At 44.2% G+C, this 1112466-nt stretch overlaps 6 protein-coding genes, 2 long non-coding RNA genes, 1 other non-coding gene and 2 pseudogenes across 33 annotated transcripts; 3 read left to right on the top strand and 8 right to left on the bottom strand.

The window, feature by feature from the left end:
- Window positions 1-3266: 3266 nt before the first annotated feature.
- UCMA (upper zone of growth plate and cartilage matrix associated) lies at window positions 3267-33985 on the bottom strand. Of its 2 annotated transcripts, XM_064368430.1 has the most exons (11): window positions 33881-33985; window positions 27984-28053; window positions 18588-18742; window positions 17294-17421; window positions 17027-17099; window positions 16379-16466; window positions 15953-16000; window positions 15756-15851; window positions 11351-11485; window positions 11152-11250; window positions 3267-3704 (listed from the first exon to the last, which is right to left on the bottom strand). In XM_064368430.1, the coding sequence occupies exons 4-11, from the start codon at window positions 17419-17421 to the stop codon at window positions 3607-3609; spliced, it is 765 nt and encodes a 254-aa protein (XP_064224500.1). In that variant the 5' UTR covers window positions 18588-18742; window positions 27984-28053; window positions 33881-33985; the 3' UTR covers window positions 3267-3606. The 2 variants fall into 2 exon arrangements, with proteins under 2 accessions (XP_064224500.1, XP_064224501.1); XM_064368431.1 differs by lacking the exon at window positions 11351-11485.
- Window positions 33986-56067: 22082 nt separating this feature from the next.
- Window positions 56068-75287, bottom strand: PHYH (phytanoyl-CoA 2-hydroxylase). 3 transcript variants are annotated; one of them, XM_012456003.3, is made up of 9 exons: window positions 75213-75287; window positions 73611-73669; window positions 70715-70825; window positions 69348-69516; window positions 67060-67147; window positions 64740-64921; window positions 60430-60579; window positions 57123-57257; window positions 56068-56420 (listed from the first exon to the last, which is right to left on the bottom strand). In XM_012456003.3, exons 1-9 carry the CDS (start codon window positions 75285-75287, stop codon window positions 56367-56369), a joined length of 1023 nt encoding a protein of 340 aa, XP_012311426.1. In that variant the 3' UTR covers window positions 56068-56366. The 3 variants fall into 3 exon arrangements, with proteins under 3 accessions (XP_012311426.1, XP_012311427.1, XP_064224496.1); XM_012456004.3 differs by having other exon boundaries at window positions 67066-67147; XM_064368426.1 differs by lacking the exon at window positions 70715-70825.
- A 7280-nt stretch (window positions 75288-82567) lies between these two features.
- SEPHS1 (selenophosphate synthetase 1) lies at window positions 82568-115086 on the bottom strand. 2 transcript variants are annotated; one of them, XM_064368429.1, is made up of 9 exons: window positions 114793-115086; window positions 111351-111620; window positions 104983-105086; window positions 102443-102550; window positions 100361-100515; window positions 95741-95831; window positions 94417-94516; window positions 88047-88259; window positions 82568-84503 (listed from the first exon to the last, which is right to left on the bottom strand). In XM_064368429.1, the coding sequence occupies exons 2-9, from the start codon at window positions 111541-111543 to the stop codon at window positions 84289-84291; spliced, it is 1179 nt and encodes a 392-aa protein (XP_064224499.1). In that variant the 5' UTR covers window positions 111544-111620; window positions 114793-115086; the 3' UTR covers window positions 82568-84288. The 2 variants fall into 2 exon arrangements, with proteins under 2 accessions (XP_064224499.1, XP_064224498.1); XM_064368428.1 differs by lacking the exon at window positions 114793-115086 and having other exon boundaries at window positions 111351-113782.
- Window positions 115087-172375: 57289 nt separating this feature from the next.
- On the bottom strand, window positions 172376-263018 carry BEND7 (BEN domain containing 7). Of its 7 annotated transcripts, none has more exons than XM_021675676.2 (9): window positions 262939-263006; window positions 260613-260696; window positions 231690-231992; window positions 228084-228206; window positions 224191-224456; window positions 211697-211922; window positions 183374-183493; window positions 178557-178610; window positions 172376-176541 (listed from the first exon to the last, which is right to left on the bottom strand). In XM_021675676.2, exons 1-9 carry the CDS (start codon window positions 262997-262999, stop codon window positions 176528-176530), a joined length of 1251 nt encoding a protein of 416 aa, XP_021531351.1. In that variant the 5' UTR covers window positions 263000-263006; the 3' UTR covers window positions 172376-176527. The 7 variants fall into 7 exon arrangements, with proteins under 7 accessions (XP_021531351.1, XP_021531349.1, XP_021531352.1 ...); XM_021675674.2 differs by having other exon boundaries at window positions 172376-174711; XM_021675677.2 differs by having other exon boundaries at window positions 178557-178607.
- Window positions 263019-275467: 12449 nt separating this feature from the next.
- On the top strand, window positions 275468-285981 carry LOC105719785 (uncharacterized). The gene is made up of 2 exons (XR_001108046.3): window positions 275468-275719; window positions 284241-285981. It is a non-coding gene; the product is annotated as an uncharacterized LOC105719785 (long non-coding RNA).
- A 23953-nt stretch (window positions 285982-309934) lies between these two features.
- Window positions 309935-312943, bottom strand: LOC105719759 (proteasome activator complex subunit 2-like; annotated as a pseudogene).
- Window positions 312944-312969: 26 nt separating this feature from the next.
- On the top strand, window positions 312970-353076 carry PRPF18 (pre-mRNA processing factor 18). Of its 4 annotated transcripts, none has more exons than XM_012455991.2 (11): window positions 312970-313160; window positions 319635-319712; window positions 319825-319851; window positions 322904-323008; window positions 327966-328079; window positions 332082-332228; window positions 333514-333582; window positions 335846-335986; window positions 336113-336184; window positions 338504-338659; window positions 352465-353076. In XM_012455991.2, the coding sequence occupies exons 1-11, from the start codon at window positions 313095-313097 to the stop codon at window positions 352543-352545; spliced, it is 1056 nt and encodes a 351-aa protein (XP_012311414.1). In that variant the 5' UTR covers window positions 312970-313094; the 3' UTR covers window positions 352546-353076. The 4 variants fall into 4 exon arrangements, with proteins under 4 accessions (XP_012311414.1, XP_064224495.1, XP_012311415.1 ...); XM_064368425.1 differs by lacking the exon at window positions 352465-353076 and adding an exon at window positions 348160-348583; XM_012455992.2 differs by lacking the exon at window positions 319825-319851.
- A 5844-nt stretch (window positions 353077-358920) lies between these two features.
- On the top strand, window positions 358921-376261 carry LOC135271385 (uncharacterized). 2 transcript variants are annotated; one of them, XR_010339502.1, is made up of 5 exons: window positions 358921-360346; window positions 360445-369905; window positions 370958-371102; window positions 374732-374831; window positions 375762-376261. It is a non-coding gene; the product is annotated as an uncharacterized LOC135271385 (long non-coding RNA). The 2 variants fall into 2 exon arrangements; XR_010339501.1 differs by having other exon boundaries at window positions 358921-369905.
- FRMD4A (FERM domain containing 4A) lies at window positions 364929-1044349 on the bottom strand. 11 transcript variants are annotated; one of them, XM_064368421.1, is made up of 25 exons: window positions 1044018-1044349; window positions 1043472-1043597; window positions 571805-571870; window positions 525210-525304; window positions 511767-511859; window positions 500052-500136; window positions 478552-478608; window positions 477597-477619; window positions 462820-462903; window positions 456253-456318; window positions 455937-455994; window positions 453544-453630; window positions 426753-426829; window positions 421015-421153; window positions 413318-413459; window positions 395528-395661; window positions 390908-391030; window positions 386246-386474; window positions 383682-383738; window positions 380441-380678; window positions 379430-379597; window positions 376938-377830; window positions 374820-374916; window positions 373210-373281; window positions 364929-368254 (listed from the first exon to the last, which is right to left on the bottom strand). In XM_064368421.1, exons 2-24 carry the CDS (start codon window positions 1043514-1043516, stop codon window positions 373212-373214), a joined length of 3126 nt encoding a protein of 1041 aa, XP_064224491.1. In that variant the 5' UTR covers window positions 1043517-1043597; window positions 1044018-1044349; the 3' UTR covers window positions 364929-368254; window positions 373210-373211. The 11 variants fall into 11 exon arrangements, with proteins under 11 accessions (XP_064224491.1, XP_064224489.1, XP_064224488.1 ...); XM_064368419.1 differs by lacking the exon at window positions 373210-373281; XM_064368418.1 differs by lacking the exons at window positions 1043472-1043597; window positions 1044018-1044349 and adding an exon at window positions 721577-722152.
- LOC135271437 (small nucleolar RNA SNORD78) lies at window positions 694013-694077 on the bottom strand. Its single transcript, XR_010339578.1, has one exon. It is a non-coding gene; the product is annotated as a small nucleolar RNA SNORD78 (small nucleolar RNA).
- LOC105719757 (ferritin heavy chain-like) lies at window positions 855988-856864 on the bottom strand (annotated as a pseudogene).
- Window positions 1044350-1112466: the final 68117 nt, after the last annotated feature.

The raw sequence follows: 1112466 nt of genomic DNA, 5'->3' as shown, positions 1-1112466 counted from the left end.
CTTCCTCCCAGGTTCAATCGATTCTCCTGCCTCAGCCTCCTGAGTAGCTGGGATTACAGGTGCCCACCACCATGCCTGGAAAATTTTTGTATTTTTAGTAGAGACAGGGTTTCACCATGTTGTCCAGGCTGGTCTTGAACTCCTGTCCTCACGTGATCCACCCACTCAGCTTCCCAAAGTGCTGGGATTGTAGGTGTGAGCCACCACACTCAGCCTCAAGTCTTATTATTTAAATACATTTCATAAGGCCATGGCTGCCATTGATAGCGATTCCTCTGATTGATTTGGGCAAAGTAAATCGAAAACTTTCTGGGAAGGATTTGTCATTCTAGATGCCATTAAGAACATTCAAGATTCATGGATGAAGGTCAAGATAACAGCATGAATATGAGTTTGCAAAACAAAAGCCAAGATAATGTGGAAAGTGGACAAAACATATTTTTAAAGGGTAGTACATTGTAAGATCACAGCGTATATCAGAGTTACCAGCTGTAGACTAGAACATTTATATTTAACAGTTTGTTTTTAGAGAAATCCCTTAAAAGCTAGAAACAACTTTTTCTAGAGACGGGTCTTACTCTTTTGCCCAGTGTGGAGTGCTGTGGTGCCATATAGCTCACTACACCCTCAACCTCCTGGGCTCTAGCAATCCTCCCAATTCAGTCTCCCGAGTAGCTGGAACTACAGGCATGTGACACCATGCCCAACTAATTTTTAAATTTTTTGTAGAGACGAGATCTCACTATGTTGCCCAGGCCATTCTCGAACTCCTGGACTCAAGTGACCCTCCCACCTCGGCCTCCTGAAGTGCTGGGATTACAGGTGTGGCTCACCACGCCCAGCCTGAACTTTTATATTATGAAAAAGTTCCCAAACAATTAGAACACAATTGGCAGAAAATGAATTAGAAATAAAATAACCCAACTCAATGTAACTGATAGAAACCACATAATAAGTTAAAAAAAAAAACTTTTTAAATCATTCTGTGGCTCACAAAACTTTCCACCTTCTAAAAAATCTAAATAAAGGCACATGATAATACATCGTGAAATCTCTACTGGAACACACAAAAAACCTGTTTCTTGTACCTTTAACGTGCACCAGAAAAAGGAAATTCCAACATATGCAAAACTGGTGAATAAACATGAATGACAGATTTATCCTTTGACAAATTTGTTTTCAACCACTTAGCTGGAAGCCACAAAGAACTACGGGAAAGTAATAACAGAGAAGCCCAAGCAAAAGAAACCCCAAAGCCCACACTTTTGACAAGGCCAGTCTCCAGAAATACAAACTGCCTTGCTCCTCATTTCCTGTGAACCGCGGCTGTCCAGATCCCAGGTCGCGTTACCTCTGGCATGCTTCTCCCGCCCAAGGAAATGACCGCGGCTGGCATTTGGTGAAGGAATTCTGGACGGAATTTGAAAACCCTGAAGTATAATGAAGCCCTTGTTACGGATGGGGGTAGAACGAGGTAATGGGATTGTTATTCAGCTCCTTTCTGCCAGAGTTCTATATCTAGAGCCACCATGGTAAGCATGACCAGGGAAGAGGCAAGGACACGCTGTTTTGTTTTGCTGTTTTAAAGCAAGCCATTCTTGGTTTTTGACATCTGAAAAGCCCTGCATTCCTTACTGTGGACACATGACGGGCAGGTGGTGCACAGTGTGGCTGTGAGTCAACTTATCGGTTGACATCCACCTGATTCACTACCATGCAAAAAAGGGGAACTGCCCTCTTGCCAGAAAGCACTGGGGTGTGTTATCCTGACCAACATGAACCAGACTGGGGCTCCTCGTTTCCCCACAGAAGTGACAGAGCAACGCTTTGCCTTTTTTCAATTGCACACGGAGTATTTTTTTGAAATCATTAAAAAAAAAAAAAAAAACACCCTTGTAAGCAGAGGCTACCTACCTACAGGGTCAGAGCCTCGGGGTCTGACTTGGCATTCAACCAGGAGGGCAGTTATGTGCAAATACAGTGCAGCCTCTCTGATATTGCTAGCTGAACATCCTGCATGCCTGACTCAGGATCTGAGCTAGCAGTGATTAAGCTTACACTGCTGTCCAATGACCAACCTCAGTTGATAGGCAAACCATCCACTTGGTAACTGAGCTAGAGATAGGCACATGTTATTCTTGAATTCCATTTTTCCCTCCCCTCTCTCCTCCCCTCCCATTTCCCTTTTTTGAGAGAGAGTCTCGCTCTGTCTGCCAGGCTGGAATGCAGTGGCCTGATCATAGCTCACTGCACCCTCAAACTTCTGGCCTTAAGCGATCCTCCTGCCTCAACCTCTCGAGGCACTGGGATTACAAGTATGAGCCACCACACCTGGCCTTAAAGTTTTTGATATACCAGTCTCTTCCACTGCTAGCACTTTCCTAACTGAAAGCTGTGTGACACTTTCAAGGAGGTCTGTGGAGAGCTGCGGGTTCCTAAACAGCCTTTCTGTTTAGCCAGGCCCGAGGCACTGGGGTAGCTGGTGGAAGCCCACGGACCACACAGCTAGGGTCTGCGCTCGGAGCCTGGTTAAATCTGACTTAAGTTTAATGGAGCTGGAGGTGAGATTTGCTGTCTGAGGAGACGCTGTGAATAGTGTATATTTATTTCAAGCACCCCTGTCCCCTGCCCAGGACTTTTCTGGTCTTAATTTACTTGCTTTCAAAAAGGATCGGCAAAGATGTCCAGTGATAGGAAGCACACAACCTCTTCAAAGGAAAATTTGATTTAGCCAGTTTAAAATATGTAGACATCGGCCAGGTGCAGTGCTCGCCTGTAATCCAGCAGTTTGGAAGGCCATGGTTGGTGGATTGCTTGAGCTCAAGTGTTTGAGATCAGCCTGGACAACATGGCAAGACCCCAACTCTCCTGAAAATACAAAAACTAGCTGGGCATGGTGGTGCGTGCCTGTAGTCCCAGATACTTGGGAGGATGTATCTGGGAGGATCATCTAAGCCTGGGAGATTGAGGCTGCAGTGAGCCGTGATCTTGCTATTGCCTCCAGCCTGCGTGACGGACTAAGACCCTGCCCCTCTCTCTCTCCATATATATAATGACCCAGCATTTCATGTCCAGAAATCAACTGCACTGAGAGCGGACTGGGTGAGTCAACTCTAGCATACTCAGTGGCATATGAGACATACTGAGAAGAGTGAACTATGCTCAAGTTCAAGCTTTCGAACACCCAAGTCACCGAGAATCACATCATCGCTCAGGGAAGAGAGCGTGACACCCCTTGGTTGGAATTTGAGAAGGTAATACACATGGTTGATTCAGTGTATTTATTTGTAAGCCATAAGCAAACATGTGATTCTTGACTGTGATTCTTTTGCTTGGGAACGAAGCGGGGGGAAGCTGCTGTAGGTTTGGTGCTAAGAGGCCCCGCAGGCGATTGCTCACCTCGGAAGATGGTCTGCAAAGAGGTGAAAGCCAGGGCACGTTCACACATTGGAAGGAAAGGCATGTGTCTTTTCTGGGGCTGCCAGCCAATGCAGACTCCAAGCTGAGACCCTCTGAAGGGCCGGTTTGCATGGGAAAGATTGCTGGAACACGGGAATGGCAATGTGTGCTACAAGCCTCATCTTCTCGGCTGGCTTCAGGACGGGATCAGATGTGGTGGCGGTTGTAGAGATAGGACGGGTACAGGCCATCATAGTGCCACTGGCGCCACTGCTCCACAGCCTCCCGGCTCCTCTCTTCCTGCTCTGAGGAGGAAAGGCAAAGCCACCTGTTCCGACAGGGAGACTCTGACCTGCCACTCAGCCCAGCAGCCGTCAGCCCAACCCCTGCCCTGTGGTGACCTGCACTGAGAGTGCTTGTGACTCCTGGTGAGAGAAGGCCAGGGCTAGTGAGGACCCAGAGTTGACAGGCCTTGCCTATAGGCCAGGGCCAGATGGGCAAAGGTCACAGGCAGGTGTAGACCAGGGCTGGGCATCTCAGGCTCTTCTGCCTGCACAGCTAGTTTAGGCCGACAGAGGCTTATGCAGCCCTGTTTCAAAGAGACAGCAACCCAGACACGAGATGAAAAAGTAGCAACGTAGTAGCAGGAATGGACTCGTGCAAGAAAAAAAAGGGACGACAAACCATGCCTCGAAAACATGAAGGAAATCAGTCGACTTGGAGTTTTCTCTTCCACACTGTTTCTGAATTAATTTTCTTTCTTTTCTTTCTTTCTTGTTTTGTTTTGAGACAGGGTCTCAGTCTGTCACCCAGGCTGGAGTGCAGTGGTGTGATCATGGCCCACTGCAGCCTCAACTTCCCAGGGCTCAGGCGATCCTCCCACTTCAGCCTCCTGTGCCACCATGCCAGCTATATTTTTAAATTTTTTTGTAGAGATGGGATTTCACTGTTGTCCAGGTTAGTCTCCAACTCCTGGTCTCAAGCGATCCTCCTGCCTCAGCCTCCCATAGTGCTGGGATTGGCCAGGTGCAGTGGCTCATGCCCGTAATCCCAGCACTTTGACTTGGGAGGCCGAGGCCAGCAGATCACCTGAGGTCAGGAGTTTAAGACTAACCTGGTCAATGTGGTGAAACGCCGTCTTTACCAAAAAAAAAACACAAAAATTAGCCAGGCATGGTGACATGCACCTGTAATCCCAGCTACTTGGGAGGCTGAAGCATGAGAATCACTTGAACCTAAGAGGTGGAGGCCGCAGTGAGCCAAGATTGTGCCACTGCACTCCAGCCTGGGCAACAGAGTGAGATCCTGTCTCAAAAAAAAAAAAAATGCCCAAGAGAATTGAAAACAGGGACACAGATACTTGTACGTGAATGTTTGTAGCAATACTACTCACCATAGCCAAGAGGTGGAAACAACCCCAGTGCCCATCAACAAAGAAATAACAAAATGTGGCATGTGTGTGTGTAAAATTTAGCCACAAAAAGTAATGAAGTTCTGGCACATGCTACAACATGGATAAACCTTTAAAATGTTATGCTAAGTGGGCTGGGTACAGTGGCGCACACCTGTAATCCTAGCACCTGGCCAACATGGTGAAACCTCGTCTCTACTAAAAATACAAAAATTGACTGGGCATGGTGGTGTGCGCCTGTAATCCCAGCTGCTGGGGAGGCTGAGGCAGAAGAATCACTTGAACCCGGGAGGTGGGGGTTGCAGTGAGCCAAGATCTTCCCACTGCACTCCAGCCTGGGCGATAGAGCAAGACTCCATTATTAAAAAATAACAAAAATAAAATAAAAAAAAATATATATATATATGCGCTACATGAAAGAAGCCCAGACACAAAAAGATGAATAGTGTGTGATTCCACTTATATGACATGTCTAGAATAGGCAAATTTACAGAGACCAAAAAAATTAAAAAGAGAGGTTACCAAAGGCTACTGGGAGGGAGGAATGCCAAGTTATTGCTTAGTGGATGCAGAGTTTCTATTTGAGACTATGTAAGGGTTTGGAAATAGCAGTGATCACTGCACAGGGAATGTACTAAATGCTACCGAGTTGCACACTTAAAAATACTTTAGCCTGGGCATGGTGGGTCGCGCATGTCATCCCAGCACTTTGGGAGGCCAAGCTGGGAGGATCGCTTGAAGCCAGGTGTTTGAGACCAGGCTGAGCAACATAGCAAGACATCGTCTCTACAAAGTAATAATTTAAAAAATTAGCCAGGTGTGATGGTGTATGCCTATAGTGCCAGCTACGTGGGAGGCTGAGGTGGGAGGATCCCTCGAGCCCAGGAGGTTGAGGCTGCAGTGAGCTGTGGTCACACCACTGCACTACAATCTGGGCAACAGAGCAAAACCTATCTCAAAAAAAAAAAAGAAAGAAAGAAAGAAAAAGTTTAAATGGCAAGTTTTATGTTATATATGTTTTACCACATATTTAAAAAGCATTTGTCAAAGATGTTGTAAGGATGGGAAGTCCTAAGAGATGATGTCAAGAATTAAAGAACCAAGATGTCTTTCTTACTGCTGTTTCCTCAAATGTGGACCTCACCAAAACGCCCACGAACCTCATTTTGGTGCCAGTGAAACTGAAACTGGTTTCATCCTCTGTGGCAGTGGCCAACAGGACTGTCTGGTGGCTTCAGGGTGTGAGGAATGGGGATGTCGCTTTAGTCCTTAGCACCTGTGAGAGCCATGTGCTCAGGCCGAGTTAGGTGCCCAGCCCAGTGACCAGGGCATGTTGAGGCACCACGCCTGCCAGGAGCGTTTCCTTCCTATGTGAGCACGGAGCTGGCGCTCCCCTTGGTGCTGAAAATCCCATTAGGTACCTAGTAGCCCAGGGGCAGCCTGGAGCTCACAGAGCCAGGCCCAGGCCAGAGTTTTGCGTGTTTACCTTCGGCTCTTTCAGACATTTCTCAAGCCTAGTAGAGCAGCTACTCTTTGCCAACCCTGAGAGTGTGGTTTTCACGTAGATGTTGATTCAACGTCCTGGTTTTTGTTGTTTTTGTTTTTGAGAGAAGTTCTCATCCTATTGCCCAGGCAGAAGTGCAGTGGCACAATCATAACTCACTGCAGCCTCCTGGGTTCAAGTGATTCTCCAGCCTCAGCCTCCCAAGTTGCTGGGACTACAGGCATGCACCACCACGCCTGCCTAATTTTTAATAGAGACAAGGTCTCATGTTGCCAGGGCTTAACACCTTGGCCTCCCAAAGTTCTGGGATTACAGGCATGAGCCATGATGCCCACTTGGCATTCCTTTTATGAAGTAAGTACTTTGGGGAGATGTCAAATATCCAACTGCTATCAGTTACCCTTAGAATAGATGACACCGGACTGGGTGCTGTGGCTCACATCTGTAATCCCAGCACTTTGGGAGGCTGAGGCAGGTGGATCACCTGAGGTCAGGAGTTCAAGACCAGCCTGGCCAACATGGTGAAACCCCGTCTCTACTAAAAATACAAAAATTAGCCGGGCGTGGTGGCACACACCTGTACTCCCAGCTACTTGGGAGGCTGAAGCAGGAGAATCGCTTGAACCTGGGAGGCGGAGGTTGCAGTGAACCGAGATCATGCCACTGCACTCCAAGTGGACAGCAGAAAGAGACTCCATCTCAAAAAAAAAAAAGAATAGGTGACTTGGTTAGATAAGACAGAAGACAGCAGCTAGATGAAACCAGGGTCCTGACTGACAGGTGTATCAGGGACCTCAGAGAGGGGCTTGGAAGTCAGATGCCTCGAGCATCACCCCAGGGATGGTTTCAGGCAAGCAGGCTGCGGTGCAGCGCTGTGAGTCACAGGCAAGGGAGAGGAAAGAAGATTGAAACTACTTCCACCTCCTCCCTCCATCCTCGGGCCAATTCCTGGATCAAAGAAGCTCTCCAAGCCCTCTGCACATGTGCTCATCCTTGATTTACAAGAACAAGAGCTCTGCTGGCCAATAAGCCTTGGCGTTGTAATGCGAGGGCTATCTACTAGCGGCGTCTCCTTGGGTATTTACGTATCCTTTCTAAGCCTCAGTTTTTAATTTTTGTTGTGTTTTTTTTTTTTTCCAGACAGGGTCTTGCTCTGTTGCCCAGGCTGGAGTGCAGTGGCGCAATCATAGTCACTCTAGCCTTGAACTCCCCAGGATCAAGCGTTCCTCTCTCGACCACCCATGTAGCTGGGACTACAGGCACATGCCACCATGCCCAGCTTATTTTTTTAAATTAAATTTTTTTTTCTTTTGTAGAGATGGGACCTCGTTTTGTTGTCCAAGCTGGTCTTAAACTACTGGCTTCAAGCCATGCTCTCACTTTGGCCTCCCAAAGCTCTGGGATTACAGGTGTGAGCTACGGTACCCAGCCTAAGCCTCAATTTTTGAAACCATTAGCTGGAAATTACAAGTCCTGTCTCAGAGGCAGATCGTAAGGATTAGGTGGTCCCTTACAGTGCCTGGCAGAGCAAGGGCTCAAGGACAACAGCTTCAGGAACCGCAGTCCCCAAAGACCTGTGTTTTTTCCATCTGTGTGGGTGAGACCCAGTGTCTCCTGCCTTGCTGTCCTGTCAGAGGACCTGCAAGCGCCCAACCCTGCATCCCGAATTCATCACGAAAGGGGAAACGGTGAATGTTTTTCCATCAACTCGCCAGAGCTTTGGACCTAAAACATTTTAAACTGCTCAAAATAAAATGCTATTTTAATAGTGTGAGTCAAAATCACACTGACGGAATTTTGAAGGCCACATTCTCAACTTTTAAATGCTTCTCCCCAAGCTGCTCACCAAGATAAACACATCTCTAGCAGAAGTGTGTGCTTCCAAGCTGTGACGGCCTGAATTTTTCCCAGTATGTCCCTAAGAGAGTTTGATTTGCCAGGATCCAAGCCCAACACCTGTTCGCAGGGCTCAGCCAGGTGCCACCTGCAGGGCAGTGGGCATAGCCTGCAGCACTTGGTACCCAGGGCTGCTTTCTTTTTCACTAAGAGATGCCTTCCAAGGGTGCTACCTCCCCAGTCCATCAGAGCAAACAGCCAGGAAAACTGAAAGAGCCGACTCTCCAACAAAGGTGACCTAAACCGAGGCCTCACGTCCAAGTTCACGTGCACCCAGGAGGTACCAGGTGATTTTCCTCAGGAGCATTACAATCTTGAAATTTGGAGAAAGGAAGAAAGAAAAGAAAGAAAAAAGAACGAAAGAATGAAAAGAAAGAGAACAAAAGAAATAAAGAGAAAGAAGGAAGGGAGGGAGGGAGGGAGGAGGCTGGGCACCATGGCTCACACCTGTAATCCCAGCTCCTTGGGAGGCCGAGACAGGCAGATTACTTGAAGTCAGGAAGTCGTGACCATCCTGGCCAACATGGTGAATCCCTGTCTCCACCCAAACCACAAAAATTAGCTGAGCATGGTGGCGCACACCTGTAATCCCAGCTACTCAGAAGGCTGAGACGGGAGAATCATTTAAACTCAGAGGCGGAGGTTGCAGTGAGTGGAGTGAGCCACTGCACTCCAGCCTGGGCAACAGAGTGAGACTTGGAAAAAAAAAAAAAAAAGGAAACAAAGAAAGAGAAACAAGAGAGAGAAACGAGGTGGGGGGAGGAGGGAGGGAGAGGGGGAGGGAGGGAGAGGAAGGAGGGAGGGAGGGAGAGGGAGGAGGAAGGGAGGGAGAGGGAGGAGGGAGGGAGGGAGAGGGAAGAGGGAGGGAGAGGGAGGAGGGAGGGAGGAAGGAGGGAGGGAGGGAGGGAGGGAGACGGAGGGAGAGAAAACAGAAAAAAGGAAAGGTGGGGGGAAGGAAGGAAGGAAAATAAGTAGAGACACACACACACACACACACACACACACACTCTGGTACACTGGTGTGATTCCCATTAAATGGTTCTAAGGATGTTTGCTGTGGGTGACCCTTGAGAGTACTTCATAGACAACAAAATTAAATCCCACCCCTTGGGAGGCTGTGGCTCAAAGACAGCATTCTCTACCTGTGTCCCCAGCCATACCATCCTCCACCGAGCCCTGGCAAGGCCAGCACTTCCTGAGGGCAGAGAGGAACGCTGTCTGCCGAGGGGATGAGCATGGGAACAAGGCTTGTGGATTGCCTGGCCAGGGATGCTGGGCTCCCTGGGCCTTTTCTTTCTTTTTTGAGACGGAGTCTTGCTCTGTTACCCAGGCTGGAGTGCAATGGTGCGGTCTCTGCTCACTGCAACCTCCCCTCCAGGTTTCAAGCAATTCACCTGCCTCAGCCTCCCAAGTAGCTGAGACTACAGGTGTGCAGCACCATCTCTGGCCAATTTTTTGTGTTTTTAGTAGAGACCGGGTTTCGCCATGTTGGCCACGCTGGTCTTGAACTCCTGACCTCAAGTAATCCACCTACCTCAGTCCCCCAGAACGCCTGGCCTCCCTGGGCCCTTCCTACTCTTTATTGTTTTGCTAGTAAGCAAAAAAAAAACAAACAAACAAACAAAAAAAACCAAGGCTTAGCGAAGAGGATACAAACAGGAGAAGCATAAAGCCACAGAAAACCATGCAAACATTTTCTGATGCTTCTGAATGAACTGGAGTCTGAAGATGGGCTGTAGATGTTGATGCTGGTGGCGGTGGGGGGAGGTGAGAGGGTAGAAGGCAAGGTGTTTTCTGAGTTCGGTTTTCCTGGTTTGCTTCTGCCAGTCAGTAAGGATGCTGAGTATACTGAATAGGTCAATAAAAGCCTTGATTTTCCAGGTTGAAGTAGTACCTGGAGCCTGACATTGATGTGAATATAAGACACCTGCAAGTGAGTCTGCACTCTCCACTACAATCCTACCAGCGCTAAATGTAAGCTTTGGTGCTTAGACAGAACTCAGACCAGCACAGTCATGCCCAAGTAGGAAGAGGGAGGGAAAGGAGTTCTATATCCACACAGCAAACAGTTCCCCGATCCCCGCAGCCCCCAGCCAATGGGAACAAGGTGTTCTGTCCCTTCCACACCTTCTGAAGCTCTGTGTAGCCATTTTTCTCCCTTCTTTTCTTTTCCTTTCCCCTTCCCTTCCCTTCTCTTTCCTTCTTTCCTTCCTTTTTTAACAGAGTTTCACTCTTTCGCCTAGGCTAGAGTGAAGTAGCACAATCTTGTCTCACTGCAACCTCAGCCCACTGAGTTCAAGCGATTCTGCTGCCTCAGCCTCCCAAGCAGCTGGGATTACAGGCGCCCACCACCATGCCCAGCTCATTTTTGTATTTTTAGTAGAGGCGGAGTTTCACCATCACCATGTTGGCCAAGCTGATCTTGAACCCTGGACCTCAGGTGATCCACCTGCCATGGCCTCCCAAAGTGCTGGGATTACAGGTATGAGCCACTGAGCCCAGCCCTCCCTTCTTTTCAGGGCTCTCATGGATATGAATTGAAAGTAGACCTTCCCTTTCCTCCCTCCTCTAATTAAAAGTTCAGAACCAGCCTGGCCAACATGACAAAACGCTGTCTCTACTAAATATACAAAAATTAGCTGGGTGTGGTAGTGGTGCCTGTAATCCCAGCTACTTGGGAAACTGAGGCAGGAGAATCACTTGAACTTAAGAAGTGGGGGTTGCGGTGAGCTGAGATAGCATCACTGCATTCCAGCCTCGGCAACAGAGCAGAGCAAGACTCTGTCTCAAAAAAAGAAAGAAGAAAAAAGTTGGGTAGAAGAAGAGAAGGCAAACCATGTGATTTCCCCTCAAAGCTCCACCTCCCTGAAGGCGCTGGCAAACCATGTGATTTCCCCCCAAAGCTCCGCCTCCCTGACGGCGCCGGCTGAAGAGCCCTTACCATCGTTTTGTTCCTCCACGAAGTTCTCAAATTCATTCCTTTGTTCCTCATAATATTCTCTGCGCAGCTCATCAGCCCGAAGCTTCTGCCTGTTTTCCGCTGTGAAAGGAAAAGAAGCAAGAGTGCCCCCTCGCCCGCAAGAATGAGGACATTTAAGGGCAAACACTTAGGGGAACACAGTTCATCTGAGAAGTCACACCTGGTTGGGGAGGAGTGGTTTGTGAAGGATTGCGGTTGGAGGCTTCCCTGAAATGATTTACTCCTGACACAGACTTGATAACTTGAAGGTGATTGACCAATCCAACTGCCTTATTTGCAGATGAGAAGACAGAGGCTCGAAAGAGTAAAGTGATTTAGCTTTGATTATAAAGTTGGTGGTGTATCCAAGTATACCAGGCCACTTGGAAACCAGAAATCCCATGGTCAGAAATGAATTCCGTAAATGAATAATCCAACTTAATCTCACGTTAATTAATACGTTCAAGTCCATTTGACATTTTTGAGCACTTATCACGACCAGGATATAGGCTGAGCACTGGAATTAAAAGGCCAAGTAAGAAAGATTCTGTCCCTCCAGCCAGGTATGGTGGCTCATGCCTATGAGCTTAGCTACTGGGGCTGAAGCAGGAGGGTTGCTTGAGATCAGGAGTTCAAGGCTGCAGTGAGCTATGATCGCGCCACCGCACTCCACTCTGGGCAAAAGAGTGAGACCTTATCTCGAAAAAAAAGAAAAAATCTGGCCATTGCGGTGGCTCACACCTGTAACCTCAGCTCTTTGGGAGGCCGAGGCGGGTGGATTGCCTGAAGTCAGGAGTTCCAGATCAGCCTGGCCAACATGGTGAAACCCCATCTCTACTAAAAATACAAAAAATTAGCCAGGCATGGTGGCACACACCTGAGGCTGAGGCAGGAGAATAACTTGAACCTGTGAGACAGAGGTTGTATTGAGCCATGATCGCACCAGTGCACTCCAGCCTGGGAGACAGAGCGAGACTCTACCTCAAAAAAAAAAAAAGAAAGAAAAATCTGTCCCTCTGCTCAAGAGACCTACAGTTCAATAAGGAGAAAGATATAAGAATAAGTTTTACCAAGCATTAGAGCTGCTGAAATAAAAATTTCAGTTTGTCTGGAGGCAATGATATAAAGCTCTCTACTTTCAAGGTATTTCCTCTAGCATGTGCTTCAGCTGGAAAAACCCATGAAGACAGGGAGTCCATGCCTAGGGCAGGAAGAACCAGTCCCTCAGAACGCCTCACGGTCTCACGGTGGGATTCCTCTCACACCACACGCGTGAGAGGGAGGTACTGGTTTCTTACCCCACCAACTCTGATACGCAAGAGAAAGCTGGGGGGTGATGAAGAAAGCAGAGAAACTGAGGAAAGTCATGGTTCCCTACCCCACCCTGCACGACAGAGGTGCTGGGAGAAACAACAGAAAAATGATAATATTAGAAACTGTCTCAAGCCGGGCGCCGTGGCTCACACCTGTAATCCCAGCCCTTTGGGAGGCCGAGGCATGCAGATCACTTGAGGTCAGGAGTTCAAGACCAGCCTGGCCAACATGGTGAAAACCCATCTCTACTAAAAATACAAAAATTAGCTAGGCGTGGTTGCAGATGCCTATAATCCCAGCTACTCTGGAGGCTGAGGCAGGAGAATAGCTTGAACCCAGGAGGCAGAGGTTGAGATTGCACCGTTGCACTCCAGCCCGGGTAACAGAGTGAGACTCCATCTCTAAATAAATAAATAAATAGAAACCATCTCAAATCCTTCTTGGAAGTAAGACACATTAATCAATGAATTATATAAATATTAGTTATTTCTGTTACTTTTCTATAATTTAACTCAGATTAAAAATCAAGTTAGCTGGGAACTGGGCTTACTGCAGATTCCAGACTTCTGGAGTGTTCCTTCCCAGACGTCTGCCATTACCTACTTAGTTGCAGGAAACTTGAGTCTGGCAGAAGGAGCTGGTTGTCCCATCCATACCCATGCCCCACCTCTCGCTCCACATCCACACACTTCTCAGGAGGGGATTCAGGCTGCACGACCTGACAGAGGTCACACAGCAGGCGAGGGCAGAGCTAGGGCACCAGGTTCCCACATGCCACTATTGGCCCGGAACACACCTTCACGGCCGCTTCCCTCTCCCCACCCACTGTGGGCCCTGATGTTGCTCCAAGTACCAGAAAGCCATTGGGGAGGTTGCTGAGCGTATGGTGGACTATATTGTTTGCTGAGAACCATGGCACCCCCGCAAGTGGAAAATTGCTCAGGGCGTTCCAAAGAAGTAAACAGTATGTTTATATCATACACCAGTTAAACTAGTTCTTGGAGCACGGGATATGTGACCTGCCCCTGTGGCTCCCTCCTGGAGAAAGCTTTCTAGTTTGTCCTTGATCAGTGGTAAGTGGGCACCAGCTGCCTGCCTAGTTTATCTTGATTCTATGAGAAACACAGAACACCTGCTTGTTAATAATCATCACTTGTTCAGAGAAAATAAACACGGGCAGAGTCTGCCCGAGGCTCTCAGCTCGGAAGGCTGTTGTTAGCGCCCCCGAAGTTCCACTTTGCACTCTTTGTGTCTGTTTCTTAATTCCTTCAGCACCACTGGGTTGGGGTCTCTACGGCCGAGCTGGTCCGGTAGAAGGTGTGGGGGTTTAGGAAGCAGGTGCTTAGTAAGCCGCTGCCAATTCTGAAAGAAGCATTCTCTGTCCCCTGTGTACTCAGGACGGGAAATGATCTTCCCAAGTGGCCTTTCCAGAGGTGCTGCAAATTGGAGCTTTGAGGTAATAAATAAGAACAATTTAATCCTCAGGACAACACAAAAATACCATGCGTCATTCTGTGCATTGTACACGTTCCTTCTGAGGAACATGCATTCATCACACTCTCTTTCCGCCCTAAGGTAAGCTTCACCTTTATCCCGGAGGCTTAGAGATGTCAGATGCCTGGCTCATGGTTCCAAATTCAAGGTAATTGAAGTGTCTGTCACCTATCCTTTATCCAGTCTGAGGGATCGCTGGGCACTGCCCTACTGCCATCCACAGGAGTTGATCGGGTGACAGCAGATGTGTTCACGCACAGTCCTGGGTGTTTACCAGGCTCTCCTGCACCTCCCACAACTAACTGACACACCAAGCTTCTGTCCGAGGTGAGGAACTTCAGGCTTAACGGTGTACCTCACTGTTTGGAGTCAGCTTAAGAGGCCGTGCACGGTGGCTCACTCCTGTAATCTCAGCACCTCGGGAGGCCAAGGCAGGTGGATCACCTGAGGTCAGGAGTTCAAGACCAGCCTGGCCGTCGTGGCAAAATTCCATCTACAAAAATACAAAAATTAGCCAGATGTGGTGGCAGGCGCCTGTAATCCCAACTACTTGGGAGGCCGAGGCAGGAGTATCACCTGAACCTGGGAGGTGGAGGTTGCAGTGAGCCAAGATTCTGTACGGCACTCCAGCCTGGGCGACAGAGTGAGACTCCATCTCAAAATAAAAAAAAGAGGACAGAAGCTATTTGCCTGGCATAAAATCATGTTTCCTCCCCGGAAGTCTGCCAGAAGATTGCTTCTCCAATTCTAATCAATAACAGCCCGGCCTCCCCACAGCCTTTCAGTGCGTCTTGACATTGCCCAACTTTTAAATCTCAAGTTGTATGAGGCCTGGAGGTTTTCCTAGCATGGTTATACTTACCCAGTTTTTTTTTTTTTTTTTAAGAAATTTAATCTCCAAGCATTTCTATCTCTGTTCTTCCCATCATTTGAAAACAGTCCTGTTATTTTTACCAAGGAAGTCACCTTGCCGAGTGCCCTGAAGGATACAAAGAGTTCATTCATTCACAGGCACGAGGAGAGACTCAAGCCAGAGACTTGGGCGGTACGGTCCGAGCTCAGTGTCTTGGAGGAAGAAGGTTCAGGAGCAGAAACTCAAATGCCCTCGGAGGTTGGCAGGTCAAGTACATGACGACCCTGAAGCTGGGGTTCCACAGGCCCTACCGCAGGCTGCGCGGCAGACAGGCTCACCCCAGTGCACTGGAAATAAAAACTTCTAAAAACTCTGCTGGCTGAACACAGCTCTTTCAGAGGCTTATAAATAAGGAAATGAGGACCAGAGAGAGGAAGCGGCCAAGGCCACTTAGCAGCACAGCTGTCCCCAAACCCACATTTCTCAGCACCCAGTGTCCTGTGCTTTCCCATGTGCGACACAGTCGCTCTTGCACTGAGGTATGCTGTGCCAGTACCCCTAAAGCACGCACTGATGTGGGGCCTCTCCAGACCAGAACGTGTATTTCCCTCCCTACACCTTTCTGAGGTTGAATGCATCTTATCCCTGGTAGGTGCATTTAATGTGGCATCATGGCCAAGCAGGACAGGAGGCCCTGTCTCCATGTCATCTTTGCAGAGGTGGGGCCTCCTTACCCTGACAAAGTATGCAATCCAATATACGACCTACGGGCAGGAAATAGGGTGTCATTTCTCATTCAGAGCTGCAGTCCCTTTGATACCCAAGGGCCTGGGGTGAGCCCTCGGTGCCGGCTGCATCCCGCCGCCCTGCCGAGTGTGGGAAAGGAGGAGCAGTGGTGAGGGTGGGGTCCCTTTGGCATCCTTACCATTGACCTCATCTTGGGACTTGGGGGACCGCTTGCCACGCCTCTTGAGGAAATTCGAGGCATCTGATTCCTGCATGAAAATCTTCTGTTTTGCATCTGAAACCCAGGAGAGGCCTGTCACCAGCAGCGTGGGTATGCCAGGGCTGCTGCTTCACTGGCTGCACCTGTCCCGCCCCATGAGCGGCCCCTGCACTCACCCTGGCTGGCCTCTTCTCCCGCTGCCTGCGCGGTTCCCTCTCGCAGCACTGCAGGACAAGGGCACGGAGTGAGGCTGCGGCGTCAGAGGGGAGCCCAGACCCTGAGCTGAGCCCCCATCCTGCTTTCCAGGCTGAGGGTCCTGCCAGGCCCTGGCATGGGGCCTCGGTTTCTCACATACCAGCTGCAGAGCCAATCTCCCCAGGAACCCACCAAGCAGGCTGGCTTGGGGTTTTTTTCAGTTTTGTTTCTTTCTTTACTGGTTTTTTTCCCCCTGTATTATATTGTGTTTTACACACACACACACGCACCCTTTAACAATAAGCACACCCCTTTCTACCTGCATCACCTGAGCAGCTTTACCTGTGCAAGGCAAATCTCCTTTGCCATGTAACTAACACCCTCCGCCTTGACCCTCCCGTACTCACTAGACAGGAGCACCAGGGTGGAGAGGCCAGACAGCAGGAAGACCCGTCTCCAAGTCATCTTTGCAGAAGTGGGGGCTCCGTTTAGGACCTACGGGGCAGACCAGGCGTCTTGCAACCCTCCCAGGTCCCCACTTCTGAGGCAGTCAGCCCAGGCGAGAGGGAGGAAGGGAGGGAGGGAAGAGAGAGGCAGGAGGCTGGGATGCCGCTGGGGGAGAGAAGGAGGGGGCCCGGCTGCCCTCTCCATTGGCTGCTCCTGGACAGAGCACTGGAGATGTTTTTGGCGCCTGGCAAATGTCTCCAGAAGCAGAGTTTGTAGTTAGGGCCCTGGCTGGGACGGTCTTTCCAACGTCCTGGCTGGGATGGCCTTTCCAATATCCATGTCTGGGGATCTGCTGCTGGGAAGGCTCATCCTAACAGTCAGGGTTCCAGAGACCAAGGCTGTGTCAAGGCGCTCCTGGCACCTGCTCCAGGGATGTGAGGGCCCCCGTCCTCAGGGCTGAAGCGTGGGTGGGGGCAAATAGGAAGAGGGGGATCAATGGGGGAGTTTTGATCCAAGTGTCAAGCAAGGAGGACCCGTGATGACCAGAGTACCCATCAGGGTGACACACACATCTGGGCCATGCTAACAGCGACCAGAGAACACCTTACCTGACGCACTGCTCCCAGCCAATGCTCACTGCCCAGCCAAACACAAACCCCTGGGGTGGCGAGTCCCAGAGCCCTTTAAAGACAGCAAGAGCAAGAGTCAGTCGCCTTCCCTCAGTGGCTCACGCCTGTAATCCCAGCACATTGGAGGCCAAGGTGGGCAAATCACCTGAGGTCAGGAGTTCGAGACCAGCCTGGCCAATGTGGTGAGACCCTGTCTCTACTAAAAATACAAAAAAAAAAAAAAAAGTCAGGCGTGGTGGCAGGCACCTGTAATCCCAGATACTCGGGAGGCTGAGGCAGGAGAGGCTGAGGCACTTGAACCCGGGAGGCAGAGGTTGCAGTGAGCCAAGATCGTGCCACTGCACTCCAGCATGGGTGACAGAGTGCGACTCCATCTAAAAAATAAATAAATAAAATTAGAAATTAAAAAATAAAAACAGCAAGGCTGAGAGTCAATTACCTTCTTCCATGGAGTGAGAGGAGGGCAGGTATCTGAAAAGCTCCACAGCTAATCCTGCATCTCTAGGACAACAGGCATCATATTCCATGTAGAGGAGGAAATACAGGTTTCCAGAAATGGGAACACTAGTGAAATCAACACCGACATAGCCATCAGAGCACAGTCCCTTTGGAGATGCGTTCCTGACATTGCCCTTTCTTAGGAACCATCATCGTGAACTCTTTGCTCTCAGCCTTTGGGCACTGTTTAACATTTTGCTGAGCTCCCCTTTTATAAGACTTTCACATTGGCTGGGCAAAGTGACTCATGCCCGGAATCCCAGCACTTGAGGAGGCTAAGGCAGGAGGATCACTTGAACTCAGGAGGTGGAGGTTGCAGTGAGCTGAGATCAGGCCACTGCACTCCAACCTGGGTGACAGAGTGAGAGTTTGTCTCAAAAGAAAAAAAGAAAAGGCTGGGCACAGTGGCTCACACATGTAATGCTATCAGTTTGGGAGGCTGAGGCAGGTGGATCGCCTGAGGTCAGGAGTTCAAGACCAGCCTGTTCAACATGGTGAAACCCCATCTCTACTAAAAATACAAAAATTAGCTAAGTGTGGTTGTGGGTACCTGTAATCCCAGCTACTCAGGAGGCTGAGACAGGAGAATTGCTTGAACCTGGGAGACAGTTTGCAGTGAGCCAAGATAGCGCCACTGCACTGCAGCTTAGGTTACAGAGTGTGACTGCGTCTCAAAAAAAAAAAAAAAAAAAATCCTAGAGACAGGGACTTATTATGTTGTCCAGGCTAGTCTGATGCCTGACCTCAAACAATCCACCTGCCTTGGCCTCCCGAAGTGCTGGGATTACAGGTGGGAGCCGCCGCGCCCGGCCCACCTGAGATTCCCAGTGGCTACGGGGATCTGCTCCAAGGAGTGCTCTGCCCATAGCTGGTTTCCGTGATCTGTCAGTGCCTTGGAACCTTCCTTCTAGACCAGGGCACTCATCTCCACACATTTCCACCTTCAGCTGCCCCTGCCCTCGGGCTGCCCACCACGGCTCAGTGTGCTGCAGAAGTGGCCTCCTCGTGACATTATACCCCAAAGGACAACACGCCACCTCACCTCAAGGCAGAGGCATGGTTCCAGTGGCTGGGGGAAGAAGAGAAGAGTGCTGGATTGGACGTCAGAAGACCTGATTTAGCCCCACAAGTACTGTATGCTGAATTTGTCCAAAGACACCTCCTTCGAGATTTCTCTTTTTGCTGTTTTCTTCATCTCTGGGAATGAGCTTACCGTTAATCCCCCAGCTATTCAAATTAGAAGCTCAGGCGCCATCGGAAATGCACACCCCTCCCCGCTCACAGCCCAGCTCCTTAGTCATCAGGCCCTGGTGGTTCTATTGCTTACATCTTTTATTTATTTATTTATTTACTGAGACTGAGTCTCGCACTGTTACCCTCCTCAGCTCACTGCAATCTCTGCCTCCCGGATTCACGTGATTCTCCTGCCTCAGCCTCCCAAGTAGCTGCGATTACAGTTGCATACCACCACATCTGACTAATTTTTTTGTATTTTTAGTAGAGACAGGGTTTCGCTATGTTGGCCAGACTGGTCTTGAACTCCTGACCTCGTGATCCACCTGCGTTGGCCTCCCCAAGTGCTGGGATTAGACGCCTGCCACCATGCCTGGCTAAATTTTTATTTTTAGTAGAGACGGGGTTTTGCCATGTTGGATAGGCTGATGTTGAACTCCTAACCTTATGATCTGCCCGCCTCGACCTCCCAAAGTGCTGGGATTACAGGCATGAGCCACCGTGTCCGGTCATATGTTTTCATTTCTGCTGGGTAGATATCTGTATGAGGAATTCTTGGGTCATGTGTAACTCTGTTTACTATTTTGAGGAACTCTTACATTATATTTATTTATTTATTTTAGATGGAATCTCCCACTGTCACCCAGGCTGGAGTGCAGTGGCACCATCTCGGCTCACTGCAATCTCCACCTCCCAGGTTCAAGCGATTCTCCTGCCTCAGCCTCCTGGGTAGCTGAGATTGTAGGCATGTGCCACCACGCCCAGCTAATTTTTGTATTATTAGTAGAGACGGGGTTTCGCCATGTTAGCTAGGCTGGTCTCAAACTCCTGACCTCAGGTGACATGCCTGCCATGTCCTCTCAAAGTGCTGGGATTACAGCCATGAGCCACTGCACCCGGATTCATATCATATTTAAAATGTTCATTTATTCACCCATCTCTTCAGTGCTGTGGTGTCTCTTTAAGGGGATGTTGCCACCTTGTTCATACCTAATATGGTGCTGGTACAGACCAAATGCTTCCTAAATGTTTGTTGAATTCATCTGCTGAAGTACTCTGGTATGAAAGCATTGAAAGAAAACATTTATGAGATCATTTCAATGGGCTATTCATAAGAAAGCACCCATCCAGGAGCCTGAAACGTTCAAGTTTATGTATCACTGGGTTTAAAGCGTTTCCCAAGCAGAAGAGTGAATTTTGGGGTGTGTTTATGAAGGACTGACTTGGATAACCAAGATGACCTTACCATTCCCCCGATTCTGGCTAAACTTTACAAGGCTTCTTCCCAACCATAGGCCCCTGAGCTCCCTTTTCTTCTCACAATCACTTTAGGAAACTTGGAATAGTAGCCAGGCACAGTGACTCATGTGTAATCTCAGCACTTTGGGAGGCCAAGGCAAGGAGAATTGCTTGAGCGCTGAAGTTTGAGACCAGCCTGGGCAACACAGCAAGACCTTGTCTCTATTAAAAATAGTACTTTCTTAAAAAATTAGCCAGGCATGATGGTGTGTGCCTGTAGTCTCAGCTACCCAGGAGGCTGAGGTGGGAGGATCACCTGAGTCCAAAAAATTGAGGCTGCAGTGAGCTGTGATTGCAGCAGCACACTCCAGCCTCGGTGAAACCCTGTCAAGAAGGAAGGGGAAGGGAGGGGAGGGGAGGAGAGGGGAGGGGAGGGAAAAAACTTGCAATTGCAAATTCTTCCTCTGACCCTTTGAAATATACACGACTTCTTGCAGCTTCACAGCCCAGTAAACGTCTTTCTCAAGGACCTACCTGAGGATCTTTTTTTTTGAGACAAGGTCTCACTCTGTCACCCAGGTTGGAGTGCAGTGGTATGATCACAGCTCACTGCAGCCTCAGCCTCCTTGAGGAGGCTCAAGTGATCCTCCCACTTCAGCCTCCCGAGGAGCTGGGACTACAGACATGTGTGACCATACCCTGCTAATTTTTTATTTTTCATAGAGGTCTCCCTAGGTTGTCCAGGCTGGCCTCGAACTCCTGGGCTCAAGCAATCCTGCTGCCTCGGCTTCCCAAAGTGCTGGGATTATAGGCATGCACCACCACATGTGGCTGGGGTCATCTTTTTCAAATGTGAACACTAAAGGAGGTGGCACCCTATTTCCTGATCTCTGTGGAAGAGTAGGGGCATAAATTCAGTAGACACTTTACTCTGAGTTGTGAAGACTAATTAGCAAACACAGTGGCCCATGATTACCACCCCCTGCAGCTCTTTAAACCACTCCAGATCTTCGGTTCAGCAGAATTGAGCCCAGGTTCTCTCCTCTATTGCATGAGTTTATTATTATTATTATTATCATTATTATTATTATTTTAATAGAGGCAGGTTTTCACTATGTTGCCCAGGCTGGTCTCGAACTCCTGGGCTCAAGCGATCCTCCTGCCTCGGCCTCCCTAAGTGCTGGGAGTACAAGCATGAGCCACCATGCCTGGCTGATTGCACAAGTCTTGAATGAAGTCTTTTTTGCCTGTTTAACTTTGTTGAGTGTTGACAATGGCATTGACTCAATTCACCACTTGGTCTACCAGGAACTGAGGGCATAACTCATGTAAAGTTTAAATGACTCTTGGGAAGAGGTGTTCATGCAAATGAGGTCTCAGATGATGCCATGGCCCACTTAACAAATGTCATCCCGAAACGAACATTCAAAAGCCCATTAATAGACTTCATACTAGGAATATACAGTTGGCTGGGCATGGTAGCTATGCCTGCAATTTCAGCACTGTGAGAGGCCGAGGCAGGAGGATTGCTTGGGCCCTGGAGTTCGAGACCAGCCTCAGCAACATAGGCAGACCCTGTCTCTATAAAAAATTTAAAAATTAGCCAGGTGTGTTGGCACCTGTAGTTCCAGCTACTCCTGAGGCTGAGGTGGGAAGGATCACTTGAGACTGGGGAGGTCAAGGCTACGGTGAACTATGATTGTGCCACTGCACTCCAGCCTGGGCAACAGAGCAAGACCCTGTCTCAAAAAATATATATATATATATTGTGTTCTTTCATTTCACTTCATTTTCAGAGGACTAATGATGTTCCTGAGAGCCCCTTATTTGGTAGGAATGAAATAAGGATTGTACCAAAAGAGGAAATTGTGACCTTGGAAGCAGGGGAACCTCAGAACTCAGCCTCCAGGAGCAGGAAAGATACAGGAAAGTTCATTAATATTCCTCTATCTTTCCTGCTCCCAAACGCTGTAGATCTGAAGTAAACACTTGTGTGTGGGGCAAGAGAGAGATTACAGGCCGAGCATGGTGGCCTGAAGTTTGAGACCAGCCTGGGCACCTCCCAGCACTTTGGGAGGCCAAGGTGGGCAGATCACCTGAGGTTGGGAGTTTGAGATCAACCTGACCAACACGGAGAAACCCCGTCTCTACTAAAAATACAAAAATTAGCCAGGCGCAGTGGTGCATGCCTGTAATCCCACCTACTCAGGAGGCTGAGGCAGGAGAATCTCTTGAACCCAGGAGGCAGAAGTTGCAGTGAGCCGAGATCGCACCATTGCACTCCAGCCTGAGCAACAAGAGCAAAACTCCATCTCAAAAAAAAAAAAAAAAAATTCAATGACATGAATGCTTGTGTGTCGGGCAAAAGAGTGACAGTTTTGAAACATTTTTCAACTCGTTTGACATCCCTCAGAGCTGACTATGTTGCCACAGATGGATGCAGAAAGTTAGCGTCCCGTGAGTCAGGACCACATTGCTGAACTTTTTCTGGTTCCTTATTTCCCTGTGAAAGACTCAGTTCTCTAGCGCTGAGCCAGAGCGTCATGGAGCATCCAGATAGTATTTCTCCTCTCAGGCCACAGAAATAGGACCCGTCTCCGTGACAATGGTGTCTGGAAGTCCCTGCATGAGATTAAGTCTGACAGGAGCTGTCCACTTAGCAAATACCAGGTCTCTATCCAGAGTGAATCAGCATCACTAGCCAAGCGTCCTATTCCCAGCCTGACCAATGACTTCCTTGGGTCTATAGGGAAAGTTGTAAACCTGCTGGCACATCCCCATTTCCCCATATGCCATGCCAAGGGCCATAAAACATTTGTCCTGGCCAGGCACAGTAGCTCATGCCTGTAATCCCAGCACTTTGTCAGGTTGAAGCAGGCAGACCACCTGAGGTCAGGAGTTCGAGACCAGCCTGATCAACATGGAGAAACCCCATCTCTACTAAAAATACAAAATTAGCTGGGTGTGGTGGCACATACCTGTAATCCCAGCTACTTGGGAAGCTGAGGCAGGAGAATCACTTCAATTCAGGAGGCAGAGGTTGCAGTGAGTCAAGATCACACCATTGCACTCCAGCCTGGGCAACAAAAGCGAAACTCCATCTCAAAAAACAAAAAAAATTTGTCCTCCACCATTACAACTAGGGTACAGGATGAGAGGAGCTTTGAAAAAGGCTTCTAGAATGGGACATTGTACAACTGCAGGGAGTATTGCCTGGAGATCCCCCATATCTGGGTTGAGATTCAGGAGGTTAGTGCTGTTATGGCTATACAGGTTATTAACATATTGAAGGCCAGGTGCTGTGGCTCACACCTATAATCCCAGAACTTTAGTGGGCCGAGGCAGGTGGATCACCTGAGGTCAGGAGTTCAAGACCAGCCTGACCAACATGGTGAAACCCTGTCTCTACTAAAAGTACAAAAAATTAGCCAGGCGTGGTGGTGCATGCCTGTAATCTCAGCTACTTGGGAGGCTGAGGCATGAGAATCACTTGAACCCGGGAGGTGGAGGTTTCAGTGAGCAGAGATTGTGCCATTGCACTCCAGCCTGGGTGACAAGAACAAGACTCCATCTAAAGAAAAAAGAAAAAGCAGGGTAGAAGAGCGTAAGTGAGTTATGAAAGGCAAGAGTAGGTGGCTCCATTGTCCTGGAAGGTCAGGAATGGACAGGATGTAATTGTCCTGAAAAAGAATCACAGTGGCAGGTCTTGGGGAAAGGGCATAAAAATATTGTTTGCTCTTTTATTCTTTAAGTGACAAAAAAAAAAAAAAAGCCTCACCTTTTTGGGGAGGGAGAAGGTAAGGAGGTTTGAGGAGGAGGAAGAGAAGGTGGAGGGATGACTTCAGCCAGGGGTGAGGACCTTGGACAGTTCTCTCCCAGGCCTCCCTGAGCTAATTGCCCAAGGAACCAGGAGCCAATCGCTAAGACTGCTGAGAGTCCGACACTCAGCCTTGAGACTGTGAACTGGGAGTCACCTGGGGCTTCTCTCTCCTCAAGGAAATGCAATGAAAGTCTTTGCCTGCAGCCCACGCTGTAACCACAGCAGAGGACCCAGCCTCCACTATCCAGCCTTCACCTCTGAGGCCTGCTTTGCCAGTATGGTGGCCTGTCCCCTGGTAGCCTGGGTGTCTGGCTATGACCCCATACTTCATACTCAGCAGCTTCTGGCCTTTTGACCCAAGAACCTGAATCACTGCTGATTTTCTGAGCTGCCCCAGGCCTGAGAGTGGTGCTCTGGTGCCCAGTACCACTGGTCCAGCACTGCCCTCATCTCCATTGCTGGGACATAGACCTGTCAGGGACCTAAAGAGCATCTGGGCCCAATGGGCCAGAGCCCGCTCCTGAAGATGGCAATCGAGGGTGAGAAACCCACCCCAAGGGCTCACAGCACTAGGATGAGGACTGGCCAGGCGCAGTGGCTCACAGGAAGCTGAAGCAGGAGGATCGCTTGAGCCCAGGAATGCAAAACCATCCTGGGCCACATAGTGAGACTACTCCCTCCCCATCTGGGTCACTATAAATAATTTAAAAATGAGCTGGGCACAGTGGCTCACATCTGTAATCCCAGCACTTTGGGAGGCCAAGGAGGGCAGATCGCTTGCACTCAGGAGTTCAAGACCAGCCTGGGTAACAAAGTGAGACCATATCTCTATAGAAAATACAAAAATTAGCTGGGCATGGTGGTGAACACCTGTAGCCCCAGCTACTTGGGAGGCGGAGTGTCGGAGGATCACTTGAGCATGGGAGGCAGAGGCTGCAGTGAGCTTTGATTTCACCACGGCACTCCAGCCTGGATGATAGAGACTGACCCTGTCTTTAAAAAAAAAAAATGGACCTGGGAATGGTCACATGTACCTGTAGTCTCAGCTACTCAGGAGGCTGAGGCAGGAAGATCACTTGAGCCCAGGAGGTTGAGGCACAGTGAATTGTTTATGCCACTGCACTCCAGCCTGGGTGACAGAGCAAGCACCTGTCTCAAGCAAAAACAAAACAAAACAAAAAGCAAAAACCACCAATGCCTGGGACCCAACCTGTAAGACTCTTACTCAGTTTGTCTGGGATCTGGACATCAATATTTGTTACAAACATTTGAGGTGACTGGAATTAACATCTAAGCTTGAAAAGCACTGGTATGAATGTACACACATATTCACAGACTCATCCGTTTTTTAATTTAAAAATGCAGCTGGGCATGATGGCTTATGCCTACAATCCCAGCACTTTGGGCGGCCGAGGCCAGAAGATCACCTGAGGTCAGGAGATCGAGGCCAGAAGATCACCTGAGGTCAGGAGATCGAGACCATCCTGGCCTACATGGTGAAACCCAGTCTCCACTAAAAATACAAAAAAATTAGCCAGGCATGGTGGTTTGCTCCTGTAATCACAGCTACTGGGGAGGCTGAGGCACGAGAATCACTTGCATCTGGGAGATGGAGGTTGCAGTGAGCCAAGATTGTGCCACTGCACTCCAGCCTGGGTGACAGAGCGAGACTCTGTCTCAAAACAAAACAAAACAAAAAATGCACATACATGCGTTTAAAAAAAACACTTGCAACAGGGGCAGTCTTTATTTCTTTCCTTCAGTTTTTTTTTACGGGAACTAGTAAGCGCTTGCCCTTTGTTTTAGGCTGGTACCACATCGTTTCCTAGCCTGGAAGGCAGGGCCTCCGTACAGATATGTTATTGATAACCAGGCCTGACCCAGCGCCTGGAGAGGTGGCCATTTCTCTGATCAAAGGCTCTCTCTCTCTGGAGATGAAACACAGAGCTGCTTTCTGGTTTCATGAGTAACTTTGTAGGGAAATGAAAAGAAAAATAATGCATTGGTGAGGCCTGTGGAAGAAGCGTTGGCCCGGCTGGCTGGGGTCCCTGGCTGTCCAGGAATCCAGTGAATGTATGGCTGTGTGCTGAGCGCCTCACAGCTCTGGCAGCTCTGCCAGCACTCAGCTAGGGGTGTGTCTAGGTATTGCTTGAGTTGGGCCCCCGGAGCACAGGAACTGAGCCACCTCAGGAAGCCTGGGCAGAGGCCGAGCCATAGCAAAGGAGGCCAGGCACACAGGCCCCGGTCTTGTTCTCGTCATGGGGATAGCTTTGAAGGACAGCTTTGTGCAGAGGCTCTGCTAGGCTAAGTCCTAAAAGATGGGCTTGGGGAACCAAAAGAGCTGGAGAATGGCAGGTTCGACCCCTTCCCTCACTCTGCTGCTGCTGAATGCCAAAATGCATCTTCCTTGGACACACTATCATCCTTTGTGAATTCCCAGTTGCTCCTCAGCCCTGGGGGCTACATTAGAACATCGCTTTCCCAAGGCTTGGAGTCAGTAGTACTACAACGTGCTCGAGGTGAAAGGGTTCAACCTTCAAAAAAATTTGGGAAATACTGCAGACTCTATTCCCCTTTTCCCTACCAGAATCACACTGCACAGTAGTGTATTAAAGGCTCTGATGAGTCCTGCAGTTAGACAATCTGACAAGTCATGCAATTAGAAAATCTGTTTAATTTTGTTTTGCAGCCAAGCCTGGTGACTCACGCCTGTAATCCCGGCACTTTGGGAGGCCGAGGCAGGCAGATCACGAAGTCAGGAGATTGAGACCATCCTGGCTAACACGGTGAAACCCTGTCTCGACTAAAAATATTTAAAAAAATTAGCCGGTGTGGTGGCATGCGCCTGTAGTCCCAGCTACTCAAGAGGCTGAGGCACGAGAATTGCTTGAAACTGGGAGGCAGAGGTTGCAGTGAGCTGAGATCACGCCACGGAACTCCAGACTGGGTGACAGAGCAAGACTCTGTCTCAAAAAAAAAAAAAAGTTTTGTTTTGCACTCCCCAAGCTTCACTGACTCTGCCGTCTTTTACATGGAGCCCCTATTAACATCTCCTGACCTACCTTAGGAAGATCTCAGCTGGTCATTTGATGGCAAGCAATCCTACATTCAGAATGATCTTTAATTCAATTCAGTTTTCAGGACAAAGCATGTATTCGTCTGTTCTCACACTGCTACTAAAGACATACTTGAGGCTGGGTAATTTATAAATGAAAGAGATTTAATGGACTTGCAGTTTCATGTGGCTGGGGAGACCTCACAATCATGGTGGAAGATGAAGGAAGAGCAAAGGGACGTCTTACAGGGCCGCAGGCAAGAGAGCAAGTGCAAGGGAACTCCCCTTTATAAAACCATCAGATCTCGTGAGACTTCCTCACTACCACGAAAACAGTATGGGTTCTCATGATTCAGTTATCTCCACCTGGCCCTGCTCTTGACACGGAGATTTTTACAGTTCAAGGTGAGATTTTGGTGGGGACACAGTCAAACCATATCAAAGCATAATTTAATAAGTATTATAAAATTGGGTCTTTGCCCTCAAATAACATACAGTCCAATCAGGGATCTAATACTCGCTGGGAACAGTGGTTTTTGTTTTTTGTTTTTCTTTTTTGAGATAGAGTTTTGCTGTTATCACCCAGGCTACAAAGCAATGGCACGATCTCAGCTCACTGCAACCTCTGCCTCCTGGGATCAAGCAATTCTCCTGCCTCAGCCTACCAAGCAGCTGGGATTACAGGTGCCTGCCACCATGCCTGGCTAATTTTTGTATTTTTAGTAGATTTTTAAATATCTTTAGAGTATTTTTGTATTTTTAGTAGATTTTCAAATATGTTTAGGGTACTTTTGTATTTTTAGTCTATTCAGTTGATTTATACACTTTTCCGTATTATTTATTTTTTTTTACTTACCTTTGGCTTAAGGGATCTTATTTTCTAGCTTCTTTTCCCCCGTAATTTCTTTCACCTATGCTTTATTTAAAAGTATGTTGTTTAATTTCCAAATTGTTGGAGATTTTTCAGACATCTCCTGATAAGTTTTATGGTCAGAGAACATAATACGTGCTTTAGTCTGTTTTGTGCTGCTATAACAGAACACCACCGCATCGCCTGAGTAATTTACAATAAATAGAAATTAATTTCTCACAGTTCTGGAGGCTGGCAAGTCCAAGATCAAGGTGCCGGCATCTGGTGAGGGCCTTCTGCTGCTGCATCCCCTGGTGGGACAACAGTAGAGCATGTGTGAGAGAAGGAAGGGGGGGCAAACTCATTCTGTTATCAGGGGTTTGCCCCTGCTGTGATAATGAACGCATTTCCTCAATAACAGCATTAATCCATTCATGAGGCAGAGCCCTTATGACATAACGACCTCTTAAAGGTCCCACCTCTCCACACCGTTGCATTGGGGATTTATTTTCCAACACATGAAGTTTTGGGGGCACAGATCACATAGCAATATGATTTTAGTCCTTTGAAATCTATTGAGACTTGTTTTATGATCAGCATGTGGTGTCTCTTGATAAAGGTTTAGTTCACTTGTTGCTGTTGTTTTTTTGTTTTTGTTTTTTAAAGTGTATTCTGCAGTTGTTGAGCATATTGTTCTGTGTTAACCAAACTAGATTAGCCTCTAAAAGAACACAAAAAATTGGCCAGGCGCAGTAGGTCATGCCTGTAATCCTAGCACCTTGGGAGGCCAAGTCGGGTGGATCACCTGAAGTCAGGAGTTCAAGATCAGCCTGGCCAACATGGCAAAACCCTGTCTCTATTTAAACACACACACACACACACACACACACAAAATTATGATTCTTAAACATTTTAAGTTTATATCTATAGTTTTGTTGTTAGTTTAAACAATTATAAATAATTTCAGGCACAGTGCAGGCATTAACATTTTTAATTGTTAAGTAAAATTGCTACATTGCTCTTTTAAATGCATCAAATGGAATCCAAATACAATACAAGGGTAGTTTCAGAGCCACCGTCACCCATGTTTTATAAATACATGAACAGGCTCTTCTTTAACAGTTCAAAATTTGACATGGTTTTCTTTCTCCCTCATCTCTTATTACCAGTGCACTGCAGGAAATATCAAGGGCCTTTCTGTTCCACTTCTTTACAAAATATTTTCCTAATGTCATCAGCATTTAAGCTTGTAAGTCTGATTTATCACCCTGTCATACTTCTTTGCCAGTATGTATTTTTTTCTGAGGCCATAATTCCTAATGTTAGATTTTTTCTTTTGGAGTGAGTTGCCATTACTATTAATCTTAGTCCATAACTAATCAAACAACCTACTGGTTACATATTAAGTGACAAACAACAAATGATTATTTATACATGTTAAACAATCAGTAGACACTCTTTATAAAATGAATGTAGTTGTTTGTGAATTAGATTATGTATCAGTGGACAGCTATTCCTTCTTACTAGATTGAGAGGAGTTTCAGCAACAATATCCTTCCAATTTTTTGTCTTTTTTGAATAGAAGAGCTGAGGAAACTTCTTCTCAGAAATAAGTAGATGGTGAGGCCACAAAATTGATTAGAGCAACGTCACTCAATTCTTTGAAAGCTTTTTAGTTACATTCCAAAAACGATATAGTTCTCTATCATCAAATATTGACTTTCAGTAAAATTGAAAGAAGATCTATAGACCTGTCAAATAATATAAGAATAATAGTCATTATTGATATTATTATTTTATAATATCATATATTATATAATTTCACAGTATTAATTAAATAATAAACATATCAATTTTAATATTATAATTTATAATATAATTTGATAGGTCTATTAGATTTTCATTCAGTTTTACTGAAAGCAAAGAACTGAAGACAACAGAGTGGGGAAAGGATTTGTTAAGTGTTTGTTTTTGTTTTTTGAGACAGGTTCTCACTCTGTCACCCAGGCTGGAGTACAGTGACATAATCATGGCTCACTGAAGTCTTGACTTCCCAGCTTCAAATAATTCTCTCACCTCAGCCTTCTGAGTAGCTAGTACTATAGGCATGCACCACCACACCTGGCTGATTTAAAAAATAATTTTTTTTTTGAGGTGGAGTTTCGCTCTGTCACCCAGGCTGTAGTGCAATGGCAAGATCTCAGATCACTGCAACTTCCGCCTGCTGGGTTCAAGCAATTCTCCTGCCTCAGCCTCCTGAGTAGCTGGGTCTACAGGCGTATGCCACCATGCTGGCTAATTTCCTGTATTTTTAGTAGAGACGAGGTTTCACATGCTGGCCAGGCTGACCTTGAACTCCTGAGTTCATGATCCTCCCACCTTGGCTTCCCAAAGTGCTAGGATTATAGGCGTGAGCCACTGTGCCTGGCCCTAAAATTTTGATTAGAAGTGAGTTCTCGCTTCATTGCTCAGGCTGATCTTGAACTCCTGGCCTCAAATGATCCTCCCATCCCAGCCTCCCAAAGTGCTGGGATTACAGGCGTGAGCCACTGCGCCCAGCCCTGTTAACTGTCATTAAAGTCATTTGTTTTCCCAGATTCTGGAAAATTAAACAAGGAGGATATCTTCAAGATTTCTCAAATTATTATCAAACACTTGCTAATAAAATATTCTTAACATTTTTTTTCTTTCTTTGAGACAGAGTCTCGCTCTGTCACCCAGGCTGGAGTGCAGTGGTGTGATCTTGGCTCACTGCAGCCTCCTCTTCCCTGGTTCAAGCAATTCTTGTGCCTCAGCCTCCCGAGTAGCTGCAATTACAGGTGCCCGCCACCATGCCCGGCTAATTTTTGTATTTTTAGTAGAGATGGGGTTTCACCATTTTGACCAGGCTGGTCTTGAACTCCTGACCTCAGGTGATCTGTCCCCGTCAGCCTCCCAAAGTGCTAGGATTACAGGCGTGAGCCACCACGCCGGGCTCTTAACAAAAATTGTATCACAATTATGCTTTAAATATATTTTATCAAACACTGAAGCTGCACGTTTTGCTGATTACTTTAGAGGAAATCTTGTCACCTAACCACGTTGCAAAGCTCTTTTTATCTTCTCATCATAAAGTCAAATTAGCCCACACTGACTTTCTGTCCTCAGAAGACCGTCTTTATTTTTCAGACTAAATAAGTCTGCGAATACACCTCCTGTGACGTTCGTCTCACTTCTGACTTCTAAGATAAATGGGTAAGGCACAGAGCCCTGCTGTAAGTTTGTCTTTGAAATGAAATCCGATCTCTTGCCCGTGATGTTCTCTTTGCTTTGTTCTCACCAAACTTTATTCAGAAGCAGAGACCCCTGGAGGTTTCTGCTCCCTTGAGGAATGAACGTCAGTAAGGTTCAGACATTTAGGGGACAATGCTTGTCTCTTTTTTTACAATTATTTTTATTGTGGTCAAATACACATAACAAATTTACCATCTTAATCATTTTTTTTTCTTGACATGGAGTTTCACTTTGTCACCCAGGCTGGAGTGCAGTGGCGCAATCATGGCTCACTGCAATCTCCGCCTCCCGGGTTCAAGCAATTCTCCTGCCTCAGGCTCCTGAGCAGCTGGGACTACAGGTGCGCACCACCATGCCTGGGTAATTTTTGTGGTTTTTTTTTTAGTAGAGACGAGGTTTCACCATGTTGGCCAGGCTGGTCTTGAACCTCTGGCCTCAGGTGATCCGCCCGCCCCAGCCTCCTAAAGTGCTGGGATTACAGGTGCGAGCCACAGCACCCGGTCTTAACCATTTGCAAGTGGACAGTTGAGTGGCTTTCAGTATATTCACACTGTGTTGTGCAAACACTACCAACATCCATCTCCAGAACTCTTTCATCCCACGAAACGGAAACTCCGCACGCATTAAACACTAACTCCCCATTTCTCCATCCCCATTCTATTCTCTGTCTCTGTAAATTTGACTGTTATAGGGACCTCATATAAGTGGAATCGCACAATAATGTCCTTTTGTATCTGGTTTAGTTCACTTCGCATCATGTTCTCAAGGATTATCACGTAGTAACATCTGTCGGAATTTCCTTTCTTCACCAGGCACAGCAGCCCATGTCTGTAAATCCCAGCACTTTGGGAGGATGAAGTGGGAGGTTTGGTTGAGCCCAACAGTTTGAGACCAGCTTGGACAACATGGCAAAAACCCATCTCTAAAAAAATAAAAAACAATCAACTGGGGGTGGTGATGCATGCCTGTGGTCCTAGCTACTCAGGAGGCTGATGTGGGAGGATCACTTGGGCCTGGGAGGTTGAGGCTGCAGTGAGCTGTGACTGAGCCACTGCATTCCAGCCTGGGTGTCAGAGCAAGACCTTATCTCATTTTTTTTTAAAAGGTCACTTTTGTCCCTGCTTCCCTGAATACATGTGTCCGATTGAGGCTATCATTCATTTCAAGCCTTCTACAGCAGTTTTCTTGTGAGGCAACTCATTCTCCTCTGCCATCATTCTACAAGCTATTGTCAGATTCCTCTTTCCACAATGCCTGCAATCATAGCATGCTGGGAGGCAGAGGCGGGTGGATCACCTGAGGTAAGGAGTTCGAGACTAGCCTGACCAGCCTGACCATCATGGTGAAACCCTGTCTCTACTAAAAATACAAAATTAGCCAGGCGTAGTGGTGCATGCCTGTAATTCCAGCTACTTGGGGGGCTCAGGCAGGAGAATCGCTTAAACTTGGGAGGCAGAGGTTGCTGTGAGCCAACGTCACGCCGTTGCACTCCAGCCTGGGCAACAAGAGTTATACTTTGTCTCAAAAAAAAAAAAACTTTCCAAAATGCAAATTTGATCATATGACAATATCACCTACTATCCCCCAAAGATGCACAGCACCCTATCACTCCCTTCTTTGACAACAGACCTGAGATTCTGGCCAGTTCTCCATCATCCACATGCTTCAGAGACACGTGGACCCATCTCCTGATTGATCTTGCTTAGTCAAGCCAGTCAAGGAAATCCCTTGCTGCTCACTGACTTAGGAAGGGGTTTACAAACTTGAGGCAGGGAGGAAGACTATGGTAGGGGAGGAGGCTCTGGAAAATTCTCCTATCTCAGTCCCCTGAGTAGCTGGGACTACAGGTGCACGCCACCACACCTAGGTAATTTTTGTATTTTTTTTTAGTGGAGATGGGGTTTCCATTTAGTAGAAACCCCGTCTCTACTAAACAAGTGGGAGTCGTGGGAAAAACTACAGGGAAAGCACCCAAACCTTCTGAAAGGTTGGAAGGTTTTGCAGAGCCCCGGGGGAGAATAGCTGAAGGCATTTTTTAAAAGAGCACAAAAAAAGGATTCCTAGTCCTTAAAAGGAGACAAAAGAAGGAATAGAATAGAATTCTATTTTGCCTCTGGACCTTGTGTGGAGATGCAATGCCTGGGGCCACTGCAGCCATTTTGTGATCATGAGAAGAATGATTGATCTGATGAGGACGGAATCAGGAGCGGGTAAAAATAACCTGGGTCTTTGATGACCAGTGAACATACTGTGCCCTACTCTGGGCTTCCAGTTATATGAGGTAATGCATTTTCTTTATTGGTTATGCCTGCAGAGTCGACTTTTTCTGTTACCACCAAAAGCACCCTGAGCTATTTACTATAGAACATTTTTTATTCTTTTTTTGAGAAGGAGTCTCGCTCAAGTCTCCCAGGCTGGAGTGCAATAGCGCAATCTTGGCTCACTGCAACCTCCGGGTCCCAGGTTCAAGCAATTCTCCTGCCTCAGCCTCCCCAATAGCTGGGATTACAGGCTCCTGCCACCACGCCCAGTTAATTTTTGTATTTTTAGTAGAGATGATGTTTCACCGTGTTGGTCAGGCTGTTGTCAAACTCCTGACCTCAGGTGATCCGCCTGCCTCGGTCTCTCAAAGTGCTGGGATTACAGGTGTGAGCCACTGCGCCCAGCCTACCACTGAACATTGAATAAACCCCAGATTACTTTATGGGGTGTAAAAGGATGTCCATCGTCCAACGCTTTTGACCTCTCCTGTTGCCTCTCCCACCATCTCACCCTCCTTGCTCTGGACTAACACGCTCTTGCCATGCTGTGTGGATCTACCCTTTCTGGACTCTCTCTCTGGGGAGTAGCCCTCTACTCCCTTGCCTGTTGGAGAAAGCCTTCCTAATTCTTCCAGATTATGACTGAGCACCGTCTTCTCCTCAATGTCTCTCTCCTTTCACTTCTCCTGGTAGAAGTGACCTTCTCTTCTTTCTGTCCCCCACATCCTTCTCTTCCTTTTACCCTCGCTCTTCCTTGTACCTCACCCCACTTCCAGGTCCAGCCTCACTCCATGCGCATGGGTTTGTAGGAGACTGCTCTCCCTCCGCGGCCACCTTCTCCAGTGGACTCTGAGCAGCCTGGGAGCAAAGACTGTGTCTTCCTCAGTTCTGTTTCTCCCAGGGGTCATGACAGTTCCCGGAACATCGTAGTCACTCAGTAAATATTTACTAAAGGGCATTGATGTGGAGAGCTTGGTTGACAGCTGGGAGAAGCGGGAACGGTGGCCAGGCAACTCTGAGGGAGCAAGGGCCGGAGTGCTGGTGTGCGGTGTGTGGCGTGAGTGTGTGTGCACACGTGTTGGCCAGCGTCTGGGTCTGTCTATTGAAGGAATGCATGAAAGGCTGTCTGTGTGATGGTACAAGTGCTAACCAGTGGGTGAATGTGGGCTTGTGTGAGGGAAGTCTCCTCTGCGAGGAGGTATGAAAGGGAGTTTGTTCCAGAGACTGGGGGCGTCGGTGAGACTGCTGGGAGTGAAATTCTGAGGACTGGATCAGAAGTGCCGAAGGAACACATGTAAACTTTTCTAATCACTCGAAATTTTGCTCTGCTTAAGATCTTTTCCTGTTGAGAAATGTTAGGTGTATGATTGCTGAGAAATGCTGAGTGTGTGATAAAATATATTGTTTGCTGAAAAGAATGATGGGGAGGAAAACCTAGCTGCCCCCCGACCCCCGCAAGTCGAAAACTACCTGGGCATTCTAATGTGGCAAGACAATGTATAAATATCACACACCGGTTAAAACAATTCTTTAAGCGCGGAACATCTGACCCTGCCCCCGTGGCTCCCTCGTGGAGAATACCTTTTAGTTTGTCTGTGATCAGTGGTAAGCGGGCACCAGCTGCCTTCTTGGTATATTTTGTGTTATGAGAAAATACAGAACATCTGTTTGTTAATGATCATCACCTGTTCACAGAGAATTAAATAGGTGGGTCAGCGTCTGCTCGAGGCCCTCAGCCGGGAATGCAGTCGGCCCCTGAGGCTCTCAGCTTGGAAGGCTGCTGGCCCCCAACCCCCTCCAACCAATAGTCCTACTTTGTTCGGTCTGAGTGTCTGCGTCTCAGTTCCTTCAGCACCGCCTGGGTGCAGGGTCTCTACGGCCGAGCTGGTCTCGGTGTTTTCCTAAAGCCATGTTAGCCATTTTTGAAGTCCTTAGTAGATTACCTCAAGGCGTGTGACGGAATAGGGGGAAGTTTATATAAAGCTACTTTGCTGGCACAAAGTATTAAAGTTAAAATAATTTATTATTTAAATAATAAAGGGGATGCAATTTTTCCTAGAGTGTGTTTCAATTACGGGGAAAAGGTCATATAAGAAAGGAGTGTAGAAAAGGGCAAAAAAAACCAAGGCCTTGACCTTCTTTAAAGCAAAAGGGAACTGAGCCCAGAGTATGTCCCAGAGGTAGAAAAGGAAGGCATTGGGCAAATCAGTGGCATTCAAAATTTGACAAGGAAGGAAATCTGATTTCGGGAAATGGGTTGAGGAGCCCGCCTCGGCCGGGATCCAAACCCGGGTCTATCCAGGACGAGCTATTCCCTCATCCCTCTACAATGCTTGTTCCCCGCACAGCTGGGAGCGCAGCTGTAGATTTGTGCCGCTCTCAGAAAGTAAGCATTTTACCAGGAGAGCCACTGCAAAAAACATCTACAGAAGTTTGTGGCCCTTACCCGCTGGAACCATGGGCTTGCTTCTTGGAAGGTCTATTCCTAATGCTCAAGGAGTTAGAATTCATACAGGACTTACTGATGCAGACTTTATAGGGGAAATTCAAATTGTAGTGTTTCCCTCCATTCCTTGGAGTGCTGAGCCTGGGGAATGCACAGCACAGCCTTTAGTTATACCATGTGAGAAAACAGGGGAAAGTGAAGCTAAAAGAACCAGAGGATTTGGAGGTACAAACAGACAAGACGGAGCAGTGTCCTGGGTAAATCAAATTACCGGTGAACGTCCTACACGTGAAATTACGATTCAGGGAAAGAAATTTAAAGATTGGTAGATACTGGAGCAGATGTTTCTATTATTTCTTTCCAACATTGGCCATTTTCTTGGCCCATGGAAATGCTCAGTTCAATGTGCTTGGAGTAGGGCAGGCCTCTGAAGTCCATCAAAGCCGTGGCATTTTAACCTGCGAGGGGCCTGAGGGACAGCCGGGAACTAGTCAGCCTATTGTGATACAAATCCCTGTTAATTTATGGGGAAGAGGTTTATTACAGCAATGGGGAGCTCAGGTTTTAATACCTGAACCCCCAAGCCACCAAATGATGCAGGGTAAGGGAAATGTGCCTGGGATGACATTGGAAGAAAATTTGTGGAGCCCAAGGGAATCTTTAGAAATTAAAGGACAAAATTCTCATGGGGACTTAGGATAGCCTTTCTGATGGCAGCCATTGTTAAGCCTCCAGAGCCTAGCGCCTTGAAATGGATGACAAAAAACCTATATGGACAGAGCAATGGCTGCTAACAAAAGAGAAACTGGAGGCTTTAGAAAATGTACCTACTGAACGATTAGAAAAAGGACATATCGCTCCCACGTTTTCACCATGGAATTCTCCTGTTTTTGTTTTGAAAAGGAAATCAGAGAAATGGAAAGTGTTAACAGACCTTAGAGAAATCCATGCTGTTATACAGTCATGGGACCTGTACAGCCAGGTTTGCCTTCTCCCACCTGATCCCAAAGAAATGGCCATTAATTGTTATTGATTTAAAGGATTTCTTTTGACTATCCTGTTGGTAGATGAAGACTGTGAAGGGTTTGCATTCGCCGTTCCATCCATAAATAATCAAAAACCTGCTAAAAGATATCATTGGAAAGCACTCCCACAGGGGACGCTAAGCAGTCCACAGTTTGTCAGACCTATGTAGGCCAAGCTGTTGAGCCTACTGGAAAGAATTTTTCTCAATGTTATATCATTCATTACATGGATGATATTCTTTGCATTGCACCAAATAGAGAACTTCTGATAAGATGTTATGATCATCTGAGAAAATCTATCCAATTTTCTGCTGGGTTTGTAATAGCTCCAGATGAGACTCAAACCACAACTCCTTATTCGTATTTGGGCACCTTGGTGGATGACACTTCTATAACACCCCAAAAGGTGCCTATCAGGAGGGATAAATTGAAAACTTTAAATGATTTCCAAAAATTGCTTGGGGATATGAACTGGATATGACCACTTTGGGCATTCCAACTTATGCTATGGGCAATTTATTCTCTATCTTCCGAGGAAACTCTAGCTTAAATAGTCCTTGAGAACTGACTAAAAACACTGAAGCAGAATTATGGTTAATTGAAGAACAAATACACAAAGCCCAGGTGAATAGTGTAAGGCCGGTGCCTCCTTGGGAGCCGAATGGACATGCCCTTCTCTCTCCGTGCCTAAAAACTACATCATCATACTGAGCACATTGCTCAGCATTTGCCCTCTCCACGCAGGCTCCCCTTGCCCATGTCCGCATTCCAATCTCAGTCCTGCACCTGCCATAAATTTTGAAAAGGCCTGCCAAGGGCCTGCCCTATGGTAGCTCCCCCGTACATCCTCGGCCAGCCCCTCGTCCGTGCTCAATCCTTTCATACCCAATGGAAATGCCCCCGCTTTGTTCACCTCGCCCGTCCCCAGTCTTTTAACACCCAATAGAACTACCTTGTCTTTGTTTCCCCCGCAGTCAATCAGCCACTTCTACTCCCTATAAAACCCCACGCCCCAAGAAGAGAAGCGCGACTTCTCTGGCCCCTTCTCGGACCATAGAACCTCGCCCAGGAGCCGAATAAATTGGCTTTTAATTTCCTCACTCCGGTCTCTGTTTCCTCATTGAATTCGGCGGAAAGTCTAACATTTGGTGCCAAAACCCTCTGCGAGACCAGGAGCCTTCCGCCCCGAGGTAAGGCTTCTATTACCCACAACTTTTCCCGCTGGCTGCTCCTCGGACTCCCTGCTCGAAAACGCGGCCGCGTCAGGGACTCCCCCTCCCCTCGTTTACCGCGGGCCCCGCAGCCCCGGTCTCGTCTCGTTTCAAAGACTTAAGTGTGCCGGAGACGTCCGTACACTTTTGTCTTTCTCCCCGTAAGGGGTCACTCAGGATCAGAGTTCTTCGGGAGACGTCCCGTGGATCCTGCATCCTCTCATGCTCGTCGGTGTTCGGTGGGACGGCTCGGGACGCTGATCCGCCCTACCGATCATCTCCGCAGCGGCGGCGGTTTGGGTAATTAGGAGCCCTTTAAACCTCTGGGTCTCAAACTTCAACTCGCTCTTTCGCGAGCCGGCTCCCGCTTCGGTACTTTTCCTTTCTCCTGCTCTTGAGTGAGTGTCTGTGTGACTGAGTTTATGTGTAGTCCCACAGCCTAACAGCTACGGGGCTTGTGTGGGCCTCCTCTTTCAAGCTGCTCCCAACCCCCTCCTCCTCCTCTTTCAAGTGACTCTCAACCGCCCCCTCCTCCTTCTCTTCCAAGTTATCCCCAACTGGCCCCTCCTCCTCCTCCTCTTTCAAGTGACTCTCAACCGCCCCCTCCTCCTTCTCTTCCAAGTTATCCCCAACTGGCCCCTCCTCCTCCTCCTCTTTCAAGTAACTCTCAATCGCCCCCTCCTCCTTCTCTTCCAAGTTATCCCCAACTTGCCCCTCCTCCTCCTCCTCTTTTAAATTATTCCCAACCCCCTTCTGCGCCTCCTCCACTGTGTTCTGACATGGCCTCTCCTGTTAGTGCCCATACTCGCTCACGCAGTGCTCCCAGCGCCAGAAGCTCCCTTCTTTGTCCTCTCCGCGAGGTGGCTGGAGCAGAGGGCGTTGTTCGAGTGCACGTTCCCTTCTCTCTTACTGATCTGTCCACCATTGAGAAACGCTTAGGGTCATTCTCTGCTGACCCTACTACTTATATCAAGGAATTTCGTTATCTCACTCAGGCATATGACCTAACCTGGCATGACACTTATGTAATCCTGTCCTCTACCCTCACACCTGATGAGCGCAACCGCATCCTTGAGGCAGCCAGGGCACACGCTGATCAGTCAGCACCAGACATAAGAAAGAAACTGAAAAAGGCGGAGGAGGGCCCCCAAACTCCCATAAGGGACCTGGTGAACATGGCATTTAAAGTTTTAATAGCCGAGAGGAAAAGGCTGAGGCCATCCGCCAGGCCCATTTACAGCAACAGGTAAGCCTCCAAACCCAAGCCATTGTAGCACCCCTAAGGCCAGCAGCTCACCCAGCGTCTAGTTTAAGGAACTCCTCCAAGTTCCTCCAAAAAGATCCCCCAAGACCTGTCCAAACTGCTTCAAAGGTCACACCCGGGCCCTGCTTCAAATGCAGTCAGGAGGGGCACTAGGCCTAACTGTGCCCCCGTCCAGGTCCAGCCCCTGGACCCTGTCGTATCTGCAAACAGACTAAACACTAGAAGGTAGACTGCCCGTTCCGGACTACAGGCTCACCCCCTGCATCTCCATGTGAGGGGCAGGCCAGTCCAAAGAATGCAGTCCCTTCATTTAAACTCCTCGGCCTCATGGACAATTGATGCAGCCCAGACTCGAGGACCTCCATCATCCTTGCCAAGCCTAGGAAAATGCTGCAAGTAGCGGGTAAGTCCATTTTCTTCTTAATGGACATGGGAGTTGCCTGTTCTGTATTGCCTTCCTACTCAGGGCCTAGTATACCTTCCCAGGTTTCAGTTATGGGAATTAACGGAGAGCCTTCCTACCCTAATCATACTCATCCTTTAGTCTGTGTCCTCCAAAAACACCCCTTTTCTCAGTCTTTTCTAATCATACCCTCATGCTCAGTTCCCCTATTAGGATGAGATATATTCCAAACTATGGGGGCCACTCTCCAACTTACTGGCCCCCATACTCAAACCTATCACCCACTCGCCTCCTACTGCCCCTCCTAACCAACCCTATGCCTGGGCTCAACCCCTTGTCTCAACCCCCTATCCCTCCTAATGTGCTGATCTAACCTCTTGCCCCCTGCAGCCTAGTCTCCTCTTGCAGTACGTGGATGACCTGCTGCTTTACAGCCCTTCCCTCTCCAGGTCACGGCAGCATACTGCCACTCTCCTTAATTTCCTTAAGTCTAGGGGATATCGGGTTTCCCCCTCCAAAGCTCAGCTGTCGGTCACCTCGGTAATCTATTTAGGTATTCATCTAACTCCCCAAACTAAAGGCTTAACAACTGACCGTCGGAAGGCACTACTTGCACTGCAGCCCCCGGAAATGGCTGACGAAATCCTCTCCTTTCTAGGATTTGTGGGTTTTTTTTCCGTCACTGGATTCCTAACTTCGCCACTTTGGCTAAGCCCTTATATGCGGCAGCCAAAGACACTCCCACGGGACCTCTCTCCCATCCAGGGGCTGTGAAGAAAGCCTTTAAAATTCTGCAGGCTGCCCTGTCCACGGCACCTCCTCTTCAATTGCCAGATCTTACACATCCTTTCCACTTGTTCACTGATGAAAAACAGGGAACAGCAGTGGGGGTCTTAACCCAACCTCTAGGCCCCATCTATCGTCCTGTAGCCTATTTGTCTAAACAGCTCGATCCCACTGTCAGAGGATGGCAGCCGTGCCTGCGAGCCCTAGGAGCGGCAACAGAGCTGACCAAAGAATCCCTAAAGCTTACTTTAGGCCAGCCCATCTCAGTGTTCTCTCCTCATCGACTTACTGACCTTCTCTCTCATAAATCCCTCATGCATCTAGGACCCTCCCGTTTACAGGAGTTTCATCTACTCTTCATTGAAAATCCTTCAGTAAGCCTCCATCACACCTCCCCCCTTAATCCGGCTACTTTGCTTCCTCTCCCATCTCACTCTCCCTCCCCAGCCCACTCCTGTCCTGAACTCATAAACACATTTGCCAAACCCAGAGAAGGCCTAACCGACCTTCCTCTACCTAACCCAGACCTCACTCTATATGTAGATGGGAGTTCCATAACAACAGCTGAGGGACAGCGAAGAGCAGCTTACGCAGTAGTTACAGATTCAGCTACTCTCGAGGCTGGCCGACTTCCTGATGGAACCACCTCGCAGAAAGCAGAACTCATTGCCTTAACCCGAGCTCTCACGCTTGCACAGGGAAAGCGAGTGAATATTTATACTGATTCAAAGTATGCTTTCCTTATTACCCATTGCCATTCTGCCCTCTGGAAAGAACGGGGATTCCTCACTACAAAGGGATCTCCCATAGTCAATGCTACTCAAATCTCTAATCTCCTGAAGGCCCTACTGCTGCCCAAGGATGTTGCTGTCATTCATTGTCGAGGGCACCAGCCCCAGCAAGATGCTGTTTCCCGGGGCAATGCAAGGGCAGATGCAGCAGCTAAATCCTTAACTAATATCGGACCAGCCCCGACTCCGGTTCTTTTCCTTGCCACAGCTACACCGCCAGTTTACTCACCCTCAGAAAAACAGGCCCTCATATTAAAAGGGGGAAATGAGTCAGACCAGGGCTGGATTTTCCTGGATAACAAAATCGCCCTTCCCCGGGCACAGGCCTCAAAGATAATTGCTGAAATACATCAATCCTTGCATATAGGACCCAAGGCGTTATATCGCTTTGTACAGCCCCTTTTTTCCCTACCGGGCTTGCAACAGACAATAGAGCAAGTACACAAAGCATGTGCCACTTGCTCTAAAGTCTCCTCTCAGGGTGGCTTAAAGCCACAGTTCCCTACTCACCAGATGCGGGGCAAATTACCAGCCCAAGACTAGCAAATTAATTTTACCCATATGCCCTCTCATGGCAAGCCTTTTTTGGTTTCTCACAATCTCCCAGCACAACCACCCCCTCTGGCTTCTTACCTCCCCTACCTCTCTCTTCTCCGTCACTTACTCAGGGAACACGCAGACCGCACTCTTCCTGTAGTTCCAGGACTGGAGGACTCCCATCCTGCAGTACCTCTCCAGCCAAGTGACAGCGTCCTCCTCCGGGAACTCAAACCGGGGTCTCTGCAGCCCAGGTGGTCAGGACCCCACATCGTTGTCCTAACTACCCCAACTGCCGCCAAACTTTTAGGCCACAACCCTTGGTACCATGTGTCCCGCCTCAAATTGGCCCCTGAGGATCGTCAATGGAGGTCCGAACCCTTAGGCCCCACTCGCCTACGCCTCACACGGGGCCCTTGCTCGTTATCCTCTGACCCTCCAAACCTTTCTCATCACAGTCATTCTAGTCCTTCCCCTTAACGCCAGTCCTTACTATGTCTGGCGGTTCTACCTTCAAGAGTCCTGGGCAGATGGCCCCACCACTAAAACTCATTACCTCGCCCAAGCAGACTGCCAACCCGCGGGGTGCCAGTCAGCTATAAAGTTCGAATTCCCACAATCCAAGTCCAACACTATTAGGAGTTCCCTCTGTTTCCTATATCAGCAAACCCAGGACTGCTGTCGTTTATGGAATCAAACCTATGGTGGGTGCCCGTACGTTAACTGTGTCATACACAAGCCCTTTCATACTGAAGGTGCCCCACCAAGTGATATGCTCCTTTTAGACAACCAAGGTAAAGTGTCTCTTATTATCCGTGACCCCTGGAACATCCGCTGGGAAAAGGGCACTACAGGCAAAATATACTCCTGGTTTCAAAATAGCCACCCCAGTGGTACGTGGCTAATATATCGAGTCTATACCCGCACTCTGCCCATAGAAATAGACCGACTTAACTCATTGAGCAACACCATCCGACAAAATGAAGCCACCTTAACTGACCAAATCGAGCCCTCTAGTAACACTCCCCAGCCTTTCTCATGGATAACACTAGTACGACAAGGTGCTAACATGTTGAGCTTAACTGAAGCCGATAACTTCACAAATTGTTCTCTATGTGCATCTCTTAACCAACCCCCCCTAGCTGCAGTTCCCCTCCGGACCGGATTCAACCTGTCACGAACGCCCACAGGACCTGACACCACCTTAACAGGAATCCCATTATTCAAAATACATTCCCACTCTCTCTCTCTATGTTATGGAATAGCTAATAACCCCAGCCTCAGATGCAACACCACAGTGAATGTAAAATCTTCCCTTTATGCGCCCCCAGGAGGATACTTTTGGTGTAACGGAACCCTAACCAAAGTTATCAAAACGTCCTTCACGTTCCCGTGGTTCCCGTGCGTGCCCGTCACCCTAGTCCCACAGTTAGAAGTGTATGGGCAAGCTGAGTTCCTATCCCTCATCGTACCCGCCCCTAATCACCAGAACAAACGAGCAGTCTTCCTCCCAATAGTAATAGGCCTCTCTTTAGCAACCTCTCTGGCAGCAGCTGGGATAGGAAGTGGAGCTATGGGTTACAGTGTCACTTCGGCCGCTCAGCTGGAGGACAAGCTCCGGGTGGCCATTGAAGCATCGGCTGCCTCTCTGGCATCTCTCCAGCGACAGATAACGTCACTGGCCCAGGTAACTCTCCAAAACCGGCGGGCCCTAGACCTGTTAACGGCAGAAAAAGGGGGTACCTGTCTATTTCTCCAGGAACAGTGTTGCTATTACATCAACGAAACAGGCCTAGTAGAAGAAAATGTCAATACTCTCCACCGCCTCCAGGAAGACCTCCGAAGGAAACAGAATGTACAAGTCTCTTTCTTTAACTGGTGGCAATCTCCCATATTTACCTGGCTGGCTCCCGTTGTAATTCCCTTAATCATAGTTTGTCTTTTACTAATGTTAGCCCCGTTCTTTCTCAGGTTTCTACAAGCACGCATAAGGGAAATTTCTAGGGTAGCCGTAAACCAGATGTTACTTCACCCCTATGTCCGAATCCCGACTGAGGCACCAGCCAACTGACCCCCCAACTTCGCCCCTGTTCAGCAGGAAGTAGCCAGAAAAGAAGCGACGTCCTATATCATCAAAAAGGTCGGAATGTAAGGCCGGTGCCTCCTTGGGAGCCGAATGGACATGCCCTTCTCTCTCCGTGCCTAAAAACTACATCATCATACTGAGCACATTGCTCAGCATTTGCCCTCTCCACGCAGGCTCCCCTTGCCCATGTCCGCATTCCAATCTCAGTCCTGCACCTGCCATAAATTTTGAAAAGGCCTGCCAAGGGCCTGCCCTATGGTAGCTCCCCCGTACATCCTCGGCCAGCCCCTCGTCCGTGCTCAATCCTTTCATACCCAATGGAAATGCCCCCGCTTTGTTCACCTCGCCCGTCCCCAGTCTTTTAACACCCAATAGAACTACCTTGTCTTTGTTTCCCCCGCAGTCAATCAGCCACTTCTACTCCCTATAAAACCCCACGCCCCAAGAAGAGAAGCGCGACTTCTCTGGCCCCTTCTCGGACCATAGAACCTCGCCCAGGAGCCGAATAAATTGGCTTTTAATTTCCTCACTCCGGTCTCTGTTTCCTCATTGAATTCGGCGGAAAGTCTAACAAATAGGATTAATCCTGATGAGCCTTTAGAATTGCTGATTTTCTCTATTAAACATTCTCCAACAGGGGTTATTATCCAAAATTAGGACTTAGTGGAATGGTTATTTTTACCTCACAATAGTGTGCGTACTCTTACTCTTTATTTAGATCAGATTGCAACTATGATTAGAATAGGAAGATCCCGAATTGTGAAACTCCATGGATTTGATCCTAAAAGAATAATAGAACCTCTTACAAAAATTCAAATTCGTCGAGTGTATATTAACAGCGCTATGTGGCAAACGCATTTGGCAAATTTTGTGGGCATGATAGATAATCATTACCCAAAACATAACATTTTTCAATTTTTGAAGTTGACCTATTGGATATTACTAAAAAGTACTAAGTCTAATCCTATTAGAAGGAGGAGAAAATGTTTTTACAGATGGATCCAGCAATGGGAAGTCTTCTTATTTGGGATCTAAGAGTAAAGTCATTCAAACTTTGCATACATCGGCCCAAAAAGCAGAATTGGTAGCTGTAATTGAAGTATTATCAAACTTTAAAAAATCTGTAAATATAATTTCTGATTCTGTATATGTTGTTCATTCTACCCATCTAATTGAATGTGCCCAATTGCGTTTTAACCCAGACAATCAACTAATGGAATTATTTACTCAATTACAGATAAAAATTAGAAAAAGAACACGTCCCTTTTCCATTACGCACGTTAGGGCTCATACCGCTCTCCCCGGGCCTCTCACGGCCGGTAATCGATCTGCAGATCGGTGAGTAGCTACAGTTCTAGCTGGTGCTCAACACTTCCACACACTGACACACTGAAATGCAGCAGGGCTGATGAAGCTAAAAAGACGGTTCAGAATTGTCCGACTTGTCAGCCAGTCAATTCTCCTCCCGACTCAGGGGGTGTAAACCCCCTGGAATTGGAACCAAATACTTTGTGGCAAATGGACGTCACTCATGCGTCATCTTTTGGGAAATCAGCATATATACGTGTTTGCGTGGATAGTTTTTGTCACTTTGGGCTACATGTCAGACCGGTGAATCATCTGCTGTGTCAAAAGACATCTTATACACTGTTTTGCTGTTAAGGGTATTCCATCCTCCATAAAAACTGATAATGCCCCAGGACATACTGGTCAATCTTCAGTATTTTTAACTCAATGGAAGATCACACATATTACAGGTACTCCGCATAACTCTCAAGGACAGGCTATTGTGGAGCGAATCAATGTTTTCCTTAAACAGCAACTATGAAAACAACGAGGAGGGGACGGGGAATGTAGAACCCCACAATGCGGTTAAACCTAGCATCGCTGACTTTGAATTTTTTAAGCCTGCAAATGGGACGGCAATTAACAGCGGCTGAACAACATTTGATAAAGCCACCCAGGAACGAGAACTCAAGGCAATTAATCTGGTGGCAAGGTCCACTCACAAAAAATTGGGAAAGAGGTAATGTAATAACACGGGGCAGAGGATTTGCTTGTGTTTCTTCAGGTGCAAACCAACAACCGGCGTGGGTACCATCCAGACATTTAAAGCCTTATTATGAGCCAGCTACCAAAAAAGAGACTTGCAGAGGACTCCCCAGTCACAGAAATGGCGAGACTAACACTGAGGCAAGGTACGATTCCCACGAGGAGAACACGCCAAACATCGCACTTGAGGTCAAATCAAGAAGCTTTCGCAGATGGCTGAGGAGCCTGTTATATGAGTAACTAACTTGACGATGGCCGTGATGGTGGTTATCACCATTACAGTGAGTATTTTTGGAATTGGGGTAGAAGTAAAGGAAGTTTCACATATTGGGCATGCATTCTTTCCCTCCTTTGTCGCATATGATCTCTGGACCTAGTATTCTCTATAATAGTCTAGGAAATAAAATAACAATGTTTCGGCCATCAAAACCTGAATATAGATAAGGTAAAGAATGGTCCCCTAAGTTAAAAACATTAATCTGGGGGGATTTGTTGTGGTAGAGGCTGAGCTGCTGTGAAACAATTCCTATGGGATTATTATTGATTCTTGGTCCCCTAAGGGGATACTTAGCATTGATTGCACCGGGCAGTCCTCTTGCAGTAATACGGAATTCAGATAGTGGATAAAGAACTACAGTTATTCAGAATTTACACATACTGAGATTAACAACTCTATTGTCTGGAGAAATGGGGGATTAGTAGGACCAGGACCAAAAATTGTATGGCTGATGATTAAGAGCTGAATAAAAAGAACTTTGAAAAATACCTATGGCCCTAAAACAGTAAAAGTCTGGGAAGAAAAATATAATAGAAGATCAGGCCCTAATTCTTATTCATTAGAATTTATAAAGAATAAAAGCTCTTTAGATTCAGAGCTGTGTTAAACCCCCCATATCCTGCAGTGCTGGGAGAGTTACAGATTGACTTTATTAACTCTAAAAGTGTAATAAGACTGGACATACTTGGGAAAGAATAAAACATCACCTGAAAGGACATGTTGGAAACCTATCGCTGGATATGAAACAATTAAAAGAACAAGTTTTTCAGGCTCCTCAAGCACATCTAACTGGTTTCAGAATCCGAGCTGCTGGTGGATTGGCAGCCCTAAATCCAGTGATTGGAGTGAAAACACTTGGAGGATCTGTGACTGCCGACCATGTTACTGATCTGCAGGTGCGGATCCCGAATCCTCCGAGGAACAGTTCACCGAGATAAAGCTGTGCTTGTTTATCTAGCTTTGCTAAAACAAGGAAATGCTGAGAAATGCTAGTGTATGATTGCTGAGAAATGCTGAGCGCATGATAAAATATATCGTTTGCTGAGAAGAACAATGGCAAGAAAAACCTAGTCCCCCCACCCCCCCAAGTAGAAAACTACCTGGGGCATTCTAAAGTGGCAGGACAAGATATAAATATCGCACACCGGTGAAAACAATTCTTTAAGCACAGAACATCTCACCCTGCTCCCGTGGCTCCCTCATGGAGAATACTTTTTAGTTTGTCTGTGATCAGTGGTAAGCGGGCACCAGGCAATCATTGAGGTGCTCTTACACTGCATACCTGTGTCTGAGTACTCATTTCATCCGTCGACCAGGGTCCAGACCAGGAGGAGATTCTGCAAATCACGTGGTGGAGAGAAAGCCGTGTTTCCTGGGAGGTCAGCTGCAGCTCGTGACCACACCCCCTGGGTCAAGCCACAAAACCCCTCCGGGATCAGTGTTGAACTGTGTCCAGGAAGAAGCGAGAAACGAAGAGTGTGGGAGTGTGGGAAGGAAGGCTGCCAGTCGAGGAGAAGGCTGGCTTCTCAGAGGGTGGGAGGGACTCTGTCTTCGCTCGTCTTCATTTCACCAGAGATTAACCTAAAAAGACTTCAGGAGGTGCTCACACAAGGCACAAGACAAAACAAACAGGAAAGACCCCCTCTGTGAATTTCGGGACTAGCAGCTCAGGCAAACCAGAGACCTTTTTTTCCTTGTGCTTGGAGCTCACCTCATCCTTTTAAAAATTATATGTTCTTCGGCCGGGCGCAGTGGCTCACACCTGTAATCCTAGCACTTTGGGAGGCCGAAGTGGGCAGATCACAAGGTCAGGAAATCGAGACCATCCTGGCTAACACAATGAAACCCTTTCTCTACTAAAAATACAAAAAATTAGCCGGGCCTGGTGGCACATGCCTGCAGTCCCAGTTACTCAGGAGGCTGAGCCAGGAGAATCTCTTGAACCTGGGAGGTGGAGGTTGCAGTGAGCTGAGACTGCCGCTGCACTCCAGCCTGGACAACAGAGCGCGACTCTGTCTAAAAAAAAAGATGTTCTTTCAAAACAGTTGTGGTTAAATACACATAACATTAAACTTGGCATCTTAGCCACTTTCAGGTGTAGAGCTGAGTGGCATCAAGCACACTCACGCTGTTGTGCGAGCATCCTCACCATCCATCTCCAGAACACTTTCCATCCTGCAAATCTGGACCTCTTTCCCCTTTAAACAACTCCCCACTCTTCCTCCCTCCTGCCCCCAGAACCACCATCCTACCTTCTGTCTCTATGAATTTGACTACTCTAGGGATGTCCATTCCATATAAGTAGAATCAGACCATAATTATCCTTTTGCATCTGGCTTACTTCACTTAGCATAATGTCCTCAAGGATCTTCACGTTTTAGCATGGATCAAAATTTCCTTCTTTTTTTTTTCTTTTTTTAAGTCAGAGTCTCGATCCATTACCCAGGCTACAGTGCAGGGGCACGATCTCGGCTCACTGCAGCCTCCGCCTCCTGGGTTCAAGCGATTCTCCTACCTCAGTCTCCTGAGTAGCTAGGATGACAGGCGTGTGCCACTACACCAGGCTAATTTTTGTATTTATAGCAGAGACAGTTTTGACATGTTGGCCCAGGCTGGTCTTGAACTCCTGGTCTCACATGATCCGCCCGCGTTGACCTCCCAAGTCTGGGATTACAGGCGTGAGCCACTGTGCCCGGCAGAAATGTGTTTTTAAAGAAATATGCTGCCCAGTGTTGAGACTGCAGTGGCCAGTCTTTCTCTAATCAGTTCTCTCCCCTGTTCTTGCCTCACCTAACACATACTTCCCTGCATGCCCCGCCCTGTCTCCCAGCACACACGTGATTGGGACTATATGCTACTGCTAGCATTACTTAAGGGAGAAGCTGATAATATTTTTTAAATAATCAGATCTGCGGGGCGCAGTGGGTCACAACTATAATCCCAGCACTTTGGGAGGCCGAGGTGGGTGGATCACCTGAGGTCAGGAGTTTGAGACCAGCTTGGCCAACATGGTAAAACCCCGTCTCTACTAATAATACAAAAATTAGCGTGTGCCTGTAATCCCAGCTACTCGGGAGGCTGAGGCAGGAGAATCACTTGAACCCAGGAGGCGGAGGTTGCGGTGAGCCAAGACCACGCCACTGCACTCCAGCCTGGGCAACAGAGTGAGACTCCATCTCAAAAAACAAAAACAAAAACAAAAACAAAAACATGAGAGGCAGCAGCGGTCAGATCAGGACATCGCTCATCCTTCCTCCCCTGCTGCCACGATTCCATGTGGCCTCTCTGCAAATGTCCCCATGACTAAGCCACCAGTCAGGGCTGACTCAGGGCCATATTACCTCCTCTCTGCTTCCTGTCGTTCCCTGCCTGGCCTCCCTTCAGCCTCCCTGTTACCTCCCTGGGACTGTTCTCATATTAAAGGATTCACACATATGCTTTTGCCTCCTGCTTTTTGTTTTTGTTTTTTGAGATGAAGTCTCACTCTGTGGTCCAGGCTGGAGTGCAGTGGCACGATCTCAGCTCACTGCAACCTCCGCCTCTCAGGTTCAGGCGATTCTTGTGCCTCAGCATCCCGAGTACCTGGGTTATAGGTACGTGCCACCACGCCCAGCTAATTTTTGGTATTTTTAATAGAGACGGGGTTTCACCATGTTTGTCAGGCTGGTCTCAAACTCCTGACCTCAGGCAATCCTCCTGCCTCAGACTCCTGAAGTGCTGGAATTACACATGTGAGCCACCTGCTCTGCTTTTTAAGGAACTGAGGCTAAGATAGACATTTCCTGTCACATATCCGCTGAAGTTCTACCAAGGAAGATCAACCACAGCTTGTAAATTTCTTTGCAATTATAAGAAAGAAGCATCAACAAATGTTCCCCATGTGGTGTGATAGAAACACCTGCTCCAGAAATCAGAACTCCTGGATCTGCAAACCTCATCTCTTACTCAAAGCAACTAAGTTATTCTCCAAAGAATATGTAACCAGGCTGGGTGCAGGGACTCATGACTGTAATCCCAGTACTTTGGGAGGCTAAGGCAGGTGGATCACTTGAGGTCTGGAGTTCAAGACCAACCTGGCCAACGTGGTGAAACTCTGTCTCTACTAAAAATACAAAAAGTAGGGCCGGGCGCGGTGGCTCACGCCTATAATCCCAGCACTTTGGGAGGCCGAGGCGGGTGGATCACGAGGTCAAGAGATCGAGACCATCCTGGTCAACATGGTGAAACCCCGTCTCTACTAAAAATACAAAACTTAGCTGGGCATGGTGGCGCGTGCCTGTAATCCCAGCTACTCGGGAGGCTGAGGCAGGAGAATTGCTTGAACCCAGGAGGCGGAGGTTGCGGTGAGCCGAGATCACGCCATTGCACTCCAGCCTGGGTAAAAAGAGCGAAACTCAGTCTCAAAAAAAAAAAAAAAAAAAAAAAACCACACAAAAAGTTAGCTGGACATAGTGGTGGGCACCTGTAATCCCAGCTACTTGGGAACCTGAGGCAGGAGAATTGCTTAAACCCGAGAGGTGAAGGTTGCGTTAGCCGAGATCATGCCACTGCACTTCAGCCTGGTGGACAGAGTGAGACTCAGTCTCAAGAAAAAAAAAAAAAAAAGGATAACCAAAAATGGAGCAAAACACACTTACCCTGCCTCACATTTGTCAAGATTAACAAGCATGACAACACTTTACAGCCCTTGTGGAGTGCTTGCTACACCGTACGATCTCTTTTGATATTCTGCCAATAAGCTAGAGGTTTTCACTTTCGACTGAAGATAAGCTTTGTTTTCTTTGTTTTGTTGTGATCACAGCTCACTGCAACCTGCACCTCCTCCTGGGTTCCAGCTATTCTCGTGCCTCAGCCTCCCGAGTAGCTAGGATTACAGATGTGCCCTACCACGCCCGGCTAGTTTTTTGTATTTTTAGTAGAGACAGGGTATCGCCATATTGGCCAGGATGGTCTTGAACTCCTTGTCTCAAGTGATCTGCCTACCTCAGCCTCCCAAAGTGCTGAGATTACAGCCTCATGCCTGAGGCAGGCGGATCACTTGAGGTCAGGAGTTCAAGACCAACCTGGCCAACATGGTGAAACCCCTTAGCTGGGCGCGACGCCCAGCTACGCCTTGCTACTTCCATTTTTCAAGTGAGCACTCTGAGACTCAGAGAGGTCAAGTAATGAACCCAGGAAGTAAACTAGCCTTGCTGAGTGATCCACTGTCTCGGTGTGGATTCTTCCCGATGTTATAAACCCGTTTCCAGCACTGCACCTCTGTGCCCTGGCTCCCAGCACCACTCATAGCACGTCCCTGAGCCCGAGAGCCTGCTGACACCATGTTTCCTCTTTCTCATGGTCAAGTGCAGTTTCTGTTGTTTGCAACCAACATTCTGACTGCTACTGACAAGTACATTTAAATGGAATCCATGAAAATATCACCATCTCCCACCACACCCCAAAGTGGGTCCTTTCTGGGTTGCAAGTTACACTAGAGAGATCAGGTGGGGCGCTGGGGTGGGCTTAACATGTTGCCCTGAACTTAATCTAGATTAAACACAGGCCACATCAAGAAAACACAATGAACAGCTGCACATCACAGGTAAGTGAGCTCCCCTCTGCACCGAGGAGGGGAGGCGAGCGGAGACTTCCTGCCCGTCTCTAAGAAGCAGCAAGGTGTGAGGCCCCCAAAGTGTCGCTCCAGTGGTGCCAGGTGCCTCTTGCCAAGGGACAAGGCACTTGTTGGCTTTACTGAATTTGTGCATTCATCTAGCTTGGAGTGGGCAAACTAGCGCCTCCGAACCACATCTGGCGGGATGCCTGTTTTTGTAAATAGATCTTTATTGGGTCCCGGCCACGCATGTTGAATTACACGTTGTTTTTGGCCGCCTTCTTGCCCCAGCAGCAGCGTTGAGCAGCTGCCTCAGAGACAGCCCAGCCTGCAAAGCTGAAAATATTTACTATCTGGTTCTTGACAAGAAAACGGTTGCTATCTCCTGACCTAGGGCAGAAATACCCAAACAGGCTAGGGGACAGTGATGCTTGTCCTCCTGGGTATCCAGCCCCCAAATGACTCCCAATTTCTTCCCGTCCATTATTTTAATTTAAAATTTTGTTTCACCTTCTAAATGAGTAGTAAATTTCATGTGGTTCAAATCAAAGTTGAATCAATACGAAAAGTCCTGTTTCTTCGCCTCCCGGACAAACACATGTTCCAAGAAATGCCAAGCCTGAAGACAAATGAATGTAAGTCTGAAATTATCAGAGGCCCAAGGAAGGCTCTGGAATTTTTCAGAGCAAATATAAACCTCCCCAGACCAGAGCATTATTGTCTCTGAATGATTGTGACCTTCCAGAGATGCTGGGGCAGGGGATCGCCAGCTGTGGCGTGCATAAGAATCACTGAATGAGCTTGGTGATGATGCACGTTGCAAGCACACCTCAAGCCTAGATCTTGGTTTCCAACAGTTCCCAATAAGTAGAACCAGGGCTCCTTGGAGAAATGGCTCATTACAGGACAAAGGGCAGGAAGATATAAGAATCCTGGACCACCTTATAGCGCCAGAAAGTAAGGAAATACTAAAAATAAAATAATAAAAAGGCAAAACCCAGGTAGGTAGCTCATGCCTGTAATCCCAGCACTTTGGGAGGCTGAGTCAAGAGGATTGCTGGAGCCCAGAAGTCTGAGGCCAGCCTGGGCAGCATAGGGAGACCCTGCTCTACAAAAAAAGATAAATAAACAAAATTAGCTGGGCATGGTGGTGTGCGTCTGCGGTCCCAGCTCCTCAGGAGGCTGAGATGGGATCTCTTGAGCCAAAGAGGTCAAGGCTGCAGTGAGCTATGATCACACCAGGCTGGATGACAGAGTGAGAGCCTGTCTCAAAAAAAAAAGAGGATGTCGCCTGCTAAGGCAGGAGAATCGCTTGAACCTGGCAGGTGGCAGTGAGCTGAGATTGCGCCACTGCACTCCAGCCTGGGTGACAGAGCGAGACTCCATCTCAAAAAAAAAGAGAATGTCTAGAAACAGGCTTGGTCCTCAAACTCATGGTGAATGGTGGAATTTCAGACAGGGGTGGGAACCTTCTCAATTCTCTTCCAAACATGCTGAGCAAGGGCCCTATGAGACCTGCCTTGCTCAGGACAATGCTGTTCCCAACTAAAATGCCACATTTCTGTACTTGTGGTATCTGATTGATGGTGCCTCTGTTACGTATTTTGAATATCATCAGGTACAAACCCTTGTCTGTTTCTTACCCTCCCTTCCAGGACACTGAACAGTGGCCTTCAGTGGGCTTCGGACTTGACATTAGATGGCTTCAGGCTTGAAATGAATGAGATGGAAAAAAAAAGCTAAGTATCTCCAGACATTCCAGCCACATATGGCTGGTTGAAATCTGTCCTGGGGTATTTCCACCATCAGGTATCCTCTTGGACCTGAGACCAGCCTTCAGCAAGTCAGCCACAGAATGCCCATAGTGATAGGAAAAATCCTCGATCTCATTGTGATCAAATAAATGCAAATTCCAATAATCACACATATCACTTTTCTATTAGACAGTAAAAAATAAGGCCAGGCGAAGTGGCTCGCAGCTGTAATCTCAGCACTTTGAGAGGCCAAGGTGGGAGGACTGCTGGAGGTCAAAAGTTTGAGACCAGCCTACACAAAAAAGTAAGACTGCATCTCTAAAAAAAAAAAAATTTAGGCTGGGCTTGGTGGCTCACAAGGCCAGGAGTTTGAGACTGGCCTGGTTAACATGGTGAAACCCCGTCTCTACTAAACATACAAAAATTAGCTGGGTGTGGTGGCACATGCCTGTAGTCCCAGCTACTCAGGAGGCTGAGGCAGGAGAATCGCTTGAACCCAGGAGGTGAAGGTTGCAGTGAGCCAAGATCATGCCACTGCACTCCAGCCTGGGCGACAGAGCGAGACCGTGTCTCAAAAAAAAATTTTTTTTTTTTTTGAGACGGAGTTTCGCTCTTGTTACCCAGGCTGGAGTGCAATGGCGATCTCGGCTCACCGCAACCTCCGCCTCCTGGGTTCAGGCAATTCTCCTGCCTCAGCCTCCTGAGTAGCTGTGATTACAGGCATGCGCCACCATGCCCAGCTAATTTTTTTTTTTGTATTTTCAGTAGAGACGGGGTTTCACCATGTTGACCAGGATGGTCTCGATCTCTTGACCTCGTGATCTACCCGCCTCAGCCTCCCAAAGTGCTGGGATTACAGGCATGAGCCACCACGCCCGGCCCTCAAAAAATTGTTTTAAAAGAAAGCATGGGTGCTTGGATATTTCTTACATGCACTAGCAGACAAAAGGGACATGGATCAGATGGGAAATAAATGTTTCCTGATGGTGACCAGCTGCTTTTCACTCACAAATGCACACAGGAAATAACAAATTGCTTTTCAATATTCCTATTGAAGTTCAGTTTTTCATCTTTACTCTAAATTTGAATAATTGAAAGAATGTATTCCTTAACAAAGCAGGGCTGTCCATATGCTGTTTACACAGACATTCCTTAATCATATTTTATTTTTAATCATCCCACAATCTAATTTCCTTACAGCCTGTCAGTGATTCGCCTTCAGAGGTTCCCACTGGGAGCTGAGCTTAAATTGGGTGTTCTCACAAAGAAAACAGTACACATGGTAACACTAGATTTAGGAAAACTTGTGCTTACCAGAATGACAAGAAAGGGACTCTGTTATTTCTTGCTTACTAAAGCCATAACCAGAATTTGTAAAAATAAGGACTATGTCTCCTTGCTGCCCTCAGCTGGTACTGAAAGATAGTGATGTCTTGAAATAAGTTTGCCCAGTCTACGCTCACTCCAACTCAGGCAAAATTATCTAAAAATGTCCCTATAGCTTGAAGGAGGTTAGGCTTCATTCATAAATGTGAAAGGTTTCCAGCAGCCCTACCCAGTAAGAAACATCAAATGGGCCGGGCATGGTGGCTCATGCCTGTAATCCCAGCACTTTGGGAGGCCGAGGCAGGCAGATCACTAAGTCAAGAGATTGAGACCATCCTGGCCAACATGGTGAAACCCCGTCTCTACTAAAAATACAAAAATTAGCTGGGCACGGTGGCACACGCCTGTAGTCCTAGCTACTTGGGAGGCTGAGAGAAGAATCGCTTGAACCTGGGAGGCGGAGGTTACAGTGAGCCAAGATGGGGTCACTGCACTCCAGCCTGGTGACAGAGTCAGACTCCATCTCAAAAAACAAAAACAAAAACAAAACAAAAAAACATCAAATGAAGTCACCCCTCATCTCCATTAAAAAACTTTTTTTTTTAAATTGTATTTTTGATACAGGGTCTCACTGTCATCTAGACTAGAGTGCAGTGGCGTGATCTCGGCTCACTGCAACCTCTGCCTCCCAGGTTCAAGTGATTCTTCTGCCTCAGCCTCCTGAGTAGCTGGGATAACAGGCACAGTGACACCATGCTTGGCTATTTTTTTGTATTTTTGGTAGAGATGGGGTTTCACCATGTTGGCCAGGCTGGTCTCGAACTCCTGATCTCAAGTGATCCAAAGGCCTCAGACTCCCAAAGTTCTGGGATCACAGGCATGAGTCACCATGCCCGGCCCTTGTCTTCATTCTTTAGGAACAGAGTAAAGGACTAGAAAGACCAAGTCTCCCCACTTGTTAAGGGGAGTGTTGGGTTGAAGAAATCATAGAAGAAAGTCCTTGTCTGAGCAGGAATATTCACCTTTATCTGGACTCCATGACGCCCTTGGTATGTCCTTCACTAAACGTTTATGTATTATACATTGTACTAGATTTTGGGGGGAAAAATCTCTTATGAAATAAAATTGGTAGGGAGTGGGTTTACCAGAAAGGGGATACAAAACACACCCTGAGCTCCAAATCATTCACTTCTGCTTGGGTAAAGAGCTAATTGAAAGAAAGACACTGATTTAACACAAATTATACACCAATCACCTTTAATGGATGCAACCCTAAATTAATTTTCCTTAAAACAGTAGTATTTCACTTCTACTGTGCTTTTTTTTTGTTTTTATTTTTTTCACTTTTACTGTTTTTATTTCCATTAAAGCAACACCATTGTAGAGCAAAACTAACTCTATGCCCTTAGTACCTGATACATGTTTTCTGATTTTAACAAGTGATAGAAAAGGTTACATTAACTCATTAAGAAAACGTTTTCCTTAGACACTTTGTTTGGTTTTGGCTTTCCATTAAAAGAGTTATAGCAGAGGGCTATTTCAAAGGTTGGTTCTTTCTCCTTTCACGAGTCGAGCTCGAAACATCCAAATATCCTGGAGATAATACGAAACAGTGAGTTTATGGAACACTTCAGTCTGCCTTCAATTTACCTTCAATTTCACCATAAGACAAAGTCAATTTCTAGCCTCTATGAAAGGTTAAATAGGGAAAATAATCCCCCCAAATGATTAGTAAACAAAATAACTCAAATTAATCTACTTAATCAACTATTAAAAAAAATTTTTTTTGAGACACAGTCTCGCTCCATTGCCCAGGCTGGAGGGCAGTGGCATGATCTTGGCTCACTGCAACATCCACCTCCCGGGTTCAAGCAATTCTGGTGCCTCAGCCTCCTGAGTAGCTGGAATTACAGGTGTGTGCCACCACGCCTGGCTAATTTTTTGTATTTTTAGTAGAGATGGGGTTTCACTATGTTGGCCAGGCTGGTCTCCAACCCCTAGCCTCAAGTGATCTGTCTGCCTTGGCCTCCCAAAGCCTCCCAAGTGCTGGGATTACAGGCATGAGCCACCACTCCTGGCCTTCTTAATCAACTTCTAAAAAAGCGTTAACTAAATTAAATGTGGGCCTCCCAGCTGTCAGCCCTGTTTTATTCCGGATACTTGTTAGTGCCAGGTAACATAACTGAGTCGATGTCATGTCTGGTGACTTTCAAGTAAATTAGGTATGAGAATTATGAAGCATCTGAAGAAAAGAAGAACCTGAGAGTTTTACCTTGCTATTATATACAAACATACCTTCAAGTCCATGGTATTTGCAAGTCCATAGAGTTTATTTGCTAATCCTGTAACTTCCTTCTCAATGTTTTCTTGACTGGTGCCCTTCACGTTGATGTAGTGGCAATCAGCACTGGCGAAATGGCAGGAAATTGCCTGTGCAAAGTGAACAAATTGATGTTGGAGAAAAACATCCCATGAATACTAGCAACCAAGCAGAGAGTCTTTCTTTTAGAAAGTCAATTATTTCACTCCGTATTTGATTTCTAAATGGAAAGTCGGGTCCACTGTGTCCTGTGTCTCTCTTTGTAGCTAAGCCTCTTTTTGTTTCTAGCTAAAAGTTAATTGAGAAATTTCAAAAGCTTGTTAACCAGATGTGACATTTATTGTCAAAAGGTACATATGGGAGAGGGAGTGGAATTATGTCAGCAAGAGGTCTAGTTTTTTTTTTAGCATGGATTTTCCTAATGAATGGATATCCCAAAGTCTTAAAAAGGACTGCATTCAATGGCAGTTTATCTCAAAAGTTAGTTACTGGTCCAATTTGGGATGGACTGTTATTTCAGTGGCAATAGATTATGAAAAGAACCAAATATACCTTCAGAAATAAAATAATGCAGACACCTCTCAAATCAAAAGGACGTTTAAAGGCCAATACCTCTGACATACATTATCCCTCTTGTTTCCTTCTGAGGTAAGGATGACATTACTTGGTTCTTCCCACTTTAGAAAAAGTTATAAACAGAGCTAAGCTTTGAAGCAATCGTTAAAACTTACCTTTTTTGTCACAAGTTAATGATCTTAAGGTGATCACACTTGTCAAAAGGATTTTCTATTTTGCCCCAAACAACAAATTTCTAGGGAGTGGAGTCACTGACTCCATTGCTCTGTAAGCCCTGGTGCCATCCAGTACTGTAACAGAGTCCAAAGCAAAGGGAAAAATGTGCACCCCTGTATCTTTATCTTTATGTAGTTACAGCAATATTTTCCAGAACATTAAAGTCATTAAGGCCAGGCATGGTGGTTCATGCCTGTAATTCCAGTACTCTGGGAGGCCAAGGCAGGAGGATCACTTGAGGCCAAGAGTTCAAGAGCAGCCTGGGCAACATAGCATGACCATGTCTGTACGAAAAATAAAATTAGCCAGGTGTGGTGGTGCGTGCCTGTAGTCCCAGCTACTCAAGAGGTCGAGGCAGGAGAATGGCCTGAGCCTAGGAGTTCCAAGCCGCAGTGAGCTATGATTGCGCCACTGCACTCCAGCCTGGGCAAAAGAGCAAGACGCTTTCTCAAATAAATATATAAATAAATCATAAACATTTAAAAATAAAGGCATTAAAAAACATTGGGCCAGGCAAGGTGGCTCACATCTATCATCCTAGCACTTTGGGAGGCCGAGGCGAGAAGGTCACTTGAGGCCAGGAGTTTGAGACCAGACTGGCCAACATGGGGAAACCCTGTCTCTACTAAAAAATTCAAAAATCAGCCAGGTGTGGTGGCATGTGCCTATAGTCTCAGCTACTTAGGCTGAGGGAGAAGAATTGCTTAAACCCTGGAGGCTGAGGTTGCAGTGAGCTGAGATTGCACTGCTGCACTCTAGCCTGTGCAAAAGAGCAAGGCTCCATCTCAAAAAAAAAAAAAAAAAAAAAATTGCCAAGTCAATATATTAAAACTCACAACATGATTTGTGTCATCGTACCTGCACCTGCCTCCTTGCACAGCTCTGAAGGTTGTGCTGGTGTGGGGTCTGATAGTGTCTTTTATTTAAACTTTTGGCATTGCATGTAGCTGATACATTGGGTATTTTGCATTAATTTTCATTTTTTAAAAATTTTGCAGTAAAATATTAGTAAGCTTAATTGCTGAGGGGTTTGTTTGTTTGTTTTTGAGACAGAGTTTCACTCTTGTTGTCCAGGCTGGAGTGCAATGGCGTATCTTGGCTCACTGCAACCTCTGCCTCCCAGGTTCAAGCAAGTCTCCTGCCTCAGCCTCCCTACTAGCTGGGATTACAGGCATGTGCCACCACCCCCACTGACCAATTTTGTCTTTTTAGTAAAGACGGGGTTTCTCCATGTTGGTCAGGCTGGTCTCGAACTCCCGACCTCAGGTGATCCACCCACCTCGGCATCCCAAAGTGCTGGAATTAGAGGTGTGAGCCACCGTGCCCAACTGATTACTGAGGTTTTTTTGGAATCCCCTTAAATTTTACTCCTGGGGAGAGTGCCCCAACTTGTCCCACCTTAATCCTGACCCTAATGAGGCTGATGGAAATATGAATGAATGGAAGATGAAACTTGGCCCCTAACCCATGGCCTGAGGAGACAACAGTGATTTTTTTTTTTTTTTTTTTAAATAGTGGAGTTTCGTCATGTTGCCCAGGCTGGTCTAGAACTCTTGGCCCCAAGTGATCCTCCCACCTCAGCCTCCCAAAGTGCTGGGATTATAGGCATGGGCCACTGCGCCTAGATTTTAAGATCAGTATTGACAAGGTTGGGTCAATACTGATCATGATCATGAGGTCACCTGGCTTCTTACTGATAAGAACACAAAAGCCCAAGGTAAGCAAATCTATTTCCTGGTAAATAAACCGGACTAAAGTTCAGGTTGATTAAAAGCCACAAATGGCCAGGCGCGGTGGCTCATGCCTGTAATCCCAGCATTTTGAGAGGCCGAGGCACGTGGATCACAACGTCAAGAGATCGAGACCATCCTGGTCATGGTGAAACCTCATCACTACTAAAATACAAAAGATGAGTGGGGCATGGCAGCGCATGCCTGTAGTCCCAGCTACTCAGGAGGCTGAGGTGTGGGAATTGCTTGAACCCAGGAGGTGGAGGTTGCAGTGAGACGAGATCCTGCCACTGCACTCTAGCCTGGCGACAGAATGAGACTCCACTTTGACTTTTTGTTTGTTTTTTGAGACAAAATCTCACTCTGTCATCCAGGCGGGAGTGCAGTGTCACAATCTCAGCTCACGGCGACCTCCACCTCCCGGGTTCAAGTGATTCCCCTGCCTCAGCCTCCTGAGTAGTTGGGACTACAGGCATGTATCACCACACCTGGCTAATTTTTGTGTTTTTAGTAGAGACAGGGTTTCACCATGTGGTCAGGCTGGTCTCGAACTCCTAAGCTGGTGATCTGCCCACCTCGGCTTCCCAAAGTGCTGGGACTACAGGCGTGAGTAACTGCGCCCGACCAAAAGCCACAAATCTTTAAAATGTTAATGTAATTAAATTAAAATTTTATTTAATTAATTTGAATTAAATAAATTAAATACAATTTTTGTTTCTAACCCATGCTCTGCAGGAGGTGCAGCAATGTGAATGCTTACCTTCCGGAACCCCTGGGTTTTGTTCCGACCAGATCCATGGATGAGCAAAGGATGGAAGAAAACGGTGTCTCCCTTCTCCATCACCAGGTGCACCCGGGCGGTATTTTCCTCATAGTCCTGGATCCCATGGAACATTTTGTTAACTCCCCCCTAGAATAAGAAGCAAGCCAAGTCTGTGTTTGAGGGAGTACCATAATTGAAAACATTGTCAATTGTTCATCAGGGAAAGCAAACATCAGGGAAAGAAAGCATTTCTTTCTCCCAAGAGAAAGAAATGTCTAATTTAAATGTCTAAATTACATGCTTACTTTTTTTTTTAGTATATAAAAGCCTCTGAGATATCTGGTTTTTAAGAGTCACATGTTGGCCAGGCACAGTGGCTCATGTCTGTAATCTCAGCACTTTGGGAGGCCAAATTGGGAGAATTGCTTATGCTTAGGGGTTCAATATCAGCCTGGGCAACATGGCAAAACGCCATCTGTACAAAAACTGCAAAAATTAGCTGGGCGTGGTGGTGTGAGCCTGTGGTCCCAGCTACTCAGGAGGCTGAGGTGGGAGGATCGATTGAGCCAGGAGGGGGACGTTGCAGAGATCACACCACTGCCCTTCAGCCTGGACAACAGAGCAAAACCCTGTCTCAAAAAATAATAGTAATAATAAATGAAGTCACATGTTGATACTAAAGTCACTGATATTTTGCAGCAAATGAACGATGTGGACTTTCCACCTGCCCTTTGTGACCGCATTGTACATGAAGATCTAGCTTAGCTTTGCCTTTTGTGGTCGATGCAGTATCTCCTAGGCATTTCTATCCTGAATCTGTAAGTGTTCTCCTCCTCACCTAGACCTTTAAAAAGATCCTTCATCTCTTATTCAGGAGTGTCTCTGGAAAGTTAACTATTTTCCCAAAATAGGGGGAAGAAAATGCTCAATTTTTTTGAGCTCAAAAGCACTTATGTCACATCCAGAATGATGAAAGAATAGTAAATTAAAACACTGTGTGTGTGTTTGTAACTATTTCCCAAATTAGTTACTGCTTTCGGTAATGGGGTTACATCTTTATTGAAGAAATTGACATGAGAAGCACCTTGAGTCAGGGTGAGGGAAGCAGCCCATTCCTCTTCCTAGCATCCCCAGTTCCTTTTGGGAATGACTACATCCCTCATAGACAGTGCTGAGACTCTGACCCAGAGCCCTGCTCTCCTGGCCAGGGTGAAGGCGTGGCCCACACTAAGCTAATCATACCTCCCACTCTGCATCTGAGCAGGGTATCTGAGACTCTGCGAGCTCCGGAAGCCCTGCAAACCGTTCCCTTCACCTTCCGTCAGCCAAAGCCCACTGCAGTTGCTTGCACCAAACTTTACCCAAACCTTAGCTTCACTGATGAGTTTCACATGAAGTGGTTTTATATCAGGATCCAGACACTCAGATATTTTCATTTGACACTAATTGTCGGTGCCAGAAATCTGAGACATTCTTTTATTATTATTATTATTTTTGAGATGGAGTCTTGCTCTGTCGCCCAGGCTGGAGTGTACTGGTGCAATCTCAGCTCACTGCAACCTCCACCTCCCAGGTTCAAGTGATTCTCCTACCTCAGCCTCCCCAGTAGCTGGGACTACAGGAGCACGCCACCATGCCTAGCTAATTTTTGTATTTTTAGCAGAAACAGAGTTTCACCATGTTGGCCAGGCTGGTCTCAAACTCTTTACTTCAAGTGATCCACCCACCTGAGCCTCCCAAAGTGCTAGGATTACAGGCATGAGTCACTGTGTCCAGCAGAGACAGGAGTTCTTAAAACTATGTTTTTCACTTCCTATGGAATCACAACTCATTCTCCCTGCTTTAACAATGGGGGCTTATTCCATTCACAGCATCATGGGATTCTAAGATCTTTTCTTTTTTCTTTTTTTTTTCAGATGGAGTTTCACTCTTGTAGCCCAGGCTGGAGTGCAATGGCACAATCTTGGCTCACTGTAACCTCCGCCTCCTGGGTTCAAGCAATTCTTCTGCCTCAGCCTCCCTACTAGCTGGGATTACAGGTATGTGCCACCACACCTGGCTAATTTTTGTATTTTTAGTAGAGATGAGGTTTTTCCATGTTGGTCAGGCTGGTCTTGAACTCCCAACCTCAGATAATTCACCCACCTCAGCCTCCCAAAGTGCTGGAATTAAAGGAGTGAGCCACTGCACCTGGCATTCTTTTTCTTTTGATACAGGAACTTGCTCTGTCACCCAGGCTGGAGTGCAGTGGCACCAGCATAGCTCACTGCAGCCTTGAACTCCTGGGCTCAAGTGATCCTCCTGCCTCAGCCTCCTGAACAGCTGGGACTTCACACATACAGCACCACGCCCAGCCAATTATTATTATTTTTAGAGATGGGATCTCACTATGTTGCCCAGGCTGGTCTTGAACTCCTGGGCTGAAGGGATCCTCCCACCTTGGGTCCCACAGGATCTTTTTACCTTAGACCTAACATGTGGCTAGTCATCTCTCTGGTTTCTTTGCTTCTATGCTCCTATACCTCCAGTGTGTCCTGCACCGGACCATGACATTATTGTCCTTGTATGCTTATCTGACCCCATCACTCATGAGCTCAAATGCATTGAACAGTTTCAAACATCAACAGCTGAATGGATGAACAAACCACGGTGCAGCCATGCAATGGAATTCTACTCAGCAATGGAAGGGTGAGAGCTGCGTCATACACGGCAGCATCAGTGAAGCTCACAGTCGCCCGCTGAGCGAAAGAAGCCAGACTGGAACAAAGAAATCTATACTATGTGATTCCATGTCTGTGACATTTTAGAAAACGCAAACTAGGCGGGGCACCATGGCTCACACCTGTACTGTAATCCCAGCACTTTGTGGGGCAGAGGCGGGCGGATTACAAGGCTGGGAGTTCGAGAGCAGTCTGACCAATATGAAGAAACCCCGCATCTACTAAAAATACAAAATTAGCCAGGTGCGGTGGCACATGCCTGTAATCCCAGCTACTCTGGAGGCTGAGGCAGGAGAATCGCTTAAACCTGGAAGGCGGAGTTTGCAGTGAGCCGAGATCGCACCATTGCACTCTAGCCTGGGCAACAAGAGCAAAACTCCATCTCAAAAAAAAAAAAAAAAAAAAAAAAAAAAGAAACAAAGAAAGAAAGAAAAGAAAAATGCAGACTAATCTGTAGTAACAGCAACTCAGTGGAGCGGGGAAGGGAAAGATGGAGTGTCCTGATTGTGGCGATGATTTCGCAGGTGTGCGTGTGTAAGAAATGATCAAATGATACACACAAAACACAATTTACATGACAATTATACCTCAATAAAACTTTTTTTTTTTTAAACTGAAAGCTCTTTGATCTTCCTAAAATGTTCAAACTTAAAGGTTCCTATTCTCCCCCCAGATAAACTGCAGACTTGTTAGTATAACAGCCTTTTCTAATCTGGTCCTCATGTACTTTTTCTGCTCACCTCCTCTGCTACTCCCCAGAATATGCCCCCACCCCCAGCCCATCTAGAATTCAAGCTCCCTGGGTCCTTCCTGTTCTTTGGTCAGGTTCAGGCTTGCCCTTGACCTTGTGCCTTCCCATGTAGACTCTTCCCTATGGGACATTCTACCCTGTCTTGCAAGGCTCAGGTCAAACACCAGCCTCCCCAGATCCTTTGCTGGTCTCTGCATTTGCAAGGATCTCTCCTTCCTTACTCTGAGGGCCATCAGTTAGTGAGTAAGACTAACTTGGTGCCTACCACACACACCTGGGGTTGACGTGTTTATGTCTTAGCTCTGCAGCTAGCTTTACAGTCTTCAATACTATACAGCACCGACCCAAGCTCCCCATCTTGGCTGGCTTTCAAACACATGTTAGGCCAGGTACAGTGGCTCATTCCTTTAATCTCAGCACTTTGGGAGGCCAAGTCAGTGGATCACTTGAGGTCAGGAGTTTGAAACCAGCCTGGCCAACATAGAGAAACCCCATCTCTACTAAAAATACAAAAATTAGCCGGGCGTGGTGGTGCACACCTATAGTCCCAGCTACCAGGGAGACTGAGGCGGGAGGATTGTTTGAACCTGGGAGGTGGAGGTTGCAGTACGTTAAGCAAGACCCTGTTTCAAAAAAAAGAAAAGTGTTCAAAAAAATAGTTGTGATGAATAAATTCTCTGGCATCCTTGAACTTTCTCCGATCTTCATTGCAGATCTTAGTGCAATGTTTTGCTCAGAAACGAAATGCATTCTCATTTGTAAGCCCTTTATGGATACTGATGTGAAACAGAAACTGCAAAGGAGACAGATCAAGACTCAGCCACAGGCAGACCTACCTCCCACTTGGGGTAATCGTGGGGCTTCAGGGAGCCCCTGTGGGTGCCTGGGAGCACAACCAGACAGCCGTTGTTTCGGTTGATGGGCTCCATCGCCGTCCAGGCGCAAACGATGAGATCGCTGGGCCTGAAGGGGAAATAGTGCAGGTCCTGGTGCAGGGGATGGCGGGACGTCTTCTTGCCTGAAAGAAAACCTGTTATTAAACGATGCTTGAGGCCGGGCGCAGTGGCTCACGCCTGCAACTGAAGCAGATGGATTGCTTAAGCCCAGGAGTTCAAGACCAGCCCAGGAAACATAGTGAGACCTCGTTTCTACAGAAAAAAACTAAACATTAGCCGAGCACGGTGGCATGCACCTGTAGTTTCAGCTACTTGGGAGGCTGAGGTGGGAGGGGAGGATCACCTGAGCCTGGAGGCTGAACTGCAGTGAGCTGTGATTGCACCACTGCCTTCCAGCCTGAGTAACAGAGAGTGAGACCCCATTTCAAAAAAAAAAAAAAAAAAAAAGCCAGGTGCAGTGGCTTATGCCTTTAATCCCAACACTTTGGGAGTGGATCATCTGAGGTAAGGAGTTCAAGACCATGCTGACCAACACAATTAAATCCCATCTCTATTAAAAATACAAAAAAAAAAAAAAAAAAAAAAAAAAAAAGCTGGATGTGGTGGCCGGCACTTGTAATCTCAGCTACTCAGGAGGCGGAGGCAGGAGAATCCCTTGAACCTCGGAGGTGGAGGTTGCAGTGAGCCGAGATGGAGCCACTGTACTCCAGCCTGGGCAACAGAACAAGACTCCATCTCAAAAATAAATCAGTAAAAGTTCTCTAAGAGGCCCTCACCCCCCAGAACAATAGTCATTCCGTGCCCAGTGTCCAGTCGGAGTGCCCATGACCACACGGACATTTTCCCCTGATTTGCTCGCTGAGCCTGGCTCCTGACCAGCTGATCTCTTCAGGGAGGGAGAGACCTGGTAATGCTAAGCTGCCTTCTATCACATAAACCTCTCCCGGTGATCAGAAGGAAGAAAAGGTAGAAAGGATAGGGGAGTCTCTCATGGCTGATTTCTACTGCAGGCATAGAGGAACTCCTCAGTGTAGTACGAGTGATCTACACTAGAATCTCTGGCCTTGAACTCCTGGGCTCAAATGATCCTCCCCGCTAGCCTCCTGAGTAGCTGGGTCCACAGGTACGCACCCATGCCCAGCTTGGGGAAGGTTATTGAAATACAGAAACCTGGGTTATATTTCTCAATCAGTCTCTCTGCCAATGAGGTCTTAGAATCTACATTTTAGCAAGCACAAGACATTTTAAAGACAACTATAGGCTGGGTGTGGTGACTTACGCCTGTAATCCCAGCACTTTGGGAGGCCCAGGTGGGTGGATCACCTGAGGTCAGGAGTTTGAGACCAGCCTGGCCAGCATGGCAAAACCCCATCTCTATTAAAAATACAAAAATTAGCCAGACATGGTGGCACATGCCTGTAATCCCAGCTACTTGGAAGGCTGAGGCAGGAGAATCCTTTGAACCCAGGAGGTAGAGGTGGCAGTGAGCTGAGATCTCACCACTGTACTCCAGCCTGGGCAAGAGTGAGACTCCATGCCAATAAATAAATAAATAAATAAAAAGACAACTGTAGTTTGTGACTCATAGTTACAATTTTAATTGTATTAGTAATAATAACGTCCTCCTATCAGGAATGCAAGAATTCACACTATCACAGCTAAGAAGAGCTGATCAAGCTTAGAGATATCGAACGTCAGAAACCTTTGATACATGAACAGTTATGTCTGTTAAACTGCATTTTTGGGGAGCCAGTCATCTGAAAATTCAGCAACAGTTCTACAGTTAGTATCTGAAATCATTATCACATTTCACTGTTGTTATAGCGTAAGTTATTTTAAGACTTACTCATCCAAAGTTTGACAGTTATACATACAATTAGACATCAACTATTTTATTTTATTATTTTGTTTGGTTGTATTTTTTTTTTTTTTAGAGATGGGGTCTCACTCTGTCACCCAGGCTAGAGTGCATGCTATCATAGTTCACTGCAGCCTTCACCTCCCGGGCTCAAGCGATCCTCCCACCTCAGCCTCCCAAGTAGCAGGGACTGCAAGTGCGCACCACCATGCCTGGATATTTTTAAGTTTTATTTTTAGAGACAGAGTCTTACTTTGCCCAGGCCACTCTCAAACTCCTGGCCTCAGAGATCTTCCTCCCTCAGTCTCCTAAAATGCTGAAATTGCAGGCATGAGTCACCGCACCCAGCCAACCGTACACATTTTAATGAAACCATTATTCTTTTGCTTGCCTTCCCCTTACAATTACCAGCATCTGGAGGTTTGTTTATCAACATCGTGTGCATGGCCATAATATTAGGTCCAGTGAAGCACTCCACATACTTCAGAATCTAAGAAAACAAAAAAACAAAAACAAACCTCCTGGGAAATCCGGAGTACTGGCAACTGGTACAAAGTACAGTAGCTATCCGCGCAAGAACCACGAAGGCAATAGTTTAAGAACCAAGTGGTATTTCACATCACCGCAGACACGGCATGATGATCCCAGCCACGGGAAATCATTCTAAATCTGTAACATGGAATTCAATGGGCTTTTTCTGAGCTAGATGAGAATGAAACCATTTTTTCTTTCTACAAGAAAGATAGGAGTTTTGACGGCGTATCAATATAGCTTTCTCGTCCACCCAAGCCACAGAGGTTGCTCGGTGGGAGGGCAGTTTCCTCTTTTCTCGTTGGAGCCCCTGCATAAAAAGAGCCACAGACGGCCTCACACGATTCACAGCTGTCATGAGTAGCCCGGAAGAAAGCAGAACAGCGGCACGGAGGACACTTGGCAATTGGGGACACGTGGCACTGGACAACTCATTACTGAGATCTGGGAACCAAGTGGTGACAGGAAATGGGGAAGCAAGAGTGAATAAGCAAAGCAGGTCCCAGGGGTTAGATGAAAGATGTTAAACCAGCAATGACTTGGGCAGAGTGGCCGAGGGACTCTATGATGCAGAAAAGGCCAACACGGGAACACGTGACATGGTGACAGGAAAAGCTGGTTTAGTCATGGGGCCTGGGAACTGGGCTGCTGCTACCTCGTGCACAGAACCCAGTGACGAAGCGGGGAAAAGCAGAATGGGCTTAACACTGAGGCCGGGCACGGTGGCTCATGCCTATAATCCCAGCACTCTGGGAGGCTGAGGCAGGCAGATCACTTGAGGTCAGGAGTTCGAGACCAGCCTGACCAACATGGTGAAATTCTGTCTCTACTAAAAATACAAAAATTAGCTAGGTGTGGTGGTGGGTGCCTGGAATCCCAACTACTTGAGAAGCTGAAGGAGGAGAATCACTTGAACCCAGGAGGCGGATGGAGGTTGCAGTGAGCTGGGATCACACCATTGCATTCCAGCCTGGGCGACAAGAGTGAGACTCTGTCTCAAAAAAAAAAAAAAAAGAAAACCATGAAATTCAAATTCTGATTCTGCAAAAAAAAAATGACTCCAAAAATGAGCCACTTTCTACTGCTTCCTCACTATCCGAGCTCTTGGGTATAAGGAATTTTGGCAATTTGAGTCTGAAGCCCTTGAAAGGTTATCAAAAGCCTAGGAGTCAGGCACATAGCTGCTTTTTATAAAGCCTGGTATTTTCTGGCATTCCCCTAGGCTGGGATTTCCTAAATCCCAACCCTTTAAGAGCCATCCTCACAACTTCTGGCATTGTACTGTTATTTAGCCAATGATTTCCCTAACCTCAGTTAGCTCACTTCTTCTACTTAATCCTTTTTTTTTTTTTTGTCTTCGTTTTTGAAAATAGAGACAGTGGTCTCACTACGTTGCCCAGGCTGGTCTTGAATTCCTGGCCTCAAGTGATTCTCCAGCTTCAGCCTCCCAAAGGGCCACTGTGCCTGGCCTTTTAATTTCATCTTGTCCTAATTAACAACATTCCTGAAATCACGAGTGTGGTACACTGTTGAGTTGTTTCCAATACATTTAAGAATAAAATCTAGCTATTAAAATAATTTATACCTCCTGGGCATGAACCACCAGATACTGATCCCACACTTCAGAAACGTAGGAAATTGGCTGGGCATGGTGGCTCATGCCTGTAATCCTAGCACTTTGGGAGGCCAAGATGGGCAGATCACCTGAGGTCAGGAGTTCAAGACCAGCCTAACCAACATGGTGAAACCCTGGATCTACTAAAATATACAAAAATTAGCCAGGTGTGGTGGTGGGCGCCTGTAAACCCAGCTACTTGGGAGGCTGAGGCAGGAGAATCATTTGAATCCGGGAGGCAGAGGTTGTAGTGAGCCAATATCGCACCACTGCACTCCAGTGTGGGCAAGAGAGTGAGATCTCATCTCCAGAAAACAAAATAAAATAAAATAAAATAAAATCTGCTTACTTTACTCGATCCAACTCCTTTCTACATCCAGCTCTAAGAGTAATAGTTCCTAGGCTCAAGTGATCCACCTGTGTAGGCCTCCCAGGGTGCTGGGATTACACGAGTGAGCCACTGCGCCGGGCCAAATCAGCGGGTTTTACAGGCAGGCATACACACTGGCAATGAAGCGGAAGCAAAGCAAGGGCGGTCTCTGACCTCGGGGAGAGTGCAGTATCTGAAGAGCTCCTTATCTTCCTGGAAATCCTGGACCTTCGTGATCATCTTCTCACCGTGAGCATATTCTGATTTCGAAATGGTCACGTCTCTCATTACTGTTAATCCTAATGGTTTCACCTCCTTTCTGCAGATTTTTTCAAACTCATTCCTAGAAAATTAAATTTGCAAATGATGTTGTTACCACTGGCTTGAAGCACCTGCCCGGCCCTCCTCTGCGGAAAGGTTTGCAGACGTGAGTGGTGGTGTCTCTGCACTAAGTTGACCTCCAGCTCGAGGGAAAATAATTCCAGTGAAAGCGAGGAGAAATTGTCAGGCTAGAATCCATTACCAGAATTAAATCATTCCTTAGCTTAGCATACCAGTAGGGAAATGTTGTTATGATTTGGTTACATTGTAATAATAATAGCAAACACTTCTGTAGCACTTACCATGGGCTCTATTCAAAGTGCTTTCTGTATATTTCACTTTATTTAGTCCTAACAACAGTAGGACATAAGTACTATTATTATTATTGTTATTACTTTGAGATGCAGTCTTGCTCAGTTGCCCAGGCTGAAGTGCAGTGGTGCAATCTGGACTCACTGTAACCTCTGCCTCCCAGGTTCAAGCAATTCTCCTGCCTCAGCCTCCCAGTAGCTGGGATCACAGGCACCTGCCACCACTCCTGGTTAATTTTTTTTTAAATTTTTAGTAGCGATGGTATTTGACTATGTTGGCCAGGCTGGTCTTGAACCCCTGACCTCAAACGATTCACCCGCCTCAGTCTCCCAAAGTGCAGAGATTACAGGTGTGAACCACCATGCCTGGCAAGTACTATTACTATCCCCATTTTACAGATGAGAAATCGGAGGCATGGGATGTTGAGTAAATTGCCCCAGGACACATGATATTAAGTGGTAGAGCTGCCACTGAAGCCCGGGTGTGGTGGCTCCCAACTGTAATCCCAGCAACTCAGGAGGGTGAGGCCAGGAGTTCAAGACCAGCCTGGGCAGCATAGTGAGACCCCCATCTCTAAAAACAAATTAAAAATTAGCCAAGTGTGGTGGTGCACACCTGTGGTCCCAGCTAGTCAGGAGGCTAAGGCAGGAGGATTGCTTGAGCCCAGGAATTCGAGGCTGCAGTGAGCTATGATCACACCACTGCACTCCAGCCTACACAACAGAGCAAGACTCTTTCTCTATAAAAAATAATAAAGCCAGTCTGGCACCTGAGCCCATGCTTTTAACTATTTCCCAACAAACCAAATAATTTAAAAAATCTGTACATGCAGGAGTGAATCCACCATGTATTCTCATTACATGCACACAATACATACTTTTGTAAAATAACAAATAGTGTTACTGTACCGAAAGCGTTGAATATCAGCATCAGATACCAGATTTTTAATTACAAGATACCCATTTTCTTCATAAAATTTTCTCTGTTCCAGGGTGAGAACATTATTATCCAGACTATACCTAAAGGAGAAGAAGAATCCCCAAATAAGTTCAATTTTTAAATTACAGGCTGTGCACAATGGCTCACACCTATAATCCCAGCATTTTGGAAGGCCGATGCAAGCGGATCACTTGAGGTCAGGAGTTCAAGACCAGCCCAGGCAACATGATGAAACTCTGTCTCTACAAGAAATACTGGATGTGCCACTGCACTCCACCTTGGGTGACAGAGTGATAACCCTGTCTCAAAAAAACTTTTTTAAAAAAATTACAACCTAAAAATATGTCTAAAGAACCTGAGGTCAGGTGTGTGGCTCATGCCTATAATCTGAGCACTTTGGGAGGCTGAGGCAGGTGGATCACCTGAGGTCAGGAGTTTGAGACCAGCCTGAGGTCAGGAGTTTGAGACCAGTTTGAGATGGAGTGATACTCCGTCTCAAAAACAAAAACAAACAAATAAACAAACAAAAAAACCCTGAGAGGCCGGGCGCCGTGGCTCACGCCTGTAATCCCAGCACTTTGGGAGGCCGAGGCGGGTGGATCACGAGGTCAAGAGATCGAGACCATCCTGGTCAACATGGTGAAACCCCGTCTCTACTAAAAATACAAAAAATTAGCTGGGCATGGTGGTGCGTGCCTGTAATCCCAGCTACTCAGGAGGCTGAGGCAGGAGAATTGCCTGAACCTGGGAGGTGGAGGTTGCAGTGAGCCGAGATGGCGCCATTGCACTCCAGCCTGAGTAACGAGCGAAACTCCGTCTCAAAAAAAAAAAAAAAAAAAAAAAAAAAACCCTGAGAAATGTCCATGCTCTTCAATCCAGCATTTCCTTTTTTTTTTTTTGAGATGGAGTTTCACTTTTGTTGCCCAGGCTGGAGTGCAATGCATAGTCTTGGCTCATTGCAACCTCCACCTCCCGAGTTCAAGTGATTCTCCTGTATCAGCCTCCCAAGTTGCTGGGATTACAGGCACTCACCACCATGTCTGGCTAATTTTTTGGTATTTTTAGTAGAGACGGAATTTCACCATTTTGGCCAGGGTGGTCTCAAACTTAACTCAAACTCCTGACCTCAAGTGATCCAGCTGCCTCAGCCTCCCAAAGTGCTGGGATTATAGGTGTGAACCACCCTGCCCGGCCCAATCCATTATTTCTAAGACCAAGGAAATAATTTGAAAACTTAAGCCTTATGTTCAAAACATTAACTATAGTCACCAAAAATAGTGCATTAATAGAAGAAAAATTAACTACTGCCATTATGTTCACTCAGTGGAATATGACTCAGACATTAAAAGTTAAGACCATATAATAGTATAGACAATGCTTATCATAATTAAATATTTTTTACAATGATATAAAACCAAGACATGAAAAGATATGAAAAAAAAAAAAGCCTGCAAAGAAAGACACCAAAGCAATTTTTAACAGTGAATGCCTTCAGTAAGGGAATTAAGAATGGTTTTTAAAAAATTCCTTCTATTTCTCTGATGTTTCTGTAATGAATACATATGATTTTTCACATGGGAGACAAATTCAATAAATTTTATATTTTTAACTGTCCAGTTGATTCACTCCAAGAAGTAACAAAATCCAAATAAATGTACAGCAGACTCATAAACTCAAATTGCCCAACCTATTCCTTAAGATTAGAACTATGGCTATATGAGAATATTTAGAAAGGTCAAGATCTCCCCTTTAAATCCCCCTTTAAAGATGATTTAAGATAAGCCAAATATGCTGCTAATATGTCATATAACCAAATTATGAGCTAATTTTTTTTTTTTTGAGATGGAGTCTGGCTCTGTCACCTAGGCTGGAGTGCAGTGGCATGATCTCAGCTCACTGCAACCTCAACCTCCCAGGTTCAAGTGATTCTTCCACTTCTGCTCCTGAGTAGCTGAGATTACAGGCACACACCACCTCGCCCAGCTACTTTTTGTATTTTTGTAGAAATGGGGTTTTGCGATGTTGACCAGGCTGGTCTCGAACTCCTGACCTCAAGTGATCTGCCTGGCTGGGCCTCCCAAAGTGCTGGGATTACAGGCATAAGCCACAGCACCCAGCCACAAGTTAATTTAAATATGATCTATAATAACTGAAGTTTTAAAAGTCAGATTAGAAGGCTGGGTGTGATGGCTCACACCTGTAATCCCAGCACTTTGGGCAGCCAAGGTAGGAGGATCGCTTTTAGCCCACGAGTTCTTGACTAGCCTGGGCAACATAGGAAGGGCCCACCTCTATTATAAATAAATAATAAATAGGTGTTGGATTATGTATTTTCTGGTATTTTTCCTTCTTAAAATACATATAGAAAATCAGTTTTCAAAATTTTTCACGACTGTACTAATTAGACTGGAAACAGAGGATTTATATAATAAAATTCTAGGGCCAGGCATGGTGGCTCACACCTGTAATCCCAGCACCTTGGGAGGCCGAGACAGGTGGATCACCTGAGGTTGGGAGTTTGAGACCAGCCTGACCAACACGGAGAAACCCCTTCTCTACTAAAAATACAAAATTAGCCAGGCATGGTGGCCCATGTCTGTAATCCCAACTATTAGGTAGGCTGCGGCAGGAGAATCACTTAAACCCGGGAGGCAGAGGTTGTGATGAGCCGAGATCATGCCATTGCACTCCAGCCTGGGCAACAAGAGCGAAACTCCATCTTAAAAAATAATAATAATAAAATAAAAAATAAAAATAAATTAAAAAATAAAATTCTAAGCAGGCAACATATCATATAGTATAACTTCATTACCACTCAAGAAGCTTTTACATACATATTTCAAAATTAAAATTCAACCTACTTACTGGAATTGTTGAGGATGGAAACTGGCAGAGGAAATAGTCCCTGAAGTGGGATGACCTACCTAGGATGTGAATTAAGGCAAGTAAAGTAAAATGCAGAAGGCCAGGCGTGGTGGCTCATGCCTGGAATCCCAGCAGGTTTGGAGGCCCAGGTGAGTGGATCACTGCGCTCAAGAGTTGGAGACCAGCCTGGCCAAAATGGTGAAACCCTGTCTCTATTAAAAATACAAATTAGGTCAGGCGCGGTGGCTCAAGCTTGTAATACCAGCATTTGGGGAGGCCGAGGTGGGTGGATCTCCTGAGGTCAGGAGTTTGAGACCAGCCTGACCAACATAGTGAAACCCCGTCTCTCCTAAAAATAAAAACATTAGTCAGGCGTGGTGGCGTATGTCTGTAGACCCAGCTACTCAGGAGGCTAAGACAGGAGAATTGCATGAACCTGGGAGGCGGAGGTTGCAGTGAGCCAATTGCGACACTGCACTCCGGCCTGGGCGACAGGGAGAGACTCCATCTCAGAAAATAAATAAGTAAATAAAGAAAACAAATTACACTCAGAGGCTGAGGCAGGGGAGGTTGCAGTAGGCTGAGATTGCAGTGAACCTGGAGACAGAGCAAGACTCCGTCTCAAAAAACGAAAAAATAATAATAGCAATGATCCAGGCGTCGTGGAGTCACCCTGCAGTCCCAGCTCCTTGGGAGGCTGAGGTGGGAGGATCTCTTGAGCCCAGGAGTGAACCAAGATCGCACCACCACTGCACTCCAGCCTGGGTGACAGAGTGAGATCCTGTTTCAAAAAAAACAAAAAACAAAAAAGCAAAGCCCTAGAAATTCCTTTTAAAGATCTCTTTTCTATCCAGTAACTGCAGATTGTTGACAGGATCGCCTTGTTTCTTTAGCTTAATCCGTTACTTTCGGAATGTCACTCTCATAAGTCATCATGGAACCCTTCGGTTCTCTCTGTTTCTCTCTCTTTTGGACTGCACTGGCCACCACGTCTCACTGTAACCTTGAACTCCTGACCTTGGCCTGACGAAGCGCCAGGACTACAGGCGTGGCACGTGCCCGCGCGCCGGACCTCAAACCCTTAATAGTGTTTTTATATAACTCGGTGACAAGGCCGCAGTCCAGGAGGGAGGTAATGGAACGCCACCCCGGAGGCCGCCAGCTCCAGCCCGGAGGGCCCCGTCCCGCCTGCCCCCGCTCCTTCCCGGCAGCCCTGCGCGCCTGTGCACGCGAGTCTGGACATCGCTGGGTCTCCGGGCAGCGGCGAGGGTCACGCGCGGCCGAGCCCACAAGGTCTTAGGCCGCTGAAACGACCTTCCCACCGCCCCGTCTCCACAAAGCGAGGAGCAGAGGCCCCCAGGAATCCCGGAGGGCAGCGCGACGCGGCACCAGCCCCGAGCCCACGGCGGCCGCGCGTGTCCTCCTGGGACGCAGCCTCCTCCCCGCTCTTCCCGGAGTCGGGACCCAAGCGGGGACCTGGCGTTGAGGAGGCCCCGGGGCCGGGATAAGTGCGCCCCGGTGGCTTCCCTATACCCGGGCCGGGGCCACCGCGCACGCGCCGGCGCCAAGTCCAGCCCGAACCCCGCGCAGCTCAAAGGATTCGATGTCCCGGGCCGAGGGGCGGCCGAGGTGGCCCAGCACGATCTGCAGGCGGGGGGCGGCGCGGGACTGCTCCATGGCGGCGGCGGCGCGGGGACCCCTCTGCCCGGCCTTTGCCCCATTTAGCTCCGCGGGCGGCTCCGCCTCCAGGCGTGGCCGGGACAGGACGCGGGCGGGATTCGGGGCGGTGTCTCGCGGGCAGCGCTGCGGGGACGCCCTCTGCCGCCAGGGTCTGCGCGCTGGGCAACCTCGCGGGGCACTATGATCCTTCCTTCCTTTCTTTTCTTTCTTCCTTTTTTAAAAGAGACAAGGGCTTGCTCTGTTGCCCAGGCTGGAGTGCTGTGCGCGATCATAGCTCACTGCAGCCTTGAACTCTTGGGCTAATTTTTTGTAGAGATGGGGTCTCGCTATGTTGCCCAGGTGGGTGTCAGACTCCTCCCCGCCTCCCGCCTCGACCTCCTAAAGGGCCGGGACTACAGGCGTGAGTCATTGCCCCTGCCCCGCACCCTGTTTCTATTCCATCCCAGCTCTGCCGCACTGAGACTCGGGGCCCAGTGACCAGCCCGAGGTCATCCAGTAGCAAGTGGCTGGGCCGAGACCTCCGCCCACGCTCCTAACGTCACGGCTTGCATCTATTTCACCCCACATAACTGCTCCTTCCACTGACAGCTGAAAGAATAAAAACTCCAATTTAAACAAAAAGCTTTTTAGCAGGGTGCGATATCGCCTGAGGTCAGGAGATGGAGCCTATCCAGGTCAACATGGTGAAACCCCGTCTCTACTAAAAATTCAAAAATCAGCTGGGTGTGGTGGCCCGTGCCTGTAATCCCAGGTACTCGGGAGGCTGAGAAAGGATAATTGCTTGAACCAGGGAGTCAGAGGTTGCAGTGAGCCGAGATCTCACCACTGCACTCCAGCCTGGCGACAGAGCAAGACTCTGTCTCAATAAAATAAAATAAAATAAAAATAAAAAATAAAAATGTTGAGATTCATTTCGAAAAGTCATATGTGCCATTCAAAAGGGGTATTTCGTTTAGTGGGATTCCAACCCAAAATATTAGAATCCAAAGTTTGGTCATTAAAAAAAAAAAATTAATGAAATAATTGTCTGATGCACAAAGGCCAGTATGGTGTAAATTTCTTACAGAACTCGAGCAGCTCTTTGTAACATTGCTTTTCTATTCCATAACTACAGATATTGACATAGCATCTCATTGTCTCTTTACTCTGATTTTTTCATTGATTTTTTTTTTAAGCTTCAAGAGTTACTTCCAGAACGTCGCAGCACATGTTATCACTTCTTGCATGACGTCTTTATAGAATTTGGTGACAATGTCGCAGTCCAGGAGAGAGGCCGGCAGCCAGCATCCCCAGCTCCTTGCAGTTTGCGCAGGCGGGGAGAACGCTGGTCGCCTGGGCTTCCCCTAGGGGTCCCTCCCGCATTCTCCGGGATTCCGCCCGCCCCAGGGTCTCAGTCTAACAGAAGGACCTGGGATCCCCCAGGAGCTCCCGACCTCATCTGCCCTACTTGGGCATCCCGCGCGGGAATGTGACCCTGCAGGAGTGGCCAGGTGTTCTCAAGGACCCTGCTGTTTGTCACGGTTTGAACCGAAGCCCCGGGCCTGGGGCGGGTGCAGGTGGGTCCGCCTCTTTCTGCCCCTGGGAACGCCCCTCCGCGCGTGAGGAACGGCGAGGAGGCGTCTTCTTACTGCCCTCGCCTGGTGAGATGCGGGCACTGCTGCCAGGAGAAAAAAATGAAGATGTGAATTCAGTTCATCACTCTTCCCTTATTTATTAAAAGATCGGGACCTTGACCCGCACTGACAGTAATTGGTTTTCCTGACCAGTAAAGACATTCAAATAAGATGAAGCTACTTACACCTGTGTTTTTACCATTCCTTTAAAATGCCATCATTTCACAACTATGTGAAAATCCCTGCCATCTATCCTGCACGGCATTTATACAAGGCTGTATTTAAGTTGATACCTTTTTTTGTTTTGTTTTTGAGACAGAGTCTGACTCTGTTGCCCAGGCTGGAGTGCAGTGGCGCGATCTCGGCTCACTGCACTCCCAGGTTCAAGCGATTCTCCAGCCTCAGCCTACTGAGAAGCTAGGATTAAAGGCGCGCCACCACGCTTGGCTAATTCGTTGTATTTTTATTAGAAACGGGGTTTTACCATTTTGGCCAGGCTGGTCTCCAACTTATGACCTCAAGTGACCCGCCCTTCTCGGCTTCCCAAAATGCTGGGATTACAGGCGTGAGCCACCACACCCAGCCCAAATCGATGCTTTTTACTGAGAGATGACGGGAATCCTTAAATGCAATTATTATCTGCCTTTTTAAAATTAGAGGGATGCTGGGTTTAACATTTTTCATTTAAGATCACAGAGAATTAAAACAATAATTTCTCCGTAGGTAAATTTTCTTTCAAATAGCAATTTGGATTATTGGAAAATCCCCTAAGTAGGCATCTTTAATAATTGTGTTATTAAAATAAAAATATTTTAGAACAATTGAAGCAGAACATTAATGGAATGTAAACATTGTCGCAAGAATGAAAATTTCTTTCCGCTTTGGTATTAGGTATTTATTCATTTCTTTGTTTTTTGTTTTTTGTTTTTTTTTTTGAGACAGAGTCTCGCTCTTGTTACCCAGGCTGGAGTGCAATGGCACGATTTCGGCTTACCGCAACCTCCGCCTCCTGGGTTCAAGCAATTCTCCTGCCTCAGCCTCCTGAGTAGCTGGGATTACAGGCACGTGCCACCATGCTCAGCTAATTTTTTGTATTTTTAGTAGAGATGGAGTTTCACCATGTTGACCAGGATGGTCTCGATCTCTTGACCTCATGATCCACCCACCTCGGCCTCCCAAAGTGCTCATTTCTTATTAGAGTTGGCCTTTTGAAGATTACTTCAAAATTAGCTTTCCCCACCGTCTTCAAGCAATGTCCTTGGCTTACTTAAATATTGAAAGTAAACTTGCAGACAAGTTGAAAATGATCTAAGGAATAGTTTTCCCCATATATATATAAATTAAATGATTTGTTAATAGCCATATTTGAGCAGCTAAATAAAATAGAATGAATTTTTAAATCTTGGATTAAATTGTTCAAACTGGCCTGGTGAGGTGGGTCATGCCTGTCATCCCAACACTTAGGGAGGCTGAGGCGGGCAGATCACCTGAGGTCAGGAGTTTGAGACCAGCCTGGTTAACATGGTGAAACCCCGTCTCTACTAAACATACAAAAATTAGCCAGGCATCGTGGTGTGTGCCTGTAATCCCAGCTACTCGGGAGGCTGAGGCAGGAGAATCGCTTGAACCTAGCAGGCAGAGGTTGCAGTTAGCCGAGATCGCACCATTGCACTCCAGTTTAAGCAACAAAAGCGAAACTCTGCCTCAAAAAAAAGAAAAAAAAAAAGGAAGAAGAAAAGAAAATTAGCTGGGCGTGGTGGTGCGCCTGTAGTCCCAGCTACTTGAGAGGCTGAGGTGGGAGGATCGCTTGAGTCCAGGAGGCAGAGGTTGAAGTGAGTCAATATCGTCCCACTGCACTCCAGCCTGGGCAACGGGGCAAGATCATGTCTCAAAAACAAAAACAAAAAAATAGATAAATAGTTCAAGCCAGGATGGTGGCTCACGCCTGTAATGTCAGTACTTTGGCAGGTCGAAACAGGATTGCTTGAAGCAAGAGGCTCAAGTCCAGCCCAGGCAACATAGCAAGACCTTGTCTCTACAAAAAACAAGGAAAAGAAATAGATGGGTGCAGTGGCACACATAGTGCTAGCTACTCCGGAGGCTCAGGTAGGAGGATTGCTTGAGCTCAGGGTTCCAGGCTGCAATGAGCCATGATGCCCTACTGTGCTCCAACCTGAGTGATAGAGTGAAATCCTATATTTAAAATTTGTTTTAAAAAATTTAAAAAGTCGTTCAAGCATCGTATATGCTTAAGAAAATGTCATTATATAAATGAAAAATTATCTGTAATCAACTCCAGATTCAAAAATTCTGTGAATAGTTATGACTGTAGGTCAGGTCATTTAGTTACAAGTTTTAAAGTTCATTTAGGACGTGGTGGCTCACACCTGTAATCCCAGCATTTTCAGAGGCCAAGGCAGAAGGATCACTTCAGGCCAGGAGTTCAAAATCAGCCTGGGCAACATAGCAAGACCCCATCTCCGCAAAGTTTAAAAAGTAGCCAGATGTGGTGTTGCGCACCTGTAGTCCCAGATATTCGGGAGGCTGAAGTGAGAGGATCTTTTCCTTTTCTCCAAGCCCATTTCCGATGTCAGCCATAATGAAAACAAGTCTGAAGGACGGAGGTGTGTGGTGCAAAAAAAAATCTAATCTTCCAACTTAAATTAGAAACTAAAAAATATGTGTGTAAATCTGGGAGAAGAGGAAAGAAGAAAATGATCACTTATAAGATTACTTGGATTGAGAAATATCTAGAGGCCCAGGATAAATTAGCATGAAATAAACACAAATCAACCAGCAAACCTCTATACGATTATTGAGTACTTAATTTGTACAGAACTGTCTAAAAGAAACAGAGATCAGCCAGGGACAGTGGCTCATGCCTGTAATCCCAGCACTTTGGGAGGCTGAGGCGGGCGGATCATGAGGTCAGTAGTTCGAGACCAGCCTGGCCAATATCGCGAAACCCTGTCTCTACTAAAAATACAAAAAATTAGCCGAGCATGGTGGTGGGCACCTGTAATCCCAGCTATTCCGGAGCCTGAGGCAGGAGAATCACTTGAACTGGGAGGCAGAGGTTGCAGTAAGCTGAGATTGCACTCCAGCCCCCAGCCACAGTGCGAGACTCCATCTCAAAGAAAAGGAAAAAAGAAACAGGGAAACATAGGAGGGGTACACTAATGATCCATATGAGCAGAAGGAAAGGCAGTGCCACGTCCAGGATCTAACGACACAGGCCAGGAGACAGGACTAAGGTACGTTATGGTAAAGGAAGGCAGGAAGGAAGGAAATAGGGGGAAAAAAATCACACACACACACACACACACATCCCAGCACTTTGGGAGGCCAAGGTGGGAGGATCTCTTGAAGCCAGGAGTTTGAGACCAGCCTGGGAAACAGCAAGACCCCATCTCTATGGAAAGAAAAAACAACCCTAAAAAACTAGCTAGATGTGATGGTGGTGTGCCTGCAGTCAATGTGCCTGTAGTCCCAGGTACTGAGGAGGCTGAGGTGGGAGGATCACTTGAGCCCAGGAATTGGAGGCTACAGTGAGCCATTATCACACCACTGCACTTTCACCTGGGCAACAGAGTGAGACCTTGTTTCAAAATATTTTAAAAAAATCATATTAGGCTGGGCACGGTGGCTCACACCAGTAATCCCAGCACTTTGGGAGACATATTCTGGTCTCTGTGCAATAAAACTAAGATTCAGAACTCAGATTTAACTCTTTTAGAGAATGCTAAATTCAGACTGAAAATGGCTGGCTCATTCATCTATAAGCAGAATAATTTAAAACAGTCACATTTATTCATTATAAAGCATTCGGAACTTGGAAGACTATGATCTACTATTTTAAAAAACTGAGCCAAAAAGTATATATTGCTTATAAAATATTTCCATTTTTCTTGGACTGAAACACAATGAATACCTCAACACAGCCTGTGCAATAAGCAGCTTTGATATTGCTTCACAGATTCCTAATGCCTGAATGACTGACTCCACCGTGACTCAGCTGCCTCAGGTTGTAATCATAATTCTATGCATTCTAAAAGACTGTATTTTTGGATGCAACTATACTATAGGATTTACAGAAAACAAATCAGTATACCAAGATAAATACACTTCAATGTGAGGTTTTAACTGATACCAGAATGTCAAATCGTCTACCTATTGTCCACTGACTTTTTTAATTTTATTTTTTTGGAGAGACGAGGTCCCACTATGTTGCTTCGGTTGGTCTCGAACTCCTGTGCTCAAGTGATCCTCCTGTCTCGGCTTCCCAAAGGGATAGGATTATAGACATGAGCCACCGTGTCTGGCCTGTCCACTGACGTTTAAAACGTTCTACCTAGATTTTGCCAAGAATGCCAATATTCAATGACAATCATCTGGGTATTCATGAAGCTTTCAAAATATAGGTCCCTTCTTAGGAATAGAAAAATAAAATAAAATACAGGTCTTTCCCCTGCCTTGCTGGGCCATAGCTCAGATGTGCAAAGTAAACAGAATTGTCAAGAGGAAAAAAATTCCTGCAAAATATGTTGCAAAAGGCTAGGCATGGTGGTTTACACCTGTAATCCCAGCACTTTGGGAGGCCGAGGCAGGTGGATCGTTTGAACTCAGTTCAAGACCTACACGGTGAAACCCCGTCTCTACTACAAATACAAATTAGCCAGGCTTGGTGATGTGCACCTGTAATCCCAGCTACTGAGGTGGGAGAATCACTTGAACCTGGAGGTGGAGGTCGCAGTGAGCCGAGGTCATGCCACAGCACTCCAGCCTGGGTGACAGAGCCACTCTGTCCCAAATTAAATTAAAAAAAAAAAAAAAAAGTAAAAAGGTACACAACCAGGTCCTCTTACTTTCCCTGACTTCCTCTGTAATATTCCTTTTGAGATCAGTGTTTTTCAAACTTCTGTGGGCATAGCCTCACAGGGTCCTTATTTAAGACATTCCCTAGTCCTACACCCAACAAATTCTGATTCTTGGTCTGGACAATCAGGGGGCAGGAATGTTGCCTTCTAATACCCCCAGTGATTCTAACACAGGTAGATCAGGCCACTAAGCAACACTGTCTCCTTTTGTTTTTTGAGACTGAGTCTCAAAAAGAGCTTGACTGAGTTTGGTTTATTAGACTGTTTTTTGAGACTGAGTCTCTGTACCCCAGGCTGGAGTGCAGTGGTGCAATTTCAGCTCACTGCAACCTCTGTCTCCTGGGTTCAAGAGATTCTTGTTCCTTAGCCTCCCCAGTAGCTGGGATTACAGATATGCACCATCAAACCCGGCTAACTTTTGTATTTTTAGTAGAGATGGGTTTTCACCATGTTGGCCAGGCTTGTCTTGAACTCCAGACCTCTGGTGATCTGCCCGCCTCAGCCTCCCAAAGTGCTGAGATTACAGGTGTGAGCCACCATGCCCCGCCAACACTGCGTCAAATTCTTCCTCTTGGGATCATGACTTACACGGATCTCTAAGCACCCAATATTTTCTCTTTATAAATATCAATCTTCACAGAGATTATTTCCTTAGGTGCATACTCTGCTTAGCTCCCTTCCTGTCAATAGGCCTGCCACTGAGGAAAACACCCAGCGCTCAGAGCATAGGCTACACTGAAGTTCAGGTTTAGTCATTATTGATTTAAAAAAAAAGCTCAACAGTAGGTTTATCTTACTCAGAGGTTTCCAACAGATTTTATTTTGCAGACCACTGGTTTGTAGCTTTTGAGGACCAACATCTGTATCAATTCCTATAAAATGTCCAGTCAATTGCAGTTCCGTAGCAGGCTCTTCCAGACTGCACACCATGCTTATGGCTGGAGGTCCAGGTGTGCATGCATAAAGGCTGCCCGCTGGTTCCTGGAGGAGGGCGTGTCCCAGATACAGCCTCTTCCAGGAGCTTCATCCTCTCAGGGGTCATTTCCTTTGGCAAGAAGTCAGTTTACATGCGCAGCTTTGGTGCCTGTGAGCAGGAAGCACCAGGAACGTGCAGGATGAGCTGCTTTTTTTCAGATGAAGACGGGCAATTGAGGGTCCAGCGCCCTTGTGCTTAGTGACAGGAATCCCTCCTGATCGCTTAGTAGGTTAAAATATAAGGAAGCCTCCTCTTTACGAAACACAGATAACACCTTTTTAGATTGCCTATTTATTCTAGAACTACAAAATTCAATTCAAGAAAATATAGGTCCCATGAAAGACTTAAAAGTTTTATAAAACTAAAATCTAGTTTTTCCTGATAAATTGTACTTTAGGCAAAACCCTCCCAATGCTTCTAAAATAATACTAAAAGGGGCATCTGATTATACAAGAGCAATTTAAAAAATTAAATATTTATTTGAATAACAAGTTTAAGTTCGAGCTGCAATGCTGGCAATGCAGGTTTTTAACACAGATCACAGAAAGCGTGCACAAAAACGTACTGGCGCAAAGGACAAAATAATGCTAAGAATTAGGCTAAGTAGCTGCTGATTTTAAGAAAACAAAAGGCCTGAAATCACTATACAAAATATAAAATGTATTAAACACTACCATCCACAGAACAGTCTTTATTATTGATCATATTTAAAAATTATCTGCGTAGTTAATTATATATTGAATTGTAAATGAGTATCATACATGAACCTCCTTTTGGAAGGCAATTCCTTGTAGTACTATAGAACATCTAATTACATTGCAAAAAGTATGCTTTTTTGCTATCAATAAAGAAAAGTTAATAGTATTACTGTAAATATCAGGAAGGCTACAAAAAAAGAAACAAGATTTCTTTTTTGTCTTCAAAGTGTTTTCCATGCAGTGAAGCACTTGCCGTGTTGAACTGAATGCACTACTGGAGAATGTCCTGGGTCCAAGATGCTCTTGAGAGACAAGACTAGGCTTTCCAAACCAAAGACTCAAAGGAATCATGCAACCCTCTTATGACTGGGATACTGTCATGTGCCACTTACCAATGCCGTCTCTCCAGAAAACCATTCAAGACACTTAAAAAAAAAATCAGACTTACATGATAAATATACACAAAATGAAAAGACACCAACTGCTATCTGACACGACTATTGGTAATGTCTGTGCTATGTGAAAGCACCTTTAAAAAGAGCCTATGCGGCAAGAGATAAGTGTCTAAAGATTCAAAATGAATCAACAGTATTGGATAACAATATAATTCTCAACTCAGAAGCTGCCTCAAGATTAGGTGCATCTTCAGTTAATGTAACAGGAAGAAAAGGCAATGGATTTTATTTTATTAATTGTATCCACTTACAAATCAACCTAAGGTCACCCGATGTGTAGACACAATGAGATTTTTGTTGTTTACAGTCTTTAATTGAAGTGATGATAAAGGAAATAGAGCTATTTAAAAACAAAACCAAACAGCTATTTCTGTCTAGATTAAGAGGTGGCCCCCGGTGTGGGATTCACATTTTGAGTGGCCACTTGCGGTGCGACCTCGATGATCCGGGGTTTGTCTATGATTCTGGCTGTGCGGTTGCCCTTCTCTACAATCCCAATAATCCATGCTTGGTGGCCTTCACCATATTTGGGGGACTTTATCTCTGCACAGAACCGGGCTGCTTGCTCACGTGGTAAACAGATCAGAAGGCCGCCTGGCAAAAGAAAACAAGATGACTGTTAGTGTTGCCACAACAGCAGCTTCTCTGCCTCTACTGCTTCTGCAGAGATCCAACCTCCATCAACAACTTGCTGCCACCTATATGCAAGTAGCTCTTCCCATGCAACTAAGAAGGCTTTTTTATTTTTTATTTTTGAAACAGGATCTCACTCTGTGGCCCAAGCTGCAGTGCAGTGGTACAATCACAGCTCACTGCAGCCTCAAGGTCCTGGGCTCAGGCAACCCTCCTATTTCAGCCTTCCCAGGAGCTGGGATTACAGGTCTGCACCACCAAGTCCGGCTAAGTTTTTGCAGAGACGGGTTTCACTGTGTTGCCTAGGCTGGTCTCAAATTTCTGGGCTCAAGTGATTCACCTGCCTTGGCTTCCCAAAGTGCTGGGAGTACAGGCATTAGCCATTGCACTCAGCCTAAGAGGCCTGTTCTATGCTGTAATTAAAGCAATTGCTGGTAAACTACACACACACACACACACATGTGCTGAGTCATTGCACTCAGCCTAAGAGGCCTGTTCTGTGCTATAATTGAGCAATTGCTGGTAAACTACACACACACACACACACACACACACACACACACACACACTCTAAACTGCGAAAATGACCTATTTGTGAACCATGTAACACGATGTAGGGGTAAGGTGTTTGGGTCTTCAATAATCCATGTGGTAGCTATTTTTTCCATGCTACACTGAAATAAATATTGACAAAATAGAAATTCTGATTCTCTACGTCGACTCTCTCATCTTACTAAGAATGCTTTTTTGTATTTTTAAAAAATTCAAGATTCATGAAACAGTGTATGCCCCAGGGTATCAAGGTTCCAGTCCTGACTCTCAATATCTTCAAAAGAGAAAAAGTATAAAACACATTACAATAAACCTTTGTTGCTCTTTCCAGTAGCTAGGCCAGAAAAGTTTACATTTTTCTAAGTAGAAATATGATCAGGAAAAAAATGTACAAACTACTTCTACAAAAGAAGTAAAAACCTTGTGGCCGGGTGTGGTGGCTCACGCCTGTAATCCTAGCACTGTGGGAGGCCGAGGCGGGTGGATCACCTGAGGTCAGGAGTTCAAGAACAGCCTGGCCAACATGGTAAAACCCCATCTCTAACAGTAATACAAAAAGTAGCTGGACGAGGGAGTGTGCCTGTAAACCCAGCTACTCTGGAGGCTGAGGCAGGAGAATCCCTTCAACTGGGGAGGCAGAGATTGCAGTGAGCTAAGATCGTGCCACTGAACTCTAGCCTGGGCAACAAGAGTGAAACTCCATCTTAAAAAAAAAAAAATGTAAAAACTTCTCATTTCTGAAGAAAGGAAGGAAACAAATGTAAGTGGCTGATAACATTCATTAATTCATTCGATTTCCATTCAGTGCCCAATTTTGTGGCAGAAATTGTCCTGGACAGACCCTGAACCAGCAAGGGAAAGAAAACCCTGCCCTCTTGGAGCTTACTTCTAGAAAACAAGTTAATCTGTTTTTTTAAACAGGAAGCTGAAAGGTCCTCTATAAAGGCTGCAAGAGGCCTGGTGGAGTCCTGAAGTCCCCTCACCACTGCACAGGTCGACGTGAGCAGGGCTTCATGGTCCCAGCACTGGTCTCTGCTCCTGGTCTACTCTGGAATCTCCCAGGGAGCTTTCACAGATACTGCGGCCCAGGCTTGCCCCAGACAGATCTCACCATTTTTGGGAGGCTGGGGCTAGGCATGCATATTTTTCTTTCTCAGTTTTTTTTTTTAAACAGAGTCTCACTCTGTTGCCCAAGCTGGAGTACAGTGGTGTGATCTCAGCTCACTGCAAGCTCTGCCTCCCAGGTTCAAGCAATTCTCCGGCCTTAGCCTCTGGAGTAGCTGGGATTACAGGGTGCATACCACTATGTCCAGGTAATTTTTGTATTTTTAGGCAGGCACAGTGGCTCATGCCTGTAATCCTAGCACTTTGGAAGGCTGAGGCGGGCAGATCACAAGGTCAGGAATTTGAAACCAAACTGGCCAACATGGTGAAAACTTGACTCTCATAAAAATACGAAAGAAAAAAAAATTAGCTGGTGTGGTGGTGCATGCCTGTAATCCCAGCTAGTTGGGATGCTGAGGCAGGAGGATCGCTTGAACCCAGGAGATGGAAGTTGTAGTGAGTAGAGATTGCATCACTGCACTCCAGCCTGGGGGACAGAACAAGACTCTGTCTCAAAAAAAACGGTTACACCATGTTGAGCAGGCTGGTCTCGACCTCAGCGTCTTAAAGTGCTGGGATTACATTCATGAGCCACTGCACCCTGCCCACAAGTGTACTTTTAAAATCCCAAGATGATTCCACTCTTTTGCAGAGTAGAAAACTAGAGATCTAGAGGAAATAGAAAAAGAGAAAAACTGAAAAAAAGAAAAATAAGGAAACTTAAAAGATCAAACATTCAAGGTAAAAGGAACAAAGGGGGCAAAAGAAAAATGGCACTTAGGAGGATGCACTGCCTGGCTCCATCTGAGGCCACAGGAACAGGAACGAGCGATGGCAGATGTGGGCCTATGGGTGGGGGCCTCGAGGCCAGCAGACCCTGCTTGAATATCTGCCAACATGATGAAGAGAACGTCCCACAAGTTACAGACAGACGTGGCCACCAAATTAATGAGGAAACAAAAGGAACTTAAGCTTAGAAAAATGATAAGGGATATAAAAGCTACTGGGGCGCACGGTGTCAGACCTACATTATAGGCTGACGGCTCTACCTACGCTTGTTCCATCTCTCGTTTTTCCTCCATTTATATTTCCTCTAATAAATTACTGCACATCTAAAAAAAAGAAAAAGAAAAATGGTACTTTTATCCTATTGCATTCTTTTTTATTCTATTTTTTTTTCTTTTTTTTTTGAGGCAGAGTCTTGCTCTATTGCCCAGGCTGGAGTGCAGTGGCATAATCTCAGCTCACTGCAACCTTTGTCTCCCAGTTTCAAGCCAGTCTCCTGGCTCTGCCTCCTAAGTAGCTGGGATTACAGGCATGTATCACCAGGCCCAGCTAATTTTTAAAATATTTTTAGTGTAGATGGGGTTTCACCAGGTTGGCCAGGCTGGTCTTGAACTCCAGACCTTAAGTGATCTGCCCTCCTCAGCCTCTGAGGTGCTAGGATTACAAGCATGAGCAGCTGTGCCTGACCCCTTTTTTCTGTCATTCTTAAAAACAACTTGAGACATTTTTCCAGGAAAAAATATCACCTGTTCAAAGTAACCTATGGGTATTATGGTTAATTTCAAATGCAAAGCTTTCAGTGAAAATCGAATGCTGACTTATTTCCCCCATCACCATATTCCTACAGAACACTCAACTTCAGCAAGGCTGCTGCATCCGCCCAGGATGGCGGGGACGAGACCCAGCGGGAGGAGGGGAAGCCACTAGCTGCTACGGAGGCCGCGATCGGCAGCATGGACCTCCGACAGAGTGGGGGCCCACTCAGGGCGGGGCTGCTGCTTTCTGGCCGAGCCTTCCGTGGGCCTCACTATTGAGTCCTCAGACGGGCCCAGCACCCTGTACCTGAGGTCTCCGGGCAGGTCCCGTGCATGAGGCCGAACATGTTTCCACAGGCCTTGCTCACCGCAGCCATCTTGGCCAGCACCGGGAGGTTGTGAATGACGAATGACACCTCGTTTCTCTGCTGCTTGGCCAGGTTCTGCGCGTGGCCCAAAATCCCGAAGCCCGTGATGTCAGTGGCCGCATGGGCGTTGAATGTGTGCATGAGTCCTGCAGCTGGGAGAGAGAGGGGTGATTCTGAGAATAAACACCTTTCCTCAGCTCAAAAACCTCATGTCTGAAATTGATCTGCAACTTCCTTGTCAGGGAGATGACATATCTGAATAATGAAAACGCAATGTCGTAAAGTCAACCAAAGCCAGAGTGAAATTCAGAAAGTTTTTATTTCAGTTTGAGCCACCTGAAAACTATCAGAAGCTTCAATCCATAGTAACTTTCCAGTAAACTAAAAAAGATCACCCTAAAACCAAAGACCAGCCCCACCCCAGCCTTTGTTTTTTTGAGACGGAGTCTCTCTCTGTTGCCCAGGCTGGAGTGCAGTGGGGCAATCTCAGCTCACTGCAACCTCCACCTCCTGGGCTCAAGTGATTCTCCTGCCTCAGCTTCCCAAATAGCTGGGACTATAAGTGCATGCCACCACGCCCAGCTAATTTTTATATTTTTAGTAGAGACAGGGTTTCACCATATTGGCCAGGCTAGTCTTGAACTCCTGACCTTGTGATCAGCCTGCCTGGGCCTCCCAAAGTGCTGGGACTACAAGTGTGAAACACAGTACCCAGCCAAGACAAGCCAAGCAGTTTTTTTCTTTTTTAAAGGGATCCTGTGTTCAACTAAGCAAGAAGGACAAGCAGTTTTTTTTTTTTTTTTGAGACAGAGCCTCGCTCTGTTGCCAGGCGCCAGGCTGGAGTGCAGTGGCGCGATACTGGCTCACTGCAACCTCCGCCTCCCTGGTTCAAGCAATTCTCTTGCCTCAGCTTCCCAAGTAGCTGGGACTACAGGCACACGACACCACACTCAGCTAATTTTTGTATTTTTAGTAGAGACGGGGTTTCACTACATTGGCCAGGACGGTCTCGATCTCTTGACCTCATGATCCGCCCACCTCGGCCTCCCAAAGTGCTGGGATTACAGGCGTGAGCCACCGCGCCCAGCCCAACTAGCAGTTTTTAAGAAGGCCTCACTCAGTATCAAGGTATTCCCACTAGAGATGAATTGCGTGAAACTTTATTTTTAAATTTCTTTTTCTTTCATTTTAAAGAGACAGAGTCTTGCTCTATTGCCCAGGCTGGAGTGCAGTGGTGTGATCACAGCTCACGGCAGCCTTGTCCTCTTGGGCTCAGGTAATTGTCCTGCCTTGGCTTCCCAAAGCACTGGGATTACAAGTGTAAGCCACTGCACCCGACCTATCATTTAATTTAAAAAAAATTACAGACTTTATATTCTGGAGCAGTTTTGGGTTTAGAGAGAAATTAACTAGGAAGTAACAGGGAGCTGCCATTATCCTTTGCCCCAGGTTTGGCCTATATTAACGTTGCATTACTGTAGTGTATTTGTAAGTGAATACTAATACATGACTATTAAGTAAAGTCAGAGGACACTAGGGTTCACCCTTTGTTGTCAATTCTACATATCCAACATTACTGTATCACGCAGGGAACTTTAGTGCCCTAACAATCCCGAGTGCTCTGCCTGATCCCCTTCTTCCCCGATGACCTCTGGCTGCCGCTGATCTTTTGTCCATCTCTACAGTTTTGCCTTTTCCAGAACATCATAGAGTTGGAATCCTTCTGTATGGAGCTTTTTCAGACTGGCTTCTTTCACTTAGTCATATGCACTTAAGGTTTCTCCGTATCTTTTCATGGCTTGATAGCTCATTTCTTTTTATGGCTCAGTAATATTCCATAGTACAGATACACTACTGTTTATTTATCCATTCATCCACTCATCTACTGAAGAAAGGCATGTTTACTTCCAAGTTTTGGCAATTATGAATAATGCTGTTATGAACATTTGCCTGCAGGTTTTCGTGAGAATTTAAGTTTTCAACTTCTTTGAGTAAATATCAAAGAACACAACTGCTGCATCATATAACAAATTTAGTTTCATAAGAAACTGCCAAACTCATTTTCAAAGTGGCTGTCCCATTTTTCATTCCTACCAGCAATGAATGAGTTCCTTCCTGTTTCTCTACATCCTTGCCAGCAGCCGGTATTGTCAGTGGTTTTTTTTTAGACAGGGTCTCGCTTTGTCACCCAGGCTGGCTGGAGTGTAGTGGTGCCATCACAGCTTACTGCAGCCTAGACCTCCTGTGCTGAAGTGATCCTCCCACGTAGCTGGGACCGAGGCGCAAGCTACCATGTCCAGCTAATTTTTGTATTTTTTTTTGGTAAAGATGAGGTTTCACCATGTTGGCCAGGCTATTGTCCGTGTTTTGGATTTTAGCTGTTCTAACAGGTATGTAGTGGCATTTCATCGCTGCTTTAATCTACAATCCCCTACCGACGTGTAACACTGAGGTTCCTTTTATGTTTATTTGCCATCTGTATACCTTCTTAGGTGGTGTCTGTCAAGTCTTTGGGCCATGTTTAAATTGCGTTTTTATTATTGCTTTTTAAGAATTCTTTGTATATTTTGAATACCTGACCTTGAACAAGTATTTGGCAAAACTTTTCTCCCAGTCTGTGGCTTGTCTTTAGTTGTTTATGTTAATAAAGCCAAACTTAATAATTTTTTCTTAACAGATGGTGCTTTCGGTGTTGTAAGTCATCACCAATCCCGGCACCACCTAAATTTTCTGAGCTGTCGTCTTCTTCCAGGTTTATATTCCTGTGTTTTGTTCAGGTCTAGGGCTCCTCGGCGTTCAGGTCTACGGCGCCTTGGCGTTCAGGTCTAGGGCTCCTCGGCGTTCAGGTCTACGGCGCCTCGGTGTTCAGGTCTACGGCGCCTCGGTGTTCAGGTCTAGGGCTCCTCGGTGTTCAGGTCTAGGGCTCCTCGGTGTTCAGGTCTACGGCTCCTCGGTGTTCAGGTCTAGGGCTCCTTGGTGTTCAGGTCTACGGTGCCTTGGTGTTCAGGTCTACGGTGCCTCGGTGTTCAGGTCTACGGCTCCTCGGTGTTCAGGTCTAGGGCTCCTTGGTGTTCAGGTCTACGGTGCCTTGGTGTTCAGGTCTACGGCGCCTCGGTGTTCAGGTCTACAACTCCTCAATATGGTTTGGCTGTGTCGGCACTCAAACCTCATCTCGAATGGTAATCCCCTCATGTCAAGAGAGGGACCTGGTGAGAGGTGACTGAATCATGGGGGCGGTTCCTCCATGCTGTTCTTGTGATAGTGAATGAGATCTCACAAGATCTGATAGTTTTGTAAGTGGCAGTTTCCCCTGCTCCTCTCTGCCCTGCTGCCTCATAAAGAAGTACCTGCTTCCCCTTCACCATCCACCATGATTGTTAAGTTTCCTGAGGCCTCCCGGCCACGCAGAACTGTGAGTCAATGAAGCCTCTTTCCTTTATAAATCACTCAGTCTCGGCTATTTATAGCAGTGTGAAAACACACTAATATACTCATTTTGAGTTAATCTTTATGAAAGGTACAAGATCTGCGTCCAGAATCATTTTTTTCATGTGAATCTTCACGTGTTCCACCACCATTTGGTGAAGACTCTTTTCTCCAATGAATTGGTTTTGCTCATTTGTCAAAAATCAGTTGACTATTGTGGGGATCTACCTCTGGGCTGTCTATTGTGTTCCTCTGATTTATAACATTTTTAATTTTTTTTGACATATGGTCTCGCTCTGTCACCCAGGCTGGAGTGTAGTGGTATGATCACCACTCACTGCAGTCTCAAAATCCCGGGCTCAAGTAACCCTTCCACCTCAGCCTCTTGAGTAGCTGGGACTACAGGAATGCGCCACCATGCCCAACTAATTTGTTTTCTTTCTTTTTTTTTTTTTTTTTTTTAAAAAAAAGACGACATGGGGTCTATGTTGTCTAAGGTGGTCTCAAACTGCTAGACTCAAGGGACCCTCCTGCCTCAGCCCCCTGAAGTGCTGGATTATAGGCGTGAGCCACTGTGCCTGGCTATAACTTTCTTACAAGTAACAACAAATTACAGAAAATTTTTATTTCGAAATGAATTGTTAAAAAATAGGTAAAAGATAAATGTGTTACATTTCTCTGGTAGAACATTATCCAGCCATTAAAAATTATATATAGGCCGGGTGTGGTGGCTCATGCCTGTAATCTCAGCACTTTGGGAGGCCAAGGCAGGCAGATCACTAGGTCAACAGATCGAGACCATCATGGCCAACATGGTGAAACCCTGTTTCTACTAAAAATATAAAAATTAGCTGGGTGTGGTGGCGCGCACCTATAATCCCAGCTACTCGGGAGGCTGAGGCAGGAGAATCTCTTGAACCTGGGAGGTGGAGGTTGCAGTGAGCTGACATGGCGCTGCTGGCACTCCAGCCTGGTGACGGAGCAAGACCCCGTCTTGAAAAAAACAAAAAAAAAAGAAAAAAAAGAAAAAAGAAATCATGTATACTAGGAGGCTGGGCGTGGTAGCTCATACCTGTAATCCCAGCACTTTGGGAGGCCAAGGTGGGCAGACCACCTGAGGTCAGGAGTTCGAGACCAGCCTGGCCAACATAGTGAAAACCTGTCTCTACCCAAACACAAAAATCATCCGGGTATGGTGGTGCACACCTGTAATCCCAGCTACTAGGGAGGCTGAGGCAAGAGAATTGCTTGAACCTGGGAGGCAGAGGTTGCAGTGAGCCAAGATCCCACCACTGCACTCCAGCATGGGCAACAGGTTAGACTCTGTCTCAAAAAAAAAAAAAAAAAAAAAAAAAAAATTATGTGTACTCGGATATATAAGATGGGAAACATTAGTAATATCAAATAAGTAAAAGCAGACACTCCAAATATATATACTAACCACTTATATAGGAAAAACACTAACCACTACTTTAAAACGACAATAGTAAACCACAAGCCAAATGTGAAAAACGTCCTGGAAGAATACGTAAAAATGCTAGCAGGAGCTGTTTCAGGAGGAGGGACTATAGACAACTTTTTTCTCTATTATTTCCATTTTCTAAAAACTTTTCTGTAATAAGCATGTAATTCTTGCATGGTAGAAAAAATTTATAAAATAAATGGGAGGAGAAGACATATTCAAAAAGCTTCTTAAACGCAGTGTGCCAATGTAAACTGTGGTGAACACTTTGGAAGAGTGTGCCACTATCTATAAAAGCTGAGCCAGTACTGATCTCTCACACGTGCATCAGAGGGCTAGGCTGAGGAAGTTCACAGCAGTCACCCCCTGTCAATCAAGACAGCAGGGAAGGCAGTGGAAAACCGGATAGCAGTCAAAAGGAATCTACTACAGCTACATACAATAAGGAGACTCTCAGCAACAATGGAGGATAAAACAAGTAAAAAAAACGCAAAACTAATTCTTTAAGAACACAAGGGCTGTGTGATAAAAAATATTCTAAAATGCAAGAAAATAAACACAAAATTCAGTGGTTACCCCTAAGCAGGAACACAGGGGTTGGGATGTGAGTGGGGACACCTCTAGGTCATGTTCTGGAAATAGCTCCAGTATATTAAACTTTTTCAATTTCCATTCTGAACGTTGGTTTGCTTCCAAATCTTACATGGGTAACCCGCAAAAATGCTTTTTTTTTTTTTTTAGCCAGAATCTTGTACGGTCGCCCAGGCTGGAGTGCAGTGGTGTGATCTCAGCTCACTGCAGCCTCCACCTCCCGGGTTCAAGCAATTCTCCTGCCTCAGCCTCCTGAGTACCTGCGACTATAGGTGTGCGCCACCATGCCCAGCTAATTGAATTTTTAGTAGAGACGGGGTTTCACCATGTTGGCCAGGCTGGTCTCGATCTCCTGACCTTGTGATCCCACCCATCTTGGCCTCCCAAAGTGCTTGGGTTACAAGCGTGAGCCACCACACCTGGCACCCACATAAATGCTTTCTAGAAATAGTTCCTGTGGCATGTCAGAGGTTAGGACTTCCTTCTTAATTATAAACCACTGTAGGTTGGGTACCATCTGCATGATCTATAGAACGCCAACCTGGTACCAGGAGAAGACGGTCTGTAGTCACTGACCAAAACTCTGGCCACCTACCCTGAGACTCTATGTGGTCTGCAAAGCCTAAGAAGACATTTACACTCCTGGACCCCGGGACCGAAGCGCCCTTCCCTGAGACTGTGTGTGGCCTGCCAAGCCTATGAAGACATTTACTCTCCTGGACCCCAGGATCTAAGCGCCCTTCCCTGAGACTGTGTATGGCCTGCAAAGCCTAAGAAGACATTTACTCTCCTGGACCCTGGGACCAAAGCGCCCTTCCCACCTGCCATACCTGTCCTGTTGAGCCTTGCCATGTTCATCATCGCCTCCTGGTAGGCCAGCTCTACATCTTCTTGGGTGACAACTAGCTTAATCTTATTCCATTTCTCAGGCTAATAACAGTGGTGAGGGAGAAAAGGGGAAAATGTGATTAATATTTACTTCTAGCCATTGACAAAAAGAGCACCTTTTTCTTAGTTAACTTCTAGAGAGTTTAATTTGATACAGAAAATTTTCCAACTCTTAGATTTTTCTGTGGATTGCATTGTAAGTGTCCGTGAGACCTGTCAGCATGGAGTCTTTTCTGTTCTCATCCCACATTTCTGCAATCCAATGCTGTCATTTACTGGGTATGTGCAGCCTGCAGGACATGCAGCAGCACTGCTGTACATGTGGCGTAGTGTCTCGCTAGTGCAGACGGACTCGCCTATCCCTGACACTCCTTGCCTTGCCTGCTTCCAGCTCCCAGCTAGCTCAGTTCTGTGAGGTGTGGCTGGAAGGCACCTCCGGGCAACAACCCTATAATGGCCTTCCATTCTGCTCCCCGTCACTGGGAGAGAGGGAAAAACAGCTCAAGAAGGTGGCAGCCTTAGACAATTTCTCTACCCTGCTACATTAAGCTAAGATATACCTGGTTGATGAAAAAGGTGCAATTATTGATTATTCTCTTTCAACTGTTTCTTAGGACTGGTAGTTTCAGGTGATAGTTGTAGAAATTCAATGTACCACAATATGTGAGAATATACCACAATCTTAATTTGTGGGTTGTTATGGCAATGAAGAAAACCAATCTTACAGCATGATTATACCTCACTGGAAAAATGACTGAGGAGACATATCCTCATTCTAGATAGATTCATTCTCCATGAGATAATTATTCTGAGTTATGAATCAGTTTAAAAAAGACAAAACTATCAAACAAAAACAACCAAAAACTGCAAAAAACAATTTAAGCTATCGATTACTCTGGATTTATTTGTATCCCAAACACCATGCTTTTCACAAATTCTCCTCCATATTATTTCTTAGTGATGTCTAGGACATGAAAGACGAAGCTATCTCAGGGCCAAGTAAACAAAGCTAACCCCTGCCTAGCAAATTCTTTATAGAAATATCTTAAAGCCCCAAGCTGGGGCTCACCTACTGCAGTCAAGCATTCCGTAAGCAAAACTGTTATTTAAAGAATATGAACAAGTCCTAGAATTTCTTTAAGGACTTGACTAATATTAACTTCCTGGATATGCAACTAAAAATACCTCATTTCCCAAATCCTCCAACAAAAATTACCCGCAAACATACCATTCCCCTCCCTCCGATTACAGCTGTGGTTTACTCACAATATCCAGCCACTGGTGCACAGCCACTGCCACCTGTGTCCCCAGGGGTTTCGTCAACACCAGCACGTCCCCTGGCACTGCATTGTCTGGCCTGAAGAAAAGAGAAAGGGTGCATTCTAGTCAAACTAACTGAGGAGATGAACTCATTGTCATTAACACAAGAGAAGGAATATTCTGTGAAAAATATATTTGCCTTTGCATTTACTTAAATTGAGGCCAACTACTAGCAAGTATGGGACAGAGCCTTGCAACCTGCTACTGAGGCTATTGCTAGAACAAAACATTTAGCTGTCAGGCTGGGTGCAACGGCTCATGTCTGTAATCCCAGCACTTGGAGAGGTCAAAGTTGGAGGATCACCTGAGCCCAGCAGTTAGAGACCAGCCTGACCACGTCTCAAAAATAATATATACATATTTTTTTAAATGAAAACATTTAGCCTTCAAGGACTTCATTAGGCCCAGATTTGCCCTCAGCCACATACGAGTGTGTGTGTAATTTTCACTACAGACCCACTGGCATTCCAAAGTGATCTGAGGCAACAAAGCTTCTGAAACAGAAGTGCTTCTTTAGGATCACTGATATGCTACAGACTCAGGTGGGATTTTTCAGCCCATGGGATTTGGTGGCAATTTGTGGGTCTAATGTCTTGGTGATTTCTGCATCCATGTTCTCAAATTCAGACTGATCAATTTTGAGTTTCCTACGTGGCACCCAGGTGCCTTAGGGGTCCCTGTCTTAGAAACAAAAGGCAATACTAAAAAGGCAGCTCTCAAAGATGATCACTGGTCCCCAAAATCAAACATCTACCAGATTTGCACCCGCACTACCCGGCAGCAGGTCTGATAGCTGTGCCTTTACCAGCTTCAGGAGCTGAGCACATCAGTGTTCCATCCCCTGACGCTGGCCCCTCGAGTACTCACCCAAGTCGATGAAAACAAAGCCAGGGCCGCAGACTTCAGTACCAACACCAGCTCCCTAGCTCAATCTATACTATTTGTATCCACTCTCAGCTTTGAAAAATAGAATTCTGTGACTATGCAAGAAACTTGTTTTCCAAAAACCAGACCTGAAGACAATTGTCTTTCAATTCAGACTCAGTTGTACCATAAAGCTGGTATTTTTTTTTTTTTTTTTTGAGAAGGAGTCTTCTACTCTGTCACCCAGGCTGGAGTGCAGTGGTGCAATCTTGGCTCACTGCAACCTCTGCCTCCTGGGTTCAAGGGATTCTCCTGACTCAGCCTCCTGAGTAGCTGGGATTACAGGCGCCCACCACCATGCCCGGCTAATTTTTTGTATTTTTAGTAGAGATGGGGTTTCACCATGTTGGCCAGGCTGGTCTTGAACTCCCGACCTCAGGTAATCCACCCACTTCGGCCTCCCAAATTGCTGGGATTACAGGTGTGAGCCACCGCACCCAGCCGAGCTGATATGTTCTTGCACTTCACCAGTTATGTGTAACCTATGAATTTACATCAACAGTTTAAGTGTGATACAACTAGTGGGCTACTTTTAAGTTTAAGGACAATATTTGATGGCATATAGTCAAATGTATAGGCTCCTTCATCTTTTACAAAGAAAACATAGGTGCTGCTGGTCAAAAATTCATTGAAGGCCTGGTGTGATGGCTCATACCTGTAATCTCAGCACTTGGAAGGCTGATGTGGGCGGATCACTTGAGGCCAGAAATTCAAGGCCAGCCTGGCCTATGTGGTAAAACTCATATCTATTAAAAATAAAAAAAGTTAGCTGGGCCTGGTGACACATGCCTCTAATCTCAGCTACTAGGCAATTTGAGGCATGAGAATCGCCTGAACCCAGGAGGCAGAGGTTGCAGTGAGCCGAGATCGTGCCACTGCACACAAGCCTGGGCAACAGAGCGAGAATATGTCTCAAAAAAAAAAAAATTTCTTTTTGTTTTAATTGAAACTGATTTTAACATTTTTTCCCCTCTTTTTTTTTTTTTTTTTTTTTTTAAGACAGGGCTCACTGCAGCCTCAATCTCCTAGGGTCAAGTAATCCTCCCACTTCAGCCTCCCGGTAGCTGGGACTACAGGCAGGTGCCACCAAAATGTGCTCATTTATTTTTATTTTTGTAGGGACAAGGTCTCCTTATGTTGCCTAGGCTGGCCTTGAACTCCTGGGCTCAAGCAACCTTCTGGCCTTGGCCTCCCCAAAGCGCTGGAATTACAGAAGTGAGCTACCATGCCCAACCCCGTCCGAATCTTTTGCCACCACTTAGTTCTAAGTGGAATGTCTGAGAACTACTGATGTAAAACATTTGCTGGGGTCAGGCGCAGTGGCTCACCCGAGGCTATCAGTTCAAGACCAGCCCGGCCAACATGGTGAAACCCTGTTTCTACCAAAATTACAAAATCAGCTGGGAATGGTGGCAGGTGCCTATAATCCTAGCTACTGGGGAGGCTGAGTCAGAAGAATCGCTTGAACCCAGGAGGCGGAGACTGCAGTGAGCCGAGATCGCACCATTGCCCTCCAGTCTGGGCAACAAGAGTAAACTCCACCTCAAAAAAAAAAAAAAAATTTTTTTTTGCTGGGAAAATAAAACCTTGATGTAAGTAAAATGCAACACCCTTAACAGGAAAGCTGTCAGATCAGGACCCTAAAAAGAGCTTCCATCAACTAAAAAATGGGCAAAAGATATGAACACATTAAAAGTTAAAAAAAAGCCACCAAACAGATCAGCACTGACCCAGACATCAGTTAACACACTGTGTTGGTTCAGATGTGGGGAAACTGATTCACTGCTGGTGGAAACGAACTGGTAGCAAAATTACAAGCACACATACCCTCTGACTTAGCAATTCTATTTTGAAAACTTTCTTACCTATAGATTCCCAAATGTACAAAATGACCTAAATGTCGGCAGTAGATTGGCTAGAAATATACAGAGAGGCTGCCTCTGCGGAGAGAAAAGGGCAAAATTCCAAAGGCGCAAGAAGGCTCTGCAATGCAAAGGCCCTCACCAATGCACAGGCGAGGGTCTCTGTACTGCAGAGCCTTCTCACACCTTTAGGATTCTGAACGATGTGAACACAGTACCTTATCCATACCTAACCAAAAAATAAAATACATTAACTGGAGTTTCTACTTCCTTCAGCAAAAAAGACTGGCTTTTCTTAGAGAGACATCAAGTGTGCAAAGTGACAACTTGGAGACAAACTTCTCCAAAGAAGACACACAAATGGGCGGTAAGCGCATGAAAAGATGCTCAGCCTTAACAGTCATCAGGCAGACAAAAATCAAAACCACAGAGATGCTAGTTCACACCTGCTATGCTGGCTAGAATCCAAAAGACGGACACAAAAACAAGGACTGGAGGCGCTGTAGAGAAACTGGGATCCTCATACGTTGCTACTGGGAAAGTAAAATGGCACAGCCATATTGGAGTCCAGTCTGATGATTCCTCAAGTTAAACACAATTACCGCAGATCAGCCAATACTTAGGTATACACCCAAGAGAACTGGCACTAACGTCCACGAAAAACTTACACATGAGTGTTCATAGCATCATTCATAACAGGTAGCAACCCAAAGGTCATTCATAATAGGTGGAAACAACCCAAAGGTCCGCCACCCGAGGAACGGCTAGAGCATGGTACGTCCAATCAATGGATTATGCAGCCACGGAAAGGAATGCAATACTGATTCATGCTACAACATGGATGAACCCGGAAACACGCTGCTACGTGAATGAAGCCAGACACGGCACGTCATGTTGCATGATTCCATTTACACACAATGTCCAGAATAGGCAAATCCCTAGAGACAAAAGTATATTCTTGGTTGCCAGGGGATGGAGCAGGAGGGAACTGGGAGTGAGCTACAGGGCTTCTTTTTGGGGTGACAAAACTGTTCTGGAATCGGATAGTGATGATGGGCACACAACCTTGTGAATACTAAAAACCAACAAGCTGTGTACTTGAAAATGCTGCGCTATATGTTACGTGAAATATACTTCAATTCAACAACCTGAAATGTCTTAAAAACAGGATTAAAGTACTGACACGTGCGACAAAATAGATGACCCTTAAAAATATGCTAATGCTATGCCAAGAGAAAGAATCCAGGATAAGGAAGGGGAGTACAGAGTCACAGCCAGCGAGGATGGGGTTTCTTCCTGCAGTGATGAAAACATCCTATCGTCAACTCTGGTAATGGTTGTACAATTAACCTCTGACACTTATGCGTTAAATGGATGAATCATATAGTATGCAAATTATATCTTAATACATCTTTTTTTTTTTTTTGAGATGGAGTCTCATTGTGTCACCTAGGCTAGAGTGCAGTGGCACGATCTCAGCTCACTGCAACCTCCACCCCGAGGTTCAAGCGATTCTCTTGCCTCAGCCTCCTGAGTAGCTGCAACTACAGGTGCGTGCCACTACGCCTGGCTAAATTTTGTATTTTTAGTAGAGATGGGGTTTCACCAAGTTGGCCAGGCTGGTTTCAAACTCCTGACCTCAAATGATCTACCTGCCTTGGCCTCCCAAAGTGTTGGGATTACAGGCGTGAGCCACTGCACCCAACTGTAACACATCTATTTTTGAAAAGAGAGGAGAGAGAGAAACAGGTCAGGTGACATGAAACAAAAATCGACTTACATGATAAATTCATTGGGCTGGCAGACAGTGGTAGCGACTCCTCCCAGCACAATCCAGGGGTTTAGTACTGTCTGGCCGCCCGTTACAGATGTTCCTGCTTCCTCAGCTGCGTCTTTAAAACCTTGGATAATCAGAGGCATCACTTTATCCCTTTCCTAGCGTTGAAAAAGATACAAATAAAAAGTCAAAGAATTTGGTTCAAAATCCAGAAAAGGTGGTTTTTACACTTACAGTTATAAAAAAAACCCATAAAATCCCAAAGGAAGTCCTGAAAGTTTACGACAGGGCAGGGCGTTAACCAAAGCTACGGGCCAGGCGCAGTTACTCACGCCTGTAATCCCAGCACTTGGGGAGGCCGAGGTGGGCAGATAGCTTGAGCCCAGGAGTTTAAGACCAGCCTGCGCAACACAGTGAGACCCCCTTCTCTATAAAACATGTAAAAAACTGCTGGGCATAGTGGTATGAGCCTGTGGTCCCGGCTATTTTGGAGGCTGAGGCTGCTGCAGTGAGCTCTCTCATCACACCACTGCACTCCAGCCTGGACAACACAAGGAGATCCTGTCTCAGAAACAAACAGCCAGGCATGGTGGCTCACACCTGTAATCCCAGCACTTTGGGAGGCCGAAGAGGGTGGTTCACTTGAAGTCAGGAGTTTGAGACCAGCCTGGCCAACATGGTGAAATCCCCATCTCTAAAAAAACATACAAAATTAGCCAGGCGTGATGGCGCATGCCTGTAATACCAGCTATTTAGGAGGCTGAAGCAGGAGAATCACTTGAACCCAGGAGGTGGAGGTTGTGGTGAGCCAAGATTGCACCACTGCCCTCTAGCCTGGATGACAAGAGCAAAACTCAGTCTCAAAAAAAAACCCCCCAAAAAAACCAAAAGCAATGTGAAAAAATATTTCCCATTGTAATAATTTTATCCAAATGCTGGAAGATGTTCCAGGCAACAATGTAAACAAAGCCCAGACACCAACACTGTCTGTGACTCAGTGCACTGGACCAGCCCTACGTCTGATGACTGCTGGAATGCTGGCTTCTTATGCACAGGTCCCCTGCCCTGGAGTAGGTGTCCATCCTACCAAGGACTGGCTGCAGGCCATGAGTAACCCACACAGGCAGAGTCCACACCAAGACCACCATGCACCACTGACTGCCATAGGCCATGTTTTAGGGCAGGAAAGGGCCTAATGGAAACTTAAATTTATCTAAGGCAGGGCAAAATGTGGGGGGTTTTGGGGACAAAAACAAGTACCTGTTTATCTAAGTAGGAATTCATTTCTGGTTCAAAGAACAGGTTCAGGCAGCAAGGGCACAGAATGCCAGGCAATGACAGAGAGGTGTGAACACGTGGGTCCCCTAGTCCAGTCACCGACTATATCCACGACATCCCCAGCCACAGCATAGTGGGCGCCCTCTAAGTGCCACGTGTCCCGGATCTGTAAAGCTGTGCCTGATTTACACTGAGGTACCATCACTATGGCCAAAACTTTATTTTAGAAGACACATAAAAATGTCTTGGGCCAGGTGTGGTAGCTTACACCCATAATCCCAGCACTTTGGGAGACTGAGGTAGGTGGGTGGATCACCTGGGGTCAGGAGTTTGAGAACAGCCTGATCAACATGGTGAAACCCTGTCTCTACTAAAAATTAAAAAAATAGGTGGGTGTGGTGGTGCGCACCTGTAATCCCAGCTACTTGGGAGGCTGAGGTAGGACAACTGCTCAAACCTGGGAGGCAGAGGTTGCAGTGCACAGAGATTACACCACTGCACTCCAGCCTGGATGACAGAGTGAGACTCTCATCTCAAAAAAAAAAAAAAAAGAAAAGAAAAAAAAACACTCAGTTTCAGTCTACTGGGAAGAGAGAAAAAGAGCAGGTGGCAGAAATGAAGAGATGAATAAGCCAGGCTCTCTCATTTTAATTTACAGATAACTGTCCAAAAGTGGAGGGCCAGAAGGAGTACAGGAAGCCATATGGCCTGGGCTCCCCACTTTCCAGATGGGAAGTGAAGTCTAACCAGGGCCAGAGATGCCACTTGGACATCACAGCCAGGCAGCAGCCGGCGGCTCCTACTTACCCTGTCGGTCATTTTATTACTGACTCCAAGGAGCATCAGCATATTGTCACATTCTGTGACCCCCATTGCGTAGAGGTCACTGAGGACATTGGCACATGCTATCCTGCCCTGGGAAGAGAGGGAAACGTGAGAAAGGACAACCGGGGACTTTCCATCTGCAGAAACTGAGAGTGAGCCATGGAGTGGACTCCTCAGAGAAACTGGGGACTTCCCAGGAGTGGGAGCTACTGGATGGGGTCCTCAGTTTCTGTGACTTGCAGACTGGTGACCTTTCCTGCATCACAGAGTCACCAGGCCACTCGTTTTTTCTCAGACATTACTGTTACTACCTCTTTCTTGTGCAGAACAAAGAAGGTACAAGTTCTTCCCATTCTAAATTTTAGAAGTCTGCAATTTATTTAGATAAGCGAAGGGATGGAGGTACATGGAATGAGGTGGAGAAGTAAGGTTAGAACTGACAGTCTGTGGGAGAGCTATGGAGTGAAAAAGCCTGCAAACAACTCTCCTAAAGAAAAGCTGGAAACAGCCACGTATCCCAAACAGCTCAAAATGGTTGGATTTAGTGATTACAGAGGAGATCCTTTTTACACACTTGGATTAAGAAATGTTTGTAGCTTAGTCTGGGCGTGATAGCTCACGCCTATAATCCTAATACTTTGGGAGGTTGAGGCAGGAAGATCACTTGAGGCCAGTAGTTCGAGACCAGCCTGGCAAACATGGCAAAACCCTGTTTCTACTAAAAATACAAAAATTAGCTCAGCACGGTGGCGCACACCTGTAGTCGCAGCTACTTTGGAGGCTGAGACATGAGACTCACTTGAACCTGGGAGGTGGAGGATGCAGTGAGCTGAGATCGCACCACTGCATTCCAGCCTGGGCGACAGAACAAAACAAAAAAATTTTGTAGCTTCTTTTCAAGGTTGTATCAGATAAACAGAAAAATTATCTTATTTAGGGGAGCGAATAAAAAAAAAAGAAGCAAACAAAAAAATGTTCAAGGCTGAAGTCATATTGTTTTCTAAACAAAAAGAGAAGCATTTCCCAGTAAATGATATCATTTTCTTGGGAACTTTAAAATACAATTAAACAGAAATGTGGTAATGAAGTTTTTTTATTGCCACTGGAGACTTTTAAAAGTTAAGTTGCCCTTATCTAAACTGTTATTGATTTATATATAGTAAACAAAAAATATAAGTTTTTCTTCTGATATAAGGATAATCAAACTCTCAAGTGTTACCATTTCCAGCGGCTGTTTAATTGCTTGCTTTATGCTTTCTTACACATTCCTGGAGGTCGGCAATGCAGCTCAACAACCATCTGTGGCCGCACTTCCATAGCACCAAGTCAGTCCACAAGGCCAACAGATGGTCTGCAACTTGGACAAGCCAATCGCTAGTTAGGGGGGCAGCGATTTAGTGCCTCTTCTGTTCTGGGTGCTCTCATTTTAGGAAATGCTGGAAGACGATGGACTCTGGTTTTAGCCATCCCTGCCACCTGGTGGAGTGGGACCTGGGCTGTGGCATACCAGCCCAGTCTCAAGAGTATTCCTCCAGAGGAGAGAACAGATAGATGTGCAGAAGGAACAGAGGTTTCCAATAATCTGTGCATTTGTCACTGGTACCTGAGGAGGAACACCCCCCATGTGGCTGCCTCATGATAAATTCCCTACAGTGCAGACTGATCCCACTGTCCTTGCCACACAGGAAGAACACCTGGCATTTTATAGCAAACCGGATATTCCCAATCTCTCCACTGGCTCCTCCTGGGTGGTAGGGAAATGGGGTTAAAGGTTGGGTGGCTCAAAGAGTAGCTGGCTGCAACCACTCAGTGAACAATTGGGGAACACACTTCAGCAGTGCACAATCAATAGCTAGGAACTTGAACTCAGTGGTCAGAAACCTACTACGCACAGCGGCACATCACACAGTGGTGGGTGCTCGGGTGGCTGGATGGGGTGAATTAACCAGGTATCAGGATTAATGTTTGAGACGTCTAATTGTGATGAGATAATAGCTCCTTGATTTCTTGAAGGAAACATTTTGGATCAGTCCAATTACAGAGGAGAGTAACATCTCCAGCCTAAAACACAGGGGTGATGAAGGTTACCAACGTGAAAAAGAGTACAGGTTTTCAATAATCGGTTATTTATTTGTCACTGGTACCTGAGGGGGTGTTCACTCTCAGGTACCGACCCCCTCAGGTACCAGTGACAAATAAATAACCGATTATTGGAAACCTGTATTCCTTCTTCAAAAGAAAGGTGCAAGAAAGAAGAAAATGACGAAAACGTTATTCCACTGGCACTGTACTAAACAAGAAGTGTTCTTACTCACAGCATGAACTCAGGTGCAACAGCGGCCGAGGGCCTTCCTCCCTAATTGCTTAATGCACAGTGCCAAGTGTGGGCAGGGGACAGGCCCGACTTCAGGAGGCTGGGCAGAGCGGGCAGTACAGATGTAACAGAAACAAAACCCCAGCCACAATCCAAACCAAACGAACAAGCCCTTCCCGTCACAAAAACCACATCAGCTCACACTTACCATCATGTAAGGGTCGTCTACGATCGGGTAAATGTAATCTGTGGTTTGAACCAAGGAAAGCCCACCATGCCTCAAAGGAATGACACAAGTATCCATTCCAATGCCTGTGGAGATGGAAGTCATTAGCATCCAGAAATAAAACAGGAAAGCCATTTCATTTTATACCACCAGTGCTCTGAACAGGAAGAGCTCATAAGATACTTATGGAAACTGTGGGCTGCCAATGAAGCCATGTGTTTCCTATCAAGAAGCGTAACTGAAATAAACGTGAAACATACCCAGCTTAAGATGGAAAATACCAATGAAAATGTTACTCATCAAGACTAAACTCCAATATGGCATAATTTAAAAAACCTTAATGATGCCTTGAATAAAAATCTTCTTTTTCCCTGTATTATTTTTATTATATTATTTACTGTGTTACCACAGCATGTGACTGGTACCATATGCAATTTCTTTGAAGATGAGAATAGTATAAATGGAACTTGGGTTATCTTAACTATAGTTACTTTGAGTACATATTTAGACATCCTGTTGTTCCATCAGAAAATCTGTAGAATATTTTTACAATGAAAAATGTCATTACTACATTTACGTTTTAGTCAAAAGTCAAAATGACACACACGCAGATGAAAAGGTAAAATACCAATGGGCAATTCAACCAAAATTTCCAATCAAGCATGTATATAAACACTCTGGCATCTATGCCAGAGTAGTCAAGACTAGCGACTGCAGGCTGCACTCTTTTAAAAATTACCTGTAATGCAGGCATTTTACAAACTCAGACTAGCATTCCCACCAAGAAAGCTGAACATAGAGTGCAGCTCAAATCCCTCAGAAGGACACTCTTCTGTCCTCTTACGAAGACAGCTGCTCCTAGGTATCTGTGGTGGACTGGTTCCAGACTACCACAGACACCAAAATCCATGGATGCTCAAATCCCTGATTTGAAATGGCCCAATATTTGCATATAACTTATGCACATCTTCTCCCATACCTTAAATCATCTCTAGATCACCTATGATACTTAATATGATGTAACACAATGTAAATATTCATCATACTTTACTGTTCAGGGAATAATGACAAGACAAAAAATAAAGTCTGTACATATTCAGGCACAATCATCCATTTTTTTCCCTGAATATTTTCAGTGTGTGGTTGGTTGAATCCACTGATAAGGATTCCTCTGATTCGGAGGGGGCTGTTGTATCTATTTTGCAGTCCGACAGCCAAAAGCAGGGAAAAAGTCAGGACTGCCGGGCATAGTAGCTCACTCCTGTAATCCCAGCACTTTGGGAGGCCAAGGTGGGTGGATCACGAGGTCAGAAGTTCAAGACCAGTCTGGCCAAGATGGTGAAACCCCATCTCTATTAAAAATACAAAAATTAGTTGGGTGTGGTGGCTCACGCCGGTAATCCCAGAACTTTGGGAGGCCGAGGCAGGCGGATCACAAGGTCAAGATATCGAGACCATCCTGGCCAACATGATGAAACCCCGTCTCTACTAAAAATACAAAAAAATTAGCCGGGCGTGGTGGCACGTGCTTGTGGTCTCAGCTACTCAGGAGGCTGAGGCAGAAGAATCGCTTGAACCCAGGAGGTGGAGGTTGCAGTGAGCGGAGATTGCGCCACTGCACTCCAGCCTGGCGACAGAGCAAGACTCCGTCTCAAAAAAAAAAAAAAAAAAAAGCTGAGTGTGGTGGTGCGTGTCTGTAATCCCAGCTACTCAGGAGGCTTAGGCAGAGAACTGCGTGAACCCAGGAGGCAGAGTTTGTCACTGCGCTTGGGCCTGGGCAACACAGCAAGACTGTCTCCAAAAAAAAAAGAAGTATTAGGACAAAAAAAAAGCAAATTAAGTTCTTGAATCTACCCTATAAATTCAGAATTTCAAGCAAGAATAAATCGTATCTGAATCGCAGTAAAACCACCTTTAATATTTTGCCTATGTGAAACTGTCTCACTCAGTCTCACGACAGCAGCAGACCTCACAGAGGGGGGTCATGGAGGCAGCACATCTTTCCTGATGCAAAAATGAAACCACGCTGAATAAAAAGCCGTAGGTTGTGAAGACAGGCTGATTTACTATTACACTAGATGATGAGGCAGAACCTCTTGCTGGAAGACCCTGCTAGGGAATGGAGAATTTAAGCTCAGAATAGTAAGTTTCAACAATTTCAGGCACTGGGTCAGTTTTCATTCTTCAGAGGAGAATGTGTGTGGTAATTCATGCAAACAGCCTATGGGCAGAACCTCTCAAATTCAGCTCACAACACTCTTTAGCACCTACATAGAAATACCACTTTTTAACTCAATGGATTTTCTCTAAATAGGTAATTCCAACAACTGGTTATTCTTCCATTTAAACTACAGGACTACTGAAAGAGACACTAAATTCGTTGCTGAACTGTTAGCTTTAAATGTTCTTAATCTGAATAATCTTAAATTTGAATTAAACATATTTGATTTGTAAAGCGCTTTATTTCTAAACTCAGCAAGTCCTTTGATCAGAGTAACTGGTGACTCCTGAGCATGCCCCAAGGCTGAAAAGCAGCAGTTTCTCTTTCACACTTGTGCCGCCATGGTCTACTAGAATAGCGTCTGGTGCTGTCCAATATGGTGTATACTAGCTACAGTGGGTGTCTGCGCATCAGACATGTGGTTATTGCAAATGAAGAAGTGCTCTAAGTATAAAACAGATACCTGATTTTAAACACCCGGTACCAAAACCCAACATCTTATTAATAATGTCTTATATGGCCAGGCACGGTGGCTCACGCCTGTAATCCCAGCATTTTGGGAGGCAAGGCAGGAGAATCACGAGGTCAAGAGTTTGACACCAGCTGGACCACTCCAGGAGGCTGAGGCAGGAGAATCGCTTGAACCCAGGAGGCGGAGGTTGCAGTGAGCTGAGATCACGCCACTAGACTCCAACCTGGGTGACAGAGCGAGACTCCGTCTCAAAAATAAAAATAAAAAAATAATAACAATGTCTTATATATACATATTGAAAAGATTTTTATATATTGTGTTAAATTACATAGATTCTTGTTATCAGGTTTTAAAAAATGTGACTACTATGAAATTTAAAATTGCACACATGGTTTGCACTGTATTTTTGGACAGCACCAGTGTATAGTGATTGGTTTATTTTTGTTTATTTATTTATTTTTGAGATGGAGTTTTGCTCTTGTTGCCCAGGCTGGAAATGGCGAGTCTTGGCTCACTGCAACCTCTGCCTCCTGGGTTGAAGCGATTCTCCTGCCTCCAAGTGATTCTCCTGCCTCAGCCTCCCGAGTAGCTGGGATTACAGGCATGAGCCACCACTCCCAGCTAATTTTGTATTTTTAGTAGAGACAGGGTTTCAACATGTTGGTCAGGCTGGTCTCGAACTCCCAACCTCAGGTGATCCGCCTGCCTCAGCCTCCCAAAGTGCTGGGATTATAGACATGTACCACCACGCCGGGACTAGTGATTGGTTTAGAAATCGCCAACCACATTTCAAGGAAGGAAGAGAGAAGGGGAGAGCCTTAGATGGCCTGCAGGCCTTGAAAAACTTGGGTTTCAAATGGAAAGAGATAGGGACTGTACAGAGGGAAAGTAACTGGGAATAGAGGAAAATGCTACAGGGTTGGGGGAGCATTAAACACTAGACAGAGCAGTTTATGTTTAATGAGCAGGAGGCAATGGGCAATCTTGCTGTAAGCTTTCCAGCAGCACTGACATCCTCCATCAGAAAAACCACCCAAGTCATCCTACCCCCACCACCCCCAGAAGCAATCATTACCAGATAGCCCTTAAGTATGAGGCAACAGATGTCTCAGGTTCTAAGACACATTTCTTTAGGTGGGATACATTTAGTAATCATGTGTACATTTAAAAGCTGTTTCCGTTAACTGTTCAATCAACACCATCTTTGAAGTCAGAAAATATGACAATTAGAAAAAAGTTAAAAACATAAACAGGAGGGGCGCCGCACGCCTGTAATCCCAGCACTTTGGAAGGCTGAGGTGGGTGGACTACTTAGGGTCAGGAGTTCCAGACCAGCCTGACCAACATGGTGAAACCCCATCTCTATTAAAAAATACAAAAAAAATTAGCTGGGCGTGGTGGCGCACGCCTGTAATTCCAGCTACTGGAAGGAAGCCGAGGCAAGAGAATCATTTGAACCTGGGAGGCACAGGTTCCAGTAAGCCAAGACTGCACCACTGTACTCGAGCCTAGGTGATGGAGTGAGACTCTATCTCAAGAAAAAAATAAAAGTTAAAAACATAAATATATACCATATATATGTGTGTACAGTGTGTATACACATACATGTATTATGTATGTAAGTACAGATCTACATGGCTCACCTACCCAGAACATTTTTGGTACAACAATGCAAAACAGTAATTTTTTTTTTTTTTTTGAGACAGGGTCTCACTCTGCCACCTAGGCTGCAGTACAGTGGTGTGAGTTTGGCTTATGGCAGCCTCAGCCTCTGGGGCTCAAGGGGTCCTCCCATCTCACCCTCCCAAGTAGCTAGAACTACAGGCACACGCCAGCAATCCTAGCTAATTTTTGTATTTTTAATAGAGACAGGGTTTCACCATGTTGCCTAAGCTGGTCTTGAACTCCTGACCTCAAGTGATCCACCCGCCTCAGCCTTCCAAAGTGCTGAGATTACAGGCGTAAGCCACAGTGCCCAGCCCCATACACTAATTATTATTATCCATTTTATAGATTAGGAAGCTGAGGCTCAGGAGAGTTGGGTTGACATTCACAACGTAATATGAGTGACTGTGCCAGAGGAAGTTATAAATAGTAATTCTTACTTTATCCTGTAAGGTTTTAATTTCATTGGTTTTTGAGCATTAGTATTAACAGCTTTTTTTTTCTTGACAGTTATCTAACAGCCTCCTCAGTATATTCTCATTTCTTGACAAGCCAACATCAAATCCAGCTCACTCATTTCTCCACAGCTTGGCCATCAGCTGGACAGCAGGAACTGCTTTCAAACCGAGCTCCTCAAAGTCCTGTAGGCCACCAGAGACTGCGATGTAATATTTCTTCCCTTCCAAACAAAGCAACTATGCTTTTATCTGCTTTCTCTATCTGGGAGGAAAGGAGACCCCAAGCTCATAATCAATGAACTTTACAAAATAATGGGCAAAAGGAAATGAAATGAAAATCTTGACTGGGTGTGGCAGCTCATGCCTGTAATCCTAGCACTTTGGGAGGCCAATGTGAGGGGATCACCTGAGGTCAAGTAGTTTGAGACCAGCCTGGACACCACGGTGAAACCCTGTCCCTACTAAAAACACAAAAATTAACCGGGCATGGTGGCATGTGCCTGTTAATCCCAGCTACTCAGGAGGAGGTTGAGGCGGGAGAATCACTTGAACCCGGGAGGTGGAGGCTGCAGTGAGCCGAGATTGCACCACTGCACTCCAGCCTGAGTAACAAAGCGAGACTCCTTTTCAAAAAAAAGAAAGCTGATCAAGTCACACAGTAATTACAGAACATCCAAACCTCCAAAACTATGCATCAAACGCAAGGAAAACTGATCATAGTCTTGCACCGTGTACTTAAAAAACTGCATAAGAAACATGAATAAACAACATGCCATGAGCCTAGAATTTGTTTCTAAGCTCTGTATTTGGGAAAAGTGAAATCACTCATGCGGTTAGGAATTTAGTAGAGACAGAAACACTGCCCTCGGTTCCAGACGACATCCTGGGGTCATGAACAGATCCCTCCAGTCCCACCTCCTCCCGGAAAAACACGCTTTTCACCCGATGCACCCTGCAGAGAACCCCAATGCCCTGCTGACACAGTCACTGCCATCCGAATACCGCACAGGAACCCTAAGGCTGGAACCACCTTTCCTGGGGCCATGAAGGGCATGCAAGCATTTTAGGAATCCTTTTAGGAAAAGGGCATAAAGGATTTCTGTTTAATCTTCAGCTAACAGAAAATTCAACTTAATTTAAACAGTGTTTTTACTGTAATGTAACGATCTCAATCGCATACTCCATAATTTAAAAACTGTCAGAGTACCCCTCTTGATGCCTTTCAAGTACTTCTGCCATGTAAGATACAAGAACATAACATAGTTACCATTGATTGCTCTTCTAATCTTTCTCACAAAAATTAAAATAAAAGGGGGGTACAATGTACAGCATTTGGGTGATGGCTATACTGAAAACCCAGTCTTCACCATTACGTAATAGATTCATATAACAAAACTGCACGTGCACTCCCCAAATCTATAAAAGTAAAAAAATTTGTAATAAAAAAATGAATAGGCAACATGAGAGGCGAGAAATCTGGTTTTTGACTCACTGACTGGATCGCAGACCATCAAAGAAACACTGGGTTACCTACCAAGCCTTGGCATAACGGCTCCCAGAAACTGCTCATCTTCTTGGAAGTGGTTCTCCTGTAAAGACTCCAGCAATTTCTGCAGGACATCTTGGGGCACTTTGCAGCCTGTGCCCTTCAGTTCAGTGAATCTGGTTAGCCGGAAGCTCTTGTCCAATTCGTAACTTTCCGGGTTAAAGGACTCTCGCGTAGACATGGTTCTGGGGCCCGCTCTCCTAACAGCTCAGCCCCTGCCCTCCCTCTGCGGGTTGGCTGGGTTCTTTACGGATCCACCTGGGTATCACCAAAACACAGAGATACCATGAAATGAATTCCCAGGGGAATGTGACAGTAAATCAAGTGAATACATGACAGGGAAAAATAAATGTGACAAGGGCTGAAATCACCAAGACCACTGACATTTATCACAGTAGTGCATATGATAAAATAGATCTTTTCATCAAGGAACTATGCCAGCACAGACATCTATGGAAGATCTGACATCTGGCCTGTGGTTTTCACTGCGGTAAGAGGGCCAGCCTGCAGGTTCACATGACATCATGCCACTTTGAACAGCCAAGTCCCAAAGGTTCTTCTAGGACTCAGCATTAGAACAGCACCACTGGGCACTTCCTGTGTCAACCTGGAAGCACTGTGGTTTAGAAACCAGCTGTCCTCACTAAGGTGACTTTTCTGGAAAATCTTCTGGGATCAGAAGTTCCAGATCAGACTGGCCAACATGGCAAAACCCTGTCTCTACTAAAAATACAAAAAATTAGCTGGGCTTGGTGGCAGGTGCCTGTAATCCCAGCTACTTGGGAGGCTGAGGCAGGGAGAATTGCTTGAACCCGAGAGGTGGAGGTTGCAGTGAGCTGAGATTCCATTGCACTCCAGCCTGGGCAACAGTAAGACTCCTTCTCAAAAAAAAAAAAAAAAAAAAAAAAAAGGACATTAATGTAAATGTGCTGGACAAAATTTTTCACAATGCTAAATCCTAATCTTAGAAAAACAAAGTTTTCCCTCTGAGCCCAAAGAATATACACCCCCAAGGCTGAGCGTGGCGGCTCATGCCTATAATCCCAGCACTTTGGGAGGCGGAAGCAGGTAAATCACCTGAGGTCAGGAGTTCCAGACCTCTGGTCAACATAGCGAAACCTCTTCTGTACTAAAAATACAAAAATAGCCGGGCGTGGTAGCGTGTGCCTGTAATCCCAGCTACTCAGGAGGCTGGGGCAGGAGAATCACTTGAACCTGGGAGAAGGTTGCAGTGAACCGAGATTGTGCCACTGCACTACAGCCTGGGCAACAGAGCAAGACTCCCTCTCAAAAACAAAACAAAACAAAACAAAAACAAACAAACAAAAAAACACAACAACAAAAAACAAAGAATATACAAGGAAATCCAAAACTAACAGGAGTCCTCTCTAAAGGGCACAACTTAAAAACTGCAATGGCTGCTTAACAGGGCAAGGTCTGTGTTCTCCAGAATACTGGAAAGCTCTCTGATGTTTTCATGCAGTGCTATTTCCTAGAAAGCAAACATCTAGCCCAACAACAGACTGGTACACACATCACTGACAAAAAATATTACTCCTTATTGTCATTTCATTGCAGAACCCAAACAACAAATTAAACCATACTAAGTCACCAGCATTTACCGCCCTACCACCGTTAAGCTTCTGGAACAGGCATTCCTACGTGATTTAGCCTTCGGGGCTAAAGCAAGAACCAACACGTGTTTCTAGGGTTTACAAACCTCCAGACTGATACCTTATTGGGCCTAGAATTACAGACACCCCAAGTTTTAGGGTCAGTTTCCCCTATAAAATTTATGATGAACATAATTCCCATTTATAGAGTTTTCCATCCCTGGAGACGCACATCGCTCATATAAATCTCACGAAGCCCGAGTTTGGGCAGTAATCCAAACCCTCTTCACAAAAACACGGTTTGAGATGAGCAATGATTTCGGTGGGAAACTACTGAACAGGAGTTAGCCTTCAAACACGATACCAAGAAGCCTCCCTGCCCAAAAAGAGCAGGCACTGCAGGCAAGTGACAGAGACAGGAATTCTGAAGCCATCTTAGGGGAAAGTTTGAATACCACTTTGACTTGGAAGCCGTTTCAACAAAAACAACAAAGTCCTTTCCTCACAAAACGCCTCGAATTTAACACGGCCTCACCTCTACCAGGTAAAAAAAAAAAAAAAAGAAAAAAATCCAACTCACGAGGCATCCAGTTATTTTCCTACCTCCAATCTCTATTCCTCTCCCCACTCCCAAAAAGGTGGGCAGGAGAATTGTGGGGAGCTCACTTCCTTTGAAAATGCTATCTTCTCAGAGTTTTAAAGGGTGAAAAAAGTTTAAAACACCTTAAATCAGGAAGGCGCTCAGGAGTTTTAAAATTCCAAATGGAACCAAGGACACAATTCAGACTCACATCTTAATGAAAACAGTATTAGATCTTACATTTTTGGAGGGCATGGGAAGGGGGAGGGGTGCTGGGGGAAATGTGCAGTGATTAAGGAACCAGGGGGATCCATCTGCATTAATAAGGGACGGTGCCCGGCGACCCCGCAGCCACATGTTTACGCCTTTAAAACAATGGCATGAATATTTAAAGCAATGTTTAACCCTTTCCTTCCCGGGGACGTTTCCATGGCGTTTTTTTTTTCTTCCAACGAGTGTGCGGAGCCGGGGAGCCGGTCAGCGGGGTGGGCCCGGAGCGCTGCCCCGCCAGCCCCGGACCTACCTCCCCGCCGGGCCCGCACAATGGGGCGCGCTCTCCAGGACGCCCGCGTCGGAGGCGGCCGGGGCGGGGAGCAGGGAGCCCGAGGAGGCTTTCGGGCTCAGGCTCAGGCCCTCGCTGCCGCCGTCGCCTCGGAAGGCCGAGCAGGCCCGGGCCGCGGGCGGACGGCGGCGCGGAGGCGGCAGCGCGGGGCCCCGGCCGGGCCATCCCCGCTCGGGCCAGCTGGAGGCGGCCGGCAGCACGCGCGCCCTGTCCAGGCGCCCGGTGCCCGGGACCCAGCCGCCCCGGGTCGACAGGGCCCGCGCGGAGGGAGGGGGAAGCGGGGAGGCCCCGGAGGCGCCGCAGGACCCCAGGCCGGCTGCTCCCGCCTCGCGCACGGGCCGCCGCCGCCGCCGCGCAAAAATGTCGGCGGGCGAAAAAATTAACCCCTGCGTGGCCGCCGCCGCCCTCCCCTCCGCTCCTCCCCGCCCTCCCTCCCTCCTTCCCCGGCCCCGCGCGGCGGCTGCGGCGGCGGCGCGGGCGGCGCTTCTTTTTTAAAGCGGCCCCACCAAGCCGGGCTCTGTCCCTCTCCAGGCAGGGCTGGCGGGGCCGGCGGCGCGCGGCTCCCCGGCGGTCCCGGGCGGCCCGGAGGGGGATTTGCAACGGCCGCCGCGGGCCTGCGGACCCGGATTCCCCTTTAAGCCTGCGCCTCCCCCCCGCGCCGGGCCCGCCGCTTACCGGCTCGCTTTGCGCCCTCCGCCTCCTCCCGAAAACGGGCCGCGGGCCGCTCCCACAATGCACCGGGCGCGGCCGGGCTCCCTTAAGCGTCGCCTGAATAAAAATGCCGCGCCCGGCGGCGGCGGCGACGGCGTGGGCCCGGACCCGCTCCTGGACGCCGCGGGGGCTCGCCTGGCTCGGCGCGGCCCTGCGGGAGCCGGGCCGCCGCGCTCCCGCCGGCTGGGCGCGCGGGGGTCCTTTAAGGCCGGCCACCTCCCTTTAAGAGGCGGCCCGGGCGGCTGGGTGGCGGCGTGCGGCCCTGGAAGGGGGCGGGGGCGCCGTGCAGGGCCGAGCGCGGCAATGATTGGTCTCGGGGGAGGGGTGGGGGGTTGCAAACCCGTGGAGCGGTGGCATCCGTTGCATGATGCAAAAAAGGATTGATTTCAAAAGTTGCGAGTTACACTGGCAGCCGCCCTTGGCGCCCGGGCCACCTTTTTCCCGGGCCCGGCTGCTAGGGCCGGGAGCGTTTCCGCCACCTGGCCGGGCTCAACCGCGCCGCGCTCTGCTGGGCGCTGTACCTGCTCCACAAGCGCGCAGCGGAGCGTCCTGGAAGACAATGGCCATGGGAAAAATTTGCAGAGGAGGCTAAAAGCCTAGGAAAAGCCGCCTCCGCGCCAGGGAGAGTTTTTTTGAAAACACAAACGGCATGTTTGATGCTTGGGGACTCCCAGCTTCTGTCCTTTCTATTGTTTAGCTCGGCTCCGGAGTGCACGGGAGCCTCGTGAAATGTGGAGAGGTCCTGCAAAGTTTCTTGAGCACTTCATGTGCGTGGTAGGAAGTCTCAGGAAAAAGGCTTACGGTTCCCCGCTGGTTGCATTGTTTGTCCTGCACATGTTCGAGCGAACATGGCAGCCGCAATCCTGGATGTGTTCGAATTGACATCGACGGGGAGCTTCACGTCCTGAAATAACTTTTTTTCCCGGGCTTTCGAGTTTCTAAAGCATTGCTTTTGAAAATAAGGCAAATGCTTTCAGCTATCTTTTAGGGCTTCCCTCTATAACAGCAGTGTGCAGGAATGTCGATCAAACTTTTCTGGGTTGTCGGTCAGCGTTTTCCAAATGTATTTGGAGGCAGAAACGTTTTGGATCACCTCAGCGTGCTTTACGTGGCACAGAAGGTTGGCACGCCACCCAGATGCCCTTTTCATTCTTCACATTTCCGCTTGCCAGTTGCTCGGGGTTTTAGTCTTGGGCTGGATGCAGAAGTCATGCCACTTCGAAGACAGGCTGCTCCTGTCTTTGTGTTCTTTATATCCTACAGTAAGTTAGCAAAGAACATGTTAGACTGCATTCTTTTATTTTTTATTTTATTTTATTTATTTTTGGGACGGAGTCTCGCTCTGTTGCCCAGGCTGGAGTGCAGTGGCACGATCTAGGCTCACTGCAACCTCTGCCTCCTGGGTTCAAGCGATTCTCCTGCCTCAGCCTCCCCAGTAGCTGATATTACAGGCGCCCACCACTGGAGGATGGCTTCTCCCAGAGGGGAAGACAGGGTCACGGTTCTCATTAAGAGGGTATTGTACTAGTCAAGTCTGGAGATGTACTTGAACGGAAAGCAAGGGGAATGCAGCCCAGGGAAGGGATTTGATGTGATTTAGCGCGTAGGATGGAGAGGAAAAACGATAAAATGACCCTCAGGTTTCCAGTTTGGTGTGGGGACCGAATGGGGAGCCATGCTACTAATTGATCTAGGAACTGTTGGAAAGCAAAAAATTTCGGGGTGAGTTCAGCTTTGGAAAGGTTACATCTCAGGTCTGCCGGATGGTGTGGGGGTAGGACTCAGAGTTGCCAATGTCAGGTCAGCGGGATATTCCCACTCAGAAGGTAATTGGGAAACAGATCCGGAGTTGGGGGTGGGGGTGGGGTTCAGAGATGCAAATCTGGGTAATATCAGCATGTAAATGGTGCTCAAAGCCTCCGGAAGAGGTGAGATTAACCCCGGAGGGAGAGCTCAGGAAAAAAGTGAAAGAGACCTTGGACAGAGCTCTGCAGAACTTGGAAATCAAGTGGCTGGGCGGGACAGAGGCTGATCCCCGGTGCATCTGTGGGAGGCCAGCAGCCTCAGAACCAGCTCTTCCTTCCCGCCTCCCCCCACCAGGAGCTCGCTGGGAAGCAGTTCTCTGCAGCACAGGCTGTAAGCCACAGATGTCTTGCTTCCTCCAGGACTACACTACAGCCTTGGCCCAGATCATCTGGCAGACTCGTGCCTCCTTTTCTTTGCTGGTGATGAGAGCTTCTTCCTAGGGTACTGCTTTTAGCTAGTCCTCCGCTGCTCCCCACTCCCGGACTCACCAGAATCCCATTCTAGGGAGCCATCCCTGCTGGATCCTCAGGTTCTGCTGGCTCCGTCTGAGAGATGGTTCTCCTAAGTTGCATTGCCTGGCCGGGGCTTATTAGAAATACCAATTTACTACTGGGGAGGGTAGCTCATGCCTGGAGCCCCAGGGCTTTGGGAGGCCAAGGCAGGAGGATCGCTTGAAGTCAGGAGGTTGACACCAGCTTGGGCAACATCATGAGACCGAGTCTCTACAAAAAATTTAAAAATTAGCCAGGTGTGATGGTGCATGCCTATAATCCTAGCTACCTCAGAGGCTGAGGTAGATCATTTGCGCCCAGGAGTTCAAGGCTACGTTGAGCTGTGATCACGCCACTACACTCTAGCCTGAGTGACATAGCAAGACCCTGTCTCACACAAAACAGAGCAAAACAAAACAACTAATTTACCAGCCTCACTTGAAAGATTACAGCTAGCAGTTACAATGGGTTGAATTGTCCCTCCAAAAAGGTGTGTTGAAATTCTGACTGCCCCCTACATCTGTGAATGTGGCCTTATTTGGAAATAAAGTATTTGCAGATTTAATCAAGGTAAGATGAAGTCATACTCAATTATGGTATGCCCTAAATCCTATGGTTCATGTTCTTATAAGAAAAGGAAGATGTGGGGTGGGTGTGGTGGCTCACATCTATAATCCCAGCACTTTGGGAGGCTGAGGTGGTCGGATCACTTGAGGCCAGGAGTTTGAGATCAGCCTGGCCAACATGGCAAAACTTCATCTCTACTAAAAATACAAAAATTAGCTGGGCTTGGTGCACATGCCTGTAATCCTAGCTACTCAGGAGGCTGAGACAGGAGAATCGCTTGAACCCGGGAGGTAGAGTTAGCAGTGAACAGAGATCGCTCCACTGCACTCCAGCCTGGGCAACAGAGCAGGACTTCATCTCAAAAAATGCAAAACAACAAAAAACAAGACAACAATTAGCCAGGCACGGTGGCGGCCACCTGTAATCTCAGCTACTCAGGAGGCTGAGGCAGGAGAATCACTTGAACCCGGGAGGCGGAGGCTGCAGTGAGCCGAGATCACGCCTCTGCACTGCAGCCCTGCTGACAGAGTGAGACTCAATCTTAAACACACACACACAATTAAAATTCAAGTCGCCTGTTTCTTTTTACTTTATTTTTCTTTGAAATGGAGTCTCACTCTGTCATCTGGGCTGGAGTGCAGTGGTGTGATTGTGGCTCACTGCAGCCTCCACCTCTTGGGTTCCAGTGATTCTCCTGCCTCAGCCTCCTGAGTAGCTGGGACTACAGGCGCCCAACACCATGACTGGCTAATTTGTATTTTTAGTAGAGATGGGATTTTGATATGTTGACCAGGCTGGCCTTGAATTCTTGACCTCATGATCCACTTCCCTCGGCCTCCCAAAGTGCTGGGATTACAGGCATGAGCCACCATGCATAGCCTCTTTACTTTTTAAAAAGGGGCCATTTGAACACTTAAGATGACACATGTGGTCATTAGAAAGTGGACAACACTGCCTTAAAGGATTCCCGCTCCCTGGAGCCCCAGACACAGGCATTCGGGCACTTATACGAGTGTTCCACAAACACTTCACATTCAACACATTCCAATCCAAAAGAATAATTTTCCTTCCCACTCTGCCCCTCCCATCTGCTCCCCACTACGCACTTTCTTGGCTAGTGGACAATGTCCTGTGTTGCATGTGCTGGAACCCTAGCCCTTAACTCAACTCCCTCTCTTTTCAGTCCCTATTCTGAGTCAGTTCTACCACCTTGATATTCCTCATCTCTCAACTCCAGGGTTGTGGACTTAGCCTCGTTGACAGTGTTTTGCTGTTCTGCTCATTTCCATCAGCCCAAAGTGATCCATGCGGGTGGAATGACATTTATCAAGGCAAACCTGATCATGTCCTTTCCTTGCTTAAAACCGTGCAGTAGCTCCCATCGCCTGTGGCTCCATTTCTCAAAGTCTGGTCTTCGTTCTTGGGTGTGCATGGATGTGTTAAGGAGGACATGGAAGAATATTGTATTTTTGTGGTTAGGGGTATTCATTTTAACACCCACTGGAAGGATTTAATTAAAACATAAAGCCTGTGATTTCATGGACATGATTGTTCACAACAAAACTGAGTTGATTTAAATAAAACTTTAAAGAAACAATAGCATAGGCTAAAGTAATAGCACTGACCGAGTAAATAATAGCTACAGGATACATTTCAGACTCCTTAATATGGTAAAAACAAAGGGAAACAAAAAAAACCTTTTGTGACCTAGCTTCTACTTCTCTCTCTCCTTCCTTCCTTCCTTTCTTCTTTCCTTTCTTTCTCTCTCTCTCTCTTTTTCTTTTTCTCTTTTTTAGACAGAATCTCACTCTGTCACCCAGGCTGGAGTGCAATGGTGTGATCTTAGCTCACTGCAACCTCTGCCTCCTGGGTTCAAGCAATTCTCCTGCCTCAGCCTGTCCAGTAGCTGGGATTACAGGCACCTTCTACCACGCCTGGCTAATATTCATATTTTTATTAGAGACGGGGTTTCACCGTGTTGGCAAGGCTGGTCTCAAACTCCTGACCTTAGGTGATCTGCCCACCTCAGCCTCCCAAAGTGCTGGGATTATAGGTGTGAGCCATCACGCCCAGCCTACTTTTCTTTTTTGAGACAGGGTCTGGCTCTGTCACCCAGGTCGGAATGCAGTGGTGTAATCGTAGCTCACTGTAGCCTTGAACTTCTGGGCTTGAGAGATCCTTCTGCCTTGGCCTCCCAAAGTGCAGAAATTAGAAGCGTGAGCCACCACAGCCAGCCTTCTACTTTTCATCTCCAATCTACTCTCTTCAGCTCTACAGCCACACCGAGTCGCTTCCAGATCTCCGGGCTCACTTCTCTTACTTCACGCAGTGTCTCGGTAACTGCTATTCCTTCACCTGCTTTCCCTCTTCCACCCCGCCCCCTTCTGGTGAAAATGGATGATAACTAAACCTGTGAGATTCAGCTCCAGGAGTCTCCTCTCTGAAGAGTTCACCAGATACTCTAGGGAGAATGAACACCCTATTCTTGATAGACAGAGTAATAATCCCTGAAGATACCCTCATCCTCATCTCCAGGACCTGTGAATGAATCTATTACCTTCCATGGCAAAAGGGGTTTGCAGCTGTGAGTAAACTAAGAATCTTGAGATAGGAGGCTGTCCCAAATTAACCAGGTGAGCTCAATGTCATCACAAGGGACACAGGACAGGCCATAAGAAATGGATGTTCCCCTGAAGTCTCCAGAAGACACGCAACTCTGCCCACCCATTTTATTTATTTTTATTGATTTATATTTTGAGATGGAGTCTCGCTCTGTCACCCAGGCTGGAGTGCAGTGGTGCGACCTCAGCTCACTGCAACTTCCACCTCCTGGGCTCAAGAGAGTCTCCCACCTCAGCTCCCTGAGTAGCTGGGTTTACAGGCATGCGCCACCACGCCCAACTAATTTTTGTACTTTTAGTAGAGATGGGTTTTCACCGTGTTGGCCAAGCTGGTCTCGAACTCCTGATCTCAGGTGATTGCCTGCCTTGACCTCCCAAAGTGCTGGGATTATAGGCATGAGCCACTACACCTGGCCTATTTTTATTTATTTATTTATTTATTTATTTGAGACAGAGTTTCACTCTTGTTGCCTAGGCTGGAGTGCAGTGGTGCGATCTTGGCTCACTGCAACCTCTGCCTCCAGGGTTCAAGCAATTCTCCTGCCTCAGCCTCCTGAGTAGCTGGGATTACAGGTGCCTGCGACAACGCCTGGCTAATTTTTTGTATTTTTAGTAGAGATGGAGATTTCACCATGTTGGCCAGGCTGGGCTCGAACTCCTGACCTCAGGTGATCCACCTGCCTCGGCCTCCCAAACTGCTGGGATTTTAGGCGTGAGCCACTGTGCTTGGCCTGCCCACCCATTTTAGACTTCTGGGCTCCAGAACCATAAGGTAATAGATTGCATTGTGGGAAGTGACGTATCCTGGACCATATCCCAAAGTAGGACCTGGGACCACCCACTGTGTATGCCCTGGAAGCCAGCATTTTCCTGTGGGCTGATTCTGTAAAGCAGCAACACCATAAAGGCAAATTTTAGGTTGCATTTTATCTTTTGGAGACGTCTCTATTTTCCCTCAGGCCCCTGCCTGGGGTTATTCCTACTTACCTTTCTAGATCAATTGAACTCTTCTAAGGGCAAAGGTTTTGGATCCCTGTCTGTGTAAGACAAACTGGGCCAGATGCAGTGGTTCATGACTGTAATGCCAGCACTTCTTGAGAGGCTGGGGTGGGAGGATCGCTTGAGCCCAGGGTGCAGAGAGCTATGACTTTGCCACTGCACTCCAGCCTGAGCAACAGAGCAAGACCCTGTCTCTAAAAATTAAAAGAAGAGAAACTGGTCCTGTTTTTCCATGCTATGAAATTTCCAAGTGACCCAAATCCCAACAAAAATGGATACAGCTGAAAGACCAATAAAGTGGCCGGGCGCAGTGACTCACGACTGTAATCCCAGCATTTCGGCCGAGGTGGGTGGATCACCTCAGGTCAGGAGTTGGAGACCAGCCTGGCCAACATGGTGAAACCCCATCTCTACTAAAAATACGAAAATTAGCTGGGTGTGGTGGCGGGTACCTGTAATCCCAGCTACTCAGGAGGCTGAGACAGGACAATCGCTTGAACCGGGAGGCGGAGGTTGCAGTGAGCCAAGATCCTGCCACTGTGCTTTAGCTTGGAGTGACAAAGTGAGACTCTGTCTTAAAGGAAAAAAAAGACGAGGATAATAAATAAATAATGGTGGAACTAAAAAATAGATTTCAACTCTCTCAGAGCCCCCACATCTGGATCGCAGGGACCATTTCTGGTTCTGGACGTTGCTCAGGTTTGACCTTGGCTGGAGTTTCTCTGAGTGAAGCCAGTCCTCTGTCCTACAGGGTGCTCTGTTTTCTTTAAAGAGAGCGAGGGGAATGTTTCCATTTTGATGCTTGGCAGGAGGGTCCAAGCTGCAGGTGGGCTGTGTACTTGAGCATTTACATTGTTTTCACGCTGAAGATTCTGTGATTCAGTGGGGGTGGGTGGGTGGGGGGATGAGGGGGGCACACCCCTGATCATTTGTGGGTGGTGGTTTCCTCAGCTCAGTCTGGCTTCTTGTTGATTCTGCTTTTCTGAATACTGCTCAAATCCATCCACATTTGTCTGCTAAAAATACAAAAATTAGCCGAGCATGGTGGTGCATGCGTGTAATCCCAGCTACTCGGGAAGCTGAGGCAGGAGAATCTCTTGAACCCGGGAGGCAGAGGTTGCGGTGAGCCGAGATCGTGCTACTGCACTCCAGCCTGGGTGACAGAGTGAGACTCTGTCCCAAAAAAGAAAAGAAATCCTTCTCACTCTGAAGTCAGTCTCATAATTTTAGAAATACAGACGAGAGAGATCCAAGATGGCTGATCACTAGCAGGTCGGGATTGTAGCTCCCAGAGAAAGCGCACAGAACGAGAGGACACCACACTTTCAGATGAATTTTTGTTACCCACCGACAGGAAGATTCCCAGCGGAGGAGCCCCACGGGTTGTCAGGGCGACTCTTGTGGCCGGCGTCGTGGTTTTGCCGGCGCCCCTGCGTGGCGGTTCTTGGTGCAGAGTAAACGGGACTGATTGATGTTTGGAGCTCCGGGAAGGCAGAGTCGCCCATTTACCTGATTGAAGAAGGGACTCAAGAGGGAAGCCAGACTGGAGATTCCTGGGCAGAAAAGCACGAATCTTGATGCCGCTGTTTTGGCCGGCGCAGCGGGTTGCTCAGATTTCGGCGCTGGGAATCAACAAGTTGGACGTCCACTTAGAGACCTAATTTGAAAGTAGGCAATTACAAAGATGACAGGTGGATGAACTCACAATGAAGGGAAGAAACCAGCATAAAAAGGCTGAGAATACCCAAGATCAGAATGCCTCTCCTTCTACAGGTGACCACAGTTTCTCATCAACAAGAGAACAAGACCTGATGGAGAATGAGTGCGTTCCATTAACAGACTTAGGCTTCAGAAAGTGGACAATAAGGAACTTTAGTGACCTAAAAGAACATGTTCTAGCCCAATGTAAAGAAACTAAGAACCTTGAAAAAAGGTTTGAAGAAATCCTAATGAGAATAGATAATTTAGAGAGGAATATAAGTGAATTAATGGAATTGAAGACTACAATACGAGAACGCCGTGAAGTATGCACAGGTTTTAACAGTCGAATTGATCAAGCAGAAGAAAGGATATCAGAGGTCGAAGACCAACTTAATGAAATGAAACGAGAAGACAAGATTAGAGAAGAAAGAGTAAAAAGGAATGAGCAAAGTCTCCAAGAAATATGGGACTATGTGAAAAGACCTAATTTACGATTGATAGGTATACCTGAATGTCATGAAGAGAATGAATCCAAGTTGGAAAATATTCTTCAGGATATTATTCAGGAAAACTTTCCTAATCTAGTAAGGCAGGACAATACTCAACTCCAGCTAATCCAGAGAACACCTAAAAGATATTCCTCAAGTAGAGCAACTCCAAGACACATAATTGCTAGATTCACTAGGGTTGAAATAAAGGAGAAAATTCTAAGGGCAGCTGGAGAGAAAGGTCACGTTACCCATAAAGGGAAGCCTATCAGACTCACAGCAGACCTCTCCCCAGAAACCCTACAAACTAGAAGAGAGTGGAGGTCAATATTCAATATCCTCAAAGAAAAGAATTTTCAACCCAGAATCTCATATCCCGCCAAACTAAGCTTTATAAGCGAAGGAAAAAGAAAATTTTTCGTGAACAAGCAAGCACTCAGCGATTTCATCACCATCAGGCCTGCTTTACAAGAGCTTCTGAAAGAAGCATTACAAACAGAAAGGAACAGCCAGTATCAGTCATCCCAAAAACTCACCAAAACGTAAAGAGTATCTTTATAATGAAGAATCTACATCAACTAATGGGCAAAATAGCCAGCTAGCATTAAATGACAATATTGAACTCACAAATATTAATATTAATTCTAAATTTAAATGGATTAAATGCCCCAATCAAAGACACGGACAGGTAAATTGAATAAAAAGTCAAAACCCATCGGTACGATGTATCCAGATCTATTTCACAAGCAACGACAAATAAAGACTCAAAATAAAGGGATGGAGGAAGATTCGCCAATTAAATGGAGAGAAAAAAAAACAAAACAGGAGTTGTAACTTTCGTCTCTCACAAAATAGACTTTAATAGCAACAAAGACTAAAAGAAACGAAGAAGGACATTACATAATGGTAAAAGGATCAATGCAACAACAGGAGTTAATGACTATAAATATATATGCACCCGATACAGGAGAACCCAGATACATAAGACAAGTTCTTAATGACTTATAAAGAGACCTGGACTCCCACACAATAATAGCAGGAGATTTTGACACCACATTGTTAATATTCGACGGATCAACGACATAGAAAATTAATAGGGACATCTATGATTTGAACTTAGACCTGGAATAAGTAAACTTAGTGAATATTTATAGAATTCCCCACCCCAGGTCCACAGAACATACATTTTTCTCAGTATCACATTACACCTATTTTGAAAGTGACCACATAATTGGAAAATTGGAAGTAAATCACTTTTCAGCATTTGCATAGCATTTCACAGACTTAAATGAAATATTGGTTGGCTGTTTGTTTGTTATTTTCTTCCCTTATTCCTTCCTGTCTCCGTTGTTAAGCACAATTATCGGCATAAAAGAGGTTTTTAATACATATTTTTAGATTGCATTCCAGCCCAGGCAATAGAGCAAGAATCCTGTTCTCCCTCCCCCTTTTTCTTTCTCTTTCTTTCTTTCTCTCAAAAAAAAAAAGAAAGAAATTCACTGGGCCTCCTACAACTGTACCCCAAAACCTGGCCAGCATCTCTATTTTGATGTACCATGTTCCCATGCGCTACTTTGGCCTTTAAAGAGAAACATGAAAAAGGAGTGGGAGGTCTCTCTAAAATCAAATTATAAAACATATAAAATATTCCATAAACAACATGAATTTAAAAAAGTGAATAACAAAAATAAAAATAAAAAAGAAATACAAAGGTGTACTTTTCTTTTAAGACTCCTAATTATCTTGTAAATAGCATAATTATATTGCACTGATTTGTGTGTGTGTGTGAAAAGTATTAAATTATTAGACATATACACTTTAACTATATCACTTATGTTTGTAATTGTTTTAATTTTTTAAATTAAAAAGGCAGGAGGGTCACTTGAGGCCAGGAGTTTGAGAGTAGCCTGAGCAACACAGAGACACCCTGTCTCTATTAAGAAAAATGAAAATAGGCGAGGCGAGGTGGCTCACACCTGTAATCCCAGCACTTTGGGAGGCCGACATGGGTAGACCACAAGGTCAGCAGTTCGAGACCAGCCTGACCAACATGGTGACTGATGTCTGTGCTTCCCTACTCTGTCCTGACCCTCTCTTACACCTCTGTCCCAAGTTACCATCCTGAAGCACAGCTCAGATAAAGCCACACCGAAGCCTGAAAACCTGGAGGTGCCCAGCTCCAATCCTGTTTTTTTTCCTTTTGAGATGGAGTTTCACTCTTGTTGCCCAGGCTGGAGTGCAATGGTGGGATCTCAGCTCACCGCAACCTCCGCCTCCTGGGTTCAAACCATTCTCCGGAACACTTTCTAGAATATGTAAAAAATTAAAAATCAATAAAAAATATATCCAATAGAAAAATGACAAAGTTATGAACAGGGAATTCACGAAAGAGGCCATCTAAGTTATGAATAAATACATGAAACAATGCTCAACCTCACCAGTAATTAGGAGAATGCGAATTAAAATTAGATGTCATGTTATAGCCACCACACTGGCAAAAATTCAGTCCTGTGAGTCCTGACCAAATATTGTGAGGAACATGGGGAAATCAGAGCTCTTCTCCAGGATCGCTGGAGCCCTTTACTAATTTACAGTTAATTAGTAAATTTGTGAAGCTGTTTTGGAGGGCAATTGGGTGCTTTCTAGTAGAGGCGAAGACACATAGATCCCTGATTCATTAGTGCCACTTCTAGGTGGATGTTTGTGCACAGAGAGACATATACAAGGATGTTTGTAATAGCAAAAAATTGGAAATAAATTCTCATTGAAAAAGGAGTGGAAAAAATAAATGTTGCACGTTCATATCACAGAATACTATATAGCAGTTAAAATTATGGAGCCACTCTAAATGTATCAGCATAAAGGAATCTTAAAACATACTGTTAAGGGCCGGGTGAGGTGGCTCACACTTGTAATCCCAGCACTTTGGGAGGCCGAGGCCGGTGGATCACGAGGTCAGGGGTTCGAGACCAGCCTGGTCAACATGAAAACCCCGTCTCTTCTAAAAATGCAAAAATTAGCTGGGCGTGGTGGTGGGCACCTGTAATCCCAGCTACTCAGGAGGCTGAGCTAGGAGAGTCACTTGAACCCGGGAGGTGGAGGTTGCAGTGAGCCGAGATCTGGCCGCTGCACTGTAGCCTGGGTGACAAGAGCAAAACTCCATCTCGAAAACAAACACCACACATAATGTTAAGGAAGCTGTTTAATGAATTTGGAGTTTCATTTTGGGATGATGAAATAGTTGTGGAGGATGGTGGTGGTGATAGTTGCACAATGGTGTGAATGTACTTTACGCTAGTGAGCTGTACACTTATGGTCAAAATGGTAAATTTTATGCTGTGTATATTTTGCTACAATAAAAAAGCATAGTGTTAAGTGAATAGAACAAGTGCAAGATAAAATGCATTATATGATGCCCTTCGTGAAATTTAAAGACACTTAATAATAGGCCAGCCGCAGTGGCTCATGCCTGTAATCCCAGCACTTTAGGAGGCCGAGGCAGGTGGATCACCTGAGGTCAGGAGTTCGAGACCAGCCTGACCAACATGGAGAAACCCTGTCTCTACTAAAAATATAAAATCAGCTGGGCGTGGTGGCGCATGCCTGTAATCCCAGCTACTCAGGAGTCTGAGGCAGGAGAATCCCTTGAACCTGGGAGGCAGAGGTTGTGGTGAGCCGAGATGGCACCATTGCACTCCAGTCTGGGCAACAAGAGCAACACTCTGTCTTAAAAAAATATATACATACATACATATTTAGTGAATGTGTTTCTCCAGGACCACAATGAGAAGGAGTCACATAAAATGCAGGATGTTCTGATTTCTGGGAGGGAGAGGAAAAAAGCCACAAGTGGGGACAATGCTTGAACTCTATAACATTTTATTTTATTTTAATTAATTAATTAATTTAATTTTTTTGAGACAGAATCTTGTTCTATTGCACAGGCTGGAGTGCAGTGGCATGATCTCAGCTCACTGCAACCTGCAACCTCCCTCTCCTGGGTTCATGCAATTCTCCTGCCTCAGCCTCCTGAGTAGCTGAGACTACAGGCGCCCGCCACCATGCCTGGCTAATTTTTGTATTTTTAGTAGTCACGGGGTTTCACCATGTTGGCCAGAATGGTCTGGATCTCCTGACCTCAGGTGATCCGACTGCCTCAGCCTCCCAAAGTGCTGGGATTGCAGGGGTGAACCTCTGCGCCCAGCCCACATTTTATTTCTTTAAAAAAGCTAAGAAAGGCTAGGCAGTCATGCCTATAATCCCAGTATTTTGGGAGGCTGAGTTGGGAGGATTGCTTGAGTTCAAGAGTTCAAGACCAGCCTGGACAACACAGGGAGACCCCATCATTTTTTTTTTTTTTTTTTTTTTTTTAAAGAAAGAATGTTAAGACCGGGCCTGATGGCTCATGCCTGTAATTCCAACCTTTTGGGAGGTTGAGGCGGGGAATCACTTGAATCCAGGAGTTCTGGGCAACATAGAAAAACCACATCTCTACAAAAAAAAAAAAAAAAAAAGTTTAAATTAGCTAGACATAGTGGTATGCACCGATAGTCACAGCTATTGGAAGGCTGAGGTGGGAGAATCACTTGATCCCAGGAGGTCAAGGTTGCAGTGAGCTGGGAGTGTGTCACTCACTGCATTGCAGCCTGGGTGACAGAGCAAGATCCTGTCTCAAAAAAACAACAAGAACGAAGTGTAAAGGACAGAGTGTTGAGACGCAGCAATGATATCCTCCCGTTTTAGGTGGGAAAAGACAGAAACTTATATGAGGTAAAGGAGAGAAATAAGTACAGTTTCACAGAACCTGGGGAAAGAGTGTGTTTCTGTAAGAATGGAGTTATAAACAGCACCAAAAGCCAAGTAGGCAGGTGACTGACAAAAGGTCACCATGACTGCTAGGTTTATGGCGGAGAATTCACAAAGTATGTAATCCTGAGAACAAAGAGAATGCCCGTGCCTCGTAAGATCTCCCATGAAAAGCACCTCTTAGAATTTGAGGCTTTCTTGCTGTGTGAACTTTGTCACTTGAGTGATTTAGAATGGTGTTTCCCAATCTGGGGACTGTAAACGTATTTCAACGAGATTCCCCTCCCCGCCCTTTAAGAGTCTATGTATTGGGAGCCGAGGTGGCTCAGGCCAGTTGTCCTGGGGCTTGAGGAGGCGAGGCTACGCATTTGAGGCCAGCCTGGATGACATAAAAGCCTCTCATTCATTAAAAAAAAAAAAAAAAAAAAAAAAAAAAAAAAAAAAAGGTCTGTGTAATTAAGTCAGATAAGACCTGTGGGGCTTGTGCATATCCCCACTTTGGCCGGTAGGAGGCAGCATAACCCAATGCTCTGAGTCAGGATCCTGTTAACGAGAGTCTGCGATCTGGCGCAGGGGAGGAGGAGCAGCTCATCAGCTCTGTGCTAATGTTTCCTTCTCCATACCCTGCAAAAGGCAGGAATTAACAGAGCTAAACACCCTCAAAACATTAAATGTTGCGGGAGTGCCAGGCGTCACTACAGAAACCACAGCTGAATATAACACTATTCTCCCTGCTGCTCGTTGGCCCTAGGACCAGAAAAGCTCAACGTTTTTTAATTTTAAAAAATTAATTAATTAATTAATTTATTTATTTTCAGACAGAGTCTCAACTCTGTCTTCAACTTTTATTTTAGATTCAGGATGTACATGTTCAAGTTTGGTATATTTCCATGATGCTGAGGTTTGGGGTACGATGGATCCTACACCCAGGTACTGAGCATAGCATCCAGTGGGTGGTGTTTCAGCCATTGTCTCCTTGCCTCCTCCCTCCTTTCCCTCTTTTGGAGTCCCTAGTATCTACTGTTCCTGTCTCTTTTTTTTTGTTTTTTGATACAGGGTCTCACTCTTGTCCAGGCTGGAGTGCAGTGGCGCAATCTTGACTCACTACAACCTCCACCTCCCGGGATCAAGCAATTCTCATGCCTCAGCCTCCAAAGTAGCTGGGATTACAGGCACTTGCCACCACGCCTGGCTAGTTTTTGTATTTTTAGTAGTGATGGGGTTTCCCCATTTTGGTCAGGCTAGACTCAAACTCCTGACCTTGTGATCTGCCCACCTCGGCCTCCCAAAATGCTGGAATTACAGGCATGAGGCACTGTGCCTGGCCTTGTTCCTGTCTTTATGTTTATGTGTATGAAATGTTCAGCTTCCACTTATAAGTGAGAACATGCAGTATTTGATTTTCTGTTTCTGTGTTAATTTGCTTAGGATAATGGCCTCCAGATGCAACCTTGTTGCTGCAAAGGACGTGATCTTGTTCTTTTTGATGGCTGCATAGTATTCCATGGTGTATATATCATATTTTCTTTACCCAATCCACTGTTGATGGGTATCTAGATGATCCTATGTCAGAAATTTTACATTCAGCTGTGGCTCACATTATATTTCTATGGAACAGAGATTATATTTCTTTTTTCTTTTTGAAAAGTAGTCTCACTCTATTGCCCAAGCTGGAGTGCAGTGGCACAATCTAGGCTCACTGCAACCTCCACCTCCCAGGTTCAAGTGATTCTCCTGCCTCAGCCTCCTCAGTAGCTGGGACTACAAGCATTCACCACCATGCCTGGCTAACTTTTTTTTTTTTTTTTTTCAGTAGAGATGGGGTTTCACTATGTTGGCCAGGCTTGTCTCGAACTCCTGATCTCAGGTGATCCGCCCACCTTGGCCTCCCAAAGTGCTGGGATTACAGGCATGAGCCACCACGCCCAGCCTAGAGATCATATTTCTATTAGACAAAATTGCTCTGACCTATTAATACACTGAAGTGTGTTATGCATCTCTAGGAGGAGGTTATAATAGGGAGGCAGGGTTTCCAAACACTTATGACCACAGACCATTTTTCACATAATATCTGGTTGTCTGTTTATTCTCCTTTATGGGGTTCCAAAACAAAATCATGTCCATTAATTCCCTTGATCTGCTTGGAGTCCTATTTAGTGGACGTCCACCCAGAAGTACGCTTCCCAAAGAGGGTAATGCATTGAAACAAATTCAATGGAGCCTCTGCAAAGAGGTCCCTCATTTTTCTGATAGCTGTAATATGGTGAAGACCAGCAAAAGCATCCTTCAGGTAGCTGTCCAATGTGCAGTGGTTTTAGCAAAACCAAAATGGAAGTACATTTTATCATTTCATTGTATCCCAGAGAACCACAGAAACTGAGATTTGAAAGGTGTCTAATCCAATACCCCCAAGTCATATTCTTGATTAGGAACCAAACATCCAGCTGCCAATGTTATGTCAAATGTGTATTGAGCATCCACTATGATCCAGGCACTTGTTTTATACTCACCAACAACCTTACCAAGCTGGTTCTGTAGTGATCAGTCCAATTTCATAGCTATTGGGAAGATCAGAGAGGGTGGACCACCTCTCTGAGGTCGCACAGCTGGAGGGAGGGCTAGCCTGCTTTTCCGCTATGCTGTGCTGCTGCTGGGAAGTGAAGAGACTTGTAAACATATCGGATATATTAATAGTATTCCAGGCACTACAAATAGCAATATACAGTATTTGCAACAGGCCAATGACAACTGTAATACAGTCAAGAGTATTCGTTTTTACCAGTTTCAGAGTACTAAGACTATAATGTGAAAATGAAGAAACTGCCAGTCTCAGTGACTCATGCCTTTAATCCCAGCACTTCAGGAGGGCAAGGTGGGAGGATCACTTGAGGCCAGGAGTTCAAGACAAGCTTGGGCAACATACTGGAACCTCCTCTTTACAGAAAAAAAAAAATTTAAAATTAGCCAAGCATGCAGTGTGTGCCTGTGATCCTAACTACTCAGGAGGCTGACTTGGGAGGATGGCTTCAGCTCATGAGATAGAGGCTGTAGTCAGCTACAGTGATGCCATTGCACTTCAGCCTGGCAGCCTGTGTGACAGAATGAGACCAGTTTCTAAAAGAAAAAAATTGAGGCCAGGTGTGGTGGCTCATGCCTGAAATCCCAGCACTTTGGGAGGCTGAGGCTGGTGGATCATGAGGTCAGGAGTTAGAGATCAACCCGGCCAACATGGTGAAACCCCGCTTCTAGTAAAAATACAAAAATTAGCTAGACGTGGTGGTGGGCATCTGTAATCCCAGGTACTTAGGAGGCTGAGGCAGGAGAATCGCTTGAACCCACGAGGCGGAGGTTGCAGTGAGCTGAGATTGCGCCATTGCACTCCAGCTTCAGCGACAGAGCGAGACTCCATCTCAAAAATAAACAAATTAAAAAAGTTGAAATGTAAGAAATACTTAAAGTATTAAAATAAAATGTTTTAACAGCCACATTGAAAAAATAAAAAGAAACAGATGAAATTAGTTTTAATCATATATTTTATTTAATCCAATACACTCAAAATAGTCTCATTTCAACCTTATAACTAAAATTTTTTAAATGATTACAAACGTCTCATTAGGTGTTTTAAGTATGATGTGTATTTTACACCTAGGCACATCTCGAGTGCTCAGTAGCTGTATGTGCCTAGTGGCAATTGTACTGGATGGCAAAGCCTCAGAAATTCCACAGCACAGGGGAGCCCCAAGCAGAACCCGAGAATTCACCAGGAAGTTACAGGGAAAAGAATGGCAATGAGTAGAAGGTGCAGTTGGGTTAATACGAAGGCCGAGATGTTAGAAGACAGCCTGTCCGGGAAAAGGCTTAGCTGGCAGTACAGTCAGGTTAGAGTTAAATGGACTCTGTTATGCAAAGATGAAAGCTGACTGAGTGTGCATGAGTGTTCCCAGCAAATACTCCAGGCAGGGATCAGGGGAGACACTTGGGGTCTAGGCCAGGAGATAGTTTGGTCTTGTGTTTGTTTGTTGCTTGGAATTCTAGTTGAGTTGCTGCGTGTGTGTGTGTGTGTGTGTGTGTGTGTGTATGTGTGTGTTTTTAAGATGGAGTCTTGCTCTGTCACCCAGGCTGAAGTGCAATGATGCAGTCTTGGCTCACTGGAGCCTCTGCCTCCCAAGTTCAAGCAATTCTCCTGCTTCAGCCTCCTGAGGAGCTGGGATTACAGGCGTGCGCCACCATGCCTGGCTAATTTTTGTATTTTTAGCAGAGGCAAGGTTTCACCATGTTGGCCAGGCTGGTTTCGAGCTCCTGACCTCAGGTGATCCACTTGTCTTGGCCTCCCAAAATGCTGGGATTACAGGCATGCGCCACCATGCCTGGCTAATTTTTGTATTTTTAGCAGAGGCGGGGTTTCACCATGTTGGCCAGGCTGGTTTCGAACTCCTGACCTCAGGTGATCCACTTGCCTTGTCCTCCCAAAGTGCTGGGATTACAGGCGTGAGCCACTGCATCTGGCCATTTTGTTGTTGTTGTTATTGTTTGTTTGTTTTTAAGAGACAGGGTCTTGCTCCATTTCCCAGGCTGGAGTGCAGTGGTAGGATCATAGCTCACTGCAACCTTGATCTCCCAGGCTCAAGCGACCCTCCCACATCACCCTCCTGAATGGCTGGGACTACAGGTGTGAGCCACCATGCCTGGCTAATTTTTAAATTTTTTTGTAGAGATAGGGTCTTGCTATGTTGCCCAGGCTGATCTCAAACTCCTGGGCTCAAGCAATCCTCCCACCTTGGCCTCCCAAAGTTCTGGCGTTTTAGGCGTGAGCTACTGTGCCAAGCCTGCAGATGATGTATGTTGACGGTGACTACTTCTCAGACTCTTTAGCGAGAGACAGTTTCAGCACCCTGCGCCATTCCGATTCACTAGTTCCAAACTTTTCGCTGCGTCTTCGGGCTGACGTTCTCCGCACTCCTGTCTTGGCTCCCGCATCTTCATTTCGTCTTTGGGCTGCTTTCCTCTCCCAGACAGAAGCAGCCTCCATGCTCTGCTTGTCCTCTTATTAAACAGGCTTCGAATACCTGGTCCCCTCTTAACCTGCTCTGAAATATTTCTTCTTACACGCCTCTATAAAATCATTTTACAGTCCCCCATATTAATCCCTGTGGCTTTTTTTTTTTTTGTATCAGCGCCGCATAATTGTACCACGAGCCATGATCCTAAGTCAGGAGCCCTTTCTCTCACCAGTGCAGATGATTGCTCCCTCCAGGTGTGTGGGAGGGAGGTTGGCATGCCTTTAATGAAACTGTGAGCTTCTTCAGAACTTCCAACCCACCACAAAGCTCATCCGAAGAATGTCTGCTTTTCCCTGTCAAATATTTCTCTGATCCAAAGTCTGTTAACAATTTAAACGTCAAATCCCCCTCTAAGGTTACTGAACGGGTATCTCTTTTTGTTATGAAATGAAGGTGTGTAATTATTCCAGCCAGGTTTGAAGTCACCTGATCTGAGCTGGGCTCTCTCCTGGGGATGCTCTGTGAGTATTAAATTCCCGAGTTCCCTTCCCAAGCTCACAGCGCGACAGAAGCAAACAGCTATCCGATCTGCCGGGCTTAGAGGAACCTGTTTCATGCAAACATGCTCATCTTATCGGGGGTCATCTTGGGACTGGCGTGCAGACCCAGGCAATGGAGTTGAAACCACGTGCTTTCAATAATTTTTTGACGACTAAGCACTTCTTCTTGAGGCCAGGATTTCTCTTATCTTTTCCCTTTCTTAGCTGTAAGAAAAGCATAGACATATTTTGTTGGTTGCAACTTTTCAAAAGTCCAGTTTCTGGGTTTTGGTGCCTGGAACAATTTTTTCTTTTCCTTCATTCATTCGTTCGTTCGTTCGTTCGTTCCTTCCTTCCTGCCTTCCGGCCTTCCTGCCTTCCTCTCTCTCTTTCTTTCTTTCTTCTTCTTTTTTTTTTTTGACACGCAGTCTTACTTTGTTACTCAGGCTGTAGTGCAGTGGTGCGATTTTGGCTCACTGCAACTTCTGCCTCCCAGGTTCAAGCAATTCTTGTGCCTCAACCTCCCAAGTAGCTGGGAATACACGTGCCCACCACTATGCCTGGTGAATTTTTGTATCTTTTAGTAGAGACAGGGTTTCACCATGTTGCCCAGGCTGGTCTTGAACTCACAGCTTTAAGTGATCTGCCCACCTCGGCATCCCGGATGTGTTGCGATTACAGGCGTGAGCCACCGCGCCCTGCCTGAAACAACTTTTAGGACAAAGAATGTTGATTTTTGTTACTTTATCTCCTGGGACTGAGGTCTCCTTGCTTTGACAATAAGAGAAGAAAGGTGGGCAGGAAAAAATGGCCTGTAAAGAGAAAGGTGGAGAGAAGCATAAGGTAAGTCCATCTTCTCCTCGTTGGACCTCCCTGCTCTCCCTTGGGGCTCCTGTGACCTCCCACTGTTTTCACTTTACTTTCTTCTTTTTTTTTGAGATGGAGTTTCACTTTTGTTGCCCAGACTGTAGTGCAATGGCGAGATCTCAGCTCACCCGCAACCTCCACCTCCCAGGTTCAAGCGATTCTCCTGCCTCAGCCTCCCAACAGCTGAAATTACAGGCATGCACCACCACACCCAGCTAATTTTGTAGAGAATGGGGTTTCTCTGTGTTGGTCAGGCTGGTCTCGAACTCCTGACCTCAGGTGATCCGCCCGCCTTGGCCTCCCAAAGTGCTGGGATTACAGGTGTGAGCAACCACGCTCGGGAGACTTTACTTTTTCCTCCCAGTTAATGTTTGCTCTCGGAAAAGAAGCCGATCAAGGTAATTTATACCCTGTGATTACTTTTGAGATATAATACATTATCATGAAATTTTTGATATATACATAATTTTAAGATATATATATGAAATTTTAAGAAATATACATATTTTGAGATATATATGTCAACTTTTAAGATATATCTTAAAATTTTTGAGATATAATACATATATCATAAAATTCACCCTTTCAAAGTGCACAGTTCAGTGGTTTTCGGTATATACCAAGGATGTGCCACCATCACCACCATATAATCCTAGAACATTTTTGTCATCCCTCCAAAAGAAACTCTGCCCCCAATAGTAGTCATTCCCATTCCCCTTTTCTCCTGCGAATCTGTCTTTTGTTAGTTTAATTTGCAGGCCCCCAGGTACTGTACTTAAGAGGGTGGAGGAAAAGTTTTCCTCTGACACCGTGTATCTTACAGTATGGTAGGACAGCTTAGAGGAGTTCTCTGCATTTTACCATTGGAGGCTGGGGTGCTTCCTGACACCTTAATTCAATACCTTGGAATCACAGGAATTGCCAAGGATATTTTTGTGATGAATGTCAACTTAGAATTGCTTAGTAAATACCCATTAGTCAATGGCTGACTGACAGACTAACAAGAATGAGCTAGGATCAGCTTTGTACTAATGAGTTCTAGTTACAGACTCAGAGCAGAAAAAAGAGTAGAAAACAGTCTGATCTTGAGGTGGGACTTGGGAGAAGAGAGGAAGAAGTGTGCTTCCTGAGAGGGGCCAGAGGTCCAAAGAGCTACTGTTACTGATGTGGAAGCGGCTACCCTGTTTGGGGTATATACCCGGGGTTCGTTCTCACACACCAGGAATATTTAGGATAGGGACACACACGAGGAGTTTGGAAGCAGAGGTTTAATAGGCAGAGGCAAAGAGAAGAGAACAGTTGTCTCTCTGTATAGAGAGGGTTCTTCCGAGCTAGCTGGCAGTGGATGGGCTGGATTTGACAGTCCATCATGAGGAGGGGGTTCTGATTTAGGTAGGGCTCACAGATCGGTTTCATCAGGTGTGACATTTACGTAGTGCGGGGGAAAGCTGGTCGCCCTACCCTAATCTTATTAAGCAAATGAATTTTCCCCTTGGCGGGTGCCATCTTGTCTGCTCCTTAGTGTACACGTGGCTGGCAGAGAAGGGAAGATGGAGCCGCCATCTTCAACATGTCTAGCTCCTAGTTCCCGCCAGCATTCACCAGTGCAAGCTCCCAGCTTGCTTATCGTGTCTGCAGACTTTATAGGCTGCTCTTTGTTAGAAAGTGATTTGGAACTGCTTTTCCTTAAAAAGAAAAGCCTTACCGAGGCCTCCCATACCCTCACTATCTGCCTAAGCGATTTCTTCTCAACTCCTGTATCAATGTCTCTCATTTTCTGTAAGATAAAAACGAAACTTCTGAACAAAAAGGGACTTACACAGTTGTTGGCTGATTTGCAGATAACCGATCACCCATCATTGAGAAAGGACATATGGACCAGGTGTGGCAGCTCATGCCTGTAATCTCAGTGCTTTGGGAGGCAGGAGGTGGGAGGATCCCTTGAGCCCAGGAGTTTGAGGCTGCAGTGAGCTGTGATCATGCCACTGCACTCCAGCCTGAGTTACAGAGCAAGACCCAAAAAAGTAAAATAAAATAAAGCCCGGGTGCAGTGGCTAACGCTTGTAATCCCAGCACTTTGGGAGGCCAAGGAGGGTGATTCACCTGAGATCAGGAGTTTAAAACCAACCTGGCCAACATGGTGAAACCCTGTCTCTACTAAAAGTACAAAAATTAGCTAGGCGTGGTGGCATGCTCCTGTAATTCCAGCTACTCGGGAGGCTGAGGGAGGAGAATCGCTTGAACCCTGGAGACAGAGGCTGTAGTGAGCCGAGGTCGTGCCACTGCACTCCAGCCTGGGTGACAGAGGGAGACCCTGCCTCAAAAATAAATAAATAGGCTGGGTGCAGTGGCTCACACCTGTAATCCCAGCACTTGGGAGGCTGAGGCAGTTGGATCACCTTAGGTCAGGAGTTCAAGACCAGCCTGACCAACATGATGAAACCCTGTCTCTACTAAAAATATAAAGTAGCCAGGCGTGGTGGTGTATGCCTATAATCTCAGCTACTCGGGAGGCTGAGGCAGGAGAATTGAACGAACCCTGGAGGTGGAGGTTGCAGCGAGCCAAGATCTTGCCATTACACTCCAGCCTGGGCAACAGGAGTGAAACTCTATCTCAAAAATAAGCAAATAAATAAATAAATAAATAAAAAGACATTTAATCATCTGAAAAATATTCCAAGGCAAAAACGTTGTGAGGAGAATTGAGATGACAGAAATCTCCCCACTGTAATCCCAAAAGACACAATTTTTGAAATTTAGGTTCCTAGAAAAAGTGTATTACTAAGGGCGAGAATTCATGACACATCTTAGAAAACATATGGGGATAAAAATAGGGAGCCTCTGACTTAATCTTGCAATTGCACCACTCCAAGCAGGACAAGAAACAAACACGTGTGCGTCTTCAACGAGACATGAAGTGGTTATGAAAGGTGCCATTTTAGTACGGCTAAAAGGATGAAGCAGTGCCAGCCAAGTAAAATACACAGCTGAACTGGAGTGTGGACAGAAGAATGTAGGCTTGCACATGGGGAGGTGGTGGAGTGAGCCTTCCACCTTGGGGAGCAGAGCCAGGTTACCGGGTTACTGAGCTGAGCTGGGCAGTTACTCGGCCTACAAACAAGGTTTCCCAGCACTTGAACTTGGGACTCCTGACACTGACGAGGTGACTCGGAATTCCTTGGAGGAGTTGGGGAGATGGGATCTCTGTCATTTGTGGGACTGAAGACCATTTCATTTGCCGGATGTGGTGACTCACACCTCTAATCCCAGCACTTTGGGAAGCTGAGGCAGGTGGATCACAAGGTCAGGAGTTCATGACCAGTCTGGCCAATATGGTGAAACCCCGTCTCTAGTAAAAATACAAAAAAAAAAAAAAAAAAAGGCTGGGTGTGGTGGCTCACTCCTGTAATCCCAGCACTTTGGGAGGCTGAGGCGGGCAGATCACAAGGTCAGCAGATCTGAAACCCCATCTCTATTAAAAATACAAAAAATTAGCTGGGCATGGTGGCATACGCCTGTAGTCTCAGCTACTCAGGGGGCTGAGGCAGGAGAATTGCTTGAATCCGGGAGGCAGAGGTTGCAGTGAGCCAAGATCGCGCCACTGCACTGCAGCCTGGTGACAGAATGAGATTCCATCTCAAAAAAAAAAAAAGGAAAAGGCTGTGTGTGGTGGTTCATGCCTGTGATCTCAGCATTTTGGGAGGCTGAGGTGGGTGGATCACGAAGTCAAGAGACTGAGACCATCCTGGGCAATATTGTGAAACCCCATCTTTATTAAAAATACAATAATTAACTGGGCATGGTGGTGCGTGCCTGTTAGTCCCAGCTACTCGGGAGGCTGAGGCAGGAGAATTTCTTGAACCTGAGACGCGGAGGTTGCAGTGAGCTGATGTCGTGCCACTGCACTCGAGCCTGGCGACAGAGCGAAACTCTGTCTCAAAAAAAAAAAAAGGAAAGAAAAGAAAGACCATTTCATTTTGCCCAGCATCAGCCTAGAAGAGATGGGTGGGGAGTGCCAGATAGGGCAGTCCAGAACACAAAGGAAAAAGGATCCTGGCGTGGAAGCACCCATAAGAGAGGAAATGTTGGCTCAGCTGTAAAGGAAGGAGAGAAAAGGGAGGAAACACAGACAGCGTGGCAGGTAAGTGTGATTACACGTGAGACAGAACCACAGTGAAAATTCTCCCATTCTCTGCTGGCAAAAGCTTCAGCCAGGCCAACGGCAGATAAAGAAATCCAAGGCTGATTGCCAACAACCGGAGGTTAAAGACTCAGGAAGAGTTCAGAAGTTCAGGAAAATAAAAGCAGATTATCATTCAAGGGTTCTGTGAACCAGAGGAAAGGTGAAATGACAGGAGGACCTGGGAGCGGCCAGGGTTGGGGCGGGGAGGAAAGCGATCATTCCGGGTAAATTCCACCTGGAGGTGCAGCTGCAGAGGCAGGGAGCCAAGGGACACAGGCTGTGGGTGCGCCCTCTTCACTCAGAGCACCTGGTCCAGCAGCTCAGCCCTACGCAAGGCCAGGCTGCAGGGAAAAGAACAGGACTGTGCTTCTGGGCGGCTTTCAATAGAGTCTCGCTCTGTCGCCAGGCTAGAGTGCAGTGGCGCGATCTTGGCTCACTGCAAACTCTGCCTCCCAGGTTCAAGCGATTTTCCTGCCTCAGCCTCCTCAGTAGCTGGGATTACAGGCACCTGCCACCATGCCTGGCTAATTTTTCTATATTTAGTAGAGATGGGTTTCACCATGTTGGCCAGGATGGTCTCAATCTCTTGACCATGATCTGCCTGCCTCTGCCTCCCAAAGAGCTGGGATTACAGGCGTGAGCCACAGCCCGGCCTTAGTTTTTATACCAGAGAGACAAAATGCCCAGCTCATTTTTCTTTTCTTTTCTTTTTCTTTTTTTGAGACAGGGTCTCTCTCCCCGAGGCTGGAGTGAAGTGGAGCGATTTCGGCTCACCACAACCTTCACCTCCCAGGTTCAAGTGATTCTCCTGCCTCAGCCTCCTGAGTAGCTGGACTATAGGTGTGTGCCACCACCCCTGTATTTTGATTCTCTAATACAAATACAAAAAAATACAATAATTGTTTGTATTTTTATTAGAGACAGGGTTTCACCATGTTGGCCAGGCTAGTTTCAAACTCCTGAGCTCAAGCAATCCACCCGCCTAGGCCCCCAAAGTGCTGGGACTACAGGTATGAGCCACTGCGCCCCGCTGACTATAGTAGACATTTGCATTCATTAGCTCAGTAGCCTCAGAAACGCTGAGAGGCAGAGCTCAACACAGACGCAGCTCGGAGCAGCCCGCAGCCTTTCCAAGTCTGGTGGCTGGGGGAAGACGCAGCTGGGATTTGGCTGAATTCTGAGCCTTTTACCTCTTTACGGCTCTGACACTCTAGAGCACCAACACAGCTGCCTCTGAGTATATTTTGAGACATTATATTTGTAAACTGCATGTAACTTTTTGAACGAAGTTTTAGAAACAGATGGCACACTCTCACCAGCTCATTTCTTGCCAGTATTCTCAATCGTTGGCACCAGAGAGTCAGTCAGATACTGAAAGAAAATAGTGCCAGGGAAGGTAAAATCTTGAGCCTTTGACTCTTCAGCAAACACAAATGAATGAGAAACCCACCTCTCATTTTACCAATACGCAGGGACTGGAACACTCGGTAATAGTGAGAGAAAGAACAGATCATGCAAATGAGGAGAACTGATGATGGTACCAAGTGAACCTAGGTGAAGAGAATTAATAGAAGCAATTCTTTCTCTTCCTGTCTCTCTCTCTCTTTTTTTGTTTTTTTGAGACGGAGTTTCACTCTCGTTGCCCAGGCTGCAGTGCAATGGCGTGATCAAAGCTCACTGCAACCTCTGCCTCCCGGGTTCAAGTGATTCTCCTGCCTCAGCATCCGAAGTAGCTGGGATTACAGACATGGACCACCACACCTGGCTAATTTTGTATTTTTGGTAGAGATGGGGTTTCTCCATGTTGGTCAGGCTGGTCTCAAAACTCCTGACCTCAGGTGATCTGCCAGCCTTCGCCTCCCAAAGTGCTGGGATTACAGGTGCGAGCCACTGCGCCCGCCTGGGTTTTAAGTAGCTTAAAGTCACAGGAGAAACAGAACTATTCACATTGACTTCTTCTTTGTTTGAATTGGCAAATGCCATCAAGAGTCCATGAGCTATGGGAAAGGTGGTGACAGTGGCAGCCTGTGTGGAGAAAACCCAGTGACTGGGACAGGGTTTTGTATCTTTTGAATTCTCTACTAAGTTTTTAAATTAATTTTAAAAAGTGAATTTATGTTTAGACTTAAAGTCGTTTTAAGGAACAGGCAGGGAAGCACAGCAACACATCTTCCTTCAGTTGATCCAGATCTGGAGATGCCTTGAAATGGACAACGTCTAACAGAGGAAGCTAAGCTTACCAAGCTTGGGTGCGAAGACGGAAGCTGTGAAGAGAGAAGGAGAGGAAGTGAATGGATTTGTTTCAATCCTGTGTTTTTTTTTTCTCCTTGAGGCAGGGTCTCTTTCTGTCATGCAGGCTGGAGTGCAGTGTCACCATCATGACTCTCAGGGATGCACCTGGGATAAAGGCATTTCAGAAATTGCTTTCCCAGTAAAGGACCTGGCATTATTCCTGTTGCCTTAGAATGTTCCCTGGTCTTCCCTCGCCCCATCTATGTCTCACTTTCCCTCTCTGGCCATTCAACAAATTCATTCAGCAGCCACCTCCCTCCTCCCACCTCCCCACTCAAGGAGCTTGCAACCTACAAGAGATAAAACAACTAAGAAGGGACTGTGATAGTGATCAGCATGGGGCAAAAGGTGTATAAAGTGCTTTTGCAGGAAGGGAGTTGGTGGAAGAGGAGGGAAAGAATGAACTAGAATGACTTTATGGAGGAGGTACCATTGGCGATGGAAGAACTACAGAGATTGGACGGTTGATTGAGTTGATTGCAAGCTGGCTGAGTAACTGTCTTGCATGGCTGCATTTGGTATGTTTGATGGGGGTAGTGGTATTTTGGTGACAAACCTGGAGAGCTTGATTGGAACATGCTGCGAAGAGCTTTTGTTGGCAGGCTGGGGAATTTGTATGTAATATAGTATCCAATAGGGATTCATCAAAGGTCTTTGAGCAGAAGAGTGACACAGAACCATGTAATGTTAGAGCTCAAAGGGGACTTCACAGCCTTTACTTCCACCAAAAGTTTGACATCTCTGTCTACTGGGAAACTAGTTTCTCATTATCATGAGGATTAAATGAGAGGGCACTTGTAAAGTGTTCAGCCCATGGTTTGTCACCTAGTAAAGCTCAAGTAATGTTGACTGACATTGTCATCACCATCATCACCATCATCACCATCATCATCACCACGATCATCACCATCATCATCACCATCATCACCACCATTATCACTGTCATCATCACCATCATCATCACCATCATCACCATCATCACCATCATCACTGTCATCATCACCATCATCACCACCATCATCACTGTCATCATCACCATCATCACCGTCATCACCATCATCATCACCATCATCATGACCATTACCATCATCATCATCACCATCGTCACCATCACCATCATCATCACCAGCATCATCACCATCACCATCATCACCATCATTACCATCATCATCATCACCATCATCATCCTCATCACCATCATCATCATCACCATCACCATTACCATCATAATCACCATCACCATCATCATCACCATCATACCATCATCATTACCATCATCACCATCATCACCATCACCATCATCACCATCATCACCATCAGTCTGGTTATTATGTAGGAGGTGTTCCTTAAGCCTTATTCCTCAGTTGCCCTATAAGTATTTGAAGACAACTGTCGCATTCCTATGTGAGCTTTTTCCTCCTTAAGTATTCCTGGTTTCTTGCAGCTCTCCTTATGCATAGGTATCACATTCCCTTCCCTTCTCGACTCTCTCTGGCCCTTGTAAAATGTGGTACACAGAATCCGGTTGTCTGACCATAGCTGACCAGAGCAGGCCCTACCTTTCTTTCACTCTAGAGATGATGCCTGAATTGAAAAAAAAAAAAAAAAGCCAAAATGTTTTTGGCAGCCTCATCCCATTGAATCTCTGAATATAATGCTGATTTAAACTCCCAAGCCATTCCCACATACACTACTGCTAAGCCCCAACGTTTCCCACTCTCTCCTTGTACTTGGTCCCAGCACAGAGCTTCAGATTGCTTTATGATGATTACATTTCCTCTTCTTGTTAGGAAAAAGGCCTTGACATGGGCAGAAAGATTACTGAGTTTCCTTTCATTATCTAGCAGAGGCTTCAGGGTTGTCTGATTTCACAGGGGTCTGTGTCTTTCATCGTTTTTGACTGAACTACTTTGTAACTGTAAATTATAGAAAACACAAGGTTATGGAAATGATTCTTTTCCATAGAGATACAAACGAGTTTTGCCTGGTAGAGATGGAATTGATTTCTATCCCATAAAGAGGCCATCAGTCTTGTGTCTCTTAGCAAATTTATTTCAGCATTCCCGACTGCTTGTAGATGTGTCTGTTCTCTGGATTCTCTTTCAGCCAGTTGTAATATTTTACTACCTGAATCATTAATTGAGTTAAATTAATTTAAAACTCTTGGACACATGTTCATTTTATATATATATATATATACACACACACACACACACACACACACACACTCATATATATATATATATATATATTTTTTTTTTTTTTGAGACAGAGTCTCCCTTTGTTGCTGGGGCTGGAGTGCAGTAGCTCAGCCTTGGCTCACTGTTACCTCCACTTCCTGGGCTCAAGTGATTCTCATGTCTCAACTTCTTGAATAGCTGGGACTACAGGCGTGTGACACCACGCCTGGCTAATTTTTATATTTTTAGTAGAAATGGGGTTTCACCATCTTGGCCAGGCTGGTCTCGAACTCCTGGCCTCAAGTGGTCCCGAAGTGCTGGGATTACAGGCATGAGTCACTGCGCCTGGCTTATTTTGTTTGTATGAGGGCCATGATTTTTTTACTTCAACGCATTTATAACCGTGCAGATACAGCATATTGCACTTGATTTTCTTATTCCGTGAAGAACGGAGAGTTCTGAACGGGGCAGAAAGGAAGACTGACCAAGCAATAGAGACCTTGTTTTAGATTAGTTACGAGTCTCTCAACCTGTATGTCTTGGTAAAGTTGTTCAATCAGAGTTAATTCACTTAACCAAATCAATCTCCTTTTACTTACAAACAGGCTGTTTATAAGTCCATTGGTTCAGAAGTTCAAAGTGATTAAGAGGAGGTTAAAGTTAAAACTTGCCGTCCGCATATTCATTTCTGCCAATGACGACTGTAGGTCAGACTTCTATAACTTTAAAATCAGGCATAGATTCTCCTTTTTGCTCATTTACATTCTAATGGACACCTTTTGCCAAGATAGACAGGTCTATTATTGAAAATCCTGAGCTGGCTCGGCACGGTGGCTCACGCCTGTAATCCCAGCACTTTGGGAGTCTGAGGTGGGCAGATCACGAGGTGAGGAGTTTGAGGCCAGCCTGGCCGGTATGGTGACACCCCGTCTCTACTAAAAATACAAAATTAGCCAGGCGTGGTGGTGCACACCTGTAGTCCCAGCTACTCGGGAGGCTGAGGCAGAAGAATCGCTTGAACCAAGGAGGCAGAGGTTGCAGTGAGCTGAGATCACACCACTGCACTCCAGCCTGGGTGACAGAGCAAGGCTTTGCCTTAAAAAAAAAAAAAAAAAATTAGCTCCCAAGTAGATGATGACTCATGCCTGTGGTCCCATCTACTTGGGAGGCGGAGACAGGAGGATCGCTTTAGCCCTGGATGTTGAGATCATAGTGAGCAGAGATTGCGCCACTGCACATTCCAGCCTGCATGACAGAGGGAGACTCTGTCTCAAACAAAATTTTTTTTTTAAAGAAGAGGAGGGGTTACAGTTATGCATCACCTCCTTGACAGTGTGTGTTTTTTTTTAACAGCATTAGTGAGGTATAATTTGCCTGCCACAAATTCACCTGTTTTAAAGGTGAATGGTTAGATGAGTGTTAGTAACTGTATACAGTTGTGCCTGAGGGAACTGCTCTGTGAGCTGACAACCAAAGAATAGGAATGATTTAATGAGACAAAGGAAGGAAAAAGCTGCTCCAGGCAGAGATGATGGCTCGAGCTCCTGCAGGGAGCATGGTGCATTTAAGGAACTCAGGTGAATCCCCAGCCCCCATGAAAAGGCAAAATATGTCACCCCACTTCATCCACTGCATTTCCTATTTCCTATTTAATATTTCCTTCAAAACATGTGAGAGTCAACAGCATTTGAGTGCCTAAATGCATAAACTCTAGTTATGCCAAACACGTGTCTCGAACAACTCAGTCCCTGATGGTTTACTCAAGGTTTAACTATAACAAGAAGTAAATATTAGGATGGTAAAATTCAGAATGGTCCCTGAGGGGGAATAAAATTGTAATAAAATCTCCTCCTCTTCCAGGTCTTGTTTCAGTGAGAATGTAAAGTATGTGTGCTATGTGCTTTGTGATGAAGTCCTTGATTCATTTCTCCACAACAAAGTGAGAATGAGAAGGTAATTCAGAGGGAGAAGAAGGGAATGGAACTCTACTCAGAAATATATCTTCATATGAACTTAGAGTCTGAAATAGATCCAGGTCGTAAAAACACCGAAAGGCTGTTTCCATGAGTGAGGCAATCAAGAGGCCCTCTCAGGACTTCTGTGGGACGTTGGAATCCCCTGGCATAAACGAATCCAAATTAGTCAGGTTAGGCAAGATTGTGCTGCAGTAACAAAGAAACACTTCATTTTCAGTGGCTTCATACTGAAGCGTGTTGTTGTCCGGGGTAAATACCGGAGGTTCACCATCTCACGCTAAGGAAATTGAGGATGTGGGCACACGAGAAGTGAGTTTAAAAGTGGAGACTTAAGAGTGAGAGAGAGATTTAATAGAGAGAAAGAGAAAAGCTCTCTCTTCTGCAGAGAGAGAATGGCTCCCGAGTGGGTCTTCCGGACCCTTGGTGAAGTGCACGAGAGGCAAGTGTTTGAGTTACGTAGGCCCCGAAGATTGGTTGGAGCAGGTGTGACATTTACATAGCACATGAAGAAGCTGGCCACCCCACCCTAATCTTTTATTATGCAAATGGGTTTTCTGCCTGGCGGGCACCATGTTGTCTGCTCCTTACTGTACCCATGGTTGACAAAGAAGAGGGAGGATGGAGCCTCCATGTGGAACATACCTGGCCCCCAGGTAGCCTTTTCTCATTGGCACAGCTGCCGCCATTCACTCGTGCAAGCTTTCAGCTTGCTTATCTATGTCTGCAGCTCGATTTTACAGGCTGCTTTTTGTCGGAAAAGAAATGATTCGTGGGCTGCTTTTTATTAAAACAGAAACCTTTCTGAGGACTTCCTAACCCTATCTGCCTGAATGATTTCTTTTTAACTCCTGTATCCATACAACAGGTTATTGTTTGATGTAGGTCAAGTGGCTTTCCTTGGTGGCTTTCCTCAAATAGCTGGTTCAGGAATCTCGGCTCCATCCATCTTGTGATGGTGTCATCTCCATCATGTGCCCTCAAGAATTTGCCACAGACCAAGTGTGGAGGCTCACGATGACTGCACTCCCAGCCCTTTGAGAGGCCAATGTGGGAGGATCGCTTGAGTCCAGCAGTTTGAGACCAGCCTGGGTAACCTAGCGAGACTCCATCTCTACAAAAAATAAAATCAGCCAGGTGTGGTGGTGCACACTTGTGGTTCCAGGTACTTGGACGTCTGAGGTGGGAGGATCGCCTGAGCCCAGGAAATCAAGGCTGCAATGAGCTGCGATCACACTACTGCACTCTAGCCTGGGTGACAGAATGAGACCCTGTCTTAAAAAACAATTTGCTGCCAGGCGTGGTGGCTCATGCCTCTAATCTCAGCACTTTGAGAGGCTGAGGTGGGTGGTTCACGAGGTCAGGAGATTGAGACCATCCTGGCCAACATGGTGAAACCACATCTCTACTAAAAACACACACACACACACACACACACACACACACACGAATTAGCTGAGTGTGGTGGTGGGCACCTGTAATCCCAGCTACTCAGGAGGCTAAGGCAGGAGAATCACTTGAACCCGGGAGTTGGAGGTTGCAGTGAGCCAAGATCGCGCCACTGCACTCCAGCCTGGCGACAGAGCAAGACTGCGTCTCAAAACAAAAACAAAAACAATTTGCCATGGAAGAGGAAGAGAGAGGTGGATGATGACATGGAAATTTTATGATCAGGCTTAGAAGTGGAATACATCCCTTCTGCTCATGTCCCTTTGGTCAGAATCCAGTTATGGTGACCCAATCTAAGAGCAAAAGAAGGCTGGGAATTGTAGTCTTCTTGTGTACATACGAAAAAGAAAATAAAACAGGATTTGGTGGCTATATAATATTATCTTTGCCACAAGCTCCTAATTTTGTTATTAGATGCTTTCCAAGTTACGAAAGAATCCTGCTTGTTGTAGCAGAGGTAACATAGGTGTGTAAACGTGAAACTAACGACCTCCCTGCTCTCCGTCTCCTGGCTTCTACGCCCTGTGTCGCCTGCCACGCTGCCCTCCGTGCTGGTGTAACTGTATTCCACATGCATGAATGGTTCAGGAGACATTAACTCTCGAAGGCCCTTCTGAACTGGAAGTTCTCCTGATAAACCTTCTCGAATTGCTGAAAAATGCCCAAATGAAATGTTTATCCAAGAAGTACCACAGGTTGACAGGGGAGCGATAGCGTTTTTTTTGGAATTTAAGAGCTAGTGTTTTTGTTTATGTTTTCCTCAGTCGACTGCAGCCTTTGGCAGGAACTTTGGCAACAGAAAGACTTGGCTTAGACTTGGCTCAGACCTGGCTCTGCCTCCCACCCTCTACGTGATTTTGGACAAGGAGTAAACTCCTCTAAACGTTATTGACCTCAGAGAGATCTGCTATCTGTCCCATGTGGTATTTGCAATGCTACAAGACAAAGTCTTCTCTTAAATCTGCTGGATTGTTGGATACCTCTGACACCTCAGCATCCACAACTAGAGACCAAGCTAGCTCTTATTTCAAATGTGTACAGTGGACTGGGCACGGTGGCTCACACCTGTAATCCCAGCACTTTGGGAGGCCAAGGCAGGTGTATGGCTTGAGTCCAGGAATTCGAAATCAGTCTGGCCAACATGGTGAAACCCCATCTCTGCCAAAAATACAAAAATTAGCCAGGTGTGGCGGTGCACACCTGTAATCCCAGCTACTTGGGAGACTGAGGCAGGAGAATCACTTGAACTCGGGAGGCAGAGTTGCAGTGAGCTGAGATTGCGCCACTGCACTCCAGCCTGGGCTACAGAGCAAGACTCTGTCTAAATAAATAAATAAATAAATAAATAAATAAAATGTGTCCAGTGTGACCGAGAAGTTGGGTTAATCATCTGCAGAGCAAAGTGCCATGTGATTGGGAGGAAAAAAAATTTAGCCTAGCATGGTATCTTTTTTTTTTTTTTTTTTTGAGAAGGAGTCTTACTCTGTTGCCCAGGCTGGAGTGCAAGGTGTAATCTCAGCTTACTGCAATCTCTGCCTCCTGGGTTCAAGCGATTCTCAACTGCCTCAGCCTCCTGAGTAGCTGGGATTACAGGCTCTTGCCACCATGCCCAGCTAATTTTTGTTTTTTTTTGTAGAGACAGGGTTTCACCATGTTGACCAGGCTGGTCTCGAACTCCTGACTCAAGTGATTCACCCACATCGGCCTCCCAAAGTGCTGGAATTACAGGTATGAGCCACCGTGCCTGGCCTGTTTTCACTTCTTCTGGGCACATACGTAGGAGTGGAATTGCTAGCTTATGTGGTGATGCTGTTTAACGCATTGAGGAACTGCCAAATTGCTTGAAATTCTTAGTTTCCAAACAAGGGGCCTTGCATTTAAGTTTTCACTGGGACCTGAATGTTAGGTAGCTGGTCCTGCCCATCAGGGCTATTGTTAGAGGATATTAAAGTCTAAAGGCACCTGAATTACCTCTCCTTTATGTGGCTCAGCACTCGATGACCAGAAATTAACCTCTATCGTGGAGCCCACTTAAGGTTTGCTTGTCTTTCTGTGGACAAACGTGGTTTACTTGTCTGTATGTGCCACACTGTGGAAGGAGAACAGTTTATTTAGGCCATTAGCTTGAGGACTGAAAACACCGAAACCCACATAAACTTGCTTATGTCTGCATTACATGACTGCTATTATGTGGATTTCATAATATGACTTTACTATTCCACTGTCTTTACTAGTGTATTTGTCTGTTCTCACATTGCCATGAAGAAATGCCTGAGATGGAGCAACTTATAAGGAAAAAATATTTAATTGGTTCACGGTTCCACTGGTTGTACAGAAAGCATAGCGGCTTGTGCTTCTGGGGAGGCTTCAGGAAACGTACAACCATGATGAAAGGGGAAGGAGACGCAGGTACGTCTTACACGGCTGGAGCAGGAGGAAGTGGAGGGGGAGCTGCCAAACACTTTTAAACAAGCCGGTCTCGTGAGAACTCACTCACCATCATGAGAACAGCACGGAGGGGAAGGTGCTAAGCCATTCATGAAGAATCCACCCCTGTGATCCAATCACCTCTCATTGGGCCCCACTTCCAACATTTGGGATTACAATTCGAAGTGAGATTTGGGCGGGGACGCACATGCAAACTGTATCAACCAACATGATTTCACCATGGCAGGAAACACTTGCCCAGAAAGATAAAGATTGCAGGTAACTTAAGCGTTTGTTTCAGGAATTTCCCCCAAACTTACTTAAAACTGCTTAACTTTGGTAGATTGCATCAAATGATCATTAACTCACCTTGCTGTCTCCATGGTCCTGGATTATATCATAATCCTTTTCAATCTTAGCCTGTCCCACACTGAAAGACCTTCCTTAAACCAGACTCTTAAACATCATAAACACCCTGAATTTACCTGTCCCACTCAGACATTGTTATGATTTCCAGAGTAGCGCTGTCTCTTACTGCCATGAGCTTTGCTTTATCAACATATTGTCTTGGTGGTATTTTATGGGAGTCAGCATTCAGTAAGTTGCAATTTTCTTCTCCACACTATGCAGTTGCTCCAATCTGATTTTATCCAATATCCATCCATCCATCCATCCACTGATTTATTTATTCATTCAACATATATTTATTGAGTGCCTACTATGTGTTCAGCACCCTTAGACCCTGGTTCAGTGATGACTGATAATGTTACAGCCCTTGTCTTTACAGAGTTCACTCTCTCCTTCATCATTACGTCACTTTCCTGCTGCTAGGTGAAAGGGCCCAGAATATGCCACTTTGGCATAAGGATTATTTTGAGCTGAAGGCAATTGGGAAAATACAGACACAGGAAAAGCTCTCTGTCCTTCTCCTTTCTACCTAAAAGCAGGCCATGTTTCCCTTTGTAAAGGTAGTATAAATTTCCATTTGTAAAGGATTTGTGAAGTAGTGCCTCTCTCCAGTACCAGAAGAGGAGAATAAATCTTAATCACTGCAGATGACTTATCACTGGAGACAGTAACAAGGTGAGTCTGCATAACAAATCCTACTATTCATCCCTTATCTGCTGTACATTTTCTAGTTATCTTTCCACAGTTCACCACTACTAGAAGTCCAAATTATCTGTTTTCCTTTGTCTAGTCACTTCACAATTTATCACCCTTTGTTAAAATGGTATACAAGCATCTGAGTCTGACCACTTTTTTGGTTTGTTTGTTTGTTTGTTTTTAGATACAGTCTCACTCTGTTGCCCAGGCTGGAGTGCAGTGGCACAATCTCAGCTCACTGCAATCTCTGCCTCCTAGCTTCAAGCGATTCTCCTGCCTTAGACTTTCAAGTCAAGTAGCTTGGACTTACAGGTGCACATTACCACACCCAGCTTATTTTTGTATTTTTAGTGGAGACAGGGTTTCACCATGTTGGCCAGGGTAGTCTTGAACAACTGACCTCGAGTGATTCACCTGCCTCGGCCTCCCAAAGTGCTGGGATTACAGGCGAGAGCCACTATGCCCAGCCTGGAGTCTTACTTTCTGTGAGGCCTCCTGGGCAAGAAAAAATATTAGCATCAAATAAACTTTTTATGTATTTCTCTTGTTAATCTGGCTTTTATCTGTTTAATTTGCAGGCTTCAGTAACGGAACGTAAGAGGGTAGACAAATGTTTTTCTTCCTCTATGTAGGAAATATGGAGACTACAAAATACTTTCTCCTTGAATTGATTTGGAAGTGGAGCTTTCCCACAGCAAAAAAGCTGGATCTTTGTCCTTTTAAAATCTGGACTCTGACTTGATCTTCAGAAGGTCAGGAAGCAGGGTGTTTGCAATTAGTTTGTCATGCACAGTAGTATTATTTGACCTGTCAGTGCTGTGCTTCCTTGCCTCTAAGGTCCTGCCTCTTGCTTCTTTTGCCCTGGTGTTACTTCCATGAAGCTGGTGCAGAAACAAAACTGATAGTTTGGAAGTCACAAGGTGGCCCCATCCCAACTAGGACTGTTCTTTTAAAGTCCAGTGCCCAGTTTGCGAAATGACCCAACAGCATTGCACAGGAGAGCCCTCAGAGAGATATGTCCAGGAGATATTATCAGTCTGGTAGGTAAGGGGTCCTACCAGAGACTTTGTCAACAAATATGACCTGCTAAACCAGTTTGTAAACCAGCTCTAGCTGCTTTGGGGTGATTGTGGTATATCTGGATGAACACAAATCTGGACACTCAAACAAATCTCTCGATGTTTGGTTTTCTTCCAACTGAAAAAGATCTTTTGGCCAGGCTTGGTGGCTCATGCCTGTAATCCCAGCACTTTGGGAAGCCAAGGTGGGCGGATCACTTGAGGTCAGGAGTTCAAGACCAGCCTGGCCAATATGGTGAAACCCCCTCTCTACTAGAAGTACAAAAATTAGCTGAGTGTGGTCGCGGGCGCCTGTAATCCCAGCTACTTAGGAGGCTGAGGCAGGAGAATTGCTTGAGCCCAGGAGGTGGAGGTTGCAGTGAACTAAGATTGCACCACTGCACTCCAACCTGGGTGACAGAGCGAGATTCCATCTCAAAAAAAGAATGTATTTCACTTTTCTTCCCTTTTTATCCTTTTTGCAGCTGGTTCTTAGATATGCTTCAGCCCAGCTTATTTATCTTATGAGCTTCAGGCAGCTTACTCTTCCCCGACTCCCTCTCATCTCTCCTTTCCTGTATGATTACATCTTTCCTAGGTAGTGGGGTTTTGTCTGGCCTTTTGTATAATGCTAAGTCACCATGAGACAGAATATTTCTCTCCTTATTTTTATCAGGCGCTTTTGTTTCCTGAGCTGTTCTTGTGTGTGTTTCTGGTTTTGCTTCTGGTTGGCAAATAGACCCAGTATTCAGGGAGAAGATTGGATATCATGGTGTGTCAATTGGTCTTTAAAAGAAATAAGCAAAATTTGATCACATGCTGAAGCTCAGGGCCAATGCAGAGCTGCCTCCCAAGAGGCCAATCAATTTCAATTAAGGAGATTAAACGTCCCGAGTGCAGAGAGGCTCGGTCACGTGTTTCTGGATGCCTGCCTCTTCCAGCAGCCTGAGAGCTGGCAATGGAGTCCAGAGTGCTGGACTGAGCCCTTTGGGCCAATGTCAAGATGATAAACAATAAGGAGAGGATACAAAAGGAAAAGCTGGCTGCTGGGACTCAGTGCTTCTGCTCAGGGCCATACTGGCAGTCCGGGCGGACCTTCCTTCTGCAGGACTGACTTGCTGGGTGTAGGATGCTTGGCAGTCCTGTTCTCAACCCCATCAAAGATCTGAGTGGTTCTGGATCCAAGGCACTGTGCTGACCAACCCAAACCCAACCCTAAATGAAAGCAATGCCCCTGCACATTTCCCAGCGGACAGATGTGCCCTTGGTACCCAACAGCCCTGCCCCCTGTTTGTTGTCTAGGTGGAGAGGAGGCCCTGTGCCCCTCCCAGGTGGAGGACTGGTGTGCCTCGTCCAGATCCTCCTCACAGGATTCTAGGGCGCCATGTTCCCTGACTGCCAAGGGATGTGTAGAGCCTCAACCACTGAGAGGCAAGGGCAGGGGTGGCAGAGGAGGGAGAGGGGTGGACTGGCAAGGCCTGGCTGAGACTGAGGTGGAGGAAAGGGACTTTGGCATCCTATAGACCCAGGGCTGGGCCTATCTGTGACTCTTACGGGCTCTGCCTTGGCCCTGAGCTTCAGCATGTGATCAGCTTCTGCTCATTGCTTTGCTTTCGGTATACCAGATATCCTGTCTGAGCCCAGACTGAAAGTGAGCTTCACAATCCTCTTCCCTCCATGTGTGTCTGTGTCAAAATCTTCCTCTTGTAGTCGGAACAGCAGTTTTTACAATCAGGACTAAGGGCCACTCTGATAACTTCATTTTAACTTAATGACTTCTGCAAAGAGGCTATCTCCAAACCCACTTGCATTCTGAGGTACCAGGACTTAGGATTTCAACATATGAATTCTAGGAGATCAAGGGGGGGCCCATAATTCAATCTGTAACAGCCTCTACCCCTACTGGCTTCTGTAGAACCGAACAAATTCTTCCTTAGGACAGACCATCCAAAGGCCGAACAACAGCAAAAAACAAGTTTCAAACCAACAAGAGAAGACGAGACTGCAGTGCCTTCATAACGGCGTTGCTTTATTGATGCAAGGCGAGGAAAACTACTTTAGAATTTATTGATTCTCTTTCTCTCTCTCTCTTTTTTTTTTCTAGACAAAGTCTTGTTCTGTCACCCAGGCTGGAGTGCAGCCGTGTGGTCTTTGCTCACTGCAACCTCTGCCTTCTGGGTTCAAGTGATTCTTGTGCCTCAGCCTCTTGAGTAGCTGGGAGTACAGGCCCCTGCCACCATACCCAGCTAATTTTTGTATTTTTAGTAGAGATGGGGTTTCACCATGTTGGCCAGGCTGGTCTCGAACTCCCGGCTTGAAGTGATCCACCTGCCTCAGCCTCCCAAAATGCTGGGATTACAGGCATGAGTCATGGCTTTGGGCCTCTATTGATTGCCTTTGAGATCAGCAGGAAAGTAAGAGATGAGCCTGGGATCCCCCAGATTCCTCCTGTCTTCAGTATGTTAAGGCTCAGCCTAGAGCTGTGCCCAGCCTTCCCAGTGTGGCTAAATGTGGGACTTAGGGCATGTCATGTAATCTTTCCAAGCTGAAATTTATTGATAAAGCCCTGATAACAAAAGCAACTTCTATTTATCTCCCTAGGTGTTCTGAGCCTTAAGGTATGGTTGCAGTGATGACACATTGCAGAACCAAACGAATTAGTCCTTAGGATAGACCGTCTAAAGGCGGATCAGCAACAAGAAAAAACAAGCTTTCCAACCAACAAGAGAAGGTAAGACTGCAGTGCCTTCATAACAACGTTGCTTTATTGATGCAATGCAAGGAAAACGATGTTGGAATCTATTGATTCTCTGAGATCTAATAACACGCTTTATTCAAATCTTATTCACAAACCACTTCCTCCATGGTCTTTCACAGGAACTGAAATTGGCCAGTTACAAGCAGAATTCTACTACTGTCCTTTGAAATCACAGAAGCAGACATGTTTTAGAATACAAAAGATACCAAGCTTTCTTTGGGAAACACGTTCTGTTTGGAAAAAATATCTCACTTCCAAACAAAAATTGAAAGCACGCCTAACTTTGGATATATTTGATTACAGAGTCTCAGGGCTAATCGGTTTTAGAACAGGTTCCTATTGGCATCAGACAGCCAATAAAAAAATCCAGGAGAGAAGAAGTAACACAACAACTTAGAGAAACAAGGTTGTTCATTTTTTAAAATAGCGTCGAATTCATATTTACACCGCTGAGTCAAATTATTTACACACATCCTGTAAGTTTCGCATCTCCAGAATTTGTTAGCATTCGGAGGATGATAAACTAACTGTACCTTGACTTACTTGTGAAAAAACATCTCGAGAAAGATGTTTTTTCTTTTCCAGTGGGAAAATACGTAGATGACACCTGGTGGGGTTTATTGAAACCATTATTCAGGTGTAGAAATTGAGAAACTCAGCAGAAAGGAAGCAGGCTGGGTTTTTAGATGTCACGATGGATGGTTAAGAATTTCAGCTTTGGGACAGTGTTATAATACTCGAGTTATTTGCCTCTGGTCCTCATTTTCTCCATCTCCCTCCAGCATCAGTTCTGAACTCAGGGTTTTCTGTACATATTAAATGGAATAACACTTGCTGAGAGATCTGTGTGGGCCCTCCCAGGGTTAAGAATCCAATAAATGTTAGCTCTTATATCATCATTATTACAGAGAATCTTCACATCTGTATAATTCATCTTTGGAAAAGAATTAAATTCATTGAAAAAAAAAAGAATGTCTCAGGCCTCCTTAGCATGTGCTCTCTATCAGTTCTAAGAGGGGATATTGGCTCCCCGCCCCCACAGCACGGCACTGGCAGGAGGGAGGGGCTGGCTAGCAGGCAGGGTGAGGAAACGCCCAGAGGTCTCACTTTTTCCATCTTCCCTGCGTAGCTGCAGCATTTGGCTTGATAACTTATAAATTCCAAGATCAGAAGACCCACCTGAATTGAATTACCAGTGTCCCAATCTTTCCAAATTCCATAATAATTTTTAAAAATTTAATTCATTAATTACTTTTTGAGACAGGGTCTTGCTCTGTCACCCAGGCTGGAGTACAGTGGCAAGGTCTCGGCTCACTACAGCCTCCGCCTCCCAGGTTCAAGGGATTCTCCTGCCTCAGCCTCCTGAGAAGCTGGGATTATAGATATGCACCACTATGTCCGACTAATTTTCATATTTTTAGTGGAGACAGGGTTTCACCATGTTGGCCAGGCTGGTCTTGAACTCCTGTCCTCATGTCATACACCCAAATTGGCCTCCCAAAGTGCTGAGATTACAGATGTGAGCCACTGTGCCTGGTCCATAGTAATAATTATAATAATATTATTATTATTTTTTTCTACATCACCATGTCATATTGTAGCCCAGAAAACTAAAGTTGGACCAGTGACCATCTGCTAGAAGGAGCCCACTGGGATTCTGATGGTTATTGACTGCATTTGTATGTCCCCCGCAGATTCACATGCTGAAATTCTAACCCCCAGTGGGATGTATTAGAAGGTAGGGCCTTTGGGAGGTGATTAGGTCATGCGTGTGGGGCCCTTATGATGAGATTAGTGCCCTTATAAGAGAGACAGGAGAGGCCAGGCACAGTGGCTCACACCTGTAATCCCAGCACTTTGGGAGGCTGAAGAAGTGGATCACTTTGAAGTCAAGAGTTCAAGAGCAGTCTGGCCAACATGGTGAAACCCCGTCTCTATTAAAAGTACAAAAGTTAACCAGGCATGGTGGTGCACGCCTGTAGTCCCAGCTACTTGGGAGCCTGAGGCAGGAGAATTGCTTGAGCATGGAAGGCAGAGGTTGCAGTGAGCTGAGATCGTGCCGCTGCACTCCAGCCTGGATGACAGAGTGAGTGAGACTCCGAGTCAAAAAAAAAAAAGGAAAGAGCTTGCTTCCTCTCTCTGCTCTCCACCACGTAAGGTCACAGTGAGAAGGCAGCTGTCTGTGAACCAGGAACAGGGCTCTTGCCAGAAACCCCATAATGTTGGCACTCTGATCTCAGACTTTCAGCCTCCAGAACTATGAGAAATAAATGTTCATTGTGCCTATCGTGATTTGTTACAACAACCTGGCCTGACAAAAATAAAGATCATTCCAAAAAATAAATAAGACCTCTTTTTTTGTTTTTCCTTCTGATTCCGGCTCTCAGGTACCACCACGGCAGGTTATTCGGGCTCTCTAAACAACCGATCTGGGATCAAAAGAGATACAGATTTCCCATTTGTCTGTTTCCCTCCGTGAATAACAACTCTAGATTCTATCTAATATCTGTGGGAAAGACATCTGGCAAAGGAAGAGTCCGGTCCACCAACATGCAGAAGCAGGAATGGACAGAAGACTCCACCTCACATCATGCAGCCCTCACTCTGCCTTGTCCAAAGATGGTAATCTTGCTGCCATTTATAGAGTGACTCTCTTAGGGGTCAGGTAGTGGTGATAATTTGACATATTTTGTTTCTGAATCTCACAACATATTTTTAGGAAGTTATGGTTGCTCCCATTTTACAGATGAGGTAACTGAGGCCTGAGCGTCACAGCCAATAAGTAGAAAAGCCAGGATTTTGGCTCCAGAGCCTGCATTTACTATTTTTACTATATGATTTTTTTGGGAAGGCACGTAACCTTTTTGAGGATCAGTACCCTCTTAAACAAGACAGAGATAAGAATTCTATTTTGCAATAAGCACAGAGAAAGATGTTCAGATCAGAAAAATGCAAACTAAGGAATCCTTGCCATAGCAATCAGGCAAGAGAAAGAAAGGACATCCAAATAGGAAAAGAAGTCAAACTATCTCTGTTTGCTGACGACATAATCGTATACCTAGAAAACCTTGAAGACTTCTCCAAAAGACTTCTGGATTTGACAAATAAATTCAGTAAAGCCTCAGGTTACAGAACCAATGTATACAAATCAACAGCACTACTACTGATCAACGGCCAATCAAGAACTCAATCTTTTTTACAATAGCTGCAAAAACCAAAACCAAACCATAAAACCCCTAAGAATATACTTAACCAAGAAAATGAAAGATCTGTACAAGAACTACAAAATACTGCTGAAAGAAACCGTGGATGACACAAACAAATGGAAACACATCCCATGCTCATGGACTGGAAGAATCAATATCATGAAAATGATCATGCTGCCCAGTGCAATATACAGATTCAATGCGATTCCTATGAAAATACCAACTTAGTTTTTCACAGAATTAGAAAACATAATCCTAAAATTCATATGGCACCAAAAAAGAGCCCAAATAGTTCAGTGCAATCCTAAGCAGAAAGAACAAATCTGGAGGCGTCATATTACTTTACAAATTATACTAAGGCTATAGTTACCAAAACAGCACGGTACTGGTATAAAAGCAGATAAATGGACAAATGGAACAGAATGAATGACCCACAGAGGAAGTCAAATACGTACAACCAACTGATCTTCAACAAATAACACAAAAACATAAATTGAAGAAAGGACACTCTAGTCAATAAATGATGCTAGGAAAACTGGAAAACCACATGTGGAAGAATAAAACCGGATCCCTATCTCTCGCCATATATAAAAATCAACTCAAGATGGGTTAAGACTTGAATCTAAGACGTGAAACCATAAAAATTCTAGAAGAAAACCTAAGAAAAACTATTCTGGACATTTGCTTAGGCACAGAATTTGTGCCTAAGACCCCAAGAGCAAATGCAATAAAAACAATCTTAATTAAACTAAAAATCTTCATCACAGCAAAAGAAATAATCATCAGAGTAAACAGACGATTCACAGAATGGGAGAAAATATTTGCAAACTATGTATCTGACAAAGGACTAGTATCCAAAATCTACAAGGAGCTCAAACAAATCAGCAAGAAAAAACAAATAATCCCATCGAAAAGTAGCCAATGACACGAACAGACATTTCTCAAAAGAAGACATACAAACGGCCAACAGTGAAAAGACGCGCAACATGACTAATCACCAGGGAGATGCAAATTAAAACCACAGCGAGATACCTCCTCACCCCAAACAAAGAACCGATATTAAAAAGTCAAAAAGCAACAGATGCTGGTATGGATGCAGTTAAAAGGAATGGTTATATCCTGCTAGTGGGAATGTAAATTAGTACAACCTCTATGGAAAACAGTATAGAGATTTCTCAAAGAACTACAAGCAGATCAACCATTTGATCCAGCAATCCTACTACTAGGTATCTACCCTAAAGAAAAAAAGTCATTATATCAGGAAGACACCTGTATCCATATGTTTATTGCAGTACAATTCACAGTTGCAAAGATATGGAATCATCCTAAATGCCCATCAAGTGATGAGTGGATAAAGAAAATGTAATATACAAATATCATAGAATACTACTCAGCCATGAAAAAGAGAGAAAGAACGTTGTTTGCAGCAACTTGGGTAGAGCTGAAGGCCGTTATTCCAACTGAAGGAACTTGGGAATGGAAAACGAAATACCACATGTTCTCACTCAGAAGTGGAAGCTAAGCTATGGATACGCAAAGGCATATAGAATGGTATAATGGAATCTGACGACTCAGAAAGGGGGACGGTGGAAGGGCGTGCGGGATTAAAAACCTCAATGTATACTACTTGGTACAATATATACTACTTGGGTGATGGGTACACTAAAATCTCAGACTTGACCGCTGTACAATTCATCCATGTAACCAAAGACTACTTATATCCCTAAAGCTACTGAAATAAAAAAGAAAAGCAGGTCGGGTGTGGTGGCTCACGGCTGTAATCCCAGCACTTTGGGAGGCCAAGGCGGGCAGATCAAGAGGTCAGGAGATCAAGACCAGCCTGTCCAACATGGTGAAACCACTGTCTCTACTAAAATACAAAAAGTTAGCTGGGCATAGTGGTGGGTACCTGTAGTCTCAGCTACTCGGGAGGCTGAGGCAGGAGCATCGCTTGAATCGGGGAGGCAGAGGTTGCAGTGAGCAGAGATGGCGCCATTGCACTCCAGCCTGGTGACAGAGCGAGACTCCATCTCAAAAAAAAAAAAAAAGAAAAAAGAAATGTAAATTAAAACCACAGTGAGCTGTCACCTCACACCTGTTAGGATGGCTATCATCAAAAAGATCAAAGATAGCAAGCATAGCCAAGGATGTGGAGAAAAGGGAACCCTTGCGCACTGTTGTTGGGAATGTAAACTGGTTCGCCCGCTATGGAAAACAGTTTGGACAGTCCCCCAACACCTAAAAATAGAACTACCACGTGATCCATAATTCCACTCCTGGGTATATATCCAAATGAATTGAAATCAGTCTGTTGAAGAGATACCTGCACTCTCATGTTCGTGGCAGCGCTATTCACAGCAGCCAAGATAGGAAATGCAGCTAAGTGTCCATCAATGGATGAAGCAAATGTGGTCTGTATACACAATGGGGGCATATTCAGCTAGTAAAAAGAAGGAAATCCTGTCATTTATGACAAGATGGATGAGCCCGGAGGACACTATGCCAAGTAAAGTAAGCCAGGCACAGAAAGACAAATACTTTGTGACCTTACTGGAACCTAAAAACGCTGAACCCTTAGATATGGAGAGTAGAATGGTAGTTACCAGGAGCTGGGAGTGGGGAGTGGTGGGGTGGGGAGTGGTGGAGTGGGGAGTGGTGGAGTGGGGAGTGGTGGGGGGGAGTGGTGGAGTGGGGAGTGGTGGAGGGGGCAGTGGTGGAGTGGGGAGTGGTGGAGGGGGGAGTGGTGGTGGGGGAGTGGTGGAGTGGGGAGTGGTGGAGGGGGCAGTGGTGGAGTGGGGAGTGGTGGAGGGGGGAGTGGTGGGGGGGAGTGGTGGAGGGGGGCAGTGGTGGAGTGGGGAGTGGTGGAGGGGGGCAGTGGTGGAGTGGGGAGTGGTGGAGGGGGGAGTGGTGGAGGGGGGAGTGGTAGAGGGGGGGAGTGGTGGAGGGGGGAATGGTGGAGGGGGGAGTGTGGAGGGGGGAGGGAATCAGACGTTGGTCAAAGGGCACAAAGTTTCAGTTAGAAAGAATATGTTTTTGAGCTCTATTGTACAGCATGGTGACTGTAGTTAAAAATAATATATAGTATATTTCAAAATTGTTAAGAGAATGTATTTCAAACGTTCTCATCACAGAAAATGATGCGTGTGAGGTGACGGATAGGTAAATTAGCTAGATTCGATCTTTCTGTAATGTACACATATATCAAAACATCACATCGTACCCATAGTTACATACAATTGTTGTTAAAGATAAAAATATGTAAAAATATATTTTTTAAAAAGATGCTCAATGTCATTAATCATCAGAGAAATGCAAATCACAACTCCAATGAGATACCAGCTTACACCCACTAGGATGGCGATAATAAAACAAACAGACAACCACAAGTTTTAGCAAGTGTGTGGTGACATCAGATCCCTCATACATTGCTGATGGGGATGTAAAATGGTTCAAATTCTTTTGAAAAACAGATGTTTCCTCAAAAGGTTCAACATAGGCCTGGTGTGGTGGCCCACACCTGTGATCCCAGCACTTTGGGAAACTGAGGCAGGAGGATGGTCTGAGCCCAGGGGTTCAAGACCAGCCTGAGCAACATAGTCAGACTCAATCTCTAAAAAAGAAAAGGTTAGCCAGGTGTGGTGGTGTGTGTCTGTAGTCCCAGCTACTCTGGAGGTTAAGGTGGGAGGATTGCTTGAACCCAGGAGGTTGAGGCTGCAGTGAGGTATGATTGTGCCATTGCATTACAGCCTGGGTGACAGAACAAGACCCTGTCTCAAAAAACAAGCAAACAAACAAAAAACTCAACATAGAGTTACCATGTGACCCAGCAACCCCATGCCTAGGTATATACCCAAGAGAACTGAACATATATGTCTGCACAAAGACTGGCACACAAATGTTTAGAGCAGCATTCTTTATAATAGCCCCAAACTGGAAACAACTCGAAGGTCTATCACCTGATAAATGGATAAATAAAATGCAGTCTATCCATGTAATGGAATATTGTTTGGCCATGAGAAGCAATGAAGTGCTGATACCTGCTATAACATGGGCGAACCCTGAAAACATGCTGAGTGAAAGAGACCAGTCGCAAAAGACCAGGCAATGTATGGCTCCATTTATGTGAAATGTCCAGAAGAGACAAGTCCAAAGAGAGAGAAAGTAAGGAGTGGTTGCCTCGGGCTGGGAACGGAGCAGGGTTGGGGAGCGACTGCTCAGGGGTGCGGGGTTTCTTCTTGGGGTTATGAAAATGTTCTGGAATTAGATGGTGAGGATGGTTGTGCAACTTTGTGAATAAACAAAACATCAGTGAATTGCACGCTTTAAAATAAAGTCGTGAATTTTATGGTATGTGAATTATATCTGAAAAAAAGTCAATGAAGGCTTAATGCAGAAAATAAGAAAAGAAGGAAACAGAAATTGCAATTGCAGCATCCGGAGATAATCACTGCAAATGTTTTGATGTAGATTTCCAGACTCTTATGTAAATCTATACAGTTCTGGAAAATAAAGTGGGATCATATAGCCCACGTACTTCAGTGAAAGTTTTGTTTTTATATTACTATTACTTTTCCTTTGTATTAAGAAGTAGCCTCTCGGCAGGGTGCGGTGACTCACGCCTGTAATTCCAGGACTTTGAGAGGCCAACGCGGGCAGATCACAAGGTCAGGAGTTCAAGACCAGCATAATCAATATGGTGAAACCCCATCTCTACTAAAAATACAAAAATTAGCTGTGCATGGTGGCACACATCTGTAATCCCAGCTACTCAGAAGGCTGAGGCAGGAGAATCGCTTGAACCCAGGAGGCAGAGGTTGCAGTGAGCTGAGATCGTGCCACTGCACTCCAGCCTGGTGACAAAGCCAGACTCCATCTAAAAAAAAAAAAAAAGCCTCTCTAAGTATTGTGAATTTCACCTCTACGTCTTCCCAAATGTCTCGCCTTTCCGCATTTCTCTGCCAACCTATGCTCCTCTTCTCTGCTCTCTTCAGGAGAACCTTCCAAGCTCATCTGCTCTGCCTCCCCTCGGTGCCTCCACCTCCCCTCGGTGCCTCCACCTCCCCTCAGAGCCTCCACCTCCCCTCGGTGCCTCTATCTCCCCTCGGAGCCTCCACCTCCGGTTGGAGCCTCCATCTCCCCTGAGCACCTGCCAGAGCTGCAAGAGGAACCAAAGGGAACTGAGGCCTCCTGGAGCATCACGTTCATGGGACTGAGGGTTATTCTGAAGGGCAGAGTGAAGGTCAAGGCCAGCAGAGTTAGGTGGGCACGTCCACTCCAGGGCATGCATACAAGGGGAGGGAGGGGAGAGAGTGAGGTCAAAAGAACTCACAACTGGGCCCAAGAGGGATCTGGGAAGGTGCTGCCAGGCAGTTTGTGGCCTGAGGGAGTGAGAAGTTCTGGAGTTGGGTCCTGGCTCTGCCTCTTCCTTGCTCTTGGGGGGCCTTAATCCCAACAGCTATAAAAGAGGGGACGGAGTGCTGAACTTTTCCCAACAGCAACGCCAACTGTCCACACTCCCAGGCTTGACCCACCTCCAGAGGTTCACCCAGGGGACTGACCCTTCCAGATGCTTCTGTCATGCCACCTAGATGTCTCCATCAGAAGGTAAGGGACAGTGATGCTATCACAGGGAGAACTGAATTTGCTCCAGTTCACTGAGGGAGAGTTCCCACCTAATTATTACTACTCACAAGCTACTCAGATTCCACTCAGGGCTCCGAGGTTGGGGTCTTGCCCAGTCTTCCACATCTCCTAGGGCTGTGGTTCCCAAACCTGAATGTGCACCAGGACCACATGGAGGGCTTCATGAAACACACAAGCCCCACTGCTAGAGCCTCTGAACTCGTGGTCTGGGCTGGGGCTGGAGATATTGCATTACTTTCTTTCTTTTTTTTTTTTGAGACAGAGTTTCACCGTTGTTGCCCAGGCTGGAGTGCAATGGTGCAATCTTGGCTCACTGCAACCTCTGCCTCCCAGGTTCAAGTGAATCTCCTGCCTCAGCCTCCTGAGTAGCTGGGACTACAGGTGCGCACCACCCTGCCCGGCTTATTTTTGTATTTTTAGTAGAGACGGGGTTTCACCATGTTGGCCAGGATGGTCTCGATATCCTAACCTTTTGATTCTCCTGCCTCGATCTCCCAAAGTGCTGGGATTACAGGCATGAGCCACTGCGCCTGGCTGGGATATTGCATTTCTAATACGTTTCCAGGTGACACTGATGTTGCTGGTCTAGGGAATCCCATTTCGAGGAGCACCGTTCAACAGCCTCACCTTTTTCCTGCTCCCCTAGCCACCTGCAGCAAATGTTTCCCCACTAAAGTGGGGGATCCCAGTGATTCTGGTGGCTTTCACCATTCTGGGGATAGCTTGATTGTCATTTCAATCTCCCCTAATTCTTTTGGTGGACAGATGGATGATGGAGAGAGTAGGGCGTGGGAAGGGGGAATGCAGGAAAAAAAAGTACCAGAGCTTTATTAATAAATGGTAGATTGGGAGGGCGAGGCTGGCGGATCACTTGAGGTCAGGAGTTTGAGACCAGCCTCTGGGGAAGCAGAGATTCCAGTGAGCCAAGATCGTGCCACTGCACTCCAGTCTGGGTGACAGAGCAATATTCTGTCTCAAAAAAAAAAAAAAAAAAAAAATGGTACAGCCAAAATTTATTTGCACATTGGTCATTCTGATCACAAAGCTCCCTCTTGGAATCACTCTACTATTTTTTTTTTTTCTTTTTGAGACAGAGTTTCTCTCTATCGCCAGGCTGGAGTGCAGTGGCATGATCTCCACTCACTGCAACCTCTACCTCCTGGGTTCAAATGATTCTCCTTCCTCAGCCTCCTGAGTAGCTGGGATTGCAGGCACCTACCACCACACCTGGCTACTTTTTGTATTTTTAGTAGAGACGGGTTTTACCATGTTGTCCAGGATGGTCTCAGTCTCTTGACCTTGTGATCTGTATGCCTTGGCCTCCCAAAGTGCTGGGATTGCAGGCATGAGCCACCGCGCCCAGCCGGAAACATTTTAATAGAGAACCCGCTGTCAGGTTGAAGACACTACTTCCCAGCCTCTTTCTGGCAGCCTGGCTCTGCCACTTGTTAACTGTGTGACTTTGGGCAAGTTACTTAAGCTCTCTGTAACTCAGTCTTCTCAACTGTGAAGTGGGGATGGAGATAATAGCACCCCCAGTCCTATCATGGATAACGGAATTGTTATCTGTAAAATATTCAGGACAATACCTGGTTCATAAGAAACATTTAATCAACATGTGCTATCATTCCTGGTTCAACGCTTTTGTGCAAACTGAAGTCTAAGATCACTGTAAAGGCAAATCACATGGGCGGGGCTCCCACTGGGGTTATTCTGGATGCTTCTTTCCACTAATAAGGCTCCTTGACAGGCAAAGCAGATGCTAAGAATGTGAGACTTGGAGTCATATTCCCCAGGTTCAATCCTGGCTAAAAAGCTCCTTCTTAGTTATGTGAGCTAGACCAAGGCGCCTCACTTCTTTCCTCTGTTAAGTGTGGAGAGGAGTGTTATCTGCTTCATAGGATGGTGTGATGGTTAATACTGAGTGTCAACTTGATTGGACTCAAGGATGCAAAGTACCGATCCAGGGTGTGTCTGTGAAGGTATTGCCAAAGGAGATTAACATTTGAGTCTGTGGGAAGACAGACCCACCCTTAATCTGGGTGTGCACCATCTAATCAGCTACCAGCGCGGCCAGGATGTAAAGCAGGCAGAAAAATGTGAAAAGAGAGACTGGCCTAGCCTCCCAGCCTACATCCTTCTCCCGTGCTGGATGCTTCTTGCCCTCAAACATCAGACTAAAAGTTCTTCAGTTTTGGGACTCGGACTGGCTCTCCTTGTTCCTCAGCTTGCAGACAGCCTATTGTGGGACCTTGTGGTCATGTGAATTTATACTTAATAAACTCCCCTATATATATATATATATTAGTCAGGGTTCTCTGGAGGGACAGAACTGATATGATGGATGGATAGGATATCAGTTCTGTCCCTCCAGAGAACCCTGACTAATACAGATGGTTTCAAGGATGACCCGAGTTAAACTGCAGGAATGAAGCTTAAGAACAGTGCCCAGTGGCCGGGCATGGTGGCTCATGCCTGTAATCCCAGCACTTTGGGAGGCTGAGGCAGCCAGATCACCTGAGGTCGAGAGTTCGAAACCAGCCTGACAAGCATGGAGAAACCCAGTTTTTACTAAAAATACACAATGAGCCGGGCGTGGTGGCGCATGCCTGTAATTCCAGCTATCGGGAAGCTGAGGCAGGAGAATCGCTTGAACCCAGGAGGCGGGGCTTGTGGTGAACTGAGATCCTGCCACTGCACTCCAGCCTGGGCAACAAGAGGGAAACTCCATCTCAAAAAAAAAAAAAAAAAAAAAAAAGGAACAGCGCGCAGCACGCACTGCAAGTCAGATATGTGTTTGACGGCATTCAGAGGGAGCTGGCACTACACATGGCTTGAGAGTCACAAATCTGTTTCTCCAAAGCACATCACCAGCCAGGTCTGTGTCAAACTGCATAGCTCAGGAAGAGCACGTGAGAGCGCAGAGGATCCTGGCCTGAACTCGTTAGTTTCTTGGACTTACTTGTTTACGACAACTCACTCCAGGTTTTACTTTTCTTAGGTAATCTTTCCCTCCAGATTCCAAAGGCCTTGGCGGTATTGTTTTTGAACTGGTATGTCAAACGCGCTTACACCTCAGATGGGTTTCTTCTTGGCTTGCAACTAATGCATTTTTTATAAAGTGCTGTCTCTAGTTTCCTTTCAAGCTACAGTGAGGATAGTCTTTTCCTGTTAAGCTGCAGAATGGTTTTTTTATCCTTTAAAGTGAAGCATTATCCGCCAGAGTTCTGTAAATTGGTTTGATGTACATATTATGGGGGTAGCAAAGAGCTGGAAGTTGAAGTTTTTGTTGGAATTTATGTGATACATGAGAAGCCTGTTATCATATTTCAATATATTTCAGGTTTTTACAGCAGTATCCAAGCACCAAGCATTACATATATACTGATACATGTACCACTGAGTTTTTTCTTTACCTTTCCTATATGTTCATTTTAGAAAACTTAAAATGTATAATTTTTAAAAATCACATGTAGCTCTACCAGCTAGAGATAACCACTGTTAGCAACTTCCCTTTTTTCGGTACATGCTGGTAGATACTCCTTTTAAAAATGTGCTCAGGCTGCTGGTTAATTAACACATTGCCTTTACCTTTTTTAAGCTGTAGGCAGCTGTTGGCACATAGTTTTTGGATGCTGCAATTAGTCTGTGTTTATAGTTACAATCACGACTAACTTTATAAAATGTGTTTTTGAAATTAAAAATTATGAGCCGGCAGAACATACTATTTAACAGTAAATATGAACAGTAAATCATGAACAATCTTCTATGCCATTAAATATTCTTCTATATTAGTATATATTTAAAAAAAACCACTTTTCTTCACATTGCAAAAGTAGCACATGCTGTTTATATATATTTTTTGAGAGAGGGTCTCAGTCACCCAGGCTGGGGTGCGGTGGTACAATCATAGCTCACTGGAGCCTCGCAGGGTCTCAGCATCCTAGGCTCAAGTGATCCTTCTGTCTCAGTTTCCCAAGTAGCTGGGACTACAGGCTCACACCACCGCCCGGCAAATTTTTTTAAAAAAACGAGGTCTCAGCCGGGCGCAGTGGCTCACACCTGTAATCCCAGCACTTTGAGAGGCTGAGGCAGGTGGATCACCTGAGGCCAGGAGTTTGAGACCACCCTGGTCAACATGGTGAAACCCCGTCTCTACTAATACAAAAAAAAAAAAATTAGCTGGGCATGGTGGCGCGTGCCTGTAATCCCAGCTACTCAGGAGGCTGATGCAGGAGAATTGCCTGAACCCAGGAGGCGGAGGTTGCGGTGAGCCGAGATTGCGCCATTGCACTCCAGCCTGGGTAACGAGAGCAAAACTCCATCTTAAAAAAAAAAAAAAAAATACAAAAATTAGCCGCGTGTGGTGGTGCATGCCTGTAATCCCAGCTCTCGGGAGGCTGAGGTGGGAGAATCACCTGAATGTGGGAGGCAGAGGTTTCAGTGAGCCAAGATCCCACTACTGCACTCCAGGCTGGGTGACAGAGTGAGACTCTGTCTCAAAAAAAAAAAAAAAAAAAAAAATCTGGGCCCTGTAATCCCAGCACTTTAGGAGGCTGAGGCAGGTGAATCACGAGGTCACGAGTTCAAGACCAGCCTGGCCAACACGGTGAAACCTTATCTCTACTAAAAAAAAAAAAAAAAATTAGCTGGGCATAGTGGCAGGCACCTGTAATCCCAGCTACTCGGAAGGCTAAGGCAGGAGAATCGCTTGAACCCGGGAGATGGAGGTTGCAGTGAGCCGAGATTGCACCACTGCACTCCAGCCCGGGTGACAGAGTGAGATTCCATCTCAAAAAAAAAAAAAAAGAAAAAAAGAAAAGAAAACAGAGTCTCACTATACTGCCCAGTCTGGTCTTGAACTCCTGGTCTCAAGCAGTCTTCCTGCTTTGGCCTCCCAAGGCACTGGGATTAGAGGCTTGAGCCACTGCACCCAGCCACTCTCTCACACTTTTTAAAGCATTTTTTGGGGGTTTTTCTCCTACTGACATGCTTTGGCTCTGTGTCCCACTCAAACATCATTTTGAATTGTAATTCCCATGGGTCAAGGAAGGGACCTGATGGGAGGTGGTTGGATCACGGGGGTGATTTCCCCCAAACTGTTCTCGTGATAGTGAGTTCTTACCAGATCTGATGGTTTTCTGTTTGGCAGGTCCTTCGTTCTGTCTCTTTCCTGCCACCTTGTAAAGAAGGTGCTTGCTTCGCCTTTACCTTTTGCCATGACTGTAAGTTTCCTGAGGCTTCCCCAGCCATGTGGAACTGAGTCAATTAAACCTCTTTCCTTTATACATTACCCAGTCTTGGATATTTCTTTTTTTTCCTTTTTTCTTTTTATTTTTTTGAGACGGAGTATCACTCTGTTGCCCAGGCTGGAGTGCAGTGGCGCGATCTCGGCTCACTGCATCCTGTGCCTCCTGGTTCAAGCGATTCTCCTGCCTCAGCCTCCCGAGTAGCTACAGGCGCACACAACCATGCCTGGCTAATTTTTTGTAATTGTGTAATTTTAGTAGAGATGGGGTTTCACCAGGATGGTCTCAATCGCCTGACCTCAGATGACCCACCCACCTCGGCTTCCCAAAGTGCTGGGATTACAGGCATGAGCCACCGCGCCCAGCCAGGTATTTCTTCATAGCAGTGTGAAAATGGAGGAATACACCTGCATTCAGTCTTTCCCATGGCTTTGACTAATTTCGCCAGCTTCTACCACCTCCTCCTCATTCCAAAGTCACTGGATGCTTTTCAATCAAAAGTTGTGTCTTGGTTTTTGAGAGTGTTCACTTTCTAAAGCTGTATGCTATCATAACGACAGGGTCATGGTGTATGCAGGCTCCTAGCCAGGTGTCAGCGTCCAGCCAGTGTCCGGGAGTCAGTCAGACATTTAAAATACGTCCACTCTGCCATGACTAGTGAACCTATCCCCCTGGGCAAGGCACAGGAGGGACGGGCTGTGGTTATTGTTGCCAGGCAATATGAAGCGGGCAGGTAGGAAGGAAAAACACACTGAACACCGCATCGTATAATGATAGAAACAAACACAAAATTTTAACAAGCATCAAAGCTGCCTGTGGCCATCATTCCGTGTTCTAGGAAGCATCTGTGAGAGGCAGCAGGGGGAGGTGGCATAGCTTCACACTAGCGAAATATTTCCCAGAAGTTGGGCACCGTTAACCATGTGCAGCACCAGGGCGGGATGGGCTTAGCCTGCGTCTTGCTAATTGAGCCACTTCTGATGTTCTCTGTCCAGTGGTTAGAAAGACATCATTTTTGGAGGGTACTTAATTCGATAATACACAGAGTAAGTATCCTCTATTTTAATGTATTCTCTTTCTCCCTCCATTGCTAGAGTATAGCAGAAAAGTTTTTCTAACTGAATATGCAACTGGGCTACCGCTTCATTGAAACACCTCAGGATGCTTCAGTTCCCTTGCAAAATTGATTTTCACTCCATGTTGGCATGGAAGGCACTCCGTGTTTCGAATGTTTGGGCGCCGTGTTGGAGGACACGCACACACAGAAGTCCAGACAGCTGGTGTCGGACCACTCCTTCACTGATCACGCTTGTATCAGCTTCACTGTGGAAAGCATTTTAAAGGAATGATAAAGTAGCTTATTTTCAAAGTTTAGGTTCAAAATGTCTTTCCATTTTTCAGTGAACAGTCCAAAATGGCCAAAAATAAAGCAATTAAAGAGGCCTTTAACTATCAGGTGTATCTGGAATACCAATGTGTGTAAAGTGTGTGGGGCACTACCATGCCAAGCTCCATTTCTAGAACATTCTTTTTTTTTAAACTGAGATCATGTAAACATTCTTTTTAATTTCACCTATAACAAAATAGAAATAAATATGTTTATACATATAAACAAATATGTATATTTGTTTATATACAAATATGTATATACATATTTGTTTATATGTATACAAATAATATACATATCTGTATATATTATTTTAGGGGGATAATCGATTTCATGTGTTTGAGGTTACAAAACACAATAGGAGTTGATCTGTGTAAATTCAAGTTACTCTGAATCACTAGCGTTTATTAAATTCTCATGGAGTGCAACCTGCATCTCTTTGGTCCATCTATTGATACAATTTCTCCAATTATGAAGAGCAGTGGTGGGGAGGTATTAGGGGAAACGGCAAGTCCACGTGATCTAAGAAATGGGACATAGGGGGAAGAAGAGTGCAGGGAAAGGCTCCTGCTCCCTTCCACGATATGGCCACTGCCCAACAGCCCCGACCCTCCCCTCACTCTCGGGTTCTGGGATAAAGGCTCCGGGTTTGGGCTGATGGGAGAAGGGGAGTCACTTCCTGTAACTGGCAGCACCGGGAGGCCACGAGTCACTGTCATCAGAATGACTCGGTTGCATAGTAATAAAAACCTTAGGTCCAACTTTAATTAGTCCACTCTTGCTGGGCAAAGGGGAGAGAGGGCATCCTGAACGTGTCTTCACCAGGGCCTGCAATCTCAAGGCTTAGATTCTAGTGCGTGAAAGGTGGGTGATAAACACACACATACATAAGCAAGACAATTTCAGAGAGAGGCAAGCGACGTGAAGAGTAAGAGACTGTGACTTGGTGGAGCCTGGCGTGGGGAAGTTGCGAACCCCTCTCTGATGATGAAGTGTAGCTGAGATCTGAGTTATGAGGAATGAATGGTGCTTGAAGGCTTGACTGGTTTGGGACGAAGCTCCTGTTTCAGCTCTCTCTCTGGTTCAGGAACACGGGCAGGCCTGTGTGCTGCTGTCCCCCCAGGGTTCCGCCCTCTGTCCCTTTTCTTGTGACAGTGTCTTAGTGAGCTCTGCAAGAATAGGGACTTTGTTTGCTTCGCCGCTGCACTCCCACCCAGCAGAACACTGCAGGGCCCACCACAAGCACCTGTGGAATGAATGGATGAATGAACGGATGAATGAACGAACTGAGTAACTCACCTGTCTTCTCCAAATCGCCACACCCGTGTTCCTTAGTGAGAGCAAGTGACACCCCTCCTGGTTCCCCAGCCGGAAATCTCTGGCGTCAGCTGTGACTTGTTCTCCCTGCTCCAGCCTGAGCTGATTCTTTCTCAGGTGTGGCATTGTGGGTTTTGGGCCTCTCCCAATAGCCTCTTCACGGGATCCGCTGTCTTCAGCCCCGCCCTGCCTCCTGCGAATGCTCCCTGCTTCAGCCAGGCGGATCGATCAAGACTTTTCACTTCGGATGCTCCGCGGCTGCCCACGCCGTCCCAGCCCCTGGGAATGGTGCAAGCCTGGCACAGTTCACTGCCAAGACATGCCCCTGCCCCCCGTTCTCGCCCTCTTTTCCCTTTTATCCGGAAACCGGTCGCCCTAAACACCCACAGTGTCTGGCCAGTTGGTGTTCAGTAAATGGTGCTGCTGAATTCGGATGCTGCTGGGAAAGGAGCCAGCTGTGTCCCCAGATCCCTGAGTGAGGGCTGGGTGGGGGAGAATACGAGAGGTCACAACGGAGGCAAGTGTGCAAATGGGGTCCCCTGGCCATTGGGTTAGAGAGGTCTTTGGGCTGATACCTACAAAGCACCCACCCCTGCCAGCCGGTGGGATCAAGGGCATCCCAGAGGCCTTGGGCCAAAAGATACGACGTGGGCCCCTGACCCAAGGGACCCCAGGAAGCCGGGGGCATGAGGGCAGAGGCGAGGGAACCAGGCTCCAGCTTCGGAGCAGAGTGGACGCCTGCAAGACTCGAGGGCTGGAGCCCACGTGTTTCTGCAACAGCTCGCCCTGGGGCTTCCTGCCCAGGTGCGGGTGCTTTCCTAGGCAGCAGCTCCTGCCCGCCCCCGCCCGCCTCTCCTCACAGCTGTCTCAGGGCCTCCTAAAAGCAGGGCCCCAGAGTCAGACCCTGAACTGAAGCCCCTATGGAGCCGGATTCCGGCCCGCGGGTGCAGCCCGCTCAGAGCAGGCGGCCGAGCACGCCCGCGGGAGGCGCGGGGTGGGGGCAGGTGCCCGGCGAGGAGCGGCGCCCCCCCGTGTTCAGAGACGGGAAGCGAGCGATTCTGCGGCATCGGAGAAGATTGATTCGTCCTTCTGATGTGTTGTTTCCATAGAAGCAGGGCTTAACCTTTTAAGCGAAGATTATAAAGCTACCTAATTCATTTAAAATTAGGCTTCAAGCATCTCAGTACTTAACGCTCAAGTGTTTCTGTGGGACTTGCTGTAGCCATTGATCTAACCGCCAGATGAAGCCTTCCCAGCGTCTGCAGGCTCTCACCCCGGCAGCAATCTAGGATGTTTCTTTATTTTTTTAAAATTAACTTCATCAGGAGATATAACTTCTGTGGGAGATCATCAGAGTATTAATAATACCTTTTAATTAATGAACAGCATTGACTTCTCTCCATAAAACACTTAGGCACACAGTCAAGATCCGCACGCACGTTCAATTAAAGTATTTATTGTGTTCTTCCAGAAAGGACATAAACAGCATCTTGGGAACTGATATCACAACACGATGTTATACACCATCTTCACAACTAGGCTCGCGTGGAATTCTTTTTTAAAGAACATAGTAATTTAAAAAAATCTAAATATTTACATATTAATAAAACATATATACAGAAGATTGAGACGTTATCCACAGATACGGATTTTTTTTTTTTTTTTTTGCTAAGAAAGCCTATAAAAAGGATTTCTGAATAAAGTCTGAACAGTAGTCACAGTAAGTAAACAATTTTAATTTACAAAATATGATTTTACTGTTGCAGTTTGGATATGTATTTCCAATGTGTGAAGCCACTCATTGTACATAGCTTTGAGTTGAACAAGCCTCACGCCCACCCGTCCTCAAGTGCTCAGCACTCCAAGCCGTGGCCCTGCCTTGGAAGGCCCTGCTTCTGAAGTCTCCCAGCGAAGCTCTAACAGACCACAGTGGGAAGTTAGTGTTTCTGCCTTTACCGGCAACCTACTCATCGTATTTTAACAGAGTGAAAGGTCACTAATTAATCTTTTCCCGTCCCTTGGGTAATATTTCCTTCTGGGAGGCAGAGGACAGATTTTAAAACCCATGCTGCAAAAAGCACAAGAGTCCCTGTTTGCAGGACTTCATCAGATCACTGGATACAACAAAGAGACTGTTTTCAGGAAAGGGATTATTTACTGGCCAGAAATGGAAAAAGGCTAAAGAAAAGGTATGGTGGGTATAATTTCTCCAAACCTTCCTTGTAGCCCCCAAAAGAAGAAAAATAAGACACACATAGATGAGACGTAACTCGTCTACTAGTTAGATGAATTCCACAAGCCACACCTAAAGCCAGCTTTTTGTCACAGCACAGGGATGCCTTCTGTCACCTTTGATGACTGGCTGGTCTTTGGTGGAAGAGGGATTTATCCCAGAGCATCCCCTCCTATCTCTAGGTTTAGCGTTTCAGTGTGATGTGACCACCCTGGACAGGGTAGTCAGGAAACTGGGGTTCTAGGCAGGGCCCCGGCCACTGAGGGGTTAACAGGCCCTTGGCAACAGCTTACCCTCAGTCATCCCCACCTGCAGAACTAGGGGTGGGACTGAGTAGTCTCTACAATAACTTTTAGCTCTTAACATTCTATACTTTGCTAAATCCAGGGCTAGGGGAAGGCACTGGAATTGCCAGTAGGCAGGTGTGAACCCTGGGTTTGGTGATCGGCAGTCCAAATTATTTTCATGCCAATTTCTGGCCTTTGGGTCAAGTGGCAAAGATTCAATGCAATTTGCTTTATACAATAAACGAAGTGTAAATGCAGTGTTTCTAAATAACATATTATTTTAAATTCACCATCTTACTAGAGAAAGAAATCTAAAGGCAAATATTTCTATAAAACAAATGCCTTCATGGCAAGACACCTTTTAAAAATAAATCCAGATTTTCATATATTAGTTTTACATAAAGCAGAGGGCAAGTATACTGGGCACCAAATAAATGATATAATATTAAGTACATTTTTAGCTAGTTGCCACATGGTGCCAAAAGCCTGGACCACTCAGTTAAAATCATCTGTTTTTTAAAATGGCTGTTAGGTGTCATGGAGATAAGTGATTGATTTTCTCACCTTTTCATTAGTTATTTTGTCATTGTGTTGATGCAACTTAGGTGAAAAGGCTTTTCTTTCCTAAGGACTCATAGGTCATTTGCACTTACTCAGTTACAAATGGCCATTTGGGGGGCACTGATGTCATGAATGATTTCATCTCATAGGTCAGAGGTATCCTGTCTCCCAAAACAACTTTTTCATCTTTCAAGATGATGACGGTCTAGTTAATTTTGGCCTTCACAACTGCTCTCTCAGCACTGGAAAGAGCCATGCTCCTTTATACTGCATCTAAGCAATTTACATGAAAATAAATATGTTCCAAAGCTCTATATATTCACATTGAGGTTTTGAATGAAAACAGGGAAGAGAGAACCACTTCTTTATAATGGACAATGAACTAACTGAGTCACACACTGGACTTTTAAAGGGTAACAAATCAATCCAAAAAATGATTTTAAAACTCTTATACCCAATCGGAGGCTTGATTATCACACATTACAGAAAGTATAGGAAACTATTCAACATGACAGGTAAACTTCACAGAACACCCATACTTTGCAGGAACCTGAAATGCTACGTGGATCTTTTCGGAAATTCAAACGGAAGTTACATATGCCACTGAACAGTGTCACTAAAATCAAAGTCTAGGCAATGAAACCTGGTTCTGTGTCCTCCGTGTTTTCTCTCCTGGTGTCAAATATATGACCTACAACAGAGACAAGAAAGTGAAGGGGGAGAGCCGCTTCTCTAAGGAAGACCTGTACATGTTTCTGTGACGTGGCTGGAGGTGGGTGTCCTGGACGAGCAAGGAATTTACTGGGGAAGTATCTGTTTCAGAGTGAAGCCGCTAAGTTTTTAGCCAAGGCTTTAGCTGTCCTCCATAAGCAACTGTAGAAATTGGAAATCTGTAATGATTGTTTCTTATGAGAAAACCCATGAATGTGTGTTACTATTAGAGTATATTATCCGCATATTGTACAGTGATAGAAAATGGCCTAGTAAAATATAATTTACCTGCAAAACAGAATATCATACAGCTGTTAAAATAACGCATATGAAGATTTGCCAGAAAGTGGAAAAATGCTTGTTAAGTAAAAATAAAAAAGCTTAGGAAACAAAGTTTTACATGTTTGATCTCCGCCGTATAAATAAATAAAATGGAGAAATGTTTGAGAAAAATCATCCAATAATGGTTGTCTGTGGGTGGCAAAAGCATTTGAAATGTTCTTCCTTACATTTTATTAATTTTTTAAAAGCATGTAAAATGTCCATTTATGACAATTGCTAAGTCCAGACGAACATCCTCCATTTCAAATTTGAAAGCCCTATTTTAAATTTTAGAAAGCACTGTTTTGATTTCACTTTCTCTGTAATTTTTTTTTTTTAATACGAATTGTCCCCAGCTCCTGAGTGGCTTTTCTTGAGCCCCAGGCCCTCTCCACACGTCTGTGCTGAGGCATTTATGTAATTCTTTCTGCCTCTCACACGAGTCTGAGGGCATCTGTATACCAGCACCGAACACAGGGGTCACCCTGGTAGTTGCCCAAAAAGGCTTAGTGAATAGGGTTAAGGGAATATAAAATAGACGCACTACAGACGGTGCATCCATTTTTGTTAAAACCTGACAAACAGAGGTTGCTTAAATGTGATGCATCCAGACAAATGTCATCTGACGTTCTGCCTGTAACTCTGCCCTCATCACTTCTGGTTCATAGAGACACTTAAGGATTTACACCCTTTTCCCTGCCTTCCTCCAAACACACAAATTTGGAAGGAGGAAAAAAGACCTTACAAAAGTAATAAAAGCATTGTTGAATCCTGAAAAAGAACTAACTGTTGTTAGCTTGGATAAACGGGATGAGAGTCTGTTTCAGAGCCCTTGGTCGCTTCTGTGGTTCTGACCAGTGAGGCTCAAGCTCAAGGATGAAGCCACATGTGTAAGCAAGGTGGAATTCTTAGAGGGCACCTGTTAGTAGCAGCACTGAATTCAAAGAAGCCAATCAGAATGGGAATTTTGCTTTGGAGGCAATCAAGAGACATGCTAGACTATCAAGATTCCTTAATTTTGTTACTGCAAAGTTCGAGCACCAATCTGCAACTTTGTTTCCCCTTTTCTAAATGACAAATGTTTTTATTTATCATGCTGCTTAGTGATTTGTATCAAATATCTATCAATAGTTTAGTGAGAAGACCTGCAGGTATGTTATACTGTTTTCTTAATTATGACCTCACAGCCTTGGGTAAAGGTTGAGAAAAGGTTGGAAGAAATAAATTTAAGCTGCAGTGAACTGGGCCGACGACAAACACTTAATTGTGAAGACTGAGACAGCAAAGCGGACTCCTAAAGGGACTGGTACATCCGTTATCTCCTAGGATCTCCCAGAAACATGCAGAGAAAAGCTGGCTTTGGCTTAGGTATGAGAAAGCTACGTGGTATCATGGCTGGGAGTCGAGGGACCCGGGTTCCGGCTAGGCCATCAACCAGCTGAGACTTTGGGAAAGTCACTTAATGTTTCTGGGCCTCAGGCTTTTTTTCCTGTAAAATAAAAGGACTGGATAAAAAGAAGGAATTGGACTAGATGATCTCTCACATTCCTTCTCATTCTCAGATTCCTTGACATTTTTTTTTCCTCTGAGCTCAATTTTCTCATCGGAAAGATCTCTACCTCCATCTTCAGATGGGAAAATACAAAGGCATTCTGTACTCACCACTTGGAAGTGAATATAAACTTCAAGGGGAGTGGTTTTCAAATCATAAAAGCCCACCGTGTCACATGACACAAGGAGGACAGGCAGCGCAGATGCCTGGGGCGGCAGAGGGGGCACTTGGGAAACACAGCTAGAAAGGCATGGTGCCCCCCCAATGGTGCTCTCCCGAATGGCGCTCCCCTGAAGGGCCTTTTGAAAGGCAGGTCTATTATGATTAGGATTTCAAACATCTGCTGGGAACAGGCCAGGTGATAAGAATGAGGCTGATATGAGTGCCCTGATATTCAGAGAATGAGAAATTGGGAAGGAACAACAGAGATCACGTATTTCAATTCTCTTAATTCACAAATGTGGAAACACAGCCAAATAAGAAGAGAAATTCCTTTTATATGGTGGCAATATACGGGAAGAACTTGACGCAAGGAGGTCTTTTTGCATTATGCAGCTTATTTCACCTATCTGTCCATCGATCTGTTGCTTAGCTACTTGGTGGCAGAGAAAGCAATGTGTTACTTACACGGCTGAATTTTCCTGTTGCTCTGAAGTTCACTAACACATACCCATCCTACACCTGTGAACGTGGCTTTCCTTGCCATTTTGGGATATCTGCTGTCAATGAACACATGGCCTAGTGCAGTTCCTACACATCCTAGAGACTTCACTAATACTTGCTAAATTTATTTATTATTTATTTATATATATTTTTGAGATGGAGTCTTGCCCTGTCACTCAGGCAGGAGTGCAGTGGTGTGATCTAGGCTCACTGCAACCTCTGCCTCCTGGGATCAAGTGATTGTCCTGCCTCAGCCTCCTGAGTAGCTGGGATTACAGGCACGTGCCATTGCAGCTGGCTAATTTTTTGTATTTTTAGTAGAGACGGGGTTTTGCCACGTTGGTCAGGCTGGTCTTGAACTCCTGACCTCGTGATCTGTCTGCCTTGGCCTCCCAAAGTGCCCAGCCTATTTGCTGAATTTAATTAAAACAGACCACCCCGAATCTAGACGAAAAAACATTTGGCTGAGCTTTTTCAGTAAGAGGGTTTTGGGGGGGTATCTGGGTTTTGTGGACAGAGAATCTTCAGGTATTCTTTTGAAGGCAGTCAGTAGAGTCCTGTGACCAATGAAGGGAATAAACTGTTTTCCACAAGGCTCATGGATCAGACACCTGCCCCTCTGGCTCTTAGATATGAACCCACACACAGGTAGGAAGCCAGGGTCAGAAGCATTACTTGAGAGTCAGATAATATGAAGCTGGAATTATGTCTATGGCTTAATACAACAGCTGGCAGCAAACGCTTCCATGGAAGGATGTCTTCAGCTGATCTGGTCCTGGTATTAGGAATGTGCCACTCATGCCGGATGGCTGGCCTTGTTCAAATACTCAAAACATAGTATTCATTGAATGTCCATTGACTGACTGCTCAAGGCTCCGAGGCCCTTCGGAGGAGGTGGGAGAGGACAGACTAGCCATGAATTTGATCACACAAAATTAGCGGTCCCTGTTTTAAAGTGAAATCTCACTTCATGTTAAAAATATTTTGTAATGTCCAAAGGTTTGGGGAGGCAAAGTGTTGTGATGCTTAGTTCTTAGGATCTGCTCTTCTGTGATTTTTATGAAAATAAGAGTGTGAGAAAAAGGTAGCGTTTCATGCTTTTTCTATACAATGTGAAAAACATCTGAGTACGGGGCCTTGAGAAGCTCCAGTGACCAGCGCTTGGGTCCAGGGCAGAAGCAGTTTGCTCAAGCATGTGGACGTCTCATGTTAAAATTATTTTCAATGCAAATATTTTTGTGGGCTGCATTTTCCAGGGGGTGATGAAAATGTAAATGCGTTTTATTTACCTGTTGGTGGGAGAGAAATACCATCCAGTCTTTCATCACCGTCAGCGATCTCTGCTGGTTACAAACATAAAATACAAATCTCATTAGTTTCAGGGAGTGCATTCATTTCACTGAAAACAGTGATATAATTTTTAAAACTCCAGCACACATAACAGTTTTCGCCATTCTTTTTCCTTTTCAGCTATCGTTGGTTCAGTACAGATGTTAACATCATTATGTGAATAAAATATTTTTTGATGATAGTAATAGAAAATCAACTCTCTTGTATTAAAATTTTTGTTTAATCTTATGAACCATATTCTATTGATCACTGATGATTTCTGTGTATTTTCACTTATTTACAAAGGCTTAAAATCAAACCAGCACGTGGGTGATTGTTTAAACAGGGTGATTGAGCGAGTTCCTGTTGTAGAACTGCACTCCTGGGGGGCAGCTTAGGAAATCCTGAGAATGAACCTTTCTTTGGAAATGACTGATTCAGATCCTAGAGCTGCCAATCTAACTCTGGCATCGATGTGGTCAGGAAGAAGCACTGGGTGTTGCTTCATCTTCAAAAGATTCTCCATTTCTACATCTTAAAATGCAAACCTTCGCTCATCTCTGATAAATGCATCCATCTCCTTGGGAGTTTTCCAAAGGTAGCTCCTTCAGTCACACAAAAAAACCTTGTGTTAAATGACAAAAAAAAAGGTGCTCACGTGACTCCTGATAACGGATGGGCTTGTTAGTTTCCCCTAACATGTGGGGACAGGGGAAAAAAATCACATTATGGCCCCTGGGATAGTTTCAATGGTGCCCTCCACGTCCCAGGGCCTGTGGTCCCCACAGGAAGACCCCTGCTGACTGCATAGTATGTGTGGGCAGCCCTTGGGAGGCTGTGGAACGAGGTCAGCCCTGGCACCACACTGTAACCCTGAGTCGGGAGAAGGGAAAACTAGCACCACACACTTGTTTTTATTGTTGCTGCTTTAAACGTGATCAGGGCTTAGCTCGGGCTGGAAACATTGTAAGCTTCCCCCGTCTCCTTCATCCTCCAACGACTTGTCCTCAGACGGACACTCGCTGGCATTAGCGAAAGACCCCTTGCCTGCTGACCTGCTGGATCCACCACGAAGAGAAATCACCGAGAAGGGACGAAATATGAAAGACCCATCTAGGCTGGAGAAAATCAGCCAGCACGAAAAATGATGTTGTAGATGAATATTTCATAACACAAAAATATTCTGTCAAACCACAGGATACGTGGTGTGACTAAACTTTTGGAAACGGGTTTATAGAAAAAATTCAGGACATGCTAAAATGTGAACCGTGTTTCCCTCTGGATGAAAGGTTTTAGGTATTTTAAATTTTGTTCTATGGCTTTTAGAAACTGCTTTATATATGAAAAATAATGAACATATGTTATGTGTATATTTAGAAGACATGATTTTCTTCTGACTGGTTTGAGTGAGTTGGCAAAGACAGATGGTCTTCAGGCTGCTTCTCTCATTCCCTAGGATTTTAAGAATCCTTCACTAATAATAATAATAATGATGATGATAATCTCCACCATTTATTAAATGCTTGCTGAGCACTGGACATACAATGTGCCATTGAACCCTTAGGAAACTCTACAAGGTGGGTCTGTTGTTCTGCCCATCTTAACAAACGAGGAAAGTGAGACGGAGGTTAGGAAACTCACTCCAGGTAACACAGCTAGTAACACACAATGCCAAGGACATGAATTGGGTTAATGTCTAATACCTCTTTGCTATGAATAGTCCAAACATAACATACCATATCATACTGTATGCATCATTATGAGCTAATTTCTTTCTTTTTTTTTAGATGGAGCCTCGCTCTGTCACACAGGCTGGAGTGCAATGGCATGGTCTCAGCTCACTGCAACCTCCATCTCCTGGGTTCAAGTGATTCTTCTGCCTCAGCCTCCTGAGTAGCTGGGACTAGAGGTGTGCGCCACCATACCCAGCTAATTTTTGTATTTTTGTAGAGATGGGTTTTCCCCATGTTGGCCAGGCTGGTTTTGAATTCCTGACCTCCAGTGATCGGCCCCGCCTCGGCCTCCCAAAATGCTGGGATTACAGGCGTGAGCCACTGTGCCTGGCCTATGAGTTAATTTCTTAAATCTTCGAGTTCTAGTTCATTTTATATTTTAGCAACTTTCTTTACATGTATAATTGCTTTTCATTTAGTTATAACAAGATCAGTTTTCGGTATAAACTGATCTTCCTTTTGTAATTCAGCTATCCTTCCTTTGAAAAAAACAGGCCTGTGCCATTATGTGCTTCAGTAAGAACAGAACACACAAAACCAAAAAATTATATAGATGACTACATATAAATCAGAACCTGTGAGCTGCATGAATAGGGGCCGAGAGTCAAGGAGGAAGAGCATTGTCGTGTTACTCAAATTTAATTATAACATCTATCTGCAACAACAAGCTCACAATCTTTCTTCCCTGGTGACAATCAAGTTGTTAAATTTGAAAAAGATTGAGCAAGTCCAATAAACATTTAACAGCAGTGACATCTTCACTCTGAGACCTAACACAAATAACATTGTGATTTCAGCTCTGAGAAAATAATCTAATGAAAATGATAAAAATGCGCACCAGGAGAGGAATCGAGGGATCACTGGAGTTCCAGAATAAAAATTATTCCATGTGATGAGAGCCCCACACGAATTGCTATGTGGATTCGCCTAACAGCCTTTCAAATCTGTGTGGGGCACTTCTGTTTTTCTTTTCTAGAGGCTGTGCAGGCTTCCCTAAGTGGCAGCCAGTTAGCTTGTGGAGTCAGAGTCTCCACTTTATTCCAAGAATGGAGCCAGACATGGCAAATAAGGTTCAAGTTGCACGATATCTATGCGACACTGTTTGTATTATTGTTTAGACTGAAAATTGTCAAAACAAAAAGCATGATGGCAAGTCATATTATTGTTCCAGACCTCTTGGTTCCTACTGGCATCACAGAAGGAAATACACGTGGCTCTAGTTTCAATTTGCTGGGGCCCCACTTCTGCGCCCTAGAGGAGGATGATGTGTAATGGGATTTGACAAAATGGGGAGACAAACTGTATGTGGCAGGTCACTGCTGATGTGCTGTCATTTGGGTCTGCATGTCAGGGTTGGTTTTGTCTTACAGCCACCTTCCACTTCTCAGTTGCTAACAGAACCTGCTAGGAACACGGAAAAGAAGGGCCAAGGTGCCGATCACAAGTATCTGGGCAGATCATCTAGACCAGTGGTCAAGAGTTACAATGTCTGACATCAAATATTCTGAAGTCTAAGGGGCAGAAGTGGGCACTCTTCCACGTGAGTGGAGGCTCCTCCAGGAGGGGAGGGGTGGGGAGGAGGCTACGGCTTGGGTCTCATCCTGTAGAAATAGGCAAGCCTCGGGGGAAAATGGGCACTTGTGATATGAATTATTAATAGAAATGTGACATGGTTAGGGGATGTGTTCCTTGGCCAGTCTGCTTGTGGGAAAGAGAAGAGGGATGTGTGCTGGTGAGACGGTGGGGAGGAAAGAGAGACCGGAACTCATAATAATCAGTCTCAGCATCTGATGATAGAAGGAAAATAAGGTGTGTTTATGTCTAAAATATGCAGCATGGGGAAGGCACCAGAACAACATTTAAACTGTGTTTCTTATTCAGTCACGTGATCCACTGCCAGCAAGGTCTTTCTGGGTCCCTGAGAACAACCTTCTACAGAATTTCCCCACTTTCTTTTTCTTTAAAGAAAAGGGTCTCGCTCTGTCACCCAGACTGCAGCGCAGTGACCAATCAGAGCTCAGTGCAGCCTTAAACTCCTGGGCTCAAGCAATCCTCCCATCTTAGCCTCCCAAGTAGGTGGGACAACAGATGCGTGCCAACCTGCCTGGTTAACTTTTAAGGTTTTTTTTTTTGTGTGTGTGTATATAGATGGGGTCTCCTCCATCTCCACAAAACATCTGGAGATGTTGCCCAGGCTGGTCTCTAACTCCTGGGCTCAAGCAATCCTCCTGCCTCAGCCTCTCAACCATCTTTAATTTTTGAGGAACTGCCATACTGCTCTTCATAATGGCTATGCAAATTTATATGAAATTTAAAAATAGTATCTAGAGATTTGTGGCCTTCTAGAGATAATTATTCTCATTTGATAGGAGAAAGCCGAACACACAGGGATTCTTCACTAGTAAATTGGCCCCCATTGTCACTTTGGGGAAGCTGAGACTTCAGTGATCGAATCTGAACAGTCAGAATTCAGCTGGTGCTCACTTTTCCTGGAAGAATAATCCCAGAATCTCCAAGTCCAGAATTTTAAACCCACAACCCACACACACAACCCGTGCATGCACGTGTGCATGCAAGTGTGCACACACACACACCCTTATAATCCCTTCTACTTGATGTTGTGTTTCTGGTAGAAGAGTTTCTTTCTTCCTCTTGTTTTTTTTAATTACCTTAAACAACTCGTACTTTTATAAAGTCATGCAGATCCAAACAAATAAAACTCAGTAGGCAAACAGAAGCAAACCACAAAAGAGAGACCTAGTTTTCACATATAAGACGCATTAGACCACAAAGGAGATTGGCACTCTTTTTCACTTGTACTACTCAAAGCAAATGGCCTGACATAATTTTTACGATTTAGTCTGAAGCGTGAGTTTCAAAATTCACTTGAATGAGACTCTAAGAGAGCAAATCATAGCATATTATACACAGTGTCTCCTTCAGAAGAAAAGACACTGAAATAACCTAGAGTCAAGTATTGTACTTTACAAAGCCTAAGAATTCATAAGTGCTTCTGCAATTATTTTTTTGCACCTTAGTCATACCTGAGCCTCTTTTTAACCTTCTTCTGGCCAGTTTAATTTGATCCTGTAGAATCTGTACCCAATCTCTTGGGCCAGGAAGCTTATCCACATGGTTAGCTGTACAGTACTTTTCTGTGAAGACTAAAAGAAAATGTAAAATATTGTTAAATACCTTAGCAAGGAAAATATGCAGATCTGAAACAGAAATATATTCTAAAAAGAAAACAAACTGTACTTCTAAAGGATGTCAGTTCTGCACGATATATGTTCAATATCTGTGTTATATTTCTTTGGCAAAGATGGATTAGCAAGCCCTGGCTACGTCCAATGCATTGTGCTTCAAAATGAAACTGGCAATACTCACTAAGTAGTCTGTATGGAAACTGCTCTTTCTACTGGCTCTGCATCCATGTGTATGTGTCTTATAGGCAGAGAAGAAAATGCTTCCTAAAGGTCTACTGACCTTATGACGAGGTCTAGCAAATGTATTAAAAGAGTTCACTCTTCTGTTGTCAATTCAAAATTGAATGTGAAATTACATGAAACGATGGTCTTTCTCATGGCGATTTCTACTAACTCAATCAGCACTCAAATAATAATGCGGTTGGTGTCATGATGAAAGTTTCAATTCTGTCTCAAGTCAATCCCTTGCACATGGCACGAGCTCTCAGGAAAGAACAACCCGATTAAGCCCAAAGGGAACTAAGGAGAACCCCATGGCCGGACACCAGGCAGCAGGACGATGATCGTGGGTAGGCAGTGCACAGTATGAGGCCACACACGCGGCGCTGGTGTGGACATTTCGGCCTCACACTCACTCCCGGGCATGTTTAAACTCATCTTTTCAACTTGTTCTTCATGAGGCCAAGATCTGGTAGACCATCACATCACATTGCCTCCTTGGTATTTAAGATATTGGTAATTTCAATGTTTTAAAAGGTTTCGCTTAAAAAAATATATTGACAGATTCAACTACAGAAAAAGGTAAAATTTCTATTGAATGAAAAATAAGACATTTCATCAGAATGAGAAAAGCTAGTTGTACTAAATGTGACCAAAAAGGTTCACTATCCGCCAGCAGACAAAGAGTTCATTCAAATAAAAGAGCAGCTTTGAAAGTTCCATAGATAAACAGGCAAAAAAAATTTAACAAAAAACATTAGGAAAAATGTTCAATTAATATGCAAACCAAAGAAGTGCAAAACACACCTGATACCTACTAAGACTAGAAAAACAATGTCAGAAAGCTAATACTTGATCTGGATAAAATTGTGCGGACATGGAACATTCAAACGTTCCTGTTGGTGCAAACAGGCAAAAACCCTTTTGAGAAATAAGAGTAATATTTAATGGGAGACACAAAACTCTTGTAGCTTTGGACTGGTAATCTTCCTCCTGGAAATTTATCCCAAGGAAATCATTTGAAAGAAGAAAAGCAGCTATACGTGATCTCTACGGTGAAATGCATGGAAACAATCCAGTTCCACAGGAAGGGATGGATGTCAGCAGAGTGGTGGACACATTTCAGGAAGCCCAGAGTGAAGCAGGGGGATCCCCTTCAGGCAGCGACTGCCAAAGTCTGAGCTAGTGAAGCATCTAGGGCCTCTCAGAGAACAGGCATTGTTAGGCTAATCACATGATGTGGTAAAAAGAGAAGAAAGGGAAGGTGTGGGAGCTCAGAGGACATCGCAGGCTTGCTCTGGAGCATGCTGAGTTTGGGGTGTTTGTGGAGCACCCACGTGGAGACGGCAGACAGTCCTGGTTCCAGGACCCCCAGCAGATACCAGAATGTGCAGATGTTCAAGTCCCTGATACAGGCCAGGCATGGTGGGTCATGTCTGTAATTTCAACACTTTAGGAGACTAAGGTGGGAGGGTTGCTTGAGGCCAGGAGTTTGAGACCAGCCTGGGTAACACAGTGAGACCCTGTCTCAATCCATCAATCAATCACCTGAGAATGATGGTGCAAGCCTGTGGTCCCAGCTACTTAGGAGGCTGAGGCAGGAGGATCGCTTGAGCCTAGGAGTTCGAGGCTGCAGTGAGCTATGATCACACCATTACACTCCAGTCTGGGCAATCAAGCGAGACCTTAAGCAACTTGTACAATTGTGCCCTGAGATACCAGCATATACAACAGCAGTGGAGGGGCACCCGGCCTATTTGTGTTATTTTTTATTGTTGCATTGAATTTTTTTTTTCTGGATATTTTCAATCTACAGCTGGTTGAATCTGTGGACGCAGAACGTACAGACAAGGAGGCCAAGTGTATTTAGACAGAGAAACCTACAGTTCAGAGAAGGGGCCAAGCTGAAGACATTGGTTTAAGAGGCACAGACATACATGTGGTGATTAAAACAGTGAGAGAAGCTGGGCGCGGTGGCCTGTAATCCCAGTACTTTGGGAGGCTGAGGTGGGTGGATGACTTGAGGTCAGGAGTTCGAGACCAGCCTGGCCAACATCGTAAAACCCTAGCTCTACTAAAAATACGTAACAGTAGCTGTGCATGACGGTGTGCACCTGTAATCCCAGCTACTTAGGAGGCTGAGGCAGGAGAATCACTAGAACCTGAGAGGTGGAGGTTGCAGCGAGCCGAGATAGCACCACTGCACTCCAACCTGGGCAACAGAGAAAGTTGACTCAAAAAAACAAAAAACAAACAAAAAACAGTGAGAGAGAGAACATTCACCAGACGACACAGAGTGGAAAGTGCACAGGCTGGGTTGGGAGCCCTGGGGAACGCCACACTGCCAGGGAGAAGGTGGCAGCAGACTAGTGCCTGAAGGGGCCCAAGCACAGCTGGCCAGGGAGCAGGGGTAGAAGAGTGGTAGGTAGGAAGGCCAGTGAGTGGCTCCAATAAAAAGGAGGGACCAGGCCGGGTGCGGTGGCTCATCCCTGTAATCCCAGCACTTTGGGAGGCTGAGGCAGACGGATCACTTGAGGTCTGGAGTTCGAGACCAGCCTGACCAACATGGAGAAACCCTGTCTCTACTAAGAATACAAAATTAGCTGAGCATGGTGGTGCATGCCTGTAATCCCAGGTACTCAGGAGGCTGAGACAGGAGAATTGCTTGAACCTGGGAGGCGGAGGTTGCAGTGGGCCGAGATTTTGCCATTGCACTCCAGCCTGAGCAACAAGAGCAAAATTATATCTCAAAAAAAAAAAAAAAAAGGAGGGACCATCGGGCTGCAGTGCAGAGGAGGGGCAGGAGGGGTGGCTTGGTGCCCTCTGAAGGTCAGTGAGGGCCAGGGAGGCTGGCCACTCTCAGGACACCTGGCCCAGAGGGGAGGGCGGAAGAAGAGGGAAGACAGGATGGCTGAGGGATGGGGACGTGGGCGTGGGGTGCAGGCTGAGGGAGCAGCGGTGTGGTGCGAGAGAATGACACACAGGGAAAAGGAGTAGACCGTCAAAGGCACCACCCTGGGGGGCTGGGGCTGATGGATCTGGAATAGAAATGGAGGGGCTGCCTCCAATGCAAGGAGGGAAACGTCCTTTTCTCGACCCACGGGAAGGGAAGATGGTCGGTTCAGAAGTGGGTCTAGGCTGCAGCAAACACTCCTGAGGCCTCAGTGAGCTCAGGGGTGAGGGGCTCTGGAGGATGGGGGATGTGGAGGAAGTGTGCGATCATCTCTGAGAAGAATCGGAGAGGAAGCAGACCACGACAGCTGCCAACCCGCAGACAGGCTATGTGGTAGGGCCACACGGTGTGGTCACAGTCTATGCAGGCTGTTCCCCTCGGTCCCCTGCAGCTCCTTCAGGACAATGGATGGTAGGGCTGGTCTAGGCTCAGGATTTTGCTGGACAGTTCTGGCAGAAGAACAGCAATAGAGGCCCTTGAAGATGCTGAAGGTGTGACCTGGCATGAATGAACTCAGCTTTCCACTCCCTCCCTTCTCTTTCACCCCCAGATCTAGGAAGGACATGAAAACAGAAAAAGGCTCATGGGCTTGGAGATGTCTATAGAGGTCAGGGAATGCAGATGTCACTGGTTGCCAAGCAAGGGTCGTGGCGCTGGAAGAACTGACCCCTGAGATACCGGAGCATCCGCCAGCAGCTGAGGATGCTAAGGTGTGACCAGCAGTGCGGGGCTGACATGCAGCAGAGGTGAATGGCACCATGGATGAGGTCCGGCGGCTACACAGGCTAGGCCATTGGTCATGTGGACAGGGAAGTGATCAGGATGATAGTGGGGCCAGGGAGCGAGAGAAACATGTAGGGCTATGATAAGAGCTGTAGTGGAAAGGTTCCATCGAAGTCCCACCTGGGGAGAGGGACAGTGATGGTTAGAAGCAGAATTAATGACTGGGAAGAGAGTCAGCCGGGTTGCCCAGTGTGTGATATGCGGGGACAGGGAGAGCGAGGTGGGGAGATGCAGAAGAAATGCTATCCCTGGGGGTGGGTGCTTTCACATCTCTGCCACTAGACTGTAAGTAACTTCAGGGTCTTCATCTCTTGTCTCCCTCAAAGCACCTACTATAATGCCTTTTTCTGAAGAACTCAAGCACTCGATAAATAGGCAAACATATTTTCCAGTTTTCTTTCTAATGGAAGCAAATACATTCGCTTACAAATTTAGACTGATTAGGGGGAAAATGGTCTATCTGAATTAGCAGGAAGTCTTTAATTAATCTATTTAAAGAAGCAAGGTCTTACTGCATTCGAAGGCCCACAAGAACATTTACTAATCAGATAATTTCCAAAAGGTTCTTGAAGTCCTATTTTAATAAACAGAACAAAATATTTCTATTTAGCATCCTCTCCATTTATGTAAAAATGTGTACTACAAAAATGACTGAATCCACTGTCTTAGCAGGTAAGCATCTCCCCCCTTGTAATATTATTTATATAGTTAATTTCCATAGCAACCCCTCTTTTCTTGGGTCGTGAAAAGCATGTGTCCAAATTAGCACACATTAGAAAGTCATGGTTCCAAATTAGCAAAGTGGATTTGGACTATGCCAAACTGAATGATTCCCATGGGTGTGGACAAACAAATTTAAGATAAGCCAAAGGAGGCTGTGGAATTTCTGCTCCCACGTCGTGACGGGGTTCAGATCAGACCTTTCTAGTCCAACCCTGAGCTCAGATATTCCCTCAGTCACTAAAAGGGCAGCCGTGTCTGGTTATTTTTTTTTCTAGCCTCAGTGGAAACTAATTTGGTTTCAATAGAAAAAAGCCAAGAAAATCACTATCTCCCGGGTTCGTGTCTAAGACCTTTGAAGGTGCAGCAATAGGCTTTTCAAAAAATACCTATTCAAATAAATATTTCCACTGGGCATGTTATTGACACTCTAGTTCATGGATTACATCTAAACTTAAAAGAGACTTTTAACTAGAATTTACCTACTGAAGATGAAATCCTATTCTCTCCGTTACGGTAGCAGATGAGGCCTCAAGAACAAGGCCAAAAGACTGTCATTGCATTGATCTGCAAACAGTCAATATGCTATGTGAATAGAGGTATTGGGGAGACAGAATGCATTTTTGCTACCTGAATCTATAGCTAAAGGTCAAGCTATTATCCTGGTAACAGTTCCATTAGGAGTAATGATGTGAAAAGAGGTATTGCATTAATGCACTGAGTTTTCTACTATGTTAATAGTGGGTCATTAAGAAGTATAGTTGAATCATTTGCATTCATCTATAGAAGGCAATAGGTTCTAAAAAGAAATTTCCCTCCTTTCCTATTTTAATATATGAAGGAGAAGCAAGGGCTAATTTTAAATAAGCTCAGATAATCTGAAACAGTGGAATAAGACCCACAATTTAAATAGAGGAGTTAAAGCATCCCTTCTGCTTAATATGAGTCCCAAGGCACGGGGAGTATGTTAAGTCACCAGAGAAATGACAAAGGTTCAATCTGATCCATACATAAATAATGACTTTTCCCAGATGCTGGGCATTCACTTGAACCCTGCCCTTTAATTGTATATAAATAATGAATCAGCTGCTGGTGGCTGGGCAGACCCTTCCTTCAGAATGCTGCTCTTCGTGTAATCATCAAGTGAACGCGGAAGCGCGTGGCGTGTCTGACATGCTGAATGCGCCACTCTGCGAATAGGGCGGGCTGGCCAGCTTCCCCAAACAGCGATCTGTCTGCACTGTGGTTCTCCTAAGGGACTTTAAATTTGGGTTCTTCTGGCTGGCTGTGCTGGGAAAAGCAGAATATGGCATGGACTTTGAAAGGAAGTCACCATGTCTAGTAGACACTTTCAGAAGCAGGGGTAGGTTGGGAGAGCTTTCATTTCGCGGTGAAATCCTCTACGAACCTGGCTAGCAGTCACAGCCCAGCTTCAGATTTGATGACTTAGTTTTAACTTGTGGTCAAATCAAGGTTTATGGCTGGGCACGGTGGCTCATGCCTGTAATCCCAGCATTGGGAGGCCGAGGTGGGTGGATCATGAGGTGGGGAGATTGAGACCATCTTGGCCAATATGGATAAACCCTGTGTCTACTAAAAATACAAAAATTAGCTGGGCATGGTGTGCCTGTAGTTCCAGCTACTTGGGAGGCTGAGGCAGGAGAATTGCTTGAACTTAGAGGGTGGAGGTTGCACTGAGCCGAGATCGCGCCACTGCACTCCAGCCTGGCGACAGAGCGAGACTCCATCTCAAAAAACAAAACAAAACAAAACACAGCACAACAAACAAAACAAAACAAAGCAATCAAGGTTTACATCGTGCAAGGAAATCAAGGTTTACAGCATGTAGAACTGAAAATGGGTCTTCATTAGATCTGCCAAACTCCTAGATCTCGCCAGGGGCGAGACAATAGTCTCTACTGTCAGGTCCCAGGGAACTGTCAGGTCCCCAGCTGGGGGCCACTTGCAGCCAGGGATGTGCAGAGGGAGAGGGAGTTGTGGGATCAGCCTGCCCACACATCTGAGTGAGTGGACCACAACCAGGCTCGCTCCACTCTCTTTCCTCTTACTGCCTTAAAGCTATCATTTGAGACTCCCCAGTTGGTACACATCTCATTTAATCTCTCCGTAACCAGTGGGGGTAGGTATTGTGATCCTAAATTATAGATGACAAAATCCAAGTATGGACAGCTTAAATACCTGGCCTGAGACTGCACAGCTAACAGGAGTTATTTTCCACATAAATGAATTACTTTTACAGTTGTATTTGAGCACACAGTGACTGTAAAAGAAAAATGGTTGAATTGTAAACATATCCATAGCTAAGTGCATCCTCCCATGTTAAACTTGAGAATGCTGGGTGTTACTTTCAACCTCACAAAACAGAAGCATGGTGGCCAACCGGGGAGAGGAACAGGGCAGGGGCTGGCAGATCACCTGTCCCCAGGAGGCCAGGTGAGTACACGGCAGGGAAGCTGTGCCTGGACACTGGGCTGTGGGGAGGATGGATACACAGATATTTCTTGAACTCTGAGATTTGATAGCTGTGCCTCAAATTTTATCCGGATCTAACAGAGTATATATTTTCTCTGATAATATTTAGCGTGTCATTCTCCATTTTCAAGGAGAAAGTGGAAACATATAAGTCGTAGGCTTGATAACCATCAATTGTATTAAGAGGGAGTTGTTTTTGCCCTTGTTGCCCAGGCTGGACTGCAATGGCGTGATCTCGGCTCACTGCAACCTCTGCCTCCTGGGTGGAAGTGATTCTCCTGCCTCAGCTTCCCAAGTAGCTGGGATTACAGGCATGTGCCATCACACCCAGCTAATTTTGCATTTTTAATGGAGACGGGGTTTCTGCATGTTGGTCAGGTTGGTCTTGAACTCCCAACCTCAGGTGATTCGCCCACCTCGGCCTCCCAAAGTGCTGGGATTACAGGTATGAGCCGCCATGCCCTGTCCATCTATTGAATTAAAATAACAGTAACTGTGGCATGTAAAAGTCTACGAGAGGGTGGGAAAGAGCTAGATTGAAGGCTGGCTGTTCAGGCGGCGCCTGATGGTCCTCCACATCTTGGTGCAATTGTTCTACTCTCGGAATGGGTTCTCAGCATACGGGCTCAGAAATCTGATTTTAGCAGACCATCCAGAAAATTCAGACATAAACGTAAACTTACAATAGTTGATTGATACATCAACTAGAATGACAACTAAGTACTATGCAATGCAGGGGTGAAGGATTCTCTCTCTATATCTGGAACATCTGATGTCATAACCCAGTACTTTACTTGTTGGGGTCAAGGGGCCAGAAAGGGGGACCAACCAAACAGAAGGCTGACTGGCGAACGTGGAGAAGGATCAGGATGTCCACAGGAAACTGCCCACTTCTCGCCTCTGCTGCCCCAATGGGCAGGACTGCTTTGTTCCAGTGCCCTCTAAGCCATAGCTTGGCTGCAGGATGATGCGCCTTTGACCTAAGCGGAGCCAAGCCACAGGTGAGTCAAGTGATGAGCTGGCCTCTCTCCTGTCCTCCTCCTGAGAATGGCAGGCAACGAGGGAACAAGGGGTTTACCAGGAGCCGGCGATGCCAAAATGTCACAGTGTGAGAAGCATGATGTGCCTGCCATGTGCAAACCAGAACAGCAAGCAAAAGGCGGAAGCCAGACGGCAGGGAGGCAAATGAAGTGGATGCACAGAGAAGCAGGGACGGGAGACACAGAGACCAGACTCATGGAGAGGGACGCAGAGTCCAGGCCTGTCAGCAGCCCCGTTCCGGACCACTTTCACCTGCAGCCGCACCAGACATCTTTTTCCTAAGGGAACTGAGTGGCATTCCACTCTAGAAACCAAAGAGCCTTCTAGAAGAGAGCATTTTATACAGGTTGCAGTAAAGCCTGGCTCTTCCTCTGTTTTAAAGACGGGGGTCTCACTAGGTTGCCCAGGCTGGCCTTGGACTCCTGGCCTCAAGCAGTCCTTTCGCCTCAGCCTCCTGAGTAGCTGGGATGCCCAGTAAGCCTGACTCTTCATGCACCCTCGATGGCATATGGCCCCTGTGTTTGGATGCCCCTTAGCCTCAGCACACTGAGTGGGCACTGCTGGCCTCTGTGCACCCACACATCTTAGAGGCACATCACGGGACACACAGCCACAAGTGATCTCCTGAGATGTGATCTATTTTAGCATATGGTTTTTCTCACGTTTTCGTTGATTCTTATTTAGTGCAACTACGGTGGATGATGCTCTCTGATCCTGTATACAAACTGAGGGGTTATGAATCTGGCACTGAAACCTCACTGTGACCTTACTACAAAAATAAACTGCATTAATTCAAGACATATTTATCCACCACACACAAAGTGCCAAGTCTACACTAGGTATTACTGAACAAATGGTCCCTTGTCCCCAAAAAGCCTGCAGTGCAGTGGAGGATAAAGGCAGTAAGAAGTCAAGGACAGCCCAGAGCACACCTGTGATCCCAGAAGCCCAGCACCAGGTACACAGCCAAGGGGCACCTCGCCCATTCTCAGATGGGAAAGTTTTTGGATAAAGTGATGGCTGAGCTGAAACCAAAGTAAAAGTGGACGTGAGCAGAAGAAAGGAGAAAGAGGGTGGAGAAAGCTCCAGGGAAGAGCACGTGCATTCCAAAGGCACAGCCTGCGACTGTCCTGGGGTGGGTGGGGGAGAGGCAGTGTCACGTGAAGCTCAGGTTTCTACACCTGCAGGGCAAGGGCAAGGAGGTCTCGGGCCTATGTGAGCGGAGAGCTGGAACAAAAGCCTCTGGTGAGGCTTTGAAGAATAAGGGTCTACCCTCGAGCACAGGGAGGCAACAAGCAAGCTCTGTCCAGGCTCTGAGGGGGAAACAGAAAGTTTCCTTAGAAAATTCTGAATGCGTCCAGCTATGGTGGCTCATGCCTGTAATTCCAGCACTTTGGGAGGCCAAGGTGGGCAGATCACTTGAAGTCAGGAGTTTGAGGCCAGCCTGGCCAACACAGCCAAACCCTGTCTCTACTAACAATATAAAAATTGGCTGGGCATGGTGGCATGCACCTGTAATCCCAGCTACTTAGGAGGCTGAGGAAGGAGAATTGCTTGAACCTCGGAGGTGGAGTTTGCAGTGAGCCAAGATTGTGCCACTGCATTCCAGCCTGGGAGACACGGCAAGGTTCCATCTCAAAAAAAAAAAAAAATTCTAAATGGTTGGCTTGCACCTGGCAGAGGTTTGGAATCTGAGGTTGTACCACTGCATAAAAGTGTAAGTGAGCAGAAGCATTGCTGTTGACACCCCTGGGCTCTGGACAGAGGAAAATGCAAATGAGTTTGAAAGGATGACCTGAAACCTGGGCCACAACAGACTCTCACAGAAAAAAGAAAAGGAAAACAGGCCTTCTAGAGATGAGCTCATATTTAAAATAAGGACACATATACAATGACCCAGCAAATGCCAGAGGCAGCGGACTCAGAAGCTGCAGGGTGACAAGCCCCTTACAGATGGCAATGGACAGCAAAGTAAGTGTGTTTAAAAGGAGCAAGGAAAAATTCAATGTACCAGGAGAATAATGGGCTGATTTCAAAAAGAACCAAATAGAACTTACAGAAATTAAAAATACAGTATCTTGTGTTAGCCTGTTCTCACACTGCTAATAAAGACGTACCTGAGATTGGGTAATTTATAAAGGAAAGATTCATTTTATAATTTATAATTGACTCACAGTTCCACATGGCCACATGGTTGGGGAGGTCTCACAATCATGGCAGAAGGTGAAGGAAGAGCAAGGGCATATCTTACATGGCGTCAGGCAAGAGAGCTCGTGCAGGGGAACTCCCATTTATAAAACCATCAGATTTTGTGACAATTATTTACTACCACAAGAACAGTATGGGGGAATGACCCTCATGATTCAGTTATTTCCACCTGGCCTGCCCTTGACACATGGGGATTATTATAATTCAAGGTGGGATCTGGGTGGGGACACAGTCAAACCATATGAAAGGTAAAAACTCAAAGGACACGTTAATTGATAAATTAATATCACTGAGCAGGTCAGGGAGATAGATCTGGAGAATGGTGAATGACCCAGACTGTAACATAGAGATGAGAGATGGAACTAGAACAGATAAGAGATACAAAGGATAGAAAAAAAGTCCAGTAAACACTAATAGATGTTTCAGAGAGAGAGAATTGAAAGAATGAAGGAAAGCAAAGAGAGAGTAGATAAAAAGTTTTCAGAATTGGTGAGTCATGGATCCTTGGTTCTAAGAAGCACAACCACCAAGCAGATTAAGAAAAATAAATACATAATAGACCTGTACTAAGAAACCAAAGAACAACAAAGGCAAAGAGATCCTACAGGCAACTAGAGCAAAAAGACAGATGATCTACAGAAGAACAGCAGCAAGATCAGACTCTACCACAACTGAATCTAGAGAACACTGGAATATCTTCAAATAGTGATGAAAAACCATCCTTGATTTAGAACAAATCAAGCAACTAAACTCCACATCATTCCACAGTGATGAGGAAAATTTCAGAACAAAGACTAGAAGAATATAGCACACAGACTCATTCAAACAATTACTTAACACGGTGCTTAACCCATTTATGGTGGAGGTTGCAAATATTTTGTGAAAAAACAGACCTTGGCAATGACTTTGAACAGTAGAATATAAATAACTCCCACAAGCTTAACATTCCAATAATGGAACACTAGGCATAAATGGGTTCAATCTGTTTATGGGTTAGAATAACCCATTTTTTCCTCCCATTTATGGAAGAAGGTGAAGGAAGAGCAAAGGCACATCTTACATGGCGGCAGACAAAAGAGCTTGTGCAGGGGAACTTCCATTTATAAAAGCATCAGATCTTGTGAGACTTACTTATTACCCCAAGAACAGTATGGGGGAACTACCCCCCTGATTCAGTTATCTCCTGGCCGGCCTTCCCATTTATGGGAAGAAGAAAACAACACAGAGGCAAAGAACTAGAGAGGAGAAAGGGGAGGAGGAGAGCAGAGGGCATGACCTGTAAGATCTTAAGAATTATTACAATGCCAAAGTAATGAAAATGATGACTTGGATAACAGATGAAGGCAGATAAAAGACCAAATGTAAACACTGTGAGAGGAGCTCAGTATATGACAGAGATAGAATTATGAATCAGTAGAATATGGATGCTGTTAAGATGACCGACTATCCACAGTGAGAAACAATTAAATTAAATCTCTCCCTCACATTTTAGGTAAAAGTAAATTCCAGGTGGATTAAAGACCTGAATATAAAAAATAAAACTTGGTTAAAAAAAAAATAAGACGATGCCATTACATCATCCGAGTAGGGAGGTTCTTTTAAAATGGGCACAAAAAGGCAAAAAGCATAAAGAAAATCTGTCTGCCTGTCAAATCTCAACTTTGGAAAGATAAAAGACCTAGTGGGCAACGTTTTCACAATTGGAAAATAAGGAGCGATATTTGCAATGCATATCGTTGACAAAAAAACCCAAGTCAGTAAAAGAAGAACCATCTAGTGGAAAAATAGGAAGAGGATAGAAATCCACAGAGGAAAAATAACTAAATCATGACAAATAGGAAAGGATGCAGAACTTCGTCAGTGATCAGAGATTCTACCACTGTCACTTGAGAACCACCAGACCGGTGGAAATGAAAGCCTGGTAACAAGAGATCTTGGCAAGAATGCCAGAAAGTTGGATTTCTTCTACCTTGCTGGTGGATGCATCAGTTTATCAGTTTCGAGAGCGATCTGACAATCCCCAGTGAAGCCGAAGATGCTGTTCCCTGTTACTTGGCTGTTCCATTGCCTGGTATGTTCTCTAGAGAAACTCACACATGGGTACCCAGAAATGCAGAGACGACGGCTGCCTTGGGTGACAGGGGAAGAGAAGAGCCAGCTTCTTCTTATGAGAAGGCTGGAGGAAGAAAGGGCTTTGTCATGCAGTGGTTAGCAGATGAAATGGATAAGCTAGAGTTATAATATATTGAGAGGGACAAAGCTTTAAAAAGGAAAAAGGACATGTGAAACGCAACCAAGTTGCACAATTACAGTGTGATGCTGCGGATGCAGATCTGTAAGCAGGACACAAAACAGTAATAAATAGGATTTATGGGAACACAAGTGGTAAAATAAGAATGAATGGGCTGGGTGCAGCGGCTCATGCCTGTAATCCCAGCACTTTGGGAGGTCAAGGCAGGCGGATCACAAGGTCAGGAGTTCGAGACCAGCCTGGCCAACATGGTGAAATCCCATCTCTACTAAAAATACAAACATTAGCCGGGCGTAGTGGGTGGTGCCTGTAATCACAGCTACTCGGGAGGCTTAGGCAGGAGAATCGCTGGAACCCGGGAGGCTCAAAGGCTGCAGTGAGCCGAGACTGCGCCATTGCATTCCAGCCTGGGTGACAAAGCGAGAGACTGTCTCCAAAAGAATGGATACTTCAGGTTACTCTGGGGCGGGGAAGAGAGAGAATGGAAGGTAGAGGAACATCTTGATTCTTAAAATAGAGAAGGGTATGAAGCAAATTATTAATAATAGCTGTTTTAAATCTTAGGGGAAGGTAGAGAAAACAAATCTTGGCAAATGTCTTTCCACATTCAAGATGGAGAGGGACACTGTTATTTCAACGTTTTAACCTACAGACTACTGCTAATGGGGACAAATGTCATTCTTCAGCCTGAACAAATCAGATAATTTCTCCTAGGGCTATGCCACAGAAATATCAATGCTGACTAGATTTCAGTTACACTCCTTACGCACACTCTCTTTTGGGATAAGCACCAAAAGCTATCTTTAAAAGGGAGCTGGGAGAAGACTCAGTAATTTGCCTTCAGGGAAAAACAGAGAAGACATCAGTACATCTCATCGTTCAGGTCTCAACTGAGAGGTGACCTTCCCAGATAAGGCCTGCCTGAGTTTGTTAACCAGTGATTTTAAAAATAACAATGTCCAGTGTTCATCAAGACTGCAAGCTCAAAGCCAGGGCAGAGATCAAGTCTTCCGTTCACTGTTGGCACATAATAGGTAGGTATGAATGTATGGTTTGTGAAAGAATAAATCTGAGAACGTTTTTTCTCTGGTCTGTTACTCAACTTAAAGGAACTGAAGGAAGCATTTCTTCAGTAAATAGCCAGAGGTCTCAAAATATACTGAGCCCTGAAGTTCATTCCAGATTTGGTCTGACAGTAAGAGTTTAGCACAGTTCATCAACTAATGCACCTAAAAATGATACCTTTAAATTAAGGAAGTAAAGTATTACAGAGAAGGTATTTACTGATGAAATGAGAATATCCCAGTGACTTATAGATGTGAGACTTTAGCAGGAGCAGGCGTGCAGGGCAGTCAGATATACAGACCTAAAAGTCAAGGACTGCAAAAGCTGGCCATGAGAACCGCCTCACACTTAGTGCTGACTGCTACGGTATGGGGCTGTTATTTTCAGTTGGTTGAATTATTATGAAAAGGGCCCTAGATATCCATACAATTCATTCCAAGCCATATTTACCTGGTTCTTTAGGTTTACTTCTGAGAATTTGGGCTACCATCTCTGAACCACAGAATCTCTGACCTGGAGACATTTATTATTATTATTTTAACTGGAGACTTTAAAAGTGAGTCAAGCTACACTTTTTTATTTTTCCTAGAGAAAGTGATGGTTCAAGAGCCTGAAAGGCAGTGAGGAGTGAATCTATATCCCATGATGTTCCCTTCATTATCTCCACACTGCTGGGGCTCTGAGGCTTGAGGAGCTTTGTTCAATTCCAGTGATTCTCACTGATTTGAGGCCAGAGCTGTCTCTCCCTCTCTCTCGTGTGTGTGTGTGTGTGTGTGTGTGTGTGTGGTGGCCTGGTGGGAGGTGGGTAGACAATATCCCTTGTCTTCCTTCATTCAGTTTTGCTACAATGACATTTCTGTCCAGAAGGAAGTGCCCAAAAGTGCTGATAGTGTTTCTCAAATTAAACAAGGTTAATTTTAATTTCCATCAGTTTAAGGAGGCACCTATTTATAATACAACTGTTGGGAAGACGGACTTCCCTTTGGTGAGCTGTGCAACGCCTTTGTTTAACATGGTTGGTGTATTTCGATGGAGTAAGTCCTATTTGTTAAGTATTAAGATCTGGGTAATAATAAGCTTTAGTGTAATGACATTTGTTTAATCCATTTTTTTGTAGCAAAAAAAAAGTTTCAAAATTATGGATTTAATAGGCCCGGCACAGTGGCTCATGCCTGTAATCCCAGCACTTTGTGAGGCTGAGGCAGGCGGATCACCTGAGATCAGGAGTTCGAGACCAGCCTGGCCGACATGGCGAAACCCTGTCTCTATTAAAAATACAAAATTAGCTGGGCGCGGTGGTGCAAACCTATAGTTCCAACTACTCTGGAGGCTGAGGCAGGAGAATTGCTTGAGCCTGGAAGGCGGAAGTTGCAGTGAGCTAAGATCACACTACTGCACTCCAGCCTGGGTGACACTGTGAGAAACTGTGTAAAAAAAAAAAATTATAGATTTATAGAAATTCTACTTGGAAGATGCCTTATGTTTGTACAACTCGTTTATTTATTGTATAGAATAGAACACTGAGGCTCAAGCAACATGAAATTTAAAAGACTGGGAATCACCAGCTCAGGGACCTTAGGCAAGTGGCAGAAAACACATGCGTTCCCTCCACACAATGTCACTGGGCTTGACTGTTCTTGAGATAAATGAATGAGGAGACAGTCATGAGTTTTTGTGTTTTTAAAGGTAGGGTTTCTCAGTATATGAACTTCAAAGTCATTCCAAGAGGCACTGAGTTTACCCCCTTGCCAGGAGGTCTGGAATGAACGCCTCTAGCGCCAGGAGGCTCAGGTCAGACCCCAACCCAGAGATGACAGAGGCTGGGAAAAGAAAGGGTGAGGGGCTGGGAAGGCAGGCGCGGGATGGGGTTCTCGCCCATCAGTGGAGATCTATGCACTGTCCCACCGTGGACATTGGGGGAAGATGTGGGGGCGTTAGGACAGGGTCCGTGCAGCAGAGGTATGATTTAATTTCCTGTTCTTTTTTACACGGTGGCAACTCCGTTTTCACTGAGATCACCTGTAGGAAAATTTGGGGTTCGCATTCTGAGGCTGACAGGAGTTCTCAGACTTTTATCTGATCCTCTCTCTTTCAGGCACCAAGCTGCTAAGACAAAGGCTAAAATATTCCTGGAGGGAAAGGATATGGATTTGTCAAGAGGTCTTCAGGTAGGAGGACTGGGAAACAGCACATCGAGCCTAACTATGATACGTTATAAAATGATAACATTATTAGGTCTATTTAAACCAAAAGCCCACAATAAAATGATTATACTTCATCTCTTGAGGATGATTCCTCTCTAGTGTGAACGAAAGCATGACAAACTACACTTTCCATGTCGCGTACTGCGGAGGTTTCTCTTTGATATTTAACAATGATCAGTGCTTTCAGAGCCCTCACTGAATAGAAACTTAAGGGTTTTTAGTTTAGATTACCCTGATGTTTTGATCAACAAGATTACATTACCCTTAATTCCTTTTTCCTTTTTTTATTTTCTTTAACCTTGATTTAGTCCAAACTACCCTTAATTCCTATACGCCATTTGATCTGTCTGTTGCTGCTGTTTCTTCTAATCTTCAAATTTATATTCTGCCTCCTTGGATTTCAGCTGCCCTTTTCCAAATTGTCATGGAGAAGTTGTGTAGTTATCTTGTTATTCATGCCCTGTACACATCCAATGTGGGAGCACTGTTTTGATTTATATGAAACCATCTTTTTCACAGAAGATAAATTGACTGTCTGATTTCTTCCTTCCCTCTTTCCTTCCTTCCTATATTTACTGATCATTAGTTATGTGAGTGGTGCTGTTTCACGGGACAAGGAACATACAAAGCAAACATAAAACATGATCTCTGCCCACAGGAGCTTATAGTCTTGTTCGGAAGACAAGATGCCCTAATATAAACAGCATGACCATATATCCTGTTCTGCCCAGGAAAGTTCAAGTTTAAAGCGCCTGTTTTCCCTATGAGATAATTAACAGCACCATATTGACTCTCAAGAGTGTCCCAGTGTGCGCAGTAAATGACATGCTCATCTTCCACAGAGGCCACCAGTAGCCAGGCAGAGAGTTAAGATGCACTGCTAAGCCGTCTGGAGGCAGTAAGCACTACCGGCACTCAGAGAAAGGAGCAATCGGTACAGGTTAGGGCATCTGAAATGCACTGCTCAGCCGTCTAGAGGCAGTAAGCACTACTGGCACTCAGAGATAGGAGCAATCAGTACAGGTTAGGGTATCTGAAAAAGTCTCAGGGTGCAGGGGATGAGACTTGGGCAACACCAGGAAGAACGAGTCAGACTTGTCTATAGAGAGAGGAGAGAAGGGCACCACGACCCTGCAGAGAACATCATCACATGAAGTCCAGAATGAACGAGTGGTGCTTGAGGAACAGCGTCGGTGCTGGGCTTGTTCACCTGGGAGGACACATCAGGAAATATGTTCGCAATGAGAGAGAAATTAAAGTTGTGGAGGGTTTGGAAGAGGCCAGACTTCAGGTTTAATAGGCCAGGAGGAGGTAAATAGGAAAACGACGTCACGAGATTTGGTTTCATGGGTGTTACAAGCTGTTAGGATACAGTGTGAACTGGAAGGAGAAAGGAGGGCAAAGGAGGACATTTCAAGAGTGTGTTTGCAGAATTTCAAGGACAGAGCGATGCACAGCTGGACCAGGATGGTGTCAAAGAAGCCAAAGGGCACTGAATGAGAGAGGAGGGAGAAACAGTTGACAGGGTCAGGTAATTAACGAGGGTTAGTTGCAGAAACAAACAAACAAAAGGATTCACGGTATTTCTGAGCTTTCGAACTTGAAGAGTGAGTTGACGCCTCTGCTAAAAATAGTGTAGTCGAGAGGAGGTATCTGTGTTAGCTGGCCCACGCCACCACGAAGGTGACTGCTGTGTGGGTAAGCAGGGCTACTGCTGACTCTTCAGAAAGAGGCCAGCACAGGCCCCATGCCCCGCAGTAAACTTGAATGTCCCATACGTCCTGGTCTCCACTGTCCTGGCTTCCTTTCTAATTGGGATTGGCCCTCCCAGGTAGCCATACCTGGCTAAGTGGATTCAAAATGGTATGTGTGGTGATGAAGCGGTGTCAGGAGGAAGGTACTTAAAATAACAAATATTGAATTTACTCTGTGATCAAGGGGCAGGGCTGATGGGAGGATGCTAGGGTTGAGTATAAAAGGGTTTCTGAGAAACACTATGAGCTGACCATGGAGAGATGTCAAAATCTAACCAAGAGCAAGATGCAAGAAACACAACTTGGAAACACAGTCCATACAGCAGAAGACTTGACTGGAGGCAGCAGCCAGTGGGAAGACCCGATTAATTCCGAAAACGGGCACCTCTCTCTGCTAAGCCTGTTTTTCACAGATAGGTAAAGCCGTGCTTCATTCTTACACAAAAATGTCTGACAGGCAGCCAAAATCGATGGCAGCTTTCAGTTCCATTTTAAATGAAGGTTATGGATTTCTAAGGGATTTTCTTACACTCTTAGTTTTAAGGGGTTTTGCATATACTCTCAGTTTTTTTTTTTTTTTTTTTTTTTTTTTTTTGAGTATTCCATGATCAATTGCAATGCACCTTTAGGGCAGAAATACTAGCAAATACCAATTCCTCAGTCTTTCAGATTTCTGATGAGTACCTTGTAGGAGATAGTCAATACTTGTTACAGAACTGAAATAAAACATTTGCTAGATGACTGGCACCAACCGTACGTCCAGAAGAAAAGGAATGCGATCTGACTGATTCTGAACTTATTCTGCTTCCCCACAAGGGGAGAGAAAATAGGAGGACGTGGCATTAGAGGATGCTGGTGAGCATTTTTGATGAGCCAAACAATTCAGCGAGTTAAATAGAAAAGAGACGGGCTGTGCAGAAAACACTGCTTTCTATTTTCAAGGCCACAGCTAACCCATATGGAGCCACTGTTGAGATTGGAAAGGTGTCTTTCCTCAGGACACTGTACTTTCACCTGCAGGGAAACTGTCACAATAAATATGAAATCCAGTGTCAGCAGCGGCAGTGGTGCCCACAGTGTGGTGTGGTGCACATTCTACTGTAGAGGCCCTGTTTATGCTCCAGAAACTCATCTCTTCTGACAGGAGGCTGTTTTTGTCAGTCCTAGTGGTGGTGTTAAAAGGCAGGTTTTGTAAGAATTCAGTAACTGGGAGTTGCAGTTGAATCCTTGCTGGTGAATCCACAACTGGTTCCTGCCCATTATGTGACAGGCTGAAGAAAGATCAATAAAAGCCACGCCCTTCTTAACAAGTTTCTCCACATTTCCATTTTTGCTCCTGATGCAGTAAACATATGAATTCATCGTTTCGAGGAAGATAAGATCCCTTTTTTGAGCTTACGGTGATGAAGGAGTGGTGAAGAGTAGACTCACTGTGGCCCCAGCCCCAGGGATCTGAATTCATCAGGTCTGGGATGGGGCCGAGGTAGCTTTAAGAAGCAACTTTGAGGCAGCAAACCACACTGCCATGTGTGTACCTATGCAACAATCTTACATGTTCTTCACATGTACCCCCAAACCTAAAATGCAATTAAAAAAAAAAGAAGCAACTTTGGGCTGGGTGTGGTGACTCATGCCGGTAATCCCAGCACTTTGGGGGGCCACGGCGGGCAGATCACAAGGTCAGGAGATCGAGACCAGCCTGGCCAACATGGTGAAACCTGACTCTACTAAAAATACAAAAATTAGCCGAGTGTGGTAGTGGCGGCATGTGCCTGAAATCCCAGCTACTGGGGAGGTTGAGGCAGGAGAATCGCTTGAACCCGGGAGGCGGAGATTGCAGTGAGCTGAGATCGCACCACTGCACTCTAGCCTGGGCGACAGAGCAATACTCTGTCTCAAATAATAATAATGAAAATAATAATAAGAAGAAGCAACTTTAAACTTTAAGCAGCACAGCTCTGGCTCAAATGCTTGGAGGTAAATTATCTCTGAGTCCATTTCACTGGCATTATATTCATGAAGTCAAACACATGAAGGTAAACAGGTTGCTGAGGACTTAAGGTCCACCAATGAGAGTGAGCCTTAAACAGTTCTGGAAGCAAAATGCTTTCACCCGATGTTTTATTGAATTTAAGCTTCATTAAACATGTTCTGTAGTTAATCTTTTCCATTCTCTCTGCATTTGATATACTTCTCTTCAATCAAGGCCTAGTTCAGACATCATCTATTCTGTGAGGTCTTCCCCTACTGAGATTACAACCTCTGTGCTTCCTTCTCCCCATGCCATGTAATAGGTATCTGTCATTTATTCTATTTTGTCTTGGAGCATGGCTCTGTTAGGGGTCATCACTGATATGTCTTACTAGACTGCACATTCCTTAACATCAGGGCCATGCCTTAGTCACTGGCTCGGGGCACTAAGTATGTTGTTAGCAGAAATTTCATGCCTGCTGATGATTTCTAGGTTTATGCTATCAATGAAAATATTGCAAAGGTTCTGGGGTTCTCATGACTTACTCCAGTATCTAAAAAGCAGCAAAGATGGTGTCTTCTGTAACACACAGTTCGGGGAAAAGTCAGCTGAACAAGCGCTTCAAATACACAGTCAAGGAGACCTTGGCCAAGAGCTTGCCAAGAAGGGATTCTACATTTTCTTTTCTTTTTCTTTTTTTTTTTTTGAGATGAAGTCTCATTCTGTCGCCAGGCTGGAGTGCAGTGGTGTGATCTCAGCTCACTGCAACCTCCACCTCCCAGGTTCAAGTGATTCTTCTGTCTCAGCCTCCTGAGTAGCTGGGACTACAGGTGTGCACCACATAGGCCCAGCTAATTTTTGTATCTTTAGTAGAGACGGTGTTTCACTACGTTGGCCAGGATGGTCTTGATCTCTTGACCTTGTGATCTGCCCGCCTCGGCCTCCCAAAGTGCTGGGATTACAGGTGTGAGCTACCGCGCCAGGCTGGATTCTACATTTTCTTCAAGACTGTCATGACAAGGTTGTATGGAAAATGAAATGGCATTTGTTTAGGGATCCATAAGCGAGATCTCCGCTGGAGTCTGGAAACGCCTTCTTCCACCTTGGTGAAGTGGGCAGCTATTCCCGCTAGTCCTGGTGAGGCACTGTAGCCATGTCTGAAATCAGGACCCTTGTGTCATACAACACAAAAAAAGAATTTTAAACCCCCAATATTCAAAGAATGACGGCAGCTGAGACAAGGCTACCTTCCTTCTCACTGATTCCAGGAAAGGGGTGGAACAGCCTTTAGAAGACTAGGTGCTGGTGAGAAACAGCTGAAGGAGCCCAAGCTTCATTGGGGCTGTTGTGTATAGTTGAAACCCATGTCATCCCCATCATTGCTGTTAGAATTGGGGTCGATACATGTCATTGCTCTTAAGACTCAGGGTCAGTACTCATCATCGCTGTTAGACTCCGGGCCGATATCATAATCACTGTTAGATTTGGGATTGACACCCATCATCGCTGTTAGACTCGGGGCTGACACCCGTCATCGCTGTTAGTCTAGGGGCTGATATCATCACCACTGTTAGATTCGGGATTGACGCCCGTCACTGCTGTTAGACTCGGGGCTGACATCATCACTGTTAGATTCGGGATTGACACCTGTCATTGCTGTTAGACTCGGGGCTGACATCATCATCGCTGTTAGACTCGGGGCTGATACCCGTCATCGCTGTTAGACTCAGGGCTGACACCTGTCATCGCTGTTAGACTCGGGGCTGATACCCGTCATCGCTGTTAGACTCGGATCGATACCTGTTACCGCTGTTGGACTCGGGAGCTCTGACTGTGCTGCTGCTCCAAGTGGCATCTGAAAGCAATCGGAATCCCCTGCGGCTGTGTGTTCAAAATGTGGCTTCTCGGACTATCCTAAATCCACTGACTCTATCTCTGAGCGTAGGACCCATAAGTCTGAATTTCGAACCAACACCCCAGGAAATTCTGATGCACACTAACATATGAGAACCACCATGGAAGGGGCTGGAAATAGACGGCTACAGATAGAGAACAGCCGAGATTCAACATGACCTCCTTGTCACTGGGCCTTCATAAATTGTGAGAAAATACCAACTACAACAACAACTAGGTGAGAGTTACAAACGCAGCCAAGAGGCAAACAGTATTTCTGATGTAATTATACTGATGTTATGTATTAGGTAAACATATCTTGTTTTAAGCAGATCTGATATGTAAAAATATGAAGGTAAATTAACAGGTGATTAATCATCTTCCCAAAGCTAGTTTAAATGTTTGGCAATCAGAACCAATTGATGAATGCTTCCCTTCCGCATTCGTCAATTGGTTCTGATTGCCAAACATCTAAACTAGAATTTGATTTACATACAACTTTGGAACACAAGGTATATGAAGTGTTTACTCCCAAGCTCTTTCCTTGTGGTTTTATGTACTGAAGGGTCTCAGAAGTATCTCTTTCTTGATGGAAGGGATCAGACTTCTTTTTTCCTCCCACACACAATGGGGCTGATTCTCACTATCTTTAAGAAAAGACCTGCCCTGACACTAGTAAAGAAATTGATGTCCAGCTATATTTTAACCAGAAAATCACTTTGAATATGCTTTGCATGAACAAGTAACTGGTCACCTGAAATCATTCGTATGTCCTAGTGGAATTTATAAAGAATCCAAAATGCTAAAGTTTAAGATAGAAATTAAAAAGTGGGACATCTTTCTTTTCAAATACTCCTTTTAGAAAGACTCAAGTGTTTAGGGTGCTGGAATATGGCTTTGGAGTCAGACAGTCCTCGGGTTAAGTCCTGATTCCACCACTTACTAGTTGTTTAAATTAAATGGGTTTATTTAACTTCTCATAGTCTCAGTGTCCTCTCCTATACATGGAAATAAAATAATCAGCATTGGAGGGATGCTCAAATCCAAGCTAATGTTTCAGCCTTAGTCTTATAAGGCGTTCTAAGAACACAGATAAGTTACTATCAGGAAATAAATAAATCAGATGCAAATTCCACACCAACCATATTGATTTAAACCTAAGTGAGATCAAATAGAAAATGGCTATTCACTTTTTAAAAATTAAATCCTAATGGAAATAGAGATACTATAAAATAAGAAATGGACTCTACAGGTATCTAGAGTCACAAGAATAAAACAAGAGGCTTCGCGGTGATATCTGCAGAGCCTGTGAGCCTGTGAAAGCGTGACAGCAGAAGTGACCAGGCATCCATTCTAATCTTGTAAGAAGGCAGTTTTTTTTTGGAGGGCTATCAACCAAGGAGTGTTCCTCCCAGAGAAGTTCTAATACCTGTGGCTGTCCAGGCAGACCATCAGTGCAGGCTTCTCAGGAGAACAGCAGTTTGTGCTAAGTGGAGTGAACTAAGAACCCCCAACAAGGCCTTCACTTGACATGCAGATGTAATTTCCACCGAATGCAAGAAGATTCAAGACTCCAGGACAGTTTGATAGTAATAAAACTTTCTCAATGAATCACTATGAAGCTGAATTAAAAATCCTACAACTGCGGCTCTAAAAATTGCTTTATTGCAACTGTATTTTCTGAAGAGCATTCAGAGACTTAAATAGTCTACCATATTTACACAACTCTAACCACGTCAATCTGCATGGTCTACTAAGTATATCACAGCAAGAACTAGACGTGGACCAATTCTAGCCTCAGCAGGTAAGGAAAAGCGTACTTCCACTCTGGCTATAAAACCAACTCCAAATCAAATCCAAGATTCTAAGCTTTATCCCCAGCACTAAAACTTAAGACTCTACTTAGTAAGATCATAAGTTGCTTCTTCTTCATTAATTCAAAATGCTCAGGTGAGTGTTTCTAATTAAAAACTCTTTCAGGGCCGGGTGCGGTGGCTCACGCCTATAATCCCAGCACTTTGGGAGGCCGAGGTGGGTGGATCACGAGGTCAAGAGATCGAGACCATCCTGGTCAACATGGTGAAACCCCGTCTCTACTAGAAATACAAACAATTAGCTGGGCATGGTGGCGCGTGCCTGTAGTCCCAGCTACTCAGGAGGCTGAGGCAGGAGAATTGCCTGAACCCAGGAGGCGGAGGTTGCGGTGAGCTGAGATCGCACCATTGCACTCCAGCCTGGGTAACAAGAGTGAAACTCCATCTTAAAAAACAAAAAAATAAAAAAATAAAAGCTCTTCCATTAGCAATACCTTGAGTCATACTTACCAACAAATTTTTAATGAATTACCATTAAGTGTCAGTCACCATAAAACAGATGAGATTATATAAAAAATACAATCTCTACAAAAGAGGCTTATATTTTATTTTCAAGATACTGTCGTGGGGAATATTAATTACCACCACAAAAAGCTTTGTTAATAACCCCCATAACAAACTTTTTTTCAGTTCATTTCTGTTCCTACTTATAAGCATTTTACAGATTTTCATTCATCTTTTTCCCATTGTTGTTTTAACCAATCTAATAATCACTTGAACTCCTAATGTTACTTTCATTTCTGAGATTTTGTAAAATTAACCAGTCTTCGTATGTTCCTAGATGACAGGATTTTTCAAATTAATATACTATTGGCACACTGTCCTATGAAAGATTGAGTAAGAAATCCTGTACACTTAATATTTACAAAATTGTTTCCAAGGGGTGGTAGACAGTAAGAACAGCAAGGACAGCCTTGACACAGCAGTATTATGCATAAAGAAACCATTTATCAGTTTCCCATATTACTCAGATTTGAAAGACTCGGGTTAGGGAAATTTCTTTTTTAAAAAAATCTCTACCAATAGCAAAAAAACCCCAACTGGATATAGCTATTTCCTAAGACTTTCAATTAATAGCTACTTCTTTTTTTTTTTTTTTTTTTTGACATGGAGTCTCACTCTGTCATCACCAGGCTGGAGTGTAGTGGTGCAATCTTGGCTCACTGCAACCTCTGCCTCCCAGGTTCCAGTGATTCTCTTGCCTCAGCCTCCTGAGTAGCTGGGATTACAGGCATGCTCTACCATGCCCAGCTAATTTTTGTATTTTTAGTAGAGATGGGGTTTCACTATGTTGGCCAGGATGGTCTTTATCTTTTGACCTTGTGATCCACCTGCCTTGGCCTCCCAAAGTGCTGGGATTACAGGCGAGAGCCACCACGCCTGGCCAATAGCTATTTCTTAAAATCACTTTGTATTGTAATATGTGGGTTAACCTACTTTTAACTAAGGAAAATATAGTTAAGAAAAAATGTATTAGGAAGTTAAGAGAGTTGTATTCAAATTTATATTCAATTTTGGTTTCTATGTTTTAGCTTTCATTGGCATTTTACTATCTGGTAGAAATTTACAGCAATGTTTTAATGTCAGTCATTCCAGATGAGTTATAAGAAGACATGAGGATGGGTATTTAGTACTAGACCCATTATGTCAATAAATTAACGTCAAAGTCAAGATGAAAAATAAAAACCTATGCCTCTTCACTCATCCCATGTGCATTTACGGAAATCCTGGTCTGTGTGAGCTCTCAGTGATGTGTGCAGGGTAGGGAAGACTTTCCTCCTACCCTCTGAGGGTTCAGTCGAGTCTATGAAACAAACTGATAGCAGGTAAGTTAACAGGAGAAAAGTACACATTTGTCATGTACACAGGGGAACCACAGGAAAGAAGAGTGAGACCTAGAAGCTTACATACCCTCTTTGTAGGGAGAGGGGAGGGAGGATGGAGTAGACAAATTAGAGGAGAGTAAATGGTTTGGGGGAATGATGAAAGGGCCCTCAGAAGAACAGGTGACAGCCTGTGACAAAGTCTCTCTGGGTGTGGTATCACCTCCAGTGCCCTCACCAGTGATCTGAGTTAATTCCCCCTGGTTCATGACACTTCCAGGGAAGGGGTTCATGACCAAGTTCCTTTTGGAGGATCTGTCTTTGGGCAGATAAGAGAGTTCAGAGAGAGCCCCTCCCTGCATCTGCTGTTCCCCAAGTGCCCACAATTTGAAATAATCTGTGGACCAAAGCAGCATTTCTTAAGGTGGCATTTCCTGAGCTCTTTCAAGAACAACAGGTAATAGAAAAACATTTAAGACAAAGTGTGCCCTTAAGAAACTTATAAGAAATTATCAGCATTAATCAGGTAGAAATGTTGACCAGAATGAAAGAAATGTTCTTATAAAATAGTCAAATCTGACGCCACGTTCACATTTGAGTAAAAACTGTAAGAATGTAAACCATAACCTTGGAAGAAGATTATGGTGGCCTTTTTGTTTTCTACACAGTTTTAAATCATTTGCATTTTAAAATAAATATGTATTATTTTTGTAATCAGGAAAAAATCAAAATCAAAATATATGTCTACGTGTCTATGAATAAACACTGCAAATAAATAAACTATTTGTTGATTTAGGTTGTTGGTAGCTTATGGGATTTCTATTTGTTTAAAAGTCACTGTGTTGTTGTTATAGAATTTTAATTGATTTAATTATGAAGAAATTTTAAGTTCTTCAATTGGAATTATCTACTTTATTATATATTGGGAGCAAGAGCCTCATTGCCATATTTATAGAGTAGAGCAGTGAAGGGAATGAGGTGTGTCCTCTATCTGTAATATACTTTTTCTTTTTTTTTTTTTTTTTGAGATGAAGTCTGGCTCTGTTGCCCAGGCTGGAGTACAGTGGTTTGATCTCAGCTCACTGCAACCTCCGCCTCCCAGGTTCAAGCGATTCTCCTGCCTCAGCCTCCTGAGTAGCTGGGACTACAGGTGTGCACCACCACACTTGACTAATTTTTTGTATTTTTAGTAGAGACAGGGTTTCACCATGTTGGCCAGGCTGGTCTTGAACTCCTGACCTTCAGTGATCCACCCACCTCGGCCTCCCAAAGTGCTGGGATTACAGGCGTGAGCGACCGCGCCTGGCCTGTAACATACTTTTTCAAACTGTTGCATGATGTCCAGTCTAGATGGAAAATGGCAGAAGAAACCCTCATCGATCCACTTGTCACGGTCTATTTCGTTACCATCTATTATTAGGATAACTCTTCTACTGCCATTAAAATGGACTATGGTCATTTACAGTTCCCTAATTTCCAAATGCTTTCATAATATTATTATGCTGCCCTGGGAAAAAAAAAGGAAATTAAAACCATTTCTGGCTGTATTTCAGAAAAGCATCAGTAGCCTTGACCTTCCTATTTTGAAAAGGGCCCCTCTTCACTTCAGGAAGTCCTATTTACATCACTGACCATTTTTCAAATTCTGTCATGTTGTTTTTAGTGTCACTTCAGGCTGAATCATTCTTTTCAGAAATGGCACAGTTTGTGATATCTCTGTAGCTTTTCATATTTAATACAACTCAACTGTCACTTTAAGTGAAAAAATTTTGATGGAGCATGAGAAATTCTCTGTTAATGAAGGCTTATGTCCTTCTGGCCATGAACAAAGGGTGCCTGGTACTTGCTAGTTCCATTTAAATACCGTATTATTTTATAAAGTTAATTGTGGATTTTCAAGAATCCTTTAAACACTATTGAATTCATTTACTCATTTTGCTAGACAATGGGGAGCTGGAGGGGGCAGAGAAAGCCCTCTGAGTCAGTCCCACTTCACAACTGAACAAGGCAGGAACTGAGCTAGTAAGCACCGCACCCCTATCTGTCATTCCAGTTTTAAGCAAGGCCTGATTCAGAGTTTCATTTTCATGGAGTTGTGTTTAGATTTGAGACTTGGTTAATGTTCTTTTTGGTAAGAACTAAGTACTTCTATTTCCTAAAGTTACATCCATCCGAATGTGAATATGGACATTTTCAGTTAAGAGAAGTAGGTTTAGGATGTGGCACTGGATATGAATGCAGAGGCGCTCCCACATGCCCCTGCGCGGCCACCGTCACGCAGTGGAACACAGACGCATGCTCAAAGGAAGTAAGGGGAAGAGACCCACGGTGGTCTCTGCATGGAGCTGGCATGACTCCATGGCACAAAACAAGAGGGAGCAGAGCGTGCCAGCCACGTGCGGGGACGTACAGGGTTTGATGTCACAGTAAGGTCACTTAGATTTAAAATGTCTTTAGAAGCAGTAACCTCGTAAAGCAACTCTAAACTTTGGAGAGAACCATTTTACTTTATCGTTTTTTTTTAAAAAAAGCATCATAGTTTTATTCTCATTTATAACTAAAAACTTAAGCTGATGTTATATTTTGAGGAAGCTCTTAGTTAGAAATGACAAATTACCTGCATTTTAATAGTCAACTAAGAAAAAAAACTTCTTTTTGGTTCTGCAGCAGATCAAACCGGCTCTTAAATTATTATTTTAACATATTAACATTACCTTGAATAATGAATTCTAGCAGTATCTGAGGTGGTGAATTACAGAGCTCACACCCACAAGCCATGCCAATGGCTAAACTGCCAATGGCAAATGAAGCTGGCCACTAGTCAGCCTACTGCAGTTTCAGCTGCATCCTTATGGAATGAAGGCAAAGCTCAACAAAGAACCCACAAAATGAAATGATGCAGACCAACCTTTTATTGCACCCACAATATTTTGGTCTAGGCCTTTCCGGTTGTCATTGAGTCCTCTTTTCCTCTTCCCATTGGGTAAGGAGTTAGCCAAAGTCTTGTCATCAAAAAACGCACACACCAGTTTTCTAAACAGAAGGCTTCCTGAGCGAGTGTAGTTCGACAGTATAGAGTCCAGCTGAGATTTGGGCATAAACACATCAAAGCCTTCAGCAAGTTGTACTTCTGGCTACCAAAAGAACATAAATATTTCATTAAAAGCAAGATTTGATGCATTTGACTTTGGGTACAGGAGCAACAAAAAAAGACATCACTAGCAACTGAAATGTACATCACTTACAAATGAAAACACTCTCGGCTTTGTGTGCCAGTATCTGTGATTTATGAAACCAACGACTAGTTATAACTCACAAAACAAGATGCTCTAATTCCAATACTGGGCCTTGTCAAAAGCAATGGAAAAGGAAGTAGCCAAGAGAAGGCTGGATAACCGCAAAGTCATATCATTCTAGAGCTAACAGGGAGTTGAGATTTCAGGATGAAATATCCTCATTTTGGAAATGAAGGCGCTAAGGCCCAAAGAGATCATTAAAAAAAAGACTGAGAAATAATTCAAATGTGCTCAGTACAGTACAGTTACAGATCACTTTCTCATACACTAACTCAATTTCTTCCACCTAAGGACACAAATGTGGGGCTACCCCAGAGGGCCCCTGGCTCTTTCTATGCCAGTAGCTTTTAGCTACGGAGCTATTTTTTCCCCCAACGAAACTTTTGTAGACTAATACATAAGATACATAAAAATGAGGAGCAGGTTTTCCAGGCAGTTTAAATCCACTCCCCATCCCTGCTTTTGGGAGGAAAATGTGAAACTATGTCCCAGATCACCCTTGGAAAACCAATGTTCCCTAGCAGGCATTTCCTGACTGGGATACGGAATCAGAAGACATCCAAGGCGCCTTTCAACTTGGACACAATCGCACACGCTCGGTGCTCAGAACCCCTTCTCCAGCAGCAGGCCATGAGTTTTACAACTCACCTTTTTATCTTTCAACCCAGTTCATACCGTTCCTTTACAAAGCCTTCCAAATGAACTGATCTCCTAACTCCTTCTTGCCCGTGGAGGTAGCTACCACTCTCTGTTCCCGCTGTTCATTTAGTGGACATATGACTGTATTTCTTACACTATATTAGAATTATTAATTAGATTGCAGCCCTTGCTGATCCTGAAGCTCAGACTTTGTTATCTCTAGGACCTGGCATATAGCAGGCACTCAATAACTTCTTGTGGAACAGACAAAAGTTCATTAGTTATAACCTGCACTACTAAGTCATTTGGTTTATTGTTAATTATAACACGGTAGCTGTAAAATAATAATTTAATATGAATAAATGCAATTAGTAAACTGTTATTAGGAAACAAGTTTGAGGAAAACCTCACTGAGTTAAGATGTGCTATCAAAGCTGATTCTTAGATCCCCTACTCATCACTTTGCAAAACTGGCCCTGCCTTACAGTTTCTAAATCACATCAGAAATATAAGGATCCAGGATGAATTTCTCTCCTGGAAAATAAGAATGGTTATTTTTGCCTTTGTCTTATCACTTTTCAACATGCCACCCCACCTATGGTCAAAGTAAACAGTGCTTAGAGCATGGCTTAAATTCTTTGGATCACACCAGAAGGAGCTTGGGTCTGGTCCCTCCAAAATAGAATTTTTAACTGGAATATCCAGAAAGTCATCTCATGTCTCTGCCTCACTTTGCCATTCAATGTTTGGTCTCTGAATGTTTGCTGAATATCACTGTAAGAGCCAGGCTGTCGGACTTTCCCCCTGACTTCTGGATCTTGCTCCTTGCTGGTCCAGGTCTCCAAAGGAGGTTGTCTGAGCTGGAGGCTGCATTCCTAATTTCTGGAACAGAGGTGGTACATACCAGGCAGTCAATAAGTCTTTGTCGAATGATTCAATGTAGACAATATTAGGATTGAGGGAATTTTACCATCATAACCTAAGATGAAGTTTTATTCATAACTAGAATTTTATTTTGCAAATCCTGTGCTGCATTTAGAACTTTTGTTCTAAGTGAACTGATCTTGGATTTTTGCTAAGTGCTCTTCTATCATTTGAAACCTATTTAAAAAATCCAAGTTTGGCTGGGCGCAGTGGCTCACACCTGTAATCCCAGTACTTTGGGAGGCCGAGGCAGGCAGATCACCTGAGATCAGGAGTTCGAGACCAGCCTGGCTAACATGGTGAAACCCTGTCTCTACTAAAAATACAAAAATTAGCCAGGCATGGTGGTAGGTGCCTGTAATCCCAGCTACTCAGGAGGCTGATGCAGGAGCATCACTTCAACCTGGGAGGCGGAGGTTGCAGTGAGCCAAGATTGTGTGCCACTGTACTCCAGCCTGGAGGACAAGAGCAAAACTGAGTCTTAAAAAAAAAAAAAAAAAAAAGTTTGTCTTGCAGAAGCCACTACTCACAGCTATTTGATGGTCTAGGGTGGTTCAAAAGTTCTTAATAGCAAGAGAGGAAGGGGAAGGACACTAGTTATTTATATAATCTCAGTTTGATTCCGATACCATTAAGCAGGCACTTAAAACTCTGACCTCTAAGACTTCCCCTTTGATTCATCCCATGAACTGGGACCCCAGTTTGAGAAACAATGACCTGAATAAGCTGCCAGTTGGAACTGGCCACTCCCTTCTTCAAGCGCTCAGACTATTTTCTAAAAACTCTGTTTACAGCACTTTTCATGCAGCATTTACTTAGCTGGGAGCTTGCATTTCTCACTGGGAATGAGGACTCTTGTATTTGGAGTGTCAAGCACCCAGTTAGCGCCCAACAGATATTTGTAAGAATAAACAAAACAGTATGCAAGAATTCATTTAAAATGTCTGGTGTTGATTCAGAGATCTTTTATCCTTGTAAAAGGAAAGTGGGTTTGAAAGTTTGCCACGCTTTGCTCGGCATGCCTGCATCTTCTATGAGTAGGCATGTGGTAACTCCATGAGTTGGAAGACCTGGACAACAGAGACCCAGCTGATTCAGTACCTAATCACCGAGTCCCCTCCATGTGTAGGAATCTGAAGGCAGGCTCTGCAGACGAGACATATGCACACGTAACTATCCTATAAAGTTGAACGTGAGAAACACGAGCGAACAGAGCAAGTGCTGTCTGAGACAGCATCAGGCAGGACTTAGCTGCTGGGGACGCGGGAGGAAGGGGGCTCTTGGGACTCAGGAGGGGATAATATAGTATTTTAACAGGACCTTGAAGATGGGATTCAGGAGACAGATATAGCCGCTGTTTCTAGCATCTGCTGCAACTCCTAACAACTAAGTATCTGGAGGTTTCTGCAGAGCTAAGAGACTTCCAATGCAGAAGCTGTCACTGCTTTCCATTCCACTTTCTACTGCCAAATACTGTTATTTTGAACTGTTCTTTTCAGATCAAGGAACATGAACTCACTCCCTTGCAAGCACCTTGCAAAGGAGGAAGCAGTCTGGTTAGTGGAACGGTGATGGCAGTGGCAGCAGGGCACAGGTGACTGGGCCCTGTCCTTCCTGTTCTTCTCAGCCTGTCTCCTATTCAGATTTCTGAGCCAGGAGTGGATGAGCGCCAATGCCATCTACCTGTGCCAGGTGCCACAAGGCAACGACCCTTAAAAGAACAAAAGAGGGCAGGTTTGTTTACTGAAACATGAAGAAAAGCTGATGTTCGCTAATTGCTTATTTTTATTATGAAATCTGTTTATTTCCTCCAATTGATAAATAACAAACACAGTGGATAACTATCATATAATGATCCACATCTTTGTACATATATTTAAAAACAGAATCAAGCTCTTTAATTGTATCACTGAATCTCTTAGTTACTGCTTAGTTTAAATGAGATCTCTCTGCTTACCGATAGCTAAGATAGAAAGCAACACTCTTCCAAATGAATATCATTTAAAAACTAGACTTCTCTTGACAGATTCACAATTCGATACTCAAGCCAAAATAGAAAGCGAATGAGATTTTACTGATTACTGAAATAATATGATGACATATTATGATGAATAATATGATGAAATAATATGATAACAAATAAAATGATGACATCTAAACAAATGGTTCAAAATAACAGTCTAAAGTTGGGGCAGAATTGACAACACTTAGAGTCGTCATGTTAAAGGCTGGGAGTCTGAATTCCCACTCTAAATTTGGATTTTCGGCCGGGCGCGGTGGCTCAAGCCTGTAATCCCAGCACTTTGGGAGGCCGAGGCGGGTGGAGCACGAGGTCGAGAGATCGAGACCATCCTGGTCAACATTGTGAAACCCCGTCTCTACTAATACAAAAAAATTAGCTGGGCACGGTGGCACGTGCCTGTAATCCCAGCTACTCAGGAGGCTGAGGCAGGAGAATTGCCTGAACCCAGGAGGCGGAGGTTGCGGTGAGCCGAGATCGCGCCATTGCACTCCAGCCTGGGTAACAAGAGCGAGACTCCGTCTCAAAAAAAAAAAAAAAAAAAAAAAAAAAATTTGGATTTTCTAAATTTGGATTTTCTTTTTTCTTTTCCTTTTTTTTTTTGAGATGGAATCTCACTTTGTTACCAGGCTGGAATGCAGTGGCGTGTTCTCGGCTCACTGTAACCTCCACCTCCCAGGTTCAAGCAATTCTCCTGCCTCAGCCTCCTGAGTAGCAGGACTACAGGCGCGCACCACCACGCTCAGCTAATTTTCGTATTTTTAGTAAAGGCCAGGTTTCACCATGTTGGCCAGGATGGTCTCCATCTCTTGACCCCATGAGACGCCTGCCTCAGCCTCCCAAAGTGCTGGGATTATAGGCGTAAGCCACCGTGCCCAGCCTAAATTTGGATTTTTATCTATGTCCTGCCTATTTTAGGTACCTCAGCCACTTAGTGCAACAATGTATCAAATACTGAATTTTCCTTATTCCTCTATACTGGGTGAAGTTCTGGAGGCAAAAACAGCATACACAGTCATAATGACTATTGAAAATGTCCCTGGATCCAGGCCTGTGGACATTCACTAATTTGTTTCTTTGCATTTCAGCTGTGGTCTCCCTTTGCTTAGAAGTAGCTGGGGTTAAGATCTCGTTTGGTTGAGGAATCTCCTAACTAGGTAAATGAAAATGCTCCATCCCCACCCCTCTGCCCCTGTTACACTCCCGAGGCCCCATGAGTGTATCATGTGACTTCACTGGATAATCTAAAGAATAAAAAGTAAGGCCGGGCATGGTGGCTCACACCTGTAATCCTGGCACTTTGGGAGGCCAAGGTGGGTGGATCACAAGGTCAGGAGATAGAGACCATCCTGGCTAACATGGTGAAACCCTGTCTCTACTAAAAATACAAAAAATTAGCTGGGTGTGGTGGCATGCACCGGTAGTCCCAGCTACTCAGGAGGCTGAGGCAGGAGAATCGCTTGAATCTGGGAGGTGGAGGTTGCAGTGAGCTGAGACTACGCCACTGCACTCCAGCCTGGGCGACAGAGAGAGATTCTGTCTCAAAAAAAAAAAAAAAAAAGAATAAAATGTAAGACAATTTTTAGAAGATCATGCTAGCTAACCACTGAGGGAATATTTCTAACAGGCTATTTTATATAAGGTATTAATAAGTAAGTTACAGTAAGACACATAGCAAGCAACATGTGGTCACTGGTTAAAAGAAGCTCATAAATAATCACATTGGGCATTAACCCCAGATTTTCAATGGCAGATTAATCAATTACACGCAATAGTGTGCAGATTCTGTGTATGATATAGGATCCCCTTTGCAGGCACATGCACGGGACTGTTTGGACAAGGTCATCTGCTGGTGGGGATTTGTGGGTTAGTCTCAGGCTGGCTCAGGACAAAATGCTGAAAGAAAACTATAGACAAAGAGGCAGCATTCTGCTGAACAGAACTAACTGATTTGGGGCTGAAAAGCTTGTAACAGGATTTATAAGAATGCTTAAAGGATGTGAATTTAGTCTATGTTCATACTACTATATACAACGATCTTTTGTTCTTAGTGTTTATTTTGCAGTGTATTAGATTTACTTTGAGGAAAATGTTCTTCAGTTTATGAAATTTTAAAACACAAACTTCCCTCATAATTGATTTAATTTTGCTCATAAATGTGATCTGCTTCTGTCTGATAAAAACTAAATGTTCTGGTAACTGAGGTCTGCCCCAGGTGGACATAGCAAGAATCACTATTATTATTTATTTTCTATTCTTAAATTTTATTTATTTATATTTTTTAGAGACAGGATCTCAATCTAGTGCCCAGGCTCGTGTACAGTGGCACGATCACAGCTCACTACAGCCTCCAACTCTTGGGTTCAAGTGATACTCTCACCTCAACCTCCCAAGTAGCTTGGGCTACAAGTGTGTGCCCAGTAAATTAAAAAAAATGTTTTTTTTTGTAGAGACAGGGTCTTGCTTTGTTGCCCTGGCTGGTCTTGAATTCCTGGCCTCCAGTGATCCTCCCTCCTCAGCCTCCCAAAGTGCTGGGATTACAGGCATGTGCTACCATGCCCAGCCAATTTTTAAAATATATATATTTATATATTTTGTGTGTGCGGGGTCTCGCTTTGCTGCCCAGGCTGGTCTCAAACTCTTGGCCTCAAGCAATCTTCCTGCCTTGGCCTCCCAAAGTGCTGGGATTATAGGCAGGAGCCAACATGCTTAGCCTGTCAATTATTAAATGCTATGCTGAGAACATGGCCCACGAGGAGGATGGCTACAAGAGCGTGTGGGATTGGACGCTCACCGGCATGGCTGTTCCTGTCGAGCAGCTCAGAACAGAGGTGGCCTGGGGACATAGTGGGCCTGAGCCGTAGCATGGACGAGGGAGAAGCACGTGTGGGTCCTATGTCGAGACTCATAGTGGAAGGTGGCTGCCCTCTTTTCATTAAGCAAAACATGCTCAGCCAAAAGTCCTATCCAAAAGTATGTGTAATTTACAGGACAGCCTATAGTGAATGTTGAACAGGAGAAAAACGACAAGAAGTCATCCAACAGCCAATTCTTCATAGACATTTTTAGTGGACAATATTTTGGTAGGACTAAGCATTTAATTTTAGGAAAGAGAATATAGTTTGGTCCCTTGAACGTTTCTCCATGTACTTGCATAACGAGACATTCCCATCTTTTAGAGATGCCTTTAGCTTTTTCCTTCCTCAGGTAATAAATTAATGACTCTGAAGACAAGGGCTTGATTTATGCTAAAGGTATTTGAGCCAAAATGTGTAAGAGTCTAACCACTGCAATCTAGCTTCTTCTCTCCTAAGGCCACTGAAATGGTTCCTCCAAGAGGTCCACTCTGAGAGACTCTCCAGGCTCCAGGTAACCTGACTGCCTGTGCCACAGCTTGCATCCTATGCTATTATAGTTACTGTTTGTGAATTTTCCTTCATGTGCTCCTTCAAGGGCAGCGACTATTTTATACACTTCAGTATGCCCTGGAAAACAGTGATATAATGAATATTTATTTGCTAGTTACTGTATTCCAAGCCCTAGGCTAACACATATTATACAGATTTTTTTCTAATTTGATCTTCACCCTTTGAAATGGCTACTATTATTATCCCCCATTTGCAGATGCAAAAACTATGGCTCAGAGAAGTGAAGTAATTTGATTAAGATTATCCAGCTAATACATGATGAAGAAAGGATTAGAACTCCCGCAGCCTGTGCTGGAATTATACTCTCAGGCATACACGGCCTCAATTTCAATGTGTCAATGAGTAAATTTAAAAAAGCATTTGCTTGGTTTGACCCCAGTGGATCACTGTATTGGACCAAGAAGGTGTTAAGAAAACAGATTTCAAGGCCGGGCGTGGTGGCTCACGCCTGTAATCCCAGCACTTTGGGAGCCTGAAGTGGATGGATCACTTCAGGCCAGGAGCTTGAGACCAGCCTGGCCAACATGGTAAAACTCCATCTCTAATAAAAACACAAAAATTAGTTGGGCGTGCTGGTAGGCGCCTGTAGTCCCAGCTACTCTGCAGGCTGAGGGAGGAGCATGGCTTGAGCCCAGAAGGTGGAGGTTGCAGTGAGCTGAGATCACACCACTGCACTCCTGCCTGGGTGACAGAGTGAGACTCTGTCTCAATTAAAAAAAAAAAAGCAGATTTCAGATACAGATATTCTGATGAATATCCACAATTTATCTTCTGTAAACTTTTAAACTGGCATAATCTAGGATTACTGGAGACTATTTATAGTAAGAACAAATAGAAAAACATTTTCTATTATTAAAAATTATTTTAAAATATTGTTAAAAACTAGTCTGAGTGTTTCGCCAAAGCTGAAAAACAAGAAACAAAAAGCAACAGCAACAAAACAAACTTAGGCCAGGTATATCTGCTCTGGAAACACAAATCAGCACACGCAATCTTGAAAAACAGCGACCATAAGAAGTTCACAGCTGTCTTGTCTCAACCTGGGTAGAGTATTGGGTTGTGAACTCATGAATAAACGACTGAATACTGTATTTAAATGTGAAATTTAGTTTGGGGTTTCTGCTTCTGTGCTACTTTCAAAAGGGCCAAATAGTCCTGCCCTAAAAGAGAAATATTTCAGGCTGTTCCCTTTCTAAAAACACTATTTGTTCAAGTGCATTTGTTCATTGATAGGTAAGTTTTATTTTAAAATATTTATTCCCATAAAGATACTTAGGTAAGAATGCTAAGGTTAAAAAAAGAACTAATAGGACAGGCACGGTGGCTCACGCCTATAGTCCCAGCACTTTGGGAGGCCGAGGTGGGCAGATTACTTGAGGTCAGGAGTTTGAGACTAGCCTGGCCAACGTGGTGGAACTCCCTCTCTACTAAAAATACAAAACAATTGGCTGGGCCTGGTGGTGGGCACCTATAATCCCAGCTGCTCAGGAGGCTGAGGCAGGAGAACTGCTTGAACCCGGGAGGCAGAGGTTGCAGTGAGACGAGATCGTTGCCAGTATACTCTAGTCTGGGCAACAGAGAGAGACTCCGTCTCAAAAAAATGAAGAAAGAGAAAGAACTAATATTTATTGAATGCTTAAAATGAGCCAGGCGCTGTTCCCAGTGCTCCACAAGGATGACGTCATCTAATTCCTCCAACAGGCCAATTCCAGGAGACAAGCATTTGCTACCCCCGTTCTACAGAGAGAGATGGAGAAGGGAGAGGTCAGGTTCACTTGCTCAGGGTCACACATCTGAGAGTCTAACCCAGGCAGCTTGACCTCAGAGCCTGCTCCCTGACCCGTGAAGTTCTCCCCAAGAAATTGCCAAGTAAACAGCATCAACAGCCACAGCTGAAACTTTCAGTCTTTCATATGATAATCAGACCCTCGACAGTGACTGGGTGTCCCTCACACACAGGCACTGGGCTAGAATGGGCACCCGCCAGTCCTTCGCACAGCCGACAAGGGCAGATGACAGACCTGGGGTGGTGGACATACTCCACTTTTTTTGGCTGTGTGAACCTGTGCAGGCTGCCCATAGAAAGCGGATAGTAAGAATACCTCAAAGATGGCGCATAAGTATTATTACTATTAATCATAGTCTGTCTCTGCTCTCGAGAAGCTGGGGTGGAAGGATAGATTATCATGTAAATGATTACCAAACAGTACAGGAAGTTCTATCCAGGAGGACTGTTCAAATCACAGTAGAGCCCTGACGGGGAGTGGGTGTGTACAGAGTGGAAGAAGAGGGAAAACAGTGAACTGCAGTCAAACTGAGGAGGGGGCTGTGCTTAGAGCTAAGTCCTAGACTTCATGCTTCCTAAGATCATTTTGTACATTGAGCTTAATGCAAATGTACATGTTTCCTCCTTCGCACGTTAAACAAGTAACACACACTGAGTATCTTTTATGTGCCAGGCACTGCAACAGGATTTTCCCATATACTGTGTCTCATTTGACGCTCACAATACTGTCGTTTTGACATTTCGGTTGGTTCTGATTAGAACTTAGTGTTTTTCTGCATCTGAGTAGGGACTATTGTTATCAGTTTGAAGACAGTGGCTGGCCTGCTCTGATTGACAGCTCCTTGTGGGCCCTTACATTTGTGTTTGTGCCACGGGTATACACATTGGCATTTGGGTGACAGTAAGAGTCACAATGCAAATAGAGGAACTCTATACATCGAAAACTTTTTACATTTACAAAAGCGATAAAGCATGGGTTTCCAGCGTCACTTTCCATCATTTCTAGTGCTAATCTTTCTCCTGTGCTGGAGGTGTCCAGTGAACATGTTGAGGATATGAAATTCACTATTCCTTCCATCCAGAGCTGAAAGCCTGCGCTGCTTCTGCTCTGCATCTCAGTTAAAGTCCCAGCTGGTAACCCAGTGAGTTTCCCAGACGGGAATCTGGGGCTCACTTCCCACTCAGTCCCCGCATCCCTCCTGAGTGGCTCTCCCTGCTCCTCCTCTCCAGGCACACTGCTCCTGTCCAGCCCTCCTGATCTCCTGCCTTGTGGGCCGCACGCATCTTCCTCCCACTCTCTCCATTGCTCTGTCAGCCAAATGCTGTTCCAGCTATGGTTCCGAAATATAGGCACAATTCTTCCTTTACTGGAAACCTGCAATGGCTCCCTCCTGCCCACATGTAAGGCTGAAGGCCTCACCACCGTACACCTAGACTTTTGCTCTCTCACTCCACACTACTTTTACCAATGCCAGCCAGACAGCTGTTCCAGCAACACTGGACCACTTACCCAATCCTACGATTTTGTTTTTTGTTTTTGTTTTGTTTTTGAGACGGGGTCTCGCTGCGTCACCTAGGCTGGAGTGCAGTGGTGTGATCTCGGCTCACTGCAACCTCTGCCTCCTGGGTTCAAGTGGTTCAAGTCTTGAGTAGCTGGGACTATAGGCATGTGTCACCACGTCCGGCTAGTTTTTGTATTTTTAGTAGAGATGGGGTTTCACCATGTTGACCAGGTTGGTCTCGAACTCCTGACCTCAGGTGGTCCGCCCACCTTGTTTTCCCAAAGTGCTAGGATTACAGGTGTAAGCCACCGTGTCCGGCCTCACTTTTCTTTAGAAGCATGTTATTCTTCCAAGACGATCAACAGCTAACCCAGTTTTCATTAGCTGGGTGTGGTGACACACACCTGCAATCCCAGCTACTCAGGAGGCTAAGGTATGAGAATCACTTGAACCCTAGAAGCAGAGGTTGCAGTGAGCCGAGATCACTCCACTGCACTCCAGCCTGGGTGGCAGAGCAAGACTCTGTCTCAAAAAAGAAAAAATGCTCAGAAAATGTAAGAACTGAATGTCCTTTGTGTTGAATTTACCTCTGTTTCCGAGTACGTGATCTACCTGGGGTTTGACTCAGAGCCCTAGCTGCAATAGCAACATGATACCATCGCATGAGCTGACTGGTCCAGGGTAGAACATTATCATCATGAATAATTTTTTTAAATTAAATTTTTAGTCTGGAAGAACTTCTTAACAATTGTAGCATGTGTTTATAGATTTCTTTAAAAAAAACCTTTAACACCGAGGATTAGGTAAAAGTTCCAACAACTTTCCAATCTAAAAAAGTCACAAGATGATTATTTTTGTCCCCTCCCTTTGTGCAAGACCCAATGTGGATAGACACTAGCGAACTGTCTTCCCACAATTTGAAAGTGAATACTTTAAAAAAAAAATAGCAATTTGTTTCCTATGTAAAGTTTAAAAGGTACAGCCAACCTCCAATCCTATACAGGCCTGTGGGAATTTGCAGCAGAATTCTCATCTTATGCAATCGGATAATAACAGATCCCCCATTCTTGTTTATTTTAAGAACTCTCCCAACAAGTTAATGTTCACAACACAAACATACTTAGAGAAAGACACTGTAAACAGAAATGCAATTGCAAATATAGTGCACTATTAAACAAATTCATTTATGGCCCTATGAATGTAAAATAGCAAGTCAGATGGTTATCTCGGATGTCATGCAACATTCTGGACTGTGGCAACATTCTGGCTATGATATTAAAATAGAAAAACCTTTGCAAAGCGTTAACCTATCATTACACGGAGTAAATGGCATGGCGCTGCCACCTAATTAGCAGTGTGGCTTGCATCTATAAAATAGAATTAGCACGACTGCTCCCTTTTTATTATTAGTTTGTGTTTCCAGAAAGGTATGACCTTATCTGCATGCTTCTGTTCATTTATGCCCATCTACAAAGGATCTAATTATATTCTTTTAGGTCTTTATGCTAAGGAAATTGAAAACTGCCACTACAAAATTAAAAATGCAAAAGAAATTAGGGAGCAGATTATTTATGCCATCACCTTCCTCCTTTCGGAGGCAAAGACTGGAAACCTGTCTAAATAAATAAGGCATGAAATTTTCAGAAAAGAAAATTCCACACAAGAAAATTATTACCAGTCTTCTTTTCTTCTGTCCCACATATATCCTGCAAGGTTCTCTAGTTGTCAAAAGGGAAATGTACGAATACTATAAAATTCCTGAAAGTTACATTGCATTAGAGTCAGCAGCCAGAAAATAGCGACTTACATCTGAAGAAGGTGATTCCAGAACAATGCCGAATCCTAGCACGCGGCTCTTCTCCAGGGAGGTGGGCTCAGCTGCCTGGACAGCAGATAGCTCAGAAGCCACCGCCACCTTCCTCTCAACCTCGGACCCGCTGGGCTTCTGTTTCACAGTAAGAGGTTCCACAGTCTTTGGGGGCACTTTTTTCTTTTTATTTCTCTTTCGTGAGACAGCAGTTCGCTGGGAGCATATAAGGGAAATTGGGGGTTGTTGTCTGTTTTGAGTTCCAACTGCGAATAATAAACAAAAATATGGTACAGGCACATGTGTCTAACTCTGGAAAACTTATCTCCGGTCTATCCATGTGCTCTACAAACTGAAACCGAAACCAGGAAAACTCCAGGATGAAGCTCACCAAACAAATGTCCCACTGGACCTAAACGTTAACAAACGCAAGCTCGGAAGCACTTTAAAGTCCTAAAGGCAGAAACGTACTCAGGAGAAAGCTTTACTGCAGGTGAACCGTGACAGCGTATTGCTGTTGGGTTCAATCCAGAGAAAGGATCGTGAGCTGTGAGAAAACACTTGAGTGTAGTTTTATAAATCACAGGACGTGTTTAAACAAATGAGAACTTTGGAACTTAAATTTAGGTAGAGACGGGCATGTTTCCCGGTAAGCCTATTTCAGGACTATTCCCACTGTTGTCTGGGTTTAGACTGATCAGGTCCTAATAATCTACAGGTGCCAAAATGGACAAAGATGAAAGAGTGATGATCATTTGGGCAAGACTGATCCAAAGTAGTAGTCTGGGATGATCCTATAATACGGACCCGTAAGCAGGTGGGAAAAGCCTGTTAGTTACCTAATTAGGACCAGTGAATCCTTCCTCACCAAATATTCTCCACACATCAACCACCTCCAGAGCACCCTGCTACCTGGCTTCAGACCAGGCCACTTCTCTAGACCTCGGTTTTGCATACTTGAAGGAGCAACATCATTCTGTGCAAGTCAAACAAATTAGTGAAATCTAGAAACAGTTCCAAAGACAAAAAGCCCAGTACAGGGACCACGTATTCAAACTGAATCTATACTTAAAGAAATCCAGGATGGCACATTACAGTTCTCACAGGTGCACTCTGAGAAGTAATGTTTGCTAACCATTCAAAAATACTCTCTTGGAAAGTGTAATTGGAAAACATGGCATCACTGTTTAAATCCTCAAATATTAATATGGCTTCCTAAACATGACTACAAGATGTCCCAGCTTTTCAAAAGAAATGATCCTATAAAACAAGTAAAAACTAAGGTCTTTTTTTTTTCTTCTTTTTTTTTTTGAGACGGAATTTCGCTCTTGTTACCCAGGCTGGAGTGCAATGGCGCGATCTCGGCTCACCGCAACCTCCGCCTCCTAGGTTCAGGCAATTCTCCTGCCTCAGCCTCCTGAGTAGCTGGGATTACAGGCAAGCGCCACCATGCCCAGCTAATTTTTTGTATTTTTAGTAGAGACAGGGTTTCACCATGTTGACCAGGATGATCTCGATCTCTTGACCTCGTGATCCACCCGCCTCGGCCTCCCAAAGTGCTGGGATTACAGGCTTGAGCCACCGCGCCCGGCCAAAACTAAGGTCTTTAAAGGCACATACACATGGATCACTTCCTCTTACCTCCTATCAGTCTGAAAATAAAGAATATTTACACTTTAATCCTGATATTTTTGTCTCCAAATTTGAAAGCAATTCATAAATATTAGAAACAAACTAATTGCACTACAGAAGAGCACAGAAGTTTTTAAACCAGTCATTATCTAGCTCACTGCTTCTCCACCTTGGCTGTACATCAGAATCACTCGAGTTTGAAAACACTGAGATGCCTCAGCCCCAGCCCAGACCAAGTGAACTGACACTTCCAGGCATGCAGCCTGGGAATAGGTATTGTCTGAAAGCTCTTCCAGAAATTCTACTGTGCAGCCAGAGTTGGGAACTTCTCTTTGCTCTATCTGCATTCAACCTCAAGGCTGGGTCTGCGCCCCTAAAATCAAAGGGACCACGAATAATGATCATGATGGTCTAGGCCCCAGGCCTCACTAAGCCTCATGATTCTAAATTAAAAGTGACAATGTTCTGGTTTACGAAACATGGGGACTATCTGAGGTTTTCTTCTCCTTTCGCAAATCTAGACACAGCCCAAGTCCCTGGCACCCAGATCTTACCTCTAGGTCTTATTCCTTGTCTTCTTAAAAGAAAGGTGAAACTTTCTAAATGTAATTTAAATCTAAGTCTTCAGGCATTAAACCCTTAAGTAAATCTACCCACGTGACACAAATTTTTTAGGTTTAAGAAAATTAAAGGAGAGTAATTTATTCAGTTGATCCTTTGTGCCATCTTACAGCTTTGGAATCGTTTACCTCCCTAATCTGCAAAGGTTTAGAAAAGAAAACACAGTGACAAAGTGGCATTTACTTAATAGATTCTAAAAAGGCTTCCGTCAAGGATTTAAATGGTTGCAATTTGTAGCTTGCCATTTCAGTAGTAAGGAGCTTAAGTGACAAAATAAATCATTACAATTTCATATGCATATTTTCTTAAGTGCTAACAAATTCCTCCTTGGAGAAAAGAATCCGAACATCACAAAGTAACCTTTCTTTTTGAGCTCCTTATTTAGGAGATGTTAACCTCCGCCAGGTTAATAAGAACACAGATTATCATGATGGAGCAAGGTGAGTCCAATGCATACTGAGCAAAATGCTTCCTTGGGGTAAAACCAAATTCAGTACTTAAAAAGATGCTGTTTTTCAGAAAGTAGCTCATGCTGCTTCAATGTGATCTTGGATGATTGATATATCTAAGTATTAAGCTTTTTCTACCAAAACCAAATAATTTTTATAATTTTAAAAAATTTTTTTTAAATTTTATAATTTTTTCTATCAAAAATTATACTCGAATTCACTAAATGGCATCCTGAACAGCTTCTGAGGGGCGACCTCCCTGAATACCCTTCCGATGAATGGGCAGGAAAGCCAGTCTCGATATGGCAAAGATCAAGGGGTGATTTCCCTTGACAAGAGGGAAAACTTCATAAAATGATTTATTTCTTGTATCTGGGACAAAAACAATTCTGTTTTCCCTCAATTGGAAGATCAGAAAATACAGCTGCTATAATGAAGACCCAGACTTACAGACTTCTATAGAACGCTCCATGAACTTTAAGACCACACTATTAAAACAGCTTAGGCTTGCACCATGCCTTATAAAGTTCATTTACATCTACTACGTCATTCTATTTTGACAACAACCCTATGAGTTAGACACAAATTCTCCATTTACAGATGAGAAATAGGAAGCCCAGACACATCACACAGCTCTAAGAGCAGAAAGTGGAGTCCAATCCCAAACCACAAATCCACTGCTCTTCTGTTCCTCAACTTGCCTGACAGCACTGAAAACAAAAAGAGAAGTCACAGAAATAAAGAGGACAGAGTGGGAGGGTCTCTGAGCTTCTGAATGGCATCCTGAATGGGAGAGAGAAAGGCCACAGAGTGCAGCCTGGGGCTCAACATTTCTTATCTGCTTATGTCCTTGAACACTGAAGCCCGTGCTTCCTAGAGGGCTCCTCCATATACAATTGTTCCCAAATTTAATTAACTGACATTTGTGAAGTACCAGGAGATCGTGGAATGCAGTCTATCGAGCACATACACATAATTATATGAGCTGTATCAGCAGCAAGACAAAATATGTTTGATTTGCTAAAGGAAAAATGGATTGCAGAGAAAGCTGAAAAAACAGATACTTGAAAGGCACAGCAAGCCAGCAAGGTGAGAAGGAGGCTTTAATAAAAGCACAATGAACATTCCAAGAGAAGACGTCAGATATGCATTAAAAATCAAAGGACTCATTCCGAGGCCTGATCCTTGTACCTGCTTGAATTTGCATTAATTTCCTCATGGTCTTGAGTTCTTGTAGAATGGCCTGCAATGTTGACTGGCAGTTACAAGTACAGCAGTTTGATCCAACTGATGAATTCACCACTGGAAGTTCTCCTGAGCATGAAAGAGAAGAATGACATACTCCAAACAAACAAACAAAAAAATCATAAAGAGGTGGGGAGAAAAAAGAAGTATCTTGGCAGGATTTTGAAGCATGTGCAATTACGACGAAGCTGTGACTAAGGAAAACGGACCCGCTAATTATCACAGCCTAAATCTGGGGGTCTGACTTTATCTAATTATCCCGGCTCCCATACTGTAAGGTGCGTGCTGTGGTGCGGTGCAGGAACCCACATGCACACACACACGCAGTGAGCGGCCACAGCAGGCCTCCCTATTGTCAGAGCCGTCCATCTCCAATAACGATACCTCAAAATTCACTCTAAACACACTCACACTAGCTCACACAGAAAACAAACCCTGACAATAGCCCTGCAAAAAATATTTGGTAGCTGTGCGTAAGAGTTCATATTAGGAATTGAGTTCTATTGAAAATAGTTTTGATATTAAGCACATTATTTCAAAAACAAAGACCTGTGCACACATGAAAACTTTTAGAATCCTCTCTGGGTGTGGTGTTTGGGGTGTGGAAGCACAGAGCAGTAGGGATGGGAGGGTATATTTGAATTGGATGGGTTCGAGGGTATTGGCGGGCTGGCTGGCTTTTCTTCAATGTAATAAATAAAACCCTCCTACCTCTTTTCTCCATTCCTCTTTCTTATCTTTCCCTCACCATAGCCTCTTTTTCACTGTTTACATTTAACGCCTTTTCCAGCCGGGCACGGTGGCTCACGCCTGCAATCCCAGCACTTTGGGAGGCCGAGGCGGGCGGATTACCTGAGGTCCGGAGTTCAAGAACAGCCTGACCAACATGGCGAAACCCTGTCTCTAGTAAAAATACACAAATTAGCTGGGCGTGCTGATGGGTGCCTATAATCCCAACTACTTGGGAGGCTGAGGCAGGAGAATCACTTGAACCCAGGAAGCGGAGGTCGCAGTGAACCAAGATCGTGCCATTGCACTCCGGTCTGGGTGACAGAGCAAGACTCTATCTCAAAAAAAAAAAAAAAAGTAATGCCTTTTCCTTAGTAAACCTATCTTACTCTGTTTCCCTTATAGGTAAGCAAGTATCTTCTACTGTCCCTAGAATGAAATGGGACATTGGGAAATTGCTCTTACAGTGGGTTCCCTCCAGCACCTGTTCACCCTGACCACCATAAATGGAGCAGCTTACAGACTCCCAGCACTTACATTTTCTCAGAGGGGAGCAAGGTAAGTTCTACGATTTTGTTCCAATTATATGTTTTATTATACTTCATACACCTTACATCCTGTAATACGCATTATTTGGGAATACTATAGAAAAATTCACCAGAGCAAAACGATGAAATACTTCAAGATAATTTAGTGATCATAGTAGTACAATTATTTACATTCAAAATTGCAGCAAAACTGTAATGTTACAGTGTTAAGACTGCAAATAATCCCGATGAAATACCAAAGTAGTCACAGTTATATGGAATATATTTCTTTTCTTTCTTTTTTTTTTTTTTTGAGAAAGTGTCTTGCATTAGGCTCTAGTGCAGTGGCACGATCTTGGTCCACTGTAACCTCCGCCTCCCAAGCTCAAGTGATTCTCCTGCCTCAGCCTCCCAAGTAGCTGGGACTACAGGCACACGTCACCACACCCAACTAATTTTTGTATTTTTAGTAGAGATGGGGTTTCGCCATGTTGGCCAGGCTGGTCCGAGCAATCCACTCATCTTGGCCTCCCAAAGTGTTAGAACTACAGGCATGAACCACCACTTCTGGCCATGTTTCTATTGAAAGCATAAATCAGTATCTATTTTCAAACTGATTTGGGGGAATTTATGTTTGTAACTTTTACTAACTTGACTAATACCTTCAAAGCAAATCCACGGTCCCTGCTATATACTGGGAAATAGAACACCGTTTACTCAAAACCTGCCGATGTGGTGTTTATTAACTTCATACATACCTAAGGGTATTTTATTTCTCTTATTCTCTCTTCCATCGTAGTAGAGTTGGGACGGTCTTAAAAAATATTTCTAGTCACTATTCTAAGTACCATCTTTATCATTTTTAGAGGACAAAACCAACCCTTTTCAGCTTGTTATAAATCATTTTTTAATTTTAAAGAGAGCTGACTTTTTATTTTTATGGAGGAGTCTTTAAAGAGCCATGTCCCTCTAACCTGGACACATGCCAGCATGGGAACTTTGATACCGGCTTATGTAATATTGAGAGGAAGAGAAGACACCCATACATCTCTGGGGTCCTTTGCTGTCTCACCAATGTCTCAGGATGGCTTTTCATGCCTCTGAACCGCAAACTGTGTTTAAATAAAAAAACCAAAACAGTTCTCTTTTTCTTGAAGGATATTGTGAAATGAAAATGAAAATGAAAATAAAATGTATGGAAAAAAATCCTTAACTTCTTAAGGAAATTGAAAATGCTTTCTTACCTTTTTCTTGCTCTCTTTGTGAAAACTATAGATCTGCACATCTCTACACTGTTCATAGAACAAATATTATAGCATCCAATGTGGCTGGCTAGAAAACTAATATGACCAGAGAAAGCATCAGGTTTTTTCCTTAAGCTTTGAAAAGAAAAACTGTCATTTGATTCTTTTCTTAACAATTAGGAAACTTGAATTAAGAAAATTTTACTTTAAAGGAATACTTTCCATTGCTAATGAAGCATGTTATAAAATACGGATCACTGGGTCCAGTAATGACATGGGATGCTGGGTTATAGGCCCTCCCTTTATCTGGGACTCTTCTGATAATGGGAAAGGCAAAGAAGTAAACAAGAGGATATGTCAGTAACACACCATAGGACCAGGAGGCTTCTTTTAATGACAATGGCCAGCTCTTTCTGCCCTAATGTTCAGTTTTTTTGTGACGATAATATCTGCATATAGGCAAAAAATAACCGCTTTAACTTTTTTTTTTTTTTGAGATGAAGTTCTGCTCTTGTTGCCCAGGCTGGAGTGCAATGGTGGGATCTCAGCTCACTGCAACCTCCGTCTCCCAGGTTCAAGCAATTCTCCTGCCTCAGCCTCTCAAGTAGCTGGCATTACAGGTGAGCACCACCACGCCTGGCTAATTTTTTGCATGTTTTTAGTAGAGGCGGGGTTTCACCATGTTGGCCAGGCAGGTCTCGAACTCCTGACCTCAGGTGATCTGGCCTCCTCGGCCTCCCAAAGTGTTGGGTTACAGGCGTGAGCCACTGCGCCTGGCCCTCTTTAACTTCTTAAAGGGCTAAAATCTCTACCAGGAAATCTTCACTTATAATATAGAACCCCCGTCTTTCCTAATTCTCGATTTTGTTTTTTTTAATACTCTCCAATTTTGTCCTTTGTGTCTCCCTGCCTTTTATAGTAACTCTGTGAAGGCAGATAATTATGGGAGGGTTTAATAAATTGAACTCAAATAACACAATGAATATTTAGAAATAAAACACAACAGTACAAATCCCCATGAGAGCCTTCTGAATGTTTGTTGACAACTGTACCGTTGGAGCTTGCAGCAGGGTGGGGCTGGCTTTGGAAGGTTCTAGAACGGGTGCCATACTGCCCTGAGAACTGTCCACTCTGGGGCGGTAGCTCATTCCACACACCACGTGAAGACGGATGGAGGCTCTGCGAGGCCTCAGCAGAGGAGTTCAAACGCGGAGGCCAGACTAAATCCAGGTCCTGGGGCTCTTCTTTTAATTTCTCTCCTTCTTTGCCAACTCGCTGATATATCCGCCCTGTGCTGTCATTCAGCAGTCTTCTCATCCCTGTAATTTGCTTTTTTATTTCCATGCTTTCATCTCCTAATGGAAACAGGGCCAAAGTGAGCATTCTAAATTAGTGAAAGAGAAAAACTGTTCACTAACCAAAAAGAAGAGAAAGGAAAAAACAACCCTTCTTTGGAAATGGGAAAGATGACTGATTCTATAAACTTAATCTGTAAAATGCAAAGGCAGGAGAACTGGCTACAGTCTGAAAAAACCCATCCTATTCCTACTGCATCTCATTTTAAGCTCTTTCTGCAAGTCTCTTACAATACAAGAGGTTTCTTGAGAGTGTGTCATCAGCAACAAACAGGAAATTCCCTCTTTGGAAGCATTTTCTGAGTGAGAAGGTCATGAGGAAACAGGCTGAGACAAGGTCAAGGATAGGACTGGACCGCAGAAGCCCTCTGCCCTGATGTGCCACAGCCACCTGCGAGGAACGGGCAGGTCGCTAACGTGCTCTGCTCACTGTCTGTCAGCTTCAGCAGGGGGAGCGAGGGCAAGGAAGAAAGCCTGGACTGGCAGAGACGCAGGGCATCACTACTGACATGATGTCCTCCAGGATGACACACTGCCGCTGGAGACATCACCTTCAGAGAGGAGGGCCAAGGAGACAGAGAGGCGCTGAGTGGCAGCGTGGCAAGCGAGGGGGCTTTTTCTGGCACCCTGACTCCCATCACATCAGCCCTGGTGATAACTGAGGGGCCCCTGTCACTTGAGATCACTGGCTGTACCAGCACAGGAAGGGCGGCAATGCAGCTTCCCCACCCTGCCGTCCTCCCACGCCAAATGCATTGCCACCTCCCCCCTGTAGCGTCACTGCGTGTGAAAAGTCACGGGCCACTTTGAAATCCCACCTCACCTACACTGACTTTTTTGTTGTTGTTGTTGAGACAGAGTCTTACTCTGTCGCGCAGGCTGGAGTGCAGTGCCTCGATCTCAGCTCACTGCAACCTCCGTCTCCCGGGTTCAAGCGATTCTCTTGCCTCAGCCGCCCGAGTAGCTGGGACTACAAGGTGCATGCCACCACGCCCAGCTAATTTTTGTATCTTTAGTAAGACAGGGTTTCACCGTGTTAGCCAGGCTGGTCTTGATCCCCTAGCCTTGTGATCCGCTGCCTCGGCCTCCCCAAGTGTTGGGATTACAGGTATGAGCCAGTGTGCCTGGCCTGACTTCTTTTTTTAAGATTTTTCTCCCCCTCAGGAAATTTTTCTTAAACTAAAGAACTTCTATACTGCACTGAAGAGTACTTAATAAGTATGACTTAAAGATGTCTATAATATTGTACAGATAGAAAATATTTTCCATCAATAATAATATCAGAGGATGTGGATATCTATTGGGAGCTATTTCAAACAGACTACCTTCTTAAACTCTGCATCAGCCGGTTTAAGATGAAGTGTTCTTCATAAAGATGAAGTTCTTCATAAAGAAGAAGAGAAATGGACTTTTCTTCCCCTCAAACCCAGAAGATACAATCTTAGGCCACCGCCAGGCGTGGTGGCTCACACCTGTAATCCCAGCACTTTAGGAGGCTGAGATTGGCGGATCACTTGAGCTCAGAGTTTGAGACCAGCCTGGGCAATACGAAGAAACCTCGTCTCTACAAAAAGTACAAAAGGTAGCCCAGCGTGGTGGTGTGTGCCTGTGGTCCCAGCTACTTAGAGGCTGAGGCGGAAGGATTGTGTGAACGCTGAGGCGGACGTTGCAATGAGCTGAGATCATGCCACCGCACTCCAGCCTGGGTGACAGGGGCCAACCCTGTCTCAAAAAAAAAAAAAAAAAAAAAATCGTAGGCCAAGGTATGTGTGTAAACATTCATGCAGTTACTCTACTAAACGCTTGAAATTTAAACTGTAAGAAAAAGACTGGCTGGGTGCCATAGCTCACACCTGTAATCTCAGCACTTTGGGAGGCCGAGGCGGGTAGATCACAAGCTTAAGAGATCAAGACCATCCCGGCCAACATGGTGAAACCCCATTTCTACTAAAAATACAAAAATTAGCGGCACGTGGTGGCGCACACCTGTAGTCCCAGCTTCTCGGGAGGCTGAGGCAGGAGAATCGCTTGAACCTGGGAGGGGGAGGTTGCAGTGAGTCGAGATCACACCACTGCACTCCAGCTTGAGTGACAGAGCAAGACTCCATCTCAAAAAAAAAAAAAAAAAATGAAAAAGAAAAAAAGAACTAACAGAGAGCATTTGTTAAGAATAATACAGCTCTTACAAATAAATACAGCATATTCAATATAATATGCACTCGGACCATATAAGCCAGGTTTCTCTGTAGAACTGGGAACTGCACAATAACCCAGGCACTTGGGGTTGTGCAGTTAGATATTTCGCTTATTAATATATGTGTTATGTTACTAAATAAGGAAGTTTATTTCGAATTTCTTGTTCACTATTTTGAAATAAATATCTTCAGTTTTAAAAAATGGTACTAAAAACATTACAGAGTATATTAATTCTGTCTAATTGAACATGGGCGAACACAGAAATAACACAGATTTCCAAATTTACAATATTACTATGTGTCACTGGCATATGCGTGTGAGGAGAAATATTCTAATTTGTAATAAAACTATCTCTACTTCAAACCCCTGTGAAAACTGCAATATATAAACAATAAATCATATTCCAGATTTTATGAGAATGAATGACCAAGTGAGATTTAAATAGGGCAGAGTCAGCAAAATGTACTACTTTCTTAAGAAGCTATGGAACAGGGTGTGTCAGGAAAAGCTCCCAGAGGAATCCTGAAAGATAAACCCACAGGCAAATGGGGTATTAATTTCAGCATCCAAACACATACGTTCCCGGCTAGTTAACATCACAATTCAAGCAAGAGGAGGCATCTTTCCTGTGCGGTTTCTACCCACAGCCCTCCCTATCAGGCCAGGCATACTTGCATTAAAGGCCGTGCAGAGACGCCTTTGCTGGCACAGGTTGGTGGCTGCCTCCCCCAGCTCCAGGTTCCCTGAAAAGAACGGCCACGGCTAGGCGCAGTGGCTCATGCCTGTAATTTCAGCACTTTGGGAGGCTGAGGTGGGTGGATCACCTGAGGTCAGGTGGTCGAGACCAGTCAGGCTAATATGGTGAAACCCCATTTCTACTAAAAATACAACAATTAGCCAGGCATGGTGGCATGTGCTTGTAATCCCAGCTACTCGGGAGGCTGAGACAAGAGAATCGCTTGAACCCGGGAGGTGGAGGTTGCAGTGAGCCGAGATCACGCCATTGAACTCCAGCTTGGGCAACAAAAGTGAAACTTCGTCTCAAAATAATAATAATAATCATAGAAAGAGAAAAAAGAGGCTACAGCCAGGCCAAATGGGGCAGATGCCCACCCCAACTCTCGAGTCCGTGCCAGCTTGCTTCTTCATGCTAACCCACACATCACAGAAGAAGGTATGTGTCTTCTGTCAAAGGTCCTGCATCTGCTCTGTACATAGAATGCTAGTATACAGGGCTACCACTAAGAAAAGGAAGGTGTCACAAGGATTCTGGAACCTTCTGAGGGCAAATCTGCTTTGTCATGACCTCAGTTTCAGAGTTCCGGAACTTATGCCTATGAAAAGTATGTGGCTGAAAATACAACTGGAGTTTTGCATAACTTTATATTTTCATTTTGAAAACCAGCATCCTAAGCTGCAGGTGGCGATGGGGGAGGAAGGTGGCAGGTATGAGGGGTTCTGGCAGTAGGCTGCCCTTGTGGTGTGCAGAAACATGCCTCCCAAAGGCAAAACAAAACAAAACAAATACACAAAAAATCAGGACGTCGGGGAACTGAGGAGGAAGAAACAGTGCTGAAAGGAAGAGGGCAGAAGGCCAGAGCAGGGCCGTCCTCAGAGGAAGTAAGCTCACGGCCTAGCTCACTGTGGCATGTTTTAAAGGATGAAACACAGGGCCGGGCGCAGTGGCTCACACCTGTAATCTCAGCACCTTGGGAGGCCGAGGTGGGAGGATCAACTGAGGTCAGGAGTTCGAGACCAGCCTGGCCAACATGGTGAAACCCCGTCTCTACTAAAAATACAAAAATTATCTGGGTGTGGTGACATGCCTGTAGTCCCAGCTACTCAGGAGGCTGAGACAGAAGAATCACTTGAACACAGGAGGCGAGGTTACAGCGAGCTGAGATTGCACCACTGTACTCTAGCCTGGCGACAGAATGAGACTCAGTCTCAAAAAAATAAAAATAAATAAAAAAATAGATAACAAAAAAGGATGGAACATAGAAAACTGCAGTAACTGCAGAAGTCTGTGCTGAGAGGCGGCAGGGAAGGCTGAGGAAGGGCAGGGTGGGGAAAGTTTCTTAGGAGACATGACGGGACGTTCAGGAATGGTCTCTGGGGTTTAAGGAGTCACACACTCTTCACCCAAAGGAGCAGGAGCAGCTGAGCAGGTCACCCCTGCAGCTGCTGCCTAGGAGGAGGGAGTTCTGGGGCTCCATTCCACATCGGGGAATGATGAATGACAGGCTTTGGCAGACAGGAAGAAAGAGGTTTCCTTGCACATTTGGGGCAGATGGGGCAGAGGATCAGAAACAAGTCCTGAAGACTCAAAAGTGCCAATGACAAAAAAGCCGAGTCAACCTAAATAAACTGGGGACAGTGGGTGCTGGGAATAGACTAGCAGGCTGAGCTGTAGAAGCTCGGTTGGTGTGGCGCAGTGCTAGTGAGGAACAGGACAGGCTGGGCTGCTATTATATCCCACACCTGGACTCACCTCCTAACTACACCCACTTGCTACTAGATGCCAGACAAGCCACTGAATATTCTCTGGTTTCCTAAATCCTAAAGCAAAGGTCTGAACCATAACCCAAGGGGTACACGGTAGTCCAGCAGGGACACAGAATTTTCATGGTCACCAAAGTGTTAACCAAGCATTTTGTGGCTCTAGAAGTCACATGCGTCCTTTTCAGAAGATGGACTTCTATCATACTGGAACCTAAGTTCTTTGGTTAAAAACAAAAATGGTGAAAAGTATACAGGACATTGAGATTGGAAGCATTCATTGACTTCTATTGGTCTTTCCGGTTATAATTAGTCAATGACTTATCCATGTATAGATACCGGGAAAAGGAAGCTCTTTAGAGCAGTGAGCTCTCAGCAAAACAGTATGCTATAAGAAAACCTGTACATTCTTCCCGATCTCTTTCCAAGAGGCTGAATCCTCTTAAAAAAAATGAACGAGAAGAACTCTTACTAAAATGGATCCATGCCACATGGCTACCCTACTGGTAGCCTGAAATCCTGCGGGGAGTTCAGTAACTACACTTCTTGGACAAGATCTAGTAAAACCGCATGCTGGATTCTCCCCCTCACTGAATTTCAGGACTCTACAGGATCACGTTCCTTTACACAAAGAATTTATGACACAAAGTCTTGCAGGATCTGGTAAGTATGAGGGCAACACAGAAGTCACCACACCAGGTGTCCCTCAACGTAGCTGGAGAGAAGGAGCCACCATATGGAACATGATAATTCACAGGTAATCATGACAAAAGATGGTAACAAACAGAGAGAGGGCAGCGAGTGCTCATAATTTTATGTTGCCTTGACATCCATTTTAAATATAAGTGGGAGTTTTTCATTCCAGAAGCAAGGCTCTGTCACCTTGACAGTTTCCAGTTCTAGTCACTGCACCCCCAGTTCCTCAACGTGGTCGATCCAGACATCTGCTTTACACAGTTGCTGCCTGGTGACCACCTCGCTATAGGATAGCTGGAGGCGGCCTGCTGCCCTTGCACCCATGGAGACTGTGAAGATATGCCACAGTGACTCTCTCTCTGTCCCTGCGTGGCCTCCTGCAACCCCTGCCTGCTTGCTTTCAGTCCATCAATTACAGCCCCCTTCAGGAAACCTGTGTGTATAACACTCTGAACCCAATAAAGGTAACTGGCCACAGGTTCCTCTCGCCCCTGCCTGTGCGCTCTGGCCTCTGTGTGTGTGGCCTCCAGGGCTGTGCTATATCCCCCGGGGTCCGCAAGTACTAAAACTTCTTAAATCCTCACACTGAGCTTATGTCATTAAAGGCCCACAATCCGACCCGTCTGGGAGCCTGCCCCAAAGGGACCCATGCTTGTGGATCTCTTGCTGGTGCTTGTCTGGGCCTCTTGTGGCTGCTGGGGACAATGCTCTCAGTTAAATTAATAATGAAACTCAAGAAACTCCATCCAAAACGGAGCAGCTGCACATGTGCCCATCTATATGCCTCCTTATTAGGAAAATTCCTGGTAACACTCACCCTATCTCTGCCCTACAAATGTCCCAGTGCTGATGTACAGTAGGCACTCCATAAACCTTTCTTAAGTAATTGAAAGAAACTGGCTCATTAAAAACAGAATGAAGTCCAGAGTGCAACACTAAGGTAGTAAACAAATCACAGGAAAGAATGAAAATGTACCAGAAATAAATTATTTGACGAATATTTACCAAGTACCTCCTAGGCTCCAGAGAGACCAAGATCATCCACAAATGGAAAGGTGCCCCAACTCCTCCGCAAATCTCTGAACATCTCTTACCCAAATCCTTTTATATTGATTTCTTGCTCACAATAATGGTCCTAGTTTTCCTGGCCCACTGACCCCTGCCTCTTTCAGCTGTGTGCCCTGGAACTCTGCTTGGCAAACTGCCCTCCTGGTTGCAGACGGCACGCTCTCTTACTTGATGGAGCTAGACCCGCCTCTTCCGCATGGATCCTGCCTTCCCAGTGGCCCCCACATGAAAATGATTCATTCTCCCTTCCCTTGAGGCTGTGGTGGGGACTTGGCAGCTCTTGCTTCTCTTGCTCCCTGAAACATTGCTCTTCTAGCCCCTGGTAGAAGTTCGCAGAGGTGTATTACCTTGCACTCCTCTTCCCAAGCAGCAGTTCTACAAGCCAGGAGTTTAAGATTCAAAGGAGCTGAGGCAGGCAACGGAGCTGGATGCATAGTGAGGCTACCCCGCTAGGACACCATGTGCAGGGTGAACTGGAAGAACTGTACACTGGAGCCAGTGGGTTACCAGGCTGGGTTACTTTAGATTCAGGTCTCTTTTCATATAAGGATAGTAAATAATCAGATATATCCTTTAAAAAAACAATTCTGGCAAAATTATGGTGAAACTGGTATGGCATAGAGGACCCCGTTACAATGTTATCATGGAGGCCTCTGTGAATGGTGAAGTCAGTCTACCAGGATTTTTGTGCTGGAAATGGAGAGAGATGGAGAGAGAGACACTGAAGAATTTTAATCAAATGGGCTTGAGGATTAGCTGGATTTGCGAGGTGGTAGGGTGGGGGTGGGAAGAATCCATGAACAATAACCCCAAGGTTTCCAGCTCAGGTCACTGAATAGATACAAACACCAGTAGGAGAACTGGAAAAAGATGGTTGCAGGGGAGTGGAAATATGGAGTCTAGTTTTGACGAAGAAAATTTGGATAATAAGCAGGCAATGGCAAATGCAGCTACAGGAGCATGGAGTTGAGCACGAAGCCACACTTCGGTTTTATCCATTGGGAGGCTGGCCCCTCTGCATTGAGTAAGCCCCTGACGGTCAGGGATAATTTGGGGGGGGGGGGTGGAGGACATCTTATAAGGAGATACTAGATCTTCTACTAATCGAGCATGTAGAGAACTCAAAACATTCATTTATTACTAATTTTTTTTTAAATGACTTCATATGGTCATATGGTTCCAAGCTGGTAAAGTGAGTCAAACCTATCCCGGAGGCAAGTAACTGTCCTCTTGATCAGAACCGACTGACTTGCTCTCCCCGCACCAGTCTCAAACCCATCATTCAGTGCCATGCTCGGTGACTTACCTGAGCAGAAAGGACTGAGGGTGTCTGAGAGCAGTGGGGTCCAATCCTACCGCTACCTACACTCGGTATTACACTATCACGTCCCGTTTTGTCCTAGGTTAAAGAGGCCCTTGAGAAACTTGAGGAGATAATGAAAAAGCCAACTGAATAGATTAAAGGAACAAGGAAAGATGAGAAAGGGTTGGGTTCTTTCACTAATAAATAAATGGCTGCTTAGTGACTTAATTATCTCTAAATATACTATGGAGTATTATGAGTAGGACACATTGTTCTTTATCAACAAGAAAAACAATGAACTGAAAATGTAGCTTCCAGCCTGGAGGTTAGGCCACAGATGCGCTTAAAGAGCTGGCCTTTCCACTTGGTAAACAGCAGAAACAATGCAGAAGCATCTGCCGGAGAGGTGGCACCCTCATTAGGGTGCTTCCCTGTGGTAATAAAAAAGTGGGGGTGTAATAGCATGTTAAAGAGAAAAAGTTGAGTTTATCAGTGAGAAATAATAAGATGACCAGGATTATACTACACGGTCCAAAATATTTCCTCTTAAAAACTCGTAGAGGTTGGTATGGAGCCTTGCTGTGGATAGACTGATGGGCAGCCTGTCAAATGGGAGACAGGTGGGAGCGTGGAGCTAGGGCCTTCAGGCTTGCGGGCAGCTCTCCACTCAACCTCCACTAGTGAGATGAAAGAAAAGGAATCTGAAGCGGACCCTGTGCTTCGAGGACCTGAGACCGACACCTCATTCCAGACCCCGTTAATGTGCAGATGCTATCAAGGTCCCGACTGGCAGCCCGCAGGGACCACAGCCACATTTATGAGGGACACACAAGACTGGGAGTCGAACTCAGCAACAAACACTGTGAAAAACTCAACGGTTTTCCAAACAAGCCCTTTTTTTTCCAAGTGCAATCTAAAGTGGAACCCCAGTAAATAAAGAGCAAAGCTCTGCTGAGGAGACTGCGCCAGAACCGGGTTCCTGAAGCCACCCAGGGAGGACGCTCAAGAACTCCAACGGTTCCACACCGCATAGTCTGAATGCCACGGAAAAGGAAAGGCCGAAAAGTGGCTACAGAATCATTTAATTGGTTGAATCAAATACTATGAAAAGGAGTACCTAGACACAAATGTATCTCCACGTGCCTGAGGACCCTGTTCAGCAGAGAACGACAGCTAGAAAATAATTAAGCAACCCAGTGTATACATGGCATTTACATTTAAAGGACAGCTAAGATCCTTTCAAATCTGTTGCGATACTATCGGGTTCACTCATCCACTTAATAAATATTTATTGTACTACTACTAAATATGAGACCCAATGTGACCGAAAAAAAAAGAAAAGAAATATGATACACAGTCTCTTCCCTTCAGGAGTTTATAGCCTAGCACGGGAGACAAAGGAGTGTGTACACAGTTCTAAGAGGATAATGGGACTCTTGTGATGCACGGGCAGGCGTAAGCGGCACAGGGTCAGCCACAGCCGGGGGCAGGAGCGCTCTGTAATCACTGCTGGAGATGTGAAGCCAGGACAGGCACCAACGGGGAACGCCGCGGGGCCTAGCGGGGAAAATAGGCACTGAAAGCCAAAAAGGCACAAAGGGCTTGAGATGGGTATTTAGGGTCCAAAAGAGCAAAGAAATACCAGGAAATGAGGCAAGAAACAGCTGTGCAAAATGAGCTACCAAACGGCTTCTCACACTTTGCCCTCAAACAACACCGAAAGCCAAAGGAGAGTAAGTAATCTATGAGAAGTTTGCAGGCAGAGTCCTAGGAGGGAGATACGGAACAAACCATTTTTTTTGACGTCCTTAATGTTTTCTTTTAAAAAGTGAAGGCAAGTATTGTCCTATATGCTCCTTGTTTTTGCATTTAATTTTAAAACAACCTTCTATCCACCAAGATGCACAGCTTCCTACAGACCCTGGGCCCCAGCACTGGGCACCCACGGTTGGTTACATGTTTGCCAGCTGACAAGCAAGGCCAAGGATGGGCAGGCTGGCCCATCACAGAGGCAAGGGCTGGTGCCTGTGAGTCAGGCTCTGCAACGTCGCCAGCTACACTTCCTAGGAGCACAGTTAACAGTGTCCATGACTAAGCAGACAAAACTAAGGGAATATATGATCAATGCCTTAGAAATCACGTAAGTGACAAGTGTTTCAGGAACTACAGAGATAAAAGAGATCATTGTGCCCTGGGAGGACTACGTGTCACAAAGATGGCAAGACTGAGGTGGTCAATCAATAACACTAGCGTTTCCATGGGCACTTTGGGGAGGAGAAAAGAGAATGGCACTGGACAAAGCTTGAGGGCAGACAAAAGTGAAGTGGGCAATGGTGAATAAGCAAACTTAGCTGGAGCTAAGGCAATGAATGGGGCAAAGTCAAAAACAAAAGGACCCTGACACTCTGACTTTATCCTCAAAGTGACAGGAGATCAATGAAGGTTTTTGTAAGAGCGATGGGACACAGAACTACCCAGCGACCTCAAAGATTTTTGTCTACTTATTTCTCCTCCAAATGTTCTTATATCATGGAAAACAAAGTTTTATTTTAGAATCAATATAGCATGGCTGTCCAGTGTTCCCTGACGAGTAACTGCATCCAATGTTAAGCAGCTCGGTCTGAAACCACCACTTTGAGTAATGTTCAAGAACAATCAAGTCAAAGAGTTTAATCTCAAATGCACGGAAGAGGTCTTATAAATCAGTAAAGAAGATGGCAAATACTAATAATAGAAAAACGGGCAAAGGAGATGAACATGTAATTCACAAGAGAAAAAAATGATCAATACATTTTTTAAGTATCTTATCTCTCTAATTATTAATATAATGAAAATTAACGTAAAATACCTTGTCTTTTCATGTAATTATAGATTCAAAAAGCCCATTTTTGGTGATAGTTTAGGGTCACGGTAACTCTCATATGCTGTTGGTAGGGATGTAATTTGGCAAAACCTTTTTGGGGCAGAATATGGCAATTCCACCTGCCAAAATTTATCCTACAGAAATATTCCAACAAGTACCTATGAATGTTCTCTACAGCATCATTTTACAAGGGAAATAAATGGGAACAATGTAAACACTTATCATTAGATAAATGAATTATGGTACAGCAGTAGAATGAAATTAGGATAGTTCATATCTGTAAAGGGTAAAATAGACCCTTCTAGTCATTTGAAAGTATGTGCAAGACAAATTAGAAGCTTCATGGAAGTTGAGCTCATGATCATCTCATTCACTACAGGAAAAGTAGGGGCTAAATCTGCCTGGCTCCAAGTAGGCCATCAATATGAGTGAAATAAATGAAGATCAGGTTAAGTGAAAAAAGTTGCAACACGTTATACAGCATAATTCTATTTTCTTTTTCTGTGACACACACACATATTTCACACACACCTCTACTCGTAATAGTGGTTATCTCTGGAGAGTGTGATTGGGACAAGACTTTTTAAATTTTTAATTAAAAAAAAAACAAAAAACTAGTCAAAGGCGGGGCGCGGTGGCTCATGCCTGTAATCCCAGCACTTTGGGAGGCCAGGGTGAGTGGATCACTGGAGGTCAGGAGTTCAAGGCCAGCCTGGCCAACATGGTGAAACCCCGTCTTTACTTAAAAAATACAAAAATAAGCCAGGCTTGGTGGCAGGCACCTGTAATCCCAGTTACTCAGGAGGCTGAGGCAGGAGAATCATTTGAACCCAGGAAGCGGAGTTTGCAGTGAGCTGAGATGGCACCACTGCACTCCAGCCCGGGCAACAGAGTGAGACTCCATCTCAAAAAGACTCCCCCAAACCCCCCAAAAAACTAGTCAAATGTATTAACGAGAAGGGGAAAACAGTAGAAGAAGGAGTTTGACCTACAATTCACTGTGAACAATCAATTCAGGTAACCCACTAACTTCAGACCAGCCAGGAGTTTTACTTTTTACTTTGTTTTCCGCTTTATAAATTTTAACTTTAAAAATGGTTTCAAAATGAATATATATGACTGTTTTGAAGGAAAAATAATCTAGAAGAATTATTTACAAACTTTTCCTTGTGGTAGTCTCAAGCTGGGTATTAGGCAACTGGTAGACACAGCTGTGGACCTGAACACATCACCATCAAACTGGGCAGGAAAGACTCACCAGCGGCTAGAGACAGCAGCAAGGAACGTCAGGAGGAGAGGTGCTGGGGTGTGGTGTGTTCTGTAATCCCTGGAAGACATGCCTAAGATCACTTTCTCTTGAAGTTCATTACAAGTCATGTATCCTTAAAAGGAATTTGGATGTATTTAAGGGAAAGTGTGTTAAAGCTATTAATACCACTTACAGAGCACTTAGTATATACCAGGCCTCTGGGGAGCACCCTGCCTACATTTAATCCTGACACCAAGCTAAGAGGTTCGAGCACTGACATATACATTTTATCCAGGAGAAGCAGAGACTGTGAGGTAGACTGTCTCAAACCATCCTCACCACAACCTTATGAGGTCCTCCCGTTATTATCCCTGCTTTTCTGATAAGGAAACTGAGGTGTAGTGAGATTAAATAATTTGTCCAAGGTTACACAGCAAATATTAAAAATGGACCCAAACCCAGGTCCGTCTGACTGCAATGAAAATCCAGTTTAAAAAAAATACAATAATAGAGAGAGAATGAAATAGGAAAGAGTAAAACTAAGACTCCAAGATCCAGAGAAAGGGCAACATGTCCTGAAAGCAAAAGCCAGGGAGGACAGAGCCGGGCTTCCTCCTCGTGGGCTTCAGGGATGTCTCACTAACGACACTGGGATCCAAACTGCAATTTCCTGACACAAACAGGGATACGACATCTTGATGTCCTATGTAACTCACTTTCCAAATGGAATTCAGTGTTCTGATAGGATTTAGAAGAAAGGGAGCAAGCGAGGATGGGAGGGAGAGAGAGGAGTCCACGCTGATTACATGTGAGTAAGAAAAGGCGGCAAGAGATGAGGCTGATGGGTTCGAGTGCATTACTGGGAGGTTAGCGGACCATTAGCAAGCAGAGGTCAGGTTTTGGAGGAAGGGGTGACGTGTTTGCATCTGTAACTGTTAGTTGGTTTAAAGTGGAACTCACTAAACCTGTGTGAATGCTGGCAGATGGCTGAAGGCACAGAACGGGATTGCAGTTGGAAGCACTCGCTCAGAGGAAACAGGTGAAGCCACTCTATGTCTTCTTTCCACGCCTTTGTCCTGCAGTCCTCTCCTCCTAGACTGTCCTACTTCCTTCCCCTTGGCTCCTGGCAAAATCAGCTCAGAGATCACTGCTTGCAAGAAGTCTTCCCCAGAACAATTTAGTTGCGCAAGAAAATTTTAAGAGTCAAAAAGAAGGAGCGTTATTATCAAGACTGAGTGGGTTGTACAGCTAAACACCTATCCAAGGCAGGATCTAAGGTGTGTCTTGTCCCTTCTCTGATTTCCTCTCCAACAGAGATCTGCACTGGATGCATCAGGCTTCTGGGTCTCTGTGCTGCACTACTCTACTAAGCTGCTCAAGGAACTAGCTGAATGGCAGCAAGGGCTCCATTCGTGAGACAAGCCGGTGTCCAGGGGGCTGTCACAACAAGACATGGGTGCCGTCTGAACTAGCTGGTACCATAACTACCTAGATATGTTAGCACACATGGTGGAAACAAGGAAACCGCTGAACCAAACCATCTTTACAGATTCTGACTTAGTTGCACTGCTCCAAACTAAGAAGAATGAAGCTCAGATATTTCCTTTTAAACTGGAAATTGGTACTTGGGAGGCTGAGGCAGGAGGATCACTTGAGCCCAGGAGTTTAAGGATGCAGTATGGTATAACCACGCCTGTTAACAGGCTCTGCACTCCAGCCTGGACAACATAGCGAGATTCTGTCTCTTAGAAAAAAACAAACTAGAAATTTGGCCCATGTGAAGCCTGTTAGTTCTACAAAAGGCAAAGATGAAATTAAAGTTTATGTTCATGATTCTTTGAAACACATAGCTAAAGTCTCCAAAGGTTGACAATACACCTAGGAAAAAACAGAACAAGATTATAGATTAAGAGCTGCTTCTGAATTCCCACAGTAACACAGGTCTTGCCTTCACTCGACAAGAAAATGTTCATAATTTACTATTTGCAAAGAGACACCCTTTCAATAAAAGCTGAAATGCCGATCCTCTGCTCTCCTGTACAGAAAACTTCTGGAGTCTTGACACAGAAATGCAAATCTGCCCTCCTTCTGGGATGTTAATTTCCACACCTACCTCATCGATCAGGTAATTCTGAACATTATTAAACACCATCTAGATTATATTTCTTCATTTATATTTTTTAAATATTCTGAGTTAAATACACATGCTATTGCACAATTTCATTTTCAATGTAAATACTATTGATGATGACAAATAGATCACATTCACAACGCCTTTTTCTTCCAAGGATCTCAAGGGGTTTGGGTAACTTTGGGCTCACCTGGAGAATGGCAGCCTTCCCTGAGTGAGTCTTGTGGGAAATCTCTGGAACTAAGGCAACAGTACCTTAAATCAGTGGCTTCCCGACTTTTCTGGCCATGGTTCATAGCAAGAAATACATTTTCAACGATGACTTAGAACTCACATACAGATACGTATACCATGCACAGAATTCTTTCTTTTTTTTTGAGACGGAGTCTCACTCTGTCACCAGGCTGGAGTGCAGTGGCACAATCTCAGTTCACTGCGACCTCCGCCTCCCCGGTTCAAGCGATATTCCTGCCTCAGCCTCCCGAGTAGCTGGGAGAACAGGTACCCACCACCACGCCCAGTATGGTCTTGATCTTTTGATCTCATGGTCTACCCGCCTCAGCCTCCCAAAGTGCTGGGATTACAGGCGTGAGCCATTGCGCCCAGCCCCACGCACACAACTCTTAACAAGAGTGTCATGAATTTCTCTTTCCTGTAGGCAGTGTACCTTGACGTTTTCTATCTTACTCTATTTCTTTCTTCTTCTTATTGCTATTGTTACTGTTGCAGCTAGTGTTGGTGACAATCCACTAAACTGATATCATGACCTACTTACGGGTCACGACCACTGGTGTGCAAAACACTGCCTTCAGTGTCCACAGCTTTAGGACACACCCAGGCCGTCTTTTCGCCCTCCATCCTCTCTCCTGGCTCCACGGACCATCTGCACAAGAGGACTCCAGCCCAGGTTCCACCTCAAGGTGCCAGTGCCATACATCCAAGTGCTTACCAGAGAGCCTCACTTGGACATCTTAAAAGCAATCTTAGCATCATGTCTAAAAATGTTATTTTATCACGACCCTCCCCCCGCCTGAGTAAACAGGCCAACTTAGCTGTACGAGCCCAAAACCTGGGAGTTATTCCTCTTCCCCTCCCCGCAACAGCCGACTAGTACTCACCAAGTGTTGCTTCTTACAACTGTGAAATTACTTTAGAACCCGACTGCTTCTCCCTGCCGCCACCCCATCCTTGGTATCACTCAATGGGGCGACTGCCACAAGCCTTCAGGATTGCTCCCTCCCATTCTATTCCACCCTAAAGCTAAAGTGATCTTTCAAAAATGCAAATTGAATTACAGTGTGAACCTACATGGGGTGCCAATACCCCAGGATGGAGCCGCAGCTCTCTGAGATCTCCTTGCCTTGGCTCCAGTCCTGGCTCCTGCCGCATCTCCCCTATTCTATGGAGGTAGCTGGCTCTCGGGTCTGGCTGCACATGTGAACCACTGGGGTAACTTTTATAAAAGTGCTGGCTGGGTACGGTGGCTCACGCCTGTAATCCCAGCCCTTGGGAGGCAGAGGTGGGTGGATCACCTGAGGTCGAGAGTTTGAGACCAGCCTGACCAACCAGGAGAAACCCCATCTCTACTAAAAATACAAAATTAGTTGGGCATGGTGGCACATGCCTGTAGTCCCAGCTACTTGGGAGGCTGAGGCAGGAGAATCGCTTGAACCCGGGAAGCAGAGGTTGCAGTGAGCCGAGATTATGCCACTGCACTCCAGCCTGGGTGACAAGAGCAAGACGCCATCTCAAAATGAATGAATGAATGAATGAATGAATGAATGTGCTCAGGCCTCACTTCAGAACAATTCAATCAGAATCCAAGAAGCGACTGTCTGTGCAGCTCTGGCTCTGCCGAAGGCCTTCCTGTGTCTCGGAAGAGCCCGCGTACTGGTCCCCACATGCTGCCCCTTCTGTGTCCTTGGCCCCAACCCCAGATTTGCCCTTCAGGTCTCAGTTTCCAAGGTCATTTTCTTAAGGGCCATATTCCTTACTTCCCCAGGCCTGGGAGGCCTCCTGTTCCATGTTCCCACAGAATCCTTAATTTCTCTTATCACAGCCTAGTGGGTTCTACAACCTCCCAGCCTGGCACAGTGGCTTCAGTAAGTATCTACAATATGAATATATTAACGTAAATTCTAACAACATATATGACAAGAAGATATGACTGAGGAAAGCTGACGGAAAAACCCCACCATTGATATGCAAGAAACAAACCCAGATCGGAGGCAACTGTGCAGCTCTCCTTTCTGTAGAGTGGCAAGCAGAGCCCATTTGGTGCTTAAATTCGGCCACGTCTTCTCATGAAAGCCTTCCCCGAGGGACTTGTCTCATCTCCAGCTTCCTCCTAGTTCATCGCAGATGACAGGTGGAAATTCAGTTTCCCCCACCTCGACAAATGCAAAGACAAACCTGCCTGTCTAGAATGACCAAGTAAACCAGGGAAGCTGGGTCGACCCATGGCCACCCCGCTCCACCGTGTGCTGGCACCAGGCCCTCCCTCCCAGCAGAGAGTTAAAAAGAGAAACGCTGAACTTGAAGAGAAATGCTAAAGCTAATATTCCTGCAGCAACTCCTCAACCACATTTCATGCCATGCATATTAAGATACCCATTTTGCTAGTAATCTAAAAAATTATCTATGTGCAATGAGAATGAGTTAATGCAACAGAGGAACCTTAACTTTTGCATCTCCTGACTTTTTACTTTTAAGAGGTCCCTTAACCTGGCTTGTGTTTTGGTGGGGGTCTTTACATTTCCTGGGGAGGTGTAAAGTCATACTTGAGGTATAACTCCATTCACCATGCGAGCAATTTCATAGTCTATTATGTTGCACCAACTTTTTCTGTAAAAATAAATTGTTAAGGATATTATTCCTGGAACAGAATAAATTCTTGGAATTACTGAGTAACTTATGTAGCGTTCCACTGTTCCAAGAACACATTACTTATTTTATCATGACAATGTAAAGGTATTAATCTTTCGGCTTCCATTTCAACAATGAGAAATGCTGTGAGAAGCACAGACACCTGCGTTACATTTCAGCTCAAGTTTATATCATCCATAAACATCTCTGTTTTGGACACCTCGGCCAAACAAATGCTCACAGAATACTCGTGTAGCATTCGATTTTATGGAACTATAAAAGTTCCTTGCTGTTAATTACAGAGACAAATGTCTCATCACACATTTGGTTACCAGATAGCATAATTAGTTTTCTCCATTAACCTTTCAGATATAAAATTTGATTTCAAGTAAAAAACATTGTAAACCCCTTGGAATCCAAATAACACAATATATTTCTGCATGTTTGAAAAAAGTGCAATCATAAGAAAACAATTTTATGGATTCTTATTTACAAGCATATTGGTTGTATGAACACTGAAAGAAAATCTGTCTAAACTTTGTAATGATTTGAAAATATATTATCAAATATGCGTGCGATAAGCTATCCTTTGTAGAGAAATGAGGCACAGTAACCTCACCCAATGGAATGTCCCCTTTGACCTCTCTCTTCTAACTATGGTCATGCGGCCAAATTGTTTAGCGCAGCCTCTCATCCGCTCCCCCTTCATCCTGGCATCTGTGAGACAATGGACGAGGGAGGTGTGTTGTTTAGTTGATGGCAATGGAATCGTTTTTTTCCTGTTTAAAGCCAAATTGCCTTCAGGATGACTGATCCCACAACCCTGGCCTGCTACGGGCCATGCTGTAGCTTACATCCGTAGAGGGCGCATTTGACCAGCACAATGTTTAGATGGTGTGCTATCAACACTGATGTACGTTTATACTGCCAACCTGTGGAGGCTGGGATGAAGACCTCATGTGCCGCATGGGACAATCCTGCACAAGGAAACGGCCTCAAGTCAACCAGTCGTCCCACTCTGATCTACTGATAACTCGAGGCGCATTACCTTTTAACATGTTTAACACGGAATTCATCCATTTATTCAAAAATAGTTATTAAGAGTCTACTCTGTGCCTATCTATTCAAAAATAGTTATAGGAATAGAGCACTGAATACTCAAGAGTCTTGCTCTGAAGGAATTCAAGCTAAGACTGGAAGGATAAATAAAGGATCGTGGCGGCAAGGGTGGTTGAGGTCACTCTAGGCAAAGAGGCTGGTAGAGTGCATGCCAGGGTCATAGTGTTGCAAGATTTGAGGGGTGCTGTCCCTTGTGCCATGTGAGTCTGCGAGACCATAGCGTGAGAGGGTGGAGGCTGGTGACACACAGGGCGCAGTTGCGCATCCTATTTCAGAGTTAGATTTTAAAGGAGGGGGACTGCTACCTAATAAAACAGAAAACAGGCTGGGAGCAGTGGCTCACGCCTGCAATCCTAGCACTTTGGGAGGCCAAGGCAGGTAGATCACTTGAGGTCAGGAGTTCAAGACCTGCCTGGCCAACATGGTGAAACCCTGTCTCTATTAAAAATACAAAAACTAGCCAGGCATGGTGGCGCGTGCCTGTAATGCCAGCTACTTGGGAGGCTGAGGCAGGAGAATCACTTGAACCTGGGAGGTGGAGGATGCAGTAAGCTGAGACCGCATCACTGCACTCCAGCCTGGGTGACAGAGTGAGATTCTATCTTAAAGAAAAAAAAGTTTATTTAACAAGTACTTATGATATTTCCTAGAATGTGCCAGATACTGTTCTGCAAACAAAAATGCAAAGAGATCAGGTTAGATGATAGCAGGACACACACAGGGTCTGAAGGACTGACACCAAAGGAGGCTTTTTGATTTCTAGTGCCAGAGGGCATTACATTTAAATGTTCAAGTAAAGGCCGTATTTCTCAGTCTCCATTGAAGACATATGTGACCATATGAAAAATAAGTGTTGATTGGAATATCTGGTTATATTCTTTAAGAAGCAAGCAGGCTGGGCGCGGTGGCTCACACCTATAATCCCAGCACTTTGGGAGGCCGAGGCGGGTGGATCACGAGGTCAAGAGATCGAGACCATCCTGGTCAACAAGGTGAAACCCCGTCTCTACTAAAAAATACAAAAATCAGCTGGGCATGGTGGCGCGCGCCTGTAGTCTCAGCTACTTGGGAGGCTGAGGCAGGAGAATTGCTTGAACCCAGGAGGCAGAGGTTGCAGTGAGCCGAGATTGCGCCATTGCACTCCAGCCTGGGTAACAAGAGAGAAACTCCGTCTCAAAAAAAAAAAAAAAAAGAAGCAAGCAGAACAAATAAACAAAGCAAGCCCTTGCTGCCCTTTCGGGGTTTTCTGGTGTTTTCTGTTTGTTTTTGAGACTGGGTCTCACTTGTTGCTCAGGCTGGAATACAAAGGTGCTACCTCAGCTCACTGCAACTTCCACCCCTGCCAGGGTCAACTGATCCTCCCACCTCAGCTTCCTGAGTAGCTGGGACTATAGGCATGCACCATGACACCCGGCTAATTTTTGTATTTTTTTGTAGAATTTTTTTTTGCAGAAGAGTGGCAGCATGTCAATGAGGTGAGGAAGTGCACTGCCTAAAATGTAAGGAAGAGGGGCTGCTGCAGGAATGAAAGGTGGCCTGGTATGGCTGCACATGGAGGCAAGAGGGCAGTGTCAGGAATCAGCTGGAAGAAGTCGCCAGGAGGCTGTTCATGCAGAGTTTCAGCTGTCATGCTAAGAAGTGTGGGTACACTTAGATGATAAACAATTTCAAGTATCATATCTCTAATCCCAGGACTGTGGGAGGCCAACGCAGGAGGATCGCTTGAAGCCAGGAGTTCAAGACCAGCCTGGACAACTAGGGAAACCCTGTCTCTACAAAATTAGCTGTGTGGGGTGGTGCATGCCTGAAGTCCCAGCTACGTGGGAGGCTGCGTAGGTTGACCCCAGGAGTCGGAGGCTTCAGTGAGCTATGATTACACTACTGCACTCCAGCCAGGGCAACAGAGTGAGACCTTGTCTCTGAAAGATGGAAAAAAGTTTCAGGCGGAGGAGCAGCCCAAGTTGCAGACAATACTCTGAGGAGCCTAAAGGCACCGTGTGGATGGAAGGCTGCAGGCTGCAGGCTCAGGTCTCTGCCCTGCCCCAGCCCCGCTCCCCTCTACGGCGCAGGCACTGCTGTCCAGGTCACTTTCTCTGATAATCTGCTACTTATAAGGATAACGAACTTCCTGCATCAACGTCCCAGGTCTATTTTTAACTTGGAGATGCAAAACACAATGGTTCAGAATCTTTATTTCACCGTATAGATGGCCACATGATTTTCTTCCGAAAACAAAATCAGGCTGGATTAACACATTTCCTTAGATTCTGCCCTTCATGAATTTATTTATTTATTTTTTTAATGATTTGGTCATGACCAGTGTAAGAAAAGTAAAAAACCACAATATATCACACTTTTCATTTACAGGGCAGTTGCTGAACCACACCGAGCCTTCGTGAGAAACAGAAAGAAAGAGGTGGCTTTTGCTCAGGACAGCTGCTGCCCCCACGTGGGCCACGGCGAGCAGGCTGCAGGCTGGATGCCAGCCCCACTGGCCCTTCACCGGGCCCCATGGGCAGGTACAACTCGGGCGGCTGTGGGCAGGGGTCCAACTCCCTCAGAAACCCGACAGGCACAAAGGTTTTCTGGTGTGATCTTTAATGCATGGCTGTGTGTCCCTAAATTAAGGTAGAAAAGCTGGCTTCACGTGGAACCTGAGAAGTCAACAACGTCAACATCAGTTTACAGATGGGCCAGCACCATCTTAAGCACCTTTCTAAAGCTGTACCTGTGTTAGAGCAGAATAAGGAACAAGCACAACAAACGTGATTTTCCAATTTGGGGTTTCAACATGTCACTGGCTTTCATATGTGAGTTCTCCTTTTTGGTCTCCTCTAGATTTGAAAAAAGAAGTTGTATCTCACAAAGCAGCATCAGAAATCCCAAATTTCTACTCTAGTATATTACAGAAGCTTCTTCAAGCTAAATGAGGCATCTTTTAGTTTGGCTTACTAAATGTCTTTCAAATCTCAATACAGCAGTATACTTTACAGTAAATCTTCAGAGTCCTAACTACAGCGGCCAATATATTCATGCATTTAAATCACATATCTGAGGACCTATCAGCAGTGCACCTATTATGGATATAGCATTGTGCTACGTTCTCAAAGGATCCAAAATGAATTCAGGTCACACTTGCCCTCTAGGATCGACAATTTACATTAGGAGAGATTACCAGAGTCCTGCAAATAAACACCTCCATTTCCATGTGGCAGCTGTGAAGGTTCGGGGGAGGATTTGCAGGGTGCCTTGGAGCACAACAAAGCCACACACGAAAATAAGTAAATACTAGGGATCACATGGTAAGTGCTAGAAAAGAGTATTGTTATTACTTAGCGCCCAAGTGATCGGAAGAAAAGATAACTCCTAAATTTGGGAGGAGGAGGGAGCATGGGATGATAATAACACAAATACAGTGTTTTCAAGTTTGAAAAAGTGTTCTACCTTACAGGATTTCCCACATGCATCAGGAAAACGTGGCAATGGTGGTGAGGGCCAACATTATTATTCTATTAGAGATGACGAGGAAAACCCCTCAAGAGTGTTATCCAAGGTGTTACGACTGGAGCCTGAGATTCGAGGCAAGGTTTTCTGGCTGTAAATCTGCTTTCTCTCCACTATGCTATGTAAACTGAGAAGGCTTACAGGCCAAGGCAATATTTGAATTGGGCTTTAAAAACCTGTAAGAGAGACAGGATTTTACTAGAAGGAGTTTGGAGATGGGGTAAGGCCTGGTAGGAGGCAAGGATGGAGAAGCAGTCACGGGCAAAGGGCGGGGATGAGGGTGGCAGGGTGCTTTAGGAGGCAATGATCGGACCAGTTTGACACAGCAAGTTTTCAGTGAGGGTGAAGAGCAAGAGAAGGCTGAAAGGTGGTCTAGAAACAGACAGTGAACTGAAAGAGGGGAGAGCGGGGCCTCACCCCTGCAAGGCAGCGTGGCGCAGCGCAAAGATTACAGCCAGGCCATGTTCAAATTCCAGATCCAGGCTTATGTCTCCTAGCTATGACCTTATGCAAATTAACCATTTGAAAGGCCCATTTTTCTCATAAAAAGGTAAAAGTGACAACACCTTCTCAGAGCTTGTCTCAGCGTTAAATGAGACAAAGTTAGGGAGTGCCCAGCACACACAGGAGATGTAAACAAACCCTAGCTCCTTTCTTCCTGGCAGGAGGGGCTTTTCCAGGCCGAAGCTCCTGCCGACCCCATTCCTTCTCCCTGAGGTGCCCACTCTGCGCCTGGAAGTCCTGCTTTGCTAGGAAGCCGGCTGGCTCAAGAGAAGGCAGTTACATGAAAGCTGGAGACAGGGAGATGCAGACGTGTCCATCTCAGACCGTGCGTAGGAAACACCCAGTGAAGAGCTTTGCCTTGATTCTAGAACCCATGACAAGGCAGCTGAAGGCTCTGAGCCAGAGAGAGGGTGAGGAGTTACGTATTAAGATCAGCCCGTGTGGGCAGATTGGAGCAAGGAGTTGCGACAGCTCTGACAAGGTGAAGAGCTCAGAAGTGGATGTCAGGAGACCCGACTGGAAAGTGTGGTCAGCTACTAATGACCATGTAGCCTTGGGCAAATCATCCCCGATCTCAGGTTCCCATTTGTAAAACATGAGGCAGACCCAACACCAACCTCACAGTGCAGCGGCAATAGAAACTAAATGAGAAATGCGAGTAGCTAGACAGCCTAACTACAAATGCCTCCCAAACTTCAGGCAACAAGTAATACATGACAATGACAAAGTTCTGCATCCACAGCTACTGAAACACATTTTTTATGTGCACATAAATTTAAAGAAGCCGTCGGTATTTAAACTTCCTCAAGAGGCTCTCCAAACTTTGACTTTGCTTGCAATTGTTTCTGAAGCCCATTTTTCGGTCCTGGCGTATAATTGGACATATCAGGTGCTATATGAAACCTTGGGAACTGTCTAGACTAGGGGTTTTAAAATAGTGACTGGGGGCACCCTAACATCCTGCAGAGGCCCACGGAGGAATATGGAACACATGTAAGGCGTTCTGGGTCTTCTCGACCTTTCTTCAAGCAGCTCTGCTACCCTTTGATCTGATGGACAGGCTAGGGGTTCCGCTTGGGAGCGCGCTTGAACAAAGCATGCCATGCGGTGAAGGGCTTGCTTTGGAGACGGGCAGACCCTGGCTTGCATCCTGGCTCCGCCACTGAGAAAGGCTGTGAACTCCTCAAATTCTTCACCCATAAAGAGGGAATGACAGTACCTTTCTTGGGACAATGAATGGGATAACATTTACAAAGTCCTTTACATAGTGCCTGGAACACAGCATGCTCTGGGTAAATGACACCTTCTATTACTGGCCACATTGCTAACCCCAAGAGACTCTCCTGGTCGTCTGTCCCATTCACTTCACCACCAAAAAAGGAGAGAACTGACAGCAAAGAGGCCAGGGACACAAGGACACAGTGGGGCCAGGGAGCTGAAGGTGGAGCTTTCCGGAGGAACAGAGGAAAGCACTTGCTTCCAAATACTGGGATTTCGGGGTTCTACTTTTCCCCTCTTTCCCCCCTTGCCTCTTCATTTTCTCTGAAGTTACAACTCCTGCCCAAGGAATGGTTACACACCAGACCCTTCTTCCTCTTGGGAGCACGGACTTAGCTCCCAATCCTTCTGAAACCAACCAAGAACCAGGGTGGGACCCAGGCCACCTGATTCCAGGTGAAGAAGACCTCCTCCATCTTACAAACTGACCTGCCCAATTCGCCAGGGAGGGGAACGATGTTGTGGCTAGGAGCTAACTCTCCAACTTGTAAACACGCACAGGAATTTTTCGAGTGTGTCCTCTTTGGGGAGATTCTAGGGGGGGCAGCTGTCATCGAGAAAGCCACTGAAAAGAGATTCAGAGTTGGCCGGGCACAGTGGCTCATACCTGTAATCCCAGCACTTTGGGAGGCTGAGGTGGACAGATGACAAGGTCAGGAGTTCAAGACCATCCTGGCCAATGTGGTGAAAGCCCATCTCTACTTAAAAATACAAAAATCAGCTAGATGTGGTGGTGTGCACCTGTAACCCCAGCTACTCAGGAGGCTGAGGCAGAAAAATCGCTTGAAACTGGGAGGCAGAGGTTTCAGTGAGGCGACATCGCACCACTGCACTCCAGCCTGGGCGACAGAACGAGATTCCGTCTCCAAAAAAAAAAGAGAGAGAGATATTCAGAGTTTCAGAGATCTCGACCCTGCTCAGCTGGCGTGGCTGCCACCCTGTGTGCTTCATCTACAGAAAGCTGAACAACTGAACTGAACATGAAACAGAATAACGAGAACAGGGCTTGGCATGGATGCAGATGGAGCACAACGAATTTCTGTTGAATGCATAAATGAATGAGACTGAACACGTGAAAAAGAAACATGTTTCAAATGTACATACTATGATAAAGCTAACCCAACATCCAATGTGTAAAAACGGACTTCATTTAATATTTGCATTACTGCTATGAATAATAAATTAATTGTCTCATTAAAACACTTCTAAAAGGTCTCCTGCCAGCAGCTAAGGTCTCCTCCATGCGCCTAGGCTTTGTCTGGCTCTGCATGGCAGAGGGGAAAGATCTTTGAGAGGAGGCCTGGGTTCCTCCGGCCTCTGCTATTCATGAGCAGGTCAGATAACTGAGCTTCGGCTCCCATTATTATAGGAATCATCATCTGCCCTAAATACTCCACAGGTATATGGTAAGAAAACAGATATAAAGCACTTTCTAAACCATAAAGTGCAGCACTCATGGTTGATTTATAATGATGGTATTGGTGGCTCCCTCGCCCTTTCCACTTGGAATCTTCTCCAGGGAGGAGAAATACGGGGCAACTCTTTCCTGTAGTTCAATAGCTTTGCTTTGCAGAGCCCTTCCCTCTACCCCTTCCAGCTCTGCATTTACTGTTGCCCCAACCATTCACATTTGTCATTTAATTACTGTTCACAGAGAAGCGGTTAAGTGGAGTGTTCAACGCTCAGGCAGAGGTGCATTGGAACCCCGCCTGTGGCACTTCCTACTTGGGAGACCCTGGGCAGGTCACCTTGACATCTCTAGGCTCATCTACAACATGGGGATGATGAGAATTCGTACAGACATGGTATGAAGAGCAAATCAGCTCTTTTGGATAAAGTACTCAACGTCCTGCCTTGCACACAGTAAGTGCTCAAACAACTGTAGCCCTTTCGATTGCTGAATACTGTTCCCTGTTTCCCGAATTTGTCCAATTTCCTTTCCAACTGGATTTGAATCCCCGAGATCAAAGTCCCTGTCTTATCCATTTCTGCGACTATCTCTGACCCCACTCCCTTCCCAGAAAAGAGCTGAGTTCAGAGTATTTTCTCATAAAGACACTACTGGCTGAATTGATTTAAAGCAACTGTTTTCCTTCAAACGGTGCTTAAAATCTTCATCGCAGTCCCATCACAACCAGCTTGAGAAAGTCAATGTCCACAGGGTAAAGTAACCTCTTCTGACCCTATTATCCAATTAAAAATATGTCAGTAGGCCAGGCACAGTGGCTCACACCTGTAATCCCAGCATTTTGGGAGGCTGAGGCAGGCAGATCATGAGGTCAAGAGATCGAGACCATCCTGGCTAACATGATGAAACCTCATCTCTACTAAAAATACAAAAATTTAGCCAGGCGTGGTGGCATGCGCCTGTATAGTCCCAGCTACTTGGGAGGCTAAGACAGGAAAATTGCTTGAACCCGGGAGACAAGAGGTTGAACTAAGCTGAGATCGTGCCACTGCACTCCAGTCTGGGTGACAGAGTGAGACTCCATCTCCAAAAAAAAAAAAAAAAAGAGTAATTCCTAAAGCACACGGCCAAGCCATTTTACACTACCAAGCTACCCTACCATGTGAGATGCGCTACCTTAGTTAACAGCCTAAAAATGTTCCAGAGAAGTAGACTTGATGTAGAAACCTCTGTCACATTCTGGAAGACTCCTTTTCACCTAGGACATAAACTTTGATCTTACAGATGCAGACAGTATTAAGGAGAACACATATGTTTGAATGTAGAAAATCCTACAGAACATCCCTGAGACAGTGTGTCAGTACTTTGTTATAAAAGAGAGAGTTCTATATTTTGGTACCAAACCCCCTTGGATGTCAAAAGCTTCCCATAAAATTCTACATCTTTCTGGACAGGCTTTAGCAATTTATAAAATAAACATGACTGAAATGCTTAAATCTATGTTTTGAAAAGGATAACTATAAAACTATAAACCATAACACTGTCAACAAAAAATTCCTACTTTCAGAGGCCATCAGTAACTATTTCCAATTGCTCCGGAAATCATGCTTCTATGACAATTTCTGTTATTTTTTTAACCCACCTAGAGATCACAAAATAAAAATGTTATTTGGGAACCAACTAGGTCATGACTTCAGAATGAGCAAAAGATTGGGAATAACATACAGCACACTCCCAGGCTGTTCAATCTTTTGTCTCTTGATGTTGAAGGCCTTCTGGAGCAACCACTTTGAAAGTGTATCTATCCCAAGCCTGGTCTTTCATTGGAATTCTTGTATCTTCCTCAACTCGGACTAGGAAGAAGGAAAGCCACTACGTCTACTATCTTCAGGAGCTTCCAGCTCACTGAGTACTGGGCACTAGCGTCCTGCTGTTCTTCAGTTTCCCCTCTCTTATCCTCATAATTCACTTCCTTCACAGCATCTTTACCATCTTCCTAATACACAGCAGAAAGCGCGGGAAAGCCTGTGTTGCTAACAAGAACTAAATCAAGGATATGATGATCCATTTGTATCGCGAACGTACATTTTCTACTAAAGGGCAAATTCTTTATTTCAAATGGCTATACAGAGTGGTACTTTAATAATACAGAATTCCAACTGACCAGCTGAGTGCGGTGGCTCATGCCTGTAATCCCAGCACTTTGGGAGGCTGAGACGGGTGGATTACCTGAGGTCAGGAGCTGGAGACCAGCCTGGTCAACATGGTGAAATCCCGTCTCTACTAAAAATACAAAAATTTAGCCAGGCATGGTGGCGGGCGCCTGTAATCCCAGCTACTTGGGGGACTGAGGCAGGAGAACCACTTGAACCTGGTAGATGGAGGTTGCAGGGAGCTGAGATCATGCTATTGCACTCCAGCCTGGGCAACAAGAGCGAAACTCCGTCTCAAAAAAAAAAAAAAAATTCTAACTGACCAAGTTTAGGGGACTGGAAAGACTGAAATGCATGAATATTCTCTTTCTGGGCCACAGCATTTCACTTGATTATTAACCTTTTGGCTCCTAGCTCTCCTAACAGTAAACAGGTACCGGGAGCAGCGCTGGCCCCGGTAATTTTCTTTCCCTCGGAAGAAGCTTCCATGTGCCCTCAATGATCGCTCATGTAAGAAATGCTGACATTTCCCTCCTATTTTTCCTCTCAACCTATATATTAATATTTGACTTCTTCCTCGTGCATCCCGACCCACTCTTTCCACCCCTCAAAGCAAAACCAGAGAGATTCTGGCGAGAGCTTCGTCTGAGGGAAGACCCACACTGGGTCTGAGCAGCAGTCCTGCTACCTGAAGTTCCCCTTAATGGGGTAATTTTGGCCTTGCTTGCAATTGCTCTCACTCTGACACCTCTCGTGTTTTGCTTCCTTGCTGCGCAGTGCTGGGCCCTCACCCTGCTACCTGGGACTGCAGAGGTCCGAGATGGACAAGGTTGAAGCCAAACATCACCATCTACTCTCCACTCTGACCTTATGGGTACTTCACTCTTAGAGGCAAAATCCTCAATGGTTTCATTTTTGGCTGATGGTGTGCAAATGAAAAAATTACACATCCCAAGTCCTTCCTGCACAGTATTTGCACCAACACTGCACATGGAAAAGGTGGCAACGTTTGTGGCTATCTATCCAGCCATCGGGCACCTACACTTACTGCAAAGTCTCGGAGATGCTGCTTTAGCTCTGCTCAACCCTGAGGTGAGCTGGGAACAAGGATGGTAGGAGGAAATCATGCAGTTCCCCCTACCCCAAAATGCTGGTGTCAAAGGAGCACAAAGCCAGGAAAGTGAGGAGCTGCCCGAAGATAACTAGCACTATCAAGAGCTGGTTAGGCAGACAATCACACTTTTATTTTCCTTATGCTTTTTGACTGTAGATTTAATTTAATTTTGTCATGGCAGGATTAGCAACTGGGCCACAGAGGTGAAGGGACATTATAATAAGACAGCACATTAATCCTCTATCCCACCCAAGGCAGAAGCAAAACCAAACAAATAGCAGCTTCCTGGAAATTGAATTTCTGTTATCCAGATGTCAAAGATGTAATACCCCAATTACACAAACTATTGCCAGTGAAGCATGCCAGCGAATATGCAATGTAAATGGGGTGAGCACAGAGCCACGAAACTGCACAGTCAGCATCTGGCTCTGTGAGTGAGTGATAATTAGCACTGTGTGTAGACACTAATAAACATTTATGTCTGAAATTACAACTTTTAGCAATGTTAATAAGGGATATATTGGCAATCTGTAAAATAAAAGGTCTTGAAAAGAATGTCATACATTAAGCAATGGCAGACATTTCCCATTCCTCAACAATTTCCTTTTTTCCCCCTAATTGCAAATGGCCACGATGTTTTGCTGAGAAATTAATTGACACAGGAACCTACCTAAAAAAATGGGGTGTGTCTCTTTGGCCTCCCCATTAACATCGTTGCTGAATTCTGGGATCTTATATACCTCATGGTGATAATCTGGCATGAGAAAACAACCAAAAATTAGCCTCATAATGACCTCAAGACAGGAATAAGCAGTCGAGTCTAGACTCTCATTCTATTTAGTATGTATAATCTATAATTTTTAAATAAACTTTTTGAGAAGTCAATTATCACAGAATTTGTAGTCAATACTAATTCCTAAAACTTTGCTTATTCTGGAGTACGCAAACTTGAAAAATTACTTCGACTAGAGAAAACGGCTTTGCTTGATCACATAATTTTCACGGTAAATTTTGCCCACAGCTGCCAATTTTTAGGCTTCTTTTCTTTGAGGTGACAGGTATGTTTATAGGGAAAAGAAATATCTTGCCCAATCATAGAGAAGGGGAGGTTTCCAAATTTCTCTTCACAACCCATTTTCACCAGTGTATCAACAGTATGCTTTAAAGTTAGCCAGCACTCCAGTTTTCTCAGTTTACCCAGCAAATCTCAGCCTTTAAGCAGCTTAAAGGCAAGCACACGTGAAAAATACTGATTTGTTATTTCAAATGTATAGCATAATTTGGATAAGAAAGCAAGATTTTCATCTTTCACACAAGCGACTCTTTCGCATTCAAGCTACTGCACTTATTTAATATGCAATACTTTATTTTCTAAAACCTCACCTGCAGAGAGAAGAATCAGATCCATAATTTACCATAGCAAAAACTTGCTATGTCAGTCAAAGTTTAAAATACAATATTTTACAAGCTTCTCTATGGAGGCTACTGCACTTTGGTTTCTATTTTTGAAAAGTAGGGTTACCTAGGCATAAAAATAGAGGTTCCTCCTTAATACCTACTCCTCTTCCTTTGGCCTTAGACCTCACAGGACAAGGTCAACAAAACTACTCTCACTTTTAAGATAAAGCAGTTAAGTTCTCTGAGGTCATCAAGAAGCAGCAGCCTACCTTCCTGAACGTATCAGATAGCACTAACAGGGCAGTCACCCAGACAGAGACTTTTAAAAGTCCAAGTAACTGAGTAATCAACAAGGATGTGGAAAAAAAAATTTTACTCAGAAAGTGGGAAGAGCCAAGTATTTTGAATGCGTGTAACTATTTCAGGCCTCTTTCATTAACCAGTATCCAAACTAAATTAGGGGAAACAGATAAGAACAGATCTTCAAAATGCCTATAATCAAACCATTTTCGGACGAACCAAATCCACATCTTAGCTAGCTTAACTCAGTTTGAAAAATTCGATTACTTGCAATTGTCCACAATTTTTCACTAATTTTCATCAGTTTACACGTGACTTCTGCAGGTTGTTGAAGAGTTTCTACTCTGATGCCATGCTAGAGAAAACGACAGAGGAAAAGTGGACAGGCTCTGTGGCTTGGCTTTGACCTCAACTTGATTCAGACGACATTTAAACAGAGCGAGTCTAAACTCAATATGAGGGCTTGTGACATTACAATGAAAAAAGTCATCTGCCTCTAATTAAAGATGACAATGCATTTTGAGATATATTTTCACGATGGCTCTTACCTTGAGTTATCATTTTTTAAAAAAGTGAAATCAGGAAGATGAAGACATTTAACAAGTAACTGAACACAAGACTGTATTCCACTTTCCCTTCCCTGACCAAATAAAAACCCAAGAGTGTGGTGTACACCTGTTAATTCATCAGGAACTAGCTGGATGTCTTTTCTTTTCTTCCTTTTTTTTAAAAGGATACTTATCTGACTGCTACGTGATGTAGTCTAAAACACCTTTCCAACCCAAATCAGCTAGCTACAGATGTTGGATGTCAACAATTACGCCTTGGGCTTGGACACGGCAGGAGCTTCTTTCTCCTTCTTAAAAAGAACAACAACGGTCATCCTTTTTCCTCCTCCTCTTGGCGGGGGGAAGCGGTTAGACCCCAGAAAACAAAAACAGCAAATCTCAGGTCCGAGGGTCCACGCTCGGCCTGATGGCCAGGCAGGTCCGCGGCCGCCCCGGCCCAGCCCCGGAGGCGCCCCGAGGAGGGCTCGGGCCCCCCGGTGTCATTGTTTGCTAATTTCCTGAGCTGCCCTCCGACTTGTTTACGTTAAATAACACCCCGGCTCCCCCCGCACAACTTTCCCCGCCGCCCGGCGTGTGCGGCCGCGGCCCTGCCCGCCAGCCCGGCGGAGGCACCGGGCGAGCGGGGAGGACCGGGGGCTCCGGGAGGGCGCGCCCCCCGGCGTGGACCCCCGCGGGCGGCCGAGGGCGCGGCGCCCGCTGCCTGCCCCCGCCGCCCGGGCGGCCGCTTACCTCGGCTCACCAGTTTGAAGCTCTGGGATTTCCTGCTTCTTTTCCTCTCGGAGAACTCCATGGTGCGGGGAAGGCGGCGGCGGCGGCGGCTGAGGAGGCGGCGGCGGCAGCGGCGGCGCGGGCTCGTGTCACCGCCGCGGAGCCGCCAGGACCAAGGTCCGCGCCTGGAGTCGGCGGGGGGAGGCCGCGGGACGGGAGGAACCACCGCGAGCCCGCTCGGGGCTGCTGGCGCGGGGCCCGGCGGCGCGGGCTCCCGGGTGAAGTTGCCCCCGCGCGGCGCCGCCTCCAGTGCCCTAGGCGCCCCCGCGGCCCCCGCTCATGCCGGCCCGAGGTTTCCAGACGCCGCCCGCCGCAGCCCAACTTTCCGTTGGGAGCGGGCCGGGCGGGGGCGCGGCGGCGGCGGCGGCGGCGGCGGGGGGGGGGCGGTTCGGGGCGGCCGGCCCGCCTGGGCTCAGCCTGCGGACGCGGTGGCGGCGGCGGCCCCGGGGACGCGGCGGGCGGGCGGGCTGCGGGGAGGGCGGCGGCGGGTGCGGAGCCGGCCGGGGCGCTGACCGCCCCCGCGGGAGGAGGGGCGCCGGCGGAGGGGGCGGCGCCGCCGGGACCCCGGGGCCACCTGCTGGCGGAGCCCGGCCGCCATCCCCGGGGGCCGCCGCCGCCGGCCTGGCCGCGCGGCGCCCCAAGGAGGCGCGGAGGCCGCGGCGCAGCGCCCTGGCGCGGGCCCGACCGGCCTGCCTGCCCCCGGGGACGCCGCCGCCCGGGCCTCCGCTCGCAGACCCCGCTGGCCGGCCTCCCTCCGCCGCCGCTGGGCCGAGCTCCTCTGAGCACCTCGCCGTGGGGGCGCGGACCGCCCGGCAGCCACCTCCCCGCCCTCGCATCCCGGGCGCCCCGGGGCTCGACGCGCTGATTTTAGGCAAGTTTTAGGGGGAAAAAACTTACCCATCTGCGCTCTCTCTGCAAGGAGAGGAGGTTTGAGAATATTGTGAAGAAGAGTGTAGTGGAGAGAGCGCCAATATCCTAACCCAGGCTGGGCGGACTGTGGCAAGAGCCGAGTCACGTTCAAGGAGAGCACTTGGAATGGGGGGCTTGGAGAGGGTGGAAGGGCGGAGGGGGCTTGGTGGCCCTGGGGACTCTCAGGAGGCCATGGTCAAGGCTGGTGCAGGGCCCTCTGCCTCTCCAGGTCATAAGTCGAAATCATGGACCCAAATACAAAGCTCTTATTCGTTTTGTGTAATATGCCTCTCGGGGAGCAGTGAGCGCACCCCAGACTATTTCTTCCTCACATCTTTCAAGTGGGCCCGGAAAAGAATTTGACACCACCTGGAAATGGCAGGACAGGAACGTGATGGGACATGCGTGAAAGTATCTGCCAAACCCAACCAGGAAGAGGGTAAAGAGTCTGGGCGGGGGGCCAACTCTCCAGCATGGGACAAAGGCCGGGGGCCCCGAAAGAGAAGAGAGGAAAAAGGGGAGGTTGAGAAATGTGATGAGTGTCACCGTGGGTCCCACCCAAATGAGGCGGACGCTGAGGGGCCGCTCTTATTTCAGGGACACAGAGCAGGACGACTGCCGAGGAAGGGGGACATTGAGGCAGCTTGCAGAAACACACATGGAGAAAACAGAACCAAAGAGCAGGGTAACCAGCAAACCAGGCAGTGGAGGCAGGGATGGGCACCCATCCCGAGGCCTTGGGTGGTACCAAAAGTGGCACACCAGGCAGGTTGGTTATACCTGGCATGGAGGGGAGAGAGAGAGCTGTTCGTTCCGTTCAATAAAGCAAATCCTCCAACAAACGTTCATAACCTTTTTGGTCACTGTTTCCTTTGAGATTATGTTCAAAGCTCAAGAGCCCTTTTTCCCAGAAAATATGTATGGGACATATAAAATTTGGTATAGATTTCTTGTAGTTCTTAGACATGCCTTGCTGCTCTCAGAAAGTTAGTGGTAACAGTAAGGCAACTGCCCTATTTGGGTTTCTTTCTTCCCCACCATCCCTTTCTTTAAAACCAGACATCAAAACCTAAAGATGTTTTGGACTTTTTTTTTTTTTTGAGACAGAGTCTCATTCTGTCACCCAGGCTGGAGTGCAGTGGTGCGATCTCAGCTCACTGCAACCTCCCCTCCCAGGTTCCAGCAATTCTCCTGCCGCAGCCTCCCGAGTAGCTGGAATTACAGGCACATACCACCATGCCCAGCTAACTTTTTGTATTTTTAACAGAGATGGGGTTTCGCCATGTTGGCCACGCTGGTCTCAAACTCCTGACCTCAAGTGATCCGCCCACCTCAGCCTCCCAGAGTGCTGGAATTACACGAGTGAGCCACCATGCCAACCTGTTTGGGATGTTTTTAAAGAAACAAAGCATACTATTTTGTTCCCCAGGCTGAGATCCATTCTTTCTTCATGTAATGCCTTTTATAATGTTATTCTCAAAGCCGTGAGGCTAAGTTCTACACTGATTGAGGAACTTCCAGGATCATTCATGCCTTGGAGCATATAATGAGATTTTATTATGCTTCAATTATGATGAAATCAGTGAAGGTGTCATCCCAAGAAGTAAATCCCTGGAGAAGGTATTAACAACTTAGCATTTCCAGTTCAAGTGGGAATGCAAATTCTATTTAATGAAGAGAATATTTTTGTTATAGTTAAGAATAAAATATTTGAGTAATAATATTTTTAAATAGTAATCATTTCTCCTTAACCCTTTTTAACCTGGCTTTCCAAAGATCGTCTATGAGTGAGTTGGCCTGCAGAGGACACAGGCTAGGCCTGTCCTTTTAGCTTGAAGAGAAAATAAATGTCTGTTTACTCTCCACTTTGTGTAAATCACTATGCTCTTATCTAACAAAAATGTATATATCACATTTAGTATCAAGTTTAATTATAATATTTAACTAAAATGAGATTGCTTGGGGCCAGGTGTGGGGGCTCACACCTGTAATCCCAACACATTGGGATACAGAGGATTGCTTAAGGTCAGGAATTCAAGACCAACCTGGATAACATTGTGAGACCCGGTCTCTACCAAAAAATAAACATACAAAATAAAACAAAGTGAGATTGCTTTAAGTGGCAGGTATTCATATAGTAGCCACTCTTTATCTTTGGGGAATATGCTCCAAGACCTTCAGTGGGTTAGTACCGAACCCCATATATACTATGTTAGTATCGAACCCCATGTATACGATGTTTTTTTGTTTTATGTTTTCTGATAACTAAACCAACCACCAAGTGACAAATGAGCAGATAGTGCAGACAATGTGGACGCGCTGGGCTAAAGAATGATTCCCGTCCCGGCCAGAAGGAGAGGTTGGCTAAAGATTTCATCATGCCACTCAAAATGGGCTACAATTTAAAACATATGAATTGTTTATTTCTGGAATTTTCCATTTAATATTAGAGGTAACGTCAGGTAACTGAAATCATGGATAAAGGGGACTACTGTATTAGCCTGCTCAGGCTACCTTAACAAATACCACATACTGAGTGACGTACAATAGAAATTTATTTTCTTACCATTCTAAAGGCTGGAAGTTGGAGATCTGTGGCTAGCAGGGTCAGTGTCTGGCAAGGGCACTTTTCTTAGCTTGCATATGGCTACCCCTTACATGGGATAGGGAGACTACGATCTTTCTCTCCCTCTTTTTATAAGGCCACCAATCTTACCAAATCAGCGCTCCACCTTTATGGCCTCTTTTAACCTGAATTACCTTCTATTAAAGGCTCAGTCTTCCAGATACAGTCACGTTAGGGGTTAGGGCTTCAACGTATGAATTTGTAGGGGACACAAATCAGTCTTCAGCCGTCTTGTTTTCATTCAAATATAGTGTCTATATTGGGGAGGGGGTCCTGAAAAGGCTTCTAGGGGATCTACTAAGGTCGTTTCTTTGCCTCATTCCTCAAAGCATTCTAAAATTCCAGAACTACAGGTTTATGTGTTACTGAAGATCAGAGATAATTGGTCAAATATTCAATGACATCATGCAAACCAAACATTTTATTATATGACCATGCTTAAACCCACTTGATTATAAAGATTACATGTTGGTTTCAATCCTTGACAAAGCCAGATAATTTGGCCAGAAAGCATTAAGTAACCTTAACCATAATACTTAAAAAACTCTTCCTGAAAACTGTCCTGAGAGGAATAGTATTGTGAAAAGCTTCATCTTTATTTAGAGCTCTGCTGTCGAATAAAAATACAATGCAAGTTATATAGGTAATTTAAAATGTCCTATTAGCCACACTGAAAAAAAGTAAAAATTAACAAATGAAATTCATTTTAATAATTTATCTTGTTTAACTGAATACATTAAAATATTCTCATTTTAACATGTAATCAATATGAGAATATTATTGAGATAGTTTATATGCTTTTTGTTGTATGAAGTTTTGAAACTGGTATGCTTCTTACCCTTAGATTACAAATCAGTTCAAACTAGCCAGATTTCAAATCTCCATAGCCACATGTAGTTAGTGGTGACCACATTGGGCAGCTCAGATTTAGAAGGAATGTCTGATTTGAACCATGCTATGTACATAGATGTAGTCTGTCTACAACTTGATTATCGTTTAACTGTTTTATTAATAACCCTCAAAAAGAAGATGAGCAGAATGGGATTATTGGGCTTCAGACTTTTTATAATCTTTGATGGGATTTTCTGGAATTGAATATGCTGTCATTAAATAGATTCTGGGAATCCTTCAGGAAGATTTAATAGTATAAATATCTACTTTGCAGTGTTAGGACAATCACCCATCATGGGAAGAATAGACAGCCCTCCTTTCAGCACCTGTTTTCTAAGCGTGGCTGGCCTAATGCTGTTCTACACTCGTTTACTTCATTGGTTTTGGTGATTGTAATTTAAGAGAAAGGAGGCAGTATTTATGAGATTACACAAGTGAAGATAAGGGTTGGAATTTTCCATGAATTTTTTTTATTTATATGGGGCTTATTTTATAGCTTGAGCATATGTATACATTATCTAATACTCTTAATAGTGCTATGAGATTGGTATATATTAATATTCCAATTTTGCAATTGAGAAAAATCCATTATTGAGATCATTTTTTAGTGAAACCAGAATGGTCTGCTGTTTCCTGGCTCTTAAATATGACGCATTAACTTTAATTTTTCTTACTTGTTTCTTTAAAATACTTTTTTCTGTTCTTTTTAAGATCTAACTGATATATAACAAAGAACACAAACCTTACGTGGATACCTCAGTTAATTTGTTTTGCTTATATGCACATCCATGTATCCTCCACCCTGATGAAGATTCAGAATTTTTTTTTTTTTGAAATGGAGTCTTGCTGCATCGCCCAGGCTGGAGTGCAGTGGCACAATGTTGGCTCACTGCACCCTCCGCCTCCCGGATTCAAGCACTTGTCCTGTCTCAGCCTCCTGAGTAGCTGAGATTACAGGTGCCTGCCACCACACCTGGCTATTTTTTGTATTTTTAATAGAGACAGAGTTTCACCTTGTTGGTCAGGCTGGTCTCGAATTCCTGACCTCAAGTGATCTACCCGCCTCGGCCTCCCAAAGTGCTGGGATTACAGGTGTGAGCCACCATGCCCAATCGATTTAGATCTTTTCCGCATGCTTCAGCTCCCCTGAGGCCCCTTTCAGTAGATAGCCCCCCAAGGAAACCACACTTCTAACCTCTATCACGATAGCTTGGGTTTGTCTGCTCTTGAACTTCATATAAATGTAATCATACAGTGTATACTATTTTGTGCCTGACTCCTTGTTTTTTTTTTTTTTTTTTTGAGACAGTCTCACTTTGTCCTGAGGCTGGAGTGCAGTGGCATGATCTCGGCTCACTGCAACCTCCAACTCCCTAGTTCAAGCGATTCTCCTGCCTCAGTCTCCTGAGTAGCTGGGATTACAGGCACGTGCCACCACACCAGGCTAATTTTTGTATTTTTGGTAGAGACAGGGTTTCACCATATTGGCCAAGATGGTCTTGATCTCTGACCTCAGGTGATCCGCCCGCCTCAGCCTCCCAAAGTTCTGGGATTAACTTCTTTTGCTTAATGTTATGCCTGTGAGCTTCATTCATGATGGTGACTATAGAAGTAGTTCATCACTTTTTATTGATGTACATTGTTTCATTATAAGAATGTACCACAATTTTTTATCTACTGTTGATAGATATTTTTGTACATTTTTTTGTTTATGGCTTTTGGTACACATAAGCATACTTTATCTCATGTATATCCATTAGTAGGATTGCTGTATTATAGTATATACATTTGTTTAGATCTAGTAGATCTAAGTTTAGATCTTAATAGTAATTAAGATAGTTTTTCTAAGTATTTCTCTTTTTTTATTTTTATTTTTTGGGACTGAGTCTTGCTCTGTCATCCAGGCTGGAGTGCAGTGGTGTGATCTCAACTCACTGCAGCCTTCGCCTCCTGGGTTCAAGCTACTCTCCTGCCTCAGCCTCCCTAGTAGCTGGGATTACAGGTGCATGCCACCATTCCCAGCTAATGTTTTGTATTTTTTAATAGAGGCAGGGTTTCATTATGTTAGTCAGGCTGGTCTCGAACTCCTGGCCTCAAGTGATCCGCCTGCCTCAGCCTCTCAAAATTCTGATATTACAGGCATGAGCCACCACTCCCAGCCATTTTTCTAAGTAATTCTGTTTACACCCCACCTACAGCATATGAGACTCCTAGTTATTGCATATCTTCACCAACACTTTGTATTATCAGTCCTGTTAATTTTAGCCATAGTGAAAGGGTGTAGTGGTATCTCATCTCACTGGGATTTTAATTTGCATTCCCTAATTGTCCAGTGACATTAAGCGCATTTTCTTATGCATATTGGTCATTTGGACATCCTCTTTTATAATGAGCATGTTCCATCTTTTGCCCATTAAAAAATTTTTGAGTGTTGGTCTTTTAAAAATGATTAGGCTGGTGCAAAAGTAGTTGCAGCTTTGCCATTTGAAGTTCTTTTTATATTCTAGTTATGTCTTTTGTAGGATATTTGTATTACAAATGTCTTCTCACAATCCGTAGCTTGCACTTTCATCTTAATGTTTGTATTTTAATGAAGCCGAGTTTATAAATGTTTTTATATCATGTTAAGAAATTTTCTTCTATTTGTATAAACTTTTCTCTTAAGCTTGAATTTGTCAGTGTATCAGTTTCCTGAGGCTGCTGTAACAAATGACCACAACCTTAGTGGCTTCAAACAATAAAAAATTTGCTATTTCACCATCCTAGAGGCCAGACGTCTGAACTCAGTAGCCCTGGGCTGCAATCAAGGCGTCCTTCAGCCCAGGTCCATCCAGAGGCTCCAGAGGAACGTTGTGCCTTGCTGCCTCTTGTTCTTTCCTCTCCCAGCTTCTGCAGGCTGCTGGCATTCCTTGGATTATGGGCGCATCACTCCAATTTCTGCCTTGCTTTCTCTGCCTTCACATCACCATCTTCTGTGTGTGCAAGTCTCCTCCTTATCTCTTATAAGGACACTTACGATGACATTTAGGGCATACCCAGATAATCCAGGATAATCTCCTTTCACGAGATCCTTAATTAATCACAACTGCACCCCCTGCCCCCGCTTTGTTTTTTTTTCCAAATAAGGCAACATTCACAGTTCCAAGGATTACGATGTAGAGATCTTTTCAGGATTTCTTTTTCTTCCTCCCAGTCAAATTGACTCTGGAGCAACTAAACCCCAAGACAAGACAGTGATATAGACAAAATTCTGGATGGGTTTAGGGAGACTTGCTTACAACTCACCATGCAAATTTCTATTATTTGTAAGTTTCAGTTTTTTTTATCTATAGAAAGAATAACGTGCCTTATCAACTCTGCAAAGTTGTTTGCAGGTGAAATCCTGCATGTGAAAGTGATTTGAAAAATTAAAATTTAGGGTCATTTGGTATTAGTCCATGCCATACCTGAGATGAAATCACCTTACCGTGATACTGCAATTCTCATTATTGCAATGAATGAAACTCTTAGGTAAGGAAATATCTCCTGCAGCGTTAGAAGTATTCAGGCAGTGTTAACTCCAGTTTTATCCCAAATGTTTGTGACAGTGTAGCATAAGAGTTTGTGGCATATACTCTGGAGACTTCTTGGGTTTGAAACTCAGGTTTATCACTTTGTGGTGGTACAATCCTGGCCAATTCTGTATCTGATACACTACATTACCCTGCCCATACTATATCCAGGGAAAATTTAATGTAAAGAATTGTTAACTCTTAGAAGATAGTTAATTACTAAAAGAGGCATCTAAGGGGTACAGAAGTAGCAGGTGCACAGAGGCAGCCACTACCTTTTACTGAGGGAGAGGGGATGCTAAAGGAAGGAGGGAGGAGGAGGGCCCCTCACCCCACCCGACCCCACCCCCAGGTGGGCATTCAGTTCATTTTTTAAGAACATGCAACCTGCTGGAGGTAAACGACTTTCCAGAAGGCGAGGGCCAGAGCTGGTCTGCAGAAGCAGCTACCTGCAAGATCACTGTGGCCTGAGTATGCAGCTGGAGCTCCACCAAGCTGGCCCCTGAGTTCCTACAATGAACAGGAACAATGGAGGACCAGATCCTGCACAGGAAGGGGCTTCCCCAGGCTGTGGCCCTGTGGCGTCCCTCTGGTGCCCTCTGTTGGCAAGACCTAACGTGCTGCCAGTTCTAGGGTCACAAAGCAGGGTGACTCTGGAGTGGAGAGGCAAGCCATTGAAGACTGACTGGCAGTTCTGTATTCTCTTATGCCTTATTTTCTTCACTTGGAAACCGGGATACTAATTGTACCTCTCACATATTGTGAAGAGTGAATGAATTGATGCCCGGAAGTGCTTAGCCCAGGGGCTAATGTGATCTATGTCAGCTCTTCCAGTCGGCTCTTATTCATTCATGATACCAGGCCCACGTGATGAGCTAACATAAAAAGACAAGCAAGACACAGCCTGTGCCCTCACGGAGCTTCATCTCTAGTGCCTTTAAGAAGATTGTCAGATCTGGGTGGGCACAGTGGCTCTCGCCTGTAATCCCAGCACTTTGGGAGGCCAAAGCAGGTGGATCACTTGAGGTTAGGCGTTCGAGACCAGCCTGGCCAACATGGTGAAACCCCTGTCTCTGCCAAAAATACAAAAATTGGCCTGGCGTGGTGGTGCATGTCTGTAATCGCAGCTACTCAGGAGGCTAAGTCAGGAGAATCACTTGAATTTTGGAGGCAAAAGAGGTTGCAATGAGCCGAGATCGTGCCACTGCACTGCAGCCTGGGTGACAGAGGAAGACTCTGTCTCAAAAAAAAAAAAAATGATTGTCAGATTTGAGCTGCTTCCTGCTTTGTTTATTAAGGATTAATATGATCTCAAAGCCTAACATTAGGAATTTTAAGAACTTCTTCTGATGTTTTTGTTTTCTTATCTAGCTCTTTTTAGCAGAGAAATATGCATATCTTTGTTTGATTCTGTAAATAGAGAATCAGCGCCAAGTAATGAATTCATTCCTTCAACCAATATCTATTGATTACCTAGGATGAGCCAGGCAGTCTTCTAGGCCTGGGAGGGAGGGTTCAGAAGTGAACAACACAAAACACAATATCTGTCCTCGTGGAGTTTAAATTCTACTTGGGAAGCCAGAGGAGATAGACAATAAATGAAGTAAAAATGTGGGATCAGTGATAAATACTATAAAGAAAAAACTGAGAACAGAGATAGACTTGATTCTTTCCCAACCTTCACTGTAAAGGCATGTGGACCAGAGCGACTCCATCTTGAATGGGAGCTTGGTAAAATGAGGCTGAGACGCTGGGCTGCATTCCCTGTGATTCCTAAGTCACAGGATGAGATAGAAGGTCGGTAGAAGATACAGGCCATAAAGACCTCCCTGATAAAACAGGTTGCAGTAAAAAGCCGGTCCAAGATGCCCCGAAAGCGACCTCTGGTCCTCCTCACTGCTACACTCCCTCCAGCGCCACGACAGTTTACAGATGCCATGGGCAATGTCAGGAAGTTACCCTATGTGGTCTAAAAAGGGAAGGCTTGAATAATCCACCCCTTGTTTAGCATATAATTGAGAAATAACCATGAAAATAGGCAACCAGCAGCCCCTGGGGCTGCTCTGTCTATGGAGTAGCCATTCTTTTATTCCTTTACTTTCCTAGAAAACTTTCACTTTACTCAACGGACTGACCCTCTCCTGGTGTCTGGATGTGGACCCCTTTCTTGTGACATTGCTACGGAAAAAGAATGTGTAGTGGTAGTGGTGGTGGTGTGTGTGTGTGTTTCAGTGGCAGCTCCGTCTCTATAATTCTCTATCAGTGTGGAAGTCAGAAATTCCAGAATCCCAGGAGATCCTCTGCTGGGAAGTTTTTCCTTTGCACAGAGAGATTTTGGTTAAATTCGAGGGAGGTTCTCCTTTTTAAAAATCTTTCCTTTTATGACCGGGTGCGGTGGCTCACGCATGTAATCCCAGCACCTTGGGAGGCCGAGGTGGGCAGATCACGAGGTCAAGAAATCAAGACAATCTGGCCAACATGGTGAAACTCTGTCTCTACTAAAAATACAAAAAATAGCTGGGCGTGGTGGCGCGTGCCTGTAATCCCAGCTATTTGGGAGGCTGAGGCAGGAGAATCGCTTGAAACCGGGAGGCGGAGGTTGCAGTGAGCCAAGATCATGCCACTGTACTCCAGCCTGGTGACAGCGTGAGACAATGTCTCAATCATCATCATCATCATCTTTCCTTCATTTTATAAATATGTTCAGTCCTTCAGTGTATTCAGATTCATTATGGAATACTTGGTGGATGACAAAGTCCTCTCCTAGTGGACAGTCTTTTTTCTCTCCCAGCTGCCCAACTAAGGCGATTATATCTGAGGCTCTGCTACAACCAATCTTTTTCACCTGTGTGCCGACATCTCCTTCAATCTGAGCAGGGCCTCCATGTTACTTTCTCCTTTTAACATTGCTTTTCTTTTAAATATGAATATATTTATATCAGGAATAACCAATCTCCAACCCGTGAAGTAAAAGTAGAAGTTTTAGACTAATTTCTTTCATTTAATTTCCCTATTCCAAAGACTTTGGAAATAGGTCTGAAAATTATAGGAAACACAAATTTAAAAAGTGTTAGTTTGATATGTCTGAAATTAATGCCTTAATTTATTCACCACAGAATGTCTTCACACATCGCTGTTTTCTGTAATTTACACCATATATACTGTCTACTCAAGCTAATGTGTGAAGCACAGTTAAATTATACCCAAAAAGGAATATGAAAATTATCTACAAGACGGTGACAGGAAGAGGGTCTAACTAGGAGTAATGGGGCAAAATTTAAATGAGACAAATTGAAATAGAAGTTTTAGAAAAACTGTCAGGTATTTCAGATGTGCCTAACTGGAATAAGCTCCTCAGAAAAAGACTTCAAGACATTTAGAGTCCTGGAGATGGAATAGACAAAGCTCTAGAAAAAAAATATATGTGTGTGTATAAATATATGGCAGAGTCTTGCTCTGTCGCCCAGGCTGAAGTGCAGTGGCACAATCTTGGCTCCCTGCAACCTCCCGGGTTCAAGTGATTCTCCTGCCTCAGCCTTCCGAGTAGCTGGAACTAGAGGCGCCCACCACCATGCCCGGCTAATTTTTGTATTTTTAGTAGAGACGGGGTTTCACCACATTGGCCAGGCTGGTCTCAAACTCCTGACCTCGTGATCCACCCTCCTTGGCCTCCCAAAGTGCTGGGATTACAGGCGTGAGCCACTGCGCCCAGCCTAGAAAATATTTCTGTAGGGAATGTATAATTGTCCATGTGGCCTCAAAACCAGAGTAGGTAATCAAATAATCTTTTATGTGTCTCATATCTTCAGTTTTCAATTTTTGTTTAATCATGTCAAGGAAAGTTTGGGATAAAAATCAAATGAACAGTTCTAGAGAAAAGAGAGACATATTTTGTCAATACCATTTCATTTTGTTCTTTTTCCTGATGTGTAGAGCATGGTGGCAGACTTTCATTACTTTCTTATGGCTAATTTAACGCTGGTGGAGGTTGCTAAACTGTTAACTCAGGAGACCCAAGTCTAATATACATTTCCCTGACTTTGCGCTTCAATCTTGGTCTAGAGTCTACGTGAGAACTGTCAAGGCAAGAGGATCTCTATGATTCCGTTCTGTTTCATTTTTGAGAGTAATCATATTATGCTAATTGGTGTTTTTCTTTCTTTCTTTTTTTTTTTTTTGAGACAGGGTCTTGCTATGTCACCCAGGCTGGAGTGCAGTGGCGCGATCTTGGCTCATTGCAATCTCTGCCTCCTAGGCTCAGGTGATCCTCCTGCCTCAGGCTCTGGAGTAGCTGGGGCTACAGGTATACACCACCACGCCTGGCTAATTTTTGTATTTTTAGTAGAGACGGGGTTTCACCATGTTGGCCAGGCTGGTCTCGAACTCCTGGCCTCAAGTGATCCACCCGCCTCAGCCTCCCAAAGTGCTGGGATTACAGGCGTGAACCACTGTGCCCAGCCACTAATTAGTATTTTTAAATGTTAGCAATTTGGAGGTTGCATTTATTAATTCACTCTCAATGCCGACTTATGTCCACAGCACTTTGTTCTAGGCTCCAGCCCCTGCAGGAAATGAGGGTATCTAAGAGACTGCTTCCGCATTCAGTCAGCACACAGATTAGCAGGCTGTTAAAATGAGAAGGACCTGCTGTGTTTCACATCAGACGCCACATCAAAAACACTAAAAGCAACGTGGAATGGAATTCAGACAGGTCAGTGTTTGCAGGTGGAGAGAGGGAGCGTGCAGGAAGAGGTCGCCGGGTCTGGTGAGTCTAGGTTTAGTTTCCTCTATGACGTTTAACAGACTTGCTTTAACCCTGCAGTCATATTTCAGTAGCGTAGCATTCTTTTCAAACAGAGTTGAAGGTTCAAAATACTTTTTGGAATTATTCAGTGAAAACAACAGCAGACTAGTCCCTCACCTGCTCCTGCCTGAACCTTCGCCCTGAAGCCCCACCCTGCCCCACTTCTCTGAACACACCCCAAATGCCTCTCCTTGTTTCTCTGCTCTGATCTCTGAGATGCTCCAGGTTCACTCAGGCTCCATCTCATCATTGACCTAAACTCCTTATTCCTGGCCCCATATGATTCAGGCAATGGGGAACAGCTGTGTGCTTCCAGCACCATGGTGACTGCTGTTGAACTGAACTAGCACACTCCTTAGTCTGGACTCACTGCGGGGACCAAACAGCCTCTCATTCTCACACTGTCACCAGTGCAGTGGTGCCATCTCAGCTCACTGCAACCCCCACCTCCCAGGTTCAAGTGATTTTCCTGCCTTAATTTCCTGAGTAGCTGGGACTACAGGCACACACCACCATACCCAGCTTATTTTTGTGCTTTTAGTAGAGACAGGGTTTCACTACGCTGGTCAGGCTCTTCTTGAACTCCTGACCTCAAATGATCTGCCCGCTTGGGCTTACCAAAGTGCTAGGATTATAGATGTGAGCCACCGTGGCCAGCGAATGTTTTAAAATTGGGAGGAAATCTATATTGCCAAATTGAGAAAACGTAAAGACCATAGATACTACAATAAAATGTAACTACATCGACTAGGAAAATTTAAAGAGTGATAGCAGTAGGCATCACAAAAGTGCTCAAAAGCTCACGATTTTTTTTCTTGAAAAATCTAATACCATTTGAGTAGAAAAGTGAACATTCAAAGTGATAAATACAGTCTAATGTGGCTAACCCACTTTCTTATCTTCAATCCTGATCATTCTTAGAAAAAAAAAAGGACTCTCACCCAATTCTTAGCAGATATTGAAACTACAGCAGTGTAACGTCATATGACTAAATCATTATTTAAAAGCTAAATGGGGCTGAGTTCGGTGGCTCACTCCTTTAATCCCAGTACTTTGGGAGGCCAAGCCAGGCGGATCACCTAAATTCAGGAGTTCAAGACCAGCCTGGCAACATGGTGAAACCCTGTCTCTACTAAAAGTACAAAAATTAGCCAGGCAAGGTGGCACCTGTCTGTAATCCCAGCTATCCGGGATGCGGAGGCAGGAGAATCACTTGAACCTGGGAGGCGGAGGTTGCAGTGAGTAGAGAGCATGCCCTTGCACTCCAGTCTGGGCAACAGAGCAAGACTCCGTCTCAAAAAATAAGTGATAAAATACAATAAAATAAAACATTCCTGCAATTATTTTGCTTTGAAATTCCCAATGCCTTTTCCAGGAAATGAGAAGAGACTTTGAACTCATCTACACGAGTAATGCTGACAAGTAAATTTTTGCAGGGTTACAACCTCATCTACTTTTTAAGGACAAGCTGACTTGGTCTCTGGCTATAGTACACCAATAAAACACTCTCAGCTACTTAAGCATCTTCATGCTTCAGACTGCCTCTGTCTGACCTGCTGTACTTAGAGGCTGACTTTTAAATATTCTGATGTTTTAGGTACATTTTTGTGGGCAACTTAAGAGGCACTATATACCTGAGAATTCTTATTTTAAACATTAGGTATTCCTGGTTGATATGCTGTCACTGAATGTTGTAAATTAGGGTTACCAGATCTAGAGGGGGGTCAAACAGAAACACCCAGTTAAATTTGAATTCCACACAATGAATACTTTTAAAAAAAGCGTACGTATGTCCCATGCAATATTTGGTTCATGCTTTATACTAGTAAATCATGCATTCAAATTAAACTGGGTGTCTTGTATTTTATTTGGCAACCCTGTCATAAATGGGAGTTTCTACTCCTGTAGCTTGCTGCTCACCCTTCATTTCCCAGAACGTCACCCAGGGCTCAGAGTTCACAGTGGGGTAGGGTTGGGGAATAGAAGAGAGAATACTTGACACTCATTGCCAGGTCCCTGGCAATTTCCAGGCCTGTGAAATTGGTGCTGAGATGTCAGGCCGAAGGAGGGAGACCCCAGGAATAAAGTAGCCCCAGTGATGAGATAGCTCTCAATTGGACTAGATACCCATCCATTTAAAGCGATACCAATCTTTCCAGATCTGCAGCAATATATATCAGTGAATAGGTGGTTCCTGAACTGTTCATTTGGAGTCAGGCCATGGCGTATTTTTTTTTCCTGCTCTGTTGCCCAGGCTGGAGTGCAGTGGTGCAGTCTTGGCTCATTGCAACCTCTGCCTCCCGGTTCAAATGATTCTTCTGCCTCAGCCTCCTGAGTAGTTGGGATTACAAGTACACACCACCATGCCCAGCTAATTTTTAGATTTTTATATTTTTAATAGAGACGGAGTTTCATCATGTTGGTCAGGCTGATCTTGAACTCCTGAGCTCAAGTGATCTGCCTGCCTCAGCCTCCCAAAGTGCTCGAATTACAGGCATGAGCCACCACTCCAGGCCTAGACCATGGTATATTTTGTGATATCCTGACTCTAGAGGTATGGATGAGGTTACCCATACTACTACTACTATTTAGGGAAATGTAATTCCGTAAGATGTCGTTATGACAATATATACATATGTATTATGTATCTGTGTATGTGGCTAAGGATCACAGGTTCTCCCACTCCTTGCCTTGAAAAGGAGAATTCTATTGTCACCCATGCTGTGTTTCTGGGCCCAGAATTGTACAGGACTGGGTTAATGTAAGAGGGAGGGAATTAAATGAAGTCAAGGCCAGTTGAGTTGATAGAGAAAAGGCAGCAAGCTAGTCCAGGAGACAAGAACAGATTCAGAAGATGAGATGGGTAGGACAAAAAGAAGGACACATTGGGGTGTGTGTGGGAATGGGAGAGAGAGGGGTAGAGAGAGGGATTATGAAAGAATAGGAAGAGAAAGAAGGGGATGTGCTGCTGGGCTCTGTGCCACATCAGAGAGAAGGCAAAGGTGAAATCAGCTTTTCAAGAACTTCTGCTGTGGGTTGAAAGATTCATCCCCCCTTTGGCATTCTTTTGAGAGACTGTGTTTATATTTATCTCAACAACTCTTTTTGCCATCACATTGATATTTCCTCTGAATGTGAATGATGCTGAGCCGCTCTTCCATGCAACCCCCTTGAAACCCTTGACTTAAAGTGAGGAAGGAGGAAAACAGGCTAGCAAGGATTCATTAAAGTCAAACCAAACCAATGTTGGGCGGCAAAACTGTTCCTGTTTTGCTGTTTTCCTGAATTCCTGTTTTGGAATCACCTTGAGAATTTATTTCAAATTATTTTTATTATTCTAAGTAATAGAAAAACATTCATCCTTAAAGATGCATTTGATTTTTTGGAAAGAGCCAAGGATAATTTGGAACATAGTTTGATGGATAAAATACATAATCATAATAGATAGTGTTTTAGGATAAAAACAAAATAGAAAAGCGAATGAAACTTTTTTAGGGTTTATAAACTGAAAATAATTGTAAAAATAAGACATTCTAGGTTATTTTTGGGCAATGGATTGAATTGAATGAAGTATAGACTCCTAAACAATTATTTTGAAATAGCCACTTGTTTGGAACTGTGTTTTTTTCTTTGGTTTATTTTTCTATTAGTTCAACAAACATGCCTTGAGGACCTACTAACTCTCAGACTTTGGCTCTGAGAATACTAAGATAAAAAGACTTAGTTCTTGTCTTCAGAGAACTTCCAATTCCACTGAAAAATAGATATACAAATGCATGATTATAGTGTATGCATCTTATCTGAAAACCTTTGGTAGGTTTTGGAATCAAAAATTGTTCACATCTTAAGTGAACAATTAAGAATATGATGGTATTCTAGTTACTATGACTGCATAACAATTACCCTAAAACTTAGTGGGTTTTAATAAAACAACAAAAATATTCACTTCTCTCATGAATCTGCATTTGGGCAGGTCTTGGTGGCACCAGCTTTTCTTTGCTCCATTTGGCCAACAGGTGGGTTGCTTGCATGCCCAGGGCAGGGGTCACCTGAAGGTTTACTTGCTGGCATGTCCGGTGGTTAGCGTTTGCTGGTGGTTGAAACCTTAGCAGAGACTGTGGGTCACAACACCTCCACGCAACCTCACGATGTGGCCTGGGACATGGTGACTGGGTTCCAAGGGCAGGAAGTTCAAGAGAAAAAGAAAGGCAGGCAGAAGTCACATGACCTTTGAGGACCCAGTGTTGGAAGTCAAGCAGTGTCTATTCCACTGCTTTTTATTCACCAAGGCAGGCATAAAATCCTAGTTTCAAGGGGGAAGAAGAAACAGACCTCATCTCTTGATGAGAAGTGAACATTCTGGAAGAATTTGTGGGATGAGAAGTATTGCAGTGGCCATTATGGCCATTACTGGACTGGGGCCACAGATACACAAACTCTACATGTACAAGCTTGTGCATCTGTAGCCCCAGTCCAAAAATGAGCTACATAAAACCATCTGTGGGGCTTGAGGCGCCACTCTGTAATGGAACCCACTCATATATCTGCAACAAAATTTACTTATATTCACACAAAGTAGGATCCACTGAGAATGTAAATATACATATAAATAGTTCAATTCAGATTTTGCCAGCAAATGAGTAACTCAAAAAATATTTTAGTATTCCCTGGGAAGGGCTAAAAGAGCCATTACCAATGGCAACATTAAAAAATAAATTGACGTTATCTATTCGTGCCTTGATGGCATTATGGATTTTCTCTTTATCTCCTTTCCTCCTCTTCTCCTCATAAAGTTAAATATGTGTGTGATATGATGTGTGGCCATGAGATGAATAAACTTATATTTTTGTCATGCAAAAGATACCCAGAGAGTTTCTGGATTTCAGAATTTCTCATAAGTGATTTTTGAACTGTTATGTAATTCGTGCTGATGAAGCCTGTAGGTATCTGCAACGTATCTGGAAGAAGAGACTGTAGAAGGACTGGGGAGTAAGAAAACTTCAAATAAGAGGTAGAAGGGATTATGAAGGATGTTCCAATCCAGAGAAACAGCATGTGTAAAGGAGTGGAGGTCTGAGAGAGCATGCAGTGTCTAGAAAAAAGCAAGATTTTCGGAATGGCTGGAATCATACTCAAGAGAGTGCCAGGGGCCAAGTCAGGAAGATTCTTGGATGCCATATTATGGGATTTGGAGTAAAATTAGAGTTCCACTTGGGATTTTAAACACAATAAGGATGTGATAATAGTTGTCCTGCAGAGTGATTATTTTGGTGGCAGACTAAGAGGGATGACAATGGGATTCACTTAGGAAGCTCTTTAGTAAGCAGCTAGAATTGATGATCACTAGAAATTAGAGCTACCATTTTCTTTTGCACTGTAGGTCAGAGTGAATTTAAAAAAGCATGATATGAAGGCAAGTTATTGACTTGTCTCTTCTTTAATTTTTTAATCCATGTGGTACATCATCTTTAAAATGTAAAAATAGCAGAAGGCATAGAATAACAATGTACCTTGTACCACCTAATCCTCACTCCTATTCTGGCTCCCTGAAGGCTACCACTTTACCCCTTTAAACTATTCTTTCTGGGATTTACCTTCTTGATCAAAATGACGAGCCATGTCTGTTACATGTAACGGAAAAAACAACTGAAAATGACTTAAATAATATTTATCGTCACACAATAAGAAATCCAGGTTGGATAGGCTTCAGACCCTGTGTTTGCCTCCATCTCAGCTAGCTCCTTTCATCATCACAAGATTGATTCTTTTGTTCCAAGAGTTATGTGAGAATAACAACAACAACAAATCCAGTGGAAGAAGAAGAGGGACTGTTCTTATGAGTCTTTTTATATTGTTCAGCAACTAAGTCTTTTCCAGAATCTCTTCAGCTTCCTTCCCCTCACGTTCCTTTGGCTAATGTGGGTCCCATGCCCTGTGTTGGATCATCTGTTGTCAATTCGATATCAACACTACCCCTTCTAAGGTCTCCTTTGCTTTGAAGAAGAGAAGCCTGGAACTATCTTTGCCAGAATCCCCTTCATCATATGGCTCCAGGGTGGAATATAACAATGAAAGGCACCTTGCGCCATAATGACGAAGAAATCATTCTCTAGACTCAGTTGCATTCACAAGTATGAATGGGTGTGATACTGCTAAAAACTTCAAGGTGAGTTTTAAGAACCACTTGCTTGAGTGCTTCAGGTTGAGAAAGTCAGTGGTAGTGTATTAGTCCTTTCTTGCTATAAAGAACTACCTGAGATTGGGTAATTTATTTATTTTTTTAAAAAAGAGGTTTAATTGGCTCACAATTCCACAGGCTATATAGGAAGCTTGGCTGGGAAGGCCTTAGGAAACTTACAATCATGGTGGAAGGGGAACCAGGCACATCTTACATGGCTGGAACAGGAGGAAGAGAGTGAAGGGGGAGGTGCTACACACTTTTAAACAACGAGATCTCATAAGAACTCACTCACTATCATAAGGACAGCACGGGAAATGTCTGCCCCCATGATCCAGTTACCTCCTCACCAGGCCCGTCCTACAAATTGACATGAAATTTGGGGGGCATACAAATCCAAACCATATCATAGCTTCTGTGACCAATGCTCCCTTAGGTTTTTCTTGGTGGGGGGGCTATGGTGGGGGGGGCAGGAACCACCAATTCCCTATATTAAAACCCTTCATATCTCACTAAATAGAGTAGCTTCTGGTTTCCTGATTAACATGTCAACCTTCCTAAAAGTGAGTGATGCAAAGGGAATAAATTGTAACAACTGACAGCCTAATCAGGACTTACCCCCAAAGATATGTGGGAAGATGAATATTTGAACAAAACTGCTGCTCTAACACAAAGAAACATTGGGTAGAGGCAGGGGACATGATTCCAATACGGAGCAAAATACAATACCAGGAAATCTGGCTTCTGGTAATGGTTATGTAACTTGGTGGGACTAACTTTTCCATAGATAACAATGATAAAGTCTGGATGAAAATATTAAAAATCACCTATCTGAAGACACCAGACAGAGACTGAAAGCAGGCAAAAATTGGAGAAAAGTCTTCCATTAAAAGGTTGGAACTATACCAGTGTGATTTTTGAGTTTGTAGTTTTTGCCCTGAGATGTTCACTAATCCAACAGGTGGTTCAGGATAAAGAAAGTTGCAGCCTTACTGGACTGTAGTGTCAGAGTTCAGTGTTCAGGATTGAAAAGCAGCTAGGAAGTTGGGGATAATTTTAGACGGGAGGGCTGCATAGAAGCAACAAGCCCCCAAATCTGCATATACATTGCTCAAATTCTTGTCTGAAAACTGAATGTGCAAATTAAAGTTAATTCTCTACTAGAACAGAAATCAACACACTTCTTAGCAATGTAACAGAATCTAGAATCTCTACAATGGATCATTCATTATGTCTAGTATATGATAAGAAATGACTAAACACATAAGAAACAAGAAAATGTGATACATATGCAAAATAAAAAAAAAAAACCCAATGAGAACCAAACCTTAGGTGGTAATTAGCAGACAAGAATTTTAAGGCAGCTATTATAAGACTGTTCAAAGAGTCACAGGAAACTATACATAGTAAATTAACAGATGGAGAATCTTAGCAGCAAAATGGAAACAATGGAAAGATACAAATGAAAATTTTAGATGAAAAATACAGTAAATAAAATGAAAAATTTACTGGACATATTTAATGGCAGACTGGAGGTGGCACAAGAGTCAGTGAATTTGAAAATAATGAATGGAAATTATTCAAATTCAAGAAAAGAGCAGGAAAAGATGGAAGATATATGAATAGTTATTCGGGGAACTCTAAGAAATACCCAGCAGTCAACACATGAAATTGGACTGCCAGAATTAGAGAAGAGAGAGAAAAGAGGGAAGAAAAAATATCTGAAGAAATAACGGCCAAAGCCTCTCAGATTTAGTAAAAACATAAACTTACAGATCCAAAAGGTTAGTTAACCACAGCAGGAAAAATGCAAGGAAAACTACACTAAGGCATGGCAGACTGCTGAATTATAAAGAAAAAAAGAAAGGAGCCGGGAAAACAAACAAACAAAAAAACAACAAAATCCCACCTCTATACACTACATAAACAATAACACAAATGATGGCAGACTTCTTATCAGAAACAATAGGGACAGAAGACTAAGATGCACACCCAGGTAACCTTCAGTGAAAAACTTGTAGCCCCAGCTGTGAAGAGTGCTGTTAGCAGATACATTTCAGTTGTCTACTTCTTTAGGAATTGCCTCAGCTGTCAAGAATTGCCTGTCTCTACATCATACACCTTCTAGAGGTGCCTACAGTCAAGGATCAGTTGATGGGGCCCGACCATCTTGGTCCAAGGCAAGACATATCTGAAGGGTGGTTCTTGCTCCATATCTGCCCAGGTGGTCAGCTGAGCCTGTTATAGGGCGGGCGTCACAGATGAACATTTTCTTCTGACCACTCTTACTTCTTTTTCCCACAGGTTTTGTTGCCAAGGAAATTCCTTAGTCAACATCTGTTGGATGAACTCCATCTTGGAGTCTGTCTCCCAGGGAACCGAACCCATGATGACAATTGTATGACATCTTTAAGTACTGAAACCCAACTGCTAACTGAGAATTCTGTATGCAGCAAGATTTTTCGTGCAAAAAGGAAAGTAAAATAAAGTTATTTTTGGATAAAAGCTGAGAACATGTGTCACCAGCAGACTTGTGCTACAGGAAATGCTAAAGGGAATTTTTCAAGTTGGAAGAGCGACAGTAGATGGCAACTTGGATCCAATGAAAATAATAAGTAACACAGGAAATGATAAATATTTGGGTAAATATAAGAGTATGTATATTTTGGTTTTCTGAATTTCTTTTAAAAAACCATAGGATTGTTTAATGGAAAATTATAACACTGTATTACGGGGTTTATAACATAAGTAGATGTACCATGACAAAAATCTCACAAAGTTTTAGGGAGTGGTAAACAAACATATAGTATTATACAGTTTCTAAATTTTATGTGAAGTAGAATAGTATAAACCCTTAGCAGATTGTGACAAATTAGAGATGTATATTGAAATCCTTAAAACAACTACTAACAAGTGTAAAAGACATAGCAAAAAAGTCAACAGAAAAATAAAAATGGAATACTATAAAATACTTGAAAAATCTAAAAGAAGGCAAGAAAGGAGGACGAGAGGGAAAAAAATGGACAAATAGGAGGCAAATAGCAAAATGTACACCTAAGTCTAACTCTGTAAATAATGTACATAAATGAAGAAAATTCCAGTTAAAAGGCAGTAATTATCAGACTTGCTGAAAAAGCATGACTTAACTCTGTCTAGAAGAGGTGCACTTTCACACTTTAAGTACGAAGACACCAATAGTTTGAAAGTCAAAGGATGGGCCAGTCACAGTGGCTCACACCTGTAATCCCAGCACTTTGGGAGGCTGAGGCAGGTGGATCACCTGAGTGACCTCAAACTGACGGAGTTTGAGACCAGCCTGGCCAACATGGCGATACCCCGTCTCCACTAAAAATTCAAAAATTAGCTGGGTGTACATGCACCTGTAGTCCCAGCTACTCGGGAAGCTGAGGCAGGAGAATTGCTTGAACCCAAGAGGAGGACGTTGCAGTGACCAAGATCGCGCCACTGCATTGCAGCCTGGGTAACAAAGTGAGACTCCTTCTCAAAAAATAAAAAAATAATAAATGAAAAAAAAAGAGAGTCAAAGGATGGTAAAAATATATCACAAAATCAGTCAGCCCAAAAAAATTTGGAGTAGCTGTGTTTCTATCAAACGAAATAGAATTCAAGACAAGGAGCATTAGCAGAGAAGAGAGACATTTCATAATGACAAGAGTGTAAATACATCAGGAGGACCAAACACTTATGAATGACCATGTGCTAAATAATAGAGCTTCAGAATATAAGAAATACAAACAGGATTACCGCAATAAAAAAATAGACAAATCCATAATCATGGCTGAAGATTTTAGCATATCTCTCTCAATAATTGATAGAACTAGGAGACAAAAAAAAAAAAAAAATCCATAAGGCTACAGAAGATCTAAACCATAACATTAATCACTTTGACCTAAATGACACCTCTGGAACACTATGGCCAAGTGGAAAATTCACATTCCTTCCAAGTGCAAATAAAATGTTCACTTAGATGGACTAAATGATGGGTCATCAAACAAGTCTCAATAAATTGTTGATAAAGATTGGACCCCGAAAGAGTATGTTTTCTGACCACAGCAGAATTCAATTAGAAATCAATAACAGTAAGATATCTAGGAAATTCCCAAATAATTGAAAATTAAGCAACACACTTTTAAGTAACACATAAGGCAAAAAATAAATCGTAAGGGAAATGAGAAAATATTACAAACCTAACGAAAATACAACATAAAAAACCTGTGGGTGGCATTTACATCTTTAAATGCTAATATTAGACAGCAAGAAAAGCTTAACATAAATTATCTAAGATTCCAGTTTAAGAACCTACAAAAAGACAAGCAAATTCAACCCAAAGCAAGAAGGAAATAGTGAAAAGCAGATACCAATGGGAAAGAAACTCCAGAAGCAATCTGTAAAGAAAGTTAAAAAAAAAGCCAAAGGTAATTATTTGAAAAGATTAATAAAATAGGTAAAATTCTAGCAAGACCTGTTAGGATAAAAAGGGAGAAAACATAAATTTCCAGTGTCAGGAACGAAAGATGGTATGGATATTGCTATAGATCCTATTGGCATTGAAGGGTAAGAAAATATTGTGAACTACCTTAGGTTGATATATTAACAACTTAAATAAAATGGTCAAGTTCCTTAAAAAATAAAACCTAGGTTGGCACAATATAAAGAAAAAAATTGCAATAACACTTTTAAATACATTGAATGTATTATTAAAAATATTTTCACAGTCTGAGCATGGTGGTTCATGCCTGTAATCCCAGCACTTTGGGAGGCTGAGGCAGGAAGATCACTTGAAGCCAGGAGTTCAAGACCAGGCTAGGCAATAAAGGGAGACCCTATCTCTAAAATTCAAAAAAGGCTGGGCATGGTACCTCATGCTGGTAATTCCAGCAGTTTGGGAGGCCAAGGTGGATGGATCACTTGAGGTCAGGAATTCAAGACCAATCTAGCCTGGGCAACATGGTAAAACCTTGTCTCTACTAAAAATACAAAAATTAGCCAGGCATAGTGGCAGATGCCTGTATTGCCAGCCACTCAGGAGGCTGAGGCAGGAGAATCGCTTGATCTCAGGAGGAGTTAACAAATAAGTTTATTGGCTGGGTGCAGAGGTTGCAGTGAGCTGAGATCGTACCACTGCACTCCAGCCTGGGCAACAGAGTGTGAGTCTGTCTGTCTGTCTAAATAAATAAATAAATAAGAATATTAATGATAATGGGGACCGGCTTTCTCATTGTCAGAGACGGGAATTACACATATGGGAAGCAGAAGGCAAGAATGAACCAGTAGTGTTGGAACTGGTGTGAATTCATGGCTTTATAGAAAGATGGATAGATATACATGTACTACATGTATTTATATGCATATTTATATATACCTGTGTATATATATCCATGAATATATGTATATAATTGTAGATATATAAACACATACATGTAATTTCTAGTTCTGCCCTCTGACAAGACTTGAAAATGTCAATACTCCAATAGTACTGAGCACACCTAAAGACTCAATCTTGCTTTCTGAAAACCATTGTCAACCAAAAAAAAACCCAAAGCTTTTTGACAAAATCAATGATTTGAGGACTGGGGCAGGGGATGTACAAAATGAGCCAAAAAGTTTTGCACGAGGAAATAAGGAAGTCCCCCAATAATGATGGGGCTCTGTTAAAGGGGCATAGAATCCACCTGGAATGGGCTCCCCCAGCCAAATCTGGGACAAGCGACATCCAAGTTAATAGTAATCGCAACAAATTGTGGCTGGACACAGTGGCTCATGCCCATAATCCCAGCACTTTGGGAGACCAAGGCGGGCAGATCACTTGAGACCAGGAGGTTTAGACCTGCTTGGCCAATATGGTGAAACTCTGTCTCTACTAAAAATACAAAAATTAGCTGGTTGTGGTGGCATGTGCCTGTAATTCCAGGTACTCGAGAGGCTGAGGCAGGAGAATCGCTTGAACCCAGGAGGTGGAGGTTGCAGTGAGCAGAGATTGCACCACTGCACTCCAACCTGGGCGACACAGAGTGAGAATTTGTCTCAAAAAAAAAAAATTGTAACAAATTATAACTCATCAGATAAAACAGGAATCCATGAGTCCATATTTGGTATAAAGAAGTGTGTGAATTAATTGAAAGATGAGGAACAGATATTTACATAGGTTTACCTCTTCAAAAACTCATGTTTTCAGGTAATTAAAACATTAATTCCATAGAGAAAAACAGTCACTTGACAGTGGAGAATCGTGGCCAACCCCTTCTTAATTAAATGATCAAACATAATACTGAAGCAGAACAGCCAAGCCCCAGCATTGAGGCTTAGCCTGGGAGGGTTCTTGGCTTTGCTTGGGAAAAAATTCATGGGTGAGCCAGTGATATTAAACAGCAACGTGGCAGTGTACAGCAGCGGGAAAGGCAGGGCTACCCCATAGGCAGTGTGCCCAGAGAAGCAGCTCAGAGGTGATTCTGTACCCGTATTTCTACCCATTTTAATTATATGCAAATTAAGGGGTGGTTTATGCAGAAATGCCTCGGATGAGGGTGGTAACTTCCAGGTCATCAGGTCGTTGCCATGGAAAGGCCTTGTCCAGGTGTTGCCATGGCAATGGTAAATGGATATGGCATACAGGTGGGTGTGCCTTATGGAAAGCTGTTTCTCCTGGGAACCTCTTTTAGCTAGTTCTCAATTTGGTCCGGAATCTGAGCTCCACCACTGAGTCAAGTTTTGTCTTCTATCTCAATATCACTGGTTAATAGGACAAATAGAAATCAGAACCCCCTGTTAGAAGAATACCATGAGAACACATCACTTCCACAATATTCCTGTCAAAGATTCACAACCCAAATCTAATCATGAGGAAACATTGGAAAAACCGAAATGATGGGATATTCCTAAAAGTAATTGTTCTATAGTCATCAGAATTGTCAAGGTCATGAAAATCAAGGAAAGAATAAAGAATAACTTCAGACTGAAGGAGACTAAAGAGATATGACCAATAAATGCAATGTATAATTGTGGACTGGCTCCTTTTGCGTGAAAGACATTATTGGGACAACTAGAAATTTAAATAGGGTAGAAGGATTAAGTAGTAGTAATGTATTAATGTCAATTGCCTGATTTTGATGGCAGCATTTTGACTGTGCAGGAGAATATCCATCTGCAGGAAATATAAACAAAAGAATTTGCTAACAAAGCTGTAGGTTTTTGGCTTTCTCCTGTCTTCTTTTACCACTCCATCAGCTGTTTTCCATTTTCCTAAATTTTATTTTATTGTTAATCCTTATCTGTTATTTCCCTCTTGTTCAGTCTTCTTCTTCTTTTTTTTTTTTTTTTTTTTTTTTTTGAGACGGAGTTTCGCTCTTGATACCCAGGCTGGAGTGCAATGGCGCGATCTCGGCTCACCGCAACCTCTGCCTCCTGGGTTCAGGCAATTCTCCTGCCTCAGCCTCCTGAGTAGCTGGGATTACAGGCATGCGCCACCGTGCCCAGCTAATTTTTTGTATTAGTAGAGACGGGGTTTCACCATGTTGACCAGGATGGTCTCGATCTCTTGACCTCGTGATCCACCCGCCTCGGCCTCCCAAAGTGCTGGGATTACAGGCTTGAGCCACCGCGCCCGGCCTTTTTTTTTTTTTTTTTTTTTGTGAGACAGAGTTTCGCTCTTGTTGCCCAAGCTGGAGTGCAATGGCACGATCTTGGCTCACTGCAACCTCTGCCTCCCGGGTTCAAGCGATTCTCCTGCCTCAGCCTCTTAAGTAGCTGAGATTACAGGCACACTCCACCATGGCTGGCTAATTTTTTGGTATTTTTAGTAGAGATGGGGTTTCACCATGTTGGCCAGGCTGATCTCAAACTCCTGACCTCAGACGATCTGCCTGCCTCGGCCTCCCAAAGTGCTGGGATTACAGGCATGAGCCACCATGCCCAGCCAGCTATTATTATGTAAACAAAACTCTACTACTTGTATACGTAGTCCTAATAAACATGCTTGTTTAATCATTCTGCTACATAGAAAATGCAAAAAACTGTTTTGCACAAACCGATGTGGATTGTTATAAAATGTTTTATTGCTGCTTAAACACCAGTCCTTCTGAACAAAATATTAGCAAATCAAATTCAACAATGTCTAAAAATTATATACTAGGTGGCTGCCACCATGCCCAGCTAATTTTTGTATTTTTAGTTTTTTAGGTGAGATGGGGTTTCAGCATGTTGGCCAGGCTGGTCTTGAACTGCTGACCTCAGGTGATCCAGCTACCTCGGCCTTCCAAAGTGCTAGGATTACAGGCATGAACCACTGCACCCGGACCTCTATATATCTTTTAACAATGATAATGCCTTCAAAAGAAAGGAATGCTAATAAAGTTTATTCCACCAGGTTGGTGGACTGTATCATACATACACATTTGATTCTATATACATAGATATATGTTTTTATTTATTTTGTTTTTGGTTGAAGGGTCATTGCTCCAACCAAAAAGATATGTGTCTTTACTTATTTTGTTTTTGACTGGAGGGTCACTTTGGCTGTTAGTCTCTGCCTGCTACAGATAGTGGGTGCCTACCTCAGCAGGCTGTCTCTTGCAGACTCTGGATAATAGATTTTCTCAGATTCAGAACCCAGGTCCACTAGCCATAAACCAAGTCTGTGGCTTTAAGACAGACATTTAATATTGATGAGTCCCTCCAACCTGACTTCTTATAAGCCTGCTTGCGGCTTGCAGTCTGCGACCTTCCCTAGCTTATACAACCGAGCTTCAGCCCTGGTTTCTTGTTTGCATTTTAGCAACCTGGTGGTTCTGGAGCCACGACACGAACTAGACCTATTTGGCTAGATTGTGATTTCCTGTCTAGCTTTTGCCAACTTCTGTGCCCCAGGGTGTCTGACACCGTTCATTCTAGTTCTAAGTCTATTGCAACTTGAATAGACTTCCCTTGGACTCTGATTCTGGTTCCGCCTGACTAAGTTGCTGCCGCTACTCAGTGACTATCGAAGCTGTGCCCTCACTTAGCAAGAGAGACTTCCTGGGTGGGTCCAACTTGAACTGTGCCCAAGTTTCTCTTGCTCTGGTGGATACTGTGACATGAATCCTGGGACCCAACGTTGTTTCTGGGTTGGTTCCAGTCTCCCTGTTTCCAGTTCATTCCCTGGTCCCTGATGGGGAGCCTCTGGGGTCCAACATGCTTCACATTTTGGTCTGCAAGTGTTAGGAAAGAGTAATCAAATCACAGCACACAGAAGATAGAGAGATAAGCATAAAGAATATCTTAAGTAAAAACATGACAAGATGAAAGAGGCATTTTGGGATGATTAATCTCCCACTGCTGTGTGGGATAGATCAGAAACCAGGCCAGGTGTGGTGGCTTATGCCTGTAATCCCAGCACTTTGGGTGGCCGAGGCAGGTGGATCACTTGAAGTCAGGAGTTCAAGACACCCTGGCCAACATGGTGAACCCTCATCTCTATTAAAAGTATAAAAAATTAGCCAGACATGGTGGTGTGTGCCTGTAGTCCCAGCTACTCGGGAGGCTTGAGTCAGGAGAATTGCTTGAACCTGGGAGGTGGAGGTTGCAGTGAGCCAAGATCATGCCACTGCTCTCCAGCCTGGGCGACAGAGCGAGACTCCATCTCAAAAACAAAAAAAAAAAAACACAAAAAGAAGAAGAAGCAGGGGACACTGGCTCACGTGTTAATCCATTAATTGAGGTATTTCATGCTTAAGACCTGGCCTAGGGTAGTAGTGAACATGAGAAGTAATGAATCTAAAATACTTTATGCAAATAAGATGCTATTTGCATAAAGATGTTCACTGCAGAATAACTTGTAATAGCAAAAGCTTGCAATGACCTAAATATCCAGCAACACAGGAATGATTTGAATAAATTCTGGTTATAGTCCACTTAATGAAATATTCCATAACTAGCGAAGCCACGATGAAGTCTGTGAATCAAAATGGGAAATGGATGTGATATGATATTAAGTAAAAGACAAAAGCAGGTTGCAAAATAATAGGTCGCACAATTATTACAAAGTCTATACACAGCAATTACAATGTGCACCCACAGTTTATCAAGTGGTAACAGTGATTGTGTGATAGATTAGAATTACACATATAACATGGTTATATTAGTTGTAAAGATTCTGTGATTCTAACTTCCTATTTAGAGTAATTCTATCTCTAATTTAAGTGATCATTTTGGTAAATTTGTTGGTGCCCTAATATCTCCTAGGTCCTAGAATGAACCTCGGGAGAGGGTAAGTAGCCACGTCGACAAAGTCACGTTGTTTGTTTTTCTTTTTTCACCAAGGGCCAAGCCAAACCTGCCTTTGGCAGTTGAGGCCCTTGATGAAAAAAGAAAAACAGACAACGAAGCATCATCTTCCAGGCACCCCAAGAAGACTTACCGGAAATGTATGCATTGGATTTATGTTGATTTCTAGCTCAGCTGGGCCCCAGCTGCCTCCCAGGCCACCAGGTGCCCATACTTTGTACTCATTTTCCCTTTCTCTGGTGGGGGGTGGGGGCACCATAGGAGCTAATGTTGAAATCAGCAAGTCCTAACCATTGTTGAAATCAACAAGCCCTAACCATAACTGGCATGTTTTTCCCCCCTTAATACTGCTTGTTTTTCATCTTTACCTTGAGGCAGTATTAACTTAGTTGACAAAATCATAGACAGACCTGGTTTGAAGTTCTGGGTCTGTTGCTCATACCTGTGTGATTGTGGGCAAGTTACTCAACCATGCTGTGTCTCTATCAGCTCAGGGTATGCTATTGACACTTTGTAGGATCGTGGAATCATTGGAAGGAAGTTAAGGAAGAGCTATCAGTAGAGCTATTTTGCCGTCATTTAACCTCACCAAGTTGCTGATGAGGAAGAAGTGTGCTGGCCTCTGAGTGGATCCTGTACCTCCGTTTGGGGAGGTCAGGACAGGACTGTGCACAAAGACACCTTATGTTACAACTTGACACGTTCTGAAATGCTGCCTGCATTCATGACTGTCCTGGGACAGTTCAGATATCACTCTCATCCAGCATCTAGATGCTCTTAGGCAGCTACAGAATTTATTGAGGTAAACGTGCAACGATTTTCAAAAGAGGCTGGAAACAGCATTCTTTGTATATCTTAATGATGGCAAAGATGAACATGTCTTTGTCTATGTATGTTGCTATAAAGGAACACCTGACTGGATAATTTATAAAGACAAGTTTACTTGGCTCTGCAGGCTACAGTTCTGCAGGCTATACAAGAAGCATGGCACCAGCATCTGCTTCTGGTGAGGCCTCAGGAAGCTTCCACTTACTGCAGGAGGGGAAGGGGAACTAGCATGTGGCGATCACGTGGTGAGGGAGAAAGCAGGAGAGAGGAGTTGCTGGCTCTCACGTGAACTAACAGAGGGAGAACTCTCACTACTGGGAGGATGCACCGTGCCGTTCATGAGGGATCCACCCCCATGACCCAACCTCCTTGCTTTAGTCTCCACCTCCAACGTTCGGGATGAAATTTCAACATGAGGCTTGGGCAACAAACATCTAAACTGTAGCAAACAGGTAAGTGGGAAGTTCAGAAATAATTATTGAATTTCTAGACAACAGCTCTCAGCCCATCTCTCCTGAATACTCCCTTTTGTGGTATCAGTGGTTTTTCCACCACCTCTTCCCAGTATCATCCAGCACCTCTGTGAGGCTGGCTACTGGTTAAATCTATGTGGGATCTCAGGCTGCCAAGGGACGTGTACAGGCCTCCCTTGAGCACCACAAGGGACTGGACAACCCAAGGCCACAGTCAACTAGTGCCAAATAGCAAGGGGAATAATTCAGACAGGTGGTCTCCCAACTCTCTTTCTACATAGCTCACACCAGTCCTTGCAAGAGAGTCCAGAACTCTTCATAATTACAAAGTTTATAGCTCTTATTGTTCCCCATGTTCAGTTCCCCTCATGCATGCTATTCCACCCCAAATTTCCACACCTGTTGTCTATAATACACTCTGAACACCCGTCCTAGCAATCTCATGTGTGGCTCCAAGTAAATGATGAGTGAGATTGATGCAGCCCACAGCTGTGAAGACCACTTACGACTCTGGTTCAGTGAGTGTAGGGGCACAGATTAGAGGATGCTCACGGGATACTCATACACACCTCAGAGAGCAACTCCAGCTTCCATCAAGAAAACCCAGACTGGAAACCCTGTCTAATAGGAGGAACCTATTGGAGGAGATGACCTGACAGTGTGTCTTTCAGCTGGCCAGGTACCCCTAGCACACGAGTCCAATGCTCAGTGCGAATGGACTCCTGCTCTGATACTTAGTGCACAGCCTAGAATGCCCAGTATTTCTTTCATGATTGCATTCTGCTTTGTGAAAATTCTTCTGGTCCCATCAGATCTTGATCCCTTTGCCCTTCTTCCTGTTTATGGTCCTGAACTTGTCCTCTTTTTTTTTTTTTTTTGAGTCAGAGTCTTGCTCTGCCGCCGAGGCTGGAGTGCAGTGGCACAGTCTGGGCTCACTGCAACTTCTCCCTCCTGGGTTCAAGGGATTCTCCTGCCTCAGCCTCGTGAGTAGCTGGGATTACAGGCATGCACCACCGTGCCCAGCTAATTTTTGCATTCTTAGTAGAGACAGGGTTTCGTCATGTTGGCCAGGCTGGTCCTGAACCCCTGACCTCAGGTGATCCACCTGCCTTGGCCTCTCAGAGTACTGAGATTAAAAGTGTGAGCCAGTGTGCCCAGCCTACTTGTCCCTCTTATGTCATGAGTGATGCTGCCCTTCGGGCACAGACTTCGGAGTTCTCTTCACAACTTGGATTTGCTCCTTGCGTTATTTCTGCTTCTGCCTCTCTGAATTAACAATTCTGCCTGGTCCCGCCCAGCTCCTACAGCACGTGGCATTACTTCCTCAGGTTGGAGAGTTTCACCCTGATCCTGCTAATAGGAATCACAAATAAGAAACTAACACATAGCCCACAATCTACTGTAGGAACTATAGCATCACAGCAATTTTCACCTTTTTTACCCAACAAAGTCCATATCTAGTGACAGGAGAAAAGTCTATAGAGAACACAGTCAGAAAGCACTTATATATGAATGCTTTAAGACAGACAGGTACAGCAAAAAAAGGGTGTCAAATATCATTAAAACCAAGAAGCTCTAAAGAATACATTTGTCTAACTGTCTTGCTTATGGATTCTGATGTCTGCTTTTTTTTTTGAGATGGAATCTTGCTCTGTGGCCCAGGCTGGAGTGCAGTGGTGTGATCTCAGCTCACTACAACCTCCATCTCCTGGCTTCAAGCAATTCTTTGCCTCAGCCTCCTGAGTAGCTGGGATTACAGGTGCCCACCACCACACCTGGCTAATTTTTGTATTTTTTTTAGTAGAGATGGGGTTTCACCATCTTGGCCAGAGTGGTCTTGAACTCCTGACCTCGTGATCCACCGGCCTTGGCCTCCCAAAGTGCTGGGATTACAGGTGTGATCCGCCATGCCTGGCCTGATGTCTACATTTTTTAACCTATGTTTCCTCTCTCTCTGTCCCTGACTCTAACATCTCTCCTCTTGCCTGAATCCATGAACTTGCAGGCTGTTCTTCTTGACTTACCTCTTCCACTTGGATTTTTTTTTTTTTTGAGACAAGGACTCATTTTGTCATTTAGACTAGAGTGCAGTGGTGCAATCATGGCTCACTGCAGCCTTGACCTCCTGGGCTCGAGTGATCTTCCCATCTCAGCCTCCCAAGTAGCTGAGACTGCAGATGTGCATCACCACACCTGGCTAACTTTTAAGTATTTTGTAAAGAAGGGGTCTCACTCTGTTGCCCAGGCTGGTCTTGAACTCCTGATCGCATGCTGTCCTCTTGCTTCAGTCTCCCAAAGTACTGAGATCACAGGCATGAGCCACTGCACACAGTCTTTAGCATTTTGACAATGGCCCAAATTCTCTATTGCCTGCCTGTTGCTAACCCCCCTTGTCCAGTATGGAAGACATGTGTGGGTCTTCCTCCTCAACTGGTCCAGTTCTCACCTGACCACTTCTCCAATGCTGACAAGAAACTGCTCCTCAGCACCCAGCTTCCTCCCACAGGCAATAGAGATCGTTCAACAGGGCTAAAATCCACTATGGGAATTCAGAAGAAAGCTGGGCAAGTGATGTGGCGAGGGAATGAAGCCAAGAGATAGCAGAAAGTGGGAAAGTGTGGAAACATCAGGGAAGGATCATGGAGGGAGAGGAAGAACCGTAAAGTCATTCAGGTAACCGTTGGCGGATGATATGGTTTGTGCAAGAGTTGAGGAAGGAAGAAAGAAGCACAAAAAGTGGTTCAACAGTCAAAGACAGGTTTATTTTAAAGAATAAACCTGACAGGGGCTTCTGGCCGAGTTAGGTCAGGAGCACTCTCTTTTACAGACTAAGAGTTTCTAAGAGTTCAGGGTGGGAGAGCTTATCCCAGGCTGGGAATGTTTCTGTGTCTCTTTGTTTTGCTTACATGGGAGGGAGAGTTTAATGTCTGTTCCCATACATCTTTCTGCAGCTGCAGGCATACTCCTCCTCCCTCCCACCAGGCTGCTTTTAGCTTACCTATCTTAGTGCACCTAAAGGGAAGGGAATGTGCTTATTAGGGCCCACTGTTTTACTGGGGCCCATTGTATGACTGTGAAGTTTGGTGTTTATCCAAGAGATTTTCCCCACTCCTTCTGGGCCTGAGCTGTCTTATCTGTGTTTTACTGTCTGCTCTTTCTGGCTGCTTGTTGTTAGAAGTGATTTCCTTGAAATGGACGAGGTTAGAAAGGGAGCTGGAACTTAAAATGGCTGTATTTGTCCAAGATGTCGGTGCTCCTGCTCTGTCAGTTTGGATCTGCATCCCCACCAAATCTCATACTGAATTGTAATCTCCAGGGTTGGAGGTGGTAGGAGGTGAGTGTAACACAGGGGTGGCTTTCTCATGAATGGTTTAGCATCATCCCCCTTGGTACTATCCTCAGGATGGTGAGTGAGTTCTTGTGAGATCTCGTTCTTTAAAAGTGTGTGATACCCACTCCCATCCCTGCTCCTGCTCTAGCCATTTAAGATGTGCCTGCTCCCACTTTGCCTTCCACCATGATTGGAAGCTTCCTGAGGTCTCCCCAGAAGTCCAGCAGATGCCAGCATCATGGTTCCTGTACAGCCTGAAGAACTATGAACCAATCAAAGCTCTTTCCTTTATAAATGACCCAGTCTCAGGTATTTCTTCATAGCGATGCAAGAACAGACCAATACAGGTGATAAAACATTAGAAAGAATAAGGATGAGTGGTAAATGGAGATCTATGAAGAAGAAAAACAAAGTGTATGTGGTTACAGTTGAAAATAAAAAAAAGAAAGTGGGTGTAATGTTTGGAGGGAGGTGTGCAGCGGCAGTGAAGGTGGAAAGATGGGCTACGGAGCCATTTCAGGGCAGGATCATGAGGTGGGAACCCGAGACCATCAGCCTATTACTGCCGTTAGAGGGGCTGTAATAGCTCTTGCCTTCAAGAAAGGCATGATTCAAAAGGTGGCTTAAATAAATACAAAAATACATAAAATAAAGTAGACTATTAAACACAATAAGAGAAGTACAAATAAAGCATAATGGGATCACCATGATATGATATTCATATGAATGTCATGATATTCAACATTCTGTCCCTTATCTCTGAAGAATTTTGTGACTGAAATTTGGGGATTCTTTTCTTCTTCTTTTCTTTTCTTTTCTTTTTTTTTTCCTAAGATGGAGTCTTGCTCTGTCGCCCAGGCTGGAGTGCAGTGGCACAATCTCAGCTCACTGAAACCTAGCCTCCCAGGTTCAAGCAATTCTCCTGCCTCAGCCTCCTGAGTAGCTGGGATTACAGGCGCTTATCACCACGCCCACTAATTTTTGTATTTTTAGTAGAGACAGCGTTTCACCACATTGGCCAGTCTGGTCTCAAACTCCTGACCTCGTGATCTGCCCGTCTCTGCCTCCCAAAGTGCTGGGACTCTCGGCATGAGCTACCCCACCTGGCCTTGGGAGTTCTTTAGTAGAAAGTTACTATGTAAATATATTAAATTATTAAACATCTCCAGCAATCAAAAGAAAATTATGTTTGATAGCAGAAACTTACTCTGATTTAGGGTCTATTTATAATACTAAATGTATACATTTTGAAATACTTTATCTCTTTTTTTTTGCATCAAAATCTCTGTTGGTTAAGTAAAGTATGATCTGTATTTTGCAAATTACTGGCCTAATATTACACCTCTTTAAGTGACAAAGCCATTTTCTACTTCTCTTTTTTTCAGTCTTGTGTGTTTTTCTAGATAATTGTTGACATGCTAAAATCTGGTATTTTCTGTGATGAATCAGTAGCATTTTTTTTTTTTTTTTTTTTTTTTTTTTTACTGTAAAGAGTATAAACTCTGGCCCTATTTTAACTAATCTTTTCACTGGTAGGAGGATGAAATAGAAATAAAATATACTGAGGAGGGTAAGTTGGAGTTATGAGGAATTGGCATTTGACACTGGTCGTTTCTGAGGAGATTAAAAAGACATAAACATTAACAAAATGCAATGAACTATTCAGCTCCTAACATTGTCAGTGCTAAATAAATGTTTGTTGAAATAATGAAAGAACGGATGGATGAACTGTAAAACACAGAAATGAATATAATAATACATAAAATTATTGAGTATTTACCATATGCCAGGCACTATTTTAGCCCACTATAGGTATCTCATTTTTTTTTTTTTTTTTGAGATGGAGTCTCACTCTGTCGCCCAGGCTGGAGTGCAGTGGCGTGATCTTGGCTCGCAGCAACCTCTGCCTTCCGGGTTTAAGCGATTCTCTGCCTCAGCCTCCCGAGTAGCTGGGATTACAGGTGCATGCCACCATGTCCAGTTAATTTTTTGTATTTTTAGGAGAGACGAAGTTTCACCATCTTGGCCAGGCTGGTCTTGAACTTCTGACCTCGTGATCCACCTGCCTCGGCCTCCCAAAGTGCTGGGATTACAGGCGTGAGCCACCACGCCTACCCCTAGATATCTCGTTTTAATCAACACACTAATTATCTTACGAAGGTACTGCTACTATTTCCCATTCTGCAAAGGAAGAAACTAAAGTACAGAAAGATGAAGTAATTATAATACTGAGGCCCTGTCTCATTTATAACACTGCAGCAAGTTCCCGATTTCATAAGAGCCCTGTGGCAAGTTACCTAATTTCATAGTGCAATTAGCCAGCCATGCCCTTCCTAAGCCAGCCAAGCCCAAGACCATCCATTGGTTGTTTCTGTTTGTGCTACCACCTGGGGCTGATGAAACCTGCTCTTGTTCCCTTACCCTTCCACCATCAATTTCAGCTCTGTCTGTGACTTCTTACTCCAAAGGCTGTTGGTACCACTTCAGCCCTAACTGGAGATAAGAGTAGGTGGGAACAAGGCTATTAATTTGAAACATAACATGGAGATCCAGGACTTGGGTTCCAGGCTTCCATTTCTGCCTTGATTCTCGCCTCTGCTTTCTTACCCTTGAAAGCCAAAGCAAAATTCTCTGCATCTTCTGGCCAGCCATCCTGTATTTTATTGACTCTATGACAGCCATTTATTCAGAGATTCTGATGTAATTGGTCTGGTATAAAAAGAAGTGTACCTTTAAAAAAACTCATCACTAAGAAGGAAAAATAAACATTCCCAATTATAACTGGGTGATGTTATCAATTGAAAACATGTGTCCCCTTTTCAGAGAAGTTAAAATGTGAAAAAAGGCATGTTAAACTGGGTGAAATGTGGTCTACAACAGTGTCTTGAGAGATATTTCTGACATTTGGGGACATTCATAGTCAGGGTACCATGAGTTTTTATATTGTTGGGTGCTACATTCTGCTGTATTCCTTTAAAAATATTTGCCTTTGATCTGACATGTAGTTAAGTCACTTGGAATTTGTTCAATCCTTTTGAAACGTGCTTTTAAGCTTTGTTAGGATGAGTTAGAACAGCAATTTAGTCTAAGGATAATTTAGTCCCATTGCTTGGGCAATTCCCTTTGGAGGACTCTGTCCTATGCCTCATACATGCCTATTCCTAGGTGAGCTCTGGGCGTGGTGTGTCCCATTGCTGAATTATAGTTCTTGATCTGGTCTTTGGAGTTTCACCCAAACATATGCATCTCAGGATTCAGTAACTGATTTGAAGGCACCCCCACTGGAGATCTCTGGAGATCTTCCTACATGCCCCTCTCTCATTTCCAGTACTCTGCCCCATGGATTTCACCTCTTCAGTCTCCCGGAACTGCGATTTCTTTTCCCTCTGTTCAGTGAGACAAGTGGGCTCTGTTTGGGTTTCCCCTATCTGTACCGTATCCCGGAATCTGCTTCAAGGATTCCAAGAATCCAGGAATCCATGAGGTAGGGCTCACCTTATGTGTTTTCTCTTCTCTCTGGGAAGAGAAGAGAAGCCCTTTGCTGTTAGTTATCAAACGTCTAAAAATAGTTGTTATATATATTTCGTCTGTGTTTTTTTGGTAATTGTTTATGGTAGGAGAGCAGTTCTTATAGCAGCCTTCTATCTCAGAAGCAAAAACTCACTATGCTTTTCCATAATTTTTATGACTTATAGGAAATTTATACTTCCATATGATCTTTAAAATCAGTTTCTTCTATTACAAAATCGTGTGCCATAAGAATTATAAGTGTAACATGGACCCTCTGTATTACTTTTTAGAAATTTGACTTTATGTTATTTTGCCTCCTTAGCCAATAGCATTTTGCTATTCCTTTATTTGGGTATTGCGTTATATCCTTCAATAATTTTTATAAATCTTTCCCCATGTAAGCCAGGCACAGTGGCTCATGCCTGTAATCTCAGCACTTTGGGAGACCAAGGTGGGCATATCACTTGAGGTCAGGAGTTTGAGACCAGGCTAGCCAACATAGTGAAACCCCGTCTTTGTTGAAAATACAAAAATTAGCTGGCATGGTGGCGGGCACCTGTAATCCCAGCTACTCGGGAGGCTGAGGTAGGAGAATCGCTTGAACTCGGGAGGGAGAGGCTGCAGTGAGCCGAGATTGCACCACCGCACTCCAGCCTGGTGACAGAGTGAGGCTCCATCTCAAAAAAAAAAAAAAAAAAAGAATTATAAGTGAAACATGGACTCTATATTACTTTTCGGAAATTTGACTTTGTGTCATTTTGCCTCCTTAGCCAATAACATATTTTGCTCTTCTTTTGTTTGACTGCTGCTTTATATCCTTCAATAACATTTCATAAATCTTTCCCATGTAATCTGGACTTTCTTTGTTCTTTATTTCTAAGATTTTGTAGTTTTTAACTGTAACAGTTTTCTATTTCTACCTTTATCTCATTATTTGCATACACAGAAAAACATCAATTTTAAACTTATTTTGATTACAGTTATGTTAAATTTCCTTGTTAATTCTAGTTTAAAAAGACAATGGTTTGTAGGGTTTTCTTGGAACATGACTGAATCATTGGCAGAATGCAATAATGTTATCTCCTTTTTTCCAGTATTTCTACTTACTATTAATTTTTTTCTTATTTCTCTCATAGAATATCCAAAACAAGATTGAATTATTGTGGTGACAGTGATGAGCCACATCTTATTTTAGTATTTCACCATTTAGAATGGTGTCTACTGTTAAATATTGTTAAATAATCTTATCGTATTTAAATAAATCATATTTAAATAAATATATTCCCTATATTTATTTTACTCAGAGTTTTTCAAAAAGTTAATAATGATCCCTAAAATTGAATTAAATGCCTTCTCAGGATTTAAAAAAATATAATTTTTTTCTCTTGTAATTTGTTGATATAATTAATTATTTAGGTAGATTTCCTTGGAATAAACCCTACTCAGTCATAGCATGTTTTTTAATGCACTGCGAAATTCTATTTGCTAATATGTTAAGCACCAGTTTTCAATCTATGTTCATGAATGCAATGAGGATACATGCATGTTTTTTCATGGGTCCTATATCAGGCTTCAGTGTTAACTTTAGAATGGCTTCATAAAACATGCTGGAGAGCTTTCTAAATTTTTCTGTGGTCTAGTATAGTTTTAGAGCAGCAATTCTCAAAAGTGTGGTCCATTTAGGGGATTGGTGAGGTCAAAGCTATTTTTACAATAACACTAGCATTATCTGCCCTTTTCACAACGTTGACATTTGCACTGAAGGTACAAAAAACAACAGTCAGCGTGCTGATACATTAGCGTGAGTCAAAACACCTGCACCAAACCTTACTGGCCGTCACAGTCTTCACTGCCACAGGCTCACAGAAAAAAAAAAAAGCCAGTTTCACTTAAAAATGTTCTCAATAAAGCAGTAGAAATTACTAATTTTATTAAATGTTGACACTTGAATAAGCATCTTTTTAATATTCTACGTGATGAAACAGGAAATACACATGAGGCACCCTGCTGCATACAAAAGTGTGATGGTGGGCTTTAGAAAAGCATCGTGCGATTGAATACAAATGGAACTAGCTTTTTTCCCCCATGGAATATTGCTTTTACTAGAAAGAAGAAGCAAGAGACAAACTATGGTTACTCCGAGTTGGGTATCTGGTGGACGTTTTTTTGCAAATGAACAAAGTGAGCCTATCATTTGAGGAAAACATCAGACAATATTTGCTGCTAGTGATAAAAGTGAGCTTTCGGTAAAAATTAGCATTTTGGAAAGTTGTATCTGTCACCATGAGCTTGATGTCTTCCCAGGGAATAAAAGGCTTTTCTGGCTGGGCACGGTGGCTCACACCTGTAATCCTAGCACTTTGGGAGCCAGAGGCAGGCGGGTCACTTGAGGTCAGGAGTTTAAGACCAGTCTGGCCAATATGGGGAAATCCTGTCTCTACTAAAAATAGAAAAATTAGCCGGGCATGGTAGCTTGCACCTGTAATTCTGAGACTGAGGCAGGAGAATCACTTGAGCCTGAAAGGCGGAGATTGCAGTGAGCTGAGACTACACCACTGCACTCCAGCCTGGGCAGCAGAGCAAGACTCCATCTTTCTCTCTCTTTTCTTCTTCTCTTTTCCTTCCTTCCTTCCTTCCTTCCTTCCTTCCTTCCTTCCTTCCTTCCTTCCTTCCTTCCTCCCTCCCTCCCTCCCTCCCTCCCTCCCTCCCTCTCTCTGTCTTTCTTGTGTCTTGCTCTGTCACCAAGGCTGGAGTGCAGTGGCTCCATCTTGGCTCACTGCAACCTCTGCCTACCAAGTTCAAGCAATTCTCCTGCCTCAGCCTCCCGAGTAGCTGGGACTACAGGCGTGCGCCACCATGCCTGGCTAATTTTTTTGTATTTTTAGTAGAAACGCGGTTTCACCATGTTGGCTAGGCTGGTCTCGAGCTCCTGACCTCATGATCTGCCCACCTACCTCAGCCTCCCAAAGTGCTGAGATTACAGACGTGAGCCACCGCGCCCAGCCTGATTTTCTTCACATACATACACTGCAACAGATCAAATGCAGAAGCAGAGAGGAGAATCCAGTGTTCTCCCTCTAAGTTAGACATTAAGGAAGTTTGCGACAATGTAAAATAATGCCACTTTTCTCATTAAATTTTTTGAAACTGTAGTTGCTTTGCACAAAAACAAGTTTGGATTAATATTCAATGTGTTCATTATACGATTTTAAATGAATTAATTTTTTCGAACTTTCATTTTTATTTCTAATATGGCAAATATCAAGAGCTATAACCCACGCAAAGTCTTTTTGGGGTCCTCAAGAATTTTTAAATATGGAAAGGGGTTCTGAGACTAAAAAGTTTGAGAACAACGTGCTCAAATCATGTGAGAAGCATTTGTTCTTCAAAGGCTACAGAGATCGCAACAAGAAAATATCCAGATCTGGTGCCTTTATAAATGGGAGTCTACAATCACATTTCTTTCTCTTTGTTGTATTTGCTTATTTAAGTTTTCTCCTCTTTCTTGGCTAATTTTGGTAACTTAGATTGTTGCTAGGAAATCATCCATTTCTTCTAGGTTTTCAAGTTTATTGCCATTGAGTTGCAGGCAGTATTTCTCACATTTCCTTCAAGTAGTTTTGCATTCTTGCCCTCCCCTCCTCTCCCCTCCCCTCCCCTCCCCTCTCCTCCCCTCTCCTCCCTTCCCCTCCCTTCCCTTCTCTCTTCCTCTCTGTCTCTGTCTCTGTCTCTCTCGCTCACCGCAACCTCCGCCTCCTGGGTTCAGGCAATTCTCCTGCCTCAGCCTCCTGAGTAGCTGGGATTACAGGCACGCGCCACCGTGCCCAGCTAATTTTTTGTATTAGTAGAGACGGGGTTTCACCATGTTGACCAGGATGGTCTTGATCTCTTGACCTCGTGATCCACCCACCTCGGCCTCCCAAAGTGCTGGGATTACAGGCTTGAGCCACCGCGCCCGGCCTATCTCTCTGTCTCTCTTTCTGAAACAGAGTCTCGCTCTGTCACCCAGGCTGGAGTGCAGTGGTTCAATATGGGCTCACTGAAACCTCCACCTGCTGGGTTCAAGTGATTCTCCTGCCTCGGCCTCCTGAGTAGCTGGGATTACAGGTGCATGCCACCACACTCAGCTAATTTTTTATATTTTTGTTAGAGATGGGTTTCCACCATGTTGTCCAGGCTGGTCTCGAACTCCTGACCTCAAGTAATCTGCCTGTCTCGGCCTCCCAAAGTGCTAGGGTTACCAGCATGAGCCATGGTGCCCGGCCTCCTTTCTTAATTTAATCTTGAATTTTTTCTCTATTTTTTTTTTCTCTTGCCCTCCCTCTTTAATTCATTTATTTCAAGTATACCACTAACAAAATGGTATAAAATCTTTGGGAGAAAGATAATAGAAGGACAGATAATAGCAGACAAGAAATGGCATGGAACAAGCAAAGGGCACTGGCTATGGTATGTGGGCTGCCCCCCATCTGATCACTGTGAATGTTCAAGAAAAAGAGGTGGCACTGAGGGTTGTCAGCTGGTGTCAGCCTCAGCCTGGGCTTCACTGGGCTAACTGGTATTTGCAGATCTACCAGGATCCAAGATCTTCTCAACTTCTAGCATTCTTTTTTTTTTTTTTTGAGGTGGAGTTTCACTCTTGTCACCCAGGCTGGAGTACAAAGGCGTAATCTCGGCTCACTGCAACCTCCACCTCCTGGGTTCAAGGCATTCTCCTGCCTCAGCCTCCAGAGTAGCTGAGATTATAGGCGCCCGCCACCATGCCTGGCTAATTTTTGTATTTTTAGTAGAGACGGGGTTTCACCATGTTGGCCAGGCTGGTCTTGAACTCCTGACCTCAGGTGATCCGCTCGCCTCAGCCTCCCAAAATTGCTGGGATTACAGGCGTGAGCCACTGAGCCCTGATCAACTTTTAACACTCTTGAATTCAATTCTGTTAGTGTTAGCAGACTTGGACCAGGCCAGGGAGTAACTCTCGTTAGCCATTTTCACAATAACTGATGTAAAAACTAGAATGCCAATTCAATAATTTCCTACCAAATGCACAAGCATACCTATGAGTTTGAAACAAAGCGTTTCTTTACTTTGCAAGCAAGTGGTTGAATTTCTTAGGGAATGCTCTTGGAGATGCATCTATAAGGAAATGAGGAAGGCTGGGATTGGCAGAGAGAGAAGCTAAACTTCAAAGAAGTTGCAACTGAGACCGTCTGTCATACTCCAGGGGCATGCTCTGGGGCTAGATAGAATGACCCTTTAGAGTTCAGTTGAGGCAATGGAGCTGGGCTTTTCAGTCTCTACATCAGTCATTGGTTGGGGATGCCCCCTGGAGCGGTGGTTACCTTGGCTGAGGCAGGTCCCTGCAGCCTGTGGTCATGCCAGGGCAGGGGGTAGCTGTGTGACCTCAAGCCCCTGTTCCCAGCAGATAGGGGAGAGGTGCATTGGCCTAAAGAGAATATCTGGACAGAACATCACCACAAACATATTGGTTGTAAGATGCATCCTAAATTCAGATACATTAAAAAGTAAAAAATGAGAGCATCTTAAAAATGCCAAAATAGGGTAGAAGGATTTGGTGGTATTTTTGGGGGCAGGGGTACAAGCCAGACTCTGGGAAAAACCAGAGTAGAGAATCGGAAATCCACGGGGGCCCCAGAGATTATTCTTCATGGCTTACTCTTCATGTGTCTTCTTGCAATCTGTTTCACTCTTTTTTCTTGATATTCCAACTTTCTTTGCTAAACAGTTTTCTGGTAACCAGCCAATATGGGAGGTGGATCATGGCTGGCACTGTGCTGGAAATGTTTAAAGTAAGGCCTCTCTGGGGGAAGAAAAGGTGTGCACATATATACATATGATTTTTACTGACATAAAACATGCAGAGGACACAATTTATAAATACGAATAAACTGCACAATACTCTTTATTGTAAATTCCATGTAGCCCATTGATTCTCCCAGAATGCTTTCATTGATTTTTGCAGCACTCCTGCCTCCCTAGCCAACCTATGGTTTTAATTGATGAACACGTCCAGCTCCATCTGACATGAACACTGGCTGATATTTTTGCTTCAATCAGTGAATAAGACAAAAGTGAAACAACGAAGATATATGTCAGAACCTCACTTGTTTGTCAATGACAGGAGGGACTCAACTGCATCAGATGATAGTTTTCAAATACTAGAAGAATATTTCCTTATTTTTTTTGTCCTATTTACTAAGTAATGGGTACAGACATGACACTTTTAATTTTTCTTTGGGAGGCCAAGGTGAGCAGATCACTTGAGGCCAGGAATTCAAGACCAGCCTGGCCAAATGGCAAAATTCCATCTCTACTAAAAATTCAAAAATTAGCCATGTGTGGTGACGCATGCCTGCAGTCCCGTCTACTCGGGAGGCTGAAGCATAAGAATCGCTTGAGCACGGGAGGTGGAGGTTGCAGTGAGCCAAGATTGTGCCACTGAACTGTAGCCTGGATGACAGAGGGAAATTCTGTCTCAATAAATAAATTTAATTCTTATCAGTGGTTCTCCACTAGAGAGAGATTTGGTTTCTCAAAGGACATCTGGCCATCCAGAGATTTTTGTTTTTTTTGGTTGTCACAACTAGGAAAGGATGTGACTGGCATCTAATGACATGAGGCCAGGGGCATCCCTCGATGAGAAATTACGTGGTCCACGGTTGAAAAACCCTGATCTGTATTATGAACATTTTCTCCAGAAACTTTAAAGTTTAGACAATCAACAAAACAATAGCTCAAGTTTGCCAATTTCTGTGGTGTAAATGCTCCCACTGTGATGGTTAATTTTCAGTGTCAACTTGAGGAGCCTAAGGGATGCCCACCCAGATCCCGGTAAAACATTATTTCTGGGTGTGTTTGCGAACATGTTTCTGGGAGAGATTAGCATTTGAATCGGTGGACTGAATCATGAGTGGGCATCGTCCACTTTGTTGAGGGCCAGGAGAGAAGAAGAAGGGTGAATTCTCTCTCTATTTATTTATTTATTTTATTTTTAGTAGAGATGGGGTCTTGGTATGTTGCCCAGGCTGGTCTTGAATGCCTGGCCTCAACCGAGCCTCCTGCCTTGACCTCCCAAAAGTGTTGGGATTACAGGCATGAGCCATCGTGCCTGGCCTCTCTCTCTTCTTGAGCTGGACATCACCTTTTATTCCCCTTGGACATCAGAATTCCTGGTTCTTGGGTCATCAGACTCTAGGACTTATACTAGCCTGGCCAGCTCAACCTCCCACCTCCCTGTTCTCGGGCACAAGGCCTCCGGCTGAATTACACGCCCGACTTTCCTGGTTCTTCAGGTTGCAGATGGCAGATTGCAGGACTTCACCACTTCCATAATTGTGTGAGCCAATTCCCACAATAAACCTCTTCTGATAAACACCTGTATGTCCTAGCGGCTCTGTTTCTCTGGAGAACCCTGATTAATATAGTCACTAACGCTGATTTCCAGTTACCAATGTGGGGTCCTCAAGCCTGGAACTGGTAAGGGGAGTGCAGGCGCCACCATTTTATAGCATTTCCACCACAAAGATACGTACAACAGTCCTAAATAACTTGGAGAGCATAATGGTAACGATGTAGTAAAAGAAGAATTAGGTTCTGTGTATTTATTACCTTCGTGTATAATATCATTGATTTGATTACAAATAAACTCATTTGATTTTTGATGATGGCCATGTTTAACAATGACGCAAAATTCCCAAAAATGTAACAGTTGGCTCTTGTGGGACAGTAAGCACCAGCCTGGCGGAAGTGTCTGCCACTCAGGAATTCACGTTTTATCTGTCCTGCGTCTTGGAAAGATCCACTCCATTCCAATTTCAGTTTTTTAGGGAAGAGACTCTGATTGTCCCAGATTGGGTCAGGCATTTGCTATGGTCTAACCCTACAAAGCAGTTTTGTAAATGTGGCTGGATCTGGAGGGAGCCTGCCTCCTTCCCATTTGGAAATTCCCAGAAGCAGCATTACTGGGCGTGGACGGGTTCCCTTCCAGGCGCCTGTGACAGTGCTGCAGATACCACCGACCCAGCCTTCCCCCTCTGCCTCCATTCTCAAGACTCTTGCAGACTGCATTTCAGACTGCAAATGCACTTTTCTCCCCCAGGAGATGACAACATTATATATATATATATGATTTTTTCTTTGAGACGGAGTCTTGCTCTGTCACCCAGGCTGGAGTGCAGTGCTGCGATCTCGGCTTACTGCAATATCCGCCTTCTGGATTGAAGCGATTCTCCTGCCTCGGCCTCCTGAGTAGCTGGGACTACAGGTGCACACCACCACGCCCAGTTAATTTTTGTATTTTTAGTAAGACAGGGTTTCACCATATTAGCCAGGCTGTTCTTGAACTCCTGACCTCGTTATCCGCCCATCTCAGCCTCCCAAAGTGCGGGGGTTACAGGCATGAGCCACCACGCCTGGCCGACAAAATAATATATTAGGTCACCAGTTCTCAAAATGTGGTCCCTGGATCAACAGCATCCACTTCCCTTGGGAGTCTGTTCAAAATGCAAATTCTTGGGTCCCACCCCAAGCCTATGAAAAGACCATTTCTGAGGTTGGGGACCAGCTGTCTGTGTTTCAAAAACTCCTCCAGGTTATCCCGAAGCACGTGGAGAACTGAAAGCCACCGTGTTGAGTCACAGAGCTTTTCTTTGCTGTTTAAGTTACATTCCATCTTTTAGCGCAGCAACGAAACAAATCCGGGTCATGCTAATTCAGTGTGGCACTTCCCTTAAGCCTCCAGAAGTGACAAAATGACAAATAATTTCCTACAATGAGTCACCTCCACAGAGGAATATCTCATCAATCCTGTACTGATGTCTACTCTTTAGAGGATGACTGATTTTTAATTTCTGCAATTATAGCCATATATTACACTGATAAACCATATATAACTTACATCGCTTCACATTTTAACTTTTCAAGATGTATTTCTTGATTCCCCCACTAGCTGGCTATCTCTTTGCGGGCAGGGTTTATGTTTTGCTTTAGGTCACAGAAGCTAATGCAGTACAGAGGTCATATATAAGATAGTTAAATATTGGATTGAATAACTACAGAAATTTAAAAAAGTCTTTGTCTAATCCTTTATTTTATAGGTATTCTTCAAAATTTGTCATATACAATGTCTAAAGTAGACATGCTAGAAAATTTATAAACAGTCTGAATAATAATTAAATAGAAAAGGACTGATATCTGTACGTTCCCCCCCATATTATGAGATTTGTACCAAATTGTGGTATAAAGCAAAACACAAGGGTCTCCAGTTGTTCTGTGGTCCAGATAAAAACTTGATATTTTGGTACGTTTCCTTCCAATCAATGTTTTATTATGTCTGTATGTTTTTGCTAAAAAGCATACGTCTATGTTTTTGGTAAAAAGCAGAGCCCACATGCTGTAAAGTTTCATTATTCTACTTTTGGGCTGAACATTGTATCATGAGCATTCCCATACCACTGAATTTTTTAAAACACGGTTTTAATGATGCCATGTTATTTGGTTGTATGTATGTATGTAAACTATATTTCTTTTTTTCTCTTTTATTTAGGTCATTTATTTTCCTTCTAGTCCTGGGTTCTGTACATAGATGGCTTCTCTTCACCCTTTGGGTTGACAGTTTTCTCCAGGTTGCTGCTCATGAAACGATAAAGCTCAGCACAGAAGGCCCTCAGGTCCAGCACCACGGCCCTGAGCTCCCCATAGGCTGCCTCATCTCGCTTGTGCATGAAGGCCCAGTAATCCATCACAGGAGTCTCCTGGGAGGCCTTGGCCATAGCATCCCCACGTTCTGAGAAGCACTTGGAAGTGTTTGTCTGGAAAGCTTCCACTGTGGTCTTGACGGCATTCATCCTCTCCAGCACCTTCTCCTGGATTGCTACCCCAAAATCATTTCCATCTTCAATCTTGGGGATCAGGTGCTGGATCCATGTGATTACCAGAATGCATTTCTCTTTGAGAGTCCAGACTTCTGGTTTAACCAGGGTAAGCAGAGACAGGACCTTCTCATTCCCAGGGAGGAATCCACACGTAGGGACTTCTTTCTTCTCCTGTGTATCTGTTTCCATCTCATCATGCTTGGGTGGAGGATCTGGGATGGGGATGTCCAGTGGAGCTGGAGGGAAGTCAGGTCAGCCACATTGAGGGAGTCCTCTTGCAAAAGCTGATTCAGGTATATGATTTTCTGTGGCAAGAATCTGTAGAGGAATTCCTCAGCCTCCTGGAAAAGATTCTGCCGAAGACCTCCACCTGTGTGTGGAGTGTGTCACTCTGTTGCCCAGGATGGAGTGCAGTGGTGCGATCACTGCTTACTGTAGGCTTAAGTGATCTTCCTGCCTCGGCCTCCCAAAGTGCTGGGAATACAAGTGTGAGCCAGCATTTCACTTTTTAAATAACGATTGTGATGAAATGGAATGCACGTTTTTTTTAAATGAATATGGTCTCTTTTAGGGTCAGGGTGATTTTTTTCTTTTAAGTGTTTCTAAATGCTTCTGGATATCTTTTTTCCTCCCTTTTGAATTGAAAAGCTTGCTTGTCAGTTGCTTGTTCAAGTATTTCTCTCTGTCACTCTTTGATCTCAGGCCTTAATCAGGATTTAGTGCACGTTTACATAAACACAGAAATCAACGAAAATCTAAAATGTAAGAGGAGGCTGTTAACTGTAGCTGGTACTTTCTCTGGTTTACACTGATAGTTTCCCAGCTGGCCAGGTGTTGTGTTCTCCGTAAACTTCCATTGCTGTCACTGTCATCTCTCTTAACCCTTCAGATTTTTTCATGGCTAACAATCCCTAATCCCTAAATCAGGAAATGTTGATAAATTATTATTTGCTCATTGAATAAGTGGCCCGGGAAACCCACATTCATGTAGGAGTGTTGCCATATTTAGCTCAAGAAATTTTTCCTATGTTGGTTTATTTCTGGCAAAAGTTAGGTATATTTTAATTTATTTTTGAGCAGGGTCTTGCTCTGTCACCCAGGCTGGAGTGCAGTGGCACAATTCCAGCACACTGCAACCTCTACCTCCCAGGTTCAAGCAATTCTCCTGCCTCAGCCTCCTTAGTAGCTGGGACTACAGGCACCTGCCACCACACCCAGCTACTTTTTGGTATTTTTAGTAGGCATAGGGTTTCACCACATTGGCCAGGCTAGTCTTGAACTCCTGACCTCAGGTGATCTGCCTACTTTGGCCTCCCAAAGTGCTGGGATTACAGGGGTGAGCCACCACATCAGGTCTCAGATCTCTTGTAGATAAAATATTGCCACCCCCCACCAAAAACTGTCTCAATTGAAATGAACAATTCAATTGTTCATTTTTTGTTTTGATAAAGCATCTTATCCATTATCAACTGGCTGAACAGAATATTTCTTAGCTTTTTGAGTGAGAAAAACAAAATGTCAAATATTGTTCTATTATGCTTTAACAAAAACAATCTTCCTTCCTTCCTTCCTTCCTTCCTTCCTTCCTTCCTTCCTTCCTTCCTTCCTTCCTTCCTTCCTTCCTTTCTTTCTTTCTTTCTTTCTTTCTTTCTTTCTTTCTTTCTTTCTTTCTTTCTTTCTTTCTTTCTTTCTTTCTTTCTTTCTTGATAGCCTCCCTCTGTCACCAGGCTGGAGTGCAGTGGCACAAGCTCGGCTCACTGCAACCTCTGCCTCCCAGGTTCAAGCAATTCTCCTGCTTCAGCCTCCCGAGTAGCTGGGACTACAGGCACGCACCACCATGCCCAGCCTATTTTTGTATTTTTAGTAGAGATGGGGTTTCAGCATATTGGCTCAGATGGTCTGGATCTCCTGACCTCGCGATCCGCCCGCCGTGGTCTTCCAAGTGCTGGGACTACAGGCATGAGCCACTGCGCGGCCCAAAAACAATTTTTAAACATGCTTCAATGATACAAAACAAGTAAGTCCAATGTAAACAAGTTTTAGGGTTTTAAAAAAATCTCTGACATGATTTTTCTCTCCAATTTAACTTTTTTTTTTCCGTTGACTTGGACTTTTAAAAAAAAAAGGAATTTCTGATTACATCTCCAGTAATGTCATTGAAAAATCTTGATTGCTAAACACATGACCAAAAAAGTGATTAGTTAGCTTGAGGTAAGTGCTCAATTATCACCAAGACTGGTAAGCAATCGAAAACAGAGGGAGTGAAGATCAATTGACTTATAAAATGCCTTAAATGGATGTAGTCATTTAAGTTCACAAGAAATTTAACAGACTGGTAATGAACACTGCCCTTTCACTCTATAGTTACAAGTTAGTATTATTATTTAGATTTTTCTCATTCTTTGGTACACTAATTTTGCAAGCAAGTAACTTCAGAAACCCTGATGTGAACTTCCAGTTAATAAAGATCTTGATTTAACTGGCATAATTGAGGTGTTCTTCGAGAAGGCTTTTGGAACTGAATTAGCAAGTGCTGAGGGTATTATTTTAAGACCCAGGTTTCAGACCACGTTCACATAAACTTACGAGGGAAAACAGCAGGCACACTGCCGGAGGGCGCCGCCAGGTGGCACTCACGCACAGCTGCTTTGGCCACCACAGGCGCCTCGGGGCGCTCTCTTCCCTCCTCTCGCTCATCCCAGCTTCCGCCGGAAGCTGCCCTTTTCTGTTGTTGTCCTCAGGTGTTTGGTCTTGGGCTGCGTATTCAGTAGGTTTGCGGCCGCTGGCCCAGTCGGGCAGTGTCCGAGGAGCTGGAGCGGGAAACTGGAGCTTAAATTCTGTCGGCGAGATGGACATTCTGAAATCAGAGATCCTTCGGAAGCGGCAGCTGGTGGAGGACAGGAACCTGCTGGTGGTGAGGACCCTGTGGTCTTGGGGGTCGGGATGGAAGAGTGAGACTGTGTGTTTCGGGGTGTCGGGGTTTTGGGGTGAGGGTGATGATACTCGGAGGATTTGGGGCTGGGAAGGGGCTTAGCGAGAGTCCTGCCACCGCCCCTGGGAGGCCCCCTTTACATCCAACCCTTGGCGTCTCACTGAGGCTGGAGAATAGGGTCTGGGTGCAGGGAACTTGAGGCCAATTCGCGCTGACTTCCCGAAGCGGATCAAAAGGAAAACACCTGGGTCTGGGGGCAGGCACCTGAGGCCAATGAACGCTAACGTCCGAAAGCCAAACCGGAAGGAAAAGCTCCATCTTCCCACCGCCGAGTAGCAGAGGCTCCAGGCGCCTCTCAGAGGGGAAGGGAGCGTGCCCTGCATTGGCCGCAGGCCAAACACGGGCCATCCCTTCATCTGCAAAGGGCGCCAATTCACGAAAGCCCTTAATTAGCCACAGGCCAAACCCTTCATCCAGTTAAGGGGTAACTGATAGGGACCTCAGAAGGAGTACCTGGAACCCAGAAAACTTTGTAACCGGGCCCTCGAGCCGCTAACTCGGGCTCACTCGCACCCTGTGGAGTGCTTTCTCGCTTTAATAAGTCCCTGCTTTTGCTGCTTCATTCTTGTGTTTTGTTACTTTCTTTGTGCTTTTTGTCAAATTCTTTGTTCCAAACGCCAAGGACCAGGACGACTCACACTCACAGCCTCCCATCCTGCAACATTTTGGGAGCCTTAGGGATGGAAGTGTGGGAATTGTAGGAGAACCCAGGCTTTGGTATTTCCCTCCTCTGACTGCCCCTGTTCCGCTCCAGTTTACCTAATTGCCCCCATCCCCACTCCCACCTGTCGGCATTCTGCTGACGTGCCCCTGTTCTGGGAGTTCTCTTCTGCTGCCTAACGAAGGATTTGTGCCCAATTGAAACGTGGAGGATTTGTGCCCAATTGAAACGTGGAGGAAGGTCAGCCGGGCGCCGTGGCTCACGCCTGTAATCCCAGCACTTTGGGAGGCTGAGGTGGGCGGGTCACCTGAGGTCAGGAGTTGGAGACCAGCCTGGCCAACATGGTGAAACCTCGTCTCTTAAAAATATAAAAATTATCCGGGCGTGGTGGTTAGCGCTTGTAATCCTAGCTACTGAGGAGGCTGAGGCAGGAGAATCGCTTAAACCCGGGAGGTGGTGGTTGCAGTGAGCCAACATCACACCCCTGCACTCCAGCCTGGGCAACAGGGGGAGACACCATCTCAAATAAAACAAAAAATTCCTTCTAGCTAGGCGTGGCGCGCGTGTCTAGTACCAGCTGCTCCAGAGACCAAGGAGAAGAGGATCGCTTGAGCCCAGGAGTTCAGGCTGCAGTGAGCTGTCATCATGCCATTGCACTCCAGCCTGGGCAAGAGAGCAAGTCCCTGTCTCTAACAATAAATAAATAATAAAACTTCCTTTCTAAGATTAAATCTCAAGCTTTTTATTCTATTCCTCCTCCTTCCCTCTTCCTCAACATATGCAAATTTACCACTGCTTTTCTTTTCTTTTTTTTTTTTTTTTAAGGAGGCCATTATCTTTTTTTTTTTTTTTTAAAGAGAAAGAGAGAGAATAGGAAGGAGGAAAAAGGAAGAGAAAGAGAGAGAGAGAATGGGGAGGAGGGAGAAGGAAAAGAAAGAGGGAGAGAGAATAGGAGTATTGCTTTCTTGCCCAGGCTAGAATGCAATTTAGTAATGGGTATTGAAAACCTCTTTTATACTGATAATTATACTTAATGATGTAGTCAGGAAGGAATAAGGGAAGAAGATAACAAACAAACAGCCAACCAATATTTAATTTAAACCTATAAAATGCTATGCGATTACTGAGGAGTGATTTACTTCCAATTATATAGTCACCTTTGGAATAGGTGTGAGGTGGTAATGTATGTTTTGTGTATTTGAAGTGGAGAGTTCTATAAATGTTTATTAAGTTTACTTATTCCGGGTCTGAGTTCAAGTTCTGAATATCCTTGTTAATTTTCTATCTCGTTGATCTATAGAATCATTAGCTCTTCTTGTTGCATTGATCCTTTTGCCATTATGTAATGTCATTCCTGGCCTCTTTTGATCTTTGTTGCTTTAAAGTCTACTTTATCAGAGGCGAGAATTGCATCTCCTGCTTTTTGTTTATTAGTTTATTTTTACTCTCTGTTTGATTGGTAAATCTTCCTCCTTCTCTCTGAGTCTTTGTGTATTGTTGCGTGTAAGATGGGCCCGGATGCAGCATACCGATGGGTTTTGGCTTTTTATCCAATTAAAATATATATAAGTTTAATACCGGCGTTTGATGCTAGCTGGCTGTTTTGCCCATTAGTTGATGTAAATTTTTTATTGTGTTAAAGTTCTTTGCTTTTTGATATATTTTTGGAAAGGCTGATATTGGTTGTTCCTTTATATGTATAGTGCTTCTTTCAGAAGCTCTTGTAAAGCAGGCCTGGTGGTGGTGAACTCTCTAAGTACTTGTTTGTTCGCAAAAGATTTAATTTTTCCTTCGCTCATAAAGTTTAGTTTGGCTGGATAGGAAATTCTGGGTTGAAAGTTCTTTTCTTTAAGGATGTTAAATATTGGTCCCCACTCTTTTCTGGCTTGTAGGGTTTCTGCTGAGAGATCTGCTGTAAGTCTGATAGGTTTCCCTTTTTGGGTAACCTGACCTTTCTCTCTGGCTGCCCTTAGTATTTTCTCCTTCATTTCAACCCTAATAAATCTGGCGATTATGTGCCTTGGGGTTGGTCTTCTTGAAGAATATCTTTGTGGTGTTCTCTGTATTATCTGGAGTTGAATATTACCCTGCCTTGCCAGGTTGGGAAAATTTTCCTGAATGATATCCTGAAGAGTATTTTCCAACTTGGATTCATTCTCTTCATCACATTCAGGTACACCTATCAAACGTAAATTAGGTCTTTTCACATAGTCCCATATTTCCTGGAGACTTTGCTCATTCCTTTTCATCCTTTTTTCTGCATTCTTGTCTTCTCATTTCATTTCACTGAGCTGGTCCTCGACTTCTGATATCCTTCCTTCTGCTTGATCAATACGACTGTTTAAACTTGTGCATGCTTCGTGAAGTTCTCGTGTTGTGTTTTTCAGCTCCATCAATTCACTTATATTCTTCTCTAAATTGTCCATTCTCGTTAACATTTCGTCAAACCTTTTTTCAAGGTTCTTAGTTTCTTTGCATTGGGTTAGAACAAGTTCTTTTAATTCACAGAAGTTTCTTATCACCCACGTTTTGAAACCTGCTTCTGTTATTGGAACACATGTGTAATCTATTAAGCCTTGTTCCGTTACTGATGAGGAATTGCAATCCCCTGTAGAGGGAGAGGCATTCTGATTTTGAGTATTCTCTACCTTTTTACGCTGGTTTCTTCCCTTCATTATATATTTGTCCGTCTGTCGTCTTTATAATTACCGACTTTCTAACTGGGTCTCTGACGTCCAACTTGTTGATTCCCTGCACCGAAATCTGAGCAATCCACTGAGCCGGCCAAAACAGCAGTGTTAAGATTGATGGTGCTTTTCTGCCCGGGAATCTCCGGACTCTGCACCAAGAACTGGCGTGCTAAGGCACCAGCAAAACCGCCACGCTGGCCACAAGAGTCGCCCTGGCGACCCGTGGAGCTCTTCCACTGGGAATCTCCTGGTCCGCGAGCAACTAATATTCGTCTGAAAGTGTGGCGTCCTCTCGTTCTTTGCGCTTTCACTGGGAGGTACGTGCCCGAGCTGCTAATCATCAGCCATCTTGGATCTCCCTACCACTGCTTTTCAGTCACAGTGTGGATGTCATTAGAGTCAGCAAGCAGATAATGCCTTACTATAGAAAACAGTTTCTACCTTATGAGTCCTCTCAGAGGGTCTTCAGGACGCATAGAAATCTGTGGATCACAGGACATCTGACTTAGTTACTTGGATGTTGTGTATGATTGACATATATGATGTAGTGTAAGTAAGAGTTCTTAGCTTGGTAGGTGGCAAATTCCATGATCATTGAAACTTTAAAAACGATTAGAAAAGTGGAGGTAATAGAATGCCATTTGGTAGGTAAGGGGGAAGCTTGTTCATATCTGTAACTTAATGTTTTTATGTCTTCTGCAGGGACCTTTTTCTTTCGATAAGTGGTTTGGGAGTATTTTTAATTTAGGTGTTGGAATAGATAGTTGATGTTAGGAAGGGCCAGAGTGTTGAAATCTAAGTGCTTCAAAGGGAAAAGTGAGTCACAAAATATTGAGCCCATCCTGACGGTTTACAAAATAAATATTTGCATAATTATGTTCTTTGTCGTTGAAATGGACCAATCTATAAAAATGATCATTTAAAAAAAAACCTAGATTCTTCAGGGTCGTTTATAATTTATAATATACAAACTTTTCTTGGCTGTCTTTCATTTTTTAATACAGCAGTTGATTTAATTATCACATAATTCCAATCCGAAGGTAAAGATTGATTTTTCCAATCACAGAGCAGTCCAGACCGACAAAGGGCATACATGGAATGGGAATTAAAATACTGACATTCATAGCTTCTATTAACAGTAATGTTAGGCATCACGTAACATGTGAACAAAGGGTTTGAGGACTGGAGTCCTAGCTGCTACTACTCATTCTTCCTGAGTTCTGGGAATGTCACCTAACCTAATTCTTGGCTTCTCACCTCCAAAAAGGGGTGAATACTAACCCCCCCCCCCCATTCTCAGGATAGTTTTCATGTTTGGATGATGCCATCGGTTCCTTACCCCAGATAAAAACTTCATCTTTATATCGAGAAAGCTGTGCTTGTTGTGTGGTAGATAAGTCTGGAAATACTTATTGAGTTAATGAACTTAGAAAAACTTTATTCTGAAAGTTTTAAACATAACACAAAAATAGAGAAAATTGTATCATGAGCCCCTGTATATCCTTCCCCTGACACATGTAACTCTAAAAAATGACATGTCCTTTTATAACCAAAATCTGATCACACCCAACAAAATTGAAATTAGTTTGTTAATCTTATCAAATACTCTCCTCACATTCATACATTTTCCGACAGAATTAAAATATATACATATTTATACTTTTACAGTCTTTTTTCAAATCAGATCAACATAAAGTTTGCTCATTACATTTTTTTATTATGAATCTTGGCTGCTTTTAATGAAGAACATTTTCATTTTCCCAGTTTCCCCAATTTTTTCCATGCCATTGACTTGCTGGAGAAATTGGGGCTAGTTTTGTAAAATGTCTTCAGTTTGTCTGATTGCGTCCTGGCATATTGACACTTAGTTAATTCCTCTGTTCTCTATATTTAAAAAGAATACTTTGTAGACGATGCTGGGTAATTCCTATGGTATAACGTAGGTGGTACATAATCTTACTCGTGCCAAGCTCGATCATTGGGTTCAAATGTTGGCAGGCTGATCTTTCCATTGTCACCATCAGCCTTTTTCATAAGGTTTCAGCATCCATTGATGATCATTGCCTGAGTGAATGAGCTTTGGAACTGTAAGTGCTAAATAACGTGTGGAGGTAGTTTAGAGGTAGTAGTATACCATTACTGTTAATACAGTAGGGCAGTACCTTTATTTGAACAGTCATCAGTTGAGTAATGTCCAAGAGCCAGAGCTGAGATAGCAACAGGCCTCCCAATTACGGACTGTAGATGTGACAATAAGGATAAATTTATGTAGTGTGGAAAGGACTGACATCTTTGTAACCGCAGACAAGACTTAGAACTTGTCTCTTTACCTCAAATCATATTAAAACAAATACCTTGTGAGGATCATTGGAACCCAGGAAGTCAAAGTTGTGGCCTTAATTGTGCTACTGCACTCCAGCCTGTGTGACAGAGAGATACCCTGTCTCAAAAAAAGATTCTGGAAAAACACACAAAGCCCCAAGTATCCTTAAATTATTTTTTAAATAAAAAGGTTCACCAAGACCACCCTATATCTAGACTAAGGATTGATATGATAAGGTTCCAGGTAACAAGAAAGAACTTAGACATACTCTTGGAGTTCCCTTGTTATGTGGGATTTCAAATGTAGGCCATGTATGTCATACCTTTGTTTGTTTCTGTTAGGAAAAAATAATTGAGATATACCATTTTGTGTGGGTCTTAATCCATTTGAAGAAATTATCTTTGAACTCAAACATTAGGAAATTAAAACAGTGTGGACATATGGAAAATATTCTTGGCCTCCTCTTTGCTGATGAACATGCCTACTAATATGATACCGCAAGAAAAATCCTTGACCTTATCACACATCAGTGCCCATAGTCGTTGTAGGGGGTTGGTGATGTGTTTGGGGAGTCAACGTATTCATCTCTGGAACCAGAAGAATTTATCAAATTCTTGAGGGACTGAAGAATGTTTTCAAAAGGTTTCTAAAGGTACTTGTTGACTATGGGACATGAATTTTGCCCAAGGATATATTACTATCATAATTTTTTTCTTTAACAGGAAAATAAAAAATATTTCAAGCGTAGTGAACTTGCCAAAAAAGAAGAGGAAGCATATTTTGAAAGATGTGGCTACAAGGTAGGAATGCCTGCTTTTATGTTGAATTGTATGTTTCTGAGTTTTAATTTATACAGCTGTTATTAAATGACAATCATTGATCTCTGTTCAATTTATCAATGTTATACGTTAGCCTATAAATGAGAAGCCATCTGGAGAGGTATGAGTTTTTGGTTTTGCATTTAAAAAAAAAAATCTTGAATTCAGGAAAATACATGCATGACTTTTGGCTTGGAATGGTTTGGCTTTTTGTGGACAGCATGAAGTGGCTTGACACCAAAGCTTGAATTTTTTTTTTAAATTAAGTCCTGAATCTGAGACTGCCTTATTTTCAACTCCACCACCACTCCTCTCCCCGACCTCTCCCAATAAAACAGCCTGTTGGAAAGAGTTCAAAACGTTTATGCATCTAGCCACAGCAGGATTAGTGGTGTTAATTTCCCTGCCTTCTCTGGAATATTTTAAGCCATTGATTTTATGTTTGCATTGTTAATACGTCCTTTTGGGTCCTAAGAACCTCTGCCTAAAATCTAAAGCCAGATATATTTATATGCTTTTGTTGAAATAAGGTATCACATTTCAAACAGTGTTTAGTCTGTCGGATAGAAAATGTAATCTTGAAATGTTTCTTAGAAACAAGTAAGTTGAGGCTGGGCGTGGTGGCTCATGCCTGTAATCCCAGCACTTTGGGAGGCAAAGGCAGGTGGATCACAAGGTCAGGAGTTCAAGACCAGTCTGGCCAACATAGTGAAATCCTGTCTTTACTAAAAGTACAAAAAATTAGCTGGGCAGGTAATTGGGAGGCTGAGGCAGGAGAATCGCTTGAACGTGGGAGGCAAAGGTTGTAGTGAGCCAAGATCGCGCCATTGCACTCCAGCCTGGCAACAGAGCGAGACTCCGTCTCAAAAAAAAAAAAAAAAAAAAATGAGTCATCTGGAAGGCTTTGCTTGTATATTTTAGAAGCATGACTGAAATTGTGTTTGAAATTATCTAGTTGATAATGTATTGTGGTTTTACTGGGAGGGGCTAAAGGGTGTGAGGTGGAGAAGTTACGTTTAAATTATTGTGAAAGAAGACTATATCTAGCTTAATTTTTAACTCAAAGCTCAGAGATTCTATTGAAATACTTTTGCCAAGTAGTAAACTTGTAATGAACCTTTTGCTTGTGAAATATCAATATAAAATAATACTTTTGTGCATGTAATGAGGAAAGTTCTGGAAATGGATTTATCCTGCAAAGCATTTTTAGAAGGAAGCATGAGGAATGCACATGGTATGTATATGCATTTGGTTTTCTTTGTAGTGCTGGGAGAAGACACATATTAAAGAAAAATGTAATTTTCAAAAGATACTAAGAAGTGACTTAAAAGTTACTTAAAAATGTAATTATATTTCTGATATGTTTTTAAAATATGGGAAAGTTTACACTTGTATTTTGATTTTTTTCCATAAAGATATTTGTTTTATTTGCTTAATTAGGAAATGAAAATAAGTTTTATGTTAATAACCGTTGAGTAGGTAGATATTCAGAAAGGAGCTGTCGTTTTTGCCTTGCCCAATGTTGTCTAACTCACACTTGGTCTGGAATAGGAATCAATTGCATAGGTTTACTCTGCTGGCATGTGGCATTCCCAGAGACCTAAATTTGAGCCTTTTCAACTTTTTGATAAGGTAGGAAAGTAATTTAATATAATGGCAGTTTTTGCTTTTGTTTAGTGTGCTTTTTTTGGGGGGGGGTTTATATAGAGGAAAGCACTGAAGAAAATAATTACTGTAAAGATACTTAGCTGGGCATGGTGGCGCGTGCCTGTAGTCCCAGCTACTCGGGAGGCTGAGGCAGGAGAATTGCTTGAACCCAGGAGGCGGAGGTTGCGGTGAGCCGAGATCGTGCCATTGCACTCCAGCCTGGGTAACAAGAGCGAAACTCTGTCTCAAAAAAAAAAAAAAAAAAAAAAAAAGATACTTGCTTATAACTTTGAGTTTAGCTGATGAAATGACTTAGGTCTTTTCCCCAGAGCTATTAACTGCCATTATATAATTAAATGTGTTTTTAATCCTGATTTTTGGAGAAATATGTTTCTGTACTTAAAAAGTAAAGCACAGGTATTTCTTTCTAAAGATTTTAAAATATTTCTGTCTTGGTAGTAATGACATAGTATTACTTTTATTCTTTTGTAGAAACTAGTTAGCATTTTTTAAGGCTTGATGCTGCTTTGACCTGCGAAAATATAAAGGCTTAGTTTGTTACCTTAATTTTACCTCAATATCAATTAGTTCTGGTAAACATAAACTTTAACTGTAACCTGTAGAATCATGAATTATGTAATTTTCACTATATAGCCTTTCTTAATGTGAGTTTCTTTCTTAATGTTGGTCTTCTTTTATGTTCATTTGATCTTACTCCTACTTTCAGCATTTTAGATTTATCTTGTGGTCAGATGGAAAACCACATTTCAGTATCTTTTTACAGACTCCATAAGGGGGCTTGTAAATTGCTGAATTCAGTTTTCCTAAACTGAGACTTGAGCAACAGATTTGAGAAAAGATGTGAAGAGATTTTGTTTTTCCTACAGGTTCATATGAACAAGAATGCCCTCTCTTTCCCTGGGTGGCATGAGTAGAGAGGTGCTCTGCAAGGTTCATAGCTCAGGTTGTGGACCAGCCCTGTATAGCATTAGGAATTTTTCTGTATGTCCAACAGTGATTTCCATACATTTGAAATAATACGTTTCGAAAAACAGGATAGGAAAAGCTAGAGCTTGGAGCGTCACAGGTTGCCGTTGCAAAGAAATTCTTTTGTCTTCATTTTAAAGCTGAGCAAGAATCAAATAACCCTCTAAGATGATTTAAAGAGGAAAAGCAAGCTGCTTGTTTTTAAGGAAAAAGTACAGTTCTTTAGAATCGGGAGAAAGAGACTGCTAACTTCAGCCCTGTTAAATTTGGAATTTGGAAACCGTAACAGTCGTATCACTCTTCTATAGCAAGAATGCTGGTTCCTTTGTGCTTGCTCTGCACTTGTGATGCCTCTGACGTGAATACGTTTGACTCTCTCACAAGCATGCACATTTATTATGAGCTCTTTCCTCAGAGGAACATTAGAAAACCTTCAGTGTTGAAAACGTTTAATTTCCATGAATAGCTGAGGTGATAGAATGGTAAATATTAACTATATTTTTAAAGCTGAATTTCATTTCTTTTGGCCATTAATATAGATACAGCCTCAAGAGGAGGACCAGAAACCATTAACTTCATCGAACCCGGTGTTAGAACTTGAACTGGCAGAGGAAAAATTACCCATGACGCTTTCTAGGCAAGAGGTAAGTTTAGTTGTGGTTGTTTCAGGATAAAAAGTAAGATCTCCACAGTGTTTACATTTATCTCCAGCTTTTCCAATAAGTTAAATGTCATTATTTCCTGTATAAAGTGACTGACCTAAAAATACTGTGCAGCTGGTTTTCTTCGTGAAGTTCTAAATTACTCACTGCTTCTTGATATTATTATCTTAACTTTTTTTTAGAGCCTACCCTTCTAAACTTTAAAAAAAGAATATTCAAAAACAGTATAATTAAATGCATTTATGCTAATTGTTTATGATTAGATTATTTTAATTATTATATTGTTTTGTAACATACTTCCCTTTCCCTTATTTAATAAATAGTACATCTTTCCAGATTAAAATATGGAGATCTGCATAATCTTGAATGAGTATATAATTTTCCATTGCTTGTTTGTACCATAGTATTTATATATTTATTTTTGAGACTGAGTCTCATTGTGTTGCCCAGGCCGGAATGCAGTGGTGTGATCTTGGTTCACTGCAGCCTCCGCCTTCAGGTTCAAAGGATTCTCCTGCCTCAGCGTCCTGAGTAGCTGGGATTACAGGTGCCCACCACCACACCCGGCTAAACTTTTTTTTATTTTTAGTAGAGATGGGGTTTCATCATGTTGGCCAGGCTGGTCTCAAACTCCTGACCTCAAATGATCCACCTGCCTTGGCCTCCCACAGTGCTGGGATTATAGGTATGAGCCACCCTGTGCCTGGCCGCACCATAATATTTTAAAAATCGTTTATTAATGATCATTTAGATTACTTCAGCATATCCTTATTGTAAATAATACTAAGATGGACATCCTTATATAGACATAATTGCATACATAATGTGTAATTATTTCCTTTGGAAACATTTCTAGAAGCATGATATTTAGGGCAAAGACTATGTATATTTTTAAGACTTTGCTACATATTACCAGACAGGTCTTAGGTATTAGACATGTGTCACTTTATACTCTTAGCTGTCGTGTTTATAGTGTTTGTCTATACCTTCATCAGTATCAACTATTATTTTACTTAAAAAAAATAAAATTTAAAAATATTCATGTGATATAAAGAAATCGAATGAATACAGAAGGCTGTAAACCAAAAATTTCTTCTCTTTTTTGTATCTTCCGTTCCCCCTACTCCCCCTCAGTCTTCCCCCGTCTCCTCTCAGTCCTTCTCCTGCCCAGTTCTTCACCTGTACAAGCATCAGTGTGTATGTGTATACTTTTTTTCCCTTTCACACAAACGAGATTATTTATATGCATTTGTGCCTTAGTCTTTTCACTTAAAATACATTTTGAAGGCCATTTTGTGTTGGGGGGCTGTGTATGAACATTTTCCACAGTAAGTGTGATTTAGGCAGGTTACCTGGTCTGTTTCTCCGTTTCCTGATGTCTGAATGAGGGTGATAATTGGGTCTACCTCAGGAGACTTTCATCATAAAATAAGGTAATACATGAAGAGAACAGTACTTAATAGTGAGCTACTCAATGCATTTAGGTATTATTTTTAGTAGTAGTTTTGTAATTTATTAAAATTAGCCCTTTACTGATGGATATTTAGATTAATTGTTTGCCATCACATACAGTGCTAAGGCGAACCTCCTTATACATATGTCTTGATATTTGTATGAGTTTATCAATAGGAAAATTTCCTAGGAAAAGAATTTCTGGTCAGAGAATGTGTCTATGGTATGTCGAATTGTCCTATAAAGAAGCTGTGCCAATTTACCTTCCAACTCTAAGTTTGTAAGACCATTTTCCTAGCATTTCTGTCAACTATTTTCAAATGTTTTAGCCTTCGCCAATCTGAAAGCAGTATTATTTTAAATTTTTGCCAAACCGATGGGTGAAATAGGTATCTTGTGTTAACTTGAAACTTTCTATTAGTGATTATTAGAATTGAACATGTTTTCATGTGTTCGGTGGTCATTAATGTGTCCTTTTTTGTGGAATTGCTGTTTTTATTTTGTGAAATTTGTCTTTATTTGTAAATTAACATGTTTATATGTTAAGGGTGTTAACCTGTGTTCATAAGTGTATATGTATCAGATATACATTGTGTGTGTGTGTGTGTGTGTATATATATATTTGTCAGTATATTTGTGTTTTGCCATGCAGAAGTTTTAAATTTTTATGTGATGACATCAATCTTTTACATTATGTTTTTTGTCTTGGGTGTCATGCTTAAAAAGATTTCCTCCATTCCTAAAAGTTAAAAAAATATGTATTATTTTCACTACCTTTATGAACTCAATATGTATAGAAAATACTATTTTCTTTATATTTTAATTTTGTATCTCAACTGAGCATGTATTAACTTCGTAGTCAGAAAAATACCTAAATTTCCTGTCACTTACGTGTTTTAGAAATCTGTTACTTTTTGATTTTTTGAGACGAAATCTTGCTCCGTCACCCAGGCTGGAGTGCTGTTGCGTGATCTCGGCTCACTGCATCCTCTACCTCCTGGGTTCAAGAAATTCTCATGCCTAAGCCTCCTGAGTAGCTGGAACTATAGGTATGCACCACCATGCCTGGCTAATTTTTTAGTAGAGATGGGGTTTTGCCATGTTGGCCAGGCTGGTCTTGAACTCCCGACCTCAAGTGATCTGCCCGCCTCGGCCTCTCGAAGTGCTGGGATTACAGACATGAGCTGCTGCACCTGGCCTAGAATTTACTTTATCTTTAAACATTGAACAGTTTGGGTTAAAAGACGAAGTACTTTTAAGAAGTTGTTCTTTTTGTGAGATTCATCATTATTAAATCATTGTTGCTGATTAATAGTGGTACATCAATTAAGTACTAGACAGGATGTGGGGAAGATGTTCCTGCCTTCACTGAGGGAGCTTCTATTGAAATAGTAAAAGAGGAGTCAGAGGCTTAAGTTCTTTCTCTGATGTCCCTTGAGTCTCTGTTCATTTTTTTTGGTGGTGGAGGAGGGGAGTGGTATATTTCAGCTTTTTTATTTAAACAAGTTAAAATAATAGAATTCTTGCACTAAAAGAAACTTCGAAGTCAGGTAGTTTATTACCTTGCAGAAGCACTGTTACATAATTCCAGATAGATGCGAGTTAATTATTTAAACTGATATCTGGAAAATAATAAGCACTCCTCAAAACTTGGCCTAAGTTATAGCACCCAATCCTAAGCAGTGTTTTACAGTGATAACTAGCTCACATTCCCTTTTTGTTTCTCTTTAGGTTCTTTTTGTCTTTGATTGACTGACTTAGGGTCATCTTTGATTTTTGTGAGTCCTCAGTAGTCTCTCTCTGTTATACCTCTGTAATTGTGGATAGGGCTGAATGTAATTCATAGAGATATAGTGTCTAGATCAAAGGCTTGTGGATTCTGTACTTCTCACAGGTTGACATGTTGGCAGTATTATTTTTTAGTTCTACTTTACCACATTTTTATGATGGACATTGCACAAAAGGCAACTTTCAGAGGAATGATGACTGACTCTAGAATCATATGAATCATAATCATCATATGAAGATTAGGCGAAGGAATTTAGAATACTGAGGCTTGGGAGAATTATTAGAGATATCTTAAAAAATGCATTGAAAGTAACTGATTTTGGAGAATTGGAATATTCTCTGTGGTTTCATAAAGTGGAACTGGGATAAATGGGTAGAAGTTTGAGGGAAGTAGATTTCATTTTTGAGAAGCAAAACACATCTGTCCAAACAGTGGGACGGGATGTTTCATGAAGAAATACGATTCCTGTTGTTTGTCAGACTGGGACCTGACAAGGGTGTTTGTGAGGTCATTTCTACATCGATTGGAGATAGCACTAGATCACCTCTTGAATTTCTATTTTAATCTGAAACTTCTGTTAATCCAGTGGGAGCCCTCCCAGTGGATTCTAGGTGTGATGCTATTCATGCTCCAAGGTAAAGCTCTTGGTGTTTGTTATTTTTGTTTTTTAAAAAAATTTAGACTAGTCTTTATTTTGTTAATTAAGTTTTCTGGTTCTTCCTTTTTAAAATGAAATATAGCATGTATATAAAGTGTATGAAACATTATGGCAATATGTTACACATGTGAATAATTATGAATAATTACAAAATAAATATTCATATAACCATCACCCAAGTTTGGAAATAAATTATCAGCATCTCAAAAGCTGTGCATATGCAGATTATAAATCCCTTTCTTCTGAGGGAGAAGTTTTTGGTTTGATGGTGGTATCACAGTGCTGACTCTCCATCATGGTAATTGCGTTATCAGCTGGCTTCAGATTTTATTTTCCTTCTCTTTATAAATGCTGTTATTCCCTCCCATTTTAGTGTTTTTCCTGTGTGCCCTGCTGCACAGATTGGTCCTACCGAAGCAGTCAGCTAAACGACCAAAACTTTATGGTTACCTAAGGTGTAATGATAGCACAGTACATCTTTTCATGGAAAATTAAGCAATAAACAGCTTCCTTTTTGCATCTACATTTCAAAACAAGTGTTTGGTCACCAAAAACATGCTGACATAAGGGGTTACTACGGTCTTTCCAGTGTTTCTTAATGAAGACAGAACAGTTATAAATATGTAAAATGAGGGCCAAAAACATGCCCTTTTTCTTACAAAAAAGAATTTTTTTTAATCTCACAATAAAAGAGGTGGTTTATATTAGGATCTTTCTTTAGATTTGAATTGTAGATTCATAGACCACTTTCTGGGAGCTATTCGGTAATAAAATTAATAACAGTGACTTTTGAGTCAAAATAGATTTTTAACTAAAGAACTTGATTTTCTCTTTGATTCAGAAACAGCTTTGTTTAGCTTAATTGAAATGATTTAAAATATTTGAAGGATTTTATACTTTACACAGAAACATGTGTTTAATTAGCTTTGTTAAATCTAGGCTTGGCTTTTAAGATACAATATACAAATTGTTTTGAGATGTGTAGTTTTTTCCTCTCTCAAAAGTTAAATAATTTACTGAATATTTGTTTCACTTTATAGGTCATCAGAAGGTTGAGAGAAAGAGGAGAACCAATCAGACTATTTGGAGAAACCGATTATGATGCTTTTCAACGTTTAAGAAAAATAGAGATCCTCACGCCAGAAGTTAACAAGGTTAGAGGACAGAACAAAGCTCGAAAAATGCCACTGTACTGCTACCCTAGGATAGAGTTTGACTAAGTGCATTACCTTAGGCAGCAGTGGAAGAAGAAAGTGGGCAGATTACTGCTCCTGAATGGAAGTTTCCATTAATTTTTGAAAAACACGTCTTAAGTATAGTGTTTAGTGCATTTTGACAAATACATACAAGCATGTAACCACTGCCCTTATAAAGAAATAGAACATTTTTGTCACCAAAATGTTTCTTCTATCTATTCTGGATAGAAGAAATACCCCTGAGAGCATTGGGAAGAATAGCAAATAGATGCTGGGCTTAATCACCCCTGGGTGATGGGATGATCTGTGCAGTAAACCAGCATGACACACGTTTACCTATGTAACAAACCTGCACATCCTGCACATGTACCCCTGAGCTTAAGAGTTGAGAAAAAAGGAAATTTCCCCAGTACCCTTCTCAGCCAATCCCCATATCCCTCCTCTTCCACTCCTGGGCAGCCACCATTTGAGTTTTGTCTTCATGGATTAATTTGCTTGCTCTAATATTTCATACAGATAGACTCATAGATTGTGTGTCTGGCTTCTTTTGCTCAGCGTAACAGTTTTTAGGTTGATCCATGTTATTGCAAATATCACTAGTTTCCTCTTCATTTTTCAGTTACACTCAGTTATATGAGTATATCAAAATTCGTTTCCAGCTTTGGGCTGTGGGGAATCAAACTGCTATGACCATTCTTATGCAGGTGTTTTTTTGGAACTATGTTATTTTTCTTGGGTAAATATATATGTTATATCTTTTGGGAAATACCTAGAAGTAGAATCAGTGGAGAATAAGAGTAGATGTTGGCTTAACTTCCTAAGAAATGCCACTCATTTCCAAACCTCAGCATGTGGTATTGTTTTTAAAATTGTAACCCTTCTCTTGTGTCTGGTAGTAGCACACTGGCTTTAATCACACTGCCTGATGACTAAGGAGGAGCATCTTTCCATAGACTTGTCTTATAATTTTATGAAGTCCAGTTTATGCAGTGTCTATTAAAGTCTTTCTTTCCTTATTTATTTATTTTTGAGACAGGATCTTACCCTGTCACCTACACTAGAATGCCGTGGCGTAGCTATGGCTCACTGCAGCCTCAGCCTCCTGGGCTTAAGCAGCCCTCCTGCCTTGGTCTCTGGAGTAGCTGGGATTACAGGTGTCTATTGTTCACTTTAAAGATTAACTTGTCTTTTTGTTGATTGATTATAGGAATTCTTTATATATTCTGGATAGAAATTCTTTGCCAGATATATGGAAATGTTTTGTGGCTATTTTCTTGTAGTTTGTGGCTTACCTCTTCTCTTAATTGAATCTTTTGGCGAATAGGTGTGTGTGTATGTATATGTGTGTGTGTGTGTGTGTACACACACTTTTTGAGACAGGGTCCTACTCTCACCCAGGCTGGGGTTCAGTGGCATAATCATGGCTCATTTGCAGCCTCAAACTCCTGGGCTTAAGTTATCTCCCACCTCAGCCTTCCAAGTAGCTGAGACCACAGGTGTGCACCACTATGCCCGGCTGATTTTTTAGTTTTTATGGAGATGAGGTCTCCTTATGTTGCCAGGCTGATCTTGAACTCTTGGACTCAAGCGATCCTTCTGCCTTGGGCTCCCAAACTGGCCAGCCCAGAAGTTTTATATTTTATGAAGTCCAGTTTATCGGTTTTTTCTTTTATGGTCATTGCTTTTTGTGTCCTGCTTAAGAAATCTTTGCCTATCCCAAAGTTTCAAAGAGATATTCTTTATTTTCTTCTAGAAGCTTAATATTACAGTTTTGCTTTTACATTTAAGGCTCTCATCTTGTTTCATGGCTTAGCATATGGTGTATTCCATGGGCTCTTGAAAAAAGTATTGTTTTGCTTTCATGGTACAGTTCTACACATGCCAGTGATGATAGTGTTGTTCAGCTCTTCTGTGGCCTTATTAACTTTGTATCTATTTGCTCTCTCAATTATTGAGAGACAGGTGTGGTATCTATGACTATGTAACAGACTACCCCAAAACTGACTAGTGTTAATTTGTTATAAATTATTATTATAACATCTGTTTTTGGTGACAAGCCACCCTGAAACCTGGTAGCTTAAGATAATTTGTTATTGTCTTAATAACCAGCTGTGTGGTTTGATTGGGCTGGATTGAGCAGTGTCTTGCTTGGGGTCTTCCTTGTGATTGCAGTCAGATGAAGGCTGTGGCTGAAGTCATCTGAGGCTGCCCCTGGACTGGTCCTCTTTCCTGGCATCTCAGTTGGAACGGTGGGAACAGCTGGGGCTGGCCAGGCCCCTCTCCCCAGTGCTCTCTGTCTGCTAGCTTGGGCTGACTCACTGCTTTCTCAGTGCACTTTCCTGCTTCACCTCCCAGCATTGCCATTCCAGCCCCACAACACTAGTGGTTGCCTTCAGTCCTCTTTGTCTGTGATTATCATTTTTCCTTTGCCTGCTGTGTTTCTCTCTTGTATGTTGTGGTTGAAATCTTGTTTTTATACTTTTACATGCAATTCAATGACCATGTTTTCTCTGAATTGATTTTTGATCCAAGTCAGAATTAATTGCTTCCTTTTCCACACGCCTATGATAAAACTTTGTTAGTGTCCTTAATATATTTCACCATTATTAGAGTTATATGCATATTTAGCTCTTCCTGGTGGGCAAAGGCTGTTTTAGCTTTGTACGCCAAGTCTAGTGACGTGCATCTAGAGGTTTTGAGGACAGAGCACAGGAGCACGAGGTCTAGATTGCATTCCTGGATTATAATCATCAATTGTGTGACTGTTGGCAAGTTTTTAAAATGTATTTGAACCTTAGAATCCTCATTGGTAAAACAGAGACAGTGATAACTGGCTCACTGGGATGCGGTGAGAATTCAATGAGATGGCCTCTTGGGAATGCCTGGCGTCATACTTTATACACATAGCAGGTGGTCAGTCAGTGTTTGCGAAATTAAAAGTGTTTTGAGTTGAATGTTTCTCTTCCATGTTTATGAAAGGACAGTAGACAATGATCAGATGCTTCTCATGTAAGAACATTAGGAGTTAACATTGGTTGAATGTGCACCGTGCTCCAGCAACTGTTCAAAGTGCATCATCATTTCTTAGCTTACTTACTTGACGTGATGTTTGTGAGGTTCTGGAACAGCCCCATCACATAGTAACTGTTCACTGAAATAAAAAATGGCATCCTCATGACAGCCCTACATAGTAGATGGTGCCGTTTTCCCTATTTTATAGGTGAGGCAACTGAGGCATACAGGGGTTAGGCAAGCGGTGGAAGAGCTGTTTAATAGTACGTGGCAAGGATTTGAACCCAAATGGCCTTTGCTCTCAACCATTACCCTAAAGCTACCTCATGGCCATGGTTCCTTGGCTCTTAAACCTTGCAGCTGATTCTCATTCATTTTTAGGAAACTGACGCTTCCATTTTTTATTAAATGGTCATGAACCATATGTGCATAAAATGCAGAATTTGCTGATTAGGTAGAAACATAGTTGAGAATCTAGGCTATAGATGAGGCACCAGTTTTATTCCACTGACATTTCTGAATGTTTTGGGAGTTCAGAGTAGTTGAGGTTAGACATTGTAAATGAGCTGGGCAAAACGGTTGGGGACTCTAGTGGATACCTGTCACTTTCACTAAGCCTCACTAGAAAATTACAGCATTTATGAAGATTCTTGTTTGGATTAGTCACTCAGGTGTATTTTATTTTTCTGACCAGCAGACTGGCCATTGTTCATGCATTGTTTTAATTTAAATATGTCCATAAGAATTAACTTTAAAAGGACAGTAATGATAATTGTGTGATAAATGGATGTCATTTGAGTCCCTGCTTTTGCTTAACTCTTAACTTCTTGGGAGGGGGATGGAAATAATTGCAGTTATTAATGAAAAATCAAAGGTGAAACATCAGTGAAATTTCATAACAGATATTCTTCCCTTTTTTTCTTTTCTTTTTTTTTTAACCTTTCTTAGGGATTGAGGAATGATTTGAAAGCAGCCTTGGATAAGATTGATCAGCAGTACCTCAATGAAATCGTGGGTGGTCAGGAGCCTGGAGAGGAAGACACACAGAATGATTTGAAAGTTCATGAGGAAAACACCACAATTGAAGAGTTAGAGGTAGTCTCTAACTCAAGCTCAGCGCATCCCCTACCACCCCTCCTTCCTGTGGAGCAGATGGCTGAGTCGGGCAGATTGTTGAGTGCAGAGCACACTGCCTCTGTTGGGTCTTTTGTCTGCTTATTTACTCCTTGTTTTTATTTATTGACTCCTCTTTTTCTCATCCTCCACTCACATTCCCCTACTTGCTGCCTTCAACAGGAACTATTCTAATAGGCTCTTGTGACCTGCAGTGTTTTGTGAGCATGTATTTTTGATTTATAAAAATGATGTTATGCTGTGAAATTTTTTATTTTTTACTTTTCTTTTTTTTGAATTAGCACTGTGTTTTTAAGAGCCACCCTTAATGCTGTATGTACATTTAATCCTTTGCTTTTAATTGCTGCATAGGATTCTATGTGTTCTGGCGTTGACTGCATTTGATTTTTTGTTCTCTGGTAATGATGGACAGCTAGATAGTTTCCACCTCCCTCCTGCCACAGACAGCTTCCTGATGAACAGTCTTATGCGTAACCACAATGGCCTAACAAAGCAGGACTGTGGGATTTATATATGCATATTTAGCTTGTCTAAGTATTGCCAAGTTGCTCTCTGGAGTGGCTGTCCTAGTCTACACAAGCAGCGTGAGGGTCTTGTGTCTTTCCAGCCCTGCCAACACTTGGCAATACCTTGCTTTCTAATTTCTGCCACAGTTCTGCGTGTGGAGTGTTAATGTATAATCTTAATTAAACAGCAATTTTATATCATGTAAGTATCTAGCATGTAAAATAAATATGACTTTAAGTTCTTAATGCTTAAGGAAACAAAGTGTTATTTTTCTGTTTCCTTTAATTCGTGGCTCTTGCACGTGTAGCCGTCCCTCTGAATGAGATCACAGTTGAGGAAGATGTCATTTTAATCCCCTCCCTCCTCCAATACCTGTCTATGGTCCCTAAATTTTACTAAAATAATTGGTATGGATAAACAGTTGTGGGCTTTTTTCTTCCTATTTGTGTATTTATTTATTTACTTACTTAAAATCACAATCTAAATTTCGAACATTTTTGGTCCCCCCAGAAGAAATCTCACATTGATTACCCCCTCTTGTCTTTTCATAAAAGGTAACGTGTTCTCCAAGTTTCAGGTTTTTGTTTTTAGTTTCTTACCTAGAAATTCCATCAAGTTTTTAAGTAAAAATTGAACCAGCATATGTGACCAAGAGCCATGTTTACACTGGTGTTGGTAATATATATGTTTAATTGTTGCCCTGTGCTAACAAACAGCAGCATTGTTACTTTTTCTTCAGGCGCTGGGAGAGTCCTTAGGGAAAGGCGATGATCATAAAGACATGGACATCATCACCAAATTCCTGAAGGTGCGTGTCTTAGGCTAGGGGAGGAGGATACTTTGGATCCTTATGAACTGTTCTTAGATTTTTAGATTACCAGAGGTTAAAGGCTGGAACAGGAAAACCTCAGTACACATTTCTTGCACATACATGATGTGATGTTTATGACACCACTATGCATTTGATACAGCAGAGAAAATGCGTATTTACTCATATTTACTTTTCTTGTGGCTTCTTTTTTTTTTTTGAGACAGTGTCTTGCTTTTATCTCCCAGGCTAGAGTGCAATGGCACAATCTAGGCTCATTGCAACCTCCACCTCCCAGGTTCAAGCGATTCTCCTGCCTCAACCTCTTGCGTAGCTGAGATTACAGCCGCCCACCACGATACTTGGCTAATTTTTGTATTTTTAGTGGAGATGGGGTTTCACCATGTTGGCCAGGCTGGTCTTGAACTCCTGACCTCAGGTGATCCACCTGCCTCAGCCTCCCAAAGTGGTGGGATTATAGGTGTGAGCCACTGTGCCTAGTCTACTTTTCTTGTGGTGTATTTTTAAAAACTGGCTTATTAATATAAACACATAGAAAAGAATCACAACAACAGAATTAATAAGAAGTTGATGGAGTTTCCTATTTTTTTCTTGAGAGAGATAGAGTGTTGCACTGTCACCCAGGCTGGAATGCAGTGGCATGGTCCCGGCTTGATGCAACCTCTGTTTCCTGGATTCAAGCGATTCTCGAGATTCTCCTGCCTCAGCCTCCCGAGTAGTGTGGTACCACACCTGACTAATTTTTTTTTTTTTTTAAGTAGAGACAGGGTTTTGCCCTGTTGGCCAGGCTGGTCTCGAACTCCTGACTACAAGTGATCTGCCTCCCTCGGCCTCCCAAAGTTCTGGGATTGATTATAGGCATGAGCCATGGCATCCAGCTGAATTTCTTATTTTTTAAAGATAACCCAAAGAAGAAGTGTGAAAGAGGGTTCTAGCTTTTTTTTTGGGGGGGTGGGGCGGTAAGAGAAAGGGTCTTTCTCTATTGCCGAGGCTGGCATAATCATAGCTTGCTGTAACCTTGAAATCCTGGGCTCATCAACCTCCTGAGTAGTAGGGCAGGTACCACTATGCCCAGCTAATTTTTTAGTTTTTTGTAGAGATGGGGTCTCACTGTGTTGCCCAGGCTGTTCTCAAACTCCTGGCCTCAAGCAGTCCGCCTGCCTTCACCTCCCAAAGAGTTGAGATTATAGGTGTGAGCCACCACACCTGGTCTAGAAGCTTTTATGAGAGGTTGATGATGGTCAGGAAAGGCAGGAGGTGGAAAGACACTGTCAGTGAAAAAGAACCAGAACCTTTTAGAGTGTTCATTTCTTTAGTTCTGCAGATGGTTGCCTATTTTTGCCGTGACGTGCTGATTCCAACTTTCTTCTCAACATTCCTCTCAACATTCCTCTGTTATAGTGGTCTTAGGTAGTGTATGAACAAATCACAGATATTTTAACTGAACAAACTGAACACAGTTTATTCACAAACTGTGTTCAGACTAAGATTTGCATGCAAGGAATGCTTTTTCTTTTACGTACATTTTAGATACAACATATTAGTCATCAAGACTCTGAATATATTGAGGATATGGCATGGAACTATCTAGATAGGGCATAGGAACTAGTATGAACTAGAATTTCCTCTTTGAATGATGGCCTCTTCTTTTCTAGGACACGGGTAGGCAATGCCTCTAGGGGAAAACAGCTTCCTCAGCCTTTTCTGTTACCTACTTCTAGAAAGGGTGCCATTTATACAGTTAAACCCAAGGGGCACTGAGGTGGTTTTCTAGGGGTATGGGTAGGGTGAGACTGCTGGGTCACAGTTTCTGTTTCTCTTTTTCCTTCTCCTTTAGTCAGGTGCTTTAGTGGTTTTTAAACTTAATTGTGGTCTCTGCAGCTTTCTTGGAACTTGTAATTTGTTGAATTTTATATATATAATAGAAATACAAATACAAGTTTATTTCCTGTCAAATAGTTAACCGTGAAACTTGATAGTTCTTTTTTGGGGAAGCACATTATCTTGAGCTAGGAATATATGTAGACTAGGGAAGTTGGTGACTTGCCAAAGGTACTGCTTCATAGCATTACCATCGAGAGTGAGCAGCACTAGCTTATTCAGTATTATTTGGTGGCATTTTAATCAATCAAGACATTTACTTTAAGGATGATTGTATTCTGTGTTTGTGTGCTAGAGAGCTTTTAAATTTACTGAACCACTGGGTGGCATTGTAGTCTAAATCGACCCATCCTTTCAACAGTTTCTTCTTGGTGTTTGGGCTAAAGAACTGAATGGCAGAGAAGATTATGTGAAACGCAGTGTGCAGGGTAAACTGAACAGCGCTACCCAGAAGCAGACCGAGTCCTACCTCAGACCGCTTTTCAGAAAGCTACGGAAAAGGGTGAGGTTGCTTGGCAAATACCTTTTTTTAACTGACTTAAAAATTACAGTATAGATTTGGAATAAATGCAGTAGTCTGTTTTTTCAGTATACATAGTAGCTTCCAAAATTCTTTTTTTTTCCCCAGAATCTTCCTGCGGATATTAAAGAATCAATAACGGATATTATTAAATTCATGTTGCAGAGAGAATATGTGAAGGTACATTCCCATGCTGTTCTTTGAAATTGTTAAGAGTATATCTAGGTTATGTATGTAATATAATGTTCATTTGGGATAGGAGGATTTTACGTAGTAGATTTAAGAATAAATGTGAGATGAGTTAGTAGTAAAAAATGTTTTATTTTCTATTGTATTTGCCAGCTTTACTGTTAGGCATTGAATAACCTGATTAAGAAAATACAGACCTCAACTTTGTTTTCTTAGTCATTTTTAAAGTTGGTCTGAAGGTTCTTTGGAGCATGAACTGTATATAGGCAGTGTTCATTTGACCAAGGGGATTGAATTTCAGAGTTTTGTAAATGGCTAGTTATGGCTTGGAACAAATTTTCCCGTAGAAACAACATTGTATAGATTAGTTTCCCAGGATGGTTCTAAAAGCCCCTTTAGTTTGTAATATAGCTGAACAGTTGTAGCGATGGTACAGTGGGATTTAACCACTCTTCTTGATTGTTTCTATGTGGAAACAATTCAAGTAAGGCTTCCAGGACTAATTTCTCCCATTTCAGCTGCGACAGTAGCAGACCTCGTGCAGGGGAAGCCTTTCCTCCCTCGCCCCGATGTCTTTACTCCCGAATGGGCTCCGGGAGGCGGTGGTGAGGGAAAGGGCGCTGGTGTCAGGGCTCCCTGCAGTAGAGTTTAGAAAGGGATGAGCGGAGGACTGTCGGTACGGGGGAACAAGAAGAGAAGGGCCCAGTGCACCAGGAGCGGAGATGAAGAAAGGACAGAGTTTGAGGGAGGCTTCTTGTGGCTGTGCCTCCCAAGACACTAGGAGTAGAGCATTTCAGTGCAGCAAGTGCAGTGCCAGTGTCCCAGCAGTAGGGAACTGGGAATAACATTGCTTCAGTGCTGTATCTGTACACTCACGGAACAAGGGACTGCTGGCATTCCTGAGTGACTGGATGATTTACTTGATTAGAGCCTTAGGCTAATGAGGTTCCTGCAGTGATTTTTACTGCTTTTAAGAGCCAGCCAGTTTTCTCAAAGAAAATATTTTTTGCCTTACAATTATAATTTTGCTTCTTAGATTTTATCAGTTGCATGATTCTTACTAAGGATGATTGCATTGGCATGGATAGATAAGGTCACCATCACTGCAGGAAGAAAATTCACATCACCTGCCTGCCAGAATGGATGCCCTTCCTCTTACTGCTTTTTCTCGTGATCACATATCAGAACTAAGGGCAAGTGTAAGCTTATTTTGTATAAACTACAGAAAGAACCAAGAAACTTTAATAACCTGTTTAGACAGTTTCTTTGGAATTTGGGGGAAACTAAATATTGGAATTTTTATCAGTTAAGATCTAATGTTAAAATTTATATGCATGAAAATTAGTGATAAAAATGTACTTATACCCTTATAAAATTAAGCTTTCTGAAATCTGTTGAGCAGAACAAGTTCAGATTTATCTTTGGGGTAGAAAATGATCTTCTAGCTACCCTATTTGTAGTATCTGATTTAAAAAAAATTAACTCTACATATCAATCTCATAGGTATCTGATTTTTTAAAATTAAAATCTGTTTGAGGCCTGGCTTTATAAGCTTCTCTTAGCCCTTGAGGTCTTTTAGAATTTATTTGCTTTCTGTTATTTTCTTTTGGTTTCCCGTACAGCTAGCCAGGTTTGGTTAGGAAAAAGAGCCATTTGTCTTCCTTGGTTTCTGTCTTCACTTTTTGTGGCTCTTTAGAGGTTCTTGGCAGGTGGGAGGTTGGATAGGGGGCAAAGTGGAGCGATCTCATCCTTCAGCTATTTGACTAGAGGGCCAGTGTTTCCTCTCTGTTTACACATCTGTTATGGACCCTGTGTGGTCGTCCCCGCATACTGAGCCCCCACTGCCTTCAGAGAGCCACAGTGCTGTGTAGGGAGTGGATATTGTTTCGGATTGGACTAAGAAAAACTCGTTAGCCCCTGTCTTCTACATGACCCCCTGTGGAGAAGACTGGACCTATAGGAGACCGAAACTAGAATTTTCATCAGTGCATTGAAGTGCCTACTTGATAATTCCAGATCTGAAACATTATTAATTTCCAGCACACAAAGGCTGCAAAGGAATGTTTACCTTTTTTTTACTCACAACCTAGCTTTGGCTTCTGTTTTTCCATGGACATTTGTGGTCCTGGGCAGGCCAGTCTGTTACCCTATATTTTAATCTCTTTTGTTTGCATAACAGTAATGGTATGTTCAGTGTACCCAGGAGGTGGATGAAAATTACATCATAAAGGACTGTGAAATACTGGAAATAAGAATTTGGGTCAATACAACTTTTTGCCTTTCTGATTTCTTCTTACACGCTCCTTTTAGGCAAACGATGCTTATCTTCAGATGGCCATTGGAAATGCGCCTTGGCCCATCGGTGTCACTATGGTTGGTATCCATGCCAGAACTGGAAGAGAAAAGATTTTTTCCAAGCATGTTGCACATGTTTTAAATGATGAAACGCAGCGGAAATATATTCAGGTAAGCAGTTTGGAGGGCCAGGAATTGCCCTGGAAGTGAATATTCTCTAATTCCCAAAACTCTGTAAGTCTGGAAAGCAGGCACAGAATTAAAGCAAATAGAACATAGCATGATAGGATGGAAGTCCCCTCTTTATAAGCACTGGCATTGAAGTCACCTTCACTGAATAAAGTAAAAACCATTCAGCTTTCATATTTGATGGAAGACAGGGTGAGTGTTGTGCTTTAGTATTACCTTAGCACCGATTTAAAATGATTGCCCTTTGCTGCTTTTTTTTTTTTTTTCCTTAAAAGACATATCTGTTAACAAGTAAAAGTTAAGCTCATCAGAGAAGTTTGGGAGTGTAGAGAAGAATAACAAACTTGGAGTATTTTACAATGAGCCCTGCTTTGTTACTTTGAAGGTGTCTAACATCTACCAGGTTAAAAAGGTATGGAGAGTAAAGACTTGGCTTCAATGCGTATAATCATTTTTAAGTAGCATATAACAGTACTTCTCTAGTTATGTGAATAGGTCTGAAGTGTCGATGATTTGTTTTCTCCAGGTTATACATGCCTCACGTAAACTTGTTACTGTGATTGGGCTAAACTTTTCTCCTTACTGAGAAGAAAAATCAGCTATAATACAGTGTTTGCCAAATTGTCATAAATCCCAGATTGTGTCTGTAAAATGACTTGCTGGATGATAGTTCTAAAACTTGAAGATGATACTGTGGAAGTTTACTTAAAATTTGAAGTTTACTTAAAATGTGTAAAAGCACTTTCAGATTTTGTGCCAGAGAACAGTCATTACCATATTCATGAATCATCTTTTTGTTTTTATTTCACTTCCAAGTGCTGAATGTTAATTTGTGTCATGCTTTATGCCTTAGTCACATATATTAGCATTTTAAAATACAATTTCAATTGGACTCCCTCATGTGAACTGTATACAGAGTTCAAATATACTTCTAGAAATTCAAACACATTTCCATTTTTTAATAACCACCAGTGAGTGTATTAAAGGCAGAAGCTTTTAGTTGAAAAAAAAAGTTACTTGGTTTTAACAATAGAAAACATATTCCAAGGATTAAATTTGCTAATTGTTTTCATCTATACTGTGGCCACAGCTATTGTGTATAAAAGTTCATATGATTAAATCAATTGTCTGAAAAATAACATTTCTAATGAACAGTGATGTGGTTTTTCACCTCCCCAAAGAGTGATTTTTTTTTCTTATGTATACCTAGCATTTATTCAAGAATTCTGGTTTATTTTGGAAGCTATGTAATGACCTGTCCTTACTCCATTGTTCTTCCTTTTTAACTGTTCTCTTCCCATTAAAAAAAAATTCTTTTCCCCACAACGTGATTAGAGAAAAATGGGTGAGCATACTGAATCTGAAATTTAGGAAGGTTTGATGTAGACCCAATGATATTCTCGTGGATAGGGCAACTTGGGTTGGACTCATAGCTCATTGAGAATGGCGGAACCCATGGAACTTTAAACAGTGGACTCATGTCTCTTAGAGTCATGCTAGAGATGTATGTCAGGGGTCTTAGGGACCTCAGTGCTGTCCATTCAACTTTTAATGATTGACTTGGATGACTATACAGAAGGATGGGTTTATCAGGTTTGCAGACAATAAGAAACTTGAAGGGATAGAGTGTATGCTAAGGTGAAAAAGAAACTGCTGTTGTAGAAGTTCTGGACAGACTAGAGAGAAGGACAGAGTCTAAACATACCTTATGTAGGAAGGAAGGATTACCATAAGAAAATTGGATCCATAACCCATTTGCTTAAGCTTATAATTTAGGCAGTGAATATAGAAAAAAATTAGGGGCTGGGCATGGTGGCTCTCACCTGTAATCCCAACACTTCAAGAGGCTGAGGCGGGAGGATTGCCTGAGGCCAGGAGTTTATGACCAGCCTGGGCAACATAGCAAGACCCCATTTCTACAAAAAATAAAAACTAGCGATGGTTGCGTGTACTTGTAGTCCCAGCTTACTTGAGAGGTTGAGGCCGGAGGATCTCTTCAGCCTGGGAGTTCAAGGTTGCAGTGAGTTGTGATTGCGCCACTGCACTTTAGCCTGGGTGGCAGAGCAAGACCGTGTCAAAAATTAAAAAAAAAAAAAAAGAAAAGAAAATTTAGTGGACTGAATTTAGTGTAATAAAATTGGTAGTATGATATGGCCATAAGGGCAGAAGGCTTTGATGGCTTATGCTACATTATGAGACCTAATAACTTAGTGTAGGTTGTACAGGGCAAAAGCATAGCTCAGTGTTGTACCCCCAGAATCTAGAACAGTATCTCACTAATGGTAGATGCTCAATAAATATTTGCTAATTGAATGAATATGTGATAGAGCAAGAGAGGTGATAATAATGGTTCTTTTTCTAGTCCTCGAGAAAGGAGACTCTTGGTGAGAATCTGGGCAGAAGTTGTAGATCAGCGGTCCTCGACATTTTTGGCACCAGGGACTGGTTTCATGGAAGACAATTTTTCCATGGATTGGGGAGGTTGGGGTTGGTTTCAGGATGAAACTGTTCCACCCCAGATCATCAGACTTTAGATTCTCATAAGGAGCACGCAACCTAGATCCCTCACATGTGCTGTTCACAATCGGGTTTGCACTCCTGTGAGGATCTAACACCACCATGGATATGACAGGAGATGGAGCTCAGGTGGTAGTTCACTCACCCGCTACTCACCTCCTGCTGTGTGGCCATGTCCTAACAGGCCATGGACCAGGACCAGTCTGCGGCCCAGGGGTTGGGGAATTCCTGCTATAGATAATGGCAGAACTTTCTGATGAAAGAGGATTAAACTTGTTTTATACAATTGGACAGATTTTTAGTCAGTGTAAGACAAAGCTTTTTCAGAAAACCTTTTATTTTGAAATAATTACAGACTCACAAGAAGTTGCAAAAAATATTAAGAAGCTTTTTAATAGGCAGAATTGTCCCAAGGGGGGAGATAGAGGAAGATACCCACCTCTTGATGTCTGCAGGCATAAACCATTGCCCTTTTTGGCCCTTCTGGCCAGATTTCTCTCATTGTCTGCCGTTTTCTCTAGAGGCCATTGCTTAAATCTCATGTTTCAACTCATGTGCCCAAGAGTCACTAAGATAACAAGTGAGCTGAGTGTTAAAGAAACCTCTGGCCTTCTGTCTTCCATTTCCTACTCTTTATATAGTTGCAACTAGCAGCAGCATTTCATTTTCCTCTGAACTGTGCTGTAAGAGAAATGAATGATGCAGAAGTGATACTGAGCATCAGTAATGCTTGGCGTCTCTGTTGACGAAGTCAGTTGAGCTCATTGTTAACTTGTAGGAATATGGTTCTAGTGTTACTGGATCTTCCATTTATTTTTTTAATGAGAAGTTAAATCTTGGTTTTTGAAAAAAACATACTATCCTATTTTTAAAAGGTTGGAATAAAATTTAAAAAAAATTAACATTGTGTAAGGCTAAACAGAATGCCAGTTTATGATCTGTGTCTTAAACTCATAGTGTAACTCAAACAGAAGAATGTGGCCACCCTATGTTAGAGTTTTGTGAAATTCTTGGTTGCAATTCACTGAGTAATTTACTAAGCTGTCTGAAAAAATCTTTCTCTTGTTACTTTGGTATCTGGATGAGGTTGATTTGAATTTTCCTAAAAAAAAAGGACAATTTATTATGTGAAGTTTAAGTCGAGTTGGCAGAATTCTTCTTAAAGGATCAGATAGTAAATATCTTGGGCGTTGTATTTCTTGCCGTCTGCAACTACTTGCCCATGCAGCTATAGCACGAAAGCAGCCAGTAGCTGTGATCCAGTAAAACAATGTAGAAAACAGGCAAGTGGCCTGAGATCCACAGTTTGCTGCCCCCTAGTAAATGTATAAACCCAAACCTTTTTTACATGAAGATATTTGCTGGTAAATGTGAAAATCATTTAATATTTCTTTTTAAATTACAGTTTAAAATGCCTCAACAAACACGGTAGTGCTTGAAGTATACTAACCTTAATTATGTAGCCCAATGATTCTTGATTACATGTCATATATATCAAGCTATAAAACAAGACCTAAAGTTAGAACATTTCCAGCAGGTTCCTTCGTGCCTCTTCCCAGCCTGAGTCCTCCTCCTATCAGAAATAACCATTATTCTAACATGTACCATTGTGGGTTAGTTTTGCCTGTTCTTGGACATCATGTAAATGGAAACTCGTAATGTGTGGGATAATTTTTTTTTATTTAGAAATACTGGTGAAAAATAGGTTTCATGAAATTTAGAAAATAATTCAAGGGGCTGTTTCACTGGAACATAGATTTCATCTTTTGGTTTTATGCAAACCTCTGTAGAATTTAAACAATGAAAGTTGTTTGAAGTGTTATATTTCTCACAAAATTTAAATATACCACAGGGAGGGTTCTCCACAGGGAGGGTTCTCTCCAGGCAGATCAAAGAAAAGTTCTATAGCTTATTAGCTTGTTTCAAGTCTAGGGTTAGATAGAAATTGGTGGTAGTAGCTTTAAGGCCTTTGTTCATTGTTCCAAATAGAGATGTAACCACTGGTCCAGACTTTGGGTGAAGCTTCTTTTTTATAGATTATAGGAAACTCATGATTACTTAGACACTTTATAATTCAATAATTCCCAGATAGCTCTTGAAGAAGTTCACATCTTGGGCACTCTTTATTTGTCAAAAAGAAGGGAAGGAAGGTAGACAGGATAAAAAGATGAGGTGAAATGCATGTCAGAGAGCTATTGCCCTGCCAGAACACTCTCACCCTTCCTCACTGTGTTCCCTTTAGACGTGACTTTTATCAACGACACTCATAGGCACCCTGGCCCTGTGACTTCTGACTGGAGCAGAGGCTGAGAGGACTGGAAGGCATTTTGTAGGTTGGAGAAGAATGAGTTTAGGGCACTTATTTTCCTGACTTCCTTCCTACAGAGGTCCCTAGGGTGACTGCACCCCTCTGCCCGAGGCCATCGCTTCTCTCGGGGGCTGTCTCCATACAGCTACCCTCCTTGGGTTCCAGTGGCCACTCTCCTCCCTTGCCTGCAGAACTTGGGTAGCCACAGCTTCCGAGGATTGCCAGTGCTAGGATGCCCTGCTGTGTCTTGTTGGTCCTAAGTCCTGCCTACTCCTTTGTAACATCCTCAAAACTACCACCATCACAGTATCCAGTTTGACTGCTGGTGTCCTCCTTGATATGTGTAGATGAGTTGATCTATGCACTGTGTTACAGATTCCTTTTTGGAGGCTAGAAGATTAAGGAATAGTAATCTTCTAAATAATTTCTCTTAAGCTTTTGCTATTACAAAAGGTAAATGTCCTATAATATTATTCTCTGGCAAGTTGTTTTCAGTAAGCTTAAGTTTATAAATTTTCTAGTAAAGACATCATTCCAATATTTTATGTCAGTTATTTTAATCCACATTTCAGGTTTTGGCATAATCTATACTAGCATTTTCCAAATTTATTTGGCCCTGGAACATTTGTGAATTTGTGATGTGTTCACGTGTTACCAAAACTGATAAAACAGAAACATTCATTACTGCAGTAGTGATCACAGCTTGATCCGTATGTTGCACACACAGTATCATAGCTGTTTGTAAATGTTCCCCTGTCTCAGTGCTATAATGTATCTCATATACTTGTGGGTCAAGTGGCTTCATGCCACAGCCTGGCATTCTTGCCTATGAGAAGCCATTTCTTAAAGGCAAGTGGCAGGTTGTTGCATGATGGCAACTGTCTACCCATTTACTCTTCCTGGCATATTAAAGAGTACATTTTTAGAAAAAAAATACTGCTAGTATGTATGTTTTACATAGTAATACCTTTTAATATCATGGAACATTAGTGTATTTTGGAAACAGATTTGGGGGAATGCTGATTTAAACTGGGCCATGCTGCTTTCTAGCTGGCAGCTTAGTTGATGGGAAAGAGGCATTTTACTTTAGGATGTTAAATCTTAGGTTTCTCAACCACATGGTTGGAAAAAGCCAGACCAGTCTCCATTGTGAAAGCCTGGTACTCACATAAATGAAATCTTCCCTCAAGTTAGTCATTTGGAGTATGTTTTTACTTAATTTTTGAATTGTTGTTTGTAATTTGGTGTTACTTTCTATGAAATGAACCTTTGCAATGGAAACTTGTTATCCTATAGAAAACGAAAATACAGAGAAGTAAAAAGAGCAGCAGACTGTTTCTTACCATAAATTATGCGGGCAGTTTGAGTTAGTCCCAAGCTGTTTTCTTTAGTTTTTTGATAAGTCCTTCAGATACTGAAGTTTTTGTATGTTTATCACTTATGGTGGGGCTTCTCATTAGAACCAGCGTGCAGTTGCCTTCATCTGCCATCATCCCTGGTGGCTGAACCCAGATCAGTGATTTAAAAGTCTAGAATGACTTGTTTGGATGAATTCAATTTTAACAATATATTTGTGTGAAAAGAGTTCCTGTAGGCAGTATTTGAAGTATTGGCCTTTTAATGCATGACTACAGATCTTAGTTGAAATGATAGAAATGTACTTATTAAGTACACATTTTTTTAGCATCACATTTCAGGTCAAAAGAGCATTCCTAGAGTATGAAGTTAGGATTAATTTTTAACTGAAGTATTGCATGTTAATTCAGTACTGTATTAGAACTTCTGCAGTTTGTGACAGAATTTTAAATAGCTGGGTGGAAAATGTCACTCATCTTACTCCTTATTCACATTTTTAGGATGTACTACTAATTGGATCTGTGCTTTCCTCTTTAAGGCTTTGTTTCATAGTGTAGACTAGCAAAAAATACAGAAATAATTGATTTAATAAAACGTCTTTATATGCCAATATAAAGATTATTTATAAACAAAATATCTTCCTCAATTTCTGATGATATATTAAAAAGGCAAATCTAGGCCACGTGTGGTGGCTCACGCCTATAATCCCAGCACTTTGGGAGACCGAGGTGGGCGGATCACCTGAGGTTGGGTGTTCGAGACCAGCCTGATCAACACGAAGAAAACTGGTCTCTACTAAAAATACAAAATTAGCTGGGCATGATGGCACATGCCTGTAGTCCCAGCTACTGGGGAGGCCAAAGCAGGAGAATAGCTTGAATCTGGGAGGCAGAGGTTACAGTGAGCCTAGATCGCACTGTTGTACTCCAGCCTGGGCAACAAGAGCAAAACTCCATCTTGAAAGAAAGAAAGAAAGAAAGAAACGGCAAATCTAGGCAAAGAACTGTGATTATAGTTTGGTTTGTTTTAAAAAGTTTTTGTTTTCTGCAATAATAAATTGCTAATCTTTTTAGTGGATGCAGGTTAGTTGTTTTAATGGTTCATTGATTTCTCTGAGTATAAACAACTCTCATTATCCAGGATATATCCTATATCACATGCTATGATACACCAAAGTATGTCTGTATCTGATATTTGTATATCATGTCTGGAACATTCTATATTACTTCCATTTAGACTTAAAAATTGTGACATACATAAAATTTACCATCTTAACCATTTTTATGTGTACAGTTCACCCATCACATAAAAATGATTAAGATTTATGTATTTATTTGAGACAGGGTCTCATTCTATCGCCCAGGATGGAGTGCAGTGGCACGATCTTGGCTCACTGCAACTTCCACCTCCCAGGTTCAAACACTTACTGTGCCTCAGCCTCCTGAGTAGCAGGGTGTGTGCCACCACGTCTGGCTCATTTTTTTGTATCTTTGTAGGGACAGGGTTTTGCCATGTTGGCCAGGCTGATATTGAACTCCTAACCTCAAGTGATCCACCCACCTCAGCCTCCCAGAGTGCTGGGATTACAGGCATGAGCCACTGCACCTGGCCTCACCAAGTAGACTTTTAAATGCAGAACATTTACCTATAAACATATCGATATTTGAAAAATCAACATAGCTAAATATTGTGTGGGAGGCAGTCATTAAGGAACCCATCAGTTTCCACTGTAGAAACTAGAAAAGCTCTGGACATGGGGGATAGTAGGTACTTCTCAAAGGCCAGGCCATGGGAGGAGGCTGAAAATAGGGAGTGGCTGAGAATTAGGATAAGTAGTCTAAGGTTCCCTGCCCAATTGGGGTCCCTGCCCCCCTCCCACTCTAGCAGAAAATGGGTTTGCTTTTGGACAGATGTGTACTACTCAGGAAGGGTGGGATGCCACACTCAAAACAGGAAAATTAAGTGGAAGTCTGTGATATTGACAAATGGGACCTTTAGTTCCTAGATTCCTCTGATGCTGGCAGCCAGGGTTTTACTCACCAGGTAAGAAGTTGGAGAATTCTGCTCTGTGAAACTGACCCAAGAGAAAGGATCTAAGTTACTAACACTTAGTGTTACTTCAGTGAAAAAACCGTCTTGCTGCCCTGTCATCTGAAAATGCAGTCCTGTGGACAAGCCCCACCCATTCAGGGAGGTTTTCTATTCAGCTCTGTAGTGCCTTACTCATCAGCATGAATGTTCACCTAAGATTCATCAGAGATTTGAAGAAAATTTCCGACATGAAGACTGAGACCAAAACAGAGCAAAAAAGACCTTCAGAGAAACAAAGTGATAAAGAATAGAAAAAACTTCAGTGAGAATGATAATATCCTTAGAGGCCAGGTGTGGTGGCTCATGCCTGTAATTTCACAACTTTGGGAGGTTGAGGTGGAAGGAGTACTTGAGACCAGGAGTTCTAGACCAGGCTAGGAAAAATAGATCCCATCTCCACAAAAAATAAAAAAGTTAGCTGGGCATGGTGGTGCATGTCTGTAGTCTCAGCTACTTGGGAGGCCGAGGTAGGAGGATTGCTTGAGCTGAGGAGTTGGAGGCTGCATTGAGCTAGGATTGTGCCACTGTACTCCGGCCTGGGTGACAAAGTGAGGCCCTGTCTCAACTACAGAAAATCTTAGGTAAGGTTGTAGCCATGAAATAACGTTAGGCTACAAAAAAAGTTTGAGAATCAAAATGAACTTTAAAAATTAAACATAGCAGAAATTTAAAAATTACATTAGCGGGTTAGAAGATAAAGTTGAGGAAATTTGAAAAGCAGAAAAGATAAAATGAGAGCCAATTTTTTTGTAGCTATTCCAATAGACATGGGAAGATAGAAAATAAAGAATTAATGCAAGAAAACTTCCCAGACCTGAAGGACATGAGTTTATAGAATGAAAAGAAGAATTCACTTAACTCAGAGCAAATGAATAGGAAGAGTTCACATCAGGGCACAAAAGAATGCAGTATTGGAAGGCCAAGGCTAAAGATAAGATTTCAAATGCTTCAGAGAAAAGGTCACTTACAAAGGTGCAGGAATTAAAATATTATCGTACTTTTCACTAATAGTTCTAGAAGCTAGACGACAGTAGAGCATGTACCTTTGCAGTAGCTAGGGAAAAAATGTCCAACTCAGAATTCTTTTTCTGTCTGAACCATCAGGTGAAGGGTAAATATAGGCTAATGACATCTCACATGCATACATTCTCTGCAGTCACTATCGTCATAGCTGACACTTGTATAGTGCTTACTCTCTGCTTCCCTTCAGTACTTTACAGCAGCAAGATGAGATGGACACTAACATTTCCCTGTTTTGGAAGTGGGGAAACAGGCATAGAGAAGTGGTTCTCAAGGTCACACGGCTGGTCAGTAACAGAATTGGGATTGGATCATGGGCAGTCTTGACTCTACCTGAGGATGTCCTCCACCCAAACAAAAAGATCCAAGAGCTGAGATCCACCACAGAGCAAGGTGAGAGGAATTCCCAGGTTGGAGGTGCAGGGATGCCATGCTCCAGGATCGTAGCAGTACAAGTGGGTCCAGGTGAGAGTAGATGGACGAAGGACTCCAGGAAGAAATGGAAGAGGTTATATTCCCTGTTGTGTCTGATCATGTCCCAAGTGATGTTTGGGCATGTGAGAGTTGTCTCATGTTGGAGAATGGATTAGAAAAGCAAAAAAAAAAAAAAAAAAAGCTTATGAAAGGGGAGGTCATTACCATAATATGTTATGTAGCTTTGTTTTGAACGATATTTGTTTAGCCTTTCTAAGGTAAACCTTGAGTATTGATTTCACTAAGAATTGTGGTTTGGGGAGTATGGAGGAGAAAGTGCGTTTTCGGCGTGTGTGTGTATATGTGACGCCAGTGGGCAATGTAAGAGTGAGATCCTCTGCTTCATAGTAGGAAGTCAGGAGATATTACTAGTATCTGAGACAGAAAAACCAAATACTGCCAGTATAGTATTTAGAAATATGGCAATAAATGCCAGAGGAGCTACTTAAAAGGTTTGAAAAGGGTTGCCGCTGGAGAGCTGGAATTAGGATTTGGAAAGAGTGAGGTAGGGGACTGCTACTATTTGATATAAGAATTGTATGATTTTTTTTTTCTCAACATACACACAAAACCCTGAATTATCCTTGACTTTTTTCTTCCTGTCACAGCCCGTATCCTGTCCATGTCAAAGCTTGATGGTTCTATATTCAAAGTATGTCTGGAGCCCAATCCCTTCTCACCACCTTCCCTGCTGTCACTGGGTCCAGCCACCATCTCTCATCTGGATTATTCCAGTGTCTTCTCTCTGGTCCCTGAGCTTCTCTTCTTGCCCCTCTCCAGTTTCTTAGCAGCAGTTCCCAGATTGATTGAGTTCAGACACAGTCAGATTGTGTTGCTCTCTTGTTCAGAGCTCTGCAGTGGCTTCCTAGTATACAGAGTCCAAGCCAAAGTCCTTCAGGTTGCCCCACATGTCCACACACCCCACTTCCCTGCTTTATTTTCTCCAAAGCACTTAGCATCGTTGAACATATCTTTTGTTTTGTATGAGTTTATCTTGTTTCTTGTCTGTCTTCCCTTATTACAATATAATTTCAGGAGGGTGGGATTTTTTTCTAACTTGTTCCCTACTTTATTTCCAGAGCCTAGAACAGTATGTATAGTAGGCACTGAATAAACATTTGTTAGAGAAAGGTATTGCTTTATAAAAATAAACCAATTAAAAATACCACCAGTTTTTAAGCCATTTGCCATAAGCTAAGGTAAGCAGCTTTTTGTTTTACTGGCTTAAGCATCCTTAAGCAATTTGAACTGAAATCCTGAGGGGCCCAATTGAAAAGATTTGTTTCCATCTGGAAAATAACCATATGCTGTCCTGAGATTACATACCGTCAAATATCTGTGCCATGTACTCTCAGACCTGTTTACAAAAATGTATCGTAGTACTCTGTGGTAACTACTTAATACTCAAACGATTGAGTTTCACAACCTTTGGCAGCTAAGATTTCAGGCAGAACACTAGTATATATTTTTAAATCACAGAATCTGCTTAGTGAGTGTAAATAGGCATCACCCACTCGTCTTCTGTAAGGAACACACACCTAAGATTCCAATTCTTCTAATGTGGGGAAAACCACCTCCAAGGCAAACCATCAGTTTGCTTTCTACTTGCTCATGACGGTTCTTGCCATGCTTTGCTGCTGAGTGAAGCTATTTGTATTTCCAGGGTGTTCTCTTGCCTGGCTTTGCCCTTCTTCTAACCTATTCCTTCAGGAACCTTCAGGTGCCAAATTAGTGATATCACCTGTATTTCCATGGCTACCGATCTCAGTTCTGCATGCACATGATTAGAATTCACAGCAGGAGAAGCTGGACTATGTGAAGGAATGGTCTTTATCCCAAAGCAAATGCCTTATTACACAGGGAAACTCAACAACAAAATAAGCGAAGTGAATCACGTGCACAAAAGCCTTTCTTCTTGCAAATTTGTTGAAAGATAACCTCCCTCCACACCCCTAATTTCTAAATCACATGATATGGGCAATCCTTGAATCCACAAAGTACTTTAAATACTTCACAGTCCTGTTTCTCTGATGTGGAATCGGTTAGATTATGGCTCCATTCATAGAAATACGTCAGTCGTCCCTTTGTATCCCCAGGGGTTGGTTCCAGGACCATGCAGATACCGAAATCTGGATGTTCATGTCCCTGGTAGGAAATGACGTAGTATTTTCATATAATCTACACACGTCATCCTGTATACTGTAAATCATCTCTAGATTACTTATAATATCTAACACAATGTAAATGCTATTTAAATAGTTATTATACGATATTTACTTGTATTATTTTTTATTGTGTTCTTTTTTTTGTTGCTGCTTTTTTTCCAAATATTTTCTAGCCAGGGTTGGTTTACTCTACGGACACATAACCCATGGATACTGACTGTGATAAGTATTTGTGTTGCCTGCTTATTATGGGACCAATGAGATTTTGCAGGGATGTTTGTGGTGGTGTTTGTTTTGGTGATTTTACTGAGCTTAACAGTGTTAACTTACATAGATTTCAGTAAGACCTTTGGCAAAGTCTTTCCTTGTAAACAAAGAAATGTGTGCATTAATGGATTACACAGTTAATAGGATTCGTTGCTGGTTATAGACTTCTTCCCAGGATTGTTTTGGAGAGAGCTTGATCATGGCTGTCTCAGGTCTCTGTCCTTGCCCTGGCCTGTTTGCGAAGAGTATTGAGTATTTGGATAATGACTTAGCGGACGTGTTTACTGAGCGGACATGTTTAGTGAGTGGCGGATGAGAAAGCTAAGAAGAATAACTCAAGCTAAATGTCACCGAAGGATTTTAAAAGATCGCAGACTGAAGGATGAGTTGAAAGAGACAGGATGTAATTGAATAGTGATAGTTGTTGTCATTAGTTTAAAAAAAATCGCTATAAAGTTTTACACTGGAGAACTGGCCAGACTGCTGAGGAGATAGAAGGCACTTGAATTTTGTGAGATCAGTGGGAATTTTGTGAGATCAGGTGTGTGTATTGTAGTTGTCTAAAAACAGCCAAGGGTCATAGTTACTGTTGCAAAGATACAGAACAAAGGCGATGCAGTCACTGCTTCTAGTGAATTCTGCAAGAATGGCCAGGTCACACTTGGAATGTGGTACTCAGTTCTTACTGATATATTAAAGTGTTTTTATTGTGTAATGTTTAGTACATACAAAAGAGAACATATAAGGCACAAGTTATGAAGTAATAAAATGAATGTCTAAAAGCCTTATTCCCAGTTTAAGAACTAGAACATTCTGAAAACCATTGAAACTGTATTTTCCTTCCATACTCCAGAAGTAACTGTTAGCTTGCGTTTGTTTGTCATTTCCTTTGTTTTTGAAGAATTCCACCGTGTTATGTGTGTATTTCTAAGCGATACATTTTTACATGTTTTTGAATTTTATGAAAAGGATATCACACTGAAGGTAGTAACACTTCATGCCACTTGCTTTTTACATTCAACATTGCTTCTAAGCATCATATATATCGGCCTTTCCCAACCAGAGCTTCTCATCTTGACCACAGAACACAGAAAATATTTTCAGTGTATTTTCTCAGTCCTCCCAACTGATACGTAAATAGTTTCCTAAATTATAGATGCATAGGGGAGAAGTTACCTCATTATATAAATGGATGCCTTAGGCTGGGCAGTGAGTTTAATTCTCTATTGGAACCTGGTTGAGACAGGCCCAATTGTTACCTGTAGCTAGAGTTAATTCATTCTTACTGCTGTAGACATCCCATTTGTGAGCACACTAAAGTTTTTTCATATGTCCTCCTATGGATGGAAATTTGCGTTGTTTCCAATTTTTTGGTTTTGTTATTGTGAACAATTCTGTGATGAACATTCTTGTGCGGATCTGCAAGTGTACAGGAAGAAAACATTTCTCTAGGCATACATCTGAGTGAAATTGCTTGGGTCTGCTGCATTTTACTGGGGACACTGACAAACTGATGCAAGTTCAGAGGAAGGCAGTGAAGAATAATTTTACCATGTCATAACCAACCTTTGTTTTCTTTATTTTCTTAGGGATTGAAGAGGTTAATGACTATTTGCCAGAAACACTTTCCTACCGATCCATCCAAATGTGTGGAGTACAATGCACTGTGAGATGTGTGTATGGTGTGTAAATAACAATAAGAAACTTACAGAAGCAGGCTGTGGACTTTTGGAATTACCAACAGGAATGAGGAAAGAAGAAAACTGGAGTTTCCAGTCTCTGAGTTCTACCTGATGTCACCCTTGATTGGTTTTCGGAACTGTGTTGGTCTTCGTAGCTTATCTGACTACAAGCTGATTTTTCTTTCTAGCCTTCATTTTAATTAGTCTAAAATTAAGTTTTAAAGACTTTTTCTCACAATTTAAATCCATAGACAACAGAAGGGGGTTTAAAATGACCCTTTTTTCAGTTGACCTGAAAGTTGTGGTTAGATGATTAAAAAGAAACATTTGAGGATGGACTTAATTATTTCAGTAGAATACTATTATTTGCATATTGTCTTTTATGTAGTATTTATATAAAATATTTTTATGTATTTCAAAAACATGGGACCATTGAATGAAACGTCATAGTCTTTAAATGTTGCTGAACTTTTGCCATCTTGCAATAGAATTTGAATGTAAATATTATTACTGGTATAACTCGAATGTTATTTTCTTGCATTTCCAAGCTTGCTTTTATCTTCTAAGAACTGTAAATTTTATTATTTGTCATCTCTCAGGACAGACACAATTAACAGGAAATAGAAGTGTGAAGAAACAAAGATGGCGTATCATACCAAACTAAGTTCAGAACAAAGTAACCCCAGTGCATCAAGGTTAAGGTGGGACAGTGGTTTGTGACACCTGGGAGAGTGGGGAAATTGTGATGAGGTCAGTAGACCCAGGAAGACTGTGTTCCCAGCCACACCTGTCAACAGAGGAGGAAGGTGCAGGTACCGATTTCCCCACCTGAGAGTCTGTCCTGGCCTTGGTTTTGCACAGTGTCATACTCAAATCATTGTGACCTGTCACTGTGCTTTAGAATCTGAGAGGCCTCAGGTTCACGTGGCAGCATGGGTGAGCGGATGCTGCTGGAGCAGGTGGAGTGGCGGTGCTGGATAGCGGTAAGAGCGGGGGCTCGGAAGGCAGAACTTCCAGCTTCAGGTCTCAGCTCAGCACCTGCTCACTGTATGACTTTGGCAAGCAGCTGGATCTTTCTAAGCCTCAGCTTCCTCGTCTTAAATGGTAGTTAATAATAATAGTCCATGCTTCACAGCATCACTGTTGTGCTCAAGTGGAATGCTTAGCACACTGGCAGATGATAAGAGCTCATCCATATTAGTTGTTGTGTCATTGTTGTCTTTAGAGGAGAGCCAAAGTCCCTGTCAGGAGCCCTGTGTTTAGGGGCGCTGTGTACTCACATAACAATAACAGTAATAATCATAGTGTCAGCTGCAACAGCAGTAATCATGGGAATTTCATGAAGTATTTACTGTATCTGAGCCCTGTGGCTGCTCCTGCTTTCAGCCAGTTCTGCATCTAGAAGGGCTGAGGATGTGGTGGGAGCTGCATGTCGCCAAGTAGGTGGGTGTAGATTCACAGTGGCCTATTCTGGTCCCTCTTGGGAAGGTTCAAAAGCCAGTTTTGGCCACTTGTGGTCTTCTGCTGTGCCTAGACAGGATCGTTTCTGCTGGTTACATGCATGGTGGTGGCAGAGGTCCACTGTCTGGAATTGAATTGGGATTCCCTACCTCCCACTCCCCCGTTTGGAAATGTTTTCTTGTGATTAAATCAGAACTTAGTGGAACTTAACCAGCACAAGTGAGAGACAAACTTTCATAAGGTAGGACAGCAATCTAGAGTTTCATCTTGTGGTCTTATATAGGACCTATTTATAAATATTGTTGAATGAATACTCCCCAAGTTACTTTTTTGTATTCACCATCAGGTCACAGTAAGATAGTCCATTAATTTCTTGTTGTCTTCTGTTTTGCTGTTAATATTCCACATAAAGAAGAAACTGTCTCATGTGACACCAGTACCTCCTAAAATGGTCAGTGTGGTTAGATGGTTTGGGGAAAAAAAGGAATCTGTTCCACAGGGCTGGGCTGTGACTGACCATTTTGGGCTGCCATGGAGGGAGAGAAATTTCCATTTCCCTGAAATTAAAGATCTTCAGATGACTGCAAACAACATGAGGATATATAGAAAAATGCCCTTCCCCAATTTTCAAATCATGAAAATTTGGTTCAGCAGATACTACATATTTCTCTTTGTAGTTGTTTATAAAATCATAAAGACATACCTTTTAAAATCAGTCACAGTCCTTAGATAAATATATTTCTCCCTTTCTTCCTCCCCAGACTCCTATCCATAAGGGTTGTCTCAGAATTCAAATTTAACAAAACACTGAGTTCCCCTCAGCAGTAAATAGTGCATTTCCTAGGCATATCATCGCCAGCTGCAAAGACAGAGCAGTATTTGTCAGTGTTGCAACACAGAGCCTGCAGCAATCTGGAAGTTGTGGCTGTGATTTCAGTCTTTGGGGGACAATTAGGAAAGTAAAGCTGAGGCCAAAGATAACTGACACGTAGAGAGAGACAGAGGACAGTCCGGATCTCGTAGGAAGAAGGCAGCGGTCCCGAGAGACCAGAGCTAGGCAGGCAGCTGTCACTGAGAACGGAACTTAGTGATCTGCTGTGGGCGCAGAGCACTCAGTGAAAACTCACAGGACTACGAAACAGGCTTGATGGCAGTATGACTTTTTAATGCTAAGCTCTGCCTTCTGGTAATTTCCTAACCTACTCCAGCACTTCAGAGCACTCCAGGGTTTGATCTCAGTAAATAACTTAGAAGTACAACCATCTTTTTGTTAGAAAGAAAGTAATAATATATTCAGAAAGAAAGCAGATTGGAAAACACTAGTGTTTCCAAATATTTGATAGATTTGAATTTGGGGATTCATATCATTGGCTCCTTTTCAGCCACATGTGCCTGCCCTCGCAACCCCACCACCCACCCCCAGCCACCCTGCCACGCCAGGTTAATGCTTCTTAACACAGAAAGATGGTAGAACTAAGTGGGGCAGTTTGAATGAAAGGGAACATTAAGCTGAGCTGTGCTTCTTTCCTTTGTCTGCATATCTGGTAGAACATAACTGAATGGATTGTGCCTCCTCCCTCCCCCAGTACACTCCCATGAAGCCCCTAAAGAATAACTTTATCCCATAGCAATCTATGGTATGGTGTCAGATTGGGAGTCTTGAGCCGAAAGGCACTTTCTCACGGCATATTGATGCAAGAGCTTCCAGCTGTCCAGAGCACTAGAGCCAGCGCCAGTCCCCAGAGGGTTGCTATGGGAACACTGTTATGGCAACTGGTTTTCATCACAGACTCTGCAGTTCCATTGGCTGAACTATAACCACATGCTAGTCCTTTAATGGTTAACAGTAACCTTAAAATGATTTGAAATTTAAAAATAGTCTCTGGTGGTGTGGAATAGCTAGGGAGTGCAGCGTGGCCAGCCACACAGCTGTGATGTCAGCTGACCCCATTCAGAATTTTGGAAAAATGCTCTTTATTTATTTATTTTTTTTGAGATGGAGTCTCTGTCACTAGACTGGAGTGTAGTGGTGTAATCTTGGCTCACTGCAACCTCCGCCTCCTGGGTTCAAGCAATTCTCTTGTCGCAGCCTCCTGAGTAGCTAGGATTACAGGCACATGCCACCGTGTCCAGCTAACTTTTGTATTTTTAGTCGAGACGGGAGTTTCACCATGTTGGCCAAGATGGTCTTGATCTCTTGACCACGTGATCCACCTGCCTCGGGCTCCCAAAGTGCTGGGATTACAGGCGTGAGCCACCGTGCCTGGCTGGAAACATGCTCATTTAAAAAATGTATTTTGGGCCAGGTGTGGCTCACTTCTGTAATCCCAGCACTTTGGGAGGCTGAGACCAGCCTGGCCAATATGGTGAAACCCTGTCTCTGTTTAAAAACAAAAATGTATTTTGTTGTTGGCCAAAACAATTTATCATAAAAGCGTTGATGAATTATTTTCCCCCATTGTAAACCTTATACAGCTTGCTTAAATGAATCTTCATGTGCTTCTGCTAGTTATTCTCACTAGTCCACTTCCTTCTGTTTAGTCTCTTCTGCCATCTCTTTAAGCACCAACTTCCTCAACTTTTTCTCACAGTGTTCAAGCGTAACACATGATTTTACCAACGAGAGCAGCTGAGATGTTTTGAGCTGCCTTTCGGTGATCTCAGACTCATTCACTGAGCTTCAGGCCGGGACAGTCAAGAGTCACTCCCACAATCTGCTCTCCTGGCCTTTCTGAACTCCCAGTTTTACAGCTTGCCAAAACTAAATTGCCTTTGCTGCCAACTGCTTTTCCTTTCAGACTCAGGAGATGTTAGGACCAATGAGTGTTGCAGCCTGAGCCTGCCTTTCTAAGTTTGGCCATCCTGGGAAGTAGGAGTGTAAAAGCTGTAGAATTTGAAACTTTTGGACCACAACTCAAAGCAAACAAGTGCATGAAGACCCAGTAGTGCATATACACAGGCACATATACCTGAAACAAAAGCACTGGCCACACCCTGTGCAGGCATTCTTACGTTTTCTACTCTGTTGTTTCTTTTAAAAATAGGTTGGTGGTTATCGTCAAAGTTGGTTGACAACCCATTAATGCATGGTGGTCAGTTTGAAAATCACTGATTTTTTATTTCTAAAATTTCAAACTTTTATGGTAATTTCAGGGGTACATGTGTAGGATGTGCGGGTTTGTTACATAAGTAAGCACGTGCCATGGTGGCTTGCTGCACAGATCATCCTATCACCCGGGTATTAAGCCCGGCATCCCGCTAACTATTCTTCGTGATCTTCTCCCCCAAACCCACCAACCTCCAAAAGGCCCCAGTGTGTGTTGTTACCCCTATGTGTCCATGTGTTCTCATTGTTCAGTTCCCACTTAAAAGTGAGAATACGTGGTATTTGCTTTTCTGTTTCTCTGTTAGTTTGCGAAGGATAATGGCCTCCAGCTTCATTCATGTCTCTGCAAATGACATAATCTCATTCCTTTTTATGGCTGTGTAGTATTCCATGGTGTGTATATACCACATTTTCTTTATCCAGTCTGTCATTGATAGGCATTTAGGTTGATTCCATGTCTTTGCTATTGTGAATTGTGCTGCAGTGAACATACATGTGCATGTGTCTTTATAATAGAATGGTTTATATTCCTTTGGTTATATACCCAGGAATGGGATTGTTGGGTTAAATGGTATTTCTGTCTCTCGGTCTTTAAAGAATTGCCACACTATCTTCCATAATGGGTGAACTAATTTACACTCCCATCAGTAGTATAAAAGCGTTTCTTTTTCTCCACAACCTTGCCAGCGTCTGTTATTTTTTAACTTTTTGATAATAGCCATTATGACTGGTATGAGATGGTATCTCATTGTGGTTTTGATATGCTTTTCTCTAATGATCAGTGATGTTGAGGTTTTTTTTCATATGTTTGTTGGCTGCATATATGTCTTTTGCAAAGTTACTGTTCATGTCCTTTGTCTGCTTTTTAATGGAGTTGTTTGGAAAACCACTGATTAAAGCAATTATCAGTAGAGTTAAAGAAGGAAATGACCCGTTAGATGAATCTAGGGCAAAAGGACTATAGCTCTTTCTTGATTTTTTTTTAACATGGAAATAACACTTGGCTCTCAAGGTTAGTGTGAAATTTAGCAGATTATAGAACCTCGAATACTTCACAATGCTAAATACTTCTGTAGTAATATGTAATTAGTATGTAATTCTGAAGTTTAAAATGAAGAGACATCTATAGAAGAACCGAGAAAAGCAGCTTGTAAGTCATCTCTAAGAAAATTGGCAGTATGCGCAGGTGAGCACCTTGGGCTGGCTGCACATTGTTGGATAAAGCAAGATTAAACAAGGTATTGCAAAATAAATAGGTCAGTTAATGTATGAGATAGGTTTGGCTGGGTGTGGTGGCTCATGCCTGTAATGCCAGCACTTTGTGAAGCCAAGGCAGGCAGATCGCTTGAGCTCAGGAGTTTGAGACCAGCCTGGACAACATGGTGAGGCCTCATCTCTACAAAAAATACAAAAATTAACTGGGCGTGGTGGCATGCATGTATGGTCCCAGCTACTTGGGTTGAGGTGGAAGGATCATGTGAGCCCAGGAGGTCGAGGCTACAGTGAGCAGTGATCACACCGCTGCATTCAGGCCTGGGTGACAGAGTGAGATCCTGTCTCAAAAATAATTAAGTATGTAATTAATTAAGTATGAGACAGGTTTGAGGCAAAAATAGATGCAAGGAGTCTAGTGTTATGCACCAAGTGTCTTTTGAGAGGAAATTGGTGAGGCCCTTTGAAAGTTATTTCCTAAGACTCAGTGCTAAATTACATTTCTTTTAATGTAAATTTTCTTATTGGCAGTATAACATATACACAGAAAATCACTAGAGTACCACATCATAATAGGTTTTTCACAAAGTACAAGTAACTAGCACCCAGATCAGAAAAGGTAACTTACCAATGCCCCGGAAATCTCTTCGTGTCCTCTCCTAGTCATAGCCATGGTCCTAATTTCTAACATCATAATTTTAAAAAACATCTTTATTGATGTGTAATTCACATACTATTAGTTGAACCCATTTAAAGTGTACAATGGTTTTCAGTATATTCAGAGTTATACAACCATCACCACAGTCTTAGAACAGTTTCATCATTCCAAAAAGACCCCCGTTTGCCTGTTTATAAATGGAATCAAACAGTATGTGCTTGACTTCTCCGACTCAGCTTAGGGGTTCTGATATTTATTCATTCTCATTGTGTGTAGTTGTGGTTTTTCAGTCTTGATGCTGTGTCTCACAGTTTATTCTGCTGATTATGGACATGTGAGTTGTTTCTGGTTTTTGCATGGGATGTTTTGTATATGTTTCTTGGTAAATATAAATTTCTGTATTTATATTCACAAGAATGTATACCAAGGTGTGAAATTTCTGGGACATAAGGTATATATAAACTTGGCTATTAAAGTTACTGTCAAAGAGTTTTCCAAAGGGCTTGTAGCAGTTGACACTCCCACAGCAAGATGTGAGAGTTCAGTTACTCTACCTCCTTGCCACACTTGATATGGCCTCTGTCATTTTCATTTTAGCCCTTCTAATCGTCATAATGGTATTACATTGTGGCTTTAATTTGCATTTCCCTGATGATTAGTCCAGTTGAGTACCTTTTTCATATGTTTAATGGAAATATGTTAAATATCATTTGGATATTATCTTTTGTGAAGTTCCTGTTCAGTATCTATTTTTATCCATTTTTTTCCCTACAGAATCGCCTGCTTTTTTCTTACTGATTTATAATACTTTCTGTATTCTGGCTACATATCTGTATTGCTAATACACCTTCCACTCGGTGGCTTCCGTTTGTGCTAGGTTACTTTTTATGCAACGGAGAAATAATCTTACGACTAATTCAAATATTGATGTAACCTTTGTCAACTATCTTTGCCCAATAGAGTTTATAAAAATCAAATAACGTATCAAGCTTAAATAACAATTCTTCCTCTTGTTTAAATGACGTGCTTAAGAGTGTAAGATCTGTGAGAAGAGGAAATTATGTGAATTTTTGCACGTTTTTGTCAAATGTATTGCATTGTTTTCATTTGAGACGTGGCTATTTTTGTTTTACTGCTTTTGGTATGCAAGTTTATGTGCCATATATGTGTGGTGTAGATATTGCTAGTTGCTTACCCAAATTTCATTCTCTCTCTCTCTACTAACAGAGCCCTAATGTGTTTGAAACTGTAATGTGCACAGTTAAAACAACTTGCCCTACCAGGACCTTTTGTAGTTAGGGTTGGTCATGTGACATGATCCTGCTAAGAAGATACAGATAGAAGTCTGTTGGGTGAGTGGCATTTCCTGGAAAACTGTTGGTTTTCTAAGAGAAAGAGACAGACATAACTGACATAGATATTTTCTTTTCCCTGTGAACATGATGCATAGGTGTTTGGTGTCCATCCTGCGATCTTGATGATGAAGATGTGCTAAATATGGCCAAGCAGAAGATAAAGCTTGTGTTTTTTAAATGGCATCCTGGAATCATTTTGTGTAAAACTTCAACTGCTCTATTAATATTTTACAGAAAACTGAAGAGATAGGAGATATAGAGGGAGAAAGAGAAGGTTGTTGGCAGAAGGGAGAGAGATTTATTATAAGGAATTGGCTGAGAAAATACATGATTGTGATTTCATCATTTTGGGAAAAGCAGCTTGATCTGCTTTGACTTGTTACTACTACAGTTCCTTCTGAGATAGCAACTGAGATAGCAACTCAAGTTACCCTAACATGGGCCAAAAAGTGCTTGCGTTTTTTACCTTTATAAACTTCTTTAAAAATTAAAAAGCTGAAGATTAGTTTGTCTTAAATATGATAGCAATAGATTTTAGAGGCCTCTTTGAGATTTGAGAGCCTGTTAGTTCATCCTTTGATTAGGAACTTGCAGCCAGGACTCAGGATAAGGGCCCAGTTTCTGGTCAGGAGAGGTGGTTGTGAGGCTATTGTCTCAGCTCCAAACACACCTTCCATACTCTACTTTGTCATGAGACTCTGCAAACCACATCTGTCCTTTGCTGGATAGCTTTTTGTTAGGATCCACCAGGAACAGACGTGTAAGAGATTGGAATGTGGAGGTGGGAAAAAGAGAGCTGCCCCTTTCTCACTTCCTGTTCCTAACAACGATGGCACAGCCGTGGTTCTCGAGAAGCTGAGCAGTGGCTCTTCACTCCAGAAGGAATAGTAGGTTCCAGGGTGTACTTTTCCACACTTGCAGAACCAGCTTCATCTTGCCACTCAAAGATCACAGCACCGTTGGCCGGTGCCCCTTCTTCAGAGCTTTGGATCCCAGCTGTGGGATCCTCACATTTCTGAGGTGCCAGTACCAGGAGAGTGGTGTTCACTCCTGAGAGGTTTCACTCCCAGCTCCTGGAAAAGCTTCCACATTTTAATGATCCGGGCCTTGCCTGTGGTTCCCAGCCCTAAGCGTGGTGGCTGCCTACTGCCGTTATCTCTGTGATAACTGCCCCTTTTTGCCTCCCACCTCTTCACTCACTGGTTGACAGTTGTTTTTCAATCATATCTCTTAGAATAATTGCTGTGGTCTTGGTCCAAGATACAACAGGCAAACAGGTTTTCAGCTCCTGGAAAAGAGCCGTGAGATCCAGGTACACTTCTATGCAATCAAGCTCAGGTGGATTTTTCACTAGCTTTCCTCATCACAACATAGGGATCTCTCCCTAGATGATGTGATTCACCCCCATGGGGAGAGCTGCAGGACTAGGGGAAACGAATGTTTCACCTACACCCTGGTCATGAAGACCTCTCCTTGCTCCCTCCTTCATTCCCACCCTGCAGTTCCTCAGTCTCCTCAAGACCTCTGTCCCTTCACTCCTCTGTTTTTCCTACTTAATCAGCACCTTTTCAGCTTCCCTTTTCTCTTTAGTCAGTCTGGATCCCATTACCATCATTTCAGTCACCCTCCAGTCCCTTCTACTCTCGCATGCTTTTGTTGCTCTGCCATACCCGATGAGAAAACCCAAGCCAGATTCATTCCAATCTCTCTTCTCCATGCTCTGACACTGTAGTAACTGCTGCTGGAGGAAATTCACAGTCTAAGCATCCACTGAGCCGAACTCTCCCTGCCATAGCTTCTCTCCTGACGCCTCTGCTCTATCCTGATCCTACCCTGCTGCCTCCTTCCCATCTCACTTGGAGGGTGGCCTCACCTACCCTTCTCATACAGCTTGAATATGGAGGCAACCTTAAGGTCTAGTTCTACTTCCAAACCCACCAGCATCTTGTCTTACTTGATTTGGAGAAAAAGCTGTTCCTCCTTCTGTCATAGGCTAAATCTTCCACTGTCCTGCTTTCTTAATCTATTATGTTATCTAAATTACTTTCTATTGGCCCCCTCCACTCTCAATGTAATCTAAGTCTTACAAGGGCAGAGAATTTGCATCTGTTTTGTGTAGATGTAAGTTGTGAGGAAAAGAAAGTTGATGAAAAATAAAGCTGATGAAAAATCTTGGATGATTCTAAAATTTTTGGCCTGAGCACTGGAAGGCCTGGAGTTGCCTATAACTGAGCTGAGGATGGTCATTCGTGAGGCAGATTTGGAGGGCAGTCAGGAGTTTAGTTCAGGACATGTTAGCACATTAGACATCCATGTGTGGATGTTGTGTAGGCAGTGGGATGTACAACTTTGAGAGAGGAGGTCTAGGATGTAGGGATAAATATGGATGTCGTCAACATAAAGACGGCATTTAAAGCCATGAGACTAGATAGGATCTTTAAAGAGTAATTGTCAGTAATAGAGAGAAGGAGTCTAAGGACTGAGCCCAGGGACACTCCAATGCCAAGAAGTCAGGGAAGAAAAATTACCAAGGAGATTGAAAAGGAGAGCCCTGGACTACGGTAGGTAACAGGTGGAAAACCAGGACGACGTGGCATCCTGACGTCCCAGTGAAGAAAGCATTTCAATGAAGTGTCCCACTTCTTCACACTCCAACAAGCGTTGCTGGCAAGTAGATGAAAACAGAATTAACCATTGGATTTGGCATTGCGGGGAGCCATTGTTGACCCTGACAAGAGCGGGCTTAGTATAGTGGAGGGGATGAAATCACAGTTGCAGCGTGTTTGGGGGAAAATGGATTAATGAAGGAAAAAACAGCTTGTGGGGATAAAAATTATGAAGGTAGAAGTGGGTTTCTGATTTAAAAAGTCAATCTTGGTGCCATTATAATCTTATGGGCTCTTGCAATTACTGTCCACACTGCTTTATTCTTCTGAACGCAATGCAGGTTCTTCAGCTGTTGCCTGAGTAGATAGTGACTTTGCTGGAGAATGCAGAGGCTTTACCTCTGCAGCACTTCTACTTTTTCCCTGCCATCTCTGACCACTCAACTCGGGTCCAATGAGAGATGCCCTGTCTACGCGTTCATTGATCTCTTATTCTCGGGAATAATTTTAATCTCTTCCTAATGCTGGTGACCTCCTTTCCCCATCTTTGTGGTTGTGTGCCTGTTTGTCTCATCTGTGAGACTAAGCTTTTAAGAACTGGAACTCTGCACCAAATGTGCAATGAAGTGACTTTGTTGGAGATCCATTGCCGGCCTGGTGGCTCTCATCAGTGGTGACTTCACACTTGTCTTTTTAAAGAGTTTTACATAGAACTTTTTTGAACTGGTATTCTGGGAAAATAAAGAGCTGGCTGTTTGTAATACCTTCTGCTAGGAGTGGGGTGTTTACTCTGTGTTCTCTAATAATCAACTGTTTGGAATTATCTTTTTGGCACAATGAAAGGGGAGACAGATAAACAGATTGATAGATGAACAGGTAAAAATTAGGAAGGGGTGGGAAGGAAATGGGAAGAGGATCTTCCAAACCAGTTGCTTTCATGTGATAGGGCTTAATGAGAAGATTATAGGTTAATTTCCTGAGCTGTGACATATTTACATGTGAGAGACTTACATAAGGTCCCTTTAAATGTAGATTATTTTGATATGGGCTGGTTGCTTCCCCAAGGAGAGGAGGCTTCAGGGTCTCCCATAGGCAGTTTTTAGGATGTAGGAAGTAGAGAACACTCTTGATGGGCTCACTTCCAGATGTGATTCTCAGTGGATTGTCTTCATTTTTGGCAGCATCACCTGGCTCTAGTGGCCAAGGCTTCTGCAAGGCTTCCCATCCAGGAGCTTTTCATCCAGGGATGCTGCTGGAGGCCAGACTTCCAGTTTTGCTAGTAAGAGATGCCTGTTGAGTTAGGGGGCCAGGGATTCAATTACAGCAGTCTCTGCTCAGGTCAGCCAGTCACCGTTTCATCCGTAAGTCAGGGGCTCTGTGTACTTACAGTCCTGGTAGGTACTTGCTGTGGTGACGTGATTTAGACTCAGTGACAGGGTTTGAGCTGCAGTGTGAGCACAGAGGATTAATGGTAGTCACAGAGAGCCTGAATAGCCTGTGTGAGTGACCCTCTGCATCCTACGTGGAACCAAGGGACAGCATGGAGAGACTAAGGATGATCCCTCAAAGCCTGGCTTCCTTCAGTGTTCCTTCTGCTGTGGACTGTCCTGCAGGGACGGTACACAAGGTGGCACATATTACACGTGGGCAGCTGTTTGCAGTGAACAGAGATAGTATCTTGCTAAACACTGACCTCTAATCTCAAGTCCTTTTTTGTAGTAGGAAGAATACATGATTTAGACAATATTGTCTTCTACAGTTAACAAAAGGAAACTACAATAAGAGGGATTTCGCCTCTGCTGATCAAACAAAGCTTCTCTGTATCATCTAGCAAGCCCATAAAAATACCATCCATAGACTGACTTTAATAAAGGAGCCCCATTGAGGACATAAGCACCTGAATTACAGATTCCTGGAGCACACGCAAGCATTTATCTCTGACAAAGGAACAAAAATCTCCAGGAGGCAGCTGGGATCTTTTCATTTTGAAAATGCTTTAATAAGTGTTGACAACACTGTTTTGCAAAATGTAAAGGTACTATACAAATTCTTAATACAAAAAGAATAAATTAAAAGCAGATTTCTTTTTTAATTCTGCAACTTTGTCTACAACGTACATCTTTTTCATTGATTACAGTTGAACAGAATCCAGTAAAATCATTTTACATGCTCTACAGTCAGTTTCAGGAGCAACCTAATCTCTTTTCCCCCCATTATTAAACTAGAGTCCATTTTACACAACTCGTAATAAACTATTGACATGAATGTATATGTAAAACTTTACACCTAGTTAACTAAGCAGTAACTGGTCGTCTGATAGCACCTGGATGGGGTTTGCTATATTTAGAACTAAACTAATACTGAATGAAAACAAATTGGAATTTTAACAGATTCAACACTCACCTGCATATAATAAAATAAAAAATCAACCTGGCTCACAACATAGTCTGATGTATGTGTTTCCACCAGTCTTCTGGCTGAAATAGGCAATTTCTTATAGGCATCCGAAGAATCCAAAAGGGGCTTTATATCAGACCAGGGACTTCACATTTCACCTTATTTTGTTTTAAAGAAATAGGGATATATAAAGAGTTTGCAAGTGCTTGTGTACAATAACTACATCGTTTCCCACCACACTGATCATTAATCATGTCAGCCTCAAAGGACTAACGCTTTATGTACATTTTGTATTAACTGAACTCAGCTAAACAGTAAAACCTGTTTTACTTAATCTCTGTCTTGACTACCAGACTATCATGATGTTTGCTGGCACTGTAATTCCTGCTCCCATTCCGTTTTTCTCTGTCCCCCAAATTGAAAACATAACCCAGGTTTTTAGACTTTTTGCCTCTCATTCCTTGCTTCTCAACTTGGTTAGAATCTTGATCCAGTTTTCTCCAGACGAGATTTCATACTACTATGCATGGTGTAGAACCTGTAACATGTAACCTCATCACTTTCTGTTACCCTTTTGACTTTTCCTATTGCACCCAGTTCAGTCTGATTATTCATGTATCTTCTTTGAGAGAAAGAAAAATGGCCCAATGCATAATATTTCTGAATGCGAAAGGGAGAAAAATCCCTGCTCTTTGTAGCTCTGACCATGAAAATAAAAGCAGCAAAAATATCCCCCAGTGAATCCCTAGAATCATTTAATAACATAACCAATTTCTGTTTATCCTGCAGGTGGACACCTGAAGTGTCCTGGGAATATTGATCCCTTCTGCAAGCTGCAATCACCAGTCCGGCCATGCATGGAGCTGGGAAAAGCAGGCCCTGAATCGTCTTACAGAGACTTGGTGGAGGAGGTGGTCACGGCCCGCCTTGTCCTGGGCAGGCCCCAGCCAGGTGTGAGTGCCCCAGCCCGACTCTCAGTGGTCTCCAGGCTGCAGCAGAGGAACACTGTGAGTATTTATTTCATTTTAATGTCCATCCTTACCCTCCTGGTCTGGTAGAGCCTATGGTTATTCTTGGATTCCACATACATGAAAAACGAAGATTTTTCTGTTCCTTTGATGTTAAAGCTAACTTCAGTTCTGCTTTCCCACAAAACTACCCCCACCCTGGCTCCTGTCCCTGGCTGTCAAATGCCTTTCCAATAGGAAGTCATTAGAGAAAAAATGCCACCCCCCACCCCCGACCACTTGCGCCAAAAGCACAGCATACCACCTCTGCGGAAACCTTTTTGTGCCATCTTGAATAACCCAACTAAGGTTGTGCACTTGTTAGTTATTATAAAAGTATTTTTGAGGCCTTTGAAGATTGATGGCTTTCCAGTTGTGTTTGAAGCATAGCTCAAAACACATGTAAACGTGCAGCTCCCACATGTTAATTTTTCTTCCTCTGTCCTCCTCTTTTGGTGTCTGCACACAACTGTGGTGCCTGACAGTGACTGCTGATGTAGACACATGGGCCCTTTGGGAGCTGCTATTTTTTTTTTCACCCCTGCTCTGCCTGTTGGCTAGTAGACACATGAGTCAAATCTTTCTACCTAAGGGTATCGTTGGGTTCTTGGAGTAAGTGACACACAGGAGAAGTCGGATCTGAGCTCTTTTGTCACACAAGTGCTAACAAACAGAAAATGAGCCACGACAGTTAAACACTGAATGGGTCGCAATGTGCTTTTCCCTTGGTTTCCCATAAAAAAGAAAATGAAACACCTTGTGCAAAAAAACAGGATACGCTTTTACTGGTTGTTTTAATGAGAGAGAACCATTTTTGGCCATTATCACCTTACGTTTACTACAGATCCTGAAAGGAAAGCAGCTTTGAGTCTTGGGCTTGGCTGAACCCCCTGCTTGGACTGGGGCTAACAGTACCCTCCACGACTCCCGCGGGTCTCTCCTCGTGTCCAGGTGGATGGCGACTGTGAGTCAGCAGCGCCAGCCCAGACTCCCTCATCTTCACCATTGCATTGGGTTAGTTTCTCAGGCTTTCTACAGAGAGAGAAGTGGACCATGAAGGGAGAAGGCTGGAGAGAGGACACCAATGTACACAGGATTGACTTTCACTTGCGTGTAGTAGCAGTTCAGAATTTAAAAGCAATTTCCTTGCAGAAAGAATGTCTTCCTCTTGGCCCCTCTTAATTTTTTGCGTTTTTGTTAATCTTTGGCAGCACAGAACTGATCGTGGTCCTCCGATGTATCTCTGGTGTCGAGAGCTTGCTTTCTTATCCTCCCCTCCCCCACAGCCACTCCCCACAAGCTGTCTCATCAAGGAATATTTCAGGTGTAAACTGAATATGCCACAAGGCCTCCTCTTGGTGAAGTGCTTGGTAGGCCTGTGGGTGGCAGGCTGGTCACAGCTGAGTCGTCTTTCTGGGTCACCCTGTAACTCAAGTCCCCTTTCCGGCTCTCTCCCAACGCTACTTGTCCGCAGGAACTGGATGCCAGCCGGCCCCCGTGACGGTTCCTGGCCTAGGGGCTGTCACAGCAGGGGGAAGCCACCAAGGTGCCATTGAGGATTGGTGTCTGGCTCTCTATAGGCGAGAGAGCCAGGGGACACACAGTGGGACCGGAACCTTCCAGAATGTCTCCTCAGTCAGGTTTTCAAAGGAGAGGGAATGTGGAGACAGGAGAAAAAAAGTGCTGAGGGCCGAAGCTGGTGCAGGGTGACGGTGCGTCTGGGTAAGGCAAATGAGAGGCAGTGAGGTGATCTCAGAATGGCGTTGAGGCGGTCAGATTAGGCCGGGCTGGCTCACACGAGGGTTCCGGGCTTGGCTTTTTCCTGCCCGTACCACTGGACGTCAGCTAGTTCTGGATAGAGGGAGGAATCCAGGAAACAGCTATCATTGTAGCTCCTGCAGGAGGCCCAAGAAAGGAGACGGGAGAGTTAGTGGAGGAAGACGGGCTCGGCCAGGCCTGCAGTGAGGAGGACACATTCACCTTGACAGGGCTCTGTGCTAATCACGTGTCATTCCTGTACAGAGCAGTGAGGCCTGAGACCCTCCACAGTGCTGTGTGTACAGAGGGTCCCCAAAGACCCTCAGAATCCACACAAAGAGGCCTCCTGTAAAGGAGGAAGATGGAAAGTAACAGTGCAGTGGTTCATGAGTGTGGCTGCATCCGGGGAGCACCTGGGAACTCTCAGAAATACACATGCCTGGGTCCCTCCTCCGGGAGACGCAGGCCTATTATGGTCTGGGGTGTGTCTGAGCGCTGGGGCTGTCAAAGCTCCCCACCAGGTGATTCTCAGATGCAGCCAAAGCCAGAACCCCTGGGCTGTTTTCCTCCGGTGGCTTTTTCCACACTACAGCTCTGTGAGACCCCAGGGCTAAACAGATGTCACTAGGAAATTTATATTCTGTCCCGGAAGACCATTTGAAATGTGAAGTTTCCCTATAGTGAAATTGTGGTGGTATTTTGAATTGTGTTTTAAAAGTTTTAAAGAAATCAATGCTGACTTTGCTTTATTCTAAGTAATATGTATTGTTTTGTGAATATAAAACTGTGTTCATTTGAAATATGTAGAAAAGTCTAAAGAAGAAAATAAAAGGCTTTTAAAACATATTTTAGGTAGGTATCACCATCTAGGTTGGGTAGAAGTAATTCTTAAATCTTAAGAAGCGATCAGAGATATGTGGATGCCAGTAGTCATTACGAGGGATCATGATCAGGAAAAAGTCTCTCCAGTGATCCTGAATGAGCCCTTTGAATTCCTCTCTGGCAACTGATCTCCCCATGGGTAGTGCTAGGGGAGTGGTCGGGGATGGGTTACAGGAAGTGACCCTACGTGAACCCAGCGTAGTTCACAGTGGGTGAGTTTTAGGAGCATTTCAATACCAAACACAGCTTCGTGATTGAGAATCATCGGTCATCCCGTTTTCTGTTTCATTTGCTAACTTCTCCAGGAACAACTGGATGTTGTAAATGTTTCTCATCTGGACTTAAAAAAAAAACATGAAAGCTGAAAATGCCAAGGCATCTGTGCACATGCTGGTGGATTTTAATGAGAGTCCTGTTATTGGAGCACCAGAAATAAACCAGCTTCACAAGCAAAGTAACAAAAGGCCTTTGATGATGACACTGGCCGTGGGTATTACTATATGTAGGTGGTAAGTGGATGATCCTGGGACACCTGTCCTGCAAACTGTCCACCCTGACTCAGCTGACTTCTGCAATTGTGCCTGAATAACTGAAAAACTTCTAAGGGGAGAGGTGGCTGGGCCCTCCAGGGGGACAGTCCCTCCCTAACGCCATGTGATCCTGGTGGTGCTGTCCACCATGGTACCATCCTCACTCCCACAAGGGCCAGGGGACAAGGAAGCCAACTGGGCTGGGCCAATGAGAGTTCCCCGATCACAGTTCCTGGTTCAAAGATGGCCACATGCCTGAGCAGCTTTGAAACCACAAGGATGTCATTTCCTCCTAAGAACGAAGTTAACAGGTGGAAGAAGCAGAGCTAGAGCTGGAACGAGACCCAGCCAGCCTGGGCTCCAGTGACATCAGCCGGTATGTGCTCTTGTTTGCTTACGCTTGTTGAATTGAGTTTGTTTTCATATGTAACTAATGAATACTGGCACATTTAAGTAGTTTCTTAAACTTTTGATGTAATTCTTGTTTCTAACACAAGCATGATCTGGGTGTGTTTGGGACAAAACTTCCCTGAGAGGCTTCGTGAGGTCTAAGGAACCACTTTAGCCAGTGTTTCTCAAAGTAGTCCTGTGAGATGCTCTGTGGGAAAAAAAGGTTCCATGGATAAGTGTGAGGACTGTGCCTTTCAGAGGCCTGAAATGTCCATAAGACATACATTAAAGGTTCTGAGAAGTCCTGCATTACGCTGTTTGACCCAGAACTTCTGCAACAGTATTACCTATTAACACCCACAGGACATACTTTGAAAAATACTCTTAAGCGAATATTAAAAAATATAGTTGACTCTCTTGTATGTTGGATCCTAAAGAAAAAGTTGAGTAATAATTGTATCACAAATACCAAGTACTTTTGTGACAATATAATCTGCTTCAGAGGGACTAAAAGTCCACTATGTATTGATCATAAAGGCTCAAGGAAAGACCACTGAGTTCAAGGCAGTGGCGTTTGGATAAGGCAGATGAGGGTAAGGGTTCTTGTGGTTGATTCGGTACATGAAGAGCCTAGCTCTTGGCTGGCCCGTGCTGCTCTCCTGCATTTCATCATGGAGGCTTCTGGGTCGCAGAATCCACATACAAGAAAGCATCGAGATCTGGATGATGGGGTGGGATGAGAGATGCTGGAATGGTGGTTTGCTTCCCAGGCGGCTCCCGGAGGGGCCGCAGTATGGAAACCACTGGCCTGCTCCTGCCTCTGACAAGGGTGGAACTTGCAACAGTCCAGAAAAGGCTGTGACTAGTCTGACATGTACATTTTTTTTCCAAATTAAAATTTATTTACTAAAGGAGTAAAAGAAAAAACTGAGAAAATGAAGCCAGAGAAAAAGATTTATTTTTCCAAACTTGCGACGATTTCTTAGTGCATCCCTGTTGTTATTGAAGTATGTAAGGGTTGTTTGTTTTTTTCGTCAGAGTTTTGCTCTTCGTCACCCACGCTGGAGTGCAATGGTGAGATCTCGGCTTCCTGCAACCTCCGCCTCCCAGGTTTAAGCGACTCTACTGCCTCAGCCTCCCGTGTAGTTGAGATTACAGGCGCGAGCCACCACGCCCAGCCAAGGTATTTTTAAAGCTATCAATGTTGCTTCATGTGTTGGTCTCTTAGGTTTGGGGAAGAAACCTTGTTCTGGCTGCTGAGCTAAGCCTTTGTCTCTCAGTACAAATTCAATTTTACGGCGATAGTTAAGGAATGCCGTGCGCTATGAAAGCAAAATTAATGAGACCATTTAGGAAGCATTTATTCTTCATGAATAACACAAATGGGGCCACTAAATAGTTGCCCTAGTAAACCAAAGTCAGCCATTCACTGGAACGTGAGCCGGGGCAGGATGAGGATCTAGGCATGCTCTCTCAACTATGACCTACAAGACTGGCTTTGACCTGGGCAGTCTGGGTCACAGAAGTGGTGACTTCAGAATCTGCGCTAGCCTGTGCCTATGGGGACTTTTCATTGCAAGAATGCCCTTTCCCAGGGCTATGCTCAGAGATGTGCGCCTGCAAAGGGTACTCACTAAGCAAGGGCCCTCTGATATCAGACAGATGGCAAATTCACCCACATCTCACTGGAGTTTGTCATTTATAACTGCTTGGCACAGGGAGGTAAGGCTGCTAGGAGGGAGGAATTTCAAACTGAATTATTACTGTAAATGTATATTTCAGCAGTCCTTTCTTTTCATAGTTTAGTCATATTTGAGAAACATGGTTTAACTTACAAAACCAACTAGTGACACATACTTGGGTTGTTGAATAGTCCCACAGTTGGTCACAGGCCAGCAGATAGGCGACCAGGCCCTGTAGACTTGTCAGTCTGTCTTACCTGGTCTGGAAGGGGGCTGCCGCTCAGTCTGTGTCCATGCACGTGCACATGTCTGCATGAGCATGCACTGTGTGTGTGTGGAGGTATTTCAAGCAGACTTGCCTACATTCCCACAGCAGCTCTTTCAAACCTGGTTAATTCTCAAGTTCTGGCTATCATCCCTACCTCCATCACCTTTAGCAGATGATCAGCTCCCCCATCCCGGGGGAGAAAAAGGCCATTCTCCCTACTTCCAAAATGTTGTCTCATGGCATCATCCTCTTTTTTTCTGGCATGTGGTTGATGAGGGGGTTGGAAGTCCACCTTCCTTCCAATGCCTAAGTCCCCCGATTCCCTATCTCTCTCCTAATTTGTTCATACTGTCCTAACCTATTTTTCAAAAGTCAATTTTTTTTTTCTACAGCAAAACAAGACTCTCTACTGTTCACCACCCTTTTCTCTGCATCCCTGTTTTTGCACTTGGAATGGTCTCTCCCCATCTCCACCTGTCTAAGCCCCCCTCCTCCTCCCACCAGAGGCCTTTGTGTCTAAGTCTTACAGCACTTAATACGTAAGTGTGGCAGTTTCTCATGCCCCTCATATATCGATCTATCTATATCCTGATAGGCAATTGGATTCCAATGCCTAGTGTCCCAGTCAGACTGTAGTAACGGCCCTGGGGCTAGGAACCAGACCAGGTGGTACTGTTTTCTGCCCCTGTGCTTTGCAAATTTCAACGTGCATTGATTTACTCAGGAATCTTGTTAAATGCACATTAGGTTCAGTAGGCCAGGGTGGTGCCCGGGATCTAGCTTTCTAATGAGCTCCCAGGTGATGGTGGTAGAGATCAAAATGCTGGCTTATGGACTGAAGAATGTAGGTAGAACATAGTGACCCTAAAACATACTTTGGGGCCAGGCGTGCAGATCACTTAAGGACAGGAGTTTTGAGACTAGCCTGGCCAACACGGCAAAACCTCGTCTCTACTAAAAATAATACAAAAATTAGCTGGGCGTGTGCCTGTAGGTACTAGGGAGGCAGGCAGGAGAATCGCTTGAACCTGGGAGGCAGAGGTTGCAGTAAGCCAAGATCATGCCACTGCACTCCAGCCTGGGAGACAGAACAAGACTCTGTCTCAAAACAAAACATACTTTGGGGGTCTTTTCTGGCAAGTAGTGTCGACAATATCTAACATACGATGCAAGAACCTCCATCTAAACATAGAGATCCCCCTGTATCTAGAAATATGGCATAAATACAGCATTCAGATGCCTCCTTGTGGAAATGGTGAGATGGAGAAAAGCAACACATAGGCAGCACCTGTGGGAACACAGACTCATGGGCAGTAGCAAGCAAATTCCCCTTACGGTACCTCTATTCATCAGTACTTTGGTGAGGTGGAGACTCAGACCCATCCAGAATGGGTGAGTTTTCTGTTGCTTCTCTGAACAAAGGAAAGCAGAAGGAGGAAGAGAAGAGAGGTTGTGTTACAGAGAGGAACTGACACAGACACGATTAGTAGCTTATTAATACATCGGAAAGGCCCCCTGATTGATTAGACATGCGAGTTAGTGACAAGTCATGCAGAACTTTCAGTCCCCATAACTGAGTCAAGACCTAGTTTGTTTGTTAGGAGGGCCGGGCCCTCTTTGGTACTTTTTACCCATGGCCTCATTTCTTATCACATCATAGCAAACAGTGTACATCAAGAACCAAAATAGCTCTTTTGTTTCAAATTTGTCTTGAGTCCTCACTAGTTGTAGATGGTGAAATAGGCAAGTTTCAAGACCATCTTAAGTGCACAGGACCCTGAGGAGTGCTTGTACATTTCAGAGCTTGTTGCCAGTGAAATAATACAATCATATATTTGGATCTGGTGACACTGGGCATGATTCAGAAAATTTGGAAGCTCTAGAGAGGGATCTTGCGATCTGAAGTTTCTTATTTAAAGGAGGTGGTTTAGTCAGTGGAGGTATGTATTACATATATGAAAGATGTGTCCTCCTTTAATGAATTAATCTTAGTGAGACTCTTAGACCCTAAACCTTATAGAGGCGGCCTGGCCACACAGGTGAGAGCTGGGGTGTGGGTGGTATCTGAGTGAACATTAATGATCTGTAGTAAGGAATTGTGCTTTTCTCATGATTGAACTCACAGCTAGTTGTCAGATTTTTCCAGACATCCCCTGATGCTCTGACAAACTGAGGAAGGGGACTCGTTACTTCTCTAACCAATAAATGTTGACAGAACCTAACATCTACTTAGAGACCATGTCTCAGGGGCAACAGAAGAGGCAGCTGCTGAAGGGCCAGGCAGGTTACCTGTGTCTGCCAGACCCTCCAGTCGGTCAGAACAATCCACTGGCCACAGCATTATAATGCTCTCTGCAAACATATAAAGCCATCAAAGAAGCTGCCTTTTGGTTTCATTTATTTTGCTGCCTGTAGCCTCCACTGAAAGGCTTCAGGGCACCTGATCTCCTTTGTGTGCTGATAAAGATCAAGTGCTTGACCAGGACAGAGCCTTTTTTCTTGCACCCTGAGACATCCTAAGACAGCAGATGTCACCTGCCTCTCAGTTAATCAGCTCGCTCTCTCCCCTTGACATTCTTGCCGGGCATTTTGAGTTGGCCTGGGTATAATCTGAACCGAAATCAAATGCTATCTGGAAATGTGACCCGAGCAGCACAGTCCCCCTTCCTGCTTCCATCTCCCCACATCCCAAGGACCACCACCTACTTTAAGAGAACACAGACAGTTCACCTCTGAAAAGGCACAGCCAGGGAAAGGAGTAGGCAGAGGTGATAGCAGATCATGGGGCTTCTCTTGAAAGGAAGACACTTCCCAGTGATGAACCCTCATTGTCAGTTTACTGTCTTACCCTTATGTCATTAGGATCTGAACGTCTATGACACTCTTTGGAGCTGACACAGTGAAGAACATGGAATAAGAACCAGACCAAAGGCCTGGAAGGAGAACTCACCCAGTCTGCCAGGTTAGGATGTGGTGGGGGCTGCTTGGGGGGGTGGCTCCAATTTCACTTGAGGGTGTTGAGCTTCTCTGGCTTTGAGGTAAGGCAGCTGGATGCAGGTGGTGCAAAAAAGGCAAAGAGAACACAGCGATCAGACACAGGCGAAGGAGCTTATGACTTGCTGGCTGACACCAACCCAGTGGCCAGAGGTCACCCTGTCCAGGAATGCTGGAAAGGACCCCATGGCAGGGTCTCAGCCTCCCTATGGCAAGGTCACAGCGGGCAACCATCTCTGCATGCCCACCCCCCCGCAACCTCTGCCTCCCACCAGTTGCATTTTCTCCCCACTACCATGCACCTTCCTTCTGAGCCAAGCTGACCTGGGATCCTAGGTCCCCACTTTGCCATCAGGGAGTGGCCATAGGGATGGTGACGGCTTCTGCAGCAGCAAAGAACCTGATGTCCCCATGTCCTTTGAGTGAGAAGACACCTGAGCAGAGCTCATACAGGAAGAGCCTGTTTCTCTGGCCTCAGGGCATTTTCAGTGTGGCCCTGTTTCTCTCCATTGTGAAGACAGTGCACCCAGAAAGGTTCTTAGAGCCTGCTCTCTCTGCTGTTTCAGGCTTCTCATTGCTACTGTAGTGCGTTTTGAAAAAAGCAGGACTTTTAATAGCTCATCCAAACCTGACTGCTAGGCATTTACTCATGCAGGCAGATTTAGTAAGAAGAAGTCAAGCCTACTTAAATGCATCCTTTGCTTTCTTGGGAATGGAATCTTTTCCATCAGTAAACTTCAGATACAGCTTCTTAAAAGTTTTAGTCTAAAGTATGTTCCAAAAGATCTACCTAATCTCTTTACATAAAGCAAATCTACTGGATAAGTGCTGCAATTTTGATAGAACATAAAGACTCCAGTTTGGTGGAGATATTTACAAATTGCTGGTTCTTTAATAGGGTCACAGATGATCATGCTCACGATGTTCCTGGGGAGTCAATGGCAAATTTCACTGTGCTGTTTTACAGATGAAGAAGGAATATAAAGAAGGTTCCAGGACCTTGAAGTCCGTGGAACTCCCATGACTGCCGGATCTCTGGAGCTTGTCATTTGGCCAACAACAGGGATATGGGGACAGAAGGCAGGAGCCTGGCTCACCTGGGCAGTCAGCTTCTGCCTCTTTCCCTGCTGTCTCCAGGTACCAAGAATGGCCTACCTACTGTTCCCCCAAGATGAACCCCCCATTACCTTTCAGGTCGCTCTGTTTCCCCTGATCTTTGTCAAATTGCTGACTCAGAGCTCCTCCCATTGGCTTCTGACTGACTCTCATTTTATTCTTAGTGTTAACCATTTCTGTTCTCCTGATTCTCCCTTTCTATGAGTGCTGAGAACATTGAGGCAACTGCTCAGTGTTGGTCATCACTGTCACTGTTATTAAATGTAACTAACTAACTTAATAAGGGAATGGTTGGTTTCTTCTATTTATTTTTTTTTACTTGATTTAATACTGCACAATGCTGTTGAGTACAAGAATATAAGGTAAACCTTAACCTTAGATTATGGAAAATTTCAGGCATAGTATCAAGGATATTGAAGACACTTAACTAAAATTAATTAATTAGTGTGTGGCTATGCCATAACATCATCATTGAAATGGGAAGCCAGGAGCAGTCAGGAATTCTGTCACATTATCAGCCAGTCTGCCCCTACCTGGGGAGACACTGGCCCAATCTCTAGGACTGACCCAAGCCCATCACCAACCCAGCTTCCTTTGCAACCTACCTCTGGGCTCTCACTCACTTACTTACTGGGATCCTCTCCTCACTAGGGTAAAGGCGCACCTTTGGTTGGATAAAGCCGGAGACATTACTTAACTTTCTTGGATGGAAGAGATGGTTTAGACCTTGACTAAGGAAGCTGAAGTGGGAGAGCTGGCCTAGCGCCCTTTGGAGGGTCAGGTGCACCGTTAGGGTGCAATTAGGGAGGGGAGTCAGCACAGGCCTCAAGTCTCCCGCAGCTGACAGCAGGGTTCCTCACTGTACCCAGCTGTCAGGGTACCTCCCAGCAGTAGCCCTGGATACCAGGAGCGGTTCGCACCCAGGCCTTCCCGCGCACGCCCGGCCTCCCCCTCTCACCTGACGTGGCCTTGCACATCTGGGGCATCCTGGTGACCCTGCTGTGCGCCACGAAGGTGCTCTGGGAGGAGGTGCTGTACTGCGAGCCGCTGTCCGAGGAGGTGGAGCTGGTGTGCGACAGGCGGCTGTGCTCCTTGTGTGAGGCGGTGGAACGCTGGTACCACTGGCGCAGCTCATCCGACACCGCGGCGCGGCCCGCGCCCTTGTCGTGGGAGCCCTCGCGGCCCAGCGACGGAGTCCGCAGGATCTGTGATCGCGATGGCGTCAGGCGGCCCGTGTCGCCCTCGTCACCGCCGCTGCCGCCGCCGCGCCAGCTCTCCTTGAACAGGCCGCCCGCCGTGTAGGAGTTGGAGGTCTTGAACTGGGCCTTGACGCTGTAGTGGCCCTCCTGGTCGCTCTCCAGGCTGCGCACCACCACGGGCGTGGCGCCGCCCTCGATGTACAGCGGGTACTCCTTGATGCGGTACTGCGAGCTGGGCTGGCTCTGGCTGTGCAGGTACACGCCGCCCCCCGCGCCCCCTGCGCCCCCCGCGCCCCCGCGCGCAGCCAGGTTGGGCATGCTGCCCGAGCTGGCCGAGCCCAGCGCGCCCGCCGCCCGCTGTCGCTGCCGCTGCCGCTGGCGCGCCTTGGACGGCGAGTCCTCGGCCAGCGTGGAGTAGTTGGCGTTCATCTGCGCTGGGTAGTAGTGCTCCGAGCTCGAGTGGCTGGTGCACGACGAGCAGTCGTCCATGGGGTCCGAGCCGTTGCTGCTACGAGTCCGCGGGGTGTAGAAGTCGGGGCTCCCAGTGTCGTTCTCCGAGCCCAGGAGCTTGCCCTGGGACTCCAGGCTGGAGCTCCGGTGCCTAAAGTGCAGTGCGAGGCTGTGCAGTCGCGTGGGGCTGATGTCCACCGACCTGCCAGGAGACGGCCCAGGTTGGTCTGGGGGTGGGAAGTGGGGAGTGGGCCGGGGGAGGAGGGGGTCCCGAGGAGGGCAATGGGGGCCTCCACGCGGGCTCAGACCCCAGCCCAGCAAGCCAAAGTCTCCCTCAGCAGGGTTGTCCTGGGGATCCGGGAACTGCCTGCTATTTCCAGGTGAATGGAACTGTCCTTTGTGGGAGGCGAGCCTGGGGTCTCCACCTTGATTCCCAGTGGGAAATGGGACCGAAGCTAGGACTCACAGAAGGATTTCCATTTCTTAGGCTTTTTTTTTTTTTTAAGTGGAAATGATTCTATAGACACAAAGAGAACCACAGAATCATGACTCCAGTATCATGTTAAACCAGACAGGGCTGGGCACGGTGGCTCAGGCCTGCGATCCCAGGGCTTCAGGAGGCTGAAGAATTGCTTGAGCCTGGGAATTTGAGACCACCCTGGGCAACATAGTGAGACCTCGCCTCTTAAAAAAAAAACTTGGAAAATTAGCTGGGTGTAGTATTGTACACCAGTGGTTCCAGCCAGTCAGGAGGCTGAGAAGGGAGGATCGCTGGAGGCTGCAGTAAGCTTTGATCAAACCACTGCACTCCAGCCTGGGAGTCTCTATTTAAAAAAAAGGCAAAACACTGGGAATCAAGGTGGAGACCGCAGGTTCGCCTCCCACAAAGGACAGTTCCATTCATCTGGAAACAGCAGGCAGATGAAATGTCCATATTTACAGATCAGATCAAAGAACAGTCCTACAGAGGCCCTTCATATAGTTTAACCGAATCCTGTCACAAAATCCATATAAATAGACTCCCTTTTCCTGTGAAAACTGGGAAATAGAAGGTTGGTGGCAAATGAGATAATTAAAAAATGAATGATGCAGATACTCACCACACCATTACTTTATCTATAATTCATTCTGCTCGTTTGAGTCCACTCAGGGCTCAGGGAAGTGCGAGACAGCATCACATGGCAGATGACGTTGCCCGATGCTGGGACTGCACGTGAAATTCAGTGGCCCCACTGGCCAAGCACAGGAAGAGGTAAGCCCCACTTCCGACTGCCACTCAGAAGGGAGCTGAAAGCCCCCATCACATGGCCCGTGGTGATCTGGTTTGCTTCTTTTTAGAAAAAGAAGTTGTGATTCACTGAAGCCTCATTTTTGCCTGGTTCTTTTGCTCTTTATGAATTTACACTTTGAGACACTAAAGGAAGTCCAGTATAAATTTAAGCCTCCATAGAAAGAGGACTCCTGAGAGCGATCACCCCATCCCAGCTCTTCCCATGCTAACCCAGCTAGCCTCTGCTGCCTCTGCTGCCTCTGCTGCCTCTGCTTTGATTAGGAAACCTTCCATGCTCCCTGTCTCCAGGAGCCTGGTGATTCTCTGGCTGACTCCAAGTGCCCTCTGCATGGGTCTCTTGGCTAATGGCATTGACCACTGCCAGCCCGGTTTTTTATTCCGCTTCATTTATCCTCCTGGGTTCAGGCAGCTCATCCATTATTTGGGCCAGCTGGGGGCTGGCAATGCCCAATTTTAAAAAGGAAGGTCTGGTTTGAGCAGGGAGGTGGCCCGAAGGCCGGGCTGACTCACCTCGTGGAATGGACATAGTGGGGACTCCGGACCCGCAGGTCTGGCGTGGACGGCATGCTGGACTGTGAGTTCCAGTGCGGGAGGCCGCGGATGGGGCTATTCTGCAAGGAGTTGCTTCCTCCGCCTGCTTCCGCACAGCTTCCTGTGCTGGGGAAGCGCTTGTGGCTGCTGCAAAGCCAAGGAGGCCATGTGGTCACTGCCAGACAGACAGCACCTTTGAGGGGGGCGGGGGACGGGTGCTGGCTAGTTCAGGACATTGATCCCAGCGTGGGGAAAGCTCGTCCATGACTCCCACCTCGCTCGGTCAGACCTCTACTGTGGTTCTTAGCCTTTCCCCAGCAGTGAGTAGGCATCCTGGTCCCTGAACCCCCCTCAACCCCTAGGCAATACGAGACGAAGTCCCTGGTCAGCCTTCTCTTTATCAGGCAGTGTGACTGTCCTGCCCTTACAATTTTCGTTTTCCAAGAAACAGATATTGACCTGTTGTGGCACCCCCTTGGAGCTCGGTAGGGTGACTAAAGGAAATGAGAAAAGCAGAGAAGCAGACCCCAAACGCCTTCCAAAAAAAACCCTCCCTCCAAGGTCGGCCTGGAAATGAGCTGATAATACACAGCTTGGATTACAGCTGCTTGGCTGGAGAATTCTGCTGGGTGAGGGGTGGAGTTCTGAACCACTCTGCAGTTGCTGCGAATGGACTTTGACTTGCCATTCTGGAATAGCGCTGCCTGAGATCTCCTAATTAATTCCTCTGGACTTTAACAACATTCGAGCCATCTGCCATCACGTTGATTGTGGGCCAAACCCCAGATTTCCCTTTAAATCACAAATCTGTACCTCAACAGGGTGGGCAGCAGAGGGTGCTGTGAGCACAGCCCCGTGAAAGGCAAACCCCAGAGGGAGGAACTAGGTTGACGGGGATTTTGTCACCGTGGGTGCTACTTGGGACGGCCCTTTGATGCTTCCAGAGCATGGACAGAGGCCTCCTCTGGCCTCATTCACGACCCAGCTCACCTGGAATGGCTGTGAGAGGAGCGTTTCTTGACCTTCTCGTAGGGCTCATCTAAAGAGGACTCACTCCACATCTTGGGCTTGATGGGGGACTTGTCATAGTCGTTGCGGTGATAGTGCATCTGCCGGAGTCCCTCCAGGGACTGGGGAGGAGGGGGCCTGTTGTGCGAGGGTGGCCGAGGAGGGAGTCCCTTGTGAGGAGAATGTAGGGGGGATATTGTGCTGGTAACCTGAGAGTCTTCTGCACAAAGACAGGAAGAGAGGAACTGAGCCCCGGTCATCCTTTCCCCAGGCTGCGACAGAGCCCCCGCCCCCTCCCGCCCCCCACCTTGGAGCCACACAGCCAAACCCACACCTTTCCTTCACTCCTGTAATGACAAACCCTGGGACTCTTCCCCAGTTGCCAAGACAAGTAAAGACGCGTCAAACCAAACCAGGCAAACCAAACCCCCACTGCAGGCGGGACTGCACGGGAAACGAGACGCGTCACTTCTGATTTGACACGAATGGAGAGAAGTCTGAACGTCATTAAACAGCACCGACAAATGACTGCTTCACACCAAACAGCAAAATGTAGTTACTGCTCCAGAGTAAGTCGTCTTTCAACAGACACTAAGCATCTAATTCACTTTGGGAGGGTCTGAGTTCCAGGAGAGTTTTGTCGGTTTTATTTGCTGCTAGATCCTCAGTGCTGTAAATGACAGCCAACACACAGTAGGCGCTTGATAAACATTGGCTGGAGCGAAAAAAATGAATGAAGGGCTATCTGTCCATTGTAAATACCTGCCGGGTGGGTCAGGGGTGTCTACTCTGTGCTTTTTTCCCCAGAGCTGTGTATATTCTCTTTTAATCTGTTCCTGTATAATTTTGAAACTGCCTTAAGAAGGAGACGAGCTACAGAGATTAAGTATGAATAAATGATTCCCTGCCTCCAGGAAAGGAATGCTCTCACACGTCAGTGTGCTAGAGGACTTTCAGAAAAAGCTAATTCAGTGAGACTAGGAGGTCCTGTGGGAGAGGCTGGTCTTGAAGGGGCTTGAGCAGTGGCCAGGCAAAGAGGAGGAACGAAGGGCTTGAACCAAAGTGTGAAGGCCCTGAGGGCAGGGTACCAGCTTACAGGCACATCCGGCTGGGCAGGGGCTGGTGAGGAGGAGCAGGGGAGTGAGGGAGGCGCTCTGGTCAGCACAGCCGCCTTCTGTGTGCACCGTGAGCATCAAGAGCCCGGCTGATGGGGGCCTGGAATTCCGAGCTAAGGAGCTGAGATTTTGAAAAGCCACAGGAAAACTCTGCAATGTCTTAAGCACAGATGCATCAGGGTGAAAAATCCTGTTTTACAAGTATTCACCAGGCAGTGTTCTAAAACTAGAAAGGAAGGGAGAGAGACTGGAGGGGGATAAATGAGGACTCCAGGCTGGAGGTCAGCATTGAGAAGAGAGAGGACAGAACGATTTAGACTTCATGGGGAAGGCAGAGATGGGAGCTGGAGGGCAATAGTGCACAGACGCTTAAAAACAACCAACTACCTTTCGCTTGCCCCTAAATCCATTTTCAGTGATTCCTCTCACAGCCTCATTCTCAGTCCCCCAGCTGTGTTCACCTACTTTGCACCTACTCCTCCTTTGCCCTCAAATCAGTAAAGGAAGGATCCCCAGAAAAAGAGCCTGCAATGGGACCGTGGGGTGCAAAATGATGTGATGACACCTGTGAGGAAGTCCAGGGTCTGGATCTGGACCACGGGGAGAAGCTGGAATTTTGAATGATGCCTCAGAATTACCTACTGACATCACCTCTTGCTCAGGGCACCACTCTATTACCAAGGAATCTCTCTCAGTCTTTCTTTGTTCCCTGTCCAGGAGAGACTGGGGTACTCAGAGGCCAACCATAGGGCTGGGATCTCTGATGCTCAAGCCCCCCGCATGCCCCCCTGCCCCGCCTATGTAATGAAACAGACAAAAATATTCCAATGTGATTTCTAACAGCACAGCCAAGGTGACTGGGTAAATAACCCGCCAGACTTTCCCCACATTAAGAGTAATCATTATTATTATTGCAATTCTCATGATTACTATGACTAGTGTGGACCTTTTCTGTTTTCCATCTGAACAGCCACTTATCACTGCCTGCCTGAGGTCTCCCTACAGGGCAAAAAAATTAACTGCCACTTAATATATTTCCATATAATTAATGCACTTGCCTCCCAGTGTGACGATTGGACATCCACAGGAGTATTCTCAGATGGTTCTGGGTTTGGAATTCTTACTTCCCCTACATAGGGGTGGTGGTGGGGGCTGGGGGAGGGATCGGTTCTGTTTTTCTAAGAATTTCCCAAGAAAACATCCTGCTAACTTCCAGATGTAAGAGTTCAATGGGAAATAAGACAGTTTTCCAGCCTGACCATGCGTCTACCAGGATATCTTCCCTCTTACTTTCACTATTGTCCTAGGAAGCGACAGGGGGTTTGTTCCATTTCCTCTCGTGATCCTTAGACCCTCCTAGTGGGTTTCAGTCTGATTTGTGATCTAAATCAATTTCTACCCTTTTCCTCTAGATAGCATGAATACTCAAAAGGAAGCTATGCCTAGTATTGAGATTCTCTGTCTAAAAATGTGGTTTTGGGCCGAGTGTGGTGGCTCATGCCTGTAATCCCCCCAGCACTTTGGGAGGCCGAGGTGGGTGGGTCGCTTGAGCCCATCAACAAACATAGCAAAACCCGACTCTACAAAAAAATACAAAAATTAGCAGGGCGTGGTGGCATGCTGTATTCCCAGCTACTCGGTGGGCTGAGGTGGAAGAATCACTTGAGCCCAGGAGGCAGAGGTTGCAGTGAGCCAAGATCATGCCACTGCACGCCAGCCTGGGTGACAGTGTGAGACCCTGTCTCAAAAAAAAAAAAAAAAAAGATTTTGGCTTCTAAAAAAGTGAAGCATCACTCACTGATAAACTTACGTCTGGGCCACAGGAAATTCTAAAATTATACACATGGGTTAATGCAGCACCCACCCACTCCCAACCAAACAGGTGGATGCTGGGAACTGAGAGAGCTTGCTGGGAGCCCAGCTGCCTTTTGGCCTGGCAATCCCCAGACTATCTAAATTCATCTCTGTTTACTCAGCACTTCCCTCCACCTCCTAGTGGAGTTCCCTCAGCCAGGCTTTCTCTTTCTGATGCCCCATTTGAGACCTTCTGCCCCCTTCCAAGGCACTTAGGGGTTCCAAGTTTGTAGGGAGGAAATGCATCAACCTACCATCCTCAAGAACAAGGGCATCTGAGAGGGAGCTGTCTTCACTGGCAATGTTTCCATCTGAGAAGACAAAAAGCAACAGCCTCTGAGTTCAGCACATTCCTCCAACCAAGCCCTGTCTGTAGAAACAGCATGTCTACCACCACCCCAGACCTTTCTCTTTTTAACCAGAAAGAACCTACGAGATACAATAAAAATGCTGTTGAGTGTTTCTTTCGACAGTCCCTGTGGCGGGTCATTAGCTCACCCTCCGCACCCCGACGCTGCCATGTGCCCTGGCCTTTGTGTGTTGTGCCCTGGTTTCACAGAATGCTACAATGCCCCAGCCTGATTAAACCACATCATTGTCCCTGCATAAACCCAGGGCATGTACCAGCGAAACTAAAGGGAGCGAACTGCTTTTATTCTGCAAATGCGAAACTAGGGTAGGGACTTCACTTTGCTCCTATGGCAATAAATGGCTTCTCAATAAACTTTGTCAGTTGTTAGCAGAGAAAACAAGCGTGCTAAATACAGGCTCCATCTCTCCAAAGCTTATTTTTATAGATGTCATTCAATGAACCAAGAGAACACGCCCAAGAGGGAGACAGTAAAATAATCCTGCCTGTTTCACTGCTGGGGAAACTGAGGGGTAGGAAGAGAAGGCGGTTTTGCTCTCTGGCAACGTGAACCAAGGTCTCAAGTCTTCAGATTCCAAGTTTGGTGTTTTTTCTCTTAAAATAATATGCTAAGGAATGAGCAAGAACCTTAATTACTCCTCTAGCTCAGGTGGGCCCTTGGATGTTTCTATAGGAAAATGTTTCTGTTGGCAACCCCCAAGTGCCTTGGAGGGGGGCAGAAGGTCTCAAATGGGGCGTCAGAAAGAGAGAGCTGGGGCCGAACGTCGTGGCTCATGCCTGTAATCCCAGCACTTTGGGAGGCCGAGGCGGGCAGATCATGAAGTCAGGAGATCGAGACCATCCTGGCTAATACGATGAAACCCCATCTCTATTAATAATACAAAAAATCAGCTGGGCATGGTGGCACGTGCCTATAGCCCCAGCTACTTGGGAGGCTGAGGCAAGAGAATTGCTTGAACCTGGGAGGCAGAGGTTGCAGTGAGCCGAGATCGCACCACTGCACTCCACCCAGCTGAGGGAGCTCCACCAGGAGGTGGGGGGAAAGTTGTGTGGTCTTGGCCAAGGACAACAGGGTAAGATAGGGAAAGACGGTTATTCCAAATTTCCTAGTGCCAAAGGATTAAAAAAAATGTATCTCTTTTTAACTAAGAATTCACTTTATTCGTATTGCATGATGGACTATGAGAATGCACAGGAGCTCTGACTCTGGCATGCTGGAATCTCCAGCACATCACTGCTACCCTAGGATACTGAGTTTAGGTTGCAAATCTGTATCTATCTATATTTATCTATCTCTGTAATTGTAGTGAAATATATTAACATCACGTTTACCATGTTAACTTTTTTTTTTGAGATGCAGTCTTGCTACACTGCCTGGGCTGGAATGCAGTGGTTACGCACAGGCAGAATCATAGTGCGCTACAGTCTCAAACCTCTGGCTCAAGTGATCCTTCCGCCTCAGCCTCCTGAGTAGCTGGGACTACAGGCACGTGCCAACATCCCAGCTTCACTATTTGTACCTGTACAGTTTAGTGACTTGAAGCACATTTGCACCGTTGTACAACCATCACCATCATCCATCATCTGCTTGAATAATATTCTCACTTTTCCAGACTGAAACTCTGTATCCATCATGCAGCAACTCCGCATTCCCCTGTCCCCTAACCCCACGGAAACACTGTTCTACTTTTTGTCTTTTTAGAGCAAAAGTATTTTAAACATGCGTACACGTGGAGGAAAGAATGCTTACTGTATAGTTTCAGGAAGTCACTGACTTAGAAAAGAAGGATTCCAACAGTTTAGGGGACCTGATGCTTTGTGGGTAGACTTTGGGGGATTTGCTTCTAGAGTTAACCAAAGTAATCACCCAAATTCCTAAACCCTGACTGGAGCTCAGGATTCCAGACCATCAGATGGTCCAGTCTCCCCAAGCCTCAGCTCAGGGTTCCAGACAATCGGAGAGGCCAGTGTCCCCGAGCCTCAGCTCTTGGGATAGGAGGCCCCTGGAGGCATATGGGCCAGCAGGTTGGCAGGGGCTGCTCAAAGAGGGGGGTCACTGCTGCTGTGTACCTCAGCCCCACCGTCCTTCCAGACTTGAGTAGGGGCGGTCAGGTCCCTGAGAGTGTCAGAGCCTGGGCAACTCAGCTCAGTTCACAGTGAGGGCTGAGAAGAATGCTAGCTCCTGGCTGCAGGTTCTCCCAGGGAGGAAGACAACAGTGATACCAACAGTTTGACTCACACAATCCCTTCACCTGTGTCTGGGTCCACATGGCTTCTCTCACGTGGGATGGGATCAGGCCTCATTCGCTTCATTTTACGAATGGGTAAATGAAGGCACCATAGTTAGGGAGCTGCTCAGGTCATGTAGGGACCACTCATGGAACCTCGTGTCTGGTTCCCGAGGCCTGGGCATGGGAGTGGGGTGGGGGCAGCCGGGTTGGCACTGACCGTCTATAATCAGTGAAGCCCTCTGGGTGGGTTTCTTCCCAGACTTGATGCGATTCTCGTTGATTGCATTTTCAATCTCCTGCAGTTTCTTCAGTGCATTCAGATACGAGGTTTTTCTTTGTTTCTTCAGTTTTTTGCTGACGTTGGGATCACTGGCTAGGCGGCGGGCAGCCTCTGTGATCTGGGACTGAATGGCAAACTCTCGTTCCAGGCGTTCCAGCTCAGCTTCCTGTGGGAGGGAAAGCACCAGTTTGCATTACTGGGGATGCTAAGCAGAGAGACACTCACCTAACCCCTCTTCTATCCCCAGCCCCAAGGCAAGCCCAGTTCCTTGGGAGACACTCTTAAGAATGGCCCCGATCCTAAAATCTTCACCCACTGAAGTCCCCAGGTGCACCCACTGCCACAACCCTTGCTCCTGTTGCTTTTCGGAGACAAGTGATGGTCTGAACGCCGTCAACATCACTGAGAACAGAGCTCCCACGCTGCAGGTCTAGGGACCGCCTGGCTTTGTTTCAATATCTCCAGCAAAGTTCATCAAGACAAACCAAAGCCTCTGTGGAAATTCAGAGCCCAGAGAGGCTTTGAAGTTGCCACTTCCTTTCCATTTTGGATGGAGGATGCAGCATGATTCTTAAAGTTTCTTTACGCCATTCTTCTCTGTGGGCTTGCTACCAAGGAGCTGACACACATGCGCCTAACGCACGGGCCTCTGACTCATACACCGTATGCCCCTCACATGCATCTAACCCACGGGCTCTGACCCACATAGTGTGTCTTTCCCTGTATCTTCACATATTGTGTGGATGTGGGGCAAGACGCGTAACCCCACTCATCCGTGTGTCTTTCGGAAGCTCTTTTTTGTTTTTGAGACGGATCTTGCTCTGTTGCCCAGGCCGGAGTGCAGTGCTGTGATCTCAGCTCACTGTAACCTCTGCCTCCCAGGTTCAAGCCAATTCTCCTGCCTCAGCCTCCCAAGTAGATGGGATTACAGGTGCACACCACCACACCTGGCTTTTACATTTCTAGTAGAGACGGGGTTTCACCATGTTGGCCAGGCTGGTCTTGAACTCCTGACCTTAGGTGATCCACCCGCCTTGGCCTCCCAAAGTGCTGGGATTACAGGTGTGAGCCACTGCACCCAGTCCCGGGAGCTCTTCTGCAAGCTCCAGCTGTCCGTCCCACATCTGCCTGTTCATGGATGCCTGCTGGGCTACACCTGGGCTCTCCAAGGGGCAGGGATGGACAGTGGGTGGCGGTGGAGGCAGTCCACCCCCATCCCCCCAGCTCATTGGATGTTCTTCCTCTTTCTTTAGTGTAGCTCCCTCCCACCTCCATCCCTTCCTTTGGCCAAGAAGTGCAGATGGATGAGATTCTCCTTAAACAGCGTTTGGGGACCTGGAAGAATGAAGCTGTGGTTGTCAGAAATGCCTGATGGATCTAACGGATGACACCTAGACAGCACGTTTGCTGCTGTCCTCCCTGCTGACCAAGACTCTCCTCTGCAGATGTGTGTTCACCAGCTGCTGAGGGATGGGAGAGGCAGCTCGTGCATGTGTGAGGATTTGGGGGTGAATGCAGAATCCCCCCAAACTGTCAGATTGTTTGTTTTTCTATTTCCTCTCTTCCCTAGTAAAACCCCTCTGGCTCAGACCTAGCTCTAAACAGCATCTTCTTGGTTGAGATTTTGAGCCGTGAGCTGTCTTACTGACAGGTCCTGCAGGGTGGGCATACTTGGGAGCCTGCAGGAGACGTAGGACGTCTGGCTAACTCCACAGCTAGTAAACCCAGGACAAATGCATCAGCAGCCTCTCAAGGCCAGGGAGAGAGCACACAACTTGCCCCAGGAAACTCACAGACATGCTGAAACTGGATGGGAACTGATCTAGCCCAATAGGAGATCAGCTGTTGGCTGGAATCAACAGATCTTCCTGTTTAGTGGCTCAGTAAAACATCCTTGCCTCTGTGCATAATGCACCAAGCTGGAGGCCACTATCACGGAGAAGTTCTTAGCCTGATCTCATTGACTTTTGAGCACTTTAAGCCTAAAGGGAGCGGGAACCAGGAGTGAGAGGAAACGGTGAAGGTTCAAGGGAACTATTTCGGAGATAATAAACTCCTGCCAAATCCTGCCAGTGCTGGCTGCATTCGTTCTCTCAGAGGGAAGAGAATATTGACATGGACTCCTGCCTGAGGTCTTGAAATAGGCAAGTCACCAAGGGACAAAGACTGTTCTGTGAGCGTGGGCTCCCCGGGGCAGCTGTTCCTGAGCTGTCACAATAGCCCTGGCGCCAGACTCTGATTCAGAGGTTTGTGGGGAGCCCAGGACAAATTCTCACTATTTAAACTAAGACAAGTCCAAGGCTGAATGCCCTGTCCGTGCAAACGGCTGCCTAGTGTACGAGCAGGGAGGCAGAGCGCGTTTCCAGGAGCCGCGGTGCAGTGCACAGGTGTCAATTCTAGGGACACCCAAAGAAGTAAAAGCTCCATTTTACAGACCAGGAACTGCCTAACGGAGCTTTAGTTTAGATTTTTCTTTTTCTTTTACTTTTTTTGAGACAGGGTCTCAGTCCGCCGCCCCGGCTGGGGTGCAGTGGTGCGATCCGCAGGTGAGCATGTCATGCTTCTCAGAGGAACTCTGCAGAACGCCAGCTGCTCCGGGCTGCTTCCTTGTACAAACTTGGGAAAGATCCTGTGTGGCGACAGCAAGGAAGCACATGCCTCGGGTGTTCTCAGGGAGCTAAAGTCACAAGGTACTGAGGTGTGTCAAAGGTGCGGTGGGACTCTGGGAAGACCAAGGAGGAACAGAGTTGTGCGCCTAGCACAAGCAGCCGTGTTGAGCGGACTCCCTAAAAGGGAGGTCCCTCTTTAAAGCTTAAGAGCCAGGTATCTGCCCAGCAACAGGAGCTGAAGTTCCTCTTGAGGGAGACTCTGATGACCGGCAGGATTTGGAAATACCTGACCTCAATCCCATCCTCCGGCCCCTGCAGTTCCTGCCTTGAATGCGGCTCCCTTCCTTTGAGATTCCATCTCCCTTTCCCCTCAAGCAACTGTTTGCTGAGCATCATGAGTGCCAAGTACCGGCTCATTCGATCCTAGGGACACCCAGAGAAGTAAGGGCCATGAGCTCCATTTTACAGATCAGGAACTGTCTAATTGAGCTTTAGGGTTTTTTTTTTGAGACAGGGTCTCAGTCTGTTCCCCAGACTGGAATACAATGACAAGATCTCAGCTCACTGCCACCTCCAACTCCTGGGTTCAAGCTATTCTCGCGTCAGCCTCCTGAGTATCTGTGATTACAGGCGCGCACCACCATGCCTGGCTAATGTTTGTATTTTTTGGTAGAGACGGGTTTCACCACGTTGGACAGGCTGCTTGTGAACTCCTGACCTCAAGTGATCTGCCTGCCTCGGCCTCCCAAAGTGCTGGGATTTTGCAGCAAAAGGCGTGAGCCACTGCGCCCGGCCACATGAGCTTTAGTTTTGATTGGAACACATTGGTGTATGTACCTGTGTCCCACAGAACTTCCACTGCAGATCTCAGAAGATTCCTCTAACACTCAGATGAGCCGCAAGCTCTTAGGTCCCTCTCTGAATTCGCCCTTACCAGAATCCTACCTACCCCAGGGGTCAGTTTTCCCCAATCGCTTTCTTAAAAGACTAAAAATATATACAGTATTCCTTCTCCCCCAGGCTCTAAGTCCTGACCTTTTAAGGCCTCTGTTCAAGAGCATGTTAATTAGTAACTTTGTTCAGAATAAATGTGGGAAAGCATTTCCTGGGCAGGCCCCGGGGCCTAAAGGTATGTATGCCTGGCCTCTACTTTCATTTGGCCTGAGGCTGGATTCTCATTAACCAGCCAGAGATTCAAGTCTTCACTGTTTTTTTTCCGCCACATCTGAACTCTCCAGCCCCAGCTTCACCAGTGTTCAGTCCGAAGGAAGAAAGTGGCTTCTCCAAACACAAATGAGCGAGGCCAGGAGCGCCCAAGCATCCTGCACTTGTTCTCCTGGGGATTTGATTAGCCAGGTGAAGCTACCACCACGGGACGGTGCACCCGACCAGTCTCTCCCCAGCCAGTGTACCCTTGCACCTGATGCTATGGCCTCAGTTTTCCTTCTCTTGGCGGCTTTTCTTCCACAGATCAGACATCAAGCTTGGCTCTGAGTAACCGAGGGCTGGGAGGCCGTTACAAAGCCAAATACGGACAAATGCCTATGTGAAATGGCATTCGGAGTGAGCATAAATCAGAGTGGGACATGTCTGTTTCTTGGAACACACGCACACACACACGCACACATGCACACATGCACACACAGATGCATGCATGCACTTTGATGCACAGATTCAATGCCGATGCCAGAAACATTCACACGAATGCTACTGAAATGTTCTCCCCAAGCTCAACACGGCTGCTTGTGCTAGGCGCACAGTGTCAGACAAGCAACTTCAACAGACACCCAAATGCCTGCAAATGCAAGTGAACGAATCCTCCCAAGGGGAGCCACATACCCACTAGCCAGCTCACTCAAGAAAAGTTCTCAGCAAAAATACTGGCATTGGGCAGAAAGGAAAAAATTGTTACAAAAAACTTGGAAGGCCTAACAAATGGGAAAAAGTAGGATAACGTGAGAGAATCCAACAACAGAAAGGAAGGACGCACCTCTCCTTTGGGCAGGATTTTCTGTTCATCCAGCTTGAATGCTGTTCCTATTCTTCTCCGGACAATGGGTGGTTCTTCCCCTGGATCTAGGGGATATTCAACTGGCAGCTTGCCGGTGAGCTCCTGCATATGTGAAATGGCATTCAGAGTGAGCATAAATCACAGTGGGGCGTGTCTGCTTCCTAGAACGAACAAACACACGCACACACACACACACACACACACACACATGCATGCATGCGCTTTGATGCACAGATTCAATGCCTATGCTGAAACATTCACATTAAGCACCACGCCTCAATAAGAGTTCCAGAAATGAAATTCCATTTCTCTAACAATGTCTCTTACATAGAATAGATGCACTTTCAAAGTTTTTTCCAAAGTACATTTCTGTTAAGTCAACACAATTACCATTTTGGCTTTCATTATAACACTTGAATTTCATTCATTTGTTAACTGAACAAATATCTCCTGCCTGCCCCCTCTGTACCAGGCAAGGTCACCCAGCCAGTTAGGAGCAGCGTCGACATGAGTTCTCGGGTCTTTCCTAACTTCAAATCCCATGCTCTTGAAACTGCATCAAATAGTCCCGCCCAAATATCTAAGCTTAAAGTTCCCTTCAAATGAATTTTCACAAGAGGAGTGGTATCTATATGGCAAATCGCAGAAAAGTACATTTATACATAATTTAGAAACGGAGTAAGGGTCGTAATCTGCTCTGGCCAGATGTGACAGGAAAAGGCTGTGCTTAAAAGACATTAAACTGTTTAATTTAAAAGTTTTAGGAGAATGGCCAGGCAGTGTCTCATGTCTGTAATCTCAGTACTTTGGGAGGCCGAGGCAGGGGGATCTCTTGAGGTCAGGAGTTCAAGGCCAGCCTGGCCAAATGATGAAACCCCGTCTCTACTAAAAAATACAAAAATTAGCTGGGCATGGTGGTGGGGGCCTGTAAACCCAGCTACTTGGGAGGCTGAGGCAGAAGAATTGCTCGAACCCAGAAGACAGAGCTTGCAGTGAGGCAAGATCGTGCCACTGTACTCCAGCCTGGGCAACAGAGCGAGACTCTGTCTATTAAACAAAAAAGTTTAGTAGAAACTGAACATAAAACATATAATCCATGTTACTGACAAGGCTACTAAACAACATCTGTTGTGTATGTATTTAGGGCCTTGGAAATCTAATTGCTATAGGTACAAAGACAGTGAATTTAGTTGACAGACTTCCACGGTCACAGTGATCCTGGTGGAAGGCTGAGGTTCTGGGGGTGATTGAGGATTAGAAGCAGGCTGTCTGTGAGTGAGTTGTATCAGGACTGAACAAAGATCCAATCAGAGTCAGCGGCTGCCCTGCACTGCGGAGGCCAGTCGTCAACTGCAAGAAGTCACTTCCGGGGACCAGAAAAAGCTGGGGGACCCACTGTGTGTCTGTCTCCAATGGCAAAGTGGGCATTGCCAAGCAAAGACCAGCTCTGACTTTCTAGCCCAAATCAACGAGGATGCTACACAAAGACTCAGGAGCTGCTCTGACCAGGAAGTTGAGAAGGCTCTTTTCAGGAACATCCGTCAGTCACACAGAAAGCTTTCATGCAGGGCAGCCCAGGCCTGAGTGCCCAGCAGGTGGGAAAATCCAAATCATGAGACAGTGATTCTGGCCCTTCTCCTCTAACTACTGTGTGCTGAGTGCATGTGTGTGTGCATGTATGTGTGTGTGCCTGTACGTGCGTGTGTGCACGTGTGTGTGCATGTGTGCGTGTGTGTGCGTACCTGTGCATGTGTGTGTGCATGTGTGTGCGTGCATGTGCGTGCGTGTGTACGTGGGTGTGCACGTGTGTGTGCGTGGGTGTGCATGTGACATGAGCATCAGCACACTTAAACCCTCACTCGCCTGCTTCTCCCCTGCTGTGTTCAGATCACTGGGCAATGACCCCGTGGACTTTATATTCCTCAATGTAAGCATTTCAGAGCACAATAGCCAACTATCTGAGTATCAAACTCCCTGCAATTTTCTTCCCTGGTTTTTTCTTTAAAAAAAAAAAAAATGTGGTTCAAATGTCTCCAAAGTAGTTAAAGTGTTTATTCCATAACTTTTTTTTTAAATCTGCTTCCCTAAAATTCTGTCTATAAATAACACAACTATTGAGGGTTCTATATTGTCAGGATTTTATTTTTTCTATAACCTAGAAACTTCCAAAAAGGAGAGAAAAGTTGTTAAAACGGCCATGGATTTATAACTCTAAACTGTTTGTGGTTTTAAAATCTAGTTTCAATGAGGCTACTGATTTTTTTCACCATGCACTTGAAAGTATTTGAGTCGAAGTCTTGATTCTCCAGATATTTAATCTGATTTCATGTGTAACCGGAGCTGCATGGTGAAGACGTAATTTAACGCTCTGCAGTGGGACCTCAGCTTGGTGCCTCCCTGTATCCGGCCAAATGTTCTCCCTCTCCCTCATTCTAGTTGCCCCCCTCCCCAGGGGTCAAACAGTGCTTCTGGATACTCTGAGCTGAGGGCAGAGATACAAAACAGCACAGATTTAGCAAGAAGACTTCCCCCAGCCCTTGAGGACATGGGAGTCAAGAGGCTAAGGTGAGAGAAACTATAGGGAATGAACGGAGGAGAAATCTGCCTGCAACTGACTCCTTGCTGGGTTATTGCCTCCACTCAAGTTACGTTTTCTGGTGTTAGTTAACATTATAAGAAGTGGCAGCTTTGTTTTCCTTCTTTCGCTTTTGTCTTTAAGAGAGATGCTGAGATTTTTCTGATAACGCATGTTCATCTTGCCCTGACATGCGCCTTGCATTTTTCAAATGTCGACTGCCTACTGGGTTTAGGGACTTTTTATTAAAAACAAAACAAGGCTGCCCAAATTATTAAAGGCAGACACCAAAACCCATATTTTTTCCCGTCCTTCAAGCCTAATCTTTATAAAAATGTTGCTAATATTAACAGTATCACATAGCGCATTCCCCAGCCAGGCCAATTGCTTTCCTAAGATTTGCAATGGATTTGTGCTAATGTGGTTCTGCTCTGAGCAGGCCCCGGTTTAAATCAAGCCAGACTGTAATTAAGCCAAGTTGAAATGTAATGTGATCTCACTCCCCGGCCCCTTGTTTCATTCTTCCTGCTGCAAGACTTCAGTATTTGGGGGAGGGGCATACGTCTCTCTGACTTAGTTTGGGAACCTCTTTGACTTCCCATTCTGAACTGTTTACCAGCAGAGCTCTTTGTAACGTTAGGTGGTGCACAGTCGCTCTCTCCCTAGAGAGCTCCCACCCCATTGTTCCCAGGTACACAATGCACACGTGTGTGCACACACACGCACACACAAAGTCACGTGTACCGCTTTAAAACATGAAGTCTTCAAACACTTCTAACAGAGTCATGCAATACACAGAAGAAGGTGGAAATGGATATTTAAACAAATGTAGACAGCACCTTGCAGCAACTTCTGTGAGACTAGCACATACACAGGCTTGAGAAAGCATTACTTTGCAATTTTTTTTGTGTGTGAGATAGGATCTTGCCCTGTCACCCAAGCTGGAGTGCAATGGCGTGATCATGGTTCACTGCAGCCTCAACCTTTCAGGTTCAAGCAATCCTCCCGCCTCAGTCTCCTGACTAGCTGGGAGTACAGACACACACCACCACTTCGGGCTATCTGTTTAAAAAGTTTTTTTTTTTGTAGAGATAGGGTCTCACTATGTTGCCCAGGCTAGTCTCTAACTCCTGGCCTCCAGTGATCCTCCTGCCTCAGCCTCCCAAAGCGCAAGTATGACAGCTGTGAGCAACTGCGCCCAGGCTACGTAACATTTAAAAATGTCATTAGGCTAAGATTTCATCTTTTTTAATGAAAAAGTTAAAAGAAACACCAGATCACAGGGTCTAAAGGTGATTATATATGAAGTGAGATCCTGGTTTCCTTGTTGACCACCAGTGCATCTCACTAAGATGTCCAAAGACTAATCTGAAATACCCTAAAGATGAACAAAAGCCACGACAGCAATAAACTCAGGCACAAAGCCTTGAGAAGATGGTGGCCAGCCATTATCATCAACGAGGCGTCACGTGAGGAGACGCTTTATGAACTACCAAGCAAGGATGAAGGATCATCATTAGGACTTGTCACATGGACTCCCATGGGGTCCTATCTGAGATTTTGCCAGCACCAATTTTAACTGGTCCTCATGGTGCTTCGTCAACTAATTCTTTGATGGGTTTAGGGACTTTTTCTTTTACTAAAAACAAAACAAGGCTTTCCAAATTATTAAAGGCAGACACCAAAACCCCTATGTTTTCCAACCCTTTAAGCATATTCTTTATAAAAATTCACTAATACTGACAGTATCAGATAGCGCATTCCCCAGCCAGGCCAATTGCTTTCCTCAGACGTGCAATGGATTTGTGCTAACGTGGTTCTGCTCTAATTCTTTCTCTGACAAAGCACGTTAGAGAGGTTTGAACGTTTCCAACATTTGTGTTGCAGGAGAGTGCTGACCACCCAGACAGGCTCTCTTTTTATCACCACCCTTGCCTTCGGTCAAAATAATCAAATGACATCAAAAAGATCAATGACATCATAGACAACACCAATTTCAACAGGACGAGCTAGGAAAGGCTTACAGCTTCTCGGAGACACAGCTTTTTCAGTTCCTCCAGCCTCTGACGCAGGGTTTCCTCCAGAGCTTCCTGCCTGGACTTCAAGGCAGCCAGCATGTCCTTCTTGGCCGACTGCGAGCTATCTGATTCCTGAGAACCTGTCAATAAACAGTGGGGTTACTTGGCCAGCTGACAGGGGACACACATCTGGACCACTAATGAATTTAACTGGAGCCCACGCTGCGGAGATGGGATTTACCCCAGGAATCAAGGGAGTGTGAAATAAAACAGGTGCTCAGCGCTCTAACTGTGAGAAGCGCATTCCAGCACTGCATGGAATTTACAGCTAGTCGGAAGAACTGGCAGGAAGACAGACAGTTTGGTGTCTTCCTGAAAAAGAAGTTTATTTTTCTTGATTATCTTAAGATATGTCACATACCTGTTTTAATTTTACTAGCAAATTCTAATAGACTTTATACAAGAAAGGGGTAAAGAAAAGTGCATGCCAGCAATTTTAATACGTATTTAGTTATTTACTTATTATTTATTTTGAGACAGTCTCACTCTGTCGCCCAGCCTGGAGAACAGTGGCACTCTCAGCTCACTGCAACTTCTTCCTCCCAGATTCAAGCAATTCTCGTGCCTCAGCCTCCCAAGTAGCTGGAGTTACAGACACCTGCCACTACACCTAGCTAATTTTTGTATTTTTAGTAGAGATGGGGTTTCGCCACATTGGCCAGGCTGGTCTTGATCTCCTGACTTCAAGTGATCTGCCCGCCTCAGCTTCCCAAAGTGCTGGGATTCCAGGCGTGAGCCACTGTGCCCAGCCCTAATACATATTTAAAACGTTATTTTGTTCACTTAAAAATGCTTATTTTTGCTTAGTGCAAAGATAATGCATGTTGATCATAAAAACTTTGAAAATGTAGACAGGTATAAAAATAGTCCATTAACTAATCACCCAGAAATAACCACTGTTATGCATTTTCTTTTGGCATTTTTCCCTAAGCACATATATTAAAAAATAAAATTAGAATGTTATCGTATTTTTTAACTTCATGTTTTGTATCATGAGCAAATTCCCTCCGAATAAAAGTTATGCATATTTTAATATGCTTTTCCTGGGTAAAACCTGATGATTTCAATAGCAGAGTGCCAGATAGCAAACCTCTGTGGAAGGCAATCTTCAAACCAAACAGAAGGAAAATAAGCTGAAATGCCAGCCAGAGGAATTTAGGTTAGACTAAAGGAGTAATTTCTGGGCTGGCAGTGTTTGGATTCTGAAATAAGTTTCCTGCAGTGAAGCTATTATGCTTTTTCTACCTTGATGGCTTAGAAAAGGAATACTGACTCTCTACAAACGGAAAAGCTGATTATAACTTTACTTCGCACGCCCATAGTGAGCAGAAGTGTCAGAAATGGACAGGTGTTAGTGGGTGTGCATTTCAGGGGCTCCCACCATGCTACTGACGACTGCATCAAAGAACTTCAAATACCTAGGGAGATTAATCTAATTAACGATGAGCAAGATCTCCACCGTGAAAAGTATCACAGTCTGCTGAAAAAAATTAAAGACCTAAATAAAGAGAGAGATACACTGTGGTCAAGGATTAGAAGGCTGATGTTGGAGAGATGTTCATTCTTCATGAATTAAACAACGGAATCAATGTAACCCCAATAAAACCTTGGCAGGATTTCTTTGGTAGGAGGGAGAAAAAATTGTATTTCCATAGGAAACAACGGAAGTTTTGGACAATTTTAGTAAACGGTTTACAGATGTGAGAATAATCTAATCAGAATTCCCAGAATCAACAGTTCTGTTTCTTCCAATGGTAGAAACGGCATTGCAAATCATAAGACTAGATAGAAAGAACCGTGCCGTGGTATCAAACAACTCTGCTTCACTTAAACTGTCCCCATAAGTATACTCTTCTCTTTTATTTAAAGTCTCTGAGCAGAAAACCTGTATTCCATCAATTACCATACACAGAGGCTCTTACAACCCTAATTATCAAGAACTCTCAATGTCTAAGGACATTTTGACTCTGACATGGATTTTCTTCTTTCCCTCCTCTACTCAATTTGAGCTTGAAACAGAATATATCTATCACCACAGAAACATACTATTTTTATGCCTCCAAAGCAGCTAACAAATATTAGCTTAAATGAACCACCTAATCAATGTTCTCAGTCATATACTTGTGGTAACAAAAATCTAACACCTGTAAGTTGTTCCACTGTAGAACCTATGTTCCAATCTTTGACTTATGTCTGTAGCTTTTGTTTTTTTAGATGGAGTCTTACTCTATCGCCAGGCTGCAGTGCAATGGCGTGGTCTTGGCTCACTGCAATCTCCTCCTCCCCAGTTCAAGTGATTCTCCTACCTCAGTCTCCCGAGTAGCTGGGATTACAGGCACCCACCACCACGCCTGGCTAATTTTTGTATTTTTAGTAGAGTCGGGGTTTTACCATGTTGGTCAGGCTGGTCTTGAACTCCTGACCTCATGATCCACCCACTTTGGCTGTTTGTAGCTCTTTCCTGGATTTTGACATACTTCAGTTGCAGGTCTCCAAATGCAACTGCACACATGAAAGCTTCATCCTTACCAAACATCCAGGACCTCATGGTTCTCATCTACTAAATCCATATAGCATCATATTCACACAGCACATCATGGGACATTATTGCAGGTTCCCCTTTTTGAAATGGTTCAGGTTCTCCCCCTCTGTAAGCTAATCACCCTGTGTTTACCAGTCCTCAATTATCTCCAGTTTATGTCCCTCCTAAGTTACATGGCTAAATCATTTGGACTCTTCATCCGCTTCTCTTAGTAACAGTCACCAATCACATTTGGAGACTCAGGGACATTTATTGAGGTACTCTCTGCTTCATCATTGAAAGAATCAATAAGAATGTAAAACAATACTGGAAGGAAGTCAGACTCTAAATTTAAAAAACAGGCCTAGAGAAACTTGGGTCCAAGAAGATTAAAGGATTTCTAGCTCCAGTGAAAAATTCATTGTTTTCCCTTTCACCCCTGCCTAACCTTTCAATAGGAAATGATTTATTAAGTCCAATCTTAGAATTAACTGTTCAGGAATGACACAAATCACAACAATATGAAACTCAAGGGAGGTAAAGCACACAATTTTTGGATGATCATGTTGCTAGTTAGGGGATTAGTTAAGATTTGGCCCTGAGTTCCATGGCTCATTAATGCTACCCAAATTATTATCATTTACAATAATTAGCCTAGATTCCAAGCCCACAGAAAATAGGCAAGAAAGTCTTGGCAGACCCCACGGCTCTAGAGCCCCTCTCTGTACCTGGCAGCATTCATGCTGGTTGGCTCTGTTTCATGCCATTAGCCTTGGAGTTACTTCAGGGCGAAGATGGTGCCTGGGTACGAAGTGAAATCCCTGCAAAGTCACTGAGTCAGCCTGCCCTGGATATGCAGATTTCCACTGTAGTAGTGGTAACTGGATGGTGGATAGAGGGTAAAACAGATCTGGGTTTGATAGTCAAAACCACTCACTGGATGTGTGTGGCCTTGGGTAAGTTATCTGCCCTCCTTAATTCATAAAGGCGGAATGAGATAACATATCTCCAGCGCTTAGCACTGTGCCTGGAATAGGTTAATCCTCAAACTACGGCAGGTTGAACATGAGTGTGTGTACGCACGCGCACACACACACACACCCTAGTAGAATTAGAAAGAGAGAAATCATTGCAACTGCCTCCTCACTGTTGTTTAATGAAGAATCGGTCAGAGAAAAGAGCTTCCTCATTCAATTCTGTGAAACACTTGAGGTCCAAAGTTCACCTTTAGAAAGCAGCAAATACAGAACTAGGCAGGATTTTCTTTAAAAAAATTTTTTTAACTGACACATAACAATTGTATGTATTTATGGGGTACATAGTGATGTTTCGGTACACACAATGTATAGTAATCAGATCAAAGTAATTAGTATACCCATCATCCAAACATTGATCATTTCTTTGGGTTGGAAACACTCAATATCCTCCCTCTAGCTATTCAAAGCTATATAATACCCTACTGTTATCTATCATCATCGTACAATGCTATAGGACACCCAAACACATTCTTCTTACCTCACTGTAATTTGTGTCCTTCAACAAATCTCTCCCTATCACCTACTTTCTCTACCCTTCCCAGCTTCTAGAACCTTCTGTTCTACTTTATACTTCTATGAGCTCCACTTTTTAAAAATACACAGTGTTCACAGATGATGCTTCCTGAGTTCCTGGGTTTGCAGCTGCATCTTTGGGGCAGCTACGGATGGAGGTGGAGGTGGGGGTCAAGGAGGTTCTGTGGCTACTCTTATACTATTCCACTCCACATTCCTCAAAACAGCAGCTCCCCGAGAACCTGCTGCATGTATTCAGGGTGTCCTATTGTAATGAAGTCCCCCCTGCCTTTTTTGTCGTTAAAGGGAATCCACTGTTCTGGGGCAAGAACTCAGAGCTCTCACCACTGCTCTATCTCAGAGCTTGTGTGATCTGAGCTTCTGGGCTGCTCCCTGCAACTAGGCAAACGTGGTGACCAAGGGGAGAGGGGGCCAAGTGCCCAGGGACATGTGCACACTAGGAACATTCCACAGAAGCAGCTCAAAGGGCATCAGGAGGAGGAGCCCAAACTGCCCTCTAATGTTGACCTGCCTTCTCACCTCCCTGACAAAGGCCCACTAGGTATCCCCTGACCCAGCATGCTGGTTTTAAAAGGGAAGAAGGAAAGAAGCTGCAAGACAGGGAGAAATCAGGAGGGTTGCTGGCTGCCTTCATGCCCTCAAGTGACAGAATGACTTCACGAAGAAACTGAGGCAGGGTAGAACCTTAGGGCTCGGGAAAGTGGTACTCTTGAAAACTAAAAGCTGGCTCTGGTGGTTCACACCTGTAATCCCAGCACTTTGGGAGGCCAAGGAGGGAGTGCATCCCTTGAAGACAGAAGTGTGAGACCAGCTCGGGCAACATGGTGAGACTCCATCTCTACAAAAAAAAACCAAAACATAACCAAAAATTCTAATTTCAAATCAGCACTTAGACTTATGCTGATTTATCCATTTCCAGTAATTTGAACGCATATCTGCTTTTGCATGTGCAAATCTCTTTGAGGTTGGGTTTAGCCCCTTAAAAATTAAAAAAAAAAAAAAAAAAAAAAAGGATATAGGCTGGGCGCAGTGGCTCATACCTGTAATCCCAGCACGTTGGGAGGCCGAGGTGGGAGGACTGCTTGAGGACAGGAGTTCGAGACCAGCCTGGCCAACATAGTGAGACCACCTCTCTACCAAAAAAAAAAAAAAAAAAAAAATTAAAGGATATAAATCTGCTATCATGGAGAGGGCGGTAACTGATAGGAAAGACACGAGGATTTTCATCACATATCTGCCATTAAATGGTGTAATGCCTTGAGTTACTAACCTCATGGCCCTGTCTATAAAGTGACCAACTGACTAATCTCTAAGATTCCTCAAATTGAAGATGCTGTTACTCAATAAACAGCTCACTCAGATAGTCCCTCTTGCCGCTAGCAGTCATTTTTGCAATTTTGACAACAGGAACCTTATACTCGGCTCAATCCTCGCCCGGATTTTTCTCTACCATCCCAACCTCTAGCCTTCTGCCAACTCTGCTCTCATTTCAGTTACTGCTACAGCCTCTCCTGGGTTGGAAGGGTGTGTCCCATTATCAGCCAGTGCCTAAAGGACTTACCTCTTCATCTTAACATGCTGAAGCAAATACTTGTAAACTCAAATGCTGAACAGAGTTTAATCTGAGCTGTCTTTGGGATTAATGAAGTGGAAGATGGATTGAACCTCTTGACTGTAGGTAGAAGAGTGAGATTTCAGATTTTATTGACTGGAAAAACAATGCTACCTGGAAAGGGCTGTCCAGGTTTAATGAGTTGGTATAGGACTCCAAGGAAAAACAGAGGTGAGCTCAATACTTTTTTTGAAAGATACTCATAATGCACAAATATATAGATATATTTTTGGTAAAGTTTCAGGCAACACTCAGATTCATAAGAGTATTCTGAATATTTTTTGGAAAACACAAACTGGTATTGTAGCCTCCTATAAAGCAGAAGCCCACAGCCAGTGGTTTCGAGTTAACAGGGCTGGGTGTGCATTCCAGCACTGCTGTTTACCAGCCACGGGGACTTGGGAAGCCCGTGTAACCTTGCAAAGTCTCAGTTTACTCCCCTATAAAATGGGAATGAAAACAGGACTTCTTCAAAAGTTGGGAGAATTAAGACAGATAATGCTTGGAAGAGAGGTCAGAATATATTAAGTGTTACATAAATACTAGTTACTATTTCTATTAAAAATCGAGGTTGGGGTGGTGGCTCACACCTATAATCCTAGCACTTTGGGAGGCTGAAATGGGAGGATTGCTTGAGGCCAGGCGTTTGAGACCAGCTTGGACAACAGAGCCAGACCTCATCTCTACAAAAATTTTTAAAAATTAGTAAGGCATGGTAGTGCATGCCTGTGGTCCCTGCTACTCCGGAGGCTGAGGTGGGAGAATTGCTCTAGCTGGGGGTGTCGAGGCTACTGTGAGCTGTGACTGCACCACTGCACTCCAGGCTGGGCGACGAAGCAAGACCCTGTTTGAACCATCCCCCGCCAACACACACTGTTCCTAGCCTTTACTAGGAGTCAGCACCCCAATTCAGAGAGCCCCAAAATGGAGAAGAGAAAGTACATTTAGCGGACAACCAAGGAGACGTGGAATGCTTGTAGACACACCATCCACAGTGGCCTCATCAAGTCAGGGAGCTCAGGGGGAGAAGGGAAAGGAAATGGATTTTTACGGAACTCCTAAATAGGAGCTTCCTGCCTGGTGCACTTCACTGAATCCTCACAGAAACATCACCCCCATTTTCATAGCAGAGGTCACAGGGGCATAGGGAGGCTGATCTGGGAGTCTAACTCTGTGGTTCTGTCTTTTGCATAAGACACACGGGTAGGAGCTTTCTGTCTTGGTCCCAGCTGGGATGCCCTAGTAAACCTGTAGAGAAGGCAGTCACATCACCTCCCCAGCTGGGGCTCTTTGCATGACAGTGCAAGCATCAAAACCTAAGAGCAGGAAGCAGGAGATGGAGGCAGGGGCTCTTTGGATCTGCCAATAAACAACAGATGCCTCCGGAGCCCCTTCCATGTGTGAGGTGGTGTTGGGGAGACAGGAACAGCAGACACGGGTCCAGCGCTCAGAGCTGCCTGCCAGGAGGCAGAAGACAGCTGGTCACAAGAATAGGCCGGGTGCGGTGGCTCGCACCTGTAATGCCAGCACTTTGGGAGGCCCTGGCGAGAGGATTGCTTAATGCCAGGAGTTTGAGACTAGCCTGGGTAGCATAGCGAGACCTCATCTCTAAAAATAAAAAAGTAAAACAATTAGCTGGGCGTGGTGGCATATGCCTGTAGTCCCAGCTGCCTGAAAGACTGAGGCAGGAAGATCTCTTGAACCTGGGAGTTTGAAAATACAGTGAGCTATGATCATGCCATTGCACTCCAGCCTGGGTGACAGAGTGAGATCCTGTCTCTCAACAAAGAGACAAAAAAGAACGAGATGGGTAGGAGGTGCTATAGAAGGGGGAACTCACAGCTAACTGGGTAATCAACCTAGACTGCAGCTGGTCACATCTAGTTGGGATTTTTTTTTTTCTTTTTTGAGATGGAGTCTTGCTCTGTTGCCCAGGCTGGAGTGCAGTGGCATGATCTCAGCTCACTGCAACCTCCGCCTCCCAGGTTCAAGTAGTTCTTTTGCCTCAGCCTCCTGAGTCACTGGGATTACAGCATGCTACTATGCCCAACTAATTTTTCTACTTTAGTAGAGATGGGGTTTTACCATGTTGGCCAGGCTGGTCTCCAACTCCTGACCTCAAGTGATCTGCCTGCCTTGGCCTCTCAAACTGCTGGGATGACAGGCGTGAGCCACCGCGCCTGGCTGGGTGACTTTTTTTTATTGCCTCTCTGAGGAGGTTAAGCCTGCCTCCGAATTATTATTAGGAAAACAGAGCGTCAGGTCAGCTCTCCAGCAAAAAATCTTTCCTCCCAGTTATTGGAAGGAAAATACCTACTCAAATGATACTAGACTGAAGATAGAATTTGTTGTTTCTGGCCACCTTATGACCACGTTTCAATCCTAATCCACAGGATTTTTATTGAACAAGGTCACTAATAATCTGGCCAACAAGGAGAACAAAAAGAGATGACCCTAAAAAGACAATTCCCAACCGAGCAGAGAGAGATCGAATGACTCAGGCCACGTCAGAAAGTCATTTTTGCGGGTATTTGGAAATCTGTGCAGTGAACTTCCCGATGCTATGGACATTGTTTGAGACCCTGGAGACCGTGCCTGTGTCACTGTGGGTTTCCCAGTTTCCAGCTGGGGAAGTCCAGACTCCAGCTGGGGGACAGCTGGGTGTGGAGGGCGGATGTGGAGGGTGGAGAGAACGCCAGCAGCACAAACAGCAGCTCTCCTCCCAGCCGGCGGACGCATGGAAGGACAACCTCATCCAGCCGCAAGCCAGAAATGCTCCAATTGTTCAAAAGACCCCCGGCGACTCAGCACCGGACATGAGTGCACATTCTGCCCGGAGGACATTGTCAGGAGCCACGCATGGCTCATCTGTTTTAGACACAGAGGGAGTACTGATGACCAGACACTAATTTCAGAAGACAGAGAAGCGATGCTTTCCTCTCTGGAAGAAGAGGAATCTTCAAGGCAAACAGTGCTCCAGAGAAAAAAGGAATCTGTTGTTCAAGAACTAAGGAAGGGAAATGACAATCTGTCTCCTTAGACTTTCAGGGGGGAAAAGAAATGAAGAAGGCATATCCCCAGCAGATCAAGAAAAGCTGTAAGGAAAAGTTCTGGCAGATAACCCAGGAATAAATACAAGGAAAAGGTTAGAACTCTTCTTTATGATAAAAACATATTTATTTCCTTGACAAATCCTCAGTGATGAATTCCTGACGTAAAAGATGTCTCAGGAGACCTCGGGGAATAATACCACATTGCAGATTGCGGGATAAACATTTCATCTCTGGGGACAATGGCAGAGAATTAAATGTGATTTTCAACATGAAAAATGCATGCTTGGAGAACTTTTCATCAGGCTTAGAAATTTTAGAAATAAAATAGTTCATTTCAGAAAGCACTGAAACTGAAGCTCTTTGAAAAGCAGGCACCTTTCGAGGGTGGCTGGGAGCCTCTGGAATAGCTTTGCTTTCTGGCTAAAGTCCATAGCTCACTGGCACTTGGTGAAGAGTGCAAATGTAATTTACCAGAGAGAGAGGGAAAGAGAAGAGAGAGAGAAAAACAGAGAGAATAAAAACTGAACAGTCAATTAAAAAAATTATCAGTATCCAGTAAAATATCCAGTTGAAACTATGGTTTGTAAATGCTACAGTTTCCATTTCTCAGGCTGTGAAATGAGTAAGCTGACCTATCTCCTGGCTCCAAGCTTGTGAGGCTATTGCAATACCAACGTTTGCAGATTTACTGTGTATTTCAGTGATCCGTGTTCTGTGCTCTCAGCAAAGGAGCACTGGAACAGAGGGCTGGCCCTTAATGGGAACAGAGAAATGCTCGTGGGACGTGAGAGTGAGATCTCATTTTCAGTATTTAAAATTTCATCACAGTCCTACCCACTCAGGAGGCTGAGGCAGGAGGATCACGTAAGTCCAGGAGTTTGAGGCTGCTGTGAACTAGAATTGTGCCACTGTACTCAGGCGGACAGAGCGAGACCCTCTCTCAAAAAAAATTTCATCATTGGAAAGTCATTCATTTAGGTTACATGTTGTCATTTGGTCCTGGTTCTCTTTAGTGGGCAAATATTCCTTTATTAGTAACACCTGAGGGCATAAATACAGCAGCATAAATGACTTTGTTTTTATTTCCCTCAAAATAAGAGCAGAAAGGATAACTATTCTGTCTCCTTCTCAATTTTGACTCAGGTCAGTCGTGCTCAAACAAATCCAGAACCACTCATCCCCCAGAAAGAGATTTCACAGCTCTCCCTGGGCACACGGTCCAGCATAAACAAACCCTGGCACAATCTGACTTTGGCTGTGCCCTGCGGCAGAGCAGAGGCTATGACCAAAATTAAGGCCCCTGGAATCCTGTCCATTGTTAGACCTAAAAGGAGAGGCCACAGGCCATTGGTAATAGAGAACTTTAAAAGGGAGACAGAGAGGGAGAGGGAGAGAGGGAGAGAGGGAGAGAGGGAGAGAGGGAGAGAGGGAGGGAGGGAGGGAGGGAGGGAGGGGGAGGGGGAGAGAGAAAGAGAGAAAGAGAGAAAGAGAGAAAGAGAGAGAGAGAGAGAGAGAGAGAGAGAGAGAGAGAAGACAAAACCGAAAACCGTCGTATAATTTATGGCAGCGCAAAACACTGAATTTTGATCTGAATACAGCTGTGATCATAACGTTGGCAGAGCCTATCAGCTCTCCTCTCTGTTTGGAGAGATGTCAGATAGCTGGCACCCTCATTGTTACATTAGTTATTAATAAACTCCTTCACAAAGGGAGGAAGTGCTAGCATTCAGAGAATGGGAGTGTGTCAACAGTTGAGGACTGAATGCGGACAGATCCCAGGGAATGCTGGTCCCACGTTGAGCACAACCTGTTTTCTCCCAGAACGGAAAGTGTCAGAGCCAGGGTACAATGATAGACTGCAGGTTTTGTTTCATTTTTTATTTTTTAAACCCAAGATCCATCACCAGATTCTTGAGAATCTTGCTGATCACACAACAGATGACTCAATGGTCACCTCGTTAATCACACAGCCAAATTCCCATTTGAAAACACAACATATCCCTTAGTTTTGTAGAGAAGGCATAGTTCATGGCCCTAGACTTCCAGTCAAGTAGCCAAGAGTGGCTTCATCGTTCCATGTAAGAAAGGTTTTAGTCCCATTTTTTTGTTTGGGTGGTTAAGGCAACAAGCCACACATCCCTGCAGAACATTGGGCATTTCCTAAGTGGGTTTGTGCTGTTTTCTTTAAAAAGGCTGAGAACAAAAACTAACTCTCCCAGCTCCCACTGAAATCTGAGCTGTTCTCTGATGGCTGGGACAGGTGTGGTGGCTCACGCCTGTAATCCCAGCACTTTGGGAGGCTGAGGCAGGTGGCTCACTTGAGCTCAAGAGTCTGAGATCATCCTGGCCAGCATGGTGAAACCCCATGTCTATTAAAAATACAAAAATTAGCCAAATGTGGTGGCATGCACCTGTAGTTCCAGCTACTTGGGAGGCAGAGGCAGGAGAATTGCTTGAATCTGGGAGGCAGAGGTTGCAGTGAGCCGAGACTGTGCCACTGCACTCCAGCCTGGGGGACAGAGAGAGACTCTGTCTCAAAAAATGAATGAATGAATGAATGAATGAATGAACTGGTCTCTGATGGGAAATCCCCAAAACAATGCTTAGAACAACTCTCAGGCTCTTTCCACTTTCAGACAAGCTATGAAGGGGGCCGTGCGTCTTCACCTACAATGACACACACACAGTTACTGCTGCTTTTGTGGTTATTCCCTTTCTTCTCCCCTCCAACCTTTTCTGGAATTTCAAGCAATATGAGATGGGAAGGGAGGAATAAACCCATTGAAGTTCCCACAAAATGGATTTTGGATTCTTCTTTTTTAAAAAAAATCTCTGAATATGTCTTCATCAGATGGTTTGAATTCATAGTTGTCCTCTTGAACTGTCCCTGAGCCTTCTGAAAATGTGTTATCTGAAGACGCAGGAGCAAAAGCAACAGAGAGATGCAGCTACAAATGTGGACGCAATCACCATCTCACGGGGACGTGAATACAACGCGCCCTGCCTGCCCCCACTCCAGCGGTCAATAAACAGAAGCACTGAGTCCCTGTGCAAATGGATTCAGGACATGGTTCCCCGACCTTCCTCCCATCTGAATGCCACTCAGCGCTGCACCAGGAGGTGAGAATGTCATTCCTTTCCTTCCAACACAGGCTCACAGCTTTGACTCAGATGGTTCACCACCTCTAAGGGCCTCCACTTACATCCAGGTGTGCAGGGTCTCACAGGGGACAGCTCACTGCTCTGTGTATCACTGCTGTGGGATTCAGGGTCCCGGTCTCAAGCTTTAATTAATCACTTCAACTATGCTGAAATCATCTGCTGCTGAGTTATTGCAGTGTGATCAGTGGACTGAGAAGAATCTGGTGATGGATCTTGGGTTTAAAAATTAAAAATGAAACAAAATCTGCAGTCAACTATGTTGACTTTTTCCATTTGAAATACTAAACCGTGGCTCAGAGCTTTGGTAGACATGGATATCGGCTTCTTACTTATTTATTTATTTTTGAGACAGAGTCTCACTCTGCCTCCAAGGCTGGAGTGTAGTGGTGCAATTTTAGCTCACTGCAACCTCTGCCTCCTGGCTCAAGCAACTCTCCTGCCTCAGTCTCCCAAGTATCTGGGATTAGAGGCGTGTAATTACACGCGTGGCTAATTTTTGTATGTTTGGTAGAGAGGGGGTTTGGCCATGTTGGCCAGGCTGGTCTCGAACTCCTGCCTGCCTTGGCCTCCCAAAGTGCTGGGATTACGGGCCTGAGCCATTGCGCCTGGCCTGGCTTCTTTAATAGATACCAATGACCTTCTTCACTTCTTTAGCATATGAGGCCTCAGATACCAAGTACTAGGCTTCAGTAATATTAAAGGTAATTAAGTGTCCTTAAATAGGCAAATAACCTTCAAAGTTACTAATAGCTTAGAAAAATTTTATGTCTTTTTTTTTTGGCATCAATAAGCAGTACACAAACTCTTTGCAGAGACGGGCTATAAGTTTTTAAAGTGCTGTGTATAGGGCCGGGTGCAGTGGCTCACAGCTGTAATCCCAGCACTTTGGGAGGCCCAGGGGGGCGGATCACCTGAGCTTGAGAGTTCACATGGAGACACCCTGTCTCTACTAAAAATATAAAAAATTAGCTGGGAGTGGTGGCGTTTGCCTGTAATCCCAGCTATTCAGGAAGCTGAGGCAGGAGAATTGCTTGAACCTGGAGGCAGATGTTGCAATGAGCTGAGATTGTGCCATTACACACCAACCTGGGCAACAAGAGTGAAACTCTGTCAAAAAAAAAAAAAAAAAAAAAAAAAAATTGCTGTGTACAGTACCTGGCAGAGCTGGGAGCTAGCAGAAACGTTTATACCACAGAAATCTTACAGTGGTGTGACGCGGCTCAGACACATCATGATTTGGTTATAGATGACGGTCGGAGAACGAATGAAAGATGACAAAGGTGGATACTACTGCAGGAGGGGACTGACGTGACACAGCCTTCAAAGGTCTCATACCAGTGTGACAAAGGCTTACAATAGAATTTGGGAAAAAATACTGGTGGCAGATCCTATGAGAGGTCTCAGCAAGGCCCAAGGTACCATAAACTCTAGGAACACAGAAGATTAGAAGATTCTCTCTCTTTTTTTCTTTTTTTGAGACAGGGTCTTACTCTGTCACCCAGGCTGTAGTACAGTGATGCCATCACAGCTCACTATAGCCTTGAACTCCTGGGCTCAAGTGATCCTCCAGCCTCAGCCTCCCAAGTAGTAGGAAATATAAGCATGCATCACCAGGTCCAGCTATATTAAAAAGAAGATTTTTTTTAGTACACATGGGGTCTTGCTATGTTGCCCAGGCTGATCTGGAACTCCTGGCCTAAAGCGATCCTTCCTCCTCTGCCTCCCAAATAGGTGTGAGCCACTGTGCTAAGCTGAAGATTCTTAAAGCTCAGCACACGCAGGAGTCTTACTAGTGTTCTTCACAGTTTAATTTCAGTAACTGTGCATTGAACACCTACTGGGTGTTGGGCACTGGGCCAGTGTTAGAAAATTCTCAAATGGTGACTAGTTTCTCAAAATGCTTTTAAGAAACATTTATTAGATACCATCTACCAAGGAGGTGAAAGAGAGAAAACTGTTGACCACCTTGGATAAACTGGATACTGGGTTACGTGCATCCCCTTTTCTGAATGAACATCAGAAAACAAAATGCAGCCAGTGTAATCAGAAGAGTGTTAACAATCAGTGCTGTCCTGGAACTGCAAGCAGCGGGGCTTGTCCTCTTTGCCAGAACACATTCTAGGCAAAAGGGCAGAAAGGCCGGAAGAAAGGGGTGGAGGTGAGCCAGCCGCCTAGATCTTCAGGCCAAGGCTAGATTTCCCCATTGCAAGGGATGTGAAAGCAACCCCTTCCAGAAGGCGGGGCGCTGCCAACGCTTTCATCAGGGGAAAGCTTTATCCTCCTGGTGCAAGGAAAGACTGGCAGCCATGAGCCGTCCCAGCAGGAGGGAGAACAAGACTGAGGGATGCTAGAAATTCCCTTTGTTCCCCGATGGAATGTTTCCTGTTTGCAGCGTGTCCCTCCAAAGTCTTGGTGCTCCTAAGTCACAGGAGGTGGGTGTGGGGCACCCCAAGAAGCCTCCACCCTGGTATTAAAGGATGTTTTGCGGGCTCAAACTTGCAGGGCTGGGAAGAGTCGGACCTGCCCTCTGGTTGAGTCATGGGGCTTTCTCACCTTCTCACTAGGGTTTCTTCTTGCTCAGCTGTGCAGCAGCAGAAAGGGCTGAGGGCACTGAAACGGATAATGGGAACCACTCTGCAAGTGGCCGCAGCTGCTCCTACTAACACCTAATCACCTTAGCCTGGGGCCCCAGAGCTGAATGATTAAGCATTTGAAAATCACTTTAATGTCTTGGCATACCGATGCTTATATATTAGGTGTAGGGGTGGATTAAGCAGGAAGGTTTTCTTAGGATTTATCTTCTAGCCCACCAGATTGATGAGCAATGTCCAGCCTGCGGGCAGTCATAGAGATGTACTGGCTTCTAGTCTTAAAGATGCTTGGATTTCATATCTCTCTGTGTGTGTGTGTGCACGCGCGTGTGTTTCAGACAAAGTCTTGCTCTGTTGCCCAGGCTGGAGTGCAGTGGTATTATCTCAGTTCACTGCAACCTCTGCCTCCGGAGTTCAAATGATTCTCCTGCCTCAGCCTTGAAAATAACAGGGATTACAAGTGTGCACCACCACGCCCGGCTAAGTTGTGTATTTTTAGTAGAAATGGGGTTTCACCATGTTGGCCAGGATGGTCTCAAACTTCTGGCCTCAAGCGATCCACCCGCTTCGGTCTCCCCAAGTGTTGAAATTACAGGTACGAGCCATGGCGCCCAGCCAGGTTTCATTTCTGATGGGTTCGTGATATCAATTTCATCTCAGAAAGTTTGGGGGTCCTCTTCACAGCTTCATCTATAGCTGCTATTAAGGTAAACTGTTGCCTTGGTGCCCCCGGAGTCTGCCAGATACTAGGGGGCCCATGCAGATGGACCAGGACACAGGCTTAAAAGTGGGCATACCTGGGTGCCAGGATCCTGAACTCACCCACCTCAAGCTTTTGTCTGTTCCACAGCAGCAAGACAGTCTCTCTAAGTAAAGTGCCTAGACCGGCAGCATCAGCCTCACTCGGAAACCTGCTAGAGGTATAAATTCTCAGTCTCTCCTCAGACCCATAGAATCAGGAACTCTGAGAGGTGTTTTGACAAGCCCTCCAAGCAGTTCTGATGTACACCAAGGTTTGAGAAGCACCGAGCCTGAAGAATCCAAGCTGAAGCCAGCCGGATTCCCTATGCTAAGGGGGAAGGTGGGCTGACAGCCTCTAATCTGACGCTGGGTTTTCACAGGGTTAGGGAAAAACGAGACTAGGCTGTGTTTAAAACACAAACAAGGTGTTGGCTCTATCTGCTCTGGGTCATTCAGCAGGAGACTGGGAATGGCTGTAATTCGAGGCAGGGGTCTTTGGCTTTGAATTTCATTCTGTGTGATTCTAGAAGACAACACTCTCTGTAGTCTTCATTGCAAACTCCCAAGCCTCAAAAAGGATGAGGATTGAGCCCATTTTTTGGATGAAACATTTTTGAAGGACCAAAGCAGGGTGGGGTTGACAGTGGCCCCCAGGTGATGTGGCCGAGGCAGCTCTAGGTTTATGGGACCTGAAGCTTATATAATTTTAGTGGGTTTTTTTGTTGTGTTTTGAGACAAAGTCTTGCTCTGTCGCCCAAGCTGGAGTGCTGTGGCACGATCTCAGCTCACTGCAACCTCTGCCTCCCGGGTTCAAGTGATTCTCCTGCCTCAGCCTCCCGAGTAGCGGGATTACAGGTGTGCACTGCTACACTCGGCTACTTTTTGTGTTTTTAGTAGAGACGGGGTTTCACTATGTTGGCCAGGGTGGTCTCAAACTCCTGACCTCAAGTGATCTGCCTGCCTCGGCCTCCCAAAGTGCTGGGATTACAGGCTTGAGCCACCACACCCGCCCTTTAGCAGTTTTATTTAAGAAAAGTAATACAAAATATATTATGTTCACAGATTTTGCAAAAACACATGACCGTGTGAATGCATGGCTAAGGTCCCCTGAGGGCCTTGGCCTGTCCAAGGAGGGCGCTGACCTTAATGCTCCATTGACTCCAACAGTAACCTCGCCTCTCAGTCCAGGAAGGATGTCTGTCCTCTGCCTGGTCCTTTAAACTTTTTCCTGGCTCTGATTGGATCACGCCAGCCAGAAGCTAAGGAGACCATTTTTAGCTCCTTTTCCTCTCCTGTCTTTTCCTTTTTAATTTGTTGTTTGCAGCCACTATATACAGTAATATAAATTATCGGGGAAGACTTCTTGCTTTCTTTGTATGGCTCAGAGACAGCTGCACGGCTCCTACATCAAGCAGCGTTTTCCTCACGTTGCACTTTTCGTTTTATTTTGTTTCTTGAGACAGGGACGCGCTCTGCCACTCAGGCCGGAATGCAGTGGTGCAGTCATTGCTCACTGCAGCCTCAATCTCCAGGGCTCAGTAATCCTCCCTGCTCAGCCTCCCAAGTAGCTGGGACTACAGGTGCTGTGCCACCATGCCTGGATAATTTTAATTTTTTTTTTTTTTTGTACAGACAGTGTCTCACTATGTTGCCCAGGCTGATCTTGAATTCCTTGGTCTCAAGTGATTCTCCAGCCTTGGCCTCCCACAGTGTTGGAATGACAGGTGTAAGCCATCGCGCCCGGCCACAGCGCACTTTTCTAACATTTCCAGACCGTGGCTACCTCCCTCCCTCCCTGCTTCCTTCAAACCCACTCCTCCTCCTGTCATTTCAGTGAATGGTACCCCCGTTTTTTGGTCAGCCAGATCTAAGACCTTGGAACTCCTCTGTCCCTCCCAACATCAAAAGACAAAATGACTTGGCCAAGGGTGGCCGAGATGGACGGCGGAACCAGATCTCTGACTTGCAATTTCAAAAGGCACTGAGTGGAGAAACCATACCCTGTGACAGCCAGTCTGCCCTTTCCTACACGATAGAGAAAGGATTCTGCATTTTTAAAAGCCTGGAGAAATCACCTGGGAGTAGAATGCAGCATCTCCCGGCACCAGACCCTGAAATTCACAACACACGAGCGGGCACATGAGCAGACCCCACTTTCGACCCTTGGACCTGACATTCCCGAGTCTGCCACTGGCATTCTGAAAGGCTCTGGGGGGTCCTGAAGAGACTGAGTTGTGACCAGCAGGCCTTCCTGCACTGAATGTTTTAACTGATCCTTTTTTTCCCCTTCCACTATTTGATTCTATAGAGCTGTTTTCTCAGATTCACGTTTTCTCAGGATCCCAACCTTGGCCTGGAAACCAGAGCTAGCTCTGGAGCAGCCTGCCCAGCAGTGTCCCCTGCTGCAGCTGTCCCTGCCTTCCTGGGTCCCCTCTGCGGTCCCAGCCATGCTCAGGGGGCGCCCCTCCAGCTGGCCCCTGCCCACCTGAGGACAGCAAGCTGCCACTGCTGCCACTGATGATCTTCCCCTTGCTGCCCATGTTGGCCAGCTTGGAGGTCTTCAGCGTCCCCGTCTCGGTCAGGTCGATGGCGATCTCACTCAGACTGCGTGCCGCATGGATTTTGGACTGGAAAGGAAAGAGCAGCAGGTCAAATAAGGGACGCTCACCCCACGGAGGAGACAGTCATACCTTGCCTGCCCCTGCTCACCGTCTTGACATTCCACAAAGGGACTTATCTCCCTGACTGACGTGCTGCATCCCTCCGCCTAATCATTAATCACCAAAACTCTCTGCAAAGGGCAGAGGCAGATCAAGAGCTGCACCAAGGGGGGACGTTCTACGCCTCGGATTCTGTAGGCTGCACTGTGTTGTGCTTAAGAGAACGTCCTGATGGAGGCAAAGTGACTTCATCTCGCTGAGCCTCATTATTCCCAGCCACAAAACAGGGTAGATACCACTCGCCACCCAGGGGTTGGTTCTGGTCAAAGGAAAGTGTGGGAAGGGTATTCCTCCCCTCTCCCTCCTTGTCTGCCTGGCACACAGCTCTCAATAAACATTGTGATTATAATTATTTGGTGCTTAAACAAGGAGGAAAAAATGATTTTCAGCATTCTGAATGCCATATGAGATTTAAACCTCTTAAAGGGTTAGCCATGTGGTCATGGAAAGTTCAATTGACAGAGAAGTGACAGTGGTTCTCCAGCTTGGGCAACACAGCAAAATCCCTTCTCTACAAAATATTAAAAAATTAGCCAGGTGTGGTGGTGCATGCCTGTAGTCCCAACTACTTGGGAGGCTGACACAGGAGGATTGCTTGAGTCCAGGAGTTGGAGGCTGCAGTGAGCTGTGCAATGCCTCGAAGCTGGCCAACATGGACTGCAGTGGTTGCACCATTGTACCGCAGCCTGGGCAACAGAGTGAGACCCTGTCTCTTTAAAAAAAGAGAAATGACAGTGACAGCTCTCTAGACCTGCAATCACAGGGTGCATGATTGTGGAAAAACTGCTCATTTGGGTTCTGGGGTCCCACCAACCAGCGTTTGACATAGTGCTTTGCTTGTGTTCTGACCTCTAAGTGCATGCGCCCAAGTCTTCCTATTATGGTTGAAAGGCCACTCCCTTCAATCCACGGTGATTGGTTCTATTTGGTTAACAGTCACAGCAGGTGAGACTAATTAGAAAACAGGTCTGTGTTCACATTTACATTACAAAGAGCAATGTTTTTTTTAATTTTTATTTTTTTTTTGAGACGGAGTCTCACTTTGTCACCCAGGCTGGAGAGCAATGGCCCAATCTCAGCTCACTGCAACCTCTGCCTCCAGGATTCAAGCGATTCTCCTGCCTCAGACTCCCTAGTAGTTGGGACTACAGGTGCCCGCCACCACACCACGCCCAGCTAATTTCTGTGTTCTTAGTAGAGATGGGGTTTTGCCATGTTGGCCAGGCTAGTCTCGGACGCCTGACCTCAAGTGATCTTCCCGCCACAGCCTCCCAAAGTGCTGGGATTATAGGCATGAACCACCACACCCAGCCAAAGCAGCGGCTTTTCTAGGGCTATCTGCTTCTGCTTCTGTCTCTGGTAGTGACAATGTGTTTGCATTTCCCACACGTGTGTCCAGTGTCTGCTTGTTTCCTTCTTCAATCAACTTTCTGTGAGTGTGCTCAAGGAACAGGCTTTGCCTGTACACAGAACTTCGTGAAAACAACTAGAAACAGTGGGATGCCCCCCACACTTGCTCATCTGTCCTTTCTGCGGCACACACATGGGCAGAACTGGGCGAGGGTCACTGTTAAGGCTTCATGCCTGGCCTGTGGAATGCCAGGTCTTTCCCACACATGGGAGAAAGCAGGCATGGGGGCACTGGCGAAGGCCGTGCAGGGCTGTGGACCCACCGCTCCTGGATGCCCTCCGTACGGCCTTCCTTCCATGCCCAGGGGCCCTCATCTGTCCAGCCAGGACTGTCTGGATGCCTGCAGCTCTGCCCTTCCTCTGCCCTCAATGTTGCTGTCAGTACTGGCAAGGACAACTTCCGACCTCATGTTAACACGATGGAAATCCGCGGGCCGGAAGAAGTGCTGAGACGTGGCGCTTGTTTTGTTCACCTGGTGTGAACCGTCTTTCTCCTCCTTCTCCTCCTCCTCCTGTCTACCCCATGGACCTTTCCTCGACTTATGCCTCCTTCCTAACCTCAACTTTCTTCCTTGCATCCAGACCCAAGTTGACTTCCTCAGGGGAGTTTCCTTGTTCATAAAACAATCCTGGCTGCCAGGCCCTCGAAGGATTTTGGCTTGCCGCAGAAGGAAGGAAAAGGGCCTTTTATTTCATTTTGACACAGCATATCAATTGCACCCATCTGGTTGAGTTTTACCCTCTAAGCAAGCATGGCGCGTACAATCCATGACTTCCTTTCTTTCTGCACCGCTCTGTTACAGAGACCCACGTTTTAAGAAAAAGTAGCCCACTCCCAAACGGTGATGTAACAATAACTTAAGAAGGCTTAGACCAATTCAACGTGGGGTGAAGGGTCTGGCCTCTCAAGTCAGAATGACCTGAATTAGAGGCCATGTGTGATAGCTCAAGCCTGTCATCCCAGCACTTTGGGAGGCTGAGATGGGTAGATCCCTTGTGGCCAGGAGTTTGAGAACAGCCTGGCCAACATGGCAAAACCTTGTCTCTATTAAAAATTCAAAAATCAGCTGGGTGTGGTGGCGTGCACCTGTAGTCCCACAGTCCCAGTCCCAGCTACTCGGGAGGCTGAGGCAGGAAAATCACTTGAAACAGTCGGGGGAAGCGGGGCGGGGGGCAGAGGTTGCAGTGAGCCAAGATCTCGCCACTGTGTGATCTCATTCTTGCCTTAGTGCTAGAGCGAGACTGTCTCAAAACACACAAACGAACAAAAAACAAAAAAGCAAAACCCCTGAATGAGAACTTTGACTTTCCAGTGAATCACTATTGGACTTTGACCCTTCACTTTCCTGATCCTCAGATACCTGTTTGTAAAATGGAGGTCTTAAAACCCACATCCCAGAGTTGTGATAACAATAAATAAAACAAACTCAACCTTCGTCTTAAAAAAACAAAAAGAAAAAAGACACCAAGATGAGAAAAAAAAAGTAAAGTAGATGATTTATGTAAAGGCCATTGCAGCAAGAATGGGATCTGCATTAGAGTCTGGCTGTAGTTTGCTGAGGTTAGATTGATGGCCCAACCAGATCTTTTGGGGACCTCACTAATGACATGAAAAACTTGTCCCCCTTGCCATATCAGGACTTTTGCCACACATCAACCTTAAAACAAAAATATGAACAAAAGGCATCCTTCCTAAAGGGGCTAGATTCCTGGAAGCTTTAGAAAACTACCAGATTTTTCTTTTATTTTTTTAAACAGAGTTTTGCTCTGTTGTCCAGTATGGTGGAGTGTGGTGGCCCGATCTCAGCTCACTGCAACCTCCGCCTCCCTGGTTCCAGCAGTTCTCCTGCCTTGGCCTCCTGAGCAGCTGGGACTACAGGCGTGGACCACCACGCCTAGTTAATTTTTGTATTTTTAGTAGACAGGGTTTCGCCATGTTGGCCAGACTGGTGTCGAACCCCTGCCCACCTTGGCCTCCTGAATTGCTGAGGTTAAGGGTGTGAGCCACCATGCCCTGCCCAGATTCTTTCTAGAATGGAAATATCACAGTGACCTAACAGACTCAGTGGAGAGAGGACCGGGAGGATGTGGGCACTGACAGGGAGAGTTTCTCTTTGCAAAGTCCCCAGACTCCGGAACGTTTTGCTCTGCAAGTCTTTCCTGATACACGTGACTCAGTCTTCTCACTGATATTCTGGGAGCAAGGCTTCAATGTCCCTGTTCCCCTTTTACTCTGCCTTTGACCTTAGATAGAATGGAGAACTGCATCCGGGAGAAAAAAAAAAACATTAGGAAGAAGGAAAGACATTTGGATTTGGGGCCAATTCAAGAAGTTCCCACTCTGAGTTCAGAGGGAAAAGTGTCTAATGTTTACTCTAAACATTTTGAGCTTTCAAATATTTTCCTGCAAAGTCTCTAAGACATTCCTTGGCTCTGCGCTTCAGAGGCTGCTGGGATCTAGCAGACATTTGTGATCTCTGGGTCAGCATGTAAGTTACCAGTTACAATCGCTGCCTGTGCAGCTTCTCATTCTGAAGCAGCTACGAATAACCAACCGGCACAGCCTCCCTCCGCCCTGTCTTAGATGGTACAATGGTTTTTTGATGTATATGTGTGGAGTGCTGATGGAGGGAGTGGGGGAGGGAGGGAGGGAGGGAGAGAGGGAGAGGGAGAGAGAGAGAGAGAGGACAGAAAGAAGGAGAGATTTCCTTAAATGATCTGCACAGCCCCCCTGAAAAGAAAATACCAAGCATCAGGAAAGCACCTGAACCTCACAGCTCCCCACCCTCACTGACTCAAACCACTAGACCGCACTTGTCTCTCTGCGGTTGAGAAAACATCACTTGGGAGGCTTGGGCTTTGCTGAAGCTCTTCAGAGAAAGGAATGGTCGGCACGTCCCAGTACAGTGTGAGCAGTGGCCAGGATGCCAGCCAGAAGTGGCTGCCCAGAAATATTATGTAGCTCTCTGTCCCAGCCTCGTCAGCCATCACTCACCCAGAGGCTATGCTGCCCATCAGAGATGAATCACGTTGCTGTTCTATAAAGAACATTCTGGAAACAAAAAGGTGTTGTAATTCCCAAAGGGAATGTCCTCATCTCTGATTTCATTTGGGGGCCTTTCAGAGAATTTAAACTTCATGCAAGTGTTGGCCAGGGACGGTACACTAAATTAACAATGACACTCATAAAAGATGGCATGTATTTCCTTAAGCAATTTCACAAACGTGGTGCCATTTGACCAATCAATAATTGAGGTCAGGAATTTTATTGTGCTAATTGGGGAAAGCAAAGCACCAACAACGAAACACCCACCCAGGGTCCCAGAGCTGGAAAACAGAGGCCTCCAACTCCCACATAGTGGGTGGCGACCCTCACCTGTCACTGCAGGCTGGGGAACTGGTTCCTATGAGAAGCGTGGGGGCTTTAGGGCATCTGTGGGTATACCAGGCTTCCTGGGAAAGGTTCTCCCCCTCCTCTTCCTGGGAGTGTGGGCATTTTCTTCAGTCCCCCAGGGTTACTTTCACAAAAGGGACAGCTGAAACTTCCCTAATGCTATGGGCATTTGGTTTTGTCTCCTAAAAGGCACGTGTTACTAAGTGACCTACTATATATCTATATATATATTTTGAGACGGAGTCTCACTGTCAACCAGGCTGGAGTGCAGTGGTACGATCTCAGCTCACTGCAACTTCTGCCTCCCCGGGTCAAGCAATTCTTCTGCCTCAGCCTCCCCAGTAGGTGAGATTCCAGGTTCCTGCCACAATGCCTGGCTTTAAAAAATTTTTTTTTTATTTTTAGTAGAGACGGGGTTTCTCCATGTTGGCCAGGCTGGTCTCGAACTCCTGACCTCAAGTGATCTGCCCACCTCGGCCTGCCAAAGTACTGGGGCTATAGGCATGAGCCATGGCACCTGGCCAATAATTTCTTTTTGAGATGCGTTTGCTGTGTCAGTGAGGTGACCTGTTAGCCTGTTGAATAACAAGGCTTTCCAACTGCAGAACGAGACCATCTTCCAGGGTCGGGTGGGAAAGCCCTAAGAACAAGCTTCTTGAGATGCCCAAGAGACCCCCTATGCAAAAAAACCAGCACAGAGAGAAGCTCGAACAGCCAATGCCGTGCTATCCTCAGGCAAAGTACACATTTTCTTTTTCTCTTTCCACACTGTGGTACAGTGTGTGTGGGGTCTGCCCTCAAGAGGAACTGGCAGTGGGGTTCAGGAGCATTGCCCAATCCTCTACCCTCACCATCCGTCACCCAACAAAAGAGGATGAAATCAGTGTTCGCAGGTGTTGACCTGCATCGGCTGCCCCTGGAGAGCAAAACCCTGACACCCACCAACCGTGTCAATATCCAGCATGAGTCAAAACACTTTGGCCCTGTTTCCTTTGATCTAATCGAGCTTCAAATTCCTGTGCTAGGATCCATCATTGCCAGGAGAGCTGAGGAGAAAACTCTCATTCTTCCTAACAACAGAAGTCCTCCGTCCTGCACTCACTCATCCCAGAAAATGACCAAAAAGGGGTTCAGAAAGAAGTCGAGGAAAAAATATTTTATGAAGGACAAAATGATGGCTACTGGGGACAGACCTCGATTTAAAACTGAAGTATAGAGGGATTGTTTCATTTCTTCCTGTCCTCTTTTCTTCTTCTTCTTTTTTTTAAGTAGAGACAGGGGTCTCACTATGTTGCTCAGGCTGGTCTCGAACTCCTGAGCTCAAGTGATCCTCCTGCCTTGGCCTGCCCAGGTGCTGGGACTACACTGTGCCCAGCCCCTGTACTCTTTTCTTACTATCTTTCTCTTATCACCTCCCCCTTGTCCCCAACTCACTCACTCTCCTCTTCCCCAGGGAAAGAGAAACCCCTTAAAATACAGAAAAGATGGCAAAAGAGAAAGAACAGTAGAGGACACCGATTCAAGTGACTCTTGTGCCCAATAAGCATGGCATCGTGCCACCTTCTCCCAAGAACTCCCACAATGGAGGATTTACCTCCGGAAGCGCTGGAAACCACTAGCACAGGTGCCCAGCGTGATTTCTGTCTGTATTCCCCACCCCAAGCCGGCAGCATCTTGAGAGAAGCTGCAGGGCCATCTTGGCAGGGCTCTTCCTGAGGGAGAATTAATGGGCGTGGCCGGTGGGGGGCTGACGGGGGAGTCTGGGGAGACAGGGCTGGAGGAAGAGGGGAGAGTGTTGATATAAGCCCTGTGTGAACCAAGGAGACGTCATCCTCTCACCCACCAGAAAGCACAGCTGCGTGCCCAGAGTTGGGGGTGGTGACATCTCCCTGGAGGAGGGCTGTTTACCAAGGCCCCAGGCTCTAGGTCTACCTGAGGGAAACAGGGCGGCTGCTTTTGCTTTTTTTTTTTTTTTTTTAACTTTTCCAGTTTTGCACTTTAAAAAAAAAATGGATTTGGCAGTTGGAACCGCCTGAGGGATTTCACAGCAATTACCCTAAACAGTTAGGTGGTGTCTATTCATTGAGAACGATTACTTTTTTCTTTTTTTCAAAAGGAAGATAATATGCCACTGTTTAAACACCAAAAAGGGCTTGCCTTTATGCTGCTAGTGGAGGGGGGGCGCTCTCCCGAGGGCCAGAAGCACAGTGGGAATTCCTCAAAAGGGGCCTACCTGGCCCATACTTTCTTTTTGAGAAGTACTTGTGTCAGTGAGTTGGCCTGTTAGCCTTTGAATAACAAGGCTTTCCAACTGCAGAGCGAGACCATCTTCCAGGGTGGGGTGGGAAAGCCATAAGAACAAGCTTCTTGAGATGCCCAAGAGACCCAAGCCCAGTCAGCAGCTTGAGCTGCTCTGATGGTACGCCGGAGCCCCCTGGACCAAGTTTGATGGAATGTTCCCTCTTGAAGAGCTAGTCTCATTCCTCCCACCTACAGCCCTAAGAGGCAAGTCCGTACCTGTGCAAGGTATGGACCAGGGCAAGGGACATGGCACCTTCCCCACCCATCCAATTCTCATTCCTAAATGAGAGAGGCTGACAATGGCCTCAGGCTGCTCTGAAGCTGGCTGAGGGCTTGGTGAGAGGTCTGGTCACTCACCTTACTCTGTTTTCTGTCCAAATAGAACTGGTGTTGGCTTATGGCCATAGCCCAGATGGACTTGATCAATGCTGGACATGCATACCACGTGTGCACCGCGATGCCGCTGTGCCCAAACGTCCTCCTTGTCACTGAAGCCCTGGGGAAGCAAGAATCACAAGGTTTAACCGTGTTTCTGTTGAGAGAAACCATTTCTTAGTCAACAGCTTCTGTGCAGAACCCACTGGGTCCTGGAAGCCCTGGCGTAAAGGTGACAGATGAGTGCTCACACACACCCAAACACACACACACACAACCTCACGTGCGCACACGCACTCGGAGACACTGGCCGGCAAAGGCCACCTTCTGATTTTCTGACCCCCTAGAGTTTGGAATTTGGCCAAGTCTTGGCCTTGTCTGGGACAGGATGGCTCATTCTAGGTCACTGGATGGCCCTTTTCAATCTTGGACCTGGCACTGAGCCAAGACAAACTTCGCAGACAAGAAAACCTTCAATGTTGCTCCCTATGAGAAAGGAAGCGCGCCTACGGTGGGGATGAGTACATTCTTTTCTAATCACCACAGGCTACAGCATCCCAGGGAATCAGGACCTCTTACATAACACTAACCCAATGTTCCTTGAAGATTTGGTGATCAATTTCCCATCTATTCAGAGGGCAGGGAGGGTATAAGAATCAGGAGAGGAAAGGCAGAGAGAAATGTGCCCAGCCCCAATTCCTTCAACCTCTGTATATACATTTTTTTTTAAGACAGAGTCACACTGTGACTCTAGCCCAGGCTGGAGTGTGGTGGCACCATCCAGACTCACTGCAACCTCTGCCTCCCAGCTTCAAGTGATTCTCCTGCCTCAGTCTCCTAAGTAGCCATCACGCCTGGCTAATTTTTTGTATTTTTTAATAGAGAGGGGTTTCACCAGGCTGGTCTCGAACTCCTGACTTCAGGTGATCACCTGCCTCAGCCTCCCAAAATGCTGGGATTACAGGCATTAGCCACCATGCCTGGCCTTATCTATATATTTTTAAACATACATGGAGTAATCAGATTTTAAAAATGAAAATGGGAACTGCTTATCTCCATATAATTCACCACATTCAGAGTTAGAGGGAAAAAACATTATATGGTCATGCTCTCAGTGAAGTATATTTTACAGGCTAGGCAGATTATTTTGCAAATGAAATCTGAGAATGTGTGTATTTGTGTGTGTGTGTGTGTGTGTGTGTATGTATGTGTCACAAATTGATGGGAAGGTGAGATGGGATTTGGAGCATTTTACCTAGACATCAGAAACAAAATGTGTGTTCTCAAGATTAACGCATCTAATTTGGAAGAAACCTGGGGTAATCAGGACTTGCAAACAGTAACTGTTTTTCACAATGCTAATTGTCCCTTGAAGAAAACTGAAAGCTGCCCATATCATCTTACCTTGCGGGGGCTAAAGATTTAAAGTGGAGTCTTCTTCACCCTCAGTTTTAAGGAGAAATTCAAATCTGGTGGTTAATGATACGGATTCTACAGGGGTTGTTTTCTCCCTTCAGTTCAAACAAAAGTGAAGGGGGGAAAAAAAAAGCCAGCGCGTGAAAGAGGGCACAGTTGAAAATAATTGAGAAAAGGAGCCAGTGAGAAAATGAGGGGGAATCCCTCCATGGTCTCTGTAAATTTAAAAGAAACCAGGACCTGTGCTCCCAGCTTGGCTTCCAAGCAGTTGCTGCTCTTGGAAATAAATGGTTCCCCCCCCCGCCCCGCCCCCCCACCTCGCCAACAGAAAAGCCAAATTAGACAAGAAAAGTATCTTGAAAGGTGGTTCAAGGCTAGGACCTCCATTTTTCAGGAACTGGGAGGAAGAGGTAAGTGGCTGGTCAGGTCCGGGTAGTTCCCCGGAGCATCTAAATCAGATACTTGGAGTTCTTCTCCTGCTCTATTATTAATTTATCTCCTCTCCTCATCTTTCCCTTCAAGCCCTTCCTATTTTGCCCAAACCTTCAAAGTGGAATATTGGCCCAGCCTGGAGAACCTCAGGAATGAAGCTAAGTATTGAGTTAGGATCCCCAGCAGGACAAAGGGCACGGAGTTTTCCAATGCCCTGCAGGCAACGGTTGCAATCACACCTGTGCCCATCAGCTCAGAAAGCAGCCTCTGCCCTGAACGATTCCCATCGACTACATCTTCATTAAATGATTGTATCTGGCGCTTCCCATCCTATTACTGCGGTTCTGACTCCCTTCCTGGCTTGGGGGAGGGGCTGAGCCCTGAACACCATTCTACCCGAGGCCAATTCCATTCCTCTTCCCCGCCTCAAATAAGCAAAGCTGCAGGCAACAGGACGACACATTCCACTGAAAAAGCACAACGAGGCATATTTCAAAGTAACTGGAAAACAGGACTAGCAGTGACACTGAAACATAAAAAGAGTGAACACTCAAGGCCGTGGATACCCCACAAACCCTGCCTTGATCATTCCATGTTCGATGCACGTAACACACACACACGCGGCCCACAAATACATGAAATATTAACTACCAGTACAAGAGAAAAAAGGCACCACTAGGATGTGAAAAGAGAACTGAGCGCAAGAAAGCCCTTACAGGTCACAGCCCTGGTTCTGCCACCGTGCTAAGTAACTGACCTGAAGCCATTTCCTTTCCTCCTGTGTCTTTCAGGCTGAAGTCAACCTGGGTCCCCATCTCCGGGCTCCCTGGGCCTCTCCCCAATCCCTGCCTGTCTGCAGGCTAATTCGGTGTACTCAGAGCGAGTTTGCCTGAGAGGAGAGACGGCTCCAGTCGTTCCTCCGGGCTCCTCCACCTCCCACTTTCCTCCAGCCAGACCCTCCCTCATTTCTTTAATCCTAATTGAAGAGCCCCCACCTGACATCTATATCTTCCTGAGGGCCCACCACATGGCTTTAATCCTAGTTACTCCTCCAGGTTCTGCTCAGACCTCTCCTTCCTGGTAAGCCTCTCCCTTCCTGACCAGTCATGCCTCTGGTGACCCTGCCATTCACCCTTCATGGCCCATGACATCTGGCCCTTCTATACAGTAAAGAGGTGAAGTGCATGAGCTCCAGGCCAGACATCGTAGGTTCAAATCCTGCCTCTCCTGTCTACAGCTACTTGTCATCTAGAGTAGCTTCTTTTGTTTCTTGTGACACCCCTCAGTTCCTTCTTCTCAGCTGGGTTCCAGGCAGTGGCTCACACCTGTAATCCTAGCACTTAGAGAGGCCAAGATGGGAGGATTGTTTGAGCTCAGGAGCTCAAGACCAGCCTGGGCAACGCTGTGAGACCCAGTCTCTCAAAAAAAAAAAAAAAAAAAAAAGCTGGGTGTGGTGATGTGAGCCTGTAGTCCCAGCTACTTGGGAGGCTGAGATGGGAGAATTGCTTGAGCCTGGGAGGTGGAGGTTGCTGTGAGGTATGATCGCACTACTGCATTCCAGCAGAGTGACAGAATGAGATGTTGTCTCTAAAAAAAAAACAAAAATAAGTTCCTTCTTCTGCCTGTCTTCTCAGCTACACTAGAAGATCTTTAAGGAAGAGGACCCTGCCTCCGACTTCCTTCCTTCTCTGCCACAGCTGACACAGCGCCCGAACATGACACAGAAGCTTCTCAAGAAACATGACATTGATCACTGCTGTCTAACAGGCAACAGGCCCACATGTTAGGTCTGGATTCTTTCCTATATCCCTGGGCCTTGGGAAAGAGAAGAGAATTTAGTAGTACTCACTGATTGGGTGACAGACGCAGAGAGAACACAAACACACATGCGCAGATACATGCATGTGTGGTTAAAGGATTTGTCCAAGGTGCCTGGGAGTTCACTGAATTCCCAGCAGAGCACAGGCATGGAGGAGGGTCTGTTCCCTGCACTCAGCCCCTTAGATTACCCAGCCCCTCATTTTTATTCTATGGAGCATCCCCTTTCTGCATCTGACCCATTGTGGCAAAGTTCATTTCACTCTTTTTTTTTTTTTTTTTGTGAGACAGAGTCTCACTCTATAGCCCAGGCTGGAGTGCAATGGAGTGATCTTGGCTCACTGCAACCTCCGCCTCCCGGATTCAAGCGATTCTCCTGCCTCAGCCTACTGAGTAGCTGGGATTACAGGTGCCCACCACTACGCCTGGCTAAATTTTGTATTTTTGGTAGAGACGGGGTTTCACCATGTTAGGCTGGTCTCGAACTCCTGACCTCAGGTGATCCATCTGCCTTGGTCTCCCAAAGTGCTGGGATTAGAGGCATGAGCCACCACACCCAGCCCACTCTTTTTGTACTTAAATTTCCCCTCCTTTTACACACCTAAGAACCTGGTCCAATTCAGTTCACCTGGAAAATGGACAGTGAGCTTCTTCTTGGCTGGAATATTATTTTTGGAATCTCCCCACCCGCTCCCCTTGGCCTGTGCAGATGGATCTGTGCTCCGTGGAGTGGGCTTCTGGCCATGAAACCCCTTGCAGAGGACCCTGAGAAACATCGGATAAAATATTCTTCTGTTAAAGGCTACCATCTTCAGCTGACTGCAGAGATGCAGAAACTCTGAGCTGCTCTCCACTATTCCTGTAGTAACTGTGCTGCTCAGATAAGCTTTTCCCCTATACAGGAGTGGCTGTTGGAGGCAGATTACCCTGGAGGGCAGGCGCGGCTTCATTCCTACTGGCTTATCATGGACTGCAGAGCAGGGGCTATTGCACAGGTCCGAGCTCTCTCATTGGGCAGGGTAACTCCCAGTCTTCCTCCTGTCCAGAGCTCGTGGGGGGCACCGCAGCTTGTTTTGAGCACTAGAAGCCATGTGTGAGCTGGAAATGGTGCCAAGTCCTCTTTCTAAGCCCAGGCTGGAGCGTCAACAGCGCCTAAAATCCACTCTGCTCCTCTGTAGGGTCTGATCTTTTCTTCATTTTCCTGGGGCTACCTTCTTAAATGTTTTTGAACTTACGGAAAGTGATTTCTTAGTTGTCAGGCCTGGTTTTAGGGAATGACACTGCTGTTTTTGGGACGCCTACAACTTTAGGTCCAGAGGCAGACAAAGAGAGGAAGACAGTGGGTACCAGCTGCCCAGACCCCGGCCACTCCGGGCTCCCTGCATTCCAATCTGGGGCCCCACTGTCTCGAATCTGACTTAGAGAGCAGGGACTTTTTTACAACACTGGTGCTCTCTGGGGTACAATTTTGGGTGGAGGGAAAAATAATTGCATTTCTTTCACATCCACCCACAATACTAACATCCTAAAATTACAGCTCCTGGAATAAAACAATGGAGCACAACTGCTTCAGTGACAGAGTCATTTTTGCGTTGACTGTCCTGCCTGAAACACTTTTAGAAGCTCTGAGGAGGGATTCCTCAGACTCTTCTGTAGTAAAGATTTCCTATGTGGACTTACTGGTGTGTGTTACAAAGTGCCATAAAGCTTCCCTCCAGTACCCCGGCAGGTAAGACAAACACACACAGACACACACACACATATAAGCCAGGGACACATGTGGCCAGATGAGATGGTCAGGGAATTGCTACTTACACACACACACACACACACACACACACACACACACACACACGTGCAACCCCACTGCATTTATCAACATATGTAATCCAAAAGAAAGCCTCACTGATTTGAACTCCATTCCCCGGGAACACCCACCCTCCCTCCCTGCTCCAAACTGACCGTGAACCACCACAGTCCCCAAATCATAAGATAAATAACATGCCCGGCCAAGAGCCACGCCGTCCCGTAAGAAAAGGACTTTTCAAGCTCACCTGCGTGGGTCATGAACTTCCACGGAAAACTTCTTTTCTCTGAAATACAGGTTTTCCAACTGTCTCCATTGGAATATCTGGACAGAAAACAACGTAGTTTAAAACTTAGGAGCGGCTGGTTCCTGGGCTGTCGTCCCCTCTCTGCTGGTCAACTTTCCACAGCTGGTAGTTTCCTTATCAAAGCAGAGACCGTAGATTGTGCTTCCTCCGCCCCTTGCTTGACACACACACACCCACACACACACACACACACACACACACGCACGCAGCTCTCCAGCTCAAACCAGGCAACGTGGGTGTGGATTTTCCTGCAGGTTCCTTAACGGGAACAAAACAAGTTCTTTTCAAGTTCTCCGCCTTTGGTTGGCCTTTGTTGGTGTGCCCCTGGCCGTCCCCAGCTTGGCAGACTTTTCCCTTCCAGGAGAGGGAGGAGAGGTGGAGACGGGAGAGAGGGACCGAGCAGAGAAGGCGGCAGGGCGAGGGGAGAGAGCGCGAGGCGCAGAGCGAGCTCTCAGGAGGGAGCGGTGGCCATCTGCGTGGAGTGCTGAGTCGAGCTTCCTCCCTCCAGTGCTGAAATGGGAAGGCGTTCAGATTCCCAGCCTCCCATCGGGACTCCACTTCCTGCTCACTAATGTGTAAGAGCCTTGCTAAGGGCGGAGGAGGCTGGGACCTTATTTCGGGGGCAGGCAACTCAAGATCACAGTGTGAGCCTGTCAAGCCCAGTCTTCCTGCTACGGCACAAAGAAAATCAAGAGTTCTGTCGCCTGGAAGGACGCCGCGTGCAGCCGGAGTCTCTCCCTTAGGCTTGGCCAGGGAGGGTGAGAAGGGGCATGAAGGGGCCCTGGCGGTCCTTCCCCCTTCAGACCAGTGAGCTCGTTAACTAAGAAGCCGACTGTAATGTTTGGAAGTAATTAGGGCTGCCTTCAATTGCTCCAGGAACGCGGTTCCTTTCATTCATTGGATGCAAAAGAAAGTTACTTTCACCCTCTGGGAAATGTCACAGGAGGTTCAAGTTGTGTGCACACACATTTACATTTATATTTGATGGTGACTGCATCGCCTTCAATACACTTGGAATTTCGGTTTATTTTGCAGAAAGAAGGGGTAAAGCAGGAATCTTGTTTTTGCCGTTCTGCAGGGAACAGCTTCCCTGAGCTCCCTGCTTTCTCTGGTCACTGAGATGAATGCTTTTTAGGGTCTTACCCCCAGAGTCCTCAGACCTGAGGCTCCTGACCCTCTCTGACATCCTCATGTTCTCTCGTGATAGCCATTTCCTGTATCCCACCCACCCGTCTTCTCAGGCTGGGGACACGGCTAGTCAACAGTTGGCCAGTGCATCCAGCACCCGGAATAATGCTGGGCTGGAATGAAAACGGCCTCCGGAATGGCCGCCTTCTTTTATCTTCATAATCTGCTCTCTGGGATTTTACAATTATTTTGTCTGCGTAAATACTGGGAAGGAGAATATCTATTATCTCTTATTACAGAGCGGCCTCTTTTGTCCCGGGCTCAGAGTGCATTTCACTCTGAAGCCCAAGGAAATAGTATTTTCCTTTCTTGTTAAGCATCAACTCCAGGTGGGTGGAGGGACATTGCAAGGAAAGCAAATGGCCCAAAGCGGTATGTTGACTGGTAGCTTTGTGTCACAGATTCAACAGCACCTGAGCGGAGTCTCAAGCTCCTATCTGATGCTTGGCCACTATAAATCCTTCAGTGAAAACACCCAAAGTTCCTCTCTGGTCCCCAGTTGTTATATATTCAGAGACATTCCACCTGAACTTAGCCAGAGCTACAAAAATGAACAGGTTCTATGACATTGGCCTCATAACCTGGGGGCAGTACACTGAGCAAACTGGTCAGGTGCGCAGGCTTTGTGGTGTGACTGCATCTGTTTCAATCCAGGCTCTCCTACATTAAAAAAGAAAATTTTGAGACAGTCTTGCTCTGTCCCCCAGGCTGGAGTGCAGTGTCATGATCTTGGCTCACTGCAAACTCTGCCTCTCAGGTTCAAGTGATTCCTGTGCCTCAGCCTTCTGAGTAGCTGGGATTACAGGAGTGTGCCACCACACCTGGATAATTTTTGTATTTTTTAGTAGAGATGGGGTTTCACTATGTTGGCCAGGCTGGTCTCCAACTCCTGGCCTCAAGTGATCTGGCTGCCTCAGCCTCCCAAAGTGCTGAGATTACAAGGGTGAGTCACCACGCCCAGCGCAGACTCCACTACTTCTAAGCTTCTGAATCTTACACAAGTTACAGCACTTCCTTTAGCCTCAGTTTCCCCCTCTGTAAAATGGCAAAAATGACCCCTCTAAGGCAGATCTCAGCAGCCACAGATCTTAGCACGGTGCTGGCACAAAATGACCTTAGATCTTACTATGAATCCCAATTGTTCTTACTTCTTCCAAATGCTGGCAGATTAAAAGAGAGTAACTCCAGAAAAACCAGAATCATTCTTTTCTTAGATTTCCTAACTCAAGCCCCAACTTTTAGATTTAAAAAAAATTATTAAGTGTGTGCTGCAAATCCTTAAATACAGATAATTTTTCTCCCACTGCCCCTCCCCTCCTCTTAAGTAAGGGATATGGATGGTACTTCAATGAAAAGTTCCTGTTGGCTGCACCCCACGGGGGTCTCTCAGTCCCTATCCTGCACCTGCCTTGCTCAGGCAAAGTGAAGTCTTGGACAGGATCGGCCTTCTGGGTGTGCCACCTGAGGGCTGTTTGCTGAGAAGGTCATTGGCTTAGTTTCACAATCTGCTGTTGACATCTTGAAATTCCTAATAGTTTTTTCATTCTTTCTGTCTTTCCTTCCTTCCTCCTTTCCTTTCCTTTTTCCTTTTCCTTCCCTCCTTCCCTCCCTCCCTCCCTTCCTCCCTCCCTTCCTTCCTTTTTTTTTGGTTTTTGTATTCGTTGCTATATGCTTTAAAAACATTATTTCCATAGGTTTTTGGGGAACAGGTTGGATTTGGTTCCATGAGTAAGTTCCTTAGTGATCTGTGAGATTCTGGTAAGCCCATCACCCGGGCAGTGTACACTGAACCCACCTAATGGTTTGATCAAGGGACCCTGCATTTCCATTCTGCACTGGGCCCTGCTTATTGTGGACTTGGTCCTGGCCTTACGTCCTGGCAGGTACTGTGGGGTAAGGTGCCTGCCAGACTAATGGGCAGGCCCAGGGAGGTGGGACCCTCAAACCCTCCAAAACGAGGGAAGAAAACAGAACCAGGTGTGAGCACGCTTGAGAAACTCCCTGTGCCTTTCATGGGAAGCCCCCTTCCCACCTGATGAAGAATCCCAGCGCAGAATGCTCCGAGGGGTTGTTTCCCTGGCAACTCCTCTTTCCCCCATTCCATGCAAAATAAAACACAAACCAAGCTTTGCTTTAAGTGCTCCCTGATGCGGTTCGGCGTGGAGAGCTGCACGTCTGCCAAAGGGCCCGGACAAAACGATCTGGATTCTGCTGCAGGGCCCCGTCTGTGGCTGCTGTACTGCCCGTGGGAAGGCCCTGCCTCCAGCTTCTGCCCTTGGCCGTGAACCATGGAGTCCTGGCTCCCAGGCATCTCCCCGGGGTTGATGCACTAGACATTTTTGTAACTGGGTGCAGTACAATGGATTCCCCTTGATGCTTGCTTTAAGCATGATTTTTTTGTTTTGCAAATGCAATCCTGGGAAGGAAGGGTAAAAGTGAGGTGAAGAGATGGGTGGTTTTCAAGATCAGATTCTTGCATTGAGACATTAGAAGGGTCCAGGAATAGTACGGGCACAGTGGCTTACGCCCAGAATCCCAGCACTTTGGGAGGCTGTGGTGGGCGGATCACTTGAGGTCAGGAGTTCGAGATCAGCCTGGCCCACATGGCGAAACCACATCTCTACGAAATATACAAAAATTAGCCCGGTATGGTGGCGGGCGCCTGTAGTCCCAGCTACTCAGGAGGCTGAGGCAAGAGAATCACTTGAACCTGGGAGGCAGAGGTTGCAGTGAGCCAGGATCACGAGACTGCATTCCAGCCTGGTGACAGAGCAAGACTCCCTCTCAAAACAAACAAACACAAACAAAAACAAACAGGTCCCAGGAACAGAAGAGGAGGTGTACATGTCGGAACAGTGGTCTGATCCTTTTCTCTTCACTTAGGAGGGAGGGGGTGAGCTGGGGAGCAGGAATATGAAGGCAGCAGGGACCAGGAGGGTGGGAGCAGCTGCCCCTTGCCCAGAGCTGGGGAGCAGCTTGCTGGAAAGGCATCGTGCTCTTCATGGGGGCATTTCTGCCCCCGGGCTCTTGTGCCCCTGGCTTAGAGGCCCTGCCTGTTAAATACTTCACTTTGAAGCTGGCAGAGCAAACACAACAAGCAAATCAACAAACAGGAGATGCTCCATCTAGCCTCCCTTCTATAAACAGGGTAAGGTGGGCTCTGACTGAGCTGGTTTCCGGGCAGCCCCAATGGTCTGAGCCACATCAGGGGAGTGTCCTCAGTTTGTGCTGACTCGGTGTAGCCCTCATAATCCACCACCACATAAAGCTGCCAACACACTCTGCCCCTCCGTGTAAAGACACAGCAGACACCCACAGTGATCATCAGGATGACTGGGCAGGTTCCCTTAGAATTTTGTGTAACTCCTATGGCCAATTATGCCCAAGGAGCTAATTAAAAAGCTAAAATACATGGTTGTACCAATAATCAAAGAAGGTATTAATTCGTACCTATTAAATCAAGGTGTTTCTAATGCACTTCATTTAGGCATCTTTAAAAAGCCCTGCAAACATCATTCCTTTGATCTTTTGGCATCCCCCAAGAAGAGTGAGTGGGAAATTTACTTCTTGGGGTAAATGAGGTCCGGAGAAATTAAGGAAAACTGCCTAAGGCCACACAGCAAGTAAGTGAGGGAACCAGAAATAGAAGTCAAGGGCACCTGGTCCATTACTCTAACCTCCAACTATGTTGCTTTCCCCAGGAGTCCACCAATTAGTGGGTACAACTCTTATTAATGGATGGTTAACTTTACAAGTGGAATGAGTTTTACAAATGAGCTACAATATGATTAAGGAGAAAGTAAAAGAGCAAATCTTTCTCGTCCTGCACCATGGCCTGGCTTTCCTTTTTTACGGTAAATGATAACAAGTATTCTTTCTCTCTTTTCTTGGAGTCCTGGCTTCCTCTAGTTTTCTACACAGCAATGCTTCAGTACTCCGTAGCTTTCATCCAAAGACTAAAACACAACTACAGTTGTGATGAAGAACAGCCTGGGCTGGGCGTGGTGGCATGTGTCTATAATCCCAGCTACTTGGGAGGCTGAGGCAGGAGAAGCACTTGAGCCCAGGAGGTGGAGACTGCAGTAAGCTGAGATCTTCCACTGTACTCCAGCCTGGGCAAAAGAGCGAGACTGCATCTCAACATAAAAAAAAAAAAAAAAAGAACAGCCTGGATGCCTGGATGATCTGGGCTTGCATGGAACAAAACTTAGAGGAAACCACCAGGAAGTAGCTTCCTTGAGACTGTCTGTCCCTGTCGTTGGGACCGGCTGATACTGGATGTCGATTCTTGGTTTCTGACCTAGATTTGCTGTGATTCCCAATGCGATCACAGGTACTCCACTTCCCTCTTCTGGGCCTCAGTGTCTTCATGTATGAAAACAGGAGATGGGAAACATTTATCCACAGAGTGCAAACGAGAGTGGCTAAAAAATACTGCCTTTGAGCCTTGAATGCAACACAGTCCACTCTAAGTACTTAATGAGCAGGGACCAGTTACTGGATTCTAGCTGGCCTGCTGGATTCCCACATCCTGTGTTTGGCTGAAGGTTGGGGCAGAGGAAGGGGCCTTGGCTCCACTGGACTTCCTCCCTGGCCAGCACTTACGGAGAGCTGGGACTGCATGTGGTGTGGTGGGCAAGCTCCCAGGACGATGCGGAAATAGACGCTTGAGAGGAAGCTCAGTCTGGTGCCTCTGATGCTTGACCAGGACTTTGGAGAACCTTGTCTTCCCCTGTTGTCCCTGAGGCTGAGTCACCAAGCTTCTTACTGACCTCCCTATGAGTAACTTCCTGCATCACCCAGGGGGTCTATTACACAGAATCACAGCAGCCATCTGGTCCACCTCCTCCTTGCACAGATAAAGTAACCCCAGTAGACGGAGGTTAAGGGATTGGCAGAAGTTAAATAAGTAACTGATGTTGGCACCCACATCTTGTGATTTCTGCTCCTGGGCTCTTTCTAACACACCATGAAGCTCTGTCAATGACTGAGAACAAGGTTGGTTCCAGCTTCTTGTTCTGGGTCTCTATGTAAGAAGAATTAGACTCATGGACAGGAATAATCTCCAAGCTCAGAAGGAAACATACCAACTGAAAAACTCACTTCCTTATCTCACTTCTGCCCTTTTTACTTTCTAGAGCAGACCGGCACTTGCAAATCTCTAGGTGGGTTTGTATTTTCAGCAAATGCAAATGGGTTGCTACACATGTAGAGGGCTGCAGCGCAAAACAAAGGAGTCGCTGAACCAGAATCGGATGGAATTTAAAATGTGAGAGCACCCCAGAAAGCCCTAAGCCTGTGCTTTCAGAGAACTGGATCCCATGTTTCCCAGTAAGGTTTTGCTACTGGGCACAGCGGGTTCTATAGGGGCAACAGAAGTGTGTGTGTGTGTGTGTGTGTGTGTATGTATGTATATACACACACACATATATATATACTTTTTTTTTCAGAGACAGAGTCTCGCTCTATCCCCCAGGCTGGAGTGCAGTGCCACAATCTCAGCTCACTGCAACCTCTGCTGCCTCCTGGGTTCAAGCAATTCTCTTGTCTCAGCCTCCCAAGTAGCGGGAATTACAGGTGCCTGCCATCACGGCCAGCTAATTTTGGTAGTTTTAGTAGAGATGGGGTTTCATCATGTTGGCCAGGCTGGTCTTCAATCCCTGATCTCAGGTGATCCACACACCTCAGCCTCCCAAAGTGCTGGGATTACAGGCGTGAGCTACTGCATCCGGCCCAGGTATTTGTTTTTAGTGGGCTGAAATCGTGCGTCAGAAGTTTTTTCTTCTTATCAGTTCTATAGGGATTCAATATATTTTACTTTGCACAAAAAGAAGACAGAAGCAAGGCCCTTGGGTTTTAGGCAACATTGAATTCCCATTCCCTTTCCAACCATTCATGTAGTGGTCGTCTACTTTGTACTGGCCTGTTCTAACAGGCAAGAGGAAACATGTGGTGCCTAATACATGTTTATGTTTGTAGGGAGCTTATGATCTACTTGGGAAGACAAGACATGCATAAAGTAGCCTGTTTTCATGCTACGGGAATCCATGTTGGAGCTTAAAACCATCTCTGGTTTCTGTACCAGGCTTTAAAAACTCGATAGAAGTGCCATGCTGCCTCATTCAGATATATCCCATGCTTTTGTCTCAAATAATTGAGATTCATGACTGTTGTTTACTCTTGATTATTTTGGTTTTTCACTTTGAGGAGCAAGAACCCTGGGTGGGAGGTCAAGAGCCCTCAGTTCTAGCTCTGACTTTGTCAGGCCCTCTCCATCTTCGCTTCCTCCTCTCTAAAATGAGAGGGTGTGTGGGCATTCTGCATTCTGTGCATGGGTTGAAGGTCAGCATTGTAAATCCAGAGAATGTCAAGCTGCAATTCTTTGGAACTTAAAAGTAAAGTAGCTTGATTTAAACATTTCCTACCCATAGGAGACAATACAGAATAGCATGGATTAAAAGCAGGATTTTCAATGTCATACAGCCTGCTGCTTACTGGCTGTGTAGTCTCAGAAATTCAATTTGCATCTTAGTTTTTTCATCCTTGAGGTAATAGAAATAATAGCACTTTTCTCATAGGCCTGCTGTATTAATGAATTAACACATATTAAATGCTTAAAATGGTGCCTAGTACATAGCGCTCAGGAAATTATATGAGGCTGGTGTGGGGGCTCACACCGGTAACCCCAGCCCTTTTAGAGGCTGACTCCAGTGGATCATCTGAGATCAGGAGTTCGAGACCATTCTGACTGACATAGTGAAACCCTGTCTCTACTAAAAATAAGAAAATGAGCCAGGCATGGTGGCATGCACCTGTAATCCCAGCTACTCGGGAGGCTGAGGCAGGAGAATCGCTTGAATCAGGGAGGTGGAGGTTGCAGTGAGCTGAGACGTGCCACTGCACTCCAGCCTGGGTGAAAGAGTGAGATTCCATCCCTCCATCCAAAAAATGCTATGATTATAAAGGAAATACTTATGATTACATGCCAACATTATTCTTAAAGTAAAACAAAAGTTATGAATACTTTCAACACATATCAGCACAAGGTACAGGTTTGTGTAATTTTTTTTTTTGAAAGACAACTCATATGGTGCCTTGAGCATTACAGAAACTCATTTCTGAGTTTTCTGTAAAGTTGGATTGTTTACAGTGCAAGCATAAGCTGGACCCAGGGTTCCCATTCATTCATTTGTGCTGGAGTTTGCTATATTCTCTTTGGGGTTGTTTATTCCTAATCCTATTGGCCGATTCTTCTGTCCACTGCAATCTTAACCAGAGTCAGTTTTGACCATTTTCTTGTTACGACTTCTAATCTCAAAACATTCACCCTGCGAAGAAAGTATCCTATTGTAAGATGACTCAGTCTTATACAGAACAGAGTGGGCTATAAAGGGAACACATTAGGCCCTCCCAAATACCCAAACAGTGACGGCAGATCATCAGCTTCCTAAATGGGTCAGAGGCTGTCCTCCATCACTTGCACTGCAAAAGGGCTCCCTAGCATCCACATACCCAGCCCAGGAGACAATGGCTAATTTTTCTCTGCAGCCAGCCTAATGGAATCAAGATGTTCTTCCGGCCAGTCGCGTCTTCCTCATTGTCAGAGAACGGGAGATCTAAATGGATTTGATTCATTCAGTGACAGATACCCAGAGCACCAGGCCTTGACCCCTTAATGGATGGGCTCTTTCTAACCCATCAAAAACCTCTTAGCTTCCTTTGGCATAAGAGTCATTACTAGGGGAAAAGACAGAAAGAGGTTAACAAGTATTTAACAAGCCCATTGAGACGCAGGCCATTTTGTTTTTCCCCATTGGACTGGATTTCCTTTCATTTTTCTCCCTAAAGGCCTCTCTCTGTATTATTTTCTTGTGTATATTTTGGCTTTTCTTGCAGAAAGACTTTACCATGAAGCTTTGGTGAATGTAAATACTTTCAAGAGAAGCTGGAATTGTTTTTCTTTTCCCATCCTCTGCCCCCAACCCCCATGTCATTCCTTCCCTCCTCAGAGTGCCCCGAGGGACTGGCTGGGGTCAGCGGGCTGAATGGCTGAAGTTGTCCAGTGATTTGGAATATCTGGGTCTAGCTTTGGTTTTTCTTTTTTTAATTTCTTCTTCTTTTTTAATTTTTTTATTTTTTGAGACGCAGGCTGGAGTGCAGTGGCATGATCTTAGCTCACTGCAACCTCCGCCTCCCAGGTTCAAGCGATTCCCCACCTCAGCCTCCCAGGTAGCTGGGACTACAGTCACGCACCACCACACCCAGCTAATTCTTTTTTGTAGAGACAGGGATTTACCATGTTGGCCAGGATGGTCTTGATCTCCTGACGTTGTGATCTGCCTGCCTCAGCCTCCCAAAGTGCTGGGATTCCAGGCATGAGCCACTGCGCCCAGCCTGGTTTTTCTAGCAATTAGCACTGTGACCCAGTGATATGTGGCTTAACCTCTCTGTGTTCCAGTCTTTCCTTGGGGGAAAAAAAAAAAAAAAAAAGCCAAGGCTAATTATACCTCTATGAGGGACCTCAGCGGGATGCTTCAAAGGGGAATTAATCAGTCTGAGAAGTACTTGGTACATCTCGGGAGAAAATGATGATAGGCCCTTTTCCCTGCTTTGGCCCAGACATTTCTTTCCAGATTGCCATAAAGTTACTTTCTAAAATTTTTTAATTTTTAAAACTTTTTTAATTTTCAAATTTTTTATTTTTGAGATGGAGTCTCACTCTGCTGCCCAGGCTAGAGTGCACTGGCACAATCTTGGTTCAGAGCAACCTGTACCTCCCGGGTTTAAGCGATTCTGCTGCCTCAGCCTCCCGAGTAGCTGGGATTACTGACAGTGCCACCATGTGTGGCTAATTTTTGTTTTTTTTTAGTAGAGACGGGGTTTCGCCATGTTGGCCAGGGTGGTCTTGAACTCCTGACCTAAAGTGATCTGCCTGCCTCAGTCTCCCAAAGTGCTGGGATTACAGGTATGAGCCACCATGCCCGGCTATTTTTTTTATTTTTAAATGAGGTTTTGACTACTTTGGAGGACCGCCTTTAGGGAGAAACCTGTTGTTGTTACTTTTTTTTTTTTCCTATTTTTCCAGGGGTGGCAGGGAGGTTGGCAGTTGGCATTTTTCTTATGCCTGCTTCAGCTCTGCCCAGACCTGTGGCATCATAGAGACATCCTGATCTCCTCTGTGGAGGTCATCGGACTGTATGGAAGATGGTAATGGGAGGGAAGAAAATGGACTGGCAACCAGTTCCACAGGGAAATACAGGCATACACTCACTAACACTGTGCTCTATCACGCATAACAAAAAGAAAAAAATGTCAGTACTCTACCCTAGTGATATCTGTGTGAAGCAAAGAAAGAAAAACGAAAGCGAGCCAACCAGCGAGGGCTTTGGCTCTGGGGAATAATGATTTAACAGCGGCTTGTTTGCACTTTGGAACTCCTTGTGCTTCCAGAGCCGGCCCCTCCTGCTGGGGAGGGGAGAGGTCCCAGCACTGCTGTCTGGCAGACCTCGGTTTCGGTGGGCACCCGGGGTGAGGCAGACTGCCTACTGCTGCAACTTCATGTGTGAGCTCCAGACTCCCCTGGTTGGAAGGTGCCCGGGAGTGAGGCGGGTGAGTGGGCATCAGGCCAGGGGTTTGTGGTTTGCTTTTCAAGTCAGGCTGCTGCTGGGAGAAGGAACACTTGCGGTCTCGCCAGCTGTTCTGCAACGGGAGGCGGTGGCCTGCCCCGCTCCAGCCAGGAGGGCCTGACCTCTCAGCTTGACCCAAGGCATGCAGGGGGCGGTTGCAGCCGGGCCACGGTTCTGCAGCTGGAGCCCTGCTGGACTCTCATGACTTCTCTCTATGGATCCTCTGGTGGGAGCAATTTGGTATCTGCTCCGTGAGGTTTCCTTCCAGAGAGAAGTGAGGACTTCAGATCTAGACTTTCTGTCTTTCCTGGAAGCCTGGTCCTATTTAAACTCTGTTCTTTCCCCCAGAGGACTTCCGCAGTGCACAGGTCAACTTGGGGAAACTGAATTGCGGGGAGGAGGAGGGGCGGAAACAGAGGAGGAAACTGAGGCTTCTACTCCGCAGCCTGCCTTAAACCACTTTCTTTTCACCAGGGCTGTTCCAAGCCTCCCAAAATTCCCAGCCCTGGTCTGGGCTAGTTCTCCCAGATATTCATACATATACCTCAGCCAAAGCAACGATCTTCAGTACCGTAATGGTTTTCATGCTGTCATGTCTTCCTCAACCAGACTTAAGTTCCTTGAATATGTTTTCCTGGCACCTAGCATATACCTGGGGGCAGATTAGGCCCTCGATAGTTGTCTGTTGAGTGAATGAATGGATGGATGAAGAGCTTTTTGAGGTAGGTATTATGGCAACTGAAGTTCAGAAAGGTTAAGCCACTTTCTCAAGGTCACACAGATGACACATGGTGGGAGGTGATACTTGAACCCTCCTCTGTCTGCTCAACTCCATGCTATTTCTATCATGTGAGGAACCTCCAGTGGCTGAATCCAGATATCTTATTAAAAATACATTTCTAGCCGGGCGTGGTGGCTCAATCCCAGCACTTTAGGAGGCTGATGTGGGCAGATCACAAGGTCAGGAGTTTGAGACCAGCCTGACCAACATGGCAAAACCCTGTCTCTACAAAATCTACAAAAATTAGCTGGGGATGGTGGCGCATACCTGTAATCCCAGCTACTCAGGAGGCTGGGGCAGGAGAATTGCTTGAACCTGGGAGGCAGAGGTTGCAGTGAGCCAAGATCATGCCACTGTACTCCAGCCTGGGCAACAGAGTGAGACTCTGTCTCAAAAAAAATAAAAAGTAAAAAAATACATTTCTAAATTGCAAGCGATGCAGTAATAGGCAAGTGGCAGTTAGGGTCAGCTCAAGGAGTGAGGACAGTAAGAGCCACAGCCCTTCTTTCTGGGAGTTCTGTTGGAAACAAACTCTACTATTCCAAGGTGAACTGGGGAAGTCTATGATCCCAGCAGCTCATGGTCTCAAACTGGAATCCTACTCCCAACCTAGAGGTCAGATCTTTGCAAATCACGTTGCCTAGAAATTGCCTCTGTCTGTCTGAGCTGTCGAGAATGACCCAAGGCAGGTAGTAGCCCCACCTGCAGGTGCCGATCAGAGCCCCAGGCTGGCAGGCAGGGCTGGGCAGAGTTGGGCAGAGTGCCGGCTGTGCTACGGTTTGGTGTTAAACAGGTTTACATTTTCCGGAAGGTCAATTCAGCCTGGGCTTCCCCTCTGAATCAAACTCATTAAGAAGGAGAAGGTGAAAAAAAGCCTTACACAGCTTCCTAAGTTTTGGCTGGTTCAGCAGAAACAAGTTGTTAAGACTGGCCAAGACAAAGAGGTTACTAGAAGTTGACAAGCAGGGTTTCCCAACTGAACACATCCTTAGAAGAAAGAAAAGGAGTCTAGATTAACCAGAATTATTCAAGGTCTGCACTACTCCAGCAATTCACTCATGATGTCCTCACTACTCTGTGCTCTTTTGGTGCAACAGACAAAAAATAAAATCAAAGAAGAGCACAGATGGGAGCAATTTTTTATGCTTTTCATTTTTTCATCAGCAAACCTAAGCTGTAAAAAGCTAGTTTCCCTCCCCTCCGTTCTCCTCCCAACTGTCTTGTTTGCTATATGGAGTTCTCTGCAACTTTTCTTTAGATGAATTATATTCTTTTTTTTTTTTTTTTTTTTTTTTGAGACAAAGTCTTGCTCTGTTGCTCAGGCTGCAGTGCAGTGAGGCAATCTTGGCTCATTGCAACCTCTGCCTCCTGGGTTTAAATGATTCCCTTGCCTCAGCCTCCCAAGTAGCTCAGACTACAGGCTCCTGCCACCATGCCTGACTGATTTTTATATTTTTAGTAGAGACAGGGTTTCATTATGTTGGCCAGACTGGTCTCGAACTCCTGACCTCAGGTGATCCACCCACCTCACCCTCCCAAAGTGCTCAGATTACAGGTGTGAGCCACTGCGCCTGGCCCCAGTTATGTTCTTAAGGCATCAATCTATGAGGTCACTATCCACAGACATACAGAAGAGTCTTCGACATTAGCAGTGGGTCACAGCAAGTAATTAGATATTCCGCTCCGACGACTTTTATCCGTTCAACAACTACTTTGCTCAGTATCTACCATGGGTCTGGCACTGTGGCAGGCACCGAGAATATAGCAGTGAATAAAACTGCCTGGTACATTCTTATTAAGGGAGAGGTGAGCAAATACATAAGAAACGAATCAGAAAACTACATGGTACATACAGTAAGTTAGAGGATAACAGGTTTCAAGCACAAATATGAAGCAGGGAAGGATAGGACAGGGTTTGCCATTGTTAACAAGGTGGCCAGGGAAGGCCTTGGTGAAATGACGTCAAGTCAGTATCAGACAGAAACCAGGGGCAAAGCTGGGCAGCTGTGTGAGGGGAAAGAATGGGTGCAGATACAGAAGTCTGGGGCATCATTTGTGTGTGTCTGTTTGCTGTAGAAAATGCTGAAATAAACATCAAAGGACAATAGAATATTATGCAGCCCTAAAAAAGGAATGTGGTACTAATGTGCATTGCAACAGGGATGAACCTTGCAAATATTTGCTAAGTCAAAGAAGCCAGACAATGAATGGCCATATGTCATATGGTTTCATTTCCAGAACAGGCAAATCCATAGAGAGAGAGAGTAGATGAGTGGGTGCCTTGGGCTTTGGGGGATGGGGAGAAATGGACAGTGACGAGGTGTTCCCCTCGTGGCCTTCTACTCCTTTGCCTACTGAATCCTAGTCTGGATTAATCACAGATCACAATGACTCAGGGTCTTGCTCCGTTGCCCAGGCTGGAGTTCAGTGATGTGATCATAGCTCACTGCAGCCTTGAACTCCTGGGCTCAAACAATCCTCCCACCTCAGCCTCCCAAGTAGCTGGGACTACAAGCATGTGCCACCACACCCAGGTAATTAAACAAATTTTTTTTGTAGAGTCAAGGGTCTCTCTATGTTGTCCTGGCTGGTCTTGGACTCCTGGCCTCAAGCAATCCTCCTGCCTCAATCTCCCAAAGTGTTGAGATTACAGGCATGAGTAACTGGGCCTGGCCTCACTGGAGCTCTTTGAAGTCTCTCCAATCACTGGTTTGATTCTCACCTACACAGCAGTTTGTCATGAATTCTGCTATCTGTGGGTAACTTCACCACTGCCAACTAGAGTCATAAGATAGTAAACTGGAAGTCCTGGCTGACACTTTATGATAAGCAGTATCACTCAAGAGGGCCGTGCGCAGAACATTCGATAGGAGAGGTGGAAAGCAAGGGGCCAAGAGCTGGTTAGCTAGGTCACCATGCTGGTTAGCTAGGTCTCCATGCTGGTTAGCCAGGTCTCCATGCTGGTTAGCCAGGTCACCATGCTGGTTAGCCAGGTCTCCATGCTGGTTAGCTAGGTCTCCATGCTGGTTAGCTAGGTCACCATGCTGGTTAGCCAGGTCTCCATGCTGGTTAGCTAGGTCACCATGCTGGTTAGCCAGGTCACCATGCTGGTTAGCCAGGTCACCGTGCTGGTTAGCTAGGTCTCTGTGCTGGTTAGCTAGGTCACCGTGCTGGTTAGCTAGGTCTCCATGCTGGTTAGCTAGGTCACCATACTGGTTAATTAGGTCTCCATGCTGCTTAGCTATGTCTCCATGCTGGTTAGCTAGGTCGCCGTGCTGGTTAGCTAGGTCTCCATGCTGGTTAGCTAGGTCGCCGTGCTGGTTAGCTAGGTCTCCATGCTGGTTAGCTAGGTCGCCGTGCTGGTTAGCTAGGTCTCCATGCTGGTTAGCTAGGTTGCCATGCTGGTTAGCTAGGTGTCCATGCTGGTTAGCTAGGTCCCTATGCTGGTTAGCTAGGTCGCTGTGCTGGTTAGCTAGGTCACCATGCTGGTTAGCTATGTCTCCATGCTGGTTAGCTAGGTCTCCATGCTGGTTAGCTAGGTCTCCATTCTGGTTAGCTAGGTCTCCATGCCGGTTAGCTAGGTTACCATGCTGGTTAGCTATGTCTCCATGCTGGTTAGCTAGGTCTCCATGCTGGTTAATTAGGTCTCCATGCTGGTTAGCTAGGTCACCATGCTGGTTAGCTAGGTCGCCGTGCTGGTTAGCTAGGTCTCCGTGCTGGTTAGCTAGGTCCCTATGCTGGTTAGCTAGGTCTCCATGCTGGTTGGCTAAGTCACCGTGCTGGTTAGCTAGGTCTCCATGCTGGTTGGCTAAGTCACCGTGCTGGTTAGCTAGGTCGCCATGCTGGTTAGCTAGGTCTCCATGCTGGTTAGCTAGGTCTCCATGCTGGTTAGCTAGGTGTTCATGCTGGTTAGCTAAGTCCCTATGCTGATTAGCCAGGTCAACATGAGCCTTTGTTTGCCAGTCACAATCCTGGTTTGTTTGACATAATGGGATAATTATTCACTAATCCCTCTTTTGACTTGCAGTGGTATCTTGGTTTGGATATTAAAACCCTATGGTTACTAAAAGCCAAATAACTTTGATTCCACTTCAACAGAAAGACAAACAACTTTGATTCTACTTCCATCCAGCAGAAAGTAGAATGATGGTTCCCAGCAGCTGGGGGGACAGGAAAGGGGAGTGACTGTTTCATGGGTAAAGTTTCAGCTTTGCAAGATGACAAGTGTTCTAAAGATCTGTTGTACAATGATGGGAACATACCTTACTGAACTGGCCGCTGAAAAATGGTTACAATGGTAGATTTTATGTTGTGTGCATTTTATCACCATTTGAAAAAATCTTCTGTTAGATGACCCCAAAAACCCCTTACCCACAATTGCGGTATAAAATGTTTAGGAGTATGGAAACTGAGAGGGCATTTTTAGAAATGTTCTTGAGAGGGAGATGTTCTGTGAGCTACCCACAGGGGAAGGTGGAAGATGGACTGTTCTCCTTGGAGCTAGTAAGAGAGGGTCCATTAGGGTTACCTGGAGAGCTTAATAGTTGTCCCCGACATCAGACAAACTGAAGCAAGGATGGAGCCCAGATGGGAGAATGGAGAGATTTAACTTTACAGCAAGTTTGAAGCTTTGATTGTCATAAAGAACTGGACACTCTAAATTCTTAATAAAAGCTTATTTTGCAGCTAGGTGTGGTGGCTCATGCCTGTAATTTCAGAACTTTGGGAGGCCAAGGCGGGTGGATCATGAGGTCAGGAGGTGGAGACCATCCTGGCCAACATGGTGAAACCCTGTCTTTACTAAAAGTATAAAAAATTAGCCAGGCATGGTGGCACGTGCCTTCAGTCTCAGCTACTCAGGAGGCTGAGGCTGAAGAATCACTTGAATCCGGGAGGCAGAGGTTTCAGTGAGCCGAGATGGTGCCACTGCACTCCAGCCTGGGTGACAGAGCAAGACTCTGTCTCAAAAAAGAAAAGAAAAGCTTATTTTGCTATTTAAAGTGACTGGGTGACTTCATAATACCCGGGAGGGATCAGAAAAGTCAAGGGACCACGTGTGTTTTTATTGAGAGGCAAGGAAAGAATACATTCAAAGGAACACTGGGAGATAAAAGATATGTGTCTTTTGAGTCCCAGGTGGTCATTGTTCTTATACTAGCAAAGTCTTCTGATTTTCAGACAGAGAAACTAGATCTGTTCGTAAATTACTACTGGTCCATGGCTTCTTTTGGAGTGAGCGAGGCTATGGGATGCTCCCCTGCAGTGGTTTGGGATCCAATGACAGCATTTGGTTTTGATTTGCTTCTTCAAACTGCATCCAAGGTCAACAGGGTTCCCTGAGTAGTGGGAACCTGCCTTGGTAGAATTATCTAGAAGCCAGCCAGTCTCAGGGCGGCTGCTGTGTCGTCTGGCTGGGTGTTTATTTGCATATCATAAATACCAAGTGTTGTGTTTGACCCCTACTGTCCACACAATCAATGTGACTATTTATGTGGCCTCTTCAGAGGCAGGGAGAACAGCAAGTGGAGGAGACCAGGCATGATGTGGGAAGCAGACAAATCCCAGGAGAGCACATATCCCCAAAGACATACCAGCTGCCGTAGAAAAGGTGCTTTCGGCTATTTAATCACATCTAGCTTAAGCACTGGCTGCGTGGAAGTCAAAGACAGACGTGGGGTTACCCACTCAGAAACTGGCATTTTTGCCCGGGTGTGGTGGCTCACACCTGTAATTCCAGTACTTTGGGAGGCCAAGGCAGGCGGAGCACCTGAAGTCAGGAGTTCAAGACTAGCTTGACCAACACAGGGGAACCCTGTCTCTACCAAAAAAAAAAAAAAAAAAAAAAAAAAAAATTAGCCAAGTGTGATGGCACATGCCTGTAATCCCAGCTACTCAGGAGGCTGAGGCAGGAGAATTGCTTGAACCCAGGAGGCGGAGGTTGTAGTGAACCCAGATCATGCCACGGCACTCCAGCCTGGGCAACAGGAGAGAAACTCCGTCTCAAAAAAAAAGAAATTGGCATTTTCTTCTACCACTTTCTTCTGGAAAACTGTTGCTTTTCATCCTTTCTTTTATTCATTACTCCCCTCTGGCTTTAAAGTGGCCTTGCTTTATTTACCTTGTTTTATTTCTCTTTGTTTCTGATTTTAAGATTCCTTCAACTTCAGGATTCCTGATCATCTGCATCAACCAACTTGTGGAGAAAACTGAGGCCCAGGAAAGTGACTCACAATCGTGTAGAAATGTGAGGTGCCTTGACTGCTGGGCCAGATATCCTGCAAGTAATGGCAGGGGACAGGGGCAGGCATGCGTCACCCCAAGGGTATGTCAGGCCTGGAGAATGACCTCAGGGAAAGGTTGGGGAGATTCCTGGAGCTTGAGTGTACCCCTTCCAGGAGGTGCCTGGGAGGGAAGTGTATCCCTTCAAGATGTCACCTAGGAGAGATTTAGACCTGCCCCTCTCTAAGGGATAATTACAGTCCTCCCCTCCTGTAAGTTTCCATATTAATTACTCTGGTGATAGCTGCTCTCTAAGAATTATTCACCTGAACAGGGCAATGCTTTTTTTTTCTTTTTTTTCTGTTCATAGACAGGTCAACGTTCCTCAAAGGTGACAGTCTGACACCAGCATGGGTTCAACGAGGACACAAGATACAGACTGGTGCCCTTGGAAGCTTGGCTTACTCAGACCAGGCTCAGGATGATCTTCCCAGGACCCTGTGGGAACCGAGGGACCCGGCTTCCCAGATCCAGTGACCAAGAGAAAGATTAACCGTCTTCACAAAGAGCCACCACACATGGCCGATTACCAGTCTTAAGAGTTTGGGATAACTTTTCCAAATGGAGATGATTCAGCCGCATCTGATATTGGTGGTTTGAGAAGGGAGATGTCTAGGACTGATGCTTTGACAGGAGGATCTCAATTTTCTTAGAATAGGATTCCTTTTTCTTGGAGAGTTATTTTTAAGTAGCAGATTCTGGAACTCCCTGTACCCTCCGCCTTCTACTCCCAGATCCCCACCCCTTCCGCAAAGCAGGCCTGGTCTTTAGCTTTGCAGCCAGCCTCTCTAGATGCCCAAGGCCAGGACCTGCCACCCACAGGCATGGAAAGCTTCCAGGTCCACTCAGCGCTGCCCTGCAATCTCAAAGACTGAAGGACTGATAAGATATGTGGAGAAGGCCCTTTGGTCCTAGCCTGTGAATGAGGAAGGGAGGGCTGCAAAATGCTAAGAATGCTGAGTGCATCAACTGAAGTGTTTCCCCCAGGTGTGCATGGGGTGTGGTTTCCAAGCAGAATGCAGATGCAGGAATGAGGGAGGCACCCACCCAGGCCGGCCAAGTCAGAGGCCCAGCAGGCAGACGCCGACAGAAGAGAAAGGTAAGTCTGTGGCGCACTCGGCAGAACGTCCACTGCACTGCATAATTTAGCTGGGCGAATTCGCGCCAAGTTAATGGAATATTTCCTGTAAATATTATCTTCCCTTCCTGTCTCTTCATCTCATTTCGTTCAAAAATCTTTACCAATCCAGGGGAGTGAAAGTAATGCATCAACTCCCAGAGCCAAAGCCCTTGCTTCTGAAATGCGCTTAGGAATCACAGGAAGCCACCATGGCTGCTTGGGGACGGGGGCAGGCCATTTACTCTGGTTCCTTCTCCTAATGCCTCAGAGGGGACCCCACAGTGCTCCTAATTGTGCATCTAAGTGTACATAAAAGCCCCCCTAATTGCACATCAAATAAATAAGTAAATGCCGTCTGCTGAATATGTAACAAGGACTGACGTTGCTATGCCTTCCCAGGGGAGAGAGTTCATTAAATCTGGGCTGGGAAGCGGGCTGCATTTCTTAGTGATGATTTACAGATATTGAATATTCTTTGCAAGGGAGAGTTTTCTGGAGTCAAGTGCTTTGCAATATTTGCTCTCTAACGCTTCTAGCCTCAGATACAGCCTGCAGGCAGACTCTTTATTCTAACTCTTAGAGTCCATTTGGAAAGTCTTTTCTGTTTTGATCTGTATTGGCTTCTGATGATCAGATGGCTGTTTGTCTGCAGGTTTGAGGACTGCGGGACCGGCTGGTGTCCCCATGCCTCAGTTAGTAACACTGCAAACAAGGGCAGATTGTCCCAGAGATTAGAGCGCTGAGGCTTTCTCGGGCTTCAATCTAAGCAATGTAAAGACCCCTCCCCTAAAGAGGCAGCGGGATGTGAGACAGATTTTGTCCAGACTTACTTATTTTTTCCCCCGTGGGACCCTGATTCTGTGAGATTTAATAAACAATGCCTCTTGAATAGATACTATTTAATTCTCATTCAAATGTTTTCAGGAAAGAAAGAGGTAAAACTTGCCTGTACCAGCAACACCTCCCCGAAACCCATGGGATACCCAGTCTGAGGCATGTTGCTATTGACCGTCATTTCACACAGCTGGCAGTTTTTTCTTTTTTGATGGCCTAGGTCTCTTTACTCGACCATAAATGCGAACTAAGATGAAACCTGGGATTTACCTCCAGTGCCTGAATGCCACCCTGACACTGTCTCATTGTCTCCTGAGGCCAATAGGATTCTAATTCGTGAAATACAGAGCCTCTCCCTTCAGCAGCGCTTCTTTTTGCCTTTTTGAGATGGAGTCTCGCTCTGTCACCAGGCAGGAGTGCAGTCAGTGGCGCGATCTTTGCTCACTGCAACCTCTGCCTCCCAGGTTCAAGTGATTCTCCTGCCTCAGCCTCCTGAATGCTGCGATTACAGTCATCCGCCACCACGTCCAGCTAACTTTTGCATTTTTAGTACAGACGGGGTTTCACCATGTTGGCCAGGATGGTCTTGATCTCCTGACCTTGTGATCTGCCTGCCTTGGCCTCCCAAAGTGCTGGAATTACAGGCATGAGCCACTGCGCCCAGCCAGCAGTGATTCTTTCTATACCCACACATATGCACATGCTAAAATGGAATTTGGTAACTAGGATAAAATAGGGAGGAACAATTGCTGCAAGATTTGTTTGTTTTGCTAATGTGACTCTTCTACTTCTCTCACCACTGCTGAGCCAAGACAGACAGGGAAGGTCCTGTCAGCACCGTACCTGGACGCTACATTCACAACTGTGCAGAAAGACTTCCAACCGTAGCCATGGCAAAGGAGAGAGGAGAGCTGCAAAGAACTCGAAGGGATGTCCCCAAGTGTCAAATGGCATCTGAGTATGAACAGGAGCTCCGAAGTGGGGAGGAAGGCAAAGAGCCAGGGGAAAACAAACCGCTTGCAACTGGAGAGTGAGGGGCGGGCTCCTGCTGTGCTTCTTTCTAGACAGTCATCAGCTACTCCTCCTCCGCGCCTTTTTGTTTGTTTGGGTTTTTTTTGTGAGGGATGAGGGGTGGGTCATATGGAAACACTTGAGTGGATTCTCAAGGCGGCTGCTGAGCCCCCGTGGGCGTGCCGACGGGTTGCCGATGCTGTTGGAGTGGTGCAGGCAGTGGACACCTGGGCCCTGGAAAGGAGAGGGAGCAGACTCCCCCTGCCACCGCCTCTGCTTGGATACTGGCTCTTCTGGCGGTGGTGCTACGTGACAGAGCTGCCATAACTGGGTCAGAGTGTCAGGGAGGGCCTCTGTCTGCTGCGAGCGGGGAGCACCTGCCTGGGCTGCAGACGCAGCTGTTGCTGCTGAAGCTTCCAGGTGCACAGTGCTGGGTGCCACTCCCTTGCCTGAGCATCCCTGGAGGCTTAAGGTGGCAGAGGTGTGCCAGGCACCAGAGCCAGGAGGGAGCGGCATCCCCTGGCACACCACCCCTCCCAGATGGTTCACCCAGCCGTGAGCCCTGTGCGTGGGACCTCCCCTGCCCTTGGTGTGCAGGGACACTGCTGCTGGTCACATCCGTGAGCCTGGCTGGCCTTCCCCACGTCTGAGTTTTCAAAGCACAGAGGGCTGACAGCAGTGGCCCTTGTCTCCAGGCACACATCAGAATCCCTGTGGGGCTGATGACCAAGCCTCGGGCTCAGAGGCTTGGTCGGGGTACAGGTGAGTCGGCCTGCAGGGGGCTGTGGCATCTAGACATCCCAGCAGCTTCAGATGAGTTAGTGACGTACACTGGCCCAGAGGCACTGAAGACAGACTTTGGGCACTTCAGATGTGGACTTGCATCGGCATTCATTCACATGTGTATGCATCCTTTTAGATTCTGAGATCCGGGATCAGAGGGTGGGCTTTCCGCAGTCTGAGTAACTGACATGTGCCTTAAACATAACAAAGATGGCCTTTTTATAATGGTGACGAGGTTGGCAATGCAAGAAAAAGAAGCAGGCGCCCTGTTTAGTCTTCTTGTAGCTGAGGCTTCTTCATGGTGGCTCCAGTTGAGTCCATGGCCTTGCCTTTAAGTTCCATCTCACATCTTAGCACGGGTGGGTACCCCTAGAAGCTAACAAGGCTAAGGTTTTGCTTTTCCTCAAGGGCTTTTCAAAGGCCTGTTCTTTTTTTTTTTTTTTTTTTCCTGGAGATGGAGTCTTACTCTGTTGCCCAGGGCTGGAGTGCAGTGTGCAATCTCAGCTCACTGCAACCTCTGCCTCCCAGGTTCAAGTGATTCAGCCTCCTGAGTAGCTGGGATTATAGGCACCCACCTACCAGGCCCAGCTAATTTTTGTATTTTTAGTAGAGATGGAGTTTCACCATGTTGTCCAGGATGGTCTTGAACTCCTGACCTCAGGTGATCCACCCACCTCAGCCTCCCAAAGCGCTGGGATTATAGGTGTGAGCCCCCACGCCTGGATAAAGGCCTGTTCTTAATTGTATATTCAGATTGTACATTCATTTGTTAAGGAGGGCCCCAAATGATGTAAGCTTCAGGGCCCATGCACGGAAGCGGCCTCTGCATCTCACCGTGATCATCATGATTGGGAAATGAGCTCTTCACTCCCAGCTACTGGTGCGCCAACTGCCAATCCAACCTCCTCTCTCTGTCCAGTCCCTGGTTCAGCGATGCTTTGGAAATTCTTGCTACTCTTGAGCTCCAACTGAACGCCCAGCTGCCTACTAGTCACAGCCACCTGGATGTCCCACCATGCCTGCAGCGTGGCATGTCCTAAGCTGCACTCATCCCTCATCTGTCACTCCCAGGCCTCCCCTTCTCTTAGCATCCATGCTCTGGTGGATCCTGAAGCCTGGGAGTCATTCTGCATTGCCCTCCTCCTCTCATGGCCTCCCTCTCCCACCCATGGGTGACCAGTAACACACGCCTTCTCAACGTCTTGTTTCCCCATCTCCAGCCTCAAGCCCCGCCAGGTGTGGCCTGCCCCACCATCATCATGTGCTGGTTTCTGAGTCTTGTCCTGGGTTTCTCCTATCCATCCTCCAAGCAGTTTCGAGAGGGTGCTTCTACAGCAATGGAAACCTGACACTATACCTCTGCTTCAAATAGATGCAGCTCCACTCCCTATAAAGTTCTCTTCGCAGAGCCTTCAAAAGCCTCCAGGACCTGCGAGCCCTGGCCTCCTCACCAGCTCCTCTCTTCTCACCCAGTGTTCCAGTGTGAATGGCGCTGTGTCCCCTACCCCTGTCACTGTGGTTTCAGGCACACCAGCCTCTCCCATGCACGCTTCCCCAACCCATTCCTCCATCTGCAAAACTCTTTGCGTCCTTGAAGACCCACTCCCTCTATGCTTCCTCTGTGAGGACTTCTCCTTACGCCCAGTTGACAACTGCCTTCTGGAATCACCATCGACCTTCACACAGATTCCTATTACACCGTTCATACACTGGCTCAATATCACATATCTTAGAGGACAGAATTTATGCCTCATCTCAGTGCCCAGTGATGTGCTTGGCACCTAATAGGTATGCAATAACTGTTTTGTTTTTTGAGATGGAGTCTGGCTCTGTCACACAGGCTGGAGTGCAGTGCCGTGATCTCAGCTCACTGCAACCTCCGCCTCCTACGTTCAAATGATTCTCCTGCCTTACCCTCCTGAATAGCTGGGATTACAGACATGCACTACCATGTCTGGCTAATTTTGTATTTTTAGTAGAGACAGGGTTTCACCATGTTGGTCAGGCTGGTCTTGAACTCCTGACTTCAGGTGACCTATCCACCTACCTTGGCCTCCCAAAGTGCTGGGATTACAGGTGTGAGCCACCGCGCCCGACCGCAATGACTGTTTTTTGAGTGAATGATGGCTCTGACAGCTTGGTAGTCTGTCTTTAAATTAGAAACGGGCTGGAAAAGTCTAATTTCTTCTTCAAAGGCCACAGAAACCCAAGTGATTTTCAATAACAACCCAGTCTGGGTTAGAGCCAGTGCCCTGGAAAATGATATTAACCTTTTAACATTTTAAATTCACGGACCAGGATAAGTTCCATTCATTACTGTAAATTCTCTTATTCAATGGCTGATTATTCATGCCTTTGGCTTCTTACTTTTTCTTATCGTAAAGCCTGTTTTAGCATCTTATAATAGTTATAATTGGCCAAGCATGGTGGCTCACGCCTGTAATCCCAACACTTTGGGAGGCCAATGTGGGCGGATCATGAGGTCGGGAGAAGGAGACCATCCTGGCCAACATGGTGAAACCCCATCTCTGCTAAAAATATAAAAATTAGCCAGATGTGGTGGTGCGTGCCTGTAATCCCAGCTACTCAGGAGACTGAGGCAGGAAAATTGCTTGCACCCGGGAGGTAGAGGTTGCAGTGAGCCGAGATTGTGCCACTGCAGTCCAGCCTGGCAACACAGCAAGACTCTGTCTCAAAAAAAAATGAATAATAATAATAGTTAAAATTGATTGAGCCCTAGCTATGCATCCTCTCCTGCGTTTCACACAGGTCAACTGCTAGCTCATCACCTCTTCAATCTTCATTAGAGCCTCAATTAGAGAAATAAAGCTTAAACATTCGACATATTACTAAATTGAACCCAACAAATGTGGATACTTGTTAGCATGTCTCCTAAAAAGCTTAACATTCGACATATTACTAAATTGAACCCAACAAATGTGGATACTTGTTAGCATGTCTCCTAAAAAGCTTAGAGGGAGAAGTGATTTTAACTGCTGGATTTTAATTATCTCTGCTATAGATCTCAACTATCCATGACGGTCTTGGTCTGCCACCACTGCGGGCAAGAGAGAGCTCAGTGTATTGCAGCCTGAATTTTGTTAAAGGCTTTAGGGAGTATTCTTGGATTTTGCAGGTAGCAATAACAGTCAGGTTAAAAAAGAGAAGGGTCAGGTCAGGCGCGGTGGCTCACACCTGTAATCTCAGCACTTTGGGAGGCTGAGGTGGGTGGGTCACTTGAGGTCAGGAGTTTGAGACAGGCCTGGCCAACATGATGAAACCCCATCTCTACTAAAAATACAAAAATTAGTCAGGCGTGGTGGCGGGCACCTGTAATCCAGCTACTGGGGAAGCTGAGGCATGAGAATCACTTGAACCCAGGAAGCAAAGCTTGCAGTGAGCCAAGATCATGCCCCTGCACTCCAGCCTGGGAGACAGAGCAAGACTCTGTCTAAAAAAAAAAGAAGGGTCATTGTAAAAAGAAGGAGGGAAGAGAGAAGGAGGGAAGAAAAGGCACAGAAAATTCTAAAAAGACCACGTGGGGAAAAGGCACAGGGGAAGCAGGAAGAAAAATACAGGGAGGAAGAGGAATCCCGCAATCGAGGAAAACAAAGCCAGAAAAAATAAGCACAGACGGTCCAACTAATTTCTTGTTGCACATAAAAGGATAAGAAAAGGCTTTGGAGATAGCCTCAAAACAACACCCCCTCCACACCACAAAGAGCCAGGTTCTTCCTGAATTGTTCCCAGTGAATAATTCCCCCATCGTTTGCTCAGGATCTTTTCTTAGAACTTAACCGCCTTGCTGATCAATGAAGTGAAAATCCTCCCCAACATGGGAAGGTTTTTTTCTTCTGTCGATTTAATAAAGAAGTTAGCTAAGGACAGATGTTAACTGGAGAGCCTACAATCCACTCAGATGTGTAGTGTGGGTTTCAATCCTATTTGTGGATAAAACAGCTTGGAAAGCAATCTGGAGTGACATAATGGCCCAATATTGCCTTCTCTCTGCTAAAGCAAGTGTGGTTTTGATAGGTCTTTAATATGTATTTCAGGGTTTGAACTGCATACCATCTCTCTGTTATTCTCTGCCAGGGAATCTGAATGACAGCACTCGCCTCTAAGATTGTTTCCACTATAATTTTTCAATTTGTTCTGGCCTGGAAAATGTGTGTAAACGAAAACAGAGAAAATTCAAACGCTCCGTCCCCTTCAAACATTCCATTTTGGGTTTACAAGGACTTTGCAAACCGTTCTCTGTTTCTCTCCCTCTTTGGCAAATAATTTTATTTTCTGATCACCTTTACTGAGCCAGAAAATATGTGCTGGATTTCCAGGAACCCCTCTCTCTTATTTTTTAGCTTTTTTTGTTTTTTGTTTTGAGACAGAGTCTCATTCTGTCACCCAGGCTGGAGTGCAGCGGCGCAATCTTGGCTCACAGCAACCTCTGCCTCCCGGGCTCAAGCGATTCTCATGCTTCAGCGTCCCAAGTAGCTGGGATTACAGGCATGCACAACCTTGCCTGGCTAATTTTTGTATTTAGTAGAGATGGGTCTCACCATGTTGGCCAGGCTGGTATTGAACTCCTGGCCTTAAGTGATCCGCCTGCTGCCGGCTCCCAAAGTGTTGGGATTACAGGCGTGAGCTACTGTGCACAGCCTTTCATTTCTTTTTGACCTGCAATCTCTTCTTTCAGCTCTCCCACCTCCCTTGATCCTGTCCCAAAAACCTTTGGGAGAACTCAGATGACTTCAGGATTCAAGAGAAATTTGACATCATTTTTCCAAAGAATATAGCCCCACTGGAAATTAAGGAACACGACAGTCTCTCAAAAGTCTCTTTGCCCATCTGCTCTGGAGAGAACCGAGCCAGCCATCTCACCTTAAGTAATTATAACTGCTTAGGTTTCCTTAGAGACAGCGAGTAGAAAATGAAAAAATATTTACCCAGGGAACTCAGAAGGGATTAGTGTGGAGCAATTTGTATACACTTAAATCAGCAGGGGATTGGGAGCCTTTAGGCTGCCTGTAAGGATTTTTAAAGTCACTCCTACACCTGGTCCTCTCTGGATCTGAGAGGCGTTACACCCACGCAGGAGACCACGCTTACCTTCCTTGGCTTCACTTTATCATGGTAGTCATACTGGAAGATCCCTTTGTAGCTCAGGCCCAGCCACCATGGTATGCCCTGCTTGTCCTAGGACATCAAAAAAAGTGCATGTAATTATGGGGCTGGAGGAAGTAAACGCGCCAAGTGGAGATTTCCTGGCTCGGGTGCAGAGGAGGGAAAGTGCCATTTCTTTGGAATGGATGGAGCCCACCTGTCCACTTCATTCCTTAACAGATGTGCCCCTCATTGAAGGATGCTCTGTTATGTAAAGAGGGGACACGGGGAGTGCCGGGGGCTGGGGCCTGGCTCCGCTCCTAATCAGCAGAAGTCCTTTCCCTTTAGAAATAACGAGTGAATGTTCTGCTTTCTCTCTCTCCCTCTCCCTCTTTTTTTTTAACTTCTAAGACTTTAGGCATTCCACGCTGGGACGAAGGAAAATGTGTGAGATGTGAGATGTCACACCTAATAAAAGGACCCTCTGGGCAGAGAAACTGTCATGGAAGGTCAGAGCCACAGGAGCCATGGAGACTATGGGAAGTGACTCCTCTCATTTTAACAACAAATCACAGCAAAGAGTTGGCCCAGCTTTACCCAGAACCTTCCCTAGCCCCGGGGAGCAGGGGCCAGAAAGAGCCACCCCGAGGTCCTGCTCACCCAAGATGACAGCTGGGTCCAGGCAGGGTTTAGGATTCATGCTGTTGAACAGGTAGCAAAACAGAAGCTGAAACAGTCTCAGGACTGAATTAGAAACACCAAGTCCCTGTTTATTCCTTTTTTTTTTTTTTATTTTGAGATAGAGTCTTGCTCTGTCACCCAGGCTGGAGTGCAATGTCATGGTCTTGGCTCACTGCAACCTCCACCTCCCAGGTTGAAGCAACTCGCCCACCTCAGCCTCCTGAGTAGCCAGGATTACGGCATGTGCCACCATGTCTGACTAATTTTTGTATTTTTAGTAGAGATGGGGTTTTCACCATGTGGTCCAGGCTGGTTGCAAACTCCTAACCTCAGCTGGTTCGCCTACCTTGGCCTCCCAAAGTGCTGGGATTACAGGCGTGAGCCACTGCGGCTGGCCCCCTTGTTTATTCTTTTAACAGAGAACTCTTGTCACCTGAGTGTAAGTTGCAATTCTATATGCAAATAGGATGATTCTGAGTTAATTAGAGCTCCCGGAAGCTAGGATTTTATAGTGAGAACATCAAGCAGCTTTTCCCTAGATATGCCCTAATTGCCAAGTTTCTAAATAACTTAATACACCCCCATCGTGGGTGTCTGGAAAACTCGAAACTGGCATAATGGTTTCAGAATATTTGTGGGGCACGAGTTGTTTCAAGATGAGCAAAAAGATAAAAGGCAAAAGAGATACATTTTGAAATTCTTTTAAAGCTTCAGTGTGTATGATTTGTTAAAAAAAAAAACAAACAAACTTGAAAGGTACTATAAAATCCTCGTCCTAACCCCCCCGCCTCTGGGAAGTAGCTGTGTGCCCTGCAAGGGTTTCAGAGAACAGAACGAGGAAACCCAATGCCACTGCAACAGTGGATTGACCATGTAAGTGCTGTCATCACAGCATAAAACAGGGCATCCATGAGATCACAAGGCCACCAGACAGGGAGCTTGATGCAGCTGTGCCAGGCTTCCTGGGTTCGTGCTCTTTTCCTAGTAAGTAGCAGAACCATTGCTTATGCTTTGAGATGCTAATCGCCAAACACCCATACTCAACTTGGCACTTTGAAAATGACAAGCCCTGCTCTGATCTTTACCAAACTGAAATAAAGAGCACAGTTTTTAAGTTTTCTTGGAAGGCAGAAAGCATGTATATCAGAGGCAGCCTTTCTGTTAAGTTCTAGGGCTGACAAAGAAATGGACCACAGGTTGAAGCAAGTTGAAAGACGGGATGAAGTTTCCTGTATCTCAAATTGTCTCCCCCACAGCATGCTATCTTCCTGACCAAGGTCCCCCTGATCTCCATTTCCACCAGGAGTTATAAAGAAAAAATAATAATGGGGGCTAGACACGGTGCCTCACGCCTATAATCCCAGCATTTTGGGAGGTTGAGGCAGGAGGATCACCTGAGGTCAGGAGTTTAAGATCAGCTTGGCCAACACAGCAAAACCTCGTCTCAACTAAAAATACAAAAATTAGCTGGGTGTGGTGGCAGGTGCCTGTAATCCCAGCTACTCAGGAGGCTGAGGTAGGAGAATCACTTGAACCTGGGAAACAGAGGTTGCAGTGAGCCGAGATTGTGTCACTGAACTCCAGCCTGAGAGACAGAGTGAGACTCTATCTCAAAAAAAAAAAAAAAAAAAAAAAAAGTAAAAGAAAAAAATAATGAGCAGTTTTGATTCATTTGTTTAGGGGAGGTTTGGCAACCTTCACCAAATGAGTTTACTCACCTTCACTGCATAATAGTGAACCCCGTAGGTTGGGAGAGATTCCACGATGCTCATGTAGCTGGAAAGACAACACGAAGAAACACACACGAAATGCACACAAGGCTAGTTACTCAGCAGATCTGGTATCATGTACGTATTTGTGTATGTGTGTGTGATCAAGTTCTCGGAGTCATTATTTACTTGAAAACTAAATTGAAGCACACCCGCCCCTCCACCACTCCCAGATAGGTCTTTGGAGAGGAACTAAACAATCCTGATGTATGATATATTAACACATACAAACACTATCCCCATGCGAGCCAGAAGGGTCACTTACTTCACGATCGCTTGACCTCGTGTCTGACCATTCAGTTTCTTGTAGTGCTCAATGACTCTGTCTTCACTGCAATTAGAAGAAAAGAATGCTGTTAGCGGAGTCCCTAGGTCAACAGCCAAGCATCCTGCTGGCGAGGTATTTCTCAGCCCCATCTCATAAGAAGCTCCAAGCACCAACAGCTGCTGGAAAAATGATTTGTCCTGGAATGGCATTTTCAAGCTCAGTCTGAGTGCGACCTATTTGGATGTAGATTGACTTGAAAAATGGTCTGTTTTCCCCTCAAAGGACTTGTATTCTCTTTATCTTGGATTTCTTTTTTTTTTTTTTGAGACGGAGTCTCATTCTGTCGCCCAGGCTGGAGTGCAGTCAATGGTGCAATCTTGGTTGACTGCAACCTCCACCTCCTGGGTTCAAGTGATTCTTGTGCCTCAACCTCCCAAGTAGCTGAGACTACAGGTGTATGCCACCACACCTGGTTAATTTTTGTATTTTCAGTACAGACAGGGTTTCATCATGTTGGCCAGGCTGGTCTCAAACTCCTGACCTCAAGCGATCTGCCCACTTTGGCCTCCCAAAGTGCTGGGATTACAGGTGTGAGACACCGTGGTTGACTTATCTTGGATTTCTAATCAAGAAATATAAGACTGGAGCCCAAGCTGGGTGCAGTGGCTCATGACTGTAATTCCAGTGACTAGGGAGGCTGAGGTGGGTGGATCGCTTGAGCCCAGGAGAAGGAGTTTAAGACCAGCCTGGGCCACACAGTGAGACCTTGTCTCTATCTAAAAATACAAAAATTAGCCAGGCATGGTGGGGTGTGCCTGTGTCCCAGCCACTTGGGAGGCTGAGATGGGAGGATCGCTTGAGCCCAGGAGGTCGAGGCTGCAGAGAGCTAGGATTGTGCCACTGCACTCCAGCCTGGGCAACAGAGTGAGACCCTGGCTCAAAATAAAAAACAAAAGAACAAAAAGACTGGCACCCAGGTTTTGGGATCAGCTCTTTGGAAGCAATGGTACCCTAAGAAGAGGAAGCAGACAGCGTTGACCATGCGTGGATACCCAGACTGAACTCCCTGGGGTCCTTCTTATCCTCATCTCCCTAGTCCTGTGCACACAGGGCCTTATGGGGAGACAGCAGGCATTGACCTTAACCCACAGCCTACCTGCTCTGAATGAGAAGTCAGGGATGGAAGGCTTTCCAGGAGGATGGAATGTTCTGGAATTTGGGCCTGGTTAATATAAACCATGGGGCAACGAAAGCCACACAGGAACGCTTTGGGGAACAACAGCAAACCGGCTACCAGACTTAGACACGAACTCCCTCCCCTTCCGAAAGCTGGAGGTGTTTTTTGTTTTTGTTTTTGTTTGTTTGTTTTTTTTTTTGAGAAGCTCCCACGTGCTGAGGAAGTTCTATGTTAAGTGTGACAAAGTCATCTCCTGATAGACGATTCCTAAAGAGCGTGTCCCCCAAGTGCAGAGCCAGCCTCACTAAATCTGCAGCACTGTGTCAGGAGGTTCGGTGATTCCAGTCCCTTCCATCCCACTCCCTCAATCGACAGCTGCCTCGGAGTGCTCCCTACCATGTGATCTGGGGTTTTGTGAGGTTGCCTCCTAGGTCCAGGGTCAAGCAAGTCAGTGTAGATAGGGGCCTTTTTCCTTTGCAGCTCTAGGGAGAGAGGGTCCCTGGGGTGAGGTGAGGAGGTTCAAGTCATCATGGCATTGTAGCCGCAAACACACAGAAAGCTCAGGAGAAACACCCGTGAAAGAAAGTCAAAATCACTGTCAGAAAGCTGCGCCGCTGTTTAACAAGGACATGTTCTGACCACAGGATTCCGGGTGGCTGACAGCTGCAGAAATCTTTGCCACCCCCAGTTCGCCCTGGAACACCTGCTCTCTGAGACCACAATAGTGGGCTTCTCCATCCTCAGCTTTTCCTGCTCACTTCGCCACACGGTGGGCTCATCCTGGGATAGCAGGCTCAACCCTGACCGAGAACCTATTCTGCTCCCAGCTTGTCCCCACCTCTGCTCTGAAACTTCACAGAGGGCTGATGTGCTCTGAGCTTTGCAGACAATTTCCCCATACCCTAGATTTGGAGCAGAGACTCAAGGGGATAGCTAGCAGAAATCCAGGACGCAGAGTCAGCACTGTCTGGAGGACGCAGGGTTATATGGAGGAAAAAGGCAAATGAGCAAAGCTGCCTGTGCCCAGGTCGCTGGCTGGGTTGTGTTGCTAAGTCAAATGATCTCTCTGAAGAGAAGTGGGTACGGCTTGGTAAAATGCATGGGTGATAGAAGGAGAAATAGGGGGACAGAGACATGGTTCCCTGTCTCGGATCAGCTGCTAGCCTGCTGTGTTCAGTGGTTTCACGATATAAAAAGATGTCCCTGCATAGCTTACTGAGGCGGTAGGGGTGGTCAGGTGGCCCAGCATTTACAAACTAGGCCTGCCGGGGGGAATCCAGGTCAGGGTCCTGATCCCATCTTGTTCTGTTCTCCTGGGCCCATCATTCTAACTTTCTGCCTCAGTTTTTAACTTTCTCCTCAACAGGAAAATCGCATGGTGTGAAAAGTCCATACTTGTCAAACGTGTGGGAAAATGAGCAGAAAGGTTCCTTGCACCATGACTCAGCATTAGTATGCTACTTTCACTGCTTTCCGATGGTGTGATGTGACTGTATATTTCCTCTCTTAATTACCGTCTGAAGTAGGTTGGTGTGTGTCATCCCATTTTGCAGAGGAGAAACTGGCGAAAGCCACCTGGATGGTCACCGCAGAGGCTTGGCAGGGATGCTAAGACCCACTGCCTTGCTCACCAGGCAGCAGCCTGCAGGTTGCCCATTAAATGTGTGAACTCTAGCAGGGGCAGGAGAGTCCCCGAAGAATGGTGAGGATGCCTCCTTAGTTCAGGAATGATCAGGGGACTTTGAGACTCTGGGCAACCGTGGAGGGAGGGGGAGAAAGGTCTCCCTCACCAGTAAGGGGTCCTGGTTAACCTTGCTGAGTGCTGATTCTGGGGCCCAGAGAGAAAGCCAGTGAACAAGTTCTGTGCACCTGCTCACTCTTTGTTCTGTATCTGTATGAAGCATGGACAGCACTTAGCCCTCGCCTTGTGGCTTTGATTTTTTAAAATCTATATATAAGGGGTACGAAAATAGTTATGTAGAAGGAATACGTTCTAGTATTTGATAGTGCAGTAGGGAAATTATAGTTAACGATCATTGGTTGCATATGTCAAAGAAGATTTGTAATGTTTCCAAATACAAGGAAATAAATGTTTGTGGTGACAGATATCCCAGTTATCCTGATTTGAACACCACGCATTACATAGATATCAGCGTATCACATAAACACCAAAAACATGTACAACTATTATGCATCAATAAGAATCGAAAATCCATATAAATAAGGTTGAACTATTAGAGCCAACACCAGCTAGCCAACTGTGATGACATGTTGTGGTCATGGTTGTTGTTTTCAGCAGGGTGTCATCAGGAGGGTCCCTGTCATTGACTTTTATGCATCGGCTGGGCTGTGATGCGGACTGAAAGTCCCCCGTCCTGCCACCCTCTCAGGGCATTTAGCACTGGCTTGGGCACTTATGGGTCTGAAGGGGGCTCAGGGAAACTGCTGGCCTGGTCACGATGGTACTGGACGTTCTGGCAAGCCAGGTATAGGTGAAGATGTTCATACTGAGGAGAGACAGAGGGAGTGTAGGTGAAGGGAGGTGCTTCTGGGTTTGTAATTGTGTGAACACAGAACAGATAATGGAGATGGTGAAGGGAAAATCCAGAGACATGGGGAGAAGAGAAGAAGTTCAAAACTTTTGAAATGTACATAGCGGTGCTCTAAGGTATGGAAAGGAATGAATGAAGAGATGACTGAGTGACCCACAACAGGACAGCTCTCAAAGGCGAGTACATTCCTCCCTGGTCCTCTCTAGTTACCTCTCACATCCCTGTGGCCTTGACTACTGGATTTTTGGAAGTGAACAGCCAGGAGGCTACAGAGGGATAAGGCCCAGCAGCATAGGGAATTAGGGAGGTGGGGAATAGGGTCCACGAACAAGGAAATGGGACCATCATTTTTTGGTGTTCGGACTGCAAGTCTCGACATTTGGAAGGTGATGTGTGCAAAATCCCTGCAGGTTAAACAGATTTTCCTCTTTCGGGACAGATTATAATTAGAGAAAGCCATTATCTATCTACATCTATGTTTCCAAAAGAGGAGTGGCAATAAAACAGATGAAAGAGATGAAATGAGGGATGCCAGACACAGAAGGGAGCTCGCAGCCTAGGGCCCAGCTACCCCATGATGTGGTCTCTCAGAGAGATGTGATTTATGAGCCAGAGTTGAATCCTGCTAATGAACCCTGCATCAAGTATGCCCCACCCCAGCCAAAGGAATCTCTGAAAGTCACCCGAATCAATGAACAACTAGTTTACTGTCTGGAAAGTGTCCAGACAAGATGAAATGCTCATAATCCTTATATTTCAGAAACTGTCATCAAAAGCACTTACACAAGTCACAGGTTGCAGTTTATTAGGATCGACCTGGTCTGTGCTTTTTGTTTTGCTTTTAAATAAAAGCAGTTGCGGCCAGGAGGTCGCTCATGCTTGTAATCCCAGCACTCTGGGAGGCTGAGGTGGGCAGATCATGAGGTCAAGAGATCAAGACCATCCTGGCCAACATGGTGAAACTCCGTCTCTACTAAAAATACAAAAAATTAGCTGGGCATGGTGGCGTGTGCCTGTAATCCCAGCTACTCAGGAGGCTGAGGCAGGAGAATTGCCTGAACCCAGGAGGCGGAGGTTGTGGTGAGCCGAGATCGCGCCATTGCACTCCAGCCTGGGTAACAAGAGCGAAACTCCGTCTCAAAAAAAAAAAAAAAAAAAAAAAGTGCAAAAAATTAGCTAGATGTGGTGGCGTGCACCTGTAGTCCCAGCTGCTCAGGAGGCTGAGGTGGGAGAATCATTTTAACCAGGGAGGCAGAGGTTGCAGTCAGCCGAGATCGAACTGCCGCACTCCAGTCTGGGTGACAGAGTGAGACTCTGTTTCAAAACGAAACAAAAAAGCAGTTGCAATGATTTCTGTTAGGGAATCAGAAGGAATGTCAGAGAAGCAGTTTCAGAGTTATCGAAGGGCAGTGGTCAGGGCTTAGGAGGCCAGCAAGATTGCAAAACCTTATCCAGGAACACAAGCCCTGCCCAACTATGGCCCAAACCACAATCTGAGAACCTTTCAAATGCCTGAATCATTCAGAATCAGTCATTTAGGGGCTGACAGATGAGCTTCGGCATAACGTTACATTGCGACTTAATCAGGAGATATGAAACATCGAGGGAAAATAAAAAAAATCAATCTCTCTCTTCTGCAAAGAAAAAGACCCTGGTTCTCCCACGTCTCAGAACCTCACACATCCTGTCATCAAATGACAGGTCTTCCAAAATGAAACTCTAGCAGCACATGAAAGGCTCTCAAAGGCAGCGAAGCTTCCAAAGTAAAAATTTAGAAGGTATTCTTTTTGAAAATTAAAAAAAAAAAGAAGAAACAGAAAAGGAGAGGTCTCATGTGCAATACTTCATTTAAGTAAATGCAGAAAACGGGCTGGGAGCAGTGACTCATGCCTGTAATCCCAGCACTCTGGGAGGCTGAGGTGGGCAGATCACCTGAGGTCAGGAGTTCAAGACCAGCCCAACCAACATGGTGAAACCCCATCTCTACTAAAAGTATAAAAATTAGCTGGGTGTGGTGATGTGTGCCTGTACTCCCAGCTACTCAGGAGCCTGAGGCAGGAGAAAGGCTTGAACCTGGGAGATGGAGGTTCCAGTGAGCCGAGATCCTACCACTGTACTCCAGCCTGGGTGACAGAGTGAGATTCATCTCAAAAAAATAAAAATAGATAAATAAATGCAGAAAACGGTTTTGTGAAGACACAAGGTACTTAATACAGCTGTGAGTCCAGGCTGGCACGTGGGAGCTGGTGGAGGGAGGGTGTACTCAGTTGTCCTGTGTTGAGAAATGCTGAGTGTGTGATAAAATACATTGTTTGCTGAGAAGAACGATGGCAAGGAAAACCTAGCCACCCCCACAAGTGGAAAACTACTTGGGGCATTCTAAAGTAGCAAGACAGGGTATGTATATCATACACTGGTTAAAACAATTCTTTAAGCCCGGGATATGTGACCCTGCCCCTGTGGCTCCCTCCTGGAGAAAGCTTTCTAGTTTGTCCTTGATCAGTGGTAAGTGGGCACCAGCTGCCTGCCTCGTTTATCTTGGTTCTGTGAGAAACACAGAACACCTGCTTGTTAATAATCATCACCTGTTCAGAGAGATTAAACGCGTGGGTCAGCGTCTGCTTGAGGCCCTCAGCCTGAAATACTGTCAGACCCCTGAGGCTCTCAGCTGGGAAGGCTGCTGGCCCCCTTTGCTGTTCTGTCTGGGTGTCTGCTTCCCAATTCCTTCAGTGCCGCCTGGGTGGGGGACTCTACAGCTGAGCTGGTCTGGGTAGTCCTGTGTCCCCTCACACCCCAGGAAGGGCTTGCTCCTGGGGAAGACTCCAGGGGTCTTACCAGTAGGCCAGGGAAGGGTGCTCCTTCAGGGCTTGGGTGGGCAGGGCTGGCAGCTTCTTCAAGTCACTCCTCACGACTTCATTGCTGAAAGAGAGAATGCCCAGAAATGCACTCACCCGCTGAGAAAATAATCGCACGCTCTGATCCCACCTGGGCCGGCTGCCTTGTCTGAGAGACCCCACATCTGCTTCCCTTTTAATAAAAAGCAGTGGGAAGAAGGAGCGCTCTCTTCTTAGTTATTTGCTTAATACAGATATAAACGAAGGCAGAACACACCAAGCCCAGTAACCGCCTATCATGGAGCAGAAAGCTGGCAAAGCGCCCCCAGATGGCCAGGGGTGTCTTCCCAAACACTTCTTTCCCAGAGGGGCACAGAGTGAATGCCCCTGAGCATCCCTCAGCAGGAATTCGGGGAGAAAGGTCCCCAGGGTTTCCCCAGGGCAGAATCCTAAGAGAAGTTCTCCAGGACCCTGCCGTTAGGCTCACAGAGCTCTGAGAATGGGCAAGCAATCTATCCAAATGCTGTCTCCTTAAGAGCATTTGCTCTGTTAATATACAAGGCTGGTTTTCACGGCTTACGTTGACCACGTGCTGGTAACTGTTTTCTGAAATATAACAAATAAATACTGATAGAGTTTCCTTTATCTGAAATGCTTGGGAACAAAAGTGTTTCAGATTCCAGATTTTTTCAGATTTTTGAATATTTGCATTTATATACTTACTGCTTGAGCATCACAAAACCTAAACATCTGAAATCCGAGGTGCTCCAATGAGCATTTCCTTTGAGCGTCATGTCGTCACTCAAAAAGTTCCAGAGTTTGGAGCATTTTGGATTTCAGATTTTCAGGGAGGGAGACTCAGTCTGTAACTTTTGGTTTTGACGAGGCTCAGAAACTACTTAGAAAGTGTGAACTGCGTCATCTGGAATAGGCTGAGTAACCCATATCCAAAAATCCCAGATCAGAAATGTTCCAAAATCTGACACTTCATGAGTGCCGACATGACGCTCAAAGGCAATGCTTACTGGAGCACTTTGGATGGTGGATTTTCAGATTTGGGGCTGCTCAACCAGTCGGTAAGTAATGCAACTATTCCAAAATCTGAAGGAAATCCGAAACACTTCTGCTCCCAGGCATTTGGGATGAGGGAGACTCAACCTGTACCATTAGGTGGTTTTATCCATCTGGTCCTGAAACCAGAAATTCTTTTCCCATAGACTCACAGATGCTCAAGTTTGGAGGATGGTTTAAACTCCCCTAGTTTGGCCAGCCTTCTTCAGGTGCCTGACTCCTCCCTAGACACTCAGCAGGTCTGCATCCCCTCTGGGCTGGACCACCTGTGGTGTCTGCACCCACCCACTATCTCCGGAGCGACCAGCGGCAGCCACTTTGGGATGGTTCTGATATTGAAAGAGCGTTTCCCTATCCTGGTCCACCCAAGAGCTTTGGAAGCCTCAGTTGGGTTTGCAAAGGCGCATGTAGGAGAGTTCTGCCTTCAATCCGCAGTTCTGACTTGGGCTACGTTAGCAGCTTCAAGGTTGCTTATACTAATGAAGGCAAGTATTGGCCACCAAGACCCTGGGCAGTGCCATCTAAAAAGCAATGAAACAGGAACTCAAGGTATAAATCCGAAGGAAGGAAGGAATCTCGCAGCCATAGAGGGGAATTCCTGAGGTGCCTGAATGGTGGACACTCCAGCACCCATGCTGCTAACTGGAGGATGTGTCGTTCCCTGTGTCCCTGGCAAGAAACACAGTCAAGGGCAATGCAACCAGCAGTGTCACCATGGGATGCCCAGTACCACTGGGCAAAACCACAGCAATACAAGAACACATTAGTTCTCTATGTGTGTTGATAAAGAAAACACGGAGGTTACAGGACATTAGAGCACTCCCAGAAAAAGCATTTTTCCAGTGCCCTAAGAAAGAATGAGGCCAGGCGTGGTGGCTCATGCCTGTAATCCCAGCATTTTGGGAGGCCAAGGTGGGAGGATCACTTCAGTCCAGGCGTTCAAGATCAGCTTTGGCAACATAGTGGAACCCTGCCTCTACAAAAAATATAAAAATTAGCCATGCATAGTGATGCATGCCTGTAGTCCTAGTTACCCAGGAGGATAGCTTGAGTCTGAAAGGCTGAATTTGCAGTAAGCTGTGACTGCACCACTGCACTCCAGCCTGGGTGACAGAGGGAGACCCTGTCAAAAAAGAAGAGAAAAGAGGAAAGGAAAGGAAAGGAAAAAAAGGGAAAGGAAAAAAGGAAAGAAGAGAAAAAGAAAGAAAAGAGAGAGAGAAGGGAGAGAAAGAGAGAGAAAGAGAAAGAAAAGGAAAGGAAAAAGGAAAGAAGGAAGGAAAAAGGAAAAAAGGAAGGAAGAAAAGAAAGGGAGAGAAAGAGAGTAAGGAGAGAAGGAAGGCTAGAGAGAAAGAAAAGAAAATGAAAGAAAAGAAAAGAAGGAAGGAAGGAAAACAACGCCATGACTAGTGGTGTTGGTGAATCCTGGCTTTAAACGACCAACCAGAGGGAAAAGCTCAATGTGTCAACTGTTTGAATCGATCTATTCAAGTACTTGAATGGTTAGACTCTAAGTGAGGCAAGGACTGATCAATTGATAATCAATAAGCTGAAGGTGTTGATGAAGCCCCTGCTATTACATGGAAAGAATTGTAGGGGATGCAAAAAATGATGAGATATGGTCCTTAACCAGCAGGTCCCCACGATTTAGCTGGGAAGGTGAGAGGAGCACCTACAAAGCTCACTGACCACAGGGTGATGTGTGATCATGTCAATCCAAACAACAGGAAAACTCAGAGGAAATAACGGTCCCCCTGGGCTCTGCTGTAAGACCAGCTTTAGGGGAGGCTGTGCAGGAAGAAAAGCATAAGAATATCACTTTTCTCCCGAGTGGAACACAGACAGACATGGGGCCACATGAACTGAAGAATCCATCAGAGTCAGTGGAATGTCAGGGGCAATACGCTGAAAAGGGCAGGACAGGCACAGAATTGTCAAACTTTAATGCCAGGTTCAGAGGGGTCAACCTCTCCTGGGTTTGATCCAGGAGGCAGATGGCAGGACAGCCCCTAGTGGCTTTCAAACGGGTCAACTCCCAGTGTTCAGGAAGATTCCATTCCAATCCCAAGTATAATCGGTAATTTTTACTCGCATGCTATAAAGGCATAGTTTCAGCAAATTTTCAATTCACCGAATACATGAGGGTCCACTATGATGAATTTCCAGATCCTCTCCCTGCTTCACGGTAAGTTCCCTGAGAAAAGGGATTTGATTTATTGGTTCATCAGCATGCAGAGTGCTGGCTTCCATGTGAAAGGCACTGTTCTCAGATCAACTTACTGGATGAAATCATGAGACAGGCAATTAGTGGCTCCCTGAAGGAGCTGAAACTTGAGTGTGGGTTTACTCACACCCATCACATCTAAAGTATATTTGGGGAAGGAAGGAACTCCAGGAAGAAGGGATTGTTTTACCCACCAAACCTTTGCTTGTTGGCAAACAAGTTTCCCGGGTGTCAGCCACAAGTTTGATTTCCTCACTGAAGCCTGCGGTGGGTTCTCTAGTGCTCCAGGGCAAGGTTACACAAAAAAATATAACAAGAAATCACCAAGGCGTGAAGCCCGTCCAAATCCATTATATTCTGGAAGGGATCCATGACCCTTCTTCCTTCCCTGAGGACAAATCTGTAGAAATGTTGTTTGCTTTTCTGCTGTTTATAAACATCTGTAATAACTTAGAAGTGTCCAGTCCTGTCAATCCGGCCAAACTCAGTGGCTGAACATCAGAAAGCTGCCCTAATGGGAAACGTGGTCACTCTACCCCCAGAGACTTGCAAGGCTGTGGCCTAATGAATGTTCTAGAAGTTAACAGCTTCCTTCCTCAATGCCTTCCACTTCAATGTATTCCCCAGAGTTCATGGCATGTGATAAATGCCAACTTGTAAAAAACTTTAAAACAGTTCGTTATGGCTGCCTTCCATTTTTGGAAGAAGGCAAAAAAAGGGCCAGATGTGGTTGGTTCATGCGTGTAATCCCAGTACTTTGGGAGGCCGGGGTGGGAGGATCGCTTGAGTCCAGGAGTTTGAGACCAGCCTGGGCAATATAGCGAGACTCCATCTCTACAAAAATAAAAATTAAAAAAATTAGCCAGGTGTAGAGGTTTGCTGTTGTAGTCCCCAGCTATTTGGGAGGCTGAAGTGGGAGGATCGCTTGAGCCCAGGAGTTTGACATCACAGTTTGCTATGATCATGCTGCTGTTCTCTAGCCTGGGCAACAGAGGGAGACCCTGTCTCAAAAACAAAAAGAAAATGAAAGAAAAAGAAAAATGCAAAAACCTATCTCGGAGAGCCAGTTGCTAAATTGAGAATAACATTCAAGTCTTCTTATCTTGAATATTAAGCAGCTTTTATTAAAAACTCTCAGGCAGTTATTCATGTTGCCAGCATAAAAATGGTAGGTCAGTGCTATATTGGTCTTTGATTTAGTGGGGATTTTTTTGAGCTGATGTGCCTGTCTTCTACAGCCTACTCCTCATAAAACAAGGGAAGTTAGAATGATCTACTGGGGAAAAACAAAGATTTCTAGCAATATATCAAGTAGAGAATTTGCCACAGTGAACAGCAACACACTGAAGCAAGATACCACAAAGTGAAGAAAGCAAAAATTCAACCTGAGAGAGAAGGACGAGTGAAAGTCCTCAACGTGTTTGCTTTTCTTTAAAAAACTTGGAAATAACATTTTCAAGAAAGTCCCCTTGGGTCAGATGAGATGTATGTGATTTGTGAGAGAAACTTGGGGAAAATAGAATATGCTTAGTGTGAAAGATTTATTCCTAAAACCAGTCATTTCTTTTCTTTTTTGAGAAGGAGTCTTGCTCAGTCACCAGGCTGGAATGCGGTGGCGCAATCTCAGCTCACTGCAACCTCTGCCTCCCAGTTCAAGCGATTCCCCTGCCTCATCCTCCCAAATAGCTGCGACTACAGGTGCATGCCACCAGGCCCAGCTAATTTTTTGTATGTTTAGTAGAGATGAGGTTGCACCATATTGGACAGGCTGGTCTCGAACTCTTGACCTCAGGTGATCTGCCCGCCTCAGCCTCCCAAAGTTCTGGGATTACAGGCGTGAGCCACTGCGCCAGGCCCAAGCAGTTGTTTCTATCTGCACTGGTACGAAAACAGCAGAGCACAAAACCCTGCATGTTATACTTGCATAACAGAAAGGAACAGCCCGAAACTCAGAAACAGTAATATAATGCTAGCATTGGCCTAACTCCTCCATATTTTATGAGTAGATAATGAAGGTCAAGTTCTCCGGGGTGGAATATTTCATAAGTAGAGTATTGCAGGTCCTTAAGCCATTATCACAATTCCAAAATTCAAGAAGCTCTAAGAAACATTTCTGAGTCCATTTGGCTCAGAATCTTTCTGCACAAGGCAAGGACCTTTTTATCTGCGCCCACTTGGTGGGCACATCCATGTTTTATGCGGGGCGTGCTAATGTCTTTAATTCCAGGTGCTGCCCTAGGCCCTGCCCAGGCTGTGGTGCAAGCCCTGTATTACCTGCCTAAAACCTGCCAAGCTCTGAATCCGTAAACACTGAGAACCTCAATTTCTAAATATGCGTATGTGACTCTGTATTCCTTTATGCAATCATGCAATGGATCTCGAAAACCGAGACAGATTAATGAGGGAAGTTACAGATTTTTATTCTTTGCTGATCTTTAAGAAATCAGGCAGCAAACAATCTTCTTTCATTTCCCTTTCCTTCCTTCCTCCTCTTGTTGGTAAACCAAGGTGAAGTTGGAGTTACAACAAAGAAAATAGAGCACCTGCCTATCTCTGCCCCATCACATGCTTTCCTCCCCAGGTGTGCAGGAAAGGCTCCATGAAGCGATGGCTCCAGCAGCATTGCAGGGGTTGTCCACCATTGGTTTGGGCCCCATCTGTCTGAGAAACTTCTCCTGCCACAGTGTGTGACTATTTGCAGACAAAAGGAACCACCCGGAGGCCCCAGGAGTTTTTCCCAGCATGGGATTCTGAATTCTGCACATGTATCATAGATACATCACATGAATTTACCAAGTGGGGAGGCAATATTGCAAACACATTTATGAATTATGTGCCTTTCTATTTTTTTTTTTCTTTTTTTGAGACAGGGTCTTGCTTTGTTGCGCAGGCTGGAGTACAGTTTTGAGATCACGGCTCCCTGCAGCCTCAGCTCCCAGGCTCAAGAGAACCACCTGCCTTAACCTCCAAGCAGCTGGGACTACAGGTGCTTATCACCGTACCTGGCTAATTTTTAAATTTTTTGTAGAGATGAGGTCTCACTATGTTGCCTAGGCTAGTCTTGAACTCCTGGGCTCAAGCAATCCTACTGCCTATGCTTTCCAAAGTGCTGGGATTATAGGCATGAGCCACTGTGCCTGGCAGTGCCTTTCTTTCTGATGCCAGTTGTTGTTATATAAGTAAAGATTTCTTCTTTGATTAGTGAATCCGGTTTTCTGGGATGAAAGGAAAGTTTTGTGAATTTCTAATCTAGGTTAGACATAAACATGTAAAATTAAAAACAACATTAAAAAATTCAGGCCGGGTGCAGTTGCTCATGTCTGTAATCCCAGCACTTTGGGAGGCTGAGGAGGGCAGTTCACAAGGTCAAGAGATCAAGACCATCCTGGTCAACATGGTGAAACCCTGTCTCTACTAAAAATACAAAAATTAGCAGAGCATGGTGGCACACACCTGTAATCCCAGCTACTCAGGAGGCTGAGGCAGAGGAATTGCTTGAACCCAGGAGGCAGAGGTTACAGTGAGCGGAGATCGCGCCACTGCACTCCTGCCTGGTGAAAGAGCGAGACTCTGTCTCAAAAAAAAAAAAAAATTGTTTCATAAGTCTACAATTTCAGGCAAACAATTTTATTCAAAAACCCCAAGAAGAAATGATTAATTTTCTACATTTCTCAGTATCACCCTTTAGTTTGGAAATCTCCACTCGGAAAAACTGATACAGTGCCGTAGTTGTGAAACTTTTTGCTGTTCACAGGTATAACTCAAAATATGATATTTTAATATGCTCAATAAATGCTTAACAAAAGAAGTAAGCTGTCATAATACAAAAACTTCCTCCTTACTTGGCTTCTAAGCAGTTCGCATAGGATGTAAAGAATATCATCCTGCAAAAAAACACCAAAAGACAAAAAAAAAAAACAAACCCCTATCCCTCGCCAAATACTTTTTTATGCTTTGAAAATGTGAATTACATACTTGAAAGCTCAGTGAAATGGACTTTTGTGCACAAAACAAAGCTTTCTGTGACAATTTATAACTTTAACACTTAACCATTTAGCATCAAATTTTTTACAGATTCTGTTCCTTTCAAAAGCTCTTGCTAGTGTGAAAGATTCCAGCTGCTCTTCAATTACTCATGGCCCTCAAAGCCATTTTTAAATAATGGGAAAACACCACACACAATTCTTGTGTGTGTGTGTGTGTGTGTGTGTGTGTACAATAGTATGTAAATAGTATATAAGAATCATATTAATTTTAATTCTTCCCACAAAAACTATTCTTTGGGCTGATTAGTGTTTCAAGTTTGACAGATAAACGTTTTTTTTTTCTAGGATGTTTCCAATAGAGAAATTTGCAAGTTTAAATAGATATTAAAGATACTGTTAAGTTACATAAGTTATATTCTAAACGTTAACCATTTCAAACATAACTGAGTATTTTTTCACTAATTATCTAAAAGTCTCAGCAAATCTATTTCTCATAGCAGCTGTTTTCTTTCAAGTGGCCAATTAAAAAATTGCAGGGAAATATGCCCCAAATGATCTAATAACGATCTGAAACTGAGCTTGCTTAGAGCTGTAGCAGTAAAACCACTTATGTAAGTGCAAGGAAATGATATTGGTATACTAGGAATTGTGATTTACAGACTGCTGCTTTAGATTAATCAGGTTCTCCATGTTGTAGCTGGCAAGAAAATAACTTTGTCATCTTTTTAAAGATCGCAATAGATATAAATGTTTATATTACTTAAAAAAAAGTCATTTAAAAGAAAGCTAGTTCTTCGTGTTCTTTTCCTGTTGATCATCTAAAGCTTTTCCTTAGCCCATGACTTCCTATAAGTCATCCTCTAGCCTGGCAAAAAAGACGACAATCCTGGAATTTTCAGATACCAGTAAGTTGAGTTTATATTAATTCACAAATGGCTCTTTGTAAAGTCAGAACAGATTTCAAAGAGAGAAAGAAAAAAATCAAGAAGGTACTTTTTTTTTGGTCATAAAATTTTTTTTCTCTCCACACTAGTGAGCACACCATCCCATGATTTATAGAAGATAAAATACTAAAAGGTCTTCACATGTTTGCCTCTAACTGCTCTCCTGGGCACCTAATAACATGTGGTTTGTGGAAGTTAATGGGAATTTTTCAGCACAAATAAATACTCCAACTCCTCTCCTAAAATGGAGGTGAAAATCAATTTTCCCAGTTAATGAGGGCCTGCTATTTGTTTCTATTGATTAGGTGATGCATTGTTTCAGTTCTAAAAGCAAGCTGTTTTTCAGTTTTTGTTTTAAAGAAACAGAATTAGTTAACTTGCAGATTCACACCACAGGCACACACTAAGATTTCTTAGCCACCACACACTAAGCTCTGATAAGCTGATATTCTCTCACTTGGACAGGCATTTCATCTGGAACAGATGTCATATAAACTGACCCCCAAGTATTCAATCACAGCATGAGTTCTTTTCCTTTGGTGACTGTGTTTATTTGGAATGGCGAGCCTGAGACACAGGGTGCCATCCACTGCCTCTTAAGCACGTGATGGGCTCCGCTGAACAGAGTCCGCCAGGTAAGCAAAATGTGGCCCAAGAATCTTTACATGGAATTTCCTTACTGTCTGTCTTTTTTAGGTGGTGTTTGCTTTCTGGTCCTAATAAATCTCATGCTGGGAGAATCCTGTTTTAGTGATTAGCATCAGTATATCCAGTCCTTGGAAACAAAGATATTTCCAGATCCCAGAAGATGGTCCAGAGTAACAGAGCTTTACTGATCTGGTTTCAATAAATCTTGTTAGCAAAATACTCTATAGAATACATGTTTTTTACTTGTGTCTGTTAATGTATGGACGATTCTTTCAAAGGTAGTGTGATTTTGGCATTTATGATTTGCATTGTTTAGCAGAAAACATTTTTAAAATATTTCAATATTGTAAAATGCTAAATATTGTTTTTTATTTTATTTTTTGAGACTGGGTCTCACTCTGTTATCCAGGCTGGAGTGCAGTGAGGCAGTCTCAGCTCACTGCAGCCTCTGCCTCCTGGGATCACGCAATCCTCTTATCTCAGCCTCCCAAGTAGCTGGGAATACAGGCACACACCACCATGCTTGGCTAATTGTTTTTGTATTTTTAGTGGAGGCGGAGTTTTGCCATGTGGCTCTGGATGGCTTGAACTCCTGGGCTCGAGCAATCCGTCCGCCTCAACCACCAAAAGTGCTGGGATTATAGGTGTGAGCCACCATGCATTGCTTAAAGTTGTTATTTTAAGAAAATCTGTGGCACATTTTTAGAAAGATCAGAAGGGCTGACAGAGTTGAAGTGATTCTCAAAATCAGGGTAAGGAGATTGGCTAATAAGGTTTTCGGTTAAGGTTTTGTTAGAGACAAAAACCAAAAAATCAAGTTTTTGTATGTAGTACCTCACTTAATACAGAGTTGCAATAAGACTTATGTTAAATTAAATTAGAATATAACTAGAAAATGTGGATGTCCTATCAGTCGATTAAATGAGGTATTCTCTGCACTGACCTTTTCAAGGAAGAGAATATTAGTTTTTCTACCATAACCCAAGAGTTGAAAAAAGTTTTAAAATAGAAAACATCAGTGCTCCATTCTCAAAGTCCTGCAGTGTTTACGATGAATAAGTATGTATGAATCATAGATAATGTCTGTTAGTTGACCAATGGTCAACAGCGATTATCGAGAGAGAATGTTTTGTTTTTAAACTGCATCAGCTCTTGTCTTCCAAATATTTGGTCCACAGCTGTGTCTGTTAACAGCTTGGAGGCTCCTGAATTGTTTTTAAACAGAAATGCCAACTCTACTGACTTCCTGATTGTCGATAGACATGAGGTTCTTTGTTTTACATGTATATACATCAGGAAATGAAATGAGATTACTACATGCTGTGCTAAGGAAAACAATAAAAGTGAAAAAATGTTATTTTTAGATAAGACTATTTCCTAAACCTTTAGAGGTATCATAAAAATTTGTCCACCATGTGGTAGAATATGAACATGTGTGGCCCGTATCTCTTCCTATGGCGGAAAATACTAATTATCTATATATATTACAGTCATTTTCTCTCACTCAGCACGCTAAACCTGACATTTCAGTGTAAAGTCCACTACGACAAGGAAGTGAGCTATTCTGTTAACGGGAAAGAAAAAGAGAGTTATGTAAGAATAAGCCTTCAGGCATCTGCTGAGCAAAAAAGAGAGCCCAAAAGAAGAAACGGAAGAGCCAGTGAGTTTCATAAGAAAGACTGGTTACAGTTCAGAGTTGCCTTTATACAGTTCTCTTTCTATTCAGGTGTATCAGCACTTTTGACTTCTTTTTTTTTTTTTTTTTGAGAGTTTTGCTCTTGTCGCCCAGGCTCGAGTGCAATGGTGCAATCTCGGCTCACTGCAACCTCCACCTCCCAGGTTCAAGTAACTGTCCTGCCTCAGCCTCCCGAGTAGCTGGGATTACAGGCGTCTGCCATCACGCCCAGCTAATTTTTGTATTTTTAGTAGAGATTGGGTTTTACCATGTTGGCCAATGTGGTCTCAAACTCCCGACCTCTGGTGATCCGCCACCTTGGTCTCCCAAAGTACTAGGATTACAGGCCTGAGCCACCGTGCCCAGCCCTTGACTTCTCTTTTGTAAAAGTAACCCTCTTTTCTCTTGTACCTCAAAGAAACTGCTCCCATAATTTATGGATTAATACTCATTCCACAGAAATGTAATTTGGATATAGTCCCTGAAATGTAAACATCTAGTATAATAGTATCCTGAAGAAAATAGCCTTTTGGGAAGTTATACATTCAGACCTCTCAGACTATGAAAGAGTTACCTTATCTTTTGTGGTGGCCGTTCATTTAAAAGGTTATTGGATCCTCTAGATTTTAGAATATCTTAGATTCAACTCTAGACCCTGTATTATAGCTAGAAAAGCCTTCCCTAGGGTTCTGTGTGTTCTAGGCTGATACTTTATTAATATTTTCCAGGAAAACATATCTACAGTATGGAAGTCAAAGCCATTCTTTTAAATACAACTAAGGTTATATAGTCATGCATTTAATAACATAGTGATAGATGTAGGAGGCAAGCAGATGCAGACAAGGAAATCTGCACAGGGTCTTGCCCAGGTGTGCCTGCAAGGGACCGGAGCCCACATGCACACTGGGAGAAGCAGGTGGAGCCACCAGGAATTTGTGCCTTATGCAGGGGAGGAGCCTGGTATTCAATCTGTGTGGTGGGAGGCTGTTGGCAGAACCCCCGTTTCTTTGCTGCGAGCCTTCTTTTTGCCTAATAGTCTACTCTCCTCACCCTTCAATGAGTCTGTGTGCCTAATTTTTCCTGGTCGTGAGACAAGAACCTGGATTTTAGCTGAACTAAGGAGCAAAAAATCCTGCATCAATAGCAAAAACAACTTTCTATAAAAAAAAAAATTATTTATATAAATTATATAAGTTATGAGAATGAGACATCTAAAATGCCTAATGCTTAGTCACTGAAGTGAACATGGTCAATTTCAATGTGTTGGGTATCTTCCCAGAAGTAGATGGGAAGGAATGTGTAATTACTTCTCTTACTCCAAAAGTTTAGGCCACTCAAGTGTACTAGTTTCTCTGGATCTCTGAAGATGGCTTTACTAGCATGGGCCTGCTACAGAAAGAGGGTGTTTATCAGGGACTCCCATGTAACAGATCACCCACACTGTCCATGGTGTAAACTGACCTTTTGGATAAAGTGTCTGACCTCTCCCCTCTCTTGACAGTGAATTCTCTTCCCAGACAGCTGCCCTTACAAACAAATTGCCAGGTAGAAGTAGCACTTTGACAAATAGAGCACAACCCAGATCCTTTGTTTCTTTGAATTCAGCCAACAAGCTGGCATTCCAAAAGCTCATTAGGGGGCCGTGAATTACTGCTGAGGCCAGGTCTACACTTCCTTCTCCCTGGCAATCCATGTGGCCACACGTTCCCATGATCCAGGGGCCAGATCATGCTATTCCCAGTTGACATTCCATCTTGTCAGGGTATTCTCAAAATAAATAATATTTACAGCAGAGTTCAGAGCTGGCAAAAGAAATGTTGGGGGGGAAATAGTATCTTCACAGTAAGTAGACTAGACACTGGAATCCATTGGATTTGTGGTTTTTAAATCATTTTTTTCATGGGACTTCAGAAATCTTTGTAAGTAGATATGGACTGGCACTTATCAAAACCTCACATTCCAAGGCCAAATGAATGTCATAAAAAAGTAACAAAGAAAAATTTTAACAAGGATTTAGTTTCTATAACCTGAAAACATATGTTCAGCAAATGCACTAAATGGTTATTGGCCACCTACAAAGTTCAAGGTCTCCACCCAAGGCTAGTTACAGTCATTATCTATTTAAAAATTTGACTGCCACTGCTTTGTACCAAAAACTTGGAAAACTTAAATAAAAGGGGCCTAGAAGTCTTTTTATACAAATATTCGAACAGAGCTTGAAGAGATGGGATTTGAGATTAGAATCAGCAAACTACAACCCCCTGGACAAATCCAGTCCTCTGCTTGTTTATGTATTACCTATGAACTAAGGATGGCTTTTACATTTTTAACTGATTAGAGAAAGAAATCAAGGCCGGGTGTGGTGGCTCGTGCCTGTAATCCCAGCACTTTGGGAGACTGAGGCAGGTGGATCATGTGGTCAAGAGATCAAGACCATCCTGGCCAACATAGTGAAACCCCATCTCTACTAAAATACCAATATTAGCTGGGTGTGGTGGCATGCACCTATAGTCCCAGCTACTTGGGAGGCTGAGGCAGGAGAATTGCTTGAACCCGGGAGGTGGAGGTTGCAGTGAGCCGAGATCATGCCACTGCACTCCACCCTGGTGCCTGGCAACAGAGCAATACTCTGTCTCAAAAAAAGAAAAAAAGAAAAGAAAAAGAAATCAAAAGAACAATATCTGGTGATATATGAACATTTGTATGAAATTCAAATTTCTGTATCCATAAATAAAGTTTTATTGGAATGCCATCAGGCTCATTCATTTACTTATCCTATGGGGCTGCTTTTGCACTGAGGAAGAGTTGTGTAATTGCAACAGAGATTATACTGCATGCAAAACTCAACATATTCACAATCTGGCTCTTAACAAAGAAAGCTTGCTGATCCTTGTTTTAGACTATAAAATAAGTTTTTGCTTTTCCTGAGATGTCTGACTAAGAACAGTCAACATGGTGAAACCCCATCTCTACAAAAAAACAAAATAACTAGCCCGGTGCAGTGACTCATGTGTGTAGTCCCACCTACTCAGGAGGCTGATGCAGGAGGATCACTTGACCCAGCAGTTGGAGGTTACAGTGAGTCATGATTGCATCACTGTACTCCAGCCTGGGTAAAAGAAGGAGACTCCGAAGAAATTTAAAAAACAATAATTATAAAAAGAAAGCCTGAGAAATGTACAAGGAGAGCAAGTAGAAAGCAGTTGAGACCTGAAAATCCAGTGACAGAGACAGCCAAGTACAGGTGGCCACAAACAGAAGTAGTTTTTGCTGCATTTACAGATGAAATACCTCAAAGCATGGGGAAACAGACAGGTTCTTAGATGGAGTAGAGATATGATTTGTGTTTCCTTTTACCACTAATTTGCTAATTTCCTGTTGATGGGCCAGAACCTTATGCCTTGATGCTTTCCTTTCCTGTTCAGGTAGTTCACTCTTTTTGTCTCTAAACTTTGATTCTCAAGAATGGGTTGCCCCAGCCTTTTTTTTTTTTTTTCAGAGGAGTTTGATCAAACAGAATCCCAGGAATAATATCTGTCTCTGGGCAGACAGTCCTGCTAATGGCTGGCTACACCCTCTGCTCTGTGCAGGATCTGGTGATGATCACGAGAGATTTCAGGACAATTTCAGCGATCAACACACAGTGAAGAATGAAATAAATGACAAGTTTGCAGTTTTACAGGGTTATTAACACCATTTACAGATTCCCAGTAGTTGTCTGCTTGTATTTTCTCCAACACAATATCCTAAGACGGAAGGGAAGTAGAGGTGGGATGCTTTTATGTTGTAACACTTTCATGAGCGAAATTTCCCTGTAAGACATTTTGTCCCTTGAGGGGCAGGGACTACATTGAGAGAAAAAAAGAGACGTCCACATACTTGTAAAAACTGTTGGGTTAGCTGCAACCATAGTCATGCCACAGTGGTGATTCAAGCCTCCACGAGACATTTGAGTAGCCTGTCTAACATCAGGACAATGGGCATGTGACTGGGCCCGAATGTCAGCTTTCCAGCAATCTCTGGGCTTTGCATGTAGTGGAGAATATCTCCCTTGCTATTACTGTGTTTTCTCTGCCCGTTCTATCTGTTTCAATTGGCAAGTTGAGCGTTAGGTCTCATTATTAACATGTAACATTAATAAGCTGTCCACCTAAAAAGGACATGGTGAATAGTTTCTTTAAATAGAGAAGCAAGGGCTTACATTTTAAACCAGAAAAAAAATAGTAAACTCACCTAGAAAAATCTCCCTTTGCCTCCTGTAGAAGAGAAAATTCAACATCAGCAAAACACACTAAGCCAGTGTTAGATGCTTTAAAGTACATTCTATAATCATGACAGTTTCTCTACTGAATGAGATGAGTTCAGCTTCCTGCAGCTATCATCCTATTTGCTGCAGGAATACAATTAAAATGGAATGTATACCTTTGCCATTTGAATATGAGACAGGAAATTAAACTCTAGAAAATTGTATACAAAGACAGTGCTTCATAATGACAAAAGGCACATTTCCACCTCTAAGCCCGGGTATGACATGTTCTAGTTTAGACATTCTAAATATGAACATGTCTCTGGATAGAACTGTCCATTTCTAGGGTTGCTTTTTGTTTTGGTTTGTATTTTATGCTAGTTCCAAATTATACTGAAGACTCTGGAGGTAGGGACCAGGGAAACTTTAACAAATCTAGGACAATGCCTTGAACATAGTAGTTGCTCAATAGATACTTGTTAAAGGACTAAAGAAATGACATCATTTTAACTGATCTTGTCATTATTAAGCTAATACTCCGCAACACATATTTTTTGTCAAAACCTAAAGAGCTCTTCCTTGTCTTTCAAGGGGGCAGAATATGATTTTTTGGCAACTAACTCTATTCACTTGGCTTTCTCCAGGGTAGCAGTACCAAAGAAAATGGGGTCAGTATACGATCTCAGTTTCTCCCAGGCTCAGGTTAAACACACAGCTTTGCTTTACAGGGATTTGCTGTCTTAACATTTTGAAATACTACAAAGCCCTGTTTATTGCTATGGTGTCCATCTGTGTCTCTATAGCTCTTTGTAGCTTGTGGCTAAAAAAAGGTAAGATGACAAGTAGTGAGTGGATGCGGCTACTGGCCACGCCCCGTAAGTCTTATTTCTTTTCTTCTACGTATGGCTCTGGGACATGAAGAGGCGGAGAACAACAACTTACCTGTAAAATATAGGAAGCTAATTCAAACACCACCTCACTGTCAACGTCAATGAGCTCCTGGAAGGAAAAAGCAAGAAAGGAAGAGAGGTTTGGTATTGAGCGACCACTTTTTTCTTCTTTTAAAATGACAGCTCTTCTTTGGGTGGATAACTGGAGCCCAGGAGTTTGAGACCAGCCTGGGCAACATAATGAGATCCTGTCTCTACAGAAAATGAAAAAATGAGCCAGGCAGGGTGGTGCACGCCTGTAGACACAGCTGTTTTGGAGGCTGAGGTGGGAGGATCTCTTAGCCTCAGAGGTCGAGGTTGTAGTGAGCTGTGATAGCACCAATCACTCCAGCTTGGGTAATGGGGCGAGACCTGGGCTCAAAAAAAAAAAAAAAAAAAAGCCTCCTTTTCTGAGGAATTTCTCAGAATCTCCAATACTCATAGAACATCTTGAGTCTCTGAGACCTTATTCAGTCCTAAACGCTCCCCATATCCTCTTTAGGGCTCTAAGCTGGGATGGACTAGTGGACCTGGGCCTGCATGGTTATCTCAAAGGCCTCATCTTTAAGTCTTCTGAGAAGTTAAGAGGTGGACTAGGCCCCACCATTTTACAAACCTGTTTGTTCGTGTTATTAATCCCGGGAATAGGAATGCTTGATGACCAGATGCATTTTCTTTATAAACTAAACTTCAGAACTTTATTGAAAGAAAGGCTTTATTGAAAGGCTTTTTTTGAAAGAAATGTTGTAGTGGGATTGTGACTCTTTAAAATTAAATCAAATGTAAAAAAAAGTTTCTCAGTTGTACTAGTCACATTTCTTTCATGTGCTCAGTAGTTTAGTGTCACTAGTGACTACCGTGCTGTCAGCTCAGATACAGAACATTTCTATCATTGTAGAAAGTTCTATTGGTCAGGACTGTTACAGAGTGTAAGTTTAAAAGTGTCGTCCGGGCGCAGTGACTCAGGCCTGTAATCCCAGCACTTTGGGAGGTCAAGGTGGGCAGATCACAAGGTCAAGAGATCAAGACCATCCTGGCCAACATGGAGAAACCCCGTCTCTACTAAAAATATAAAAATCAGCTGGGCATAGTGGCACATGCCTGTAATCCCAGCTACTTTGCAGGTTGAGGCAGGAGAATCACTTGAACCAGGAAGTCGGAGTTTGCAGTGAATTGAGATCACACTACTGTACTCCAGCCTGGGCAACAGAACGAGACTCAGCCTCAAAAAAAAAAAAAAAAAAGTTTCTGCCTATTAGTTCTTCCCCCAAATACTTAATTGTGATCTAGAGACTTGGTCTTAAAAGCACTTAAACCTCTCCTTGGTTTCTGAAAAAAATTCTTTTTTCTCTCTCTCTCTATATATTTGTATTTTTGAAATATGTATTTCAGAATATTTATAGTTCATATCTTTCAAACAACATTTTTCCTTTTTTTTTTTTTTGCGGCAGAGTCTCGCTGTGTTGCCTAGGTTGGAGTACAGTGGTGCGACCTTGGCTCACTGCAACCCACCTTCCAGGTTCAAGTGATTCTCCTGCCTCAGCCTCCTGAGTAGCTGGGAGTACAGGTGCACACCATGACATCTGGCTAATTTTTCTGTATTTAGTAGAGACAGGGTTTCACCAGGTTGGCCAGGCTGGTCTGGAACTCCTGGCCTCAGGTGATCTGCCTCCCTTGGCCTCCCAAAGCGCTGGGATGATTATGGGCATGAGCCACTGTGCCCAGCCAAACCGACTTTATTGAAGTATTACTGAAACACCTCAAAAACTGCATATGTTTAATGTAAACAGTTTGATGTGTTTGGACAGATGCATACACCCATGATACCACTATCACAATCAAGGTAATAAATAAACATATCCATCACATCCAAAGATTTCTGTGTGTGTGTGGTGTGTGTGTGTGTGTGTGTGTGTGTGTGTATGGTAAAAACACTTAACTGAGTGTGGTGGCTCATGCCTGTAATCCCAGCACTTTGGAAGGTCAAGGTGGATGGATCACTTGTGCCCAGGAGTTTGAGGCCAGCCTGGCCAACATGGTGAAACCCCATTTTTACTAAAAATATAAAAATCAGCCTGGTGTGGTGATGCCTGTAGTCCCAGCTACTTGGGAGGCTGAGGTGGGAGGATCGCCTGAGCCTGGGGAGGTTGAGGCTACAGAGAGCCATAATCATGCCACTACACTCCAGCCTGGTGACAGAGAAAGACCTGCCTCAAGAGAAAAGAAAAAACAAAAAACGAAAAACGAAAAACAAAAAACAAAACCACCAACAAACCCACTAAACATGAAAACACGATCTACCTTCTTAACAAACTTCTAAGTGCACAATACTCTGTCATTATACACAGTTCACATGTTAAAGACAAAGAGAAGCCTGGAGTTCATCAGCATGACAGAATAATAAACAACTTAATTGATGTATTTCTGGGGCCAAGCTTAAGTTGAAATGTCCATCTTTATTTTTCTTTCCCTAATATCGTTACATCCCATAGTGGCTGACTGGATGACAGAAAGTTAGAGGTAAGAGAGATTTAGAGACCAGCCAGCCTGACCCTGTGCTTTTACTGAGAATGGAATCCAAAAACATTAGGGGACTTTGCAAAACCACAGGGCCTTAATGGCACTTAAGAGATTGGGAACAAAGCCCCAACTACTTGTCCAGTATGTGACCTCCCCTAGGACTTACATTTACCCCCAAATCAATAGAGACTCAGTTGCAGCCAACATATTCTCAGAACAGTATCAATAATCCGAGTTTGCTTAACAAGAGTTTCTTTTCACTGGCAGTACAAGCCAGACTCTGATTCATGGTTTTTCTAATTATTTTTTGAGAGGTCCAGAATTGGCTCCTGCAATTTAAAACAGTGCATTCAAGCACATCTGAATCTTTTGAAGGAGAGATATCATTTAGGCTCCTTCAGGCCTGGGAATTTCAAAGATGGATACTAATATTTGCTCTGGAACCACCTTACAAGTGTGGGTTAAAAAAACTCACGAGGCCAGGTGCAGTGGCTCACTCCTGTAATCCCAGTACTTTGGGAGGCCAAGGTGGGTGGGTCACCTGAGGTCTGGAGTTCCAGACCAGTCTGACCAACATGGTGAAACCCCATCTCTACTAAAAATACAAAATTAGCTGGATGTGGTAGCACATGCCTGTAATCTCAGCTACTTGGGAGGCTGAGGCAGTAGAATTGCTTGAACCTGGGAGGCGGAGGTTGCAGTGAGCCAAGATCACACCATTGCACTCCAGCCTGGGCAACAAGAGCAAAACTCCATCTCGAAAAAAAGAACTCATGAGAGCCTAAGGAAGAAATTGGGGACAATAATTCCTTACGTTTAACCAGCTGAAAGAGCTTTATGGCGGCTGGAATTGATAGAGACTGTCAGTGCTGGGAGGCGGAAGAATGTTTGGAATTGCAGTTCTGGGATTAGCAGGTCCCATCAGAATGTAAATCATTTAACAGTGTACAAATGGCTTCACAGAAACACTGTGCAGGGTTTCCACAATAGATGGTTTCTACTCTCACTATGTTCGTTTCCATTCCCACCTGAATGCCTTGGAGTGCACTTGTTAGTGTACTGCTGTATATACGCTTTTCTGTCAAACATTTACACCTACGTTGCAGCCAATGGTCAACTGCGGGCTAATATTTAACGTCTGCTGAGAGGCTTATCTGATGCGCAACTCAAAACCAACCATCAGAAAATAACACTTTTAAGTGCGAATGTAGCTTTCAGTTTGCCATTTGATTCATCTGCTAAATGAAAATGTCTATACCTGTGTAGAGGTGGGGGGAACAAAGAAAGATCTTTTATTTTATTTTACACAGCCCATTATGCGGTTCCAGGAGACTGTCTTTGGTGAACATTAACTGTAATGTAACTGTTATCCACAGGAAAGCTACTAAATGCACCGTTAAACATCTAACCTGATTGATCCAAGCTCTCTCTCACCATAGTTGTTCTCAGGGTAAGTGAGAACTGGCACCTTTACTGTGGTGACTTTTCAGGTGAAAAGTCTGACCTTGGCCATCTCCCAGTGAAGATATCAAAAACAGGGAGAGCTGAAATGTGGCCAGTGAGAGGGAAAATCGTTTAAGAATGAGGTGCCCCAGACACTGCCCATGCTTACAAAATCTGTTGGGAAGAGCTGTGTGATTACTTCAGACCTCTCCTATTTAACATGCATTGAGTTTAAGGATCATTTCATTGGATGTTCTCAGAGGACGCCACAAAGACAGAAAGGGTGTGGATAGGAACAGTCTAGGGTGGCAGGAAGACATATCCTGACAGTCTTTGCCCAATTCCCCAGTGTCACTTGTTCATGACAGTTTTTCCCTTTGTACACCTCGCCCTTCCAGGTGACTTTATCCTTAAGATTCAACCACGATGGAGCAGAGCTCTGGGCTTCAGTTCACTCTGCAGATTTCCCATGATACTCCAAAACCTGAAAGCCATGTTCCACACAGAGGAGTTATTAGATGTTTTCAGGGGTCTTCCTAGCAGAAATGTGCTCCCATATCACATTAAATAAATGACTCTCCCGGCCAGGCACGGTGGCTCATGCCTGTAATCCTAGCACTTTGGGAGGCCGAGGCGGGTGGATCACGAGGTCAAGAGATTGAGACCAACCTGGCCAACATGAAGAAACCTCGTTTCTACTAAAAATACAAAAATTAGCTGGGCGTGGTGGTGCACGCCTGTAGTCCCAGCTACTCGGGAGGCTGAGGCAGAAGAATTGCTTGAAACTGGGATGTGGAGGTTGCAGTGGCTGAGGTCATGCCACTACACTCCAGCCTGGTGACAGAGCAAGACTCTGTCTCAAAAAAAAAAAAAAAAAAAAAAAAAAGACCCTTCCTTTTCCTTATCTGACTTCTCCAGCAGTTCGGAGGTGACTTTTTATTTTATTATTTTTTTGAGACAGAATCTCACTGTGTCACCCAGGATGGAGTGCAGTGGTACAATCTCAGCTCACTGCAGCCTCCGCCTTCTGGGTTGAAGCAATTCTCATGCCACAGCCTCCCAAGTAGCTAGGATTACAGGTGTGTGTCACCATGCCTGGCTAATTTTTATATTTTTAATAGAGACGGGGTTTCACCATGTTGGCCAGGCTGTTCTCGAACTCCTGATCTCAAGTGATCCACCCACCTTGGCCTCCCAAAGTGCATGAGCCCCCACGCCTGGCCAGAGGTGGCTTCTTTCATGGGTTTCTGCTCAAGCAGGGGAACCACACTGAAGGAGACCACAAAGAGGGTGTGAAAAATCCTGTTCTTTCCAGGGGCTCTGGGGTTTCCCCTTAACAAAGGACAAAATGGGGTCATGGGAGGAGGAGCAGAAGAGGCTTCCAGGAGACTTGAGGGTGGCTTCCATCTGGCCTTATTCAGGGGCTGAGGTGTGACATTCCTCTGTGCTTATGCAATCCACAGCTCTGTGGTGAAGCCCCCCCGCAGGGCTCCTGCAGCCATCGGAGGAGGGGTTTCTACAGGGTCCTACACTGAGCTGGAACTTTGCCTGGGAATCTTGTGCTGTCTGGTGGGCAGGGAATAACTTTACCTTGAGACTCTGGAGAAGCCCAGGGCGATGCTGGTAGGAGGGAATGCAATGTCTTTTGGTGACTGTGGCCACTAGGGTGTACACTTTGGGCATGTGCTTTCCTTACTACTGAATAATGCATGCTGCTTCCTTTGATCTTTTGAGAAATAGTATGGAAAGACAAACTGTGACCATCTGCAGGTGTGTGTGCGCGCGCGTGCGGGTGTGCTCTGAGTAGGGGTGGGGAGGGCGGCCCCGCTTCATCCCACACTGTGTTGTTTTATCCCAGGTGACTGAACTGCAGAAGGAAGAGGCCTGAGGTCATTTGTCAGCAGTACCATGGCTAACAATATTCTCAGAAAGATTTTCATCCGAGGGTCTCCCAAGTGTTTCTAACAAGTAGGCCCATGGGAACCCCAAATGGCAGGTGTTACAGATGTTCTCCAAGAGTCCTGAGAGCCGGAGGACCTCTTTGCTCAGAGGAACTTGGTGGTGGTCTTTACACTTAACCAAGAATCTTAATGAAAAGCCGCCCACCACGGTCCAGAATTGCAGGAATTCCAACTCTCATGTAAGACGAATAAGATAATTCCATGAGAAAATGTAATTGACAACCATATGGTAGGTTGAGAAGATTTTGACGAGGACAATTCTTGCAAAGTCCACTCAGAAGCACTGGCAGGGCTGGCCCAAGGAGTTTCCTAATGAATTCTCACCAGTTAACACCACGCTTATCCTTATCCATGAAACATCTAAAGATTATAGTGTCACAGCATTCTCCTGAAGATTATTTCTACTGCCCCCTGAAAGTCCCGTATTCTGGTCTTAACCCCCCAGTGCCTTGGGGACGTGGACTAAACTACCTCACCTTGAGATTGTTTTTCCTTATCAGTAAAATGGGGATAACAATTTCCTTTCCAGTTATTACTGGGTTTAGGGAGGGATAAATGGCGAAGTGATTTGGAAACTATAAAACACACTACAAATATTAGGTCTATATTATTTATTTCTGCTGACAACTGTCTGTAGATAATCTGAACTCCACAGTTTTGCATTTGTTCTTCAGTATGTCTTAGCATGTATAGGAATCTTTACTAACAGATGGGTAGTTGTGTGTGTGTCTCTGAGTGTGTGTGTGTGTATACACTGGTTACCATGTCTGTGATGGTGTATTTTATGTGTCAACTTGACAGGCTAAGGGTTGCTCAAATTATTTATTTATTTATTTATTTGTGAGACAGGGTCTTGCTCTGTCGCCCAGGCTGGAGGACAGTGACACCATCTCAGCTGACTGCAACCTCCACCTCCTGAGTTCTAGAGATTCTCGTGCCTCAGCTTCCTGAGTAGCTGGGATTACAGGTGCCTATCACCACAACTGGCTAGTTGTTCGTATTTTTAGTAGAGACGGGGGTTTCACCATGTTGTCCAGGCTGGTTTTGAACTCCCAGGCTCAAGTGATCCGCCTGCCTTGGTATCCCAAAATGCTGGGATTACAGGTGTGAGCCACTGTGCCTGGCCCCAGGTTGCCCAGATTAAACAGTTTCTGGCTGTGTCTATTAGAGTGTTTCTGGATGAGATCAGCATCTGAATCAGTGGACTCAACAGGCCACCCTCCCCAGTGTGGGTGGACATCACCCAGTCTTTGAAGGCTTGAATAGAACAAAAGATGGAGGATGGAGGAGCTCACCCCTTTTTTCATTTTTCTTTCTTTTTGTCCCTCGCTTTTTGAGCTGGGAAATCACACCTCATCTTCTCTTGTCCTTGGACTGAGACTTACACCATTGGCTCCCTGGTTCTCAGGCCTTTGGACTCAGCCAGTGGACTGATACCACTGGCTTTCCCAGGTCTCCACTGCAGACAGGAGACTGTGGGACTTCTCAGCCCCCACGATCTTGTGAGCCAACTCCTCATAATAAGTCTCTTTCTGTGTATCTATATATATCCGATTGGTTCTGTTCCTCTGACTAATACACCGTTTATCATGAAAGTGGGACACAATGCCCATATTTAGCCCAACTTGCTCCCTTCTTGCGGCTCTATTCATCATTGCACAACTCATCATGACTACACAAAGCTGCCCCTGGGGCAAACAGGGGCTGTGGTGCAGGATGAGACTGATGCGATCTTGCACAATTCCTCATTCTTAGCCCTCTGCCAGTTTTTCAGCATCAAGTCACCTCATGTTTGTCTAATGATCCGAGAGATGAATGGCACTCACCCTCAGCCGTGACCCTAATTCTGACCCACTGTGATTTCTCATGCTGTCCACCCCACCGCATACAGCCCCTGACAGGATCTCAAGGAATTGCTCTTTTATTAATTTCTATTTGTAAAAAAATTACTTTTATTTATTTTTGTTGCGACAAGGCCTTGCTTTGTTGCCCAGGATGGAGTGCAGTGGCACCATCATAATTTGCTGCAGCCTTGAACTTCTGGGCTCAAGTCATCCTCCTGCCTCAGCCTCCTGGGTAGCTGGGACCACAGGCACATGCCACCATGCCTAGCTGAGTTCAATTTTTTTGTAGAGGGGTCTCACTATGTTTCTCAGGCTGGTCTTGATCTCCTGGGCTCAAGTAATCCTCCTGCCTTGGCCTCCCAAAACGTTGGAATTACAGGTGTGGGCTACTGCGCCTGGCCTGGGATCATTCTTTTAGAGGTCATGGGCACAGCCAAGGTGACAGATCCATGTAAGTTTGATTCTTGAAAGTTGAAAAAGAAGGTGTCTGTCTGTCCTTCTCTCACTCCCCCTCTGGCCTACAAGGGCATGTGCTAAACCTGCATCCATCGAATTAAGAGGTAAGGACAAGAGCTCTGTAAGTGTGAGGCTGACATTTATGTGGCCCTGTAGAATGTGATTCTGGCTTTTGGCTTGGTTCTCCCACCTACAGATGAGATGATGTCATCTGATCATTAGCAAAGCATGTTGAAGATACTGAATAAAGACCATTTATTTCAATATCAACAAGAATGATTGCATTTAGACCTAAACTGTAAATGTGGCCCAAGGATGATAACTTAAACTACTCTTTTTTATTTTTATTTTTTAAGAGACAAAGTCTCTGTCATCCAGGCTGGAGTGTGCCCTAGTGTGATCCTAGCTCACTGTAGCCTCAAACTTGTGGGCTCAAGTGTTCCTCCCATCTCAGCTTCCTAAGTGGTTGGGACTACAGGTGTGTGCCACCATGCCTGCCTAATTAAATACAAATATTTTATAGGCTGGGTGTGGTGGCTCATGCTTGTGATCGCAGCACTTTGGGAGGCTGAGGCAGGCGGATCACCAGAGGTTGGCGGTTTGAGACCAGCCTGACCAACATGGAGAAAGTCTGTCCCTACTGAAAATACAAAATTAGCCAGGTGTGGTGTTGTGTGCCTGTAATCCCAGTTACTTGGGAGGCTGAGGCAGGAGAATCGCTGGAACCTGGGAGGTAAAGGTTGCGATGAGCCCAGATTGTGCTATTGTGCTCCAGCCTGGGCAACAAGAGAGCAAAACTCCATCTAAGAATTTTTTTTTTTTTTTTTTTTTTTGTGGCGTTCGGGTCTTGCTATGTTGCCCAGGCTGGTCTCAAACTCCTGGCCTCAAGCCAACTGCCTTGGCCTCTCAAAGCGCTGGGATTATAGGTATGAGTCACCACGCTTGGCCAGCAGAGGCTCCCAGACCAATCTGGACAAGACCTGCCCCCTCCCAAGAGCACCTATAAAGCAGAAATTTTAAGCCTTTTCCTTTATGTCATGATTTGTTCTCAGTGCAACGTAGGCAACAAAACTTGGCGATTTCTCAGGAAATATGCAAATCCTTGCTCCCTGGGATTGGAAAGGAACCAACTAAAAAATAATTTTCTGAGCATCACCTATGTGCCGAGTACGGTGATAGGCCACGGAAGATGAGCTTAAAAATCCGCTCAGAAAAACACTGGTACCAACTTTTCCTCCAGCTAAAGAAGCATATTTCAGTCCATCTCCAGATGGCAATCATGGTCCTGTTTCTTTGGTTATCACTGCTGGGGAAGGTTAGTGCTTAGACAAAGGGTAATTGAAATATGATGAATGTACTTAAAGAGTGCAAGGCCAGCTGGGTGCAGTGGCTCACACCTGTAATCTTAGCACTTTAGGAGGCCAAGGAAGGAAGTTCACTGGAGCCTTGGAGTTCGAGACCAGCCTGGGCAACATGGTGAAACCCTATCTCTAACAATACAAAGCAAAGCAAAACAGACACAAAAAATCCAAATTAACCAGGTATGGTGGTGGGTGCCTGTAGTCTCAGCTTCTCAGGAGGCTGAGGCAGAAGAATAGCTTGAACCTGGGAGGCAGAGGTTGCAGTGAGCTGAGATTGCGCCACTCCAGCCTGGGTGACAGAGTGAGACTCCATCTCAAAAAAAAAAAAAAAAAAAAAAGAGTGCCTAGCCAATCCCTTCAGGCCAGGGCAAAGCTATACAGGTGAAATATTAAATTCCTGATGTGATCTCAGAGACCAAAATAGATGCCCCTTTATGAACTACACCCGACACTAGGGTTAAGTTACCTACAGGTCAAGGGTTCAGGGCCAGCTGTCCTAGCGCATTTCTCAATTTCTGTGGCTAAACTCCCTACCAACAGGAGCTGTCAATGCTGGTTTACGATACAGACCTTTACAACTCTGACTTGACAGAGGGTGGCCTTACAAATATTCTCTTCTGAGGACCTACTGCAGACTTGAGGCCAGTGTCAGCCATGCACAGAGGTTGCACACAAACTGTCTTTCTGTCCTATAGTTCAGCTTGTAAGGTAAAAAGCCTCACATTCCACCTCTTTTTAATGCTAAAAGCCACCCCAGGAAGGAACTGGAGGTCCTAATATTAAGTGAAATCGGCATAGGACAGGCACAGAAAGACCAAGTTCACATTTTCTCACTTCTTTGTGGGAGCTAAAAACGCAAACAAATGAACTTATGGAGACAGAGTGGAAGGATGGTTCCCAGAGGCTGGGAAGGGTAGTGGGGGTCAGGGAGATGGGGATGGTTAATGGGTACAAAAAAAATACAAAGAATGGGTTGGTTCCAAGTCTTTGCTATTGTGAAGAGTGCCACAATAAACATATGTGTACATGTTTCTTTATAATAGAATGATGTATAATCCTTTGGGTATATACCCAGTAATGGGATTGCTGGGTCAAATGGTATTTCTAGTTCTAGATCCTTGAGGAGTCGCCACACTGTCTTCCACAATGGTTGAATTAATTTACACTCCCACCAACAGTGTAAAAGTGTTCCTATTTCTCCACATCCTCTCCAGCATCTGTTGTCTCCTGATTTTTTAATGATCGCCATTCTAACTGGCGTGAGATGGTATCTCAATGTGTTTTTGATTTGCATTTCTCTAATGACCAGTGATGATGAGCTTTTTTTCCATATGTTTGTTGGCTGCATAAATGTCTTCTTTTGAGAAGTGTCTGTTCATATCCTTGCCCCACTTTTTGATGGGGTTGTTTGTTTTTTTCTTATAAATTTGTTAAAGTCCTTTGTAGATTCTGGATATTAGCCCTTTGCCAGATGGGTAGATTGCAAAAATGCACATGTACCCTAGAACTTAAAGTGCAATTAAAAAAAAAAGAAAGAATGAATAAGACCTAGTATTTGATAGCACAGTGGGGTGACTGTAGTCAATAATGATTGAAATGTACATTTTAATATAACTAAATAGAATTGGATTGTTTGTAACACAAAGGATAAATGTTTGAGGGGGTGGATACCCCATCTGCCCTGATGTGGTTATTACACATTGTATGCCTGAATCAAAATATCTCATGTACCCCATAAATATATACACCTACCATGTACCCACAAAAATTAAAAATTTAAAAAACCAAAACAAAAACCCCACCCGAAGTGAACATGGGACATATGTCACATATACGCCTACCTACTGCACACACACTTGACACTCCTTCATAACTATGGATACTTCTTCCCCTGTTATATAATACAGACACCGAAAGGCATAAAACCCGACCTCCTCGTCCCCTCTTCAAAGAGAGCATCTTCAATCCACCCTGGAGACTTTCTCATCTCGGCTTGCAAACTGATACTGCCAACGAAGCCCTCCTTTCTCCTCGTTAGCCAGCCTGGTGGCCTTCGGATGATACTGACGGCACATCCAGTCATTCTGACAGCCACTCACGCCACCCAACCTCAATCCAGGAATGATCAAAGTACTTCCCCGAAGAGTTCTTTCAATGTGAGTGCCAATTTTCTTTTCTCTCTGAAGGTTTGAGTGTGAATAAGATTGAGAGCTAGTGATAAGATTTCTTGATTTCTCTTATAACTGTAAGATGTATAATTTGGGGAAATCTTTCTTTTAAAAAAACGAAACAGACTCTGTCATTTTATGACCTATATTTGCAAAGCTTTCAGACATCATGGTGATGACTAATTTTTGATGGTGATCAAAAATTTTGCAATCTAATTTTCTTCTGTCAGGGCAGAACCCAGAATAGGCAGGATTCAATACTGCAGCCTGAAGGCGTGAGAATCGCTGAGGGTCCACATCCCCTGACTCGTTCCTATCTCATGGGACAAGTCCGCTGCCTTCTACAGGGGCTGACGGATGGGTGCCTTCAGTTGGATGTTGGAAGCCGTACTGGAAGAGGGAGAGGACCAGATGGAAAGGCATGGTGGGACAGCTGTGCCGTCTCATCGGTCTCTTCCCAGGGAACACACAACATTCCAGGCAGACTTCCTGTGGGAGTCTCCCATGGGACAGGACACACACTTCTAAATGAGTTGTATCCACACCTTAGCCAACATGTTCTCCATCACCCACATGCCCCATTAGTGAGTTCAAGGGCATGAGAAACAGTGTTGGACCATGTAGGAATCCCATTCCACACTTCCTCCTACTCCACCTGAAGCACACAATGGTAACCCTGCTGTCTCATGTCCACATTTTAATTTTCTGTAACTTGGATACATTTGACTACATTTTCCTGATCTATTGTAGAAAACAGGGGAATGGAAGGGAAGAGAAAGGGGGAGAAGTGTCCGCTGTGACCACGCCGCCCGCTGCTGGGAAAGAGAAAGGAAGGTGGCAGGGCAGTGTTCAGAATTTGGGAAAAATAGCAGAACAAAGCCAAACACCCTTCCTCACCTTTCTGCTACTAAAGAGATGAGAGGTTCGTTCTCTGAAGACGAACAGGAAGCAGGGATGAGGTGGAATGGAAGTGCAGGAATTACATGGACTTCTATACCCCGTGTGGAGACTGTTCCCTCCTGATCCCTGGATGTGGGAGGCCGTGTCCCAGGCAGGAAGGGAAGGGTCTTCTCTGGAGAGGATGGAGAGCCAGAGAGGAAAGACATCCAGACACTGAGACGCTGATATTCGGGGTTCCCCAAGGAAAGAACCAGCTTGCGATGGGAGTCACGTCACAGGGACACCCACCGGGAGACTGTCCCACCCTAAACTGGAGCATCTACTTAGGGTCTAAGTGCTCCCCTCTTACGTGTGAAAGGACAGACCAGGGCCAGCAGACACTGAGGGAACCTCCTCCAGGAAAGAGAGACCAACATAAATAAACTGGAAAAGAAAGGGCTGGAAGGAAACACAGTAACATGATAGTTAATATTATCAGAGTGATAAGAGAGGATATATTTCCTAAAATAATAATAGCATAATATTAAAAAAATCAGATAATATGAAGAAACTCTTAGAAATTAAAAAAACCCCATAATGGTAAAGGTTAGAAAGTCTAGAGAAGAGATTAAAGTAAATACTGACAAAGCCTCCCAGAAAGTGGAAAAATAAGACAGGGACAGCTGGATAGGCAGATAGCAGAGTGGCAGGCCATGCCCAGCGTTTGATAGATAGGAATTCCAGAAAGAGAAGACACAGACAAGGGAGGAGAAGATATCAAAGGAACAATCCAAAAAGAACCCACAACTAAAACAGAACGCACGTCACGTCTCCAGGCTAAAAGTGCCCATCACTGAACACAGAGCACGGTAGATTTACAAAGACTCATATCAGGGCACCCATCCTGAAATTTCGGATCAAAAGGAGCAAAAAGGATCCCATTGTTGGGGGTCACGAGGGGGTGTCACATCCAATGGATATGATGGTGGGCTTTTCCAGAGCAATGCCTTTGGTATTCGGAGAGAAATCTTTTTCGTATATTTCTATATCCAAACTATTCATCAGATATGAAGGTAGAATAAAGACTTTTTCAGATGTGCCAGGACCCAAACGTTTTACTTCCCACATGCACTTTCTCTGGATTGACTGCAGGATGTTCTCCAGTGAAACAATGGTGCAAAACAAACAAAAACGGGAAGACTCCGGATCTGGGAAACAGAGGACCCAATACAGAGCGAGGGAGAAGGAAAGACCCTGATGGGGATGGGGCATCCTGGGTTGAGACTGTGCGTGAGATCAAGTTCAGACTGGAGCAGGAGGCTGGAGGAGACTAAGAGGGAGGTCCTGGAAAAACAACAGCGGTAGCAGCTGCCACGGCAGAGAACTACCCAATGTAGCTGGAAATTAATACTGGTAGACATCTGGGAATTCGCAGGAACTTTCTGGAGAAAAGTGAGGAGTATGTAGAAACTAAACAAGTGAAAGCAAGGCATGTATTCCCGTTGCATAAAACAATGGTTTGTCTAAAAATGGAGCTGCGACCACGGGATACTACTTGGATTAGTCAAGATAATGTCATGCTGATAACTATGGCTTTAAGCCAGAATTGTACAATCATCATATTGAGAAAGTAGAAAAGGAAATAAAAAGTGGGTGGTTGTAATCTACATCTATCCTAATCTTCATCCCTATTTTATTTATGTATTTGTTTATTTTGAGCCAAGGTCTCGCTCTGTCCACCAGGCTAGAGTGCAATTGTATGATCTGGGCTCCTGGGCTCACTCCAACCTCCACCTTTGGGGTTCAGGCAATCCTCCCACCTCAGCCTCCAGAGAAGCTGGGACTACAGGCATGTACCGCCACAGCTGGCTAATTTTTGTGTTTCTTGTAGAGATGGGATCTCACTATGTTGCCCAGGCTGGTCTTGAACTCCTAAGATCAAGTGATCCTCTTGCCTCAGCCTCCCAAAGTGCTGGTATTCCAGGCATGAGCCACTGTGCCTGCCCATCTTCATCTATTTTAGCAGGAATTCAATAATCTAAAAATGAATAAATCAAGGAATAATGCCCTGTGCAATTATTTAGCTATATGGAGGCAAATACTAGAAGAAACAGCTAAAACTATTGCAAGGAGCAGGAGCTGCAGGGAGGAGGCCTGTTGGTCATAATAAGCCTTGTAGAACCATTTGACTTTTAAATGATGTCATATATTACTTTGATAGAAACAAATATTCATACTTTAAAAAGTGAATAACGTTGAACTTTGAGAAAGCAGAAATAAGACTTATTCTACCTGGACAACTTAGATTTATTTTTTTTGTTGAGGTGGAGTTTTGCTCTTGTTCCCCAGGCTGGGGTGCAATGGTCCGATCTTGGCTCACTGCAACCTCCGCCTCCCAGGTTCAAGCGATTCTCTTGCCTCAGCCTCCTGAGTAGCTGGGATTACAGGCATGCGCCACCATGTCTGGCTAATTTCGTATTTTTAGTAGAGATGGGGATTCTCCATGTTGGTCAGGCTGGTCTTGAACTCCTGACCTCAGGTCATCTGCCCATCTAAGCCTCCCAAAGTGTTGGGATTACAGGTGTAACCCACTGCACCCAGTGACAACTTAGATTTTAATATACAGTAGAAACCATTCCCCAAGAGACAGGGAGGGAGCTGATGTTACACCCACACTGGGTAAACCCAGGCCTCCAGGTAGCAGCATCAGGATGGGTTATCTGGGTCTAACACCACTCTCTGGGCTCTCCAAGGCCCCAAAAGCACCAGCGGGCCTTGTGGGTGGCACAAAGAGAATCACAGCCAAGAGAAAACACTCGGGTCTAAATCCAACTAGCTAATCACCTGCCTGGCACGGGACTAAGAACTTCGCAGACTTTATCTCACTGAATCTTCCCAAGAAGGTTGTGGTTAGAGACTTATAACATCCTTGCTCAATCAGAGAGGAAAAGGAAGCTTGGAGATTTTATGGGAGGTTTCCACATTTAGACAGGGCTGGGAAAAGAACCCAGGCCTGCCCGACAGCAAAAGCTGAACTCTCAATCACTCAGCAGTGCCTTTCATGATCTTTACATTGACACAGGTAACATGACTATGGCTTTAAGCCAGAATTATACAATCACCATGTGGAAAAAATGGAAAGGGAAATAAAATGTGGGTGGTTATAATCTACATCCATCTTAATCTTCATCCATCTTTTTCTGAGACAAGGTCTTGCTCTGTCCACCAGGCTGGAGTGTAGTGATGAGATCCGGGCTCCTGGGCTCACTGCAACATCCACCTTTGGGGCTCAGGCAATCCTGATACACAGGCTATCAACCACCCCCCATTTATTTGTCTCTGAGTCACTTAGCTTCTCTCTACCTACTTGCTCCTCTGGAAAGCTAGTGATTCTTACTCTATCTCATGCAGAGACACTGAGGCTCAAATATCATCATATATATCTAAAATTTAAAAATAAACTTTAAATGCCAGTTTGTGAAAATGAAAATATTATTCTTGATCATGGGAGGGAGATGGGAGCCTTGGGATGCCCAGAGACCAAAACTTGGTCTCTTTTATCAACTTGAAAGAAGTTGGCCGAGCGCAGTGGCTCACACCTGTAATCCCAGCACTTTGGGAGGCGGAGGCAGGAGAATCATCTGAGGTTGGGAGTTTAAAACCAGCCTGACCAACACGGAGAAACCCCATCTCTACCAAAAATACAAAATTAGCTGGGCAGGTGCATGCCTGTAATCCCAGCTACTCAGGAGGCTGAGGCAGGAGAACCACTTGAACCCAGGAGGTGGAGGATGCAGTGAGCTGAGATGGGGCCATTGCACTCCAGCCTGGGGAACAAAAGCAAAACTCCATCTCAAAAAAAAAAAAAAAAAAAAAAAAAGCAAAAAAGCTGTCCCTTGGTTATTTGTGCTCATTTGTGTGCAAAGCCCAAAGAAAGATTTTTGAGGAGAGAGAGCTGGGTTCTGGGGTGACATTCAGCATGTAGGCTGATGCTGTTGGGACCTTGATCCTAAATATGGCTGGCTACAAAGGCATCATCCACTTACTGAATTTGTAGTATTTAGTTCTGACATTCATTCTTTCAATTTTCCCTGAATCCCAAAGTCCTCGACGTGCATGATGTTCAGAAGCCTTCAGTGCCAGCTCAGCATTTGGGACAAGACAGAACTGAACAACTCCTCTCCCTTTTCCCAGGCGTCTGCCCAGGTAGGCTTTGGGGCAATTTTTTACATGTCCTGCTGGAGAGTGATTTCGTGGGTTCAACATTCCCATTCATTTACTTCGCTGCCCAAGGCTGCCACCTGGTGGCGACTGCTCATCTTGCATTTCCGAACTTTGTTTCAAAGCGCTTTCACATTCGTTTAAAACACCAGATACTCTTACAATCTGTATGCAAGCTCAGTATTATTATTTCCAGTTTATAATGAGAAAATGGGATCTTAGAGAGAGGAAGGAATTTGCAAGTACCTGGAACTGCATTTGGTATCTTTTCCCCCCATTCGGCAAAACCCCAAAATACCGTCCCAGAGTGCGCTGGGTTTGAGCCCAGTTTTAGTCCTGGCTCAGTAACTGTCCCGATATGAGGTCTTTTCACAGAACTGAATTTGATCATTACCTGGTCCTCTGTTATTCTGAACATTTTTACTTGGTGGAACTATGCTGTGCAGTCATTCCAGCTCTTGTGTGTGTTAAGGTTTAATGGGTTTTTGCAATCCCCAAAGCCTAAGTTTAATTAAATTTTAAGATCCAGGCAGTGGTATCTCCCTAGACTCCTTTGAATCCATCCATTGAACACCTCACAGACAGGTGTACAAGGAGAACCTCCCTCCAGGGCGCTCCATAGCCTGCCTATTCATTAGGTATGCGACCTTGCCTCATCTTCCTCATTGGGAAAAGAGGGATAAAAAGCAGCATCTATCTCTCGGGTTGACAGGTGCAGCAAACCACCATGGCACATGTATACCTGTGTAACAAACCTGCATGTTCTGCACATGTATCCCAGGACTTAAAGTGTAACAATAATAAAAAACACCTTTTAGAAAATGCAGGACATTCTGGGTTTTACATTTATTTATTTTTTTAATAATTATTTAATCTCCCATTAATGTCCTGGTAACCAAAGGAAAATTCCTTACTGAGACCACAGGAATGGCTGAACCCATCAAATCTTCATTTGAAAGTTCTCTGTTTTGACCATGTGGAATTTTCCCTGACTGGATACGCTACCCCTAAATTCCTTACAGAACTCTTATTCTAACTAATCCTCACATTTCAGGACTTCAGACGAGTCCCTGACATTTTACCCAGGTAAGAGGCAGAACTTCAGCAGTGAAGTCAGAAAAGCATCTGTTAATTTGCCTTCTGTGGCCCTACATCAGTCAGCTGGTATATACCTCAAACTCTTCTGCTTCTTGTTAATTAAATTTTTAGAATAAGGGGGAATCCTAGGTATAGTATTATTTGATTTATTTGAAGGTAAAATGCATTTTGGCCTCCAAATTAATTACTATCAATAAACTTACACAAAATTCACTCTCAAAAACAAAAAAAAAGCACTGTCTGTCTCAAAAGGCGTTGTGAAGATTCAGTTACACAGTTCTCACACGGCACTCAGTGACAAGCCTACACATCTGTTACTGTAAATGAGCTAAGCTGCATTCATGAGACATGACGGGCAGGCCGCGGGCAGCCAGTGGAGTGGGTGTTTCCTTTTTAAAATGTCCTTTTAGGGCCGGGAGTGGCGGCTCACACCTGTAATCTCAGCACTTTGGGAGGCTAAGGTGGGTGGATCACTTGAGGTCAGGAGTTCGAGACCAGCCTGGACGACATGGCAAAACCTCATCTCTACTAAAATTACAAAAACTAGCCAGGTGTGGTGGTGCACAACTGTAATCCCAGTAACTTCAGGGGCTGAGGTGGGAGAGTCACTTGAACCTGGGAGGCAGAGGATGCAGTGAGCCAAGCTTGCGCCATTGCACTCCAGCCTGGGTGACAGAGCGAGACTGTGTCTCAAAAACAAAAAAAGTTCTTTTAGTCGCAGTTCCTAACCTGGGTGGTATTCTACAAGTCTGTCTTTCCAGGGAGGTGGTGTGTGCTGGAAAGAGGTGCAGGCATTTTGGGTTATCCCACAAAAGGAGACACTATGAGCTTATGAAGCAATTGGATACAGGACAAGAGGCTGGCGCTCTTAATTAGGAATCATCTCTTGAACAGACTTTTTTTTCTAAAGAAGATGCACAAATGGCCAATCAGCATGTAGAAATATGCTCCACATCACTAGTCATCAGGGAAATGCAAATCAAACCACAATGAGATACAGCTCACACCCGTTGGGATGGCTATTAATTTAATAAAACAAAATAGAAAATAACAAATGTTGGTGAGGAAGTGGAGAAACTGGAGCCCCTGTGCACTGCTGGGAGAAATGTAAAATGGTACAGCTGCTACGGAAAACAGCAGGGATGGCGCCTCAGAAAAGAAAAATCGAACTACCCTATGATCTGGCAATACCACTTACAGGTATATACCCCGAACAACTGGGAAGAGGGTCTCGAGGAGATATTTAGGCATCCATGTTCGTAACAGCACTGTTCATGATAGTCAAAAGGTAGAAATAACCCGTGTCTTTTGATGGATGAATGGATTAACCAAAGGTGATCTACACATACTGAGAGAGGAGACCCCTCCCCATCTCCCTCCTCGCAGGCCTCGACTTCCTCCCTCCGGATGAGAAGGAGGGTAAAGAGTGATAAAATACCAAAGAACTAGAATCGGTGGTCAAACGACTTGCTAACGCCACTGACCAGGCTATCATAAGGCCCAAGCACTGGGAAGGTAACTCCCTTTTCAGTTCCCAGCGTCTATACTATCTATAAACCTTGAAGTGTTGCAAAGAACGTTATTCCTACCAGCCAGGGCCCGGCACTGGGTCACGTCCTCCACATTTACATGACCCAGACCTCCTCCTGGAAACACCTCTGCCAACTAATGATTTACTGCCTTTGTCTTGTCTCTGTAAGCCCCCTCCCCTGCCTATTCCCTCATGCACTGCATATGAATTAGCAAATCAATAAAGCCAAAGACTGTGAGGTCAGCTGCCCGGCCAATGGGCAATAACACAGTTTCACCTCTGCTCCCCCTTCAGAGTTGTAAGCCCTTAAAAAGGGAAAGAAGCTCCTTCTCAGGGAGCTCAGTGAATAAGGATGTAGCCTTCTGCAGCTCCTGGCCAAATAAAAAGCCACTTCCTTCCTCAGTTCAGTGTTCAAGAGCTTTGTTTCTCGCTGCTCCTGCTTTAACATAATGAAACATTATTTAACCTTAAAAAGGAAGGCAGCCAAGCATGGTGGCTCACATCTGTAATCGCAGCACTTTGGAAAGCCAAGGCAGGCAGATCACCTGAGCCTAGGAGTTTGAGACCAGCCTTGGCAACATGGCGAAACCCTGTCTCTACAAAGAAATAAAATTAGACAGATATGGTGGCTCACACCTGTAGTCCCAGCTACTTAGAAGGCTGAGGTGAGAGGATCACTTAAGCCTGGGAGTTGGAGGCTGCAGAAAGCCAAGATCGCCCCACTCAACTCTAGCCTGGATGACAGAGAGACTCTGTCTTAAAAATAAAAAATAAAAAAATTAAAAAAAAATGAAGGAAATTGTGACACATGCTACAAGATGGATGAATCTTTTTTTTTTTTTTTTTTTTTTTTTAGATGTAGGCTAGAGTGCAATGGCACGATCTCGACTCACTGCAACCTCCATCTCCTGGTTTCAAGTGATTCTCCTGCCTCAGCCTCCCCAGTAGCTGGGATTACAGGTGCGCACCACCATGTCTGGCTAATTTTTGTATTTTTAGTAGAAACGAGGTTTCACCAAGTTGGCCAGGCTGGTCTTGAACTCCTGATCTCTGGTGACCCGCTGGCCTTGGCCTCCCAAAGTGCTGGGATTACAGGTGTGAGCCACTGCGCCTGGCTGATATGGATGAACCTTGAGGCCATTATGCTAAGTAAAGTAAGCCAGACACAAAAGGACAAATACTACACGATTCCACTTATGTGAAGTACTAGAGTGGTTAAATTCATAGAGACAAAAGTAGTGGTTGCCAGGGGCTGAGGACAGCGGGGAAGGGGAGCTGTTTATTGACTGTAGAGTTTCAGTTTTGCAGATGAAGAGAGTTCCTGGGTGAATGATGGTGTGATGGCTGCACAACATTGTGAATGTCCTGAATGCCACTGATCTGTACACTTAAAAATGGTCGAGACCGCAAACTGAGTTCAGTGTATAATGCCGAGTGAACGGAGCACCCAATTCTCACAAGTCACTGCTAAAGAACTTACTCATGTAACTGAATACCGTCTGTCCCCCCAAAACTTATGGAAATATAAAAAAAATTGTAAAAATGTTTAAGAGAGTAAATTTATGTGCATTTTACAATTTTTTTTAAAAAGAAAGACACTGTCTCACTGAAAGTGACAAGAGCATCCCTTTGAAAGATGCTGCTAGACCATCGAAAAATGGTCAAATACACACATAATTGGTTATAAGAAGCTCATCCATACTGCGAGACCTAAGTGGACTAGTGTGCTTGTCATACTTGTCTAAGGTTTTCCTCTTTGTCTCAGTTGACAAAGAAACCTTTAAAATCAGGAGACCTTTAAAATAAAGTTAGGAAACATCTCCACAGAGCCAGAAACAGCCACGGATCAAAGGAATCTCATTATTAAATGGCGCCATTAGCTTCATAACTTTCCATTCATGTATAGTAAGTGATTTATAAATGACTTCTCCTAATCAACGAAATGGCCTAAGGGGCAACACTTTGGAATTGTCAGCTTCAAATGATCCTTTTGGATTTCAGTGGGAAACTGAGGGAGGAGGGAGTTCCTACCTTGTAGATGCAGGACTTCGCGTTCAGAAAGAAAAGCTCAATGGTAGCATTATCCTTCAGGTACGAAATGCTTTCTATATAGAACCTGAAAGAGAAAAATGATGCATGAACCACAGAAACAGCAGGTGCAGAAAACACAGTGCTCTCTCGAGCTCCAGGACTTGCAGTGGAAGCTGGAACTCCCCATCCTAAAGAAACAAAGGAAAAAGCATCATCAGTGGTTTTTCTGTGATCCCCTGTGGAAGACAAACAGTGTTTTTTGAGTTGTGATAGTGGGTTAGGACTGTCATGCCCTGATGGGCCTCACCATAGCCAAAGAATCGGGCCTGCCACCAACCTGTAACAGCAGATTCTAAAACAAACCTTCTACTTTCTTTTGTCTTATTTGCTTTCTAATTTTACATAATTAATTTGTTATTTGTTTTTTATCACATTTCTTGTCTTTTCTAAATTGTCATTGAGTTGGATTTTCTTTACTTTTTTTTTTTTTTTTTTTTTTTTTTTTTTTTTAAGAGAGACAGGGTCTTGCTCTGTTGCCCAGGCTGGAGTGCAGTGGTGTGATCATGGCTCACTGTAGCCTCAACCTCCTGGGCTCAAGCAATCTTCCTGCCTCAGTTTCCTGAGTAACTGAGACTACAGGTGCATACCACCACACCCAGCTTTTTTTTGTTTGTAGAGATGGAGTCTGGCTTTGTTGCTCAGGCTAGGCTCAAATCATCTGCCCAACTCAGCCTCCTGAAATGCTGAGGTTATAGATGTGAGCCACTGGTGGGGACTAGGGAAGGGATAGTAGAAGGTGGGGGGACTGGGGAGCGACAGCATTAGGAGAAATACCTAATGTAGATGATAGGGTGATGGATACAGCAAACCACCACGGCACATGTTTACCTGCATAACAAACCTGCACATTCTGCACATCTACCCCAGAACTTAAAGTATAATCAATAAATTTAGAAAGAGAAAAAGAGATAATTTCTTCTGCTTAATCACAGCTTTCTTTGAAATGGTTACTACTACTCCTAAAGGTGGTGAATTGAGATTTGATTTCTGTACATTTGGAGAGCTGTGCTAAGCTAAGTGATATTAATGCATATTAAGCCAAATGAGAATTGGATTTCGTCTGGAGCTTATAGATTTTTTTTTCCAAGATGAAACATGCTGACATTATATAAGTTTACACTAAATCTGCCTTTATAATATTGACTTTGGAGTTTATTAAATTCTTTAATGAGACAATGCACTTGTACTGTCTAATGACCAGCTGCACTGAAGGATGAGGAATTGAGGCGAGGAGGGGAGAAAGGTTGAAATGCAGCATCTTGGAGGGAAGAAGGTTCTGAGCCGGTGTGGCAACCCTTGGGGCGGATTAGGAGGGTGCTGAGTACCTGGGGCTCTTGGAAACTGGGTTTACCAACAAGAGGCAGAAGGTGAGGGAGGTGAAATGGGAAGAATAAAGTACTAGAGTTTTCTAGAACAGCATTAACAGCTGATGGCCAGAATCCTCTGGAGGGAGTCAGAGAGCAGCGGTGGAGTCCCCAGCTCTGTGTGACTTAGGGCAAGTCACATCACCTTGCTGGGCTTCTGTTTTTCAGACTGTGAAAGAAGTGGTTCTCTATCTAAGAACCCCACTGGTTTTTAAATATTAGAAACTAACTCCAATTTAAACAACAGCAGCAAAAACAAGAAGCCAACATCGTACAAGGCAAACAAAGGATGCCTTTAGCTTCCTAAGTTCTATTTGTAGTAATTCATTAAAATGACTTCTTCTAATCAATATAATCACCTAAGGGGCAACAACGTGGAATTTCCAGGTTCAAATGATACGTTTAGATTCCAGTGGGAAATGGAAGAGGAGGAGAGTTTCTACACTGTAGATGCAGGACTTCATGTGTCTTTTCAGGAAGGAAAGCTCAAAGGTAGCATTACCCTTCAGGTACGGTCAAAGATAAAAGGATTTATCCATAATTGGCTGGGTGTGGGGAATCCCAGCACCTTGTGAGACTGAGGGGGTGGGATCACCTGAGATCAAGAGTTCGAAACCAGCCTGGCTAACAGCCGAGATTGTGCCATTGCACTCCAGCCTGGGCAAGAAGAGCAAAACTCTATCTCAAAAATAAATAAATTTACAGCCTTTGCAAAAAGTCTTTGTCAAAGGGTCGTCAGAATAACAAAAGAAACTAAAGGAAGCAAAATAAGGAAAACGGAGTAAAGGGAGAGAAAGGGGAGGGAAGGAAGAGAGAAAGCAATCCTAACACCAGAATATTAACAGAGGCCTCCTGAAGTTGACAGCTGCCTTCATACTCTAATAATGATTTTGAGTCTAAATTCATATAGGGTCTGAAATAACATAAGTTTCAAAGTAATGCCGTATGTTTCTTTAAAAAAATTCTCATTTGCTTTAGTTCTAGAGAATTAAAGAGTAAAGACATCCTGTCTCCTCCAGCCTAATTTCCACCTGAATAGAATATTAACAAAATATAACACTTCCGTTTTCAACTCTAAAATGATATAAAACTGAAACGAGGTGGCTAATCCTACATCTCTGCGACTGCATTAATTCCACCAAGCTCCATGTTGTCCGGTCATAAAAAGGGCAGAGAAGGTTCAGGAAATAACACGCATATTCTGAGATGAAGAAAAAAACCACCTCCTCTCGACAGAAGTGGAAAGCAGTTTCCAGTTAACTTTGATCACCAAGATGACAGGCTGGAAAACCCTGTGAGTTCCTGGCCTGTCACATCATTGTTCTGTTAGGGGAGGGTATTGAGCTCGTCTGAACTTTCCCTCCATGCCAGGGAACTGCTGAGTCAAAAATGCCTGCATAGAAAGAGCTCAGACATCTCCACCCGCACGCCCAGAGAGGCATGGTGCACGCTGGTGCACCAGGACAAGAGCCTTCTGGGGATATGGGGAGGGCTCATGGTTTGGATTCAAAGTCAAACTTTTCTTCTTCTTCTTCTTTTTGAGATGGGGTCTTGCTCTGTCACTCAGGCTGGAGGACAATGTGCAATCACACCTCACTGCAGCCTAGACCTCCTGGGCTCAAGTGATCCTTCTGCCTCAGCCTCCCAGATAGCTGGGACTACAGGTATAAGCCACCTTGCTGACTAATTTTTAATTTTCTGTTGAGATGGGGTCTCTCTATGTTGCCTAGGCTGGTCTTGAACTCCTGAGCTCAAGTAATCCTCCCACCTTGACCTCCTAAAGTAAGTACTGGGATTACAGGCCAGCCTCTTCTTTTTTTAAAATCCTGTTTTTGGCTGGGCGTAGTGGCTCATGCCTGTAATCCCAGCATTTTGGGAGGCTGAGGCAGGCAGATCACTTGAGATCAGGAGTTCGAGACCAACCTGGTCAACATGGTGAAACCCTGTCTCTACTAAAAATACAAAAACTAGCTAGGCGTGGTGGCGGCTGTCTGTAATCCCAGCTACTTGGGAGGCTAAGGCAGGAGAATCACTTGAACTCAGGAGGTAGAAGCTGCAGTCAGCTGAGATTGCACCACTGCACTCTAGCCTGTGACAGAGCAAGACTGTCTCAAAAAAAAAAAAAAAAAAAAAAAAAAAAAAAAAAAGGTGGATTCTTTTTCTGATTTTTCAGGAGAGCCTCAGCAGTAGGTGGCGATGTTGCATTTCCTTAATTACCAGCGTGGGGCAGGGAGTGCTTCCAGGGTTCACAAAGAACATTCCAGGTCTCTGGGTAACCAGGGAAATGAAGGCTGTGTCTCAGATTCAGAGGGTCTGCACAGACAGTTCCGAGTCTGGCTACGTATTGGCCATGTCTTTATGATGCGTGGACATCTGTGGCCTTGCTGGGCCTGGAGGGACTGCCGGGGCCGGGGTTAGCCAATTTCCAGAAAGCAAGACTTCCACATGTCACCATGGATCCAGGGTCCCGCCCTTCCTCCAACTCTCAGCTCTCACAGCCAGGGCCACTATTCCCCCACCCTCACCACCCCGGGGACATGTCCCAGACAACCAGGGGCAGCCCCCATGCTGCAGAGCCCGCTGAAATTATTTAAACTAGCCAATCCCAAGCCTGCTCTCTGGCCTCGCCCATTCCTCCCCACAGAAACCACAAAAAAGGCTCTTGCCCAATTGTTCCCTGGCTCCCCTGCCTCCTGACTAACCCCGGTGCCTCCCACGTGGCCTCGCGTGGCACGGTGCTGCCCCTCCTCCCAGGAATGAGTGACAATCTTTTCAACGTCCGTCCTCTCCTCATCTGCTGGCCTCACCACAGCTGAATCATAATCAGACCCACACTTTAAACTGCTTTTTGGGGCACATTTAGCAGGACTGAATCTTAGGGCATCCATCTGAGTTGAAAGGAACACTGCATGGACCGCAGACCTCGCTGAGGGCTCCTGAACTCCACAAGCAACCTTCCACCCAAGCGAGCTCAGATGGCCCGGACCCGAGAATATTTTATCAGAGAATCTGAAGGAGAAATAAGTAGGTGTTCTGTGTTTGTGTTTGAGCTTATTAAATATTAAACAGCCTCTGAAGCCTTGGGGGGTCCTGTCCCCTTCTTTGACATGTGAAAGCCTCTGATTGCAACAGACTGAACGCTGCCTGGTCAGATGGCGAGGGCCCAGCCAGACGACATCGGCCAGGTCTCCTCCTCCAACCCCTCCTGCTCTCCCGTTCCCTTTCCCATCCAACTCTGGGCACTTGGGAATCACTGAATATTTACAGCAAGTGTTAATTAAATGGACCAGTGATTTCATTTTGTAATCAACACAAATGTCACATTTGAAATGCCTACTCTTGGTGGCAAATAAGAGCCACGATAATGAGAGCAATAAGCTGTGAGTTTCTGCAGCCAAGGCTCCGATGCTTAGAATCTCAACAGCTCTAAAATCTTAACTGGGACACCCAGCTGAAATATAGCAAGTTCTGGTTAGCAGGAACCTCATTTTAGATCCATGCCATCATTGTTATTGCGAGTGACAGGAAGGAGCAGCTGCTGTCTCCACCAGCCGGGGAAGACACCAAGAATCCGATCCATGGACTTGGCTGAAAATCCTCCCCGATCAGGCTTCTCCTCTCTTTTTTTTCTGCTGCTTGTTTCAGTTTATTGTCTGTGAAGCTCAAAAGTTTGAAGAGGCATATCTAATCTCTGTTTATTTTCTTATAAGGAGTTTAGATGATCAGAGCTACAGGGACACTTGGTAGAAGAATAAGCAATTAAAGAATAGTCCAGGCATGAAGGCTTCATTCTGAGCACAGTGTTGTGCCTATAAAAAGACCACACACACACACACACACACACACACACGCACGCACACACGACATAGACTTCCTTGGGTGTGTATATTTTCCTTCTATTTTTTCTTGACCTATTTCTAAAGCTTGCCCGGTGAATGATATCAGAGAGATATTGTTCCCAAGTCTTATGGCACTAAACAATGGTTTGCAGTTGAATGTGGTCTTGGTCATATATTGACCACTGGCTGCTTATAACATGTGTATGTGGGAGGAGGGGTGTGGTGAGGGGAGTGGGAAGAGGTGAGCAGAAGTCGCATCATACAAGGTACACTAAAAATATCCTTTTGCGGGGATAATGGGAAGCTGGAAAAAAATTATGGGTAAGGATCAGATGAGAATTCTAGAAAGATGCCCTGTGTCTTCATATGGGGGAGTTTGGAAGGGATCAAGATCAGACGCAGAGATGAAGAAGGAGATCTTGAGTCCAGGAGAAGTTTACGGAAGCTCTAATTACGTATTAGGCTGAGTATGGAGAGTAAGGGATGGATATGGAGCTGTTTAAGATGCAGGAATAAAAGGGAGTCGTGACTGAGAGAACAGGAGGAGGCAGGTGGGAGGGAGCAGTGAAGTCAGAGTTGACTCCCAAGTCTCTGGCTTGGGGGGCTGCATGGGTGGTGGTGCCCATCACAAAGACAAGGAGGTGACACCAAAAGGGGAGCAAATTTAAAGGCAAAAAGACGATGGTGTCATTAAATTCTGGCTGCATCTGTGCAGAAATGCCAATCGGCAGAGACGGCCCGGAGCTCGGGAGAGAGGTCAGGACTGGGGCAGAGCATGGAGAGTCTCCAGCAGAGACTGCATTGGCAGCCGTGGGTGGGGGTGAAATCACACCCAGGGAGAGGACACAAGGAAGACACAACCTCGTGGACACCAGGGCTCAAGGGACAGCAGAGCAGAGCAGGGAACCTGCCCTGAGCCAGGGACAGAGGGGACAAACGGGAGGAGGCCCAGGAGAGTGCAGTGCCACAGAGCCGGGGAACTGAAGGGGAGCACGTTCGATTGAGGCCAGAGCCACAGAGACCACTTTGGAGCAGGGCAGAAGCACAGCCAGGGAACCAGGGGCAAGAGACCTCCAGTGACTGGGGGAATGATGGTGCCAGAAGCTGGATGGCCACGGAATGAGGAAGGAGAGGCCTGTGGGGAGGGGGTGACAGCGAGTACAGACCCATTTCTCAGCCGCTGCTGTGAGCAGAGCAGAAGGGGCAGCAGAGGGCACTGGCTGGAGGTGGCTGTGCGTCACAGAGGGTGTTTTATTTGGTTAGATTGGGAGGTGGTCATGAAGGGGAGGAATCCATGGAGAAGGAGATGCTTAAGATAGAGAAAAAGAGAGGAAAGACTCAAGGGAAAAGCTCGGTGAGGTGGCAGAAGGGGCTGGAACTGAGGCCCACGTGGATGGGTGAGTGCTGGCTGATGGGCTAAGGGTCTTCCTCTGAGATGCTCATGCATTTGCGTGTGTGCAGTGTGTGGGCTGGGAAGCTACAAAAACACAATTAAAGATACAATTAAGTTTGTGGGTAAAGAAGTAGGACTAGGAGCTCCCTGGTGCTGGCTTTTGTTTTCTCTGCAGAAACATAAGCAGCGCCAATGTCTTAGAGCAAAAGCCGTGAGTATCTGGAGCCTGCAGCAAGACGTAAAACCAGAGTGGGGAACAGAGATCCTGAGCAGCCACCCCGGGCAGAACTGGCTAGAAACACTGATGATCTGTGTGGGATTCATCACAATAACCATGAACCAACCTGAAGTTGTGTGAGCCTTTTCCTGACCACACTCAGAAGCTCATGGGTAGAAATAAAAGGTGTGTGTGTGGCAGGACCTGTCCAACCCTGGGAGGATGTGTGTGTGAGGGAGAGAGAGAAAGGGAGAGAGAGAGAGAGTGTGAGCAGTAAAGGAAGTTGTGGTCCAGGGCCAAGAAGTGGCTGGAAGGGTGTACAATGGATTTGCACTGAATTGGCAAAGAAACAAACAAACAAACAAACAACAGGCAGGGCTGATAGGATCTCAGAAGCTGGAGGAAATGGATGTGAAATTGCCTGAGAACAGGGTTTATCAGTTTTGTTCACTGCTCTGTCCTTGGCTCCTAGAGCAGTGCTTCTACCAAGGGACATCTCAAGGGATATCTGTGAGGCCATAAATGAAGGCCTGGATGATGGTGCAGAAATGGCGCAGAAGGAGCGATGAGAAAGCTGCTGTACTCCACAGCCGGGATGATGGTGAACTTGGGCTTGTGTCGGGAGTGACACAGCTCAGGGTGATGACAAGGTGCAAGTGGACCCTGGAGTTTTCTTTCTAGGAGAGGGAAGAGCGCAGTTCAACAAAGCACACCTTCCTGTGGGTGTCCACTGTGTCCGAAAATGCAGAAAATGGCAAGACCCTCTTAAGTGGGACCAACAGCAGATGTTTCGGCTTCTGAAAATCCTTGCTTTGCCATTTGGGATGGCTCTTCCTCCTCCAGTGTGGCATTTCCAAGGGATCCAGTGTATCCCTTCAGAGTGGCAGCCTGCCAAGACCTGTGCTTTGGTTGTCCTGTGCGGGGGGCGCTCTGCCAAGGGAGCTCTGGGTTGGGTAGTGCTGGAACCAGGCTGGAAACAGGCAGACTCTGTCCCTGGTGCTGGTGTGCACCTGTCCTGAACATCACCTCTGCAGGCGGACACTGGTTCTGCAAAGTGTGGGTGACAAGGAGGGCTGGGGTCACCGCCTTTGACTTGGCTGCTCCTGGCCTGCCTGCAGAGGGAGCAGTGGAGATCGCTGGCCTGCAGTGAGCGTGTCACTTTTCCCCGGTGTAGATGGATGCCGTGCAGTGGGGGATGGCAGACATAACCGAACAGATGAGATCTCATCTCGCCTCCGTAACTTATTAGCCACGCTGGGGAAGAATTTACGGACCATCCTGGGCTCCCATCTCCTTCTCTTTAATTAAGAATAATCAGACCTGCTTCAAGGGTTGCTGCAAAGATTAACAATCACCCTTAGCAATGGACAGGTGATGAACAATGGATAGTGCCTGTCTCTCCGACCTTTATCCTTTTTGGGTAATTATTATTATTACTATTATTATTATTATTGAGATGGAGTCTCACTCTGTCACCCAGTCTGGAGTGCAGTGTCGCGATCTTGGCTCACTGTAACTTCCCTTCCACCTCCCGGGTTCAAGTGATTCTCCTGCCTCAGCCTCTCAAGTAGCTGAGACTACAGGCACATGCCACCATGCCCAGGTAATCTCTGCATTTTTAGTAGAGAAGTGTTTTCACCATGTTGGCCAGGCTGGTCTTCACCTCCTGACTTCAGGTGATCTGCCCGCCTTGGCCTCCCAAAGTGCTGGAATTACAGTGTGAGCCACCACGCCTGGCCTACCATGGCTCTCTTTTATCAGGTGGTTTGATTCTGCTTTGCCACCTGGATATGTGGTATGTAGATCTAATATATAGACATTTATACCAAAGGAGAAAGGATTTGAGGAACCTGGGAGTCAGAATGCATCAAGATACACAGGTGTCACGGCTGGAGCATGGAGGCTGCTCAGAGCCTAACCATGCTGCTGTTTAGAAACACACAGGAAAGGTACCAGCTAGACAAAAGCTCTTTTATGGACTGAAGCCTATTCCAAGTTCTGGGCTTTTGATGAAGATGATTCTCTTACCACTCCTTTGGAGAAAAGTGCCTGTGAGCATCCCTAGGCAGGTGTCGGGTTATAAACAGAGAATTCTTCCCAGGATGAAAAGCATGGTAAAAAGATGAAATTAACTTATATAGAGAATCTGCCTCCTCTCTTGGAGAAAACAGAATGACTGTTTTTTTGTTACTACACTGCTCGACTAGCTGAGAAGTGAGAACTCAGGATAGTGAGGGTGCCAGGATCCTCTGTGGCTGGGACCCTGGTGACACCCTCCACCCCACCCTTGGAGGCTGCTGCAATAGGTCGACTGAGAGGTGAGGGCCTGAGTTCAGGTGACAAAGAGGAGAGGGCAGTGCAGAGGGAGATTTTGTAAGCAGCAGCAGAGAATTAATGCACGTAAAAATTCTAGGTTGGTTTTTGCTGGATACAAAATAAAAACAGAAAAAATATCTAGGTTGGGAGGCCGAGGCGGGTGGATCACCTGAAGTCAGTTTAAGACCAGCCTGACCAACATGTGAAACCCCATCTCTAATGAAAATACAAAAAGTAGCTGGTGTGGTGGTAGGCACCTGTAATCCTAGCTACTTGGGAGACTGAGGCCGGAGAATCCGTTGAACCCAGGAGGTGGAGGTTGCAGTGAGCCAAGATCGCACCCCTGAACTCTGGCCTGGGCAACAGAGCGAGACTCCGTCTCAAAAAACAAACAAACAAATAAACAAAATTCAAGGAAGAGGAAAGAAGACTTCAAGATGTGCAGCCTGTGTGACTGAGTGGATGAGGATGCCATAGATCTGATGGGACCGTGGAAGGTTAAGGGAGGAGACAGAACATAATGAATTTGGCTTTGGACCTGCTGAGTTTGAAGTACTCTAGTGGGGCTCTGCAGGAGGCAACTGGAACGTGACACCTTCCAGAAAGATCTGCTTTCATAGGAGCTGAGGAGCTGGAGGAGGAGCAGCGTTCTGCTAGATGGTGTGTATGACAACATAGTGGAGAATGGCTGTCCCTAAATGCAGATTTGGAAACTTTTCTCTCTAATGAGTGTTCTGTGAGGTTTCTGCTTTGTCCAACTAGGAAAAAGGGTGGTGATGTTGGAAGCATCTAGGATGGCTATGGATCAGAAGTGGGTGCTGTATCTGGGTCTTCAGCCATCCCATTCCCCGATTCTCTCTACTGCTAGCACCTATTTCACCTCTGCAATGCTGGGCTGCCTGCTTCCATGCAGAGAAGACAGGCTTGGAGTGATTTGGAAAGATCTGCATATCTCAGAGACCGATACTTCCACCATCAATGTCAAGGTGCTTCAAGCTCTCCTGCAAGCACCCCCACAAATAACTCAGACACTTGGAAAAAACACCTACTATGCAGCCAAGCCCAGGATTTCCTCTTCTTGGCTCACGTTGGTGAAAACCACCAGGGAGGCAGGGAGTGCCTGATATACGGTAAATGCACTCGCGCACCTGCGATGACAGGTTAATGACCTGCTTCCACGGGAGTCCCGCCTGATGCCACCTGCCCCTCCCGGCGGAATTGTTGCTCTCTGCTTTATATGGTTGCTTTTCCGTTAATCTGAGAAACTGTATACACCATTAAAGAGAATATGGCATTGAAATCATTCCCATCAGTAATGGAAATAGCTAAGATGAGACTGGATATGTTCACAGCTGTTAAACAAATCAAAAACGCATTAACCTCAAGTTGAAATTTACTCTGCCAGCTGAGGAAAAGTCATACACTTGAGCCTGTTAAGTGGACCCTTTAACTCTTGTTTTAAGCTCTTCTGATGCCTTGTGTGGCTTAAGGATGCCTATGTCTGGAAGTGCATTCCTGATCATGCTCTTTAGGAATGACAGAACTGCCCATCATTTGTATCTCGCTCCTAAATTTCTGTTAGCATATTTTAAAAGAACAGGGTGTATGGGCTGGGCGCAGGTATTAGAGTCCATGTAAAGACGGAGGCATCAGGACCTCAATGCTTCTGCAGCTGTGTTGCAGTCAAGGTACTGGACAGAAAGAACCTGGTGGCTTCATAGACTGGGTGTTTAGGAGCTGCTGGATTGAGGGCTGATTCTGACTTTGCTACCAAATCAGACTGCCCCTGAACCCCCGACCTTCCCAGCCTCTGGCTTTTCACAACCTTTTGCAAACAGAAGTTACAAGTCCTGCTGTCTTCATAAGCCTGCTGCAAATATTGTCTCTTTAAATCACTATATCCCACAAATAGTTCCCTTTGCAAGCACAAAATTTCTTAGACTAGATTGATGAATAGAAAAATGCCCATTGTTTCTGCTATGTTATTAAGCTGTATCCTCCCTTGCCAGGAAATGCATATGGGCTTGTGGTTTGCTGATGGGTTTTGACTACTCCTATTTGGGATAAACTCCCCACGTTTCAACAGATTCAAGTGGCATCCCTTCTAAAAGGAAATAATACAAAGGCTTTTGTTACGTCATTTCAAATTGCCACCAAAAAGGAATACCATGGTCTGTGCTATAAGAGACTCATTGTTGGAGATACATGACCCTCCCCAAAAATGCAGAAAAAAGTTTTCTCTCGTCATTCCACACCCAAGCATCCTAGTGCAAATACACAACACACATGTCCTCGCACACTCACAGACACACCCTGCGCCCTCGCACCTTGCGTTTCCATCTACGAGGCACGCCAGCTCTGCTACAACCTTTATCACTGGCGATGATCGAAGACAAACTTGAGCGCCCTTTCCTCTGTCCTGTTCTGGACGGAGGATGTCCGGATTCCTCGGAATCACTCTGCCCTCCCAGAGTTTTCTGATAGAGAACACAAAGAAGCGAAAGTGTGGACACCAGGTGTACATACCTGACACAAAAGTATAGAACCACGGGTCCTGACTTTTTAGGGAAGTCGTGTTCCAATACTCTTCGATCTAGTTGAAGCCAGTTTAAGTGTCCCCTGAGGAAAATAGAGACAAATTGGTTAGGGGTTTGCATTTTGCAGAGGATTTTTTTTGGGTTGAAGGTATATATGAAGCAGAACGTACTGGATTGTGGATAAACCGGAACTTTCACCTTTTATTTTTTTTTTTCATTTTTATTTTTTTGAGAAAAAGTCTTGCTCTGTAACCCAGGCTGGAGTGCAGTGGCACAATCTTGGCTCACTGTAACCTCCACCTCCTGGGTTCAAGTGATTCTCCAGTCTCAGCCTCCTGAGTAGCTGCAATTACAGGTGTGAGCCACCACATCTGGCTAAATTTTGTATTTTTAGTAGAGATGGGGTTTCACCATGGTGGTCAGGCTTGTCTCAAACTCCTGACCTCAGGTGATCTGCCCGCCTCGGCCTTCCAAAGGTTGGGATTACAGGCGTGAGCCGCGGCACCCGGTCACCTTCACCTTATTATTAGCTTTACAGTATTCAAGAACCCAAAGGCACTATGTGGGGGACGCCGAGTCAGCAGTGGATCCCGTGTGATGTGAGGGGGAGAATGGGAACTGGAAAGTGAAGGGATTGGGACCTGCTGTTTCCCAGAGTGCACTGAAATGAAAATGTCATCTTAATCCTCCTTCTTGTCCTGAATCGCCTTTTCACCACACTCTCAACTGTCTTTTTCCCTGAAGGACTCAAAGCACACTTTAGAACATGTTAGCAGTCTTCACAACATCTTGCTGGAAGTATCTGGGGTGAAAAGCGAACCATACACAGTGTCTTAAAACGTTAAACTTAGGGCCGGGGCAGTGGCTCACGCCTTTAATCCCAGCACTTTGGAAGGCTGAGGCAAGAGATCCCCAGAGGGCAACCACTTTCCAGGCAGAGACTGGCCTGTGCAAAGGCCCTGGGTTCGGGGAGGACCCCGGCATCTTAGTGTCCTGTGAGTGGAAAGCCATGAGGCTAGGGACAGCCGTGAAGGCCACGTCTTGGAGGTTAGTCTTGGAAGAGTGGGGCAAAGCCACAGAATAACTGAGCTGAAGAATCTACTCTTTCCTTTCCCCTCCTCTCCATTTCCAATGTCTGCCATCCTCCTGGAGGAGACAGTCCTATAATCACTTTACAGAGTAAACTCACGTGGAATAGACTCGAGTGACTTCGCTACATTTCCCCAGGTGGCTGATGCTGTGTGACATGTGTGCAAAAGGCTGTGGATAGTGAGAAACAAAATCTGCCCACATCACTGTCTAAGAATGCTTGCTCCTCTGAGCACACGCTCAGACCTCTGAAAAGGAAAGAGAGAACATGCACAGGTGGCTTCCATTCCGTTTCTGAGGCTTCAAACTGCACCTTTTGCACATAGGGACAAACAAATATCCCTTTCCACAAAGCCCACACCTGTGGCTATCGGGAAGCCTGGTGAATCTGCCTTAGAATACTGACCACCTGAGGAACTTTGGCCTGTTTCTCCTCCAAGAATCTCCAGCCGGAAAAAAAATTTCCATTAACTTTATCTTTTCATTACCTTGCTCTGAATATAGGAAAAGTAAAAAATGAATGAAAGAGCCGGGCGCAGTGGCTCACGCCTGTGACCACAACACTTTCGAGGCCAAGGTGAGCGGATCACTTGAGGTCTGCAGTTTGAGATTAGCCTAGCTAACATGGTGAAACCCCATCTCTACTAAAAATACAAAAATCAGCTGGCATAGTGGCACGTGCCTATAATCCCAGCTACTCTGGAGGCTGAGGCAGGAGAATTGTTTGAACCCGAGGGGTGGAGTTTGCAGTGAGCCGAGATGACACCATTGCACTCCAGCTCAGTATTCAATGCACAGGACACTAAGACTCTAGGGTCCTCCCTGACCCCAGGGCGTTTGCACAGGCTAGGCTTTCTGCCTGCAAAGTGGTTGCCCTCTGAAGATCTCTTGCCTCAGCCTTCCAAAGTGCTGGGATTAAAGGCGTGAGCCACTGCCCCTGGCTTTAAATGTAACGTTCTAAGACCCTGTGTATGGTTTGCTTTTCACCCCAGATACTTCCAGCAAGATGTCTTGAGAATTGCTAATATGTTCTAAAAATAAGAAAAATAAATAAATAAAGGGAAGATGATATTGTAAGTAAAATAACAGGAAAGCTGGGATAAATTCGTTCTGACTAGAACACAAGACCAGGAAACAGAAGGCCTGGGTGCCAATGTCATCTCTGCTCATGCCTGATAATGCCCGACAGGTACCACGATGTTTCAAACCTCTGTGCCTCTTCTCATGCTGTTCCCTCGGCCCAGTATGCCTTTCCCTTCCTTCTTCCCCAGCAAGGTTTGGCCCATCCTGCAGGAATCAGCTCTCATGCCTCTGCTCCAGAAAGTCTTCCCACACCACACAGCAGTTGGCATGGGGGTTCCTCCTCCGATACTTACAGCACCCACACTGGGGGCCCACCAGTTTCTATACTTCCCAGTCTGCAGAACTTGCTCTCTATGCATTCATTTTTCCCTAACTGGCTTTTTTTTTTTTTTTTTTTTTGAGATGGAATCTCACACTGTCACCCAGGCTGCAGCACAGTGGCACGGTGGCCAGTGGAGGCAGACTTCCCTATACCTGGTTTCCCTGGACCCGCAGGAGGAAGGAGGTCAGCTGCCTCCATTTTAAGAGCTTGTAAAAGTCTCTGACGGAAGGCGGCTTCTAAAGGCAGACTGAAGGCACATGTGACTCATCCAAGGCCCCTTATGATAAGTGTCCACTGTTTGGGCAAAAACTAAAAGATGGGCTAAAAAGCAAACTGGAAACCACAGTTCTGGGGCTACCACTTTTGGGTGCAGTAGGACTTGTTAAAATGTTGTTTTCGGCAGGGAGCAGTGGCTCACACCTGTAATCCCAGCACATTGGGAGGCCGAGGCAGGTAGATCACCTGAGGTCAGGAGTTCAAGACTAGCCTGGCCAACATGAAGAAACCCCGTCTCTACTAAAAACACAAAAAAATTAGCCAGGTGTGGTGGCAGTTGCCTGTAGTCCCAGCTACTCAGGAGGCTGAGGCAAGAGAATTGCTTCAACCTGGGAGTCGGAGGTTGCAGTCGGCCGAGATTGCGCCACTGCATTCCAGCCTGGGCAACAGAGTGAAACTTCGTTTCAAATAAAATAAAATGTTGTTTCCTGCTCATCGCATTGAGTCCAAAGTCACATTTCCTGTACTCCACAGGGTCAAGAATTCCACACTGCAAAGGGGTTTTGCTTTCCTATTTAACCCTTCACAGTCCTGACATCAAGTGCCTCCCTCAAATCTTTTATGTTTCCTTTGCATTAGGATGGGACGCGATGCAAAGCGGTAAAGAAGCATTTCCTTTATACAGTTTAACTAAGAGATGCCCGTTAGCTTGGTTTTCACCATTCTCATTGATTTTTCATTTGAGAACGCACATCATTGCCTTTGCCAATAATAACGCAAAACAAAGCATCCCAGCAGCCACTCAGAGTATTTTTGTTATTGTGTGACTGATAACTATCTTTAAAGCTGAGCGAGACAGTGCTCGTTTGGTTTAGGGTTGTGGTAGGTCAAACTGTCAGGTCAGTAATAAATATGCGATTGCTTCCAGGCAATAGAAATTGGATGCGTTCATTTAACAGACTGCTTTTAGCTTCTACATATAAAACAAATAGATTTTTGGTTCAAGTGTTAGCACCTTCAATAGAGACGGCCTCAGGGAGAGCTTTGTTTATAGTTACTGGAGGGTGGGGGCGTGTGATAAGTCACTTTCCAGACCCAGGGGGAGAATAATACTGCCTGGCTTCTACATGATTTTATTGTAGACAGTTTCACATGGAATGAGTTTCTACAGAAAGCCAAAGCGAGAGATGAAATTCTTATATATTGATCTATTTAGAGACAGGGTCTCACTCTGTCGCCCAGGCTGGAGTTCAGTGGCGTAATCATAGCTCACTGCAGCCTTGAACTCCTGGGCTTAAGCGATCCTCCTGCCTCAGCCCCTGGAGTAGCTGGAACTATAGGCACATCCCACTGTGCCCAGCTAATTTAAGAACTTTTTATTATTTCTTTTTTGAGACATGGGTCTTGCTGTGTTGTCCAGGCTGGTCTCAAACTCTTGGCTTAAAGCAATCCTCCCACTTTAGCCTTCCAAAGTGCTGGGATTACAGGTGTTAGCCACCACACCTGGCCAAGTGTATGAAATGCTTATAGATGTTGCTGGATGGAAGTGGGGAGAGGAGCTCTTCAAATGGAAGAATGTTACATATTTAGTGTCCTTGTTTTGTAGTGTGTGTTCACCAAGGACAGACCAGGCACTGTGGGAGGCTGAGGCAGGCAGATCACTTGAGGCCAGGAGTTTGAGACGAGCCTGGCCAACACGGTGAAACCCCGTCTCTACTAAAAATACAAAAATTAACTGGGTGTGATGGCAGACACCTGTAATTCTAACTAGTAGGGAAGCTGAGGCAAGAGAATTGCTTGAACTCAGGAGGCAGAGGTTGCAGTGAGCCAAGATCATGCCACTGCACTCCAGACAGAGAAAGACTCCACCTCAAAGAAAAAAAAAAAAAAAGAAAAGAAAAAAAAAAGACAGGTCAGTGATACTAACTATAAACCCTTAATAATACAGGAAAGTTAAAGTAGGTGTGTACTGAGGAGACCAGATTACTCAATCATGGGCTATCCAGCCCTGGAGAAATTGTTTGCTCCACTATGTTTTCTCAAGTCTATTCCAAATTTTCTTTTTAAAAATGTTTCATTTTATTTTTTGTTTTAGAGACAGTCTTGTTCTGTTGCCCAGGCTGGAGTTCAGTGGTGCAGTCAGGGCTCACCGCAGCCTTGAACTCCTGGGCTCAAGTGATCTTTCCATCTCAGCCTCCTGCATAGCTGGGACTACAGGTGCACGCCACCACTCCTGCCTAATTAAAAAAAATTTTTTTTTGTGAAGTAGGGGTTTTGCTATGATGCTCAGGTTGGCCTCAAACTTCTGGCTTCAAGCAATCTTCCCACCTCAGCCTCCCAAAGCACTAGGATTGCAGGCATAAGCCACCACACCCAGTCCCCAGTTTTCTTTTCTAGCAGCTTCTACACCACATTTTGTGATTCACTTCCTAATTTACAAACACATGCTCAAAAAGGAGTCAAGGGCCAATTCGTTCTGGATCTCCAGTGGTTAACAGCAGATGCTAAATAAATATTTGTCAAGAGAATGAATACATCAGCTTCACAATATGCCCTGTAGACCCATATTCTTATAGGTTCAGGGACTGTTGTGTAGACACAGCTCCCGTCCTAAGCAAACAGTTGCCATATTAAGAATTCACTCGGCTCACCTGTGCCTGGTTCCCATCTCCCTCAAGTCATTTGCATTGGGAAGGAAAGGCGAGGAGAACGCCTCATCCCTAAGCTCTCCTTGGAGGGCACCCTTCTTTTTTGATTTACTTTAGCTGCACACAGAAAGAGCTACGCTCGTCGGGCAAGTTGGCTCAAGTCTATAATTTCAGCGCTTTGGAAGGTCAGGAGTTCAAGACCAGCCTGGCGCCAGCATGGTGAAACACCGTCTCTACTAAAAATATGAAATATTAGCTGGGCATGGTGGCATGCACCTGTGGTCCCAGCTACTTGGGAGGCTGAGGCAGAAGAATTGCTCGAACCCGGCAGGTGGAGGGTGCAGTGAGCTGAGATCGCACCATTGCACTCCAGCCTGGGCAACAGAGGAGATTCCGTATCCCAAAAAAAAAAAAAAAAAAAAAGAAAGAAAGCTACGCTCAAGCCCTTCTCTGGTCACTAAATATAAGGTACTGTTGTGTATTTGCCATTGTTTCCGACAACACAGCATGTTGTCTGAGAGGTGGTAATGAACGCTGAATGCCGCGTTCCCAGAAACAGGTATCACAAGCCAGGCATGGGGGCCGCAGCCACTGACTTTCTCCTCTCCCACCGTCCAGCAGATAATACATGGAAATCCCAAACCTATTTCTAAATAAATGACTTACCCAGAGCTGCGTCTTGTGGTGGTTTCTTCTGCAACTGGAAAATTGCTTTTCTAGTTTGTTTATTTTTAAATTGTAGATAAGCTTGTGGCCAGGCATACTGAACGACTGAACCCTTTTCAGAGGCCCCAGCAGGTGCCAATCATGGCTGAAATGCAAGGACACGAGGAGAGCACGGACCCGGACTCGCCCCCTCGCACCCGCGTTCCCCGTGCTGGTTCTAAAGATGCATCTTCAACGAGTCAGTCGAAGTTACTATTAACCTTAATAGTTTGGGTAAATCAGACTCCCCAGACAGCACCAATCAGGCGATTCAATTAATTAAGATACAGGCTGCTGAAAGAAAAGATCCTTCAGTGTTAACCTTCTAGGTTCTTAAACTAACATCCTGATGTCACCGTGTCTGTGAACGCTCTAAAATTTATGCAAAAATTTATTTTGTATGTAAACTTTTATGAAGGAGAGGGAATGTAATTCAAATTTCAAAGGGAGCTGTGATAAGAAGTTAAAAGCTACTCGTTTTCTTCTTCTAAGAGATGGGGCGCTCCCTCTGTCGCCCAGGTGGGGGCGCAGTGGCGTAATCACAGCTTGCTGCAGCCTCAAACCCTTGGGCTTAAGCAGCCCTTCTGCCTCAGCCTCCCAACGTGTTGGGATTACAGGTGTGAGTCTCAAGCTGAGCCCAAATTATTAATTGGTATGTGAAACTAAATTCTAACTATACCCATCTTTTAAATTTGCAGTAATGGCTAACCAACTTTTTTCTCTTTCTTCCTCAAATTTCTTTTCTTTTTTTTTTTTTTGAGACGGAGTTTCGCTCGTTACCCAGGCTGGAGTGCAATGGCGCGATCTCGGCTCACCGCAACCTCCGCCTCCTGGGTTCAGGCAATTCTCCTGCCTCAGCCTCCTGAGTAGCTGGGATTACAGGCACGCGCCACCATGCCCAGCTAATTTTTTGTATTAGTAGAGACGGGGTTTCACCATGTTGACCAGGATGGTCTTGATCTCTTGACCTCGTGATCCACCCGCCTCGGCCTCCCAAAGTGCTGGGATTACAGGCTTGAGCCACCGCGCCCGGCCTCTTCCTCAAATTTCTAAACACCTTTTAAAGGTTTTTTAAAAACCAACAACAAAGGATACTTATTTAAAGCATTCAACAAGCATTTTCTTAAAATTCTTAAATTTTCTTAAAATTTATGACAGGAGATTCAAATTAAAATTTAAATAGATTATAATAGTCATTACTTTAACTTGGGTGTGTCTAACTATTTCTGCTGAATAGCTTAAAAGTTGTTTAGGCTATAGCTTTTGATAATGGGATCTGCCATTCCATCCCTGCCCCCTAGCCCACAAGTTACTTTTTAACTTAATTTAGCTTTGTTGTTGTTGAGATGAGGTCTCACTCTGTCACCCGGGCTGGAGTGCAGTGGTGCAATCTTAGCTCAGTGCAGTCTTGAACTCCTGGGCTCAAGTGATCCTCCTACCTCAGCCTCCTGAGTAGCTGGGACTACAAGTGTGTACAATTTAATTTTTTTTGGGAGACAGTTTCACTCGTTCACCCAATCTGGAGTGCAGTGGCATGATCTCAGCTCACTGCAACCTCCACCTCCTGGGTTCAAGCAATTCTCGTGTCTTAGTCTCCTGAGTAGCTGAAATTACAGGCATGCACCACCACACCCAGTTATTTTTGTATTTTTAGTAGAGATGGGGTTTCACTATGTTGGCCAGGCTGGTCTCAGACTCCTGACCTCAAGTGATCTGCCTGCCTTGGCCTCCCAAAGTGCTGGGATTATAGGGGTGAGCCACGATTTTTTTTTTTTTTTTTTTTGGTACAGCAACTCACTGTTGCCCAGGCGAGTCTTTGACTCCTCCTGGATTCGGGGCATCTTCCCACCTTGGACTCCTAAATTGCTGAAATTACAGGCATGAACCACTGCACTCAGCCCACAATTAAAAAAATAATAATTGAAATTTTGGTCTTAAAACGGTGATAGAAATATTTCAAAAATAAAATGTAAATATGATTTTATCTAAGGGATGGATGTCAGTGTTTGATAAATGAAAATTTCAGTTACCCTATTTGTACACCTGGAAACATTGAACCTGAATGTCCGAGCTGGTTCTCATACTGTGAGGAATGGAACCTAGAAGGGGTCTGTAGCTTTGGATGCCCCGGTACGAGTCATTGCTACCCTCCAACATTCAAAGCTGAAGTAGAATCAGCTTTTCTTCTTTGCTCTGGAGGGAGAGAGCAGAGGAAATACTGCAACATTGCCTCTGTCTAGAACAGGTGTTTTCAATTTTGCCAGCACACTGGAATCAACTGAGAAGCTTTGAAAGATAATGCTTAGGTCACACCGAGGCAGATTCCATTAGAATTTCTGGGGGTGGGTCCCAGGGGTTGGTGTTTTATAAAGTGTCCCAGGTAATTCCAATGTGCAGCTAGGGTTGAGATCTGTAACTCTGGCAAAATATAAATAATTATTTTAACATCGGATTTATACCAGGCTCTTGGTTAGTTTCAAGATGTCTTAAAGGCTGCCAAAGTGTCATTGTTTGCATATGGAACCACGATTCAGATCATTTATATAGATGACCACAGTTTTATGAGGACAGAGTTAGTAAAAATAAAAGGAGGCCACATGCAAATGAATCCTGGTACAGAAGAGAGCATTCGTGGAAAAACTGGGGAAATTTGAATCAAGTCTGTAGTTTAGTTAGTAATATAATACCGATGTTAATTTCTTAGTTTTGATTAAAGTAACATGATTTGCAAGATGTTGACATTTGTTGATGCTGGGTGGAGGGTATACAGGAACTCCCCGATACGTTTGCAATTCTTCTTTCAGTCTATTTCAAAATTAAAGTTAAAAGATTAAAAAAGGAGAAAGCAGGTGTGGTATCAACGCTGCAAAACTATTGTTTGCTAACAATATTAAACATTCTTGGGCATAAGTTCTTGCACTGTGGACTCAGATGCTTTATTAATGAATACAACTTACGGGGTGAGAGAAGCTTAGAGAACTTTCCAATTTCCTGTCTACATTTTGCTTTATATAAATTTTCTCCAGTTTCATCTAGATCCCACAAAATGTCAACAGCACTTGATTCTGAACGAGTCTCTAACAATAAATGACTGTTTTTTTTTTTTGAAGTCAGAGTCTCACTCTGTTGCCCAGGCTGGAGTGCAGTGGCACGATCTCAGCTCACTGCAACCTCTGCCTCCCGGGTTCAAGTGATTTTCCTGCCTCAGCCTCCCAAGTAGCTGGGATTACAGGCACATGCCACCACGCCTGGCCGATTTTTGTATTTTTAGTAGAGATGGGGTTTCGCCATGTTGGCCAGGCTGGTCTTGAACTCCTGATCTCAGGTAATCTGCCCACCTTGGCCTCCCAAAGTGCTGGGATTACAGGTGTGATCCACTGTGCCCTGCCTACCATTAGAAATTCTACTCTTAGGAACCATCATGCTGCTGGTAGGAGTATCCTCCACTTGCATAGCACTTTACAGTTCATAACTGCTTTCCACGTATTAGCCTTGCTTTATTTGCATTAGGAAAAAGGCAAATACATGTGATATACCATAGGCTGTCCAAAAGAATTGAACTACGATTGCATTTTATTATAAAACAGTGTAGCACCTGTATAAAGCATGCACACGCACACACACACACTCACAATACACACGTAGAATTGGAAAACATGGTTATAAAACAATCTTGCTGTAGTGTCCTGTGATACAGAGCTAGGCTGGGGGACGTAGTACTGTAAGACCAGCACTTACTACCTAGGAATCACCAAGCCAGAGCAGGCGACACCCAGGGGCACTATTATGCAAGGGCAGCTCTCGTTCTTTCCTACCAGGAAAAGGAGAAAAGTTCAGTGAGGCACTCACAGTGTCCCGCCAGGACTGACAGCTCCTGAGTCATGGTCTCCCCACTGTCCAACCTTGAATATGTCAGCTCTTCACCTCCTCTGGGCTCCTGACACCTGCCCTTTCCCCTCGTGTACCAGGCACATCTGCCAGTTCTTTTTCGGAAACCTTTTGCCAGCTCCAGTGGTTGGCTGACCTCCTGCTGGCTGGCTGCCAATTCTTCTGGAGAGTGGCAGGAGAGACCCTCCCACTCAGTCTCTAGGGTAGGTGATGGAAATGGCTGCACTTTCTCTGGATCACGCCGGAAAGATGAAGATGGCTCACTTCTCTTCATCACTGCCCCCGACAGAGCCTCCACGCAGCCAACTCCACCACCAGCAGAGGGGGCAAGACACTCTTATTCAGCCTGGCTACACACACACACACACACACACACACACACACACACGCATGCCTCTTATCCAGCCTGCCTTCTACACACACACACACACACACACACACACGCATGCCTCTTATCCAGCCTGCCTTCTACACATACACACACATACACACACACACACGCATGCCTCTTATCCAGCCTGGCTTCTACACACACACACACACACACGCATGCCTCTTATCCAGCCTGCCTTCTACACACACACACACACACATACACACACACACACACACGCATGCCTCTTATCCAGCCTGGCACCCCACCCCCCCCACACACGCATTTTATACAGCCTGTTTTCTACACACACGCATGCCTCTTATCCAGCCTGGCTTCTACACACACACACACACACACGCATGCCTCTTATCCAGCCTGCCTTCTACACACACACACACACACACACACACACACGCATGCCTCTTATCCAGCCTGGCTTCTACACACACACACACACACACACACACACACGCATGCCTCTTATCCAGCCTGCCTTCTACACACACACACACACACACACACGCATGCCTCTTATCCAGCCTGGCACCCCACCCCCCCACACACACGCATTTTATCCAGCCTGTTTTCTACACACACGCATGCCTCTTATCCAGCCTGGCTTCTACACACACACACACACACACGCATGCCTCTTATCCAGCCTGGCTTCTACACACACACACACACACGCATGCCTCTTATCCAGCCTGCCTTCTACACACACACACACACACACACACACACGCATGCCTCTTATCCAGCCTGCCTTCTACACACACACACACATACACACACACACACGCATGCCTCTTATCCAGCCTGGCTTCTACACACACACACACACACACACACACATGCCTCTTATCCAGCCTGGCACCCCACCCCCCCACACACGCATTTTATCCAGCCTGTTTTCTACACACACGCATGCCTCTTATCCAGCCTGGCTTCTACACACACACACACACACACACACGCATGCCTCTTATCCAGCCTGCCTTCTACACACACACACACACACACACACACACGCATGCCTCTTATCCAGCCTGGCACCCCACCCCCCCCACACGCATTTTATCCAGCCTGTTTTCTACACACACGCATGCCTCTTATCCAGCCTGGCTTCTACACACACACACACACACGCATGCCTCTTATCCAGCCTGCCTTCTACACACACACACACACACACACACGCATGCCTCTTATCCAGCCTGCCTTCTACACACACACACACATACACACACACACACGCATGCCTCTTATCCAGCCTGGCTTCTACACACACACACACACACACACACACACACACACACATACACACACACACGCTTTACTGGTCAGCACAGAGAGCCAGGAGAGCTCAGACCTGGAGCATACCAGCTTAGCTGGATGGGGAAGCTGGACTTGGCTGTCTGCAGCCCCCGCTGTGATGTGTGGCTTTGGTGCTCTCGTCCCTCCTGGGAGAAGAGTGACTTTCTACCTAGGTCTGATTCCTGCCGGCCAGTGCTGTTAGGGCAGTGATCTGAAACGTTCTGCAGATGCACATCACCTTCAGCCCAGGACCACATGCCCATTTCTCAATTCTTGTTTATTCAAAAGGGAAGCCTAATTGGGCCTCCTCTAGAGTTCACTCCCAGGATCTTTTCGTAAACTTACGGGGGAAATGCGAACAATGGGAATATGATGAATTGAAACTTAGGGTTTCCTTCTGATTAGTGAAGACAGTCCAAACAGCAATTTAAGTGGTTTACAGTGATTCTCAGGAGAAAAGGGAGAAAATAATCTACATTTGTAAAAGTAAGTGTTCTAGATGTGCATGTTTTTAAAAGCATTTAAAACAATTGCAGTGCTAGGTCCTTCCCGTGAGCGCCCTGAACTTCGCCCACGGGCTTACTTGGCCCTACCTGTGACTCCTCCTGTCCACAGGCGGCCACCCCCACCTGCGGTCCAGCTCCCTGCAGGCTCCAGGATGAATGGCCGACCTTGCTCCTCCCAGCTTTCTTCAGGGTGATGTGGCTTTGCTCCAGCTGCCTGCTCTCCGAACAGCTTGAAATGTCCCTGATTTACAGGGTGACCGTATGGTCCAGTTTGCCCAAGACAGTCCCAATGACATCCCCTTTTGTTCAGTGTCCCAATTTGGACATAAGTCATAGGGCCACCCTGTTCACTTGCAGGTCGCCAAGGCCAGCTGTGGCCACGTGCAGGTACATCTGGCCATATGTCCCACTGGCCCACGTGGATGCTGCCTGTTCTTACATCAGTGGCACCGCCTGATTCCCAGGGCCTGGCCTCCCCTGTACTGTCTTGCCCAGCCACTAACCTAATGCTGACCTATTAGTAATTTAGGAAATCATCTCTGTAATTCTAAAGATCCGGAAGAGTGTGTGTGTGCGTGCGTGTGTCTGTGCGTGTGCACACACAGGAAAGAGAATTATGAACTATTTTCTTAAAATAGCTCATTTTTATCTAGAAATCTATGCAGGTATTCACCAAACTCTTTTGATAACAGAACATTAAAAAGGAAATTGAAATTTTAGTAAAGATTTTCCTTACTTGTATTACAAAACACCACTTTACGGCGCCAAAATGAAAAGACCTTTGAAAGCGAACATTCTTCTCATCAGATCAGTGATCTGAATTTTGTATGTTCATAGTCACTCTATTTCAGCTCAGATGGTGAGTACAGGTTATTTTCTTTTTGAATTTATCATCAAATTCGCTTCCTGTTATTGTTATCCCAACAGTAGAGAGAAACGATTCATTTCCAGAAGTTTTCATTTAACTTAAACAGAAAACAAACCCACATAGATCCACTTTAAAAAAATAATAAACATTTCAGTCTGAACACAAACCTGCTTGATTAGAAGAACTAGTTCACCTAATAATTTTATAATATTAACATCACCCTAATTATACCCTTTGGCGGTACCAGGCTTGACCACAAGGCCTTTGAAATTCAGATGATGAACTTGGACTGACCCCAGACCATGGGACCCAAGTGGCCTGCAGCTGATTTTGCTGCTGACAGCTGGAGCGGAGCAGTTTCGGGTTCTGCACTGAGCTCCCCTTCGAGCTACGAGGGCTCCCGGCAGTACTTACGTTTCATCCGTGAACGCTATTCCAAAGTACTCCTTTTCCTTCAGATTAAAGTGAGAAGCCACGAGGTCAAGAAGCTCCTTGGCCAACAGCTTGGGCTGCAAGGAGAATACAATGGAAGAAGGGTGAGTGATGAGAGACTGCTTTTCCTAAAATATGCAATCTCAGGTTTCTATCATTTTTTCAATGAAATGTTGCTAAGCTTGAGTATTTTAAAGCAAATGATTTTTATAAACCCAAACAAACAGACAATGACACTGATGGGCACACAGCCACGTGAAGGGTCAACAGACAGAGACCTTCTGTTTTGTTTCCTAGAAGGTCTTTATTTTTTTCTAAATTGAGGTGGAGTCTCACTCTTTCATCCAGGCTGCAGTATAGTGACATGATACTGGCTCAGTGCAACCTCTGTCTCTCAGGTTCAAGCGATTCTCATGCCTCAGCCTCTGGGATTACAGGCATGCGCCACCACACATAGCTAATTTCTTTCTTTTTTGTATTTTTAGGAAAGATGGGGTTTTACCACGTTGGCCAGGCTGGTCTCGAACTTCTGGCCTTAAGTGATCCACCCGCCTCAGCCTCCCAAAGTGCTGGGATTATAGGCGTGTGCCACCACGCCTGGCTAATTTTTGTATATTTTTTTAAATTTTTGTATTTTTATAATCCCAGCTACTTGGGAGGCTGAAGAAGGAGAAGTGCTTGAACCCGGGAGGCAAAGATATCTGTCAATCTAAAGAAGCACACCGGAGCCTCAGAGCCTTAGGCATAAAGTCACGGCAGATGTTAGTGTCGTTAACATGTTATTCACCTTGGTCTGTCACTATTAAACTGACCACAGAACACCAGGCACTGAACTGGGAGAGAGAAAGGCTGTCTGATGAGGATACGGGGCCAGAAAAGAAGAGTTATTCCTAAACTAGCTTCCAGGTCATGCATTTGAAAATACATTCCCTTTCTGAAAATTACTCCATTCCAAGCACACTCACCAGATATTTACAAGTTCAGAGCAAAAAGCTCAGATTCCAGAAAGAAAATGATTGTGTATGTGTGTGTGCATGTGTGTGTGTGCGTGTGTGCATGTGTGCATTTATGCATATTATTTTTGGTCTTCCTGAGTTTATTTTCTATCCTGTTGGCTAGGCATTTCTCTGTTAGGAGAATGGGTAAGATGTATATCAAAAGTTCCACCACAGTAGGTTTCTTATTTCACTTCTTGGGTACTGCTATGGACTGAATTATATCTCCCCAAAATGCATGTGTTGAAGTCCTGACATCCAGTGGTATTTGGAAATGGGACTTTTGGGAGACAATTAGGTTTAAATGAGGTTATGAAGGTGGGGCCCTCAGGATGGGATTCGTGCCCTTATAAGAAGAGGCACCAGAGAGCCTGCTTCTTCTCTCTGCCATGTGGGGCCACAGTGTGAAGGTGGCCCTCACCAGGATCTAACCATGCTGTCACCCTGATCTCAAAATGACTGTTTAATACAACAGACATTTATTTACTGAGTGCCTACTATGTGCAGGGCACTGCCCACATGCTACAGGAAACAGAAAAATAAGCAAGACACAGCACAGGCCCATAAGAACCCTCGAGTTTTATTAGGGACACAGAGTAGGAGCTAGTGCTCAGTTTGAAAAGCTTCACCCTTTTCTGCCTCACTCCCGGGGCCCTGGGTGGCAGCCTCAGGGCCTAGATGACCATCAATTCACCGATGAAAACCACTTAAACTGAAAGAGTGGATTTGAAGCTTCCTCCCCAGCAGACAGGAATCGACAGGAGAATCCAACGTGATAAATCAATATCACCTTATAGTCTATGCTTCCATTCAAACTGAATTTTGAAAAAGTGAAAAAGCAATCTCTGTAACCAACAGGGAATTCAAGGTGATATATCAGACCCTCCTTCATTCCTGCTGGAACATCTACTCTGGGAGAACGCAGTGGGGTAAATGTGGCACATCTCAGAACGTCGCTGATGAATTATGAAGCAGAATGCAAGATGGGGGCTCTTGTAGCTTCCAGTAAATGCTGCATTGGCCATGGGCTGTGGTCAGTACTAGCTCCACCCCTAGAAGGTATTTGCTGCCCAATAACAAAGGGTTTGATGGATCACTTGTGACTATGAGGGAGCGTGGCTGCATTTTAAATTGCAACGTACTGGCTGGGCGCCATGGCTCATGCCTGTAACCCCAGCACTGTGGCAGGCTGAGGTGGGCGGATTGCCTGAGGTCAGGAGTTTGAGACCAGAATGGCCAACTTGGCAAAATCCTGCCTCTACTGAAATTTAGAAAATTAGCCAGGCGTGGCGGTGTGTGCCTGTAATCCCAGCTACTCGGGAGGCTGAGTCAGAAGAATCTCTTGAACCTGGGAGGCAGAGGTTTCAGTGAGTGGAGATGGTGCCACTGTACTCCAGCCTCGGCAACAGAGTGAGACTGTCTCAAAAATAAATAAATAAATAGCAATGTACAGATGCTCCTTGACTCACATGGTGGGGCTACATCCTGGTAAAATCACTGGAAGTTGAAAACATTGTAAATAAAAAATACACTTAAGACACTGGACCCACCAAATATCACAGCTTAGCCTAGCCTACCTTAAAGGTGCTCTAAACATGGCCCTTAGCCTACAGTCGGGCAAAATCGTCTAATGTCAAGCCTGTTTTGTCACAGACCGTTGAATATCTCGCGTACTTTGTTGAATACAGTACGCTGTAGACTGTCAGTCACTTACTCTTGTGACTGTGCGGCTGAGCAGTCATGCAAGTGAGTGCTGTACGGCGTACTGCCAGCCTGGGAAAAGGTCAGCATTCATCTGGAGTACAGTTGCTACTCAAAGTGCATTGCTTTTGCACCACTGTAAAGCTGAAAAATGATAAGCCAGACCAACGTAGGTGAGGGGCTGCCTGTGATATAATTTACCTGTCCAAATGATTGCCACCCCTTTCAAAGTAGTCACCGTATCTCTCTGATGCTTGCCATTTCTTAAAACATTTTTGATAATCTTTTGGGTTTGCCCTTGAAGCCTGTGTCAGATTTGTCAACGCATTTTCACTGGTGATAAATCTTCTTGTGTTCAAGAATGGATTTGATTTTTTTTTTTTCAAATGCCAAAAGTTACTTAAAGTCAAGTCTAGTGAACAGAGATAGAGGAGGAGGAATGGGTGATTATGCCTGGTCAACTCAATTTCATAAAATGAAGTGTGACTACAAGTAATTATTGTGGGTTTTTGGTGAGAGGTTTGGTCCAAACTTGAAAACGATAAAAATAAGATTTCATTCTGAGATTTTAACTTTAAGACTGGGCACAGTGACTCTTGCCTGTAATCCCAGCATTTTGAGGCTGAGGCAGGAGGATTCCTTAAGCCCAGGGTTCAATACCAGCCTGGGCAATATAGCGATACCCCATCTCTACCAAAATTTAAAAAAAATTAGCCAGGTATAATGGCATGCACTTGGGATTAGACCTAGCTATTCAGGAGGCTTGGACAGGAGGATTGCTTGAATCCAGGAAATTGAGACTGCAGTGAGCTATGATCATGCCACTGCACTCCAGCCTGAGCCTGGGCAATAGAGTGAGACCCGGATTCAAAAAAAAAAAAAAGAAAGGGAAGGAAGGAAGGAAAAAAGGAAGGAAGGAGAAATAAAGAAAGAAAGAGAGAAAGAAAGAAGGAAAGAAATAAAGAGAAATAAAGAAAGAAGAAGAAGGAAGGAAGGAGAGAAAGAAAGAAAGGAAAGAAAGGAAAGAGAAAGACAGGAAGGAAGGAAGGGAGAGAGAGAGAGAAAGGGCTGGGTGCAGTGGCTCACACCTGTAATCCCAGCACTTTGGGAGGCCAAGGTGGGCAGATCATGAGGTCAGGAGTTCAAGACCATCCTGGCCAACATGGTGAAACCTCATCTCTACTAAAGAACAAAAAATTAGCCAGGATGGTGGTGTGCACCTGAAATCCCAGCTACTTGGAGGCTGAGGCAGGAGAATTGCTTGAACCTGGGAGGTGGAGATTGGAGTGAGCCAAGATTGTGCCTCTGCACTCCAGCCTGGGCAACAGGATGAGACTGTCTACAAAAAAAAAAAAAAAAAAAAAAAAAAAAAAAAGAGAGAGAGAGAGAAAGAAAGAGCAAGAAAAAGAAAGAGAAAGAAGAAAACAAGGGAAAGAAGAAAGAAAAGAGAGTTAAACTTTAAAGCCAACATCTCCATAGATTTGATCAGAGATATATAAATTTGCCCAGGAAGAGAAAGAGTGATTCCCAGGGCAGCATAGTTTATGTAGAACATATATTCATCACTCCACAGAATGATTGGGCCTGAATGGAAGGGGGAGACTGGAGACAGGGTGGGAGGGGCAGTTGGGGAAGGGAGATGAACCCAGGAAGCAAATGTGATCTTAGCCAATAGGAGTGGAGTATCTGGGTCCCGTACCGGGTGCTAAGGTCTTTTATGTAGTAGAAACGGAGGGCTGTGGTTACGTTAGTTGATCATGTTACGTTGAACTCTCCTAATTCCATGGCTCCCAAGGAACAGCTATATCCCTTATACATGATCTCATTATCATGTAGAATAGAGATTATTATTCTTTTGCCAAAGAAGAGTCTGAGACTGAGAGATCAAGCCGGGATTCAACACAAGGTTCAGATACACAGCATGGAATATTATTCAGCCCTAAAAAGGAATGAAATTCTGAAGTGGATGGAACCTGAAGACATTACACTAAGTGAAAGAAGCCAGACACAAAAGGACAAATATTGTACGATTGCACTTAGATGAGGTAATTAAACAGGCAAATTCATAGAGACAATAGAATAGAGTTACCACGGGCTGAGGTGGTGGGCAGATGGGGAGTTATTGCTTAGTAGCATTTCTGTACTGGATGCTGAAAAAGTTTTGGAAATAGTAGTGATTGTTATATGAAATTGTGAATGCATTTGATGCCACTGAATTGCACATATAAAAATGGTTAAAATGGTAAGTTTTATGTTACTCATATTTCGACAAAATTAAGAAAAAGGAAAAATGGGGGAAAAAGAGGTCTCATGGTTTCAAAGCCCACATGTATAAGCCCTCTGCCACCCTACCTGTGTTGACCCTGCTTCCTGGGTGAGGGCCCCTCAAGGGCCCTGGCTGGATGAGGGCTGCTTCACTCACTTGAAACCATTGCACTGAAATTATGGATTTATACATCAGTACTTTGAACTCTGTTAATGTGAGTCTTTCCCTGAGAATGAAAAATCAGGTGTCTGAGCCTGCAGAATAAAGAGAAGGCTTAACACACTGAAGAGTTCACCAGAGTAATGGATACCACCATGGGAGCCTTGTGGAGACTGAGTTTTTGCCTTACTATGGTGATGTGTCTCTCTGATGTAGCCTGGCATGCTACAATAAGACAATAAGTTTTCTTGGTGACTCATAAACTGAAATCAAGGAAAAGGCTCTGAGCAGTAGCTGCCTGGCTGGAATAAACTTCATCCTTTCAAATAAACTTTTTCAACAGTTATACCTATTTAGTTGTATATCTTTTGTTAAAAAATTTAAAAGGTCAGTCCCCTTACTTTACACAATGGTTATTATAGACCATATGTATCAATTTCCAGGAAGAAAAGCCTAAATTTACTACCTGCAATTTACAAATGGAGAAATAAAGGCTGTGAAGAGGGAGAAAACAGATTCCAGAAGATGTTGAGGTTACAACTCCTGAATCTTAGCTGCTTTTAAACCTACACGCTTTTTTCCTGCTGTCATGGTGACTGGCAACAGCCCAGAAGGTGGCTGCTCTGTCAATGAGAGTGAGAACGGATGGATGGGCATGTGGTGGGGGTGAGAAATACACCTCACTGTTTCTTTATTTAAGTCACAGAGACTATGGGGGTTGTTTGTCATTGCAGCATAACCTAGCCTATCCTGATTGATTCAGGCACTGAGTCTTTGATTTTCTGTACAGTTGATTTAAAACAATTTGTGGCATCAGTCCCTTGATTTTCTGATCTTGCAAACGGAGGCAATATCCCCTCTTCATGTGATAGTGATTAATATACTACATTGTTCTGAAAGTTTCTTCAACTCCTTTAGAGAAAGTTGCTGGGCAAGCAGAAAGCAATCTGCTCTTATGTGTTTTGAAGGGATGTTTACAGAATCCCGCTGAGTACAATTTGCCAATTACTGGTGCCGTAAACATTTGTGGAGCTTTGCAAGGATCAGACTGGGAACAAGGCCAGAAAGGCAGCTTGTAGCCCAATCACGTTCTATTGGACAACCTGGGCAGGAGCCCAAAGGCCACGTGAGCAAGGCAGCCGCATGCTTCCTGGGCTTCTCAGAATTAGCCTCTTGTGGGCCCTTGGCCATCCTGGTTCTACGAGGTCACTGCATCTAAGACTGACTTCCTCTTAGCCCATAATTAACTTTGTTTACTCAAATAGTTTCTTCTCTTTTTCTTTTTGTATCATACTTAGGCTCTTTTTCCATTGTTCCTCTAAGCTTTTATTTCTCCTGATACCTGACAAATAAAATCTCCTTGCAAACATTCCTCCTCAACATATACTTCTCAGTGGCGCCACTCACACAGCTAATAGGACAGTCTTTCCAACACCAGCTGGGCTTGGAAACCTGGGCTTCAGCCATCTGCTTTAGTGAGGAAAGCACTGGTTCTAAGTACTTAGGGAGGAAAAGAGAGACGCTCTCAGTCAGTGCTTTGTGACTCCAGCACCCAGATTTGAGTTCTTGAGAGCTCTGGACGATTCCAGTGGGAACTGTGCACGTTCCCAGCATATTACAGGGTTCCAGATCAGGTCCTGGCTAATTCCTGGCCTGCCTTCTTCCAGGTGGGCACGACCGACTAGAATGATCAAAACTGCACTTGACGTGTCGCAGGGCTGTAAGGTGCTCTAGGCACACTGATATGGTTTGGCTGTGTCCCCACCCAAATCTCACCTTGAATTGTAATAATCCCCACATGTCAAGGGCAGAGCCAGGTGGATATAACTGAATCATGGGGGTGGTTCCCCCAAGTGTTCTCATGGTAATGAATAAGTCTCACGAGCACTGATGGTTTTATAAATGGGAGTTCACCTGCACAAGCTCTCTTGCTTGCCACCATGTAAGATGTGCCTTTGCTTCTCCTTTGCCTTCCGCCATGATTGTGAGGCCTCCCCAGTCATGTGGAACAGTGAGTCCACTGAACCTCTTTCCTTTATAAATTACCCAGTCTCAGGTATGTCTTCATTAGCAGTGCGAGAACAGACTACTACTCACACCCACGTGACAACATCCTTTCAAGTGACTTACACGAGCCCTTCAGGTAAATTCTGTGGAAAGGAATTCAAGGATGAGGTAGCGCCCAGGCACCTCACCAATTCCTCACAGAATACTATACTCCACTGTATACTATATTACAGTATACTATACCGCATATAGTATCAGGTTCTAAATGCTAGTCCAGTATTTACCATCACTTACATATTACACCACCGATTTAAACTTGACATGTCTATATCCACATAGATGATCTTAGACAAATTATACAAGCTCTCCGGGCCTCAGTTTTCTCTTCTGTACAATGATGAACTAGAGACAATAAAATGAGTTCCTATCCTAAGACATTATTTATGTTATTATTATTATTTTTAGAGACAGGGACTCATTCTGTTGCCCAGGCTGGAGTGCAGTGGCACCATCATAGCTCATTGCGGCCTCCAACTCCACTCCTGGGCACCAGTGATCCTCCAGCTTCAGCCTCCTGAGTCGGGGGTATTACAGGCATGTACCACCCTGCCTGGCTAATTAAAAAAAAAACTTTTTTGTAAAGATGGATTCTTGCTATGTTGCCTAGGCTGGTCTTGAACTCACGGCCTCAAGTGACCCTTTTTCTTGGGCTAAACTGCTGGGATGACAAGTGTGAGTCACTGTACCCAGCCTTTCTTCTTTACGTTATTATTAAATTAAGCTTCTTCCTTAACTACAAACTATCCTGCCTTACTAAGAGTCTTATTCACCCATTTGAAAAAACTCAAAAACCATCTGCATCCTTCCTGATCTCTTAAACCTAGTCAGTTAATCTATCTTGTCTTATATAGTCTCAGGTAAGTTACCAAACCTCCCTGTGCCTCAGTTTCCTCTAAGCTGTAAAATAAGGATAATGACTATACTCAGGTCACAGGGCTGTTAGGAGAATTAAATAAATTAGTTTAATCTATATGAAGTTGCTTAGAATGTGCCTGGCATGGAATGTTACATGTGTTCATCATTTCAGATCCTCATCATAAATTATTTTAAAAATTCCATATATGGCCAGGCGCAGTGGCTCACGCCTGTAATCTCAGCATTTTGGGAGGTCGAGGTGGGCAGATCACCTGAGGTCAGGAGTTCAAGACTTGTGTGGCCAACATGGTGAAACCCTGTTTCTATAAAAAATACAAAGAAAATTAGCTGGGCATGGTGGCACACACCTGTGATCCTAGCTACTCGGAGGCTGAGGCACAAGAATTGCTAGAACCTGGGAGATGGAAGTTGCAGTGAGCTGAGATTGTACCACTGCACTCCAGCCTGGGCGACAGAGTAAGACTCTGTCTCAAACAAAAAAAAACAAATCCCTACTCCATATCGTATCAAGTTCTAAATACTGGTCTGGTATTTAAGACCATCCTTTGACCCCAGCCCCAGTTTACCTATCCAAACACACTTTTGCCCAGTTCCCTACAAAAATACCCATTTCTGTTCTATTGATTAAACTAAAGAAAACTCCGATCTCATTTTTATTTCCAAATCTTTGTGCATACCATTTTCCCTCTTCTCCCTTCCCATTTAAATTTTATTCTGCTCAAAGCCCACTTCCTCCATGAGGCCCTCCCTGACCATCCTGCCTACAAATGCTCTCTCCCTCCTCCGGATTTTCACAGCACTCAACACAGGCACCTCAGTCACACTCAGTCACGTGTGCTCTTGTGTTGTGGTAAATTTTGTGTGACATGATTTGTTACACTCTATAGTAGGCTGAATGGTGATCCCCAAAAATGTATGTACCCCTCCCAATCCCTGGTACCTGGGCCCTAAGTCCCATTACATTGTCTCCTTTTTGTTCTTTTTTTTTCCTGAGATGGAGTCTGGAGTGCAGCGGCATGATCTCAGGCTGGAATGCAGTGGCAGGCTCTCAGTTCACTACAACCTCCGCCTCCCAGTTTCAAGCAGTTCTCATGCCTCAGCCACCCAAGTAACTGGGATTATAGGCAAGCGCCACCACACTCAGCTACTTTTTTTTTGTATTTTTAGTAGAGATGACGTTTCTCTATGTTGGCCAGGCGGGTCTCGAACTCCTGAGCTCAAGGGATCCACCCACCTCGGCCTCCCGAAGTACTGGGCTATGTCGTCTCCTTGTAAGAGAGATACAGAGGGATTTTCTGAAACAGACATACAGGAGAGAAGACAGAGGCAGAGACCTGAGTGATGAGTGATGAAGACACAGGCGAGGAACCCCCGTCACTAGAAGCTGGAAGAGGTGGGGAAGCGATTCTCCCCTCCACCTGCCTCCAGAACCACAGAAGAATCAGTTTCTGTTGTTTTCCAGCCTCCAAGTTTGTGGTTATTTGTTACAGCAAACACAGGAAACTCATACACCCCCCAGATGGAAACCCTGAACACCTGCATGGTGCCCCACGCACAGTTCCTAATTGAAGGAAACTCAGCACTGGTCGATTGTGACGTGAGTAATCTCAGTGCGAAGCCTGCGTTGATATTGGTGTTTTCTCCCCACGGTCTCCGTGGCACTCTGGGCAGGGAAGGCAGGCGGACCTGCGTCTCAGAGCCAACCCTGGGTCACTCCATGGTGAAGCGGGCCCCTCAGGCTTCTGCTTGTTATCCTACTCCCTTGGGGTACCTCACAGATTCTAAGTCAAAGGAATTACCACTTCTGAGTTAATTGCATCAAAAAATAAAATCAAAGAACGAACATCAACCAATCAAGCCACTCCCATCTGTGCTTTGGGAGGAATCACGGTCTCCTCTGAAGCTCATGATCCTTGCCAAGGGTGTTTCTGACAATTCCTTTGTCACCGCAGAGCCCCCAGTGACTGCTGGGCTGCCAGGGTTTGGGCACACATGGCCGGATGGCACAGCCACAGCCGCTGTTCTGTACCCAGCACTGCCGCCCACCTGCTCTGCCTGGGACCCCAGGACCCTCTGGACGGGTGCCTCCCTGCCCTTTAGGAGTTGCTGCAGCTGTGGGATGGCAGATGGGGGTGGTCTGGGAGTGAGTGTAAAATGTGGCTTGTCTGCCCCTTCTCTCTGGACAGGAGCGGCTGAGGTTAGTTTTTCTGAAAACCGAGAGGGAGAGACGGGGGACGTGGGGGGAGGACAGCTTTGAATAAATGAGCCTGAGCTAGCTGCTGGTCTGAAGCCTGGCCTGTCACTGTGTGTCCCTCTGGGGGCTCTGAGCCCAGCAAGGGCACAGCCGCTGCTCATTATTCCCGAGGAGGGGGAGCTGCTGGTGGGGGGAGCATGAGGTCACTCTGTGAAGCTCTGTCCACTTGTGGCCAGCAGGTCTGGGTGGTGACTCCCCTCCCTGTCGCCCTGCTGATTAGCTGGGAAGGCTGGTTTCCTTCCTGCGTCTCCAGCATAGCCCTGGGTTCTGTGGCAGGGGACACAGGGAGGCTACTTCCTGTAGGCAGACTGGTGTGAGGAACAATGGAATCTGCACTGTTTTGGCTCCCAGGCACCCAGAAAAGGTAGGGGAGGTCTCAAAGCCAAGATTAGAGAACCCCTGCCAGAGGGCGCATCTCTCTACCCCAAAGGTCCCTGCCCAGCCTGAACCGAGACCCATGTGTGCACATGAGACAAATCCTTTCCCTCTAGTGTTGGAGTGACAGTGGCATTACATCGCTGCAGCAGAACAGCAAAGCTGCCTGCAAACCCAGCAGCCCATAACAACAGGGACCACCTGTGCCCGCCTGCAGAGGCTACTTCACGTGAATTCGTGCAGGCACCCCTAGAAACCAGAGACGTCTGGAGCAGACACCAGGATTACCCTGTGTAATAGAGGAGGGAAGTGAGACACAGCCAGAGAAGCAACTTGCCAAATTCACACAGCGAATCAGTGCGAGAACTGAACTGTGGACAGAGGTGGGCGTGGGTCACCTGGGATCACAGAAAGAGCCAGAGAGACCATCTGCCCGGCCCATTTCATTACAGAAGTGGAAAGCAAAGTCTAGAGAGGCCAGAAACCTGTCCAGGACGAGCGAGGCACCTCGGTAACCAGCATAGGAGAGGTGGCTCCCAAGTGCCCGCCACACCTCCGTCCTTTGCCCCCGCTAATGTTACACTTAGGGGACAGAGCAGGTCTCAAAGCTCAGAAGCAGGAAGGAAAGACACAAAAGTACAAAAGGAAAGAGGGAAAAGTGGTCACTGACGGAAATGATGCTCAGGTCTAGACTTGCAGGGGTCCCTCTCCCAGCGCCAGCATCTTCTGTGTGGCGCCTGCACTGTAAGCTTTGCAGATCTCATTTAATCTTCAAAGCAACCCTGCAACGGTCTGCAGATGGGACACTGAGGTTCTGAAACATTACTTCGTGTGTCTGAGATTGTAAGCCACAATGGGTGTGGAGCCTACGAGGGCTTCCGTCCATGGCTGCCTCCAAAGCCTTGCTTTTTATTCAATAAAATTAAATCCACTTATCAATTTATTTTTATTCTTAAAGTGTTAAAAAATTGACACCAGAAATCAACACCAAAAATATACATAAGTATCCGGCCGGGCACGGTGACTCATGCCTGTAATCCCAGCACTTTGGGAGGCCGAGGCAGGTGAATCACCTGAGGTCAGAAGTTCAAGACCAGCCTCACCAACATGCTGAAACCCTGTGTCTACTAAAAGATACAAAAAAAAAGTAGCCAGGTGTGGTGGTGCACACCTGTAGTCCCAGATACCTAGGAGGCTGAGGCAGGAGAATTGCTTGAACCCGGGAGGCAGAGGTTGCAGTAAGCTGAGATCGCACCACTGCACTCCAGCCTGAGTCATAGAGCAAGACTCTGTCTCAAAAAAAATGTTATATATATATATACACACATATATATGTATGTATCTATTTGTGGTGTACAACGTGATGTTTTCATGTATATGTATATGTGGGCTGACCAATCAAGCTAATAACATATCCATCGCCTATCATAATTTTTGTAGTGAGAACATTTCAAAACTACTCTTAGCAATTTTCAAGCATTTAAGACATTGCTATTAGCTACCATCACCACCATGTACCATAGATCTCTTCAACAAAGCCTTGCTTGCTTTTAAATGCTGGGGTTGAGATCTAGCAAGGAACAGCCTCTCCTGAAGTCCGAAGCCAAGCCACATTTTCTAAATGCAATAGCATTTTGCCAGACAGTAAGTTTCTGGAAGGGAGGGATCACATTTGATTGGTATTTGTGGACCTACCCCAGCACAGTGCCTGACACACAGTAGGTGCCTAGTGAAGGTTTCCTATTGGTGGAACGGGATAGAATAAAGGGTGACGTATGCAGTTGTTCTACCACGAGATAGGATGGAAACTGGATACCCTCTTGAGCTGGGATGAAGGAGAGAATTGCTAGGCAGAGACTGCGGTGCTGCGCAGAGCCAGATGGGACCAGGGGTTGCATGCTCACTGATGCCAGAGTCACTGGGTTTCAATCAGATCACACCCCTCCAGGCAGCCATGAAGAGGCCTGTAACAGACACTTGAATGCCCAGGAAAGGATATGCCATCTCCCTGTTCCCAAACCCTATATCTGCACCCTCCTCTTCCTCAACCAACTGCTCCCCAAACCAGTGAAGCCACAGCTCCCTTTAAAAGCTCCTCCTCTCAATCTTGCATGTTTTTCACATGTACCCCAAAACCTAAAATGAAATAAAAAAAAAATAAAAATCTCCTCCTCTCTCCCCTCCTTCTCTCTCTCCTTCCAAGTGACTCTGCCATGTAACCCAGGAGTGAGGACTCCCTGGGAGCAATGCTTTTCGTTTCGCCATTTGCCACCACCCCCACCCGCCTTCTCCTTTAGACTTTCATTCCCTGGATATCGTCTTCTTATTTCCGCACAGTTTCTTCCCTATTTTCCTAAGATATAATATGGGGCCGGTGTTCTCTGAAAAGCTGAGACTGATACCCATGTGGGAGGGAGGCTTTCTCATCCATGCATTTGAATGATGCCCAATGGGAAGGCTTTGACAGGCGTACATAATGATTGCTCCTCTAAAAATGCAAAGTGCTCACAAGCCAGCCAGCCCTGGGGAGCCTGCCCTATTCAGGATTCCCCGGGGACTCTGGGAGGTGGGCAGTTTTTCATTAGGGAGGCCTCCTGATGATTAGAGCAACCCCCAGACTCCAGCCTGCTCAGGGCAATGTCACCAGGACTGTGAGTCCAGGGTGGCTCCCCTTGGCAAGCCTCTCTGCATTAATGAAATGGTAACTGTTTCATTGAGGAGAAAACACAAAAAGACAGGCAGTGCTCAACTTGTCTCTGCCAGATAGGACTGCCAAGTCTGCAGCCCAAATTCTGAGATATTTATAGCAAATATGGGGACGATAAATGAGGCAACATCTTGGGATTCCAAGCCCCATCTCCCATGCCCAGATGGAAGTCTGCCACTTCCATTTTCTTTTCGTTGTTGCCATTAAAAGAAAGCCTGCCCTGCAAACTCTGTTATGACCCTATCTTGTCCCGCAGTGAGTAATAAATAACTATTTCAGATAAAAACTGCCCGTGTTTTCACTGAGAGGTAAGTTCTATAAGATCAAATGACACATTGGCAGACTGGTACCTTTCCATGGGGCCAAAGGGCACCAGGACCAACTCAAAGTAGATATATTAATGATGCTGCACACTGAATGATTCCATTTGCTCGATGCTCAAGGAAGAGCAGAGAAGAGTGTCTGTCAACCAAGCATACAGGGAGCACCACTTGCTGCTTTTCCAGTGTAATGGATGGAAGGGCGGCTCGTATGACACCTGCTATCCTTTGCCCTGGCCGTGGCTGGCACTCAAAGACTGTATCTCCATTGCCACCATATTGGAAAGGGAAAGCTTGCCTTTTAGTAGGATGATGGTGAGAGTCAAGAGTTCAGAGGGGGTTAAAAAATAATAATATATCACTTCCAAGATTAAGTTACAGAAAAATAATGCGGTATAGTCAACCCTTCGTATTCACAGGTTCTGCACCTGCAAACTCAACCAACCATGGATCAAAAATACTAAAAAAAAAAAAAAAAATACACCAATAATAAATAACACAAATATATAGTATAATAACTATGTAGCATTTATATAATATATAAATATATTACACAGCATTATATATAACAGCAATATATAACACAGCATTATATATCATACTAAGTATTAAGAGTAATCAAGAGAATCAAGAGATGATTTCAAGTACACAGGAGGATGTGTCTAGATTATATGCAAATAACACAACACTTGGGAGGTGTTTCCCCTTGTTCCCAGGGAAAATATTCCAGGACTCCCCACAGACATCTGAGACCATGGGTGATACCAAACCCTATAGATACTGGGTTATTCTCCTATACGTACATACCTATGATAAAGTATAATTTTTAAATTAGGCAGAGTAAGAGATTAACAACCATAACTGGCCGGGTGCGGTGGTTCATGCCTGTAATCCCAGCACTTTGGGAGGCCGGGGTGGGTGGATCATGAGGTCAGGAGATTGAGACCATTCTGGCTAACATGGTGAAACCTCATCTCTACTAAAAATACAAAAATTAGCCAGGCGTGGTGGCATGCACCTGTAGTCCCAGCTACTCGGGAGGCTGAGGCAAGAGAATCGCTTGAACCTGGGAGGCGGAGGTTGCAGTGAGTCAAGATCACACCACTGCACTCCAGCCTGGGCGACAGAGTGAGACTCCATCTCAAAAAAAAAAAAAACAAACAAAAACCAAAAAACAACAACAAAAAAAACTAAAACCATAACTAGTAACAAAATACAACAATTCTAAAAAATGGCAGCATCACTGCACTTGCACTTTGAGGCCATGATGAAATCAGATAAGGTTGACTTGAACACAAGTGCTGTGATCCTGAGGCAGTTGATCAGATCACTGTGATGGCTACTAGGTGACTAAAGGTGAGGAGCATCTATACCCAGGGGTCTCCAGTACAGGGGCCGCAGACCAGTATGGGGACCGGGCTGAATAGCAGCGAGTGAGTGCACAGAAGCACCTGAGGTCCACCTCCTGTCAGATAAGTAGTGGCATCAGATTCTCGCAGGAGCCTGGACCCTATCCTGAACTGCACACGTGAGGGATCTAGGGTGCGCTCTCCTTACGAGAATCTAACTACTGCCTGATGATGTGAGGTGGAACGGTTTCATCCTGAAACTATCCTTCCCCTCCCCCTGCTGGTCCATGGAAAAATTGTCTTCGATGAACCAATACCTGGTACCCAAAAGGTTGAGGACCTCTGGTCTGTACAGTGTGGCAATGCTAGACAAAGGGATGAATCGTGTCCTGGGCAGGGTGGAGCAGGACAACATGAGCTCTCATGCTACTCAGAATGCCACCACCTAATTTAAAACCTACAGATGGTTTATCTCTAGAATCTTTATTAAATCTTTTCAGACTGGATAACTAAAACATGGAAAGTGACACGGAAGATAAGAAGGAGCCACTGCATGTAAGGACTGGAGCATTCAGTGATTTAGGTATCTTAGGCAGGTCCTGGAACCAATGCCCTGTGGATGCCAAAGGATGACTGTGCTGTGACGTGCAGTCCTGAAACGTAAGTGCCTCTTTGGTGGAATCTGGGTGGTGAATTTATAGTCGGCCTACAGGGCTCTGGAAGCCAGTTCTACCCGATGCGTACATTGATCAGCATCTGCCTCACTTTGAACGTTGCGACAATAAACTCTACCTCCCAAAGCTGTCCTGAGGGCTCAACAGATGATCATTCTCAAGGGACCTGGTGCGTGAGAGGGGCTGCGTAAAAGAGGGTGCCCCCTTTCTCCTTAATTAGTAACCGAATCCCTATTAAAAGTATCCCCCCATCACTTTGACAAAGACCACCTCGGATCAGAATCTAAACACTCTTCGGGATGAACTGTCATCCTTAATCAGGGAACCATGAATACATCATCACTACCCAGTGAGGGGAGCAGAACACAGGCCATTTCCCTTGGAATTAAACTTATTTGAGCAGCCTTGCCCTACACACACATTCTCACTCCGAGTGTCTGCTTGGAAATACCAGCTGCATTCACTATAGGATTTCTCCTCCTTGTATCTGTCCCTGCCTATTGGTTCTTTGGGGTTAAAATCACATTTATTGGCTGGAAGAAAAAGAAGTCCCTCTCTAGCCCCAGTGATATGCCCGGAGACACAGTACTGGCTTTTCATTTAATTTGGGAGTTTCCTAAGTGTTCTCCCCTGTGAATCCTCTCCCTACAGCATTACCTCCCCATGGCTCTTGTGGATGACTAGCAGGTACATGCTGGAGAGATACATTTTGCTCAGCTGATGATATCATTTTCGATACAATGAAAAAGACACCCTCACTTGGCTAGAGAGTAATGAAAAAGTACAGAACAGATGCTGCTCTCCTGGGAGGCTAAAGAGGGAAGATCAACTCTGGGCTGAAAAATATTTATTCCTAAACAGCATTTTCATGAAAGTCAGGCGAGCAAGGATGTAAAAGCCACACAGCCCCCTCCCTTGTAATTAATGTAATTAATGGATGAAATTAATATATGTAATTAGCGGACAAAAACAGATCATGTGTCCTTCGGTCTAAAGAAAACTTCAGTCTGTAATACCCTCCATCCTGGACTGAAAATATTAATTTATTCTATAATCTACATACTTGCAAAGATTTAGAGGAGGTTTACGGAATTCGAAATAGTACAAAATAGGGGGATTAAGAACATAAGGAAGACAAAGTCCATTGAAGAGAGTGGGGCATTTATGAGACAAATGAATTTCTACTGCTGGGTACAGAACTGGACTCTGTACAGGGAGATCTCGCGAGGTTACATAAGCTTTGTTAGCCGACAAAAGAAACAGGCCAGCCTTTTCCAAGGAAAACACACGAGGGATACTAGGAATCATGGTTTCAACACAGTTTCTGAGAAAACCAGAAATGAGGCTGGTATGAACTGTCTCATGGTCCAGCCCCCAACAAAGCCCAGCACACAGCATGACCTGTGCCATCCCCACAGCCTGCAGCAGATTTCAAGCCCATCTCCCGAAACCCGACAGGATATTCTGGGTGAGACCTGATGTTAGATATTGACATAAGGGAATTTGGCCTGAAATTTTGGAGGCGACATTTTATTAAGTTTTTAACACATGCCAATGTCGGCCATTAGGCAGCTTGGCACTGACATTTTGTCTTGATTCTGAAGTCAAACCACATAGTAAATACGAAGTCAGTCTCAATTCAGGCAAAGCGAAACAGCCTCCTGCAGACTGATAAGCAGAGAGGTAGGAACGTTCAGAAAATCACGGTCAAGAAAGCGAAAGCAGATGAGCTGAGCCCAGGGCCCTGGGATCTGAGAGAGGGGTTTGGAGGTTCCGGCACAGTCTGTAAGTCTGCCAGGAAGCGAGGAATGGGCTAGATCTCCAAGAACACCCTTAGGAGATTGGAGGGTGAGGCCCACACGCCAGGAGGGGCAGGAGAGGAGGTGGAGGAAGGGACCCATCTGCTCCTGTCTGCTTTGGAGAGACCTGCTCTTCAATGCTGGGCTCAACTGCTGCATGGCCGCTCTGAGCTCCTTGGCCTTGAAGCCCCTCCCCCATCTCTGCTACCCAAATACCATTTAGGCAAGACTCGGCTCTGTAGGTCCTCTGCAGAGACAACTGCCTTGCTCAGCAGCTCACGGCGGGCCTCTCAGAGTGCTCCAAGCTACAGCAGGCCTCGGCTGAGGCACCTGTCCTACCACGTTTCCAGCTTAGTTCCTAAATCCAGGCCTTTTTAAGGAGGACAGCATCTTGAAAGCAGGGATGGTATTCTACGCATCTCTTTTTTTCTTATTTCTATACATTTAAGGGGTAGAAGTGCAGTTTTGTTACATGGATAGACTGTGCCGTGGCAGTCTGGGCTTTGGTGTGTCCATCATCCAAATAGCATAGATTGTACCCATTAGGTAATTCCTCATCCCTCACCCCCCTACACACTTTGATTTCTCCAGTGGCCATTGTTCTACACTCCACGTCTGTGTGTGCACTTGAAACGAGAACATGCGTATTTGACTTTTTGTTTCTGAGCTATTTCACTTACGATAAAGACCTCCAGTTCCACCCATGTTGCTGCAAAAGACATGATTTCATTCTTTTTGATGGCTGACTACTATTCCATTGTATATGCATACCACACTTTCTTTATCCAAGTGCCTGAGGATGGAGACGTAAGTGGATTCCGTATCTTTGCTATCGTGAATAGTGCTGTGATAAACATACAACTGCAGGTACCTTTTGGATATAATGATTTCTCTTCCTTTGAGTAGATACCCAGTAGTGGGACTGCTGGGTTGAAGGGGTCTTTGAGTTTTAGTTCTTTGAGAAATCTCCATACCATTTTCCATAGACGTTGCATGGATTTGCATTCCCACCAACAGTGTATAAGCATTCCCCTTTCTCCACATCCAAGCCTGACCCAGATGGTCAATGTTAAATGATGGTTTGGATGCATCAATGAATGAAGGGGTGAATGGTGAGGTGGAATAGGATTTTAGCAGGAGAATCTGTCACATTGATACAAAACAATGCTCCGGCAGGGCACAGTGGCTCACACCTGTAATTCCAGCACTTTGGGAGGCCAAGGCAGGAGGACTACTTGAGGCCAGGAGTTTGAGATCAGCCTGGGCAACAAAGTGAGACCCCCATTTCCACAAAAAGTTAAAAAAAATTAGCTGGGTGTAGTGCTGTGTTCCTGAGGTCCCCCCACAGGAGTTTGAGGCTGCTGTGAGCCATGATTGTGCCACTGCACTCCAGCCTGGGCAAAAGAGCGAGATCCCATCTCAAAAAAAATGCAAAGAGCAAAGACCAGTGTTCCCCTGAGTTCTGTTCCCACGTCCAATCCCTTCTTAATCTTCATAGGGGCCTGCAGTGACTTCATATGTCCTGCTGGTTCTAACTCCCACTCCATTCAATGCCTCCTAATGCCAAGGATGCCTCCTCTCTCAGCAGGTTTCAGGGGTGTCTTTCACCACTGGAGACCTCTACCTGTAGATATGGGCACAGCCTAGGTCCATTACCTTTAGCCTCAACCACCCTTAGTAAGTGCAGCTGAGCATGTGCAGAGGAAGACCCATCCGTGGGAATTCAGGAGAGCCAGGTGAAAGGCACGCATCCCCGTCTTTACTTCTGTCAACTGCCTGCCTCTTCTTGCCAAAAGTGTTTCATCAATATATATCGGGGGACTGGCCGGGCCATCTGAAATGCTTACCTTGAATACTTTCCAGGAGATGATTTGCATGCAGGGCAGAAGACCTCTGACCCCCTCCTGTCGGTGGTACCTGATCGGCTCCTAGCAGTGACCTCATCTGAGGATTTGACTGTGTGCTTCCCCACGTGCCCTGGCACACACTCTCACACTCACACACACACACTCTCTCTATCATGAGGCCTTATGTGTTCTCTCTGGAGGAGTTCATGCACTTTACATCCATAATAGTGTGTCACTCTGTAGAGAGATAAATCATCTAAAGCCATGACCCCACGGCAGCAAGTGTCACTGGCTGCCAGGCGGAGCGTCCATCAGGTAGGGAGCTGTCACTCCTCGCCCCTCCTTCCCTCCATTTACAGGAGGAGGGGTCACCGCTGTCCAGATCACAGGCACAAAAGAGATTTTGTGGTCTGGGCTGCTGCCCTTCCAGCCTTTCAGACAGACTCCGGAAGAAGTCAAGGAATCACGAGGGTGACAATGTTAGAACAAGAAGGTGAAAAAATAGCAAGTGTGCATCTTCCTCCCAGAGCATCTCCAAAGCCACATTATAGACTCTGAATGAGCCCTGAGCCAAGATGAGGGGTCAAGGTTCTTGTCCTGACTGTATGGGCCACAGAATTCTAAGGGTCACAGAATTCTATAGTTATAAGAGAAAAGGTGAGATCCATTGCCCCCTCCCAGTGTTCCCCTTTAACCAGGCTGCCCCCTGCAGACCCAGCACGAGATAACACATTAAAGTGACCCCAAGCACCGCCATCTAAGGCTCTATGGGAGGCCTTGCTCTACTTACCAGAGAAAGCAAAGCAGCAGGTGTAGAGAAATGGGAAGTCTGACCATGCATGTTCATGTTCAAGGTCACACAGCATCCCTGTGTGTATGTACGTGTGCACAGGAGTACTTGATAATGTAAGTTTTGCTTATTATTATTGTTAGAGACAGAGTCTCTCTCTGTTGCCCAGGCTGGAGTGCAATGGCACATTCTCAGCTCACTGCAACCTCTGCCTCCCGGATTCAAGTGATTCTCATGCCTCAGCCTCCCAAGTAGCTGAGATTACAGGCGCCTACTAACCATGCTCGGCTAATTTTTATATTTTTAGTAGAGACAGGGTTTTGTCACATTGGCCAGGCTGGTCTCGAGCTCCTGACCTCAAGTAATCTGCCTGCCTTGGCGTCCCATAATGCTAGGATTATAGGTGTCAGCCACTGCACCTGGCCAGTTTTGCTTTTTAGAAATCACTCCAGACCTGACACTTCTTAGCTAGACAAAGATGCATACACACACAGAGAGAGGCAGGATGCTCACTTCCACAGTCCCTGCTGGGTTTTAGACCAAACGCAAAGTCTCTGACCTTCTTTAGATGACATCAACCTTAGTGGTCATCATCTGGGGACCTGGGCATCAAATCCCAGCCTGAAGAACCCAGGATCGGCCAGGTATGGTGACACATGCCTGCGGTCCCAGCACTTTGGGAGGCTGAGGCAGGAGGACTGCTTGAGCCTAGGAGTTTGAGGCCTGCAGTGAGCTATGATTGCCCCACTGGATTCCAGCCTAGGTGACAGAGCAAGACCCTGTCTCTAGAACAAATAAAATAAGAACCCAAGATTGCTATTAGGAAACAAGAAGGCTCTGAGGTCACAAAGTTGGACTGGCATCATAGCATCCTGAACTGTTGCGGGATCAGGACCGGGCAGCTTAACTTCCCAGCACTTCAGCTTCTTTTCTACAAAGTGGACATAATATCTCCAACCTTCTGGACACCGTGGAGATTAAATAAGATGGTATGTGGGACATGTCAGTCAGTTCTTGACACATAATTATGACTTATTGCTTGTTAATTCCTTCCATGCATCTCCTGTGCATTTCCCTTCCCCATGCCAACCTCTTAACAACATCCTCCTTACATCTGTATCCTGCTTCCTTCTTTGGGTAGGAGATCTCCCAGCTGCCACTGTCTGGAAACACCCCGGCATTTACCGGGGGAGACTGTACTGGGTGAACTCCCTCCTCTATCAGAATTCATCCAGTCCAAGAGCTCAGGGCTTTTTTTAGCCAAACAACAACAATCTCCTGTTGGCATATAATTGTGAAGACTTTCACTTCCTCGTTAGAGTGGAGGGAAAAATAAAACAGAACAAAAGCAAACAGAAAACCCTGGCTTGGACTTCGATTCTAATGCGTATGAGTGAGGTGGGCTCTGATGATCAATTACACTAATAGAACCAATGAATTACACCAGGAGAACTCAGTTCCCGGCCTGGCTCACTGGGGGTGAACCCAGACACTGGTTTTCCTGCCTGTTTTCAGCTGCTCCCTCTCAGCAGCTCTTCCAAGTTGCAGCCCACGCTGAACTTGCTAGCTGCTTGATTGAAGTGCCCTGCCGGTGAGTCCACAGCAATACCAGCATCAAAGATTGTCCACTGCCCTCTTAGGATTCCTTCCTGCAAACGGACCCTCATGCTTCGTCCAGAGTGAGAGGTTTCAGAACAGGAAGCAGGAGGTCTGTGCAGAAATGTCACCTGGATGCTCTAAATTAGGTGATTTCAGCCTTGGGAGCACATTAGAATCAGCGGGACACTTTAAAAAGCCATACATGCCTCAGCCACCCTCGTGATTCTGACTTGATTGGTCTTGGGTGGGTCAAAGAATCTGTGGATTCTTTTTTCTTTTTCTTTATTCAGAGAAACAGTCTCACTCTGTCGCTCAGGCCGGAGCACAGTGGTGCAATCATTGCTTACAGCAACCTTGAACTCCTGGGCTCCTGCCAGGAAGCCAGGAAGGGCCTAGATCTCCAAGCACACCCCTAGGGGACTAGAGGATGAGGCCTGCAGGCCAAGGGATAGGTGGGAGTGATCCTTCCACCTCAGCCTCTCAAGTAGCTGAGACTAGAGGTGCATGCCACCACACCTGGCTAATTTTTGAATGTTTTATAGAGACAGGGTCTTGCTATGTTGCCCAGGCTGGTGTCGAAAACTCCTGGCCTCAAGTGATCCTCCCACCTCAGCCTCCCAAAGTGGGAATCTGTTGATTCTATGAGTGCAACTAGAACTGAGCATCTGGAAACAAAGAATCACTATGTTGTGGGGAAACGCATATTTGTAATCAGAATTCTGATGCCTTTCTATGTACAGTCCGCCTTCACACATATGTCTCCCTGGATACATTAGGGAGCCCTGACTGTATTAGACTGTTTTCACACTGCTAATACAGACATACCCAAGACTTGGTAATTTATAAAGAAAAAGAGGTTTAATGGACTCACGATTCCATAAGGCTGGGGAGGCCTCACAATTGTAGCAGAAGAACAAGGGGCATCTTACAGGCGGCAGGTAAGAGAGAGCTTGTGCAGGGGAACTCCCCTTTATAAAACCATCAGATCTCATGAGCTTTACTCGCAAGCATGAGAACAGTATGGGGGAACCGCCCCATGATTCAGTTATATGCACTGGCCCTGCCTTTGACACGTGGGGATGATTACAATTCAAGTGAGATCTGGGTGGGAACACACACCGTATCACCAACCTGCAGGGGCTCACAGAGTGGCCACACAGATCCTGACATTCACGGGGCACCTGCCCTGTGCCCAGTGGTTAAGAGCCCAGATTTGGGAGTGCCTTACAGGCTATGTGGTTTCAGGCAGGTTAAACGAACCTGTCAATACAGTATTAGTACCTGTCTCACCGGAGTGCTGTGAGGATCAAAAGCTTCCTAACAGAGAAAGCCCTTAGAACAATGCCTAGGATTGCGTAAGTCTTTACAAGAGCCCAGGAATATGTACACGATTGCAGTTAATCATCTCAACAACGCTATGAGGCAGACGTATGGTTACAATTATTCCCACAATTAAAGGTCACCTGGCTATGACATGGTGGAGCTGGGCCTCGAGGCAGGCTCTGGGTACTCAAAAGTCAAGTCCAAAGTGGGCACAGAAGGAGAAAAGTCCTCCTCCCTCAGAACGTATACACTGATTTGAAAAATACCAAGCATCCAGGCAGCCGAAGCAGTTCTCTTAAGAAAACAGTCTCTGGACACAAATTAGTCCCATTGTCCCTAAAATATAGCCCGGCCTGCAGACATGAGCTCAGTCCTTTGTGCTCTTCTCCAGAGGAAGAAAAATGGGGGGGCATCAAGCCCCTTCCCCCGGAGGCTTCTTCGAGTTCCTCCAAGTATTCATTTCTGAATAGTCAAAGGGTACCAGAATTTGAAAGACTGATGTTAGAAAGAAAACTTTTGGAAAACTGACTTCATCCCTCGGGGCAGAGGGAAGACGAAATTGATGTGTCTGAAGTTTCTGGTCCAGAGAGTCATCTTCGCATTACAAAGCACATCAGGAGAACAAGGCACAGGAGTCCACAGGAGGTGAACAGGGAACTGGGACCAGCGTGGGTTGCCATGGACACACCTCCAGGAAGGCTGTTAATAGTGGGTGATTTAAAGGGCCGAGAGACAGAGGCAAATGGCTTTTTAAACTGACAGGGTTAACATTACCCCTCTTGACTACACAAGACCTCATTCTAACCTTCGAAATTCTTCTCTGCCCAGTTTTTCCCTTTGTCCCACTTTGGCAAATGGACTTCCAGACAATCAGATAATTCCCCATGATAGCAGCATGCACAGAAAACATGTCATGATGATATCATCTATCTAAGACACAAGAGTCAGGCTGCCAGAGGGCGGCCGGAGATGGAGATCATTAGGATGCATAGAAGGAAATAATGCTTTCTTATCCTTTTCAAAACGCGTTCAGTCAGCACCGCGGCAAGGGTAATGGTTAAGAGCAGGGCTTTGATAGCTGCCGAACCTGGCTCCGAGCCCAGTTCCTTCACTCCTGGAGCTGTGTGAACCTCAGCAACCTACTTAACTCTTTGTGCCTCAGTTTCCTTGACAGTGGAATGGAGATAACAACAGTTTATCCTCCCGTTGTCCTAAAGAATTAGTGGAAACATACAAGGGTAATGGGAGTACGCCTGGCATGTTATCAGTCACCGTTTTACATGCAGTTATACACTTTTACATATAGTTCTGTAGTCCTTATATTTCATTCCTGGAGTCTGCAACCCCAGGGCCATGGACCGGTACAGAAACTGGGCCGCACAGCAGGAGGTGAGTGGCGGGAGAGTGAGTGAAGCTTCATCTGTATTTACAGCCGCTCCCCCATCGTTCGCATTATTGCCTGAGCTCCGCCTCCCTTGACATCAGTGGTGGCATCAGATTCTCACAGAAGCGTGAACCCTATTGTGAACTGTGCACAGAGGGATGTAGGATGCATGCTCCATCAGGCTAGTGCCCGATGCTCTGTCTCTGTCTCCCATCACCCCCAGATGGGATGGTCTACTTGCAAGAAAATAAGCTCAGGGCTCCCACTGATTTGACATTATGGTGAGTTGTACAATTATTTTATTAGTAATAATAAAGTTCACAATAAATCTAACATGCTTGAATCATCCCCAAACCACCCCCTCCCCGCTTCCGCCAGTCTGGAAAAATTTTCTTCCATGAAACTGGTCACTGGTGCCAAAAAGGTTGGGGACTGCTGTATTTTTATTTTATTTTATTTTATTTATTTATTTAGAGACAGAGTCTTGCTCTGTAGCCCAGGCTGGAATGCAGTTGTGTGATCTCAGCTCACTGAAACCTCTGCCCCCCGCCCCGGGTCCTGATTCAAGCAATTTTGTCTCAGCCTCCTGAGTAGCTGGGATTACAGGCATGCACCACCATGCCCAGCTAATTTTTGTATTTTTAGTAGAGATGAGGTTCCACCATGTTGGCCAGGCTGGTCTTGAACTCCAGAACTTGTGATCTGCCTGCCTCAGACTCCCAAAGTGCTGGGATTACAAGTGTGAGCCACCGTACCTGTCCTATTTTTATTCATTAATTCACTAAGTATCTAGAGAGTGCCTACTATGAGCCTGGCACTATACAGCTTAGCAGAAAATTCAAGATTTTCTTTGTTTTGTTTTTGTTTTGAGATGGAGTTTTGCTCTGCTGCCCAGGCTGGAGTGCAGTGGCACAATCTCAGCTCACTATAGCCTCTGCCTCTCGTATTCAAGCAATTCTCCTGTCTCAGCCTTCCGAGTAGCTGGGACTATAGGTGTGAGCCATCATGTCTGGCTAATTTCTGTACTTTTAGTAGAGACAGAGTTTCACCATGTTGGCCAGGCTGGTCTTGAACTCCTGACCTCAGGTGATCTGCCTGCCTTGGCCTCCCAGAGTGCTGGGATTAGAGGTGTGAGCCAATGCACCGGGCCAAGATTTTAGTTTTTCTTTAAGGAATGGGCATCAGTCTGCCTTGGAAGAAACTCTTACAGCACTCATCTGATATTTTGGTCACACCATAGCGCAAAGCATTTTTATGTCATTTCCTTGATCTTGGTAGCTTTCTTTGGAGGAAAAAGAGGTGGTATAGAAATTTTCAATTTGTTTGGGGAAAACAGAGAAAGAGAAATGTGAAGTGGCTTGTTCAGAGCCACCTGTTACCCCTCGTAGAGCTGGAATAGGTCTCACATGGTCTCGACAGAGTCTGTTACAGCACTTTCCAGAGTGTGAATTACATAGGGCCCTGGTTCCACCAGAACTGAAGAAGTCATATATCCCGAAATGAATTTATGGTCTAGAAGGGAGGGTTTTTCATGGTAAGGGGGGCCTGGAAAGACTGGCTTTGGGGATCTTCACCCCAGGGCTTCTCACTGGTTCTTAAGCAAATGTGCCCAGATCACACATGGGAACACATGGTGAGGTGTTTCTCAGACTTACTTGACACAGACCCCTCTCCAGCACATTTTTGGAAATACTGGCTCAGGAAATGCTTTCCTCAAGGGGGTTGCTCTTTGAGAGAACCATCCAAAATTACAAATACCAGTTTAAACTGCCCTAACTGCCGCCTTTCTCTCTCCCTTAATATGGTCATGGAGCTGGAAAGAAACTTCTCACAAAGCAGACTGGGCTGAGCCCGGGAAGGTCCAGGGGCCCTGACACTTGGATTCTGGAGTCCTGATTGGGTCTTGAGTCCTGGCCTCTCCCATGACAAGCCCCGAGAAGCCAAGAATTCCAGCCAAGATTCCTGACCTTGCTTAATGAAACTGTTTAGCGCTTTCCGCAGATCAGAAAGCTGGCAGTGAGGTGCCTACAGCAGTTACAAAAGATCACAGGGTCACACTTGCAGCCTCTGTGCTCTTCCTTTCTAACAGTTGGCCAGATGAGGCAGCTTCTAATTTCCCATCCACTAAAGCAACATCATTACTCGAGGTCCAGCTCATCTCTTTGTGGGCACCGGTATGTTCACAGGTACGCTGACTGACAGCGCAGCCCTGCATTCAACCAGAAGACGTGAAAATGGTACGATCATGATGTCCAGCTTTCCTCCATCCAATCCCAATTCCACTCCTCTTCTGCAAGGTGTACCCTTAACACACACATCTCTGGTTGCACAGAACTGCTAGGTTCAATATTTTCTATCTTCCCTTCATCTCCTCACTCTCTTCTTCCTGCTTCCTGTTCCAAGGACATGATAGCAATAAGGAATCTGACGGCATCTTTGGTGACCTGCCCCGTGAAGACCTCTTAAAGGGACAGAGGAAGAAAGCAGGCTTAGCTCCTCTAGAACTTTCCTTTCCATGGAAAACAGGACATACCTTTTCTTCTCTAATCATCTCTGTATTTAACACATCACAGGAAAGATCACAGAATGATAACTTGCCATCTATTTATTTAGTTATTTAGAGGCAGGATCTTGCTCTGTTGCTCAGACTGGAGTACAGTGGCATGATCATAGCCCACTGAAGCCTCTACCTCCTGAGTTCAAGCAATCCTCCCTCAGGCTTCCCAGTAGCTGCGACTACAGATGTGCACCACCATGACCAGCTATTTTTTTTTTTTAAATAAACAGAGATCTCCCTATGTTGCTCAGGCTGGTCTCAAACTCATCGGCTCCAGTGACCCTCTTTCCTCAGCCTCCCAAAGTGTTGGGATTACAGGCATGAGCCACCACGTGGCCACCATGCCCGGCCACAATGTGCCACTTATGATCTCCTTTTGTAAACTCATCTCTTGCTGCTCTGCCTCTCAGTTCCTTGCCTTGCTTCCTCTCTGGTCTGTTTTTTTTCTCTCTCTTTTTTATTTTTTTGAGACTGAGTCTTGCTCTCTCGCCCAGGCTGAAGTGTAGTGGCACGATCTTGGCTCACTGCCTCATGGGTTCAAGCAATTCTTGTGCCTCAGCCTTCCAAGTAGCTGAGATTACAGGCATGTGCCACCAAGCCCAGCTAATTTTTGTATTTTTAGTAGAGACAGTTTCACCTTGTTGGTCAGGCTGGTCTAGAATTCCTGACCTCAAGTGATCTGCCCGCCTCGGCCTCCTAAAGTGCCAGGATTATAGGCGTGAACCACCATCCCCACCTGTGTTCTGTTTTCTACATACCTTATAATATGGAAGTTATAGTCCTTAGACTGTAAGTTCCTGGGAGATGAGAGCATTGCCTGTTTTCTTTATTATATGGTCTAAAATACTGACCTCAACCAGGACATTGAATAAAAACCATCCAATGATGATTAAGATAAATGCAATGATTAATATAACTTTAGGGCTTGGCTAGAAGAATCACCATTCCCTTTTTTTTAGAGATAGAGTCATGTTCTGTCACTCAGGCTGGAGTACAGTGGTAGATCTTGGCTTACTGCAGCCTTGAACTCCTGGGCTCAAGCGATCCTCCTGCCTCAGTCTCCCGAGTAGCTGGGACTACAGGCGCATGCCACCACATTTGGCTAATTTAAAAAATGTTTTTGTTTTGTAGAGATGGGGTTTTGCTATGCTGCGCAGGCTACTCTTGAACTCCAATCCTCCCACCTCCCATCTTGGCCTCCCAAAGTTCTAGAATGACAGGTGTGAGCCACCATGTCCAGCCAGAATCACCATTTCTAGAGGCATTTTGGGAAAGTCACCATTTATGTAGTCATCCACCTGAATAGGAGACTGAGGAAATTGTATGTTTTGAGAAAATGCTTTCTGAGTGACCCTCCTCTGTGGTCATCTCGGCCAACAGGATTTGTGCCATAAAATGTGCATCAGAATAATGCAGAGGGCATCTGTGGATGTAGTTGTAAAGTCCTAAGGTTTTCGGTGAGACCCCAGTTAAGTTGGCTTTGGGTACCATTGGCATCCTCCCTTGTTTTCTTTCTCCTTTAAGCTTGTAGAACACTGAGAGCTTAAAACACGTGGACTTTTCCAGATTGCCACATGGTCATACAAAAGACGCCGGCTCCAGGCTCAGCAAGCCAGGCCCACATCATAGTTCATGGCGTACAGCCTCCTGGTTCAGGAAAGGAAGGGGGCCTCGAGCCACCAGCCATGTCCCACAGTGCTTGAGACGGGGAGGAGTGGACTCCTAACACCAGAGTGATGACTCAGGTCTGAGCCTGCTTGTGCTTCCCAGCCAGAGGCCTGGCTTCCCCTGGAGAAACGCTGAGTCTGAAAGCTCCTGCTGTCTTCAGAGCCAGAGCAGAGCAGACCACTCCTGTGAAGCATAGACTTGCCAGGTACAGAAAGCAGAGGCTCATCCCAGGCAGCACAGTGTGTCCCTATAAAAATGATGGAGTGAGGCCTGTGGCTGCCTCAGGACGCTGTGCGGTGAGCAACTTTGCACACGTTGCTGCTTTCATACCTCACAATTGTCTTCCAAAATGTGCGTCATTATCTTCTTTTCTTTCCTTTTTTTTTTTTTTTTTTTTTTTTTAAAGGAAACAGAGACAGGTTCTAAGGCTTAAAGAGGTCATTTGCTCAAGGTCACTGTTAGGGACTGGACTGTGCCTTCCTAAAATTGATTCCTGAAGTCTTAACCCCCAGCACACCTCAGAATGTGCTGCATTTGGCGTTAGGGCCTTTAAGGAGGTAATTCGGGTTACATGAGGTCATATGGGTGAGGCTGGGTCCTTATAGGTCTGGGTCCTTTTATAGGAAGAGGAAGAGAACCAGGGATGCTCCAGCATCCAGAAAAGGCCAAGTGAGGACACAGGGAGAAGGCAGCTGTCTGCAAGCCAAGGAGAGAGGCCTCAGCAGACACCAAACCTGCGGAGACTCTGATCCTGGACTTTTGGCCTCAAGAACTGTGAGAAATAAATGCTGGTGTTTAAGCCACCCAGTCTATAGTATTTTGTTCTGGCAGCAGGAACTGACTAAAATGGTGACAGTTAAAAAGTGTTCTAAGGGCTGGGTGTGGGTGGCTCACTCCTGTAATCCCAGCACTTTGGGAGGCCAAGGCAGGCAAATCACTGAGGTCAGGAGTTTGAAACCAGCCTGGCCAACATGGTAAAACCCCATTTCTACTAAAAATATGAAAATTAGCTGGCATAGTGGCGTGTGCCTATAATCCCAGCTACTTGGGAGGATGAGGCATGAGAATCGCTTGTACCTGGGAGGTGGAGGTTGCAGTGAGCTGAGATTGCACCACTACATTCCAGCCTGGACAAAAAGAGTGAGACTCTGCCTAAAAAAAAAAAAAAAAAAAAAAAAAAGTGGTTTAGGGCCAGGTGCGATGGCTCATGCCTATAATCCCAGCACTTTGGGAGGCCACAGCGGGAGGATCATCTGAGGGAGGAGTTTGAGACCAGCCTGAGCAACACAGTGAGACCTCGTCTCTACAGAAAATAAAACAGTTAGCCAGGAATGGTGGTGCATGTCTGCAGTCCAAACTACTAGGGAGGCTGAGGTGGGAGGATGGCTTGAGCCCAAGAGGTTGGGCCTGCAGTGAGCCATGATCATGCCATTGCACTCCAACCTGGGTGACAGAGTGAGACCCCCCCATCTAAATAAGTAAATATATAGATGAAATTAAAGAGTGGTCTAATGTTACAGTTCATGCTTGGGAGGAGTAGAGACTTCATACATTAACTTTTGTCTTGTTTCAACAATCTTGGGTCAAGGTTTAAGACTCTGGATGTCTGCATCATTGGCTACTATTTTATAATAGAATTTGATTGGCTTTTGTCTCTGATTCCTGGGAGGGAGACAGGAAATCCTTGGAATTTCCTGAGTAATAGGATTATTTGTTATTCACGAGCCCTTTGGATCACTCCTGAGTTTACGCTAATGAGAATGACTTAGGATGGGGGTTGATCATCAGTAAGAACAACCATGTGATTAGACCCTGGGCTTTGAGCCATGTGTAACCAGCCTGACCTCCTAACCTCCAGGGAGGAGAAGGAGACTAAAGATTGGGTCCAATCACATGGCCAATGATTCAGTCAATCATGCCTACACAATGAAACTCCAATAAAAACTCAAGATGCTGAGGCTCAGTAGAGCCTTCTAGTGGGTGAAAAGAATCAACGTGCCAGGAGAGTATTGCTTGGTAACTCTGGGAGGAAACAGCACAGATGTTTTGTATGTAGGATAAGGCCTGGCCTCCCATGTCTCCTTGTTTGGTGAGTCCTGGCTTGGCTCCTTTATAATAAAACCCTCATCATGATTATGGCACTTTCCTGAGTTCTGGTGAGTCATTCTAACAAATTATTGAGCTGAAGGAGGTCATAGGAACCCTCACATTTGCAGCCAGTTGGTCAAAATAAAGGTAGTCTGGGGACCCCCAACCTTGCAGCTGGCATCTGAAGTGAGAGGTGTCTTGTGCTCCTAAACCTGTGAAGTCTGCATTAACTCCAGGTGGTTAGTGCCAGAATTCCACTGCAAGATTACGACTTTCCTTCCTCTTGCCCACCCACTCAGCACGTAACACTGCAATACCATGTGCCTTTCATAACAGGGCTTTGTCAGTCACAGGTAGGCTATTATGTAGCTGAAATCATTTTTGAATGATTCCAAACACTTGAAGGCAGAGGTGTTTGGGGGTCCACAAACCCCTAAGGCTGGTTGAACTTTAGGAATCCAAACAATTATCCCAAGAACAATTTGGTGACCCTGTGACCCATTTCTATGCTCTCCTTCCTGTCTTCTGAGTGTCATCTAGTCTGTACACTTGGGTTTACTTAAAAATAGTTCAGCTGTCCCTTTTGTCACAAATAAATAAGAAAACAGATCATGAACTTTTGTCTCTGCTAGCCATTCATTCATTCAGTAGCCCAGTCAATAACACTGAGCCAGCCTTCTGATGGTCCCAGCTACCATTGATTGCACACCCATCTTCTGGAGATAGGGTGCTTGGTTTTCTTATCTCTAATTCTTACCAAAATCCTGCAAGGTAGTTATTATAATTCCCATTCGAGAAATTTGAGGTTCATAAAGGTAAAAACATTTCCCAAGGCCATAGACCATTTATATGAGAAGAGACAGACAGAATTTGAACAGGATCTGACTTTGCCTAGAGTGCAAGCTTTTCCCTCATTGGTGGCTCTTAAGTGCTGGTACATTTTCTGTTAGTCAGTGGCAAAATGCAAAAAATAGGATTAATGTTATGTAAGCTTTACATAAAGCTAAATGTATCTTATTTAAAAGACTGTCCTTATTCAAGGCTGCAGTGGGCTGTCATTGGGCCACTGCACTCTAGCCTGGGTGACAGAGCACGACCCTATCTCTAAAGAAAAAATTAAAAGTAAATAAAAATAACAGACGGTCCTTTATTCTGATTTCATATCCTTTTTGGTGTGGTTTTTCTTTTTATTATGTAAATGAAGACTAAAGTAGATGATAGTATTTTTTCATATACTGACTCGGCAAATGCAAAAAACGACTATAGCCCCACCTGCTTTTTATCTGTAAATTTTCTGGTCCCTTAAATCAAAAGTCTAGGAACTGCTGCATCACACTGCCTCTACCTATGAGCCTCCGAGGGAAGCTCCAGAAAGGTATACAATCTGTACTCTTCCCTGCATTCAACTGCTCCAGCCTTAATCCACTGTGCAGTACCAAGCAGGCAGACTCCAGACAGTCTGCGATGCATCCAACTCTGGCTCCATCACTGGGACCCACTCCCAGCCTCTGCCTCAGTATATTGGGGGCGCTGAATGGGAATTTGCATTTCCACATCTCAAGTGATGCTGAGGCTGTTTGTCTAGGACTACACTTTGAGAACTGCTGATTTCAATCAGTCACCTTGATTCTGCTCCCTGTGTGAGTAACTGCTTCGGACATGGGAATAACATAGACCAGCTGTGGTCTGGGGTGAAGTCTGGAATTGAGGAGTGGGGAGGGACATCTGGGGAGCAATTTCCTCTATGATAAAAAGAGTCACAACGGGGGGAAACTCCCTTTTCTGCTTTTGTTTTTTGTTTTGGAAACAGAGTCTTGCTCTGTCGCCCAGGCTGGAGTACAGTGGCATGATCTTGGCTCACTGCAACCTCCGCCTCCCGGGTTCAAGCAATTCTCCTGCCTCAACCTCCTGAATAGTTGGGATTACAGGCACCCACCACCATGCCTGGCTAAATTTTGTATTTTTAGTAGAGATAGGGTTTCACCATGTTGGCCAGGCTGGTCTCAAACTCCTGACCTCAGGTAATCCAGCTGCCTCGACCTCCCAAAGTGCTGGGATTATCTTTACAAAAGATTGACACTATTTTAAGAATAAGAGGGGCCAAAGTAAAGGAATGCCAATAAAGAATTTTGATAACACCAACATATGGCCCACTTTCTTGTAGTAACATATCTTAAGATCTATCAGCAATTTAAAATGTAAGAACCATTGCACTTACTGATCTGTTGCTACCCTAAAAGGCCTCCATGTGATATTTTAAAATCCTCTTCCCTAAAAGAAATAAATTCTTGATCAGTTTACAGTAGCACTTAGGCATTTCCTAGAGAATGTGGTTCTCCAGGGAATGGTCAAAGATTGTTGGGATTCCAGCAGGCCCTGCTGGTCACGCGCTCTTCTGAGCCTTGCACGGTTGAGCAGAATATGCTTGAGTGCCCCTAAACATGGGTCCTGCTGTGCACTACAAAATCACATGCTGCAATCTCTAGGAAGTATACAGCTCCTATTGGGAAGCAACAGTTAATACATGAACTTGTGGCAAGTCCTTTTTTGAGTAAAGGTCCAATCACTATCTTGTTAATAAGGGATAGTGTATGCCTTCTGTACTTACCTTCCCACAGGTCAAAGCCAATATGAGCCATCTGGATAAAACTGTGCTTCAGTATCATTTTAATGTAAAGTATTAAGGATGGGGTCTTTTGGCCAGGCATGGTGGCTCAGGTTGTAATCCCAGCACTTTGGGAGGCTGAGGGGGATGGATCACCTGAGGTCAAGAGTTCGAGACCAGCCTGGCCAACATGGTGAAACTCCGTCTCTACTGAAAATATAAAACTAGCTGGGCATGGTGGTGTGCACCTGTAATCCCAGCTACCCAGGAGACTAAGGCAGGAGAATCACTGGAACCCTGAGGGTGGAGGCTGCAGTGAGCTGAGATTGCATCACTGCACTCCAGCCTGGGTGACAGAGCAAGACTCTGTCTCAAAAAAAAAAAAAAAAACGGATGGGGTCATTTATAAGATACTCGGACACAAACATTGAAATCATGTTTCCTATTTTATCCACAAGAATGTCGACTGGTTTAACATAATTGGAGCGTAAAACCTAGTCCACTTATTTAGATGGCAATCTGAACTCAGCATGAATACATGTGCATATATATTCTGCCTGTCATCCTATGACCTTGACACATGGGTTATATATGGCATTGGAGGGCTGAGCAGCAATAACCTGCATTCATGGAAAGATGGGGGATGATGTGTTGGAAATCTGGGAGGTCGGGCAGTGAAGACATTTTCTGACAGACTGTTAACCCATCACTTGTCAACTGAACTTCCTCTGAACTCTATAAATACTCCATGAAGCCTTGCACAGCATCATATGGAAGACCAAATTATTAGGGATAATAGCACCATAAATTATGTAGCACTTCATAGTCTCCTAAATGCTTTCCTCAAAAGCCAAGGTAGTTAGCATTCCCATTTTACACACGAGGTAGCAAAGGCCAGTGACTTGCCTGGGTTACCATGGCTACTAAGTGGTCCAGCCAAGGCCTCTGATCCCAGCCTAAGGGATGCCCATGCTGTGCCAGACAGTCTTCAGCGCACTTCAGATGTTCTAGTCAATTTAATCCTAATCACAAGTCTATGGGGAAGGTACTACTTTCAATGTACAGAGAAAATTACAGCAGGAAGATGGGAGAGAGTCAGTGTTCCCTGTTTACAGATGAAGAAACTGAAGGTTAAGGAGGCTGTGCAACTGGCCAAGGTCACGAAGCTGCCAAGCGTCAGAATCAGGTTTTGAAGCCAGCCCATTTGGCTCCAGAGCCTGGGCTCTCAGGGTGCTGGAACCTGCTGGTCCTCTGCAGCCTGGTGGCCTGGTTCTGAATCACTTCTCTTCCATTTACCAGCTATGCAACTCTGAGTAAGTTACTTAACTTCTCTGTGCCCCAATTTCCTCATCTGAAAAATGGGAATAGTAACAGTTACCTACCTCATAGAGTTGTGGGGCTGAAGAGATGACTCAGCCCACTCTGTACCAGCTTAGAACACAGTCTGGTACAAAAATAAGAGTTCAATCAGCTAACATGATGATTAATCACATACAATTCCCAAGGCATTTGAAATGTGGTACATAAAATTAAGGCTCACTCTATTAGGAAGGAAGGGAGGGAGGGATGGAGGAAATGTGGTATATAAAATTAAGGCTCACTCTATCAGGAAGGAAGGGAGGGAGGGAGGAAGGGAGGGAGGGATGGAGGAAATGCGGTATATAAAATTAAGGCTCACTCTATTAGGAAGGAAGGGAGGGAGGGAAGAAGGGAGGGAGGGATGGAGGAAATGCGGTATATAAAATCGAGGCTCACTCTATTAGGAAGGAAGGAAGGGAGGGAGGGAGGAAGGGAGGGAGGGATGGAGGAAATGCAGTATATAAAATTAAGGCTCACTCTATTAGGAAGGAAGGAAGGGAGGGAGGGAGGAAGGGAGGGAGGGATGGAGGAAATGCGGTATATAAAATTAAGGCTCACTCTATCAGGAAGGAAGGGAGGGAGGGAGGAAAGGAGGGAGGGATGGAGGAAATGAGGTATATAAAATTAAGCCTCACTCTATTACGTTGGTGCCGAAGTAACTGTGGTTTTGCCATTACTTTTAATGCAATTACTTTTGCACCAACTAATACATTGAATTTTTCAGGAATGTGTTTGCTTATTAGTATAAAGAAACGGATGTGGCCAGGTGCAGTGGCTCATGTCTGTAATCCCAGCACTTTGGGAGGCCAAGGCGGGTGGATTTGCTAAGGTCAGGAGTTCAAGACCAGTCTGGCCAACATGGTGAAACCCCATCTCTACTAAAAATACAAAAAAAAATTAGCCAGGCGTGGTGGCATGCACCTGTCATCCCAGCTATTCAGGAGGCTGAGGCAGGGGAATTTCTTGAACCAGGGAAGTGGAGATTGCAGTGAGCCAATATCGTGCCACTGTACTCCAGTCTGGGCAACAGAGTGAGACTCCATCTCAAAAGAAAAGAGAAAAGAAAAGAAGAGAAAAGAATGCTTACATTTTCTATCATCTGTTTTCTACCTAAAGCAGAGATTTGCAAACCCAAAAGAGTCTGCTAAGACCCCTCAGAGCCTCCCTGTCAGTGGGCTTGGGGTGCAAGGTGGTAGGGTTCAGACCCTCTCCATGTTCTGATATTGGACAAAGAATTCTTCAGCAAAAGGAAGTTTGAGAACCGCTGGTCCACAAGACTATACGGTAGGGTCACATGGTGGCTTCTGCCCATTACTATGGACCCAGCTCCCTGCAATTGCAAAGTTTAAAGCCCCAGCTCTGGTTGGCAGAGCATTGTGACTATAATGGCACAGGCCCTGCCGGAGAGTAGGTAGTTTGTACTACAAACTGTACAAAACTGTACTCCTGACCTCTCTGATACACTATCTCTCATAAACAGCTCACAGTCACATCACGGAGGGACTTGAGAGTCAAACAGAGCAATACAATGGGGTGGGTTGTTGAGGGCTCCCGAGCAGGGGCAGTCACGACGTAGTCTGGAAGGATGGATGATGTGGTTGTCTCATATAAGACAAATGGGAATGGCCAGTGTGGGAAGTAGAAAAGTTCCTTTTTAAAGTTTCCTTTCTTGTTAAAGAATAAATTGTAAGTGTGCTAACAGCTTTGTTAAGCCCTATCCTATGTAGCTGTTAGACATGCCATGCTTAAAGGCACATAGTACATTCTATGTCCTTGTACTTTAACCAAGAGATCTGTAATGGACGTGCTCACAGGGATGTCCTAGCTCTCCAATGCTTTTACCTGTTTAGAAAAGTTTCAAGTTATTAGCCAATCGGGTTTTAGTTTAGATTGTTAGGTCTGGCTCCAGCTAATGGAAACCAGACACAGCAGTAGGGATGACCCCAAATGCGTAAGGGATAAATTTGTGTGTTTTCCTTTGTTCATCGTACTCTCGTGGCACGATGGCTAGTGAGGGCGCCCTTCCTGAAGTCCAGGAAGTAAAAATTGCATTGCTGAAAGATCCTTTGTCTCAGTGCTGATTTTTCTTTGCAGCGCCAAGCATCTATTTTCAACAGTCAGGAACATAGAACTCAGCAGGGCGGCAAGGAGCTGTTCCAGTGACAATAGGCATGCAGAGGACGCTGAGTCCAGGGTGGCAAATGTCTACACTGGGGAATGTATTGGAGTGGAGAAGGAAAGTTGTTCCCTTACCAGGGAAAAAACAGGCAACTTAAGGATGTCATTGAGGGGCACAGAAAAAACACCACCTGGCTCCTAAAGCTTGGTGGATTTGGAGAACGGTGGGCTTGCTTTCAAAGCAGGTGCAAGAGCAAGATGACCGAGATGGGAGGAGGAGTAGGAATGATGGGCTTGGGCTGCCATGAGGTGCCGGGGCTGCCACCGAGGTGTTCAGTCACTAAGACCGAGCAGGCGGCCGCAGGGGCGGGACAGGGGCTCTGGCAAGATATGGAAATCTTCCACATGGCTTTGACAGCTGAACTGTCAGCTCTGTGCTGGGGAAGCCAGGAAGCCAGAAACACACATTTAAGTGCTATAGGGAAGGTCCGCCAGGGTAGAAGACTCAGAGAATATGGAGCAGCTGAGATTTCCCCAGACCTTAGCTTCCTCCCTCCACCAGCTGGGATACCTGGCCGGGCTGAACTTCTCTCTAGGGGAGGGGCTTCCTTCCTTCTTTCCTGCCTCCCTCCCATCTTCCCGGCCTCCCTCCCTTCTTCCCTGACTCCTTCTCTCCTTCCCTTTCTCCCTTCCTCACTTCCTTCCCTTCATTCCTTTTCCTTCCTTCCTTTCCCTTTCCCCTTCTTTCTTTCCTTCCTCCCTCCCTCCCCCTCTCCCTTTCCCTTCCTTCCTTCTTTCCTTCCTTCCTCCCTCCCCTCCCTTTCCCTTCCTTCTTTCCTTCTTTCCTTCCTCCCTCCCTCCCTCACCTCCCCTTCCCTTCCTTCTTTCCTTCCTTCCTTCCTTCCTTTCTTCCTTCCTCCATCCCTCCCTCCCTCCCTTCCTCCCTCCCTCCTTTCCTTCCTTCCTCTGGCTGGATGGGACAAGTTGCAATGAGGCTGCCAGATGGGTAAATCTGCCTCCTGATGTCCTCCTGGATCCCCTTACAGGAAAGGCCAGGGTCCAGTGGGTGGAATGTGTGGAGAAGGGAAGCCATGCCAGGCACAGCAGAGCTGAGGAGGAACGCTCGGCCCATTTTAGGAAACGGAACAACCAGCCACTCCTGGACTTGTAAAAAGTTCTGCAACCAAAATAATCATTGATCACCTCTAGACAGGAACTTCTAACCCAAATAAAGGGACAGTCAGATCTGCGTAGCAGAGTGCTGGACAAATAATAAATATTTACTCAACAAGGAAGTACTTGAATTAAGCAATGTGCCCCAAAATCAAACTGTGAGTTATGGATTATAAAAAACAATGACAGCCACAGATTTGTCACCCTTCAGGTCCCTGTTACCCCATCCTTTCTGAGAGGGCCTGTTTCCCCCACCATTTCCACACTGTACATAGAGGTGTGTGCACACGCGTGTGCCTTTCCCCTGTAAATACAACTGTTCGCATTTTGCTGAACTGCATTGTGAGCTGAGTTTGTTTTCATCTCCCTGCTGCCTTCTTACCCTCGCTTAGCAGAGACAGAAACTAGGAGCACGTAGTTTAATGTCCTATCCTGAGGATCCCATCTACACAGAGTCTCCTATGGGGCCAACCTAGGGAAGACGTGGAAAGGATTTTGTAAAGATATCATAGAAAAAAAATAACTCAGTAGTCAAACAACCCCGTTCCCAGCGTTCTGGAGGGCTATGTCTTCCCTCCCTTTTTCTCTCTCTCTCCCTTCTCATTTGGTTTGAGCCACAGGAAATTGTCCTCTTAGTGGGACAAAGTCTGTCGAATATTGGCAACTTCAAATGGTTCCAATGAATACATTTTACAACAGGTTAAAATTGGCATCAAGGGGACAAGGGGGCACAGACATGGAGATGGTCCAGGAAGAAGGGGGAGGGGGCAGGGGCGCAAAGAGGGGGTGTTGCCAGGCGACCAGCAGTGTGGACCGGTTAGACTGCGGAGATGAGGATGGTTTCTTCTACTCTCCTCAAACTGCACCTGGCGCTGTGTGTGAGTGTGTGAGTGTGACTGTGTGTGAGAGAGTGTGAGTGTGTGTGACTGTGTGTGAGTGTGTGTGTGTGTGACTGTGTGTGAGTGTGTGTGTGTGTGTGTGTGTATGGGCGGGGCGAGGGGGATGTCCCTAGACGATCGCATCAATCTGCTATATCCTGAAGCTCAGCCCTCTCTCACAGCCTCTCCGCGAGACTAAAATTCGTCTTTGTTCTAACCAGGGCAGAAAGAGAGCTCACCAACTTTTCCACAAAGGCCTCGGCTGAAGAAGGAAGATGAATTGTGTCTCCTCCCTCCTCACCACGGGGCAAACGACTTAGCTGCTTGTGCTCCCCAAGCGTATATTTATGGACTTTTCTTATTCCTCTACATCACTCAATGCATTTTTGATTACAAGTAGATTTACCATTGCGTTATCTGTCTGTGCTCTATATCTTAACACGTCTTTCTTCACCATGTGCTTTTCAAATGTTGAATATTATCAGCCACCCCTGGGGACTGCGAAGACATCTGTTTTGCTCATTTGGTGGAGTGCCCAGCTTCACAGAGAGGAGCCTAATAAATGATGATGGGATCTCAGGGAGGTGTGAGGTCAGCCCAAAGCGGGGCTGCCTGAATCCCTTTGGCTCTTGTTTTAGGAGGTGGCCTGGTGGCCTGGGAGGTCCCGGACAGAAGGTTCATAACACTGAGTCCCTCTGTCTGCTCCCAGCTTCTGCATATGCCTTCCCAGCCCTTGGCTGCGACAGCAACTCCTGGTGGATATAGACAGACAGGAGCAGATGGCAGACCTGGAGCACGCTTCAGTAGATGGCCCAGCAGGCAGACCACAATGGGCACACCTGCCCACACTGCACGGTTGGGAAGATATGGAAGCAACGCTGTCTTCTCTGCTTGGCAACATACACTTTGGGGGGATTCCTGCTTTACTTGGTGGAAAATGATGTCTTGCATTTTTGCAGAAGAGTATCACTAACCACAGCAGTCACTAAGGCTGGGCTATGAGTGTGAATATGAATATGGGTGTGCATCTGTGCATAGAGAATCCAAGGTTAGGTTAGGTGCGGTGGCTCATGCCTATAATCCCAGTACTTTGGTGAGCGGACCACCTAAGGTTAGGAGTTCGAGACCAGCCTGGGCAACATGATAAAACCTGTCTCTAACAAAAATACATAAATTAGTTGGGTGTGGTACGCATGCCTGTGATCCCAGCTACTCAGGAGGCAGGAGAATCACTTGAACCCAGGAGGCAGAGGTTGCAGTGAGCAGAGATCGTGCCACTGCACTCCAGCCTGGCAACAGAGAGAGACTCCATCTCAAAATACACAAAAAAGAGAGGGCCCAAGTTCATTCACCTATTTTAGGTACCGCTATTACAGTTCTAGATTTTTTGAAAGTCATACACTTTTGTAGCCCATAATAGGCCAGACTATTTACTTGCCCTCAATGCTGCTTTACTGACAGCTCACATGAATGTACTTGACCTTTAGGACAGAATAGCACCAGCATCGCTGTCAGACAGGGGAAAGTGACAGGAAGGCAGCAATTATTTCATCCACGGCTGTGGAAGTTTCTTCCACACCTGCTAGCCCGAGGCTTATGCGACACGGAAGTCCTCCATGACGATGTGTCATCTCTTTAAGGCTTTCCCAGATAGATTAGGAGCTCAGTTGAGAGGAATGAAAGACCTGGGTAAGCCCATCTTCAGTTACACTCCTGAGATAGGGTTTAAAGTCTTTACCTGCCATCGTTTAGGGCACTGGTCTCAGGGGCTGGCGGAGCAGCCATGTTCCAGGTGAACTCTTAATAGATCATGTCTCGGGTTTTTATTACATACACTGGTTGTGGCGCAGTGAAAAGAGAATGGGCTATACTATCAGAGGACCTGTGCTCAAGCTGCATATACTTAACTAGTTATGTGCCCTTGAGCAAGTTATTTAATCTTTCTGAATTTCTGTTTGCTTGCTACCTAGTTTACACAGTTACTGTGAGGATTAAACAAGATACGCTCCATACAAATTCTATAAAGAATTGTAGGCCAGGTGTGATGGCTCACGCCTGTAATCCCAGCACTTTGAAAGGCTGAGGCAGGTAGATCACCTGCTCTTAAGTGGAATTTCAGGACTTAAGGAGCTCCCTGGTAAAGATGTGGTGTCAGGAAATCGCCTGTGGATCTAGGGATGAGCCTCACCCAAGGTCAGGAGTTCCAAATTGCAGTAAGCCGAGACAGGCTGGCCAACGTGGCAAAACCCCGTTTCTACTAAAAATACAAAATTAGTTGGGCATGGTGGCGCAGGACTGTAGTCCCAGCAACTCGGGAGGCTGAGACAGGAGAATCATTTGAACCCAGGAAGCAGACGTTGCAATGAGGCCGAGATTGCATCACTGCACTCTAGCCTGTGTGATAAAGAATCCAACTCAAAAAAAAAGAAGAAAAAAGTGGGGGTGGGGAAGAAATTCAGCCAATGAAGAATACCTACTCCTCTAAAGTGATGGGGAGAAGCACTGGAGCAAAGCCTGCCTCACAGTGGAAGATCAGGTCGGTTTTTCTGGCGCTGGGCTGGCTGCCTGTGAGACAGGATATCTAGTCTCACAAGCCTCAAGAGAACCAAATAAGGAAGGGCCACACCTCAGCCATTCCATTCTAGTGAAAATCCGCTCTATTTTTACGAAGGTCAAAAGAAAGCATCCAGAATTTTCCCTACTAACGGCTTCCTGTACCCGATCTAGCGACTCTCACTGTTTGGAAATTCTTACTTAAATCATTCTCACTATGGTTAAAGTACACTTCCCTTTCTCTGAGCTCAAAATGTTCCCCAAAATATACGTGGAGGTCAGAAAAAAAAATGAAGAAAATAATTTTCAAGGAGCAAGGATAGGACAAGACCTGGGGAGGTGGGCGGACTGTGACATGCTTGGTCCCCACAGCTGGCTACAGCATCCTCCAGAAGAGGCGGTTCCAAGACTGAGATGAGGGTGACCCCTCTCATTTTGACAAAGGCTTTTTTTTCTTCTATTGTTTTGAGACGAAGTCTCACTCTGTCACCCAGGCTGGAGGGCAGTGGCGTGATCTCAGCTCACTGCAGCCTCTGCCTCCCAGGTTCAAGTGATTCTCCTGCCTCAGCCTCCTGAGTAGCTGGGATTACAGGTGCACACCACCATGCCTTTTTTTTTTTTTTTGTATTTTTAGCAGAGATGGGGTTTCACAATGGTCTCTCATTATTTCAGGAGGTCTTGAACTCCTGACCTCAAGCGATCCACCCGCCTTGGCCTCCCAAAGTGTTGGGATCACAGGCATGAGCCACCACGCCCGGCCTGATGAAGGCCTTTTTTTTTTAGTACATTTCCTACTGGTGGAAGCGGCTTTGGAAGACAGAGCAGGAGATACCGTCTGTAGGCTGAACTGGAGGGCGAGCGAGCTACGCAACCTGCCTGTGTCCATGACCAAGGCTGCAGGCATGCTCGGTGGCTGAAGGCTCACGCCATCTTCCAGCTGCTCTTAAGTGGAATTTCAGGACTTAAGGAGCTCCCTGGTAAAGATGTGGTGTCAGGAAATCGCCTGTGGATCTAGGGATGAGCCTCTCGAACATTCATTCCTAGTATGTCACTCTTGACTGTCTGCCCTCCCCCTAGTGTGAGTAGCGTGTGATCTACTCGGAGCAACAGAGGATTTGGAAGCACAGATTCCACCTGGTCATCTGAAAGTGCTATATGGAATAAGCATGAAACATTAGGATGACAGCCATTTTTCTCTGCAACACAGAGAAGGAAAATGTTGCGCTCATAGTGGCCAAGTTTACAGCGCTGCGTGAATTATCTGCGTGGTTGTCTGCTTAGCGCATCCTCTGGCAAGAGGCAACTGGGGAGTCTATTTTAATGTCAACAGCTTTCTTGCCCGACACGGATGCCAGAGAAGCTCCCCTGCTTCTGAAGGTCTGAGGTGTAGCCTTTGATGAGTCTCCTATCCTAACAGTGCCTAAAAACTAATCTCCGCGATCTGCCCCATCTTATTAATGTCTTTCAGTCAGTCACCCTCATGCAAACCCATTTACTTCTCTGGGGGACAGAAACACCTGCTGTGAACCTGACTCTCCATGTTACAAACCTTGTTGGGTCAATGGAGGTGTCTTTTCCACCCATCTCCCTCTCTACAGCTCCAGGCCAAAAGATCGGGAAAGCCATTGTTTCATCTAAAACTTATTTTTTATTTTATTTTTTTGAGACAAAGTCTCACTCTGTTGCCCAGGCTGGAGTGCAGTGGTGCAATCTCAGCTCACTGCAACCTCCGCCTCCCGGGTTCAAGTAATTCTCCTGCCTCAGCCTCCCGAGTAGCTTAGACTATAGGTGCATGCCTCCACATCCACTTCATTTTTGTATTTTTAGTAGAGACAGGGTTTCACCATGTGGTCCAGGATGGTCTCTATTTCTTGACCTCGTGATCCGCCTGCCTCAGACTCTGAAAGTGCTGGGATTACAGGCATAAGCCACTGCGGCCGGCCTCATCTAAGGCTTATTACAAATATTCTGAAATTATTCTTAACAACAACATCAGTCTCAGTGTTTAATATATTTTGATGACTAAAGTATACATGAACCTGAGGGCTATCACTCTATGAATGTAAAATACGAAAAAGAATAGTATAGGTCAGAATGTTTTACTAAAAACCTAGAGGTGGGTCCAGATGAGGTAGAGAATCCAGATTCCCTTTAGAAAGGATACTGCCTGACAGACAGAATCCTGGGCAACAGAATTTTGCAGAGGAGTAAAAAAGAGTGATATATTTAAGCTGTCTTTTATTCAGTAGTTTTAATTTTGTTTCTCCACGTTTTGCTGAAGCTCAGTCTGCAATTAAATTTAGAATCTTTCCATAGATATAAATAAAAAAAAAATATATGTATTTAGCTTAACACACACACCATCTACCTATCTGTACATAGGTAGATACACTATCAATGTATAGACAAATAGTATGTGTCTCTATGCATTGAGAGTGTGTATATCAATGTACAGATAGATTGCGTGTATATCTATCTATAGATAGATTGTGTGTGTGTGTGTGTGTGTGTGTGTGTGTATTAAATCCCCTGTCAAGCAACTGGTACAATGGCAAGAAGTCTTTGGGAGAAGTAATGCCAAGACATCTTATGGTTCATCCGTTCTTTCATTCAGTGAGTCCGTATTTAGTGACATTACATGCTTGATCCTGGGCTATGTACTGGATACACCGTGATGAAGACACAGATCTAGCCCTCAAACTGTTGGGGCTCTAGGAAGTGATAACAAGTACACAACCAATGACAGTGAGGCGTGACTGTGTCATAAGAAAGAAACTCTGGACAGAGGCAGCTAAGACCCAGACTTGGTGGAAGGGGTCAGGGAAAGCGCTGGTATGGGGTGTCTTCCAAGTTGTGAAGTAAAGACCTAATGGAGACCAGCCAGGTCCAGGGCATGGGGGTGTGGGAAGGAGCGTGTTCCAGGAAGAGGGAATAACACAGAAAGCCTGTTCTATAAAGCAGTGGGAAAAACGTGAACTTCTCTCATTCGCCTAATTCAACATTTTCTTAGTTTTATAGGGTTGAGGATAACTGTTCCAAAACAGTTGTGCGCATCAGTAATTAAATCTAGTTTTTTCTCAAAGCAGGCTGGCCAAGAGATAGTTTTTGAACTGCCATTTGAGATTTCATTTCCTATTCCAGAAGGTGGCTTATTTCTAAACCTCCAAGCTTTGAGTCAGGAAAAGCATGTAAAATACACCACACCACTCACCTGTAAACTCTTCACGCTGACTCTTGGCATTTTGAAGCCTCAAAGGTTTCTCAGTTAACGATTCTGCTAATTAAAGAGATCTCACTCGACTTGATGGTTTCCCTTTATTGCCTCATTCCTCCAAATTCAAACCAGAAGCTTGACTTTTAGTGACTTTAGGCCATGGAATCCAGCCTAAAAAGGCCATAAGCGAAAATGCAGGAGAACCCTGTATATGGGGATGTTACTCATGGCATTTACTTGTAATAGTGGAAAACTGTTTTTTGTTTTGTTTTTTTTCCAAGATGGAGTTTTGCTTTGTCACCCAGGCTGGAGTGCAATGGTGTGATCTTGGCTCACTGCAACCTCCGCCTCAAAGGTTCAAGTGATTCTTCTGCCTCAGCCTCCCAAGTAGCCGAGATTACAAGCACACACCACCACACCCAGCTAATTTTTGTCTTTTTTTTTTTAGTAAAGACAGAGTTTTACCATCTTGGCCAGGCTAGTCTCGAACTCCTGGCCTTGTGATCTACCCACCTTGGCCTCCCAAAATGCTGGAATTGCAGGTGTGAGCCACCGCACCCAGCTGGGAAAACTGTCTTTTAAAAAGCCCTTAAATATACTCAAATGGGGGAATGATTAGCTAATAATGGTATATCAATTTCTAGAATTTATACAGCTGCTCACAAAAATGATAAATTATAGTAACTTAGAAAATGTTAGTGAAAGACAATATTAAGTAGAAAAATAAGATATGTGGAATTACACATATATTATGATTACAGCCATGCAAGAAATATAAATATGAAAAATGCTAGAAAGAAATCCACCCAAAAGAGAACAGCACTTGAATTAGTGTCATGTGATTATGAGCCTTTACCTATTTTGTTTTCTGCATTGCATTTATAAAGCCTTTATAATTTGAGTCCCATTAAAAGTATTAACTCAACGTCAGCAATTTGGTCATTTTCAATTCCAAGCAGCATGTACAAGGCAACACGAGACAAAAGTGTCTGCATGTGAATTTCCCCTTTGAAGTCGCATCATTTCCCCCACGACTGAGCAGGTGGGCATCCTCTCAACCCACTGATGAACTGTGGCTTCTTCACAGCAAAATGTGATAGAGAATGAAACACAACGTCCCGGGGCCTGGAGATAGACGTCTAACAATAAATAGCAAGTAAATGTAATAAAATTTGGCATTGAACAACAGATCTGGAATGGTGAACTCTTGAAGTCAGAATTGGAGACACCATTCTTGAGAGCTTTGGGTCAAACAACGGTCTGTTTAAAAGCAAGTTGAAAAAGAGGAGGGTCTATGATTCCAATTACTTCTCCAACTTTGCTGACACTGATGTGTTCTCAGTTGGGATTAATTGATTGATTTCATGCATCTCAGTTTCTCCAGATGCTCACAAGTGATGCCAATGTCAACCCATGGGATGGGTAAGAAGGGGTTCGCTTAGCCCTTAGAAAGAGGACAGAGCACAGAGACTGTTCCTCTTTATTCTCAACTGGAAAAGAACAAAGCTTTTTCTCTCCCTTCTGAGCAAGGAAGACTAAATCAATTTTAGTTACAGCAAGAGTTATTTAGGTTACATTGTAGTTAACTCCTTCCAGGCAGAAAGAATAGCTCATTGGCATTGTGCAATTTCCTTTTCTAGAAATTTGCAACAATAGGGTAGATATACATCTGGCCTTGAATGCCTTAGGCTGGTGTACAGACACAACCAAAACCACACACACAAAACACCCTGTTGTGTCCTAGTCATTCTTCCACAGATTTTAACAGACAGAGATTTAAAAACAGTTTACCATCTCCCCCTTCATTCCCAGCCAAATCAAAGTCTGAAACCACAACAGTCTCCAAAGAAACTTAGAAAGTTGACCAAAAGTGATTTACCTGTACTAGGAGTTCCAGCTTCCTGTCATCAAGAAGATGTACTTGACATCGGCGGCCCTCCGTCATCTAAGAGGGAAGAGAAATAGTAGTCACTGAGAGTCTAGCAGCCAAAGGGTTAGAGAGTCGCTGATGCTGGGCTCTGCCAGGCATATTCCTCTGGGCAAAGCTTCCTCTGGGAGTCGGCACGGTATAATGCCAGGAATTGGAAGGATCAGTTCATTCATTCATTCGAAAATATCTACTGAGCACTTTCTTTCCTTTTGAGACAGAGTCTCGCTCTGTCACCCAGGCTGGAGTGCAGTGGTGCAGTCTCTGAACACTGCAGCTTCCACCTCCTGGGTTCAAGCGATTCTCCTGCCTCTGCCTCCCATGTACCTCTACAGGTGTGTGGTGCCACGCCTGGCTAATTTTTGTATTTTTAGTAGATACGGTGTTTAATCATATTGGCCAGGATGGTCTTGATCTCCTGACCTCATGATCCACCTGTCTCCACCTCCCAAAGTGCTGGGATTACAGGCGTGAGCCACCCATGCCCAGCCTGAGCACTTTCTATATGCCATGCACTTTTCTGGGAGCTGGGTGTACTGTGGCACATAAGACAAAGTCCCCATCCTCATGGAGCTTATATTCTAATGAAGGAGATATAAAATAAATTAGCAAATACATATATAACATATTCTCAGGGGTGGTAAGTGTTGTTCATTCTTATCTTCCATTAAATAATTATATCCACATGCACTAGGGTCAGAGCTCAGGTTCCAATCTCTGCCTCCTCTTCATTTATCCCACTTGCTGGTAACCAGAAAGCACATGACCACCCACCTGGCAATGAATTTGATTTCTGTGCTAATCAGCCCCCTTTTTGTGTATGACCTGATTCCCTACAGTGCTGTCACCAACAATAGAAAAGCACTGGAGACGAGCCCACAGGCAAACCCAACCTTTCCCACTTGTGCCTTTCAGGACTAAAATCTCTAAGTGGTATAACAGAAAGACTGGGAGACCCAAGTCTAGTCTTGGTGCTGCTGGTTACAAGGGGCTGCAGGACTCTGGACAAGTCACCATTCGTCTGCATGCCCCTGTCTCATATACAAAAATGAATGGGCCGGGCCCAGTGGGGTGCTGGTGAATGTTTAACGACTGGCTTTCTAGAAGGAAAAAGCCTGATTTGTAGCATTTGCTGGAGCCTGGCAACACCCTCACGGGAAATCCTTTGAAGAAAAGGCTTCTCATGGATGTCAACTGGTGCCTGTTCTAACCATAAACTGTCTAGCTGCACTCTAAATACCTTCACTGTGTGTGATTTCAAGTCACTGTCATGACAACACTGCTAGTAATTCCAATACACAGACACAGTAGACAAAAATAACCCCAGCTCATAGAAAACAGTTAAGTGCCGTAAAAATCATTAGGATAGATTTTTATTATCTTTGTTTTTTTCACACCATGTGTTTAAGCATGTGTATATCATTTAATTTTAACAATGGCTACGCTTTACAATTGGCACCCTGCATTCCTGAAAATGTAGCAATTAGCTCTCACAGGCTAGTATGAACTAGCTCCAACACCATTGTCTGGACCAGATGACACCTAAGGTTCCTTCCTTGTATTTCTTTTTCTCGCTCTCTCTCTTTTTTTTTTTTTTGATGGAGTCTCGCTCTGTCACCAGGCTGGAGTGCAGTGGCACGATCTCGGCTCACTGCAACCCTGCCTCCTGGGTTCAAGCTATTCTCCTGCCTCAGCCTCCCAAGTACCTAGGACTATAGGTATGCGCCGCCATACCCAGGTAATTTCTGTATTTTTAGTAGAGACGGGGTTTCACCATGTTGGCCAGGCTGATGTTGATCTCCTGACCTCGTGATCTGCCTGCCTTGTCCTCCCAAAGTACTGAGATTACAGGAGTGAGCTACCGCGTCTGGCCCCTTCCTTGTATTTCTTCAGAGAAATACCTTTAGAGAACTCAATGCCTATTTTATAGGACTCTATAGCTCCCACTAAATACAAGTTCTTTTCCCCAGCTAACTGGTCACTTTAAGAAGATTTAAAAAAAGGATGCCTATAGAAGATCCTGGCTTTGTCTCTTTGTTCAGCCATGAGGGTCCTTTTCATAAGCCCTTCCACCAGGAAAGATAAAAAAGACAGTCTCGGATGAAACACAATCTTGCCTTTACACATGTAGCACAGTGCCTGGCTCTCAGGGAGCTGTTATTTTAATTTTTTTTTTTTTTTTTTTGAAAAAAAGTCTTGCTCTGCTGTTCAGGCTGGGGTGCAGTGACACAATCTCAACTCTCTGCAACCTCTACTTCCCAGGCTCAAACGACCTCAGCCTCCTGAGTAGCTGGGACTACAGAGCAGTCTCGTTTCTCTCATGAGCCACAGGTTACAACTCTCCAGGCTAAAAATCCCCCTGATGCTTCTCAAGGCCTGTTAGGGCCAGAGCTGCTACCCTGACAAGAATGAGCTGTCTCTGCAAATGGAAGCAGGTGGCACAGTGGCGAGCTGAGGGAGCTACTGCACTCACAGCTCAGTCCCACCCAGTGGCCAGCCGGCCTGCGTCTTCATGACCCTCTCCTCGACCCTGAGCTCCTAAGACCAGGAGTTATGGACTGGAGTGTGTTTCCCTAAAAAGCGTAGGGTGAAGCCTTGACCTTGTATTTGCAGGCAGGGCAGAATTAAATAAATAACAAAAAACATCTCTTCTGGTTCAACAGGGATTATTCATTAATCACCGACATATCCAAAGCTGTCATGAAATCCTATGAGAAAATTATCTTATTCGTTCCTCAAAAGAAGTCATCCCGTATTTCCATCAAGTCAGATTTCCCTTGTTTTGGGGTCCAAATCAACACAGCACGTCCTGCTTACATGGGGCTAATCTCGATGTCTCTTGATTCTGAGCTATAACACTGACTCAGCAGCCCCCAGCTCTGAGAAGAACCGAGAAAAGTTACACATACTCATAAACCCTCCAATGAACAGATTAAAAACCGAGGAAAAACTTCAATCCAAAGCCTTGCCATTCCGCACATACAAGTCAAAGCAGGCAGCTGTGGACATCAGATGGGTCTATGCAAAGTCCTTATTCACCCGTTGAACTCTTAACTGCAGGTGTTAATTGCCTTAGTGGGAAAACGAGCTCAGGTCCTATTTAGAATCCATCAGTCTTGCACAGAGTAAGCATCCTCACTGATTGACTTGATTTTTAAAAATTCCATCAGCTTCCTTTCAATCATTCCCTAAGTTCAATGAAAGCCACTACAATTTTAAATTAGACCGACATAGCTGCTGCTATACCAACATGTATAAATGATTCCTTCATCAAAAAAGTCCACTAGAAGTGTTAATTTCAAGTTTCAACAGGGCAGATAATAGCAATTGCACAGGTACTTTAGATAAAATGTTCAAGCTACACTGATTCAGTTCTCATTAGAAAGAACCTAAGGTTAATAGAGTAAAAGTTTTAAGAAGGAAAATGGTTATCACATTCAGAAACTTTTGCTGAAATTTTTAAAACTTTAATCATAGATTTAAGAAAAGTCTCAATCGAGAATAGGAGACTTTGAAGAAAGAAATGCTGTTTGTTTTCTGCATTTTCAAACAGTTTCGAGCTTTTTTAAATCATAAAAGGTTAAGGGTATAAACATGCTCTTGTTACTTATTCACAGTCTAATTAATTTTATGAAAACAAACTGGTATCTGAAAGACATTATTGAATCAAAGTTTTAATCACAGTAATAAAGAACATGAAATGTATCATTTTCTCGAAATATTTCCAAGCTCACAAAGTTCACACTCACACTTGCCTTCCCTGAGGTTCTCATTTTCATCTGAAAAAAAGAAATTCTCATTACATGAAATAATCTCACCTTATATGCTTAACAATTTAAAGAAGTTACTATGCATCACGATGTTAGTAACCACTCCAAGTCTTCCAATTTCTGTCTTCTCCTTAACAAATTCCTGGGAAATTTACAAGCCTACTCCATATTTTAGTGCCTCCCTTTGAAAGCAAAATGTCTCTGCAAACAGTCAGCACAGAGAAGTGTTTAAACAGACTCACCTTTGAATCATCATGTTTTTGAAGGTACAGCTTTCTTTTGACAGCACTGCTGTGGTTTATTTCTCAAAAGGGAGCACCTGTCTGTTGTTCCATACTCAAGTAAGATTAGAGTATCCTGTTCTTACCATCAGTTCAGAAAAACTTCACCATTCTGCGTATGTACACAGAAAGAATTGACATCTGTAGCTTTGTCTGGCTTGCCAGGCACACTGAAATTTTCTTTTCAATACTAACCACAGTGAAATAATACTGTGTTCCTTTTTTTTTTTTTTTTCATTTCCAGCTGTTCAGGCACTAGTGGAGCCCTAGCATCACCCTCAAAGGAAATTATTTAGAGAACAAGGCTTCTCATAGATGTCAGCTGGTGCCCATTCCAATTATCAATTGCCTTGCTATGATACAATTCTAGCCCAAGCAGCGGCCTGCCAAGTGCCCTATGATTCTAAAGGAAATATGGAAAAGTGCTCCTTTGAAAGTGAAGTGTCTGCCCCAATTTATCCAACTTTGCTGTTAAGGTAGACTCTGACATGCAGACTGTGCAGAAACATGGAAACACATTTATGATACTAGCTTCAGTCAGCACAACAGACTAGCATTGATATGTATCCTAGCTGGGTGCAGTGGCTCACACCTGTAACCCTAGGACTTTGGGAGGCTGAGACAGGCAGATTGCCTGAGCTCAGGAGTTCAAGACCATCCTGGGCAACATGGCAAAACTCCGTCTCTACTAAAAATACAAATAAAATTAGCTGGGTGTGGTGGTGCACGCCTGTGGTTCTAGCTACTCGGGAGGCTGAGGCATGAGAATTGCTTGAACCCGGGAGGTGGAGGTTGCAGTGAGCCAAGACTGTGCCACTGTATTCCAGCCTGGGTGAAAGAGTGAGACTCTTGTCTTAAAAAATAAAAATAAAACAATGAAAATAATATGTATCCTAATTGTCATGCACATGGACAAGGATTAAGAGGTGAAAACAGAAATATAGGAGTAGATGAGCAAGGGCGTTAGGCTTTTTGGTGGCTTACCCCACCCCACCTCACCCCACCCAAATATGACTTCATATGTTCCTTTTATTTTTCAGTTAAAAAAGTATAAAAAAGAAACTTTATCTAGGAAGATGAATGACCCTATTTGACGTCAGGCATAGGAAAATGGAGCACGAGAAGTTTCTTTCCCAGCAAATTTTAGATTGCCTCTTTTTAACATATACAATCAAATATTAATAGACACATGACAGTGAGTTGTCATATAAGCCAGAATACTTAAGATTGAACACCTGACACATTCTCACCCTGCAGACAGAATTAATGGGAAGCCAGGCCAGACTCAGTGGCTCATGACTATAATCTCAACTCTTTGGGCGGCCAAGGAGGGAGGATCATTTGAGACCAGCCTGGGCAACAGAGCAAGACTCCATCTCTACAAAAAATTTAAAAATTAGCCAGGTGTGGGGTGCACACCTGTAGCCCCATCTACTCCAGAGGCTGAGGCAGGAGGACTGCTTGAGCCCAGGAGTTGGAGGCTGCAGTGAGCTATGATCCTGCCACTGCCCTCCAGCTTGGACAGTAGAGTAAGACTGTATCTCAAAAAAAAAAAAAAAAAAAAAAAAAAAAAAAGAATGAGAAGTCCATTTTGATCAGAAGTACTTTTGAGAGTGGAGATTTTGGAAAGAAGGATTTATAAATACATATTTCTGAAATAGCCTGACATATTCTTCAGGGCAGAAGGAATAACTGTTCATATATGGCAGGGGAGTCACTGCCATGAGACTTACTGAAGTAACTAATCAGCAATAACAAATGGTGACTTCAGGATGGCTTGTAATACGGAGAGGCGCAGGATACCCAGATCAGAACTGGAATTTAATTTTTCTGGTTGAGGCTTAAATTGGAAACAGTCATAGGACAGCAACTTCAGAACATTCTGCTGTCTACACCACACAGGGACGCAGAAAGTAATAGAATTTTCAAGGTTTGGCAAAGTCTCTCTCTCTCTCTCTCTCTCTCTCTCTCTCTCTCTCTCTCTCTCTCGACAGTCTCATTTTATTGCCCAGGGTAGAGTGCAGTGGCGCCATCTCAGCTCACTGCAACCTCCACCTCCCAGGTTCAAGAGATTTTCATGCCTCAGCCTCCCAAGTAACTGGGATTACAAGTGCTCGCCAACACGCTCTGGTAATTTTTATAGTTTTAGTAGAAACGGGGTTTCACCATATTAGCCAGGCTGGTCTTGAACTTCTGGCCTGAGGTGACCCTTCTGCCTCGGCCTCCAAAAGTTCTGGGATTACAGGAGCGAGCCACCATGCCCTGCCATGGCAAAGCCATTTCTTAAAGACCGTGTAAACATTTTGAGTTAAAAAAAACCCCAAAAAACCAAAAAAACACAAACATGTTTTATTAAGAATAGTTGCTCTTTGAATTCAAAACCAAGTCAACCCTATTTGCATGTGTTGCTTCCTATCACCTTCTTCTCAACATACCTCCTTTCTTTCCTCTGTCTTTTTGGTTTAGCCACGTCTTGATGTCCTCTCTCTCTGTTTTCTTTCTTGCCCTTTGCAAAATAATTTCTTTCTTTCCTTTTTTCTTTATTTTGAGACAATCTCCCTCTGTCGCCCAGGCTGGAGTGCAGTGGCATGATCTTGCAACCTCCGCTTCCTGAGTTCAAGCGATTCTCCTGCCTCAGCCTCCCAAATAACTGGGATTACAGGTGCCCACCACCACACCCGGCTAATTTTTGTATTTTTAGTAGAGACAGGGTTTCACCATGTTGTCCAGGCTGGTCTCGAACTCCTGACCTCAGGTGATCCACCCACCTCGGCCTCCCAAAATGCTGGGATTACAGGCATGAGCCACCAGGCCCAGCCTGCAAAATAATTTCTATGCTATGGTACATGCCTGTGCAGGAGGAGCTCAGAAGAAAGAATCCCAGTTCCACTGTGTAGAAGGTTTTTATTTCATTTTGTTTTTCTTTTTTTTTTTTTTTGAGAGAGGGTCTCGCTCTGTTGCCCAGCCTGGTGTGCAATGGTGTGATCTCAGCTCACTGCCTCAACCTCCCGGGCTCAACTGATCCTCCTGCCTTGGCCTCCCAGACATGCACTGGAATTACAGGAGTGATCCACCACTCCCGGCTTGGTTCATCTTTTTAAGCCTTGCTCCTTTTCTGTAGAAGAGGGGTAGAATAGCTTCTACGTCATGGAAATACTGCGATTATTAAATTAACTAATGTTTGGAAATTTCGTAGCTCTGTGCCTGGTACAGAGTATATATTCATCACAATGTTAGCTGTTAATTATTATCAGTTGTATGGTTTTGGAAATACTTAATATGTGTTGAACCCATAGTCTTCATAAGGCAGGAGACAGATATTATCAGGTTCATTTTAATTTATTTTTATAGACAGGATCTTGTTCTGTCTCCTAGGCTAGAGTGGCGCTATCATAGCTCACTGCAGCTTCAACCTTCCAGGCTCAAGCAACCTCCCACCTTAGCCTCCTGAGTTTCTGGGACTACAGGCATGTGCCACCTTGCCCAGCTAATTGTGTTTATTTTTTGTAGAGACAAGGTCTCACTACGCTACCTAGTGCCTTAACATTAATCAGAATTTAAGACATTATTTCATACTTGTTAGGTTGTGAATGGATTCCAAAAAGAATAAGATTAATACTTTTCCTTAAGAAAGATATTATAGACTTTCCTTAATGAGTATTGTGTCTCTCTATACAACTATACATTCCTGGTCCTTTTTCCCTTTAGAGTAAATGGCATGACCTTTCAGTAAGGAGATATTAGTGAATATTGGAAATTGCACTAAGACAGTTAGTCTGAAGACTGTTTCTTAACTTTGGCTCCGTCAGTAAGTAGCTGATTGACTTTAAGCAAGCCTGTCAATGGTTCTGTGCTGTATATATTGTATTTGTGAAATGAAAACTTTGAATCAGATAAATTCTGAAGTATTTGAAAGTTCCCAAGCTCTGTGAATGTCTAAATCGATGCTAACTCAAAAGTTATAATCAATAACTAGCTACCTATAATCAGCTACCTAGGCTGGTCTCGAACTCCTGACCTCAAGTGATCCACCCTCTTTGGCCTCCCAAAGTACTGGGATCACAAGCATAAGTCACTGTGCCTAGCCTAGAGCATTTTTTTTTGAGATGGAGTCTTCTTCTGTCGCCAGGTTGGAGTTCAGTGGCGTGATCTCAGCTCACTGCAACTTCTGCCTCCCAGGATCAAGCAATTCTCCTCCTAAGCCTCCCGAGTAGCTGAGACTACAGGTGCATGCCACCATGCCCAGCTAATTTTTGTATTTTTAGTAGAGACGTGGTTTCACCATGTTGGCCAGGATGGTCTCGATCTCTTGACCTCGTGATCTGCCCATCTCGGCCTCCCAACGTGCTGGGATTACAGGCATGAGCCACCGTGCCTGGCTGAGTCTAGAGCATTTTTATAGAAATATAGTGCAGTTGTGCAAATTGATCCTGAACCCAGAAAAAAACATGTGCTTTTTAAAACAAAAACTAAAAAATAGTCAATCGACGCATGCTTTCTGTTAGTTTCCTGAGGCTAAGTTATGCTGAAACTATTACGGGCAAGACACTGGGGGCGGGGCTGAGGGAGGGGACGGTGAGGGAGGAGAGCTGTTTAGTGAAATGTTCACAGGCTGCCAAGAATTTTTTTTTACCCTAGTTACCAACTGCCTACTCATTTATGTCCCTGGAAAAGCAAGTCACCAAGTTGTTTCTCATATTCATTTTTGAGACGGGACATTTATAAAACAATAAAATAAGCAGTATTAAGGACTCACTAGCATTGCACAAAACAAAAAATTAACCTTTCAAGACATGCTTCATTTAGGAAAATTACCATTACTCCCCAAACCACCTGAAATGCTATCCTTTAAAACTCTGTCATCAGACAGAAAATTCAGATTTCAAAAGCCAAGACCCTACCAGTGACTTACCTCGGACAGCATGTCCTCCCCGAGTACAGTCCCAGAAACCATAGGACACCCTAAGGATGTCGGATGCAGGACAGCAGCCCCTCACAATCTGACCTCTGACCCAGGCCGTTCTGTGGCTCAGAAGGAAATTCCAAGGCCATGACTGTGACTTCCCGGCACAAGTCCTTGCTGGTGCTCGGGGTACTGGGTCACCTCAAGAGCCACATCCTTCTCTCTACTTCAGTTTTCTCAGAAAAACAAAGACTCAAAGACCAATCTAGGTACCCAAACACTGCAAGACCACAAAATCTCAATAATCATAAAGCACATCACAGCCAGGAGGCGATGAAGGAATTAACTCGCAATTAAAGCAACCTCAAGAAATTCAACCTCACAGGAAACACACACGGAGAGAGAGGCCTTCAGGTGACTTAAAAAATTGTTAAAAATATGAATCCCTGCACTGTAATCCCAGCACTTTGGAGGCCAACGTCGGCAGATCACTTGAGGTCAAGACCAGCCCAGCCAACATAGTGAAACCCTGTCTCTACTGAAAATACAAGTTAGCCAGGTGTGGTAACATGCACCTGTAATCTCAGCTACTGGGGAGGCTGAGGCAGGAGAATCACTTGAACAGGGGAGGTGAAGGTTGCAGTGAGCCAAGATTGTGCCACTGCACTCCAGTCTGGGTGACAGAGTGAAACTTTCTCTCAAAAGAAAAAAATTAGATACATACAGACAGTGTAATTGTTACTACAGTGAAGTCATTATATTTATCATTTCACATGGTTACCTTTTTTTGTGGGACAAGAGCAGCTAAAATCTATTTATGTAACAAAAAACCCTAACACGATACAATTTTACCTTTAGTCCTCAGGTTGTACATTACATCTCTGGACTTGCTCACCCTGCATATCTACTACGGATCTGTATGTATCTACACATCTGTGGGTACTCAGTCGCATTATGATGTAAACTTCAAATAAACACAGTCATATCTTTTTGTTTGTTTTTTTGTTTTATGTTTTTGAGACAGGGTTTCACTCTGTTGTCCAGGCTGGAGTTCAGTGGCATGATCACAGTTCACTGCAACCTCTGCCTCCCTGGGGCTCAAGAGATCCTCTCACCTCAGCCTCCCAAGTAGCTAGGACTACAGGTGTGCACCTCCACACAGGGCTAATTTTTATATTTTCTGTAGAGATGGGGACTCACCATGTCGTCCAGGCTGGTCTGGAACTCCTGGGCTCAATCGATTCTCCCACCATAGCCTCCCAAAGTTCTGGGATTACAGTGTGAGCCTCCACTTGCAGCCCACATATATATATGTGTGTGTGTGTGTGTGTGTGTGTGTGTGTGTGTGTGTGTATATATATATATAAAAAATATAAAATAATACATTATGTATAATACATCATATAAAATTATGTAATAAAATAATATAATATAAACTATATATAATAAATAACATGTATGTTTATTAATTCATCTATCTGGGCATGGTGGCTCACCCCTGTAATCCCAGTTACCTAGGAGGCTAAGGCAGGAGGATTGCTTGAGCCCAGGAATTTGAGACTAGCCCGGGCAACATAGCAGGAGACCCCAGCTCAGAAATACAATTCATCAATTTCCTGCTCACACTTCACTTGTACGAGGGAAATAACAGCGGGCAAGTGGGGATCTGTCCTAAACCTTTAAAGGTCAAAGGTTGACTATAATTTTTTAATACAAATTTTTACTTTTTATAAAAATTTTATAATATAATTATTTTTATTATAACTGTAATATGATTTTTATAATAATTTTTCCCTCTGGTTTATCTCATGTTTAGTTTTGTTTGGTTTTCGAGTGACATCGTATTGAAATAAATGACAATGGAAGGAAAAGGGACACAGGCCTGAGACAGCAGAAGCCTCATTCAGAGAGGAAGATCTTGCTCCAGCTTTGCTCTACGACCTCTGGCAAATGATGCCACCTCTGTCTTTACTGTGACTCTCCTGGATTTAAAAGAACATACGCAGGTGTGGCCAGGCACGGTGGCTCACTAGGGGTAATGCCAGCACGTTGTGAGGCAGAGGTGGGAGGATCATTTGAGCTCAGGAGTTTGAGACCTGCCTGAGCAACATGGCAAAACCCAAAACAAAAATACAAAAAATCAGCAGAACATGATGGTGTGTTTCTGTAGTCCCAGCTACTCGGGAGGCTGAGGTGGGAGGATTCCCTTAGCCCAGGAGGCAGAAGTTGCAGTGAGCCGAGATCAGGCCACTGCACTCCAGCCTGGGCAGCCGAGTGAGATTCTGTCTCAAAAAACAAAAAAAATATGCAGGTGTGTCCTTCAGTCTCTTGGCTGCTGGTTACAGGTGCAGCTTATACACCAGATGGAAGTTATTAAGTGAGTGGCTCTATCAGAAAGAAATTAACATGACAATGTTGATGTAATAGAAAATGGAAATGATGGTGTAGTCTTCAAAGCTCAACCCTCTGCGGGTTTGCACCTGAAGTCATAACCCGGGCTGGCTTTTACTTGCGGATCTTTGGAAAGCACATCCTAGTGCTGCTGCTGCTGCTGCTCCTACAGCAAAAGGAAATTCAGTTTTCTCTGATAATGCAAGAGAAGGGATCCAGTGGTTTATGTGACTCAAGCCACAAGTCCTCCAAGCCGAGTAGTTAACCATCTCCACATGATGCTACAGGACAGTGTGTCAGAAAACATTAATCATCAGTCTTGGCTGGGTGCAGGGGCTCAGGCCTGTCATCCCAGCACTTTGGGAGGCTGAGGTGGGCGGATCACCAGGTCAAAAGATCGAGACCATCCTGCCCAACATGGTGAAACCCCATCTCTACTAAAAACACAAAAATTAACTGGGCGTGGTGGTGCGTGCCTGTAACTCCAGTTACTCGGGAGGCTGAGGTGGGAGAATCACTTGAAACCCGGAGGTGGAGGTTGCAGTGAGCCAAGATCACACCACTTCACTCCAGTCTGGCAATAGAGTAAGACTTTCTCAAAAAAAAAAAAGAAAAAAAAAATTCAGTCTCTGGGCCTAAAGTCTAGATGATGAGGCACAGACCCAAGCAGGTAAAAGACCGGTACAACATGAAGCTCTCCTGAGGCCGTTATGGCATCTCACTGAAGAGGAACTCCTACCCACAGCTCAGCTGTGGGATGTGGGGAAGGAGGGGTGCACTTTCCACCTTCCAACCAAACAAGCTATTGGCGTGGATGATGGACAGGTGTGACCGACGTGCAAGGCCAAGGTTCCACTGAGGCGGGTCCACAGGCACCACCCCTGCTCCTGGCAGCCAACACAGACAGGGGCAGATGGACACTGAGAGACGTAATGGCATGGGCCCCAGAGTTAGGTCCTGCACCACGGACACCAAACTGGCAAGCACAGGGCAGAAGCCACTCGCAGGTGGCAGGCAGGTGCATGTAGGCCTCCAGGCTCCTGGTGGGCAGCAGTGCTTTCTGGGTGACATCCAACTAGCTGGACCCCTAAAATTTGGAGGAACCTGATTTTTCCTCCTAGGTTCTGCCACTGCTAGAGTGTCTTCTGAAAACAGGATTTTATTTACTTCCATTTTGAGTACATTATTGTAAGGCCGGTCGCCTCGCCGGGAGCTCGGACGCACAACCCCCCCCCTTTTTTCTGAAAGCTCGGACATACTAGGGCATGTTCCCTTCTCCCTTTCTCGCATGGCCTGGCTTTCCCTTAAAGAACCCAGTATGCAAGCAGGGTCTTGTGATTCTAGCCAATAAGCAGCCAAGTCTTTCTAGCCAATAGCAGCCGAGTCTTTCTAGCCAATAGCAGCCAAGTAATTCTAACCAATAGCAGCCAAGTCCTGTATGCAAACAAAGGCTTGTAACCTTACCCAATAGTAGTCCTGCTCTCCCACAACCAATCGAGCTCCTTCACTCCCTATAAAACCCCACATCTGCGAGGAGTCCGCGCGACTTCTCCAGCCCCTCCTGTCAGACCGCAGAACCTCGCCCGAGAGCCTGAATAAATTCCTTCATATTGGATCTTCTTGTGTTGGCCTCAGTTTCTTCCTTTTAAACTCGGCAAGAACTCAAGAACAAACCTAGCCTTACAATTATCAGGATTTTAACCCATTATCTTACTGGAAATACACGCACTTAGGAAGCTGTATTCACAAGCCCTCAATGACAACACAACTGCAGGTTTGTACTTTTCACTCAAGCCTGGAAACACAGACAGCTTTGATTCTGCAACTGGAGCAACCAGAGCCTCTGAAGAGCCACAGAGCCTTAATCTTGCTGAGCACCGGATTGTATTATTATTATTATTAATCATCATTATTAGGCGAGGGGCTGGGGAAGGGAATAGAGTAATCCTTACAAAGGAAAGGGAGCGGGAATCTATATCAGAGAGGGAGTGCTGTGCAGTCGGAACAGAGGCAGAGGCTAATGGGAACAGAGGCGCGAGGCATAGAGCAGCCCTTGGGCAGATCTGGACAGAGGCCTGGGGAATGAAGGCCCCGGAGGCCAGTCCTGATGTGAGTGCAGAGTGTGCTGCTAACATCTGTGAAAGGCGACTGTCTGAACGTGGATAACAGGCTCTCTGACATCGGCCTCACTTCACCAGATCCCTTTTGTTCAAATACTCTCCTTCCCCCGCTCCTCTCAGTCCCAAGACTGGGCCATCTTGGACTTTCAGAGTCTGTGCCTCCAAGGGCCACCCTCTCCCTTGCCATGGGGCCCGGCCCATGCTGTTTCCATTGCGTTTTGCTCTAAGTCCAAGGCCCATCACTGTGGTCTTCTCTATGCCATGCATTCAGCCTGGTGCTAGGGACACAGGTGGCCCAAGGGGCCATGGTCCTGTTTCTTGCTGATTACTGGCTTGAGGGAAAGATGCCACATACCTTCTCCTCTCTGAGGGGCATGTCCACAGTACTATCTGGCGGCACTCTGGGCCGTGACGTTCCGTCCTCCCCTCCCCTCCTGCTAGGACACCTAACATGGAGTCTGCACTGGGTTGTCGCCACTGCCATCATGCCAGCCCCAGGTCCAACGAGGCTGGGGACACTCCAGAACAGGAGGCAAGCCCATGAGGGAGATGACTGGACCCAGCTTCATTCAACATTCAGTTATTGATAACAATAGAACTCAACTCGTGCAATTTACATTGACACATCACGCCTTAGGCGGGAAGGATAGCACCTGGAGGGGAAAACTGCCATTCTACATAAGCCATCCAGCCTTCTGTTCTAGAAAATCCAGCACAGCATCACGGTGCAGAACCGTCAGCCCACACCAGGCACTGCATCCTCAGCACGGTTGTGGGCCAGCTGAACGCCGAGGAAGACCCCATATGGGGCTCCACCAGGCGTTCCTGTGAAAGAACATCACGGATGCTTAGGTTTGCACTGATGACAGACGGGTTCAGGTCTGCCCTGCACAACTGGGCTGACCTCCTCCCAGCCGGGCATTCACGCTGTTTCTTCCTCCCTCCTCTTCCCAATACTATTCACGCTTCTGCAGACACTCCAGACACTATACACAAACACACAGGGTTGCGTGGGGTGGGCGCCGTGCACTGCTGCCACCGATGTGTCACGCGTGATGTGTGGACGCCGGAGCGGCGGCCTCTGACAGGAGGAGATTGTGTTGTGCCGCTGCACGCCTTGGAAAGACTTAGGTAATGCAAAAGCTTGTTCTTTTTTTTTAAAAAAATCTACTGACAAGTTGCTCTAGTAACCCAGAGAAGTGAAGGAGAAAGCAGCTGCCCCACCGTGCAGATACTGATTCATGCAGATGTTTCAGTGCCTCCTGAAACAATAAAACCGTGAACATCTTCCCTGAAAAAATAAAGACCACCTAACCTCAACCTTTCCCAGGTTCAGCTTTTTACCAAAGACTGAGGGAGCCGCTGACTCTGCTGGGTTCTCCCTGCTCTGCTGCTCCAGGCCTGGCCTGCAGAGAAGGGCACGGGGGACAGCCAGGGGTCTCTAAACGGCTGTTAGATCCTCTTGGATCCCGCAGACTCAGTGGCTTGCTGGGGGTGACAAGGGTGGTGGCAGGCACACATCCCACTCCTGTCCCCCAGCGACCTGGGGACCTGGAGGACTGAGCCTCCCTCGCTGCCCTCCCCGGGCCATGCCGCTGGGGCTTACAGTGGGTCAGGGCCAGGCTCCAGAGCCCGGCTGTCCGGGGCTGCGGCTTATCCTGACTTCACTACTTCCTAGCTGAGTGTGATCCTCCAGAAGTTACTTCACCAGCTTGGCCTCCTTCCCTAATCTATAAATCGGAGATGACTGCAGTCCCTACCTCGTAGAGTTGTGAGGAGAAACAAATAAGTCAAAACACCTAAAAATGCAGAATTCTGAACGCGGAGCTACGGACAGCCACCCACGCACAGTGGAGTCAAGCGCTGATCCAGTGCGCCACTCCCTGCTCCTGTAGGAAGGCCAGGGTTGGGGGGCGGGGCTGCAGCTCCCCGTCCCCTCATGCCAGGTCTCCTGTGGCTCTGGATCAGTGAGGAGGCTAATTCAGGGCACACAGCATTGGGGTGGCTGTCCCCGGGGACTGAGCAAGTGTCAGGCCTTCACAGAACGAAGCTCTGTGGCACTGGTCATTTGTAGAGGTGGACACTTCATTCAGACAGGAGGCTTGGAAGCCCAGCTCTTTTTCCCAGTAACTGCGGTTCCCAGGGACATCCTGTGCTATCCGGCAATCATGGACAGAGAACAGATGAAAGGAGCACGGGAGCTGGCCCAAGAAAGGAGGTTAAGGAATACCCATGTACGACCTGTGGGAAAATGCCCAGGTTCTTACACGGGCACATGATTCTTATTCACAGCACATGTGTTCACACAGACATCCTGCAAGGATGGCTGGGTGAGGTGTAAACCCCAAAGAAACAGAACAAGCAAGAAGCGGCCAGAACGTATACACCCACCTAACATCCAAATGTTCCCTGGGGGAACAGTGAGGAAAGATGGAAAATAACACCTGTTCTCTGCCACATGGAGCTCTGGCTTCAGTATGAGTGACAGAGGTTGTTTACATGTTTGCTTGTTTGGAATAGAATGAGAGTCTTTTTTCAAAGGGAATGGGTTTAAGCGATTCTCCTGCCTCAGCCTTCCGAGTAGCTGGGACTACAGGCATTTGCCACCATGCCCGGCTAATTTTTGTATTTTTAGTAGAGACGGGGTTTCACCACGTTGGCCGGGCTGGTCTTGAACTCCTGACCTGAGGTGATCCTCCCGCTTCTGCCTCTCAAAGTGCTGGGATTACAGGTGTGAGCCACTGTGCCCAGCCAAGAAAGACAGTTTTTAAAAGCCCAGATGAAAAGATAGGGCTGAAAAAAAGATAAGTTTGACTCTCTGGATCCAAAAGAATATAGTTTGTGTGGGAAGGTGACTTTAAACATAAAACTTTGATCACATAATAAAAATAAAATTAAATGAAGAAGTGAAGATTCAGACGTGAAGAACACAAGGTGTGTGCTGCAGAACTCTCAAAGGAGATTAGATTTTAGTATAACAAAGGGTGGAAGACACACAACCTACAAGGAATATTTTCAGCATTTTTTGCACACTGCAAGTTTACAGGGAGAGAGTTGCAAAGCTAATGATATTTATTTATTTTGATTAATTTATGTATTTTTGAGATGGAGTGTTGCTCTGTTGCCCAGGCATTGGTGCGATCTCAACGCTGCAACCTCTGCCTCCCAGGTTCAAGTGATTCTCCTGCATCAGCCTCCCAGGTAGCTGGGATTGCAGGCAGCTGCCACCATGCCCTGCTAATTTTTGTAGTTTTTAGTAAAGATGGGGTTTCACCACATTGGCCAGGCTGGTCTCAAACTCCTGACCTCTGGTGCTCCATCCACCGCCTTGGCCTCCCAAAGTGTTGGGATTACAGGCTCAGCCACCGTGCCTGGTCATGACACTGATATTTAAAACAAGGGAAGCCTAAGGAGAACAAAAGAACCTTTAAAGATATGTTCAAAGCAAGAGCAAGGAAGGGAATAGACTCCATTGTTTGGAGCAAGTGTATGCTGGCCAGGTGCAGTTGCTCACACCTGTAATTCCAGCACTTTGGGAGGCTGAGGCAGACAGATCACCAGAGATCAGGAGTTTGAGACTAGCCTGGCCAACATGGTGAAACCCCGTTTTTACTAAAAGTACAAAAATTAACTGGGCATGGTAGCACGTGCCTGTAGTCCTAGCTATTCGGGAGGCTGAGGCAGGAGAATTGCTTGAACCCGGGAGGCAGAAGTTGTGGTGAGCTGAGATCACGCCACTGCACTCCAGCCTGGGCGACAGAGTGAGACTCCATCTCAAAAAAGAAAAAAAAAAAAAAGAAAGAACAGCTGAACAATTCAGCTTCTGTTTGTTTCACTCAATCAAGAGGGAAATGAAAGGAATATAAATGAACTACACCCTTTGCCCAAAATAAATCCCAGGTGGTTTATAAAGTTGAATTTTAAAACCAGGTAGATGATTATTTATCATGCTTCTCTAAGCCTAAAAGCAATGAGGGAAAAAATTATAGTTTGACTACCATACAAATGATACTAAAAAATAAATTATACTCCACAAGGCCCCATAAGCAAAAGTAAAAAGTTAATGTACATTTCAGGAAGGCATTGTAACAACTAAAATGGGAATTACTATATTAAAGATAAAATTGTTTAATTAGTAGATAATTACAACTTAATTAGAAGACCACTAAGGCCTTCCAGGAAATAGAATGCAAACAGCTTAAAAGTGCAGATCATTTGGCTCTGTCATTTCTCTTCTAGGAATTCTCCCCATTGAAACAAGAGAAATAGAATAAAGAATTACGCACAGTAATGTTCACCACAATGTGTTCACTCAAGTGCTTATGGCATCTTCATTACGTGCCAGGTATCTTGTTAGATATATAATAATGAATGTCATTTTGTTCCTATACTTAAGGAATTTTATGTCCCGTAGAGAAAACACCCAAGTTAACAGGCAGTTGCAGAGTGATCGGTGTGACTGCAGGGGTGGGTATAAGACACTATGGAATGGGACTGGGGAGACACCATAACTCACACCTGGTGGAACCATCAATACCCCAGGGAGGAAGTGATAGCTGCGGAACACAGCAACGTGAGGTAAGAAGGGACGAAATGGGAGAGAACATAGAATGTTCTGGAAACGTCACCCAGGTAATGAGCTGAAGGACAGAGTGGCGGATGAGGAGGCAGCAGTGAGAATTACAGCTGGCCGCCGTCTTTATGAAAGCAAAGAAGGGGGAACCAATCGTCTGAGTGAGGATGGCTAAATCGCTTGAAATAAGAAATAGCCGCTGAGCACTGTTTTCAAGTCAATTTCATCGTGAGACCAAAATGAGGGAGTCTGGAGACAGGGTTGCAACGGCAAGATCTACAAACACTTGGACTGCAAAGTGATATGAAAGTACAACCTGTCTTCCTCAATCCATGTATTTCCCCCCAGCGATTTGTGAACGGACACAGAAGGCGAGCATGTCAGATTTACAGATGGCAAAGAGGTTCGGATGGAAGCTTCGAAATGTAAAAGTCGGGGTCACGCTGCTCTTACGGTTTTGTGTCCTGCTCTTCGTGCACGTGCTAGAAGCACAGGATCGGAATAAGGGAATTGAGAGGCGCCCTGCATTCTGCTGTGGTTATACCACTTCTGGAAATCTGTGTTCAATTCTGGGTGCCGTATTTTACAGAAAAAGTGAAAGAAACTGGAGAAAGACCAAAGAAGGGTAACCAGACCAGGTGAAGGTCCAGAAACCAGGACTTGCCGGGACTGCTGAAAAAGCTGCATCCATGGCCACTAGTGGTAGTGTGAGCATACAATCTACTGGCCATTGAGTGAATGCTGTTATTGATTATATAGAGAGATCATGTATAAACTGGGACTGTCCTGGGCTTACCCGATTGGGAGTTTAGGGGACTTGCTAATCTGATGTGTATAAAGTGAAGGCAGGTTAACTTTGCTTTCGTGGGCAAAAAATAGAACCAATGAGTGGAAATTCCAGAGGACACATTCAAATTCAATAGAAGGAAGAACCTCCGAACAAGCATCATTGTTCAAAATGGAATGGATTGCCCCATTATCATTGCAAGTTATCAGGAAGGGACCAGAGACATTAGCAAGGGAAGCTGTAGAAAGGATTACAGAACTCAGGGACAGACAGACTCTGAGATCCCTTCCCTCCCTCTCCAGTAAACTGTGATGTATAAGACATGGATATATAGGCACAGCAAGAAACAGAGTTCCAAGAAAATATACTCATTCTGATAGCTGATGTATTTACTTGTAATGTTTCTGGCTATAATACTACATGCAGTTTGATGAAACAAATTTTTACATTCACTCAATGCTTCAGAAGGCTTACAAACATTTCAGTACAGACTGATAGGCACAAACACATTTTTCTACTTTTTGATCCTACCAATTTCTCTTGTATAAATGTGCGATCAAACATCCTCTATTTAAAACGTAATGCTGTGCAGAAGAGTTATAGCATCTGTTGCTGGTTTGGTAGAGAATTCACGTTCCGTAATTCATTGGTAGAGAATACAAAGGCTCCGTAACTTAGAACCTTATAACATTGTCCCGGTAACATGAATTTGCCGACTTTGTTTCAGTGTCCAATTTAATCTGTCATTTTAAATGAAATTTTTAAAAAAATTTGCTTATATTGTGATCAATGGAAGGAGATAGTATTATTTACAACCATGGGTCTTATTACACAATAAGTTTTCACAGTTGTAAACGTTTTATTGATATTAAAATGATAATATGTGTGATTAAAGTAGAATGATGTGACTGCCATAATAGGCACACAAGAAATATTTTATATGAATAATAAACATAGATTTAAATAGCATGTATTGTTATATGCAGAATTTCAAGGGCAATTATGTAATATAGGTACTATACAACTTAATATGCACTCAGTGAAGTATGTTTTAATTTGCCCATTCTGTAGAAACATGCCCCAAAAGCCAGTCTCAGGAACATGTGCATTCTTTGTCATTCACATACGTATGTGACAAGCAGAATCCATTTGGATCTGCCCTCCGTGGTGGGTGAAGCCACATAGATAAGAGTTGGGGAACGAGCTCCCTTCCTCATAAACAATATTCTTTGTGTATTACTATGGTTGTACTCTCCACTGCCTCCCAGGGAGGTGTGGGGCAGAAAATAGTATTCTAGACCATCTGCAAGTTTTCCAAATTCCACCCTTGGGTCTTTGGTGGCTCTTGACACACAGTGGGAAAACGGCCATCTATGAAGTTGGTATGACCTGCTGGGCCACCTGATTTGCAAAAGCTGCAATGGGTACAAAGCGCCCCTGTCTTAAGTGCCTGAGTCCAAAGGCCACATGCTCAGATGCCAGGTCCTGCCACATTTAGTGGGAAGCACCCCACTCTGACAGCTGACTCCAGCAACACCCTTAAATCAGACCCAACTTCTAATGGCATCACAGCAAGACACATCTGAGAAACAGGGTCACTCAGAACTGGAGAAACATGAGTCCTACACGGGGGTCCCAGCTCCAGGAGGTCGAAAGGAAGTCTCCAACCCTCTTCATCCCAACGCAGAGCTGCAGGGAGAGCTTGGGGACCCGTAGTGCTTCCATGGGGGGAGGTTTCCACAGCGACTTTGACATCCACGTAGGGCAGTCCATCTGGGCTGGAGGCTGCCGCCTTTCTGTTTACGTAACCAAGTACTCTGGAAAGAGTTCTGCTGGAATGTTGCTGGCAGGGACTTCTTGCTCTTGCATGAGCTGTGCTGGCAGATCCCTCCTTCCATTCTTCTTGGGAGAGGTTTTGACACTGGCTGGCCGCCCCACGAACCATCCCAGACACTTCATGGAGATCTGCCCTGGGCACCTGGTCTGGTGGCAGCAGCTCCCTGGAGGGGACAAGTCCTAGAGCTGCTCTTTATGTAAGCCTGGGCATGGAGGGTCAGGCCAGAGAGGGGTGGAAAGGGCGAGGGAGAGGGCACCCAAACCCAAAAAGGCACCCCCTTCCTCATCAAGCCTCTTGGTGGAAATGCTGTCCCACACAATGCGATGGGCCTGGCGAATGAGAGTTCTAAATATATCCAGGGTGCATATCATTAGTGAGCAGTTACAGAAATAAAGACGTTATGTTGTATCTGTTAGTCAAATCAAAAATTCTAATTGGACACAGAACAATTTCTCAAAGCTTTCAGCAGGAGGTAATTACTGTGTTGACTACTTGTAGCAAAAAAAAAAAAAAAAAAAAAAAAAAAAAGGCTGAAATGGAGCCTAGTGTTTGGGCTGTTTCCATGAAAGAAGGAAGGAGAAAGATGTTTCTGCCTGAATCTGAGCTGATTAAAAGCTGGCTGGACTCCTGATCTTTGCTTCTTTCTGGTTTAACCAGTGACACTGGTAGCAAGCAGCTTACCATGTCACACCAAGTCCTTCAGTAACCAAGCTGCAGTGTATTTCCAGTATAACCTTCAGAAAAGACCTGGAAATAAGGCCGGGTATGGTGGCTCAAGCCTGTAATCCCAGCACTTTGGGAGGCCGAGGCAGGGAGATCACCTAAGGTCAGGAGTTCGAGACCAGCCTGGCCAGCATGGCGAAACCTCGGCTCTACTAAAAATACAAAAATTAGCTGGGCATGATGGTGAATGCCTGTAATCCCAGCTAACTACTGGAGAGGCTGAGGTAGGAGAATCACTTGAACCCAGGAGGTGGAGGTTGCAGTGAGCTGAGATCATGCCACTGCACTCCAACTCCAACCTGGGGGACAGAGTGAGACTCCATCTCAAAAAAATAAATAAATAAATAAGAAAGAAAAGAGCAGGGAGTGGGTCTGTAACTAGATAATGGTATAGGGAAAGCCAGAATTTTAAATCGGTACAGAAAGATGATATCCTTCCTTGTGTCTAGTGATAATGGTATAGGGAAAGCCAGAATTTTAAATCAGGACAGAAAGATGATATCCTTCCTCGTGTCTAGCCCTGAGCATCACACAAATTATTAACTAAAAGTACAGGGTCACAATTCCTGATTGTGGTGATGGTTTCCCTGGTATAATCATATATTAAGACACCCAAAAGTATATTTTAAATATGTATAGTTTATTGTACGTCAACGATATAATAAATCAATTTAAATATGAGAGTTCACACTTTGTGAGGCTGAGACTGACCAGTCTGGACAACACAGTGAGACCCATCTCTAAAAAAAAAAAATACAAAAATTAGCCAGGTGTGGTGGCTCACGCCTGTAATCCCCAGTGCTTTGGGCTGGAGTTCGAAACCAGCCTAGGCAACATAGCAAGACCCCATCTCTCCAAAAGAAACTTTTTTAAAAATTAGCTGGTTCACGCCTGTAATCCCAGAACTTTGGGAGGCAGAGGCGGATGGATCGCCTGAGGTCAGGAGTTCGAGACTAGCCTGACCAGCATAGTGAAACCCCGTCTCTACTAAAAATACAAAAAATTAGCTGGGCATGGTGGCACGTGCCTGTAATCCCAGCTACTCAGGAGGCTGAGGCAGGAGAATTGCCTGAACCCACGAGGCAGAGGTTGCGGTGAGCCGAGATCGCGGCATTGCACTCCAGCCTGGGTAACAAGAGCGAAACTCCGTTTCAAAAAAAAAAAAAAATTAGCTGGGTGTGGTAGTGGGCGCCTGTAATGTCAGCTACTCGGGAGGCTGAGGTTGCAATGAGCTGAGATTGTGCCATTGCACTCCAGCCTGGGCAATAAGAGCGAGACTCCGTCTCAAAAAGAAAAAGAAAAAGAAAAAGAAAAAAAAATTAGCCAGGCTTGGTGGCATGTGCCTATAGTCCCTAGTACTCAGGAAGCTGAGTTGGGAGAATCGCTTGAGCCCAGGAGTTGGAATCTACAGTGAGCCATGATGACACCACTTACTCCACCCTGGGCAACAGGGTAATACCACATCCCCCGCAAAATAAATAAAATAAAATAAGAGAGAGAAATTTGTGTCACATTATCAAAAAGAGACCATCAGGAGCATGACATTGAGGGTTCAATTTGTACAATAGCACATCTCAACAGAATTCTTCACATTGAGGAATTCTTTTCTTCTTCTTCTTCCCCTTCCTCCTCCTCCTCTTCCTCCTCCTCCTCCTGCTCTTCTTCCTCCTCTTCTCCTCCTCCTTCCTCCTCCTCCTCCTTTCTCTTCTTCCTCCTCCTCCTCTTTCTCCCTCCTCCCTTCTCCTTTTCCTTCTCCTCCTTCTTTTTGTAGAGATTAGGTCTCACTATGTGACCCAGGCTGGTCTCAAACTCCTGGCCTCAAGCGATTCTCCCATCCTAGCCTCCTGAGTTGCCGGGATTACCGGTGTGAGCCACCACGCCTAGCCATTTTTCATAGGTTATATTCTTTTTATTTGAAGCCTGGTGCTTACATATTTTTACAGATGCTGTCATACTCAGTACTGAACCCTGGAGCTGGCGGTCTTCCGTGCTTTAAATATCATTTGTACGTGGGTGAGCTTCAACTCTGTGTCTCCACTGTGGTGTCTCCTGACCCTGGTTTGCGAAGAATTATGCACAAAACTGCCCTCTGCACACCTCACTTGGAGCCCTGTTAAACATCCCAAGCTCAGCGAGTCCCAGATGGAATTCTGATCTCAGTTTCCCCCAACCACAGCTTCCCCTCCCCGGTAATGGTAGCTCTGCCTTGTCATCTCCACTTTCTGCCCTTTTGGTCCCAAATCCAGTACTCTTCCCTTTATCACATATCCTACATCAAACCCCCAGAAAATCCTGTTGGTTTTGTCTTCAAAATATCCAGAACCTGAACATTTTTCACCATCATCTTCATCATCACCAGCACTTATCTGGATTCTTGCAAATGTGCTTCCAACTCTTCCCAGCTTGCAGTCTCACCCCACATGGCACCCAAACCATCCCTGCATGGCTTCTGTGGGACCAGGGGCTCCCCAGCTCCACACTGCCCCCCAGGGTAGAGCCTTAAAGGCCCATGTGACTCCCACCAGTCCTCACCCTGTACCACACGGCTCTGTGACACCGAACCCCTCTTGTTCCCTGCCACACTCCTGCCTCAGTGCCTCTGATGAACTCCGTCCTCTGCTTGGAATGCTCCCCACCTCCTGACGCCCACCTGGCTCACCTCCTCATATCCTTTCAGTCTCTGCCCAGTGACTACCTTTCCTAGGGGTCTACAAGACCCCTGCGTTTCAAAGAGCAACTTATCACACTTCCCTTCCTCTGCATCATTTTTCTTTGTAGCAATTGCCAGCTTCTAGCATCCTCTGTCATTTACTTATCGATCATGTGGACTGTCTGCCCCTTCCCCTTCGAACACAAGCTCCCCAGGGGCAAGACTGGGTTGGTTTTTCTCACTGCCACATTCCTGGAACGTACAAGGCATACCAATAGGTATGTGTTGGATGACTGAATAACTGGGTGTGTGCACGAATGAATGAACTTGTGACACTCAAATACTTTCCATCATTTGCCAGCTGGGGTTTGCCAGGATAGCACTTCCATAGAAAAAAAAAAGAGAGCTGGGTGTGGTGGCTCAGACCTGTAATCCCAGAGCTTTGAGAGGCTGAAGTGGAAGGATCACTTGAGGTCAGAGTTCAAGGTCAGCCTGGACAACCTAGTGAGAACCCCACCTCAAAAAAAAAAATTATTTGGGCATGGTGGTATATGCGTGTAGTTCCAGATACTGGGGAGGCTGAGATGGGAGGATCACTTAAGCCCAGGAGTTCGAGGCTGCACTGAGCTATGATTGCACCACTGCACTCCAGTTTGAGTGACAGAGCAAGAATGGGCCAGAGAGAGAAAGAGAGGTGTCACACTATCCTTATTCTCTTCCCTTTTGACATTGAAACAGGCAAAGAGAGAAGGCAGAGCTGCCTAGCAGAGAGAAGAGCTGACCACAGGTAGGGACCCTTGGCTGGAGTAGGAAACAGTCCCTACAGATCTATGCAAATGATCTACAAGTCAAGAAAGGAGAAATCACAAGGTGACATGAGGTTCTCAGTTACATTTCTGAGCACCTGCCAAATGCCAGGGATAACACTGAGTGCTGTGTAATCAACGATGAAGAAGATATGGTCAGAACCCTAAAAAGTGATGGCGGGAGGCATGTGAACAGGTCGTTCCTGTCCCTGGGATCAAACTGGGACTGCCTTCTAGCATGGATGCTTCAGGAGAATAGAGGAGGAGAACTCGCCTCTGCTTGGAGGAATAGGAGCAGGGAACACTGGACACTTGGAGTAAAGAATGAGCAGGAGTGTTCCAGGCAGGAAAGGAATGGGAGGGGCATGGCAATGTGAAGGGAGCAATTGCAAAGGCTGAAGTCCAGATGAAGTCAAATATGGTTGGGGAGAGGCAAGGGTGTGTGTGTGTGTGTGTGTGTGTGTGTGTGTGTGTGAGTGTGTGTGTGTGCATGCTTGTGTGTGATGGTTAACGTAAGATGTTTAAGAAATAAGAAGCCCATAGAGGCTGGGTGTGGTGGCTCACACCTGTAATTCCAGCACTTTAGGAGGCTAAGGCGGGCAGATCACAAGGTCAGGATTTCAAGACCAGCCTGGCCAATATGGTGAAACCCTGTCTCTATTAAAAAAAGATACAAAAATTAGCCAGGCATGGTGGCAGACACCTGTAGTCCCAGGCACCTGTAGTCCCAGCTACTTGGGAGGCTGAGGCAGGAGAATCTCTTGAACCCAGTAGGTGGAGGTTGCAGTGATTGCACCACTGTACTCCAGCCTGGGTGACAGAGCGAGATTCTGTTTCAAACAAAAAAAAAAAAAAAAGAAGAAGGCCCTAGATTGTGATAGGCCTTTTGTTCCATGTTAAGGACTGTGGTCTACAGAGAATGCAGGTGCAGGGGTGGGGGCTGTGGATGTGGCGGGGGCATAGGAAGCTGGCAAAAAGATAAGCTGTGATGATTTTACAATGACTCAAGAAAGAGAGCCCCTAAACTGTGACAATGGCAGCGAGCACCTCACCCTAAAAGAATGTGGGAAGACAATGTATGGACGAGGCACTGGAGAAATTTGATTGGAAAGATTAGCTGCAGAAGAGCTGACTCCTAGCAATGCCGAAAGAGGAAGCTGGAGGCCGGCCTGGTGAGTCACATCACGGGACAATGAGGTCTGAGCCTTGGAGGAAGAGGAAGGGGAGTAATGAGAAAACCACAGGTGTGACCAGTAATCACAAAGGGAAACAGCAAAGCATTTGTGAGCTCTGGAATCCTACCCCGCGAGGCTGCTTTGGGGAATAGTACTTAGGGAACACTGGTAAGTAGCCAAACCCAGAATCAGCCATTTCAAAGCCAGATGGACAGACAGGCCCCTTCAGGAAAGGTCTGCTGGGAAGGCACAGGGCCGATGCCATGTGTCCTCTTCGTCCTCACTGCCCAGCCAGCAGGGCAAGCCACGGCACTTGAGCTCCTCCATCCCATCTTTCCTACAAATGACGAATGCTCGCATATTGGCTTTTATCTACATCCAATACAAAACCAAAAAAGCCACAGTATAAAACTTAGAGTTTATGCCTTTTTTTTTTTTCTTGCGACACATGCTCTGTCACCCAGGCAGTAGTGCAGTGTCACTATCACAGCTCACTGCAACCTCTGCCTTCTGGACTCAAGCGATCCTCCCACCTCAGTCTCCTGAGTAGCTTAGACAATGGGTGAATGTCACCACACCCGGCGAATTTTTGTATATTTTATAGAGACGGGGTTTTACCATGTTGACCAGGCTTATCTCGAACTCCTGACCGCAAGTGATCCTCTTTGGGTGGGCCTCAAGCCCCGCAAAGTGCTGGGATTACAGGCGTGAGCCACTGCGCCCAGCCAGTTTATGAAATTTTTTAGTTAAGTTTTGTCAGTTCTCTAGGATTGGGGTCAGTTTCATTGGCAAAAAGCAAAGGAGGATCTAGCTGCTTAAGAAACAAAGTGCTGGCCTGGCAGGGTGTCTCACGCCTGTAATCCCAGCACTTTGGGAGGCCAAGGCAGGCGGATCACCTGAGGTCCGGAGTTCAAGACTAGCCTGGCCAACACGGTGAAACCCTGTCTCTACTAAAAATACAAAAAAGTTAGCCGGGTGCAGGGGTGCATGCCTGTAATACCAGCTACTTGGGAGGCTGAGGCAGGAGAATCGCTTGAACCTGGGAGGCGGAGGTTGCGATGAGCCAAGATCGCGCCACTGCACTCCAGCCTGGGTTAAAAAGCGAGACTTCGTCTCAAAGAAATAAAGAAACAAAGCACTGTGTTTTTGAATAGTATTCTCTGAGTATTTGGATACCTCTCCCACTTGGAAGTCGCAGATCTCTGCATGGAAATAACACAAAATATTGACTAATTTACAACTGTAGGAACAGGAAGGCAAACAAACTAAATTGTTGTGGATGACAAAAGCCGTATTTTCCACAATAAAGTAAGGAAGGAACCACAAACAAATACCAGCTTATAATTTCTCCATCAAATGACAGACACACTCCACCCTGTCTAGGCAAAAGATGGCCATAAGCTGTCCCTTAGGGCTCACCGAAAATATATCCTAGGCTTGGATGCAGATATAACGTTCTATAAATACTCTCCCCGTTTGCACATTTGCTTAATGTCTTTCTTCTGTTGCCTGTGTGTGCCTGTTTAATCAGTCTCCAGAAGACAGATGATCTCTCATTCTGATTTTATTTAACATTTAGAAGGTTATTAAGTGCTCACAATTTTTTTGATGAATATTACACAAATTGACACGGTGACTTCTCGTATCACAAGGAAACTATCCCAGTATATTCACCATGCTTGAGTGGTTGATGCAATGGAAAAGAAAAAAAAAAAAAAAAAAAAACTCCAAAAGGCAAAAGGCATCCCGTATGCTCATGATCTAGGCTTATTTCTGCCATTAACTTGTTGCATTAATGAGTTGGGTGGAATATAATAAATAAATAGTAGTTGAAAATCTCCCTCATTAATGGCAATAAATGGGAAGTAGCCAAAGAACATTATGGAGTGATTACAGTGTTGCCTTTTTTGTTCAGAAAAGGATGGAACTGCCATTCATTGACCTTATCTTGGTAATTCTTGTATCTTTTCTAGTTTTTTTTTCAAAATAAAACTCTATCTGATCATTTTTGAAAGAGAATTGTCAAGCGTGGGGGCTCACGCCTACAATCCCAGCACTTTGGGAAGCTGAGGCAGGTGGATCACTAGGTTAGGAGTTCAAGATTAGCCTGGCCAACATGGTGAAACCCTGTCTCTACTAAAAATACAAAAAATTAACCGGGCGTGGTGCGGCACGCCTGTAATCCCAGCTACTTGGGAGGCTGAGGCAGGAGAACCGCTTGAACTCAGGAGGCAGAGGTTGCAGTGAGCCAAGATCACGTCACAGAGCAAGACTTTATCTCGAGGAAAAAAAAGAAAATTAAAGGATTTTAGAAATTCTTAGAATTGGTGATATAATACATTAGGTCAGAGGCAAAGTCATCTGTCCTTTCTTCTTTCCCCTCCCACAACCAACCTTCTCTACCGTAATGTTCCAGGACTCCGTGGAGACCCAGATGTAGCAGATGAGCTCCCAGTGATAGACCCAATCCCTTTCCACAGCTAGAAGACTCTATGACATCCTGCCACCTGCCATTCTTCACAAACCCTTTCTGTTTCTAACAAGGTAAGAAGGTCTAGGGTCATGCGTTCATCTGCAGAACCCTTTCTGAAAGGCTAAGTGACACTTATGAAATATCAGGGCTAACATCTGTCCACTTATACCACTTTCTGTCTATAAAATTCATTTCAGTTTTATAAGTGAGGACGCATTATTGATTTCAGTAGCATCTCCACTTCCACAGCCAGCTGCCTTCTTCGAGGGTTCAAATCCCCCCCCAAAGTTAGCATCCTTGAGCCTTCCAGTAATATAAGTAAGCCAGACTGGGGAGGGGGAAATACAAAGACAAAATCTCTTATTCTAGAACAGTCTCCTGGCCAAATGCAGTAGCTCATGCCTGTAATCCCAGGGTTTGGGAGGCCAAGGCAGGAGGCTTATTTGAGGCCAGGAGTTTGAGACTAGCCTAGGAAACACAGCAAGATCCCATCTCTCCAGAAAAGAGTCTCCCATACCTTTTGAGAGTCAGATGCTTTGCAAATATTAACTAATTTGCTCCTCTGAATGTTACTTATAAATAAAACAACCAAGTCTCAGAGAGATTCAGTAATTCACCCAAGGCCACATAAGCAGCAGCAGAGTTAGATGACCAAACCCAGGGCGAGATGGCGCCACCCTCCCCTCTGTTTGCCATCCCAGGTTGCACCACGTAGATCCGTGTCAGGTGGCAGGGACTCCAGCCTTGGTACAGCAGCTGAGACCAGGGCGAGGTCCCTCAATGCCTGTGTGCTTTTCCTCATTTGCAAAAACTATCTAGATACCCCCTTTCATTCCTAAAGCACCGTATCTCTAAAACATTTGATTGGCTGGATAATCCCCAGATCACCCATGCACGTGGTTTGTAGACTGCACCAGGCATTGACTGTGCTGGGCAGCCCATGGCTGCAGCTCTTGCTAACAGCAGCCCTTGCTTCAACTGCCTTCTGTATATGCTTCTCCCCTCCTGCCAAGACCTGCAGGCTACATCTGTGCTGCTGGTCACTCTGTAGTTCCTCTGTTACAAAACACTCAAGCAGCCCCATAAAAGGGGATTGAGGAGGCCGAACACTGCTCCCCATTGTGCTGCACTCAGTGTCTGCTTCATGTCCTCATCACCCTCCCCTCTCTTCTGCTCTCTCTCTGAGCAACAGAGAAATAAATATCAGATATGTATCGGGGGTGGCCAGTGGGAGCAGGGAGATGGACAAGCCAACGCTAGACTCCCGGCTATTGGTAGGTATGTCGCCTAGCTCTGGAGGACCTCACACTGTCTGGCTTCCTAGTTTGGGTTTGTCACATCTATATACTTCTTCCCAGGCATGTGGCGAGAGTGTAATTGTGCATTTTATGGTTATGAATGGCACAGCCTGGCAACTCGCCGATTATTATTTCCATTCCCTGTCATGCATTATCAATCTAATTCCCCATTACATGCTGTTTTTTTTTTTTTCATGCTTTCCTCATACAGCAAGGGCGAAGAAAGGCAAAAGCCCTGCAAAGAAAGCTACCTTACCAAAGAACAGGCTAATCCCACAGGAAATTGTGGAGTGATAACTTCAAGTGTGCCAGGAGAGGTTTTGGCTTTGAAGTGAAAAGCACCATTATGACGTTTGATATTTTGCATTAGGACCAGGAGTCCAGGCTTTAAGGTTGGTAATGTATTGCTAACTGAGGAAGAGAAGCCACCCCACAGTATAAACGCAGAAGAGTGTAGACACAGGAGGGCCTAACAAGCAACACTGGATCTGTTTGGACTTCAGAAACCTGAAAAACCAGCCAAGCATGGTGGCATGTGCCTGTGGTCTCAGCTACTCTAGGAGGCTAAAACAGGAGGATTGCTTGAGCCCAAGAGTTGGAGGCTACAGAGTGCTACCATTGCACCATTACACTACAGCCTGGGCAGCAGAGGCCGAACACTGCTGGGGTGTTTAGACCACCGGGGTTTTCCAGATTTCTTTTTTTTCTTTCTTTTTATTTTTTAGAGACAGGGTCTCCCTCTGTTGCCCAGGCTAGAGTGCAATGGTGCGATCGTAACTCACTGCAGCCTCCAACTTTTGTGCTCAAGCAATCCTCCCATTTTAGCCTCTTGGAGTAGCTGGGACTACAGGTACATACCACCATGCTTGGCTGGCTTCTCAGGTTTCTGAAGTCTAAGCAGATCCATGTTGGGGTGTGGTCTGAAACATTCACTTGGTGATTTGCTTATACAACCAGGGTCTGGAGAGTGCTTAACATGCACAGAAGGTTAATGTAGTGAGTGTCTGCAAACAAAATGTATGCAGTAGCCATGGATTGGCAAATAGTGGCTAAGAAGACAGCAACATCATGAGGTCAAGAGATCAAGACCATCCTGGCCAATATAGTGAAACCCTGTCTCTACTAAAAATACAAAAATTAGTTGGGTGTGATGGCACGCGCCTGTAGTCCCAGCTACTCAGGAGGCTGAGGCAGGAGAATTGCTTGAAACTGGGAGGCAGAGGTTGCAGTGAGGTGAGATCGTGACACTGCACTCCAGCCTGGCAACAAAGTGAGACTCTGTCTCAAAAAAAAAAAAAAAAAAAAAAAAAAAAGGAAGACAGGAGCAAGGAACATGTGAATGTAAGTCAGAGTCTGGGGCAAAGGGTAAGCGTGTACCAATGCTCTTGACCACACACAACAAGTTTCTTCTTCTATTGCATCATTCAGTGGCCAGCATCCTCTTTTGTTTTGTTTTTTTTTAGACGGACTCTCACTCTGTTGCCCAGGCTGGAGTACAGTGGTGGTGATTTCGGCTTACTGCAACCTCCACCTCCAGGGTTCAAGCAATTCCCCTGCCCCAGCCTCCTGAGTAGCTGGGATTACAGGTGCATGCTACCACACCCGGCCAATTTTTATAGAGACGGGGTTTCACTATGTTCGTCAGACTTGTCTTGAAGTCCTGACCTCGTGATCCACCCACATCAGCCTCCCAAACTGCTGGGATTACAGGTGTGAGCACCGTGCCTGGCCGGAGATCCACCTTTAAAACAAAAAGCCAGAAAACTCCCCACAGCATAGAGATCGTACTTCCTAACAAGCTATATCCTACAAGCTACTTCTCTGAATGAGAGTTAGTTATGCTTGTACGTCTGTAGTGAGGTTACTCATTTGGTTCAAACTGAGACCACCACTCATTTCTTCTTGATTATTTGGTAGTAATAAGCCCACTGAACTGAACCAGATCCCCCACAGTCCTCTATCACTTTCCAACAATCGTGGCTTTTATTCTTAGCAGTGATCTCCACCTTTAAGTGGAAGAGGAAGACTGTTTATCTTTGGGGAGAAAATGCCCAATTTCCAATGATATAGTTAAGAACTGAACACACATACACACACACACACAGGCCCCCTAAATAAGCATTGGCCCCCTAAATAATGCCTATTGGCATTATTCAATAGGCATTGCATAGAGCTGGTTACTTGCAATGTAAGGGTGTATCTAAATTATTCCTTACAAGAGAAAGATGTGCTGATTCCATGGGACAAAGGAAAGGGTGGCAGCTGATGGATTTAGGGAGCTAAAATGAAACTGCTGTGGAGAGAAGTTTTGATAAGCTGGATTTATGCTGATGCGGAAAACTTCTTGCAGAAGAGAGCGGTGAGACCGTCTGGCCTTTGTGTGCCATCATGACTCTGAAGCCCAAAGTTCCAAGAACTACTGTATCAGCTCTGGAGATGAAATATTCTGAAACGAAACAATGGAAAATACTACTGCTATACTTCAGTCTGCTTACGGCTGGAATAAACACCTCAAGAGAAAATCCAGCACACCTTTCCCCACGAGATCAGATTTTTAGCAGCCACTTTCCCTAATTTTCTGACTCTGATTTTGCCATTGTAGGAAAAATCAAAATATCTACATACCCTCCACAACTGATGTGATGATCCCTTTGCTTCCTTTTCTCACGTCAATGCCTAACTTTTCAGAGACATCCAACATCTTTTTTTTTTTTTTTGAGTTGGAGTTTCACTCTGCCACCCAAACTGGAGTATAATGGTGCAATCTTGGCTCACTGCAGCCTCCGCCTCCTTGGTTCAAGCAATTCTTCTGCCTCAGCCTCCCGAGTAGCTGGGATTACAGATGCCCGCCACCATATCTGGCTAACTTTTGTATTTTTAGTAGAGACAGCGTTTCACCATGTTGGACCAGGCTGGTCTCGAACTCCTGGCTCAGGTGATTGGCCCGCTTCAACCTCCCAAAGTTCTGGGATTACAGACGTAAGCCATGGCGCCCGTCCCCAACATCTCTTTGTTGTTGTTGTTGTTCCTTTCATGATATTTCTTTCTTTTTCTTTTTCTTTTTTTGAGACAGAGTTTCGCTCTTGTTACTCAGGCTGGAGTGCAATGGCGCGATCTCGGCTCACCGCAACCTCCGTCTCCTGGGTTCAAGCAATTCTCCTGCCTCAGCCTCCCGAGTAGCTGGGACTACAGGCGTGTGCCACCATGCCCAGTTGATTTTTGTATTTTTAGTAGAGACGGGGTTTCACCTTGTTGACTAGGATGGTCTTGATCTCTTGACCTCGTGATCCACCCGCCTCGGCCTCCCAAAGTGCTGGGATTACAGGCCTGAGCCACCGCGCCCGGCCCTCCTTTCATGACTCCATTTCTAGAGAGCAGTGGACAGCGCAGTATCAGAAATGGGCAAGGTGGGGTGAATGCATAAAAATGCAGTGTCCTGGGGAGGTCATGAGGGCACATGGGCCTGAGTTACCTGCTGATCCTGTTAAGGTAAGAGAGCTCCTGTTTTAGCTCAAGAGGAATATAATTTTTAGGGTTTAGACAGAAGAATCATTAGAAGGTCATTACCCTATTGCCCTCCTATGAGGCCCCAGAAATTGCTTCTATGATGCTGAGATTTTTCACAACAAATAAACCAAAAAAGAGAATTTCTGCCACAAGTGTTATCCTCACATCAGGTGCTATCCAAAAAATATGACGTATGAATAAGTCACTGCTGACCCCAGACTGAGACGTTCTAATACTCCATGGAGAGTAGTTTAAAAGAACTTCATAAGCTAGTTAACTGTTAGCATGTCTAGTTCTCATTTTGACATACTGCACTAGGAATTCTCCAAAATGTATACTGTTCCTTTTTTTAAAATATGCAAAACTATCTAAGAACAAAGCTTCAGATTGTAAATTGCTCCATTACAGTTTCATTCAGTGTGATGCGTCAGGCTAAACCCACGTCTTGTAAGGGGTAAGTATATGGCTTGCAGGACACATGAACTACAAGCATGCTACACACCCGTGTGCATGCAAACATAAACAATGTGAACACAAGTGGTATATTTAGGCAGTAAAGTCAGTAATGATCTTTGATGGTGGTCTCGCCCGACACTTACTTAAAGACAAAGGTAGCCTGGCAAGTCCCCTCAATATGAGACCTCCTGAACCTTCCTCATCCTTTTCTTTCACATAACAAACCAATCCCACTTTTTGCATCCACTCCTTAAGGCTGACTCAAGAGCTCTTTCCTTGGTGTCTCTTGCGTGTCTGCTATTCTAGAGAGCTCTTCTTCCAAGTTCCAGAACCAAACAAGGACTCATTTTGTGTCTTTTCCTTTGACCTCAGGCTGTAACTTTGCTGTGACAATAAAATCAAGGGTGGTGTGCATCTGGGACACTGTTTTCATGGATTATGAAATCAGCAACTCACTGAACCTCAAGGGCTCTCAGTTTCCCCAATGACAGGATCATGCTAATGGCGCCAGCCACCTGCCAGGCTATCAGGGGACTTGATACAATGTCTACAAATTACAAAGAGACCCTGTGCCATAAATAACAAGTCTTATTAATAAAATTAGTTCAAGACAAATGCCAAAAACAATATAGCAATAGCAGTGGCAGATCACACTTGGTCAGAACAAAAGAAGGTGGAGAGATTTTCTGATCCTCATTTCTACTAAAACAATTCCCCTTTAATGAATTTAATTCCCCTTTATTTTTCCCCCTAAAATATTACTTCTACCCACACAACGTTAAGCACCAGTCATTACTTCTCTCCAACTTATCTGGAGGAAACATTGTATTCATTGGCTGGACAATCTAGTGTTAATTTCAAAGCGAGTCCAAATATTGCCTCTAATTCAATTAATTGTAGCTTTTTAACTTCTCGGGACCAAGTGGATTCAAATCTATTTGCCACAGGACCCATATTCCTGCTGCACCCTAAATAAACTCAAACATCCTTTGCAACAGAATGGATCCAACAGAGTACAACGTACAAATTGGCTCATCTCCTGACCTTCTAGGTTGCAAGAGACAAGTGTAACACTTTGAGAACCAAATCAGATTTCTGTTGATTTGAGACTTTGGGCTTCTGGCCCTATCCAAGTCACATTTCAACATAAATGGGGCTTAATGCTATGAATGGGCTTGATGCAATTTAAAGACCGAAAACAAAATAATGAAATGTGTCTTCCTCTCCCCTCACTGCTGCCCACCCTCGCCTCCACTCCATGCAAAAGCACTTTGCTGCACATTTGAAGGACGAGGCATACACAGCTAAGTTTCATGAAGTCAAAGTGACACATTACTGTATCCAGTTCCTAAGGTACTTTCCCCAGTGTCAGCAGTGGCTTCCCAGGATGAAGTCAGCAGTTTGTCCCGGGTTCTCTGAGCGGTGCTTTCCCACGGATCAGTCATGCTGGTGGAAAAGGACGACTTACGGATTCGGAGGTGGAAGGGGGGTACCAGCGGCTGAACCCTGAATCAGGTCAAGGCACATCCAATCCCAATAGAACTGGCTGTCACCACCGACCAGCTCAGACTTAGAAATGTGCCTATCTAGGTTTTCCAAGCAACCGCTTTCATCACTATCTGTGAGGATTCCAACTGAAAGAAGCCAGAAACAGCAGTAGCAGCGTCTCCATCGGGATGCTCCATTCATACGGGAGCCAGAGCCGCCGCATCCATTCATGGTGGGGTCAGGGAGTCCTTTGCGGGCATTGGTTCTCACGTCTCAGCAAGCTGCACATCCCGGGGGGCTGGCATGGCTGCCTCGTTCAGAATGAGGATGTCTATTAAGAAGCCGCCGCCAGAGCTATTATTAGCACAGCCACCCCTTGGAAATTTCGCAGAATACGCCTGAATCTACGAGCAGTTACTCTGCTCACAGGGTACTGGAGAAAAAGGCACCGAGTCTCTCGTTACACACAGGCAACCCACACAGCTCTCTCTCCGTGCGGCACCGGGGAATCTTTTCCGAATTCAACGTGCACCAACATTTGAGCAGCTGCCTCCAATATAGAAGCAACGCATTTAGCCAATTTTAAGTGAGCACGTACTAAAGGAGGGTTCCCTTCTGTTTTCCTCCCCTTCCCAGCGTTCGTTTTCTCTGCATCAAACTTGCTGCAGCCATTTGGAACGTAAAAAGCAATTCATCTTAGCAGCCCCGGGCAGCGGCGACCGCGGCCGGCCCCGCCACCCTTGTCTGCAACGCCCTGTCCTGCACCCCCAGGAAGGGGCTCCCCTGTCACCTCCAAAAAATGGTTTTAAAAAAGCCCACCCAGCCTGCCTAAAGCCACGTCCTTTCCAATCTCCCCGGGTGGATTCAGACAGCGTGGGACTGAGGTGCCTAAGGCGGGGGGCGGGTGGGGGGTGGGGGGAGAGAGCGAGCGCGCGTGCCGCGGGGAGGGCTGCAGCAGAACGCACAGTATGTGCCCCACGTGGGGTTTGCATTTAAAAACTGTAACATACGAGAAATTAACGACTCCAGGCCCCCAGTCAAGAAGCAGCGGCGCGTCCCTTTCCCCGGCCCAGCGTGAAAACACAGAAGGCGAAGGGCTACAGCCAGTCGCCTCCCTGCCACAGCCACCGGGAAACAAAGACACATTACCTTTTATTTTCTGCGCTTCCAAAGGAGCCGAGGAACTTCAGGCTGGAAGCGTCTGGTCCCTCGTAACGGGCGTCCCATTCGCCCGGGCGCAGGCCCTTGGCCTACTAGGCGGCCTCGGCGCCCGCAGCCGCCCAGCCAGAGCTGGCGCGCCCCCGCCCCGTCCCCGCCGCCGCCCCTACCGCGGGCCCTCGGCGTCAGCCCATCGCCTGCTCGCGCCTCTCGCGCCGAGCCTGGCCCGGAGCCAGGGAGCCCCGCCGCCGGCCCGCCCCTCGCCCGCGCCCGGCCCGCCGCATGGTGGTGCGCCCCGCGCGCCCCGAGTCAGCCCCCGGCGCGCCGCTAGGTCGGGTGCAAGGCGGGCACCGCGCGCCACCACCGCCGCCAACGCCCGCCGCAGGGTCTCCGAGCGCCGCCAGATCCTGGACAACAATGCGCGCCCCCGCCCGTCTGTAAAGCCGGGGACGCCCCGGGTCGCCCCCAGAGCCGGCTCGGCTTCCCAGCCCCTCTCCGCCGCACCAGCTGGCGAGACAAAGTTCGCTCCGGGATAAGGCTGCGCGCCTCCGAAGCGCGCGGGATGCCCAGCACGGCGGTCACCAAGCGGGGGACCCCCGGCTCCCCCACAAAACCCACCCAAAGCCACCGCACGAGGCCCTCTCCTACCCTGCGGACCCGGAGGCGGCAGCTCCCTCGGCTGAAGGCGCAGCTCTTACCCCTCGATCTAGTCCAATTGTCTTGAATTTTAGTCTCGCCTCAACTCTTCAATGGAAGTTGCTGCAGCATAACCCAGTCGTGGGCTATTGTCAAGGCTTTGTAACAATGACTGGGAGAGGGAGACTTCCATGGCCAGAGACCCGGGGGAGGAAAGCGGGCTGACACGTTCTCTTTCCAAAAAAGAGAAACTCTGGGAAGATTCCCCACCAAGTACAATAACTCAATTCACAGGGTATGTCTAAATGTTTATCGCTTGAGGAGCTCAATTTGCTCTTAGACACATTTTTTTTTTCATGAATTGTCAAAACATGGTGATAAAATAAAAGGGGATGCTGGCAGGAGCCTCCACTTAGCAAAAGCAGACTTGTTTCTGGGGTAAAAACTTTCTCTAGAATCCGTGCGTCTCTTTAATTTCCAACCTGCACCCATCCACTCTTCAGGGGAGAGACTGGATTTCCTCCCACCACAGCTGATCTAGTACCTGGTAGATCCAGAACCATCATTTCCAGGAGACAGGTGGACTCTGAGGACTTACGAACTTTGTGATAAAAAGAAATCACGCACATCTTATCTTCCAGCTGACTGAAAAGGGGAGAGACTGGATTTCCTCCCACCACAGCTGATCTAGTACCTGGTAGATCCAGAACCATCATTTCCAGGAGACAGGTGGACTCTGAGGACTTACGAACTTTGTGATAAAAAGAAATCACGCACATCTTATCTTCCAGCTGACTGAAAATTAAACCCTTTTCCAGTAACAGGTCATGTTTTGTTTTCTAAACAACACTGGCAAAAATTTTTACCAGCTCAAAGGCCTCACACTCCATAGAAAGGGAAAGTGTAGACAGTTAGTGTTGGAATAAAAGTTAAACACTGGTGTTAAGGAGCACCTGTTCTGTTTGTTTGTTTGTTTTAGAGACAGGGTTTCACTCTGTCACCCAGGCTGGAGTCCGGTGGTATGATCATGGCTCATTGTAACCTCCCCCTCCTGGCCTCAAGTGATCCTCTTGCCTCAGCCTCCTAAGTAGCTGGGACCACAGGCACACCCCACCACACCCTGCTAATTTTTGCATTTTTTGTAGAGACAACGTTTTGTCATGTTGCCCAGGCTGGTCTTAATTACCTGTCTTATTTCAAGCTGAGTGGGGACTTGATGATCTGAATCTGAGGAACGGGAAGCCAGGTTTGAATGGGATTCCCAGGTACCTCTCTAAAGTCCGTGGGGCTGATTCCAATGCAAAGCCCCATTTTTTGGTAATGCAGTTGGAGCCCATCTCCTTGTGCTCTGAGGTCCTCACAGGGATTATTGTTTCTCTGGACTCAGACTACTAGTTCTAGTCCTGATTCGTTTTGACTGCAACGTGTCGTAATGGGCGATGAGGAAATGTTCAGACCTACAACACTTTTTTTTTCTTTTTTGAGACAGAGGAGTCTCATTCTGTCGCCCACGCTGGAAAGCAGTGGTGCCATCTCGGCTCACTGTAGCCTCCGCTCTGGAATTTAAGTGATTCTTCTGCCTCAGCCTCCCAGATAGCTGGGATTACAGGCACCCACTACCAAGCCCGGCTAATTTTTTAGTATTTTTAGTAGAGATGGGGTTTCGCCATGTTGGCCAAGCTGGTCTTGAACCTCTGACCTCAGGTGATCCACCCACCTCAGTCAAAGTGCTGGGGATTACAGGCATGAGCCACCATGCCCAGCCCAGACCTACAGAATTTCTCTTCCAATAGTTTGTTTCCATCCTTAGAGGAGTTGTTGAATTCTATCCACCTCTGTACCTGCGGCTTTTCCCCCCTGGCCACTGACGTCTTCTGTATGTCCTAAACTGAACTTGTCTCACTGGCCAATCCTGCCTCCAGGTTCCCTCTCTTAGTAAACACCAGGCTCCCTCTTCCTCCCCAAAGCCAGAAACAGGGAGAGAGGGCTCATTTCCCTCCCTCCTTTCTCTCATTCCTCACCTGATCACCTGATCACCAAGTCTGTCCTCATAAATACCTCTGGAAAGGTCATGAGGGCAGTCCCTTATCCCAACAGTGCCTGGTGCTGAGTGACTGCTGACCCCAGGCGCGTTCAGGTCACCTCACCTTTCACCAGGGTGTCTCCAGCAGCTTTGTGCTTGGGTGCTGATCTTGTCTCTCTCTGATGCCTTCTCCACTCCAGCAGGAGTGATTCTCCTAAAACCCATGTCTGCTCCTACAACTTCCATTTAAAACCCATTAAATGGGTTTAGGGAAAAAAGTCCACATTCCTTCTGATGGCTATAAGGTCCTGAGTACCAGGCCCTCCTGGCCATCCAGTCTTATTTTTTGCCACCCAGCCCCACCCAAAACCATGTCACCCCCTACCCTCCAGCTACAGAACCCTCTTCCAGGACTCCCCTGTGTTCCAGGTGGTCATGCATTCCCAGGTCACCCAGGAGCCCAGACTGAAGAAAGAGCTCAGATCACATCAGTGCTCTGCTTAAAGACTGCCGGTGGCTTCTTACCGCTCCTGCCACAACCTCTTTGTCTTCATCACACATTATTCACATTTCCTGCTTCCTCTGCCTGGAAGGCCAGTCCCTGCTCCCTGCCCCACTCTTTGGGTAGCTGGCTGCTGGTCGTCTTTCAGATTCTAGCTCAAACGCCGCCTCTTAGATAACCTTTGGCAATCAGCCCGTGGGGAATGGTTTCCCCCAGGTACTTAACATAACACCATCTTGTTTATTTTTTTTTCTTAACACTTAGCCACTATCAGTATTCACAGCCCTGTGCAAAGGCCACAGACTGAGGCCATTCTGCCTGGGCTTGAATCTTGCTCAGGTCACCTACTAGCTGTGCAAGTTTAGGCAAGTTTCTTAACCTCTCTGTGCCTCAGTTGAGAACACTCATCTATGAAATGGGGGTGGAACAATGATACTGCCTACCTTATAGGGCTGTTATGAGGATTAAGTGAGTTAATATATGCAAAGCACTTAGAACAGGGCCTGGCTGAATAAGCATAATCCTTGTGGGCTTTTTTTTTAAAAAAAAACAAAACCTTTTATTTAAGTTTAGGGGTATATGAGCAGGTTTGTTGCACAGGTAAACTAATGTCATGGGGGTTTGTTGTACAAATTATTTTGTCACTGAGTTATTAAGCCTAGTACCCATTAGTTATTTTTCCAGATCCTCTCCCTCCTCTCACCCTCCACCTTCTCATAAGCCCCAGTGTGTGCTCTTCCCCTCCATCTGTCCAGGTGTTCTCATCATTTAACTCCCATTTATAAATGAGAACATGCAGTGTTTGGTTTCCTCCTCTTGTGTTAGTTTGCTAAGGATAATGGTCCACAGCTCCATCCATGTCCCTGCAAAGGATCTCATTCTTTTTATGGCTGCATAGTATTCCATGGTGTACATGTGCCATGTTTTCACTGTATCCCCACAACCAGAACTACTACCTGGAACAAGATCTCTCTACCCCTCCCAAAACCTTTTGCGCTTGGGGGCCTGGACTGGGAATAGATAAGAATTGCGGGAAGAAAAGCGGCATTTAAAGAATTTGAAGTACTAACAGAAATAGGTCATGATGACTGAAACACCAAAAGCAATGGCAACAAAAGCCAAAATTGACAAATGGGATCTAATCAAAGTAAAGAGCTTCTGCACAGCACAAGACGCTAGCATCAGAGTGAACAAGCAACCTACAGAATGGGAGAAAATTTTTGCAATGTACCCATCTGACAAAGGTCTATTATCCAGAATCTACAAGGAACTTAAACAAATTTACACGAAAAAAACAAGCCCATCAAAAAGTGGGTAAAGGATATGAACAGACACTTTTCAAAAAAAGACATTTATGTGGCCAACAAACATATGAGAAAAAGCTCATCATCACTGGTCATTAGAGAAATGCAAATCAAAACCACATTGAGATACCATTTCACACCAGTTAGAATGGTGATCATTAAAAAACCAGGAGACAACAGATGCTGGAGAGGATGTGGAGAAATAGGAACACTTTTACACTGTTGGTGGGAGTGTAAATTAGTTCAAGCATTGTGGAAGACAGTGTGGTGATTCCTCAAGGACCTAGAAATAGAAATTCCATTTGACCCAGCAATCCTATTACTGAGTATATACTCAAAGGATTGTAAATCATTCTACTATAAGACACATGCACACATGTGTTTGTTTATTTATGTTTTTATTTATTTATCTTTCTTTTTAACATCTGCTTCTTGAATTAGCACACATATGTTTATGCAGCACTATTTGCAATAGGAAAGATCCGGAACCAACCCAAATGCCTATCAATGATAGACTGGATAAAGAAAATGTGGCACATATACACCATAGAATACTATGCAGCCATAAAAAAGAATGAGTTCATGTCCTTTGCAGGGACATGGATGAAGCTGGAAGCCATCATCCTCAGCAAACTAACACAGGAACAGAAAACTAAACACCACATGCTCTCACTCATAAGTGGGAGTTGAACAATGAGAACACATGGACACAGGGAGGGGAACATCACACATCAGGGTTTACTGGGGCTGGAGGGGAAGGGGAAGGAGAGCATTAGGACAAATACCTAATGCACGTGGGACTTAAAACCTAGATGAGGGGTTAATAGGTGCAGCAAACCACCATGGCACATGTATACCTATGTAACAAACCTTCACGTTCTGCACATGTATCCCAGAACTTAAAGTAACACAAAAGAAAGAAAAAGAAAAGAAGTAGGTCATGGTAAAATTTGATGAATAAAATAAAATTCAAACTTTAGCTACCTGGAAATGAAAACATAAAAGAAAAAGATTCCCTGTTTCACCAGTGTTACCCTAGGATTTCACAGCTAAAAAAGCCTTGCCAGCCAGAATGCCACAGTGGACTGTCCCCAAAGAGTAGCCAATTCTACCACTGAGAATTCAGGCAGCTACTTGCAAAGGTTTAACCCATTTATGTCTGATGTTGCAGATTTTTGAATTTTTGCATGAAATTAACGTATGTAACCTAGAAAAATTCAAGAAACAAGAATTTGAAGAGAGAAAATCATGTTCCATTGTTGAATTATGTGGCATTCCAAAAATGGAACATTAGGCATACATGGCCATGAATCAAATAATCTTTTGCAAAATGTTGGTTCACTGACCAACCCTAACATATAGTTGTGATTAAATAATTTAGAGTGCTTCCATTTTCAGCTTGAGTTGAATACTTTTCGAAGAGTCTTTCTGAAAAGAGAAACATGCAGGCTGGTGTATGGGCCTTTGCCTTGTGTTTTGCTGTCATTGCTGAAGATGAGTCAGAGAGCAGCAGAAATACTTTTCTTTTTGCCCTTTTGGTGGGTCAGCAGGATTTGGAGAGCTGAATAACTGGGGTAACCCTTGCTTCTGTTACACAGACTAAAGGAGCTTTATTTTGAAAAGAGCTGAACTCAAAGAGAGGAGAGGTGCTCTGAGGTTTGGAAATGCGGGAGGTAGGAAGGGATGGAGAAGGGTGATAGCAGCCAGAAAAGAAGGAAGAGAGAACGTTTGTATGTGATGGGCAGACAACATGAGACCCTATGTCTGCTGAGTGCCTCGAGAAGGGGCAGGCCACCTGATAGGACAGTGCCTGGCCTATTCTAAGATATGTGTCTTAGAATTTAGACACATAGGCATAGTGGCTTATGCCTGAAATTCCAGCATTTTGGGAAGCCAAAGTGGGTAGATAACCTGAGGCCAGGAGTTCAAGACCAGCTTCGCCAACATGGTGAAACCCCATCTCTACCAAAAATACAAAAAAAAATTAGCTGGGTGTGGTGGTGGGTACGTTAGTCCCAGCTACTTAGGAGGCTGAGAATTGCTTGAACTTAGGAGGCAGAGGCTGCAGTGAGACGAAATTGCACCATTGCACTCCAGCCTGGGTGACAGAGCGAGACGCTGTCTCTGAACAAAAAGAAGATGAAGCCATATGCCTGAGGGGACTCTGCCAATCAGATTTGAACCCAGAGTTGTCCTTTGGAGGCTTGAGTTCTTATTGTCCATGCTTACCTGCCAAATGCTGTATACATGAAATACACTGGCGGTTACAGGCAGTATGGCCGCACAATTACTTTATATTCACTATTAACTGTGGATGGAGTCCCAGTTACAGTGAAGACACCTGGGAGTTGACATTCTCATGTGCCATCCCATCAGTTCCTAACCTACACCATGTGGACATAGCTTTACATTCCCTTTTCTGTGTTTCTAGTGAATAATACTGGCAACTTTTCCTTTCTTATTTCAACCAGGTTTTAAAGATGGAGAGAGACCCCCTCAGGGGCAGGTGAAAGTGCTTGGCTGGTTTCAAGCGAACCCTATAATATTTTTATACCCAATTCTTTTTGCTTCCTACTCCCAGGTCAATTAGAGGCCAATTCTGAACCACTTCAATCAAAAAGGGATAATTCTACCTCCTCTCACAGCCTGCGATCAAGTACTTAAAACCAGGGTCCCTGGGTTGTATGAAGAAATTATCCACTGTCTGTGTTAGATTTTGTTATCTTTTTTAAAAAATAGCTGTGTCATTTTGAAATAACTAAGTTTTATAGTTTTGTTGGGCTCTCATTGCATTAGATTGCTGCGTATTATTTTTCCTGGCTGGGAATCATGATTTAGACGGCAACTCATGGCAACAAAAACCCAGAGCAAGGCTTTCTGAAACACAGACAAGGATCAATCAAAACATCACAGACCAATTAATGTACCTTGGAGCCCCTGGGAGTACCTGCATTCCAGCGAGTACCACAGTATCAAATTGGTTAACATTCTAAGTATACTTGAGTACCTTAGGCTAACTCTCTCCCCAAGCCTTTTTTGTTTATTTACTCAGAAATATGTATTAAGAATAGGGCTGGGCATGGTGGCTCATACCTGTAATCCCAGCACTTTCAGAGGTAAAGTTGGGTGATCAGTTGAGGTCAGGAGTTTGAGACCAGCCTGGCCAACATGGTGAAACCCCATCTCTACTAAAAATACAAAATTATTCAGGTGTGGTGGCAGGTGCCTGTAATCCCAGCTACTCTGGAGGCTGAGGCAGGAGAATCACTTGAGCCTGGGAGGCAGAGGGTGCAGTGAGTCAAGATCACGCCACTGCACTTTAGTCTGGGTGACAGAGTGAGACCCTGTCTAAAAAAAAGAAAGAAAAGAAAAGAAATATGTATTAATAAGAATAGTTAACACTTAGTTGTCATTTACCAAGTGCCAGGTACTGATTATGTGTTTTACATATAATAATTCAGTCTTCTCAACAGACCTCTGAGATGGGCACTATTATTAGCTCCATTTATAGGTGTGGGAAAAGAAGCACAGGGAGAGGTGAGATAACCCATGTCAGATCCTACAGACAAGAAGCTGGCCACTGCCAGTTACCAAACTCAGGCAGTCCCATCGCAGAGCTGGTGTTCTCAGCCCTCACGCGTGTTCCCTTTTAATAGTCGCATATTAGGTGGTATTGCGTCCCTTCTCATGCCTAGTACAAATAATTATCATTTATTTTTTGGCCTATTGCTTCACTGCAAGAAGCAGCTAAGGCAGAAATATTTGCAAAATTGAATGGAGGCCAGGTACAGTGGCTCATGCCTGTAATCCCAGCACTTTGGGAGGCTGAAGTGGGTGGATCACCTGAGGTCAGGAGTTTGAGACTAGCCCAGCCAACATGGCAAAACCCCGTCTCTACTAAAAATACAAAAATTAGCTGGGCATGGTGTGGGTGCCTATAATCCTAGCTACTGGGGAGGCTGAGGCAGGAGAATCTCTCAAGCCCATGACGCAGAGGTTGCAGTGAGCTGAGATCATGCCACTGCACTCTAGCTTGGGTGACAGAGTGAGAATCTATCTCAAAAACAAAAAAAAAATGGAAAAGATTTTCAGCAAATATTCTTTTTTCCATTGTAATATCTATTATTGTGAAGGTTTACGTATGTGCAAGGGACATCAACCCAACAATCTCTCCAGTGAGCAGTAAGACTGTATTGAAAGGATGGGCCAGAGCAGGAAGTAAGAGCCTCAGTGCCTCTCAGCCCAGGGGGAACAGACGAGTCAGCCTCCCGGAGCTCGGACACACCAGGAAAGTGGCCCCAGTGATGATTTGGGAGGTGAGGATTTCTTCTGCCACCCCACAGAAGTCAGTCCTACTCCAAATTATAATAGCAAACAATGTGTCAAAGAATAATATGGGTCAGGCTGTCAAATTTCTAGGATTCTGACTTCACTAAATAAGAAGATAGGCTATTCGATTTTTTGTTTGTTTGGTTTAGAGACAGGGTCTCACTCTGTCATCCAGGCTGGAGTACAGTGGCATGATCATAGCTCACTGTAACCTTGAAATCCTGGGCTCAAGTGATCCTCCCGTCTCAGCCTCCCGAGTAGCTGGGGCTATAGGCATATACCACTCACTGTACCCAGCTAATTCTTATTTAAAATTTTTTTTTTTTGTAAAGATAGGGTCTTGCTATGTGACCCAGGCTAGCCTTGAACTTAAGTGATCCTCATGACTTGGCCTGCCACAGTGTTGGGATTACAGGCATGTGCCACTGTGCCAGCCTAGGTTTATTTGTTGAGATGGGATTGGGTACACTGGGTTAGAATTTAGAGAGATATCCGCATAGAAAATAAAAAAAGTTGGAGATATCGATACATGGAGGGCATTTAGACTTATGGAAATTGATGATTAGGCAAAATACTGGAAAGAGAGAGAGAGAGAGAGACAAGAGTCAACTAAGTCAACTAAATCAACATGAGAATCCCCTGGATGACCAGCTGGGCACAGTGGCTCACACCTGTAATCCTAGCACCTTAGGAGGCCGAGGCAGGCGGATCAGTTGAGGTCAGGAGTTAAGACCAGCCTGGCCAATATGGCAAAACCCCGTCTCTACTAAGATACAAAAAAATAGCTGGGCATGTGGTACATACCTGTAATTCCAGCTACTTGGGAGGCTGAGGCAGGAGGACTGCTTGAACCTGGAGGCAGAGATTGCAGTGAGCCAAGAAAACACTCCATCCTGGGTGATGGAGCAAGACTTGGTCTCAAAAAAAAAAAAAAAAAAAAGGATTCTTTGGTCTCACCCCTACTCCCATTTCCAACCCAGGCTTTTGATTCTTGGGTTGGGTTGGGACAGGGTGTAATAACTTACATTTTTAACAGATTCCAAAGACATTGATCCTCCAGATTGGAGCCTCTACTCAGCACAGTGATCCTACCTCTTGGCTTTTATTCTGCTCTGGGCACCCTGTCATCTTTAGGCTTGCACTAGCCCCAGGGCCTTTGCACTTCCCTCTGCTTGGAAGGCACTACTCCAGATACCAGCAGGAATCAAGCTGTTGCCTTTTCAGGTCCCTGCTCAGATGTCCCCTTATGAGTGAGATCTTTTCTAACCACCTTTCTTAAAACTAGCAACTCCTTCCACTGCCCACCTGCTGCTCCTCCTGTTCCTAATCCCTCCCCTAGTTTATTTGTCTCCATTCTTTCTGTCATCTTCTAACAGACTGTATAATTGATTTACTTAGCTGTTTTGTTTATTACCTGTCCTTCCCATGAGTGCAGGGATTTAAGTCCATTTGGATTTTTGGTAAAGCTCCTGAGCCTAGAACAGTACTTGGCACGTACTAAACATTTAATAAGTATTTGTTGTGGCCTCGCATGGGGGCTCACACCTGTAATTCCAGCACTTTGGAAGGCGAAGGCAGGAGGATCACGCTAGGCCAGGATTCTAAGACCAGTCTGGGCAACACAGCAAGATGCCAACTCTACAAAAAAAATTTATTTTAATAACAATTATCCAGGTGTAGTGATGCATGCCAGTAGTCCCAGTTACTTGGGAGGCTGAGGCATGAGGATCACTTGAGGCCAAGAGTTTGAGACCAGCTTGGGCAATATAGTGAGACCCCATCTCTAAAAAAAAAAAAAAAAAAAAAGAGTGTGGTTGTGACATGTGCCTGTGGTCCCAGCTACTCGAGAGGCAGAAGTGGGAGGATAACGTGAACCCAGAGGTTGGAGGCTGCAGCGAGCTAGGATCATGCCACCGCACTCCAGCCTGGATGACAGAGCGAGAACCTGTTACTAAAAATTGTTGAATGAGTGAATAAAATGAATGAATGAACATTCTTGGATGCAGCATTGCAGTTTTAAGAACTTAATTCTGATGGAAACGCTTTCTAACCAATTGCTTCCATATCTAAAATGAAACATAATCACTATGCTCCCCTTCTGAAATTATCTCTCACACCCAGAGTGACGCCCAAGCTCGTCGGCATTGGTTCCTCACCAGGCACTGGTCGGGGCTGGGACACGGCGGCAAACAGATGTGGAAGTGGCCTTTGCCCCCTTCTGCCTACAGTCCAGTTAAAAACAGGGCCTGCCTGGCTGTCCGGTCTCACCAACCACTACTCCCTGCTGGCGTTTCACCTCCCAGCCGGTGAGAAGCTCCTACGAGTCCCTGTGCTTCTTGCCTTCTTGCTTTGCATGGCTGTACATCTGCACAGAAAACCCTCCCATCCTCCCTGACACCTGGTTAACTCCCACTCACTCTTCCAACTCTGCTCAGACACCTCATTCCCCAGGAAGCCTTCCCCAGGGTTCCCCTCTTCCGTGCCCTAAATAACCCGTGCACATCTCTATGCTCAGCACATTTTCATCACCACCTTTGCATATGTCTTTATACGGCGCTCCGTCAAGAATTTCTCAAAGGTGGACATCATGGCAGTGCTTTTTGTTTTAATAATTTTATTGTATTCCAGATCCTCAAAATGTGTTACCCTGTACACGGTATACAGCATCTAATGTCACTTTATCACTCTCTTTTAGACAAGCAGTGTGATCATAACCCAATAGATTTTTATAGTTAAATCTGTCCTGCTAATAAAAAGTAGGGGTCAGTAATGGTAGAAAACAGCACTTTTTTTTTTTTTTTTGAGACGGAGTAGTCTTGCTCTGTCGCCCAGGCTGGAGTGCAGTGGTGCGATCTCAGCTCACTGCAACATACACCTCCCAGGTTCAAGCAAATCCCCTGCGTCAGCCTCCCAATAACTGGGATTACAGGCACACATCACCATGCCTGGCTAAGAAAACAGCATTTGTAATCCCAGCACTTTGGGAGGCTGAGGCAGGTGGATCACTTGACATCAGGAGTTCAAAATCAGCCTGGCCAACATGGTGAAACCCCCATCTCTACTAAAAAATACAAAAATTAGCCAGGCATGGTGGCAGACACCTACAATCCCAGCTTCTCAGGAAGCTGAGGCAGGAGAATCGTTTGAACCTGGGAGGCAGAGGTTGCAGTGAGCCTAGGTTGTACCACTGCACTCCAACCTGGGCAACAGAGTGAGACTCTGTCTCAAAAAAAAAAAAAAGAAAAAGAAAGAAAGAAAAGAAAAGAAAGAGCATTTGACCAGAGTTAATATGCAGTTCCCTAGAACTGTTTTAAGGAAAGCAGCCTTCCTTAAAATCTGGAACTGTGACAGCTGTTTCTCATAAATGAACAGGGGCCAGTTGCACCACTGGCCCCAACACGAAAGCCCACCTTTTTGGAGATACCTGCAATGCATTCTGAAGACTCCCGAAAGCTTTTGAGGGACCTAATAAAAGGTGTTAATAATAGAGCAGGTCTAATTTCTATTAGGCCTTGAAATGGACATGCTTCCATCTCTCCCTAGTCTCTCCTTCATAAACTCTGAATTGTTTTCATGTTGACTTTTAGAGATCTAAGCTTCTTCATTTGTTTACATGCTTTTAAACTTCTTTGTGCGGTTTTGGGAAGGTAGGCACAGCTCTTTTCTCAAAAGTGAAATCAAGTTCTCAGCAGAAGAGGAAATATATAGGGAAGAGAAAGGAAAGTATCTTTCAAATCTTCAGAGAATGCCTCTTGTGCCCTTTACAAAGGAAATTCCCTTGGAAATGGTTATAACCTGACCTATTAATATGATCAGTTAATAATAACAGTGATAAGGATAATCATATTTATGACTTGTTGAGCAGTGCCATACACATTACATGCATTATCTATAATCTTTGCAGTAATACTGCACAGTAGGTCTTATTAATTCCCATTGTAGATTCACAAATCAAGGTTCAGAAACACTTGCGGAAAGTTAACTTGCCAAAGGTCTAGACCTAGAAGGAGGCAGATTTGAATCCAAGTCAATTTCTTTTCTTTTTTCTTTTTCTTTTTCTTTTCTTTTCTTTTCTTTCTTTCTTTTTTTTTTTTGAGACAGAGTCTAGCTCTGTCGCACAGGCTGGAGCACAGTGGTGGGATCTGGGTTCACTGCAACCTTCGCTTCCCAAGTTCAAGCAATTCTCCTAACACAGCCTCCGGAGTAGCTGGGACTACAGGCGCACACTGCCACGCCCGGGTAACTTTTTTTGTATTTTAGTAGAGATGAGGTTTCACTGTGTTGCCCAGGCTGGTCGTGAACTTCTGAGCTCAGGCAATCCACCCTCCTCAGCCTCCCAAAGTGCTGGGATTACAGGCGTGAGCCACCGCACCTGGCCACAAGTAAATTTCTAAGACTTCAAAAGTGCATTCTGTTTTTTCCATCATGGCTTACTTTTGAGGAAAAGGAGACATGGGCTGATAAAGGGCTCGCAGTGGGGAGAGTCTCAGATTGGTTTCTGGTGGAGTGGAGGGAACCCTGAGGAAAGAATGGTAAGGTGAAGCGCCAAAAATCACGTTCAGGGACAGAACATTTCGGCCATCCCTTGAAATCAGAATCATGGCAATGGAGCAGAGCTCCGCAGACACTTGGAGATGCTCTGGGTCAACAGGGCCTTGCCCCATGATGGGGCGTAGGCTGAGCCTCTGCAGCCCCCAGTCTGTGACCCTGGCATCCTTCTTGGTGTATATTTGAATGCAGCTACTTATGAATTCTGTTGATTTTCAATATAACCCTCATGGCAATCACAGTGACATCTCTGATTCTGCTCCTCCTCCCTGTGGGGCTTTGAACAGGTCAGCATGAATCTTCCAGAAGTACTTTTTGAAAAATCTGTCTGCACAGCAGGCTGAAACTGGTGTTTAATCCACTTTCCTGCCCAAAGACATAGAGTATAATAAGACAGTGGTTAGCAGTACAGGCTATGGTAGCCAGCTCCTGAGATCTGAACCACCAACCGACAGCTTACTAGTTGTGTAACCTTAGGCTAATGAGTTCTCACCTTTTCTTCATCTCAGTTTCCTACTTATCGGTGTGCTATGAGGATTGCATTGTGTAACGTATAAAGAGGGAGTTTTGAGCACAGAGCACATATTAAATAAAATATATGCTACAGTATTATTTCCATTATTAACATTCACTAAGGGCATGAAATCTGGTAGCTTTTGTCTGTATACAACAGCGCCTTCTCCGCTATGTTAGATGTCGATCCTTGGTTTAAGCCTCATAGGTAACTGCTGTGAGCTTTAATGAGACCCCGGGTGAATTATGCCCTGTAAGTTAATCGTAGGAAACACTCTTGTCCTAAATAATTGTGCCCTACATTCTGATTCCATCCCTGTCCTCTGAGTGCGCCAAGTGTATGCTCCTTGCAGAGATGTTCCCCCTCCTCATGAGTGAATAACGCAGGAGAGAAAGCAAGTGCATTTAAATAGCAAGTGTATTCGAATAACCTTTCAGCAATTGAGGGTGCACTGTTTGCCTTCCCACGGGAATGCCTGCCAGTCACGTCAAAGGTGCTTGCTCTGAACCTCAGGATTTATCCCTGAATTGTTGCTACATCTCAGCCTCAACTGTGTGGCGCCATATTATCCACGCCCATAGATCAACTTCCGGTTCCTTCTGCCTTCTCAGGCCCTTGCAGCCCTGCTTCACTCAGCGAGTCAGTGACAACACGGCCAAAAAGTGATGCAGAGCCCATTTTATTCCATCTTTTTTTAGGAGTCAGAACTACAACTCTACTTTACATCAGAAGGTAGTCTGTAGAGAGAAGCAGAAAATGAACCTGAGCTTGTCTAAGTGTGTCTTACAAAGGAAATTCTTTTGGATATGGTCATAACCTAAACTATGATCAGCTAATAATAACAGTCATAATAATAATGATAATATCTATGATTTGTTGATCGGTGCTGTGCATATTATGAGGATTATCTATAATCTTTGCAGCAAGACTGCATAGTAGGTCGTGTTAATTCCCATCTTATAGATCCAGAAAGCGAGGCTCAGGGACATAAAGTAACTTGCCAAAAGTCTGTACCTAGAAAGTTGCAGTGTTCAGTTCAAAGGGAAACCCACGGCGCGTCCCAGATCAGACAAAATGAAATGCCACAACCACTCAGGCTTACAACACTTACAGGCACTATGTGGCTGTTGTCTTATTCATCGAGGGTTGAAGGCTTGTGTCAACACCTCCACCTGACAGATGAGGAAATGGGCAGTAAGTTCCTGGCTTGCCCAATGGCTTCCAGTGACTGAGGGACATTCAGAATGAGAATAGACAGCTTCCCACTTTAGGTCATGAGTGCTGTTCACCGAGAGCTGTCACCTGCCAGAATCAGTGGAGGGTTGCTGCTAGATCAAATATTTACACACTCATAAGTTGCTTCCTACTGCAGTGAGTTCCTCATAATACAAAAGTACCTAAAATTCTGGGTTTTTAAATTTTGAAGTCACTTAAGAAAGAAAGAAAGAAGAATGCACAGATAGGCCGGGCACAGTGGCTCACACCTGTAATTCCAGCACTTTGGGAGGCTGAGGCAGGTGGATCACCTGCAGTTAGGAGTTCAAGACCAACTTGGCCAACATGGTGAAACCCCATCTCTACTAAAAATACAAAATTATTCAGGTGTGGTGGTGAGCACTGGAGATTCCAGCTACTCAGGAGGCTGAGGCAGGAGAATCGCTTGAACCCAGGAGGCAGAGGTTAAAGTGAGCTAAGATCACACCACTGCACTCCAGCCTGGGCAACACGAGTGAAACACTATCCTCCTCCCCCAAGAAAAACAGCACAGATAGTATATTAGACTGCTATGTAATAGCTGCTTATTTGCTTATTGAGAGAGAGAGAGAGAAAGAGAGAGAGAGAGAGAGAGAGAGAGAGAGAGAGAGAGAGAATGCTAAAGCCATGCCTCTCATCCTTATTCCTTCCCTCCCCAGAAGTTTTCAGTCTCCTAACATAGGTCTCTAGCATTCCCTATTGTTTTTGTCCTTGGACTGCATTTGAATGTAGCTATATGCAGTATACACTGTTTTGTGTGTTTTTCAACCTTAGAGAAATGCAGCCAGAACAGAATTACCTTTTCCTGACTTATTTTCCATTCAACATCATGTTTTTGAGATGTGTCAATATAAGCATTTTTGTATGTCATCCATTTATTGGATTCCATGGTGCAAATATACCATAGGATATGTCTATGTTCTCCTGCTGAGGGACAAGTTACATCTAAGTTTTCACTATTTACAAACAGCCAGGCCCTTTGCTCCTGGTGTTTCCTCTGCTTGCTGGGCTCCTCTTCCAGAAGTTCATTCATTTGATGATCTCATCTTGTCCAATTAATTTGCTCCCTCTTCTTCCCATATTTTTTCTCAGTTATCAGTGGGATTGCCAGAGAAAAGACAGGACATCCAGTTAAATCTGAATTTCAGATAAATAACAAGTTCATGTGTAGCATAAGTATACCCCAAGTGGTAGATGGGATATACTTACCCTAACAAAAAATTCACGGATGATCTAAAATTTATGTGAGAATCTTGTATTTGTATTTGTTAAATCTGCGACTCTAATTGTGACATTCTCAGCGAGGCCATCCCTGTACAGACTATTTAAATGTTTAACCTCCTCCCCAACACTTCCTATTCATTTTTACTCTCTTAGTTTTCTTCACAGCACTTATCATCAATTTACCTGCAATATATTTTCTTATTTATTTTGCTTTTTATATGTCCTTTTCCTCTGGAATGTAAGCCCCTTGCAGGCAGGTTTTCTGTTTTGTCTTCTGCTATGTGAGACATAGTATGTGCTTAATAAACACTTGTGAGTAAATGAGTAAATAAACGTAACAGTGCAAGGACTATCATTGTGCATGTCTCCTTTGTAGTGCATGAGATTTTCTCCCAGATAAACATTTGGAAATAAAATTGCTTTTTGTAGGGTGTGTGTCTTTACTAGGTATTGCCAATTTGCTGTCTGAAGTGATTGAACTAATTTCCATTCCCATCAGTAATGTATAAAAGTTCCCATTTCTTAACGCTTTTACACTATTGGGGGAGTGTAAATTAGTTCAACCACTGTGGAAGGCAGTGTGGCAATTCCTCAAGGATCTAGAACTATAAATACCATTTGACCCAGTACCCAAAGGATTATAAATAATTCTATTAGGAAGACACATGCACACGTATGTTTACTGCAGCACTGTTCACAATAGCAAAGACTTGGAACCAACCCAAATGCCCATCAATGATAGACTGGATAAAGAAAATGTGTCACATATATACCATAGAATACTATGCAGCCATAAAAAAGGATGAGTTCATGTCCTTTAAATATTTAAAGGACATGGATGAAGCTGGAAACCATCATTCTCAGCAAACTAACACAAAAACAGAAAACCAAACACTGAATGTTCTCACTCATAAGTGGGAGTTGAACAATGAGAACACATGGACACAGAGAGGGGAACATCACACACTGGGGCCTATTAGGGGGTGGGGGAGTAGGGGAGGGATAGCATTAGGAGGAATACCTAATGTAGATGACAGAGTGATAGATGCAGCAAACCACCATGGCACGTGTATACCTATATAACAAACCTGCGCATTCTGCACACGTACCCCAGAACTTAAAGCATAATTTTAAAATGTTCCCATTTCTTAACACCCACATTATCTTTCTTTCTTTACCTTTGAAACTGCAATAATTTTGATTTTTGAGTCAACAGTTGAAACCGGCATGGAAACATAAGATAACCACTAGTGAACTCCAATGAGTGAATTCACAATAAACAGTAATTACTAATCCAAAAGGTGTCAGATGTTCTTAGGTGCTTATTTAAAAGATGAGTTATTATGGATGTACAAACAATTCTAAACCACAGTGTCTCTTGTGTAATAAAACAAACAGAAATTGCCCAAACTTATCACTGTCGCAATGCCATTTAAAAGCTCATAATAAAAATTGTTGAAGAAAAGCCATATTATTCATTTTGCAACTAAAAAGGAGAAAGTCTTTCCTAAGAAAAATAAAATGAAAACCCATACATAATTTGTGGCATGTTCTTTAATATCTGCTTCAGAATTGCCAGAAACATGCCACTCATATCACAAGGGAAAATTTGAAAAAGTCCCTTGTTATAGATATGGTCAGTCTCTTTTAAGTCCAAAAGATGAGGTATTTTAATATATATACAAATTTTGATATATATGCATAGACATATTTTAATATATATACATATATATATCAAATTTTAGTATATATACATATACATATATGTATATATATTTAAAAAACACTGTAATTAAAGAATATTACAACATGGCCCATTTTAATGTGTTCCTAATACATTCTTAGACAGTCATGAAATAAGTTGTGAAATATTGCAAAAATGGCCACTATCTTTCACTCCTTCCTGTTTGCATAGCCTTTGTAATGTGACTGTGAAGTGATGTCTAGATGTGAAATCTATTTTTCTTTCTTTTTTTTTTTTTTTTGAGATGGAGTTTCACTCTTGTTACCCAGGCTGGAGTGCAATGGTGCGATCTCGGCTCACCGCAACCTCCGCCTGCTGGGTTCAAGCAATTCTCCTGCCTCAGCCTCCCAAGTAGCTGGGACTACAGGCGCGCGCCACCGTGCCCAGCTAATTTTTGTATTTTTAGTAGAGACGGGATTTCAGCATGTTGACCAGGATGGTCTCGATCTCTTGACCTCATGATCCACCCGCCTTGGCCTCCCAAAGTGCTGGGATTATAGGCGTGAGCCACCGCGCCTGGCCCCTATTTTTTTTCTATTTGGATCTGGGCTTGTCTTCTGATTTGTCTTGGCTGACAAAATATAGCAGTGGTAATAGGCTAGTTCAAAGTTTAGGTCTCTGAAGGATTTTCATGCTTCAATTTGATCTCTTGGAACACTGCCTAGCTGCCATGTGAACAAGCCTGGGCTAACCTGCTGGAAGATGAGAGACCAGGTGTATCAAAGCTGAGGCAGCCTAGTTATCTCAGCTCAGGCCTCAGAGAGGTGAGAGAGACCAGCCAACATCAGCAATGTCATCCACTTGACTTGCAACTGACCACAGATGCATGAGGGAAACCAGAAGAACTGCCTTGCTGAGCCACGCCTGGATTACCAACATATGTGATCATGAGCTACATAAATGTTGGTTATTTTAAGCTACTATATTTTGCAATGGTTTGTTACTTAGCAGTGGTTAACTGGGACACAGGCTAACTTGGTTCTTCACCCTGCAGAAAGCATATTTGTTACTTTCTTCATTTACTTTCCTTTTGCTAAATGGATGCTGATGAAAATTGTTGACTATGTTTTAATTTGCAAAGGATTTGATGGGAAAATAACTGATAAAGTTTTTTTTTCAACAAATATGTGAGTGTTTTATTGAGCACAATATCCACTGGAACCAATAAACAATTATGTACACAGCTGGCACCCAGTAATGACACACAGCTGCACTGGAGCATTCTGCCCTGTGCATGTACCAGAAACCACTGTATCATTCACCAACACCATCCTGTTAAACCTCTGGGAGTTTCATGAAAAAACAACAACAACAAAAACAACGAAAAAACAACAACAACAAAAACAACAAAAAAACAACTAGTGGTTTAAAAATTTGTCTCTTAAAGGAAATTATTAAGAAAATGAAAACTGCCTCTGAAGTTTGACTTAAAAAGTCATATTCTGGGCATATCCTTTTCTCCCTCAGCCAGGGAAAGTGCTACATGGAGTTTTCAAACTCATGGAGGAATTGTTAGTTTTCTTCAAGGAGAACAAATACAAACAAACAAAAATTCTGACTACAGCTTTGAAAAATCCAAATAAATAAGATTAATCATGAAGAGTGGCTCACAATATAAATAAGATTAATCATGAAGAGTGGCTCACAATGTTTTTTTTTTTTTTTTTTTTTTTTCCAAAGCTGAACTTTCACAGTTAGCCAGGGCAAAGGAAAGCTAGGAATGTTTTTTCCTGCATATGGTAAGATCATTTCCAAAAAAGTAAAGCTCTGCAAATGAATGCAGACATTGATGGGGAACAATTAATCTTTTGTAACCTCAAATTCAGTGCATGTTATGAAAATTATAGTGTTGGGGTAAACATATAGAAAAACAGCCTCCATTATCTCACTTCACTAAAATGGTTTTAGATTCCCAAGAATTAAGAGATTGACTAGCAAATCATAGTTTATTCAGTTCATCACCTGTAAGAAAATGCATTTTTTTGACATTTTCACCTACAGAAGCCTAAAAATGGGCCACAGGTTTGTTACATCTCAAGGAATCTCTCTTTATTTTTTACTTTATTTTTTGGAGACAGAGTCTCACTCTGTTGCCCAGGCTGGAGCACAGTAGTGTGATCTGAGCTCACTGCAACCTCCGTCTCCCAGGTTCAAGAGATTCTTGTATCTCCCGAGTAGCTGGGACTACAGGCATGTGCCACCCTGCCTGGCTAACTTTTTGTATTTTAGTAATGAGCGGGTTTCACTATATTACCCAGGGTGGTCTTGAACTTCTGAACTCAGGCAATCTGCCCTCCTTGGCCTCCCAAAGTGCTAGGATTACAGGTGCGAGCCACCGTGCCTGGCTTCAAGGAATCTCTTTAGTGATTCTGCTGGTCAAGCATACAAAGCAAAGAGAGAATCCTTTTACTTTGTACTCACATATTTATGAGGTCTAGTTCCTCAAAATATGGAGGCACCAAAACAGAGAAGAGAAACTTTCTAGAAACTGAATCTGACAGCTCCAGCTTTCTTCCCTTTTCTTTAATGCAACTCAGTTTCCCTAAATGAATATGCACAATCCAAATGCTTCTCATTTTTGTCTTTCCTTTATTTTTCCTAACAGTAAATATTTTAACTTTGACAATGAACCCTTTATATTATAGAAAAGAATGCAAAGTTTACAAGGAATGTAACATAAACAATGAGACTCAAAAGCAGCATCCTACAATAGCAGCTTTGGGGACAACAGGAGGGACCAGGGCCCCTGTGCACTGCTGGTGGGACTGTGACATGGTACAGCTACTTTGGAAAACAGCCTGGCAGTTCGTCAAAATGTTAAACACAGAGGGACTAAGTGACCCATGCCTGGGTATATAACCAAGAAAATGAAAACATATATCCACGGAAACTTGCACATGAATGTTTGTAGTAATATTATACGTAATAGGCAAAAGCAGAAAGAAACTAAATGTCCATCAGCTGATGAGAAGATAAGCAAAATGTGATGTATTCATATAATACAGTAATCCCAGCACTTTGGGAGGCCGAGGCAGGTGGATCACCTGAGGTCAGGAATTTGAGACCAGCCTGACCAACATGGTGAAACCCCGCCTCTACTAAAAATACAAAAATTTGTCTGATGTTGGGTGTGTGCCTGTAATTCCAGCTACTCCAGAGGTTGAAGCAGGAGAATCCCGTGAACCCAGGAGGTGGAGGTTGCAGTGAGCTGAGGTCATGCCACTGCACTCCAGCCTGGGCACCAAAAGCATCTTAAAAAATGCACACAAACTCCATCTTAAAAAAAAAAAAAGAATATTATTCAGAAAAGAAATGAAATACTGATACATGCCACAACATGGATGAACCATGAACACATTATGCTGATGGAAACAAGTCACTTCTAAAAGACCACAGATTGTCTGAGTCCACTGATATGAAATGTGCAGAATAGACACATCTATATATAAAGTAAATCAGTGTTTTCCTAGGGACAAAGGGATGGAGTTAATGTGTGTGGGGATGATAGCTAAGAAGTACAGGATTTCTTTTTGGGGTAGTGAAAATGTAAAATTGGGGCAATGGTGGCATGACTCTGAATATACTAACAATCACTGAATTGCATACGTTAAGGAATGAATTGTAAGGTATGTGAATTATATCTCAATAATAGCAATAAATATAAGCATCATGGTTTGATTAGGTCACTGCCCCCAGGCTCCAGAGTCTTTTGATCTTCTCTGCCATTAGGGTCTTTGGTGCTGGAGGGATTGTAACAAAGGTCTGGAGACATTTAAATAAGGGTCCAGCCCCGTCTCCTCAGGCACGTGAACCCTCTTCATTCACATGACAAACATCTACCGAGGTCCTGTGACATGCCAGGCACTAGTCCTGGTACTAAGGATACAGTTAGTGAACAGAACAGCCTCCCAAAGTCCCTGTCCCGGTACTGCTGCAGCTGGCATTCCAGTGGCGGAGTTTGACAATGAACAAATAATAAATAAGTACATAGAATATTAGGTGCATATGAGTTCTAGTTCAGGATGGAGGGAGGGAAAGGCAGAGGCCTCTAAGAGACAACCGTGGTGACTGGGGAAGAGCTGGGAGGTGAGCTTGGCTGGCAGGTGAGGCTTGACTGCCTGTGGCCCCACACCCCTCCCTCTCCCTGGAAAGGAAGCAGCTGTCAAAGCCCTAGGCAGTCACTCAGCTGTGGCCTCTGCTCCAGAGGATGGCGCGGTGCAGGCAGACACCTTCTGTTGTCTGAATCCAGGGGTGCATGTTGGCCTAATTTCCTCTTTGGGAGCATTACTGGGCAGAGTATACTGTGGTTTCAGTGAAACGTTGTACAGAGTTTCTCATGATATATTCGAGGACAAGATGAAAAAGTGTACCTTTATCAAAGGCAGACTTATAATGGGTAAAATAACCACTTATGATAACCACATATAAAGAATGTCAGTTTCTGGCTGGGCGCAGTGGCTCACGCCTATAATCCCAGCACTTTGGGAGGCTAAGGTGAGCAGACCCCGAGGTCAGGAGATCGTGGCCAACCCAGCTAACACAGTGAAACTTTGTTTGTCTCTACCAAGAATAGAAAAAAGTAGCCGGGTGTGGTGGTGCGTGCCTGTAATCCCAGCTACAGGAAGCTGAGGCAGGAGAATCACTTGAACCTGTGAGGCAGAGGCTGTAGTGAGCCGAGATAGCACCACTGCATTCCAGCCTGGGTGACAGAATGAGACTCTGTCTCAAAAAAATAAAATAAGAAGAATGTCAACTTCTGAAATAATACATTAAGCGATGAAAAATGCATCCAATATGCTGATAATTAGTACTAGCAGTAATACTGCTACCAACACTATAATAAATTAATATTGATTAACAAGGTCAATAATCAGTGGCATTCGATATTATTAACAATAATAGCTGTAATCTAATAAGAGCTTCATTGATCTCTGGTTGTGTACCACAGGCCTTTTACTTTTATGTACTGATAAATACATTTATTATCCCTTGGTTGAATTTATGAAATCAAATTTTTAAAATGAGAAAAACTTAGCTTAAAAACAAGATTTAAACAGGTCAAAGAGAGGCTGACGGATTTCACAATGTGGAAGGAAGATTTAAACAAACCAACTGCATATACGGATGAGAAAAGCAGTTAGGATTGAAAAAATACACAAATCCATACAACCTGAATGTGACTGACAGCAAGCTGAATAGGAGGCTGATTGTGATGTGGTGGACCCCAAAGCCAATGCAATATTAGACTATGAAACAAACCACAAGACTGGGCAACATAGCGAGACTCTGTCTCTATAAAAAATAAAAAACAATCAGCTGCGCATGGTGGTGTGTGCCTGTAATCACAGCTACTCACCAGGCTAAGCCAGGAGGATCGTGTGAGCTCATGAGCTGGAGGCTGCAGTGAGCTAGGATCGCACCACTGCCTACCAGCCTGGGCAACAGAGTGAGACCTGGCCCCGAAAACAACAATAACAGCAACAAACCACAGTGTTCTCACTGGGAGTTAATAGGACCGGCATAGTAACAACATGATATGGAGTACTGTGTTCTGTTTCATGGCTACATTTTAAGACAGATGTTTGCAAATTTCACTAAGTCCAGGCGAGAGGATTTAGGATGAGCAAGTGTTCAGGACCAGCTTCAATGACTGAAGGGAATGGTGATGTTTAGTTCCAAAAAGAATAGCTCTAACAGTGGGAAGGCAGGAGCCAGTTACCTGGAGCATGGTTCTCTGTGAGATTAGATGTGTTAAGTGCTGGTGCATGAAAGGAGGATCACTAAGTGGGGAGGGTCAAGAAGCGGGGCTTAAAAGTAGGCAGATTTGGTTGGGCATGGAGGCTCATGCCTGTATCCCAGCACTTTGGGAAGCTGAGGTGGGAGGATCATGAGGTCAGGAGATCGAGACCATCCTGGCCAATATGATGAAACTCCCTCTCTACGAAAAATACAAAAATTAGCTGGGCGTGGTGGCGTGTGCCTGTAGTCCCAGCTACTTGGGAGGCTGAGGCAGGAGAATCACTTGAACTCAGGAGGCGGAGGTTGCAATGAGCTGAGATTTCGCTGCTGCACTCCAGCCTGGTGACAGAGCAAGGCTCCATCTCAAAAAAAAAAAAAAAAAAAAAAAGTGTTGAGGGGAGCAGATTTTGCAGGGACTGCACAAAGGCTTTGTGCCACTCAGAGCTGCTACCCGACGAGGTGGCTTTCTGGAAGCGGTGGGTGGGCATCGTGTCCCTGGAGTGTTCCTACAGAGGCTGGGCACCACCTGTGTTCCGGCTGCAGTGTGATCCCCGCTCCCTGTGGGCGGGTGGGCTCCTGACCTCCAAGGTCCCTTTTGGCTCTCGGAGTCAGGGACCAGGCACGGTGAACAAAGAGCTCCAGTTGGGGGGTTGGCTCAGGCACTGTGGTTTCCCAACACTAGTAATTTGTATTCAGAGAACAAATACAACATTGTCTGAATTCACCACTGCTGAAGGCACAGATTTGGAGAAGTTGCGATGATCTGGAAAGGCACTGACGGCAGGTCAAATGGAACTGCAAAATCTCTCAAGATGGAAGCCAGCTTTCCGTCTGTGAACCCTGCCACATGCTGAGGCTGCCTGACCGTGGCCCTGGCTGTGAATTTTGTAGGTTTCATCCCCTCTTCCCCGCTGCGGGTGGGTCTCAGGGAGCCCCTCTCAGCTCATCATCTGCCTGGTCACAGCTGTGGATTGTCTAATTTGGCTTTGCCTCCCGTCCTTTCCTTTGGGTTTGTGGCTGGTCCTCACACTCTGAGGCTCCTGGGTATCCATTTTCCTTTGCCTCCACATCTACTCTTGAGTCCCAGCCCTGCCCATTCCCATTCTGGATTTTGGGGATCCCAGCCCAGGTCAAGGGCTTTATTGCCCCCGAGGGAAGGTCCAACTAGTATATAGTAATTAATAGTGCCATTTATTGACTAATATATGCCAGATGTTGAACAATCTCTATTTCACATAGTCCTCATAATGACATTTCAGAGCAGGTGTTATGTCCATCTCACAGAATAGGCTCAGTAACTTGCCCGAGATTCCCCAGTGTGTGGTAGAGCTAGAATTCAAATCTCTCTCTGCTTCTAAAATCTACATTTTTCTCTAATGTATCATGCCAGATCATGCCGAAGTCAGCACCTTACTAAAACCATGCCATATTTTCAGTAAATATATGTTGATTATTTCTTTTGTATTTGTTTGCTTGCTTTTAGGAGAAGAAAAACATTCTACTCATTTCCAAAAAAAGGAAAGAAACAGAAGAAAAAAATAATCACACATGGCTTTGAAATCAACGGTGATTGAGCACATTTAAAATGAAAGCTTTGTGTGAAATAAATCTGCTTTCATACTTGGATTGTTCTAAGTAGGAAAAGGATTGTCTTTGTGGGTCCACTGAAGTTTTGGCTCTCAAAACAGCGTTTTTAAAAATTTCAGTATAGTAGGGATGATGTACTTCTTGATAAAGACTCTCATCACCAAGAAGTGGCTTTAGTGTGATGAATACCAAGACAAGTGACAAATTATACAGCTCCCGAGCTAGGGTGTGATTCGGACTGAGAAACACAGGAGGGATAAGCATGTGGATATTAACATTGTTGGGAGATTCTACCCAATTCTTCTATCTGGTTCTGTCTTAATACTCATCACAGTTTTTTTTTTTTTTTTTTTTTTAAGATGGAGTCTTGCTTTGTTGCCCAGACTGGAGGGTAGTGGCACAATCTTGGCTCACTCTAACCTCCATTTCCCGGGTTCAGCGATTGTCCTGCCTTAGCCTCCCAAGTAGCTAAGATTATAGGTGTGTGCCACCATGCCCAGCTAATTTTTATATTTTTAGTAGAGACAGGGTTTCACCATGTTGGCCAGGCTGGTCTCAAACTCCTGGCCTCAAGCAATCCACCTACCTCGTCTCCCAAAATGCTAGGATTATAGGCATGAGCCACTGTGCCCGGCCCACAGATTTTATTTAATAATGTACACATACTGCACTTTTATTCTCCCTGTGGGGTAAACAAACAAATTAATTATCATGAATATCAAACTCCAGAAAAGAGTAACCGAGCAGGATACAAACCAAACAGCTCAGTCTCCCTCATTCCCCAGTTGGCAGGGTTGGCATGGAAGGTCCCTCTCTTTGCACCACTTGGCAAAGGGGACAGGATATCTGAGCCACAGCCGGGCACCAGCACTCATGAGATGCATGGCCTCGGCTGAGCCCTTTAGTCAGTTTTGTTGCTGATAGTATGAGGAGTATTAGGATCTCACAAAGCTGCAGGAACGTTCAGAGGAGGTGGTGCGGGTAAGCGCATTGTCGACTATAAAGCATGCTACAAAAAGTGATCACTGTTACCTTAGTCAACAGGCATTTCCCAATGGGGAGAATTCAACTGACCTCCTGTTGAAAAGGAGACACTCCACCTAAACCTGCCTCCAACGCTTTCTCTTCCCCAGCACTGATTTATTCTTCTCCTTTGTTTTTATCACTTCCTATATTGTATGTTGATTTATTTGTCCATTGTCTGTTACCCTGTGGTTTTCTTGCAGGTCTGGCTTTGGTCTGCTTCGTTCTCTGGTATCCCCAAAGCCTTAAACAGTGCCTGGCACAGACTAGGCTCAATACATCTTTGTCGGGTTAATGAATGCCAAATGACGTCTCTAGTCTAAATGACCCCCACCTTAGCCCCCAGCTCTGATACTGTGACCAAGCAGTAAAAAAGTCACGTAGAATTTTAGGAACTTGAACTTTGGAAGCAGGATGTCAGAGTGGTTCATTTATCTATTCATTCCCTTAACTAATTTTCGGTCAAATACTATGTGCAAAGTTTTGGGCTCTGCTACCTGTCTGTTATGAATATCAGTCAATACTATTTTTTTTTTTTTTGAGACAGAGTTTCACTCTGTCGTAAAGGCTGGAGTGAAGTGGTGTGATCTCAGCTCACTGCAACCTCCACTTCTCAGGTTCAAGCGATCCTCCTGCCTCAGCCTCCTGAGTAGCTGGGATTACAAGTATGCGTCACCACACCTGGATAATTTTTGTATTTTTAGTAGAAACAGTGTTTTGCCATGTTGGTCAGGCTGGTCTCGAACTTCTGACCTCAGTGATCCGCCTGCCTTGGCCTCCCAAAGTGCTGGGATTACAGGCATGAGCCACTTTTCCTGGCCAGTCAATACTATTATAAAACAAAGCACAATGGTTTCTTGTAAAAAAATAAAATTTCAAATACATATTTAAATGACAAATGCCCCCTTAATTTCCTATTCATGCCCAAATCATTCTATTTGATGTCTTCCCAGCTGATTTACAGGCATCTGTGCTTTGGTGGCTACTTCTTTTGAGAATTAGAAAGTTCGTCTTAATTTCCAAAGTGACATCTAGTTAGATGTCTAGGGGAAGGTATTGTATTGTCCAACTTCTTCCAAGCTTGCTTCTTAACTCATTGCAATTACTGGAGATGTGGGTTTCAGAGAGGTCAGGAATGAATACAGTTGATGTGCAGAAAAAAAAAATGTCCCTTAGCAGAAAAGGTTAAAAAGAAAACTGCTCAACCGTGACGAGTTTGAAACAAGCCGGTTATCTGTGACTTTGTTTATACTGTAGTTGGATATCATTGTACTTAGGAAGCTGTTCAGTCATCATTATACTAATGAGTTAATAAGTAAGTAGACGCCTACATTTTCCAATTATGTGCCCCACAATATTTCTGCGTAGTAAGAGAGAAAGAAAACTTAGAAAAATTTCCAAACCTTCAGAAACATGTTTCTGGCACAGATGTCTCAAAAAATAACATTTTCACTGGACTTGGGGTAGAGGAAATGCTTCATAGTGAGATTTTATATATATAAATTAAAATGAAATTGATGTACATAAATTAATTTTTATTAATTTATATAGGATTAAATTAATTTTATATAAATTAAAATGTAATAATTAAGGGAAGAATACTGTTTCAAAATCCAAGTAATTAAAAATATTGGATGGAGGCTGGGTGTGGTGGCTCACGCCTGTAATCCCAGCACTTCGGGAGGCTGAGGAGGGTGGATCACTTGAGGTCAGGAGTTTGAGACCAGCCTGGCCAACATGGTGAAACCCTGCCCTTACTAAAAATACAAAAATTAGCCAGGCATGTGCCTGTAATCCCAGCTATTCGGGAGGCGGAGGCAAGAGGATCACTTGAACCCAGGAGGCAGAGGTTGCAGTGAGCTAAGATGACTGCACTCCAGTCAGGGTAACAGACTGAGATGCTGTCTCAAAAAAAAAAAAAAAAAAGTTGGATTGAAACTATGCTCCTGCATGTGCACCTGACCCAGTTTACATAACACAATAGGGGCCCTCAAAGAAGCCAATGAGAACTTCAGAAACCATCCCCTGCCACACTCCTACATCTGTCCTGTCTCTTAGAAGGGGAGCAAGACTTTTAAAGTACTAGAGAGTCTACAGCAGGTGAGAAAAGCCATCAGGTGTAAAGCAATCACAGAGCCACTCCAAATCTTTATGAAACCAGTTTGTTGGAACAAAAAGGTCCGGCATTTAGCATTCCTCTGGCCTGTAGGCGTTTTTTGGAGGAAGCAGAACTTTGGAGCTACTGACTCAGTGCTATCCTCCTCACCTAAGTGTGTTTGTCTCCTTAGGACAATCCTGTTCTCAAAAGCTATGATGAGGTTCTTGAATGAATGCCTTCTGTGTCCTTTACATCCTGCCTGCCTTCGCCCAGTCCTACCTGGATATTTTGAGAGTGTATGAAATGATTTCACCCAGAATGCAGACTTTTAAGGTGATTACAGGAATTTTTTCCAGGTGGTAAGAATGTACATTAACAATATATCCTTTGGTCGCATACAAATTTGGGCACTGCATTTTTGCAACCAAAATCCACAGAACTTGAACTCCACTACATACTAATAGGTGTATAGTGGAAAACTACCCCTGTCTAAAGGGGATTTCCCTGTCATTAATGAGGTGTCAGAAATTAAGCACTGTGTTCTCCCGTGGAGCATTCTTTTTAGACATGTGCCCTGCATTTGGCTCATAAGATCATTCATTATTATTCCAAAATTTTGTACACATATCATGTTTGTTTGGGCTTGAAAGCCAATTTTTGTATTCAGATCTTTGCTTTCATTATTATTTTTAATCCTTCTGCTTAGCACGTGACCATTTATACACAAGTGCTTCAATAGTAGAGTGGTAACTAACATTTAATCAGTTCTCACTGTGTGCCAGGCACTGTGCTACACACGCTACCTGTTTTAATTCGCTTAATCCTATAACATCCCCATTTTACAAATGTCTTAGTCTGCTCAGACTGCTATAGCAAAATACTGTAGCCTGGGTGCTATTATGAATAATAGCAATTTATTTCTCACACTTCTGGAAGCCCAAGATCAGGGCACCAGCACCACTGGGTTTTGGTGAGGGCTCCTCTTTACCATTGTAGACGGCTGCCTTCTGGCTGTGTGCTCACGTAGTAGAAAGGACAAGGGACCTCTCTGGGTCTTTTTATTTTTTTCTATCTTTTTTTTTTTTTTGCCAGAGTCTCACTCTGTCACCCAGGCTGGAGTGCAGTGTACAATCATGGCTCACTGAAGACTCGACCTCCTGGGCTCAAGTGATCCTCCCACTTCAGCCTCCCAAGTAGCTGGAACCACAGGCATGTAACATCATGCTTGGCTAATTTTTGTATTTTTGAAGAGATGAGGTCTCAGTATGTTGCCCAGGCTGGTTTCAAACTCTTGGGCTAAAGTGATCCTCCCGCCTTCGCCTCCTGAAGTGTTGGGATTATAGGTGTGAGCCACCACGTCTGGCTTGGTGCTTCTTTTATAGGGGTACTAATACCATTCATGAGGGCTCAGCATACCCTCATGACCTAATGGCCTGTCAAAGGCTTCACCTCCTAATATCATGACCTGGGGGGCTAGGTTTCAACAGAAGAATTTTGGGGAACAGAAACCTTCAGACAATAGCAGCAGATAAGGAAAAAAGTCTTGGAGTTAGTGAGGACAGAACTGAAACTCAAACCTAGACAGCGTAGTTCCAGTGTGCTTAAATTATTCTCCATTGTTTCTTGTGGCAACCTTTCCCTACTCGTATGTTAAGAATTTAGAAATGTTATATGGTGACTGCTCGGGACTAAATCGTATTCCCTTCCTACAAATTTCTATGTTGAACTCCTCACCTCCAATGTGATGGTATTTGGAGATGAGGCCTTTGGTAGGTGATTAGGTGTAGGTAAGTCCCCAGCCCACATGTTGGGACTAGTGCCCTTAGAAGACGAAGAAGAAAGACCAGAGCTTTCTCTCTCTGCCACTTGAGGACACAGCAAGCCAGGAAGAGAGCCCTCGCCAGGAATGGAATATGCTGGCACCTTGATCTTGGACTTCCGGCCTGCAGCACAGTGAGAAATAAGTGTCTGTTGCTTAAGCCACTCAGTCTATGGTATTTTGTTATTGCAGCCCCAGCTCATGATGACAGTGACAATTCATCTGTCTATCCTTTACATTGGTGATAACCAGTGAAGAATTAAAAAAAAAAAAAAAAAGGAGGAGGAGGTAAATAAAGACAGACAATGGGCTTTAAAATCAATTTCAGTACATGATGATCTTATAGAGCCAGAAAATAGATGCGATCTAACCCTTTGATTTTGTAGAAGAAAGTAAAGCACAAAGAGGTTAAATGACGTGTTTAAGGTCATATAGAAGTACATGCAAGCAGCAGACAGATGGTTTATTTTATTAGACTAGAGGTGATTATTTTCTATCTATAAGGTAAGTGGAGTCTGCTCTAAAAATAAAAAAGCTCTCATCCTTCTCAAGCCTCTACTGGAACTAGAGGATAAAATTCCTGATTTATTATTCTAATGACAAGATCATACTGCTTCTGACTAGAAAATGCCAAAACGAGACAAAATTAGCAGCGTATGGTGCCAGTTAAAAATGATTTAGAAACCCACAAGTTCTGTGCTTTGTAAATTTTTTTCTCTCTCTCTAGGACATAGTAGAACTGAATCATTACAACGAAGCATGTGACAGAAATGTTGACTATTTCTGCCATGTCTGTCTATTTATGACTTCTACAGACTACAGTAATTGTCAGCAATAAATAGACTGTATTCAAACAGCAGGATTGATTTGCTATTCAGCATTATAACCAACTGTGAGCAGTTCATTCTTCGGTTAAATTATGTTTGTAAGAAGTGAGAAAATAGAATGAGAAAAAAATGCACTCAGTCCATAATGATAACCTAGGATAATCATGTGTTTTCCTGAAGGAAGTAATAAGGAACACACACCTTGGACACACAATAAACAGCATGGTGGGAAACCCTAGAGTCAATGGTCTGTATTGAGTGAGGTTTTTCCAGGGCAATTTTATCCAAAAATCTCTGTCTCTTTGTTTGAATTTTAGAAGCATCCACATATGTTTCCTGGAAGATGATATTTAACTAAGGCTATTCCTTTCATCTAAGGAGAATCTACAGTGTACATGTAAATAAACAGCTTTCTTCTTCAGATGTCAACAAAACCCATGACCAAGTTACACTGTGAAGGAACCAAAGCACCCAGCCTCCAAACAAGTGCTCCTGAGTGTGACATTTTCTGCTTCCAAACTACTGGTGCCACAGCTTTAGACTCAGGCTCTGTGGGCTGGGCCCTTCTCTGATGAAATAAGAAACAGTGCTTCTGCTCACACATGTGTGCACACATGCATACTCACATAAACAAGGTATGTCAGTACAGCATCATGTATACTATAAGATGCATTTATTCTAATTGGCAAGTGGCTCAAATCTATGCTGACCGTAAGGCTTCGTTAGTTTTTTTACAACAGCTATATCACACTTATGCCTCACACTGAGTTCAAGGTCTGCTAAAAATCATATTTTTTTAAAAAAAATCTGGACTATTGTAAAGGTAGGCCATGTTTATCTTATACATAAGCACTTGACTGTTAAGATATTTCATCTTACTGGTCCTAGCTGGTCCTAGCAGATTGCTAAAGAATTCACTGGTGCAGAGAAGCACTGTTGAATCTCTATGATGTGCCTGCCCTGGGGAGGAATGGTGAGGTGAATGTGCTACCACCCTGTTTTCAAGGTTGGCACAGCATTGAAGGGGAGATAGAAAAATACACCTGCAAGTCACAGAGCCACGTAATGATAGAGGCAGCATGTGCCACAGGTCAATGACAAACCATGTGGGAGGGACAGACCATCAGGCTGGGGTGGGCTGCGGTGGGGAGGGGGAGGCAGTGGAGGCTGCAATTCAGCTGGGTGTCGAAAGTTACAAAGAAGCTTTTTAAGATCTAGAAGCTCTTATGTCCCCAGTTGTATGTTATCTGCACATCTCATGGGCATGCTGTCTCTGTTGCCCAATGAGGGAATGGCTAAAAACGACTCAGGCTATGGAACGTGGCCGCCTTTAGTCTGTGTCCATGCCATGGCCAGAGTAATCCTTCAAAATCCTAAGCCAGATCACATTATGCCCCAGCTGAAGTTCCTCCGATGACTTCCCATCTAATTAAGAGTAAAAGGCAAAATGCATGCGCCAGTCTAAAATATCAACATTATTTGGAAATCTCCTTTCTCCCCCATCTCATCTCTGCCCACTTTTCTTTTCTTTCCTTTCCTTCTTTCCAGTCATGGGACAAGCCATGCTCCCACCTCCAGTTCACCACACTTACGGTTCCCTCCGCCTGGGACTCTCTTCCCCCAGATGGCATCTTTTGCCATACAGGACTTCTCTCAGGGAGAAGCAGTCCCCAACCACTCGGTCCAAACCACTTTCTTCTCCCTGCCATTGCTCTCCATCCTCCTAGACTGCTTTATTTTTCTTTATGGTGTTGCTCATCATCTGACATAGTACAGATTTATATTTGTTTATTTCCTGTCTACCCTGAGTCCTCTTAAAACGGAAATTCCCTGAGCGTGGGCAGGGGCATGTTTTATACTTGGCGTTATCCCTGGTGTTTAGAGGTGTACCTGTAATAGTGTGTTCAGTAGACATCTGTTGAAAGAATGACTTAATAGAGAATGCAACTGGAGCATTTCTTCATTAATACAGGCTGCAATTGTGGTAGCACAATTGGCAAGATCTGCAGTTATTTCTTTCAAGGAAGAGATATCTGAAGGGATGGTGGGGTCATCCCATTCTGGGTGAGAATTTAGATTCACTTACTGCACCAATGGTGGGACTTGATCTTGACTGCTGGGTCAAAAGAGATGGAGATATACATTAAACAAAGAATTCCTTCTACTCACCATTTTTATTATCAATCAAAAAGTATCTGTATGTTTACTTTTGTGAAGAAAAATTCAACCTCCTGAATCTTCTTCTCTTGGTCATTCAAACCATTTTCCCAGAAAAGTTTATTTGCCCAAGAGGCAGTGAGCAAATGCTCTTTAATTTCAGATCTGTCCCTTTTTAAAAATCCATTTTCAGTTATGCCCAGTGAAACTTCCACTGTAGTAAAAGGCTTTTTTTTTAGTATAAAATTTCCCTTTACTTCATGTAATTCATGTCATCAATCAGTACATTTATATAATTGATTGAATTTTGTGTGAGCTAAAAATTTGCTGCTCAAGGAAATCAGCTTTTTATTTCTCCTATTAGGTGTCTGTTCATCGTACGTGGTTCAAAGAGGAAATTCTTGGCTGCAGAGATTTGAAAACCAAAGAGGAGGGGAATATATTCAACCCAATTTTGACCTGTTTCTGCTTCTGCATACTGTGCATTAACTAGAAGTGATGTGAAGATATGAAACAGAAGAGAAAATGAGGCTCTGTATTGGAAAACGTTTGTCAGCCTGCCCTGGCAGACTGTAGACATAGATTCCTAGAAGAACCACTGAAAACCTCATCACTGGGATCATTTGCAGACAAGCTGGTCCACATAGTTGAGATTTCACTGTACGGAGTGATCCTTTTTGGACCCCTGAAGGCCTGGGAAAAGGATGATCTCATCGTCTATTCCCTTTTGTGATGAGTATTGATTAACGCCAAGCCAATACCCGAAGCAATTCCAGTACATAATAAAAAGCAAGGCAACAGCAGTCCCAATGATCAGTCGGCAATTTGGAAGCCAAAGGCAAAGATAGGAAGCCTGCTAGATATTTACTTGCAGGCTTCATAATGTCATCTCCTTCAAATACTAACAGGAAGCACAATATTTCCTTTTGGTCCACCAGTTGCTGTTGAAACAGCGTTTTCACTGTAGTAAGAGGAGGGGACATTTGTCTCACCCAGGGCTCACTGACCATGCTGGTCTTCAGTGTTTTTACTTAGTGTCCTTACATAACTAAATAAGAAAACTGCCCTACAGGAAACTGTACAAGGATATACAGAATGAAGAGAGCCAAGACACCCACAAGACCCAGATACTTTGAGAGCACAGAAATAAATTCCACCTCAGGGTCATTTCTGGAATTTCTATCTTTTTTCCTGCTGATTGGATTTCTCACCTTTCCAAAGAAGGTACATGGTCCAGTTCTTCCAAGTCCTAAGAGTTCAACCCAAGTCTTCATTTAAGATTTCTGTTTAGAGGCCGGGTGTGGTGTCTCATGTCTCTAATCCTAGCACTTTGTGAGGCCGAGGCAGGCAGATCACTTGAGGTCAGAAGTTCGAGACCGACCTGGCCAACATGATGAAACCTCATCCTTACTAAAAATACAGAAAAAGTTAGCTGAGCGTGGTGGCCCAGACCTGTAATCCCAGCTATTGGGGAGGCTGAGGCAGGAGAATTGCTTGAACCGGGGAGGCGGAGGTTGGAGCTGAGATTGCACCATTGCACTCCAGCCTGAGCGACAAAGCAAGTCTCTGACTCAAAAAAAAAAAAGAGATTTATGTTCAGAATGAAGCCCGGTGTCATCGTTCTCTCCCCTAACGTGTAAAACCATCTACGTAGAAAAACTAATCTACTATAATAGAAATGTTTCCTAGAACCTAGACTTACCCTAAACTCATGGTTGCCCAAGAATTTCTGCTTGAAGATTAATATTTACAGCTGACTGAATCATATATTGGTATCTGATTTTTCTCACAGCACTCAAGAAGTTAACTTATTTTCAATTTCAGTTGGATACAACTGGTTTCTGCCTTTTCTCTGGACATAAATTTTTTTTTTTTTTTTTTGAGACAGAGTATTGTTTTGTTGCCAGGCGCCAGGCTGGAGTGCAGTGGCGCCATCTCGGCTCACTGCAACATCTGCCTCCTGGGTTCAAGCAATTCTCCTGCCTCAGCCACTTGAGTAGCTGGGACTACAGGCATGTGCCACCACCCTCAGCTAATTTTTGTATTTTAGTAGAGATGGGGTTTCACCATGTTGGCCAGGATGGTCTCGATCTCTTGACCTTGTGATCCGCCCACCTCGGCCTCTCAAAGTGCTTCAATTACAGGCATGAGCCACTGTGCCTAGCCTGGACATAAGTTCTACCAGGAGCAGGGAAATAATTGTAAAATAGCCAAAAAATACCCTTTGCATAAGGAAAAGATCAGAACCAGGGTCTAGTTATTTTCATTAGGCTGTTCTCTTCTACAAGTGATGCTAACATGATAATAAAATGCCAGGACTATAAATTCTATAAATGTGTAGAGACTGTCCATAGAGAAGAGAAGGCTATAATTTCATCACAACATATGGAAAGTAAGCACAATTTGATCTTTAGATTTTAAAGTAGTTGGCAGTGTTGGAAATTCAAGAAACTTGAGTTTGTTTGGAGCATGTAAGTTAAGATGGAGCTCATAAGAAATGTAACAGATTTTTTTCCCTTGGTATTATTTTTAGAGTCCATTTTCAGAATTCAACTGAATTGTATTTAGAATTTAAAATTATAGCTCAATGATCCATTTAAAAAAGAGAAATTCAGCTGGGAGAAAAAGGATGGTTATACTTAACATATCTTATTTTTTTTTGAGACAAGGTCTCGCTCTGTTGCAGAGGCTGGAGTGCAGTAGTGCAATCCCGGCTCCCTGCAGTCTTGACCTCCCAGGCTCAAGTAATCCTCCTACCTCAGCCTCCCAAGTAGTTGGGACTACAGATGTATTCACCATGCCTGGCCAACTTTTTAAATGTTTTGTAGAGATGAAGTCTCGATATGTTGCCTAGTCTAGTCTTGAACTCCTGGACTCAAGCGATCCACCCATCTCAGTCTCCCAAAGTGCTGAAAGGCCCAGCCTTACTTAACATATCTTTAGCTGGATTTTTTTTTTTTTGAAGTAGGAGAGAAAAACAAACTCTGAACAAACTGAGTTTGTTTTTCTTCTCTACTTAAAGAAAAAATCCTCAACTCTGAATTCTAATAGATGAATATCAAATTATTTGCACAAATATTTGAATTGGCATTTATATCCTGGCAAATGATCTAAATGCACATTTTTTAAAGTCGTGGGATTAAAAAGATAAAGACCCTCACTAGGAGACTAGCAGTTGGTTTTTTATGTTAGTGGCTCCGTTTCATTTCTTTGTACACTCAGTGATAAATGGCGATCATATATTCTCCTTAATGGCCTGTTCGTGATTTTGCATCGTGCTGAGGCTGGCTGGCAGTGGCTCTGAGGATATGTGGGGGTGCCCCTGGGGAGGAGAGGAAATACTTCTGAAAGGCATGCGCCATCCCCTTTCCCTCTGCTCCAGTGCTAGGGTCTCGTTGGGCCACTCAGCCAGCACAGACGGCTCAGTGGGCACAGTTATGAGGGACTTCCTCCAGCTTCCTTTTTCCTCTCCCTTACCGCCTGTTCTGAGACGTACAACAGAATAATGAGAAGCAGGAGGCCTGCTTGGAATAATGTCACATGGAACTCTCAATTTAATATGGCCTCCAGTTTGTTCTAAACATGCTTGCACATTTGATGGCATACTAGAAACTGATCTGAAAGTAACTGGACATGCTTGGCACCCTTTTCTTCTTGTGCCAAACAATTTTGTTATTCCCACGTTTTATTTCCTTATTATTTGTAAGAGTGCTTGGCTGCACAGCAAGCCACACATTATTTGTGGGATGGCAGACTGCAGTCGTTTTTTATTTTTAAATTAAGTTGCCACTTGACATATAAAATGTAAATTTTCCATAATCATATCATCACAGTGACAGTCCCATGTTTCATAATTTGTCCAGGCTCCATTCTCTTTCTTCATGGAATACTCAGCAGCCAGTCTGGGGGACTTCCCGTGCTGAAGACCACCCTGAGCTGGAGGTACAGTTTGCTGCCTGGACACCCTTCGTGCCTGCCTGAGAAGTGCAGAGCTGCCTGCCTATGCCCTGGGTCACCTGCTCACCCTAGTGCTGCATCTTCAAGGTTTGTCAAGGTAGAGCCTGGTCGGGGAGCAGTGTGGTCCCTTCCAGAGTGAAAACTGATTTATGAAGAAGAGAATCAGCCGGGTGCGGTGGCTCACGCCTGTAATCCCAGTACTTTGGGAGGCTGAGGCTGATGGATCACCTGAGGTCAGGAGTTCGAGACCAGCCTGACCAACATGGTGAAAACCTGTCTACTAAAAATACCAAAAAGTAGCCAGGCATAGTGATATACACCTATAATCCCAGCTACTCAGCAGGCTGAGACAGGAGAATCACTTGAACCTGGGAGGCAGAGGTTGCAGTGAGCCGAGATTATGCCATTGCACTCCAGCGTGGGCAACAAGAGTGAAATTCCATCTCAAAACAAAAAACAAGCAAACAAACAAAAAACATGAGAACCAACATCAGCTCTGGAAGGAAAATCAGAACGTTGAACACCTGGGATTCAGGCTTATTTTGCCACCTGAAAAAATCGGGGGGCAGTGGGGAGGGAATAGCACTCCCCAGAGCTGGAGGCCTAGTTTCTACAACTGGTTCTAAGTCATCGCTGTGTATGAACTTAGGCAAAATATGTGTAACTTTCTGTATTTTAGTTCTCAGCATGCAAAATGGCAGCAGGCTGGAGTGGTAGAGACGTGAACTACAGCCAGCCTCTGTGAGTTTGAATCTTGGCTGTGCCACTCTCTAGCACCATGATGGAAGCAAATTAACTCAAACTTTCTATGCGTCAGTTTGCTCATCTATTAAATGGGCATAAATACTCTCATAGGGTTGTTGTGAAGATTACATTAGGTATTCCATGAAAATCATACAGCAAAGAGCCCGGTACATAACAAACATGCAATAAATATTAACCAAAAGGATTACAGTAATTATTATCCAGTGCCGGGACATAGAGTGAGAAGGAATCATTTTCTCTCTAAGAAAAAAAAACACATTTAATTTCCAGAAAGAAGGGATATGTAACAATAACACAGTATTTCAAAGTTAGTGAGAAGATGAAGATGATGTCACTCGTGCACAGAACTATGTATTTGTGGAGCGCTTCCAGCTTAAGATCTCCATAGGCCGCTGGGTGCGGTGGTTAACTCCGTAATCCCGGCTCTTTGGGAGGCAGAGATGGGCGGATTACATGGGATCAGGAGTTCGAGACCATCCTGGCCAACATGGTGAAACCCCGTCTCTACCAAAAATACAAAAATTAACTGGGCATGATGGCACATGCCTGTAATTCAAGCTACTTGGGAGGCTGAGGCAGGAGAATCTCTTGAACCCGGGAGATGGAGGTTGAGGTGAGCCAAGATCAGGCCACTACATTCCAGCATGGGAGACAGAGAGAGGCTCCATCTTGAAAAAAAAAAAAAAAATCTCCATAGGCTCAGTCGGGTCTGCACAGGGCTGAACGAGGCTCTACCTCCTTCGCTCACTACGCCCTGCTTTCATCAAAGGTGTCCACTGCATTTGGTGGCTTCTGTGGTTTTGGCCCAGAACTGCAATAAAGAGGTGACGAGTGACAAGAGAGGGCTCCTGCTACTCTCTGGCTTCTCTATTAAGTGTCTGATAATGCTGGTCTCTGCTAGATAAGCCACTGGGGTTACTTGTCCTGTGTGAGCCTTTCAAGGAGTCAGAAAGGAAATCTCAGCTCTGCAGACCCATTGATGGCCATGGAGGCTCGGGGACAAGCCTAGGGATTGTTTTTGGGTGAGGTATGGTTTGTCCTGGTGGTGTTGAAAATGATTCTCTGTCATCTATTGGAAAACCCAGTCCTGTGCAAAGAGTATCACTGCCAGACATTCCCAAAGGGACTGGGGGGCAAGAGGCAGATACAGGGATTGCAGATTTAGGAGAAAATGTCATTCGAAGGAAAGAACGCTTAAATAGGAATATAACAGTGCAAAATTAAGAATAAAAAGGCAAATGAGCCATTGTTATAGAACCCTAAACCAGCGGTTCTTAATCCAAATTATACTGTTCTTTGGAAATATTTCTAAAATTTTAGCTTATTTATTAATTTCTTTAGAGATGATGTCTCGCTCTGTTGCCCAGGTTGGTGAAATCACAGCTCACTGCAGCCCCCAAATCCCGGACCCAGAAGATCCTCCTGCCTCAGCCTCCTGCCTAGCTGGGACTACAAGTGCACACTACCATATCCAGCTAATGTTTAGAAACTTTCTGCATAGATGGGAATCTCTCTATGTTGCCCAGGCTGGTCTCAAACTCCTGGCCTGAAGTGATCCTTTCACCTCAGCCTCCCAAAGCCCTTGGCCTAAAATGTTAACCTTAGACCCAAGGTGTGATGGAGCCATAAAGAGGTCAGGGGGAGGAGAAGAATAGAGATGATTCAACCCACCAATATGTTTCCAGGAAAGGAAGCTGATTCAAAAGAGACTGTGAATTGCCCAAAGTCCCAGAGCTAAGTCAAGGCCAAGGTAGAACCAGAGTCCACTGACCTCCAGCTCTAGGGCTTCTATGTATCCCCCCACTCCTTCCGGACTGTATGACTCTAGTCAGCGAGAGCTGCAGTTTCAGCACCGGCCAAATCCATTCTTTTTCTAGGTTTTATCCATTGCCATGCCCCTGAAAACCCTTGTACCAATGACCATGGTTTCTGATGAGTTCCTCTGCATCCTCCACATCTAAGAGTGGAGATTTCACTGTGTTGATTCCCCAGGAAAGACCTTCCTGACTCCCAGGGATAGACTGGCTGCTCCTTTCCTGTGCTGTAAAGCGTCGCCCTATCCCCTATCCCTGTACAGCTCACGTGGGGTATAACTGCCTTTTCTTGAGGGAGTTAAAAAACTTGCAATTAAGGCTGGGTATGATGGCTTATGCTTGTAATTTCAGCAGTTTGGGAGGTCATGGTGGGCAGATCACTTGAGGTCAGGGGTTTGAGACCAGCCTGACCAACATGGCAAAGTCTCATCTTCATTAAAAAAAAATAATAAATAAATAAATAAATAAATTAGCCTGGTGTGGTGGTGTGTGTCTATAATTCCAGATACTTGGGAGGCTGAGGCAGGAGAATCGCTTGAGCCTGGGAGGTGGAGGTTGCAGTGAGCCATGATCATGTCACTGCACCTCAGTGTGAGCAACAGAGCAAGACTCTGTCTCAAAAACCAACCAGCCAACCAACCAACCAGCCAATCAATCAAACTAACCAATCAAACCAGCCAACCAACCAACCAACCAATCAAACTAACCCCTTCTACACTATTCAATAGAAACATAAAGATGAAGAATCAAGAAACAATGAGGTAAATGGCTTCTTTAATTTCCACAGAATTGCAGAGATGTAGTCCTAACCCAAATTCTATTGCTCCCTGGGAAAACGTTTTTGTCCAGACCCTTTGACCAAGTCTAAGTTTTGCAGAAGCAATAACCTGGTCCTCTGCTTTGCCCTTAGTTCCTCTAGGATCTAGCACAGTAAGTGGCTCATAGAAGGTGCTCAACAAATGTTTGTTCAATGCAAGTTGAATGAATGCCTTAATGTTAGCTAATTAAGAATGGGTCATGTCCTCTCTGCATCTTTTCTTCTTGCAGCTAAACATTTCCATTTTTTTTCTGTTTCTCATAGACAGTGTCTAGAGTCTTCATCTCCTGAAAGCCCCTTCTGGACAAACACCAGGTTTCCAGGTCTGTTTAGCTAGGGACTTTGCAGATGCCACACCTTGTTCCATGAGGAGAAGGCGGGGCAGTCTCAATTCCTCCTCCTAGGAGTCGGTCTCTGTGTTTCTAAGGAAGTGTCTTTCAATTGTGTTGCCTTCCTTAATGACCAGCCAATGTTCTTGGTTCATTTTAAACTTATCCCCATTCAAGGCCACCCCGAACATTTAGCAGGGACTGCTCCCTGGGACTTACAGTCTATTTGACTAAGCTATAATAGTAACAACACCCAAAAAAGGATAGTGAATAATACGTCTTAATATACAGATGTGTGATTACTCTAAAAAGTAATTGATTTTGTTCATTATAATTAAAAAATAGTTGGCCCAAGGGTTTCGTCCCTCTGTAACCATGCTTGACTAGCTTAAAAAAAAATTTCTTAAAGGCTGGGTGCAGTGGCTCACGCCTGTAATCCCAGCACTTTGGAGGCTAAGGTGGGTGGATAACTTTGGGTCAGGAGTTCGAGACCACCCTGGTCAACATGGTGAAACCCCATAACTACTAAGAATACAAAAATTAGCTGGGCATGGTGGCAGGGGCCTGTAATCCCAGGTAATCGGCAGGCTGAGGCAGAACTGCTTGAACCTGAGAGGTGGAAGTTGCAGTGAGCTGAGATTGTGCCATTGCATTCCAGTCTGGATGACAAGAGTGAGACTCTGTCTCAAAAGAAAAAAAATTCTTATTAAGGCAGGAAAATAGGGTCTGGAGGCAAGGAACATAAGGCTGATGAACACTTCAGCTATGAGGACAGGAAATATCCTTTCCATAGGGTGTACACCGAGTAAATGACTTTGTAAATTTACTTCATCCTCTCCATCTACACAGGACATACACCAAGTAACCAATGGAATCCTCTAGAGGGTATTTAAACCGGCACAAATTCTGTAACGAAGCCCTTGAGCTGCTATGCTTGGGCCCACTCCTACACTGTGGAGTGTACGTTCATTTTCAATAAATCCCTTCATTCCTTCCTTGCTCTGTTTGTGCATTTTGTCCAATTCTTTGTTCAAGACACCAAAAACCTGGACACCCTCCATCGGTAACATTACTACATTTGAAACAGTGGAGGGTTTCAAAATTTTGTCCATGATAGGAGTCACTCTATCCCACTGGCATAGTGAGTGTGTCAACAGGGGAACCAGATGTGTTTTACAGTCAGATTCACCCACATTTAAACATTTCTTTTCCAGAGTTTCAACGTAAGAAGTTTTGTTGTTGTTTTTGTTGATATTTTGGGTAGTGGTGGCCAATGTCTGTGGCCTCTCTCCTGTGTCTCTGCCTCTAGTGGCCCCTGAGACACAGATAGAAAGGAGGCAGCTTCCCCGGGGACTTGGACAACAGACAAGCTGGCTAGGGAGTCGGGGGAAGGTGGTAAAACAGGGGAAAAAGCTCATTTCTATGAACCATCAGGGAACTTGAACTCTGGGCAAAATCTAGAAATGTTCCCAGGATAACTGCGTAGGGAGATATATCATCCTTGACAGCTCTATAACTATTATGCAGAAAATAGCAACAGCCAGAATCAACTAAGGTTATAAAGGAACATGAAAACCATTATGAAGGACATCTAAAAGAAGTGATCAGAAAAGCACTACAGGATTTGGCAAGCACCTGCATGTGGGGTTAATTAAATTTTTACACTCTGGAAAAAATATAGGAGCTCTACGCCTAAAAAACATTGACAATGACAGCATTAAAAGTGGTGAGGAACATAGAAGGAGCCTTGGAAAGGGCAAGAGAGTGCTCTGTTATAGGACATACTGATTTTAATTCTTATCATACCTCGCTGAAATGATGGCTAGAACAGGGGACAGATTCTAGTAAGGTGTAGACAATCTAGCTTCTAATTGTGCTAGCCAGGAGAACAGAGAGAACTATTCTTTTTAGCATGTGGACCTCAGAATTTAGAGAAAAGTCTGAACTCTCCCTCCACAAAAATCTAGGAATCCTTTATTCATTGAATTCCTCGATAGAAAAAACTTAATTTTATAGCTGGAAAAACACGGCTGAAAGTGTCCTAGTCATTCATTTTAAAACTTTTTTTAAAAAATAGAGATGTTGGCTTTCCTTTCATTTTCATTAACCAAAAGAAAAAGAGAAGCAAACTTTGCAGGGCAATCCCACTTCCATCTGTGTCGACGAAGACTGAAGTTTCCTTAGGACCTAAGCTTTTTTACTCTACAATTGCTGCAATAAAATGGCTGGTCCTTTTGCTCTCCATCTCTTGCAGGGAGAGCAACATTTTTACATAAATAGCATTATGTTAGAATGCTAAATTGTATTTTGGTTTCGTTTCAGATAAACTAGAAATGGAACACATGATAATTACCTTGTAAAAAATTCAATATCAGGTTATGAAGAGAACCATGTGTTGTAATCCCTTTGGGCTGTTATAACAAAATTCCTTTGACTGAGTAATTTATAAACATTAGAAATTTGTTGCTAACAGTTCTGGGGGCTGGGAAGTCCAAGAGCAAGGGGCTGGTAGATTTGGTGTCTGGTGAGGCCTCTGTCTGCTTCATAAATGGCACCTTCTTGCTGTGTTCTTACATGTTAGAAGGGCAAGGCAGCTCTCTAGGGTCTCTTTCACAAGGGCACTCATCTCATTCACGAAGGCAGAATCCCATTCATGAATTTTGGGGGGACACAAACATTCAGGCCATAAAACCATGAAAATCCAAGATTAGAGCAGCAGCCCTCATTTTAGAAGTGATAACAAATGGGCCGGGTGTAGTGGCTTACACCTGTAATCCCAACACTTTGGGAGGCTGAGCAGGTGGATCACCTGAGGTCAGGAGTTCAAGACCAGCCTGGCCAACATGATGAAACCCTGTCTCTACTAAAAATGCAAAACCAGGCGTAATGGTGCACATCTGCAATCCCAGCTACTCAGCAGGCTGAGGCAGGAGAATCGCTTGAACCCGGGAGGAGTAGGTTGCAGTGAGCCAAGATCATGCCATTGCACTCTAGCCTGGGCGACAAGAGTCAACTCCACCTCAAAAAAAAAAAAAAGAAAAAAAAGTGATACCAAATTAAGGATTTTCAAGAAAATCTCAGGACAATCTGCACACAATATGTTAGGTAAAAATATTGTTGTATATGGTGTGCCCTGTTTTCCAGAAAATCGATGAAGACAAGTTTGTCATCTCTGATAATTATTTTTCAATGGTGACATGAAGCAAGGCAAGAAAGCAGGGAACAGCCTCTAGGAGCCCTTTTTAAGCACCTGCTATGTGCCGGGGCTGTGTTGTGCTCTTTCTACTTATTCTCATGTTAGAGTTTCGTATCAGACCCAGCAGCTTAGATACTTCTATCTTTCTTCCTACTAACAAGAAACTGAGGTTCAAGAAGCTACATGAATTTCCTCAAGACATGCCTCCTGCAAGTAGTAAAAGCAAGTGTGAAACCCAAGTCTGTTTAACTCTAGAATCTGTGTGCTTTCCATTGCACCAGGTTGCCCTGACCAGCATGTGTCTTTCTCTTTTGTGCCCTTTCTGCTGCCATGGTAGATTTGTGTAAATAAAGGGAAATGTGTTTGGCACAAGAAGCATTTATTTAGATTCTCCTTTGTCCCAGCTATTGAATCAGATATGGACTCAGTTATACTAAACAAGATGTAAGATCTTATATTGAATAAGATAAATGTAGTGTATATAATTCTTACCCTGCAGGTGCTGGCACACGAGTAACCATGAGACGGATGTGTATAATCTAGGAAAGCTTCCTGGAGGAGTCAGTGTATGAACTTAGGAGAAAGTAAAGAGCTTCATCTGGACTCCCGGTTTCATGCAGCACAGCAGTCACCATTCTAAGTCATCAAGAGGTGCTGGAGTGGCAAAAATGGCTGGAGTCTGAGGACTCAGTTCTGCCACCAAACTCCTTGGCCCAGTCTCCTATTCATCTTGGATGGACTGAAAAGAATGGCTCTTTGCTATAGACTGAATATGTTCCTCCAAAATTCCTATGTTGGAATCTCAATCCCAAGGTGATGGTATTAGGATGGAGAGACTTTGGGAGGCAATTAGGTCATGAGGGTGAAGCCCTCTGAATGAGGTTAGAGCCCTCATAAGATATAGACCCTAGAAATCTCCCTCACCCCTTCTGCCATGTGAGGACACAAAGAGAAGACTGCTCTCTACGAACCAAGAAGTGAACCCTTATCAGACACCAAATCTACCACCACCTTGATCTTGGACTTCACAGGCTGTAGAATGGTAGGGAATACATTTCTGTTGTTTAGGAGCCATCTAGTCTATGGCATTCTATTGTAGCAGCCTGAACAGATGAAGACTCTCTTCCTTGCAAATGAAAGGGTGAGCCAAGGATGCCTGGGTTGCTTTGTGCCTTAGAGATCTAAGATTCTATGTTCTACATTGATTTTTTAAAACTTTTCTCATTTTATTACATTTTCATCACTTACACAGCACACTCGTGTTAACTAAGCTTTTCCCCTTGAATAAATTGTCTTGACATTTCTTTCTGTTGCTTCTGATCCATTTAAAAGAAGCTGCTGAGGTCTGGGCTGCCAGGAACAAGGCAGGCATGCATTGCCCTTCTGGCTGGGCTTCTTAAGGAGCCTTGAGGTTTCAGCAACATGGAAATACTCCCGATGGCAAATGGAGGGTTTCAAAAGTTCCCTGGGGGTGAAATTTCTGCAAACCTTTTGTTGAGTAATCCCCTTTCTCCCCAGAAAGCTACAAATCCATCCCCAGAAGCTAAATGTCTTTGGAAAGAGGAAAGGATAACACTCATTTGATAACAGCAACCCTCAGGTGAGTGGTGAAGGACCTCACCCTCTGATTACAGAGGTGCTTCCTGGAAGACCTGAAATAACTGTCCCTATGGAGAAGGTACTTAGAGAAGCAGAAAGGGATGCAGTAAGTCAGCAGATGAACTAAAAAACAACTTTATGAGCAGATACCTAAGAGTTAACACTTCATGTTGTAAAAGTCAAAACTACAACCCCCATCACCAACCCAATTCCCAGCCTTTAAATGTTCGACCTATACTTAGAGCGTTGTTCCTTTAAATATGATCACCGATAAAGAGGGGTGACGTTTAGGTTTACAGCCATCTCAAATTGAGTAGCACATCAGCTCTTTCACACTCAAGCTGCGTTTTGGTTAACGGTAGCAGTGATGTTCATTATCTTTCGTGAGTGAGCCCTGAGGCTCCTTGGGCATCGGTGCTCATAAATTAATATTTATGATGAAGATTAATAAAACCAAAATGAAAAAAAGGGACTTAAAATTAAAATTTAAAAAGCTCTTCAATCTCTAAGTCCATTTCCAGTGAGAGGGATGGAAGAACAGTTAGTACCACGTGTGTTCTCAAGCATTTATCAGTAGACAAATCTCTTAATTGTAACCATTATATTATGTTATGAATGATCCACTGATCCCTCAATTTCATTCGTCACTGTTTCTCATTTAAGCGTATTCTTGCATTTTTTTCTATGCCTAGTTCTTCAGTTAAAGAAGGAAAATGAATTTCTTCTGAAAAAATTTACTTCTCCTTTGTATTCTTATACATTTACATGCTTTTCTGTTTATCCTTTTGGTTAAATATGAAATAAACTGAACCAAAAGTCTGAAAAAGGAATTTAAGAGAAGTCTATGCTATTTACCTGCCCCTAAACCAACACCACAGATAATCTTCTAATTTTTAAAGACCTTCAAAGAATGGCATTAATGCATTTCATTACTAAGCACTCTCAGTGTTAGAAGTTTTTCTTGTGTTCAGAAAGCACTCTTGGGGTGTGTGTGTGTGTGTGTGTGTGTGTGTGTGTGTGTTTGAGACAGAGTCTCACTCTGTCACCCAGGCTGGAGTGCAGTGGCATGATCTCGGCTCACTGCAACCTCTCCCTCCTGGGTTCAAGCGATTCTTGTGCCTCAGCCTCCCAAGTAGCTGGGATTACAGGTGCACCCACCATACCCAGCCAATTTTTGTATTCTTAGTAGAGACGGGGTTTTACCATGTTGCCCAGGGTGGTCTCAAACTCCTGACCTCAGGCAATCTGTCCACCTTGGTTTCCCAAAGTGCTAGGATAGCAGGCATGAGCCACTGTGCCCGGCCTCTTATTGTGATTTTAATGTACTACTTTTTGCTCTTGTCTTATATCGCCTCAATAGAGCATACTCTTACATTTTTATCCGGCACAAATTCTAGGTTGAGTCTTGGCAAACTTTATACAGGGCATGGAAGGGTTAACAGTGATCCTCTTACTAGGGGTGATTTTGCACCCCTGCTCCCCAGCCCATGGGGGACATTCGGCAACATCAGGAGATACATTTGATCGTCACAACCTGGAAGGTGCTACCAGCATCAGTTGGTAGAGGCCAGGGATGCTGCTAAACATGCTAGAATGCCCAGAACAGCACCATCTTCCCCACCCTCCAGCAGAGAATGATCTGGCCTCAAATGTCAATAGTACCAAGGATGAGAAGCCCTGGGTTAAGAGGAAGTGGCAGCTACACGCTAAGGCAAGACCATTGAAACAGCTGCAGGGAATTCAACGCCAGTACCAATCGTATGGTTCACGTCGCTCCCAGTTTCCTGGGATCAATCAGTGTAGGGTGAGATTAGGGAGTGAAACCAACCTGGAGATCATTTGAGGTTTTGAAAATGGTTAACCACATGATTTTAGTTACAATTTGGATCTACTTTTTATTTTATTGTGAGATCACCAACGCAATTTGCCTCTATTTTTCATAAGGAAAAAGCTGTAATGCATTATTTGGGAATTCTAATTTTTCAGGAAGCATTTTAACTTGGACAGCATAACTGTCAATGCCTGACATGCTTCCCTGGCATAATGAGTGGGATTTATTCGTAATACAAACTTCTGGCTGGCTAGTTCCTGGCTCTTTAGAAACTGCCACGTTTTTGAGGGTTGTACTTTCCCAACATTAACATGAGAGTTTGAATGTTATTTTTTCCTCCAGAAAAATGTCCACATGTTAAAGGTCAATGATATAAAAGTATTCTAATTTAATAGCAGGCATGACTAAATATAGAATGGAACAAAATCCTGGAATTACTTTGCAGAGCCAACAACAACAAGAATAATCAGTACTGCACAGTGACCCCCCTCTCAGACAGCTTCTGGATGTGCCATATTTCTTTTCAACAGGACGGCCACAGGGGAAGTCAGTATCTAGCTTTTGTTAAATCAGATTTCCCATTCTGGCAGCAAAAAGGGTTTCCCATTTCATCACCTTAGCTGGAAAACAAAGCTCACTGTCCTGATAGTTGAAGTTGCTTTCTAAAGTGCAAAGGGATACACATTTGTAAGGTGTATTAAGGTATTTGGTTACAATTATTTGGCCATGCAAACAGTGCAGCTCTTTGATTGAAATAAATATGAGAAAACAACTTAATACTGTGGCAGTCCGCTTAGTCATTCGGCTCTGTGGGTTAGGAAGTAAGAAACATCACTACAGCCCATGGGTACTTGGGGAAACTGACGGATTTTGTGCCCTCATGTTTCCTCAAGTACTCGCGGGGTGAAGTCATATTTCTCGGTACATGGTTCCTTGAGGGTCTGACAATGCTTCACTCAGAGCAGCATCAACTGAAGCCAAGGTCATGGGTTGACTTCTTCAAGGTCACAGGTTGGCTTTTCCCATGGGCAGTCAACTTCTTCAAGGCCTATGGCTAAAGCTAGCCCTCCTTGCCTTTCCTCACTCTCCATTTAGGAATATGTCAAGTGTTGCAGTGTAAGGGGCTGCAATGTGAGGTCTTTCCTACCGTCTACTTCCATGACAGGACAACATTCAACGTAGAGTTGATTTCATACTCCAAAGACAGGACTTTACATTTAATTTGATGCCATGTATGTTATCATTTCTTGGCCTATTAAAAATACGGTCTTGTATTAAAATTAGATTTCTGCATAATGCCTCTGCATAGGCCGGAGGGCCTATCTCAACCTCCAGGCTGTGAGCCTGGAACAGAAATGGCTCTATCTCTGCCTCTTCACACAAGGTTAACTCTCTCACTAGGTGGATTCTGAAAGGACGGAGGAATTGAGGCTGACCTGGGTGCTGATGGGATGAGAATGTCAAGAGAGAATGTCCTCGGGCAGACAACAGCGTCTTGGTGGAGCTTCCATTTCATCTTTCCAAGCAGCCCAATCCTGTTTTCTTATCTATAGACTCATGGGAGGTTATAGCTCAGAAATGTCTTTATGATTTCCTAGTCCAATCCTCCGGTAAACCATGGGCCAGAGTGGTTGTGTCAACCAATGATCACACAGCTGGTCAGTGGCCAGGCTGGGATTAGTTCTCTACTCTCTGGGACTGCTGACTGTAAAGGAAGAAGCAGGATGGGAGGATTCTAATGAACTCGCAAGGAGGATGGGGAAGGAGAGCAAGGATGCGAAATCCCAGTATCCAACAATCATGGGACTAGAAAGGGTCTAATTTAGCTAAATGCAAAGCATGAGATATGGTTTGGCTGTGTCCCAACACAAATTGTAGCTCCCATAATTCCCACATGTTGTGGGAGGGACCTGGTGGGAGATGATGGAATCATGGGGGCGGTTTCCCCCATACTGTTCTCGTGGTAGTTAATGAGTCTCGTGAGACCTGATGGTTTCATAAAGGGAACCCCCTCTCACTTGGCTCTCATTCTCTCTTGTCTGCTGCCATGTAAGACATGACTTTCACCTTCTGCCATGATTGTGAGGCCTCCCTGGCCACGTGGAACTGTGTGTTCATTAAACCTCTTTTTCTTTATCGATTACCCAGTCTCAGGTATGTCTTTATCAGCAGCGTGAAAACAGACAAATACCACATGTATGCAAAGCCAAACGTATAACCTTACTTGGTCAAAAAAATGATATCCCAGGGAACTATGAAGGCTCAAAAAGCAAAGCAAAAACAAAAGAGGGTAAGAGAAGAATCTCAGGTCATAGACACCAGACAGGTTAACTGGGGAGCTTTGGTGCTGCTTGGAGGTTTGAGCTGATGGAATTATAGTTAGGATTTGTGCTTGGCCTTAGAGACAAGGGAAGGCCAGGCGTGCCTGGACCCCTGTCATTTCAACAGTCTACAGGACACAGGTCTGGCATTTTGCCAACCAAGACTCCTAGAAAAGGTGTGAAAAGGCGTGAATGGCTTGCTTGACATCACCTTACATGGATCTCTGAATGTTTCACAAAAACAGAAAGCCTTAGAGAGGAGGTTGCCTCAGCCTCCTACCTGGCCCTGGAAGGGAGTGAGCCCTCTCTTTTCTACTATATCAGTAGGATCAGTGTTATGTTTTTCTGTGGTCTGGAACTGCCCCAAGTCTGGGAAGTACCCATATAAGGGGAGCTCATAGTGGACCAAAGCAGAAAAGCCACAGGGTCTTCCAGAGCAGTCACTCCAGCTACCTACCTTGGTGAGGGAAGGTGTGGTTTTCTGAAGACACCATGCCCTGTTCCAGGCCCTTAATGGTATCAAGTTTTCATGGTGGTTTCTTTGTGATGGAGGGGCCCTATCCTTTCTCATGCCTGAGAACTGTTCTGCCGCAGGGTAAATGATTCAGAAAGTTTCTGATTCAGCCAGAAATGAAACTGGGGAAGCCTCATTAAAGGCATTAATGAGTGTTCCCTTTCATCCCAGGCACTGTCTTGATGTCTCCACAGCTGTCTCCGCAATGACGGGCCCCTCCCTGGGTACTGCCTAGGAGAGTGGCCAGGGCAGACGTGCCATGGGGGTTAAGCTCTGTGAACAAAGGAAGCCCCCCGTCTGAAAGGCAAGCCACGTTGAAGGCATCAGACAGAGAAAACTGAGCTACAGATCCGCAAGCCTTCACCAGGGCAGGTGCCAGGCTGGCTGAGGGCCTGCCTAGACTCTTGTCATTAGGACAGTCTACAGGACACGTGGCTGGCATTTTGCTGACCAAGCCCCTAGAAAAGTTATGAATGAATTGTTTTACATAATTTTCAAAGGATCTGTGGATTTTGTGCAAGAACAGAAAGCCTTGTTCACACATGGTGAAGAAAGGGTTAAAAAAAAAAGATCTTTGTTTTTTGGTTTTATTTACCTCAAGAGAAGGAAGATGTCTTGTGGTTTCTGTCATAAAATTTCTGATCATACAAAGGGGGAGGTGGTTCATGGATTATAAAATAATGTCATTATAAAACTGTGAGTGAGTGATACATTTCATATCACACATTTCAATTACATGTGGGAAGAACCGTGCTTTCTCACATGGCAAGATGCCCAGGACAAGAACACAAGAGGAACCTTAGGCAGGTCTGCAAAGGCTCAAGGTGGGCATCTCCTATCCCAGCGGTTGCCCCTCCAGCCTCTCCACTAGCAATGGTGCAGTGAGAGTAACAGGGAAACAGACTCAGGCCTGGGGGGAGGTTGGAAGCAGCAAATATAGATAACTGAGCAAAAATAGACAATTTGTTGAAAAGTAGACCCACATCAAAGAGTGGTATTTTGCATGTAGCTCTAAAGCAAATGGTTTTCCTTCTGTTTAGATAATGCAGAAGCTGAATATTGATTATGTCTTTAAAAATACTTGGTATGAAAATAGGTTGGTGTGGACAGGATAAATTGCTGTGGGAAGTCTGACTCGGATGAACTGGAGCAGAGTGGCCCTGCTCAGAGGGAAGAAACGCACCCTCAAGGTGACAGCGTAAAAGATGAGACCATAAATGACTCGGGTCATCAGTGAGGGCACTCAGAATGTTTCTTCCACTCAGACAACAGAATTAAAGAGCTGGACAAACCAAAAGAGACCATCTGCCCAAGTCCTCTCTTCAGGCAAGTGAATACCAAAACCATCAGAGCTGTCTCTTTATTTCTTGGAGATCTTATGTAACAGGGGTCCCCAAACCCTGGGCCACGGACTGGCTACACAGCAGGAGGTAAGCCATGGGAAGGTGAAGCTTCATCTGTATTTATAACCACTCCCTATTGCTCACATTACCATGTGGGCTCCGCGTTCCATCAGATCAGCAGTGGCATTAGGTTCCCATAGGAGCATGAGTCCTGTTGTGAACTGCACATGCCAGGGATCTAGGTTGCTCGCTCCTTATGAGAATCTATTGTCTGATGATCTGTCACTGTCTCTCATCACCCTCAGGTGGGACCATCTAGTAGCAGGAAAACAAACTCAGAGTTCCCACTGATTCTATATTATGGTGAGTTGTGGAATTATTTCATTATATATTTCAATGTAATAATAATGGAAATAAAATGCACAATAAATGTAATGTGCTTAAATTATCCTGAAACCATTCCCCCCATCTCAGTCCTTGGAAATAGTGTCCTTCAAGAAACAGGTCCCTGGTGTCAAAAAAGTTGGGACCTCTGGGACCATACACCCTTCAACAGAATATGACAGGTCTGCATAAGGTTCAAGGTGTTTTCCCTGACATCAGATAGAAAACTCTTCTGTATACATATTTGTAATTATTTCTGCAGACTAATGCTGCCTCATTTGCTGACTCATTGTTCAGAAAGTTCCTTCCATTAAAAAAAAAGGCTTAAAAAATACATTCTAATGATATGTGCCTTCTCTGTGCACACAGCATCAAATAGAAAGTGATCTCTTATCCCTCCAGTGAAGAACACTGAATAGCTAAGTCTTTGCCAGACATAGCCTGATGGGAACCCTGTGGTGTGGCCCTCCTCATAGGGAGTTCAGTGCGATCAAGGTTGAACCATGTTTATGTGATGTCACCTAGGCGGGGATTAACACTGGATTTACATGGGCATCTCCCATTCCAGTGGTCGTCCCTCCAGCCTCTCCGCTAGCAACAGTGCAGTGGGCGTAACCGGGAAATAGACCCAGGCCTGGTGGGAGGTTGGAAGGCACTAAGCCAGTCAGACTAGTGCCAAACTTAGAAACAAAAGGGAAGAAGTTGAGTGAATGAACAGGGGCATAAAAAGAAAGGAATTTCTTTGGCAGGTATGACAAGAACAGCCAAGTGCATATCTTAAATATTTTCTCTCCAGTAAAATTTTAATCTGCCACTTTGGGATAGGGTTTGTATGGTTAGTCTTCTTCTAAAAGTGGGTCCAGCTGCTTGGTTTTGTCATATGATTTTTTTTTTAAGTAATGGTGAATTTTTAATAGGTTTCTTTCTTCTCTTTCCCTCCTACGACAGACCTGGGAAAGGGGCTTAAAACCAGAATGCTATCAAATCCTTTATGAAACATTTGGGGCTAATTACCCTTGCTGGAAGTCTCAGGATTTTTTTCCTTGCTTTTTTTCCCCCATTTTAATGGAACACAGTTCAAGTCTCATAAATGCTTAAATATGTAGTCATAAAGTTTCAGATGCCTCATGGGCACTGCTGTCTGCAAATCTACCAGGCAAAGCTCTGCAGAGGTTCAAATTCGAACTGGTTTCCGCCTCTCACAAAGTGTGTTATATAAGCTGGGCTGGGAGAAGTTACATGCTCCATGCAGCCAGTCATTTAATAAAGCTCGCTTGATTATCGAGCCAGGGTCACCTCAGGAAGCCTTGCCACCTCCCCATTTAAACAGTGAGAGGGAACGATGCATTTGGCTGCTGTTGCTTTCTCCTGATCCAATTATCCCCAGGAAGTGATCCTTCATTTCCTTGCTCATGGCTCCAGGCTTCAAGGAAGAAGCCAGACCAGGCCAGGGTCAGAGGTCCCAGTTTCACCTTCCTCTGGCTGCAAACAAAGCCATCAATCAGATCCCAAGCGTTATTTACACATCCCCTAGGAGCTGCCTTCTTGTGTCTCTGAGCAATGCACCAGCATGCGGTTAGGGAGGTAAAAATAGGACTGTCCCTGTGTGGAATAATTTTGGACTTCACAACTATGAGTTGGGATCAAAAGGGGGACAATCAAGGGACTCAACTGGTTTATCACCCTTCCCTGACCCGGGATGCCTGGGGAGAGCCAGTGAATTCAGAGGTACACGCAAGTTCTTCCTGCATCTCAGAGCTAGAAGAACGAACTCCAAAGCACTTTTTAGGCAGACGCTTCCCTAAACCCAAGAATCTTGCTGATGGGCTTAGGCCTGAGACTGGAACCAGGAAGCTGAGAGAGGTGGTCATTACTCAGAGTCCCTGTCTCTACCTCAGCCATCTTGTCAACCATGTCAGCGAACGCTAGAGGCTTCAGGAGGAGAAGGGAGTGTTTTCTCACCATAAAAAGATATTCTAGGTGCCCCTGTGTCACTGTCACTTGTTTATTCATCTAACACAACTTTCCCAAGTCACGTACATGTGTCTTTTAAACACTGAACACATCCCATTTCCCTTGGGTCAGTCTGGAAACTGGTGTAGACTCGGCCCCCGACTCACTTTTCAGTGGTCCTTTACCACAAGAAAATCACCCCGTCTTTTCTTTTTTTTCTCATCTTTGCTTCCACATCTTCCAAATTCCACTTCTGTTCTTTTACTTGCCGTCTCCTTGCTAGGTGATTGATCTATTAAAGATCAGCATGGCCAGCCTATAAAGGCTGTAAAGAAAGAACTGGCAAGGTAAGGTGTGTGTCAGATGGATGGTGTGTTCTGTCTGTCTGTCTGTCTCCATGTGTCTACCTCTCGATGGCTATCCTATACCTGGCTCGGCGCTCTGAGCTGAAGACGCCGCAGTAAACAGCAGGCCTGACCTCAGGGAGCTCATGGCACAAAGAAAAGGAAGACAGACATGAGACAAACGATTATACAGACAAGAAGAGTGCTCAAATGGGGAAGCTTGGGAGGCTTCAGGAAGGTACCTGAGCTGTAGGACTTCAGAGAGGGGATTGTTACGGGTTATGTAGGGTCATCACTGAAGCTTTCAATCAAGACACATCTGAAAGGCTGGGTAGGAATCTAGTCATCTGAAAGGAAGAATTGCATTAGCTTCCAGCCTTCCAGGCTATGGACATTTCAGGGAGAAAAGCAGAGTCCTGAATGTCCCAGGGGTTTTGGGGACAAGGAATAGAGGACTTGACTACTTGGAGGCAATAGAGGCGCTAGGAGAAAGAGGCAAGTTTGGAAATAGTAGCACTCTGTGTACACTTCATCTTCAGCAGACTGTCATCATCTCCAATTAAACAGATGAGGAAACTGAGGCCCAGAGGCTGAATTGCCCCAAATCTCACAAGAGTAAATAATCGAGCAGGATTTTAGCCGAGGGGGGGCTTCTTCCAGAGTCCACTGACTTAAAACCAGGTCACTCAGTTATCCCTCTTTGTGGTGAGATGGAGTGGAGTTGGGAAGGTCTTGGATGACCAAAGCTAAATCTGTGGTCATACGGGATGCCTAGGGGATTCTGTGAAGCCTGGATTTAGTCATCATTTTAAAGAAAGACACACATGCAACACTCACACACGCACACACACACAAGCACACAGTATATATAACATGCCTACCATTTTCACTCAAATACATGCCATAGCACAGCAGAGGCCTCCACTGTTTAATCTGTGCTGCTCGTCTTGCATGTCTTGGTAAAGAATGTAGCTCTTTCTGCCGTCACTTTGGATCTGTTTGAAACGTTCTCAAATGCCTCATTGGTTAGTTATTCTCCATGTCATCCAGAGTCAACAAGAGTAACTCTGTCCTGTCATTTTCAAATATTCTGGCCTGTGCATGTCCACTCAACAACACACACAGAGACCAAAATAATAGAACAAACTTAACAGGCTGGGCATAGTGGCTTATGACCGTAATCCCAGCACTTTGAGAGGCCAAGGTGGGAAGATTGCTGAAAGTCAGGGATTTAAGACCAGCCTGGGCAACATAGCAAGATCTTGCTATAAAAAATAAAAGTAAATTGAAAAAAAAAAAACCTCATCAGCATGTTCCAGGATTTTTTTTTTATTGTGCAACCAAATATGGTTCTCATTAAATAGACTTGAAATAAATAAATGTTATTCACTTATGCTACTAAAATGTCATGTTGAAATACATATATATTTTAAGATACTGGATTCTCACTGTCGCCCAGGCTGGAGGGCAGTGGTGCAATCATAGCTCACTGCAATGGTAAACACCTCAGCTCAGTAATCCTCCTGCCTTAGCCTCCCAAAGCACTGGGATTACAGGTGTGAGCCACTGTGCCCAGCCTGAAATCTATTTTATATATTGGGAGTTTAGTATAGGGTTCTACCAAAGGTTTTTGCTGCTGAAATATTTGGCCCTAAAATAGGCAATCAAGAGCCACTAAAGGTATTGATATTTTAGCAGACAAGTGACTTGTACAATGACGGGTAAATGGACTGAAGGTGAAGACGATAGGATGAAGATGGGGAGGGGTTAGGAGCATTTTGCAGACAGCTCTAAGGCACAGGATGGGTGAAAAGGGTCTGAGCAGAGAGCAGGTGATGGGATGGGAAGAACTGATAAGCCCATGGAAGAGAGGAATTTTAATAAGTTAAAATGCAAACCTTATTTGATTATTTAAATATTATGGCATTGGAAATCATGTTCAAGCTACCTAAAGTATGGCAGTTGTGAGTGCTTAGGAACTGGAGTTTGTTCATTTTCATCGCTGATGAAATCTTTTAGGGAATAAACACGGTTCAACACACGCCATTGGATGGTCTTCAGTGACTACATAACCACTTTTAAAGGTCTTTCACTTTCAAGATCGATAAACTCAGTAAAGGCAGTTCTGCTATTGACAATCAGGCTGAAAGAAGTTGTTGGCCCTGGTATGGGTGAATCTGTGAGAGGAACTCCAAAGTTCTAGATTCTAGTGATTAAAAAAGCAGGGGCTGGGTGCAGTGGCTCATGCCTGTAATCCCAGCACTTTGGGAGGCTGAGGAGGGTGGATCATGAGGTCAGGAGTTCGAGACCAATATGGCCAATATATGGTGAAACCCTGTCTCTACTAAAAATACAAAAATTAGCTGGGTGTGGTGGCGGACCCCTGTACTCCCAGCTACTTGGGAGGCTAAGGCAGGAGAATTGCTTGAACCCTGGAGGTGGAAGTTGCAGTGAGCTGAGATCACGCCACTACACTCCAGCCTGGGCGACAGAATGAGACTCTGTCTCAGAAACAAACAAACAAATAGGATGGGGTAACGAGAGGTTTTCTACTTGCATTTTCTAACTTTTTAAATATATAATTAGATGCCTTAATTTTGTCTAAGTTAACTTTTTAAGTACAACTTTACTTACACATGGGAGTTTAGTTCATATGGGAATTTACACATGACTTCAAGTTGAGTTTTCTTTGTGTATTCATCCTCCAGATTTGGGAAATACATCATGGTTCCTAAAAACTCACATCTAGGACCATACTTAATCAAAAAGAGCGTATCGAAGACCAGAATTGATATTGCCAAGAGTTTTCAAAAGCCTGAGATTACTCGCATTTTGTAAGACCCTTTATGACTTACAAAGCAATTCCACAAACTTGCAGCCTTGACATCAATACTATTGATAGATTTTATAATTTTTTTTTTACAAATGAGGACACTAAGATCCAGAGTGTGTAAGGGACATCCCAAGTCACACATTTACTAAATGCGACCAAGTTGGTGCTGGAGCCTAGGTTTTCTGACAAGACTCAAGCTGTACCCTAAACCATGGAGATTTCTCAGCGTCTTGTTTCAGAAGCACTGGGGTATGAAAAGCAGTGCTCACATCTGTGTGCTTTTCTCTTTGGAATGCATGAAATAAGATGTTAGTCATTTTCCATGTCATCAAGAATCAACACTTCTTATGACAGATCACAACATCGAAGAAAATGTTTCTTTCATTAGCCACGCTACTGACTTCACAACTCTTTCCTGGGGAAGGAGTCTTTGGGGTTAATTTGGTCTGACCTTAGCCCATGTTAGGAATTCTCCTCCACCCACAGCTGGTCCTGTGGAGATGAAAAACATGCACACACCCTAAAATCCTGTCCCAGATGAGTGGCTTTAGGGGATGCGAAATTCCCAGGCAGGCGGAGGCAAAAAATGAAAGGGACACTTGGCCTTTGCCGTGGTGACTGAATTTTACTGATGTTTCAGTGTGATGTTATTTCTGGCATCATCTTGATCTGTGACTCAAGGCTGTTTTTAACTTGGGAAAGTCAGAATCTTCACAGATTTCATTTCTGTCTTCTCTTATCTCCTTCACTGAAATTGGACTAATTGAACACTGTGTTGATCTAGTGCTGAGGGGTTAGAAAAATAAGTAAGACCTGCTCTTCCCACTAGAGGTGCCTACAGTAGGGCAGGAGACAGAAGGCATGATGTAAATAATTGTAAAAAATAAAATAAATGCCACAACCAGGCAGAATGGACCAGGTAGGATCATAGAAGGAGCAAGGAAGGTGGGGACTTAACATGTCCTGGTGAATCTGCCTTTCCAACCTCTCTCTCTTCCACCCTCCCATTTACTCACTAAGCTGTAGCCACACTGTCTTCCCTCTCTTCCTGCATGTGCTGTATTTGTTTCTGCCTCAGGACCTTTGCACGAGCTCTTCCCTGTGTTCTTTCCCAATACCTTTGCTTGGCTCATTCTTTTTCCTCCTTAGGGTTTCAGCTCAGATGCCATCATGTCAGGAAGTCCTTCCTGATGACCTTATCCTGCTTATTTGTTTAGTTAGCTTCTCTCTTGCCCTGGAGAATGAAGGCTTCACTTATATTGGAGAGTCGTGGATGAGCTAAGATGAGAACATAATGGTACTAAAAAAATATTGAGATTTGAAGGGAGTAGAGAGAGAGAAGAGGACAAGACTGAGAATTCCTCTCTGGGTTTATCCATTTCGGTGGGATGAGGAGCAAGAGAAACCAGCAATGAGAAGGCTCAGAGAAGGAGGAAAAGGCATGGGCTAGGACAGGGAGAGAGAAACCAAGGGTGCTGGGTGCTTCCATAGAAGGAGGTGGTCAAAGATACAGAAACATTGAGGTAGATGGGGAAATGGCACTGGGCGTGACAACCGAATGGCCACTGGTGATCTTTCAGGGAAGGAGGGATAGCAGGAGCAGAGGTCAAGGTTATGAGGGCATATGGTGTGGGTGGTGAGGATGCAGCACTCTAGCAAAAGTGTGTTGCCCTGATGGCTAGCAGGGATGGAAGCAGAGAGGTGGTGCACCATCTGGGAATCGTAGCAGGCTTGAGAGAATGTATTTTCTAAGATTGATGGTAAGATCTAAGTTTGAATGCAGACTCAGAGGAAAACCACAGAGGGAGGCATTGAAGCTGAAAGAAGTGGGGAAAGTTGAAAGAGAAAGCTACTGAAAGAGATGGAGCAGAAGGGATGGAGAGTACAGATGGAGGGATCCATCCAGCCATGTTTGGAGGAGGTGTACTGATTGATGGGACAAATGTTAAGGTGATCAGGTATTACAATCTCAACTTGTGGCTGGGCGCAGTGGCTCACACCTGTAATCACAGCACTTTGGGAGGCCGAGGCTAGCAGATCACCTGGGGTCAGGAGTTTAAGACCAGCCTGGCCAACATGGCGAAACCTCATCTCTACTAAAAATACAAAACTTAGCTGGACATGGTAGCACACGCCTGTAATCCTAGCTACTCGGGAGGCTGAGGCAGGAGAATCACTTGAACCCGGGAGGCGGAGATTACAGTGTCCTGAAAGCACGTCACTGCACTGTGGCCTGGGATACAGAATGAGACTCCACCTTAATAATAATAATAATAATGAAATAAATAAAACAATCTAAAATTTTACAGAGAAGTGGTTGGTGCAAAATATCTGTTCTCTTTGCTTGTTCAAGTTTTGGAGTTCTTAAGAAGTTCTTTAAGATACTCCTCTTAAATTGGGAAGTGGCTTGTTTTAGAGCCAATTAAATCCAGTTTAATTTAAAATCTTCAAGATGAAGGAAGTGTAACTTTTTTCATGATATATGTGTTTTTCTTTTCTTTTTAAGCCTTTAAAATTTTTTTCAAGTAATATATGCTCAAAGTTTTTTTTTTTTTTTTTTTTTTTTAAATGGAGTGGCCAGGTGGGTGTGGTGGCTCACGTCTGTAATCTCAGCACTTTGGGAGGTCGAGGCATGACAATTGTTTGAGGCCAGGAGTTCAAGACCAGGCTGGGCTACATAGCAAGATTCCCCCTCTAAAAAAGAACTCTTTTAAATGAGCCAGGTGTGGTGGCACACACCTGTGGTCCCAGCTGCTTGGACAGCTGAGGATGGAGGATCACTTGAGCCCAGGAGTTGGAGGCTACAGTGAGCTAAGATGACACCATTACATTTCAGCGCAGGTGACAGAGTGAGACCCTGTCTCTAAAAAAAGAAAACAACAACAAAAGAAAACACTGAAAAGTGAAAGGAATTTAAAATGTATCTGTAATTCCTGCCCCAAATAACTGCTATATGGCAAAGAGCACAAATTCTAGAAGCATCATGGTTCAAATCTGGCTCTGTCACTTCTTACTGAGGGGTGGTTGCAAATTATGTAAACTTTATTTTTTAATTTTTTGAGATGGAGTCTCACTCTGTCACCCAGGCTGGAGTGCAGTGGCATGATCTCAGCTCACTGCAGCCTCCATCTCCCAGGTTCAAGTGATTCTCCTGCCTCTGTCTCCCAAGTAGCTGGGATTACAGGCACACGTCACTATGCCCGGCTAATTTTTTTTTGTACTTTTAGTAGAGATGGGGTTTCACCATGTTGGCCAGCCTGTTCTCAAACTCCTGACCTCAGGTGATCCACCTGCCTCAGCCTCCCAAAGTGCTGGGATTACAGGTGTGAGCCACTGTGCCCAGCCCAAATTATGTAAACTTGAAAGCTTAGTAGTTCTCTTCTGTACGAGGGGGATGATGGTCATAGTCACTACCTCACACCAGCTGATGTGAGGACTAAATTATCTCCAGAACCTGTAGCCTATATAGGAACTACTCAAAGACCCCTGCTTTTACGATAATGTCGTTTTCCTCACAGGCTCTTCCATATAGATGCTCTTCCTTTTGTGAAAGTCAGGTTGCTTTTTATAAACGGTTTTGTATCCTGTTTTTGTTCTCACCTACCCTGAGCTTGTGAACATTTTCCCATAACATTTACATTTGCCTTTTCATCCTGCTACGGCAGGATGCCCCCAAGAAAGCGATAACTACACACCACAGTTCCCCGTTATCTAGTTTTGCTTTCCAAGGCTTTGGTTAACCATGGTCAACCAAAGACCAAAGATACTCAATGGGAAATTCCGGAAGTAATTCATGAGTTTTAAACTGCATATTGTTCTAAGTAGCATGATGAAGTCTCACACCCTCCCACTCCGTCCCTCCTGGAACATGGACCCTTCCTCCCGTCTAGCATTTCCCTGCTGTCCACATTTCTCACCTGCTAGTCACCTAGTAGCCATCTTGGTTCCCAGATTGACTGTCTCGAGATCATAGTACTTGTATTCAAGTCACTCTTATTTCACTTAATAGCCTAAAGCACAAGAACGATGAACCTGGCACATTGTTAGAATCGTATTTATTAGTTATAATGGTTCATCTCTTACTACGCCTAACTTATAAATGAGACTTTATCCTAAGTAATGTATATATGGTGTATATGGTGTTTGGTACTATTCGAGGTTTCAGGCACCCACCGAGGGTCTTGGAAGGGATCCCCCGGATAAGGGTGGATGGCTGCATACTGTCATTACTCTTGCAGTATCAAATATTTTTACCCTCTTTAGAGTTTAAGAACTCAGCATCATCATCATGATACCAGAAGTTCACTTTACAAAGGATCACCATGGAGGAGCAGCGGGTACTCATTCCTTCTCTACAAAAACAAATCAGAAGCAAAAACAAATGATCCAGCCCTGTGCTAGGACATCAGGGCAGAAACAAATGATCCAGCCCTGTGCTAGGACATCAGGGCAGAAACAGACCAAAGACTGCACAGCGTTCAGTGGTCATTCGGCCTTTGCTGCTTCTCCACAGGTTGGGTTGTGTTTGTACAGAAATAAACAAAAGGAGAGTCCCTCTTGCTAATTAGTAGAAATCCACCCGCCTCCCAAAGTGCCGAGATCACAGGTGTGAGCTGCGGTGCCTGGCAGGGAGCTCCCCTTTATACATCAGATCTCCTGAAACGTATTCACTATCATGAGAACAGCATGGGAAAGACTTGCCCCCATGATTCAATCACCTCCCACCAGGTCACTCTCACCACACATGGGAATCGTGGGAGCTACAATTCAAGATGAGATTTGGGTGGGGACACAGCCAAACCCAATCGGTGGCTCCAATGGCCAAGTCATGGGAAAGGGAATTGAGATGAGAAACGTGGCCCTAGCACCATCGGAGCCCTGCAGACCCTGGTGTCACCATCCATGCATGGCAGCGTGGCCCCATGCCCTGTGGCTGGCAGCCTGTGTGAGTCATTGGGGTCATTATCATAGATCTGCCAAGGCAGCACCTGGAGTTCATCTCAGATTCCCTGGCTTGTGTTCAAAACCCCATACCAAACCCTTTCAGAGTGCCGGTGTTCAATGCAGGGTCTTCCCTCAACCCCCTCTCTTGCATTAGACTTTTAACTTGAGATGCATTAGATTGTAGGGCTAGAACTCACTGGCACATTTTCTTTAAAAGCAATTTGGATTTTCTTCTGATTAAAGACATTGACTTCAATTCTTTTAGCCACCAACACAATTTTCTTTCTTAGGGCCAATTTTTCAAATGTCACAGACTACTAACAAAGCATACATCATATCCAATTGTCTGTGGTAAGGCTGTCTTCCAACCCCATTTTAATAATTCCGCTTTTTTTTTTCTTTTTTTGACACAGAGTGTGGCTCTGTCACCAAGGCTGGAGTGCAGTGGCACAATCTCAGCTCACTGCAGCCTCCACCTCCTGGGTTCAAGTGATTCTTGTACCTCAGCCTTCCGAGTAGGTAGGACTACAGGCGTTCAACACCACGCCCAGCTAATTTTTGCATTTTTAGTAGAGACAAGTTTTCACCACGTTGGCCAGGCTGTCTTGAACTCCTGACCTCAAGTGATCTGCCTGCCTCAGCTTCCGAAAGTGCTGGGATTACTGGCATTAGCCATTACGCTCAGCCAAATTCTGCTCCTAAATGCCATTTGATGATGGGTGATTCATCGTACTTTTAATCCAAGTCACTGAAGCATCTGGTGGCTACATGGACTACCAACACAGCAGGGTGGAGAAGATTCCTTTTGGCCCTAGGCATTTCTTTTCTGCAGATGAGCTGCAGTACTAGTCCTCAGGCCTTTGCATATGGCTAGAAACCAACCCTTGAAGTCTGGGGCTACAGTTTCCCTCCTTAATTAAAAACACATTGTAATACCAGAAATGGCGCCTGATGGCAAGCTTATTTGCCAACGTGGAGCCAGTGCCCTGCTGGGGTCTACTTTGTTTTGGAATTTCTAGCATGTTAAAGGCCCTACAGAAAAACCGTGTTCCATATGTGGAGATAACCAGCCTTCCAGAAAAGCACAATGAGAAGGAAGGTGGGGCTGGTGAGTAGTCAACAATGACAGGAAGAGAAGGACAATATTAAAATACACAAAGCAGTATGTATGGGGAATCCTCTGTGTTTTCCAGTTTCTCCCATTCTTGGCTTGAAATTGGTAATGCACAATTGTGATAAACATCCAGGCGGCTTTTATTTCATACCCTTTCAAATTCATCTCTAAAGTTGTTGCAAAGGGAACTTCCTAGAAAGGCAGATTCCCAGGAGCACTTCAATACTGAGTACAATATTAATAGTAAAATACTACCATTTATGGAGCATCTTGTTTGTGCTATACAGTCTGCTAAGTGATTTATGTAGATTCTTTTTTCTTTTCTTTTTTTTTTCTTTTTGAGACAGAGTCTTGCTCTGTCACCCAGGCTGGAGTGCAATGGCCCAGTCTTGACTCAATGCAACCTCTGCCTCCCAGGTTCAAGTGATTCTCGTGCCTCAGCCTCCTGAGTAGCTGGGACTACAGGCATGAGCCACCACACCTGGCTAATTTTGTGTTTTTAGTAAAGATGGGGTTTCACCATGTTGGCCAGGTTGGTCTTGAACTCCTGACCTCAAGTTGATCTGCCTGCGTTGGCCTCCCAAAGTGTTGGGATTATAGGCATGAGCCACTAAGCTAACCTTATGTAGCGTTCTTTACCTTTAAGACAACCCTAAAAGAAATTGATTTTGACCCTATTTAACAGAAGACAAAATTGAGGCTCAGGACAACAAAGGCACGCCAAGTCCATGCATGGGTAAATGGTGGAGCTGGAGTTGGAACCTGTGTCAGTCTGACGCCAACGTCACCAAAGCTCATCTTGCCTACGCCATGATGCTAATCTAAAATTTCTAGCAGAGGGCAAAGAAAATAATTGTGGATATATAACTGTGTGTTTTTCTCAGCAGCAGAGAAAAATGTTAGTTTTCTAGACAATTTAGTAGTGAGTACTAAGATTCAAATGAATTGACCTGAATTTTCCAGCAGCATAAAGATTTTGTAAAACAGCAAGAGGGTGGGTGAGAAAACAAAACAAATGGGCTACTCCCTGGTGTTGGCTCTTAGCAGAAGCCTGGCAAGGGGGAAAGTGTAGACGTTGAGCATTTTTGAAAACTGAGACTCACAATCAGTTCCACATTTGCTCTGATCCTCCCTCCAGCCCCCACGCTGGGCACTTCCTCAAGGCCTGAGAACTGGGTGTCTGCTTGTCCAGAACATTCTTGTTAAATAATTGGCTTAGAAAGTAGCGAAAGGAGTCAGCCGGCTCTGAACCACAGGGAAACCCAAACAGTTTATGAAGAATAAGATCAGCCCCCTTTCTAGTGGACGCCTCTGACTCAGCAGAGCTGTGTGTGGACAGGCAAAGCCAGCCTTGAAGCTGAAACTTTCAACAAACAGGCAGATACCTCAGGGAGGCCACGATGCCCCAGTGTTTCTGTTTCTGCATCTTAACTCACATTTTTCGGTTTTTTTTGAGATGGAGTTTTGCTCTTGTTGCCCAGACTGGAGTGCAGTGGTGCGACCTCGGCTCACTGCAACCTCCACCTCCTGGGTTCAAACAAGCGTCCTGCCTCAGCCTCCCAAGTAGCTGGGATTACAGGCATGTGCCACCACTCCCAGCTATTTTTTTGTATTTTTAGTAGAGATGAGGTTCCACCATGTTGACCAGGCAGGCCTCAAACTTCTGACCTCAGGTGATCCGCCCACCTCAGCCTCACAAAGTGCTGAGATTATAGATGTGAGCCACGATGCCTGGCCGTACCCTTCCTTTTTGATTAGCACTTTATCATAAACAGAGTCCAGAGAAAAAAGAGGAAGAGCAAAAACCCTCCTTTGCTGGGGAAAGCACAGTGTCTCAAGATTTAGAATCGAGCTGGGAACTGGGACTCTTTGGCGTTATTTCTGCAAGCAATAAGAATTCGGAGGGTTGAACATGCTAGCCCTTTTTGCATTTTCAGTTTTCCATTCCATTTCTTCTTTATTGTGTCCTTGTATCTTTTTGGTCCCCAAAACTTGCCCACTCCTTTTCTTTCTCTCTTTGCACTGTAAGCCACTTAGAAAGTTGATTCTATATGGCGGCCATGAATCCACTGTTCTTTTTCCCACACCTTTCCCTATGCTCGCCTTTTTTCTTTGTTTGAAAACCCTCCCCTCTCTGAGAGCATATATAAATCCTGCCTGTTCTTCAACTTCCTCCCTGAATCCTGCTCTTCCTCTGGTTGCTTCTTCGTCTGAAATCCAATGGTATTTATTGTCTGAGTTTCTCACCTGGCCCCTATACACTACTGCAGCACATTGCTAGTTATCTCTTTCTTATTTACCGACCGATTTACCTAGTTATTCTGAAAGTTGCAGCAAAGACTCTATCCTATCATTTTGTGTTTCTCTCTTGGTATCAGCACACGGGCTGGCTTCTAACTCATTAAAGGTTGTGTGATTGGGAGTAAAACAGTCGCGCGAACAACAGCCATGACCACCTTTTATGGAATGCTTATGGTGTATCAGAATGATGCTAAGAGCTTTACGTACAATATCCCATTCATTGCAACAAGATTTTGAGATCTTATTATTCCCATTTTACAGCAAAGGAAGCTCAAGTTACATAACAAAGGATCATGAACACACAGCTGGTAGCTGCTGAAACTAAGATTTACCTCCCGCCGGGCATGGTAGCTCATGCTTATAATCCCAGCACTTTGGGAGGCCGAGGCAGGTGGATCATTTGAGGTCAGGAGTTTGAGACCAGCCAGGTCAACATGACGAAACCTCGTCTCTACTAAAAATACAGGAATTAGCCAGGCATGGTGGTGCACGCCTGTCGTCCCAGCCACTCAGAAGGCTGAGGCAGGAGAATCACCTGAACCTGGGAGATGGAGGTTGCAGTGAGCTGTGACTGAACCACTGCACTCAAGCCTGGGTGACAGAGCAAGACTCTGTCTCAAACAAAACAAAACAAAAACAAACAAACAAACAAAAATCTGAAACAAAACAAAACAAAAACAGAGAAAGATTCAGCTGCAGAGCTACGGTATTCCATGACCACATACCTCCCCGCCCCCAATCTGTTTGATGATTGATTAAAACATCAATGAAATGAATGAGGACATTTGAAGTTCTGACAAACATGACTGTAGAAATGGGGAACGAGCAACTTCAGCTGAAAGAGGAAGGAGATTTGGTGAGGATTCCACAAAAATACCTTGGGAGACAGCAGATTTCTCATACTGACCCCCCTAGGATGGGCCATATTGCCTGGTGCTTGAAACCCTGGACTTTGAACTAAAACTGACTGGGTTCAAATTGTGCTCTATAAATCACTAGCTGGGTGATCTTCAGGAAATGATTTAAAGCTCACCGTGACTCAGTTTCCTCATGCATAAAATTGGACAATAGGGTACTCCCCTCATCTCACCGCCTTGAGGATGACACCTAGATATGTGAAGTGTGCATACATTGAGCATTAAACAAACGTCTGTTGTTATTATGAAGAACTTCTAACTTAGTCCAAACCCATAGAATCTGATCTGAAAGGTTAAATCAGCTATTTCACAAGACTTCAGTGAGTGAGAAAAAGCTGCTTTTACCTTTCAATCCCAAACATGACAAAGAAACTGCAGACAGAAAGGTTTGTAAGACAAAGGAAGGCAACCAGCTGACTGTATTTAAAGCATTATCAAATGCACCAACACTGTGCTGACCTCATCAGGACCTGGACTGAGCAGAGTCTTTGCCCAAATGGCTGCAAGGGTAAGGGAGGAAAAGAGGAAGGAACTCTGGTGGTAGGCGGTTAACACTTTGGTAGGTGAATCAGTGTTTTCTACAATTACTAAACACAGCGATTAAGAGCCGGCTCAAATCTGGTCTCTGTGTGATCTTGGGCTATGTGACCAAGTCTCCATTTTCTTATCCATAAAATGGGGTAATTAAGCAGAGTAGCTGCCTCATAGGATCATCGGAAGAATTAATATGTATGTAAAGCACCTGAAACAGAACTAAATAAACACCATTTGTTTATTCTGCTTTTTTTTTTTTTTTTTTTTTTTTGAGAAGGAGTCTCACTCTCCCAGGCTGGAGTGCAGTGCGGCGATCTCGGCTCCTCTGCCTCCTGGATTTAAGAGATTTTCCTTTCTCACCCTCCTGAGTAGCTGGCATTACAGGTGTGCACCACCATGCCTAGCTAATTTTTTTCTGTATTTTTAGTAGCGATGGGGTTTCATCATGTTGGTCAGGCTGGTCTCGAACTCCTGACCTCAAGTGATCCACCCATCTCAGCCTTCCAAAGTGCTGGGATTACAGGTGTGCTCCACCGTGCCCAACCCATTCTGCTCTTTTCAATTACAACCAGTCTAGACCAGCAATTTCTTTGAATAGTTGAGATGTAGCCTTGATGGAAGAGGAGGGATTACGTTGGACTAAGTTAACAATTTTCCCCAGCACTCTGAGTATTTTATTCTATAAAATGGCTTAAATATGGGAATTTTATTGGCCAGCCTTGGCTGGGATTCTCAGCAATGGGCACTTGCGAGTCTGAGAATTACTTCTCAATAAAAGTCCCCTCTCCCTGCAATAATGATAATCAGAGAATGTCTTTCCACATTCAGAAGCTGTGGGTGGGCCAGGTACGGTGGCTCATGCCTGTAATTCCAGTGCTTTGAGAGGCCCAGGGGAATGGATCACAAGGTCAGGAGTTTGAGACCAGCCAGTCCAACAAGGTGAAACCCCGTCTCTACTAAAAATGTAAAAACTAGCCGCGTGTGGTGGTGGGCGCCTGTCGTCCCATTTACTCGGGGGGCTAAGGCAGAAGAATCGCTTGAAACCGGGAGGCAGAGGTTGCAGTAAGCCAAGATCGCACCACTGCACTCCATCCTGGGCAACAGAGCGAGACTCTGTCTCGAAAAAAAAAAAAAAAAAGCTTTGAGTGATTTTTTTTTTTTAGATGTGTAATCATCAGGTAATAGGTTCACTATTCTTCCAAGACCTTTTAGAGGAGGATATTTTAGAGAACGGCCAGGTTGTGTCATGACAGCTGAGCTCATTTTTTCATGGGCTTACCCACTTCATGAGCTTGGGAGGCAAACCAGATATAACACAGTCGTTAAAATGAGGCCACGCCAACCTCATGCCTGTGCTCAATTTCTACCCGGGAGCACGGTGGGAGCTGGCACTTCCTGCCCTTCTGCTGCCATTCCTGGATCAGAGCCCTGCAACACGGGGTCAGCTGCAATTTGCCCCCAGGGCTGAGTATCAACAGGCACTTCCCATCACTCTGAAAATGCTTGGGGGTGTCCTTGTGCTCTCTATTCTGCCAAGAGAGAACACGAACCGCAGGTTATTTGGCCCAGGCCAGTAGATGCTGTGGAAAAGCCACCGTGGCTGCCCTATGACGGGCAAATCACAAAATGCTTGCCTTAGGAAGCACAAACAAAGCCACATGGTGTAGGAGGGGCAGCCCCCGCCTTTACATCTAGGTTCGCAGGGAGGAGAGAACAGACGGCTTTTTAGATTTCTAGGAACCACTAACTCTGTGACGTCACTTCACTCTGCTCTGAGCCCCCAGGAAGCGTCTGCTACCCAAGACACCAACATTGCCTGCCTACAATCTTTGGTGGCAGTGTGTTTCCTGACCAAATTTTTTGTCAAAAGCCTTCATTGAATTTCCCCTGGAAACTTAAAGGAAATTCACCACAGTTATGATAATAATAACAATCCTACACTTATTTTGGAAACAGGGGCTTTAATTTTTTGAAACGTTAAAAAATATTGTTCTCTACTCATCATTTCTCAGATGACACAGAAAGATCGGGCATCTCAAGATTTGCTTTGATTTTGTAGCCAGGGAATAAATTGATCACTGTGGCTTAACATTGACTGGATATGTACTGTTTATCAGGTTTGGTCTAAGTACTTTACACATAATGTCTCACTCATTCCTGAGGATAACACTACGTGGCAAATAACGTTATTGCCATCTTATAGATGAGAGGATTTGGGCTCCAAAGAGGAAGTGGTTTGTCCTCGGACTTCCCATCTTGGAGTAGGGACTTAGACGTAATTCATGAACTTCAGGGCACATGCTCTTAACCCCATGACAAGCTGACTGTCTGTTTGAGTTGACTGGCAGCCCACCTACCTGCACTTCCCAGTCTGTGTCGTAGTTGGGTGTGGTCATGTGACCAAGTTCTGGCCAATAGGAAGAAGGAGAGCACCACATCTTGGTCTGACCCTTACAAATCTCTCACAGACCTCTTCTATTCTCTGCCCTAGTTTTTCTAAGTGAAGAGGACTCTGAGACCTGGAGGAGGGCAGAGTCACAAGATGACACCGAATGATCCTACAGAAGGCTGTCTACCTTCCAGAGCTTGTTTAACTTTAAATGAGTAAGAAATACATTTCTCTTGTGTTAAATCACTGAGATTTCCAAGTTATCCACTGCAGAAGCTAATGTTACTTTAGCTGATGACCCCTATGGTAAAGATGGATTGAGCACAGTTAAACCATTATTGTGAGTGGACCCTTAAGCCAGAATTTATGTCTCTTTCCAAACGGTAAGCTCTCTCTCTCAATCTGTAGGGGATGTGGCCACAACCGGGAAATTCTCCTCCAACTTAAAAAGATGAAAGACAACCCATATCCTGTTTCCATTTTTCAAAGGGAGTTAGCACAAAGGACATGAAAATAATCAGATTGCAGGATAATCATTCATTGGAAACCCATCTGGTGTGGTGATGAGCTCATACCCTTGAAAATGAAGAAAATTTCCATCTGTGGCTAGGTGGTGAGGCTTCCAAAATAGGCCAGCTGGTTTTCAAAAGGGCCAGTGGTGGGTACGACAGTGCTTAGTAGAGAGGGCCAGTGGCCAAGCTGTATAGGCAACATCATTGTAAATGATTTTAAACACATGATGCTTAGTAAATAAGGCCACATGATGGTTCAGAGCTCTTGTCCTCCAGTCTGCCATAGCAACTTTGGTTTGATACCAAATGTCACTCCTGCCCATCCACTTCCTACCACCTTAGCCTAGTTAATTCCTACTGATCTTTAAGACCTCTGCCCAAATCCTGCCTCTTCAAGCAGCTCTCCTCAACATCACAAAAAAGGCAAGGACCCCCTTAGGTTATCAGGTGACTTGTCCTTAAAGCACTGACCTCCAATTTTAATTTGACTTGAATCTGTCTAATCATTATATTAATGCTGCTGAATAAACTATGTCAGATTTCCACCTTTATAAGAATATGGAATCGTATTTTTTTTGTTTGCCATTCTATCTCCAGAGTGTAGCTCTATGTCTGGCACATAGAGGATGTTCATCAATTATTTGTTAGATGAATAAACAAAGACATGAATGAATGAATGAATGAATGAATGAATGAATTTACCATTCTACCTCCAGAACTTAGCTCAATGTCTGGCATATAGAAGGTGTTCATAATTATTTGTTAGATGAATGAACAAACACATGAATAAATGAATGAATGAATGAATGAATCTTCATGTAATTAATGGAGAAGTGGAGGCAGCAGAGGAATTTAGATAGTTGGCTTCTGCAGCTGCTACTAGCCATCATCTTCCAAATGGCTTTGTTGAAAGAGACTACTCCAAATAAACCATCTCTTCTGTAGCTGATCATTGTCCCAGAACGAATGTTTACAGTGTGGCTGTTGAGCCTCCTCCTCAGAGGAGACCAACCACTAACTTCTCTGAGCCTTGTTATGATACCCTTACTTATAAAAATGAAGATGACAGCACTTCCACCCAGGGGTATTGAGAAGTAAAAGTAATAAAATGCATTTGAAAATATACTCTGTACATTTCAAAAAGATATGCATATATATAGTTTTTTTCAGTGTCAAAACTTGTCTTTCACAGGATAGAATTTTGAAAAGACACCCATTTTTGAGAAATAGGACCTTTTGAGAATGGTAAGCAGTCTCTCCATTTAATGAAATATGCACTTTTTCAAGGGAATAGCAGAACAATTAGATTCTTGATCATCTCCATCAGCTCCACCATAAGAGACTCCAAAACAAACACAGTTTCAGTAAAAACCTGCCTGTTCTCCTTCCAGTGGGATTACTACTCCTGAGCTCCACCTAAGTAGACCTTTGGAAGCCCTCACTGTTCAAAGGTAGTTGGCTACTGATCAAAAGCTCAACTTCTGAGTTGATTCCTACAATGCTTTGGTGGTAGATTAGCATACGGTGGGAGAGACAGACCCCAAATTACTGGTGACTGATGCCAAACAAAGTGTTATTTACTCACTGGAACAAAGAGAAGTGCTTTCAAGGAGAATGAAAATATCCCCTATGTCATGTCAGATTCAAGAATATTGTACGAACACAGTAAAAATTGAGCTGTTATGTTTGCAAATACTGTCCACATCAAGGAAGAACAATTTGACAATGTAAGAAGTGAGAGTTTTGCTTTCCATCCTACTGCAAAAATATGTTTCCATGTCAATTTAAGAAAGTACTGTTGCAAAAGACAGGGTGAGTGAAATTGAAGCACACCGGGAGAAATGCAAACACATCCTCCTTTATTGACAGGCACCAGCGGCCTTAATGAATGCCAGAAAAAACTAAAACAAACACATGTGCAGACTTGACAACAAAATTTAATAAATTTGCTAATTGTTCTTCCTTGGTGCAAGCCTCTTTTTTTTTTTTTTTCTGTAGCCGCACATGTTGTAGATCATCAGAGCAAAGGACGAGCCCACACCATATGTAGGCACTAAATAATACTCAGTGTATCTTTACAACATACATCGCCATAACGAAATGATGAAAGGGAAACAGCAAAAATAGCAAATTGAGAGTCAAAGCCCAACTTTCCACATGTGGAAACGTTTGGTTGGGTCATGGCAGAATCCATCAGTCCCAGATTGGTTGTATGAGTAGTTTGCGAAGATAAAAACGAATCATTGAAAACCCAATCTCATTGTAGAGGAATGGTTCTTCATGAGGAGAATGGATCATTGATGTCACTCTAACTAATTGTGTGCACAGTGGATAGAGATGCATTTTCAAAATAATTAATATAGAAGTTCTCAGTTTCAGAAGCATATTTTCTACAAAGAAGAAAACACACAAAACTTTCTACGTTATTACAAACCCTATTCCAGGTTGATAGGTGATGTCATATATTAGCTCACTTGTTTTTCTTACAGAGTTTATGGGAAATTCAGTATCTATAGGTCATTGCAGGTCTGGCTCTGTGGTCTCCAGACAGCCAGTGTTAGAACGTTAGGTTAGAACTGCCATGCACATTAGGAAAAGGACTCTCCCCAAATTCCTAACACTTGGATGTTCACTCTAGCCACTGGTCCATATTTTCTTTCTAGAAGCAGCAGTGATGAGTGAACCACTGATAATTTTAAAACCATGTAACAGTCAAGGGCATTCATGCTTGAAGGAAGGTGGGATGTGCCTGTGACTCTCAACACAGCTGTCCCAGAATCAGGGAGAGGAAAAGACCAAGCATGTTGGCTTGTCGGTGCATTGTCAACAGGCATTAGAAAATAAAAAAACAGAAACAAAGTCCACAGCTCTGATGAAGGATGCAGTTTCTACAAATAGACCAAAACAAAAACAAAAACAAAAAACCACCAAAAAGAACCAAATACACTCCCCCTCCCTGCTAACAAACGATGACATTCAACTTAAAAAGAAAGATGTAAAACGGGGTTACATATGCCATACATATGTGTTTTACATCTTTGGGGCCAGAAGCAATTTACGGTAAGCCAATAATTCAGACTGTTGGTCTTATTTCATTTGTTTTTCTTATAGTTTTACTGCATAGCCAGGAGCGGTGTGGAGCTGGAGGTGGGATGGGTGTGGGTGGGAGGCAGCAGAGAAGACAGAGGTGATTTGTTGTGAAACTAACGAAGCTTAAACTTCAGGGTTTCTCATTTCATGGGATCTCTTCCAAGTCTCTGGTTGGTTCCTAGCAAGATGTTAATATATTCATTGTTTGTAAAAGTGAGATATTTTAATCGTCATCAGTTATGACTAATGCCTCTTTCTTTTCTATTTTTTTTTTTTTTTTTTGAGATGGTGTCTCACTCTGTCACCAGGCTGGAGTGCAGTGGTGCGATCTCGGCTCACTGCAACCTCTGCCTCCTGTGTTCAAGCGATTCTCCCCCTCTCAGCCTCCTGAGTAGCTGGGACTACAGGTGCATGCCACCATGCCCAGCTAAGTTTTTTGTTTTTAGTAGAGATGGGGTTTCACCATGTTGGTCAGAATGATCTCGATCTCTTGACCTTGTGATCTGTCTGCCTCAGCCTCCCAAAGTACTGGGATTACAGGCGTAAGTCACCTCGCCTTTGACTAATGCCTCTTCCTATGTTGATTTCCCCTCTGTTAAATTTCCCCTTTTGCTCAGGTAACATTGGAATGACCACTGGGCTTTTTTTTTTTTAAATTCAGCTAAGGGGAAGAACAGTCATGATACATTCAATTTGGGAGACAGGGATATATTTGAGGTCCAGAGACATTGCCAACTTACAGCAAGCTGCACCAGCGTAGAAATGGCTTCTAGCAAGAATCCTCACCCCTAAGTGCTGACTCCCCGACCTTGTTCATGAAGGACTAGCGATCTTATCAAGATGTGGCTGTGTCTTATGGCACCAGGCTGGGAAGGTGTGTGGCTAGCAAAAGAGAAAGAAAGTTTAAAATTCAAAGAAACCTGTCTGTGGAGGAATCTTCCAATCATCAGACTGCCAGGATGGTAAGTAGAGAGTTCCATTCTCATACCTCCTGGTCACAAGTGGAAGTGTTCCCACTGTCAGGAGTAAATTTAATACATGGTATACACAATTACAAAAGCACCATATAATGTTTTCTTTATTGAAGAAACTAGAATATAACTGGATTTTCCTGGAATCTTTGTGTGTAGAGGGCACATACCTGTAATCTCAACAGGATGTTCTGCAATAGATCATATAAAAAAGAAACCTGCAAGAAGTCTTCCCAAATTCTGCAACAATTCTAAAAATCTGCATATTTCCAATGACAAGTTATGAATCGGAAAGAACCCTTTCTTTCTTTCAGCAATGAAAGCACAAATTTTGATGAGCCATGCCACGGGAAAGACAGACTTAACTTCCTCTTCTCCCTCTGTAGCAAATGTTACAAAGTCATTATCTTGCGAAGAAGAGATCAAAGAGTAGGCAACCAAAATAGGTAGGAAGAACAGGATAATAGGGATGTTGGTTGGTTAATTAATAAACGCACATTCCTTTTCTGAATTTTGTGATGCTTCTGATAGTTGTCAGCTTTCTTACATTTGTAACTTGTGATTTTCCTTTCACATCTAAGTTTGTATAATTTTTTTTTTTTTTTTGGTGGAGTTTTGCTCTTGTTGCCCAGACTGGAGTGCAGTGGTGCAATCTCGGCTCACTGCAACCTCCACCTCTCGGGTTCAAGCAATTCTCCTGCCTCAGCCTCCCCAGTAGCTGGAATTACAGGTGCCCACCACCACGCTGGCTACTTTTTTTGTATTTTTAGTAGAGACAGGGTTTCACTATGTTGGCCAGGCTGGTCTCGAACTCCTGACCTCAGGTGATCTGCCCATCTCGGCTTCCCAAAGTGTAAGTTGGTATAATTTTTAATGATTTTCCTTTTAAGTCTCCCTCACCCCCAATTATATTAAGTTAGTGCAAAAGTAATTGTGGTTGTTGCTGCAATTAAAAGTAATGGCAAAAACCGTAATTACTTTTGCACTAACCTAATAGAAGCTGCAGGCTCTACCATCAACCCTGCTTTGGGAGGGTAACCTGATAGTGAAGTCATCCAAAAGTCCCAGCTGAGAAGATACTGGGGAGGTACAGGGAGCTGCTACTCACCCACAGCCAAGGTGCTGGGAGTGAGATGGAAATCTGGACACCAGGGAAGTCTCCCTCCAGGGTTGGGCTGAGTGCAGCTGAGCGGAGGGCATTGCTGTGCTGAGTAGCACCTCAGACCCGCTCTCTGCTTCTGAGTATGACCTGCAGTGATCACATTCTTTCTTGAGATAATAAAAACAGAAGTCAGCCGGGCGTGGTGGCTCACACCTGTCATCCCAGCACTTTAGGAGGCCAAGGCGGGTGGATCTCGAGGTCAAGAGATCAAGACCACCCTGGCCAACATGGTGAAACCCCATCTCTATTAAAAATACAAAAATTAGCTGGGCGTGGTGGGCGCACCTGTAGTCCCAGCTACGGGGGAGGCTGAGGGAGGAGAGTTGCTTGAACCCGGGAGGCAGAGGTTGCAGTGAGCTGAGATTGCGCCACTGAACTCCAGCCTGGCAAGAGAGTGAGACTCTGTCTCAAAACAAAACAAAAAAAGCAGAAGTCATTATACAAAAAAAAAAAAAAATACTTGCACATGCATGTTTATAGCAGCACAATTTACAATTGCAAAAATGTGGAATCAACCCAAATGCCATCAATCAATGAGTGGATAAAGAAACCGTGGTATAGACATACGATGGAATATTACTTAGCCATAAAAAGGAATGAATGAATGAATGAATGGCATTCACAGCCACCTGAATGAGGTTGGAGACTTACTATTCTAAGCTAAGTAACTTGGGAATGGAAAACCAAACATTGCGTGTTCTCACTTATAAGTGGGAGCGAAGCTATGAGGATGCGAAAGTGTAAGGATGATACAATGGACTTCGGGGACTCGGGGAAAGGGTGGGAAGTGGGTGAAGGATAAAAGACTACACATTGGGTGCAGTGTATACTGCTCAGATGATGGGTGCACCAAAATCTCACAAATCACCGCTAAAGAACTTACTCATGTAACCAAACACCACCTGTTCCCCAGTAACCTATGGAAATAAGAAAAAAAAAAACAACCCAGTTAACCTGGATTGGTTGCCTCAGATGGGCCAAGCCATGGGCTTAACTTGAATGAGCTGAGTCAATCCTCAGGGTCATCTCGACAAATCATTGCCACGACCTCATTTGTGAGGTGCCACATACTACTTTTGTCCTCTGTTATTGGTTCCTGCTAATATCAGGAATCACGTGTTAAGGATACAGACTATGCAGGCCGAGCGCAATGGCTCACAGCTGTAATCCCGGCACTTTGGGAGGATGTGGCAGGCGGATGGCTTAAGCTCAGGAGTTTGAGACCAGTTTGGACAACATGGCAAAAACCCAACTCTACAAAAAATACAAAAATTGGCTGGGCATGGTGGTGCATGCCTGGTCCCAACTACTTGGGAGGCTGAGGTGGAAGATCCCTAGCGCCTGGGAGGTTGAGGCTGCAGCGAGCCATGATTGCACCACTGCACTTCAGCCTGGGTGACAGAGCGAGACCCTGTCTCAAAAAAACAAAAAAACAAAAAGAATACAGATCGTTTGTCTAAGAGGTAGATTTCCAGAAAGACTACAGATCACCAGGCCCTACCCTCAAATGATCTTATTAAGTCTAAGGGGGGGGTTATGATGTTTTATACATATTTAGAGCACCCCCCCGCCCCCCGCCCAGTGATCCTGATGCTGTCTTTTACTATGCGCAGAATGAGGCCCCTTCAGCTCAGCGGCTCCAGCTGGACTGCACATTAGAATTGAAAACCTTTAGACCTTTGCAACACCTAAGCCTCGGCACAACTAAATCACAACCACTGGGAGTCAGGACTGAGTATGGGTGTTTTAAAAAGTTCCAGCTGGGCGCAGTGTCTCAGGCCTGTAATTCCAGTACTTTGGGAGGCCGAGGTGGCTGATCACGAGGTCAACAGTTCAAGACCAGCTTGACCAACATGGTGAAACCTGGTCTCTACTAAAAATATAAAAATTAGCTGGGTGTGGTGGTGTCTGCCTGTAACCCCAGCTACTCAGGAGGCTGAGGCAGGAGAATCACTGGAGCCTGGGGACAGAGGTTGCAGTGAGCCAAGATTGCGCCGCTGCACTCCAGTCTGGGTGACTGAGTGACTCCGTCTCAAAAAAAAAAGTTCCCAGGTGTACAAAAAATACAGCTTAAACAAAATACATGAAAATGGCTTTTAATCACTGTATCACTAATAAATAAATATACTCTCAATGAGTCTTTCATGACATATTTTAAAAAAGCAAAAATACAACATTTCAACAAAAACAACATTTCACACTTGTATCTTTTTTAGTCTTTGTGACCTAGACACACTTTCGTATCCATCGCTTACTTAATCCCTACAACGCTATGAAGCTATTAGCCCCATTCTGTAATGGAGAAAGCAAAGGGAATAGCCTTTGTTTTTGGCTCTTTCCTGTGAGGCTATGAAGAGTGGGAGATGGCCCATGTATTACTACAGATATGCCTTTAAAACAGTCCTGCCTGGCAGTAGGAAGGAGGGCTGGAGCAGGTAAATGCTGACCACAGGCTGGAAATCTTGGAACTCCTGCAGACCACCCCAGCCCGGCCCAGCTGCTTCGCTCCAGGCTGCCTCTTCTTTTCCCAGCCCCCTCAGCCTGGCTCTGTAAGCTGCTAACCCGTTCTTGTTCACCAAGCTTCCCAGGTTGGTGAATTGGTTTAAACTTGCCATCCTGACTGCCTTCCAGACCCACCTGTGGGGATTACCTCCCAGCTGCCTGGGTTGGACATATCTGCCCCCGTAGGCCTGGCTTGGCCAGAGACCACAGACAAGCATGAGGTGTGGTTAGCCTTTGAGTCCCAACTGCCCGCGACAGGGCCAGGCACATAACTACTGCTCAGGACCTGTCTGCGGGCTTGAACAGAGTCATGCTGGAGCAGGAATGTATTCTTTTTCCAGGCCTGGTGGCCCATCATTCAGCCTCTCTTCAGTATACTTACAGTGTTAATGGAAATCCTGAAAAAGGCCCCTGAGCAGGGCTAGCCCACCCTGCTTAGTTGATTTAAAATACAAAGAGTGCCAGGTGTGGTGGCCGGCACCTGTAATTCTGGCGTTTTGGGAGGCCAAGGCAGGAGGATCACTGGAGGACAGGAGTTCAAAACTAGCCTGGCCAACATAGTGAGACCCCTGTCTCTACAAAAAAAATTTAATTAGCTGGGCATAGTGGCGTGGTCCTAGCTACTGGGGAGGCTGAGGTGGGAGGATCACCTGAGCCCAGGGAGGTTGAGGCTGGAATGAGTCATGACTGCAGCACTGCACTCCAGCCTGGGTGACAGAGCAAGACCCTGTTCCATCCCCCTGCCCCCCAAAAAAGAAAGGAGATGAAAAGAAAGTGAGAGGTAGAGGCCAGGAACCAGGGCTTCAAAATCACTGGAAAGACAGAATCGTTATCACTATGTAATTACCCCCAAATACCCAGCTCAGGGACTTTTGACTGTAAATCATGGTTTCAGAAAAGCTTCAAATCGACAAACCAGCCATATTACTGCTTGAATATCCCAGCTGGGGATTTTTTTTTTCCCCAGGAGTCTTTCAGATTCACAACTTGTCATGGGAAATCTTATGTAAATTTTTCGGAGGCTTGTCAAATTTGGAAGGATTTCTCTGAAAGTTTCTTATATATGATCTGTGACAGACATACTTGCTGTTTAAAGTTTTTAGATATGTGCCCTTCCAGCACAAGAATTCTAGAAAAGTCTTCAGAAGCCATGTAAAGGGTCTTCCCCCTGCCTGCCCAGGGGCAGGTGAAGAAGCAGGAGGAAGGGTCCTGGGGGGCTGTGCCCTTCTGTGAAATCAACGCGAAACCCTTAGGCACATCTTCCAAGGAGACTCTCTTCCCTGAAAGTCCAGACATTCCAGGAGGAGGGGTGGAGTGGGGGGGATGGGTGGCTACACGGTCCCTAGTTGTTTTAGCCAGTGCATTTTATTAAGGGATTATAGGCCACCAAATTATGCCTAAATATACAAAGGCCAGCTGTGCTTGCTGGGTTCCAAGTATTATCAAGAGCTAGCTCACAGAGAGAGGGCCAAACCACTTAAGTCGGCTTGATGAAATAAATTGGGTTACAAACACCCGTAAAAGAGGAGGAAAAACAAGCGACACCCCCCTCAAGAGCCAGGCCAAGGGACGTTCTTTCACTTGCCATGCTGCCTGCACCCCCCACTCCTCCCACAATCTGGGTCCTCTCAGGCAGGGCTGGGGATGTCAGGACTGAAGTCTCCATGGCCAGCAGGGATGTGGCTCAATGCCACCAAACTGGACAAGGCAGACATACTTGTCTGCCTTTTTGAAGTGCTCTGCACCCCCAGTTAACTGACTCAAAAGTGCCACTCTCCTGCAGGAACATTTCTCTCTTTTTCTCATATTTGGGTTGAGGGGTGTGTGTCTGAATCCAGAGGCCACTATGTAAAGGAAAGGAGGTTCAGTACTTGTGCCTGGGGATCTTCTCGCTTTGCCTCCTGTCCCACACACCACACTCCCCTTACCAGCTTGTCACCACCCCAACACACAGGTGCACACACGGGCACACTCACATACACATGCATGCACACATGCACACACATGCATACATAATACCCCCCCACACATACACACATACATACATGCACACACACATATACATACTCACATGCACACACACACATACATACTCACATGCACACACATGCATGCACATGCACGCACACATGCACACACTGCATGTTTGCAGAGCTTGATAAATCATCCATTGTGAGAAGAGCATAGACTCATGGAAAAAACATTCTCTGTCTTTGCGGCCAGGAAAACTTTGGTTGAAATCATCAGGCTCTGTCTGGGTGACTTTGAGCAACTTACATTCCTCTCTGAGTTTCAATAACCTCATCTCAAAATGGTGACAATAATAATCAAGATGGTAACATAGACACTTCCTCGATCTGGTGGCTTTGAACGCCGAATTAAATCGTGTTTCTGGTGCACTGCACGCGTTGCACCATATGGCACGTATAGCACTTGGAAGAGAAGGCTCTGCTCACGGGAACTGCTGCATGTAACGTGCTTCCGAGTCCTGAACACATGTGACAATAGCTCAAGCCCCGTTCCCCACCATTCACCACCACTTTCCCATGCTGCAAAGCAATGTACCAGGAGCTTCCGGTCCCACCTGATAGACGGCCCTGGAGATGCACCATGGTTTTAGCATCAGCTGCAGAACTCGAAGGTTCCCCGCTTGGCAGGTCCTCAGCGCCCGGCAAGTCAGGTTCCAGCTCCACGGCAGGTCCTCAGAGCTAAGCAGCCCAGCGGCCATGCCAGCCCCAGAATCTGCTGCCACCCCTCTGGTCCCTGGCCCCACATCCAGAGCTGTGTTCTTTTAGTGACACAAAGTGCCAATGTCAGTGAGATTTAATCAGGCAAGGAAAAAATGCTGTCCAAATAACTCTGATTCCTCTGGCTCTCCTCCCCCTACCTACCCTCACCACCACCCTCACTAATCCTCAGAGACTGCTTTCCTTCAAGGATAAGCAAAAGGCTCCTAACTCCCTCCTAAAATGTTGTCTCCCTGTCTCTGGGGACTCACCAGGGACAAGGTAAAAATAAACTTCAGCGCTTGGATAACGGCACATCCCTGTTTCTCAGTGAACTGAGGCTGGCTTTTCGGCAGATGAAACAGAACTCAGGGAAGACCTCAGACCCAGAAGCATCACGGAGTGCCGGGATCCCCTCCAGGGTGAGAAAGCTAAGAGCAGAGAGCTGCAGCCTTCCCTGCCAACATTCCCCAGACATTCCATCTACGTCCTTAACCCTTTACCACTTGGAGAACCCACGAGTTTCCACATAGTCAAGCAAAAGTCCCATTCTGTAGCAGCACTGGAGAAATTGCTATTTCCGTGGGCAATTTGTAAAAACCCAGGCATTTTCTTTGGAAGCCTCCCAAGTTTAGGCTGGGATTGAAACGGCTGTAAAGAATACTTATCTGATGAATTTCATATCAACATCCAAGATTTGGAGGAAAGCAGGGAAAAGGAGGTAAAGTCAACCTATCCTGTTTTTCTCCCCACGATGGGTTACTTCCTATAAATGTTCTTGCTGTTTTATTACATGTTGGGTAAGCTACAGCTAGAGCTTAACCCAAGGAAAGTCACTCAATGAAATGAGTTATAACTATTGGAATTTCATACGTTGTTTTGATTGTTGATTATTTTAGAAGGGCATCTGCATCCTAATTCAATAAATTATATACCAAAGGGTGACATTCCATAGCTCGAAGGGAAAGAAGGGGGAGGGGAGAACGCCCCAACAACCTAGCTGTACAATTAAGAGAAAGAGCACGTTTAATTTTTAACGTCATTTTGATTGCCTAGTCCTGAAATATCATGGTAAGTTACGGCGCATGTTTGCCTTCTCCACATTTGCTTATTTATTATCTGTCTCTTCGACTCTAACCTTTAATACCATCAGAAAATAGAAACGTAAAATCTACTAATCTACTGGAGTGTCATGGAGTCCTATGTAACCACAGTTTGCATGTGGCTCTGTCATTTCCTGTGTGGCTTCGGACAAATTAATTAACTCCTCTGACTTATTTCTTGATCTGTCGGATGGAAATAATGCCTACCTCGCTAGGTTGTTGTGAGGATTACATGAGGTGACATACAGAAAGTGGATAATAAAGAGCATGGCATGCAGCTGATATTCCCCCCCCCCCGCCACCTTATCATGATCTGGTAACTCAAGGACACTGTCCACCACTGATAATATGAAACTCTTAGCATAAAAATTTGTGTTTCTCTCAATTATGTTCTTTTATTACCTTTTCTCCTTTTGCTATGGATTTATGCATTGATTTGTTTAATTAATACACGATAACCTCTATTTGTTTATTTTTGGAGGAGTCTCTCTATGTTGCCCAGACTGATCTCAAGCTCCTGGCCTCCTGTGATCCTCCTGCCTCAGCCCCCCAAAGTGCTGGGATTATAGGCATGAGCTACCTCACCTGGCCCATTTTAATTTAAACCCTTTTTCGGATAGTTTTATCATTTTTCCATGAATAACGGCTCTAGGGCAAAACACAATGCATATTTTATTCCTGTATATTCTCCTTTATTTTTATACCCCGGTAATGAAAAGCAAACGGGTACTACAGAATCTTGCCTTTCTACAAACATCACATCACCAGAAACTTTCATCTAAGAGGGAATGGAAGGGAGGGGAGGGGAGGAAGGTAGGACGATAGCAAGAGAAGAAGAAAGAAAGGAAGGGAGGAAGCAGAAGGAAGGCAGGGAGGGAGAGTGAAAGTGAGGGAGAGAGAAAAAGAAATTAAATTAAAAAGCCAACAGTATGCAGAAAATGATGCTTCCATTAACATTAGCTAACTGCGTCGGTATTTTCATGAAAAAACAAATGCAAGATATATCACAGTTAGCTTCAGCATGTGTGCCCTGAACTCATGCTCTCCATCCTCTGGGGATTTTGGCTGTAAACCAGACTCTTATCCCAAGTATATAATTATGGAATAGATAGGGACGGTTCTAAAGGCATTGTTTTATTCTATGATTAAATAATGTGACTCTAAAAATTAAAAAAGTTAAATATATATTTACTTTATGGTCTGGGAATCTTTAAGTATAAAGGTGCCATAATAAGCTCTTTGTAAAAAATGACTGAATATAAACAAGAATTCCCGAGAACAGCAAGACCTACTCAAGCTTCCCTGAAATCTTTCCCATTTGTGGGGATGAGTGGCGTTCTTTAGGCGGTCTTGCTCTGGAGTCTGGAATTGGAGCCCGGTGACACCAGCAGTCTTTGTGCCCGTGAAAACTCGGGGTGACAGTGCTGTTGAAGGATGCTGCCGGATTTTGCTGGCCCTGTATCTCCAATCACCTACATGATTCTGCTCTAGCCTTTATTGATTGACTGATTGACTGATCGAGGCAGATTCTCACTCTGTCACCCAGGCTGGAGTGCAGTGGTGTGATCTCGGCTCATTGCAACCTCTGCCTCCCAGGTTCGAGTGATTCTCCAGCCTCAGTCTCCCAAGTAGCTGGGATTACGGGTGCCCACCACCATACCCAGCTAATTTTTGTATTTTTAGTAGAGATGGGGTTTCACCTGTTGGCCAGGCTGGTCTCAAACTCCTGACCTCAGGTGATTCACCTGCCATGCTCTCCCTAAGTGCTGGGATTACAGGTGTGAGTCACTGTGCCTGGCACTGCCCTAGCCTTTAAATCACTAATTCAGAGCGTCACAGGGCAGCTCCCCAGATGGCCTCTGAGAGGCTATGCATGCAAGTGGCATGGCTGTCATTGACCACAATGCCCTTGCTTTTCAAACGGATTTAAAAACCTCAGAGCAATTCACTATACGTGTGTGTGTGTGTCTGTGTGAGTGCATGACTGTGTCTATGTGTGTCTGAGTATGCATGTGCATGTCTCTGGTTCTCTCTGTATGTGTATCTATGTGTGCCCATGTGTGCCTGTGTGTGTGTGTGCCTGGCTCAGAGAGTCTCTATGTATGTGCCTATGTGTGTGTCTACTGTGTGTCTGTGTGTCTATCTTTGTGAGTCTCTGTGTCTGTCTATGATATGTTCATGTGTGTGTGTACATATGCATGTGCCTATCTCTGAGTCTCTATGTGTCTGTGTCTGCGTGTATGTGTGTGTGTCTACTGTATCTGTCTTTGTCTCTATGTGTGTGTCCTGTGCATATGTGTGTCTCTTGTGTCTATGTGTGTGTCTGTGGGTCTGTCATATGTCTGCATGTGTCATTGTGTGTCTGTGTGTGTGTGTCTATGTATATGTGTGTCTGTGTGTTTGTGTGGGTCACTGTATCTATGTGTCTGTCTCTGTGAATCTCTATGTATGTGTCTGTCTCTTGTGTTTCTATGTTTGTGTGTACACACCTTCTTCTTATGGAGGGGGAAGTCCCAGCATAGAGGGTGCAAGCAGCCGGCCAGGCCACCTGAACACTGTGACAAAGCTGGAGTAAGACACCAGGGCTCACCAGGCGAACACGTGACCTGGACTGGTCTAACTCCCACTCCTCTTCATCACTTTCCTTATTCTTTTCTCGAGAATTATAGAAAATAAGCATCTTCTAGGCAATTTACCACTTAGTTGATCACAAGACTTAAAAAGTAGTGGATGAGGACAGAGTGACCTCTTGGTGTCTAAAGGGTGGGAACACCATGTCTGACACCAGGAAGACACAATGAGAAACAGTGACTGGCTCACCCCTCCTTCCATGACATTTCAGCTACTATTCTGGGTGAAAAGAGTCAAGTACTGAGTTGGCTGGCCAGATAGGGTGAGTTGCTGAGTGCCTATTATAAGCCCTGGGGAAACATCCCAAGTAGAAGCTGAGGTCTTGGTCCTGAGATTGCACATTGGGGAAGGGAACTAAGGCTGGGAGCTCTAACTGAGCGGCTGACCTGGGATGGAGGCAGGCGTTGCTGGTGCTAGGAGTTCCCTGAGCAGAAGAGGAGCTGGGACCTTGCATGGCAGAGCTGACTGCCGGGCACTGACACCCAGCCCCTTGTCTCGCAGCTCCCATCTCCATCCCACTGGTTAATCATCTTCCCTATCTCTGCGTTTCTGTGTTTTCTATCCCTGCTCCCAGATCCTCATTCACTGCTTTTGTAAAGACAGAGGAATTTTATTTTTTTAAAGCAACAAATGCCTTTGCCTGGCTCTGGGGATGTTTTATGACATAATTACTGCCTTGAAAAGGAATTGGAGAAAACACATTGTAAGTAATGTGTAGTGCAATTATGAAAGAAATTTGCAAATACATAAATACGCAGAAAACAGCACACACATGGAGAAGTATATTTATAGCAACTAAAGAAATGTGTTCAGAAGTGCAATCTCATGTAACCCATCTTAATCATTCAGGGGTTATTTATTTATAAAATGTCAGCCATAAGATTGGTTGAAGAACTCCTATCTCAGGTTAAAGTCAGCTACTAGTACAAGTAGCATTTTAAAAAAGATTCTCTTGGATGCATCTTGTTATCTTTTACTCATCTGATCCGAAGGTAAAGGACAATTTCTCCACTAGCAAAGCCCAGTACATATAAGGCCCAATATCAAGAAACTTTAAGGAATTAAGGCCTTAGCATAAGCCAGATCTGTTCCTTTGGAAGAACAAAAGATGATCAATAGACAATTTATTCCAGAGTGAGGCTGAGAAGGTGAAAGGAAAATAAATAAATCCACAAGAGTGAGAGGGAAAGGCAGAGATGCACTCAGAAACGCCCATCAGCTATATTTTCTAGTTTTGTAGAAAGCAGATTTCTTTTGTGCTTTGTGTGCAGTGAGCAGGCATCCTCTACTTCTGTGTCACGTAAGGACTTTTCCAGGTCTTAACTACTAATCCGCATTTTAATTCCACATTCCTTTCCTGCCTTCCAACACAGGACTCAAACTGAGGTTGAAGTTTGCTGCACATTTCTTTCTCTCATTCCACTGAATACCACAAAGCAATCTCCACGTGTAATCAAAATGCCGGGAGGGGGTTATGTTGGAAGCTTTGTTCTTTAAATGAACGTGGCCCATCACTCTGTCAGCGCTCTTTCTTTCTTTTTAATTCAGCGTTAACTTTGTCTACACGCTCATTTCAGGTTAGATATTTGATCAACATCATTACGCATCAGTGCCCTTAAAAACGTAAAAATACCTTATTGAGATATAACTAATATACCATACACTTCAATCATTTAAAATGTACAATTCAGTGGTTTCTTAGTTTCATGATAGGATTGTACAACCATTGCCGCAATCTAATTTGAGAACGTTTTCATGCCCTCAAAAGAAAACCCCATATTCATTAGCTGTGATTGTCATTCCCCATCTCTCCTCACTCCCCCTAGCTACTGGCAGCCTTTTATCTCCTTTCTGTCTCCATAGACTTGCCTATTTTTGACGTTTTATATTAATGGGGTCTTTGTGGCTGACTTCTTTCACTCAGCATAATGTTTTTAAGATTCATCCATTTGTAGCATGTGCCAGTACATTTTTTTCTTTGCTGAATAATGTTTGATTATGTGGATAGATCATATTTTGTTTATCCACGCATCAGTTGACGGACATTTGGGTTGTGCCACTATCTGGCTATTATGAATGATGCTGCTATAAACACCTGTGTAAGCATTTTTGCAAGGCGTATGTTTTTCGTGTCTCTTGGGCACATACCTAGGAGTGGAATTGCTGGGTCAGATGGTCACTCTATGTTGAACCATTTGAGGAGCTGTCAGACAGTTTTCCAAAGCAGCTGTACCATTTTACATTTCCACTAGCAGTGTGTGAAGGTTCCAGTTTCTCTACCTCCTTGCCAATCTTGTTTCTGATTACAGCCATCCTAGTGAGTGTGAAGTGGTTTTTGGTTTTCTAGCATTCTTGGTTTTCTAGCTGGATCCCATGACGTGGGCTTTGGGTAGTATAGGGTGGAGGCAGCAACAGGCTGTTGTTTCTGGGGGCCTGGACTGCTGTCCCCCATGCTTTAGCCCCCAGCGGGCTGCTGCCAATGGAATCTGGGGGAAAGAGGCTGGGGTACAGAAGAGCCTGGAATGTTCTCTTCCTCTCTCAACAGCCCTTCCATACCACCTTCTTCTGCTCCTGACTCTCTCACACCCACCATGGAGGCAAAAGTCCAAATATTTTTGGAAGTTACCATTTGTCATTTTCTAATCCGGGTTGCAGTTCGTTGGAAAAAAAGGATATTTAGAAATAGCACTGGTATGGTTAAGTGAGTGGGTGATATGCAAAACCCAAACCCAAACAGTCTTGAAATCCCAAGGCGCTTCAGGACTGCTCACTAACACGTTTAATCCCATATTTGGGTCTGGAAAATGTCCCAGCTCCAACCAAGAGCCATCATGGCGTCATCATTTCTCAACCTGAGAACCCAAAAAACTCATTTATGTAAATGCTAGGAAACTCACTAGGTTCATTTTGGGGACTGGAGAATAATCTTTAAAAAATGCTTTGCTGTGTATATAAAAATATTTTGGGTCCCTGGGAAAGTACAGGAGAGGCAGGAGCTGCCCTCTGGCTTAAGCACTCCCGAGCAGCAAGCCAAGAGCTATGTTTAGAAATATCCCCCCCAAGCTCCACACATGATTATACATGAGATCCTATGGCCATAAAAGTGATATCATCTATCAATTACCCATTAGGAAAGTAAGCTCCCATATGCAATCCAGGCCCCAGCAGAAATAAAATCAGAGCCGCCTGAATTAAATCAGTTCAGGCCAGGAATCGGAAATTAAATGTCCTCAGACCCTCTTTTCTTAATCTCTGGTTATTTGGTTTCCATGAAATTCATCCTTTCCCAAGGATGATTTTTGAGTACATACTTCGCAAGCATGTGTGTGTGTAATCAAAGCCTTATGTGAAAAAACACATACTTTGTTTTGTTTAGGGGTTACATACACTCAAAAGAGCAATGGTCTGGGGCCTGGTGGGAGTGAAGTTGTAAAGCAGAGGTCCTGTTCATAACAAAAGGGGATCTGCCTGCTTGAGAAAGGGGTCTCAAGCTTGAGAAGGGGAGGTGGTCCGAGAGTCACTTCCTTTACCCAGAGGAAGATGAAGCCAAGTTAATGCTCGTTGGAGAGTTCTTTGGGAGTTGATGAACACTTCCTTTCCAAAGAGGAATTGAGAAGAGGTTAGAAAATGTGTGTCTAGAAGCTGGGAAGAGGCTGGAGGATTGCTTAGTAAGGAGAAAGTCAATGTCTCTTTCAGATATAAAGGAGGTTGAGTAGAATTTTTAAGAGGTAAATAGACGTAAGAACACTTTGTTTTAACCTATAACTTAAATTCCTTTGAACTCTTGACTCAGGGGTATTCTGTTGTTTACAATAGCTATTAGAAGGGTTTTCAGTTTTCAATGCACTACTCACTTCTCATAAAGTCTCTTTTCTCTCTAAAACTCATCTTTCTGAATTAGCAGTCTTCCTTTTTAAAAAATCTCGAGTGTCTTGAGTGTAATAGGAATGTAATGAGTACTGAATGAACGAAACGACCTATGTTCTGTGAAAGCACAGGCTGTGGCTTAGAAATATCAGGGGGCCTTGCCTACGTGAAATCCACCCTGGTGCAGCTGAAACTCTCTAACAGGCATCGTTCTTCTCATGTTGGCTTCTCAAGAGCGGGCCTATGAGCACCCCATCCCCTTTCTTACTCGGAAATGAAAACCACACTCACCACGGCATAGACAATACTGGGGACCTGATGAATGGGAATGGAGAGGCCGCACTAATGTAAGTGGGGTCAACGTTCGTCCCTGCTGTAGGGCGGATACAATTTTGGCAAGCAATGACTTTTGGAAGCCATTTTCTAGACTGCATTTTTCTCTTGCTTTCTTAGAATGCTTTTCTCCAGGGGAAAAAGAAAGCAGAGGTGTAATTGATATCTGGCCATTTGAGGAGCCCAGCTAGGAGGCTCTCTGCTGACCACAGCACTGTCTCTCCCCAGGGCTCAGTCCCACAGTGTCACTGAGTCCAGAGATTGGGACTCCAACAAGCACTCTGCATTCCAACATGACTGTAAAAAAACAAACAAACAAAAAACCAAAAAACCCCCAAAAAACTATTTATTCTAGTCCATCACATTTTCTGTATTTCCTAGAGAAATCTTGATCACTCTATAAGTGATTCATTAAAATTAAAAATATAGGCTGGGTACAGCAGTTTATGCCTGTAATCCCAATGCTTTGGGAGGCTGAGGCAGAAAGATCACTTGAGGCCAGGAGTTCGAGACCAGCCTGGGCAACATAGAAAGACCCTCATCTCCACACACACACACAAAATTAGCTGGGGGCCTAAGTCCCAGCTACTGGGGAAGCTGAGGCAGGAGCATTGCTTGACCCTGGAGTTGGAGGCGACAGTGAGCTATGATTGCACCACTGCACTCCAGCCTGGGCAACAGAGACAGATGCTGTCTCAAAAAATCAAATCAAATAAAATCTAATCAAAAATTAAAAATTAAATTAAAAAAATTGTTAGTTATTTTAACAAAAATCTTCTCATGAAATTACACCTAAACCAACAATAATAGAAAAATCCAACACAAATAAAACAACAGAAAGCTGCCATGAATGATCTGTCTTCAGTTGGTCAATGGAGATTGCATCAGTCAATGAATCAGACTTGTATTCAAATTCAAAGTAAGAAAAAAATGAATCCTTTGATATATGGCAAAATCAAGCCTGTTTTAGGATAATCTTGTTAATTTAGTGAGTTGCCTAGACTACTGCTGACGAATTTAGGCTGTCCTTTCTCATGAAGATCTCTTAAAGATAAAATATGCATTTTGAGCCCTGCTTCTTGGAACATGTAAATGAGCCTACCTGCAGGTGATGTGGCATGTTCTTGGTCTGTGTTTGACTGAGGATGGTAGATATGGGTTATGATTTGGTAACGGAGCTTGGAAAACCAAGAACTATTATGGGTTGGAAGTCCAGGGAAGTTGTGGAAGTCAGCACAGTCACACAGGCAACCAGAATCATCCAGAATTTAAAGATAGGTCAAGGTGAATCAATGGGTTTAAAGTAGTCAATCAAAGTATCTGTTAATAATGAATCCAGAGTTTAGGTCGACCAGGAGGACAGAAACCAGGCATGCTGACAGCAAAGAGACTGACAGGTATATGATAAGACAAGCTATGGTGGACATCACACTTAAGGGAGACCAAAGCAGGTTGGAGGCTGCTCCATCTCCCTGTGCCAGGGATTTTCTGTCCTTCCTGTTAGGGCAGGGGTCAAGCTCCCCGTGGGGCTCCAGTGACGTACCAGTGGAAGCAGGTAGGTGTGCAGGTGAGGAGGAAGTGAGGCCAGGTTATCCGCCAGGTTATATGTATTGGGGCTCAGAAAATGTTACCCAAAAATGAAGGCCTTAGAAGCAGCTCTCTCTGACCTTTTCTCATCTCTGGCCCTCCCATCTCTGGCCCCTTATCCTCCCCCAAACCTAGCCATACAAACTAGAATCCCTCTTCCCCAGGGCAGTTTCTAGGAACCAGAACCTCTTTTCCCAAAGCCAGCCATAAAGCCTAAAAATATCACTTTAAATTTCCCCTTTTACACCTTTCTATGTAAAAACTAGCCACAAGGAAATTCTTAGCTGGGCATAGTGGCTCACGCCTGTAATCCCAGCACTTTGGGAGGCCAAGGCAGGAGGATCACTTGAGCCCAAGAGTTTGAGTCCACCCTGGGCAACACAGGAAGATCTCATATCTACAAAAAAAAAAAAAAAAAAATTAGCTGGGAATGGTTGTACATGCCTGTAATCCCAACACTTAGAGAGGCTGAGGTAGGAGAATCACTTGATCCTAGGAGGTCGAGGCTACAGTGAGCTGTGATTGCTCCATGATACTCCAGCCTGGATGACAGAGTGAGAACCCATCTCACAAGAAAGAAAGGAAAAGAAAAGAAAAGGAAAGGAAAGGAAAGAAGAGAAAAGAAAAAAGAAAAGAGAGAAGAGAAAAGGAAGGAGAAAGGAAAGAGGGAAGGGAATGGAATGGAGGGGAAGGGAAGGGAGGGGAGGGGGGAGGGGAGGGCAGGGGAGGGGAGGGGGAGGGGAGGGGGAGGGGAGGGGGAGAGGAGGGGAGAGGGGAGGGGAGAGGGGAGGGGAGAGAGGAGGGGAGGGGGGAGGGGAGAGGGGAGGGGAGGGGAGGGGAGGGGAGGCAGGGAGGGGATTCTCTGACCTACCCTGTTTGACTGTAGGTCATAAGAGCCCCATTCCGAAGAGGGTCCTGCCCTATCTATACTCAGAAGAAAAGAACACTGCTCAGAGATGTCAAGAAGAATCTAGACAGGCCTTGCTGGATCTCCCCACTCAGTCCATTAGCCTCAGGTCAGACACTTTTTGTCCAGTTGAATTATCTACGTGGCTGCCCATACTTCATTGAACCTAAGCATAAAAATGGACAGTTTGCCTGGATCTTTGGGTCTGCATTTTGAAGGCTCCTGTGTCATGTAAAAGTATGATCAAACACATTTGTATGCCTTTTCCCCTGTGAATCTGCCTTTTGTCAGCTGATGTTTGGCAAACTTTCTGAGGGCAAAGGCAAAGATTTCTCCTCACCTAATAGGGACATCAGCCGACAAGAAGTCCCTCTTTTTGGACCTCCTCTTTGTCCTGCCAATTTCTTTCTTTTCTTTTCTTTTTTTTTGAGACAGGGTCTTGATCTGTCATGCAGTGGCGAGATCTTGGCTCACTGCAACTGCCACCCTTGGGTTCAAGCGATTTTCGATTCTCTTGCCTCAGCCTCCCGAGTAGCTGGGACTATAGGTGCACATCACTACACCTGGCTAGTTTTTGTATTTTTAGTAGAGATGGGGTTTCACCATGTTGACCAGGCTGGCCGCCAATTTCTGACAGAGGCCAAGTGGCCCATGTAAGTGAAATATTTTCTTAACCTAAGGCTCAGTGTGTTCCTGAATTTGCAAGCAGTCCTCTTCCTCATTTGCAGTAAAGCAAAGTTCATCCTTCCCTGAGCGGAGGCAACTGTGAAATTGGCGAGCCAGGAGGAGCCAGGAAATGACCAATGGAAAGAAGTGCAATGCCCTTTAACGCTTCAAGAGGAAAAAAAAATGTAATTACATCCTCCTAGGCCTTGAAGGCATTGAAAATCTATAAGGACAATGAGCTTACACTTGATTGTTGGATTCATTATAAAACACAGAATAAATTTTTTTCTTTCTTTTTTTTTCAGAAAAATATATCTGGATAGTATAATTTGATGTAAATTATACTAAAATATAATTCCCTAGAGAAGAAGGAAACTGGTTCAAAGTATTGGTTATTTCCCTCTTGTTTCAGGAACAAAGGTGGTGATTTAAAATTCATAGACCAGGAGATGCCCAGTAGCTGAGAGCTGTCTGTTAGTGTTTCTTAATAAACTGGGGGTCCGACATGGTGGCTCATGTCTGGTCTGTAATCCCAGCTCTTTGGGAGGTCGAGGTAGGCAGATCACCTGATGTCAGGAGTTCAAGACCAACCTGGCCAACATGGTGAAACCCTGTTTCTACTAAAAATACACACACACATGAATGAAGCAGGCTGGCAGCTCTCCACACTGGCAGCTGGGAGGGATGAGGAGGTGCAGTCTGGCAGGACCCCACCAGCTATCTCCAAACGAAGCCTGTCCCCAGCCCCTCTGTCCCGACAGTGCAGCTTTGGTCACCTCTGTTGTCTAGAACTGTGAGTTTCTAGGGCCTGCCTGGATTCTGCACAATGACTGCAGGCCTCCTTTCACGGGCATAGACGTTATAGCAAGCGTGGCAACCCTCTCCCACCTGGGTCCTCCCTTCCTGTGGTCCCAGGGTGTCAGCCCCAGCTGCCCATGGGGGTCCCCCGGGAAGTTTTATTAAAAGCTTTTCCCTGCATCCCCCACTAGGGATTCTGATTGTACTGGTCTGGGGGAGGGACTTGGTATTATTATTTTTGAGAAGCATCTTAGGGTTTCTAGGGTACAGCCATGGAGAAGAACCACTGCTGTAGATTCCTAGACCATTAGGTCTTGCTGGCTTGCAGATGAGTTCTTCAGTTCACGATGGAACCTAAGGGTCTAGGTCAGTGGTTCTCATACCTGTATTGGAATCACCTGCAGGGTGTGGTCAAACACATTTCAGACAGGTTCCCAGGACAGACTGATGTTCTGTGTTCTGACTGTGGGAACATACTTTGAGAGCCATAGATCCAGGCCCATGATCAACTTTAATTCTTGGATTTAGGGCTATTGAAAGAAATAGAAGCAAGTCGTGTCCATCACTGTACTTAACGTTTACAGCTTCCTATTTTCACGTGGCTTCGAAAGATCTGCCACTTTACCTCTTGACTATCATGGGATAGAAACTCCAGCAGAGCAACTGGCCCATGGAATGGGTTAATAAATGATCCTTTCCCCATATGTAGAATGGAAAATTGACACTTAAGAGCCTTCCACCCAACTATTTCCCACCCCTCCCCTGAAAAAAACTAAATATTGAAAAGAAATATTTTGTTTAAAGTAATAGAATGTCTCTTTCCACCATGGGGGCCCACTTACAGAGTTGAAAAACCTGAATATTAGTAACATGCATTTATTTCTACATTAAAGTAGTTTCTTAATGATGTGGTATTTCAGTACTTGAGTTTGCCCAATGTCAGGAACGAAGCAAGCAAACCAAGACCCTGATCACTCCCTCCTTTGTCTCTGATGGGCAACCAGAATAGTCAGAGGTTATAATCTGCAGCCAACAGAGAGCATTTCAACTCTTTTTAGAATGAGCGACTCATCCGTGAGTCATCTATTTATCCATCTCTCTTCCCTGACCACGAGGAAACACACTCACTTTTCTTTATCTTGATGCACAAAGAACACAAATGCTGCTGATCCTGAGACTCAACTTCCTGTTATTAAAGAGGACATCCTACAATTTAACAGGACAAGATTTTTAAGCAAAGCAGAAAGTCTAATAATTTCAGAGTTTGCTTCCCACCTACAATTAACTAGGTCACAGCTGTAAAGGAAGAGAAAAAATAAATCACTCCAAACCAGGAGCACTTAAAGTCATCTGTGGCCAAAAAATAAACACTTTAGTTTTTCTTTTTTAAAAGAGGGGACTGTCAATCTAACAGAAACAAGCACATTTGATATATGCTAGAAAAAAAAAAAACCATCTGATCAGATAGTAGGCAAAGGCAGTATCTCAGGCCCACTAATTTAATAGTTACACAAAACAGAGAAGGAGTGAAAATAATGTACTTCATATCTAAAGGCTACAGTATGCCTTTAATCCATGCAGAGCACATCTTTAGTATTCCACACAACCTATAAAGACTCCCATTGGTCATGCAGGAGTTACGGAGTTTTTAAGGCCCAGGACTGCTCAGGTCTGTAGGACTTCCAAATTTGGCAAACATAAAATTCTCATAGTGGACTCTCTGACCTTGGTAGGATGTCAGAGAGGGAGAGATCCCTTTAGAGTGGATCGTATTTTTAAGTATCCCCAGTATCCCAGAAAGGAATGCTTTCAAACAGGGACATTTCAATGCGTTTAGTCCCTTCCTTTCTCTCTTACGATTCCCTGCACCAGGGGGATTTTGCTTCTCTTTGAGTGGGTTGTACAGTCACTACTAATTTTGTCTAAATGTTTGCATAAAATAGTCATGGTAAAGATGGATGGATGGATGGATGGATGAATAGACAGGTATCTACATATACACATAGATAGATGAATGGATGGGTAGATGGATGAATTGATGGATCGATACCAATAGACAATCGATCGATCGATAGATAGATACATAGACAGACAGATAGATCTGTACAGACGAACAGATGGATGGATAGATGGATGGATAGGCAGATCGCTATATAAATTTCTATAGAGATCTATCTGCCTATCTACCTATCTATCTATCTATCTACCTATCTGAAACAAAGATGAAAAAGCAAAATAACCTACGTGCATGTACATCCGAGAGGACACTTTAGATCCTTGACCTCAAAGTGCCCTCAATGGGCTCCAGCATCAGCAACCACAGGGGAACCTGGAGGACTGCAGACTGCATCTGCACTTGACAAGACTCCCAGGCAATTCCGTTACAAATTGACATTAGAGAAGCCGGGATTTAGAACAGTAATTTTCAATAACATTTTTTTGGTCATTTATGGAAATCTTTTCCCAAATGAAATATTTGATGGGGACATAAGAAATGTCTTAGAAGCAGAACTCTGGTTGACCAGGGGCAAGGGGGTGTCAGTCTTCCCGTCCCCTAGTGGCACCTCCCACCCCACACTGCGTCTTAGCGATAGTGGCTTCTGCTTCTGAGTTGCTTCTGAGTGGGTACCAGGGGTCCCCGGTGCTTTTGATCATGTTGTATCCTAACACCTACCAGCCCAGAGGCTACCATGTTGGTTCTTCTGAACTAAGAAGCCCTGGCATATTATGGATGCTCAGGTAATACTAGAGGATCATTAATATATGATTTTAAAGTAAGAATACATGGACAGGTACAGCTCAGACGTTCCAGAGATGGGCATCAGAGGAGAAATGGAAAAAAGCAGGGAGATAGCCTATTGATGGTGAGAGGAAGACAAGACAGAGGGCAGAGATATGGGAGTGGCCCTATAGTTAATAGTTAAGAGTTGCCAGATAAAATATAGGACACCCAGTTACATTTGAATTTCAGATGAACTTCATGGAACACGCTTAAAGAATGATTTGTTGTTTATTAAAATTCGATGTAATCTGGTATCTTATATTTTCATTTGCTGAATCTGGCAACCCGACCTAGAGTTCCATTCTTTTTGTTTTTTTTTTTTCAATTAAATTAAATTAAATTTATTTATTTATTTTAGATGGAGTTTTGGTCTTGTTGCCCAGGCTGGAGTGTAATGGCGTGATCTCGGCACACTGCAACCCCCGCTTCCTGGGTTCAAGTGATTCTCCTGCCTCAGCCTCCCGAGTAGCTGGGATTACAAAAATAAAATAAACAAACAAACAAAAAAAGAAGAGCCAATCTCACAGGGCTGCTCTGAGGATCAGAGGAGAAAATATCTGCATAGATTAAGCACACAGAAAATGCTCATTAAAGGTACTTTCTATTCTTGTCCGTCAAGGCAAGCTCTTCTGGGTCTCAGTCACTTCCCTCTCTGCCTGGATTTGCTCCTGGTCATTTTCTTGGAGCATCCAGAGGGGAATGTGGGACAAGGAGCGGGGAGGAAGTGGAGCCGGAGAAGGCTCAGAAATGGGCTTTCCTCTTCTTTCCAGGGTCCTAGCCCAGCTTGTCTGTTGCGCAGTACACTTCCTTCCTGGCCTTCCTGGTGGGGCGTGTCTGGGGTGTGCTAGGGAAGGAGGTAGGAAAATGTGTAACTTGATATCTGCTCCTTGACCCTGGCCGACCCGTTAACTCACTCCAGGATGGAAGTGAAGAAGCCTGCACAGGAGACCTTCCCTGGCCGGAACATCTTGGCCTGAGGCTTAGTCATCAGGAGCCTGACCAGCTTCCTGGATGCTGAGCAGAACAACAGGAGCCCAGCAGCATGGTGAGGCTGACAATCCCTAGGCCGGTGACATCTCAGATCTCCAGATCGGAAACTCTCGGAAACCTTTAAGTGCCAGAATCTGCATTTGGGAATCTGTTATTTCTCCCTCTGTGAGCCCACCTGATCCACCCCGGAGGTCTCACTGTCTCTCAGCCTTTGTTCCCATTTTTCTTTCCAGGAACACCACAATCAGACATGAGGTTTGAGTAATGACGGTTCTTGAAAATTAAATAAATCAAACAGAAAGCCAAGGTATGGAGCTGGGGATCTCCACATTCCCCTGGAGGAGACACTGGGGCCAGGTTCTGAGGTGGATTTGGAGCCAGAATCCCTAATGGAATTGAACAATTATCCCGAAGCTGCTCTCTGAAAGCTGTGATTTTCCTAAAACAGTGTTCTTGGCGTGCCTGGTCTTCTTGGCACTGGCCCATGGCCCGCAGCAGCAAATCATTCCCAGGAAGCTATTGTTATTTGTGCATCTGATAGCATTCAGCTGAGTACACTGACAGCAACATTTAGAAAGGAAAAGAAAAAAGAAGCATAAAGTGAAAAGGACAAAAAGGAGGCTTCCAATATCCTGGTGGGAACAGAAAACCTGCAAAGCCTCTTTCCCATTGCTCATCCTCGTGAATTTGGACTCTGCGGAACTGTCAGCCCCCAGGCATAGCTGCAGCTTGTATGAAGGTGGGCGCCAGGCACCAAGATTCAGAAGGATAGTGAGCACCTGCCGCCTTCCATCAGGGACCTGCCTCACCCCTCTGTTCTTCCCAGGAATGCCTGTCAACTGCCACTGCCCCTAGGGGCTGCACCAAGTCCCCGTGTACTCCCAGGACACAATGGGGTGGAATGGAGTGGCTCTGTGTGGTCAAGGTCTAACATTCCAAATGCATTCATTCCCTTCTGGGAAAAAAGAACCACCTTGTTCAGAACACAGCGTTCCCATGTCTCGGCTTACCTTGAAGCATTTCTGATACACCTGCTGGGACAATGCATTCCGCCAAGAGAAGGGAAGCAGCATACTTTGTTCTATTTTTTACGTTCAATGGGCTACATTTCTATTGTGTTGGTTTCCCTTGCAGAAAGTAACACACAGAGAAGAGAAAGTTGTAGGTTTCCATGCTGCTTGGCAGGGGCGCAAAATATGTGCACATATTTACATGGAACATGAGGGTAAACTAGGGAATTAAGGGTAATCTAAAATAGAAAAAATGAAAGTACAAAAAGGCATCCAGAATGAGCAAGTTACTGAGGTTGTGCCTCAGTTTTTGCTTTGAGTTTCCTGGCAGCAAAGGTAAAAAGGTAAGCACATTGAATCACATACTTATTATCTTCTGAAAGGAATTAACGGAGAGGAATATTTAAAAAGCACTGAGTAACATAAGGAACAAGATCCGCAATGAGCATTTTGAAAACGCCTCAGAAGCATGTTTATAGATGTTTCTTCTGCTGGCTTTCTCAGCCATATGATACTAAGTACCATCCTGTCCACCTCATCTTTGCCCATAGCCCAGGCTGTGCCTAGACACGCCTGGAGCTATGACACGGTTCAAGGGGTTTCTGCAGACTCTTGCTCCTACCTCTTCTTTAAACTGGCTTCTCCTCTGATTTCTTTGGTCTCCACCTGTTTGTTTCTTTCTTGATTCTCCAGCCACATTTGACACATCTAACCAGACGTGTGAGTCTTTAGCCTGTCTGTGGGCTCGCTTGCTGGCTCAGTGCCCCCAGCAAACTCCCACGTCTGGCCCCGGACGCTGCCCACCCACCTCCATGTCCTGCCTAAGTCTCAGGTCACGTGGCCAGCCCCAGTCCAGGCCTAAAATAGGTTGCTGCACATTCAAAACAAAGATGACACTAAACATCAGCTGTCAACAAAGAGGAATTAAATCTTAACTTCGTAAAATAATTTCAGCAGGGAATTGAGGAAATACAGCCCCAGTGATTTGATATTTGATTATTTAACTTAATAAGGATCTAGTGTAGGCCGGGCGTGGTGGCTCACGCCTGTAATCCCAGCACTTTGGGAGGCCGAGACAGGTGGATCACCTGAGGTCAGGAGTTCAAGACCAGCCTGACCAACATGGTGAAACCCCGTTTCTACTAAAAATACAAAAATTAGCCTAGCAGGATGGCACATGCCTGTAATCCCAGCTACTCAGGAGGTGGAGGAAGGAGAATTGCTTGAACCCAGGAGGTGGAGGTTGCAGTGAAACAAGATCGTGCCACTGCACTCCAGCCTGGGCAATAGAGTGAGACTCTGTCTCAGAAAAAAAAAAAAAGGATCTAGTGTAAAGAGATTAAAGTAACAACTAGCCAACATGTCCATTGATCACTGAGCTGCTTCTCTTGGGTGTGAAACATCCCTACAAAACTTTTGGCTAAGTGTTAGAAGCCAGTGAATTCATAGTTGCCCTATCTGGCAAGAGACAGAAGTGAGGACATCCTGAGATTAAAACTGAAGAGTTGCATCTCTGCTGTGGATGTGGCAAGTGCGAGCTGCTGTTTAGAAGGGACACTGGAGAAGGCTGCCTTGCCTCCTTCCCCAGCAGAGATATCCTTCCATTTTGACATCGTGGTGAGATCCAGAGTTCCTAAGGGCAGAGCCAATGCTTCAGTCAGCAAAGGAGCTGTGAATCCATTCAAGTTCTTGCTCAAGGACTTGGCTGGGACCCCAGAATTCCACTCCATCTAGCATGAAAGAGATGATTTAGAACTAAAAGGTTTTAGTTCAGCTGTTACCAGCCAGCCACCTTGATCATAAAAGAACCTCTGTTTGGCTGTTGTGCAATCTCTAGTTTTAAGTAGGACCACACACTGCAAATTTAAGTTAGCAAAATTTACCTCTAGGTAGGTGGTAGAGTGATTGTTCTATTGGCTGAAATTGCTTGATTTGTTCCATTTTAACACCATCAATGGGGAGTATCCTCCCAAAACAAAAGAATGTTGCTGATGATATTAAAAAGTTGTTCTATCACGCAGTAATTAGGCCATAGGTTCAGTGGCTTCTGAAGTTCCAGTCCTCTTGCTAAGTAATAAAACCATGCTCTCAGCAAAGAGGATGTCATCTTCCTGTTTCTTCTAGCTGGAGGCCATGTAGTCAATTTATTCAAATGTATTTTAAAATTTGCATTTGACCTGTCAGAAGAGGTTTTTTTTAAAAAAAATAACATTCTGATTTAGCACTAGAATTATGCTCCAGCTGGAGGGCCTGAGGATCTATTTCAAGATTAGTTTTTTTGCACCAAGATGTTTCCTTTTTATGATATTTAGGGTGGGACAGTCCTTTTTTTTTTTTTTTTTTTTTTTGAGACTGAGTCTTGTTCTGTTGCCCAGGCTGGAGTACAGTGGTGTGATCTTGGCTCACTGCAACCTTCACCTCCTGGATTCAGTGATTCTCCTGTCTCAGCCTACCAGGTAGCTGGGATTACAGACACATGCCACCATGCCCAGCTATTTTTTTTTAAATTGGAGTCTCGCTCTGTCACCAGGCTGGAGTTCAGTGGCGCGATCTCAGCTCACTACAATTTCTGCCTCCCAGGTTCAAGCGATTCCCCTACCTCAGCCTCCTGACTAGCTGGGACTACGGGCACACACCAACACACACAGCTAATTTTTTGTATTTTAGTAGATATGGGGTTTCACCATATTGGCCAGGATGGTCTCGATCTTCTGACCTCGTGATCCGCCTTCCTCAGCCTCCAAAAGTGCTAGGATTACCGGCGTGAGCCACTGCACCTGGCTCATTTTTGTATTTATGTAGAGATAAGGTTTCACCATGTTGGCCAGGCTGGTCTCGAACTCCTGACCTCAGGTGATCCGCCTGCCTTGGGACAGTGCTCTTTTTCTTGTAGAAATTGAAAACTGGCATCTCGTGGGCGAAATGTAGCCTAAAAATATGCTTTGTTTGGCATGCAATGTTATCCTTTAAAGTTGGATTATAAAAATGGGGATATATCTCTCATTCTCACTCTCTTTCTCACATACACACATAAAGACATATGTATTTTTTCCTTAAACATAAGAAAAATACATACATTTTCTTTTGAAAAACTAGAAGATCCAGGAATGCTGGCCCCAGTTTTCCCGTGGCACGGCTGAGTAGTAGCTGGCCTGACTTGCTGGGCAGGAGTTTTCTAACTTGCAATGCGCCTCTTTCCTTATTTTCCTGTTACATTTCTTTTCCCTGCCTGGCTGCCATACACATGTTAGTTTATAATGCCTCTACGAGGTGTATTTTCTAAGATGACCAGAGGGAACAGAAGCGCAGCCCCAGGAGTGAAGATAAAGGATTAGGTCCCTTGGGCACCATCTGAGATAGAAATCAACTCTCAAACATAGCCAATTTCTGACTGCTGGATCTCGTAAGGACGGAACTTCTTGCCCTGCACGGGCCCTACTCTAAGACACATGAGACATGTTTCTCTTATGCCACCTTAAGGCCATTGACAGAAGAAAAAAGAAAGTTACAGAGTCCCAAAGAGTTTTTTGTTTGCTATTAGGTATGTTGGTTTAATATCCTCAAAGAGAACACAGAACACCCTACCAGGAATTCTACTAGAAATAAAGGGCGAAAAAGATGATCTAGGCTGGGCATGGTGGCTCACACCTGTAAGCCCACCACTTTGGGAGGCCTAGGTGGGTGGATTGCTTGAGGCCAAGAGTTTAAGACCAGCCTGGCCAACATAATGAAACCCTATCTCTACTAAAAATACAAAAATTAACTGGGTGTAGTGGTGCACGCCTGTAATTCCAGCTACTTGGGAGGCTGAGACAGAAGAATCACTAGAACCTGGGAGGTGGAGGTTGTAGTGAGCTCAGATTGTGCCCCTGCACTCCAGCCTGGGCAACAGAACAAGACTCTGTCTGAAACAAACACAAGATGATCTGCAGATGGACACTATGGCTGAACCTAATGCCACAGGATCTAGGTAGTGCCCCCCGAGAGTAATGTTGAATGGCATGGCATATGGCCTTGGGAGCCGGGCTTCTGCTCTCTGGGCCTTGGTCTTCAGGAAGCCAAGTTGACCAGCAGGCTGATAGGAACACATCATTCTACATTGTTGATTTCAAATCAACAAGTGCCCACATGCATTTCCAGATTGCTTTTTTTCTTAATGAGATCCTCTCCTAAATGCTCTGCTACTTGACAACCCAAAGCTGGGGCTCACCAGGGGAGGAAGTTCCCTCTCCTAGCCTTCCCTTTAAGGATTGCATCTTAGCTTCTCCAGGCTGCTCTAACAAATCCCATAAACTACGGAGCTTACAAACAACAGAAGTTTATTGCTTATAGTTCTGGTAACTGGAAAGTCTAATATCAAGGCAGATTTGGTGCCTGGGGAAGGCTTGCTTTCTGGCTTACAGGCAACACTTCCTTTCTGTGTCCTCAGAGAGTGGAAGGGGCTACTGAGCTCTCTAGTGCCTCTTATAAGGGCACTAATTGTCTCCTAAAGGCCCCATCCCTTAATGCCATTACGTTAGGGGATAGGATTTCAACATATTAATTTTAGAGGAACAAAACATTCAGACCGTAGCATACTGGGTTAACATCTTGATGACAGTCATTCCAGAGCCCGACACCTGCAGTGCTGCCCACGTGGGTGGACCTGGCACCTACGCACCAGGCCAGCGACAAAGCAAGGCTGTCACGGCCCCTGCAGAGAAAGCGTTCACAGAGCCCTGGTGACTCTGCTCATCCACACCCAGGCACACAAATTTCACTTCAGTAACAAAATAGGCAAATTCACAAGCATCGGCACAGACTCGTGGGAGAGCCGTGTACTACTTGTCTGCTTTTAAAATTTCTTTTTCATTGATTAGAATTTCATGTGTCAGAGGTAACTTCTTACTTAAAAGAAAACTGAAGGGGCTAGGAAAGGGGAACCAGGCATAATGTAACTGGGTGAACCCCACATGGAAAGCCTTTTATGGACAGGATCTGCATGGAAGACTTTGTTCCAAGTGTTGGCGGCTGTTACTTAACGATCCTTCAGCCTAACTGGCAGATAATAGCAGGATTTTCTTCTACAAGAACTCTATGAGATGTTAGATGTGATTTCTTCCAATTCAATCCAAATCCATTTGCTTTTACAGAATGGATGTCAATCCCCAAATTCATAGTTACACAAATTAAGACTTGCTCATTTCAGGCAGCTGATGGCCAACTCAACCCTAAATGATACTTTCTAAATCTATTCTGGGACTCAACTGGGTTATGAAGCCCTGATGTGTGGTTACATCAAGACATTGAAAAAAATTCAAAGGCAAAACAAAACAAAACAGGTTTTCCTTCTGCTAGATCTTAGGACAGCTAAGAGTTGGTGGCTTTTGACATAGGCGACCAACAGCTGAGACCGATATGGGTCTTTCATCTTCTCTCTTGCCTTTATTTTGCAGGGGTGGTACGAGCTGGAAAAGATCTAAGGGACAATTGCAGCTCCATTTTTCTAATAAACTGGCTTAAGGGAGGGATATTTAAAACAGGACATAGTGTTTCTTCAGTGCTATTGGGAGGAAACTCACTCTTGGCCTTGATTGTAATCAGCTTCACCCCGAGTCTCCACCATGGTGTCCAGTTGCTCTCTCTGTCCAGGACCAACCTTAGGGCGAGTAAAATTTGTTCTGAGTTTCTCTCTTTTCCCATCTGCATGATTTCTCCCTTCCTATGTTGTGTTCTTTTCTCTACCCCACTGTGCCTGCTTTTCTGGAACACTATGTATTAAAGCACTGCTTTTCAAACTGTCTTCTATGTTACAGGCCCCTGAGAATTAGGTTCAGTATGTCTGAGGTTGACAGCAGGCATCTGATCCGTGCACTGAACTTAGAAACAAATGGCAATTCTTTTTTTTTTTTTTTTTGAGATTAAAAAAAAATAAGCCTGTCACTCAGGCTGGACTATAGTGGTGCAATCTTTGCTCACTACAGGCTCAGACTCTTGGGTTCAAGCAAGCCTTCCATCTCAGCCTCCTGAGTAGCTGGGACTACAGTCATGCGGCATCATGCCTGGCTAATTTTTTGTAGAGACGGGGTTCTGCCATGTTGCTGTCTGGTCTCAAAATGCCTGACCTCAAGTGATCTGCCCACCTCCACCTCCCAAAGTGCTGGGATTACAGGCATGAGCCACTATGCCCGGCTAACACATAGCAATTCTGATGCATTGAGTTTGTGCAATTTTTATGATAATGTGCAATAAGGTTAGTCCTTATCTCACTTGACTATCAGCAGCAATTGAAAATGCATCAGGCCCTTCTGGAACTTGTCTTCAATCCTCTTTCTACCTCATTGGCTGCTCCCTGCTAGTCTTCTTTGCTGGTTCCACCACATGGAGCCCATCTCTAAGCTTTGGAGTGGCTTTGGGTCCAGTTTGCTGACATTTTTTCATTCCATCCATGCACATTCCCCAGGTGTTATCATGTAGTCCTCTGGCTTAAATGCCAGTCTCCAGTGGTATACTGGAGAACACAGAACCGTCATCAACTCTCTAGGGGAAAAAAAGCTCTGCTTTGTAATGTTTGCCAATTTCCATGGTGTAAATTCCCCATCACGGCCCATTTCAAGCTGGTCATGTGTCATCACTGAATGTAGAGCTGAGAAGAAATCACATAATCGGCTCTGCAGAGCCTGCCAAGCCAGCTCCAGTGCGCCCCTGATAATGGCCACATCCTATCTCCAGTCCAGACCTCTCACCCAAACACAAAACATATGTTTTTAAACATCCTACTCTCTATCTCCATTTGAATTTTTTACTCATTATCTCAAGTTTAGCACATCAGAAATAGAACCCCATCTCTCCGACCCAGGCTGTCATCACTGAGCAGCTTTTCCTGCAGTGGCTCCCATCTTGGTAAGTGTCAGCTCCAGGCTACAGCTGCTCAGGGGCCATTCTTGACTCCAGTCTTCCTCTCTCCCTCCACATCCAATCTGTCTGCAAATCCTGCCAGCTCTCCCTTCTAGATAAATCCAGAGTCCATCCGCTTCACTTCTCACCACCTCCAGGATATCCACTGGCCTAAACCACCACCATTTCTCACTAAGATGATTGTACTAGTGGCCTCATGCATCATCCGATGACAGCCTTCTTCTCTATCAACCTAGTAGCTAACATCATCCTTCAGCCCCTGACCCAATGATCTTTTTCCATCTTAACCAGAGTAAAACCTAAAGGTCCTTCTCATGACCTGCACAGCCTGTGCCAGCTGAGCTCTTAACTCTTCTCTGACCCTTTATCCTCACCTCTGACCCCCCATCTCACCTTCACACTGCTCCAGCTCCAGCTACCCCCTTGCCATCCCTCAAGTACATCAGGTCCACTCCTGCCTCTGGCCTGTTGCACCTGCTATCCCTTCTGTGTGGGATGTTCTTTCCCCACATGGCCTCATGGCTTGGGCCCAAATCCCTTCCTGTCCTTCCTTGAGAGCCACATTATATAACCATGCTGCACACTCCATTTTCCCCTCCTCCTTACTCTGCTTTATTTCTCTTTAGAGAACCCAGCACCACTTAACATATTACCAATTCATGAAAGCACAGACTTAGCTGTATGTCTTGGGCCTAGAACACTGTCTGGCATGTAGTCGATGTTAAATAAAAATCTGTGAAATTAACAAACAAAATGTTATGCCCTAGGTATTCCATTCCCAGGCATATCTGTATTCTGGGACTGGTTCTGTGTGGGTGGACTAGGACCACATTTTCTAGTAATGATCAATATACATCTAACGCTTATTGGCTTTCTTCATTAATGTTCCAATAGAGTGATTGGAGAAATTACATCTAAATGGCCCCTCCAATTCCTCCAGTTACTCTGTTGGAACGTTAATAAGGAAAGCCAATAAGGCTTGGAAGCCTTTGGCATGTTTGAGAAAAGTCAGCAAACAATGTAGAAAAATGATCAGAGGCATATTTCTGGACTATCTCACTACATCCCCACATGGGTTCTGATTGGGAAGAAAAGGGACTGCCCATGCACCCAAAGGTGTTAATTGTGTAGTAGGATTTTAGGAAGCTTTTCATGATTAAGTTCTCCACCAAGAAGAGCTGGCATCTTAAAATAAATCACCATTAGGACTGATGATGACACAGATGTTCATCTGTATACAAACACAGCCATACTGCAACCCTGTCCCATGAAGGACAACCCTTTTTTTTAAAGATTTGAGTTTATGACCACAAAGAGATGCTTTTTGTTCAGGTATTCAGCATTCACTCAAGAACATTTGTTTATCCTATCTTTATCCCAGATTTTGTTTTAGGCTCTGAGACCTAGTAGAAAAACTGACCAAGTCCTTTGAAGTATTAGTTATCGAGTGACCAGTAGAAGATGACAAAAAAGAATTAAAAATTCATAGATGTGGTTCATCCATTCCCACATCAGAATAAAGGTTCATGGCATAGTTTCTTCTATATTGCTTTATAGGTGTAGAACAGATAATATTATCCTCTGAGGCTCATTGATGAGTAAATACAAATAAAAGTGGATTGTTTTCAACTATGAGATCAAAGAAAGCCTTATATTGCACAGGTGGATACTCATTATGCTAGAGCAGTTTCTAAGAGATCTGTGTCAAAGCATTTATAGAAAGCCATCTCCCCCTGGTCAGGTGCAGTGACTCACACCTGTAATCCCAGCACTTTGGGAGGCTGAAGTGGGTGGATCACTTGAGGTCAGGAATTCAAGACCAGCCTGGCCAACATGGTGAAACCCCACCTCTACTAAAAATACAAAAATTAGCCGGGCATGGTAATGGGTGCCTGTAATCTCAGCTACTCAGGAGGCTGAGGCAGGAGAACTACTTGAACCCAGGAGGGAGAGGTTGCAGTGAGCTAAAATCATGCCACTGCACTTTAGCCTAGGTGACAGAGCAAGATTCCATCTCCAAAAAAACAAAAACAAAAACAAAAAAATCCATCTCCCCTTTCTCCTGAGAACACATAGTTTACTTTGTGAATTTGCAATAGGGCAGATCTAAAGACACACAAAAGGGACCTTGTCCATGCACCAGTCGAGAAAAGAAGCATACAGGAGAAGCTGGATTGGGTATTTTTGGTCATAAATAGCCTGGAAGGAAGTCATTGCATGATTCTAGACTCTGTGACTTCAGAAGGCTGCAGGTAACTATCTAGAAACTGTCCTCAATGTGCTTAACACTGAGTAGGATGTCCCAGGAATATGAACCCTTTCAACTTTCAACTTTCAAGGAGTTTAAATAGTTTTTTTCCTGTATCGAGAATGACACAACCTAAAACCTCAACACAATCAACCTGTTTCTTTCTCTTTTATGTGAAGACACTAGAAAACACAAATACTAGCTAATTTCCTTATGCTAGCGTCTTGCCCAAATCATCTATCTTGGAAATATTATTTCCTTGGGGAGGTTGTTATCAATGTTGCTGCATGTTGGAATCACCTGGGGATTTAAATACCGACGCCTGGATCCTATCCCCAGAGATTCTGATGTACATGGTTTGGGGTACGGACAGGGCATTGGGGTTTTTAAAAGCTCCTTGTTTCCACTGTGATACTGATGTTGAAAAGCACTGCTTTAAGATGACCCATGGCATGATGGCAAGGCATGAGGAGGAGTCAGGACTTGGGGACGAGCCATCCAACGAGGAGAACCATAGTTCAGTTTCAGACCCAGCCTGAGAGCTGCCATTTTGCATAGGATGCTGAAATGCCTGGGAGTCCTGATCATTTGCATAGAGATTTGCAATCATGCTTTCCACACGAGCTTGAGGAAGGAAAACTCTGAAGTGGTACCCATAGAGGCAGCCTTTCCTTCCCCACACTGAGCCAACAAGCAATGTCATTCTGCCCAAGATGAGAAGTCAATGGTTTAACATGACATAAGCTGCTATACAAAATAAAATAAATATTGGTTCACCAAGTTTGGGTCACTTAAAATTGCATGGGACTAACCAACGCAGGGAAAATGGTCTTCAATGCGTTCTGTGAACCAGAGAATTGGAGTCCCCAATAGTCCATGTTCTTTTTCTCCAGAGAGGCGTATATTTATAGAAGGAACAAAACCTCACGCAGGATGAGGGGGTTGGCTAATAATATGTGTGAATACACTGATCTGTCTGAACTGTTCTTGGCTGCCTGCTCTCAATGGTAATAAATATCCACTGAAAGCCGTCTGCTGTATGTGTTTTTGGTAATGTCTCACACTTCCCTGCATGAATACATTCAGAATGTAAGCACCACACACTCGACTATAGAGACTCTGTTGTATTCTGAATTCTTAAGTTATGCAGCTTAGCAGCTGTGATAATGTAATGGTTTGCAAAATAATAGACTGGCAATACGTCAACCTGGAATAACACATCATGTAATGAATGATGTGGGTACGAAAAGGTTTAATTTATGCTGTGTTAAAAATATCACTCCAGAAATATCCCACCATTTCAGTGTTTCCTAGACACACAAAAACCCTTTCACCTAAAATTATTGGAATAATTGTGGTAAAAGAGAATGCTTTCTTGTCTCATTTTTCCCCCAGAAAAACCGTCAAATTTGAACTACTTTGTTAAGAGACCTACGATTTGAGTCTGATTGGTTGTTCATGCATAAATTTGTTTCATTTAAAGATGTGTGGCATGGTCTTCGAGATCCAAATAAATAAGAGAGGAGCCTTTTGCTTTCTCTGCTTGTACTAACATGTAAGAGTGAATACATTTTCCACCAGAGATAATGGGACTTATGGTAGGTTATCACGGGGATGAAGGCTGTTCCAGTGTAGGTCTTAATGCTGATCCTCTTGTCAAATTTTCTCACTGAGAGAAGTTTATATGAACTTTCACATTTCATTCATTCTGTCATCTAGTGGATATTTATTGTACTCCTGTTACAAACTAGAAACCAAAGGGTGTTCCTTGTCCTCAAGATGCCTGCCATGGTATGGAGGATGACGACTGATGCGGACCAGTGGCTTCAATGCAGTGCGATTTGTGCTACTGTAAGGAAATTCTAGAGTGCTACGGGAGCCTGCAGGGAAAGCACTTACTCAGACTTGGGGAGGAGATGTGGTGCCTGGAAGAGCTTCCTGTGCAATTCTGTCTTTAGGCTGAAAGAAGCAAAGGGGGTAGAGGGAGGAGGCAGAAAGTGCCAGGAAGATGAAAACACATGAAAAGGCCACGGGGCAAGAGTGAGCTTGGTAATTTTGGAGGAAGAGCAAACACATCCATGCGTGGTTGGAATATAACACTCCCAGGGTAAGGCATGGGAAGAGGTGAGGCTAGAGGGCTGTGATTCTGAAAGGCCTTGTAATTTGCACTTATCCCGAGGCAGGGAGCCACTTAAGGGTTTTCAGTAGACAAGGGACATGATCACTCCTAGGTTTTAGAAAGATCACAGTGGCTGCAGCACAGAGCATGAACTGAGGGGAACAAGACTGGCCATGGGGAGAAGGTAACATGCAGGTGAGAGATGACAGTGGGCTGGACCAAAGAATGAGGAGCAGGAGGGGGAGAGACATTTCAGAGCTGGAATGGACAGTGCACTGTGGCTGTGAGAAGGAGACAATGGAAAGAGACGGGGCAGAAAGATGCCCGGGGTCTAGTTTGGGTTTTAGGAAGCAGGTGGTGTTGAAGAAGCAGGATTATTGGGAGAGATGATGAAGTTCATTGTGGACATGCTGCATTTGAGGTGTTGAGATGTTTAAGAGAACAGTGAGGCTCAGTCGACCAGGGGATCTGTGGGTGTGGGTATTAGAGAGGATAAGTCAACGGGGCAGATGAGCATCCCAATAAATGCAGGAAATTATGCTCCCACTTCAAAAGATGATCTTACAGCTGGAAAATCAGTGGGTGAAAATGGAGATACAGCAACTGGTAAGCATTTGCAATATTTGCAGGACTGGGTCAGAGCCCTCATAGGTGGGCATCTCAGGGTGTGAAGAAATACACATTTCTCAGCTTCTTGGAGCCCAAACTAGAGAAAAGAATACAGACAGCAGCCTAGCAGATTTCACCTCCACATAAAACCACAAACTGAAACAACCCAACAATGAGTTGGGCCATGTAAAAGTTTTGCTCACTCATTTTCAGCCCTTGCTTCTATAAAGGTAATCTCCAACATAAAACCATTTCCTCAGATTGCAGAGTTATAGTCATTTAATAAAAACTTTCCCCCTGCCCCAAGGCAAACTCCCAGGAAAAAATTTCCACATTTTCTCTTTCGTTAACTCACTTATATGTTTTGTTCTTACATTTATTAGAATTTTCCATGAAGCTCATTTTTACTTTGCTTCTGGAATAAAAACATCTGGCTTTAGAAGGAAGCAACTGTGTAGAAGGATAGGGCTTGAGTAAGTTGAGCTACTTGGCAGTCACGTGTAGTCAGTTTGAAAGATTTTGTTTTCCACGTGTCTTCCATAAAATTGGGAGTCCAAGAAAAGTTATCACCATGACACAAAATGCTGCTTTTCTTGGCTTTAGCAGGTGAATAGCCCTAAAGGACCTCTCCAGGAGACAGGGGTGTGTGTCTAAGTATAAAAAAATTGTCATCAGTTATTAAAATACAAGACTGGGTGTGGTGGCTCATGCCTGTAATTCCAGCACTTTGGGAGGCTGAGGCGGGCAGATCACCTGAGGTCAGGAGTTCAAGACCAGCCTGGCCAACATGGTGAAACTCCATCTCTACTAAAAATACAAAATTATCCAGGTATGGTGGCACATGCCTGTAATGCCAGTTCCTCTGGAGGCTGAGGCAGGAGAATCATTTGAGCCTGAGAGGTGGAGGTTGCAGTGAGCCAAGATCGTGCCACTGCACTCTAGGCAACATAGTGAGACTCTGTCTCAAACAAAACAAAACAAAACAAAATAAAACAAACAAACAAACAAAAGATACAAGCCAAGTGTTCTTATACACAAAGATAGGCAACCCTAAAAACTGCCTATCCTTACGGATTGCATTTTACAGGATTGTCAGGTATTGTGTTAGGTCCTTGCATATACACGCTTGCTGATCCTTTCCAAGCACTGCCAAGGAGTGGGGAGTGTGGATAAATAAACCAAAACGGAGAAAGTTTGAGTCCCTTGGTTAAGGCCATATGACTTGTACATAGCCAACAGTCAATGGTAAATAGTATAAAACTCGTAAATAGCAAATAGACAAGCCTCACTCTTGTCACCCACCACGCTGCTTTCACCTAAATTGTCTTTGTTACTTAATTGTAGCCTGTATGATATTGACTTCTAATTGTTTTATTTATATAAACTTTACACGCCGAATTTCTCCTCCCATACCAAACACGGCATTTTCTATTTCTTTTTTGTGTTCCACCCTGCCTAGCACAGCGATGGGCTCATGGAATTCTGAAGAAACATGAACCAGAACTAAGCCTGGTCACTCAGGATTTGGTGGAGAGTTGCAGGGTTAAAAAGTTGCAATCCTTGCCTGAACCCAGGAGGCGGAGGTTGCGGTGAGCCGAGATCGCGCCATTGCACTCCAGCCTGGGTAACAAGAGCGAAACTCCGTCTCAGAAAAAAAAAAAAAAAAAAAAAAAAGGTGCAATTCTTTCTTTCAACTCAACCTCTAGGCAGTTGGAAACAGAAGCAATTGTTGAACCCTGGACACCTAAGGGCACAGGACTTTCAGTGTCCTGGAAATCATGTTCTTCTCTTTGGTTTTCAGCACCTCTGACTGGCATGTCTTCTATATTTCCTTTGATGTGAATACCGATGACGACTTCATTATCACCCTTTTCCCAGGGCCAGGCTGCCATGTCATGGCCCCTCCAGAGCGCAAAGACAAAATGTGATCCCATGGCAAGGACGTGCCATGCCAGGCCCCTGGATTTAGGTCCTCCTCTGTCATTGACTGTATATTCCTATACAGAAGATTAAACCTCTCTGTGCCTTGGTTTCCCTATTTATACAGGACAAGGGTAGGAACCCCTGGGCTCTGTGCCTCGTTCATAACTCGTGATGGTAAAGTAGGGGAATGGACTGAAAGTCTTATAGCAATGTAAGGTCCTCCACGTCATTAGATATTGTGAGACAATGGAAACCAACTCAAATGCCTGGCACCCTCAAGGCTGCTGATGCAACTGCAAAAAGTGCTGTTGCTTTAAACTCAGGGAGTCCCAGGGTAAGAGTGCCAGCTCTGTGTTTGCCCTTACCTCTCTCTCCTCTTATATAAACACAGGACTCGATTCTGAAAATTGCAACAGAACTGTCAATTCCACTGACCCACAGTGTAAGATGTCCAGTGAAATTGACAGGACATCAAACATTTCAATTTGTTCCACTCTCCATTGCTGTGGAGGGTGAGGTGGTAGATTCATCAGGAAGACCCAATGTTCCAAGGATGTGCTGCGCTGGAGGGCCCCGAAGCGTTCAGACTATACTCACATTAAGGCCAGTGGGTATGTGCTTAAGGACAGAACAGTGGGGTGTGCTTAAGGGCAGAAAATAGGCCTGTGTGCTTTGAAAGCAAGTGTGTGCAAACATACCCAATAACAGACAAGTTTTGTGTACGACACTATATCCCTATATTGCCATTTTTTCTTAAATTAGTAAACAATGAATTACAGAAGTGGTAACTGCATATATCTGAATTTATGCACACATACATGATTTATTAAACATTTTATACGGAGAGCATAACGGTATAAATAGAGGTTTCCAGGTGACTGCATTTTTGTGTGTGTGTATGGGCATCTATAAAGGATGACTATCTGCTCAATATTGCCATTAGCACAGCCTTAGGGCACACAATTCACATTTCCATGTTACATTTGTGAATAAATATCTTAATAAGAGAACACATGATAAGAATTTAGTTACCATACAGACCAAAGAGTTTTCACTAACACCTAAAATCACACTCAATAGCAGCCTGATCGATGTGTAAATTTTGCTATCACTGATGGCCTAAGCTCTAAGCTATTGGTATAACATGAAATACACAGTAAACATTTAACACATATTAGCTGATGATCTTGACATTCAGAACAAGAAATAACTCTCAAAATAAAGACCTACACACAACCGGAATAGAAAGCTTCATTATTCAAATGGCAGAAAAAAAACTCATCAAAACGCAGGAAATCAACCGTAAGTATTTAGACAGCCCCTCATATTTTTAAACTGTTAGTTTTTTTTCTTTTTTTAATTTAAACATCGCTGAGTAGTAAGTATATCAACCAGAAAAAGTCACAATTTAATTCTGATCTTTATAAGATGCTGTGGGTTGCTGATCCAGCTCATGAAGAGAGCTTCACATGAAGAGAGCTTCATGTGATGTTATTTCCTTTAACAGGTCCTGGGCTACACCTTAACCGAAGATGTCTATTTAGATGATAAAAACTCACAGAAGGACTTGCCACGATTCAAACAGGGGCTTTTGGGGTTTCTGAGACCCACAGAACCGTCATACACTTTGTGGATGTTGAGCCTGCCATCCCAACGACAGCCAGCTTTGCGTTAACTATAGTCAGCCCCAAACTGCATCTGCTACTCCAGAGAAGGACAAATCCTTATTATTTTATAGGATCTTCTCTGCTAGGGGCTTCCATAAGTAAACGTGCTTTCGGGAAATTAACAGAGTAATTTTAAGCCAAAATCCATAGTATTAAAAACAAATAAACCCCAAATGATAGCAATGTATGGTGGGGGTTGGGTGGGTTGGAAAAGAGCTTTTAATCAACTGCCTGCATCATTTAAACCGGCAAAGCTTTGAAGCTCCTTAACGTCACCATCACTTCCCTTTTAGACACTGTCACCAGCAGAAGAAATTCACAGCCCTGCTGCACTAATGAGTAAGATTCAATAAACACAGAAGAAATCAGTTTCGCAGCCACCATGTATTTCTCGACAAGCACTCAAATTTTTCGTAACCGCTCCAGGGGGAAGTTCCCATCCCAATCTTTTCCCTCATATTTCATCTCTAAGAGCACCCCTCCCCTCTCCAAGATCCACAAGTGATAAAAATTGCTGTTTCAGGTCTCTCATCATTATCTGTTGAAAAACTAAAATTACAGAGGAGATCGTATTCTACCGTCCCAGGAGCTCTAACTGTTCAGGAAACATTAGTAACAGAAGTAACGCTGTATACAATGAAAACAAACATCTCCCTGTCTTTGGAGCAACTGAAAAGCAAACAGCCGGCCACGTAGCTTACCCTTTCAACGCTTCGTCTTCTCAGAGATCCATAAGGTATTTTCAGCAAAAGTCTTTGGGATCTATTCGGAGCCACTGCAGCCTGAACCACCATGGTGTACAGCTGTGTGTGTGTATGTGTGTGTGTATGTGTGTGAGTGTGTGAGTGTGTGTGTGTGTGTGTTCCCAGCAAAGAGAGAAGGAGCCTCCCTCAAAAATAAGTTATGGTCTCCTGGAGGGTTCCCACATATCAAATAACTGAAAGAGTTTTCTTTCGACCATATGAATCAAGATGTGGTTTGTCAGGAGGAGGGGGATGGGAAAAAAGAAAAGCAGACCAAGTTCTTCAACTTCAGCCCTCACGAAGCAACATCTCTAGCTTTCTTCCGTCTGTCCCTCTGTACAGCTGGCTCAGCGAGACTGCCGTGTCCTGGTCATGGGCAAGTGACGCTTCTGGGGAGAGTGATCCAGAAATGTCAACTTTGCTTCTCGTGGCTGCAGATGGTAACCAGGTCAGTTGTCTAATCACAGCTCTATCAGACGTATTATTCATTCCATCACGTGACTCCCAAGCCCCTCGGCTGTACAGTAGGTCACATGCTCACCTTAAAAAGACTATTTGGAATATCACCATCTGGAGTGGAGATTAATGCGGAATCCTACATTCTGATTTCACTCTCTTCTGAACGCAGGAACAATATTTGAAGACCAGAGACAGAACACATCAGGGACCTCTTTGCAGTCATAAAGTCTATCTATAAAACCAAGCATCGGACATGCATATCTGTCTTCCCCCCCTGCCCCCTGCTTTTTAACACATAAAAATGAATGCACGTGTGTAACTCATTGTGTATGTGAGTACAATCCACAGAGAGAAAGTAGGAGGGAAAGAAGAAGAAACTGTTTCAATCACACAGTTCAGATGAATCAAATCAAATCGAACAAACTTGCATTTGGCATCTTCTCATTTAAATGTTTGTGTTATAGAACATTTATTTTTATGCATGCCAGTAAACATGAAGAAATTATCTTTCACTTTACAAGGCTCTGTCGAAGCAGATACATCCATCACGTCTGTCAATTCTTTGCTGATCACGTTGTGTGATTTCAGGCCAGACAGCCTTCTTTGATGGATGGCATAAATGGTCTCAGACATTAACTTTGCTGTAATATTTTCATCTATCTCTCCCATCTCTACTCCTCCCTAAGTCAGTTTATTTCCACAGCAGAAAAAACTACTACAAAGAAAATCAAGTAAGGGCTTTCAGGGTGTGCTGAGTTTTTTTTTTCTCTTTTTATTTTTAAAGCATTTCTACATACACTGCTTCTGTCTGTTCTGAGTTTTATGAAAGGGATGGCCATTTCCTTTGTGGTCATCCCGTGATTTTTGGTATTAGCCTGGATACCACTCATATGCTCTGGGCACCAGCTATGAGACACTGTCTGCAGACCAGAGCTTAGTTTATTGAAAATGATGGAAAAGAAGGTTCTGTTTATTCAAACAAACCTAGTAGGAAATGGGGGTGGGGTGTGAAGGAAAGCAGCGGAGTTTTACACTCTGAGAAAATGAATCAGAAGCAAAGAGGGGAGGGGCGCCACGGTGGTGGCGGCGCGCAGGCTGGAAACCTGGGTTCAGCCCTCCAACGCAGACACACATCGCAAGTCAGTTAAAGAAAGCATCAAGTTGATGCGGGAAATTCCAAATATACAACAATTGGGCTTTGTTCATAATTGGTTCCATGTGTGCAGTGGGAGAGTCAGTGAGAGGGTGAGAGAGGCAGGGGGGAGATGGAAGCCTCTTAACCACAACTCGCACGGCGTCTTTGGAGGTGGTTTAGGCTTACATCTCTTCTCTTGCTTCTTGCCTGCACTGCTTGGTTTCAGAGTATTGGGGTGGGGGGCAGAATCTGGAACGATACCTGATTATTGAGCCAAAGCAAGAGAATCTCATTTCTTTGTAAAGCTGCATTTGATGGTGTAACGCTTTTGAACAAAGGACAGGCACATTTTCAAAACAGTTTATCTGTTGAGAGTCATAGGATGTCATTCTTCCAGCTCAGTTTTGGGGTCGGTGGGCGGACAGCGAGGAGATGGACTGACCCAGGCCAGGGCAAAGCCCCGGGGAGCTGAATTTATTTATATTTGACTAAATGCAACTTCCTGTTTCCCAGGGGTATTAATGAGCACTTCACTGGAGAGCTTAGGCTTTATGGCATAGCTCAGATCATAAGGGACATTTTGATGAACTAAGTGCAAATAAAACAAAAACACATGCATTTGATTAAGGTTAAAATACATATAGAAGAGAATGTTAATGGAAACAAAAATAACCCTGGGCCAGACTCCCACACATCTGAGTCTCACACATTCCACCTCCTTCCCTTGGGAGGCTGGAGAAGGATCACTTTTCATATTAGCACAAGAGTCTCCTCCCAGATAATGGGGCCCTCCCCAGTCCCCACGGAGTGGGTGACCGCCTCCTCTGAGTGATTTAAATGCTCTCAAAGATTGGCTTGTCCAAAAATATCTTTCTGATTGTCTTGCCATGGGCATGAGAGACATACATTCAAAATTAATTATTGAATTAAAGTCTTTCTTTAAGAAAAAATAGAGACAGGGTCCCACTGTGTTGCTCAGGCTCATCTTGAACTCCTGGGCTCAAGCAGTCTTCTCACTTCGGTCCCACAAAGTGCTAGGTTTACAGGCATGAGCCACCATGCCTGGCCAAGTATTTCTTTCCCTTGTTAGAATACAAACATGTTTCCCAGGAGGGTATATGCATTCATACTCTCACAGTTATAACCACTTTAGGTTATAACTGTGAGGGGAGCGAATGTTCACCTAGCACCCATCCGTTGCCAGGCCATGTGCTGTGAGGTTATCAAAGGCAACTTCCAGGGAGGAAATGAGTTCCTTTATTTATGTTTACGTCGTGGAGGAACTGGTGCCCAGAGGGGTTTAGTTAGTTGGCCAAGGCAGCACAGCTAGAAATGTCGGAGCTAAGATGAAAACCAAAGGCAAGTGGTGTGTGATTTCAGGGCTCAGGTTGTCAGTCCCACAGGACTTCATCAGATTACAGCAGTTTCGAAATCCCAAAGGAAGATACATCCGCTGAGTCCAACAGGAAATGGAAAACTCTGTCTTTGAAAAGAAGAGAATGTCCATACAGGAAACTGTTAGATTGAGCAACTTTAGAGTTTCTGGAGCTGCAGCTTTGATGTTGCCAGGAGTTGGGCACAGGGGCCAGAGGGGCTGAGAAGCACAAAGGAGGCAGGGAGGCTGGCGCAAGCCCTGGCCTAAGGGGTCAAGGGAGGAACTGAGTTATTAGAGCCTGGGGCCAGGGTCACCGGGTAGAGGCTGGAACCTTGGAGACCCATCCTATGGGAGACTCAGCCTGCTGGAGCCTTTGTCCATGGTCAAGGGGAGGTGAGGAGAAATACCCGGCCCCTCCTTTCTATCCGCCTTCCAACCTCCTGCCAGCATCTTCCAGCCAGTTGATGGACAACTGTGGAAATAAACATATAGGCAGGGCAGCGAACGGGTGAGCCATAGATCTGAGTCTATGTGGCCCTGGGCCAGCCCTGAGGGACAGAGACATTCAACCAAAGGACTGGGAAATGATGAATTGAGGGTGAACTGAAAATAATAGCAAGAGGAGGCTGGGTGCGGTAGCTCAGGCCTGTAATCTCAGCACTTTGGGAGGCGGAGTTGGGCAGATCACCTAAGGTCGGGAGTTTGAGACCAGCCTGGCCAACATGGTGAAACCCCATTTCTACTAAGAACACAAAAATTAGCCAGGCATGGTGGTGGGTGCCTGTAATCCCAGCTACTGGGGAGGCTGAGGCAGGAGAATCGCTTGAACCCGGGAGGTGGAGGTTGCAGTGAGCCGAGATTGTGCCATTGCACTCCAGCCTGGGAAACTCTGGGGATCTTTGGAGATTTCTCTCTTCAATTCCCTGGTCCAAGTGATGTCTCTCTTCCAATGAGCCATTTCAGGTGCCTCTCTTTCCCTGGGCCCCACACCCCTCCTTTGTCTTCCTCTTCCTCCTCCCACAGCCTGGAGGTGAAGTCAGTGAGGGGTTTCAAACCTGCTTCTCAGACATGCCTTGTGCAAGTCCTGCTTAGGGGCCTAACCCCTTGCATGGTGTCTAAAAAAAAAAAAAAAACAACAGCAGCAGCAAACAGACACACACACACACAGAGCAAGAAGAAAATCCATGGAACAGAGTATTACACAGAAAGAGCAGGTCATTGTCAGGCTGGTGGATGACGCGGTGCCCTCTGCATCCAGGAACAGCCTAATGGCTGCTGATGTGGGGTGGGAAGTAGGGGGGAAGATGCCTCTGGGATGGGGAGGGGGGCAGCCAATGAACTGTGTGCAGGACAGGGAGATGTAGAAGACACTCTTCAGTTCTAGACTCTCCGAAGCTGCGGCTTTTGATGCCTTGGGGAGTAGTGCATATAAGGCCGGCGAAGCCTTTTGTTTGCTTTGAACATTTCCTTCCAGTCTCAATGAAAATGTTTGCACATTAAAATCCTGGAAGGAAAATACATAGGAATCGATTGAGTCAGGTTTCAGGAAGGTGGATGGTCTTGCCATGCCACAGCAAGATATATCAAAGCCAATGGGTGTTCTTGGTCATGAATAGCAGGGTGTGAAAGGGGTGGGGAGCTGGGGGTAATGTTCATTAGAGAGAGAGTATTTTGCAACGTTGGTGGTAATGGAGGCAGCAGCAGGAGGGGGAAGAGCCCACTGGGCCCACGTGTGTGCGCGGTCACAGGAGGGGATTCATAGATGAAGCCAGTTCCCGGGCAGACGCATGCTGAAAAGCCACGTGAAGGGTAAGTGATCTCCCGATGGAATCCTTGGTGCTGGCAGAGACATGCGGCCTGGTCATTTCAGCCCAGGTGAGCCTGATGAACCTGCCTTATCTACATGTCCACCTACTTCCCCAGTGCCTGAAATATCTGCTAGTGAGGCTGACCTGTCTGTCCCTCGGAAATTCACTCACATGTGTGTGTCTGACCTCAGAACTGCCACTTGCTGGCACTAAGTAAACTCATTTGCATTGCTTGATTTTGTACATTTGGCAGAATACCGAAAGGACAGGTCACAGGACAGAGAGGTTTCAGCTGGGGAGGTGACGGAGGTCACACTGTATAATGGGTGCTGCCACGACACTCCCAGGGCAGAAGGCAGGCTAAGGCCACCATGAGCCCCAGCAGAAGGGGCAAAGGATGGTGCGCTGCGGGAAGAGTTGCGAAGGTGACCTGAGGGGCCTTTCTGATTTTGTTCCTTATCATTCTTTCCCTTGCAAACGGTGAAACATTGCTTACATGGAGGAAACAGAAACAAGCCAAGGCTGACTGCGTAAGTATCTGTCCTGACTTCCACCTTCAGCCGTAATTCCTTGTAACATCTTGCACTGTGTTAGAAGCGGGCTCTTTCTCAGTGTAGTTTGAGGTCTCCAGGCAACAGTGACAACTGTTCCCACCTTCTCCGACACGCCATGCAAGGGGTTAGCCCCGTAAGCAGGACTCGCACAAGGCACGTCTGAGCAGCAGGTTTGAAACCCCTCACTGACCTCACCCCCAGGCTGTGGGAGGAAGGAGAGGAAGACTAAGGAGGGGTGTGGAGCCCAGGGAAAGAGAGGTACCTGAAATGGCTCATTGGAAGAGAGACATCACTTGGACCAGGGAATTGCAGAGAGAAATTCCCAGAGATTCCCAGCCAAAAACCCACAAAGCACCCCACAAGGACAAGAGTTGGGCTTAAACACCCACCAGTCCCAGAGAAAACCAAGGCCATCCCATAACAGCTCAGGCACGTCAAGCTCCCTGCCGGGCCCTCACCTCTGGTCTGCTTCAGCCCTGGAAGGGTGAAGGCAGCGCAATGAGTACTGGGGAGATGAGGGGGGTGCAGTGGGCGGACTCAGAGCTGGAGCCACATACCCACAGTTCCCGCTACAGCCATCACCCAAACCTGCCCCCAGCTGGGGGACGGGAGAAACCGTAGCTTTGATTGAAGTTGGTGTTGTAAGTATTGTCATGTGAAGCAGGGAAGAGGGTAAGCAGGATGAAATTGAACCAAACACACACAGGAAGAAAATATATTCCTCGTAAATACCCTGACTCAATCATTACACATTCCAGGCACGTAACAAAATATCACATCTCCCATAAATATGCACCTGTATTATATATCAGTACAAAAGTGAAAAAAGAGCTGAATCTTCAAAGAGTACATTCTTAAAAGACTTGGAAAATTCCTAGGTGGGAGCGGGGAGTTTGGAAGGGAAACTGTGTTTCTTCAACATTCCTTCCCCATCCCATTACCTCCCGACCCAGCGACAGCCTAGGTAATTCATGTCACGTCTCATTAGAGGAAGCTGGGACTGAGGTTAGACAAACAGAAAGGCTGCCTACATCCATAATTTTCTGTTTGAAAACTGGCTGGAATTTAGGCCAAACATGAAACCCAATATCCGTAAGAACAGGACCAAGATATCAAGCAACACTCCTATCCCCAGACCTCACGTGCCCAGGGCCTGCGAGATGATCTCCAGCTCACCACGGTGGGAAAGTGTAGCTTTCTCTTGGTTTTACCTAGGGCTTGCTCTGACACAGTGCGCTGTTTGCAGTATCTGTCTTTGGACAGACTTTTCCTCCTCCTGTGGTGTTTGGAATACTCTCGGCAGAACTGTAGCTAGCTTGGGTGAGCAGATACAGTTTTTCCTCCCTCCCTCCCTTCTTTCCTTTTCTCCCTCCTTCCTTCTCTCCCTCCCTCCCTCCCTTTCATCATTTCTTTCCTTCTCGTTCCTTCCTTCCCTCCCTTCCTTCCTTTTTCCTCCTTTTCTCCCTCCCTTCCTTTCTTCCCTTACTCTTTTCTCCTTTCTTCCTCTTTCTTCCCTTCCCCTTCCTTCCTTCCTCCCTCCCTTCCTCCCTCCTTCCTTCCTTCCTCCTTCCCTTCCTTTTTTCCTCTTTTCTCCCTCCCTTCCTTTCTTCCCTTACTCTTCTCTCCTTTCTTCCTCTCTTTCTTCCCTTTCCTTTTCTCCTTTCTTCCTTTTTCCCTTCCGTTCCCCTCCCCTCCCCTCTTTCCCCTTCCTTTCCCTTCCTTCCCTTGCCTTGTAGGACTGCAGTCTAGGCTTCATTTAATACTAATCCTCCACGAGCAGCCAGGCAAATGAGATAAAGGACGTTTAGACTGAATTGTGCAGTTTGATTCCTGCCTATCCTTGCTGGGACAGAGGGTCTGGTGTTCTACGATAAGTGAGTCAACTCCTTACTTCTGCCATGACACTGTCTGTGCTCTTTTTGTATTCTGTACCAGGCTCTATGATACTGGCTTCATTCTTGTCTAAATGAACTGTATTATTTTCATTTATTTCTTATGCCACATCGTTCATTCAACCATTATTTTATTGACTGTCTAACAAAATAAGGTAACTCCCTTATATGGCATATTCTATTATAGGCACTATTCTAAAGTTTTAAAAGATTTATTTAGCTCTCATGACACCTTATCAAATAGGTACTCTTATTTTCCCTGGATAAAGAAAAAAGAACTGAGGCACAGAGACTGAAGTAACTCACTCAAGATCACAATGAGAGGCTCCAGGGTCCATTGACCACCTCCCTCTTCTGTGTCCCTACAATGGATCCAGTGCTGAGTCAAGAACAGGAGCTGCAAGAGGACTTTTGCTTATTGGAAGAGTTTTCTTTTGTTCCTCAAACTCAGCTCCTCTGTGATGAGGTATCTGTGGTGAAGTGAAAGACGGCTGGCCTTAGCCCTGAGTCTGCATGTGAAACTGTCATCACAAGGGGAACTAGGCATGGCCCTCTTCCATGTCTCGCAGGGAAACGCAGCCTGTGTTGCATGGGCACCTCACATGCTAATCAGACACCCCAGAATCTCACTCAGCCTTTATCATAGCAACCATCAATCACTCAATCTTTATCACAGCAAGCATCCGTCATAGAGAATGTCAAGTCTACTAAGCACCTACCCAACAGGATGAAATGTAACAATGCTTGTGAAAGCTCTTTGCAAACAATACGTGTGCACCTTCCCTTTTCTTCCAGTCTCAATTCTGCACATGGTTTTCCTGTTGTCTCATTTGCCACAAGAGCCTCTTGTATGTCACCATCTAGCCGTCTGCCTCTTCATGTCTGTTCTGCTATAAGGTCCATGTTTCATCCATCTGAATTCCTTAAAGGCCATTGGGCTTATTCACATATTTTGAGTGGGAAAGAGACTTTTTCCTGAACCTTTGAGAGCTCCCTGTTTAGCAGATTTCATTTGAGTAACTATGAGTAGAGAATTAATTCACCCAAGCTAAGACCCCCTATCCCCATCAACTCAAAATCACACATTACAAAGGAAACTGGACCTTATCCTCCTGCAGGGCAGGGAGGAAAATGCACCATCTGCTGCATGGAAACCTCATGTGTGAATCAGGCATCCTAGACTCTTACTTGATCTTTCTGGCAAGGATTTAGCCATAGAGGATGTCAAATGTGAATGACCAGTGTGGAGGATTAGTCAGTATCAGTATCTGTCTTAGAAGGCCTTGCTTTATGGACATCAAGGACGGGGCCCATCAGCATGCTTGCAGGTTGTTCAGCTCTTCATCCATGGAAAGGGAGCAGACAGATCTTGCTTGCAAGCTGCAGATGGATTTTATGCCTCCACAAGAAGGTCCGTCACATCTGGCCTTGATATGATTTGTCCCCCGAGAATGCCACTTGCCCTTCCCAGCAGGAGGCCAAATCAGGCCATCAGTGGCTACAGCTTGGGCTAAGGGCTATTCTGCATGGTAGTAATGGCTTATTGTGTGTGCTGTTAGGAGTGATGGTCATGCCCAGAGTCTGAGGAATCAAAGCTCTTGCAAGACGGCTGTGTGATTAAGCGGGTAATAAGCTGACCTCTGTGAAGCCGGCTGTGTAGAGCGCTTTCAAGATCATTTTGCGAAGCCCTTTTTTATGTGCTGTCAGTTGTGGATGGATTTTGATAACTGGCATTGATTTGCCATATTTATGAGGTGCAGTTTGCACAGGGTAAACTGTGTAATTGCACCTGGAATGGGAATATAAATAATGTCCTTATCTATGGTATTGACTGCCAGGATTCGCTGAATAAATATAGTATACCTCCAAACAGAGCCAATGCCTGTTGACTCAATTTTTACTAGGCTTAGCTCTCAAATTTCAGGTGTCTTAGATAAGCATTGGGTGGCGAATGATCAACTTTTACATCTGCTTCTAATTTCCATGCTTCCTTTTTCCAGGAGGAGAAATTTAACAAGCAATTTTCTTCAACAGGAGAATAGTTCATCTTGCTTTAAGTAATCCCTCTGGCGCTGCACAGGACAATAGCTTTCTTTAGGGCCATCAGATTGCTTTCCCCCCTGTGCCCAGGGACATATCACTCCCAGGGTCAACCGCCCATTTGCTCATGGACATCTGGGATAAGGCACATGGTATATTTTCCCAAAGTGAGGAAAGAAGGAAAGAAAGCATCTTGAATTTGTTAGAAAGACTGTTGCTTTGAAGCCTCATTCATGGGAATATGGTTTATCTTAAATGCGTTCTAGAGAATACTCAACATCCTGTAAATCAAATGCCAAAGGATTCCTTAGCACAAGCTTATGATGAGAATGGGTAAAACCCCTCCAGGGGACAAATCCTTAGAGGTAGATGAGGATGAGTAGGGGATTCTAACTGTTCTTGCTTGCCGGGGGTGCTGCATTCTATGAATTTTAAGCCTCTATGGCACGAATGCAGTTAATAGACTGTTGACATGAAAATAACATGAGATAGCACAGTCCTGCCTGTGAGAACAAGGGTGGTAAGAAAGGACATTAAGGCAGGATTCTGATTTGCATACAATAGAACAACATCTGTTAGATCTCATTCCGTTAGCAAGGGGAAGTCATTAAAAGTTACTTTTAGGAAGGAGGTGACACCATCCAACCTGAGTTTTGGGGACTTGATTGATAAAAGATGAACGGTAGGGCCAGGCACGGTGATGCACACCTGGAATCCCAGAACTTTGGGAGGCTGAGATGGGCAGATCATGAGGTCAAGAGATCAACACTATCCTGACCAACATGGTGAAACTCCATCTCTACTAAAAATATAAAAATTAGCTTGGCATGGTGGCACTCACCTGTAGTCTCAGCTACTCAGGAGGCTGAGGCAGGAGAATCACTTGAACCTGGGAGGCGGAGGTTACAGTGAGCCAAGATCACACCACTGCACTCCAGCCTGGTGACGGAGACTCTGTCTCAATCAATCAATCAATCAATCAATCAATAAAATAAAAAGATGAATGGTAGAATGAAGAACTAAGGTGTACTGGAGGCCAAGACAGCAGTTACAAGACTGCAGTTGTACAAATGAGAAATGATTAAGTGCAGAACTAGGACATTGTTCTACAATTTCTGTTTTGACAGACTAGAGGAAGCATGGTCCTATTAGTCAAAATAAATGCACAGGAGAAGGGGAAGTTTTGGGGAGATAATAATGAGTAGCTCTGGGCATGCCGAGCTTCTGATGCCTGAACATTTTGATCTGCAGCTTAGGAGAGGAGTCAAGCCTGTAAATGCAGCTCTGGATTTCAAGAGCAGACTCCCAATTGCTCAATAAGTTATTAGTTAAGTGTGAGGGCAGACATTCAATAACACACAAATTTTCTTCTCATGCACCTTTACTGGAAGATGTCTCCAGCAGAAGAATATTAGGAGAGAATATGAAGTCCAAGAAAAGAAGAACAGATCCCAGGAGAGGTGCCAAGGGAAAAGAGAATCCGCAAGAAGACAGTCATGCAGGAGACCAACAGAAGAGCCAATCCAACTGATGCATGAGGATGGAGGGCTTCAGAAAGAATGTCTCAAAAAAGAAAAACAAAAAGGAGTAGGTTAAGTATCTGATGAATTTACCAAATTGAGAGGAGTTATTTAGCTCTATTGAAAATCTTACATAAAAATGATTCATGAATACATAGAACATAAAGCAAACACTGAAATAAGGCAGTTGTCAACTCCAGGAAAAACATAAAGTTGTAAAATCCAGGACATGCCATCCTAATGTATAATATTTCTCAGCTGTAAATATTTTAATATTCATAATAAACTGAATTTTGATTTAAACTGTTATATCAATATATTGAGAATACAGAGGGGGAAGAGATGTGTGTACTTGTAGGGAAAGAGTCTTAGAAGTTGGGAGGAGAAGCCTGAGCCGGGGGCTCTTCTTTCAAAGCCTTCCAATACTCTTCAACTGTCAAACGTTATGAATATTGCCACGCACATGTTATTTTGATCAAAATAAAAATTAAGTTGTAAACAGCAGGATCAATGTTACAGGGGATTTGAGCTAGATAAGGACGGACAGTGATGGGGCTGATGCCTTTGAGAACATGCCCGTGCAATGTTGGTAGCAGAAGTAGAGCTGTGGAGGGTGAGCTTGAACCACAAGCTTCTTTCTAAAAGGACAGATTTCAGTCCGATACTGGGTTATTTAATCCAATGAAAAATGTTTCAGGAAATCTGCTTGATTTCCTCTGTTTCTTTTTTTCTGTGGGTGTGCAGCGTGGGGCTCCTAATCTAAGGATCTGCTGCTGAAAAGGCTGCTGAATGCAAAGCCTCCAAGGTATGCCTCGGAAAGAAGCATTTTAAATCTTCTGAACCGAGACGCAGACAGACAGAATGAAACAGGACAAAGACATCACTGGGGGCACTGCCAACACTCCCGGAGCTAGTCCTGAGGAGCCATTCGTGCGCTTGGACTGACCTCCCGTCCTGTGCTCTTGGCATCGGAGCAGGATCCTACGTGTGCATTTGCATGTGTGAGCTTGTGCACACGAACCTGTGTGCTGCTTCCTCTCATGAACCCAGCAGCATCGCAGCAGCGAGAGAAGCCCCAGAGTGGTGACAACTAATTATGAAACACCAGTCTGATATGTCCCTTTTATCTCATCTTGCAGAAGCCTTGCATTCCCCCAAAGCCCCCCAGTGGCCCTTTGTAATCCCAGAAAAGAAGTGTCAATATGGAAACAGCTGTTCTTGAGATAGCGGGATGACATCCTAATGAGCATGCCATCAGCTACAGAGGAAACCCAAGGCTAATGGGCTTCTGATGCAAATATTCTTTCTAGATGATCCGACTCACATGAGAAAGGCTACAGTCCCCAGCAACGCTGGGAGAGGAGACACTGGCCTGTAGATGTCAGGTCCTCTTTTGTTCTAACTTAGGGTTTTAGCCTCTCAAACCCTGTGGGGCATCAGACAATCTCCCTGGTGCCTCTGGAAGGTGCCTCTGAAAAAGGCAGCCCAGAGTTTTTTGTTTTGTTTTATTTTTTGCTCAGAGGCCATGCTAGGGAAGCCAATTTCGATAGCAGGAGAAACAGCCACAGGTTGCTGTAGTTCAGACAGGGAGTGAAGGCTGCGCTTAGAAAGAACTCACATTCTCAATCATTCAAGGGGGGAAGGTTGGGGAGTAATAGCAGTGGGAGAGAGATTTAGGGGTGAAGGAAAGGGAGATGATAGATTGCAGCAAGTGACCTAAGACAGATGCTTTTCTAGGGGGAAGGCCAGGGAGGAAGAGAACTGACACATCACGTGCCTCCTTGGCATCAGGCACACCCCTGGGCACTTTCTCAATATCACCTCTTCTGACTCTTCACTACGACCCTGCAAGCTGGGTAGCTTTAGCTACTCTTTATTGACAAGGAAACTGAAGTTCACAAAGACGAAATACTTGCCTAAAATCTCACATCTAGAAAGTGGTGCCAAGCTGGGATTGAGACTCGAGCGGAAGAGACTTTAAAGCTCCCCCTCAATTTTCTTTAGGGATATATACATAGGTGGCGAAGCTATACAGAAAATAAAAAATCCTTATAAAAAAGCTGGGGGGTCCAGACATGGTGGCTCACACCTGTAATAATCCTAGCATGTTGGGAGACTGAAGCAAAAGGATTGCTTGAACCCAGACGTTCAAGACAAGTCTGGGCAACATAACAAGACCTCATCTCTACAAAAATTAAACAAACAAACAAAGAACGACAACAACAACAAAAGCTGGGCATGGTGGCTTACACCTGTAGTCCCAGCTACTTGGGAGGCTGAGGTGGGAGGATTGCATAAGCCCGGAGGTCGAGGCTGCAGTGATCCATGATCATGTCAATGAACTTCAGCCTGGATGATAGAGGGAGATCCTGTCTCAAATAAATAAATAAATAAATAAAAGCTGGGGAAAGGTGGTGTTTCTCTCTGGGGGAGGGAGAGAATTTTAATCGAGAGGGGATACCCAGAGACTCCTGGAGCCCTCACTCACAATATTTCATTTTTAATCTGGGTGGTGGTCACACAGGGTGTTCACGTTGTAAATAATCCTTTAGACTATACATACATGTTTTATAAGATTTTCTGCACCTCACCAGTATCTTACAATAACAAATTACAAACAAAAAAGGGAGTCCCTATTCTTTGTGCATCCAGTGATTTCTTCAGTATGTCAATAGGATGGCCTCTGAAATGGCTGTGTCAGACACCAGATTACAACCTGGTGAGAAATGCATGGAATCATGAGATTTCTGTCTTTTGCATTTTACCACCCCCACCAAAAGTTAAATTTTACAATGACAGTAAAAATATACTAGTTAGAAATCAACCAATTGAAATGTATCTACTGAGGTTCCTGTATACAGTATCCTAGGTGCCATGGAGGTTACAAGGCATCCTTGCCTTTTGGATCTCAGAATCACCTTGAGGAGGAGACAAGACAGAGACACAGAACGAGATAATTAACTAAGTAAGGTCAATAAATAATGAGTGGTGCAGAGAGGAAGTGCGACAGAAATCCTCGTGTCTCAGCTTCTCAGAGGAGAGAGAATTTCCTTGAGGCTTGAAGGATGTGTGAACTTCAGACAGGTCAAGAGGAAGCAGAATTACAACCACAAAGACATAGTAATGTGAAGAGGCTCGCTGTCTCACAGAGACCAGTGTTGACCAGTTTGGAGTGCGGGAACCCACAATGGGAAATTACAGGAGATAGGTTTAAAAGAGAACTTGACCTTCAAAACCTTGTGCGATCTGGCCCATACCTTTGTCTAGATGCCTGGGTTTGTTTGGATCATATGATTTAATACAAATATGGCATAAAGCTAGGTGGGACTTAAACGAGTCTCAAGGGAGAAGGAGGGGCACACAAATGTTGCTCCAGAGGGTAGGCAAATGCTGTGCAAATAAGGGTTAAAATTGAGTGTGGGGAAGTTGGGCTAGAGACGATAAAGGGTGGAAGAATTGGAGGAGGGGTGTTGGATGCGGGAGGATGATGAGAAGGTGAGTTCAAGCGAGAAGTCAAGGATGCAAACTGGGGCTGGGAAAAAATGGGGTGTATTTAGAGAAAAGGAGGGAGTATGTGACCCCATTCTCTTTCAACGGGAGTGCATCCTGGAGCTTTGAAAGGAGACGAAGGTGGCAGAACTAGCAGGAGAGCAGCCTGTAGGTAGAGGAAGTTAAGGAGAGAAAGGGAATACATTAATGACGTTGTGGTATTTAAATAAAACAGTTCCCTGATTAATTCATTTCCTCTGAGATGACCAAACTCACAGCAACCCTTTGGCATGCCACAGATCACCCCCAAGAGTGACTCCACAGCCACCAGCCACCATCCCCACCATCCCAGGCAGTGGCGGCCAGGCAGAGGAAATCAATTGTTCAAGAAACCTCCCTGTCCTGCAGTTCAGTTTCTATTCATACTTCTCGTAAAGTCATGACCCTGGCTATGAATCTCCCATCCCCGGAAGCCCAGAAGGATGCTGTCCCTTCTGGACACATTCCCCTTCCAGGCATAACTTCCAACACTAACGTCAGGACGAATGCCAGTCGCCTAGAGCCCCACACCCAGCCCTGGGAGGGACAATCCCCTCTGGGAATTCTGCCAGCACAATGTTGCCTCAATTTGAAGACAAATTTTAAATTAATAACGAAAAAAAGCCTCAGACTCTCACATCTGCCAAAATACACCATTCCCTGAAAGTTTCCTGAAAAGGACTCAGTGATGTACCGTAAAGAAAGTGCCAACCTTCTGTAGTCTTTTCCAGATGCAAGGCGCAGACTGGCGGGTCCTGGAAAGGTAACACAGCTCACAGCTGCCTTGTTGTTCTTGGATCAAGAACACTTCTCAGCGGCCTTACCACCTGCGCATTTCACAGCCTGCAGTTCCCTAAGCCCCTATGAATATCACAGAACCAACAGACCCATGGCCAACAGAAAACCCTGAGAAAAGTACTGGGAGAATGAGTGTGGTTGGTTTAAGATAGAAGTGATGTGAAGGTTGCGGTGCATGTCCTGGAGTTTGCAAAGAGTACATCGCTAAAATCATCACAGGAATAGAAGGGTCCTTGTCAGTTGCTCTTTTCTTTAGCGGCAAATCACTCAAACAGCCTCAGGCCATAAAATCACTTCCTGAAGAACTCTTGGTAGTAACTGAATGCCTCTCCAAGTAGCAGGGATCCTAGACATTGGAATTCTGAGGGCAGTGAAGTTCATCCCTCTACCCTAGATGCAGCATTCTGTGCAAAAAAAAAAAAAACTAGCATTTTGAGCACCCTTCCCCCTTTTTTTCCTGGAATGGTCACTTCACAAACAAACAACTCTTGTTCTTTCAGGGAATAGCTATTGAAGCTGCTTTGATCTCTTCTGGCAAATGTTTTCTATTTCTTCACCCTGTTCATTCAGATTTCTGCAAGTGACTTGATTCTAAACCCACATCTCTGCTATTTCATCTGCAGGGACTATCATGTATCATTCAGGCATTTAGGAACTTTATGGTTTTCTCCCCTGATGGCACATGAGTAAGAATAAATCATGAGGACTTGGGAACTGCACAGTTGCAGATTAGAATAAGATTCCATAATTGGGACAGGGTCCCAAGGACTTCGAGAGTGGCAGGGGAGACTGACTCTCTTGCGCGTGGAATATGAAAAGACTTTACTTACAAACACGTCCATGAGCAGGTGTTCCAGTGTCACCTCAAAGTCTTCCAGCTTGGCAGCCAATGTCATGATGGATGTCCCGATTTGCTCCCGTCCCCGCTGACAGACCAGACCTGCAAACTCCCCAGCTCAGGAAACACAGTTGGCGTCAAATTTGTTTACAGGGCAGGGTTGGCACTAATGGGAAGTAGAAACCCTTAAAAGAAAGCAGAACATCGCAGGCTGGACTGCTAGAGCTTTGTAGTCAGAAACTGTAAAACGATTAAAAAAAACAAAAAAAACACCAAATGCTAATAATGGTGCTATGGGACCAGACTGGGCATAAAATGAGGTCCCCAAATGAAGACTCCAGCCACTGTCTTCTTTGTATAACTTGACAGTCCAAGGCGCTGGCCAAGTGCAGAGAACCTCACCAGTGAGGGAAAGAGAAAGAAGCGAGATGGAGTGAAAGCAAGAGTGGGGAAAATGGAATAGACCGTCTGACTCTGATATTTATAGGGCCACATGTTTTTGACTCTAGCCCATTTCTCAGTTGATTTCTGACCTTTCATAAATGGCTACACACACTGGAGCGTATTGTCGAACGGGGGCAGTGGGTCCCACAGAAGTTGGCTGTGACCAATGCTAGGGCAATTCACACAGACGTGCCATCAATAGTTCTTTGTAGAGAACGTATCAGACCTTGTTTTGTACACGATGAGTGAAAAGCACATAGTCTTGTGAAAAACAAGGAAACGAAAGTTGTGGGGGTACTACATTTTTCCTCGGAATATTATTAGATTCCTCACACTCTCTTCCTTCTCCATCCCCCGCACCCCCTCTGCTGTGAGAGTAGATAAACATCAAGGAAATTAATATCTCGTGTCAACTCCTCAAGCTTCTGCCAGTTACAGCCACGAAATCTTGCAAATGCAGTTTCTCCTTTTCTGCTTCCAAAGTTTGCTTTTTTAAAACAAATAATTTAAAAATGTTCGGAAATTGTGGTAAAACATACATCACATAAAATGTACCATCTTAACTATTTGTAAGTGTGCATTCACCTTGTACTTGGTCCACCTCGTACTGGAATAAACAAGACAGACTTGTTTATTTCATCAATGCTCTTCCTGAGATCGACAAGGGCTCAGACCGTGGATAACAGTTAGTGTTTCTTATTTAAGGTAGTCTCCCAATCTCAACAATGACTTTACATGGCTATTGTCTAAGAAAAATTTGGGGGCCTTAAGGATAATTACTATTACATCAGCATCCATCTCCAGAACTCTTTTCATTTTGCAAAACGGAAACGCTGTAACCATGAAACAACAACTCCATTTCCCCCTCCCACAGCCACCTGGCTATCACCATTCTACTTTCTGTCTCTATGAATTCGACCACTCTAGGGATCTCGTATAAGTGAGATCATTCTGTGTTCGTTTTTTTGGTGACTGGCTTATTTCACTTAGCATAATGTACTCAAGGTTCATCCACGGTGTACCATGTGTCAGACTCTCTTCCCATTTTATGGCTGAAATCATACATCCTAAGAAAGATACTGCTTTGGACAGTTTTTCAGGACTGAGAAAATCTCTCCGGGACACTTGGTTGTCAAGACGCTAATGGCCATCCTTGCTGTGACTGTAGTAACAAAAATAGCCTTGGTCTAGCAAGCCAGTCCCCAGTTCTGTCCTCTCAGTTCCCTAAACACTTGCTATCAAACTCTAGTCTCCCGATTCCAGAGTGTGATCACTTAACAGTCAATGATAATGCCAAAGAAGGTGGCCCCAATGAGATCAGCAGGGAAATATAAAGTTTCTGCTTTACAGTAAAACTCCCTTCTCTGGATGTCAGAGCTCTCTCGGCTATGAACAGTTAAAACTCTCCATTTTAGTATCTCTCTGTGAATTTTCATTTTCCCAAAGGAGAGACACACAGACTTAATTCAACATTTAACACTTAAACAAAGCTACCATAAAATTAAGGGCAAAGATAAAGAAATGGATAGAAAGCACTGTATTATTTTAAAAGCAGATTTGGAGTCTGTCTGATGCATTTAGCTTGACAGTTGGTCCTAAATGGTACATGCATGTTCTTCGAGTAATGGTTTCTATTTTGTTTTTAGGTCTCTAATGGAAGAATTAGAGCAGGTCCCACTGCAGGTGTCTCTTGTTAGGAACGGCACCAGGAAGGGGCGGGCAGTGCTGTGATGAATGTCTTCGATAGCCAAGAATGTACAGAAAATCTATTTCCCTGATGGGCCAACTGAGCTACAGACCTTCCTAGGGGCTCATGGGTTTGCCATGTCTGAAATTGATTCAATAACCTGCTGCAGCACATCAGCAACAAAGTCTCAACACAAGAGAACTTCTTGCTACATACTTGCTACCTTTTGTTAAAACTATTGCTACGTTGAAGGCCCTCAACAAGCCAAGTGCTCTCTCTCACTAAGCAAAAGAGCCTGATGCCCAAGAGGGGCCCTATCACCAGGAGACTGTGGGGGAGGGTATGTATCTATGTGGGTGCAACATTGTTCTAGTCCCCAGCAATCTCAGGAGAGTGTTCAACTTCAAGTTTTCTTTTTTTTAAAAAAAAAAGTTTAAGTTTTGTGGGTACATAGTAGGTGCATGTATTTATGGGTTACATGAGATATTTTGATCCAGGCATGCAATGTGTAATAATCACATCATGGAAAATGGGGTTATCCATCCCTTCAAGCATTTATCCTTTGACAATCAAGTTCTCTTAGCCTCTTTCCTTATAAATTAAATTTGGACAAAATGGTTTTAGTAGCCAGAATTTTGTAAGAGATATACTACTAGTTTATTTCATCAACCCCCCTCCCCCATTCCTGGGGTGGATAAAGGATCAGACCGTGGAGAAGAGCTAATGTTTCTCATTTAAGGCAGTTGCCAAGAGGCAGCTGAGTCTCCCAGTCTCAGCCATAACTTTAGGTGACTATTTTCTAACACAATTTTTGTGGGGGGCTTTAAAAACAGTCAATGTGGCCAGGGGTGGTGGCTCATGCCTGTAATCTCAGCATTTTGGGATGCCAAGGCGGGCAGATCACCTGAGGTCAGGAGTTTGAGACCAGCCTGACCAATAAGATGAAACCCCGTCTCTACTAGGAATACAAAAATTAGCTAGGTGTGGTGGCATGTGCCTGTAATCCCAGCTACTTGGGAGGCTGAGATAGGAGAATCGCCTGAACCTGGGAGAAAGGGGGGGTACAGCGAGCCGAGCTCGAGCCATTGAACTCCAGCCTGGGCAACAAGAGAGAAATTCCATCACAAAAAACAAAAACAAACAAACAAAACAAAACCAGAAACAGTTAATGTGTTGGCTTCTCTTAGAATATAAACAGTAAACTTCAGAGATAAGAAACCTCACATGATTTGGGCAGCGTGTGTGGTTTGTACTCTAGCATGGAGCTCTAGGAAGAACATACTCAGAACATCCTGTTCTTTGAACAAACGTCACTTTAACAGTTTCCAAAGGAGAGAAATCGACCAGAAGGGAGTTAGCCTGAAGAATGCACAGGAAATTAGTGTATGCGGATGTCACCCCAGACATTAATAACGAATTTGGATTTTAGTGAATGACGCAAGCCACTTGGAGTAATTGGGTACCAGGGAGGAAGTAGAACCACACCAGTGTTAAGACAGAGAAACTGTTGAAGATATAGTCATACAAGCAAGTTCACTGGTGTCAGCACTTACCAGTATATGAAAACATGGTGAAGGCTGGCTTGGGCAGATTGTAGATGTTTTCTTAGCAAGTATATTCTAACTATCTGATATATATTTTTTGATAATTAAGGGGACATTTTATTGATGCTTATATCAAATCTGAACATTCATTTGTTCATTCATTAGTGCATCCTTTGTACAAATATTTATTTACTAACTGGGCCATACGTTGGCATAGGTAGGTGCCTACAAAGCCGATTAAGATATGGTTTCTGCTTCAAAATTTCACCGTCTAGAAAAGAGGAGGCCTGATGTGTTTGATGTAATCTTACGCTATCTTTTCTTGGGAAATATGAATGTAGCACGCCCTTCCTTATCAGGGGATTCACTCTGGGACTTGGGGAGGAGGAGCAGTCACTGGTAAAGGGGGAGAAGAGGCTACTGCCCTAAGTGAGAAACATGAAGTGTTCTCCATGCTCTGATCCCTTGTCCACCCCAGGAAAAGGGTTGATAAAATAAACAAATAGTATGTCTCTTATGAAAGTGCAGATATTAAAAATATTGTGTTTAGATTTAATTCATTAGGAGAGGGACTAAGAGAACTTGATTTTCAAAGGATAAATGCTTCAGGGATGGATACTCCCATTTTCCATGATGTGATTATTACATGTTGAATGCTTGTATCAATATTAATACTTCTAACCTATGGGAAAGGCAATGAGTGAGAACGAGGGAGGTACATGGCACACCTCCTGAGGTTGCGATTTGCAGCACTAAGTGGCAGGGACATCGGAGCAGTGATGGATCCTAGGGTTGAGCCCAGGGAGCATTGGGTTTGAAGAGCTGACAGCCAAGGTCTCAGTGCTACAGCACAGGATCCTTTTGCCCTTTATACACATCCTTTGATGGTATAAATCTCTGTTGGAAAAACATACACTTTAACCATTGATCAAAGCTTGGTGGCCAGCTAAGAATGATCTGGCATGAGCCACCCTGCTGAGGCTGGCCAGTTGAGAACAATTAATCAGCGACACACTCTGTCTGGTAGGCAAACACCAGCATTCGTTCTGTGCATTTAAATAACAACACTTGTGGGTATGTTTTTAAATTCAGAACTGTTAAATTTCTTTCTGTTTGAACCTCAGATGCTCATCTCCTTCTCTCATTTCTATAAAACATCTCCCCCAGCAGGCTTAACGTTTTGGTGACAAGATTCAAATAAAACAGAAGTCTTGGGGGCGGGGTGGGCATTGGCTGAATTCTCTGTACAGGCATGAAGCTGGTTTCTCCTTAGTCCTTCTCCCTAGGAAAACGGTGGGCAGATCATTCTTCTAGAGAGTATTATAGACTTCTGCAGCCCTGAAAATGAATTATCTGCTTCAAACGCATAAGTGCTCCGCAAAGGTGAGGTTCTCGGTTCAACTAGATTAGTTCAGTTCATATCAACCAATCTCTATTAAGGACAACCATGTGTAAGCTCAAAGCAGTAGGCAACCGCATATACAAAATGTGTTTCTTGAACCATATTCGTGTCCACCCTAGAGCAGTGGTTTTCTACTCAGCAAGACTATGTATTTGAAGATCGGGTTTGGGCAAGACATCAGACCATCACACAGTGGATCGGAACCAGTGGTAAAATTCCTTAGTTACCTATTTTAGTGCCTGGAATAGTAAATCTAAGTAGAGACTTGATCCAATTATTAAATAAGTACTGAGATATTTTTAAAAAGCAAAACCACTGGCTTTTGTTTTGATCACCCAATTAGTCCTACGGATCAAGTCTGTAGTGCAAAAAACCACTACGTGTTTGTTGTCAATCCCTTTTGAGCTGATTTTTGTTTGGTGTGAGACAAAGGTCCGATTTCATTCTTCTGCATGTGAATATCCAGTTTTTTACAACAACATTTATCGAAGAGATTGTCTTTTTCCCAAACCTGGAGGATATTATGCTAAGTGAAAAATGCCAGACACAGAAAAACACACACTACCTCATCTGACTTCTGTGTAGGAGCTAAAATAGTCAAACTCATGGAGGAGCAGTGTAGAATGTGATTGCCAGGAGCTGGAGGGAGGGGGGGAAATGGGGAGTTACTGATCAAGGGGTACAAAGTTTCAGTTATGCAGGAGGAATAAGTTCTGGGGACCCACTGCACAGCCATGTGACTGAGTTAACAATGCTGCATTGTATGCTTGAAACTTGTTAAGAGGATAGATCTTAACTGTCCTCATCATAAAGTGTTTTCTAAAAAAAAAGAAAACAAAAAAGAAAATGGTAACTATATGAGGTGATAGCTTCATTAATTAGCATGATCTTGGTGATTATTTCACAATACCTGCATAAAAACATTAAATTGTACACCTTAAATGCATACAATTTTTGTCAGTGATATCTCCATAAAGATGGCAAAGAAAACTCAATGATATGTGTAAATGCAACAGATATTAGTGTACTATTGATGGACTTGTCTGTCAAGCTTCTGCCTTACCTTAAAACTAGAAAGAGAGGCTTTTAAAGATACTTGGCTTGTTTCCCTTTTGATGGTTATATAGACAGCAAGGTGCCTGTCTGGGTCTAGTTAAAGGCTGGCCTGTCTGCTCTAGTTGTCTCTTAGAAAACAAACATGTTAATTTAAAAGTTTGCTTCTATAGGGCCCCTGGCAGCCTGGCACTGGCCTGGGTTCAGGCAGTGATTCTCAGAAGACTACACTCTTAGTGTCTGTCCTTATTCTTCCATGTTTGTGTAGACGGCTTATACAACCAAGCTCATCTTTCCCACTCGGGATGCATTTTCCATTTTGACAACCTCTCCAACAAGTACAAAGCCTCTATTCCTCTACATCCATCCCCCATCCCACTGCAGTCCCTGCCTCCTGCACCCACAACCCCTGACCATTCACAAGGATGAATTTCAAGACTTTCAAAACTCACAGGCAGTGAAATGAGTGTCAGGCACACCCAGAAGTACCCTGAATTTATGATGGGGTGAAACATAATAACTCATCTCATCTTTTCTCAGTCTTGCCATCTGTCACTTACAGTACCATTTGGAGTACAAGGGGCTTGGAGGGATTCCGAGGTCACCACCAGAAGTGTGCAATTGGAATGTGCCAGGAATGATTGCCTGGGCTTCATCACGTGGACTTTCTAAGGCACTGTGTTCTAGGGTTTAAATGCACATTGTGGAAACAATAATCCTTATTGCATCCTCCTGAATCTTTCACAGACTTTTTTTTTTGAGATGTTTTGCTCTTGTTGCCCAGGCTGGAGTACAATGGCATGATCTCAGCTCACTGCAACCTCCGCCTCCCAGGTTCAAGTGATTCTCCTGCCTCAGCCTCCTGAGTAGCTGAGGTTACAGGTGTACACCACCACATCTGGCTAATTTTTGCATTTTTAGTAGAGACAGGGTTTCACCATATTGGTCAGGTTGGTCTCGAACTCCTGACCTCAGGTGATCCACCCACCTCAGCCTCCCAAAGCGCTGCGATTATAGGCACACCCAGCCTTATAGATGTTTTTTAATGGCTCTTTTCCATCTGTAACAGACACACAGGGTTTAAAGATTTCCATGACTTTCAGAGTGGTTTGGAGAATGAAGGCATGAGCTCTAGGTGAAGCTCTTAGAGCTGATCTGAAATCAGAAGCTGTGGAATAGGAGCTTGAGTTATGTGGTGACTGCTACCGTTGCATGTTCTGCACTTTGGGTACCTTTGAGTGAGCATTTTGCTCATTGATGTCATTGCCAAATCCAGGAAGTCTGATGGTCATAAAACAATCTTCAGGGAGAACCACCATCCGTTTCACCCAACTTAGATTTGTTTTTCCACCCCCAGTGCCTTTCCCATGAGGCTTAGAATGATCAATGACTTTTAATCCTTTTAGAGTCAGTGGCCTTTGTTCCAATAAAAATTCTAATTTTTCAATTTTTTGAGATGGATTCTTGCTATGTTGCCCAGGCTGGCCTCAAACTCCTGGACTCAAGCAATCCTCAGGCCTCAGCCTCTCGAGTAGCTGGGACTTCAGGCATTCTACCACTCCTGGCTCTAACAAGTATTTAAAAATACCCCTTACTGTCCTCAATTAAAATTCATGGATAATGCAAGCTGCTTACACATATTATTTAAAACGTATTAGCACAATTCTCTGTTATGTAAACAAAAGATAGTAGGAAAGTAATCTGTCAGCAAATAACATACATTACAATACACAAATGTTGCAGATAATGCAACCACACCAGAAATCAGGAGGAAGTCGTCAATTTCTTAATCTCTGTAAGGCCAGAGCTACAAATGCTAATTGCCAATGGCCTGTTGTGTGGGAGACTCAAATGCCACTGGGGTATTGACATTAGTGAAGCACTTTTCCCGAAACATGAATAGTTCTTGGTGAAGTTCCAAATAAAACAAAGCATTATCACCCCTTGACTCGCATGACAGTTGCATACTTAGATGGTGAACTGCAAGTACCCCAATCCACACCTGCTGCCCCCCCTCACTGTTGCTGCCTGGGAACTACGTTGCCACCACTTCCTGTGAAGACCATCAGGGGGCGCCAGCAAGGGGGAGGTGCTGGCAGACACCACCCCAAGACGCCCACCCTTGGTCAATGTGGTGGTCTGTGCCGTGTCTACCATCACCCCTCACCCCATCTGTTGCCAGGAGCCAGCATCCCTGGACTGCGCTAGTGATAAAAGGCAGGGGACATCCTGTAGGAAGGAAATGGGGCTGAGTGTGTTTGTGTCTCTGAGCAGGAGACAGGGGTGGTTGGAATCATGTACATTCTGTTTCCCTGTCTTGATAACTTTGCCTGGCATTCCCAGATAAACCCAAGAGCGATTCAGGTGGCTGCAGTAGTCACCAGGTAGGTCTGGAATGAACTGAATATCTGTTAGACTCCACTACATTCTTTCCAGATAATTTTATTTGAGGTTCAGGGCACGTATGCTTGTTTGTTACATGGATGTTATTAATACATGTGCATTGGTGGGGGTGGGCTTCTAGTGTAACCATCACCCAAATATTGAGCATTGTACTCAATAGCTAAAGTCATGGAACCAACCTAAGTGTCCACCAAAGGCTGATTGGATAAAGAAAATGTGATAGGCTGGATGTGGCGGCTCATGCCTGTAATCTCAGCACTTTGGGAGGCTGAGGCAGGTAGATCACTTGAGCTCAGGAGTTCAAGACCAGCCTGGCCAACATGGCATAACTCCATCTCTACTGAAAGTACAAAAATCAGCTGGGCATGGTGGCACATGCCTGTAATCCCAGTTACTTGGGAGGCTGAGGCAGGAAATCACTTGAACCCAGGAACTGGAGGTTGCAGGGAGCTGAGATCGCATCATTGCACTTCAGCCTGGGCAACAGAGCAAAACTCCATCTCAACGAAACAAAAGAAAGAAAGAAAAAGAAAGTGTAATATATAGATAACATGGAATACTACACAGCCATAAAAAAGAACAAAATCATATCCTTTGCAGAAACATGCATGGAGCTTGAGGCATTCATCTTAAGTGAACTAAATCAGAAGCAGAAAATCACATATCATGTGTTCTTACTTATAAGTGGGAGCTAAACACAGGTCCACTATATTGATATATTATGTCAATATATTATGTCCCCCAATAGCAAGAGCTATCTATTATAACAGACATTTTTCCATTTGGTCCCTAGCATCCCCCACTAAGGACAGGCTTGGGAGGTCATGGCACTGTGTACCCTGCCTTTCCTCAGATGCTGATCGAATGCATTGGTTGCATTGGGCATATTCTTACCTGCTCCCTAGGCTGTGGAGGAGCTATGGGACCCAGCTGGTCATCTGTGGCAGGCTGGCAGCCAGTGAGCACAGCTCTCAGGGTTCCAAGTGATCAGAATCCAGAGACACAAATTTCTGACCACTGCTGGATCCTTGAGCAGACAGGGCCCTATGTTTCCCACACCTGCGCTCCAGAACTTAGAAGAAGAGCTCCAAGAACAGCTGGCTGAAGCATAGCCATGGGAGGATGTCTCTTGCCCTTTAAGCTTCCATGAGGTGAATATATACAGTCTCCATCCCTGAGAAAAAGGAAGCTTCCACGAGACAACAGATAAATATTTTCATGAGAATGACTCTGAAGGGAGGGATGGTCAGATCCGATCCTGGGAGGTGGCTGGGACTCTAATTGTACTTCACAACGCTAATCAATAATTAACTTGAGCTCCTTGTTCAGTTTACAAGTCCTTGGTCAAGTTTACCTCAAAGAGAGACGGATGTCCAATGACCTGAATTTATCTTACAATGGCAGTGCTGTGCCTGAGACCAGGTTCATGCATCTTCACCCAGGCCGTCCGTAGAGAAGGATGCATCTCCTCATTGGCTCTCTAACATTACTGCAACAACTACAACCTTGGGGACAATTTCCTGGTGGGAGAACATGCCCAATAATGCAAGTGCACAGTGGAACACCAGCATCACTTGGTAGCTTGAGGACCTCGTTTTCTCTGGGTTCAGTTTCCTTATGTGTCAAATTCCAGGCTTAACAATGAGGGTTTCCAGACTTTGAGTAACGTGAAACAGCACAATTTGAAAATGAAATTAAATATTGGAAGCATAACCTATAGGGTTGTTAGTACCTTATATGCTACTTTAGGGCATCAAAAACAAACAAAATGGGCCAGGCATCGTGGCTTATGCCTGTAATCCCAGCACTCTGGGAGGCCAAGGTGGGTGGATCGCCTGGGGTCAGGAGTTCGACACCAGCTTGGACAACATGGTGAGACCCTGTCTCTCCTAAAACTACAAAATTAGCTGGGCATGGTAGCATGCACCTGTCATCGTGGCTACTCAAGAGGCTGAAGCAGGAGGATCGTGTGAATCCGGGAGGTGAGGTTGCAGTGAGCCAAGATCATGCCATTGCGCCCCTGAGCAACAACGCGAGACTCCATCTCAAAAACAAACAAAATGAAACAAGCCAAATATCATCTACTATCTCCATAATATTATTAAGGAAAAGATATTTTAACACACACTGAAAACAGGAGAGAGAAAAACCTTGGGTTTCAAAGCAGGATAAATTTAGCTTGATAGAAAACTCCCGTTGTCTGTACTTTTCTCCTGGGCTACATACCCGTGAGGACTTTATTATAACGGAGATCAGAAACTGGCATCTGGGACCAGAGCACAAGAGGATCCCAGCCTCAATCCAGCTAGAACATCTGTGATTTTTATCTCTAGTTTTTAACAAATCCTCACACTGTTCCTATGAAATCGACTAAAGATATGCAAGAAACAAACTAGTAAGCGAATCTCTGGAAACAGAATCCTCCACCTTCCTTGCCATGTGCTTTGCTTCTCTGACCATCTCAATGCCAACTCACAGAAGAGAGCATCAGCAATGTGGAAAGGGAAAGCTGGAAAATTAAACACCTTGCCTTCCTTTTCAGGGGCTGCAGAGAAGAGACAAAGCCAGGCCGTGGGGCAGCAGAGGGTAGTGATGCTTGTTTCACTTCTTAATCAACCTGGATTGCTTGCATTTGTACTTTCTGCATGATGCTACCCACTTCCTACCTTGATGGAATAACTGATTTTCACCTCTTCTCTAAGCAAATGCTTGAGAAAGAACAACTCTTTTTTTTTTTTTTTTAAAGACAGAGTCTCTCTCTGTTGCCCAGGCAATCTTGGCTCACTGCAACCTCCGCCTCCTAGACTCAAGCATTTCTCCTGCCTCAGCCTCCTGAGCACTTGGAATTACAGACTCAAGACCATTAAACCCGTCTAACTTTTTGGGGTTTTGCCATGTTGGCCAGGCTGGTCTCGAACTCCTGACCTCAAGTGATGCATCTGCCTCAGTCTCCTAAAGTGGTGGAATTACAGGCATGAGCCACTGTGCTCACCCAGAAGCAACATGATTCTTACCCTCAAGACTGAAGAGCTCTCTTTTTGAAACTCTTTTGTTAATAGTTTTTGAGTAGGCAATATATGCAGATGATACAAAATTCAAAATTAAGACAGCAGAAATAAAAAGTTAACTTCTCTTATACCTCTGACCTACAGTCACCCAGTTCTCACTAGTGGCAACCACGTGTTCCTTGAGATCTTCTAATCAGATTCAGGCATAAAATATTGCCATTTGTGATTACACACACACAAACACACAAATAGAATATACTTTACAACTGTAAATTGTACTTCACTCTCTGGATATGAAATATTTCTTTTTTCTTTTTGATACAGTCTCGCTCTGTCATCCAGGCTGGAGTGCAGTGTACTCGGCCTCCAGGGTTCAAGTGATTCTCCTGCCTCAGCCTCCCAAGTAGCTGGAATTACACATGTGCACCACCACACCCACCTAATTTTTGTGTTTTTAGTAGAGACAGCATTTTGCCATGTTGGTCAGGCTCGTCTGGAACTCCTGACCTCATGTGATCCACCCACTTTAGCCTCTCAAAGTGCTGGGATTACAGGTGTGAGCTGCCGCGCCTGGCCCACTGTGTGGAATATTTCATTGAAACAGTCCTCTATTGATGGATATTTGAATATGTCACTAATTCAGTGTGAAAATGTTTTTGTACATCTGTCAATGTATCTCTAAAGTTGTCTTCTAAGAGCAGAATTGTTGGCTCAAAGTTCATGTGTATTTTTAAAAAAAGAGACATTGTCAATTTTGCCTCCCATGGAGGTTATACCAATTTATACACCAAGAATAGAGAGTGTCTGACTCTCTCCACCCTTATGTCACAGTGCGGGTGTGTAAAATAAAACTTTCAAATCTTGGGCACTGTGATGGGTGAAAAATGGCATCTCATTTTTATTTCAATTGTTAATCTCCTTTCACAAGCTGTTTCACAAAATTTCCCTAAGACCAATTCCCCTTTTTAAACCAAGCTTCCATTGATCCAAATGGATCCAGCTATGTCCCATAAACATCCTAATAATGGACACAAGCTAATAATCAAGAGAAAGATGTTAGAACCATATGCCCAATGAAGTCCACATTTAAAGGCAATTTATGATAATCTTTATTAATGGTCCCCTTACGTATCTCAGTATTGTACATGCCAAGCACACCTGTTAGGGGAGATGAAAATTAAAACCATGCAAAGCAAAAACAAAGGGCAATCCATCCAAATATTCCGCTTAGTCCAATTTCCCCTTAGCCTCGAAAAGAGATAGCAAAGCCCTGAAAAGATTGAATCTTGGAAGACACCAGACGATGACACCTGATCAGATGTGGACTGTACAAAATTGATAACAGTTGTCAGCTACTCAAGCTCAAATCTACCAAGCTCAGAAACTAATCTCATAAATGATGGGCAGGACAGGCAATAAAGGTCCTCCGAATTTCCACCGTGTGTGAAGATATACGAGAGCATCAGCTCCTCCAAGTAAGGCTGAAGATTCCCCGGTGACTTTGCTGAGCTAAAACTTGTTACCCACAACTTGTATCAATCAGGCTGATCCCAGCACCTCACTAAAGGTATAATTGTGCCTATGTTACTCTACTGAGAATCTGATTAGGTTTCTACTTACTCTCAAGGTCACTATCTGTGTTTGGACAAAGCAATAATAACATCAACCTCCAGGACACCATTTCTTGAGCATTTTTGAAAAGGTCAGTGTGGACACCATTAATTTCTCAAGCACATAAGAAAATCATTATAGAACAGCAGCCAATGAACTTTAATAGTTTAATTACTTTAACATATTCAATATTTACCGAGCTTGTTGTTTTCTATTGAATTTGCATTGCGGTTGTAGTGATTTTTGTCATGTGCTGCAAGCATCGGGCTATTGATACTGTGGCTGAAATGCTTAGACTCATAAATTGTGAGCCATGTTTTAGAATGTGAGCTGTACAAGCTGTACTTATACTGTTATTTAATTCGATCCTCTTGCTCACAAGAGGGTAGATGCCATACATGCTATATCAAAGGTCTTTCACGTCTAAAAATTTGCATTTCTAATTTCTAAGTAAGATCTTTTTGCTGCTCACTTCTCTGTCTGTCTGTCTGTCTGTCTGTCTGTCTGTCTGTCTGTCTTGAAAGGAAAATAAATCTTGGAATCCCAAAATCACTAAGCTAAATGGAAAAGTCAAGCTGGGAACTGCTCAGGGCAAACCTACCTCCCATTCTTTTCAAAATCATCCCTCTGCTTACTGAGATAAATGCATATCTGATTGCTTCCTTTGGAAAGGCTGATCAGAAACTCAAAAGAATGCAACCATTTGTCTCTTATCTACCTATGACCTGGAAGCCCTCCTCCTCACTTTGAGTTGTCCTGGCTTTTTTTACCAAACCAATGTGCATCTTACATATACTGACTGATGTCTCATGTCTTCCTAAAATGTAACACCAAGCTGTACCCCAGCCACCTTGGGCACATGGCGTCAGACCGCTTGAGGCTGTGTCATGGGCATGCATCCTTAACTTTAGCAAAATAAACTTTCTAAATTGAGACTTGTCTCAGATATTTGGGGTTCACATATGTATGTAGGTATGTATCCATCTATCTATCATCTCACTTTATCTCTGCTCTGTGCCAGGCACTGTTCCAAGTGCCTTAGAAATTCGAGCTTACTTAATCCTCACAACAGCCTCACACAGTGCTTAATCATTTTTACCATCCTCGTTTTACAGACGGAGAAACTCAGGAACAGAGAGGTTAAGTCACTGGCTCATAGTCACACAGCCAGTCAAATGGCAGAGCTTGAATAGGAACGCAATTCTTCTGGCTCCAGAGTCAGTGATAATCACCACTTCACTGGCCTTGTGTGTGTACAACATTCTAATTTTTGTGAACAGTCACTTGCTCCCTGTCACCAAGGGAAAATCCTTCTTCTGTAGAATCAAACAGAGAGCATTCTTGTGGGGAAGCAAAGCTGGGTAAGAAGGATGTGTAGCAGGGCTGTCGGGGTGGTTTCTGGAAAATGTTTGGTATTCATTTACAAGATAATCTTAATAGCATCTCCATTGTGTAATGGAGAGACTCAATAATGGTACTAAAGGAATTTAGCTGAAGTTAATGTTGGACCAAAAAAACACAGAATGACGCAATTCTTTAACTCTGGGAGGAGTATAACATTCATCTGAGATGAACTGCATTTTGGAGATGAGGGAACAGGCTTTAGGGACTTTGGCCTTATTCGGCCTGTTTGCTGAAGGCCATGCATGGTGCCTGAGACCAGAATCCAGACTTCGCACTTGCCATTAGGGTTCTCTCTCTTATTCAATTCCCATTAATAGAACAGGTACCCTCAGAAACTGTAGACTGTCTCAAATTTCTCCTTCTGTCTCTGCAAATGTGTTCTCCAGAGGAAATAAGGTCAGATGGAGACATGAGCTCAGCCCTACAGTGGATATAGTGGTTTCGGCTTCAGGTACACAGGTGTTCCATTTAATGAGGTGTTGATGGGAAGGTAGTTGAAAGGGAAATATACAGAGTGTGAGAAGAAGGAACGCAAGATGTCTATTACCACAAGCACAGAGAACTATTTCTTTAGGCTGCAAAGTGGCAAGCGCCAGGGCTTTGGAGTAGAATAACTGTTCTACTTCCTCTTAATCAAAGGAATTATATGACTCCCCTGCGAGAAAGCAAAATGACTTATTTTATCATAATGAAGCTTTTAAAATGGCAACTGGCAGGACTTTGAAAAAGTCATGGAGTATGTGGAGTTATACTCATTTCTTCTTTGTTTTGTTTCGTTTTTTAGTTTTCGTGCTGAAATTGGACAATCAGAGCACATATCAAACACTTCTGCTTTCTTCAAATAAAACAGAGCTCTTTCTGTGCCTCAAATTCTTCTGAGCTGCTTTTAAGGGAGCCTAACTTGGCTCCTTATCACTTTTTTCAAAAAGTGTTTCTTACGACGTTCTTCAAAAAGCCTTGCTTTGTTGTAGTTTCCAGTATTTCAACATTTTTATTTTACAGCTTAACTTGTCATCGTGAAAATTCTGACTAATGTCCTTTGTCTGTTTATAAATTAGTTTCGTTTTCCGCCACCAAGAGGGAAACATACTGTGATCTCCATACCTGAGCCATTTTGTCAAATGAGAGTTAAAATCAGGAAACATTTACAAACAAGCTGTGTCTAGGCATATACCCAAAAGAAGTGAGTCCATACGAACCCCAAAAGACGTGACCAGGGATTGCCATAGCAGCACTATTCGTAATAGCTCGAAATTGAAAAGGATCGAAATGTTCATCAGAGGTAGAACAAATAGATATGTAGTCTACGCGTAAGGTAGAATCATACAATGGGATAAAATATAGCAATGAAAAGGAATGGAGTTCCTTTTTACAGTTGAGTTCAGAAACATGGATCAATCTTCTAAGTATTTTTGAGTAAAAGAAGCTAGGCACAAACAAATATGAATTTATGTTTATATGTTTAAAAACAGTGAAAGCTCAACTATGCTGGTAGAAGTCAGAACAGGGGCTATGTTTGTGGAGGGAGACCGTGATTGGAATGAGTACCAGGAGCTTGCAGGGTGCTGGAGATGCTCTATTACAAGATCCTTACTCATGTGTGTTCACTTTGTGGTTATTTATGACAAAGGTGTATTCGTGATTTGCGCTCCTTCCTGAGTGCAGTTATAGTTAAATAAGAAATTTACTTGAAAACAGGCTGGATCACACCTGTAAATCCCAGCACTTTGGGAGGTCAAGGTGGGCAGATCACTTGAGGTCAGGAGTTTGAGACCAACCTGAACAACGTGGTGAAACCCCATCTCTATGAAAAATACAAAGGCCGGGTGTGGTGGCTCACACCTGTAATCCTAGAACTTTAGGAGGCAGAGGTAGGTGGATCATAAGGTCAGGAGTTCAAGAACAGCCTGGCCAAGATGGTGAAACCCCATCTCTACCGAAAAAATAGAAAAATTAGCCGCGCATGGGTGGTGGGTGCATCTAATCCTAGCTACTCGGGAGGCTGAGGCAGAGAATTACTTGAAGCAGGAGGCAGAAGTTGCAGTGAGCCGAGATCACGCAACTGCACTCCAGCCTGGGTGACAGAGCAAAACTGCATCTCAAAAAAAAAAAAAAAAAAAAATTATTTGAAAACAAAACTTAGTGCTGAATTCTCCCTGGTGCAGAAAGAGAAAATCAACCTGTACAATCCTCATAACAAAAATCTATATATTTTCACCAGCCACTTGGAAAATGTTCAAGTCTTCCAGGTGTAGAGATGGAACAGGAGAGACAATTTTTTTTTTTTAGTTGTAGTCTTGTTCTGTCACCCAGGCTGGAGTGTGGTGGCATGATCTTGGCTCACTGCAACCTCTGCCTCCCCGGTTCAAACGATTCTCCTGCCTCAGCCTCCCAGGTAGCTGGAAATACAGGCAGATGCCACCACACCGAACTAATTTTTCATATTTTTAATAGAGACGGGGTTTCGCCATGTTAGCCAGGATGGTCCCGATCTTCTGACCTCATGATCTGCCCGCCTCAGCCTCCCAAAGTGCTGGGTTTACAGGTGTGAGCCACTGCACCCAGCCGAGAAAAAATTTTTTAACAATCCTTTTACTTCCAGAAGGTTACCATGTTATCTGTCTATGTGTTGACAAAAACATTTTCCTCACCAAAAAATGTACACATTTAACATTAAAGTTGCTGAGAATTCAATACAAATATATTTCTGAGGGATTTTCTCATGAGAAATTCTAGCTAAATGTTGCATGTTAGAATCCTAAAATTTGATGTGTGTTGTGTGAATATAAAGGTGATACTCAAAGGAAAAGTTGGAGAACGTGTATTTATATTTTATAACAGGATTAAATCACATGATTTATCCACAATGTTTTTCCTTCCTTTACCAACCTCACACTTTTGCCCATTGATTTCTTGAATTATCCCCTTTCATCTCCTCTCTGATACGCAGTTGAGGTGTGTGTCAAAGTTCCCCCTTCTCCCCTCTTCTGTCCTCTCAGCATCTGGAATTTTATCCAATCTGATGAGGATTTCTCTATTTCCTTTGGCTGGATGATTTCTCACTCTCCAGCACCTGCTCTAACTGCTGTCTATCACTCCAACCTTGACTGCACAGCTCCCTGGACAGGCACAGACAACGACACCTTCCACTAGCAACAATAGAAGACACAAAATCAAAGTGACTTCTCACCAAACCAGCTGCAACTTTCCACTACCTTACCTAGGTTAGTGGTACCATCATTCAACTAGGTGTCCAGTCCCAGTCCTCTGGGTCATCTCTCTTTTTTTTTTTCTTTCTTAGAGACAGGGTCTTGCTCTGTTGCCCAGACCACAGTGCAGTGGTGCAATCACAGTTCACTACAACCTCAAACTGTGGGGCTCAAATATTCTTTCTACTTCATCCTCCTGAATAGCTGGGACTACAGGGACAGGCCACCATGCCTGGCTATTTTTTTTAAACTTATTTGTAGAGATGGGGTCTCACTGTGTTGCCCAGGCTGATCTCCAGTTCCTGGCCTCAAGGGATCCTTCTGCCTTAGCCTTAGCTTCCTTAGTCTCTGGGATAACAGGTATGAGCCACTGCACCCTGCCTTTTGGGTCATCTCTAACTTCTCTGCCCTCCAATTTCAAATCAGTTGTCCAACCCAGTTGATTCCACCTTTTACATTCTCTCTCCTATTGCCCCTTTACTTCCCACAGTGTTGTTACTGTGGTTTGGGCTCTCATTGTTTACGCCATGTGGCTCTTTGCTGATCTCTCCATTGCCATCTTTTCCTTCTCCAATTCTTCCTGTGTTTGGCTGCTTCACTATTTAGAATAGTGTCCCCCGACCCCCATTCCTGTCTGGTGAAACCTGTGAATGTGACCTTACTTGGAAATGGGGTCTTTGTACATGTCGTCAAGTTAACACGAAGTCATCCTGGATTAGGGTGGGCCCTAAGTCCAAAATGACGGGTCCTTCTAAGAAGAGTGAACTTGGACACAGACACATAGAAAGAACATCATGTGAGGACAGAGGCAGATTGAAGGAGGCATCCAGAAGCTTGGGAATGCCAAGGACTGCTGGCAAGCAGCAGGAGCCGGGAGAGGGCACAGAACACACTTCCCCTGAGCCTTCAGAGGCAGCGGGGCTCTGCTGACACCTCAATTTCATCCTTGTAGGCTTGGGCATTATGGAAGAACAGACTGCTGTTGCTTTAAGGCAGTCAGTTTGTGGCACTTTGATGGAAGGCTTAAGAATGTAATACAGCTACCACCATAACCTTCACAGAACATTGTTTTCAAACATGATTCTGCTCTGCTCAAGAACATCCAATGCCTGTCTCTTGTCTACCAGATTGAATTAAGCGATACCTTTGCCAGTCAGGCTACATTCTCTGGCCCTTTTTTCTTTTCCTTGAAATAGATTCAATGAGTAAAGAATAGACTGTGATGGAAATTCACCAATGCAAATTTCTTCATTTTACCCTCTCTATCCTTTGGAATTTTGCTTTTATTAATAGTCTTGCTGGGTGGAAAAGAAGAACCAAGGAGGTTACGTGGGTATGACATTGTCCATAGTACCCGATGTGCTCTGGTTTTAATAGGCTGGTATCTCACAATTACACAGTTGCTATGGTCTGGGTATGAAAGGAAGGTGCAAGAAAGGTCTTCATAGGCCTGCCTACCAGGATGTGATCCACGCACATTTCCTCTCTTTCCTCTCGTTCCCTGATGGGAATGTTTCCCTTCAAGGAGCTCTAGAGGAACCAGCCTTTGTAAAGATTCCTGGAGCAATGGCTAAATGTGTTCATGGAGGCAAAGGGTACAATCCCTGAACACTGCAGCTTGCGCTGGAATGTGGTTCAGAGCATGGCGCCCCGTCTGCCCAGGACAGTGACAGGTTGCCTTGGTTGTTGGCATGAACCTTCCGGAGCCTGGGCCTGAAGTGACTAATCTGATGCTTTTTTTCAGATGCCCAGGAGGCAATCTCCTAGGCATCTGAAAACCAGCATCAGATTAGTCACTTTAGAGGGTCTCAGAGCTCCAGCCACACCACATACACTAGCTAAGCCTGAGCTTGAACACTTGATTGCTTTGGGAGAAACTCCTTTAAAAAATTGTGGAGTCAACATTGATTGTGTTTCCAGGGATTCTTCCTTTGGGACTTTAACCTCAAGGATGGGAGCCCTCAAAGACTATGAACAACTTGTGTGTAAAGTATGTGTGCATGGTTCTAGGCAGAGGGACCATGGATTTATCAACTTCTTAACAGGGCTCATGACCCCAAGAAGGAGAGCGTTGTCAAAACAACAAAATAAAAATAAACAAGGCCTGGCACCATTGCTCACACCTGTAATCTCAGCACTTTGGGAGGCTAAGGAGGGCAGATCATCAGGTCCAGAGATCGAGACCATCATGGCCAATGTGGTGAAACCCCGTCTCTACTAAAAATACAAAAAATTAGTTAGGCGTGGTGGCACGCGCCTGTAGTCCCAACTACTCAGGAGGCTGAGGCAGGAGAATCACCTGAACCTGGGAGGCGGAGGTTGCAGTGAGCCGAGATTATGAGATTGCGCCATTGTAATCCAGCCTGGGCGACAGAGCGGGACTCCATCTCAAAAGCAAACAAACAAACAAATAAATGAAAGAAAGAAAGAAAATAGAAGTAAGCAAACAAGACAGGGCAGAAGCAGGAAACAGAATCCATTGTGTTAATTTCAGTTTGTCAAACTAGAGCTCAATTTTCCATCATTTTCAGTCATTTCAGAGGCCAGAGGGTGATGGAAGATTGATAGGAACTCTAGGCAATCTTTAATCTGTACAATCTTTAACGCTCACCGGCTGATTATCAGTTGATGGGAAAGATAACTTAAATATTCTTGTAAATTTCTCTCCTCATCAAGTTCCCAAAACCCAAAGAAGAGCCTCATTGTTCTAGTCCTCAATAATCCAGGAAGCAAAACTGACTGCAGAGTGAAAAGTGAAACTTTAGGGCTAAAACGTACCTTCCATCTTGGAAATATTTTCTTTTGAGAAATTTCACTTCCAGCAAATATGGGAGAATGGAACCCTTTGGGGTTTTAGGAGGAGGCCCTGGAATTATTCAGAGTGGAGTCAGAATTGTGGCATTGCGCTTGCCACTTACATGGCCTGGGTAAACTATTGAAGTTAGGTCTTGGCTTTCTTCACCACCAAATAGGGGCAACAATTCCCACTGCATAGAGCCGTTTTGACCATTTAATAACAAATGCATAAGGCATTGAGTGCACAGCCTAGCACATAGTCACTCAACAAAAAACGGATAAGAACCCAAGACAAGGTGGGAACAGGTGGTGATCTTCTGGAGGAGAAGAAACTAGAGTGGAAATAAAGGAGGAGGTGGGGAAAGCGGAGCAATAGCCAGCTGTTCTGAACTAGGCTAAAGAAGGTAGGGCCCTACCATGATATTACTAGGACTCACGCCACTGCCCTGAAAGTCCCGACCAGTTGCATGACCCAGAATACTCCCCATGGATATTCAAGCCAGAGCACAGGACTGCTGGGACTGGAATGGATTTGGACCGGGAAGCAGAAACTTTGCAAAATCCAGCCAGTAAACTTTGATACTGCCTATTTGCTTCGCTTTCCTCTAAAGAGCACATCCTCTCATTTTGTGGGACTGATTTTTTGGTAACCCCCCACTACGTTACTACGACGCCAGAATTTCATAGTAGTAAAAACAATAATTTTTGTAAACAGAATAGGGCTCTCTCTGGTTGTTACTAAGACAATGCTATTTCTTTTCTGCTGGTCCTGGAGACTTCCACTCACTGACTGTTCCTCCACGTGCCTGAAGTTTGCTCAGAAATATGACGGGAGGGCCAGGCGTGGTGACTCATGTGGGTAATCCCAGGATTTTGGGAGGCCAAGGTGGGTGGATCACTTGAAGTCAGGAGTTCAAGACCAGCTTGGCCAACACGGTGAAACCCTGTCTCTACTAAAAATACAAAAATTAGCCAGGCATGGTGGCACACACCTGTAGTCCCAGCTACTCGGGGAGGTTGAGGCGGGAGAATCGCTTGAACCTGGGAGACAGAGGTTGCAGTGAGCTGAGATTGCATCACTGCATTCCAGCCTGGGTGACAGAGCGAGACTTTGTCTCAAAAAAAAAAAAAAAAGTAATATGGTGGAAGTAGGAGGGCCCTGTAACAACAAAGGGTCTTATTGTCAAAATGTGGAAAATTCACGTGTAGCTCAAAAAGCAGGATGCGTGGTAGGATCACTGCCACCAGTGTTCTGTGTTCAGGAACTCCAGGGGCTTGGAGAATCATTAACAAGAAGTTGAGAAGCGAGTCACCCTGAGAAAGAAGTGTTGGCTCTGTCTACTGCTATACTCCTGATCTAGGGACGTGGCCTGTTCAGTTCACTACGGAACCAGGATGAGAGCAGCTGAGACCTTTCTCATACCTTTTTCATATAAAGATGAAGATGGTAAACAGAGCAATTAAACCAATTAAATTACAAATGCACAGTGGGGATTTTGGGGATGAGGAGATCCCTGTCCGTGTAAGTAATTAATGGTGAGGTATAGAATTTCACACTAGATGGGGTTTTCAAAACAGGTTGAGAACAGGAAATCAGGAGCGACGCACTGGCAAGTATTCAAGATCTTTAGGGACCAGAGATGGACTCTGACCTTTTAAAAACTGGAATTCCCCACAGTATGGGTTTTCGTGCATTAGGAAAGAGGTCAGCCCAACTGTGTCCTTCCATGGCTACATAACTCATAATGTCATAATGTAAATATTTTTTTCCTTTCAAATTTCCTCAGGAGCAGTTGGATTTTATCTGTTTCAGAGCTGAGTCTTACTGTGGAAAGATTTGATTAAAATGAGGAAAATGGTCAGGAGTTTGAGACCAGCCTGGCCAACAAGTCAAAACCCTGTCTCTACTGAAAATATAAAAATTAGCCAGGCGTGGTGGCACACGCCTATAATCTCAGCTACTCGGGAGGCTGAGGCAGGAGAATCGCTTGAACCCAGGAGGCAGAGGTTGCAGTGAGCCGAGATCATGCCACTGTACTCCAGCCTGGGCAACAGAGAGAGACTCCATCTCAAAATAAATAAAGAAATAATAAAATAAGGACGATTTTTGCTTTTACGAGTTGACTGTCTTTTTGCAGTTGTCTCATCCTGCACGCTTGCCACATGCACTTCTGTCTAGCACATGTTCTCACGTCAAAAATGTTTCCTGAGCACCTGTGCCACGGAGGTGAGAGTTGCTCTGAGTGTGGGCTTTGGCGCCATCACTTACACACTGCATGATGTTAGGCCATTTCCTACCTTTTCTATGCCTCAGTGTCTTCCCTCTGTAAAATGGGGCTAATGACATTCTTCTCACTGAATTATTGTGAGGATTAAACGAATTAATACACATAAAGCACTCGGGACCATGCCTGGCAGAAAGCAAAGACACATTAAGTAGGGACTGCTCTCACTCACTGAACTGTTTACCTGTGCCAGGTGCTGCTATCCTGAGAACTTTCAGTGAAAAAATCCATTTAATTCCCACAGCACCCTGTGAGGTAGGTACGATTATTACCCCATTTTGCAGATGGTAACACTGAGGCTTGGAGATGGTAAGTAATGCTCTGGTTATTGTAAAGACTAATAGAGTTGATAAAAGATATAATAAAATACAAATTACTATTGTGATATAATAAAAAATAAATATTTGGTCTTCGTACCCAGTTTCTGGGACAGAGCTCCTGTCTTTTGTATGCTAGTGAGATTGGCTCATGAGAGGTAGCCTGGGGATGGAGGCTGGTCACCAGAAGGACCAAGGTGTACTTAGAGGGTTGGCAGTTTCAATCACACTCCCTGACCTCCAGGGAGGGCAGGGGGGCTGCAGATTGAGTCTATCACCCATGGCCAATGATTTGACCAACCATGTCTATGTAATGAAACTTCAATAAAACTACCCTAATCAACAGGCTTTAAAGAACTTCCAGGGGGGTGAACCCATGGAGGTCCTTGCAAGGGGCTGTACCCAGAAAAGGCCTGGAAGCTCCATATCCTCCCCCATGCCCTGCCCAATGCGTCTCTTCCATTTGGCTGCCTCTTTATAATAAACTGGTAAACATAAGTGCAGCGTTTTTCTGACTTTTGCAAGTCATTCTAGTGTTGAGAAATGCTGAGTGCATGATTGCTGAGAAATGCTGAGTGTATGATAAAATATATTGTTTGCTGAGAAGAACGATGGCAAGGAAAACCTAGCCACCCCCACAAGTGGAAAACTACTTGGGGCATTCTAAAGTAGCAAGACAGGGTATGTATATGATACACTGGTTAAAACAATTCTTTAAGCCCGGGATATGTGACCCTGCCCCTGTGGCTCCCTCCTGGAGAAAGCTTTCTAGTTTGTCCTTGATCAGTGGTAAGCGGGCACCAGCTGCCTGCCTAGTTTATCTTGGTTCTGTGAGAAAACACAGAATAACTGTTAGTTAATAATAATCACCTGTTCAGAGAAAATAAATACGTGGGTCTGAATCTGCTCGAGGCCTTCAGCCCAGAATGCTGTCAGCCCCCTGAGACTCTCAGCTTGGAAGGCTGCTGGTCCCCAGATAGTCCCACTTTGCTTTTCCATCTGGGTGTCTGCTTCTTAATGCTTTCAGTGCTGCCTGGGTGGGGGTCTCTATGGCCAAGCTGAACTTGGTATTCTAGCAAGTGATTGAAACTGAGGAGAGGATGAGGTTCATTGCCAGTCTGGTATGGGAGGCCCAGGCTTGCCACTGGTAGTCTTGTGGCCTGAGCCCTTTACTTGTGGGGTATGATGCTGATTTTTGTTACAGCAGCCACCAGAAGCTCATACACACAGCTGTATCTGTCTGTTTTGTATTGCTATAAAGGAATACCTGAAGCTGGGTAATTTATAAAGAAAAGAGGTTTTTTTTGGCTCACAGTTCTGTAGGCTGTACAAGCATGGCATCAGCATCTGCTTGGCTTCTGGTAAGGCCTTAGGAAACTTTTACTCATGGCAGAAAGGAAGGGGAGCCAGTGTGTGACATGGCAAGAGAAAAAGCAAGAGAGAGCAGAGGAGGTGCCAGGCTCTTTTTTTTTTTCCTTTTTTTTTGAGATGGGGTATCACTCTGGTTGCCCAGGCTGGAGTGCAATGGCAAGGTCTCAGCTCACTACAACCTCTGCCTCCCAGGTTCAAGCAGTTCTCCTGCCTCAGCCTCCGGAGTAGCTGGGATTTCAGGTGCCCACCAACATGCCTCGCTCTTTTTTGTTGTTTTGTTTTATTTTTAATAGAAATTAGGTTTCACCATGTTGGCCAGGCTGTCTTGAACTCCTGGCCTCAAGTGATCCACCTGCATCGGCTTCCCAAAATGCTAGGATTACAGGTGTGAGCCATTGCTCCCAGCTACCAGGCTCTTTTGAACACTCAGATCTTGCCGTAACTCATAGAATGATAACTCATTCATTACTGCCAGGAGAGTGCCAAGCCATGCATGAGGGATCTGCCCCCATGACCCCAACATCTCCCACCAGTCCCCATTTCCCACACAACAAGATACTTGGAGGGAACAAACATCCAAACCATCCCCACACCTTAGACACCTTCAACACCTTCCTAAGCACTCCCAAACCATGTGAGCAAATGTTTTGATGGGTTTCTACGAAGATGATGGGACCAGGAACACAGAAACACTGTGTTGTGATTTGTTTGTTTTCTCTCAGGTAAATAATAACTATAAGGAAAAGAGGTCATGCCGCCATGTCTCTACAGAGTGTCGGATTAGCAGAGACCGTGGCACTGATCCCTGATGGTGGAGCATGGCTGATGTTCTGTGTCAAAGGAGGGTGAGATCCCGTGAGTAAATCTGCTTCCCTGTAAAAAACACGTCTCACATAATGAGGATTATGGGGCACCTTGTGCAGCCTGAAAACCATGTTAATCTTATAGCTTTATTATCAGCACAGTCCAGTCTTGCTGATTGACCCCCAGTGGAAGCTGGAATGCTCCTATTTTCCATGCTCTTCACCTCCCTAGAACTCGGCTTCCAATGTACTGTTCCCGTTTTCCCTTGCCTACCTATCCTCTGCCAACTCAGGTAAGTGCCTCATTTTACTTTCTCTGAGAACTTGGTTTTAGTTATGAATTTTTTACCCCCATGGCCTAGGAGGCACCCATCTTTGACTTGGAAGGAAGGTTGCACTTGATTTTTATACCCAGATTGTTATGGCCCCCATCCACCTCCATCAGAAAGACCCTTGTGGCTGGGCATGGTGACTATGCCTGTAATGCAAAGGTTTTGGGAGGCTGAGGTGAGGTAAGAGGATTGCTTGAGGCAAGGATTTTGAGACCAGCCAGGGCCACATAGCAAGATCTTGTCTCTACAAAAAAATTAAAAAATCTAGCAGAGTGTGGTGGTGCAGGAGTCCCAGCTGTGCAGGAGGATTGCTTGAGCACAGTAGCTTCAGGCTGCAATGAGTTATGAGCACACCACTGCACTCCAGCCTTGGCAATAATAGAGTGAGACCCTGTCCCTACAATTTTTTGTTTAATTAGCTAGGTACCTGTAGTCCTAACTACTTGGGAGGCTGAGGTGGAAGGATTTTTTGAGCCCAGGAATTCAAGGCTGCAGTGAGCTCTGATTGCACCACTACACTCCAGCCTCCATGACAGAGTGAGACTCTTGTCTCTTAATAAAAATGACCCTGTGGTTTTTCAGTGCTTCTGGAGGTCCTATCTTCAGCACACCCCCGTTATCTGGAGCAAAGGCCCTATCTGGAACAAACCGCCCCAGTTCTTTGTCTCCAGCCTTTTTATCTCACTGTTGTGGCCTTGCCACCTCTTTTGTGGCTGCTGACCCTGGAGAGGTCACCTTCCCTGCCCCAGCACTGTGACTTTCCCAGTGTGGATTCAGGAAAAGGGATGCTACTTTTTCTCCCCTGCGTGACTCTGTCCTAAGAATGGACACAGCCTTGCCCTAATTTCCCAAAACACAGCTGAGGCCAGTAGAAAAGTTTTCATACAGCTATACTGCAGATTCAACGATACTGCAAAGAAAAATCAAACTTTCTCTACAGTGTGGCTCCAAACTGGAGTCTTCTACAGACCCAGCATCCTATTGGTCCCTGGGCAGTGTCCAGTGAACAGGGGCAGGACAGCCACACACAGCACCCTTGAGGCTTAGAGCTCCTGTGCCTCATTATCAGGAGAAACTGTCCCCTCCAATGCCAAGTGATATGGTTTGGCTGTGTCCCCATTCAAATCTCATCTTGAATTGTAGCTCCCACAATCCCCACACGTCGTAGGAGGGACCTGGTGGGAGGTAATTGAATCGTGGGGGCAAGGTTTTTCCCTGCTATTCTTGTGATAGTGAATAAGTCTCACGAAATCTGATGGTTTTATAAAGGGCAGTTCCCTTGCACACGCTCTCTTGCCTGCCGCCATGTAAGATGTGCCTTTGCTCTTCCTTTGCCTTTTGCCATGATTGTGAGGCCTCCCCAGCCATGTGGAACTGTGAGTCCTTTAAATCTCTCTCCTTTATATATTACCCAGTCTCAGGTATGTCCTTATAGCAACATGAGAACGGACCCAAGAGAAGGAGCTTTCTCCCCACCTGCATCTCAAAGCCACTTTGTTGGATCTTCCATTTTTGCCTTTCCCCAGGAAGACGGGAGGTGAGAGCACTGATGTACTTCAGAGAAGATCCCAGGTCTATATCCTTTGGCCCTCTGTCCCCAGTAACTCAACCACAGTCACTTTGTTAATAAATGAATGAATAGATCAATGTTCCATCTTCTTCCAAAGGTGATTCAAGGAGCCCAGGTTTTCAGGTTACTTTGTGTGGATATGGATTGGTGGGTCCAGTCTTTCCAGATGCCATCTTCATCCTCACATCTTTATGATGTTTTCCATCAAGGCAGTAAGATGTGCGGTAATAGAGGGTAAGGCTTGTGTTCCCTCTTTTCTGACTTCCCTGTACTTTATCCCTATGCTAATCCAGCTACAACACACACACATACACACACTCTCTCTCTCTCTCTCTCTCTCTCTCTCTCTCTCTCATAGTCAAGACTTAAGACAGTGAATTGCACATAGCATGCTGTATGATCACTAGATTTATCTTCTCATAAAGATTCTGAAACAACTGAAAGATTCAAGACTGTACATTAGGCCTGCCCTCAGGTTACAGATAGTTGCTCTTTTCAGTTTTAAAACATCAACTTTATTTCCTTGATGTAATGGAAAAATTTTTTAACTTTTTATTTTTGTGGGTCCATAGTAGGTATATAATTTATGGGGTACATGAGATGTTTTGATACAGGCATGCAATGTGCAATGATCACATCATGGAGAATGGTGTACCCATCCCATCAAGCATTTATCCTTAGTGTTATAAACAATCCAATGATACTCATTCCAGTATTTTAACATGTAAAATGAAATGATCATTGACTAGAGTCACCCTATTGTGCTATCAAATATCAAATATCATTCTTATTTTTTTGGAGATGCAGTTTCACTCTGTCATCCAGGTTGAAGTGCAGTGGCATGATCTTGGCTCACTGCAACCTCCACCTCTAGGGTTCAAGTGATTCTTTTGCCTCAGGCCCTCGAGTAGCTGGGATTACAGGTATGTGCCACCATGCCCGGCTAGTTTTTGTACTTTTAGTAGAGATGGGGTTTCTCTACATTGGTCAGGCTGGTCTCAAACTTCTGGCCTCAAGTGACATGCCTGCCTCAGCCTCCCAAAGTGTTGGGATGACAGGTGTGAGCCACTGGACCTGATCTTATTCATTGTTTATAACTATGTTTTGGGCTGATTAAACATCCCCACCTCCCCTCAACCACCTTGTGATTGAAAAACAAATTTTAAAGTTTTTTCCCCCCGTATTTTTTCAGTTGCAGCCTCTGTCCCAGTGAACGACTTCCTCAGACCTCTGAATAAATAGGTGTAATTCATTCTTTCTAAGCATATTTTTTGTACCCATGAAACATTCTCACTCCCGCACTTAACCCCTGTAACTGAAACAATTTTTTTAAGTTTTGGCCCCAGTGTTTCTCCAGTCACATCCTCTGTCCCAGGTAACTCCTTCCTTCCTTGGGCCTCTCTGGTGCACATGGCGTTGCTTATTTGCTGCTGGCTTTCTAAACTGCTGCACACTCATCTTTCGCCCTATGGAGACCTCCCCACCATCTGCTGCAGTTCATTCATGTGCAAATCATCAGGCGTTTCACACCCAAGCTCTTTGCTGCTTTGTTTTTTCTAGGGAAAGAAAGGAGCCTGTGTTATAGTTCTTGTTCTGTATCCTTCATAATTTTTTTTAAAAAGGTATTGCTTGTGAGATAATTGGAAAAATTCTTGCTCCTGGCATCTCCCCAATTAACAAGTGAGTCTTTTGTGGTTCACTTTAGGTCTGGCAGACTACGTTTTTGTCACAAAACCTTGAAGCCTTAGTCAGTGGCAATGTTCTGTATCTCTCCTGGTTTGTCACAGCTGGGCAGCAGCAGATGAGAAAAACGCAAGTCTCCTTCACTCAGGCCTAGGGAACGAGGCCTCAAAGGGTTTTGCAATGAAAGGCATTTTGCTTAGGGGTCAGCGGATGTTATGTAATGTAATACTGTCAATATAGTTCCTAAGCTCTTAATGATTTGTCTCTCGGTTGTGGCAACACAGAGAACGCACAGACACCTCAAATTCCAATAAATACAGGCATATCATCCACTAAACAAAAGCAATAAAAGAGAGATCTTCCCCCTGTTCAGCACGGGCTGAATGTAGTCTCTTCATACACTGTCTTCACCCTAGAGCTGCGTTTCTGGGACTAGGTCATGCTGACAAACACAACAAAATAATAAACTCCAGGCTTCATGGCTATTTTGTGTTACTGCTTCAATTCAAGAAATTTCAAGGGAAAGGGAACATGAATCAAGCAAAAGTCAATGCATGCTGCACCCAGTTTTGAAACCAAACATCTCCCTTCCCATTGACTGTGTGAATTTATAATCTTCACTCTTATTGGATGTGTCGGTTTCTCTTGGAACCAAATTCAGTTTGTGCGTCTGCATTAGTGGACAGGACTTTTTTTGAAATAATAAAACTCAGAAATAAAAAGAAAGCTCCAGTCAGGAAGTATATATAGTTACATGCAAGTAAAACCATTCATGATTCTCACGTTGGCCTTCCAGTGACCCTGGCATAGATGTTTGTGCTTTCTGGTTCCTCCAATGGGTACAACTGGAGAGAAATGATTAGGAAACTCCAGGATGGGGAGAAGGAGGTGATAGTCCCCAAATCCTAGCTTCCCAAGCCCACTGGGACAAGAAAGCAGAGGTGATTTTGGCTATCTTTATACTGAATTCATCCTCCCATAAAATTCATTTAGGGTCAATCTGAAGTTTGAGCTTACTTTTTCAAAGAGAAATTATCATTTGCTGTATGTTTGAGATGCTTACTTTTACTTTCAAAATATTCATTTCTCATCCTAGAATCTTTTTCCCAATTATTTTTTAGGTATGTTGTCTAGTCTAGATCAATAAACTGTGGCAGGTGATGGGAGAGTCTGGGAGAGAAAAAATGTAAATGATATATATATATTTTTTTGAGATGTCTCACTCTGTTGCCCAAGCTGGAGTTCAGTGACGTGATCTCAACTCACTGCAACCTCTGCCTCCCGGGTTCAAGTGATTCTCCTGCCTCAGCTTCCCAAGTAGCTGGGACTATAGGTAAGCACCACCATGTCTGGCTAATTTTTTTTTTTTTAGTAGAGATGGGGTTTCACCGTGTTGGCCAGGATGGTCTCGATCTCCTGACCTTGTGATCTGCCTGCCTTGGCCTCCCAAAGTGCTGGGATTACAGTCATGAGTCATTGTGCCCGGCTCAAATAATGTATTTTTTATAACATCCATGTTACCATTCATATCCAAGACATTCCATTTTCTATAGTGTGGTGAAAACTAGAAAAAAAATGACTACATTTCACAAGAAGGATAACAATAGAAATTCACTGTTGACTGGGAACGAAGTCTAGGAAGGCACAGATTGGATTCTCAAGGTCCTTTTTCTGCTTCTTACATGACCAGAGGGAGATTGGCTGACAGGAACACTGAACACATCCCTGTAGGGTAGTCCTTGAGGTTACATGAGGCCCTTTGGTGGAGGACCATAAGCCACAGGGTCCCTGTGACTACAGGGTTTCCAAAGAGCTCATTAGCTGGGCATGATCACATATATCCACTCGCTAAATCACAGCTCCAAATGCAACATCCAGCACTCGGAGGCCACACGTGGACTTGTAGGTTACCATAATCATGCCTGATATCTACCCTTGGTTTAGAAAGTGGTGGTGGTGGAGAGCATCAAGGGAAAAAAATGCCCTGGTCAAACTAAAAATGGTTGTCATTGTCAGACAATGACAATGCATTTGCTTATAACTGAGGAGAAAACAAAAACCAAAATGCAAAGGATACTTTCTTTCTCCAGCCATTTTGATTAAAAAACAGCTAGAAGACAAAGCACTTACTCCAAGTCATATCAGAATTGAAAGGAAGTGCCGACCTGGTCCAAATTTAATTCAGGTTTGTGAATGTCATTGTGGAGTCTAATATTTGTGAGTAAATAAAATCATGTGGTTACTGTTGGCTCCTCCCTCCTCTGAAATTCCAGTGCTGTTACCTCCTAAACCAGGAATAATGCACAGGCTACAGGTAGGATTCCTGTATTGAAGCCCCAACCACCAGTGTGGCAGTTTCTGGAGAGGGTGCCTCTAAGGACGGAATTAAGTATAAATAATATCATATGGGTGAGGCCCTGATCCAATAGGATTAGTGACCTTATAAGAAGAGATGTCAGCGAGCCCTCTCTTTCTCTCTTTCTCTTTCTCTCCATGTGTGAACCGGGGAAAGGCTATGTGAGCAGACAGCGAGAAGGTGGCCACCTCAAGCCCAACTGGGTAAGTGGGAACATTGACCTAGAACTCTCCAGCATCCAGAACCCTGAGAAATACATTTGTATTGTTTAGGCCACACAGTCTGCTCTATTTTGTTATCATAGCCTCAGCAGACTAAGACACCATCCCTCTGCCTGTTCAGTTGGTTGATTCAATAACAGAAGCTTCTCATGAGCATCTCAAAATTGTTCTCCACCCTCCTCTAATCAGCAGGCAGGCTCTGACAATCGTTTGAAATCAATCAATGATATCCTTTGAGTAGACAGAATAGCTACTGCATATTTTGTATTTTCTGTGTGCCAGGCACTCTTCCAGGTATGAATGTATTTAATAATTACAACAATCCTATGAACTAGAGGCCATTATTACACCATTTTATAGAAACAGAAACTGAGGCATAGTGGGACTAACTAGCTAACTCAAGATTACTCAACCAGTAAGTATTGCGAGAAGGATTCCAGCCCATGCAGTCTAATTCCACAGCCCGTACCTTTGGTTTAAGCAGTAGCTGGCATTTATTGCATCCTCCCTTTGAGCCTGATGCTAAGCACTGTACATCAATTCACTTATTTAATGATCACATCCAAGACTTTCCATTTTCTATAATGTGTTAAAAACTAGAAAAAAATGACCACATTTCATAAGAAGGATAAAGACAGAGATCACTGTTGACTGGGAACATAGTCTAGGGAGGCACAGATTGGATTCTCAAGGTCCTTTCTTTGCTTCTTACATGACCAGAGGAAGATTGGCTGGCAGGAACACTGAACACATCACTGTAGGGGATATCAACTCTATGAAATAGGCACTATTATTACAATCCTATTTTGCATAAGAGAAAAATGGAAGCACAGAGAGGTGAGTAATGTGCTTAAGGTCATCTGAGGTGACCGCTATCACAAGTGGACTACTTGGGAAGCCAGCCAGCCACTCCTGCTCCGAAGCCTGCCCTCTTCAGTAGAAGGCATTTTCATGTTCAAAGATAAGCACTAGCCCTATTTTTATCCCTCCTTCTACTCTGAACCCCAAGCAAAGTGCTTTCAACATTGGAAAAATCAATAATATGTGTCAAATGCCTAATTTTCAAAAGATAAGGTACACAAATCATTTCCATACATGGGAAGTTGGTGGGTAATCAAGATGACATTCTTTAATTAATGGAAAGAAGATGGATTATTTGATTCATGTTTTCTGGGACAAATGGCTAGCCCCTTATATAAAAAGGAAATATAGGTGAATTTTTTTTTTTATCTTTGGGTCCCAATTGTCTTCTAAGCATGATAACAAAGCCAAAAATAATATTTAAAAATTTAAAATTCTGTGTGGCAAAAGCTAACATAAGTAATGTTAATAGACTGAGTCATTAGTAGAAAAATTAGCAACATTTTTGATTCTTATATATAAGATTTTCTTTACCTAATATACTCAGAGCACTTACAAACCAATAAGAAAAAAAAATGAGCAAAGGGCAGAGTATATAATCATGTAGTTTTACAAAACAAGAGCCAACATAGCCAACATTTTGGCTATAAATGTGCAATATTTAAAAGCACATTCTGGCTATAAATATGCAATATTTAAAAGCACATTTAGGCGGGGTGCGGTGGCTCATGCCTTTAGTTCCAGCACTTTGGGAGGATGAGGAGGATGGATCACCTGTGGTTCGAGACAAGCCTGGCTAATATGGTGAAAACCTGTCTCTACTAAAAATAGAAAATTAGCTTGGTGTGGTGGCGCATGCCTCTAATCCTAGCACTTTGGGAGGCCAAGGAGGGTAGATCACCTGAGATCAGGAGTTTGAGACCAGTCTGATCAACATGGGGAAACCCCGTCTCTACTAAAATTACAAAAATTAGCCTGGTGTGGTGGCATGCACCTGTATTCCCAGCTTCTTGGGAGGCTGAGGCAGGAAAATCGCTTGAACCTGAGAGGTGGAGGTTGCAGTGAGCCGAGATCATGCCACCGCACTTCAGCCTGAATGACAAAGTGAGAAAAAAAAAAACACACACATTTAATAAACAAAATATTAAAAAGCTATCATTTTAAATGTATTATTGAATGACAAAGGGTAGAAAAACAGGTGCTCATAATGTAAATATAAGTGGGTGCGGCCTTTCCAGAGACCAGCTTGTTCATTTCCTCCCTATCCTGAGGCTTTTCTAGCTAGTAGATGACTAATTTCTGATTTCTGTTCAGTGCCCAGCCCATTCTGGCTAAATGAAGCAAGGAGAAATTGGCAGGGAGCTCTGGGAAATGGTGTCCTTGTGAGGGAAAGATGCATAGGAGGAAATACCCCTCTTCTTCCCATGGGTATTGTCACCTGATGCCTGGAACTGAGACTCCGCTGAGTGATCCATGAAGCCCAACCCAATACATTGAAAATACCAGATGAGCCACAGGAGAAAAGACCTTCTGTTTGGTGGCATCACTGAGTTGCTGACTTAGGACTAGAATGCCCCAACTTCCAAAATCTTGTTATGTGACAGTCAATTCCTTACTTAAAACAATTTCTTTAATTGAATCTCTTGTTCCTTGCATCTAACAGAATTCTGACAAATCGAAACTCAAAATGTGCATACCCTTTAAACACAAAATGTAATTTCTAAAGCTTTGACTCAAGGAAATATTCAGACAAGTAAACACAGGTATCTATAACATACTATTTATAGTACTGAAAAACTAGAAAATCACTTAAATGCCCTTCAGAAAGAAATTGGTTAAATACATGATTAAGCGGTCCACTTATACACAGCCAATAAGATGTGATATGGATTAATACAGACAAAAATGTTTATTGGAGATCTATTGTTCAGGGGGAAAATGAAGATTGCAAAAGGGCACATACAGGTAGGATCTCATTTATGTAGAATTATGTGTATCTGATTACAGAGATGCATGGAAGGATATTCACCACGTTGGGAGTGGGGTGGATTGATCGGCCATGGAAGTATAGAAAGGAAACTGCTAGAGATAAACATAGTCAGGGCCTGTGCGGCCAATGCTGAAATGGGGGGAAAACGCTTAGCCACTGAGCTTCAAGCATTTTTATACCAATGGTGAAACTGTCTCTAAGAAGACAATAAAAATAAGGCATTGTAACCAATGAGCTTCAAGTATTTCTGGTCTCACTGGCAAGACCATCTCTTGTGAGATGGTGCATCTATCTAAGTGCCATTTGTTTTCATTTGCGTGCCTTCAGCTGTAAGTTACAGAATTCCCAGCTTTCAACAGTGAGGGAATTCTTTCTTTTTTTTCTTTTTTGAGACGGAGTTTCGTTCTATCACATGGCTGGAGTACAGTGGCACGATCTCAGTTCTTTGCAACCTCTGCCTCCTGGGTTTGAGTAATTCCCCTGCCTCAGCCTCCCAGGTAGCTGGGCCTGCAGGCGCATGCTACCTTGCCCAGCTAATTTTTGTAGTTTTAGTAGATGCGGGGTTTCACCATGTGGGCCAGGATGGTCTCGATCTCTTGACCTCATGATCCGCCTGCCTCAGCCTCCCAAAGTGCTGGGATTACAGGCATGAGCCACCGCACTTGGCCAACAGTGAGGAAATTCTTATCTCACTTAAGTCCTAAGTTGAAGTGGACTTCAGGTGTGATTGACTCAGGTGCCACTGATTCATCAAAGTCTCAGTCCTGGCCAGGCACAGTGGCTCACTTATGTAATTCCAGCACTTTGGGAGGCCAAGGCAGATGGATTGCTTGAGCTCAGGAGTTTGAGACCAGACTTGGCAATATAGTGAGACCCCCATCTCTACAAAAAATAGCTAGGTGTCATGGTACACACCTGTAGTCCCAGCTACTGAGGAGGCTGAGGTGGGAGGATTGCTTGAGCCTGGGAAGGTCAAGGCTGCAGTGAGCTGCGATTATGCCACTGCACTCCAGCTTGAGTGAGAGAGAGACCCTGTCTTAAAAAACAAAAACAAAACCCCAGTCCTCCCCTTCTTTCTACTTTGCTGTCCTCAGTGTTGGCTTCATCCTCAGGTTGGTGACAAGAGGCCTGCAGAAGTTCTAGGTGTCACATCCAGCCCAAACACTGCACAAAGAAAGAAGAGAGGCCATCCCTTTCCATAATTCCCTCTTGAAGCTTCCCAGTAGACTTCTGGGCATCTAACTACCCACATTCTCACTGCTGAATGGGAACTAATTGTTTGCAAAAAGAATGGGATCCTCCTATCCCAAATGAGTTGACCTTCAGAGCAAGGGTGCATGGCCTCACGTGAGTGGTGGGTACCTGAACAAAATTAGAGTAACGTTAAGAAGAAACTGGGACTGGGCGTGGTGGCTTATGCCTGCAATCCCAGCTCTTTGAGAGGCCCAGGAGGGCAGACCAATTGAGGTCAGGAGTTCAAGACCAGCCTGGCCAACATGGTGAAACCCCATCTCTACTAAAAATACAAAAAGTAGCCAGGCGTGGTGCACATACCAGTAGTCCCAGCTACTCAGGAGGCTGAGGCAGAAGAATCACTTGAATCCGGGAGGTGGAGGTTGCAGTGAGCCAGGATGGTGCCACTGCACTTCAGCAAAAGTGGGAGCTACGTGGATGGTGGGTAGGCAACCTACAGTGTCTGTTAGTCCACACCAGTGGCCATTTTATTCCTCTAGTTCCCGTGTTTTAAATCCTAGTGGTTTTGTCTATAGAGATGAAGTGAGCTGATCCTATAGATATTGAGTGTTTCCTGTTTCACTGACAGGACTTCTCATGATGACTCCAATTATACAACTTAGTTATGACTTATGAAACACTCAATATAGGCCAGACACGATTTTAAGAGCTTTACACTTAAGAAGCAGAGAATGTATTTTGCAGACATGAATATTTCCATTTCAAGGAATGAATCTGCTTATTTTTCTTTTTAAGATTGACAGCATGTTGGTGCTCAGCTGGGACTACCAGAAGTTATGGTTAGAGTGTCTTCGGTTCCAGCTTGAATGACTCCCAGATGTTCATGAGAGTCAGTCTCTGACTCTTCAAAAGAGGCAAGATTCAGATCCTTCCTCTAGCTTCAGCCCTGATTTGGCTCATTGAAAGGAGCCAGAAATTTGCTGTGCCATTTACATTTATTATGTTATTGTTCTTTTGACAACACTAAGATGAATTTTATTATCTCTGAATATTTTATAGATATAAAAATTGAGGTTCAGAGAATTCAAGGAACATAGCCCAAATTAAAGAGCTGGAAAGTATGATAAAAATGAGTTCTTACCATTATGTTACCTTTTCTCATTAAAAAAATTATGTCATATGTTTGAATTGTACAACCTTAGATACACTCCTTGTAATTCTGTTGAAACCCACTAGGGTTCAACTGAATGTTGGGCACACAGTTATCTCTTAATAACTATCTGGCTATTATCCAACCAGGGAAGGATAGACAGGGGATCACCGTTTTAAACCACACAATCTTGTATGTGGATTTAGCTAACTCCCATCTGGTATGCATTCTCCTGTCAGTGCATTCTAAACTCCTTAGGATTTCTATCTGCCTCAGTAAGAAAGATCCCACAATCAAAATATGAGAATTAACTCTACTTGTTATATATGTGTCATTAAAAAACTGCCCCAGGAGTTTTCAGCGCGCTAAAAATTAAGAATCTGAAAATAGAAATTTTACAGCTTCCTTGAGATGTCTGAGCCCCACTGAATGGTTCAAAAGCTTAAGAGCAGCATTATATCAACCAGGGATTTGAAAAATCCAGTCATGTTCTTCCTGCTCCTTAAGTCAATAGCACGGGTAAAGATTTTGCAATCAGAAACTCGCTAGCAATTTTGCTGGGAAGTGCTCACCAATGGAATTCCACTTAATTCTCCCCAGCTGGGTGGGAGCTACAGCCCAACAGTGGCCAAGTGTGCTGCCTTTGCAAAATATGACTCAGAAGCATTCAAAGAGCCGAGATATTGAGGTCCTGAAAATAGGCTATTTTTTATATTGATGTTTTCCCTAACTACAGCCTTGCTGAACGAATGCATGTGTTCGCAGTTCCACTTTTCCTTCTGTAGTGCTTTAAAATTACACGTCGTTAAGGCCACTTCCAGTAGTCTCAGACATATTCCTCCTTGTAAAACAGTGCCCTGTGAAAACTACCATCAAATTCTTCCACTCCACATTGCCGTGGTCACCTGAGGCCTTGGGAAGGAATACATGCTTATTCTTGTGAAATTCTGATTTCTTCTGGGTAAATTTATCCAGGCTCTTTGCTGATTCTCATTACTGTGGTCCTCCTGGACTTCAGCAATCTGCTTATTTATTTATTTATTTATTTATTTTGGAAACAGAGTCTCACTCTGTCACCCAGGCTGGAATGTAGCGGCATCATAGCTCACCGCAGCCTCCGCCTCCCAGGTTCAAGCAATTCTCCTGGCTCAGCCTCCCAAGTAGCTGGGACTACAGGTGCACGTCACCATGCTTGGATAATTTTTGTATTTTTAGTAGAGATGGGGTTTCACCACATTGGTGAGGCTGGTCTCGAACTCCTGACCTCAGGTGATCCACCTGCTTTGGCCTCCCAAAGTGCTGAGATTACAGACATGAGCCACCACTCCCAGCATCTGCTTATTTTCAGCAGTGAAGCAATTGATCATTCATTGAAATGGCAGCAGAAGCAATATTAGAATGCAAAACTGCAGTGGTAATAGTATATTAGAGTTTTGCTGCCACACGTTTATTGACTAGCATACTGTGTTTAAGCACTTCCATGTATACTACTGAATCTGAGTGGTAGGAAGTGCTAAATCCATGTTGCAGGCTCATGCGGTTCTTGTTCACACCTAACTGACGATCATTTTATCAGCAACAGGAGGAAACAGGTAGAGAATAGCCTCATTGGGACTTTTTAAAAATTTAATTTAATTAATTTATTTATTTTGAGACATGGTCTCTCTCTGTCACCCAGACTGAAGTGCAGTGGTGTAATCCTCAGCTTACTGCAACCTCTGCCTTCTGGGTTCAAGCAATTCTCATGTCTCAGCCTCCCAAGTAGCCGGGACTACAGGCATTCACCACCATGTCTAACTAATTTTTGTATTTTTAGTAGAGACAGAGTTTCACCATCTCCTGACCTCAGGTGATTTACCTGCCTTGGCCTCCCAAAGTGCTGGGCTTACAGGTGTGAGCCACCGTACCCAGCCCTAATTCAGTGGAACTTAGTCTTTCTAGTTCTCCTTTGAGGTAGCATCCAGATGGTGGTCACAGTGCAGCCTCCTTCAATTCACCATTGAAATACCTAAGACCCATCAAACTGCCACTCAAGCCCCAAAACGTGAGTAAAATCTCACTAAAGCCCCCAAAACTAAAATATCAAGAAACAGAATTTAAAGAAATGTCCACTATCAGAAGGGCTGATGAAACTAAAGTTAAACAAACAGTGGCCCAATCATGCTTGATTTTATAAAACAAGGAAGCCCTGCTCTCATGAAAGAAGACAGGAACACACTTTGTTCCTCCTCTGTGTGTCCCTGGCTCAATGATACAGAGTCGAATAAACCAGGAAAGGGGGTCATAGCATTCTTCCCTGCATGTAGCAGGTCGGAGATGCCCAGAGTCCTAGCCCCGTTATCCCTGCTGACATCATTCTACTGCCACCAGAAAACAACATATGAGGAAGTATGAAGTGGGGGCGTGTGTGTGTGTGTGTGTGTGTGTGTGTGTGTGTGTGTGACTGTCAGTGGGGGGAGCAGGATGAGGTAGCTCAGTGCCTTCTGGGAGGTATATCCTATGGACACAAGATATAATAGCAGCACATAAGAGAAAACAAATATTCAGAAACACTCCACTGATTCAGAGTTGCAGACACCTGGGCAACTGAGGAGGAGGAGATCTGCACTAGGCATTGGCCAGAAGCTATGTAACCTGCCGCCAAGCCAAAGTCACATACCTCCTCTGACAACTTCTTTTGGGGCTGTCGCCGTCTGTGTGCACAGGGAACGCATGGGTATGCATCTGTTCCCTCAGTTCAGTGCCTTAAGATCAGGAACCTGGCTGATTGTAGCTTGGGTAGGCATTTAATATTTGTTGAAGAAACAAGCAAATGCTTTGATGCTTTGAGTCTCGTTAGACAGAATGAGTAGGGAAGATAAAAAGTGTGAAGTTGTGTGTGTGTGTGTGTGTGCGTGTGTGCTGGAAGTGGGAAGAGAACTGTATAAATTGTACACAGAAGAACAACAGGGAACATACAGCATCCTGGAACATACAGGACCTGGAGCCTATGTCTGTGTGCTGTACACTGAATTCGTGGCAAAAAGGCCCCCAAAGGACTAAGAAGGTCAAAGCAGATTGAAAAGGGATGCAGAATCGACAAGGGCAATAAAAGCCATGAAACTTTATGTAGCAAATAACCTAGCATAAAAATACGCAAAGCAAAACCTATCAAAAATAGAAAGAGAAATTGAGAGGAACATGATCGTTATCGTTACGAGAGACTTAAATGCACTTTTTTCAGTTCCGACTGATGGAATAGACAAAACCCAATAATAATGTGGGAAAATGTTAACTATCATGAGGTATATCAATACATGCACATTTAATCTTCTATCCTTTAGGGAATAAACTCTTTCATGAGAGCTCATACACCAACTTGTAATGCAATAAGTCAAATAGAAAATATTAGTATGTCTCTCACTTATATTAATAACAAGTATTTAGACAATAATAACCAGTATAGAGGAGAATAGGGAAGATTTACTAAGAACAACACTTAAAGAAAAAGAAAGCTAGCATAGAAAAATCAATCAGCTTTATATATGACGGCAGAACTAGGAAATAACACCAATATATCAGCTCTGTTGCCCACTGCCTTATTAATAACACTATCATGAACACACACTCAAATGTGTGTATACAAACAGAGCCATTTCAGTAGCAGAAGCAGAAGCAGAAGCACCAGTGCTAATTTTAGGCATGAAAAATAACTAACATAGTAAGACAACTAGCACTGGGTAAGTCTTTTTCCACTTCAAACAGCTTCTCCATCCAAATGTCATTCTATCCGAAATTCCACCTTCAGAAGTGTACTTTGTTAAATTAAACAATGTGCTTTCTGGGATCATCTTTCAAAGTATAAATATGCCTGAGAGCAGTAACATCATCAGTCACTAACACCTTAGCAGGAATTATGGGTTATGCTATGAAGTCAATCTTTTCCAGGCTCAGGCCCAGGCTGGGAGTACAGGAGTCAGGGACAGAGGCTCAGCTGGTATCAGTAAGTGGAAATGGGCACCGACTCTCTGGGTTGTGATTGTATCATGTATCTGAACAGAGCATTTGGGAGAGTGAAATGCTTATGCCTAAGAACTGCTAATACATATCAGATCTCCAATATGTATTTGCTTTCCTGTGAATTGCAGTTTTATAATCTAAGTGTGATGCAGAAAGATTCTAGTTGAATAAAGCTTTGATTACTTTTAAACTAGTAAATATTTATATTGTTGTATTTTGTTCATTACATTTGTATTTAAACCTGACTTTGGCCTGTATTAAGTACTTATACTTGGAGTTCTTAGCCTTGGTGTCTGCAAAACGTTATGAGGATTGGGAGGAAGCTTTTTCTCCTTTCCTTGATGAAATTAATTAAATTCTACAGAAACAATAATACTTTACATTTGACATCACTTACACATGTGTGAGTTCAAAGTTCTCACACATATATAATCACAGACTGCTGTGTAGGAGCCAAACCGCAGATATTCACATATTAGAACATTTATTAGATTAGGTTTAATTGCAGCAGTTTCCTATTTGTTGTTGTTGTTTTTCTACTTAGGCTAAGTGAGACGAAGGAAGAAAGCTGCCTTATTTAGTGAGTTCATTCTCTCTCTTTTTCTCTCTCGTATGTCCCAAATGATTTGTGGGTATATTATTCTCTCATGTCAAAGTGCATGGTTTTTGTTCTCTCTCCTCAGTGGCTCTCTGTTTCCAATACGTCCATCCCCACCCCCAATCCCAGCTCTGCCTCCAGGGTAGGAAGAGGGAGGATTTGCTGATGTACTTTTCTTTAGTGCTAGGGAAATATCACTGGCCTTCTATGTTATATTCTCAGGGTGTTAAGTAGTTTGGCTAAGTCAATGTAGGACTTATGACTTGGGTCATGTGAATTTTATTTCTTGCTGTGCCACTAATTCATATGGTGATAGGCTGTAAGTTATTGAACTGCCATACCTCAGTATACACAGCCATAAAAAATGACTGAATAGCCACGGCATGTTTAATTCAAATGACTAGTCTCTGTCAACACAATGGGTCCTCCGCAGCATAGGTGCTTGCCTTGGAGATGAACTCCTCGGATTTCTTTGCGGAAGCTTGTGTACGTGTGCATATGTGTGGGTAGGGGAGAGGGTTTGTAAGTTTTACTGGGGCCTGTGTGCCCTGAAGCCTCAAAAATAGCTGTTCCCAAAAATTTCTCTGGGGAGCCATTAATAATTTTTCATTGATCTATGACAGCATGTGAAAAACACTGCAAGAGCAATTTAAAGAGATTTCCACAAAGCTAAACGTATTAAGCTTTAAAGACTACACTTCATTTAAAAATATATATTTTCTGACTTTTTTGTGGTTAAATTTACTATTATTTTATAGTGTTAATGTTGGTTAGTTCTCCCTCCCCCTGCCCCAGTGGCTTCCCTTAGTGAAATTTAAAAGTTAGTTTCAAAAGGCTTTTTAATATTTGCAAGGCCCATGGAACCAAATGTTTGGGAATTACAGCTTTTCTTTTTTTTTTTTAGATGGAGTTTCACCATGTTGGTCAGGCTGGTCTTGAACTCCCGACCTCAGGTGATCCACCCGCCTTGGCCTCCAGAGTGCTTAGATTACAGGCGTGAGCCACCATGCCCGGCCGGGAATTACAGCTTTTCTAGAGAATTCTCCTGGCCTTTTATTTGCCCTTCTACCTTTTACTATCTGTCTTCGGCTATTTCAGGAATAATATTAACAAAGTACATTGAGCTGCCTCTGAGGCCAATCTGTTCAGCACAAATCAATAGCCATTGGCTTTTAAGAACAAGTAGATCTTCACCAGGATGCATTGAAGGGACAGCTTACACGGCCCATTGCTGCATATAGACTTTCTCTTCCCTCAAATCACACATATACCGGAGCTGCTGAGTGTCTGTCTCTCTGTTCCCACACTGCCACATTTTCCCTGAATTCTCCACCTCTTTCAGAGTGCTGTGACATGCCCACCCCTTGGGAGCCTCCTCATTTGGGACCCTCCACCTGCACAGACCCCTGTGAGGTGCAGTCCAGCACCTCCTCTACCCACACTTCCTCCTCTCAGCAGTCTTCCTAGGATTTTGGAAGAGAGACTCTTGCAACTTTGTAATGTAATTTATAGCTCAGATTGGTGACACTCCAAAATGACAACTCTCAACTACAATCCTCACCCTTCATCTTCATTTGTCTCCCTTCCGTCCCTAATATCTTTCTGCTACATTTTGTTATCAGTTTGGAAAGTCGGCCCACTGGAAAATAATTGAATGGAGGTAAAATGATCAAGGAAGGTAAGCACTGAAGAGATGGGGAATTAGAAGAGCAGAAGAAAGGACATGATAATGGAATGAGCACCTTCTGTTTTGGGTTTCAGAGACACTGGACCCCTCATTCACCTGAGGGCTCTGAAGCTTCTTTGGTCTGTTGTCTATGTTGCAGTCCTATTCTTTGTTATTCCTTGGTTCACTTGTTTATTTAACATCTTTCTATTAAGTGCTGGTTGTGTGCTAGACATCATGCTAGGTACTGGGATTATGACAGTGAACAAATGCAGACATGGTTTCTGCAAACACTGTTGATACTGATCTTGAATCATCAGGATTGGGGAGAAAGGCACATTTAAAGATCACTGACTTGTTTTTGACAGATTCAATGCTAAAGGAATTTTCCTTAGCTTCTTAAAAGAATATTCAAAGATTTCAGGACACAATTGATGCATCCAATCAAAGGGAACAGACGGATTGCAAGACAAAATTCACGACAGTGGATCTTCAGTAACTATTCTCTGGAAAAAGGCTTAGACAGAGATCACTGATGCACCAAGGCAAATGCCCCTTACCGGGGAACTTGAGTCCTTCTGACTTTCTTGATTTGCCTTTCTGATGCTCCATGTGGCTGTTCCATGCATGAGGACTTTTAGATCTCAGTTTCTCAGAAGCCAGTAAAGAGTAAGCAAGAATCAAAGGCTAAGTCCCCTCTGAAACTACATGCCACATTCAGAAAGGACACTAATTTTCTAAGACACCAAGATTAAATAAGGCTGGCATCTTGGATCTGCTGGGGAGGAAGTCTGTTTAATGCAAATGACCTCTAATAGAGTTCATATTAACAGTGACCACCATGTACATCCTGCTTTTTTAGCTGAAAGATAAACCCTATACCCATGTTATAGAAAAACATAAGAAAACATTGGTTTTGGATAAATTACATTTAAAAATTGAACTGGAAAAATCTTCTTTGTAAATGACCCAGTAATTTTCCATCATTTGAAAACAACATTTTGTATAAAGAAACAATTAGAGAAGAAAAAGACCTATTTTAGATTAGAAAATATTTTTAAATTAGGAGAGAAAGAGATGGAGATGGGATGGAAAAAGAAGTTAACATGCAAATTATTAGTGTCCTTAAACTCAGTTTTTAGGAGGTAAGCAGGCTGGGCTCGGGTGTTCTTGGTGGCTTGGGATGGTGCAGAGAGGACCAGATACGTGTGCAGAAAGATACACACTTAGTGGGATCTTCTCAAGTAAGTGTTGAATGTAGAATTAGACTTGATGAGAACACTGGGTGAGGTTGGACTCTGAGGTGGATCCTTGGATGAGGTAGGAACCTGTGGCTGAGAGAGTGAAAAAAGGAGGTGGTAGGAAGGGTTTCCTTCCCTGTGTTGCAAGGCTGCTTCTCTTAATTTTGCGATGTTAGCACAAAGCATAGAGGACTGTGACCAACATTTAATAAGACTTCAATAAATGTTGATATTGATACCTAAAATTCCACCCATTAGACATTGATTTATGTTAACAACTTCCTTCTTAAAATAAAAATTCTCTTGGGAAGGTTCAAGTCAATTGACTATTCATTCTTTATGATGAATGTTTAATAAGACTGCTTTCTTCTGGATATCTAGTTGAGATCAGCTGAACAATGAGAGTTTGATGGCTAAATGGATATGAAGACACGAGGCAATTTAGGGTCACGGAGACGCTGGGCTGAGTTCAAGCACAAATGGGTCTTGGGAAGTCAGAAGTTCTTACTGCTCTGGATAATATCGTCAAAAAGGCAAGTGAAGAAGACATTAAGGAGAATAAGCCAAAAATAACAACCGTGGCTATATAATTTTGGGCACAAAGTTGGATTCACATATCCTCCATCCTTCTACTTTGTAAAAGTTATTCGGAAAATTAAAAGTCTAAAAGATTATAAAATTGTAATTTTAATAAAAGATTATAAAATTATAAATTAAAAATCTGTAAGAGTCAACTTGTCTTTTAAAGCCTAATGCTTTCTGAGCGTCAGTTGAGTTACCCTAAGAAGCAAGCCACCAGATTTGCCATCCAGGAGTGGGATGCACACCCTCATGTCCAGCAAGATGTAAAGCAGGCTTTTCACAACAGTTGAAGCTGCATTACAATCATCGCCACAAAGGACCATTTATCAGTTATTTTGGGAAAGGGGAGGGTTTTTTTAGAAGAGAGGAAACCATGCTAATAAGCTTTTTGTCTGCAATCATTTCCCACTGAGATTCCATATCAGTACATCTCCATTTGCTACATATTTAGATTTAAAGGAAAATGAGGTGAGATGGAGATATGTGAGTCATAACAGCAATAAAACATGCTCTGGAAAATAGCTTTTCTTCCAATCCCCAGATCTGCACTTCCCAGATATAAAGTTTGTTTCATCAACAAAAGTCTTGGTCAAGCATAGCCAGGGATACTGATTATTAGAAAAATATATGCATATGTTTATAATTCATTTGAAGGGAAAGAGAGAAAGAGCCAAAAAGGGGATTTAAAAAAATAACAGCATTAGAAAAAGAGAAAAGAAACAAAAACAAGACTTGTACTAAGAGGACCTTTTGTAACCTGCACCCTTACCAGCTGTCCAGTCAACACAGGGTGCCTCCATCTCTCGGCTCAGAGTGTTGGTGACAGGTGGTGTCTTTTATTCATATGTCCTTCCCAGGGCTTTGATGATTAGTGTATTTCTTGTTGTCCCTTTAGGAGGCTGGGAGTGGTAGTGGGAGTGAGGGTGAATTATCCCTGGCTTGTTAATGGAGCTGAAGGGAGGGCTACAAGGTGATTGATGGGATGTGGAAGCTTCTTTGGTGGGAAGGTATTCTGGGTCATGAAGAATTAGATCCATTAAATTGCTATAAGAAATGTCTCATTCCTTGAGTTCCTGAGTGATTGACTTAATCTGCCCATCAGTCTTTGTGTGTTTGGTTTTGTGGTTGTGTGGATTAATCTAGACACCAAGGATGCTGGATATACCCTCCCAAACCAAAATATCACTGGGGGATGGGGTCACTAATTATTTGGCTGGTGTCCATGATGGGAAAGATCTCAGGGATGATGGCTGATGTGGTTGGCATTGTCTTGGCTTGCCCAAGGGCTGCTGTAGAAGAAAGGAATGGAGCGGGGGAAGTTCAGGGGAATTAGTGTGTCATGTTCATGGGTTTTTCACCATTGCCAGGATCCTGTTGTGATCCACCCACTGGTCAAGATGAAATCCCTAATAACTCAGGTGTTGAGAGACTGGAGGTTGCCCTGTATAAATTGGGTCATCAAAAGTTCCTTTTAAATTTTGCATAGGTCAGTGGCTCACACCAATAATCCCAGTACTTTGGGAGGCCAAAGTGGGCGAATCACTTGAGGTCATGAGTTCGAGACCAGACTGGCCAACAGAGTGAATCCCCATTTCTACTAAAATATAAACATTAGCCAGGAGGCATGGTGGTGTGTGCCTGTAATCCCAGCTACTCAGGAGGCTGAGGCAGGAGAATTGCTTGAACCCTGGACACAGAGATTGAAGTGAGCTGAGATCACACCAGCCTAGATGACAGAGTGAGACTGCCTCAAAAAAAAAAAAATTGTTTTTTGCATAGGTAGTACCATAGTACCAAGAAAGCGCTTAGGTGGTAAGTACAAAGGTGGCCAAGGTGAGTTCTGAGGGTGTAGAACGGGGTCTCCATGGAGAGAGCAAATAACGAGGCAGTGGATGAGGGGGAGGGGTGTATGCTCCAAGGTTGTGCCAACTCTGCACGACTCAAGGTTCCATGCTCCAGACCTCTACTTGTCTAGCGCTGAGAGTCAGATTCAGATGGTGCAAATGTTTAAGACCTGGGTCTTCAACAAGATGAATGATCAGCTATTTCATAGCTGCAGTGTTGGACATGCACAGATAATAAAAGCAATGGCAATCAGAATCCACAGTTGAAAAGACATGGCAGACACTGTGAAGAGCTGCTGGGCTGAGCAGCAGGATTCCTGTGCCCTGGTGCAACGCCCATGGGGATTCATGCTTTCAGAGGGTCACACCTAAGGAACATGCAGAAGGGCAAGCATCTCATCTGGCAGGGCATTGATTTAATCTGCATGCATGCTTGGCTATAAAACTAGCTCCTCCCCGTTACCGTTTTTGAGTTCCTGCCGGACTCAAATTCCACAGATTCTGGAACGTGTCCAAGAACTCGTTGATTAGTTAAACTTATGGCTACACACAGCTGGAATGGAGACGGATTCCACTGATGAGACTCACATAGGACAGGAGATAATTTTAAGAGGATAACCCCGGTAAGCCACGGTAGACTGGGTGATGAGAGGCTGCGTAAGAGAAAAGCTCTCTGACCTTGACTTCTAGGAATTTACTCTTAGATGGTTTAATCTAGATACTACCAGAGCACCTAATACAGCAAATCCTGCAGGTAGAGAGAAGACATTACCCGGAATTAGTTGACGGTCTGTATTCTATAGGGTAGAGTCCAAGAAAGATGTCCTTATGAATTAAAAAAATAAGCAAAAACGAAAACAAACAAACAAAAAAACAAGCAAACTATGATAATTTGAACCAGTTTCCAGTGCTAACAGCACTGCCAAGAAGAGACCCTGAGGTTACTGCTGGTCACTAGATACAGCTTATTGTAAGTTACAATCACATTTGCACAAAAAGAATAAATGGTCTACATCACCTTGGAAAATGGTGTTTTGCTCCAGTCATAAGCATTTATGTCCCAGTGAAATCCTGCCCATCTGATTATTATCTAACACCCAGGCACATGTTAGATGCTTGACCTCCATAACCATAACCATGTTTAACCATTAGAACAATACTGTGTGTGTGTGGTTTATTATTTCTGTTTTCCAAATCAGGAGACCAAGTCTATAGAGATTATGTAGGCTTCCCGGGCACTAAGAACAGAGACAGAACTGAAGCCTGTGTCTATCTGCTTCTGTCATTGCTCCTTCCAACATACCATGTTGCTTCTCAAAGCCAACAGTGGGAAAGTATACTTTAGCCTAACCTGAGCTGAAATAGTTTAGGTGTGAATGAGTGAAGTTTCACTGGGCATTCATGATGCAAATTTCTTATAGGCCAAATATATGCATGTGTGTGTAAAGTGTGTGTAGTATGTGTATACCTTTATATCCATATGCTATGTAGTGTGTGTGTACACATATAGTGTGTGTGTGTATATTTATACACACACACACACACACACACACACACACACGTATAAACCATTAATCTAGCACTCAACAAACCACCTTTGATGACATTTGTGCATTCTTCTAAAGCCAGAAAGAAAAGCTTCCCCCAGTTACAGGAAGAGATTGTGTATTTGTGTCTGTGCTTGCTTTCTCACAATGTCTGCATGTTGGACAGAACTTGGCCTAACTCTCATGTTTATGGTAATATGCTACCTATATTGAACCACAGGAGGATGGAACATTTACCAGAAGAACCTGACCTTAATGGATGGCAACTCTGTTTTATTCCCGCTGCTCACTTGGGCCTCTGAATAACTGAGCCTCGTTACTACAAGGCTGGCTCACCATGCACTCCTTCACTTGTTCATTTGCCCAGTGTGTGTCTAAACCAGCCATCTACTGCTGTGTCATGAAGAACTGTGTGTGGATCCCCACCTGTCTTTCCCAGGTCACCTGAGAGTTTACTAAAGACTTGAGATATTTTTGGCATGGCTGGATATTACTTTGTCATATCCAGGGCTAGGTTAAAGCCATCATGTAATGAAGCTAGATCCACATTTTAATGTGGATCATTGTTAGATGCATTACTATGAATTTTGGGGTGGGGGAAAGCGTCAATATGGAAAAAATCCACAGATTTCTCTTTTTCTACACTTGTCTGTATCTCCTTCATTTGTTCATTCCACAAATTTTCCCTGGCTATTGACATTGACTACTTGTCTCAGAATACAAAACTACTTGAGATGTGGTCCTTGTCCTCAATAAGCACACAAGTCAGGGAGGTAGAGGGGAGATTATGAGTAAGGAAGAGATAGAGAGGCGAGGAGGAGAAATGTCTAAGCCTCCAGGATCTCAAGGGAAAGGGAAGAGTCTGGAGGCTTACAGAGAAGACAGCTCTTGGGGGTTTTGCCCTTTGAGCCTCTCACAGAGGTCCTGGGCCTAGGAAGACTTTACAATTTCCATCAGAGCCAGCCTGGTGTCACCCAAACACCTAGAAGAGTGAGGAGACGCCAGAAATCCCAGGTTCTCTGACAGCACTTGGGTAAGTGCTTGTAAGGGACTAAAGATGCTACTTGGAACCAAGGACCATCTCCAAGACAAAAAATACATGTTATAAGAATTCTATTTTGGTCCTCCAACTTCTGGTTCTATAAATGCTGCTGTCACTGTCTGGGAAGTAAGATTTGGACCTGGCCAGTGGAGATTCAGTTTTTTCATCTGTCACTTGATGCCTGTGGAACATTTGACAAAAGGCTGACCTCTTAGAGCTTTGATTTTTTACATCCATCAAATGAGAATAGTAATAATAACAGTAACAATAATGCCTAACCCACTGATCTCTCAGGGTTGCTATGAGACTTAAAGGGTGCTGTGCAAAGTCTGAAAATGTGCCATAACTCTTTGCAGTCATTTTTATCGGTATTGGCAAAATGTCCATTTCTGCACCTCATTCCATTTGAGTAGTGAGCCTTTTTATCATCCTGCTATTAGGAGGTCACTCGTGTCAATGCTGAGAGGCCAATGGCAGCCTGGCAGTTTGATGTTGCATCTGTGAGAATTGATTCATTGGAGCCATCTCCCCTTAAGGTTTGATGAATGCATTAATTTTTAGAAGCAAACCTGTTTGAATTGAGGCTTGGTGTCTAATGGTTGGCGGATTATATAACTGAATTGTAGATGAAATTGCATCTTCTGAAATACTGAGAAATATTCCCACTTTCATTTGGCTTAACATCCATCTAGAATATTCCCAATTTCTTGTTGTTGGGAGATATATGTGTTACACAGCACGCATGTGCTCATGTGGTCTCACCCACCCATGAGCATGGCATAGGTGGGGAAAGGAGAAGATGACAAATGTTTTATAAGATAAACTCAATTGGCAAAACTATTACATGATGGTATACAATTTCAGCTTCAATTCACCTGATGATGGCCCTGGCTTCAAGAATTAATGACCCTGTTATTAGATTTCTCAGGCAGACAGCATCTCATTGCAAGGGACCATTTTGATGAATGAATAATCACAATAAATACAAACCACTGGCCAGAGGTCAGCTTCTACTATCTGCTTAGCTGGAACATGAACCAACCCAGCCCTGGTTACAACATTCTCATGGCCATTCTTTTGGAATCCCAAGTGGAGGAAGAACCTGGAGGGTCATGTGCTGTGTTTTTTGTCTTCAGGTGAGATTATCTCCAAACCAACTCAATGAGATAGAATCCACATTGATACTCTCCTGGGAACAGGCTCAGGGCTGTCAGGAAATCTTCCAACTTGTGTCATATCTAACATTTGTCTTTCATTTAGTTGAGACCTATCTACACATCTCCAAGTTAAAGGGAAACTGCCTCCCACCTGCAGAAGACACAGGCAGTGGCTCAGGTGACCTGCAAGCATGGAATCTGCCTCTCTCAACAACAAGTTACTGAGCTCCTACTATGTGGGAGGTGCTCACCTGGATGTGTTGCGTTTTATAGTATTTGACATCTGTTTTCTCATGTGACCCTCACAACAACTTTATGTGTTTAGGGCACAGTGCGGGGTGTGACCACTATGGGATGGATGAAAAAAACAAAGCTTGAAGAAGTTATGTGAATTGCCTGAAGTCTAGAGATGGCCAAGTTCAAACTCAGGTCTCCTGGCTCCAAGCCCATGTTTCCTCTTCTACTACATCAACCCCTCCCTGACCTGGGCTGCCTTGTGGTACCATCCCTTTCGCTGGAGACTGGTGCATCTGCCTTAGTGTCTTCCAGCTGGGTGTTGCTTGTGTTAAGGCTCCATATTCTGGAGCCCTCTTGGGAATTCCTCACTGGCAAAGGGAAAGAGGAGTAACCCTAGATTTTCCTTGGAAGAGTTATCCTTAGATCTTGGGACAGTCAGAGGAAAGGACTAAGTGTCCTGGGTTTGGTCATCTCTGAGCGCTCTTTTGCTTTTGAAATAGAAATAGACCTTGCATCTGTTGGGCCTGTAGTACTAGCTCCTGCTCTAGGTGCTTTGCGGGGCACTGCAGGTTGAATTCTCACATCAACCCCATGAGGTTGGTGCTGTTGTTACCCCCACATTGTGGATGGGGAAAGTGAACTGTGGGGAGTTTACATACGGCAGTGACAAATGGCCAAACTGGGATTTGAATCCTTCCCAGAAATCTGCTCTTACCCTCTCTACCGTGCTAAGGGGCTGGGCTCCAGCACACCTTCCTTCTGTCTGCTGCTCTTGGTCCATAGAAGGAGAAGCCCAGACCTCCTGATGTTCTGGACACTCAGAGAAAACCAAACCCTGGAAACTCAGCTGTTCCATCTCAAAAGTGAAAGAAAAGTCAATCGAACAAAAATGACAGAGGTGTTTTCTAATATTTTCATTAATGAAAATTATGATTCCTGATTTCATCTTTTTGACATCCAACCCCAATGTACAGATAATCAAGCCCCTAGAATACTGCTGTCTAATGAAAGGGGTGAAATGTGCAGTACTTTAAGGCAACACATTTACCATGGCTAGAGAGTAGTGGGACGTGTTGATGTGATTCTGTGTGTGCCTTAGTACCTCAAAGACCCACGATGCTTAGTAAGACTGTGACAACAGAACTGTGCAGTTTACGTACTTGTAATGTGCTGCCTGGGACCAGGCTGAGACTCAGAACTGGGTGTTTTGCTTTTTCACATTTACTGCTGATTATGTTGAGGAACTGGATGTGAAGGTGGGCCAGGGATGGGGCAGAATGTGTACCCAGAAACACAGTGAGGGCCTGTGGTCAAGGATGTGGAGTTTCTACCCATTTGGCAAGAGGTGAGGAGGCTGAGTCTATACAATTAAATCACTCCCTGGGTCCATCGTGCCTGGCACATGAGCAGCTCCAGTTAGGAGGAAAAGGTCAAAACCTCTTCTTGGACCTCCTGCCTGGACCTCCCTGCTCTGAAGCAGGAACTGAATGTAAAGTGCAGCCTGGACCAGCCCTGCCTGGGTCTGGGAAGGGAGAGGTGGCTGCAGTGGTGGCTAGTGGGCCAGCCCCTGGCAGCACATGAAGCCACAATGATGCCCCACCTGGTGGGCTTCTCACCCACAAAGGCCCCCACTCCAGCCTGCCCCCTACCCTACACCTGGAGTGTCTCTGGAGAGGTATTTCCAGACTGCTCATTCCCTGCTGCTCTTCATCTGAAGAACATATTTATGGTGTTCTCTATCTCCACTTCCTCTCCCATGTTGTTTTGCCTTCTGAGACATTGGAACTGGCTCCTGAACACAGTGTTAGTCTAGGAAGGGAGCCCCACCTGCCATGATGGGAACCCCCTGGCACCTCAGACTCCTTTTCATCCAATTCACGGGGAGCAGTGATTTGACAAGCAGGACAGGCTCTATCCTCTGGCCATGTGAGTGCCCCAGCCAAGATGACTGAGCCCCTTCTGGGGTGGGGACTGTTTGCCAGTGGTTTGCTGCATCAGATAGACTTTTGGATCCTGGGCACAGTGACAATTACGGAAGGGTCCTTGGAAGCCACTAATCCATCCCTGTCATTTTGCAGATGAGGAAACTGAAGACTGGGAGGGAAGATACTCAGCTTGAATTTAGGGTCAGCAAGAGGATGCATTGGGAAAAGAGCCCAAGGTGGTCAGTGCCCAGTTGGTGTCTCTGTGCCTCGTGGTGCTGTCCTCCTGCCCCATTGCCAGGTTTGGATCATCAAACTAAGAAACTGATCTCCAGGAGACAAATGTGTCAAGTCAGACAGGCTTCAAGTAAAGAAAGGCACTCTGGTTTACAGTGGGGAGCACTCTGCTGGGGGCCTTTGTGGCTCAGACATTGATGGAGCCGTCATCTCTGTAAGTGGAGACAGTAAGCACCGTCCTAACTAAATCACAGCTCTCTGCTGCTTTTATATAAAGATTACTCATGTTGTAATAATGGCCCATAAATTAATAAGTACCATTAGGTTTATGGGCTTCTCCTAGTCAGACTCCTTTCTAGCTATCAATTTAGTTTTTAATAAACTCTCCTTGACTTATAAATCCATGGTAGTCCAGTTTTGGGCTATACCGAGTGGCATTTCTAATACTGACTTCCTTCTCTGCATGTGCGCAATGAAGGCAAAAGGACCCATAACAAAACGATTAGACCACAAGACATGTGTCAGCTTATCACACGAGGCAGCTGTATTAAGGCCAATGTACCTCCTTCAGGGTCTGGGTGTCTGCCACCATTGGGGGTCTTGCAGGCATCTAGCAGGATAGGAGAATAGTTCAGATGGAAGAACAGACAATGAACCGACTGCCCAATGAGATCCTGTGAAGAAGGAGCTCCTGTGCAGTGGCAGAATTGAGTAAGAAACATGGCTGACCTAGCAAGGAAATCTAACTTCTCATCTAAAAATCATACCAGTCCTGCACACCTCCTAGGAGTGATAATACACACCTCCTAGGATCATAATAATACAGAGCTATGATATGCAAAATGCCTTTTATCATGCAAAGCACTGTGCCAAGCACTAGACATTCATTCTTGTTTTTGATCCCTGCTGCACTCCCAGAATTCAAGAAGTCTCACTCTCCCAAGGCTCAGAGAGGATGGCAACTTGCTTAAGGTGACATAGCAAGCCTACTGTGGCAAATTCAGAATTCCACTGCAGGTCACTGGCTCCAAAGACCACAGTCTTACACTGCCCCAGACCATTTAACATGTCATCTTTATTAGGTTTTATTTGTCCTCATTCAATCCATACTTTTTTTTCTTTTTCCTTTTCTTTTTTTTTTTTTTTCTTGAGACAGAGCCTCATTCTGTCACCCAGGCTGGAGTGCAGTGGTGCCATCTTAGCTCACTGCAACCTCCACCTCCTGGGTTCAAGCAATTCCTCTGCCTCAGCCTCCTGAGTAGTTGGGACTACAGGTGTGTGCCACCATGCCTGGTTAACTTTTTTGTATTTTTAGTAGAGACAGAGTTTCACCATGTTAGCCAGGATAGTCTCGATCTCCTGACCTTATGATCTGCCCACCTCAGTCTCCCAAAGTGCTGGGATTACAGGCATGAGCCACTACGCTTGGCCCACTCCATAATTTTAAAAGATTTTCTATCAATGGTCAAAAACACAAATACAATCTAAGACATTTTTATTAATAGCCCAGGCTTGGATTCGGCAAAAGATGTGCAATCTCTGTTGATAACCAACAAAAGTAATTTCAGATAGAACTACTACCAAACTAGATATCAATTACTTAAGTAGGCTGATGGGCCTTAACCTCTTTCCTAGGAGTAGCTAGAAGCCCTACAGACTTGAAGGGTAGGGAATGAGGTGTAGACATTGTGAATCCTGGAAATGAATTAGTGATCTTTCTTCCATGCTGTGGTATCTCTGAGGCTGGGTAGTATAACCCGTGGCCCATGGTTGTGCATTTCATTGCAATCCAAGCTGTAGTGAGGTGGAGCTGAGGCCCCAGTGTTGAAGTTGGGTGAGGAAAAGGCACCTGAAACTCAAGTGCATTTCAGTTACTGATTGGTCTTCATGGGAACTGCTAAAATGTAAAGAGAAGATTAGCCTCTAATACACAATTACAAAAATTAGCCAGGCGTGGTGGCACACGCCTGTAATACCAGCTACTCAGAAGACTGGGTCAGGAGAATTGCTTGAACCCAAGAGGCAGAGGTTGCAGTGAGCCGAGATCACACCACTGCCCTCTGGCCTGGGTGTCAGAGTGAGACTCCATCTAAAAAAAAAATAAAAAAAAAAAAAGTAAAGAGAATGGCTTTGTAGCCCATACGCCAAAGTCTGCAAATCATCCCTCCCGTGGCGTTTTTGGAGCTACCCATGACCATGATAGGTAGCCATTAACAGGGATGAGTTTGGCTATGATTGATCGGCAGTGCCCCACAAAGCTCTGACAAAGACCTGAGCAAATAGATTTTTCAAGAATGTTCATTATCTGTTCCCAGCACCTAGCAGAGTATCTTATAAATAGCACACACTGATACATATTTGCCAAACAAGACAGGTACTAATGTCTGAATTTATTGGAACAAAGACTCCAAGAAGCTAAATCCACTAACTTGTTGCACATCACACAGATCTAACTAAGAGGCAAGGTAAGATTTGAAGTTGGGTCTGTCTGACTGCAGAGCCCCTGCCTTGATTACTAAAACAATTCTGGAACCTTCTGTGGAGACTGAATCTATAAGATCCTTGTCATAAGCACCTCAGGTAATGTTGGTACAAGTGGATCATACTTGAAAAAAGACCATTCTAGTGACATTTGAATGACAGCTGACACAGTTGAGCTCTTACTCTGTCCTCAGCATAGTTATATAATCTTCTCACCAACCCTAGGAGGTAGGTTCTATGACTGTTGTATTCTAGAGATTGCAGACATCAAACCAAACCTGAGGCATGGAGAGGTTGCGTAACCAGCTCTGGTTACTGAGTTAGTGAGGGATGGATTCAGAAGAGGACTCCAACAGTGACACTGCAGAGGACCTGCTCTTGGCCACCACACTCTGCCAGCTCTGCAAGGAGGGGAGGGAGGGAGGGTGGAGTGTGATGGACTTTTACTGTCTCCATTTGGTTTTGTCTTGGCATAGAGGGAACTGAGTCCTTAGGCCCCTCCAGGAGGAAAAGCTCACAGTGGCAGCCCCTCTGGCCCTGGGGTCGGTCTGTATTCACACCTAAGGGCGGAGCTATGTTGTGAATTTGACAGAGGACTTGGACAGTGTCTCTGGTTGCCCTGGTTACAGCTGTTGTTAGTATCCGCCAATGGGTGAGGAGATGCTTCCGGCAGATTGCTCTCTTAGCCACCATCCCCTCATTTATGGTAGCAAAGCAGGCCAACGATTGCAAAAGATGGAAAAAAAAAAGAAAATCTTGGCGTGAGCATCATCCTATAAAAAGCATATGGTGACATCAATAACTGTTAGACACCTTCTCCCCACCTTTGCACAACTGTAACTCTGTGGTTGTTAAAGGAGCAGATGATCATATTTCTAAAAAAGAATGCCATGATTCAAGCCCTGGAGCAAATAAAGACTCATTTATGGGAGGTTATGCCCAGAGGAAAATAGTAAACGGGCATGTGTTTTAGCCCTTTTAGACTTGTAAATGGTCCACATGTGGTGTGCTCCAAAAACAGCGAAATCGTCCTGTAAAGCGCTCACAGCCATGACTGCTACTTGCGCCATCACGGGGGCAAGTGAAAAGGCCCACGGACAGAGTATTATTTTAATTAATATCTGCCCTCCTGCATGAACCATATTTTAAATTTTCTATGTTTTGTGATGCTTTGACATCTCGGGTCTTGCAGACTGGAGGAGAGATGTCCCTTCCTGGCATTCACTAATTCCTAGAGGTCCCAAGCCAGTTGCCCATGAGCACACTTTTGATATGCAAACCACCCAATTCAGAGTCCATACTCCTACCCACCTCCTTTGTCAGGGTCCTGCCATCTGGGACACAATCCTTCTGCCCTAAATCAGCTCAGGGCCAGCTACCAGACAGCTAGGACCCCGCCCCCCCCCCCGCCCATATAACCCAGAGCCCACTGAACACATTTGAACTTGTTTGAACCAAACCTAAGCCTGCCCTGCTGCTTTCCCTGCCTCAACTGCTCCTTCTCCTGAAAACCACCATGAATGCATGTGTCCATGCTTTTTCCTCACTCCTTCTGCCTCCCGGCTGACCCTGGTGCTTCCCCGCATGACCCCGTGTAGCGTGGTTTGCCCCCTGCTCTTGAAAACTCTAAGTAAAAAACTATCTTTTCAAAGGTGATCCCATGTTCTGTTGACCTGGCCACACCTGAATAAAAACAAAGTCCCCAGGTAGGCTCGGAAACACCTCCTTACAGAAAACCAGAATACACCCTTCTAATTCTTACAAAGGGAATCCAACCTCCATCTGTTTACCAATCAAGAAGCATTCGTCACATGCTCTGAAAACTTCCATACAAAGTAGGTTGCTCGTGCCATCGTAGAAGCATGGTTGAGCATAGGGGTGCTTGGAGATGAAGACACGCAATTCTTTCTTTTTTTCTTGATGGAGTCTTGCTCAGCCACCCAGGCTGGAGCACAGTGGCTCTGTGTCAGCTCACTGCAATCTTCACCTCCTGGGTTCAAGCAATTCTCCTGCCTCAGCCTCCCGAATAGCTGGGATTACAGGCGCCTGCCACCACACTCAGCTAATTTTTGTATTATTAGTAGAAATGGGGTTTCACCATGTTGGCCAGGCAGGTCTCGAACTCCTGACCTCATAATACCCCTACCTCAGCCTCCCAAAGCGTTGGGATCATAGGCCTGAGCCTCTGCGCCCAGCCAAAGACATACAATTGACTCCTGACTCCTGTTTACTATCTGTGTGACCTTGTAGAGGTTATTCTCTTTAAGTCCCAGCTTTGTCATCTGAAAATGCACTGCAGATGTGTGCCTCACGTGGTTGTGGGGTTTCCATGAGTTGATGGATGTAAAGAACCCAGCAGATTGTTAGCTTTCAGTTAGTACTGCACAAATAGCAGCTTTTCAACACTTCTTTTGTCTCCAATCTACAGTCTCGGTACTGTCAGTCCACAGCCCCGGATGAGGCTCTGATGCCTTGTAGGGAGGACGTGTTCTCATCAGAAAGCCTTTCTGAGGCAGAGAGACAGATCAGATCTCAGAAGCATGCTTTTAGAGGGCCTGTCTTTCAACTCAAGCCCACGAGGATGCTGGAGACACAGCCTGCCTCCCGTGTGGGGCACCACCATGCACCAGAGAGCTCAGCCTGTGGAGCACAGAGCAAAATTGCAGCTATCTTCCCATGTATTCATTTGCGCTCACTGTCCTGTGAAATCGGTGGAGTCATGATTTTGGGGCTGGACCATCTGACCTGGTCCCGAATGTAATTCATGAACTTGGAGAGATTTGCGTCAACTGTTCATTTCAGCAGGAAAAATGATCAATTCATTTCACAGCTTTGAGAATCTGCACCTTTTTTTCTGGACTGCGGCAGGCATATATGGGTTCTGGCGTTTTGATTAGCAAAGCAGCAAGATTTTCCCTTTTTTTTGCAAAATCCTGTCTTCCACTTTGAGTGCCAGTAAATATTTTATGCTGAGGTCTTTCCGGAGCACCTTGTCCTATTTAAAGGCATATACTTCCACCCTAAATATCTATTTCTCTCGTAAATGTACACATGAAGTATACATGTAAAATAAATGAAAGTAGTATACATTTCTAGTTATCTCCAAAGAAGCAAAACTAATTAGATAGACTGCGGAATGGGCTATGCTGATTAATTTAATTACCTGTTTAACTAAAGGCTAAACAGAAAGCTTATTGAGGTTTCTACCCTGGTAATAAAAACAATCTTTAAATGTATAAGCCCACTTATATGCCTTCCATAGACTGAACATGTAACTAATTTTGGTAATTCAGCTCTGACTGAGCCTCAGGTTCACTAATGTTGACGCCAAGTTGGTTTACATAAAAGATTAATCGGATTTTCATGTGTTCTAAGCAAATGTTAGAAAAAAAATTATGTAAAAAATTCTTCACAGCTTATTTTTTAACATTTGCATCTTATCCCTGTTAAGTGGAGAACAGGATTACTTTCCACTAACAGAATTGGGAAGAATCAAGTTTCATTAAAAAGCATTTTATCACAAACTCTTCTCATCTCCAGTGCGAAAGGTAATGGCTGTTTCCGACAATGACTGTATCACCATTTTTGGGCACAGTTTACTGCCCTCCTTAACCAGGGTATGGTTTAACATCCCAAAGAAATCCTATCCTGAAAACCTTTTATGCATCAATCTCTTATGAGAGCTTATTTATATAATGTATGGGTTTGGTTTTTTTCTGAAATTATGAGTGATCACCATAACGTAAAGAGACCACTGAGCGCACTCATTGATGGTCTTCCGTCTGATTCTGGGAGATCCAGAGCTCTGACTCTGTCACGAACACCAGGGAGTTGGAGAAATGATTCTGCTGCTCTGGAGCTCAGCTTCCTGATTTTAGGGGGGACGTCTTGGAGATGTGGATGTACCCACATCTGGAATTCTGGGATTATATGGTGCCTTATACTAGCGGTAGGGGGTGTGTATTGATAAGCAAACATGCTGGGTTGCCCAGCATTGACAGAGGGTTCCTGAGACCTGGGAACTGGAGTATGAACCTGGAAACTGCGGCAAATTGGAACCAGTTGGCTCCCCTGGTTGCCAGGGTGGGCATGCAGTTTGGTGTGTGTGAGCCCAGCCTCTGATTTATGGAATTATAAATTATATACATATTATATATATTACATTTATATATTTATAAGATTATTAATTATATATTAATTGTATTATATATACATTTATATATAGGATTATATTTAAGTTATATTTATAGAATCATCAATTACATATTAATTATATAATATATAAATCATATTTCTAGAATTATAAATTATATATTAATTATATAATATATAAATTATATCTATATTATAAGCTATACATTATTAAATAATATACAAATTATATTTATATATTTGTAAAATTATAAATTATATTTATATCTTTATAGAATTATAAATTATATTTATATCTTTATAGAATTATGAAATATATATTAATTATATTTAATTCCAAGCACTGGGGTGAGGAGGAAGATATACAGGTAAAGTTCTTTGTATATTTTCTGGCACAGAAGCCCTAAGTAAATATTAGCTATGATTATTATTGTTTTTCTCAAGTGTTTCCACACTTTTCATCTCAGAGTCACAGCGCCTGTGTGTGCGGCTGAAGTGCTCAGACTGACAGGTGAAATGACTTCATCAGGACCCTGGCTCCTGGTGGAATAAGTGTGGAAACCGAGCCTTCTGAGTTGAAGAACCAGAACAAACAGCGGCCCTGACATACTGATCTCAGTTTGCCTGTGTGAGAAAAAGGAATGAAATGTGAAATGTGAATAAGCCCTCACTCAGAAGATGGCTATGATTTCAACAGCCTGTCGGCAGCACGGATTTCGGAGTAACTTACAATCAATAATGAATCTTAACGACAGTGCCGTGTGCACCCATTATTAAAACAGAAGGGGAAACAAAAGAAGACTGAGAGGACTGCTTCTGAAGGATCATGTTGCAGGGGCTTCTGCTGGATACTAAAAAGCAAATGATAGTCGGGGACTGTTTGTCCTTCACAGGAGGAATCAGATTCCCTTATGTCTCTAAAGTCACCTTGGTATCGGAAGGACAGAGAAGCTATCAGAGCCTGCTTTACTTAGCAGCCTAGGATGCTAATTTATTTGGTTTTTTCTTATATTAATATCCTTATCTGTAAAAAGGGGCAGGAAATTGGGGCTGTTGTGAGGAGATGTGGCTGAGACAATGGAAAAAGAATTACTCTCCTGTAATCCCAGCACTCTGGGAGGCTGAGGTGGGAGGAACGCTTGATTCTAGGGGTTCAAGACCAGCCTGGGCAACATGACGAAACCCTGTCTCTACAAAAACAATCTGACAATTAGCTGGATGTGGTGGTGTGCATCTGTGGTGCCAGCTACTTGGGAAGCTGTGGTAGGAGGACTGACTGAGCCTGGGTGGTTGAGGCTGCAATAAGCTATGATTGTGTCACTACTCCAGCCTGGGTGACAGAGCAAGACTCTTTCTCAAAGAAAAAAAAAAGGAAGGAAGGAAGGAAGAAAGAGGAAGGAAGGAAGGAAGGAAGGGAGGGAGGGAGGGAGGGAGGGAGGGAAGGAGGGAGAATCAGGCCAGGCACAGTGACTCAAGGCTGTAATCCCAGAATTTGGGAGGCTGAGGTGTGTGGATCTACCTGAGTTCAGGAGTTCAAGACAAGCCTGGCCTACATGGCGAAGCCCCATCTCTACCAATAAACGCAAAAACTAGCCGGGCATGGTGGCGCGTGTCTATGGTCCCAGATACTTGGGAGGCTGAGGCAGGACAATAGCTTGAACCCGGGAGGTGGAAGTTGCAGTGAGCCGAGATTGCACCACTGCACTCCAGCCTGTGTGAGAATCTATCTCTAAATACACACACACACACACACACACACACACACACACACACACACACACACACACACAAAATAGTCCAGTTTGCCCATGCTCCAGGGGGCAGCGGCAGGACCTGCTCAGATTCCCAAGGGGGCCAGGCAAGCTTGGAGTGGGATGAAACAGCTACTTGCAGTGCTCAGAAAACGATGGTCCCCTTGGAGGAGCTAAAGTCTGTACTGAGGTTTGCAATGGTTTCCACTATGTGTGGACTCACGCAGGGTTCATCCTTAGCTAAGTCTTCCATGCCATTCGCCTGCAGATGGTTGCACACGCTGGGGTGGATACATTTTCTCTCCCATGCTCATTCCGCTGTCCCAGCCTACACTGTCCTTCTCGATGCTCCTTCTGTCACCAACAGGTTTCCCATTTACCCCGACTTGTGTCACCTGCCCAATGGCATCACCCAACTGAGGAGCAATGCTGTGAGTGAGATAGTCCCTGGGAATCCCGCCACCAAAACAGCATGTTTGAAAACTGACTGATAAGAAATAACCAGGCTGGGTCTGTTCCCGGAATGCTGGGTAAGAGCTTGCAGAGAATGAGCATGACACTGTGTGGGCACATCTGGAAATCGCTCCTGGAAATGCACGATGTGGACTGGCGTAGGTAGGCACCTTGTAGGTACACACTCACCTAGTCCTCACATCAACGCTATGCACAGGAGGTACCGGGTTTTCCCGGTGTCACAGACCCCTCTGCTGCGGCCACAGTTCAATGCCCTCTGTGTGCATGCCTATCCTCCAGCTTCTCTGTGCTTTGCTGCTGACAGCTTCCACTAGCTCCTGCTTCAGAGGATGACTCTTGGACACCCGGTGCTGTTTGGGTCAAAAAGAGAGAGCCAGAGGTGCATAGGATTTAAGTCCATGCTGCCACCCTTGCTGTGACTCAACTGGTGAGAAGGTCTGAAAGCTGAGCTCCCTTTCCTGAAGAGGCAGCAAACTCCGAGATGCAATTTGTGCTCCACAGCTCCCGTGGGGTGGGAACCGGTAGCAGCTGGGGCTTCACCTGAGCTCGCACCATTACCTGGCTGCTTCTTCCATCTAGCTTGCTTGCCCTACTCCTTTACTGGTTTTTCTGGGAGCACTTTCTTAATAATAATCACTTCCACTCAAATCCTGCATTCAGAGTGGGCTTCTAGAAGACCACAAAGACACCCAGTTTTCCCCACGAGGGACTGGAGGTCCATAAAGAGGCAGTCACTGTCTAGCTAAGATGTGGAGGAGCCGGGGTGTGGCTGGAGGCTGGGTGCTTGTTAGTTCTCCAGCTGCCTGTAATAACGAGCCTCATGCTAGCTTGCCCAGAAGGGGCAAAGATAAGCACAGGGGTGAGGTGGGGGCTGCTGGGCAGAGCCTGGAAGATGAGCCCTCATTGATGAGGAAGCCCGTGGAGTTGGCCCAGTGATGGTAAAATCAGCTGCGGAAGTCAATGGAGTTTCCCAGCGCTTGAGGTCCGTTGACTTTCCCGGCTGATATTGCCATCACAAAGCTTCCCTTTGACTGTACCTGTTCTCCCACAGGCCCCTGGCACTGGCTCTCTCTGGAGGTTGAGTTTCCGTGGGGAGAGAAGAGTGTCCAGCGTGACCGCCGTTGGCTGATCTCCCATGCATTATTCCTCGTTTCCCCCACTGGGGCCCAGTGGACCAGCCCGGCAGTGCTGAAGCCATTTAGCGCGGTTCCCAGAGAGGACGGGCTGGCCCGAGTCTGCATGGTCACCTGCTCTGGGGAAAACAAAGCCCCTCTCCCCGGCCTTCCCTGCAGCGTGCTGGGCACAGGGCCAGCCTGTTCTATGTTTTCAGTAAATTTTCAAACATGCTGGTTTTGGTGGCAGCTTTCACAGTGATTATCTCATTAGGGGCTTGGCCCCGAAACACCTATTTATTGTGGATTGAAAAAAGGTCACCTTTTCAAGCATTAAAAAAAAAGAGAGCGAGAGAAGGAAAAAAAAGCAGGCTATAGTTTTCCTGGAAAATTTTCGCTTGTGGGAAAATACCTCCCTGGCCTGTGGAGAGACGCTGCCATCAGCAGTGTGGAGTGATCAGATGGGACTGATCTGGCTTCATGGGGATGGGGCACACGGTGTAGATGTCCAGGTAGTTTCCAGACCTTGTTTTGCTTCCTCTGTCCTCTTTAGAAACCCAGGGATTGAATCTGATGGGCCCACAAGTTCCTGATGGCTTTGTATACACCGTACAGGTTTTTTTTTCTTTCAGGAAAATAGATCTTGCTCTATCCTGACACAGCAGGGGCGATATTCTCCAGGAGAGAGGGGAACTCTAGAATGGATGGCAGCACTGAGTGTGTAACCCAAACAGCACGCTGAAATAGTACAACTCCACCAGAGGGGCAGATGGCTGCTGGGAGAATATTTATAGCAGGGATCTAGAAATAGCCGTTAGGGAAAAGACTGCTGAGGAGGAATGGAGGGAGAGTCTGCAGGGTGGCACTTGGCCTAGGAGATACCCTTGCTCTTGCCTGAGGTCCTAGAGGGCTGCAGGCCGACCGTTGCATGGGAGATAATATACGTGGTATTCACAGTGTGCACAGAAGTCATACTTCCCGTAGATGTGTGCCACACAGATGTCAGAGCTAGGACTCAGAAACAGGAAGAGAGGTGGGAGGATGATTAGGAGCATAACTGCCAAGTGTTGCACAGTCAAGGCAGAATCCCCGGAAGGACCGGGCCCTGCAGAGCTCCAGGATAAGAGCTTGGAGACACAACAGTCAGCAAGCCCGCAGGCATCATGGAAACACCACTTTGCCAGGACCTGAGTGGAGTGCAGGAAGGAAATGTAGACACAGGTCAAGGAGCACAGGGTAGGGTTAGAATCAGGCAGCATCACCCCAGCCGCTCCGTCCTAAAGCCTACATCGATAGCCCAGAGAGTGCGGGCTCTTAGTGAACATTGGAACCATATTGCAATGAGGCCAGGGTACTGCTTGTAACTTTCTGTTTATCTCTAACTTTATGAACTGCATCAAGTATACTTCATAGCAGGGGTTCGGTACTTTGCAACAAATCGTTTTGTCATTGGTATAAATTCATGAGCTTCAGGTTTCATTAAAGAGAAGTACCCAAATGAAGTACTTCTAACATTTGAAAATCAGACTAACTTTTGAAAATTTAATTTTATTTATGTTCATTTTTATTTTTTAAGACACAGGGTTTCACTATGTTGCTCAGGCTGGACTCAAACTCCTGGGTTCCAGCAGTCCTCTTGCCTCAGCCTCCTGAGTATCTGGGATGATAAGCACACACCACCACGCTCAGCTCAAACTAACATTTTACTACCTAGTGAAATATTATCTAGTCACTATTCCAGGGCCCTGAGACCTTAGACCAGCAGAACATCAGAATGACACAAACCTATTCTAACTGCAAGGCATGAGCAGGATTTCAAGAAAAGAGATGGAAGAATGTTTAGATTCCTAAAAATCTTCTTCAAAGAGAACTCCTAACTTTCCACAAAATTTACTTAATTTTTTTTTTTTTTTTTGAGAAGGAGTTTCGCTTGTTACCCAGGCTGGAGTGCAATGGCACGATCTTGGTTCACCGCAACCTCTGCCTCCTGGGTTCAGGCAATTCTCCTGCCTCAGCCTCCTGAGTAGCTGGGATTACAGGCACGCGCCACCATGCCCAGCTAATTTTTTGTATTAGTAGAGACGGGGTTTCACCATGTTGACCAGGATGGTCTCAATCTCTTCACCTCGTGATCCACCCGCCTCGGCCTCCCAAAGTGCTGGGATTACAGGCTTGAGCCACCGTGCCCGGCCGATTTACTTAATTTTTAAAGACATTTTTATCTTTTAAAAGTCTGGTAAAAAGCAATCAGATATTGTGTATGTGTGCATGTATACAGCAGTAAAGGTATCTCCCACATGGCACTGAAAAAAGGCAAACAAACCAACACACCACTAGAACTCAAATTTGGAGAAAATAGCTGCGTGTAAAAACTGCACTGTGTGTATAAAGATTTTTTTCTTTTTTTGAGAGGGAGGTTCTGCTCTCGTTGCCCAGGCTGTAGTGCAATGGCACGATCTCGGCTCACTGCAATCTCCGCCTCCTGGGTTCAAGTAATTCTCCTGCCTCAGCATCCCAAGCAGTTGGGATTACAGGCATGTGCCACAACGCCCAGCTGATTTTGTATTTTTAGTAGAGACAAGGTTTCTCCATGTTGGTCAGGCTGGTCTCGAACTCCTGACCTTGGGTGATCCACCCACCTCGGCCTCCCAAAGTGTTGGGATTATAGGCATGAGCCACCACGCCCAGCCTCAGGATTCTTTTTTTTTTGTTGGAGTGTCTCTTCCTGAACTGATATTTCCATTTTTAGTTTTTTTTTACTAGGGTATTTTTCCCTGTCTGCCTCATTTCAGTGGGGGATCCAAGAGAAGCTTGGCAATTACTTATTTGCTCTCCAGTTAGTATATTCTGTCATGGGTTAAATGTATCTTTAAGTTTCCAACCGGAATCACCAATATTCTTAAAAACTCAAGCCACTCACTTTCAAAATAATGAACAGATTATTACAAGCACAGCCACTCTGAAAAATACAACTGTCTACTACATATAGAAATGTGGCCTCAGATGATCTCATCTTTTTAGCAAGGGGCAGTTTATATTCCCCCGAACCCACCTCACAGCTCTTGATTGCACGACTGAAGCTAAGGCAAGGTCATTTTCTACTCCTGACTTGAATTTCTCTTACAGCAAGTTAACCTGGCGGGGCTTGAGTAGTCTTTGAAGAAAATAGTGCCTACAAGCAGGTCCCACTCATCCTGCCAAAGGTTTTATTACGTATGAGTGGGTGTGAGCATGTGTGAGTGTGTGTTTTCTTTAGATGTCAAGTGAACCTCATGATTATGTCAAGGATCTCAGTGTCATTACTCTTTGATTAATTTCTCCATGTAACCACCATCTCCCTCACTCAACCAGGAAGAACCGTTTTCATCCTATTAAACTCAATGTTAACATTTTTCTAGCAGGTAGAGCCTAGGATCTCATATTACTTCTGCTTTGGGAAGACTCTAAAACTTCAAATTTATTAAAAGATACTAAAATCTTAGTGTACATACTTCCAATTAGTTGATTTATGTGCTGCCTGGTTTTTAAACTAAATATACTTTGTTCAGAGGGGAAGAAAACAATCATAAATAAACTGAAAAGGCAGTTTCCAGAAACTGCTGAGCCATGCAGGTGGCCTGCAAAGACCCACTTGCTGGGATCAGGAAGGCAGGCACAGTTATTCCATGGCCTTTGAACTTCCCCCCTCCCATGTGATCCCCATCCATGGCCCCTAACTTGGTCTTGGCCTTGGGTCCTTAACAGAAGTGATGCAGGGAGCTCTAGTTCACACACTCTGAGCCAGGCAGATTTCTTAGGTCTGCTCCTGTACCGTACTGGCTGCTGGGGCCACCTGACCACGTAGAACCCAGAAGACAGTGACTGGGTAAATAACTCAGCACTCAGGTTCCATTCTCCTGTTGAATAAAGGCAGCATGAACCTGTCTGTTGACAGTGATTGAAAGCATTTCATTCCAAATTAAGCTGCACACTCTGGTGTCTTCAGGTACAGCTAGGCAGGTCCAGGACAGTTGGTTGTAAAAGCACTGGGCTGACTGGGAGCCCAGGTGAAGCAGGGCTGGGGACAGACTCAGTTGCTGGCCTTGGGAGAATACCCAAGGGCAAAATGAGAATCTGGAGGTAGCTATAAGCTCTCTGATGGCAGGGACTGTGTCTTATTTCCACTGTGTTGCCAGTGCCCAGCTCAGAGTCTAGCACATAGCAACCTGTCATCAGTGTTTGTTGCGTATAGATGTCAGAGAAATCTGGAGTTTGCAGGGGTGATCCTCGTTGAAGGGATGCATTGTGGTGCTCCACTTAGTGGAGGACACCGTTGGGGACCTGGAGGTGGTGATATTCAGCAATTCACAGGCATGTATTTGGCACTGAAGGAGGGAGTCTTCATCAAATAGGGGGGTTCTGGGACCAGGCTGGGATACAAAGGTGGGATTTTAGGCCTTGGAGACTCTAGCCAGAACAAGTTAGCACGAGATGAGATCAACTGTTCACCAGAATGGGACTCAGGCCTGGGAGACAGCAGAGACCTGGGTATAGAGAAAGAGCCAGGAATGTGGAGAAGTCCAGTCATGAGAACTAGAGTGTAAGGTCAATATAACTGACCCAGTGATGCTGCTGTGCCCAAGAGCATTTATCTGGAACTAGAGCTCCCTGCATCAGTTCTGTTAAGGACCCAAGGCCAAGGCCAGATTAGGGGCCATGGATGGGGATCACGTGGGAGGGGAAGTGTGAAGGCTGTGGAATGACTGTGCCTGCCTTCCTGATCCCAGCAAGTGGGTCTTTGCAGGCCACCTGCATGGCTCAGCAGTTTCTGGAAACTGCCTTTTCAGTTTATTTATGATTGTCTTCTTCCCCTCTGAACAAAGTGCATTTAGTTTAAAAACCAGGCAGCACATAAATCAACTAATTGGAAGTATGTGCACTAAGATTTTAGTGTCTTTTAATAAATTTGAAGTTTTAGAGTCTTCCCAAAACAGAAGTAATATGAGATCCTAGGCTCTACCTGCTAGAAAAATGTTAAAATTGAGTTTAATAAGATGAAAATGGTTCTTCCTAGTTGAAAGAGGGAGATGGTGGTTACATGGAGAAATTAATCAAAGAGTAATGACACTGAGATCCTTGACACACTTACCATCTAAATAAAACACACACTCACACATGCTCACACCCACTCATACATAATAAAAGCTTTGATGGGATAGTGGGTCTTGCTTGTACACACTATTTTCTGCAAAAAAAAAAAAAAAAAAAAAAGTCTATGGACAATAAATGCAGGTATTTGATTTCAACCATATTATGAAAAAAATTGCCAGCAGAGTGCTAAGAGGAAGTTCCATAATAAATCTTGGCATCTCCTCATTTAATAGAGACAAGATGTCCTGCTTAAAGCTGCAGTTTGTCTCCTATTAGATACAAATGTCACCGCCCATGACTCCTAGAAGGATGTTTACGACCTGCAATTAGAGATCCTAGAATGTTTAATTCTGCTTGCCTTTGAATTTTCTTTCAGAAGCAGCCCTCTTTCCCTCACTGTTCACTGCCACCTAGTGAATTTATCTGGGAAAGAAACCATAGCTGGGAAGAAGATGCTTTTTTTAAAAACAGACAACAGCTTTCATCAGTGATTGCCTTGTCAATGATAATGGAACAGGAGGATGGAGGCTCTTGGTGAACAGGTCATGGCAGAGACAATGAAATGCGACCCATCAGAGCAGAACACATTAATGAAGGCCCTGTCCAGGGGAAGCTTCTGGAAGGAGCAGCTCAGGTGAGCAACTCATGACAGCTCCAGGCTTCTGATCTGACAGTCTGGCTCAACAGAACAGAAGTCTCTTCCCTTTGATTCCCCTTTGGTTGAACCCAAATGTAAGGCAACAAGGCGCATTGCCCATCCCGGGTAGATGTTAGGGGCTTGGTACAGAGAAAGGGTGCGTGGAATGATGAGGCTTGCGCAGGAGCCCCAGTCTACAGGGGAGGCATGAAAACCATGTTAACGATACCCGCTGGGGGACGATCACAGAACTGAAGCAAGTGGTAATTAGAATGGAAATGTAATGATGTGCTGCTATCCTGCTATCCTGCTTCCCTACTCTGGTGTGGGCCAGTCTCTGAACACAAAGGCTGGAATCTCCTTTCAAACGGAGAGCAGCCTCCACCCAGGGTCACCCGTGCTGTTCTTCCATCACCCAAACAGAAAACTGCCTGAGAGAGGTTGGCATGGTACTGATTCAGTGAGCCCTGCCTGGCTCCATGTGGCCCTACTAGAAAAATTCTATCTGCTTCGGAATCTACCTTGCCTCTCAATCCACCTTACCTCTCGCTATTGGGATGAGGTTGGCAAGGGTGATCTTTGGTGACTCTGCTCTGTCCAGGTTCTTTTTATTTTTTGAGACGGAGTCTTATTGTGTCACCCAGGCTGGAGTGCAATGGTGCAATCTCGGCTCACTTCACTGCAACCTCTGCCTCCCAGGTTCAAGCAATACTCTGCCTCAGCCTCCCGAGTAGCTGGGACTACAGTTGCCCACCACCACGCCTGGCTAATTTTTGTAATTTTAGTAGAGACAGGGTTTCAGCATGTTGGCCAGGCTGGTCTCAAACTCCTGACCTTGTGATACACCCACCTTGGTCTCTCAAAGTGCTAGGATTACAGGCATGAGCCACTGCGCCTGGCCTGTTTGTGTGTTTCTTATGTTCGTTTCAAAAACAAACTGAATTGATGCCTCTGTAGCTCCCCAGAAAGATGCACCAGAGATTTGCAGTGGCTACTGCCATTGGACCATATGTGTGTGTACATCCCAAGTATGCATGTGTGGCCATATGTGCATGGATGTATATCTATGCCTGTGCATGAACGTGCATGCTTGTGTATGTGTGTGTGTGAACACATGTGCATGGATGTATATCTATGCCTGTGCATGAACGTGCATGCTTGTGTATGTGTGTGTGTGAACACATGTGCATGGATGTATATCTATGCCTGTGCATGAACGTGCATGCTTGTGTATGTGTGTGTGTGAACACATGTGCATGGATGTATATCTATGCCTGTGCATGAACGTGTATGCTTGTGTATGTGCATGTGTGTGTGTGTGTGAACACATGTTCATGGATGTATATCTATGCCTCTTCATGAATGTGCATGCTTGTGTGTGCACATGAGTATGAATGTGTGTGTGAACACGTGCACAGATGTATATCTGTATGTACATATGTGCATGTCTGTGTGTGATGGTGAAGGAACTGATGATTTGGAGTCTCTTATTGCTGTGAATTGTCTCTGAAGGGTGAGTTTTAATGACTGTGATAGTTAAGGGGAAACAAAGACAAAGAAACCAATGATTTTAATAATTAAATGAGACCAAAATGAAACTCTAACATTCATTTTTTTCATGCAAGAGACCACTGACCATTCAGCTCATGACACCTCTCCCCACCAGCATTCTCCAGAGTAAATGTTTCTCTCCACAGGAACTAGTTCAGGTTTTAAAAGATTCTGCATGGGACTGCCTGGGTGCTTCCTGCTAGCCCTCAATTTCATGCTCAGAATAGATTCTCCCCGTTGCAAAAATGGCGCTGTCACTTGGCACTGGGCCACTCACTGATTTGATGCCATTGGTATCGTAATTTACAGTTGTCAATTGAATTGGAAGGCTTAAACTATTCATGGGGACATAGCTATTAATAGAGCAACACATAAAGAGCCGAAGCACCTCGCCGGGACACCGCAGTTTGAATTATTTTACATACACACTTCTAAATGCACTCTCGACCTTAGGACTTTGCAGCCTGTGGGCCAGGCTGCATCCATTTCTCCAAAATTGTTTCTCTCCAGCACAGTGAATCAAATCCCTGTTCAATACCAAGCAATGAAACAAAGACCACGTGTGCCAGTTTTAGCCCATATATGATGTGGCATGTAAATAAGCATAGCCAGCATGCTTTCCAAAATATGACCCACTTCTCCAGAGTTTAATCATGCTGAGGCCTCTTCCAGAGGGTGAGGGTACCGCTCCGGGGCAAACCCACACCAGTGGAAATGGCCGAAGCACTCACTGTCCATGAATCAATAAAACCGGAAGACGAACAGGAAGACATACGGAGTGCGAGTGGAAAACTGGAACGCTACAGTAATGCTCTGAATTTGGATCATATGTACCCAATTGTGAGAGGCTGTAAAAATAACCCTCACCATCCTGTTCTTGTGGAAAAAAAGGCACCAAGCCTTCTGCTGTGATCGGGTTATTCCCCTCCAAAATTCATACGTTGAAATCTAATTCCCAATGCATTGGTATTAAGAAGTGGGACTTTTGGGAGGCGATTAGATCATGAAAGTGGAATCTTCATGAATGGGATTAGTGTCCTTATAAAAGAGGCTGGAGGGAAAATGTTTGCCCCTTCTGTTATGTGAGGACACACAGAAGGGACATCTGTGAGAACTGGGCCCTCACCAGACACCAGATCTGCTGTCGCTTTGATCTTGAACTTCCCAGCTTCCAAAACTGTGGGCGATCAATTTCTCTTGCTTATAAACTATCCAGTCCAAGGTATTTTGTTATAGCAGCTTGAACTGACTCAGGCACCTGCTTTAATTGACTTCTTTCCCTGGCAACAATTATGTAGAGAGACTTCTGATCGCCAAATCTCACTAGATGCAGGGAGCTAAGATTTGAGTTCCTAACAGAGATCTTCTAGGCAACTTTGGGGCAAATTACTTCTTAAACTAACTCTGCAAATAAATATGTTTTTCAATATTAGATAATTCTCTCCAAAGCTTCAACACATAAATCACCTAAAAAGGGAAAGATTGAAGCAGCTGATTTTGCAGGGGACGCATTTTGCTTGGCCATGAAAAGAGCTGGGTAGAGCTGAACTCTGCTCTGCAGGAGTTGACAACTCAGGAGAGACAGCTGAGCATGAGCATTATGGGAACATTATTACAATGCATTATTTCCCACCCACATCACATTTAGAGGCATTGCATCCTATTTATTCACTAAAGAACAAAACAGCAGCCTGGGCACGGTGGCTCATGCCTATAATTCCAACACTTTGGGAGGCCAAGGCACGACGATCACCTGAGGTCAGGAGTTTGAGACCAGCCTGGCCAACATGGTGAGACCCCGTCTGTACTAAAAATACAAAAATTAGCCGGGCGTAGTGGCAGGTGCCTATAATCCCAGCTACTCGGGAGGCTGAGGCAGGAGAATCACTTGAATGCGGGAAGTGGAAATTGCAGTGAGCTGAGATCATGCCATTGCACTCCAGCCTGGGTGACACAGCAAGACTCCATTTCAAAAAAAAAAAAAAAAAAAAAGAGTCATTTGTGGAAAACATCCTGCTATATGCCATGGATTCTCTATCTGTAGGAAATTTTAGAAATAGAATTTTTGAGAAATTTTAATTGCTTAAATGAGTTACAATGAAGTTTTTAAAAAGTCATTCATTCCAATTGCTGACTTTTGTTCTCTGACTAACAGGAAGGATTAAGGCAGTAAGAAATATTAATAATTCCCAGCACTTTGGGAGGCCGAGGCGGGTGGATCACGAGGTCAAGAGATCGAGACCATCCTGGTCAACATGGCGAAACCCCGTCTCTACTAATACAAAAAATTAGCTGGGCACAGTGGCGCGTGCCTGTAATCCCAGCTACTCAGGAGGCTGAGGCAGGAGAATTGCCTGAACCCAGGAAGCGGAGATTGCGGTGAGCCGAGATCGCGCCATTGCGCTCCAGCCTGGGTATCAAGAGCGAAACTCCGTCTCAAAAAAAAAAAAAAAAAAAAAAAAAAAAAAAAAAAAAAAGAAATATTAATAATTATTGTGATAATAAAGCAGCTAGTATTTAATGAACACTATGTTCTAGGCAACTGTGCTAAATGCTATTAAGTGAATCATCTTTTTAATCTTAATTTTCACAATGTTCTTTAAGATAATCTTACCTGTCTGCCTTACAGAGGAGGAAGTTGAATTGCCCAAGTTCAAACAGGTAACATAGAACAGAACTGAGGTAAAAACTTTGGATTGTTAGATTCCAAATTTAATGCTCTTAATTATTACACTTATAGATATATTATATCTTAGGTATTTAGTTATATATATAATATATAAGCAAATTATAATTTATAATTATAGAATTTATAATATACATTATATACAATATAAATTATATATGAAAATTATATGCTATATAATTTATTTTTATTATTATTATTTTTAGACAGAGTCTCGCTCTGTCACCCAAGCTGGAGTGCAATGGCATGATCTTGGCTCACTGCAACTTCCGCCTCCTGGGTTCAAGCAATTCTTCTGCCTCAGCCTCCTGAGTAGCTGGGACTACAGGCACTTGCCACCATGCCCAGCTAATTTTTGTGTTTGTTTTTTTTTTTAGTAGAGATGGGTTTTTCCCATGTTGGCCAGGCTGCGCTTGATCTCCAGACCTCATGATCCGCCTGCCTCAGCCTCCCAAGGTGCTGGGATTACAGGTGTGAGCCACCACGCCTGGCCTATGTTATATAATTTATTTTCCTAGCCCAAGAAGCTCTCACTGGGTTACTGTGGCAGCCTTCAAACTGGTCACCCCTAATTCCTGACTCTGCTCAAATAAATCCATCCCTGTAAATTTCCATTAGAGTTGTGGTCCTAAAATGCAAGTTGTATCATTCTCTCTGATATTCTCAATCCAACATTTCTCAATCATTCCCTTTGCTTGACTGATAAAGGAAATATTTCTGAATATGGTTCTCAAGAAGCCCCCAATCTAGTCTCTTACCCTGGTGCGTCCCTAGCACCCAATTCGGACATCTTTGTTTCATGGTCACAGGGTCTGAGACCTTTGCTCACACCACGGACCCGGCCTGTCCTGCTTTCCTGGCACAGCACAACACAGTGGGCGTGCGTATGAGCTTTGGAGTTGCTGGAGCCGAGACTGGAACTCCAGCTCTGCCACCTTTCAGTGGTAGGACCTTGGATTACTTGTGTAGCTTTTCTAAGCCTTCTTTTCTTCATCCGAAAACAGGCATTGTTGAGAGCATCCAACGAAATCACAGGTGCACTTCACTTAGCACACAGTATTCATGAAATGGAAGCTGTTTTTATTTGTTTTGGGGAACTCTATGCCCTTTCTTAGATATGCTTTTTGAGGACATCCAGGTATATAGGCCTCGCCCCATCTCAGTGGAGCCTCAGACTCCATCAGTGCCACACTCAGGACTGACATTTGGCCTAAACTCTGAGCCCATATCCATGGTTCAGCTTTCCTCTTACTCCTAGTCCTGATATAATTCCAATCACCTCTTCCAAATGTGTCCAGCAAAATGCTCATTATAGTCTAAATTTATAGGGCAGAGTTAGCAAAGAGATGAGAGATAGAAGAGAAAACGTCAGAAAACTTCCAAGATAATTATGATCAGAATAGCTATGATTCCTTGAACACTATGGGGCAAATCCTGCTCTAAGTATTTATGTGCACAGCCCTCCCTCAGTGTATGGGGAGGACTGATTCCAGGACCCCTGCATGTGCTCAAACCCAGGCACACCCAAGCCCCACAATTAGCCCTAAAGAACTTATATACAAAAGTAGGCCCTGTTTGTATGTGAGTTTCACATCCCGTGAATATGATATTTTTGATACTCATTTGGTTGAAAAAGGAAAAAAGCCATGCATAAGTGGACCTGTACAGTTCAAATCCATGTTGTTCAAGGGTCAACTGTATTTACTTAATAAATGTTCAAAAGGGTGGTATAATTTTTAATGGTCCCTTTTACATCTATTACTCAGAGAGATTAAATACTTTGTAAATAATAGAGCCCAATAATCTTTTTAAACTTTTTTACTTTTGGAGACATGGTGTCCCTCTGTTGCCCAGGCTGGCCTTGAACTCTTGACTCAAGTGATCTTCCAGGCTCAGCTTACCAAGTGGCTGGAGTCTGGTTTGAACCAAGGCATCCTGGCTTTACAGGCTCGGTTCTGAGCAGGTACCTTCTCCCTCCGTTTCCTGCCTGGCTCTCTCCTCAATTTTCCGTCCCTGCTCTGTATACAAACTCTAGGGTAGAGCACAGATCTCTAGTTTTCACCCTCATGTACCAGACAGGTGGCTCATCCACTCCTTGTTTTGCAGTCAGCTCAGCACACCTAGTTGCTGTGCCTGGCTGGCTCTGTCATTTATGTCAACTTCATTTCCACTGTCATCTCGATTCACCTGAACTTATGAATTTAAAATCACTTATTGCATGTGGTGAAAGAAACATTTCCATTTTCTATCAGTTTTTTATTTGAAGCAGCATCCATGCTGGAGCTTCAAAGAATTCATTAGAAATACTCGACTGCAGCTAGAGCTTGAGATTCCTGGATGCTTGGAAAAAACATCTAGAAAAATTCCTTGTAAAAAATATTTCCAACTTATTCCATCATTATCTGCAAGGATAGGCTGGGTTTGGGCCTCAGAAACCCAGTTAGAGAGGTTTTAGGAAGAGCTATTTCAAAAAGACTTTTCCACCATATTTTCTCCCCCTCTAAAAGTCTGAATAAATGAAAGAAGTCAACCTTTCTATATACGGTGATAGTCTAGGATCTGGGATATTTTATTTTATCTACTTGCTGGGTCTTAGGATCAGCTGCACAGTGAATCAATATGAGAAAAGCCAATCTGTTCAAGATGGTTGAAGTTAAGATTATTTCTGATTGATGGGGTTTTCGGTGAATTTCATTTCCCCCACCCTACTTCTTATACCTTTTAGGTTTTCTAATAACAGAAAAAATAAATATTTAAGGGAAAATCAATCATTTGATTACTTTAGAGGGAAAACTCTGAACTAGAAGTTTGGAGTGTTAGATACAGTTTTAACTCTGTTAACTTTCGGCACCTCAGAACCCAAGCTTTTGGGTATTCACGGTGTGTGGGTTGGTTGGAGCTGCGATGTTTAGACCTCAGGCCCCACACCCCAGGGTTCCCAAAAGAACCTCTGACATTCCCTAACCCCTTAGCCCTGAACCACCCCAGGTTTCTACCCAAACAGCTTTGTGTTATCTATTACATGTTTTACCTTGTAAGATTCCCCATACTATTTCTATTTAAAAACATTTGACTTATAACAAAAAAGTTTGAAAATCTCTGGGCTAGGTGGCTTCTCCTCTGTGATTTCATAATCCTATGGCTGATGACAACTGCAGGCTGTCCCAGAACTTTCTACAGTATTCCTTCTTGGGGGCAATGAAACTCATGGAATTGGTCTGCAATAATTAATTTTGCTGAGACACTTCCCAGACTTTTTTCTTAAAATCATTACTTGCTGCAGGCTTAGTCTTATGAATAGATAAAATAGCACTAGGTAGTCTGCTCCTCAAAAGACCCTCAGATACTCATCATTGGGTGAAATTCCAAGGACATTCATTTACGCTCTATTCCAGTTTGCGTATGAATTAGTTTCAATACATCTTTTGAGATATGAGGAGAGAGAGAAAAATAACACTGAGGATCTAGAGAGACAGCACGTCAGATAATGGGCAAAGTGATGAAGAAAGGAGATGAGAAGAAAAATTGATGACACTTTTTTTTTTTTGAGACAATCTCAGTCTATCACCCAGGCTGGAGTGCAGTGGCACAACCTCGGCTCACTGCAGCCTTTGCCTCTGGGGTTCAGGCGATTCTCCTGCCTCAGCCTCCCATGTAGCTGGGATTATAGGCATGGGCCACCACGCTTAGCTAATTTTTGTATTTTTAGTAGAAATGGGTTTCACCTTGTTGGCCAAGATGGTCTCCATGTCCTGACTTTGTGATTCACCCAGCTTGTCTTCCCCAAGTGCTGGGATTACAGGTGTGAACCACCACACCCAGTCAACACTTTCTTCTTATGTCATACCCTATGCATATTTGGACCTGGTTCCCATGATCACTATCTCCATGCTTGTGAGCTTCTACCTTCAAATATGCCTGGTTTCTAACACAACACAACAGAACACATCTCTCCTTGTGAATAATGCCCACAAACTCTTCAAAGAGCAAAGCACGGAGGTATACTCTCTTCCACTTCCCTTCCTTTTCTTTTTGGTATATTCTCTCAAGAGCATCTTGTCTAATTTTAGACATATCTCCCATCAATTATTGGATGACCATCATTTCTTAGCTATCTGTAGAACTTAATGCAAAAAATTAAGCTGCTTTTACTGGATTCAAGTCCAACCCCTAGACTACCATGCTTTCAGGAAATAGAAGATGCACATTTCCTCCCAGTTAAGCATCTTTTGGGAAAACACAAGATGTAAAAGAGCTCAGAAAAAGCTACAAGAAAAGAATACAAGTGAGGTGGTCCACAGATTGGAAGATTCTTTCCTAAGTGACGGAGCCTAAACTTCTCGCACCAGCGGTAAGTCTCCTGGAATACCTTTGCAGCATGAAGCTTAGTCACCTTCAAGAGACGCACTGGGCCGGGCACTGTGACTCATGCCTGTAATCCCAGCACCTTGGGAGGCTGAGGTGAGCAGATGACTTGAGGTCAGCAGTTTGAGACCAGCCTGGCCAACACAGTGAAACCCCATCTCTACTAAAAATATAAAAACTAGCAGTGTGGTGGCACAGGCCCATAGTCCCAGTTACTCGGGAGGCTGAGGCAAGAGAATCACTTGAACCCAGGAGGTGGACACACTGAGTAATTCCCTGTTTATTTCTCATTCACCCAGCTCTTCATTGCACAGGTATGTCAGGGCACTCTGACCACGGAGGACCAACACCCAATCCATCCTCCCAGAATGCATTGATTATCTCACAACACACAATTTAAAACGCTTTGGAAATTAAGGGACTTTTAGTGAGAAGGCATACTTCATTTCCTTGAAAATAGTCTCAATTTTATCCACAGCAAATATCTGAACTTCAAAAGCTTACTCAAATTAGATGGATTTGGCTTCTAGTACAACTTTCTTAGTCTTGAAGATAGTGAGAAAAAAAAAATTCCTGCAGAAGTGTACTGCAAAGAGAAAGGCTTGGGTGTTCTCATTTTGGCATGTAGCCCTTAAAGAGATCTGACAGCTCAATTTTCCAATATGATATGCAGGAAATAGGAAATTAGTTCTCAATTAGATCTGGTACAGTGATTATGTGCATGGGAGGTTTTATGTGGGGCAACCTGTCACAGCCACTTTCTGAAGCTTTATTTTTCTAGAATTCAAAACCCAGCCTATAAGAAATGGAAAGCACTTGGGAGAAAGTTGGAGGGAGGAAAGGATTTACTTTTCATTCTATGTGGGTGTGATTCCCACATCTAATTTCATAACAGAAGACTCTCCTTCACATAAGTGCCTTGGCCAATAGCAGGCCCCACTGCGGAATTGACAGAGATGGCCAGCATCTATCCCAACAGGCTTCATCCTCTTCTCCACGTAAGAAAACATTCATTTCAATCAGATCAGCAATGTGGCCATCTCATTTAAAAAATTATACAAATGCAGCCTCACTCAGATGTGTTCTGTGACTAAGCTTTGCCTAATGGGGTGTTAACAGAAATCTCCTGAAAATGGTTGGGGTGAACCTTCTCTCCCTTTTTCCTACTGCAGCCTGGAATACAGACGTGAGACCTGGATCTCAAGTAGCCATTTGGGGCCAGGAGGTGATCCACTGAGGATGGTGGAGGAGAAAAATACCAGAGGCCTAGGTCTCTGCTGACTACAGAACTTCCAAAGCAGCCCCGTATTAACTACCTACAGACTGTGTTTTTTTCCACAAAAGAAAAATAAAGATCTATCTTGTTTAGGCCACTATTAGTACATCTTGTAAGCATTAGTTTTTCTATTATATAAAGCTGAATGTAAAATGAATTGATATCATTAGTGTACTTATTTCAAATATCAGGTTCTCATTAGTACATAATTGCCAAGACAAGGCCGCACACTCTAAGGGCACCTTACTTCACCTGCCCACCTATGGCCAGAGTTGCTATTGGAATAATTAGTTGGAAGGTCACTGAGATGTTTTTCTTCCCTCCCTTCCTATCATCTATCTTTTTTCTATGATAATGCCTAGAATCTTTTTCAATTCTAAATTTCATAAAGATCACATTGAAATGATGAATTTAAAATGACTGAACCCATCTTAAGCTAAAAGAATTACGTATAGTCAATGATTCTTACTAAGCTTACGTCAACCAACTAGATAAGGTATAGTAGCGTGCCAGTTACTCCTTGCTGTGAATTGGAGCAACTGCTGGCTTAGAGAATGGTCTTTTCTCATTTTTTCCCATGCTTTATGTGCTTTCCATGGTCCTCCTGCCATCGAGGTCTACACTGTCATCGAGGGTACACTGACATCGAGGTCACATTGCTGTCAATGTCTACACCGCCATCAAGGTCTACACTGTGATGCTCACTTCCCTGCTCTAGATCTCTTACTTTGACTTAAACCAGACCTCAGTCTCTGCCCATATAATTGCTCAAGTCTAGAACCCCAGTCTACTTCTCTAAGTGAGTTTCCTTTCTTCCCAGATGCTCTATTTCCCTGAAAGGGAAGGTGAGGCCATACAGAGCAGAGCCCATCTACCCCTTCCCATCCCCAAGGCGCCACGGTGACCCTGCTCAGTGCCCCGGCCCATCTGTGCTATAACTCCAGCCTGGCCTAAGTAGAAAGGCCAGTGAGACACAAAGCCAAGAGACTTTCCCCAACCAGTCCTGGCACTCAGAATGCTGAGGTTAGATAGAGCATGGGAAATTGCCAACCTTCGGCACTGTAGGCCCATGAAGCTGGCGATTTCATGTGGTTCAACTTAGTCCTAGAGTTCTTACCGTGTGCACCTCTCCCATCTGGGGAAACGAAACCATCTCAGGAAAGCCTAACAGAGCAGCTGCTTTTAAAAATTCTGAGTTGAGTACGGTCTGGGGGCAGGCCTGAGAAGTGGACCCTTAGATGTCTTCAAGAGCTCTGGGCAGTGTTTAGGAATCCAACTGACTCAATTACACCAAGCTCTTCCCCACTGTGGCAGGACTTCTGGTCATGGGGTCCCCTCCCTGCAGGGCCCTCACGCAGTGGGGATCCTCACAACGTTTCATCCTCACAACCTCAGCTCATGCGTTCCACCTACTCTTCACTGCATCTCCGGCACTGAGCCTGACCCATAAGAGATGGATCATTTTAAGAGCTATATGTCACAGTTCTTTTCAGGGTCACTGTTTTCTTCAGGCCTCCCAACACCTAAGAAATTTACTGTATTTTATAAGCTTGAACACAATAAGTTTAAGCAATAAAATAAAGTTTGTTAGATGGCTGGTCATGGTGGATTATGCCTGTAATCTCAGCACTTTGGGTGGCCAAGAGGGGAAGATCACTTGAGCCCCGGAGTTTGAGACCAGCCTGGGCAACATAGCAAGACCCCATCTCCACAAAAACAAAAATAAAAAATAATAAAGTTTGTTACATATACATTTCTAGAACTTTTCTCGATGCAATTATTATAATAGAGTTACTATAAATAATTTTAATGGACTTTTATATAAATTAATATATTGTCACTTATAACATTATAGTTTACATCTCTAGAAGATAGCGATGTAAAGAAAACAACCTTAATGCCATTCTTATACTTCAACAATAATTTCTTAATATTCTCAAATGATGCTTAGATTTCCTCAATTGTGTGTGTATTTTTTTGAAAAAGTTTGTTTGTTTGAAGAAGGATCCAAATAAGGTCCATAAATAGCAATTGACTGATACATGTCTCACTTCTCTTTTAATTTACAGATTTCCCCAATTTCTTTCTTTTTTTTTCTTGCAAATCTTCTTGAACACACTGGATCATTAGCTTTTACAGTTTCCTGTAATCTGGATTTTACTAATTGAATCTCTGTGGTGGTGTTTATCATGTTCCTCTGTTTCCTGTATTTCTTGTAAGTTTAGCAAGACTACATCATCAGTGGTGGTGTCTCCTTCCACCCAGGGTTACATAATGTCTGGTTTTCTCTTTTTGTGATGTCATCATTTGTTGATCTTTGCCTAACTCCATTAATTCTTTAGGGATTGCAAATATTGTCATTCTTATTCGATCATTCCTACATCATCATTTATTAGTTAGAATATATCCACAACAGAAAACTCCCTTTATTCACCAATTTTCAAAATTCACCAATTTTCACCATGGCTAAGCGTCATCCAAATGTGATTGATGAATTTATTTAAAGCATCAATATTCATTTATAGAGTCAAGTAAATTTGATGTTCCAATTTTTATCTTAATTTGGGATCAAATTGTCACCCCAGGAATAAGAACTATTCAGTTGCTCCTGAGTATGTTTGAAACACTCTTAGTAGTAATTTAATTTCTTTGCTTTTTGGTGTGACCATTTATTTAAGGGGGTTGGTTCTTTTTAGTGGGAAATAGTATCTAGATCCACCATTGGGGAATGAGGAATACTACTTACTACTGGATTGGTTGTTCCTAGGACTTTGCAGGGTGCAAAATTGGGACATTTTTTAAAATGTAAATTAAGTCAGACATTTACTCTGGTATTTCCAGTTCAAAATTAGGACTAGAGTCTTACACAATCTCATCAATTCCCTTTTTCTAGCATGGCAAAAATCTGGATCTCAATGACACCAACAGCATTTGTCACTTGCTGTATCCATGCTACTTACAAGACAGCCTCAGAAAAACAAAATCACCACTACAAACACCAAACTCATTGGTAATAATTTAAGATTTTTTAAAGTTCATTTTGTCCTTCGGGTTGTATAATGAAATTGCTATGACATAAAAGTTGCTTTACAGTTTAGAGATTTCTGAAGGAACTTGAAACCAAGATACCATTTCTCCTGGCAATCCCATTGGTGGGCATGTACCCAAAATAAAAGAAATCATTCTAGCCAAAAGACACTCACACTCATATATTATCACAGCGCTACTTACAACAGCAAAGATATGGACTCAAGCTAAGTGCCCAGCAACAGCACGCTGGATAAATAAAATGTGGTACACATACACCATGGAATACTAAGCAGTCTTGAACAAGATTGAAATCATGTTCTTTGCAGCAACATGGATGCAGCTGGAGGCCATCATCCTGAGCAAATTAATGCAGGAACAGAAAACCAAATACTGCGTGTTCTCACTTCTAACTGGGAGTTAAACAATGGGTACTCATGGACATAAACATGGGAACAAAAGATGCTGGGGACTACTTAAAAGGGGGGAGAGGGAAGGGACAAGGGCTGAAGAACTACCTATTGGGTACTCTGCTCACTATTGGGCTGACAGGATCATTTGTAACCCAAACGTCAGTGTGACACAATATACCTGAGTAACAAATCTGCATGTGAACACCCCAAGTATAAAATAAAAGTTAAAATTGTAATACAGTAAACTAAAGTTGCTTTAAATAGTTCCTCTCTGTGTGTTTATGCCATCAACCACATGTACACTTAGGTTTATCTTTTTTTAACATTTAGGTGTGGTTTAAAGTTAGCTTTTTAATATTGATACAACAGGTTTACATCATTCTAAATCTGTAAAAAAAAAGATACAGCCAAAGCTCATAGCTTCTATCATTATCTCATTCACATTGTTGCATCATTTTTCCTGTAGGTAACCAGTTAACCCCTCTGTGTGTGTGACTGGTGATACCTTTGCTCTATTTAACAAATATAAACAAATGTGTGTATATATTCATTTCTTCCCTTTTCTAGAAAACAGCATATACTTTCTCACCTAACTTTTGCATATAAAAATATATCTGGAAAAGCACTCTGTAGTTGTATATAGAAGAGTTACTCATTTCTTTTTAGAGCTATGAGATATCCTTTCATGTGGCTGGACCACAGTTTATTTACCCAGACACCAACAGATGGACATTTGGGTTATTTTAGGTTACTTTTCTTTTGCTATGATAAGTAATGCTGCAATGAGTAGCCTTAGGAATAAGCGTTTTTGTATTCTGTCTTAGGGGTAGATATCCAGAAGTGAACCAAAGAGTAAATGCGTATGTGATTTTGCTATACATGTTATCAAATTCCCTTTCATAGGCGCTGCACTGTCTTGCATTCCCACCAGCCATCTCTGCAAGTGCCTAATTCTTTACAGTCTCTCCAATAGAATTCATTGCCAAACTGTGGGCTTTTCGTCCCTCTGTAGTGAGAAACACCATTTTCATGTCACTTTAATTGGCATTTCTCTTACTGTTAGCAAGAACAGCATCTTTCTTAGGTTTCAGCTCTATTTTCAGATAAATGCACTTTAAAACATCTCACAAGCTAGGCATTATTATTTAGCTTTAGTGTATGGGTTATATTTTGGGATACTGATTAAGTGCATTTGAGCTGGCTATTCAGCAGATCTTTATGATCACCGATCACCAAATCTGTCTAAAGTTTCTAGAAATCTCTTCTACTTTAGGACAGCACACTTGAGAAGTAGTATTATGAGGGCTGAGGTTTAAACTCTTTGGCATATCTGGGGTGTGTGATCGGAAACGCATCTGAATTGGAATGTTACCTTAATGAACATGTGTATAGAGCTTCACTATTAATTCTAATGAGAATTCCGAACCAAAAGAAACCAGATACCCCTTCATCAAGAACTACATCCAATTAGACAGTCCTGTTTAGCAAAAGGAAGGACTGGGGAAATGGCTTGTCTAAAATAACCTTGGAGAAATTACACACTTACAGACTGGGTCTCCCCATAGGAAAAATAAGATAGAGAGTTGAAGAATTAACAATATGCCCCTCAGATTTGCTAAAGAAATGAAATAGAATGAATTCCTGAAGGGGAGGGATAAAATAAAAAAGGACCGACAGAAGAAAATTACTCCACAGAAACAAAAACAAATTCAATGGGGAAAAGTAGAGAGACAAGAGCAAAATTCCTACGGACTCCTGCAATCCCAAAGTCCCTGGATGCCATGAGACCTTCCCAGATCTTTGTAGGTCATATAACTTTTCACTTTTTTTCTGACTTATTGATAAGGTCAGCCATTTTTTCCCCTTTCTTGATTGCATTCAATTTAATCCCTTATTGATCATATCCTGTCTCTTACTACTCTCTGTTTGTTTCACTTACATGAAAGGCTCTACAAGGGTTGAAGAGTCCAAGAGATTCCAAGCTCCTCCTATGGACTTTCTTGACGGAGAAACAAATATGGACTGAAAGATATTGATTGAGTAAAAGCATCTCAGAAAAAAAAAAAAAAAAAGCCTCCGAAGAAGCTCCTCAAAAGAAGCAATGGATGAGGTATTGCACCTGCAAAGGCTGGGAAGGAATCATTCATTCATTCTCTTCCACAGGCACTTCCTTAGTAGACCATAATCTCCAGTTTGTTTCACTAGTGGATGAAAGTTACAAAGAAAGTGAAAGTTCTGTAAAGAAGGAGAAGAGAAGAACAAAATAACACAAAATGAGTGTCGCAAAAAAAAAAAAAAAAGTAAACAGATATATACTTGTTTCTTTTAAAGAACATAAAAATAGAGTGTCTCAATTACTGTCATCACCTGCACTTAAAATTGAACATATTCTCCTGCTGCAGAACAAAATACATAATCCAGTGTGTTTCTCTTTGTGTCTAAGCTGCCAGAAAAATTGGAGCAAAATTCATCAAGAATTTGTGTCAACTTCTCAATGTAACTGCCTAGAAGTTTACATGTTTCCACTTCTTAAAAGTGCTTTGGCTGGGTTTGGTGGCTCATGCCTATAATCTCAGCACTTTGGGAGGCTGAGGTGGGCAGATCATTTAAGATCAGGAGTTTGAGACCAGCCTGGTCAACAGCCTACAAACCCTGTCTCTACTAAAACTATAAAAATTAGCCTGATATGATAGTGGGTATCCCAGCTACTTGGGAGGTTGAGGCAGGAGAATTGCTTGAACCAGGAGGCAGAGGTTTCAGTGAGCTGAGATCATGACACTGCACTTCAGCCTGGGCAACACAGCAAGACTCCATCTCGGAAAAAAAAAAAAAAAAAGAAAAAGAAAAAGCTTTCTACCTGGGAGGCTGAGGTAGGAGGATCACTTGAGCTCAGGAGATCAAGGCTGCAGTGAGCTGAGATTGCACCACTGCACTCCCGGCTGGGCAACAAAGCGAGACACTGTCAAAAAAAAAAAAAAAAAAAAAGCTTTTTTTCTTCCTTTTTAATATTATAGATGTGGTTTTTTTTAAAAAAAAAACAAGTATGTACACACAAACACTGCCTTCCAATATTCCAAAATATAAGAAGGATTTTATAAAAAGGTCACCCAAAACTTTATGTCTAGTTTAGAAGATTAAATAAGGAGAAACTGGCTCATGAAAAGAATTCACTCAAAAGGAAAAACACATCCTTTTGCCCATGATCAAACGTGGAAATGGAGTTGCTGACACAGACATCCCTGTCATTGAAAACAACAAACATGGGAGCTCTTATAAACTGTAAATGATCTATAAGGCTATTCTCCTTTTCATTATTCAAGATGAGAATGCAGAAATAAACATTTGGGACAACTGAAGCATTCATCCATGTATTAAGATGGCAAGATTGGAAGATATTCCAAAGAATGGTCCATCTAGTCACCTGAACTATGTTAGAGTAGATATTTTGCTTATAAACAAAAACCTATAAATTCCTTTGTAATCTGAAAATCACTGCAGAGGCTTTTTTTTTTTTTTTGGCCATCACTGAAATGATTTTAATCTGCCAAATATATATCAGAATTCTTTCACAAGCAGTTAATTTTTTCTTTTTAGTGGTTAGTTAAATTTTTTAGTTCTGTGTATTTTATTTCATTATTATTTGTTTTAGAGAGAGCGTCTGGTTCTGTCACCCAGGCTGGAGTGCAGTGGTGCAATCATAGGTCACTGCAGCCTTGAATTATTGGGCTCAAGCATCCTCCTGCCTCAGCCTCCCAAGTAGCCAGGACTACAGGCATGCTAAACATTTTTAAGAACTGTGAGAAAGTACACATATCATAAAATTTACCATCTTTATTTTTAAGTTCGGTAGTGTCAATTACATTTATGTTGTCATACAAGTAACCTCCTAAACAGAAACGTTGTATCCATTAAACAATTTTATCTAGCAAAATGGAAACTTTATAGCCATTGAACAATTACTCCCTCTGTACCCTAGCTTAACCCCTGGTAACTACCATTCTGCTTTCTGTCTCTACGGATTTGACTATTGTAGGAATTCACATAAGTGGAATTGTATATTATTTCTTTCTATGGCTGGCTTATTTCACTTAGCATAATGTCCTCCAGGTGCATAGGCAATATTTTACCCTCGATTTATTTGCTCTTCCTTTTAAGATCATGAGCCTCTCTATGCCCTGGGTTTCCCTGAGGCACGGATCCACCGGGAATGATGAAATAACATCACGAGCTGTGATCTGGCTCAAGGTTTTATTGTTGCCATTGGACAGTTATAAAATGCCCAGATGTCTAGCTCAGGAATTACTTCACCTTGCACCGTCCTCTACCCTGCAGGGATATCTAAGCTTGCAGCATTATGGTTGGGGAAAGATAAAAGTACAGAAGTCATTAGACGAAGTTTTAATAGAAGGAATCCATCAATTCATTGTAGATTAATTAATTCATCCACATTAAATTCATACATATAAGAAATGTCTATGAAACATACCTGCTATGGGCAATGCATTATGTCATGTACCAAAAAGAGTAAGCCATGATCCTGGCATGGAGAAATCTTGTTGAGAGATAAGGCAAATATATTTTTGAGTAGCATAAAAGCTGTTACAGGATTTTATGACTAATTGACAAACTAATGCCAAATATGAAGTGGTATGTGCTCTGGAGGAGGAAGACATCCTGCAGGGCTGGTGGAGGAAGGAGTAGGAATCACCCACAGCTCCTAATCTATTGTAGATACTCCATGATAAAGGAAGGAAAGAAGGGAGGGAGGAAGGGAGAGAGGGAGCAAGGGAGGAAGGGAGGGAAGAAGGGAGGGAAGAAGGGAGGGAAGAAAAAGACAAACGGAACGAGGGAAGAGCTTTATGGCCTAAGGAATAGTGTGAGCAAATGCTTGGTGTTGAGAAAATGCACAATTAATTTGAGAAACGGTGATCTGACTCATTTGTCAGAAGGAAGGGTAGAAACACAGAAAGATGTAGGTAAGGGGCCAGCCATGGAATGTGCCCAACCAGGGAGGGCCTGGAGCAGTCAAGTCCATGTTTGAATTTAATTCTCTAAGTAATTAGGAGCTATGAAGATGAGTGAGCAGCAATAACATGATTAATGTGACATTTCAGGAGGATTAATCTGTCAGGTGCGTGTGATGGAGGAGCACAGAGAAAAGGGTAGAAGATGAGGGAGCTGTTTACAGGGGTCTCAATGTGGCTGTGGCTGTGTTTTCTTGCAATTGATTTCAAAAGAATAAAATAGCTTTTAAGAGATAACAGTAGCTCCACCAGGACCTCACCCATCTTCACACTGGGCTCAGCTTATAGGAAGGAATGATTCGACTTTCTTTTTTTGAGATGGATTCTCACTCTGTCACCCAGGCTGGAGTGCAGTGTTGCCATCTCTGCTCACTGTAACCTCTGCCTCCAGGGTTCAAGCAATTCTCCTACCTCAGCCTCCCAGTAGCTGGGATTACAGGCATCTGCCACCATGCCCAGCTAATTTTTGTGTTTTTAGTAGAGATGGGGTTTCACCATGTTGGCCAGGCTGGTCTTGAACTCCTGACCTCAGGTGATCTGCCCACCTCAGCCTCCCAAAGTGCTGAGATTACAGGCATGAGCCACTGTGCCCAGCCCCCTGATTAAACTAGCTTTCTTTCCAAGCAAGTTTATTATTCTATTAGTCATTTATTTTATTAAACTACGCTTCCATCTCCTCCTTCCCTCGATGTATATAATTATTACAGTTATGGAGACAGATAAAGAGGTTATTAAATAGTGGCTCTATGTAAGTGTGGACTAAGGGTGAAACACTCACCAAGAGGGTAGCCCTCTTGGGGATTTGAACTGGAATCCCTTTTAATGGCAGAGTTGTACTCTGCAGACTTAGGAGAAAACCAGCTCAAAGAATCCTGCCTGGTGTGCTGATTTCCATTTCATTTGTCATCGTTATTACTGTATGTTTAAAAAATAGATACAAATACATACATCATTTAACAGTTATACAGTCGACTCTTGAACAATGCGGTTGAATTGCCAGGATCCACTTACAGGTGAATTTCCTTCTGCCTCTGCCACTCCTGAGCCAGCAAAACCAACCCCTCCTCTTCATCCTCAGCCCACCCAATGTGAAGATGAGAAGGATAAAGGCCTTCATCAAGATCCAGCTCCACTTCCACCTAATGAATAGAAAATACATTTTCTCTTCCTTGTGATTTTCTTAGTAACATTTGATTTTCTCTAGCTTACTTTATTGTGAGGATACAGTCGAGAATGCATGGAACACACAGAATATGTGTTAAGTGGCTGCTTGTGTTATTGATAAGGCTTCTGGTCGAGATCAACAGTAGACTATTAGTAGTTAAGTCTGGGGGGAGTCAGAAGGTATACCCAGATTTCTGATAGCAAGGGCTATCAGTGCCCCTAACCCCTATGTTGTTCAAGGATCAACTGTACATAATAAAGCCATTTCCAGAAATTATTTGTTGCCTGTTTCTTCAAGTTATCCAAATCAAAGGCTATTTAGTAATTCTCTAATTGGTCAAAAGCCACTGTAAAGCCCTAACTGGAAATGCATACATATGTGTGTGTGTGTGACAGAGAGAGAGAGAGAGAGAGAGAGAGAGTGTGTGTGTGTGTGTGTGTGTGTGTGTGTGTGTGCTGCCATTATTCTCCTCTTCCTCCTCTTTCTCCTCCTTCTCTTCCAGCAGGGTCCTATTATTGAAAAGCACACCTTTATCTGCTGCCTGAATAACTGGGAGTCACACCTCTGAGCCTCTGCTGCTCTGCATCCCACCTCACCCCCAGCCCATCCTATCGCCAAGGATGCTGAGAGCTACTGTGAGCTGGCCAGACTCCAGCAGGGCATGGCCTTGGGCTGCAGTCTCAGTCAGGGTGCTTTCAAAGGCTCAAGCACACATACGCGTGGGTACGGCTGCTTTTGGAAATTTTGTCTTCTCCCTGTGGCTTCTTTCTCTGAAAGGTCAGTCGTCGCCCACTGCGTGTTCCAACAAAGATTCTAGGAAGATGGCTGGGGCTCGCTTCCTGCAGATTTGGGTGGATTCATTCCCAATTCCTTTGGTTATCTTCCTCAGGCTCTCTTCTCTGTGGGTGAGCTCTGGCCTTTCCCCCAGCCAGGTCCTACTTCGGAGACACAGGTAGGGCTTAACGAGCCTCATTTGCGTCAGCTGGGGTCCCCGGGCTCACTTCCATTGATTTCAAAACCCCAGGAAGAGCCAGTGCAAAGGGCATATAACTATGGTACAAAGCATCTGCCCATCATTTAGAGGATGGTTCTTCAAGTTTTCGCTTGGAATGGATTTATTTCTATTTTTAGCCATCATTCTAATAAGTCCATTTTTCTGTTTCCTCAATTGTCATTCATTTACAGCTTGTAATGTAGGAGAGGAAGACCCGAAAAGAGCAGAAGGAACTGGCAGCTGCAAAGCTGACAATGAGCGAGTGGTGTGAAGGAAGACTCAACGCAGAGATGGTGGCCGCAGAACTGCTCCCTAAAACCCCAGCTATCGGATAAAACAGAGAATGGCCAAATGCCTCCTTGGGGTCAGCTGACATTTTCTGGAGACATTGGGGAGGTAACAAACAGGGAGGAAATCTGAATGTCTAGTGTTAAGACCCGTCCAGGGAGTTGCAGAATCCTGCAGAGCCGCCAACAGGCATCTCAGCCTGCAAAGTCCCAGCTAAGCTATCGGGATTAGCACGTGCCGACGCGTTCAGCACTGGATCCATGCTGGCCATTTGCCTATTGGATGCCAAAGAGCAAGTTCTGAGTGGATGTGTAAGAAGGTACTGAAGACCGGACGCAGTGGCTCACGCCTGTAATCCCAGCACTTTGGGAGGCTGAGGCGGGTGGATCACGAGGTCAAGAGATCGAGACCATCCTGGCCAACACAGTGAAACCCCGTCTCTACTAAAAATACAAAAAAATTAGCCGGGCATGGTGGCACGTGCCTGTAGTCCCAGCTACTCAGGAGGCTGAGGTGGAAGAATCGCTTGAACCCAGAAGGCGGAGGTTGCAGTGAGGTGAGATTGCACCACTGCACTCCAGCCTGGTGACAGAGCAAGACTCCGTCTCAAAAAAAAAAAAGTAAAAAAATAAAAAATAAGAAGATATTGAAGTACTGTAGGAGCAGAGGAGCAGAAAGAATGGGATAGAAAGAGTGGGTACAAAGTGACTTAAGACTGCCTGCTGCTACCCATACACTCACTCGCCCACCCACCCAGCAAGCATCTTAGACCAACTAGTACCTTCCAGGGACTGGAGAACCTATCCCCTGGAAGCTTACAGTCTAGGGCAGCCCACCTTCAAAATCCAATGTGTGTTTTATACTAACAGCACACCTCAATTCAAAGCAGTCACTCTGCAGGTGAAAACAGACACCTGTACTCATGGCTACTCCATTGCACCTGCAGGTGTAGGTAAATCTGGCTATTCCTTGATCACTGCTAATGCAAAAGTCTCAGTCCATCTGTGGTTGGCCTCTTATAACTTATTTCACAGCTCTCACAAAATCACAAATACATAGGAAAAGTAATAGTTACTCTTACCTAGTTAGCTATACTGTGACTAGTCTTACAGTCGCCTTCCCGGAGATAAGGATATTGCTTATGTAATTGTCCTCCTCTCTCCCTTACTCACGGACATTGATATAGTTTGGATATTTGTTCCCTTCAAATCTCATGTGGAAATGTGACTCCCAGTGTTGGAGGCAGGGCCTGGTGGGAGATGTCTGGACCTTGGGAAAGGATCCTTCATGAAAGGCTTGGTGCTGTCCTTGTGGTAATGAGTCAGTTCTCACTCAGACTGTTAAAAAAAAGCCTGGTACTTTCCTCCCTGCTTTCTCTTGCCATGTGACATCCCTGCCCTTTCTCCACCTTCTGCTATGATTGGAAGTTTCCTGAGGTCTGTACCAGAAGCAGGTGCCAGTGCCAGGGTTCTTGTTTGTGGAACTAGAATAAACCTCCTTTTTTTACAAATGACCCAGCCTCAGGTATCTCTTCCTGGCAATGCAAATGTACTAAGAAAGACTTCATTGTAAAATGCCACTGAGCTCCTTGGAAGCCCACACCCTCGACTCTCAGCCTTGCTGGCCCTACAGCATTCTCTGAAAAAAGCACTGCCCATAATAGGCACTCAATAAATAGCTTTGAATGAATGGTTGAAGAAGTAGTTTGCAAGTGTCATTTTCAAGGCACTAGGAAAACAGGACTAATATTCAGAAACAGGTCAACTCGTGCTTGCCTTAGTTGTTTTACTCCTCGGGCTGTTGCAGCTTCTGTGCATGCAAATAGAGGGGTTGGTTATGAGAATTGCATGCCCCGCATCATTACTCTGTCCTATTAGGAACCAGATCCGACAGAAACACAGGGACATGTTTCACTCCAGAAATGTGTGCAGCATCTGTTAGGAAACCCTGAAAACTGCCATGACAGCTTGTTGTTCACCTCAGATTCAAGCAAAGAATGCATACTGCTGGGTGGTTTGTGCACATTCATTCCTCTGCTAAGATCACATTGAGCCCATTGGATTGGGTGGATTGAACAGAAATAATGCAGTGTTTTATGTCTTGTGTTTTCTACCTTGGCTAAAAGCAGGTATGTAGAGTTATCCCCAACCCTTGCTTGTCTTGGGATCCACCAAGTTCTGACACTACAAATAAAATAGGCTTGACATCAGAGATGGCCAGAGGGGTGGGGGAAGTCTTGCAGTCACAGGGTCTGGGGGCTAAAAGGAGCCTCAGCGAGTTACAGAACTCAACTTCGTCACCATGGAGAGACCCCATTTATAGCAGCTTCAAAAACAAGCCGTAAACAAACACCACATAATAAAAATTCTTGCCCAGTCCCGTGGTCTTCCATAAATAAGACAGTGAACTCAAACCAGCACCCGACATAATTTATCTTCACCTGCCATAATTTCTTTCTTGCTTCCAGAAGAGAGGAAATGGCTATTGGCCTAGCAAACCTACACCATCCAAAGAAGAGGTATTTAACTTTCTGTTATGTTACATCTATCTTGGTGCTGAAATTTGCTTGTGCTTTCTTGGTTTATTTTTGGTCAAACGCATGGCTCTGTGGCCACTGGGAGAATGTCCCTGGCAGATCTCCTGCAGCAGAGATCATCATTGGTTGAAGACCCAGTGCTATGCATTGAAATGCATCTCTGTGCTTGCACTGAGGCCCTGCCTCCTGTGGGCTGTTCCATGTCAGTGACTGAGTACAGCAGAGATACCTAGCAGCTTATTCCTGGAAGACACTGGCATTTCCCCTAATACACTCTTTTCATAAGAAATTCTGTCTTGATGTCTTCTTGGAGGACCTAGACTCACACAGACTCTTCCACTGATCCAGAAGAAGGCAAGAGTCTGTCACAAGGCAGAGCCTGAACAGCACCTAGCATGTGACAGGCACTCAAGAAATATTTACTGAATGAATGAATGAGAGAGCCTCCAACAGTGAATGAGGTGGCCCTAGCAAGGAAGATGGATCTTTTTATGAAATTATGCAAGCAACAGCCTGCTGGCCTCCCATCACTGGGACCAGCACCCTCTACCTCTGAGCTAACAGGAGCCCCATTTCCTAGAAGTTGATAGGGGGTTCTCATGCCATGGAGATGCAGACTCTGGGTCTCTGAGATTCTCCCTTAGCATTTAGCAGCCTGCTTCATTGAGCCCAGGGTTCCCAAAGCATCAGACAATGAGCAGAAAAAGGATCCAAATTGCAGCATTGCTAGGTGAAGGCTGAAGTTCACTAGAAGCAAGACAGGCTGGTCACCTGTGGGAAAGAGAAGGTGGAAGGAGAGTGGAAGTAGAGTTTCAAAAGCTGGCCACATTCATTCATTCAGTGAATATTTCTTGAGTGCCTGTCATGTGCTAGCTAGGTGCCTTTCAGGCCCTGCCTTATGATAGACTTTTGCCTTCTTCTGGGTGAGCAGAAAGGAGTCCTTGCGAGTGTGGGTCCTCCAAGAAGAGCTGAATTGCAGTACAATTTCAACATGGGTAATGTGGGTACCTATATGTACAGAGAGGTCTTTACCTGTCCCCAGAAATTACCCTTGTGCCTCATGGGGACACATTTAGGGTAATATGGAAGCCTTGGATGGTTGTATTTTCCCTGCTATGGATGTGTGATCCTGTTTAGAGTATGGGGTGAGACCTGGATGGCAAAATTACCCAAGCAGTTAAGTGTAGACCATGCCACATGGTGATATTTTAAGAGATTATGAAATTGCCAAAGAATTTAAATGGCAAACCTCCATATGAGTTTGACCAAACACCTACTAAACCCTAATCTCTGGAGCTGAGCCCTAGGAATCTGAATTTTAACAAGCATCTTGGAGATTCTGGCCTCTCAACGTTGCCTCCACAGCCGGAGTTAAAGCTCCACATTTGGCAACCTTAGATGAAACACAGCCATTCCTGGTAGCACATCAAAAAGGTGGGAGGTCAGAGAGTCTTGGAGGACCCAGACTCTGTAAATTTCTGCAGAAACTTAATGGAAGGAACTTTAATCACTGGCCAAATAGAATCAGAAACCCCAGGCTCTTCTTCCTCTGAATGCCCAGAGTCTTGATTTACACACTTTTGCTTTCTGGCACAGGCATTTAGTTGTGGGACTTTGGGCATAGTTCCTGACTATATTATGCTGTTCTCATGCTGTGAATAAAGACATACCTGAGACTGGATAATTTATATGGAAAAGAGGTTTAATGGACTCACAGTTCCACGTGGCTGGGGAGGCCTTGGTGGAAGATGAAGGAAGAGCAAAGTCACGTCTTATATGGTGGCAGGCAAAAGAGCTTGTGCAGGAGGAACTCCCATTTATAACACCATCAGATCTCATAAGACTTATTCACTACAATGAGAACAGTATGAGGGAAACTTCCCCCATGATTCAATTATCTCCCCTTGGCCCCCACCCTTGACATGTGGGGATTATTACAATTCAAGGTGAGATTTGGGTAGGGACACAGCCAAACCATGTAACTGACCAATAACCCTGAATCTCCACAACTCTCTGGCTCTCTTGGAAATTCCATGACCTCCTGAGTGACCGACCTTTTAAAGAATTTTCTTCCTGCACAGCCAGCCAGATGCATTTCTCCAGTGATGAACTAAGAACCCCAATGGCCTGAGTAACCCTTTGTTGGAGGAGGTCTTGGTTTCCAACTGAGTATGTGGATCAGGGAGGTGACCACAAGTGGTGCCAAGTGGCACAAGAGTCACCTGTAAGCACTCAGGGCAGGCCAAGTGAGCCCTCAATGTCAGAGGGTGACAGACACCTCAGAGGGTGACTCATTTCTACCCCTGCTGGCACCTGTGAATGAAGAGGTGCTGGAAAAGCACCTATCAGGAGCCTCCTTAGGACAGAAAGAAGAGGTACGAAGTGAGGGGTTTATCCTCTCAAATAAGCCTTGAAACCCCACCTGCAGTACAAGAACCTGTGATCAGCAGGAGACAGAACCAGCCTGGGCAGGACAGAGCTCCTGATTCCTCAGGTGGAGCCAAACCCCAGGGATCTGAAGGGGGAGAAGGGACAGAGTGAGATTCCTTAATGTGCAGATATTATGTTCTCCTTCCTAAAATGTTTATCTAGGAATGAAGCCTGGGCTGGTGATGACGATGTTTGCTGTAACATGTTGGCAGCATTTGGAAGCAGCTCAGGGAGCAGTAGTGAGGTTACTGCAACACCAAGCTTCAAATCTACCTGTCCCTTTTGCATTCAGAATGCCATGACATGTGATTAATGGGGGCCTATAACTCAACAAATTAGAGGAGATGACATCGTGTGGGCTACTATCTGTTCTGATTAAATAATTAATCACTCCCTAATTATGAAGGACAGAACTTTGCATCCTGCCCCACAGACCTTCCAAAGGACATATTTAGGGGGGTGACAATTTGGAGGAGATGAGATTTCCAGCTTCTCAGAAAGCCCATGGCCAAGCAAGGCTGAGGGAATATGTGGAATGCACATATCCCTCGGTTAGGTAATAAGTCCCCAGGGCAGAGCAGGTGACAGCTGTTCCAGGACTATAAAGTATGGGTTAATTTGAAGCAGCTTGCACCTTGATTCTTGCAGATGTACAAAGTGCACTTTAGTGAGGAAGTTCAATGTCTTTTTTTTTTTTTTTTCTTTCTGGGCAACTAGGCATGAGGATGGCAGGCAAGTGTGTGGACAGAGCTATTTGCATCTTTTCTTGCCAGGATGGGCCAGACAATGGGTCCACTTTCCCCTATCTACAGGAGACAGGCAAATCAGCCATTTTTGAATTGTATTCCTTTATACCTTCATCACCCCTTACACCACCATTTGGCCTACCAACATCTGAGTTTCCCAAGCCAAGTTCCTCCATCCCTTCACACACACTGCTTTTGTTCTGAAGTCTTGAGCCTTCCTATGTCACTCTGCCTACTCTCTTTCTTTCTTAGGTCTAAACTCAGTTCAATGTCACTTCCTCCAGGAAGCCTTCCTTGAGTTCCCTGCCTGATGCCAATACCTTCTCCTGTATTCCCAGAGCCCTCACGCAGATCGCTTCCCTCTAGATGCCAAGCTTTTCGGTATTTCAAGTTCCTCCATACAGCAGCTGTTAGTAAATGTTTGCTGAATGAATAAATGAATGCATGGATGTATAAGTGAATCTTATTCACTACTCAGTAGATTATTAATTCATTGAATGAATAAATAAACAATGTGAGCTAAATGTTTCCAGTGAACTATGGTAGAGACTGCTGGCTGTTGCCCAAACCTTCCTGAGCACAACTTTTCCACCTTTCCTTGCAGTTAGTGGAGTGTGAGGGGGACAAACTGGGGAACCCTTCTAGTTTTGTGGGGAGCAGAGCCTTCCCTGCTGCTGTGATATTACATGAGTGAGAAATAAACACTTATGACATGAAGACACTGAGACTTAGGGGTCTGTTACAGCAGCTACTCTTGCCTTAACCAGCACACAACCTGCTAGATGCAAAGTATATCTCCTGGCTGATGTCTCTTCACATGGCACTGAGGTGTGGGCACCTTGGCTGGCTGTTGGAGAGAAGCTTTCCTCTCCTCCCTGGCTGGGAAGCAGCGGGATTTAAGAGCAGTTTCCTGGCACGAGCTCACCCTGCTGTAACTGAGATCAGTGAGCCTCACCCTGTCATGTACCTTACCCCTGTCATGTACATATGAATCACCTGGGGACCTTGTTAAAACAGATTCTGGCCGGGTGTGGTGACTCACGCCTGTAATCCCAGCACTTTGGGAGACTGAGGTAGGTAGATCACCTGAGGTGATCAAGACCAGCCTGGCCAACCTAGTGAAACCCTGTCTCTAGTAAACATACAAAAATTAGCCGGGTGTGGTGGCACACACCTGTAGCCCCAGCTACTTGGGAGGCTGAGATAGGAGAATCTCTTGCACCTGCGAGGCAGAGGTTGCAGTGAGCCAGGATCACATCACCGCACTCCAGCCTGGGTGACAGAGTAAGAATCTGTCTCAAAACAAAACAGAAAACAAAAACACAGATTCTGATTCTGTGGGCCTGAAATGGAGCCTGGAAATTTTGCATTCCTAAAAGTCCCCAGGTGATGCTAATGTTGCTTATTCACATGCCAGGCTGTGAGGCGTTAAGAGTTTAAGAGATGGGCTAGCAGCTACAGTCACATGTTACCTGGAGTAAATGCCACTGAGAGGTGTGAAAGGGCAAAGCAACATCCCTGGAGCAGGTCTCAGAATCACAGAAGGGGGATCTCAAACAGGTCACTCCCTCCTCCTCCAGAATTTCTGATTTTACTGGTGGGGCCTGAAAATCTGCATTTCTAACAAGCCTACGAGCATGTGGATGCTAGCATTCTAGGGACCGCTTGCTGAAAACCACTGGCTTCAGGGCTAAAAGTGTGCACTTGGGAGTCACTCTGGCTTGCTTTGAACCTAGGGTTTCCCACCCACAACTCTGTAAACTAACAAATTTCTTACACCCCTCATGCCTCAGTTTTCTTGCTGGTTAAATGGAGAGGATGCTAGTGATGGTTTTCGCCTGAGAAAGTTGCCGTAAGGATTATGCCTCAGTATGGAGAGCCTGTGTCCAGCACAGAATGGTTTTCTACTACGGTTGGTTAGTACCAGCACACTACTAGAAAGTGTACCTGTAGATGTTACAGAGACTTAGGTTCTGACCTTAGCTCATCCCCTACCAAGGCTGTCCCTGAGCAAATTACCTAACCTCTCTAAGCTGCACTGTCTCAATTTGCTAAATGGAAATCAAAGTGCTTGCTTGTAAAAGATGTTGTGGGGATTAAATGAGAAAATGCATATAAAGCATCACATGACTAAAATTAGCCACTGCTAAAATCGATTACAACAAGACTGACTTCTGGCAGATTCACACATGTTCTTACTCTGTCACAAAAAGCCACCAAGCTCACAAGGTTTTATTTTTATACTTAAAAAACGACTTTGATTGATAAATAACTGTACATACTCATGGGGTGCGTATTAGTCTATTCTCACATCACTATAAAGAAATAGCTGAGACTGGGTACTTTATAAAGAAAAGAGGTTTAATTGGTTCCCGGGTCTGCAGGCTGTGCAGGAAGCATGGTGCTGGCATCTGCTTGGTTTCTGGGGAGGCCTCAGGAAACTTACAGTCATGGCAGAATGTGAAGGGGAAGCAGGCATATCACACAGGTAGAGAAGTAGCAAATGGGATGGAGGTGGGGAGGGCTGTTACACATTTTTAAATGACCAAGTCTCACGAGACCTCCCTTACTATCACAACCAAGGGGGATGGTGCTAAACCATTCATGAGAAGCCACCCCCATGAACCAATCGCCTCCCACCAGGACCCACCTCCAACACTGGGGATTACAACTGGACGTGGGATTTGAGTGAGGACACAGATCCAAAGCATTTCAGGGTTTACAGTGATGTTTCAATACATATACGACAGAGCGATCGGATGTGGGTAATTAGCATATCCATCCTCTCGAACATTTATCACTTCTTTGTGTTGGGAACATTCACTATCTTCCTTCTAGCCATTTGAAACTAATTAATACATTATTGTTAACTACATCATCCTACAGTGATATAGAACACTAGCACTTATTTGATGAATATAGAAGCTGGGGAATGAATATAAGGAACTTCATTATACTATTCTATTTTTTAATATATCTGAAAATTTCAATATTTAAAAACCTTTTTAACTATTTGCAAAAAAACACAAAACAAAACCAATCCAAAACAAAACAAAACACAAAAACCACCAAGGCTGCAAGACCCTTGGAAGTCACTGAGGCAGGCAGTCGGCTGCAGTGAAACTGTTGCAACATTTCTTATATATTGAGAGGCCGTGAGTTTGAGCCAGTCCTGTTCCTAAGGGCCACCTGCAGGCACAGGCTTGGCCATCATTCCAGCTCTGCCCCGGAACTTTTCCTTTGTACCAGCATCTTTGGGTTTCTAGATGAAGTTTTCAGCAGCTGCATATAATTCCATTTCTCTTACCAGCTGGGAGGGATAGCTTCATGAAAACAAAGCCAGAACACATAGGGCCAGAGAACTAACCTTCTTCCTGCCTAGGAAAACTGGATTTCTCCAGAAGGCTCAAGCTCCTGGGTAAATCTCTAGGGCCACTTAATTGGGCAGTTCCACATCTTTGTTTCTGGTTGTGAAGGGGCCCAGGTTGGTCTCCTTTCTAAGTCTCTGTACACAAAGCCTTTCATCAGTGGAAAAGTCTTGACATACACTAGAAGTCTCATTCACCTTTCACAGCCTTCAAGAATCCTGATGGGCTCTGACTCCTGTTCCTGGGAGAGGCCATGGAACTGTTCAGGAGCTGAAGTTCAAGTTCAAATATCTGTCACTGTTACTAAGCCTTTATACAGCGTGTTATTTGTTTCCAGTAGGCTCAGTGGTCACTTAAGTTTGCTCATATCTATCTAAATGGAGTGTTTTTCACCCCCATTTAGGTAACAGCTTGAACCTTTCATACTGAGACTGGCCATTTTATTTGCAACTCACTGTGCAACTTATTAGCTCCTCCAATGTCCCTTAGAAAGATGCAGAGGATTCTGTAGAATGCCATAGAGACCTGAGTTTAGGGCAAATATTTGACCAAAAGTCCACTAACTCACATGAGTAATACTTCCCGCAACCTGTGCAATGCTAGTTTCTGGGTACAAAGTAAATGAAACTGTCCTGAGCAGGTGTTACAAACACCCTCCCCTGAGAGTCCCAGGGCCTCTTTATTGAAGCACAGCAATGCGGTCCAATCAGTTCAGAGTCAGGAAACACGAGTTTTTTTGTTTTGTTTTGTTTTTGTTTTTTTTTTGTTTGTTTGTTTTTTGAGATGGAATCTCAGTCCGTTGCCCAGGCTGAAGTGCAGTGGCACAATCTCAGCTCACTGTAACCTCTGCCTCCTGGGTTCAAGTGATTCTTCTGCCTCAGCCTCTTGAGTAGCTGGGACTGCAGGTGCACATCACCACGCCTGGCTAATTTTTGTATTTTTAGTAGAGACGAGGTTTCACCATATTGACCAGGTTAGCCTTGAACTCTGGACCTCATAATCTCCCTGCCTCAGCCTTCCGAAGTGCTGGGATTACAGGCATGAAGCACCATGTCTGACCAGGAGACAGACATTTTAATTCCAGCTTTCTCAAAAACTCTTTTTGTGAGTTTAGACATAATTACAGTACCTGGGTACTAAACACCTCTGTGCCAGGTGCTGTGATCATTGCCTGAGTTGTAATTCTCACAATAGCCCTGCAAGGTAGCTGCTATTACCCCCATTTCACGGATAAGCAAACTGAGGCTCAGATGAATTTAAGTGGGCCAGGCATGGTGGCTCATGCCTGTAATCCCAGCACTTTGGGAGGCCAAGGCAGGTGGATCACTTGAGGTCAAGAGTTTGTGACCAGCCTGGGCAACATGGCAAAACCCCGTCTCAACTAAAAATACAAAAATTAGTTGGGTGTGGTGGTGGGTGCCTATAATCTCAGCTACTCAGAAGGCTGAGGCAGGAGAATCTCTTGAATCCAGGAGGCAGAGGTTGCAGTGAGATTAGATCGTGCCACTGCATTCCAGCCTGGGCGACAGAGCGAGACTCTATCTCAAACAACAAAGACAACAACAACAACAAAAATAAGAATTTAAGTGGCTCAATCTATAACAAGTGGTGGAATCAAGATCTGAACCCAAGGGTGACTGATCACCAAGCAGGATTGTATCCAACACGACACACTTACCTTTCCTGGCCTCATTTTTCTCACCTGTAAAAAGGCAGGTTTAAGCCTGGCCAACATGATGAAACCCCATGTCTACTAAAAATACAAAACTTAGTTGGGCCTGGTGGCACACACCTGTAGTCCCAGCTACTCAGGAGGCTGAAGCAGGAGAATCTCTTGAACCCAGGAGACGGAGTTTGCAGTGAGCTGAGATTGTGCCCCTGCACTCCAGCCTGGGCGACAGAGTGAGACAGAGTGAGACTCTGTCTCAAAAAAAAAAAAAAAGGGGACAGGTTTAAAATATGTGTCATTTTTCACCTCTGGTTGAGCCCTTCCTTGGTGATCGACGATAAGACCCATGAGTGACTGAGTATGATTTCAGACAGCATTTGGAGGACAGAGAGAGGGAGAAGATAGTGCTTCCCGTGATAACGTCAATTTTTCAGTGCATGAAGCCCTGTGTGGTGCTTCCCTTTACAAATGAGGTAGAAGAAAGTGAAGTTAATGAAGCAACTCAGCTATCACCAGAATGCAGCAGAAGTAATCAAGTCCGGAACTAAGGGACAGTTGCCATGACATTCCAACGAATGCACCATGATCACTGTCAATGACTCTACCCTCGTCTGATGGATGGCAGCTTGCCTCTCTGTTCTTGTAAGCAAATGTGATAACAATATTAAACAATTACAAGTAATGTCCCCAGCTGCTTTTCCACTGCCTTTGAAACATTTTAGATCTGCTGAAATAATTGCAAACCCATTAACAAGGAAGGGGGTGCATGTATCCCTGCCTTCCTGAGTAGTACATTTGCCCAAAGACAAGAGGATGACAAGCCTCCTTCCAGAACATTCAGAGACACAGCACCCTACCAAGCAGACTGAGACTTGCAAAGGTCCAATGCCCTTTTTAAGAAGCTTGCTGAATGACCTCTTTAAACATACAAGCATGAAGATGAGGCATAATCAGGGTGAGGGGGGCTGATAAGCAGGCGTTTTGCCTGCTCTAAAGTTAGAATGCATCTTGTCCACCAAAGTGTGGTTACCTGACCTCCACGATGCTGGAGCCCACCTAAATCCTGCAAATATTTATCCACTACTGACTTTGGAAAAAACAATAATGTGATGTGGGGAATCCAGTCTCTCTCTCTCTCTCTCTGTTTCTCTCTCTCTCTCTGTCTGTCTCTGTCTCTCTCTCTCTCACACAAACACACACACACACACACACACACACACACACACACACACACAGAGGGCTCCTGCTATCTCGGAGCTTCTGGGCTGGTAAGGAGAAAGTGCAAACATTAGTAGGTAAGTCTGCTCCCAGGAGGAATGTGATAAGTAGAACAAACAGGTACTACACAGTATGACAGAAGCAAACAGGAGGTGGAGATGAGTCTGACTCTGTTTCATTTATGAAACCGATGACCGAACAGTGTATGAAAGACTTGCCTGGTTTGAGCCATTTTCCCCATCATATTTATATTTTGTTTTCTTTCTTTTCTTTTCCTGAGACAAGGTCTCACTCTGTCGCTCGGACTGGAGTGCAGTGGAGTAATCTCAGCTCACTGCAACATTCACCTCCTGGGCTCAAGCAATCTTCCTGAGTAGCTGGGACTACAGGTGCGTGCCACCAGACCTGGCTAATTTTTGTATATTTTGTAGAGAGGGGGTTTCACTGTGTTGCCCAGGTTGATCACAAACTCCTGGGCTCAAGTGATCTGTGCACCTCAGCCTCCCAAAGTGCTGGGATTAGAGGCATGAGCCACCCCACCCAGCATATTTTGCTTTCTGGCTACATGTAATTATAGGTACATATGGTCTCCCCTTTCACTCAAATGTGAAGTTATTGAGGGCAAGCCCTATTAGCATAGCCATATTTCAAGAGTCCTGGGCACTCAAATCTGATGCAAAATTTGCCATGCTTTTCCTGTGACAATACAATAAATTTGCTTGTTTGTGCATGGATTTACATATCATACCTGAGCAAATCTAAGATCTAAGGTTTTCTGCCTCCCAACTCAGCGGACCGTATGTTACTACAGACAAGTCTCCTAGTTTTTTAATGAGGAAATGCACATGGTAACATTTTGCAGGTTGCAAAGCACCACAGGTATATTAAACACCTTCATCATCATTACCGCCACCATTATCGTCATCACTGCTGTCAGACCTGACATCACCTCCAGCATGGCCTCAGCGCTCCTTTAACCTCACTTCCTTCCATCTGCCCTATGCTCTCACCCCTGAGTTGTGACAGTTAGACAAGATAAAGAACCTGAAAAAGTGCTGGGTGCATGGATGCCTGGATGCATGGGTGGGTGCCTGGATGGAAGGTACGCTGGTCCTGGAGAGAGAAGGAACCATGTATGGTGTGCTTTGTTTTCTAGCTGATTAAGTAAGCTTCCCTTGCAAGTTTATGCAAGTTTGCATATCAGCAGTACGGGTTTAACCCCCCCCACCCCATACCATATTTCCTCTTCCTCTCCCCACGTCTTCTCCAGACTCATGACCTGCTTGATGAGAATCAACATTTCCATGAACACTGGCTTCCATCTCAACAGCCTCTAATCATTCTCTCTCCTCCACTGCAAACGATAGCGCGGTACCTTATTACAGTATATCTAGTTAGCAATTCAAGGAACAAAGGCATATAGATATTTTTTTTCTTTATTCATTAGAAAAACAACGAAAGAAACAAGAAAACTCTCTGAGAGCCTCAGAGGTTGCTTACTGATTAAAAATCACTAATAATTTATAACAACACAGTTATGATTCATATATATGTATATATATGAGCTGTAGAGCACATTTAGAATCATTGATTAAGAAACCAGCTTAAGATCACAGATCACAGAGAGGGTCAATACCAGGGTAGCACCCAGGAAGGACAGAAGTCTGACTTTAGACAATGCCCTGCTAGGAATAAAAATCTCCAGGTGGCTCATCTGCTGGGTGGGAGGCCCGCCACTTGAAACAGGGGTATCAAGGGACCATCACCCTGGGAACAAGGGTCATTCAAACGCATCTGTCAGTGAAGTGTTGCATGGGCTGTCTTGGATAATTAGTTCTGCATGCTATTTTGCTGGATTTATGTATTCCTATTCCCTCATCTTGCAGGACTCCTGGGAAATATCTGAAATATAAGACAGGAACTCTGACCTTTGGATGGTATAAATAGCTTTAATTAACACTCAACAACGAGAAGTCAGTGGCTGATATTTGAAATTGGCAAACTTCCTTGCCTGCAAGCTGCCAGATTTTCCATCTGTGGGCATCTGGCACCTGGCTTTCCACGACTGGAGCTGGGGCGAGATGTTCCATTCCCTCTTCCCTGTGGTGGCCCTCTTTGTTCTCTTGCTGTGGTTCCAGGTTTGTTCTCACTCCCTGCCTCCCAGCCTGTGACCTGTCACTGCATTCTGGCTGCCACAGTGCTTGTGGGCCTGCCTTGCTCTCCAACCCAGGGGTCCCTGCCTCCTGAGTCCCTGGTGATGTTCACGGATGGTGGAAACCCACAGATGCCTTTCATTCTTCCCTTTGCTTTAGCCAGAGACTTTTTGTCCTCCACCAAACCAGGGACTCCTTCCTCCATGACACCGGCCACAGTAAAGACTCTTTCTAAATTTTTTATTGTATTTAAAACTGATTTGTTAATTTTTGTAGAGATGGTCTCACTCTGTTGCCCAGGCTGGAGTGCAGTGGTGTGATCATAGCTCACTGTCAGAAGTAGATGCTCAGTGCCGCAAAGAAAACTCAGCACTGAGACAAAGAATCTCTCAGCAAGCAATTTTTACTTCCTGTAGGAAGGGTACCCTGTCTAGCCATCTTGCCACGAGAGTACAACGAACAAAGGAAAAGCAGATATATTTATCCCCTATGCATTTGGGGTCGTCCTTATTGCTGTGTCTGATCTCTGCTGGCTGGAGCCAGACCTCACAATCTAAACTAAAACCTGATTGGCTAACAACTTAAACTTTTTAAAACAGGTAAGGGGCATAGGCTGAGAGCTGGGACATGCCTGTGAGCACACCCAGCACAGATATCTTGGTTAAAGTACAAGGACATAGAATATATTATGTGCCTGTAAGCATGGCATGTCTAACAGCTTCATAGGCTAGGGCTTAACAAAGAGTTATAAACAAATTCATTCTTGAACAAGAAAGGAAACTTTGAAGAGGAACTTTTCTACTTCCTACGCTCACTGTCACCTTGAACTCTAGGGCTCAAGTGATGCTCCCACCTCAGCCTCCCAAGTAGTTGGGACTGCAGGTGCATGCCACCACGTCAAGCTAATTAAAAAAAATTTGTTTAGAGATAGAGTCTCGCTATGATGCCCAGGCTCCTGGCCATAATCAATCCTCCCACCCTGGCCTCCCAAAGTGCTGGGATTACGGGTATGAGCCAACAGACCCAGCCTACAGTAAACATTCCTTTTTTGGATTCGTTGCCAGGTTTGGTGTGTAAAAGCAGTCCCTGATGATATTGGTAAGGGCAAACTGACACATGGCTGGTGGTTTCTCATTCAAATATGAAATACAATGTGATGATCATAGTAACTAAAAATTGTACATAAACTGTACAAGTGAAGGATAGGCACTGCTACCTATCTGCGTTCCTATATTGCTAAATACAAGTATATTTGTTTGACATAGGAAATAAGGCTTTGTACATTCATCTCAAAACTCCTTAGCTCCTGGCTCTCATTAGGCCCAAACTGTTTGACTCGGGATTAAGCCTCTACAGTTTTAAAGTTCTCCAACGTGAGATTCAATTTGTAACCCAAGTCAGAGCTCAGACTTCAGTCTGCTTTTTTAATGCAGCATGGTGGAAACTTAGTATCCTTGTTTTGCACGCCTGCCACGGGAAGGAGAAAGCAAGAACTACTCTTCTTTTAGAAAAGGTTAGCAGCACCAGTGTGTGGAATTCCCATGTAACACCTCCATGTTCTCCTATAATTAGCCCCGTTACACTATAAGTTCCCAGCTGCAGCATTTGTAGTAGGGAATGTAACCACGCAAAGCCCCAAATGATGCTTTTGCTAGAAAAGGGGAAACAATGAATCGCAGAATTCACAGATCTCTCCTCCAATGACAACACACCTGAAATACAAGGACGGGTGAAACCATCAGCAAGAAGAGAGGCTTGGGTGATATGGAAGCTTCATTTGTTGAGGGAGGAACTCCAGAATGAACAGATGGTGGTGGTAGAAGCAAAGCCACCCTTCCGGCTGCTTTACCTCCTTAGCCCAAGTCACTGTGCGCTCCAGCCGCCCTGCTGTCTCTAGGTGCTGTCTTCCCTGAGTCACTTTGGTTCAATACCCAGCCTCAAAGACAAAGTCCAGTTACGTGTGACTGTTCTGGAGGATGTCGGGAAAGACACAGATCTCAAACATGAACAACACAGACAGCATAACTTCGTTAAGTGCCTGTGGCTCCTGGAGGTGACTGCCTCAGCTTCCGTGACAAATGTCAGGCTTCCATCTGAGGCTTCTGAGCCTCCTGTCAGTCGATTAAAAGATTTGGGCATAGACAAAAACATATTTTAAAATCTTGACTCAGGAAACAGAGGCAAACAAGACACCGCACCACAAGATGAATCAGGTCATTTTCTGTACTCCACTGACTCAAGACATCTGGCCCTTCCTTTCCTTCTGAGCCTGTAAGAGGTTGTCCTGGCTGGGAGCTGCACTGTTGAAATCATGCACCTCTGGCCTTTTCTTATAACCATTCAAGGACCTCTTCATCCTGATCAAAACACCTGCACCTCCATCGCCCTGACCGAAGACCTCCACTTCGTTCACAGTTACTCTGGTCTACAGTCACACCAGCAATTTCTAATTTCTTATCCCCAACCAAAAGGCATAAAACTCAGACATAAGGCCAGGTACAGTGGCTCATGTCTGTAATCCTAGCACTTCAGGAGACTGAGGTGGGTGAATTACTGGAGGTTAGGAGTTTGAGACCAGCCTGGCCAATATGGTGAAACCCCATCTCTACTAAAAATGTAAAACTTAGCTAGGCGTGGTGGTGGTGGGCACCTGTAGTCCTAGCTACTCAAGAGGCTGAAGCAGGAGAATCGCTTGAGCCCAGGAGGAGGAGGTTGCAGTGAGCCGAGATCATGTCACTGCACTCCAGCCTGGGTGACAGAGCTAGATTACATCTCAAAACACAAACAAAAACCTTAAACCTTAAACATTCAATCAGGTGGGAACTCCCAGAGCCACAATTTTCTCCCCAAGATGTCTAACAATCAGACTGGGAAATACTGAGGGAAAAAGAGGGTAGAGCAAGTGTGGAGAGGGGAGGGTGCCCGGAGTTTCCTGGGAGCAGACAACAGGCTATGTTTCCCTTTCAGTGACGGTGACTCTGCAGAGGTTGTTGCCAATCTGGCTGACCACTGTTTGTTCCCCACGTGCACCTGGGAAAGTGATGTGACTTTCATCATGGAAAGGGGAGAAGGAGAGCAGAGATAGTGGGTCTGGAGTATTTCCCACAGCCCCTCATTCCTCCTCTCCGAATCCTCTGATTTGATGTTGGGAGTTTTATTTGCACATGGCAGTTGGGCAGGACAGGGCTGTCTGGGAAGTTGAGGATCAGGGCACATCATGGCCACTGTGGGGCTCTGACGAAGGCCTAGCTGCCAGAGGGCCTATGTGTGGGAAGCCCTGCCCTCTGGGAGTCACATGACAAATGGAGGGAAACTACTCTTATCCAGCCTTAGGCATGGTTTGGCCCCATGGTGAGCTTGTACTCAATGGGAGTGGCTTTGAAGCAGATTCAGCAACAATACTTCCTGGTACCATGAGAATTCTAAAGACAAGGCAGCCATCCTGGTTTTCTGTTTTACGAAGAGCTAATCCTGTTTTATTCTCGTGCCCTCATCAGTAAGATCAGAATAAGGATAATATCACTGAAATCAGAGTAAGTTAGTTTTTACCAAACTTCAGGAAAATTTGGTTCAAGATTTCATGGTGAAAGGAAGTGCATTTTTGTTAAAAATGATTTCAATTTAGCACATGATGGGGCGACTGAAGTTGAATTCACAGGATTAGATAACGTCTTGCTAAAGAGCACTTGAGACATTGCTATTAGGGTCGTGAGGCCTCCAAGCAAATATCACTTTATTAAAGCCTGAAGGCTTTAAGTATAAAGCTGGTATCAAGTAAATAATGAAACAATTTGCTTTTAAGCACCAAAGTGATGTTGGGAATGTATTAGGCTGGTGCAAAAGTACCAACCTAATTACGTTTGTAACAACCTAATAGTCATTCTGGTGTCTGGACATATGTTTTGAAGGCATTTGTGGGTCCCTATGCATGGCAGCACCCTCTCTAGATGCTTGGGCATCTCAACAAGAAGCAGGACTGCACCCAGCTGGCCGCCATGCGGAGGGCCTGACGGCAATGGCTGATGACAGTCTGAGCCCACAGGACCCCAAGAGTTCCAGCAGCTGCTGAGTCTGGGCTGCAAACACACTGGTCCTTTGCCGGCTGGAAGAGGAAGGATCAAGCTCCTTCTGGCACCCTCCCTCAAGGACCAAGAACCACTCCATTCCCTGTTCTCATTCCCGTGTGCTACATCCTTCGTGGAAAGGGAGGAGTAATCAACCTTCACTACCCTTTTTGTCTATGATCTGCCTGTTTCTTCTCCACAAAAACTTGGAGAACCATATCTTGTGAGTCTGTATTCCCTGAGTAAAAGCCCATCATTTAGGGGACAAGGGGCCTAGCTCTAACTCTACCTCTGGAATGAAAAGTTAGTCCCACCTATGATGAACTCAGATGGGAAAATAGAGTTTGTTGGGGGCATGTGGTGATGGACAGAAAGAGGGATAAATAAGGTGAAGTTTGAAGAACTTGTTTCTCTTGGTATCTGATTGGAGTCTACCTTGTGAATCCTCTGAGTCTTGGCCAGACTGGTTTCTCCTATTTGCTTTGACTGCTAGAAAATGTAGAGCCATATCTATGATTTATCTTTTGATAATTTCTACAAGGCTTCTGGTAAATAGTCTTGTGAACTGACTTTTTCTTGGGCTTAATTTTACCATTTTCTCTCTGTCTTTTTTTCTTTATTCCCATTCTGTTGTATAGCATATGTTTTGTAACATGTCTTGAAATCTTTTTGGAATTAGAGTTGGAAAGAATGAATGGATGGAAGGATGAATGTATGTATAGGTAGATAAATGGATGAATGGGTGAATGGGTAGACAGATGGATGGGTAGATGGATAGATGGATAAACAGGTGAATGGGTGGATGGATGGATGGATGGGGGATAGGTGGATAAACAGATGTGCAGATATATGGGAGAATGAATGGATGGATGGACGAATGGGTGAACAGGTGGATGGATTGGTAAAAAAAATGGGTGGGTAGATGGGAAGATGGGAAGATGGATGGATGGATGGATGAATGAGGGATGGATAAATGGATGGATGAATGGGTGAACAGGTGGATGGATTGGTAAAAAAATGGGTGGGTGGATGGGTAGATGGATGGATAAGGGATGGATAAATGGATAGATGAATGGGTGAATGGGTAGATAAATGGATGGGTGAATAGATGGGGGTACAAATGAATTGATGGATGGGTAGGTGGATAGATGGGTGGATGGATGGATGGGTGAATAGATGGATGGGTAAGCAGGTGAGTGGATGGATGGACAATTACAGATACAGAAAGATAAATGAAGTCGGGAGGTATGGAGACCCAAAGAGTGAGTGGAAAACCATGAAACACCATTATCTGGCTGTTGACAAGAAAGACTAAAGAAAAACAGAAGGCTTACTAAAGACAAAGAGTCAACCAAAGTTCAAAACACATGACCACAAACCCTGTTATAGTTGAGGTCAGAATAAAATGCCCTTTTCAATTACATAAATGGGAACTGAAGAGACGTTGAGGGACTGGTTTTTTTTTCAGGACTAGAGGTTGCACATGTAACCTACAATTCTATTTCCATAGTTGTTTCATGAAGAAATATTTTAAAAGTAAGCAAACAAGCATTCTGTCCATCAACAGTATTGAACTGGAAATTCTGCTTTCAGATTCACTTTTTCAAGTTTTCAGAGTGTTAACGCAAACTTAATATGGTCTGAGAAGGACTCCATACATCTATATTTGAGTCCTTATGGATGATTGTAACCTAGCTTAATAGTCAGACAAAGCTGAAAACCTAACTTAGGAGTATGTGCCTGTAACAGTAATTGAGTCTTGACCAATCCCAGTGGCCACACCTCAACCACTCATAGACTGCTAAGTGTTCAAACTGTGTTCAAATAAGGCAAATGCCATCCTGTAACCAATCCAGCTGTTTCCATACCTTACTGCCAATTTCTGTACATCACTTCCCTCTTTTTGTCTATAAATCTTCTTCTACCATGTGGCTGCGTTGGAGTCTCTGCGAATCTGCTGTGATTCTGGGGACTGCCTGATTTGCAAATTGTTCATTGCTCAGTTAAACTCCTTTAAATTTAATTCAGCTGAAGTTTTTCTTTTATCAGTAGGCACAGAAGTTCAGAGATAAACTCTTACAAAGACGTGAGGAAGATTCAGGTTTGTGCAAGCACAGAAAAACATATTTGACTATGAAGATATATCACAGATGCAAAGGGGAACACCAGATGATACTTTCTATGAAAATACTGATCAAAAACCAAATTAAACTATGATGCCTGATTCCACTTATGGAATATAAAGTGCTTTATTTTATTTTTGTGGGATATAGTTTCTCAAGCCCTGTATCTATCAGTCATAGCCCAGAGATAGGTTATTCTGGCTGCAGTAACTTGTATGACACAGAATCTAGTTCAGTTAAATAAGGAAAATTGCACAGAAATAGAACATTGGACTGAATACAATGGTCATCGCAAATATAGAAATTATTCTTGGTATTATAAGAAACTGTATATTCTAACAATCACACAAATAAAGATGCTATATTGAAATGCATGTTCAACTTGTTCTGAACATACCCTGGTTCCTCCCAACACCTACTGTTGCTTCTTACCAAGGTTGGCCCTGACTCTCTGGCTGCCATGTCTAGTCAGGCTGTTCAAGGTTTTCCTATCATCTTGTTAATTAATCCCTAGGGACCAGTAGGTTCCAAGTGCTCATAATTAGTGTTATGCATTTTACAGGAATGAGACAGTGAGAGAAACTCAGGTGCCACCAGTGGGGTAAGTGAGAGGAAAATAAAGCTCCAGACCCCGTAATCACTAAGCCAAAGGGAAAAGCCAGGCTGTGAACTGCATCAGGCAAACCCGCCTCCCATTTTACTCCTAAATATGACAACTACAAAGATAAAAAAGCTGCATACCACCCTCACAACGTGCCCACAAGTAACCTACAGATTGTGGACCTCGAGATGTTAACCTCAAAACAGTTCTGTTAAATTTCGCCCTTGAATTGTAAATGGATAGCTTATCTTCACAGGGACAGAAAGTTATCCCTCTGCTCACCTGAGACAATTCCATGTCTGATTGCGTCCTCTGCCCTATTGTTTATGTAAAGAGGCAGATTCACTGAGCCAGACTAAGGCAGAAGTGACTATTCCTCTACCCACCTCTCATAGGTAAACCGTGTACTCAGTGAAAGGCTGATCAAAGACCCAAAAGAATGCCATCATGTGTCTCTTATCTCCCTATAACCTGGAACTTACCCCCACCCCTGCCCAGGCCCACTCGCTTCCACTAGTCTCACCCTTCCTGACTGAACTAATACTCATCAGTGTACATCTTACACATATCCATTGGTGTCCCTTGTCTTCCTAAAATGCATAAAAGCAAGCTGTACCCCGACCACCTTGGGCACACATCATCAGGATATTCTGAGGCTGTGTCACAGCTGCGTCCTTAACCTTGGCAAAGTAAACTTTCTAAATGGACCGAGACCTGTCTCAATGACTTTGAGTTCACAGGTAATTAATGCCAAATTATGGTACTCCTCCTGTGGATACACATTTTTGTCCACGTCACTGCCAGGTAACTTTCTTGTGATTCACATCATGCACCTGCTCCCCATCAATGACTGTCATTTGCTGATTATTGCAACTCAACAAGAGCCCTGCCATGAGGCAAAGTCACCAAGAGTCCTGCTTTCCTGATCGCTGGTGATCTAGCATACATGGGCAAATGTTCATAAGGTCTCACCTCCAAAGGAGTCTTGTCACTTCATCTTTGCTTTCCTTTCACTGGAATGGGATGCATATAATTTAGACATTTGTTCATTAAAAATCATCCTCCTCTGCAGGAATAACTCCTGCTTGCCCAGTGGAAGGATGCATCCCGACTCTGAAACAAGATTTGCAGTCTACACACAAGCAAGTGGAGATATTTGATCTGTGCTTTTAATTCTGCCTGGCAATGTGTATGTTTTGAAGCTGAGTGACAAAAAGATGTTACGTTTGACTGAACCGAAAGCTTTGAGTTAGTTCGGCATCTTCCTCTCTTTCTTCCTCTCCCATTGAGACTCCCACCCTTTGAATTTTGCCTTCCGACGTGAGTGCTATCAGCACATACTGATTTCAACATCAAGTAATTGTTTGCCTAATATGAGTGAAGTGATTGAAGTTGGGTAGAGATGGTAGAGAGGCATGATGAAAATTCATGCTATGTAGCCCAGGAAAACCTGTTCTCATTGAATGCAAACACCTCCCCCACCCCAGTTTCCCTGTGTGAATCTCTCTCTTGTTCATACCCTGCAATCATCTCTCTTCATTAGCCATCCATTGCATATATGCTTTTCCCACCTCTCAATATGCAAGGGCATTCCCTGCCCTCCTTCCCCCGTGTTCTAATTTAATTTTAATTCTATCTAAACATATTTTTATCCCTGCCTCTCCTCTTCCCCTTCTGTCTTTCTTTCACTTTCATGAGATGAGATTATGTAAGCCTCAAGTGCTTTTTCTCTGGGAAGTATTTGGGAGCCGGGCATCCCAACATACTTTGAACACAGCTGCTCTGCAATCACCCTGCCAGTAAGCAAGTGTGTGCCTGCTCTTCACAATAAGAAGGCAGTTGTTAGATACAAAGACTCCCTCGGCATCCCATTAGGTAAACCAAAGTGCTTAGAACAGATTTACCTAAAGGGAGTGGAAAATGGGTCGCTGCATTTTTCACTAGTGCTGGACCACAAAGAAATTGATAATAAACTTGTTATTCATTCACAAATACTTATTGATCATTTTCTATGTGCGCCGGAAACACCAAGGTGACCAAGACCTGCCTTTGCTCTCAAGGACTCACAACATGGCGGGCAGGAGGCAGCAGCTGAGTGCCACTGAGTCCAGTTGACAAAGCCTCTCTACAGCCTCTTCCTACAAAGACAATGGTCTATTTCCAGTTATGAAGTAAAGGTTTGATGGCAATAGCAAAATAAATAAATACAACCTGCTTTACTAATTTTCTAATGCTGTTGGGATAACAGACCAGTAGAAAATTGGAGGCCAAGTAATTTGAACCTACTGCTAGCATCAGTACTACTCAGGTAGTGCAACTGCTGAGACAGGTTGTTAAACTACAGGAACACTTCTCTACTGGTCTGGAGATAGCCATTGTCCTTGAGCCCTGTGAGTGTTCTGGTCCCCATAACCTGGAATGCCTGGCCACCCTTGCCTCTTCCCTGGGACCTCTGGACCTCTAAGTGATCCATCATGGCTAGGAACATCAATGCTCTTGTGCTAATGCAATGAGTAGCATTCTTTCTGAGTGGCAAGCACCTACGTCCTATTATTAACATTTTTTGTAATCATTCTTTTTTATACTGTTACTACATAAAAATAGCAGGAGCAGGAAGAAATATGCATGGCATATAAAGCCAATTATGTTTTTGGAATTTGGCAGTCAAACAATGGTTATAACAATGGTATGATGTCAGAGATATAATGGCTATGAAACTAGAAGCATCTTATGAGTATAACTTAGTTTACAATGTCTGTATTTCAGTCAAGTGTATTATTCCACTTCTTAAAGGGTCCACACTAAAGGTTGCTGAAGTTATGAACTAAGCAATGTCCTTACCTCTATTGAACAGATAAGTTATAAACTCTATCAAAAACATCTTTCTTCCTGTTCTTTCTTTCTTTTCTTTCTTTCTTCCTTTCTTTCTTTCTCTCTTCCCTCCCTTCTTTCTTGCTTTCTCTTCCTTCCTTTCTTTCATTCGTTTTTTCCTCCCTCCCTCCCTCCCTTCCTTCCTTCCTTTCTTGCTTTCTTGCCTGTCTTCCCTCCTTCCTTCCCTCCCTCCCTCCTCTCTCCCTTCCTTCTTGACAAGGTCTCATTCTGTCACCAAGGCTGCAGTAAGGTGGCTCAACCATGGCTCTCTGCAATCTTGGCCTCCTGGGCTCAGGCAATCCTCCTACTTCAGCCTCCCAGGTTGCTGAGACCACAGGTGCATGCTGCCATGCTCAGCTGATTTTTTTTATGATTTGTAGAGATGGGGTCTCACTATGTTGCCTGGGCCAGTCTTGAATACCTGGGCTCAAGCAATCCTCCCACTTCAGCCTCTCAGACTGTTGAGATTACAGATATGAGTCATAGAACCTGGCCAAATATGTTTCCTGTAAGAGATATCATTACTCTTGTCTTCCTGGACAGCTGATTTGGTTCAATTCTCTTTCTAGAAACCCCTCAAATATTAATCTCTATGAATTTTCTACATATACTGTAACTCTTTACCTTTGTATATATCCACATACTACTAGACAATTTAGAAACACTATAACTGGAAGATGGGCTTTCACAAATGCATTCTATATATTCTTAATTATTCACATTAAATCATACATACATATATTTTGAAGGCTACCTAAATTCAAGGCTCCAGGATAGCAGGAAGAAAATGCATTTTATTTCATGTGTTTTACTTTGAGACGGAGTCTCGCTCTGTCACCCAGGCTGGAGTGCAGTGGCGCAACCTCGGCTCACTGCAACCTCTGCCTCCCAGGCTGAAGCGAGTCTCCTGCCTCAGCCTCCTGAGTAGCTGGGACTACAGGTGAGTGCCACTATGCCCGGCTCATTTTTGTATTTTTGGTAGAGATGGGGTTTCACCATATTGGTCAGGCTGGTCTTGAAATTCTGATCTCACGATCCATCCGCCTCGGCCTCCCAAAGTGCTGGGATTACAGGCATGAGCCATCGCGCCTAGCCCACGCTGCTCCACCTTCTGCCCCCAACGCCCTTCTCTACCCCCTGACCCACTCCCTAGACCTAATGAGATCCTATTTCTCCTTTAAGCGAGATCTCAGAGCCCTTTTTCCCTGTCCTTCAATGACCACTCCAGCCTCACCCACTTCTCACCGGGGGTGAAATTAACTGCATGTTTCCTTGCACTGCACCTGGTAGTTACTTCCTTTTTCTTCTCTCCAGCACTTCTTACCATGTGGTCTTTCTGATTTAGAGTTAGGGGTGTCTGTGTGCACATGCATGTGTGTTTCACCCACAAGATGACAGCTGCTTGTGTCTTTGGCTCCTCTGATGCCTAGCATAGTGACTGAATTCAATAACAGTCGATTGCCTGAAAAATCTCATTTCCCTTTAGGCATCCGGAAATGTGTATTTGCTCTAACAGGCTATGTTGTCACAAAGAAAGGTTCATAAGAAAGGCAGGGTTTGAGTGACTGGTTTTCATTAGGATCAATAATATATGACAAAAGCTCTAATACAGATGAAGACATTTTAAGAACTAGAAAAACTTTTTATTTTTTTAAAAAGCTGCTACAAACAAGGAAGATTTTTTTTCTAAGAAAGTCCCAGTTTTCTTGTTTCTCTGAATATGCTTCTTCTCTGTCATGCAATCATGGGTATTCAATACGTGTGCATCATTTATGTACATGTTCTGGTGACAGTCTCTAAATTGTTGAGCACAGGTTTTCTAAGTAAAGCGTACTGTTCTGCTATTAAGGGAAACGTTGAGCAATTTAAGCAGAAAATTTGATCTAGTAAGATGCTGACCCTTCAAAAGTTATAATCTCATGGTGACTGCTTCTTGGAGTCTAAATACTGTCAAATATCCATCATACACCCTAAAAGATTTAAGAGAAACAGAAGGACTGAGCTATGCTTGCATCTTTAACTGGAAATCTGGTGCTAAGACATGGATTTTAAGAGTTAGTGCACAATAAGCACCCCAAAGCCAAAGTTTGAATCACTATTACCATCCAGGACTTTATAACATGGAAGAGACCTTGAAAAATTATATAATCCAATGCAGGCATTTATAGATGAGGGAAACTGAGTCCAGATGGGTAAAGAGAAGTACTTAGAGCCAGATAGTATTTCAACAGGCAGAATGAAAACCCAAGCTTTTTAGAATGTCTGAACTTGGATCTTCCCAGCACATTGGCTGCGTAGGCAATTTTATTCATATACTAAAAATGGAATCCAATTAAAAATGGGCAAAGGACTTGAATAGACATTTCTCCAAAGAAGAAATATGAATGGCCAATAAATACATGAAAAGATACTCAACATCACTAATCATTAGGAAAATGCAAATCAAACCCACAGTGAGATGCCACCTCACCTCATTAGGATGGCTATGATGAAAAACAAAAACAAGTGTTGGCAAGGATGTGGAGAAGCTGGAACCCTTGTGCACTGTTGGTGGGAATGCAAAATGGCGCAGCTGCTATGGAAAACAGCATGGTGGTTTCTCAAAAAGATAAATATAGAGTTATCGTATGATTCAGCAATTACACTTCTGGGCATGACCCAAAAGAACTGAAGGCAAGGAGTCAAAGAGAGAGTTGTACGTCCATTATTGCAGCATTATTTGCAATAGCCAAAAACTGGAAACAGTCCAAGTGTTCACCAATGGATGAACGAATAGACAAAACATGGTATATGCATACAATCAAATATTATGTAGCCTTAACAAGGAAGGAAATCCTGAAACACGCACCACATGGGTGAAAGTTGAGGACATCATGCTAAGTGAAATAAACTGGTCACAAAAGAAGTAATACTATATGATTCCTCTTAAATGAGTTTATCATTATAGTGATAGTCATAGACATAGCAAGTTGAATGGTGGTTGGGGAGACTGAATTGGGAATTCTTATTTAACAGGGACAGAGCTTCAGTTTTGCTAAATGGATGGATGAGGTAACAGCAGCACAACAACGTGAACATATTTAATGCCACTGAATTATGCACTTGAGATGGTTACAGTGGTATTTTTTTTTTTTTTTGGACGGAGTCTTGTTCTGTCAGTCAGGCTGCAGTGCAATGGCGCTGATCTCAGCTCACCACAAGTTCCGCCTCCTGGGTTCAAGTAGTTCTCCTGCCTTAGCCCACTCAGTACCTGGGATTACAGGCACTCGCCACCACGGCTGGCTAATTTTTGTAGAGATGGGGTTTCATGATGTTGACCAGGCTGGTGTTGAACTCCCGACCTCAGGTGATCCACCTCAGCCTCCCAAAGTGCTGGGATTACAGGTGTCAGCCACCATGCCCAGGCAATGGTAAATTTTATGTTAAATATATTTTGTCACAATTGAAATATTTATACATTGAAAAATGGAGCAAAATGTTGAATATATGCATCTTTTCCACTAAGCAAGTACAACGGGGATGGGAGGTTATAAGAGCTAGAATAAAATGCTCAAACAGGGGCGATGCTAACCTATGGGCAGCGCACGTGAGGATCTGAAGAGGGAATGCTGGCTACACGCTCCTGGGGGGGGATCAGTGTCCCCCAGATTCCTCCCCACCTGTGGGCTGACCTTCAACATTTTTTCCTTGAAGTTTCATTTTTATTTTTGACAGGAGGTTGTGTTAAAATGCAAATCAGCATCACTCTTCGGAGCTGCAGTACAGTCACACCAGTAACCTGAGCCTTTAGGAACCCCTCTGAGAACTGGTTCTGAGGCGAGAAAGGGGAGAGGGAGGGGAGGAGAGAGGAGGAATCAAAAAAGGAATCTCCAAAGAATTCTTTCTTATTTCTCTCACTCCTGTTTGCTGCTGTTGTTTAAATCTACAGTGTGGTCAGGTGAATCTTTCAAGCAGTGCAAATAATTATTTTTGCTCTGCATCATACACAAGTTTCATTACATGAATTGGAAATTGAAAGACGCTGATGAGTTTCTGCTCAAAACCACCTCACTGGCAATAGGGTGTCTCAGCAGCCCTTTTCTACCTGTTGTCTGTGGCACTATTCTATGTGTGATCATTGTCTCAGCACAATCTGTGTCACTCAGAAGGGTGCTCTCATGCTGGGGTGCCATCTGGGAGTTTGTTCTGGTAGAGATGGGATAGTCATCCAGGAGCTGGCAAGAGACATGGTGATTTCCCAAGCCTTCAGCCGAATAGGGAGTAGCTTTGGAAGCAGAAACACCTAGATGCTTCATATGATGGTTGGTTCTGGGACAGGTGATGAAGAGCAGTGGACGACATGATAAAACTACAGAGAAGGACTTGGGGTCAAGAGGAGTTTTGGAGGCAGCAAGGATTGGCTTTAGGCAAAGATGTGGACACAATCTCTTCACTGAGAGGTCCTCAGAAACCATCTACTGCTGCTGCTTCATTTGACTGATGCCTGGTGGAACTGTGGGTGGTTGATTAGAGTGTGGTGGCAGTAAAAATAAAGGAAGCCAAAGTCATTTCAAGGTCTATCTCTGGGTGACTTGGAGAATGGTGTTACCGTGAGCTTACACAGAAACAGAACGGCAGAACAAACAGAGAGATAAGGACACACGGGGAGGCATCAGTAATACCCACAAGGAAGGTGACAGCACAGAGCAGAATCGCTAAGTAAGCAAGAAAGCCCCAGGAACCTCAAATTCTAATCCTAACTCTACCGCTGATTTATTGAATCACTTTGGAAGAGTCACTTAATTAACCTCCCCCAGATCAAACTCATCGTTCTCTTCTCCATATCAAGATAATGTATACAATTAACCAATTCAGACTTTTAAAACACATTCTATTTATAGATCATTAAGAGACTCAGTGTCTCAGAACGATGTCTGAGCACTGCTCTTTAAGAAGTTTGCAGAAGATAGGCCCAGGCTGCAGGGGAATGGGCAATAGTCACGTATCTATTGTTACTGTGCCAGGCTCTGTTTTACATACAAAAATGATTTTAAAATTATGAAAACGTGATTTTGCAGACAGTATTACTAGTTGAATTATATTTACTATTACTGGATATAGAAACTGAGGCACAGAGAGGTTCAGCAACATGTCCTGTGTCACCAAACTGATGGTTGCAAAATTGGGATTTGAACTTGTGCTGCCTAGACCCGGAAGACAGGATCTTAATTTTTCACTATGCTGCCTGAGAGAGAGAGAAACAGACCAAGAGAATTGGGGGCATGTTCACCTTTTTTTGGGGGGAGGTACCGAATTTCTTTATTTGAAGGAATGGTACAAAGAACTTCAGTGGATGTTTTGGTACAACTTATAGAAAAGGTAAAGGAAACGCCAACATGCATGCACTGCCTTGGTGACCAGGGAAGTCACCCCGTGGCTATGGGGAAATCAGCCTAAGGCTTAGCTTTCATTATCACTGTCTCCCAGGGTGTGCTTGTCAAAGAGATATTCTGCCAAGCCAGATTGGGGTGCTCCCATCTTGTGCAAGTTGGTCACGTGGGCACCGAATTCTTTGATTTCACCTGCTCATTCAGGTAATGTGTCTCAATGAAGTCACACAAACGGGGGTCATGTTTGTCACTGGCCAGTTTGTGCAGTTCCAGTAGTGACTGAGTCACATTTTTTTCCAAATGGAATGCACACTGCATCGCATTCAGCCCGCTCTCCCAGTCGTCACGGTCTGGTTTCTTGGTGTCCTGAAGGAAGACGCGGCCACCTCGTTGGTTCTGCAGCTGCATCAGTTTCTTGGCATGTTCCCTGTCCTCATGAGATTGGTGAAAAAAGTATTTGGCAAAGTTCTTCAAAGCCACGTCATCGCGGTCCAAGTAGTAAGACATGGACAGGTAGACACAGGAGGCGCAGCGCTCCAGACTGATCTGGCGGTGGATGGCGGCCTCTGAGTCCTGGTGGTAGTTCTGGCGCACCTGCGAGGGGCACGCGGTCCTCCTGGCAGCGGCTAAGGAGAGGCGGTGGCGGCAGCGGTGGCTGCGTGGTGCTCCAGCGGCGGCGGGGGCCTTGGGGCAGTCCGAGGCGCGGTGTGGAGCTGATAGAGGGCTGGCTACGGGCGGCCTGCCGGGTGGGGGACAAGCGCAGGGTTCCGTCCGCGGCGACTCTCGGGGAAGAACGTCTAGCCATGTTCACCTTCCTTCCAAGCAAGGACGTAAATCTCTGATCCAGGGTTTCAACCATTTCCATTTAGAAGAACGTGCCTAGTCTGTTCTGAAATGATGATAATTAGGACCAGTGGATCACAGGCACTTGAAGGCACATTTCAAATGAAGCTTAAAATGTTTTCCTAACAATATTATCTAGAAATGAAAGAATCATTGCAAAAGGCTAAGTGGTTAAGAGCTCTGTCCTCCACTGGCTGTGTAACCTTGAGGAAATTACTTAACATCTCTGTGCCTCAATTTCCTCATCTCTGTAATGAGGAGAGTAACAGGACTCTTAGAGCTACTGTAAGGATTAAGGAAGTTGATACATGGGAAATATTTAAAAGGTAGCACATAGTAAGTTACAATAAACGTCTGCTTTTGTCTTTGTCATCATTTCTCTACTGCACTGAATGTGGCAGCTAGATTACGTGACAGCAATGTTACAGGGAGCAAGCGATCCCTACACAGCGTGGAAAATAGTCAGGATGTCCGTCTTCTCACAGCTGTGTGAGTTCAGAAACATTACAATAGGATAGGATATGATACGTTCTGATACAACGCAATTCAACACAACACAGCATAACTTAATTCACTACAACTACACAGCAAAATAATATCTAGCATTTTGATCTGCTCTCTGTTCATCTTATAACTGTTGACCCCTGTCCTGGCTATTATCAATAACCAATATATGAAGAGGAAACTGATGCCTATTAGAATCATGAGTCTAGAGATTTGCTCTCTCAGGACGGCCTGATTTTTTGCTTTCAGAATCCTTATTTATAACACTAATGACTCAATTCGGAACTAAGTTCCATGGAATCCAGTTCTCAGCTATTGCTCAACCTGTGCCAGACTCTCTCCAAGGCTAACTGTCAGCTTAGGGGACAGGGACAATCGTGAATTAAGTACCTTTGTCTCACCAAGAGCACATAGCACTTGCCAGGCACATGAGTCAACTGATGGACTAGAAATAAATATGCAGTTCTGCACATAATCAGTTGAGGCAAATGACAGAGCAATAACTAAATGTAATGCTTAATTACAGTAAATATCATCTATCTGCTTCATTTCCTTCTCACATTTGGAACTTTCTATTTTTGTTTTAATAAATGTAGATACGCATGTCTTTATTCTAAGTTGCTCCAGCTCCTTTTTGGATGCAAGGTATAAATTAGAAATAAATACACCAATGCCAGATGGGCAGGTTCATTGAAAGATGGCCTGGATCTTGCAGATTTGGGACTTAGAGCATATTATCTTTTCAAAAAGGAACACATTTTCCTTTTCTTATGCCAACCTGCAGCAGAAGGAAAGCTGATGAGTCAGATCAGGGGAGAGTCTGAAGGTCAGGGAGGGGGTCAGACAGTTCAGAACCAACCCCGGTAGTCACTATGTTCCTAAGAGTGGGACAGTTGTCTCCAGATGCTGGGCCCAAATGGTATCTGCAGGCCAGAGATACTGTTTATCAGTGGTCCCAGACCGTTTTGGCATCAGGGACTGGCTTTGTGGAAGATATTTTTTCCATGGACTGGGGTGGGGGGGGTGGAAATAGTTTCAGGATGATTCAGGTGCATTACCTTTCTTGTGTGCTTTATTTCTATTATTACATTATAATATATAAGGAAATAATTATACAAGTCACCATAATGTAGAATAAGTGGGAGCTCTGAGCTTGTTTTCCTGCAACTAGATGGTCCTATTTGGGGTGATGGGAGATAGTGACGGATTATCAGGCATTAGATTCTCATAAGGAGTGCGTACCTAGATCCCTCGCATGCGCAGTTCACACTAAGATTTGTGCTTCTATGAGAATCTAATGCCACTGCTGATCTGACAAGAGTTGGAGCTTGGTGGTAATGCTGCCTTGCCCACCACTCCCCTCCTGTTGTGTGGCCTGTTTCCTAACACACCATGGACCAGTACTGTTCTGCACCCCGGGGGTTGGGGGCCCTGATGTAGAGTGCCGTTAGGCTAGCGGGCCCTGGAACCACACACCGCCTAGATTCAAATCCCAGCTCTTCCACTTTCCATGTTACCTTGGGACAATCACTCAATGTTTCTGTGCCTCTATTTCTTTGTCTATTAAGGAGTAGATTAAACAATCTGTACCTCAAGGTGTTGTAGGATGATTCAATTCCAGTAATATTCTTAGATCTCTGTCTGGGACAATGAACTCAGTAACATTGGCCTTTTCCATTCTCTTAAGAGGAACATCCTCCATTAACGTGTATTGTGCAATTTGTCCAATGTCATGAGGTGCTGGAGAAAACTCAGACCCACCACCAAGCATTTGATGTGCACCCACACCCTCTTATTATTCTGGAGTCCAAAAGATGCAGTTTGATGTTGAAAGGAAATAAAAGTGTTTTAATTATCCTCCTTCGGTTTCCAGTTTAATGAGCTCTATGGAGTTTATACGCCATGACTGTTTAAATCTTTTCTCTTTTATAGAAACTACCATTGTATCTTTCAACATGGTTGACTAAAACAGGGCCACCATCATCTCAGCCAGGAACTTGCCTTTGAAACAGTGAATGAACAGAGCAGACATTTTCAAAGGGATTAAGAATTAAGAGAAAACCCTTTTGTTTAAGAAACAATGAGAATAACCTCCTCCACCCTGTTTCAGAGGACTTACACATCCGGAAACATTTAACTTAAGATCTGGGGCAATACCTTATAGCGTTAATGTGATTTGTAGGTTATTAGGGGTTTACATGGAAATTTTACTTCCCACATACATACATACCCAGACAAATGCGAATGCTCATACACTTGTAATTACAAATGAGCTATAATATGTAATTATATACACATCACCGAAAACAAACCTAATTCACACACCAGAGCACAGAAATAACAAAATATTGATAAGGATGTTTCTAGGAACTCATAAACATAATGAATGAACCACATGCCAAATTCTTAAAACTTTCTGGGCTGCACCTGTTTACAGTCCAAATATATACTTTCATAGACCACTGCTTGCATAGAAAACCCATGCCCCCTGTAAGTTTTAAGATTCATCAGAAAACCAGATGCCTCCTGTAATATGCCTAATATCTAAATATTAGTTACACTGGAGACATAGAAATATGTAGTGGGATTGATGAAATGTCTTTTAAATACTCCCTGCTCATCTTTTATTTATGTATTTATTTTTAGAGACAAGGTCCCACCCAGTCACCCAGGCTGGAGTTCAGTGGCATGATCATAGCTCACTGTGGTCTGAAACTCCTGGGTTCAAATGATCCACCTGCCTCAGCCTCCAAAGTAGATGGAACTAGAGGTATGTGCCAACATTCCTGGGTAGTTTTTGTATTTTTTGTAGAGATGGGGTCCTGCTCTGTCATCCAGGCTAGAGTGCAGTGGTGTGGTTATAGCTCACTGCAGCCTGGAACTCCTGGGTTCCAGTGGTCCTCCTGCCTCAGCCTCCCAAAGCACTGGGATTACAGGCATAAGCCACCACGCCTAGCAACTGCTTGTCATTTTAAACACATTGTTGGTTCATTGGTCCATCAACACCATATTTCCCACCCTCAGGAAAAGTGGGAGATGAGCTGTGACTATCAGAGGTGAATATGGGTAGTTAGGTGCGTGTGCTTCATTTCCTGAGGTGGCACCCCTCATCCCAGCCCGCTCTCCTTCCTTTAGATCCTATATTAGTCCATTCTCACATTGCTATAAAGAACTACCTGAGATTGGGTCATTTACAAAGAAAACAGGCTTAATTGACTCATAGTTCACAGGCTGTACAGGAGACATGGCTGGGGAGGCCTCAGGAAGCTTATAATCGTGGCAGAAGGTGAAGGGGGAGCAAGCACATCTTCACACAGTGGCAGGTGAGAGCGTGAATGAGGAAGTGCTACACACTTTTAAACAACCAGATCTCGTGAGAACTCACTCACTCTCACGAGAACAGCAAAAGGGAAATCCATCCCCCTGATCCAATCACCTCCCACCAGAGCCCTCTCTCAACACTGGGGATTACAATTCAACATGAGATTTGGGTGGCGATACAGAGCAAAACCATATCAGGTACTAGTCCACAGCACTGATCCTAAAAGGAAGGAGATGAAAGAGCTTGCATAGAGAAATGCATAGTTTATATATGGCCTCCACTGCTAAAACAATCAGAGCCTGAGAACTGCTGATAAGGAATATCGGCTTCATTCTCAGAGGATAATTAGATGGTTATTCCATTTATAATGCAAAGCTGAAATGGAGATAATGTTACTATTTCATCTATACATTGCTTAATTTTTTGCATAATAATGGTGCTGAACTGTTCTAGATTTCATTTCTGTCCAGCCAATGGATCTGCTTGTATTTCCCCTACCCTCTCCCAGTCTCCCCACACCCCACCTCTACCTCATCAGCAGTTCCTAAAGATTTCACTCAGAATGCAGTATTTTCTTTATTAATTAAAGACCTAGGGGCTCTGCCAGTGATTTATTTTTTTCTTTCTCTGTGCATATTCACTTTCATATTTCTCCCTCCTCTCACCCTTCAGAGAGCCCACTGCACTCAATCCCATGTGGTTTCCTAGGAAACACGCTCAGAGCCAGGAACCCCCAACCACACATTTCCATTTTCCTCCCTGCTCCTCTCCCAATAACATTAGCTAAGGAAACAGGTGAAAACACATCAGTGCTTTTAGAAATTACTCCACCAAGGCAGGTTACCAATTTCATATTCATTCATGGAAAGATGAAGGAATTTGCAGACTATGGGCTTTTTCTGGAGAAATCGCAGTTTTTAGCATCTTATCTAATATCCTAAGTATTGGATTTGTCACATGCCTAGCTATTGTACAGGTGCTCAGAGGCTAAGATTGAGGTTATTTATTTATTTTTTTGAGACAGAGTCTTGCTCTGTCACCAGGCGCCAGGCTGGAGTGCAATGGCACGAGCTCGGCTCCCTGCAACCGGGTTCAAGCAATGCTCCTGCCTCAGGCTCCCAAGTAGCTGGGACTACAGGCGCACCCCACCACACCCAGCTAATTTTTGTATTTTTTAGTAGAGACAGGGTTTCACCATGTTGGTCAGGATGGTCTCAATCTCTTGACTTTGTGATCTGCCTGCCTTGGCCTCCCAAAGTGCTGGGATTACAGGCATGAGCCACCATCCCTGGCCAAGATTGAGGTTATTAAAATTCCTTGACTTCTTGATTCCAAGCTTCCAAAGGAAGTTGCAGTAGTTCCTATTTACCGATCCCTCCTGAGTCTGGTAGGGTGTCTAGCCACTGCAGGGACAACAACCCCAGAATGGGTATTTACCCGAAGGAAAATAAATCATTATATCAAAAAGACATAGGCACTCATATGTTTCTCTCAACACCATTTACAATGGCAAAGCCATGGAACCAACCCAAGCATTCACCAATGGTTGATTTGATAAAGAAAACGTGGTACACATACACCATGGAATACTATGCAGCCACAAAAAAGTGAAATCATGTTCTTTGCAGCAACATGGATGGAGTTGGAGGCCATTATCTTAAGTGAACTAACAGGGAGCACAAAATAAAATATTGCATGTTCTCACTTTTAAGTGGGAGCTAGATAAAGGGTACACATGAACATAAAGATGAAGAGAACAGATTCTGGTGATTCCAAAGGGAGCAGGACAGGAGAGGAGAGGGTTGAAAAATTACCTACTAGGTACAGTGTCTAATATTTGAGTGATGGGTACACTAGGAGTCTAATCCCCCACTTTATACATGCAATACCGATGTAATAAGCAAGTGCTTATACCATCTGAATCTAAAATAATATATATGATATATATGAATACTTCATATATATAAATATATATTATTAGCATCATATCTAATATCCTAAGTAGTGGATTTGTCACATGCCTAGGGATTGTACATGTGCTCACAGGCTAAGATTTAGGTTACTAAAATTCCTTAACTTCTCGATTCCAAGCTCCAAAAGGAAGCTAGAGTAGTTCCTATTTACTGATCCCTCCTGAGTCTGGTAAGAATATAATATAATATGTTATATATTACAATATATAATATATAATGTAGATTATATTTAATATATATTATACATAATATAATACATAATATATTTACTATATATTTCATATACAATATATCTCTATATTATATAATATATATTATTTTAGATTCAGAGGGTACATGTACTTGCTTATTATAAGAATAGAGAAGCTGGATACGGTGGCTCACCCTCTGTAATCTCAATATTCAATATACACATATATGTGTATGTGTGTGTGTGTGTCTGTGTGTGTGTATATATATATATATATATGAAAAACCAGAACCTTCTGCAATGAGAGCAACCCTTCCCTCGTGCAGCCCTTTCCGCCTTCCTCCCTTCCATTCCCAGGGAACATTTCTCAGAAATGCTGTAGGCTAAGTTTTGGAGATGTTTAATTAATTTATTTTCTCCCTGTTTCTCTCCTTTGTTTTTCAAGGGCAGCAGGCCCCTGTGCCCTTCACTTAAGAAGAGTTCCCACTTCAGCCCAAAGGCAGAAACTGCTTGCAGGACACTTTCTACCCCAGTTTCGATTTCTGAGAACCAAACTTGTTCAAAAGATGTTGCCAGGCTTCCTGGGGGAGAGGACAGAGAGGGGAGGGGACTTCACACAGCATGAAGGGAGGGTGATGTAATGGGTTCATGTCAGCTGTCTCAATATACTACAATTTGCTGGAAAATAAATAAATACATAGCTAAACCAGGATATGTTTGTGTAGTTCTACTGGAAAAGTCTAAAGACAGTTACTCTGTAAGTATAAAATTAAAATTAATTATCTCATTGGCATGTTGGTTGCACTGACCCAGAGGACAACAGAGAACCAATATCCTCATTCTCACCTCCATTGTGATGCCTGTGCATTAAGAATGGGAGAGAAGCCGGGTGCAGTGGCTCACCCCTGTAATCTCACCACTTTGGGAGGCCGAGATGGGAGGATCACTTGAGGCCAGGAGTTCAAAACAAGCCTGGGCAACATAGCGAGACCCTGTCTCCACTAACAAAATTTTTTTAATTAGCTGGGTGTGGTGGTATGTGTCTGTAGTCCCACCTACTCAGGAGGCTGAGGAGGGAGGATTGCTGGAGCCTAGGAAGTTGAGGCTGCAGTGAGCTATGATTGCACCACTGCACTCCAGCCTAGATGACAGAACAAGACCTTGCCTCTGAAAAGAAAAAAAAAAAAATGCAGAGAAGAGAGACTCCCCCAGTTGGGAAGATGGGGAGCCCAGGCATTCAAGAGCAGTAGCAATCTTTACCCTAGCCTCTGGCAGAGCCCCAGGAAGGAGGCAAGATCCCAGGGGGCTCCTGGGAATGCTGGGTCCTGAGCACTAGAGCCCCAGGCCTTGGTAGAGACTCATGGACTCCACACAAGGCAGGGAGGCTGAAAGCTGCCCTACTGCTCTACTGTGGTCTTTCCAATGAGCTTTCAACAGGGACAACGAGGTGTTGCAGTGCAGAGGGCTTTTTCCATTTTCCATGAAAATAAAGAGTGACAAGATTGAAATCCCTGCCCATCTAGAGAGTTGAGGGCTTAGACTCAAATGAATTCAGTTTAATAAAATAAAGATATTGAGATTGTTGCACACCCAGGTTTGCAGATACATTAAGGTTCACACCTGCTCCACATGGATGCTAACTTTTGTGTTGCCTTCTGTATGATTTTTCTGATGAAACCGGGATACAGGGATGGTCTATGACCAATGATGCCTATACTCCCCTTCTGTACTCACAGCAGACATTATTAATCAATATATCATGCTTTCCTGACTACACACACACACAGATGGAGCCACAGGAACCTCGGCACGGGGCTCCAAGCAACCACAGCAACCAGTCAGAACTGGTATAAAACTGGAATCCTATTTGCCTTTCCTGCTGTAGGATGAGGCTAGACCAGTGTATAGAGTATGGAGTCATCTATAGACGATCATTCCCAGCATGAATCGTCTAAGAGGAGTGGAGGGTCAGGCAAAAAGAAAACCGAGCATGGGAGGCTTGTCTCCATGTGCCTGCTGCCAGCTCTGCTCTGCATCACAGGAAGTGCACTCCCCAGGTTCTCTGTCCAATCACCTTTGGCACTGGGAAGCACTGGCAAGAAGGTTGGAGGGCAGAATAAGAGAGAACCTTCTTGTTCCTTCTCACAGTGTTGCCTTCCCTCCCAGACATTATTAATCAATCAATCTTTTTTCCCTAACTATACAGGCACAGATGGAATAGTCCCTGCTGTAATTCTCGCTCCTGGCAGATGGCTCTGCCTCTACCCTCCGGTAGCCTCCTCTCCTGGCTGTGTCCCTGCAGCCCTGATGAGGTTGCAGCCTCCTGCTGTCACCTCACCATCCCCTGCTTGGCCTCTGAGCTATTCCAGAACCTGGGTGACCCATTCTCTGTCTTAAACCATCTGTGTTTGAAATACTTGACTGGAAAGTATCTGGCAATGACCCCCTGATAGGTTAGGGAAGGGAGGTTCTGTCTTTCTCTTGACTTCAAGGTCTAGGGTATGGATTTTGAAAACTCGCATCAGCTTTGAGGGACCTGCAGGTGTTGAAGACCAAGAAAGGGGGCAAATGGTAGACCAGATGAGGACCCAAAGCTGAAGATGAGAGAATTACCCCCTTGTCATCAAGATTAGCATTGCAAGTCTGTCTGTTTCCATTTTTTGATATCATTGAGATTTTAGAAAGCCTTATTTAAATGTTCCAGCTGGGCCTCAGCTATATGGAGAGGTTTGATTTCACTTTAAATGTATGATTTATGGATTACTTTCAAAAAACAACCTACTTCTGGACCCCCAGTGCTGTCTTCACTTATTTTTATCTTAACTTTCATTCCTTAAATATGGCTAAAACAATTAAAAATACAATCTCCTCATGCTGAGGAGTTCTTATGTAACTAGAAAGTCAAACAAAATTTTAAATTAAATCTAAAAATACATAAAAGTAATAAAGTTCAAATTTATTGCTTTACCCTGGTATTGGTTTTTTTGGCTGAAACAAAATTGCAGCTCTCAGCGTGAATACGTTTCTGACTCCTCTTCTGTGGGTTCTTTTGAGTTTGGCATGTATATGTTACCCCGTGAACAAAGATGAGGAGTCATTTCTCCTATCATTTTTGTCTCTACTCAACCTTCTGCAAACCTTGAACAATACAGGGAGAGGCCCTTAGCTTACATTTGGCAGAACCCCATCATTTGTTATTAAGTAAATCTTTAGTCTTTGTTGGTCTGAAAGAAACATGTCAGACAAAACAATCCTGGGCCAGGACTCAACTATGAAGTAGTCATCATGTGGTCCCCAATCCTCTGCTACTCTTTGTGTCTTTAAGATTACTGTGGACTGGGTGTGGTGTCCTCATACCTGTCATCCCAGCACTTTGGGAGGAGGATCCTCCTTGCAAGCAGGAGGATCACTTGCTAGTCAGGAATTTGAGACCAGCCTGGGCAACCCAGTGAGATCTCATCTCTAGAAAAACGTATTTTTAAAAATGTAGTCAGGTGTGGTAGCACACGTCTGTAGTCCCAGCTACTTAGGAGCCTGAGGCAGGAGGATCACTTGAGCTCAGGAGTTGGAGGCTACAGTGAGCTATGATGGTACCACTGCACTCCAGCCTGGGAGACAGAGCAAGCCCCTGTCTCCAAATACATACATACATACATACATACATACATACATACATACATAAACAAATAGATTCTTGTGTTATAAAATAAAAATTCTTATGCAGGTCCTCTGAGAGACAGTAATAGTAAGAGTCACCCTGAGCCCAGCCCAGCACTAGGGGTAATAAATAATGAGTAATCCCTGGGGAAGCTGGGCTTCAAAAGAAAGGAATTACAACTCTAGGGCTTAGCGTCTGTCTCTTCCCACATGGTGATTCTCCTTCCTCCGTAGCCATAAAGGATGTGGGCTTGTTTTTAGTCACAGAGTCTAGCAGGTTTTCTTACATTTTTATGAGTTTTATGTACAGAAAATAAAATCATGTCACCTCTGATCACGTTATATGGATTAATGCCACATTCAATGCAATGCCACTGGCAAGGTCTGTGAGATATTGGGATAAGACAATTGAAAGTTAGAAAATTTTAAAAAAAGAAAGTAAATGTTAGGTAAGAGTGAGAGAGGATGGAGGTTTTGGAAGAAAGCAATCAAGTAATCTCTCCTTACTCACATTTTCAGAACACAATAAAACAAGTATAATAAGTGTTCTACATGTAGATGGAAACACATTCTTTTTTGACATCATCCTTAATTATGCGTAGATGCACATGTCACATAACACAGTGAAAAATATAGGTGTCATTTGGGAAAATAAAACACATTTTAATGGTCACCGTCTTTGGAGAGCAATATAGTAAATGTTAGGACACCTGTACCTCACAACCCAGCAATTCCCCTCCTGGGTATAGACACTGGGAAACTTTTCCCCATCAGCTAAAAGGAGATGTATATATAAATGGTCATGGCGGTATTGTTTGTAATGGTTAAAAAAATGGGAAAACTCCACTCCCAAGTCAACAGATACGTGCCTTGTGGTATAGTCACACAATGTTGTACTCAATTCATTCAGGAGGGCAAACGAATGACCTACAACAATACACACCCGAGTTGAATGAACTGCAACAATACACACCCATGATGAATGAATTACAACAATACACACCCATGATGAATGAATTACAACATTACACACCCATGATGAATGAATTACAACAATACACACCCATGATGAATGAATTACAATTCACACCCATGATGAATGAATTACAATTCACACCCACGATGAATGAATTACATTACACACCCACGATGAATGAATTACAATACACACCCATGATGAATGAATTACAACAATATATACCCATGATGAATAAATTACAACAATTCACACCCATGTTGGTGACTCTTACACTAAAACTACTGACTGAAATAAACAAATTGCAGATGATTCATACACTTAGATATCATCTCTTGAGAGCACCAAAATATACATGCAATATTATTTATTTTTATTACAAACATGTTTGTAATATAAATATCAATAATGGTATCAGATGATAAATACCAAATTCAGGGTAGCGTTACCCCTGGGAGGAGAGAGGGAGGGAGATAATGAGGGAAGTTATATGGGGACCTCTATTCTACTAGTGATGTTTCAGTTCTTAAGCCACAAAGAGATCTACGTAGGTTTATACCCTTTGTATGTTTTTGAATACCTGGACTAAGTCAAGATTTTCACAAATCAGCCATTTTACATAAAATTCAAGTCTACTTGGAAACACTTTAACGGGAACCTTTGACATTTCCATGGACTTCTGGCTGTTCCTGGAACATAGCTTATAAACCTGAGCACGTGTTCTGCTCAATGATCTCACTGGGTTTCTCTATCAAAGAGGCTCCTTTATCCTTTGTTAGTCTATCAAGACTCTGTGAAAACATTAGTCAGTAAAGCAAAATAGACTTGCCACCAGTCTAGATGGTTTCCTTAAGCCGATACACCCTTGTTTAAAGCAGTTGCTTTCATTGTTGTGCTGGTTCATTGGTTTGATAGAGGAAAAGCTCCTTGGAGCAGAGCAGAGGAACATGTTTTCAACTCCCCACCCCACAGAGCCTGGGGGTTCAGGTCTGAAAGCTGCAGCAAAAGTCTAGACTGAGTCTAAAACTAAGTTGCAAAATGACTCCTTCTGTGCTCCCTAAGGGAAGATCCCATACATCAGACCAATCTACTAGGAGGTCACAAGATGGTTGCCCTAAGGCTGGGGGATGTGGACCTTACACAGTCTTCATATCTGCTCCCCAACTCTCTTTGTCTATCTCTGCACCTTAGTGGACCCCATGACCTACTGCTCTCTGGCTCCTCCCACACTCTTCTCCCTGAAGAATTGGGTCATCGTTGCCTCTATATCATACTCTGAATACCACCAACCACAACATGAATTTAGGAGGTATTTGGTAGAGTGGAAGCAGAGTGGAAGCATTTAGCTTTTGGCTGTATCCCTCAGTGGTTGTTGAGCCTTGGGCAAGTAATTTCACTTTTTGAGTCTCTGTTTTAGAACAGGGATGATAACATCTAACTCATGCACTGATTGTAGTGGCTGGAACTCAGCAAATGTCATCATTGTCCCCATCACCCTGGAGTCCAGCCAGCTCCAGCACTGACACACATCCCTTGCTATGGGTGAGCCTCACTGCCCTGGCTGAGGTAAGGGCCACCTGGTCTTAGCATCCTGCACCCACACATCTGTAGGTGAATTTTAATCTTCTATTGTATAGCACACACAGGACAAGAGGCAGATTTCTGACAAATGAAAATTTGACTCTGCATCTGGCCAAACTGACTACATATGTAGGACAAGTCTGAGAACTTAACTTTTAGGGACGGTTTTACATTTTTCAAAAAGTATTAGTATCTGTTCAATATCTGTATAGTAGGTATCATGTGTACACAGAGTAGAGTCTGGGAAGAGAAGACTGTAAGTCTTAAGAACATAAGTCTGAGCTTCAGGTCAGGGAAAGATTCGTGGAAAAAGTTGAGTTAACTTTGGGGGACAATAGAATTTTCAGACAGAGGCTGGGCATGGTGGTTCATGCCTGTAATCCCAGAACTTTGGGAGGCTGAGGTGGGTGGGTCATCTGAGGTCGGGGGATCAAGACCAGCCTGAACAACATGGAAAAATCCCATCTCTACTAAAAATCCAAAAAAAAAAAAAAAAAAAAAAAAAAAACTTAGCTGGGCACGGTAGCACATCCCTGTAATCCCAGCTACTTGGGAGGCTGAAGCAGGAGAATCCCTTGAACCTGGAAGGCAGTGGTTGCGGTGAGCCAAGATTGCACCATTGCACTCCAGCCTGGGCAACAAGAGCAAAACTCCCTTTGAAAAAAAAAATTTTTAATTAATTATTTAAAAAAAAGAATTTTCAGGTAGACAAGGAAAAGAACAGAACCCAGGCATGAAGCTCAGCATGGGCAGAGGCATAGGGACCAGGAAAACCATGGACTTCTGATGAAACACCAGCAATGCTAGAGCAAAATATCCTGAAGCAGTGGTGATAGCTCAGACTGGAAAGCCCTGCAGGGGTCTGTTCATAAAGAGCCTTGAATGTCATATAAGGGTGAGGGTGGGGGAATCTCCTTCTGTAGGCAATGGGAGCACCTAGAGAAGAATTTGGAGAAGAAAAGTGGCATGATTAGATTTGTGTTTCAGAGTAGCAGCTCTACCAGTAAGAAATTGACTGGTTAGAGGAAGTGAGTGTTGGAGATGAGAAACTTGGCTAGGAGACTAAGGCAAGAATTCAGTCAGGAGATGGCCTCTGTGGTCAGGAGGAGTGGCTCAGCCTATAATTCGACTGCTTTGGGAGGCCAAGGCAGGAAGATTGAAGCCAGGAACTCAAATCAGCCTGGGCAACACAGCAAGATCCCATCTCTACAAAAAAAAAAATTAAAAGTTTGCTGAGTATGGTGGTGAGAGTCTGTGGCCCAAGCTACTTGGGAGCTGAGACAGGAGGATTGCTTGAGCCCAGGAATTAGAGGCTGCAGTGAGCAAGAATCATGTCACAGCTCTCAGGTCTGGGTAACAGAGAGAGTGAGATCCCATCTCAAAAATGAAGAAAGAAAAAGAAGGAGAAGGAGGAGGAGGCGGCAAGAAGAAGGAGGAGAAGGAGAAGGAGGAGGAGAAGTAAGAAGAGGAGGAGTAAGAGGAGAAGGAATAGAGGAGGACGAGGAGGAGGAAAAAGAGGAGGAGGAGGAAGAGGAGGAAAAAGAGGAAGAGGAAGAGGAGTAAAAAGAGGGAGAGGAGGGGGAAGAGTAGGAGGAAGAAGAGGAAGAGGAGCAGGAGGAAGAGGAAGAGGAGGAAGAAAAATGAGAAGGAGAAAAAGGAGGGGGAAAAGGAAGAGGAGGTAGTCTTCTATTCCAGAAACATGCCCACCATGTGGATGAAGAGGAAGAAATAAATACAAGGTATCTTGAAGAGATGAAGTAACAGGATGTGGAAACTGACTGAATGTGAAAAGGAAGGCAAAAGGAGAGCATATAAAGGCAAGTTGTTGGCTTGAGTGCCTAGAGGGAGTGGACTGCCATTTAATGGGACGAGAAAGAGAGAGAGAGAGAGAGGAGAGCAGCCCAAGGAGGATTATGATGAGGTCCCAATTATGGTACTTTAAAATGTCTCTGGAACAATCAGGGATTGCTGGAAAATATATAAACAAATCAAAAACCTACTTGGGCATGTAGCCATTAAACTTGAGGGAATGCATGTTCTCTAGCTCAAAGCTATGCAATGCAGTTATGATTTGAGCCACATTTCTAATTTCAGACTTTCGAATAGCTACATTCAATAGCATTTCTATACACCAGTAATGAAGTAGCTGAAAAAGAAATCAAGAAAGAAATCCCATTTACAATTCCTACCAAAAAGTAAAATACTGAGGAAGAAATTTAACCAAAGAAATTGAAAGACCTCTACAGAGAAAACTATAAGATGCTGATGAAAGAAAATGAAGAAGACGGAAGCCACAAACAAATGAAGACATCTCATGCTTACGGATCAGAAGAATTAATATTATTAAAATAATCGTGATCATACTATCCAAAGCAATCTACAGATTCAATGCAATTCCTATCAAAATACCAATTACATTTTTCACAAAAATAGAAAATAGAAAAAAATTCCTAAAATTTGTATGAAATCTCAAAAGAACCTGAATAGCCAAAGCAATGCTTTGACAGAAAAAAAAGAAAGAAAAACAGAAACAACAAAAAAGGCTAGAGGTATCACCTGATAGAGCTTCAAAATATACCGAAAGCTGGCTGGGCGTGGTGGCTCACGCCTGCAATCCTACCACTCTGGAAGGCTGAGGTGGGAGGATTGCCTGAGCTCAGGAGCTTGAGACCAGCCTGGGCAACACGGTGAAACCCTGTCTCTAATAAAATACAAAAAATTAGCCAAGTATGGTGACTGGTGCCTGTAATCCCAGCTACTCAGGAGGCTGAGGCAGGAGAATTGCTTGAACCCGGGAAGCAGAGGCTACAGTGAGCCAAGATCATGCCACTGCACTCCAACCTGGGCAACAGAGCGAGACTCTGTCTCCAAAAAACAAAACAAAACAAACAACAGCAACAACAATAATAATAATAATAAATGCTATAATAACCTAAACATCATGGTATTGGTATAAAAACAGACACATATATCAATGGAACAGAGTAGAGAACTCAGATATAAATAACTCTATATATTTATAGCAACTGATTTTTGAAAAAGGTGCCAAGAACATACATTGAGGAATGAACATCCTCTTCAATAATGGTGATGGGAAAACTGGATACCCTCTCTCTCACCATATAAAAAATCAATGCAAAATGGATTAAAAGCTTAAATGTAAGACCTGAAATTATAAACTTGCTAGAAGAAAACAGGGGAAACAATCCAGGACATTGGTCTTGGCAAAGGTTTTATGGCTCAGACCTCAAAAGTACAGGCAACAACACAGAAATAGGCAAATGCAACTACATTAAACTAAAAAGCTTCTGCCCAGGAAAAGAAACACTCAACAGAGTGGAGAGACACCTACTGAATGGGAGAAAATATTTGTAAATTATTCATCTGACAAGGAACTAGTATCCAGAATGTTCAAGGAACTCAACAACTCAACAGCAAATAACAATAATAATAATCCCATGAAAATGTGGGCAAATGATCTGAGTAATTATTTCTCAAAAGAAGACATTCGAATAGCTAACAGATATATGAAAAAATGCTCAACATCACTAATCATCAGAGAAATGCAAATCAAAACCACAAGGAGTTACCATTTTACTCCAGTTAGAATGGTGGTTATTAAAGAGACAGAAAATAACAGATGATGGGAAGGATGTGGAGAAAAGGGAATTCATACATTGTTGATAGGAATGTACATTAGTATAGCCATTATGGAAAATGACATGAAGATTTTTTTTTTCTTTTGAGACCAATTTCACTATTGTCAGCCAGGCTGGAGTGCAATGGTGCGATCTTGACTCACTGCAACTTCCGCCTCCCGGGTTCAAGTGATCTACTGCCTCAGCCTCTCGAGTAGCTGGGATTACAGGCACCTGCCACCACACCTGGCAAATTTTTTGTATTTTTAGTACAGACAGGGTTTCATTATGTTGGCCAGGCTGGTCTTCAACTCCTGATCTCAGGTAATCCACTGGCTTCAGCCTCTCAAAGTGTTGGGATTACAGGTGTGAGCCACCATGCCCAGCTAGTATAAAGATTTCTTAAACTAAAAATAGAACTATCATATAATCCAGCAATTGCACTATTGGGTATTTATCCAAAGGAAAGGAAATCAGTCTATCAAAGAGCTACCTGCACCCCCATGTTTATTACAGCATAACTATAATAGCCATGATATGAAATCAACCTGAGTGTCCATCATTGGATGAATACATAAAGAAAACGTGACATATATATACAATAGAATACTGTTTGGACATAAGAAAGAATGAAATCCTGCCATTTGCAGCAATATGGATGGAAATGGAGGTCATGATGAAATAAGCCAGACACGGAAAAACAAATATTGCATATTCTCACTCATATGTGGGAACTAAAATAGTTGATCTCATAGAGAGAGAGAGAGTAGCATAAGTTACTAGAAGCTGGGAGGGGTGTGTTGGAGAGGGGTCAGGAGGAGAGGTTGATTAATGGGTACAAACCTACAGATGGATAGAAGAAAAAAGTTCTAGTGGTTGATAGCACAGTAGGGTGATGATAGCTCATATTATATTTTTCAAAATAGCTAGAAGATCTGAAATGTTCTCCATACAAAGAAATGATAAATGTTCAAGGTGATGAACTCTCTAACGTCCTGATTTGATCCTTACGCATTGTATGTATGCATCAAAATATCACGTGTATACCATGAATATGTACAAATATTATGTATCAATATGAAAAGGCAAAAAAGAAATAGTTAAAAGTAATTCTAATAATGCACTTATATTAAATTATATTTAAGTTATATATATTATATATTTTATCTAATTCATTTAGACAAATACATCTAATCTATTTTCATGTCACCATGTAATAAATTGAAAAATTAAGGTATTTTTTATATATACATATTTTTTATACTAAACCTTCAAAATCTAGTGTGCATTTTATGCTGATAGCACATCTCAAGGCAGACTGGCTGCATTTCAAGTGTTCAATAGTCACATGTGGTCAGTCGTTACCACGTTAGACCAGGCATCTCTAACTGATTCCCTGGCCCCACTATAGAATCCATAAACCTGGGATTTGTCTACTACTGGAAAATCGTGATTGCTGCTCTAACAGCTTATTTTGACAATGTAGTTGCTCCCAGTGCTATTTTGTAATTGGGATTTTGGCATATCCTAGGGCCTCTGGTACAAGGGAATTTAACAGCATCAATGCCTGAAGTGCTTTGACCTCTGCGGTGAAAGCTGATGGTCACACACAAGGAATGAAGGAACTCAGCACTCTCATTGTACAGGAGGGACACAGGGTCTGGTTGAAGGGGATGCATGGGGCACAGAAAAACCAAGCTGAACTAACCAGTTAACTTGATCCTGTACCCCACTCTCCTCCCAGCCAATTGAACATGAGTCTTGAGTTTCTCTGTTTTCTTTCTTTCTTTTTTTTCCATTTGAAGTATTACATGAGATCTTCTCTTTTTACTTAACTGCATTCCTGTTGGGATTTTCATTAGCTGGTTGCTGCAGCTACCAGGACACTAGGTGGAACTATGCTCAGTACAGAGTAAATGTTAATATCTTTCAAATCTACCCAGAATGACATGCCCAGGAGCCTTACCCAAGAGCTATGCATGATTTACTCGACCTGTAAAATAAATTAAAAGTTGCTTTAAAGCCTGTACGGTAATATGTAAATCCTGCTCCATTCCTTCCACACACGTCGGCATAGCCATTAGAATCTCTTTCACAAGCATTAAGTTTGAAAGTGAATGACAGCTGTGCACACAAGCTTAATAGGAATCTCCAGCCAGAAATCTATAGAGACCAAAGAATAATAGAAAGTCCATGGATGTAACTGGGGGTTATTAGACTTCTCAATGCTAATTTTTTTTAAAAAAGAGATGAAGTAAGAGTTTAATCTTTGTTGAGTTTCATGGTGTCCTACACTGTATTTTTAAAACTGGTTTCTGTAGTGTTAAAGACATTGCTTTACTTTGAAATTTTAGGAGAAATGGCTAAATTTCGGTTTCCCCATTTATAAAATATGTCCAAGTTCATGCTCTTTGTATAAGATAAAGGAGACCTTCTGAGACTTAATAGAATCCCCCTGAAGGCATTTTTATTCCTTTGAAGATGCTAAGTTATTACCATTAACATAATTCCCTTTGAATATCAATGTGGAGTTAATTTACCCAATCGCTATCATCCACTTGTATTAAAAGCATCACACTCAGTGAAAAGTAATGTGGCTTTGGAAAAAAATCATCTGTTTCTAGCTTCCAGAGAGCTTGTGCTCCAATTTGTTTTCGGGAGAAACTGAATGGGTCTCTTTGTTTTGTTGGTGGACTCTTTGTTAAACTTGCCCTTTTGTTTGCACATTTCTGACAGAAGGAAACGTGTTTATTACCTGATACTCGATACAAGCACTTAATAAATCCTTGTTGAATGAATAAGTAAATGAGATTGCAGAATTGCCAGGTTACCTATCCCTTCTCAGCCGCTTCCACGCTTCTCCCCCTGCCTGAGATGTAGCAGACAGGTCTGGCCCGAAAAGGAACAGAATTACTACAAATAAACAAATGCCTTAATGTTTGAGACATCAGAAATCCCCAGAAATCTTCATCTCACCCCTCTCCCCTCCCCAGCTGTTTTCCCTTCTTCCTGCCACAGTCAGATTCCAGCATGAGGTCACTGGCTTGGGGCCTCTGGGAGGCCTTTTTTTCAGTTGGATGAATATCTCCCTCTGCAAGTGCAGCGCAGTCCACCAGCCCCGGGGCGTGGCAACCCAGGGCCCTGTGATTGCCTCTGATGAGGCCAATGGCCCATGTATTTTCTCATTCCTCAGGGCCATCCAGATGGCTTCCACAGCAACTTCCTAATGTCTCCTGGGCCAACAGGATTTTTGTTGGCACACGACGGAAAAGGCTGCAAACCAACCATGGCTTTGAAAGCCCAGCAGCGACACGGCTGGCATATGTGGTCTGTTTCTAGGTCCTTCGTCTACCTTCTACGGCATGAGTTTCCATCCTGTATTTGCCCAGGCCTGGTCTTCAAGCACAAAAGCCTTGACTGTTGAGAAACAGGCGAACCGCTCTGGCTGGGAGAATGGCAGGGACGACCTGCACCTGGTTCCTGTCCCTGGGCCTATAGCTGATCCCTGTGGCCAGTCCCTGTGCTCTGGTCCCATGCAGCTGGCAATGAGCCCTAGGTCCTGCACCCCAGGCGATCCCAAAGCCAGTTTGTGCAGTGTCTACAGTAAGGCTATTCAGGAATCAAGCTGTCTCAGGATTCACATGATTAAAAATACATGAACTTGGCCTGGCACAGTGGCTCATGCCTGTAATCCCAGCACTTTGGGAGGCTGAGGCGGGTAGATCACCTGAGGTTGGGAGTTCGAGACCAGCCTGATCAACATGGAGACACTCCGTCTCTACTAAAAATACAAAATTATCCGGGCATGGTGGCAGGTGCCTGCAATCCCAGCTACTCGGGAAGCTGAGGCAAGAGAATTGCTTGAACCTGGGAGGTGGAGGTTGCCGTGAGTGAGATTGCACCATTACACTCCAGCCTGGGCAACAAGAGTGAAACTCCATCTCAAATAATAATAATAATAATAAATGAAAAGAAAATATATGAACTTGTGGGTTAAACACTAAGCTAGCCTATCCCATGATTCCCAGTGCTCAGTAAGGTAAGGTGGGACCCAGCCTCTTTTCCTCCTTAGTCTTCATTTCTATGTTGGGAACAGGGAGCATGTGGTATTGGGAAGAAGATGAAGCCAGTGAATGGTAACTTCAAAGCCCTGATTTCTCCACTGCCATTTCCATAGATCTGAGGAACTCAACCTCTTGGAGCCCTTGTTTCTCATCTATAAAAAGAGGTTAAAAATGTCTACTTTCCAAAATTCTCATAAGGATTAGGTCAAGTTTGTCCAACTGCAGCCCACAATGGCTTTGAATGCAGCCCAACACAAATTGACAAACTTTCTTAAAACATTATGAGATTATGCATGGACCTTCTTTTTTTCTTTTGTTTTTCTTTTTTTTTTTGCTCATCACCTACAGTTGGTGTTAGTGTATTTTATGTGTGGCCCAAACAATTCTTTCAATGTGGCCCAGGGAAGAAGCCAAAAGATTAACCCCCTGGATTAGATATTTCTAAAAAATTATCTTTATAGTAGAGCTCCTGCACAGCAAAATAAACTGTCAACAGAGTAAACAGACAACCTACAGAATGGGAGAAAATATTTGCAAACTATGCATCAGAAACAGGAGTAATATCCAGAATCTTTAAAGGACTTAAATCAATAAGGAAAACCATAACAACAAATGACCTCATTAAGAAGTAGGCAAAGGATATTAACAGACATTTTTCAAAAGACGATGAAGCCATTAACAAACATATGAAAAAAATGCTCAGCATCACTGATATCAGAGAAGCAAAAATCAAAACCAGTGAGAGCCATCGACACCAATCAGAATGGTTACGACTAAAAGGCCAAAAAATAACAGATGCTGGTGAAGTTGTGGAGAAAAGGGAACGCCTACACACTGTTAGTGGGAAGGTAAATTAGTTCAACCCCTGTTTAAAGAAGTTTGGAGATTTCTCAAAGAACTAAAAATAGAACTACTATTTAACCCAGCAATCCCATTACTGGGTATATACCCAAAGGAAAAGAAATTATTCTACCAAAATGACACCTGCATTTCTATGTTTATCACAGAACTATCCACAATAGCAAAGGCATGGAATCAACCTAGCTGCCCATCAACAATGACTGGATAAAGGAAATGTGGTACGTATACACCAAGGAATACTATGCAGCCACAAAATGAATGAATCATGTCCTTTGCAGCAACGTGGATGGAGCTGGAGCCCATTATCTTAAGCAAATTAGTGCAGGAAGAGAAAACCAAATACTACATGTTCTCGCTTGTAAGTGGGAGATATACATTGAGTACTCATGGACATAAAGATGGGTGCAATAGACACTGGGGACTCCAAAAGACAAGAGGGAGAGAGTGGGGCAAGGGCTGAAAATCTTCCTGTTAGGTCCTATGTTCACTATTTGAGTGACGGGATCAACAGAAGCCCAAACCTTAGCCTCATGCAATATACCCTTGTAACAAATCTGCCTATGTGTCCCTGAATCTAAAATTTAAAAAAAAAACTGTCTTCATAGTAAATGCTCAATAAATGGCAATTACTATTATACTACTATTAAAGTGTTATCTTAAAATATATATCAATATTTTATAACTAATATGTAAACATATTTTATTAACATACTATACTGTATAATTAATACCAATGTACAAATATATTAACATGTTTTAGAAATATATTAATTAATATATTTCTAAATATATTTATTAATATATTTCTAAAACATGTTACAATATTACATTAAATGTCAATACGTCTTATGACTATTAGAATAATTCTTTATATATTATTATATTGTATTAATATATTATTGTTCACACATCATTACTTCAAATATTGATTAATATCGTTTCAAAACGATACAATAAACTAACTTGCTTTACTGTTTCTAGCTGGTTTACTCTCTCTATGGAGATACATTGGAAGTATGCAAAAATAAAGTCAGCATTTTTTCCTGTTTGCTCAAAGTAAGTATAGCTTTGTTTTATTTGGAAAATAACCATTTGCTTTTTCAACAAAAGTGAAGTCATTCAAACATTTCAGAATCTAAAGCGCTGAATGGAAGTCAGGGATAACAAATCAACCCAAACCAAAGTCAACGTTCACCTTGAGTTACGGCGTCTTCACGGGTAAAGCCCCCTCTGTCCCTGCAGCTATTCAGTCAGTCAATGCTGGTTATTATTCCTCACCCAAAGGACAGGATAGGAAAAGGACAACGAATGGCCTGCCCATTACTAGCCCCTGAATATTCTGCCTGATTGCCTTCATTCTGTGGAATTCGCCTGTATTATTTCATGGAGATAGTTCTACTCTAGTTCTAACCAGCCACTCTGGCCTTCACGTCCAGTTTATCAAACCCCATGAACCCTTAGAGAGCCTATGGGTGCTCCTTGTTCATTCACTCAGTTAATAAATATGTACGGAGGCCCTGTAACATTTCTGTACCATGCTATGTACTAGGCTTACAAGGATGAACAAGATACAATGGGACAAATATACACGTAGAAGAAATAAGCCCTTGTTTCTGATACATCAACAGGGTGATGATATGAATCAATGGTCTATTCCAAAATAGCCTGAAGAGAATAATTAGAATGTTCTGAGCTCAAAGAAAAGATAAATATTTAAGGTGATAGATATCCCAGTGACCCTGATTTGATTATATAAATGTATGAAATTATCATACCTACCCAGAAAATAAGTGCATCATATATGTACCAATAAAGTTAAATACAGACATAAGAACAGGGCCAGGCATAGTGGCTCACGCCTATAATCCCAGCACTTTGGGAGGCCAAGGTGGGTGGATCACTTGAGGTTTGAAGTTCAAGACCAGCCTAGCTAACATGGGGAAACCCCATCTTTACTAAAAATGTAAAGATTAGCTGGGTGTGGTGGTATAATCCCAGCTACTCGGGAGGCTGAGGTGGGAGAAGTGCTTGAACCTGGGAGGCAGAGGTTGCAGTGAGCCAAGATCATGATGCTACACTCCAGCCTGGGTGACAGAGCAAGACTCCATCTCTCAAAAAAAAAAAAAAAAAAAAAAAAAAAAAGAGAGAGAGGAATAAGAACACAGTATAGTGGAGTGGTGCACGGTCCACTGCAATTGATAAATATGTGGGGTCTTAGAGTGTGAGGAAGGCTTGGAAAAAGGTAAGCAGAGAATGCAAAGGACACCTAGCCCCATCTCAGGGCTTCAAAGATTTCCCAGAGGATGTGGCATCCACACTGCTACCCAAAGGTGACCTTAGAGTCAGCAGGGTAGACAGGCAGGATGTGAAAGGCAGTGCCCCCAGGGAGGAGAGCACACTGGAAGATCTGGAAGGTGGGAAGTACACCAGGCTTAGGGAGCTGCAAAGCATCCCAGTGGGTAGACAGAGGGTAGACACAGTGTTTCTTCAGCACGTGGTGGGAGGATCACCTGCATCAGAGTCCTTCAGCCTTTTGGCACAAATTCATGGTTCTTGGATTTAGTGAGTCAGGATTTCTGGAAGAGAGGGCTGAGAATCTTCACTTTTAAACATGTTCTCAGGTGAACAGAAAGCAAGCTGAAGCCTGAACTTCAAATGCAGAAGAGAGACGAGGCAGAGTGGGCAGGTGAGGGCAAGTCATGAAAAACTTACAAGTTCAGAGGAAATGCTTGGTCTTTCTTGTGAGGGTCCCAGGCAGTGGCGTCCTGGTAAATGACTAACAAACGGTTCTGGGGTGGGCATGGAAGTGGTTAATTCATAGCTTGTTGATTTCTGGGTTGTAACTACTGCAAAGATCACATGTGATCACCTGTGTCCAACTTTGTAAGAGCTAAACCATGGAAGAAAGACAAGTTGTTATTCTCTTATTGAGAAGATACCTTTTGGCTTTGCAGAATCCACAGTCTTTTTTTCTAAACAATCCACCTATCACAATTATTTGTCATGAAAGTCTTTATTGTCATGAGAGTTGATTTACTCTGCCAAAAAATCTCTGTTTTGTTCTGACCTCTTTGAACACACTGGACAGGGATTTTGCACCCTGACCTCCCAGGAATCTTGCAAGCATCACCCAGAAGATAGATCATCTGCTATTCCCACTTGTATACATGACAATCAAAATTTGTTCCAAGCACTGGTCATGAGATTTGCACTTCTTCACATATTTATTCATACATTTGTTTACACATTAATGTTAGTAATAGCTAACATTTATTATGAGGTGCCGAGACCTTACAGGTATAAATATACTAACTTCTCAAAATGACCTATAAGTCCTATTACTGCATACATTTTATACAGAAGGAAACTGAGACTCAGAAACGTTACACCCTAGTAAGCATCAGAGCTAGAATCTGAATGCAGGCAGTCTGTCTGGGAATAGGCTATGATGCCGTTCACATTTCCTTTTCATTAACTAAATACACTGTCCTATAGCCCTCAACAATCTTCCCACAATCCACAGATACCTTGAAGGGGGTTGTTCTGAAAAAGAATAAAGTTGTTTCCTGTTTGCACCCAACTGAGGTCAGCAGTTTAATAACTGCATCATAGTAGCTCTTTGTAAGAGAATCCGATGTGTGCATCATACACGAACCTATTTCTGGTTTTATTGGCTTCATGGTAAAAATTTAACAGCACCATAAAAATATACAACGTCTGCATCAGCTCCTTCTGGCTTCTTAGGTGGAAGAATACCTTTTCGGGGAGGAGTATCCCTTCCCTGTTTGAAGAGTGTCAGTCCTAGATGCAGTGACTCCATCTTGAATGCTAATCTGCCATGTTGACTTCTGATTAGCCCCAGTTCTGCGAATGCCTCCTGGTTCCTACTTTATTTACCGTTCCTAGTGTAAGAATATGTCAACCTCGATGGGTTCACACAAACTATAGGCTGTGACACGCATAGCATGTTTGCCTGTTCTGGAAGTTTGCATTTAATTGTCCTGTCCAGAGCATGCACAACCTTTTTTGTGGTACATATGCCCTGGGTCTGGGGGTAACAATATGGAAATCTCCCTGTCTTTCTGCTGCCAAAGACCATGCTTCCATCTGTAAGTCCCCCAAATAAATCACCCTTTACCAAAAACTGGATTTTGTCCCCACTCTTTGGTTTCTTGCCTCCTCCTGCATTTGGGGGTCACTTTCTGTATATGGCTCTTTCTTGGAACACTATTTCAGAGGCCCCTTCAGATTAGAAACTGCCTCAAACTTTCTTAGGAAAACATTTTGATATCAGCAAACATTTCCTTGAATTTAATCTAAACCTGTCATTCTTCAGCTCCAGCAAATCTCCTCTTATTCAAGTCTCCATTAAGATAAAGCATAGGCTGTCATTGGCTCGGCCATAATCTTGTGTGATATTGAGTGTATTTGCAAGTAATTGTCAAGCCTTCCCCAGTCATCCCACTCAGGCCAGCCCATTCCTTACCCCTTAGTGATTTCTGGTTCACAGAGTTCTTTACATTAGGAATTCCAGTGCTTGATCTGAATCCATGTACAAGCAGGTGGAACACAGTGGATCATTCCAGACACAATTCTCCATGGAATCCTGGCAAAGTTTCAAGCAGATGTCCAATAATTCTAAGTGACTTTAAGGGTTTCACATACTCTATAATAATGTCCTTAAAGAGTCACAGAGCCTTTGACTATACACATTTTAATCTTCCCTTTGATTCTATATTGTGTGTAATTTTAGAATTTTGGTATCTTACTTCTGTATCTAATGTGTTTCCAAAAATGTAGCATGATCAGGAAGGACAGTTCTTGAACTAACTCTAGCTATGTGTGGCTGGCTATTCTCCCCAGGTACATAAGAGCAGGACTCGCCAGACACAATTGCTGTGCTAATTTCAAATGCTCCCTCTTTAAAAGATCAGCTTCCATTTCCCCTTAACTGCCCCTTTCATAAAATGACCAGATCCTCTCAGAAGACTTCCTTTAGAAAGTTGCTTTATGCTACAAATCAGAAGCATTCCTTTATAAAAGCATCTGAAGTACAGTGCAGGATACAATGTCTTCGTGGGAGAAATAAGACAAGGTCAGAAGGAAAAAAAAACGCCATCTCTGGGAAGTTAGGTGATTGTCAACCGAAAGCAGATATTAAAGGAAACCGTACTGGAGTATTCAAAAAACAATCAAATTAGCACACAAAATAGTTAATCAACTTTTTAAAAGTTGTGACTATCCTTTCCAGAGGTTAATTTTCATCCACTCTCTATTTACTATACAATCATTTGGTTAAAAACATAGGTATAATCTTGTTTGGATATAAAACACAGAGCTCCAACCAAGCCATCTTCCCTCCTTCCCTCCCCTACCTCTCTTCCTGGGCCTCTTCTCCCCTGTCCTCTCCTCTCCTCTCCTCTTTTCTTCCCCTCCCTTCCTCACCATCTTCTTTTAATGCTGCAGTTTCTTCAGAATACATTCCTTACAGCCACGAAAAGTAGAGACTTGGCTTGATTCCATATGGGCTTACCAAAGTGCTCCCTGCAAATTTTGCAGCCACCATGAATCACAAGAAGCTGAATATGAGGGGAGTTTTTTTTGTTTTGTTTTGTTTTTGTTTTTTGTTTTGTTTTTTGCCAGCCTCATTCACTGGAAGCAGTGCTCAGAAGATTAGAGAGAAGTATGAAGTTTGGAGGATTAAAAATCGAACTAAAAGGACACATAAAAAATGCACAGAGACGATTGATTATAAAATGATTTCCTTTACTCTCAGAGAAAAATGACTCAATCACCTTCTCGCTCTCTTTTTTTTTCTGCTTTTTTTCACCCCTGCCTCTGCAAACATCATTTGCTACGGTTGGAATCCTGAGACCTGTGTCAGGGCCTGCCAGAAGGCCAGTTAGAAGTATATCCATCAACCTAGAGACTCTTTTAGATTGCATTAAATATAAAAGGAAGAATAAGCAGTGTGCCCAAGTGAATCCAGCCAAAAGTCAAAGCTGTGCAATGGCTGTGTATCACTGACAACATACTGACTGTGATGAGGGAGGCCAGCTGCCACCCTGTCTGCTTCCAGGTATGTCAAGAGTGGCTGCCCACCCAGGAGACAGAGCGTGTTCAGGTGCCCTCTTTGCAACTGCCTTAATTTCAACGCTCATGAACGTTTTCTCACCCTGTTTTGCCATTTCCAGTTAATCTCATGCATATTTATGTGCCAATTATGCAAATCCCAAGATAAAAATGCATTAAGCACCCATGATTTAGACTGGTTAAGTCCATTACATGGTGTAATGAAATTATTGCATGATGTCCAATTTACCTCAATGCTTGCTTTAAACTGTCCATAAGTTACTAAGTAACCATAACATGCCAAAATTTAGCTCTAGGAGGCTTCCTTTGTCTGACCTATCATGATACCAGGAAATCAGAAACTTCAAGCTTAATCCTCACCAAAGGGAGAAAATATTTCAGAATAGACTTAAGGAGGCATAATGTGATCAAAGTTTAAGCACGCAACCACATTGTCATGGATCTGTCTTAGGACAAATTAAAAATATCACCGGGTAATTTCAACAACATTCAGACAGAGCAACTTGGGATCTAAAACCAAGCCTTGTCAATGGGATTCTCCTCTTGCCATCTTGCCCAGTTGGGTCTTGTTCCCTGAGTCATGATGACACTGTAGGTCACTGAATTCAAATGCAATTTGAATTTTCAATATGGAAATATCCATTTCCAGCATCAGAAATAAAGAGACTAAAAAAGAATTCACAGAAGCAATTTAAAACACACACATACACAAATCCCTTGAAACCTAAAAACTGAAGGGTTTGAATGAGAAGCTATTTGCTATGTGGAGATTTTATGTTTAAACTTTGGTAGGACCCAAAGCCCAGAGTTTCCATGTTTATTAGACAATATGAGGATCAAGAAACAAGCCATTATGTGAGTGATACTGATAAACATGATATGTGAGCAGTCTGACCCACTGACATCCATTTCTCCCCCAACTACAGCATGCCATCTTAATCAGCTCATAGTGTGATTTACACAGAGCCTGGGTCCTGATTATTTGCCTAGGGAACTCCCTTCGAAGTCTATGAGAGTTTGTACTTGCGAGAGGTTACGAGCTCGGATCCACAGATCTGTTAGGCGCCAGAGACTGCACAATACTGGGATAGTTTGCAATTTGAAAACCTGGTCAAATGAGCAGATTATGATGCCATTTCCCAAAGCATTTGAACCTCGTCCTGTCAATCAAGTGGGCTAGGATGCCAGTGTCATTTGCCATTTTCTTGGCTGTGATAGAGGATCATGAAACAGGACCTGCTGTTTCTACAGCACCTTGGATTGAAGTGTATCATCTGTAGGCAACAGCACTTTAGCTGCCTACCCAGCGAGAACAAATGGGTCACCAAGGGGATCTCAAAGAAGATCTGCCAGCCTGCTGAAGGGCTGGAGTTAGAGCCTTTGTAACAAACTCTCACTTGAGGCTATCCTTCTAATGAATGACTCTCAGAGACTGGTGAACATAACAGAGATGGGAAATTCTTGCAAAGGATGGGGGTGTCTTCATGCACAAGACCTACTTCTAACATTCTCTGAAAACACTGTGGTCAGGCTCATTAACCAGCAGGGGGAAAAAAAAAAAAAAAAAAAAAAAAAAACCTTCAATGACCAAAGAGTCTATCTGTGTCCAAATCATTAAACAGGTCATCAAAGAGATGAGGTAAATCAAAGTCTTATACTATTGACTTTAACTCTGCTGTCTTTAGAGAGCTATTTGTCCCCTGATTTTTTTTTGAAATTTCTGATTAAGAAAAGTAATATTTCTAGCATTACTGAAAACTTTTGACCTATCCATTTAGAGTGACAGGTAAATAGAGCAGATATCAAATAGCGCCTTCATCATCTGAGCTTCTAATGGAAAACCTCACATTCAAATCATCCCTTGAAAGTGAAAAAGCAAACTCCAGTCAAGAAGAACAAGTGCTTAGAGTCTTCAGGAGACTAAAACCAGTTTCCTGTGAGCATGTCTAAATGTTGCAGGACCAAGTTCAAGATGTCAGGCTAGTGCAGTGCCCTGAAATCTCTTCTGCAGGTCTGCCAGTTTTCCGAGAACACATTGGCCTCCAGAATGCATTAACCTACTTTCTGCAGAGAGGATTCCCTGGTCCTCCTGCTCTGAAGAAGAGGAGGAGGAAGAGGAAAGAGGCTATTTGAAGTGGGAGCTGGACACGCTCTTTGCCTTAAACGTGTTACTCCTCCTGCTAAACAGCAACGCAGGTGGAGAAACTGGTACTTCCTGCAAACGAACAGCTCCGAGGGTTGCACGGCCCCAAATCAAGAGTGATTGGAAATCCTGCTAAAATATGGCTGTCTAATCAACCGAGAGGCGAACTCATTTACCGACGTTCCCATTGTCCACGCTGACAGATGGCTCGCTCCCCGCTTGTCTCCCCTTCCCCTCAGACCGCGCTGCCGTGCAGGCAAGCCTATTCTTTGAGACATCCAGTTGCCATCGCCAGCCTAGTTCTGAAATAAGACAAAAGCTCCGCGAGCCTCCTCCCATGCACAGAGCCTTTTCTGTCCCTCCAAGCAGAAGCAAAGGAAATCCAGATCCACTCGGCTTACCTTCGTCCTCATCGGAGACAGGAGCCCTTCCATGGTGGCAGAATCCTCATGCCAGCTGCTGCCTCCTGCAAGTTACTCTCGCCGTGTGCCGGGCTTAAGCATCCCACATGAAAAGAGCCATGTCGGGAGCCGCGGCGGCTCCCCTCTCCCGGGTGGCGCCTCTGCACCGCCACCCGGTCTAACTTGAATCCCCAGCGCCTGCAAAGCACGGATCCTGGAGAAGCCTGCTCCTCTCCTCGCCCTGGTCCCCGCTCTCTTTCTCCCTCTCCCGCGCTCTCTCTCCTCCCTCTCTCTCCTCCCTCTCTCTTTCCATAATCTGCCTACAGCTCTCTGTGTACCCTGCTCACTTGACAAATGATCTCTGTCTTAGGTAACGCATTTGAGCCAAGAAAAGTGATCTGAACCAACCCACAGGGCAGCTCATCCAGGGCAGGAGGCGAGGGGGGCTGAGCTTTGCGGGAGCATCCAGTGGCTTTAGCTGTGTAGCTTGTGCTCTCTGGAGCTGATAGCACTGCTGCATTTGTTCGTTCGTTCATTCATTCATTCATTCACTCACTCCTCTCCTACGAAGTGGGACTCCCACAGGCATGATCTAGTCGACACTGTTACTGAGCTGCTTTTCTGGTTTGTGTACAGAAACCTGAAAAGGAAATCCCACCATTTGGGTATTTCTGAATACCCATGTTTAGCCCAGTGTGAATTTCACATCTGGATAGTTAACTTGATTTTTTTTTTTTTTTTTTTTTTTGCAGTTTGGCCTGATGTTTAGAGGCATATACTGTAGCCTCTTTTTAAAGAAAGTTTCAGAAACAGATTTATAGACTCTGTTCCTGAACAGTTGAGTATTAAAAAATAAGTGTGTGTGTGTGTGTGTGTGTGCGCGTGCGTGTGTGTGTGTGTGCTGTCCAGGACTCCAAATAAATCAGGATTGACTATTTCATTCAGCATTGCTGGTCACTTGGAAAAAATAGACAATGAAACAAAAATTGCAAAGACCTAGGTCAAAGCATAATGCAGTTGAAAAGATGAGATTTTTCTGAACTTCTTTATGCTTGAGGAATTTTCTCTGTGAGAATAATTCAACATCTCTTCTTCAACTGGTCACTCTTTAAATGTTGCTACTCACATCTATGGCATTACCAAGGTGCCAGGACACTTTTACATCATATATGTGACACATGCGTACCATACATGAACCTGTCAATGTGATTTAAGGCAGATGCCCCAGTCCCTTGCCCTTCTTTCCATCTGCTGTTCCTGTGCTCACAAGACATCCCCGAGATAGGCTGAGCCACTCTGTCCTCCAGATGGAATCACAGACTGGTCCCTGCCCCTGCCTCTTCCTTCATGGATGATTTTCACCCATAACTAACATACTTCTTCTCCTCCAGTTCACACATCAGCACTCTAAAGAACTTCAGAATCGACACCAACTCTACCTCTTGATCACCTTCTTAATATTCTCCAGTTGTTTCTTCTTCTCTCTCTCTCTCTTTCTTTCACAGGGTCTCTGTCTGTTGCCCAGGCCAGAGTGCAGTGGTGCAAATCAGAGCTGACTGCAGTCTTGAACTCCTGGGTTCAAGAGATCCTCCTGCCTCAGCCTCCTGAATATCTGGGGCTGTAGGTGTGCACCACCATGCCCAGGTAATTTTTAAATGTTTTTATGGAGATGGGGTCTTGCTATGTTACCCAGGCCAGTCTCAAATTCCTGGCCTCAAAAGATCCTTCTGCCTCAGCCTCCCACAGTGTTGGGATTACAGCTGTGAGCTACCACCTGGGGTTCAATTTTCTATTCTCAACTCTTTCTCTACTTCACCTTAGGTGCAGGCCACAACCTCATTCTCACTTAACCAGACGTGTACATCCTTTGACCAGAGTCACAGCATCCTGACAAATCTGTAGACCCAACATACTGAGTGCAACTCGCTGTCCTTATGTAAAAGATTATTGCCATTTCTGGGGGCCTCTGAGCTTTATTTCTTTGGTATTGAATTAAACAATACTTCTCATTTTGTCTCATAGTGCTTGGGGTTCCTTAATCTTTTCTTCTATTCATGTAGTCATTCAAAATAGCTGTAAGGCACCTACTATGTGCTGGAAGCTGTTCTTGTTCAGATGATATAGTGGAGAATAGTGTAGACAAAGTCCTTGTTCCATTTGTCTGTATTTCATCGTAGCTTTGATACAAAAACCAACCAACTCCTCAATCCCTTCCACCGATCACTGCATTACTCACATCAACCTCTCCCCATGTTATTGGGCTTCTCTGTAGGACTGTAAACCCTCTGATGTGACTTTCATTTCCAGTCCAGTGCCATGCTCTTTGTGACTCTTCTCCTACCTGGATACGCATGATCAACTTTCTCCTAGGAACTAAAACACTCTATTGTCTCCATAAGAATCTCATTTCCTCACCTGCATATTTTTTTTTTTTTTTTTTTTTGAGACAGAGTTTCACTCTGTCGCCCAGGCTGGAGTACAGTAGCACAATCTTAGCTGACTGTAATCTCTGCCTCCTGAGTTCAAGCGAATCTCCTGCGTCAGTCTCCTGAGTAGCTGGGATTACAGGTGCACGACACCATGCCCAGCTAATTTTTGTATTTTTAGTAGAGACAGGGTTTCACCATGTTGGCCAGGATGGTCTCGATCTCCTGACCTTGGGATCTGCCCACCTCCCAAAGTGCTGGGATTACAAGTGTGAGCCACCATGCCTGGCCTCACCTCCATCTTTAATTCTATTCTCTCTCCTCTTCCCCAGACCTTTCCTCTATTTCCTCAAAGTCTTCATTTTTCAGCATCAGGGAAGGAAATCACTCTTGTTTACTCAAAACAGAGATGCCATTCCTCATCCTCTCCGGTTATGGGCCCTGAACCATTAAAACGACTCGTTATCCCACTCACTGTTGAGACATTGCCCATGCCTTGTGCCCTATTTAGCTTCCATCCTGCTTGATTCTTCAATAACTAGAACAGGTTACATCCATTATTTGCCTTTTTACTTTCAACAACTCTTTCCTGAAGCACTCTGCCCTGTCCGTGGTGTGAACGGGTTCATGAACAGGTTCACGCTGTCTGCACCCTTTCTAAGCCCAGAAAACCCTCTCATCAGAATTTCCAGTCACATTCCCTCCTTCTTCTTCTTATTCTTTTTTGAGACAAAGTCTCGCTCTGTTGCTCAGGCTGGAGTGCAGTGGCATGATCTTGGTTCACTGCAATCTCTGCCTCTTGGGTCCAAGCGATTCTCATGCCTCAGTCTCTACCACGCCCAGCTAATTTGCTATATTTTTAGTAGAGACAGGGTTTTGCTATATTGGCCAGGCTGGTCTTGAATTCCTGGCCACAAGTGATCTGCCCACCTTGGCCTCCCCAAGTGCTGGGATTACAGAAATTTGCCACTGTGCCTGGCCCCAGTCATGTCCCCTTCTCAAGAATTTTCTCCTTGATACTAAAAAAAAAAGTCTCTGGTATGATTGCTTACCTGGCCCCCTGCCTCCTGGCCCTCTGTACTCTCTCTGGCCCTCAGTCTCCCAAGAGGTATGTTCAAAGTGGATAGAAAAGAGGGGGGACTATATCAAGGTTAAATAAAAGTAGACTGATTGCATATTTAAAGCTGGTTGTTTTCTGAAAAACTCCACATAGATTTTGGAAACAGAACAGCTTTCCTGAGCCAAAGGAAAGGACGTTAGGAAGGAATTTGGAATCTTCTGTAGAACTGCACCACTTTGGGAAAGTAGAACTTTTCTGGTTGTTTACACACCAGCCTTGTAATCCCTGGAGCCTGGAGTTGTTGACCATAATTTCTTTAATGGTCTGAGAGGTCCCTGACTAAACCAAACCCCTGGAATCAACAGGACCTTGAACCTATCAATCAGTTCCTGAGATGATGCTGATGTTGATGGTAAAGATGAGAAGAGCAACAGCTGTTTAATGCTTACCTGTGACAGGCACAGGCCTAAGTGATTTCATGCAGTAGTTCACACAATTCCCTTACCCCTCTCCCCCACGAGGGAGGTACTATTCTTACTGCTATATTGCAGAAGCTTCAGCTGAGTAATTCACCCACACGGCATTCAGTTCAATGAAGCCACTGCTAGTGCACTATTTCCACCTTGTCTTACTTCATTAAAAATATTCCCCACCAACATAAGACATATAAAGACTTAAAAGTTCATTTTACATTTCTGTTCTTTATTAGTCAGGGGCTGCAAAGTAAGCATTTGAAACTGTATTATGGTAGGGTATTACATTAACTCTGACTTTGTTCACTTATGTATTCAGGAAATCAATATTCGTTGAACATCCACCTCAAGCCAGGTTCTGTGTTAGACACTTACCAAGTGCAAAGTCTCGTGTTTATTAAAGATAAACATTTATAAGATGAAGCACACTAGTCCATTTATCACTTATCATTTCCACGTTCTTTAGCTACCGAAGACCACATCTTTTATGTCTTGTGTTAAGTACTTGGATTGCTGCAGGGTGAAAGAGGCACAAGGAAAGGGATGTTGGTGGGGATTAGAAAATATTTTAACCTGGGCAATAAACGTGAGTGAAGAATAACTATCAGATCATTAGGCACCTTAACACCCTTGACATTGATCAATGTTGCAGAAGTATTCAGAAGCGAGAACAATTTGCATTTTTGCCTCCCAGATTTCTTTGAATTAGGGCACTCCCTGCTTGCAATTTACCTTCTGGGACTAACCCAAACTTAGAGAAAAAAGTCAATAAATATCAAATATGTAGACACTGGTGAAATATCAATTAAGTTTACACTGCAAGAGAAAGGGAGTCTTCTCTGAAATCTGACTTAAGGAATTTCTACTCTGTGCTGGGTGGGCTTTTAACCAACAGAGGAAAACTCCCTGGACCAAGGCACCTCTCTCAGCAAATGCCCTTGCCCTTTAAGCTATCCTTTCATATTTTGATGTTAAAAAAGATAGAAAAATAATAACTTCATAATAAACTTCTCTAGACTAGAGCACCTGTAAATGTCACAAAGGCTATTAGGTATGTCATGGTTGGAGGCTCTGGTTTTCCATCTCTCGTGCTTAAACACTGACCCTTTCTTCCCCACATCTTTGCCATTTTTGAGGTTAATTTCTTTAGGCCCCTTACAGTCTCTAGGGATCATAGCTAGTTGCACAATTAAGGTTTATTATCTGGGGTTGCAGTGCCTGCATCATAAACAGCTTATGATTTATTAAGGTAAGAGGATTGTGACCTGACCACCATCAAGGCTTTACCCTCTGTGACCTGCTCATCACTCTTTACTTGTTTTAGAAATATCTTCATCAAGTTTTAGGCTTTGGGTTGATAACGGATAGAAAAGGTCTTCTTCCTGGATCAGCTGCAGATATCTTGGGTAATACTGAAGGAGTTACTTAACTAATACGACAAATCTCCTTCCCCGTTTTTCTCTCTGCCCCAACACTCCTAAGTCACACGTATTTGCTCTGATTTATAATATAAATATCCAAACCTAGCACAGAGACAATTTCCACTTGCTACATACTAAAGTGCTCAATGAAAATTGTGATTTGATATTTAAGTGCTTGAATTTATTCATGTCTAGGTAAGAGTAAACATTCTATAAGTTCTTACAATACAAAAATTATATAGCCATTAACATTCTTTCAAAATGTTTTTATATGTATTTGCCTTTTTAAAAACCTCACAATGATCCCATGAGATGTGGCAGGTATTTATCCTCATTTTACAAGACTGGAGACATGAATAGGAAAAAGCAATATTTATTAAGCATCAGCTTTGTTCCAGGGTTCCAGCTGGGTACTCTTCAGTGTCAGCTCACTTAATTTTCACAGGTGTATTATTATTCCCATTTAACAGATGAAGACCTGAGATTGAGATAATTAAGTATGGTGGTAGATAACATCATTAGATCCTGATTATTCATACATTTTGTTAACCATGCAAGTTGCTATGTGACTTTGCCACCCTCTTTTTTCCCGAGTATGGATAGAATGGATAGCTAAGATGGTACAAGCAGAATTTTGAAAATGCCCATGGGAAAGATACACCCAGGCTAGTCTGCTGATTCCAGCAGGAGGATGAGAGAGGACCCAACCTCCATTAGAGACTTATGAGCAAGCCAGAGAATCACAAATGAGCAAGACCAGCCAAGATCAGCTGAGCCCAGCCTACATCAGCAAAACTCTACAATCTTCTGAAAAACCAATGCTTCCTACTGTGTGGCACCAGGTATTGCATTTGTTATGCAGCCAATGGATATGATTCCTAATCCAAAATGAGAGTTCCTAAACAGTAGAGCTGACTAGGACCCCAAGCACAGGGTTTTCTTGCTCCAAAAATTTCAAGTTCTTCCAATGCTCACATTTCTGCAGCTCACCCATGCAGTGTGATAGGTTGTATGACTACTATTTTCCAGACCCCGAGATCAATGTCTGAGCTCCAAGACATGCATACTGGCGCTTCTATGTTATTGGATGTCAAGTACAGGATCTACTGTATTTTATTTACAATTGTTTAAAATTGTGGCACACTGGAGAAAATGTGGTATCAGGTTCTCTGCCTTGATCAGTTATCTCGTCTTTATGATCTTTTAGACTCTCTGCCCCATTTTCTAAAGAACAGTGATTGCCTAAAGTTATCAGCAATCGGTACAGAAGTTAATTGGAATCTAGCCCTTGGAGACTTTTTCCTTCAGCAGCTCTCGCCTTTCTGAAAAAGTGCCTCACAGTGGGAAAAATAAAACTGCTTTTTTTCATTATCATAAACACTTCAGCTGGAAATGGTTCTCTACCTGCTCCGATGTTGTGTGAAAACATTTAAAGAGCACAGTGACAATATTTTGCAGTGTTCGAAAAGAGGTATTTCCACTTTTTTCTTTTTCTTTTTTCTTAAGGTTTGTGGTTTAAGTGCTTTTGTCAAGAGGGAGGAGAAAGCCAACAGCTGCTGCGGCCCCAGATCGTTGCTCCCGTGTTTGCTCAGAAGACCTCTGGGAGCTCAGAGAAGGAGAGAGCCTGGAGACGGGCATCTGGGTGGAAGCACGGCCTCCTCCTTCCCATCCTCACAGAGGGGAGCAGTTGGATGTTCTGCAAAGTTAACATGCAGGGTAGCATTTTTAAGGCCTCCTGCTTTTGCTGGGTTATTTCCAAGCTCCAAACTAAAGAACAGTGCTGATGGAAATTATGTAGGGAAACATTTTTTAATTTTTGACAAATAAAAATTGTATATAGTTTGGGTATAAAACACAATGTTCTGACATATGTATGCATTGTGAAATGATTACCATGAAATTATATATTTTTTGAAACAGGCTCTCATTCTGTTGTCCAGGCTGGAGTGCAGTGGCATAATCACAGCTCACTGCAACCTCCACCTCCTGAACTCAAGCTATCCTCCTGACTCAGCCTCCCCAGTAGGTGGCACTACAGGTGTGCACCATCACGCCCAGCTAATGTGTGTATTTTAAGTTGAGATGGGGTTTTGCCATATTGATCAGACTGGTCTTGAACTCCTGAACTCAAGTGATCTGCCTGCCTGGGCCTCCCAAAGTGCTGGGATTACAGGTGTGAGCCACGGTGCCCAGACTACATTTTTTCTTGCTACTTCTGTCAAAATGATCAGGATTGTCAGGACTTCCTTGGACAAACCACTTTCAAAAGCTTTGTTTATTTGTGGATTTTTCTTTATAAGAGGCAACCCCAACACTACTACCAAACTGCCCTATAATTGTTTATCAAACCTGGACTGGGAGGGGACAAAAATGATAGTGATCAATGGAGATGGGAAATGACACATTTTCTGCCTCTGAGACTTCTTTGAACTCTCAAGTTGCATTTTTAAAGAGAGAGAGAGAGACAGACAGAGAGAGAGAGACAGAGAGACTGGATACAGTAGCACATGTCTGGAATTCCAGTGCTTTTGGAGGTTGAGGCAGCAGGATTGCTTGGGGCCGGTAGTTCAAGACCAGCTTGGGTAACACAACAAGACATTGTCTCTACAAAAAAAAAAAAAAATTAGGCAGGCATGGTGGTGCGCGCCTGTAGTCCCAACTACTTGGAAGGTTGAGGCAGGAGGAGAGTTTGAGCCCAGGAGTTTGAGGTTGCAGTGATCTATGATTGTGCTTTGGGCAACAGAGTGAGACAAGACAAAAGTAATTTTTTTTCTCTAATTGGCCCATCCCGCACAGTGGGGGTGTGAAAGAGACCCCCATCTTCTACCCTAAAAGTAATTCATGAACTCCTTGGTACAGGGATGCTCCTAGGTTCCTTCAAGGCGGACACATGTGCTGAGAACATCCTTTAAGGCAGGTTGGACCAGTGGCTCTGCCCTGAGCGCGCCAGGATAAAGAGGACAGGTGAAGGCTGTTGAAGAACTCCAAGGACTGGAGGTAATCACTTAAACCTGCTGAACTTTACTGAGTGAGAACTAGCAGGAGGGTTGAATAATTCCAGTGGAAGCAAAGGTTGGGGGAAGGACTAATTTCACCTGGGATTGTCAATTACGCTGCTTCAAGGGAAATCCTATTTTTGAGACTTCGACCATCTGGAGGAGGTTAGGATGTTGGCACGTGTGGTTGTCATAAGCAGGATGGGGCGGAGACATGTGGGAGGTGAGAGGACTTCAGACAGAGAGACTGACCCATGGCAAAAAGCTCAGAGCTAGATAATAACATATTCGAAGAGAAAAACAAGATCACTGAAGTTTACAGAGTGCTGACAAGTGATCTCCAGCTTATATGGTCTCAGACTCGATTTTTCTAAATGTAAAACCTAATTTACACCTCACTTTATTTGAAAACATTTATGTGTCATCCACAAATGAAATAATGTGCAGGCAGAGTTCACCTTACATCATTAGTGGTGTCTTAGAAAGTTGCACGTTATTTAGAAAGCTGCAGGAAATTCCTTCATATTATTAAAGCTCATTCTTGTAAGTTATTCTAATTTTATAAGTTGGAATGGGCCCTATCTGCATAGCATTTGATGGTTCCTTTAATTAACAGTGCTGCGATTGCCTAATAATGGAATTATGTTTACAATGTGACCTTTCAAACAATAAATGTGCCTCAATGTGCATTATTTTCATAGCTCTAAGGAGTTTTCTTTTTCAAATCACTCCTATGTCTTAAATTTCCTTGGCCAGCTTCAACCTGAGGCACAGAGGAAAGTAATTGCTTGATTCAATTTCTCCCTGTGTCAAAATAAAGAAATTAATGATAGATATTGATGGGCATCTTTTATCCCCAAACCTGGAAATGCATTCTGTTTTGCAAACTGAATCTTAATCATGATATCTAAATATGTTCATTGAAAGCAAAACTACCCTCTTTTAAAAATGTTCATAATTAGAGACACTTGTGCCTGAGGTCATAGAGTCAGCTGGCATTTTGATCAGGTGTGAAGAATATTTCTGCCTCAATTTTAATAAGACATGGTTTTTCTGACTCAGAACCTCAGCATAACCTAAGAAACCAAACTTTGTGACTACTATTGACTGTAAACACCACGGTAATTATAAGAACCAAGGGAAATTATGAGATATGGAGGATAGCTCCATAAATGAAGGCTTAATTTTAAAACTTTGCTGTGGTTTCTAAGCATGTTTTTACCTGGTCATGGTTTGTAGAAAGGAGTTGGACCTTCTAAAAGCAGATCACCAAAGTGCTTACACCTGAACCATTTTCTTTTTTCTTTTTTTTTTTGAGACAGAGTCTCGTTCTCTGTCACCCAGACTGGAGTGCAGTGGCGTGATCTCCGCTCACTGCAAACTCCGCCTCCTGGGTTAAACTATTCTCTGACCTTAGCCTCCAGAGTTGCTGGGATTACAGGTGCACATCACCACACCCGGCTAATTTTTATATTTTTAGTAGAGACAGTGTTTCACCTTGTTGGCCAGGCTGGTCTGGAACTCCTGACCTCAAGTGATCTTTTACCTCGGCCTCCCAAAGTGCTGGGATTACAGGCATGAGTCAAGACACCTGGCTCCTGAACCCATTTTCTATACCTAGCTTGTTGAGTAATCTTGGTTATTTGTCTACCTTCTCTTAGCCAACTTTCTATTCTACTAAATTTTTTAAAAATGGAGAAATTACTACATCTCTAACGGTTAAAAAAGGTACCTTTTTTTCAATTTAAGGGAATTTGTTTGCTCAACAAAGGCCGAAGTGCTTTATTCACGGCACCATGCCCATCTCCTGAGGAGCCTCTGAATGTTCCCAGAAGCACATGACCAGGCCAGGCAAAGCATGGCTTCTGTTTCACCTCTCCGTGAAATCAATCCCCTTAAGCTTTCTTTCAAAGCAGCCCAGATGTGTGGCTCACAGGCTATAAGTCAGACGAAAGAAGAGAAGTTTGGAGAATAAAGGCGCATTTTCTTATTTATGTGTATTTTCTTCTTGAAGGAAATGATAGATTTCCTTACCACATCCTCTCGCATGGCCGGCCCGGTTACCACTACGCCGGTACGACGGAGCATAAACACGACCACTAAGTTCAAGTGGGGTGTTTCCCTTTCATGTCTGAATTTGTTTAGACAGTTACACAACCAGAGAGTTTGGAATGAAAGAAAACAATGCCCAGGAGAAAGGAATGCTTTGAATCTAGGTCCTGGAGCCTTGATACTTTCTCTCTGTTAAATCAACCCAAGGCCGCTCCATATGCTGATCATCTTTTGCCAATGTCTGTGTCTGAACAGGTTTTCCCCGGCATATAGCTCAGAAAGAACCTTTCATCCTACTTTTCCTGTTATGTGTATAATGTGGTGTAGCCCAAAGCCACTGTGGGGTCTAATTTGCATGTCTATTTCAAGAAGCCCGGAAACTATTTGCATAAGACTCTTGCTTCCTGAGAGATCCCAGCAGAAGGATTTAAGATAGAGTCTTTCATTTTTTTCATTTAGTTCTAGACATCCACAGTGAGAGATCTATGTGCCTAAACTCCAACATCTGTAGAGTGCTCGTGAAAAACTGTACCACCCTAAGAGAAAGGAGAGCTACTACAGATGAGGAAATTGTGGCAGGGAAAGTTGGGAAAATTTTGGCAAATCCTGTAGTTTTTCTGATCAAACTTCTGTGAGTTTGTCTAAGGCTATGGAAGCACAGAGCAAGATCACCAGAAATTCAACGTCTTATGGCAGGGGAAGAAAATAGGTATGATGACTTGGAGGGAATATACTTCATGTGTAGGAAACTGTAAGGGCAGCTGTTAGCTTTACAGGTGAATGAGAGAGGGAATAGCAGCTGCCTGAAGAGTGGCATTTTCAGCAGTTCTAGAAGGAAGGTTATGACAGCAGTAGAGAAAGCCAGTACCAGCCAAAGCAACAGAGAAGTGCCATCCAGGCTAGTCCTGGGGGGAACGGGGTGGGCAGGGCAGGGCAGGGCAGGGCAGGGCCCAGCAGAAGCGGCCATGGCCAGCTTTCCTACAGAGTGGGATAGAACGGCAATGGCAACAGGGCAGAGAGAGACTCAGCAGCAGCCGCAAAGATGGCAGCAGGCAAGACTGCAGCCGGAGCAGAATGATGTGCATCAAGTGAAATGCAAAGCACAAACCCAGAGGATCAAGTGTGCGGGGTCCCTGGTGATGGAGCCCTGGAGGTGGCAGAGGTGCTGGCTGACACCTACACCATAAAAGAGACACTAAAACCATACTCCAAAGAGATAAAGACACCAATGACTGAGAGAATTTCTTGAGCTTACAAAATCGCAGATTTAAAAAAAAAAAAAGCAGCCAGGCATGGTGGCTCACACCTGTAATCCCAGCACTTTGGGAGGCTGAGGCGGGTGGATCACCTGAGGTTGGGAGTTTGAGACCAACCTGACCAACATGGAGGAACCCCGTCTGCACTAAAAATACAAAATTAGCCAGGCATGTTGGCACATGCTTGTAATCCCAGCTACTCGGGAGGCTGAGGCAGGAGAATCACTTCAACCTGGGAGGTGGAGGTTGCAGTGAGCTGAGATTGTGCCACTGCACTCTAGCCTGGGCAACAAGAGTGAAACTCCGTCTCAAAACAACAACAACAACAAAACACAAACAAGCAACTGGCCAAAATGCAAAAACTCCCTCCTCTTACAGGATAAGAAAACTGGCTGCAATTGACTGGAACCAATATGACCAACTAGAGCCTGTACAGAACCAGCTTGTGACGTCACAGTCTGAACTTCCGCCACATGTTTCACACTAATGCCCCCTGAATTTGCACATGGGACCCATGAGGAGGCATGAAGAGATAACTGCTCATGCCCCAAAACTTTCTAGATTTCCCCTTTCCTTCCACCAACCACCCACTAATCCCAGAATCCACCCCCTAAACTTTTGCTAATAAAGTTACTCCCTTGAGGCCAGCAGAGGGAGACAGCTCTGAGCTGGACTCCTGTCTCCTTGGGAACAAAAAAAGCTTTGCTTTTCTCAAAAACCTGATGTCATAGTGTTGGCACACTGGGCAGTGAGTGCTTTGGTTCCATGGCAAACATGATGGTCTAGGGACCTTGCTGCCCTCCTGTTCAGTCTCAGGTGACCCAGAGGCTAGACCACGCATCCTCTTCCTTCTTACCTATATTCACATCCTCATGAGAGAAGGGAGGGTTATATTCACATCCTCATGAGAGAAAGGAGGGTTATATTCACATCCTCATGAGAGACGGGAGGGTTATATTCACATCCTCATGAGAGAAGGAGGGGTTATATTCACATCCTCATGAGAGAAGGGAGGGTTATATTCACATCCTCATGAGAGAAGGGAGGGTTATATCACATCCTCATGAGAGAAGGGAGGGTTATATTCACATCCTCATGAGAGAAGGGAGGGTTATATTCACATCCTCATGAGAGAAGGGAGGGTTATATTCACATCCTCATGAGAGAAGGGAGGGTTATATCACATCCTCATGAGAGAAGGGAGGGTTATATTCACATCCTCATGAGAGAAGGGAGGGTTATATTCACATCCTCATGAGAGAAGGGAGGGTTATATCACATCCCCATGAGAGAAGGGAGGGTTATATTCACATCCTCATGAGAGAAGGGAGGGTTATATTCACATCCTCATGAGAGAAGGGAGGGTTATATCACATCCTCATGAGAGAAGGGAGGGTTATATTCACATCCTCATGAGAGAAGGGAGGGTTATATCACATCCTTATGAGAGAAGGGAGGGTTATATTCACATCCTCATGAGAGAAGGGACGGTTATAGTCACATCCTCATGAGAGAAGGGAGGGTTATATTCACATTCTCATGAGAGAAGGGAGGGTTATATTCACATCCTCATGAGAGAAGGGAGGGTTATATTCACATCCTCATGAGAGAAGGGAGGGTTATATTCACATCCTCATGAGAGAAGGGACGGTTATAGTCACATCCTCATGAGAGAAGGGAGGGTTATATTCACATCCTCATGAGAGAAGGGAGGGTTATATTCACATCCTCATGAGAGAAGGGAGGGTTATATTCACATCCTCATGAGAGAAGAGAGGGTTATATTCACATCCTCATGAGAGAAGGGAGGGTTATATCACATCCTCATGAGAGAAGGGAGGGTTATATTCACATCCTCATGAGAGAAGGGAGGGTTATATCACATCCTCATGAGAGAAGGGAGGGTTATATTCACATCCTCATGAGAGAAGGGAGGGTTATATTCACATCCTCATGAGAGAAGGGAGGGTTATATTCACATCCTCATGAGAGAAGGAGGGGTTATATTCACATCCTCATGAGAGAAGGGAGGGTTATATCACATCCTCATGAGAGAAGGGAGGGTTATATTCACATCCTCATGAGAGAAGGGAGGGTTATATTCACATCCTCATGAGAGAAGGGAGGGTTATATTCACATCCTCATGAGAGAAGGAGGGGTTATATTCACATCCTCATGGGAGAAAGGAGGGTTATAGTCAAATCCTTATGAGAGAAGGGAGGGTTATATTCACATCCTCATGAGAGAAGGGAGGGTTATATTCACATCCTCATGAGAGAAGGAGGGGTTATATTCACATCCTCATGAGAGAAGGGAGGGTTATATTCACATCCTTATGAGAGAAGGGAGGGTTATATCACATCCTCATGAGAGAAGGGAGGGTTATCGGCCTCAGAGGATGCAGATTTTGTATTCAGCCCCAGGATCCCCAGGGGATCTAGCAAAGAAGACTTCAGCTCTGACTGCTGGGGGGTGGGGGAGGCCCTGGATACAAGTTGTACCCTTAAAGAATGCCATTCTCTGCCCAGGATGGTGGTTGATGCCTATAATCACAGCACTTTGAGAGGCCAAGGAGGGAAGATCACTTGAGCCCAGGAGTTTTGAGACCAGCCTAGTCGACATACTGAGACCCCATCTCTACAAAAAATAACAAAATTAGCTGGGTATGGTGGTGCACATTCCTAGCTACTAGTCAGGCAGAGGCAACAGGATTACTTGAGCCCAGGAGTTTGGGGCAGCAGTGAGTTATGATCATGTCTTTGTACTGCAGCTTGGGTTACAGAGCAAGGCTCTGTCTCAAAAGAAGGAAGGGAGGGAGGAACGAAGGAAGGGAGGGAGGGAGGGAGGGAGGGAGGGAGGGAGGGAGGGAGGGAGGCTTTTTACAACAAGAAACAGCTTGCATTCTATAAATGCAATAATGCAATTTCTTAAAGGCACTATGAGCCTAACTTCATGATACAAGATCATAGGATATTAGAGTCAAATTATGTATCAATTTGTCCATCATTTCACAGATAAGTAAATTTAGTGTCAGAGAGTTCAGTGACTTTCATAAGATCACAGAAGTCCTCGACCTTCCTAATCTGATGGTCTTTCTTTTTCAACATACTGCTGGCTCTATGTGTCCTTTGTAAATAAAGGAACCAAGCCATCATGGAGGAATGACTTAGGGAACGCTCCGTGGACATTTGCTTCGACCTGCATCCCATGTCTTTACCCCCAAACTGACACAGAAAAAGATCAGCCAGATACAGTGGCTGGGAGGGATACCGAGAATCCTGTCACAGAGAAGGAACTCAATAAATACGTGCTAAAATATTTATTTTGGGGGTTAGAAGTAGACTTGGGGAATTTGGTTTTATTTGATTCCATAATTCACTAGAAGGAAAGAAAGATATAAAACAGAGAGATAAAATATGCCATTAGCTTTATGGGCCTTGGGACTGTGGGGTTCCCAGTTTCCCCTGGAAACGGTGATGGGGTGCCTTCAAGCAGTCCCACAATGCAATTTTCCCATCTCTAGTGTCCTATCGGGAAGATATCTCCACCTGCTTGTAGCTTCTCATACTGAATACATCTAAAACTCCCCTCTAACCTTCTTTCTCCCAAAGGAGCTCCTTCCTTAGACTCTCCAGGTACAATCTCTCATGCTAATCTTTCATCTAGTCAACCTTTTGTTTTTGATGTAAAAATAACTTATTTCATTATTTGCCGGACTTTTTTTCACAAAATGCCTGGAATCAAATAAAAAATTCCTAGATTCTGAAGTCACCCTTACTGGACTCCTGCCTCTCCCCCTGTGCCAAGGATCATGACCTGCTGCCTGGGCTCTTTCTGTGGTCTGGCTGCTTTTCTCAGACTTGTGTGCTTCCCCCTGAAATCCTACAATTGGGCATTCCCTACTGAAAATCTATAATGGCTTCTCATTACACAAGCTCCTGACTTTGGCTTCTAGAATCATCCGCCATCTCCTTTTGTATTTGCCTCCCTTCTTGCCAAACTCATTATCCAAACATTCCCTCTTCAATCAGTCCCACCTTTCTACCTTTATGCCCGTATCCAGAATCCAACCTTTAATCAAAGAGAGAAAGCAGGCAAAGGCCCAATGTCCATTACTTAATATGCCCTCAATAGACATTAGCTTTCTTTGAAGTCCACATCAACTCCTTTTCTTGGCTGGGCACAGTGGGTCACACCTGTAATCCCAGAACTTTGGGAGGCTGAGGTGAAAGGCTGACTCGAGCCCAGGAGTTTGAGACCAGCCTGGGCAACATAGTGAGACCCTGTGCGTGAAAAATCAAAAAATTAACTGAGCATGGTGACACATGCCTGTGGTCCCAGCAACTCGGAAGGCTGGGGTGGGAGGATCACCTGAGCCTGGGAGGTTGAGCCTGCAATGAGCAGTGATTACAGCATTGCAGTCCAGTTTGGGCAACAGAGTGAGACTATCTCAAAAACAAAACAAAACAAAACAAAATCCCCCAATAAAACAACTCCACACATGGTGGCTCACGCCTGTAATCCCAGCACTTTGGGAGGCTGAGGCAGGCAAATCACAAGGTCAGGAGTTCAAGACCAGCCTGATCAACATGGTAAAACCCCGTCTCTACTAAAAATACAAGATTAGCTTGGTGTGGTGGTGCTAACCTGTAATCCCAGCTACTCAAGAAGCTGAGGCAGGAGAATTGCTTGAACTCAGGAGACGGAGGTTGCAGTGAGCTGAGATCGTGCCACTGCACTCCAGCCTGGGCGACAGACCGAGACCTCCATCTCAAAAAAACAAAACACACAAACAAAAAAAACACTAACTCTTTTCTGGGATGCATTTCCTGAACAACCCAGCTCACCTCTGCTTATCTCTGCTGCCTGTTTGACATTTAGCTCAAGTTTCCTTGTGCTGTTGTTATCTTTTAACCTGAACTGTATTTTAACCCTCAAGCACAGAGTCTCACGGCTGTGTATTTCCACCTCTGTGTATGGCGTCCTGTAGATAGTAAGAGCTGAACATCCTGCATCAGTGACGATGCTGCAGCATTGCTACAATGTCACCCTTAGCCCCAAACATGCCTGCGCCACTGGCTCACCTCTAAAATCCCAACAGCAAAATGCCAGAAATGCAAGAATGTGAGGTGGAAAGGGGGCTAAGAGGAGGAAGAGAACGAATATTTACAGACTGCCCTCTCTCTACAAAGTGACATTCTTTGTTCTTATATAAATGTCCTCTCATATGAAGAAGAAAATAAATGAAAAGAAGGAATTGATTCAGTGTGACAGACATTAGTGTCATCACTTAGGACTCAAGCCCATAGACTTCTGACTCCCACTGAAAACAGCCTACATCAAGGTGAGTTTAGACAGATCTTAGCCTGATGCTCATTAATGAGAAAGATGGCAAACGTGTTGGGAACTTGAGTTGGCATCCGTAGGAAAAGCCTTGTCAATTTAATGAGAGCTCAGGAGAGATTGCTCTCTGTCTTACTTATGCTTGCAAACTTCACAGGGTTCATTCTGACTCTAGGTTAAATCATGCAGCACCTTGATACCTCTCATACATAAGCCTAAGTCAGTAAGTCAGCTTCTCCCCACACATACACCACTTTCCAAAATACATTTGACTAAACTTGTCTAAATGATTCATAGACATTACCCTCCAAGTAAGCAAAAGGTTTTGGTTATCACTCCCATTTCACAGACAGGAAAACTGTGGAACAGATTCTGATGCCACAGTATGCGCTTGCCCTAGCAGACTAGTTTGTTGCTCATCCTGAAGTGAACATGGTAGTTTCTTCATAGCGAATGACGACCCCTCTTATGTCTGTACATCTACCACTTCCAAGACAACTGTGTTACCAGAAAAAAAGGGCTCACTGCTGGATGTGCTAGAAGCCAGTACTATGACACCAGGTGTTTGTTTGGTTGATTGGTTGGTTTTTGTTCATTTTTCAGAGTCAGGGTCTTGCTCTGTTGCCCAGGCTGGAATGCAGTGGCACCATTACAGCTCACTGCAGCCTCAACCTCCAAGGCTCTAGCGATCCTGCCTCACGAGTAGCTGACACCACCTCTGCCTCTCGAGTAGCCAAGACCACAGGCACGTGCTACCATGCCTGGCTAACAAATTTTTTGTAGAGCTGTGGTTTTCTTGTGTTTCCCAGTCTGGTCTCAAATTCCTGGCCTCCAGCGAACCTTCCACTTTGGCCCCACCTGTTGGGATTACAGGTGTGAGCCACAGCACTCATTATCCAATTATTCTGGATTTTCCAGAAAAGAAAAGCTTTATATTGCAAGTCTACTCACAAGGAGACAGGAGTCAAGCTCAAATCTGTCTATCTGTGCTGGCTTCAAGACAGTATTTTTTATTGGAAAAGGTTCAGGGTGTGCATTTGGGGATAAGCAGGTGAGCGGTGGAAGGAAGCAGGAGGTCTGCAAAGTCCTTGGGCATGCTCAGTTATCTCTTCGTGATGCCTCCTGGGGTCGTGTGCGAAAATTTAGAGGAAGTTAGTGTGAAACCCGGGTGGAAATTCAGGTTGTGACATCATCAAGCTGGTTCTGCACAGACTCCAGTCAGCCATATTGGCTCCAGCCGACATTAGCCAGTTCTCTTACCTCACAGGTGGAGAGAGTTTTAGTGTTGCAGTAAAAGGTTTCTTTGCTTATGTGTTAACCTGCAAACTCAAGAACTTGTATTAGTTACTGGTTGCGCTCTTGGGGGCATAGTCTTAGTTTCAGCTTTTCAGCAAGTTTTTTCTTATGTGTTATCCTGTAAGCCCCAGAAGTTAGTCACTGGCTTCTTCAACTCTTTGGGGTGTGGTTTCAGTTGGGCATCCCAAATAGAAGTGTTCCTCTGCTTTGAGAGAATTTTATCTAAATGGACACACAACTCATGAAACAGTAATACTTGAGAGGAAGCAATGGCTCATGGGGTCAAAGGTGAACAGCGAGTAGAAGCGTCAGCTCCACTGGGATTGGACTCAGGGCCAATCTCAGTAAAACTCCTGTCCCATGACCCCTGATCTCCGTGTAGCTAATTAAGAAATACAATCAACCTCTCCTCTCTGTTTCCTATGCAGTACATCCACCATCATGTGCCTACACAAGAGAACAAAAAGTAGTATCGACTGTTGCTATGGAGACTCAGGAAGCATGCGAATTGCCATGGCATCATAAAAGCAAAATTCCAATCATCAATCTTTAACTATAGGGCTGTTGAAATCTATCTCATATTTTTAGAATGTGTGACATTTAACACATTGATGAATATTTCCAGCCTCAGAATATAGTCCCTGCTTTCATATTTAGATAGAATTTTTCAGCTCAACTGGCTGGGATTTTTTTTTTTTCTCTCCTGGCAAATGCTTCATCTCCTCATGAACGGCTACAACTTTCTATACTTTCCTAGATGTTGCTTCATTCTTGCTTCCTGTCTTTTCTTTATTCTATAATTAAAAGTGTTTTCTCACTCACTGTCTGTCTCTACTTCCAGGAGACCACACTTTCACATCCCTGGTTGACATTCCATCCGGGTTTTAATCTCCACTGGTCTTAACTAATCTCACTTTAAGCCAGAGTTGCTAATAATCAACAATTGTGAGCCCCAGCCAAAGCTGCCCAGCTACCTCCTTCGTGATTTTTTATCCCTGAAGTCACCTTTATAAGAATTGCTAACTGGGTTTTGTTTAGCTGTATATCCAGCAACATTTTGAATATAAGTGTGTATATACACACACCTGTTTTGTTTATCTCATCTGAAAGATGTTAAGAGAGATTGATCAACTTGTTTAAAGTAACAGCTCGTATAACCTAATTAGCTTAGAAGCAAAATTGGGAAAGTGTAAATATATACATCAAGAAATATAAATTCACGTAACAAAACTCTGCTGAAAGAGACCTGTTACGGTAGTGCACTATTGTGTGATAAATTTCCTCCACATTCCTTTCATTTTTCCAGTATCAGCCTCTTCAAACCTTCATGTGTATGTAAGAACCTTCTCCTTTTAACGTCTTTCCTTAAGAGAACTTTAGGATCTCTTGGACTTATTTATTTTCATCTCCTCTTTAAACCTCTCCAAAGAAGAGCTTTCTTATTCCCTCCACAGGATTAGACAATAAGCTCAAGTACATCAGTGAGCATGGTATTACCAAGGTGTGATTTTATTCTGCGTGTTTCCAAGAAGGAACATCTAAGTTACTGAATTCTAAAACATAATGAATTCCTTGAAAGAGTCTTTAAGCATTTTTGTGTCAATTTTTTCTTCCAGAGGTCACCAAAGGATGATTTATTTATTCACTGTTGCATTTATAATCACCCCAATAGGCTGCGGTTGTCAGTGCTGTGTACACAGCAACGTGAACTAAATATATTTGCACAGACAGTAATGTCACAAAAAGAAATGAAGAATAACAGCCTGTATTTGCTGACTCCAACATCAAGGACTGCACTGTTATCCTTGTCACTATCTAGGTCAAGTTAAATACTGTTTTCAGAAATTCTACTCTGGGGCTAATTTTATTTTTTGTTTGAATGGGATTTCTGGTAATCATGATCTTGGGAAGAACACATTCTTACTTTGGAGGATTTCTAAACACATTAGACTGTCTGTGTGAACAGAACCAATGAACAGAACTTTACCTTGCTTTTTCCCTGATAGGTTGCCTCTTAATTAATCAATCCATCAACTCAGAATAATGCACCAAGTTATGTGCCTCGCGTCGGGAACCGTGCAGTGAAAGCATAAGCGAACCTTTGCTGACATTTTTACTTAACACTTTCGGGTCCAGAGACTGTCTTATCACTCGGAAACCAAAATTCCAGAAAACGGAAATGTCATATTTCATTGCTTTTTAATTCTTGCTGTTTTATCACACACACACACACACACACACACACACACACACACACAGAGAGCGTGCAAGGAAAACTTGTGAAGTGAATGAAAAACTAGAAGGATGAATTCAGAACAAGACCCAGCCTGGTCTTTGAAGAACATACAATTAATTTATCTGGGTAGAGAAGAGACCAGAAACATTCATAAACAACAAAAGATGGCCTGAAAACCCATGCAAAAGGGTGCAGTAGGGATCGGCAGCTCTGGTCTACAAATTTAAAACAACTACAAATTCCAGGCTCCTCTCACTAAGACACTGGCGCACTTCTTAGTTTGATACTGATGGAAATATATTGCTTCTTTCCTAGACGTCTCGGTCTCTAGAAGCTTCTGTTGTGAACACTGATCCATTCCAACCCATGTCCCCTGCTTCTCTGAATTTTTCCCGTATCAAAGTTGATACACACAAACTATGGAAATTCCCTTTCTTTTTTAATTCCATGAAGACCAGACTTTAAGACACAGAATTTCTATGCATTACATTTACATAACTAGCTATGTGTGTTGGCAAAAGCACAAACCTGGAAGTGAACAAGACCCCAGGGGTTTCCTCTGTGATTTTAATTTTCATTTTTATACTTATCTTCGTTTTGAAAATTTCCTACAATCAGCTTCTATAACCACAAAAGTAAAAACAAAAAGAAACAACAAAGCACTTTGGCAATGTGAGAACATTCCCTTATTCCTTCACTGACTCATCCATCTCTGCGTTCCTTCATTCACTCATCAACCCTACTTACGCTCCTTTTACTTCTCACAGCACTATGCTGGGCATTGCGGGGAAAGGGTGTTAAAAAACAAAGCGGGTGCCAGGCGCAGTGGGTCACGCCTGTAATCCCAGGACTTTGGGAGGCCGAGGTGGGTGCATCACGAGGTCTGGAGATGGAGACCATCCTGGCCAATGTGGTGAAACCCCGTCTCTACTAAAAATACAAAAATTAGCTGGGCGTGGTGGCGCGTGCCTGTAATCCTAGCTACTCGGGAGGCTGAGGCAGAAGAATCCGTTGCAGTGAGCCGAGATCGCGCCATTGCACTCCAGCCTGGAGACAGAGCGAGACTCTGTCTCAAAACAAACACAGAAACAACAACAACAAAAAACGGGGAGGCACCCTGCTTCAGGAACTGCTCATTTCTGAGACGTCAGCAGGATAAAGTTTCCGAAATCTCTTATTTTATGGTTGTCTCTTTTATCTCCTTAAAAACACATAAAACTGTCTTTTGGGCCGGGCGCGGTGGCTCAAGCCTGTAATCCCAGCACTTTGGGAGGCCGAGGCGGGTGGATCACGAGGTCAAGAGATCGAGACCATCCTGGTCACCATGGTGAAACCCCGTCTCTACTAATACAAAAAATTAGCTGGGCACGGTGGCGCGTGCCTGTAATCCCAGCTACTCAGGAGGCTGAGGCAGGAGAATTGCCTGAACCCAGGAGGCGGAGATTGCGGTGAGCCGAGATCGCGCCATTGCGCTCCAGCCTGGATAACAAGAGCAAAACTCCGTCTCAAAAAAAAAAAAAAAAAAAAAAAAAAAAAAAAAAAAAAAAACTGTCTTTTGAGTCTAAGAAATATTATTCCATTTATAGTATTATTAATCTATATTATCTATCACATCATATCATTCAAATTATGAATCTATGTACAATCTATTATTAATCTGTTAACAACATTATATTATTCTCTTGCACATGCCCTTTGAAAAATAGCTTAGCTGATTTTTCAGATACTGTTAGCTTAAAATTAGGAACTACATCCACGTCTTAGAGTAGTGCTCCTATTTCATTTTAGATTGGTCAAAGTATTAAATCATCATCTCTCTGTTTCCTTACATTTTTTTTCCATTCCTTAAACATTAAATAGCAATTCTTATTCTCTGGCAGGCTTACACAGAACAATGAGAATTAGCAGTAGTACGAGATGCTATTTCTTTCTCCCAAACATCAAAAATAATCTACCAGATTCCCTTGGCATTGCTTTTGATGTAGGCTAGATGTCTTAATTCTTATTTTTATTTGAGTAGAAACAGGTCCAGCGTGTTTAAGGATATTACTGGTTAAAATCCATCAAATTAGAAATGGAGCAAGCTCCAGAAACCAAAGCTCCAGAATCTTGTTTTAGGAATTCGGTGGAATTTAAAAAGAAAAAAAACATACCTAGGAGGCAGTCACATCTGCAGGAGATAGTAAATCTTTCCGACAAAAGTAAATTGTCTCCCCTGTGCTTTCTTTCATAAAAAAAAATACTCGGCTGCCAGCAGAAAATAGCAGAGGGAAGTCGGACTGCAGTTAGAGACAGAAAACTACCTGTAAAGATTATTTCCCTAAGGTTCCCCACTTATTCCATTCTCTCCTCGTGTAACAAAAAAACTCGCTCAGTTTTGAACATCAAGCCTGACTCTTCGTGCAGTGAGATCTCCAGGTGTCCCTGCTGCAAGGAGAGTCAAGCTGGGGCTAATCAGTTCCTTACATGCTTGCCAGCAGGAAGGTGGTAATATTCATGACTGCAAAGACCAGAATGAAACCAGCTCCTTTTCTGAGGACAAAGCCCAGGGTAAGATGAATAGTAGCAACGCCTTGGATTCAGTGCACTGTGGCCTCCTGCGTGCAAACAGCTCAGGAAATGTTAGACAGAAGGTGCCTATTGTACATGCTGTCACAGGTTTTTTGCTTATATCGGACACATACAAACTAAGAATCTAAGCCTGGTAGTTCCTTGCCACTTCGTGACACTCTGAAATGTTTTCTTCAGCATATTTACAGAGCAGTTATTATATCTCTGTGTGAGCTTTTGCGAAAGATCAGTGGAGGCAGGGCATCAACAAAGGCTTTTCCAGGGAAGGCAAGTTAGTTAAAATGGCCAGGAACTGGCCAGGCGTGGTGGCTCACACCTGTAATCCCAGCACTTTGGGAGGCTGAGGTGGGCAGATCATGAGGTCAGGAGTTTGAGACCAGCCTGGCCAACACAGTGAAACCCCATCTCTACTAAAAATACAAAAATATAGCCGGGCATGGTGGTGCACACCTGTAACCCCAGCTTCTCAGGAGTCTGAGGCAGAAGAACCACTTGAACCCAGGAGGCAGAGGTTGTGGTGAGCCGACATCGTGCCACTGCACTCCAGCCTGAGTGATAGAGTGAGACTCCATCTCAAAAAAAAAAAAAAAAAAAGTCAGAAACTGCAAAAACAAATACAGGCACCCCCCTCTCCCCACACACACACCCCCTTACAAATGCAGTCACGGACATACGGCAGGAATCCCTTTACTAGAGGCTGAGAGCTGAGGCTGGGTAAGACCAGCAATCCAGCTCAACTCAACCTTGGGCTCCTCAAACCTGACCCACCCTCCAAGGACTAATCCCAGAATCTCTGCCAGACTGACTTTCACCCATGGATCTAATAGCCCAAGCTGCAAGAGTTCCAGATAGGCTGTAAAATATTAAAATGTTCCTGTTATCGGCCAGGCGAGGTGGATCACACCTGTAATCCCAGCACTTTGGGAGGTCGAGGTGGGCAGATCACTCAAAGTCAGGATTTCAAGAGAAGCCTGGCCAACATGGTGAAACCCCATCTCTACTAAAATTACAAAAAGTTAGCTGGGAGTGATGGCAGACACCTGTAATCCCAGCTACTTTGGAGGCTGAGGTGGAAGAATCACTTCAACGTGGGAGGTGGAGGTTGCAGTGAGCCGAGATCGCCCCACTGCACTCCAGTCTGGGCTACAAGAGCAAAATTCAGTCTCAAAAAAAAAAAAAAAAAAGAAAGAAAAAGTTCCTGTTATCAAACAGCTTTGGACCACCTGAAGGATATAAATGATTGAAATCAAAGGCTAATGCTCAATTTAAATAAAAACCTGAAGGCTTTATTTTTATACAAGAAATTTTTTTTTAATATTTTTATAATTTTTAAGTAAAAATAATGCCCAAACCAAAACAATACTTCCTGCATAATTCTTAGACACGGAGAGACATTGACATCTACGTGGTTGTATAAAAATTGATTACAACAGAGTCTAAAGTGTACTTCATATTATTTGGTGTTGGATTAGAAATGGCATTCTTAATGTAAATTGCTAGCCCATAGAAATCAGTTAATAAATGTTAACTGTTATTTGGATGACCAGTGTTAACTGTAGTTGCTTAAATCCAAATTTGAAGCGCTAAGCAATTCATTCCCATCGTTATGTCCAGTCCTAGTTCTTTAAATGGTTTGGGCTAAAGCTCTTACCCTGGGGAGGAATGAGAGAGAAGGGAGGTCAAGGGCAGGCAGGGGAAGGCAGGCAACCCTGTCTAGGGTCCATGCAATCTCAGTAGCCTCTGAGGCCAATCTCTGTGAAATGGAAACCAACGAATTGGGTGAATCCTAGAATTGCTGTCACTGTTCTCAAAGCCCCTGCCAGCCTGATGACCCAGAATCATCCGATGGATATTTAAGCCAGCTCAGAAATCTGCCACCAGGGGGCGCCACAACAAGGCTGGGTCCAGCAGCTCAACCCAGAAGCTCCATGGTGTGGCACCTCACTTGTTCATTAACCTCACAATAAGGGAATCCCACGTTTTATACAATTTTATACATGCAAGTCAGGACAACATTATTGTGTTATGGCTAGGAGAACCACGTAACCACGTGATAACTTCTTACGGGCAAAAGGAGACACTATGAAGAATAACGTTGGCGTATAAGTCATAAAATTGTTCAAGACAAGCAGGATATACAATCACTCTACTTTATTTTATTTTATTTATTTATTATTATCATTATTTTGAGATGGAGTCTTGCTCTGTTGTCCAGGCTGGAGTGCAGTGTTGCCATCTCAGCTCACTGCAACCTCCGCCTACCATGTTCAAGTGACTCTCCAGCCTCAGCCTACCAACTAGCTGGGATTACAGATGCCTGCCACCACGCCCACCTAATTTTTGTATTTTTAGTAGGCACAGGGTTTCACCGCATTGACCAGACTGGTCTCGAACTCCTGACTTCAAGTGATCTGCCCACCTCAGCCTCCCAAAATGCTGGGATTACAGGTGTGAGCCACCATGCCTGACCAGAATCACTCCTAGTTATGACAAAGTTCACTGTACCACTAAATTGTTACTTTATTCAGTTGTATTGCCTAGCAACTGTTCCACATGCAAGCATACTTGTAAACTTTGGTGCTCAAAATGCCAACTTCACTCTAATGCTTAGGAGTTTGTCCATAATTATTAAATCGTAGAAAATGTCCACATCATGTATGCAATCCTTGAAAAACAAATCCCACAGTAATATTCACAAGACAGCATATTCTACTTATTCATCACTGACCACGCGTCATAGCATACCTAACTGCTTGCCTGGAGTTTCCTCTCTGGCTCCTTGGTGAGCTGGGAGTCCGCAGGACAGACCTGGCCAATGTGGTGTTTTCCAATGCTCACCCTCTATCCAGCAAAGTGCATCCTACTAGGAAACATGCCTGCAGTTTTCTGGGCTGCCTAGACCTTCAAACTATTCTGCCAGAGCATAAGAGTTGAGATGGAGGCACAAATTACAGCAATCGATACCAGTGGAGAGTAGCTGCTTGAGTTCATAGTACATCATTTATTTGGGATTGTCAGATGTAACAAAGGAACAGATCTCCTCAAGGACTGCATTTCTTGTGTGAACACAGGGTCTTGGAGTGAGAGCGATGAGGACATTCCTGTGCATGTGACCTTATTTGGATGTCAGGCTGGAGAGACCTGGGATGTTGAGGCAACTGGTGTGCAATTGCTACCAGGCGGCGGTGCATGGCAGGATAGAAGCAAGGTCTACCGAAGGGGCCAGGCCATTTCATGGAGTGGAGGGGGAAGCAAAGGAGAGCAAAGGTCCAGGGGCCCAGGGAGCTGCATGACAGGGAAAGTGAGGGCTTTGAGGAGAAGCCAGTTTCATAGGGACGTGGCTGATTCCCTAGGTCCTTGAGTTTTGTAGTCTGTTTCCTCCCATTTTGTCCGTACTCTCTTTTCTGATTTTTGCCCTCATTGTCCTCTTATCACAGACATGTTTTGTTGACTAACTCAGTATTTCAGTATTACTTTGGAATCTCATTGACATCACACGCACCAACTCGCTTGAATTTGTCTCTTCCTGCATCCACGGCGCACTATCTCATAGTTTTCCCACAAAACTCCAGCTCTGCATCTAAACAGAATTGGCTGAATTAAATTCCAACTCTGTAATTTCATGAGCTGCGTCTCAGTTTTCTCATCTATAAAATATGAGGATAACAGCAGCATCCGCCTTACGGAGCTATTGTGAGGTTTAAATGAGACACTGGGAGAGAGATCCAAGATGGCCGATTACTAGCAGGAGACACCACTTTCAAAGTACTTAGTAGATAGGGTGCTTCTCATTCATTCTTTAAATGCTCAGTACCTGGTAATTATTATTATGTACAGTTACATTTAAGCTCTTTGTATCTTACCTTTCCCTGTTTTCTCTTATCTTAAAATTAATTATCCTTTCTTAGCCAATCAATTTTCCTTTCTTATCCAAAAAGCAAAGTAATTCAATTTTACTGGTTTTAAAGTGTTACTGGTGGGTTTTAAATTTTTTATGTTGTTTATATTTCAAGTTTTAATCTCATTTGCTTTCTAGCTATCATTTTAATGCTTATTTGTTACTTATTCTTTATTATTTTGCATTAATTCTACTGTTTGATTTTTAAGTGTCTGATTTTATTTTATTTATTATTATTATTATTATTTTGAGACAGAGTCTCACTCTGTCACCCAGGCTGGAGTGCAGTGGCTCAATCTTGGCTCACCTCAATCTCTGCCTCTCAGGCTCAAGTGATTCTCCTGTCTCAGCCTCCCGAGAAGCTGGGATAATTAGGCACCTGCCACCATGCCTGGCTAATTTTTGTATTTTTAGTAGAGATGGGGTTTTGCCATGTTGGCCAGTCTGGTCTCAAACTCCTGACCTCAGGTGGTTCACCCGCCTCAGCCTCCCAAAGTTCTGGGATTACAGACATGAGCCACCATGCCCAGTCATTATTTTAGATATTTCTCTTTGATTCCTTTCAATTTCTAAATTTAAATTTATCTCATCACAATGTTTAGTTTTAATCTTAATTTATTATTTTTTATATTGATGTGAATAAAATGTATTAATTTTGGCAAGTATTTTATTTCCTCCACATTTAAGAAAGACATGAATAATTTTAAAAAATTTTTTAAATTACATTTTTGTTGACAAATAATAATTATACTTATATATTTATGGGGCACATGTGATTTTTTTAGTATATGTTTACATTGTGGAATGATTACATCGAGCTTAACACATCCATCACCTTGCTTATTTATTTATTAGCTTTTTTTGAGACACAGTCTTGTTTGTGGCCCAGGTTGGAGTGCAGTCCAATGTTGCAATCACAGCTCACTGCAGCCATGAACTCCTGGGCTCAAGAGATCCTCTGCCTCGGCCTCCTACAGTGTTGAGATTACATGTATGAGCCACTGTGCCAGGCCTTATATTTTTGTGTTGAAATATTTAAAATCTACTCTGACACAACTTTTACGGATGGGGGATGGACTCAGGGTTGGAAGATTAGCACTGATAGCTTGATATCTTTTTTTGTTTTTGTTTTTTCGAGATGGAGTCTCACTCTGTCACCCAGGCTGGAGTGCAGTGGTGTGATGTCAGTTGACCTCCTGGGTTCAAGTGATTCTCCTGCCTCTGCCTCCTGAGTAGCTGGGATTACAGGCATGTGCCACCATGCCCAGCTAATTTTTGTATTTTTAGTAGAGACCTGGTTTCACCATGTTGGCCAGGCTGGTCTCGAACTCTTGACCTCACGTGGTATCATTTTTTAAAGGAAAGAGAGCTATAGTCAGGGATCTGGAGAAGAGACCCTAAGGGAGAGAAGTTCAACGGGGATTAATTTTGCAGGAAAGGGAATCACAAAACGCTGAGCCCTGTGCAAGGTGAGCAGCCTCCTCAGCCTCCTCTCTGGAACCTTCCATACAATCTATATGGTTCACTGTCCCAGTGGCAAGCTATGGCTCTTCCTTTTCAAATTTGCCCTTCCAGGCGCCTCTTCCTGGTGCTTAGGCTGGGCTTACAGGGAAGCTTGGCTCCAGCGTCTCTTCTAGGTTCTGCCAACAGGGGGCGCTGGAGGGAGACTGCAAGGCTGAAGGGCTCATTTCTTCCTGTTTAGTTCCTGTTGCAGTCTCCATGAAGCCATTCTGGCTGCTCCTACCTGCCAGGGGTGTCTCATTCCAGCAACGCCAGCAGTAGGAACAGCTGAATCCAGCTTGCAATTTTTCCAGCACTGGCAGAACCAGCTTCATCGCTTCTCCTCGGACACCAGCCCTAGCTGCCAGAACCCCTTCCTCAGAGCTCAGTGTCTAGCCCTGCAGACCCCTCCTCTCACCTCAGAGAGAAACAGCAACAAGCAGCAGCCCCGCCCCAAAGGTCTGACTTGCAGCTCTGCGGGGCTCTTCCTCCAAGCCTCTCGGTTTTCATAATTCCAGCTCTCCTCTTGCTCCCAGTCTTTGGAGTAGCTGCTTCCTGCAACAGCAGCCTCTTTGATCCCCTACTGCCCTTCTCTTTGCCTTTCAAGTTACCTAGTTAATAATTCTTTATATCAAATTCTCCCTGTTCGAAGAACTGGCATGAGTTCCATCTCCTAACTGGACCCTGACTGTATATTTACGAATGCCTGAAAAGTGGATTCCCTTCTGGGCCATTGCAAAGAGAAGTCTTAGGTATTGCTCCAGGGATAGCTTGGGAGGAAATAATACAGGCTCCTTCTCATAAGAACACAGCCGTGTCCAAGTTGTATTAATATTGCCTTCCCTCTCCCATTTGCTTTAGTTTCTGCCTTATAATTTATTTTTGATAATGTCCAGCAAAAAAAGGGGGTGGTCTGAGAGGAGAGAACCCCCTCTTTAAACCAAGAAAGCTGTTGTTCTTGGCTTCAGCTGTTAACCAACCTACCCTTTAAAATGCCTCTCTGACAAACCAGGGAGACCTGTGGTTGATGCGTCTCTGGAGTTATGGTTCCTTCCAGACACGTGGCAAATGACTTTATTGCATGGGGCTGCTTTCCAGCAGCTCACACAAACCATTCCATGTATGAAGACCTTCGTGGCTTTAAAATTCACCTAGAGTCTTTGGATTCTAGCAAACCAAGTCAGTGGTGTGCAGCAAGACAGCAGCAGGCAGGAGTGCAGAGCCAGGCAGAAGCCTTCCTGCCTGTGCCCTGGCCTGACTTTGTGATGACACAGAAGTTGGCGATGTCCCCTCCAATGGGAAGAGACACAGGGAAGCCTCCCTGGAGGGTCTGAATAGGAATAGGTGTCCTCATCTCAAGCGCCTGGTTAGATTGATTGAATGACTGATTGATTGATTGATTGATTGATTGATTTGACTGAGTCTCCCTCTGTTGCCCAGGCTGGAGTGCAGTGGCATAATCTTGGCTCATTGCAACCTGGGCTTCCTGGGTTCAAGCAATTCTCCTGCCTCAGCCTCCCGAGTAGCTGGGATTACAGGCGAGTGCCACCATGCCTGGCTAATTTTTGTATTTTTAGTAGAGACGGCGTTTCGCCATGTTGGTCAAGCTGGTCTGGAACTCCTGATGTCAAGTGATCCACCTGCCTCAGCCTCCCAAAGAGCTGGGATTACAGGCGTGACCCACCGTGCCAGGCCACACCTGGTTAGTTTTGACTTTAGGGTTACTATGCATCTCATCACTGAATGTTCTCTCTTTGCAGTAGCTGCTGATTATTTTATTTTTTTGAAACAGGGGTCTCACTCTATCACCCAAGCTGGAGTGCAGTGGTGCAATCATGGCTTAATGTAGCCTTGACCTCCCAGGCTCAAGTGATCCTCTCACCTGAGCCTCCCCAGTAGCTGGGACTACAAGGCAGACACCATGCCTGGCTAATTTTTGTATTCTTTGTAGAGTCAGGGTTTTTCCATGTTGCCTAGGCTGGTCTTGAACTCCTGGGCTCAATGATCCACCTGCCTCAGCCTCTCAAGGTGCTGAGATTATAGGCGTGAGCCACCATGCCTGGCCACACATTGAACATTTTAGAGTCAAGTTTATGTCTGACGCTTCCAGGGCATGTAGAAATACGGTGGTATACTACACATTCACTGGCCTGCCTCCTCTACTGTCCTTTGCCTCTATTTCTTCACTTTTTAATTTAGATATTTATTGCAGCATATATACATTTTAACAATAATCAGTCTTTGAGTGTTTCATCTAGAAGAAACTGACAACAATGTCATTTCCGCATTTTCCATCTCAACGTTCGTTAGAGATGGGCTCTCCCCAAGTGAGCCAAATTGACATCGCCATTTTGCTGTGGTTAATGTACAATGTTTTTGCAATATCACACGCATGATAGGGCACATCCGATAAACATCTGACTGAAGATAACACGGGATTCTAGAAAGCATCTAGACACTAGAAAGCAGGCAGTGGTGACGGTAGTTAATTAACAATAACAATGTCAAGTGTCTGGCTTTTGCCCTTCTTAATAAACATAAAGAACAGATATTAAGTCGGCTAAATTTGCTCTTATTTTCTTACACTCTTCATTATTTGGTTTTTGAAGCAGTAGTGCTTCCCATGGGGGTCACCTTGTTTGTCATGTTGTCACTTGGCTGCGTCCCATCGTCATTAGAAATTCTTGCAATTTCCCCTTTCTCCCATTTCTGCATTTATTGGGAGAATTATGCTAACGGGAATGCTGTATCCTGACTTGCTATCCGATTAGAACTTCCCTCGACTTTTAAAATGCTCCTCCTCGAAAACCACTCGAGTTGTGCGTAAAATTACTCCAGCTGTCCCAAGGTATTATCTCAGCTAACCGTCCTTCCTCTTGAGCAAGATCTATTTGCCTAACGTAGTTTGACTCACAGCTCCTACCAGATTGTCAGTAACAAGTAGCCCAGTAACATCTGAAGGGCTTTCACTGAAATCATAGAAGTTCTTTAGTTCTTCATTAGTAGGCATTAGAAAAGCTAGCCAACATTCTCAATCAGGTGCCTGTTGCTTTGAAAAATTACTGAAAGGAAGGAAGGAGAGACTCATTTAAAGACATCACTAGACATGTGTTTGAAGATAGCTTTTACTCCTTGTGATCCCCCAGCTTTACTAAGGTATAATTGACAAATATACATCATATTTAAAAACTTATTTTGGGGTGCAGTTTTAGGTTCACAGCAAATCGAGGAAGTGCAGAGTTTCTATATACTCTGCTCCCACAGATGCACAACCCCACTCCCCGCTGTCAATATCCCCTACCGGAGTGGCACATTTCTCTCTTCTTTTTTTTTTTTTTTTTACTTTAAGTTCCGGGGAACATGTGCAGATCTTGCAGGATTGTTTTACAATTCATTTATAAACAAGGTGTCCAGGAGGGTGATCATGTTTATCTTGTTCACTTTTTAAAAAGTCATTCTGAAAAAGCAATAACTTCAAAGGAATTTGCAAAAAAAAAAAAAAAAAAAAAAGCTATCACTAATAGGGTGGAAGTGGTGACTCATGCTGTAATCCTAACGCTTTGGAAGACCGAGGTGGGAGGATTGCTTCAGCCCCGGAGTTCAAGACCAGCCTGGGCAACAAGGCAAAACCCTGTCTTTACAAAAAAAAAAAAATACAAAAATTAGCCTGATGTGACGGTGCACGCCTATAGTCCCAGCTACTCAGGAGGCTGAGGTGGGAGAATCAATGAGTCCAGGGTGGTTGAGGCTGCAGCGATCTGTGATCAGCCATTGTACCCCAGCCTGGATGATAGTGAGACTCTGTCTCAAAAAAAAAAAATCACTATATTATCCATAACTAATTATTAATTAGGATAACTAGGTTTTACCCAAGAGAGGAAACTCTGAATTACTGTATGCCAAGGTGAATTGCCATAGTCAGGGTTAATTCCTTTTCTTGCAATTACAAAATGAATGGAGGCAGACCACTTCAGCAAGGAATAAGAAAGGGGAATGCTCGTGGGGCCCTGAGCTGCCTTTTGCAGGACCCTCTCTTTTTCTTCCTAAAGTTGCAATTTGTTTATTTCTCTAGGTGGGCACATCATGGAAACTGTCATACTTTATCGCAGCCTGGAGAGAGAGATGCCACCATCTCGCTCACATATGCATAGCAGGAAGGAGCAGAGAAATTGAGAAGATTAAGCAGAGTGCTTTCATATCCGAGATAACCCAGCTGTGTGCAAAATCAAGCCTATTGAACGCGAAAGCACTGCACCACCAAAATAAATGCGTTAACCAGGAAGGAGAAGAACCGATGCCCCCACACACCCAGAGAGCCACACAGAGGCAGGCTGCATTTCAAAGCCACTGCCGTTGTCTCCACCCCAAGTGTCTCTGCCTCAGCCCGTCCTTACCAAACTTCTGCCTAACCATATATTTATTTATTTATTTTTGCTTTACTTCTTTGAGACGATGTAAACCAAAATATCTGGGCTAAAACGAGATCTGGGCTTTTGACAACGTTAGCCGTAGAAACAAAAATAATTTTCTGGGCCGGACGCGGTGGCTCACGCCTATAATCTCAGCACTTTGGGAGCCTGAGGCGGGCGGATCACAAGGTCAGGAGTTCGAGACCAGCCTGACCAACACGGTAAAACCCCGTCTCTACTAAAAATACAAAAATTAGCTGAGTATGGTGGTGCGTGCATATAATCCCAGCTACTCAGGAGGCTGAGGCAGGAGAATCACTTGAACCCGGGAGGCAGAGGCTGCAATGAGCCGAGATGACGCCACTGCACTCCAGCCTGGGTGACAGAACGAGACTTGGTCTTAATCTCAGGTGAATAAGTTTAAAACTTAATTCAAATTAAACTAAATTTAACATTTAACTACTTAGTTGTACTAGCCACATGTCAACTGCTCAATAGCCACATGTGGCTAGTGGCTACTGAACTGACCAGCACAGACATAGAACATTTCCATCATCACAGAAAGTTCTCTAGGCCATGGGAGGATGACAGAACTCAGCTTCAAGTATGCACATTTATTTGTATTCCTAGGAGTCTTCTGACACTGATAGGTTGCCTAACTGGCTTCCTGATTGACCTTCTGATATTACTGTGAGTATGGATTCCCCAGGGTGACTCAGGTTATATAAAAATTATAGGCTGGGCGCAGTGGCTCATGCCTGTAACCTCAACACTTTGGGAGGCCAAGGTGTGGTGATCACTTGAGGCCAGGAGTTTGAGACCAGCCTGACCAACATGGTGAAACCCCATCTCCACAAAAAATACAAAAATTAGCCAGGCGTGGTGGCTGGCGCCTGTAGTCCCAGCTACTCAGGAGGCTGAGATGGGGGAATCACTTGAACCCCACAGTTGGAGGCTACAGTGAGGTGAGATTGCACCACTGCATTCCAGCCTGGGTGACAGAGCAAGACTCTGTTTCCAAAAAATAAAAGGAATTATGTTTAGTCTTGCAGGCCACTAGGCCTCTGCTTCATTTGGGATGTAAAAGGAGGCTTATCTTCCTGATCCTTAAAGTAGCCTCTCAAATTCCCTTCTCAAAGTGGTACGAGCCTCATTTCTTGAGATTCTTACTTCTATCCACGATTTATGGTATGTTCTGGAGGGAGTGGATTCAGACAGAAAAGCTGCTCTCTGCTAGCTTTCCCATGGGCCAGTCTCCTTGTCAGTGACCAGTGTGCTTCTCTATGTGATGGACAGCGTGTCCCACTACTGGTAATAGAAGCCCAGCAATTGATTGGTCATTAGGTTATTTTCAAAGCTCAATATTCAGAATAATCTAACAGATGCCACAGAACCACAGGGACACACAAGGCTCTCAAAACAAAGTGCACATTTCATCTTTCCATACCAGCAACAAACTGCCAACCTCATCAGCACTGAAGTTGGGGGAAAGATTAATTAAAGAAGAATCTACCACCTATAGGTTAAAACAAAGAAAGTGCTATTACAGCTGTCTTCTCCATGCCAGAGGCCTGTGGTTTGAATTTTAATATCTTCATCTCCTTTCTGTTCTGCTGTTCCTTTTACTCTTTATTTCTTGTCACTGTCTCTTATTTGTAGTCACAAATGTTCCATATTAAAAAGCTATTTCAAAACCTAATCTTTAAAAACAGAAACAAGGGCGGTGGCTCATGCCTATGATCCCAGCACTTTGAGAGGCTGAGGTAGGTCAGGAGTTTGTGACCAGCCTAGGCAACATGGCAAAACCCCTTCTCTACTACTAAAAAAAAAAAAAAAAATAGCCAGACGTGGTGGGGCGCTCCTGTAATCCCAGCTACTCAGGAGGCTGAGGCTCGAGAATCACTTGAACCTGGGAGGCAGAGGTTGCAGTGAGCTGAGATTGTGCCACTGCACTCCAGCCTGGGCAACAGTGAGACTCTGTCTCAAAAAAAATGTTTTTTTAATTGCATAAAATCCTAAAGGTGAGATCCACAGGCTCATGCCCCACTGATTGGAACGCAAAATGATACAATATCTCTGGAAGTACTTGCATCCAGACCAATGCAGTGGCTTTAAAATAATTTGTCACCTTGGACCTAATATCTCTACTTTTAGGGCACTGGTCTACAAAGACTTCCGTGCAAGGATGTTCATCACAGTGTTATTTGTAATGCTAACAAGCTGAAGAGAAGGCCTGAACTGTTCCAAAGAGGGAAACGGTTAGATAAACAACGTATCTATGGAATACCCAGGAATGTGATACAAACTTCCCAGGTCATGTTTTGGAAGAACAATTAATCCTACGAAAGATGCTCATGGTATTGTGTTAAGTGTCTACATCCATGGACCCCAGTCTTTCTGGCACCAAGGACAGGTTTTTGTGGGAGACAATTTTTCCATGGATGGAGTTGGGGGTGATGGTTTCAGGATGATTCAAGCAGATTACATTTTTGTGCACTTGATTTCTGTTATTATTACATTGCAATATCTAATGAAATAATTCACAACTCACCATCACGTAGAATCAGTGGGAGCTCTGAGCTTGTTTTCCTGCCACTAGATGGTCCCATCTGAGGGTGATGGGAGACAGCGACAGATCATCAGGCACTAGATTCTCATAAGGATCGTGCAACCTAGATCCCTGGCACGTGCAGTTTACAACAGTGTTTGAGTTCCGTCTAATGCCACGGCTGCTGTGCCAGGAGGCGGAGCTCAGATGATGCTGTGAGTGATGGGGGCGGCTGTAAATACAGGTGAAGCTCTGCTTGTTTGCCTGCCACTCCCCTCCTGCTAAGCAGCCCAGTTCCTAACAGACCATGGACCAGTTCCAGCCCATGGCCCGGGGGGTGGGGGCCCCCTGGTCTACAGCACAGTATAACCCTGTATATAAAATATGACTTCAATTTAGGCCCCAGTCTTTTCATCTGTAAAATGCTGTTAATTACATTGTCCTTTCCCTTATAAGGTTTTCTGTAGGAGTTAAAAAAAACACACTTCATTGATTGCTTAGCAGAATGCTCAACACTGGTAGGAGAGCTGTAAATGTCAGCTATCATCCTATGTAACAAAACACACACACACACACACACACACACAGAGGGAGAGAGAATGAAGATTAGGAATCAACACACAATGTATTAGTAGGCAATGGGGTTACTAGTGCTTTTTATATTATTTTTAATTTCCTTCTTTATACTGTTTACATTTTCAGTGTTATACAATAAGCATATATTACTTCTGTAATCAGAAGAAGGCAGTCTAGACCTCACCTTAATATAATAAAATAAAATTATTGGCTGGGCGCAGTGGCTCACATCTGTCATCCTAGCACTTTGGGAGGCTGAGGCCAGTGGACCCCTTGAGCTTAGGAGTTCAAGACTAGCCTGGGCAACATAGTGAGACTTTATCTCTACAAAAAATACAAAAATTAGCCAGGCATGGTGGTGTGTGCCTGTTCTCCCAGCTACTTGGGAGGCTGAGGTGAAGGATGGCCTGAGCCCAGGAGGTGGGGGTTATAATGAGCTATGATCACACAACTGCACTCCAGCCTGATCAACAGAGCCAGACCCAGTCTCAAAACAAACAAACAAACAAAACCAACCAGAAAACAAAAACCAAAGTTATTGCTTAAATCCTACATGCCGTCTTGAAGCTGTCGCAGGCCAGAGTTCCGGTGTAATTGCGAGGGATAAAGTGTGTTGTTCAAGGTGCCCATGGCTCTGGGCTCCCCTGGGTCCCTGGGGAGGGCTGTCCCCTCCATCACAGAGAACGTTATTAGCATACTCACCCCCTCCTAGTCTTACTCATATGCTCTTATATTATCTACCACATGGACGCTGCAGGGGAGTGGCATCCTAGTTAGTCCCAAGAGCCAGACTGCCCAAAGCTCACTCTAACAAGCCCTGCCCTGGGTAAGGAGGAGGGGCATCTGAGAACCTCCTAGCTGGACTGAAGGAAAGCCACTTGCCGCCCCACCCCTCCCAAACTCGGCCCTCTGCTCCTAGTAGGCCACTCGCCCACTGCCTACAGGCTTGGAACGTCAAGGCCGTGGTGACCTCTGGCATCCACTGAATCCAGAGCTTTCCCTTTTCGAGGGGGGAGACTGAGACCTGGAGCAGAGCCGAGGCCAGTTTGGGACTCTGGCCTCTTCACATGTACCCATATTTGTCTCATGCCTGGTTCCCATTCCCAGATCCTTGGAAGATCCGTGTTGATGAAACAGTGAACGGGGATGGGCGCTGCAAGACCACTAAGATGCTCCCCGAACATTTTCCCCTCCCAGACTCTCCTGTGGTCTTCAGTACTTCATAGGAACCTCTTGACACTCTGGAGGGGTGAGCGTCTCACAGAAGGCCAGTGGCAGGGAGGCTGTGGGCGAGGTCAAGCACTGTGTACCTCCCTAACATCTGCGAATGGTTCCATTTCCAAGGCCACAGGTCCCACAATAAAGGCAAGTTATTTGACAAAATATTTGGATTTCTGGGTGCCTCTATTCGTGCTGGCATTTTAACACTCCTGTAGCAGATTGCATAGTATTCCCTCCAAAGACGTCTACCTGGAACTTGTGAAAGTGCCCTTATTTGGAAAAAAAAAAATCTATATGTGTAATTAAATCCAGCACCTCAAGATGAGATCATCTTGAATTACAGTGGGCCATAAATCCAGTGACAAGAGTCCTCATAAGGAAAGTATAAGGCTGGGCATGGTGGCTCATGCCTGTAATCCCACCACTTTGGGAGGCCAAGCGGGGAGGATCATTTGAGCCCAGGAACTTGATTTGAGACCCACCTGGGCAACATAGCAAGATCCCATCTCTCTAAAATATATAAAAATATAGCTGGACGTGGTGGTGCATGCCTGCAGTCCCAGCTAATCCCAGGAGACTGAGGTGAGAGGACCGCTTGAGACCAGGAGGTCGAGGTTGCAGTGAGCTGTGATCACGCCACTGCCCTCCAGCCTGGGTGACAGAGTGAGACCCTGTCTCAAAAGAAAAGTGTCAGGAGAGACACACAGAGGAGGAGGCCATGTGAAGATGGAAGCGGAGATTGGAGGGATGAGGCCACCAGGCAAGGAAAGTGAGGAAGAGGGAAGGAAGGATTCCAGGAGCAGCCAACCCTGCAGCTATGTCAACTTCATACTTCTGGACTTCAGAAAAGTGAGAGAAGAAATTCCTGTTGTTTGAAGCCCCCAAGCTTGTGATACTTTGTGCCAGCCTACTATAGCACAAATGATTATATCTCCCCAAAATTATGATGTTGAAATCCTAACTCCCAAAGTGATGGTATTAGGAGACAAAGTCTTTGCAAAGTGGTTCGTCCTGTTATAAAATAGGCCCAAGGGAGGTCTTTTGCCTGTTTCACCCTGTGAGGATGGAGTGACAAGGTACCGTCTATGAATCAGAAAATGATCCCAGGCACCAAGTCTGCTAGCGCCTTGATCTTGGACTTCCCAGCCTCAGAACTGGGAGACATCTCTACTGGTGATAACATACTTAGCTTATGGTGTTTCGTTACAGCAGCCAAAACAGACTAAGATGTAGCAAACTAATATAACCCCTAAATTCCAGAGGTCCTGGAATGAGGTCCCTGAAGACATCCTGCAATGCCTTGCCTTCTTCTATTTGCTCAAACTCAGCGACACAGTGTAGACCTTCACTATCATTTACTGAGCACCTATTATGTGCCAGCCAGGAGTAGATGCGAAAGACCCCAGATGGCTAAGTCAGGGTCCTGGCCCCTAAGGAGTCAGTCCTGTGCATCTCCAATAGCCCCACTGCATCATGTGGGCCTTGACCATGGATATTTGTTTATTTAGGGAGTGTTATCACACAGGGGAAATAAAATGAAATTTTTAGTTTAGAAGAACTAGGTTCCTATCCCCACATCTCACTTCCCTGGTATAACAGTACTAGTCAAATAAATTAATGTATAATGTTTGAGAATATAAACAACATTATTAGCTAATTTTTTTTGTGAGCTTCTACTGTAATAGATCTATTCTAAGCATGCCAGTCACTTCAACCTCTCTAAAACCCCATGTGTCAGGGACTGTCATAAACCCCAATGAACAGGTGAGACAAAACTGAAGCTTGAAGAAGTGAGGTTGATTGCTCAGTGTTCCTGATTCAGTGAGAGGCACATCGTGGATCTGAAGTCACATAGGTCTGGTCTAGGGGCCTATGCTTTGAATTACTGCGTTCCACAGCAGCCTCTTAAGGCATCCATCACTATTGCATGGACTAGAAGACAGAGGTTTATGTACTTCTACAGAGCTGCTATAGGAATCAAACCACACTATGCATGCTGCCTGTCAAGAGCCAGTTACTATTTCTCTCACTGTTCACAATAACAAAGACTTGGAACCAACCCAAATGCCCGTCAGTGATAGACAATTTGGACCTTTTAGAATTAAAAATGTGGCTTTGAGAAAGATACTTTTAAGAGAATCAGAACCAGAAATACCATTTGACACAGTAATCCCATACACCTAAAGGATTATATATCATTCTACTATAAAGACACATGCACACGTATGTTTACTGCAGCACTATTTACAATAGCAAAGACTTAGAACCAACCCAAATGCCCATCAATGATAGACCACATAAAGAAAATTTGGCACATACACACCACGGAATACTATGCATTCATAAAAAATAATGAGTTCATGTCCTTTGCAGGGACATGGATGAAGTTGGAAACCATCATTCTCAGGAAACTAACACAGGAACAGAAAACCTAACACCGCATGTTCTCACTCATAAGTGGGAGTTGAACAATGAGAACACATGGACACAGGGAGGGGAACATCACACACTGGGGCCTGTCAGGGGGCAGGGGGCTAGGGGAGGGATAGCATTAGGAGAAACACCTAATGTAGATGACAGGCTGATGTGTGCAGCAAACCACCATGGCATGTGTATATCTATGTAACAAACCTGCATGTTCTTCACATGTACCCCAGAGCTTAAAGTATAATTTAAAAAAGAGAGACAGAGAGAGTGAGAGAGAGCCAGTTACTACTTCTCCTAAATCCTATCCTCCTTTTTCCTGCCATCATAAGATTTTTAGGGTCAAAGATTGTATTCTACTTATCTTGGGTCCTCCTGCAGCTGAGCCTGCTATCCCTGACACAGCAAATGACAATTGTCTACAACAGACCAGGCTGGATAGTGACGTATTTCAAAGTTCTAAAACCCTTGAAGCATTTGAGGCTGGCTTCTAACAGTTAAGTAAGAATTACAAGAGTGATTCAAATTCATGTGAAAACCTGTCATGTCTTATAGCACATTATAAACCCACTTCCTAATGGAAGTTGCAGGGGGGCTGTTGTGAGACAGATTTCAGTTTGAAGGACTTAAAAGCCCGACTATCTCTCAGTGGCACCTCAGTGCTGGGGAAGGGGCTGCCTCGTGTTTCTCTGTGATGGAGACCTGTGTGATGGCATGAAGCAGCACCAAGCTCCGAGATGATGCTTGGGGTTCAGATGGCCATTCCCTGTGATGCTTCCAACAGCAAGTCTTTGTTGGGGCTGCAGAAAAAGTGCCCCGGGATAGCTCCAAATTGTACCTCCTCTCCCAGGGAGATCAGGGGAGCTGTGCCCTTCTACCCAGCACCACACCCCTCACCTTCCCTATGGGATCCCCACTAACAAGAGGCTGCCTGCAGCCACCACCGATATCCAGTGGCACAGAGGACTGCAGGAGCAGCCTGGCAGAAGAGGCACCGGGAGACTAGAAATGACAGGAGGTGGCACATCACTAGCCTTTGCCTGCTTAGACCTTTTTTTTCTAGGGAGAGGTGGGACAGCTCCCATTGTCCTTTCAGCATCATCTAAATGACCTCCACCCCACCCCCACCTTGTCGGAGGACAAAGGGTAGATCATCTGATCTACCCTATCATTTGCTCTGAGCTCCTGACATTCAGGGATCTCATTTCCTGCTTAATGGAAAAACAGATCTGCTCTCCTGATATTGAATAAAAATCTGTAGTCTCTGTGATGTCTGCTGCCAGCTCAGCTCTCCCCATCTAGAGGCTGGATACCAGGAAAAAAAGCAATATACATACAGTAGATCTTTCAAGTGCATGAAGATGTCTTGAAACCAGAGTAGGAGACCAGGTGGATGATTGGTATTTGTTGTGGGCAATAAATGAGTTGTTTTTGGAGATGGGATTTCAAAATTTGAAAACTGTAACTGCCTTAATGCCTTTGGAATGAACTGCTTAGCATCTGTGGTGGCTGAGCAGATGCTGGGACGGTTTACTCATAAATGCATTTTTCACAATGGTCCAGGTACATGTTTGCTCTTTTTTCTCTGCCTTCAACACTGCTGCCATGAAGAAGAAAGTGGAGATTTCTCCCAAAGCTGTGAAGTCCTCAGTGGAGTCAATTACGTCAAACCATGTGCCAGGTTCAGAAATCTAGGGTGGATCAGATGCAGTAGCTCATGTCTGTAACCCCAGCACTTTGGAAGGCTGAGGCAGGAGGACCTCTCAAGGCCAGGAGTTTGACACCAGCCTTGGCAACATACAGAGATCCCATCTTTACAACAAATTTAAAAATTAGCCGGATGTCACCACATCTGGTATGTGCTTGTAGTCCCAGCTACTTAGGAGGCTGAGGCAGGAGGATCACTTGAAGCTGGGAATTGGAGGCTGCAGTGAACTATGATTGTGCCACCACACTCCAGCCTGGGTGACAGAGAAAGACCCTGCCTCAAAACAAATAAATAAACAAATAAATAAATCCAGGGTGCATCAGGACCCTCGTGGTTGAAATAATGAATATTTATATCACAGGTACTATGGACCAGGTACTCTGGTAATTGCTCTGTAAGCATGATCTTACTTAATTCTCTCAACAACCCTGTGAGGTAAGGTAGGTACTGCTATTATTTTTGCACTCAGAGAGGGCAAGTAGCTTGCCCAAGGCCACACAGTTATCAGTAAAGCTGGTATTCAAGCTTCCGGCCCAGCTTTTAACACCACCAAAGATTCTTGAAGTGACCAACCCAGATGGGACTAGATCATCCCTCAGGTTGTCCTGGGCTAGGATGGCCTACACAAACAAAACCACCAGAGAACAGCAGAGCCAGAGGGAGGTAAAGCATGGCAGCACACCCGCCCATCATGTTGTCTGTCTGTATAAATCCCACCCTCAATTGGAGAGTCTCCCCACTAGGGGTAGTGATATGGTTTCGCTGTGTCCCACCCGTATCTCATTTTGAATGGTAGCTCCCATAATCCCCAAGTGTTACAGGAGGGGCCTGATGGGAAGTAACTGAATCATGGGAGTGGTTTTCCCCATAATGTTCTCGTGGTAGTGAGTAAGTCTCACGAGATCTAATGGTTTTATAAAGGGAAGCAAAACCCCTTTTGCTTGGGTTTCATTCTCTCTTATCTGTCTCCATGTAAGACATGCCTTTCACCTTCAGCCAAGCTGTTCTTGTGATAGTGAATAAGTCTCATGAGATCTGATGGTTTTATAAAGGGGAGTTCCTCTGCACACGCTCTCTTGCCTGCCACCATGTAAGACATGCCTTTGCTCTTCCTTCACCTTCTGCCATGATTGTGAGGCCTCCCCAGCGATGTGGAACTATGAGTCCGTTAAACCTCTTTTTCTGTTTTAATTACCTAGTCTCAGGTATTTCTTTTCTTTTCTTTCTTTCTTTCTCTCTCTCTCTTTCTTTCTTTCTTTTGAGATGGAGTCTTGCTCTGTCACCCAGGCTGGAGTGCAGTGGCGTAATCTTGGCTCACTGCAACCTCCGCCTCCCAGGCTCAAGCAATTCTCCTGCTTCAGCCTCCCGAGTAGCTAGGACCACAGGTGCGCACCACCATGCCCGGCTAATTTTTGTAGTTTTAGTAGATATGGGGTTTCCCCATGTTGGTCAAGGTGGTCTTGAACTTCTGACTTCGTGATCTGCCTGCCTCGGCCTCCCAAAGTGCTGGGATTACAGGTGTGAGTCACTCACTGCACCTGGCCTCAGGTGTTTCTTCATAGCAGTATGAAAATGGACTTATACCACTGGTCATCAGAGTCCTTGGAAATGACACCTCCTAGAGATGTACAGAACCCAGGCTACAGAACTCTACCTGGAGGCCCTGAATGTAGTTCTGCAAACCCCAAACCACATCCCATGTCTGGGCAGTCATGCTGCATGAAGTCCTAGGATGGGAGTTGGTTGACACTGCATCTAGCTTTGACTCTGCTACATATAAGCTGAATGACCTTAGACAAGTAACTTAACCTCTCTGAACCTCAGTTTCCTCTCTGGAAAATAAAGGAGTGAGTTTAAAGTTCTGGCAAGCTCTAATGTCCTATAACCTGTCTCATTTGAACCTAAAATATTTATACCATAGTGTAAGGCCAGTTGCCTCTCCAGGAGCTCGGCCACGCCCCCACCCCGGGAGCTCGGCCACGCCAATCCCTCTCCGTGCCTAGAAACCATGTCATCACCCCACACCCACTTCTGCACTGGCACTAGGCTTTGCACTCAGCACCTAGCCAGCCGTTGGAAAACCCCACCGAAATGCAAAAGAAGCCTTGTAAATCTGCCCAATAGCATTGTGCATCCCACTTACCTGCCAATGGCAGCTTGCCCCGCCCACGTCCTGCTCTCCCACAGCCAATCGGAATGCCTCCACTCCCTATAAAACCCCACGTCTGAGAGGAGTCCGTGCGACTTCTCCGGCCCCTCCTGTCGGACCGCAGAACCTCGCCTGGGAGCTGAATAAATTTGCATTGGATCTTCTTGTGCTGGCCTCAGTTTCCTCATTTTAAACTCGGCAATACCCTTACACTTAGTACTTAATATGCATTATCTTGTACAGTATCATTTCCATAGATCTTGATTTCTATCATATTTTTCTAAAAATTATGAGTTTTTTAGGTAAAAACTCTAGATCCTCAATTAATGCTTACTCAGCTTTGAATGTTTATAGTCCTATTGTCTATAGATAATCTTGTGCTTGATATATTTCCCATATGCCTAGAGGTCTACCATCATGGCACCTCATGGGCAGAACAAAAATTGTAACATTCTGCAAAATATAGAAAGGAAGGAAGCTAACTGTCATTTTTAAAAACTTGCTTTGTATTGTGCCTACATGTAAACAAAGAACTACCTACATAAAGCCTCCTGCTAATTTACACTTTAACATCATAATCTATAGGAGTGAATTACACCAATAAATCTAACAGGCATGGACCAAAAAGAAACACTGTTCAGGTTTTAGTAGAGAGGCTAAATTATTATTTGCAACTTATTATTGAGGCTGAATTAGAGCAACTTGATGAACTGAGTCACTTAATCAGATTAGATTTAAGACAAAACACATAAAATTTTAAAACGCCAACAGTTGGACTGTTGACATGGCATGAGAGCAGCCAGTTAAGTTGGGAAAATGTAGATACCATCAACTCGAGAAGCCACTGTCTTGACAAAAAGTCATTGTCTTAACGAAAAAGCCATGGAAAATAAATGTATTCCAGTGGCTCCAAAGTTATTTTAAATTCCATGTGTACAGTTCAGCGAAAAACAAACCAGGCCCTAAAATAATTAAAGCCATCAATATGTACCACTCGAGTTTGAAGGGACCCAATATTTCTTATTCATAAAAAAAATGAAATAACGTGTGCAATTTGGTTTCTTTGCCATCTGCTACTTGAATTGCAAGGCATTGTTAAAAAGTTAATTGAACACCCAAATATAATTATTAGGACTGTAGAATGCCTAATCTTTGCCAAAGCATTAAAGAACAGCTTTCTTTTTGACTGTAATTTTAAACTTCATAACCTAAAATAACAAAAGTAATTTTACACTTTTCAGGCTCTCTCTCTCTCTCAGAGCAAAATAACATTAAAGAATCAGGGGGAAAAGCAAATTTAATAAAATTGTGTGTAATGACACAATTCCCCACAGAATACAGTGGCAAGGTGTTCAGCTGTTTCTCCCACTCATTTTGAAAGCTTTTCTTAGAGGTTCTATTTGAGGATCTTGGGGAAACTTAGAGAGAATAGTGCCAGCTTATGAGCGAAGGTCTACATTAACTAATCAGTCAGTACACTCACCAAGTTTAACCCAAGAATGAGGAAAGCCTACCATGAAATTAACCATTTCACACTTTTTAAGAACTTTGTCATGGGAGTCTCATTGCTACTGTCCTTGTTTCAGAGCTGCCCTGTGTGTCGAAGTGGGAATAATCTTACTACCCTGCTCAGGCTCTTCAATTTTCTTCTTGGAAGGAATAAAAAACCCACTTTGTTTTCATCTTGAAAATCCTGTGAGCTGAAATTGCAATCTCCACTGGGGAAAGAAGTTCGGATGGGGAGCTGGGGAGGGATAACATGGTGAGAAATGCCAGGTATAGGGAGGAAGGCAGCAAACCACATTGCCATGTATGTATCTATGCAACAATCTTGCATGTTCTTCACATGTACCCCAAACCTAAAACGCAATTTTATATATATATATATATATATATATATATATATATATATATACACACACACATATAAAATACACATATAAAAGAAGTTCAACCACACTTTCTGAAGTGGCACCTAAGGCCATATTGTGCTGCTTTTGGACAGGAACTCTATGTCTGGGTGTTTGAAACCCCACTAGCTTTGCATAAACTGTGATTATTCCAAAATTCTCTCCCAGAGGCTGAGATTTACTGAATAAATGTGACTGACCCTAACCTCACCATTCCTGATTGAACTGACTTCCAACCAATTCAAACTCAGTTCCTTTTTCTCTCCTCTCTTCCTAAGCACCCCAACAGTTTAGAGCTTTTTCTTGTTTTCTTTACACTTTCAAGGTAAATTAACAGGAATCACATCTGCACTTCTAGTAGGTATAAGAGCTGTATTTGCTCAAAAGTGGAAGAGAAGGCCAGGCACAGTGGCTCATGCCTGTAATACCAGCACTTTGGGAGACCGCGGAGGGCGGATCACTTGAGCTCAGGAGTTTAAGACCAGCCTGACCAACATGGTGGAACCCCACCTCTAAAAATAAAGAAAATATAAAAAAAATTTTTTTTAAATATTTTAAAAAGTGGAAGAGACTTGATTTTGTCTGAAATATCCTTGGTTACTGGAAGAGGCTATGTCTTCAAAAGAGGATGCAAATTGCCAGTCTTGCCCCAGCCCCCGATTCACCAATGATTTTCAGATTCTCAATATGGGAACCAAATCGTTAAAGTCTTTGTCTCCAGAACCTTTCTTTGTTTTTCTCCTTTTTTCCAACTTCCCATGATTCCTCTTCGTTTTCTGATGTATATTTCCTAAGTGTCTATCATGTGCCTGTAACATGGCATGTAGGCTAGGAGGGTCTCCACTGGAATAGCGATCATTTCTACTCTCTTCTTTTGCAGTCTATAGCTAGAGACTTCCCAATTCCATAATGATTCAATTTGTTTAAGTTGGTCTGAAATGCAGTTGAGGATTTTCCTAAAGATTATACACACCAATCCTGAGGACAAGGGAACATGCTGGGAAGTCCACCTGACAGTCAGTCAGCGGACAGCGGGGCATGGCCTCCACGTGACTTACTCAAGAGTCATCTTTTCTGTTACTCTACTTGATTCAGATATCTTTTTGGTTTAAACATTTTACCATACAGAATGTTTCCAAATAAATATGCACACTTGTCCAGGCACAGCGGCTCATGCCTATAATCCCAGCATTTTGGGAGGCGGATGTAGGCGGATCACAAGGTCAGGAGTTTGAGACCAGCCTACCCAACATGGTGAAACCCCATCTCTACTAAAAATACAAAAAAATTAGCTGGGTGTGGTGGTGGGCACCTGTAATCCCAGCCACTCAGGAGGCTGAGGCAGGAGAATTGCTTGAATCTGGGAGGTGGAGGGTGCAGTGAGCTGAGACTATGCTATTGGACTTCAGCCTGGGTGACAGAGCAAGACTCCATTTCAGATATAATTAAATAAATAAATATACACACTCACCCTGACAGAATTTTAAAAGATGTCAAATAAAACCATCACAAACATTGATCCCTAAGGTACCCCATGATTTCTGCTTTGGACCACTGATAGGGTTTAGCTGTGTCGCCACCCAAATCTCATCTTGAATTGTAGCTCCCATAATTCCTACATGCAGAGGAAGGGACCTGGTGGGAAATCACTGAATCATGGGGGCGGTTTCCCCCATAATGTTCTCAGGGCAGTCAGTAGGTCGCACGAGAGGTGATAGTTATATAAGGGGAAACCCCTTTCACTTGGGTTTTATTCTCTCTTGTCTGCCACCACGAAAGATGTGCCTTTCACCTTCCACCATGATTGTGAGGCCTCCCCAGCAGTGTGGAACTGTGAGTCCACTAAACATCTTTTTCTGTATAAATTACCCAGTCTTGATTATGTCTTCATCAGCAGCATTAAAACAAAACTTATACAAGCACCCAGCTGGGTCGGGAGGTGGTGGCCTAGTCGAAGGGCATTGGGGCTGAAATCCAGCTGGCTCTCTGCAACCTACGCCCCCACTCCCAGACAGGTCTCTTTCCACCATAGCAAAGACTACCTTTTGAAAATTCTCACACAGGTGCTGTGTAGGCTGGCAGGGTCTCCACCAAGATAGTGATCATTTATTTCTACTCTCTTTTTGTTTTTGACTTTGAGACAGAGTCTCACTCTGTCATTTAGGATGGAGTACAGTGGCACGATCTCAGCTCACTGCAACTTCCACCTCCTGGGTTCAAGTGATCCTCATCTTGGCCTCCTCAGTAGCTGAGATTACAGGCATGCACCACCAAGCCTGGCAATTTTTGTATTTTTAGTAGAGACAGGGTTTCATCATGTTGGCCAGGCTGGTCTCAAACTCCTGACCTCAAGTGATCTGCCCTCCTGGACCTCCCAAAGTGCTGGGATTACAGGTGTGAGCCACGGTACGCAGCCTATTTCTTCTCTGTTCTTTTGCAATCTGTATCCAGACACTTCCCAATTCTATCAAGATTCAGTGTGTTTAAATTGGTATGAAATGCAGTTGAAGATTTTCCTAAAGATTATACACACTGATTTCCTTCTTATCCATATGCCCATTCACACCAGCAGAGAATGTAACTGAGGAGTTGGACTAATTCCTTTTTTCACCTAGTGGGCGTAGTTGTTTAAATGCTCGTTCTCTGCCACAGATTACAACTCAAAACAGCTGAGGCATCATCCTTTGGATTAACCCACTAGCTTTCAGTTACATGAAAATCAACATAATCGCTTACATTTGTATAAGATTTTACAGTTTGTGGAGTTCTTTATATTTACAATCTCATGTCATCTCATGTGATTCGCTTAAATTGCGAGAGGTCACAGGGCTGGATTAAGATGTATATTAGCGGCCGGGCGAGGCGGTTTATGCCTGTGATCCCAGCACTTTGGGAAGCCCAGGCAGGTGGATCACCTGAGATCAGGAGATCCAGACCAACCTGATCAACATGGAGAAACCCAGTCTACAGAAAATACAAAAATTAGCCAAGCATGCTGGTAGGCATCTGTGATCCCAGCTACTCAGGAGGCTGAGGCAGGAGAGTTGCTTGAACCAGGGAGGCAGAGGTTGTAGTGAGCCAAGATTATGTCATTGCACTCCAGCCTGGGTAACAAGATAGAGACTTCATCTAAAAAAAAAAAAAAAAAAAAAAAAAAAAAAATGTGTCTTAGCTCTAGAGTCACGAACCATAGTAAGAAGAGGGTAAGAGGAGGGGCTAGGAACATAGGAAGTAAGAGGAAGGCAAGGGAAAAGGATACCTTTGAGAAAGCCAGATTCACAAGGCTCGATTTGCTCAACAAAGAGAGAGAGAAACACAACAACACAGACCTCTAAAAGCCAGTGCCTCCATTCTGTTTTGCATTTTCTGAGCACTAGGATGGGTTCCCTTTGAGACCACAGGCATCTTGAGTCTCAGAATCCCCATCTTAAGGGACAACCATTCTCTGTTGGAGGACACTCTTTCTGTCCCCTCTGCCCATTTAATAAGGACCTGGGTATCCAGGAACCTATGTCAGGACTGATGTATGAAATCAGCTAATCCACAACCTCCCACAATATTCACTGAGAACCTACTTTATGCCAGCATATTTTTCTACCACCATAAATTTGCAAAGTAATATCATTCTTCCTATTCACAAATGAGGGAACTGTGCTTGCAGATGGCCAGGCAGCTCTCTGAGGTCGTGGTACAAGGTGGAAGCTGACTTCAGTTTCCGTCACGTCTGATGCTACAAACCGTTGCTTTTTCTACTGAATTGCACTGCTCGGTATGATCCTGACCGTTCCCAAGGACTGTTTAATTTTTCAAGACATGAGAGTCCACAGAGACCGCTGAGCCCCATGAAACACCTTCAAAGAGGGGACTGGGGAACTTCAGAAGTGTCCAGGGGAAAGTTGGGGGTGCCTGTGTGCATCCTCAGTCCAGACTCCAGACTCATTTAGGGAACGTAGTCTGCCGATGGGGAGGAAAAATGATGTTTTTCGTCAAGAACTGTTTTTTTCAGATGTTTAATTGAAAGCTATGCTAGTTCTGCCTGAAACCCTGAAGTACCTGCTATTGAGAGTGAAGAAAGTACATTTTCCCCTAATTCAAGATGAGAGGAGAGGGTGGAGATTCCTGGAATGTATGTCTCCCTATCTATTGAGAATGGTATCCTAGAGCCTATCTGTGAAGTGACAGAGCAGTTTTCATGCCAGGCTGTCTACTGTCCATGATGACCACATGGTCCTGACAAGCCTGGGTCTGGGCTGTCCTCTGCTGTCATCCCAGAACTCATGTTCTAATGACTAGCATCCATTTGCCCTTGTCCTTCTAAAGGATAAAACTGTTCAGCACTGATGAACTGCAATGTACCATGGTACTCAAAGGGACCCCCAAACACCAAGTCAGTGGTCAGTGTGAGTCCTGACCTCCACCAAGTCAAGCCTCAAAGTACCTTGTTTATATGGCCCCGCTTTGGGAAACCACTTTGGCTTTATTTGGTGGCAATGTTACTAATTTGTCACACTCACTCAAAAATAAAATTGGTTGTCAACATAAACTCCTGTAAGCACTTTGTGGTCAGAGGAGGTGAGTTTGACTTTTAGGGAGGTCATCTTCACCATTAGTCACCTCCCTCCCTGCCCAAAGTGGGTGCCAAGATGACCCCATCTCTATCCCCCACCTTGAGGCCAAGAATTAAAATTTTTTGTATGTGGGTCCTTCTACATGAAATTCTTCATATTGCCATACTCTGAAATCCCACCAATTAGGGGAAATTCGCTTATCCTGAAAGCCTTCTGATTCTGCAGTAAGTGACTCTTAAATTCACTGATCTCAGTGTGGCAGTGGGAGTGTCAGAGACCAGTCATTAGTACAGGACCAGCAGAAAAGGGGTGCCTGCCTGGAGGCTTGGCAGTCCTGGCACACGAGAGGCAACCAGAGGAGTTGGCTGAGTTGCCTGTATGTGTGCGTGTGTTTATGTGTGTGTTGGGGTCTCTCACAGCTCAGAGGCAGGTGGTATGACAGAGCGGGAACTCTACTGTATTGACTGGAGTAAAGAGTAGAACACTATCATATTGGCTGGACTGAGGAGCAGAAACTCTACTATACTGACTGGATTGAAGAGCAGGAACCCTACCATACTGGCTGGATTGAGGAGCAGAAACCCTACCATACTGGCTGGATTGAAGAGCAGGAACCCTACCATATTGGCTGGATTAAAGAGCAGGAACCCTACCATATTGGCTGGATTGAAGAGCAGGAACCCTACCATATTGGCTGGATTGAAGAGCAGGAACTCTACCATATTGGCTGGATTGAGGAGCAGGAACCCTACCATACAGGCTGGATTGAAGAGCAGGAACCCTACCATATTGGCTGGATTGAAGAGCAGGAACCCTACCATATTGGCTGGATTGAAGAGCAGGAACCCTACCATATTGGCTGGATTGAAGAGCAGGAAACTTACCATATTGGCTGGATTGAAGAGCAGGAACCCTACCATATTGGCTGGATTGAAGAGCAAGAACCCTACCATATTGGCTGGATTGAGGAGCAGGAATCCTACCATATTGTCTGGATTGAGGAGCAGAGAGATTGAGAAAAGACTTCCTAAATAAACACGGAAATCATACAGCAAATGGTAGCAAGACTTGGGCACAGGAGAAGTAAGGTAGAAACTCAGGTTCCTCCTTGATAGGCAGAGCAGAGCAAGCTGATGATCTGAAGCAGCAGAGGCTGCCCTACTGCCGCAAGGCCCCTTAACTTTTCTTACCTGGATCAGCACTTTTGTCAGAGCTTAGCTCCAGGCTTGCTGTCCTTAGGTCAGGGATAACTGCTCCAACTGTGGAGGGTAGAGAGGATTTGGGGACGGGAGACAAGTGTAGAACTCTGGTGAAGATGGAGCCTAATTTCATAGCCCAGAGAACCAAGGAAAAGGAAGCCTGGGAGTTATCCCAGATACAGGCTCTCTTACCCTGGTGTGTTAGGGCCAATCCTGAATGGTGTGATCTGGAGAGAGGAATTCCAACACTTTGCCTTTTCCAAAACCAAATTGGTTTACTCTGCCCCAGCATCATTGCTTTTAACATTAGGGAAAATTCTGACTATATTTCCATTTCTTAATCAGCTGAGTGCTTATGTCAATGATTTTTTTTTTTTGAGACAGGGTCTCCCTCTGTTGCCCAGGCTGGAGTGCAGTGGTGTGATCATGGCTCACTGCAGCTTCCAGCTCCTAGGCTCAAGCGATCCTCCCACCTCAGCCTCCCAAGTAGCTGGAACTACAGGTACACAGCACCATGCCAGATAATTTCTTTTGTTTATAGAGACAGGTCTCACTATGCTGCCCAGGCTGGTCTCAAACTCCTGGGCTTAAGCAATCCTCCTGCCTCACCCTCCCAAAATGCTGGGATTACAGATGTGAGCCACAATGCTTAGCCAGTGATTTTGTTCTGAACCCATCTGTGTTACTGGAGGGGCTGCAGTTGGGTATTGGGTTGTGTGGCCCCAGTTTGCTTTTCTAGATAGCAGGCTTAACAATGATTGCTGCTTCTCAGGAAGGTAGGTAATAATTTCTCGCAGGTTTTGCGGTCCCTGTCTTTTTAAAGGGAGAAAATGATCGTTCATTTGCCCACTACCACATATGCCATATGTGTCCAATGTCTCAATTTCAGTTCATCAGTGAAGTATGAAATTATTTTAAAATGACATATCTTTCGATATTCAAGTGAGACCCAATCTGGCATGGAAAATTACATGATGTTAATTATTCTTTGTGCATATAAATCAGCTGTGAAATCACTTGAAAATCCTGTGTGTCTGGGTTCTTTGTCGACAGTGCTGAATAATTATCAACAAACCTCAGTGAGCCTCACTTAGCAAAAGGTCTCACTATTCAATGTGAGTGTAGCTTTGAACTTGGAAGCAGAGGTACTCTCCAGCATGTGAAATGCATAGCCAAGCTTGGCCCCAGGCTGAGCATACCTGGAAAAGCTAAGTGATGTCTGTCCAGTTGCCCAATAATCAGAATCATCTTTAGAGAACAGAAGATGTGAGGAACTTGATTAGAGAGAGAGAGAGAAAGAGAGAGAAACCAAGCCATCTGTAACAGCAGACATTCTAAATCAAGAGTAGGAACAGATACTTAGAAATTAGAAGTTACTTCTTACAATGATATTCAAAGTGTGACTCTCATCACATATAACCCCTTCCCACTCACATTTTGCTTTTCTCCATCCTTCTCCCTCCCCACTGCAGAATCAGAACATGGCATTGAGTAGAAGAGGACTGCAGTAAAATCTCCTTAAAAAGATAAATATTATTTGTTGTTTTCTTGTTGATTTCAGGTGGCACGGTGGCTTTGGTGATTGCAACAGGCTCTGAAAATACACTAGTAGGCTGGGCGTGGTGCCTCATGCCTGTAATCCCAGCACTTTGGGAGGCTCATCTGAGTGGGCAGATCACCTGAGGTCAGGAGTTTGAGACCAGCCTAGCCAACATGGTAAAACCTGTCTCTACTAAAAATACAAAAATTAGCCTGGCATATTCCCAGCTACTCTGGAGACTGAGGCATGAGAATTGTTTGAACCTGGGAGTCGGAAGTTGCAGTGAGCCGAGATTGCACCACTGCACTCCAGCCTGGGCAACAGAGTGAGACTCTGTCTCAAAAACAACAACAAAATGCCAGTGACAGCCACTGGCCTAGTGATTCTCACCTCCCCTGAGACGACCCACACCTCCATATGGAGCAGGCACAATTTCTAGGCAAAGTCATCACGGTGCCCTCTCCCTGAAATCACCTTTTCTCCATTGGGACCAGCCCTCACTGTGTGAGCAAGGAGGAAATTCTTCCTTTCTTCCCACATACCTAGCATGAGGTCAAATCCAGGCTTATCTCTTGGAAGAGCTGCTCTTTGGAAGGCAAGAGACTACACTGTCATTGGCTCCACTGCATTTTCTTTGGAGTTCTTGACAAAAAGAGTCAAATAGGGGCTGGGTGTGGTGGCTCATGCCCGTAATTCCAGCACTTCTGGAAGCCAAGGCAGGAGGATCACTTGAGCCAACCAAGAGTTCAAGACCAGCCTGGGCAACATAGGGAAACCCTGTCTCTATAAAATATCAAAAAATTAGCCAGGCATGGTGGCACACACCTATAATCCCAGCTGCTCAGGAGGCTGAGGTGAGAGGATCACTTCTGCCTGGGAGGTTGAATCTGCAGCGAGCTATGATTGCAATACTGCACCCCAGCCCACCAGAGCAACCATGTCTCAAAATGAGAGAGAGGGAGAGAGAGAGAGCGAGCGAGCGCCAAATGCAATCTATGGCTAGAAGACCATGTCTCAAAATGAAAGAGACAGAGAGAGAGAAAGAGCGCCAAATACAATCTGAGGCTAGAAGAGGAAATTCTAGCAACTCCACACCTCCCTGTTATTGGACTCCCCTCTGCAACCCACAGGCACTGTGGGATGGATGCTCCATTTCTCTACCCTCATCAACTCTTTCCTGCTAATCAACTAACTGAAAAGATTTTAGGGGACTCTTCTCTAAAATGGATCATCTGGAACAGGGAACTTTGCCTTGCACTCCCTCAAATCACTTCCTTTGAAAACGGACATGCATTAGTCCACTGCTCTGCTCAGGGGAGAAGTCCTGTGTATCTCAAAGACAGGACAGGCTGCTTCCCCCCATCCGATGGAGAGAGCTAGCGCCTCTTTCAAAATCTGTCTCTTCTCTGCCAAAAGAAAAAGAGAAAGTGTGCAGAAAGCCAACTCCACAAAAATAGCCCAGTTTCTGAGGGAAGTCTCAAAGAACCAAGGTCCTTGTTTCTAAAAGTGTTGCAGACACCTGCGGATCTGCCTCTGTGCTCCAAGATCTCTCTGCCATCTTCCTTCATCTGCAGCACTTTGTAGCTTTCCTAGAACACTTGCCACAGTGACCTGTGTATGTGTCCACCTCCCCACCAAAGGGAGGCCCTGTGAGAGCAGAGCTGTGTTTTCTTTCACTTCATCTTTCTTCCCTCATGTATGCTCCTACTCAGACTAGGGAGAAAGACTTTGTTCCCAGCCAGTTAAAAGGCCAGTTAATCTATTTACCAGGGAAGCATTCTGGATGGTCAAAATTGTTTGCACCTTGATTAAATTTTGAAATTTTTTTTTTTTTTTTTTGCCTGTAAAGGGTTTCGAAGTATTAGCATTTGGCAAACCAGCCTATGTGTATAAAATTTCAACTGTGTTTTAACCATTCAGGGCCCCACCTAGATTGCAATCCCAAAGCAGCGAAAGATAAGAGAGGAAGCTTAAAAGAGACTCCCATTTATCTCCTTGGAGCATATGAATTTTGGTGACAGAGTGTGTTAAGAGGAGAGAATTGACTAATTTCATTTCACTGGCCTGAAGCTATGGAGACATAGGCCTCAAGTTTGGTCAACTTTTTTTTGTAAGTCTAACTTGCAGTTGATGTAAAGCAGGTCCAGAGGAAGCCGTTGTTCACCTAGTTAATAAAGTGGAAGGAAAATATCCAAGAGGACTCAAAGCTACAAAGGCAAATCTTCAGTAAATGTGCCCTGCCTGCTGTCATCATGATGCACATCAACCGAACTCTAAAAGAACCCAAGCGTTCCCCATAGTAAGAGAGTCACCGACTGCAAAGAAGCCTGACATTCTTGTTAGAATTTGCAGGAAGAGTGAAAGAATACATATAAACCAGATGGCTGTAAGTTAATAATATTTTACAAATTAACACAAAACATCGCTGAAAAACATTTAGCCTAAAAGCATCACTACTAAATTCATCTCTTCGAACATATTAAATTTATAAAGTATAAATGAGAAGTACAGTGAAATCTCATCCCCAAACCTCAATCCCAATCCCATGGCCAAGAATGTGGAAATGAAGGAAGAGAAACTTTAAAATCAACACCTAATGGATTAAAGCAGATACGCAATTGTTTCAAAGAAGGCAAGAGGTCCTAGCAGGAAAAGTCTTCCATCTGATCGAAGAGATTAATATTCCCAAGGGAAACTGGGCCCTCATTTACATGGAGTGGGTCATCTATGGAAGCAGTACAAATAGCAAAAGGAAATTCTTTTAGATGAGATTTGGCCCCGCTTCCACGCACTGTCCAGGGCAGAGGGCAGCCAGCTGACAGCTGATGGGACAGAGGGATGTACAGTCTGCTTGGCAATGCCCTCCCGATTGTGAGGAGTACAACATCAGGCTATTGCAGCCTGGTCTCATTACAAATGCACACTATTAACTCCTTTGTTCTGACTGCATGTGCACCAAACAACCTTCTGATGATGTGCTTCCCGCTGTAGCTCTTCTGTAAGTGATAGAAGAGGCTGGTTAGACAGACACGTGTATCTGTTCTACCCGCCAGTTCGATTTCTCCTGATACATGAATAAACTGGTGTTTGGGTTCTAGATATTGTTGCTCTTAAGTTTTGTATAAGTCAGAATCTCCCAGTGTGATCTAGGGCCATCTCGAAGGGGCCATTTCTTGGCCAAAGCTAGCCTCTAGGTGGTCGGTCATTCTACGGATACGCTGGCCTCGCTAGTTCCCACAAGTAAATATTTTAAAGCAATGCATAATGAGGTTTTTCATCTGCTTCATATGTGAAGAAAGTGTCTGATACCAAAGTTACAGTAGTGTTCTCTCTCAGGTCACCTCCCTTGCCTTTTAATTTTAATTTTTTTAAATTTTACTTTAAATTCCAGGATACATGCACAGAATGTGCAGGTTTGTTACGTAGGTATACATGTGCCACGGTGGTTTGCTGCCCTGTCAACTCATCATCCAGGTTTTAAGCCCTGCATGTTTCTCCTTGGTGAGTTACGTGCAGGGGACTTCCCAGTCAGAAACTCCATGCCCCGCTCTCTCCCCCAAGCCTGGACCTCACACAGGCACCCAAAGCCAACATGTTAAAAATTAAGCTATCATCATATGCATCTGTGTGTTTTGGCTCTTTTGTTTCTGTTCCAGAGACCCGGTGGCTTCAATGATAGAAATGTACGGTCTCACAGTTCTGGAAGCAAGAAATGCCAAAGCAAGATTTTGCAGCGTTGGCTCCTTCGAGCGCCACACTGGAAGGATCCCTTCCGGGCCTCTCTCTCCCTGGCTGGTAGATGGACGTCTTCTCCCTGGGGCTTCACATCTTCCCTCTGTCCGGGTCTGTGTCCGAACTTCCCTGTGTTCGAAGGACATGGCTGGCTAGGACTCCAACATAGAAATGTGAGGAGAACACAGTTCAACACAAAGCACCATCCTGCATTCCTCACCCTCCCCTGGTCACCATATCAAATGCGTGGACCTGCCTGCAAGCCTCCACCTCATGAGGGTCTCTCAGTCATGCCGCTGCCGTCTGCTAGGCATTCATCCTTCCTTCTTGCTTGTCTCCTGGCCTGCTTTACCGCCCTCCTGCTCCCCGCTGCCTCCCAAGACCCCAAATGACTCCTCACACCTAGACTGAGAGGTCTTTCTTTAAAACACCTGCCATTGCCTTTAAAGCACTTCAATGGGGCCCAAAGACCCTCCTATAAAGTTAAAAATTTTTATCATAGTTCTTCAGGCCTGTCAGGGTCTAGTGCCCACTCACCCAGCCTCGTGGCCGGGCCACTCCCCACAAAGGCCATACATGCCAGCAAGACACATCTACTTCCAATTCCATGAAGGTGCCAAGCTTTCTCTTGCACCCAGGGGCTTGGGATGCTCTTCTCTCAGCCTGGAGCACTCTGGTTGATATCTTTAGTCTCCTCCTCCTCCTTCTTTCCTCCTTCTCCTCTTCCTTTCTTCTCCTTCTCCTTCTTCTTCCTCTTCTTCTTCTTCCTCCTCTTCTTCCTCCTCCTCCTCCCCTTCTTCTTTTCTTTTGAGGCAGAGTCTCACTCTGTCACCCAGGCTGGAGTGCAGTGGCATGATCTCAGCTCACTGCAACCTTCACCTCCTGGGTTCAAGTGATTCTCCTGCCTCAGCCTCCTGAGTAGCTGAGATCACAGGCATGCACCCTCACACCTGGCTAATTTTTGTATTTTTAGTAGAGATGGAGGTTTTGCCATGTTGGCCAGGCTGGTCTTGAACCCCTGACCTCAAGTGATCTGCCTGCTTGGGTCTCCCAAAGTGCTGGGATTATAGGCATGGGCCAGGGTGCCCAGCCTCTCTTTAGTCTTCTAGGCTCCCCATTCCTATGCTTTCAGCTTGGGCGTCACTTACACCAAGGCTGCATGAGGTGTCCTCTTTCTGTTTTCTCATAACATCCTTTCTTTTACTCATAAAATACCAAATTACCCCATTTCTGCATCCACATTCTTCACTAGATTGGAAGATCTGGGACGCATTAGACGCCATTGGTCACACAGTTGCATCTCTAGACCCCAGCACAGGTTCCTGGCTCATAGTAGGTGTTGACCAGCATAGCTAAGAATTTGTTGAAAATAATAACTTTATAATTATTTTGCTTTCTCACAAAGTTTTCTGGCCAGATTTTTTTTTTTTTTTTTTGGAGAGAGTCTCGCTCTCTCGCCCAGGCTGGAGTACAGTGGCGCAATCTCAGCTCACTGCAACCTCTGCCTCCCAGGTTCAAGTGATTCTCCTGCCTCAGCCTCCCGAGTACCTGTGACTACAAGCATGCACCACCACGCCTGGCTAGTTTTTGCATTTTTTGGTAGAGATGGGATTTCACCATGTAGGCCAGGCTTGCCTTGAACTCCTGACCTCAGGTGATCCAGAGGCCTCAGCCTCCCAAAATTCTAGGAATACAGGTGTGAGCCACCGTGCCCTGACCAGAAATTTTAATCAAATCATTTAGATTCAAAGTTGTTGATAATGTTGGAAGACTTCTGTCATTGTTTCTATTGCAAAACTCAAGCCCAGGAATTCAAATCCAATTTATATCCTCACAGAGGGTATACAATGACAATATATTCACAAAAAATACAGTGAACATATGTTCCCACTTGATTGGGACCATTCAGCTTAAGTTTATTGTCTGAGCATAATTAATAATTGTAAGGTTTGTTCTTGGGTTCTTGCTGAGTTTAAAGAGAAGAAACTGAGGCCAACACAAGAAGATCCAATGTGAAAGAATTTATTCAGGCTCCTGGGCGAAGTTCTGTGGTCTGACAGGAGGGGCTGGAGAAGTCTCACGGACTCCTCTCAGACGTGGGGTTTTATAGGGAGTGAAGGAGCTCGACTGGTTGTGGGAGAGCAGGACTACTATTGGGTAAGGTTACAAGCCTTTGTTTGCATACAGGACTTGGCTGCTATTGGCTAGAAAGACTTGGCTGCTATTGGCTAGAAAGACTTGGCTGCTTATTGGCTAGAATCACAAGACCCTGCTTGCATACTGGGTTCTTTGAGGGAAAGCCAGGCTGTGCGAGAAAGGGAGAAGGGAACATGCCTGAGCTTGTCCGAGCTTTCGGGGAAAAAAGAGGGTGGGGGTGTGCATCCGAGCTCCCGGCGAGGCAATCGGCCTTACAATAATGTTCCCACTGACTCTCCTGAGGGCTCTGGCTTGGGTGATTAATTACCTACTCATAAGCCAATTTGCAAATGTTTAATTTTGTAGGTGAAAATAGTATTTTGCTAACCCTGTTTTCTCAGAAGAAAGCACAAAGTTATTGTCCAAAATGCAGAATGAAGTTTATTTGAGAAAATCTCATTTAGAAACAAGAGGGTGGTATAGCCGAGGTTTGTAAGATGCAGACTTTTAACCTACAGCAAAAGCGAAACGAAGAATTTGAGTCCACTTACAACCAACCCAACAGGAGATTCCTACATATGGAGTAATTGAGTTAAAGCAGATTAGGTTCTAGATTAATACAAATCACTAATTTCTATTTGTTTGCTTTTTAAAGTAATTGAAAAATACATGCAATTAATTTCTGACATGAAGAAAAATTACAATCAATCCCACACTGTTCAAAAGCAAAAATCTGGGTAGGTCAGTTGTCTAGACCTTCTGCATCCATTGGTCCAAGGTTGCTTTGTTATTTAGTTTTAAGCACTGAGTATTCCCACAATAGCAGTTTAACCACGGTATGACAGTAGCATTAAAATACACCCCACAGTCTAACATGAACCCTGGTGGAATCATTTGTTCTCGTGGACTTTTCTTATCTTTGCTCCCTTCCAGCAGTACTAATGTTGGAGAAATTTTTTTTAAGATGCTAAAATCAGGCCTTCTGAATGATGGGAGGTGAAGAGACCCTGAATTCATTTCCAAGATAAGATGACTTTCTCATTTGACTAGTTCAATTTTTAAAAGCCTAATTAAGAAAATACATTCTAATAGAAGTAATAAAATAAAGCATTGACCACATAAGCATTGACCTAGTATTTAAACACATTGTTTAAAACCAAGTTGGTTGCATGGGTGATTATGTGAGTTTCATATATCCTATCATTTAAACTTGTGCTACTCAAAATATTACATTTCTTGAAGTAGCCCCACTTTTGAAACTGAAATCAGCTATGGAAATACGGCAACCAGAAAAACTTATATACTCTTACAAAATAAATTATGTACCCTTATGATTTGAGCAATCATAGCTCACTGTAGCCTCAACCTCCCAGGCTTAAGAGATCCTCCCACCCCAGCCTCTAGAGTAGCTGGGAATACAGGTGTTCACCACATGCTCGGCTAATTAAAAAAAAAATTGTAGAGACAGGGTCTCAATAAGTTGTCCAGGCTGGTCTTGAACTCGTGGGCACAAGCAATCCTCCCACCTCAGCCTCTCAAAGTGTTGGAATTATAGGCAGGAGCCACTGCACCCAGCAACACACACACACACACACACACAAACACACACATTTATTTAAAAAACCAAGCCATTTAACATCAACATATCCTATATAAAATATAAAACTAAAATTCTGAGTCCCTAGAGCTATCACATTGAAACAAAACTGAACGCTCACACAATCTAGCTAGCCTGGCCTCTCTACATGGGGTCATTCTGCCCCAAATCAAAACATGAATTGTCCTATGAACTATAAAAGTTGAGTTCATGCCCTTTGAGAATTGGTGGAAAATCCAATTTGCTTCTTTCCATCTCAGTCTACAGAGGAAGGCTGATCTAATTGTGAGAGAGGTTTTCTGAGCTCAACTGCGTAGGGAGCTTCTTGTAAACAGTCACTGCCTGTCTTTCTAATGACAGCCGTGTATACACATTTCTGAATAAAACACAAGCAAAGGTACATACCTCTTCTTTACAGTCTATAGAGGTTCACCACAGTTGTTCATTTCCCAGATCAGAGATGTCGGACCCTCTCCCCGCTAGCATCATGGGATAAAAACATGGAATTCAGGTACCATTTGGCCAGCTGCTGTCATCACTAAAGAATGGTTAAGAACATGGAATCTGGATCCTGGGTAGACCTGAGTTTGAAGCTCAACTCCACTAAGAAAAATGTGTGTCCTGTGCACATTTCTTTAGCTAGTCTAGGTCTCACTTTCCCTGTTTTTGAAATGGGAATAAAAATAATCCTCACAAAATGATTGTGAGGATTATGAAGATAATGTACATAAAGATCCTGGCTCCCGGTAGATGCTCGATCCATATTAGTTGTCATTATTGTCATTTGTTTCGGTTGTGGCTGTGTGATTGCTACTCACAGGAGCTATCACTGGTACTCCTAATTCCTGACAATAATTTCTTTTATTTGTTTTATGATTTTTTCTTTCCAACTTTTATTTTAGGTTCAGGGGATATATTTTGGAGTTTTGCCCAATTGCTCTGGTTAGGACTTCCAATAATTTTAGTTGTACAGATAGAGCTGTATAGTAGAAAAAAAATACATGAGACAGGTATTTCAACCCAGTCTGACACATAGTAGTTGCATGCCTCTCTGGCATTTACTTAATCCTTTTGAGACTCAGTTTCCTTATCTGTAAGATGGGAATAATGTCAACAGGATTATTGTGAACTAAAGGTAATGCATATCAAAGTACCTGAGACAGTGTAAGCAGTTATTAAGTGGTTGCTCTTGATATGCTATGATTAATTATTCTACCCCCACTGAAAAGCAAAAAATATATATCCTCAGAACCATCCAATTCCTCCTCACACAAAATTCAATCATCCAGCTAGGTGCAGTGGCTCACGCCTGTAATCCAACACTTTGGGAGGCCGAGGCAGGCGGATCACCTGAGGTCAGGAGTTCAGGACCAGCCTGGCCAACATGGTGAAACCCCATCTCTACTAAAAATACAAAAAATTAGCCAGGCATGGTAGTGCATACCTATAATCCCAGCTACTCAGGAGTCTGAGGGAGGAGAATCGCTTGAACCCAGGAGGTGGAGGTTGCAGTGGGTGGAGATTGCACTACTGCACTCCAGCCTTGATAGAGCGAGACTCCATTTCAAAACAAACAAACACACACCTCAATAATCCTGAGTACATTTGTGGCCCTAGTTAGTACAGGATGTAAGAGCTTTGGAAATTCACAAGAATCAGAACAGACTGGAAAAGAATAAAAACAGGCATGCTGAAAAAGACTCATTACTTTTGCTTCCCTACAAAAGAATGCGCTCAGCACAGTTGGGAGGCAGGGAGAAGGAGAGGAGCTGCAATTAGGCTGCACAGCCATGCAGTTGATTGGCTTTTGCAATTTCAAGAGCTAAAGTCAGAATCAGAATCTGCTTCAGATTTTAATTCAGCATGTAAAAGGCTGGAGAAATGTTTTTGAAAGTGAGTCTGCAATAATAAATCAATGTGACATAGGGAAAATATTCTAAATAGGCAACATTTTGCCACTGCTGAAAATTTAAATCTCTCTTCCTTTCTGCTGTGCCAAGATAAAGGGCTAAGAAAGAAATCCCAAGCTAATGGCATAGAAAACTAATGTATTCCCTCCCAAGACTAAGCACGGAACACACGTTCTCACTCTGCTCAGCTGCAGACAGGCAGATAAATGAAATGCATCTTTTTTGTCTGAACTCTTGACATAGCATCTCTGAAGACAAGCATCTAGTAATATCGATTCCCTATTCAGTAGGACTTCAGGGAAGAAGAAAAAACAATCCAGCAGTGGCTGAACCAACCACTGCAACCCTACGTTTCTGGGTTGGTTTGTTTGAGTCCCTGGCGTAATGTCTGTAAGTTTCTGAGGCCGCCCATCACACTGATCAAAACATCAGAGACCGACTTTGGTTTTATCTCTGTGCATTCAACGAAGTTCTTATCAGCAACGTTCTCTTTTCCATGAGTCCTCTGGATCTCAGAGGGATTCTGGGGTTGATGTGAAATTAAGCATGAGGGAATTCCTCTTAGGTAACAGTCAGTCCACGTTACCCTGGGATGTCAGACACAAGTCTGTGGCTCTACTGGGGACGCCATAACAGGGCCGGAATTCGGCATTCTAAAGGCACATTTAATGCCAAAGCCGGTCTTCTGTGACTAGAGTCTATGGATTTGTCATGTGGGTCCCAATTAGAAGAGCCTTGGCTTTGTTCTCCAAACAGAACCTGATAACCACAGTGGGAGCTCGATGATAAACACCAATTCTCCCATACTAAGATGGCTAACACTTTTTAGCCAGAGCAGCTGGGGAGGTGTCTCTATGCTGGACATTCAAACCTTCCCCTTTCATCATCAGATGCCACATCCTCATAATCCCACATCTACTGACAGCCCCCGTGGCTCTCTGTTAGATCAGTTGCTGCTGTGTCTCATGCAGGATCCACGAATTACAGGGAATTTTTAGCATCGCACTAGAATTGCTCCAAGCTCTGACTTTCAAGTGTTTATCTTTAGCAACTGTACTTTTGTAGTGCTCGTTACTGTGTTCTTATTTGTTGCTGTATAGGTACCTGCAGAGTAGGAGGGGTGGTTCCCCTCCAGTTCTGTAATTAGTTCACCTGTTGTTTGGGCTGGCACAGCAGGGTGTTTTCTGGGTCTGCGTGATGTAAAAGGCAGGGCTTTAAGGTAACCTAACCTGTCTTTTGGCAGTACCCAATGGCATCATTTTTCCATATACACTCACCTCTGCATTGCCAGGAGGTGCTCTATTTTATGGTTGTTCCTGGTTTACACTAGAATACATCTTCCAGAGCAATGTTAACACCTTTCCATTTGTTGCCTGGATAGGGTGGTTTGTTCCTGAACGCTTGTTATGCCTGTTAACATGTGTATTACAGAATCCACCACTGCCATGGGTTCAGTGGGTGAGCTTCCCACCAGTGACTCTCTGGCAGCTTGACACAGCTGCGCTGTTGCAGCCTTCACACAAAATCAGCAGAGGATCCCACAGCGCAGCAGAATACCTTCTGTCCTTGGGACTATTTGCTGGTGTTGCCATGTGGTAGGCAAAGGACATAATTAGGCTTGAGCTGCCATGATTTTCTAAGCACTGTATAGAATTAGCACACACCATGATCCCTATGCCAAACTGCATTCACCCATGATTCTTCCAAGAATCAGGTAGCAAAGCCAAACTTTGACATTTAAAGATGCAACAACCCAGGCCAAAAGAGAGAGTTTCTAAGTCTCACTAAATCCTGGAGCAAGAATTTGGCAGGTCCTGGAAGAAGCTGAAACAGAGAGGGCTTCATCTAGCTTCACGCATGATCATCTGCCAGGGAGTCTCTTTGAGTCTTTCTTTCCTATTCTTGAGGATTTCTTAAAAGGGATGCTCTTTGTGCACTTGCCTTCAGCCTGATGGCAAAAGACATCAGAGTAAAACCCTTTTCCCCAGTCCCATTTCATCCTCAGGCTTGCCCCTGTTTATAGGTCTTTAGGAGGACATGGGTCCTGGGCAGACCACGCCATCAGTAGAATGCACGCATGAAGCATGGATGAGGAGCTCTTGGTTGTAATCCAAGAAGGAAATTCAGGCTGATCAAAGCAAAGAGGTGTGATTGGAAGGATTTGAAGAACTCACTGAATTGGGAGTGAGACTAGAGAACTATAGGCAGAGGATGAGCAGGAGCCGGATTCTAGGTGGCAGAAGAGACAGCTGATGTCCCATAGTCACAACCAGGACACTGCTGCTAGCCCTGTACCACTGGATGCTGCTGGAGCCTGGGCCAGCTCTGAAGATCTCTACCTGCCCTGCTGGGGTGTGCTGCCTCTGCAGATCCCCAGGACCAGACAAGGGCTTCTAATCAGCTGGGTCTAGGTCATAAGTTTGCGCCCCGCTTCCCGAGGGCCAGAGAGCCCCGTTCAGGTGTCATACTGCCTTATCTACTGGATGAGAGAGTACCCAAATCAGCAAGGTGTTCAGAGGATGGTTGGCCAACAGATAAATAATCCAACAACGAGCAAACATCCAGAACAGATGCTATTTAATAACAAGGACAGCTAACGTTTCAACGAAGATCCACCTTCCTCCTGTGTGACCATGGTTCTGCGTTTGGGTCTGGGTCTGCTCATCTATAAAGCATAGCTAGTGAAACTTGTATTTTAAGAGTTTCTGTGAGAATTAGAGATACTGTATTTAAATTACCTTTGGAAGAAACTCAGATCAGAAAAAAAAAAATTAGTCTTTAAAAGAATGTTTAAACTTTTTTGGTAGAGATGGGGTCTTGCTATACCGCCCATGCTGGTTTTGAACTCCTGACCTCAAGCAATCCTCTTGCCTCAGCCTCCCAAAGTGTTAGAATTATAGGCATGAACCACAGTGACCAGCCTTGATTACTGTTATTCAACCATAAAAAATGACTTCACCAAAGAACGCTTTCGTAAGAACAGGGTCAACACCTGTCTGGCTCATTTTCTTTTTCTATAGGACTTAGAAGCAAAATTACCCAATTGAAGATTTAAAAGGGTGACAAATGCTATAACAGGGAGGAACTGGAAAGGGAGGGAGGAAGAAGGGACTTCAGGGGCCTGTAGTAGGTTTTTGACATCACTGAGTGTGTAGCAGAGAGATCTTGTTAAGCTGGGAGAAGAGAGAGGAGGGTTGAGGAGGAGGAGAGGTGTTTGTGAACACTGGAAAGGGAGACAGACATTCTGAGCAGATTTCCCAACCCTGGGCCAGTTTGGTGTTGAAGAGCTAGGCCAGGCAAGAGCTCCACAGCCCTGAAGGGTGGGGTGGGGTGGGGGCCGTAACTACAGCCAGACAATGGAGTCCATGGCTCAGTTCCTGACCCAGGGTGTACAGACCCAGGAATAGCTTAGAGAATGACATAAATTACTTTCTGGGTTTCCCCCCAGACTGTAGGTGGCCAGCAGCCCCAGCTTGTCTGGGATTAAGTGGATTCTTCAGAAGAGTCTCTGGAGTACTTCAGAGAACTCCCTTTACTGGAGCAGTTGCAGAGTAAGACCCAGGGAATCCCAACCCTGGGGTCCTGGCGTAAACTCTTAACGAGGCTCCCATAGGAGCAATGCCAACTAGTGTCTTTGGTAACCACCCTCCCCGGACCAGACCACAGATGGAGTGGGTTTCTTGCCCAGCGGAAGAGAGCTCCATGTCCTTTGGGGAGAGTACGCCGGAGCACCTGGTTTACTGCCGAATGTTGCAATACCTTGTTGAGATTTTCTTGTTCTCTAGCTATACTCCAGAGCTCATTGCATGCAGGGCAAGGCTTCGAAAAGCACAGGCATGCTGGCGTGGCTCAGATTCATTTCTCCGTCCCAGGCGTCTCTCCTGAGGGCTGCATGCAAACATTCAACTGCATGCGTCATCAACACTTACATGCGCTTAGTCGGGCTAAGCTGCGTTTAGGACGCGGAGCCCTCACAAGCTTTAGCGATACTCATTGACTGTAATTTGACATCAACTGCATCAAAGACCTCACACCTTTCGTATTCTTTGCTACTGAGTTTGGCAGAAAAGATCAATAGCTATCACTGCACTATTAATAGTACTTATCACGCTTACTGCAGCCAAGATGAGCTACAAGTGTGAAAGCTGAAGGAAACTTCCATATGTGTTAAATCACTAGAGAGACCACTACTGGACTGTAACTTCACACAGCACGACTTGCCCTAAAGAAAATCTGATGAAAAGATTTAGATGCTAAGTACAGAGCGATCAAATTTCTGACACTTAAATGTTAAGGTATTTTAAAAAGAGGTACATTACGTAAAGGTCAAAGATTCCCAAGATTCTCTCTATTCTTTTGTTGTTATAATACTTATTGTGACTAAATAAAGACAAATATTTCTTCTATTATGTGAATAGATGGAGTGGGAACTTATTTTTTGAAAATTTCCTATATACAGCACATTGATATGATGAGTTATTGACGGCATTTATTTTGTATCTTGACATATTTTCAACAGGTAGTGATGCGGTTTGGCTGTGTTCCCACCCAAATCTCATCTTGAATTGTAGCTCCCATAATTCCCACATGTTGTGGGAGGGACCCGGTGGGAGATAATTGAATCACGGAGACAGTTTCTCTCATACTGTTCTCATGGTAGTGAGTAAGTCTCGTGAGATCTGATTTTTTTTTTTTTTTTTTTGAGACAGAGTCTTACTCTGTCACCCAGGCTGGAGTGCAGTGGCGTGATCTCGGCTCACTGCAACCTCTGCCTCCCGGGGTCAAGCAATTCTCCTGCCTCAGCTTCTGGAGTAGCTGGGACTACAGGCGGGTGCCACCATGCCCAGCTAATTTTTGTATTTTTTAGTACAAACAGGGTTTCACCTTGTTGGTCAGGCTGGTCTTGAACTCCTGATCTCGTGATCCGCCTGCCTCAGCCTCCCGAAGTGCTGGGATTACAGGCGTGATCCACTGCGCCAGCCAATCTGATGTTTTTATAACGGGTTTCCCCTTTTGCTTGGCTCTTATTCTCTCTTGCTAGCTGCCATGATCGTGAGGTCTCTCCAGCTACATGGAACTGTAAGTCCATTAAGCCTCTTTTTCTTTGTAAATTACCCAGTCTCGGGTATGTCTTTGTCAGCAGGGTGAAAACAGACTGATACAGGCAGAGTTTACACTACAGATCAAGTCTCCATGAGTGCAATATTCAGAGCTTCTTCGCCTTCAACAAATGCTATGCTCTTCATTCTAAATTTGAATGAAAAAAATTCTAATGCCCAAAAATACTAAATTGTATTCCTCTACTAGAAAAATATTCTGCCCGGTGGTTTGTGCCTTCTGATGTTTTGATAACTATAGCATTTAATTACTAACGAAGTTAAGACGACTCAGAACAAGTACCTCAAATCTGAAAATTCTTACTATGGAGTGATTTAAGGAACATAGCTATACATGCATTAGTCATTTATCAACTTTTTGTTTTTTTGAGACAGACTCTTGCTCTGTTGCCCAGGCCGAAGTGCAGTGGTGCTGTCAAAGCTCACTGCAGCTTCAATCTCCTAGGCTCAAGCGATCCTCCCACCTCAGTCTCTCCACCTCCTGAGTTGCTGGAACTACAAGCATGAACCAACGTACCCGATTAATTTTTAAATTATTATATTGTAGAGATGGAAGTCTCCCTATGTTGCCCTGGCTGGTCTTGAACTCCTGAGCTCAAGGGATCTTCCCACCTTGGCCTCTCAAAGTGCTGGGATTACAGGCATGACCCACCATGCCCAGCCTTACCAACCATTTTGAGCTCGCACTATGCACTCAGCACTGTGTCAGTTACTGAGACGCTGTTGTGACGAGGGCATTGCCTTTGTGGTGCTGTAGAAAATACGGACAAAGCCCAGGCAACAACAGCACTGTGTGGGAGGAAGGGCTCTGACAGGTCAAGTTCAAGGTGGCAGGAGGTCACAGGGGCACCTGTCAGAGACTTAGCAGAGGGGTGGTCAAGGAAGGCTTCCTGGAGGAGGTGGCCTCTAAGCTGAGATCTGAAGGAAGAGAGCAGTGAGCCGGGCAACGAGGGCCTGGAGGCAGAGGGGGACATGGGTGCCCAGGCAGAGGTGGCAGCAGCCTCAGCAGATGGGATTTCCTGGCAGGGGACTTGTTATCTTTTCTCTTCCCTCTTTTTCCCTTCCCTGTCTTCTAAAGCTAATAACTAACCGGGGTTTTATTCCCTTTGGTTTTCCAAGCCTTTTCACATCTATCTCCACATTTGTGCCTGCAACAACCCCCTGAGGTCTATGTCTTTCATGCCATAGCTTCTCCTTTGCAAAGGAGGACTGGATGGAGCCTCAGAGGGCAGAATTGACTTGCCCATGTCCAACAGCAACCAGAGAGAAGAGTCTGAGCCCCAGCCCGGGAGTTCTTTCCTGACAGCCCCTGCCCATCCCACTGGGTAAGGAGCCAGGGAGATGTGGCCAATCTAGGAGCTCAGCCTGCCCTGATCCAGTCATTCTGACCTTTTGCTCCATGCTTTGTGATGCGATTTTCAAGGGTGAAGGAGAGGGAAAGACGTGCTCTTGACATTGCTGTATGATTCCAGCAAAGGGAATGGACTCTGTGGGGGCACAAAAGGGCTCTGAACCGTGCTCCAGCACCCCCTGCGTTCGGGCAAGGCCACAGCCCAGGGACAGCATATCCACAGGGACACAGGCCACCTGGCCCCACAGAAGGCAAACCCATGAGCCAGCCCAGCAACTGCCCATCTTCCTTTCACCCTGTTGAATGATGCATCCCAGTGGAATATGTTGTTATTCTTTTTCTCTAACAAAATCTACACGCTGGGCATCTTCAAATATTAAACTGGCACCTTCCTAAGGCTCTGGCCTCTGTTCTTCCTGGTGACAGATGCCTTATGTTGTTAGAGCTTGTTAAAGGTTTATAAAGCAGTCTGAGTTTGGGTTCCCTGAATGCAGGGTGTGAGAGGAAATCCCAAGAATTAGTATGAGAGGGCAGGAAGGTGAGACAGAGAAAGAGAAAGCCACAAAGTTTCATTGCCGAACAGAGTGCCGCAGTGCACTGGTGGGCTCAGGCTTGCTGGGGGCCCTCTAAGCAGCCTAGTAGAATGACCTCATAACTGTCCCTCCAAGGATGGGAAGCTGGCCCATTTATCCACCACCTCCCATCCGTCCTGGTTAATGGCTGCCCCTAAGGGTGTTAACTTCCCCCTCCAGGGTCAAAGACTTCTGAGAAAATCCCAGAAGCAGAAAACAACGAGAGCCAGATACTGAGAAACCGAGATACTGTTGTTTTTGGTGAATTCTTGGCCACACGTAGGGTGCCACAGCTGCACAGAAGTCAGATGGGATGAAGAGATAGAACCTGGAGTGACGAGCATTGTCACGGTTAAGCCAAGACTCTATGATACAGAATTTGGGGTTAGGAGATGTGTTTCTTATATTTTTCAGCTGATGCATTTAATCAGGGACAAGTTACACATTTTGAACATCAATTTCCCTTTTTGTTTTTTTGAGATGGAGTCACACCCTGTTGCCCAGGCTGGAGTGGTGCAGTGACACAATCTCAGCTCACTGCAACCTCTGCCTCCAGGGTTCACATGATTCTTCTGCCTCAGCCTCCCATGTAGCTGGGATTACAGGTGCACATCACAACACTCGGCTAATTTTTGTATTTTTCATAGAAACGGGGTTTCACCATGTTGGCCAGCCTGGTCTCAAACTCCTGATCTCGACTGATCCATCCACCTTGGCCTCTCGAAGTGCTGGGATTACAGGAGTGAGCCACCACGCCTGGTTGCATCAATTTCTCTTCTGTTGCAAGAGACAGATAAATAAGGACAGAAAGAGAGAGAGAAAGAGAATTCCAGCTCGGTTTATGCTATACGGCTGTTGCTAGGTCCAAACAGGATAATGTGAGGAACAACCAACTGGCAGGCAAATGTTATTTATCATGTTGACCACTTAAGGTCCCTTCTGGGAATCCATTATTTACTCTGGGTCCACAGAACACTGACTATGATGAGGGGGCTAAGGCTGCTGGCTAGGGTTCCCCTCTGCCAGCTTCTCCTAGCAGCAGGGCACACGCAGCCCTGGTTTCTCATATGCTTTCAGTAGCATTTACCTCCTATGCCACTCGGGTCACTCAAGGGTCCCACGACAGGTCTGTGCATTCACAGGACCCCTCCCACCACTGCTCCCTCCTGGAGTTCACCTGAAAACTTTCCCAGTAATTTAACAGAACAACAAGGTACCAGTTACACTTCTTTACCCTCTACTGCCAAGTTACAATGGGCCAGGCACTATACTAAGCACTTTATATGTGGGGTGTCATCTTTCTCATAATAATTGTGCAAGGTGGATAGAATTATCTTCCCAAGTTTCTGGGAGAAGTGGAGACTTATTTAGATTAAATAACTTGTCTAAAATGTTCTGGCGCTCAGTGCTGAAAACAGTAAATGGATCCAGGCCTGAGTCTTATCCACTGTGTGAGGTTCCACCAAGAAATCCGATAGTCACCACCTTCACTTCTTCCTTAGGAAAATAACTGAATGCTGTGTCCCATCATTTCTTCAAGGGATCTTTTAACATATCTCTTTCCTTTCCCCCTTTCTTTCTGAGCAAGAGGCACTTTTTAATTTTACTTATTTATTTATTTATATTTCAAGTTCTGTGACACACGTGCAGAACGTGCAGGTTTGTTAAAGCGGTATACCTGTGCCATGGTGGTTTGCTGCACCTATCAACCCATCATCTAGGTTTTAAGCCCCACATCCATTAGGCATTTTTCCTAATGCTCTCCCTCCCCTTGTCCCCACATCCCCCAACAGGCCCCGGTGTGTGATGTTCCCCTCCCTGTGTCCATGTGTTCTCACTGTTCAACTCTCACTTATGAGTGAGAATAGGCGGTGTTTGGTTTTCTATTCCTTTGTTAGTTTGCTGAGAATGATGGTTTCCAGCTTCATCCATGTCCCTGCAAAGCTGCAAAGAACATGAACTCATTCTTTTTTATGGCTGCATAGTATTCCATGGTGTATGTGTGCCACATTTTCTTTATGCAGCCTATCACTGATGGGCATTTGGGTTGGTTCCAAGTCTTTGCTATTGTAATAGGAGACACTTTTATTGATTAATTTCTACTCTTCCTTTCTCATGACCTATAAAAATGTATGTCAATATTGAGAACACACTGTTAGGCTTGACATTTCACACTGAAGCTGCTGTCATTTTAATTATCTGGCACACTCATAGAAAAGCATCCCAGAGATGCCTGACTTTACTTTTCATCTGTTGGATCATTTAAGAATTAAAATCTCAGAAACAAGAATGCTACTTAGGTCGTGTAACACTACATGGCTTAATAAACTCATGGATCTCCTTAATTTGCTCTAATTAAAAGTGCCTTTTAAATTGATAAAAGCAAAACGTTTTGTTGAGAATTGTTCTTTCAAAACTGGCAAAAGCCAGGTAGGGTAGGCAGGTTTCTATTGATCTAAAATGCAACTATTCAAACTTCCTGAAATTGCACAGACTGGCCAAGTGGAGCAGAGAACAGAAGAGAGAGAAAAGGAAAAAAAAAGAAAAGATGCTTTCTGAGTGAGTGTTTGCTCAAAGCATGGTGTGATTTTTGGAAATATCCATTCATGCTAGGATTACTTTTAGCCAATCTGTTCAATGAATAGAGGTGTTTTTGCTGGAATGGATGTAACACCTTTAGAAAAGTAAATAACATGGTCCTTTGCGCCTCAGAAAGTGCATTACGGCTGAGGCGGGTGGATCACGAGGTCATGAGATCAAGACCATCCTGGTCAACATGGTGAAACCCCGTCTCTACTAAAAATACAAAAATTAGCTGGGTGTGGTGGCGCGTGCCTGTAATCCCAGCTACTCCGGAGGCTGAGGCAGGAGAATTGCCTGAACCCAGGAGGTGGAGGTTGCGGTGAGCCGAGATCGCGCCATTGCACTCCAGCCTGGGTAACAAGAGCGAAACTCCGTCTCAAAAAAAAAATAAATAAATAAAGTGCATTACATCATGAGACATTTGGTGAACTGTAAATCAAATCATGTATTGATTTAGAGGATGCTCCGAATGTGTGCTCACCTGGCTACTGATAATAGATTCTACTACGTTGATGGTTGCTAGAGTCACAGTCCCAACACTGCTGGAGCAACAGCATCTTCATTATTCTCGCCTGTGCTCTCTTCCCTTCCTCTCTGAACCTTCCCCCAAAGAGGCAGGGTGGTTACATAGTAAATCTAACACCATCGCACAACCAAAAGGCCCTGTTGTAAGTTTCAGACAGAAATCACAAAGGCAGATGCATGACGACGACTTATGATTTCTCAGACTTTTCTCCAATGCTTTCTTTTCCCGGTGTGTGCGTGACATTTCTATCCTGTGGCATTCTCAGTGCATGTGTCAGGCCTCACCCTTAGCAGGCCTCCTGGTGTATGAAGATAAATAGTGCCATGATCTGCAGTGATTCCCACCCCTCCACATCCTGGCAAAAGTCGCCTAGCAACTGTTGTTATGGGCAACACCAGCATGTTCAGTTCAATTCAGTGGCTACAGGCCATCTTTGGTCCCCTGATGGAGGTTCAAGTCTATGCCCTGGAGATTCGGATCCCCTCACAAATGTAGACACCTGTGATAACTCCCCTTGCACCTGTGTAAGATTTAACCATTATTACTAAATTTGTCCATTTAGCAAGACCGAAACTGCCATTCGGAAGCTACCACACCTTCCACGCAGGCAGTGAGAAAGGACTAACATCTGAATTTTACCACAAGGTAAAATTGGCTTGGCTTCATTCTCTTTGATGTTTAATAGTCACAACATGGACTTTAAAATGGTTTCCAAACTATGGAGTGTGGTATAAAAACAAAAAGTAAGAACAGAAGAAAAAAGTCCTTTATTAAGCCCCTGCTGAGATCCCTTTCTCTTTAATGCACTTCAGAAAAAATTCTTGGCAATTTTGTATTCAGATGCATCAATGGAACCAGGCTGCAAATGTCTGCAATGGTGGATTACATCACCTCCTACTGATTGATCCTCTTAATGGCTCAGCATTTTGCAAATGAAGAAGCAGTTACCTCTGTTCTGTTGGCTATTAATTCCGTCTATATAGGTTTCTGCTGGTTTAATGAGGGCTGAATATCTTCCACCAAAACGCAGTGCTTTCAAGGTATGCAATAAAATAGCCTATGTTAAAACTAGCCTATAAAAGTAGCTTATAGTAAAATAGCCCAGCTAATGTAAAATTTAATTCCTTCACTGTATTTATGAAACAGGCAATCAGTCCCCATTTGGAGAAAACAGAATGTATACCAGGCAAAATCAGCTTTGACCTGACCTCTTTAAACTCAACCTTAACTCAGTTGGAACCATCTGAACTTGTTTTTTGAAAAAGCTGCTAGAACCTTCTTGCGATTGTCAGCATTTTCAGAACAACTTTGTATTCAGGTGATCCTGATTATTCAACGCTAATTAAGATTTCCATTTGGCATAAAAGAGATGTTCAATTATGAGTTTATTTTTAATTCTCTGTTAAAAAATAGTTTTCTGTTCTTGAAAAGCAGTAGTACAATGGCCTGAAGGACAACTGTGTACTCAGACACTGATCTTCAGAATTTATACCTTAGTAGCCAACACCGAATTCCACAGTAATTTGAATCCCCTTTTACAGAATATTGGAGGGGGATTTGTTTTTCCTTCCTCAAAACAAAACAAAACAAAACAAAACAGCCAACTGATGAGAATTAAACAGAGGTGTTGCCAGAACAGACATTACAAATATAAAATGAATAGAACAGAAGAGCTGTCAAGGTGTTTGCTGTCCATCTGCCTGCAGGATGGGAAGAGTGGCTTTCTGCGGACCCCAAGGCCACGCATGCTAGGATTTCTGGAGTGACAGGAAGAGTGAGACCATCCTAAGGATAACTTTTGTCTTCCTAAGCTGCATCACCACCAAGCTGCTTTGCCTGTGACACTGAGCACAGGAGAAAGAGGAAGTTCTTGTTTTCTAAGACAGTGCTGATGCTCCAGTGGGTACCAGGCTGGAGGAGGACCTGTTGCCTAGCTCTATACCCACTCCTCATGGTACTCGTACCTGTTGTCCCAGGCTAAGGGCACCAGGCTTGAGACCTCAGACATGTGGGGAAAAAAATAACCACTTCCAAAGTGAAAAGGGATAGCCAGCTCTGAGAAGACAGAGACAGAGTCCATGGGTTGGATATTTATTACCATCAGGAGTCGTATGGAGCGTAGGAAGGGGAAGGAGAATGTCCAAAGATGATGCTTTCTTTATTCCCCAAGCGTTCTTTTCCAATACGTTGTTAGATTTATCTAGCACACCTAAAAGTCAGACGCTAAACTCACATCAGAAGCATTCCTCAAGCTAATTTTATTCTCGCAAATCTCTAAGGGACTGCATTATTATATTAGATTTTGAAGATATTTCTTACATGTTGTTGCTAAGGATGTTGGAGAAATTCAGTGATAGATAGCCCACAGGTATAGGTAGTATATTAATGGTGATAAAAAATGACAAAAATCCAATAAAGACATACAAAGGATAACTTCTGCATTCACATGTTCTTTGTAAAGATTTAAAGTGTAACCTATGCCTCTAGTGCATGACCTCTGAACAAAATTACAAAGTAAAACAAGGATAAGGAGGCAGTAAATGCCAAATTAAGTCAAGATAGATGGAACACAAGAGGGACCCTGTCCTCTGTACAAATAATCTGAAACAAAACAACTATACTCCCAGACTCTTCATGGGGAGGTCAGACATGGAGTTAGAAGCCAAAGAGATGCTGCTGATGACACTGAAAATTGTGCATTCACTGTGGAAAACAGTATGAAGTTTTCTCAAAAAATTAAAAACAGAATTACAGAACGATCCCACGATACCACTTCTGGATATAGATCCAAAGGCATTAAAAACAATGTCTCCAACAGATATTTTGAGATATCCATGCTCATGGAAGCATTATTTATAAAGGGTTAAAAGGTGGAAGTAAACTTTGTACCCATTATAGATGAATGGATAAACAAAATATGGTGTCTGTCTATCTATCCCTCTATCTGTCCATCCATTTATGCATTCATCCATCCATCCATCCATCTATCCATTTATACACATTTATACACATCTATCCATTTATCCATTTATGCTGGAATATCATTCAACCTTAAAAAGGTAGGAAATTCTGACCCATGCTACAACACAAATAACCCGTAAGGACATTCTGCTGAATAAAACAAACCGTGAGGACATTCTGCTGAATGAAAAAACCCATGAGGACATTCTGCTGAATGACATAAGCCAGTGAGGACATTCTGCTGAATGAAATAAGTCAGTGGCATAGTTTGGCTATGTGTCCTACCCAAATTGTAACCCCCATAATGCTCACGTGTTGAGGGAGGGACCTGGTGGGAGGTGACTGGATCATGGGGGTGGTTTCCCCCATGTTGTTCTTGTGATAGTGAGTTCTCATGAGATCTGATGGTTTTATAAGTGTTTCACAGTTCCTCCTTCACATGCTCTTTCTCACCTGCCATCATGTAAGACATGCCTGTTTCCTCTTCTGCCATGATTGTAAGTTTCCTGAGGCCATCCCAGCCATGCAGAATTGTGAGTCAATCAAACCTCTTTTTCAAGTAAATTACCCAGTCTCAGGCAGTTCTTTATAGTAGTGTGAAAACAGATTAGTACAGCCAGTCACAAAAACACAAATATTATGTGAGTTCATATATATGAGGTACCTAGAATATGGTGGTCAAATTCATAGAGACAGAATGTAGAATGGTGGTTCCCAGGGACCAGGGGAGGGGAAATGGGGAGTTCTTGTTTAATGGATACAGAGTTTCAGTTTGGGAAGATTAAAAAAAAAAAGAAAAACTTCTAAAGATGGATGATAATGACGGTTGCACAATATGAATGTACATTCACATTGCCATTAAACTGAACACTTAAAAATGGTTCAAAAGATACATTTTTGTGTTATGCATATATTACCACAATTAAAAAAAGGAGTAGTCAGCCCCAGGACTGCAATCTAATTACATTTAGGTAGGCATTAAGAAGAAATGGGACCCTCAGTTGTATATCTAAAATAAAAGTGATCATAAAAATCTTCTTCTCAACCTGTGGTCAAACACCTTCTTTATCAATGAATCTACACAACTCCACCTGGAGAGCTCAGAGAATAACAACTGACTTTGGGATATTAATGGCTAATTTTCCCCAAAGATGAGGGAGCAAGAAGACATGTGAACAAATCAATTAGCCCTTTTAACGAGTATGAATTAAGTCTTGCTTGAAAGAAAGCAAATGGAACAGAACACAATTGCTTTAAAAAAAAGCAGGAGGAGGTGTAATAATTGCTACTCTTCACTGAACACCTCAGATGCTACCCTGTGCTAAAGGAGCATCCTCACTGCTGTTCACCAGCCTTCCACCTTCTAGGCGCCAGAGTGCCTACCCTCTGGCCCCCTCATGGTTAGGTGGAGCCCAGTGATTAGGGTCTAATGAGCTATAAGCAGAAGCAACAAATGTCATATTCAAACTCAAACATCTCATTGCTGGTGCAAGATTCCAGCAATCTCTGCCCATTATAGTGCCTGAGATGGGGGCTCTTGTATTAGAATGAGGAGTCATGGTAGACATTTGACATTTAAATATGATATTTATATTATATTATAATTTGATGTGACATTTAAAGGTAGTTATTAACTACTATGATCAGGGATAATTTGTTACCGTGTTTTAGCCTACCCTATTTTTCCTGCAAAATAAAATGAAAAACCAACCTGAACACTGACCTGGGCACATTACCTATATAATCAATAATCCTACAATAACCCTACAAGGAAATATTACATATCCATTTTCCAGACGAGGCAACTGAATCTGAAACATCACACCCAGATAAGGCAGCACTTACTATCAAATACAAATACATCTGACTCCACAACCTGTGCTCTTTCCACAGTAATACTGAGTTTTCTTTAATGTTCAGGCTTATTTTGACCATTAAGATGCATCAAGAGTCATTTTCTGTCACCTCTAAATGGCTATAATGCTCTTTCTCCTCAAGCAATAAAAGATAGTTTCTCTGGCTCACTTTATTGGCCTCTAGTTAGGCACAATCTTTCTCAAAGAACAATCTCCTTTGGTCAGCAGAGACCTTCTGAGCTCTTACATTCCCTGAATATGGAATCTTGTGCTAAGGACTCAGGCTCTTAGTTTGCACGCTGTGAAATGGGAGTACTAATGACTCATCACAGGCTTACTCATGGACATTGCAAGGTCATAACCACACCTGTGCCTGGGTCCCCAGGAGCAAGTGAAGTCATGGACGTTTCTTAGGCTGCCAGGGCTGGGATCAGAGGTGGTGGAGGACATGGGCCACAGGTCAGCATGGGAGGAGAGCGTGGGCACTGGCCTCAGGTCTTGGGGTTCATTGGTCAGGTACCAGCTCTGAGGCATGATCAGGCTGTCTTTTCTACAGTTTCCTCTTGAGTAAAATGCAGATGACCAAGGGATTGCTTTGTGAAGGAAATTAGTTCAAACAAATAAAACACCCAGGGAGTAACGTAAAGAGGAACGTCTAGAGTATCTGCAGCATTGGAAGAGAGAAAAACGCTTTCCAGAAGCTGTTCAAGTCCTGTTGTGGGCTGAATTGTATCTCCCTTTCTCCCCAAACTCATCTGCTGAAGTCCTAACCCCCGCTACCTTGGAATGTGAATGTTTTCCGAGACAGTGTCATTAAAAAGGTAATTAAGTTAAAGGAGATTATTAGTGTGGCCCTAATCCAATAAGGCCGATGTCTCTATAAGAGGAGGAAATTTGGACAGACATAGCAAGACCATGTGAAGACACAGGGAGGAGACAGCAGCTACTAACCAAGGAGAGAGGTCTCGGAAGGAACTTCTGCCAACGCCTTAATCTCGGACTGCTGATCTCCAGAACTGTCATAAATTTTTGTTGTTTAACCCTCTCAGTCTGTGGTACTTTACTATGCCAGCCCAAGAAAACTCATATGAGCTCCTTCCAGTTCCAAGAGCCAGATTAACTCTGAAAACCCTCGCTGGATGCTGAGGCTGAGCCACTTAGCTGGCTGTGCCTGAAATAGGACACAGCAGCGTATCAGCCACACAGAATCTCCCTCTGTCATCTGCCTTTGCTGTCATCATTCCAAAAACCGAGTCAAAGGAGGCTCAAGAGCTGTCTGCCCTGCTCCTGCGAGGGGCTCCTGAGATGCTCCCATCCCCAAAGACTGACGTGGTCCCAGATTCAGAAGAGAAATTCCATGTCAATGCTTATTTTGTTGTTGAATCAACATAGGTCTCCCAGGTCCAATTAAAGAGTTAGGTCTTCAATATAGAAATGTTACAGAGAGATGGGGGCAAAATCAATTTATCAAGAAGAAACTTGGTATCACAACTAAGCACAAAACCTAATGTCATTAGCATTAGGAAAGTAGTTTATGAGCAGCTACACAGATCCATAAAGTGACAGTTCAGAAACAAATTAAAAAAATACACACACACACAAATTACAAATATACCCACACGCATACACACACATTCATGCACTCATACACAATCACACATATACACATGTATATACATGCACATACAAATGCACACATACATATGCATGCACGAACACACGTGTATGTATACACACAATCACATGTGCATGTACATACATGTACACATGCATGCACACATATTCATAGTCACACGTGCAATCACACATGTACACACATACATGCTCATGTACACATTTGCACACACACACACACATACAGCCTTAATCCCACTGATATAATAATGAGCTGTAAGTAATTAAGTTACTTTGACTAAACACCAGATCTACCAGGGAAAAGTGTTTAACGCCATTCCCAAAGGACGTTTGGTGCCAAAAAGCAAGAAAGGGAGGTTAGGTCCTGCCTCAAGGGAAATACAAAAGAGAGAAAACACAGAGACAGTGAGGACTAAACACAGGAGAAGAAAGACTGTGCTTCAGGTGGAAGGGGAGGGGTGTGAGGCAGGAAGGGAAGGGGCGCCCAGGGACCGTGGCAGGGAAGGGGTAGTCACCAGGTAGTGCAGCTACGCTGTGTGAACACGGCACGGTCAGAGGGAGCGGGCTGCCCTGAGGGGTCTGTCAAGCTCTAGAATGCTTTTTCTTCACAGGAGGTTTTTAAAGACGACCTAGATAGTTCTCCACTTCCCTTTCTGTACAGACAGGACTCATAAGCTCTTTTAGCCCATGCACCGATCTGGGTCGGAGCATAACGTAAACCACATCACAGCTCAAACTTGCCGATCCCCGCTGGCCACACAGAGAGACTAGTGACCCAAAGACCGGTGGGGGACTGTGATGGCCATGCTCAGAGTCACCCTGCTTCCATCCTGGTGGAAATCAGTTTCCCAGCTACACGACTAGAGAGAGGCATTCACTTTTAGCCCAGACGGTCCCCACTGCTAAAGCACTGTGCCTGAAGAACTAGATTCAAGCCTCAGGCCCTGGGACACAGACATTTACACGGTGCCCAGAACAATGGCAAATTGAAAATGCAGCTCATAGCACCTGTCAAAAGAAATAAGATCACATTAAAATTCTTGCCATTTCCTTTTTTTGCTAAACTAGGTAGGTTAACATGCAGATAGGCCCCTCTCGCTCTCTCTCTCTCACTTTCTCTCTCTCTTTCTCGCTCTTTCTCTCTCTTCACTCCACAGTCAGTCTTCTGGATTGTGGCCCAAAGATCCATATGTCAAAACCTGGCAGAGGAAACTGATACCACAACCACATTTATTTCCTTCCTTTCAAAAGGGCTTGGGAAATTAGCCCCTCCATTTAGGGAAGTTCAGCTGAAGAAGCAGGAAGAGAGGGGAAGGCCTTATGGGGCACAGGACTAGTTCTGATTGCTGGAAGTCTCAGCCTTGGCCTAAAGCCCAGCCTCTGCTCTCTGCCTAGATTGCCTGTAAGGGAACAGGAGATCTTGGTTGTAATTTTTAAAATGCTTCCAAGCATTGTGTAAAAATCAGAGAGCTCTGTTGGACCTTTACACAAAACAGCATTTTCATGAGTCAAAAAAAAAAAAAAAAAAGGGAAACAAATGAGTCTCTGTGGCCAAAGCCCGTCCTGAGCCAAATGATAAAATAAGTCAAGTTTGCCTTCTGTTCCCTCTGTTCTAAAACTTCCTGTTGTCCCCACCCCGGCACCTCAGTGGGTGCTCGTCTGTTCCGTCCCTCAGCTGCCCGACTCCCCACGTAAAATGAGCTAGCATTAATTGAGCACCTGCTGTGTGCTAGGCAGAGACAGACGTGCCTTGTAAACATCACATTTTTATTCTCTCATAACATTATGAGTCACAAAACTAATACATCTGTCTAAATGTAAGCAGACCCGTCTTCTCCAATGAGAAGCTCTCCCATCAACACTCTAAAAAAATCCAGTTGACTATATGAATTCAAAGATATAAATAAAATAAATATGACTTAGAAAATGTATTAATTCAGTTGCACATGCATATTTAAAACCACATACCATTTAAATAATACTTTGTTGTAGAAATAGTGCTGTTTTCCAGTCTTACATATTACATAACTTTATTCATCAATGTGTTCGTTATCTCCAGAGCCAATTTTAGAGTCATTCAATTCATTTTTTGCAGGACACGTCACCTTCATTTCCATCTCAATTGTTTGAGATGTAGCACACTGTCACTGGAAATTTTTTTCCCAAGCTGAGAATAAACATGCATTAATATCAAATTAGGACAGCTGTTTTATTTATTCACGCTATTGGTGCATATTAAGGAGTTCCACAATATAACTATTTACCTTATTGCTTTTTAAAAGAATCTTCACATTGTTTACAGTGGCCTCCAATACTTGCACTCATGAGGTCATACTCCAAGGAATAATTGCTAAATGGGTGTTCAATTACTTTGTCTCCTTTCTGTTCACTGATTCCATCAGAATACCTCAGTAAATATTCCTAACTGGCACTGATCGAAGTCCTTTCAGGCCAATGTCCTGTCCTTGAACAATTCCATGTTTGGCAAGTTAAACTAAATGAAACAGCATCCCCAGGTTTGAAACAATTGGTAAGGATTCTTTTATTTGGAAATGCCTTCTTTTTTAAGGTAGAATTTTGGTAAAATCATTTGGACCTATGTTTTGACATACATTTAAGTCCATTTTACAGATGACAAAACTGAGGTCCTGATATTGAAATAACTGGCCTGGTGCGGCGACTCGAGCCTGTAATCCCAGCACTTTGGGAGGCTGACGTGGTCAGATCATCTGAGGTCAGGAGTTTGAGACCAGTCTGGCCAACATGGTGAAACCCTGTCTCTACTAAAAATACAAAAATTATCCGGACATGGTGGTGTACACCTGTAATCCCAGCTACTCGGGAGGCTGAGGCAGCAGAATCATTTGAACCCGGGAGGCAGAGGTTGCAGTGAGCCAAGATCGCCCCATTGTACTCCAGCCTGGGCAACACAGCGAGACTCCATCTCAAACAAACAAACAAACAACAAAACCCCAACAGATACTGAAATAACTTGCCTAAAATCAAAGAACCAGTGTTTGTGTGGAATGAACCCGGGACCAGAGGCCAGGACTGTCTTCCTCTAGGGCCCCCGTGCTGAGCCCCCAGGCTGCACTGCCCATATCACCCCAGTGTGCCCATCACCTCATGTCCACTTCTGTAGCCACTTCCCTTCCAGAACCTTCGATGCTGCTCTCAGCATCCATAACAATGTCCACTTCTTCTTCTGACCCAGAAATTTCACTTACAAGAATGTCACTGAAGAAAATCCTCAGAGATATGCAAAATAATTTAGCACAAGGATATTCATGACAGCATTATTCCTAAGGGAAAAAACTTGGAAACAAAGTAAAAATTCGCGATGGGAGATACATCAAACTAAGCTATAGGCACGTGACGGAAGACAAAGCAATCATGCTTAACATTCATGAAATCATAAGCAGAAAAAGCGAGAGGTTGCATAAAATAATTCTAGTTTTATCTTTTAATAAAAGTATGTGTCAAAAAAATAAGAAAGAAGCACAACAATATATTAATGTAGTTACTCTCTGGGTAATGGAACTAAATAAGATGATTTTCTTGTTTTTACTCTTCTTATTTATTTATTTTATTTTTGGGATGGCGTTTTGCTCTTGTTGCCCAGGCTGGAGTACAATGGTGTGATCTCAGCTCACTGCAACCCCCGCCTTCTGGGCTCAAGTGAATTCTCCTATCTCAGCCTCCTGAGTAGCTGGGATTGCAGATGCATGCTACCACATCTGGCTAATTTTTGTATTTTTAGTAGAGACGGGGTTTCACCATGTTGGCCACACTGGTCTCAAACTCCTGACCTCAGGTAATCCACCCACCTCGGCCTCCCCAAGTGCTGGGATTACAGGCGTGAGCCATCACACCTGGCCTGTTTTTACTTTTCTATTCCTCCTCCTCATAAAAACTGTGCCCATTTCAAAGGAAAAATTCCAACAGTGAGAATTTGGGAGTAAAGAAAGAGGAAGCATAGAATAACAGGACAAATACCTGGTGAAATGGCGTCTTGTTTTATAAGCTGCTGCCTACTCTACCTTTTACAAAGGTGTTACCCTATAAAAGGATTTTCCAATTAAGGGGAAAAGATTAGGGATGTAATCCTGGGATGTTATCAAGTCTATAATCTGTTTGGTCTCTCTATTACAACTACCCAGGTATAATAGCCTGTCTTGTAGAACCAACAAGTGTATAAACCACTCAGCCATATGTCAGACGCTCTGCAGGGCCAAAAATCAAGCAAGCTCTCCTAGAGAATTAGCTAGTTCTCCTTTAAAGCAGTCCCTGGCTTCAGGGCTGTGCTAGGTGGGAAGGAACAGATTTAGCAAAAATGACACATTTCCTACCCTCGGGAAGTCCAGCATCGGTTGCTGATGAAGACATGGGCACAGTGAGCAGAGAGGGAATGGGCAGTCTCCGGGGGAGGCCCAGGAGTGATGGCCAGGCACTTGCTGGTCTCTGGGAGTGATGTCCAGCACCTACAGGGCTGAAAGTACCAGAATGCAAAACATAATACAAGGCCAATTTGTATTCATTGCCAGGAAGAAGCAAAACTGCCTCTTAGAAAGTCAGCATTCCATGCCCTAGTTGTACAGTTTCTAGCCGTATTCAAAACCTGGCCTCTTTTAAGAGATCACAGTCCCCAAAGGGAACAGCCAAAAATATGTCCCCAGCCAGTATCTAAACTCTATAATGGGCAGTCTCAAGACAGCCCCACCTCCTAGCAGTTACTTCCAGTGTAACCCCTGTCTTTCAGAGCAGGATAAACTTACTGAGTTGTTTCTAACTATCCATTAGACTATTAATTAGAAACAAATCAATACAGCAGTGAAGGAATGTCACTTCTGGGATTTGATTGTAAAAAGATTGCAGCTTCTGTCTGAAGTGTGTTCTCTTTTATTCTTTCTTGTTTTGCTAATTGAGGGGAGGCCAGCTGCTATGTCATGAAGCAGCTCTGTGGGAGGTTCACAGTGCTGAACATAGGCCTGCCAATGATGACAAGAATGATCTTAGAAGCAAACGTCCCCCAGTTGAGCCTTCAGATAAAACTGCAACCCCAGTCAAATGCTTCACTACAACCTCAGGAGAGATCTTGAAGCAGAGGTGTTTTGCTAAGCTGCACCCAAATTCCCATCCACAGAAACTATGAGATACTAAATATCTGTCATTTCAAGCCACTAAGTTTTGGGGTAATATGTGAGGCATAAACAGATAACTAATACAGACTCCAAATAAAAACTTTCAAAGAGGAGTTTCAGATGGTATTTAGGAGTTTTGAAATAAGAAGACGTTTTGATTGGCTCAGTCTCTACATGGACCCTGGAGCCAGATTCCTGGGAGTTCATATCCCAGCCCCAACACTGACTAGGATGATACCAGAGGCAAATCACTTAACATTTCTGTCCCTTCATTTTCTGGTCTGAAAATGGGAATAATATTGCTAACTTTATGGGAGGAAGATAAATGTGTACGTGTACACACACGCATGCTCACACACACACACACACAATTTAAAACAGAGCCTGGCAGAGAGTAAATGCTGTATATATGCTTATTGTGATGATTATTAAAGCATGAGAATAGAAAAGGAGACATTAGTATCATACATTAGTATCATACTACATATTTTTGTTTTTAAATTTTATTGCATATATTTTATTTGAACAAACTTTGTATTTATAAAAAATTTCAAGAATAGAAAAAAATAATTACCAATACTCTTACCCTAGATTCCTCAAGTGTTAACATTTTATTAAGTTTGTTTCAGTCTTCTCTTTCTCTTTGCCTCTCCTACTTTATTTTTGGTTGGTTTAAGAAAAATGCATCCATAAATACTCTAGGGTGTCTTTCCACAAAATGAAAAATTTTCTTACCTAATTATAGGAAATTATCAAAATGGATATATGAGCATTGAAGTAATATTGTCATCTAATTAAGACTGTGCTAAGCTGGGCACAATGGCTCACGCCTGTAATCCCAGCACTTTGGGAGGCCAAGGTGGGCAGATCACCTGAGGTCGGGAGTTCAAGACCAGCCTGACCAACATGAAGAAACCCTGTCTCTACTAAAATACAAAATTAGCAGGGCATGGTGATGCATGCCTGTAATCCCAGCTACTTGGAAAACTGAGGCAGGAGAATTGCTTGAACCTGGGAAGTGGAGGTTGCAGTGAGCAGAGATTGCACCATTGCACTCAAGCCTGGGCAACAAGAGTGAAACTCTCTCTCCCTCAAAAAAAAAAAAAAAAAAGTCCTTTGCAGGAAAAGAAAATCCAAAAATCATGGGCTACATTGAGATTTCATGTCTCTTTAGTAACAGTTCTTCACTTTTTTGGGGGGGTATTTTATGACATTGATATTTCTGAAGAGCATTGGCCAGGCATTTTGGAGAATATTCCTCAATTTGGGGTTGCCCAGTATTTCCTCATAATTAGATTCAGGTTATGGCCCTTGGGCAGGAGTACTCCAGAAATGATGGTGAGTTCTCAGGTCACTCATAGCAGGAGGCCTATGCTGTTGATTCATGCCATTTCTGGGAATGGTAACTTTGATCATCGGTTAAGGTGGTATGTGCCACATATCTCTATCATAATATTACTTTTTATCCTTTGTAACAAGAAGTGCCTTAAGGGGATATACTTTGAGACCATGTAAATATTCTTTTATTCCTCAAACTTTAATACACTAGGTTAGAACCAATAATTACTATGATGGTTAGCAAATTGATATTTTTCTAATTCCATCATTCATTCTATATTTATCTGTTAGTATTCTACTAAGTATAAGGAAGAGCTTCCCCTTCTTCTCCATCCATCCATTCATTCATTCATTCAGTTTTTCTTCATTCATTTACATCAGTGTAGACTCATGGACTCCCACTTTAATAGATAAGTTGTAACCTTTTATTATACATAATTTACATTAAACCCAAATATATAAATCTAAAAAGCTTTGAGTCAAATAGATTCTTTCGACATTTATTGACCAAGAAAAGATATATTTATCTCTAAAAAACACAGGTATATTTTCTTTTATTAGAGCAGAGATTTTGCTCATGTTAAAAACTGTTGTTTGTTTTTGTCCATGCTCTGGTCAAGGTTAGCACCGCTGAAAAACAAGAAACTGTGTTGGCATCATTATTAATCATCCCTGCAGAATGTGACAGTAGGAAACTTCAAGATAAATAGTGGATGTCTGCTACGAATTTAAGAAACCTGGTTTTATTCCCATATTTTCCCAGCAGCTTAGCAAAGAATTCCCACATGACTAACTTTTTCATAGGTGTTTTTGTGCAAGTGTAATTGGTATAGCAAGTGGACTGATTTCATAGGGTGGAATATGAGAAATCAACTTTTTTTTGAAAAGCATTTTCTTTAGATAAATTCTGTCTAATTCTTTATCATAGTCCTGGACAAATCATTATAGCTTTAGTTAATTCTTTCTGGTATCAGAATGACTTCATTACAAAGCACCGAAAACTCCTGCTCAATAGAAATAAATGTCTCATGCTAGGCATGGTGTCTCATACCTGTAATCGCAGAACTTTGGGAGGCCAAGGTGGGCAGATCATGAGGTCAAAATATTGAGACCATCCTAGCCAACATGGTGAAACATCATCTCTACTAAAAATGCAAAAATTAGTTGGATGTGGTGGCATGTGCCTGTAATCGCAGCTACTCGGGAGGCAGAGGCAGAAGAATTGCTTGAACCCGGTAGGGAGAGGTTGCAGTGAGCTAAGATTGCACCACTGCACTCCAACCTGGTGACAGAATGAGACTCTGTCAGAAAGAAAGAAAGAAGAAAGAAAGAAAGAGAGAGAGAGAGAGGGAGGGAGGGAGGGAGGGAAGGAAGGAAGTAAAGAAAAGAAGAAAGAACGAGGAAGGAAAGAAGGAAAGAAGGAAAGAAAGAAAAGAAAAGGAAGAAGGAAGGAAGGAAGGAGAGAGAGAAAGGAATGCAGAAATGCTTCAGTTGCTTGTTCATTTAAAACTCTTCCATTCCCCAGGAGCTCTAGACAAAGATAAAGAGTCTTCAGTGGAGTTTGGCAGCGACGGACACGAGGATAGAGAACATGGTCTGTTCACTCTTCCTTCACCTTGCTCTTCTTTTCCTTCTTCCTTCACTTATTGTTTTGCTCTTGGTTTCTCTAGCACCAAGGACAGGGCAAAGTGTTGACTAGGGAAGCAGGATGAGAGAGTAAGAATCTGGCTTGGCGGGTAATGTTGTAATTTGGTTTATGTATCCTCTGTGGGCGAATTGCCCAAATGCCAACTTTCTCTCTCTCATAGGGTGCTTTTATGGGCCCAGCAGAGGCAGCCACCTCTCTGACACCTCCAGCATGCAGTTCCCCTCTGCAGATGATACACTCTCGCACTAACCTCTCATGACTCTCCTAACACTAGGTTCCTCCGTTAGCTTCTGTGATGCTCGCTGGCTCAAGGAAAAATACTGTCTTTGCCCCTACACTCTGGAGGTGCAGGCTACTCCTCCTCCCTCAGCCCTCCATTGAGCTCCAGTCAGCCTTTCACCCCTAGACATTCTTCCAGGCAAAAATCCATGGAATGTGATGGCACCTTCCTCCTACTTCAACTCCAGGAACCAAGTCAATTTCTTCCGGAAACTCATCACTTTACACCCTTAGGTGGGCCAACAGGATTTCTCCAGTTCAGTATGCAACTATTCAGGATGATATGTCAGGTTCTCTTTCTGGAAAGTAACCCTACTCTCTACAAGTAATTCTTTTTAAATGTCCTTTGCTTGGTCTAAGGTGGAAGAAGGACATCCTTCAGGAGGGAGAACACAGGACATGGTGACAACTTTCTCCAGGGAAATCTTGGCTCTCCCTCACCAGCACAATCCGTCCTTCTCTTATGTACCAGGCTTGAAGTGGGAGCCAGCTAATGGTGGAAGATCTAGTTTGGATCACATGTTTTCCTGTGGATATGCCCAGCACCTTTCTTTAGAATGCGGGAGTTCTTGCCACCTTCTTAACCTCAAATATTACAAAAAGTCTAATATTGCAAAAGAAATGCTTTGCAAATTGTATTTCTTCTCATCTATTATAAGAATAATAGCCTAGGTTTTAATGGGAAGAGTAGATAAGGCAGTAATGCAGGAAGAGCTTGTACAAATGTTCAAGAAAAATTCCTGTTTCCGTAAAAGCTTCTGAGCTTTGATGGAGCATTCCAATCAATCAACCCCAGTCCTTAAAGTCTCAACTTCATTTTTCTCCAAACTGCTCATCTTCTCAACTTCCTATTAAGAATGGTATTCTTTGTAGGGACATGGATGAATCTGGAAACCATCATTCTCAGCAAACTGACACAAGAACAGAAAACCAAATACCGCATGTTCTCGCTCATAGGTGCCTGTTAAACAATGAGAACACATGAGCACAGGGAGGGTAGCATCACACATTGGGGTCTGTTGAGGGGGGTAAGGTAGGGATGGTGGGGGTTGGGGAGGTTGGGGAAGGATAACATGGGGAGAAATGCCAGATATAGGGGATAGGGGAGGGTGGAGGCAGCAAACCACCTTGCCATGTATGTACCTATGCAACAATCCTGTGTGATCTGCATATGTACCCCAGAACTTAAAGTACAATTTTAAAAAATTGCAATTGGCTTATAACCCACCAAGCGAATGCTACCAGCTCCCATTGACATGCCTTTGAAATAGGAGAAAAAGTTAAGAATGTGCAACCACCTCAAAATCAGCAGTGGCTGTTTGTTGCTAAAATCTGGAAGAATTTCCATTACCTGTAAAAACGACAGAAAAATGCCAGCAAATGAACTAAACCATCTGCCAGAAAGTGAAAGAAAAATCATTCCTGCCTCTTCCATTGTCTGCTTTCTCTGTTTATAAATCTGGACCAAGCTGAAAGCCAGACAACCTCCTCTACGGCCTATTTGCTGCCTTCTCACATAGCCACAGTGCTACCCATATCAGCTCTCTTCCACATGTAGACAGAATCATTCTCAGAAAAACATACAAGGGATGAACTAGGATAGAAACTGGTAATGGAACATTGTACCAAAATATGGCATCAAAAGGGAAGACCTCTAGATGGGGACACAAAAAGAACCCTGCTTGCACCACATACTTGGAATTGTACATTTTAATGCACCTCGATGTTCAGAGTTTCAGAGACCAATGCAGCAAGGCCAGGAGACAATCAGATTAGCACAATGGCCCTTTGTCTGATTCTGGAAATTAAGCTATGGCTGAAGACATAAACCTGCCCTCAAATTGCAGCTCTGAAAGGAGCTTAGTCCAGCCACCAGAAAACAAGTCAGCAAGAAGACTAGAAGAAAAAAACATTGAGTTTAAATTTTGGTTGCCAGGCCAGGTGCAGTGGCTCATGTCTGTAATTCCAGCACTTTGGGAGGTCAAGGCAGATGGATCACTTGAGGCCAGTTCAAGACCAGCCTGGCCAACATAGCAAAACCCCATCTCTACTAAAAATACAAAAATTAGCCAGGCATGGTGGCATGTACCTGCAATACCAGCTACTTGGGAGGCTCAGGCACAAGAATTGCTTGAACCTGGGAGGCAGAGGTTGCAGTGACTCAAGATCATGCCACTGCACTCCAGCCTGGGCAACAGAGAAGCCACCATCTAAAAAAAGAAAAGCTTGCTAAAAGGAAATGAAAACAATTTTTTAAAACTATAGAATTAATAAGTAACTTTAGTAAGTGACCAGATAAAAGATAAATGTATCAAGCACATCTGTCTTCCTATCTACCAGCAAAAACTGATTTTTAAAATATAATAGGAAAAGATTTATAATATATGGCAACAATTGAAAAATATCTAAGAATGCCTTGCTAAGAAGAAATATGTAATAGAAACCGAGATGATGAAAGCTATAAAGGTTTAATGAAAGACATAAAAGACTTACAAAAAAGAAGACATACAGAAATTTCTCTATGGCATGACCGTAACTGAGAAAATGACAGTTATCCCCCAAATCATGCATTGGTAAAATGTGATTTCACTAGAAATTATGATGGACTGGAATCTGACAATTTTAAAATAATTATTTTAAACCTCATCTTGAAGAATAAGCAGAGAAAAAATGAAAGTGATGGAAAAATTTTCTAAATTTTTCATGGCAAGTATAATGCTATCGTGAATATAAGAGTGTTGGTACAACGAATCTCAATAATAGTAACATAATAAAATAATCACTGAATTGGCCCTAACATATATGTTTATAAAAACTTATTATATTATAAAGGAAATAACACAAAGTTAATGAGATAAATTATTCCACAAACAGAATTTTTGTTAAAGTATACGTGAGCTGGGTGCAGTGGCTCTTGCCTGTAATACCAACACTTTGGGTGGCTGAGGTGTAAGGATTGCTTGAGGCCAGAAGTTTGAGACCAGCCTGGGCAGCAGTGAGACCCTGTCTCTTCAAAAAACTTTTAAAATAAATATGCAAAATAAATGTATATGTAATAACATATACATACTTATTTAAAGTTATAAACATGCATGTGTGTATAGAAAAAATTTTAAAAATAAATACTAGGCAGTAGGATAAGAAAGGGATATTGTTTATTTTGGGGGAAAAAAAACTTACGGTATAACCAGATACCATACTCTAAAATTTACTCCAGATTTTCGAAAGTTAATTAACTGGCTGGGTGTGGTGGCTCATGCCTGTAATCCCAGCACTTTGGGAGGCCAAGGCAGGGCAGATCACCTGAGGTCAGGAGTTCGAGACCAGCCTGGCCAACTTGGTAAAACCCCATCTCTACTAAAAATACAAAAATTGCATTCTCTCCCTTCTGTACTGCACAGACTCTCATGTGCTTTAAGAGGAATTGGAATTTGGCATGAGGATCTATTTATCCTTGAGTAAACTAACAGAGAACTTTTAGTCCCCACAAGCAAAACCATCCAGCAGAGAGAGACTGTCCAGTCTACAAATATTGACACCAAATGGTGTCTGTGTCAACAGGTCAGGCCACAGAACAGCTGCAATGATGCAGGGAAAGCATGAAATGTCCTCTCGGGCTCAGAGTTCACACACAGACCCAATCAAAGGCATATCAGTCATCCTACATGCTCATTAAATCACAAGTACAGAGTGCTTCCTTTCATGGCATGGCAGCTCAAGGACAGTGCTGAATAATTTTTAAGATTAGACCTGAAGCCAGAGCAATCACTTTTCAAAGCACATTCAGATCATCACTTCAAATGGGCCACACCTGGCTATCTCCCAACAGTAGACAAAAATGTTCACAGCCTCACCGCGAGAACCTTTGCCTTTGTTCTTAAGAGAAACACCCAGAGATGATGAAACAGGGATTTTGTCAAGGCAAATGATTTCCTTAACTATAAAAGTGCATTAAAAATAAAACATGAATACGGGTAAAAATCTGGATGCTTCCCCAAGGACCAAAGCAGAGAGGCATAAAGCTCAGAACGCTGGATTCTGAGAAGAGCCCTGGGGTCAGGCATGGCCACTAACTCTGCTGGGCACTTTGTTCACCTCACTTGGTCTCAGTTTTTTCATTTGGTAAAATGAGTGTGTGGAGGTGATCTCTAAAATCTTTGTACCTGTTAAGAAATGCTAGGTGCATGATTGCTGAAAAACACCGAGTGTATGATAGAATATATTGTTTGCTAGGAAGAATGATGGCAAGGAAAACCTAGCCGGCCTCCCACAAGTAGCAAACTACCCGGGGCATTCTAAAGTGGCAGGATGATATATAAATATCATACACCAGTTAAAACAATTCTTTACGCAGGACATCTGACCCTGCCCCCGTGGCTCCCTCGTGGAGAATACCTTTTAGTTTGTCTGTGATCAGTGGTAAGCGGGCACCAGCTGCCTACTTGGTATATTTTGTGTTATGAGAAAATACAGAACATCTGTTTGTTAATGATCATCACCTGTTCACAGAGAATAACTAGGTGGGTCAGATTCTGCTCGAGGCCCTCAGCCGGGAATGCGGTCAGCCCCTGAGGCTCTCAGCTTGGAAGGCTGTTGGTGCACCCAGAGAGTCCCAGTTTGCTGTTCTATCTGGGTGTCTGCTTCTCAATTCCTTCCATGGCTGAGCTGGACTCGGTATGTACCTAACTATCTAAATGGAATTCAAATACAAAATGGGATCTGATCAGTAAACACGTGGGACTGAGAGGGGTCAGAGCCTGGCTTTGAGCCATAAAGCAGTTTATGGTCTCTCTGCTCCAGGCAGGGCCCAATCCCTTCTTCCCTGGAGCAGTTCGCCTCATGGTTCAGCCTTGGAGAGAGTGGCTGTGTGGAACCATGATTTAGGAGGGTGTCAAAACATCCTGGTTAAACACTGGCAAATATGATCACCATTATATTTGCTTATGTGCTTGATTATGAGCTTCTTATACATGATGGGTTAAATAACTATTTGGAGAGTGAAAGAATGAATGAATGAATGCAGTATGCAGAATTCTGTGGGCCATGTTTTAATGTAGCTAACCTGACTGCTGTTGTCCACTTGGGTATTCAGTTTTCCTGAACTGAAAACCGACTTGCTCACCAATGAATCTAACACTTTTTCTTCCCTGAGGACTCAAATTAAAGCTGCCACTTCTGTCAATGAAACGGCTGTCAGAGAAGCAACTTCCCAACAGCTGCTACTTCCCAGTAAATGCTCTTCCAAGGAGCATGCCATTGCAATGCCATCCTATCCAGCTTTAACCTGGGCTCTACAACTCCGAGGGAGGGAGGCAGTGGGCACCAGTCTAGGGAAGACCTGGGCTCTCGTTCCAGCTCTGCCCATGGTTAGTTGTGCAGCCCTGGGTCCATCATTTAGTTTCTCTGGACATTAGTGTCTTTGTCTATAAACTGAGAGCTGGAGCCAGGAGGGATTGTTTTCCGCCCCCCGACACTAATGTAGAAACCATAAAGGTCTCTTAATCCTTACTCTAGGTTATTTGGTGCTAATCTGTGCCTAAAACATAATAAATTAGGTGCTCCAACCCAGCTTCTATTATTTCAATGTGGCTTGTTAACCAGCCAGGGGCTGCTGAGAGGCAGATATTCCGATTCCATTTCTCACCATACCACAAAGACATACACACACACGCACACACACACACACACACCACCTCACTTTCCCCAGTTCTCCCCCCTACCCCGCTTCTCTGTCTCTCTCTCCATCTCATTTTATCTGTCTTCAGCATAATTCCTCTCCCTCTGTGCAATTCCAAAATTTGAAAAGCAATCTTTGATAAGAGTTTGGGGGAAAACCCATCTTCAAGTGGCAAAACCACAAACTGCAGAGAGATTTCACATTTCAGTTCATGCCTTTCTCCAAATTTCTACATAGGGGCTGAGAGATCACTTTCCATTACCTACTTAGCCTGGTTATCTCTTCTCTTAGCCCCTGACGCTAACTAGGTAACCCTGGGTGAGTTACCCACCATCTCTGAATCCTGGTTCTGTAACAAGGGGGAGGAAATGCCAACTTCATCGGGTAATGTGCATGTTAAAATTCCAGTGCTTGGCAAAGGGTAAATTCTTGGTAACTCTTATATAGAAATACTAGTAATGATATTAATGACCTCACTTGTGTGTCAGGGCTTATCTGAAAGGCTCTGAAATGCAAATATATGTGCTTCTGTCAGCTCGGTCCAGCTGGTGTGAGTCCAGAGCTGGGTCTTCTCCATCCTGGGGCTAAATCGCCCTCACCTCATTCTCCTGACTCAGTCCCTTGCCAGAGCTCATGAGTTAAAGACACACAAAAGACTCCTGGGCAGTGAGGAGCATAAGGAATTTAAAATGAGCCTCTTTTCTTTCTTGGAGAACTTAAGAAAGAAATTATAAAGCTCCAGTAATGGGGAAAAAGACAGAACCCCTCTGACCTGAGAGCGGTCATCTCGGGGCCTCAGACCACCATGCCGGTTCATACGGACGTAGGTGCACTCAGCATCAGCACACTTTAAGTCGGTCTTAAAGCACATTTTCTTTTACAAGTAAATCAAACAAGTCAGCATGCGGAATAGTTCTCCTACTCGTCAGGAAATCCGGAGGGCAAGCCATGAAAGAAGCAAACAACAAATGCAGCCCATGCTGTTCTCATTCTGTCAGCGCAGGCGAGGGGGGAAATACACCAGCCCAGTATTGCCCTGGCCGGGATCCTTGCCCATCCTTGCTCAGAAATTTTCTTTCGGGACAAATGGCCTATGAAGGGGACCCACGTGCTATTTTCTGATGACAGCTTTAATGTAAATACAGCCATAAGGTTTGGACTGACTTGATTCTAGAAAGCAGGAAATGAATACCCTCTTTTAGGAACTGGCATGAATGCCCACTTTTAGGAACTGGCATGACAGCCCAGTGGCCCAATTTGGTTCCCTCCCTGCCAGCCCCATCTGGGTGAAGCTCCTGCTTGGTAGAGCTCAGGCCTCTGCACAGAAACAGGGCATATGGTTTTGACTTCAGCCGGCACAGGAGGGGGAAGGGGAAGGGCCCCATAAATCACTTGCGAGGCTGCTGGCCAGACTTGCTGTTAAGAATTGCCCCAAATTTCCTTGGTCTTCCTTGGTTTTGTGAACTGTTTTTTAATTTCAAGAAGCGTCTCCATTCGACATGCTCCAAAAATACCAACATTGCTCATTATTGATTGCCTTCACCCCTCACCAGAAAGTCACCCTTGCCCACAATCAGCTCTGAGTCCCCTGAATCTCTTCTCTCATCACAAACTGACTGTCCTCTGCTCCAGGAAGATGCTTCTGGGACTGTAATAGAGATGAAGTCATCAAGGATGGGACCTTTGGATCCCAGAGGTGGGTTCTCTAAGCTCCTTTGTGTTTCAGGGTTAGGGCACGGGCAGAGCACAATGTTCAGGGAGATCCCTAGAGTCACCAGAAGATGACTATCGGGTTCTTGGTTTTCACTGTGACTGGCACCCACCCTTGATAAGCTGAAGGCAAATCCAATTAAGATTCCAGCAGCCAGGTCAGTTGTCAGCAAAGGCATCGCAGAGGAAGGCATTTGGGGTAGATTGGAGCTGGGGAATAAGTAGTCATTAGGAATTGAAAGGAAGTAACCAGCGGAAGCAGCACCAAGCCCCTCTCCTGTGAGCAGGCATTGCACCAACCGCAAAGAGCGGATGCACTAATTACATGTCTCCTTGCTAAGATTCGCTCCCAGAGTGTCTACGAAAACTAATGACTGCAATCACGGCACCTCTCAAGAACTTTTCACCTGCCAAGCGCTTTACAAGATTAGCTCATTAATCTACTCTGCCCTCCTGTGAAGCTGATAATTATCATTGTGCCCAGTTCAGAGATGGAGCAACTGGGCAGCCATGAAGCAGCCGCCTGAAATCCCTGGGCACATCACAGCCTCCTCGTTCCGCAAAGCAGAGCACAGGTCTTTGAGCTGTCTTATTTCTATTTTACCTTTTATCCCAGCTTCCTCACTAATACAAGCAGCCCAGAAGAGGGCAGAAAGTAGATGAGCTGGATCTTCATTACACGCAATTGCTGATTCATTCCCCTTTAAAGCAATCAGTACTAAAAGCAACAAAAAAAGTGACTGTTTATTTATAAACGAGGTATTGCTGGACTCTAGCCACAGACCTACTCACTGCCAAAACGATGAATTAATTCAATCAACAGGTACTTATCAAATACCTTCCATATTTCAAACACTATACCAGGTACTGTGTACAGTGCTTAGTGCAAATAATACGGATGCACCTTATTTTGTTGTAATGGTATTTAATCCAAATAGAGGGAATTCCTATGCACTATTTAATTAAAATGCCTATTGTTTTTTAATTCCCTTTGACCCTAACTTTTGCTTCCTCTAGATTGCATTGATACAAGAACTAATTGTTTAACACTAATCCATCAACACTGTCCCAAGTCTTGAAAAAGAAACACGACCTTCGCCCATTAATGGCTCTGAACCTTTTCTACAGCGACTTCTGTTAACTGACACAAGTAGGTGCTTCTCCTCTCAGTACCCGAAGTAGAGCAGGCAGTCCTCCTCATGACAAGGTGATAGGAAAACCTAGCGTGTCAAAGATTTATGATGTTAATTTTCATTATGATCATGGTCCTTTTTTTTAAAACCTCTCCTTCAATGCCCTGAGTTTAAGGTTCTGGGAGTCTGGGAGATGAAAATAAGGTGATGTTTTATCCTTGGCTATGTCTCTAGGATCATAGTAACAAGACAAGATTTTTGTTTTGTAACCTAAAGGTTTCCATAAGGATCCAAGGCTGACACGTTTGTATTTATGAAATATTAAATACATGTGATTACTTCTTGGATTAAAATTTTAAAAAGGAAATCATATGAATTTTGAAACAAGAACCCACGTACACAAGTTTGTAGAGGCTAGAAACTATATGAATAAAGCTTTTAAAACCTCAGTGCATTCTGAGGGTAGAAAAGCAAAACTGATGATTTCTCCAGTGATTTCTGATTATCCCAACTGGGATTAAAAGCAAGTGACCCATGTATCAACATGGGAAGGACAGATGAATGACTCTAGCTCATAGGATGCAGCTATGGAAGTCTAGGAAATAGAGATAGTTCAGATCTGCATATTAAAATCCCAAATCGGTTCCTTCCAGAAGGTCTGGAATGTGACTGCCCCTGTATGTACTGTTGGTGGCCAGAGCAGCTGGGAAGGGAGAGGGAACCATTTATCATAAATCCCTCCTGGGGTGCCTCATCACATCCTCCTTGTGTTGGGCAAACCACTCTACCAGCCCCAAAGGCACAGTAAAGACCTCATCACATAGAGTCCTTGAGAATAAATGATCAAGGTGTCAACTGGGCCAACATCTGCAGTTTGAAGGAGGAAGAGTCAAGACTCGGAAGCCACAAACGCAAATACTGTGGGGCCACTGGAACCAGCGAGCCGAATGGGCGTGGGTTTCGAGCAGCTTTCCCAACCTTGGTAGCAGTGACTTTCTGGGCTGGTTAATTCTTTGTCCTGGTGGTGGGCGGGGGAGGGGGGATCTGTCCCTTGCACTGTAGGATGTTAAGCAGCATCCCCATCTCTACCTACTAAAAGCCAATAGCGCCCCCGAGCTGTGACAACCAAAAACTCTCCAGACAATGACGAATGTCCTGGGGGTAGGAGGAGTGAACAAAATACCCCAATTAAGAGCCACTGTATCTCAAGTACTTTTTCTCAAAGTTAGAGAAAGTTTGGGGAGATGCTTTAAGATTCTATATAATATTTTCTGTCAAATGCCATTGAACTACCATATGAGGTAAAGCTCATTTCTAGTAGATGTTCTGCTGTGTGTGTGTGTGTGTGTGTGTGTGTGTGAGAGAGAGAGAGAGAGAGAGAGAGAGAGAGAGGCTATGTAGGGTTATTTCACACAAACACTCAGAAAAGCATAAAGCAGACAAATCTGTGTGAAAATGTTCCCCAAAAGATTCATGATATGAAGAGAATACGTTCATAAAAGAAAAAAATGGGAGGAGAAAAAAATCATGTTTTCGTACTTCAGATAGGCATTAATTGAACTGCCTTTATTTTCTTTTTTATCATAAAGAGACTCCAAGATATGTAACTAAAGTTAATTATACTATTATAAATTATGTCCTTTTACTACTTCCTGGGGAACACTAGGAGTTTTAGGGTGAATAGATGTGTATAAAAATACCTGGAGTAGTCAGTGTTTGACTTATAGCACTGAGCTAGCATAAATATAATGAATCCCACGGTGTGCCATGGAAATAAGACAAGACTCTTTCTTCTTTGGAATTTCTAAGAAGCATTTAAGGTTTAGTGTCGCTAGTGCTGTGTATTGACAAAACACATTTTATTCAAGAGACTCACTTGGGGCAGGCAGATAGGTGCAGTTAACAGAGTTAGAACAAATGTACACAAAGAAGATATAATGGGCTTGAATTCTACAAATAGAGTCTATGGCTTAAGGAAAAATGTGAGATTAAGAAACGTATGAGGTCAAGACCTTGGGATTTTTAAAGTTATTTTATAAACCACATGTCTCTTTCAGACACATGAGGCTCTGCTGGAGTTCCTGGGAACACACATCTCTCTGGAGGTTTACAATAAGGAAAAGAAGAAATAAGGGAAAAACAGAAGCAGCTCAAAGGGACATCTTCATGTGTCACCTCATTTTATTCTTATAATATCCCTGGTCAGTAGGTATTATTGCTCCATTTTAAAGATCACGAAACTAGAGGCCTGCAAGTAACCTGTCCAATGTCAAGGAGAAAGCAAAGATGCCAGATGCCACAGCCTAAGCTCAGGTCTGTCCAACTTCAAGGCCCTTCTTTTACTCATATGCCATTTGGCAGTAGCCTTTCTGGCTGGAATAACTATGTTTATATCTAGAATGGACTACACCCTTCATTTTCTTTTAACATCTACAATTCAAGCAATTAGGAATTCATTTAGAATAAATGAATTTAAAACTACAAATAAGTCTTGGTTCAAAATATACAAATTAAGTATGCATTCGGATAAATAAATATAAAGAGATGAGCACATTTTTCTGAATTTTAAATCTGAGATCTGGCTTCTTTGTTTACCAGCTAAGTGCAGTGGAGAATATCACTTAGATATGGGAAAACTCAAATGCCATATGTTGACACGGGACCTAATCTAGATACCTAACCACTCTGTAGGATTATTTTATAGGAAATCATGCATTCTAGAATCTGAATCCCTGAATTACAAATGTTAGACTACAGCCCCTCACATTAAACAAAGGACATTCGTATCTTAAATCTAGCTTTGGTCTAGTCATTTGTTAGTGGGTAATGAATCTGGGTTTTATAATTTGTAAAATAATACTTATGCCACCTCTGTCATGACTGTGTTGTAGGCATCACATGGGATGATATATGGCAGGCTTCTCTGGAACATGATGAAAAGGGTGTCATTCTTGCCATTATTATTACTTAAATGTGTGTGTATGTATGTCTACTTTTCAACTAAAAAAAGAAAAAAATAATTACTGTGTTCTCTATCATCTATACATTTGTGTTGTTTTCTGTTTTTTTGTTTTTGTTTTGCTTCAAAATCTAAAATACAATGGTCAACTCATGGCATAGCTATAAACTACAAAAAAAAATACCTTTCAATATAAATGTCACGAAGCAAAAGGCAGTTTCTCCCAGCATGATAGGCCACTTGTGCCATCCACAATGCCCACGACAGATCACTGAACATGATTTCTTTTTATAAATGTTGTCAGTCTAATCAATGCACACCTTAGACGCTCTTCATCCATATTGCTTCAGCCTGAGATCTATTTATTTCTGCAAATAGCCCTAAACAGTGCAAATGTAATATATTGTAAGACTCCCTCGATTTATTTATTTTTTCATTCATCTTCATAAGAAACATACAGCAGTGAAATAGCTGCAGTTCTTCACATGCTACCTACCTGCCAAGGACTCCAACGAACTAGTGAAGATTAACTCATATTTTGAGAAAGCCATTTTAAGCCTGAAACATTTGATGCATCGTGAAATCTATAACACATCCCTATGGAAATACAAAGCTTGGGGACTCTTTATTTGCAATTCAGGTGTATGCATGAGACAATCAGAGGCAATATTCTACCCAGGCTAAGCCAATAGCCAATAGAGGTATGTCAGCATTTCCTGCTATGTGAAAGCTCCCAGGGAGCTAGGCTAATTTTTCAGAGTTTCCACATATCTTGTGCTTCTAAACACTTCAAATCAAATAGAAGTTGGGCTTAAAAGTCTCCCCATATTTGAAGCAACAATTGGATAATAATTGCCCACCAAGCGTATCACGTTAGGATGAAAGCCAATGACAGGTAGCCAGTAATGAGACTTTCTGAGGTTTGGGTAAAATAATTAAGGGCAGAAACGGGGAACCTCAGATATATTTCTATTTCTAGTTGATTGCACGCAGAGCTGTGAAGTCCCATGACAATAGCTCTGGGATGCCATTGGATTGGCAAGGCTGTGGGATGGGCTGGTGGCTATTCCTGAAGTAATAAAAGCAACTTTATAGGCAGCATCACTAATGCATCTATTCATAGGCTCAGCACGGAACATGCTCAAAACAGCAACTGTAGCATAGGTTAGCTGTATCTGAAACTGGCTGCTTTATGGGTAGCCTGAAAATCATCCGTGGTTGTAGTCATTGTCTATTGCTGCTGTAAAAAAGATAGCACGAGTTTAGCAGCTTAAACAACCCAACTATTATGTTAGGATTCTGCAGGTCAGGGTCTCATGGGGCTGAAATCAGGGTGTCCACAGGGCTGTGTTCCTTCTGGAGGCCCTAGAAAAGAATCCATTTCCCTGCCTTGCCCAGCTTCTAGAGGCCATCTGCATTCCTTGGCTTGTGGCCCCTTCCTCTGCCTTCAGAGCCAGTGGCATAGCATCTCTCTGACCCTACTTGATCATGGCATCTCTTTCTCTGACTCCAACAGGGAAAGGTTCTCTGCACCTGAGGGACACCATGGGATTAAGGTCTGCCTTGCCATGATTAGACCAGGTCCATTTGCATAATTAGGATACTCTCCCTATTTCAAGGTCCTTAACCTTAATCCCTTTTGCAAGGTCCCTGTGATGGATGATTTTGGGTGTCAATGTGACTGAATTAAGTGATAATAATTAACGGATGGTAATTAAGGGAATGAATTATTTATTTTGAATCATTGCATTAATTATTCTCAAGGCTTCATCAGGACGGAACCAGCCCCTCTCCTGCAGAAAGGGAAACCCAGGTAATCTGGCATTTGATTAGAATGTTTGCGCTGCCCCAGGGGTGGGGAAGATTTGCCCTCAGTGTGGGTGGGCACCATCCCATTGTCTGGAGGCCTAGATGGAACAAACAGGCTTAAGGATGGATTTTTGCTATCTCTCCTGGATCTGGGGCGCTGTCTTCTGTCCTTGGATGTCAGAACTCCAGGTTCTCTGGCTTTGGGACTTCAGGAGGAGAACCAGGGGCCCTCTCAGGCTCTTGGGTCTTTGGCCTCAGACTGACTAAGAGTGACACCATCATCATCTCTGGTTCTGAAGCCTTGTGACTCTGACTGAGCCATGTTATGGTTTTTGCTGATTCCCCAGCTTGCAGATGGCCTATCATGGGACTTCTCACTGCACAGTCGAATGAGCCAATTCCCCTGATAAATTCCTTCACATCTCTCCCCCTAAACATTTATCATATCAGTTCTGTCTCTCTGGAAAACCCTGACTCAACAGTCTCTTTTGCAATGTAAGGTATCATTGTCACAGGTTCTAGGGATTAGGACAAGGGCATCTTTGGGAGGCTGTTATCCTGGCTACCACCATGGTCTATGATCTAGAGATGACCAAATCGTTCACCTATCCATCCACTTAGTGGGAAATGCCTCCCATCCTCTGCAGAGAGCCATCTGGAGTTAGGCAGAGCATAGCTGCAGAACTCATTCTACCTGCGGCATATTAACCCTGAGAACCCATTATTGCTATTGATCATTTATACAACAAACTCTCAAAGCTTCTTGTGACAGGTGTCATTAGGACAACTGTTAGAGCACAGGAAATTCTCACTTAACGTTGTCAATAGACTCTTGGAAAATGCAACTTTAAGTGAAAAGACATAAAACAAAACGACTTTCCCATGGGCTAAGTGATATACATAAGAGTGACATTCCCAGGGCATGTTTCAGGTCACAGAAACATCACCAAACTCCTAAGTAAAGATAAAATGACTCCTAACAGTAAACATTAAGATAGATGTGAACTACATGTATTACACTATTCTTGAATTGCTGTAAAGATACACCTGAGACTGTGTAATTTATAAGAAAAGAGACTTCATTGGCTCATGGTTTTGCAGGCGGCTGGACAGGAAGTGTAACACCAGTATCTGCTTCTGGGGAGGTCTCAGGAAGCTCCCAACTATGGTAGAAGGCAAGGGAGGGCAAGCGTAACACATGACAGGTGCAGGGACAAGGCTGGAGGTGCCACACACTTTTGGATGACCAGATCTTGGGTGAACTCAGAGTGATGGCTCACTTGTCACCAAGGGGATGGCCTCCATGATCCAAATGCCTCCTACCAGTCTCCATCTCCAACACTGGGGATCACATTTCAACATGAGATTCAGGCAGGGACAAATATTCAAAGTACATCATGATACATACATTTTTGTTTAAAGATTAGTAAAAATAAAATTATTTACCCCATAATTCCTGTTCAGGGTTGCAGGTGGCTGGAGCCCATCTCGCAGCTCAGGGCGCAAGGCAGGGCCCAGGCCCTAGATAGGACGCTACCCCTTCGCAGGGCACTCACACACACACACACCCGCACTCACAATGGAACACGAACTTCATGTGCACATCTTTGGGATGTGTGAGAAAACCGGAGTACCTGAAGAAACCCCTTGCAGATGGGTGGTACAGCAGGCCAACTCCACACAGAGAGTGGCCTCCACCAGGAAGCAATTTTTTTTTCTCATCAATGTTATAAAGAAATGCTGTTGAATGAAAAGTCATTATTCAAGGACCCAATGGATAGCTGTGTTCTATTACTGCCTCCTTTGTTCATCTTCTTACAATACTGGATCTGGGATAACTTGGCATTAAATATCTTTCTTATTTAATGACTGGCATCTATAAAAATGTAAAGCTCACTGGGAAGGCAGGGAAGCATTTTTCTGCTGACCTGAGGTATGATTCGCATTTTTAAAAATGCACTTCATAAGCACTTAGCTGGAGGGAAATAAACTTGCAGTGCTCTGAGAAACTGCAGAGTGGCCAAGGTCATGGCATTTATGAAGTCTTATCAGTGGAACTCTTATGGCTGCTACCTGGTAATTAGCTTACTTGGTACATTATAATTAATTTTTATAATAATTTAATTTAATAATTAATATTTTGGTTCTTTTACCCAACCACACTGGCAAAGGAAAATCAGGAAAAAAAAAACCCATACTGATCAGGTTAGAATAGGCCATGCAGCAGCATGAACAAATCCTGATATCTCAAAACAATCTAATAAAATAAGTTTAGATTTTTCTTATGTAAAGTTGGATGCAGCTCAGGTAACCTCACCCCAGCTTGCAGTTACGCCATCAGGAAAGCATAGTTGCCCAGCTGGGAGGAAAGAGATGGAATGGCCATGCTGGCTCTGAACCACTCAGCTAGAAAGACACATGTCACTTCCCCTCACATGACCCTAACCTGCGTACAGAGGAGACCAGGTAATCCAGGGGTGCACATGGTCATGGGGTGAGGGCTGTTTGTCACTGCCAATCTATGACTGTCATCCCTTTCATTGACTCCATTGACCTTCTTGTGAAAGACGACAAAATGGAGGTCAATATGATCTATAGGCAAACTGACCAAGACACTCTCCATCCTAACACCTCTATTAGCATCCTGACATTTTGATTCTCTAGAATTTTCTGAAGGTAAGATCACTTTCTCTCTCTAAGACCAACGCTCTCAAGAATTTATAAGAAAAGAGGTTTAATTGGCTCATGGTTCTGCAGGCTGTACAGGAAGCATAACCCAGTGCAACTAAATTCCATTAAAGTCGTGGCAATTTCAGTGACTGACACTTTGAAGCCACATCATTTGTCTTTCTCTGGCTGACTTTCCTTGAAGGTGGTCAGGAATATTGACTTGTTTTAATCTCTTACTTCACCATAGGGCTTGAATTCCACTTTCTCAGATATGTTTGAGGTTAGTATTGAATCAATTTGATTTATGATTATTTTACTCAAATAGACATCTTGGTCTTTGGAATACCTTCCTGTTGCCTTTTAAAAACATACCTTGGCTGGACATGGTGGCTCGCACCTGTAATCCCAGCACTTTGGGAACCTGAGCCAGATGGATTGCCTGAGCTCAGGAGTTCAAGACCAGCCTGGGCAACATATCCAAACGCTGTCTTTACCAAAAATACACACACACACACACACACACACAAACACACACACACAGCCAGCCATGGTGGTGCATACCTATGGTCCTAGCTACTCAGGAGGCTGAGGTGGGAGGATTGCTTGAGCCTGGGAGGTGGAAGTTGCAGTGAACCAAGATCATGCCACTGTACTCTAGCCTGGGTGACAAAGTGAGAACCCGCCTCAGAAAAAAAATATATATATATATCTTTTTAGGAGGCAATGAAATAACCAATTCTGCCACTTTAGAGAGCTTGGGTAATTGGAAATTACATGGCCAGATTAAGAAATGTAAGGACACCCCTTTATTCTGTTGATCTGTGTTCAAACATTCAACTTTCATCTCTTGGTCATAACACTTGCTTCTTACAACATTGCAAAAAATGATATTTCCAAATGAAATATTAAAATTAGTAATATGAATGTATCAGCTCATATAAGCTGAAGATTTTTTTAAGTGAATGAAATTAGCAATCTTCCGTGCTCATCTTTTCAAATTGAAATAGAGCCTGGATCAAGATAGAAATGAATTCTAACCTCTTCCTAGACTCTTCTAGATTCAAACACTAGGCACAGTCGTGGCCAGAGATGTGATGAGATCTAATCGCCGCACACCTATGGCTTGAGGTTCCAGGTGGTCAATGTAGGCTCCAGGGTTCTTGTTTGCAACGGGGCTCCGTATCCTCCAGGAAGAGTAGAGAGGAGGACTCTGGGTCCTTTGATTAATGTTGATGGATATTGATAGGCTGTCTCATAGAGAAGCTGAAACTTATTAAGTCATTCAACGAACACTTTTGAGCACTTACTAGTGCCAGGCACTGTGCTGGAATCTCTTCTAGACCAATCGGTTATATGAAGAAGAAAATAGCAACCCTGACCTTTGAAGGTCGGAAGTTAGTGAGAAAGAGGATGCTGAGGGACATGGTGGGGGAAGAAATAAACTCCAAAAAAATAATTACAAATAATGCTCAGTGCCATGGGGGAAAATGAAAAGGGTGTTCGTGCAGATAATCCCAAAGGGAGGTTCTGTGTACAGACAGGGAACGTGCCCTGAAGCAAGGCCTGGAGGAAGACCTGGGTCTTGCCCTTAACACAGAGAGGTGCCAGGCGGGCCCCCGGTGGCCATCAGCTTAGGCCTGGGGCAGCCACCCATGAAAGCCGACCCCTGGAGGGATGGCAGAACTTGATGACCACCCTCGGCCCTATCTCTGCAGATTACAATCACCAGGAAGCTTCTTGACGATGACCCCAGTTCTAAGCTCTTCCTATGCTTCATACAGGTAAGGATACAGAAGCACAGAGAGGTGAGGTAACTCACCTCAGGTCACACAGTGGTGGATCCAGGGCCCACCTCTTTTTTTTTTTTTTTTTTTTTTGCTCTGTCACCCAGCAGAGTGCAAGGCATGATCTCAGCTCACTGCAACCTCCACCTCCCAGGTTTAAGCGATTCTCCTGCCTTAGCCTCCTGAGTAGCTGGGACTACAGGCGCCCACCACCATGCCCAGCTAATTTTGTATTTTTAGTAGGGACGGGGTTTCTCCATGTTGGTCAGGCTGGTCTCAAACTCCTGACCTCAGGTGATCCACCCACCTCAGCCTCCCAAAGTGCTGGGATTACAGCCATGAACCACTGCACCCAGCTGGGCCCACACTCTTATCCACTCTGCTATTTCACCATAGACAGGTTCGCTCTGAGGAAAGGAAAAGCTCATAGGAGATCTCAAAGCTTGGCGACAGGAGGAAGGAGCACCCGGCCAGTTCCTGGAAGGCTGCTAGAGATGCCGCCCCAGTGTGGCTGCAGCCAGAGTGTCTCACTGAACCAGGGCTCTTGATATTTCTACAAGGCTGGAAACACAAAGGCTGAACCTCAGCCAAGGATGCTGAAGGGAGGATTTGGAGAAAGGAAGGGACAAAAGAGGAGGATCCTCTCCCACATCTTACAGACATAATAATTAATGTATTGCTCAGCCAGGGTGCATTTTTCAAGTGCCTCCTGTCCAGCCCATCTCCCCCTCAGGGTGGTACCTGGAAAGTCCCTGGCCTAGCCAGCCAGCCAGGGCTGCACCAGGGCTGCTCCCAGGAGTACCTGACCCTTCCTTTCCTAGGTCATCACCCTTCTCCTATTTTGGTTTGGGACCTGAATTCTGAATCACTTTTCACTCCTGTCCTTGGGTCTTCACATTGAAGATGGTTCTAGCACATCTGCCCTGTTTGCAACAGTCTCTGATGCACACTTCCTGCCCGGGTCAATCCTTCAAAACCCAAACTGTGACTCCAGCTGCTGGTCAGCACCAGTCTATTCCCCCTGAATCCTCCTGGGGGTCAGGCTCTTGGCTCCCAGATGCATGGAGACCACACAGGAAGCCTCTCCTTGACTCTGACCTCCCAGGACTTACAGTCAAGTCATAGCAACTAGACCGACTGAAGGAGAGTAACAGTGATTGCTGGAATCCCAGCTGTTCCCAAACAGACATTTAAAAATCCACTTAACGTTTATAAGAAGAGTCTAAATACTGGACATGATTACATAGTGAAGATGGGCAAAGCACATCGTGGAGACATCACAACCTTATTTTTCTTTTTAACCAAAATGTCCAGACACAACTTGTGTTTCCATAAGTACCCACGTGGTTGGCGGCCATTTGAATATTTTAAGGCTAGGGACAGATGTCAGGCAGTGCAAAGAAAGGGAGAAAGGATGAGGGAAAACTCCAAGAGCAGAATAAAGCCAGTTTACACTTTCAGATGGCATTTCTTAGTTTTACAATTTTTTCCTTTTCTTTTGTATAACCAGACTTCCATGAGATGATCAAGGTGGCTAACTGTAAGCATCTCTGAATTTAAGTAAAGTGTTAAGCCTTTTTTCTCAAGCATCCACCCCGTCTTCAAAAGTACAAAATGGAGAGTGGCCGGGAGTGGTGGCTCACACCTGTAACCCCAGCACTTTGGGAGGCTGAGGCAGGAGGATCACTTGAACCCAGGAGTTCGAGACCAGCCTGAGCAATATAGCAAGACCCCATCCCTTCAAAAAATACAAAAATTAGCCAGGAGTAGTGATGCATGCCTGCAGTCTCAGCTACTTGGGAGGCTAAGGTGGGAGGATCACTTGAGCCTGGGAGGAGGAGGCTTCAGTGAGCTATGATCGCACCACTGCTCTCCAGCCTGGGCAACAGGGCAAGACCTTGTCTCCAAAAAAAAAAAAACCCAAAGCAAACAAACAAAATGGCAGAGTGAGTCAGGAGACCTGGCTCTGGTCTTGGCCCTGCTGATACTTGACACTGGTCAAATCACATGACCTCTGGGGGATAGTTTTCCCACCGGAAGGCAGTATTTTATATTAGTCAACCTGCAAGGACCCTTTTTGCTCTAAAATTCCTGCCTCAGTGTCACGCCTACCAGACGCTACCTGTGGCACTGGCCAGGCAAGGGCATGGGGCGCTCATGGGAGCTGAAGAGGAAGAGATTAGAAGAAGCTACATGTGAACAGCTTCACGATCTGGTAGAGTTTTGACTCAACTTGCGAATTCCTCTGTGTGGCTTCCCAAGACGGCCATGAGAGCCACTTGGCACAAACTTTACCACACGTCTTTTGCTTTGCTCCGGCCTCTTGGGAAACCTATTCAGAAGGAAAGCTCCCTTGAGAATCTCTTAATGAAAAGGCCCCAGTCATGCGGCATTTTGGCTCAGAAATTTCGTGTCCTCATTTTAAGGTACAATTTGCCACTTTGGCCCTCTGCCTCTGGCTTCTGTTTCCTGCCCAGGGAAGCCCAAAGTTGGGTAAAATCGTGTGAGAAGAGACAGCCCTGGCGCCGGGCCCCACAGGCAGAAGGAAACAGGCGAGAGGATCCTCACATCTCCAGAGCCAGCCAGGGGATCCTCGCATCTCCAGAGCCGGCCAGGGGGATCCTCGCCTCTCCAGAGCCGGCCAGGGGGATCCTCGCCTCTCCAGAGCCGGCCAGGGGGATCCTCGCCTCTCCAGAGTCAGCCAGGGCCACCCTGCCTTTCTGTTGGTTTGTTTGCTTCTCTGTGGTGTGAAACCCGACCTTCCCATGTGCCTCTCTGTTCTTCATGCCCCACACTACTCACATTTGTGAGGATGTTGCAGGCACGATCTCAACCCCGGGTTGGGATTTTATTATTATTATTTAAATGTTTACTTATTTGAGACAGGGTCTCACTCTGTCTTCCAGGCTGGAGTCCAGTGGCACCATCTTGGCTCACTGCAACCTCCGTCTCCCGGGTTCAAGTGATCCTCCCACCTCAGCCTCCCAAGTAGCTGGTATTACAGGTGCCTGCCACCACACCTGGCTAAGTTTTGTATATTTTGTAGATATAGGGTTTTGCTATCTTGCCCAGGTTGGTCTCAATCTCCTGGATTTGAGCAGTCCTCCTGCCTCAGCTTCCCAGAGTGCTGGGATTATAGGCGTGAGCCACTACACCTGGCCCCAGGCTGGGATCTGAATGTTGACCACCTGAGAGTCTCAGAAGAAGCCCTCACGGTAACAGGATAAAAGGTTCAAATCTGAATCTGAGCTCCGGGATGGATGAAAGAGGCTCTGGTCTGAATAATTGTGTCCGCCCCAAATTTACATGCTGAAATCCTGACCTGCAAGGCGATGGTATTAGGAGGGGGATGGTTGAGAGGTGAATAGGATATGAGGATGGAACTATTATGAATGGGATTAGCGTGCTTATAAAAGGAACCCCAGGCCAGGTGCAGTGGCTCATGCCTGTAATCCCAGCACTTTGGGAGGCTGAGGTGGGTGGATCACAAGGTCAGGAGTTCAAGACCAGCCTGGCCAATATGGTGAAACTCCATCTCTACTAAAAATACAAAAGTTAGCCAGGAGTGGTGGCGGGTGCCTGTAATCCCAGCTACTTGGGAGGTTGCGGCAGGAGAATCACTTGAACCCAGGAGGCAGAGGTTGCAGTGAGCTGAGATCGTGCCACTGCTCTGTCTCAAAAACAAAAGGGACCCCAGTGAGCTGCCTCACCCCTTCCATCCCGTGAGAATGTGGAGAGAAGGTGCCACCTATGAGCCGAAAAGCAGATTCCAAATTCCCAGATTCCAAATCTGCCAGTGCCTTGATCTTAGACTTCCCAGCCTCCAGAACTCTGAGCAATAATTACTTGTTAAGTCACCCAGTTCATGGTGTTAGTACTTATTTTGTTAGAGCAGCCTGAACAAACCAAGACAGGGAAGTCAGAGTTCAAGCATGAACAGAAGCATCTCAGTGAACCAGGAGGCAGTGCCTCCCCACAGTTTCAGTCTTCCTTCCAGCCTCTCCACTCCTCACACTGAGTTGCCTGCTGAAGACAGTGTGTGCTGATTCTTAAGTTCTTTGCCTACTGAGGAAGCGGGGCCCAGATCAGCAGGACCCAGGGAGAGGGGAGCTCAGGCATTCTCTGACTTCTCAAGGTTATGTTCTCCCAGTGGCCTGCACTCCCTTTAATGAACACTACAGTTGGTTGTAAATATACCTGTTGAAATTCAGCACGAGGGAGTAGGTCATGCCTTGCCATGTTTTGAATGGCTGAATGGTGCTCAGTTACCCCAGTACCTCCCTCCCAGCTGACATCTGGCCTGAGCTGCCCACCCAACCCCCAGCACAGTGCCGATCACTTTTCCCGACATTCTGGACCGCTTTGGCAGGATGGGGTTCTCCATTTCTCATCTGTTGGGAGGCTTTCTGGGTTTGAAACTGGGGGCTTTCCCAGACAGAGCTCTACCCTGTTGGTTCTCAGGTCACTTAATAACTGAGTCCAAGGAATGACCTGTCCTTGAAACTGCATTTGCTAAGATTAAACAGCTGAGAGCTAAATAACTTATTTTTAAATTTCCTTTTTCCACCCTACCCTTGTTCGCCTGATTTACAAAATCAAGATTGTACCTCCTCACCACACTGCTCTCTCCAGTTTCCCCAGCTGCGCAATTGAGGCCAAGGCTCTGACTGTGGCTTGAAATGCCATCGATGGTTTATTTCTCGTTACTATCTTGAAAATACTTATCAAAGGTCATCATAATTTAGCATGAAAATGCGACAATTCCCCCACATTCCCAGAAGTCTTCCTTTCAGTGACGCCTCCAAGTGGCTTTGAAACATTCATTCTTACAACCCTTTCTTGAAATAAATAAATAGGGCCAGGCTGCACTTTCTTAATTGAAACAAAAGCCGAAAGAAGTGGCACGTGTTAAGCGGGTCTACAGGTAAGAAGGGGAAAAGAATCTCGCTTGCCTGAGCCTGGAATTGGAATGGGGACCTGTGTTTTCCAGCTGACTACGAGAAACAGGCTGTGCACGCTTTACATCTTCCCAAGCTCTGTGCCTGGCCTGATGAAGCCATCGATTTCTTCCCGTCTGACAAATGTTACAAGGAGACCGGCAGCTAGGAGAATGAGAGGGCAATCTTTTTATTTTCTGCTTTTTTGCTTTTAATTTTGTGTACTCAGGAAGAAATGTATGGATTTCTTTCTTCTAGCTAATCACAGCGGCACTGTTGTGACTGCCTCTTTTCCCTTTAGTGCTTGTTTTCCTTGGTTCATCACCTAGGGAAGGTATGGACGTGTCTTTCCTCTAATGCATCTAACAGGGTTGGGGCCATTTCAGGGAATGTGGAGCCCCTGTGTTGGACTCCACTGCAGTGAACCTGCTGGTATTGATCTGTGGGTATTTGGAAAGTAAGAGGTGGATTCACCCCAAACCCTCTACCGAACCACCGCGTAAGTGATTCGTGTGTAGAAACAACGTAACTTACCTCCATTCAAATCAATGTTTAAAAATTAAATACGATCATCATTCCCAAACATATTCCAACGAAAAATAGCTCTAGTTTTAGCTATCAAAGGGACGGGATTCTGTCCTTCTGTCTTGCCAGACTTTGCTCTCAGAGAGGTATTAGAAAATATCTTGGTCTTTGTATGGAGATTCTAAAAGTCCCTAGGTATGTGGATTTCCAAAAAGCTTGCAGGAAACTCTTGTGCTTCATTTGGGAACCTGAGTGAAAAGTCTGAAGTTTTGGGCTCCTCTGATAACCAAGTCCAGTCTGCTCTATTGTTACGGTTGTTGTGACAGACTCCACGGTGTTCCCCCAATATTTATTTGAAGCCCCAGCTCCTGTACTCACAAAGTGACTATATTTAAAGATAGGGCCTAAAATGGAGTCATATAGATGAGACCTGATCCAATCTGACTGGTTTCACTGTAAGAAGAAGAAATTAGGGCACAGACTGGTACAGCGGGAAGACCACTTAAAGACACAGGAAAGACAGCCAGCTATCAGGCTGGTGCAAAAGTAACTGCGGTTTTTGCCGCAAGTCAAGGAGCAAGGCCGTGGAAAAAACCAACCCAGCTGACACGTTGATCTCAGACTTCTAGCCTCCAGGACTGTGAGAACATGAATTCCTATTGTTTAAACCCTCCAGTCTGTGGTACTTTATTATGGCAGCCCTAGAAAACTAACACAACTGTGGTAAAAGACACACATCATAAAATTTACCAATGTAACCATTTTTCTTTTTTTTAGATGGAGTTTCACTCTTGTTGTCCAGGCTGAAATGCAGTGGTGCTATCTTAGCTCACTGCAACCTCCGCCTCTCGGGTTCAAGTGATTCTCCTGCCTCACCCTCCTGACTAGCTGGGACTGCAGGCACATGCCACAATGTCCAGTGAATTTTCTGTATTTTTAGTAGAGACGGGGTTTCACCTTGTTGCCCAGGCTGGTCTCAAACTCCTGGCCTCAGGTGATCCACCCGCCTCAGCCTCCCAAAGTACTGGGATTATAGGTGTGAGCCACCATGCCTGGCCAGCATTGTAACCATTTTTAAGTGTACAGATCAGTGGCATTAAGTACATTCACAATGTTCTGCAATCATTGCCCCAGTCACTCCAGAACATTTTCCTCTTTCCCAGCTGAAACTCTGCACCTGTTAAACATTACCACCCCATTTTTATTTAGTCTTAAATCATATGCAGTGCAACTGCCTGCCTTCTAGGCCAAAACCACCTTTTCTCACTTGATTCCAGTGCGTGTGGGGTAAACTCACACAAGGACGTGTAGTAACAAGTTGATCTATGCATTAGGGACCATGCGTGAAAATATACGCATTAGTCCATTTTCACACTGCTGATAAAGAAATACCTGGAGGGTAGGTGATTTATAAAGAAAAAGAGGGTTAATGAACTCACAGTTCCACCAGGCTGGGGAAGCTTCATATCATGGTGGAAGGCAAAAAGCACGTCTTACATGGCAGCAGACAAGAGAAAGAATGAGAACCAAGCGAAAGGGGTTTCTCCTTAAAAAACCATCAGATCTCATGAGACTTATTTACTCCCATGAGAACAGTATGGGGAAAAACTGCCCCATGATTCAATTAGCTCCCACTGAGTCCTTACCACAACACGTAGGAATTAGGGGAGGTACCATTCAAGATGAGATTTGGGTGGGCACACAGCCTGAATATCCATATCCATTAGGGGCCAGCAAGTAACCCTCCTAAAGGTACGGGGGCTTGATTTAGACTCTTATCCACACAAAGAAGTTTCACAGTCTCCTAAGTCAACTCTCCTGTTTGCAGAAAGATAAACTAGCAATTCTGACTCATCTGTCCTTCCAGAAGGCTTAGCAGTCTCCAGGCAAGTGCTCTAATAAAATGAGTAATCGCCTTTGCTTTAGCCATGAGTAAGCAACAACAGCTCAGCAGCTTAGGTAAAGGTAGGAGGGATGGGGAAACTAATAAATTCTAATACGGCCCTGTCACAAGCTCCCGAGGAGATTCTCTGCAGTTACCCTCACTACTAACTGGAGCCAAACACACTCTGAAAAAGTGTGGGGACCTTCCAGGATTTAAAGCAAAATCAACTAAATAAGGAAACTGAGAAATCAGTGGTGCTCAGACTACAGGTCTTGGTAGAAACAGGTTTAATGAGAACACATCTACAAAGGACCTGTACAATTTTGCTCACCATTTGATTGATCATTTAGCTGTGGTAAAAATTTACAATCAGGGGTTTCCAAGCAAAAATTTATATAAACAACCTTCCTTCTGCCTACTGCTCTGAGAGACACCTTATTACACAGACTTATATGTTCTTCTTAGATTGTTGAGTCGGGAGACACCACTTAAGCCTTAGCTACAACCAGAAAAAGTGGTTTCCCAGGATTTGCTATATCATTAAAGTACATCCCTCCAGAAAGCACTGTGAAAGCTAAAATCCAAATAACGTTGCCACTGGACATTTAAGAGCTATGTCTTCAAGGGATGTCAGTGTCTCTTATGAGTTCCAGGCATCAGCCTAAAGCTTAAACTGACAAATTTGAAGGGATTATCAAACAACAGTGTCAACAGAGAACAGCACTCGCTAAATGTCATTCACAAGCTTCTCCTTCAACCACAATTCTCAGCTGAATCACCCAACCTCAGATTTGGATTTCTTGCAGAAGCTAAGTTTAGTAAGATTTCAAGGGTTAAATGGTCTTCAATTTGAATGGCTTCTGTCAAATTTTGTGGTTGTTAAATAGCATTGTCCAAATTGGCAATGGCTGAAAAGCTGATCATTGAAAAGACAGTGAAATGTAAAAGAAACTACATAACAGGCCTAATTACAAGCTTATTTTATTATCTTACCCTATAGATCCCTATATTCCTGGTAAAGATGGAAAAGACCAAGGAAAGCAACCCAGATAAAATAGACTGGACTATGAAAAGCAAATCCAAGAAGGGGAAATTTGTGTATTGGCTCTGTGTATTGCTTTTCAAAATTCTGGAGGGTTTCTTTTCTCCTGTGCTCAGACCCATTTACTCACCACCTCATAATTACAAGGATTCCTTTGATAGTGCATAATGTTGACCTTCACTTATTTGTTTATAATATACATCATTTCGACAACTTTGTTTTTTTTTAAATTTGCCTGTAGGTCATTGAATCTGAGCTCTGGTTTTAAAACACCCAATCTGGGCAAGTTTCTCAACCTCTCTGAGAATAATAATAATTAAAAATATCTATCATTCATTCAGATTTATTATGGAGCCAGGCCTGGGCCAAGGGTCAAACAGATCATCTCAACTGATCCTTTGACAAGCCTTTGAGGAGTGTGCCGATATTACTCTCAATTTGCTAATGAGAAAACTGATACTTGAAGAGGTAAGTAACTTGCTCATGGTCAAAAAAACAGCTGGTGAGTAAAGAGTTAGTGTCTACACCCAAATAGTCCAACTATCCTCTTTTACTTCTCAGTTATCTCAACCATAAAATATGGGTAAAAATACTCAATGTATAAGGTTGTTGTAAAATTTAGATGATTACTTATGTAATCAGTTCCACAGAGGCTGGTAAATAGCAGGAACTCAAGAAGCATTAGACTGCTAATACTGCTCACCCTCCTATAGTGGCCAAAATTGTCACAGTGCCCACAACCATCAAATAAACTCTACCAACATGTACTTAATGGAAGTATGCCAAATCACATTTTTAGATAGTGAAGGTGATAGCTGAAATTTATGCCAACAAAACCCAATTTAAAATCTTGTTGCAGGCTATATATATTAATAAGGATCTCTCAGCAATAAAATATCAATGTAGTGACTTAAAACTTCTGTGGTGCTATATGCATTGGTGTACTACTTATGTTATATGCTTCTGTGGTGGTAATATAGCTCCAGTCCTCATTCTTGCCTTCCCTTCCTGGAAAACTCCTATTCATCCTTCAAGCTCCCACTCAAATGCTTCTTTCTCTGGGAAGTCTTCTTTTGTACCCACGGGAGGAGGGAGCTGCCCTTTCCTCTGTCCTACTACAAAAGTGCACTAGATGGTAGCCTAGAACAGGAATCACATCCTAGGAAACATCTGATACCCAGGTCCAATGCAGAGCCTGATACAAAGAAGGTGTACAGCATTTGTTTATTTAATGAAGGAACACTTTCAACCTACTGATTTTGAATTTTTAATAGTCTGAATATCTAAGATTGTATAGAGTAAGGCTTAATGTGTTAAGTATTGCAAAGTCCTCCAACACTCATTAGACTTTTCATATTAGAGTAAGTGACACAACTTCACAGTGTGGTAAGAGTGAGGGTCAGACAAGCGAAGTAGGGCTTCTCCAACTCAGCTTTCCTAATTTCCATATTCACATTCTTGGGTCTGAGCCCAGTTATTGTCTTCACAAAGCCCTGTCTAGGGTTCCTAGTTGCACTGGGGCTACAGGCATCAGCCTGCATTTCACAGGCAAGAGAAAAGATGCAGGTGAAAAACACAAGCTTGAACAGCAAAGCTCAATGGGGTCACCATCAGAGACACTGGGGTAGGCTCTCTCTTTAACCTAAATGGAGTTTTACAAGATTTCACTAGCAGGACAGCTCCTGCCCCTGGAGCCATGTGGAAAGCAAAATCCTAATATCCCTTGTTGTTCCAATCACTGCCTTCATGTTGTGGAAAGACAGCAGCTTCAGAGTGACACTGGTCTGTCCCCTGGTTCTATCACATGCTGTGAGACTATAAGTGATTGAGTCAACTCATCTGACCATCTGTAAAATGGGTATAATAATACATCTCAGAGTTGTGAGGTCTACATCAAATACCACGTATTAAGTACCTACTGTGGAACTGAAGACTGAATATGCTGAATAAACATTAATTCCCTTGTTGATTTCCTTTTCTCTTCACTAGCTTTTTCCGTTGAAGTAATCTAAGTCATGGTCTAATGTCATGGATCACTGCCAGCTGACTGGCAAGCAATATATCACATTCTCATTTTGCCTCAACCTCCAGTAAACTAATCAAATGGTAATGATGATGTTTTGGTCTGAACAGGTGGAACTGGGAAACACTATTCTGCTACCCATTTAATCAAAAACACAAAATGGCGGATCCATAAAATTCAAAATGGTGGATCCGTGAAAGAACTTCCAAGTTCCCAAAATATCACATCAATGTAATATGTGGATCATTAGAATTCTCCTCGTGTTTTGTGGTGCTAATTTAAGATAAGAAATTGTCCTTACTTATTCTTAATTCCAAAGTGTTGGCATTCTCATTTAAGCTCCTGTTCTTCTTGGACTCAGTAAATGGATCTGTTTTTGGCTGGCTGAGAAAAGGAATTGCAAATGCTCCATAGAACTTTCTTCTCTCATCCTCTCAACACTGAGAAACTCAAAAAGAGAAAGAAAGGATATGGTAGCTTTTGATTCTATTCTCCCTCAGCCATTCCTTAGACTGTCTCTTGAATGGAAGCATGGGAAGGAAAAGACCCTCCCGTGTCCCTCAGAAATACTGCCAAACCTCCTGGCCGAATGAACCTCTGTATCTTGGCCTCTTGCCTTTCCAAGTTTTTGCTCAAATGGCATTTTTTATATTCATGCTGCTCCTTCTTAAGTTATGGCTTGAGAAAAAATGTGCCAGGAAAATCAAAATTTTTATGATGGGAAAAGAGCTACATGAAGAGAAACAACAAAATCTCCCACTCCTGGGTGAGTCTGAGAATCTAATAACACCCCAGAAGTCAAACAGCTGTGTTTTCCAGCAAGATGCAAGAAACCTGGTGTGCACCTGTCTCCACTGCCAGAAGTCACTTTCACTGTTGCAGATGTGCCCTTTGGAGGCCATAATCTTTCCCCAGCATGTGAAGTATGAAAACCCTTCATTTGCTCTATGTAAAATAAGCCAAAACAAATTCACCCTTCAGAAAATCCATTTGGTTTGAAGGCAGTGATGAGACCAAAGGAGGTGATGGAGGGAGACAGAGTCCACAGTGGGAAGCTCCCTGGACTGGGCAAACTATCAAACAATAGGACTCTCATTGCCCTCGCTGCTGAGGCCACCAGAAGAAGTGAAATGGTAATGGTCACATGGCTTCCTGTTAAATAACAGGAACAACACATTTGCATTCTCACATAGACTATGTTTCAAGTCACTCTTGATGTTCTGCACTAAGATCAATCTCTAATAAAATTGCAAAGCAGGCAAAGTCTGTCTTCTGACTTCACCCACCAGTGTCCCAATATTTCTTTTTGCTGCCATCTCACTCTTCGACGGGGTCCCCTGTGACGCATTCATGCTCTTAGGTGGTCATCAGGCATGGACCTGCTCAGATGTAGACTGGCCATTGTGCTGTTCCTCTTCTGTGTTTCTATAGAGATTGTATGTGTGTATAGTTGTGTAAAGAAACTGATCCCATTGTTAAGATTACAGCTTTCTTACATGTACTGCACTAGCCTGCAAGTTCCTTAGGGGAAAAGGCTCTGTCTCCTTCCTTTTTGTATCCTCTCACATTAGCATTGATTTTTACACTAGTAGTTACAGAATGCACATTTTTAAAAAATGAATTGAATGAAGTCATTAGGATATTAGTTGACAAAACCTTAAGTATATTTTCTCTGAGCCATATAAATATTTCAAAAGATGACAAAGGACTACAAAATCTTTAGGATCAAAAGAGTAAGATGTCAATCAATGTGGGCAGGAGACTGCACCCAATAACTTCTCAGACCCAATTGTCCGGATAGTCATCGCCAACATTTACAAAGGAGACAGTTTCTATTGTGAAGGTATTCGTCTTTTCACTAGTTAGGAAATATGGTGACTCTCCACTGCCACACCAAAAAATAAAATAAATAAAATACTTAGAAATGAACCTACCTTGTTACTCACCACTCAGAGTATTCTCCACCTTCTTAGGAATGCTTTCTCTGCCAGTTCTTGAGGTCTTTTTTGCAAAGACTTAGCAGGTAAAATGAATGACAAATGCCAGTTTTGAGATAAATAGGATGTTAGAATCATAATTCTTTAACTTCAGAATTGACAAAACAGCTCTTATCCATAAAGCTCAAAATGGCTTACACATTAACCATATAAATTCTTCCTAGAGTCCCATCAAAAAACAAGATGTTTATCCTTCATTTTCAGAGGAAATTGATTCTCTAGATGAAATGACTTTCTACGGTGAAGAGATGTGGATGAAAAGACACTGGCCCTGAGAAGAAAGACATGCCAACCCATCCCCTCTCATTGCCCTTTCCATCTTTTCCATTCCTTTTTTCAAGAAATGTGAGTATTACTTGGAGAGTTTAATCAAGTTAGTTAAGAACAGGGGGATTCATAACAAAGCTCACAGTTGAACTTCCCAACAGTAAAGCAGTAGGATGCCCCATTGCTCCCAAATCAAAATTGCAAAATCTTTAAAGTGAGCCTTCAGCCCTCTTAGAATGTACTGATGTGGTTTACCTGGAGTTGGGGGTGATGAGGGGTGGAGGGAAGGGAAGGGGACACAGGTTTACTCAAATTAAAATGAAACCTAACATACAAAGGGAAATATGTACAACTGTACACTGGGAATTTAGAGTTTCTATGGCCTAAAGAAGCCATCACATGTGTTATAATACCCCAACAGGCTAAGGGATGCTGCATTACGGTATGGAAGAAGAATGATATTGTGGGGCTTCATCTTGTAAGATTTTAAGCAAGTTATGTAATCTTTTAAAAAATATTAATTTATTTTTTAAATTTCTATTGTGCTAAGAACACAACATGAGATCTACTCTGACAAATTTTTAAGTGCACAATATTTTAAATTGTTAACAGTATAGCTATTGTTACCTATAGGCACAATGTTATACAGCATGTCTCTAGGATTTATTCTTGCATAACTATAACTTTATGCCTGCTGAACAGCAATGCCCCATTTCTCCCTCTCCTCCAGCCCCTGCAACCACCTTCAACTCTCTGTTTCCATGACTTTGACTATCTTAGATTTCTCAGGGATGTAATCATGCAGTATCTGTCCTTCTGTGCCTTGCTTATTTCACTTAACATAATGTCCTCCAGGTTCACCCATGTTGTTGCATATGACAGGATTCCTTCTTTTTCTTAATGATGATAACATTCCATGATATGTATATACTACATTTTCTTCATCTTTCAATGAACATTTAGGTTGTTTCTATATCTGGACTATTGTAAATAATGCTGCAATGAACATACGAGTACCTATGTCTCTTCAAGATCTTGATTTCAATTCTTTTGAATATATATCCAGAAGTGGGATTGCTGGTTTATATGATAATTTTATTTTTAATTTTTTGAGGACTCATCATACTGTTTTTCATAGTGGCTGCACAATTTTATATTCCCATGAATGATGTACAAGGGTTCCAGTTTCTTTATATCTCACCAATATTTGTTGTCTATTGTTTTTCGTTTTTTTTAAATAAAGTAACAGCCATCATAACAAATGTGATGTGATATCATGCTGTTGTTTCATATGCATTTTCCTGATGATTAGTGATGTTGAGCACTGTTGGCTCTTTATATGTCTACTTTGGAGAAACATCTATTCCAGTCCTTTGTCCAGTTTTTAGTTGAGTTATAATTTATGTACAGTTCAGTTGTAGAAATTCCTTGTATATTTTGGATTTTAATCCCTTGTCAGATATATGGTTTGCAAATATTTTCTCCAATTTTGTAGACTGCCTTTTTACAACAAACTAAGTATAAAAGTAGTTTGCCTCAACACAATGAAGTCCATATATGAAAAGCCCCCAGCTAACACCATACTCAATGATGAAAACTTCTAAGAGTGGAAACAAAGCGAGGATGCCTACTTTCACCACTTTCATAAAATGTAATACTGGAAGTCCTAGCCAGAGTAATTGGGTAAGAAAAAGAAAGAAGTCCTAATCAAAAAGGAAGTAGTTAAATTACTACTGTTTTCAGATGATATGCTTTTATATATAGAAAAATTCTAAAGACTCCACAAAAACCTCTTAGGACAAATAATAAAGTTGCAAGACACAAGTCAACATATAAAAATTAGTCGTCTTTCTATACATTAATCATGAACTATCTGAAAAGGAAATTGAGAAAACAATCCTATTTATAATTATGTCAAATCAAATAAAATACTTAGAAATAAAATGTGCTTGCTTCGGCAGCACATATACTAAAATACTTAGAATTAAGCTTAACTAAAGAGATGAAAGACGACACTGAAAATTATACAAATGGAAAGGCATCCTGTGTTTATGGCTAGAAGACTTGATATTGCCCAAATGTCCATATTACCAAAAGCCACCTATAGATTTATTGCAATCCCTATCAAAATTCTAATGGCATTTTTATAGAAATAAAAAAAGTCCTAAAAATCATTTGAAACTACAAATGACTCTGAAATCACCAAAGTAATCTTGAGAAAGAACAACAAAATGGAAGGCATCAAAATGATTTCAAAATATAATACAAAGTTATAATAATTAAAACAGTATGGTGCTGGCATAAAAACAGACATACATACCAATGGAAGAGAAAAGAGAGCTCAGAAATCAATTCATATTTATATGCAGTCAACTGATCTTTGACAACGGTGCCAAAAATACATACGGGGGAAGGGACAATCTTTTCAACCAATGGTGTTGCCAAAATTGAGCAACCACATGCAAAAAAATAAAATTGGACCCTTATCTTACAGTACACACACACACACATAAATCAAGTCAAAATGAACAAAAAATGTAAGCACAAGACCTGGAACTATAACACTTCTAGAAGAAAACACAGGGAACAGCATCATGAGATTATGCTTGGCAATGATTTCTTGGATGTGATGCCAAAAGAACAGGCAACAAAGGCAAAATTAGACAAGTGGGACAACTACAAACTAAAAAGTTTCTGCCTAGCAAAGGATGTTCAAATGCTTTTAAATCCACTCTCCTCATCTGTAAAATGGGAATAATGGTACCTACCTCACTTATCTTGGGTTCCAAACAAGTAAAATACATGATAAATGACTTAGCACAATGTCTGGCAAATAGGAACTCAATAAAAGGTGTCTATTACTACTAGTAAAATTATTTTTTTACTCCAGTATAATTAATGGACACTTCAGGAATGTGGCAATTATCCACAGCAAGTTGGAAGATAAATAAAATGAAAAAACAACAACAAAAAACTATGATCTTTTTCACTCAACCATTACTTCCTGAAAGTGACAGTATGAAGAAAGGGAAGATTCAAGTTAAACCAGGGAATTCCTTCCTATTTTCAACTTTTATAAAGATAGAAAGAATGAAGAATTTCTGGATATAGATCCATAATACTGGAAATAACAAAGAGATCACAAATTCATACATTTGTAATACCATCTAAAATTTGCAATGACTTTCCAATTTTCCTACAAAAGAGGAAACTGAAAATGAGATTGACAAATAAGAAAATTGGTGCTATTTCAATTAAAATCAGGAGGCCTGACAACAGCACATGGGTTTTATTATGAAAAGTGTAAGCTGGAGAAAGACTTAAATATAGATATCCTGACTCAGGGTCTAGATCTTTCTACTACATTACCATGTATAAAAATGGCTAATCATCATGTTTTCTTGTTTTTATGCCAAGAATGCAAGGTTGGCTTAATAGAGTAATATAATTTACCTCATTAACAGCTTAAAGGATAAATACCATCTGATCATTTCTGCAGATGTCAAAATAATAATTCAACAAAATATAACATCTATTCATGATAAAAATAAACAAATTAGGAATAGAGAGAAACTTCATCATCCTGATATCTTTAAAAAGTATATTTATATGAAAACTTCTAGAAAATAACGTATTTAATGGCAAAATGTTAAAAGCATTCATTTAAGAGCAGGAACAAGCTAAAAATTCCCACCATTACTACTCCTACTATAGTAGCACAATAAGATAAAAACCTATATACATATATAGGAATTGGAATTATATTATTATTAATATAAAACTTAAAAGAATTAGTGAATAAACTATTAATAGGTAAGCTTAAAAGATTAAATGATTTATGAAATTTAGTCACTTTAAAATATTATGTGTTAAAGTTACTATCATAATAGTTACACAAGCATACATATTTCTTAGGAATAAATCTAAGTACATATAGGTGCTTTATAAGGAAAATGAGAAAACTTTAATCAAAGACTACAGAGACCTAAATAGACATCTAAATAATTCATGGATAAGAAGATTTGAAGTGTTAATTTCCCCCAAAGTGATCCATGTATTCAATGCAATTACATTGAAAATTCCAAAAGGGATATTTATAAAACTGGATGAGATGATTCTGCAGTTTATATGGAAACATAACTTGGAAGGAGGATTTGTCTTACAGATGTCACATGTTTTATGAAACTATAGTAGTTAAGACAGTGAGATATTGGCATATGTATAAGAAATAAGCCAATGGAATAGAACCGAATGCTCAGAAATAAGCCCATGCTTATATGGAGATTTATCACAGAAGGACATTGAAGACCAGTGGGGAAATGACAGACAATTCAATCAATGATGCAGAGACATCATTCCAAATGCAAAAAACTTAAATGGCATATCTTTCTCACATGCTACAAAAAATATATTCCTGGTGAATTTTATTATATTTAACAAGAAAAATGAAAACATTTTTTAGAAGGAATAGGAGTTTATGACATTCAGGTAGAATTTCTTAAACAAAACATGAATACATAATCCATAAAAGATTTGTAAGTTTGATTACATTAAAATAAAAAATGTCTGTTTACCAAAAGCTATGAAGAAGAGTGAAAATATAAGCCACCAAAGGGAGATATTACATTTATAGCTGACAAGGGATAAGTATCATGAACATGTAACAAACTGATAAAAATTAAGAAAAAGACAAACAAGTGATAGAAAAATGTGCAAAGATATTGCTATGGTTTGAATGTGTTCCCCAAAGTTCATGTGTTAGAAACTTAATCTCCAGTGCAACAGTGCTGAGAGGTATGGCCTAATAAGAGGTAATTACATCATAAGGGCAAAGCCTAATAAATTAATGTTGTTATCATGGGAGTGGGTGGTTATCACAGAAGTGGGCTTTTTTGATCCTTTCTGCTCTCTCACACTTGCACTCTTGCCCTCGCACCTTCCACCATAGAATGATGCAGCACAAAGGTCCTCACCAGATGCTGGTGTCATGCTTTGGACTTCCCAGCCTCCAGAACTGTGAGCCAAATAAATTCATATTGCTTATACCCAGTCTCATTTATTTCAGTCATAGCAACACAAAATGGACTAAGCCATACGACGACTGGGATTTTACAAAAGAGTAAATGCAAATGTCCTATGAACAAAAATGCTGTACTTCACTGATAATCAGGCAAATAACAAAAATCATCTAACACTTAGCATTGTATTATCACTTTACACTATCGGGTTGGCAATTTTAAGTTTTGATGAACATAGAGAAAAAAACAAGCAATGCCTGTTGACTGCTGGTTAGAGATTAAAATGTAGCGCAACCTCTTAGGAAACATTTTGACATGATTCAAGTTGTGTTTATCCTAAGAGCCAACAATTCCACTTCTTGGTATAAACCCTGGAGAAACTCTTGCACCAGGAAACATAATTGAAGAATGTCCACATAGCATCATCCGACTTGTGAAAATCTGGAAACAACCCAGATGTTTATCAACAGTAGAATGAATCAATAAATGTGGTATGTTCACAATTGAACATTATATCAATGTCATGGAACCTCAAAGATAATGTAAAGTTAAAGAAGAAAGAAGGATACATGCAGGATGATGCCAATTATATAGAATTAGGCAAAACTAAATGTATTACTTGGGAATAATTACACAGAACAACTACCAAGAAAAGCAATGAAATTATTAACACAAAATACAGGCTGGTTGATACCTCCAGGTGGGGTGGGAGAGTGTGCAGTCAGGCAGAGGCACCAACGGGATTCCTAAGTGCCACTAATCTTGTTTCCCGACCAGACTGGTAGTTATATTGATGTTTATTTCATCCTTCTTCTTTACACCAGCCATATGTTTGCTTATTATTTTGTGCATATGACGTATTTTCTAATTTTTAATAAAAGAAATAGGAATGTTTTGCTTTAAGCCATCGTGATGCTAAAAGTCAAGACCTCATAGGCCAGAGGTCCAAACAGCTTAGTGTGGAATAATAAAACAGAAACAGGTAAACACACATATTAGGTGTCCTCCACGTTCACAAGGCTTGAGGTAGATAAAATAATAAGGCCATGGGGCTTTGCAGTAAATGCAATATCTCTGCAAAGCATTGCAATCCATAGTTCACTGACCCTCGATATAGGCATGATTATCATGCTGTCTTCATGCGTAGCGTAAACTGGCCCCCAATTCAGGCAGATGCTAATGGACAAACCAGTGAAATGGAAGCCTGCAGCAATCTTTAAAAAAAAAAAAGACTAATAAAGACATAAAGTCTTTTTCTCTACAACTCTGAGCACATTCTGCATTGCGTTAACCTGCTGACACTGTTTGTAATGGCATAGAAAGGTCACTAAAGCCTAAATCTGCTCAGCAAGATTCCCTACCATAATCTTCGGAAAAAAAAAAACACGAGCTTTATTAAATATCAGCTCTCATCTTATTTCCAAGAAGGCAATCCAAAGGTTATGGTGGGCTCAGGTGTGAGGAGCATGGCTATTATTGCGTCTTGCATTTGCATAGCATCTGCCCTAAGAATCATTCAGCACTGCCTCCTTTACGGTCTCACATTAATCGGCAATCTATCCGGGTAACACAGGGATGGGATAAGCTGGGATTCCCTGACTTTTTGTAAATGGTGAAACCAAAGCCAGACAAGAAGACAAAGTACATTTAGTAATGAGATTAATTCTCTCCCTCGTTAGGGCAGTAATTCCAAAGGACGTCAGCCTCTATGAACTCAGGCCTTGGCATAGTTTTACATGGAGTGGAAGAAATGAGGGGGTCCAACATCAACACGTGTGGGTCTTTGCAACCTTCCAGATTACCCCAGTGGGTGAGCCCCTTGGTACGGCATCAGGTACATGGAAAAGCCACTTCCTGATTTCCCTCCTGCCTCCATGTCATGCCCTAGTTTTACTGGGAGGATTTACTCAGGGTTGTGAAATACCCAACTTCCACTAAAGACCTAATTCACTCTGATTTTTTTTTTTAAAGTAAAGTGGTTTACAAACTTCAAATCAAGAGAAAACTGCAAGCTGGTTTCATTTCTGTTTTGCTTGTTGAGATGCGAGGAGGAGAGATGTTGAGGTCACCCTGATCCCTTGCGTGAGCTTTCCATTTCAGCCTCTGCTGCCTCAGTCTCTCCATGTTTCCCAATTCCAGACCAAGAAAACTGCTGCACTCAGCTTCTATTTTGTGGCAGGTCCATTAGAGTTGTATGCTAAGGGCATCGTCTGGACTATGGGCTACTCCTTCTCCAGTGGGGCCGTGGTGAGAAGAGATGAGGAGGGGATGCAGCTTACAAAATACAGCTGCAGCACGTGGGCTGTGGGTGGCCGGCTCTTCCTTAGGTGGAGTTTGGGAGAGGGGGAGTGGGCAGAAATACAGTTTTTTGTTTATTTCACATCTTAAAGAAATGTACTTAAATGAACTTAAAGAAAAAGCCTCTGCATATACTAACATGTATATAAATTTAACATAATAAGCCTTCAAAACAGAACTGCTAGGTTATCTCAAAAATAACTGAAGACAACAAAATGCAGCAGTTTAAATGATATCAACATAAACCAGCGAAATGATCTTTTTTGAAGCGCCGTGACATGTTATGTCTCTCTTTGCCTAGGTGCTTTGTTAAGAATTTTCTTTCCCTATGACTGTTTCTACTTTTTAAATTGCTTAACAAAAAAATGACTTCATGGCTGTAGGAGAAAATGCAAAAGTAATCACCTAACCTGGCAGGGGAGGGGCTGTGGTCATAACTCACCTCCTACTCCCACCAGAAGAAAAATAGAGCCAAGGGAGACTGCGTGATGTATGCAAAATTTTAAACACTTTATTGGGTGAGAATATTTCCTGCAAAGGCCTTTGGCAAAAGTAATAAAATTCTAGCCTGGCTGCTCATGGGCAGGAACACACAGACAGAAACCCTGGGCCAGGGCTCTGTAGCAAGAGCTAATATTTGACCTCCTGCTCTGAGATGTGGAGGGCAGAGTTTTTTGCCCTGCAGTAGAATTCTCTGCTCAATTCCCTGGCTGTCTCCTGAGAAAGGCCTTCCTGCCCTTTCCTCTCTCAAGTCTCTGGGCCTGACCTTCCAGAGGTCATGTTTCTGATCCCCATGCCTTTGTGACTCGCCTCCAAACTGCCCCCAAGTGTCAGCTGGCTCCATCTCCCTGCAGTGTCTGTAACACCCAGATGATCCCAGACACACCAGTGAAATGGGTTAGTGTTTCTGATTCCCTAATATAAAAATGCTAATGTGGAAACCAAATGAGAAAAAGAGAGATCAAGTGCTTAATGCCAAAAGGGAATTCATTCATGAATTCCTGTCTATTTTCTCATTTATATTCTTGAGTCATTACCATAAATTACAACCACTCTCTCCCCCAACCCCCGCCCACCTGGGGCATTTCTCCATCATAGAATCCTCAGTTTTTGCAGCTTAGTCTTCATTATCATCTCAGGGAGGAACATCAAAGGGAAACGAAGCTCATACAATTCCCTTTCCCCCACAGTTCTCATCCTGTCCTAACTTAGGGAAAGGAAACACATGGCCTTCGTGCTCTAGTCCTTCCTTCTGTGTCAGGGCAGACATCACCAGTCAATCACAGAACTCTCCAAGTCTGGACACAGCTTCCAGCACTTTTCATCATAGTGCTGCAGGTGTCAGGGACAACCGAACAGAAACAGCTCGCAAGATGAAGCCTACTTGTCATCTCCCACCAACAGTCCTTCCAGATCCAAAGAATGCCAGCTCACCATAGGTTCTTTTTAGATGTTCTCTTTCTCATTTTTTTTTTTTCTTAGAAAAAGTCAAGAAGATATAGAAGAAGAACATGCTTATCACTCAGGCTGCCATTTTAAGAAATCATACTTGGAGCAAAAGCGATGGGTGTTGTACTTCTAAGGCACATGAGAGTCAAGTCATTACAGACAAACAAGGGAGAAACAGCCCGTTATCACATGTTTTGCTTAACTTCCATCTTTATTCCTGCAGCTCAAATCATATCACAGTGTCCAGAAGGGTAGGGGTAAAATCCAGGGTGGGAAGCAGACCCAGGAGTAAAGTCAGACCACGAGAACCAGGGTCAGAAAGGCAGAGAGGGAACTGTGTAAGGAAGTATGGATGGCTCATCATTATCAGAATCGCTCCAGGGAAACTTCATTTGTGAGGTGAACAAACACCATCTTCAATGCTTCCTACCTCCTCCACACCCACTAGAACCTATTCCGGGTATCCTGAGTCCCCCTGACTGAACCCCAGACCCTCTCCAAATTCCTACATGTGTTTAATAAGCATCTACTCTATGTGAACCACTTTTTGTAAAGCATGTGCGTACAGAAAACATATGAGGTAGGACCTGTAACCTGGCCACAGACGTAAGATGCTCAAGACAGTCAATGATTGAGAGCCCAGGTGAGCAGCTCTGGGATGAGCTCCCGGGAGTCTAGGGAGAGAGAGCCTTGTGGTGACTGGAGACTATGGCAGTCATGAATGGAGACATGAAGTAGTTTTATTTCTGCTAGGCCTTTAAGAGGTTAAAGGCCAAGATCTTAGCATCAGTTCTGGCACAGAACAGCAATTAATGTCATTTCACTGGGTTTTCTCAGCTGCAACATGAGGGAAATAAAGTAGATCAGGAACCAGCACTACCTGAGGGCCAAATACAGCCCAGTGCCTGTTTTTGTAAATACAGTTTCGTTGGAACATAACCACGTTTGCTTTTTTATCTAAGTTTGCTTTCACACTACCAAGACAAAGATGAGCAGTTGCAACAATAACTGTATGCCCACAAGGCCTTAAATATTTACTATCTGGCCCTTTGCGGAAAAAAAATTGCCATCCTCTGCACTATATCAAAAACTCCCAAGATTCAATGCCTACATGAACCTGACAAGTAACATACACCAGTGAAGCAGGGAAGATATAAGAAAAATCACCGAATCCTCTTGGTCCAGCTTTCATCTCAGTTTTGAATAGAAACACGGCATAGAGAGAGCTATTTCTCTACTGGAAGAAAAGCACAGTGAAAAATGCAACTGGCCCTCAGTCTCTGTGTGAGGTGGGATCTGTGGCAAACCAGGGCACCCATGCCCTGCCTGAGTGCAGCCCCTACTCAGCTGCAAGAAAATATGGGTCGACTGTTGCCTGCTTCTGCATGTTTCCTAGAGAAGCTACAAGTATAGATTTTTATGTGACATCTCTCCACTTAAAAAAGTTAATTTTCAGTCTAGGAACAATCCAAGCTTTCTGCACAACACCCTTGCCTTGTGACGGCCACTTTGTGACCTTTGGATCAACACGATTTTGCTGACTGGCTGGACCTGTGTTCGTGGCCTTTTAGGGAAGAGTCCTTCAGAAGACAGGGAAGAACAGCACCATGAAGGCCTCCCAATGGGAAAGCACCACGAAGGATGGAGGGAGCTGTTAGGAGCAACGAGGAGGGGAGGAGGACACTCCAGTGAGGCAGGAGGGAAACAGAATCATCTTGGGCGGAGCTCCCTTTCCAGGTTGAAGCAGGAGGTAGTATCTGGATTACTCAGAGGATGAAATGATGTTTTAAGATCGACTTTCATGGTGGAGTTACCTACAGTGTTAGGGAAAAAGAGGTCACTGAAGGATGACCAAAGTTTCCCATTTTCCTGGGACTGAGTCATTTCTTTGGTCACTGGACATTCAGTGATCAAACTGAGACAGTTCTGGGACAATGGGTATTTGTCCAGCCTTATAGAGACAAAATGAGCTGTCCGGAGGCTACCCTAGTAGTCTAGATAGAAAGTGACAAGATCCTGAGCTAAGGATATCCCGTTCTGTTTTGATGGAAAACTTGTCAAAGTCCATGAAAAAGAACAGCCTGCTTTGCTTTGTTCCAGTTGCATTTTAGCCACAGCCTTCTGGCCGCAAAACCTTACCCCAGTGGACTGGTTCAGCAGCAGGAACATGGCCACATGGGTTGGCCAGAGGAGAAGCTATTGCGTAGGAGCCATTGGGTGCAGGAAGGAAAGCTTGCTGCCACTAATACTAATTAAGGCTCCCATGGAGGGGTACCTGCTATAGCCTGGTACTTCACTTAATATTTATAAAGACCCATACAATGCAAGGATTGTTTTTACGCCATTTTGCAAGTGAGGCAGCTGAAAGGTTAAGTAATTTTTCTGGTGTCATCTGGCAACAAATGCGGGAGCCGGAATGTAAATCGAGCATCATCAGCACACCTCACCTCTCCCCAATCCATGGTCCTTGTCTCCTCTGTCCTTTTGAAGGTTCTGATCATAAGCACAGAAGCCTACCTCCTGGGAACTCAACGAGCTGCCTCAGACAAGACACATCAACTACCAGAAAGGAGCCAGTAGCCTGAAGGGAATTCAGAGGAGAGCCAAATGAATAATTAAGAGCCTAGAAGGATTGTTCTGTCAGGAAAGATTAGAAGAATACAGTATGTGTGTTTGGCTAAGCTGAGACGGAAGGAGGAGGTGTCTGGGAGTGGGGAGGGGCCAGAGAGCAGAGTCCTTGCGAAATGGGTGGGCTGTCCACTTGTTACAACATGAGGAAGCAAAGCTGGGAAGAAGACACGACAAAGAGCAAGTGCAAAGGGAAGGCTGAAGAATGACCTCCCAAGGAATAAATGTCCCCCCCAGAATCCAGAGAGGAACTCAGTCTAGTTCCTCTAGAACTAGAACTTTTATGATTTTTTTTTTTAGAACTTCCTGTAGGGCTTCTACATGAAGGTATGAAAGCCCAATAGCTCTGTTTTCCCTCTTTCCAAGTGGAATGTATTCCCTTAACAAAGTATTAAATTCAAGGTCCTTGCCATATCTCTCCACCCCCCGGTCTTCTCCAGGTCTCTGACCTCTGACATTGAACTGCTTTCTTCTGTAAAAGTAAACTCTCAATTACCCAGGCGAGAGAAGGCTTGGAGGTGGGATGGGCTAATTAGAGCACCGACTTTGCCATACTCTGTGCCAAGCATTGCATAAACATCTCATCCTGTATTCACTTGCCCAAGGTCACATAAGTGGCTAGACAGTCTGCAATTTTTAAAAAATTCCAAGCCCCACTCTATACTTATTTGCTTCTTAAGGTAATTTAGCATCAGTTCTGCCACAAACTAGCAACTGATGTTACCTCTCTGGGCTTTCTGCTCTGTAAAGTGAGGGAAGTAAGTACTTGCCCAAAACTGGGTCGATAGTGGCAACCAAGGCAGAGGTGGTCCCTACCTTCATGGGATGTATAATCCTATAAGGAAGACGGACATTAAAGTGATACTTACCACAGGTCACTGATGTACACTGGTGAAGGTAAATACTGCGATGTTTATGAAGATGTAAAACAAGAAGACGGCTCCATCTAAGGAGACAGAAGGGCTTCTCCTCCAAGGAAAGCAGAGTGGATGTGCTATGCAGTGAAGAATTAACCTTACCTAAAGAGAGATCTCACTTTTCCCTTTGCTACTGGGAGGTGATTTCTAGGCCCCCTGGAATGTTATGTATCATTAAAGTATCTCTGTTTGCCTGAGAGTTTTGGCCAAGAAATGGTCTAGCAATGTGATTTACAAAGGGAGCTTTGGGTGATGTTGTATTAGTCATCTAATCTCCAGGAGGGATGGAGAATAAAAGTCAGCCAGGTGGGAAGTCTGACACCTTGTGTGGTGTGACCGAGCCCCCAGTAAAAACTCTAGACATTAAAGCTCAGGTGAGATTCCCTGGTTGGCATATTGTCACTCATAAACGCCAGGAAAGTAACATTGTCCTGACTCCATGGAGAGGGCAATGGGAGCCTCACATTTTGTACTTTTTCAGGTATTCACTGTATGTTCTTCTTTTCTTGGCTGCCATTAATCTGTATCCTTCCCCTGTAATAAAGTCTAACCATAAGCATAATAGCTGTTACTGAGTTCCATGGGTCCTTCTACAAACTATTGAACCTGAGGGTGGTTTTGGAAACCCCTCAAACTTGCAATTGGGATGGCCTCCTGTGAGGACTGTTCCTTTAAACTCTCACAGGTGCAGATACAGGAAACATCTCCTAGGCAGAAGGCAGGGTGCGAGACAGATGCCTTCTATTTTACTTTTGACATTGTACCAGTTTTCTCTTAATAGCAATAACTATTTTCTGACTATACCCCAAACTCATTATTTTATTCAACTGACTAAATATTGGCCATTACAAAAAACATTCTGCATCTAAAGATTTCTGTTGGATTTTTTTTCATTTACATTATCTTCTATAATCTCAAACCCTATTCATAAAACTATGTTTCATATATAGTTCTTTTTCTAAAAGAAAACATGTTTTCCAATGTAATGGCAGACTTCAGAAATGCCAAATTCACTAAGGACCAGAAAAGATTCATGGGCAGTAAAATTTGATACTGCAATTCAAGAAGGGGAAATTGAGCCTGTGCTTTTAAAAAGGTAAATAGAAATTGCCTAAAGAATAGAATATATAACACTGGATGGTTGGGTGCAGGTTAGAGGAACTCAGTGAGCAGGAGTTAAGTGGTCCAAGGATGCCAAATAGGAAAGGGTTGAGAGAAGAAAGTCATTCCCAGGGGAGTATTTCAGACAAATCTGGGGAAAGAAAATTCTGAAACCATCACCTCAAGGTCCAAATAGCTATGGAAATGACCCCATTGTAATGGAAAGGGTTTGATTTTTATATAGTGCATTTGACGGTCATTCTTCTTAAGTCCCTTTGTGAATTTCTCATTTACTCCAACCCTGTCCTTAAATGTCAGTTTCCCTCCAGGTTCTTTTCTCTACCCACCTGCCTGAAGCCAATTCTAGGACATGACAAATCTTGACCATTATTAGAAGCTGATCTAGTTGGTTTGGGGAAAAAATACGAGTTGTAACTGTTAAGAACCAAACTTAAATGTCAAGCAGAGCCAAGCTGGATTCAGCAGAAGAGCTACACAGTAACCCCCTGCTCCCATACAATGTATTGACTCAGGTCTTCTCACTTTGTATTAAAGAAACTTTGTACAAAAGTAGCATCATGGTTAAAAGTGTTGTCTCTGGAGTCAGACTCCGGATTCCAACTTTGCCACAAACAAGCTATGCTACTTTGAACAAGTTACTAAACTCTGCACTTCAACTTCCTTCAATACACAATGGAGATAAATAGGTTTTTATGAGGATTAAATCAGTGAACATATATGGACTTCTTAGAATACTGCCTAGCACATAATAATTGCACAAAAGATAGAGAATGGTAGGCTAAAGGCACCACTATTCTATACAGTCAGAGGCTGAAGTCATTCTAGTGTCCAAATATGGTACAACAGTTTAAATCCTAATTCCAAAAGTCAAGACTAGGATATCTCATTAGATGGGCAGGGATCGTATATTTACGCATCCTGACTGCTAATGGTCAGGTGGTCACCAGCCAAGAACATTGTGCACAGGGACAGAACTTAGTTAGGAGTAAGCCCTGTATCAAGGCAGAGGTCCATCCAGAGAGAGGGACTCTCAAAAGCAACATTAGACAACAGGACTCTTCAGAAAAAAAAAAAAGACTTTGATCTTGGAGGAGCAGGGGATAGGGAAACAAGACATTGAAAAGAATGGTATCTCAGGCAGGAATCCTATTTTTCAAATAATGTCAATGCAAGATGCCAAAACTTGCCCTATAGGAGTGGATCCTGGCTGCAGCTGCATGGTAGAATTCCTTGGAGAGCTTTTGAAAAACGTCAAGGCCCATAGTCCATTTCAAGGCAACTCAATCAGAATTTGAGTACGGGCAATTTTCAGATAGCCTCCTCATTCCCCTTAACCCCACAATTCTAATGGGTAACCTGGGTTAAGAACCACAGCTCTGGAGTCTACCCAACTGCTTCTCAAATTTTAACATGCACAGGAATTACCAGGGGTCCTTGCTGAAATTCAGGCTCTGATTCAATGGGCCAGGATGCAGGCTCTGATTCAATGGGTCAGGGTGAGACACAAGATTCTGCATTTCCCACAAGCTCCCTGGTGATGCCACTGCCGCTGGTCAGCAGGTTGTAGGTGCTAGGGCCTGGCAGCACAGGCAGTGTTTGGGAAGAAGTCTAAAGTGGGTGCTAAATAATTGCGATTTGGCTACCAAATCTTTGGATTGGAAAGTGTGTTCAATCCTAAGCCCTAGTGGACAAGAAGAAAGGAAAATCCATCATGCCTTTCTCATGCCCTGGGGTAGGCAGAAGATTAAATTTATGGGCGGTCAGTGAATTCAGCTGTGCAGAACTGGGGAAGCAGAGGACAGGGGCTGACACAGACAGCATTTGCAGCCAGAATGAGGGAGTCTAAGACTTCAAAGTAAAAAGAGGTAGAAGGGTCAGAGGAGTCTGGTATATGGCAGCAGTAGTTTTTCCCCCCTCTTCATTCCCCCTTCCTCACCCTTGGCAACCAACATCCTGATTTCTGTCTCTATGGTTTATTATTATTATGGTTTATTCTTCTCTAGAATAATACATTCTAGTTCCTCTTATAAGTAGAACCATGTGCTATTTGTCCTTTTGTGTCTGGCTTATTTCCTTGAGCGTAATGTCATCAAGGTTTATCCATGTTGTAGAATATGTCAGAGTTCTCTTTCTTTTTAAGGTTGAATAATATTCCACTTTACATATATAGCACATCTTTGGGGTTTTTTGTTTGTTTGTTTTTGTATTTTTTTTATATATATATATTTTTAATAGAAACAGGGTTTCACTATGTTGGCCAGAGGTTGGTCTTGAACTCTTGACCTCGTGATCCACCTGCCTCAGCCTCCCAAAGTGCTGGGATTATAGATGTGAGTCACCGCACCTGGCCAGCACATCTTTTTTATCCATCCATTCACTGATAGACACTTGAGTTGCTTCCACCTTTTGGCCACAATGAATAATGCTGCTATGAACATGGATATAAAAATATCTCAATACCCTGCTTTCAATTCTTCTGGATATATACCCGGAATTGCTGGATCATATGGTAATTCTATTTTTAGGTTTTTGAGGAACTGCCATACCCACTTTCCAAATAGCAGCTGCACCATTTTACATTCTCACCAACAGCGCACAAGGGCCCCAGCTTCCTTAGAGCCTTGCCAATACCCGCTGTTTTCTGTGGATTCTTTTTATCATTGCCATCCTGATGGGTGTGAAGGGGCATCTCATTTTGGCTTTGATGTGCATTTCCCTAATGATTAGTGATGTTGACAGCAGCCGTTTTGGTAAAAATGGAAACATCTCACTCTTGGCTTTATAGGCTGCATCTCCCGATTTCCTGCTTCATCATATGCTTGCTCATGTTACCTGCTCAGGCCAGCATGAATGCTAGTTTCACTTCCAATCTAGGTTGAAGAATGCTCAGATCAAGGAGATGTCATTTCTCTCCCATGGCCTGGGAGCACATTGAGTCTGGCCAAGCTGATGAGGACTTCTCTGTTCATAGATTTTATGGAAGGGACTGTCTATGTCCCACCAGATCTCCTCAATCATGCTACCATTTTAAAACCGTCTGCCTGAGGGCTCTGGGGCTAGGCAGTAGAAGAACTTTCTTTCCCCACAGAGCATATTATAAGCGCCAAATCAGAAATGCTGGAGAATGAATGGCCCCAGAACTCACTCCACCAATGGTGATGGGAAGCTGGTGGATAAATATCCCGGCTACATCTCCCTTGAGCTGGGATAACTCTAAAGTGTGTTCTAGACTGTCTCCCAGAGTGTCCTGACTGTGTGGCAGCTGCACACAGTGGAAATAGGTTTGATAAAGCCTCTCTTTTTGGTTTCCCTACCTTGCTTCCCTACTTTCCTACAAGTGTTTGCTGGGATCACACCCCTCATAAACAACCTGAGCTTGAATCCTTATCTTAGGGTCCACTTCTGTGGGAAACCAACTCAATACAGATCTTTCAGCTATCAATACCTGTTACCAGCATGTGTCCAGTCTTGGTCAGTGTGAAAAGCAATTAGTGAAAGATTCTTAGGTCCATAAAAATTCTCAGGGGAAACTGTGCTTTTTCCTTAAGCTATTTACCAAGTTCCATTATCTACATTTCCCCAAAATATGTGTATGCCTAAGGAAGATTCCTGTGTCCCATATCCTCACCTCTAGTTACAAAATACTCTAAGGTAGCATACAGCACACAGGAAATCGCTGAAAAATAGCGAATAGATTATATATCTAAGAAATATGGTTTGTAATCTCTCCCATTAAATATGCTTATGTCCCCAGTATAACAATGTAACATATATTGGAATCCACAAAGCTCTCATGCCAAGGAAACATCCTTGAAAAGTTTAATGCTGGTAACAAAATAATATGCTTGCTAATCAAGGCAATCTTGAAGGCCAGATGGTATCTCTGCTGGGCTCTTCTTGGGGTTTTCTATACCTTCAGAAACCTGGTTCTTGACTGTTCTATAGAGAGTGAGACTCTATAAAAATTCTCTTATAAATATACATGCACACATATGTTTACTGCAGTACCATTCACAATAGCAAAGACATGGGATCAGCCTAAATGCCTGTCACTGAGAGACTGAATAAAGAAAATGTGGTTCATACACACAAGGGAATACTATGCAGCCATAAAAAAGAATGAAATCATGTCCTTTGCAGGGTCATGGATGGAGCTAGAAGTCATTATCCTCAGCAAACTAATGGAGGAATAGAAAATCAAATACTGCATATTCTTACTTATAAGTGGGAGGTGAATGATGAGAACAAGGACACACAGGAAAAAGCAAAACACACTGGGACCTGTTGGAGGGTTGGGGATGGGAGAAGAGACAGCATCAGGAAGAAGAGCTAATGGATGCTAAGGCTTAATACCTAGGTGATGGGATAATCTGTACAGCAAATCACTATGGCACATATTTATACAACAAACATACACATCCTGCACATGTGCCCTTGAACTCTTAAATTGAAAGCTGGAAATTTAAAATGGGGAAATACTTTTTAAAAATAAAGAAATTCTCTGTTCACACAACTGTTAGATGAGAAGCATAAAAGCTTTTCCTGTAGGAAATTATATACACATTTTAAAGCAGAAGAGTGAAAATTAATATTAGCCAAGTTCAAAATGGAAAAGAGAGGAAGGAACAGTGAAATGCCTGTTCCCAACATAGAGAGGTCATCAGAACTATCATCGTGGAAAGTAAAGTTTACCCAAGAGAAGCCCACAGACTGCTCCAAAATGGAGCCATAAATAGTAACCAGTTAATGCTTGTAATACAGCAAACAGCTGAGCAAACTGAGATGACACAGAATCTTTTCAATGTTCTGTTTCAAGGTTATGGACATTATCCTAGCAGGTCCTGAGCATCTTTGAATTTCCATATATGGAAAACAGAGGCCCTCCCCACCAGGCATCTGTTCATTTTCTCCATGGAAAAGCATTTAGGGAGTCTATTCTGATATTTTATGAAGTTCGTTGTTTAATCCTATGCCCTGTAAGGGAAATGCACTAGCTATAAAAAAAGAAAGGCGGAGATAATGACTCAGTAGACATTCAGCGGAGGTTTCTCTGTTTAAGGGGTAAAGGTTGCAAATTTTATTTTAAATGTCTCCAGCTCTTGAAAGGGTAAAATGATCTGTCCATGATTTTAAATCCATGATTTTACTTTATATATTTCAAACTCTGAACCTAAAGCAATTTTAATGTGTATAGGTGGGGGATGGGAAGAGAAGGCAGAGGAACCAAGGACAGGTACAACATTTAGCAAATTCATAATCCTATTAAAAAACATTTTTAGCTTCCAGTAAGACCAGACTCCTCTTACTAACATAGGAGCCAGGAAAATGCAAAACATGTGAAATGCAACCATGTTGATGACAGGCCAATGTGTCTGCTATTTACAAATCCATTCACATTTATTAGCCATTAATTCTGCTTATTAATTTTCTTTGATTGATGGTTTCTGACCTCTGATACTTCTCTGAGAAAACATTTGCATTTATGTGTCACTAGAAACAAAATACGCATTAGTAAAGCTACAAATTTAGAACCCAAGAATGAATTCGAGAAAAGTATACAGAGGAGAAAATTGACACTGCAGGAAGGATCGGAGCCTTGCAGGAAGCCCTGCTAGCCAAGCGGGGAGAATGTCTACAAGTGACAAATCACTCCCCCAAAAAATCAGCCATCCAAAGAAAAAGAAGATGGGCGCATGACAGATTTTATTTGTCCTGGCTTGTCATTAGTGGCATGCACACAACATGTTTGAAATCCATCTTGAAGAGCAAATGCTAAGCCTCTGTTTCTTCTCTTTTTAATTCCACACCATCCAGAGCCAGAACGACAAACCTAAACTCTATCCCTCTGATTGGAACACCTCTCTCACCTGCTACACATGTTCAGCTAATGCAGAAGGAAACCTACAGGCAAGAAACAAAGTGGTCCTTCCTAGGATGACAACTTGTGTGATAGGAATAGTTCACCTCCATTGAGGGGGGCTTTCAGAAATAAGGAGTAGAGATTGTGAAAACCCACAGACAGTTTTTGTCCAGTTACATTGATTTACTTTCTCAAGCATCTCCCCTCACCGAGCTCCACGGAAGATAAGGGAGTTAGTCCTAGAGGAGCCGGGAGTTACAGGCACACTGGAGAGAGAGAGAGAGATGTTTGTCTTCATCTTAGAACAGACTCTAGCCCTGGGTCCTAGTTCTTTACTGGGGTCCTTACTTCAATTTCTCACTCTCTACCTTCTCATTCTTTTCCTTTCTCCACTGAATTCATTATGAGATGAGTTGTTGAAAATCGGTGCCCAAATCTGTGTGGCAAAGGCGCTAGAGTACGTAGATACAGTTTCTCCCCTCTGAATCGACCACTACAATAAAGGGAAATACTAATTTTCAGGGCTCTGAGGCTTAGTCTTTCAAACGAAGGAGGACTTGCTCAATAAAGTTTCATTTGTAATCCTTTAGCTATAGCTAAACGAAGCCAATTTTGAAGAGCATTTCTAAATGTATTGATGACCAAATTGCACTATTGATTGATACCAACTGTAAACTCGCAGCTCCTCATCCACATCCCTTTAATTGGTCTTGAATGACACTCTTTTAAATGACTTTGGGAAGTGAAGGGGAAGAAATGTGCCAATGATAATTTGCACAAAGAAAATTTACATCTCGTCTTTGTTTCATTTTTTTCTGGCACAGATACTGACTACCAATTTATTATTTATTTTTCCTTGAGGAAAGCAGTGAGAATACGAACAGCAGTCTGGATTTTTCTTGTTCTGTTTCCATAATTAGAAAAATAGACTAAAATTATGCAGAAGCAGATTGAGGAAAAAATACAACCTGCTCTCCTATGATATAGCTAACTCTTTTTTAAATTCAAAGATCTCCCCTCTCCCCGCCGGCCTCTTTTTATCTCTGCCTAGTTACTGTGTCTCTTTTACGTTTATTTTCAGGTTTAATGACAAGAGCACTATTCAAAAAGGTTTAAGCAATGAAGTGTGTTCATGATCATACCACTGTTTGTTTGAAAACAATGTACTAATACCCTGCTGTCTTCCCAGTAGACTCAGGTAATAAAAACCAGCACCCCACAATCACAGCGTACTTACAGAATTAGGTTGGGCTTGAAGAAACTAGTCAAATTGTTTTCATATAAGTTGAAAATGTGACCTACCAAATAACCCGTTGGTTAGTCATCCTAGAAGACACAGCTAATATGGAGAAAAATTATGAAAATTCATTCAGCAGATGCATTTTTAAATGTACCTAAAAAGTTATTCAAAGATTCAGTGGTATTTCCACTTCGACACCTGCCTTTCTTTCTATCTCCTTTTTTGTTGAAAAAATAAAAAGCACTTTATGCAAGCCTAGATTCAAACCACAGTCAGCCCACAGATAAAGATGCTAGGAGACAGAGGATTTCTCAACACGCAATCACTTGCAAAAGAATCACCTGTTAAAAATTATACGTGTAAACTGGGCATGGTGGCTCAGGCTTGTAATCCCAGCTACTCAGGAGGCCAAGGTGAGAGAATCATTTGAGCTCAGGAATTCAAGACAAGCTTGGGCAACATAGTGAGACCCCATCTCTACAAAAATTTTAAAAATTAGCTGGGTGAACAATGAGTTTGTGTCCTTTGTAGGGACTTGGATGAATCTGGATACCACCATTCTCAGCACATTGACACAAGAACAGAAAACCAAACACTGCATGTTCTCACTCATAGGTGGGTGTTGAATAATGAGAACACATGGACTCAGGGAGAGGAGCATCACACACTGGGGGCAGCTGGTGGGGGTAGGGGAGAGACACCGGGGGGTAGGGAGGGAGGGGGGGGTGGGGAGGGATAACATAGGGAGAAACGCCAGATATAGTATGCACCTAAAGTAAAATAAAAATAAAAAATTAGCTGGGTGTAATGGCTCACATCTGTAATCCCAGTTACTCCGGTGGCTGAGGCGGGACGATCGTTCGAGCCCAGGAGATTGAGGCTGCGGTGAGCACCGTGATCATGCCACTGCACTCCAGCCTGGGCCACAGAGAGACACTGTCTCAAAAAACCAACAAACAAAAACAATTTTTAGAGTCACCCAAGACTCAGATAATTAGAACCTCAGAAGTTAAGGCCCTGAAACATGGATTTTATATAAACTTCCAATGCAGTTCCTGGTCCACTTAAGTTCTGAGGACCCCTGAGGTAGCCACAAGTCATGACGGCTTCACTGAGCAGCATGTGAACCCCAGCCTCCAGGCTCCGCCTCCTACCTCCGTATCTAACAGTGGGTACAGTGTTTTCACCGCTCAGGCTCCCTATGCCTCCCTCAAGTCCTGTGGTCACTTCCTAACTGATCAGTCCACGACCATTTCCTCTTCCTGATGTAGCCTTCTCATCACATAACTGCCTGCTCAAGAATCTGTCGTGAATCCTCGTTTGCTTCCTATTTCAAACCCTATTCTTCAGCTTAAAAGTAAAGAATCCCTTCTAACCTGATTCCTTCCTGGTCCCCCGTACCCTCCCCACATTCCCTCCATCTGAACCCCTAGCAGGACTGGCCATTCTTCCAGCACTTGAGATGTCCTTCGCCCTCCTGCATCTCAGTGCTGGGGTACTGCTCTCCCAGCTCCTCTTCTGCAGCCCTAAGAGTTGACCCCAATGCATCCTCAAGGATCCTGTGTTGGATGTGGCCCTGCCTCCCGAGCTGGCTGGGATCTCCCTCGTCTTTGGGCCTCTGCAACATTTTGCTTAGCCTTCTCTGGAGCTCGCGCCTTACTGGGTTTTGTCATTCATTTCTTTATCCACTCAATTTGCCCTTCACTGCCCTTCAACTTGCCCACATCCTAACTCCTTGAATGAACGAGCTCTCCTGGTTGGCTTTTCACTCCCCTCCAGCAACTGATGATATATGGAGCTAGAAAGAAATTATTTAGGCAGATAGCGAGGGCAAAAGAGTTCTTGGCAGAATTTCCCTTTTAACAAAAAGCAGCCCCAAAGTAATTTCTTTTCTAACAAAGAGCAGCCTGAAAAATCGAGCTGTAAACATAGATAAGCAAGCTGGAAGCCTGCACAGGTGACTGCCGGCAGCCGTGCCAATAGGAAAAGGCTACCTGGAGCCCAGGTATGTTCCACATGGAGGTTCCATCCTCCCTTTTCTTTGTCCACAGCTACAGTAAAGGAACAGGCAACATGGAGCCAGCCAGGTAGCAAACCCATCTGCATAATAAAAGATTAGGGTGGGGACTACCAGAAATTCATGCCCTATGCAAACAGCATACCTACCCCAACCAGTTTTTTTGTGCCCTATGAAAATAGCACACCTCGTCCAACCAATCATTTGTGCCCTACGTAAATCAGACACCACCTCCTCAAGTTCAGCCATAACCAAAAATCCATTCAGGACCCCTCTCTCTGCAAGTGAGAGCGCTCTTCTCTTTTCTTTCACTGTTAAAGTTTCTGCTCTTAAGCTCATTCCTTGTGTGTCTGTCTTAGTTTTCTGTGGCTGTGAGAAAATAAATCTTGGGTATTTACCCCAGATAAATGACACCACTTCACTAGCATGGGTTCAAACACAGCAGACCCTCAAGGAGGGCTTACCAGGTTGTTTGATAGAATCTCCTGCCACCTTCTTCACGTCTCCCAGGCGGTGGTTCCTGGCTTGGAAACCCCTCTTGCATCTCCCTGTGTGTCCATGGCCACCAGTGCACCAGCAACACAGCCCTTTGCGGTCCCACACCTCGAATCCCACACAAGCCTCCCCACCTGTCTCCTGAATTTCCACCTCCTCCTTCCCCCACCACCGCAGTCCCTAGTGGAAGAGCTTCTTGAACATCTCCCTGAGTCCTGGAAGACAGCTATCTTGACCTCTGCAGACTTGACACATTTAGATAAATTCATAAAGCTTTGTAACATAAGAAGGGTCACATTTTCTAAGAAAGTTCCAATGCCAATTCAACTGGCTGAGTGTGAGATCCCAGAACATGAGCCATGTGGTTCTATAGGACCATGCTGCCTATAGAACGTCCTCTCGTCACCCAAATGCCCTTTCCGGTATGGCCAATTCATTTTATATTATTTCTTACATTTTTCCTACCAAGCATGGCCTTCTGCCACATAGTATGCCCGGCCCTCCCATTCACACTCATTTCTGCGTCTCTCTCTCTCTCTCTCTCCCCTCTCCATCTTTCCTCACCTTCCAGCTCATGCCTTACTCAGCTCCAGGTGGTCATGGCAGCCACGTCTTGCTCTCCGGGGTGTTCTATCTTCTCCCTCCTGTCCCACAAAACCAAGCCAACCCCCCCATCTGTCTCTTAGAGGTTCCTGACAGCTCCTATGCACAGTGATTTCTTCCTTCTTTGTATTTCCAAGCATGAATAAACTATGTAGTTTAGCACTTACATATTCCATTTCATCTGTCCTTTCATTACTTAAGTTGTAGAGAGTATGTTGATTTTTCCACGCAGATCATAAGGTCATTGAGGGCAGGGACCACGTCTTAAAATTTTTTCTGATATGGAACTCCCTGGTGTTAAACAATTACCAGGGACCAGCACGTATTCATAGATGAAATTTCAATCTTAGATATCTGCTAAGTAAAATGTGCAAGGTTTCTTTGTGCTGTAGGTTAAAATTAATTTGATCTCTGAAAAGCATAATAAACCATTTTCTCAGTGAAAGTAAGAAAGAGCGGGGAGCATTCTGAGAATGAGAGTGAAATTTGGGTATAATTCGTGGGATATAAAATTAAAAGGCCATCTGCCTTTGAGAGGCAGCAGATGTGTAATTGATATGCACTGCTCATTTGCCACTCGAATTCTGCAGACATTTAATGCTGTAATTGTTTATACAGTAAGATTCTAAACACCCTTTGGAGAATAGCTTACTTTTCCTGCAGTCCCCATAATTCCGATCAGCCTATAAGAACCAGTTCTTATTTTCCTGGAACTTCAAAAGTTTAATTTTTTTAAACAAATGCATGCTATCCCTTTGAAGATGATAATTTTACAATATCTACAAGAATTTAAAATTATATACCTTTGATCCAGCATCATCCACTTACGAATTTATCGTACATTATACACAAGGAATATGCACAAAGATGTATGCACATAAATGTTCACTGCAGGATAGTTTATAGTTATAAAATATTTAAAATAGCTTAAATGTCCATCAGTGAGGGACTGATTAAATAAATTATGAGTCATTTATACAATATAATACTAGGCAGGCTTTACGAAGAATGAAGTAGCAAAACCATATCTCTATTTTAAAAAAAATACAAAAAATTAGCCAGGCATAGTGGTGGGTGCCTGAAGTCCCAACTACTTAAGAGGCTGAGATGGGAGGATCACCTGAGCCTGGAAGATGGAGGCTGTAGTGAGCCGTGAGTGTGCCACTGCACTCTAGCTTGGGCAACAGAGTGAGACACTGTCACAAAAAAATAAATAAAAAAGAATGAGGTAGCACTACAGGAATTGACAAGCAAAGATGTTGCATATGTGCGGATAATTTCTAGAAGGATACACAAGAAACTAAAGTATTAAGAATCTAAAGTAGTAGACAAACCTGGTTTTATTGTATAAATGTTTCCATTTTTTTTAACCATGTGAAAGTATTTTTATTTTCAAAAGCTAAGGCCAGGAGTGGTGGCTCAAACCTGTAATCCCAGTATTTTGGGAGACTGAGGTGGGAAAACCACTTGAGCCTAGTTCCTCACCAGCCTGGGCAACATAGTGAGATCCCATTTCTGAAAAAAAAAATTATTTTAATTAACCAGGTGTGGTGATGCATGTCTGTATTCTAGCTACTAGGGAGGCTGAGATGGGAGGATCACTTGAGCCCAGGATGTTGAAGGTATGATTATGCCACTGCACTCCACCTTACATAACAGAGCAAGACCCTGTCTCAGAAGTAAATAAATAAAAACTAATATAAAAATTAACGTGCAAAAAAATGGTAATAGTAGTTAAAAGGATTTGGATTCAATATTGGGATGGCTAATTATCTACCGAGAGTTTCAGAAACATCTTTGTCATATTGCCTCTTTGCCTACACAATGGTAACTAAAATTCTAATACTTATGTTTTTTCTTTTTCTATTTTCTTTTTGCTCATTAGATTCCAACTATTTGGTAACTATTATCCCTCAGATTTGGACAGGGTTCTGACTGCTATCAGCTGTGTGAACAGAGATGGAACAGGGACAGATGTTTGTACAAACAGTTCTTTCATGTAATCATGTTCATGGAATGATGGCAATATTCTCAATATTTTGAAATCCTCCTAAGAAACTCATGTACCAAATAAAAGAAAGCATGTCTCATCTACTCTATTCACAGACCTATCTATATCCACACTTATCTAGAAGATTCTTTTGGTTGTCTGCACAGCCGCCATTGCTCTGAACGTTCTTTCTTACAGGAAGAGCCTAAAAATGCAGCTACTCTTTGCCCAGCCTCCATGACAGCTGCCTTGTGTATTGCTCAGGATTGTTAGTTGCAGACAACAAAGTCTACCCTAATTAGATTAAGCAGAAAGGGATTTCTTATTGAATATTAGACAGTTTAAGAACATATGGGAAAACCGGATTACCAAGTACATTTGCCAGAAGGTAAAAGAAATGCCCAACCACAGCTCAAGACTGTTACAGCAAAGATGCCACTACTGTCATTCAGCACCACCTCTGACACCAGAGAGCAGACACTGGCACTTCCACAGGAGCTGGTCCAAAATAATCTAACACTTCGGCCACTTTGCTTGCTAGAAAGTCTGATCCACAATTGCTCCTTCAAGTTGGTCACTTCACCTCACCTCTCCATGGCGGGCACCAGTGAGCTGGCATGGTGGAAGTCAGATCACATGCAGGACCCTAGCTATAAGGAAGGAAACGAAACGCATCTTTTAAGATCCCCAGCCTCTATTGTTTAGAAAGGAATTCTGGTGAGGGGTTACAGGAGGAGGCTGTGTGAGCTAACCTGCCCTATTTTGGCCACTGAAAAATAAGGGGAAGTGATCTGGGGAGCTTCTGGGAGAGATTTTCCTCCTTGATAAAAAGAAACACAAGGAGAGCTCTCTTTACCATTCCTCCTCTTTTCTGCTTTTGGACACAGGTGCAAGGGATATGAAGAGTTGTGAACAACCTTGTATACATATCAACAAGGTGGGAGATGCTTTTCCTTTTTTTTTTGGCCCGTGGGTTAGATTCAAGCCCTCTAGTTTGCCTACCCTGGAGTAGACTATAGGGGACCATGGGATGGTAGGTAGACCAGTTCTTCCTTCTTGGGGAAAAGTAGGCCAAAGAAGTCCAGAAAACAGTCACAGATTTTACTCTGAACAACCCAAATAACTAGTTGTCCTGTATAGATACAAGGTCTGAGTTTTAATGCATTTTCTTGCTGGAAAATTCAAAATATATAAAAGGATGTTGCCCTCAAAGGACCTCAGCTTCAAATTTCCCCTGCCATTGGTGCTTCATGCCTGTGGGATGTATATTAAAGAGGCTGCCTCACTCAGTAATCGCAGAGAATGGAAGGAAAACAAATAGTTGTTGATACAGGTAATGTTCATGTTTCCCCACTGTAGCAGCATATGGCACTAGTTGTAATGGCCTAACGTAAAGCATTCCCGGACGATATTAATGACCAGCTAGGTTAATGACCAAAGACTCAGCCTCAGGCCCCGAACATATTCTCCTGTTCATTAATCCCTAGGAAATGACCTCAGCCATGTTCATTATGGCTCAATTACACTCACATTCCCTCATGAGAAAAGAAAGCATTGCAGTCCTAATACCAAGCTATATTCTTTTTTTTTTTTTTTTACCTTGACACATGGGCAATAAAGACACAAAACAAGTTATTGGTTCCAAGGTCAAGCATGTAAAGGAAGCAACACTATTGCCTTGTCAGCTCCCAATCATCAATAAGAACTAAATTTGGGACCTCAGAGGTCACAGAGCAGGCATACCAGGATTGATGCATCCTCTGAGTGTTCTTTGAAGGTGTGGTAGGCACTAAGCACATGTTAGCCTCAGTTGTTCAGGGTTTGGATGAAAATCTGAAAACTCAAAAGGCAACTCTTTGCTAGTGTGGAAAAAAAAGACTTCTTCAGATATCAACCTATCATTCAATCAATCAATATTTATACACTTCCTTTGAGTAAAGTCCCATAGACAGGTTGTAATTCAGAAGAGCATAAAGGAACATAAAATCAAGTTACATAGAATGAACGTACCCCATGGTGGCTTGAAACATGTCCTGAACCACACATCAACAAGTAGTCTATATCCTTTTACCTTGGATCTAGCCTTAATGACTTGTCTGGAACCAAGAAAATGCAACAGGAGCAAGTCTGCATGACTTCTGAGACTAGATTATGAGAGATTGTGCAGCTCTGCCTTGTTATCTCAGATTCTCAGTTTTGGACCCTGGGCCACTGTGCAAATCCATCAACCTTGAAGCAGCCATATTTTGAAGATGCCCACACCATGTGGGGAGGCTCTCGTGTTATGGTTCACAGAACCAGCTGTGGTCCAGCTGACAGTAGCATACACCACCATACATATAAGTGAAGACTTACCTCCAGAAGATTCCAGGGCCAGCTGTTGAATCACCCCAGCCATGAGCTCTTCGCAGCTGAGGCTCCAGTGTGGAGCAGAGACAAGCCATTCCCACTGTACCCTATTGGAACTCCTGACCCACAAAATTTATGAGGGTAACAAAATTGTTGTTTTTTACTGAATTTTGTACAAAAATTACAAAGTGTGGGATAGTTTGTTATACAGTAGTAGTAACTGAATCTCTCTATCCTCTCTCTCTCACACACATACACACATACACACGATAAATACATATAGCTGCCTGGTGAAGTTTAGCTCTCGCTCTCTCTCTCTCTCTCTCTGCCTCTCTCACACACACATACACACACATGCGCGCGCACACACACACACGATAAATACATATAGCCGCCTGGTGAGGTTTAGTTCTCTGTCACACACACACACACACACACACACAATACATACCAGCCACCTTGTGAGGTTTAGTAATAGTCTGCATGTATATGTTCCTAGTTTGGCCACGCCTATGGAAATCTTTGAGGAAGTACCATCATCTAATGGAACCGCATTTAACCTGCATCTATTAATAGCAAAAATCATCAAGACTTCTTCAATGGGGCCATGTGACACTTTCAATGTGAAGAAAATTAGTTCCAAAGTCAAGGGAACATTGATTGGGTACAAACACTGCCTTGCATCACAAGGTGATAAACTCCTTCTGACTGTCCGTTAGAATGCGCCTGTCTCAGGCCTGGCCTCTCTACAGTCTCTAGGATTGCTGAGCTTCAGTGTCACTGCCAGATATGCCCTCCATACCAAATCCAATCTAGGACCTACCCCAGCCTGTACCTCCAACTGCCCACCCTCCACCTCTACTGGCAAATCTCATTATTTCCTCAGCACCTTCAGCTCTGTAGTCCTCAGTCAATAGGAAGCTATTCTTATTCAAATAGTATTTCCCACTCCAGAGTGGCTTGTATGTATCATGGTCCCTGCACCTCCAGGAGCCACAGAGTTGTCCCAGCTGGCTCCTCCCTATGTACACCCATGTCATCCATCTCCTGTCCAATCCTGATAGCTCTCCCTTCAGAATGTTCCAGAATTCATACCCCTTCCTCTTTTCTTACTGCCAGCTTGGTGCTACCTCTTTACCTCCCACCCAAATTCATGCAATTGCCTCTAAACTGGCTTTCTCCTTCCAGTGTCCCCAGCACACCCTGCCCTTCACCACTAAGTTAAGCATTCCGATTCCCATCCATACCCATTAAATCGGTCCCATCCAAGAATCTGGAGAGGCTTCAGTGTCTGCAGCCACAATCCAGATGCTCCCGAGAGCATTTGTAATGTCTTCTCTTATTCTTTAGCCAGCATTCCACCTTCTCCATGAGACAGACCCTTTAGCAAAATATCAGTCCCTCCCTTCATACTCCCACATCTGCCCTCCCCAACCCTACCCTCAGCTGTTTATCATTTCCTCCTGAATTTCCTAATGATTTTGTTCCCTCCGAAGCTACTCTTTCCCTCCCTTTCCCAGTCAACATGATATACACTCTTCAAAATAGCTCGATGCCATTTTCTACAAACTATCTGGACTAGGTTTCTAGATCTCACATCCCTGTCCCTGTCCCTGCCTCTGATTTCTTCAAACATCTTGTTAGTAAATACCACACCTTCCATGTGGGGCCATTTCCCATCATGCAATGTTACCTAAGCATGTTCAGTGCTTCTTATTGCTCTAATGAGACATAAGAGCCCAGGCAAGGGCCATGTACTGTACTCACCAGAATTCCTCCCAGAGCCTGGTGTGAGGCTAAGCTGCCAGGAAGCAAACAATCAATACCTCCATCTACCAAATATACTGAGAAGAGTGCATGTTGCTGGAGCCTGCTAAATTCCTTCGCACCCAGGGGCCATGGCCCTGGTTGGAAGGCACGCCCATGACTTTTCCACCCTTGGCTGCTTCTTGTAACTTACCCTTCAGCTCAAATGCGACCTCTTCTAAGAAGGCATCCACAATCACTCTTCTAAAGCTGTCATCCAAGCACTGTCTCCAAATAATCATTTTTAATTCTCTATAGGGCCCATATAGTTCTCCTGTTTATTTTCAATGTGAGTGTGAAAGTGTGTGTGTGTGTGTGTGTCTTTCCTCAGGAGAGTGTGAGCTTGATGACAGCAGAAAGACTTTCTGTCTGATTCACCACTGTATCCCTCCTATTGAAACTGTTTCTAGAAGAGCCTATGTGTTTAATAAATATGGGTTAAATGAATGGATGAATGAAATGAATGAATAAAGTATAGAGAAATATTCTATACTCATGAGGCACTCACAATCTATTAAGAAAAACAGATACAAATGTCAAATACCATCTAGCAATAAGTAAAATTATGTATATATGAAATAAAGGAGAAAGAGAGGAAGGTAGAATAACCTTCCAAATAATAGAAAGTGTACAATTCAGAAGTGTACACTCTTGAGTCTGCCTGTCATCTGTGGGGGACAGAAATGTCCAACACTTCAGGAGAGTATGAATTTTGAGGAGTGGAGGGACTGTGGGACATGAGGTTGGGCAGGTAGGCAGAGACCAGATCTGTAAGTGACTAATGTGGTATATTAAAAAGCTAGAGCCTTATCCTACGTAAAATTAGGCACAACTGAAGAATTTTAGGCAGAGAAATTAAACCTTTATCTTATAACTATCACTCTAGAGAAAGTACAGAAGACAGGCAACAGTGATAAGAGACTAGAAGCAGGAAGAGCAGGTAAGCGGCCCTGCAGGTAGCCAGGTGGTATGGTTTGCAACCGTGCCCCTGCTCAAATCTCAAGTCTGAATTGTAATCCCCAGTTATGAAGGAGGGGCCTGGTGGGGGGTGACTGGATGGCAGGAGTGGACTTCTCCCTCGCTGTTCCTGCAACAGAGAGTGAGTTCTCATGAGAGCCGGTTGTTTAAAAGTGTGTAGCACTTCTCCTTTTCTCCCTCTTCCTCCTGCTGCCATTATTTAAGACGTGCCTCCTTCCTCTTCATCTTCTGCCATGACTCGAAGTTTCCTGAGGCTTCTCCAGCCATGCTTCCTGCACAGCCTGTGAAACTGTGAGTCAATTAAACCTCTTTTCTTTATAAATTACCCAGTCTCAGGTAGCTCTTTATAGCAACGCAAGAATGAACCACTACACTAGGTATGAGAGAATGGAGGCCTGGACTAAGGCAGGGTAAGTGAGTGCATAGGAAGGGCCAGATTCAAGAGAAAGTGAGGCGTCAGAAGCAGCAAGGCCCAGCTGAACCAGGTGGATAAGAGAGAGCAAGGACTCAAAAGCTAATCCTGGGGCAACAAGCACAGCGGTGCCACCACCAACCAAGGTTGGGGAGAAGATCATAAATTCCGCATTTGAGCTGGGCTGAGGTGTTCTGAGGTTCACATCCCTGTGGAACAAGCAGGAGAATAAATCTGATAAGCACTTGGACTTGCAGTTACTAGGAGCTTGGGGCAAGGTCTGAGCCAAAGACATGATTTGGGAGCCATTAGTGTACAGATGACAGTGAAAACCACAGGTGCGCCTGATGTGCTTGGAAAGATGAATTAGATCTACCACTCAGGAAATTGCTTCTCCAGGTCCAGACTGTGAGGCTAAGATTTCAATATCCAGGATTATAAAAAGCACTCCTCACAATGCAACAGAAGTTGCAGGCCAGTGTTGCCTTGACATTGGAATTCAGTCTCCCCACTCGATGGGAACCACATGGTCTGGGTAGAGTGTGTTTCCAGGACCTTTGATTACTACCAGGCTAAATACCATATGTTCCATTAAGCTTCATATTCTGGCATAGAAGTCAATGAGAAACTGCTACCTGCACCAGTAACATATGCTCGCCAAACCACTATTACACTTTGCAAAGCTGCTGTGCAATTAACTTTTAGCAGAGATGCACTCATAGCTGCCCCATCATGTGGAAAATGTACGCATTTTGCCTTTGCCAGAGAGAACATATTGCAGCCCATATTTTAGTCATCTCCCTTCAAAGGGTGAAAAAATTTTGTGAGTTATTCGAGATAGGAATGCAAATTTAAATTTGCTCATGACTAGAATGGCTCACAAGACCAGAAGAACAACTGTTTTTGTGAAAGCACTAGCTGATGGTCTAGAGGTGGCCACTCATTGTCCAGAGACTGGGATGAAGAAGGAGAGAAATGGGCAACTTGTTTTTAGATTGATTTTGTCTCATGCAAGAGTCCCATGAGATGAATTCAGGCAGATGATCATTTCATATCTTTTTAAGATGAAGGAAGGGGCTACTAATATGTACTGTGCTATTTGCTTTGGGCCAAAAATAGCACTAGGAACTTTACATGCATATCTGGTTGAATTATCCCAAATCTGACATGGTAGCTATTATTATCTCATTTTACAGATGGTGAGACTTTTCAACCTAGCATAAAATATTTAGACAATTGTGCTTCTCCATTTATATTTATTTTGGGGACAACTGAAGCCATGATTTGGGATTCACCGATGCTTTGCCTCCCTGACTAGTTTTGTAGATGACCTATCAGGGTATACAAGATGCACAGACCACTGCAATAGGTATCTATAGGTATCGACAGTTTTTACCTTCCTGGCATTCCCTTCTGATAAAATAGCATCCTCTCTCCTGATAATGTAGCTCTTCTTTTTTTTGCAACCTGCCCTTCCCACGTCATAATGTAGCTCTTCTTTTTTTTGCAACCTGCCCTTCCCACGTCATGTGATTCAGACAGAGTTATCTGCCAGTTGACTCCTTCCTTCCTCTCAACAGATCTAGACACATTAGCCAGCCTGATTACTCAGAAATCTCCTTCTCTATATCCAGTAATTGGTCTGCAGCAAGCTTATTATTCAAGAGATCCAAAGACAGCTTATAAAAGATGACCATGAAAGAGAGTCCTGCTCATTTACCTACATTCACTAACTCCAAGAACAAGTAACCCTAGAGCTGCTAGGGGAAGAGTCTGCCAAAAAATACAGTCAACACAAAGAAAAGCAGAGCCAAGACATGGCAGAGCCAGAGAAACAGGGTTCAGATGCCACCACTCAAAGTCCTTGATCCAGCTTCTCCTGGAGCTGGTTTATTCCTGAGACTCTCTGGTCACGTCAGTCAATAAATTTCCCTTTTTGCCGATGCTAGCCGTTTAAGTTAGTCTCTGTAAATTAAAGTTACAGAAACAGGTCTGGCAGAAAATGAAATCAAAATATATTCAGCAAAATATTGTCTGAGTTAGTTTTACAGTCAATGATTTTAAATTTCACCATTTGAAACAGATAAATTTATATACTAAATAGTGACTAAAAAATATTAATAGCAAGATATCAAAGATACCCATTGGTAAATTTTACCTTGGGTGCAATAATTTAAGCTTAAGAAGGATTTTGCCACTGACTTAGATGTAACAATGACAGGATCATTTCTCAGAGATTTTTTTTTTGACAATTGTCTTACTTATGAATAAACCAGAAAGATAGATGATACTAAATATCAGTATCACCCTTAAACCCAAATATCTAGGACCTCTCCCCTGGGCCCCAAGCCTGGCCAGCCATACTCTGTATACAGTGCTTTGGGTGGCTAATCTGTATTACTATGCAATTATTATTCTCCAAATTTCCATAAAAGTTGTCAATATCACTTTTTTCAAATGTATGCATGAACCATCATGACAACTGGAGTAATATCTCAATGTTGTGTATTTATTTATTTGTTTATTTTTTATTTATTTTTTTGAGATGGAGTCCCACTCTGTCACCCAGGCTGGAGTGCAGTGGCATGATCTCGGCTCACTGCAACCTCTGTCTCCCTGGTGCAAGTGATTCTCCTGCCTCAACCTCCCAAGCAGCTGGGACAATAGGCACATGACATCATTCCTGGCTAATTTTTGTATTTTTGGTAAAGCTGGGATTTCACCATATTGGCCAGGCTAGTCTCGAACTCCTGACCTCAGGTAATCTGCCTGCCTCAGCTTCCCAAAGTGCTGGGATTACAGACATGAGCCACCGCACCCGGCCTGTATCTCAATTTTATCACAAATTATCTGAGTCATCTTGGGCAAGTCCTTTGACTTCTGTGGACCCCTGCTTCATCAGATAATAGGAAGATGTCGTGCCTAAACTGCCTGGATTGTTGAGGATGTCTGGTGGGTCAAAGATGCAAAAGTACTTTGAAAAACACTGAGATTATTAATTTAAGAGCAAGAGTCCTTAAGACAGAACTCAATTATATTCTATGCTTTTTGCCAATTGGGATCTGGGGAAAAGCCATAGACTTACTCAAAATTCTAAATCTCTTTTCAGAATCTAATCTGAATCTGTCAGATTAGACCTGTCACAGGTCAAATGTAGAGAAGGATTCGATTACAGTAATAGAACTAGGATCTTGGTCACACCTCCAACCTGCCTTTCTGACCTTGAACCCTTTGTCCTCTACAGGAAATCTGCCCAAACCAGTCTACTCCCCATCTCCCAAACATGATCTAGACTTTGCTGTGATTCGGCCACTCCCCTCACCTCAAATCTGCTCTCTTAACTCATCCATCACTCAACATCTTACTTGAACCTCAAGAACAAGTTCCTCCACTCTGACAACCAGTGCCCGCTAGGGCTCACTTTGTGATGAGTTATGCACTGTCTCGTTATAGTTCTTATGTGATTCTCTGAAGATATCCTGTAAATTTCTGATTGTTATAGTTCCGGTGTATCTCCAACCTGTCTTGCCAATTAGACTGTAAGTATGCTAAAGCCAGTCACTGCCTTGTGTTTTTCTTGCACAAAGTGGATATTCAGCAAATATTTGTGGATTAGTTAAAAAGAAAATTGTCCAAAGGAGGAAAATGGCTAAGAAAAGGACTTATAATGAAATGAAATGAAATGAGGGAGATAAAATCACAGAACAGCAGGTTATCCATTGAAATCTATTCAACATAGACCAGGAAGCTGGTCTATTCAAAAGAAGCCCAGAAATCTGAAATCAAACTTTTAGAATGGAAAGAAACTTCAGGATAATCTACTTGACATTCTTCATTCATTGTGGTTAATCACCCACTAACTTCTCTGAGTTGTGAATTGAATTTTTACATATTAAAATTTTTATATTATAAAACATGACTCTAGGCAGTTTCCTAGAAACAAGGTCTGAGAGAATAGAACCTTGAAAAATGGTAGGTATTTCTTGGATATAAAAAATACTTCTTGTTAGAGTCAAGTCAGACATCTTGAGCCAGACTTGTATCACTTTTTATTTTACACTTCAATATGGAAAAGAACAGATGATTTACAGAAAGACAGGATTCCCCATCTAGAAACACAGAAAATGCTGACTGGTTCAGAGGGGAGATCCCTTCAGGAGCGAATGCAAAGTGTTAGAAGGTCCTAGAAGTCAAATTGTTGAGCTTTGATATGTTGTCAGAGAAAGTACTGGCTTGGGACTCAGAGGACCTAGATTTTTAGACCTTGCTTCATCAATTTCAGTTGTGTGACCATTGATGGGTTCCCAGATTCTAATTATCAGAATTTTTTTGGTCTAAAAATAGGGTCGTGGATGGAATTAAATGAGATGACGTATGGAATGACACCTTGTTTATAGAAAAGCATAATTTGCATTATTTATTATCTAGTTACTTTACATTAAAACTATTTTAATCTAGCTGTCCCAAAGGGGTGAGCTTTTAGAATCTAAGAATCAAAATGTCATCATACCACCACTGAAGACCCTTGGTTTTACATCCTTATCCTGGCTTTAAAGAAATGATCAGGCTGGGCACGGTGGCTCACACCTGCAATCCCCGCACTTTGGGAGGTCAAGGCAGGTGGATTGTGTGGTCAGGAGATGGAGACCAGCCTGGCCAACATGGTGAAACCCTGTCTCTATTAAAAACACAAAAATTAGCTGGGTGTGGTGACATGCATCTGTAATCCCAGCTACTCAGGAGGTTGAGGCAGGAGAATCATTAGAACCTGGGAGGCAAAGTTTGCAGTGAGCCGAGATCGCACCACTGCATTCCAGCCTGGGAAACAAAGCAAGACTCTATCCCCCACCAAAAAAAAGAAAAAAAGAAAGAAATGATCAATGAATCCTCAGCTCTAGCATTTTCCAGCCCTTGCAACTTTCCCTGAACTCATACGCCCTCAACAAATGACACACAGCCAAGAGTTTCCTGCTCTACAATTAGTCACGTCACTCTGAAGGCTCCTCACAGTTTGGTGAACACAGCAGTATTTTCTTTCACTTCCTGAGATTCTTGCAAAGATGGAAGAGGCAGCTTTTCAACAGCCTGAAAGGCCACCTCCACCACCAGAACCTGTGTTCTCTCCAAGTCTACCCTCCTGTGGTCATTCGAGCGACTCCGTCTTACATGGAGAGGCATCACTGCCCTCTGTGAGCTCTCCGTTGAAAGAACTGGTGAGGTCCTCCCACCTCAAGATGGTCCAGGCATGCTCACCAACTGGGACCCCTCCCAGCTGACCACAACCCAGCCCCAGCTTGAAAAAGCCGCTGAGACACTGTTCAAAAGTCAATGGTTTTTGTCCAATAGACTAGCTTAGGTTCTTGTGGGGTAAGATTCCTGACAGCAGAGTATGAATGAACACCAATGATCATCCATGTCAGCTAATAATATGAAACATATCTGCCCTGGCATAAAAGCCAGAGTGGGAATACACTCCACTATTCTCAGAACAATACTGCTCATGTGCAAGGCTGGAAATAGAGACATAATGCTAAATAAAGCCCTCGAACTGGCTATCCCGGAACTTCATCTGTACCTTGTTTCTTAGAGATCTTAAATTGTGTTTATCAGATCGGAAGGGACCCTGGACATCAGACAGCACTCTCAGTTAGCAAATGGCATCACTAAGGCACAGAAAAAGTAAGTGACATTCCCAGGATCACTCAATGAGAGGCAAGGCTAGAATGGAGCACAGGGCTGTCCAACCTTCCAGGTTCTGTGGCCGATTCTGTAACCGAATAAACGTGCTCTTCCCTGAAGTGTTTAGCATCTAAACTGAATGTAACCTCTGGTTGTCTCCTTATCCAAAAGCAAGGGGTATGGCCAGATAATTTCCTCAGCTATCCCTTAGTCCCGATGATTCCACAGCACAAAATCAGAACTGTAATCCAGCAACCTGGTATCAACCTTCCACAGACCGTGAGTTTATGAGATCTGGCTCTTGCTATTATGCCAGGCTACTTTCCTCAGTGAGCAGACACTCGATAAATACTAACAACTGATTGGCTGATGAATGAGCAATAAATAATACTGTTTACAGCTTCCTTCCTGAACTCACAGCCAAAGCAACTCCGCTAAACGGCCTCTTTTCCTCCTTTTTTTCCTCCTCGGCTTGCTTATAAATTTTAAGACATATCATACAAGATGTCAGGGAAGCAATTACTTCGGGGTTTACCCTTAAAAAGGAAAAAAAAAGTAGCACCAAAGTCCATAGGGAAAAATTTCCCTGAACTAAATCTGAACCAGAAAATGTACACTGACTTCAATTACACGCAGTGCTCCAGGGTTCTTGAATCAAATGGTCCTTCAAGGTATCAAGAGCTCTTTCCCCTGGTTTCCGAGAGATGAGAACACCATCCTTTATTCCAGGCAAGAGGTGAGTGCCAGGGAGTGAGCTGAGGGCAGAGGTCACTGACAAATGGAAGGTAAGGTCTGAGATGTAGACCCCGCCAGGACAGCAGCTGTAGCATATGGAAGACCCAGGGACAGAAAAGCCCATGTGTGTATGCGTGTGTGTGTGTGTGTGCGTGTGTGTTGTGTGCATGTGCATATGTGCGTGTATTTAACAGCAGAAATGGATGCTATTCATTCAATTTGGATACCCAGGATTCATGCTTAGGGGCTTGGAATAAAGCAGATACACATCTTTCTTCTAAGCACAGAGGAAAGGTCCAAGTAGAAGGCTAAGGCAAGCAGGTCTAACTCTCCCTGAAGCTATTTTCCAAGAAAACTTTTATCCTCTATATTCACATTACACAGGATTTATTTCTGTCAAGTATACTAGATACCGTACATATGCATGTGTGTGTGCTTGTGTGTGCCTGTATTTCAGTGCATATAACCCAGGTTCCCAGGTTCCCAGAAGTCTCCTAGTCCCCAAAGAGACTGCATTTTAGTGCCAGATACCATCACGAATACTCAATGATAGTCCAAAAAGTCCTATCCAATTTATTTGACCATAGTTAGACAATGGAGGATAAAGTATCATCAGACGATAGAATTAGTAAGGGAAGGAAGTCAGGTAACGGGTAATTTCTCTTGAAAATGACAATTTCATTCCTTCTAGTCCTTCTCCCCCAGTGAAATGAGAAGTCAGCAGAGGCCCATGAGACAGATTTCAGGTGATTCAACTAGCTCTGTGGACCCAACGGCATTCTGAACAACAAAGAACCAAGATATCTGTTCCTTTGAATTTGACCTGGCTTGCCACACGGTGGGCCGGCTTGCCACTGAGGGCTCTTCCAAGTCACCTCCACAAACTCATTAGGCAAGAACCAAGATATCTGTTCCTTTGAATTTGACCTGGCTTGCCACACGGGGGGCCGGCTTGCCACTGAGGGCTCTTCCAAGTCACCTCCACAAACTCATCAGGCAAGAACCAAGATATCTGTTCCTTTGAATTTGACCTGGCTTGCCACACGGGGGTCCGGCTTGCCACTGAGGGCTCTTCCAAGTCACCTCCACAAACTCATCAGGCCTTGCAAAGCTGCATTTACTCTCCTCAGTCAGAAGACACAAATCAATATACACAGAAGCACTTAGGTTTGGTTCATAAAATCTCCTGTGCAAATGCTGGAACCATTTCCACGCCAAACCTGAGGCAGGCTACTTCCAATGACAGCCAGCATCACTGTGGTGTGCGGGGTACCCTAAGAAGGGACAGAGAGTGCAAAACCATGGCAAAAGCCAATGCTGAACCCAGTGTCAAGCCAGAAGCCAGCTGGGCTGGAACAGGACAGCGCCTATGTCCTTGTGCGCTTTCATATGGCAAAAGCAAGGACTTTCTTCACATGGTGAAAATTTCAGAGGGGCGTAAGGTGAGTCAGCTGCTCACACCCAGATAAATGCCTGGATGAGGCCTGCCAAGGTTTGCCATCAATAGTAAATAGGAAACAAGCTGCTCCCAACTCAGCAGCCCAAGCATCACTGAGGCCCTGCGAACCTCCTCCACCACCTCTACAGGAAAATACGAGCAGATATGTGGGTGGCTAGAAAGACCTCATTCCATCACCCCATGGGCAAAAGATTCCACACTTGCCAGGAGAAGATATCCAAAAACAAACAAACACAATCGGCTCAATTTAGATGCAAAAGACAAGGGGGAAAGGATGCCGGGAGCTGGAGGAGGCATCCTAGCAGTCTATTTAGAGGAGCTCTTAGCACCTGTTTGCAAGCACAGCTCTCAAAATAGCATTCAGCAACAAGTTTCTGAAATGGCAAATCTACAGCTTCTTTTCCCCCGCGAGTGCTTTGTCATGCTGATACTCTGACCCAAGAAAGCATTTTCAAAGAGCCTGCGGGATAAAGCGGAGCAATGCTGAACATGTCTGCAGCCACTGCGGCGGCGGCAGCAGCCCACGGTGCAGGGGAGGCTGGAGTGGACTCTGCCTGGGCCCCACCTCCTCGATCAACACTCACCATCAGCAGGCCGAGAGCTGAGTCGGGCACCAGCTGCACTGCCATGGTCTCCGATTCCCATGCACGAATCTTGCTGCGTAGTCAGTCCGCCTGGGCCCCGGTTGGCTACAGAGCATCCAAAGGCACCTGCAGGAAAAGCAGTGGAAATCCAGACTTAGGGAGCAAAAGGCTCAAAGGGAAAGGGGCCCACCTTACACAGGGTGGGGAGAAGGGCAGGGGATATTTGGAAAGAAGACAGGGTGGGAACTGTGCTTAGGGAGAAAAAAAAAAAAAGAAGGAAAAGAGGAAGCTGCAGGTTATTTAAAGGTGAGCTCTCCCTAGCTTCACTAAGCTGCACAGACACAGAGACTGCATCAAACACAAATGTGAAAGCTTAGAACATGGAATTTTTAACTGCTACCTTTGCCTTGGCAGCAATTCTTCCTTTAACTGACAATTAAAATAAAACATTCCTTATTGCAGATAAATCAAGCAGCCCGAGCCACCCCCTCTCTCTGCATCTCTCAGCAATTCTGCTGCATAAACATGCTGAATGTCACAACATACCGCTCGCAATCTGGTCAGTGTCTTCTTTGCTGCAGATAGGTGTGTCCCTTTTTGCAAAATCAGATATCTGGAAGTGAGGGAGCCGGGTCTGACCATGAGGCTCCAGGCAGTCACTGGAGATCAGCAGATGCCCTCACCATCCCCGAGGAGGAAGTCACTGAGGAACTGACCCTTCCACCTTCCCCTAATCTACTTTTCCTCTCCAAGTAGACTGGCCAGCTCAGCTCCCGGAAGGGGTAACATACTTAGGAGAAACATGGAATTGCACTGCCTGTTCTGTGAGCGTTCTGATCTCCCTGGCTGTACCACATGTACGCCGCATACAGACACACTCTACCTCTCTCTCCTCCCTTCCTCCCGCCCTTCCTCCCTCCCATCCCTTCCCTCCCATCTCTCCACAGGGCTGCCTGTTAGGAATTTTGAAGGAGCATTCCTAGCTCAGGGAGGCAGAGGAGGCAGATTTGTCACAAGGGACACTGCTTAAGAGAAAAAGACAAGTTGGCCTTGAAAATCATATCATACAGCTTTTTCCCTGGAAGATGTCAATGAAGGGAAAAAAAGAAAAAGAAAAAAGCCTGCCGAATCTTGTTATATAATGGGTGGCTCAAAGGGCTTTCCAGAGTCAAAGAGTTAAGAAAATTAGACATCTACTGGGCACAGTGGCTCATGCCTGTAATTCCAGCACTTTGAGAGGCTGAGGCGGGCAGATCACAAAGTCAGGAGATCAAGACCATCTTGGCTGACACAGTGAAACCCCGTCTCTACTAAAAATAAAAAAAAATTAGCCAGTGTGGTGGCACGCACCTGTAATCCCAGCTACTTGGGAGGCTGAGGCAGGAGAATCGCTTGTAACTGGGAGGCGGAGGGTGCAGTGAGCCAAGATCGCACCACTGCACTCCAGCCTGGAGACAGACAGAGACTCAGTCTCAAAGGAAAAAATAAAAGGAAAAAAAAAAAAAAAAAGAAAATTAGGTATCTTTTCATGAGCACGGTCAAGCTTGTAATCTTCTTACGAAGTCCGTGTACTCAACTAAAAATGGTGATTCCTGGTACCCCCAGGATGTCCTTTTCTGATCTCTTTCTTTCCTCACCTCCTGTAATGGTTCCAAAAAATCCTTAAAATTAACTAGATAGTGTGAAATGTAGAAACACAGAAAGCAATTTTCTCAATAAGAAATTAGGGGGAGGAAATTAATGACCTTTAAATGTTTCTGTGTGCGAGCAGAGCAGTTGTTTCTATATTACTTATACTTTAAAAAGTATTGATTTGGGCCACGCATGGGAGCTTACTTCTGTATTCTCAGCACTTAGCGGGGTTGAGGCTGGAAAATAGCTTAAGCCCAGTAATTCAGGATGAGCCTAGGAAAGATAGCAAGACTTCATCTCTACAAAAAAATAGAAAAAAATTAGTCAAGCGTGGTAGTGTGTGCCTAGAGTCTCAGCTACTCAGGGCGCTGAGGTGGGAGGATCAGGTCAGCCCAGGAGTTTAAGGCTGCAGGGAGCTATGATTGCACTTCTGCACTCCAGCCTGGGGGACAAAGCAAGACCCTGTCTTTAAAAAAAATGAAAAAGTATTTGCTCATTGCAGTGCTTGGCACAGAGTAAGTGGTAAAATACATTCAATAAGTGAGTGAAGGCTGGGTATGGTGGCTCACGCCTGTAACCCCAGCACTTTGGGAGGCTGAGGCTGGTGGATCACCTGTGGTCATTAGTTCGAGACCAGCCTAGCCAACATGGTGAAACCCTGTCTCTACAAAAAAAAAAACAAAAATTAGCCAGGCTCGGTGGGCACCTGTAATCCCAGCTACTTGGGAGGCTGAGGCAGAAGAATCGATTGAACCTGGGAGGCGGAGGTTGCAGTGAGCTGAGATTGCACCATTGCACTCTAGCCTGGACAACAGGGTGAGACTCTGTCTCAAAAACAAAATACAATAATAAGTGAGTGAAAAGGTTTCTCCCTCATTGTTTTTCCTTTGGTGGCCCAATGAGCTTGAACTTCATTCTACCGAGTGTGGATGGAGTCTAATGTTACTGACCTCCAGAACACCTGAGAGCATCACTCCTTGCCAGCAGGTGCCTGGAGATTCAAAGCATGACCTGTGTTGCATGCATGTGACCTCGCATAGGACTGTCAGGACATCCCGGCCATGCTGTGGATTGCAATACTATCCAAAATAATATGCATATGCACAGTTGAAAAATAATAGCAATCATTTAAGGAACAAGTCTATAATAATGATTTAAGGGACTTTATCCTAATGTAACTTTGCAGATGGATTTCTAAATGTATTCAACTGATATTTGCAGAATGCTGACTTTGTACCTCTGCCTTCAAGGAACTTTTAATCTGGTAGAATCATTTATGATACAAGATAATATGTAACAAATGCAAAAAACAAACAAACAAACAAACAAACAACCTCCAAATAGTTTGGATTGCATGGAGTAGGGAGAGCTTACTTTTTTTTGCAGCTTTTGTGCTGGAACTTCAGGAAGAGCAGATTATCTTTTTCACAACATTTGTTTTCTGACTCTACGTGGAATTTTGGAAAATAATGAAAGTATAAGAAAAAAAGTTAATATTGGAGCTATTGCCACTGCTGGATATGGTCAGAGGGAGGACAAGTCCTGAGGAGAAACAGGCAGGAGCAGCCTCACGTTCTGAGGAAAATGTGATTCTCCTGAGAGCTGTGGTGCGGTGTGGGTGGCTTTGAGCCCGGAAAACCCGCCAGGCTATTTTATTCTCAGGAATCTGAAGGCTTATTCTGTCATTTTCTCTAGGATCTAGAGCAAAAATTACAAGGGTGAGGTGAGACTCAAAATATTATTTATGTCCAGGCGCGGTGGCTCATGCCTGTAATCCCAGCACTTTGGGAGGCCGAGGCAAGCGGATCACCTGAGGTCAGGGGTTTGAGACCAGAATGACCAACCTGGTGAAACACTGTCTCTACTCAAAATACAAAAATTAGCCAGGTGTGGTGGTGCATGCCTGTAATCCCAGCTACTTGGGAGGCTGAGGCAGGAGAATTGCTTGAACCTGGGAGCAGGAGGTTGTGGTGAGCCCCCTCCCTGCCCTGACCAAAAGGAAAATATTAATTATTAGACCCTTTTTCAAGTTGCACATAGTAGACATGCAATAACTGTGAGTTCTCTTTCGGTCCCCTTTTAATTCTGATAATGAGAATAATGCACCTAATCACACTTGGCACATTTGACTGCTGGAATGCCCAAAACCTAATTTCACTTTCAATTACAGCAGATATTATCATAGTTGGCATTATTACTTCCCTCGTTTTTTCAATCTTATTTTTCCTTCTAATTCATCCTGTATTACTCTTATTTAGTAGGCCTTTTTGCCAGCAAGCCATCTGAAATTCATTTTTAGAAAGAGACGGGACATAAATCATTCGTTAATGTATAAACTGTGTTCACATAGATTTGGCACACTGTGAAATATTTTGCAGCTATTAAAATGGCAATTATGAATCTATTTAGAAGTATTGTAAATGTCTGAGATGTTTATTTGCAAGTAATACGAGACATATTCTCTAACTTCAACCATGTCAATATTTGTATCTTAAGAATATATGGAGGAACTCCTGCTTCTACCCAAGATGGAATTAGATGGAATTCATTTCTACACCTCAAATGAAACAAACAAAAAATATAAAATATATGAAACGTTACTTTTCAAGACAATGGACAACAAAGAAGAGCGATCCATGAAAGATAAGAAACAAATGAGATAAGCCTTACAATGGTCCTGGATTATTGAATTAAGAGTATTTCCAGGCCACAGAACAGAGTGGGGCTGCGTGGAATCAAGTGTTCTCCCAGAGTCATGGAGACAGAGCTGAGAGTCAGGAAAGACTGGGATGAACACAGACCACAAGACAGAGCGCCAAAGAGGAGAAAGGTGCAGAGAGAAAGAGAATTTCTGAGATCTTCAAAGAGTCCCAGTGAGCACTCAGTTGAGTGCTGATCACCAGATAGCTGTGGGGAAACCACTCAAGGCTGGGGAAAGAGCCACATAAGAAGACTGGAAGGAATGGTGACCAGTGCTCACCAGGGCCAGGAATAGTGCGTGCTCATACCCGCCAGACTGGAGAACTTCATAATTCCTGGTACATTATTAGAATGCTGAGTGAGAAATAATTCGTCATACACTGATCACTGTCCTGAATCTGCCCAACAATTCTGAAAAGTGAGACCCAAAAGGATTAAACTATTTCCACATAACTTAACTGCATTCCAAAATTAAAGAACATTTATAAAATTACAAAAATATCCAACTCTCAATGAGGCTAAATTTAGAATATAAATTTACATTGTATATAGTTTACACGTAGATTTACAAATTACAATATCATCTAATAAAAATTAGGTATTAGACAGGTATGACAGAAGTAGGAAAATATGGCCACTAAATAGAAAATAAATCAACCAAAATCATCCAGAACAGACATAGATGTTAGAGAAAGCAGAAAATAACATTAAAACAATTATTTTAATTGCATTCAATATATTCAAAAAGTTAATTAAAGACATGGGAAATATTTAAGAATTCAAAAAACAAAAGGAGCATCAGTCAGCTCTGGGACATCTTCAAATAGCCTAATATATATTTAATTTGTATACTTGAAAAAAGAGAGACATAGAAAATATAGTTGAAGAAATAATAGCCAGTATGTCCTCAGATTACATGGTGAACAAATTCTAAGCATTAGAAACATGACGAAAACTATACCAAGGCACAACATAACCAACTTGCTCAATATCAGTGATAAAGAGAATCTTTTGAAAGCAACCAGGAATGGAAAAACATATATCACATATACAGGGACAAAGATAAGGATAACAGTAGATTTTGGTTTTGGAAACAATGCAAAGAAGAACCCAGCGTTCTTCTAAAAATCTAAAGAAAAATTATCAGTATGAAATTCTATGCCTACAAAACTGTCACTCAAAAGTGAAAGTCAAATAAAGATTATTTTAGACACATAAAGTAAATAAAAGGCAAACCGATTGGAACAGCAGTAAAAATTCTCACAAAGAAAACCCCAGGCCCGGATAGATTTACTGGTAGATTCTACCAAAGATTTAAGGAAGATTGTACCAACTTTGCATACATTCTTTGGGAACACTGAAGAGGAGTCAATATTTATGAACTCATTTTGGGACACCAACATTACCCTGTTATCAAAAACAAAGACAATACAAGAAAAGAAAGCAACAGCTCATTGTCCCTCGTAAGCAAAGATGCAAAAATTTTTAACAAAATGGCAACATATAGAAGCCAACAATATATTAAAAAGATAATGCATTGTGACCAACCAGGCCATACTGTGGGACTGCAAGGTTTATCATTCTAAAAGCATTCAGTGTAATTTACTATATTAACTAAAAGTAGAAAAACCATATGATTAGCTGAATGGAGGAATAAAAAGCATTTGATAAAATATAGTGTCTATTCTTGATTTTTTAAAACAATTCAGCAAACAAGGAATAGAAGGGAACTTCCTTAATCTCAATAAAGAACATGTACAAAAATGTATAGCTGTCTTTATAATTAACGCAAAAGATTGAATGTTTTTCCCCTAAATTCAGAAACAAGGCAAGGATGTCCATTCTCAGCACCTTTCCTCAACATTATACTGGAAATTCTAGACACTGCAGTAAGTCAAGAAAAGAAGATAAAAGCTAACCAGATTGAAAAAGAGAAAGTAAAACTGTATAGTCATAGCCAATATGATCTTTTTGGGGGTGGTAAAAGTGTTCTAAAATTGTACTATGTTGATGGTTGCAGAGTTCTGGAAATTTACTAGAAATAATTGAATGGTATACTTGCAATAGGTAAATTTTCATGATGTGTAAATTATACCTTTAAAAAGCTGGAGTTTTTAATATAAATGAATGAGTTATTAATACAATCAGCAATGTGGATAAATCTCAAAATAATTATACTGAGTAAAAGAAGTCAGACAAAAAAAAAAGAAGTCATACTGTGTGTTTTTACTTATGTAAAATTCTAGGTAACTCAAACTAATGCATAGTGATAAAGAGCAGATCAGATGCCTGGGGAGCAGGAACAGCATGAGAGAAACAGGGTAGCAAGGAGCAGAAGGAGAAATTAAAGGGGAGACTTTGGGGCGGTGGATATATTCACTGTCTTGATTATGGTGATGGTTTCATGGCTATGTACAAGTGTCAAAACCCACTTAAATATCTGCAGATGACTGTATGCCCGCAGCCTCAGTGTAGCGGTTCTTTAAGGGACATGAATGGTATTATCACTGCAAAAAGATATAATTAGTTCTGTTAGAATTCTGGGAGTATGAGTGATGTTTTTCTTTTTCTTTTTTTTTTTTTTTGAGACAGAGTCTCACTATAGGCTCAGTACAACCTCCACCTCCTGGGTTCAAGTGATTCTCCACCCTCGGACTCCCGAGTAGCTGGGATTACAGGCATGTGCCACCATGCTCAGAAAATTTTTTTTATTTTTAGTAGAGAAGGGGTTTTGTCATGTTGGCCAGGCTGGTCATGAACCCCTGACCTCAGGTGATCTGCCTGCCTCAGCCTCCCAAAGTGCTGGGATTACAGACATGAGCCACCATGCCTGGCCAAGAGTGATTTTCTCATTTCAAAATTTTTAACTTGTCATTACAGTTTCACTAATTAAAATAACAATGTTTTCAGAAATCATTTATTATTTAAATAAGAAGGAAGGCTCAGAAAACCAGTAGAGTCAAGGGAAGATGCTGTTTTCTGTGGTATTGCTGTTAAGGGCAGAAGAGCTCTGGGTATGTTTTAAGGCACATCACCAGAAGCTGATAAGATGAAAAGAAAGTTTCTGTAAGAATTCTGAAGGGGAATACAAACCAAGCAGATGGATTATTTTTCCTAGAAAAGAGTGTTGTTAGTTTCCATGAGATGAAAAGAAAGGAAAACAAAGGTAAAAATGCCAAGAATTGTTGACAAATGTGAAAGGGTGTAAAGAGATTTTAATCTGGTAAGAACTTGCAGGTCCCTTCATTCAGGAGTCTTGATCTCAGCAGAGGCTCTGCCATGTTTCTGCTCCCTTCTTCTTCTGCCTTGACCATGATAATGGTATACCCTGATAGCTGCTGGTCCCAGGTTGATGGCTCCTGCCTCCAGCATCCTCCCCCGCGCCAGGCCCCTAACTCAGAGTTGCCACCTACCCTGACTATAGAAGGTTCCAGAGTGGATGCGGAAAAAGCCCCCAAGATGCAAGTTGGAACCTGCTCTACACACCCAGAGCTCTGGGGGCTGACAGGAAACTGACTAGGGAAGGTCTGACCACCCAACATAAGGCCTGGTTGAGCCACGTTTCTCTGGGCACTCTCCCTATTCCTGTCTCAGAGCCCTGAGACCAGGTCTGGACCAGTGCCCCTACAGCCCAGCCCCGGGCTGAAACACCTACCCCTCTGAAGTAGAGCTGTCCATGGTAGCCCCACTCTGGTCTCTGCGGGGCCTCCTAGGAGGGTCAGGGATGCCTCCGCTGTCTCAGCTCAGAGTCAGTATAAACCAGAGTGAGGGGTCCACTAGTACCATCCTGCATTGCCCCAAGGGGACCTGGTACTTGCAGCCTTCACTGGCCACATCCTTGCTTGGGCAGCTGGACTCATATAGCTGCTTCTCTCTGTGTCCTCTACCAAGCATTCCAGTCTCAACAGAATCCATCCTTGGCCCCAAACCCTAGGTCATGTAGCTGTGATCCAAAAACCCTAGGGAGCTCTTGCCTCTTCAGGCAGGCTGCATCCTCTTCGGTCCTCATTTTCTTCAGCCCCTTGCCCAGCTACTGACCACTGTCCTACTGGCCAACAACCTGTCTTCAGATGGCAACATTTGCTGGGGGCAAGTCAGTTTGATGGCTCCCCCAAGACCTAGAGTCTTGCAGCTCAGGTGCCTCCATGCAACACAATCACCTGAGTGAACTTCCCCAGTCCCACACGCCCCATGACTCCCTTCCTCAAGAAGCCACAGAACAAAGGTGTAAATAGACTTGAAGTTTACGCCCATCCCAATTCTAAAAAAAAAAAAAAAAAAAAAAAAAGAGCAATAAGCAATATTGTCTAAGGAGGTCAAAGCATAGAAAATGCTCATTCAATACATTTTTTTTTTTTAAGACAGTGTTTCACTCTTGTTGTCGAGGCTGGAGTGTAATGGCACAATCTCAGCTCACTGCAACTTCTGCCTCCTCGGTTGAAACGATTCTCCTGCCTCAGCCTCCCAAGTAGCTGCGATTACAGGCATGCTCCACCACACTCAGCTAATTTTATATTTTCAGCAGAGACAGGTTTTCACTATGTTGGTCAGCCTGGTCTCGAACTCCTGACCTCAGGTAATCCATCCACCTTGGCCTTCCAAAGTGCTGGGATTACAGGCGTGAGTCACCACATCCGGCCTCAATACATTTTTTTGCAACACCCAAACATCACCTACCAATCCACTAATACAGTATGTCGATGTTTACATTAGTTCTTCAATGTTAACTTTTGAAATTTTACACAAATTACAATCCAGATTTCTTCACCTAAACTCAACCACCTTTCTCGATGACATTTTCTGTATTTATCCATAGGTAAACATTTTCCTATATCTGGATCATGGGGAGAATGTCATGTTCTACTTTTCTATTTTTCTACTTTCCTACCTCAGATTCACAGTAAGCATGAATCAGATTTAGGCATCAGATTATTAAACTATAGATTACTTCATCATCGTTCTCCAGTTTTTAAACATTTATTTGGTTTCTAGTTATTGTTCCTAATTACAGGTAACCTAGTGCTACCACAATGCATCTTTGTAAAAGTAGCACTTACCTCCTTTTAAATTATTTTCATATAAAAACTTCCCTGCAATAGGTCTCCCAAAATAAACCTAAAAATATTTTATTTTTATTTATTTATTTTTTGAGAGGGAGTCTCACTGTGTTACTCAGGCTGAAGTGCAATGGCACGATCTTGGCTCATGGCAACCTCCATCTCCTAGCTTTAAGCGATTCTCCTGCCTCAGCCTCCTGAGTACCTGAGATTACAGGCATGCACCATCACACCTTGCTAATTTTTGTATTTTTACTAGAGATGGAGTTTCACTACATTGGCCAGGCCAGTCTTGAACTCATGGCCTCAAATGATCCACCTGCCTTAGCCTCCCAATTCTGGGATTGCAGGCATTAGCCACTGTGCCTGGCAGCTAAGAATATTTTAATGCCTAAAACATCGCTCTATTGAAGGACTGAACTCATAAATAATGTAATTTCTAGTGCAGAAGGCACCTTTCCTTCAAGATTCACCAACACTTCCCCCAGATTTGGGCTTATTAAGTAGATGTGAAATTTACCTCAGAAATTATTTAATTTCTATTTCTTTCCTTGTAAATGATGTGAAATAATTTCTCTTTTGTGTGTCTTATTTGTGTGTATGTGAGTATATTTGCCTATTGGAGACTAGGTGGTAATTTTAGAAATTTTATGAGCTTTTTAAGTCTCCATCTGCTGTAAGGAGATTTGAAAAATGTCAGAAACTCTAAGGAACATTTGGTAGAACTGCCCGGATGATACTTGGACTTCCTGCAGTTACTTAAAACTAAATATTTTATTTTGCTACTATTTTGTCTTTTTAAAATTTTAATTGTGCAGATGTTTGAATTCTACTAAAACACCTTTGTCCATTTTTTCTTCAAAACATCTTCAATAATGTAACCTGGTTTCTCCATTTGGTTAAATAAACTATTTCTTTGTGTAAGATTTAATTTTTCATTGTAATTCTTTGAAATAATTTTTGCCATATTGAAAGTTATTCCAGCAGCATGTACAAAATAATTGTGTTCTTTATGATTTTACTATACTCATTTGCCATGTTTTCATATGTATTTAAAATTATTAATGCATACTCATTATATTTCAGCGGTCTATATTTCTCCTTCTAATCCAGTGTTACCCTGGTTCAGTTACTGTTGTTTTTAAAAACAGTCCATTTTGTGAGATAATTATTATTCTTTCATTAGCCCTCTAATATTCTTATCTATCTTTCCCAGCACACTGTAGAGTCAATTATTCTGAATTCTATAAAATGGCAATGATAGCATTGGTATTTTAACTGAAGTTATATTAAACCTACAAATTAAACCAGAAATAATGACGACTTCCATTTGATCTCTCTACCCAGGAGTAGAACATATTTCTCATGTTTTCAAGCCTTTTTCCCCCATTAAAATTTTGTAGACTTCTTTGATACATAGTACACACCCTTATATAAGTTTAATTAATACATAATTCAGTTTTGTGGCTATGATAAATCAGAAGTCTTCTATTACCATAGCTTTGGCTGGCTAATAAAGGCATTTGAGTATTGAACTGATTTGTTGTATCTTTTGAACAGCAGTTTTTCTTTGCTGTATTGTCTCTAATAGATTTCTGGTTGATTCCTTTAGCTCTTCTAAGTATACAATCACACAGGCTTCTAACAGTGTTCCTTTTAAATCTCATTTCTTTCCTGCACTTTATTATGCTGCCAGGAAAACATAAATCTCTATAAAATAGTCATTACGAAAGTTCTCCCACCATTCTTCCTGTTACTCATGTCAAAAGGAAACTTTCATTCCATATCTGACCTGTCAGTAACACCTGCTGCTGCTCCCTTCAAAACAGCTCCATCATCCAGCTCCTTCTCTCCACCTCCCCTCTACCACCCTGCGCTCAGCCACCCACCACTCTCACGTGGATGACTGTGCTGGCCTACTAATCATAAGCCCAAGATCGCTAGAGCTATCTCTGAGAACTTGTCAGATATGGTCACCACACTCAAAACCCTCCAGAGTCCTGATAGTCCCTCGCAAAGTCCCGTGTGCTCTGCCTCCTCCACCTTTCTGACTTTACTTCCTACTGCTCAGCCACAGCAGACTTTTCTTTCCAGACACAGGAGACTCCGTGTTATTCCCTGAGCACAGCAGCTATGCTCCTGCCTCAAGGCCTTTACACTGGCTGCTTCCTCTGCCTGGAAAACCCTTCCCGGGGTATCTGCACCAGCCTCTCCACTTACCTCCTCCAAGTGTTTGCTCAAATGTCAGAGTCTCAGGGAGGCCTTCCCCGACTCCCTTATTGAAGGGCATCATCTTCCTCTTTGTTCCCTAAGCCCTTCCTCTTCTGTTGTTTTCCACTGTACTTTTCACCATCTGATGTTCTATATATTTATTTCTCATCTCCCAATCTTCTTTCTGTAGACATACTACCAAACTAAAATAAAAGCTTCAGAGAGCAAGGATTTCTACCTGTTTTTCTCTTTATTGTCTCCTTGGCATGAGAAAATAGATGTTCAATAAATAATTGTACTGACTTAAAGCACATCTATGTTTTTATCAGATTATGTGTGAGCTGCTCTGAAATATCTAAATGATTTTTATCTGTGATATTAAGTGGACCTTTTTATCATATTGATGAAGAATACTTTTATCCCTAATTTTCATGGGTGAGGTTAGCAATAGGTGCTGAATTTTATTAAACACTCATTGGGCAGATGCCATTTTATGTATTATAGCATCCTATTGAGCGGTAAATAGGTCACTAAGGGTCTCTCTTCAATAATTAAATAAAGTGTGTCTCCAGGGATAAACCTAAAACTACTGGATGTGCCAGGCACAGTGGCTTATGTCTGTAAGCCTAGCACTTTGGGAGGCCAAGGTGGGCGGATCACCTGAATGAGATCAGGAGTTTGAGACCAGCCTGACTAACGTGGAGAAACCTCATCTCTACTAAAAATACAAAATTAGTTGAATGTGATGGTGCATGCCTGTAATCCCAGCTACTTGGGAGGCTGAGGCAAAGAACTGCTTGAACCCGGGAGGCAGAGGTTACGGTGAGCTGAGATCACACCATTGCACTCCAGCCTGGGCAACAAAACCTTGTCTCAAAATATACATATAGGATGTATTGTTCAGCTGGGCTTATTTCCTTCTCATGATTACAGACCAATGGTTGGTATACCAGAGAGCAATAAGAGGAAATTCTAGTTGTTTAACCAACATGAAAATGAAGCAAGATGAGAAGATGCCTTGCTGACATATTTCAAATTGACTCCTGTGAATATGTTTCATCTATTTGTGTCTATAGCATTGATTAATGGTTGTGTCTGGATTTGTTGATAGGAGTTCCAATGATCAACAATGACTTTTATGCAGACAATATTTCATTGTCATTATACAGCCTAGAGTTGTCATTTCTTTAATCTCTTTGATTGCCTGGAAGTTTCTCTATTGCCTATATTCTTACAAATAACAGACACACAGGTAAGAAGATGTAAAAGGTAAACTTACTCATTTGGGTTTTAATTCTAACATGTATCTGTGATTCTAGCATGGGAAGCATACAAGTATTTTAATAAATAAATTACATTAACGTTTGTCTTTCAGTGGTAAAAGTCTGCTGTTTACGATAAGAGTCTGAAGACATTTTTGCATTGTTTTATACTTTTAACATTAAAAAGCCAATTGAAATTTTAACCATCAGAAATTCAAATATTTTGCCAATTTTAGGAAGTTTGGGTTCATTTCATGTCAATACAGTCTTTGACTATCCAGAGTTAACATTATGGTCACACTTTGTTTCAAGTTAAAACTGTGTTCTCAGTAGGTAGCACATAAACTTCTTTATCATATTTTAAGTATGCAGTGGAAATCTGTCATTAAAAAAAAGCCTATACCTGGCAAACACTACCTCAGCTGGGCATAGTCAATGTCAAATCAACAGCAATAAGTCATGTTGGCATTATGTAGCCTTAATACAATATGATAAAATGGCACCCCACCTCTGTGATCTTTCCTCAAAACATACAACTCCAGTCTAAGAATGAGAAGAGCATCAGGCAAATCCTAATTGGGGGACAGTTACAAAACACCTGAGCAGTATTCCTCAAAGCTGCCAAGGTCATCAAACACAAGGGAAGTCTGAGAAAGCGTCACAGCCGAGAGAAAACTAAGAGATATGACAGCTAAATGTAGCAAGGTATCCCGGACAGGATCCCAGAACAGAAAAAAGGACATGAGGAAAAGAATATGGACTTCAGTTATTAATTACACATTAATATTTGTTTATTAATCAAGATGACCATACCCTAAGCTGTAAGACATTAAATATAAAGAAAATTATATAGAAGTTCTCTGTACTATCTTTGCAATTTTTCTGTAAATCTAATATTACTCTAAAACAAAAGGCTTATTTAAAAAACAGAATTGTTAACATGGCTGAAACTTGGCCAATGTTTTAATTATTCTTGTGATTAGTTTTCATAACTGATAATGAAAAGAGTTTGAAACCTGTATGTGAATATTTGAATAAGATATTTTATAGGTAAACAATAATATCCATTCAGGCAAATAACAGTATGCATTCAGGTGACTTTTCCTTCAATTTTGTAGAGATTTCATAGTAATCTTTAGCTTGAATTACCTAGATGATTATCTCAGTATTCCATGTTGCTTATATTTGTGAAAATAACCTATCTCTAGAAAAACTTGAACAAAGAGATAGCAAATCAAAAAACGTTAAGAGAGCAACATTGGTTTTAACTGGTAAGTGGAATAATAAAGAACAGATATGAATCCTACTCAAAAGAAAAAAGAAGGCTGTGAGAAATATTTTTGAAAACTGGTGATCTTGTAACACATACAACCATTGGGTTTTTTCTCTTCATAAATATTGATTTTTGCGCACTATGTTTATTTAAGTCAATGTGTATCTCTACAAACAGAAAACCGCAAAGTATATCCACTGGTATCAAACCAAAAATTACCCTAGAAAGCAGGGGTCACCAGCCAAATAACCACAAAGATCAGAACGCTCTGGGCCTATTTACACAGTCAGAAACAGAGCACCAGCCAGAAGGAAAACTTCCTGCACTTGAGAATTGATAAATCCATCATTATCCCATAGGAGCTAATGGGGTTGGGCCCCATCAGAGCAACAAGCTGAATACACATGACTTCACACATGAAGTTAGCCTTTTTTTTTTTTTTTAAGATGGAGTTTCACTCTTGTTGCCCAGGCTGGAGTGCAATGGTGCCATCTCGCCTCACTGCAACCTCCACCTGCTGGGTTCAAGCGATTCTCCTGCCTCAGCCTCCCCAGTAGCTAGGATTACAGGCATGTGCCACCATGCCCGGCTAACTTTGTATTTTTAGTAGAGACAGGGTTTCTCCATGTTGGTCAGGCTAGTCTTGAACTCCTGACCTCAGGTGATCCGCCCACCTCGGCCTTCCAAAGCGCTGGGATTACAGGCATGAACCACTGCGCCCAGCCGAAGTTAGCCTTTTTACTCATCACCCTAGCTAGTGTCAAGGAAGAAAACAAACGCAGCCTAATTAGATCTTGAAAAATAATTGCAGAGAATGTTTGACATAAAATAATTAATGCCAAAAGCCCAAAAGGTCAATAACTACATGGTAACATTCACGTTTACTGTGAAATAGTCTTAACCACATGGTTATGTTAAATATTCATGTTTCTATACACCATGTGTTAATATACAGCAAGAGAAAATACATAAATGCTGGGAGTTCTACTTTAATTACTAGTTTTGCCCATTTACTTTATAGTCTCTGTTGGGGATAGGTGTTGAGTACTTGGATAGAATATGATTAAGACTAATTTTACATAATATCTAAGTACTCCTCTCATTTTTCCACCAAAGTGGCCAAACACATCTCATTATGTCCCAATTACCTGCTTATAAAGGCTCTGTAAAGCCTTTCCCAGGCTCACACGCTTGCTAAACAGTTTTATAAACTAGATTAGCCCTCCTTTTAGAATCTGCAAAGTGACAGCGTCTCCAAGTCTCAAAAGTCCATTCCAAGAACTTCATTTCCATACTGGGTCATGCACTGCTTCTTCCCAGGAACACCATGGCCATTCTGTGTGGGGAGAGAGCTAAAGAGCTCTGGGTAGGGGGTACCCATCAGGGGGTGTGCTGGCTCCTTGCCCAGGACAAATCCCTTGTGACAGCCTCCTCAAATGGGAGGCAGGAGGCAGGAGGCAGGGCTGCCAGCACGGAGTTGCATCCACAATGGTTTCCTCCATTTAAACTTTGGAAAGACAGGGGCTAATAGCGTCTATAAGAAAGGGGAGAAAAAGGATGCTGAGTCATTTGTTCTGGCCAGGAGTGTAGAAATTCAAGCAGCATTCTGCAGCAACCAGCACTATGCTTCTGACCCCTTCTAGTCTCAGTATCCAAATCCAACAACTTATCCCAAATAGAGAAAGAAACGCAGGCCCAAAGGTCCAGAATTTAAAACCCACTGATGTCCTGGTAGACATTTGGCAATGAGCTTATTAGAAATGTAATGTATTTTTTTAAAATTTGCTCCATTTTCCTCCATTTTTTTGGTATGGGCTTCTGTAGTGACAGGGAAATTCTAAGGGTATACGCAGTAGACAGAAGATGTAATTAGTTGGAATACCTATAAATGGGCTTGGGACCAATGCGTTGAAATGAAACTGCCTGTGAGGTTACTCAGCTTTCTCAAACTCAGAGCTGCTCAGTCCATTGATGTCTTACATGGTGTATTAGTCAGGGTTCTCTAGAGGGACAGAACTAATAGGATAGACGTATACATAAAGGGGAATTTATTAAGGAGTATTCACTCATAAGATCGCAAGGTGACATCCCACAACAGGCCATCTGCAAGCTGAGAAGCAAGGAAGTTAGTCCAAGTCCTGAAACTTCAAAAGTAGGGAAGCCAACGGTGCAGACTTCTGTCTGTGATCAAAGGGCCAGGAGTTCCAGAGTTGAAGAACTTGGGGTCCGATGTTCAAGGACAGGAAGCATCCAGCATGGGAGAAAGATGGAGGCTAGAAGACTAAGCCAGTCTAGTTTTTCCATGTTCCTCTGCCTGCTTTTATCCTGGCTGCACTGGCAGTTGATTAGATGCTGGCCGCTCAGATTGAGGGTGGCTCCGCCTCTCCCAGCCCACTAACTCAAATGTTGATCTCCTTTGGCAACACTCTCACAGACACACCTAGAAACGATATTTTGCATCTTTCGATCCAATCAAGTTGACACTCAATATTTACCACCACAGACAGGGAGAATGAGTCTAACAGGAAGAGCAAGAGGGTGTCCTCAAGGTGAGTTCAAACAGGTTCTTAAAGAAGAGGGCCTCTAGAGCAAGGGAGGAGTGGCGCAGACTGCCAACTGAACCAGTTAGACTGCCTGCTTGCACCCCGCTTCTGGACTCTGACGCTCCAAACACAGAAAGAATTCCCCTAAAAAGCCATCTGAGTAGGTCTGCTTTAAAATGCCAGAGCACGTGCTCACAACCAGTTCATATTCCATTTGTGATTTTGTAAATAGGGTGTGATGACTGATTTTCTGTGTCAACTTGCCTGGCCTAAGGGATGCCCAGATAGCTGGTAAAACATTAATTCTGGGTTTTTCTGGAAGAGACTAGCATTTAAATCGGAGGCTGGGTAGAGACCCCTCCTCACCAAAGTGGGTAGGCATTATCTAATCTGCTGAGGGTCAGAACACAACAGAAAAATCAAAGGACAGGCAAATTCTCTCAACTTGATCTGGGACTTCCCTTGGACATCTGAGCTCCTGATTCTCAGGCATTAGTGAAGTGGCGCTGTCGTTTGGAGTAATACCCAAAGTTCGTCGTCTCGTGCCAAGGAAAGTGAGTACGTGGACACAAGAAGTGAGTTTAGGAGTGGAGGTTTAATAAGCAAAAAAAAAAAGAGAGAGAGAGAAAGGAGAACAGCTCTCACTCTTCCAAGAGAGAGGGGCACACAAGTGGGACTTCCAGCCCATACCAGAGTGCACTGGATTTTATAGACTGGCTTGAGGAGGCGGTGTCTGATTTACGTAGGGTCCAGAGATTGGTTGGATCAGGTGTGACGTTTACATGGTTCGTGGGGAAGTTGGCTGTCCCATCCTAATCTTAATAACCAAATGGGGTCTTTGCCTGGCCGGGCCATGTTTTCTGCTCTCTGCTGTGCATGTGGTTGACAAGGAAAGGGGAAGATGGAGCCTCCATGTTGACCATGCCTGGCCTCAGGTAGCCTTTTCCTATTGCCACAGCTGCCGGCATTCACCCGTGCAAGCTTCCAGCTTGCTTATCTGTGTCTGCAGCTCAATTTTACAGGCGGCTCTTTGTTAAAGGAAAAAGTATTTGGGGGCTGCTCTTCATTAAAAGGGAAATCTTACCGAGGACTTCTTTACCCTCCCTATTTGCCTCAATAATTTCTTTTTAGCGCCTATATCATAAGGACTCTGGGGCTCGTGCGTGCACACATGCGCGCGCGCGCGCGCGCGCACACACACACACACACACACACACACAGTTGTTCTCAGGTTTTCAAACTAATACTGAATTACACCACTGACTTTCTTGATTCTCCAGCTTTTAGGTGGTAGGTGGTGGGACTTTTTGACCTCCATAGTCATGTGAGCCAATTCCCATAATAAAACACACACTCTGTGTGTATGTATTACGTATTGTCTGTCTCTCTCTCTCTCTCTCTCTCTCTATCTATCTATCTAATCATCTAACTCATCCCTCAGTATCTATGGGGAATTGATTCCAGGAGCCCCCACAGATACCAAAATCCACAGATAATCAAGTCCCTATTTAGAATGGTGTAGTCTTTGCATATAACCTATACACATCCTCTCATATACTTTAAATGACCTCTAGATTACTTATAATACCTAATACAATATAAATGCCATGTAAATAGTATTTCTACTATTTTTAATTTGTAATATTTTTATTGTTGTATCATTATTTTTATTGCCTTTTTCCTCAATATTTTTGATTCAACGTTGGTTGAATTCGTGGATGTAGAATCCCCAGTTACAAAGGGCCGAGTATATCTATCTATCCTATTGGTTCTGTTTCACCGGAGAAACCCACCAATACATAGGGCCAATCCTAAGTAAAGTGCAAGGTGTGTCAAGTGCTCCAGTGACCCTCATGCCACTGGACCCAGGGCCTCTGTAGATGCTCTTTTTGTGGGATTAATTTACACTTCCTGAAGCCCCTCCCTTCACCACTTCTAACACACAGCCTATGTTGCTGTGCATAGTTACTTATTAACCTGCATATGCAGCCTACCAAGTTGCATGTGCTTTAGCAGAATCAAGCTTATCTGGATCTTTATGTTCTCCTGCAGTGCCCTAACAATGTTGATCTCAATAAAGATTTGCTGAGTCAACAAGCACATGCATAAAATGGACAGACACTACTTCGGAGGCTGAGGTGCAAGGACCACTGGACTCCAGGAGTTCAAGGCTGCAGTAAGCTATGCTCCTACCCCTGCACTCAAGCCTGGGTGACAGAGTGAGAAACTGTCTCTTAAAAAACAGAAGGACAGACAATGTATAATCCAAAAGAATGAAAAGAATGATCTCTAATGGCATTTCATTCTCCATGACACCTGAGTGCTATAAAGAAGGACTGTTTATTTGCTTGTACCTAGAAGCGTTTTCTTGTGGGTCTCATGAGTTTCTGCAGACATGCATAAATTTTTAAGCATTTTTTTGAAAGAGACTTTGATGGACATAAGCAACAAAAATACTGAAATCACTCTTTGCTTCCTGGGATATAAAACAAACATAACTGATTTTCTCTGTTCTTCTTTTACATTGAAATTTGACATTTTATGATCCATAGTCACAAATCACAGCACAGCATAATTTGTCTTCTTCTACCACTAGCTTGATTTGCCAGCAATGCAAAAGATTTCCCAATCATCCAGCCTGCCAGAATCAAAAAAAATCTTTCTAGATTAATATTCATCCCTTTATCATTGTGGTGTCAATATATAGTCCTAATCAGTTACCATTACATTATTACAGATGGATTCAAATCTTTATTCTCAAAAAAAAAATTAGAAAAAATTATTCTTGTTTGTCCAAACTTTATACATGCAAATGAAGTGCAGAGATTTTTTTTTCTTTTCTTGAGAAAGCTCCTTCTGCTTTATATACACATGGGATCTTACTGTTAATCAGGTTTCAGCACATGAACAAATTTTCTCCTTATATAAACAAAGTTAACAGATGATAGATCAGACAGGTAGAGAAACATAAACACATATGTGTAGAAGAGAGGATTAACATGACTTTTGATTCAGTGTATACTCATATTGTATCAAGGCAAAATTCCAATCAATCTAGGAAAATGCCTTACAGGTGGTGAGATATAACTTAGGCATGAAAAAAATTGAAGGCAAAAGGCTGACCAGATGGAAGTTATCCAGGCACAGAGAGAGGCTTTCTTAAAGGGTCAAGGAGGGAAGAGTGATGTGCTCTGAAGCCAGGTGAGTGAGTGGTGACGGATGGGTAGCATGAGGGAAAGCAGAGCGAAACAGTTCTAGTCTCAATCATTTTAACTCAGTTATCTTTATTAAGATTATTAAAGATTCATGCAGTAAGGATTCATTTACTAAAGACATTATGTCATTCATTTTGCTAGCACTTCCAGTAGAAATGATGTTTATATATAATCACATACGTACAATTATGGACAAATATAATTTATTCACATACAAAAAATCCTTATAGCTTAGCAGTAAATTATATTCATGATTTAGCTATCAAAATCATAAATGTAACTGTACACATACACAGAGAGAGAGAGAGAGAGAGAGAAGAGGGCTGGGGGGAGATCCCACAGATACTTATACGGGTAGGCTGAGATCCCTTCTGTTAAAAGATATAGTAAAGCTATGGTACAGGTAATTTGTGAGAAATTAACTATGTTTTGGTTTTGTTTGGTTTGATTCTTGTACTGAAGTTTCCTCACAACAGAATGATGTATTTTCTCAACACTTCACCATTTAAGAAGACAGTCCAAAGCCTTTGAGCCTTAGAAATCAGGACTTATCTGAAAGGAATGAACAGATTCTGTTTTCAAAAGTGTAGGCTATCAAGAGGAGAGAAGAGACTTATTGAAAAAGAGGAGAGCTCTGAGAATTGGAAGACAGAGAACCGGCCCAGCCAAGGAGATGGTAGGAATTCCTCAAGACAGGGAGGAGGGAAAGGGATAGTGTGGTCCATAAGTGGTAGGGGCTTGCCTTCTGTCTCCATGAGGCTGCCTGGAGATGGGATGGCAGGAAGGTGGGACACTAAGCCCATAGCATTATGAGCTAAGTAAGGGTCCCCTCAGATCTCAGTGAGAAGCTCCCCACAACCAGTGCAGCTGTCTGGAGATCAGAACAGCAAGGGCTTCATGTGGCAGACGCAGCTGTGGCAACACTGGTGTACCTGTCAAGAGTGTTCTGATTGTAAGCAAATAATGCTGGCCACCAAAAGAGGATAAATAGGGAGTATTTCACAGAATCAATGAGAAAGCTGGAAAACAGGCCTCAGAAAAGAAATAAATAAAAGCAGTTCAGGAGATCTAGATAACCAGCCATTTCCACTCTCTTGGGGACTCCACTGTGGCAAGGCATCAGGTTTCACCCGTTTTCTGTCCAGGTGTTAAGAACACAGCTCCAGTTCAAACTCCCAGAAAACTGAGTGTGACTGGCTTGGCTGGATCAGTCACCTACCTATTGGCCCAGAAGGGGCAGGTCACTTGTTTGACAATCCCATTAAGCTATATACAACTGGGGAGGAATCATTTTCCAAATGAATACGAGGAGCTGGTGGCTAAAACAAGGGAGCATGCTGGCAAAAATGTAGGTGTCCACTACAGATGGTGATCACTGTGAGCTAAAGGAACGGCCTCTTCCAATTTTTCCCATACTCACACAAGATCCGGGATTTTTATAGAACCCATTGTCAAATAGTGGAGTCTCCTGAGTTCAGCTATTTGTGATCTATGATAATAATGGCACCTTGAGCCAGTTTTATCCTGATTGCTTAAAACAGTGAGGCATTTCTTATGCTTGGCATAGTGGGGAAAATTCATTCCTACTGTAGCTGCTGGTGATCTGTTTGTTTCTTCACATCCATTTTCTACGCTTCACTGATACCCCCAAAGGCTGACCTATGTGAGGTGCATACGGGCTCCCTGGCCCTCTGTTTTCTGACTGTGTTGGCTTCTTCACAGGAGGTAACAGCTTCATCTCATGGAAGGGGACTTCATTGCCTCTTGTTGGTATTCCTAGCCCCCCTAACCTCAACTTTACAAAAAGTCCCTCTCGGAGTTTAACTCCATCATACTCCCTTACTACAAAACCCCAGTGCAGTAGCCTCCCTTGAATAGTCTTCCTTTCCATATTGAACAGGTGTCAGGAAAAGTTTTTATTTAGCAGTTATGGCACCTGCAATTTGGACAGAATCAGATTCATCACCGGATCCCCAGACCTCTCTTAGAACCCCAAATATGTACCTTTGAAGCCCTTGTGTTCACTCCTGGCCAACTGATTGGAAATTGTTTGTGAGTCCAATTCCTGAGCAGACCACTGAATGTACAAGATTCCCCCCATAAAATGCCAGATGGCTCACACTATTCACCAAATATCCTCTACCACCAAGTCCCAACAGATGGGCTGCCTGATCCCTAATGAACAAATGGCAGCTGAAGGAGAAAATGGACTTAGATTGTTCAAAGGAAAGAAGCCTGTCTCTTCTTGAATGAGAAGGGGGACTGGGGACCGAAAAAGACTATCTTTTTGACCTAACTCTAGTCAGGCTCCTCTAAGTCCTCAGGGACCCTGAACTGGGGCTCTGTCCTTGGCCTGTTTTGTCCAGGTTTAGCAAGAATCCTGCTCCATTTGTTTAGCAAAAATCTCCATGGTTGATATCTGATCGATTGCTCATCACCTGCCCTCAATACTGGATCACACTGGCCCATCCTTAGCAAGAATCCTGTTGAGTGGATTAAGCAAGAATTCCCTATTCTTGATCTTTTCTCTTAGTAATTTTCCATCCATTGACCCCATCCTGCTCCTTGGCTGTAAATCTCCACTTGTCCTTGTTGTATCTGGAGTTGAGTTTGATTTTCTACCTACTGTAAAACTGCATTGTAGCAGACCCTCTTGACTTGAATAAACTCTTCCTTGCCATCTTAAAAATAAAGTCTCTTTGATTAACATTCTGTAATTACTCCATTGGAGTATTCCATCTGTTTCTTGCCAGGACCCTGATTGATACATTAAAGAGCAAATTCAGATTGAATAATCAGAAAATCAATAACTAGCGTGACTCGATGAATCACACCCTGTTGTCCAAACACGTGCTCGTCCCTCCTTCTCCCAAGATTAAATATGATCTGAGCAGCTGTGAATCTGTGTTTAGCAAAGAGCTCAGGAAGGCCAGGGAGCAGCTTTCAGTGCAGCTTGCTCTCAGGAGATCCTGGAGCCAAACGTCACAGGAGTCCATAAAACTCCCCAGCTCCTTACATCAAAGAAATGAAAATGCAGGGTTAGCTCAGCTCACCTGACACCCATAAAAGGGCAAGATGGCTGCTGGGTTTGGGCACCACTGCACCTTCATGCCTTTCCTTACCACATCACATGGGGCCACTGCCAGAGCCCATTCTCACCCCACTGACTGTCAAGGGCTGTGTCAGGGCCACCTTGGAAGGTTTGTGCCCAGGTGAAACAGTGGAAGTGGGTGGCTAGGCCACACACATTACATATGTGAGAGTGAGTGCTAGTGCCAATTAGCAGCATATGTTGTTGATCCTCTTTCAAAATACACAACAGTCAGTGGCATCAGGAGAGAGGAGAAGGTGGAGCCAATCAGAGGTAGATTCGGAGGCAGAATACCATGCAGTGTTACTGTTAGACAGAGCTGCAGCCTGTCCCAAGAATAGAACTGTGAGAACAAAAGCCATAGCAGAGGGATGCGGTGCTTAGGGGTTTAAAGAATCACCTTTTGCTTGTAATATGTTGGGAAGACAGATGCAACAACTGTCTGACAGTTTCTTCTACAGGTTGGAAAGTAGCTGCTATAAATTGTCAGAGCCTTCTAACGTAACCTTCATAGCCTTCACAAAGAAAAGAGCATGAAAGAGTTAAATCTCAAACCCCAAAACTGCTAGATGACAAAGAGGGGGAGGGAGACAGAACTTAAGGGTATGCCAAAAGTAGAAACTATGGAGAAGTCTAAAGAAATGAGGATGTCTAAAATCACTCGGAGGGTTTTCTCCTCTAGACAAAGTCCAAGACAGAAGAGAAATGTCGTCCCACTTCTGGCAGACGCTAAGGCTGGCTGACTTGACACCAGTCCAGCTTATCCAGCTTCTTTGTGTCCCTTGCTCGATTACAGATACTCAAATGTCAAAAATGACATCATTCCTCAGACTCTCCTGCATCTAGAGTTCTGCATATGACTTGCGTTCAACTAATTCAGTGCATCCATGACAGACATAAATGCAGTGCTAGTTACAAGGAGAGATGGGAGGTGAGGAGCATCCACGGTGCTGGCTCAGATCACAGCAGAGGCAGGATGGCTCTGCAGTCAGGAGTTTCCTGGGTTGTGTTTATCCTGTGGCAGAAGCAGCGATGTCCCCAGTCTCCCAGGATTTACATAGATGTGTAAGGGTGGGGCATGGTGAATAGGGAATCGGGCTCAGTTGCAGAAAACACTTTTCTAACTGGTTTAAGCAGAAAGAAATTTGACATCAGATTTTAAGGGGCTTACATATTTGGGAGGAGTAGAGGAGCAAATCCCAGGCCAAGTTCTCAGGCCATTTTCCTGAGTCATGAAACCACACATCGTGATAAATGACATAGGAATTATAGCACAGGATCTAAAGAGAAATAAGAGACAAGAAAGGGCCCAAGAGCGCCACATTATGCAGTCCTTGTACTGGTTTCTCATGGTTGCTGTAATGAAGTACTATAGACTGGGCAGTTTAAGAAAATAGAAATTTATTATCTCACAGTTCAGGAGGCTGGAAGTCTGAAACTGAGGGGTCAGTAGGGTTGGCTCCTCCTAAAGGCTCTGGAGAATAAATCAGCTCATGCCTTTCTCCTAGCTTCTGACGGTTGCTGGCAAGCCTTGGTGCTCCTTGGCCTGTGGCAATATAACTTCCATCTCTGCTGCCATTGTCACATAGCATTTTCCCTGTGTGTGTGTCTGTGCCTCTTCTCTTCTTATGAGGATACCAGTCATATGGATTACGGCCCTCCCTACTCTAGTATGACATCATCTTGATTACATCTACAAAGGTAACATTCATAGGAAAGCAGAATTTGAACTTCAAGATATGTTTTGGAGGATACAGTTCAACCCACAGCAGTCCTTTCTCCTTCATGAAAAAAAATGGAAGTTCACTCCAGAGTCTTACCGTGGTTATAGCTGTGTGGTTTGGTGGTTGCTGAATTAATCGAAAATAGTTTAACTGTCACTCAATAGAATGTGTGCAGCTTCTCAACTAATCTTCTTGTTCCCTTTGAAATAACTCAGAGCTTTCAATAGCCCCATGGTATGCAAAAACTCTAAGTTGAAAATAAAACATATATTATTTAGAGAAAATGAGAAAAACCTAAAATGATCAGGGTCTATACCCTGTTCATGAACTATAGGACATGATATTATAAACATATCAACTTTTCCCTTAATGAATCTGTAGATTTAATGTAATCCCAGTCAAAATATCAGAAGTTGTTTTTTAAAAAAGAAATGGACAGATTCTAAAATTTTCATGGAATTTTAGAGGCCAAGATGAGCAAAGGCCATTGTGAGCAAGATGAACCAAACTAGAGAACTTCCAGACTTTGTAAGTCCTATTTTGAAGCTATGGTATTAATATACTATGTATTACTAATATAAGGCAAGAATAGAATAGACACAAGAATAACCAAAATGACCAGTGGAACAAAAGACCCACAAAGAGTTTTACATATATAGTCACATAAGGACAAACTCATGACTTTGAAGTAGGCAGAGATTTCTTAAACAGGAAACACCCACAAACCTAAACTTAAAGGGAAAATTGATAAATTGTACCATATTAAAATCAAGAAATTTTGTTTATCAAAAGTCATCATGAAGAGACAAAAAGACAATTCACAGGGGACTTCCACCAAGATGGTCGAATTGTAACTTCTCTGGTGCGCAGCTCCCAGTGAGAGAGACGCAGAAAGCGGAGCAATCTCCGCATCTCCAAACGAGGTATCAGACTCATTTCAATCAGACTGGTTGGACAGTTGGCATAGCCCAAAGAGGGCAAACTGAGGCGAGGCAGAGTGCTGTTCCACCCGGGAAGGGCATCTGATTGGAGGATCAGGGGCCTCCCCCTCCCCTGGCATACCGGTCCAGATACTGCACTTCTCCCAAAGCATCTGCAACCCACAGACCAGGATATCTTCACAGGGCTGAAAAGTGCCCGAGTTACCTGCATAGAGTTGAATAGCAGTGCTGGTTGGTGCTGCGGATTGTTGGAACAGATCTAGGTGGACTCACTGGCTGGTCGGAAGGATCGAGTTCAGTGTGGGGAAGGGTATCTGTCATTACAGAGGAAGGCCTAATCTCCCTGTGTAAACAAAAGACACAGGAAGCCTAAACAGCAGCAGGACTGCATCTGTGGCAGCCCAGCAGCACCTCTACAGGCAGACAAGGGACAGACTACATCATCATCAGCTCCCTGAGATCAAAGCTAGATAAATCCACAAAGATGGGAAGAAACCAGCGCAAAAAGGATGAAACCATCAAAGACCAGAATGCCTCTCCTCCTCCAAGGGATCACAACTCCTCACCAGCAAGGGAACAAAACAGGATGGAGAATGAGTTTGACAAATTGATAGAAGCAGGCTTGAGAAGGTGGATAATAACAAACTTCTCTGAGCTAAAGGAACATGTTCTAACCTAATGCAAAGAAACCAAAAACCTTGAAAAAAAAAAGTGAGATGAAATGCTAGCTAGAAATAACCACACTAGAAAAACCACTCTAGAAATAAGGGTTTCTGCACAGTGAAAGAACCAATCATCAGAGTGAACTGGCAACCAATAGAATGGGAAACAATTTTTGCAATCTGCCCATCTGACAAAGGCCTAATATCCAGAATCTACAAAGAACTAAGCAGAACTACAAGAAAGAACAACAAACAAACCCATTTAAAACTGGGCAAAAGATATGAACAGAAAAGAAGACATTTATGAGGCCAAAAACATGAAAAAATGTTCATCATCACTGGTCATCAGAGAAATGTAAACCAAAACCACATTGAGACACCATCTCACACCAGTTAGAACGGTGATCATTAAAAAATCAGGAGACAACAGAGGCTGAAGAGGATGTGGAGAAATATGAACACTTTTACACGGTTGGTGGGAGTGTAAATTAGTTCAACCACTGTGGAAGACAGTGTGGCGATTCCTCAAGGACCTAGATATAGAAATTCCATTTGACCCAGCAATCCCATTACTGGGTATATATCCAAAGGATTATAAATCAATCTATTATAAGGACACATGCACACGAATGTTCATTGCAGCACTGTTTACAATAGCAAAGATGGGGAACCAACCCAAGTGCTCATCAATGATAGAGTAGACAAAGAAAATGTGCCCCATATACACCATGGAATACTATGCAGCCATAAAAAACAATGAGTTCATGTCCTTTGTAGGTACATGGATAAATCTGGAAACCATTATTCTCAGCAAACTGACACAAGAACAGAAAACAAAATACCACATGGTCTTGCTCATAGGTGGGTGTTGAACAATGAGAGCACAGGAGCATGAGGAGGGGAACATCACACACTGGGGTCTGTTGCCGGGGGCTAGGGGTGGGACAGCGGAGGGTTATGGGGAGATCGGGGAGAGATAACATGGGGAGAAGTGCCAGATATAGGGGATGGGGGGATGGAGGCAGCAAACCACCTTGCCATGTATGTACCTATGCAACAGTCCTGCAAGATCTGCACATGTACCCCCAAACCTAAAGTACAATTAACAAAAAGACAATTCACAGAATGGAAGAAGGTATTTGCAGTACACATATCTGACAAGTAACTTATATGCAGACAATATCAAGAAGTCCTACTAATTGATAAAAAAAAAAAAAAAGAAAAAGAAAAAGAAAATCTAATAGAAAAACTGACTGGAGCCAATAACACTTCACACACAAAAAAAGACTGGAACCAACACTTCAGAAAAGGGGATTGCCAAATGCTAGTAAACAGATTCAAAGTGTTTGTCATCACTATTTATCAGGGAAATGCAAATTAAACCTACAATGTGATACCACTACACACCTGCCAAAATGGCTAAAACAAAAAAGGCAGACTATATCATATCACATATTGGCAAGGATTTGAAGCAAATCCTTAGAACCTGCAAAGTGATAGCTTCTCCAAGTCTCAAAAGTTCATTCTAAGAACTTCATTTCCATAAACATTAGAAACATGAAGAAAACTAAACCAAGGCAAATCATAATCAAATTGCTCAATATAACTGATAAAGAGAATGTTTTGAAATCAACCAGGAGAGGAAAAACATATATCACATACACAGGGACAAAGATAAGGATAACAGAGTTCTTCTAAAAAATGTAAAGAAAAATTATCAGTGTAAGATTCTATACCCTACAAAACTATCTTTCAAAAGTGAAAGCTACTCCTGAAGAGAATTTAAGTTTGTACAATCACTTTGAAAATCCATTTCATAGTATCTTCTAAAGCTGAACATATGCAGAAACATCCCGGATGCTAGTAATATTCTGTACCTTCACCTAAGTGTTTGCTTCATGAATATCCTTGAGCTGTATACTTTTCTATGTGCACTCTATGAATATTACTTTTAAAAAGTTTGATGTATTGTTTAATCGTTCTTTTGAACATTGTTAAGCAAGTAGCTTGGCTTTATGAACCTACCTAGATAATCATAAGAACTTTGGAGCCTAGAGTTAACATAGGTGTCTCAGTTTGGGTTTCCCCAGAAACAAACCCTGAGACAGGGAGATTTAAGAAGTGAACCCAGGAAATACTGATATGAAAATAGGGAAGTGATACAGGGAATGAAAGGAGCCAATAAAGGATCCACAATCAGAGCAGTTACCATTGAGGGCAAGTGAAGCTGAAGGGTACCCTAGGAGATGCAAGAAAGTTGGTATTTTTTTCACCAACTTTCCACCTGTCATGTGCCCAGAGCTGCTCCCAAACCATTATTAAATCTCCAGCATGTCTTGGTTTTCCCTGAAAGTAGACTGAGCATGCTCACCAAACAGACAATTGTCTTGAGGCAGAGCCTCAGTTGCTCACAGTATGCACTTTGGCGTCTAGAGGAATGCCAGAGGATATAGTTATGGTGCCAGCTCAAATCCACTCTCTTGCACATCAAGTTCGCTATGTCCTTCAAGATGGTGATGACTTACAATTAAAAATATTTTTTTAAAGGCTTGCATTGGGAGTATCAGTGGGGCAAGCTACAACTTGATTTCTGCAGTTGGCCTCAAACCTAATGGACACTCTCCTTCTTCTCCTCCACCACCTACTGTCGATTTCTCACACCCTTGGTCAGCATTTCTCTTGTTGTAGTTTGCCTGCATGGTCAGTAACCCAGACTTTCCTTCCTAAAGAGATCTGAGTCCTGGGTACCATGCCTTTATCAGGCTGTGGTTGTTGCCATTGTCTGTTTTCAGTAATCAGTGGTATGGACATACCAATATGTTACCAATTAATCACCTGGTTTCCAGACATACATTTCCACTATGGTTTGAATAATGGTGTTACCTCCAAAATTTATGTTGAGACTTAATTCCTATTGAGGTGGGCCTTTTGGGAAGGTGATTAGGTCATAAGCCTTCATGAATAGATTATGACCCTTATAAAAAAGTTCTTCCACTCTTCTACCATGTAAAGGACACATTATTCATCCCCCTTTTGCCCTTCAGCCTTCTGCCATGTAAGGACACAGCAAGAAGGTTCTCACCAGACACCAAATGCTGGCAACCTGATCTTGGACTTTCCAGCCTCCAGAACTGTGAGAAAGAAATCTCTGTTCTTGATAAATTACCCAGTCTTAGGTATTTTGTTACAGCCACAAAAATAGACTGTGACACCTTTCCTACCCCATTATGTAGTAGCTGCCATAATTCCTCATGACAATATATGCCAGTTATGACTGCCAGTGCAGTAACACTTTTGCCTGCTAGACTACTGGCAGGAGGAGTCCAAAATGACCAGGAGGTAGTTGGAGCTTTAGATTTAGTGGTATCCTTTTAAGGTATCCCCTGCTAGGAGAACCTCACTCCCCCTCAACAAAAACACCCTGAAGTTAAAAGGATGGGAAGAAAACATTCCCCACTGGGTCACTAGGGTATGATAAGAGAAGCCAATTCTACCTATACCCACTCCTGATTGCCAGATCAATTTATTCTCTTTCTCAAGGACACAGCATCATATAATAGCCATTGGTTCAAAATATGGCATGTTGAAAAAGAGTACCTCAAACCCCCAGGGTTTCATCTCTAAGCTGACCCCTTGGCTGCCCATTTAAGGGACCATTCCAACATTCAGGTTGGCAATTTCTGGCAGATTCAGCATAGTAGGACTCGTGGACCCTAGAGTCATCTCCTTGGTGATAAAGTTGGTCTCTTGGTCCAAGATGATGCTATTGAAGATCCCATGACAATAAGTCAGACACTGAGTGAGCCCTTGGAGAGATTTACTGTCTGAGACACAGTGGGCAAAAAAGTCAAACTCCTATCTATGACATACGGTCTCATTGCAATATAGAAGAACTGATGAGTGTATTTGTAAAAAGTATTGATGTCAGCCAGGCACAGTGGCTCACGTCTGTAGTCCCAGCACTTTGGGAAGCTTAGGTGGGTGGATCACGAGGTCAGGAGATCAAGACAAGCCTGATTAACATGGTGAAACCCCGTCTCTACTAAAAATACAAAATAAAATTAGCCAGGCATAGTGGCACGTGACGGTAGTCCCAGCTACTTGGGAGGCTGAGGCAGGAGAATTGCTTGAACCTAGGAGGTGGAGGTTGCAGTGAGCCAAGATCGTGCCACTGCACTCAAGCCTGGGTGACAGGGCGAGATTCCATCTCAAAAAAAAACAAAAAACAAACCTCGATGTCATAAAAGACAAAGAAAGGCTATGGAAATGTTCTATTAATAATGGAAGGAGACTGAAGAGACTTCACAATAAATGCAATACCTAATCCTAGAGCAGCTGCTATACCAGAGGGAGAATAGAAGTTATAAATAACACTTTGGGATAATTAAGACTGTTGAAATACCAGTGATAGAACAGATAAAGTACTGGGTTAATGTTAAATTTGCTGAGGTTAATTACACAGTTTTGTAGAGAATATGTTTATTCTTAGCAAATGCACACTAGCATTTGAGGATAAACAACCATGATATATGCAACCTAGCCTCAAATGATTCAGGAAAAAAATACTATTATGAATACAGAAAAAGAGAGAAAGCGAGAAAAATAAAGCATGTGCAAACGAAAATGTCAACAAACAGCAGTGAATCTGAGTCAAGTATTTGCAGGTGTTCCCTATGCTTTTCCTTGCATCTATTCTTTAAGTTTGAATTTCCAAATAAAAGATTTTTTTAAAGTTCCAATTGAGTTCAGCAGAAAAATACTCATAGAGAACTTACTATGCACCAAGCCTTGTGGACACAAATGTGACAAAGACCAGGCCTCTGTCTTTTAGGAGCCGTTGTCTAGTGTAGAAGGAGGAACAGCCCTTGAATTAGGACAATGTGTTGCATTCATTTTCTCCCGGACCAAAATTTCGTTTGACCCACAGGAATGGATAATTCCCTCTCCTACTTTATGAACTCCTTCCTCTCACTGGCCTAACCACCCACTGAATGATTCTTTACCACTTTATTATTTGTGTGCAACAAAATCTCCCACATGCCACCTTCCCATGTAGACCACACCGGCTGGGTTCTACACAAAGGGGCCAGGTACGGAGCCCTGGATTGAGACCCACAGTCCATACAGCTTCTGTTTCCTGTTTCCCTTCTAGGCCACCTGAAAACCAGACCTGAAAGCCATAGGGGAGAAGCAATTCACCCTAGAGTTTCAGGGGCCTCCAAAGGCTGAGTCGCCTACAGAAAAGCTGAGCTGCCCCCAGGAAGGCTGACGACCTCGTTTAGGTCAATGGGCTGGATTTTTGGCAGAACTTTGCTTGCCCTCAAATTTCAATTGCAAATGACCCTTCTGGGCCAGCCTAATTGGCTTTGTCTTTATTGTACTCATTACCAAGGGTTATTGGAAGCTAAATAAGTCAACATGTTCCAACTTGCTATATCCACCTCCAGCTCAGAGCAGGTGTTTTAAAAAGCAACTCTCTGAAATCATGTGCAATGAATGAATGAATGAATCCTTTCTCTCTGCAACACAGTTGCTGTGGACTAAGGCAGTGAGTGACAGGATGGGACTTGTAACCTGAAATACACGATTCTCCAAAAAAACTGCTTTAAAATGGGATTCACCATAACCATGCTGTTGGCACTGAGCTTCCCATTGGGATTGAAGTTGTGCTTTACTTTTCAAACAGCATGCTTATTCTGAAGGGAAAGTCTGTCCTATTTTACAGGAGTGATGGGTCATTGCACCAGCCACCTTGCTTATAGTCAGTTTTGAAGCCATCTAGATCTCATGGGGTTTCATCAATGCTGGCAGAGCCTGAGCTCTGCCAGATGTCAACAGTACCTTACATATTTTTTCTGAAGTTCACTTTCTGTACCACCTGCATTTGGTAAAATACACTGTGACTCTCCACTAAAATGTTAAACTACTTGAGACTCCTATTCCTCCACTGTCTTAGTCCATTTTGTGCTGCTATTACAGAATACCTGAAACTGGGTAATTTATAGACCACAGAGATTTATTTCTTATAGTTCTGGAGGCTGGTCAAGGGGCTGGCATCTGGTGAGAACCTTCTTGCTACATCATCTCATGGAAGAAGGTGGAAAGGAAAGAGGGCACATATGCCCAAGAAAATGTGTGCATACACAAGAGAGGGGGAGAGAGAAAGAGTGACAGACAGAGAGAAGGAAAGGGGGCCGAGCTCATCCTTTTATCAGGAACCCATTCCCATGATCTCCCACGATGACAGCATTAATCTGTCATAAGTTCAGAGCCCTCATGACCTAATCCCCTCTTAAAAGTCCCACCTGTCAACACCATTGCATTGGGAATTAAGTTTCCAACACACAAACTTTGGGAAATGCATAGAAAGCATAGCACGTACCTCCCACCCACATCTTGGCTCTTCAATGTCAAGGTATATTGGTTGTTGAGGGAATAGAAACACGATCATTGTATAAACACATGAAAATCTGTATCTTCTTTCAATCCAAAACTTACTGGAATCATGTCAGGCCTCTTGTGGTCAGAGATGAGGACTTCTCTTTATTTTGTCATTCTTCTACTTCCATGAGTCCAAATAACAGTGAAACGTTAAGAATCTAGACAGCCTCCAATAAATGCCCACTGACTCCCTTGCTCTCAGCAATGGCTGGTTTCTCTGCTGATCTTCAGCTGGGTCCCACCCAGGTTGGGATTTGCCAGAAGCATGGCTGCGGAAAAGCAATCTGCCTCCACAGTGACTGTCACGCTGCTGCTGCTATTTGTATTTCTATCACCACCATGGCTGGGGAGCTGCCACACCAGATGATGTCAGAGCACTTTACAAACATGCCCCATTTACACCCTAGGGTATACAGCCACAGTCTCAAACATTTTTTAATCTCAGTATGAAAATCTGAAGAATTTCCATCACAGAAATTTAAACTGATAAATTTTTTAGATAGTTACTTATTAACTTATTTAACATAATAACAAAACCTTACATTACCCAAATAACTATATTTTTTAATCCAAGCACACTTCAGTGAAAAGGGTGGCATGAGTTTACATTTTTGTAAAAACTCTTAAACGCTGGCTCAAAAGGAAACAGCTGGCATTCTCATATCTGCTTCCACATTCAATCAGTTGAGCTATCACACTTCATGAAGCCTCTGGAAAATTCCACCATACACTTGTGGGAGAATGAGAATGATGAGAATGTAAAAGGAAAATATGCTTTGTATTACTGTACACAATAGTTTTGGCCTTTCGGATCCCCTAAGAATAGCCAGTATAGATATGGTAGTTATAATCAAAGTATGGTGGTTGAATTCCAGCTCCAATATCTCGCTGCCCTGGCTCAAAATGTACCACTCACTCACTATGTACCTCTTCGTCTCCATTCATTCTTTTAATCAGAAAAAGTGTATTGAGGACCCGTTGTGGGCTACATATAGTTCTAGGTGCTGGGAATACACCATTGAGTGTTTCTGTCTCTGCAAAATTTCTGTGTTGAGGTTTCAACCCCCAGCATGATGGTACTTGGAGCTAGGGCCTTTGAGAGGTAATTAGGTCATGAAGGTACAGCCCTCACAAATGGGATTAGCCCCTTAAAAAAATGGACTCCAGAGAGCTCTCTTGCTGTCCTTCCACCAAGTGAAGATACAAGAAGATGATCAACAGCCCTCCCCAGAACCCAACCATGCTGACACCCCTCTGATCTTAGACATCCAGCCTCTAGAACCATGAAAAATAAATCTCTGTTGTTGAAAAGCTGTCCAGTATACAGAACTTTATTACAGCAGCCTAAATGGACTACAGCACTGAGCAAGGCAGACAGCCCTTATACTGAGAGAGCTGATATTCTAGGGGAGGAATAATAAAAGTTCCTAAATCTTTGCAAAGACTCACCAGGAAATTCATGTAAAGTGCTTTCTATATAATCATGTTAGCCACCATTATTATACCTATTTTATATATGAAGAAATTAAGACAGAGAAGTTAAACAACATGTCCAGGGTCACATGATACAAGGTGACAGCCAGGATTTGAACCCAAGTCTTAACCACAAGACCTACTACTGGTTTTCAGTTCCTGTCCCTCTTGTCTGTCATAAGGTGCAAAAGTGAAGACAAGAGAAAGTGGCTAAGGAAGGATGATCCTTGCAAGAGTATCCTCATAGAAGAGCAGATGGCTAGCACCTTCTCAAATGTAACTAAGAGAACATGATGAATGCATTAATGTTACATTTTAAGATCCACTCTCCCCCAAAAGCTGCTATTCCACCTAAATCTTAGGATGCTCAAACTGCAAAAGATCTCAGATGTATTCACACCATATCCAAATGTAACAGATGAGTCAGAGGAGGTTCCAACTGAGATACTTTCAAAAATTAGATATGCATGCTTTCTACATATTTGCTTTTCCTACAAAACCCAGTAGCTACTCAAGGGGCTACCAAGAACCCAGCTGGGGCTGCAGAAGCCAAGGCAGGGCCCAGCAGACAGCATGAGTTTCAGACTCTGAGGTCATGACAGATTGGAAGCTCCCACCTCTCTGCAGCAGCCAAGGCTGGCCCCTCATGCCCTCTTAAAGCATTCTCACCCTCTCTCCTGGTAGCTTCCCTCCCTCACATCTTTCTGGTCTTTCTTTTCAGTGTCTTCTTCATGGACACTTGCATGAAGTATTCACGTGTCATTTTTAAATTTTTCACAGAGGCAGGGTGTCACTCTGTTGCCCAGGCTGGAGTGCAGTGGTGTAATCACTGCTCACTGCAGCCTTGATCTCCCAGGCTCAAGCGATCCTCACATCTCAGCCTCCTGAGTAGCTGGGACTACAGGCGGCATGCACCACTATGCCTGGCTAATGTTTTTATGTTTTGTAGATGTAGGGTCTCACTATGCGTCCCAGGCTTGTCTCAAACTCCGAGGCTCAAATAATCCTCCTGCCTCTGTCTCCAAAATTGCTAGGATACATAGAGTGCCTGGCCACATAGAGCTTTTACATTATATCTGATGACTTCAAGTCTCTCTCTGCAGTCTCACCCTCTCCATGCACTTGAGGTTTGAGTAGCCAACAGCTGACACACACTTTCCCTTGTGTGCCCCACAGATACCTGGTGATAGCCAAGACCCCTCATAAACCAACCACTCAGGTGTCAAGGCCAGAGAAATGTCACCTCTTCAATATCATTCAAATTTGTCCAGATGCCTATAACTACCCTCCAGTTTGGGGCTTCTCCACTCACATGAACTATCATGATTCCCTTTTAACGGCACCCCCGACCAATCGCTGTTAGTGGTACGAGCACCTAAGGAGGGCCTACTATATGCCAGGCATGAGGCTCCGTGCACAAAAGCATCCCATCTGGTCTCCTTTAAATTCACCATTCACACCATAAGCAGAGGTTTCTAGTCCCAGCCCTTTCCTACTTAGGTAGTATCGGAAATGGGCTCGGTGTGTGGGTTTTCGAGACAGACCTGGGTAAACATTCCAGTTGTTCTATTTGCACCTGCATAACCTGGGGAAAGTTGACTTCTTGGTACTTTGGTTTTCTCCCTTGTAAAATGGAGGACAATCACTCCTAACGATAAGGTTATTTCCAAAATTCAGTAGTCTGTGAAGCGCCCGGCGCGTTAGATAGCACATAGCAAGTTCTCATTACGGGGTAATTACTGACGGCTATGTAAAGCCCTTACAGAGTTGCCAACATCAGCAGAAAGTCTTCTGCGTGCCCTACAACAGCATCCAAGGCTGCCGCTGCTGCCATCTGAGCCTCAGTGCCTCACTCCCATCCTCTGATACTCGTAGTTCCCACTCAACTCCATGGTGCTGCCCCTGCGGTCTCTCTCGCTGGAACATGCTCACCTCTTCTATGTCATCCGTCAACTCTCCCAGGAAGCCTCCTCCAGTGTCCTGGGTGGGCCAGATGCTGCTCCCCAGCAATGTTGAGCCTGCACATGAGGTACAGCTGCAACAAACGGGGTGAAGCCAAGGCCCAGCAGAGTTACGCTGTCACAAATCTTTTTTTTTTTTTTTTTAAACGGAGTCTTACTCTGTCGCCAGGCTGGAGTGCAATGGCATAATCTCAGCTCACTGCAACCTCCACCTCCCAGGTTCAAGTGATTCTCCTGCCTCAGCCTCCTGAGTAGCTGGGACTACAGGCCTATGCCACCACACCCAGCTAATTTTTGTATTTTTGGTAGAGACGGGGTTTCACCATATTGGCCAGGATGGTCTCGATTTCTTGACCTCGTGATACACCCACCTCAGTCTCCCAAAGTGCTGGGATTACAGGCATGAGCCACCACGCCCAGAAACCTACGCTGTCACCTTGGTAAAGAGCTGCTGCCCAGGCCCACTGCGTGCCCCATCCTAACCAGTCTGGGCTTCCTTTTCCCACAGTCTCTTTAGCTGGAGTGAGCTGGACAGTGGGAGGAAGAGGGTTGCCCTGGTAAATTTCTGGCATCCTGGTAGGGAAATACCCAGTGCCCCCAAGTCTCCTGAGGAAGTGACCACCCACCGCCAGCCAGGGCTGCCCCAGTGTCACCTCCACCTGTTTCCTCGTGGGAACTACAGCCTCTGTAGGACACTGTGCAGGCTGATATATGTCAGGGCTGCCATAGCCTAGTGCTCCAGGGCTCATCATGAAATCATCAAATCCTTCCCTGCCCAAACTCATATACCTAAATGCTGAAATATTTCCTGTTTTATTAACTCCAGTAAACAGCTGATTTTCCCCAGAGTTGACATTCAGCCAATGATGTGCCCCACGACCTAGCTAATCAGCTGTCCCGGGGCGATGGTCACCTGCCACATTCCCAGCTAGGATTGATGTCAACAGTCGTTACCATCACCATCTCATGGCTCTATCCAATCACCGCTTGTCACCCTGAACTTGCCTGTTCGCCTTCCTCTGACACACCATTCTGTAGGTGGGGCCAAGATGAGGAGGGTGTTTAATGCATCTTTATACACCCAGCACCAAGCCCAGCCTGGCACATCAGCAGCACCCAGTGAAATGCTGAATTCTTTGCTGATTGGCCCAGTTCTCCTCCCCACCTCAGGAAGCTGAGAGTTGGCTGCAGAGATTTCAGAGGCAGCTTAGAACACACGGCACTCAGAGCTAAGGAGGTCAGACGGAGCTGCCAATGACCCCAACTTTTCCTCCGACCCTTTCTAAAAACAGAAGACCCTGGAAGAGGGACTGACAGCCACCTCCAGTTAGTGGAGCCTTCCAGAGGTGCCACTCACACAGGCAGACTACAGACACAACAGACCTGGCACCGTATCATTCATCCTAAATAGAAATAAAAACCATCATCTGTCACCGAACATCCTCTGTCCCATCCAATTTAAATAATACTGGCTCCAGGCTTGCTGGCGTACTCCATTTTAATAGCTCAGCCTACCATTTTAGTTGTAGACAGAGATATCTGCTGTTTTCAAATTAGCCTCTAGTGCCCATCATTAAGTCATCAAATCTTTCCTTGCCAAAACTCATATACCCAAATGCTGAAATATTTCCTGTTTTGTTAATTCCAGTAAACAGCTGATTTTCCCCAGAGTTGATGTTCAGCTAATGATGTGCCCCATGGCCTAGCTGATCAGCTGTCCCAGGGCACATGGTCACCTGCAGAGACCCGTGTTCCCATCTATGTTGACAACTGCTGTTCCCCATGGGCAACCTGCCTCTGGCAAAAGAATACTTGGGGAAAGTGTAATAGACAAGTTGTTTGCTAGTCACTTGGCCTCTGCTATAATACAGCAGCGGGGAAAGGCTTTGGCACCAGAAATCCCAGGGTTAAAATCCCAGCCCTATTATTTACCATTTGTGTGACCCCAGGCAAGTTGCTTAACCTCTCTGAACTTGTTTTCTCTTCTGCAAAACCTGGGCTAATCATACCCACCTCAGAGTTTTGGGTGTGAACACTGAAGGAGTTAATATATACTAAGTGCCTGGTGCCTAATCAGCCTTAGACAAATGCTAGCTCCCTTTCCATTCCTTTCTCTCAACTAGAGTGGTATTCATTGGCGTTTTATGTTTCATGAACCACTGAGAAGGTTAGAACTGGAAGAAAACTTACTTGAGAGTTTCTGGTGTGAGCTGCTAAGTTTACAGTTGATAAAGACGAGGCCTAAAGCTCAAACCCCTCCTTAAAAACCTAAGAATTAGTGGCTGTGTAAACTCTCCCCTTCTTTCTTGCCTTAATTGTGACATTGCTCCTCAGTAGAGTGGGAAACCCTTCACATCCACCAGAAAGAGACTCTGCTTATGGCTTCAGCACTGACACTTACGGTTGCACAGGCTGTGCATTGCACAATTAAGTAAGTGCATTCACACAAACAATGATGGGAATGGCACCCCCAAGATTTTGAGCCACAGATCCTTGGATGTCCTATAAAGAAAGGGATACCCCTTGTCCTCTGAGGTGGAACCAACCTCACACCTGGCTACTGTTGTGGAGTTTGTGGAGCTCAAGAGGGCTGACTGGGACCTTGGCCTCAGAGAATGAAGTGGAAACTCTGGTTTCTGACAGCACCTGAGCTTGAAACAGGGGCCAGATTATAAATACTTAAGGGGTAAGCAGTCATAAAAACTCTATGGGGTGCTACGGCACACTACAACAGGAACGGCCCCCATTTGCTCCCACCTCCTGGCATCCATGCCTGCAGGTGTTCCCTCTCACGCTGACTCTGGGCTTGGCCATGTGACTTGCTTGGGTCAATAGGGCAGTGGACAAACGTGATGGAAGTGGAGACCGGAAGAGGGCTTGCAACTTCGAACGTGCCATCTTGGTGCTCCTGGACTCTGCAGCCAGCGTGTCAGCAGGCCCAGCCAGGCTGCTTGAGGACAAACGACCCTGTGGAAAGGGCCCTCAGCCATCCGGCATCCAAGGTAAGGCCCTGACAAGCCAGTCCTCCCCATCTGGCCTACAGCTGACCACAGACCCATGAGCCGGCCTAGCTAAGATATGCGGAGCCCAGCCAAGAACAGAATTGCCCAGCCACACCCAGCCAAAATTTTCAACATGCAAAATGACAAAGTATTCAGCTGGTTTGTTACACAGCAAAAACAAACTGATGCAGGTGCCACCCTAGGCTTTGCAGGGGAGTCCTGAGATTAATAAAAGAAGAAAGAAAGAAACTATAGGACCCATAATCTACTTGGACAGAAAGGCTGTGTGCATATGAAGAAACAGGTGGATTAAAGCTAAGAGTCAAATGGGGGCTAAGTACTCAGAGGAGCCCTCATGGAGGAGAAACTTTAGTTGCCCTTGAAGGACATCACTAATTCCCTCCAGTAAACATTTATCACGTGTTTATCACATAGTACTGCCAGGTCTGCCCTGCAGACCCTGCCCAAGTGAGGGATGAAAGGAGCTCACAGACACAGGTGTTCTGCCTGTGAGCACGGCTCGGGGACCAAACGGCTTAGCACAGCTCCCAGTAAGCTGGAGATGCTCACATTTATTTAGTACAGATTTAATGACAAAGGCCTAGAGCAAGCACCATTTGTGGGTAATTAACTGTCGACCCCCCCAGAAGGAGGCAGTCTGTGAAAGGATGATCAAGTCAGTTTCCAGAGAAATAGGTAAATGAACTTATCTAGATAAATTCCTTTGCCCTCCCTTGTTACCTGCCCTCTGCCATTAGCTCAAGGTAGGAGAATTAAGCTGCCTTCAACCATAACCATTTCCCGAAGTTTTGCAAAACCTCCCGGCCTTCTAAGTGGGTTTGCGTCTTTTCTATAATTTTTCCACCACCCTGACCGATCTACGCAATACTGGGTGCTATGCCAAGTGTGTGCCTCAGGTACAGCACCCCACCGCCAGCATTCTCATCTCCTATGTGAGGCCGTGGCTGTCATCCGTACTTGCAGATAAGGTTCTTGCCCAGATTCACACAGAAACAAAGTGGCAGTCCAGGAATTTGAATCCAGACGGTCTCACTCCATAACTCAACATCTTTATCACATAGTTTTGCCAAATTCAGGGGTAACTGATACAATATCCAACATGTATCTTTGATTAGAGCCATTCTAGTGCCCTGCATGTTATCTCTGAGACGCAGCCATGTGAAGCAGCCATACAACTCTATTAATGAATATTTTATTCTCATCTATCATTATTATTATTATTGTTTTAGAGGCAAAGTCTCACTGTGTCACCCAGGCTGGAGTGCAGAGGCACAATTCACAGCTCACTGCAGCCCCAACCTCCCCAGGCTCAGGCAGTCCTCTCACCCTCAGCACCCCAAGTAGCTAGGACTACAGGTGCACACCATCAAGCCCAGCTAATTTTCATATTTTTTTTTGTAGAGATGAGGTCTTACCACATTGCCCAGGCTGGTCTCAAACTCCTGGGCTCAAGCAGTCTACACATCTCAGCCTCCTCCCAGAGTGTTAGGGTTACAGCTGTGAGCCACTGTACCTGGCCTTTTTTTTTTTTTTTTGGCCAAAGAGAGTAAATGACTGAAGGGACCATTTTCCACATTTATTGTACCAATTTTGGGTGGGGGGGGGTAACTTGGTGTCTGATGATTATGGCAGCCAGTGGAGAAAGAATCTTGCTGGCCCTCCACTAAAGCTTCTGTCATCCAGTAGGGTCAGGTGGGAAGGAGGAAGATGGCAACAGGAATGCAAGAGGTAAGTCCAAGCATTCCAGTGCCTGCCTGTTACTAGGTAGATGAAACCAGGAAAAGGGAATAACACGGTTATTCCCTTTTAAGAATAAGATCTTGTCTTTACAAATCTCATAATAACCAACACCATCTTTTCTCATGTATTATGTTTAATCTGGGAATGTAATAGATCTGGTTCTAGTTATGCTTTGTGGGAGTTATAATTTCACTTGTTTGTACCTATAAATAGAGAGGATATTATTTACTCACATCATTCTGGGCAGGATTATTATGATGTTGATAAGACTGTGTTGGCATGTGTTTAGAAATTCTCAAAAACGGAAGATACATCTAGACCCCAAATTAAACAGTAGTTAATATTTATTACACAGTTACTAAGCACCAGACACTGTGCTAATTGCTTTCCATGTACTATATCAGTTGAAACTCTCAACAAGGCTGTGAAGAAAGGGCTGTTAGTTTTTCCATTTTAAAGATGAGAAAATTGAGACAACAGAAATAATTTATCTGAGGTCACACAGCTAGTAAGTGAAAGAGACAGAATTTAATCCTGGCAATTTGGCATTATAGCCCATGCTTTGAGCCACTCTGCCATTCTATCTCAATTTAAACAGATGATATCAAGCTCAAAGAAGATGAATTTTCAGGGATTCAAAATATATGTAACAAACAGGAAGAATAAGATATTCTCTCAAAGACATTGTGCAGACCAAAAACATTTATAGGCAAACTCAAGATTCCTAGCTTGAGACAGAGCTATTAAAGGAAAGTTAGATACACTAGAAACATAACCGTAAGCCACCTAGAATAATATATGGTAGAAATTTAAAATCCAGGCTAGTTAGTATTGAATTTAGCTGCAAAGAACAAAAGAACCTTCGTAGTGATATAAAGCAGGTTAGCAATTTATTTCGCTCTTATGTAAACAAAGGCACTTAATTCTCATTGCTCTTCCCACCTCTACAAGTATCTTCGATCTGGTTCAAGAGGCTACTGTAGCTCCAGCCATCATATCTGCATTCCAGCTAGCAGGAGAGGGGAAAGGAAGAGACAGACACACCCTCTCCCTGAAGGACAATTCCTGAAAATTGCTCATACCACTTCCATTTACAGCCCATTGGCCAGGATTTCATCACATGGTCCATATCCATTTGCAAGGGAGGCAGAAATACATGGTTTTTATTCTAAGAGGCCATATACAGAGCAGATTTGGTGGAGAGAATGGATATTGGTAGCACAATGAGCAGCATCTGTCACAGAATAATAAGACTTTATAGTCAGGTCACTTCTCTTCTGTCTTTGACAGTCCACCAGTCCCAAGTCAATACCCATCCCCTCCGTTTCAACCATGTTTAACTATATGCATTTACCTAAGCACATTAGACCCTCCTCACACTCTGGACCTTTTCTCTCTGCCGGTTGAGCTTCTGTGCGTCCTTTCTCCTCTCCAACTTCTTCCCTCCTACCTCTTTGTCAAGCCCCATTCTCCTGTGGGCCGCTGTGATGACCCTCTCTCCCCTTTCCCCAGCAGCTGCCTCTTCTCTGAGATCCACAGCCCCGTGCTTCCCTTGCATTTGGCTCTCAATATATCATCACCAGCCGCTATGGTTGGAATGGGTCCCCAAAAATTCATGTGTTGGGAACTGAATCTCCAACGCAACAGTGTTGGGAAGTGGGGCCTTTGTGGAGGCGTTTAGGTCATCAGGGCTCTGCTTTCATGAATGGATCAATGCCACTACAAAAAAAAACTCAACAGAGGGAATTCATCCTTCTTGTCCTTCCACCTTGTGAGGACATCGTGCTCCTCTCCTCCAGAGGGTGCAGCAACAAGCTGTCATCTTAAAAACAGAGACTGGATCCTTACCAGACACCAAACACGCTGGTGAATACACAGAGGGTCTTGCACCCATGTTTCCATCCACTCCATTTCTGCTGCCTCTCAAAGGAACTATTTTTATTAGTTTTCTCCTGCCCGCCAGTGTTTCTTTCCACATATGTGAGCAAATATGAATATATGCATATTTTCCTCTATTTCTGCTTCTTGCTTTTTTTCCACTGAACATATCCTAGCAATCTTACTACGTCAGTAAAAAGAGAGTGTTCCGATTCCTCTTTCCAGGGGCATAGCACGCCGTTACGCACACGGAGGACTGCTTTTCTTAACTAGTCCTTTGTCATTACCAAAAAAGATGCAGATGACATTTCACATGCATGAAAGTGAACCTATGAAATAAATTCCAGAAGTGGGATTTCTGCATGAAAGCGTAAATGCCTTTGTCATTTTGGTAGCTATCGTGGTGTGGCACTCCTAAACTTAAAAAAAGAAAGAAAGAAAAAGGGACTAAATCTGAAGAAAGTTCTTTGGTGAGCAATGGAAACATCATTTTCTCTAAGGAAACAGACCGTGAAGATGGGGCCAATTACTTCATTCATAGGGATATTTTCTCACATCCATAGGAGATGAGGGTGGGCACCAGGTGTGAGAAATTACTCTGGTTTTGCTCCTTTCTACACACACAGGGCCTCTCAACCCAGCGATTTCCTTGGCATTTATAAAAAGACCATTTCTGTCCAGGGTTTGTGCTACTACAAAGCTCGTAATGGACCTAGAGACAAAATGACAAATTTTCCACATCGGGGGCACTTTCCTGGAAGCATGTACTTGAGCTTCACGTCCCATTCTGGGAGCTTTGGAAACACTGCAACATATCAAATCCCTGCGCCATCTGTGGTTTCCTGTCCATGGCTAGGGAGAGGGGACAGACAGAAGCTGCTTCTCTGGACCTCAGCAAATGTGCTGGGCTGAGGCCACAAACCAGGGCACCAGGACCCTTCTGTTCCCAACAGATGCCATTTGTGAGTTCAGAGCTTCTGCCACCTGTCTGAACAGGCACCAAAACTAGCAGCTGAAACGTCCTCCATTCCACAAAAGTCAGTCTTCCAGGAGCTTATACACTTAGCAGCTTATCCACAGTCACACAGAAACCAGAGCTGTCAAGGACTAGAATGAGGTAAGGAGGGCCGATGCCACCAACCTACTGCAAACAAGCCCGAAGCACCGACGTGCCTCTGCATGAGGCGGGGATGTCCCTGCAAGTCATGGCTGCTGCATGAGCACACGCAGGGTGGTGAGGTCGCCTGGCCCATGCCCCAGGGCCTGGTACAGCAGGGTCAGTAGTGGGCGACCCCTCCCATGGACTTGCAGGTGGTTCTGCGGTCAGATGTGTCTTCAGGAGGCAGAGCAACATGGGGCAATCTCAGGAATAGACAGTTACCAAGATGACAGCGCTTCTTGGCTTCCGGGTCCTCAAATCCAAATCCTCCTTTGCATATTTCCCTTTGCCGCACCCCCACTGACATTGTCACCTGGATCATGGCCACAGGCTCCCCACTGACTCCACCATTTTCCCACGCCATCTTAAACCCAGGGACCACAGTAATAAACAGTCTCAGTTGAATCTGACTATATGGATTATCTGCTCAAAACCTGTAACAGCCCCTGTTCCATTCGGAGCATGATCTGACCTCCCTGGGCTTTCTGGCCTCCTCTGCCCCCGCTCCCAGGGCCCTGCACTCCCACCACACCAGCCCTTCGCTGCTCTTCCATCGCTGTCAGAGACCCACCTCTGGGCTTCTGCACTCCCTGTGCCCCTGGCCTGGGACAACCCCCAGCCTCTAATCACACAGATCTCCTCTTTCAGGTCCTCGTTTCTCCCTGGGCCATCTGCGCTTTCCTGTCCAGGGGCTGGGATAGTGGCAGACTGAAGCTGCTTTTCTGGACCTCAGCAAAGGTGCTGGGGCAAGGCCATGGACAAGGGCACCAGGCTCCTTCTGTGCCCAACAGATGCCTTTCATGAGCTCAGAGTCTCTGCCACTTGTCTGAGCAGGCAACTCAAACCTCCTCCACCACACAAAGCCAGTCTGTGCGCTCTGTTCACACAGTGGCTCTTTCCTGACCACCCTTCTTCAAAAAGGCACCACTAATCCCCCTCCCGTTGGAAACCTTTACCTCCCTCTGCTTTTTCTCCAAAACTCTCAGCATAATCTACATAAATCGTTCATTTTATATATTTATGTGTTCATCATCCCCTCCCCGCACTAGACTAGAAGTTCTGTGGGGGCACAGACTTGTATTCGTTTTGATTACCACCATATCCCCCACACCTAAAGCACTACCAGGGCACGTAGTAGGCCCCTGAATATCTGCTGAATGAATGAATACAGAAATGAGGAATGTATGTCCTGCAAGCAACTTATCTCAATTGTCACAGAAGCAGCTGTCTAGAAACCCGTGCACGAGAAGGTTCTATCACTGCCCTGCCCCTGTCCGTCCCCGCCACCATAAAGGGCACGTTGTCACTGTTGCATTTTAAATGAGAAAGGCCAGTGTCTAACAGGAAGGGAAGGAGCTGTATCGTGGATGTTTTAGGCCAGGGCTAGTGGGGGAGGTCACTTTGAGCACAGAGCTTTCCTGGGTATCAAGGGGCCCACCTCCGTCATTTGCCCCAGCCTCTGGCAGTAACGGTGTGAAAGAGCTCTCACAGGCTCTGGTGTGCCAGCACAGAGGTCATGGGACCTCATCACACACCTGGAGGGAAACTCGCCGGCAGGGTGTGACCAGAGTACCCGGCCACGGCAGCTTAAGCAGTGAGCAAATAAATAGAGCGCCATCGGTCCTCTTCCACCACAGTTACGCTTTCCTGGTTAGTCTGTATTTGACATCAAGGCCAAATGACAATACTTTTATTTTCTTTTGAAACTTGGTCTCACTCTGTTACCCAGGCTGGAGTGCAGTGGTGCCACGTCAGCTCACTGCGGCCTTGACCTCCCCCAGCTCACATGATCGTCCCAACCAAGCCTCCCAATTAGCTGGGGATACAGGTGCATTCCACCATGCCCATCATATTTTTGTTTTTTTTTTTTTGGTAGCGACAGGGTTTCACCATGTTGCCAAGCTGATCTCGAACTCCTGGGCTCAAGTAGTCCACCTGCCTCAGCCTTCCAAAGTTCCGGGATTACAGGTGTGAGCCACTGCAGCCCCGGGTCTTGACGGTCACTTTCAAATTATTTAACTTTTCTAGTGACTTAATGATTCATCCTTTTATTTGATCATGCTTTTTCATATCAATATCTATATATAAAATATATACAGATATATTTTAATAAAGATACGTATAAAATATATATGCAGATATGTATATACAGATACGTATAAAATACATATGCAGATATGTATATATATGATGGTCTATAGTTCTATATACACACACATATACATATATATGGTCTATAAACACATACTTTATTACATACTTTTGGCGCTAATCACCATGTGGTCTTTCTAGAAAGTGATAGGCTATAGGGTAATAAACCATCTCTCTAGTCTTAGGTGTAATTTCTCTGCAGGGCATGTTGTTGTAAAAGAAGTGTGAAGATTACAATGGCGATGAACACTACTGTGAAGCCTCATGGTGGTGTTGGTAAAGCAAGTTCCAAAAAGCAGCTGAGGGTCTGCAGGTCCTAAGTCCTCATGGCTTCCTCCCATGGTAGTTATCTGGCCTCGGGAAGTCATGCAATAGTCTGAGCGCTCATATTCTTGGCTGGTAATATAAGCATTATGCTAGAGGCAGTCTGATGTCTTTCAAAATACACATATCTCATCAATACCAAAGCAGCCTCTCTCTCAGGCAAAGCAGGAACTTGGAAAGAGTCAATTAAAAGATAACTCTAAGGCAGGGCTCAGTGGCTCACACCTGTAATCCCAGCACTTTGTGGGGAGCCAAGGCAGGTGGATCAGCTGAGGTCAAGAGTTGGAGACCAGCCTGGCCAACACGATAAAATCCCCTCTCTACTAAAAATACAAAAAAAAATTAGCCAGGCGTAGTGGTAGACACCTGTAATCCCAGCTACTCTGGAAGCCTAGGCAGGTGGCTCACTTGAACCAGTGAGCCAAGATTGCGCCACTGCACTCCAGCCTGGGCGACAGAGTGACATTCTGTCTCACAAATAAATAAATAAATAAATAAATAAAGACTCTATGAGCCTTGATGGTACTCTAAATCAAAGTTCTTGAAGTCTGGAACACCAGAGCTTCCATACAGGCTTTCCATGGTTTGACCCAAATTAATAGATCTGAAGTGTCATTTAGATGAATGTGGCAGCAGTTCGCTGGAAATTCCCTCCGAAGTCAGATTTCACTGTCTGCTCTGAAGTTTGTTTCAAGAAAGGAAATTGTCAGTAAAAGCCTCATCTGCTTCCCTATGATATAGACAACTAGCCAGGCTCAGCTTTTACTGCCATCATTACTATTTAATCATTTACATCAATCTTCTCAGTGGCCCAGGGAAATTGGAGTGCCATCATTAATTCGAAACATAATAAAAGTTCTACACTGAGCCATTTCCTGCATTCTTAAAACAAGGAATATCTATATCTAACCTTCTACATTCCCAAGGTCAAGGTCACCAACTCTCTCCAGGTTAGGTCAAGTGATCAGTCTCCATTCCCCTTCTCTTCCTAGCGACCTATTCTTCCTCACTTACATTTGCTCCCATCATTATAGAGTTTGAGGACCAGAGCCCTTTCCCTTTTGGGCTCCTGTCATCGTGAGGCCCTGGCTGTCCCACCAAGTATTTCCCTGGAGGCCATTCTTGAAACTGCCTTTGCAAAATTATGACTGAGACAGTGAAAGAAATTTAACAAACGACTCAATCTTGCTTCTAACCTCCAAGCTGTCCTTGTTCATTCCTGGGTGTAGGCTGAACTAACTTTGGGAGAAACTTTACAGTTTATAGTTTAAAACAAAGATAACAGTCCTTTCTCAAAGCAGACCTCCTTCTTGCCTGGGGACTAGATTGTCTTTGTAGGACTAACATTAGCCACAAGATTAGAAATTATGGTTTAGGACTCATGCAGCTGGAGGCTACAAGATTTTGACCCTCCCTAAACTGCTCCTAGGATCAGTGCCTGAGATAGTTTGCAGACCCTGCACTTGATGGATCAGCTGGCACCACCCAGATCAATAAAATGGCTCATCTGATTGTGTGGCCCCCACCCAGGAACGGACTCAGCACAAAATGACAGCTCCGACTCCCTGTGATTTCATCTCTGACCAATCAGCACTCCTGACTCACTGGTTAGACCCCCCACCCACCAAGTTATCCTTGAAAACTCTGCTCCCCAAATGTTCGAGGGGACTGATTTGAGTAATAATAAAATTCCAGTCTCCCGCACAGCTGGCTCTGCATGAATTATTCTTTCTCTATTGCAATTCCTCTGTCTTGATGAACCAGCTCTGTATAGGCAGCAGGCAAGGAGAACCCACTGGAAAGTTACAATCTTAACTATTTGCATGTGTTTTCTTGGGATTTCATTTTCTTCTTCCTCTCCAATTCTGCCTTGAGCCTGCACCTGGACTGTCAAAATTGCCTCCTAACTGGTCTTGTTGCCTCTGGTTCCTCATCTACATACATCTAGAATGATCTTCCTATAGGACAAATTGGATCCCTTCAATCACCTTAGTTCACTTTAACGCTTATTGAGCAAGGTCTGGTGGATATAAAAAGCGGAAGCAGAGACATCCCTAATATGACGTTTAACATGAGTGTCAACTTGAAGGATTGAAGGATACAAAGTATTGATCCTGGGTGTGTTTGTGAGGGTGTTGCCCAAGGAAATTAACATTCGAGTCAGTGGACTGGGAGAGGCAGACCCACCCTCAGTCTGGGTGGTCACTAATCAGCTGCCAGCATAGCTAGGATCAAAGCAGACAGAGGAACGTGGAAGGACCAAACTGGCTGAGTCTTCCTGCCTTCATCTTTCTCCCGTGCTGGATGCCTCCTGCCCTTGAACATCAGACTCCAGGTTCTTCAGCTTTTGGACTCTTGGGCATACACCATTGGTTTGCCAGGGGCTCTCAGGCCTTTGGCCACAGACTGAAGGCTGCACCGTCGGCTTCTCTGCTTTTGAGGTTTTGGGACTCGGACTAGCTTCCTTGTCCCTCAGCTTGCAGATGGTCTATTGTAGGAATTCATCTTGTGATCGCATGAGTCAATACTCCTTAATAAACTCCCTTTCTTATGTACATCTATCCTATTAGTCCTGTCCCTCTAGAGAACCCTAATATACCTGTCTCCAAAAAATGCAGCTCTAGGAGTTTGATGACTCCCCACAATTGCAGGCTCTTCAGTCTGCAAACATGCTCTTTCATCAGCTGCCCCGCTTGTTTCTCCAGCTCATTTCCAGGCATTTTCTCACATGCATACTCCACCCCAGCCATACCTGCTACCAGGACCACGGGAATATTCTGAGCCTCTTCCCCCGCTCTTCCTCTGTATCCTTAACATCTCAATTCAAACTTCTTCCCTGGTTGCACTGAATTTTTAGTCTGGAATAAGTAACATTCCTCCACTGATGTATAGTTGCCCTGGACAAAATGCTATTAAAGTTTTTTTTTTACTTTGCTTTAATTGTGCATTTTATTTAAATTGTTTATTTTCTTGTCTGTCTCTCCCACTAGGCTATGCTCTTTGAGGGCATGTCAATGTCAGAGGCATTTTGACCAGAGCAACTTCATCTTGAATAGGAGCTGGATAAGATAAGGCTGAGAACTGCTGGGCTGCATTCCCAATCGTGAGGCATTCTTAGTCACAGGATGAGATAGGAGGTCGTAGGCACAAGATAAAGGTAATAAAAACCTTGCTAATAAAACAGGTGGCAGTAAAGAAGTTAGCCAATCACATCAAAACCAAGATAGCAACAAGAGTGACCTGGTCATCCCCACTGCTTATTATATGCTAATTATAATACATTAGCATACTAAAGGACACTCCCACCTGCTCCATGACAGTTTACAGATGCATGGCAATAGTCAGGAAGTTACTCTATACAGTCTAACAAGGGGAGGAACCCTCAGTTCTAGAAACTGCCCATCCCTTTCTGGAAAACTCATGAATAATCCACACCCTATTTAGCATAAAATCAAGAAATAACTATAAGTATCCTTAGTCCAGCAGCCCAAGCTGCTGCTCTTACTATGGAGTAGCCATTTTTATTTCTTTACTTTCTTAATTAACTTCTTTTCACTTTACTTTATGGACTCATTCCAAATTCTTTATTGCACCAGATCCAAGAACCCTCTCCTGGGGTCTGGACTAGGACCCCTTTCCAGTAACATTAATATTTTATTCATTTTTCTACCCATAGCCTTTCACAGTGTCTGGCATAAGCAGGCAATCAATAAAAATTTTGTTCAATAAATAAGAGCTTTGTGAAATGAGCTCATTATTTTTTCCCTTGTGTAGATGAGGTAGACCCACAGCCAGGTTTGACTTCTTGCACTGTTACCAAGAATCGAAGGGCTTGTTTCCCGATGTGCATAGTAGCCAGTACCATGGCGCCAGCTTTTGAGAAAGCTGCTTTATTGCAAGTTGACTAGAAAGGAGAAAAAACGAAATGCTCAAATCTGTCTTCCTGGGTAAGGGGCTGAGCGTGGGGTTTTATAAGCATAGGGTAACGAGGCAAGATCTGATTGGGTCTTGCAATGACGTGATGCTGGGAGACACGATCTGATTAGATCCTGCCATGGAGCAATACGAGGCTCAATCTGATTGGATCTTGAATCCTGTCACGTGGTGTCCGTTTCTTAATTCAATCCTGCTCTTCTGTCAAAGCACTTAGGTACCACCTGCAGGTGCATGCTTGGTCTATCTGTGCATGCACAGGGCATGTGACCTTCAACCTGGGGACAGTCCACGGCAACTGAAAAACAACTGGCAACTTTGCTGCATAAAAGCTGAGCCACATTGGTCTGGCACAATGACAGCATTACCTAAAGCATGTGTTCATGCATGTGAGGTTCTGGGTCCCTGTTCAGTGACAGATGACACTGTCGCTCCAGCAGCCTCTTCACTTCCTTCCTCCTAAGTGTGTCTCCATGATAAAAGACACTTTGGACTCATTCTAGGCCTGTCAATTCTAACGCAGGTTAATCTTTTCAACGCAAGTTGACTAGAAAGGAGACCAAACGGAATGCACAAATCTGTGTCCCTGGGTAAGGGGCTGAGCTTGGGGTTTTATAGGCATGGGGTAACGAGGCAAGATCTGATTGGGTCTTGTAATGACGTGATGCTGGGAGGCACGAGCTGATTGGATCCTGCCGTGGAGCAAAACCAGGCTCAATCTGATTGGATCTTGAATCTTTTCAATGCCAAGTGACCTTAACTCTAAGAAAAGTATCTGTATTCTATATACAAACAGGTCCCCAACACTGCCACCGCCACGCTCTGCATCTGCAAAAATGATCCCAATGGCATCACAGGTATCGGAGGAGGTGGGCTTTGCCCTGAGCTTAGCACAAAGAGCCTCTTCTATCATCTCCCCGGCCCTCGTCTCCTTCCTTCCCACAAGCCCTTGAACCCAAGTCCAGCCAGGTCCCTGCTGGCCGCTTCACCCGCAGAAGGTGAGGGTGACACCAGTCACTGAGTCCCGATTTAGAAGGAGAAAGGAAAGGAGTGAAACTGCTCTGCATACAAAAGTACGGCACATTTGAGATTCTTCCGTGGAGAGGAACAATGAAACTTCAAAACGGGGAGAGGAGGAGAGCTGGGAGAAAGTCACAGGGAGGAGAGAGAAGCTTGAGAAAATGGCGGTAGGTAAGACATGGCCAATGAAACTGGGAATGAGGCAGGGAACGCGTCTGAAAGATTGCCATCTTACTACCCAAGCCTTACACCATAGTTTGCACTGTCCTCGAATTCTCCTCCGTGCCTGCAAACACTCCAGCAAGTGGTGCAATGCAGCAGCCCAACATCAGTGATTCTTATGGGGATGAACAGACACAGGGGCCAGTGCTTGGCATCCTTGGCTGGGAAGGAAGACAGCAGCCCCAGGAACGAGGGCCAGCAGCAGCTGCATTCTGTGAACCGGTACAAAACTGCCTTTGTAGTTGAACAAGAAGACATGGCATGGAGAAACTGTATTCTCAAAAATTACAGACTCTCTGAGACCTTCCTCTTCGAAATCCTATCGGTAAGAATGGAAGATCCCACTCCTGCCTGAAAGATCTGAGGTCTCTTTGACACGGAGATGCAGCCTAGATTTCCAAGGCAAGTGCAGCGCTTCAGATAAGGGGTTTGAGGGCACAGCATTCTACATTTCTTTTAACCCTGTAGTTTCCAAGGAAATGGAACCCAAAGTCAGCTCCCCAGCTCAGCCTGACGTTAATTACACACAGCCCTGCTTTGCACTCATCAAAACACTGCTTCATTTGAATTTTAGCTAAATCCCTTCATTTCCTCAAATCCTGGAATAATCTCCTGCTTGCTTTGTTTGATAAGGTCCTCTGTGGCTTTCTGGGGGCGCCTGCCCTTTTTGCAACATGGTATTAACAATAAACTCTGGCTGGGCATGGTGACTCACGCCTGTAATCCCAACACTGGAAGGCTGAGGTGGGTGGATCACCTGAAATCAGGAGCTCGAGACCAGCCTGGCCAACATGGCGAAACTCCACCTCTACTAAAAATAAACATAAATTAGTCGGGTGTGATGGTGCACGCCTGTAATCCCAACTACTCGGGAGGCTGATGCTGGAGAATCGCTTGAACCTGGAAGGCGGAGGTTGCAGTGAGCCGAGATCACACCGCTGCACTCCAGCCTGGGTGACAGAGCGAGACTTCATCTCAATAATAATAATAATAATAAACTTCACTCTGGAAAATGCATGTTCACTTCTGGTCTCTATTATTTCAGACGTTCCAGGGAACGTCTATCATCCCTAAACTTGTGAGATACTGTGGAAGGTGAGAAATGATCCCCAAAACTGTAAGAGTTCAGGATCTCTGCGCAATGTGGAGATTTAAAAAATATTAATGATTGGCCGGGCGTGGTGGCTCACACCTGTAATCCAAGCACTTTGGAGGCCAAGGTGGGTGGATCACCTGAGGTCAGGAGTTCAAGACCAGCCTGACCAATATGGTGAAACCTCGTCACTTTTTTTAAATATATATTAAAAAAAAGAAAAAAAATATTAATGATGAAAAGGAGTGTAGCATAGTAGGAAGCAACCAGGGGTTTCAGAGCGAGAAAGTCCCAGGTAAAGCTCCAGATCTCTGACTTACTAGTAGGGTGCTACCTAACCTGTCTAAGCTTTTGTCATCTTTATCTTGGGCTGTTGCCAGGATTCGATGAAGTAATCTGTGTTCAATGCCTTTCACTGTGCCTGTCATATATTAACCACTCTACATTGTTCATTATTACTATTTGTAAAATATGAATGGAGATGAATAGGGAATGGAAAGAATTGTGGAAACATTAAGAGACAAACATCAGCTCTGCTGAGGTTGTAGGACGGAGTGATTTTCATTTGTATCCTACATACTGCTTTCCTTTTCTCCTTACAGTTCCTTTTTCTCCTGGGCACGCAGTGATACCACAGGTCTGCTCTTCTCCCAGTTTCCCTGTCTTGGGTAAATGGCAGCTCCATTCATCCAGGTGCTTAGGTCAAAGAACTTGGAGTCAACCTTGATCTCCTATCTCCTGCCTCCCATCCAAAATACGGTAAACCCTGTTGGCTCTTCCTTCAGCATCTCTCCAAAATTCTACCCCTTGTTGCCACCTTCACTGCTACAATCTCATCCAATCACCCTTCACCCCGGTTTTTGAAACTGCATCCTAACTAGGCCTCCTGATACTACTATGACCCCCTTACATTCACCCTCCGCTCAGCAGCAGGACGATCCTTCCAATATGTAAACACCCTCCTAGGCTTAGTACCCTACAGTGACTCCCACTAAATCCTTACAATAGCTTACGAGGTCCTACACAATCTGGCCCTGATCACCTGTCTGAACTCCTGTCTCCCATCTCCTTTTCTTCATGACCCTGCACCAGCCATACCAGCCTCTGGGCTACTCTTGAAATGCCAAGAATGTGCTCACCTTAGGACTTTCATGCTTGCTGTTCCCTCTGCCTGGAGCACTCTTCCTCCAGGTCTCCATGTGGCTCCTTCCCTCACTTGCTTCAAAGCCTATGCTCAAGTGTCACCTTGTTGGAGATAATTCCCTGACCACTATGCATGCACGTGTGCACACACACACACACGCACACACACAGATACACATACAGTCACACACACATGCACACACACAGATACACATACACTTACATATACACACATGCACACATGCACATACACACACACAGTGATTCCTCCCATAGCATCTATTGGCCATGGACATACAACACATTTACTTTTTTTTTTTTTTTTTTTTTTGAGATGGAGTCTTACTCTGTCACCAGGCTGGAGTGCAGTGGCACGATGTTGGCTCACTGCCACCTCCGCCTCCTGGGTTCAAGCAATTCCCCTGCCCTCAGCCTCCCAAGTAGCTGGGATTACAGGCATGTGCCACCACACCCAGCTAATTTTTGTATTTCAGTAGACATGGGGTTTCACCATGTTAGCCAGGATGGTCTCCATCTCCTGACCTTGTGATCCACCAACCTCAGCCTCTCATAGTGCTGGGATTACAGGCGTGAGCCACCATGCCCGGCCTCACTTTTCTATATGTTTATTTCTTACCCCTGTCACCAGAAAAAAGAAAGTTCCATGTGATCAGGGACTTACTCTGTTTTGTTCACTACTCTGTCTCTAGCAGATGGAACAGAGTGGCATAAAGTAGACGTTCAAGTAACATGTATTTAATGAACTGAATGAAGTCAAAGGTTTTAAGGAGTATTCCCATGCACTCCTGAGTGAGAGAAACAATCTCATTTTTCCTTTTGATCACATGCAAGAAACAATAGAAAAAAAAGTAAGTGGTCTTCCCCCAGCTGTAACAGTGCCAGGGACTTTCCACGTGCTGCTTCTGTTTAGAGAAGCAGTGGTGGCTGAAGAATTCTTGGAGGTCACAAGCTCACGGGTCTATGTTCTGACACCTACCCCCACACACACCCTTGCGCAGTGCAGAACAGAAGGAAACCCTCCTGAGAGAGGTAGGCAGTCCATGTCCAAGCTGCAGAGTAGCTGAAATCACCGCTACGTTAAGAACCCTAAATTAGCTTGCTTCATGACCCCACAGTTACACTGATGGTTTTCATGCAGTGTGTCTCAAAGAGTGGGCCAGAGCAGCAGCGGCACCTGGGAACTTGCTGGAAATTTGAATTCTTCAACCCACCCTAGACCCACTGAATAGAAGCCTGGAAGGGTTCAGCCCAGCACTCTGTGTTTTAACGGCCCTTTGGGTATTCTGATGCACTGAAGTTTAAGAACTTCTGCCTCAGCGGACAAACAAGAATGTCTTGGAGGAAGATAAAGTATCAAAAAACTGGCAACATTTTTAAAATGCCATGTTAACGCTGGTGTAGTGGCTCATGCCTGTAATCTTAGTACTTTGGAAGGCTGACAAAGAGGATTGCTTGAGCCCAGGAGTTTGAGACCAGCTTGAGCAACATAGGCAGAGTCTATCTCTACAAAAAAAATTTTTAAATAGCCAGGCATGATGGTGTATGCCTGTAATCCCAGCTATTTGGAAGGCTGAGGTGGGAGGATCACTTGAGACCAGGAGATGGAGGTGCAATGAGCCATGATCTTGTCACTACACTCTAGTATCTAGGTAACAGAATGAGACCCTGTCTCCAAAAAACAAAACAAAACAAAACAAAACAAAAGGCCATGTTAATCCTAATACTGAGCTCTGGCTTTACTTATTGAGCTGTATGAAACCGAAATAAGAAAGCCGGGCGCGGTGGCTCATGCCTGTAATCCCAGCACTTTGGGAGGCTGAGTCAGGCAGATCACCTGAGGTCAGGAGTTTGAGACCAGCTGACCAATATGGTGAAACCCCGTCTTAGAAAATAAATAAATAAATAAATAAATAAATAAATAAATGATAAAAGAAACCTAAATAAGAACATCAGGGTGAGGGAACTGCTCTCGGGAGAGGGGAAATCCTATTTCTTCTTCATCGCTGACTGCTTGCTCCAATCTTGCTGTTTCTGTCAGGCTGGTGTGAAATGAATTAGCAATGTCACCAGCTTCCCAAGGAACAAGTGTCTCTGCCATACTTCCAGCAGCCAGGATCAGGACTTTCACTAACTTAATTCCTCTGCCCTTATGAGGCACTTTGAGGATCGCAGGAACTAAGTGGGCCCTGAAGACTGAGTGACCCTTTGCCTGCTCAGAGCTGCCTTTAATCCCAACCACATGCCCCCCACCCCAGTGGAGCCCCAGTGCACAGCAAATACAGGGCACCAGAGTAGCAATACAGAAGCATGAGTCACTACTGAAGCCTGTGAGAGGAAAATAGAACTCAGGCCTTCTGCTGTAATTACACTTGATTTTTGCCCATTGTGAACAGGGACTCATGGCTGATGATATTCTCAGCATCTACCCACTCTGCTGCTGGATCCAGGAGCTGGTATTGCTGGAGAAATTCACACAGAGACGGGAATCACTTCTTCTTAAAATGAACATTTGGGCCAGGTGCAGTGGTTCATGCCTGTAATCCCAGCCTGTGTCAAGTGATAGTGAGGCAGAGGTGGGCAGATCACAGGAGACCAGGAGTTTGAGACCAGCCTGGTCAACATGGTGAAACCCTGTCTCTACTAAAAATATAAAAATTAGCCAGGAATGGTGATACACATCTGTAATCCCAGCCACTGGGGAGCTGAGGCATGAGAATTGCTTGAATCCAGGAGGACTGCAGTGAGCCAAGATTGTGCCACTGTATTCCAGCCTGGGTGACAGAGTGAGACGCTGTCTGAGAAATAAAGGAAAGAGGAAGGAAGGAAGGAAGGGAGGGAGGGAGGGAGGGAGGAAGGAGAGAAGGAGGAGGGAGGAGGGAGGGAGGAGAGAGAGAGGAGGGAGGCAGGGAGGGGTGGGCCAAGATTGTTCCACTGTACTCCAGCCTGGGTGACAGAGTGAGATGCTGTCTGGGAAAGAAAAGAAAGAAAAGAAAAAGGAGAGAGAGAGGGAAGGAAGGAAAGAAGGAGAGAAAGAAAAGAAGGAAAGGAAGGAAAGGAAGGAAAGGAAGGAAGGAAGGAGGGAGGGAGGGAGAGAAAGAAGGGAAGGAAGGGAAGGAAGGGAGGGAGGGAGAGAGGAAGGGAGGGAGGGAAAGAAAAGGAAAAATTAGCTCATGTCACTCCTCTGCTTCAGTACCCCACAATGCCTTTCCATTGAACTTAGAATAGAATCTAAAACCCCTCAGTAACAAAATTTTGAATAGAGATTTCTCCAAAGAAGACACACAAACACCCACTACGCACATGGAGAGATGCTCACTGTCACTCACCAGTAGAGAAATGCAAATCAAAGCCACAGTGAGATGTGACTTCACATCCACTGGGATGCTATAACAAAACACACACATTCAGAAAATTACGAGTGTCGGCAAAGTGGAGAAGCTGGAACACTTGCAAATGGCCACTGGAAATGTAAAATGCTGCAATCGCTGTGGAAAACGGTACGGCAGGTCCTCAAAAACCTAAACATAGAACCACTGTAGGCTGCAGCAATTCCATTCCTGGATATAGTTCCTGAATTGAAAGCAGGGACTCAAACAGGTATTTGTACACCCAGGTTCACTGCAGCATTATTCACAACAGCCAAGAGGTGGAAGCAACCAAAATGTCCCTCAGCGGGTGAATGGGCCAGCAAAATGTCACATTTCCACACAGCGGAATACTATTCAGCCTTGAAAAGAAAAGACTTCTAGCACATGCTCCAAAGCACTGAATCTTGAAAACGTTATGCTCAGTGAAGTAAGCCAGACCTAAAAGGACAAAATTTGTAAGATTCCTCTGCTGAGGTTCCTAGAGTAGCCAGTCCAGAGAAGGAGAAAGTAGAGTAGAGGTTACCAGGGGCTGCGGAGGAGAGAGGAATGGGGAGTTAGTATTTAATGGGTAGAGAGTTGCAGTTTGAGGTGATGAAAAGGTTATGGACGGGCTGGGCACAGTGACTCACGATTGTAATCCCAGCACTTTGGGAGGCCCAGGCAGGCGGATCACCTGAGATTGGGAGTTTGAGACCAGCCTTACCAACATGGAGAAACCCCCATCTCTACTAAAAATACAAAATTAGCCGGATGTGGTGGTGCATGCCTGTAATCCCAGCTACTTGGGAGGCTGAAGCAGGAGAATTGCTTGAACCCAGGAGGTGGAGGTTGCAGTGAGCCAAGATCGTGCCTTTGTACTCCAGTCTGAGCAATGAGAGCAAAACTCCATCTCAAAAAAAAAAAAAAAGAAAAGAAAAAGTTATGTAGATGGTGGTGATGGTGGCACTATAATGTGAACGTACTTAGTGCCACTTAAACCTAATTAAGATGATAACTTTGGTATTATGTATATTTTTCAACAATAAGACATTTTCAAATCCCAAATCCCTTTCCTATATGGCCCCTTCTCATCCGTCTGCCACTCTCTGACATTCCTTGATCTCTTGCTTCTGTACTTCAGACATCCTGTTTTAATTTCAGCTCCTCAAAAAATGCCAATCTTGTTCTCAACTTCAGAGCCTTTGCACCTATCACTTCCTCTGTGGGGAACATTTTTTTTTTTGAGACGGAGTCTCGCTCTGTCACCCAGGCTGGAGTGCAGTGGCATGATCTCGACTCACTGCAACCTCCAACTCCCGGGTTCAAGCGATTCTCCTGCCTCAGCCTCCCAAGTAGTTGGGATTATAGGCACGTGCCACCACACCCAGCTAATTTTTGTATTTTTAGTAGAGACGGGGTTTCACCATGTTGATCAGGCTGGTCTCGAACTCCTGACCTCAGGTAATACACCTGTGTTGGCCTCCCAAAGTGCTGGGATTACAGGCTTGAGCCACCACACCCAGACTGGGAACATTTTTCTCTCTATTCTTTACAGGGATTAATCCTTGTAATATTTTGTATGTGTGGCAGAGACTAGCTAGATGCTCAAAATCAAGCTGTTTTCTCTTCTACCTGGGCATACCTATCTCACTCAGCATACCTGGTGTTTCTGGACTACACCTTACATCCCAGCCTCCCTTGAAGTTAGATGTGTCAAGTGATGGTGAGAAAGAAAACTGCTGTCATTACTTGCAGGCTCTTTACCCACTCTGGAGAAAACCCTGACACTGAAGAGCATGGGGCTTTTGGGAGGGAAAAGTTAAAAACTGAAGAGCCACAGTTGGATGGAGCCGGAGTCCCTGAATCACCACATGGAAGCGAGGCACCTACTGATCAAGCCATGTTCATTTTGGATCTTAAGTGGGTGGGAAGAAAACAGCTTGTTTTTGAGCCACGATACACTTTGGGGTGATCTTATTAGGCTTAAAACAGCTAGTTTTACTGTAATATGAACCCAAAGCAGGGGTCTTCTCTACCACCAATGTCAGATATCTTGCCCACCCCCCCATCCGTCATTCTCTGTCCCATTGTGTTGTTTCTTGTCCCAGTTTCATAGTTTAAAACTTGTTTATTCATTTTAATACACCGATGTGGGGACATTTTCCCCTCTAGATGGCAACCTTCTTTGATACACAAACTGTGTATCTTGTCACTGCATTTCCCCGACATGCCTAACACAAGCTCCATAAACATTTACTGCACGAAGGAATCAAGGTCTGAATTTCAGCCTGGTCGTAAGTGGTGCTTACCCATTCTGTTAGACTCTCCTCTGCACTCCTGCCATTTCCTGTCTTGTGCCTTTAGTCACAGTCCCTTTACTGATGGCCTCAGAGCTATTTGAAACCTGTGCACATTCTGGATGAACCTTTTAACACAGCATTTGGTGATGCTGCAATGAATGCTGAATGCTGGTCTCTCCCCGACAGACTGAGTCTCTCTAGGGTGCATTGGCATTCCTAGGGTCTAACAGGTAGTAAGTTGGCAAATCAATCAATGAACCGGTGAATTAATGAATTTGTATGAATAATTTGAGACTGATCCTATCTCAATTCAGAGACAGAGCACAGAATGCAACATCGTCAAAGACTGGCCTGTTCCTCTTCTAGACAAGTGCTGCGAGTCACCACATCCTGGCACACTGTCTGGTTGGGAAAGAGCCCTGGTTGGGCTGCAGGGGACGTGAAGTCAGAGCCTGCCCTGTGCCCAGCTCACTGAGCACTCTGGCAAGCCACTTTCTCTTTCCCTGACTCAGTCATCTTATCCACAAAACGTGAGATTTGAGCTAAACAATACCAAAACTGTGTTAACCTTACAGTGACATTATTTAAACCCAGGCAGCCAAAGAGAAAGTAAAGAACAATGCTTTCTACCTGTGTTGTCTAATTCACAAGCCATGAACCACACGTGGCTACCTAACACTCGAAATGTGGCCTGTCCAAATTCAGATGTATTGTAAGTACAAAACACACACTAGATTTCAGAGACTTAGTACAAAAAAATGTACATTTCTCATTAATAATGTTTACATTGATTTCATGTCGAAATAATATTTTGGAAATATTAGGTTCAATAAAACACACTATTAGAGTCATTTTGCCATTTCTGTTTACTCTTCTTAAATGTGGCTACTAGAAATTTTAAAATTACATATGTGAGCTGCATTTTGGCCAGCATCACTCTATGCCATTATTAGTACTGAAATTCAGCTACATACTTCAAACTATAATGCATAAGTCATTGCTTCTAAGTCATTTCTTGAGTTCTACAAACTCATTGTCAAATGAATCCTAAAAAGTTTCACTAAAGTCGATCTAGCTACAATGAAACTTCACTAGGAATGGGCACCCACATAGACATTATGCTGTTTTTATTTAGTAACCAGTGGGTTTTAGGTTAAAACCATTTCTGATAAAGAAAACAATTCCAGCAATTGAAAATAATAGGGCAGACCAGGTGTGGTAGCTCACACCTGTAATCCTAGCACTTTGGATGGCCGAGGCAGGTGGATCACCTGAGGTCAGGAGTTCAAGACTAGCCTGACTAACATGATGAAACCTCATCTCTACCAAAATACAAAAAATTAGCCAGGCGTGGTGGCGGGCACCTGTAGTCCCAGCTACTTGGGAAACTGAGGCAGGAGAATCGCTTGAATCCTGGAGGTGGAGATTTCAGTGAGCTGAGATCAAGCCAGTGCACTCCAGCCTGGTGACAGACCGAGACTCAGTCTCAAAAAAAAAAAAAAACAAATAAAATATTAGGCTTACATGTAGGAAAAGCTCTTAATGATAGTAGCACTGGACTTATGTTGTTACCAGATCAATTTGCTCAGCTCTGTACTGTTGCGTTGCAAAATGGAATGGCATTAGAAATGCTTACTGCAGCCCAAGGAGGGGTTTGCGCCTTACTGCATACTGAATGTTGTGTGTATATCCCTGACAATTCTCACAATGCTACTCTCCTTGCAAAGCCATGGTGGGTGTAATTTTTTATTAACTGTGATTTTAATTCTCCTATGCTTACCGTGTATCTGTAATCTATATCAGTTATACCTTCCCCATGTATCTGTAAGGGTATTTTCCTACAATTTAGTATCAAATTGAGGCTGAATGTGAAGGAAAAGTTAAATATTAGATTTGAACTCAATTGAACACGGACACAAACAATGGTCACCAAGTCCCGGAACAGGTTGTGTGAGCCCCCCGAGGCTTTCATCCAGTGCTGTTTCAGAGAAATCTCTATTTCGGTCAATTCCTACACATTAGTTATTGAAAAACAATAGTCAAACACAAAAACAAATTGACCTTTTTGTGTTCCTTGAGACCAGTCAGGAAGGGGCCTCATGACTGGACCTCATGCCAAAACACTCGTTACAAAAAAAGCTAGAGTCCCAGACTGCACCAAAGCCTAATGAGACCTCTCCTTGTTTGTGCGTGGACGAGTGGCCAACTCTGGAGCACAGGCCATTGCTTCCTGGGCTGGTGGTGAATCCTCCATAGTCTGGTGAGTGTAAATATCTTTTCCCTTCTCCCCTTCCCATTGCAATTTGCTTATTATATCAATCTGCTTATTATATCATTTGCTTATCATTATATCATTTGCTTATTACATATTTTGCCTATTACATCATTTGCTTATTACATCTGCATTGCCATTTACGTGGGATAAAGGTTGTTTACCCTTACAGGTATAGTGTGGGTGTCCTTGCTTCTCCCCTCACATTTCCCTGCACAGAACATTTTAGGCATCACGAACAGGATTTGAAAAGGATACTATGCCTCTTTTTGGCCACAAGGACCGGGCTGGAAGCTCGGGGACCTCCCACACCCGGGATGAGAACTCTCCTCGTTCTCCTCCTTAGCGATTGAATGGTCCAGGGGAACTGGCCTTTGTGAAAACTGGGAATCTAATGAAACTTTGGCTGTGCCTGAGGTGTTGCAGGGGCTCCCAGTTAGTAAATGGGATGCTGAGGGAATTTCCCAGCATGGACGCTGCTTGCTTACTGCTTATAAGTTAATGCGTCAAGATAGGGACTGGTTGCTACAGAGAAATGTAAGCTGGAGAAGGAAAATGCTAATCTGACTTCCAGACTGGCCCGGGCCCAATGTCAGACCTATGACTTGGCTGATCAGGCTCAAAGCTATCAGCCTACTGCTGAAAAAAGCAGCTCTCCTAGTAGAATGGGCAGGGTAAAACTGAAGAACTAATCAGCCAAGGCTTAGAGCAGCTAAAAACCCAGCTCCTATCTCAAGGACGGGAAATTGAACCTAGTAAAATTCAAGGACCTGCCCAAACTGTCAAATTCCTCGGCATCCTATGGAATAAGGGAAATAGTCCATTTCACCAAAGGCTAAGGCTAAAACACTAGAATGCGAAAGCCCTACCACTAAAAAGGAGGCCCAGAAATGTATTGGCCTGTTTGGATTCTGGAGACATTGTATTCCCCACGGGGGTAACATTTCACAACCTCTGCACGCAGTCACTAGAAAATGCTATGACTTTTACTGGGGAGAGGAAGAGAGCATGGCTTTTATACAAGCTAAACAAGCGGAGCAACTGGTCCTGGGTCTACGGCCCTTGCGGGATGCGCCAGTAGGACTGCAAGTAACTGTCCTAGATCAACATGCTAATCGGCGCCTTTGGCAAAAACAAGATGGGAACTGGGTGCCTTTGGAGTTTTGAACCGGAAGCTGACAGAGGCCGACAAAGCTTATCATACCCATACCCCTTTCGAAAAGCAACTGTTAGCTTACTGTTGGGCTTTGCTGGAAACAGAGCACCTCTGTTTCAACCATAATGTCTTTATGAGGCCCGAAATTCCTATTATGATTTGGCTCGGGAGTTCCCCCGAAAGTCACCATATAGAGCACACCCATGATGGTAGCATCGTAAAATGGAAATGATACATACAAGACCAGGCTAAGCCAAAACCAAAGGGGATATCACTTTTACATGAGGATGTACAAAACTTGCCAGCTCAGGAAACGACCAAGCAAGTCCTGCAGATAGGGAAAGAAATCCTACCCCTGACACGTCCAATGAGGCAAATCCTTTGAAGAACTAAGCCTAGAGGATCAGAAACATGCTTGGTTGACTGATGGATCTGCCAAATACGTTGATGGGACCCAATGCTAGAAGGCTGTGGCTTACAATCCTGTCACAAACATAAGCATTTCTGATGAAGGAAGGGGTGAGAGCAGCCAGCTGGCTGAACCAGTAGCCATCCTCCGAGCTATTTAGGAGGAGTCCAGAGGGATTTGTTACTTGTATACCGACTCTTGGTCAGTAGCAAATGGTCTTACTACCCGGATGCCCCAATGGCAACAAAACAAAAGGTTAATTGGGAATGAAGAGGTTTGGGGAAAACAATACTGGGAAGATATCTGGATCCCGGTGCACACCACCATTATCACTGCTTTCCATGTTGATGTTCATGCATCTCTGCTTCCTCTTGACAGACTATTTAATCAGCAGGCAGATCAACAGGCGAAAATTTCCACCATAACTGCAAACTTGAATGCGGATGAATGGATTACAACACGTTCAAGCCTTGCAATCACAGGGATTATAACGTATGGTGGTATAAAGGATAGTGATTACCAAGGAGAGTGAAGGGTCATTTTATACAATACATTCCAGATTCTTTTGCTATAAAACCGCAGATGCAAGTTGCTCAATTGTTAGTGGTACCTTGTCAATAATTAACCCCCAAGGAAATTGCTGCCCCAATAGAAACAACATATAGAACCAGAGAATTCAGGTCCATCGGCATGGGCAGCTTAAATCCTAGAGCCAAAATATGGGTACAGAGTCCATTGGATCTTCCCCCTAAGGCTGGTGACCTTGTAGCTACGGGAGCAGAAGATGAAGGCATAGTACAGTTTCCTAAAGATGAAAAACAATATCATGTTCCCCCTACCCCTTTTTTATTACAGAGAATAACCTGTCTGCTAGGAATCAGTACCTGGGTCACCATATCAGAGGCTGAGAATGAGTTAGTTCATCATCAGCCACCACTGCAACAGAAGCCAACTGCAGTCAGTGCTGGCTCTGTGTCGAGCTGCTGGGGGCCGCCGGGAATGGGCTACCTTGGAGAATCGTCCCTGCTAACATTTCTGAATGGATATGCCGATACCAATAGGGGTGGGATAATAACACCTGTAATCCAACCTGGACTTCTTTTAACCAAACCAAACAGTCTATTTTTGCCCAAGTCCAAACGAAACACAGCACCTTTGTTATTTAAGAAATCACATTACAGCCAAACAATTATAATACCTCTTCCTGTTCCCTAGGGGGCCCTCTGGGTATGCGGATGCCATGATTGGTGATACCTGTCCCCACATTGGATGGGGAGGTGCATTTGGGGGTGGCCATTAATTCCACTCACCATCCGGGACGATACTCCCCTCCCCAGTAACCTAGATGCTTACAGACGTCACTGGTTATGAATGCACTGGACTCCTTGGTGGTGGTACCCTATGACAGTATTCTCCCCCGCCACCAGTACAATCCTGCTTCAGCAACAAATTAAAATATTAAGCTTATATGTAGAAAAAAGGTCTCAATAATAGTAGCACTGAAGTTATGTTGTTATCAGATCAATTTGCTCAGCTCTGTACTGTTGTGTTGCAAAATCGAATGGCATTGGAGATGCTTACTGCAGCCCAAGGAGGGGTTTGCACCTTACTGCGTACTCAATGCTGTGTGTATATCCCTGACAATTCTCACAATGCTACTCTCCTTGCAAAGCCATGGTGGGTGTAGTTTTTTTTTTTTTTTAATTAATTGTGCTTTTAATTCTCCTGTATCTGTATCTGTAATCTTTATCAACTATGCCTTCCTCGTGTATCAGTAAGGGTATTTTCCTACAATTTAGTATCAAATTGAGGCCAAATGTGAAGGAAAAGTTAAATATTAGATTTGAACTCAATTGGACACGGACACAAACAATGGTTACCAAGTCCTGGAACAGGTTGTGTGAGCCCCTCGAGGCTTTCATCCAGCGCTGTTTCAGAGAAATCTCTATTTCAATCTATTCCTGTACATTACTTATTGAAAAACAATAGTCAATCACAAAAACAAATTGACCTTTTTGTGTTCCTTGAGACCAGTCAGGAAGGGCCCTCATGACTGGACCTCATGCCAAATAACTCTTTACAAAAAGAGCTAGGGTCCCAGACTGCACTGAAGCCTGATGAGACCTCTCCTCATCTGTGCACGGACAAGTGGCTGACTCTGGAGCCCAGGACGTTGCTTCCCGGTCTGGTGGTGAATCCTCCATAGTTGGGTGAGTGTAAGTATCTTTTCCCTTCTCCCCTTCCCATTGCAATTTGCTTATTATATCAATCTGCTTATTATACTATTTGCTTATTATATCTGCATTGCCATTTACATGGGATAAAGATTGTTTGCCCATAAAGGTATTGTGTGTGTGTCTTTTCTTCTCCTCTCACGCGTTTCCCACACAGAACATTGGCCTCTCAATGTGCTGGAATTATGGGCATGAGCCACCACTCCTGGCCTGTTTCATTCATTTTAGAAATGACCAAATTGTGAGCTGAGATGGAGGTTGGGGTCTGGTAGATTTCTAAAAAGGAGAAATAGTGATAAGAAGTGTGGGTAAAAGTAAGTGTCCATATGAGAAGTGAGAAATTTGAGGGAAAGCAGAGAGAAACCAGGAGAGAGACCTCGGAGGTTGCCTGCAGGGTTAGCAGCATCAACATTACCTGGGAACTTGATGGAAACACAAATTGTTGGGCCCATCCAGCAGGTTAATACAGCAGCACTCAGCTGCTATCCAGGACTTTTTCCTGTTTGTGGAGTCTCGGAAAAGCACTCCTCTAGGGCTGGGGTTTCCAAGGTGTAGGTCTCGAAACTTTTCTGGATAAATCCTGAAGCCAGTTATCATCCTTGTCTCTACATCAACATCCCACCTCCATAGGTCACCTGGAATTATTAGATTGCTGCAAACGTAATGCAGTTTTGCATTGTTGGAATTTGCCATTTGATGTTGAAACGATGTTAGACAAAAAGCAAATTCAAGTGCTTTTCTTAACTGAGTTCAAAACAGGTCGTAAAGCAGCAAAGACAGCTTGCAACATCAACCACACATTTGGCCCACTGTACCAATAACCATACAGTGCAGTGGTGGTTCAAGAAGTTTTGCAAAGAAGACGAGAGCCTTGAAGATGAGGAGCGCAGTAGCCAGCCATCGGTTGAGAACAATCATTGGAGCTGATCCTCTTACAACTACAGGAGAAGTTGCCGATAACTCAGTGACAAGAATTCTACAGTCATTTGGCATTTGAAGGAAATTAGAAAGATATAAAAGCTCGATAAGTGGGTGCCTCATGAGCTGAGCAAAAATAAGAAAACATCATTGTTTTGAAGTGTCATCTCTTATTTTATGCAAAAATGAGCCACTTTTTGATCAGATTGTGAGATGCAAAGAAAAGTGGATCTTATACGTCAACCAGTGACCACCAGTTCGGTGGCTGGACTGCGAAGAAACTCCAAACCACTTCCCAAAGCCAAACTTGCACCAAAACAAGGTTGTGGTCACTGTTTGGTGGTCTACTGCTGGCCTGATCCACCGCAGCTTTGTGAATCCCAGGGAAGCCATTACATCTGAGAAGTACACTCAGCAAATCAATGAGATGCACTGAACACTGCAACGCCTGCGCTGGCATCGGCCAACAGAAAGGGCCCAATTCTCCTCCACGGCAATGCCTGACCACACATTGCACAACCAATGCTTCCAAAATTGAACAAATTGGACTACAAAGTTTTGCCTCATGCGCCATCCTCACGTGACCTCTTGCCAACCAACTACTACTTCTTCGAGCACCTTGACAACTTTTTGCAGGGAAAACACTTCCGAAACCAGCAGGACGCAGAAAATGCTTTCCAAGAGTTAGGCGAATCCCAAAACACAGACTTCTACGCTACAGGAATAAACAAACTTGTTTCTTGTTGGCAAAAATGTGTTGACTGTAATGGTCCCTATTTTTATTAATGAAGATGTTTTTGAACCTAGTTATAGCGACGTAAAATTCATGGCTCAAAACCGCAATTACTTTTGCACCAACATGGCCGGAAGGTCCTCTACTTTGGCCTCAGGGTCTTATCGTCAGCAAAGTCTTCCTCCCACCAACAGTACCCATCCTGTTCCCAGCAACTCCACCACCTTTGTAGAAAAGGCTCATCTGTAGAACTATGAATCTGGTCCTTTCCAAATGAATTACACAGACACTGAAAACAGGTTAGGAGGTAACTCAGCTCTAGATGTTTTGTAGTTCCTTGGCTTCCATTATCAAAGCACTGAAAGGGAAAAAAATAAAGAGCCACACCCAGGCAAGTTTGTTTTGAAAAGCCTCAAGAGTTGCTGTTATTGCTGTCTTAATTCTCAGCCATGCCGTTAATGATAGTGGACTCTAAACATAAAAGAGGAACAATGCCTTTAGGCTGAAAGTCGCCTCTCCCAGAAAGCCCTCTATCTCAATTAGGTTCCCCAGTTTTAATATTTCATTACACCTTTCTTTATAACACATATTGCAACTGGAAAATATGTGTGTACATACATTTATTTGCTTAATTTCAGTTCTTCCACTCAACCGTATGCTCCGTGGAGGCAAAAACCTTTTCTATCATTTTCACCTCCGGACCCTTGGGACCTGCCGGTATGCAGGTGCCTACTGGACATTCAAGAAATATTTGCTGGAGGGATAAGTATCCAAAAAGTACTTTGCAATTATGAAATAACCCTAAGACTTTGTACTTCCATTTTTTTCCTGAAAAGAAACTGGATCTGTAGAAGTGTCATGGCCAAGAGCAGCAAACAGGCCCGCAAAGGGGTCAGGGCCCTGAGAGCTTTGGGCTCATTTTGTTCATGACAGCTCTCAACGTGGGTCAAAAAGCCTGAGGGCCAACACCCACCTGGCACAAAAGGGAAGGAAAGTGATTCCGAGAGAAGAAACCTTCTGGGTGTAACTGACCCATAACCAACACAGAGACCAGAGAAAACTACAGAAGTTGAATTTTTTTTAAAGGCCAGTGTTCATGGTGAGATTTTCCAACAATAAATTAAGGAACTTATGTCTTCCTGAACTAGGTCTAACCTGGGTCAAATCCCAAATGAGTCTCCTAAGTATTTATTGGATCTCATTTCCACAGTTGAGTGGACAACTCTTACCCATCACTATCTTCCTTCTACACAATGTTGCTAATGATACCTTCTTCTCCACTTCTTCTAGAACCTTCTCAACAAAATACACCAGAGGAGAGAGCCTAAGAAGATCTGTAGCAGGAAGTCCCCAGTGAACCGTTTATCTGTTTTCTCCACAGATCTACAATCCCAAATTGTTCAGCTGGAAACACTAGTAGGCTTCATCGCTTGCCCCAAATAAATAAGCTTTGTAGAAATGAACAGATGGAGGAAAATTTCAAAGCAGCATGTGGGCGTTTCAGGCCCAAATCCCATTAACAGATAACAGGATTTATAACAGCAGTTCCCACGCAAAGCTTTGGAAATGTTGAATTTTTGTGTAATAGATTGGGCTCCCTCTCCCTTAAATTATCTGCACGTTGTTCCTGCATTGGGGCCAAACTCCTTTCTCCAAGCTAAAGAGCCCACATTGTGAGATAAGAAATGTGTGTATTGGCTGGGTACGGTGGCTCACACCTGTAATCCCAGCAC

Source organism: Aotus nancymaae, unplaced genomic scaffold (assembly GCF_030222135.1).
Source record: "Aotus nancymaae isolate 86718 unplaced genomic scaffold, 86718_ANA_hifiasm-v0.15.2.pri h1tg000077l, whole genome shotgun sequence".
In the NCBI taxonomy this organism is placed as follows: Eukaryota; Metazoa; Chordata; class Mammalia; order Primates; family Aotidae; genus Aotus; species Aotus nancymaae.
The sequence above is the reverse complement of the archived record's forward strand: the minus strand, read 5'-3'. Positions and strand labels throughout refer to the sequence as shown.

Coding starts and splice junctions, on each gene's coding strand:
- PRPF18 (XM_012455991.2), top strand. CDS start 313,095: ATGGACATTCTGAAATCAGAGATCCTTCGGAAGCGGCAGCTGGTGGAG. Junction 313,161..319,634: donor AGGACAGGAACCTGCTGGTG/GTGAGGACCCTG, acceptor TTTCTTTAACAG/GAAAATAAAAAATATTTCAA. Junction 319,713..319,824: donor TTGAAAGATGTGGCTACAAG/GTAGGAATGCCT, acceptor GTTATACGTTAG/CCTATAAATGAGAAGCCATC.
- SEPHS1 (XM_064368429.1), bottom strand. CDS start 111,543: ATGTCTACGCGAGAGTCCTTTAACCCGGAAAGTTACGAATTGGACAAG. Junction 94,517..95,740: donor TGCACCAGTGGCTGGATATT/GTGAGTAAACCA, acceptor CACTGTTATTAG/CCTGAGAAATGGAATAAGAT. Junction 88,260..94,416: donor GGCAAGGCTCAACAGGACAG/GTATGGCAGGTG, acceptor TCTCTCTCCCAG/CTGCAGGACTCATGCACACA.
- BEND7 (XM_021675674.2), bottom strand. CDS start 262,999: ATGGAGTTCTCCGAGAGGAAAAGAAGCAGGAAATCCCAGAGCTTCAAA. Junction 211,923..224,190: donor TGGAATCACCTTCTTCAGAT/GTAAGTCGCTAT, acceptor TTCTTTTGGTAG/CCAGAAGTACAACTTGCTGA. Junction 178,611..183,373: donor AAGGTTAAAAAGAGGCTCAG/GTATGACTAAGG, acceptor GTTTGTAACCAG/CAGAGATCGCTGACGGTGAT.
- UCMA (XM_064368430.1), bottom strand. CDS start 17,421: ATGGAGTCGCACTCTGTCACCCATGCTGGAGTGCAGTGGCACGATCTT. Junction 17,100..17,293: donor CCGAGTATCTGGGATTACAG/GTGCCTGCCACC, acceptor CTGTCTTTAAAG/GGCTCTGGGACTCGCCACCC. Junction 16,001..16,378: donor CACCCTGGTGCTCCTGTCTA/GTGAGTACGGGA, acceptor CTTGTCCTGCAG/TGCTGCGAGAGGGAACCGCG.
- PHYH (XM_012456003.3), bottom strand. CDS start 75,287: ATGGAGCAGTCCCGCGCCGCCCCCCGCCTGCAGATCGTGCTGGGCCAC. Junction 57,258..60,429: donor AAACCCAGGGGTTCCGGAAG/GTAAGCATTCAC, acceptor CACTTTGCACAG/GCAATTTCCTGCCATTTCGC. Junction 56,421..57,122: donor CAAATACCATGGACTTGAAG/GTATGTTTGTAT, acceptor TATTATCTCCAG/GATATTTGGATGTTTCGAGC.
- FRMD4A (XM_064368414.1), bottom strand. CDS start 688,740: ATGGCCGCTGGGCTGCTTAGCTCTGAGGACCTGCCGTGGAGCTGGAAC. Junction 456,319..462,819: donor CACCCTTCCCTGGCCTACTG/GTAAGACCCCTG, acceptor TTCTAATTGCAG/TGAAGACAGAGTCATTGAGC. Junction 455,995..456,252: donor CGAGGTCAAGCGATCGTGAA/GTAAGTGACCCT, acceptor TTGTCTTTCCAG/CTACATGAGCATCGTGGAAT.